The sequence below is a fragment of the Lissotriton helveticus genome, chromosome 11 (genome assembly GCF_964261635.1).
Source record: "Lissotriton helveticus chromosome 11, aLisHel1.1, whole genome shotgun sequence".
In the NCBI taxonomy this organism is placed as follows: domain Eukaryota; kingdom Metazoa; phylum Chordata; class Amphibia; order Caudata; family Salamandridae; genus Lissotriton; species Lissotriton helveticus.
Window position 1 is genome coordinate 1,059,104,534 of NC_136072.1, and position 1,153,433 is coordinate 1,060,257,966.

General features: G+C 46.7%; 3 protein-coding genes across 8 annotated transcripts; 2 read left to right on the top strand and 1 right to left on the bottom strand.

Annotated features, from left to right (window-relative positions):
- Window positions 1-1,387: 1,387 nt before the first annotated feature.
- Window positions 1,388-168,971, top strand: CCDC62 (coiled-coil domain containing 62). 6 transcript variants are annotated; one of them, XM_078666175.1, is made up of 13 exons: window positions 1,388-1,452; window positions 16,403-16,572; window positions 17,552-17,744; window positions 28,994-29,160; window positions 30,563-30,664; window positions 31,377-31,548; window positions 32,671-32,772; window positions 54,014-54,102; window positions 58,874-58,974; window positions 73,261-73,444; window positions 95,774-95,908; window positions 127,070-127,149; window positions 168,044-168,971. In XM_078666175.1, exons 2-12 carry the CDS (start codon window positions 16,537-16,539, stop codon window positions 127,145-127,147), a joined length of 1,359 nt encoding a protein of 452 aa, XP_078522301.1. In that variant the 5' UTR covers window positions 1,388-1,452; window positions 16,403-16,536; the 3' UTR covers window positions 127,148-127,149; window positions 168,044-168,971. The 6 variants fall into 6 exon arrangements, with proteins under 6 accessions (XP_078522301.1, XP_078522298.1, XP_078522297.1 ...); XM_078666172.1 differs by having other exon boundaries at window positions 1,403-1,502; window positions 127,070-127,153; XM_078666171.1 differs by having other exon boundaries at window positions 1,403-1,502.
- Window positions 168,972-288,241: 119,270 nt separating this feature from the next.
- HIP1R (huntingtin interacting protein 1 related) lies at window positions 288,242-770,648 on the top strand. The gene is made up of 32 exons (XM_078667577.1): window positions 288,242-288,553; window positions 442,310-442,373; window positions 458,495-458,637; window positions 468,709-468,765; window positions 473,137-473,217; window positions 475,183-475,259; window positions 497,824-497,885; window positions 514,705-514,845; window positions 528,612-528,669; window positions 528,770-528,845; window positions 534,088-534,234; window positions 542,319-542,380; window positions 542,467-542,539; window positions 562,410-562,593; window positions 563,912-564,000; window positions 566,209-566,325; window positions 572,096-572,197; window positions 634,599-634,793; window positions 635,736-635,883; window positions 647,036-647,122; window positions 669,478-669,585; window positions 677,489-677,625; window positions 680,537-680,647; window positions 684,949-685,007; window positions 689,385-689,415; window positions 692,784-692,846; window positions 693,886-693,986; window positions 697,627-697,732; window positions 716,637-716,760; window positions 724,343-724,404; window positions 756,677-756,874; window positions 768,181-770,648. Exons 1-32 carry the CDS (start codon window positions 288,455-288,457, stop codon window positions 768,226-768,228), a joined length of 3,210 nt encoding a protein of 1,069 aa, XP_078523703.1. The 5' UTR covers window positions 288,242-288,454; the 3' UTR covers window positions 768,229-770,648.
- Window positions 770,649-892,552: 121,904 nt separating this feature from the next.
- VPS37B (VPS37B subunit of ESCRT-I) lies at window positions 892,553-957,578 on the bottom strand. The gene is made up of 4 exons (XM_078667578.1): window positions 957,332-957,578; window positions 901,591-901,762; window positions 897,238-897,320; window positions 892,553-895,530 (listed from the first exon to the last, which is right to left on the bottom strand). Exons 1-4 carry the CDS (start codon window positions 957,434-957,436, stop codon window positions 895,042-895,044), a joined length of 849 nt encoding a protein of 282 aa, XP_078523704.1. The 5' UTR covers window positions 957,437-957,578; the 3' UTR covers window positions 892,553-895,041.
- Window positions 957,579-1,153,433: the final 195,855 nt, after the last annotated feature.

Sequence of the window (1,153,433 nt, forward strand, 5' to 3'; positions counted from 1 at the left end):
GATGATTCCCAGGTTGCGTGCGTGGTCTGTGGGGGTTGGCGGGTTTCCGAGGGCGGTGGGCCACCAGGTGTCACTCCAGGCGTCGGGGTTTGGGCCCATGATGAGTACTTCTGTTTTGTTGGTGTTTAGTTGTAGGCAGCTGTTTTTCATCCATTTGGCGACGGCTTCCATGCCTTCTCGAAAGTTGCGTCTGGCGGTGTTGGGCTCGTTGGATAGGGAGAGGATGAGCACCAAGTGCCCGGGACCCGGGAGGCTGACCACGCTCCCAACGGCGCTTGCCGGCCACAATCAGCACGGAATTGATCAGAAACCCCGACCGCGATGCAGCAGTGAATGCGCGAGCAGCCGGTCGGGGTTCGGAGATGACAGAAAACTCATACGGCGGTGCCCGCACAGAGACGAGGGCCGCCGTGTGAGAAACGTCACCGCAGGCAACGAAACGCGACACGAAATTAGAGGCAGAATGTCGAAAACCAGCACAACTTGCAACACAAAGAATGCAAAGCGCCAGGTGCGGGCAACAGTAACACATGCAGCGCGAACAGCGAGCAGAGCCACATACAGGTACAAATGAAATTTACATATCAGTGCACATACAGATTCATCAAATTACGATATGAAAGCACTATCAATAATGAGGAAATGCACTTAATTGGCTGTGGCGCAGCAAAGAAAGAGGATGTACTATTCTCTTGCACTCCTTATAAACGGGTCTACTCTATGGTTACCATGTGGGGTTCATGGGGATTGTAGTATGCATTTTTGTTTTCACTTTCTGATTGGCTGCTGAGAATTTTCAGTAAAAAAAATTGAGAAGCATAATCGGAGCCTCTGGTCCTGACATAGAATCCAGAGTCAGTGCTCAGACAGGTTTATATATCCTAACGAGGTCGATAAATGTAGCTCAATTAATTTAAACTGGCTATTTGTTCCACTTTCTTCGTACATGGCTCTGAGTTTCCACGAAGACTAAACATTTGTAATTTCAAGAGCCAGGATAAAGGTGATTGGTGTATATGGAGAATGAAGCAGCCATCTTGAAATTTTGAATAACCCCCTATACGTCTGTGGCAACGAATTTTTTTAAACGTCGGAACATTCATCAAGTTTTCCGATCAAAAACAGATGCATTTTGATTTCTACTAAAATGTGACAAATAAATGCAGTAAAAAAAATATCAACCCACTCCAAAATTAGAAGTTGTGTTAATTACTTCTGTATTTTTTTTTACATCGTATAGCACGCCCGCAATTCGGGATAAACGATTTTTGTCCATTTGCTGCCACTAAATGTAAACAATAGGAACACCACACATAAATTGACGAGAACGCTCAGCATATCTGCACATGGGATTAGGCGTTTTTTTTGTCCTTCCTCGATTTCTATTGCACTCGGGGGTGTCGCGAGAGCCGAGAGTTGCTCGTGGAGGAAGTTTTGATTTTCACATACAGGGTACTTAACTTTTTCAAAGCGGCAACTGGAGGAAGAAACAGAAGTTGCAGGTGGTTGTTGACGTATCCTCGGGAGTATTTTATTTACAGCAATGTCTAGTGAGGTGTTAGTGCTTTAGACTTGGAGATCAGAGAACAGGCTACTTCATAGGCAGCAGTGAGAGACTCCAAGTATCAGTCCTTTCGAAAGAGCACCAGTATCCTTTCCAAGAGCTTTTCATAAACTACCTAAAGATTGAGGGACCCCACAGAGAGCGCCTTTCCCTTGCAATATGCGAGGTAGGAATTAAGGGTCCTTCAAGATTCTAGTTGTGAGTTTCTCGAATAGAGACTTTTTTTCGCATTTCTGTAACCCTGCTAATCCCATTGTACATACAGACTTACAGAAACACGATGCGACGAAAAAAATGTGAAGTGGGTGGAATTTGGAAAATCAGAGAGAGGGAGACCTTCCTCTTGTGTAGGAGATCTGGGTGGCTTCATTGGGTTGCCCTTCTTGAGCCACTGCTTGGTGCATCTGGCACAGGCTTGAATCTTTAATCAGCATGATGCAAACTGAGTCTCCTTAAATAATAGCTGTCATTTGGCCCACATCTGACACATTTAGCCATTCCTACTTTTTATACACCATATTGCAATTTTTAAGCTTAGCATATATATTATGGTAAAAACAAAACTAAAGGTTCCAGATGATAACGTCATGTTGGCTAAGACGACCCTGGAACTGTTGGAGGTGTCACGCATTACATGGGGCCACCTGGCTGCTGTAATAATAGCCTGGGCATGCCCAGATGTGGGTCACAAACTCGTTCTGCTATCAAACCACACCTCACTGATGAAACGTTCAGAAGCAATGTCTACTAGTATTTGTGCTTTGGACGGATCCCTGGATGACACACGCTAGGCCAGTGTTCTTCAAACATTTAAATTCCTCCCCACCCCATATATAAAAAAATGTATTGCCCCTTCAGAATTTTTCTGAAATATTCTATTAAATTTTCAATGTTTAAGCCTGTCTAGGCTTATTTAAACATTAGCATTATGTTAAACATTTAAAAAATGGGCAATTGCATAGTTGCTGACAGCTGATTGTTTGTTTCCAACTTAAAACAAAGCACTGTTATCAGCGTGATGCTCTTTTTGACCAGAGCCTCTCTCCCCATTCCCCCCCCCCCGGATCAGTTAAGGCTCCCCTTTAGGGGCCAAGCACCACCCAGTTTGAAGACCCCGTGCTAGGCGCATTTCTGTAATGTCACAAACAAGCCATAAAGATGGAATGAAATATGTACAGAGTATTTACTAATTGGTCAGATTCATTCAGCCATTTTTATGTATCACAGTTATTCCATCTTGTTATGCGATGTGAATACGTAGAACGCAGCTAATCGCCAGTGAGGGTGTCCATGCACTGAGTAGGGCAGGCCGGAGGGGGGAGGAGTAGATCACGCCTGTTTCGTCTGGAAGAGTCATGTGTTGCCCTTTGGAACTCCATATGGGAGAGGGAGGATCTGAGGTGTTTCGGGAGGTCGTTCCAGGTCTTGGCTGCGAGGTATGAGCTCCGTTTCTTGTCTTCTTTATGCAAGGGAGTTGTGCTCTTGACTGGGATGCAGATCGAAGGTGTCTGGTGGGTTAGTGGAAGTTGAGGCAGTGGTTGAGATAAGCTGGACTTGTGCTGTGGAGACAGCTTTGTAGGCGTGGGTGAGTAGCTAGAACTTTTATGTTTCCTGGACTGGGAGCCAGTAGAGATTGTTGAGGTGTGGAGAGATGTTTTTTTTGCGGGTTCAGGATGAGTCTGGCGATGGTGTTCTGGGTCGTTTGGAGTCGGCGTATGACATGGGCTTGAATTCTGACATAGAGGGCATTTCCATAATCAAGTCTACTTATGATAAGATCCTGGGTGACTGTCTGAGGTTCAGTGGGATCCACTTGAAAATCTTTCGCAGGATGTGGAGATGATGTTGATCTGTTTTCTCATAGAGACGTTATCCATGATGATCCAGAGGTTCTTTGCATGGTCCTCAGTGGTGGGTGGGGTTCCAAGTTCGGAGGGCCACCGAGAGGTGTCCCAGGGGAGCAGTTATTGCCGAAGATTAGGACTTAGTTTTTTCTGTGCTGAGCTGGAGGCAGTTGTTTTTCATCTAAGCATCGATGTTGGTCATGCAGTTGGCGAAGTTTGCTTTGGTGGTGCTGGTTGAGTCGGTACGGGAGAGGATGAGCTGTGCGTCATCTTGCTGCTTTTAGGGCCGTCTCAGGCTGCTTCAGCGCTAAGTGCCCTCAGTATTGACAATGGCCCTCGTGAAGCAGCAGTGCACCATTCTGGGTCACCACAGAGCAGCAACCCTGTCCAGGACCCCCATGCCCAGTCCTTGAGAGCAGCAGCATCAGTTGGCACTGTCGTGGCGCCAAGATGTGGAAGGGCCATAAGAAAATATGTCTGATTTACAGCATATCTAAGAGGAGAATGTATTGTACTGGTGATAACTTGAGTTCTATTGGATACTATGCTTACTTTGGTGATTCTTTAACATTGAAAGCCAGGCTAGAATCTCAAAAATTCTTCACACTTTCTTAGTGCTGGTTATGGGTACTGGGCCAGTACTTTGGTACACTTCATGCCCGATTCCCACTGCTCAGTGATCAGGGCATATCTAAAGTACTCGAGCAGTGAATTGTTACCATTGTATAGTTAAGCGTAAATGATTTTTAAAAAAAAGAATATTTTTGCTTGGGAAAAATGTCCATTCCCTTGAATTTCTTTTCAGGAATACAAATAAAATATCTATATATCATGAGGATCATTTAGGAATGCTAGGAATAGTCGAAACACTTTTGATGTCTGGTCCCGAAACTAAATAAATTGGTGAAAAAACAATTCCACCCGTGTTTTCATCCGTCCTTGGAGGCTTTCAAGGTGGAAGGGAAGTGATATATCTATCATGTTGGACTATTCTTACTGTCTTACTGGACAAGCAGTCCTGGTTTCAAACCCATATTTCACTTGCATTATGTCCTACTTCGAAATTGTTGCCATATTTTGTGAAATTTACATTATCCCACTGAATTATGCATTTAAACCAATGATAACACAGCTATTTGTATACTATAATACAGCATATTACTGTATTCATTTGTACTGCTTTAAGTCGACCTGATTTAGTAGTCTAACAAAAGGACTACTTTAACCCTACCACCAAAACTTAATGGGAACCCAGATGGGGCAAAGTAATCGTCACCAAGTAGCACATCCTCAGTAAACAGTCCATCCACTTTATGGCAAAGCATGAAAACCGGCTGTAGATTGAACTGACCCAAAGCTTGCTTTGCTCACTCTACTTCATATTACACTTTTTTAGAAGAATTGATGACCTGGCATACCAGACAGCTAATACTGTGTGTAGCCAGACCTCAACATTGGCATTCAGAGGTGGAAGATATGAAGTTGGAGTGACACTGATGGACTCTTGGCTTTTTAAAACTTTCGTTTTGAAGAACCTCAGTTGTTGGAAGACACGTTTTTGTTTTGAGTTTATAAGTTGGTTATTTCTTGGTAAATGCTTAAGATTTCCTTAGTTTGATTTGGTGCTCTGTTGATGCCTTAGGCTGTTTAGGCCTTTTTGGCATTTTCAGGGCTTTGTGGTAGCCCTTCCTATGTTTTTTGTTGTGAGCTTTATCTTAGTTGGATTGTGATTTGCACCATCAGTGTTCCAGATTGCTGCACTCCTATCTGAGGTTTGTAATTTCTTGATTCACCTATTTATTGGGCAATTTACTCTGGTGTTTTCTCAGTTTGGGGTGTGCCAGTTTATGAAGTGTGACTTCCAATCTGTGATGAAGATTTGCAGAAGTAGTCTCTGATTTGTTCTGCAGATCTATTCCGACTTTATTATGTGTTCAATAACATATAGCAGCCATGGGGAGGGGCCTGCCTGTTGTATCTTTCCTCTGGAGGCTGCATTTACAGGCAGAAGAGGTTGTACCTCTCCCAGGAACATACCACTGAGAAGGAGAGGTGGAATTCCACTAGTGTTAGCCTCTGCAGCTGGTGACCTGAGCATTTTCCCATGCTTGGGAACCATGTAAATTGTAAATGTAAATTGATACTTGTATAGCGCACTACTCACCCGCAAGGGTCTCAAGGCGCTTGTACGAATACCGCTGTGGAACCCATCCTGGCTTTTCCTGTGAGGTGTCCACTCCTGGGCACCCCCAAGGTGGAGGCCAGGCATCCTTAGCGTTGTGGGGGCCGTTGTGGAGATTAAGCAAGCTATTGCCCAGAGTTGCAGAGTGGGACTCCATGATTGGAATAGGCACCGAGTCGAGAATTATCAGGTGACATGGAATTTTGAGCCCAAGACCCGCCGAGGCGGGGAATTGAACCCTGGTCCCGGGCTAGACCTCTGCATCAGGGTCTGCCGCTCTAACCATTGAGCCACACTTCTCTGGTAGGAGCCAGATACGACACCGTGCCCTACAATAGCCACAGAAATAAATCTATTTGAAATGGACCAGCAGGAAATATTTTTTGCTGTTTGATCTGCCTGGTGAGTGGCCGGAGATGCTGCAGTCCAGATCCCTCTTTGTCCTTGACAGAATGGACAAAAGGGGAGAGGGTCTCCCCCGGGCAATAGTCACTGTAATATCGGACAGAGAGGCTCCTTTGAGTGAGACCCGTCGTTGGTGTCTGATTCCCATCTGGCTGGCTCTGAGGTTGTAATAACAATGACTCCCTGTTTCAATACCAGCATTATTTAATGGTGCCCACTGAGAAACACTTGGTTTAGTGCTGACTCCCAGTGCAAGATTCCTGATTACCTCATGAACAGCACCTTACAACCGATAGTGAGCTCATCTCTTCCCAGGCCTTGGGTCCCTGCAAAAAAACTAAATTAAATGGGAAAGCATAATGCCATGCTTGAATATGCCAATGCCCAGTTGACCACACGCCCATCACCAGTATGGTATCTCTTTGAACACGGCAAACAAGGAGCCTTTCTGAGCTGCGCCTAGCAGCGTTTCGAGCAAAGTGCAAAGCATTAGGAAGGAAACCCACTAGTTTTGAAGCAGTGAAGGAAACCTGTTTGAAAATTATACGAGCCGGCCTGACAAAAGGAGGAGTTCAGCAAAGTGGCTCTTAGCTCTAAGTATGAGCAGCCTTAGGGAGCTAGGGTTGAATGCACATTAACCCTGTGGGGGAGGGGCATCTTCTTGGAATCCCGTCAGGTGTCAACCAAGGCCTGCCCTGCCAATTAAGATAAGTAGCACCCAATTAAAAAATGGAAAAAAGCAAGAGTGTGCCCATGCATAGATAATGCTATCATAAAGACCCATAAAGCAAATGAATGTGCTAATTAATTTAATGTCCCCACAGAAAATTTAAATGGGGGTATATGAAAGACGGGCTAAGAACAAACACAAAGGGAGGATATGCTGTAACTCGAAACATTCAGGTTAATGAAATACAGCAGGCTACTAAAGTAAACAGAGCTAAAACAGTTGGATGGGGGGTAAGTACTGGCGCAGAATTGTCTCTCACCATAATGGACATCCTTGTTCGAGGAGGACTAGGAGAATTGAACTTACCCTTTCATCAACCAGCGCACAGAGCTAGAGGTCAAATACTGCTATGGACTGTGCAGCACTCCTCAAGGGGGCTCTTTTTTGTAGGTCTTTTAAGCAAAAGATACCGATGTGAGGTGTAGGGTGGAGGTGCTCTAGGCGTAGATTGGTGTAATGTGAATTTGTGGTTTTAAAAATAGCTAAGAGATACCCAATCAAATTTAATAGGTGGGTTCTCTATTTTTAAGATTAAAAGACAATTGTTGGCTGAATATGGAAGTAATGGTCCTATTAGCTCATATAATTGTGTATAGGTTGGACCAATCTACACCTAAAGCACCTACACCTCACATCGACATCTCTTGCTCAAAAGACCTCCCGGCAATGAGCCCCCTTAAGGGGCCCATCGGGTATTGCAGCACCTGCCCGATGATGAAGTATGACACCCGCACAAGTGTGTGAGAGCTCTTGCTTCTGAGCAATCAGATTCCCTAATCTAGATCCTCCCTCCCACCAAGAACGACATACCTTTTGTATTACATAGTATTCTATGGAGCACGTGTGCTGGACCATAAAGCGCTCCTAGTCCCTCTCGGTTAAACAGCAATGTGGTACCAAAGGAAACAATAGGGTTCACTGCTCTAGGAGCTGAGACAGGGGAGCCTCAGGAATAGTTGTAGGGAAGGCTTGTTCAGGCAATCATGCATGAGTAGGGGAGGGTGCTGAAGTCAAAGGTGGGTCACAGGAGGGTGAAACATATTAAAATTCAAAAGAAGGGAGGTATTTGATTGTTTCTATTGCATAACATTCTTTTCAGGTTGATGAAAACACTATATGTATTTTTGGGCATTAAGCTATTGTGCACCGTATCACATAAGGATGGGTAGCATAAATAGTGTGAGACTCTTTGTTGGTCAGAGCAGTGCTTAATTTGTGCCGGTGCTTAGCACCGGCACTTACTTGTGAAGCGCTCTGATACCCGTAAGGGTCACGTTCGCGCTATATAAAACGTTATAAATAAATAAATACTTGTAACAGTCCACCACATGGTAGCGCTGTCGATCTATTTTATGTATGGAGCACATCAATTTAAGAATTAAACATATATTTTATAAAAACTTTTAAAGCATCCAGGCCTTGTTACTGCTTTGGGTGGCCTGGAACTATCCAAACTTTCACATTTATAGGAGGGTGACATTTAGTAGGGAAAATTTACACTGGCATGTTTAAGCCCTTATTGCCCTAAAGAGTCAAAGCCTTCGCCAGGACAGGCTTTGGTGATCGACAGATCCCTTGTTATACCTTGTGTTTACTTACATGTCTACACACTGGTAATTTTACCCTAAATATCAGCAGCTTACATTGAGCCTGTAATTTGTTTGAGAGAAAAAATGCGAGGTTAGAGAGTCCAGTGATATCTCATCTTCTTTTTTTGCATAATGTACAATTCCAAAAAACCCAGCTCTAGTATGCTTTAGATATTGTCCTGGATTAGTCCATTTTCCAAGTTCCTTTGTGTATGTTTATGTAACCGTATATTTTAGGTTTATATAATGTTATTTTGCATGGTACTTACAAAAAGTGAGGGAGAAGAGGAATAGTGGTTACAAATCTCTCTGGGATTAGCAAGATTATACATTATACATGAAAAGGGGGGGACATTGGATTGGAGAGGGGAATGGGAGGACAAGTTCCTTAACAACTGATCAGCCACCTAATGAAGTAACTTTACATTTGGCGAAAAGTGTGACTATATTTTTGGCCTTACCTTCGTGTTTAGGTAATCAAGAGTGAGGAAGCTGTGTATTACCTTCTTGTTATCCTCTATCCGCCTCATTGGTACTGGGTGAGGCAAGGGTGTTGTGACTCTCTGTGAATAGATAAAACAAATGGGTGCCATAGTCTACACATTGTCTAAGATTCGTTTTCTCTCTGTAGGCATATTTGAGGAGCGTTTTTTTGTAAACATGTTCTGATGTCTTATGGGAATGTGTATACTGTACCCTCGTTGTAGATCAAGCTGTTGTTGTGGGATTACTTTGGTAACACTGGGCACTAAAGTTGAGCCCTGTGATGTTTTAAAATGGCTCCCGGAAGAAGGATGCCTCTTTGTGCCTTGTCATCATAATGACTTTCTTTATATTTTAGATCAGTTTATAGTGATATATTGCATTGTTAGTGAACGTGAGTCTGTACCACTCTAGGTAAAGTGGAAAGCCCTCGGGGGTAGAATCCTTGGGTTTGGGATAACCATCCAAGCGGTAGAAAGCGTGAGTTTATGTGTGCCTCAGTATTGACTATACTTCCTGCCTAAGTTTTAGTGAAGAGAGGGGATGAATTGGCCCTCTACAAAAGCAGTGAGACGACCAGGGAAGCCGGTAATGAGGAAGAAGAGTTAAGGTTATCTGGCGTCTCTTCTCTCTGTGTTATAGTGTTCGGCCCTCCTTTGGACATTCTTTTTAAGAGCCGAGGTGTCTGACTATAAAGTAACGCTCCTCGTCGGGTTTGTGACTAAGGTGTATTTCAAGGTGAGTTAAATGCATTTGTTATTTTCCTCAAAAAGTAAAAAAGAAAGGTAAAGGAAATACAGCGCATCCCCTCACAATGTGGGTTACCGGACCTGTTCCTGAAGGGAAAAAAAGGGATTTTGTTTACTGCATTACTCACTTGTCTCTGATGAGCCATAGGTGTCCCAACCTAGATTGATCTTATCCAGCCTGAAAAGAGGACGTCTTCGAGCTGTGGCGGGGTTTTTAAACCCTATACGATTGTTTCATAATTTCTAGCTTACTAACAGGTTTGGAGTCAGAAGGCACCTCCTTTAAAAATTGGCCCAGTTGTTGACTTGGTTGGGATACATAATTGTTAGTGATTGCGGTGTAGACGTAGAGGATGTTTGCCCATCATGTGTTAATTTTACGCAACTATTTGTTAAATGTTTGAGAATTTCTGTCTTAAATAAAAAACTCCCTAGCGTTTCTTAAACAATATTGAAATTCATGTACCTTTAAGTGATTTGCTGAATTTGAATGTAATCCTAGACCTAGAGGAGAGATTTGTTTTGTTATCTAAACTGTTGACATAAATTTCTCTTTTAGATTGTCAAAAAATGTAGCGTGACTCTAGGAAAAATTATGGTAGTCATCCTGGAATCTTACATTGTTCTGAATTTCCGCTCTATTTGAGTTTGTGTGAGGGATAGTGGAGGACAGTTTATTGTTGGCATCTGTCTGGTTATTGATTGGTCCTTCTTCGTGTACATTGGGGCAACATATATTGTGCTCTGATGGGTAATGCTGGGGTGTTTTTTAGAGTGTACTGTGTTAATCCTTGGTGTCTTCCTAAATATTAAGACTAAAATCCAGTTTAAAGCAGCCAATCTACCCCCAATAAACCCAGATACAGAATTCTGGTAAAACAAAAAGAGGGTTTTTGAGCACCTATATGGTGGATACACAAGAAATGTTTTGTCATCCAGTGTTCTACTTTTCAAGTGTGCCCCCAGTGTTGCGTGTAAAACTCAGACAAAATTCATGGCAGGTAGGTCAAAGCAGGGTTTTTAGCATCCAAACAGTGGATACACAAGCGTTGCACACTACTGTAGGACAGCTAGGAACTGTATAACCGCACAAACCAGTCCGTCCCCTTTCTTTTGCAGGTAACCAGTTGCCCAGCTCCCTGCGTCAGCTGCCCAGTCACCCCAATACTTAGAAGAAACACCAAAATGTAGAGGCAATAAGTCCCCAATTAAATCACCACGAATCTTGCAAGAATGTGATAAAAAAAGGCAATCTTTTATTGTTGTGTTCAATCTCCTCCATAAAAACAGCCAGATAGCCAATGCATTTTGCCCATATACCACGGATTTCCTCAGGGCTTATAATTTATAAGTCATATCCAAAAAGTTTGTCAGACATCATTCGTTTTGATCATAAGTAGATCTGTTAAGTCTCAAAGGAATGTCCCTCAAACTAGCAGCTTGTGTGGAGAATCGCACCTTGCAAGTTGAACACGACTTAATTGTACACATGTCTGAGGGACGTTTCTTTGAGACTTAACAGATCTACTTACGAACCAAACTAATGATATGTGAATCAAGTAAGAAGAAGACTGAACCTTTTTAGGTCGAGGTAGTTTCCGGTCTGCCGAAGGCAGAACCGGAAGTACCGAGATTTAATGTTTCTTAGTGTGGACTACTTGTCCCGCCTCTGTTTTTGCCTCTCTTCCATTGGCTGGCTTCCTAAACGGAGGCCAGCCATTGGAGGAGAGAGCCGTCCCTCCGAATAGGCTCCGTCTTTTTCGGATTCGGGGGCGTACATTTTGCTGTTCTTTAGCCAGTGACGTCACCCGTCACTCTGAACGGCTAAACACGCCCCCGAATCCGAAAATGGCGTGTGTTTCTCCGAGGCATTTCCGCCTTGCCTCGGAGAAACATAGTTGTGTGGAGCGCTCCTCTCTTGTGTTTTTTTTGTCCTTTGCAGACAAGAAAAGCCATGTTAAAGGTGTATGTGCAATGCAGTGCACTTCAAGCCCAAGTCTTTCAAGGTCTCTGTTTTTTTTATTCTTTAAACGCTGAAATTCCATAAGATTTGCTTCACCGCTCCATAAAGGGTACAAGCTGTGCGTGGCATTTTCGGAAAGCATGTTCAAGGTTTCCTAACCATGAAGAAATCTCCCGTCGTTAATTCTTCCGGCTAGATTTATATCCGCTATCCTACTCGGAAACGCGGAGATGGACACACAAATTGCGCCTCATAAAACTGGAGCGGAAGTGCGCCACCCGCCAGGAGCCTGACGCAACACACGCCACCCCAAAGCTGCAGTGCTTCTCCTTAAACAATTTGTGGTTCGCCTGGCACACACTACAAACTGAGGCTTCCGAGGTCTCCCCCTGGCGGTGCCCCCTCTCCTGGCAGCGGAGGTTACTCGGGCTGGGTGATCGCGAGGGTGGGTAGAGCCTTCGGTGGCTGTCGGAGCTGTGAGACTCCGGCTCAGGAGGGAGGGAAGCTTTCCGCCTCATACAAAACTTTCCCCGTCCTCCCCTCTCTCAGGGTGATGTGTGCCCCGCACAAGACAGGCGTCTCTGCACCGAAGGAGTGCTCCAAGGCGCTATATCGCGGCGGGTGCAACCGTGGGTCGGTGATTGCGCGCCGGCCGCCTGCTAGGCTGGCACCGGTCCCGATCTGAGAACGGATTAAAGATGAGCAGGGCTGCTCCAGCGAGCCAGGGCAGCCGATCCAAGAGTGACAGCGGAGATGCGACGCCTCTCTCTCCCCCCTCCGGCCCCACAAGTCTGTAGAGCAGGTTCCGCTCAGAAGTCACCCTAGGCGCTATTGTGTTGCAACTTGCCCTGCTGCGGGTGCGGGCGATTCCCACGGGCGGAGCGGAGGCGAGACCCTCCTTGCAATGTACAAGGGGAGAGACAGGCAAGGGGCTGTCTCCTACAAGTGACCCTACCACAGACTCATCAGAGCGCCACCAACCTGTCTCTTTCGCCCTGGCATCCGTCTCTCTAATAAAATGCGTTCTCTGTCTATGGTTTGAGTGAGGCCTTTCTAGGCTGTCTCTTCCTACAGTCTTTGTCTTTCTACAGAGTACCTGTGTGGAGGCAGCTGCATAGGCCGTCCCTTCCACTCAAGCCCGTCTCTGAGTATGAGAAGTGGCTCTTGGGTGTCTCTTAGACCCCGACACCGCCTCTTAGCGGGAGAAACGGCCCTGGGCGGTCTCTTATAGTCTCGAGTTCACCCCTGTCAGAAGGAAGCGCACTGCGCTGCCTGTTCCACAGTCTGTGGGTGTGAGGCGGTATGTGCATTGGACCGTCTCCCACACCCATCCCGTGCTGGGCTGTCTTTTACAACCCGGAACAGTCATTTGAAGAGAGAAGAAGCACCGAGTGGGCTGTCTCTTACCCCTCTCTTACTCCCATGCCCGGACACTCGCACTCCCCTCTCCCCCCAGGGGCGCAGGGGCACCACGAGTGGACCTACGAGGAGCAGTTCAAGCAGGTAGGACCAACCTTGCATGTTTAATGTACCGGCCCCGAACAAGCTTGCCAATTTTACTTACTTGTTACTATTATTGAATGTAATGATTCTCAGTTTATCAGCTTCACAAGGAAGAATGTCTGAGTTGGCTTCGCTGGGTTTCAAGATTGAGAGCTGCAGCGCTCATCAGATTTCAATAGGAAACTTAGATTTTGATGTCCTCCGGATGCTGGCACACACAAACATCACATGCAGCTGGCAATGCCAAGTTAAACGGCAGGAACGCCTCCCGCCTTTAGCCACCACTCACACATAGTACCCTGGGCTATAATCTCCACCTGGAAGCAGCGTGGAAAACGTAAAGGTATGAATTTGTAGACTAGATTAGTTAAGATCATGTGTGGTAGCACCAAGTAAAGTCCCCCAAATTCTACGTACCTAGAGGTAAAAAGATGCCAGATTAATTAACACGCACTTCTAAACGATAACGAGATAAAGAGAAAGTACTTTATATATGTATCCAAATTGGCAGTTGGCAATCTAATCGGTTACACCCAGGGTGGCAAAAAAAGTTTTCAAATATGAGTATTCTATTTCCTACTTTTGGAAGTTGTGAGTAAAACGAATCCTTAAGGAGTAAAATAGTAACTGTAATTTTGTGATGGAAGTGTATTTAAGCATTTAGAAAACTAAAAATCTATTTGAAATTTGTAACCATGGGCACCTAACCTTAAGCTAGAATTGCTTGTTTTCTGGCTGGAAATTAATCTATACGAAAAATATTTTTGAACTTGAGCGACCCTCTTTAAACCACACAACAACACACGGAGAATATGTTCTTGTACCACAACACTACTGATATTACCGATTTAGACATGTTACTAGGACAGTGTGTGGAAGCTTGCATAGAATTTCCCTTAATTGCTGCTTTTTCGTCCTGATGGGCATTTTGCCTGATCATAGGGAGTAAAACGGCCCACCTTACTCCCTTAGCTTCAGGCCACTGGAAGGAGAAGTGAGATTGAAGTTCTAGTAATTCTGGCTTACCTGTATGAAGGTTCTGCCCGTACTTTAGGTTCATTTTCTGTTTCTGTATTTGTGCAGTAGCTGCATAGAAAGCTAAAACTGACAGACTTGCTCGTTAGGATTATCAAACCCAATGCACAACCCCTTGCAAAACAGTTTGCTCTTACACCAAAACTGCTACTGATTTTCAGAGATACCAACAGGCCCACTTCACCATTAGCCCTTGCAGTGCTTGTATCCTAACATCACACACCATCTGGGAATTACGGGCACATTTTAATAATAAAACAAGTAGACTACAAATCCCACAAGGCAGCACGTGGACCAGATCACCTGGAGACAGTCAGCAATACAGTGTCTGCTGATTTCGGTTACATGCATTTTTATTGTGCATTTGAAATAGTTCAATGCCACACAATTGTTGTGTCAACCAGTTTGCCACTATAGCGGATAGGTTGGCTCTATTAGGTTATTTATTATTTTTCATCTTTACTTGTTAGCAGTCACAGGCTCTCCATGTCTCTTAAATAAAATAGAAAAAAACACACCCTAGCCTTTTTATTTGGTTTTAATCGTGTTGTGTTAGCCATTTCAGAAATTACTGCAGTTTCCAATCAAGAACAGCCCTGCCTCCCTTCCTCTGAGCACTTGATTGTGGGGAGCAGCTTCATAATGCGAGCCGAGAGCAAAAGCGGGAAATTAAAAAAAAAAACAGTATGTCATATTTTCCAACATTTCTAGTGGGAATACCCACAGTCGAAATGCATCCCCATCGAGGCTTACGCCGCTAATTTGTCTAATTGCATGAAATAGTGGTGCAAAGCTGAACTGAGCACATGACGCTGCTGCAGCGAGGACTAATGCTGAGTCTTAGGAATACTGTTATCGGTGTTTAATGTGTTAGAACAATCACTGTATTCAATTAATGATGTGATTTCCTGCTTTCTTTTTCAAAATTGCTATTTTTGCACACTGTTGCCTGTTAATACCTGTTTGCTCAAAGACTGAAAAGATATATAAATAGTAGTGAATTAAAAAGGTCGCATGGTTGCCTATTAATAGGTTTAATTATAGGAATATTTGTTATTTTGCCACAGTGTTGTTCCCATTCCTGGGAAGGGTTTGCAGCGTTTAACTCGCAGTGCTGTCTGGATGCAGAGAAATGAGGGTAAAAAGGCTCCTCTGTTGAAAGTAATTACAGGCCTGCTGTAACTGTTTGTCTCTGACATTTTAAAAACTTGACTTGAAACACAAAAGGCCAATGAAAGATTATTTTGTCGTACCGTATAAAGTAATGAGCCCTTAAAATGTGCATTACTTCCATAAAATAACAAGCCACCGGTCGAGATTTATTTGTTTCAGGCTTAATGATAAATGGATGCCTGATTTCACAAGCTTGTGTGTCCTTTCACTGGATCTTGTAGGCTTCCGTTTACTACTTATTCTGGGGAGAATGCCATTTGTATTTTTTTCCTCAGGGGGGTTCTGCAAAAAAGGGACATACATAAATACTTTCAAACTATTTTTTGAGTGGGGGCATTTAACTGGTTGCCCAACCTCGCGAACATTCACATGACGCACCTTCAGTTTGAGTAGTGGCCCTAACCTATCTTTGTATTTAAAAAAAAATCACAACAACATCACAATGATCAGCTCCAAGTAACTTCTGGCAACTGCAACACACGGACTCCTGGTGGTGGTTCCTCCTGATTCAGTTCTTTCTAGCTTTTGCACCCCGCTTATGAATGATCTCTGTCTGTGTGAGGGTGGCTCTGTGTAGGTGGCTCTATGTGAATGACTGTGTGGGTGGCTCTGTATGTGTGTGTGGGTGGCTTTGTGTGTGTGGCTCTGTGTGGGTGTAAATGCAATAAGTCATGCATTTGCGAGCGATTACGCTATTGGCATTGTAAATGACAATGCCATTTATTTAACGATTAAGCTATTGGCATTGTAAATAACAATGCCATTTATTTATGATTAAAAACAAAAGTCATGAGCGATGCCAATAGCTCTACCTTTAATAATGCAGAGACCATTGCATTGTAAATGCTTGTTGAATATTGCTTGTAAATTATAAGCCCTGTGGAAGCCCTTGGTATAACGGCCAATCGAGGTGACGCACAAGAATTGCCTGGGCATCCTGTTCTCTACTTTTCGAGGGCAAGCCCAGCGTTATATGTAAACCCAGCAGCCTTGACAACAGAATTTGACACTGTGGGGTCCAAGGATGCGCATAGCTTCCACCCTGAATATTCTTATGGTAAACCCAGCAAGTTGTCTACTTTTAGCTACGGACCAGAATAACTATCAAATGTTTTTCTTAAAGTGCATCAAAATTATCATTTGAAATGGGCAGTTGATATATTTTTTTCATGCTTTGTGTAGATGTAACAGAATGATGCCTGTGTAGTGCAGCGAGTGGCTTCTGAATCATATGTACTCCCACTTCGAACATCACTCCAGCAGGATAGCCCCAGTCATTGCTTGTGTCTGCCTGAAGTCTGAATCCTCAACTACCTATGAACCCATCATCACCACGCTCGTCTCCACCCAAGGTAAAGTGAGCAAGAAAATGCTTTAATTCTGTGTTTATCAACTAATTTACAGTTGGATCCTACATAGGGAAATGCATTCTGAGAAAACAGTGGCAACCAGTGCTTCCTCGTCACCGGGTGCTCTTGGTCCTTGAGCTGAAAAGCTCATTTGTGAAATGGCATAGAAAGTTTGAAAGGTTTGAAAATTCCAAGAATTAGGTAGTTGCATCTGTTTACAAGATTATGTTTTTTAGCATGGCAGTCAAGGCTATCTCACCATCATTGGCTCCCAGGCTAGATCACCACAGTTCAAAACTGGGATCATTTTCAGTAACTTAGTCTAATATTTGAGAACGATGCACTACATGCGCCAGGGCCACCAAAGTGAATATTTTGTAATTGTCAAAAGTAGAATCCTGCCTTTTGTGTCAAAGCTATCCATCAAACAACACCAGGATCACCAAATAAGTAAACAATGCAACCCGCTGCCCAGCCTTGGACGACAGACTTGGGCCTTGGTTATCACTTGCTCGCTGGATGCACTGCCTCTGGCAGAACCAATGCGACCTTCCACCTAACCTTGCACAGCAGTCTTTGAACTCTTGTACCAGTAAATCACAAGCTTGCTGAAAACAAAGTGTTCTAGCTCAGACCCAGGCCACTTTGGCACATTCTCATTCTGTAGTTTCCATTCAGAAGTTTTGATATAGAATTACATTTTTTGACATGACAGTGGCTTATAGAAAAGGACTCCCATACACCCTGCCTTGTGGCTATGTCAAATGCGTATTTCTGCCATGCTGGCTTCTTTTCCAGATTTCCCAAAACAGCTTAGTGCAGCTAGCAGGAGAAATGGAAGCATGAATGTCCTAATTTGGCCACAATCCTGTACTGAATTATTCAAAGTGTTTATAGCTTGTGCAATCCATGTTTCCATCCCTGTTGATATGGTTACTTCTTGGGACATGATTTTTCCTTATTTTGAGCATTCCCTTTTCAGAATCTTGGTGCAGACCTTGAGAACTCAACTATTCAGAAACAGAGGAAGGAGCTGCAGCTGTTAATCTCAGAGCTGAAAGATCGAGACAAGGAGCTCAATGAAATGGTAGCTGTGCATCAGCGGCAGTTTCTAGCATGGGAGGACGATCGCCAGAGAGTGCTGGCTCTGGAACAGCGGTGTTCCAGATTAGAAAGTAAGTGCTTGGAGCAAAAAATACAGTCCCTGCAGGTAATGAATGTCCTGTGTTTTTTGTTGTTTTTTTATCTAAAATTCCGCACAGGATTCGGAATGATGTGGATCGAGACCCCATAAGACAGCTTAGCCTGAGGATTACAATATAGAGCCTGCACCCAGGACCGAAACTGTGATCCGAGACCAGCCTTCATCAGTACGGCCCACCTGACCCGGTCAAAAGCCTTTTTGGTGTCTAAAAGAATCATGCCGAAGTCAATCCTTTTCTTCTCTGCGAAATCAAATGCTCAAATAGCCATGTTAACATGGGCAGTAGTATTCCTACCCATGACAAAATCCATGCTGTCTTTCAGAAACTAGTCCCCGCATTAGCGGAGCCAGGCAGGACGTCAAGACTTAAAATAAAAAAAATATCTTGGCATCTGCGTTGATAAGAGAAATTGGCCAATATGATCCGCATTCTGTTGGTGATTTACCCTTTTTAAAAAAAAAAAAACAATCTGTGTCATGCCCCACGACTCCGGTACCTGCCCGTTGATGGCCACCAGTTGTATTACCCTACTAAGGGGCAAGAGCAAAATGTTTATAAAGGATTTATAAAATTCTAACGGTATCTAGTCATCTCCTGCCGCCTTCCCCGTTGGCAATGCTGATACTGCCAACTCCACTTCTTCTACCGATACTGTCGCATCTAATATAGCAGCTTCCTCTGCATCTGCCACTGGCAGACAGCTGTCATTGAGGTATCGTAGTATCTCATCTCGGTTTGGTGTCCAAGTAAGTGAATAAAGTTATTGATAGAACAACAAAAATTGTTCTAAAATGGCTGATGGTTCAGTATGCAAAAACCCATCTGCTCCCTTTATTGCGCTTATTCTAGTTTTAGCCTTCGCCTCCGCTGTCTGATAGGCCAGCACCTGCCCTATATGTTCCCCATATTCGTATTGTTCTAAATGATGTTTGCTAAAGCCTTCGCAATTTTAACCCTAACGAACTTCTTCACTAATATTCTTGCATCTATTAACGACAGAAGCAGGCTATCTTAAATCCTCTGGTCTTCCTTCTCTGCCACAGCATGCTGTTTCTCAATATTACGCAGGGTGTTCACCAGTGTCTCCATTTCCCCTTTGCGTTTTTTATTCTGTAATGAGATGTATTTTTGCGTGATACCTCGGGCGTACGCTTTCATTGTGTCCCAAACAATTGATGGGGATGCTGTCCCTGTGTTTTCTCTAAAAAAAAGTCCCTCAAGTTGCTGGGCCATATTAGCAAGATATTCACTGTCCGACAACAGATACCTGGGAAAAGAAAATGGGCTGACTTCCCTCTTCTCAGCTTCAACCTGAAAAGATAGAATAATGGGGTTGTGATCTCAAGTAACCCGAGGGCATATTTCCATATCTGATGCTGAAATAAACTGTCTGAAACCCAGGCCATGTCTATCCTAGAATACGACTTGTGGTGGGCTAAATTAGAATGTATAACCCGGTACAGTTGGGTATAGTTGTCTCCATACATCATTAACTGACTGAAGCCTTGCCATTTGAGATACCGCAGCACGAGTCTTCCGCATTCTAAGATTAAGATATTTTCCGGTGGAGTCTATGCCATAATCTATGACGCAGTTAAAGTCTCCCATAATCAGTCTTTCACCCTCCCAGTTTAGCAGTTCTAAATTAAGATATTCAAAAATAGTAGGATCGTCCACATTAGGACCATATACTACACAAGCCACAAACCTTTTGCCCCTTAATTCAAACAGTGCCAGTGCCTGGCGCCCCCGTTGATCAGATTGAGTTTTAATCACTCTGCAGTTAAACCCCTTATCTTTTAAAATGTCCGCTCCTTTTATAGATACAGATTGAGTAGTACAAACAATGGTATCATACCCTAAGTGCTTTAACATGTTTCTATTTTTATAAGCGAGGCCAGTTTCTGTTAAAAAAAAACCAAAACAATTGAGGCTGGTACATTCGTAGTTCCTCGCGGACTAACTGTCGCTTAGTTGAGCTGTTGAGACCAGCCACATTCCAGGCCATACATTTAACCCAATTCATGATAACATTTCTGCCTTTCGAGTAAGTCCCCTTTACAACCTCCAAATTCAACTAAAAAATATAAATTTTTAGTATATCACCTTCTAACCAAACAAAAGAAACCTGAGAACCTTCCATTTGCCCTAAACCAACAGTACCCTAATGATGACTTTTTTTGCTCCATTATAACACTTTTACCCCTACCACCCCAGACAAAGCTCCAATACTCACCCTCCAACCTGTCCCATAGAAGAGGACCCCCCCCCTTTACCAGCTGCCGCTGACTGGGCAGCCCTACAGAGACACAGCCATAGAGGTCGCCCCCACACACCCTCATTCTACATCAGCAATTTTTAAGATAGCGCCTAGCTTATCACTATTAAAGTAAGAAAGAAAAAATGAGCAGGACACAAAAACACAATTGAGAAAAAATTGGCCAGATACAACCAACTAGGTTAAGCAAAACCCCCACACAGCCATTAAGCTTTTGATCCATGTCCAGAAACATTATAACCCTTATTTTGCATCTTCTCTGCAGCTTTTGCTTGCCACTTAGCCACTGCCTGTCCAGTTTCCTTTTCTTCAGTAAATAAATAAGTAGGCCCATCTTTAAAAACTTTTAGACGTGCGGGTTCTTGCAAAAAGGCTTGAGCACCAAGGGCTTTTATTGGATCTATGAATTGACGCAGCTTCCAACGCCTATCCATTGTAGACTTACTTAAATCCGATCCTACAAAGAAAGTGACTGCTTCAGCTGTTACTGGAGAATTAGGTTGGGCTTTCAGTGCAACAGCCTGTCTCAACAAAAAGTTTCCATGGAAAATAAAAAATGGACAAGGATATTGTCCCCCCTTATTCCTCTGGACTAATGGTACTCTATGAACTCTTTGCAACTGAGAGTTCCAATCCTAGTCGGACAGGTCGGGGAAAGCCTTCTGAAGCAGTTGAACCATATAAGCCCTAGGATCCGCCCCTTTTGCACCTTCTGGGATACTAAAAAGCCTGAGATTTTGTCTGCGTTGGCGGTTTTCCATGTCCTCCAGCTTAGTCTGTATGCCTGAGATCTGAGCCTCATGCTTCTGTGCGAGAACATCTGTAAGTGCGGATAGTTCTTCAGTGTCCGCAACCCTCTGTTGCAACTCCGAGATATCTCGAGTTAGCCCCCCAAATTTATCTGCCATCTACTGTAGAGCCTGTTGCATTCTCTTGTTGTCTTCTCGAACCTGCATGTAGTGCTGTTGAGCTTCTTGTCTTTGCTCATTCAAAGACATTAAAATCAAACAAAGTGAAGGTGTCATAGCTTCTTGACTACCTGTTGCACCTTCACTTAATTGAGCCGCTGCATGGGTAGCATGGGTAGCTTCTGCGGCGTGGGCGGCTCTGGAAACTGAAAGTACAGGTTGAACCCCACCCGGGGACCCCAGCTTAGAACTATCCCCTGCTGTAGACACAGGGTGAGCCTTCATTAGATTACTCTCAGTGGGGCTGTTGCCCGTAATCCGTAATGCTGTAGACTTGACCCCTCCTTTCCCTTGCACCGATTTCCATAAAGGGCTACTGTCTGAGATAACTTTTCCGCGTGGAGATGCCACGCTCTGCCCCGCGAGCGATTTTGTTTTTTTGTTGTTTTATGTTTAGCCTTCCTTTTCCTATCCACAGATGCTTTAGCTATATCAGTAGAGGCCTGTATGGAGAGGTCATCGTCGTATGAGCCCAGCTCTTCGCCTTCTTCCTCCAAAGTGACATCTATAGCATCACAAACGTTTGTGCCTAGTTCTGCCACTATGTCAACACTCACCGCCACCACTGGGTAATTCATCAGATTTGATTGATTAGAAGTCGCTGACGGTGCGTTAGATACATTAGGTGTATTAGGTGGGCTCCTGCCAGGCACTTCGAGCACAATCACTGACTGGGTTGGTGTGAGGGCTGGGACAATACCCCTCCATCTCCACTCCCTTCTCTAGTGCCTGCGTTGCTACCATTTACAATTCCGACCCCCGCTGAGGCAGTATCAGCCGCAACACTGTTGCACTCTGGTATCGCTGCAAGCAAGACTTCAGTAATTTTGTTGCCGGTTAAATCGCCCCTGTCCAGACTGCCAGCAAGAAGTTCTTCAGCTTTCCCCGATTGCAGCAGGGCGCTTTACCAATGATCATGCTGGCTTTCTCCACCATGCTCCCACTGTCCGATGTGCCCGCTTCCCCTGCAGCAGCGGTTTTACCAGCGCGTGTATTCCTCGGAGCAGTTTTTGCCGGTGCTATAACTCTCTTGGCTTCAGACACCAGAGCCACTGCAGGAGTCACTACCAGGAGTAGACCCGACCAGTCAAGCACAGACCGGCCCACCAGTTTCCAGGTAGCCAGCCGAGACGCCCACAGTAAGCGTCCGATCCTGGCCGAAAAAGACTGCCACATTCGTCTTCCTTTTTCCAAATTTACAGCGGCACTCTCACACTCAATAGCGGCGGATTGATGCACTTATTATCTGAGTCCTGCTACAGCGTAGGCGCTTAACTCGATTTAAACATAGGTGCGGGGGGGAGAACCTCCACACGGCTGTGCTCCGTGGCTGCTTCAATCCGCCATCTTGCTCCTCCCCAGAAATCATTTAATGAATGTCCTGTGTGGCAACTACAGCATGCGTACAGCTCAGAACCAAGATGGGCAGCACATACTTGCAAAATAGTTTTGTGTGTATGAAAGGAAGGTATCTTTGGACTTGGGCACTGAAAGGCACCTGCGGCTTTTCCTGGTCCCTTCTGTATCTGTTCTTGAAATATGTTCATAGTTGATGGAAATATCCAATCATCGCACTCTGTCCTTTACATGGCTGTCACTGGTGTGGCCTGGCTGGTTGCATTGGTAGGAAGGTAGCCTTCATTATGATCCCGGTTTTGTTTCTATGTGAAACTCAGATGAATATCTAGGGAGCTTTCATTATAGCATTATAGTCCAGCTTTCATATGTAGGAAAGTGGGTTTCTGTTGTAGTAACCCCCCCACTTTTTGCCAGAACTACTGATGCATTTTGACTTGATGTGCCCTGGGTCCCTGCCAATCAGGTTCCCAAGGCCTGTGTTCTTTCCCCACAGCCTTGTGTGCCCAAACCGAAGGTGCCTAACCAACCCTTAACTTGCCAATTTACCTCTTGAAGTGGTGGTCGCACCCAGAAGACCTTCGTCCTCAAGCCTGCAGTGCCTTTGCAAACTGGAGGCTCCCTATTGAAAACAATAGGGTGCCCAACGTCAAAACAGCACCCTGCACCCGTCTGCCCTAGTGCCGGCGAGGATGCAAATTTGGTGCTACTTTGTTTCCCCATTTGCCCTGAGCTAAAGTCCAGGAGCTTTGCTACCACAGCCAAGTGGCCTGCTTGCCAGCAGCCACCAACCGGAGGCCCCGTATCCCCCCTTGGATTACATTTGGATTACATTTGGCTTCAGCACTCTGCACCCGGCGCCCTAGTGCCGCTGAGGGTGTAACTAGAGTGCATCCTTGACCCTGGGGGACCCCTGAGTCTACCCCCAGATCCTCAACTCCCACTACCAAATACTTGCCTCAAAAACCGATAATACTATTTTCCTCCTTAGGATAATATTGACTGTTTTACTGTGAAAACTTTCTAAGTGTGGGGTTTGAGAAACTAAAGAAATTCTTTAAAATTGCATAATCTAGCAAAAATTATTTTACTTACCTGTTTTCATGAAATGTCCCAGAGTAGTATCTAGGTATACTACCATGTGTAAGCCTAGTAATCTCAAAAGTCACTTACCTGCTATTTTACTAAAAAGCCTATTGAAGTCTATGTACTGCATTTACTAAGTATTGCATTTCTCTGCATCCATACTGTAAATCAAACCAAAGTGCGTATACAATTATCATTCAAACTTAGTTCAATTGCATCACTACTGTAAAGTATTTAATGCTTACATGTGCAAGGCTTGCTTGGTTCTAAAAAATGAAATAACTAAAAGAATATTTTTATACAAAAACAATTGGTCTGAAGTTCAGTCTTTGAGTGTATGAATTCATTTGCTGACTGAGTGTGTACAACAAATGCTTAACACTGTCCTCTGATACTGCCTTACTGCACGACCACACAACCACAAATAGAGAGTAAGGTTCTATCTAACTTTACCTCTGCCTACCTTGCGGTCCAACTGAACTCTGTGCACACTATACCTCACTTTGGTATAGTATATACAGAGCCAGCTTCCTACATCATATACCTCACAACTTGCTCCCCATGACTGGGTGGAGTGCTGTTGAGCCCAGAGACTTAGTCCTTCTCGCCTATTAGCTTGTTTTGTTCACCTGCTGTGCTGTGTGCTAGAGACTTTAGCTGTGGTTATAGAGTTCTGACACTAAATATATTCATTAGATGGTAAGCTATGAGAGTTTGCTAAGAGAACAATAAATTCTCTATATATTATTGTTGCACGGCACAGTGTTCCTTCAAAATGGCATGGTGTCTGAAATCCCTAATTGTATATACAGTGACAGCTCCTCTGCAAAGGCAGAGGAGCGTTGCCCCACTGCTCGCTGAGCAGAAAAAGTAAAATGATTATAACCTTGTTATTATCATTTTATTTTTCTTTGCCATGGGACTCAGTTGGGGGCAGGGCTGGAGTCACAGTGGGAGGAGTGGTTTGCCGACTCCAAGTGCGCATAAGTGCTTGGCAGGCCGTCTTGGCCCGGCCAAACAGTCATACGCACTTTGCGTTTATCCACCGGGCTGTAATGCACAGACTGGTGAGGAACATGCAAAGGCCCCCAATCCCCGTCTGAGCACCGAACCACGGCCCTCCGACCATACCAATGCTGCTTTGCAGCATTGTGATTGGCTATGGGGAGCCTAACAGCTTCCTGCTTTGGATGTCTAGAAGAGAAGCAGCAAGACGGCGACAGTTTAAAAGGTAAGTTAAAAAATATATATATATTTCCCCCACCTCCCGCCACTTCTGTTCACTGCCAGTCGCCACTGTCTAGTCACTGATTTACAGACGCATGATTCATTGTCTCTGTATGTGTGTGATGTCAAGTGCTCTGACACCCTACAGTGGTATGAGAGGTGCTATAAAACAAATTAAATACATGTGACAGTGGGGTTATGGAGAGATGAGAGGCACCGTTGGAGGGTAGTAGTGAGGGAATCAATGAAGATTGACAAAATATTGTTGTATGCTGGTGCATAGTAAGGTCATTATTTAAATTCAATATATAATGACAAATGTGTTGTAAAATGCACCACTTTCCCCAAAATGTTCTTGGGGGAGAGGCCCCCAATACCCCCTTTATAGTGGTCAGACTCACTCGCTGCACTTGGTGTGCACTGTATGGGGACTAGTCTGACAACCTTTGCCAGAGCAGCTTTATGTTTACAGTCCAGCCTTGGCAGGAGCAGGAGCCCCGGGCAGTGAAATAAAACCAAACAATGAAAAGGTAGTCGCAAGATGCAGCACCAACCTTCCCATTAGGATTTTTCTATTTTTGCAAATATTTTAATATAAAAATACTAAACTCTTTAGTAATTCAAGTCTTGTCTTTGTTTGATTTGAATTACAGTTTTAATGTTTGACATTTAAATCATGCTAATTGCCTGGGTGTCCCCGGCTGCCAGTAGTGACTCAATGGGGGTCCCCAGTAGTGAAAAGTTTGGGAACCACTGTTGTATCTCATTAGGTGCCAGGAAATTCTGATATCCAATAAGATGTCATGCAAGAAGCCAGCTGTAAAATTATATCCGCTGTAAAGAATAGATAGTGGCTTATCAAGGACTGGGTGCTGAGAAGGTTAGTTGTGTTCCCTTCTTGACTGCCTGAGGATAGTGCAGGTCGTCCCTGTAGCTGTGATGCCATTCCACATAGAACTGTACATGTTGAAGGTGTTGTGTCTACTTAAGAGATCCCCAGTTAGGAAGAATAAAACACAAAATAGAAAAAGACGTCCTTGGCAATGTTTTAACTCTTGATTGAAGATTCATTCTGAAGTTATTAGCAAGGCGCCTTACTCCCCCTAACAACAGGGAAGAGAAAAGAGCTGAGCAAGAACATCCAGAAATAGAATCCAGTAGAAGTTGCAACTAAAAGCAACAATCTTGTGCAAAAAAATAGTCACAAGGGGGCAAAGTATGTGCCGAAAAATAAGTGAACAAATGCATTATGACACATTCATTACTTGGAAATGTATTTATTTATTTTATTTTATTTATTGCGTTTTATATAGCGCTGGCTAGACCCGGAGGTATCCGAGCACTTTACATGAGGAAGAAACATTGTTTCAGAACATGGTTACAGAGTTACATCCGTTACTGGAGCATAGTTACAGGAATTACATGAGTACAAAAGCATAGAATAAACATGAGGATAAAAATTGGCAAGGGGAGAGAGAGAAGGAATAGGGAAGGCAGATGGAGAATAATGGAGGGAAGAGGAGGGGAGGGTGTAGGAGGCACAACGGGGAGACGAGGAAAAACCGTGTCCGACTTCTATCTCCTAATATGTGATTGAAACAGGAAATTGCCTCACAGGAAATTATTCTACTTCATCTTGAATTGGGGACTTCAGATAGCATTGTCTGGAAAGGGCAGTGTATAAGGCTTGTCCACACCTCTGTTTTTTTTTTTATAATGGAATTTTTTGGGCAAATGAATAAGAAGTACAAGTTTAACATCCTTTGCCCAGCTCTGAATTCTGCACTCCCGCCGCCACCCCTGATGCTCCACGTAAAGAATATACAAAACAGTGATGGATAGGATGCTGGAATTAATCTCAAGCTGAGGTGGCATGGTGGGTGAAAACCGATGTATTGAGATGCGGCCCGAGTGATTGCCAGTAAATGAGGTCAATTTAAGCATTCCATCCATCACTGTGTTGTTTTTCCAGTTGATGCCCAAGGGCGCCGGTTATACCCAGAAGTGGGTACGAAAGCGGTCCTGGGTTGCTTTTGTTCCGGTTCAGGAAGCACCTGGCCTAGCAGTTCCGGCTTGAATGTTCCCATGATGAAGAGGGCCAATACTGATTTGCATATGCCTAAGTCCAAACTGAGGTGGCATGGTGGGTGAAAAACAATGGATTGGGATGCAGACCGAGCGATTGCCAGTGGCTGAGATTAGTTCATGTATTCCATCCATCACCTTGTTGTTTGTGCCCCACGTAGCATGCAGCACGCCCCTCTGAGTGACGTTCATTTGACACATGAAGAAGAACAAGAAGCAAAATGTTGATATCCTTTGCCCAGGTCCCAATCCTTCAGCCCCCAAGCCTGTTGTACCATTTGGCTCACTGCAAACCTCTCCGGATCGCTGTTTGTGCAGAAACTCCAGTGCGATCTAGGCAGTGAGGACACTTTAGCATGCTCTCAAAGCAGCATCCAGTTACATGCTGCCAGACATCAGGAGGAGCAACATATCTTCTCATGAATACTTGTCATCTCTGGTAAGCTCTCTGCACAAATCTAAAACAGATAAGTCTTTGTGTATTACGCCTAATCTAAGTTTGCCTCTAACTAAAATAATTCTGCTCTGCTAAGTACCACACATCGGGCTGAGACTAGCGTATTTCCGTGTGGGCGTGCTCCTGACACTGGCGGGGCTGAGACAGAGTAGCAAGATGGACCGTTGCCCGAAGCACTCGAGCAAGCTGAGAAGCGTGGACCGCGCACTGCGAGTCTAGCAGAACGCAGTGGCGTTAAAAAAGTTGAGGGGACCCCCCTGCAAGGTACATTGAGGGGCCCCTGCTCTGCATTTAATCAGGAACTCTCAGGCCAGAGTACTGTGCTGAGGGGGCCCCCTTCAGCCCGCACCCCCCGCCCCCAACCACAGGGGCTGCGGGGGCCTTTGTTATGCCACTGGCAGAGTGCACTGTACTGCCTGCACACTGATTGTGCTGTGCTGCCGGCTGTTTCAGAGGTTTACTTTAATCAGCTCAATGGGTCCTCAGTGACTTGGCTGCATGTTGAGAAGAGCTGCTGGTGAGACTCACTCAGTCCGGGCTGGCTGCATGAGATGACATTGGGGTCAGGGAATGTGTCCATTTGCCGATAGGAACTTAAGTTACTGGTGAGGCGGCGAAGGGTAGTTATCTTTCTTTGCCGCAAAGTGCTGCCTGTTTGCTGCATGTCCTCATGGTGACCATTGGGAGAGCAGGCGAGGTCGCACAGTCATCTCTGCAGAGACAGGATCTCAAAAGATCTGACTGCCTCCGGGTGCTGTGCTGCCAGAGAGACCACTGAGGTCTGATAATCCATGAATTCTGACATGATGGAAATTGACAACATTAATAATACTGGGGGCAAAGGGACCATACCAGCTGCATTTTACGAAGGTTTCTGCTTGGTGAATGACCTTAGTGATTGAATGAGTCTTTGAAAGGCTAAAACCCCTCATAACAGTTGCAAAGGAAATAAAAGCAAGCTTAGCTACGGAAGTAATTTTGAATCTCTAACTCCAGCTCTGACAATATTCAAAGAAAACACGCTTGCAGCAGTACCATTCATGTAAATTGCTCTGCTGTATTAAGCGCTGATGAGATACCACATTGAATGTGTAATGACAGCACACTTTCAGTGTTTTAAAATAGTCCCTCATGAATTCCAAAGGAGGATGGCGGGTGTACTTTCTGATATTTATCTTTCCCTCATCTTCAGTTGGCCAATTGTTAATGTGAAATTTGACTGCCATAAATTTTTAATCTCGATGAAACTTTCAAACCTGTTTTGACTTTGCAACACAGTCATTTTGTTGGTACTTGTCTCTTGGTGTTGCACTGCCTGCCGTTAAAGAATGCAAACGCAGGCAGTCCTAGATGCAGTTGCTATGTTTGCATGTCAAATTAGACCTAGTGGTTTTCTTTTTACCAGTGCTCATTAAAGTGCGAGTTAAAAAATCTGATTAATCAATGGAAAGTTATTAGATGCAATAATTTGTGGATTGCTCAAATTACTTTCTCGTTAATTCTGTGCTATTCGTAAAGTGGGTGTTTCCAAGACCTTTGTAATTTACTCAATAGTTTATTTCAATCACAAAGCACTGCCGTCAGATCAGACATTTGAATAGGCAATCTATGAGTCCATACACATTTTCCATAGATGGAAAGTTTCTTTTTTTCAATCCGCAAGAAATGTTATTAAATCTATGTAGAATTACACTATGGTCTTGGTTGTTGCATTTGAGCTCGGTTATATGATTAATGCATGACACCAATATGTATTTATTAGATGAACTTCACCAGAGAAATGAAATAATCAGGACTCTAACAAAGCGGATCAAAATCCTTGAGTCTCAACAACATGACCGGCGGGCAACTCTAGAAAGTACTCAGTTCCAGCTGCAGGAGCTGTCCCACAAAGCCCTGGAGGCGTCGAGTCAGTGTCAAGAACTAGAGGTGAGCATAAGCTGATGCGTTTGCGATACTGCTGTCTGAGTCCTACCAAGTGGATATTTTGTATTTTAAAGTTGTAGCCATCTCTTTGTGTTTGCTTTAAATATGTTATCATTTTCTTATTGTCCATGCTCACAACGGAATCTCAGAAGTGCAACTGTAGTCTCATAGAAAACCACAATTAAGTGCACAGAGATCAGAATTAGTGCAAAGCGTGTATATATATATATATATATATATATATATATATATACACATACATACATACATACATACATACATACACTGGCTGCCTGCTTGTAACTTCACTATTGTAGTGTCGATTTGATTTACTCTATTTAGCTACTGAATACATTGAGTCTGTTGGTGGGCTTTCACCCTAGTATACATAATTAACTAAGCTTTCTCGGCCCTCGAGTCAACTTTTTTCTTAAAACATTGGCCAAAAGCAAACTATTGCACTGGTGTTTGCAACTGTAAAATTGGAGCACGATTTTATGAAAATATTTTTTTTCCTAAAAGCAGCAAAGCTATTCGAAATGAGAGTAAATCAGTCTATTGTACGGTATACAATTCAAGTATGTAATTCCCTGTGCTCGTTTTCCAAACCATGTATTTGATAGAATTTGTCAGCACTCCTGAACTTATAAAGGAAGCCTAAACCGCTAAGAGGAACACTGTTTTCAAGGGAGGACCTGGGCTGGCACTTCGGACTGGACTGTTCCATATGAGCAGGTTCAAGATTGATTTGCATTTGGCTGGGCCCAAACTGAGGGGGCATGGTGGTCAAAATAACGAATGACTGGGACGTGGCCCAAGTGCTTACCAGTGGCTGAGATTAATTCAAGCATTCCGCCGTTCACTTTTTCGCATACTCTACTTTTTTGTTTACTTTAATGGTTTCTGTAGGTGGTAGCGCAGTGCAATATCACCGAAGGATGAGAGCGTTCCTGTCGTGGAAAAATGTATGATCTTGGTGCAGCGGATAGGAACTATTCACAGTTCACAGACCTGTACTAGACAGCCTAAGGGAACATTTAATGGTGTTCTTCTTACAGTACATATTGGATGTTGCACTACTGTGACCTGATGTTACAATGAGGAACATTCTGTTATCACCTGCTTGTAATAATGTAACCCCACCAGAAGAGATGACCCTGTGACAGCCAAAGTTATTGACATCAATGACTTAGTCCATTCAGTCTTGAACATACAAAAACGATGAAGACTTATTAAAATAATACCTTAAATGTTTCTTCCGGCTGAGTGCTTTAATCAATACCCACTCTCTTTAAACCCAGCGAACAGTGTGTTCATGGCTGTCAGCGTGCAGAGACGTTGAACAGAATACTATGCTGCTGTTTTTAAATTTTATTTTGGCTTCTCTTTTGTTTATATTTTGTAGGAGAGAAATCAGAATCTCAGCACTTCAGTATTGGATCTATCTGCCCAGTTAGGAAGGTGCGAGGCCCGGGAGCAGGAGCTGACCACCATGCTGAGTCTGAAGGTAATGTTGTCACTCACTGCACCTTCTGCCCTCTACCTACTGTGTCTCTATGAGCTGTGTCAAGTACATGTGATTCCAGGAGGGCTCTCTTACAGGAAGACAGGGGAAATGTTGTGATATGAATAGGAAATATGAATAGGAAAGGCACTCCACCAAATTCATGCAACAGATTTAGCCAGAAATGTGTGCTCAGTCAACGGGCTTGGCATCCCTGGAAATATAGGAGACCAATAACCATGCAAGATCAAATTGCTGTCGATCATGATGGATTGTTTTTTTGATCTTTTTTACGTACCTTTAGCCTTTTTAATATTTTTATCGATTTACGAGCTGATCCATCTCCTCTCATTAGGCTGTGGGATTGCATTAAGCCAGACTGGATCGGCACTCTGTGAAGAGGTCTTCACATGCTTAGTTTGAGTTTAAAATATTTATAGAGCGCGCGTTCACCTAGCGGTTCCATGGCGCTATAGAGTACTGAGCCCAAAGGGCAAGAAGATCGAGAAGAAACAAAGAATAGGAACGTTATGATAAGTAGGCTTGGGAGAATAGAAACGTTTTTAGCGCTAGCGTTAGACTGTTATGGAGAAAGCAGAGTGTTTTGGCTTCACTGTTTTAATACTATAGCACATTAAAAACCAATTTCTTAAACATTTATTTAATAATAAATGTACTGTGAATCTGCTGCAATGCTTCATTTGTCTTTCTTCAGGACAACGATATAATGGAAGCAACAAATCACATTACAGAATTTACTGCCAGGTTTCGGAAGTTGGAATGTGCTTTGCGGGATGCCCGGGCAAGGGAAGTCCACGTTACCAATGAAGTGGAAGAGCTGAAGCCACGGCTCAAGGGACTGAAGAGTGAGATGCTCAGGCTTAGAGGTCAGTCATTCACTGGCATTACTCCCAGCACTTTCACTCTGTGAAGCCAGCGTTCATGGTTCACTTCCACAGGATGTGTATGATGTTGTTGTAAAACTAGCTGGTGGAGATCTTTTTGGGAAACATTTTTTTACAAACCAGTACATTTTTTAAAAGTGAATGACATTCTCAGGTTGTCAGCTTTAACCACGTGAGAGTCTTCCATTTTGAAACACTGACAACAGCTGTAGTCTGTGTGACCGCCATGTTCTCTTTTTTTCATTTTCACCTTACACACATTTATTTCCATCCAGTAACCACCTTCCTGCAGCAACACCTTTCCTACCACTTAAGACCTTGCCATTTTCCATTAGGCTGCCTTTCTGTCCTCTCCTGCTTTTTGTAGTGATCCGGGTAGACACATAAGACAAACTAGTGTAAACCATCTGAAATGAATTCTTCTTTCTATTGTGTTGTATTAAATTCTTAATAGTACTATAATAATTTAAAATCTAAAAATTATTTTCTGTGTGATCCAGGCTTCAATATTGCCTTGTTTTTTTCTTAATGAAAATCGTTCACATTCATCAAAGTTTTTCAATATTTTAGCAATTTAACAAAATTGCAGTTCACTAGCTTGAGCTGTTTTGGCTGTGAATGTTCACTTTAGTTTTACACCAGAATCAGGTATGAACCTTTTGCAATCCAAGATGATAATCTTTAAAGACTGACTTTTACAAACAGTTACTGGCTTACCTATTATGAATATAAATGTCTTTGTTTCCGAATGCTTCATTTTCACATACGATGCCTGTTATCACATATCTTAAAAGGGATATGCTGCAATAGTAAGGCAGCAAAAACTATGTCCATTATAACTGGGAAGAGATTAAGGTATTGTTGCTGTCATGGAGCACCCACAACACTATTTGCTTGAAAAAAAAAACATATAGCCAACATTCAATCATGAGTTAGTGTTCAGAATAACATCATCACATAAAACCATAAAGTGTTCAATATGAAATGTTTAATTCAACGTTTCAGCCCTTTTCTCCTCTGTAAGTACTGTAACTAATACGCTTGTATCGAGAAGGGTTGTATTGATTATAGTCTTGGTATTTATTTTTGTGTATTGCTGTGCAGAGGACCTGATGGAAAAAACAGCAGAAAATAATGAGCAGCGGGAAGAAATAATACGTTTAAAGCAAGAGCACAGTACGTTTCAGTCTGAGCTGGGTTTTGCAGGTAAGCAATAATCTCACACTAACGTGGCACGTGCACGAGAGGTGTGTAATCTTTTTCACTCCTGGCACAATGATACTGGAGTGCACTGCAACAAAAACGCTTTAATATACTGCTGTGAATGTTCAAAATGGATATAATTATTGATTGCATCTAATCTGACTTGTTGCAGGAAGCAGTATTGCTCTGTAAATGAGTTGGAACCTTGAGCTTGGGAGTAAAAGCACTGATAAACCTCCCTTTCCAGACTGAACTGTATCCTAGTGCTGACCTCTTTGTGTCAGAAGCCACGTTGTTAGGATATAGATCAGTTTGTGCCTACATTATGAGGAGTTGGGCTTTGCCCACACAGACACCACTTTATACCACCTATTGTGTGAACTAGCTAGACATTTAAAGTGATGAGAGGCCAACTTGCTCTTCTATATTCTAGGCAATTAAAAATGAGGAAGCTCAAATAAAAGGTGAACCTAATTCCATGTCTAAATTGGTCTATTTAAAGCCTATTGAGATTGTAACTAAAATGTGTGCAAAGGCTTATAGTATAGAAAATAGTGTTTAATTCGATCCGAGAACGTTACAAACTTCCTGCAGGGTAACTGTGCAACAAGCATGATATATTCTACAGAAGCAAAGTATTTTGAAACTTCATCCTGCTTATATTGATTTACAGCCTTGTCCTTCCAGAGGTACCAAACATGATGCTGTGTTTTGGATTGTGATCCAGAATCTTAGGATGAAGCATAGATGACTTTAGAGTGGACGAAAATGCATGGAGATGTCACAAAAATTGAGTGTTTCTCATCTGTGTTGTGCTTGCTGGTCAGCTGTCCAGGGTCTGATCAATATGGGTTCAATTCTGTTTCACATAACTGGGCTTAATTAAGTGGCCTTGTGGTCTTAATTTACCTTATTTTGAACACTTTATCTTTTGCACATTGATGCACCTATTCCTCCCTTTCCCTTTCTGGGGCACCTATGCTGAAATCCGTGTGATAAATGTGCTATGTTGAATATGAGGTATTATATGTTCAATGTTATTAAATATTTTCAATATGCTTACAAATTGGTTATAATTGATTTATCAGGTGCTATTGATGTCCATTTACTATTGCATTACTACTGGGACCACCCCTCTTATTGTACTGCAGATGAGACAATAGTCTCGATTTCGTCTTTCTGTTCTTGGGTCGTCCCCTCCATCTGGCCCCTCGGAAGTGCATGAGGTTGTGCCTGTGACACTGCTGGCGGGTTCTGTCTCAGCTTCAGGTTGGCCTCTGGTGTCTAACACCTCAGCTGCATCGTAGCACACACGATTCCGGGTCCCACTTTCGGATCCTGCTTCTGGTCTACCAAATCCAATATCTGCATCAAGCTCTTGTTGATGCGGTGCAGATGGAGCCGACCTTCTCAGACTCCCTTCCTCTGGTTTTTCCTACTGAGGACCATGGTTGTGGAAGTACTACGGAAGGTGTGGTGTGTCCTACTCCAAATACCGACACAGTACTACCCCATATACAGTGTAGCTGGTTACTTGACTTCGGTGACACCAGTGGCTTAAGTATCTTCGCCTGCCTCCTGTCTCCTCCTGGTTTGTCTACAAAGGCAAGTTCCACGCTGGCAGACTTGCCCAATCGAGTTTCAGTTACCCTGGATTTACACCTTCCTTCGTTGGAATTGTCAACAGACCCCCTAACTGGTGTTCTGCACCCTACCCAGACTAATGTTAAGCCTCTATTACATTATAGTGACTGCCCTTTCGATATCCTGTTGGGTGCTTGGGCTAAACGTGAAACCGGGCTCCCTGTGGAACGCTCTGTATCTCAGTCATCGCCTGGCCCCAAAGAATCCCTCTTATCTACTTCGACATATCTCTTCTAGAAGCTTTGTGGGTCAGGCTGCTTTAGCCATGCAAAATATGTATATTCTTCCCTCTATCTCTCCAGAAAGGGAACCCAGGAAATTTGACACTTGTGGTAGGCATATTGTCTCCTCTTCTAGTGCTGCTCTGCGCTCTCTGAACACTTCTTGTGTGCGTGCCCGCTTCTCTTACGCCTTGTGGGATTCTGTGGAGCACCTCTTGCCCGGAATGCTCTTGTTCCCTTGGTACAAGATGGGAAGCAAGCTGCCACCCTTAACATTCACTGTGGTATGGATACTACAGATTCTATTGGCCTCTTCTATTTCTCTATGTCTGCACGCATGGTTGTGTACTTCCCGGTTTTCGGAGACTGCAAACTGCTTTGACATACCTTTTGATGGCCCCTCCCTTTTTGGTGCGCACACCAACTCTGCTTTATGCCAGTTCAGGAATAGTTATGGTGGTGCAGAGTCTTAAGTCTGTTGTTGTACTAAGGTCATCGGGTACAGTTGTTTCCCCTTGTTTTGACTCTTTTTCACCTTCATAACACCTGAGTTCTTCTCTCCCCTTTCACACGGACACACCCTGTGTGGTGTTCCTGCACGTACTTTTTGTATCAATCAATCAATCAATCAGAGCATTTATATAGCGCACTACTCACCCGGAGGGTCTCAAGGCGCTAGGGGAGGGGGGGTCCGCTACTGCTCGAACAGCCAGGTCTTGAGCTGCTTCCTGAAGGCAAGGGGGTCCTGGGTCAGGCGGAGGTGGGTCGGGAGGGAGTTCCAAGTCTTGGCGGCCAGGTAGGAGAAGGACCCTCCTCCTGTGGTGGCTCTTCGGATGCGGGGGACGGTGGCGAGGGCGTGGCTGGTCGATCGAAGCTGGCGGGTGGGAGCGTAGAAGTTGAGGCGGCTGTTGAGGTATCCTGGGCCTTGGTTGTGTAGGGCTTTGTGTGCGTGGGTGAGGAGACGGAAGGTGATTCTCTTGTTGACCGGGAGCCAGTGCAGATCTCTCGGGTGTCCGGAGATGTGGCTGCGACGGGGGATGTCCAGGATGAGTCGTGCTGAGGCGTTCTGAATCCGCTGGAGTCTCTTCTGGAGTTTGGCGGTGGTTCCGGCGTAGAGGGAGTTGCCGTAGTCCAGACGGCTGGTGACGAGGGCCTGGGTGACCGTCTTCCTGGTCTCGGTGGGGATCCACCGGAAGATCTTACGTAGCATGCGTAGGATGTTGAAGCACGACGAGGAGACGGCGTTGACTTGTCTGGTCATGGAGAGGGAGGAGTCCAGGATGAAGCCCAGGTTGCGTGCGTGGTCCGTTGGTTTGGGTGCGCTGCCTAGGGCGGGGGGCCACCAGGAGTCGTCCCAGGCGGAGGGTGAAGATCCCAGGATGAGGACTTCCGTCTTGTCCGAGTTCAGTTTCAGGCGGCTGTTCATCATCCACTTGGCTACGTCTGTCATCCCTTCGTGTAGGTTGGCTCTGGCGGTGGCGGGGTCGTTGGTGAGGGAGAGGATCAGCTGGGTGTTGTCGGCGTAGGAGATGATGTTGAGGTTGTGTTGGCGTGCGATGGCTGCTATGGGGCTCATGTAGACGTTGAAGAGGGTTGGGCTGAGCGAGGAGCCTTGAGGAACGCCGCAGATGACTTCGGTGGCTTCTGATCTGAACGGGGGGAGGCGGACTCTCTGTGTCCTTCCGGCGAGGAACGAGATGATCCATTCCAGAGCCTTCTCCTGGATTCCGACGTTGCTGAGGCGCTGCACTAGGGTACGGTGGCAGACAGTGTCGAAGGCCGCGGAGAGGTCTAGGAGGATGAGGGCCGCTGTTTCTCCGTTGTCGAGCAGGGCTCGGATGTCATCGGTGGCTGCGATCAGGGCGGTCTCGGTGGTGTGGTTGGCTCGGAAGCCAGACTGCGAGAGGTCGAGGGATCCGTTTGTCTCGAGGAAGGCGGCCAGCTGCTTGTTGATGGTCTTCTCGATGACTTTTGCAAGAAACGGGAGCAGCGAGATGGGGCGGTAGTTCTTGAGGTCGGTGGGGTTGGCTGATGGCTTCTTTAGTAGAGCGCTGAGTTCGGCGTGCTTTCAGCTCTCTGGGAAGGTAGCGGTGTCGAAGGAGGTGTTGATAATGTCCCGCAGGTGGGGTGCGATGACAGCGTCGGCCTTGTTGAAAACGTGGTGAGGGCAGGGGTCGGTCGGAGATCCGGAGTGGATGGAGTTCATCGTGCGGACGGTGTCTTCGGTGCTGATCGGGGTCCAGGCACGGAGGGTGGTGGTGGGGGGCGGTGGTTCAGTCGTGGCGTGCGTTGGTTGAGTGCTGAAGCTGCTGTGTATGTCCGCGATCTTGTTGTGGAAGTAGGAGGCGAGGGAGTTGCAGAGGTCTTGTGAAGGGGTGATGTCGTTGTTTCCGGCATTGGGGTTGGAGAGCTCTTTAACGATGTTGAAGAGTTCCTTGCTGTTGTGTGCGTTGTTGTCCAGTCGTTCCTTGAATGCAGTTTTCTTGGTGGCGTGGATCAGTTGGTGGTGTTTTAGGGTGGCGAGCTTGAGGGCAGTCATGTTGTTCGGTGTTGGGTCTCTGCGCCAGGCTTTCTCGAGGGCTCGGCAGTTCTTCTTGGAGCTCTTGAGTTCGTCGGTGAACCATGGGGCTTTCTTGCTGCCGGGTCTGCTAGGCGGGGTCTTCAGCGGGGCGAGGTCGTCTGCGCAGTTGCTGATCCACTTCGCGAGGTTGGTGGCCGCCTGGCTTGGGTTTGTTGCGCTGGTGGGAGGGTTCATGCTCAGGGAAGTCGCGAGCTGGTCGGCTGTATTCTTGTTCCAGCTTCTGCGTGCAACCTGTTGCTGGTGGTGGTGGATCGTGGTCCTTCTGAAGCTGTGGTCCGTCCAGTGGAGTCCGGTGGCGTGGCTGAAGGTGATGTCCTTGCTGGATGAGAACACGGGGTCGAGTGTGTGTCCGGCGTAGTGGGTGGGGGTGGTCACCAGCTGCTTGAGTCCGAGGTTTGCGAGGTTGTCCAGCAGGGTGGTGGTGTTGCGGTCGTTGTTGTTCTCCAGGTGGAAGTTGAGGTCCCCGAGGAGGATGTAGTCAGCGGAGGGGATGGCGTGCGGGCTGATGAAGTCGGCGATGTCTTCGCTGAATTGTGTGCGTGGTCCCGGGGGTCTGTAGATGAGGGTGCCTCTGAGGGTCGTCTTGGGGTTGATGTGGATCTGGAAGTGCAGGTGTTCAGCGGGTGCGAGGGTGTCATCGGTGTTGGTCGTGATGGGGGCGTGGCTTGGACGCCGATGGCGGAGGTCGCCTAGCGTCTCAGCTCCGCGGCCGGGCTCCTAGTTATCCTGACAAGGGGGGTCCCTAGTGACACCATTACCCCTACAGCACACTCCGGAAGACCCGCTTGCCCCCCCACAACCTTGGTGGCCCGCGGGGACCCCTGGGCGGGGGGAAAAGTCGGCGGCGATGAGGAGCCCAAGATGGCGCCGACGCTGAATTGTGGGCGACCGAGACCCCGAGGAACGCGGTAGCCCTGCCGCATCAGGCGTTCCCCACCCCCGGCGACACAGCGACAATCGCCTGTTACCCCGGGGACCTCCAGGCCGGGGGCCCGAGGCTGAGACCCGACCGCAGCCGGGAGAAGGTTGGAACTTGCGGGGGCAGTGTGTACGCCTGACCCGGAGCTCGCCGAGTGACGCTGGCGGACCGGCTGTGGCCGTAGCGGGACCCCCCTGAGCCCCTGGCAGAACTGCCTGGGAGACAACAAGCCCCATGACGAGGCACTGAGGTGCGGCGGACGGAGGAGAGGAGGTGCCGACGGAGGGCCTATTGGTGAGGCCGCCTTTCATACCGGGACGCTACGCGAGGGGGACTGTGGAGCATTGCTGGCCTGGGAGAGACGCTGGGGGACGCTGCCCGGGGAGTTGGCACTGCCCCCCGTAATCGCGGAAGGGAGTCCTACACCGAACGCTGAACAGGGGTGAGGATGCCGTGGCCCTGCGGGGACCTTCAGAGGGCCTGAGGCCCAGGGATACAACCCCGGTCCACTGGGGGGTGGCGTTTCTGCTGCTGCCCTCCCCCCGGCCTCCTGTGCGACAGCAGACACGTGCTTTCTGATCGAACAGTGACCGAGCACAGCCACGATCAGCGCCCCGAGAGCTTGCGCCGCCCTGCCCATCGTCCGCCGACCTACTGACTGGACTGGAGGCGGCACAGGGGGGAGTGACACCGACACGAGTTTGATCGGCCCCGACTCAGAGGCGCCTAGCCGGCGTGCACCTCCAACCATGGGGAAACCGAAAGGCCCGAAGGGAGGTGCCCAGGCGGCATCGGACGCAGAGCCGCCGGACAACGAGGAACGATCTCGTGTGGACAACCCGGGGAACTCCCCTATTCAAACACAGCTGGACAAGATCCTACAGGCGATCACGGAGACCAGATCAGCCTTGCGAGAGGACATTGCGCAGGTGGCGACGGGATTGGGTCTACTCCGAGCGGATCATGGCAAGCTCTCTGACCGAGTGAAGGAAGTTGAGGGGTCGGTGAGACAACTAGAGCCGGCGCAGAAAGTTTTGGACCCATCAATGAAGGACGCCTTGGCCCGCATAGAAGCGCTGGAAAAGCGGGCGGAGGATGCGGAAGGGAGGAACAGGAGGAATAACATTCGTGTGGTTGGCCTTCCCGAAAAAATTGAGGGTGGGGACATGGTGGAGTACCTGGAGAACTGGCTGCGGGCAACTGTGGTACCGGAAGGTTTGTCCCCTTTCTACACATTAGAGCGGGCGCACAGAGTACCTGCCCGACCCCCGTTACAGGGCCGACCTCCCCGTCCGGTGGTGGCGCGGCTGCTCCATTTCCGAGACAGAGACCTTCTACTTCAAGCTGCCAGACAGAAAGGTCCTTATCAGGTGGACAACAGCCGAGTGAACATTTTCCCGGACTACACCTATGAAACGCAAAGGCGTCGGTCATTCTTTCTAGCCGTCAAACGAGAACTACGAAATGTAGGCATCCAATACTCCCTACTGTTCCCGGCACGACTTCGTATCATCGTGGATGGCACCACCAAGTTCTTTGACACCCCGGATGAGGTATGCGGTTGGTTGGAACTGTACAGAGCGGGCAAGGATGGTTTTGGAACTTCATCTCAATCCACGATGGATGTTGCACCACCGAGGAGATCGAAGAGGTTCCGACACCGAAGAGGTAGGACTACTGGGCCGTCCACGCTGGAGACTGCGGCAGAACGACGTGGAGCATTGGAAATGGTTTCTTCCATATCTGGCCCATCGACGGAGCGCGGAGCAGCTCCTTCAGATCCGGAAGTGAGTGGGGGCCAATCGGACACGGAGGGCTCCGAGACGGACAGCATGAGACTTCCGGTGGTTACCCCCGAGACAGCTGAAGGACTACTGGATGAACAATAAAGTTATGGGGTGAGGAGGCTCTGGATGGGGGGCTGCGGGGAAGAGGATATACGCGGGGGGCGAGGGGGCTCAGGAGAACGAATGGTGCAGTCAATGGTTACGGGAGGGGGTTGTAGGGACTCCCTTATACACATTTTGATACTGTGGAGTTCGGCCGCGCTGCGGCCTGCGGAGGGATCCCGCGTCGGCGCTCGGCCCCCCACACTGCCCTTAAGGCACGCCTACGGTGACTACCGGAAGGATAGAGGGAGAGGAGGTCTTGGAACCTATAGTTTGGATGGGGACTAGATGTTGCTATTTGGAACCTGTTCTGGGGAGGGTGGTTGGGGGTTCATGTTTACAAGTTGAGTTACAGTTAATGAGGGGGGGACTCGTCATCGGGGAGGTTGTTGTTGGACATGTACCATTAGCTGTGCAGTGCGCGGAGAGACTGATGAATGCGATATGGGACAATGGCTGATTTCTCAAACCTGAAATGCGTCACCTGGAACGTACGGGGCCTGCACACCATGTCCAGGCGTCACAAGGTCCATGCTTATTTAGTGCCTAGGGGAGTACAGATCGCTCTGCTACAAGAAACGCATCTCAATAAAAACGAGGGACTTGCGCTACAGCGTAGATGGCGGGGACAGGTGTACTGCACTTCATACTCAGCTTATGCGAGAGGCGCGCTGATCTGGATAAAGGCGGGAGTACCCTTGCAGGTAGTTGATCACACCATAGACCCAGAAGGGAGGTATGTCGCGTTAGCAGGGAAACTTGGGGGCAGGGATTTGAGCATCTACTGCATTTATGCGCCCAACACGGACCAGCTCGCCTTTTTTAATGCACTATCCGGCTCTCTGGCTCGTTACTTGTCGGGACCTGTTCTGATAGGTGGGGACTTTAACTCGGTGCTCGACGTTGACTTAGATAGATCACATCCTCCCCTTCCGGACTCCCCGGCCCACAGAGTGGCTAAGGGTAGACTGACTTGGCAGACTGGGTGGGGACTAATGGATATATGGCGGGCCCATAACCCGGGTACTCGAGATTACTCACACTTTTCGGGGATGCATGAATTGCATGTGAGGTTGGACAGCTTCCTAGGGTCTAGGGAGGTGGCCACTACGGCGGTACGATCTGAATATTTAACAAGGACGATCTCTGACCACAACCCACTGTTGATAGACCTTAGATGGATTCAGGGGGCCCCTTGTGTGCCTTCCTGGAAATTGCGGCCGGAGTTGCTAGAGGATCAGGTGTTTCGCGGAGACCAGGAGGATAAGATAGCAAGCTATTTTGCGATTAACGAGGGTACGACGACAGAACGAGCCACGGAGTGGGATGCCTTTAAGGTCGTGGTGAGAGGTTATTGCATAACGCAAAAGGTAGGAGTGCGCCGCGTACTTCTGGAAGACCTAGCCAGAGCTGACCGGGTCCTCCTTGGCCTTGAGCTTTCCCGCCCTGGCCGCCCGGAGCTTCAGCAGCAGGCCCTAGCGGCTAAAGAGGCAGTGGCGGTGGAGGTTGAGCGACTACGTAGCTACGACTATAAGACCTACCTCTCCAGATCGCTGGCGGAAGGCGACAAATCAAGTGCGTTATTAGCTTGGCTTGCTAACCCTTCTAGAAGCTCTTCACCCACCGTGGCGATGAGGTCGGACGGGAATAGGGAGGTTTACACTCCACCTGAAATCCTTCATTGCTTCCGAAGTTACTACGAGCGGCTATATCGTAGTCGGTTACAGCCGGACACTTCCCCGACGGATGCTTTCCTGAAGGACCTGCCTATCCCCACTCTTGAATCAGCTCAGGCGAAGGCCCTGGGACGCGATGTGGAGCTAGGCGAGATCAAGGGTGCGATCAAAAGAATGGCGCGTAACAAAACACCGGGCCTAGACGGTCTGCCGGTGGAATTTTATTCCACATACTCGGATATCCTAGCCCCAAAGCTCCTACAGGTTTACAAGGAGGCGAAGTCCTTGGGAAGATTGCCGGGCTCGTTACGGGAGGCACTGGTGATTCCTCTTCTGAAACCGGGTCGTGAAGGCACGGACCCGGCCTCTTATAGACCACTATCAATGCTCACGGTAGATTACAAGATCTTGAGTAGCATCTTAGCCGAGCGGTTACTGGAACACATGAGCTCCCTGGTACACGCCGACCAAGCAGGCTTCATCCCCAAACGCAACACGACAATGAACATCCGACGACTTTTCAGACTATTAGAGATGGAGCACGAGAATGCTCCCAACCCTATGACTCTCGATAGACCTGGAAAAGGCCTTCGACAGCCTGGAATGGGTCTACCTTCACAGAGTTCTCGAGAGATTTGGATTAGGAGAGGGATTCCTGAAGTGGACCGAAGTGCTGTATACCGCGGCGGTGGCCAGAGTGAAATCGGGCCGGCTGGTGTCCCAACAGTACCCGGTGGAAAGAGGCACGAGGCAGGGTTGCTCGTTGTCCCCTTTGCTGTTCGCTCTAGCTGTGGAACCGCTGGCTATCTCAATTCGCACAGGAGCCTACTATAGGGGACTACAGACTCCGCTGGGTCCCCAATACATTTCCCTGTACGCTGATGACCTGTTGCTCTTCCTCGAAGACGCTGATGCGGCCCTGACGGGAGCAGATTCGGTGCTCACGTCCTTTGGGGAGTTGTCGGGACTTCGGGTAAATTGGGCTAAGACCTGCCTGTTTCCGATGCGCCAAGATGGCCTCCAGCCGGATACTCACAGAGCAATCAGATGGGAACCGGCCTGCTTTAAGTACCTAGGGGTACATATTTATCATCGCCCGATCGACATCCTGGAGGGTAATATCTCCAGGGGCATCCGAGCGCTCAAAGGCAGCATGGCCTTCTGGTCTACCCTGCCCCTATCGCTGGCGGGGCGCGTTGCTCTCTTAAAAATGGTGGCGCTGCCCCGATTGCTGTACTACTTTCGAACGCTCCCGGTGTGGATCCCCAGATCTGTTTTTCGGGGCCTGGACTCTATGATAGTGTCGTTCCTATGGGGAGCAGGCCGCCGTAGAGTGGCGCTCGGAACTTTGATGCGACCGAGAGCGGGAGGAGGATGGGCGGCTCCGGACTTTGAGACGTATTACTTAGCGGCCCAATTACAGTTCTACACCCAAGAAATCGCGCGTGAATTCCGAGGCCCGGAACAGCTGAGGGGCAGTGGCACACCCAGGCATGTTTTATCATATATTGCGCTGCAACAGACATTAGAGCTGAAACACCTCACTCAGGAGGACCGAACCGTACGCTCCTGCTGGAACCGTGCACATCGCAAGCTCGGTGGCTTGCGACCCTATGCCCCGGAGATCCCGCTGGGGATGCTTACTGCATTACCCCACGGCGGAGACTGGTCCCGTCTCCGTGTTTGGGAAGACATGGGGATACAGACGATGGGCGACCTTTACGAGGATGGGGGGCTGCTGCCCTTCCAGACCCTTTTGGATCGCTACGACATCCCTAGAGGCGATTTCTTGATCCACGCGGCACTCACGAGAGCGATTCAGGCTCACTGGAGGACCGGTCACGAGGAACCGCTACTGTCAACGACATGTCAATATGTAATGATGTCTGCGGGGACAGTTAAGGCGGTATCGTGCCTCTACTCCAGAATGGTGGAGGGGAGATTGGCCCCCTTGACGACCATTAAATCCAGATGGGAGGCAGACATAGGTAGGGAAATTCCAGAGGCCACGTGGTCCCAGTTGCTGCGGAGGATCTGGAAGGGGACGAGAAATGCACGTTTCCAGTTGGTCCACTTCTATGTGCTGCATAGAGCCTATCTGACCCCGGTGAAACTGCAGCAGTATTTTGGTCTGGAGACGGCGGCCTGTCTAGATGTAGGGCGCCTGGTGCGGACCTTCTGCATATGCTATGGTCCTGCTCTGAGCTGACCTCCTTTTGGTCAATAGTGGGTGACACGCTGACCGCGGTAACTGGTAGATCGCTACGGGTGGACGTGGCGGTAGGACTTTTACACTGGTTTCCGCATACCCCCAAGACTAAAATCACCAGTAAATTCATTGATTTGGGCTTGCTGTTAGCTAAACGCGAAATTACCAGACACTGGAAGGCGCGAGTTGGTCCGTCGGGCGATAAATGGCGCAATGAAATGCTTAAATGGGCGGGGAGTGAAAGCACACTAAGATTCCAGCAGGCGAAGCGAAGACAAGATGAGCGGGCGTTAGAGGCGGCGCAGGCTTGGGAAACATTAGTGCAAACCCTGCCCGACCATGGCGCACATGATGAGACAGACAGTACGGAGGGAGAAGGCCTAGATCCCACTGTAGCGCCGTGATAACTTAGCGCGGCGATACCGCAGCAGGCGCACGGCCACTTTATCCTCAGTTGACCACACACAGATTGACCTACCGATGACGAGTGTGGGGGGGGGGGGGGGGGGAGGGGTTGGGGCTGGAGGAAGTGAGATGTCTCTGATCCTATGCAGCATTGAAACGACGAGAGGTGATGGACAATCCCATCTTCCTCTTGGGGGACGGGCGAGAGGAGGGAGGTTGGGGGGTCAGTTTTGAGGCGGTTGAATAAAAGCAGATGTGAATTACTTTAATACCTGTGATTTGATATGCGGCTGGAGAGAACCACGCTCTAAGAGACTAACATACGCCGCCCGACCTCCGGGTTGTGGGCTAAATGGCCGTGTATAGGGAACAAGTGGTCCCCACCCACACTGGATTGCGTACTGATACAGGTGGCAACGTTGTACTTCCTTACATTTCCTGCAATAAAAATATATTTCCCCAAAAAAAAAAATCGGTGTTGGTCGTGATGCGGATGGTGTTCCTGTGGATGATGGCGATGCCTCCTCCTGTCTGGTTGACGCGGTCCCTCCGGATGATCTTGTAGCCGTCCGGGATGGCGATGTCGGGCGCTGAGGTGGCGTTCATCCAGGTTTCCGTGAGGAAGGCGACGTCTGGGGCTGTGGCGTCGAGCAGGTTCCAGAGCTCGACGGTGTGTCTGTGGACAGAGCGGGTGTTGAGCAGGATGCACTTGAGGTGGTTGCTGCTGGTGCTCGGCTTGGTCGGTGCCGGTGTAGTGTAGGTCCGGATGCAGGTGAACTTGCAGGAATGGCAGCAGAAGGGTCCGTGGGTGCGTCTCGGGGTGGCTCGATAGCAGTCCGGGATTCGACCGGCGTTGAGTGCGTGGAGTTCGGTGGCGTCGTAGGTCCGGCGGGTGGGCTGGTGTCTTCGGCAGCCAGAGGTCCTGGCACTGGGCGCGGTCCAGGCGCGGACGGGCGCAGACGGGCTTGCCTTTGGCGCGCCTTCGGCGCACAATCGGCGCGCCCGCTGCGCGTCAACGCTGCGCGTGCGCACGGTCACCATTTATGGCGAAGTGCGAGGGAGGGAGGAGCAGCTGGGAGGGCACAGGAAGAAAAGGGGGCGTGTCTGAACTCTCGGCGGCGGGGAGCGGGGCGGGGGGCACAGGGGGCAACAACGGGAGAATACAGCACAGGGGGGCACACAGAAAGGCGAAAAAGGGGAAAAAATACCTAAATAGGCAACGAGGCAGCAGGAAAAGAACTCGGCACACACAGACTGCAGGGGACCACGCCGAGCGACGGCAGGGGGCGTGGTCAGCAGGCAGCAGGCAGGCTCAGTGAGGCAGGCGGGGAGCACACGCTACAGCTGGTGGCCGTGCGGCGTGGGGGTGTCCTAAGGCTAGGTCACACTCACCTGCGCCGCACGGTCGCCATTTATGGCCAAGTGCGAGGGAGGGAGGAGCAGCTGGGAGGCGGGAGCGGGGAGGGCACAGAAAGAAAAGGGGGCGTGTGTGAACTCTCGACGGCGGGGAGCGGGGGGCACAGGGGGCAACAACGGGAGAATACAGCACAGGGGGGCACACAAAGGCGAAAAAGGGGCAAAAATAACTAAATAGGCAACGAGGCAGCAGGAAAAGAACTCGGCACACACAGACTGCAGGGGACCACGCCGAGAGACGGCAGGGGGCGTGGTCAGCAGGCAGCAGGCAGGCTCAGTGAGGCAGGCGGGGAGCACACGCTACAGCTGGTGGCCGTGCGGCGCGGGGGTGTCCTAAGGCTAGGTCACACTCACCTGCGCCGCACGGTCGCCATTTATGGCCAAGTGCGAGGGAGGGAGGAGCAGCTGGGAGGCGGGAGCGGGGAGGGCACAGAAAGAAAAGGGGGCGTGTCTGAACTCTCGGCGGCGGGAAGCGGGGAGCAGGGCGAGGGGCACAGGGGGCAACAACGGGAGAATACAGCACAGGGGGGCACACAGAAAGGCGAAAAAGGGGCAAAAATACCTAAATAGGCAACGAGGCAGCAGGAAAAGAACTCGGCACACACAGACTGCAGGGGACCACGCCGAGCGACGGCAGGGGGCGTGGGCAGCAGGCAGGCTCAGTGAGGCAGGCGGGGAGCACACGCTACAGCTGGTGGCCGTGCGGTGCGGGGGTGTCCTAAGGCTAGGTATCATTTATGCTGTCGGGTAACGGGTTTCATTTCCAGCCATCTGGAACTTCTCTTACATTCCGGCCTCCTGGGAGTCTGTTCTTGGCTTCTTTTGCCGCATGAATTTTCCTATTGAGTACTAACTCTGTGGCAGGTATTCTGTTTATATTGTGTGGTTGCACTATAGCCTTGTTCCCCGTTTCCAAGGACCTTATTTTGTATGCCCTGGAGTCCTTTTTTGTGAGCTACTTATGCACTTAGTACCCCTTATAGGGACTTCACCTTCTTCTTTTCTCTGCCCTTATGTCAATAGGGGTGTGCTGATACCGCTGGCAGATAACCTCTTTGCCCTGATTTACGTTCCTTTCCATCTTCTGCCCTTTTCGCTGTGGATCTTCTCTTTGCCTTGTTTTATTCTCTGGAACGTATGAGTTTCTAGTACTGTGTTCCTATTGGTTCAGGCCTGGGCTCCACAACTCTAGCCGTATCCTGTTCCTGATACTGTTTGTCTCCAACAGTCTGTTATTCATGTGCCTGTTTTATACATTTCTTACATCACTCCTGTGGGGTGGTTGCTGTGTCTGCTGTCTTTTCGGTCCTCTTCATCTGGGGCCCCAGTGCCCTTGCTTGTTTGGATCATTACTTGGTATCCTTATTTCACAAGAGACTTGGTTTCCCTTTTTCCCTGTATCTTTCCTTCCTCCGCCCGCGCGTTGTGGCGTCCCTTTTCCTATGCGGGAGGTTACATTTCGCCCCCACCATCCCCCCATGGAGGGATTTCATTACTTTTCAGCATATCCTATCTTTTCTCATGTTTCCTTGAAGGGTTGGTCAGGTTTCTTACCCGTTTCTCCTGCTTCCGTAAGTTTGGCAATGTGTGCTTGTCATAATCGACTGTCTGTTGCTCCCTAGTTTTCGCCAGTCCTCTGTTTCACCCTGGCGGTTTTTTTCTTCCTTTTAATGGTGGACCTTCCACATGCTGTTTATTCTTTGCTTCTCCTGCTACTACCTGCTGGCATCCTTCCTTAGTCGGTGGCGTTGGTTCCTGCACGGTTGTCCTTGTTTTCCTGTAGTGGGCAATGCCTTATACTTCCAACTTCTATGGAGCATTGTTTTGCGGCTTTCCTAGCTTGTCTTTCTGTCTCCATCTTGGTTACTATCGTAACCTCTTCTTTACGATGGTGGGATGTATTCTCTCTGTCCTTTTTTGGTTACCCCTGTACTTGGAGTGTTCCTCATTCCTCCACTTCTCGGCCTCCCGCTCACTGGCGGAGGTCGTGGGTTACCTTCGGAGGAGTGGATATACTTTTGCTGTATGACTTGTGTGTCTATGGGAATTTCAATGTTTTTTATATGCAGATTTATCCTTGTATAAGTTTATATTTTTATGTCTCTGCATGTATATGCCTATCTCTTGAATGAATCTCTTGTAGAGGTCTTTTACTTCAGGTTTAACTATGTGTTTGTTGCACATATGGTCGTCTGGCCTTCTATACGGTGCACATTGCTGCGTTTTACCTACACCTTCTTGGTGTCCTAGTTAAACCTTCTTGGTTTCCCTTGTCGGTTTCCTGCCTTCCTTCCTGTAAATGAGCGTCTTGTTTTTCTAGTGATGCTCTTCTGCATGCGTTGTTCTCTCATTTCTTTTCTCCGTTATCTTTAATTGGAGTCCCCCTTTTATTCAAAATCGGCTTCTCAGGCTTGTTTCTGTTCTGATCAGTGGCTGCTCTTATTCTTTGTATGTATTCGCTGCATCTGAGCTTGCTGTGTATGCTCCTGCCATTGGTTTTGAGCCTGGTCTCTATGGACTATTGTCCTGGTCCCTTTTTATCCCCCGATCATGGGTTGCATCCCTTTTTGGGGCATTCTCCTTTGCTGGATCTACACAGTGTTTCTCACGGTCTTGTTGCTTTCTACGCCCTACAGGCTTTTTATAGTCCTTCTTGGAAATCAGTCCTTCAGTGAACAGCTTGCTTCACCTATCATTTTTCCGATAGTCTGTTGCCATCTATCTTTTGGACTTTGCCTCTTTGGGGATCTTTAGTGAGGTCGGTTTGCAGCCCCTCCTACGGGGATTGTATTACTTGGGTATTTGATTCTAAGATAAGGAATCTGCAGCTAGATGTTTCTATGAGATGGACAAGTTACTTACCTTCAGTAATGCCTTATCTGGTAGAGACAGGATCTAGCTGCAGATTCCATATCGACCCACCAATCCTCCCCGCTCCGCGAACTGCGGGCCCTGTGTGCTCCTATATACCCCTCTTTGCATTCTACTGTGGTTCTTTCTATCTACCCCACTTTGCATTCTACTGTGGTTCTTTCTATCTGTTCTTGTTACAGGATTTCCCCCTTTTTGGCACACTGTGTCCTGAGGCTGCTTCTCTATGTGGCTTTGTGTTGGTGGCACGGGAATGGTCACAAAGAAACTGATGTGGGCGCATTGAGGGAGGGCTTATATGGACTCAGTTAGCGTCACATTCCGGAGATGATGACCCTGCGGAGTCGCTCGATATCCCCTACCGATGCACACAGGTACTGCTGAGAACATGTCTGGATCCAGTCTTGGGGAAGATTCTAAGATAAGGAATCTGCGGATAGATCCTGTCTCTAACAGATAAGGCGTTCCCGAAGGTAAGTAACTTGTCCATTATGTACTTTGCTTATTACTTGATTTTAGAACTCTTTAGAAAGATTTGAAGCATCTCAGTCTAATTCTCAGTTTCCTTTTCATTGTTTACCTGAGACTGCAGGTATATCTGTCAATGTTTTGAGAAATGTGTTTTTTGGGGGGGGGAGGATTATGTGCTATAATTAAAAATATGTAAACATGCAATTGCTGCAGTGTTTTTTAGGTCGAGCTGGCGTTGGAGCGCGAAGCGCTCCCGCCAGCGAGTTCTATAGTCACCGAGTTAACTGGCAAGGGAGATAGAGCTGTGCACGAGCCGCTACTGGCCTGTGCACGAGCCGATTCAGCTCTGTGAACGCGCACGTCTCCAGAAGACGTGCTGCGCCCGAGCCGCCTCCCGCTTGTTAGGTCGAGCTGGCGTTGGAGCGCGAAGCGCTCCCGCCAGCGAGTTCTATAGTCACCGTGTTAACTGGCAAGGGAGATAGAGCTGTGCACGAGCCGCTACTGGCCTGTGCACGAGCCGATTCAGCTCTGTGAACGCGCACGTCTCCGGAAGACGTGCTGCGCCCGAGCCGCCTCCCGCTTGTTTTGTATGCAAGCAAGAAGGCCCCTGAAAATGGCTGCACACGGAAAGCGCCAGGCGGCCAGAGATAGACATCAGTGAGCAGAGGCAGAAAATGAACTCCAAGAGGAAGGGCAGTGAGACGCCACACTCACTCACCAGGACGTGTGTAAACAAAGCTACAGCCAAACACGTGAGCTGAGATTAGATGCCAGTTTTCAGACCAGAAATAGAAAGCCAGGTGCTGGTCTGACAGTACTCAAACATCCCCGTTAAAAAAGGAGGCACTGTCCGATCGGGAATTGCACGCGTCCGGCATAAACTAAATTTTTAACATTTATTGTGTGACAGAAATGTATGGTCTACGCAAGCACAGGTCACTTCAGACGAAGGGGGACGTCATGGCCAGTTCTATATTTTGAGCAATGATGTAGACTCATTTTTCCAGGAATAGCGGTAACAAGCGTTTTAGTGAGTGTTTCAGGTTATCAGGAATTAAGCACAGTGACTCCCCTGTTCCTTTTGAACCTAGTTGCACATTTCCTGCCTGCTACTGCTTTGGCAGGAAGTAAATAACAGCAAAAACAACAGGTGATGGACAGAATGCAGAACAATGTCATACATTCACCCCAGTACAGAGATCTGGGCCTAAATCCATCGTTTTTTTGCTCACCATGCCTTTCCAGTTTGAACCCAGCTATATGCAAATCAGTCTTGACCCTGTGCCCCATAGGAACAGTCCAGCCCGAACTGCCAAGCCTGGTTCTCCCTGGACTGGAAACAAGCATCCAAGGACCGGTTTCGGGCTATCAGCCCTCATCAGCCTGGATAGCTTGATTCCAGTGGCATGGAGAGCACGGGACTCACGTCTGAGCATACCCGTCCCACTTGGGGTGACAAAAGCAAAAACAACAGGTGATGGACAGAATGCAGAACAATGTCACACATTCACCCCAGTACAGAGATAACATGCAGCGCGTGTGAACGGGAGCAGTCACCCATTTTGTGAGCGATGTACACATGTGTGCTCCGGTGCACGCACCAAGCATGCTCCGTCCATAAGCAGTAAAAGAATGCACAGCCCTTGTAAACACGAGCACTTGTGCACAGCTCTGTGAGCGCTGTACCACCACCATGTGTGCTCTGGTGCACGCACTGAGCCCACCCCGCCCATAAACAGTCAAATTACATGCAGCCCCTATGAATGGGATGAAAACTAGGAATACCCTGACCTTTTCTTACTTCTCTTATTCTGTACTGCTTCCTTCCTTTCTGTTTCTTTCAACAACCATATGATTCTCCCCTCACCTGTCTCTTCCCCCAACATTCTTTTCCCTACACCCTTCTCTCCCCATACCCTTCTGTCTCCTAAATGCCCATCGTCACTTTCCTTGCCCGTCTGTTTCTTCCCAGCCTTTCTGTCTTTAATAAGGCTCCTATTTCTCCCCTGCCCTTCTTTCACACCACTTGCCCTTCTGCTTTTCCCCTTGCCCTTTTGTTTCTCCCCCTGCCTTCCTATCTTTACCCGTGTTTCTGGCTGTACTCCAGCCCTTCTGTTTCTCCCCTTGACCTGCTGTTTCTCTCTTGCCTCCCTGTCTTTCCTGTACTTCTGTCTCTGCCTCTGCCACTCTGTTTCTCCCCTGCCTTTGTATCTTTACCCATGCTTCTCTTTCACCCCTGCACCATTTTCTGTTCCCCGCCTATTCTGTTTCTCTCCCTGCCTTAGTCTTTACCCATACTTCTGTCTCCACCCCTGCATTTCTGTTGCCCCGCCCTTCTTCTTTTTTCATGCCGGTATATCACCCCCCTGACCTCCTGTCCAGGGCACAAGCCCTAACAAGCATTTGCAATGCAATAGGGCTCGCATTTACGCAAGTTTAAGCTATTGGCATTGTAAATCACAATGGCTTTTATTTATGTTTTAAAAACAAAAATAAAAAGCATTGTCGTTTGCAATGTCAATAGCTCAAACTCTTGCAACCACAAGCTGCGAGCCAGCATAGCAAAGCAGGCATCCAGCCACAGCGAGCGCAGGAGCACCCCGCAGACTTACAATGGTATCACCTTACAAAGCCTCCCTGAGCAAGAGCAACCTGCACAGCAAATTAAGGAAACACGGTAAAGAGGAATGGTGATGAGTTAATCACGATGACTCTCAAAGATTTGCTTTTGCTTATAAACCCTTGCTGTGTTTTTTAGATTCGAGCCTGGGTATTTACTCTGCAGAGGCGTCGATTTTGAAACAGTTGGAACTAGCTTTGAGTCCCGGCTTCGGCTCCACGTCCTGTGATTCTGGGCAATCAATTATTCTCCCTGTGACTTAAAAACAGGAATCTGACTTGACCTAAACACTGGTAGGGCAGTGTTTTCAGTCAAATGTACTATATAATTGCAGATTTCACTAACTGGCTAAAGATTTAACATAAATAGCTGAAAATTGTGCCCCTGACTGGCATGTTGTCTCTGTTAATTTGCTTTAAATTTTGAGAACGTACACTTAAATTGTGCTGCGGGATTAAGCACATATGCAGAGATATACTACCATTTATAAATTTAGAGTGATTACCCACGAAGAAGATTTGACTTAAGATCGACCTAAACATGCTTGTTTAGATTCAAGCAGGGGTATTTACTCTGCAGAGGCGTCGATTTTGAAACCGATGGAACTGGCTTCGAGTCCGGGCTTCTGCTCCACGTCCTGTGATTCCGGGCAATCAATTATTCTCCCTGTGATTTAAAAACAGAAATCGGACTTATGTAATGTAATCTGATGCTCGTGTAAATTTGGTCACGTTCGCGCAATATAACGAGCATTGGCATAGCCAATAGGTCTCGCTTTTGGGACCTTATAAGTATTTAGTTATGCAGCACAATATCCTTGGTGCAACATCATCAACTGTTGCATGGCTAAACACTTATATGGTCCCAAAGGCGAGACCTATTGGCTATGCCAATGCTTGTGATTGTCTGTTATGTGGTAAAGAAGAAGGCTACCTCATGACTGCTGCTACCCCAAAACTTCAGTTTGTTGTTTTTGTTTTCTGACATCAAAATCAGTCCTTGAAGTTGTACGAGTTTAATAGGTGCAAAAGGCCCCACTTACTCTCTCCCTTCGGTGTTTGGTGCATTACATGTATACATGTATACATGTATTATTTCCAGAACTCCTAAATAAATTGATGAACTAATTAGATTGAGTGAATTAAGGGCTAGGTGTACAAACATTAGGAATACCAATTTCCTAATTGCGATTCCCTGTCAATCACAATTGGGAAATCAATATTCCTTATGTATGAAACTCATTGAGTTTATTTTAGAGATTCATTGTGGGTCGCAAATTGACCTACCTCATGAATATTAATGAGGTATGGCGCAGTTAGCGACCCATCAGGATCACAGCTATTAGGGATGGTGGCCTACTGAGGTCCTTAGACCACCATGTCTGTGATTGCTTTTAAATAAAGAAATCTTTTTTATTTTTATTAAATGCAGCTTATTTTCTTTATAGGAAAACGGGATGCGTTTAAAAATAAAAAAATAAACCTTAAGGTTTAATTTTTTTATGAGGAGGCAGTGGTCCGTGGGACCATTGCTTTCCCTTAAAAAATATTTGTTTTCCATTCTCAAAGGGGAAAGGGTCCCTTGGGGACCTCTTCCCATTTGCGAATGGGTTACCACCCCCAAGGAGTAGGTAAAATATGAATGTTTTCCAACCCTAATTCAGTTGCAAAATATTCAGTCATCCCATTTAGTATCTGATATTTGGAAGGGACGCTCAAAACGCGCCCCTTCCAAATACCGAATTGCATAAACAAATTGCGATATGGTAACATGTTACCGAATTGCAATTTGTGTTTTGTACATATGTAAAAGCATTTTTGCTGTCGAACTTCTAAAATGCTTCTTACATATGTTCCTAAGTCTTTGATTAATTCTGATTGGTTGAAGCCTCATACAGTCAACAAAAATGTCACTTCCTGACCTACCACAGGTGTACTTATATAATGAAGCCTTCATTTGTTTTAATAATTGAATGAAGCTTATAAAACAATAATGCCGTTAGTGAAACACACATTTTATGCATTACTTTTCAATTATCCACCTAGGCTACTTCATGTTTTATCAGTGAATACTTGATATTTTTATTTGGTCTTTGTCAACATGGTATACAAATATTTAGGCTACAGACTTGCTACTTTGCAGTGACTAGTTTGTCCAATATGCACCAAGTTGTCTTTTCTAACCACTTCTTTGTAGCTTGATGAAGAGCTCTTTCTTTTTGGTCCATGTTGTTGTATGAAAAGCTTTGCAAAATTCATTTGTAATTACTGTTTATGTAAACTCTGATGCCATCATTTTCTACCTTTTTAATAAAAAACATAGCTGAGAGAGAGAAGCGGAAAGATCAGCTTTTGGAATTGGCAAAGTCAAAGCATGAACGGATGGATACAGAGCTGTACAACCTGCGGCAGGTACGCTTTTGAGTAGTTAACTCTGGCAAATCAGCCACCCTTCTACACAACTCAATAATGACCAAAGTACTCAACTTTGAGCTCATTTATATTCATGTACTCTGCACTTTCCAGGTTGTGTCACAGTTGGGTCATCCATTAACAATGAAAATGTCTGTACAATTTTTCATGCACAAAGCTGCATGCATTTTTTTGCTTCTTTTTTCCCTTTCTTTTTTCAGTCCTTGGTGTATTGTTGAAGGATCACAGAGTAGAATTTTTAACACCATGCATCGGTTTTGCATTGTTGAAAGTTCAGTGAGTTTTGATCATGTACCATTTACCAAAAAAGTACATAAATGTTAGACATGGGTTTACATAATGCAACCTAAGGGTTAGTTTGCAATCCCAGAATATTTGCTAGCCATGCATTTAATTCCATAACTGGAGGTAATAATTTAATATCCTGAGCCCTAGGCAATAGCATGTCTTTTAGGGACATGAAGCCTTGTGCTATAGCATGACTTTTAGCTACAGAGAGCCAAAGGCTCTAGACCTTTTAGCTACACAGAGCCACAGGCTATATAGTGTCTTCTGTCCTTTATACTCATTGAGCCATAGTCTCCACCTTTTATTTTAACTGCAACAAGATACAGGTTAGACCAAATCTTTTAGCTACATATTATCATAGGTTATATCTAACAAGTGTTTAAGCAACAATGAAGCATAGACCAATCCAGATGTTTTAATTCAACAAGCATGAATTATATTTGGCTTCTTTATCGAAACTGTAAAGTTCAGTTTATTTCGACAAAAAACATTTATAACAGCACAGTGGTTCTTAATAGCTTGTATTAATCTCTTTCATTCTTAAAAAAACAACTGGCAGGTTACATCAAGGATTATAGCATCGCTGTTGTACACAAAACCATCCAGGGGAAGTTTCAATATGCTTGAAAGAAATAATCAAACCTACCTACCCAACCCACCATCTCTAATGGCATTGTCAGAAGTAGGACATTTCAACCTCGAAAAAGGTGATTGATTATATGGTGGTGGCAACACAAACTTTGAAGGTGCAGATGTAGAAAATAAGGAAAGGAAAGAGACAATAGTCTTTATAAGCATTCACTTTTTTTATTAGTGTGGTGAGCTTTGTAGCTATTGTGTATGTTCAAAGTAGGAGATAGTGGTTAATGCAGACTTATTGGGAAGTATATAGTTGCGCTAAAGTCCAGGCTCCATGCATGCTGAGAGAAGGGTGCTTGGATGGCAAAGTACCTAAATCCAATGTCGCCCCGGTAATGTTTTTGGGTACTCTGATGGGGTTTGGGCTTGTCAACAACTACAGGAATAGCTAGTTGCTAGGTGCGAAGGTGGCTGCTGATTTAAATGGGAGGATGAGGATCCTGTTGTGTCTGGTGATTTCCTCTGCTCGATGTCTGAAGCAAGTGATTATGGAGGAGATAGATTAAATAGGGTGTGAGTGTTAAATTAAGATATTTTTGCCAGGGATTAGAATTAGTACTGTGGGTGTTACAGATCAGAGCCTTTCAGGAGAATGTGAGGTCAGTACATATCTTGAGGGTGCTAAGAATATGTTAGTAGATAAAAAATAATGCCACATGTGAGTTTTGAAGGGAACAGTAAGTATGTCTGTCCAACGCAGCCACTGTTGTCAGGTGATAATGTTGTGGTACAATTTTGGGTTCAGTGACTGATATGATTGTTTCTTCTGTCTTCAACGCAAGGCAGTGCAGTACCTTTGGGTTACAAGTAGCGGAAACATTACTTACTGATTATTGTGTAAGGAATTGGTTAAAGCAAGTTGTCGGTGGGAAGGAGAATGGTTTTAGATTGTTAGCCAATGGGTAATAAGTTAACCGCAGGCAGTAATTTTGCTTCCTTGATTTGTACAGGAAGGGAATAAAAGGGATGGCTCAGACAGAGTTCATCAGAGAGGGACTGATGCTGGAATAGTTTTACAGTGGATGCAAGAATAGTTTGCAGATAGCAGCATGGTATTTGTTCTGAGAAGTTTGTATGAAGTGACAGAAATAGTGTATGGGTGGGCAGGAGGAGAGAGCACAGCATGTGAGATCAGTGATAGGTTTACAAATTTGATTTTAACCTAGAAGGATGTGATGTCAGAGGCTGTCAGTGTGTAGTTAAGGACAGATTGAGGAGGTACCCAGGAGAGATTTTTGTTATATGAAAAGTTGGCAGGGATCAGAAGCTTCGAAAAGAAATCAGTAATTGGAAGTTGAAAGACTTGAATGATGCACCGATTTTGTTAGTGCTGGTTTTAGTTTCTTGCTCTGACCTGAGGGGATGAATTGCCTTATGTTTTGAATGGTGGGCTTGGTCCAGGATGGCAGTCAAAGTGTTCAGGGCTTAAAAAGTGTCATACTACTGGTAGAACAAAGGGTTCTATTAGGCACAAGGAGTCCTTGAGGGGTAGGACAGGAGAGGCATCAATGGAAGCAAGTAACCAAGTCCCACGTTCAAAAGTTCAACATGGCAGGAATGGTTCATCGAGTCATATGCTCCCACATATTGAAGTGCGGCATGGATGTGTAGGATATGGTCAGAAGGAGAGGGACCAATCTGGTGAAAATCTACATTCAGGAGGTGGTAATATCTGGGAGGGAAATAGAAGACTTTATAATAATTTCCACTGGGCAAGGCTGGTGGTGGTGCCATCATTGAGGAGAGCGGCAGGTGTCGCAAGAATCACAAGGCTGGATCCAGGTTTTAGGTAGGGCAGGGAAGTGTATAGGAAAAAATTAGTCAAACTTGCTTGTTTATAAATGCATTCTTGTTTACAGATGATCCACCTTTTAAAAGGCCAGTAGTGTTCTTGGGGTGCATTTGAGACTGTACCATCATATCCTGGTGCAGTTAGCGTTGGTAGGACTGCCTAGAGCTCGTTAGTCTTTCCTTGAGGGAAGGGAGATAGAAATCTGTCTACTTCCATTCACGTCATCTCGCAAAAGGCTGGCCTGTGGGGTGGCATAGGGCTCCTTGCTGAGCCCTATTTTGTTTAACATGTATATGGCCCCGTTGGCTAATGTAATCGATCCTGTGGCGTGAAAACCATTTCATATGCAGGTGACACGCAATTGATCATCACTATGGATCCATCTGCATTGGATACTGCTGCGTCTTTCAAATGCTGCATGAATGGCATATTGCACTGGCTGCGCAGTCACTTGCAATCCAATACAGAGAAGACTGAAATCTTTTTGTTCAGGCAGCTGAGTAAGCACTGGCTGAATGCTCGCCGGCCTATTGATCTTCCTCTTCCTTCTCCTCTCCCTCGCTCCCCAACCACCGCCTTCTCCCCCCTACCTCCCCAGTCCTTCCTGCACGTTCAAGAACCTGGGTGTTAAATTGGATGCTGAACTGTCTTTTCATCAACAGATCTTAACCGTCACTGGAATGTGTTTCGCTCTGCTCCATTCTATTAAAAATTACTATATCAAACCAATCAATACACTTTGAAGTGTTCCAGAACGTGGCAGCCTTCACCAAATGCCAACATATGTTTAAACATCTTGGCAATCTTCACTAGCTTCCTGTTGGGACTTTGATCCTTTTTAAAGCCCTTTTCATCATGCATTGAGCCTTTTATAAGCATGGACCACAGTATCTGACTAAAAGGATCACGCACTATCACACCTTAATATTCCTGCGTTCTGCCTCTGCCTTGCTGGTTTCTGTTCCTAGGTTCCGTCATGCTACAATGGGTATAAATTGACTCATTCTTTCTTTTGATTTATACTCAATAGTGCACAAGTTTGAGAGATGGAGAGATTGAGGATTGGACCTACAGGACGAGAATTGGTAGGAGCATTTTGGGCAGTTGGGCTTGAGGTGATCGCGTGCTGCAACAATTGGGCATTAGAGATGATGATGAAAGGAGAGGTATGACAGGTCATCTAGTACTAATCTTCCATTTTGTTTCAATAACATACCTGGTGCTTAATCATGGCACTAAATACTTTATCATCGAATTCCGCTGAACAAAAAGTGCACTTGCTTTCCACTTCTGGACAGGCATCAGCAATGTTCTTGTTTATACTAGGGAATGGTGATATTGGCTATTTCGTACAAACTTTATTGGTATTGCTCAATCACATGCCGTATTAGATATTATTGCATTTTTATATTACAATTCCTTCTACAATGTCCGATAGACAATTTTGGTCTCAAAACAACTGTTGTGTACACAATACTATTTTCAACACTCGTGCTGCTTGATACATATTTGTACAACATTTCCCCCCCTCCCTTCCCGGTGGTTATGCCCTAGAAGAAGCATGAGTAATGTTGGTTTTGTTGTCTATACACTCTAATGGAGCCAAAAACAGAGTCTCTGACTCTGTTTAGCCGGTAAGGATGTCTGGGGTAGAACCCCCTGGTGCCTAGGGGAGGAAACAGTAGGTGAGGGGCATGTATGTGTGTTTTTCTAATCAGATGTGAATCTTTATAGAGGCTACCATTATATAATCAATCAGTGGTACAAGCCACAGCCATTAAGCAGGAAGTTTCGAATCCTCTTATACCTGTCCCTGCTACCAATGTCTACTTGTAGTTGCATTATCAGTTTACATTATGAAGAACTGCCTGATACATAATACATTTTTTAAATTAAACCTGTTCAGTTGGAAATGATAGATTTAATAATTTTGCAATGTACTTGACAAATTAACATTGCATTTTCAGAATAAATACCCGCTTATAGAAGTATGCAACATAACATCAGTTTCCCAATGTTCTGTTTATATAGATTTACTTAAAGCAGCAGCGTGACCTGCAGTTTCTCCACCTGAACTTTGAAAGCTCACAAGAACTTATGAAGAAACACGAGCAAGAAGTGCAAGTTATGAGGTATGTTTGACATCAATTACTACTGTAAAGATTTCATCACCCTGTATTTAAAAACTGTTGATTTAGAATGGAGTAATTGGCTTTGTTTATAAATGACAATTGTAAAAATTTACCTCTTTTGACATGGGTAGCCCCCACTTTTTGCCTGGTTTTGATGTGGTTTCGATTTTAGTGCACAGGGTCCCTGCCAACCAGGACCCCTATGCCAGTGCTTCTTCCCTAAAACATGTTCCCAATTGGTACTTCTTTCCCCCTGTAAGGCCCTAGGGAGTGGTACCCTGGGGGCCTGAGAGCTGAAGAGGTTCCCCTTGCCACCCTCACTAGGATCATGCCACTGCACTTGCAGCTTGCATGCCCTTGTGCGAGGAAAATCGACAGTCAACTTGGCACCCAGCCTGGGTGCCATGCCAGCCAGCACTGCCTGTAGTCACAGCCTGTATTCACCCCTCTAGCCAGGCTCAGATACCTAAGGCAGGCTGCACTATACCACAGGTGAGGGCATATCTACATTAGTAGGTATGCCCCTACAGTACCTAAGTCCAAACTTAAGTATTGTAGGTGCTAGGGAAGCCATAAGGCGTACAAGGACTGGAAACTCACCGTTCCCCCGCACCATGATGGCTTCTCTGAAACCAAGAGTGTTTGGTACCAAACCGCTCCTGGTAATAAATCCACACTGATGTCAGTGTAAGATTTATTAAAACATGTACTCAGAGGGCACCTTAGAGGTGCTCCCTAAAAACCTACCGACCCTAGGGTGGGCACTGAGTGGCTTTAGGCAGCCTGACACACACATATAGGTTTCTGGGCCCATGGGTGGAGAACCTCTGCTCTATGGGACCAGAAACAATGCACATCCTGGGCAGAGGTGTCACACCATCTCCCCCAGGATGGGCCAGTGCTCGAAGGGCAAGCTTCAAAGGCCTGCTGCATTTTGAATGCGACCCCCAGCCTCTGCTGCTAGTAACAGATGGCACCCCCGGTTTACTCCCCAACTTTGGGACGGTAAACCGGGGGAAAACCTGGAAGAATCGGAGGTGTGCCCACCACTGCCAAGCCCACTCCTAAAGTGGGGGAGGTGAGGAAGATGGGGGAACCCCTCCATTCACGGCTAGATCGATGCATAATAGAGGGTGTAGTCACCCCAGGTGAGGTGCCCATTGACCCTACCTGCTACTCCCTTAAAATGTCCCTAAATTTAGTATTTTGGTGGCTCTCCCAGGCCTGGAAAGTAGATCTGCGATGACCAAAGAAGACATCTCTGCAGAGAAGACTGAAGAAGACGACTGCTTTGGCCCCATCCCTACCATACTGTCTCCAACTTCGACAAACCTGCAACCTATCTTGCAGCTAGTGACCTCCTTAAAGCCCTGGGAGGACTGCTGCCTTCGAAAAAGTCTCCAGTCTTCCATGGAGAGCAGACCTGTCCAGAAGAAATCTACTCCAAGCGCTCCAGATCCAGCTGGAACCACGACTCCTGCCCACTCTGTACCCGACTCCACGATCCAAGTCTGAGTGGCTCACCTGTTCAGTGAAGTCTCCCCTGAGGTCCTGACCTCGAGTCCAGCGTTGACTGACCTCTCCTGATCTCCACGATGCACCCGTAATGTGAATCCAAAGGCTCCCCCTGACCTCAACCAGCTCTGGTAAGAAGACTTCGACGTTGAAAGACACCCCTGCACCCAATGCCCCCCGGTCTTGGTGAGCTGAACCGAAAGTGTCCTTACGACCCTCTACTTACCTCTGCTGTCGTTGGTCTTACTTCAGCAACTTCCAGGGCCACACCTGCAGTCTGTTTGTCAACAAAATAATCCTCATTAACCTCTTCGGTGCTCATGACGAGACCAGCTCGTCATGAGTCACAGTGGAGCTGTGCTCAAGATGAGCTGGTCTTGTCATAACTGCTCCGCTGCGCCCACGCGCGATTGATTCGCCGCCTGAGCTTGCAAATTATTCAGTGGGCGGGGTTGTGACGAGACCAGCTCGTCATGAGCACAGCTCCACTTTGAATTGCCCCCGCAGGGAAGGGGTTAAAGAGAAGAGCATTGGGCACCAGACGCTGAAATTGCACCCGGCCGACCGTGCCGCTAGTGGTGTATGTTTGGTGCAGCTTTGTGGCCCCCTGTAGGAAGGTGCCCCTTTTTGCATGGCTACCCCCTAATGTTTTGTCAAATACCTAATGCTAACTTGACTGAGTGTGTGCTTGGACCCTGCTAACCAGGCCCCAGAACCTATGTTCTTTTCCAAAACTGTACCATTGCTCCCACAATTGGCACACCTCTGGGCCATAAATAAGTTCCTTGTAAAAGGTACCAGTGGTACCAAGGGGCTTGTGACCAGAGAGGGTCTCTTAGGGATGCAGCATGTATGGTGCCACACTAAGGAGCCCCACACCAATTGTGGTGTGACTAAACTAAACATGGCACACCTCCCTGGGTACCAAGCCTACCCACATCTGCCTGTGGCATAGGTAAGTCACCCCTCTGGCAGGCCTTAAAGCCCTTAGGTAGGGTGCACTATACCACAGGTGAGGGCTTAGGTGCATGGTTGCACGAGCAGTATACCTCTACAGTGTCTGAGTCCATTCTTGGACACAGTAAGTACAGTGAAGCCATGTTGAGTACATGGGCTGGACATTTGTCAACACAAACTCCACCGCTCCATGATGGCTTTACTGAAGACTGAGAAGTTTGGTATCAAATGTCTCAGCATAATAAACCCAAACCGAGACCAGTGTTGGATTTATTATAAAATGCACTCCGAGGGCATCTCCGAGATGTCCCCTGCAAAACAACAGACTTCTAGTGCATTGGCTGACTGGTCCCTGCCAACCAGCCACCACCTGATAGGTTTCTGACCTTATGGGGTGAGAGACTTTGTGCTATTAGAGGTCAGAAACAAACCTTCTCTGGGTGGAGGTGCTTCTCACTTCCCCCTAGTAGGAACAGCAACACTTAGTGGTGAGCCTCAAAGGCTCTCACCTTGTGTTATGCTGATTTGGGCAGCTCTAACTAGTGGAGATGCCCGTCGTCCTAGCCCCACTTTTGGCAGCAGGAGAGGTGTGAAAATTAGTAAGAAGAGTAGTAGTGTCTACCTTGGCACACCCCTAGGGTCGCCAGGAGCTGAGGTGAACCCCTCTCTTAAAAATTCTCCATCTTGGTTTGGAGAATTAGGCCCAATAGGAATAGGGATGTGCCCCTCTCCCTAAAGGAAGGGGGCACCCAGAGGCTATAATCACCCTAGGGGACAGTAGCCATTGGCTACTGCCCCTGATCTCAGTAACACCCTTAAATTTCGTATTTAAGGGCTTCCCTGAGATTCAACGACGTACAAAGAGGGTCCAAAGAGTCGTGCAGCAGTAGAGAAGAAGACAATGACTGACTTGGTCCCAACCTTACCGGCCTGTCTCCTTCTCCAGCGACCCTGCTCCAAGGAACCGGCGTGACCAGCAAACTCCAAGAACCCTGGGGGCCTGTGCTGTCTTCAACAAAGTCTCTTTTCTCCCGTGGACACCAGATTGTAGAGCAAGAACCTAACTCCAGGACTCTGGATCTACATGGATCTGCGATCCCTGCACCAGGGGGCACCTGTTGCCCACTCCCCGAGTTCAGGTGGCCCACCGACCCACTGTCCGTCTCCCCGGCGATCCTGACCTGGGATCCAGCATTGGACGTCCTCTCCTGAACTTTCCCCGATGCCTGCAAACTCAACCTGAAGGGTCCCCCCCCAACCACGACCGGAACCAGTGAGATAAATCCGATGCCTAAAGACACCCCTGAACCCACAGCCCCTATGCCTAGGAGTGCCCAATCGACCATGTCCTGGCATTCCCCCACTATCCAACTTACCTCTCCACTTTCAAACCTCCAGCTCTTCCCTTCAACCAAGGATCTCCATTGGTTTCTACGGGCACCCTACGTCTCCTTTGCAGTCTGCACCCGGCTTCCCCTGTGCCGCTGGTGGTGCAGTCTCAGTTCTATTTGGTGGCTCCTCCAGTGCTGACCTCAACCCCATGTCATGTTATGTACCTACCTGCAGCTGGTGCCTCTCTGAGGTGCCCCCAGCCTCCATAGGATAACTTTGGGCACAGTGACCTCTGCACCCGGCCGCCCCAGTGCAGCTGGTGGTGCAGTACCTACCTTGGTCCGACCCTTGCCCAGTGTTGACCAAAACCCCCAGAGGCTGAATCTGAAAACCGTTTATTTACTTGTAAGTTACTCACCTGGCTTTCCTCTCATAGGATTTTATTAGTCTCACTGTATTGTATCTTAATGTGGATCCTGAACACAAAGTATCCTTTCTGCACTGAAAAGTAATAGATGCACATGTAAAGTACTGTATTGATTCTATATAAACCCTTTGCTAGTAATAATTTGAAAGCATTGCATAAATTAAAACTCTACTTACCTGTAAGAGAGTTCAACTTGGTTCTTAAAATAAAAGTAACTAAAGTAATATTTTTACAAAACATTGGCCTGGAGTTAGTCATTGAGTGACCATAGGTTGATCCAGCTTGTTACTTGGGGTCAGTATGGGTCTTGGCCTGAATTGCGCTGGGACACTCCGTATGGAGTTCCAGGCGCTTTATAAATCACTAGCAGCCCGTCCTGACGTTGTCCGGGTATGAATTGCTGCCGGCCAGTAGTATATTGTTTTGTAGGATTTCGTTTAGATAGCATTTCTTATCTGTGACAGGCCTGTGAAACGCTCCGATTCACAGTGCACTGCTGATGCACTTAAGAGTGCGCGTTCAGTAGTGTGTGAACTCGAGTTTCCCTACTTTATTTTTCCTTGCAATATTATATAGCGCGAACTCGACAACATGGCATGAGCACAATTTACATTACAGAAGAACACATTCATTTGTGGTAGGCACGGGGAGACAAAGCGAATTGCCTGGAATCACAGGATGTTGAGCTGATGCCGAGATTCGAACGTAGCTCCCCAGCTCTAAAGTTCGCAATTCTAGAACTTGTGGTGGGAGGTGTGTCTAAAAGTGTATGTCGGTGCTGGCCATCAATGAGCGAGACCTGTGCATTTTTCAAATAGGTGGGGAAAAAATATGAGTATGTTGCTGGAGATGTGGGCTGCCGTGCCACCAATGTACTTACCGGGGGAGGGTAAACACCCATTATTCTGCAACTTTCTTTCCGCATACCATCACTCCGCATACTTTCATTACGAAAGTACCATGACTCCGCAATGTCATTATAACGCATGGCATTACATTTTGTATGCTTTTACCACGCATACATTTACAACGAAATTCGTTGTAAATGCATGAATGGTAAAAGCATGTTTTTTTTTAATGTTTGGATAAGGTAAGTATGGGTATAGGGGTATATGTTTTGGGGTACTGAGGTATATGTTTTGGGGTGTTTGTGTATTTTAAGGGTTCAGATATAGTTTTGGGTTATGGGGTACAGGGGTAGTTTTAGGGATAGGTATGGGTTTTGGGGTACAGGGGTATTTTTAGGGTTCAGGGCTAGGTTTGGGGTATAGGGGTATTTTTAGGGTTCAGGGGTAGGTTTGGGTTTTGGGGTACAGGGGTATTTTAAGGGTTCAGGGCTAGGTTTGGGTTTTGGGGTACAGGGGTATTTTAGGGTTCAGGGCTAGGTTTGGGTTTTGGGGTACAGGGGTATTTTAGGGTTCAGGGGGTAGGTTTGGGTTTTGGGGTACAGGGGTATTTTTAGGGTTCAGGGCTCGGTTTGGGGGTATAGGGGTATTTTTAGGGTTCGGGGCTAGGTTTGGTTTTTGGGGTATAGGGGTATTTTTAGGGTTTAGGGATAGGTTTGGGTTTTGGGGTACAGGGTATATTTATAGGGTTAAGATGGGTTAGTGTTTAAGGGTGTTTTAAGGAGTAAGGGTGGGTTATGATTATGGGGTGCAGGGGTATTCAAAGGGAGCAGGGTGGGATTAGCACACAATATAAGACATGGCATGAAGGGCGGAACGTACCACACACCCCCAAGACACATACATACATACACACCCCCAGCGTTTGTCACGCCCACAGCACAACGCAGACCCTCCCACAAGGGACTACTTTGCTGGCACGGTTCTTTTACCTTTTAAATGTATATGGTGGGCGTATGCATAGCCTATGTCCTTCTGCTGCAACTGCCCTTTCCAACGCAGTATTGGGTGTTGTGATTGGTGCTGTGGTTCCTGAGATTACCCGCCTCAAAGGTTTGGTCTCTCTCTTTATTATATTAGTATGGATTTTATTATTATTATTAGTGTGTGTTCCTGCCTTGTCTGAGTATGTACACCAAATGCATTAACACTAACCTCTTAAAAGCCTAACTGCTCAGTCCAGCTACCACTAAATTGAGAGTAAGGTATTATCTACTTTAGCCTCTGCTATACCTTTTGGAACTTCCTGGACTCTGTGCACTATACCTCTTTTTGATATAGTATATACAGAGCTAGCTCCCCCCGTACTCGACCTAACCCCCAAAGCTTGGCCCCTGCAACCTATCAACTTACCTGCAAGCAGTATGACATCAAGCACCCCCAGTCTTCATTGAAACACTTTGGGCCAAGCTCCAATTTTGACCTCTGCACCGGTCTGTCCCTGCACTGCTGGTGATGCCGTTTTGGTACTCACCTGACCCTTGCCCTTTGCTGACCTTTGGTCCCGAGGACTGAAACTGTAAGTGTGATACTTGTCTGTTTTTTTTAAAAACAGATTTTACTTGTCAAAATAGCACATATAATGCAGACCTCTGAATCCCAGTGACAACTGCCGAAGTAAAAGATACAAAAAAATTACTTTGACCATTTCGCATAGTTAAGAATAGGCGAATATGAAAGGCAATACAAATAAAATCAATTCCTTTAGCCAACCAACTTCCCCACACCCAGTGCAACGTCTCCATATTCCGGAACAACATATAACTTACCCAGGCTGCCATCAGTCCACACAAGAGCTCAACAGCCAGAATACCATTGTCAATTGAGGAATCGCGAGCCACACCTAGGGGAATGCAAGGAACGGGAGAGGCCAACTGGCCACTCTGGGTCACAACCCCGGTCTCCCCTTGGCTGCTCCAGCTCCAAGCCTCGATAATCCGCCCAGCGCCTCCCGATCTTATAGTGCTTCCTAGCGCACCCTCTAGCCTCAGAAATGGGGAGCTCGAGGCCCATACTGAAGCCCAGGCCATTTTCCAGGTCGAGAACGATGGGGCAACCACAGCCTTCCAGGCTCTAGCTATATCTCTCTTCTCTAATGTAAAGCCTAGGAGCATGAGATGTCGCTTATAGATGTTGCCCCCGAACCCTTCCATCACTTGGAGGAGAACTAGTTTCAGTGAGTGCGGAAGCTCCCACCCCAGAACCTCAGAGAGACAAGCTAGCACCCCCCTCCAGAAGCGTGCCAGCGCTGTGCAGTGCCATATGGTATGTATCAGGGTCCCCTCTTCATGCCCGCATCGGAGACACTCCGGGTTAGCCACCAAGCCTGCCCTCCAGAGCCTAGCCCTGGTAAAATAAACCCGGTGAAGGTATTTAAATTGGATAAGTCGCAGGCGCACTGCAATAGCCGCCCCACGTGGGGAAGCCAATGCTTTTGTCCAGTCCTCCTCCATCTGGCCCACATCGCCCTCCCAGGCCTCCCTCAGTCGCTGCAAATAGGGGGAACAATGCAAAACCAGAGACTGATCCATTTTGGAGATCTTGTGATCAAGGAGATCCCTCATAAAAACCTTTGCTTCCACCGGACTAAACTCCGGCAGTGAGTCCAGACCCTCCAAGCTGGGAGCAATGGCATGCCGAAATTGTAAATATTAAAAAAACGGAGACTTTGGCATCTGAAAAGCCGTCTGGATGTCTTGGAAGGAATTCAATACCGTGCCACGCATAACGTTCCCCAGAGTAGATATCCCGATGTTATCCCAATTGCGGAACCCAGAGAGACCCAGCAATTGGGGAAAACGGCTGTTGTGCCATAGCTGGGGTCTCTCTAGTCAGTCTGTTCCACCAGCCCATCTTTCGCAATGCCTGCCTCCAAATCTGAAACACAATCTGCATGGCAGAAGGAAGAAGATGCCTCAACAAGGCAGAGTAAAGAATGGTGGGTAGGGAGTGGTCCCACATGCACCGTCGCTCCACAGCATATACTGGGTCTGCCCTGTCTCCATACCACCACTCGTTGAGGACAAGTAGATGCAATGCAACATAATAGGACCAGATATGGGAGGTTGTCAGCCGCCCACAATACGTAGAGAGGAAGCACGTCCGGACAGCCACCCTAACCGCACCACCCTCCCAAAGGAACTGTCTCAGAACAGAATTCACCTGCCGAAATCACCGCGGGGGAATCGGATAGGGATGATTTTGTAGTTGATACAATAGTCGCGGGAGCGACACCATCTTGAGAATGGCTGACCGGCCATAGATGGACAGGGGCATGTGGGACCAGGTCTTAATGTCCTTGCGCACCCGCTCCCATACAGGTGCAAAATTACGCTCCCAGGCTGTGGCTGGAGAATCGGACAGGTACACCCCCAGATATTTCATGCCCCCTTGTACTACCTGTACAGACGACACCCAAGAACCGAGCTCGCCCCGACCTCCCAGCACCCACAGATTGGACTTCCGGGGGTTCATGTATAAACCGGATGTTTCCCCGAAAACCTGGGCCAAGGGCCACTTCGTTCCAGGTTGGTAAGAAAGAACAAAACATAGTCGGTATAGAGGGCGATGCGGTCGGACAGGCCTTGCGCACGTTTAAACCTGGACACCTGAGCGTCCATCCGAACGCAGGCAGCCAAGGCTTCCATTGCTAAGGCAAAAAGGTATGGGAATAATGGACACCCCTGCCTGGTGCCCTTCCCAATGGAGAATGCAGATGAGACGAAGCCATCTACTCGCACCAAGGCCATCAAATCGGTATATAGCAAGGTGAGATAGGACAGGAAACGCGGTCCGAAATTCAGCCGCTGTAGGAGCGCAAATAAATAGATCCAACTCAGAGAATCGAACGCCCTGTCTATATCCACCAAGAGAAGCGCAGCCCGTTCCACCAGACCCTGAATTGGTGAGACTGATACTTACCTGTTTAAACGCAATATTGTTTTCCTCATAGGATAACATTGAACTGTTCAGAAATTGTTCTGTCGACTTTTGAAAGTGAAAAGTATTTATCTTTAAAAACTTACTGTGTTGCTAATATCTTGGTCTTAAAGTAGAAATAAAGTATATTTTGCTCAAATTTGTGTGGATCTCCTTTTGCGTCGTTTGTCCATTATTGGTCAATGTTGTACAATAAATGTCTTGCACTCCTTTGTGTTAGGTCTAAGGCTGCTCGCTCACACTACCACTAATAGAGCACTTTGGGTTTTACTTTGATCCCTGTACACTTTTGGGGAACCCCTGAACTCTGTGCATGGTATACCCACCTAGTGGCATACCCTATACAGAGCCTGCTTCCTACAACAATTAAAAAACAAGTTTCACAGAGTAACAAAGCCAGAAATCCTGTACTGGGAAAAAGAGCAAAAAAGTCTGTGTGATGGTCAGCCGAGGTGGGGTATCTTTTGAATTGTGGTTGGCATTGGTGTGGGTGCGGCCTGGAGTGAGGCGGATGAAGGAAAACTGGCAAGAGTCAACAAGTGGAGTTATTGTTCTTTATATGGGTGATGGAGGACATGTATCTCTAAACATTGACAGATACTTGCGCCATAGTTTATTTTATGCCTTATGTTTCTTCTTTTATTATTCCTTGTCATCTTCTCTGTTCTCCATTCTTCACCCCAGCTTCAATTCCTTCTTAATTTTGTATCCAGTACTATAATTCATGTCTTTCATTCAATTCTTCTGGTCTACGTTTAACACTTTTCTTCAAGCCAGAATCCATCTCCATCTTTTCTTCATCCCCCCCAAATCCCATATTGTCTTTGTTCCTATGCTGCACACCTGATCCTCTGTTTTTCAGTCCTCTAGTCCCCCTATCCTCCATCTGATCCAGCTCTCCTTTTTACCCCCTCTCAATTCTGCACCCTTAAATTGTCTATCTTTTCTTCCCCTTTTATGTTTGTCCATTGCTCAATTTCCCTCCATTTGCCCACTTCTTGATTCTCTTTTCCCCTCGTATTCACTGCTCGGCTGTACTTTCCTCATCTCTGTCCTTGCTGTACCCCACTTTTTGCTGACCCACTCTAAGCCCAATTTCCTCTTCCCTCTTTTCTTCCTCTCTTACCAACCACCTTTGACACTTGTCTCTCTATCCCCGTTTTCTTAACTCTTGTTCTTATTACATTCTATTTTGAAGCTTCTCCCTAGTTTTAAATCTTACTTGTGTTGTCAACTTCCTCAGTTTTCATTGTAGCCTTTTCTACATGCCTCCTCTACCTTTCATCCTTTCATTATGCTTCCTCAATTAGTTCCTCTCTGTATACCTTTGTCTTTTTTTTGTCTGTTTTTTTTACCTCATATCTTCCATTTCTCTCTACCTTCTCCCCCGTAAACCCAATTGTGCGATTCTTCCTTCCACTCTTTCTTGCACCTATGGAATACTCTCTCTTCTTCACCCTTCCATTTTATTTTTCCTCTCTTTCCTTCACTTCTCTATGCTTTCCTTCACTTCTTCTATTTTCCCTCCCATTCTGCCCCCTTATCTCCTCTTTTGCTTTATTTTCACACTCTTACTAGCCTCTGTGAATGGATATTTTTTATTTGCTCTTTTTTTTTCCTTTTTCTTTCTCAGTTTTTTGTTGTAGTAGTTCTCCTTTCCCTCAGAAATGTTTATTTTATTATGTGCTAAAGTGGCTATGGCAATCAAATCCATATTTCCATCTTGGCCAGATTTTACGATCAGAGAAAATTCTATTATATAAATGTCTCAGTTCCATTACCTGCCCAAATAGGATTGTTTAAAAGCAGGTTAACTGGGGTGTTGCCTCCTGGATAAAGCATGGGAGAATATATTAGAGCACCCTAATCGGAAAGAAACCGGTTATTGTTAGATTCCTTACCTTAGAATATCCCCAGGCGTCAGACTGGATCCGGAAAGTTTTGCATAGCAGTACCCTTGCGCGTCGTCTGCGGCTCCACGTCTGTCGTCTGCGTCGTGATCGCCGGGATGACCTCGTCGGAGTACTTAGACGCCGCCCTCGCGCACTGACGTCAGTTCTTCTTTTTTTCGCACCAGTAAGCGCAGATCTGGGAAGAGCAGTACTCTGGTCACTTTTTGACCAACTTTTTGATCTCTTTTTGATCATCTTTTTGAGTCGACATCGACTCCTGGTGCCGATAGGGATGCCTGGCTTCAAGCCTTGTGAGGCCTGTCACCGCATGATGTCGGTGACCGACCCCCACCGTCGGTGCCTTTACTGCCTCGGGCCGACCCCGACTGTCGGGCCTTGACCTCGAAGGCTAGGCGGGAGCGGTCCCGCAAGCTGATCGAGATCCGGCAGTCTGCACCGCTCCGCGAGGAAGTAGAGGGATCGGTCGCGGAGCCGCAGTCATCGCTGCGTCGAGTCATCGGCATCACTCGTCGGGCTCCAACTCCTCCGGTAAGTCGAGAAAATGTCCAAGAGACGACATCGCTCTTCGGACCCCCCCTCACGCGACGCAGCTGAGGGCTTGGGCACGGCTCCGCCTCCAGGCCCATACCCTCCGGTCCCTGACCGAGCGACACCGGAGGAGGTTTGTGATTTCCTCATTGCTATGAGGACTCACTTCCCTCCGTCGAGGGTTGCCGGGTCGCCTTCGAGCCCAGCAATCCCGACTGGGGGCCCTAGCGGGTCGGAGGCTCCTGCCCCGGCGCCGTTGGGTGCTTCGGCGCCGTGGTCGACTTCGGTCCCGATGCCACAGGGCCCCACAGGATCCAGGCCTGGATCCGGGCCGTCACCAGTCGACCTCATGACTCCTCCGCTGGTGCCGACTCCCATGGTGTCGCTCCCGGCGCCGTCTTCGGACTACGCCGGCCCCGGGTTCAGCCCCATTCCGGGTCCGACGCCAGTGCGGTGTCACTCGGCACCGTCTCCGACGTCAATGGGTGAGCAATTCATCTATGACTTGGCTCCGTCATTTTTGCCTGAGTTTCAGGACACGGATGAAGGGGAGAACTGGGAGGGGTCTGAGGACCCTCTGGCACAGCAGTGCCAGTTGAGCCAGGACTGGGCAGATGAGCTGGGGGAGGCCAGTGGTCTAGACACTTCGCCTGACACTGGATTCATCTCTCCTCCCTCCGTGGCTTCGGAGGAGGGTGCTGCTTATAGCGTGGTATTGACCAGGGCAGCCAAGGCCTTGGCTCTTGAGCTCCCTGTCGCGGCCGTGAGGACTAATCTCCTCACTGAGGTGCTCAAACCGCAGGCAAGCTCCTCGGAGCCTCTACTGCCGTTCAGAGCAGCCCTCACTGACGTTCTGTTGGGCACTTGGTCCAAGCCCTCTACAGGCCTCCCTGTAGATTGGAACGCGGCCCGACACCACCGCCGGCTCCGGGCGACCGCTGGTCTCTGTCTACCCACCCCACCCACCCTACCCCACCCCCGAGAGTCTGGTGATCCAGGCCTCTACATCCCAGACCGCATTCCCGACAGCTCCTCCGGATCAGGAATCCAAAAGGTACGATCAGTTTGGAAAGAAACTGTTCTCCTCACTGAGTTTGGGGCTGCGGTCTGTCAACACCGCCTGCCTTTTGGTCCGTTACACCCACTCTCTGGGATACGGTTGCGGAGGTGCTGCCGCAATGCCTGGTGGAGGTCCAGGCAAAGCTTGCCCTAGCAGAAGGGCGGGATGCAGCACGGAATTCCATACGGTGTGGACTTGATGGCCGTCGCCGTTTCGGCGACAAAGCAGACAGTGCACTAGAACGTTTCAAGGACTCCAGGGCTACAGCCAAGTCCTTGGGCCTGTCGGGCCAGCCTCCGCAAACTTCTGCTTTTCCCCCCGCACGTCCAGCCAGCCACAGGCCGGAGGAGCCACAAAGAACACTGACCACAAAGAACACCAGTGGTCGATGTTCTTTGTGGCTCCTCCCTTCTGGTGTGGAAAGTTGGGAAACGATAATGACATCAGTGCGATGGGCTTGCGGCTATGTAGGCACTGTACACATCACTTGCCGTGGATGATGGTGTCATGCAGAGTCAAACAACGCCACCTACTGATGCTCAGGGGTACTGCTTGCAAAAAAAAATCCAGATCCATTCTGACAGCTGAGGAATGTTCTACGGTAAGGAATCTATGGCTAGATAGTCTCTACCTGAAAAGGCGCTATTGAAGGTAAGTAACTTTCTCTGCAGTCCATCAAGCATGATTTCATTTAGTCACTTGGAGCCATATTTAACGTTGCCACCCAAATGGGGAATAAACCATTGCAACATATGATGACTAAATGTCAAAGTAAGTGCATGTTCACTGTTACTTTTAGCACAGAAGTTTGGTGCAGCGTTCCTCTTTTTACAAATATTTTCATCTCTAATCTGTCAGATTATGGAACGGTTTTTAATCACAGCTGTAAAACCAAGATCTGTTGCTGGTGATTGTTATAATTCATATTTTTAATGATTTTTGTGTTTATGACTTATCACCTTCGTAACTCATAATTGCAAATGTCGGCATACCTTCATACATTTTACAATACAATGTGTATGAGGTCTGGTTTCTTCTTACTTTTAGTACTAACAGTTTTTTTAGCTATACATAAATGTGCTATAGGACAAATCGGGATAACCTATCGTAAGTGTAATATTTGTAGGAGCTTATACAGAATTTTATAAAAAATGTTGTACCTGATTGTCGTAGTATTTTGCAAACTCGAACAAAATTTATCTATAAAGATGTTAGGGGTGGCACATTATAAAGGGATGTTGAGAAAAGAACTTCCAGTGAAAGTGCCCTTTGTCTTGAAGTAGATTTAAAATATATTACACTCCATTCATTCACACCATAGGTGGTTTATGGTTCTTTTTAGTGTATAATGACATCCAGACAGTAAAGTATAGCTACTTGAATATTGCAAACAAGCAGAATTTCCTTTCTGTCCGGCCTACCTCGCTTTGAAGTACTTCATGAAATTTCAAAAATGATTTCTTGTGGCAGGTCTTGCATCTTCTCAATCACATGATGTAATGGAAGTAGTAGGCCAAAAATTTTGTGTCCAAAGGGGAATCATTTCAACCTTATTTCCACATCATCACAGACCTAAAAGTGTTAGAATGGGTGTAAGAGCTACTAATTTAAACTTAATTAGAAAAGTAGACACATTCACAAGTGAGTTAAAATGTAAATATTTTCTGGATAGAATTCCGTATTACATGCATGTCCTTTTATACTTTACAGCAAAGAAAACGTAGATCTCAGCTTTCTCAGCTTGGACTCAGCTGTTTGTTTTGGGACATCTCCACAGAGGAGAGATGCTATTCCAGGCTCTGACGGATTCTTCAGTTCAGAATTCTCCCTAGACCTAAATGCCTCACCAGTCACACAGTCCGCACCTACAGGGTTCAAAGCTTCCACTCCTCAGGCTAGTATTTTGATATTGGAAATATTATATGGCTTCTTTACATTAAAACATATCAGATCAGTTGCTAATGTTAGTAATCTATTAGAGCTATTTTTATTCTGCAATATCAAGTTTTTTTTTATCACTTTGCTTTTTTCTCAGTTGAATAGGGATGAATAATAGCTTACAACATCACTTAGTATGTAAAAATATTTATTGGGAACTTAGGATGTGATGATAACCCAAAAGGAGACCAGCCTGTGAATCTGTTGCTTCCACACAGTTTCCTGGATGTGATAAAAAAAGGGGAAGACCATACGTGAAAAAGGCTTTGGAGGAATTGTCTTTACGGGATGTGTTGAAGGAATTGCACCGATTGCTGGTAATGCATAGAAGAGAAATCTGGTAGATTACCCCTATGTTGGTACATGGTATATATTCCTTAACCCCTTCCATGCTCATGACGAGGTCAGCTCGTCATGCACTGCAGCCAAGCTGACCATGTAATTTCAATGGAAATTAGAGTAAAAGCGGGAATTGCCTCAGCACCAAAGGGGTTAAAGAATAGTGCAGTCCATTGGACCTTTTTTTCACGTGTTTATTTGCCAAAGTCCATGCTTAAGTTGTGGTAGTGTTTGCCGGTTATACACGTGCTATATAAATTGGTTCTTCTAGTTTTGCACATCGGTCCATACCCAGCCTCCATTCCCTCAGCAGGCGGACAGCTGGCGCCTTCCAGTTTTTTGCAACATCCCTTTTTGCACCATGTGTGTGCAGCCCAGTAGTAAAGACTAATATCCACTATCTCCAGGCCTCCTTAGAACGTGGACGTGATAAATTTATCAAAGGAAAATCTGGGGGGGATTGTTGGCCCACTAGAATTTATGCACATTCGAAGTGATGTTTGTGAACCAGTGGTTTGGGATGGATTAGGGGGTAGTCTGGAGGACATACTACAAGCACAGGAGAATCATCATCTTATATCGGGGCACTCTCCTCAACAGAGAGAGAGGCAGTTTGGTCCATCTGTCCATATTTTCTTGAAATGAATGAGTGAGTGGCTGCAGGTTGAGTCTCCAGGCCAATTCTCTCTCCCAGGTCGTGTGGATCCCCAGGTACCGAAAACTCAATTGTGGGATAGTGAAAGTAGGGTGCAACATTACATCCCTCGGTCACCTCTCTGGTATCAAGAGGGATTTGGACCAATTTACTTTCAGTCCGGAAGCAAGCCCAAATGTGTCTTGGATACAAATATGGCGAGGGCCTGTTACGGCCATAAAAAGAACATTGTCAGCATAGAGGGCAATCCTGTCCCCCCATTTGCACTCCCCTGTCGAATCCCTAGATCTCGCTGTTGCATCGCACTCAGGTCGCCAACGGTTCTATTGCCAGGGCAAAGAGAAGGGGGGGCAGGAGGAATCCCTGTATGGTACCACATTGGATAAAAAATCTAGGGGAAGTTGCCCCATTTACCCACACTTGAGCCTGCTGCCTGGCGTATAAAATGCAAACGTAGAACTGGAAACAAGCACCAAGGCCCAGTTTGCTTAGCACTACCTGTAAGAAGGCCCAGTCCAAAGAGTTGAAGGTCTTTATAAAGTCGAGGAGCATAGATGCTGTGGAGCATTGCAGTGTCCGGAAGCGGGCCAGGGCCACATGGACTCTTTGAATGCAGTGTCTTGTGTTGTGGTGGAGACTGATGCCAAATTGATCCTGCTGGACCAGGCGACTCAGCATGTGGGTAAGACATCTCGCCTAAACTTTAGGGAACAGTTTAACCCCTGTGTTTATAAGGGAGATGGGCCAGTTGAAGGTGCATCAGTCAAGTGGTTTGTCGGGTTTCAGTAGCACCACTATGGTGGCGTGGTCTAGTTCTGTAGGAACAATGGCTTCAAGGCACAGATTTAGAATGGGAGGTAGGATGGTTTGGCACAGTCTACATTAATATTCTGTTGGTAATCTGTCTGGTCTGGAAGTCTTGCCCAAATTGAGATACAAGAGGGCCTCATCAATTTCTTCTACAGTCAGTCAGCAGCTGGTCTAGGTCTTCCCGTTCTGAAGGGTGTCAGTCTAGGCAGTGGGATGACAGTGAGTTACCGGGCGTAAGCTTCACAGGCTGGGTGTTCACGTTCACCGTAAAGGGAGCCATAGTATTCATCAAAGGCGGAGGCTATCTCAGGGGTGGTTAATGTTTGCACCCTATTTAGTTATATTGGGCACTACTCCGGATTCCAGTTACCTTGTGGCAAGCCAGTGCAAATGTTTGCTGGATTTATCACCCCATTCATGCACTCTTCCAGCTGAGGCTTCCCAACACCGGCAGGTCTTGTCCAGGCATATTTGACGTAAGGTGGCCCTCTCTACTGCCAGTTGACTGCTCATCATTTCCGTAGGAATACATCCCTAACATAAGATCGTGCCTCCACTCTCATAGTGACTTTACATGCCTCTCATAGTGTCCTGGGTGAGTCCACTGTCCCTTCCCTTGGTTGATGCTTAGGAAGGCCTTCAACTGGGCTTTCAGTATCTGAATGAATGGCTGATCTGATACAAACCAGGCTTTGAGACACCACATCTGTCTCCCTAATCCTGGCACCAATGAGGACCATGACCGGGGCATGGCCTCAAATACCTTCATGAGGATGTGGGAGCAGGTCAGGGGTTGAGAACAAGAAAGGCAATGCTGGATAATGAGCCATGTGCTGCGGAGGTGTGTGTGTGTGTTCCCTAGGCTCAAGGTTCCACACCCTCCATGCATTCATAGGCCTAGGTACCGGAGTCCAGATGATTCAGTCAGCCCCACCCCCACCCGAAGTACTCTGGAAGGAGTCACGGGGGCTCAGGATTTCATTCGAACCCCCCTCCATAATAGTCTTGCTAGGGGAGAGGGACTGTATCTGTCTTCGGTGTAGGTGAGCAAAGTTGCGGTGGATGTATACATTGGACAAGTTGTAGTTGATGCCTTCTATCGAGGCCTTCCCTGACACGTATCTATGAGACCATTCACGTACCATGTCATAGCTGTAATATTAGTCATGGCTGTCTATGTGGGGACCATTGTGATGTAATGTAAAGCATGCATGTCTTGAAGTGTGCCTACTAAAATAAAGTCAGAACAGTCAACAAAACAAGTTAACCAACATCCCTTCCAACCGTCCGTGTACTCCTCCCCCCCCCCCCCCCCCCCATCCCCCCCTGTAGAAGCATCTGTCAGGGAATACAATTCCCAAACTCTTAACTGGGCAGTGTCATAAACCTTCTCCCAGTTCTCCTGGCTTTCAAAGGCTGTGTTGAGGATGCGTTCGCGGTGGCGTGCAGAAATTTGTCAAGTCTAGGATTGCAACCCCTCTTTATAGAATCAGTGATACATATCAATGTGGGGTGGGGCCCCCTCTGTGGTCCCTGTCTCCGATATATTTTGGGCATCATTCTCCTCTCTCTCGGAGTCCGATGTGACCAGGGCTTTTTGGTGGTCTCTGTACCCACTAAGGATCTCTTTCACCGCCGGGGGCCTTTGTGCCATTTCTCACTGATCCTCGACCTCCTGCCCCTGGACGTTCTAGCTATGATGATTTGTCAGTAGTGGTCATTGGTATGTCAACCAGTCACATGCCTCGTCTGGGGTCTTGGAAAAAAAATTGATTTGCCCAAATGGATCAGTCGTAGCCATGCTGGGAAAATGAGCATGTATTGTAGTTCCATGGCCTTATGTTTTTGTTTAACGGGATAGTATGACTTCCATTGTACTTGAACTTGCGGCATGTAGTCTCGGAATATCATCACACGTCCGGATTGATGCATGGTATCCCTTTAGACATGCTCCGCATAAGATAACATCCCCATCTCGGTAGTTTAATAGTTTGGCCATCATGGGCTGAGGTGCGTCTCCTGGGGTGAGTGGTGGGCCTTCGATCTCTGTGCTCATTCAGTAATAAAGCAAGTTTACAGTAGAGTATGATCAAGCTATGATTTAACCCATTGTTCCAGGAACAGATCAGGTCTGAATCTTTCTGCCCCTTCAGGAAATCTGACAAAACGGAAATTACTCCTGTGGGCTCTTTTTCAGCGTCTTCTGCCCAGTCAGTAAGAGTCTTAAAGTTCACAGTCAAATGAGATTCCACTGTCTTGAGGTCTCGGTCTGTATCTTCCAGTTCGGAGATGCACGCTTCTGCTTCGGTTACTCGGGCTGTGGTGTTGCAGGGGTCTTGTCAGGAAGGCCATGTCCACCCATACCTCCCTGATCTTTGATTTGAGGGCAGCGCATGAGTCTTGTATGGCTTGCAGGATCACCAAAGTGTCCCCTCCCCCCAGGGTATGGTCACCCTGTGGATCCCCACCAGTTGGTCCCTTCTGACCACCAGCTAGTGCTGAGAACCTGTCCATCTTGGTTTGGGCCAGGGTCACAGGTGTTTTGTCGTGCCCCATTTCGGTCCCGGATCCCATGTTGGAGCCCTTAGGCAGCCAGTGTCCCCGGTGCACTCTTGCGTCATGGGCAGCAATATTCCTGTGATATTCCCGGCCCACCTGCCCCGCGGCACTCCAACTGTGGGCTGCACATGCAGCCGGGCTCCCAGGATTTCCTGAATTATCCGGTACAGGCTGCGTTCTGCATCCCCCAAAGTGGGGAGGGGCCTTAGGGCACAACTGAGAGGTCCCCCGCCTGCTACACCATTGTGTAGCATGGCTGCCTGTGTCCGAGCTCGCCTGTCCCCTCCTGGGCCTCATCTCTGGTTCAATGGCCGATCTCAAGCCTTGGTGTGCAGTCCACCACCCAGCAGCCCAATGCAGCCTAGGGCAGCAGATCCATATAACCCAGGGTTCCTCTGCAGACATCTTGTCTCTGGACCTGCGATCAATAGTATCCATCCTGTGGCCCCTCTGGGCAGGGGGGGGGGGTACATGGGGAAAGGAGGGGGCTCCTTTCTGTGAATCTCAGGCCGTGATCCCTGCTCAGTTGTTGTGGTGGAGACTCTGAGTCTTCCTCTGGATGGGGGTGGGGGGAGTAGTTGCAGAAGTTGCAACAGTCCGGGAGTGACCTGGGCCGCCGTACGGTCACTGCACGTTGGCCCTGCAGTCCCACTTGTGGCCATGTGGAAGGCTCCCCTGTAACCGGGCATCCCTGCCCGGCTCCAGCCCCTCTCCTTTCACCAGCTGCAAGAGGTCATAGTCTGGGCTGGTGCTCCAAGGATCCTTTCCAAGGTGACACCAGCCACACTGGAGGTTCTCAGGCAATGGGCTCTTTTGAGCCCCAAACATCACTGTAGCATAGCCTGCACTGCTGACACTCGTGCTGCTGAGTTTCAGCACATGGTTGCCATCTTGTTATAAGTACCAATCTCCTGGTCCATGTGGGAGGTGCTCCGGTCAGCTGCATGGTCTTGTTGCAGCCCAGCACCATCCTCTCTGGGGCCTCTACGCCCAGGAGTGCCTGTTCCGGGTTGCATGGCATGCCAGCACAGTTCTATGCCGGGGTGATCCGGGAGCCGAGCTGTGGCTCAAAAATGAGCGTCATCATCTTGGCCATCCTGGCTCCGCCCCGTATATGGTATTTCTGTAGCACAAACCTGGTCAGAAGGCAATGAAGCACTGTAAACTATCAAAGGCAGGCTTAAAGTAGGCTGCTGATAGGAGAGGAAGCTGAATTCTAGACAATTAATGCATTGTGATATAATGTTCTTTAATGAGGTGAGTCTTCAACTCGTTCCTAAATTGGATCTACATTGGGATGGTCGTGATAGATATGGCAATGTTCTTCCAGATTCTCGTTGACAGATGGTGGCGATATCTGCCTATTTCTCCAGTACTGGATCTTTCATAGATTCATTTGCTTGAATCATGTCCCATTGTTGAATTGGTAGTATAATTAGAAAGCAGTACGAAAATGATACATATAGCCAATAATGGCTAAAAAGCTTTCACTTCAGTAACTTATCACACATCGTTTATTAAGAACCAAACTTCAGCCAATCGGGCGACAGCACCCTCTAGAACACTCCCCGCAGAGACTTTACTTTCATTTTCTACTGCACATCCTGTGATGGAAATCTCCCTGAGCTCTGCTCAGTTTGTTACAAATGTATTCCTTTTATAAAGACTTTTCATGAGAAAAAAACATTCAATCTGTAGCTGCCAATATCTGACTACTCAAAATGTCAGAATCAACAAAGAAAGGACTTTTCAGACCTAGTTACACATGTGGGAAGAAAAGGCTACACTCAGAAGACCCACAAGAGAAATGTATGTTCAAGGCATATGAGCTGCAGATTCTACACTTTGCATTAGATCAGGCTTCTTATATGTCTCCAAAAAGTGAAATCTATAGAGGCTCCACATTCTGAGGTACCGAAAAAGAGGAAATACTTTCAGGATTACATAACAATGCATTGAAAAAGACCCATCATGGGTTGTCAGGAGAGCTTAGAACATCAAGAGAACACTCTCACAAACGGGAAAAGGAGAAAGTCTTCTCAGAAAAGATAAGCTCTGAGCCTATCACTCCTTCACCTAGTCTGGCATTGCATTTGAAGACGTCCTCCCCAGTGCCATTGACTGAAAACTCTGACACACTTAAAATTGTCGAGGATGGCCACGTCATTTACATCAACTCTGACAACAATGTTGACTTTTACACAGATGATACCATCAATGACAACAACATTGGCAACAGCACCGTCGAGGTTGAAACCATCGCTGACGATAAAGATCACAGTTGGGTCATCGATCACATAGTCAATGACACCGTCGACAAGAGGGAAAATGCAGTCTGGCATTTTAAAGCCTGAACACACCTCCACACATAAAGTCTCTCCCCTCCCACCGACCCACTTATTGGATGAGTCCCCAGTCCTCCCACCAAATGCAAACCCCCACTATGCATACTTTACCTATGCCTATCATACCTAAAAGTACTCCAACTTTAAACATTGCAGTGCTGACTACAGATGATGCAGTGCCCTCGGACAAGGCAAGAGAGTAAGGGAAAATTCCTGACAATCGATCAGCACCCAATTAATTGGTTGACTATCCAATTCCAGCACCATCTCTGCCAGCACCACAACCAGTGGACTATATTCCGGACGACGTTGGCAGCGTCCATAATTTGAGGGAAAGGGCATCGAAGAGGTTTCAATTGCCACTGACGATAAAACAGATTGTTTTTTATACGACTTTAAGGAACCTGCTAAATATAAGAGTCGAGCAATCCCTATTGTAGATTTTATATGGGAAAAAGGAATAAAAAGTGATGAAAACCCCAGCTACAGTTTCTACGATGTTACCTAGGTTGGATAAAAAATATAATCACCAGCAAATTCACTGGCATGCTTAATTGGTCATCCAAAACCGTATTCAATAGTAACACAAGCACCTCAACGTTGATCCAAAAATCCATCCACACCACCTGATCGAGAAGGCCAGCGCTTGGATAACCTAGGAAAAACGTTTTTCCACTATGACAGAGTCTAATGCTCGAGCCCCCAATTCATTGACTATTCCTTGCCCTATAATAGACAAATGTAGTCAGACATCACCACATACATAGATCTTTTGCCAGAAGATGTGAGACGAAAAGCAAAGAAGATCATACAAAAGGGGAAAGAACTTCCTCTGAGATGATTGACTGTGTAATAGACGTCAACAGGTGTTTGCCAGCTGGCAGCATCAGCTGTTCTCAAGAGACAGGGATGGCTGAAAGCAACAACGTTCAAACCAGAAATCCAAAGTAAAATCTTAGACATGCCATACGATTGAGAAGAATTTAAGTGTGAATTGGGGGGTTTGGCCTTACCTACAACCACCTTGGGCCTTAGACAAATTGTATACACAAAACATCATCCGGTGGTTGTGAGATTTAAACACATGTTTACTTGTGCATGAGGTATATTTTACTCAATAATCATGACCGCAAATTTGTTTTATTAATGATTGAACACAAACGTTTTGTAAACTTTCACATTTGGTGCGATAAAAGAAAGGATAATCGACATTCAACTCTATGGAAATACAGTGAAAAATATTTGAAAAACAAGTGTGAAATATGGAAAGATAAATCAAATATATATTGTGATAACCCAAAATGTATACATGAACTAGGCTAAAATTGCATCTTCACCAATCCAAGATTTTACAAGACCAGAGCATTACGTTCACATAAAGTGCTCTTAGTAATGGAATGTATAAAGGGTCCAAAGGTATTTAATATGGGCTTCCAATAGTTTCTTTAGCCAAATTAATTTATACATCCATATTGATACTGGTTGAACTAGGATCCCCTATTGATCCCGGTCTATGCGTTTCGAACCCTCACTTTCTTTGGGGGTTCTCTTCAGGACTAGGAATTCTTAGGGGGGGGGGCACGGCAAAAGGTTTTGATTCCAACTTGTCAAGTTATTAAGGAGTTCTACTTGTGTATCAAATCAAAGGAGCAGGACAGGCTTTTCTGGATTGCTCATGTTCTGTGAGTCTCTGTAATTTTTTTTAATTTTTTTTAGAAGTTGACTCTGGAGCACAGTGTGAATCCTTTACAAAATCTTTTTAGGGCTCCCTCTGGATCACATCGTCCTCCTGCCACATCATCTTGAGGAATTTGGGTATCAAGTAAAACAACATCAAACGATACAAGCCAGTGGTCATCCATGTACATTGGTGGCTATCGATTTAGGTGATAAAATCCATGGTGTCTCTCAGGTATGACGGCACATCATGGAGGAATGGTTTGAGAAATACATCTACGTATTGGGCAATCGGTTTGAGGACCGAGTCACATCCAGACACAATCGTACGGCCATGTGGATTTTGGGGATCTTTATGAGGATTTGGCAGAAAGTATATGACTGGAATGCTTGGCTTTCTTTTTACCAGGTAGGCAAATTACTTTGGGTCAAAAATGTTGTTGTTGAAACCTTCCTCTAGCACCTGATGGATCTCCACTTCGATCTCCCTTATGGGGTCATTTGCTATACTTCGATAGCAGTTCCTATTATCCAGATTTTTTTTTGCCTCTGAGGAATAACCATCTTTTGACCAAACAACCACCGCGCCCCCCTTGTCTGCTTGCTTAATAACGACAGACTGGTCCTCTTTCAGTTCCTGTATTGCTCTTTGTTGATCATGGGTGATGTTGCTTCTAAAGTATTGTTTTTTTGTTTTCCAATTGAATAATGGATGGCATAACAGCTTGCTCAAACGTTACAAATTCTTTAGGTATAGAATGCGGAGGAGGGCAGAATTAAGATTTTAGCTTGAGTCCTGATGCAATTTTAGCCTTTTTAATGTATACATTTTGGGTTAGCACAATGTATATTTGATTTATCTTTCCATATTTCACACCCTTTTCAAATATTTTTCATTGTATATCCATCGAGTTATACAGATTTGAGGTCATGATTGTTGAGTAAAATGTTCCTCATGCACAAGTAAAGATGTGTTTAAATCTCACAACCACCTGTTGTTGTTTTGTGAATACAATTGCAGTCAATTAAAGCAGACACAGATACCACAAAGTCTTTGGGTACTTTACAAATGAGAAAGCTTCCTTTTCATAGAGGAAGAGGACTATAGTCTTACAGAGGATGATATCAACCATATAGATATCCGCATTGTCAGCCCTTTCAACAGCAGTATCAACCTTCTTATCTCCAACAACAGTTGAGACAGCTACCAACAGCGGGTTAGGGCAAAAAGCTCAGAGAAGGTAACAACCTTCTCAAGGAAGGCACACTGGTCGAAAACAGTGACTACTTGATGGTGCCGGTTGGGAGAAAGTGCCTCTTTTGACATGGTTAGCCCCCAAATTTTGCCTGGTATTTGATGTGGTTTTGTAGTGCATAGGGTCACTGCCAACCAGTGCCTTTTTCCTAAAAACATATCCACAATTGGTACTTGTGCCCCTTGTAAGTCCCTTGCAAGTGGTACACTAAGTACCTAGGTCCGGGAAGCTGAAGAGGTCCCCTGGGGCGCCCTCACTAGGACCATGCCACTGGAGCTTGCATGCCCCTGAGAGGTGAAAAATGACAAGGTTGACATGGCACCCAGCCTGGGTGCCATGCCAGCCAGCACTGCCTGAAGGTATAGAATAATTCACCCCTCTAACAGGCCTTACAGCCCTAAGGCAGAGTGCACTATACCACAGGTGAGGGTATATCTGCTGGAGTAGATATGCCCCTACAGTACATAAGCCAATTCTTAAATATTGTAAGTGCCAGAGAAGCTGTAAAGAGTACGTGGGCTGGAAACTCGACAACTCGAGTTCCCTAGCACTATGATGGCTTCACTGAAACCAGGAGTGTTTGGTACCAAACAGCTCCTTGTAATAAATCCTCTCTGATGCCAGTGTGAGATTTATTAAACCATGTACTCAGATGGCACCTCAGAGGTGCCCCCTGAAAACCTACCGACCCTGGTGTGGTCAATGACTGGCTTTAGGCAGCCTGCCACACACATACACACACACATTTCTGGACCCCGGGGTGGAGAGCCTCTGCTCTCTGGGGCCAGAAACAATGCACATCCTGGGCAGAGGTGTCACACCTCCTCCTCCAGGATGGGCCAGTGCTCGAAGTGGAAGCTTCAAAAGCCTGCCGTATTTGTAATGCGACCCCCGGCCTCTGCTGCTAGAAGCCAATGGCAGCCCCCCGTCTTACACCCCTATTTTGGGCAGGAAAACAGATGGGAAAACTTAGAAAGACTAGGAGGTGTGCCCACCTTGCTAACTCCACCCTTATGGTGGAGGATGCAATGTTAAGCACACTTTTCAGTCCCCTCCATAATGAAGATGAGGGTACTCTTACATTTAGGGGCAGAACTATGCCCCCTCCCACAGGAGGGTGGCATAATAGAGGGTGTAGTCACCCCAGGTGAGTTGCCCATTGGCTCTACCTGTTACTCCCTTAAAATGCTCCATAAATCTAGTATTTAGGAGGCTCCCTCATACCTTGAAACCAGTTACCTGTGACCTAGGAAGGACAAAGAAAACGCCATGCATCGAAGACTCAAACAAGGATGTATACTAGCTCCGTTCTTGTTTAACCTGTATCTGACAACTATCCTCAAGAACATAAAATCTCATCCACTGAACTATCTGGATTTATAGCTTCCCTGTGATGTATGCTGATGATGTCCTATTAATCAGCTACACGAAGGTCAGCCTTAATGCAACAGCAATGTATGTAGCAAAGCATGGGCTTCAATCAATCAATCAATCAATCATGCCATTTGTATAGCGCACTACTCACCCGGGAGGGTCTCAAGGCGCTTGGGGGGAGGGGTATGCTACTGCTCGAACAGCCAGGTCTTGAGTTGTTTCCTGAAGGCGAGATGGTCCTGGGTCAGCCGAAGGTGGATGGGGAGGGAGTTCCAAGTCTTGGCAGCCAGGTAAGAGAAGGATCTTCCTCCGGCGGTGGCTCTTCGGATGCGTGGTACGGCTGCGAGGGCGAGGCTGGTGGACCGTAGCTGGCGGGTGGGCGTGTAGAAGGTCAGGCGGTCGTTGAGGTACTTGGGGCCCAGGTCGTGGAGAGACTTGTGTGCGTGCGTGGGTGAGGAGCCGGAAAGTGATCCTCTTGTCGACGGGGAGCCAGTGCAGGTTCCTCAGGTGGCTGGAGATGTGGCTGCGTCGGGGGACATCCAGGATGAGTCGGGCAGAGGCGTTCTGGATGCGCTGGAGTCTTTTCTGTAGCTTGGCTGTGGTTCCGGCGTAGAGGGCGTTTCCGTAGTCCAGTCGGCTGGTGACGAGTGCCTGGGTGACAGTCTTCCTGGTCTCGGTCGGGATCCAGCGGAAGATCTTGCGAAGCATACGCAGGGTGTTGAAGCACGATGAGGAGACGGCGTTGACTTGTCTGGTCATCGAGAGGGAGGGGTCCAGGATGAAGCCCAGGTTGCCTGCGTGGTCGGTTGGCTTGGGTGCGGTGCCCAGGGCTGGGGGCCACCAGGAGTCGTCCCAGGCGGAGGGCGAAGATCCCAGGATGAGGACTTCCGTCTTGTCCGAGTTCAGTTTCAGGCGGCTGTCCTTCATCCACTCGGCGACGTCTTTCATCCCTTCGTGTAGGCAGGTTCTGGCGGTGTCGGGGTCTCTGGTGAGGGAGAGGATCAGCTGGGTGTCGTCGGCGTAAGAGATGATGTTGAGGTTGTGCTGGCGTGCGATGGCTGCGAGAGGTTTCATGTAGATGTTGAAGAGGGTGGGGCTGAGTGAAGATCCTTGCGGGACGCCGCAGATGACTTCGGTGGCCTCGGAGCGAAACGGGGGGAGGCGGACTCTTTGTGTTCTTCCGGCGAGGAACGAGATGATCCACTCCAGTGCCTTCTCTTGGATACCGATGTTGCTGAGGCGCTGGACTAGGGTGCGGTGGCAGACCGTGTCGAACGCAGCGGAGAGGTCCAGGAGGATGAGGGCCACTGTTTCCCCCTTGTCGAGCAGGGTCCGGATGTCGTCGGTGGCTGCGATGAGGGCGGTCTCGGTGCTGTGGTTGGCTCTGAAGCCGGACTGCGAGGGGTCGAGGGATCCGTTCGTCTCGAGGAAGGCGGTCAACTGTCTGTTGACGATCTTCTCGATGACTTTAGCAGGAAAAGGGAGGAGCGAGATGGGGCGGAAGTTTTTGAGATCGGTGGGGTCCGCTGTAGGTTTCTTCAGGAGGGCGCTGATCTCGGCGTGCTTCCAGCTCTCCGGGAAGGTGGCGGTGTTGAAGGAGGCGTTGATGATGTTCCGGAGTTGGGGTGCGATGGTGGAGTCGGCCTTGTTGAAGACGTGGTGTGGGCATGGGTCGGTCGGTGATCCGGAGTGGATGGTGTTCATCGTGCGGGCTGTGTCTTCGGTGGTCACCGTGGTCCAGGTGCGAATGGTGGCGGTGGGGGGCGTTGGTTCGACGGTTGGGTGCGTGGGTGGGGCGCCGAAGCTGTTGTGGATGTCGGCGATCTTGCGGTGGAAGTTAATCTCAATAAAACAAAGACTATGTGACTAAGCACAAGAAGACACTCTCCGCCAATTTCCCACCTGGATGGCTCAACCCTGCAATCTGATACGGAATATAAGTACCTAGGGGTAATCCTTGACCCAAGAGGTGCATTCAGTAAGCTGTGCTGACTGATTGTAAGGAAAAACAACTCCCTAATATCTGCTTTTTGCACTTTAAGAAATTCTTTGAAAGGCTTGTCCCTCCAACTACTCCTACAAGTCATGGATGCAAAACATGTTCCCTCTTTAGGGTATGGTGCTGAGGCCCTCAGAGGGCGAGCTGACAAAGTAATCGACAACTCTATAATTGGCACTTACTGGCAGGTGTTTAAACTCACATGCCACGCTTCACCAGCTCAAATACGGCTCGAGTTTGGCCTACAGAGGCAGAATTTATAGATCCTGTGCGCCTATCTAAAATCCTGCTACAAGCTAAAAAAACGAGTCTGGAGTCACACTAAGTAGCATCTTGTGGAAGGCTATCTCTGATCCAGGAAACTCCCAGACACATGATTATTTAAACTTGGCTGTAACCACGTTCCAGGTAGAGGCCCTCTGGGCCTTAACACTCACTCAGCTCGTTTTTAATCGAGCCATAATTTCAGTTGCGAAAAAGCTCGCCTCTCTTAACCACAAAGCCTGATATAAAAAAGATCACATGCTTGGGTGACAATAGGCACATGCGGTCTCCTAAAGCCACAACCATACCTTGGGGAACTGTTTGGGTTAATGGCAAAACTTAACCTGCTGTACCACCGGTTAGGCTGCCGACTTGCTACCCTTTAGAAGGGCCCTGAAAACTTGGCTATTTACACACTAATTCTATCCGGCATGCACTCCTGTGGTCTCTCAGCGCCAGGACACCGTTTCGGTAACAGCGCGCTTACTTCTTACAGTTAGCGCCTTTTGTCAGCCATTCACTATTCCACCTTCACTAACGCACCTAGCACTTTTTTCAGCAAATTTGCACTATGATCCTCCTATGGCTTAGTATATACTATCGCGTAGCACTTACCATCACTGGTAATGCAGTAAACACTTTCTCCTGCAAATTTGCACTAAACAAGTACTAATGTTTCTTTGAGGTTCGCTGTTTTTAAATGGTGTTTTCAATTGCATTAAATCCTTTTATCTAGCAAACGATCAAGAACACAGAGATTATTGTTTACAGCTGGACTTTTACAGCTATTTTTAAATAACAGGTCATTCATTTTTTTAGTTTTTAACTAGTGCTTTAATTGTAAGTTTTCATTAACTGAACAATAAAGCCTCATCATCTGGAGACACATACCTCGACGATTGGTTTATAAAAGCTTCAACTTCTCATCAGGCAACGAAGGCAACAAGACCCTATCTTATGCTATTCAATGACCTCGGCCTTACAGTCAACCCGCAGAAATTGTCTCTCAATCCTTTGACAAAGACAACATTCTTGGGAACAGTTCTCGACACAATTCAAGACTAAGCATTTTTGTTGCAAGAAAGGCGAATAAGACTCAAGCTCTTAGCACAGAGATTACTGAAAAGAAAGTTTGTTTCAGTTCGCCTATTCAAGTCACTCCTCGTGATGATGTCCTCTTGCATTTTGCTAGTACCATATTGCTGCTTCCAAATGTGAAGAGTAGGACAAACAATGTCTTCAAATTCAGAGGTCATTCAACGCCGGAATTCAAATCACTCCAAACATTTATTTTATTTATTTGTTTACATTTGTAATGCGCACAGCTACCCAACAAAGGGTTTCCCGGCGCGGCAGATCCCAATAGCAATGCGGTTACAGAAAACTAGATGTTAAAGAGCCATGTTTTTAGGGCTTTTCTGAATTTGATGTAATTTGACTCAGACCGCAGTGTATGTGGCATTGAGTTCCAGAGAGAAGGTCCTAGGAATGAGAAGGACTTGCCACCCATGCGTGACAGCCTGGTCCTTGGAATTTCAAAATGATTTGCCGTGGAAGACCGAAGAGATCTGGAAGGACGATAGGGGCGCACCAGGTTTTGCAGATATTTAGGAGCGGTGTTGGTGGAAATCCTGTGCATAAAACATAGAGATTTGAATTTAACTCGGTTTTCAATTTTTAGCCAGTGTAACTTCCTGATGTATTTAGTGGTTGGAGTAGAGATGGGAATTTTACAGAGTAGTCTGGCTGCTGCATTTTGCACTGATTGCAACCTGCGGACAGTAGCTTTGTTCGCCCCCAGGTACAAAACGTTGCCATAATCTAGCCTAGATGTTATTAGGGCATTGACAACTGTTTTCTTGGTGTTTTCAGGCAGCATCCAGCAGATCTTTTTTAGCCATTTTAATATGGCAAAGCAGGTGGCTGAAGTCTTTACCGCTTGCTGATGTAAACTGAGTGAGTCGTCAATAATGACGCCCAGGTTGCGAGCATGAGTAACCGGGGTAGGGGGGGTGCCCATTTCAGTTGGCCAATGTTGGGGTCCCCAAAGTTCTTTATTTTTGCCCAACACGATTAACTCGGTTTTTTCGCCGTTAAGTTTTAGAAAGTTTTTTTGCATCCAGTCGGCGATTTTACAGAGTCCGAGTTGTAGGGTGGAGGAATTGTCAGAATCTGCAGCTGATAAAGAAAAAAGCAGCTGGGAATCATCAGCGTAAGAAAACATTAAAAGCCCTGTTTCCTCCACTATTTTGGCCAGGGGGCTCATATACACGTTGAAAAGCAACGGGCTAAGGATAGAGCCCTGTGGAACTCCGTGTTTGAATGTCATGGTATCGGAGCAGGCAGTTTGTGAGAAGACCTGGAATGTGCGGTTTTCCAATAATGATCTAATCCAGTTGAGAGCTGCCCCACGGATGCCCAGGGAGTGGAGTGTTTGGGCGAGGACCGCATGCGACACGGTGTCGAATGCCGCTCTGAGGTCGAGCAGCACAAGTGCCGCTGTTTCGCCCTTGTCCACCATGCGGCGGATATTTTCGGTTACCCCCAGCAAGGTAGTTTCTGTGGAAAAGCCTGCACGAAATCCCGACTGGTGGGTTGGTAATAGGTCATGAGTGGTGATGAAATCAGTGAGGCAACGATGTACATGTTTCTCCAATATTTTTGCAAAGGTGGGCAGCAAGGATATTGGGCGGAAGTTAGCTGGCAAATTGGGGTCTGCGCCAGCTTTCTTCAGGAGCGGATGAATCATTGCGTGCTTCCATTCACTGGGTACAAATTGTTCCAGTAACGAAGCATTGAGAAGATCAGTGATGGTAACCAAGACGTTGCTGTTAAGTTGCTTTAAGACTGAGCATGGCAATGGGTCCTTAGGCGAGCCAGATTTAATAGTTTTTAGCAGCCTTTGAACCATATCAGGGTTCAGCAAGGGCCAACTATCAAGTGTGACAGAAGATGCATTAACCGGAGTAGAGCAATCCGGAATGCCTGGGGTATTACCCGAGGTAGGTAATGCACATTGTGGGGTAGCTTCAGTGGTTAACTTATATTTATTAGAAGCTTGATTAATGTCTTGATGAATTTGGTCGACTTTATTGATGAAGAAGGCAGCTAGTAGGTCACATTGAGTTTTATTAAGTTCAGGTGGAAGTTGAGACGTATTAGAGCCAGCCAGTTCTTTTACTAGCTTAAAAAGTGTTTTGGAGTGGTCTAAGGCATTTGTGATTTTTGTGCAGATGAATTCTGCTTTAGCTTTGCTACACTGCTTTTGATACGCTGTTAACTGAATTTTGTATTTTTCCTTGATTACAGGTGAGTAACTCCTCCTCCATTGACGTTCAAGATTTTTACATCTAGTTTTTTCATTTTGTAAAATATCGTTGAACCAGGGCGCAGGAGAGCGGTGGGTGTTAGGTTTAAGCTTTGTTTTGGGCAGGGTGGAGTCAATGGCTGCAAGAAGCCAGTTTTGTACTGTGGAGGAAAGCTGTTGAACAGAGGTCTTAGTGCAAGGCCTATGTTCTTCCAGGAGGGTATTGAGACTGTCAATGTCAAGTTGTTTCCACTTTCTTATAAACTGGGTGGGTAGGGGAGTATTATCTTTATTTATTGGGTCGACCTGAAGGGCAAATTTAACCAAATAGTGGTCGGACCAGGGCAGAGGCTGGGCAGAATGCGTCATAATATTGTTAAGATTAGAAAAGATGGGATCAAGCAGGTGTCCAGCTCGATGAGTAGGCCCTGAGTTCTTTAAGGTTAGATTGAGAGCTGCTAAGTCATTTATGAAGTCTTTAGCTAAAGAGCATTCCTCATCCTCTAGATGCAAGTTTATGTCGCCTAAGATTGTGAAATTGGCAGTTCTCATGGCTAACGGTCCGATAAGTGCAGACATATTTGTCACCCATTTGGACGCTGCCCCCGGAGGCCGATACACAAGGACTCCGGCTAAAGTGAAATAGGGGGCTAGCGTAAGTTTAAATGTCGCTGCTTGGCAGCCATCACATAGAAGAGGTTTAAATTCGCAATTAAAAATCTTTTTGAAGATGATGGCAATTCCTCCGCCAGGTATCTTTTCCCTGTCAAGTCTAGTGATAGCGTAGGAGTCCGGAAGTGCCATAGCTATGTCTGGACCCGAACTTTCTTTGAGCCAGGTTTCAGTAATAAACAATGCATCGGGTGCTTCATCTAAGAGTAGGTTAAAAATTTCTAGTTTATGCATTGGTAAAGAGCGACAGTTGAGGCTAATAAAGGAAAAGGATTTTGTCTTTGATTTTGAGGAGTTCTTGAGGGAATCAGACAGCGTAGATTTGATCCCTACAGGGTCAATGTGTAATTGACAGGTTTGACAGGAATCCTTCTCCCACCCCAATTTTAACAACCTGCAGGAGGGTTTTGTTGCCGGTTGTAGAGCCTTCAAATCGACAGACGTATATTTGATGTAGGGGGATTCTATTGAATGTATTGCTACATCGGCTATAGGTACCTGTTGTAGGTTGGGGACTGAACCATATGGTGGTGCCATAGCCCTGAGACACGTCCGAGGCGCAGACGGGCTGACTCTGGCGTGACTCAGGCGCTGAGGAGGCGCTTCCGCAAACGCGACCGCTAGCGCGGAGATAGACCGTTTCCTTAAATACCGGACACTAGAGCGCTCTCACCGCTCTCGCCCCCTCACTCAAGATGGCCGCCGTAAATGCTGTTGTCACTAGCCCTCGATCTACAGCCCTAAAATCGGCTGGGAATGTCAGGAACAAAGCGAAAATAGTGGCAAGTGAGTGCCAAGTATGCCAGGTATGCTGTATGCAAACAGTATGAAAATTCGAGCAGTTTTAAAATTCGGCGTTTTTAAAATAAAATAAGTTGCACAGTAGCTGGAAATTGCTCCTAGCGTGATCAGGAGTCAAACATTATGTAGGCAAAGCGCTGGGATCTCGCGCCTGCTTCCTAGGGGCTCCTTAAATACCGGACACTAGAGCGCTCTCACCGCTCTCGCCCCCTCACTCAAGATGGCCGCCGTAAATGCTGTTGTCACTAGCCCTCGATCTACAGCCCTAAAATCGGCTGGGAATGTCAGGAACAAAGCGAAAATAGTGGCAAGTGAGTGCCAAGTATGCCAGGTATGCTGTATGCAAACAGTATGAAAATTCGAGCAGTTTTAAAATTCGGCGTTTTTAAAATAAAATAAGTTGCACAGTAGCTGGAAATTGCTCCTAGCGTGATCAGGAGTCAAACATTATGTAGGCAAAGCGCTGGGATCTCGCGCCTGCTTCCTAGGGGCTCCTTAAATACCGGACACTAGAGCACTCTCACCCCCTCACTCAAGATGGCCGCCGTAAATGCTGTTGTCACTAGCCCTCGATCTACAGCCCTAAAATCGGCTGGGAATGTCAGGAACAAAGCGAAAATAGTGGCAAGTGAGTGCCAAGTATGCCAGGTATGCTGTATGCAAACAGTATGAAAATTCGAGCAGTTTTAAAATTCGGCGTTTTTAAAATAAAATAAGTTGCACAGTAGCTGGAAATTGCTCCTAGCGTGATCAGGAGTCAAACATTATGTAGGCAAAGAACATGAAAGTGTCTTTACACTGGTTGATGAAGAATGCCTATCTATCCGTAGAATTAACCTTCCTACCTCCGATAGCTGAATTTGTTAGGGGTGGGGCGCTCACCCACAGCATTTGAGAATAAGTGGAAAATGGACTCCATGCCAAATGAAAATGCACATTTATCTGCTGGAACTAAGCCGTAGCCCTGAGTCTGATGTCATTCTTACCCAGGATAAAAGGTTTGTCAGTATTGGTTCGTACAGACAACACCACCAGCATGCATTATATAAATAAACAAGGGGGTACAAGATCACCATCTTTGTCACAAGAAGCACAAGAAATTTGGAAGTGGGCTCTACATCAGTAAATAACAATCAAGGCAGAGCATGTTCCAGGATTAATCAATGTTCTAGCAGATATGTTGAGCAGAACCAATAACAGCCTTCACAAATGAGAGCTCAACCAGGAAGTTCTGGACAGCATTTTCGACCATTGGGGCAGACCAAACCTAGATCTGTTTGCAACACAGGAGAATCGAACATGCAAGTTGGCACCCTTATCAAGGGTTGTTGGGAAAAGCGTTTACAAACAACTGGTTAGGAATCTTTGCTTAAGCTTTTCCCCCAAACCTGTTATACCCAAGACTTCTCATCAAAATGAAAAGGGAATCGTGCCAAATGATTTCGATTGCCCCCGAGAAGGCTCACACAGCATTGGTTCACAGAACTACTGCTTCTATTGGAGGAGAGTCGCATTCGCCTTAAACCTCGATCTATACTACTGACAATGAGCCAAAAACAGGTACCTAATCTGAACCTGACATACTTTTACTTGTCTGCCTGGCTCCTGAATACAATGCGTACGCAAATCTGAGTATCCCTCAAGATTGTAGAGAAATTCTTGAAAAAGCCAGAACTAAAACTAACAATAGGACGTACAAGCTGAAACTGAAGCATTTCTGTTTATGGTGCCAAATATCAGAGGTTTACCCTATTTCAGCTCCACCGGAGCAAATTCGGCCTTTTCTGCTGCGTATAGCAAAATCAGGTTTGGCACATACTTCAATTAAAGTGCACTTAGCAGCAATTTCAAGATTTAGAAGATAGACTGGGTTACCTGTCCTATGGTCTAGCGAAGCGATCAACCAATTCGTCAAAGGCCCTTTCAGAGTCTTTCTACCAATAAGTAATCCTCCTCCATCTTGGCAACTCAATACAGTACTTGTGCAACTGATGAATGCTCCATTTGAGCCCAGTCACAAAGCAGATATGACATTTTTAACATGGAAAATGGCACTTTTAAAAGCTCTGATATGAGTAAGAAGAGTTAGTGAAATTCAGACATTTACACTTCATGAATCATTTATGCAGTTCAAAGATGATAATATCATTCTTAAAACAAATCCCAAATTCTTAAAACCAATCCTAAATTTATACCTAAGGTCCCAACAGATTTTCATTTAAACAAATCAATTGCGCTAAAGACATTCTTCCTGAATCCTCATAGTACTGCCAAACTATCCTATACTTTGGATGGTAAAAGATGCAACAAATTCTATCTTCACTGGACAAAACAATTCAGAAAATCAGATCTGCTGCTAGTCATATATGGTAATCATCGTAGTGTTTTTCCAGTTTCAAAGCGAGTATAACTCGATGGATTGCAGAGGCTATCCATCTTTGTCACAGTAACGCTGGAAAACCTTTTACAGACAAAGTAAGAGTGCACTCTACCAGAGTTGTCTCTACAACTACTGCTCTTTTTGCTGGTGTACCTATTGAGTAAATATGCTGAGTGGCAACATGGAGGAAAAGAAGTCCTCCGTACAGAGTGATGCAGCTGTGGGACAAGTAGTGTTGCATTGGCTATTCCAATAAGTTGAGTCTTGACCTATTCTATTACCCACCATCCGCTAGTGTGTCATTGTAGTTATGATTGTGCATGTGTTATAACTGCTAGCTATTCTGATTCAAGCATGTGAAAGATCATATACTGTAGAAGAAAACAAGTTACTTAGCTTTAACCTTAGTTCTCCAGCATTGGAATCTTCAATAGATTCCTGTGCGGCCCACCCTCTTCCCCATAGAGGCGCCCCTTATTTTCTAAGGTTCTTTTTTTTGCCACTAGTGCTTGAAAATCTGAGGGAGTGAAGCTTCTGTGGGAAGTGTTTTAGAGGGTGCTATTGGCTGAAGTTTGGTTCTTACTAAATGATGTTGATAAATTGCTTAAGTGAATAGTTTCTAGCCAATATAGGCTATATGTATCATTTTGCATTGCTTTCTAATTATACCGTGTGACTCCCATTTCACCGACGGGGAATGATTCAAGCATGTGAATCTATAAAAGATGCCAATACTGGAGAACTACAGTTACAGGTAAGAAATGTATTTTCATTTGAGCTGAAAACTTCAGAAGATTGTTTAATGTTCCAATATACCTTTAAAAAATAATAATACCAGCACATTCCGGGCATGCTTACCTATTTGGGCACCCTGGAATAATCTAAATGTTTACACTTCTAGGAGCGTGATGGTTAGTAGGTTGTCTTATACTCTTATTTGGTAGTGCTGGTAGAGGTCAGTTAGTTCTGCAGGTTGCAGTGGGCACCAGAGAAATAGTTCTGCCTTGGAAATTATTATTTTTTATTTATTTTACAAAGTAAGCACTGTCTAAATTGTATTTAGCAGGAGGTGTCCATAGTCTATACAAAGGAGTTTATTGTAGAAAAAACTGGTGATTGAACGTGCCTAATGGGATTTACAATTGCTTTTTCAATTTCTGTTCAAAACAATAACTCAATTGCTAACAAAAGCATTTTAAAAATAGGTACACATTTCTTGAAGTTTTAAAAGCAATGGTTGGAACTGAAATGCAATGCATGATTTTGAAAAGTTGTGTCTTGTTCAGTGGCGTCATAAAAATTGATGGGGCTCCCCTGCAGAATAGGATGAAAAAGACCTGAGTCTCCCACATCTCACAGATTTTCATTGGTCTTCAACTGAATGGGGGACACCCAAAGGATTTCAGGGCCTCTGATGGTTTGGCAGCTCCCCATGCAACGCAGGGGCCTGCATTTCGCCCCTAGCGACCTGTTTGTAGGAGGTATTTCTATATTCCATACAGTTTCCAAATCCACTGGGAACATCGTTACTGGCTGAATAGGACATTGCACTTAACCGGTAGTGGAGGTCTTTGCGGGTTGTCCATAGAGCTCGTTCCCAGTTTGGCAAGGGGGCAGTTGTCTTGGAGGCCTATACCTGATGCCTCTGAGGAAAGACCCTGTGAGGCATACGCGACAAACTGAACTAATATGTATTAAGGCATTACCAGCCGACTAAGACTGTGGAGCAAGACATTTTTCAAGGACTTGCAAAAACTGGTGCACTACTTTTATGAACAGTCTAATGCCTCTAAAAGGTGAAATTGATATATGGGGTAAACTAGTAATCTGTGTTTTTCTCGTTCTAGAAGTCGTGTTCACCAACTGGTAAGCTGCAGCGTCTGCTGGCGGAGTCTCGACAGATGGTTGCTGATCTGGAGCTGAGCGCCTTACTCCCTGCTGGCTCCTGCTCCAGCCTCCACAACAGCAGCTGCAGTAACCTGGTGCGTTGTGGGTCATATGTGCATCACAGGGCTCAACAGTGGTACTAATGTGGTTTATTTGTAATTTATACCTTTCTGAGCATGATACACCTTCCATAACAGACCTTCAAACATGAAATGCATTTTAGTAATATTTTCAGGTCGACTCCTTGGAAACGTTGACTTTAACTTCGGCTAGCTCAATTGAATTATGGGCGTACAATGGAACGAAAGGTTGATAAATAGCAAGCTAACAAAAGGCAACCCTGGTGAAAAGTCATGCTGTCAAGTAGAGAAAAAGGAGAACTCCACAAAAGTAAAAAAAAAAAAAAAGGATGGACACTGGTCCACCCTCAATTTCTTTTTCATTTTTTATGTGCAAAAAGTAAAAAAGTAAATACATTTCATAAATAACAGGTATTGAAGTTTAAATTAGATTTGTATTAAAATACATCATAGAAGAGGAATAGATATATACTATAAAAATAATGGATGTGTCTCTTCCTTTAGCGCTGCAAATAAAGTTGTATAAAGCAATGTCGGAGGAATGGGCAGGAGATGGTTGCACTTGCAACAAAGAAAAAGATAAGGAGAACGATGCACAGAGCAAAAGAAGTGAGGGTGGTGCAAGAGAAGCCTTCAAGTTAGAGAGGAGGAATGGGAACAAATAACAAACAAATAGCCAAAATGTAATAGAAGTGACTAGGTTAGGCGTTATGTGGTGTTAGTTCGAAGCAAAGGCAAAACTGACGGGAGCAAATAAGCCTAAACAACAGGGAGCAGAGGAGGGTAGAGGAGAACAGATGAAGGAGAGGGTTAGGATGCGGAGAGCGCCGTCAGGAGGAGGGGAGGGCAGACCAGGGGGCAACGATGACGTAAAAAAGCCACACACAATTAATGTAGGGAGGGATGTGGAACATGGGGAAAAGACAACACCAAGGAGCCGGTGTTAAGGTAGGCAAATCAGAGTGATGAGTAAGAGATGGGATGGACCCATTCCTGTAGCACCCATTTGTCCTCTTCATTCTCCCAATCCACCACAAACCCCACAAAGAACAAACATTTTCTTTTTTTTTTTTTTTTTTTCTTTTTTTTTTCGAAAACCTTTATTGTACAAAGAAAGCTCACAAATACGGGCCTACAACCCACCGGGCTGGCCACCACAGAGTCGAACGTCAGGAGCAATGCACAGAGTATCACAATATACAACGGCAAAGAAACAGGAGAAATAAGAGGCATCTTAGAGCAGTCACAGGAGAAAGAATTAGGAAGGTAGTTTTCTTATTTTTTAAAGGACGGGTTAGGGAGTTCAGGAGCATGGCGGGTCGAGAAACAAACCACAGGGGTGGGGCCGCGGCGTGCAGCAACACAACGATCGTAAAAAACCAGGAGAAACTAATACGAAATAGGCATACCAATAAGCACCGGTCAAAACTACGAACATGAGGAAAGGCCACTGCACACATCGTCCAATGCCTGCCCACCGCAGCTACCACCCGTCCCACCGAACAGTACAGAAAAGGACCCAAATACAAAAACAATGCGAAACGTACCCCCAATAAAGGAAGAGAACCCCACATAAGGGGGGAGGGGGAAGGGAAAGGGGAAGAAGGAAAAGGAAGGGACTCTTACCCAAACACCCGCCCCCGGGCGACAAGACAGGAAAACAATAACCCGGTACAGAATAGACATTAAAAATAAAAAATAAAAAACACACCCAGCAAATCACAATCATCGTGATACCGGAAAAATACCCCAAAAAGACACCAGGGGGACAGACGACGAGACAGAGCCCCGAAAGAGGGGATACACAAGGGCCATAGAACCAAAAAAGGGAGGAAAAAGGGGAGGAAAAAGACCCCCCAAAAACAGCAACAGACCCCCCCACCCACCCCACAAGCCCACCCTACACCCCTGCAGAAGGCTACGGCCAACCCCCCAGCAGCGTGCCTGTCGCCCTAAATAGAACCCGAAATATAGAAGAAAGAAACAAGGTAGAAACAAAGGCAAAAAAGAAGGGCCAGGGAAAGGAGGAAACGTTACACACGGGAGAGGGCGAAAAAACAGTATTATCTGCCACCATCCCACCACCTGTGAAAAGGGGAGAGGCAGAGCCCACGGGAAGTTAACGATATCAGGATAAGTTTCAGGAGTCCCATGAAATTACGCAACATCACAACAGCACATGTCGGTCATAGATCAAAAACAAGACTACCGCATATAACAAGTCATTTCAGCCCTGTCCGCTTTTGTCCAAGGTTGTAATCATCCAAACAAAGAAATTCCAAACGACGAGGGACACAGGGTTCAGGAGTAAGTCCAGCGGCAGTCCTGAGAAGAAACGTGAAAGAGAATACGGAGGACACAAAAAAGTTACGGTACAACCTTCGCACCGCAGGCACAGTTCTAAGGACAGGTCCAACGAGGCAAGCCCATCTGGGTCGGCACAGGCGCCCCGGCCGGGGAGCCGACGCGATGAGAAACAGAAAGGATCATCGAGGCCTGGACAGGATGCAAACGGACCGCAGACCAGCGGCCGAGGCAACAAAGTAGGACGACGAGGGGCGTCGGAGAGTCTCCAGCCCAAGGATGCGGTCTCCGCCGGAGGCACAGAGACCAGGAGCACACCAGCCGTACCTTGCGACGAGGAAGCCAAATCCGACGACGGGGCCCCGTATAAGTTGAAAAATGGGTCCGCCTCCACAGGGGAAAAAGGCGCAGCCACGGAAGTCCGCCAGGAGTATAGTACATCCAGGACAACTTGAAGTGCAGGTAACCCTTCACAGGATCCGACATCCGGGCCGTGTGGCGGGCCCCCAGTGCTCGCCCAGGCCCGGCAGTGACTCCCAGGGTCGGCCGCCATCTTAGGAGCTCAGCAAGCCCTCGGTCGTCGGGGGCCCCGGCCGAAGCAACACCAAAGCAAAAGGAGGTCAGCCGAACCGCGGCAGGGCGCCCCAAGGCAGGAAGGAGACCCACCAGAAGAAGGATGTTCGTCGGCCCCCTCGTGCCGCCGGCCCCGTTCTCCGAGCCCGGGCGGAAAATCCAAAATGGCCGGGCTGGGGAACAAAGGGGGAGACCAAGCCGGACAAATGAGGAGGCTCTCCCGCAGGAGGCAGTGTCCGCACCTCAAGGCCCAGGCCAGTCGGGTCCGCCAGCGGGCACAGCCGGTCTATTCGCACATCAGCCTCCACAACCAGATCCACAGCGCCAGCAAGGGCCGACCATCGCGCTCCGTCACGTCCCGTCGCTGCAAGGAGGTCCAGGCCAGTCCGCCCCGAAGGCTCCGAGCGGGACCACCGCACAGGATCGACAGCACCCAGGATCACCGGAGCAACGGGTAAGTGTCCGCAAAGTGTCCGCAATACCGAAAGACAGCAAGGAGGGCTTCCCGGGGCAGGAGAAATACAGGATAATCGAAGAAAACAGGCGGTTGAACGGAGCCGAGCTAAAACGCGGCCATCTCGGTCGCGAGCTAGGCTCCTCCCCTAAGAACAAACATTTTCAATGCAACGGTTTCGCCTTTGAAAAAGTTAGAGCTATTGGCATTGTAAGTGACAACATTTTTATTTATGTGTTGGTTTTTAAAATAGATAAATAAATGGCACTGTCATTTACAATGCCAATAGCTTAATCTCTCGCAAATGCCACACACAGACCCACACACACATACATACCTACAGAGCCACACGCAGAGCCACACACACACACAGCCACACACACACATACACAGAGCCACATACAGACACACACACAGCTACAGACACACACACACGCACACACACACAGCCACACACACACACACACTTCATCCACCCACTAAGTCCATCCACCTAGCCACAACTTAACTCCATTCATCCACTGACTCCATCCACCCAACCACACCTTGTCAGGGGTAGTAAGCACTATTTAAATACAGTTACAAAACAATACATAAAACGAACTTGTGCAAGTATATGACACCTTAATGAATCACAATCACTTGCTCTGCCTTGATCCAGGCGTAAAAGCAACTTAAACAAGATAAAAGCTTTGTAAATGAACCCCATTGTAACCATCGATTTGCCAGTCTCTCCCTTCCTCATTGCTCTTACTGCCAACTTTACAATAATGATCCTCAATCAGAAAAGAGAAGTATATTCAATTCAATTCAAGAACTTTATTCGGTTTTACACAAACCATAAAAGTACATATACATATACATTTAAAACAATTAAAAACACATTCATTGTAAATATATGTCAGATAAAGTGCCAGAGTGAGAAAGTGCAATAGCAGCATTTTACAGCAGGAGAAAGGTGACTAGTGCATTCATCTCATAGGGCCATTACATGTCCAAACAATTTCTTAACCTAACAGTCAATTAAAAAAATTCAGTGATATGGAGAATACTGTCATTATGCAAAAGCTGTAAATACATTAGGGCCGGTCTAATCTGAGTAAAATTAAGTTTTTTTAAAAGAGAGACCAGATAGCGCCTGCGTGGGTATTCATAAAATCTACATAAAAATATAAAATGCAGCATATCCTGTGGAGACTCTCCGTCGCAGCCACAGGGTGCTGCCAATTTGTTAAAAACATCAGTTTTGGGTCTGATCAGCAGATGATGAAAAAGGTTTAACCTGAACCTTGTTAACAGGAACTTTTCATGGGAGGTCAGTGAACCCATCAGATATGGCTCTGCAGTATCACATGTTTTCAGCATAACAAATTTTCTTACACTTTGTTTCTGGAGTTCAACTTCTTCCCTCTGGGTCTTCCTACACAAAAGGAAGTCCCGTTTAATTATCTCCAGATCACCCTTTACAATCTTACAAGGTTGTTCGAACAATTCCAAACGACCAAGCTTGACAAAGCAGGATTTCACATATTTTATCCAAGGGGAAGCCATTGCCATGTCCTGGGTCATATAATCGCTCATAATCAGGTGAGTCAATGGTATATCCTGATTTAACCACAGTTTGAGCCAGCAGGTTAATGGGCGTAAGGAAAAAGTGTCACCTAAATATTGCATCCCTAGCTCTTCGTGTACCGAAAGGTTAGGTGTGCCTGCAGGAACACACAAAATGCGCTTCAGAAAAAAGTTTTCAGCGATCTGCAACTGCCCACCGTCAGTGTACCCCCAAATTTCACTGCCATAAGTAGCAGTTGCTACCGATTTTGCATTATAAAGTTTTAACATGGCACTAATAGCTTTTTTACCCAATTTCGATGCGAAATTGAAGATGGAGGCATTAACCCTGACCAGTTCCCCTTTCTTTTTTGCCAGATGAGGACCCCAATTAAGCTTGGAGTCAAAAAGGACCCCAAGATATGAAAATGTCTTTGTTATAGGAATCACTACATCATCAAGTTTAAATGAAAAGTTCCTTCTTGGTTGTTGGCCAACATGCATGACGAATGATTTTGAGTTGTTGACCATAAGGTCTCTATCCGGCATGAACAGTTTAAAAGCATTTAATAAAGCTTGAAGGCCCCTCTCAGTTCTGGAAATTAAAACCGCATCATCTGCATATAAACGTACAGGAATCCCCCGCCTACCAACTCTAGGGCAGTGTGACTGTACATTCTGCAACACACTATCAAGGTCATTAATATAAAAATTAAAAAGAAAGGGGGCCAAGATACAACCTTGACAAACACCCTTTCTGTTGTGCTCAGATCTTGAGAGTATCTCACATTAGCTCTAGTATTACTATGTAAGTCAGCCAGGAAATTGACAATTCCACTATCTACACCCTTCGCCCTCATGGACTGCCAGAGCTTCCCCTGTTTACACAGTCGAAGGCTGAGGACAAGTCCATGAAGGCCAGGTGAATGGTGCCCCCTATGAGCCACAGTGTACTTGCTAAGTATTAAGAAAAAGGTTAAGACACTGCGTCTCAGTTGATCGTCCACTGCAAAACCCATACTGTACGATGGACAAAATATTATTTTCCATTGTCCAGTCAGAAAGTCTCTGCAGTAGGATTCTACCTATGATTTTGACCATGGAGTCTATTAATGAAATGGGTCTATAACAATTTGGGCTACTTTTGTCCCCTTTCTTAAAGACTGGGACAATCGTGGAGACCCCCCAGGATTATGGGCAACCATATTTTACTGCTGCATTAAAGACAGACTCTAAAATAGGTGCCCAGAAGCTTGGCTCAGATTTAAATAGATCTGGAGGAGTCCCATCGGGACCGGGAGCTTTCCCTGCTGTTAGACCCTCAATGCCCTCCATGACCTCCCCCCTAGAGAAACTAATCATCTTGGCATTGTCACTCGGGCGGAGATGATCCTTTATTCCACCGGACTACAGTACAATTGCTTGAAGTGTGATTCCCATTCCTTCTTTGGAATATAGCATTCCAGGCCATCACCCGGTAGTTGGACCAGGAAAGGTTTCTTCATCAACGCCCAGAATCTAGAACTACACCTCAAAGTGGAAGGGTCCAGAATCTCTCTCCAAGCCTCCTCTCTAAGGCATTCCTTATGTTTAGTAATGATAGATTTATAGTGCTTGCGGCACAATTGAACTGTCTCCTTTATTCTCGGTTTAGCTGCTAATGCCAACCTTAAATTTCTGGCTGCTTTAGAGCAGTCTTGATTGAACCACTTGGGTCCCACAGATTCAGTCTTCTTTACTGGGACCGACAATAACTTTGTCACCTTCACCGACAAGCTTTGGTAGGCTTCAAGAACCTTCCTCGGTTGTGGGCCTTCTTGTGTGCAAACCAGAATTTCATCTGCACAAAGGGATTTAATATCTTTGTACAACAGGTCCGGGGTAATTTTAGACCATTTGAGACGGCGTCTCCCGTCAGTTGTACTTACCCTACCGGTAATGAGACTTGTACCAACATCAGCTATCCAGGGACCCCTCAGGTGAACAGTGAGTGGGTTGTGATCACTGAATTCACTATATTCAATGACAAAGGAATCCACAAAGGATTGCATTGGTAAAGTTATTAATACATAATCAATAAATGTTCCCCTGCCATGCCCCTTAAAGGATGGGATCTCGAAACGCTTTGTAGGGTCCGTCAGTCCCATGGTCAATGATAGATCTAAATCATTAAGTAGATCATTAAAGAGTTCCCCCTCTGTTGTATGTTCCAGATGCAAACCCTCTAAGCGCGGGTAGTGCAAATCCGAGATACTTTTCAAAAGAACATCCCCACAAGGGTGAACATTAAAATCTACCATTATCATGAGATTATGGATACAATCCCTCATAGAATTTCTAATAAAAACATTCAGTACTGATAACTGACTGATGACTGAGCATGAATTGGCAGCATTATAAAAATTGACCATACCAAGCATACAGTTTTCACCTGTTAAAATTAGACCGATAATGCCAGAGTTACTAGTTATGGCTCTGCAAGTTTTACACGATAACGCAACAGAGATGAACGTCACCAATCCCCCCTTTGGTCTTCCCCTAGTTGTAGCTGTTGCAGGGACATAAAATGCTTTATAACCTTCCAGAAAATAGTTACATTCAACTGAACAGGTCTCCTGCAAACAGATAACCTGAAACTGCTTAATGTAGATAATCCAGTTACGGTCCTCCATTTTAGCACCCAACCCGGGAATGTTCCAAGAAATTACATTGTTCCCATTCAGTTTTACCCGTGTGCTTTCCTCATGTCCCATTTCATTCAAAGTCTCTGTTACTTGTCCATCAGATACCTCATGTCAATCGCACGCCTCCAAGCCTGAGAGTGAATCAAATCTATTCTGTGTTGCAACATTGAACCCATTCATGCCAAGGTTATCAACATTGTACCGAAATGCAACATCAAAAACCGGAGGCTGAGTAGAGATAAATGGACCAATTTTCCCACGATGAGGAGAGTTTTGAATAAGATGGGTATAAAAGTAACCAAGGGGACGTAAACACACACTGTTTGCATTCTGAATTAGAGAGGCTGCTCTTAATAAAACTGTAGCCACATGCTGGGGATGTTTAAAGTTAACTACGACACAATTCCCACTAGATGTTTTTAAAAACGGGCCAATCCAATTAACTCTTCGCGTTGACAAAATTTGATCAGAATATGCAATTGGAAAGCCACATTTACTATTCAGCCATGATACCGTTTTATTTTTTAATGAGGCATGAGATTCCTCAAATGGCTGACCTGAATGGAAATCAATGGGCGGCACATTTGTTAAAACAGCCACATAAGGTGCGCAACCAGGGGGAAGATTGATGTAACGACTTTTCTTAACTTGTCTGGTTACCGGGTTGCCCTCGGGATTTAATATAGCCTGTTTTTCCTTACCAGTTGTAGATGTAGAGCTAAGTGGTGCAGATTCAATTACAACAATTTTCTGATTATTCTCCTGCTGACCAGAAGTCCTACCAATACCTAGGCCATCTCTACTATGGCCCTTCTCTACAGCCTTCGGTTTTGCGGCTGAGGTAGATGACAAGTGTGTTTTAATCAATGTGCCTAGTCTATTGACTTCTAGGGCCACACTATCCAGCTTAGCTGTCAAAGGTTTCATTAATTCTAATAACTTAGCCTCAAGTTTTTCTTCGAGTGTGCTAATCAATAATGCAAATTGCTCCAGATTAGTATTTATGCCAGCTACGCTATTACCTTCATATGAATCTTGTTCACTAACATGGCTTTTTGGCACTTGTTTCGCTATTTCTACTCGTTTCTTCCCATGCTTCCCCCCGCGTTTAGTCAGTGGTTTTCTAAATGATCTCACTGGTCTGGGGGAGGAGGAAGGGGAAGACAAAGACTGATCTAAAGTCTCAGTAGATATGTGGGAGATATTATCTTGTAAGTCAGCATGAACCTGCGCTTCAACCGCTATAACAGACCTATAACAGACCTATTGTTCACTTCTGGTACATCAACTATAACTAGGTCAGTAACTGATAACGGTATATCATCTTCAACCAGCCGATCACTTCCACGACCTAATGAAGCCCTACGTTCGCTATTAATCTGTGTAACCTTTTTAACCAGATAATTATCCATAGTACCTAACCCAGGTGTGGTCCTATCTAGCCTTGCTTTAGACATTGTCAATGAGATGGGGATACAACAAACTCCAAAAGCAATTTACCACTTGCAACAATGAATGAAAATAATATCTCACTTAAAAGAACAAGTTCCTGAATGAAAAATCAAGGTCCGTGGCCCAGCCCGGCCTCCTCTGAAGCGAAGCGGGGCAAACGCTGTTTTAAGGCGCCTCCTGGCGCTTGCGGTGCACGTGTAAGCAGCGCCGCCGCTGAGGCAGCCGGGAATTGTAGTCCCGGGGCGGCGGCGCGGTCCAAGCTGGTCGTGACTCCTGTCGGTGGCGGCAACGCTGGAGGCTACCTCACCTCACCCTCGCAGCTTCAGGCAAGTGTCCCCCCGCTCCGCCGGGCAAACGCTGTTTTAAGGCGCCTCCTGGCGCTTGCGGTGCACGTGTAAGCAGCGGCGCCGCTGAGGCAGCCGGGAATTGTAGTCCCGGGGCGCCGGCGCGGTCCAAGCTGGTCGTGACTCCTGGCGGTGGCGGCAACGCTGGAGGCTACCTCACCTCACTCCCGCAGCTTCAGCAAGTATATAATTGAATGGCACAAAACAGACAACTACACGCTATATAGTATTTCACAACAGACACAGGTGAGATAATGGCATGGGAAGATGTTTTTACATTAGCAGCCGCTCCTGAGGTGGTCTTGTAGTTAGCAGCTCCTTCCAGTGGTTCTTTAAGGTCATCTTGGCTACCTGACAAGCCTGAAAAGGACTGTGTTGGATTCCCGGTCTACAGTAGAAGTGACCACTGTTTCAAAAATCTTTGCGATGGCAAGTACTTTGGACATTGGCGTTTTCAAGAAATTTGATGTCAGACAACTTTTTTTTAGTAGCGGGTTATGGTTACATGCTTTTGATTCTATGGAACTAGACCCGAGACTCACATCACCGAGTTTCGCTGGACCACTTCACCAAACCAGGAGCGTGACTGGCATCCTCATTGCCTCCAAGAGACAAGCGAGGCTGAAATGACCCTTACTTTGCCTCATTCCGATAGATGAATGGATCAATGTATACACAGCCTATATGATATTGCTGACTACAACATCAAGACACTAGGCCAGCTTATTACATGTCTGTCTATGACTCAACTGCAGTTCAGCATTAAATATTTCCCATACATCCATCCTCCAAATACACATGTATAAATAGAGGCTGGCTTTCTGACGGAGGATCTGATGAATGTACGCATGAGCAAATAATTGATGTTAGTTGAGTAGATACGTTTGATGGTTGGATGAATGTAATGATGAGCGACTAACTAATGTTAATTGACTAGATACTTTGATGGTTGAATGGAACAGAATTTAATACCTACTGATCTCCAAGCCGCACTGCTGAAATGACTTGTGATTTATTTTGATCTTTAGATCTTGCCCACTGAGCACTGACCTCTACACAACAAATATAGGAAACTAGAGCACGCATATGTTTTAAGAATTGCTGCGTTTATCAAAGTATAAAAGTAAACCATCAACTTAGTGGTAGAGCAACATAAGTAACTAGCTGGAGCATTCAGGGCAGGGGTCATGCTTGGCGAGAAGAGAGGACCCCGCAGGAAGCTAAAGATTTGTTTTTTCGAGTAGTCCCAGTAGGCCCTAGATTTGCCTAGAATCACACCTGCTCAGCGCCAGGACACTGTGCGATCTACAAAACTGCATAACATATCATAACTGCTGGAAGGGGAGGGTTGAACTCATAATGGGCCTGCTTCCGTTTCTGCTTTTCCCTCCTTTTCTGAGCAGCCGGTATTGAACAGCTGGTTTCCATTTGCATGAACAAAGCATGATGTCAGCGGCCCGGGACTGCTTAAAGTTGCCAACCAAAGGGGGAAACATTAGTAAGCAAGAGTCCGTTTTGTGAACGCAAGCATTTTTTGTTTTAGGTTTATTACAGGACTTCTGAAGAAAAGCTCGGTATGATCAGTAACAAACTTTTTTTTTAACAAAGAACACGCTGTGTAAAAACACGTGTGTGCGCACGGTCGCGCAGTACAATAATGAACACATTATGCCATTCAGCTCCGGTGTTTGCAGCTGTGGTGACTGGCTGGCCCTAAACGTCGGCTGAAAGCGGAATTCAAGAAGCCTGGCTTAACTGTGAATCATAAATACTACACAAACAGTGTCTCGAGGGCCGCTCCTCATCATATTGGCCTTAACCGAGGGAAGTGAGCAAGTCATTAGGGGGTTTTAAGTTCAGAAAAGTTTTTAAAAATGGAAGCCAGGATGTGCAAGACTTGCATTCACTGAAAGTGTTTAAAACATAATTAATGAATGCCATCCTATTCCCAAAGTTAATTAGCAATTATTGGTTTGCCTTGTAAGGGGAGGGGCTCGAGAGCCTGGTGTTTTTGTTTTCCCAGAGACACTGAACTGGCCGGCCTTTCATGCAGGAGGCAGAGTGTGCAAACAGGACGGTGTGACCCAGCTCTACGTGGTACGTGAAGGCGAGGAAGGAATGTGGGCCGTGCAGGGAGTGGAAGTCCTGTGAAGGAATGTCGGGGAGTAGCCAGGGCCACACATGAGAGCAAAGGGGAAGCCTGTGGGGGTGGGCGAGGAAGTGACTTAGGACGTGTGAACTGGGCACTGGATGAAACGGTGGAGGGGCGCTGCAGAGTGGCGAGGGCAGCGCATGGGAGGAGTTGTTAAAGGGATGGCACTGGGTAAGAGTGTAGGCGTGTGACTGCGACGGGCGGAGGAGGGCGCATTAGAACAGAGTCAGTACAAGTCTGGAACAGAGCAACAGGTCAGGCGGGCTGGGCGGAGGAGGCACCGACTTACCCAGGGGGGCAGCTCCGCTGTGGAGATGCGGAGCTTCACCGACTTCTCCTCATCCTCCAGGAAGGCCAGGGCCCGTGAGAGCCGGGAGCCCTTGGCCAGCTTGTTCTTCCGGCACCAGAAGAAGACGGCCAGGGCGACCAGCAGCCAGCTGAAGCTCAGCCCCAGGTAGCCCAGCATGTACACGGGCAGGATGAGCGCGAAGGTCTTGCCGAACCGGGCGCCATCTTCGGAGGAATGCCAAAAACCAACCTTGGCGAAAAAAAAAAATAACATCCGCCCACCGCCGCAATGACGATCGCAAGGGGGCGGAGAGGGAAAAAATGTACGGAACGCCCACGAATCGCCTCGGAAAATGACGGACAGATCTCTCTTCCAATGGCTAGCCTCCATTTATGGAGCTAGCCAATGGAAGTGAGAGGCGGAACAAAGGCACATACTGTTCCAACATAAGATTTCGCCTGCGCGAACGCTGCTGCGCAGCGGACACCAGGCGAAACCTAAAAAGGAGCGACAGGGTTAGAGCACGTAGGATGATGGGTGAGCAATGTAGAGTGTGGAGCAGAAAAGAGCTGATATTGGTGACTATTCGTAGGAAGAATAGCAAAAAAACAAATCTGTTTTAGTAACCTAGCCATTTATGAAGTTTATTTATCAACCATGGAATTTCCATTGAGAGAAACAAATGTGAGAATGGATTAATCAACTTGGATTTCTAATGTTTTTTGTCAAACTTACGTACATCTATCTAAGTCTACACCCTCATGCTTAAATGTACTTCATGAAAGGGAGAGGTTGAAATCGAGCTCAGTCGTGTGTCGTTTGATTGATCGATTCATTGATTGATTGAGCCGAAACCCTCTGCCGAGCCTGTACATCATGAAGGTCAGAGGTTGAACCCCACACACATTAGCCACATGATTAACCTAAATGATGACGAGTGGCAATCGGTGGCATGTGCAGCCTGTGGATGAATATTTCTTGCACTAAGCTCCCAGTTATGAGCCGCTCAGCCCAATCATGGCTGGCCCAGTATTCCCAGGTGCAGGATTGGCTGGAAAATCTGTCTGGTAAAATTGCATGAGGCTATGACTGCAATTGCAGCCAAGCCTTAACACACAGTCATTGTTGTCCCTTTTCTCTTGCATGACTCTACTTCCCTTTCCCTTTCCTACTCTTTCAACTCTCCCTTCCTCCTTTGCTACATTTCAGCCCTCTCCCCCCTCACACACACACACATTTAGATTCAAAGGTGTTTGTTAATCCACACGAAACTGGGAATAACAAGCGGAATTCCACTCAGTACAACTGCGTCTGTGCAGTAATTCACCCACAATAACAGGCTTTCCATGAAGAAATTCCAGGTGGGAAGGATAGTTTCTACTGCCCAGGATTCCCTCATTGAGTTCCTCTACACTCCTAAACAGGACCTAGATGGGCAAATGATTTGATGATACCTGTCCTATATGAATGAGTGTACTTGGCAAACTGTCCTGCTCCTTTATTCATTCTGTGCAATTCGTGGTAGTCTTTGGGAAGCTCAGTGGCAGAGCATTGTTATGCCTGCAATGTTGTGGTAATGGCATTCGCATAGCATCCATGTGATACAGTAGCACTTTCCATATGTACCCCTTTTGTGCAGCATTCGAGGAACCATCCTTTGATTGTGTTTGCTGATTGTTGTTGTTTGGTTGCGTGAGATTAGGAGAACATTTTGTTCAGTTTAGTTAAAAACTGATTTGTCTGAGTCAAGCTGAAAGTAAAATGATTTAAATTTAGGAAGAGGTTTGTAGAGTTTTGTGTGAGAGCCAAAGGACTTTCCCACTTTTCTCGTAGGGGTCTTGTTCATTGCTCAGTTAAAGCTTAGCGGTACCATCACAGTCCAGGTCAATGTCTTGTGAGATTTTATACATGTGAGGTTTTGTTATGTTTATGCCAGTTTTATATACATGTTTCTAGAGTGTATGTAGGTGTGATGTGCTACAGTAACTTTAATTTAGCCACCCTTGGACTGTGTATACCTTTGGAGCCATGTTGTGCGCATGATGGCGAAACGGTTTCATCTAGCTTGAGTAGGTAGGTAATACTGGAACTGTGGTGCATGGTCTTTGTGTTTTTGATGGGTATGGAGAGCTGAATCCCAGTTATGTGTGATTCGAACAGTGTTGGATGCATGTAGTAAAGACTGTCTATAATGAACTGATTTATTATTTACCTTATTTCAGCTCAGCCTTGGTCTCAAACCTAGCCATAACCTTCCTACCCTCACAGCCCGCATTGATCTACAGCAAATTGCTTATTTCTGATTTTCATGTGTGTGCCTGTGACTAGCTCATTTCCCAAACATATGGCATTTCTTCTGCCGTCCAATATCACCTGGGGAAGGTACCTTTCATTACTTGTGAGGATTGGACGTTTTTAAACTGTAGATCCAATTTACAGTCTTCATAGCACGGTCTTCTGTTAGCAACTTCCTCCTCTTATCTCTTTTCTATTTCAGTAACTTGCTAGCCTGACTGGAGTGTGCATTAGTTAAACAAATACTGTTGTGCAAATAACAGTGACCCATGAGCAGGCCCTAGAATTTGTTTTACTCTTGCCTGTTTAGGTGTGCTTTCACAGCTACTACATGTTTCAACATCACATATAGTGCTCAAAGCCCACACTCCTATCACCAAGGGGATTGGTTCTGATCCTTGTACTTCCACATTGTTAGGCGCTGTGTTTTTCAAATTTGGATTGCTGTTAGTGTAACATGGCACAGGAAGGGATTATCAGCCTGATTCATCAAGCTAAATTGCACTCGCAAAGGGCAAGATTCTCAGAATCTTGCCTTTTGCGAGTGCAATTTTTGCATTTGGGATTCATCATCCCAAATGCAAAAATCGCTATTTAAGAATTCGCATATTTGCGAGGAATTGGATTTAAGGAATCTCTAATAGAGATTCCTTAAATGCAATTCATCAACCAATTAGAAATTGCGAAATTGCAATATTTGGTCGCAATTTACCACCAAGTCTGACTTGGTGGTAAATTGCGAAAATAGTGTAAAAAGCACTTAAGTGCATTTTTTTCTTTTGCATGTTACACACACACGTCCTTTGGACATGTGTGTGCGCAACACCTGTTCAAATGTGCATTTAAGGGGTGCTACAGGGTGTCCTTTGGACACCCCTGGCACCCTTCAAATCGCTATCTTATTTGCGAGTAGCAAATTGCTAATCGCAAATAAGGAATACTCCCCATTCATTCCTATGGGCCTTTTGGCCCATAGGAATGAATGGGGAGTTTTTCCTTATTTGCGATTAGCAATTTGCTACTCGCAAATAAGGAATGTTCAGGAATCGCTATTTATTTAGCAATTCCTACATGAATACCGTTTTGCGAGTCCTTAATAGCGAATCGCTATGATTCGCTATTGGGGGCTCGCAAAACGGCCCCTTGATGAATCAGGCTGTTAGTGACTTTAAATCTGTCCACAGAAAATGTCAAAAGAAAAAAAATTATTCGTAAACAAAGATAACCAATTTGCTAGAAATTAAACTCTCACAATAGAGAAATGAATTTCGAACAAAAGATTGTAAAAAATTATTAGCCGCACAAAATAACTCCCTCATATTCTAAAAGTGAAATGCTGAAGATAAAATCCCTAAATTCAATTTCTGGCAAATTAATATTTCCTTAATATTTCTCTAATCTGCTACTTAAAAAAAAGTTTGTATATTCGATCAGCCCCACCCGCACACATAAGTAGAATCCAGCATCCTCTATGTTTTTTTGCCACTTTGCTGACTGAAGATAGATGTAGCCTTAGGAGTGAAATGAGTGGAAATTTCAGGCGCCAGGCAAGAGGTACAAAGACAAATCAAAACTAAGGGAACCCTCCTAAACTAGAAAATAGAGTAAGGCAGGAACTATAACATGATCAGTGCAAAGTCTAAAACCTACGTAGTCAAGGCAGGAAAGCAAGACCAGTTATCAGGAGCAGTTTTAGCTAGTGAAATTTGGTACTGATGAAGTTGCAGAGACACTGACGTTCTGTAAGTGCACCTTTTTAAAGGCCTTTCCTTGATTACCAATTAGTGTCCGTTGTTAATGTTACATTCATTGTTTAATTCAAAAAAGGTTATTAGGATATTTTAAAATAGAAAAGATTTTGTTTTTTGAAAAAAACTTTTAACGTTAAATTAAATGTATTTATATTTTAACTAGTTTACATAATTTCATTCAACAATCTTTCCTATGGGGTTTTATTTTAAGTCTCTACCTCCATTATTTTCTGTCTGAGGGTGTTGCAGTACCAGTGATTTTCCATATGTGTTGCTTGAATTTTTCCTTTTCTGAGTTGGAGTACATCTACTACTATTTTGGTATTTATTGGCTGTTTGTGAGTAGCAATGGGATTACTATTTTGTGGTTGGGTGCATTCCATTAAGTAGTAAGAATGCCCTCTTTTCCAGCCACTCCCCATGGTCCCTATTATATTTACTACTAAGGGCCTGATTCCTATGCAGTCTGAGCCGTTCCGACCACATTGGAATGTCCCGTTCGAATTTCTTTCCGACTGACCCATTTTGATGGGATCGGTCGGAAAGGAATCTGAACCGGATTTCCGAATAGCCTCCGACTGGCTTGGAGAGCCGTTCGGAATGCATTCTCCCATTGTAAAGAATAGGATTGCATCCTACTTGCTGGGCTGGAACCGACGACAGGAGGTGGTTCGGTTCCAGTTCCCAAACGATGTCAGACTGACTCTGGTCAGTCCGACATAGTTTACTATGTAGTAAACGTACATGATTGAGGATCTCCCCCTAAAAAAGATAGGTGAGGTGGCAGAGGAGACTTAAACTCATAGATTTATGAATTGCATTTTGTTGTAAGAGTAGTACTACTGTAATACTACTTTACATTCTACAAAATGCAGTTTGTGAACCAGGTCCTAAGAGTTCAAGATGACTACACCTGCTCAGGAACATAAACAGGATCATAAACTTTAAACAAAATATCTCAGAATAGGCACGATAGTGAAGTTACCAGCTGGTCGTAAGAAATATCCTGAAGGACCTGCAAAGCTATTAAAAGCTGCCAGCTTACTGAAAATCACAAACTAACCCCTCTCTCACACCTCTTCATTCATCACACTGGTAAATGCTGCGTTCTAGAACACGATGACAGCACCTCATGGTCATCATGCATGACATGGAAACACTTCTCACATAGGATCAAAACAAATACAACACACTTCTAAACCCAAACCCACATGGTGTAGGGTGCTACCTATGTAGGCAAGCATTTCTGCGCCCCACATAGGGGTTGTTAGCACTATATAAATATTGCAATACAATACATTAAACACAGAGCCTGCTTCCGAACAGTGCTCCCACTTGCTGCATATTGACACCCTCTCCTGCTTCTTAAGGCGCATAGGTTCAGGCAGTTCGAAGTTTCACGCCTCTGCTCAAGACCAATTTTAGAAGGTTAATGCTGGTCATCGATCATGACACTTATTTGCCCCTGGTCAGTCCACCATCTCACCTGCTCATTCTTAGTTCAGCTGGTGATGGTCTTGGCAATATCCCTGTGCATCTCACCAGCTACATTAATCACCGTAGCCCCCAAAGCATCCTAAAAACAACACCCACAGCATGAAAAGTAAACGTTATCACAATGAGCATATAGCATCCGGCACTCATCTAACTGCCCACTGGAAAAGAGTGTCTGGGGCAATCCAATGTGGCCAAGGACCGACTTCTCCCTCCATGGCATGCAGGAGAGGCAAGGCTTCGAAGGTTTTCATTGCAAACATAAATTAAGGGAGATGGATGACGGGAAGTGGGACGAATGTACTTGTCTACCGTAGGCAGCAGTGTTTGATTCATGTCAACAGTTCAGGCACTAATCACCCAAATAGGTTTACTAAAATAAACTTACAAGTCAAGTAATGAGTCCATTCAGTGGTTTATGTGATGAATTCTTGCCTGTTGGCTTTTGCTATAAAACGTAAGTGGCCCATATAACGCTCAGACTATAAACATTCAGATAAAATTAAGTAAAATACATCTTTCTGACAATGGATAGCTATAAAACAGACTAAAAAGTGCCCGAATCAAGCACGCTGCAATGGGACAGACTCCCCTTCTCCCGCTCCTCTATAGTTCCGACTCCTTGGAGCCGTTGCCTTCGGCAAGTAAAGTGGTCATACAGCTCTGGCAGGACACGGTCAAACAGATGGGGTGGCGCGGGACACTAACTCAAACACCTCCCCTGTGTAACGGTACCATTCTTCGTCCGGTGGCAGCCTTGCAGGGTTTCCGTGGGTGGGACTTGGTGGGGATCTCGACCCTGAGATATGTGATTTGGGGTACTACACTGAAATCATTCCTGCAACTCCAAGTTGATTTTCAACTACATAAGACCCAGTTCTATAAATATTTCCAACTCCACCATGCTTTGACACCCCGCCCCCCTCCCGGATCCAAACCCTGGAGTCAAAACCTGTCGAACACCGACAACTCACACCCAGACCACCCTCGACAAGACCTGATGCGCGTGGCAGGAGGACATTCCCGATCTGACCGACGACGGTACCGTATCACACAATTCAAGTAGCTACACCGCTCGTATTATACCCGAACCAGACACTGGAAGATGAGCGCCATCCAATTCCCTACATGCTTACGATGCCACAGAGAAGAAGGGACATTTTCTATACAGTCTGGAGCTGCTCCGCGTTGCAACCCTTCTGGCGCAGGGTATCCTCTTGCCTCAGTAGTGTACTATCATGTGAACTCCCATATGGCCCGCGACTCTTCCTCTTCCATAGTACGGATGAGATAGGGGGCAATAAATATAAACCGCTTTTACTCTTTTTGGCCCTTACTATCGCCAAACGCCACATGCACAGTTATGGAAAGGGACTCCGCCCAGACTTTAGATAAGTGGAAAGCAGAGCTAGGTAAATGTATGGGTGCGGAGATTGCAGTATTTTTTGCACATGGTTGCCCCCATAAGCACCGGAAGAGCTGGACTCGCTGGGCAATGTATAGTGGGACCGAGCTCCCTCCTCTACCATCCCCAGACCCCTAACCGAAATCACCACATAGGTATATTCTTCTAGACATAATTACTCCACACTATGCAATTGTTTGTCATTCTGCGAACATATCTTGGATATGAATACATGAGTCTGGAATTCTCTGCATTTTGTTTTGGTGGTGTTAAAACCTGTTTCGGGTCGGGGACAATCGATATTTGCCCGGCGGTATTGCCTCTGTGACCCTCTAGTTATTTAATCAATGAAGAGGCAGGCGCTGGAGACTGGAAAGCAGGGAACAAGGTTTTTATTTTCTCCGGAGGAGAACACAACGAAACGGACAGAAGGTATCGTTCTGAGGTGCTCTAACTGCATCCCTGAGGCCTGGCCTCTTATACACAAGTTTATCTTTTTATTGCATGTAACATATTCTCGTCGATACTTTGATGTACAGAAAGACATCCTCAGATCCCCCTTTGGGCCCGTTCCCACACACATTTACAGTTGAAGTCCCCACCCTAGTCACAACAGGTGATGAGTATCACGCAGCTGGATATTCCGCCGATTCACGGAATGTGGGGGGTTTGATCGGATCTCATGGAGTGGGGGCTTTGATCAACCCGGGGATCCTTTGATGGGGGAAGCTTTCTATTGTACGGGGAGGGGCAAGGAATGGTATCGGCAGAGCTGGGTGTCGGCCTGGGAACGGGGAAGACAAAACGGGCACACAGGGAGACAAGGGGGTTTGCATCTAAGGGCCGGAGATCATGAAAGGGAAGCAGGGAGGTGTCGCGCTGGGAACAGGATGAGGGCCTGGGGCAGAGCAGCGCCGAAGAGGGGTTTATGACTCAAGGCAGGTGCAAGCAGGGGGTGGTCAGCGTGCAGGCTTAGTGAAGGCGAAGGGCTATGTCAGGGGCCAGCAGCATGCAAAAGGGTTCGCTCTGATCGGGGCATCTTAAAAAATGGCGGGCGCGCACGACAAAGGTGTGGCATCAGGGGAAGAGGCAAGATGGCGCAGATAATGTTCACCAAAACGTACTAATTTTCAACAGTCCTCCCTTTAACATATTCAAGACATCTTGCTGGTTCATTGTCTACTCGGTTCTATTGTGGTGGGCATGAGAAAGAAAACGGCAGGAACCTTGGATGAAAAGAGTTGTAAGCAATACATTTTAACATTTCTAGTTTTTAGGAGGTGGGCCTATTTGATAAACTTTGATCAATTTGTTTAGCAGGAAAGTCATAGGAATGTAATACAAAAACGATTCTGTAGCGAGAGCAGCAAGCATATTTCATACTGGCAGGTTATTACATATATATCAGGTTCGGATTGGAGCATGATCAATACGATGGCGGCTGGGAGAGAAATGAGGTCTAGCAGAAACGGCGATTGGGGATGTCAAATGTTCGAAGTTTATCGAGTTCTCATCATTCTTTGTTGCCTTTCGTTGGCGCTGTTGAGCACCGGCGGTGGAGCTACAAGTCCAGCTCTGTTCTAAGTTCTGCGTTGCAGGGCACGACCCTTTCCTCGCGTTTCTGGTCGGAAAGGTCCTTATCACCCTGTGTCCTTTGAGGTGATTGTCAGAAAGTTCAGATGGAAGAAGAGCGTACAAAACAGTCCATAGGGTAGGTCAGAGGAAAAGGGGGATGGAGCAAGGCCAAATTAGGAACAAACTAGGGGAACGAGAGACTTCAAACAGGCGGGCGTGTGACCGAATTCAGAGAGCGGGGACTTGTCGACAGACACTGGACATCGAGCAGGGGCATCAGGTCGACCCTTTCTTCTCATGTTGTCGAAAACAGTGCCTCGTCCTGCAGCTCTTTTCTGTCGTGGTCTCGCCTTGGCTAATGTCGCAGGTGTTCCTTAGTCTGCAGTCAGGCCTCGTGCTCCCACATCCGGTCCTTCTCTCCTCCAACAGCAGTACCCTTAAACAAGTTTGAAAAGACAGTCTTTAGAGAATTTGCAGATGAAGATAATTAAAAAGTCTATTTCTCTCCCAGCTCCAGGCAAAGAATGAAAAATGCCCGTTATATTAGTGTTCACAACTGGCATATGAATGACCGGTGACGGGCCTGTTGGATTTACTATGACTTTCCTTTACAATTATTTATCACAGTCACGACAGTTCATCTGATGGTGACCCACCTCCGTGAGACGGACCTGGCAAAGATATGCCGTTCTCTAGAGTTTTACATTTACAAAGGGGTACTGTGAGTCGTCAACATGGTACTACACAGGTATTTTGCTGAGAGACGAACATGGCTAAACATTTCCTTTCTATCGATGCATCCTGCCTCTCAACTACTACGGGGTTCATTTCGATGATTTCTTTACCTTGGACTAGTCTGTTAACCTTGTAAACCATCATTCTGGATCCTACGTAACCTTTTACAGCCCGATTACTTAATTAGGAAGGACAGGGGTTTTATGGGGAACAACCAGGGACATAGGAAACTTGTGGTAAGGGCATAAATCGACCCATCTCTCACAACCGGAAATGAGGGGTAGTTTCATAATTCCAGTTTTTGGGCGGCTGATACAGGGGAGGTAACAGGGGTGATCATTTTTCCGGTTTGGGTATTGCGACAATTCGGGGAGGGGAGGGTCGCGTATTCTGAGGTCCTTGTTTTATTCCATAGGAGCCGTTGACAGGTAGTTCCCTTAGTTCGGGTCAGATTAGGGAACCTCTGTCGTCTTACCTGTCCTTTCCCTTACGGCCCAACCTCGGTTCATTGACTTCCAGCGGAAAAGGAGAGGTAATGACGCGGCTTCAGGGTGATTGTATTAAAGACAAGTTTTTGTGCAAATACTGACGGTATTTGAAGCCAATTAGGTGGTGTGCTAGGGGTGGCAATCTGCCAATTTTGGGGCTAATCACTCGGAAGAGTGGGAGTGCAAAAATAGAGGGAGAGAGAGAGAGAGAGAGAGAGAGAGAGAGAGAGAGAGAGAGAGAGAGAGAGAGAGAGAGAGAGAGAGAGAGAGAGAGAGAGAGAGAGAGAGAGAGAGAGAGAGAGAGAGAGAGAGAGAGAGAGAGAGAGAGAGAGAGAGAGAGAGAGAGAGAGAGAGAGAGAGAGAGAGAGAGAGAGAGAGAGAGAGAGAGAGAGAGAGAGAGAGAGCGCAACGGCAGGCTTAATAGTACACGTGCAACAGAGAGGGTGGCAGTGTATTCAAGAAAGGCTATTTAGTGCATTACACAGTAGAGGGCATTCACGGGTCTGCGTTAGAATCTTGTAATCATGCAGTTTGAGCATTAGACAGGGTAGAGGGGACGTGCCTTGAGAAAAAGGAAAGAAGAAAGGAGGTACCCTTTTGTCGCACTCCTCGCATTCTCGGTCCTTCGACCAGTTGGGTCGACGCCTCAGTCACACACACACATTCCCTCATAGTTTCGCATCATACGTGACATGGGTTCATTCGTCCGGTCTGGTTTAAGGGTGATCACTTTTTATCAGGTTGCGCTAATTTTCCGGGTTTGTTCGATACGTGAGTAGTTTGCAGGCGTGCTTAGACACCACCTTGCGGCGCTAGTCCGCTTCGTGTATTAGACATGGCAAGGCTTCAGATCTTCGCCACACCTCGGCTGTAATCTCTGATGTAACCTGCAGAGGGAGGAAAAAAAGGGGGGTGGGGGAGACAGCATTCGCGCATACTCAAATACATGGATTCATAAGTCCTTTACTTACCTCTTACTCGTCTTTCCTCCTCGGGGCAGGGTCCCCGGGGATATGGTTTCTGGAGTCGAGGGGGGGGGGTAGTGTGTCCATATAGGTCGTGTGCGGGGAAACGTAAAAAGGAAACCAGAGGTGCTTAGTGCGAGGTATCTAGTCAAAGGATGTATCTCACTATCGGGATCCTTAAACCTCTTTCAACGCTGTGGCGTTCTAAGGTTCTTCGGTTCTTGGGTCAGCTCCGTTCCCTGATACTTTGGAACGTTGTACTTTATCACATTTACATTATTTCATTTCACCCTCCTTTTACATTCCCTCATTTACACCGTTCGTTTTACCCATCCTTGGAAGTCAAGGTCTTCCTCTACGCGAGAGTTCACGAGTCAGTCGCGTACTTTGAAGGCGGAGTGTCGTGTTGTCGATCCGATCCGTCCTCCAGGGCTGGGCAACCATCTTCTTTTAACCTTAAAGAGAGAGCAGAGTAGGGTGCACAGAAAAGAACTTTCCCACCGACCCCACATTTTTTTTTTAAAATAAAGCATGCAATACCCGTCCATAGTTTCAAAAACTTTATTTTGCAAAATCATTTCAGCATGAGGATTATGAGGGTGCGGTCGTATTTGGCCGGTCGTGGCAATGGCTAAAGTGCGTACAGTGGGGGGTGTCGTTTGCAGCAATAAAAACATCGGAAAGTTTTACTCATTCATTTGTAAGAGACTAAAACGTCTATTAATTGGCTGGGGGTTCGGGGGCATTTATTTTCATAATTTAGAAGCATAATCATAATAGTGGTAATCAGATTTCCTATATGCATACCGTACGTGAGCGTCGTAAATGAGGTTTACATCAGTTATAAAAATATAATACATTGTACATTTGTAATCAACATTTGTAACGGGGATCCTTTCATACTGTTCGTCGAGTGAGTTCTCCTTGTCTTTTCTAGCCAAGTGTACAAAGGATCATATAAAATCTCAGAACATCAAGTTTATATTAGTGCGAAGGAACACCACGAGGTGTTCGTAAGTTCCGATTGATACCAGCGCCATTTTGGGCGGGGCCGGCTCAGTCCGGAAGCAGCATCAGGGGGAAATGTTTCCCATTACTGGCAGTTTGGACCAGAGTCCTTTTCGGCAGTTCTAGAATTCATGCTAACAGAAGGAGTGGCAATGTCATGTTTGTTTCGTTGGCGATCAAGGCAGCCGTCCCTTACCGGAAGCCTGCAGAGGCCGAAGGTTCCGCCGGGGACCTTTGTAGGATCTTCAAGGCTGCGGAGATGCTGTCGGAGATGGGGGCTCGTGCTCCAGGGGGCAAATGTTCGAGTTATATTGCTGGTCAAAGTTACTCTAGTGGCCGGGGCCCACCTTCCAGCGGACCCAGACGCCATTTTGAGGCCCTACAGGGGCCACTCTCGTCGAGTTTGCAAGAGTGGGAGAGATCCTTCGGAGTGAAAGGAAGAGGTCCCTGTTGTGTGAAAGCGGGACGTTCAGCTGGGGTGCAGCTGTGATGCCCCCACCTGGGGGGGGGGCGAGGGAGACTCGTTCGCATCGTCTCCTTCTCCCGGTGCACTCCATGCCGCTTCTTTTCATCGCCCCGCATGAAGGTCTCTCCACATCCGGTGTCTCCCAAGTCCTGTGCTCAGCGCTGTGGGAGTATGGCCACCTGTGGCGCGCATTCGGCGCGGTACGAGTATCAGTGCAGTCATTGCAGGTTCGGTGTTCCGAAAATATGGCCACCATTGCACGTTCGGTGCTGCGCAAGTACTGGGGTGCCACCATGGTGTGTTCGGTGCTGTGGAAGTATTGGCACCATCGCCTGACTGGGGGTGTTCGGCGTTGGGCCGGGGGCTGGGAGACCTCCTATCGGTGGAGGTGGGAGAGGCTCGTCCGCGTCGCCTCTCCCTCCCAGCCCAACTTGGACAAATTGTTGTGGAGGTACGTGCAGGACATCCCGCCGTCCAGAGCTGCTGCGGCTGTTACGGAAGAGAAAAGGAAAAAAAAGGTGCCCCGTTCTCCTCTGGACATGTGGCGGGACTACTTAAGTCTATCCAGGCCCGTTGCGGCTGGCTGAGGAGACATGTGGCGGGACTACCTACAACTGCCCGGGCTGCTGGCTCCTGCCTCTCCTCCGGCTCCCCCATACGTTAAGATTTCCTGACCAAGAGTTGGCGGCCGGGCCCGCCTTATATGGGTTGCCGTTGGTTGGGCGTAGCCGTAACCCTGCCCTACTTTGGAAGGTTCCAGAATGGGGGGGGCGAATGTTCTGTTTGACTTTCATTTTCTACAGTTTACCGTTATTATTCCTTGTTTGTTGTGCTAAATTAAAAGTTCTAGTTCATTAATGGTCTACGGATTTTGTTTTACCATTTCTTTCTTTCCAGGTTGCTTTTATGCTAAGTTTCTGCTAACAGAGGTTGAGTAACACGGAAACACGTGTAGAGGGATGACGCAGATTTGTACATTACATACACACAAACTCAGACGGGGGGCAGTACAAGTACGACATACAAAGACCCAAGACGAATATAAAACAGTTATTGGTTATAATTATCTCTTTCCGTCTGTGAATTTGAAACGAGGCTGGATTCCCGTCTTGTCGTTGCCCGACCTAGGAGAACTTGAGCATGCCGCTGAAATTGTCCTGGCGAAATCTGTGCCATCGGGCATAATCAAACGTGGTGGTTCTGTCTGGTCTGTCTATGTAAGTCGGGTTCTTCTTTGTCTCGCGCTTTTTCTCGTACTGCCGGTCTGTCGTTCCTGTCGGCCCTTTGCCTTTACTCACGCTCAGTAGAGTCGGGCATTGGGCTTTCCAGTGTCCGACATACCTACAAAAAGCGCATTGGTCTGGCCCTAAGTCTGGTCGTCTTTTGCATAGTGTCGGGGGATAAGTCGTGGGTAGCGATGTCCTGGGGTTGTCCTGTCGGTACATTTCTCTACTTGGTTTGTCCTCGTCTTTTCTCTGTCGTTGCATAGCCTCTCTGCGCCACATACCGAGACTGTCGAGCATAATTGGCGTTGTCTTATTATTTCGAAGGGCTATTTCTAACGTTTCTATTTTATCAAGGTCAAAGGATCCTGCCAGTGGCCACTGTTTGTCTTGACTCTCTTCGGTATACCTGTGCCACAATTTATTATAGGCTATGGTGACTAATCCATAGTTTATGAACATGTCCTTATTAGGGGTGCCTTCTAGTGGAGCTATATGGTCCACCTCTAATACACGGTCCGGGCTAAACAGGCTATTAATCAGTGGGGAGAAGACAGACATGACGGCTCGTAACGAGGGACTAAAAAGTCAGCACTGCCTATCTTATCACTAGGTGCAAAGACTGGACAGAATATTTCTATTCAACGTTGTTTGCAGGCAGTGAATACCTCATGGATCAAAAAATAACAACAAAAAAAGACCAATAAATAACAATGGGGAGAATGAGTAGGTCCGCAAAGATCTGCGTTACCTACCCTTTTCACTATCTGCAAAAAGGGTGGTCTCTTCCCTGTTTGCAGACAGGGAATCTCCAGGAAACAATAGTTTTGCGAACAACAGTTCAGTTTCAAGTAATTATTGAGTGGGGGAGAAAAAATAAGCACGGCTGCTGCCCTACCTATCCTCCACTGCTTGCAAAGAGAGAGCCCGTTGTTTCTCCGTTTGTAGACAGTGAATCTCCAAATAAATAAAGAGCAATACTAGTATTTTTAAACAATCAAACAAACAAGCAATTATTTCGCAACTTGTCGTGATTACACGACCTTACCCGGACCATGTGGACAGTTTCTTGTCTTCCGAATCCAGCGCCCGATCGTCCTCTTTTTCTCGTATTTCTCACGGCACTCCTGATGGTCCCCAGTCAGGACCGTAGATCACTCGAGAGAGGTCTGTTCGGAACTAGTGAAGTTCGGATGATCGGCTGCCAGACGAGGGTCTATTGGGCAAGAGCTCGTCTGTTCGGAACTAGTGAAGTTCGGATGATCGGCTGCCAGACGAGGGTCTATTGGGCAAGAGCTCTCCCGATCGTTGCAGTCGTTCACTCTGTCGTCGGGACCTCTCCCACTGGATCCACGAGTCGCTGATGGGCCCCACGCTTGGGACGCCAATTGTTAAAACCTGTTTCGGGTCGGGGACAATCGATATTTGCCCGGCGGTATTGCCTCTGTGACCCTCTAGTTATTTAATCAATGAAGAGGCAGGCGCTGGAGACTGGAAAGCAGGGAACAAGGTTTTTATTTTCTCCGGAGGAGAACACAACGAAACGGACAGAAGGTATCGTTCTGAGGTGCTCTAACTGCATCCCTGAGGCCTGGCCTCTTATACACAAGTTTATCTTTTTATTGCATGTAACATATTCTCGTCGATACTTTGATGTACAGAAAGACATCCTCAGATCCCCCTTTGGGCCCGTTCCCACACACATTTACAGTTGAAGTCCCCACCCTAGTCACAACAGGTGATGAGTATCACGCAGCTGGATATTCCGCCGATTCACGGAATGTGGGGGGTTTGATCGGATCTCATGGAGTGGGGGCTTTGATCAACCCGGGGATCCTTTGATGGGGGAAGCTTTCTATTGTACGGGGAGGGGCAAGGAATGGTATCGGCAGAGCTGGGTGTCGGCCTGGGAACGGGGAAGACAAAACGGGCACACAGGGAGAAAAGGGGGTTTGCATCTAAGGGCCGGAGATCATGAAAGGGAAGCAGGGAGGTGTCGCGCTGGGAACAGGATGAGGGCCTGGGGCAGAGCAGCGCCGAAGAGGGGTTTATGACTCAAGGCAGGTGCAAGCAGGGGGTGGTCAGCGTGCAGGCTTAGTGAAGGCGAAGGGCTATGTCAGGGGCCAGCAGCATGCAAAAGGGTTCGCTCTGATCGGGGCATCTTAAAAAATGGCGGGCGCGCACGACAAAGGTGTGGCATCAGGGGAAGAGGCAAGATGGCGCAGATAATGTTCACCAAAACGTACTAATTTTCAACAGTGGTGTTTCCCTGCATGTTCACAGGTATTGCCAATTTTTTTAAATAATGGTATTCCTGTCCAATTTGCTTTCTTGCAGGTATTTGTAGGGCTATCCCAAATCTCACCTGGAATAACCAAATAAAAATGTGTTTAAAAAAAAAAATGTCTGAACAAGGAACTGCAGCTGTTGTGATAGGGAGACATGGACACTCCCCTGATGGCAATTTTATTAGTGAACCAAAAGGCAAGTCAGTTGTTTTGTGCAACCTAAACAAAGCCTCTATTATAGATGGAGAAACATTATGGTATTTTATACCATGTTCAAAAGAGGTTCTGGTAAAGTGCACGTCCTGACCAGATTTATTTGATTTATAAATTTGTATAGCGCACGAATGCCCAGGGGGCGTCTTTGCGCTAGAGTCGGCAGGACAGAGTGCTGCTGATATGGGATTAAGGCTTAATGAGTTAGAGAAGAGCCAGGTTTTCAGCGCTCTTCTAAAAGACATAAGCGATTTGCTGCTCTTTATCGAGATTGGAAGGAGGTTCCACGTTTTAGCTGTCCCTGGTAGGAAGCTTCTTCCCCAGCGTACCTGCTTGAACTTGGGTATTTGTAGAAGTTTTGAGTGGGTTGATCTTAAACTTCTGGCTGGCACATACCATTTCAAGTGAGTCCTCAAAAACGGTGGCCCTTTACCATGTAGGGCTTTGAAGGCAAGGCATTGTGATTGGAATGTAATCCTTTTGTCCACTAGGAGCCAGTGCAGGGCTCTTAATCTGTGGGAGACTGGCTCATATTTGGGGGTATCCAGTATTAATCTGGCTGCAGCATTCTGCAAACGCTGCAGTTTTTGTAAATACTGGGATTATATCCCCATGTATAGGGCATTACCCTAGTCCAGTTTGGAGAGAGCCAAGGCTGTAACAAGTGTTTTTAGAGCATCAGGTTGAATGAATGGACAGATTTTCCTGATAGTCTTCAAAATAACCCAGAAGTTAGAGGAAAACTTATTTATCAATCAATCAATCAATCAATCATAACACTTGTATAGCGCGCTACTCACCCGTGAGGGTCTCAAGGCGCTTGGGGGAAGGGGTCCGCTATTGCTCGAACAGCCAGGTCTTGAGTTGTCTCCTAAAGGCGAGATGGTCCTGGGTCAGTCGAAGGTGGATGGGGAGGGAGTTCCATGTCTTGGCTGCCAGGTAGGAGAAGGATCTGCCTCCGGCGGTGGCTCTTCGGATGCGTGGTACGGCTGCGAGGGCGAGGCTAGTAGATCGTAGCTGGCGGGTGGGCGTGTAGAAGGTCAGTCGGTCGTTGAGGTACTTGGGGCCCAGGTCGTGGAGAGACTTGTGTGCGTGGGTGAGGAGCCTGAACGTGAACCTCTTGTTGACGGGGAGCCAGTGCAGGTCCCTCAGGTGGCCGGAGATGTGGCTGCGTCGGGGGATGTCCAGGATGAGTCGGGCGGAGGCGTTCTGGATGCGTTGGAGTCTCCTCTGTAGCTTGGCTGTGTTTCCGGCGTAGAGGGTGTTTCCGTAGTCCAGTCGGCTGGTGACGAGTGCCTGGGTGACCGTCTTCCTGGTTTCGATCGGGATCCATCGGAAGATCTTGCGGAGCATGCGTAGGGTGTTGAAGTACGATGAGGAGACGGCGTTGACTTGTCTGGTCATCGAGAGGGAAGAGTCCAGGATGAAGCCCAGGTTGCGTGCGTGCGTGGTCTGTTGGCTTGGGAGCGGTGCCCAGGGCGGGAGGCCACCAGGAGTCGTCCCAGGCGGAGGGCGATGGTCCCAGGATGAGGACTTCCGTCTTGTCTGAGTTCAGTTTCAGGCGGCTGTTCTTCATCCACTCGGCGACGTCTTTCATCCCTTCGTGTAGGCTGGCTATCGAATGTCAATTTGTTATCAAAGACAACGCCTAGGTTCTTAACCTAAGGGAGTGGGATTGGGCATTCGCCCAGATTGGCAGGCCACCATCTAGGAGACCAAAAGGAAGAATTGGATCCTAGCAACATGACATCAGTTTTTTCTCCATTCAGATTCAGGCAATTGGACTGCAACCATATGGTTACCTGAGTCATGCAGTAATTGAAACGATCGGCTGTCTCCTCCATGTTATTTGAGACTGATGCCACCACCTGGGTGTCGTCAGCATAGTAGACCACCGAGAAACCACACAGCCTAATGATCGAGGCCAAAGGAGCCACATAAATATTGAAAAGTGTGGGGCTCAATGAGGAACCTTGTGGCACACCACACGGCAGTTTGAAAGACTTGGAAGCTGAGTCTCCCGGTTCTACTGAAAAAGTACTATCCGTTAGGTAGGGTGACAGTAGAGTGAGGGCGGTGTCTTGAATCCCCAGCTCCACTAGTCTGCCAGTTAGTATTTCATGGTTCACTGTGTGATAGGTCTTACAAAATCAAGGCGGCCTTCCCCCCTGCATCCAATATTGTTCTGAGTTCCTCTGCCACCATGACCAAAGCTGTCTCTGTTCTGTGATTCTCCCTGAAGCCATATCGTGAATGGTCCAGGAGGTCCTCAGCGGAGATAAAAGTTGCAAGCTGTGTATTAAGCTGTTTCTCCAGTACCTTAGATGGAAATGGAATCCTAGGCTTCTTAAGAGTCAAGGTACTTTTTCTTTTAACAGAGGCAGGACTGAGGATGTTTTTCAGGCATCTGGAAAGGCCTGACTGAATTATCTCCGTGAACGCTAGACTTAGTTGTTCACTTAGTATTTCTGGGAACAAATGTAAAACTTTAGGGGTACAGGGTTCTGATGGGTCTCCTGACTTAGTTGGATAATCGGTTTCACTAAGGGAGGAGAAAAGGAGAAATCTGTATTGGATGTACAGGTATCTGACCCTGGCTTAGTAAGCTTAAGCTTAGAGGAGGAGCGAGTGCTGTCCTTGAAGGTTTTGTACACTGTCTGGACTTTATTTATGAAAAACTGTCCCAGTGTGTTGCAGAATTCAGGGCTATTAGCCGTCAGAGATTTAGCTAGTAGATTGACTAGTTTTTTTACTGTAGCAAAAAGCTCTTTGCAGGAGTTCTGAGATTCCAGGTTTTATGTTGTAAAATATTTACTTTTTTCCTCTATAACCAGTTTCTTGTATACTGACCGTGTTTGTGCATATTCGGTTTTCTTAGCCTGATCGTAATTTACTATCGACTTTCTTACTGACCTTCTGCATGCTTGATTTTGTGCTTAAGTTTTTCCGTAAACCAAGGCTCAGAGGGCTTTTTCCTTCTGGAGATGAAGCTCTTTATTGCAGGGTTCTCTCAAATGTAAGGATCACTGAAAAGTAGGCACAGAGACCAAGAGTAATTGGCCATGGTCACGCAGTTTGGTCAATCTGAAAAAGCCGAATTGGACCTGAGTCAGGTCTCCTAATTAGTTTTTTTACCCCAACCACACTAAAGATTCTGATTGGCCTTGCTTCTACAGGTGATATACACTAATTTAATATGCAAATATCATCTACCTAGGACTGCGGTTTTTATTTAAAAGGTGGAAGTGTCCAGGCAATGCATGTCTGTTTTATATTGAGATGCACTGTTTAACCCTACATTTCGTAAATTACGGAATCTTGACTGCACAGAGCAGATCTTGGACATTAGTAGAGGACCAGAAAATTAATTTGGTTCCTACAGCTCCCGCAGTCTTGTAACATGTTATTCATAGACCTCTGTTCTCAGTTTCTTTCTTCAGCTTCATAGTTCTGTGTTCCTTCTACAGGCTGTAGAGGTCCCCCTGAAAACCCATCCACAAGATGTTGAACATTCCGGTGACAAGCCTCAAGCGTATTCTACATGATGGTGGGTAGGTGAAGTTGTCCATTCTTATTTCAGAGTGGTCCACATTATCAAAGAGTAGTTTCACTGTGAGGTTTAAATGTCAGAGCTGGAAGCTTTGAGAAGATGCGTCATGTTAGATTGAGCAAACTGGAATAGTACCAAAAATGTATCTGCCCTGCCTGGAAGACTAACAAGACTATTCAGCGCCAGGAGGCTCCTTTGGGAGTGACAGTTTGCGCTTTATAAATGCCACATTTCATTTCATTCATGTTCTGCTGCAGTGAGGCAAAGACGTTTTTTTTTATGTTCAGAATAATTTTATTGAATTTTGTTGATAATAACCACAATACAAAGACATTACAAAAAATAGTACAAATAATCGAAAATACCTCAGTAACATTACACAACCTACTTCATAAGAAGAAATTACAGTAGGTAAAGAAATTTCATATATGTAAATTAACATTAAAGGGGAAGGAAAAAAGGGAAACAAGCAAAATAATCATCGTAGAGAAACACAAATGAGCTATTATATCCTATAGTATAAAAAGCATTCTTTTAAATATGACAAAAACCTAAAGCGAATATAGAAATATATACAACATTAAGAAGATAAATAAATATCAACAGGTAACCAAAATGATTGATAAGAGATAGAATTATGATTAATCCCATTCATGGATAATTGAGCCCCTTTTCTAGTAAAGATAACCCATGACCACCAAGCATGAACAGATAATTTAGAAATATCTTTCCAACAAAAAGTAATAGATTTTAATGCAGCAGAAACAAGAAAATTAAAGAGTTTACTCTCTAACTCATTCAATTTTGAAAAAAGTAATGCAGATTTACATATAATTATAGGAAATGAAACAGTAACATGAATATTCAAAATCTTTTTTATGATATCCCAAACTTCAGACCAACATTTTAAAACTAAAGGACAATCCAAAAGCATATGTTGTAGGGTACCTGGATGTAATTTACAATGCCAACAATCAGCAGAGGGAATAAGTTTAGCTTGAAATAATCGTGAAGGAGTCCATAAACGATTAAATAAAATATAAGAGGTGGTTTGATATATTATATAGGTAGCCAGCCAGATATACTACTAAGCCAAATATCTTTCCATATGTTAGTAGATAATGAAATAGAAAGTTCTTCATTCCAAAAGTTTGCAATCTTATCAATATTACTAACAAGCGTATCTGATAATTTTCTATATAAAATGGAAACACCACGAGAGGAATGTGCAATTGTTTGAATATACATAGATAAATCAGCTTGAACATTAGAGGGGATAGCTGTTTGGAAGGAGTCTAAGATGGAGTTACATAAAAAATAATATTTCGGAAGATCTGATTTAGTCAAACCAAATTTTGATTGTAACAATTCAAAAGAGATAAAAGTATCATCAGTATATACATCTTTGAGGTAAAAAATACCAGCTTTAATCCATGAAGACCAGAAAGTAACTTTTGTATTTAATTTAATAACAGAACTATACCATAATAAAAGATCTTCAGTAGTATTCATTGGAGAAAGAAAAATTAAAGCAAGATCATTAAATAACATTTTTGTAGATTTAATAATAACCGATTTGTTTAGAAATTTATTATTGTTGGACATGGTTAACAGAGTAGGCAAAGGAAATGGATTTACTATAGCTTTCTTAATAAATAGCCACATAGGGGGATTATTCAACAAAGAGTAATGAAACCATAATGAACTTTGCTTTAAAATAAAGGCAGCATGATAAAGAAAAAAGTCAGGGATACCAAATCCCTCATTGCGTTTAGGTACTTTTAACATTTTATAACTGATTCGAGGAGCTTTATCACTCCATAAAAACTTTGATAACAGTTTATCCACATCTTTATAAAACTTTAATGGAAATTGAGTAGGGATCATGGCCAAAGTATAAAAAATTGTGGGAGCTATATTCATTTTGATAGAATCTAATCTACCCCACCATGAAAGATGTAATGACGACCATTTAGAGGTTTTATTTTTAATAAAATTTATGATAAAATCACAATTTAAGGTTATTGTTGATTTGATGGAGGAAGAAAATAAAATACCAAGATATTTTAACTTAGTCTTTTGCCAAATAATTTCATGCATGGGAAGCATATCAGGAGTACAATAAACATTTAATTGGAAAAATTTAGTTTTATTGGTATTCAGAGTGTATCCAGAGACTGCAGAGTATTTCAATATAATATCCATTAACGGGGGAAAAGAATATATAGGGTCACTAATAAATAATAGTACATCATCCGCATAAGCAAGAGTTTTAACAGTAACACCATTAATAGTAATTCCTTCAAAATTGTCACAATTTCTAATAGAGGCAAGAAAAGGTTCAATGCCAATTAAAAATAAAAGAGGAGAAAGAGGACATTCTTGTCTTGTACCTCTAAAAAGTGAAAAAGGAGAGGAAATAAACGAGCAGTAGGAGCAAACTATAAAGCTTTATTCATGCGGATAAAAGAATCCCCAAAATAAATGAGGATAGCACGTGGAATAAAAATTGCCAATGGATTTTATCAAATGCTTTTTTAGTATCTAAGGCCAAAATACCAGAAGCTAGCGTTAAAGTAGAACTTTGTTCAATAATATGTAACAACGTTCTTTTATTATTCGCAGAATACCTATTCTTCATAAAACCAGATTGATCAGGGTGTATACTATAATCTAATACAGGGCCTAACCTAGTAGCAAGAATTTTGGCATATAATTTACAATCTTGGTTAATCAAGGATATAGGACGATAATTGGTTACAAGAGTGGGGTCTTTATCTGGTTTAGGGAGAATAATAATTAAGGCTTCAGTAAAAGACCCAGAAGTTGTTCCTGTGGAGCTAAATAAAGTAAAAAGTTGGGATCAGAATGGCAAAAGGTGCGATTGAAATTCTTTGTAAAATTCCGCCGGAATTCCATCAGGTCCGGGAGATTTATTCTTTTTCAGAGATTTAATGGCAGATATGATTTCATCTTTAGTAATAGGTGCATCAAGACTGGTTTTGTCTGTATGTGAAATTTTGGGTAACTGACAGTAGTTTAAAAAGGAATCTAATACAGAAACGTCATTGACATCTGGTTTATTATATAATGTGGAATAAAAATTCAAAAATTCATCAACAATTTCATTATGAGAAATAGCTATATTACCCTGAGAACCATGAATTGAAGTGATATGAGTTTTATCTTTTTTGATGCGTAAATAGTTGGCTAACAATTTACCAGATCTATTAGCATTAAAACTAAATCTAGCTTTAGCATTAGAAATTTGAATGCCTGCCCTTCTACTAAGCAGTGAATTAAATTCATAACGTAATTTTTGTAGTTTAAATTTGTATTGAGGGTTATTAGATGTAATGAAAACGCGTTCATATTTTGCAATTTGTTTTTGTAGGTGTGTAGTAGTCGCATGAAATTATTTCTTTTCATGAGCCATAATAGAGATTGTTACTCCTCTAATATAAGCATTAAAGGCATCCCATCTATTAACCATAGAAATAGAACCTTCAGGATTGAGAACAAAATATTCTTGTATAGCTGCTAAGAGTTTTGGTTTATTGGACTCATTTAAAACTGTACCAGTATTCATTCGCCATCTGGATTGTTTAGTAAAAGTGGAATCCAAGTGTAAAACTAAAGAAATCATAGCATGATCAGAAACGTCAATGTTTCCAATATTAGGAGAAGAAATTGAGGTAATGAGGTGTCTAGAAACAAATAAAAAGTCAATTCTAGTGTGAGAATTATGCGGATTTGAAAAAAAATGTGAAGCTTTTTGCAGTAGGGTAATGTAATCTCCAAATATCAACTAATTTAGTAGTTTGAAGAAAGGATTTGAAAGCAAAATAACCCTTAGAAGGATGAAATTTAGTTTGAGAAATTCTATCTAGTAAGGGATCATAAATAACATTAAAATCACCTCCAACAATTAAAGGTACATTACCAATTTTAAGAACTTCTGTGGTAAGATTAGACCAAAAATTAGGGTCATCTGCTGTAGGACCATAAACATTTAGTAGAAATAGAACTGAGTCATGAACCTTAATTTTAACGAGAATATATCTACCATCCTTGTCAGAAGTTTTACTCAAAATTTGACAGTGAAGTTTTCTTGCAAAAAATATGGCTACACCATTTTTCCTACCATTTGCTGGAGAAGAAACAATAGCATCTACCCATTTCTTCCTCATATAACCCAAAACTTTATCATCAATATGAGTCTCCTGTATAAAACAAACATCAGCTTTGCAACTACTTAAATAATCTAGAATTTTCGTACACTTAACTGGATGGCGCAGTCCTTTAACATTTAATGAAACAATTTTAAGCTTATGTGAATTAGCCATAATGGGAGAAAGGATAATAGAGATCGAGAAGAGGAAGAAAAAAGAAGAAGAAATAAATGAAAGGAAGGTAGCTCCAGAACAAGAAAGAAGTAGCTCCAAGAAATATAAAAGGGATAGAGAGAAAAGAAAAAACATATAAAAAAGACAAACACAATACATATATAAGGACTGTGAAGCGCACACACGGCTTACAAGCATGGCCAGAACCGCTGAAGCCCAAAAAATTCAAAGGTTATTCAAAAATCTGTCAGTAAAAATTAAACAAAAAAGAGTCAGGTAGTAGGGTCATGAGTATCCATCGAATGTTGACCGTGCTAATCCAGAAAGTGCCGCAATTCTTCTGGTCGATGAAAGGATTTGGAAAAGTTATCTTTCCATATGCGCATTGTAGATGGATCAAAGAGTCCATATTTGAATCCTAGGCTTCTCAATTGTGGACGAAGGGCAGCAAAATCTTTGCGTATAGCAACAGTTTCCTTGGCAAAGTCCTGGTGAATAAAAATGTTATTGCCATTCACCAACAATGTAGGAATTTCTCTTGCAGCTTTCCTTATCAAAACAAGATGGTGATGACGAAGGACTTTAAAAATCCTTTGCCTAGGCTTAGTATTACGAGGGTTACGATGTGAAGGGATTCTATGGGCTTTATCCACTTCAAATTTTTCTGGAAATTTGATATTTAAAAGGCCAGGAATCAAGTTTTCCAAATATAGACGGCAATTAGAACCCTCAACTTCTTCAGGCAAATTAAAAATGCGAAGATTGTACTGTCTAATGCAATTTTCCATATCCAAGAGCTGAGAGTGCATAGGGAGTATTTTTGCCACCAACGGAGAAAAAGCATCCACTTTGGTCTTATTATCTTGAATTTTGATGGAATTATCAGAAATTTTCATAGACAAACAAGCCATTTCTTTACGCACATTTTTAATTTCTGACGCAATATTGTCAGTATTAACTCGAAGAGCTTGAATTTCTTCCAGAATTAATGAAAGGGAAGGCTCAGAGGATTCCACAACCTTAGATTTAACTGGGGGTGGTGAAACTTGTTGCTTCCTTTTATTATTGGCAGAATTTTTATTATCCATTTTGAGGAGGAAAAAACACCCAAAAGCAGAATTAAAAATGAAGTATGGAATAAAGCTGCAGATAAATGAAGAAAAATGAAGAAAACCAGTGTAAAAATCATTAAAGTCACTGGTGCAGCAGCTAAAAAGGATTGTGGGTGTGGCTAGGGCCAAGCCAGGCCCTTTCCTGCTGATCACTCCGCCCCCTATTCACACAAGTCAGGCAGTACCTTAGGCAGAGGCTGGGAGCAGGATCCAGAGAGCCCAAAACAGCACTTCCGGGTTGCAGAACGACTGGAAAACTCCTCTGGGGGTAGGAATCCTTATTAATAGAGAAGCGACCCCATTAGCGCTCTGTTTCTGACAGGGAAATCGTCGTTAAACATAAAAACGGGCGTTTTTCACGAAGGAGCTCAAGCGGCGGCGGCCATGTTGATTCGCGCGCACGCGCGTCTCCGAGGCAAAGACGTTTTAAGCCATAGTCATCTGACAAATTGCCTAGGGCCCCCACCTTCCAAGGGACTACCACAAGGCCGGCTTTAGGAGGGTGCGTACTGTGCGGCTGCACTGGGCGCTGACCTGGAGGCAGAGAACTGACCTGGGGGTGTGGAGGCTGTGTTTAGTAATAACTTACAATTTAAAAGGACCTGATTCAGAGTTCCTAGTGCGTCTAGCTTTCAGGCAACAATAAATATGTCAAGATAAATCTTGTGATTAATGTTCCTGCTGGCCAGAAAAATCTTTTTTAAATTGTCTGGTGGAAGTTTTGACTCGCCATAAAGTAGTGCAGATGGTTAATATGCCTGCTGCAAAGACAGATCTGTATTTTTAGATAACTGAGTGAAGTAGTAAAGCCAGCCTTTTCCCGCGCTTTAAAACAAATTAAATGTATGTGAAAGAGGGGCTATGGAGAGGTTGTCAAAAACGATTATCGCACAGGGCAGTGCCAGTGCTAAAGCCGGCCCTGGACCACCAGGTAAAATGAGTGAGATAGTCGACAATCCCGCCATCTGCTCATTAAAAAAAAGTTTATTTTTTTAATTTGGTACAAAAGGAGGTGGTGATGGACGGAGCATCTGAACCAATCAAACACTCACACCCAGTCAATAGATCTGGGTTTAATCCATTACCGTTCTTTAGCCCACTCTGCCACCCCAGTTCAGACATGGCCATATGCAAATCAGTCTGACCCTGTGCCTCATGGGAACAGTCCAGCCCGAACTGCCAAGCCATGCCTTCCCTAGACCGGAAACCAGCTTCCAAGGTCCGGTTTCTGGCATTTCAGCCCTCTTCAGCCCGGCTTGCTTGAATCCAGTGGCAAAGCGAGCAAGGGACTCACGTCCGAGCATAGCCCGCCAACTTATGGCGAACAAAGTGGTACAAAAGGGGGTGGTGATGGACGGAGCATCTGAACCAATCAAGCACTCACACCCAGTCAACAGATCTGGGTTTAATCCATTACCGTTCTTTAGCCCACTCTGCCACCCCAGTTGAGACATGGCCATATGCAAATCAGTCTGACCCTGTGCCTCATGGGAACAGTCCAGCCCGAACTGCCAAGCCATGCCTTCCCTGGACCGGAAACAAGCTTCCGAGGACCGGTTTCTGGCATTTCAGCCGTCTTCAGCCCGGCTTGCTTGAATCCAGTGGCAAAGCGAGCAAGGGACTCACGTCTGAGCATACCCCGCCAACTTATGGCGAACAAAGTGGTACAAAAGGGGGTGGTGATGGACGGAGCATCTGAACCAATCAAACACTCACACCCAGTCAACAGATCTGGGTTTAATCCATTACCGTTCTTTAGCCCACTCTGCCACTCCAGTTCAGACATGGCCATATGCAAATCAGTCTGACCCTGTGCCTCATGGGAACAGTCCAGCCCGAACTGCCAAGCCATGCCTTCCCTGGACCAGAAACAAGCTTCCGAGGACCGGTTTCTGGCATTTCAACCATCTTCAGCCCGGCTTGCTTGAATCCAGTGGCAAAGCGAGCAAGGGACTCACGTCTGAGCATACCCCGCCAACTTATGGCGAACAAAGTGGTACAAAAGGGGGTGGTGATAATAATAATAATAATAATCCACATTTGTATAGCGCACAATCACCCGTTAGGGTCTCTAGGCGCTGGGGGCCGTCGGGAAGATTAAGCAAGCTATTGCCCAGAGTCACATGGTGCTGGGCTAACCTGCCGCCGGAGCCGGGGATCGAACCCTGATCCCCAGATTCCAGCGTCAGTCGCCCTGGCCGCGGCGCCACACCTCTTGGACGGAGCATCTGAACCAATCAAACACACAGGAACCGAGGGCCGGATTAACTAAGGGTTTTCGCCACAACAATGTTAAGCAAAGTGACGCAAGCACTTGCAAAGGAATTTTGCGATAGAAATGTGCCCTTTCTAGTGCAAATAGCACTTTGCATCAAGTGGGCGTTACTTGGGAGTATTACTGCACGCAGCCATAGTTTTGATGCAATGCCTGATCTACTAAGATAGCCAGGCCAAGCTTTGCATCAAAGAACACTGCCTGCTTGAAGCAGGTGCTAACATGGAGAATTGTATTCATTTCTCTGAATGCTCCACAAATTGCATGTGCTGCACTATACAGCACAATGTGTGGAATATTTCAGAATTTGTCATGGCATAGGATTTTCTTCTGAAGGTGTGCTACCAGTACAACTCCTGTGTTAGCATGCACACAGCCCTGCACGTGGTGCAAAGGTCATGTGTGGGGCTAGCCACAGAGTTAGTGCGCAGAAGCAGGTCATTTTAATAACTATGGCTCTGCGCTGCTCTCTCCCCCATGTGCAACAGTGTTGCACTTCTTTGCACACAAAAATAATACATTTGCCCCTTACCATGCTACCCTATCCTGCCCAGCCTTAACTCTCACACTCTCAGGCAGTTGACAATTACATTGAAAAATAGTCTTTGTCATTTCTGACTCCTTAATTCACCTCAACTCTTCTACCTTATTCCCTCTCATAACCTCTGTGTATCTCTGCTTCTCTGTGTTTCTACATTCTATCTCTGTACCTCACTTATGTCTTCCTCACCTTTTTCAAAACAACCAGTATACCTCACTCAACTTCATCTCTCTCTGCCTTTCTCATGACTTGTCGCTCTTGGTCACTTTACGTCTATATCAGGTGATCACCTCTCTCTACCTCATCTCGATCTACCTCATCTCTCTGTCTGACTTCACTGACTTTTTCTATCTAACCGCTCACTCTCTTCCAACTACTTTACTCTCACACAGCCTCATCCCTGTCTTTGCTTCACCGCTCTCACTCACCTTGCATGTCTTTCACCCTTTCCCCGTCTCACCGCCCCCCTCACGTCTCTAGCTCATTTTTCTCTCTCCCTCACATCTCCCTGGCTAGCTCACCTTTAGCCCACCTCATTCTCTCTCTCTACCTTACCTCACTACCAAACCTGTCAATGTATCTCATTATTTGTTTACTACCTCACCACCTCCCCTTTTTTCGTTCCACCTCAGTTTCCTTTCCTTCACCTCTCTAAATATCTGAGCTCTTTCTTGCTACCTCTGCTCTTCTACCCCTTTTTCTATATCATCAACTCCTCCCTCTCTTTCTCTCCCTCGGTATCTCACACAAACAAATCTTTCTCCTGACCTTTTTCTCTATTTCGAGTCGTTCTCCATCTTAACTATCTCTCTCAAACTTTCTTTATAAATGTCTTCCTCTATCTCACAATTCTCTACCTCTGTATAAACCTTACCTTTCTTACTGTATTTTCCGCATGCTTCTCAGCTTCCTTTTTTGTCTTATCTACCCATGGCCTCTATTTATTCCATTCTCTCCTGCCCCATTACACTTTTTATCCAACCCGTTTTTCTGTACCGCTTCTCGTTTTGCTCTCTCTACCTTGAACCTCTTCGGTTTTCCTCCTGTCTCTCTGTCTACGTCTACCTTTCGTTACCTTTACCTTTTTCTCACGTGTCTCTTTTTATATATTACCTATCTCACATCCTCACTTCTTGGAGTACTGTACTCCTCTGTCTACTTTTCATTCTCCCTATCTCTCGCTTTACAGCATTCTAAAAATGTACCCATTTCTCTACGTGTGTTACTTTCTACCTCTCGTTATCTTTTCTTCTGGCTAGCTCCGTCTTTTCTATTTACTTTACTTCTCTCCTTACCACTCATATCTATCTCGATCATCTCCGTCTCTCCCTCTGCTTCAAGTCTCTTCAAATATTTATCCCTTACGTCCCTGTCCCTCCCCTGTATCCTGGCTCGTCCAGTTAAGTAACTCAGCTTGGTAACAGGTAGCTGCCAACTGTCTAGCCTGGGAAGTGTACCCTTAGAAAGAGAAGAGGGACAAGGCAGGGGAAGAGAAATTAGACAAAGTTTTAGCTTGTTAGCCAAGTGGTGACAATCGTCAGAGCAGCAATTTGATTCTCACTTTTTCTGTAAGAGTGTCTGTAGTGAAGGGAACATATTGGTAACTACAAATATTCGCCAACTATAACTACAACATCAAGTGATATGTGCCGGAGGATTACTTTAATATTATGCGCTAGACCACTAAATATTTACCAAGTCACCCTTAATATGTTGTTCCTACAGTGGGAGTAACGAACTGAATTTCGTATAAAATATTGCAAGTAAATAACTGCTTAATGTTTTAATACAGAAGGACCCTAGATCCAAATTGAAAATAAAATGTCATTATCAGTGCTTGTTCAAGCTATTTTATAAATAATTATCGGCTAGAGGAGAGCATGCAGCTAGAGCTTTCAGCTGTTTTTATGTCACCCGTTTGTGAAGGTTCAACATATAAGTGAATCTAGTTTGCATCAAAAGTACTTGAATGGGGTGAAAAGGGACAATAAATTCAAAGTTGCTGCAAACAGGGAGCCCCAAAATATATTTCACATTGGACCCCACAAATCCTTAAGTTGGCACTAAAGTGAGGCATTACCAGGAGTGTTGATTGTATGTAACGGCAGTCAATGTACACTACTTTTATTTATGTTATTCCCAAATGTATCCGTCACTTTTTGACCCCAAAGGAGCCACTGTTCCTTTCAAAATTTGACAAGAAACGGTGGAGAAGCTGCATTAAGTGTTACCTCTGTGATTATAAATTTGTTACGCATAAAATTGCAAGCATAACAATTAAAAGTTATTGGTGTAAGAAAAACCAACTGCTCTATGCTGCATAGAGCAAGAAAAATCACTGAGCGAGTATTCATGTCTTGAATATTATTGAACATGAAGTGACAACCACTGTCCGAGCAGTGTTACAATGGAGTGCAAAGCGAACGAACTCTTATGGCATATGCACCGCACCTATGCATGCATAACGAAATGTACTTATTGAACTTAGGTCTTTTACAGCTGAGTGAAGGAAGCACACAGGTACCTGAACCTCAAATGGGGTTGTTAGAAGAGCAGAACTAGTCTGAGAGTTTTGAGTGCAACCATAAATGCTTTGTAGCTGTCTCTCTTTCTGGCTGTTAAGGCTGTTGCCTTAGGTAGGCATTGCAAGCAGTTGAGCATGTATTCATCATCTGGATGCCTTGACGAGATCACTAGAGCGGCTCCATTACTACCTCCAGACTGGGAAACAGGCCAGTGCTCGGCAAAGGATCTTAAGCCGGTAGTGCCAGGACTTAAAAACCACCATTCGGATGTAAGTAATAAAAGACCATTGCCAGTCAATCTTAACAGCCAGTTGTTTGGACTCCAAGGAACATGAATGTAACTGGCATCTTTCTCTTTCGCATAGACTTCCATCCAAAATATCCATATCCTGATTCATTTTCCTTCTCACTTGTGCACAATTTGATAGTGAGTGAATAAAGTGGATAAATCATGCACTAGTCGATTGGGTGTGCACTCACTGGCTACAGATAACTGCAACACTTACTTGAATAGTAAAGCACAAAATTTCGATGCACTTTTTCTAAATTGTGGCCTCACATTTCTGCAACAACACAAAATATGCACATAGGCTTCCCCCTCTATTTAACTGCTTGAGTTTGTTTGCTGGACACCTCTTCTCCACAGACACAGTCTGGTGTTAGCTGAATTCATCAGCGTGAAATGATTATACCTGCATTACTACAGATCCCAAAAACAGAGCTAAGAAAAAATCCTCTTAACCTTCTGATTTACTAAAACTAGGATTCATTGCAGTCTTCTTGGAAGGAAATGGAAGTTTGGAGCTATGCTGTGTGTAAGAACAGGAGGCGAAACAGGTCCGACTTGAGTTAAAAGGTCTCAACTTCAGGAGTCAATGCACTCTTAAGTTGACCAATATTGTAGTTTTATGTTAATCGCTGTCTTGGCTTTTCTTTTTATGGAACAAAAAACGTACCCAGGGAACACCCATCCATCATCAGGGAAATTGAATCAAGCCCCACCCTCCTTTGGGTTGTATGGATGTGTGCATATGACACTATATGTGCAGAAGGCAAAAAAAACTCACCAGAAGACTGCAGACCATTCAGAACTTGGTGGCAGAAATCATTCTCAACTTCCCACACCACACTCTCATCACCCCAGAAGGAGCTCCACTGGCTACCCATTCTCAAACGAGCATGTTAGACGGGGACTCTGGTTGGGGATTCAGGGAGAGCCAGGGTCCGGGTCCCGTTGCGGGGAGGGTGGACAGCCCGACCATGCGGCCTGTCCAACATGCGTCCCCCCCAGCTGAAGGCGGGGAGAGTCAGCCATCTTCCTGGGGACTCTCCTCGCTGAGGCGGAAAAAGCGTGACAGGCCGTCGGCGTTGGCGTGGTCCTGGCCTGGACGATGTTCCACCGTGAAGTCCATCCCCTGCAGGGAGATGGACCAGCGCAACAGCTTCGGGTTCTCCCCCCGCATTTGCATCAGCCATTGCAGGGGTCGGTGGTCTGTTTGCACCCGGAAGTGGGTGCCGAAGAGGTAGGGCCGGAGCTTCTCAAGTGCCCAGACTACGGCGAAGGCCTCCCTCTCAATGGTGCTCCAGCGCTGTTCTCGGGGCAGTAGGCGTCTGCTGATGAAGGCCACTGGTTGGTCGACCCCTTCGGGGTTGAGTTGGGAGAGGACGGCCCCCACACCATGATCGGAGGCGTCCGTCTGCACAATGAATTCCCGGCTGTAGTCGGGAGCCTGGAGCACGGGAGCCGTGCACATGGCGGTCTTTAATTTCTCGAAGGCCGATTGGCAGTCCGGGGTCCAGTTGACTGTTTTGGGGCTCTTCTTGGAGGTGAGCTCTGTGAGGGGCCCCACGATGCTGCCATAGTCCTTCACGAACCGCCGGTAGTATCCGGTGAGCCCCAGGAAGGCCCGGACCTCCGTTTGGGTCGTAGGGGGTTGCCAGGCCTGGATGGCAGCAATCTTGAGCTGGAGAGGGGCCACCAGCCCGCTTCCCACTTGGTGTCCCAGGTAGGTCACGGACCCTTGGCCAACCTGGCACTTGCTGGCCTTGATGGTGAGCCCGGCTTGCTGGAGGGCGTGTAGAACCTCCCGCAGGTGGCGGAGGTGGTCGGTCCACTGGTGGCTGTACACCGCAATGTCGTCCAGGTAGGCGGCGCTGAAGTCTTCCAGGCCCACCAGTACCTGGTTCACCAGCCGTTGGAACGTTGCCGGAGCGTTTTTCATGCCGAAGGGCATTACTTTAAAGTGGTAGTGCCCGTCCGGGGTAGAGAAGGCGGAACGTTCTTGTGCCCTAGGGGTGAGGGCGATCTGCCAGTAGCCCGCTGTTAGGTCGAAGATGCTCAGGTAGCGGGCGGCCCCCATCCGGTCAATTAGCTCATCTGCCCGGGGGATGGGGTGAGCGTCGGTCCTGGTAACTGCATTCAGCCCCCGATAGTCCACGCAGAACCGGAGCTCAGGGGCAACGCCCGGGGCGGCCGCCTTGGGAACCAGGACGACTGGGCTTGCCCAGGGGCTGTCTGAGGGTTCGATCACTCCTAGGGTCAGCATTTTGGACACCTCGGTCTGGATGCAGGCGCGCACCCGGTCTGGTACGCGGTACGCCCGGTGTCGAATAGGAGGGCTGTCCCCGGTGTCCACATCGTGAAGGCACCAGGGGGTGACTCCGGGTGTGAGGGAGAACAGGGAGGCGAACCGCCTCAGGAGGGCTTGGCAGTCTTGGCGTTGCTCCGGGGACAGGGCCTCGGAGAGCTGGACCCCTTCCACTGAGCCATCCCGCTCGAGGGTCCTCAGTAAGTCCGGAAGGGGTTCGGAGTCTTCTTCCGTCCCGTTATCGGTAGCCATCAGGAGGCTGAGTTCGGATCGCACAAAATGGGGTTTGAGCCTGTTGGCATGGAGGACCCGTAGAGGGTTCCGGGCCGTCTCCATGTCGATTAAATAGGTGACGGGCCCCTTGCGTTCGATCACCTTGAAGGGTCCGGACCATTTGTCTTGGAGTGCACAGGGTTCAACCGGGGACATCACCCAGACCCGTTGTCCTGGTTCGAACTCAATGGAGGATGCGTGCTGATCGTACCATCTCTTCATGTCCTCCTGACTGGCCTCGAGATTGGCTTTGGCGGTTTCTCGGAACCGCCGGGTCTGGTTGCGGAGAGCCAGGAGATACCTGTAGATGTCCGGGGGAGTTTTCTGGGGAGGCTGCTCCCAACCTTCCTTGACTAGGCTGAGGGGGCCCGGACGGGGTGCCCGTACAGGAGTTCAAATGGGCTGAAGCCGAGGGATTTCTGCGGGACCTCCCGATAGGCAAACAGGAGGCATGGAAGTAGCACGTCCCACTGGCGTCGAAGGGGTTCCTCTAGGCCCATAATCATTCCCTTGAGGGTGCGGTTGAACCTCTCGACCAGTCCGTTTCCTTGCGGGTGATAGGGGGTCGTGAATTTGTAGGTGACCCCGCATTGTTGCCAGAGAGACTTCATATATCTGGAGATAAAGATCTGAAAGAAACAGGTTAGTATTAGATTCCTTACCTTAGAATATCCCCAGGCGTCAGTCTGGATCCGGAAACTTTTGCGTAGCAGTACCCCTGCGCGTCGGTAGGCGTCGTCTGCAGGCGTCCCCTGCGGCTCCGCGTCGTCGGCGTCGTGCGCCGTGATGACGTCGCTGGAGTATATAGACGCCGCCTCCGCGCGCTGACGTCAGTTCTTCTTTTTTCCGCGCCAGTTAGCGCAGATCCGAAGAGCAGTACTCCGGTCTTTTGACCAAGTTTTTTGTTAACTGATTGATCTTTACGGTGCCGGTAGGATGCCCGGTTTCAAGAGTTGTGACGAGTGCGACCGCCTGATGTCGGTCACCGACCACCATCGACTCTGCCTCCGGTGTCTGGGCGCGGACCACGACGTGGAGTCCTGCGTCGACTGTCGGCCTTGACTGGAAAAGCTAGGCGAGAGCGGTCCCGCAAGCTTCTCGAGCTCCGGTTGTCGGCCCCGCGTCGAGAGCGGTCCCGGTCCGGTCGGAGGTCGAGGGAGCGGTCGAGGGAGCGGTCGCGGAGCCGCCATGGGCGCTCCGGGAGTCGCCACCATTCCTCCGGCTCGTCAGGTAAGCACAAGAAGTCGGGGCGTCGCCATCGCACCCCCGACTCCCCCCGACGCCCGCGTGCTGCGGCCGGGGGCTCGGGTGACCCCACCCCCGCGGTCCCGCATGGGTCGCCGACGCCGTCTACCCCACACCTGTCGGTCCCTGGGGAAGGCGCGTCGCGTGAGGAGATCGAGGCCTTCCTCATTGCTATGAGGGCGAGGTCTTCTCCGGCGGGGCCTTCGGCGCCTGCGGGCCCGTCGGTCCCGTCTGGGGGCCCGAGCGGTTCGGGTGCTCCTGCCCCGGCGCCGCCGGTGGCTCCGGCCCCGGCGCCGCTGGTTCCCTCTGGTTCGTCGCCGGCTGGTCTCCCGGCCTCTCCGGCGTCGGTTCCTGTGGGCCAACCCGTGGTACCGCCCCCGCGTGGTGCAGCGACTCCGCCGTCGGCTCCGGCCGGCGTCGGGTCCCCGGCACCGACGCCGCGCGGCGCCACCCCCCTTTCCTCCCCGACTCCGGACTCGGAGCCGGACCGGCGTCGGCCGACGCCGGACCCGACGCCGATGGGGCCCGTTGACCCCGATGTCTATATCGTCGACCCAGAATATGGGTATGACGAGGAGGAGTATGGAGAGGGTTGGGAGGGGTCTGAGGACCCTCTATCCCGTGCCTGCCAGTACGATGTGGACTGGGTAGGTGATCTGGGTGATGCCAGTGGCCTGGACGAGTCGCCCAACCCTGGGTTTGTCTCTCCGTCCCCTGTGGCGTCCGAGGCGGGTGCTGCCTATTCGGTGGTCCTGATGAGGGCTGCCAAGGCCTTACACCTTGAGCTCCCCGTCGCGAAGGTCAAACCGAATATCCTGACGGAAGTTTTTAAACCGCAGTCATGCCCCCAGGAGCCTCTGCTGCCGTTTAATGAGGCCCTGACGGATGTCCTTCTGGGCACCTGGTCCAGGCCCGCTTCTGGTGCGCCGGTTGACCGGAACGTTGCCAGGCGTCACCGTCCCTGCTCGGACGACCCTGCCTTCCTGTCCACCCATCCCTCCCCGGAGAGTCTGGTGATCCAGGCCTCCACTTCACAGTCCGCATTTCCGTCGGCTCCGCCCGACCGGGAATCAAAGAGGTACGACCAATTTGGTAAAAAAAGTGTTTTCCTCTTTGAGCGCTGGACTGCGGTCTTGTAACACCGCGTGCCTCTTGGGCCGCTACACCCACTCCCTGTGGGATACGGTCGAGGAGTGTTTGCCGCAATGCCCCCAGGAAGTGCGGGACAAGCTCACCCGGGCCTTGGTTGAAGGCCGGGATGCGGCGCGGTACTCGATCCGTTGTGGTCTGGACACCACGGACTCACTGGGACGGGCCATGTCCACTACGGTGGCGATTCGTCGCCATGCCTGGCTGAGATCTGCCAACTTCTCACCAGACGTCCAAAATACACTTATGGACATGCCATTTGATGGCAGTCGCCTATTTGGTGACAAAGCGGACCACGCGCTGGAGCGCTTCAAGGACTCCAGGGTCACGGCCAAGTCCTTGGGTCTCTCGACCCAGCGCCAGCAGACGGGTTCGTTTCGGCCCTTTCGTGGCCAAGGGAGGGGAGGTCCCACACGTGCTGCCAGCCACGCGGCGCAGAGCGCTCCCCAGCGCGGTGGCGCCCGTGGTTTCCGCCGTGGTGGCGGTAGAGGCCAGCGTCGTGGTCAGTCCACGCCTCCCTCCGCTGCGGCATCCAAGCCTTCCTAGTCCGAGCTTTCGGGCTCACGTGACGCCAGTGGGTGGCAGGGTTCGCCATCACCACTCCCGCTGGCGCGCGATAACATCGGACAGGTGGGTGCTGCAGCTTGTCCGAAGGGGCTATGCCCTCCCCTTCGAGTCCACTCCTCCAGCCATGCCACCGCAGAACCACCGTGTGTCGGGGGACCACTTGACACTTCTGCAGGAGGAAGTTACGGCCCTCTTGGCCAAGGGGGCCATCGAGCGCGTTCCTGGGCCAGAAGTAGGGTGTGGTTGCTACTCCCACTACTTTCTGGTACCCAAGAAGGACAAGGGAGGCCTGCGTCCTATCTTGGATCTACGGAACGTCAACGGCTTCCTCCGGAAGGAGAAGTTCAAGATGTTGACTTTGGCTCAGGTCTTGGCTGCTCTAGACCCACAAGACTGGATGGTAGCGTTGGACTTGCAGGATGCGTACTTTCACATCCCCGTCCTGCCGGCCCACCGGCGTTACCTGCGGTTCACGGTAGGCCACGAGCACTTTCAGTTTATCGTGCTCCCATTCGGCCTTACCAGCGCCCCACGGGTGTTCACGAAAGTGATGGCGGTGGTCGCAGCTCATCTGCGCCGGTTAGGGGTTTCAGTCTTCCCCTACCTCGACGACTGGCTGTTGAAGGCGGGCTCGCCCCAGACAGTCGTCCACCACCTTCAGATGACGGCAGACCTCCTGCACGAGCTGGGGTTTTCCATCAATGTGCCGAAATCACACCTGTGTCCCTCTCAAAAGCTCCTTTTCATCGGAGCGGTTCTCGACTCGGCGCAGTTTCGGGTTTATCCTCCGGAACGGCGGGTCCGGGATATTCAGGCTCTGATTCCCATCTTTCAGCCGTTATCCCGGGTTTCGGTCAGGTTGACGCTGCGGCTTCTGGGGCTGATGGCCTCCTGCATCCTTCTGGTGCATCACGCCAGATGGCGGATGCGGGCTCTGCAGTGGGACCTGAAGTTTCAGTGGGCCCAGCATCAGGGCAACCTATCCGACCATGTCCTGATCTCGGAGGGCACTGCGAGACAGTTGCAGTGGTGGCTTACGGACCGCGATTGGGTCAGGGGCAGATCCCTCTCCCTTCCCCAACCGGAGCACGTGGTTGTGACGGACGCGTCCCTCCAAGGCTGGGGTGGCCACTTGGGAGAGGCGGAGATCAGAGGCCTCTGGTCTCCGGCGGAGTCCCGGCTCCATATCAACATGTTGGAGCTGCGGGCGATTCGCCTAGCACTGAAGGCATTCCTCCCCTTTGTCAACGGGAGTGTAGTGCAGGTGTTCACGGACAACACCACCGCCATGTGGTACTGCAACAAACAGGGCGGTGTGGGGTCGTGGACCCTTTGCCAAGAGGCTCTGCGCCTCTGGCAATGGCTGGAACGTCAGGGCGTGACTCTGACGGTTCAACACCTGGCAGGTTCTCTGAACGCCAGGGCGGACGAACTCAGCCGTCGGTGCTCGGTGGATCACGAATGGCGTCTGAACTCGGATGTGGCGAGAGGCCTCTTTCAGCAATGGGGAGAGCCTTGGTTAGATCTATTCGCCACAGAAGAGAACGCGCAATGTCATCAGTTCTGCGCGTTGGAGTTTCCAAGACGGCACTCGCTCGGCGACGCCTTTCGGCGCGAGTGGAGTTGCGGTCTGTTGTACGCCTTTCCGCCTATACCACTTCTGCCCAGAGTGCTGAAGAAGATCAGGCGCGACCGGGCCCAAGTTATCCTTGTGGCTCCGGACTGGGCTCGAAGGTACTGGTATCCCGAGCTACTCAGCATGACAGTCGGTCCCTCGATCCGCCTGCCCCTTCAGGAGGACCTTCTGTCGCAGCAGCAGGGGACGGTCCTCCACCCGAACCTGTCCAGTCTCCACCTCCATGCGTGGAGATTGAGCGGCGACAGTTGAGGCCATTTGACTTGCCTCCTGAAGTCTGTGATGTCATTCTGGCAGCCAGGCGTCCCTCCACAAAGTCGGTATACGCCTGCCGGTGGAACAGATTTGTGGCATGGTGCACAGCGAAGGCTGTGGATCCCCTTTCTGCCCCTCTGTCTGAGGTTCTCCTCTTCCTCCTTTCCCTTGCCCAGCAGGGCTCTGCTCTGGGCACTATCAAGGGCTATCTTTCTGCCCTTTCCGCCTTCTTGAGGCTACCTGATCAGCCATCTTTGTTCAAGTCCCCTATTGTGTTGAGATTCTTGAAGGGCATCACGCACATGTATCCTCCAACTCCGTTCGTGATGCCTCAGTGGGACTTGAACCTGGTTTTGACTTTCCTGATGTGCGCTCCCTTTGAGCCCCTTCATTCCTGTCCTCTCCGTCTTCTCACCTTAAAGACGGCCTTCCTGGTAGCCATCACCTCTGCCAGGAGAGTGAGTGAGCTCCAGGCTCTTTCTATTCAACCTCCTTTCTTGTCTGTTCATCCTGATAAGGTGGTTCTTCGGACTAGACCTTCTTTCCTGCCCAAGGTAGTCTCTGCTTTTCACATTGGGCAGTCCATCACCTTGCCCTCTTTCTTCCCGCCTCCGCATCCTTCAAAGGATGAAGAGCGGCTCCATCGTCTGGACCCAAAACGTGCGCTTTCATTCTATATGGATCGCACACGCCAGTTCCGGGTGGATGACCAACTGTTTGTTGGCTACGTGGGTGAGAAGAAGGGAAGGGCGGTACAGAAACGGACCATCTCTCGGTGGGTCGTCCTGTGCATCAAAGCATGCTACTCTTTGGCTCGGAAGGAGCCTCCTGTTGGGCTGAGGGCCCATTCCACTCGGGCCACGGCGGCTACTACTGCCCTGGGCCGGGGAGTCCCTTTGCAGGACATTTGCCAGGCGGCCACGTGGGCCTCGCTGCACACCTTTGCGAGGCACTACTGCCTGGACAGTCAAGTCCGGAGGGATGGTTTCTTTGGCCGTTCGGTCCTCCAGGACTTTCTGGTGTAGGTTGTATTGGTTCGCAGACCCACCACCGGGGTTGGTATTGCTGGGGTATCTATTCTAAGGTAAGGAATCTAATACTAACCTGTTTCTTTCAGATGAACAAGTTACTTACCTTCGGTAACGATATATCTGTAAGAAACAGTAGTTAGTATTAGATTCCTTACCGCCCCGCCCATCCTCCCCGTTCTGCGAACTGATACCTAGGGTTAAGGACATCCCTTTCAGGGCCCTAGTTTCAAATGGCACCAGTGTTGGTTCTCACATGGCTCTGCGTGTTCTGGCGCGGAAAAGCTGTGTGCAAAGAACTGACGTCAGCGCGCGGAGGCGGCGTCTATATACTCCAGCGACGTCATCACGGCGCACGACGCCGACGACGCGGAGCCGCAGGGGACGCCTGCAGACGACGCCTACCGACGCGCAGGGGTACTGCTACGCAAAAGTTTCCGGATCCAGACTGACGCCTGGGGATATTCTAAGGTAAGGAATCTAATACTAACTACTGTTTCTTACAGATATATCGTTACCGAAGGTAAGTAACTTGTTCTTCGTGCCCCTGTCGCTGACGACCTCCCGGGGGAACCCCACCCGGGAGAAGATCCCCATCAGGGCTCGGCCCACCACGGGGGCCGTCACAGTCCGAAGAGGGATGGCCTCGGGATAGCGGGTGGCGTGGTCTACTAGGACCAGGATGAACCGGTGTCCTTGGGCTGTTCGGGGGTCGAGGGGCCCCACAATGTCTATTCCCACTCGTTCGAACGGGGTGGTGACGACAGGAAAGGGTTGTAAAGGTGCTTTGATTTTTCGGCCACTTTTTCCGCTGGCCTGGCAGGTGGGGCAGGCCCTGCAGTGGTTGGTGACATCCTTTCGCATTTGAGGCCAGAAAAAATGGGTCACCAGGCGGTCGTAGGTTTTATCCTGTCCCAGGTGTCCGGCAAGGGGGACATCGTGGGCTAAGTTCAGGAGAAAGTCTCGGAAGCGAAGGGGCACCACCAGTACCCGACTGGCTCCTAGTTCTGCAATTTTCTGCTCGCTGTAGAGCAGGTCTTGGTCCCAGTAGATCCAGTGGGCCCCCGAGGTATCCCCCGTGCTCTGGGCCAGGGCTTGCTGCCGGAGTCCTTCGAGAGAGGGACGTGTTTTCTGTTCGGCCCGGAATTGTTCCTGAGTGGGGCCTCCCTCCTGACGCCATTGTGCCAGGTCAGGGACGTCCCGAAGCTGGTCGGATCCTTCTTCTGTTTGGGTCGGGGGACTGGCTTCTGGGGCGGCCCCCTCTGGGATGAGCGCGGGAGGAGGTTCCGGCCACTCGGGCTCTTCTAGACTGGGGACCGCGCGGGCGGTCATGGACCGGGTCGTGACGCAGACCCATTCGGGGAGGCCGAGCATCCCCAGGTGTTCCCTCCGTTCGACAGCTGCCCAGGGAGAGCTTTCGAGGTCGTTTCCTAGGAGGCAATCCACGGGGGCATCATCGCGGACCGTTACCTTTAACATCCCTGTTACTCCTCCCCATTCGAAGGGGACGCAGGCCATGTGGCATAGACTTTCGGAATTGTCTGCGGATCGGACAGGGCAAAGAAGGTTCGGCAGGATTTGGTCGGGAGTGACAAGGTGGCGTCGGACCGCCGTTACACTGGCCCCGGTGTCGCGGAGGGCTTCCGCCCGGCGGCCATTAATGTTGACCCACTGACTGTACTTCTGCGTGTTGGCGGGAAGGGGGGCCCGCGGAATCATCCTTCTCTCCCCCAAGCAGACCAGCGCCATGGCGGCTGGTGCCCACTCAGAGGGGTCGGTCTCGTACTCTTCTTGGTCTTCCGGGATTAGTTCTTCCCCTAGGGCGGCCGCTGCGACCTGGCGGGGGGTAGTGTTCGGATTCTTTGGGCAGTTGGGATCACTGGCGTAGTGGCCGGGTCGCTGGCATCTGTGGCACATAACGTTGGCCCGGAAACCGGCCCGGATGGCTGGGCTCCCTCGGCCGACCAGGGTCGAGGGGCTGCTTGTGGGTGACAAGGGGCCGGGGTCTCTCCCCCGACTCTGGCCTCCTCCTCCTCCTCCTCCTCCCCGGGGGCGATGGGGCCCTGGGTACGGTCTGGATGATTCGCTGGGTCCGTTCCGGCCAACTCGGGTGCTTTCCCACCGGTCGGCTTCGGCGGCGAGTTGTCGAGGTTCGGTTAGTTTACTGTCCAAGAGGTGTTGCCGGAGTTCCACGAAGCAGTTGTTCGACAGGTGCTCCCATACGATAAGGTCAAAAAGTTGTTCGTAGGTGGTCACTTTGTTGCCCTTGATCCACCCTTCGAAGGCTCGACTAAAGAAGTTCACGTACTCCACCCAGGTCGTACCCGGAATCCGTTTGCAGTCGCGGAACCGCTGGCGGTACATCTCGGGTGTGAGTCCGTATCGAGTGAGGAGGGCGGCCTTCATATGGTCGTAGGATGTCATCAGATGGTCCGGGAGTTGCAGCAGGGCGTCCCGCCCTTCGTTGACAAACCTCCCCCATAATCCGGCTCCCCAGTCGCTCCGTGGAATCCGGTGGGAGGTCATGGCCACCTCATAGGCTTTAAACCACTGCTGTATATCATCGTTCTTGTGGTATTCCCGGATGACATCTTTGGGGATGTGAACCTTGGGCTCGGTAGAGGCAGGCAGGGTCGGTCGTTCGGGGAACCCGAGTTCTTTATTCTGTTTCTGGATTTCCAGTTCCTTGAGATTGCGCTCATGTTCGTACGCTAGTTTCTTTTCCTCTAGCTCTCTCTGTTTTTGCTTCTCTTCTCGCTCCTCTCGGAGCCGTAAGTGTTCCAGAGTTATTTTTTGTTCCGCCAGCTTGAGTTCTCCATCCAAGCGAAGTCGGGCTAGTTCTAATTCGTGGAGTCTGCTTTTTTCTCTTTCTCGGATCTCTTCCAGGGAGAGACCCGCTCTTCTTCTTTCTTCAGTTGGTGCGGGGCTCGTCTCGGTTGTTCGTGTTCGGGGTACGGCCGTACCCGTTTCTGCCCAAGCTTCTAGGGCCCGTTTGAAGTCTTCCTTTGTGCTCAGACCTGTGGTTGGAAGGCCAAGTTCTATGCAATATTGCTTCAGTTCTCGGTGGTTGTAGTCTTCCAATTTTTCCATCTGGAATTTTTCCGTTGTTCCGCTCTCTGTTGTCATGGTGGTTGTGTGTCGTGGGGCGAGTGACTTTCTGTACGATTATGCGTAGGTTCGGATCCCGTCGCTGGCCACCAATGTTAGACGGGGACTCTGGTTGGGGATTCAGGGAGAGCCAGGGTCCGGGTCCCGTTGCGGGGAGGGTGGACAGCCCGACCATGCGGCCTGTCCAACAGAGCACAATTCAAACACCTGACCCACACTTGCAAGGCACTAGATAACGCTATCCCAGCATACCTCAATGATCACATCTGCTTTCACAAACCTTCCATACACCTCCGGACTCCTAGTTGCACAAATCCCAGCATACATAAAACCAGATCTGGTGGGCAAGCGTTCTACATCGCTCCTAAAGTGTGGGACAACCTGCCACTACACAAAAGAGCCTCCTCTTCACTTCTTGATTTCCACAAGAAGCTGAAGTCTTGGATTTCAACAAGTCCCACTAGACCCTATGCCCTATGTGTGCCTAAACTCACACCTGCTCAGCACCAGGGTACCCTCCCGGGTGATAGTGTGCTATTCAAATCTGCATAGTATAACTGTTTGTAAGCGCATAGGGATCTAAATGGGTTATTTTGCCTACTTACGTGACTGACCACAGGGAATCTGTGATAGTGTTACTAGATGTTAGGAGAAATTGTGCAAATTGCTTAATTTTGTTTTAGAGGAGAAGGGCAATGGAAAATGTAAGACTGATGGCATCATAAAGTAGGACTGATATCATGGAGCATGGACAGAGTGGGTGAACACGGTAGAGGTTTAGCTGTAAAGGGTGGTAAATAACTTGACAGTTCGAGGCATGTGGGCTGCTGAATTCATATCTTGTGCATAGATCGCCGCCTAGTGTTGGGTCCGGATGATTGCACATTGTTGTCCTGGAAGAGTCTTCGAAGTATCACGAGATAGGTGGCTCCTCCCTCGGACTACAGTGCGCATGGGCATCCGCTCCATCCTCAGATTGTTTTTTTTCCGCCATTGGGTTCGGATGTACTTTTCTTTACTCAAGTTCGGAAACTTTCTAAAGGCCAAAAGGCCTTCGGGGTCGTCGGTATTGTCTTTCGATCGGTGCAGAGTTCTTGTTCGAGTTCTTTTCGAGCAGGACGTCGAGGAGAGCCGCGTGGCCTTTTCGACACCAGAGGCCCGATCGTCGATGGAACGGAGCCCATTCAAACGATGCCCCCTCTGTAACTCTAAGTACCCGCACATCGATGTACACCCGGTGTGCAACAAGTGCTTATCACCCGACCACAATGAGGACAACTGTCTAGCTTGTGCTCGATTCCGGTCAAAGAAGACGCTTAGGCTCCGACGTGCGGCGAGGCAAACGATGTTGAAGCCAGCGCCCGACCTGGTGAATATCTTCGGTGAAGAAGACGATGAGGTTGTCGAGGCTCAGGATCCAGGACAGCAATCGGATCCCGGTTCGGAGCATGACTCCACCTATTATGAAGACGTCGATGATGAAGGCGATAATGAAAACGACGTCGAGGTAAGGGACGACGTATCCCCCCCATCGGAGCTGTCGATGACGACTCAAGCGATGAACCAGGCCCAACTGTGGGTACGGAGCTCAGAACAGACACTGAAAGGCTTCCAAAGGCTCAGGTCGAGGCATCGCCGGAAGGCCTTAGCCAAGATCAAGAGGAACGTTCGATAGCCCCGCGTCTCGGCCCGGCTAAGAACATATCACACGAGCCATCGGTCGCACTACTGAAAGCGAAACCGAAAGCTATCGAGTCAAAACCGAAACTGCTGAAGACAGTCTTCGGATCGAAGAGTTCGAACATGTCAGATTCTACAAAGAAAGCAAGTGTCGACGACCCTACGAGGTCAAAAATGAAGGCCGTTGAACCAAAGATCGGTGCGCTGAAATCCATCATCAAAGTCAAGCAAGTCGAACCGACGAGGTCGACGGACAGCGACACTAACAAGGGATTCGAGTCTCGGAAGGTTCTTGGTCCGAAGCAACGAGTTGACAGCCCGAAACTCGTCAAAGCCCTCGAGCCGAAAACCAAAGGCGCCTCGAAGGAGCACGTCGAACCGAGGCAAAAGAGCGCGCCTCCGACGCCTCAAGCACCGAAGTCAACGCAGAGCCTGCGGCATACTGACGAAAGGGCTACGTCAGTTGGACCTCTATCGACGCCGGCCCGAAAAAGGTCAGTCTGTCTAAAGACTCGCAGCCACCGATAAAGTTTGGACTTCCCCCAACTGCACACCCTAAGGCGCTCGATCTGAAAACGGGGTCGAGACACCCAGGTCGGTGTCAACTGGAAAAAGAAGTCATCCCCCAGAGGAGGACGTTGTATACCATGAGCCCTCCTATGATGAACAGTCGAAGCTGTATATCGACTCCGAAACTGGCAAGACTTTCCATCTACCAAAGGAAGATCAGGTCGGAAACTCCTCTGGAATCATATAAAATTCCACTCAAAAGGAAAAGGGATTCTTCTACATCACCTGTCCTTTTTGAGACTGTAAGCTACCATGGTCAAGACACTTCTGCATACTCGCCCACACACACTAATGAGGATGTGGGGTATGACTATAGTGGACAATATGATTACCCTGCGGACACAGATCAAGATGACCAAACTCAGCCATGGGCAGACACTATTGACCCTGGTGAGTCACAGACTATTCCTGATACTCCTTCTTATCCTGTCAAAACTTCCCCGACAGAAGATACAGCTGCGTTTAACGCATTAATAGAAAGGGCAGCACTGAATCATGATGCATGCTGACCCAATTGAAGAGGACTTCTTGTTTGACACTTTCTCCGTTTCAGAGAAATCTGTTAAGACATTGCCAATGTTGAAAGGTGTTCTTAAACACGCAGGAGACATTTTCAAAGAAACCACAAGAGCAAGGGTTGTTAACCCCAGAATTGAAAGAAAGTACAGACCGGCGCCTGTGGACCCTACATACATTAAGGGACAGCTGCCATTGGACTCTTTAGTGGTATCAAATGCTCTTAAGTGTGCCAACTCACAAACTACTGGTGATGCTCCTCCTCCAGACAAAGAGTCTAAAATCTTAGAAGCATCTGGGAAAAGGGTAGCTGCTCAAGCAGCTAATATCTGGAGAATTTCAAATACACAGGCCCTATTAGCCAGATACGATAGGGCGCATTATGACACACTAGAGCAACTGCTACAGCATTTGCCTGATGCCTACAAAGAGGGAGCAGAAACACTTATACAAGAAGGGAAGCTAATATCCAACGCATCCATTAAATGTGCGCTTGACGCAGCAGACACCGCAGCCAGGGCCATCAACACAAGTGTCATGCTCAGGAGACATGCTTGGTTGTGCATCTCTGGCTTCAAACTTGAGAATCTGAAAGAGACACATTAGTATTAGATTCCTTACCTTAGAATATCCCCAGGCGTCAGACTGGATCCGGAAATTTTTGCGTAGCATTACCCTTGCGCGTCGGTAGGCGTAGTCTGCGGCTCCGCGTCCGTCGTGGGCGCCGTGATGACGTCGTCGGAGTACTTAGACGCCCCCTCCGCGTGCTGACGTCAGTTCTTCTTTTTTCCGCGCCAGCAAGCGCAGATCTGGAAAAAGCAGTAACCCTAGTCATTTTTGACTAACCTTTTTGATCACTTTTTGATCTTTTCTCGAGTCTTCGACTCCAACGGTGCCGTAGGGATGCCCGGCTTTAAGTACTGTGAGGATTGCGACCGTCTGATGTCGGTCACGGATCCTCACCGACGGTGTTTAACTTGTCTCGGCGTCGATCACGACGACAAGGCCTGCTCCGACTGCCGGGCCCTCTCTTCGAAAGCCAGGCGGGAGCGGTCCCGCAGGCGACTCGAACTCCGGCAGTGGGTCCCGCGCCGCGAGAGGTCTCGGTCCCATGGGAGGTCGAGGGACAGGTCGTGGGCTCGGAGCCTCCACAGCTCCGAGAGTAGGCCGCACTCCTCCGGGTCGAAGTCGTCGTCAGGTAAGCGGCACAAGAAGTCCAAGCGGCGTCATCGCTCTGCGGACTCCCCCCGACGCTCGCGCGATGCGGCCGGGGGTTCGGGTGACACCACTCACGCGGCTCCAACGGAGTCGCAGGCGCCGCGTCCAGCCCCATACCCTACGGTCCCTGGGCTTCACGCGCCGCAGGAGGAGATTGAGCGCTTCCTCATGGCCATGAGGAATCTCTCTCCTCCGACGGGCGCCGCGGCGCCTTCGGGCCCAGCGGACCCGTCTGGGAACCCTAGCGGGTTGGGGGGTTCGGCCCCGACGCCGTCGGGTGCTACGGCCCCGACGCCGCCGACGCCGAGGGGTTCAGTTGTTCCGCCGGCGCCTTCGGGCCCGGCACCGCGGGACGCCGCTGGACCTCCTTCGGGATCTGGTTCGTCGCCAGTGGACCTTACGACTTCCCCGGCGTCGGACCCTCAGGTGTCGCCTCCGGCGCCGTCCTCGGGCGGCGCCGGCCCCGGCCCCGGTCCTGCCTTCGTTCCTGTTCCGGTGTCGGGACGGCCCCGATGGGCGCCGCTCCAGACGTCGTTTGGAGAATTTAACTTCTATGAACAGGCCCCATTAGTTGAGGACCCTGAGTTTCAGGAGATGGGTGCTGAAGAGGACTGGGAGGGGTCTGAGGACCCTCTGACCAGAGAATGTCAGTCTCATGAGGACTGGACAGGAGACCTTGGGGAGGCCAGTGGCCTGGACACCTCTCCAGACACTGGTTTTGTCTCCCCTCCTACCGTGGCTACGGAGGAGGGGGCAACCTACAGTGTGGTGCTGATGAGGGCTGCCAAGGCCTTGGGCCTTGAGCTCCCCGTCGCGGCCGTGAGGACTAATCTCCTCACTGAGGTCCTTAAACCGCAGTCAAGCTCGGCCGAGCCTCTGCTGCCCTTTAATGAGGCCTTGACCGACGTTCTTCTGGGCACTTGGTCCAAGCCCGCTACGGGTTCGCCCGTAGATAGGAACGTGGCCAGACGCCACCGCCCAGCCCCGGGCGACCCATGTTTCCTGTCCACCCACCCTACCCCGAGAGCCTGGTCATCCAGGCCTCCAATTCCCAGACCGCGTTCCCGTCGGCCCCGCCGGACAGGGAATCCAAGAGGTATGATCAGTATGGGAAGAAGATCTTCTCATCCCTTAGTCTGGGCCTGCGGTCTTCCAACACCGCCTGCCTCTTGGGACGTTACACCCACTCTGTGTGGGATAAGGTCGCGGAGGTGCTGCCAGAGTGTCCGTTGGAGGTACGGGCCAAACTCGGCCAAGCCCTTGTGGAGGGCCGGGATGCAGCCAAATATTCCATCAGGTGTGGGCTGGATACCACCGACTCGCTAGGTAGAGCGATGACAACGACGGTGGCGGTCAGACGCCACGCCTGACTGAGGTCCGCCAACTTTTCGGCAGATGTCCAGAACACACTCATGGACATGCCGTTCGATGGCCGTCGCCTCTTTGGCGACAAAGCAGACCATGCGCTTGAGCGCTTTAAGGACTCCAGGGCTGCGGCCAAGTCCTTGGGCCTCTCGGGCCCGCGCCAGCAATCGGCTGCTTTTCACTCCTTTCGTGGCCACGGAAGGGGTGCGCCCACACGCGCCGCCAGCCACGCTCCGCAGGGCAATACCCAACGCGGTGGTGGCCGTGGGAACCGCCGTCCGGGCGGTCGGGGGCAACGGCGAGGTCAGTCCACACCTTCCCCCGCAGCATCCGCCTCAAAACCCTCCTAGTCCGTGCTTTCAGGCCCATGTGACGCCAGTGGGGGGCAGAGTTCGCCATCACCACCTCCACTGGCGCACTGTCACATCGGACAGGTGGGTGCTGCAAATCGTCTGAAGGGGCTACTCCCTCCCCTTCGAGGCGACTCCTCCAGCCATGCCACCGCAGAACCACCGTGTATCGGGGGATCATTTGCGACTTCTGCAGGAGGAAGTTACGGCCCTCTTGGCGAAGGGGGCCATCGAGTGCGTTCCTGGGCCAGAAGTAGGGTGTGGTTGCTACTCCCACTACTTTCTGGTACCCAAGAAGGGCAAAGGGGGCCTACGCCCTATCTTGGACCTAAGGAACGTCAACGGCTTCCTCCGGAAGGAGAAGTTCAAGATGCTGACACTGGCTCAGGTCCTAGCTGCCCTGGACCCAGGAGACTGGATGGTAGCGTTGGACTTGCAGGACGCTTACTTTCATATCCCCGTCCTGCCTGCCCACCGGCGCTACCTGCGGTTCATGGTTGGCCACGAGCACTTTCAGTTTACCGTGCTCCCCTTCGGCTTTACCAGCGCCCCACGGGTGTTCACAAAGGTGATGGCGGTGGTCGCAGCTCATCTGCGCAGGTTAGGGGTTTCAGTCTTCCCCTACCTCGACGACTGGTTGTTGAAGGCGGGCTCGCCCCAGACAGTTGTCAGCCACCTCCAGACTACGGCGGACCTCCTGCACCAGCTGGGGTTCTCCATCAATGTGCCGAAGTCACACCTGTGCCCCTCTCAGAAGCTCCTCTTCATCGGAGCGGTTCTGGACTCGGCGCGGTTTCGGGTTTATCCAACCGAACAGCGGGTCCGGGATATTCAGGCTCTGATTCCCATCTTTCAGTCGTTATCCCGGGTTTCGGTCAGGTTGACGCTGCGGCTTCTGGGGCTGATGGCCTCCTGCATCCTACTGGTGCATCACGCCAGGTGGTGGATGCGGGCTCTGCAGTGGGACCTGACGTTTCAGTGGGCCCAGCATCAGGGCAACCTATCCGACCACGTCCTGATCTCGGAGGGCACTGCGAGACGGCTGCAGTGGTGGCTTACGGACCGCGATTGGGTCAGCGGCAGATCCCTCTCCCTTCCCCAACCGGAGCACGTAGTTGTGACGGACGCGTCCCTCCAGGGCTGGGGAGGCCACATGGGAGAGGCGGAGATCAGAGGCCTCTGATCTCCGGCGGAGGCCCGGCTCCACATCAACCTGTTGGAGCTCCAGGCGATTCATCTGGCACTGAAGGCATTCCTCCCCTCTGTCCGGGGGAGTGTAGTGCAGGTGTTCACGGAGAACTTGCAATGTCATCAGTTCTGCGCGTTGGAATTTCCAAGGCGGCACTCGCTCGGAGACGCTTTTCGTCGCGAGTGGAGTTGCGGTCTGTTGTACGCCTTTCCGCCTATACCACTTCTGCCCAGTGTGCTGAAGAAGATCAAGCGCGACCGGGCCCAAGTCATCCTTGTGGCTCCGGACTGGGCGAGAAGGTACTGGTATCCAGAGCTACTCAGTCTGTCAGTCGATCCCCCGGTTCGTCTGCCTCTTCAGGAGGACCTTCTGTCGCAGCAGCAGGGGACAGTCCTCCACCCGAACCTGTCCAGTCTCCACCTCCATGCTTGGAGATTGAGCGGCGACAGTTATACGCCTGCAGGTGGAACAGATTTGTGGCATGGTGCACAGCAAAGGCTGTGGATCCCCTCAATGCCCCTCTTTCTGAGGTCCTTCTCTTCCTTCTTTCTCTTGCCCAGCAGGGCTCTGCTCTGGGCACTATCAAGGGCTACCTTTCTGCCCTTTCGGCCTTTTTCAGGCTGCCTGATCAACCTTCTTTATTCAAGTCCCCTATTGTAAATAGATTTCTTAAGGGCATCACACACACGTTTCCTCCTGTTCCGTTTGTGATGCCTCAGTGGGAGTTGAACCTGGTTCTTACGTTTCTGATGTGCGCTCCCTTTGAGCCACTTCACAACTGTCCTCTTCGCCTTCTGACTTTGAAGACTGCTTTCCTGGTTGCCATCACCTCTGCCAGGAGAGTGAGTGAGCTCCAGGCCCTTTCTTGTACTCCACCCTTCCTTTCTGTCCATCCGGACAAAGTGGTGCTGCGTACCAAACCTTCTTTCCTGCCCAAGGTTGTCACGGCCTTCCACATCAGGCAGTCTATCACCTTGCCAACCTTCTTTCCCGCCACCGCATCCCTCTAAAGAGGAAGAGCGGCTCCACCGTCTGGACCCAAAACGTGCGCTCTCATTCTACTTGGATCGCACACGCCAGTTCCGGGTGGATGACCAACTCTTTGTTGGTTACGTGGGAGCGAAGAAGGGGAAAGCGGTGCACAAGAGGACCATCTCCCGGTGGATCATCCTGTGTATCCAGGCCTGCTACTCCTTGGCTAGGAAGGAGCCCCCTGTTGGACTGCGGGCTCATTCTACCCGAGCGATGGCGGCTACCACTGCCCTGGGCAGGGGTGTGCCCTTACAAGACATCTGTCAGGCAGCTACGTGGGCATCGCTGCACACGTTTGCGAGACACTACTGCCTAGACAGCCAAGTCCAGAGGGATGGCTTCTTTGGCCGTTCCGTCCTCCAGGATTTTCTGGTGTGATTATTGGTTCGCAGACCCACCACCGGGGTTGGTATTGCTGGGGTATCTATTCTAAGGTAAGGAATCTAATACTAACGTGTCTCTTTCAGATGCACAAGTTACTACTTGTGTAACGATATATCTGTAAGAGACATTAGTTAGTATTAGATTCCTTACCGACCCACCCATCCTCCCCGTTCTGCGAACCAATATCTAGGGTTAGGGTTGTCCCCTTTCAGGGCCCTAGTTTCAATGGCACCAGTGTTGGTTTTTTAACATGGCTCTGCGTTTCTGGCGCGAAAAAGCTGTGTCTAAGAACTGACGTCAGCACGCGGAGGCGGCGTCTAAGTACTCCGACGACGTCATCACGGCGCCCATGACGCCGACGACTGACGCGGAGCCGCAGACGACACCTACCGACGCGCAAGGGTACTGCTACGCAAAAATTTGCAGATCCAGTCTGACGCCTGGGGATATTCTAAGGTAAGGAATCTAATACTAACTAATGTCTCTTACAGATATAGCGTTACACAAGTAATAACTTGTGCTTCAAACCACATTATTAAATCAGCCTGTGAACCCTGATTTTTTATTTGGTCCTGATGTGGACACAATCTTAGAGAATATTAAAAAGCACACAGAGACAGCCAAATCTATGGGTGCCTTGCAGTCACAACAATTCAGAGGCGGCTCCTTTCGTCACTCCGGTAACAGAGGAGCTACAAGAGGCCAGGCATCCCAGCAGACTCCATACAGTAAAGGGAGCACGCAAACCACCTATAATAGGAACAATAGAGGTGGATACCGTGGCAACAGCAACAAGGCCAGAGGACGAGGGAATAACAACACCAGATCCTCCGCCAATACTAAACAGTGACGCCTTGCCACTGCCCCAGACCATGTAACACCGGTCGGGGGACGATTACAACAGTTCCTGCCAGTCTGGGAGAGCATTACCACAGACAGGTGGGTGAGACAACTTATTCAGTACAGCTATTGTCTAGAGCTCACGTCCACTCCACCCAACATACCCCCAAGACACCGTCCTATGTCCGCAGAGCACATAGACTTATTGCAGCAGGAAGTCATCAACATGCTGCAAAAAGGGGCCATAGAACTCGTCCCTATACAGCAACAGGGTACTGGGGTGTACTAGCTGTACTTCTTAACCCCAAAAAGGACGGGTCTCTCAGGCCAATACTAGACCTCAGGCCCCTAAACAAATACATCTTGTCAGAACACTTTCACATGCTCACTTTACAGTAGGTTCTACCATTACTCAGTCAGGGAGACTTCCTCGCAACATTAGACCTAAAGGATGCGTATTTCCACATACCAATACATCCAGCACACAGGAAGTATCTCAGGTTTTCCATACAAAATCAGCACTACCAGTTCAAGGTACTGCCTTTCGGGGTGACGACTGCCCCAAGGTGTTTACCAAGTGCCTAGCGACAGTAGCGGCGCACCTGCGGAGGAACCATATTCACGTCTACCCCTATCCGGACGACTGGCTTATCCAAGCAAAGTCGGCCCAGCAATGTGCCGACCACATGTCCCGCACTATTCACCTCTTGCACAGCCTCGGATTCTCATTAAACTACACAAAGTCTCATCTCCAACCCGCCCACGTACAACAGTACCTGGGAGCAACAATAGACACTCTGGCAGCAAAGGCTCAGCCAAACTCAGCGAGAATCAACAGCATTCAATCGCTGATCCAGGGATTCAGACCCCAACACTCCCTCCCAGCACGGGTATTTATGCAGTTGATAAGTATGATGGCCTCCTGCATCTTCATAGTCCCCCACGCCAGACTGCACATGCGTCCGCTTCAGGAGTGCTTAGCACAGCAGTGGTACCAGGTTCATGGACAATTGAAAGACCTAGTGTTGGTGACCGGTCACGCATACAACTCTCTGCATTGGTGGAATCCACAAAGCCTTTGCAAGGGTCGACCGTTCCAAGAGCCTGTACCACAAATAGTGCTCACGACGGACGCGTCTCTCCTGGGATGGGGAGCGCATGTCCTCCATTACACAGTCCAGGGGCTGTGGACAACCCAACAGAAGAAGATGCACATCAACCTGCTGGAACTGATGGCAATCTTCATAGCAATGAAGGCGTTCAAGGTACATTTTTGCAACAAAGTCGTGTTGATCCGGACGGACAACATGACTGCCATGTACTACATACAGAAGCAGGGAGGGACACACTCTCCACAGTTGTCACATCTGGCGCAAAGCATGTGGAAGTGGGCCATTCAGAGGAACATCTTCCTCATGGCAGAACACCTCCCAGGCAAAAACAACCAGATGGCGGATCTGCTCAGCAGACACAGCCACCAGATGCACGAGTGGGAGATGCATCCCTCAGTGCTGCACCCGTACTTCCAGCAGTGGGGTCACCCAGAGATAGACCTGTTCGCCACAAGGTGTAACGACCTGCTTCTCTGTATGTTTTGGTGCTTCTGTCAGTCACCAGGTCATTACTTACCACATCCTTTCTCAGGTTACAGAAAGACACCACATTTCACAATACTTACCCAAGAAAGGAATAAACACTGACCACATATAAGACCATTGCTGAGGAGCTCGCAAATAACAAGTCACAACACCTCCCAATCCAAGAGGGTACGCAGAAATTCACAACACCTCCTAATCTAAGAGGGTACACAGCACATGCTCCTCCTAGCAATGTAATTTAGACATCCCTGATGGGAGCCGATTTCCCTCCCGTATCAACAATTACCCATTAGAGGGGAATCGCCCATCCCTCTGTAAGTACTTGGTAAAAAAAAAAGGGACCCGACCTTCCCTCACAAGGAATGCAAACAAATGATATGCTCTAGGGTTTCTTTATTACATGATAATAGGATGTCGAAAGAAAGAACTAAATATCACAGTGAACATTTATAGCAATCACCAACACATACATATACATAGAGCCTGAAAATAAAAGCATAGTTAGATAAAGTTAGATATACATCGAACACCTCACCATAATCTTAGGCGTCTTGCCATCTGAAGAAGGGTCCGTCTCTCTTTCCCTCACTGGTTGGTTCCGGACTCTCTGTTGCACAAACACGTCTGCACGTCTGCACCGTGATGTATCATCAGACCGCCAAAACACGAGACCAGCATCTCAGCATCTCTTCAGCATCTCTGCATCTCAGAAAACTCTCCCTCTCTGACCCCCTTTCACTAATATAGAATGCAGCTCTCCATCGAAGTTTCTAGCTAACTCCGCCCACAGTTCTCACTGGATTTCTGTACCACCTCGTACCAAGAGCACAACAAGCAGCTGGCCAAGCGTTTTGCTCTGACTCGGCACGAAGAGAGCACATTCCACCCGATAAGAACCCAGTCCTGTCTGGTTCACTACTGGTGGACAACACATGTAATCTAAAATATAACCTCTCACCCAAAGAGGCTCAGAAGATGGCTGCAGTTTAGAATATGGAGTTGCTCAAGCATAGGCCTCTACTACTTGGAAAGCAGAATGATATTATACCACGTCAAAGCCAAAAGGCTAAAGTCATAATTCACCTAACTCAAATAACACTATGCACATTATCCACTATGGAGCACCTGTGTGCACCATCACCAACAACACTGCACCTTGACATCCCCTACCTTCTATTCTTTGGCAAGATTATTCTAATGCAAAACCATCCTACATTAAGGCTAAAGTAACATAGCACACTAAAGTCAGTTCACAATGGTGGTGATCGAGGGTCATCACAGATCATCAGACCACTAAAGTGGCTCATGCATTACACAAGGGAAAACGCAAAATGCCAAAGCTTCGCCACCAGGTTTCCACATCTGCAGTCTCAGGGCAATGCGATATGGATGAACTGGTCAGGCAGATTTGCGTACGCTTTTCCACCAGCCCCGCTCATGCCGCTAGTGGCACGCAAACTGCGACAACACTCGATGACACTCATCCTTGTTGCTCCAACGTGGGCAAGGCAACCATGGTACACCACGTTCCTAGAACTTTCCGTGGTGCCTCATCAAAGGCTGAGATTAACACCCAGTCTTTTAACATAGAGCCATGGCAACATTCAGCACCCAGATCCGCAACAGTTAAACCTTGCGATCTGGCTCCTGAAGTCATAGAGTTTGGTTACCTGAACTTGCCTCCTGACTGTATGAATATTATCAAAGAGGCAAGAAGACCTACTACCAGGGCATGCTATGCGGCAAAGCGGAAACGATTTGTCATCTATTGCACCAATAATGACAAATCCGCTAGACGCATCTACTCAAAACATCATATGTTACCTGTTGCATTTGCGCAGATGCAATCTGGCTTACAGTTCCATACGTATACATTTAGCTGCTGTGGCAGCTTATCTTCAAAACAGGCAGCACCTTTCCCTCTTCAGAGTGCCTGCTATTAAAGCTTTCATGGAGGGACTCAAACGAGTAATTCCTCCTAGACACCCACCTTCACCTGTCTGGAACTTGAACGTAGTTCTCACCAGACTAATGGGACCCCCTTTTGAACCTCTACACTCGTGTGATACAGTTCCTAACGTGGAAAGTGGCTTTTCTAGTGGCGATTACATCCCTTAAAAGAGTTAGTGAGCTGCAAGCTCTAACTATTCAGGAGCCATTCATACAAATTCACGCAAATAGGGTTGTGCTACGAACAAACCCTAAATTTATGCCAAAGGTGGTATCCCAGTTTCACATCAATCAAGCTATAGAACTGCCAGTGTTCTTCCCAAATCCAGATTCAGTGGCAGAAAGAGCTCTACATACCTTAGACGTTAAAAGAGCTCTCCTGTACTATATCGACAGGACAAAACTTTTCAGAAAAACTAAGCAACTGTTTGTTGCCTTTTCACCACAGCACAAAGGCAACCCCATTTCCAAATCAGGTATAGCCAGATGGATTGTTAAGTGCATACAAATTTGTTATCAGAAAGCTAAACGCACATTAACAGTACCCCCAAGAGCGCATTCAACACGCAAATTAGGGGCATCCATGGCTTTCCTAGGAAACATTCCTCTAGAAGACATATGTAGAGCAGCCACATGGACTACCATACATACATTTACCAAACACTACTGCGTAGATGTACACCCCAAACAGCAAGCGGCTGTAGGACAGGCTGTTCTCAAGACTCTTTTTCAGACTGCTGCAGCTGGCACGGGCAACCACCGCTAAAAGGGAGACTGCTATACATTCTATACACAAGATATGAATTCAGCTGCCCACATGCCTCGAACGGAATATGCTACTTACCAGTATGCATCTGTTCTTGGCATGTAGGGCTGCTGATATTCATATCGCCCTCCCTCCTCCCCGGTGCCTGTCGCAGCTGTAGGACTCAGAATTAATCTCTAGCATGGACATCACTTACTGTATCATACTCTATCCCTGCCACAATGGCGAAAAACAATCTGAGGATGGAGAGGATGCCCATGCACACTGTAGTCCGAGGGAGGAGCCACCTATGTAGTGATACTTCGAAGACTCTTCCAGGACAACAATGTGCAATCATCCGGACCCAACACTAGGCGGCGATCTATGCACAAGATATGAATATCAGCAGCCCTACATGCCAAGAACAGATGCATACTGGTAAGTAGCATATTCCATAGGCAGTTTGTCAGAGGGCTTATTTGTATAATAAACCGCACAGAATGCTTTTAAATGTATAATTCTCACTACTTGTTTGAAAAGGTCAATCAAACACTGTTTCCCAGTGATGGAATCTTCCCAGGTTCAGAACCTTCAAATAATCACCTTCCACCAGACTGGACAATGGAACCTCTCGTGATATCAGGGGCCATTGGAGAAAGGCGGGTCAACATTGTATTTTGGCTCCGCAGTCTAAGGTGGCGCAGCTTCCAGCACCATGGCTGATACCAGGCCCAGAATGGACCCATCTCTAAATGTGCCATGTGAGGTCCCTATTCTGCCTGTGCCACATAGGCAGAAGATTCCATATCTCTTGGGGCAATGCCTATGTTGGCCACCATCTGTCCCATTCTTTTTCTTAAACTTGACTGTTATTTTTTACTCTGAGACTCTTGTCATTGTCGTCTGATACGATTTCCTCCATCTATGGAGAGTTGTCTCATAGTTCAGAGTAAGATTCAGTTTCTCAGATCGAATCGGACTACTAAGTGAAGAAGGTCTGTAGCATTGGCCTTATTCCTCAAGCCATGCTACACAATAAGGTCTTTCCACATGTGCTGTTAGTTCCATTTGGCACAGATATTAGGGAATTGAAACAACAGGTTTGAGATTTTTAGGCATATGCTTCTATCGTGAGATTGGCGGACCACAGTTTAGAGCACCATGCAAAGTTTCCTAGTTGAGAACCTTAACAACAAGAGACTTTGATAGCAGATGCCCCCTGAAGGTTTGAGGAGAGATAACAGGAGCTTTCTATTCAGGACCTTTAGTCCTCAAGGAGTCACTAGGTCAAGATGTTGAAGTTTGGGGGACATCGCTGTAAGCAAAATGAAATCGATACAGAGAACTGCAGCTCACGTCTCTACCTCTGACATTCCTTAAAAATGTTAATAAATGTTGACCATGCTTTTGAAGTGTATGGAATGCAAAACAGAAAAAAGTCAAAAGACCTCAAAAAGCATGTCAGCTCCATGAAATCACCCCATGGGTGTATAGCTGAGGCTAGAGCCAGAAGTGAGAGACTCCCTTGAGAACCCATGCAGAGGCGTTAAGAGTCAGTGAGTGATAGACAGTGGTAAGCACCTCTTCACAACCATACCACCCTCATGGCATCCACCTGGAGTCAGATAGTTGCATCGGAGAGGCAAACACGGGATTTGAGCCCTATCCTGATGGAGGGCAGCTGTGTGATCATAATGGGGTCATCTGGGAGAGAGGTGAAGAATAGCCAGGGGCACATCTACTAAGACCCAAGGAAACATAGGACAGTTTAATTGACACAAAGGCCTCCTCTTAGTCGCCTGCCCAACTGTGCTGAAGAGGCTGGCCTTAGTGGCTGGAGGCCTCACACACACACACAAGGACCCGGGGATTGGGTGGAAGCCTGATCCGAGGGTTAATGAATGGGAAGTGCCAGGAGTAAGCATCGACCTTAAACCTGAGAGAACATTGGAGTGCCCTGGTCACAGCTAGTGAGTGTGCAGAAGCCCTCTGAAGAACTCTTTATCATATTTTGAGACAGTCTGTTTCACCCCAAAATACATCACTAACTCTGCATGTGCACCGCCTGCCATAGAGCGATTTCTAGTTGTGATTGCTTCGATGGGATATAATAGCATTCTGCAGTCTCAGTGAATGTACCTTCCCATAGTATGACAGATGTGATGGAATCCAGAAGATTAGTAGGGAATTTCTAGTTACCATGGGGTGCTTCTAGTTCTTGCAGACGTTGGCCTCTGGAAATTTGTCTCTACACACTTTACTGGAAAGAAGTATGTGCTGAATTCACCCTACCTATTTAATTTAATACAAACAATAGCGGAACATTGATGCTGAAAAAACAACCCCAATGTCTATAAAGGATGAATTTACATTGCTATTTATCATCACCTCCCCTTTTAACCCTAGTATTCAAAATTTCTAATCCCTCATCCACCGCTCTGGGGATACAAATATGTATCCAAAATGTGCCCCTCAAATTTCCTTATGTAGCTTATCTATCAAAGACCCTTCGGGCTTCCCCCACTGATTTTCTCAGAGGGGTAAATTACATTTTATCACTACCGGAGTGTCCATAAGGCGTATTGTGTATATTTTGCCTAAAGTCTTTTCACTCATATAGCCTGTTTAGTAGCCTGAACATTAAACCATCGAACAGACATATATCTGAGAATGTCATTCAATGAAGACTACCACCAATTTATGTAGCCTGCAAATTATGGCATAATAAAAAAAATGTTATAGTCTTTGTAAAGACTCAATTTGTTATATTCCTGACCCCGTATTAGTTAACTAACTTCATTACTTAACTTGCAGCAAATGTCTTGCACATTCGTCCGAAAATACCACTCCAGTAACTTTAAAATTCTTCAAAAATATACACAACTAGTACCATCCACATAAATATCCCCCGTACTCCAGATATTCATTTCACAAAGGGGCAGCTGAGAAAAATGGTCAAGTAGCCATGCTCTAACCAGTATTCAGAAGCAATATGACCACATCAGTGCTCCTTATGTATGAAACAGGAACTATCATAGTGGCAGAGAGCTGGGGTTCTCAGTGACAGCCATTGTCTAAGCAGTGCAAGGTAAGGCAAGAGGAAACCCAGCATGAACACCTTCATTCCAGTTCAAAAACTGTCCTGGATGAGAAACGTGCTCGGTGCGCGGCTCTTAGACTGCCGTACCATTAATGGCTGCCTATGGGGTTAGGCACCAGCAAGGTTTCCTCCTTGTTAGAGAAATCCTTGATATTGCAGCAGCAGGCTACCTAAAAAGAGAAGAGCAGTTAGACTTTTCGTGGACAGAAAGAAGGCCCTACATGCCCCACGCATCCTTACCAACTGTAGGTCTTGGGCACAAAGAATGTACTTTGCTCGTTTTTTCTTCAGGACTACTCCTACGCTGTTCGTGTATAACAGGCGTGCACATATACGGTGCGAGTTCTTTGTGATGATAAAGGTAGTATGCAGGTCATTACGCCGTCGATGTAGAATGTAGTAGATTCATAAGGCTACACTGTTGATGCTGGGGGATATGGGCTGCGGACTCTCATGAAAGGCTCATGAAAGTCTTGTGATATGAGCAGGCTAGAAACCATACATTGTCTGCTGTGTGATAACTAGCTGAATCTGAATGTGGCTGAGACATTGCGAAATCTGCAGGAAAAGCAGCAATAAAATAGGGCTGCATTATTCCCTCTAAAAGATCAATGTTGATTTGCTAAAGTACCACAAAGTTTCTGAAGTAAGATGTACCTCTAACCCAGTGGTCCACTGTCAGTGGATGGGTGGTTTCCTTTATGGGGGTGGCCTGCCCATCATGGGCAGAAAAGAGGGTCTTCTTCTAGATTCTTGCTAGCATAGACAGCGCGAGCAGGTTGGGAAGGCAGATGAATGTCTTTCTCCAAGTTGAAGGCAGTTCCATGGTTAGCAATCCACAGAAAGCAATCTGTTAGCAACATGAGTTTCTAATTGCCTACAGAAGGAGAGTGATGCCTTTAGAACACTCTGAACACACGTTCCTGAACAGAGGCACACTTAATGCCCTCCAATTCCAAGAATGAATGTCAAGAGAAACCGACAATCTACCTTAATCTGAATTCTTCACAGTCCAGAATATCAATTAGCAAAATTACCCAGCTAGGATATTACCAGGTGGGCAGCAGGGTTTTTCAAATATGTAGGGTGACTGGAGCCCAACTTGAGCTCAGGTGGAGGGTCCTCAGCCTGTCTGATGCTTAAGAGTTGGAGACCTGTGTACATGTGTTGATCAGCTATGCCCTTTAAACTACCAGGGCCACAGTGAAGGTCTAGCATCCTCGCTAGTGGCCAGATTGAGCAAGATCTCTGCCCCCTTGCCTGGCTGGGGCTGTCTGTCTTCTGTTGCTCAGCAGTCACCAGCAGATCCTCAGCAACCCTGTGGCCTTTCCATGGCATGGGAAGAGACTACAGGAGGAAAGAGGGCTGAACACTTCTGCTGCCTCCAAGATTTGCAACACATCAAAGCAGGAAGTAGTGCTGGAAAGGGTCAGGAACAGATGAACTTCCAGCAAGACATCAACAACCCCTTGCTTGAGGGTAACGCTACCTGTCTACTGACATGTGCAGCAGTCTCAGTTAAATGAGGGCAAATAACTACTGTTGTTGTCGTGCCCTGTAGTTACAATTTGCTGTGTTACCATATCAGTTGGAGTTGTCACTGATGTGAATGATTTATTTGCATGGTATTTTAATTGTAACACACTGCTATTATCCAATGAAATTTAGACAGACCTATTTATTGTATGCATCTCTTCTACTTGCAGGGCATTGGTTTGATTCTGGATGGAGAGGGCCAGTGCCTGAATTCTCAAGACGACAACTATATGTAAAAAGTCTAGAATGCGATTTTGGCTACTGGATGAACTAGGATTTACATACAAGCCCTCTTATTTTAAGCTATAAAAGTGCCAAATGGACATTTATTAATCCAGGACTTTGTCTTTGAAGTACATTTGTAAAGAACATCGGTTCAGGTGTAATGTATGCATGCTATCGTATGATCTGATGTTTTATAAATTAAGGCCTTCAATTATTTTTTTAACATAGCTAATGAAAATATTATTCACTGACAATGTATTTTTTACTTTTATCACGTTGTCATATTCGTATTGCTTTAGATCTTAAATTTTTATATGTATATCACTACAAATTGTATAATGCCTCAACATATCATGGATTGAGCACTGCGGTTTCTATATCGAATGTTCGAGGGAGCAATGTTATAGAAAGGCTGACTAAAACTACTTCATGGAGCGTACTATCAAATACCAGTATTTTGAATAGGCAATGTTTTAAAATGGCAGGTTTGTGTCATTATTTTACAATGTATTTTTATCTAAAGAAAATTGAAATATTTTAAAATATATGTATTTATCCATAGCAGTAAACGGAAAAACATGTTTTATATAAGTGTAATTCTCTGTCCTTGTTTTCTATACACTCATACTCCTTTAGCAGATGTGGTCCAAAACCACAGGCATGTAGCTGAAGTCTGAGCTCTGTCTCTTGTGCTATTAAATGCAGCAGAGTGCTTTAGGAACTGGCGGGTTCTACTCTGCTCCAGGCTCAACTGTACATCACCAGCCATCTCCAGTGCTAGGATTTCAGAACTGGAACACAAGTCAGTGTTGGAGAATGTCAAAAGCCACCAGGACACACATTATAGCAGGCCATGGACTTGTGGTCAGTCATGCCAGTTTAAAATCTCTGTAATATAATGGTGATTATCGTAGCTTTAGTGAAAGAAAAGTCTTGATTTTATTAAAGGCACGGAGGGGAGTATTATTCATTCTTTTCTTGCCTTTTATTTGATAACAGCCAAGTAGAAACAATAGTACCCATGAATCAATGTGAAAAGAACTACAATAAACATCACAATGACCGTATCCAATCAGAGAACAGTACACACTATAACTTTGTTGACTGGTAGCAACAAGCCCTCTTTTCTTCCGTAGCAGTTAAAGAACTTATAAACAAAGAGATATCGAATACATCTTTTTTACGGTAAAAACCTTTGTGACTGGATTGATCATCTCACGAGTAGTTCCATTTCGAAAATTGTCTTCAAGCCAGTTGGTTAGCAGAAACTGTAGGCTCTATTTAAGCAAAAGGGAAGGCTGAAGATAATTTATGTGATGGGGTAATACTAGCCTCCATGTATGTAATAAAATCAAGATTTCTTCACTAAAGGTAAGAATATCTCCATTTTATTGCAAGACCCAAGGACCCTATTATGCTCATTCAAAGCATAGCAATGACAGAATTTGCAACAAAAGGACTGGGGTTGGAATAGAAAGTAGATGCTGTGGGCCAGTCAGCTGATTTCAGAATGTCACCCAAACCTACCGCAGGACAAAAAGCTTTGGACGCCATAGGTCCTCTTGTGGATTGGCCCCCAAAATCAAAGTGTCAATACCAGCCAAATTCATAACCCACTTGACCCATCGAGCCAAGGTTGAAATAGAAGATGGTTTATGAGGGGGAATAAAGGAAATCAGGAGTTGGAAGGAGAACAGCATTCTCTCGAATAGTTTGTTTTAGCCATATATTCTTGAAAACATTTCCCTATAAGTAATTGTGGTTAAAGAGGAAAATAGGGATAGAAAACCGGCATTGGATAAGTCTTTGCCCTTCTGTGGATTGGAAAGCATGCACCGGATGCAGTATACGGAACAGAAGTACCATCTAAAGCTTTAACATCAGAGAGACGTTTTAAAGAAACCCGACAAAAGAGGACCGTTAATTTCGCAGATAAATACTTTAGCGACAGGGTGGAGTTTTCAGACCAACTGAGAAATTCAGAATAATATTCATGTCTCCCATAGGACCATACTTTTATAAAGGAGATTTAGTAAATCTTACTCCCTTTTAAAGGCGACCCACCAAAGGATGTTCTCCCACCGGTTTACAGTCCACTCTTGTATGTGCTGCTGAAATAGCTGACCTAGTAGTGTTGATAGTTCTGTAAGCTTTCTCTTGGGAAGCCATGGATGCCAAACAATTAACAAAATGAGATCTACTGAAATGGAATCTGCACACCTGTCCAGACACCAGCTATTTCAGACCATCCGGATGGATTTGTATGATTCGGTTGTGCCAGGACCATTGGCTTGGCGAATTCATTTGGCAGCTTCTTCCAAAATTCCTGGGGTTTTCCATCCTGACCCAAAACCATCCATGCTACTAGAATGAGAGATTTGTTGAGATCAAGTTTATTGCACTAACCTTGAGGATTCAATAGTAAGTTGGGAAAGATTGGGATTGATTACCGGAGATGGAATAGTTTGTTCTAGAGCTGTAGGTAACTAGGGTTGTGATCCCCTCCAGAAATGGCTTATTAGCAGTGAAGTTACTTTCTGACATCGTAAAAAATCATTATAAACGGAGGAAATGCATAATTCAGTTTAAGCGACCAGTCTTGAAGGAAAGCATCGGTTGCTTTGGCCTGTGGGTCTGGTCTCCAACTGTAGTAGCAAGGGAGTTAAACGCTGAGACGGTGTGCAAAGAGGTTTATTGAAAAGGGACCACATTTGGAAAAAAGCTTTTTGAATATTGAAGGATGAAGATATCCGTCACTTGTGTCTCTGAGAAATCTTGATTCAGAAAAGGGGGTGGTGATGAACAGAGTGTCTGAATTAAGCAGACCACTCTTACCCAGTCCAAAGATCAGGGCTTGATCCATCACCGTTATTTAGCTCACTGCCCCATCCCAGCTCAGAACCTGGCTATATGCAAATTAGTCTGTCCCTGGCCCAGTGCATCATGGGAACAGGGCAGACCAAACTACCAAGCCAATTCTTCACCAGAAAGGAGACAAGCTTCCGGGGACCGGTTTCTGCCATTTCAGGCGTCGTCGGCCCGGCTTGCTTGAATCCTGATGGAGCAGTGAGCAAGGGACTCATGTCTGAGTATACCCTTCCACGCTTATGGTGGACAAAATGATTCAGAAAAGGGGGTGGTGATGAACAGAGTGTCTGAATTAAGCAGACCACTCTTACCCAGTCCAAAGATCAGGGCTTGATCCATCACCGTTATTTAGCTCACTGCCCCATCCCAGCTCAGAACCTGGCTATATGCAAATTAGTCTGTCCCTGGCCCAGTGCATCATGGGAACAGGGCAGACCAAACTACCAAGCCAATTCTTCACCAGAAAGGAGACAAGCTTCCGGGGACCGGTTTCTGCCATTTCAGGCGTCGTCGGCCCGGCTTGCTTGAATCCTGATGGAGCAGTGAGCAAGGGACTCATGTCTGAGTATACCCTTCCACGCTTATGGTGGACAAAATGATTCAGAAAAGGGGGTGGTGATGAACAGAGTGTCTGAATTAAGCAGACCACTCTTACCCAGTCCAAAGATCAGGGCTTGATCCATCACCGTTATTTAGCTCACTGCCCCATCCCAGCTCAGAACCTGGCTATATGCAAATTAGTCTGTCCCTGGCCCAGTGCATCATGGGAACAGGGCAGACCAAACTACCAAGCCAATTCTTCACCAGAAAGGAGACAAGCTTCCGGGGACCGGTTTCTGCCATTTCAGGCGTCGTCGGCCCGGCTTGCTTGAATCCTGATGGAGCAGTGAGCAAGGGACTCATGTCTGAGTATACCCTTCCACGCTTATGGTGGACAAAATGATTCAGAAAAGGGGGTGGTGATGAACAGAGTGTCTGAATTAAGCAGACCACTCTTACCCAGTCCAAAGATCAGGGCTTGATCCATCACCGTTATTTAGCTCACTGCCCCATCCCAGCTCAGAACCTGGCTATATGCAAATTAGTCTGTCCCTGGCCCAGTGCATCATGGGAACAGGGCAGACCAAACTACCAAGCCAATTCTTCACCAGAAAGGAGACAAGCTTCCGGGGACCGGTTTCTGCCATTTCAGGCGTCGTCGGCCCGGCTTGCTTGAATCCTGATGGAGCAGTGAGCAAGGGACTCATGTCTGAGTATACCCTTCCACGCTTATGGTGGACAAAATGATTCAGAAAAGGGGGTGGTGATGAACAGAGTGTCTGAATTAAGCAGACCACTCTTACCCAGTCCAAAGATCAGGGCTTGATCCATCACCGTTATTTAGCTCACTGCCCCATCCCAGCTCAGAACCTGGCTATATGCAAATTAGTCTGTCCCTGGCCCAGTGCATCATGGGAACAGGGCAGACCAAACTACCAAGCCAATTCTTCACCAGAAAGGAGACAAGCTTCCGAGGACCGGTTTCTGCCATTTCAGGCGTCGTCGGCCCGGCTTGCTTGAATCCTGATGGAGCAGTGAGCAAGGGACTCATGTCTGAGTATACCCTTCCACGCTTATGGTGGACAAAATGATTCAGAAAAGGGGGTGGTGATGAACAGAGTGTCTGAATTAAGCAGACCACTCTTACCCAGTCCAAAGATCAGGGCTTGATCCATCACCGTTATTTAGCTCACTGTCCCATCCCAGCTCAGAACCTGGCTATATGCAAATTAGTCTGTCCCTGGCCCAGTGCATCATGGGAACAGGGCAGACCAAACTACCAAGCCAATTCTTCACCAGAAAGGAGACAAGCTTCCGGGGACCGGTTTCTGCCATTTCAGGCGTCTTCGGCCCGGCTTGCTTGAATCCTGATGGAGCAGTGAGCAAGGGACTCATGTCTGAGTATACCCTTCCACGCTTATGGTGGACAAAATGATTCAGAAAAGGGGGTGGTGATGAACAGAGTGTCTGAATTAAGCAGACCACTCTTACCCAGTCCAAAGATCAGGGCTTGATCCATCACCGTTATTTAGCTCACTGCCCCATCCCAGCTCAGAACCTGGCTATATGCAAATTAGTCTGTCCCTGGCCCAGTGCATCATGGGAACAGGGCAGACCAAACTACCAAGCCAATTCTTCACCAGAAAGGAGACAAGCTTCCGGGGACCGGTTTCTGCCATTTCAGGCGTCGTCGGCCCGGCTTGCTTGAATCCTGATGGAGCAGTGAGCAAGGGACTCATGTCTGAGTATACCCTTCCACGCTTATGGTGGACAAAATGATTCAGAAAAGGGGGTGGTGATGAACAGAGTGTCTGAATTAAGCAGACCACTCTTACCCAGTCCAAAGATCAGGGCTTGATCCATCACCGTTATTTAGCTCACTGCCCCATCCCAGCTCAGAACCTGGCTATATGCAAATTAGTCTGTCCCTGGCCCAGTGCATCATGGGAACAGGGCAGACCAAACTACCAAGCCAATTCTTCACCAGAAAGGAGACAAGCTTCCGGGGACCGGTTTCTGCCATTTCAGGCGTCGTCGGCCCGGCTTGCTTGAATCCTGATGGAGCAGTGAGCAAGGGACTCATGTCTGAGTATACCCTTCCACGCTTATGGTGGACAAAATGATTCAGAAAAGGGGGTGGTGATGAACAGAGTGTCTGAATTAAGCAGACCACTCTTACCCAGTCCAAAGATCAGGGCTTGATCCATCACCGTTATTTAGCTCACTGCCCCATCCCAGCTCAGAACCTGGCTATATGCAAATTAGTCTGTCCCTGGCCCAGTGCATCATGGGAACAGGGCAGACCAAACTACCAAGCCAATTCTTCACCAGATAGGAGACAAGCTTCCGGGGACCGGTTTCTGCCATTTCAGGCGTCGTCGGCCCGGCTTGCTTGAATCCTGATGGAGCAGTGAGCAAGGGACTCATGTCTGAGTATACCCTTCCACGCTTATGGTGGACAAAATGATTCAGAAAAGGGGGTGGTGATGAACAGAGTGTCTGAATTAAGCAGACCACTCTTACCCAGTCCAAAGATCAGGGCTTGATCCATCACCGTTATTTAGCTCACTGCCCCATCCCAGCTCAGAACCTGGCTATATGCAAATTAGTCTGTCCCTGGCCCAGTGCATCATGGGAACAGGGCAGACCAAACTACCAAGCCAATTCTTCACCAGAAAGGAGACAAGCTTCCGGGGACCGGTTTCTGCCATTTCAGGCGTCGTCGGCCCGGCTTGCTTGAATCCTGATGGAGCAGTGAGCAAGGGACTCATGTCTGAGTATACCCTTCCACGCTTATGGTGGACAAAATGATTCAGAAAAGGGGGTGGTGATGAACAGAGTGTCTGAATTAAGCAGACCACTCTTACCCAGTCCAAAGATCAGGGCTTGATCCATCACCGTTATTTAGCTCACTGCCCCATCCCAGCTCAGAACCTGGCTATATGCAAATTAGTCTGTCCCTGGCCCAGTGCATCATGGGAACAGGGCAGACCAAACTACCAAGCCAATTCTTCACCAGAAAGGAGACAAGCTTCCGAGGACCGGTTTCTGCCATTTCAGGCGTCGTCGGCCCGGCTTGCTTGAATCCTGATGGAGCAGTGAGCAAGGGACTCATGTCTGAGTATACCCTTCCACGCTTATGGTGGACAAAATGATTCAGAAAAGGGGGTGGTGATGAACAGAGTGTCTGAATTAAGCAGACCACTCTTACCCAGTCCAAAGATCAGGGCTTGATCCATCACCGTTATTTAGCTCACTGTCCCATCCCAGCTCAGAACCTGGCTATATGCAAATTAGTCTGTCCCTGGCCCAGTGCATCATGGGAACAGGGCAGACCAAACTACCAAGCCAATTCTTCACCAGAAAGGAGACAAGCTTCCGGGGACCGGTTTCTGCCATTTCAGGCGTCGTCGGCCCGGCTTGCTTGAATCCTGATGGAGCAGTGAGCAAGGGACTCATGTCTGAGTATACCCTTCCACGCTTATGGTGGACAAAATGATTCAGAAAAGGGGGTGGTGATGAACAGAGTGTCTGAATTAAGCAGACCACTCTTACCCAGTCCAAAGATCAGGGCTTGATCCATCACCGTTATTTAGCTCACTGCCCCATCCCAGCTCAGAACCTGGCTATATGCAAATTAGTCTGTCCCTGGCCCAGTGCATCATGGGAACAGGGCAGACCAAACTACCAAGCCAATTCTTCACCAGAAAGGAGACAAGCTTCCGGGGACCGGTTTCTGCCATTTCAGGCGTCGTCGGCCCGGCTTGCTTGAATCCTGATGGAGCAGTGAGCAAGGGACTCATGTCTGAGTATACCCTTCCACGCTTATGGTGGACAAAATGATTCAGAAAAGGGGGTGGTGATGAACAGAGTGTCTGAATTAAGCAGACCACTCTTACCCAGTCCAAAGATCAGGGCTTGATCCATCACCGTTATTTAGCTCACTGCCCCATCCCAGCTCAGAACCTGGCTATATGCAAATTAGTCTGTCCCTGGCCCAGTGCATCATGGGAACAGGGCAGACCAAACTACCAAGCCAATTCTTCACCAGAAAGGAGACAAGCTTCCGGGGACCGGTTTCTGCCATTTCAGGCGTCTTCGGCCCGGCTTGCTTGAATCCTGATGGAGCAGTGAGCAAGGGACTCATGTCTGAGTATACCCTTCCACGCTTATGGTGGACAAAATGATTCAGAAAAGGGGGTGGTGATGAACAGAGTGTCTGAATTAAGCAGACCACTCTTACCCAGTCCAAAGATCAGGGCTTGATCCATCACCGTTATTTAGCTCACTGCCCCATCCCAGCTCAGAACCTGGCTATATGCAAATTAGTCTGTCCCTGGCCCAGTGCATCATGGGAACAGGGCAGACCAAACTACCAAGCCAATTCTTCACCAGAAAGGAGACAAGCTTCCGAGGACCGGTTTCTGCCATTTCAGGCGTCGTCGGCCCGGCTTGCTTGAATCCTGATGGAGCAGTGAGCAAGGGACTCATGTCTGAGTATACCCTTCCACGCTTATGGTGGACAAAATGATTCAGAAAAGGGGGTGGTGATGAACAGAGTGTCTGAATTAAGCAGACCACTCTTACCCAGTCCAAAGATCAGGGCTTGATCCATCACCGTTATTTAGCTCACTGTCCCATCCCAGCTCAGAACCTGGCTATATGCAAATTAGTCTGTCCCTGGCCCAGTGCATCATGGGAACAGGGCAGACCAAACTACCAAGCCAATTCTTCACCAGAAAGGAGACAAGCTTCCGGGGACCGGTTTCTGCCATTTCAGGCGTCTTCGGCCCGGCTTGCTTGAATCCTGATGGAGCAGTGAGCAAGGGACTCATGTCTGAGTATACCCTTCCACGCTTATGGTGGACAAAATGATTCAGAAAAGGGGGTGGTGATGAACAGAGTGTCTGAATTAAGCAGACCACTCTTACCCAGTCCAAAGATCAGGGCTTGATCCATCACCGTTATTTAGCTCACTGCCCCATCCCAGCTCAGAACCTGGCTATATGCAAATTAGTCTGTCCCTGGCCCAGTGCATCATGGGAACAGGGCAGACCAAACTACCAAGCCAATTCTTCACCAGAAAGGAGACAAGCTTCCGGGGACCGGTTTCTGCCATTTCAGGCGTCGTCGGCCCGGCTTGCTTGAATCCTGATGGAGCAGTGAGCAAGGGACTCATGTCTGAGTATACCCTTCCACGCTTATGGTGGACAAAATGATTCAGAAAAGGGGGTGGTGATGAACAGAGTGTCTGAATTAAGCAGACCACTCTTACCCAGTCCAAAGATCAGGGCTTGATCCATCACCGTTATTTAGCTCACTGCCCCATCCCAGCTCAGAACCTGGCTATATGCAAATTAGTCTGTCCCTGGCCCAGTGCATCATGGGAACAGGGCAGACCAAACTACCAAGCCAATTCTTCACCAGAAAGGAGACAAGCTTCCGGGGACCGGTTTCTGCCATTTCAGGCGTCGTCGGCCCGGCTTGCTTGAATCCTGATGGAGCAGTGAGCAAGGGACTCATGTCTGAGTATACCCTTCCACGCTTATGGTGGACAAAATGATTCAGAAAAGGGGGTGGTGATGAACAGAGTGTCTGAATTAAGCAGACCACTCTTACCCAGTCCAAAGATCAGGGCTTGATCCATCACCGTTATTTAGCTCACTGCCCCATCCCAGCTCAGAACCTGGCTATATGCAAATTAGTCTGTCCCTGGCCCAGTGCATCATGGGAACAGGGCAGACCAAACTACCAAGCCAATTCTTCACCAGAAAGGAGACAAGCTTCCGGGGACCGGTTTCTGCCATTTCAGGCGTCGTCGGCCCGGCTTGCTTGAATCCTGATGGAGCAGTGAGCAAGGGACTCATGTCTGAGTATACCCTTCCACGCTTATGGTGGACAAAATGATTCAGAAAAGGGGGTGGTGATGAACAGAGTGTCTGAATTAAGCAGACCACTCTTACCCAGTCCAAAGATCAGGGCTTGATCCATCACCGTTATTTAGCTCACTGCCCCATCCCAGCTCAGAACCTGGCTATATGCAAATTAGTCTGTCCCTGGCCCAGTGCATCATGGGAACAGGGCAGACCAAACTACCAAGCCAATTCTTCACCAGAAAGGAGACAAGCTTCCGGGGACCGGTTTCTGCCATTTCAGGCGTCGTCGGCCCGGCTTGCTTGAATCCTGATGGAGCAGTGAGCAAGGGACTCATGTCTGAGTATACCCTTCCACGCTTATGGTGGACAAAATGATTCAGAAAAGGGGGTGGTGATGAAATCTTGAACACCAATCTGCTATTGTGTTTGAGTTCCCAGATAAATATTCTGCCTGAAGCGAGAACTTCTTCCGAAGACTAAATTCCCCAAAGTTTTTACTACCTCAGTTAATAGTTTTTTTTTTTATTGCAAGATGAAATTGACATCTCCATCAAGTACAGTGTCAGGACTACAACCCTGGGGCCGGCTAAAATCAACATTACGTAGCTTAGGTAGGATTTACACAGCTGTTTAGCCGACAACCAACGGTCCGGCAGCATATTTTTCAGCATGCATCGCAAATGTGTCGTAAGTATCACATGTATAAATAAGTATCATCTTGCTTTTTGTAATTTTAGTAACATAACAAAACTATTGACTCGATAGTTACAGAAGTGACATTGTGTGCTGTTCCTCAGCTGCTCCTATCACACGACAAGTGCTACATACCCACACCTACCCCACATTCCCACCTCCCGGCCCAGGCTCCAAACTATTTACTGGATCCACAACCCTACCCTCTACTATCTACTGAAGAGACCATTAATCTGGCACTGCAAGTGCTAAGCATCCTCCATCTCATCCCCGGAGCTGTCAATATCCTCCTCCTCTAAGGGTTCACATAGATCGCCCCTATATGTGTTCCATTGTAGCCACACTTTGTTCCATTTGCGGGGATTCGCTCTCAGTTGATACACCGCTCGCTCCGTCACCATAAGTGTATCCATATTTTTACACCACTGTGACAGGGCTGGTGGCTCCGCTGCTCCCCATCTCTGCGCTATGTCTCTCTTGGCTGTCATTGTGCCTATCGTAACCCACAATCTACTGTGGAACGTTAAGTCATTCGGGCCCCATATATTCAGTAGGCACACCCGTGGGTCGGGCCCCAGGGACAGACCCAGGGTCTGCGAAATGGTACGCATCACCTGCTGCCAGTACCTGATCAAAACTGGGCAGTCCCAGAGTGTGTGGAGGAAGGTACCCTCCATTCCACAGCCCCTGAGGCAGAGCGGGTTTATTGCCCTACAGAGTTTAAATAGTGTCATTCTGGTGTAATATATTCTATGCAGTATTTTCAATTGTACCAAACGGAATCTAGCTGAGATACCCGCCTCGCGCGGGGACGCCAATGCAGCATTCCAATCTGACTCATCCATATCACCCATCTCGTCTACCCATTTTTCTCGCAGCTTTACTAACGGATCAGGTAAGTTGTTCATCATTTTACGGTACGTAAGGGATGTCGCACCCTCTTGCATTAAATCGGTGAGCAGGCGATCCTCAAGCGGTGATGCCTCCGGCACAGCCGTACCAACTGGGATGGCTGCCATTAGGGCGTGCCGAATTTGCACGTACCTATATGTTTCCGTTGGACCTAAGTTGTAGTGAAGTTGAAGTTGTGTGAACGGGACTACCCCCTCCCTTGACCACAAATCTCCTACTGTAGAGATCCCTATATTATCCCATTGGGTAAATCCTTTGGTGTTGCGCAGGAATCCCAAGGCCCTAGTGTCCCACAACGGTGTGAGCTTCGTTATGACTCCATCCCATTTCAACTTCGCCTGTGCCTTGTGCCATAAAGACACTGTATGTCTTGTGGGGCCTAGCAGTTTGGTCACTGCACCCTTGTGATATAGTGGCGCCAGTAGGCTGTGGGTGCCCAGTTGTATCCTGTCCGCGAGATAGGCTGGATCGTCCTGCGGTGCATGTAGCCATTGGTTAATAACCTTAAGTTGTGCTCCCCAGTAATACAGCTGTATATTGGGCAGAGCGATGCCACCGTCGTACCAGCTTCTATTTAGTTTTACGTGTGCAATACGGGCTGGCCTCCTCCCCACAACAAATCTGTCATTATCCCGGTACACTCTTTAGAAGTAGCTCGGATGCAGCAATGTTGGAGTGTTTTCAAGTACATACAGGAAGCGCGGCAGCGCCATCATTTTAAATATTGCCGCTCTACCCAGCAGCGTCAGCTGGAGGGCTTTCCAGTGTTTTACATCATTCTGCAGCCTGGTAATCGGTGGTAGCAAATTCTTCAGAAAGAATTCATTGGGATCCTGAGAGATGTAAATCCCCAGGTATTTAAAGGAGGTGGTCGCCACCGTCAGTGGGCAGTCTGCCGGAAGAGGAGGAGTGGAGCCGCTCAGGCCGTACACGACCGATTTCGCCCAGTTTATGGTATATCCCGATGCTCGCCCGTGTGTGTCGCACACCTTCAACAAGTTTGGGACTCCATTCACCGGATCTGTCAGATAAATCAGCATATCATCAGCATATAGAGAGACTCTGTCTTCCCATGCCTCGGTCCATCCAATCCCCCGCAGCAGCGGGGTCCTCCTAATCGTCACTGCCAACGGCTCCAACACGAGCGCAAACAGCAGTGGGGAGAGTGGGCATCCCTGTCTAGTTCCTCTCGCCAGTGGAATCTCACGGGAGACGTGCCCGTTGGCCACCACACGCGCCGCCGGGCTCGTATAGAGCAGTTTCACCCAGGAGATGAATGTGGCGACAAACCCCATGTGGGCCAGAACCGCGAAGAGATATTGCCACTCCACCATATCCAATGCCATTTTGGCATCTAGGGACAGTATAACAGCCGGTTCCTTTAGAAGCGAGGCATGTGCCAGCGCTCCATGCACTCTACGTAAGTTGAGTGCCGTGCTTCTGTGTGGCATGAAGCCCGATTGATCGGGGTGGATCAGGTGAGCCAGATGGGGCATTAATATATTCGCTAATACTTTCGCTAGTATTTGTGCCTCTGCGTTGAGAAGCGATATCGGTCTGTATGACGCGCATTCTCCAGGTGGTTTGCCCGGCTTCGGGATCACTACTATAGTCGCCATCCGTTGATCGGGGGCAAAATACCTGTCTCCCTGCTTTCCTCATACATTGCCAACAAGGGTTCACACAAGGATTCCGACATTCTTTTGTACCATTCGATTGGTATCCTGTTAGGCCCTAGTGCTTTGCCTGATTTTATCGCGTTTACCGCCAACTGGATCTCCTCAGTCGTCAGGTCTGCGTCCAGCTCCGCCGCCGCCTCCAGCGATAGCGTTGGGGTCTGTACGTCGCAGAGCGCCGCCACTGCTACGTTCGCCGTGACCTCCACCGTCGGGGCATACACCCCTTGGAAGTGATCTGCCAAAATGTCTACAATTTTCTCGGGGTGAGTGTGCAACACTCCGTGCACATCTGCTATCTGTAGGATATTTTTGGTGCCTCCCTTTTTCTTATCTAGCCAAGCCAGAAGCTTGCTAGCCTTGTCTCCTATGTCGTACACCCTGTGGGCGGTAGCCGCCATGTCAGCCAACGTCTGGCGTTTTAGATGGTCATCATGGAGGCGCTGGTGTTGCTGAAGAGCGTGCAGTGTGTCGTCTGATGGGTCAGCCATGTGGGCCGCATTTGCTCTGCCGAGTTCCAGCTCGAGCTCCACCAATTCCCTCCTGTGATTACGTTTGTGGCTTGCAATGCTAGATATAGCCTGTCCTCTCAGGACCGTCTTGTAGGCCTCCCACAAGATCGAGGGGGATTCAACCGACGCCCGGTTTTCAGCGAAGTAGTTTCGTGTTGCTCTCGTGAGGTCTTTGCCAACGGAAGGCACCCTGAGGTATCCCGGGTGTATCGGGTATACTCGCTTGCGAGCCCTTTCAGCACTAGACAGGGTCAGTGTCAACGGTGAGTGGTCTGAGATGCCTCTCGGTCTAACTTGCACCTCCTGAATCGTTAGACGTCCGGTGCCTAGGGTGAGAAAATAGGCAATTCTGGACAAGCTATTATGTGTAGCTGAGTAGTAGGTGTATTGACGTTCGTTCAGGTGCATGTGGCGCCATATATCGAGTAGCCCCTGTGCTTCCAGGAAAGCACCGAAGCGTGAGGTGCCGGGTGGGTGCGTTCTGTGTGGGTACCTATCCTGCGTGTTGTCGATGACTGCATTAAAGTCCCCTCCGATGATCAGGTCGCCTTCCGGAAGCTCCAAAAGGAACTTCCCCAGGTCAGGCAGGACAATTGCATGCAGAGCCGGAGGAACATAGACCGATACTATATTTAACCGAGTATCCTGCCACTGTCCGTGTACGGCCGCGAAGCGGCCCTGCGTGTCTACTTTGGTTGTCTGGACTATGAACTGCGATGATTTATGCACCAAGATGCCCACCCCTCGCGATCCAGAGGTAAAGTCCCAGTGCGCTACCATGTGGTAACCCCGCCTGTCAAGGGCCTGCTTGGCCACGCCTTTAAGGTGTGTCTCCTGAAGAAGGACTAAGGTCGGCCCCACTCTCCTTATACCCTGTAATACCAGTCCCCGCTTGATCTTATCACCCAGCCCCCTGACATTCCAGGACATGATATGCAGTGGCGCGACCGGGGTTTCCGGTGAATTTCCATTATGTGTGGTAGACTGTAATTGACTAGCCATTAGGGATTCGGGGTGACCCCTCCGTATGATACTCTGACGGGGTCTTCTGATGCCAGTATAGCTGACTTCTGCGTAGTGGACTGTTTCCAGCCTGAGGTGTGTGAGGTGCGTGCAACAGCAACATCAGAGGACTGCTTGCTCCATTCCCATGGGTAATGTGCCACATCCTATCTCTTTGAGTCAAAAAACCAAAACAATACAAGAAAACTAACCCAACCCATTCCCCTCCTTCCCCCCTCCCTGCCTCCCTGCTATACGGACCTGGAACTGCCCGCCCCCCCAACTTAGCAGAGTGATCAACCCCAACCCCACACTTAACTATACTTGCTCGCTGGGGTGAAGGACTTCCGGGGACGACGGCCTCTCTTCCTCCCCTCGGATGCCCTCGGCCCAGTGTCTAGAGGCAGAACATTTAGCAGCTAGGTCGATCAACACAACGTTCTGTATGCGCCGGGCAGTTACTGCTCTTCTCCACTGACTTCCGCCTCAGTTCTTTCCAGCAGCGAGTGCGCCCCCGTGTCATGCCCCGACGTCTGGGAGTTTGGAGAGCGTCCTGTATCTCGGTGTCTCTGTGAGCTCTGTGATCTTCGTGGGTTACCCGCCGGCCTCCATCCATCCAACCAGTCTCGGGCAATCTCAGGGTTGTCGAAGACCCAGGTTTTATTGTCTGCCACAACCCGCAGCCTGGCTGGAAATAGCATCGAGTATGGAATCGCACGTGACCGGAGTTCTTTTTTGACCTCCAGAAACGTTCTCCTGCGACGAGCGACATCCGCTGTGTAATCCGGGAAAAAAGGCCAGCGTTGAGTTCTGGATCTTAATCGGTGGTGCCACTCGAGCCGTCTGCAGAATGGCATCGCGATCTCTAAAATTGAATAGTCTGGCCAGGATCGGTCGCGGGGCCGCACCAGGCTTTGGCTGGCCCCCTGGGACACGATGCGCTCCCTCTACTGAGAAGAAAGTGGACAGGCCCTTAGGTTTGAGTTTGTTCTTGATCAAGTCTTCTACATATAGGTCCATTGCCCTCGTGCCTTCAGACTCTGGAACCCCAAGGATTCTCACGTTGTTCCTTCGAGAGCGCCCTTCCTGATCATCGAGCCGTTCTCGCAGCACCTTATTTTCCGCCGACATCTTCTCCATTGCCGTTTGGAGCTCCGAGACGTCCTCCACCAATGACTTCGTTACTACTTCCATGGAGCTCACTTTCTCGGACATTTTGTGGAAGTCTGCCCTGATGAGTGTAATTTCTGTGGAAATCGTGCCTACTGTGGCCTGGACCTGCGCCAAAGCTTTCATCACATCGTCCAGTGTTGCTTTCTTTCCATTCGCGCCCTCCACTGCCTTACCAGTTGGTGATTTCCCTTCAACTGAGGGTGGTGTGTTTCTGTCGCAGGCGAATCTGTCAATCCGGGTTTGCGTGGTGGAACCTTTCCCGGCCTTGCCCGCCATGATGACTGGTTTCTGCATACAAGGATAGGAACTACGTCGTGCGGTCTCGCAATGGGCGAGCTCTGGCAGTTTTAGAATGTGCTGCGTTTTTATTTGTAGTTCTGTGTCTTATTCCTGGGTATCGCTCAGTGTACTGCTCTGCCGTGTCCGCTCACCCACTCTTACCGAGCTCCTTGTATCTTCTGGACTCTCGACTCAAACCGGTGTCACTCTTCCCCCGGTAAGTTCTCAGAGTGCCACTGACTCTGGGTCCACTGGGTCTCTGATCTCTCGACGACAGCTAGGGTTACGTGCGGCCGCGTGCTTCGCGCCTGATATCAGTTCTCGGTGTCCTGTGGTTCACCCGCGGCCTCGGAGTTCTTGGAGGCCGCGGTGCCTTCAGTCGCTCAGTGCGTCAGTTCCCAGCGCCTCGTTCTGGCCTCACACCGCTGCTATGACCCACTTCACGTGCACTGGGCTCTATATGCGGCAGGGGTCCCAATCAACACGGCCGTTCACTTCTGGAGCATCCATATTCTGAGGCACAACTCTCCACCCGCGTAAGTGTTCCACCCCGCACCTTACTTCAGAGCGACCACCGCCTCAGTGCGGTCCGGTCTTGTGGTCTCGCCGGTTATTCACGTAGGTCAAGTCTTTCCCTGTCAGCCGGTCGTTCCTCGTGCAGGGTGGCTGATTGTACTGCACTTTCGGCCGATCACCTCCGCAGGTCAGCTCTGTCACCCCGGTACGGACCCTGATTGAAGCGTCTCCTTGCTCTGGCACTACTGAGCCCTGATTCGCACTAGGCCGGTACCAGTGCAGGCAGTGGCCGGCCGCTCCGCGTCTGGAGATGTTCCTCGGAGCACTGTGCCCCCTCTGTGCGTCCTACAGAGACAATGTTCACGGCGCTTTTGTGTCCTTTGCACAGGGGAGGTCGGGGGCTGTACTCCGGTCGCTCCCCGCTGTAGCATCCAGCGCTGTGGGCGCCGAGATCGCTCCACGCCACGGGCTCCTCCGTCCCGGTCAATATGGCGGCTCGCCCCTCGCCTTTCTTTTGCCTGGCGCTGCCTCTGGCCAACGATCGATGTTCCGACGGCACCAACCGTCACGGCAATGTGGTATCCCGGCCTCGTCTGCAATCCGGTTCAGTCTTCCTGCCGGTTACCGATAGTCGTGTGGTCCGTGGCTCCGGACCGGACACTTCCGGTCCCAAGCCTCCAAGTCCTCTGTACTTCCGGCCGGAGTTCTCCTCAGGACAGCTCCCGGATCAGTGATGCCGCCCAGGCCTCCAGAACCGCCGGCCACAACTTCGCCCTCCAATATCGGATCGCGACCGGAATCGCTGCCTGCTGCTCCGCCCGGTCCCAGGCCTCGGGACCCTCCTCTGGGGGTTGTAAATTGCTCGGATTAATGGCCGGATAGTCGGAGAGGCCGCTCTGTCCCCGTAGCTCGCCTTTTAGGCTGCCGCCATGCTTGGCTGCAAGCCACGCCCCCCCTCAGTTAATAGTTTTAACTTTGTCCCTCCTAGATGATTTATATATCTCACCTCAGAAAGATTGTCCACACAAAGCAGTATGGAACAACATATCCAGTCCTTTGCAAAGGTCTGTATTGCAAAGAACCCTGCAGGCATCTTTAACCAATTGATGTGCTGTGAGGACTCCTCTTGTGACCATGTGCTGCCAGTCGAGAACTGAACACGTGACCCAGCCAGTCTAACTTGCATTGGATTAAAAAACCAGATCGGGGGCAGTAGAAAAAGAATCGCCCTGTCACTCCTTACCTCTAAGTGGTCTCGCCAACACTGAAGCTCTACCTGAGGCTCCTAGTATTGATGAATTACGTCTGAATATGCTGAATCTTCTCGGAGGTGGCTTTGTAATGCCATGTAATTACTTGGACCAGGAACTATTGCTTGAATTGTTGAAGTTAGTAAACCTACTATATAAGCCAATAGTCTGAAAGACAGTAATGATTTTGTTAGAACCTGAACAACCTCCTTCTTTGTGAGAGAAACATTTCTTGAGTAACAAAGAATTGCCTTGTCGAGTCTGTCATAATCCCCCAAAAATCAGTTTTATTCATGGTTGTAATGAAGATTGTTATTTGTTTAGGAGGAAACCCAGAGTTTTGGAGCAAGGACATGAATCACAACAAATTTCCGTCCTGAGCCAGAAGAAAATCATCTAGATAAGAAATTGGTCGTATCCCTTGTGCTCTCATATGTGTAATGATTGGTTTCATCACTTTGGTGAAACACCAAGGAGCTGAAGACCATACAAATGGCTGGCTTGTGAATGGATAATGATTGTCTCCCCATTGGAATTGAAGAAATTTCCTATAATGCATCGGAATTATTAAATATGTGTCCTGCAGATCCTAGTGTACCATCCAATCTTTTTCCTGCAGAGAATCTCTGAAATGAATTCTAGTCTGTCTTCATTTTGAAATGGACATACACCACATAAAAGTAGAAAGCTCTTAGATTGATCACAGAACGGATTTTTTTTTTTTTTTACCAAAAATATAGTACTTACAAAACCTTTTGGATCGTATTGAGACATCTCTATGGCATGTTTTTGTAATAGGGATTTCACCTCTCCAGTGATTAGTGACTTCTGATCTTCGGTAAAGGAGAGAGAAAGGGTGAACAGACTTTTTAAATGGAGGTGCATAAGTGTCTATGCAATAACCTTGAACAGTTTGTAATACCCAAGGACCTGCTAATATTGTTTGCCATACAGGAAGAAATAGTTTGATGACCTCCCACGGGTGGTTGGTCAGAAATCAAACAACTTACCTGAGATTTGGGGGAGACACTTTCTGTAACCACGTTGTCTGAATCCTGTGTTTATTTGAGGGAAGAATCACCTTCAGCAACACCACCGAACTCCCATGGACCGACCATCGTTGCGTCCACTTCACCTTCAGAACACCCACCATCCACAGACACCAGCACCTGCTTCCACAAAGAAACTGGACCAAAATCACCGACGACCAGCTCACCTCCTCACTCAACAACTCCACCCCAACCATCGCGGAAAAAGACGACCCCAACACCGCAGCCCGAACCCTGCATAGATGGATCTCGGACAGCACCAACACCATAGCCGCCCTCAAGAAAAACAACAATACCTGTGCCAAGAAAGCCAGATGGTTTACCACCGAACTTCGAGAATCCAGGCGCACATGCCGCCGCCTCGAAAAGGCCTGGAGAAACACGAAATCCACAGAAGCCCACAACAACTTCAGAGCCGCCACCAACGCCCACCATCAACTCATCAGAGAAACGAGGAAAAAAGCGATTGAAGACAGAATCTCCACCCACGCACACAACAGTAAGGAACTCTTCAGCATCATCAAGGAGTTCGCCCAACCCACCAGCGAGTCTACCGACATCCCTCCCTCACAAGACCTCTGCGACAAACTCAGCACCTTTTTCCACCACAAAATCAAGAGCATCTACGACAACTTCGACGAAGACAACCAACACACTGAACCCTCACCAACCACCCCCGACACCCGGAAACCAGCGATTGATGACTGGACAGCCCTCACCACCGAAGACACACTGAAGACAATGAAGTCAATCCACTCAGGGGCCCCCACAGACCCCTGCCCCCACCACATCTTCAACAGAGCCGCCGACACCATCGCACCCATGCTCCGCCACACCATTAACCGCTCCCTGGCGACTGCCTCGTTCCCCAACGACTGGAAACACGCCGATGTGAACCCCCTCCTAAAGAAACCCTCAGCGGACCCCACCGACCTCAAAAACTACGGACCCATCTCCCTGCTCCCGTTCCCAGCGAAAGTCATCGAGAAAGCCATCAACAGCCAACTCACCACATTCATTAAAGAACACAACATCCTCGACTCCTCCCAATCCGGCTTCAGAAAAAACCACAGTACGGAAACCGCCCTCCTCGCCGCAACAGACAACATCCACATCCTACTGGACAAAGGAGAAACAGTAGCCCTCATCCTCCTCGACCTATCAGTGGCGTTCGACACAGTCTCCCACCGCACCCTAATACGCAGACTCTATGACGCAGGAATCCAGGACAAGGCCCTCGACTGGATCTGCTCCTTCCTCTCCGGCAGGACGCAGCGGGTTAGACTCCCCCCTTTCCTCTCGGACCCCACACCTACCACCTGCGGAGTCCCCCAGGGCTCCTCCCTCAGCCCGACGCTCTTCAACGTCTACATGGCTCCACTTGCCCCATCGTCAGAACCTACGGACTCAACATCGTGTCATACGCAGACGACACCCAGCTCATCCTCTCCCTATCCAACGAGCCCAACACCGCCAGACGCAACTTTCGAGAAGGCATGGAAGCCGTCGCCAAATGGATGAAAAACAGCTGCCTACAACTAAACACCAACAAAACAGAAGTACTCATCATGGGCCCAAACCCAGACGCCTGGATCGACACCTGGTGGCCCACCGCCCTCGGAAACCCGCCAACCCCCACAGACCACGCATGCAACCTGGGAATCATCCTAGACTCCGAGCTCAAAATGGACCGCCAGATCAACTCTGTCTCATCTTCCTGCTTCCACACCCTCCGCCTCCTTCGTAAGACCTTCAAATGGATCTCCCTCGAACACCGAAAGACAGTCACTCACGCCCTGGTCACCAGCAGACTCGACTACGGCAACGCACTCTACGCCGGAATAAACAAAAACCTCATCCGCAAGCTACAGAACATCCAGAACGCCGCCGCAAGACTGGTCCTCAACCTGCCAAAACACTGCCACATCTCCCAACACCTGCGCACACTCCACTGGCTCCCCGTCGAGGCGAGAATCACCTTTAAGATGCTCACCCACGCACACAAGGCCCTCCACGGCACGGGACCAGCATACCTGAACAGCCGACTCAAATTCCACGCACCCCAAAGGACCCTACGATCAGCCCAGCTCACCTACGCCGTGGTCCCCCGCACCAGAAAGACCAGATCGGGAGGCCGCTCCTTCTCCTTCCTCGCTGCCAAAGCATGGTACGCCCTTCCGCTCCACCTCAGACAGACAACATCGCTCCCCATCTTCGCAAGAAACCTCAAAACCTGGCTCTTCGACAGACCCCCTCCTTGATGGAATGGAACCTGCAACCCCCCCCCCCACCCCACCCCTAGTGCCTTGAGACCCTTACGGGTGAGTAGTCGCGCTTTAACAAACCCCTGATTGATTGATTGCTCTGAAGTTCTTATTTCAGTCCATAGGAACCTTTAGTTTGATTAAATCCACCTCTTTGGGTATAATGGCCGACAAGTGGCTCCTTCCTTTGCCTGCCCTGAAAAATACCTGTGTGCCAAAAATCTTTCTCAATGATAATTGAGCTTTGGCTATTTAAGCAAAGGTAGCTACATATTTACTTAAGTCTTTAATGAAATCACCCCCGAATAAGAAGCCATTGGTTTCTACATTTCCGAGTTTGAGATCGATTATTGAAAGAAGACTTTTACAACGCTCTTAAGCCATAAATGCATCTACATTTCCCAAAAGATATTGCCTTATAAGCCCATTTTGATAAGGTTACTGGATCTACTTCCGAGCCCTCAATATTTGCCTCCTCTGCTAAATACAATATTCAGTCAGAGGACCAGCCAAATCCAATACTCTGTCCTGGCAATTGGTCTAAGCCCTATCAACGCCTTTTTTAGGATCTTTACCTAACTTTGTGAAAAACAACCTATTTGGATCTATAGGAGGCGCAGTGGTTATATTGTTGGGTAAAGAGGGACGTGGACATTCAGCACAATGTCTATTCCGAGTAATTGTATCAAACGGTTGACTTAACTTGTTGAGTAACATTTTCAGACATATGTATAGTCTGTAGAATTCGGATGACAAAAGGAATGTGGATCAAACATAGGTTGAGCAGTAAAATCTAGTAAAACAGAATTTTGCAAATCTGTTTGTTACCTGGAAGACTCCCCCCAAGCCAGAAGGTAAAGATTTATGCCGGGGAGTCACCTTTATTTAAAGGTTCAGAAAAATAATTATTCTTTCCCTTTTTTGCTGAGGACTCCGCTATAAAACTGGCATCATTTGCCATAGAATCAGAGACTGCCTGATTAACTGAATCCTTAATAAAAACATTCAGATTTTCTCTAAAAACCTGTGCGTCTTCCACTTCACTATAGCAATTCATGTTAAAATATATGTTTAGTTACAAACCACTTGTCAACCAAAACTTAAAATTAATCTGTTTGTAGATATAGTCTGATAACATTTTATTATAAGTTTTAAATATTATTTTTTTTACTATTTGACAGTTTGAAACCTGGCCTCTTAGCCATACAAAACGGTGTTTTATTCAAGGCTGCCTCTGAAAGATACAGAGGCGGAACTCAAGAGAACAGGGAGGATCCTGGGCATTGCCGAGGCGTGTCCTTATACTAAAAAGACGTAAGGAGAGAAAGGGAAATGCACATCAGGAAGCACTGTGTGAAAATGGCCCTCCTGAGTAGACACTCCCCTCTGGATGAAAGAAATGCTGCCACCAATGTCCTCAAGCGGCTGCTAAAATACCGAGAGCTCAAGGAAAAACATGTATGTTCGTTAGTTGGACTTCTTTTGCACGATAATAAAACGGTAAGCATACAATCAAAAGATGCAACATCTGACACGGAAAGAAAAAACAGAATATCCTTATGTATAACCCTTATAACACTGCGTAAATACTGAACAAAAAGCATAAATAATACTTGGCTCCAGGAAAAGAGGGCTTGTTACTTCCAGTCAAGAAAGTTAAAGTGTGTACTGTTATCTGATTGGTTGCTGTCATTGTGATGTTTATTGTAGTTCCTTTCACATTAATTTATGGATACAGTAGTTTCATCAAATTAAAGGCAAGAAAAGACATCTCTCCACCCATCCATCAATAGTCTTTCTTTCATCTCAGAGTAATTTCACACACTCATTTATTAAGCTTAGCCTGTCTGTCATACAGGTCAGAAGACTATGTAACCAAAGTGAGTTGTGGAGATAAAAGGAAGAAAAATCCATTGTGAAATGCTATCCAGGAAAAGGAAATATAACCTAAATATTTGACTGTAGATTTCTGCCCTTCCAGTATTTTAAATCCCAGAAATACTTTCTGTTGAAGTGTACCTTACCCACCCACCCATCTACTCGTCTGTTTCTCTGCTACTGTAACAGATAATGAATGAACTGCAAACTTTTCCATGCAGAATCAGTTTTTATATGAGGATTGCCTGTAGGTGGTGGTGATAAAAATATTTCTTACTCTAGAGCATGGGTACTCACAAACATTTTCACAAGGGCAACAAAGTTTGGTCTGTGATGTGACTGAGGGCCGCATCGATCCTAGCAGGGTAGTGATCCGGGGGAGGAGGGGCAGGGGGTCGCCCGGGGCAGGGGGGTGGCTTTTGGCAATCATCCTATCCACAGGAGCCCCTGTGCTGAGCTTGGACCAGGCGCCCAGAAGGACATCAGTAAGGGCCTCATTGAAAGGCAGCAAGGGCTCTGAAGAGACTGCTGCCGGCTGAAGCACCTCAGTCAGGAGGCTAGTCCTGACCGCCACTGTAGGAAGCTCAAGGCCTCAGCCGCCTTATGCAACAGCACAGTGTAGGAAGCTCCCTCCCCCGTAGCCACGGAAAAGATGGGCACAATTGTACCAGATGTGGCAAATAAACTGTTCACCCGTGCACAAAGGTGGGTTAACTATTTAAAACAGTTTTTGAGGGTCTCAATGATGAGATACCATGGCTACAACTGTGTTCAGTAAAAGTGGGTTTTGTCTTGATCCACATATTGATAGGGTGCTGGAACACTACTTTCCCTCTTCCATCCTGCAATTGTAGTGTACATTATAGCTCAGTACATGCAGCATAATTGGGTGGTTTGTTGACACATGAGTAAGTTACCAATATCTTTGTACTATTTCGCCTGACAAGCACAGTCAATTAATATAGGGCCTAGTTTGTCCCTTCAAACCCATATCCCCCATTCCCCGGCTCGCTTTGTAGGTCTCGTCCTATTAATCACGCAAGCGATAATAGGACGAGAGTATTAAGGGCAAAACAAGCTCTGAAACCACCAGGCGGATTACATCAAGTCCATGTGCTCGTGAACGCGCTTACCATTTGCTCCCTGAGCCGCCTGCCTCCGAGAGCTTCACTTCAAAGGCATCCGCTCCCCCGCCCCCTGCGTCACACTTTTCACGGCCGCCAGGCCGTGTCTCGCATTTCTCCACCCCCTCTTCACACTTTTCACGGCCGCCAGGCTCGCATTTCTCCTCCCCACCTCTTCACACTTTTCACGGCCGCAAGGCCATGTCTCACATTTCTCCTAACCCCCGCCCCCCCCCCCCCCCTCCCCACAGCAATGCCAAGAGCTTGTTGGTTCTTTGAAGGTAGTTTGCAGGACAGGTCCCAGCTCCGCAAGCTGCATTGGTTGACCTTGTGCAAATCATGACTTATCCCCTCCTCCTGCCTATATTGAAAAGAACACTCCTTGTTTCCAAACATTCTCCTTACTCTCTTCTGTTCCATAAAACCATTTGACTACTAAATGTAACCGATCTTTTATTCTTCCTTTGGGTTAATATTTTGTGCAGCGCTTTGAATTAGTTTCATGACTATGTAGTGCTTTGCGAGTACGTCAGATACATAAATAGAAGTGTGATAAAATGCAAAACGTATGCGAAGCGCATGAACTTTGACAAGGGGCAGTTTGCTGTAATATGTACATTTATTTATTTGTGAGCAGTGTGTGACATTCTCTCATATTTCGTAGGGGTGGGGTGTTAATGCATAGCAAACAGGCGTAGTAACTGAGTTTATAAATGTCTCTTGCTTGCTTACAACTTCTCCCCTCGCTCTGTGCCACAGCCCTGTCTGCACCCGCGGACCCACCCTCAGTGTCTCTCACACACACACCCTGGCAAACTTAGAGAGAGAGAGCACGTGCAGAGGTCTGTGCCAGCCGGAACCCCTCCTTGCACACAAAAGATATGCAGCACGAGCACCCAGTGTATGCCCGAAGAGGGCTGTGTCAGCCGGAGCCCATTCCGGGCAGCTGTGATTAGAAGGGTTGCTGTGTGTCTCCTGGAGTGACACCGGCTGTCACTGGACAGTGGGCACCTGGAAACTTACTAGTGCAACCTACGCCATAGAAGTGTCCGCTGCACCTTCACTCTTTCACTCACTTACTCTATCGAGTTGGGGTAGTTGTGAGTGTCTGTGTCCAAACAGATGTCTGTGAGCAGATGAGTGTGTGTGTGTCTTTCGGAAACTGTGATTCTCAGTGACTGGGCACATGTGCTTTTGTCTAGGTTTCATCGTCGAGTGTTTTTTATCTATGTGTGTTTTTCGGTGCGTGTCTGTCAGATTGTAAGAGTGTAGATATGATTGTGCGTGGATGCTGGTTTGGAAGTGGTACAGATGTGCTTGAGTGTCTGAGTGAACGTGTTGATGTACGCATGTCTGATAATCCAGTACGGAGTCTGCTGAGCCAGTCTAATATTACAATGGTCTAGCAATCGACCAACCCCATCCGGAGGACGATATGCAGGCTAGGGTTTCATGTAACACAAAGCATTCTGGTACTTGTAGTGCCCTAAAGAGTCTACCCCGAATGTGCGTATGCTAAAAAACATAACGGGCTCAGACAGCCTCAAACCATGGTAGGCGTTCAACTACCTCCCACCCGCCCCCCCATAAAAAATGAATTGACACATACTTGAGACTTTAAACAAGCGTTCACTGGATCTTGCCAACCTGTTAGTGTTGTACTCGATCTACTGTTGCGAATGTGTATTTTAGAAACGGAAAAAAAGTTGCCTTAATATAGTTGCCCAGTTGCTCGGAAACCGAAGGCCTGAAAGTAGCAAATTAAGAATGCCTTCACCCCGTCCCCCTCACTGCTCAGCCTTTCAAGTAGATGTGGTCCGCAAAATGCCATCCCAGATGGGCCAGCAGCGCCAATGGTTATGCCAGTGATCATTGATGTAAACAAAGGCATAATGTAAGTGAGACACTTACCAACTGTCTGGCCAGATTAAAATCACAGAATCCATGGTCTGTGGCAGGGGCTAACCCGGGAGGGTGGTAGGATTCCTGAGCCCCCAATCCCGCAGTGGCACACGGGGGGCTTTTGTACTAATTGCAGTGTTTGATCTGGAAGTGCATGAGCGCAAATGTCTGGGAGCAACAGTGTAAAAACAAGGGCGTGAAAAACTTGGATATTATCGAATAGTAATGTTTTGCAGACTACATGTAGCCTTTCATTCGCATGCGCATCACGCTCGACCTATTATGGAGATCATTATATAAAATTAGGAGTTTTAAAAATAGGAGTAGGATACCTGAACGGCAAGTACATTTCTTAGCTTGTAGGTAATAATTTTGTTGTAGTACTACATACTATCCTTCCTAAGCGTTATAAAGAACAGGTAGTATTCCTACCCTATGTTATTTACTGCTCTCTGAATGATGCTTAAATCGGCCTTGCTTGCTGGGGTTTAGACTCTTGCCCTCCACCTCTCTGAAACAAGCGCTTAACGAACTGAGCTATCCTTACAGATATCCCATTACTAAGATGGGAACTCACCAGCTTCTGGTTTCAGAGTAGAATTGCTGTTGAACATGCTCAGACATACTCACAGGTTTGATTTGTATGTATTGCTGAGGCCAACACAGCTTGTGATAAGCACTTGAGCTCTATGTTTAGGCTTATGGGTGACCAGCATGAATCGATTGTAATCCCGACTTGTTACATGTGGAAGTCACACATTAGCCTTTTAGAAGCTTTGTAAAAACTTGGAGCATAATTCCTACTGTTGTGCATGGGCTCAGTGTTTTATTGGGATAGCTTCCCTAGGTGCTTTCTCAGCAGGTATTTTGTTGTGAATTTAGTTATGAATAATCGCACAAGATTTCCATATTCATTTTTAGGTCTCGCCTCACCCAGCGCATGCGCTGTCTGGCGAGACTTTTAGTGAGGGCTCAAAAAATGCTACCATGGCCAGCCTAGAGCTACAGTGCATGTGCACGGGCACGTGCTTAGGAGCAGAGACGCCATATGGTGTAGTGTGTTTATCTAGGTACCTATATTGATACTCCTATTTCTGACCCTTGTCCGGTTATTAATTCACTAATGTCCATACACCGGCACAGAAACCCGTCTTCAGATTAGGTCATAGCGCATGCTGTCACATTAAGCAAGCACTATCCCTTCAGCCCCCTAGAAAGCACACCGAGTTCTCAAAACAAATCAAACCTCCAACAGACCTGGGAAATCCCCCGCAGCTATTGTTTTGATTTCGCTCGAGAACTCCTGCAAAGAATGTAAGAACGACCAGTCCTTATGACATTCTTGCTGACGTCTTATGTCCATCCTTACGTCAAACACGGCACCTTTCAGGTATAAATATACCGACGCTGCCCTAAGCTAGGACACGGTGGTGACGAGCTTGGAGCAGCGCTACTTGCCGGAGAGCCCAGCTGATGCAGAAAAGCCCACGGACGCTGCCCCTCCCTTTTGACGCGCTGAGAGAGACGCTGCCTTTTCTCCTGCTGAGAAATCCAGCCTCTGGCGTTTCCAGCCGCCCTCGCGGGTAACTGGGATATCGAGTCCTGTGACAGAGATACCAACCCTCCAGCCTTCTAAATCCCAGGTACTGAACTGACTAACCCCTTACAGAGAATTCTTGAGTCAGATTCTTGGCAAAACAAACTTAACTTAATCTGCTACTTACTTACTCCCTCCCAAGTATTAGGCTTAGGTCAGGTACACCGGGGTAGGCGTAGTTAGAAGCACCAGTTGAGTACGATTAGTCAATGTATATATGTATGTATATCTTTTATCCATTTTAAGTATCATATGGCTAAGAAACCATATAAATGCTTTTACAGTATTATTTTATAATTCTGTTTTTACTGTATGCACTTTACTTAACTATAAGTATTGCAATAATAGCGATTCATTTCTCTTGTATGAGAAAAGAGACTGATCAATAAATAACATCTTTTTATTGAACCACGCCCATCTCTTATTTCTCTACAAACTGGTGAAACTAAGAATGCACGTACTGACTGAGTAAAATAGTTGTCTTTTGTTTTCACACGACTCTGGAGATATACTCTTGATTAGGGGAGAGCAAAGTTGTCATGTTCTATGGTTGTCAGAAACTAAATCCCTTCTTGTCTATCCAGGGAGGTTAAACTCCTCCTTGCCTATTCGAGAAAGTTTCTAGTGAACTCTGAGCTAGCTGGCACACATAACTTTAAGTCTAATATCGTCAGTAGAAGACCTAGTTAACCACAGTCCTACGTCTATACTATTGAAGATATTATTCCAATGCGCAGAGCCTATTGGGATAATAGGAACTACACTACAATGGCAAACCTGGTCATGCTCATTAAGCGCCCGCGATCACTTTCGCGGCGCCCCTTTGATGTTCTCGTTCAAAGAACATCAAACATCAAAGAACATGTTGTGTTAATGCTTTGCTGCTGCCCGTTTGACTTACAACGTGCTTTATCTTTCCACAAACTCGATGCTTGTGTTCCTTTATTTTGAGATGCTTTTAGTAATACTGTCAACCACACACACAAATACACACACAACCACACATACAAACACACACAACCACACACACACACAACCACACATACACACACACAACCACACACACACAACACCACACACACAACACCACACACACACAACACCGCACACACACAACCACACTCACACAACCACACACAATCAACCACACACACACAGCCACACACACAACCACACACATACACACAACCACAAACAAAAACCACACACACAACCACCTACACACAACCACACATACCCACAACCAAACACACAACCACACACACAACCACACACACAACCACACAACTACACACACACAACCAGACACATACACACAAACCACCCACACAACCACCCACACAACCACACCACCACACCAACACACACATAACCACACACACAACCACAAACTCACCCACACCCACAACCACACACACCCCCACACACACACCCACACCCACACACACAACCACAACCACACACACAACCACACACAACCACACACCCAACCACACACACCCACCCAACCACACCACCACCACACACAACCACCCACACCACCACCACACACACAACCACACAACCACACCCATAACCACACCCACAACCACACCCACAACCACACACACAATCACACCCACAACCACACCACCACACACACAACCACACACCCCCCCACACACACACAAACCACAACCACACACACAACCACACCGTCAGTGCATACTTTCACCAGGCACAGACACCATCAGTCGTCAGTGCATGCTTTCACCGAGCACAAACACCACCAGCCATCAGTGCAGGCTTTCACCGGGCACAAACACCACCAGCAGTCAGTGCACGCTTTCACCGGACACGAATACCACCAGACGTCAGTGCTCGCTTCCACCAGGCACACACCACCAGACGTCAGTGCACTCTTTCACTAGGCACACACACACCACCAGCCGTCAGTGCATGCTTTCACCGGGCACACACACACCACCAGCCATCAGTGCATGCTTTCACCAGGCACACACCACCAGCCAACAGTGCACGCTTTCATCAGGCACACACACCACCAGCCAACAGTGCACGCTTTCATCAGGCACACACACCACCAGCCATCAATGCACGCTTCCACCAGGCACACACACCACCAGCCGGCAGTGCACACTTCCACCAGGTACACGCACCACCAGCCATCAGTGCACAATTTCTAGAGGCACACACACCACCAGCCATCAGTGAACACATCAATTGTTAACGCATCCATAATTAACTATTGTATCAATCACAGTATGGCGCACTTTACTTTTAAACATGTTCATCTAAAGCACAGCATGCCACCATTGCTACAAAAATAAATACACATTTTTTTGGCCTACAATTTATAGACTTTTGTTGCAATTGGTGTTGCAATATTTAGCAATGCCAATAGCTCAAACTTAATTAATACGAGACCTATTGCATTGCAAATGCTTGTTCCCTATTAGCACTATAACAGCAATGATGGAGCACTCTCGGCATGACACACAGAAATGTGTCGGCTAATGCTGATCTGAAAGTAATTGTGAGGATGCACTTCACGAGAAGGTACACAACTACTTTCAGTCCAAGGGAGGCATAATCGGGTGCGGCCGGTGGGGAAATATATAACGGCAATGTTATGTTATGTTATGTTATTTAATTTATAAAACGCGCACAGCTGCCCCAGCAAAGGGGCGTCCTGGCGCGTGAACAGGTACTGAACATAACAGAAATAAAAAGGAAGAAGTCCTAGTCAAAAGCAGGGAACAGGAAAGTTTTAATCATGCGTCTAAAAACAGTAAGATTATTCAGCGCACGGATATGCACCGGAAGAGCATTCCACAGACCAGTGGCGAGTACTCGATAAGAACGACCACCCATCCGACTGAGTTTGAAACGGGGGCACAGCGCCAGATGAAGCGCCTCCGATCTTAGAGATCTCAGTGGGACATATGGAGTTAGCAGATTCACTAGCGCCGGCGGCGAAGAAGACTTCATAATTTTGAAAGCCAAACATAATGATTTAAACTGATTTCTTTGCCTAACCGGCAGCCAATGAAGGGCGGAGATCGTACTAGATACCGAGCAGTATTTGGGTAGGCCAACTATCGCCCTTGCTGCGGCATTCTGCACCCTCTGGAGCCTAGAAGCTTCGACCTAATTGACCCCCAGCAGAAGCACACTGCCGTAGTCCAGCCGAGATAGAACCGTGGCTTGGACCACAATTTGTCGAGTAGAGGAGTCAAAAAACTTGAGGATAGGTCTAAGGCCCCGCAAGATGCCAAAACAGGTGGCTGTAACCTTCTTCGTATGACTCGAGAAGGATAGGGCTGAATCCACCCAGACTCCCAGGTTCTTTACCTCGGTGACAGGGACAGGAGTAACGCCCAGTTCTGGCGGCCACCACTGATCACCCCAAAGCTCTGCATGTTTCCCCAACACCATAACTTCCGTTTTTTTGGCGTTCAATTGTAGGCAGTTAGATCTTAACCAATCTGCCACGGCCAAAAGTCCTGCTCGGAATCTGGGGGCGTCTGTCTCAGGGTCACTACTCAGAGTCACCGCCAGCTGCGTATCGTCAGCATATGAGGTCATAGTCAAACCCCATTGCTTGACGATCACAGCTAGCGGCTGCACATATAGGTTGAACAATGTGGGGCTCAACGAGGAACCCTGAGGGACCCCCAGTTCCAATGAGTGAAAGATGGACTGGCCAGGTGGTATAGCCACTTTAAAGGACCGGCCGGAGAGGAAAGAGCAGAACCACTGAAGGGCAGTCCCCGAGATACCAGCCTCCTCCAGACGCAAAGCCAGAATGCGGTGAGACACAGTGTCGAACGCGGCGCTCAGATCAAGTAGAAGGAGCGCCGCCGTTCGTCCCGGATCGAGTACTCCACGAAGGTGCTCAGTCATGTAGAGCAGCGCGGTCTCGGTACTGTGTCCCGACCGAAAGCCATTCTGACTCGGGTCTAGGATATCATTCCGGGCCAGGTGTTCAGTCAGAATGGAATTGACATGTGCCTCAGTAATTTTGGCTATCCAGGGAAGAAGGGATATGGGGCGGTAGTTCTCAGGTAAAGCTGGGTCCAAAGTGGCCTTCTTTAACACAGGAGTAACTACCGCCTGCTTCCATAAGGAAGGGACCGTTCCTGATGTTAACGACAGATTAATCAGGGACAGCATCGAGGCCCGACATGAATGGGGAAGAATCCTGATATGATCAGGCTTCAACGGATCAAGCGGAGATCCAGATTTAATCCTCAGGCCCAAGGTGTCAAAGGTCTCCATGGACAATGCCGGTAAACAGGACAGAGTCTCCACCTCAGACGGGTTAAAACTCCCTAACTCTAAGTCATGCAATGAGCAGTTGAATCCTCGATAGATAGTCTGCACTTTATCTAAAAAGAAGGATGCCAAGCCTTCACAGTGAGCATCAGTGCAGATAGCAGTCGAGGTGGCCCTCTTATTCAGAAGATCCTTGATGACCTTGAAGATTAGTTTAGAGGGATTAGTACTGGTTTGGAATTCCTGGGCATAGAATGTGGCACGGGTTCTGCAAATCGCTCTGTGATAGTTCTTAAGTTTGGAAAAGTAGATGGACTTCAGGGTCGGGTCGTAAGTCTTCCTCCATTCTCTCTCAGCTTTCCGGCAAGTTCTTTTAAGCAATGCAAAATGAACGATTCATCGTTGAGAGGAAGAGCTACGAACAGTCAGCTAGTGGGGAGGAACACACCTTGGTGTAGTAAAGGGGGACGAAGAAAGGCTAACGACAGGTTCATTTATTCTTTTCCTGGGGACTTAGTATTTTACTGCTGACTCCAATTTTCAGTCCTTATTTCGACTTAAGAGTGCGACTATAGGGGGTTCCTCCATTGGGTTTATCTGACCCTTAGCTTAGGTAAGAATAACGTTAAAACCTTCCATTATGTGATACTGCACAGATATTGTAAGTATGTGTGATACGCAAGTGCAATGACACAATCACACCGCATGTGGTTTCATTTTGTATGTTGAACAGCAAGCCATCGCATCAACGAACTACATACTCATTTGAAACCTGAACTTCCACCTCGACAACCCCAGTGACCCCAACTCCACTATTCTCTGGGACAACTGCACCAACATTGGGCTTAAACAACTCGTCACCACACCGACCCATAGAGCTGGACACACCCTCGACCCCATCCTCGCCACAGGAAACAACGTCCACTTCAGGCACACAACGCAAACACCATGGACCGACCACCACTGCGTACACTTCACCGCTGAAAACCCCAAGGCGCCCAAACCAGCCCCACGCCCACCTAGAAGGAACTGGAGCAAGGTCACAGACGAGCAACTGAACTCCACCCTCACCCGAGACAACCATATCTGGAAATCTGACGCAAACATCGCAGCCAGAGAACTCCACACTTGGATCTCCAACTGCGCAGACCAGCTCGCCCCACTAGGCAACCCAGACAAACAGCGCCCCAGGATCGCCGCCTGGTACACCACCTCTCTCTAAGAAGCCAGGCGCACCTGCAGACGCCTGTAGAAAATCTGGACAAACACCAAGACACCCGAAAACTAACACCTACAAAGACGCCATGATGGACTACCACAACCAAATCAGAACCACCAAGAGAAACTTCATCCACAACAAAATCTTTGCCTACTCCAGGGAACTTTTCAGTGTCATTCAGGAATTCACTAACCCACGCAGCGAAGCCGCAGACATCACCCTGTCCCAATACCTCTGAGACAAGCTTGGGACCTACTTCCACCTCAAGATCAAAACCCTCTACAATAACTTTATTGACCATCCTCCAGATGCCCCCCTCGCACCCCAAGGGCACCAGCCAACCCACCATCTCCAACTGGACACCTATCACGACCAAAGACACTGCCTCGCCCATGAAAGGCACGCACTCGGGGGCCAACACTAACCCCTGCTCTCCTCACATCTCCCACAGAGCCACAGCCGCCATCGCACCCGAACTTCAACGCACCGTCAACACCACATTCAAAACAGGCACCTTCCCAGATGACTATAAGCACGCAGAAGTCAGGCCCCTGCTCAAAAAACCCACAGCTGACCTCAAGAACTACCGGCCCATCTCGCTCCTCCCCTTCGCAGCCAAAGTGGGTAAGAAAATGGTCAACAGGCAACTGACACAATTCATCGAAGAGCACGCCTTCCTCGACCCGTCCCAATCCGGGTGCCAAAGCAACCACAGCACCGAGACCGCCCTACTCGCAGCTACAGACGACATCCGCAACCTCCTCGACCAAGGCCACTCAGCAACCCTCATCCTACTCGACCTGTCAGCGGCTTTCGACACCGTCTCCCACCGCAATCTAGTCACAAGGCTACACAATGCCCGCATACAAGGAACAGACCTGGACTGGATCCGATCATTCCTCACCGGAATATGCCAGAGAATCAGAATACCACCCCGATCCCACAGAAATCACCTGCGGAGTCCCACAGGGGTCATCACCAAGCCTGACCCTCTTCAACATCTACATGGCCCCTCCTCGCAGCCATCGTCCGACAACACGGCCTCAACATTGTATCCTATGCCGACGACACCCAGCTCATCCTCTCCCTCACCCGAGACTCCACCACGGCCAAACTCCACTTCCAGAATGGAATGCAAGATGTCGCAGTATGGATGACCAACAGCTGCCTTCAACTCAACGCCAAGAAGACAGAAGTCCTCATCCTTGGTACCACCCCTTTAGCATGGGACAACACCTGGTGGCCACCCTCGGAAGCCCACCTCCCCCCTCAGACCACGCCAAGAACCTCGGCATTGTACTCTACTCATCACTCACCATGAACCAACAGATCAACGCCGTCACATCCAGCTGCTTCAACACCCTTCGCAAGACCTTCAAATTGAGTCAAGGAGGACAGTCACCCACGCACTCATCACCAGCAGACTATGGAAAGGCACTCTACGCCGGCATCAACAAGTCCCTACTCCGCAAACTCCAGACTATACAGAACACTGCAGCCAGACTCGTCCTCTGCATCCCCTGGCACTAACACATCAGCCAATACCTACGAAAACTCCACTGGGTCCCCGTGGAAAAAAGAGTCACCTTCAAAATCCTCTCCTACGCCTACAAATGCCTACACAACAGCGGAGTCAAATATCTCAATGACCAAATCAACATTCACGTACCCAACAGAAACCTCCAATCTTCCAACCTCGCACTGGCTGAAACTCCACGCATCCACAGAGCCAGAGCAGGCGAAAGATCTTCTTTCACATCGCGGCCAAGACCTGGAACGAGCTACCGGCAGACATCAGACGCGCCCCCTCCCAGAACACCTTCAGGAATACTCTCAAGACCTGGCTCTTCGGCCAACCAGACCTGCGCCCCCTCCCCACTCGGGCCCCTTATGCCCGCTTATTTTTCTAATAGTGTGAAGTTATTGAATTCTTTGTGAGTACCACACGGCACAGTGAGCTGTATCATATTGAACAGTTTTTAATGAGATTTGAGTTATGTTCTCAGGTTATTACTGATTGAGATTGTACACATATGATTGAGAATGTACACATGTACTGATACATCTGTATTATGTGTTTGCACTTGCAGCCCTGATGACGTCCTGCCTTTAGGACGAAACGCGTCGGCTGCTGAACATCAAGAATAAACAAGAATTTTTGATTGTGCATATGTCTATAATTTATATTTTTGGACTATTGATTCATGTGTGTTTCTTTTGAAGATTAAAATTTCTAATTGTGTCTGAGATAAACAAGCACTCCCAGCTCATTTTTGCATTTGTTCAGTTTAATCTGGGGTTAGGATGATGCCCCAGTAGTTGGTAGAGTGTTAACGCTAAGTTGAGTGTACTATCCCTAGTGCACCTATTATACCCTACGTCGTCCAAAAATCTTTTTGGAAAGAATTGTGTTGGAGGCTGGCTCACCATTGATGCCCTAAGCGTTCTAGTTCCCCACTTTAGTTAGTTTGCTTTGGTTTAGTGTTTTGGCATGTTCTAAGCACACCTGCTTGTTTTAAGGTGGGATCAACTTTAATAGCCCATAAAAAAAAGGTGAAAACGCACAGGTTTTCTTCGATGACAGAATGTCCATGGCTAATCTTGTCAGTTCTGTAACTATAGTCACAAAGTACCATCTAAACGGTGGTTCTTAAACTGTGGTCCTGGGATCCCTCTGGTTCTACAAAGCCTACTCAGGGGATCCAAAATTGCTTAGAAAATTAAATAATATTTACAGATTCATAAAATGTAAATAAATAAAGAAGCAATAAATGAAATTAAAAATTTGAAAACGTTCTATAAAGGAATATAAAATTGGAGGCTAAAAATTAAGTTAGTACCCTCTAATTGATTCATGGGAGCAGTGTAAGCGCATCAAAACAATCTAGGAAGGACGACGAATGCCCTCAATTGAATTTAGATCTCATTAAAATTCATATTTTTTATATTTATTTATGAATTAAATAGATTATTTCATCATTTGTGTATTTGTTTGATGAATGCTTTATGAATTTTCTGTGTATTGTTTTGCGGTTCAAATTATCGGAAATCATTAGGCCGGGGTACGCGGATTCCCTTAATGACTCACTGGGGGTCCCAGGAATCCTATAATGATTCAGTGTGGGTCCTCGTTTTCAAGGAATGATTAAGTGGGGTTCAAGAGCAGTCAAAAGGTTATGAATCACTGATCTAAAACTTTTAAGACTACAACCTTCAATGGAAAAGTAATATTTGGCTGTGTTTGCGAGAGCAGTATTTTGGGGCGAATATTGCAGTGCCCTTAGCTCGGAATGTAAACAAAAACTGCTGTTCGCGAACTTCATTTTCTTTGAATTGCCGGCCAGGCTGCTGTTCACCATGAAGCAGTCCTAGAACTTCAATTTTACAAGAAATGCACTGGCCCACAATACTATAAAAAAGAAAAATAACACTTGAGATGCTGACTTTGGGTCATAAAGGTTTATATGGTAAACTACCAGATTATCAGAAGAAAAGAATTCAGTCTAGGTAGAGCCTGTGGATAATAAAACAAAATATGCCCAGTGAAATCTGAAATCCAATGAATAAAAGCTAGGGGATAAGGTGGCAAAGAACTTTCAGATACAGTGCAGCGTTCTCTGCAATGCTTTTATTGAAAGCTGGAGAAAATTCCAGGCACCATGTCCTTTTAGAAGAGCAAAACCCCTGTTATTCATTTTTGTTCAAATGTAAGAGTAATAAAAGTGCTTGGGGGCCCTTCGGTGAAAAGTAGCGCTATATAAATAAAATACAGTGGCATAGTATCTAGACACTTGTTCCACAATGCCCAGAATAAATTGCCTTGCTTGCAAAATATGCGGCATAATTTCCCTTTTCTTGGTACATAATCCAGACACTGCTAATGTATACATTGGTCCAGCAAAGCGATAATGCTTTTGGACTGGGGTTAGAGCAGTTTTTTGAGTTGGTAGTCTGTATTCAAGACCCTGGTTCACTTAACAGCTTCTAGGTTACTGGCCGTGATATTTTCACCCACCCATTGCATTTGTGTACTGCTTGGGAACAATCATCCTGCTGACTGGTTTCCTTTTTTCGCTGAATGTCTTGCACAGCAGGTTGCTTTTAAGATAATTTGTTTGTCTGGTAACTTCAGGAAACCTGATATCTGCACACATCCTTTGACTGTGTTGTACTTTGGGGTGGGACTTCCATATAGTGTGACTCCAATAAAAACAATAGTTGAATTGTTTGTTGCTTTATTTGCATCGGTTACAGAGGTATGGTTCAATAATGAGGACTAAATACCTATTTGGCCCTCAATATGCCCTCAATATGAGTACAGCTGAATTTTGTGCAACGATACCATGGTTGGGATCTGTGATTCGTTCCAGTATTCCCATACCAAATTCCAGCGATACGATTTTTTCCCCCTTGGAATGGGGAATAACTGCGTTGACCTAGTAATAGTGGGTCTTTTCCCAAGCAGCTGTTTTACAAGTTCCATGGTGCAAATCGCTGACATTTTCTACCTTCTGTAAGCAGGTGAAAGGGTCAGTGTGAGGGCCGGGGTGGGGGGGGGGGGAACGCAGGGGAGGTGTGGAGTGGTGTTTACATTGATATTAATTTCTCCAAGAGTTATTGCTGTCAAATGCTGAATCTGTCCAATACCAAGAGTATCTAGACTTGATTCGACTGCATGCCTCTTCCACCTTCCTACACTCCCTGTCTTTTTATCTCACTCCTGCAGTCTTTCTTGATCCTTGGTTTCTCTTTCCTTCTATCTCCATTTCCTATTTTCTATCTCTTGTTCTTGGTAAAAGTATGATGAAGAAAAATAAGTTCTGATCCTCAAATCAAAATGGCCATGCCCAGTAAGTGTCCATGCCCCACACCAATTAAGCATGGTCACTCCCTCCAACCATGCCAGAAACCTGGGAATCATCATTAACAACAAGCGCACCATGAAATCACAGATCAATGCAGTCTCCTCCGCCTGCTTCCTCACTCTACGCATGCTACTTAAGATCTTCAAGTGGCAATCCCTACACATGAGACGCATTGTGACGCAAGCCCACATCACCAGCCGACTGGACTACGGCAATGCCGTCTACATAGGAATCACCACACACCTCGTACAGAGACTTCAGGCCATATAGAACGCCACAGCCAGACTCATCATTGGCCTCCTACGACCCAACAGCACACCCTACCTCAGGCAACTCCATTGGCTCCCCATACAGTAGAGATGCCAATTCTAGCTGCTGACCAACGCACACAAGGCTCTACACAACCCACCTACATTAACCACCGCCTGAACTACCACCAACCACCGAGCAGACTATGCTCTGCTACCCTTTCCCCTGCCCATAATCCCCGTATCTACCGAAGCAGAAGCGGAGGACGCTTCTTCTCCCACACCGCAGCAAAGACCTGGAACAGCCTCCCCACACACCTTCAGACCATCCCCTCACTTCTGGAATTCCGATATGCCCTCAAGATCTGGGTGTTCGAATAAGCCTCTGGGAACTGCAAGCACCTGGATACTCTATCAGGTGATTAGCCGCACTTTATAAGTCCTGACTGATTGTTGCAAAGTGACGGAGTAGTCCCATTTCTATCGCTGGTGCAGTCTGAGAAGTGGTACCATCCCCTTATGAAATCTCTTTCGGGAGGGGGGGGAGAAGGGTCTTTAAAGTAAAGTTTATCTACACATAAGCAGATCTCTCTTGCCTCAAGGGAGCTGCAAATTTCATCTTCTTTTCTTTTTGTTATGGTTTATACGTGTTTAACGGTTTTGTTTGTACCTGTTGTTTTTTTTCTTGAGTGGTATCTTGTCTCCCTTAATGTATTGATTTTAGGCAGAGTTACAGAGTGATTTTAACCTTGGACGCTCATGACGAGCTCAGCTCGTCATGGAGTTTCCATTGATTTCAATGGAAATTCAATGAAGAATCTGAAAGTGCCTTAGCATCCAAGTGGTTAAGGCACTTTGGAGCGCCAACAGACCGATGCACAACCACAAGTATGTGGCATACACAGTCATGGGACCCTGGGATGGCATGAGGACATTCCACATTCCCTTGGAGCAGGTGAAAATCTATAGTAACTGTGAAGCTGGCCTGATAATGCTTTGTAAAGTTTGAAATTTATAGAATCAAGCACTCTGGGAGCAGATCAAGACTTGGGGACAATGAGCCAGTAAAACTAGGTTTCTTCTAGCATCCTTTAACTCATTGCTTCAGATCACTTAACCCAAACTAGGGTTAAAGATAGTTCTGGCAGTTGATACCTCTTCCAAAAAAAACTGGTACGGCTTCAAGCATTGATTTTTTTAAATTGCTATTTGAAGGTTTTTTAAGCAGCTGTTCTAACCCTAGATGAGCAACAGAAAGTAAGGAAGGTTCTTCCTATATAGTGTAAAGGAGTTTGAAAATGTGTGGGCAAATCCTTAGATGGGCTACCTGGAACTTGTGGAAGACCAGTGGTGGATGGGGCTGAGACACAAGGAGAAGACCTGGGTCAGGGAGAAAATATTGAGTAATCAGAATAATTGGAAAGTTGTTTGTGGGACAATTTAAGAAGCATAAGTGGGAACACGTCATGCACATGCTTTGGTTGGTTTCTTCTTTCAATCACTTTGTTCACCGTTTCGAATCCTTACCTTCGTTTTGTTTTCCCTCTCTATTTCTGCATTTTTTTGTCCTCTCACTGATGCTTACTTCTCCTGTGTCAGGTTAGGGCCTTCCACCCTATTCTTCTACTTGAGATAGCTATGCTGCAGTTAACAGCATCTCCTGATCTCCTGATCTCCTGGTACTTCCTCGGTTCTACACTGCCCGAGAATTTGGAGCATCAGTGAGACCAAATTACCCCACCAACGGAATTCAGACAACTCTATATACTCGTGTTAGTATATCTTTACACCCCCTATGCTTCAAAGACTTGGTGAATGTTACTACTGCTGCATCCTTCTCCAATTGAGTATCTGTGAGTCATTGCAAAGATCTAAGAGACCAGGCCAAGACCTCTAGTGTTTTCTCTATTACTTCCCTTGCTCCCCGAATCTCCCCTGATGAGATTGAGCTGGTTTCTAGCTCATGAATCTCGATTGGTGGGGCACCAGAGCCGCAACTTCAAATTGACTATATCAGGTTGCGCCAGCAACACCGTCCCAGGACATCTCGCTGTTTCTAGTGCCCCCCTCAGCGCTTTGATGAGGCTACCTTAGGAAGGCATAAGTAACCATACAGATAATTAACACAACCAATCCCACTATCTTTGTGTATGGATGCAGAATACAGAAGCCCTGCTGGAGATTTGAGTTTTACTGTCAAATTAATCAACATGAAGTTATTGGTAAATGGTGCTAAGAACATGTCCGTATTTGTTATTTTCGTTTTTTTCTTAATCTCAATAGGACCCCTTCCTCTCACTTCACACTTTTTTCTGATAAAGTCTTTTGTCTGTACCAATAAAAACAAGCATTTGCAAAGCCAAAGGGTCTCAGCAGTGAACTTTATGGCTTTGCTCAGGTAGCCGCATAAACATAGATCGGTAGAAACCATCTTGGAACAGGATTTTAAAACATTACTAAAGCATTCAGATGCACATGTATCCATGGCGGACATCTTTGAATGCATTTGGTTTATTTTAATAAATCCAGTTCAGCGATGACCCCAATAGATGCTTGTGCATCTATAGAAGCCATCTTTGTACGGGATTTGTTCAATTAAAACAAAGCCATTCAAAGGTGTCTGTTAGACATGTGTGCACAAACACACATGTGGGCAGCCATCTTGAAATGGTTGAAAATACATTTTATGATGGTCGAGCCACTTGACCGCCAATAGCACAGCAGGTGGCAACATTGTTTAAAAGGCTGGACGGGGCAAGAGGACAGTGGGTGGGAAAGAAGAGAGAAGAAAGGGGATGAGGGGGAGCAAGGAGGGAGAGGGAGAGAAAATAGTCACAGCAATATTTAACGTCAGCAGTGGAACTATAGCTCATCCAATCAGAATAATGTTAGACCTAAATACTCCTGGTTGGGACAGATACAAGAAAAGAGAGGCATTGCAAAAGAGGCGGGAGTGAGATAAGCAACAAAACCATCCAATCATGAGCAAGGAGCTGATTAAACGCCTAATTGAAGTATGTATTGGAAACAATAGATTTGACCAGTAGACTGGTCAACCTCTGAAAGGTTTTAACAATGTAAGGGGGGAGGCGCTGGTGCTTTGTGCCGAGCACAGCACGTGGCACATTATCTCACTGTCTCCCTCCTCCCACAACAACCACAAAATAAAGTTTTTTGAGCTGCCATATGTCTTGTGGAGGTTTCACAGTCTGGAATGGATATCGACTAAGCAGAACCACAAAACAATTAGCTGTAAGGCTGCTCCCTGCAGGGGGTTCCAGTTAATTGTGTGCATACCATGTAAATGTAAATGTAAATCCAGTACTTGTATAGCGCACGAATCGCCCCCGAAGGGGTATCTCAGCGCTGGGGGCCGTTGGGAAGATTAAGCAAGCTATTGCCCAGAGTCACATGGTGCTGGGCAGACCCCTGCTGCCGGAACCGGGATCGAACCGTGATGATATTGGCACTTCACCCCGTAAATGAAGGCGATATCACGTGACTCAGTGGCACCTTGTGTGAGCTGGAATGTCTGACATAACTAAAGCTGCCTGTAGCTAGTGCTTAAAAATAATTAAATAACAGAGATATTCCTAGGGTGCAGAGCTCTCCGACTACTTGATCTAATCTGTGAGAATTTCATTCAGTCCTAATTTTTAGGTCTGGCCTAAACATGACTCAAGCGGTTTTTGCGGCCTCATATAGACACAAAATACATAAATGTCAAATGCCTACATACATACAAATGTAGAAGAGCTTTGGACAGCCTTCTTCAGCCACTGCTTCGTTCAACTGTCATTCTTTTTTTTTTTTTAACAAATTTTCATTGGGTTTTGTTACACATAACATACAGATTCAATTACGTTTTCTATGCTTCTCCAACATCCAATAAGGCCCCAAAGTCACGTTCTCAGGCAGTAGAGCAGGATGATAGTCAGACCATACTTGTGAGCTCTCCTGCAAATACACCCTAGTGTGCCTTTGACCAATAAACTAACAAGAAATCCCATATTCCCTCCCCCCTCCCCGAACCCTCATCATCGGTGGGTACTGTTAGCAGTCATCAAAGCAGCGTGTGTGTACAGGAGCCACTGGGAAGTGCTCAATGTGATGTACCTGACATGTCTTGGGGAGTGCGCTGGTCAGAGTGCTAGGCCGCCGCCTCGTCACGTGTATCATAATCGCGCAATGCTTGTACTAATGCGTCCCAAGCCTGAGCTGTTTCCAAGGCTTTGTCGTTACTTTGTCTCTGTGCAGTGTGAAATCTTAACATACTTTCGCCCTGAGCCCACTTAAGAAACTCGTTTCTCCATCTAGTGTCATTGGGTCCTATCGCTGCCTTCCAGTGTCGCGTAATTTCTCGCTTTGCTAATATGAGCCCCATGTCTATAAACTTACTAGTGACCTTATTCTTGGGGGTATGAGGGAAGCAGTGCAGGACACTCACAGCCATGTCAAATTATAAGCCCCTTTCTGTGATTGTGTTCAAAGTGGCTCCCACCTCCTTCCAATACATCTCCAAGATCGGACATGTCCACAACATATGGCCTAATTCTACGCCTAATGTCGCACACCTAGGGCACGCTGCAGTGTCTGCGTCAAAATACTTTTTGATCTTTCCCGGCGTCAGGTATGCGCGGTGGAGGATGTAGAAGTGCACTAGCTGGAATCGTGCATTGCGTGTACTCTTCCAGGCCCTCCGCACTATCTGTGCCCACACTGTCTCAGGGATGTCCTTACCTATATCGGTTTCCCACTTTTCCTTCAGTGACTCTAGGGGAGTGAGTCCCTCATTAATCAATCTGGAGTAGAGGCATGTGACTGCCTTGAAGGTTCCCGCGGCCATCATAGCATACTGGCAAGCCATTGTTGTTCTTGGCTCCGTCGGAGCCTCTCTCCAATGCTTCTGTATTGCTTGTGTCAGTGCCGCATGTAGTAGGAAGCCCCCCTAGGTAGGTCGAAACGTTCCAGAAGTGTTGGATACGGCAGTAGAACTCCCTCCTCATATAAGTCCCCTACTACTTGGATACCTGCTTCCTCTCAATCCTGTAGTTGTGAGCAATCGCCACCATGTGGTAGTGCCGTCAGCATCCCCAAAGGAATTTCGGGGGCATACGGATCTAACACACCCGCTCTACGCTGTGAGCGATTCCAGCAGAGTCTGATCGTTCTTTCTTCTTGTGTTAGGTCTCTAAGAACTAATTTCTGTTGTAGTGCTATAAAGGAAAGAACATGGCGAGGAATACCTCGGCCCCTGGTATGTTCTGGGCCTCTGAATTCTCGAGCCACCTCTTGTGTATAGACCTGTAGTTGAGCTGCCAAGTAATATAATTCGAAATCGGGGACCGCTAACCCCCCCCTCCGTCTTAGGTTGCAGCAGGGTCGTTAATACCACTCTCCGGCGACCTGATCCCCAAAGGAAGGATACAATCATGGACCTCAAAAGTCGTAAGGCAGCAGCAGGTACCCATACTGGCAGTGTCCTGAAGTAATAAAGGAGTCGTGGAAGAGCCACCATCTTCAGTAGTGCTATACGGCCCGCCATGGACAGTGGGAGGGTGGCCCAGAATGACATGCTGCTCTTCAGGGCTCTTATTCCGCGGCCTATATTGCCTTCCAATAAATTGGTTAGCGTGTGATAAATGTACACGCCCAGATATTTCAGGCAACTGGGCTCCCAGCGTACTGATATGGTCGTGGGTGGTTGGGTTTCCTCCTTGGCGCACAGGGAATAGGCACGTCCTGTTCGTATCGACATTGCTAGAGGTTCTACTGCCAGGAGGAACCACAGAGGCGACAGCGAGCACCCCTGCCTCGTGCCTCTCTCTATTGGGTATTGCTGCGAGATCAGCGTGCTCATTTTCACTCTAGCTACCGCTGAGGTGTAAAGCACAGTCGTCCATCTCATGTAATCCTCACCCACTCCAAAGCGTCTCAGCACCGCGTAGAGGTATTCCCATTCGAGGCTGTCAAATGCCTTTTCTATGTCCACCGACAATATCATTGGGTGTCGAGCCTCAGGGTGGTCTCCTTCCAGCAACCGCAGCAAACGGCGTATGTTCGAGCTGGTGTTTCGCGTTGGTATAAATCCAGCCTGGTCTTCATGCACCAGTGAGGTCATGTGTTCCAAGAGGCGAGACGCTAGGATGCTGCTAAGTATTTTGTAATCAGTGGTTAGCATCGAGAGTGGTCTGTATGAGGCTGTGTCTCCATTGTCCCTTCCTGGTTTCAGTAAGGGTATTATTAGCGCTTCCCGCATGGAGTGTGGGAGTCGCCCCAATTGTTTCGCTTCTCTATAGATCTCCAGCAGTCTTGGCGCCAAAAGGTCAACATACCTGCCATAAAATTCAATCGGTAGCCCGTCTAATCCAGGGGTTTTGATATGTGCCATGTGCTTTATGGCGCGTCGTATTTCCTCTAATTCTATATCTCTGCCCAACGCTCTTGCCTGGTCATGATCTAATTCTGGAAAGGATAGCCCTTCGAAAAAGGCCTCTATGTCTGGAATGCCGGTTGTCAATTTGCTTTTGTATAGTGATTCATAATATCTCGTGAAGCAATGCAGAATTTCAGTCTGGAAGTAGACCTCCTCGCCATCTGTTGTACGCATGGATACTACAGGTGTTCCCCTCTTCGTGGGGTTGGCAAGCCAAGCCAATAAGGTTCCAGACTTGTCGCCCTCTGCATGAGTCCTGGCAGTATACGCTTTATAATCGAAGCTACGCAAACGCTCTGTTTCTATGGCTACCGCTTCTTTAGCCTCGCTGACCCTTCCCTGTAGCTCTGGGTGACCAGGTCGTGCGAGTTCTGCATCGCAGAGTTTTTTAGCCGCCGTATCCAGATCTCGTAGGAGAACTTTTCGCACTCCTACCTGTTGCCCTATGCAGAACCCTCTCAAGACTACCTTGAAGGCGTCCCACTCCGTCGCCCGCGCCTCAGTCGTGCCAGCGTTGTCCTCAAAGTACTGCGTTATTCTTTCCCCTAAAGTCCCTTGAAAAAGGGGGTCCTCCAATGTCTCAGGGCGCAGCCTCCAAGTGGGGACGCTTGATGCGCTAGGACACCACTGCATAGCAATTAACAAAGGATTATGATCTGATACCGTCCTTGACAAGTATTCAGTCCTCATGATCATTGGTACTAGGTCTGGGGAGCAAAGCATCGCATCCAGTCGCACATGGCGCTCATGCATGCCCGAGAAGTGAGAGTAATCCCAGGTTTGTGGGTGCTGTGCACGCCAGATGTCTATCAGGCCCCATCTCACTTGCCATTCCATTCTACCCTTGGTGGTGCGGTGTGTCGGGGAGTCAGCCAGTGGGGGGTGCGACCTATCAAGTGAGATATCCAGTACTGAGTTATAGTCACCTCCCATTAGTAATGGTCCCACCAGAAAGTGAGCTAGGGATCTGGACAACCTCGCCAAAAAAGTCAGCTGATCAACGTTGGGTGCATAGACACTACAGAAGGCTATGTCTTTACCCCGCAACCTTCCTGTTATCGCTACAAATCTACCCTCCGGGTCTATAATTTGTTTGATTAATTGAAATGGGACCCCAGCTCTGATCCATATTAAAGCACCTCTAGCAAATGCCGAGTAAGTAGTGTTAAATACCTGTCCCCGCCACCCGCGCTGCAATGCTATCCCCTCGGCCTGTGTCAAATGTGTTTCCTGAAGCATCGCAACCTGCACTCCTCTACGCACTAAGTAGGCATGGATTTTGTGTCGCCGTGTCATGGTGTGGAGCCCCCGCACATTCCAGGTTATACATCTCAAGTTAGTTAGATCATCCATTGTCCCACAATGTCCTGTACATTCCACCACACCCACTTCTTAGTCTCCCTAAGCGTGGGAAAACGTCAGCATCGATGATGAGCCCTCCCCCCAATACCCCAAAATGAACCAACCCCCTCCCCCCCAGAACAGGACCTAGTAACCTCCATCTAGTTCCCGTCCAAACGTTCCCCATTAATAACATTTGACTAACCCAACAGAAGTCGCTCTGGGTATGCCTTAAGGGCAGTACGGGCGGGTTGGTCGTCAACGGGCAGCCGCCCAAGTACTAAGCTCCTTACTAAGCGATTGAGCCCCAGTTAGTGGAACATCGCAATGACCAACCGCCTCTCAATCCCAATCAAACAGTCCCTCCCACAATATATGACGAATCATCCGCTACAGTCCATATGTGGAACTCATACAGCTCACCGGGTACTTCTAGCCTTCATCTATCATTTCCTCCGCCGTCGCCGGAGTAACCACTGGTAAAGGCATACTGTCTGTTCCAGATCACTCAGTGTCCGATTGTTCATCTCCCTTTTCCGATCTCTCGTCCTCCTGCGATGGCGAATCTTGTGTTCCGGATAAAGCAGTCACCACCTCCAGAACCCCCAGCCGCTCCGCCGCCGTCTCCGACTGCGATGGCCTTCTCAGACCACTCCGCCTGTTTCGGATCCGCCGTGATTTTCGTTGCGGCAATCCTTCGGTGCCCATCCTGGGCCGGTGATCAAGGACGTCTTTTCCGGATTCGTACAGTTCTAGCCAGGCGCAGGCATCGTCAGGAGTGTCAAATAACCTGGTGGTATCATCCACAATCACTCACAGCCGATCCGGAAAGAGCAAGGAGTACTGTAGGCCCTCAGCTCTCAGTTCTCGTTTGACCGTCAGGAAAGAGGTCCGCCGTCGTTGTGTCTCATATGTGTAATCCGGAATGATATTGATTTTACTGTTCTCCACCTGAAAAGGACCGTTCAGTCGTGCATTGTGGTGCAGCAAATCCCTGTCCCGATAGTGTAACAGTCGGGCGACAACCGGACGTGGGGGTCGGCCTTGCTGCGGTGGCCTGGCCGGGACTCTATGAGCCCGCTCCAGTGTGTAGAAAGAGGAGAGGCCCTCTGGTGCCACCACTGTCCGGAGCCATTCTTCAAGGTAGAGTACCATGTCCTTCCCTTCCACTTTCTCCGGTAAGACAACTATCCTGATATTGTTCAGGCAATTACGCCCTTCTGCCTCCTCTGCCCGTCTCTCCAGCGCATCTATGCGGTCCAGCACGTTGGTCATAGTGGCTGTGAGGTCTTTTTGCGCCGGCTCTAGAGTGTGAATCGTGTCCTCCACCAGCTTAACTCTGTCTGTCAATTTTCCGTGGTCGGCCCGCAGTAGCCCCAGGCCGGTGGCCAACAGTGCAATGTCTTGCTGAAGCGCCGCTCGGGAGTCCGCTATTGCTGATAGAATTTTGTCCAGCTGGAGTTGTAATTGAGGGTCTCGCGACTGTCCGGAGTCGGCCTTGTCCGGCACCTCGGTATCCGATGTGGGTTGAGCTCCGCCCTTGGTGCCCTTAGGTTTTCCCATGCTAGGGGCGTATGGCCTAACGTCCCGGTAGTGGGTAGGAAAGCGCAATTCGGAAGCAGGGGGCTCCGTATAGCTAGCCGCTCTCGAGTTCGTATCCCAGGAGCCTGTTGAGCTGTGATCCAGACGTTCGGGGCGTAGGGGTCCCCAGCAGCAACACTGTCATATGAATCCAGTAGGAGCCGACAACGTTGCAGCGATGTAGGCACCAGCGGTGGGATTTCGGGGTAGGACAGCACGCGCTCCAACAGTGTGGCTAGGTGTCAGCAGCAGGCCCTCCGCGGCGGTAGGTAATGAGCAGGCCGATATCATCCAAAATGTACTGTCACTGGCCAGCTAGCAGCGCAATGCCCGCCCAAGGACAGTCCCCAACGGGCTAGTCAACGTGCGCCCTTGTAGCGGTTCTCCGGGGTATGGGAGCCGGTAGCGTGCATTCCATGCAGTTCAGACTATGTAGTACCTGCAGCTCGCCACTAGAGGGAGCCTGGCGGTTGCGGAACTACAATCCCCAGAAGCCCCGTAGCCGAGGAGGCGGAAGTAGGGCAACAAAAGCCTTCCGCGGTCAACGGCTCAGGGCTTGTCAATCAGGACTGTGAGAGTGTTCGGACGTAGCCTTGTTTGTTTCCTGCACTTCGGACCTAGTACTTCGTCATCCCCAAGCAGCGGGAGCTGCTACTTTGTTGTTACGTTTTCAGAAACGCGAGTCCCCGCAGGCTGTAAGACGGTTGGCCTCGCGTTGTGCTTAAGTGGCGTTTTTGAGACCCGCCCAGGAGCGCGTTGCCGTCTCCGTCACTGTGTACTTTTCCTTGGGCTCCTTTTGTGTTCTTGGCGTGCCGGTACCGGTACGCACTATCCAGACTCATTTGCTGATTTTGCTTTTCCTTTTTGCCTTCCTTGCTGATTTTGCCTACCAGGAAGATTCCTGTTGATTTCTGTTATATTTCTCCGACAATCTGAGAACCGCCGAGGAGGCGGGTACCAATACCCCGGATTTCCAATGTTCGTGAGTGGCTGCAATTGAAGGGATAAGACACGCCTGTTCAACACCACAGTTAGTACTAGCCACAGTGATTCATATTGTATGACTATTTCACCTGTAGAGGGCTGGGTGTCTAATTGTCCGTTCTTGTTCTTCCTTCACCTGCAGAATCCCATCGCGGGTGCTACCAGACTGGCGAGGGAGTGGGTAGACAGCATTCCACGTCCTTTCAGAAGCCCCACGGAACATCCTTTTGTTATTTTCTCCACTTCCCTTTTCCCCGGGGGGCACAACGTACATAGCTGTGTTTTTCTTCACACTGTGTGGGGTGCGTCCTGGAGAGGAGGGGGGATATTCGTCTCTTCATTGCTCCTGCTGACATCTCTCAGAGGTTAGTGGTTTCTTGCCATTGACGTCGTGACAGCCCTTCAGTCGTGTTGCAGTAGTCTAACTACTTCCGTAGTAAGCTCCGGGAGGGTCCCCCTCTACAACAACGCTGCGCACACTCGCCTCTAGGGTCCACAGGAGTAGGCCATATCTCAAGGGCCTCTGGCCAGAGGGGGAAGGAATGATCCGTGTGCAGCCAATGATACCAAAAGGCAGCATCAATCGGCCTTCAGCAACAGAGTTCCTGTATAATGGTCGCTGCGTGGTGTCTCTCCGCCCACACGCGGAACTGGGGCCACGCTAGCGCATTCACCAGCACCTCGGCCGCCGCGTAACACCCACAGGAATCTCGGAGATTGGCCTCATCTGCCCATGGCCGGTGTCCGGGTAATGCCAGGAGCTGTCTCGCGGGGTCTCGCCACCCGTCTTCCCGTTGCGCCGCCGTGGGGTCCCGCCACCTAGTCCCGCCTCCAATCTTCAGTGCGCCTCACCTCAGCCTCCGATCTCCTCTCAGTAGTCTCAGCTATTAGACACTGATGTTCGTCCCCCCGTCACAAGTCTGGGGGCGAATTCAATGGGAGCGCTGTCTCACCTCCGGGTCCCAGATCGCCTCCGACCGAGGGAGCCCTCCAGCGCCTCCCCGGGACGCCCAGCTCGTGGGCCTCGTAGTGCAAAACCAATGTCGCTGAGACTGTCCCTCAAAGTAGGCAGAGATTAAGCTCAGGGAGCCGCAGAGGTCCGGGGGAGCTACACGTCCGTGGTGCAGCCGGAATGTAGCGCCACCTCCTTCCTCGCTCCGGGGATATTTAGCATCTCTCTTGCGCTCCGCAGCGGCCAAGGGGGAGGGGAGAGGCCATCGTCCGCACTCGCCACCAAGGTAAGCGGAATAGTAGACCCGCGGGGCTCAGTACCGTGAGCTCCCCAGCGGCGCCTCTCGCCTCCGTAGGCCGGGGGCCAGCAGCGTCTTCAGTTTGAAAAGTTCGACGTGGGGGAGCTAATCACCTCACCTCCAGTGCGTGGGCTTGTGGAGCTTCAGTGCAGCCCTCAGGAGCGGGCCGAACGGGTCCAACATTCGTCCTCCTGTGCGATCCCCTCCAACTAGCAGCCGCACCGCAGGAAGTAACCCTCACTCCACCTTCAGCCCTGGAGAGACCGTGGATCGGCAGGGCTCCCCGCAGCACCGGGCATCCAGGTATTTAGCCCGTCTTCGCAGCCGCCATTTTAGGTGCGCCTTCAGTCGGGATACTTTGGGCAGCTCGCCGGCGATTTTCAGCGTTGGTGGCAATTTTGGTACAGCGCTCTGTAGGTCCGCCGCAGGGGAGACCCCTCTCCCGTTGTATTAGGCGGATCGGGTGTCAGCAAAGTCGATAAAATAGGATTAATGAAGGCTCGATCGTGGAGCCCAACGCGCAGACGGCCTCCTCCATCGGCGCTCAAGCCACGCCCCTCGTTCAACTGTCATTCATATTGTGGTTCTGCCCACCACTGCATAAAGCATTGGGAATGGGCAAACACTTCTCAGCTGTTTTCTCTCTGGCATAGTGAGTGAAAACATTTTCCTGACTGCATGAACTCATTTACCTAATACGAAGTGAACTTCACTACCTTGGCAATTCTTTTTTCTTCCCATTCTTAATCAATTATTTATTTATATTTAGTTATGTTATATATTTGTTAATGCGCTCCTCTGCCTGAAATATGCACCTTGAACTATATTAATTTTATCTGTAATTTTTATTGTATTATACACAGTTTTAACTGATTTTAAATGTATATATACATCAGAGAGATGCATTAGAGTACTTAGCAACTAGCTTATGTCCGTTTCCACCTTAAGCAATGTATTGATACCGATGATTATTTTATTTAGAACATCATATACACTGTTTAATGAATTTTTAGACTATATTAAGTGGTGGTTCAACACAAGTTTCCAACATAGACGAATATAGACAATTGCATATTTTGTTTTGTTGTGAAACTTTTTATGGCCTTTGGCCGAAATAAAGTATTTATGAATTAGTATTTTGTTATCATTGTGTGTATAAACTATGTCTCCACGTTACAGTAGTTCAAAGCCAATGGTAACTTTCTTGTGCCAATAAGAATAATATTTTCTTTTGATGAACTTTACAGCTAAGAAGGGTTTAAATACCTTTTGGGAGGTTTGTTTATAGTTCATCTGAAGACAGCGTTGTCTTCACCACAAGCATATGGTCTTGCTGAGCGCATGAATCGAGTGGTAAAATCATGTGTACAAAGAGCAGTGGAGACAAGAAGGCCTTTGTCAGAGGTTTTGAATGAAGTATGGTGGGCTCATCGCAACACTACCAGTTCAGTAAGGTTTAAGTTGCCTTTTTTCTGGTTGAGGGATAGGGTTGGCAACACAAAGCTGAGTCCGGCAAGGACGAGTGGAAGTGTACAAGGAGTAGAATGGTTGGATGTAGAAGCAAGTATGAGTGAACTTACAAGAGAAAGTAAGTGGTTGAGAAATAGATATCAACATAATTACAAACAAAAATATGATCAGAGGAACTGCACCCAATGTCGACAGTGGATGGTGGTTGAAAAAGTACACGTGAAGAGACCAGAATTTGTGAGGAAGGGTGAATCTAATTACATGGGTACTTTCAGAATTAGGACTGTCCTTAAGAATGTTATTAAGCTGGACACAGGCTATGTGTGGAGTATGTCTAGGCTGGTGAAATGGCATGAAGCAAATCCGGATAGCACCTAAGTTAAATGTAATTTGGAGACAAGTCTCAGTCCTAGTACTTGTACCTATGGGCAAGGAGTTTCACATAATAAAGCAATTCTCAAACATGCCATGAGGTCTTCTGCCAGATCTGAGTGGTGGAAGGATTATATAGTATCATAGACCTCTTTCAGGGTGGTAATAGTAGCACCCTGCCACATATATCAATTTGTCCAACTATCTTTACTACAAAGCAGTGTTGTTTGCTTAAATTTTTTTAAAGTGATATATATATATATATATGTGTGTGTGTGATGTTATCGTTTTTTGTATATTTGTTTTATTAGTTTGTCGTTATAGTTTTTTTTTGTATATTTGTTTTATTAGTTTGATGCACAACAAGCATGGGTTATACCGTGGGTGATCATAATAGCATTATGATATCAGTACATTTCGTTGTCCCACAGTAGGCCACCAAATAAAAATAGAAACAACAACATAAACAGTGGAATCGACAAAGGTTACTAGTTTTACATTCCTCACAAGGAGGCAACAAAATGCATGATATTTGCAGGTCTATTGATGGTACGGTCATGACTACAAAGTACCAAAAAAAACACTTGTGCAGATGTAAGCACATAGCAGGTAACAATGTCCATAGACTTCCACTCACCAACTTCCTCTGTGGGCCTCAAGGCAGCGAGGGGGATCTGGTAACATGGGGGGGGGGGGGTTGTCAATCCGAGTTGGTGGGGGTGGGGGGGTATTCTGTATATCCTATATATCACAAGTGATTCCACCCCTCTCCAGGCCCACTATAAGGGTCCCAAGTGTTCATGGTGTTCAGCCTGAATGCGGAATCAAGGGCAGGCCCAACCAACCTCTCACGAATGTCCAGTATTACAGGGGAGAAATCAGTGAGGGTCCGGATGTCAGTCAGGGCCAGCAATGTTATATGTATTTTATATAGTGCAAAATCACCTTCAGGCCTCCAAGCGCTTTTAGAGAAAGTGACCAGAGTCTCTGACGTCAGCTGGAAACACAAGCAGCAAACAGAAATTACACTGTGACTATTGTCTCTCTAAATAGGAGCGTTTTAAGTTGTTTCCAATTATTGTTTTTCGCCTTTACTTTCCTAATGTAGATTTCCCAGCACAAATTTTGACAGATTGTTCAGAAGTTTCATCACTGCGGGTTGACAGGATCCTATGTGGAGGACCCAGAGGGCGGGACGAAGCAGTTTCCGTCTCAGGTAGAGGCCCGCGGGGCAGATGCACAAAAAGTGTATTATCGTCTCCTAAGAACATAGACGCCAACAAGGATCCGACCAGATTTGTCTCCAGGATGGAACCTTGTCTTTTGATGTGAAGACTCCCAGACGGATTAGGAGCCGGAAATGTTGGATTGATGGAGATATATGGTTTATGATGTAGGGTTGTGGGCCCCATTTTGCATAGGTGTGCAGAACTATTAATCCGTCCTTTTTTTAGGCCATCTCAGCTTTGTCGATCATCCAGGCTTGCAAAATTTGGCTGCTTTATTGGCATTTTTTTAATGCAGAAAAAAAACTGATGTTTAGGCCCCAGGCTTTGAGCAGGTTTAGGGTTTTTAAAGCTCGGTGAAGCGCCGTTGGACAGGCATGGGTATTTGTGGCCTGGTTCTTTATTTCTAACCAGCACCAGGCAGCCAGGGAATCAGGTTGTGCCGATCTCAGTTTCCTACACATTTTGATAAGTGCAGCCATCCTTACCGGGAATTGATGGAATAACCCGAATTCCAATCGAACCTGAGCCAGTTTCCCCAGAGTACCTGAACTGGGTGGTCTTCAGGTTTGTTGGAGGCTAGATGCAGTGAAACTCCAACACAAAAAAGGCACAAACATAATCATGATTTTTTTGCAAAAACATGTGGGATGCTGAATGGGTAGTTCTGCAGGATATTTAGTAAACGGAGAATACATGTGTGATGATGAAGGGGTAGTTTCTCCGGTTAAGCTATTAGTGTATGTAGGACTAGGTTTGTGTGAGTGTGTGAACAGGATTAAATGCTTTTATATGTATGTTTTATGCATGCTTGCAGATGAGTGTGTCTATCTGAGAGGGTGTGTGTAAGCATGTGTGTGTGTGTCAAAGTGAAGGCCAAATGGTGTGTGATGTCCCTTCTGCCACCCTTGGCATTTTAGTGAACTGACACCCATGACCGGGTATAGCACAAAGACCACGGGTGTAGTCATTATTTTGCATTTGAAGTTGGTTCTTTAACCAAAGACCCAGGTCTAGGCCCTAAAACACATATCTGAAAGAGACACATTAGTGATAGATTCTTTACCTTAGAATATCCTCAGACTGGATCCGGAAAGTTTTTCTGCTTAGCAGTACCTCTGCGTGCCAGTAGGTGGCGTCCTGCGGCTTCGCATCCATCACTGGCGTCGTAGGCGCCGAGATGATGTCACGGAGAGTACTTAGGTGCCACCCATGCGCGCTGACGTCAGTTCTTTCTTTTTCCGCACTGAAAGCACAGATCCGGATTGAGCACGTACCTCGGTCATTTTTTGACTACTTTTTGAGATTTTGTGCCTCCTTTTCTTGTCTCCTGATGCATGTAGGGATGCCCGGCTTTAAGTCTTGTGGGTCGTGCCGCTGTAATATGTCGGTGGCGGACCCCCACGATGTCTGCCTCTACTGCTTGGAGACCGACCATGACTCCCGGGACTGTCGAGACTGTCGTGCCATGGCCCGAAGGCTTTGCGGGAAACGGCGCCGGAAGTTGCTGGAGGCCCAGCACTCCTCTCACCGCCGCCTGGGGTCTAGAGGCCATTCGCGGGACCGGAACCATCGCTCCTCGGGGTTTAAGTCTTCACCTTCAGATTCCGGTAAGCGACGCCATAAAAAGAAGTCGAAGAAGCGGTTTGGTCTCCGACATCCCCCCGTCGCTCCTCAGAGGCGGACAGGGGCTCCGCCCCTGTGGCTCCTCCGGATCCTGGGAGTCCTGCCGCCTACCCGCCATACCCGGGTCCGTCGGCGACTCCTGAACAGATGCAAGAGTTTCTTGCTGCCATGGACTGCCTTTTTAGGCCTCGGGCTCCCGCCGGCGTGCCTGCGGGCCCCGTGGTCCCGTGTCCAGATCCTGTTGGCCCGGCGGTACCGCCTCTGGCGCCTGCCTCAGAGCCACTGGATCCAGCGCCCTTGGCTCCGGCGCCACAAGTTGCAGCGCCGCTGGCTCTGGCCCCAGCTCTGCCCCTGACTCCGGCCTCAGTGCCGCACTGGGTGCCGTTTATCCCACCCCTGCCCCGGTTCCCGGACCATTTTGTTCCGGCCTGGGATCCGCACGGGATGCGGCTCCGGCATGGCCCCGGCTGGCGCCGTTTCGGGGTCCACTCCCGGCGCCGCTTGCCCCCTCTCCGGCCCCGGCCCTGACGCCGCAGCCGGCTCCTTCTACTCCGGAGCGGTCGATGACTGGGACTGTTCCGAAGACCCCCTTGCGCGGCAATATGACTCCGAGCAGGATTGGGTGGATGACCTTCAAGATGCGAGTGAACTTGATGTGTCTTCTGACCCAATGTTTGCCTCCCCTCCACCTACTATGGAGGAGGGCGCTTCCTACACTATGGTGCTTCGTCGGGCTGTGGAGGCTCTCCATCTCGACCTCCCTAAGGTAGCCCTTAAGACCAACCTCCTTACGGGGGTGCTTCAGACGGCGTCTACGTCGTCGGAACCGCTGCTCCCTTTCAATGAGGCCCTTACCGAAGTCCTCTTAGGCACTTGGTTGCGCCCGGCCTTGGGGGCACCGGTGGATAAGAACGTCGCTAGGCGTCATTGCCCGCCGCATGGTGATCCTGCCTTCTTGACCACTCACCCCACGCCTGAGAGCCTGGTCATTCAGGCCTCGAAGTCGCAGAGTGCCTTTCCCACGGCTCCGCCAGATAAGGACTCCAAGTGGCTGGACCAATATGGCAAGACATTGTTCTCCTCTGCCAGCTTGGGGTTGCGGTCGGTTAACACCGCCTGCTTATTGGGCCGTTACTCCCACGCGGTATGGGGTTCGGTAGCCGAGGTCTTGTCTCGGTGATCTGAGAAGGTCCAGGCTGTCCTTTCCCGCGTGGTTGCGGAAGGCAGGGATGCAACGAAGTTTGCCATCAGGTGTGGTCTGGACACCGCTGATTCGTTGGGCACGGTGATTTCCACAACTGTGGTGTTGCGGCGCCATGACTGGTTGCGGTCAACCGGGTTCTCGCCCGATGTCCAGGGCTCGCTCATGGACATGCCCTTTGATGGCTCCCACCTCTTTGGTGACAAGGCTGACAATGCCCTGGAGCGCTTTAAAATCTTGCAGGCCACGGGCAAGTCTTTGGGTCTTTCCACACAGAGCCCGGCCACGTCTGGGTTTCATTCCTTTCGTGGCCACGGTAAGAGCACCCAAGCATGCTCCTCCACTAAGCCTGTGCAGAACTAGCACCAGCACGGCCGTGGACGTGGCTTCTGCAGGGGCGAGTCTGGTAACCAGTGAATGGGTCAGTCCACCTCCACCCCCGCTGCTTCCGCCTCTAAGCCTTCCTAATCCGAGCTTCAGGGAGCACCCCACGCCGTTGGGTGACAGGGTACGACACCACCTCCACCACAGGCGCGAAATTACCTCGTACAAGTGGGTGCTGCAGATAATCTGCCACGGTTAGTTGCTCCCCTTTCTGTACTCCCCTCCAGCCATGCCACTTCGGTACCACCAGCTGTCGGGGATCATTTGTCTCTTCTCCGCCAGGAAATCACAGCCCTCCTGGCCAAGAGGGCCATTAAGTGAGTTCCCGGTCAGGAAGTAGGGAGTGGTTTTTATTCCCACGACTTCCTGGTTCCGAAGAAGGACAAGGGTGGCCTGCGCCCCATCTTGGACCTCAGGGATGTCAATCGCTTCCTCTGGAAGGAGAAGTTCAAGATGCTGACTCTGGCTCAGGTCCTGGCTGCCCTGGACCCTGGAGGCTGGATGGTAGCGCTGGACTTGCAGGATGCTTATTTTCACATTCCCGTCCTGCCGGCCCACCAGCGCTACCTGCGGTTCACAGTAGGCCAGGAGCATTTTCAGTTTGCTGTGCTCCCATTCAGCCTTACCAGTGCCCCTCGGGTGTTCCCGAAGGTGATGGTGGTGGTCGCAGCTCATTTGTGCAGGTCAGGGGTGTCAGTCTTCCCTTACCTAGACGACTGGCTGTTGAAGGCTGGCTTGCCCTAGGTGGTTGTCACCCACCTCCAGACTACCGCCGACCTGCTGCATTTGCTGGGCTTCTCCATCAATGTGCCGAAGACGCACCTGAGTCCCTCTCAGACGCTCCCTTTCATCGGAGCAGTTCTGGATTCTACGCTGTTTCGAGATTATCCTCCCGAGCAGTGAGTCCGGGATATTCAGGCGATGATTCCGCTCTTTCAGCCTCTATCCCGGGTTTAAGTCAGGATGACCCTCCGGCTTCTGGGCCTGATGGCCTCCTGCATCCTGCTGGTGACACATGCAAGGTGGCATATGCGGGATCTGCAGTGGGACCTGAAGTTCCAGTGGGCACAGCATCAGGGCAACCTGTCCGATCACGTCCAGGTCTTGGAGGGTGCTGCACGAGAGTTGCAGTGGTGGCTCACAAATCGAGATTGGCAGATCCCTTCTTCCTTCCCCAACCCAAGCACATCGTGGTGACGGGTGCGTCCCTCCTGGGATGGGGGGCCCACATGGGAGAGGTGGAGATCAGAGGCCTCTGGTCTCCAGCGGAGTCCCGGCTCCATATCAATCTTCTGGAGCTGCGAGAGATCCAGCTTGCACTGTAGGCATTCCTTCCCTCTGTCTGGCGAAGTGTGGTTCATGGACAACACCACCGCCATGTGGTATTGCAACAAGCAGGGCGGGGTGGGGTCCTGGACCCTTTGTCAGGAGGCTCTGGGCATGTCTGGAACATAAAGGGATTACCTTAGTGGTTCAACACCTGGCAGGTTCTCTGAACGCCAGGGCGGACAAACTCAGCTGCCGGTGCTTGACGGATCACGAATGGCGTCTGAGCTCGGACGTGGCGCAAGGTCTCTTTCTGCAGTGGGGAGAGCCTTGGTTGATCTATTCGCCACCGCAGAGAACGCTCAATGTCATCATTTCTGCTCGTTGGAATTTCCAAGGCGGCACTTGCTCAGAGATGCTGTTCGTCGCGAGTGGAGCAGCGGTCTGTTGCACGCCTTTCCGCCTATACCACTTCTGCCCAGAATGCTTAAGAAGATCAGGTGCGACTGGGCCCAAGTGATTCTTGTGGCTCCGGACTGGGCTCGAAGAGTTTGGTATCCCGTGCTACTCAGTATGAGCATCGATCCCTCGAACCGTCTGCCTCTTCGGGAGGATCTTCTGTCGCAGCAGCAGGGGGCGGTCCTCCACCCGAACCTGTCCAGCCTCCATCTCCATGCTTGGAGATTGAGTTGCGACAGTTGACACCTTTCGATCTTCCTCCCGAAGTCCGTGATGTCATTCTGGCAGCCAGGCGCCCCTCAACCAAAACGGTATACATCTTTAGGTGGAACAGATTTGTGGCATGGTGCACAGCGAAGGCTGTGGATCCCCTTTCTGCCCCTCTTTCTGAGATTCTTCTGTTCCTTCTCTCTTTTGCCCAGCAGGGCTCTGTACTGGGCACTGTCAAAGGTTATCTTTCAGCCAACTCTGCCTTTCTGCGGCTTCCAGATCAGCCTTCTCTTTTTAAGGCCCCGGTTGTTAACCGTTTCCTTAAAGGCATTATGCATACGTTCCCACCTGTGCAATTCATAATGCCTCAGTGGGACTTGAATCTTGTCTTGACTTTTCTGATGTGCGCTCCATTCGAGCCCTTTCATAACTGTCCCTTGCGTCTTCTCACTCTCAAGGCGGCTTTCCTGGTTGCTATCACCTCTGCCAGAAGAGTGACTGAACTCCAGGCTCTTTCTTCCAAACCTCCTTTCCTTTCTGTTCATCCGAACAAGGTGGTTTTAAGGACTTGTCCTTCTTTTCTGCCAAAGGTTGTGACACCCTTCCACATCGGGCAGACCATCACTTTGCCCACCTTCTTTCCGTCTCCGCATCCTTCAAGGGAAGAGGAGAGGCTCCACCGCCTGGACCCAAAACGTGCGTTTGCATTCTATCTGCAGCGTACACAGCAGTTCCGGGTGGATGATCAGCTCTTTGTTGGCTACGTGGGCGCCAAAAGAGGTCGGGCGGTGCACAAACGGACCATCTCCCAGTGGGTCGTTCTGTGCATCAAAGCATGTTACTCCTTGGCAAAGAAGGAGCCTCCTGTGGGGCTGCGTGCCCATTCGACCAGGGCAACTGCAGCCACTACTGCCTTGGGACATGGTGTCCCCTTGCAGGATATTTGTCAGGCAGCTACGTGGGCCTCGCTGCACACGTTTACCAAGCACTATTGCCTTGACAGTCAGGTCCGGAGGGATGTCTTTTTTGGCCGTCCTGTGCTCTGTGACTTTCTGGTGTAATCTTGTTTGCAGACCCACAACCGGGGTTGGTATTGTTGGGGTATCTATTCTAAGGTAAGGAATCTATCACGAACGTGTCTCTTTCAGATGCACAAGTTACTTACTTGTGTAACGATATATCTGTAAGAGACATAAGTTAGTGATAGATTCCTTACCGCCCCGCCCATCCTCCCTGTTCTTTAAACTGATTACTAGGGTTAAGGTCATCCCCTTTTAGGGCCCTAATTTTATGCACCAATTGTCAGTATATTGCACTGCTCTGCGTTTCGGCGTGGAATAGTTGTGTACAGAACTGACATCAATGTGCATGGGTGGTGCCTAAGTACTCTCCGTGACGTCATCTAGGCGCCTACGACGCAAGTGACGGACGCGGAGCCGCAGGACCCCCCCCTACTGGCACGCATAGGTACTCCTAAGCAGAAAAACTTTCCGGATCCAGCCTGACGCCTGGGGATATTCTGAGGTAAGGAATCTATCACTAACTAATGTCTCTTACAGATATATTTTTACACAAGTAAGTAACTTGTGCTTCAGGTTGATTTATAAATAGGATGGAACTCTGTTGCTTGTAATTCCAGGCTTCATCCGCTTGCCTGCACCACGAACCTGCAGAACGGGTGTCTGTGCACTGATGTCAGGCATCCATTGGGGTAAATGTGGGTGCACAGAGAACCCAATGGCTACATATGGAGGAGGGCGAGCCCCATTGTTGCAAGTACACTGCTAGAGTTTTCACTATACAAAAGCTACGCTTGGTGGCTTTGTCAGCGCTTGCTGCTCTCTGTTTAGCTGCATCTGCTTTCACTGGGCCTTGAAGGCACATCTTTTCAGCTAAACATACTCTTCTGTTCCACACTGTACCCCAGAGGAGTTGGATGACTACAGGCAATCCATTAGGATGGTTAGCCTGACTGAATTATTCAAGACTCAATAAATCAAACAGAACATGCTTTGTTTCTGCTTTCTTTTGCTTTCTTCAGCGGTTCAGCCCATGGCCATGATGTTCTCGAATGGGTATACAAGGCCTGCTGAATCACACTGGTGCCACTCAAGTACTTTACTGGGACACAAAATACAATAATTATAACAAGTGAAGGGACTCGGAAACTTGTATAGAGGCTTCTGCTGGCGCTGCTGAATGCCAGGGTGCCCAGTTCGAAGCCTGCCTCCTCTTGATCCCACCACAACCCTCTTTCTCCCGCAAACCTACATTTCCTGTCTCTTTATCTCACTCTCTCAGGTTCTTTTTTCATTCCTGCTTTCTCCCCTTGTCTCATTTCTTCTATTTTTCTCTGCAATCTTACTCCCTTTCATGCTTTTGTCTCTATTTCTAATGAAAAAACTTAATAAATGAGGCCCATAGTAGTTCGTGAAGAACGCCCAAGGACATGCAGTGCTCATGTAGCGGCTTATTTACAAGCCCCTTGCGCCGCCGGTACGTCACTTTTTCCCATATTAAAAATGACGCACAGCACAGGCGGCACAAGGTTCTTGTAAATAAGACCCTTAGTTTAAAAGTGGTTCATTCTCAGACGTTCACTTGCAGCTTGTATGGGAGCACGTGACGTGCCTAGTGCTTCGCGTCCTCATCAGGGGTATGAAGTGCTATGCAAATGTTCCAGTACAATACAGTAATTAACTCACACACAATGGACCACACTTCGGTTCTGCAGAAAGTTGGGAGAAGCAAATCAGTCCAGCGCTTGCAGGATGTGTGTAAGAATGGATGTCACATTATGATTTATGAAACGATAACTCAACGTTCCTAAATCTTAACACATGCACTGTATATGCACTCCATATATTAATCCTATATAATGGGGGTTAGCTCCAGTTCCAATGGAACACAGTGCACCATGTGAAAATAAAGAAACCATAACAAAAACTCAAAATGTATTGAAACAGTGTAACATTTCGATTTTCCTGTGCATAGAAATGCAATATTAATTAAAAAGGGGGGGGGACGTCTGAAATTAGGATTAGATGTAGTGTTATAATTATGGTTAGGTTTAGGACTGAAGATTGGGTTAGGGTTGCAGTATTGTTTGTTGGTATAATTATATGTTAGCGTAACGGCAATTTTTCATCATTATGGTGGCAATCTATATGGGTTCGTTTTTATTGTAAACCCAGTGAACAACCATTGGTAAAGCCAATTGGGCTCAGTCACCAACTTCCCTTGTCAATGCTTCATGGGGTGCAAAAAAAAAGGTTAATGGGCTGCGACGGCTGGTGGGGGAGTCATTCTGTGTGTGTATGTGTGATGATATATGTGCATGCATTAGAAGATGTGGTTCCACTTTCTTTATTTAAATGTATTAATCCAAGATGGTAAACGTCTCTTGGATTGGCAAATAAAAAAAATGTATCAATGCAAAAGCGTTTTTTAGAATACAGAGCTGTCCAGCAGGGCAGCTGCCAGTCCATCACAAAAAAATGTAAACATTTAATTTAAAGGAACACATGGCTGGGTGCAACGTAGGAGCTAGTGAGTTAAAGCCCAGATCCTCAGCCTATTTTTCTCGGAGGGGGGTGTCAGTGTGGGACAAGCAACAGGAAGTTGGTGTGAGGCAAGGAAGCAACAGCGATGTGTGAACATGTTTTTTAGGATGTGGATTGGCCCAGCTGAAAATGACAGCTGCTGGATCCTCCACAGAAAAGTACATATTAAAAAATCTTATTTAAAGGACTGCGTGGGGTAGAGGAGCAAAGGAGGATTGGTGAGGAGAGGTTGGGAGGGGCTGGCATTACATGGAGGGAAGTGGCTCCCTAAAGAGAGAGCAAGAATACGCATACACCCCCATAGGGTTGCTTAATGAAAAAGAAAAAAGTAGTTTCGCAAATGTGAGAAGCGGAAGGATGTAAGTCAACTAATGAAAAGTATGGTAAAGATGATATGCTCCAGGAAATCGTCCAACCCAGGAAGAGGAAGGCTAGGCCCTGAAAAACAAGAAAATAAATGAGAGTGACAATTAATTCAACCAATGGTAAGCAATGGGCAGGCTCTAAGCCCACTGTAAACTTTGGTATGGTCCATAAAAGGTCTTTTGCAAACAAACATCTGCAAGAGTTCTGTAGGCAAAACCTAAAAATGAATATTATGAATCTTCATTTTATATTTGTAGCCTCATGATGGAACATTAAGGCCAATGGTCTCTGCATACCATAGGATTCGCAAGGGAGTTAGATCTCAGTGTCCTACATATATACCTTCCATGTACTTACGTATCTTTATATTTATTACTTAACTTCTAATTCGGCCTCTCTAATGCTTTGCCCTATATCTCACCCTATACCTTGCAATATGTCCTCTACCCCCCACTCTCTGACTCATCCCGAACCTCATTCTACTACTCTCTCCAAGGCACTACCGTATTTCTTAACCTATACTTCTCTCAGCATATCACCTACATCCACTCTCTGACTCATACCAAACCTGATTCTACTACTATGATCCCCCAAATAAACCTTTCTAGACTCTTCCTTCCTCTACCCCTCCTTGCATCTTAAACCTCTTTTACTATTTAGATCCCCCAAACAAGCCTCTCTAAACCCTTCCCACTGACTCTCCCCACCTCCCCATTACTGATCCCATACCCCCTCCTACTGTTATGATCCCCCCCAAAAAATACTTTCTAGACCATTCCCTCTTCTATCCCTCCACTATCCTTTCCAATCCAACTAACAGACTTGCATGTCCTCTGCTCAAATTAATTTCATATTTCCCTACACTAATTCCCACCTAATTCATTTTGGGTTCTGGAGTAGCATGCTACCTGTCTAAAAAGTCCTTTGACACCTCATCAGGAGTAGCAAGTTCATAAATGCAAACCCTTACCTCTTCTATCCCTCTACTATCCTTTTTCAACCCAAATAACAAAATCACATGTCCACCGCTCAAATTAATTTCACATTTCCCTATACTAATTCTTCACTACTCCACTTTTGTTTCCCGAGTAGCATGCTACTCATCAAAAAGTGCTTTGACAGCTCATCAGGGGTTGTAAGAGCTATATAAATACAATTCAAATACAATATGGGAATTTAGGTTTTGTTTTGTATTCATGGCATTTCTCGTGGAACCAGAGAAGCAGGCAGTCCTACGTGATACACCAGGAAAAAAATCACTAAACAGGAGGACATGAAGTGTATGCCTCTGGGTCTGCTACCTTAAGGCTATATATAAACAGAGAAGCGAGCAGTCCTTTGCAGATAAATAGCGAAACTAACGCTGACACTGCTAGGACAAGACTTCGGCGCCTCTGGGTTTTAATATTAGAAAGAAAAGAAGCAAAACAACATGGAGCATAACAATTCTGGATAGCCCATACTCCATGCGCAAAAGCTTATATTATCAGGAGCACTCTATAGGCAGCTTCAACTTGTTTTGCGGTTTTAACAATTTCTACACAAATACCGAATAACATAGAATCTGAAAATATCTTCCCAACACGGACTCCCAGGGCAATTATATTGACCCCTGAACCCTGACAGAAATCAAAACATTGTCTTGATAAAGGTGGATAGAACTTTGGAATACCACCGAAACGCGTCGACGCTACACCAAGTATAATTCATGATTTCGACATCTTTTGCTGATAGGCAAAATTATGGTGTACATAGCTTAGGTGTTTACAAACGGGTCCGAATATACAATCAGTATTGCATTATTCTATGTCTTACAGTCCTTTCTGTCTTTTGTGTTTCAATCTTGCTGGCCAATATTGAATGTAAAAACTTTTTTATGGTTTTAGTTGTGTGGAGTGGGATCCTTCTGGTCCACTCTTCGTTTAAAAAAAAAACTTTTTGTATTCTCAATAAATTGTAAGAATTCTTGACTTAATTTGTAATTTGTAATTATTTTCTCTTGACCCTTTGGCTCACTTCATCTATCCACACTCAAGGGAACATCCTGTTTTACTGGTTCATGCTAACTTCACACCAAATGGCTGTGGACTGGCCCCTCTAAACCAGTGCAATGATTCCAGGGGTGTCTGCCTGCTGTATTATGAACTGTGTTGAACTATGTGCCGTCCCTTATTGTCTGGTGACACACACAGACGTATTTTGTCGCTGTTTGCGTTCATGCATAATGCAGTACATACCACATGCACACTACAAATTTTACCTGCAGGGCAGTTCCTGGACTGGCGCCAAGGCATCTGCCCAAAAGAAGACTGTTTGCTCCATCCACTTTTCTTTCCCACAAGACTTTGGCTCAGCAATATTTCTTGGAGGCAGCTATGTGTGTGCCTGAGTGTGAAAATCACACTCTGGTGCCAATGCTAGAAACCTGCTGGGAAGAGCGCTGCAGACACATAAGTATGCGCTGTGTTCACAGGGACACAGTGAGAATGAGATCCCAGCAAACAGTCCAGACGCCGGCCTGCGCAGGGCGGTGAGGCGAGCGCAGAGGCCCGAGTTCCTTCAAAATGGCCGCTTCTGTTCTCGAGTGCTGATTGGTCAATTTCCAAAAGGCTGAGGCGGCAGATCATCAGGAATGTGTACAGGAACAACACGTGAGGTCATTGTTGTTGCTGGAATGTTGTGACAGCCGTTTGTTATGGTTTGTGGTTGAGGCTGAAGGGAACGATAGTGCATTTTAGTAGTGTTTTTGCGATGATTACTGAGCCTCAATTTTTATACTCTTGTTGCAGCAGGTTCTTTCGCCTGGCGTCTCCAGGGCTTAATTTGTAAAACAAAACAGGGCTGACAATGCTGAATGCTGCAGTTGTCTGTATCTCACCCTTGCATGGTATTTTTCATTCATTCCTGATGCCTCCCTTTGTTACTATTTTCATATCTTTATCCTCCACTCCCTTTTCCCTCTTTGCTCTTTGCCAAAGCCTGATCATGAAAAATAATTCCTGACCCCCATTAATAAATTCTGGTTCCCACCCAGTGGAATCCCCTGTATAATAAAGAATGTCCCTAATTTCAATGAAAAATAATCTAAGGGTTTGTTTTTATTCATTTTAGCGCACCTTATAGAAACACTGTTCAGCCATAGTACAAAAACAGACAGTTGTGTAAACTGGCCTTTAGTAAAATTAGACTTTTAGCAGCAAGCAATGGCCTCTAAAAGAACAGTAGGGCTGGGGTGGTGTCTGTAAAATATCTTCTTGAAATAAGTCCTACTTAGAGAACATTGCACTATGTACTTTAATTGCCATCGGCAGAGAAATAACACATTGGCATGACAGGGAATGGATCATTGTTTCCACCTTATGAGAACCTTTTTTTCAGGTCACGGGCTGGTCAGAGATACCTGAGGTTTAAAGCTCTTGTGAATTAAGGTGCTTACCGCGCTGCCCATGGCCAACTGTGCTGTTGCACTGCAGGTGAAATGAGCAGGTACTCCCTTTTACCACTTGGCTCTCTGAGGTTAACAACGTCAAGCAATCAAGACTTACTTCAGCAGGTGCAGTGACTTAGAGACTTAAGGTGTAGTGTAACACAATTAATACGAGTTAATAACTTGAATTTCTGGTCAGTGCTTTACAATTAAGAAATAAAAAACAACCCTAAAAGTAGAAACGGTAAATAGCACACTTTAATGTATGACTAACAGAGAAATCCCGAATTGCCTAGCACCATCTGAGCCACAAAAACAACCCTAATCTTTATTATAGCTCCCTTGCTATAGGTGCCAGAAAACAGTTAAACGGTGAGCCCTATAGCAAATGTTATCCTATGGGGATACTTTGGGAAGTCTCTATAAAATTCAAAAGTTCTTGGGTTTGTTCTCTAGAAATAGGAGTTTGGAATGAAGGTAGAGATGCCTGCGTCTAGGTGGTACTTTGATATAGCCACTCAGAGGCTCTACAATACAGTAGGGAAACCCAAAATTGTCCAAGTTTATAGCCTAAAATATTGGAATCCCAAAACCCACCACCCAAGCAGAAGGATTTCCAAACTCTGGAAATGTGGCAAGGTGGCCACATGGAGTTATAATGGGCCACTTTTAACTATTGTCCAATATGTGCCTTTTCTTTTATTGAGTCTGTATATCTGCAGTTCCCGATAGTCCAGCTGGAAGGAAAGAAGTCCTCAAATCAGTTGACAATATCTCGGGATTCAAAAGGACTGAACAATGGTTTAAATGGTACCAGACTCGGGACCACCTCCAGTAGCCAATGGAATGAAACCTCATGGTGGACGTCAAGGCCAATGGTTTCTGCATAACATGGGTTTGGGAATGGAGTTATGTACTGGCACTCCATGGGGACTATCGGGGGGTAAAGCAGGCTCATCTTTCTTGACTTGCGTTGGGGCACCTCTTCGTCCCTTGTAGTCTTTTGGCCTTTCCTGTGCATCTGGGTTAGGGCTACCTGGTGGCTCTGGACAGTCTCTGTCCTTCAAGATGTCCCCATACAGGTCCTCAGAGTCAGCTGTGCCATGGTTCTTTCATTTTGAAGTAGACATTTTCCTTTCGGCATGCGCAGTCCAGCTCTTCGTGCAGGCAGGTACCTTCCTCCATTCTCACAGAAGGCCCAGCAGAGGGCCACTCTACATACTTTGCTGGTCTTTGGGCCAGTTCAGTGTTGAACGGCAACCAGGGAAGGTGACACTCCTGAATCTTCCATCTTCTTCTCTCCAAGTACTGAATAGTACCTCCTTGGAACAGAGTCAAAACGTTTACGTGAGTACGGTCTCAAAAATTAGTCATCATACCCCTCTGATAGCCAAAGCAGTATGGCCTGAACCAGCAAGGGAGTCTGCCATTTTAAAAATCCCTACTGCTGCACCAATCGTAGAAGAGTAGTTTCCTTCTGCTGCTGTCCAGTTCTCGTTGCCCCTCTTGCTGGACACCCTCAGACTGGTTTAAGCTGGTTCAGGTAGACGGGTAACAGCCTTATTTGAGCTGTTATTTCACAGGGGGGTAATGGTGACAAACGGGAACAAGAATAGGTGTAGCCAAAAGGTCTCGCCTTTGGGACCTTATAAGTGTTGAGCCATGGAATACATTATCCTGGATGTTGTGCCGCCAGGGATTGAAGAGCTATACAGTGCTTGTCAGGGGCAAAAAGGTGTTCAGAATAAGTGGCCATCCAATCCTTGGCCTCTCTGCAAATAGCACAGACCAGTGGTCATGTGTGCCAGTTGCAGTTCTGATTCTGTGCAAATATGTGGGTAGAGTGGCACTCAATTTGCATGTATATGTTTTAGCTATGTCCTTCATTATATGAGTCACGCCCCTTTCAGGGACCCCCCAGCCCCACTACTTTTTTCATCCCACTTAAAGCCCTGGTAGTGCGAATTTACTTGATATACAATGATTCAGCTGTTTTGCAGTGGTCCTGAAATGCAGAGGAAGCAAGGAAAATCAGTGACCAATGTAGGGAGTGCAGAGATTAGGAAGAGTTTCATACATGATCTTTTAGCCTGGGTTTAACGATTTAAAGAGAGAAGGCAGGCCTGGTATAAGTGAGGTGGATAGTCCATATACTGAGGAACTTCCTGAGAAAATGTGTTTGAGAGAGGAGGTCACTTTTGAATGCAAATCTTTGAGGAGCAGTGCACCTTCGTTTCTTATTGTCCTTTTTGATGAAACACCTATAGTTTTTGAGTGAGAATTGGGTGAGGGGGTGGAGGGGTTAGCCAAATTACCCTACAGGAGACAAAAAGTACAAACAGATCTACTTGGTCAGTTTACAGTTTAATAAACATATCGTGCAAACATTTTGCTTATTGCATAAACAGCAAAAATTATGTCTCCTCTATATTTGATATTTGTGTTACGGGGTGGAGCAAACTCTGTTGCCATTGTAGTTCTATATTTCACGACTGAAGAGTGAAGAAAGAAATACATTTGAATCATTTGTTATTATCCATAAAGCTAAAATGGCCTGTAATGAATTCTCCCTGTTTTGCACCAAGGATATGCTGCAAAACTTTACCCTATTTGGCCTTTTTGTTTTGTTTGTGCAGCTTGAAAAACATCAATGCAATAACCAATGAAAGTAATTATACCATTACATCTAAAGTGCAGATTTCTTATCAGTGGAATTGTGCCGTCTTTGGGGCATCATGAATTTTCTTTTTCAAACCTGGGATGTTTCGCACTATTAATCTCTGTAAAGGGGTTCCTTTCACACTGCACAACCTCTCACTCAGAATTTAGACAAAGGTGTCTGTGCACTCACCTGATCGGGTCATGTGTATGCTGAATACATGCCCGCAGTAGCCTAAACCTTGAGTTAGCGTCCCAATGGTTACTGGAAACTAGTAAGCTGTGTGTGCGCGCCCTGAACAGGAGTGGTTGCCCCGGTACCGCCTAGTACCACTACTAGGGAGGAAATTGGCAAGTGTGCAAAGGGGTCACTCACTCACCAGTGTCACTAGTTTCAGCTTCCACTCAGTAGCACTCCTGGAGAGCAGCTGCAGATAGAGGCCGCCCAGCAGCAAATTCCCGACAGACCAGACCCCAGTCCAGAGTATCCTTCTTGCTGCGGCAGCGCACCATGTCTAAGGAGCAAGATACACATGACACAACAGAGGAGGGCGTGGCTATTCTATGACCTCAAAGAGGACATGTGTGGTAAATGTCTTTCTTTTATTTTCTTTGTAGTTTATTGTAGTTTAGAGATAGCATTCTTTAACATCAGACAGAATGTTATGTATGCAATATGGAATGTGTTTGTGGGGAGTTCTAGTTGGATTGTCAGAAAAGCGGTTGCAGCTGATCTGATAAGACGACTGAACTCATACACCTGTGGGTCCTTTATTTAATCTTAATAAATAAGATTTTAACTCAATCTGCCTCCACCGCTCTTTACAGCATGGAAGTGTGCCGAGGAGGCTCATGAGACTGACTCTGTTTCAGATCATTGCTGTGACACAGCGTATCAGCCTACGACCTGAACTGCCACTGTAAGGTATTACTATCCCATCTTGGTGTAGCCGTGCCCAGTGTGCCGCCATGACAGAGCACACAACAGGAGAATGAGCTGAAGGTTGTCATGGGAGGGGTTGGGAGCGAGGAATTTACAGCAAGGACAGCATGAGGAGGGGAGGGAGGGGCTAAAGGCAACACGGACAATGGGGGCGCGATGGTGAAACATGAAAGCTCCACTCCAGAAGCACACACGTAACCTCCTCAGAGGAAGGCAAAAATGAAACATGAAGTGCGGCATCCGTGAAGAGCGTGCCGTGCTGATAAAACAAAAGCCGCAACGTTTTTTTAAACACGCGCTACAGGTTGGAAAAGGTAACTGCCCTGTAAAACATGAAGTGCATTGTCTGTGAAGCGGTAGCCGGGCTAATACACAAGCTCAGGCAAAAAAACAAATAGTGCGCACAAAGGAACATAAAGAAAAGAAGAGTAAAACTACATGTAACAGGAGCAGTCTCCAGGGAAGGTCCGACACCCCCAAAGTCGGGACTGATTAAGCATATTCACTAAATAAAAGCAGGCATTTATGAAGGACACTAACAGAAACTAATGGAAAAGATGATTACTGGAGCCCACTTCTTGAGAATCTCTTTGCTGATGTCCAAACACTCAGTCAAGTACCTAAAAGCTGGCAAGGATCCATAATAATGCCTATATACAAAGGTGCTGACAGAACCAACCCACTTAACTACCGACTAATAGCACTGCAGGATGTGGAAGCAAAATACTTTGCATCTCTTTTATTAAAAGACCTGGTTACCTGGTCAGGCGAGAGAGATCTGATCCCATTCAACCAAACGGGGTTTAGAGCGGGGATCGGAACTATTTCAAATATTCTATCAATAACCATGATAGCCGATAAATGCCAGCGCACCAAACAGGAGCTGAACTTATGTTTTATTGATCTGCAAGCCGCATTTGACAGTGTGGATCGGGACTTGTTATGGGCAAAATTAAGATCATGGGACATGCCCGAGAGTATACTAAGGGGCCTGTTGCTATTCTATACTGGCACATGGACACAAGTAAAACTAGGGGATGGCACCCGATTGTCACGAAAAGTGTCCACAGGAACTGGACTAAAACAAGGCTGTGTCCTGGCCCCTCATTTATTCAACCTATTTCTCTCGGATCTCTCCGGCAAATTAAACACCTGCAATGCTCACCCCCCGAGACTAGGCAACTTGCAACTCTCACAACTTGCATATGCGGATGATATTGTACTTCTGAGCCTAACAAAAGTCGGTATGACCAGGCTATTAACAGAACTTTCACTTTTCCTGTCCGCAAACAAGCTGACTTTGAACTTATCTAAAACCAAAACAATGTTAATTTCCAACCGACGCTCAATAGATCACAATATTTGCATTGAAGGCAAAAGGCTTGAAAGGGTCTCAAGTTATAAATATCTGGGATATTTTATTGATGATAAGTTAACTTTAAAAGCCCAGAAACATTATCTTACACAACAAACTGGAGCCTTGATCTTTGCATTTAGCTCCCTGTATAAAAAACTAGAGGGCCCCTTGTTAAAACCACTACTAACAGTAATTGCTAGTAAAGCCCTTCCCACCTTAGCATATGCAACTGCAGCAATGCACGGTAAGGATGGTGCCCTGTTAAACAACTTGATTACCAAAATTTATAAGAACGTTTTTCAACTTCCCCGCACTGCTTCACCAGCGCAAATGCGCCTAGAATTTGGTCTTATAAATGAGTCAGTGGGAAGACTATACACGTGCATTAAAACTTGGTACCGGATCAAAATGAACGCCACTGACAATATTCGAAACAAATTTTTGTGGCAAGAAGTCGAAACACGAAGCAGATCAGAGGCAAACAAATTCCTGACCAGTGCACTGGAACTAACATGCACCGCCCAGCTATGGGATAAAAATTTGCCATTTAATTCATTTAAACAGGCAATAAACAAAGCCGTCAAATTACATTCTCTGGGGCGTGGCCAAGACGGCGAGCATGGCGGACGTAGCTTGAGCGAGCTCCGTCCCGCCGCCTGTGATCCTTCCATATATCCTGCGTCGCCCCGACCTCTGTCCACCCTGCAGTGAGCGGCTGTCCGCGGGAGCAGGGGGAGACGGCGAAACGGCGATTTTGGGGCCCCGGAGGCGTGATCTCTGCCGTCTCCGGCTGCGCAGAACCGAGACCGCGGTGCGGCCTACTTCGGGCACCGAAGCCGGGGCCTGGATTTGTGGGTGCCCCGCCCGGAAGTGAGGCGACGCCGGACCGGCTGGGGTGTGGGGAGCCACCCCGCCCGCGCGACCTGTGGGGCCGCGGCGAAGCACAGCTGGAGTGGAGGGAGCGGTGTCGGCGACCCACCGGCGGTGAAACCAGCGTCCTACGGTGCGGTAAGGGGGAGCTGCGTGGTGCGCGGCCTGGAGGGGGAGGGGACGCTCCTGCGGAGGTGCCAGGCCCGATCGGCGGCTGAGTCGGACCGCGGGGTCTGTGGCCCTCGGAGCGTTGAGAGACGACAGTCACCCGTTCTCTCGCTACACCCCATTGCAGCGCCAACAGCCCCCCCCCCTCCCCCCCCCATTCACCTCTAAACGATCCTGCTCCAGCCCTCTGTGCCAAGGGCCCCGGCGGGCGCTACTGATCACTCGGCGGTCGGGCCGGACCGCGGTGGGGGACGTTGGCCTACTTCGACGGCACTCTTGGGCGCTGGTGGATTGCTGACGGCCGTCTTTGCCGGGAGCCACGAACGGGGGCCGGGGCTAGCTTCGGCATCTCCCGTGTTGGTGGGCACGGCCACTTTCAGTTATCCTGACTCCGCCACGGGGCCCTCCTCAAGTGGCTTGACTCTTTGTTGTACTGTGGAGTGGGACACCTTCTGTCGGGCTGCTAGCTGGGCCTGCTTGGGGTGCTAGTCATTGGACGCTACGAGTTCGGTTGGGGCGGTCTCTGTACCCCGCCATTCCTGGTAAACGGCCGTGGGCCCCACGAGAACTATGACTAGAGGGAACAACAGCGGTGGCTCTTCCAAGCAGGGCCCAATGGATAAATTTGCGGGGCCGAGTGGGGGTGCGGGAGCCACAGGAGGACAGCAGAGCTCGGGACCGGATAATGCGGCGCTAATGACGGCCATCACGCAATCTAGAGATATGCTGGACGCGAAGATCGGTGCGGTCGGAGCGGATGTTACCCTGCTGCGACAGGATTTGCGCAACGCTGTCGCTCGCATCACAGAAACCGAGACCAGGATCACAGAGGTGGAGGACGACGTAGTGGTCCTCAAGAAGAAGGTAGCTGCCATGGAGGGAATCCAAAAGGGCCTGGCGATGCGAGTGGAGGATGCGGAAGGACGGGCCAGAAGAAATAACTTGCGCTTTGTGGGCTTTCCGGAGGACTGTGAGAAGGGGAATATGGAGACCTTCTTGACTCAGTGGCTGGAGGGGTGGCTTCCACCGGAATCCCTTTCGCGCTGCTTCATCATCGAGCGGGCCCACCGGGCCTTGATTCCGAAGCCGCCCACTGGGGCTCGCCCCCGAGCTGTGATAGCCAAACTGCTCAACTATCACGACCGGGACACCATCCTACGTCAGGCCCGCGCTAAGGACCCCCTTATGTTTGAAAACCACAAAATCCTGATTTTCCCGGACTACACCAGGCTGGTCCAACAACAACGACAATCCTTCACGGCAGCAAAAGCGCGCCTTCGTGAGTTGAAAATCCCGTATGCCCTGCTCTACCCGGCCCGCTTGCGGGTAGTGTTTCAATCTCGCACTCAATTCTTCAACTCTCCGGAGGATGTATTTGAATGGACGGACGAGACGGTGCGGGTCAAGGTGCACACCCCTCCGAGGAGGGGCTCGGATTCGTCTTCCACGTCGGAACCCAAGAAGGTGCCCCGTAGGTCACGCAGCAGGAGTAACTGGAGAGCGCGCTCCAAGAAGCGCCAGCCCTCCCAAGAGAAAACTGTGGAGGAAACTGAGGCGACGGATTCCTCCCCCTTGAAGTCCTGAATCCCTGGGATGTACTGGCCCTAATAGATGTTTCCGGTTCATGGGGCCGTGACGGGGCATAGAGGTGCAGGTCAGACAGATCCGGACTTTGGACTGGCCATCTGGACTACTGCTTCCTACATAGTGATCCGTGGGTGGATCTTGGGTCGGGAGGCGCTCGAGAAAGAGCGGGTCTTCTCCCGGAGTTCGTTCCCACGTTGGGTAGAGGGTAGTTGGACACTTAGTGGGTAGTTGGGAGGGATCCATTGGTGTTGTGGGTCTCCGACCTCCCGTTGGGGGTCTGGGATGGCCTGCACCGCGACAGGTACTTCAATGTTGCTGAGGTATGGGGTGGGGGGCTGGAGGGGGGGTTGTTGGTACTGTTTGGGGTCCGGGGGGGTTGGCGGGGGGATGGGTAGGGGGTTGGGGGGTAGGGGGGGAGTTGTGGGAGTGGGTAGGCCTGGGGTGAGCACGGTGTATGTGAGTGTCTGGAGGATAGTTAGAGTCTGTGTGTGGCCTCGGTTGCCCGACGAATCCAAGTTATGGCCCCCTGATGGCGACTGACGGACAGGGGGCGGAACCCCCACGAGCTTCATTGCGCATTTTGAGCTGGAATGTTAGAGGGGTGCTCGACAGAATTAAGAGGGGAGCGGTTTTGCGTATGGGGAAGAAAGAGAAGGCGGATGTTCTGCTCCTCCAGGAAACACATCTCATGGGTACCAAAACCCTTAGCTTACGTAGATATGGTTATGATCAGGTGTTCCATGCAGGGTTTGCAAGGGGCTCTAGAGGAGTCGCAATATTGATACACCGTCGGGTGAATTATTCGCATGAAACGCAGTGGCTGGATGCGCATGGCAGGTTTGCCTTGGTCAAAGGAAAGGTGGGGGAGGAGCCAGTGGTGTTTGGCAGTGTCTATGCGCCGCCCCCGCTGCAGGATGCCCTTTTGGAGCGGCTGTTTGATGTCTGGGCCGAGATCCCGCATGTGTTGACTATCGTGGGAGGTGACTGGAATGACGTGATGAATGGGAGGCTGGATCGCTGTAGGCCCGGGGGTGATCAATTGCCTGAGGCCCCGACAAAACTGAGCAGATTGGTGCGGGGGCTGGGTTGGGTGGATGCCTGGCGTTATCAGCATGCATGTGGGCGTGAATACACGTATGTGTCGGCTGTCCACAAATCCTTTTCTCGCCTTGACTACCTTTTTGTCCCCCAGCCCTGGATAGGACGAGTGGGTTCTACCGCAATACTCCCTAGGGGCCTGTCGGATCACTCCCCGGTTTCCTTGACTCTCCTTTTAAGCACAAAGAGACAACCATTCCGTTGGCGCCTGGCTACGTGGCATTTACAGCGCGATGATTACCAATCGCACATGAGGGAGGCTATAGCGCACTATCTGACCGAAAACGACGGTCCTGATACGGACGCCATGACCTTGTGGGAGGCTCTTAAACCGGTGATCAGAGGCGTAGATATAGCGTGGTGCGCGGCGAATCGTAGGTCCCGCGGGCGGGCCATAGCGGAGGCGGCGACTCGGGTTAGTAACCAAGAGGCCGACTGCACGTCGGGAGAGAGTGGCGCGGCGGTGGGACAATTGCTCTATCTCCAACAGATGTATCATTCCTTACTGCTCGATGAAGCCCGCCACACCTGGCTGGCTATGCAGAGTGGAATTTGTCAATGGGGGGATAAGTCCGGCTCGATGCTCTACAGGCTGTGCCAGGGCTCCTTTCAAGCCCAGCCATTGCCTGGACTCCGGGACGACGCGGGGAGTCCTATCACTGACCCAGAGGTCCTGGCTGAGACCTTTGCTCGTTACTATGAGACACAGTACGCGCCGGGGGAGTCTCTAGCGGCGGAGGACATTGACAAGTTCCTGGCTGATCTCCCGCCTCGGGCGCTCTCGGATGAGGGCCGAGCCCGACTGGACCTCCCCTTGTCTGCGGAGGAACTGGGAGAGGCTCTGGGTGAACTGAACGCTGGAAAGGCCCCTGGGCCTAATGGTTTCCCCTGCGAATTTATGAAACTGTTTCATCTTCAGCTGGGGATGCGCTATAGGAAGGCACTAGAGGCGGCTCGGGAATGCGGATGCCTTCCGGCGGACTGGCGACATGCGGAGGTAGTTGTTTTTTGCAAACCTGGGCGGCAGCCGGATCGCCCTGAGTCATATCGTCCAATTTCCTTGCTGAACTTCGAAGCAAAAATTTTAGCAAAAGCCTTGGCGAAACGCCTTTCTCCCTATATATCGGACCTGGTCCATCCGGACCAGGCCGGCTTCATGCCCCACAGGGCGACTAGACATAATATTCGCAGGGCGCAGTTGGTGGTGGAGGCGGCGCGAGCGGCTGATATACCGGCGGCCCTATTGCTGGCAGATATTGATAGAGCGTTTGATTCCCTGAGCTGGCCATATCTTCGGGCGCTGCTTCTCCGTCTCAACCTAGGCCCCCGTTTTCTGTCCTATATTCACTTACTCTACACTGACTTGACAGCGGCGGTGCGGGTTGCGGGAGCGGTGTCCGGTTCTTTTGTGATAGGTCGGGGCACGCGGCAAGGGTGCCCCCTCTCGCCCTACCTGTTTGCACTAGCAATGGAGCCACTGGCGGCCTGGGTGAGGATGGATGCACAGTTGCGTGGAGTGGAATGGGTGGGTGGACCGGCTGACAGAATCGCGCTCTATGCCGATGATGTGCTTTTCTTTCTTACGGACCTGAACAGATCCGGTCCCAGAGTCCTAGACATAATGCGTATCTTCGGCGACGTGTCCGGCCTCACACTGAACGTACAGAAGTCCAAACTGTGGGTCCTGGGAGATAGGAGTGACTTGGGTCCTTGGGCTTCGGCCCTGCAGGAGGCGGAGGGAGGCCTTAAATATCTAGGTGTCTTTCTGACGGACGTGCCAGGGGTGTCGTGGTCCCGCAATGTTCTACCCGTGTGGGATAGAATACGATCGGACATACAAATATGGTCCAGGATGCCGCTGAATGTATATGGACGCTCGGCCATCTTTAAGATGGTGGCCCTACCTCGCCTCCTCTATCAGCTTCAAAATTATCCATACCCGATATCGCGGCAGTGGTTTCGGCAGGTGGATTCAGTGTTGGGCCGGTTCCTTTGGACGGGAGGGGCAGTGCGGGTGGCACTCCGCACATGTTTCCTCTCGACGTACTGTGGGGGTTTGGCAGCCTCCGACATCCTGTCGTATTATCAAGCATCACACCTGCTGGTCCTCAATGAGTGGTGGTATGGGGATCGCGGCGACCCGACTTATGCCCTGGAGAGATACCTTATGGACCCGCACACGCTACATACGATATTATACTCGGTGGCACTCCGCAAACGACTCCCGGCAGTCACACAGACGGTATTCCGGGTGTGGCGCGACGCGCTCCGCCGTATGGGATGGTGGAACAGACTGACGGGGGAAACCCCGCTGTGGCACAATGGGAGGCTGCCGGCTTTGGCTTCCCTGCGGGGCTTTGATGGCTGGGACGCGATCGGCGTCTCGGCACTGGGTCATGTTATGAAGGGCCCGGTCCTAAAGTCGTTTCAGGCTCTGCGAGATGAGTATGATATGCCCCAATCCCAATTCTTTCGTTACTTACAGCTCCGACATGCCCTGACCCCTGCCTTAGCGAACTTGACTTCACTGCCAGACTTTAGTCCTCTTGAGGCTAAATTGTTCATGGGGGAATTAGATACCAAAAAAATCTCCAGTATATACCAGACGCTCGTCACCCATTGTTCCCCCTCCCTAGACAAACTGCGGTTGGTGTGGGAAGGAGAGTTGGGGAGTCTGGAGGAGGAGGACTGGAGGGAGGCCCTGGAGGCCCCTAGGGGAGCTGCGATTGCTGTGCGCCTGCGCTTCATCCAATTCAAGTACCTCCATAGGGCGTACTATACGAGGGAACGATTGTGGAAAGCGGGATTGATTGCCTCCCCGGAATGTCTGAGGTGCGGCAGTGCTGTGGGATCCTTTCTTCATACAGTGTGGGAGTGTGTGAGACTGCGGAGATTTTGGTCAGGAGTGTGGGACTGCCTGGAAGAGGTGCTGGGCTGGGAGCTCCCCCGCTCGCCGAAGTTGGGCCTTCTTCATGTCATGGAACAGGTGGGGGGGAATTTGTACAAGCGGCACTTGCTCCTATTGGGCCTCATAGTGGCCAAGAGGGACATAGCTAGAGAGTGGAAGGCTACTAGAGCCCCAATGCTGGAGGTGTGGAAACGAGGTTTGGACTTTAACATGGGACTGGAACGCCCGATATTTGAGGCGAGGGGGTGTCCTGCAAAACATTATAAGATCTGGAAGAAATGGGCTGACTACAGAGGCCTTCTGCTGGACCCTCCGGAGCCTCGGGCTACCGACGCGGACCGCGTCTGAACTGGCTTGGGGCGACGTGGTTCACATGCAGCGTTTACGATTGCTAAGCTTCTCTAGATGTACATTACAGACACCGTGCGGGGTGGAGGGAGGGTTCCGGGTGGGATAATGGTGGGTGGGTACTGGGGAAGTATTAGCTAGTTGTATTTGATTACGCCTTTTTTTTGCTATGCCCACTGCCTCTCTGCTACTAGGGGAGCGGTGGATTATTTCTATTGTGCTTTCAACTACCAAAACCTAATAAAATTTGTTTTGAAAAAAAAATTACATTCTCTGCTCATTGACAAGGAAATCTTCTCCCATCGCTCCCACTCTTGGGTTGTAATTAACAGCTACAAACTACTTACTCCGGCGCTTTATTTGGATTCTACATACTCAGTTTTTATCAAAAAAAGGTTGATGGCTTTAAGATTCGGAAAATATCCAACGTTGGCCGACGTACCAGCCTGGAAACACCCGGGATCCATTGCCTGTCGGCTCTGTGGTTATATCAAAGAGGACATAATTCATATTATTTGTCATTGTACAAAGTTGAAACTGGAGCGAACGCTTCTTTTAAAGAATTATTTTCTGATTAAGGGATTGCGCACCTGCAGGTCAGCGATTAGAGGCTGCTTGGACTCTAAGGACTCACACATTAACTGTAAGATTGTAAAGTTTCTGCTTGCTTTTGAAAAACGTCTGAAAGCAAACTAATACCTCTAAAACTGTATTGTGTTTTTCTGATATTTTTATTTTTCTTTGTCCTTTTAAATGAGTACTTGAATTTTATCTAGATGCAAATTTTGAATATTTATTTTTAATTAATTTATATTTAAACATTGTTTCAGAAGTGCAAAGGAAATTTGTTATGGTTTTAATTAACTAAACAATAAAGTTTAAATAAATAATGGAAAAGATGGGAGGTTCTTGAAGCCAACATTGTAGATACACTTGTCATGAAACAGACGGCGCGTGTGCTGCCTAGGTGAGTCCTAGAAAAAGGGACACAATGTGAAACCACACACACACACACACACACACACGTATATCCCTCTTGCATTTTGCAGACGCGATGATGGTCAAGAACATGCTATAGGAGACCACATTGACTTTTTTTAAAAGGGAGTTTGTAGGCAGTCTCTCCACAGGGAGACCAGGCTGTGCCCCTGAGTTTAAATCATGCAGCCACCACCGTCAGCATGACATAGCCTGAGTAAAGAGGGCAGTTGCCACACTTGCAACAAGGGTACAATTTGGATGACACTTGACATGAGAGCCAATCTGGGATGTCAACAGAAATACATAAATAAAACGAAGACCTCCAGTGTGCTCGTGGGATGGCAGAGCTCCATTTTCTCACCCCAATCTTCCACAGAGGGCAAAAATCCACCTTATTAGAGGCATCATACATACGGGTATCAGGCTGCAAAAGAATTACCTGCCAGCCGTGTCATTTTGTAGGCACGGGCACAACACATTCATGCATCTACAAAATGAGATAGGCTCTTTTTTGTCTTTTTTTGTCAATACAAATTGGATCAGTGTAGGCAACGTAACACAGCATAATAACTATATTTCCACAGAGCGATGTTTATGTAGCCTGGCAGAAAAGTAGGTCTATTTTTCCCCAGCCCAGCAAAATGCCTGCAGGAGGTGATCTCCCATCCTTACCTTACTGGTGACCAGCCAGAGCCCCCCACCTTTGCTAGAGAGCAACGCTGAGTCTGCTACTAGGGCTGTCTGTGATGCTTATGATAGTGCTGAAGGAACACACCATAGAGGCAAGCATGAGAGAGCTGGCGGGCTCAGCCCAAGAACATTTCAAAATAACTCAGTATGAGCGAATCGAGGACCATGAAATGACGTCAACCAACACTGAATTAGCCTTAAAGGAGAACAGAGAACAAAACAAGTATGTGCAATTTTGGGAGGTCTAGTCTTCTAACATAAAGTGCCTTTTAGGTTAGTGGATAATGAAGGTACTCAATACCTCATCATACATGTACTCTGTGACTCATCCTGGCAGTCATGCATCCATTCACCCATTCACTGACTCATTCTTTCATTCATCCGCAATAAAAGACACACACAAACTCACAAGAATATGCAAGATAAAATAAAAGAAGAAAATAGAAAAGTTTGTCAGGCGTGAGCTTGCAATTAAGAATAAGTAAAAAAATGTAACATTACAGTCAGCGACCATTTTAGATTGGTATTGTTTATAGTGATTAATTGCTGTCCCAATCTAAGATGGCTGACAAGCTGCTTTCAAATGTGGTGGTCATCCTTAGAACAATAAAACACTGATATAAAATAGGCAATTCCTTTCAAGATAGACCCACAGTGAAGGAAGCAGTGGTAATGCGGGATAGGGGCCACTGCAGCTAAAATGGCAAAACAATATGCACTAAGTGGACCTAACGGTTTCTCGCAGTGTAAATCTTCTACAGATCTTCTATTCCAAAGGGTTTGTCAAAGAGGGTAATCAATACCAAAATTCTTGTCTACTACTGTAAGGTTCATTGTAACAAAATACCTGTGTACAGGTTTCATCACAGTTTAATAGTAATCCTCCTTTACAGGACTATTGCCTTTCAATTATGTTTTTAAAATTAAATTAGTCAGGCCTCTGCCTTTCTAATAATAACAGATCTGACCTTTGGCATTGCCATCATTGACAAATCACCATAACCCATCAAGGCTTATGGTATTAAACATTGGCTTTCCCTCAAACCAACCATTTGCATACTGCAATAACATTACAAAAAATGTAAATTACAGTTGGCAAAACAATTTACATTGTCTACTAAGGCAGCATAACAGGGATTCACACAATGTAAGTGTTCCACCCCAAGGGTTTGTCAGGGAGGGTAACCAATAATTCCTTTGTATGCTACAGTAATCTGTGAGATTCTTTGTCACTACATACTTGTGTCCTGGCTTTACCGCAGTGTAATAACAATCCAACCATGCAGGTCTGTTTCATGAGTTGTATCTTTTCATAACAACGGCTCAGATCTATGGTATCTGACAAGCGACATTTAAGGCTCATCACCATGAGCAATCCAGGCCTACTGCATTGAGTGTATGCGTATCAACAAGGCATAAAGTCCAATACAAGAATTCTTTTTTCAGCCGAAGCACCCAGCTCCTGCCATCTCAAATGCTGTAGTTCAGGAATTCAACATTTAGCAGGAGCCATTGGCCCTCTCCAGTAGTGCTTCTTAAAGCCTTTTGCTGTTGATCACATAAAGTCAGGGTTTTAAGTGGGCCGGTCCTGCCGGTGCTCAGGACAGCCAGTTCTAAAGCGCAGGTCCTGAGACAGGTCCTTATCGGGCCCTTCGCTGCCGTTGGTGTAACTTCAAAGAGACTTGTTTTAGTTCTTTCACAGACTCATCATTTCAGGACTGAAGCATTTTCAATATTATATACAATGAAGCCATAGTTGCTGCTTATTTATCTTATGCAACTAACAACCCTTGACAAAGCCAATAGTCCTGGCTTGTTGTAGGTGCTATTTGTTGCTGACCCGATTCAAGAAGGATCTCAAGACCTGGCTCTTCGACTGAACCCCAGCCCCCTGTCGGATCTGCACCGCACGCCCCCAGCGTCTTGAGACCCTCAAGGGTGAGTAGCGGCGCTAAATAAACCACTGATTGATTGTTGTATTATTTATCTGGATGCAATGACAGAAGCAGCAAAATATGAGTCAGGTGGCACACTATGCTAAGCACATATTTTTAGCTTATGTGTTTTTAAGCCACGCCCTTAATTACATCAGCCACACCCCTTTGAGAGACCACCCAGTTTTTTCATCCCACTTAAAGCCCTGGATAGAGTCTTTCAAGTAAGACCTGAAAATAGAGATATGAGAGTCTGCAGACTTCCTAAACATTACAATTTACCACCACTTCTTGAAATCCTTGCTATGGCTTGCGTTCAACCTTGGGTTAACTTCTAGATCAGTCTGGGCTTGGTGTAGGCAGGACAGAAAACAAGCCATGACTTATATAGTTCTTATGTAAAAGTGACTTTATGGGCCTATGCACAGGCCTATCCCTGACATGTGCCACACTTCTTATGTAAAAGCCTCTTGTGGACCTGTTCACTGGCCCATCACTCACACTTGCCACACTTCTTATGTAAAAGCCACTTATGAGTCTGTGCATTGGCCCATTGCACACACGTGTCACACTTCTTATGTAAAAGCCACTTTTAACCCTGGGCATAGGCCCATCGATGACTTGTTCCAAACTACTCATGTAAAAGTGACTTATGGACAGGTGCACTGGTCCATCGCTCAGATGTGCCACACTTCTTACATAAAAGTCAAGACATGACTTATAATGTTCTTATGTAAAAGTGACTTTATGGGCCTATGCACAGGCCTATCGCTGACACATGCCATACTTCTTATGTAAAAGACACTAGTGGACTTGTGCACTGGCCCATTGCTCACACTGGCACGCTTCTTATATAAAACCCACTCATGGGCCTGTGCACTGGCCCATCGCCACACTTCTCATGTAAAAGTCACTGGTGGGCCTGTGCACTGGTCCATCGCTCACACGTGCCACACTTCTTATGTAAAAGCCACTTGTGGGCCTGTGCACTGGTCCATCGCTCACACGTGCCACACTTCTTATGTAAAGGTCACTTGTGGGCCTGTGCATAGGGCCATCGCTGACTTATACCACACTTATGTAAAAAACACTTGTGGGCATGTGCACTGGCCCATCGCTGACTTGTGCCACACTTTTTATGTAAAGGTCACTTGTGGGCCTGTGCGCAGGCCCATCGCTCACATGTGCCACACTTCTTATGTAAAGGTCACTTGTGGGCCTGTGCACTGGTCCAGTGCTCACACATGCCGCACTTCTTATGTAAAGGTCACTTGTGGGCCTGTGCACAGGGCCATCGCTGACTCGTACCACACTTCTTATGTAAAAGCCACTTGTGGACATGTGCACTGGCTCGTGCCACACTTCTTATGTAAAGGTCACTTGTGGACCTGTGTGCAGGCCCATCGCTCACATGTGCCACACTTCTTATGTAAAGGTCACTTGTGGGCCTGTGCGCAGGCCCATAGCTCACACGTGCAACACTTCTTATGTAAAGGTCACTTGTGGGCCTGTGCACAGGCCCATCGCTCACACGTGCCACGCTTCTCATGTAAAGGTCACTTGTGGGCCTGTGCGCAGGCCCATCGCTCACACGAGCCACACTTCTTATGTAAAGGTCACTTGTGGTCCTGTGCGCAGGCCCATCACTCACATGTGCTACACTTCTTATGTAAAGGTCACTTCGCTCACACGTGCTAGTCAAGTCAAGTCAAGTCAGAGAATTTATATAGCGCACTACATACCCAGAGGGTCTCAAGGCGCTTAAGGAGGGGTGGGGAATTACTTGTCAAATATCCACGTTTTAAGTTGCTTTCTGAATGCAAGGTGGTTCTGGGTAAGGCGAAGGTAAGTGGGAAGTGAGTTCCAGGTTTTGGCTGCCAGGTAGGAGAAGGATCTACCTCCCATGGTGGTTTTGTTGATGCGAGGTACAGTGGCAAGGGCTTGGTTGGAAGATCGAAGCTGGCGGGAGGGGGTGTAGAAGGACAGTCGTGTGTTGAGGCATTCTGGTCCGATTTCGTAGAGTGCTTTGTGTGCGTGGGTTAGGAGCCGGAAAGTGATCCTCTTATTGACGGGAAGCCAGTGGAGGTTTTTCAGGTGACCAGAGATATGTTCTTTGCGCGGGATGTCTAATATGAGCCTGGCTGAGGCGTTTTGGATTCGTTGGAGTTTTTTCTGGAGTTTAGCGGTAGTCCCGGCGTAGAGGGTGTTTCCATAGTCCAGTCGGCTCGTGACCAGAGCGTGGGTGACCGTTTTCCTAGTTTCGGTGGGGATCCAACGAAATGTTTTTTTGAGCATGCGAAGAATGTTGAAGCAGGATGAGGAGACGGCGTTGACTTGTCTGTTCATTGAAAGTGAGGAATCCAGGATGACGCCCAGGTTCCGTGCGTGGTCTGTCGGGATGGGTGCTTTTCCAAGGGCTTCTGGCCACCAAGAGTCGTCCCATGCGGAGGGGGAGGTACCTAAGATGAGGACTTCTGTTTTATCTGAGTTCAGTTTCAGACGGCTGTGTTTCATCCATTCGGCTACTTCTTTCATTCCTTCGTGTAGGTTAGTTTTGGCGGTGCTAGGGTCATTGGTGAGTGATAGAATCAGTTGAGTGTCATCCGCGTAGGAGATGATGTTGAGGTTGTGTTGGCGGGCGATGGCCGCGAGGGGGCTCATGTATACGTTGAAAAGGGTGGGGCTGAGTGAAGATCCTTGTGGTACGCCGCAGATGACTTCAGTGGCCTCTGACTTGAATGGTGGAAGGCGGACTCTCTGGGTTCTTCCGGTGAGGAACGAGGTGATCCAATCTAGTGCTTTTCCTTGGATTCCGATGTTTCTGAGGCGCTGTAGAAGGGTGCTATGGCAGACTGTGTCGAAGGCTGCGGAGAGGTCGAGGAGGATGAGGGCGACTGTGTCTCCATTGTCCAGTAGAGTTCGAATGTCGTCTGTTGCTGCGATGAGGGCGGTCTCAGTGCTGTGTTTTGCTCGGAAGCCGGACTGTGAGGAGTCGAGGGATTTGTTGGCTTCGAGGAAGGCGGCGAGCTGGTTGTTGACAGCTTTCTCGATGACTTTGGCCGGGAATGGAAGGAGCGAGATGGGGCGGTAATTTTTGAGTTCGGTGGGGTCCGCTGTGGGTTTTTTCAGAAGGGCGCTGAGTTCAGCGTGTTTCCAGCTTTCCGGGAAGGTGGCGGATTTGAGGGAGCAGTTGATGACGTCTTGGAGGTGCGGTGCTATGATGGAGTCTGCTTTGTTGAAGATGTGGTGAGGGCATGGGTCTGTGGGGGATCCTGAGTGGATGGAGTTCATCAGGCGGATGGTGTCCTCAGTGGAGATTGGGTTCCAGTCATTAAGGATGTTCGAGGGGGGAGAAGATCCAGCAGATGGTTGGGTGGGTTGGTCTCCGGGTTGGCTGTCGAAGCTGTTGTGGATGTCTGCAATTTTATTGTGGAAGAATGAGGCTAGGGAGTCGCAGAGGGCTTGAGAGGGGGTGATGTCGTTAGAGTTGGCCGAGGGATTGGTAAATTCCTTGACGATGTTGAAAAGTTCCTTGCTGTTGTGGGCGTTGTTATCTAGTCGGTCCTTGAAGGCGGTTTTCTTGGCCTTTCGGATCAGTTGGTGGTGTATGCGGGTGGCGTTTTTGAAGGCGTCCTTGGTGCTGGTGGTTGGGTCTTTTTTCCAGGCCTTCTCAAGGGAGCGGCAGAGTTTCTTGGATTTCTTAAGATCATCGTTGAACCATGAGGCCTTCTTGCTGCCAAGTTTGCTTTGTCGTTTTTTCAGTGGTGCTAGGATGTCGGTGCTGTTGGATAACCATAGGGTGAGGTTGGTGGCGGCTTGGTCGGGGTTTGAGGAGTGGGCTGGGGGGTTTAGAAGAAGCGATGAGGAGATCTGGTCGATGGTGATTTTGTTCCAGTTTCTTTGCAGAGTTGGTTGGGGGTGGTTGTTGGGTTTGGGCTTGTTGTAGGTGAAGTGAACGCAGCTGTGGTCAGTCCAGAGGAGAGCCGTAGTGTGGTTGAAGGAGACATGATTGCTGGAGGTGAAGATAGGGTCGAGAGTGTGACCTGCGATGTGGGTGGGGAAAGTGACCAGTTGTTTAAGTCCAAGGTTGGCGAGGTTGTCCAGAAGGGTGGTGGAGTTGCGGTCGTTGTTCTTTTCAAGGTGAAAGTTGAGGTCTCCCAGAAGGATGTAATCTTTGGAGGGGAGCGCGTGTGGAGTGATGAAGTCCGTGATGTCCTCACTAAATTGTGCGCGGGGTCCTGGTGGCCTGTAAAGGAGGGTGCCTCTAAGTGTGGTCTTGGGGTCGATGTGGATCTGGAAGTGAAGGTGTTCAGAGTTGGCGAGATTGACGTCAGAGCTGGTTGAGATGTGGATGGATTTCTTATGGACGATAGCGATTCCTCCTCCTGTGTGGCCGGTACGGTCCTTGCGTATGATCTTATAATCTTCTGGGATGGCAATGGTGATGTCTGGGGCGGAGGAGGCGTTCATCCATGTTTCTGTAAGGAAGGCGACGTCCGGGGAGATGGTGTCTAGTAGATTCCATAGGTCAATGGCATGCCTGTGGACCGATCGGGTGTTGAGCAAGATGCATTGTAGGTGGTTGGGGTCGGGAATCTGAGGTGTGATCGTAGCGGAGTTGTTGACGGTGCCGATGAATTTGCAGGAGTAGCATGAGAAAGGTCCATGGGTGTGTCCAGGAGCGGCTTGGACGCAGTTGGGGGGACGGCCGCGGTTAAGGGCTAGGAGGGTGGTGGCATCGTAGGTAATGCGGGAGGGCTGGGCATTGCGAGGGGCAGGGGGTATGGCGCTGGGCGCGGTCCAGGCGCGGACGGGCGTAGACGGGCTTACCTTTGGCGCACCTTCGGCACGGATTGGGCGCGGTCGCTGCGCGTGAACGCTGCGCGCAAAAGCCACTGTCATAAGTGGATAGTCGAAGGGGAGGGGCGAGGCAGGCTCAGCTGGGAGGCGGGAGCGTGATTGGAGGGACGGGCTAGGACGTCACAGGAAGCAAATGGCTGCAACAACAACAAACACTTAACGCAGGGAGAGGTTGGGGCGAGCAGTGGGGTGCAATGATCAAAATATATATTTTAGAAGAGAAATGGTTAACATAGAGTAGCGCTATGAGCACAGCACAATAAGAATGACAGGCGGCGCTATGAAATTAGGCACAGAGCAAACACAGAGCAGCAATCCCAAAGCAGCAAAGCAGCGCTGAGGACAGAGCGAGTCAAATGCACAATGCGGCGCTATGGTGGATTCAGCTGAAGAATGCAGATAATACAAGCAGCGTGGGAGAAGCGCTACGATACCCAGCAGGAGAACAGAGGGGAGCAACCGGATCTGCACGAGTCAGGACGGTCACAGCTCTCGGGGGGGAGGGGTCGGTCTAATCTATCTGTGGGAGGCAGGCTCAGCTGGGAGGCGGGAGCGTGATTGGAGGGACGGGCTAGGACGTCACAGGAAGCAAATGGCTGCAACAACAACAAACACTTAACGCAGGGAGAGGTTGGGGCGAGCAGTGGGGTGCAATGATCAAAATATATATTTTAGAAGAGAAATGGTTAACATAGAGTAGCGCTATGAGCACAGCACAATAAGAATGACAGGCGGCGCTATGAAATTAGGCACAGAGCAAACACAGAGCAGCAATCCCAAAGCAGCAAAGCAGCGCTGAGGACAGAGCGAGTCAAATGCACAATGCGGCGCTATGGTGGATTCAGCTGAAGAATGCAGATAATACAAGCAGCGTGGGAGAAGCGCTAGGATACCCAGCAGGAGAACAGAGGGGAGCAACCGGATCTGCACGAGTCAGGACGGTCACACTACACTTCTTATGTAAAAGCCACTTGTCGGCCTGTGCACTGGCTCATCGCTGACTCGTGCCACACCTCTTATGTAAAGGTAAAACAGCCACAGACATAGTTCATATCTGATTGCAACCTATAAATATCTTAGTTAGCCAATGACTCACAATGTACAGTAGGAGTTGAGGGCAACAGTGACAAAACTGTACACGATGTAGTGCTGTTGGGGTACCATACTAGCACACAGATTTGAAGGTCTTGGGTGTTTTTGCCATCATTTTCTAGATCCATATGCAAATGAGGAGGATAGCTGAGCACACTGCTGCACACCCCAGGTGACTGCAGTTCTCACCCATTCCTCTATGGTCACATTACCTAAGATATCATGATTGCTTAAGGTGGCATTATGACACTATACAGAACACTAAGGGCCAGATGTAGGTAGCCTAATACTGGTCGGTAACGGCCGAAATTCGTTAATTTCGGCCGTTACCAAGCGGTATCTTGAAAATGAGATGTAGGAGTCAAAAATCTACCGATTCGGAAAATATGAGTCGTTATTTTACCGAATCGAATATACCGAACCCTTAGTTACCGAATTCTTATTTACCGTATCGGTAAATAAGAAATGGTAAAAAATGTCTATGGAGATGTAGGAAACCAAAAAAATACTGAATTTCATGAAATTCTGTATTTAAGAGTCAGTATTTACCATGGATTGAAAGCAGGTGGTAACTAGGTGCAGGCTATAAAATTAGGCCCCAAAATGCAACAGTGTAACCAGAATGGCGGCATTCTACGTCATAGCAAGGCGGCTAAGGCTACAGGCAGCAGGAGAGAGGGAATGGAGAAGGGAGGAGCAAGTGTACAGGCAGAGGATAACACTCTTCCAACTGACTGAGCCAGAGATACTGCAAAGGTACAGGCTACACCCCCACACCATCCTGGACCTGATCAGGGACCTGCACCCACTCGTGGAGCACCCAACACCAAGGGCGCACGCCATCCCACCCCATGTGCAGGTGCTGTGAAGCCTACACCTGCTTGCCTCTGGTAGTTACCAGAGTGTGATTGCTGCAGTAGGTGGTGTGTACCAGAGCTGCCTGTCCCGTTTCTTTAGGAAGTTCTTTGAGGCCATGATGCAGAGCATGCATCATTATATTTGGTTCCCTGACACACCTGCGGAACTTGCGAAGACGAAAACAGATTTATATCAACTGGCACACTTTCCTCACGTGATAGGCTGCATAGATGGCACCCACATCCCACTCTGCCCACCTGCAGCCACAGAACACATATACAGGAACTGGAAGTCAACGCACTCCATCAATGTGCAGGTGATATGCAATGCTGGCAACATCATTACAGACATTGTGGCTAAATTCCCTGGGAGTACCCACGACTCGTACATATTCCAGAACAGTGGGATTTACACACGCCTTGTTGCTGGAGAGTTTGGGGACGGATACCTGCTCGGTAAATGACTGTGACACACCCTGATAGTCATAGCAGATGAATGTATCATGAGTATGTAACTAATGGCACTGTCTTTTCGACCTAGGCGATAGCGCATATGCCCTGCGGTCCTTTGTGCTCACCCCCTACCTCAATCCATCTACCAGGAGTGAGAGGCGTTACAATGTGGCTCACAGATCGACGCGCAACGTTGTTGAATGCACATTTGGACTCCTCAAGAGCAGGTTCCGCTGCCTCCACAAGAGCGGAGGTGCACGCCAGTATACTCCAATCCTGTGCTGCAAAATGATAGCGACCTGTGACATGTTGCACAATCTTGCCACCAAGGAAGGCACAGAGGTGGGGATCACACATTATGAGGACATTGATGATGACACAGAACAGGCAGAGCCCTATGCAACAGGAGCAGCACCAGCAACAGATGGGAGACTGAGACGGGCAGAGATCACACGCCGATATTTCTAAGTAAGTAAGGAGACACAGACAGGCTTAGTATTTGAAGTACGTAGTTTAATTGTCACTACGGCATTTAAATAATACCAGACCATGGTACTACAATGTCTATTATTATGACTGGGTGGTCACAGTTAACCTCACCGTGACCTGTCCTGTGGGCATTTTTAACGCTTGCGTCCACGCACTACAGTGCGGGATGCACGAGGCTGGGTCTCAGCGCTTTCTGTGGTGTCTGGGTCAGCAGATTGGCGCCTGCTGCTCCTACGCATGTCAGGGACAGGAGTGCTAGAGCCACTCCTGCTGGTGGAGTCTTCTGTTTCCCCAACCCCTGTGTCTCCAGCAGTGACTTCCTGTTGTGTGAGCATCAGCTCCATGGCAGAGGTGACTCTCCCCATCCCCCTTGACAAATCCGTGCAACAGTGCACAATTGCATCCTGCATGGCGACAGAACGCCAGCACAGCAGGGACATTGCAGTTGCAAAGCGGTTCATTGCTTTTGTCTGTTGCCGCATACACTGATGATCCCTGCGCCTCTCTGAGTGGTCTCTATCTAATTTTTCGCAGAGAGCACTCATGCACTGGGTCATGTCCGTCATCCCCTTTGCCATGGACTGCATGCTCTCTGTCATGTTGCCAATACCCTGGTCTATGTTTGACATCTTGCAATTTATACTGTGCACCTGCCTGTGAACTGCTAAAATTGCCTTTGCCTGCAGGCGCTGGACTTTTATCATGGTGGCCTCAAGACCACAGAAGACCCCCTCTCCATCCTGGCCTTCGCCTCTCTTCCGTGCCCTTCGGCCTCGGACACTGGCCCGCACAGCTCCTGAAGTAGTCTGCTGCCCAGCGTTGTCAGCCACAGGTGGATTACTTGGCATGTCACCCTCCTCATCTTCCTCATCAGACGTTTTCAGAATCCTGAGAGGGGGCACATGAAGCCTCCTTGCCCTTCCCTGCACAGATGACTGTGATGTTGGGGTGGGGGAAAGTGCTGCTGGTTCCAACTCTTGTGTCCCAAACAACAGAGGTGACTGAGGCTGTGGTGTGGTGGGTCGCTCCGGTGTAGTGGCTGCCTGCGCTGTGGTTTTGTCTTGCTGAACAGCGCTGTGACCTGCTCTTTCTTTTGTCTTCTCCCTCCTCTCAGTTGTCGGTGCCCTCTCCTCCCTCTCCTGTGCTGTACTGCGCGATTACTCTCCTGTAGACAGATATGGACATTGGGTCAGTGGTGTAGTTCACCTGTGTCTCATAATTAAATCACATTCCTATCACATAATTGCCTAGTCTTCATCAGCTTCTGGAAGTAGTGTGTGGCATGCCTTGCTGAATTCTATGGTGACTGCATTGATGTATGTACCTATGACTACGTCTCCCATGATGCATTGCTGGACATAAGTAAAACCTGTTCTGGAGTGTGATGCAGACACACACAGTGGGGAAGGGGGACAGGGAAATGGGTGGGGATTAATGTCCATGCATCTTACCTTGTTTCCTTGCAGCTCTGGCAGAGCTGTCACCGTCCCCAATCCCATGGATACTTTCCGGCGCCAGGGTGGATTCGACCAGCTCCTCAAGGTCTGTCAGTCTTGGTGCTCTGTTTTTCCCTCCACCTGTGGCTCCAGCTTCTTTTCTCTGTGTTGCAAGTTTTTTCTTTGTGATGATCCGCAGATCGTACCATCTTTTTTTGAGGTCATCTATGTCCCTGTGGATGACCCCAATGGCATTGACCTTGGACTGGATGTCAAGCCAGGTGTTACGTTTCACAGACTCTGCAACATGCCGAGACTGTTTTCCAAAAATGTGGGTGTGGTGTTTAACCACCTCCTCAACCAGCACCTGCAGTTCTGCTGGGCTGAATTTGATTTCCTCCTGCGCTCAGCTGCATCCTTCTGGCCATCCTGGGTCTCTATTCTGCTACTCAGGTATGCTCAGGGAAGCCTGCTCCTCTGTCTGTCCTCCTGCTCTCCAAACAGTTCAGTTGCTCTGCACCTGCATGGGTGTGGCCACTCCCAGGTACTGGGGAGGGGTGGTTGCATCTGATTGGTTGGTTCCTCTGTAGCTTTGTTGTGGGGTGTGGTGGGTGTTCCTGATTGGTTCACAGGCTCACATGGGTTATTTTTAATTTTACCGATTCGGTATTTACCGAATCGGTATTTTCCGAATCTGTAAATACCGAATCGGTAAATACCGAATCGGAAATTCCCATTCATTCCTATGGGCCAGGAGGACCATAGGAATGAATGGGTATTACCGATTCGGTATTTACCGATTCGGAAAATACCGATTCGGTAAATACCGATCGCATATTCCGAGTGTTACCGAATCGTTATTTTTTTCCGATTTTTTTCCTACATCCCGTTTTCCGATTCTAAAATACCGATTCGGTATGAGTCGGTATTTAAGAGTCGGAAAACAGAATTTATCTACATCTAGCCCTAAAACTCTTAAAATATAAGGGTTACTTTTATCTCTGTAATAGCAGCAGGGGGCCTCAGTGAGTTAAACACTCGCTGTTGAGCTATGTGGTGATCGGCAGGGTCATAGGTTTTTGAATCGTGGCAAAAGTGACTCCGTTTTCCACCCCTCTGAGGTTGACAAACTGAGTCCCATTAAGTTGGATAATATTGTTATTTAAAGCACCTAGAAAATATAGAAGTGCAATATGAGGCACTGCATTAAAAAATTATATTGTGTGCTGCAATGCTTGGGACACCACGCCCCCCCCCCCCCTCCGAGGATGATCAGTTAACTTAACCCCTATCCCATCTATGACGCTCGACGGCTTAACCAACTATTAAACAAACACTTCAAGGGGTGTTCCACCACACCACAGAAATGCAGGCCTGAGTCAGCTCTTTTTAGATAAAGTGTGTCAGAGGCTAACACAACAATCCTCCTGCTGTCTCGGAGAATAGAGCCCTCCTGCCCCTAGCCCAAGACTGTCAGATGATTTCCTTTTTAAAGTGACCAGGTGTCTGTCATGTGCTTTATTTTGTGTATGTAAGATTCTTGCAGATCTGCTTGTACTGGGTATTTGTTGAAGGTGTGTCTGTCCAACTGGAAACATGGTGTGCAATTTGTCAACTGTTAACTAAAAAGTCGACTTTTACCTTAATGTGTCTCTGTTATTGAAGGCAACATTCCTTCTGCTTCAAATGCTGAAATGTCTCCATGTCAGGTGTGCTTACAAAGGATAACAAGCATTGGCATAACCAATAGGTCTTGCCTTTTGGACCTTATAAGTGTGTTGCCATGCAGCACATTATCCTAGGTGCTGTGCCGCCAGGGATGGAACAGCTATATAATTACAAACGGGGGTGGAGGGAGAGGGTAGAGGAGAAACAGACAGGGGCAGAAGGGTAAAAGCGAAAGGAAGCAACACAAATAGGGGAGATGGTCTGAAAGTACAAGTGCTCCTACGGAGAGCTTGAAAACAACTAAATAAATAGCACCAAAAACGGGAGCAGTGGAAGGAGACAAGTACTTAGTCCATGCTCTAGGCGAGGGCCAAATACAAAAAAAGTACATCACTCCTGCATGTCATGACGAATGAAAACAAAGAAAATGAGAGCGACACTGAAGCCTACCAATGGTAAGCTCTCTAATTGAAAATGACATGTCTTGAAGAGACAGCACATGCGCTGTCTAGCCGAGACCTACAAACTAGCCAGGGGCTTCGCACAGGACAATGTCAGTGATTTCAACTTGAACATATCTGTCCCATGTCTTGTGCGACTGTTTTGCACTGCTGCAGGACCCAGTGCATTAAATGCTCACTGGCACAATAAACCGTGATAAGCAAGTACCAGGTTCCTAACCCGCAAACCTGACTCACCATTCGGAAGTCGGTAAACTTAGAACGATTCAAATACGTAATAACACCCGCTATTAATAGCGTTTAGAAACAGCTGACTCGTGGTATGAAATGCTTAATTAAAAAAGTCAATGTTTCCATTGCAATCTAGTACATATATGTATTTTCCTTAAAAACATAAATCAGCTTTAGCTAATACAGTGATATACCACTTGTCTGATGACGACAGTGTTAGGCGCATGACATACCAAGCTACACACAGGAACCCTGCAAATAGAAATATCATGCATTCAGAAAAATCTAGACAGTGTGAAGCAGGTGGGGCAGCCGTCGAAATGTAGTGGTGGTTGTCTTTTCTTACAGGTGAGAGCAGTGGCGGTGCGTCCATTGGGGGCGTTGGGGCAGCGCCCCACTAGCCATGGACGACCGCCACTGGTGCCTGCCAACACAAAGTAAAGACTTTGTCAAAAGAAATCCGAGCGCACTGACTTAGCGCTACAGGGCCGGGACGAACCCGACAGAATCGGGCATTGCCTATGGGAAGTGGGCGGGCGGGGCTGCGGCAGAGAGAGTGAGTCACTGTTCGTGACAGCGCACAGGCAGGCCAGAGAGCGTAAGCAGCTGCAGCGGGGTCGGGGTGACTACGCATGCAACAGGCAGGAGTACTCATAATTGAGACTGGCCTGCGCATGCGTAGTACCCAGTAGACCTCGCCCCCCCCCCCCCTGTAGCACTTGGAGACAATGGCAGGGACCCGGGGCCCCGGTCTCAACCAGGGCAGATTTTCTCCTGCTCGTAGCCCAATCCTGGCGCTGCTTGGCGCAGTGGCGCTGTTAAGCCTGCGCCAGGATTGGCTAAGACAGCAGGATCATGGTGCCGCGCGTGGGTGTTTGCTGCTCTGTGCAGTTGGCCAATCACCTATGGCTATATCAAGCCATGTTGAGGTGATTGGCCATTGCAGACAGTGACGTGACTCACTTCGCGCAGAAGGTTCTAGAAGTGAACTGATTTCCTCATTTCCAGTCTTCCAGACCAGTCGATGAGCGTGTGACTGTCAGACTGACTCCCCCTAATGTGAGTAACGTAACGTTTTTATTTTATTACTGTCTGGCCGCTCGGCTGGTGAAATTTGAAAGTGGTGCGGCCGCGTAAAGTGTTCTTGACTTGCAAGGAGCGTTGAGTGTGAGGGAATATAAGCTGGTGTGCAGCAGGGTCTTTGGTCTCCCCGGTGACCACCCACGTCCTGCGCAGCAGTCCAAGAGATAAACTTGCCTCTTGTGTGCTTTGACAGGCTGTGAGTGACGGACCCCTCGAGGTGAACTCCGAACATATCTGTCTGTGAGAGGGGTTTTATGGTTGGTTACTCGTGACTAAACCTTTTTTTCAATAAAGTAAAATTAAATATTATCTGTGATGCAATGTACTTTACCCCCTGGCCTGGCACCGTGTGTGGCCCTGAAGTGAAGCCTGGGCCTTGCGACCTTCTGTAGACACCCGGCCTTCATGCACGCTCTCGAGTGTGGCCCTGGACTTTGGTACCCGGCTTTGGGGCAGATGCTTCCTTGATAATGATAGCAGTGCTATCAGAGCAGGCCTGGCCTTTACACTCGACTCGTTGCTGGTACTACCTTGGGTAGGATCACCTCGGCGGGCTATAGCGTCAGACCGACACAAGCCATCCACGCGGCACCTTGAAACGGCCATGGAATCGATGCTGGGCCTTCTGTCACTTTTCAGATTCTCGCCTCGAAGGAATCTTGTAATAAAATATGCCACTTAGCCACTACACGCGGAGTGGGCGATTCCGAGGGGTGTGCGTTGGAGCCGAGCGGGGTTGATAAAGAGCAGTAGATGTTTAAGGGGCTGGAGGACAGAGTAAGGGGCAGTATTTTACTATGTTAAATGAATTGTTGAGCATCACCTATGTATTACTCATACACCGCTGGCTACTGATCCAACTGTTGAAATTCCATTCTGCATCAACTGAAATGTATGACTTTATGTTAATCCAAAAATTTCAAAAATAAAGTGTTAAAAAAAAGTAATCATCTGCCATCAGCCATTAGAAGTGTCATGGCCTGGTACCATGGTGGCAGTGACCCACATTACAAGGAGTAATACATTTGATTAACTAATATGAACCAAAAAAGTCTAGAAATCTGCTGATACGTGTAAGATCAGAATCTTTGTATAGTACTAATTAGGAGACTCGTGGCACAGAAATCCTACACAACAAAAGACACTGGGTCGGGTCGAAGGATAAAATGAGATGCATTATGTCGAACAGATGCTGTGGCAGGGACGTTCGATCCTACAGTCTGTGTATATGATGGTGTATGGTGGTATATTGACCTAGGCACTGTAATATTGAACCAGCACCATGACACACCATTAACCTGAGATTGCATATATGGTTTGACTCTCCCCTTGTGTGCAGCACTCCAAAATACTGATGTACACCTTCACATATGCAACACAACGCGAGGCTGGTTGAACCGCACAATCTAACAACTGGTCAACTTATTGGGCCGTTTTCTGGCACATTGACCGTCATTCATGTGTATTTATAGGCATCTTGGCATACATACCAGCTCTCTGGCACACTCAACATTGCTGTTGCATTTTGAAAAGCAATTGAATGTTTGCCATAGCACTCTTTAATATTAAGCAGTACTTTGGTATATTGCCAGGCTCCCTTTACGTCGCCCCCACTCCTCTTTGATGTCTGATTGAGAAAGTTCAGTCCTTAATGCCAATCAATCCAACTTTGTGCTGTGCTTGAAGAGAGGGACGAAAACCTATTAACTGTTTAGACCGCACTCAATTGTACTTTATTGAAGAGTATGCTGTTTGCTAGATTAATACAGGGATTTCACATAGACATGATAACTAGAAATATCACCCAATTTCAGATTCTGTTCTCTGGTGACCCAATTCTAATTACAATTCATTATGAAAAGGGTTTCGTCACTTCCCACATCTCAATGCCAAAACCAAAAGAAAGGGAACGATCAGCTGTATGTTCTTCTGAGTATGTAGGGGGTGTCCGGGTAATGCGCGGAGCAGCGTGGCAGGGAGCTATCCGTAGAACTCGAGTTTTGTCAAACATTTTGAGAGTGGTGGTGCAGGCGGCTGGCATTCACGGGGTGCTGTGGGCGTTCAGAGGCAACAAGTAGGGGCTTGAGGCAAAGGTGCTGAGTAGCCTTTGTGTCTGCTGCCTGCAGTGGGGCAAGAGTGTGTGGTGTGGAGTAACACGTCTTGCAGTTAGGCAGAACTGGAGGTCTAAGATCTAATATATTGCTGGGTTTATGTCATATGCAGGGCCACTGGAATTATGTGGCAGCAAAAGGCAACTTCTGTGATGTAATGCGCCACAGTTTGTGATAGTATTACTTCATCATTTTGTCATGTTTACACTTTTACATGGCCTGGGCACAGATTCCACCTCGCTAGCGCCAGTCTGACATCCAGATTCAGCAAAAAGGCATTGAATTAGTGAACTCTCTTGTCCTTTCAAGTGTATAAGAATACCAGGAATTACCATTATGGGGTTGAAGCAAATGAAGAGATTACATTAAATAAAACTTATAAAATGTCATCGGCAATTAACACCTCCAATGAACATATGTATCTTTCATCATTTATGTAGAAAATAATTTTATTTTCGAACAAATAATGTATACATTACCCTTTGACATCCTTTGCAAGTGCGTTTTCATTCATGCCCACGTGAAAATTTATTTAGTGACAAATTATAAAAGAAACACACTTGTTTCTTGCTGTAAAACAATGTTAACTCACTGCGACTTCGAAAAACTCATCTGATCCAAGGATGTAAGGGGCAGTGAGAGCCGAGACATCCCACCCTCCTCGTCCCCCCCAGGGTCCAACAGCAGCGCAAATCTCCGCATTTTGAATCATTCTACATTAAGACATAGGAAAACATGGACATGGGGAGAAATGGGAATATATGGGGCACTGGGAGAAAAAGGGAGACACAGAGATGCAAATAAAGGTGGGAGCAGGCATGTTTGCTGCTTCACGCCAGTAAGACTCCAAGCAAACCTCCACTTCCAATATGTAATGTGAACTTTGCGCTGCAACTGTCATTTTCTGGTGAAGAAATAGCTTCAAAGCATATGTAATCTTATGGTTCACTACAAGTGATGCTCGAGGGACCTTTCTGGGGCTGCAGAAGGACTTCCTGACACCATGCACTGATTTCCCTGCCAGGGGCAGTCAGCTAATAAATCAGTGTAATGTTATTGAAGTATGTCACTTACTTTAACATGCTTATAAAATAGTATAAAGAATGGTAAAGTGCTCTTAGGCGTTGCCCCATGTGGGAAATTATTGCCTGCTTCACCTGCTACTTGGCGACGACGCTTCCTTCAAATCTTCCCATGCAATATCTCTTTCCATCTCTCCATCCATACTCTCTCTTTCCTCTGCTCTCTCACCTCTACCTTTCTGATTTCTTTCTCTCTACCTTCCCGCTCCTTCAAATTTTTCTCTGGAAAATGGGGAAAATGCTAGAGGCAGCTTGGGTGGCCCTGGGCTTTCAAAACCAGTCTCCAAGGGCTCCGGCACACCGGGGTTACTGACCAGTTGAACTAAAGACCTGACTTAGACAAGTGAAACAACTGTGGGAGTAAAAGAAAGAAGCCAGTTTGTAGGTCACATACTAAAGGGAAAGTTTACCACACGTCATGTGCTGCTCTCCTATATTTTAGCCACAAAGTAAAATGCTTTTTTTTAAAATACTGGTATACGATCCTGTAAAGAGGCTGTCCTGCTTTGCTTTAACAGTACAGAAGGCATGTTTAGCGAGGGGGAGCGCATGATCTGAAAGTCGTGTGGTCTGAAAATAGATTCCTGAGGCAGTCTTCAAACTATAATTGTATTTGAGGAGCGTACTCTAGCGCAAGGGGCGATATTCGTATGAAAGCACTTGCCGGGATAGTGTTCCCAAAAACTGCATACCAAGTTTACGACCTTCTTTGGAATGTCATAACTGGGGACCAGAGGGTCAAGTTTACATGGGATTAACGACTGGCTTGCCTGCCATGTGTTTATTATTGACTACTGTTTGATTGTTGTCCTACTCATCACTGTAGTAGAGCTGTCTACCACCTTATGCATCAAACAGAGTAATTTGTACAAAATAATTTTCTTACTCAGCTGCCAATGTAGCTTTGCCCCCATATGAGAGACATGGAAATAAGTTGTTATATTTTTATTTCCAGCACCTGGTAAAGCCTGACAACCTGAACCTTTACCCAACTTTTTGGGCAATTTTTGGAGAAGAAAGAAGAAGAGGCCCAACCTCCTTGCTGCTCTTTCATCAAGGTAAGGAAACTGATGATACTTTTTTGTAGCTTTGAGATAGGGCTATGTTTGTGGTCACTCACTCTACATGGTGGTTGGGGTGGGTGCACATTCTGAACATTTTACCCTGACTGGATGGAATTTAGTAATACTGAGCCTGCCCTTAGCCCTGTGCTTTGGGCAATAACGGTTGTTAAATGCACTATCTATCCTTGCCTTGTTAAAGGCCCTCAATTCAAACTGTGTCTGTTTCAGTGCCACTATGGCACACAGAGGAAGCAGGCAGTCAGGCTGTATTTTTTTCCCTATCCTGTTGTCCAAAGGGGAGCGTTATGTAGGAGAGTAGGGTCTGCTTTCCTATGGTTACCCCATTTCTTTGCTTTTTGCTTTTCTGGTTTATGACTTCGAAAGGCTGTGGGCCTGCTAATCAGACCCACAGCACAGCTGTTCTCTCTCTAAATTCACACAATGTACTTTAGGTGCATTTGCCAATTGGGTATTGGGTCACTCTTGTGAGTCCCTGTATAGTGTACCATAGGTACCTAGGGCATAGGTGCACCCAAGGCCTACCAGGGGCTGAAGCATGTATTATGCCACCCCTGGCTGGCTATTAACATGAGCTGTTGGAGCTATATCACTTGCTGTCATGCACAAGATATATGTATTTGTACTGACATTTGATATTATTGCACCAAATCTTATACGTTGTACTTTGACTATTGACAGGCTTCTTTCATATTGGTACGGACAGCATCAGCAAGATGAATACGGTACAACAGTTAATTACACGGTCATTCCATGCACGCCCACTAGAAGATAAACTACAGATAAAGAGGTTAGGACCTCATCAGCCTGACCTTCAACTCCAACAAGTTACCAAGGACAGAGGAAAATGTTACAATCGTACATTCTCCAAAACCTGGTACACAAAAGCTGATTGGCTTACAGGGTGCCCTTCAAAAAACAGACTGTTCTGCTTCCCCTGCTTGCTGTTTAATGGTGACTTTACTTGGACAAAAGAAGGCGTGTTGGACTTGAAGCATCTGTCTGAAAAAATAAAGAAGCATGCACACTCAAAAAAGCATATGGAAAACGTGACGAGACTGGGAATGTTAGGAGACGCACCAATTGAGCAGCACATCAGCGATGCATATCGACAAACAATACAGAAACACAATCAAACAGCTGATAGAAATAGACACATACTATCGAAAATAATTGATTGCATTCGTTTCTGTGGTGCTTTCGAACTGGCATTGCGAGGCCATGATGAATCGGAAGGGTCCACAAATCCTGGAATATTCATGGGTCTTGTAGATTTAGTAGCAAGCATAGACAAGGAAATGGAATCACATTTAGCAAGTGCTACAGTCTTTAAGGGCACCTCTAAAACGATACAAAATGAACTACTGGAGTGTATGCTAGAAATTATGAGAAGCCATATTGTCCAAGAGTTGCAAAACACAGACTTTGTGGCTATTCAGGCTGATGACACCACTGATGTGGCCACACAAACGCAGTCCGTATTAGTCTTTCGGTACCTGGACAAAGGCTATAATGTTGTGGAGCGGTTCTATAGTTTCACTCATTTAAAAAACTCCACTGCAGAAACCATTACTGCTGCTCTACTGCATCAACTCAACTTTATTTTCCCAGAGGTACATCAAAGAAATAAACTTATTGCACAAAGCTATGATGGTGCGTCCGTAATGAGTGGAAGCCATGGTGGCGTACAGAAAAGAATTAGAGATGTCTACCCGTATGCTCATTATGTGCACTGTCATGCCCACCAACTTAATCTTATCATGCAACAGGCAGTATCGAAGATCCGAGAGACACGAATTTTCTTTAAGGATATAGGAGGCATGGCAGCATTCTTCTCACGTTCCCCAAAAAGAATGGAAGCACTTCAGGAGATTGTGGATAAAAGGATTCCGAGGGGAGCCTCAACTCGTTGGAACTATAACGTACGTACAGTCCAACTAATATTTCAATATAGGGAGGACCTTCTGAAATGTTTTCAAGCCATAGAAACCAATGAAACCTTTGATTACACAAGTCACAGTGAAGCCCGTGGCTTTGCTAGAACATTAAACGATAGAGAGTTTCAGTTCTTTCTATTTTTATTTGATAAGATAATGTTAAAAGTCGAGAGTTTATACAATCAGTTACAAGGACGAGACATAGATACTGTCTTTGTGAAAAGATGTACCACGGACTTTGTCGCAAGCATAAACAAAGTGAGAGATGAGGTTGACAATTTAGACAGCCAACTGCCAGCCGGTTCAATTTTTTCAAACCACAGGACAAACATCACCACTCTGGTACAAAAGGCAAAAGAGATATGTGACATTGTAATTGTACATGCACAAGACCGTTTTGCTTTCACAAAACATTTGGAGAGTGCCGCATTATTGGAAAGTACATACTTTGCCAAATATAATGAATCCTTCCCTGAGCATGCTCTGCATGCGGCTGTGGAGGCTTATCCGATGCTCAACCAAGAGGACCTGAAAAGTGAGTTGACAGTAATGTACTCAATGCCTGTGTACCAGAAGGCCACAAATGCCAGGTCTTTGCTGTCTTTAATTCATGAACTTCATATGGAAAAGACATTTACAGAGACAGTAGCTTTACTAAAAATAGTAATTACCACTCCTATGACCACCTCAGAGGCAGAACGATCTTTTTCCACCTTAAATAGGATTAAGACATTCCTGAGGAACACCATGCTTCAGGAAAGACTCAATGCATTAGCAATGCTCTCTATAGAGAGCGAGCTTGTTCAAAATATTGCTGACTTTAACATTCAAGTAATTGAAAAATTTGCTGCGCTTAAAGACAGACGTGCAGAATTTAGATACAAAAAGTAAATATGTTGAATGGTGATAGTTTGTGACCTGTTTAGTTGGTTCTTTTGTTTGCAGTTTAAATAAAAACAATCTGTGAGGTTCTCAGCATTGTATCTTGAAGTCTGTTATAAAGCTCTGTGGTTATACTGAATAAGCAGCTACCTATGTTATATGACAGCTCTTTAATAATGTAATACCTGCACTTTCACAATTGCTTTATTAACCTTCCTGCTTCCTCAAATTTTCTTGAAAATGCACCATTTTTCCACTAATTTTTCAAAATTTTCTCGGGGGGGATTCCCCCCGAACCCTCCTTAGGGGGTTCGGGCTCGCTCGCTACGCTCGCTCGCTACGGTGCAGTATGCTGACGAGTTTCTGCCCCACCACTTTCAAATGTCACCAGCCGCCACTGGGTGAGAGTCGAAAACCTTTGACTTTCTGCTGTTACAGCATGCAGCGTGGCACACAGGCGACTTTCCAGATCGACCCAGCGAGGAAGAGGTGAATGAACATCTGTGTACTGCATCACTACCAGGGACGGATACTGGGGAAGCACACAAGTTGATATGCAAGTAATAAAATATGATACAGACATGTTCGAGTTTAAGTGAGCACTCCTTGGTGAAATGTACCCGCCAGTAGCAATCCAGTTCATATGGTTTCGCTGAATCTTCCGGCTACTGATATCAATGGAGAATCTCTGGGGCCTCACAGCCAATAAAAAAAGTGATTAATATTTTTCAGCGTATCTTAAACTACAATAGAAGATCCAAGTCCCCGAATCCCATGCATGGTTAACTCAGATTTACTCATGGCAGCCAGTCCCATGACGTGAGTTCCTGTGACCAATCCAAATGCAGCAATAGTTTCTCCACCACTAATATAATATAGATTCACCTGATTGGTTGTGTGCATTGGGCATCAAAGTTCTGCACCATTAGTCTATAGGGCTAGAAAAAAAATTTGAGAAAAGAATTGAATTGAAGTGTCATAATGTGCAATGGATGTTTGTGTCAAATAGAAAAACAAGCGAGCAGTAGTGCTTAACGTCCCCGGGGAAGCAGACTGTACATGGGTTTATCAGGGGGAAGGTGGGGCAGCGCGAGCTAGAAGACTTTTTTTGGGGAAAAGACTTGCATTGAAGTGTCATAATGTGCAATGGATGTTGGTGTCAAATAGAAAAACAAGTTAGAGGTAGTGTTTCACGTCCCCTGGCAGCAGACTGCACATGCGTTTATCAGGGGACGGTCGGGTGGCATGAGGCCGGAGCTGCGAGCAAAAAGGGGTCAAGTGAGACTGCTGGGGGAAAGAAGGCTGAGACTGTGCCGTGCTCAAGAGGCTAAGAGAGCAGAGGGTATGGCTTTGAGACCGCACAACCACAACGGCACAACCAGCACTAAGAAAACTGGCTTTGCTTTCAGATTGGCATCGAAAGGAGGAAAATCACTCACAGTGACAAGCTCAAAGGCATGGAACAAGCTTCCTCCACAGCTTCGCCAGATTACATCTGAGTCTCAGTTCAGGAAGGTCCTAAAAATCCGGATTTCCAGTGCATTGGACACTCTCTGCAAAACTCTGATCTGAGTCCCTTCCCCTACTGTCAGCAGTCAACCATGCTTTGGTTTCTCATCCCTGGGTTCCGTTTAGCGCCAGGATGCTCCCCGGAGTGACAGTTTGCGCTCTACAAATGTGCTATTACATTACATTTTGCATGCATTAGGGCGTGTGCAGACAAGGGAGCAAGTAAAAACATGAGCGCTCATAAAAAGCGCTGTTAATCAAAGAAAAAAGCAGTCCCGAAAATATTTCTTAAAAGGGACAAGTGTAATGCTACAAGTAATGGGGCGATGCTCCATGGGAGGGATCAACCCAAGGAAAGGAGAGACAAATAGGAAAGATTAGTCACTTGGAAGCAAGGCTTTTTAAAGGACACTCAAAGAGCCAAATGAAAAGCAATGGGTGAGCTGTAAGCTCACAAAGTATATACAACATGCCTCGAAGGGACAGCATAAGTGCTGCCTAGGTTCGACCTAACAACTACTTGAAACATAGTGGACCCTGTGTTTTATAATCATCATTTGCTTGGGTGTTCTGCAAGGGGGCGGTAACATGTTTTATTGCACACCATCCAGCACGGTTCCCTACAATGCAGTCTTGAGATAGTTGCTTGTAAAATTTGTTGCTCAGAGGTGAGGTATTTTTCCAGATAATTATTCTGAAATCTGCATCTGATGCCCTAGGCTTGGGCCTGTGGCATACATGTAAATCAAGGGGCACCTTGGCTGTCAGAGGCATGAGCCGGTATGATCTGTGTGTCCTCAGAACAGCTTTGCTGTCAGATGCCTCATCCTGTACTTATATATAACCAAGGAGCAGATGTACGAAACTCTTTTGAAGTGGTGGCTGATGGCTTTTAAAAAATGGTGAGGCTTAATACTCACCTTTGACTGTCACTGAGTGAGCAAAGTGAGTGACACCAAGTGACCCAAGGGGGTTTCAGGCTAAAGGTCATTGTTTCTACATTCACTATACAGGAAATGTATGTAGAAGGACCTTAAATTAATGTGATCCCAAAACATAGCTCTGAAGGGATAGGAAGTCAAGTTGTAATTATTGCATGAAAGAACTTAAGTAAATGATAGATAACATGAAGCCTTTTGTCATAATTTACCCAGTTACAACATGCATACAATAGTGTCTTTTCACTTGCACATTCATTGCATAAAAGCTTGGCACTTTTAGCTTCTTTGGTAAAGCACCTGCAGGCGGCTTACTAGTCTGCAGTGTCACCTCAAAGAAGCATTTAAAGGAAGGCAAGCAAAGCTTGGGTACGCGCGTGCCCACACACACAAATACACCCTGCCGGCAAAAATATGTATACATTCGGTATAGTATAAGGGGCTTTATGGTTCAACCAAGTAGCTCTAATTGAGAAATAACACAGCACATTATGACAGCTTTCTTTACCATACACATTTCTAGCAGCAATGCATGCCCACATTTTTCACTGAACACTTTCCCAGGCATACCTCTTTGATATGACCTATTTAATTGTGAACTTCCAAATTTGATTAGTCCTAACTCAGATTATGAATATATGAGATATAAGGAAACAATTAAGAGACAGCGATGATACATGAAGTGATCAGAAAATGGCATTTGAGCTCTCTCTTGTTATGTTATTTTTATTATATTATGGAGGAGTAATAATGCCTAAAGTTAGAAAGATAGCGCCTCATTTTGAAGACAAATGTATTGGATAAATTGAACATTTGTCAGCATGGACACAACTGCAAACTTACAGTTATTCTTTTTTTTGCAATTTGTATACAGTGCGCCTCGACCCAAATGTTTTGGAGTGCTTTACATGGGCATAAAAACATTAGATATGGCCACGTTTATCATTTTTTTTGGGCTACAAGGAGATTTAATGATTTTCCCAGAATCACAGAATGGTGAGCCGATGCTGAGAATCAAGCCTAGTACCCCGCCCGAGCAGCTCTGAACATGACTCCAAATTGTCTTATTGTGTTACATGCTTCAATGATGCTTGTATGCAGAAGAACATGAGGCTTTTGTAAAAGGCACCTTACCTCGTTATAAAGTCCAATTAAATGTTTGTCCTTGAAGCATGAGGGTAATTGTAAGCGGCCAGCACAGACCTCACCAGGATATATCTTCCCTTAAACTACCAAGAAGGAAGCCCGGACAGACAATAATCAAAAATCACAGCCCATTACTGAGCGCTTTAAAATAAAGTGGCACCATAATTGGCCTTTGTTAGAAATGGGGGTCTCTAGTTGGCAGAGGTATGCACATTGTCCAAGTAAGGACCATTCCTTCTAATCAGGGTAAGGGGGAATCGCTTCTAAAATAACCCCTGCTCACCACCTTGGTAGCTTGGCACGAGCAGTCAGGCTTATCTCAAAGGCAATGTGTAAAGCATTTGCACATAACACACAGTAATATAATGAAAACACTACAAAATAACACCACATCAGTTTTAGAATAATAGGCAATATTCATCTGTGTAAATTTAAAACAAGACTAAAACAAAAATTATCCAACATACAGTTATCAAAATATGAATATTGCAAGAATAGACTTAAAATACAGTTCCTTGAAGTTGATAGCTCTGTCCGGGGTTATCAGGCTGACCGTGTCATCGCGGGTCAGGTACGGTGATGGTGTGAGAAAGTGGCTCTGTATATACTGTTCCCAAATATGTACAGTATGCACAGAGTCCCCAGACCCCCAGAGGTTTGGCAGAGGCTAAAGTTAGATATAACCTTACTCTCTAAAGTGGTAGCCAGGTCGAACAGTAAGGCAGTATCAGAGGACAGTGTAAAGCATTTGTTGTACACCCTCAGTCAGCAAATGGTCTCACACTCTCAAGAACTGAACTCTAGGCCAATTGTTTTATATCAAAAGATATAGTTGTTTAATTTTAGAACCAACAATGTATCAAAATATAGTTTCTCAGAATGAGTTACTTTAATTAAATACTTTTCAAATTGGCAATAGACTTTTGGAATGCAATAGTTACAGTTTGTTGCAATAGGCAACACAATTTCAAACCCAATAACACACTGAGCTCAATTAAATTTCTAAACAAGAGCAATAGATTACTTCTAGGATTACTTTTCTAACTGAAGGACTGGATCCTGGATTCAGTCCTGAGACAGGTACTGTAAACAGTTGAGCAAAATCGGTTAGGTCACAGTAGTGATCTTTAAGTAATATTTTGGTATTTTAAAAGTTGACACTTAGAAGTAATTTCACAGAAAAACAGTCAATGATTTCCTATGGAAGAAATTCACATAGCAGGTAAGTGGAGTTATGGTTACTCTAATTCAGGGATGGGTCCTACATCCAGCACTGGTACACCACCTGTAAACAGTTGAAGGATTGTATTTTTGTTATACAGGCGATTATTTGTACGTTTGAAAAATCAACACTTGGAAACCTTTTCAACAAAAACCAGGCAATGTTATTCTATGGAAGGAAATTCAGATTGCAGGTAAAGTATGTTTGCGTTACTTTTGTAATCCAGTGCTGGGCTCCTAGGTCCGGTACAAAAGGGGGTGGTGATGGACGGAGCATCTGAACCAATCAAACACTCACACCCAGTCAAAAGATCTGGGTTGAATCCATCACCGTTCTTTAGTCCACTCTAGGGGCTCCTAGGTCCAGCACTAGGACATCTATTTTAACAGGTAAGTAATTACGTTTTTGTAGTTTGTACGATTTTCAAGGAATATTTGTACTTTGCAAAAATCGGCAGAAGAAATTTCACAGAAAAACAGTCAATGGTTTCCTATGGACGAAAATTGAGTTAGCGTTAAGTACGGTTGTAATTACTTTTCAGGGTCAGTGCTGGGCACCAAGATCCAGCACTGGGGTCTCTCCTGATAGCAGGTGAGTAAATCGGAGTTCGTTGTGCGGCTGATTTTAGACGAATATTTTAAAGATTCAAAACTCCACACTTAAAAGAATTTTCAAGTGAAACCAGTCCATGTTACCCTATGGAAGAAAAGTGAGTTATCTGCTTTTGGGTAAGTACTCGACTGGCAGAGTTACGGTTCTGGGCATAGACTCAGGGGTCTCCCAGGGTCAGGTAAGTACAGTTGTTACACCCTCAGTGGCACAGGTGCAGCCTGGTGCAGAGGTAGTTAGGCCCAATGTTATCCTACGGAAGGCAGGGGGCCCTTGGCTGGTGGCTGCTGGCTAGCAGGCCGCGTGGCTGTGGGAGCTGAGCTCCTGGTAACTCACTGAGGGCAAGTGGGGAAGTGAGATAGGATAGAGGTTGCACTCCCAGGGGCACTCGGGCGGCTCGGTGCAGGTTGCTTTTGAGCCGTCGGGCGCTCAATGTTAGTCAATGAAGATCTTGGAAAGTGGACAAAGGCTGCAAGCTCGGGGACGGAGATTCTTCAGATGTAAGTTGGGAAGCTGGAGGAGGGGTGGACACCCAGGAGTTGGGCAAAGGAGGCGGTGGGGCGCCGGGTGCAGGGGTGTCTTTTGGCGTCGGGAAATCTTACCCTCAGCTGGTCGCGGTATGGGGGGGTCCCTGGTTCTGAGGCTGCAGACGTCGTCTAGTTCATCGAGGGGGGTCTTTGGGCACTGGACTTCAGGTCCCAGTCACCGGGGGGAAGTCCTCGTGGTCTTGATTCACTCCAGCACAGGCCAGGCTTGGCGGGTGCAGAGTGTGCAGGGTTCACGGTTCTGGGCTGATGCCAGGGCTTGTTACTTGCTTTGAGCAGTACCACTGCTCGTGGGAGACCCAGGTAGTCAGAGTCACAAGGCAGTCCGGTCCTCCGGGGTTTTTGAGGTTGCTGACCACTGGAGATGCCGGGGTTTAGCAGGAGCAGGTTGAGGATCGACAGGCAGGTAGGGCTGGGGCCAAATCAGTCGGTGTCTTCCTCTTTTTAGCAGCTGCGCGGCAGGTCTTCTTGTTCCTTGTTCGTCTTTCTTGTTTTGGAATTTGGATCTAAAAAAAAGGAATGTTCAGGGTACCCCTAAATACTAAAGTTAGGGGTGTTACAGTTAGGGCAAGGGCAGGGACCAATGGGTCCCTGTCCTGGGGTGGGTACACCCCTAGTCTGCTCCTCTCCTGTGGGAGGGAGGCAGTAGCCTAACTGTGATTGGGCAGGGCTCCCCATCTTCAAGATGGCCAGAGCCCGGTGTCGTGCTTCACCTCGCCTCTCCCACCTGAGGGGTGGAGTTGGCACAGGCTGGCACGACCCCCTTCCTGAAGTAGTGTTTCCCGCCAGTCTTCCCACCAGAGGGGGGGTCAGAACTGGTGAGGGCCAGTTGATGAGTGCAGCAAGTGGTCTGGAGAACCTCACAAAGGCGGAATGCCTTTCAAGCTTCCCCTGCCCATCCTGGGGGAGGAGGCTTGGCACCTCGCCCCAGGATGTGCATTGTTGCAGGCTCAGGAGAGCGGTTGCTCTCCACCCAGGGGTCCAGCAACATGTCTGTTGTGTGGCAGCCTAGGCAGCCTCTCAGACAAGACGTGGAATGTAGGTTTGGTTTCAGGGGGCATCTCTAAGATGCCCTCTGTAGTGCATTTTACATTAAATCCCACAGTGGCATCAGTGTGGGTTTAATGTCCTGAGAAGTTTGATATCAAACTTGTCAGTCTTCAGTGTAGCCATTATGGTGCTGTGGAGTTCGTAATGGCAACCTCCCAGCACCATATACTCTTAATGGCATCACTGCACTTACAGTGCCCAGGAATGGCCCTGGGCACTGGAGGGGCACAGGGCTCATGCACCTGTGCGCACACCACTGGCATAGGGCACCCAGCTAGAGGGGTGGCTGATGTATGCAAGGGCAGTGGGTTTGTGGGCATGGCACACAGGGATGTGTGCCATGTTGACTCTTTGTTTAGTTCGGCACCAGGACACTCAGCCTGCAAAGGCAGTGTGTGTGTGTCAGGGCACAGGGTCCCTAAGGGTGGCACAATAAGTGCTGCAGCCCTTAGGGGTCTTCTCTGGTCGCAATGCCCATTTATTAGGAATTGACATGTGGCCAGAGATGCCAATTTGGTTTAGGCTTTAGTACAATTTTTAGGGAAGGAACACAGGCCATGGGTACCTGATTGGCAGGGACCCAGGGCACACCAAGGAAAAGTGCATCAGGTATCAGGCAAAAAGTGGGGGGGTACTGCAACAGAAACTCACTTTCTTACAGTCGGGAAGACCAGCAAACAGTACCTTGAAAATGCAGGGCATTGTGGACCTTGCGATGAGCTCCGAAGAGGCGGCGTTGGCAGGTGTCGGTCCTGGAGGTCGGTGCAGGAGTCTTCAAGCCCTTGAAGTCATACACGTTGAACTCCATGAGGTTGAAGTCTGGAGTGCCGGTATTGGCAGGCGTTGGGGCTGCAGTGCAAAGTGAAGCGGTGCAGCGTGTGGTGACCTCGGGCCATGGGGCAGGCAGCGGCTCGGTGACGGCGTCCAGCAGCATCAGTGAAACTAGGGCTGTGGTGCGAAGTCGGACTGTGCTTGTCGCTGTGCTGACAGGTCATGGTGCAAGCAGCGTCCTTGGTGAAGTGCTGTCGTCGGTAGACAATCTTGAGTCAATGGTGCAGGCGGGCCAAGGCTGCGTGTGGGACAGGACAGTGCGTCAAGTAACTTATGAGCGGTGCCCCCATGCCACGGTGCCGCAGCGGTGTCGATGTCGGCTTAGAGCGTCATCGCTGGGGATACCAGGGTGCTGATTTGAAGCAAGGTGGCATGAAGTGCGGTGCCCTCAGGTCAAGTGTAAGCAGCGATTCGGTGGCCTTGTTGGATGGCGTCGTCGGTGAGTCCAGGGTTGCTGTGCGAAGTGGGGCAGTGCGCTCTGCGGTACCAACAGGTCACGGAGCTAGTAGCGGCGTCGTTGATGGCATCGAGTTGCATTTTCCTCTGTGGCAGCTGAAAAACACATTTCCAGATGTGGGTACCCGAACAATGGTGAAGCCTTTGGTGTGTCTAAGACTTCCAACAGGAGGCAAGCTCTACTTCAAGACCTTAGAGAAAGTTTAACAGCAGGATTCAAGAAACTTCAGTCCAGTCCTTTCACTGCCCAAGACAGAAGCAGCAATTGGTATGCCCAGATGTGGGTCCCGAACTCTCCATGCCACTGGAGTCAAGCTAGCCTGGCTGATGAGGGGTGAAACTCCGAAACCGGTCCTAGGATGCTTGTTTCCAGTCCAGGGAGGACCTGTCCTAGCAATTTGTGCTGGAATGTTCGCATAGGGAGCTGGGTAAAGACTGATTTGCATATGGCTGGGTATAAATTGGAATGGCATGGGAAGCAAAAAAACAATGGGTGTAGCCCAATTCTTTGTACTGGGGTGAATGTTTGACATTGTTCAACATTCTGTAGCTGCCGGGCCCTGTCCTCCTATTCCTGTGCAGGTTGTCCTGTTCCTGTCCTTTATGCTGTAATAAACCTGCAAACTCCTACTACCTCGAATCTTGACTCTTATTTATTGAGCTATCTGTTATTGCTATGCCTATTCAAACCTAGATCCGGTATTATTTATTTATATACCACAAATTGTTCTTTTTGCACTTTCTAAAAGTGATATTTTCGAACTCACAATATAAAAATCATCTTTACTAAAAAATGTATTTTTAAATTCTGAGTTCAGGAAGCCTAAACTATGTTTCTCTATCTTGTCCCAGTGGAAGGTTACACTTGTAAAGTGTTACAAGGCAGCTCCCAGGTTAACATATGGGTCAGACAGCCTTTTTATAGTGAAAACAAAATGCAAAGTGTTTCACTATAAGGATATGTAAAACACACAAGCACATCCAACCTTTCACAAACACTGTACCCTGCTCATGGGGGGTACCATGGATCTACCTGAGGGGTGTCTTAAATGTAAGAAAATGGAAGATTAGGGCCTGGCAAGTGGGTGAACTAGCCTAATCGACATGGCAGTTACAACTGCATTCAGACACTGCAGTGGTAGGTCTGAGAAACCTTTGAAAAGCTGCTTGTACGGGTGGCACAACCAATGCTGCAGTCTCACTAGTGGGTGCACAAAAGGAGGTATTGGGTCCTACCGCTGGCTAGCCTGGACCTCGACAACTATTAAACAGAACAGAAGTGGCTAGTCAGGTTTGTTTTGTAATGGATTACTGCCCCCGCAACCAATTTATTTTGCGTGAACTAGACTTCTTTTGTCACAAAATGATTTATTTTCATTTATAGTTAAGTTTCATTAGTCAAACCATATGTTTTCAAAGGAGACTCACATCAAAACAGTCAAATCAAATAAAATACAATAATGTGCACAATATATACAAGTGTTCAAGGGTTCACAATGGATACTCTAAATTCATGACACCAAAACAACTTTCTACATAACAAATACATTCAAAGTAAATTGCAACATAAAAAACATTTCAACAAGGAAAACTGAGGCTGATGACGGCGCTCTGATGGATTGAATCCAGGATACGTGCTATGGTGTTGGTGCAAAGACTCGCCCTTTGCCGAGTAGAGAAGAATTTTCTCCCGGTGCTCCAGTCTACCAGCGCCAGTACTCTATGCGCAGCAACAAGACAAGGTGATTTGTTCCTTTGACCTTTTTGCGCACCTCCCTGCGGGCGTTTTGAAAATACTTGGTCTGTCACCCTGCGCCAACAACCCAGTCCAGACTACTTCACTTGATGTGCAGTTAACCCTCATTCCTGCAGCCCCTGTGTGTGCCGGGCAGTGAGGATTTTATCCAGTCCATGTCCTGAGGAGAACCACGATTTAATATGGTTCGAAACGCGTTGACCCCCAGCCTGTGACAAGGAAGAAGGGTGCAGCTAGAATTGACTAATACCACTCTGGTGGAACCCGCTGTTAATCCTTGTAATTAATAAATACATCACAGGTTTTGTGAGACAGGCAGGCAGTCCAATTCCATCCCCACTTCCGCCTGTCCATTGGTATTTGAATGAAAGGCTGGTTCCTTATGTGTATCAGTTTTCCTTGTTGAAATGTTTTTTATGTTGCAATTTACTTTGAATGTATTTGTTATGTAGAAAGTTGTTTTGGTGTCATGAATTTAGAGTATCCATTGTGAACCCTTGAACACTTGTATATATTGTGCACATTATTGTATGTTATTTGATTTGACTGTTTTGATGTGAGTCTCCTTTGAAAACATATGGTTTGACTAATGAAACTTAACTATAAATGAAAATAAATCATTTTGTGACAAAAGAAGTCTAGTTCACGCAAAACAAATTGGTTGCGGGGGCAGTAATTCATTACAAAACAAACCTGACTAGCCACTTCTGTTCTGTTTAATAGCAGTCTCACTAGTAGCATTTGATTTACATGCCCTGGGCACACACAATGCACTGTACCAGGAACTTACTAGTAAATCAAATATGCTAACCATGAAGAACCAATCATAACACAATTTACAGTAGGAGCACTTGCACTTTAGCATTGAATAGCAGTGAAAAAGTGTGCAGATACACTAAACTAGGAAAACGATGTCCCGCATACCATCAAAATAGGAGGTTAGAAAGCAAAAAGACAGAGAAACACGCCAAAAGATACCAGGTCTAATAGTCTTGTTGCATGCTCTACTGGCCCGTGCGCTGTCTGAATCCATTATGTCAGAGTTTGGAGTTGCTTTGCGCTGAAGTCAAGAGCCAATCCTGATGCAGCTCTTATGAAGTATATTATGCTACATAGCACAAGAGCTGGGCCAGGATTGGATAGGCAAGTCATTAGAGCGTCCCAGTGAAGACACAGAAGGCTGCTTTTGTTGCCCCAGCCCATGACCACAACACCGAGTGAATTTTGAGTGAGAAGCCTGTAGTAGGCATCCCAGGCTGGCCAAGTCTAGAGACCGGTCAGTCTGTCATGCACACTTTAACTACACAGTGCTACAGCTTTCCATGGCAACAGCCATGCGCCCTCCCTTCATAACGGCATTTAAAAATATGATTGTGGCCCAACTCTGCTGTGGTATGAAGCTCCCCAAACATGTGTTTTATATATGCCTAGGTGGCTAGCAGGATAAAGTAGTGGGTCAACTCCCTTCCACCCCCTGCAGAAACCAACTCTACTCTTTTGTGGTTGTAACCCTGCAATTCACGAATCACAGGGTTTGCAACCGCAAAATACTCTTCTATGATGTACAAAAAAGCCACAAAAAATATTTCTGAATCACAAAAGAGGCTCTGTGACTCTTTCCAAATTGTTATTAGGAAGCGGGGTGAAAGGAACGTCCCATCCTAGTTGCAATTTGCAATACTGCATATCATCATTATGTGACTACAATTAAAAATTTGCGAACATTCGTGACAAGAATTTTCAATTCTATTAAGGACAACGGAGGCGAGGATTATGCTTTCTCATTTCCTTGCTTTATTATAGCAGCCAATAAAAAACTATCTTTTTTATTCAGTAAACCATATAAACTACAAATCCCATGACCACACTGTCATGCTCAACCATAGAGACTGTGCCTATATAACTCTCCACTGAGGCACACACGTCCTCTTTCTTTGCGAAAACCGTAACAGTTGAAGTGAAGAACCGGGTCTTTCAAAACCGGCGGCGTCAGGGACACGCCCGAAATCTTCGAGTTCCCCTGTCCTGGCAAACAGAGACACGGAATACTTCTAGGTGGCGTCAGAGATCAAATTTATTAGCTGCAGCTAGTAACAGTGAACCAAGCAATACAACACGGTGTACAACTCAGGAGACTGCTCAATTTTCGTAGAGCAAGACATCATCTTTTATCTAGAATTTCAGTACATTACGGATGCACACCCATTGCGGCAAATTCTGACCAATAGAAACACATTTCTATACATTATCACATTCCAGAAAGCTCACTTTACATTGTACCAACCCCACAAGTTAATTATTAGGACTGTCCCAAATTCGATTACCAAAAGCCGGACAAACCCATAATTGAAAGCACTACCCATGTAATGAAAAGACATAAGGAAAAGAACAATTCAGATGTTGAGTGGGATAAGATATGTGCAAGAAACTAAAGTTTAACGATATCCTGAACATTGATTGCCTTTGCAGACAAGATCTGCTAAAGAAACTAGCTTCGTGAAAAGGTCAGTTTCAGGTGAAGGGGTCAGCATCTTGCAATTCTCTCTCAAGTCGAAAAGGCCCACGTTAAATGCTTACATGAACAACGAGGCCCATGCAACTTCGTTCGTTTGTTTATCCCTATGGCCTACGTGAGGGCAACACAAAATGGAGTAGCAAACAACGTAAAACAAAATGGAGTCCGTTTCCAGAAACCACGGAACCTCAAAAGTCCAACAGTCCAATTCAACAGGATCAAGCACGCTGACCATGGTACTAACATCCAGAAGACTCAGTTAGATGGACGACCGATCGGGAAAGACACCAGGTTCAGCAGACCAACTCTTGAATGAGAACTCCGGCGAAGAAAACGCAAACTCTGAAGAAGGGAAAACCCTTCGTGCTCAAACTGAAGCCACGGGCTGCGAGTTTCACTTGCCATTTGAATCTGAAAAGGAAACAAAATTCCGTAATAACCATCCTTCTTAGGCCTGTATTAAATATCCTAGAACACAGGGGGGGGGAATATAATCCATAACATACCAGCATAGTTGTAAACCAACAATAAGCATACATCATGTAAATGAAGAAACACATCAAAACAATCGTTGGGTGGGATCATCCTCGCCTCCGTTGTCCTTAATAGAATTGAAAATTTTTGTCACGAATGTTCGCAAATTTTTTATTCTATGTCAGGACCGGAGGCTCCGATTATGCTTGTTCAAAGCTGAGCCACCACCACGGTTGCCACATCTCCAATCGGTTTATAATAAAAAGCTTTAAATGTAGACTCCGCTGACCAATCAGCTGTGTTCATGATATCAGAGAGAATCACTCCCAATGAAAAGGACTTAGAGGCCATAGCGCCCCTGACCGAATGAGCACCAAATTTAGATATATCAATGCCTGCCTCACTCATGAGCCAACATACCCACCGTGCCAAGGTAGCTGAAGTCACTTTTGCAGTGCAATAAACAAAGACCTTGCATGTCAATTCCAAAATCACATGTACCTACCTCATACGCCTTGAGACATCGCACCACACATAACTTGGGATTATGTGGAAAACTTGGGTAAGACACCGATGTAATATTACACTTGGTGCGCCTAGTAATCGTAAAGTCGACCCCCTGTGGGGAGAATCACCGACCAGCCAAGTCTAAGGCCCTGATGTCAGAAACCTGTTTGCAAGATACCAAACATAGGAGCATAGCCAGTTTGGCTGACAGCTGCTTTCGAGACAAATAGTTATTTGCTGGCCAAGACTCTAAAAACCGAAGGACTACCGACACATCCCACAGAAAAGTGTACTTGGGGCATGGTGGCCAGACCATCCTAATGCCTCTCAGCAACTTACAAACCAAGGGGTGTTCCCCCACCGGTTTGCCCGCAATCGGAGTATGCCCTGCTGAAATCGCGGACCGAAAATTGTTAACCGTCCGATATGCGAAACCCGAGGAAGCCAAGGAAGCGAGAAAGTTCAGGACCATGGAGACATCGACTGTAACGGGATCGGCGTCCCGTCAAACACACCGGCTACGCCACCTGTGCCATGCTGAGGAGTACCGCCTGTGGGTATTATCGGACCAAGCCTGCAGGATGAATGCAGAAGACTCTGCTGAAAGCCCCGGGACGTGCCACCTATCCTGGAAATTCGCCATGCCACCAGAGGCAATTGTCCCGCGCCCACTAGGGGATACGGAGCCTTGTGAGGGTCCAGCAACAGATTCCATTTCTGAGGGAGGAGGACTGGCACGACACAGGAGATCCCCAGCACCATCGGGAACCATGGTTGCTGCCTCCTAGCTTGAGCTAGGACCCTGGCAATCATTACAAAGGGCGGAAACGCATAAGAAAGGGCCCGGGGCCACGTCTGAAGAAACGCATCCGATGCCAGAGCCTCCGGGTCTGGTCGCCAACTGTAAAATTCTGGAAGCTGTTTGTTCAGATGTGACGCAAAGAGATCCATCTGACAAGGACCCCATAAAAGATTCAGCATTCGGAACAGGCGAGGGTGTAACCGCCAGTTACTGTAACCCGGCAGATAGCGGGATTGCCAGTCCGCCACTTCGTTCCGGCGGCCCGGGAGATATTCGGCCACTACCGACAGTCTGTGTGCAAGGCAATAGTGCCCAAAATCCTTGGCAATTTCGGCCAGAATGCGCGATCTCGTGCCTCCCAGCTTGTTCACGTATCGAACCGCCGATACGTTGTCCATCCGCAGAAGGATACAGCAGTCCGTCTTCTGTGGAGAGAAACTGCGGATGGCAAACGAGCCCGCTAGCAACTCTAAGCAGTTGATATGGAGGGCGAGCTCCTCCAGAGACCAACGGCCCCCCGTCGAGATCGGACCGCAGTGGGCTCCCCAGCCCCAGCGGCTGGCATCCGATTTGACCACTACTTCCGGTTTTCAGCTGAAAATGGCTCTCCCATTCCACGACTCCATGTGATCTAACCACCACAACATTTCCAACCTCGCATCCTCTGAGAGAGGGATCTGTTCGGCATAGCTGATGCCTTTGCGGAGATGCTGTATCTTCAAACGCTGGAGTGCGCGATAATGGAGACCCAGGAAGATCGCCTGAATCGAAGATGCCAATAGCCCCACCAGGCGGGCTACGGACCTCATGGACACAATCTGCCTGTTCAAAATCGAGTTCAACTCTCTCTTGACTGCCCTGATCTTGTAAGCGGGCAGGAGAAGCTGGCACTTGCGGGAGTCCACTTGAAACCCCAGAAATTCTATGGACTGCGTGGGAATCAAGACTGATTTCTGGGAGTTGATCAGGAAACTGAGGCCCTGAAGGAGCCGTATGGCCCACTCGAGATGAGTAAGCGCCAGCTGCGGGGACTGCGCCATGAGGATGATGTTGTTGAGGTAGACGTTAGGGCGCACCCATCGAGCGCGCAGAGACTCCACTACGGGGCGAAGGAGTTTCGTGAAGCACCACGGTGCTGACGAATGTCCGAAGAGAAGGACGGTGTACTCGTAGTAAACACCGTGCCAGAGGAATTGCAGGAAACGCCGGTGCGGGGCGTAGATGGGAATGGCCAAATACGCGTCTTTCAGGGCCAACCGGACCATCCAATCCCCCTCCTGCAGAAGGTCTCGCAACAGATGGACACCCTCCATCTTGAAATGGCGGTAAACAATCCAGCCATTGAACTCCTTGAGGTTCAGGACCAACCTGGAACCTCCCCCTTTCTTCTCGGCGAGGAAGACATTGCTGAGGAACCCCTGGGGATGACACTGAGTAACCATGATTGCTCCCTTCATCAAGAGGGCCTGGATTTCGGCGGAGATAAAACTCTGATTTTGTTGGGAAAAACTTAGGGGGTAAGGGCGTAGAGTCTGGGAGGGAGTGTCGTACATTTCCAATTTGTACCCTTGCACCGTCTCCAACACCCAAGGGTCCTGGGAGAGGGTGCGCCACTGGGGAAGGAATAACTGAATCCGCCCCCCCAAGACCACCTCGGAATATGCAATAACTCTCACCTGTAGATCCGGTGTCTTGATGATTTCATTGATTCCCTCTGAACCGTCCCCTGCGGAAGCGGTTCCTCGCTCGCCTGGAGGGGTAAAAATGCGGGTTGCCGGAGTTGTCGTGGTATACACTTTGGTGGTGCTGCTGGCCACGTGGGGCGCCTTGATTGCCTCGGCGGCCGAACGATCGCCCTCGACCTCGTCCGGCCCTGGTGAAAACCGTCTTGAAAGCCTTGCAGAGGGACTCCTAGGCCTTATCCAGGCCGCTAAAGGTGGCCAGGAACCTAGTGAGTTCCTTCAGGAACGGCTGGCCGAAGAGTAGGCCTTGGGCCACGGGACCCGCCTCCGACGAGGAGAGCTCGGCCAGTTTTGGGTACAGTTTGAGGAGAATAGACCTCCTCCTCTCGCTGGACCTGGCACAATTGGCGTTGCCTAAGATGCAGACTGCCCGTTGCGCCCATCCAATGAGGGCGTCTGGATTGATGGAGGTGCCCGACTCCTTGGCGCGGAACCCTAACTCGAGAATCTTCGTTAAGGGGCCGGAGAGATCCAACATTTTATCTTGGCATGACCGCCAAGCCCGGTCAATGCCTTTTTTCGGGTCCTTCGCGTACTTTTTCAAGTATGTGAACATGGTCGGATCCACCTCAGGAGTTTCGGCCACCTTGGCCGCTAGGTCAGGTCTGGGACATTCTGAGCAGAGCCGGGCTCAGACGTCTTTGTCGAAAGGACGACGCAAGTAGGACTGTACGTAATCCGCCACCTCCTGTGGCGGGAGCCACGCCGTGGAGTTGGGATGGACAATGTCCGTCGGGTCAAAGGTCAACACCTTGGGCTGCGCGGGCTCAGTATTGTGTTCCTTCCTGAGCTTCTTCGCTGGCTGTGGTGTCACTTCGTCCTCCGAATCCGTGTCTGTATGGGAAGTGGAAGAGGTGTCGCCCTGAGTGCCCTGAGCCGAATCAGATTTGTCCGCCTGAGCCACGTACGCCTGGTCATTGGCCAAAGCCTTGGAAAGGTGTGCAAAATCCCTTGCATGCGGGTTGGCCGCTGTGGTATCTTCAGCCTTGGGAGCCCGGCCGCTGCAGGGAGCCACCCCTGCTGAATGGCATATTTATTCAAGTGCCGCTTGAGGGGCGCAATCGCCCTAACCAGGGCAGAATTGACTGAACGCAGTACACCAGCATCCAACTCCTCTACGAGGTCGTGTTCCAGTGAGCCAGATGGCTCCTCCTCATAATATTCCTCCTCATAGGTGTAATCTTCCATAATGGAGAGTTGTATAAAAATGTGTGCTTGCACAGGACTTGAGGAGTAGGGGGAGAGGTATAACCCCAGGCAGGCTAGGCTATACAGCCCACAAATCAGATAAAACGTGGAGGGAGGACCTGCCTACGATCAGCACCTCTCTAGGCAGTGCCTATGCAAATTATCCAGCCCGCAGCACCTCACAGCGTTGGGCGTCAGCGGGGCAATTTTGAACTGAAACTAGGCTCCGGCAATAATTATCAGCAAAGCGCGTCAGTTTCCCGCTCCAATTTGCACTTGAATCGCGGTGAAACTGACGAGCGCTTGAAATGGCTGCCGCGCATGCGCAGACGCGGCCGGCCGAGAGCCAACAAAAGAGGACTGCGCGATTCACTGCGCGTCTCTCGCCCCAGAACACTCCCGCTCCACTTCAGCAGACACGGGCACCGGAGCGCCCGGTCGGGGAGGCTGACGCGCTCCCTGTCATTGTGCGCCGCTGAACACGGAACCGGGGCCACAAACAAGCGGGCTCGGCGCTGCGAGTACCGCGTCAGGTACGGGGCAGCGATGAGCCCGTTTGAGCGCGAGAAAAAAGGCAGCGAGAATCGCTCTAATCACAAGCACAATAGCACATTAATAACAACACTGAACAAGCGCAAATACAGCACAGTGCCCCCAACACATAAATTACAAGCGTAAAACCCGTAACAAGGGGAAGGCACTTAACTGGCTGCGGAGCAGCAAAGAAAGAGGACGTGTGTGCCTCAGTGGAGAGTTATATAGGCACAGTCTCTATGGTTGAGCATGACAGTGTGGTCATGGGATTTGTAGTTTATATGGTTTACTGAATAAAAAAGACTGTTTTTTTTTGGTTGCTATAATAAAGCAAGGAAATGAGAAAGCATAATCGGAGCCTTCGGTCCTGACATAGAATTGTGGATACAAACTGCTGATTAGAAACCAATGCCAGAGTTGTGGTGGTGTAATGAAACAGGCCATTAGTTATGTGGCCTACACAAGTAATGGGGCCATATTTGCCCTCCACTGGGAACCAAACACCCCATTGTAGTGCTTGACTCTCTCAGGGTAGCGCAGCAGAGCAGTCAAAAGCCTGCTCAAGTAAGGTGATGTGGGCTAGTAATCCAAAACACAAAACCAAAGAAAACTATCCAAGGTGGGAAACTAGAGCCTTCGGGCCTCAAGAGTGGGCCAGCCTCCAAGTCAACTGTGAACACTACCCCAAAACACTAGAACTGGGTTGTTTCACAGTCTCTAGTTGTTTCTTTCTGTCTGTCTAATCACTCTTTGATAGACAAGAGATGTTGACGGGATGTCCTCACACACCTGCCTGGTGTCATGTTTCATCACTGGAGAACCCCATGCTTCCCCAAATCCTGGTTTGATAAAGAGTGGGGCTACACCCTGAGATCAGGGAGGCACTTTTTAAGCGAAGGGTCCAAAAACAAGTTAAAAAACAATGTGGTTACCCGGTATGAATGTTACTTAGCTGGGTACCACTCTGTGTTAAAAACTGGACATGGAGTATAGAGGAACTAGTACCCCAACTCCAATAAAGTGTCAACAAGTTTCTACCAAGGTGGCTTCTAAGAGTCCACGGCATTCATCAGGACATGCACAGGATCCTATTCAAGTATGCACCACTTGCATACACTTTTAGATCTGGAAAATTACTTGCAACTGCCGTTGCTGTCAGGTCCTCTGGTCATCTGTCAGGAGATAGTATAACATGTATTTCACAGAAGTAAAAATAGACAGATAGATTGTGACTTGATGTCCAACATACATAATAAAACCACATGCGGTGTGATAGTGTCACTGCATTTGTGTATCACACTCCCCTAAAATATCCGTGCAGTGTCACGCAGTGGAAGGTTTTAACATATTCTTACCCAAGTTCAACTAAACCCCCTGGAGGAAGGCCTCGTAAAACCCTGTAGTCACACTGTAAGTCAAAGTAAGGAATAAAAATTGGAGTCAATAGTAAAATTCTAAGCCCCCAGTATAAATATATTGCAAGGTATCATACATGCCAATAGACCCGACTCAGGTGGGAGACTCACGATTTTGTAAGACAAAAATCGCTTTTTTTTGCTGTCTTCCGCTTGAGATTGCTTCTGTTGTTGGCATGTATGAAGTATGGAAAACTGCATGTATTTGAACTTGCTGCAGGCAATGTTTGTTTTGTTATCAGGGAAATAAACAGTAAACCTGCCCAGCGGACCATAAAATGCCCACAAACAGACAAAAAAAAGCCCCATAGACTAACCTGTCAGACCTGCCCAGCCATCAGGCACTGCCCGATTGCTTTATAGGCCAGTCCGAGCTTGGGCACATCCATATTTTGGTGCCCCCCTTCTCCGAACAGGTGCGAAAACATCTGATGCAAACTATGTTTGCGCTGGTTGTTGTGTGTGTCTTTTCAACGGAGAATAACCTGTGCTGTGCACAAGACACTTATTATAGCGTTTTTACAAGTACCAAACTTCCCCAATTTGCAAACATTGGCCACGTTTTTAGATTTCTAATTGACTGGTCCACTTTCCATTTGGTGCCCGGGCCTATTTTCTGTCCCAATCCTACCCTGGCTGTGCCAGGGGCCCCATCAGTACTTAACACGGCTGTGGAAACGACCCCGGAAACTGGAGGGAGGACACGTGCAAGTTTGGTCCCAGGTTGTTTGGCCGAGCTCCAGCGGGCCGGACCGAGTGTGAGTGCGCAGGCGGCCGGTAGGTGGCAGCCCTCCCGGTGCTGAGCAGGCAGGGCAGGCAGTACATGGGCAGGGCTCCGCTCCTTCCCGTCGTGCTCGCAGGCGGTGCGGCTCTGTAGAGCTCGGACGGAGCAGCGCAGCGGCGAGAGGCGGAGAGCCAGGGCCGGGGGCTGCGGGCAGAGCCAGCGGGGCGGGAGCCCTCCGCTCGGCACCATGAACATGAACACCATCAAGAACGTGCCCTCCCGCATGATGAGCCGGCGGGCGGGACTCGGGCTGGAGACCGACAGGGAGACCTTCGACAAGAACCAGGTGAGCGCCGCGGGAGGGGAAGGGGCGCCGGGTGCACCGGGTGGAACACGGGGGGCCCCGGAGCAGGCAGAGAATGGACCGGTCCTGCCCCAGCCAGGAGGGACCAGGTGCCTGTGGCTGGGAGATACCAGTGGAACGGAGGGGTGCTCCGTGGGGCCAGGGGGTGAGTGTGGGGAGGCAGACGATACCAAGAGAGAAGGGGTGACCTTGGACCAGGACAGGAGGCGCTGGGGCTGTAGGGTCGACCTGGATCCGGCATATGCAACCGGAGAAGTGGTGATCTGGTTCCAGGATAGAGCAAGTGAGCTGAAGGTACCCACCATGCCCCTCCCCCTTTTCTCCCCTAGAAAGCAGCAAAGCAGGGGGTAATCAGTGACCAGGAGGTACATGGCGAATAAATGGCAAGGGATTTCTGGGGCCAGATTAATATTCCTGGGGATGCGTGGGATGTATGTAAATACTGCAGTGAGTGCTCGAGGGGCAGGTACGTATTGGTGGAAATACCTGGCGTAACGCGTATGTACCTACCACACGTGATGCCTGGGGGTATGAACAGACTCTGCTGTCCAATGAATGCAGTTAGACAATACTTGGGTGGGGGTAGGTGCATACAGTTTGGTATATCATGGGGGTGGGTGCATCCTGGTGGGGATACCTGGGGGCAGGTGCATCCTGGTAGGGATACCTGGGGACAGGTGCATCCTGGTAAGGATACCTGGGGGCAGGTGCATCCTGGAAGGGATACCTGGGGGCAGGTGCATCCTGGAAGGGATACCTGGGGGCAGGTGCATCCTGGTAGGGATACCTGGGGGCAGGTGCTTCCTACTAGGGATACCTGGGGGCAGGTGCTTCCTACTAGGGATACCTGGGGGCAGGTGCATCCTGGTGGGGATACCTGGGGAGAAGGTGCATTCTGGTGGGGATACCTGGGGGCAGGTGCATCCTGGTAGGGATACCTGGGGGCAGGTGCATCCTGGTAGGGATACCTGGGGGCAGGTGCATCCTGGTAGGGATACCTGGGGGCAGGTGCATCCTGGTAGGGATACCTGGGGGCAGGTGCTTCCTGCTAGGGATACCTGGGGGCAGGTGCATCCTGGTGGGGATACCTCGGGCAGGTGCATCTTGGTGGGGATACCTGGGGGGAAGGTACATCCTGGTGGGGATACCGGGGGGGAAGGTACATCCTCGTGGGGATACCGGGGGGAAGGTGCATCCTGGGGGGGGATACCTGGGGGCAGGTGCATCCTGGGGGGGGGATACCTGAGGGCAGATGCATCCTGGGGGGGGATACCTGGGGGCAGGTGCATCCTGGGGGGGGGATACCTGGGGGCAGGTGCATCCTGGGGGGGGATACCTGGGGGCAGGTGCATCCTGGGGGGCGGATACCTGGGGGCAGGTGCATCCTGGGGGGCGGATACCTGGGGGCAGGTGCATCCTGGTGGCGGTACCTCGGGGCAGGTACATCCTGGTGGGGATACCTGGGGGCAGGTGCATCCTGGTGGGGATACCTGGGGGCAGGTGCATCCTGGTGGGGATACCTGGGGGCAGGTGCATCCTGGTGGGGATACCTGGGGGCAGGTGCATCCTGGTGGGGATACCTGGGGGCAGGTGCATCCTGGTGGGGATACCTGGGGGCAGGTGCATCCCGGTGGGGATACCTGGGGGCAGGTGCATCCCGGTGGGGATACCTGGGGGCAGGTGCATCCCGGTGGGGATACCTGGGGGCAGGTGCATCCTGGTGGGGATACCTGGGGGCAGGTGCACTCTGGTGGGGATACCTGGGGGCAGGTGCACTCTGACGGGGATACCTGGGGGCAGGTGCTCTCTGACGGGGATACCTGGGGGCAGGTGCTCTCTGACGGGATACGTGGGGACAGGTGTATGCTGACGGGGATACGTGGGGACAGGTGTATGCTGATGGGGATACCTGGGGGCAGGTGCACTCTGATGGGGATACCTGGGGGCAGGTGCTCTCTGATGGGGATACCTGGGTGGAGAGTTACTTTGAGGCTACCTGGGGTGCGGGGGGCAGGTGTACTCTGATGAGGATACCTGGTGGACAGATGTACTCTGACGGTGATACGTGGGGCCAGGTGTACTCTGATGGGGATACACCGGGCAGGTGTATTCTGATGGGGATACCTGGGGGCAGGTGCAGTCTGGGAATACCTGGGTGGAGTGTTACACTCTGATGGGGATACCTGGGGCAGGTGCACTCTGACGGGCATACCTGGGGGGCAGGTGCACTCCGTAAATGCCTGGGTGGAGAGTTACACTCTGATGGGGGGATACCTGAGGGCAGGTGCACTCTGATAAGGATATACTGGGGGTAGGTATGCTCTGAAGGGGATACCAGTAAGGTGGGGGGGGGGGGTGAGGGGGCAGGTACTCTGATGCAGATACCTGGGGGCAAGTACACTCCGATGGGGCTACTAAGGGTAGGCTCACTCTGATGGGGCTACTGAGGGCAGATTCATACTGATGGGAATACCAGGGGGCAGGTACACTCTCGTGGGAACACCGAGGGGTAGGTACGCCCTGATGGGGAGACCTGGGGGCAGATACATTCTATTGTCAATACATGAGGAACAGGTAGAGATAACTTGGGAATACCTGCGATATTTACTTATTGCTAGCATATCGCAGTGTGGCTCATATGTAGGGTACATTCTGTTGGGGATAGATTCCGGTGCAGGTATGTACTACCATTTAGTCACTGAGGGGCAGGTACATGCTCATGTGCTTTTAGGAATTTAGGTATAGACAACTATGCATACCTTGGGGCATGTATAGGCTATAGCTGTACTGCAGGTCAGAAGGAGCAGCTATAGTTGGATGGGGATAACTGGGGCCAGATACAGTCTGATAGGGATACTTTAGAGCAGTACTTCCCAAACTTTCAAGACCCATCACCCAGTTTTTAAAACAACAAACATTTGCGACACACCTAGCTTGAAAGGACATGAGCAGGACAATCTTCGAATGTAACTAAAGCATCGTGTGGGAGCGCTTTGTCATTTATAGGCAGCACATTTTCCATTAAAATGGGCACTACATTTGCACAATATATTGTGCACAAATGATATGTCCATCACCACCCCCTTTTGTACCGCTTTTGGCCGCCATAAGTGTGGCAGGGTATGCTCAGACGTGAGTCCCTTGCTCACTTTGCCACTGGATTCAAGCAAGCCGGGCTGAAGACGGCTGGAATGCCAGAAACCAGTCTTCGGAAGCTTGATTCCGGTCCAGGGAAGACATGGCTTGGCAGTTCGGGCTGGACTGTTCCCATGAGGCACAGGGTCAGACTGATTTGCATATAGCCATGTCTGAACTGGGGTGGCAGAGTGGGCTAAAGAACGGTGATGGATTAAACCCAGATCTTTTGACTGGGTGTGAGTGTTTGATTGATTCAGATGCTCCGTCCATCACCACCCCCTTTTGTACCGCAAATGATGATATGTGGCAAATGGTTTTCAGTGAATATGTGTCATCTGTACATCACCAGCTAAAGTGTCTTGATTTGATCCAATTGAAATCTTTGTTTCCATCGCACTTCAGAATTACAAAAAAAACCCATCACTTTTGCTTTCCTTACTGCTGAATGTGTACAGCTCATTTATATGAATTTGCATTTTGTTGTGTGGTACTAAAAAATGACATTCTACAGCCTTTACTTTCACACTTCCTGTTACCCAGTAGGACTGTCACATAATTCACCTTCTTTTCTTTCACTGACTGCAAAGTGAGAAGTTTGTAAACACCAATCTCCTGGTTAAAAAACATAAGTAACAAATTGTCAGGAGACGTAGTTTGACATTCGACCTCTGTCTCTGAAGCACAGCAAATGTGACCAGATAAATGCAGCTGACAAGGGCATGCTGTTAAGCTGTGAAGATGCAGAATCTATAGGTGATGTATACACGGTGAACAGGGGCATGCTGCAGGGGATGCATACCAGCTAGGCATGCACTTGCTGGAGTGGATGCATACCCAGTCGACCGGTACATGCTGCAGGGGATGTATACCGGTGGACAGGCACATATTATTCTAAAGTATACCTAGTCGTCAAGCACATGCTGCATGAGTTGTAACCCTGGTGGGCATGGAGAAGTTCTAGGAGATGCATTGCTGGTAGACAGGCTCGTATTGCTGTGATACATTCCTAGTGGAAGACCACATGCGGCTAAGGTTGATACCTAGTGTTCAGGGACATGCAGTAGGGGATGCATACCTGTTGATAAGGAAGATGCAGTGGGAGAGGCATATCTAGCATGAGGAGTTGGCCTAATGGCTAGGGCGGTCGACCTCCAATCTGGGGAACTGGATTAGAGTCTCGGCAACGACGCTGAACATCCTGTGATTGCGGTCAAATCACTTTATCTCCCCGTGCCTAACCCCCCCCAAAAAAATGTGTCTTCCTGTAAAGCAACTGGTGCCATGTAAAGCGCTCTGATACCTGATACCTTCGGGTCCAAGTTCGCACTATAATAAAACTCTATAAAATAAAAAAAATACCTGTTTGGAAGGCAGATGTGGTATTGGATGCATACCTGGTGGGAAGACAGAAGCGGCTGGGTTCATACCTAGTGTTCAGGCAAATGCAGGGATGCATACCTGGTGGGAAGGCAGATGCGGTAGGAGATGCATACCCGATGGGAAGGCAGATGCGGTAGGGGATGCATACCCGATGGGAAGGCAGATGCGGTAGGGGATGCATACCCGATGGGAAGGCAGATGCGGTAGGAGATGCATACCCAATGGGAAGGCAGATGCGGTAGGGGATGGATACCTAGTGGGAAGGCAGATGCGGTAGGGGATGGATACCTAGTGGGAGGGCAGATGCGGTAGGGGATGGATACCCGAAGGGAAGGCAGATGCGGTATAGGATACATACCTGGTGGGAAGGCAGATGCGGTAGGGGATGCATACCCGATGGGAAGGCAGATGCGGTAGGGGATGCATACCCGATGGGAAGGCAGATGCGGTAGGGGATGCATACCCGATGGAAAGGCAGATGCGGTAGGGGATGCATACCCGATGGGAAGGCAGATGCGGTAAGGGATGGATACCTGGTGGCAGGGCAGATGCGGTAGGGGAGCATACCCGATGGGAAGGCAGATGCGGTAGGGGATGCATACCTGGTGGGAAGGCAGATGCGGAATGGGAGGCATACCTGGTGGGAAGGCAGATGCGGTAGGGGATGCATACCTGGTGGGAAAGCAGATGCGGTAGGGGATGCATACCCGATGGGAAGGCAGATTCGGTAGGGGATGCATACCCGATGGGAAGGCAGATGCGGTAGGGGATGCATACCCGACGGGAAGGCAGATGCGGTAGGGGATGCATACCTGGTGGGAAGGCAGATGCGGTATGGGAGGCATACCTGGTGGGAAGGCAGATGCGGTAGGGGATGCATACCTGGTGGGAAAGCAGATGCGGTAGGGGATGGATACCCGATGGGAAGGCAGATTCGGTAGGGGATGCATACCCGATGGGAAGGCAGATGCGGTAGGGGATGCATACCCGATGGGAAGGCAGATGCGGTAGGGGATGCATACCCGATGGGAAGGCAGATGCGGTAGGGGATGCATACCCGATGGGAAGGCAGATGCGGTAGGGGATGCATACCCGATGGGAAGGCAGATGCGGTAGGGGATGCATACCCGATGGGAAGGCAGATGCGGTAGGGGATGCATACCTGGTGGGAAGGCAGATGCGGTAGGGGATGCATACCCGATGGGAAGGCAGATGCGGTAGGGGATGGATACCTAGTGGGAAGGCAGATGCGGTAGGGGATGCATACCCGATGGGAAGGCGGATGCGGCAAGGGATGCATACCTGGTGGGAAGGCAGATGTGGTATGGGATGCATACCTGGTGGGAAGGCAGATGCGGTAGGGGATGCATACCCAATGGGAAGGCAGATGCGGTAGGGGATGGATACCTAGTGGGAAGGCAGATGCGGTAGGGGATGGATACCTAGTGGGAAGGCAGATGCGGTAGGGGATGGATACCCGATGGGAAGGCAGATGCGGTATAGGATACATACCTGGTGGGAAGGCAGATGCGGTAGGGGATGCATACCTGGTGGGAAGGCAGATGCGGTAGGGGATGCATACCCGATGGGAAGGCAGATGCGGTAGGGGATGCATACCCGATGGGAAGGCAGATGCGGTAGGGGATGCATACCCGATGGGAAGGCAGATGCGGTAGGGGATGCATACCCGATGGGAAGGCAGATGCGGTAGGGGATGCATACCCGATGGGAAGGCAGATGCGGTAGGGGATGGATACCTGGTGGCAGGGCAGATGCGGTAGGGGATGCATACCCGATGGGAAGGCAGATGCGGTAGGGGATGCATACCTGGTGGGAAGGCAGATGCGGTATGGGAGGCATACCTGGTGGGAAGGCAGATGCGGTATGGGAGGCATACCTGGTGGGAAGGCAGATGCGGTAGGGGATGCATACCTTGTGGGAAAGCAGATGCGGTAGGGGATGCATACCCGATGGGAAGGCAAATTCGGTAGGGGATGCATACCTGATGGGAAGGCAGATGCGGTAGGGGATGCATACCCGATGGGAAGGCAGATGCGGTAGGGGATGCATACCTGGTGGGAAGGCAGATGCGGTATGGGAGGCATACCTGGTGTGAAGGCAGATGCGGTATGGGAGGCATACCTGGTGTGAAGGCAGATGCGGTATGGGAGGCATACCTGGTGGGAAGGCAGATGCGGTATGGGAGGCATACCTGGTGGGAAGGCAGATGCGGTAGGGGATGCATACCTGGTGGGAAAGAAGATGCGGTAGGGGATGCATACCCGATGGGAAGGCAGATTCGGTAGGGGATGCATACCCGATGGGAAGGCAGATGCGGTAGGGGATGCATACCCGATGGGAAGGCAGATGCGGTAGGGGATGCATACCCGATGGGAAGGCAGATGCGGTAGGGGATGCATACCTGGTGGGAAGGCAGATGCGGTATGGGATGCATACTTGGTGGGAAGGCAGATGCGGTAGGGGATGCATACCCGATGGGAAGTCAGATGCGGTAGGGGATGGATACCTAGTGGGAAGGCAGATGCGGTAGGGGATGCATACCCGATGGGAAGGCGGATGCGGCAAGGGATGCATACCTGGTGGGAAGGCAGATGTGGTATGGGATGCATACCTGGTGGGAAGGCAGATGTGGTATGGGATGCATACCTGGTGGGAAGGCAGATGCGGTAGGGGATGCATACCCGATGGGAAGGCAGATGCGGTAGGGAATGCATACCTTGCGGAGATGCAAACTTTGTAGACTAGGAAATGCAGCGGGAATGCATACGTCAATAACCGTTTCATGCCAAGGGGTTTAGTAACCTGGGTCACCGCCGCCTGCTGCAGGGGGGCTTCGACCTGGTGGTGCACAAGTGCTTGCTGCAGCGGTGCTGTGGATGCAGCTGATACTGAGCCCATCTTGACTGTGAGGATGTGATGGGCCGGGCTCTGATAGCACGAGGTGCGAGTCCTTCCCGGAACCCCTCTAGGCTCATTGATTGGCCTGAATGCTGATGTAATGTAAATAAAGTCACAGAAGAAGGATGGGCTATGAGGCGGTGGCTGCACAGGGACAGGCTCGCTTCCTCAGAGACCTGCTGGGGTCTGACTGTGGTGGCCTGCACCGGGCCTGTGGTGTGAGGGGGAGAAGTTCTGTGAGGTGATTCCAGGCTCTGGTTTGATGGTTTCAAGTGAATACTGGTCCTCTTGAGCTCGAAGATATTGGGTATTTTCAGATTTGTACAGATCGAATATTCCGCGCTCAGAAATGTGCATTTGAAGTAAGTTTACACATTTTCCCGTATGGCATAGATTTGTTTTAGGCAGGTAATTAGTTGACAGAAAAAAATAACTATTGAAAGACCTGAAATGTATCTAAAAACATAATCTCCAGTTACACACACACCTCCCCCCCCCCCTTCTTACTTAGTAAATCCAGTTACAGATGTATTGGCGAAACACATATACAAACAAACTCGTTTCAGAAATCCTGCCTTTGTCATATATCTTTTTCTTTTTAAATTATTGTTTTTCCCCAATTTCGTTCTCCAAGTTTATACCTTTTGCAGGTTTTTCTCTACACACACTGGTGTTGTGTAGAAGAACACCATTGTTTTCTGTGATCTGTACTTTATACAGAACCATTGTTTAAAACGTTGTCCCTGCACTTATCTAGCTTTTTAATTGCTTGACTAAATGTTATTTTCAACAAAACACTTTGAAGTGTGCCCAAGTTGTTCTTCATGAATGCAGAAAATGGAACCCACAAACCTTGTCAGTTCTCGCATTTCACGCAGTCAGTGGGGTCATGTGTTTCGTTGGATTAAGTTGCCTCCATGCAGAAGCTTGTCTAATTTCATCATCATCTGTGGCGCTTCCGCCTCGATGGACATGGCAGGAAAGCACTGTGCTGTGCCAAGTTCAGCGTGCCAGCCAGACCGAAGGCCTAAGAAAACAGGCGAGGCGGCTCAGCCGCCCAGGTCTGTCCCCAAGATCTTCTTTCCCCTCTCATTTCAGTAGACAGGAGGTTAAAGTCTTTACCTTCTTGTTGCTGCTTACAGCTATTCGATTAAATCAGAATTTTGATGTTTAGAGTAAGTATTACTTTAGCTTATGTTAATGTAATTTTTTTTTAATTATTAGAATACAATTGCAAACAGCATCAGGTCTTGTAATGCAGCATTAACATTACGGATGAATGCATATGTAAAATTACTGTTCCCCCTTCAATTTTCAAAAGGAGATTAGTTGCTTGTTTGAATATCGTGCAACCTAAGTTTTTTTTTTTTTATGTAAAAAACGTGTAACGACTTATTGTCATGGTCCTAGTTTCTGGTGTTACTTCCCCTAATAATATTTTGGAACAGTTTGTGTGATGTCACTTCCTCTCACACCTGTGATTTTTGGAGTAATAGTGCTACTGTGCTTGGAGGTTCGGAGAATAAGTGCAGAGCTCTTGTGAAGAAGCCATGACTACACTTGGTGCATGATTTTACCCTCTGTGCATTTCAAACCTATTAATGAATGCATTCTGCATCTTGACTTTAATATATATTTGTTGTGACTCATATTGGCGTGTCTTCAGCAATTCTGAATTGACCGCAAAATAACCTGCTGCAATCCAACTAAATTAAACGATCTCGCAAATCAACGAGGCAATTTATTTCAGAAGAGCAGGTGTAGAATCGCGTTCTCCTTTGATAAATTACTAAAAACGTATGTTTAAATTGTGCAAATGGCCTCAATATCAGTGTTTGGAAGAATTTGTAAATCATACTGAGGATGTAGTTATTGGAATATTTGCAGTTTTAACTCTGTGTTTTGCAGAATATAAATTATTTTTTAAGATTCGGTATTGCACAGGAGATAGTTATTATTGGTGAAGGTATTTCCTTATTTTTGATGGCCTTTACTTATTGTAGTATTGTTTGTAGTCAAGTCATATTAAATTATTTTCAGATGGTTTATTTATTACAATGTAATGATAAGATTCATAAAAAATGTGGAGATGGTAATGTTCATTTTTTTTAAAGTGCCACCTCATTTTGTGAGTTATCTACTTGCAGTAGCTCATATATTTGGCAGATACAGGCAATGACTCCGTGACTACTTGGGCAGTATCACGGCTTTGGTTGAGTGGGGAAGCTTGTGTTTGAACCGTGATCTCCTGAGTCGACAAATATTAACTTGGCGACAAAGCTTGATCTCCTCTTCTGATTCCAAATAGATCATTTTTCTTCCAGACTTGAGTACAGCATAGTCCCTGGAAGACTTGGGCTGTTGCCTGCTTTTTGGTTTTTGTTCGCACAGCGGATAATTGCATCAGTTTAAAAAGAAGACCAGTAATGCTGTGCATTTGGCTGAGTGTTTTAAATGCCTGTGCTTGTTAAACCAACTAGTTTGAGGACAAACTACAAACGGCATCACCAATGCGAGTGCATCCAGGTGTCCATCGCTGGTGTGAGTTCAGCACTCACATTGGTGGTTGTTGCATTGGTGGGCACGTGCTGTGGTTGCCATGGGAAGGTGGATTACCGTGGTTTTTGAGCGACGGTGTAGTATCTATTTAGACCTATTGAAAGTATGTCCCGCTCCCCGATTGTAATTCTCTAAGTAGGTAGACTGTGTTGTGTCACCTTAATTCACTGTCTGCAGAAAACCGGTTTTGAGTTGTTGACACAAAATAAACTTGTCTGCAGGGTTTTGGAAAGATTACTGTTCTTGAATTTCATTCTCCGTGTGTGTGATGTCTCAGTATTTCAGCTCGGAATCCACTGTTCCAGGTGTCGTTCACCAATTGTGGTGGTGCCAAGTAGTATGATCGTCTAAATTGTTGGTGTTGGACATTTTTTTTCAAACCTGCTCAGATTGTGGCTGTTTAAGGAGGGCATGGAGTTAAAGACCACTCCAGAGCTCCTCATTTACTGATGGATGTGGCTGGAACTACAAGGTAAGGAACAAGCAGAGATGGCTGGCTGGCCTCTGTTTAGGATATCCGAGTACTAATTTAGAATTTGTTGGCTGACAGCCTGGTTTGCATTTAGAAGAGGCTATATGTGTTCTTCATAAGATCTTTGGATTGGAGCAGGACATTTGGTGATGCCGTTTATAGTTTCCCTAAAACTAGCTGTGAGAGGGGCCTAGATAGTTGTGGGACACTGACAATCCTTGGACTACCTCTGATGGTGGCCACATTTGATCATTTGTTGGCTTACTGTTACTACTTCCTGTACCTTTCATGATCACTAAATTGTAAAGCACTCGGATACCCCCAGGGGTCATGTTGGCACTCTATAAAACTTTTGAAATAAATACAAATAAGATACTTTAGGACTAGCTTACTGTTTGGAATTCTGTAAGAGAGAAGAATTGCATCTATATTGAATCTGGCTCTTTTGTGGTCACCTGGGCGGCTGTCACCCAGCAGTACGTTTTACAAATGCGGTGCAATCTTGCCGACTGGTCCCACAGAGTTAGAGTGGTGTGGCAAGACTCGTGGTACTCCAGCACGCTCTTACTCAACTCAGTTGTAGTCAATGTGTATGGTAACCCAAGTTGTTGGCACCCATTTTGTACCGTTATCGATCTCAGTGGTACCTGATTTATCTTCCTCAAAGTGTATGCGCTGAGTCTCTCTTAAAGTGCCTCGCAGATGGTAAAGAGTAATCTTCAGCGGTGTCTTGCTGTCCTTGCATTGGACACCATGACAACAGTCCTTTTGCGTCTTTTAAGAGGCTGGGCTAATTTGCACTCTCATTTCTAACACGTTATGAATGTTGTTGTTGTTGTAAAACCTGTTTGTATTCACGGACAAGTTTTTTTTAATCACGGAGGCATGACATGCCAGTGCAGATTCTTTCTGCTGCTGCGTAGAGGTGGAACTGGATTCCTGCTATTAGGCAAGTTTGCCTCCACACATCTCTGTAAACAAAAGACACACCCTCAGAAATGTCATTAAAAAGACATCCACGGAAGGGGCGGTTGCGTCCACATTCCAAAATGGTACCATGACTTTGCTTATTTTTTTTGTATAATAACACATTTTGTGATTAGTCAACAAGGGGTTAGGTTTTCATGCAATAGTAGTATGATTTAGGAAAGGGTTTTACCTAGCCAGGGTCTATGTGTTGATACAAAAGGGCGTGAAGCAAAAATGCATACAAAATACAGGAACAAAAAAAAGTGGAAAAGGGGTGCAGAAATCATTAATAAAAAAATAAAGGCAAATGCTGCTCAGACCCCATGGGATTTAGATAGGTGTTTGGTTAAGGTAGGTAAAATAAAAACAGTAGGTAAAATAAAAACAGTGGACCAGTTAGGTATGTCATATAACCACACACCCCACCCCTCCATTTGTCCTTGTGGTCACCCATTAAGGCAGTGGAGGATAGAGGGGCATGGAGTTTGTCTTTCTAATGACCTGGGCAGAGGTGACGGGTGTAGGCATACATATATGTTCCCGGTAGAGGAGTGTGGGTGACTGTTTATGCGCAACAGAATTTAGATATGGCTGAGTGTATCTTTCAGCTGATGTAAGCAGGTCCGTGACTTAAGGCAGGAATTGGCAGAAGGGGTGTAGTTTAGTTTTGCTCACAAGTGGGCATTGTTGGTCAGTTGACAGAGGGAAGTGGGGGTTCCTGTGTGTGTAGTAATTGAATATATTTTCACTTTTATGTGACACAGTAGCCTAATCCCATTTTAGGATCTACAGTACTAAGAAACAGATTTTTATTTGCGTCTAAGGCCTAATTTTGTGGATTTTTCATTATGGACAACCTATATTTACTTCAATGCTAAGATTTGGGAAATGCCATTCTACAGGACGAGTTCACCTTGTCATTAGCACTGAAGTGGTTTTAATTTGCATATTGATTGGTGTTCTGATTTTCAGTTAATCAATACATTTGTGTCAGATTTGCTGTGGGTTGTTACACCAATTTGATATGGAGTGTCATAATTAGACTTGGAATTGGATTTCCAGGATAGCAAAAATCTCTCTTTTAAGGTCCTCATTTCTTTCCGTATCACACTGCTACAGAAAATAGTATATGACCGTGTTAAAGAGTGGAAATTGCAGTATTTTCAATTTAGCATGGATAAACATGCATCAAGGCAGAGTTAAATGCATGTTTCTGTAGAGAAAATATCGGGCGTAATAACGGAAGAGACATCACTTCCGTGGCGGGATAACTGTCACTTTTTTGCATGGTGGCAGAAGGCATCCCATTGTACTACTGAGGCAGCAGAAAGTCCTCCCAGTAAAGTATCCGTGTTTTTGATATCTCGATCCCAGTTTTATCAGAAGTGATTGTGTTCTGGTATTAGGAAATAAGGAAATAACTGTCCGAGAGACTGTTTTCAAGTTTGCTAAGTTTTGATTCTCATGGGATATGTACTCATCCATTAAGCTGCGTTGTTTGTTCATCTAGGACCTATTTGGTCTGTGCTGGTTGTTTGCTGATGATGAGGCCAGGCAATATCTAGTGAACGTACCAACGTTATTAATATGTATTTCCCTTATTGTGGTGATGAATAGTTGGGGAGCTTGAAAGTCCTGTCATTTTTAACATTTATAAATTGCATTGCTTCCAATTACATTACCTGCTGTCTTGTGTACAGTGGTAACTCCTTCCTCAAAAGTCAAGCAACCCCTAATCAAAATGATGCATGCTACCATCAGAATGTAAAAGGAAGAATTCACACATGCGCCTCAGTTTGCAAGACAAAAATGATGCAACTCAGGGGCTCCATCTTAACTGGGACAAGTATTTTCTATACCAAGTATAGTTGCGTTGTAGTAAAAAGTATGTCATTCATGGGGCTCCCACGCATGTGCCCTTCTTCCCCCTGCTCTCAAGGTGAGGTAAAGTAAGAAAGGGGAGTACCATTACACTTCGGCGGGTGACTTCCCTATTTGGTTATTAAAACCACTGATTAAGCACAATTTTCCATACAACACGTTTACCCTTTTGAAAGTAAAATCATGCAAAAAATCAAAAAGCACGTCTAAGTCTATGATACCAAAAAAACACGTGCTGTGTTGCAGTTATTACAGATAGTCCTGTCCAAATGCAAGTGTTGTTCTGTCAAACGTGGTGACGTCTTTGAGAGATTTAAAAAAAAATTAAATTGCCTCTGCTTCAATAAGAGTCAATGGGGGAAATACATTCTCCCGATTATTTTTATTTTAAGTCTCCCACTTACCTCTTCTAAAATGTTGCCATGCATGACAGAGAAGTGAAGCAGACCACATCTTGACGTAATCCACATTGTCTTGTTTGAGAAGGCAGCAAGAAATACCAGTCTGGCATGTAAATGTTAATGACACGTTTCAGCGCTTTACAGTAAAGGGAGTTGGCCCGGTTAGCATGTACATCAAGGGCGGCAATTATCCTACAACAATAGGCTAGAAGACAAGGCAGGTAAATCTCACTTATTGGTTGCCCAGAAGAATGCCAATGGATGTTTAGGTTACTGGCTTGTAGCTGGTTAAAATGTAAAGACGACCATTTTTATTTTATTATGCCGTTTATATTGGGTCAGAATACTCCTGTGTATTACCTTTGGTGTTTCCAATCTCTCCATCTGGTTGCTACTGCCAGTAAACAGCCCTATCTTCTGTGTGCCTTTTTAGGACAGAGCTGTCCAAGGTAGATTTGGGGGTCGGATCCTTTGACACCCACAAACCTTCAATGAACCTAAACAGAACTCATTTACACAGTCAGCAATTATCCTGAAAATCTGGCATGGATCCTACTGTCCTGGAATCCTCACGCAATTTGTAAAATTGTCTTTTTTTTGTCTGTTGATGCCTGAGTAATCCAAGGTTGTATTCAATTTTTGAATACTTAAACTTCATCTGTCCCTGCGTGCTCCCTCTCCCAGGTTTTTTATTTCTTAAGACACAGAGACCCTCTTGTGGGCTTCACTTCTCTAATGCTTCACATAGCTAGTGATGTCTCTAAGGTTCATTTAGCACATTGACAACATATGTTCCTGAGCTATGTACCTTTTCTGATGCTTCCTGCAAATTGATGGAGAGAAGAGAACCTTGTCAGCACCCGCTTCAGTGTTTCAAATGCTGCGGGGCAGAGAGTGTCCACACATCGAGCTATCACCCTGATTGCAAGTGAGGCATTGAAATCTGATATATATAGTAGCTATCCTCGGAGTTTTGTAGTCTATACACACCCTCACAATATTTCCCCAGGTAAATTTAGGTAGGTCCACTTACTATAGAAAATAGGCAGATAATGCGGATAGATGCCCAATTTTGTGGTAAGCACCAAATTCCACTTTATGCCCAATTTTCAGAGCAAAAACTCAGAATAGCAGGTATTTACTACATAAGCTGCATACCTCACATGGAACCGTCACTGTCTGCCACAATGCTCCCCTTTAATGAGAGAGTTATATTTTGTGTTTGGACGTGTTCTTTGTGTTATGTCTTTCGGTTTGTAAGCCCTAGCTATGTATATAAAGGAACAAAAAAAGGGGATGTCCCTTGCCTGTTCTTGTTCCATCGTATAGAATCCAATTTTTGTAAATTCCTGAAAGCAATTTTTCCTTAAGTTAATTGTATTATTCAGTCAGTCAAGGCCTTCCTCTAAAGCATCCCTACTAATTTGCCAATAGCCAGACTGTCAAAATGATGTGGATCATCCTGGCAAAATATATCTGAAGCCCAGCAAATCGCGTTGCTAAAAATAAATGACACTTAAAATCTAAGCTTGATGCACTGTTTTCCTAAAAGTTCCTATTCCTAGAAAAATTTTAACCTGCTTGATAAATGATTAACCAGAAATATTTATGAAAAATCAGGTAAACGGAGATTAGCAAAAAAGAAGCACAACATCACTGTTAACCTTTGGTGATTTGATGGTACCCAGTTGTAGAGTTTGTGGTCTAGGGTTCTGCGCTGTGTATGGGTATTTTAGGGTGCGGTGTTGTAGCGCGTTATTCGTGGCCCTCACTAGGATTGCCAGGAATCATCTGGGCATACATGTCTAGGTAAATGAGGTCCTAAAAACACTGTCCGATACAGAGGTCGTTCATGCCGGCTCCTTGGGTTCCTGCTTGTGAAAATTGCTGATTTGGTGCTTTGTTGAGCACCTCTAATAGACTTTAGAGCCTCACTTCACCAAAAAATTAGGGTGTTCTTCCATTCCTTAATTACCCTCCCCCCACTTCCTCCCCCAACCTTCCCCTGCCCCACCACCACTTGCATTACCGGAATAACTTCAAAGTCGTGGGGAGACCGCCCATCTCCTGTGAGACTGTAAACTGGGATTAAGCTGTCCTCCACTTTGTGAACGCTTTAACCTATTCATGCATCCGTGCATATGTCTCCCAAATAAACCACTGTGGGCCGGCGACAGAGCGACCCGTTGCGTGATGTGTTTGGCGCAGCCCGAAAAATGTAAACACATTAATTCTTACCATTTTCTTCATTTATTTACTATTTATTCTAATTTTGGGGGCGCAGATGCTTTTTCTAACACTCTACAGATGCACTATGTGCCATCATTTTAGCAAATAGTTTGGGTAGCAGTGTGTTCACTTGGAAGCAGTGGTCCGAACAATCCGGAATTTTTGTCAATACTGAGTGATTCAGGAATCTGGCACACTTGTATTCCTCTGATGTTCTTTTTTTACATTTATGGGTGCTTTGCTGCAGAACTATTGAACAGTTTTGTTTCTTCTCATTTACTTTGTTTGCTTATTGATTGTTGTCCGTTCATATACAGTACTTGGTGTTGTGCTGTATGGATGTAGGTCCTAATGGAGTAGGGATTTGTTTTTTTCTGTGCTGGGATTGGATGAATCTGTCAGACTGAATCTACCTGTAGGCTTTCTTCCTATAGTGGGTGTCCACTGTAAGAAAAGCAAAACATAGATCAAATTAAACTTCAGTAACTCTAATAAGAAGGAAGGAGTTGGGAGCTCTACGTATAATGTGGTATTAGAATACCTGGCATCGGGATAACATGAATAAGATCTTTGGATGGTTACAGAGATCTTGCCAACCCTTGGCAGGCGGTACAGTGAGATAAAATAGTGGACGGTGGAGGTGTTAATATCTTGGTCGAAAAAAAGCATTCTAGCAATAGTGTAAAAAATGTAGCGCACACTACAGTTTGAAATTTCCAAGACTTCTCCTGAGCCTATATACAATTTCCAAACTTTTTAAATTGATGAGTTCCCTTTAAACTGGTGAAGCCAATTGCCACACATCCATATACCACAAGATTGAAAAAGACAGTGTCTGAACATTGTGTGGTTCACACTGGATGCATTTCATATACTGTTGGATCTGCTTGTTAAAGCCATTTTGGACCCGTTAAGTTAATGTATGCAAATATTTACAAAGTATTCCACTGGTTTATTAAACAGCTACTGTATGAAGTGTTCATAAAATGATCCAAATGCTGGAACAAACTAGTCTAATATACACTTGTGCATTGGAGTAGGCCTCAATAACTTGAGCACAGGTTACATTTTTGGCATATGTTGAAACTGGAGGGGTGTGTGCGCCTTTGTACAGCGTAGGCAGAGAGTACCGTCATCTCCCTTGCTTTACACATCACTTGGAATTAATCGCGGTATAAATCGTGCAGATTAGCCGTGACTTCTGTGAGATCAGTTCATTCCAAACCCCCTGATCCCTCAAAAACAAAGAAGGCAAGAGTGGAAGAGAAAACGCTGAGTTTTGCACTTTTCAGTTATGATCTTGGTTGCTGGAATTTTCTAACCAGCTGTACCTGAGGGAATGTGATTGAGGTAAGTGTTAGTTGTGTTTTTCCCACTCAAATCGGGGGTGTATTATACTAATTTCCCAACGAAGTGTGATTCACCAACGCTTTTCACAACGCAGTAACACGTGCACAATATCTGCGTTGACCGCTTGTGTGGGTGTAAACAGAACGTCATTGCTCACAGCTGAAGTTGCATGCTAGCTGTGGGCGGGACCATGACGGTAGACATATTGGAAGTATTCCGGGTCAGAAGATGGAGTGACGCATGAGCCCCCCCCCCCCCAATTCGGATCATTTTGGTAAGATGCTTCCTCCTATGCATTTTTTGCCCGGTGCTAGAGTTTAGAAATTATGTGAAAACCGGCAAAATCTATCATTGTACCTCTGAATTAATAGTGGGGTAAACCAGACTCTTAGCGCTAGAATGCGAAGAAAAAAAATCTAACCCTTGATATTCTCCTACATGGACTAGGGGAAACTCAAGAGCGCTGTGAGCGGTTGAAGACAAGAACTTTGATAGTGACGAGGCGACCACACTGTATGGACTCGCAAGGCTATGCACTAAAATGAGAACATTCTGAGCTCCCAGTAATAGCAATATGAACTGGACATCATAGATGATGGACACAGGTACAAAACAGACAACATAGCATCTTATAAGAGCATCTGCAGAAATACACATATTTGTGATCAAATAAAGGAAAGGTAGTTGCAGCATCATTGCAGAAAAAAAGAACCCAAATAAACAACTGATAGGCTACTTGGAGGTGAAGAGGTCAACGCTTGAGAACCGGTGTCCTCCCAGTGCAGGGGGCAGGCAGGAATCACAATGTGAAAGTAGGAAGTCTGTGTGTGCAACTTCTTACCTTTCGCAGCGCTTGGGTAAGAAAGTGTCCCCTTAGCCCGCTCAGGTGGAACTACCAGCTACAGAACTAATTCATGGGATCCCTTGCGGAGCCTTAAAGAACAGCTTCAAATTGACAGGCTTAGGGGCGTAATTTCACATGCATCCCTCCTCTTTGAATTACTTTAGTCAATGATGGATTGCAGACTTTGTTTAGACGACTGCACCCAACCCATAATCCTTTCCTAATCCATGCCTGGAACGATTCCCGAGCTTAACCACTGCAGATGCGTTGGGAAGTGAACTCTGTAGGACACTGAAGAGAAAGGAGCACACCTAAAAAGGCAACAGCAACAAGTAGTTGGGCAGCAATGAATAGGAATACAGCTTTTTAGGTCTCGCTGAGCGATGCAGCGCATTCGCTGATCAGCCTTGGAGAGACTTGTTGTCTGTTTGGTGGGCGAAGGGGGACAGGACATGTGCGTGCCCCGGACAGGACATGTGCACGCGCATGGCGTCTCCTCTCCTCTAGCGATGTTAGCTTTCACACGCACCCACCGCGCACTTGATTTAGCTTTCATTTTCACTGTGCGCTGCAACTATACAAGGCAGACTGATACATTTCAGAGCTCAAGCATATCAACTATTTTTTTTGTAGATTCACGCGCTTGATTTAGCTTTCAGTTTAACTGCTCGCTGCAACTTTACAAGGCAGACACATACATTTCAGAGCTTAAGCATATCAAGATCTTTTTTCTGTAGACATGCTTTCTTTGCTTGTTTGCTGATTGCCTCCGAGTGGCTGTGTCCACAAGACACTGACTGGGAGCTCTGTTTGGAAATGATAAGAAGGCTGCTGATAAAGGCACCCTCTTACCTTCAGACGCAGATTGACGCCCACGGGCAGCTATGGAGAGGCTGTTCGGGCACCAGGCGCCCAACACCCCCGAGTCACAGGCCTCAAGACTGGACGCTAGCACGTGCAGACAGATTCTAGCACCTTGAGGCAAATGCACGGAGCTTCACATACTCGGCGCTAGAAGTGGTTAGGTGTGGGTCGAGTCTTCAGCTGGGACTTGTTAAATCATTGCAGTGCTAAGTGTTTGCGGAGGGTCGGGTGGCAAAGACAAGAGGCGACGATTCACGACTATGGTGCTGGTGACACCTGAACCTTTCGGTACAGTTCAAGCTGTTCAAGAACGTATTGACTGAATTTAAATATAGGAACAGAAAATACGTGTTAGGCAACAGAGAAGAAAATGGCAAACACCTCATTCTGTAGTGTAGCTCCTATTTTCCCAATAGGCTCTGCGCATTGGAATAGTACCTACAGCAGTAAAGGCCTAGACCAGACGTTAACTAGGTCTACTACTGTCGATACTAGACTTAATTTTTGGGTTTGCCAGCTAAGCTCAGAGTTCGCTAGAAACTTTCTCGAATGTTCAAGGAAGGAATTACCTCCCCTGATTAGACAAGAAGGGATTTAGTTTCTGACAACCATAGAACATGACAACTTTGCTCTCCCCTAATCAAGAGTCAATCTCCAGAGTCGTGTGAGCACAAGGCAATTATTTTACTCAGTCAGTACGTGCATTCTTAGTCTCATCAGAATGTAGAGAAAAGGAAGAGACGGGCGTGTTCAATAAAAAGGTGTTATTTATTGATCAGTCTCTTTTCTCATACATGAGAAATGGATCGATATTATTGCAATACTTATAGTTAAGTAAAGTGCATACATTAAAAGCAATAGTATAAAATAATACTGTAAAAACATTGATATGGTTTCTGAGCCATATGATGTTTTAAAATGATTAAAATATATTTACATACACATATACATTTGACTAAACGTACTCAACTGGTGTTTCTAAATACGCCTACCCCGTGTACCTGACCTAAGTCTAATGCGTGGGCGGGAATAGAAAGTTACAGTTTAAGTTAAGTTTGTTTTTGCCAAGTGAATAACTAAAGAATTCTCTAGGAGGGGTTATTCAGTTCTGTACCTGGAAGTTAGGATGAATGAGGAATGGTATCTCTTTCTCTGCTCTCGATATTCCAGGCTGCCTGCGAGGGCTGCCCAGAAGCGCCGGTGCTGGGTCTCTCGGCTTGAGATAGCAGCGCGTCTCTCAGCGCGTCAGGAAGGCGGGGCTGCTGCCTGCGGGGTCTGCTTCTGCTCTTGGCTTCGGCAAGTATGGCTGCTCCGTCTTGTCACCACGCGTGTGTTTGCATAGGGCAAGGTCGGCAATATTTATACCTTAAAGGTGCCGGGATTGACGTAAGGATGGACATAGGTACGTCAATAAAGATGTCATACGACTTGCTCGTTAGCACATTCTTTTGCAAAAGTTCTCTGTAAAATCAAAACAATGGCCGCACGGATTGTCCAGGTTGTCATAGGTTTGATTTGTTATGAGAACGTCGTATGCCTTATCAGGGGCTGGAGGAATGTCGCTTGTCTAATTAGATCTCAAGCGTTATGACCTAATCAGATAACACGTTCCTGTGCCGTAGTGTGACTGCGTCAGATAACGGTATCTGCATCATGGGGGTTTTCTTGCCTCATGGGCTGACTGTTAGTTAACTAGCTAGTTAGTTTAACCAGAATAGGGTCAGGAATAGGGGGATCGATTCAGAACCTATAGAAATACACGACAATTCTTCACTGCACAACAGGCAAAACATATGGTTCATGTCATCCGAATTTTAAAAATCAATGTGACACCCTGGTCCCTAAGCGCCGTTAAGTTTGCCTTCTCCGAAGCCACGCTGTGCCAACCTGAGCCAGCAGGGGAGCGCCAGGTGTTCACCCGATGAAGTAGATGCTATATCGATTACTAAACCAGACATTTAACAAATCTCGACTAACCCTGCACAGTCACACACAAACTTTCACACACCACCGGTTAATGGCAGTTCTGAACTGCAGAACTGTAGAACCAAATCCGATTCACCTGGGATACTAACAAGCATTTGCATTGCAATAGGTCTCGCATTCAGGCAAGTTTCAGCTATTGACATTGCAAATAACAATGCCTTTTATTTTGGTTTTTAAAACCTAAATAAAAGGCATTCTCATTTAAAATGCCAATAGCTTACACTCACATAAATGAGAGACCTATTGCATTGCAAATGCTTGTTATGAGAAGATGGAGGCATTTTGGATCCACATACTGTTAGACAACAGCTAAAGGCAGAGCAGCTTGCAGAAAGGATCAGTAGAATTAATGCATACAGAATTTGATGTTGGCTGTCCCTGGCCATGTGAGAGCTGTCCCTGATTTTAATTATTTGTTTTACTTTTTATTTTTTAACAAGGGAATAAAAGACCGTGTTTTAAAAACAAAAAAAATATTTATAAGCAGTGCAGGCTCAGTCAGTGATGCAGGATAATGGTAATACTTTTTCTCTAGTATTGTTTTGTTTTAAAAAGGATACATCTATCCAGTTATTCTTTAATACGCAGGCCTGAAACCAAAATAATTTAGCTTTACGAGCATCTAGAGACTCTGTCCAGCAGTACTTACCCCATGGTGAACTATGATCCCCAATGATTGAGTTCATACGGTAAACAGTAGAAATTCATCAGTAGTAACATGAAATGATGCATTTCAGTATTTTGTAAAATTTTTTTTTTTTTAGCTGACCATCGTGGGTGAGTGGGCAGCAATGTTACAATGATAGTTGTCATTAGACTGCAGCACTCCGACATAACCAGACGTTTTACATTTATAGTTTGTTGCAATCTACACTTGGCATTGGTGTTGGCTGTATAGATCTTCTTTACCCTCAGTGACTGCCAATTTCTCAACACCACTCAGTCGGGTTTTAGAAACCCAACCAAACCCAGGCCTGTGGAGCCTAGCATAGTGTGGTGTTGTGAAGTGTTGGGGTGGTGTGTGATGGTGTGGAGGGTATATTTGTTGTTATGTAGTGGATAAAGGTGTATGTTTTACTACTTTCTGGAACTTTACAAAGTTTGCTTCGATAGGTGGAAGGTTGAAATAACATTCCATCCATGGATGATTGCATCATACTGTGGCAGGAGAAGACCTCTTCTGGGTATCTGGTTGGTACTATTTGTATCTAGTTTTTGGGCTTTAAGCAACTGATATTCTATATTTATTTGTTCTTTTTGTAACACGTGATACCACCTTCTGATACGTTCAAGTGATGAAGATTATCTTCTGTACAGTAAAACGACATTGCATTAAAACATTATATAGCGGGCAACACCAGGCACTTTACTATAAGTAAACACACACCAAAAGTTAAAAAAATATTTTACTGCTTTGCAGATGAGAGCTTCAAAATGTTTGTGAAAAGTGTTTGTCCATGCACCTGCAGGCTAAGCAGGAAGATGACCCCCTGTTACAAAACTGCCGCCTCTTTTCAACAGTCATTTTGCAGGATCCAGCCTGTTGATATATGATGCAGGTACCACTCTCGAAGATGCTGCTAACAGGGGTCGGATGTTCACCCACATCCTTGGGTCTCCCAACATCTTTCCTGTCTATACCAAGCACTGTCCCTAAAATTCACTTTAGCCTCGAATCATAGGCCACTTTCTTCTCTGTGAGACGTGGTCTGATTTTCACAGCCCACAAGTTATTCTTTATGGCCAGTTTGTGCACATGCTGTCATTTTGTGGGGTTTTAACGGGCAGAGCTAAGTGTACCGTATCACAATAAAGTAGGGATGTACAAGTTGTTGTATGAGCGTCAAATGCATGCCAGATGTTCATCATACCCTTCAATACAAATTTACCTACATTTAATATGAGTGGCAATCCTTTACATAGACAGGAGTTGTCCTAAGAGCGAGCTTGAATCTTACGGAGGCCTGTAAGGAGAAGCACCTGTGATTAAGTAACCTTAAGAATATAACTATTTGCACCAGGGCAAACTATGTTTAAACTTGAGTCGTGTTGTGTAGTTGGGGTTTGTTCACCAATGATCGGGGCTGAGGATGTGCCAGCTCTGTTCTCACATTATTTCCCTCCCCGGACTCGAAGGTCATCCAGTGAGAGTGTGGGGGTGACGTCATATACAGAGGTGCTGAGGTTTCGGATTGATGTGTAATTGTCACAATTTTAGTGTAATTATGAGTAACATTCAATGACTGACATTTTCTCGCGAGCAAAGTAAAGTAGACGATGGAAACATAAATATTAGAAATTGCACCCTTTTGACTAATGAGGAACAGTAAGAATACCTTAAAACTGCTTCAAAGCACCAACGCACGCCAACACAACCTCAACATCATCTCCTACGCCGACGACACCCAGCTGATCCTCTCCCTCACCAACGACCCCGCCACCACGAGAGCCAACCTACACGAAGGGATGACAGACGTAGCCAAGTGGATGACGAACAGCCGCCTGAAACTGAACTCGGACAAGACGGAAGTTCTCATCCTGGGATCTTCACCCTCCGCCTGGGACGACTCCTGGTGGCCCCCCGCCCTGGGCAGCGCACCCAAACCAACAGACCACGCACGCAACCTGGGCTTCATCCTGGACTCCTCCCTCTCCATGACCAGACAAGTCAACGCCGTCTCCTCGTCGTGCTTCAACATCCTGCGCATGCTACGTAAGATCTTCCGGTGGATCCCCACCGAGACCAGGAAAACGGTCACCCAGGCCCTCGTCACCAGCCGTCTGGACTACGGCAACTCCCTCTACGCCAAACTCCAGAAGAGACTCCAGCGGATTCAGAACGCCTCAGCACGACTCATCCTGGACATCCCCCGTTGCAGCCACTTCACCGGGCACCTGAGAGATCTGCACTGGCTCCCGGTCAACAAGAGAATCACCTTCCGTCTCCTCGCCCACGCACACAAAGCCCTTCACAACCAAGGCCCAGGATACCTCAACAGCCGCCTCAACTTCTACGCTCCCACACGCCAGCTTCGATCGACCGGCCACGCCCTCGCCGCCGTCCCCCCACATCCGAAGAGCCACCACAGGAGGAAGGTCCTTCTCCTACCTGGCCGGCAAGACTTGGAACTCCCTCCCGACCCACCTCCGCCTGACCCAGGACCACCTTGCCTTCAGGAAGCAGCTCAAGACCTGGCTGTTCGAGCAGTAGCAGACCCCCCCTCCCCTAGTGCCTTGAGACCCTCCGGGTGAGTAGTGCGCTATATAAATGCTTTGATTGATTGAGAAATGGAAGCCATTGCAACCTGCTAATGCAGAGCATGAATCTGGATTCCAGGCCGCTGTCTGTCCCACGTGGGACCTTGTGACCCTGTGAGAGGCCCCATGACGGATCTATTGTCAGCTGTTTAATATTATAAATGAATTATAGACTGCAGTCTCCCCATAGTCTTCGCTCCGAGATTATGAACCTTGTCACTGTCCCCAGGATCAAGAAAGCCATAAGTGGGGGGTCGGCTATTTTCATTTAACGCAGCCAAGCTCTGGAACTCCCTCCCACCCATCTACGAAAGGAAACCAACTACCTGGCCTTCCTAAACTGCTAAAGACCTTGTTATTCCCTTAGCTGGTGGAACTCCCTACAACTGCTGCTACTAGCGCTGGGATGCCTCCCGGTAGCCATGCGCTATACAAATGCTTTTTTATTTCATTTCATTTCATTTCTTTTGACGCCAGGTCTGTGAATGCTCAGTAATGTTGTTCCACAGTTTCGGGTATCACTGTAACATTGTTGCAGAGTAGCAGTTAGAGCTTCAAACAGCTGAGTCCGCTCCCAAGCCTGCCCGGGGCAGCACGTGCCGCACTGCCACAGCTTTCATAGTCTGTATGGTTCATTATAGCAGCGCTCTGGCTTGACAGTTGAGGAGGAACTATAATGCATGACTTTGCATTTCAGTGCGGTGATGCAGACAGCCACACTAGAATGCGTTAGTCTAACGCCTGATGCGTGGTACTTAGCAGGGCTGCATATAAGCACAGCTGCATATAAGCACAGCTGTCCTGCTCCTTAGAGCTCTCTGAGGGAACCTCCCAGCATCTCATTGCTCCTGGCGATTGTGTATTCCCAGCCAATGTGCATACAAGGTCAAATTATAGGGCAAGGCAGTACCAGCCAACCCTCTACTGCCTAGCTGCCACCAGCAGAGATGGGAGATACTCCGACAACCAGCAAGTTGGGCTCTTGTCATGGGAGAGGTGGCTCAAGGTCTCGCTTCCCTTAGAGCGGCATAAATGCCTGCCCTGGCTCTGTCCTTTGGGACTTTCTATTGCTGCTCTGCTGCGATACAGACAAACTCTTCACCAGAGGAGCGGACACTAGGCACACCGGGGAACCAGGTGACCCTGTGTTATTGGCATGACACTAATTTTCATGTTCTGAGAGAGGGCCGACGGGGCATGGTGGTTTGTCACCACATGCAGAATAGAAACAAGACGGCAGCAGTGCTTAATTTGAGGCGGTGGTTTCCAGTGCTCTGCGCCAGCACTTAATTGTCCACACCGGGGCTTATGAAAGTCTGCCACAAGTTGATGCTGTCTGTCTAATTTAGAGCTGAGCACAACATCAGTTAATTATTTATTCAACATACATTAAAAATTACTTATTACCTGCCGCCCAAGCCATTCTTATAGCCTTGGGTGCCTGAAATAGTGAGAATTGTCACACATGTAGGAGTGTGATGGTTAGTAGTGGTGTTGTTACTGTCATTGACAAAATGGTGGAGCGATGTGTAGTGCAAGCTGCAGTGGCCTCCTGACGAGAGCCCTGGCACGTATGTTTTTTACAAATTAAGCACTGGATGGGATGGCGGTCGTGGCTGTGAGGAATGTTAGTTTGGACGCTTCTTGCTGCAAATGTGTGCCTTAAGTGTGTTAAGTAAACCATTTTATTCTGCAAACCCAAGTATATCAGAGGCCTTTTAGACTAGCCCTTGCTCACAACTCGTTAACACAATTCACACAGTACTGTGAAGGTTGAAGCATTGAAGTGCTGTGTTTTATGATGTCATGCAACTTGTCATTTAAGACCGTGTACCCCTTTCCCACCCCCTGTTTCTCTTCCATATATTTTTTTATGTAATTTAGAAATAGTTTATTTTATCAACATTCAAGCAACAGAAGTGACACAATTGTGTTTTGTACTCCCTTATTTCAGACGTAATTACTTATCCCACTGTTTGCACACAAAACCTTTCGGTGCAATTTGTTCACTTCATGTAAAGGAAGGCTACAACTTCCTGAAAGCATTAGCTTGTGAAATAAAGGCCCAGGATTGGAGGATTATGTTCTCAGTGTCATGACGTCCCCTGGTAACCTTATCCATCCACCTCATGTGTGCTCGGTTTTTTGCATCTCTAAAGTGGCAAATATGGTCACGCCCACACTTAGCTCTTGGGTTTGTCAGGTTGGTTTTAATGCTGCGAAAAAAAAGGGGATGATGGACGGAGCGTTTGAGCAAATCAAACACTCACCCCCAGTCAACTGATCTGGGTTTAATCCATCACCATTCTTTAGCTCACTCAGCCACCCCAGTTCAGACATGGCCATATGCAAATCAGTCTGACCCTGTGCCTCATGGGAACAGTCCAGCCCGAACTGCCAAGCCATGTCTTCCCTGGACCGGAAACAAGCATCCTGGGACCGGTTTCGGATTCATAATCCTCATCAGCCAGGCTATCTTGAATCCAGTGGCCAAGTGAGCAAGGGACTCACGTCTGAGCATACCCTGCCAATTTAGGGCGAACAAAGCGAAACAAAAGGGGATGATGGATGGAGCGTTTGAGCAAATCAAACACTCACCCCCAGTCAACTGATCTGGGTTTAGTAAGGGAGGACCTGGCTTGGCAGTTCGGGCTGGACTGCTCCCATGAGGCACAGGGTCAGACTGATTTGCATATGGCCATGTCTGAACTGGGGTGGCTGAGTGGGCTAAAGAACGGTGATGGATTAAACCCAGATCTGTGGACTGGGTGTGAGTGTTTGATTGGTTCAGATGCTCCGTCCATCACCTCCCCCTTTTGTACCTCTTGGTTTTAATGCTGGACAAATACCCATCACATGAAAATATATCCGCGATAGAACCATCCCTGCCCGAAAGGTAAATGAGCGTATGTTGTGCAATAGGTCTTCGTCCTCTGTGTGAAGTTGAACTTGAAGGTTTGCTTGTGTAGTTTACTGAACACCCATTCCAGCCCGCCATAATAGTGATAGCCCGCCAAGCATTGGTGTCTCTACTTGGGTCTAACGGTGGCTAAGACCTTTGATTTTAACAATTCATAAAAACACAGATCAGATTCATCAGCCATATTCATCCACCAGTCTGTTACGTCATTCTTGCGGGCAGTGGGTCAGCCTCTTCAGCCATTGGCTGACTTCATTGTGACTGATGGCATACTCCTCTTTCACCACACACAAAAAGTTCTCTTCAGTGCCAGGGACTACTATAGCAATGTGTGCTTTCTTTAGCCCCAGAAACCTTCTTTTTATTTATTTATTTATTTATTTATTTCGCTTTCATGCGATTATTATTATTATTTTTTTAGGGGCAGCTCTGCTTGTCTTCTAAACAAAAGGTGTCCAAACCTGGACCGTTTAGATTGAAGCCATACCATAGGTTTTGACAACCAGTGACTATGTCAATATTTCCCAATTGAGTTTATTATATTTATAAATTATTCTGATGGGTATCTGGAAAATACAGCATGAGCCCTCATGGACCAGCGTTGGATGCCTTGTCCAGGCCGCCGGAGAGATCTCGCCGACTGCAGCCTCTGTTGTTGCCTGTAGTGCTGGAGCAATAAACGGTGTGTTCTGCAAAGTCCGCTAGTGATGTAGCCTTAAGAATTTCACAGTTTGCTTCTGATCATAATCTTCAGTTCTCTTTTCCTCTGAAAAATAGTTGCTCAAGACTCTCTTCCACATCCTAAAACCTGGCCAGTGAATACGCGTTTGTTCACCTTCTCCTTGGAGACTTGAAGGGGGTATGGTTGTGCATCTGCCTGATGAATATTTGTCAAGGGTGTTGTTCAGCTCCCTTTGCTGGTGCTTTGTATCATCCGAGGAGGACAGAACTAGGCCACGCTACATTTAATGTATCTAGGACATTGAGGTGCTCTGAATAGTTTACAGTCGTGAAGATGCTGCTTTTCAGCTTAAATCTGCTTGGAATGCATGCTTCATGTAAGAAAGATAAAGAGATAAATGGACGTGCTTGAACCGATTCTGAGCCATGGGGGATTTCTCTGAGAGAATGCCACTCAATTAGGGTTTGGTTTGTCTGTGTTGGCACAGAAAGTGGCTCAGTTATATGCAAGCCAATAACACAATTGGAAAATTACCCTAAGTGCTAAGTCACGTCTGATCCGAATGGGGACGCAACGTATCGTACCGCTTTTTTGGCTTTGTTGGGTCTCATTTGTGAGATGAAGCCTTAGATTCTATTGGACAGAGCACAGGACACTATTTTGGGCATACCTATGCCTAGCAGTGGAACTCACTTAGTGCAAAAGAGATGTTTGGAAATACTTGAATCAGTCTAAACCAGGGTTCTCCAAAGTCTGTCATGGAGAGTCGGGCCCATGGGAGATTTTTAAGATAACTAAATGTATCTAAAAATCTGGCATGGATACGGCACTCCAGGACCGACTTTGGAGAACCCCGGTCTAAACCATGGTGATCCACTTTGGGTACATTGCATGCATCACTTTTTAACTTTGCGGTGTCCTTATAGATTCTGACCAAACACATGCAAGGTATTTTGGGCATGGAACAGTCCAGCCTGAACTGTTAGGCCACATTTTGTTTGTATTGGAACACAATGAATGAAAGGTGCGTTTTGCCAAGTTGGGCCTCATCTGTGCCGCTTAATCCCCTAAGCCTCAGTGAGTATAAGGCCCATGTCTGGGCTTCCCTTCGATTTAGGGCTTGTGCTCCTGTTCAGAGAGGGCACGGCCTACCAGTTCTGTCTTTCTAATGTCAGCGAAAAAATGAATGTCTTTAAATCCAGAGTAATTATAAGAGTTTATAATGAATTCGCATCTGCCGTTTTTGTTGCTTTTCTCAATGAAAGTGTTAAGATTGCGTCATATCTATGTGACCAGAAGTTCATTACTTACCTCAAGACATTTCGAAGTGGATAAAATGGTCCTAAACTCGTTTAAGTTAATTAAAACATTTAGTAACATAGTTTCGTAAATTGCAGACCAGGTCTTAAGAGCATTGAAGATCTGTATATGTTTTTGAGTTTTTATAAATTAGAACAAACAATACATTGACCTTGAGTAATAATGTTAGTGTTAAAATGACAGAGGAGATATTGATAAATTACAGTCAAGCCCTAGTTCAGCGAGGGAAATTTGTTGGACGAGGTTTAAGGCAAAGCAGTATGGTGGATGGTCCTGCACTTGGGATGCCGTGCTTGAACCAGGGTCGTCTTGCGAGGTGTTTTAAAGCAGTGTACCTTCTATCTTAAGAAAGTTTTGAGCCTATTCTTGAATATGTTCTGGGTAGGAGCTCTCCTCATGGCGAGTGGCTGGGTCTTAGTTTTGGCAGGGCTCCAGAGCAAGGTTATTTGTGTCCTTTTATTTGAGGGATTTGGGGTTTCCTGTCTTAATCCTTTATTTGCTTCTGGGAGTTCGTTGCTTGCAGAGGTCTTTCTCTTCCATGGCAAGTACTTGGAAGTGCTTTAAATGAAGAGCTTTGTATGCTGTAGTAGCAAGATCAAAATGAAATTTTCCTTTCGTAGGCAGACCGTGGAGGTCTCTCTGACTGGGGCATATGATCTGTGGAGCTGGTTGTAGCCGGCTGTATGCAGGAGCCCTTTGAGTGGCGCCAATCTAGCTTTGGAGAGACCTATTAGGGGTGTGTTTCCATCATCAGTCCTGTTGAGAACCAGCTTTCAGAAAGGAGGCGGCAAACCAGGTTGCCTAAAATGAGAGCGTCTTTAAAATATCACTTCTCTGTAATGGCCCCTGAAATCTACTTTATAGACTCGAACAGATCCCAAGCTTTCTGCTTCAAAACATCAGTACTACCCAGAGTTCTCAGAGTATTCTTTTCAGATTCGTGAGTATTTTTCTTGATACTTTAGGTATTTGTGTCGATCTCTGATCCATTTGATTCATGTTTCATTTCCAACCTGCATACGTTTTGGGAATAAAAAAACTGGTGAATCTCTAGATCTTCATGAACTGTGGATCTTCTGTTACTCTAGGCTGGACTAGCCTTGGACTCCCGCGTAGGAGACCCCATCACAGTGCACATAACTCGCAGTTACATACGCTGATACAGGGGAAGGTTGAAAGCTACAACATCTCAGGAGACACCTGCAATTACAGAGTTCATAACCACTTTTTTTTAACACTTTAACAGATGTGATAGAAACTTGCAATATGCAAACTCCATGGTGTGCAAGCTACAACCAAAGAGCACGTGACCTTTTGGGGAAAGGTTGCAAGATACAAACTGCCATAGGACTCCGCGGTATGGAAGGTCACAAACCACTTATTTTTTCCGAAACATATACGGGTGTGGGGGAAAGCTACAAAGTGCAAACTCCTGTGGCATGAAATGGTAAGGAGGCCACAATTATAGAACACATGCCCCACCATCTAGCCAAAAAGGATGTGTAGCAAGGGGCCAAGATTCATCCCATCAGACATGGAGCACGACAATAATGAAAGCGACCACCGCATACGGAGCTTGTGGCCCACTGTCCATAAGGAAATGTAACTAAACCTATTCCTTCAGTTTCTACAGTAGGGATCCCTCCCTGCCCCCCCCCCCCCCCAACTACAGCTCACTTTACCCAAGCTCTACTCATGCAAGTGTTTTTGGGAAGGTAGTTCTCTATGGACTTCAATATAGTAAAAGAGAACAACTGAGCAAAACGCACACACCACACCACACCGGGACAGCAGTCTGTGCCAAGAGGTGTTTCCGGCTTATGTTGCACTTGATAGAGCGCGCGGGTCACCTGACCAATAATTTCGCCACTTCTCGCTTCGGGCCCATATATTTCAAATCACCATATACATTGATCAGATGACCTCACGGTCTGCTATCAGATATTTGTGAGTTCCTTTCGTTATTCCTCAGAGTACCCGACTTACCATCCACCGACACGGGTACCTATGACCACAATGGATCAGGGAGCTAGCTGTAAAAGGAAAGGCAGCAAAATACAAACCCAAAAAATGACATTCAATACTTTTGTAAAATGACCACGGACAACTGGAAGTTTTAAAGTCTTTATCTAATTTAGTAAAATTCAGAAATCATCAAGTTCACAGTAATTAAGCAATCGATAATCAGAATAACAGAGAGTACATAGCTAAATAGCAAATAAGTCCGAGCAACCATTTATAACTAATAGAACCAGGACACATTTCAAATGAAGGATCAGGAATTTAGAACGTTTAAGATGAATCACTAAAGATGGGACAGGCTTTGATCAGGACTAGTATTCTAGAATTATCTCAGAACAATGAGACAGGAGTTCGGGAAATTTATCTCTATAGGAGAGCCTATGAAGAGAGACGCGCTATGTTTAAGGCAAAAGTTCTTTAGACAATTTAAGTAAGGAGGTTCTAGACCATATCAGGAAATGACAAACTGCAATGCAAAATATAATTTCTAACAGGTAGGGTAACATAGGAACACGTTATGAATATATGCAAATGACTTTACGATTCAATGGTTGCGGCAAAGCATGGAAAATTAACATGTGCAAAGGTATGTCTTTATTAAAGCAAAAGACAGAAAAATAGAAAGGTGCAAGATTCAGAGTTTTCAGAGTGATATTTACCTAGACTGGTGTGGAAACCAAACCCTGGCCACGGGTCAGTTAAGGACAGGAAACCCTCAAGGAAGGATACCCCTCAATGGACAGCAGGTGCAGAATGGACACCCAGGACAGGACAGGAAGACCAGATTAGGATCACGACAGGACCCTCAGGACAGGAACCCTCAGGACAGGACCGGCACCCACAGTTCGGAAGCAACGCCTGCGCTCCAACCTCTCTGCAGCTATCGATCACGACCCCGATTGGGTCAGCGAACTCCCAGCAAAGTGCTCCGCCAGCACTTTAAGGTTTAGTAAAACCTTAGTCTATGGTCAATTTCGGACAGAGTACTCCGCAGTGCTCTGTATCTTCAGTCACTTATTGAGTGTGTTGGGTCAGTGACAGGTCAGCTAAACCAGACAAGTCGGACAAATTCCCTAGGTGAACCCAGGGTAGTTATACTGTTTTGGGACGGTGTACCACCCCCCAATGTTGCAAAGTGTCAGAATCCCTCAATTTGGATTGGTCCTAAGGTAGGATTTGGGTAACACACCAATCAGAATAGACTATTTGGAGGCCTAATTTACATCTCTGGGTACCGCCTAGCGAGATTGGGGTTCCCATGAGAAAGCCGCACAGAATACAATGAAGAGAATACATTTTGGTTACATTTGAGCATAATCATGATGCTTCTGCTGGGTGAGGTGTCCCTTTCCCAGGGTGGCTCTGGCATCAACCTTCTTTGGCCTCAGTTCAATGCCACAGCAGCTTCTGGCGTGTCTGCGCAGAAGTACCCTCCAAGATGGACTCCCCATCCCAGCACCCCTCCGAGTCGAGGATACATGAAAAGTAAGCGAAAACAAATTAAAACATAGAAGTGACGGTATGAAAACACATCATTGGTTTTGTACTTTAAACTTATCATTATAAAAATATACTATGCAGTTTAAATGTTAGCAACATATGCACTGTAACAAGAGCATCACCACGTTATTCACGAAAGCTGTGTATTACGCATGCGCACCCTTTCCCACCAAAACTTATAACTACGTCAGGTCACGTGAGTGTGACTGACGCATGCGCAGAAGAGATTTTCAAGCGGCGGCCATGTTTTAGAGACATAGATTAATTGTATTAGAAAACACATGTGCAAGCTTCCTCTACCTCGTTCGAATATAAAAATAAAAGATTAGTAAGACGTACAATTTATTAATTGATTACACACGGGCGAGGTTCATGACTCGAGCAAGTCGCGATGCGATGCTTGCTCTATCACACTTTACACATTCTGCGTCGCGCATCATGATGACGTTTTCCCATAGGCCGATCGCTCTTTGTGGTACCTGGCTGAAGGAGACACAAGTGCTAGGTGAAGGTTAAACAAATATCTGAACCTCAGTGAATGGTGTTTTGTTTATCTACACACTCCGTTCATGCCGAGGTATGCAAACCCACACATTCTGCACACCAAACGCCACACTGCCCTTCAGATGTCTTTAGTCTGGCTGAGATAACACTGCTTACAGGAAACTCATTTTTTTTTTTAGAGGTCCTACTCTGCCTTGGGAAAATTATGTCTGCTGCAAAGCATAACTTCTGACCACAGAGTCAAGAGGTTCCTTAATGTAAAAGGGTGATTAAGGTGTGAGCTGCCGCCGCTTCACCATTTGTGTTAAGTAATTTATTTACTGCGATTACAAGACGATGAAAAATTGACTTTTATGAAGAGGATCAATACCCCTTGCTTACACACAAAGGACAAGTCACCATGCAAGTATAGCAGTTGACCTGCTCATTCAGCATGCAAGGGTATGGGAATCCCTCAGTAAGTGTCAGCCCTACAGCCCATTTCTTGTGAAGCCACTGCAATAATTTTCACTTGGTGGCCCTAAAGATGCACTGTGCCAAACATGCAGTAATATGAGACTTTGTCATAAACTCTGGAGACTCCTTGACTCCCCCGCCCCCCCATCACTACATCTCAAGCCAAGCTGATGGCGCTCAGACAGATGGTCTACTCCCCTGCTGGCAGAGACAGCCCATCGAGGCATATGTAGCCAGGCTGATGACGCTCAGACAGATGGCCTACTCCCAACACGATCCATAACAACATCTGTATCCAAGCTGATGAGGCACAGACAGATGGCCTACTCCCGACTCAACCCATCACAACATCTGTATCCAAGCTGATGAGGCACAGACAAATGGCCTACTCCTGACACAACCCATCACAACATCTGTTTCTGAGCTGTTTCCGCTCACAGGTGTTTTACTCTCCCATGGTTTACTCCCCCTGCTGGCAGACACGACCCATCACAGCTTCACTAGCAGAGCTGATGGCTCTCAGACAGATGGCCTACTCCTGACACACCCCATCACAGCATCTATTTCCGAGCTGATGGCACTCACAGATGGTTTGTTCCCCCTCCTGGCAGACACAACCCATCTCCGCTTCACTAGCAGAGCTGATGGCGTTCAGACAGATGTTCTACTCCCCTTGCTGGCAGACCTGACCCATCACAGCTTTTCTGGAAGAGCTAATGGTGCTCAGACAGACGGTCTAGTCTGGCAGACACAACTCATCACAATATCTGTATCCGAGCTGATTGCGCTCAGACAGACGTCCTACTCCCAACACAACCCATTACGTCTGTAGCCGAGCTAATGGTGCTCAGACAGATTCCTTACTCCAGCTGCTGGTACCTACAAGTAAGGGGTTGTGCCCAAATCACCCTCCTATACCTGAGCAAAAAACATCAAAAGATGTATATCAAGAAAAAGAAGGTATAGAGGACCAATCCAACACTTATTCTCATTGAAGGTACAGTTAATTACCCTGATGATCCCAATTGTTATTTACAGAATACTATATATCAAAAATTCAAACTCCTATATGTGTCATATGACGGGGCAGAGCACAATCAAAACAAAAATACATATATACACCTCGTATGTACAGGACCTAAACAATCGCTTAAAATCACATTTGAATCACATTCATATATATAATACAATACATATATACAATATATACAAAAAAGTACCCCTACTGAGAACAAAACAATCAGGGTGTACACTCCTTACTCCGAGTGGTACTCTCTAAGGAAGTCCCTATTGCGCCTGAGGAATAACACCTCTAATCAAAATATTTTCTATGGGCTTTCCTTTGTCAAACTCAAAAATGATGGGACTCCTCATGAAAATGTTGACGCAGTCGCGGTCGCGTTTCAGCCAGTAATTCATTTTGGCTTCATCAGGACAAGGGTATCAAGAACTCTTGACTGAGCGAAAACACTCTTCACTTCACGGCTAGCAGGAAAAATCCCGCAGCCACCCGACTAATAGACCCACTTAAATCCTGTAGTCTGCTGTCTCCAATGGATCAGTAAACCTCCAAATACTCACTTCTCACTATTTTCTTAAATCAGGGATTCTTCTCCTGCATAACGGGTCCCCGTCATGGCAACCAAAGCCTTAAACTCTCCACCTGCTGGCAGACGCAGCTCCTCACAACATCTGTGTCTTAGTCGTTTGCGCTCAGACTGCCTACTCCCAACACAACCCATCACATCTGTAGCTGAGCTGATGGTGCTCAGACATATGGCCTACTCCACCTGCTGGCAGATGCAACTCGGCACAGCATCTCAAGCCAAATAGAATGCACTCTGACAGATGGCCTATTACCCCGGCTGGCAGACGCGACCCATCACAGCATCCGAGATGATGGCACGCAGACAGATGGTCCTTATTGAGGGTTATATCGGAAGGCATTTTTATCTCTCAGTGGGTGCTGAGATGGTGAGTTATGTTGCATCACCTACAGAGAGCAACAAAACCTCCTTAAGAGAGACATCTGCTGCATCAGGAGTACGTGCACGGTGCCTGTACCTCACCTGCAAAGCAACCTTGCCCAGCACTGTCCTGAGGAGCACATGTCCGTCTGCAGGAGAGACACGAGGGAACGAAAGAAGTTTCACAAAAAGAAGCTCCATAGCGCCTGATGAAGCCTTAATCCTCAGAGGGCTCAATTACCCTTTGCAGGGTTGCTGCGAGCGGTTGTGATATAAGCCTGCCACGGTAGCTGCCTGCGGCTTGGAGATGCTCCGGTGTACAACCTACCTGTTCATGTTGCTAGACGATTCCTGGTGGACACGACTCCCTGCCTCTCCATAGTAACCAGTTTACGTTTGACTTCCATTACTAAATGACTCCATGTTACCAAGGACACTGCTCTAGTCCAGGGCTTTTCTTTTACAGATCAATTCAGAGGAACTGCAGTGAAGTCAGACTACGGCTCCCAGATACATTGGGTTACACGTGAAAACCCAGGGCTGGCGCATTGATAGCTCATAGACATGAAGCCATTTGTTAACCTTATCTTTGTCTGTAAATTGCCCCAGCAAAACAACTTGAGAGGGACGGAGTAGTTCGAAGACGTGTATTAGTAAAGGGCCATACCCCGGAATGGGATCTGAGGAAAACACAGGGGGAAATATCGTAAGTTATGTGGCCATGAATCCCAAAACTGATACTAGAAAGATCACTCGTTACCCATGGAAGACACAAGTAAGGCAGATTGGTTTTCTTTGAGTTCCAACAATCTATATAGAAGAAATGGTTTACCGTCCTCGTCTGACACCTTAATTCTCCCAAATTCCAAAAGGTTTTCCTGTGCATATGAAAGTCTGATCTGAATGTATGGAGACCTGTGTGAGGTTAAACTCGAGTCCGCTAGCGGCTGTGAGTCGCTGCACACCAACGTTCGGAGATTGGCCCCAAAAAGAGTAGGTCTGACCCGGATGTTGAACATCATGATCATGTCTAACCCGCTCTACTCACCTCGGAGATTGACCGAGTTCACAAGGTGCATCATCTGACCATCAGCGCTCTTAAATAGTCAGACATTTGCTTCATCCCGTTCCCATGGTAACCTACTTTTACATCAACATTTATGTTGGAGTTCCTCAATGTCAATGTATTTGAACCCTGAGCCGTTCTGGGTGATTTGAGAGATAGCAAAGCAGGCCAGAGCAGGGCCCCTGCGGGACAGGTGATTGTCCTCTGGGTGCAGCTTCCCTCGTATAGATGCATCCACCCACTGGTCATCCTCGAAGAGAGTGCTGGAGGGAGGTCTTGGGAGATGGCCCAAGACAAGCTCGTCAGTGCACACACTTTGTCGCAATATAATAGGGCCCGTCAGCCTCGAGTGTGCATTTTCTTAAAGTGCTTTCTTCATTCTGTTAGCAGGCAGTTAGACCAAGTGTAACAATTTCATCTTGGTCTCGGAGTCTGGCAAATAGTCGGAGTTTGAGCCTCTGTTCGGTTTCTTTGCTCTCTTTTAGGGCTTTGCCAAATAGCTGACAAGCGACCTGATGGCCGGGGCAATGGGTCTGCTGGCCGGCCTGCCCTGTCATCAGCCCCAATACACCACCCTTCAAACAGTGTTTTAAGCAAAACTGTTTCTCAACACTATAGAGAGCTTTCAGCGAAAGAAGGAAAACTGATGGTCTACTTCTGGTATAAAAAACAAACAAAAAAGAAAAACATATTGTGGACTCGTATCTTGTGGAAAATGTGGTTGTCTGGTAACCCCTTGTCTTTTCTTGTAGTCCTATGGGCAGTCGCCCTCCAGGATTAGATGGCATGTTTGACACTCGAGTGGTTGAACTGACCACTACCCTGGTACCCTACTGTGTACTGGCAGATTGACAGTGGGGATGTCCATGTTTAGGTGCAGAGTACTGAAATCCTCCAGTGGCTTCGCTTGTATTATGAATCTTCAAGTACATGGCTGGCGGTGCTGGGCGTTGCCTTGGAGGGCATCTTGATCCTGACGTTAACCGTGCTGATGCTCTACAAGACCTTCACGTCTAACCAATCTGACGTGTGCTTTGATCTTGGTGTTCAAAGTGTTTCTTCTGTACCTCATTGGCGTGCCCGCCCCACTGGCATAACTATGGTACTCCGAGACACTGATTGCCCACCTTGTCTCCTCTGTTACCAGTCTTCTAGGTGGTTGTTCTGAGGCTAGTTTTAGTGTAAGTTTTTACAATTCTTGGTCTTCTGCCATGGATCAAGCAGTCCCCTAGTGAAAAATTCTAACCAATCTTGAAAGCCTCCTGCTGACCAGCTCAGCAGTTTATGGGCCACCAAGTAGAGCGAAAAATGGCAGTCCAAGCATACGCCGAAAGTTCCCTCTAAAGACACCTGTGGAAAGATAAAGGTTCAACATTTCCCCAGTCTCGTCCTGGCATCTTCTTTTGCAGTTCTTGCTTCTCTGGGTCTCTGTAAGAACCGGTCAGTTTGTTTGTTTTTGGGTTCTTCTCACTCAGCTATTGAGTCTGTCATTTTCTCTTGTGGAGGCTTCCCTGCCTTTGGAGTCATTTTTCTCTGTTTTTCCATACTACGTGTGAGTAGACAAATGTGACAAGGACGAAGTTGATGTCTGTCTGGTGCTTCATCCAACCCTTCTTTTAATGATGTGGTAGAACAAGCAATGTAGTGAGGGAATGGTTGCTTACGGTGAGACCGGTATGTGTGCAGCTTGTCTCCACTGCTGTTCCATGTGTTAATGAACACACTTATCTTACCCTTGCTATCACGTAACTCTTTAGCTTTCACTTACAATAAAGGTTAAAATGGTGTTGAGTTCCTGATTGTTCACTGCTGATGGGCGTGTCTGAGCTGTCAGGCATATGATTGGCTCTCATACACATTCTAGAATCCTTTGGTCATTGGGTTGGGTGTTTCTGGGCTGTCTGTGTATGATTGCCTTTCGTACACATTACATCATCCCTTGCTCACTGTACTGCGCATGCCTGAGCTGCGAGGCATATGACTGGCCCTCACATACATATAAATTGCTGTTGGGCGTCCCCTGGCTTACAATTCTCTCATATACAATATGGCACCCCTTGCACAGTGCCGATGGGTGCCACAGCTTTTGTTACTAAAACTGATTCTTGTCTTGGTTATATGTATAACATATTATTTATGTATTGTAATGCAGCCAATTCTGGAGGATTTTAGATCTTATAATGTAACTTAACACTGACTTTTTTTATGTGAGTCGCGTGTCTTGTTTGCCATGTTTTCTGAAGAGTGTTTAAGATTTAGCACTGTATTTTATTGACTGAAAGCACTGCCTTTTCTCTGTCGTGACAGAACCGTCTTAGCCTTCCCCACTACCAGAGAGTACATCTGTTTCCTGTACCAGAGTGAGGGAGGGGTGTATGTTGATTTGCGCCTAAGCAGGGTTATTCTATGGGATTGCCCCAGGGAGGATTGTGCCCCTTGTGGGAGACTTTCCACCACTGTCCTCCTGTAACACAAATCTTCAATATCTGCTTTCTTCTCGGCCATTCCTGTTCGTCTCTGTTGCGCTCTCCATAACGTTTCTTGAAGTCTGTGGACAGAAACGCTCTTCCAATATATCAGATCAAATTGTGACCGCTCGCTTCCTTAAGGCATAATAAGTAAACCTAATTGTTATCCAACTTTAAAACCCTCCAGCAAGTTTGCACACTCCACAAATGATATCAAATTTGGCAGTTTTAAATGACCCACACATTTTAGAAACGCAGCAGAAAAGGTAAAAATGCTAAGATTAGCTCAACCAGTTCATATCTTGGCAGTGGACAACCACATCATTCTTGTCTTGACTTGTCTGCCCTTTCTTGATTTAACCGATCAACTTGATCTGTGAAAATGTATATTCATTTTGGGGAGCACCAGAGCGTTTAAAATCCCTAGCCATGCATAGGCGAACTCACTTATTTTATTTAAGCTTAGTTCTCACATAATGGAATGATGTGCAAAAACAAATATTGGAAAATTTGGGAAAACAATCTGTGTAATCAAGTGAAATGAGAAACCAGCATTTGGCACTATATATTTCAAGGTGAAATGTGCCCTTGCGCGAAGATGCATTTTGCGCTTAAAACACAAAAAAGACCTGCAGAGAGCAGCTGCTCTGGTTGTGGTCATTCACGCTTCTCCTATGGCTTTGCGTACATTTTTACCGCGAACGGTGCTCAATAACTGGGATTTTGCATAACATTTGTGACACAAAATTACATCTGAGTAACGAAAATTATGCTAACACAACATAATGTACTGTTTTGAACCACTATATATACACCTTCCTGGCACTTAATTTTGAAGTTGATGTCACTCGGTTGAAAAGGCGAGTGGTAATGGGTAAAGTTCCCGCATGTCTTTGCGTCAACAAGGACGCCATATTCCAGTACTGGCCTTTTCTTTTAGAAATTGTTTTAGTTTAGTTCGTTTTTAGTTCGTTTAGTTTATTTTTAAGGTTTTTTTTTAGGTCAATTGGATGCATTGAAGACTAGCACTACAATCCCCAGAGAGCATTGGGTTGTTCAGTGAAAATCCAGAGCAGGAGCAACGTCTCCTCCTTAACATGGTGTGATGTGGGGTGCAGGTGGCGAGGTGCGAGAAGAACGCTGTCCATTCAGCATTTATTATTAAAGAATCAAGCTAGTTGACCACCATCCTAGGTCAGTAATCCCACTAATGTGTGAAACTAGGTTCCTTCTTGCTCTTTCCACCAAAGCAGGGCAGCGGCCTTCTGTATTCACAAGAGGAGCCTGCAGGCCAGATTCTCAGTTTGGACATAAACAGGCCCCTCACAGAAGGGGCGCGGGGGCACCCCATTGTGTGTATTGTGCACAGCTTTCGCCATTCTGCCAAGATCAGCAGTGTGCGGTCCCAGGCTGGCATTCTGCTGCGTGGGGAGTTCCAGCCCCCGTGACATGGTGCCAGCTTCGGGCCAGGGTACACAATGGTCGCAGAGCGAGTCCCTGCCAAGCCTGTGACAGACTGGCGCGTGAGCTGTTAGTGGACACCGCGTGCTTGGACATTGAAGGGGAGGCAGGGTGGTGCCACTGCTGTGTAGGGCGAGATTGCGAGTAACTCCTAGACAAAGTGTTTCTCGTCCATCAGAATTTGTCTCCTTTCATTTTATTTCTGTCTGTTGTAGAGATAAAAGTGCAGATTTGCCAGTCTCGGCCTTAGGAGGTAAAATGTGGAAACACACGTGGGAAGGGAATTACAAACACAAATACCACAATTTGAATGCTTACTTCGGGAGGTATGATGCGCGTGCATTCTGTCTGTCTGTCTGACTTATATTTACAGGCCACCAGGGTGGCCTTGGAGATTCCCTGGGGTAAGAAATGCCCTACTACTGAGGGCAGTAACGCTGCCATCACATTTATGGGCATGAGCCGAAGGCTAAGGGCTCGTTAGGATTTAAAGGGCAATTAATATCTGTTAATTTCTAGGTGCCTGCGGGCCTTCGGGGTATTTATACCTGCCCCGCCCCAGCTCGCACACTTAGAGGCCAAGGGAGAGCCGACTGCCCCCACACACTTCATGCCTCTTCACATTGTCACTGAACCTAGCTAGCGTGCTGGCAACAGTAGCATTCCATCAATAGTGTTAACATGAACAGCAGATCTTACTGGGAGTTTACAGAAACCAAGTGTGTTGACATCACTTGAGCCCCTCTCCAAACCTCTCCAAACATTCTCCTCTTAGTGACTGTTGATCAAGTTATCTGCCCTGAGTATTTTGCTGTGTTCCACTCCACTACTTAAGTGTTGTAGCCCGCTTCTGAGGGCAGATACTGAGGGCAGATTAAAGGCCCCGAATCTGATTTCTAGACCCGAGTTGCAGGCAAGGCCGTATAACAAAAGCAAGGGCCTTTAGCAATCAATCGAGCCGGAGGCCGAATGACTATAAGGATATTAGAATATACTACCCACTTGGGAGTAGATTTTTATGAATGATAAATTGAAAAACAGAAACATAATCGTAATATTGGAGCGGAAGGTCTGTACTATAGCCTTATAGCCCGCCGTAGAGGGCTATACCAGCTATTAAAGGCCCTCTCCAGCGTTAAAGGCCCCGAGCCGAAGGCGAGGGCCTTTAACAAGGGAGAGGGACTTTAATAGCGGTATAGCCCATCTACGAAGGGCTATAAGGCTATTAGAACATTCTGCCACTAGAGGGTAGAAGGTTCTAACATAAAAAACAAAGCCTTTTGGGAGCGTGAGGGGATTGGAATCCCCTCAGGTTCCCTGAAGCCTTTGTTCACAGCCAGAGCTGTGAACAAAGAAACATTGGAATGTTGGAGCTCCAGGCTTATACCAGCCATTATAAGCCCGGAGCACTCCATTGTTTTCAATGGAGCTCCCAACATTCCAGGTTTTTAATAATTTTTGGTGTATCTTCTTTTTTAAATCTGGTCCCATTTTCAGCCTCTTCCTTTAGGAGAGCAAAATAGTAATTTTTAGGGCTGGCCTACTACAGAGTGCATGCACTGTCTGTTGCAAAACATATTGTTAGCCTAAAGTGGGCTTAAACCGGACCCATTGCTTACCAGTGGGTCTTCATTGTCACTAATTTGCTTGCTGCTTATTCATCAGCCATGTGGGTCTTTATTCCTCTTCTTGTGTTTGTCCTGGCACTGGAGCTATACTGTGTACTTCCACGTCCTGCTTTTTTCAGACAATTTAATGTTGTCTTTTTGTTTAAGCACTCTACTTGAGTTCATATGTTTTTCCACTGTCTTCATGTGTTTCTCATCCCATCTCAGCCACGCAACATGTTCCTTTCTCTCACCCCTGTGCTTCTCCTCCACTCCCTTTCCCTTTGGCCCGTGTGATTTCTTGCTGCCCGTTCCAAGTTGCTGTCGCCTCTTTGATCCCCTGCCTGCGCACCCTGTGTTGCTTCCAGTGCCCTCATTTTGCTCCTATCCCCTAGCGTTGCTTCCTCCTGAATGCTTTCACTCCCCCATCACCGCCCTTTTAGTTACTTATTCACTTTGGATCAGTAACTAAAAAGAAAACAAAAAGTGGCCATACTATTTTGTGGGCGTGCGTACGTGAGGTGCACATGCTTACAAAGTGACGTGGCTGGTGTTGGCCCCCCTTCAGTTGTTTAGCCATGCACCCCAGTATCTTTGATGCTTTGCTAAAACCATTGGCAAAGCCAATAGGCCCCAAAGGCGAAACCTATTGACTGAATATTTGTTCATTTTAATTGGTGTAAAAGAAAGAAAAAAAATGGATGTCTGATTCTTGAGGGCAGCCTACCTGGATTTTAGTTAACATTACTATGAATTCTAGTGAAGACTGTGCTTGTTAACATTTCATACAATAGTTTAAGTTTATATGTTTTAATGTGGACAAGACGGGCAGGTGCACAGTGTTTGGATAAGTAGAGGCATACTATATTGTAGTTGAACACTCAGGAGCAACTTCTCCCATTCTGACCTATACAGACCGAGGCAAGATAGAAGGCGTCTTCGAAGAGCTCTTTGAGTCATCAAAGTTAGGGCAGGCTGGCTTAAAGACTTGGTTCTCCCAGAGGTACCAGTGGATGGGCAAGGTTTTAGAAATCAGTTGGCACAATTACAATTCTTTAAAACAAAAATACGTAAGACTGACACAGGGTTATAGTAAAGTGTAACTGTATTAATAAAGCTACGACAATACAAGCTGACACAAAATATAAATAAGATAAGCAATGCTCTTGCCTTATGCACTTACTGACTTTGCCTGTGATGTCTCTGATGCTGTCCAGCGCTCCCAAAAAGCATATATATATATATATATATATATATATATATATATATTGCTGATGCTGTCCAGAACTGGAACAAAAAAAGCAAACCATGATCTGCCCGTGTTATTTTGTAGGTGTGCACATGTGGCTTAGTAACATTTAAGCTGCACTAAGAAAAGATGCAGGTGCCATTTTTAGGTCTTGCCTGTCAATGCGCATTGAGCAGAGCGAGACTATAGGGCTTTAAACAAAGTTTACCTAACTGCGGCGATTTGGTGCTGTGCCCGTGGCTTTTAGGTCAATGCGCTTGCGCATTGACCTAAAATGCGCGTGCACATCACCAAATCGCCGTCTGTTCCCTCAGCCGCATTCCTCCCACACCTTTTGAAGTGAAGCTTAGCTTCACTTCAAAGGCCCCGCTGCTTCACACCCACATGCCGCTCTACCCGCTCCGCCCCTCCCCTGCCCGCCGTGTCGCATTTCTCCTCCCCCTCCCCTTCTCTGCCTTCTCTCCGTCTTGTTTTTTTTTTACCCGCTCCGCCCCCTCCCCTGCCCGCCGTGTCGCATTTCTCCTCCCCCCTCCCCACAGCAATGCCCTCTGCCGTCTCTCGTGATTCTTTTGACTCGTTTTCGTTAGGGTTGGTGCTGTCTTTTCCTGCTGCTTCACACCACCTTTTGCACAATACTTGTGTCTTGATTTGGGATTTTATCTTTTACACCGAGTTACAATAGGTTGTGGTGAATTCACATGTTATATTGTTCAGCAAAGTGGATTATTATTATTCCAATCTGTAAAGTTGCAAAACAACCCCAGTAAGAAACGTGAAACTGTAACTCGGGTCAAGAACTGCATCTCCGTCATTACCGCATGCGTTCATGCTTCACCGTGTCACTGATTAAGGTAAATCAGCAGTTAGCTGTATCTTTGAATTTGGAGCAAAATGTCATTGGCAAACCTATTTTTTTTATTAGACTGCATCATCTAAAGAGCTTCCTATGCAGAGCGAATAATCATGTTATGCCGCCTCTCCCGATACTAATTTACTGGAAGTTTCTACTAGACAGCTTTGACTATCTATCCCAGCTGATACAATGTCAATCAGAAAAGTGAGCGAGTCACGGATTTTAATCATAACTATTTTTATAACCCTTTTAACAAGACACGGTTTTATGGGCAACTCAACATTTCATATAAAAAAATAGGAGATTAAATTCCTGCTGCTTCACACCCTCATCGTCTACACACACACCTACAAGCATTCCTCCAAGTTGTCTCTCTCTTCAATCATGGGTGTTGTATCCTGCACGAGCGCCGCGTCAGCTGTGACCCGCTCTGTGCATGTGGACGCTGTGAATGTCCCTGCGTGGGCGCTCCACTCGTGTCTTTCTATGCAGGCTGCCTTCTGCTGGGGCATGCGTCTGCTGTACTCGCAGACTGTATGGGTGCCTATTTGTGACTATGCCCGCAGGCGTGCGCCATGTTTTGTATACTCTAAGTGTGTGTTCTCTAAAGGAATGCATTTACTGTTGTAGGCACAGTTGTGTGTACATTCACTTCGTCATCTGCTTATGTAGGTATACTTAGGCACGCTGTGTGCGTGAGCCTTCTGCGATTGGCCGTACGTGCAGCCTCCTGTGTGTGTTTGCGCCGTCTGCTCTGTCTGTCTCACCCTCAACCCCTCACCCTCACCCTCACCCTCACCCTCACTCACCCTCAACCCCTCACACCTCACCCACCCTCAACCCGCTCACCCTCAACCCCTCACCCTCACTCTCCCTCAACCCTCACCCTCACTCACCCTCACCCTCACCCTCCCTCACCCCTCACCCTCACTCACCCTCACCCTCAACCCCTCACCTCACTCACCCTCACTCACCCTCACCCTCACTCACCTCTCACCCTCACTCACCTCAACGCCTCACCCTCAACGCTCACCCACCCTCACCCTCCACTCACCCTCACCACCCTCACCCTCACTCACCCTCACCCTCACTCACCCTCAACCCCTCACGCACCCTCACTCACCCTCACTCACCTCACTCACCCTCACTCACCCTCACTCACCCTCACTCACCCTCACTCACCCTCACTCACCCTCACTTCACCCTCACTCACCCTCACTCACCTCACTCACCCTCACTCACCTCACTATCCTCACCCTCACCCCCTCACCCTCACCCCTCACCCTCACTCACCCTCACTCACCTCACCCACCCTCACCCACCCTCACCCTCACTCACCCTCACCCTCACACTCACCCTCAACCCCCATCACCCTACCCCACCCCTCACTCACCTCAAACCCTCACTCACCCTCAACCCCCAACCCCTCACTCACCTCAACCCCTCACTCACCCTCACTCACCCTCACTCACCCTCACTCACCTCACTCACCCTCACTCACACCTCACTCACCACCACCCTCACTCACCCTCACTCCCTCACCCTCACGCCCCTCACCCTCACCCTCACCCTCACCCTCACCCTCACTCACCCTCACCCTCACCCTCACTCACCCTCACCCTCACACCCACCCTCACACCCACCCTCACCCTCACTCACCCTCAACCCCTCACCCTCAACCCCCACTCACCCTCAACCCCCACTCACCCTCAACCCCCACTCACCCTCACTCACCCTCACTCACCCTCACTCACTCACCCTCACTCACCTCACTCACTCACCCTCAACCCTCACCCTCACTCACCCTCACCCTCAACCCTCGCCCTCACTCACCCTCACCCTCAACCCTCGCCCTCACTCACCCTCACCCTCAACCCTCACCCTCACTCACCCTCACCCTCAACCCCTCACCCTCAACCCTCACCCTCAACCCTCACCCTCACTCACCCTCACCCTCAACCCTCACCCTCAACCCCTCACCCTCAACCCCTCACCCTCACTCACCCTCAACCCCTCACCCTCACTCACCCTCAACCCCTCACCCTCAATCCCTCACCCTCACTCACCCTCAACCCTCACTCACCCTCAACCCTCACTCACCCTCACTCACCCTCACTCACCCTCACTCACCCTCACTCACCCTCACTCACCCTCACTCACCCTCACTCACCTCACTCACCTCCTCATCTCCCTCCTCACCCTCACCCTCACCCTCACCCTCACACTCACCCTCAACCCCTCACCCTCACCCTCAACCCCTCACCCTCACTCACCCTCAACCCCCACTCACCTCAACCCCACTCACCCTCAACCCCACTCACCCTCAACCCCCACTCACCCTCAACCCCCACTCACCCTCAACCCCCACTCACCTCAACCCCACTCACCCTCAACCCCACTCACCCTCAACCCCTCACTCACCCTCAACCCCTCACTCACCCTCAACCACTCACTCACCCTCACTCACTCACCCTCAACCCCTCACCCTCACTCACCCTCACTCACTCACCCTCAACCCCTCACTCACCCTCACTCACTCACCCTCACCCCTCGCCCTCACTCACCCTCACCCTCAACCCCTCGCCCTCACTCACCCTCACCCTCAACCCCTCGCCCTCACTCACCCTCACCCTCAACCCCTCGCCCTCACTCACCCTCACCCTCAACCCCTCGCCCTCACTCACTCACCTCACCCTCAACCCCTCGCCCTCAACCCTCGCCCTCAACCCTCGCCCTCACCCTCACCCTCACCCTCACCCTCACCCTCACCCTCACTCACCCTCCCTCACCCTCCCTCACCCTCCCTCACCCTCCCTCACCCTCCTCACCCTCCCTCACCCTCACCCTCACCCTCACCCTCACCCTCACCCTCACCCTCACCCTCACCCTCCCCCTCACCCTCACTCACCCTCACCCCTCACCCTCACCCTCACCCTCACCCTCACCCTCACCCTCACCCTCAACCCCTCACCCTCACCTCAACCCCTCGCCCTCAACCCTCACCCTCACCCTCACTCACCCTCACTCACCCTCACTCACCCTCACTCACCCTCAACCCCCACTCACCCTCACTCACCCTCAACCCTCACCCTCAATCCCTCACCCTCACTCACCCTCAACCCTCACTCACCCTCAACCCTCACTCACCCTCAACCACTCACTCACCCTCACTCACTCACCCTCAACCCCTCACCCTCACTCACCCTCACTCACTCACCCTCAACCCCTCACTCACCCTCACTCACTCACCCTCAACCCCTCGCCCTCACTCACCCTCACCCTCAACCCCTCGCCCTCACTCACCCTCACCCTCAACCCCTCGCCCTCACCCACCCTCCCTCACCCTCCCTCACCCTCCCTCACCCACCCTCACCCTCACCCTCACCCTCACCCTCACCCTCACCCTCACCCTCCCTCACCCTCACACTCACCCTCAACCCTCACCCTCACACCCTCACTCACCCTCACTCACCCTCACTCACCCTCACTCACCCTCCCTCACCCTCCCTCACCCTCCTCACCCTCCCTCACCCTCCCTCACCCTCCCTCACCCTCACCCTCACACTCACCCTCACACTCACCCTCAACCCCTCACCTCACTCACCCTCAACCCCCACTCACCCTCAACCCCCACTCACCCTCAACCCCCACTCACCCTCAACCCCCACTCACCCTCAACCCCACTCACCCTCAACCCCCACTCACCCTCAACCCCCACTCACCCTCAACCCCTCACTCACCCTCAACCCTCACTCACCCTCAACCCCTCACTCACCCTCACTCACTCACCCTCAACCCCTCACCCTCACTCACCCTCACTCACTCACCCTCAACCCCTCACTCACCCTCACTCAATCACCCTCAACCCCTCGCCCTCACTCACCCTCACCCTCAACCCCTCGCCCTCACTCACCCTCACCCTCAACCCCTCGCCCTCACTCACCCTCACCCTCAACCCCTCGCCCTCACTCACCCTCACCCTCAACCCCTCGCCCTCACTCACCCTCACCTCAACCCCTCGCCCTCAACCCCTCACCCTCACCCTCACTCACCCTCACTCACCCTCACTCACCCTCACTCACCCTCACTCACCCTCACTCACCCTCCCTCACCCTCACTCACCCTCCCTCACCCTCACTCACCACCACCTCACTCACCCTCACTCCCTCACCCTCACCCCCTCACCCTCACCCTCACCCCCTCACCCTCACCCTCACTCACCCTCACCCTCACTCCCTCACCCTCACTCCCTCACCCTCACTCCCTCACCCCCTCACCCTCACCCTCACACCCTCACTCACCCTCAACCCCTCAACCCCCACTCACCCTCAACCCCCACTCACCCTCAACCCCCACTCACCCTCAACCCCCACTCACCCTCAACCCCCACTCACCCTCAACCCCCACTCACCCTCAACCCCCACTCACCCTCAACCCCCACTCACCCTCAACCCCCACTCACCCTCAACCCCCACTCACCCTCAACCCCCACTCACCCTCAACCCCTCACTCACCCTCAACCCCTCACTCACCCTCAACCCCTCACTCACCCTCACTCACTCACTCACCCTCAACCCCTCACCCTCAACCCCTCACCCTCACTCACCCTCACTCACTCACCCTCAACCCCTCACTCACCCTCACTCACTCACCCTCAACCCCTCACCCTCACTCACCCTCACCCTCACCCTCAACCCCTCGCCCTCACTCACCCTCACCCCCTCGCCCTCACTCACCCTCACCCTCACCCTCAACCCCTCGCCCTCAACCCCTCGCCCTCAACCCCTCGCCCTCAACCCCTCGCCCTCACTCACCCTCACCCACCCTCACCCACCCTCCCTCACCCTCACCCACCCTCCCTCACCCTCCCTCACCCTCCCTCACCCTCCCTCACCCTCACTCACCCTCCCTCACCCTCCCTCACCCTCCCTCACCCTCCCTCACCCTCACCCTCCCTCACCCTCACACTCACCCTCAACCCCTCACCCTCACCCTCACACCCTCACTCACCCTCAACCCCTCACCCTCACTCACCCTCAACCCCCACTCACCCTCAACCCCCACTCACCCTCAACCCCCACTCACCCTCAACCCCCACTCACCCTCAACCCCCACTCACCCTCAACCCCCACTCACCCTCAACCCCCACTCACCCTCAACCCCCACTCACCCTCAACCCCCACTCACCCTCAACCCCCACTCACCCTCAACCCCCACTCACCCTCAACCCCCACTCACCCTCAACCCCCACTCACCCTCAACCCCTCACTCACCCTCAACCCCTCACTCACCCTCACTCACTCACCCTCAACCCCTCACCCTCACTCACCCTCACTCACTCACCCTCACTCACTCACCCTCAACCCCTCACCCTCACTCACCCTCACTCACTCACCCTCAACCCCTCACTCACCCTCACTCACTCACCCTCAACCCCTCACCCTCACTCACCCTCACCCTCAACCCCTCGCCCTCACTCACCCTCACCCTCAACCCCTCGCCCTCACTCACCCTCACCCTCAACCCCTCGCCCTCAACCCCTCACCCTCAACCCCTCACCCTCACTCACCCTCACCCTCACTCACCCTCAACCCCTCACCCTCAACCCCTCACCCTCACTCACCCTCACCCACCCTCACCCTCAACCCCCACTCACCCTCAACCCCTCAACCCCTCACCCACCCTCACAACACATATTGTGTTACAATATGTGTCACATTTGCGAAAGATAAAACTATTGCCATTGTAAATAACAAAGCTATTAATTTCGCTATTTTCAAAACAAGCACATAAATAAAAAATGTGTCCTTTACAATACCAATAGCTCAAACTTTCCTAATGCGAGACCTATTGCATTGCTGTGCTTCTCTCCCCTGCTGCACTCTCCTGCTCTCTAGAGATGTGGCCTAACGACCAGAGCTGCCATCTAAGTGACGTAAATACAAAACATGTTGCATTCCAAATGCTATAGGTGTCACATTCGCGAAAGTTATAACTATTGGCATTGTAAATGACAAAGCCATCAATTTAGCAATTTTAAAAACCAACAAATAAATAAAATGTCATTTACAAGACCAATAACTACAACTTTTCTAATGCGAGACCTATTGCATTTCCAATGCTTGTTTTAATTTACCAATCTATGAATGATCGCTAAATAAAAAGAGTGTGAAATCGATTCCTTTTTTTAGGCAGAGTAGTGTGCAGCAATTTGCTACATAGCTCTCAAAAATGTAAATATATAAATAAAAAATATATTAAAGGTCCGTGGGGGCAGAAGCTAAGGAGTCAGTAGGGGAGGAATAAAATAACAGTATAGCAAAGTGGGGAAGTAGAGGAAAAGCAACACACAAGGAGAGAAGCGCACATGGTTGAGGGCAACACGGAGCTCTGGGGTCGTTTGGCAGGGCAGAAGCACACAGGAAAGAGCGTGAGCAGCATAATGGGAGAGAGAGCAACAGAGTATGGATATTTGGCAGGGGGAGAAGCACACAGTGGAGAAAGCTGGAAAACAGATGCACTTTTATAGACTGCTTACCCAAAAAGGAGAAAAAAAGTAGTTCCCTAATTGTGGAAGTAGAAGTATACAAGTCAGTCAGTCATCAGAGGCTATGCTCCTGGAGAGGGACAAACACAAGAAGAGTAAGGCAAGCCGACGAATAAGAAGCCAGCAAATGAGTGACGATAAAGACAACCAATGGTAAGCTATTGATGGGAAGTAAGCCTCCTGTAAGTTCTTAGTAAGCCCACAATAGGTCTTTTGCAAACAGACAGCTTGCACTGTCTGGTAGGTGAGACCAAAACATTGTCCTTATCTTTTCCAACATTAAAGTCGATGGTCAAAAGAAGTTATGTATAACTATTAAAGTCTCCAGAGAAACTACAAAGTATTTAAAAAAATGAGTCTTTTAGTGGAAGGAGGGTCATTTCTGTGGCAAATTGTGGAAGAAATTTAGCCCCGGCTTAGAAAAATGATGGGCAGTCATGGTGGTGAAAACAGGGAAAACTGTCTTCCATTGCAGATAATTTCAAGCCCTTTTGCAACAAACAGTAACAACCGTTTTACCTAAATATACACTTCTGCATTCCCTAACCTCTGGAGAGAGTTTGGTGAGGCCAGCTGAAGCCTCACTGGTGACTTCTCATCACAGCCAAGATGGCTTCTGTGAGCCTGTCTGAAGAAAATGCTTGTCTCCTTACTGTTTGTATCAACTTAACCTATATTTCAGAACAAACCAGTAGTAAAATTAATAATTAATGTCCGCATCAACATACATACAGGAATCGTGAGACCGTTTTTTTGTTCTAAAATGTTTACAAATTCATCAAACTACTGCAGGAAGATTGAAATATTCTGCATCCCAAAACTAAGTGCAAGATCTCAATCTGCCAACAAATTTGGTCTTGTTTTGGCATTGTTGGCATTGATGCTGGAAGGAAAAGGTGTGGAGACCTTTTTTAAGTCTGAAGCAGCCAAGACCTTTGATTGTCTGGCACTTTCAGCCAGTCTTCTTCACCAATTGGTCTGTTGTTGTCAGTACTTAATTTGATAAAAACAAGTGCTTGGGCCCAAAGTTTTGCTCAGGAGCCAGCGGCTGATACCATGGAATGTCGGGATGTTAAATACCAGGGTTGCTTTGTCTTGAGCCCACCTCCTGCTTCTTTCATCTACGACCGGGCATTCCCTACCTCTTATTCTCACTTTTAGATATATTTTCTTTACTCCTTTCTCCTCTTATACTATTTTCCTTCTTTTCCCCTTTTTGTATTTTTATCTCGTGGTATGGGTCAAAGTCTGATTAGCAAAAATAAGTGATCATCTCCAAAATGAGTACACGTGGGCTTCACCCGTAGCCACCTACACAGATAAACCACTGGTTGTTGTCATTTGCATTTGTCTTCTGCCCACTGCATACGTGATGCTGCAGCAACAATTGATGTACTGAATAAATCAAACGTTCACCCCCAGCCTAGAGATCTGGTTTAAATCCTTAATTTTATTGCTCACTACGCCACCCCAGTTTGGAAATCTGTCTTGACCCTTCTCATGAGAACAGGCCAGCCCAAACTGCCAGGCCAGGTAATCCGGAAACCAGCATCCTGGGACTGGTTTTGGGGTATCACCCCTCATCAGCCAGGCTAGCTTGAATCCAGTGAGGGCTGGACTGTTCCGTTTGAGGAGTAGGGTCGAAACTGATTTGTATATGGCTGGGTCCAAAGTGTGATAGCGTAGTGAGCAAAAGAACGATGGATTTAACCCAGATCTCTTGATTGGGGGCGAATGTTTGATTCATTCAGCCAATCATTTGTTGCTGCAGCACTTTTTTCCCTAAGTGGGATGGGTATTCCCAGACGTGGGTCTCTTGCTCTCTGTGCCACTGGATTCAAGCTAGCCTGGCTGATGAGGGATGTGAGCTCGAAACCAGTTCCAGGATGCTTGTTTTTGGTCCAAGGAAGACCTGGCTTGGCAGTTTGGGCTGACTGTTCCCATGAGGAGCAGGGTCAGGATTGATTTGCAAATGTCTGGGTCCAAACTGGGGTGGCATAGTGAGCACAAGAAGGATGGATTTAACCCAGATGTTTTGACTAGGGCTGAATGTTTGATTCATTCTACATTCCTTCCATCATTCGCTGCCACAGAACTACACACATAAGCCAGTGTGTCAACCTACGTAAATCATTAGCTAACTTCACTGCGAGTGATGGCATTATGCTCTTTCGCAAAAGCACAATCACACACAAAGTAGCTCCTTTCTGTGCCAAGGACTACTTTAGCAATATATGCTTTTTTCCCCCTCCTTCTTAGCATTTTTTTTGTTACATCCCGACTTGGAAATTTTAACAATGATGTTTAAAAAATAAATATAAAAAGAACCTAAATAAATAAGCATTGACAAATCCAAAGTCTGCTAATGCCTTGTAGACAGTGTCTGACTTTTTATTAGCTTTCGTTCGCCAATGCTTGTTCAGAAGGAATTTCTGGTATTGTAGATGTGAGACAAAGTGGATGAACTTCTCCCACCGATAAATGCTTCATAATCTGAAATCATTTTATCCTTTCTTGAACCCGATACACTAGTGTCGTCATCAAGCGTGATTTGGGACTGATAAGAAGCGTAAACATTAAACAGCAAATTGATTTTATCGAAGGGCTTTCACGTTGCAAAATATTTCCAGCAAATGGTTCTTTATGGTCGATTGAATCTTTTGTCCGTAAATTTAAATCCGCCTCAGACTGGTTTAGTTGTTCGGACGAATACTGAATACTTTGATTCGTCAGTTGTTTCGAGCGACTTTCCTGAACAACAGTTACACAAAACAATCAAACGCAACAATAATTTGCTTCAAAGGCACATGTTTGTTCTAATCCCGAGGTTTCATTAATATAATTTCTTTGGGACATGACTTTGACTCTTCCATCCCCTCTTTATCCGATTTTAAATGTATTTTTTTTTTTTTAAAGAGGAAACGATCTGTTCTCTAAATGACGGCTTGGAAGGACTCCCAGTGCGGCCTGACGAGGCACGCGCTGGAGGGCGTGTGTGCATCACCTGAGCCACAATTTGTTAATTGTACGTTGAATAATGCATGACGCGCGCACGCGTAAATCCCTCTCGCGCAGCCGACAGGTTCTAGTGCACCTGCCCGGCGCGCGGACGCATCGCCCTGCCTAGATGTGAGACGTCTGTGTCATTAATTAAAGATCCTCAAATGCCACTTGCGCAGCTCACCAGCCCTGCCAAGTAAACACTGGCCGTGCAGAGCCGCAATATTTAAAACTCAGCTTTGCAAGTCCACCAGCTTTATTTTTAACTCTTGGCTCGGTGCCTTGTTGGCCTTGGATTGTAATTAATCAGTCTAAAGAGGTAAAGCCTTCTTCCAGAGTCTATAGGTCCATCGGTGTTAGTGTGTTTAGGCCATGAAACTGATGGTGTCATCTTTAGATCTAGATTTTGACAGTGCAGCTGTCAAATAAACCTACTGCTTACAGTATAAATAGTGTGTTTTGGGACTGCCCCTTTCCACCGTTAGCGTTCCATGTCCAGCCTCTTTCAACCATTGGCTTGAGACTTTGTCATTCAATGTTCGAATCACCCTGCTGTTGGGTTGTGTCCTTCCGCTACCAATCTAGTGCTTGCACTGAACTGTACCAGGGACTACTTTAAAGCTGTAGCCCATGTTAGTCACTTCTGCTAGCGTTCATGTGCTTAAGCTGTATAAGTTAGCACATTAAATCCAGACCTATTGTCTTTGCTAACGCTTGTTCTATCTGTCAGTTAGGTGAAAATTCCATGAAATCAACTATTAAAGCTGGTATGTAGATTCCTGTCAAAGATTGCCCCGTTCCTCAGTGGTGCTCATTGACCCATTTCTGATATGACGTTCTATTTTTTATATTTTGTTTTTGTGCTTTTTATAAAATGTTTCTTAACATTCATGCTTGAATTTATTCCAATCTAAAGCCTATTGGTTGTGATACAGAGCACCTTATCAAGATTCCCTTCCTTTGCCTGCTACATCTTATTAGATATATATAACACAAAAGAGGCATGTTTATCCCCCATTAATAGCTGAACATCTTCCAAGAACAGACATGATCTATTTTGCCTTCATCACAAACCCCCACCCTTCGCCTGGACCCCATAATCCTGTCCTTTTGGGAACCCACCATCGAAGGATAAAAAGAACCCCCTCTAGCCCATCCTAACATCTGTAAATTTACACTTCCTTATCAGATTAATCTGTCATACAATTTCCATGAGTGTTTGGCCATATTCAAGTGGCATCCTCTTTGAAGCCTTTTCTCTTTATTCAGCAGCATATAGCGGTTTCTTTGTCCTATCCGTGTTAATTTCAAATTTGCTAGTGAGAGATTTAACCATGAATAGTATAAATCGATGTCTGACAATTAGCTGATGTCTTATTACGACCTTCCGTTTCCCCTTCGACCATCTTCCAAAGTTCGCATGAGCCTTGAGCATGGAATACGTGCAATAGTCATTCTTAGGGCAATCTCTCGGGCAAGATGCAGACGAGGACCACTACACCCGATCAACTTCAAAAGGGGTAACATACGTCCTGTGCAGGGTTTTAAACTCAATCTCTGTGTTATGTAAGCCAAAAGAAACACCAGGAAGATACTGCATTTCCTAGGTCATTTGATGCCCCAAAGCCCTCAACTCATGTTTTTTCTCTAATGGTGACACAAGGTGGCTTGACTGTGGTTTCCCAATGTATAGATCTCAAGAAGCTCCATGTTAGACCGGTCTTGTTCATCCAGTCCTAATGTTTGCTGTGTATTCTGGTATTGCTAGTTTTCCTATTGTATAACTAGCACTATAATAACCAGAAGGCAAAAAAATATGTTCGGATCCACCCATGCACACCAAAAATGGGACACATGTTCAGCAATTTCACTATGGCCAAGAACCGATGTGAAAGCTGACCCCGGGCAAATACATCACTAGAGATGTGACATGGGATGATATATGGTCTACGCTATGGAACCAGGAGATTTGATTAATAATCTCTCCTTCACCATGTATCTAGCACTTTTTACCTTGGGCTCATCACTTTTATCTTTCTGTGCAGAAAAATAAAGAGATTAAAAACAGGCGGAACCCTAGAATTAGGTGCTGCATGGAAAACTTGACATCCCTTTCCAGTGAATTTAGCAAATCCGTAATTACTCCTCCACAGAAGAGATGACAAATTACCACATTTTATTGTATCTAGCATTTACATAGTGGACACTTGATGCCTCCTGCTGTCTCACCATCCAAACAGCAAACCTCATATTTTGAGTTATTGCTGGTTTTCTAAAAGTGGGTGTTTGTTCAGCCATGGGTCCTTATTTACCAAATATGACCCCATTCATTTAAAAAAAAAAAAAAATCACAAATTACATTCTTTGGAACAGTCAATTGGAACTGATATTATCCTTCCCGCCACACGACATCATTTCTTGTGTACCCGCCCTTTGAGTACTTATTTACTCAACCGTAGCCTGAAGGAGCTATATGTAAATGCCTGATATTGAGGGTCAGACTACAGGGTTTTGGTAAATCTTAAAGGTGTATGAGATATGGAACTGATCCATTCGTTTGGAAGTGAAAATCCTCCACTCCACCTGATTTAAGAAGGATATTGTGGCCATGGACAAAAATGCGTAAGTTTGTCTTTTGTGGTGTTGTACCTTAGATGAGGGCCCTTGCCTGGATCATGTTGCTGAAGGCTCAAACGGGCTCCGTCAAAGCCAGTAAGCCTGGCCTTGGCAAGCTGGTGTGATGGCTACATTTTTAGGTCTCGCCTGTCGATGCGCATGCGCATCGAGCAAGCGAGACTATAGGGGCTCATCGACTCTTTATCTAACTTGCAAGGAATCGTGGCGATTCCTTGCAGTGCCCGTGACTTTTAAGCTCAATGCGCATGTGCATTGAGCTTAAAAGCGCGTGCACAGCCGCCCGCATTCCTCCGACACCTTTGAAGTGAAGCTTAGCTTCACTTCAAAGGCCCGGCTTCTTCACACCCACATGCCGCTCTGCCCCGCTCCGCCCCCTCCCCTGAGTCATCCTGCCTGCCCCTTCCCGCCGTGTCGCATTTCTCCTCCCCCCTCCCCTCTCTTCCCTCCGTCTTGTCTTTTAGGCCGGCTCGCACAACTTAATTTGCTCTTCCCCTGTGCTTCTCTTCAGATGGGAATGAAGCCAGGGAGGGAGATGGCTCTCACAGTGTGCATTAATGCGTGGCAGTATCACCCAGGCAGTGTGCATTAATGCGTGGCAGTTTCGCCCGGGCAGTGTGCATTAATGCGTGGCAGTTTCACCCGGCATGAAGCAGGCGCCTCCTTTCTTTTGTTTTATACGCCGCGGCGTGCTCCTTCAAGCTCCCCTGCCCTTCGCATTGAATCCCCTCTCTTCCCCCACGCTTGGCACACATGCAATCTTTCCCTTAAGGTTGCAACGCTTCTTTAATACACACTTCCCTCTGCAGCATTTGCTGCTCTGCCCAACTTCCTCCCTCCGCTCGCGGGCGCCTCACCGCTCCACCACGCAATAAAAGTACCGGTAAGCCTGGAACATACAGACACCCGCCGGGCAATAGAAGTTGCACAGTTTGTGCCCGACGTACATGCTCGCCTGTGAAGTGAACAAGTTCCTAGCCCCATCCAGCTCTGGCGCGCCCAACTTCCCTCTCTTCTTTTATATCTTGCGTGCAAACAGCACAACAATCAGCCGCACCAGTGAATTATTCACGTCTTTAATTTGCTCACTTAATGACACCGGCGTTCTGTAATCAGAGTGCAGAGCCTGCTACCAAGCATTATGGATGACGGCCGGATTTAAATGCTGGACAATATAAAGCTCTCAGTGGTTCTGTAGTTAGTTTTTCACAAGGCAGTACTTAGATAAACTGCTGTAACGCATATTTCAAACACACTGTATGATGTAGACTAATCATGTTATCCCGTAGACAGCCCTGTTTCAATGGTTTATTTGCTTTTAAAAAAGACTGGTTAAAACTGTGTTACATGAAATAAATGCACAACTGCACAGTTAACCAGAGGTAAGTTGTTTATTCAAATAATTTTGATCAGCCTGTGTATGTAAAATTAAACAAGATCTAAAGCGCAGTTTCAGGGCAATGTGAACAAGGGCACCATGCTGAGTGAATACCTATAATGTTCTCAGCCACGCAATACCTACAGTGTGCACGGTCGCCGAATACTTTTATTTTATTAACATGATGCCCGCTTTATTCACAGCCCTGCAATACCTATAATATGCATGGCTGCTGAAAACTTTTATTTATTAACATGGCGCCCGCTTTATTAAGAGCCTTGCAATACCTATAATATTCACAGCCACGCAATACCTAGAATGTGCACGGCCGCAAATACTTTTATTTATTAACATAAAGCCCACTTCACTCGCAGCCGCACTTAAAAACTGGCACGCACTATAACAATTTGCATTAACTTGATAAATGTGCTTGTCAGGGTGGAATCTAAACGCAGAACTTTGCTTATGTCAGCTGCTTTTGAACCACATGAACAGTGTAACGCGGGGACGCCAGTGGGTGCACAAAACTGCGATTTCTTCGTCGCGGAGCTGTTAGTCAGCTGGTTGGTGCTTGCGTAAAACGAATTTAGAAACGGTCGTTTTCAAGCGTCGTAACGGCAGTATGTGTGCGACTATCTTTAATTAAGTATTTGTGTAATTCCAGCAAGCATGGAGCGGTAAAATCACGGCACAGTTTCTTTCTGTGAGAAAATATGTTAATCTGTTTTTCTTCGCACTGGAAGCGCCTTGCCCTCGGATGACAGGCTGTGCCACTGGTGACTCACGTTTTGCTTTAGGCAACCCGTCTATGTTTTAAAATTCAGCAATCGTTTGCAAAAACATCTATGTATTTTTCCGCAGTGGGACCCCTCACCCCTAAAAAACAAAACAAAAAAAACACACTTTGCAGCTTTCCCCGTACTTCTTCTAATATACAAAGCACACCGCTGAATTGCATTGCTTGCCAAATGTGTTTTTCCTCATACATATCTCGCTGTCATTAATTGATTCTTTTCACCCGGAAACTGGTGCTCAAATGCCTTTAAAATCTCGGGTACGTGCTCTGTTTGACTGATGTGGCGTGCCTGTGGTGATTACCGTGAGCTGGGGATGTCATTTGTGTTGGAGAAGCACTGTTTGAGCATTAATGCACATGGAACGAGCTGTCATACATGTGATCAAGGCTACATTGTAGTTTACGCAATCCTGAGTCCAGAGTTTTACAATGTTTTCCAGCGCCATAAAAATTGTGTGATCCTGGGCAAATCGTGTTTCTGTCTTTATTCTACGAACTTCCAATAGTGCGCAGGTATTGGATAGGAAGTATCCGGCGCTAAAAAAACGCAAGGAGTCCATTCCATAGTGCATTTTTAGATGGATAATTGATTTTATTGATGCATATTTTTTCCCAGCGATTTTGACTTACGATTAATCTGTTAAATATAGCTATATAATTTCTTTTTTTTAAAACTCGATAATTGAAGTGAAAAGCGCAAAACTGAATATACGAAGCATGCGCGCGGATTTTGAGTCCTTTTTCTTTCTCAATTACCTACATCTTGTGTTTTTCCTCTCTCCTCTGGACCGACATGATGGCAGCAGCAACGGGAACCCGAGGTTACCTCACCTTTCGGCCATGAGCCAGCACCTGTACAGCCCGGCCCCTCCTCTCTCTCATTCTGGCTCGTCTGACTTTCAGCCTCCGTACTTCCCGCCCCCCTACCAGCCCCTGTCGTATTCCCAGTCGGCAGACCCCTACTCACACCTCGACCCCTTCTCCATCAACTCCCTCCACCAGTCTCACCAGCCCTCCCCCAGCCAGCAGCAGGGCTGGCCCAACAGGAACAACCCCTCACCCTCACTCACCCTCAACCCCTCACCCACCCTCAACCCCTCACCCTCAACCCCTCACCCTCAACCCCTCACCCACCCTCACTCGCCCTCACCCTCAGCCTCACCCTCACTCACCCTCAACCCCTCACCCTCACCCTCACTCACCCTCACTCACCCTCAACCTCATGCTAAAGATTTACAAAAAAAACCATTAACAATTCTAAAAGCACTAACTCTAATGCTGCGAGACCTATTGCATTTCTAATGCTTGTTTTATTAGTATACAAGCAAATGCCACAAAAAGATAAAGACGGGAAAAACTAACCTTGTGCCACTGCTTAAACGTGGAAGCCACATGCTTGTAATAAAAACATAATATAAAAAGAAATTATCGTTTTCGTAAAACTCCAATAGAACAGCCTTGCCCCTTCCTAGAAAATATTTGATTGTAGAACAGGTGTGGAACAGCTTTCTAGTTTTAATACACATTACAGAAAAATACAATACGATATGATACGATTAGCCTTTTATTACTGTAACCTGAAGACCCACTTAAAACACAAAAGGGTGACTAAAAGGATGATTAATGGAAAGAAAAACCTGCGGTAAAGTAGCCCTGGCACTGAACTGCACTTCTTTTTAGGCAGACATGTGATCTGGAAAATGCTGCTGTTAGTTAGAGAGCCAATGGCTGAAGTGGGCCTATCACTAACCACGGAATGCTGTAGAGGATGGAAGCAAGCATTGCATTGGCTTATAGCAAAATGTGAATGACAAAAGACCAGCAGCTGAAAAGGGCTGCCACAAAGCCCATTTGTGCATGCATAAATGCATTATATTTGATTACTTGAGGCTGGTACAGCTAAAGCTATCCCCAAAAAGTTGATACTACCCAGTAGGTTCTCTTTCACCCATGAGGTTGTGAAAAGGTTTCATAATCTTCCTTAAGATGTTCATACCTCGGCCCTGTGGTTGACCTTGCAGCCCAGCTTGGGTGCACTGAGATCCATGCCTGCAGGGCACCCTTCTTAGAAGCCAGGCCTTTGCACAGTGCAACTCCTTGAACTTCATTTACTTTCCCAGTTCTCAATTTGAAAGGTTTTGTGATCGGATGTTTTTAAAGCTTAAACACTCTCCAGAAAGAGTAATTAGAAGATTTTCTTCTTTCAAGAGATTTGTGCTGCAAGGCGTCCATGTCGGCGAGGGAAGCGTGCAGGTACCTGTCGGTGCTGCTGGAAGCCCTGCTTCTAGGGTAAATCTGTTCTTCTCTATGGGCCAGTGTTTCCATGGGCCACACAAAGGAGATCTTCAGGCAGGGGAAGGCGGGCAGGAAACTGATATACTGGGAAGTGGCTTGATTTACAGAGGGCTTTTTGAACTCGCGCAAAGCAGTGAAGAAACCCAACAGTGCCTTCATTCACAGAGGCTCCCATTGGATGGAAGAGGCATTGATGCCTTCCCAGGGCTGATGGGGTCCAGGGCGGTGCTGTATCCTGAAGTGCAGTACTGCTTCTGTAGACCCTGATACACACTGGGCTCTCGCGCCACAAAGATAAGTCTATAAGAAAAGGGCGAGGATTCCTAATAGGCTTAAAGGCAGGTAGGACTGGGGTTGAGTCAGTCAAATGTGTTGCCATTACGAATTACACAGCGTGTAGTGCTAATGTGTAAATGCGCACTCGATTATATCCAGTCCATGCAAACTTTCGCTAACATCCGGACACATTGAACGTCTACACCAACCACCGGTTGGATGAATACATGCTTCTGCGCATTGATCTTTAGATTATTCCATTTAAGTTTAGTACTCCTGTTTCTACATTTTCTATCCTTCGTGTATTCTTTAAGGCTGTCCTAACGCTGTTTGGAAACACCTAACCGCGGTTTAAATAGTAAAATAAATAGTCAAACATTTGAGAATTGGTGAAGCATTCTATACAAGCAGCATCCCACGAAGCCACAAGGGTGACAGATGTTAGCAACTGGGACAGAAGAGTGTTACCCACCATAGATCCAGGTGGGGAATATACCGGTCCTCCTCAAGCCTGCTTCCAGTATGATGGTAATGCTGGAGAACGCGTGCATCCCTCGATCTGCAGCGGATACAACCCTATCTACCATCAGACGATGGGAGCTGTAAGATAAAAATCACATGCAAGAGGCTTTGTATACATCATTGCAAGTTTCTGCTTCCAAATACTTTGTTGTGCCTTGAGGATTTTGTAACCTGGGTATCTCACAGCATTTAAGTATGTGGGACTCTTTAAACTGTGGCCTCAAACTCTGCCTCCTTGCAACCTTGGTCAGAGATTAGATGAGCAGTTTTTGGAAATTGACGCTTGAACCCATTCTTTAGAGACTTGGTTCTTCCAACCCAACCAAGTGCTGCATTGATAATTGACCTGGTTACTCACGCACATTAACCCATTGCATGCTGACTTTGCTGCACGGCCACATGTATAACCCTTGATATACTTCAATCCACCCTGAGTGAAAAGAGGCCCATGGGGCAGGGCTTTGTTCCTTTCCGATTGGTCGGAACCATACGTGGTCCAGGCTGCATGACGTACTGTGTACCATATATACCTATAGTGTATCATGGAAGATTTGACTGCAGTGTCTCTCTATTGAATGAACACACTTGTGCCGACGATCAGGTGCCTTCACGTCCGGGACACACTCCCCACCACCCACAGATAAACACAGGCTTCCATTTAACATACTTCCAGGGTCCGACTGGGCTACCGGGCAAAGAGACAGTGCCCAATGGGTTGGTCTGACAGATCATTGTGGGCTCTGTACTTTTGGCTGCTTGTGGGCCTGTTTTATGGTCTGCTGGGTTAGATTTTATTGTTGATTTCCCTGATATTAAAACAAACATTTTTTTGCAGGAAGCTAAAATCCATGCACTCTTCCATACCTTGCAAAACATGTATACAGCATGTCTTTTCAAGTTCCAAACTACCCCAGTTTGTAAACATAGGCCACTTTGTTTCAGCCATCTAATTCACTAATGGTGGCGCCATTTATGTAGGTTCCGGTCCTGTTTTCAGGCCAAGTCCGACCCTGCAGACTTTGTCTCCTTGAGAGCTAAGCTTCTTTATTGTGGTGTGCATAATGTGGTTAGGTTTCACCTCAGCTGGTAGCATACAGGGAATAACTTATCAGTTGAATCAGTCCAGGTTGTCCGGAAAAACCCCAGGCAGAAACAATAACACAGGAGCAATCGTGACCGTCACATGTGACCTCTAAGTCACCGGAAATATTCGTGATTTTAGGATACAAGCCAGTGCTTCTCCAGTCTCCTTTAGCGTCCCACTAGCTATTCCTCTGACCAGCTCTAGGTTCCGCATTCCACATCTTTTCTTGCTGGGTTCTTCAGCTGCTTTCAAGGTTTACGGTACTGTGCTTTAGGGAACACTGCAAGGAGCTGTCAGTTAATATTGAGGATACCCTACTGTCTCTCACCTGTAATGTGTGTCTGTACATTTGGGGTGTCTTATTCCTCCTATGGGACTATCTAGGCTCTGACCTTGCCTACCATAGAGCCCTAATAGGACAGCACTCACCCTCCAGATATGGAATTGACTTCTCCAATCAACACACAGCATTGGCAACGTTTTTGTGGTACCTCATACATGGTCTGAACTTATTGTCCCCCTTGTGGTATCCGTCATCCCGTGTCTCCTGAAGCAGGCCATGGCAGTCCATTGGGGCGATGTGGGTCGTGCAAGCCGAAACCATCCACTAGTGGCTCAGAATAGGCTTGGTGTCCAACAGCTAAACTCTTGGGCTGACCCAATGTCCTGTATTACCTCTAGGGGTGGGGACCTTTTTGGAAATAGCCAACATAAAATTACTCTGTTGGTTCTACGAACCATCAGCTTTTCTGTAGGCTCCCGATCGTCAAGCGACAGAACATTCCTATGCCAGGCATATCCCATTCACATGCCTTCGTCCACCCAGTCTAACGCGCCCGACAACCAGGCACTTTCCTGGAATGTTCTCTGGTCACTTTCCTGTGCCAAGGATGTTTATGTTGGTTATTTAACCCTCTAGGCTTTATGTGGCATGGCCATCTGCTGGAGCCAACAAGAACCCAAGCATCACATAAACATTTATCCTTCTTATGAGTAAATTACTGTAAGGCAAATGTCATCCCGGAGGAGGTACATCACATCTTTTTTGTATATATAGACTTGTACCTACAAGAACAAGCAAAACATTTTTCATACCTTATCAAACGCCTGTCACTTTCAAAATTCAATATTAATCCAGTACAGTTTCTTAAAGGTATATGAATCTGTTCATGTATACAACATAATGCAATGGGGCAACGTAGTCCTCCTGGAGTGAATACCCTCACAATCTTATGCAGCCTTTTCAAATAGTTAATTCAGCAATTCCATATGCATCAATTATATGTGCCCGTATTGTCCAAAAATGTACGTTTTGGAATTAATTTTTTGCCGCGAACAGTATTTTAAACATTTACATTTCTTAACCGAAGTTTGTTTTATTTAGAATATATTTTGCTTATATGTATATGTATATGTATATTTATATTATGTTTTTAATCTTTGCATATCTTGAACTATTATGTGTGTGAAATGATTTCAGGGAACGTTTTCCGAAATAAATCCATTTGACGATGATCATTATTACAGCTTGAGTTGTACAAACCCACTTGCTGATTCAGAAGGCAATGACCTTTCTGTGCCACGCCTGAGTGCATATTATCAGAGTAAATGATTTTTACCATAAATACAGGGAAACAGATAAGTTACATATGTTTGCTTTCTGTGACTCCACTTGTGAACTTTATGCTTTGAAATGTCCTTGTATTGTAAGTTACTACTAGAAGTCTTCTAATGAAAAGTATTTCAGAGCACAATAGTGCCATTGATGTGAATTTACTTTTGCCACCTGTTTCTGAAATATTGAATAGCCCCTATCTTTATTTAAACTAGTGTCTACAGTAAGGGTGCCCATTTATCTTAAAATGTCCTTTTGTTCTGCTTCACAGTTCAATATCACAGAGGTCAATTCTGAAGCAGCCCTTGAATTGTGACATTCAACAATTCGATATTGCGTTCAGGGATGGAAAAAAATGCGGTTCAAATATTTTTATTGTAAACGTGTGTACCCTTATGTAATGTGTTGGTAATGTAAATTCATTATTTGAGATGCTTTACACTAGTGTGATAACGTCAAAGCGTTGCAATTTCAACTTTTGGGAAAGACACCATCTCTTGAATCGTTAAAAGAGCAGATTCAAATGGGGAGAAACATTCTGGATTAAATCCTTAAACATTCTTATTTCTGAAAAGTGTCAATGAATTGTTAAACCGGGCATGGTGATTTTGCATTGCTCCCCATCAGTACTAAGAAGGTGGTGTGTAGGTGAACAGGAAGCGCCTTTGTGGAAGCTGTTATGATGTCACACTATGTTATGTTAGTGTGAGTTTTATAGTAAGTATTTTGCTTTTCATATGGCCTCCCAGTTCTGGCAGAGTTTGGTTACCTTCATACCATGATTTAAAGGACTCTGTCGAATGCCAGAGTCAAGTTTTGGTTGCGTTTATCCGTATTCCGGTTATGTACGGGTGATTTATGTGTTGGTTCTGTTGGCGCGACTTACTCTTATATGTATTGGTTGATTTATAGTGTTTAATGCAAGTGGCTAGACGTCTTCATAGGCTTGAGTATGTGCCTTTTAGGTAAATTAGTATGCAAATTGCCTGTTTATGATATGTGCAGGAGAAAACTGACAGAAGAGCTAACATAGCCATCTACTGATCTATCTAGAGGGGTGGGACATCCAGTAACTGGCTCTTCACAGTGAGACTTGGGCCACCTCGTTACTTTCTGGTTGCCATGGCCCCCGTGAAACGCGCGCAGCGGGTCAGTGTCACCAGATAACATTTGGAAATTTCCAGCATGACCAGCCTCTGACCAGACCCACAACTCTCAGGAAGCTACACCGCTTCTTAGAGGAGACCGCCTTCAGTCGGACCAGGATTGGAACAGGCGATGCTTCTGAATTTAGTGGGAGAGAAAACGGGAAACATCCTTTACAACGGAACCGTTACAACGCGGTACCGTTACAACACAGGATTTACAACGAAAGTCGTTACAACGACTTTCGCTGGAGGGCGCTCTAGGATAGGGGATAGTTTAATTTACTATCCAACACCTTCCCTACTATCCACGGGGACTGAAGTTGGAATAGTAAATTAAACTATTCACTATCCAGCGCACCCCAACGCAAGTCGTTGTAACGACTTGCGTTGTTAAACCTGCGTCGTAAAGGTACGCGTCGTAAAGGTACGCGTTGTACTATCATACATCCGAGAAAACATGCCTTACTGAGCAGCGTGATCAGCGCGGTCCAGAGCACACTAGATGTCATGGTCTCCTCCTTCTTAGCTTCAAGATCCCATCCCCTGCTCTGCCCTGTTCTGCTGAGCTCCTATGTGGAAGGCTGCACCTGAGCTGGGTAGACTGGGGTCTGTCTCCAGACAGCCCTTGGCTACTTGAGATGTGCCCTGCCTGCAGGTGTCAACATGGGGGAGGGGAGAGGATGCATCTGCCGCTCATATTACTCTTGAGGATTGATCCCTTGGTATGGTTTTTGGCTATTTTGTTTTGCAGTCAAAAGTTGAACATCCACCGTGTGCACACAGCCTGTACAGAGTGCTCCTTGGGTACCGCCACTGCGCTGAACTGGACAAGAGAAGTGGCTCTCCATAAGGGTACAGCCGTGAGAGCGCTGTGAGAACAAGAGTGGTTGTCCGGAGAGAGGTTGCTTTCTAAAAAGGGCTTAGGGGCGGTGCCCTGTTCTTGAGATTCCATGCTGCTGACCCACCCCTCCGTTCCAGCGGATGCAGTCAGGCTGCACCTTCAAGTTGCAAGCGATGTGGTATCTAATTATATGGTTTATCTGAGCTATGCGGATGCCTGCGAGGTGTTCTAGCCTAGTCTTCCTGTTGGATGTAGGGTTTTTAAGTGTGGTGGACTGCAATCAAGGTCAACACCTTGCATTACATTTCTTGCTGATTACCATGAACACTAAGCCCTTGCAGGATGTCTACTTCACATGATAATTGTGGAAACTTTCATGTTTCTTCACCACATTTGTTGGTAAAAACATCCACTGGTGGAAAGTAAAAAAATCCCGTAATTAGTGGGTGGCCGTAAATCTCCATACCAAAGGGTGTTTGAGCAAGAGTTGTAGTGCTGTAGGAATTCGACTAGACGGCTTTAATCTGTGTTCAAAACTATATGATGAATTTAAGAGATTTCTTTGATATAGCAAAGAGCTATGGATATCCATGCCCAAATGTCCTGCTGTGTAATTTCGGAGACAAATCGCTCAAGGAGACGGGAGCAAAACTGTTGAATGAACTTCCAAAAACCTCTAAAGAGGAATCGGGACTTGATACGTTTCAAATAGAAGGCAAGATCGCACTTGCTGTAACTTTGACTAGATAAGGCAGCCAGCTATCAGACCTCTCCTCGTTTATTTTCCTTTTGTGCCCACAAATTCGCCTTGTCCATACCGCCTTCTACCGGGACGGCCACAGTTATCTCCAAGATAAATTCCAACATTATTATCCAACTAGTACTTCACTCCACTATCGCTTCTAGACTCTTTGGGCCATATGTATCAAGGTACCCATTTGCGATTCTGAAATAGCGATTTTTAAGAAATCGCTATTTCAGAATCGCAAATTGGTATGTATGTACAAATTCGCATTTTTTTGCGAATTCTTAGTATTCCTTAATTGCGATAAGCAAATTGCAAATCACAATTAAGGAATACTTTCCCATTCATTTCTATGGGCCAGGAGGCCCATAGGAATGAATGGGAAGGTACTCTCAATTTTGCGAATCGCAATTTGAAAATCGCAAATTGAGAATAATTTCAAGGGTGCAGGGGTGTCCAAAGGACACCCTGTTGCACCCCTGAAATAAGCATGGGTGCACATGCATGCCCTAAGGGCATGTATGTGCGTCACATGGCACTTTGAAAAATGCAAAAATGGGCATTTTTCAAGAAATTCGCAAATTATCACCAACTTGAAGTTGTTGGTAATTTGCGATTTCATAGGGACAATTTGTTAATTTTTTTTGCTTCATACATTGCATTTAAGGAATTGCAAAATTCGCGATTCCTTAAATGCAATTGCAAAATAAGGAATCGCAAATTTTGCGATTCCTTATTTTGCACCAGATTTTCCTTTATACATACCATTTTGCAAATTCGCATTCGCAAACTCCCGAAATTCTGCAAATTTCGGCATTTGCGAATTTGCTTCATACTAATGGCCCTTTGTTCCTACTAACGAGAAGAAATATGTTGAATGGCATTTGTTTGCTGTACATGCAGCCAGGGAGTAGAGCCCTCCCTCTTTGACTCGCTCACCGCGACTCGTCAGTTTTTTGTAGAGGGTAAAACAAGGCCCATTTGGACATGGGAGTGTTGGTGGGTTTTATCTAAATGGAATATTAAGAGAGAAAACTCTGTGATAGGATGTTGGTGGAGGGAGCTGGGATTCAGAGAGGGAGATGGACCTCTGTGACCAATGGTGCTGTCGGATGAAATAAGCAAGAGTACTTACCTTTGAAGGCTGGCGTGTTTTAATTGGCAGCACTGTAATTCTTTCTCTCTCACTCACAGCCCCCCTGCACCCCACACTCACACCACCCCTTCTCTTGCAGAAGTAAATATTGAATGAACAATGAGGATTTGAATTCTTCCAGGTTTGGTCAAGAAAAATTATTTACCAAAATACGATTTAAATTTTTTAAAAAACCTTAACATGTTGGTGGCCTTTTTAGCAGCATTTTCTGTTTATAACAATTCCAAATAAAAGCATACATGCAATTGAACTATTGCTGTAATCAGTGCAGTTGTTTTCAAAGTATTGTGCTGGCACCCTCTTTTGGGATGCAAGGCCATGCCTCGAACAACGACGAGGGTGAGACTGAGGCTTCTTCGATCACTCTGTATTTAAAAAAAATAGGTGTTGTGACCGTCTGCATACATAAATCAAAAACTGGTTCTTTCGGAAAAATCTAGCACATATTTGATATTGAAGGTGAAGTTCGAAAAATCTACTACCTGTGCATTAAATGAATAGTGTGTTTTGAAGGTAGAGGCAACAAAATAAAAAGTTACAGTCATGAGGAATATTGTTTTAATTGTTTCCAATAATTGGGAGAAACATAAAAACACAAGCGAAAAGGGTGCTACAAAGTCAGTTTTCGAGTGAGAAACATGAAATGGTTTGCAGGAAAGGACTCGAAACGCTTCTCATTGATTCTGCTCTAACCGCTTCCTAACTTTGTTTTCCCGTATTCAATGTGGCGACCCTTTCTGCTAGCACCGGGACACCTTGTTAGGTAGTTGTGTGCTTTAGAAATGGAGTGTATTGGCTTTGCTAGTGCTTGCTATATGTTCATTTTGGGGACACTGAGGACAGGTTTGTGCCTTGCACACGTGTATGGTCCAGCCTCATTATTAATGGTTATTTATTTTATTTATTTATTTTAAAGGTTTTATATAGCGCTGGCTAGCCCCAGATGTATCAGAGCGCTTTACATGAGTATCTGACCATAGTTGCAGGTTACATTGTTACAAAGATTACACAGTGATTAGAGCATGGCAACATAGTTACATGTAAGGTCAAGAAAAACAAAAAGGACATATACATAATGGAAAAGGCAAGCAAGGGGAGAGATTCAGGGTGGTAGGAGACAGAGAATGAAGGAGGGAAAGTGGAGAGGAGGGTGAGAGACACAGCATGGAAAGAGGAGGGGGAAGGGTGAAGGGGACACAAACCGGTAGACGAGTCAAAGCTGGTTACATATGGATGGGGCTGAACAGTCTCGCCTTGGAGGCACATTGTAGGCTTAACCCTTGAGTCTTCCTACTACTTGCAATATCTTCTCACCCAAGGAAGGAGTTCCATGAGATTAGCATTTGCAGAATATAGAATTGCAAATGGTAATTACTTGAAGTGTCTTAACACATATGTATTTTTTCTCTTGGGCCTAAATTTGAAAGGCCTACACCCGAGTGAAAAGGGAACATACTTCAGAAAGTTAGGTGTCGGTGTGTTACGTGTCCTTGGCTTTTGAAGAGCATAGCGCCTCTCCTAGCTAAGGATGCTGATAAGGCCCCCTTAGTGAGAATGATTTGTTACTGAAACATGTAAGCCTGTAATATTTCTATAACAAAAAGACTTGTCACAAAATGTACTGTCAGTCTAGATGTGACCTCACTTGACACTTGTAATGCGAAAGTACAGCGCCAACCTACTAGAACCTGTAGATGATGTGAAATGACACTGAGCAGATTGAATGAATTAATGAATGAATAACAAACTTCTTGCAAGATGTAATTAAAATCCTTACAAACATTTAAAACGAATCTTGGAGGCTGAGGAGAATTACATCTGCCGTTTAAGTAGAGTAAGGAGCATCTATTTTCAGCTTCTTCTGGGCTATTTTCTGCTAATAATTCACAGCCATCAGCTATGATGGTTAGATTTACTGCTCTGTGGTCATTCCTTGCACTACTACAGTTCATTACACGAAAGAAGGAATCCATGCGCATATTCTCACATACTGCAGGCTACTGCCATTTTTAAAAGTAACTGCTAAAAATATTTTTGCAACCAGTTAAAAACTGCATATTGGTGTATTTATTTTCAAAGGCGTGACAACACATACCCTTTGACCTCCATGACCTCACAGGAATTTACATAATCTGACCCCTGACCCGATTTTTATACAGAAAGGCCGGACACATAACCTAGCATCACAATTGAGGATTTGCGTCGGATAGTATCACAAAGTAACACAAATTTGCGCTATTTGTCACAATGCATTATTTTGTATCACGGGGCTGCACGGGGGTTTGCACGCAACCACCCATCGGTTTTGTTGCAAATCCCCCTCCACAAATGTGCACCGAAATCTTAGGCCTCTTCAAGGCAGGGATAACGAGGAGAACTTGTTTTTATTTCTTGTTTTTTCAATTTTGCATGTGTGCTGTACTGAGTAGCACACATGCAAAGTGGGAAATGTTTTTTGTACTGGGAGGGACCCATTCCAATACAAAACCTATGCTTCAGAGAATGCGCACACCATGCACTCTGGAACAGGTGTATGTGCGTTGGTGCATAGCTGCCAAAAGGATTGTCATACCTTATTAGATATGTAAAATGTTTTCTCTTCCCCTTTGATGCAAGGCAACGCTGTAACTTTAGTGCGGTGATGGCTTGCGACAAAGAAAAGTATACTTCTGGACCCCAATCTAACTCCCTACCTGTCACTTGACTCTCATTCACTTTCCCTCGCACACATGCTTGCACATAGAGAAACATTTTCTCACGCACACGCTCTCCCACTTATACCCACTCTTACCCCAAACATATGTACAGTATACATTTAAAACCATTTTACTTACACCAGTTGCCAGCATGGGTCCGAAGTGTGCTCCATTGTTTTTTATTACAGTAATAGTGAATAATCGAACATTATTCACTATTAGTATAATGAAAAACAGGCAGACCACGAAAGAAAGCGGAGCCCCCGCGTGTTCTTTGCACAGATTTTGCCATCTCTAATGCCAGAGGCCGCAAAGGCAGTTGCAGGGACACAGAGGGCAAGTCAGGAGTCGCAGCTGTGACCCCTGGTGACCGCTAAATGATGTCCATGTTTATTTTCATAGTACAGCTTTTGCATTAATTCCACATATCTACAATGTTAGCATCTTGTTTCTACGAAGGAGTAACGGTTTAAAAGGGTTGTAGGAGGAGCAATATGTGTGTAGTGAATTAGAAGAAATAAAATACCCTCTACCGTTCACTATAAGGATATTGTCATCTCAGAGTTCCTAAATATCTCTGTCTTTGGCTTTGTTCCTCTATTTGGTTGCAGACATCCGTGCAATATACTTGTGAAGTGCAGTAGCAGGCCCTCTACTCCATATTTACTATGAAACGTAAGATACCAGAACAGGCCAGGGTGTAACGTGCCAAATGTTTGCTCGCCCTTTAATTTTGTCTTATGCCAGGGCCCTGTGCCTGAAGGCCTCTGGACAAGGGTGGAGGCCGTGTGCAGGGGGCATGGGGGCTTGGCGCAGGTCTTGCACCCAAAGACTGCTGCATATGGCTGACGGCTTTGGGCAGCTTGTTTTGGTGAACATGAACTGGGTGCAGAGCCTGGCATCCAGCCAGGCCCTCTGCCCAGATGCCACTGCATGCTGGCTTGGAATGGACGGGATGTCTGCTGCTCACTGCTGAAAACCATGTATTGCTGATTTTGATGAAATCAGATATGTCTGCAGGGCCTGGCCCATGTCAAGGTTCTGTGCTGTGAGGTTGCTGCATACAGCCAAAGGCTGTGCCCAGATATCCCCGTGCAGAGCCTAAGGCTGCTGCATTCAATGAAAGATTGTGCAGAGCTGCTGTGGGTGGGAAAACAGCTGGGTGCAGACTGCCTAGAGGCCAGGCCCATGCACAACTCGTGTGGGAGACATAGGCGAGTCCGCCTGGTATGGTCAGAGGCCATGCAAAGCCTGGGCCTGGCCTGGCTATGGTTCACGCCCTGCATCTAGAGCCAGAACTGCTTGTGTCCAAAGGTCATGTGCAGTTGGTTTGGGTGGGACAGGGGCTGGGTGCAGTTTGCCCTTCATTTTTTTTTTAAGCACAGAAAAAACCTTGTTAAACATATGCTACGGTCCTCTTTGCTCATGGTGTATTAATATTAATTAGTCCAATGGTTCTTAATATTTTGGCTGCTGTGGACCCTCATTTAATAATTCCTGGACTCTGGGGACACCCACTGAATAATTATTGGAATCCACGAGCCCCCATTGAGTCATTACTGGAGGATGCGGACCCCGACGTACCCAATTTCGATGATTTTAACCACAAAACAAATACACATGAATGACATTTTTTATTTTATAAACGAACAAATACAAAGAAATCCATTTTTTAATTTAAATAGGCAGTTTGGAGCTTTTCTAAATTAAGGCGGCTCTTCTTCTATACTATATTTGATGCACGTGCACTGTCCCACAAATCCATCTGTTGGTACCAAATTATGTTTTTGCCTCACATTTCATTCTAACTAGTAAAATAAAAAATCTGTAACTCATATGAGTCATTTTTTTTATGATGGGTTTACTGTAGAGGTTTTAGGGGTAGAAAGTTAACTGGTGAAGAGTGAACAGGTCAAGGATGAAGAATTTAGGACAGAGTAGTGAGAATGAGGGAATGAAAGGTGGAAGGTTTAGGGGTGAGTCCTGGAGAGTAACTGGTTTAGAGTCTTAAGTGTGAGGGGTTTAAGTCTGAAGGCTTGAGGATGAAGGGTTAAGCGTGAATGGTTTGGGACTTGGAGGGTTAGTCTCGAAGGGTGTGTGGGGTATGGGAGGGTTAGGCATGAGAGGTTAGGGGGATGGTAGAGTTGGGCATGAAGGATTAGATGTAAAGAGTGATTTAGGCGTGAAGGTTTAGGCATGAACGGAGGGTTAGGTATGAAAGGTTAGGCGTAATGGTTTGGGGGCTTGGGAGGGTTATGTTTACAGGGGTTTGGGGCTGGGATGGTTTGGGGTGAAAAGTTTCTGGGTGAAGGGCTTACGGGTGAAGTTTTTTTGGGTGAATTGAGAACTGATTAGGAGTGTAGGATTTATGAATGAAGGGTGAAGGGTTTTTGGATTAAGGTAGTTTGGAGTTTGGTAAAGTTAACAACATACAGAAATTAAATAGGGGAATTAATAACTTGTAAAGTAGTGGATATACTCCGTGCAGCTCTAAGAAGGCTGTTATCATCATCATGTTTATTCAAAGATATGTTTCCATCAAAATACTAAAAATAAATGTAATAAACAGTGTAAAGTCATCTTAAGCTTCATCTTAGGATGTAATTATACTTGTACTATCCCTCATATACAGAGTAATGCACCTTACTTGTATATTCATTTGGATCCATATCAGAAAACATATAAGTTTCCAATTAAAGTGATTTTGATGATTAATGCAGAAACACATAAAGCATAGGATCAGAGCAAGTCAAATTATTAATTTGCTTTTTCTCTGCGTTTTTTAAAAAAAAAATGATCAATACAATTATGTGTATTCACCATTGTAGAATTTATACATAGTAAAAGTGCAAACATGGTTTTATCATCATCATCTCAAACTGTCATAAAAAGGACATACAGATATTAAGTGTGATGACGTGCCCGAGCTTCAGTCGGGGACATATGTCGTGGACAGACATCAGTATTAACCAAAACTCATTAGATGGTATAACACAAAGGGAATATTCCCAAAAACAGTTTCATGCCAAGGTCTCATGAAGACAGATGGCGTTACACCCGTCATAAAAACAAATGACTTTATTTCCCAAATAAGTAGGCCCTAAGGCACTATGGAGGATTTGAGTGAATTATTTCACAATTTACTTGGGGCTAATATTTACTTTCAATCCGCTCTGTAGCAAATCATAAATACAAGGGAGGAGTCAACCCAAAAAATATTAATTCTAAACTGGTCAGTTTAACATTCATAATCTAAGGTATGTTTTCAACTTTTTTGTTGCTGCTTTTAATAGATCTTTTAAACCTGCTGATAGATTTTGAATGCTGATTGAACAAATGTGTCCAGTTAAGAGCCGTTTTCAGATCCCTAATAACTTGAGGGGTGTAGATTTTGAAATTACATATTTTAGGACGAAAATCGCCCTGTACCAAAGTGCCTAACCAGGTAATGCCCTTGCAGAAGGTGTTGCTAATTTAGCTTCTAAATGGGTTGAAAAGACCTGAACTCGTCTTCTCAATATACGCCTCCTGGGTTTGTCACAGTTACATAAGATATCCTTACACAGATGACCGACCCTTTTAGGGGGAAAAAGAGGACTTTTACTTAAAGATCTATTTGGCAAGCACTACTTATCCACCTTGAATCCCTGCTGTTTTCCAAAAGTAACCTCCAATTCCTTCTAGAGACAAATCTTGGACCGATAATAAACGTTAAAAGCTTGTTGTGAGTCATTTTCTGTTCTGGCAAGAAGTACCGTGCCCTCTAAGATGGAGAAGTGTCATCATAGTGCTGTTAGGACGACCAATATCGATTGCCAGCTTATAATCAAGTCCCTTCTACCTACTTGAGCAGGGCTGCTGGACAGGCACACCGTCTTCTGTGATGTCTAGCCTGGATGTGGGCCAGAGGGCCCACCAAAGAAAAACGCAACCTTCCGTCACTTCTACTCTATGGAACAGCTCCATAAGCCTGGCCTAAGTCCTGGGCAATCAGAAGCCAGCTCCTTTCTCCTTCTGACTGGTACCCAACCCTGGATGCTGGCTCTGGTCTTCAGGGCATTGTTCTCCATCACCTCCTTCAGACCAGGAGCATATGGGGTGAATAGGTTCACTACTTAGGTTTGTGCAAGAGTCACAGAATGATGATTTAGGGGGGTCAACCTAGATGTTAAAAACGGCGAATAACAAACTACTTAAAGAAGTGTAGCCATTTTCCCATATTTGACGTCAGTTTTTTAAAACTGTCCTTGATTATCGATTAAACACCTTATCAAATAGTAGCTCCCAGTAGCTTTTTCTACAGTCTTCAATGGATAACTGTGCAAAGCCTAGCCAGCACAGTACCAGCGCTACCACGGGAGGTTAAACATTACTAATATTCACTCTCCGATTTTTGATCACTGTCTGGACTGTTTCATTCAAGTCTACATCTTTATAAAGAGACCCAGAATTGACAAATATTCCCCATCGACTGCCTTCAACGTGTTTGTCGATTGCATCAGGAGTAGAGAGTGGTATCCCAGAATTCACTGCTGTACAGTACAAAGCGCAGGCGTAACTAGATCTGTATGACTTAAGGAGTGGCTTCGTCAGAGACTCGGATGCTCTTGGAATGTTAATATCTCCTGAGGGCTGCAGTGTCTTTCTTTGCAAAAACAAGGTGTGAGAATGTTTGGGGCGGGTGTTGTTGCCAACTTCTTTTTTCGAAGACTTCTTTTTTTCTAATTATGTCGAACAGGCAGGGTTATGGGTACTCTTACTATAATGAGCATTTTTAAAAATAATTTTCTCGTCCATTTCTTGAACAAGAATTGGTCCTCTTGTTCTCAGTGTTATGTTTGGTCCTGTTACCCACAGGAATAATTTATGTGTTATTTGCTGCTCTGAATCACGTGTATACGAATATTATTTTCAATGTGTAGCGCTGAGTAGGACGGGATACATAATGATCCAGACATGGGCACGATGTGGATAAAGGACGCATATAGTATAGATTATTGGATCTAGGAGGATTTCATATGGTGGGCCGAGGATACCAGTTAGACATACAGGATGATATAAAATAGTGGGTTCAACTTTGTATTTTTCCTATGTGGAGAGACTGGTGCATCACACGTCATCCCGCCACATTCCTCCAGTCTCTGTAGACTGTTCACCAATGTGTGGGGTGATAGCGGCTAGGCCGTCTCCTTTTCCTGTTCATCTTGTTTAAGCCCCACACCTTGCCCTTTAGATTCGCCTTTCTCTACCTTCCGCCGCCTCTTGTTCCCCACTCTTTCTTTCTCTTCGCCCTTTGTTTTCCTTTCAATGACTGTTTTCTTTCCTTCCCGCTTGTTTTTTCATTTCGGTGACCGCCCATAACCTCCCTCCCACATCCCGGGTACCTTTTTCACCCTCATGCGTGGTAAGACCGCAAATGAAAACACATGGAGCATTTAACTGTAGACATTCAATCATAGGGACTTGAAAGAAGATTGTGCGTTTGGGTCACAGCAAAAATCTAGAGGTTTCATATAAAATGTGAAGTAACTGCAGTCAGTGCTTTAAATGGGCCGGGGCTGTCCGGTACAGAGTACCTGCACTTTAATTTCAAAGGGAGAACTGCATTTCGCAGCAAGGCTGAAATGCATTTAATAGGAGAGTACCAGCACTTCACAAGAGCAAACAGGTCCTCTCTACAGTGAGTACACGCACTTCTGTGTGTCCCTGTAAAATCCTGCAATACACAAACCTCAGTAGGGTGGGTTCTTGCCCCCAGCTACTTTTTACTAGGGTTTGTTAGAAGATTGGTTTGTCTCTTCCGTCCCCTGGATAGTTTGTGGTATTTGAACTATACCCTTGGCAGCGATCAGGTGATATTGGAAATTCCGAGCATGCCGGCAGGTGTGTGTGCTAGGCAGTGCCAGCCCCTCGTAGATCGATGCACTGGAGGCAAAACAAGCATTTGCATAACCAGGGGAGCTGGCCTGCACAAGCTCGCGCAGTGGTTATTTTTATGGCAGTCATATGACACAGAAATAAAACTGAATAAAAAAAAAGAAAACTTTCCATTGCCTAAACATGGTAAAAAGTGTATAATTTGAAAATAATAGTAAGGAATACTTCCTGATGGGCGGATGTAAATAGAATGGTTCCGGAAATAATGTTTAGCTTTAATGCACATCACAGGGAAATGTTTTATTTTTGCTGCAGAGAAAAGGTACTGTTGCGTTTATTTACTGCACCCTGAAGACCTGGTTTAATGAAACATGGCATGACTAAAACACGGATAAAGAATGAATAGAATAAAAGCATTGGCCGTGCACTTTTTATTAGGTAGCTTATATTCTATTATCACTTTATTTCAGTCTGTTTTTGTCATATCTCGGGCACTGCAGAATATAAGTCGCAGAGGACTGTATAAAAAGATCCCCCTCGTCCTCAACCTTTCAGTTCTTGGCCTCGTCCCATCGCCTCTGGTTTCTTTGGCAGGCCCTTGTGGATGGAAATCCTAGCGCCCTGTGAACGGTAACCCTGCCCGGCTGCGCGCAGGGGAGCCGGGCAGGGACAGGCCTCACGCCGCCCGAGGTGCGGAGGCTTGGGGGGACGCCCCCGACTACCCGCGTACTTTGACCCGCTGCTATTGAGTTTCCTGCCGGGTAGTTTAGCCAGGGGCGTGGTTTGGTCCGTATGACTGCGGGTGGGGTGGGTTGGGTTGGAGGGGTGTAAGCTTTAGATCTCCCCAACAATCACGCTGGGAAATTATGTAAAAACGTACATTATATAAGAGGCAGGACCTAACGGGGGGATTAAAAGGACGTGGAAAGAGAGTGGAGGGTGGATTGTGAGACCTAGTATCTTTCTAACTAATCAGCATGTTTCAAAACGGAAACAAAAGTGAGTGTGCCGGTTTTTGTGTCCCTGGCCTGTGGGCATGTAAAAAATCCTGGTGAAATCGGAGACAATTCATCATAGCTGACTGCAAACACTTGCCCCCCAACTACTTACTGCAAAATAACATTTGTAGGGGGGTGTGACACCCCCTGAAGCCACGCCCCTGAGTATAGCAGTATTTAGTTGACTGACACTCTAAATGCATGTCCTAATTTCTTGAGCGGATCATGTCTGTTGGATAGGCATCTGGATCAGGGCTGGTCATCAAGCCATGGCCTTCGGTCTGCTTGCTTGGGCCCAAGGCAGTTGGCAGGGCTCGAGTCGGGGTCCCCCCACTTATTTTACCGGGAGCTCGATAACTGGAGCAAATGGAACCACACATTCACTCTTTGATTTCTCTGGGGCGAGATCGGAGCTCATTCAGAACGCTGGCTTCTCTGATGCAATCGCATCTAAGGAGTGAGCGAGGGGAGGCAATTAGTCTGATGGTGCAAGACACCTTTCTTGACGTCACTTCCTGTCGTGACGTCAGCGTCTCCCCACTTATTTTTTTTAAGCCTTGTGCCCTGGCAGTTGGTGTAGCTAAAGCCCTTTACGCACACGATATAACCAGGGCGATCCTTCCCAATTGTCCAATTCGATACAATTTAAGCTAGAAAAAAAAATCAAATGTCGCGAGGATGTGGCCTGATGAGCTTTTGACTTTGGAACTTGGGAGCCTGGTTGGAATCCCGGCGGTGGCTCAACATCCTGTGATTCTGGGCAAATCATTTATCTTCCTATGCCTGAAAAAAAAAGGGAAAACTCTGAGTTTTGGTAACATAATCAGGTACTAATTTAAAGTGCTTTAATGCCCTTGGGCCAAGTCTGTGCTATATAAAGCTGAAAAAAGTAAACCTACAAATAGTCTTTATATAAAATCACAGTGATAAATTGCTGTAACCGTTTTAGCCTTGTAAATTTGTGAAAAATAGACATGAAATGACTGTTGCTTGTGCTGCCAGTTCGGTCCACACTTCTTATTTGTGGTGCTGTTTTGGGTGGTGGTAGGACGGATTTCTGCGGTCATGGTATTGCTGGAGGCTTTTGCCAGGTAATAGTTCAGTGGACACTTTTAATTCCTTCTTGCCAACATCTCCGATTCAGGTGTGAGTCTACCGAGTTTTAAATCCCAAAATGGCTTTATTTTAGTTTTCTCCATCTATAGTTGCACCTACTTCAGTGGAAGTCAAAGGGGAAAGTAAACACTATTAGTTTTTAGATCTAAGCCTACCAGACAGCTCAGAGCTGTCTGGTTTGCAAAAGGCATCTTGGGGACATTAAAAAAACTTTCCTTGGAATGTATTTTGCCCATTGCTTACCACTGGCTTTGTGGTTTGTAACTCACATTTCCTTGCTTTCTATTTGCTGACTCTATTTGTTTTAGGCTATCCAGCTTGAGTTTGTCCTTTTACTTGTTTACTGTATCCTTCCAAGGTATCCCTTTTTGTGAACAGGCCTGTAAATCTTGTTCTTATCTTGTCACGTTTGCTGTGCATTTAAACACAAAGTTCAGATGTCAGGCTCTGGCGTCCTATGGTTCTTGATGTTTACTTTTCTTTCTGTGACTTCAAAGTGAAAGTGTTTATAGGAAAGCAAGAGGAATGCAGATTACACTTTCCCCATGGAGCCCGCCCCTCCTGTGCTCCAGTTTATAAGGCTGTAACATAACCCTTAAAACACGCCTGCATGGAGGAGGTTCAAGCACTAAACAACTATTCATGCTGAGGTACTTCTATCAAAGCACTGTTGTATTTTGCTTGATGTGACCCTCTAGTGAATGTTTGTTTACAGTCAGCGGGTCTGAGTACCAAACCCTTTTATTAGTAACACTCCATGTCAAGCCAAAAGGTGTAGCCTACACAACTACACTTAAAGAGCAATACCTTCTATAATTGCAACATGTGCAGTAGCACCGTGCCATTAAAACCTAGACAATACAGATTACTGTTTCCCTGAAAACTACTACAAACAGGATCCCGGAAACTCACTACAGTATTTACCCCACAGCCTTACTCTTCTTGCCTAATTCAAAACATAGTTGTTGTACTATTTGATGGATCCGTGTGTTGTCAGTAATGAAGTAGGTGAACGTGTTCCACTGAAACAACTGCCTACCACCAGGACCACAACACCCAGCTCGACTCGGACACTCTACGTCACTCTATGCCCTACCTCTCCACGACACTCCACTTCTCCACACCACTCCACTCTACACCGCTCTATGCCACTACATGCCAGACTCCTTTACCTCACTAACGTTTGGCCTTGCTCCTGTGCAACATGGCTAAAACAAACTGGCAAAGTAAATAGCTCATACATAGGTGAGATCTATAGGCTTTGCCAATGCTTTCCAGTTTTCAAACTTTAGCACATATAAACTTCTCCTGTGATACTTGTGATGTGAATGCTGAGAGAGCAGCCAGTGCAAGTGGAGAAGAAGCTTTCTGCTGCATAATGAATGCAACAAGTGGAGGGGAGCCATGCTATGATGAGGTGCACATTGGCTCTCCCTATTGTGTTGAAGGCCTCAGCAGAAGTCCTCTCCTCTTTCAAAGAGCCATGCTAAATCACCAGCTGCATTTCACCTAAGGTGGGACATAAGAGCACGACAGGGCAAATGTGAAAAGAACAGAACTTAGCTGGACCCTTGATCCTACCCTAGCGACACTTTGTGCAGTGTGTGTTTACTTTATAGGCATGTTGGAAATGTGTCCTTTCAGCAGGGCCACCCCAGATTATTTTGCTGAAATCTATTTTTGCTGGTTATAGAACGCTGTGCACTTTACCCCTGCTAACCAGTTGCAAAGTGCTTGTAAGCCTCCTTTCAATATGATAACATTTATATATACCGGATTGTTTTTAATTTGCTTATATGTGCCTAGTATATGGTACACTAGGGACCCTCGAGCCTGTATATAAAATGCTGTCAGTGAACTGCAGCACTCATTGTGCATCATGTGAAGTTGCACCACGAGGCATGTATCCAGACCAACCACAGTTAGTCTGGCTGAGCAGGTTTTAACTGCAAATTTGACCAGTCAAAATAGCCCATTTTGACCGGCCTAAACCTTCCTTTTAAATATTTATAAGTCACCCTTCAAGACCTTATTGCACATAAAGTAGAGTGTATGGTATTTGAAAGTATGACATGTAAAAGTTTCATGTTAAGTCCTTACAGTGAGTGACTAGACCCTCAGCTATTTTCACTGTAGCCGGTTTGACTGTTCCTTAGGGAAGCACTGGGAACAGTACTTATTTCAGATTATTTTAGGAATGGGACTAGTTAGGAAAAATAAATAAACCATTATTTTTTAATAATTATTAAAAATCCAAATTCAATTGGGAAGTCACATTTTTCTAGATATTATTGAAAAGTATCTTTTAGAAATTTAATTTCACTCTACCTGAAGTCCTTGGAATTTAAATCTGCATTTTGCTCTCCAACATCTGCAAGCCAGAAATTAGCATTCAAATAGGCATGATTGAGGTGTGAACTTGCTCCCAGGAGCAAACAATAGACTGACCTAAATGGGCAGAGATGACCCATTTGAGCCTGACAGAACATTCAGCGGGGTGGATACTTTTTAACCTTAAAGTGTCAAGTTCTGATTGAATGTCCCAATCTGCTTGACAGGTCTGCCTGGGTTTCCATATGACACTTTGGGTGCACTATACACTATGACAATACAAACACTCACCCCCAGTCAACTGATCTGGGTTTAATCCATCACCGTTCTTTAGCTCACTCTGCCACCCCAGTTCAGACATGGCCATATGCAAATCAGTCTGACCCTGTGCCTCATGGGAACAGTCCAGCCCGAACTACCAAGCCATGTCTTCCCTGGACCGGAATCAAGCTTCCCAGGACCGATTTCTGGTATTACAGTCGTCTTCAGCCGGGCTTGCTTGACTCCAGTGGCAAAGTGAGCAAGAGACTCACGTCTGAGCATTCCTTGCCAACTTAGGGCGAACAAAGAAAAAACAAAGGTGGTGCTGGACGGTGCGTTGACAATACAAACACTCACCCCCAGTCAACTGATCTGGGTTTAATCCATCACCGTTCTTTAGCTCACTCTTCCATCCCAGTTCAGACATGGCCATATGCAAATCAGTCTGACCCTGTGCCTCATGGGAACAGTCCAGCCCAAACTGCCAAGCCATGTCTTCCCTGGACCACCACCTTTGGTTTTTCTTGGTTCGCCCTAAAAATTCACCTCCTTTGGTTTTTCCTTCTTTTGTCACCCCAGCCTGCTGAGGCCCAGTCACATTAGGGCTCTTATTGACATTACAGTGCCACCACCTGTTTGACAGGTCTGCTGGGTTTATATATACCATTTGGGGTGCACTTCAAAGGGTGAAGGAAGGATGCTAAAATAATTCTTGTGTGTTCCATGTCTGGTTTTGGAGTTAGATGTGGGAGGATGCTAGGATTACCATAATACACTCCACACACCCACCCCTCAGAGTTCAAGTTTAGTATTGACCAAGATTTCAGCCATCTTGAAAATGGCCACAGTGGATAAGGTTAGCCCCCGGAACCTTTATCCCATTAGTTAGGGCGTCCCCGCGGGTCATTCCCACCCACTACTCTATGCCAGGTATAAATCTGGCATCGCTCGGTACCCACTTTCGAACACTTTCTGGACCTGAGGATGATCAAAAGAAAACTGTACTTACTGTCTGCAACCTTAGAAGAGCCCTGGAGGACTGGACATTCACTCTCTCTTGTACCTAGGCAAAGAAATCTCCATGAGGTTGACGTTCTGTTCAAGCTAAAATGATGAAACAATATCCCAAGAGGTCTTTTCTGCAACTGCCCAGCTGACCAATCGCAACGGGACCTGAACTGGGTTCTGTCGGACTCTCTGTAAGTTTTTAATTACCTCCCCGGAGGTCGTGGGATGCTTTAGAAGTGTACTCCTGGTGTGGACTGGGACTTAAAGAATAAAAATCAGAAGGTAAATCTTTGATCATGACGAGCCTAGTTAGTGTACACGACGCGTGCTTCATTGCAGACAAAATCAAATTGAGCTTAGGGTCCTGTTCTACTGCAACCAGTTACTATCCTTGGCGCTTTGTGCTTCTAGGTGCTATTTCTACTGAAAACTTTTAAAATTCTTATTTGGGATTCCCCTTATGGGATTTTTGTCATTTGGTGTTATTTTGTTTGTTCAATTATAGTCTACTTTTCTATTTCACTGTGGGACTTCTATTGTTTTGCATTTCGATTTTAACACTGTTTAAATATTATATGAATACTCTACATTTTGCCTTTAAATTTAAGCCTTTCTGCCAGAAACCAAGGAGGTTGAGCTCAGGTTAATTTAGTGACTTTAAGGGTATCCCCCAGATGAGGATTGTGATTATTACTTCAGGTGGGTACTTACCTCGCTCAACTAATGGTTGGTTTGTGGAGTATAGGTGGTAGTCAATCAACTTGTAACTGGACAGTCGGAACCTTATTCTAATAGTATTCCTTGCTATCTAGCAGCTGATCTTGGCCCTGACCTCGGGCCGTGGAATAATGTGGATTACCAGAAGGCACGCTTTAACGAAATGGACATTATAAAATGATGGAGCCTGTAGTTTGGTTGATGGCCTACCCAGACCAGTATGAAGGGCACACAGATAGCAAATGTTGTAAAGCCCCAGAACTTTTAATGCTTTACAGACACAAATATTAAATAGGTCACACAATCATCAGACATGGCCTTTTGCAGCTCTCCTGTTTCTTTTAACAACTAGAAGCACACTCTGGTAACCTGGTTGCTTTAGGGTCCTGCCAACCCAGGTAACTTTTTTTCACCACGTAAGTGGTTGGACTTGGAGCAGGGGCATGTCTTTCATATCTTCACTGTCTGAAGGCCAGCAATTAAAGAGATACCCTTGGCAGGGGAGGAACACACACACACACTACCTGTTTGCAGACAAGGTCGTACTCTCTTTAACTGACTCCCGACGGCTCCCTTCTAGCAGCCCTAGAAGAGTTCAACACATTTAAGAATGTATAGGGCTTTAAGATCATTTAAGCAGAAGTCAATAGTTTTGAATCGAACAATCCAGCAAGAGGCTGCTTCCCACCTGCAACCGATATCGATAATATAATAGATTTGATGTCTACGTCTGAGCTTAACTGGTAACTTAGAGGACTAGTTGCCAGGTAACAGGCTGTGCCTCTGAAGACAAATATGTCACCTGAATCTCTGGAGACCTCTGTACATATCCTTGCTGGGCCTTTTCAATGTGGAGGGTCCTTTAACTCTTTGAATTGTTCTTTATCGCATGTCAGTCGGACGATTTTCTGGTTATTCTGAGCCACTTGGATTTTTATTTGGTAGAGTACAGAGCATGGGCCTCTAAGAAGACTCTGATAATGGCCCGGAATGCACGGGATAGTTGGCCTGGCCAAATCTGTCACAGTACTAACAGCCACACATTTGCATATAACTTTAGAGTGGATGGACAATTCCCTGGTGGAAACAAGTGGATGTTTATATTCGAAGCTCTGGTGGGGCACTCCTTCTGGGACCTAGCATGGCCAGAAAAATGCTGAACTACCCATGCAGTGTGTACCTGGATGCTTCTATGCATATGGAACTGGAAATATGGGTTCAAGTAGCGGAATAGGCTTCAGCAGGACAGTTTGATCATCGCGGTGAGTGTAGAAGTTTATCTGAACTTTTACACCAGATGCAGATAAAAAAATCCTTTGAACAATACAAAAAGGACCATACTATGTTAGAAGATGAGAGGTTTCACTATTGTCAGCTGAAAGATCTGGCTCTTCAAGCTAGCAACAAGGGAGTGGCAATTGGGCAATTTACACGGTTTGAAAAATTGACCAAGGCTTTCTTGGGCTATAGAGGCATCTTCTTAAACATTTCCTCAATACTTCGGTCAAGTGGACTGTGCAATAATGGCACACTCAACATGGGTTTTAAAGATAACTAGGCAAGGAGTATCCGGTGAGGACTAGTCAGATTTGGTGCAGCGCCTCAACACCTTGTATAGGGGACCAGTAGATCCCAGGGAATCAGCCCATAAGGTATAGGACACTGTTGTATCTACACCTATTTTTGGTGGCCATGCTCAGTTCTCCAAATATTCAAGAAGGTGGCCCTAGTTCCTCTAGAGGGAATACTGGGGTTCCTCCTCCCCTAAGAACCAGCGTTCATGATCTTGGGGTTTAAGATTACAACATTGGAGAGTATGAGCCTTTCCTACCCAGCGGACTGAGGTACTGCCAGGATTTTCATTGCTGCGCTCTGGAAGGAAAGGAATCCGCCCGGGTTGACTCTGGTTGCACAATAAGTAGCAGCTGCTGGGGATGGACAAGTTGGCACATGATGTGGCACAAACAGAATGCATGATGAATATAGTCACCAGAATAGGTTCTTGGTATAGGTAAGTCCTTTGCCCTTTCTTGAAGGTCCCTCGCAACTACTGTTCACTTGTGATCGAATACCCGTTTGGGAGGGGACGGTTCTTAAATAAACATACAAAAAAATATTTTGGCATTATTTCACTCTGTGCTGATGCCTGGGTGGAAGTTTATCTCTATGCCACAATCGTTTTTTTGTTTGTAGATTTATTAAAATATGAATAAAATGATTGCAGTAACACCCCATACGTGGAGGGGTTTCAGTCAGTTATCCATACATTGGACTGTTGTATTTTCATTCATATTTTGCTTCTGCCCACCAAAACATGCAGCGGAGGGGAACTGGTAAGCCCCGTTCAGCATTACCTCCCCTCGCTGGCAGTGCTTACATTTTTCCTGGTAGTCTACTACGTTAAAAACAAAAAACCTTTTGCATACACATATCTTTACAAACCTCGTTTTTGCATTGATCTGTTCACATATTACTTCAGCCCACTATTGCATGCAGCAGGAGTCGGCCCTCTTCAGCCACAAGCTTTCTTTCATTGAGAGTAATATCATTTGCCTCGTCACGTGTGCACAACTACCTCTAAAACTGTGTACTTCAGTGCCAAGGTGGGGGACGATGATTTTGGGTGTGATGCCTGCTGTCCGCTGCTAGAAAATTAAATATTAGCATATTATTGACACATGATTAATCATAATTGAAAATTGCTTCTTTTTTTTTTTTTTTTAAGTGCTAAGTATATTTGAAGGAATTCGAAGTAGTAGGCTAGAAATGAAGTTGGTATCCTTATCTCGATTCGTGGGAGCAGCGGAAGGGCAGCACAAGGAATCTAGTATGGCTGATTAGCGATTGCAATTGAAACACTGGTATATGCTGACAAAAAGCAAACCAAGATCTGGAGCAAAAAAAATAAAAATTATATGCTATCCTCTAGCAGATCGCATCGTCTTTTGAATAAAACTAAATATTTAAATGCTCCAACCTTATGATTGAAATTAATATTTCGATGTTTGTGAATTAAATAAAATGACATTTCTATATTTGTTTGATGTACACTGGTTTCTGTATTTTTTGTTTGTAGTTTTCAACTTCAAATCGCATACATTGCTTAGGTGGGATCCCTGGCTTCCAGTAGATATTCAGTGAGGCCCACAGAAGGTTAAAAACCCCTGTCCTAGAATACCAGGCAGACTAGCTTTCGTGCTTTCCTGGTTCTGTTGTGTGTATCACGCGTGATACCAGGAGACGGTTTTCCTCTCAGGGTATCTGCTTGTCTGTTAATCATTTATCCCAACCACGGTGGTTGGTGCATGGCCTGCCTTGTACATTGCTTTGTGCCCTCAGCTCTGTGTGCAATAAAATCCGGTCACACTGCTGATAAGTGCCACGTGCCCCAAATAATATGTATGTGCCCTAAAATTTCAAGGATGTACAGTAGGATTAGGAAGGCAGATTGTATTCTTGGAAATTCTTTGCAGTTTGAGAAGAGATGTTGCTTCTCCACTGTAGACTCTCAGACCTTCACAGTGGCTATAGAGGAGTCGTTAATCTTTGTCCACGAGGGCTGGATCAATGCGAGATTTTCAGGAGGGATAAATTTATATTAATTAAAAAACAAGCATTTACAATGCAATGGTCTCGGCATTATTAAAGGTAGAGCTATTGGCATTGCTCATGACATTTTTTTTTAAAAAATCCTACATAAATGGCATTGTCATTTAAATAAATAAAAAATGTAAATGTATGTATACTTGTAAAGCGCACTGTTACCCCATCTCGGGGTGTCCTGGCGCTGTATACCGCTGGGGAACCCGTCCTGGCTTTCCCTGTGAGATGGTCCCTCCTGGGCACCCCCAAGGTGAAGCCAGGCATCCCCGGCGCTGATACATTGCCAATAGCTTAATCGTTAAATAAATGGCATTGTAATTTACAATGCCAATAGCTTAATCGCTCGCAAATGCATGACCTATTGCATTTACACCCACACAGAGCCACACACACAAGGCCACCCACACACACATAAGGAACCACCCACACAGTCATTCACATAGAGCCACCCTCACACAGACAAAGCCACCCACACATAGAGCCACCTACAAAAAAAGCTATCCACACAGAGCCCCACACACACACACACACACACACACACACACACCCAGAGCGCCACACAGACAGGCCAGTGTTATTCTTTGAAATCTATGAAGCGAGCGAGTTGTCATCCTCCATAGCAGTGTCAATACATAGTGTCTATGTATTTTGAGGTGTAAATAAACCTCATTATTATCTGGCGGAAATCATCCGGAGAGCCTTCGGGTATTCACAGAAAGAAGTCCTTCTGTGCTGTACATGGACAGTTGTTTTTTATTTTTCGTGTTTTGTTTTATAATCACCGGGACAATGACATTGTGAAATATTTGAATGTTCAGCTGATGCGGCCTCTCCTGGGCTCTGATGCTTGCAGGCCTGTGGTGCACATGTGTTGGGCAGACAAAACATAGCAACAAAAGAGGTGTATGAATGATTGGATGGATGGGTGGCTAAATAAAAGAAAGATTGCATGGATAAGTGAGTGACTAAATAGATGATTGATAATTGAGTACATGAATAATGGTGAATGGATGCTTGAATGAATGGAGGAACAGATTTGTAGAAAGCGCAGACCTAATCGCCCCTTTTCAGTAGGGGGTGTATATGGGAAGCCCCGACCAGCTACAATGACGTTCGGTCTTAACCCAGCCGTATAAAATGTGAAATGTATTCTGCAAAACACCCTGCTAGCACCAGATCACTACGTCCTGCACTTGGCAGCAACCTACCAACCTACCTACGCATAATTCCAATGGCCCTGCTTTGAGTATCTATGAGATACGGGAGCCTCGGGTGCCCCTCCCCACATTCTTCAGGGGGGGCCACTGCCTGTCAGTGAACTTATTTGTCACAACCATCTCTGCAAGCACCCGGCGGGACCCCACTCGTGGAAGTGTTTGTTTTTATGAAAACCTCCAGTTTTCGAGACTGCGGTGAGCTGGACGTTGAAAAGCAGCAGGGGTTCTCCCCTGGCCATTCCCTCCTCCCCCCCGTGGAGCAGTCTCCAGTATGAGACAATCAGAAAACTGAAAGAAAACAGGAGGATTGGGAAGCGCCCAGAAGAGGAAATGCCGCTGTGATTCAGACTGGTCAGCGCGGCTGAGCTGCAGAGCAGGTTTTGATTCAGAGGCCTGGAAAACCGGAGGAGGAATAATAACTTGTACACAACATTAACCCCTCGCCTGCCGGGGCGGAATCAGTCCGGCTGGGAGAGCGTTCTTTCGAATCCCAGCGCCACCTGCGTGAATTCAGAGCAAGGCAGATAGACATGGCTGCCCCCGTGACCAAAGAAAGACCCCTGCGCCCAGCATAAACGCCATCAGAACCGCTCCAGGCGGGACACTCCCGATTTCTGAGGCAAAAAAATAGATAGTGTTCACTCACCTTGGTACCAGCTATGGTGGTTCCGGGGAGGGCCCCAGCCTGGAAGCAGAGCTCCGACGTTTTCTTTTCGAGGGTGAAGGGGAGTATAAGGGCAGGAGCGAGAGGTAATTACCTTGTTGCTGCCGACGCTGCTGCTCGTGACCCCCGAGTACATATAGTAGGCGATGCACACTGCGAAACATTTCTCAGGCAGGCAGGAGCCGGCGCAGGTTTCTAATTATCTTTTTGCAGGGGCATTTCCTCCCCTGCCAGCAGGGCCTCTCAGCTGCCAGCACGCCGGTCTCCCCGAGGAGCGTTCCACACCACCACGTTTCTCCGAGGCAAAGCAGAAATGCCTCGGAGAAACGGCGTGTTTTTAGCAGTTGAGTGACGGATGATATCTCGGCTTAAAAACTGCAAAAAACACGCCCCGAATCGCAGAAAGACGGGGCTTGAACGGAGTGATGCCCCTCTCCTCCAATTGCTGGCCTCCGTTTAGGAAGCCAGCAAATGGGGAAGAGGGGCGGGTTCCAGTCCCACTGTAGCCAAAACATAAAATCTCGGACTCCGCCCACTGCTTACGCAGTGCGACGCAGGCCGAGACCTAAAAAAGGGAATCATTTACATAATCAGTGGTTATCCTGGTTCTCTGCTCTCGTAGATGGATGAGTCAAAAGTCTTGATAAAATGTACCAAGACCACCTTGGGTGGATTACAAGAACTTGCACCGAGGAACGTACTCTGCTTAGAAGTGCCAAGATCTCAATCCAGCCAGTTTCAAATTCAGCCTTATCCTGGAGCTGCAACTGAGCTGTGGAACTCGTCCACGTCTAGACAGCGGCTGCAGTGAATTGTACACATATGTGAGAACTTCTCTTCTAACAGATTCACCCCCTCCAAAGGTTGATTCCTGCTCTTCATCTCAGCCTATTCCTCAAACATCCAATCTTCACTAGTCTCCACTGAATAAGTTTTTGTCCCACATTGACCCCTTCAATGATGTCGACATCTTATTTCATGCCTGTTTCCTCCTCCTTCATGTCCTTGGTGCTGAAATATGGCCAGTCGTCGAGGTTCGTCGTTCACCCTACCCGCATAGCTGATCTGTTTCCCGGTGCCTCGTCGTTCCTTCTCACGTTCCAAATTTCACCACTTCGCTCCAATTTAATGTGTTGGTTGTGTGGTGTGAACATAGCCTGGAGTTAATTCATAATTACCTTGAGGATGAATATCATTATAAAGACTGAGAAAAGACTCAACTGCAGTGAGGAGGGCGTGACTGGAAGAAATGGAGTATGCGAGTGGCTTTGGGTGCTCGGGTCTCACCTCCAACTGCTAGTGCAGAATGTACACCAGGAGTAGACTTGTATAGAATACATACATTAGGATCCTGTCTACTGGTGGGCAAAGCGTGCTTTTGTTGAGACTTGACAATATAACCAATAATTTTCAAATTGACCATTCATCGGAACGCTCGGTGAAAAGCCTCTCCATTTTTAAATCCTTATGAAAAAGATCTTGATCCTTTGTGGGGGACCGCCCTGAAGCTCTTTCTGTGACCTGTTCCATGTGATTGCAGCGTGTGCCGACTACCTAGCATTGGTTGCCCATTCGTTCACCTTATATTGAATCACTTATACCCCTCAAGCTTCATGTCAAGGCTGCAGGGTGGCTTATTTCTGACCATTCAGGATTCAGTGGCTTCTGTTGAGATTCCATGTCGATGTTTACAGGTGACGGTTTTACCCAAAAGACCTAGTAAACACCTGGCTTGTTTATCTGAAAATAAACCCGCCAACTTTGGAAAAAATCCCACTGTGGGATTGTACGGGAAACGAGGGCATGGTGTTTTGGGGAGTGGCATGGAGAGGGGGCAGGGCTTTATACGCCAGACAGTACATCTACCCTAATCCTCCCTCCAGGGGCTTTAAGTGGTGCGGGCCCCTCCAGATCTCACACCTGGCAGTGTTGCATTTTCACCATAAGTGGGAAAGGTATGCCCAGACTAGGGTCCCGTACTCGCTACGCCACCGGTTTCAAGGTAGCCTAGCTGATGAGGGGTGATGCCCCGAAACCGGTCCCAGGATGCTTGTTTACAGTCCAGGGAGGACATGGCCAGGCAGTTTGGGCTGAACTGTTCTCATGGGGGACTGAGTCAAGACTGATTAGCAGATGGCTGGGTCCAAACTGGAATGGCATGGCATGCAAAATAATGATGGATTAAACCCAGATTTGTAACTGGGGGTGACTGACAATGTTCAACATTCCGTCCATCATCTTTTTGTGTTGCAGTAACTAAAACCTGACATTGAAGTGGGCCACTTTTGGTCCCCATATTAATGTCCTTAACTTTACAGGCAAAAACATAACAGTGATTGTAAAAACTCAACAGTAATCCATGTCAGGGATTCAGCTCCTGTTTACATTTCTCACTTTACTTAATCTTGCATTCCTTATAAATATTTACTTGTTTCAGGGTGTTGTATTTCTGTAGTTTTTTGTTTCAGGGTGTTGTATTTCTGTAGTTTTATTCATGTAATACATAATACATTACTCCTGTTTAGTGCGCACTGTAAACCGAGCCTGGTCTAGGTGTGCATGTGTAAGTTCAAGTTGTGGTAGGTGTATATTGTAGGCTGCGATTGAAAGCCCTGGCGTTGGTGCTGGACGCAGTGAACGTTCCTCACAGTGCTTGTTGTTCGTGGGTTCATAAAGGTGTTCCGAATACATGTTGGCCCCATACTTGGCCTTCCTCCAGAGTGCACAGAGAGATGGTCATGTGTGCCAGTTGTAATTCTGTGTTCAAGTGTGTGGAGGAGATACACTGTTGAAATATTGACAGGGCGAAAGTAAATGAAAATGCAGTGCTAATAGGTGAGTGGGTGCTTTGTGTATGTGGTGAAGTGACATAGACAAAGGGAAATAAATGTAGGAGAGAGTGAAAAGAGGGTGCCAAAGAGGAAAGAGAAGAGATGTGAGATATAAAGATGGATGCTTTCAGAAAGCTGTGGAAAGAGATGGGTTGTAAGCGTCTAACGGAGGGAGAGTCTGCAGTGGAAAGTGAAGTGAAGGGAAGACCAGGAGTGAGTGAGATGCCCCCAAGACCACCACCCTTTGCACAGTAATGTTTAATTCCAAGTGTCATATTTTCAGATTGGAAACATTTTCAATTCTAATTATTCAATTATTCAGAGCAAAATCTCATTTATCTCATACTGCTGAAAAGCATTGACAAAGGCAACAGTTCTGGCTTGTTTTAGGTGTATTACTATTATCGTGATAATGTCAGAATACAATAATAAAAAGCAAACATAGAGGCACCGAAATTGTCGGGTATCACGCTATGGAAAGCACTGGATTTTAGTTTGCGTATTTTGAGTCAAGTCCTTTATTTACATAGTTATTAATATTATACTGTACTTGACTTTCACTAGCGATAAATGAAGAGAAATTAACGAATGCTCTGGTCCTAATCACAAATGCCTTATCTGTGTTTCCTGGGCCAGATTTGTTATATTACTGTGTATTTGTATAGTGTGGTGTTCACCTCTTGGCGCTTTATGTGGACATTGGTCCTCCCGCTGTAAGTGTTCGTTCATGAATCGGTTCGTGTGACCTGTATTGTGCTGTCAGTGGCGGTTTGTTTTGTTTCATTGACACAAGCCCAAATGCCAACGTTGTATATCTAGAATACGTGGGTGGTGTACCCATTCCACATATCTCAAACGGTCTGTGCTAAAAGCAAACATGTTTTGTCACCTTTCTAAATGAAAACCTCCAAGCCCCATAGTCTTCAAAACAGCAGATAGCTACCCTGGGTACTGTCTGTGTGCTCCAGAACTAGGGAAGGCGAAGAGTTGTGGAGTCATCTTAAGTGGAATAGATGCACTGATATTCTAAAGGAGAATGTTCAATGAGATGTTATCACCCCTGAGCAGGCACGCTTCCACTGACAATGAGAGGCTCTCAACTCTGAGCAGGCACGCTTCCACTGACAATGACATGATCTACTCTGAGCAGGCACGCTTTCACTGACGAGATGTGATCTACTCTGAGCAGGCATGCTTCCACTGACCATGAGGTGATCCACTCTGAGCAGGCACGCTTCCACTGACAATGACATGATCAACCCTGAGCAGGCACGCTTCCACTAACAATGAGAGGCTCTCAACTCTGAGCAGGCACGCTTCCACTGACAATGACATGATCAACCCTGAGCAGGCACGCTTCCACTGACAATGACATGATCAACTCTGAGCAGGCACGCTTCCACTGACAATGAGATGTGATCTACTCTGAGCACGCACGCTTCCACTGACAATGAGAGGCTCTCATCTCTGAGCAGGCACGCTTCCACTGACCATGAGAGGCTCTCAACTCTGAGCAGGCACGCTTCCACTGACCATGAGAGGCTCTCAACTCTGAGCAGGCACGCTTTCACTGACGATGAGATGTGATCTAATCTGAGCAAGCACGCTTCCACTGACAATGAGAGGCTCTCAACTCTGAGCATTTTTATGAGGAACAGAGGTCCTAAGCTTAGAAAACAATATTCGAACGGATCCAATTATAGACCACAATGAGTGCTATAAGTTAAATTCCGATGTCCAGCCGGACATTGAATATTTATTTCATAAATGTAGAAGATTTTTTGGAATTAGAACACACACAAATAAAGAGGGCACAGTCCTGTACCCAGTAGGAAGGAAAGAAAAAATCAAGAGAAAGGTAGAAAGCAAATTAGATTTTCAGGCAATAACTTTTTGGAGCAGAACGTGGCTTGCATCTTGATACATAAAACTGCAAGCTCCAAACGTCAGTGACAGCAATATATTAACACAATGGTACAATTGCGACACTGTGTGTGAAAGTCAACGTTTCGATCCCTTGCCCCTATACTAGCGGGATCATCATCAGGACCAATAATTGCCTGGTTATATGAATAACGCCTTGAAGTGGCGCATACTTGAATGCCACGGAAACGAGTGCCCTGTGCCTGGGCAGCACCGAGAAGTAGTCGCTGTCGCGACACGTGTGCCCCCATAGAAGATCGCCGCCTGAGGACCCAGGCCAGCGACAGCTGTGACAGCTCCACGATCCATCGATCGTGTGGAGCGCTGCCCAGTGGGTGCTAAAATAAGTTTGCTGCCAAGAAGTCATTTCGCGCCAAAACGGGAGCTCACCCCAGATGCGTGCAACTTGGCAAGGCGTCGGAAGTGACAGCGAGCGAAGCGACAGAATCGCGAGCCTACCGTGACCCCTTTGAGAAGAAGTTCCAGAGAAAGCAAGTGGAGCGCGGCTGCTACAGTGCCACTGACAAGATCGGCGATCCGGTGAGTCTCAGTAACTGGATCGGAGTGAGGAGAATGAATGAAGTTGAAATTTCGCGGGAGCCGAGATTTCACTAGCGGCGGCCATCTTGACGTCAGGCAGCCCGCAGGACAATCCCTATGTGCAAATGGGAAGCGGCCATTTTTAAGTCAGGCGGCTCACGGCTCCAGCAAACAAGCATTGGTGAATGCAAAACAAGCACTGGCAAATACAAAAAAGCATTGGTGACTGCGAAACAAACACTGGTAAATGCAAAGACATGCACTAGCAAATGCAAAATAAGCTTTGGTAACTGCGAAACAAGCACTGGTAAATGCAAAAGCAAGCATTGGCAAATGAAATAAAATCAGCATTGGTGAAAGAAAACAAGCACTGGCAAATGCAAACAAGCATTGGTAAATGCGAAACAAGCAGTGGTACCTTAAAACGGGTTTCGACAAAACGACTGGCACCAGTAAGATAAAAGGTGACGTAGCCAATCACGCTTAAGGATGTCGAATCCACCACTAGAGAATGGCCATGCTGCGGTGGCTACCTCGACTGAACCTCGAATATCACACTTGCGTCCCCCTGAACCACTAATGTTGGTGGCTGGCGGAAGCATGGGCCCTCGATGGCAGGAGTGGCTAGAAGATTTCGAGGACTATCTTGAAGGTTCAAAGGTCACTGTAGATAGAGAGATACTCATTGCACTGCGTAATTTAGTTGGCAAAGAAGTCAGCAAAGTGATTAAAGTGCTGCCAGAAGATGACAACGGGACTTATGCCAAAGCGAAAGAAGAGCTGAATAAGAAATTCATACACAAGAGGAACGTGGACTATGAGAGATGTTTTTCATCAAGCTCGTCAAGACAAAGAAGAAATGATGAGCACCTTCATCTCCAGGTTACGACGACTGTCTCAGTACTGCAATTTTGATGCGTTTTCAACGGAAGATGCTATCCGACTGCGAGTGATTGAAGGCTGTCACTCCGAAACATTCCGAAGGAGGTTGCTAAGAAAAAGTCATAACCTTGATGAGATAGAAGAAATGACAAGGGTACGTGATCAGGTGGAGGAGCACGCCAAGTGCATGGAGACAGGAAGAAGCGAGAGAAAAGCACAAGCCTTCTGGACGCACAGCACCAAGACTCGCAGGAGGTCAGGTGAACAGCAAAGGAGGTCCAGACCGGCCTCTCGTCATCAACTCAAAGGACGCAGACGCTATGAGTCTAGCCGGAGAGCCAAGAAGGCTGAACCTGCAAAGAAACTGGACAGGTCTAGAAAGTGCTATCGATGTGGATATGATTATCCGCATTCAGACGTCTGTCCAGCGATGGGTCAACAGTGTACAAGTGTGGGCGCAAGAACCACTTTGAAGCAATGTGTGGAACATATAACAAAGAAAAGAGAGGTGCAACGTACAGGCGGCAGTCTGACCCCAGAAGACACCACGCCAAAGCGGTGCAAGACTGGGCAATGTCATCCTCTGGATCGTCCCACTCCAGCCGAGACTCTTGTGAATCTCAGTGGACCAGAAGGTCACCGAAACGATCACCGTCAAGAGAGTCCAGATCGACGTCGGCAGAGTCTAATTATACTGATGAATACGTCTGCATGGTATCCGACCCTGATCAACTAAAAAGGTATCCTCCATTGGACATAAAAGTGGGGACTCATGCGACACGGTTCATGCTTGACAGTGGGGCATCCCTGAACTACATGCCCGTGACAGAATATAACAAGATTAAATCACCACCTCACCTGAGCCCTGCGCACGTAAGAGTTTTCACCTGGATGGCGAAGAAACCACTTCCATGCTTGGGCAAATTCGAAACAATTCTCACACACGAAGACAAATCGGTGACAGCATATATCCATGTCATTGAAGGTCCCGAGGCGGAGTGCCTCCTCAGCCTGCCGACGGCGGAACGTCTCCGCCTGGTGGAGATCCTTTACAGAGTCAGTGATGATCTGGATTTAATCCGCAAGTTCCCAAAATTATTTACTGGGCTAGGCAAAATTAACAAATGCCAGATCCGCCTCCACATCAATGATCAAGTGCGCCCTGTGGCTCAACACCCTCGACGAGTGCCTTTTCATCTTCAGCAAGCGGTGGAGGAGGAAATTCAGGAACTGTTATAAACTGACATTATCGAAAAGACAGAGGGTCCGACGCCATGGGTGTTTCCTGTCGTCATAGTCCCAAAGAAAGACACTCCAGACAAAGTGCGCCTATGTGTAGACAGGAGACTTCCCAATACTGCCATAGAGAGAGAGCGTCACCCAGGACCCCACCTGAGTGACATGATAACCGCCTTGAATGGAGCCTGAGTATTTTCCAAACTTGATCTGAACAAGGGCTACCACCAGCTGGACCTCCATGAGAAATCAAGATATATAACGACTTTCGCTACACATTTAGGTTTGTTTAGATACAAGAGACTACGTTTCGGCATTTCATCAGCAGCTGAAATCTTTCAGGAAATGATTCGGCAGACCATCAGACACATACCCAACTCGCTGAATTACAGTGATGACATCCTGGTATATGGATCAAACACGCAGGAGCATGATAAGGCGCTGGATCGAGTGTGCCATGCTCTTCTGGAGGCCAACTTGACTCTCAATAAAGATAAGTGTGAGTTCCACCAATCCACTCTCGTTCTTTGGCCATGTGTTTTCGGGAGCCGGCATGAGGCCTGACCCGGAGAAAGTGACTGCACTCAACGCCACCAAGAGGCCCCAAGATGTCAGCGACATTCGTTCCTTTCTGGGCATGGCGAGCTATTGTGCCAGATATATCAAAGACTATGCCACCATCAGCCATCCCCTGAGAGCTCTCTCTAAGCAAGGACAACCTTTTGTGTGGAGTTCCCAATGTGAGAGGGCCTTCCTGGAAATCAAACAGGCTGTTGAGGCTGCAGACAATTTGGCATACTTTAACCCCAAGAGAGAGACTGAAATAACAGTGGATGCCAGTCCAGTAGGTCTGGGTGCCATCTTGGCCCAGTATGACAAAGACCATGATCAACGGCACATCGTGGCCTACGCCAGTCGCAGTTTGACTGAAACAGAAAAGGCCTATTCTCAACCAGAGAAGGAGAGTCTCGCAGTTGTCTGGGCTTGTGAGCACTTTCACGTCTTCATCTATGGCAAGCATTTCACCATGATAACAGATCATCAGGTGTTGGTCACCATATTTGGCAACCCTCATGCCAAAATGCCACCTAGGATAGAACGTTGGGGCCTGCGCCTACAGGAATACACATACACAATCATACACAAACCGGGGAAAGGGGAGAATCCGGCGGACTACATGTCCCAACACCCTCAGGAATCCCAAGCCTCGCCCCCGTCAATTGCTGAAGAATACATCCATTTTGTAGTAGGATCGGCCCGACCTCCGGCCATTCCCTTAGAAGCAATCCAGGAAGCCACTGCGCGAGATGGCGTTCTTCAGGAATTCATGCGCCGACTGCGCACCCATCGATGGAGACACGACAGTGGGGAGGAGCAGACCGATCCTCAGGTCCGCCAAGAAATGCAGGCGTTCAGACACATCTATGAAGATCTATGAAGAGCTATCCGCCACCTCGGAGGGGCTCCTCCTGAGAGACCATCGGATTGTCATCCCGAGGCAGTTACGACAAGGAGTCATTAACCTGGCTCATGAAGGTCACCGGGGAGTGGTTGCAACCAAAAGAAATCTCCGTGAGCGAGTCTTGTTCCTGCTGCTTGATACCATGGTGGAGGCCACCCTCAAAGACTGCCCCCAGTGTCAACTAGTCAGCCATGGAACACCCCCGGCCCGCTTCAAATGGCTGAACTACCAAATGGAATCTGGCAAGATCTAGCCATGGACTTTTACGGACCCCTTCAATCGGGCAAGTATGTGGTGGCTATCATGGATGAGTACTCAAGGTTCCCGATAGCCCAATTCGTGCCCTCCACTAATGCCTCCTGCGCCATCGCAGTTCTTGATGAGGTGTTTGCCGCCTGGGGTGTCCCAAAAGAACTCAAAACGGACAGTGGTCCTCCTTTCAATGGCCTGGAGTTTAGTGAGTTTGCACGACACCTTAACTTTAGACATCGAAAGGTCACGCCTCTGTGACCACAGGCTAATGGAACTATTGAGAGGTTCATGGCAACTCTGAAGAAAACGTTCAAACAAGCCACGCTTGAAAAGAAGGACTTGCAAGTTGCCCTCAATGAAGTCTTGCGAGCCTACCGGACTACCCCACATGCCACCACAGGAAAGTGCCCGGCCACTCTCATGCTGGAGCGACCCATCAGAACCAGAATCCCGACATGGGAAGGTGCTCTGCGACCAGTGTCTCCGACCCATGTCCACCAAGAGGTGGCTCTTGCTGATCGCACCAATAAGAACAAGATGAAATCATATGCGGACCATCGACGGCGAGCCAAGTCTCCTTCCTTGCAGACGGGGGACTGTGTGGTGGTCAAACAAGAACAATCCCGCAAGACAGATTGCAGGTTCAAAGACGAACCGTTGGTTATCACCCAACAAAAGGGCACCATGGTCACTGCGGCATCTGACAAGAGAAAGATCACCAGAAATGTGTCTCACTTTCCAAAATGCACGCCGGGCCTGAAGGAGGCTCTTGAACAAGATGGAGACATACCGGACACACAAGGACCCAGTCAAGTGGGCACAATCCAAAGACTTGATCAGCAGACTGAGGCTGAATTGGATGCCGGCGGTATGAGTCTGCGACCGAGAAGGAACATTCACAGACCTAAAAGACTGATTGAAGAACTTGAATAAAGTTAGTTAGTTCTTTTGTTAACAACGGGGGAGATGTCATGTCTTTGAGCATTCTAGTAGCTGGGCGTGGGTGGAGGAAGAGGCGGGGCACGAGCAGGAAAGGGTTAGAGTAGGGACCGGGACGAGGAAGGAGTGTGTTAATAAAGCTCCTTGAACATCAAGTAGTGTCTGTCATTATTGCATGCACGACACTACAAGTGGGTGTTAAAACCTTAACTTGCCGCCCACTGGTAGCCACGCCTATTACAGAACAATGTATTTTTTCTCAGTGCATCAGTGAAGAAGTTGGATCATTGTGAGAAGTATGTGGGGAGTCAGGGAGGGAGCGATGGTGCACACTTATTGTGTGAGATTCTTAATATCAGTGAAAGCTCATGACGATTGTTAGCTTGATTTCAAACTATGATTTTCTGTTCTGGACCAGTGTGAGCATGCATAGCTTTTTACGACAAGACTTATTAAAAAATAAATACTTAAAATAATGCCTCCAAGTTAATTTACTCACAAATAGACTGCAGCGAAACTTGCGCTGGTTGATAATGACTTTTTAAAAAGTTGGTGGACAAAGGCTGCGGTCATACTGTATGCCGTAGAACTGCAGGCAGGTTACTGTTACCGAAAAGTAATTATGCAAATCTTGCATTATTACCGCATGTGGTAGAACAGCAGGCAGTATTACTGATACCAAAAACTACTTATGCAAATCTTGCATTATTACCGCATGTGGTAGAACTGCAGGCAGTATTACTGATACCAAAAACTACTTATGCAAATCTTGCATTATTACCGCATGTGGTAGAACTGCAGGCAGTATTACTGATACCAAAAACTACTTATGCAAATCTTGCATTATTACCGCATGTGGTAGAACTGCAGGCAGTATTACTGATACCAAAAACTACTTATGCAAATCTTGCATTGTTACCGCATGTGGTAGAACAGCAGGCAGTATTACTGATACCAAAAACTACTTATGCAAATCTTGCATTATTACCGCATGTGGTAGAACTGCAGGCAGTATTACTGATACCAAAAACTACTTATGCAAATCTTGCATTATTACCGCATGTGGTAGAACTGCAGGCAGTATTACTGATACCAAAAACTACTTATGCAAATCTTGCATTATTACCGCATGTGGTAGAACTGCAGGCAGTATTACTGATACCAAAAACTACTTATGCAAATCTTGCATTGTTACCGCATGTGGTAGAACTGCAGGCAGTATTACTGATACCGAAAAATACTTATCCAAAGCGTGTGGTAATATGGTAAGCGGTACAACTACATGCAGTATTACTGATACCAGGAGTGATTCCAGGACTTGTTACGTGGACAAAAAATCTTCTCATTTGACCTAGAGGATTTATCCCTTGGAAAACAATGTGGTAACACCGTGGGCCTTACAATACCGTTTTGTGCATTACCGTGATTTTCCATCCAAATACGGTATTTAGTCACTCCTTACTGAGGGACTAGAGTATTGAGCTGTCCCTTGGACTCAGGGCTGTAAATTAAGTGCTTTAAACGTGAAACAGTCTCTGCCTTCACTTTCTCAGTGCCTGTCAATCTTGTGTCTAGCATATTGTAATTTGTGTAAACCACAATTGCCCTCTGTCAGGCTTGCTATTCATTTTCAGTCTCTGTGGAACTGTTTCTGTTTAGGTGATCAATATTGTGCCAAATCCCTCTGGTACGCCGCAGCTCTCCACTGTAACCATGCTGGCATCAAAGTTCTTCAAAAATGCCTTTACAGTATTTAGCTGCTGAATTTGAGTCCATCCCATACAACTACATTTTTTACTATGGGTCACTCTTTTTCACTCGGAATTAGAAATCATATTTTTTTTGTTTTTATCATGCGGGTATTCTTCACAGGAAGTTCTCCCCTGCCAGCATCAGCTCTGCACTGATATCACGTTCTTCCCTTCATTAGGTCTGGCCTAAGAGTTGCAAGACATTTTGTGTACTTGCAGGTGGCTTGGAGCCTGCCCATTGCTTATGATTGGATGGCTTTGTTGTCACCCTCATTTCCTTGCTTCTGTTTGATCAGCTTCACTTTCTCTTTGTGTGTTTGACACTCCCCCAAAGCATAGCTCAAGTACTGCTTCCTTGCCTCATGCCCTTTTACTGCTCACATTGTTGGAGCTACTTTTTAGGGCTCGGCATCTACCCCTATTGCAGTTGAGTTAGCTCTCAAGGGAGGACAGAGCGGTGCACGAGCCTACCAGGCTTTGTGGACGCGCTTAGCAGGCCGGCCGAAGGCAGCACACATACAGAGACAGACGCGCAAACACAAAAACACACACACGTACACCCGCACACACACACACACACACACACACACACCCTCCCTCTCTGCCGCCCCCCCTCTACCCCCACTCACCGGGCTCTTTCCCTCCGCAGGGGGTCAGTCACGGCAGCAGGCAGACTCGGTGTCTTCTCCCGGCGATCTTCAGCTGATGTGCACGCTCACGCTGCGTCTTGTGCGCGCCCACCACGCTGTTTCGCGCCCGTTTTTGTTGCTTTTCTTTTTTAGCCGTCTCGTTTTAGCTCACCCTTCACCTTTTGCACCATGTCTATCCCTTCATCTCCTTTCTCCTGCGTTGATGTTTCCGGCGTTCATGCATTATACTAACCCCCTCGCCCCGCCCACGTCCACACAACAGAACCCCCTCCTGTGCGCCGTCGCACGGCCACGCGCATTCCATGTCCTGCACCCGGTGTTCAAACAAATGTATTTGAAGAAAGACTTGGTGAACAATAATACACTGACAATCGCATAGCATTCAATTATGACCAGCACCTTGAACTGCCAGTTAACAGGGCATGTGTTAGCACTGCTTGCCGCCACCTTTGAGATGACACGGCTCTAGCAGTGATAGTTGAATACAGAATTATTCACTTGTGCCGAGAGGCAGCAGCACCTTCATGGTCTTAATCCGAACCCAGGCTGCTTGAAGAACGCCATGCCTCCGAGCTCGGGCTGTCAGCAGCACTGCGGAGGCTCGCCTTCCCGCGCCGGCAGGCTGTGATTTACTCCACTGGAGGAGCCCGTCTCTCCTCTGCTCCTGTTGTAGTCCTGCTTTGAGGCACGTGGAGGCAGGAGTGCAGCCGGTGGCCCCAACTTACCAGTGCGCGTTATCTGCTGCGGAGGGAGGCGCTTTTATAGGCACTCTCCGTGTGCGCTCGGCCTGCAGTCTCCTGCAAAAGCGCCCTCCGGGGCAGGCACAAAAGAGCAGATGCATACACCCCGTTTATTTAAAAGCTGATGAAAGGGGACAGCTCTTGTCGATGCTGTCAATCAAAGACGTAATAGAATAGATGCATTCATGCTGGAACATGCCAAGGTCCTTTCTTTGAGTGTGTCACCGCGCCACAAACTCCCTCTTTTGCTTTACGTGAGATGTTTGTGAAGGACACCCAGACACTCCTAAAACTGACTAAATGCAGGCATATCTGGATGTAACGCACCGAGCCTACAACAGAAGACAAACTTTCCCCTCCCTCCTTCCTTTTCTCCCACTCATTTCTTTCTCTTTTAATGTTTCCAACTTTCTTTCCTTCCATCTCCCTTCTTTCACTCCTCCTATGCCTTATGTTCTTCCTTCCATTCTCCTTCTTTCATCCTTTTAATTCCCATTTTCTTTCTACATTCCCTCCTTCCTTCCCTCACTCTTCCTGGCATAATTTCCTCTATCCCTATTTGTATCCTTTCTTCAGTCCTTATTTCGCTTGCTATCTTCTTCTATCATCTTTGACTTTACTCCTTTAACTGATTCTGTCACTTTCATCCTTCATGTGTGCCCCCTTCTTTTCTACCTCCTTGTGATTCTTTACCCTCGTTTTTTTCTTGCTTTTTTACCCCATTTCCTCACTCCTTCCTTGCATATCTCCTTCCTTGAGTCCTTCAATTCTTCCTTAAATCCCTATCTTCTTTCCGTCTTCCCTCCTTTCTTGCACATCCAGTATTTTATTTCAGCTCGTTCTTCCTTTTTAGGTCTCGGCAGCGAGACCTATTGTTGTTAAAATGCCTCCCAAGGGAGACAGACAGGTGCACGAGCCGCTTAGGGTATGTGGACGCGCTTTGCAGAGTTGTGAGTGCAGAGTTGTGAGTGCAGAGTTGTGAGTGCAGAGTTGTGAGTGCAGAGTTGTGAGTGCAGAGTTGTGAGTGCAGAGTTGTGAGTGCAGAGTTGTGAGTGCAGAGTTGTGAGTGCAGAGTTGTGAGTGCAGAGTTGTGAGTGCAGAGTTGTGAGTGCAGAGTTGTGAGTGCAGAGTTGTGAGTGCAGAGTTGTGAGTGCAGAGTTGTGAGTGCAGAGTTGTGAGTGCAGAGTTGTGAGTGCAGAGTTGTGAGTGCAGAGTTGTGAGTGCAGAGTTGTGAGTGCAGAGTTGTGAGTGCAGAGTGGTGAGTGCAGAGTGGTGAGTGCAGAGTGGTGAGTGCGCTGTTGAGTGCAGAGTGGTGAGTGCGCTGTTGAGTGCAGAGTGGTGAGTGCGCTGTTGAGTGCAGAGTGGTGAGTGCGCTGTTGAGTGCAGAGTGGTGAGTGCGCTGTTGAGTGCAGAGTGGTGAGTGCGCTGTTGAGTGCAGAGTGGTGAGTGCGCTGTTGAGTGCAGAGTGGTGAGTGCGCTGTTGAGTGCAGAGTGGTGAGTGCGCTGTTGAGTGCAGAGTGGTGTGTGCGCTGTTGAGTGCAGAGTGGTGTGTATTGGCAATGTAAATGACAATGCCATTTATTTATGATTTAAAGAAAAAAAAGAAATGTCATGAGCAATGCCAATAGCTCTACCTTTAATGATGCCGAGACCATTGCATTGTAAATGCTTGTTCCTTTTAGTTGTAGCACTCTAAACATGTGTTTGCAGGCCTCTCCTCCCCCCTGTCGCAGTTTTGTTGCTCTTTACCTGCTTTTCCCCACACCCCCATGCGCTCGCCTTTGTGTGCTTCACCCTGTTGCTTTTTTTGCCCTGTGCTTCACACCCTTGCAGCTCCATGTTGTGTTCTCTCTTGTGCATTTCTTTCCCTGCCTCTCTCTCTCCATGTGCTGCTCATGCTCTTCCTGTTGCCCCCTGCTTGCTGCCTGTACTCCCTTCTAGCTTCTCCTTCTGACCTCCCCATCCACCCCACACAGCATCTCTGTTGCTTCCCACACCTCCACGTCACTTTCTTTCCAAGCGCAGCTTGTATTTTACTCAGGGAGTTGCATGTTGGCTCTGTCCCCACCATTCTGTCCTCACCACCCCCCACCCGCGTTGGTGCTCACTCTGTCCCTCTGCCCGCATTGTCGCTGGCCCCGTCCCCCACCCGTTTTGTCGCTGGCCCCGTCCCCCACCCGTTTTGTCGCTGGCCCCGTCCCCCACCCGTTTTGTCGCTGGCCCTGTCCCCCACCCGTTTTGTCGCTGCCCCGTCCCCCACCCGTTTTGTCGCTGGCCCCGTCCCCCACCCGTTTTGTCGCTGGCCCCGTCCCCCACCCGTTTTGTCGCTGGCCCCGTCCCCCACCCGTTTTGTCGCTGGCCCCGTCCCCCACCCGTTTTGTCGCTGGCCCCGTCCCCCACCCGTTTTGTCGCTGGCCCCGTCCCCCACCCGTTTTGTCGCTGGCCCCGTCCCCCACCCGTTTTGTCGCTGGCCCCGTCCCCCACCCGTTTTGTCGCTGGCCCCGTCCCCCACCCGTTTTGTCGCTGGCCCCGTCCCCCACCCGTTTTGTCGCTGGCCCCGTCCCCCACCCGTTTTGTCGCTGGCCCCGTCCCCCGCCCCGCGTTGTCGCTCACCCCGTTCCCCCACCCCGCGTTGACGCTCACCCCGTTCCCCCACCCCGCGTTGACGCTCACCCCGTTCCCCCACCCCGCGTTGACGCTCCCTCCGTTCCCCCACCCCGCGTTGACGCTCCCCCCCGTTCCCCCACCCCGCGTTGACGCTCCCCCGTTCCCACACCCCGCGTTGTCGCTCGCCCCGTCCCCCCGCTCGCGTTGTCGCTCGCCCCCTCCCTCCGCCCTTGTTGTCGCTGGCCTCATCTCCCTGCCCGCTTTGTTGCTTGACCCATACCCCCACCTGCTTTGTTGGTCGCCCCGATCCCCTGCCTGCAGTGTTGCTTGCCCAACCCTCCTCCTGCTTTGTTGCTCACCCGATCACCAGCCCGCATTGTTGCCTGCCCCTTCCCACCTCCTGCGTTGTTGCTTGCGCCGTCCCTCCCTCCATTGTTGCCAGGCCCGGACTGGCCGTTGCAGGCACCAGGGAATCCCCCGGTGCGCCGCAAGGGTGGGGGCCTTTTTTGTTACAGGGCCGTTTATGCAGCATAGCTGCAAAATCGGCCCTGGAAACAAAATCGGCCGAAAACCGGCTCTGGCAAAGAGCTCAGACCTCCCCACTGGGGGCCGGCCGAGCACCTTGCCAGGGCCGGTTTTGGTTCCCAGTCCGGCCCTGATTGTTGCTAGGCCTGTATCCCCCTCACGCGTTTTGCCCCCCTCCTGTTTTGTGTTGCTTGCCAAGTGCCGCCTGCCAGAAAAGAAGCACTGTGATGCCGCTGGCGCTGAGTGCGTCTTAGTACTTTTTTTTAGGTTTCGCCCTGGCGTTGCAACTGCGTAGCAGTTGCTCCGCCCAGGGCGAAATCTCATGATCCTACATATGGGGCTTTGGTTCCGCCTCTGTCTCCCATTGGCAAGCTCCATAAATGGAGGCTAGCCATTAGGAGACAGAGGCTGTCAATCACGCTTTCCCGTGAAAACGCGATTCGGGGGCGTTTCTCGGTCTTTTTTTTTTTTTTTTTTTAAGTCCCGCCCCTTTGTCCTGTGCCGCGCTGTCATTGGCTGCCGGCCGGGACTCCCCCGTGGCGTCATTCCCCGGGCCGCGCTGTGATTGGCTGGCCGGCCCAGGACCTGACTTGTTCCTTTTGGTTGTGCGGGGGTGTCTTTCCCGGTGTATCCATTGTTTTCATCGCAGATATCCAGGCAGCCGTAGCAATAGAACATATTGCTAAATCTGGGTGTTTTCGGTGTGTGGGCGAAAGGCATCTTTGTTTCAAAACGTGACCATGCCTCGAAATCCAAAATGGCCATCAGTGTGCAGGGCCTCTGAGGATGATTTTGCGACATCTTTGAGCCACTCCATAATTTAGCGGCTGCTGTGAGGTGTTGTGCGCTGCTCACCAAGGGAAAGTCATTCCACTTAGTGGAGGGGATGGTAAGCGAGCACGTAGTGTGTCTGAGTTTGTAAAGGTGTCCCAGTACGTCTGCGTCATCATAAACGTTCACGGTGTCTTCCTTTTGTGCGCACCTACTGTTCACTTCTATTTTACGTGACTTGCAAAATGACTGAAAAACAATGCATTCTCGACCTCTGATGGGCTCACGGTTTTCTCTCCGGAGTAACCAGGAAAGACGGACCGGAAACCAACAACCGCCTGCCGGCAGATGCATTTCCGACGTGTGCGTGTTTGTCAGAACCCAGCCGAACGCGTCAGAGCTTATCTGTGAACTGTGCCAAACTGTTCGAAGCACATTTATTACTCGCATCAGGAAGGGTTCGGCAGGGACAGGGGAGGATGGGAATAAAACGTTCAAGAACGGTACAGGTAACGTGCCCCTGGTCAACGTGCGCGCGTGCAGAAAACGGAACACTGGATTTGAGGGCAGCTCAGCCGGATGGGCCTTTATAACCTTGGGGTCCCTGTGGTAGTTTGTCTACCAGCACACTCGTTAGCGGGGTCTTTAAGACATTCTCTGCCGAACGACTACTTCCTTTAACGCCTTTGAACTTGGTAAAAAACGACTAGTTCTTTGTTGAACTGTTGTAACGGCTCTTAAATACTCTGGGCGATGTTAGACTCATTTGCTGAAATAGAATCTTAAAAAAAATATATATTTTTTAACAGTCACTTAAGAATATTGCAACGATTATAACGTAACAAAATATATATTATAACACCTAAATAAATAGTATGAACACGAAGCTACACACAAACGACGTCAACCTATCCCATGTCTCAATCTTTGTATACACAATTACAACTCGTCAAGTAAAGCACAACGCTCGAGGCTTTTTTCTTAGTAAATGTAAGTATTGGACTCAGAAAAAAATATTAATTTAAACTATGTTGGTTAATCATGTGGCAGTGAGATAGAGTAAACTTAAATGGGTTTGTATGCTGTTATGGTCAGTTGTGAAAGTAAAAACGTAAATAAAAATAAATACATACTGGAGTTTTGGGTTAGCCCTTTTCATTCTTTGGTTTCTTCAACGACCATTCACATATTGCATTGGCCTAACACATCTTTTCCTCATCACCGATGTGTAGCCACCTAAAAAGGAGGGCACTTCGGTATCATGGTTGGTGTGATTTGGTTGCTGAGCTGCTTCTTTACTTTAATATGTTTGTAAATTATGTTTTAGGCATTGCAAATGTTTGCAGAAATCAATCAACCAATAAATATATACTACTTATCACATGCTTTCTAAGCCCAGGCCTATTTGCTTTGTCAGTACGTGGTTATAGCAGCATTGCTGGCATTCAGGGTTAGCAGGACTTGTTTTTCAAAATCTGTAACCTGTATTATATTTGTATGTACCATTAAAGAAATGCTTAGTTGTAGGGTTTATCGTACTTCGGATGTTGTTATTTATATATCCTCCAGCTATAAAGCGTAGTCTATTCAAGTTACCATTGATTTTGCAGTCTGTAGCGAATGTCAAGAAATTGAACCCTGGATCTTCTTACAAGAAAATGACTATACTCTATTAGCCACGCCCTTCACAACCACACAGATAGCATATAAGGTGAAATTACTGTACAGCTAACACAATCCAACATGGCCCATCGTTTTGGGCATAGAGATCACCCAAAGAAGATGCTAACTTGATGCTGGCTACTCTCCGCCATGTGATAGAGGTTTTCGTGCATGCCTACTCCCCCAGGTCTAATGGGATCATCAGACAGCACTTTTCTTTGTCTTAGAGCCTTCCAGCCCCCACAAAATGCTCCCTGTAGTAGGGCTTTCCTGCGCTGAATTACCCAAATCCCTAAGTCCCAAGAGTGGACTACGTAAACTACACTAACTTCACCCTGTCGAAGGGTGCTGTTTTTCCACACTTATACTATCCTTAGGGTATTGACACTACTGTACTCACCCACGACTGAGCTACCCGGACTTAACCCTTTCGAGGGACATTTCGTATATGCAACCGCAACAACAAGAAAAACATCAGAATTTGCAGTGCTCAAACCGACATCCAGCCTCTTGACTAGCGATTCTTCTACCTCAAGGATGATGTCAAAGTTGGTATTACATGAAACCACGAATGACCAGTGCTTGTCCCATCATCGGGCAATCGTAGTAGAAAACCAACACAGCCAGATTTAACAGAAACTCACAAAACCCTCTTCAAGATGACGTTGAAAAACTGAATGCATAACATTTTGTTGTCCTTAAATCACTTCCTATTTGCCGCAGCTCTTCTCCGCCCGGTGCGCGATTTAAGTTGCCGGGCTGTATTTACTCTTTCCCTCAGTCAATCTCTCCCCATTCCCTATAACTCCTCCTTCATTCACACCTCGCCACTAATGTCTCCTTCGCAATCTTCTAGGATTCGTCAAGCCTCTCACTTACACCGCACTCTCTGCACTTCTTACTGCTCCACCCCGCTCACTCACTCTATTTTTCTCCATCTTTCACTCTCTTCCCTAATTTCTCATCCATCTCTCGCAGCATTCGGAGACTCCTGTGCCTCCTTCCCATGCCATCCATGCCTACTTCCCTGCCTCCTTCCCATACCGTGCCTGCTTCCCTGCCTCCTTCCCATGCCATGCCTGTTTCCATGCCTCCTTCCCATGCCATCCATGCCTACTCCCCTGCCTCCTTCCCATGCCATGCCTGCTCCCCTGCCGTGGGGCAGCACTTGAGAGTACAACTGTTTTCTGAGAACGTTCCAGCGTTCACCCATTCCTTGGCAGCGACCCCAGACCAGATGGCTGCCCGGGAGGGGGCGCGTTCGGTACAGCGTTGAAGCTGAAGGGAATCAGGGGCTTTCAACCTGCCCAAGATTACACGAGGCATCGAGAGAACTGATCGGAAATGTCTTCAGTTAATAACTCGATTCTTACGGTTTAGGCCTGATGTGAACACAGCCATTGAACACAAACACCCGCCGTATCAAGCACTTCGCGCGGAATACACAGGGAGACCCGAGTCGGACTGGTCTTGGAGCAATCAGCCAGTGTCGGGTGGACTGCCCTGACAGATCAGCGTGTGGGCCACTTTTGCCTGTCTGCGAACCTGTTTTATGGTCCGAAGGTGGTTTTTACTGCTGATTGTCCTGGTATTACCACACTCATTGCCTGGTGTAAGCACAAACGCCTGCAGCCTCCCATACCTTGCAAATACCCACACACAGATCTACAAGTTCAAAACCGGCCTAATTTGCAAATGTGGGTCTTTTTTTTAGCTCTCTAGTTCGCTAACAGGGGGCAATTTTGTTTTGGTGTCCGGCCTAATGTGTCCAAATCCAACTCTGATGAAGACAACCCCAATGCTGCCCCGCCTCAGTGAACCCATTTACTTTAGTTCACCCTCAGACCCCGAGGAATTCGGTGTTCCACACATTTGAATATACTCTCACCTGATAGGTCCGAGTCTCACTAAGTAGAATGTAAATGTAAATGTCGGAATTTGTAAAGCGCACAGCTACCTCCACCGGAGGTGTGCCGGCGCTGTCCGTATACCGCTTAGGAACCCTTCCTGGCTTTCCTGGGAAATGTCCACTCCTGGGCACCCCCCAGGTGCAGCCAGGCATCCCAGCGCTTTTGGGGCCGTTGTGGAGACTAAGCAAGCTATTGCCCAGAGTTGCAGCGTGGGACCCATGATCAGAACAGGCACTGAGGCGAGAATATCCAGTCAGGGGAATTAATGAGCTGGAGACCCGCCGAGGCGGGAATCGAACCCTGGTCCCTGGCCAGAGCTCTGCATCAAGGTCTGTCTGCTCTAACCATTGAGCCACACTTCTCCACAATGCAGCCTCACTTACTGGATCTAATCCTCACACTTGGGAGCACAACATCCCTACTTGGTGTAAATATAAAACATTTGACCACAGACTCAGTCACTGGGTATCAGTGAGACAGATTGGACAACAGTATCAGTGAGTAGGTGGATTCTCACTCCTTGGAGCGCAGTCTCCAACATGTGTGTAGCGCAGTTAACTGGGGGAATGGTTCACCCTGCCCCTTATCTCCTGGAAACTCCCACCTCCCCTGGGGCGCTATTCTGCTGCAAAACTCTGTCCCGGGATGCACTTATGATTAGGAGGTTGGAGCATCCTCAGTGAGTGGGCCCCTGCTACTCAATCTCGCATCTCAAGCTGTGGACGACAAAGGTGAGGCGTCCGGGGCAGGCTGTGTCTGTACGCGCTGGGCCGGGCCGTGCTTTGAATCACGCAATGTATTGCCCTCTTGTTGTTGTGTGACGGAGCCTTTACACCGGCCGAAAATTGCTTTGTTACCTGTACTGGGCCTGTGTCCATATGCGAGTGGAGGCATGGTTGGTGCTTTTGCGGCTGGCAGCGTAGCTGATTGATGACTAATGCAACTCCCCTCACGAGACTGCCCACTGGTGCCTGCGAAGGAACCCGTAAGACTCGAAGGTGTTAAGGCCTTTCGTGATGGCACTACCAGTAAGTGAGCATACTCTGATTTCTGTGACTGCATGTGCAGCTTGCTGGCCCGATTATGGGGCCTTCGCGGGTGCCGGCGCTCTTTGCCTGAACCAATGCTCCTCCAGTTAACAGGGGGAGTGGTCCACCCTACCCCTTATCTCCTGGAAACTCACACCTCCCCTGGGGCGCTATTCTGCTGCAAAACTCTGGTTGTACTTGTGATTAGGAGGTTGGAGCATCCTCAGTGAGACTGCTGTAAGGGCCGTGCTTTAAATCCTGGTGCAAGTGTGGTGTCCTGCTGGTGTCCCCCCCCCGCTCTTCCTGGTTGTGATGGGCAGCAGTGTGGAGATGGCTTCCCAGCAGAACAATGGCCGCTTGTGCATTGTCCTCCAGTCGGTCACACTGCTCTTAAAACCTCAGGTCCCCTTCGTGTAAAAGATATTTGTCACCCCCGCTCTTCCTGGTTGTACTGGTGTCCCTCACCCCCCCCCCCGCTCTTCCTGGTTGTGCTGGTGTCCGTTACCCCCCCCCCCGCTCTCTTCCTGGTTATGCTGGTGTCCGTCACCCCCCCGCTCCTCCTGGTTGTGCTGGTGTCCGTCACCCCCCACCCCGCTATTCCTGGTTGTACTGGTGTCCGTCCCCCCCACCCCCCACCCCCGCTCTTCCTGGTTGTACTGGTGTCCGTCACCCCCCACCCCCGCTCTTCCTGGTTGTGCTGGTGTCTGTCACCCGTCACCCCCGCTCTTCCTGGTTGTGCTGGTGTCCCCCCCCCCCACCCCTGCTCCTCTTCGTTGTGCAGGTGTCCGTCCCCCCACTCTCTGTGTGAGGGTGGCTCTGTGTGAGGGTGGCTCTGTGTGAGGGTGGCTCTGTGTGAGGGTGGCTCTGTCTGTGTGAGGGTGGCTCTGTGTAGGTGGCTCTGTGTGTGCGGGTGGCTCTATGTGAATGACTCTGGGTGGCTCTGTGTGTGTGTGTGTGTGTGTGTGGCTCTGTCTGTGTGTGTATGTGTGGCTCTGTGTGTGTTTGTGCTCTGTCTGTGTGTGCAAATGCAATAGGTTTCGCATTTGTGAGAGATTAAGCTATTGGCATTGTAAATGACAATGCCATTTATTTATCTGTTTTCAAAACCAACACATAAATACAAAATGTGTGATTTACAATGCCAATAGCTCTAACTTTTACAAAGGCGAAACCGTTGCATTGTAAATGCTTGTTTTTAACTTTCAGCCATGCTGTGCAACATGGCTAAATGACATTGACAAAGCCACTAACTCCTGCATAGGTGAGGCCTGTTGGCTTGGCGAGTTTTGGTTCCTGAGATGGTAGGGCATTACCTGTCGAGAGGGCCTTCACCTTTCTGACAACCACCTTCACCGTCTAACATGGCTAGACCTACATATGTGTAGTACATAAATATACATACTGTTTTTTATTTATTTCTCTAAACATGTAGATTTTTCTACACTGAAGAACATATACCTATTTAATACATACATGTATATACACACACCCTCATTACATACCCCAATGTACATAGGTTTGAATATACATGCAGTGTCGTTATTTTTTTTAAGGTATTTTCGAAGGTTTGTCAAACATTCTAAACTTAGTGGTGACGCAGAAGTTTCTAATTGTCACCTTGCCTTATAATAATAGCCCGTCTTTCTTACTCACCCGGTCGTACCTGCCGTTGTAACACAGGTGTGTCTGAGAGGGAGGCTCACACATAGAAATAACATTGCCACATATGTCTATATGTCTCGCAGGGGAGTGACGCATATTGTGGTAAGGACTGTCGTAATTCCACCTTCTCAGATAAACAAAGATCTTTGGTTGAACAGGAAGCGCCTATTAGGATAGGGAGCCCTGTGCCAAAAGAGCCAGTGTTACATCCTTTCATGTCCATGTCCGTTTACATGTTACAGTGTTCACTAGGAATGTGCAAATAGTCCTTTAACCCCTTGTGCGCTCGTGACGGAACTATTCCGTCACGAGCCACGGTGGGGCTGTGCTGGTGACTAAATGGTTCCGTCACGGCCCGGCCGCCGCGCCTGCGCGGCGCATTCTATTGAGCGGGCAGGGCTATGACGGAACCATTCCGTCACAAGCACAGCGCCACCGTGGCTCGTGACGGAGTGGTTCCGTCACGAGTATGGTGGCGCCGCGCGGCCCCCCTCACCCCTAGCGCTGCGGCGGAATTACAGCCGCGGCCAAGGGCTTAATAAGTAAAGAAAGGAATTATGTCCATGGATTCAGTGTTTTCCTTTTCCTCCGCCGAGTGCTGGGTTTGGAGAATACATAGCCTGCTTACTCTTTATTCCGGCTTCCAGCTCTTTCTTCCACCACCCTGCACTTCTGGTCTCTTTACCACTGTTGGTTCATTTTCCATCCCTGTTGTCTTCCCCTGTCGCTGTATTCCCAGCCTTCTATTTCTCCTTTTATCTCCCTTTCTCTCAAGTCTGATAAAGAAAACTATTTCCAGTGCCTGAAAAGCGACTGCTTGTTTCCACAAACTTAAGCACCACAATGTTCAGAGAAAAACTAACTAGAACCACCCATAGTGAAAGGGCCTGAACTCGAGAGTCTATCACTTTACTGAACTGATTGCTCACCAGGTTGTTATCTTATGTGAATTTGTAAAATGCGCTATTACCCGTAAGGAGGGTCTCCTGGCGCTGTGCGCGTGTGTGTGCCTAGCGCAGCCTAGGGTAGGTCGGTTAATTGAAAATCCAGGACTTCTCCTTCCAGTGGAATCCAAGATGGCAGGACGAAGCTCCGGTGTGGAATGGGAGGCTGTTCCATGATTTAGGAGTGATGTAACGGAATGCTTGCACTTCTGAACTTGTTCTGTGTATGTGTGGAATAAGTGTGAGTGGGAGTCCTGCATAATAGTGGTGTCTGGGTGGAATGTGATGCAAATGTTTAGGTAGGTGGAGCATAAGTTGTGTAGTGTCTTGAATGTGTATGTGAAGTTTGAAATGAGCGTACTTAGGAATCTTGAGCTCTGGTGAGATGTGAGCTCCGTGTGGGAAGTTGAGGATGAATCTAGCTACAGAGTTCTGGATGATTTGTAGTCTTCTGGTAAGTTGTTTGGGATCCCAGCATAGTGTGTGCTCAAGTAGTCCAAATTGCTGGTGACTAGGTAGAGTGACTGCTTTTGTGGTGTTGCTTTGGAACCCCATGAAGATCTTCCAGAGCATCTTCAGGGTGTGGAAGTGGGATGTAGTCCCAGTGTTGACTTGTGCGCCATGTCCAGTTTGCGGTCAATGATGATTCTGAGGCTCCTGGCATGGGTGCTGGTCAGAGTTGAGCCCGCCACCAGCTCAAACCCCATGGTGAGGTGCTTGCTGAAGATCACTACTTCTGTCTTTTCTGTATTGAGCTTGAGACAAATGGCTTTTATCCAGTTAGTGACTTTGGTCATGCAGGAGGTGAACTTGTTTCTCGTATTGAGAGGTCTTGTCCTAGAGGGAGAGTATGAGCTGTATATTGTTGATGTAGGAGAGGATGTTAATGTCCTGTGCACATGATGTTGACCAGAGAATTTTATGTTTGGCTTGCAGAGTATGGGGCTGAGTTTGTGGACTTCCAAGGAGTAGACTGACTGCTTGTGCTCTAATCAGTTAAGAAGCCGCAGATCCAGCAGAGAGCAGGTCCATGCATGTCCATCTCACCCAGGCACCTGATGAGGATGGGCTGTGAGACTGTGTCAAATGCGGCTAAGAGGTCCCAGAGAATGAGGGCTGCTGTCTCTTCTGTCAAGATCATCCAGACTACGTGGTGTCAAAGAGCTGGTGGTTGGTGGAGGGTTGGTTGTTTTGTTTCCCTAAGACCTTGGCCAGGTATGGTTGGAATGCGTTACTGGGTCAGCAGGTGGGTTCTCAAGAAGGGGCGTAACAGTGGCTTGTTTCTAGGTGTTCAGGAATGTGGCTAAGCCAATGGAGATGTTGAGGATGGGTGTTAGTGTTTTGCTGTTGGTAGTAGTCACTTGGTGAAGGCGTGTTGGGTTAAGGGTCAAATGGAGCCCTTGAGTGGGTGGTCGTCATGGTAGAGGCAGTTTAGGCAGTGGTGACGGTGGACAGCGATGCCAGGATAAATTCTTCAGCCATGATCAGAAGTTGAGTTGTGATGTTGGCTGGGTCCAGTGAGGGTCAAAGGTGCCATATGTGGAGGTGATTATTTTACAGAAGAATTGCTAGAGCTTACTGCAAAGGTGTTGTGAGGGGGTGATGTTGCTGGAGATGGCAGGTGGCGCAATAAAAAATATCATGATGAAGATTTCCTTTCTGCTGTTTGTGCAGACGTCCGTGCAGTCTGCCGAGGCTGTGTGCTTGGAGTTCTGTATCTGCCGGTGGTAGCATCTCAGAGTGGATTTGAAGATGTCTTTATCCATGGTGCCTTGACTTGTTCTCCAGTTGCTTTCAGTAGTGTTTTGTCAGCCTTAGTTCCTCTGTGAACCAACAGGCGCATGGTCTGTCACCTGCCGTTGGGTGTTGCTTGAGGGGAGCCAGGACGTCGACACATGCAGTGATCCAGTTGTTGATGTTCCCCATGGCTTTCAGTAAGTTACTGGTGTGCTCGGACTGCTGTGCAGAGAGGGCTGAAGTCAAGTTCTCTTCTGTGATGCTGTTCCAGCAGCGTTGGGCAGGTCTGGTGGTGGTGGTGGTTCAGGATGGGTATGCTGAAACAGACTAGGGCGTGGTCTGTCCAGGTCATAGTTGCTGGCTTGTTAACTGTGATGTTTCTGATTGAGGTGAAAATTAAGTCCAATATTTGCCCGGCAGTGTGGGCGAGTTTGGTAACGTGCAGGGGAGGGTCGCAGTTTACTAGAAGGGCCATCGAGTTGGAGGCGGTGCGGTCTTCTACGTGAAACTAAAGGCCTTTGATAATGAAGGGTGCAAAGAAGTCTGTGATGTCACTGGTGAAATTGGTCTGGGGACCTGGTGGTCTGTACGCAAGAGTTCCGCCCATGGAGAGGTTGGCCGTGATGACCATCTAGAACGAGCGGTGTTCCATGTAGGTGGGCGGGCTGCCCATGTTGGTGGTACAGGTGAGGGGGTCTTTGAATATGATGGTGACTCTGACTCTGTGTGTGTGTGTGTTCTGGTGATCTTGTAGCCAGGGGGATGTCCGTAGCAATGTTTGGTGCAGAGGTTGGATTTCGCGATCTTTTCATGAGGAATAGAAGGTGCGAATAGTGGTCGTGCAGTAGGTTCCATATCTCCGTTGCTTGTTTGGTGTGCAAGGAGCTTGCATGTGTGTGGCTTGTTACATGGGTGTTGCTTGGTCTGTTAGAGTAGGTGTTGGTTTGAGTGTGAGGGAGTGGGGTGCTGTTGGCGAATTAGTAGTGGTTGTAGGGTCTTGAGAGTGCAAGAGGGCTTATAGGAGAACCATTTGAACATGTTTGCGTGGTGCAGTGTGCCATCAGTGCTGTGAGCAGCGGGTGACGTTGATGGGGCATAAGAGCGCGACAGGGTTGCAGTGGGTGGGCTAGGGTTCCTGACACTGGGTGCAATCCAGGCACAGACGTACTTACCTTTGGTGTGCATGTATGCTATGTGTTCATGCTGCAGCTGTCATTAAGTAGGTCCTTGGAGGGGGATGGAGTGCAAGGGGCAGTGAGCGTGCAGATGGATGATGGTATATGAAATCCTCTTCCTTGGATTCTTTTTTAAAACACTGTTCTGGCACAAAACCAGTGATGTCATTTCCTGTGCAGATCGATGATGGGAAATGCACTGACGTAACTTCTTGAGCAGATGTTTGATGGGATACGAAGTCCTCTTGATTGGTTGCTTCTTTTAAAGACCGTTTTGGAGGGAAACCAGTGATGTCCCTTCCTGCACAGATGAATGTTGAAAATATCAGTGTGATAATAACCGTATGTGGAATCATGGTATGCCCACTGTACCTGATCAGCCTTAGTATCCTTTAAAACAAACTTTATTTATTACTTTGTTAGAAAAGGAAGGGACGGTCACGGAAAAGATGAGTAAATGGGACTCTGCACTTGCTTGATTTATTCATTAGACGCTGAGCGGGTCACGTGTTCTGGTGTGTGCTGCGGTGAGTGACGCAGGCCGGCCTGCAGGGTCGTGCCTTCATTTGCTTGTCGCGTGCACACAGCCTGGGTTTGTTCCTCGGCGGAGGGCCGCGCGCGCTGCTCTGGGCTCGCCCTGTGAGCACAGAGGACCTTTCCTGCAAGCTGGGAGATGGAGGGGCAGCCGGCACAGCTGATGCACTGTTAACAAACCCAACAAGACTATAAAACACTTCTCCTTTGTACGCCCCAGTCTCTAAAGGCACTTCAGAAGGCGTGGCTGTGTGCGAAACCTGCCCCTGGAAATGCTGCTTTTTAAAGGGCCTTAATATGTGGGTTTGTGCTTTTATCAGTTACACGTGAAAGTAATTTAAAGAGGTCTGGACATAGTTTTTGCACAAGAGATTTTATTTTTTCTCGAAAATTCACTTTTTTTGTTTATCGTGGTTTAGGTATGAATTATGCTTTTTACCTTTGAGCGTTATTTTTTCTACTCGGCGTGTCCCTCCATAATCTCAAAGCCTTACAACCGTGCCTTTGTCTCTTCTTACCCACCCTGCGAGTGTTTTTACACCCCACTCTCCCAAGCACCCTACACAGCAAGTTCTCCGCTTTTGTAGGCTTCGTCCGACCTCGCCCCATGTCTCCTCTTCCCTCCAGGCATTTTGGCAAGAGAAATACAATTTTACAACCTCACAAAACACTTGGGGCGCATGCTTTGCAATTGTGTTTTTTTCAATACGTGAATTTACTGGATGTTCTTAAATCCAGCAGAAGGGTTTTCTAAAAGCAGGTGCTTGGGGCCTCTTTCTACATCTTGGGTGATGGACCAGAAGGTAGTCTGATTGTGGTGTTGTCTTTAGTTAACAGCTGTTGAACAGTAACCACAACCACAGATGTGGTGGAGGTGGCTGTCCTCATGCCATTGAGGGAGTCGTACCTTAGACCATGGAGGGGGAGTGGTGAAAGTTTGAAAGTGACGGATTGAAATGGTTGAGTTAGTATTAACTACTATGAATTCCTCAAGATAGCATTCAATTTCTTATTTTTTGGCACCTCTGTGCTACTGCAGAAGGCAGAATATCCCAAAAAAACAAAAACAAGCAATCCAACCCAAACCGCCCAGCGCAGTTAACAATGTTTAAGAAAAGGGCCCAAGGCTTCGCTGAGGTAGTGGATTCCAAGGGACCTGTGGTTGTAAATCATGGTCAGACTCCTGGGTAAGCAGAGACTAGTGGGCCTCGACAATGTGGGTTGGGGACCTTAGCCTCTGATGTTCCGGAGGCCTTTTTACTGTGCAAACACGTCCAAGTACAACCTTTTCCCCATTGACTGTGAGGGAAGCGAGGGTGAGCAGTCACAGGCTTCTGATGGAGGTAGTGTGGTGGTGCTCGAGCTGAATAATTAATCCGCACACCCGATCAACTCAATGTCCAGCCCAGAGTTTGTCTATTCAGAAAGCAAAGTACTTTATTACACAGTAGTACTCAATACTGCACATTACTACCAGCTGAAACAATATAGAATCTCTGGATGCTATCTTCGGAAGTACTGAGCCGATCGTGCCCCCAGCCTTTGGGAGGCAGTGGGAAAAGTGTGGAGCAGGTGGTAGAGGTGTGGCACAGTGGCCAGAGCGGCTGACTCCGGAGCGAGGGGCTCACGGTTCGATCGCCGGCGACAGCTCAGCATCATTTGACTCTGGGCAGTAGCCCACCTAATCTCCCTGACGGCCTCCAGTGCTTTGAGACCCCTAGGTGTGATTAGTATGCGCTTTACAAACACCGGATTTATTTATTTTAGCCTTTGTCCTTGGTTTTAAATGGTCATCTCCAGCTCTAGGGAATACAAACAATTGTATGAATCTTACACAGGAGCAATTTAGATTTCCTCCAAAACAGTATCTACTCTCTGTCTTGTGTGTCTCTCATCCACTCACTAGTGGAATCAGTCATCCTGGGCTAGCCCAGGACCTCTGGTTACGCCCGCGTATTCTGATGAGTAGCAGCCCACTGGCAGGCAGTCATAGAGTGTCTTCCCGCCTCCGGCGCATTGCAGCATTCGGTGGTGTGCCTGCTCGGAGTCTTTTAGTTTGCAGGAGGGAGCATTCTTGATTCAACGCGGTCCCACCTAGACCAACTGTATTGTCCCAAACCGCTGGTCTGACAATAGGCTCACAACTAAGCCGTCAACAGGACCTGGAGATACTTGGCTGGTGCAACCCCTCGTGGCTAATCAGAAATTCTGCTGATGCACCCCTACACTGGCCCGTCACATCTTCAGCAGTTGTATTACTTCAGAGGCCGGTCGCAACTTAGGCAGCTGTGATCGGCCTGCACGCGGCCACACCTTTGGCAGCTGCAGCCCTGCACCGACTGATCACTGATAAAGCAGTTGTAGGCCCGTACGCCAGATCACAACATGAAATTACAGCCCGACCAGACTTCGGCATTTGCACTGTTGCAGAGTCTCGGTTCCCACCTGGTACCAAAAGTATAGTCTGTGGGGCTCTCTGACGCCCAGGTCCTCCAGATCGCTCTACAGCAGTCTATTCTTTGCGGAGTCGCAAAACCACCATAGACACTGCACCTTGCCTCTTTATGGAAATTCTCTCCTGCAAGGTTGGCAGGGCCCTTGTCTCTTACAGCAGACAAAGAGGCTTCTAGGAGATCCTTGACAAGTATACAGCTCTTCAAGCAAGAAATCCAGACTTAAGGTGATATCTGCTCACCTATGGGGTTCTGGCTGTCAGGCCTTGCTGAAGAGCAGCACTATGACTATTCAGCAGAGCCCTCCCTTCCTTGGCCACGGAGGACTAGGACCCGGAACAACAAGTGGGGTCTCACTTTTATACACGACTGGTAGACTGGAGATGTGGATCCAACATCTGAAATTGTAGAATTAGTTGAGGGTGGTTCTCCTTTCAAGTGTCCTTTCCAGGCTGTTCTCCAGACACAGCCTTTGCTTAGAGTGAATCTCCTCACAGGAGGGTTGTCTCCATCCTGGAGCAGCCATGACAGAGGTACAAAGAGATGTGAGAGTCCTGCACCTGACTGTCTCAGCCCAACTGCGAGTAATATGGAAGATAAAAGGCCAGGCATCACCCAAGGCTTTTCTCATCTTTCCCAGCAGAGTCTGCAGTCCCACCCCTCACTCCTCCTATCCACTAAGTGCCAGTGTTCAGCAGGACTATTCAGCAGCTTCTTGAAATCCAAAATGTCTCCTTGAACATCTAAAGAAGTTCTGTTTCCTCTCTCCTCAATTCAGTGTCTAGCTCTCCTCCTTCCCGCTTACGAATGTGGGCAATACACTTCCACTGTCTCATTCCTCACCTCCATTTTCAGCAAGACCAAGCCAAGCGTACCCATTAGCCGTAATTACTGTTGCTCACAGACATACTCACACCTTGTATTTACCACGCAGGCTACGCAGACATCTGTGATGATACCATTAACGACTGGGTAATCTTGTAGAAGCTAACCTTCACACAAGTGGGGCCAGTAGGCCTCCATTCGAAAGACGCAGATTGAAGGGTCTGTCTACACTATTAATTCTAACACAGCATGCAGCCACTACTGCTTTACAATACATCAGCATGAATCCAAGTCCAAAAACAGGGTCTGGATACCAGATCCACACTGTCTAGCTCCTCGTATTTATCTCCCCACGATACAAATTCAGCATCATCAGCTAGTGCAACTGAAGTCATTTCTTTGTAGGTTAGTACTTTTCAGGTTCAGCTTTGTCTTGTTTTTGTGGAAGATTAGCTCTTCTTTAGCAAATTCTTTGATCATGCCCACCCCATCTAATCCCCTTTGGGAATCCTGGGTTCTTTCTGTACCAAATGTCCTGATGGAATTGTATCTACTACCTACTTTCCGTCCTTCTACAAATGACCCCATCAGTGGCCATTTTGCTGCCTGACGGAGTAGGGCATCCGTAGTAGTGTAAAATGATCACAAAGCCGCTGGTATGCAAAACAGTACCCCCGGAACCCAGCTTCAAAGCAGGTCTCCAATTTAGAACACCGGTTGCATGGCAGCCCTTCTGTCCTGCTAGGATGTGATTGACCTTATGAAGTTCGTTGAAAACGCAGTACAATCTTGTTTAGAAAATATCTAACCAATGAAAGTAGGCTCTCTGCATCCAAGTTGATTGTAAATCTGTTTTAGAAAATATGTATCCCACTGCCTGCAGTATACATGTGCTGATGTAGCTTGGGTAGATACAGAAGATCAACAATACGATAGATAGAGGGTCTAAGGGAACATTTTTAAGACCACAGCATGGACATGTTCCCCAAACTTAATGTAAGAAACAACAAAATGTCCATGGGTCTAATCGAGCCTAAAGATCACTCTCAACGAAACTGGCACAGAGAAAAAACAAAAGAGGAGGAAGAGAGGATCCTCTCGTGTTGTCTGTGAAAATCCTTTTAATAGGACGGAATCCCATCACTCACCGTAGTGACATGCTTCATCATCTGGGATCTCCTCTTAGGTGCATCCTGGCTGGCGAAAAACCGGGACCGTCCGGGCAAATCCTGGAAGCCTGGTCACCCCTGGCCCCTGCATCGGCTGCTGATCTGTACTCTACCACTATTCCTTTAGGATTCTGGATCCTGGGCTGGGTGACAGGCCGGCAGTGCTTTACTCTGCTAGAGCTGTGCACCGAGGGAGCACGCGCCTGCCAATCAGGAGTGGCAGCACAGAACAAGTGCACAGCCAAGCAGTGCGTGGTGTAGTAAGTCCACTAAGGAGAGGGCTGAGTTGGCAGTGCCCCACATTCTGAACTGCAAATATATAAATGCCATGCACAGAGCTCACTCACCTCTCATCTACTTTTACCTTGGACTGTGGCTGACGGGAGAATCTATAGGAGCCCCCATAGTCGGACTGAAGCCCTTTGAGCCCAATGTGCGTTGCGCGCCTGGTGGGCTGGTTTTTACTATGGATGTCCCTAATCTTGCCACAAACATTGCCAGTTGCAGGCACGCATGCATGTCGTCTCCCATACCTTACAAAGCACTTGTATAGCATGGTTCCGAACTGCCCCAATTGGCAAATATGGGACATTTTTTTAGCGATCAGATTTCACTGATGGGGTTTTTCTCATATTTTGGTGCTTGGGCCTATTTTCGGTCCCAGTCCGACCCTGGGACCTTCCAAAGATGCGGGCCACCCGAATTCCTTCTGGGATGGGACATAAGTATTCACCTGTCAAACCTTGCGTAGGGCGTGGTGTGACCCACCCATTCCCAGGGGCGAAGCTTGAGGGTTGGAGGGTGTTTTGGGTGCGACACCCACCGCCCCCCAAATAAATGCCTTCTTGGCTTGAGAGTTGGGTCGAGGGGCCCCGAGGCGGGCGTTCTACGTTGGTTTTTCTCGCCATTCGGCATTGTTGGCTGCTGTTAAAGCGACCGTTTCCTCCGCCCCCTCCACCCCTTCAAAGGAGTTCAAGCCGCGTGCGTGTTATAATGTCAAGGCCTTGGGGCAGGTCTGACGAGTTATGGGAAGGCGTGACCTCACCTGACGTGGCAAGTGCAGGCTTTGGGCCTACCCATACCTGTCTGTGTCCGCCTGTTCACTGCGCAGGTGTCTGCGTTGTGCTATCAAGCCTCTCATCGCCAGCTTCAATCCCCAATTTGTTTTAGCAGGATAAGACAACTTATCCCGTGCGTTTAATCATGTATTTTCTTGTTTTCTCGGTTTATATTTAAAATTGTTAAACTTGTTTTAATTTTGCTCGTACTTTCCTTTTTCTCTCATTCGTTTTCTATTTTTAATTTTAAATTTCCTTTCTTTTTTCTTACGTCCTATTAAATTGTTTTAATTTTTTTGGCTTCCACGTTAATTTTCTTTCTCCCTCAACATTCCTCTTTCTAATTTTTCTCTTCCTTTTTGCTTTCTCTGTACTTTATTCCCTACCTCTTCCTTTTTTCATCCCTCCTTCCTTTTTTCTTTTCCTCTTTCTTGCCGAGTTTCAACGTTTCTCTTTTGTTCTACTTTTTTTAAGTTCTAACTCTTTCTTCTTACCTTTTTCTCCCACTTCTGTTTTAACCTCCCCCGTCTTTTCTTCTTCCTTCGAACATGCTGCCACGCCCTACTTTCCACCTTTTAGTCCCCATTTGCTCTCTTCCTTTAATTTACTCCCTTCCTCGTAATCACATGTTTATAATGACAAACTTGTCAAACAGCATTTATTCGAGAGATGTTGACCAACAGATTAAAAGAAGCCTTTAGATAGATCAAGTGCCTAATCTCGAGGTTGAGTTTACTCGCATTTGGCGCTAGAAGGCCCCATTGATTGTCATCTGAATCACCTGCTGGTCTCCATAGCGACACAAACCTCCACGTTGCTGCATTTGCTGACATTTATGCCCTCCCCTCCCCACTGTTTATGATGCACGCTCTGTGGCTATTCACTTTTAAAAGCGAAACTGGTTTGTCGGATGGGGCGTCATAAGCGTTGCTGGCGTTTTTCCAAATATAGGGCCAATCAGCTTTGAGTTCAAAGGACACTCCATGTTTACTGTTATCTAATACTTGTCAAGCCTACTGATTTCGGCAGCAGGCTGCTGCTTTTTTTTTTAATACACTACAGAAGTGATTTTTAACCTTTTAACTTCTGTAGACCGCCACTGAATCATTACTGTAATTTGGGGGCACACAACAAGGCCATTATTGGAAGCTGGGAACCCCTGGCCTAACGATTTGAACCTCATAATACACAAATATAGAAACAAGTATACATCAAACAGGTACACAAAGACTAAAATATCTTATGCCATTTACAATCAGATAGAGAAACATTGACATTTTCTTGTAATGGGTAGGGTAGAGGGAATTTGTTTTTTTAATTCTTAAAGATGAAGAGCTATGGTAAACCATAGCATTTATTTTGTCTTTTTTGATCCTAATGCATGCTCTTTTTTTGTTGACACTCTGACCCTAATTAGGATGTCGGTCTGAAAGCCTCCGACCGATATCCTAGGTTTCAAATCCGACCTCTGTATTACAATGACTGCAGTCCGATTGGAAATTGGCTGGTCAATCAGACTGGCTTCTGACCGGCTCGAAGAGTCCATCGGCCAGTGGGAAACCAATCATAATCCCTCAAGGACGGCGTTCCCGCCAGTGGGATTGATGTTGGTTTCCGACAGGCTTTCTGACATGGAAAGCCTGTCTGAGAGTGACTTTGAGGGCCCCGTTCTCCCCTTGCCCTCCAGTTGTGGGCCTGGGGGGCACCTATGGTGCTCTACTGAAAATCCCTTCTCACCAGGTGGCAGGTACCGTACCTGCCACATGGTGCAGGGATTTTCAAAAACTCCCACTTCTCTATGGGAGCTTGTGCTGCAGGCTGTTTTCACCCCCAGCACTAGCTCCCATAGAGAAATGGGAAGCGTTGTGCTACGGTGTGCAGAACCGCCGGCCTGTGGTCGGTCGGTTATCCACTGGTCATCGTAATAGGCCCCTTAGATTGAGTCAACCTGTTGTCTATACAAGTGGTTCTTAACCTAGAGTCCTACGCAGGCATGTCTACGACTGCTTAGAAAGTTAAATAATATTAAGAAATTACATAAGTGTTTATAGGTAAATAAGCAAAATTGAAAATTTCAATCGTGCTGCAAATACAAAGGAATTTGAAATTGGGGCTAAAAATTAATTTGGTGTCCTGAGATTAATTAATGGGAGCAATGCAAATGCATCAAACAACATATACTATGGAAAATAGGTTGCTGCAGTTGAATTTAGAACAGCCTCAACCTTCCAATTAAAAGATACGTTTTAAAAAATATTTGTCAGTTAAGTTAAATATTTAATAATTTTTCTATTTGTTTGCTAAATACTTTTTTTCTGTATTTTTGTGAATTGTTTTGGGGTTAAAATAATCGAAATTGCTTAAGCCATAGTCCCCAGCCTTCATTAAAGTGTCGGTGGTGGTGGGGGGGGGGGGGATTCCAGTAACTAATCGGCGAGGGTCCCCAGAGTCCAGTAATGATTAACTGGGGGCAACAGAAGTCAACATTTATGAACCCCAGGTCTATACTGTATTCTGATTGCTTTACTCCCTCCCCCCCCCCCCCCCCCCCCCGCTCCAGCGAAGCAAGCTAAGCCTCCAGTTTCAAATTTCTTTGCATTTACAGAACGGTTTAACATTTTCAATTTTGTTTCTTTGTATATTCTTTATTATTTTAGTATTACTAATTTTTTCTAAATAGTCACAGAGCCCCTGAATAGGCGTGGCTGACCCCCTACGCACACACACACACACACTGCCGCCAACCCCACCCCCCTTTTCTGAATCCTCTTATGCCTTTGGGGGAAGATGTTGATTTGATCTATTGGTAAGTAAATTCCAGCTACTGAAGCATAGTCTGAACAACCCTCTTAGTACCGTTGAGTGCTGTGAAACGCATGACTTGCAGCTGCTGCTGGTATTGATAACTCATACAGTATTAGTGGCATTATTTTTTTCTACAGTGTTCAAAGCTCATTCTCTTATGCCAGGGATGCCATTTGATTTTCTATGATGTCCCTATCATGCCAGCGTTCATCTGATGTCACACCAGCTGATGCCCTGAGTCTTAGCATACAGAATGTAGATGGGACTCAAGGTGCAAATCCTTTGTTTTTATGTGATCTACTTGTGTCCACAACCTCCTAAAAAGAGAAGGACAAACTGCATGCTGTAATTCAGCAGGTATCCACCGACAGCTGCAAAAATAACTGTCCCACATGTTTCATGGACAGTTAAAGTAATGCCTGCTGTGATTAACTGCAAGCAGCCAATTAGAAGGCTTCTAAAACTTAGCACTATTCCGAAGTGTTGAAAAGGTCCTTGTGTTTAGGCCATTATGATTGGCTGTTGGGAATTAACCAGTATTGAAAATTGTATAACAGATGTGAACGAGAATTTTCAATTCTATTAAGGACACGAAGGCAAGGATTATGCAATCTCATCCTTGTGATTTATTACAGCAGAAATGTTAGGCTAAACAACCTGTATGAACACATTGTAGCTCTAATATAAATACTGCAATCCCTATAAACTCATGAGAAAAAACGATAAAGTCCAAACATCCCCAACAGTTCATTAACCAATCACAGTACAGAGGCTCATATAAATATCAGTGACATCCAAGGAGCCCCCTCTTCTTGCAAGTAACCGATGCCATATTAAACCCTACTGTTGTTTTTGATCTGAAAATGATCAGAATACAGTACCAAATACCCGTCTAAAAAGTTTGTTTACTGGTCATTGTTTTAGAGAAGAATGTAATAAATGATTCTTTAAATTACATTGCATAAATTATCATTCAGAATAAGAGGGCGGGATTATCGTCCGTTAAGAAACTAGACAGTGGAGGATCTTTAGTTTCACTGAAAATTGTTTCCTGGATAATGTCATTGGTAGGCGAAGATGGAAGAAATTTGTGCACCACTGACACATCACATAAGTATAAATAACCAAGCCACCCAGGGGAAGAGAATTTTACACACCAGGATGTGGCCAGCAGAGATAGCAGAGCGATACAAGTTCACGGTCCTGAAGAAAAGACCTCCAGTTGCCAGAGAAGCTAAGAAATTTACTATAAAGGTGACAGTATAGTGCATTGCAAGACTCAAACAAATCAATTCTAAATGTATACACAGGGATTTTGTTACACTGAGTTGGCTTCATAAGGTAGACCCGTCTAAATCAGAAAATTGTCCTAAACAAAGGCATTTTACAGGGACATTTATACATATGTGGTGGGATTGTCCAGGGATACAAGACTTCTGGGAGGGAGTTAAGGCTCTAAAGGATTTGACTTACCTTCCCTTGCAGTGCTCTGTCCAGATGTGTCTACTGGATTTGATACCTCAAGCTAAGTCTGCTAAACATGCAGAAAGAATTGTTGAGCTAGCACTCGTGATTGCAAAGAGAGGTATAGCCAGATGTTGAATTACACCCATGCTGCCTACTAGTAAGCATTGGCTCTGTGAGTATGTCCATTAGGTGTGGGCTGAATGTGGGGTGAGGAGCAAATTGGTTTGGACCGGACAGGGTCAGGAACTGGACTCAGAGCTCACTTCAGTGTGTCTTCCTTTATTCCCTGCCAGGCTGGTACTGGCTTACAGACTAAACTCCTCCTCCCTTTCCTGTCCTTGCAGTTTCCGTTTCCTGCTTGCCTGACCTGTCCCTCTGTAGTCAGGCATGGCAACGCGACATCTCCCCCTTTTGTACAAAGTGTTGCTACTTCCTACATTTCTTCGACAAGTCGCCGGGGTCTCCTCACCTGACGTCTGGGGCGAGCCTCCCGATCTGGCGTTTGGCTGCGTCGATCAGGGCCACTGGTTATTCTTGGAGAGTAATGGCAGTGGGCATCGTTGCTATCGCTTTGACTGGCGGGGTCACTTGAAGTTTGACCCGAGGACGTTTCTCGCCCGTTTGAAGGAGTGTATCTCTTGAAGTGTGATATGTTCCTCGTTATTTGCTTGTGATTGGCTTTGGCTGTGATCATTGTTCCTTTCCTCTTGTGGACCTGTAAGGGGATGTCCAGGTATCGGCTGTCTGCTTTTGTTCGCCGGTCGCCTCGTACTATGACCGAGTCTCCTTCTCGGATGTCTGCATCTTTGGCATGTCGGCGCCGGTCTGCATACATCTTCATCTTCTGCTTCTTTTTCCTGTCAATGTCAACCAGCGTGTCGTGATCAACAGTGATGGTCCGTAGTTGAGATGTTGTGCTTATCGTAGGTAATCGTGTTCTGGGTGTTCTTGCCAGCATTATTGTGGCCGGGCACTGGTTTGTGGTGTTGTGGGGAGTGGTCCGGTATGCCCTCAGTACTTCGTTCAAGGTTTGCTGGATATCTCTGCGTGTTAGTTCCGCTTGCTGGATCGCCCTCTTTAGCGTCCCCATGAATCGCTCCACCATGCCGTTGGCTTGTGGCCATAGGGGAGTAATTTTCTGGTGTTTAAAATCAAGATGCTGCGCGAAGTCTGCGAACTCATGGCCGTTGAACGGGGGTCCGTTGTCGGACTTAACTCTTGAAGGGACACCCCATGCTGCGAAGATGTCATCCAATATGGGAATGACTGCTGCTGCGATGGTAGATGGTATCATGTGCGCAAAAGGAAATCTTGAATACTCATCCATGACAACCATGATGTATTGTCCTGACTGCAGTGGTCCAAAGAAGTCAACTGCGATTTGCTGCCACACTCCGTCTGGAAGTTCGGACATTTGAAGTGGGGCTGGGGGTTCTTCGCGACTAACTAGTTGGCAAGTCATGCAGTCCTTTAGAGTTGTCTCCACCATTAGGTCAAGAGAGGGGAACCAGACTCGTTCTCTCAAGGTCTTCTTTGTGGCGTTTATGCCTCTGTGGCCTTCGTGGGCCAGGTTGATAATTCCTTGGCATAGTTTTTGTGGGATCACAATCCTCCCCCCCTCAGGAGAAGGCCATTGTCACTGATGGAAAGTTCATCATGAACGCGTTGAAACGCCGTGAGGTCACTGAGGTGCGTTTCTGAGCCCGGAGTTGTGGTCTTGGCGTGTCGCCAGGAGTTGGCACGTCCTCACTCCAGGTCTTCCAGGCGGGCCCCATGGTGTTGCCAGGCGTCAGCACCAGCGGCTGTGGTTGTCGCATGAAGGGTGCTCCTACGGATGCTGCTTGAGGCATCATCATTGTACTGGACTGTGCTGGTGCGCCTCCGCTTGTGGAGGTGCTCTGAACGTCTGTGTCAGACATGCTGTTTCTGCACTCTTCGGCAGTTGTTTGTAATATTCTGTCCTCTTTATTGTCTCTCTTTGCTCCTAACTGAGGTGAGTAGTGGTATTCCCGCTCTTTTCCACTTAGTTTAGTGGTTGGGAATGGTTGTGCCTGACTTCAAGATGGCCGCCGTGGTTGAGGCGTGGGTTGTATAGGGGCTGGCGCCTGACTTAAAGATGGCCGCCACGTGAGACGTCGTCTCCTTGGCCCAGGCAGTCTCTGCCGTGCGGTTGCCACGCTTTGCTTGCTCGGCGGTCGCTTATTCAGCGGGACTCACCCTCATGTTTCTTCTGGTCACGGGAGGGAATGGGACGTTCTCGTCCACCGCGACGCCGCTCCGCAGGGCTCCTCGCGTCTTCTGTGTTGCGCGAGCACGCGATGCTGCTCAGCAGGGCTCCTCGCGTCTTCTGTGCTGCACGAGCGCTTTCCTCAGTGCGTGTCTGTGCGAGCGCTTCACTCGCTTTACGCTCCTGGATGGCAGCGCGACGTCGTCGGGCCAGGGCAGGGTGCTCCGGCAGTCTCGGGTGCCAGTTGGTTTTCGCGCTCTTTTCCTTTTGGGGCTGCCGGCTCGACGTTGGGCCGTATTCTCAGCTGGGCTGTGCGACGTTGTTTGTGGGGTAAGTGGATCCCACCCTCGTTGCCATTGTCTCAGCGTAGCCCGCCCAAATAAGACACTGGACTCAGAGCTCACTTCAGTGTGTCTTCCTTCTTTCCCTGCCAGGCTGGTACTGGCTTACAGACTAAACTCCTCCTCTCTTTCCTGTCCTTTCCTGTCCTTGCAGTTTCCGTTTCCTGCTTGCCTGACCTGTCCCTCTGTAGTCAGGCATGGCAACGCGACAGATGGTAAGATGGTATGGGAATGAGCGGAGATACAATTGCAACAGACAATAGCTGATCCTGTAACAGAACCAAATGACAATGAAGTGAGACCTAGGTCTGTATTGTTATTTCCCTGTTTGTGATGCTCATTATGCATATAATGTCTTCTGAAACTTGTGTGTTGGGATACTGCTGGAAGTTAACCGATATTAACAGATTGTATTGTGTCTTGCTCCTCTCTGAACCGGGGTGGGGAGGGAAATTGGGGAACAGTTGAGATGTAATTTTAAGTATTGAAAATCACAATAAACATATATTTAAAATGAAGAAATGTACTACAAAGGCGATGTTCACTGCCACGAGATCAAGACCCCGTTGCATGCACCAGCATGTCACCCTGTTCCAAGCTGATTGGTATCTCTTGTGAGTCCTCGAGGCAAGTCTGGTCAATGAGGCCGAGCTTGTTCCGAAAGTCTTTGCACTGGTCACCATCTCCTGAAACTATCCTGGTCACAGGCTGTAGCTGATGGTGCATTAGCAGCAGTTAAAATTGCCCTGCTTGGTCGAGGAGTAGGGTCAGGACTGATTAAAAGATCATTGGTCATTGGCAAGGTAACCCTATGAGAACTGCGTACCAACTCTTGAGTCCCCCACAACAGCAAGATCAAAATGTGTTCTGCCCTATGCATTTTGACTTGGAGAGCCATTCACAAGTATACAACAGAGCTACTGCTTAATTCAGACCTTACCAGCCCTGCAAGAAGGCCCCGGTTGCCAGTGGATCCGTCTTCAAATGTAGACTCATAGTAGATGGAAAGTCAAACATGATGCAAAAAGGTCCATCCTGAATGGACCTCACTACTTCCACATCCTGGAAAATAAAGAGGACTTTAGCTTGCACTCACCGAAGTCATTGAGGTATTTTATTGTATTGTAATTGCATTTATATTTGGGAATTTTAGTCCACCATTTTGTTCTCCTTTCATGTAAGGTGCTGTGCCAAAACTGAAATATTATGGGATAGGCAGTAATGCAATAGTCTTTGGCAATCTCCTCTAACACGCAAGACATCATCCCTCTCGGGTGACTGACATACTCTAGAGTAAGGGTGAATGATTTGCAATAGATCAAAGCATTTTTTGGTAGTAGTATACCTAATCTGGCAGTATCAGTAGAAGTCCCTAATGGATGTGACTTCGCCCTTGAGTATTTAGGGCACTCACCACTGCCACAAACAACCTGGAGGAAGGGCAGCACCTTTAAGGAAGTACTAGTCCAGTCCGGTCAAAGCATTTTGCTCCCACAGGGTTCCTTCACAGACCTTTCCTGGATTGTTGGATTGCTGTCCCTGTTTGCCTGTCCGTTTTTCTGGCCACTTCGCCACGCCTCGCGGCCCCCGCTTTGCGGGTGCCGCTCGTAGGCTAGAGACTTTGGTGGGGATCCTGTCCTTGGATTTCCGCACGTGCATTGGAGCACCAACGCGCTTTTAGTGCCATTACAGCCATTACAGCTCGACACCAAGGCGGGACTGCGAGGACCAGCGTGCTCAGCGGCGCTGATCGGCCGCAGCTGGTCCTCTTCCCGCCCCCTCCACCCGTTAAAACATCGCGGAGCGAGAGCTGCTTGGGTTCCTTCACAGACCTTTCCTGGATTGTTGGATTGCTGTCCCTGTTTGCCTGTCCGTTTTTCTGGCCACTTCGCCACGCCTCCCGGCCCCCGCTTCGCGGGTGCCGCTCGTAGGCTAGAGACTTTGGTGGGGATCCTGTCCTTGGATTTCCGCACGTGCATTGGAGCACCTACGCGCTTTTAGTGCCATTACAGCCATTACAGCTCGACACCAAGGCAAGAGGCGGGACTGCGAGGACCAGCGTGCTCCGCGGCGCTGATCGGCCGCAGCTGGTCCTCTTCCCGCCCCCTCCACCCGTCCTTCTCCTTGATAATCAGTGACAATAACGCGCACGCGGGACGCGCGCGGGGCTAAGACCGGGCTAAGACCGGGCTAAGACCGGGCTAAGACCGGGCTAAGACCGGGCTAAGACCGGGCTAAGACCGGGCTAAGACCGGGCTAAGACCGGGCTAAGACCGGGCTAAGACCGGGCTAAGACCGGGCTAAGACCGGGCTAAGACCGGGCTAAGACCGGGCAAAGAGCGGGCCGTTTGAGGCCGTTAGAGGTCTAAGAGGTCTGGGCTGGGCCACGTCATTTGGGTCTACGGCTGTCCAATTTCATGTGAGCTAACTTTTTTTTCATCTGTGGTTTAGCTCCTCACTGTTTATAATGTGTACACGAGCCACACGCAGCAAAACTGCTAGGGGACTCAGTAGACCTAGTGGGACCCTGGATGACTTTTTAACAAAGACTAATCTGGCCATAGACGCCGAAATTAATAAAATGCAACACAGGGTCTCCCTCGAACTTGATGCTGCCCGTAAACTGTCTCTAAGCATTGCCTCTTCAAAAAAATCATCACTAGGCAACCTTGCTCTAGCTCTTACCCCTGAGCGTACAACAGGCCCTCGCCCCCTGCTTACACTGGCAGAAATACATCACTGTCCATCTCTGCCTCCATGTGACCAAGTGAGGGATTTTTCACCTAAACCTCCGGGGGAGGTTGCGCTACCCAATCCTGTGGTTGGTGTAAGCTTACAGGCAAAGGGTAAATCGCCTAGGGCTGCTACAAAGGCTTACAACACTGTTAAAAAAATGGCGCTCCAGCAAAAGAAGAGCTTGGCTAGGTCTGCATTCGCCCGCAAAAAGGCTAAAATTGCGAGAGCCCAGTTTTTTAATTGCCGACGCAAATTAGGCGCCTCTGTCCCTGGGGAATCGAATGACAAAACCTACATAGATCTGCCTGTTAGTGCTACTACCCATGTCTTGGAGGGAGCCGTGAATGTTCAACAGGTTAAATCTCTTCCTGGCTCGAGTAAAGATGGGTCAAGGGAGGGAAGATTGAGTGGGGTTGAGGGGGACAAGAGGGGTGATGAGGAATTTGTACAAACTGTTTGGGATACACTTAAGAAGTTACTCACCCCCTTGGAACACAAACTTTCCAGAATGGAAAACCATCTGCTTGAGATGGACAGGACAATCGTTACATTGGCCAGTCTTAGTCTCAAGCAGATGGAAGCTGGATTTTCACAGGGGGAGGTTTTACCCTCACAACCTTTAGACTTAGAAGTAGATGCACCTGTTGCTCCTTCTCTGGGACCCAAACCTGTACCTAAACCTCGCACAAAAATAGGGAATAACATCATCCCCATCCCAAATCTTAGGGCTTGCCTCCCGAAGGAGTCCTCAGTGCCACCCAAACCAAAGATCACTGCCTCTCGTGCTGGGGCTGATTTACATCCCCAGCAGAATACTGCACGTTCAAAACCTGTGCCATTAGCTGATCGGCAACTCAACCAGTCATCCCCCAATACCCAGCCACCTCTTGAACTTAGTAGACCTAACTTCCGTGGTGGCTATATTGACCTACCACCGGAAGCTAGTCCATATGCCATTGTATTGGCTGGTGTACCAACTCTTGACCCACTAGCAAAAGAGGACCATTGGTCCCTTAAAAACAAGGTAATACACTGGCTAAATACAAATAGACAGCTTCCAAGTCACCAAAGAAGCCGGGTTCTAATGGTGCGAAGAGTACCTTGGGTCGGTCCGAGCCACAAATCCATCATGGGCGACTGTATAGTGGTAACCTTTGCTGACCCCCGTACTGCACAACACCTCTGTTCATGGGCCTCTTGTGAAGATGACCAGACAGTTGTTGTTAGACCCCTCACTTTTTTCTACCCTCCCAGAAACCAGCATAGGATGGGTGGGACTTGGACAACAATTCAAAAGCCCATGAACAGGGGCTTTAGGAAGGGGGGACCAAGTCAGAGTGCCTGGTGGCAGGGTGTCCCTACGTCTAATATGTTCGGCTGCCTAGAGGAGGTTGACTGACTTGGGGGGGTAAACATAAAAAGGGAGCTGTCAGACCCTATTATGTACACCACGAAAGGTTCTAGTGTGGTTTGTCCAACGTTGCCATTAGATCAACAAATAATAATTGTCAATGCCCACAATCCCCTCCCGGCTGAGGTAGGAATTTTAGCTCAGCATGTATCCCCTTGCACCAGCCCCCATGCTAACCAAATCAAAATAGCATCCTGGAATATAGCGGGTTTACGGGGTCGCCTGGACAATGATGATTGGGCAGATTACATCTCATCCCATGATATCATCTTTTTCCAGGAAACCTGGTCAGTTGCCCCACTGTTTAGACTAGGCTATCTAAACTTTTATAAACCGGCAATACAGGGCATGAAGGGCAGGGCCTCGGGTGGTCTCTCCATATGGATAAAAAACAGCTTGGGATTCAACGCAAGAGAAATAGTGGGGATGAATCCTGATCTTCTTTGTATATCCTTAAGTAAGGAGAACTGTAAAGATATAATCCTTATTAATATCTATGCTAGAGGATGCCAGGGTGGTAAGAAACAACCGATCCTTAACGATCTAGAAGCCTTTCTGAATGAGCACAAAAGCGACCAGCTCACTATAGTGGCTGGCGACTTGAACTGCTCATTTGAGCCCATCCTGAACCTTGCTGAGGATGTTGGCTTAGAAGAAGATTCCACATGGAATATCCCCCCGCTAGCAATTACCAAGGGTGTCAGGGGAACTGAGGCTGCTTTTAATTGGCTTGGGCTCTGCTTGGAATGGGGGCTCCGAGCAGTGAATGGCCGTAGTTTATCTGATAAGGAGGGGAAGCCAACCTTTGACAATGGGTCCTGCGCAAGTCGCATTGACTATATACTAATCAATATCGAATCTTGGGCAGCTGTAATTGATATGACTATTGATACAAGGCCGGAGAGTGATCACAATCCTCTCTCACTTGTACTCAAGGTCCTAGGGATAGGGCCACCCCAGGTGGAATCTGATTGTATTACATCTGACCTCGTCTTGTGTGATAACAGAAGACGGGTCAAATGGTCAAGAGTGATAGCCGACCCAGAGCTTGTTAGCCAGATAGAAGAATTGGTCCTACATACCAAAGATAAGATGTTGGTACCATCTCCCAATGACATGTCCCAGCTTAATAACGTTGACCTTCATGAGGCATGTTTTGCGGCAATCAAGGAACTTCTCACTAGACCATGCCGGAAACAGAAGGCTAAGCAATCTAAAGGCTGGTACAACAAAAATTGTAGAGAAGCCCATGGCATCCTTATTGCTGCGGTCAAATCCAGAAATACCCCGGACATTAGGGTAGCTAGACAGGTTTACAAACGTACTATCTGGGAAGCTAAAAGGGATTGGGAAGACTCATATTGGCTTGATCTTCTCCAAGCATGTGAGTCTTCCAACCAAATTAAATTTTGGGAGATAGTCAGGCGGGCCTGGGGCTCAGATTCATTATCCCCTGAAAACCATGTTTCAGCAGCAGATTGGGTGGAATTTTTTTCTGCCCAATTTTTCAATCAGAATGCCCCCCAGTCGGCGGAAGGGCCTTTAACAGGGACCAAATTAGCTCCGTATGGGGACAGACTTACTTTTAGCATATCAGACACGGAACACGCACTAGGTTCAATTCAGTCTGGAAAAGCTCCTGGCATTGATGCTGTACCAGCTGATCTTTTCAAACTGAACCCAGATTTGTGGGTCCCTTATATTACAATCTTAGCAAACTCCATTGCAGCCGGGGAAAAGATACCGCAGTCCTGGAAAGGGGCTGAGATAATCCCGGTCTTTAAGAAAGGGGATCGATCCTTACCAAAAAACTATCGTCCCATTAGCCTGATTGATACCATTCAGAAAGTGGTATCACGAATGGCCCTAGCTAGAACACAGGGGTGGATTGAGCAAAACAACATACTCTCCCCCATGCAGGCAGGGTTTAGATCAGGCACTAGCACCCTTGACCAGGTGTTTCGGCTTACCATGATGTACTGGAAGGTGGTTTTTTTGGGCGGTGGTGTCATCTACGCTGCTTTTGTCGACCTTAGGTCGGCATTCGACCTGGTTCCCAGGGCAAAACTTTGGGATGCCCTGAGAAGCATGGAATTCCCTCCAGAACTATTAGTTCTGGTTAAGCGCCTTCATGAGGACAATTTTGCACGCGTAAGATGGGGTAAACAGGGTCAGGTGACCGCCAGCTTCCCTGTCGAACGTGGTGTCCGGCAGGGCTGCGTACTGGCCCCTACCTTGTTCCTCTTGTTTATCAACCGGGTGGTTGCTTTTTTCAAAGACACTAATACTGATGCACCTACCCTGGGGGGTTCAAAGTACCCCATGTTAATATTCGCCGACGACACCCTGCTCCTCTCAAGGACCCGTAGCGGCCTACAGGCTGCCTTAAACAGATTTGCTGAGTTTTGCTTAATAAATGACCTCCAAATCAATGCTGACAAAACTAAATTTATGATTTTTAATAAAAACAAGCCTATCACAAGTTCATTTTCACTAGAGGGTGTTCAAATAGAACAGGTTAAAGTCATGTCATACCTGGGCGTGACCTTGGACCATCAACTAACATGGAAACCCCAGCTGGAAGTGTTAACCCTTAAGTTTGTTCGCCTTACAGGTTGCCTGATAAAAGAACAGAAAAAAACCATGACAAAACGCATTACACCTGCGTTAAAAATATACTAGGCCAAGGTGAATGCGGCTACCCTGTATGGTGCGGATATCTGGGGATATAAAGGATTGTCGGCCCTTACTAGTGCTCAGAACAAGTTCTTCCGGAACCTAGTGGGACTTCCCCAATCTTCCCCCATTACACCTCTGCTTTTAGATTTAGGTTGTAGACCGCTGGATGAGATGGCACAGTACCGCCTTGTTGCTATTTGGCGTCGCCTTTGGACGACTCAAGAACTTAGCCTATTTGCACTAGAATTAGGTGAGGTCAGAGCATTGTGGGGTGCACAGAAAATTCCATGGCTACGGGAGGTCAAGCAAATTCTGTATTCTATGGGTCTCCCAGAGCTATGGCTACATCCCGAATGTTCAAGCTTCCCATCGAAAGCAGAATTTAAAGAACTTTATTGGGCTGTTAAAAAATCTGTACTGGTCTCCCTCTCCTCCGCTAACAACCTAACGGGTCAGTTCCTAATGCACAAGATAACCCCATTTCTCGAACCGTATTGGGACTTGATATGCAAATCACTTGATCGCAAACTGTACCATCAGTTTCGGGTGGGAACCCTACCGATCAAGTCTTTTACTGCAAAGTGGGCAATAAACTCAAGTAACAAATGCCCCTTTTGTCCTGATCAGGTAGAAAGTCTGGCCCACGTATTTTTTGCATGTCCTGCTTATCGTTCGCCCAGACTAAAATGGTTGAAACCAATCTGTAAAACACTTAAATGTGGGGGTAGCCACGCAGCCCTGCTTAAATTGAGAGACTTGCGCACTGCTAAATCAGTGATTTGTGTTGCAAAATTTTTGGGTTGGCTGTGGCTTATCCGTGTAAAGGAACTGTAAATCGTTTTTTGTTTTTTTTATCATTAGTTTTAATGCTTATGTACTGCTGTACATTATCTTTTATGTACTGGGGGATCCAATGTACAATGCTGTATATTGAAAATGTTTTTTAAAGATATTTGCTGTCTTTTATGAATTTTTTTATTCGAAATAAAGACTAATTAAACGAAGCTCCCACAGCTTAAAAGCGGATAATCATTTACTTTTCCAACCCAGATTCTCAAAGAACCAGGGCATCATAAAAATATGTGAGCAGTGGTCATAAAGCGTTGGAGAGTAGTTGTATTTTGAGATAGCTAGCCATCTCAAACCTCCTTGTTGGCTGGGATTGACATAGGCAGGTGGGAAGAGACGGGTCAAACTTGCCTCAACCCTCCCTGAGATCCTGGTTGAGGAGAAGGGGGCAGACGGAGCATAAGGGACAGATTGGCACCAGCACACGTCTGCGGCAGCATAGACCAAGAAGGGAGCCCTCTTGTTGAAGCTGTGATGTGCCATGTACCAATAAGGCTGCAAATAGAGATCAAAGGCAAGAGGGCTCATGGAGATTTGGGTGCTCAGTGCCCGATTGCCTGAGGAGTAAAAATACAGATGGCATCTGCACGGTTGCCCGAAGAGGAAGAGCCCTGACTTTACCAAATGGGACAAGCTTGTAAGAAGCAGTGGCATTGCCAAACATTCACGCACTATAACAATGATTGCAAGTCTATATACCGTCAAATAAGCATTTATAAGAAGTAATGACATAGATTCTTAACATGGCCTGAAAGAAAGAGGGGGTTCCTTTGATGTCATAGATGTTTATATGATTCTCTTTTCCGTGAATGGTTAATGAACTGTTTGGGAAGTTTTGGGACTTGTAGTTTTTTTATCATATCTTATGGGGATTGTATTCTTTATGTCGGAGGTACAATGTGTGCATGTACTTTACTTTTCCTAACATGACTTCTATAATAAATTGCAAGGATGAGATTGCATCATCTAAAGCCTCCAGTCCGGTCATAGAATACACGTGTGCAGAACACCCCTCCCTGGACTGCTTTTTTTGGTCCAGATAAGTAAGGGCAGGCAACCCAACAGAGTCCTTTTTCAGTGCCTGGGTAAGAGATCTGTCTGGTTGTTTTGTAGGTCACAGTTTCAATCTGCAGTCTCGAAAAGAGTTATTTCACCGGTTTCGCGTTTCTGACTTTAGAAACCTGAAAATATGTACTACTTTCTGGGCACAGAATGTTAGTAAATTTCTTGTGAAAACCTCAAGTTTGCTTCCCTGCATCACTGACATTGCATTGAGCCTAGGACTGGAGTTTATGGAGTGTGAGTGATATGCTGTGCTGAGATTGATTACTAGGAACTATGCAGTCGGCTCACCTTTCGCTTAAGACACAGGCCGTAGGTGGGTATACAAATATTGTTCTTTAATACCAGTATGGAGATGTTCCGCACCTTAACAGAATCGTACGCAGGAGGCTCTGTAACCAGTGAGCTTGGATCTCCTGGGGGTTCAGCTGCACCATCATCTCCCACCGGGGCCATATGTTTCCTCTGTTAATATGCTAACATTTATTTTCCTAATATTGTGCCAACAAATGCGACCTTTCTACAAGTCAGTGGTGCAATGCTTCGCGAGGTATCTGCTTCAGCTTCTATGTGCTACTTGCAAGGTTAGCATGGTCCACGTACTTGCTAGCTAACACCAGAGATTGGAAATAAGTTAGACAGCAGTTTTATTAAAGTATAGAAGTGAAGGAAATTAGTGGGTGTGGCCTTCGAGTAATGGGTGGATACTGTAGTTCGTAAACAGGAGTCCATCTATCTAACAATATTCATTTCTTTATCTGTTGTGTCCCTTTCCTGTCATAGGATTGTCTGAGTCGTTCAGTTTTCAGATAGTTCTGCTCACTCTTTTTGAGGGATTTTCCTGTACTACCAACAACAAGGGCCTTCCCTATAGTACTATGTATCCCTAGATCAATTGTTTCACTTTTACTGTTGAACAACCCCAGGGTCAACTTCACCCTTCAAGCCTGCTGCGCTGCTAACTGTCGCATAGCTTTACTGCCGTGTATGTAAAATCATGTGTGTGTGTGTGTGTACATCCCCCAGTCGGTGCCAACTACTTCCTCCACCCTCCTACTGTGAAAAAAGGGGAGGGGGGGTTGACAGAGCCTCACGGGAGCAACAACCAGGGGGGGATTTTACAGATTGGTACTTGCCGGTGTCCCCACTTATCATCATCACCGTCTGTCAACCCAAACAGAAAGGGATAAACGGTGTGCAAAGAACTCAAAAACCATATATGTGACAAAGTTTACAAGGTTTAGAATGACCCTTTAAGAAATTTAAAAAGAGCTGCGCTAAACTGGCAACTGTATCTTTATTCTTTGCTGTTCGCTCGCTCTAATAAAAACCAAAAACCGACATGTTTCATCACCATTCCTACTTTACCGGTGATTTCTTCAGGGTTTTGTTCGGGTCAGCGTGTGATTTGCACCTCTGGATTCTCCGTGTATTGTACCAGGTGGCCTCTCTTTTCCAGCCTACCGGCCCCCGTAGGAGAATCTGTGTTTAGGGAGTCCCCCTAAAACGTTAGCGGGTCCCGTATACCGCCAGGAGGTCGGTATCGGTGGTTTTCCGTGGTATGGCTTCCGCTCACCCTTCGTCTAAGACCTCCTGGCGGTATACGGGACCCGCTAATGTTTTAGGGGGACTCCCTAAACACAGATTCTCCTACGGGGGCCGGTAGGCTGGAAAAGAGAGGCCACCTGGTACAATACACGGAGAATCCAGAGGTGCAAATCACACGCTGACCCGAACAAAACCCTGAAGAAATCACCGGTAAAGTAGGAATGGTGATGAAACATGTCGGTTTTTGGTTTTTATTAGAGCGAGCGTACAGCAAAGAATAAAGATACAGTTGCCAGTTTAGCGCAGCTCTTTTTAAATTTCTTAAAGGGTCATTTTAAACCTTGTAAACTTTGTCACATATATGGTTTTTGAGTTCTTTGCACACCGTTTATCCCTTTCTGTTTGGGTTGACAGACGCTGATGATGATAAGTGGGGACACAGGCGAGTACCAGTCTGTAAAATCCCCCCCTGGTTGTTGCTCCCGTGAGGCTCTGTCAACCCCCCCTCCCCTTTTGTCAGTAGTAGGAGGGTGGAGGAAGTAGTTGGCACCGACTGGGGGATGTACACACACACACACATGATTTTATATACACAGCAGTAAAGCTATGCGACAGTTAGCAGCGCAGCAGGCTTGAAGGGTGAAGTTGACCCTGGGTTTGTTCAACAGTAAAAGTGAAACAATTGATCTAGGGATACATATCCCATAGTACTATAGGGAAGGCCCTTGTTGTTGGTAGTGTTGCGAGTGGGGGGCGGCCTATCTCTGTCGCAATTTCCCTCTTCGCTCCTTTGTTGAATGAGGATTTTCCTGTACTCCCAAAGCTCCTCCCCCATGTTTTGGTTTTCCACCTCTCCTTGGCTGGTGGTCATTGCAGTGGATTAATGGAGGTTTCCAGTTGGAACAAAGTGCGCACGTTCATTTCTGCCTTTACAGTCCGTCCTTCTTTCAAAGCACTTTGTTCCGGTTGTGTAGCACTGTTCAGTGAATCCAGGCAATCACCAGGTGTCAGAGAAGTACTTCTGAGGCTGGGCAGATATGGTTATGTTTGTTCCATTTAAGGACCAACATATGTGGGTATTCCTATGGATATCCCAGTAGAGTCCACCTGGACCAGGTCTTTAGCTACAAAGTGTTGCTCTGATAGCACTTTGGAAAGTTCAACCACTAAGTCCAACAGTTGGTAGTTGGGTCATCATACAAATGTGTTATTTGGCAGTGAATATAAGGTTGATTAAAAACAAGTAAAATCTTCTCATAGTGGGATGGGATTTGAGTTTTTCCCAGATGAACTGCTTAGAGTCGCAGCAGGAGCTTCCAAGATCCCGCCAAGCCTCTTCTCTTTGCCCCGGCTGTATAAATCATGTTAATAAGCATCCACCATAGCTAAAGGACACGTGGGAGGGGAATTTGGATAGTTGAGCTACATCATTGCATTGAATGGAATACGGGGGAGGGGAGTGCGAGCTTCTGGTCATATGGTAGTGTGTAATAAGCTATTTATTACCATTGTTGGGTCTTGGGAAGGGCCATGATTCACAAGAGGCCAATCCTCGTCTGGGTCATGATACCCCACCCCCTCCCTCTGCAGGGATAGGAAATACCATATTGCAATCAGGTGGTGTGCATGCATAGGGCATGCTGGTTTTTTATGTATAGTAGTTCTAAAGAAAGCTGTTTAACTAGAGCCAGGGTAAAAATAGTTAAATCCATGCATTGAGATATAATCACACCGAATAAGCGTTGTGACTACCACCAGTGTGAAATGCATTGTGTGATACAAAGGTGTGTGTTCTCGGGTCAGCTCCATTGTAGCGTGTAGTAATGAAGGTGTGAACGTGTTTATTTGTAGACATTCTCTGAATAAATATATTTACACTCGACACACACACATGTATTTGTATATACTCTTATAAATATATAACAAAAATGAAAATAAGTCGTGTCGGCAAAATAGTTACATTAACAGAAAACAAGTTGATGTTTTGGGCAGCATAAGTTTATTTATTGCAAACGCAAACTATTGTTTGGATGCCTGAGTCTTTGGGCAGGAGACAAAGTGAGTTTTAGGAGCAAACCGAGTACAGTTGCACAATGATTTGTGTGTTATTATAGTTATTCATTTGGGCATACATTTTTGATGGTACGTCATCGCCTCCTTGGTTGCAGAGTACACTTCTTACTGGTCTTTGTCATAGTTTTTGTCGGAATGTTTTATGATTTACCTCAATAGTTGGGCCTATATCACTGCTGTGTATGTCGGTTATCTGAGGTCTGACCCGTAAGAATTTAAAAATCTGGAAAGATAGCTCCGCTGTTTTAGTCCTGAGATTGGGAGATCTACGGTAACTCTTATTTTTTCCAACCTTCTCCTTTTGATTAGATTCACAATTGCATTTCATGATCTATAATCAACCTGGAAGGGAGAAGATGGGAAAATGAAAGGAAGTGAAAATAAAGTCCATGTAAATATAACTGAATATTTTCGCACAGTTACAAACCAGGAGTTTTTCTCCATTTAATTTGGACACTATGCAACAAAATGCTCTGACAGGTGCAATCTGGACCAGTATAAAGTCAAAGTCAGAGAGTCTTGTATAGCGCACAAATCACTGTTCGGTCTCAAGGCGCTTGTAGACGATTCCACTACCTTGGTTATATCTCAGTTCATTTAGAGAACAGCCATGTTTTTAGTTCTCTACGAAAGCGTAGGTGGTCAGGAATAGACGTGAGGTGGGACGGAAGCTTATTCCAAAGGTGGGGGGCAAGATAAGAAAAGGAGCGGCCTCCATTTCGCACAGTGCAAACCCGCAAAGGAGTTAAGAGCGGTTTGGAGGTAGATCTCAGGGTTCTTGCGGACTGGTATTTTTTCAGTTTATTTTCAAGATAACCAGGGCCGGTGCCATAGAAGCTTTTATGTGTTAGGCACAGGATTTTATACTGCCCTCTCTTCCTGATTGGAAGCCAATGAAGGAGTTCAGGTTAGGACAAGAAGGCGATCTAGGAGGTTGGTCCAGGATTAATCTGGCTGCGGTGTTCTGCAGAATCTGCAGTTTGGAGAAAAGATCTTCATTTATAGAGGCCAGTAAGGTATTTCCGTAGTCCATGCGACTTACAATTAGGCCCTGCACCAGTGGCTTACGGGTTTCAATTGGTAGCCACTTGAAGATTTTTCGTAGTTTCCGTAAGATGCCGTAGTAGGTGCCCAGTACTCGGTTGACATGGGCTTTCATAGAAAGCTTATTGTCGATGGTAATTCCCAGATTGCAGACGGTTTGTTTTAGAGATGGACAGGGGCCGAGTGTCTGGGGCCACCAGCTGCTTGACCAGTGATCTTCGGCCCTGCCGAACAGAATAATCTTGGTTTTGCTGTAATTTAACTGTAATTTATTTTGACCCATCCAGCTGTCAATGTGGGTCATGCAGTTTTTAAACCGGATCAGTTGTCAGTGGGGTCAGGGCCAAATGTGATCAGTAGCTGGGTATCGTCTGCATACGAGACAGCCTCAAACCTGTTGGACCTGATTATCTTGGCCAATGGAGTGACATACAGGTTAAAGAGCATAGGGCTCAAGATAGATCCCTGGGGGACTCCAATACATACTGGTCTGCTAAACGCAGCCAGTGAGCCTACATGCCCAGTGGTGGAGCTGTTCTTTAGATAATTGTTTAACTAGTCCAGGGCCTTCCCTCGAACCCCCATCTCCCAGAGCTGCTGTAGCAAGAAGTCATGGGAGATGGTGTTAAAAGCGGCCGACAGGTCTAAAAGAACTAGCATAGCTGATTCTTTTTTATCCAAGGCCCGTCTGATGTTGTCTACCATTTCAGCTACCGCAGTTTCGGTACTGTGCGCCGCTCAAAACCCTGATTGAGAAGAGTCAAGGAGCCTATCTATGGCTTTCTAGATCACTTGTTGTTAAAAATCTCTGTTAGCCTCAGTGTCAGCCGTGGTGCTACTTTCTAGTATCTAGGCCCTTACCTGTTTGACTACAACATCCACCTCTGTGGGGCACGTGGCAGGAAAGTAGTCATTCAGTGTTCTGTCAATAGTTGTAACTTCCCTACTTGGATCTCTCTTGTGAAGATGGGGTGGTGCAACTGGGGGTCCTTTAACTGGTTTGTTGAAGTCCTACATTATTCGCGAGGCCCTGTATTCTGCAATTCCCATTAGCAATATTTCCTTATATATTAAGGTGAAATGTCGACTCAAGTAACCTAGCTAGAAAAAAAATCTTGCCATAGCCCGGTATAAATTATCCGACTTCTGTGAAATAAAAGATGTGCATGCTGTAATCTGCATTAAGTGGTTATATAGTTAAAGCATTTGTATAGTGATGTATTGAATGTTGGTATATAGACAAATCCTTGGTTTGTGTGTTTTTCTGTGTTCCTTTATGAGCCTGCAGCCGAACCTCACTCCTATGGTCTCTGAACCATGCTTCTGCTAGGCCTACCATATTGCCTCATAGATACCAGTTGTAATACGATTGTCGGTCTTAACAAGGAGTAATATTAAAAGTGGCAGAAGCCACATGGCATAGAGTTTAGAAAATAAGTTAAGATAAATTGTTGCATAATAAATAAAAATAAATGTGGGGAGAGCAGGTTCACAACATTGTTGAACTTGGTTTACTAACGCAAAATGCAGCCTTGCCAATTAAATGTTTGTGAATCTCTGATCTAAGCAGGTTGTCCCACTTTCTGCCTACATTTATCATCCAATTTTATCTAGCCGTCAAATTCCTTTAACGATCCCTGACCCATTTTATTACAATTATGACAGGTTTTATATAGTACTTAACATCAGCTGCTGATAAAAACTCACAATTTTGGCAGATGAAGGAACTGAGATACCAGGAGGCAATCTTAGTTTCCGAGGATTACACAAATCGGTCATGAGGGTTAATCTAGATTAGATTCCTGGGGTTGGGCTGTCGGAGTCAACAATTTAGCAGTTAAACCACATTACCTCTTTTAAATAAAGAATAATATTAAGGCAAGTAAAAGGAAGAGAGAAGAGAAGAAATCATACAATGACAAGCAGTAGAGAAGCTTTCCCCTGGATCAAGGCCGGGGCGTACACCCACTCAATATTTTTATTTTAAGTTACTCAAACAAAAGGTAGATTTCTGGAAACTGGGGGAAACTGGGGTAAAGATCATAATTGACGATAGTCTTTATTTTAATAATTTTTCTTTATTTTCTTTATAACCTTGTTCATTTTGAATCATTCAGTAAGTGCAGAGTCTCATTTTTGCATCAAATAGAGGCCTAATGGCCGCACATTTCATGAATCTCTTATTGGCTATGCGTCCTGTATCGCGATTTGATGACCATGATAATAGCCATTTTAAGTAGTCCTAGGGTTAATCTTTTTGATTCGTTTTTTGTTTGTTTGCTCTACATGCCAAATATCCAAAGAACATTTGTTGTTGCCTCAAAAACATGCTCCAAGGGGTACTGCCACCTCAGAATTGATCATATATAATATGTTTTGTATATATGTATGTCTTTGTATACGTGTGTGTGTTTATTTGTTTTTTGGGATGACTCCACTCCTAAATCTATAATCCAAGAAGGGCAGGTAATGCAAACTAGTTTTTTGTTTACATGCAAATATGGGACGGCAGATTTAGAGTTTGAAGCACAAAAACTTTTCGAGTACATTAAATCTTGGATCTCCCTAATATTCAGGCAATTATAGCAGTTCAGGTTCTGTTTGCCCTGCACCAATCTTGAGTAACCGCATCATGGGAGCACTGGCGCTTATGTTGTGCCCTTTACCCAGAACTGAGTTATTTTGGGGTAAATCTAGCTCTGCTCCAGTGTTTCTCGAGGCATGTTTATGAATGATTACCATTTCAATATCATTGTTGAGGAGGTGTTGTAACGCTGCTTGATTAATCTGTGCAACCTCCTCTGCAACACTTGAGTAAAATAACTGTGACTAGATGGGTGGAGTCGCAGTGGTGTGTTTGATTCGATAACTTTCTTGGCGTGGCCTTCTCAATATGCATTGCACAAGCTCTACATCTGTTGTTTTTATTGCTCAATTTTGGTTAGGCTCATTCATTGGATAGATCTAGTCGCACCCATTAGATGCGGAAAGTATCTTTGGTCTCGGTTTATATCGAAGTATATGCTGGCCTCCTGGCTTTTTATAGTCTTTTCTCATTGTCTTTGTACTCAGTTGTATTTATTTGAGTTCCTGGTAGTGAAGGCTGACCTTTGAAGGTCTGATGATGCTAATTTGTGTTTAAATACCCAATAGCCTTTGGTGAACTTTTATTGTCGAGTGGAACTGTTGTTTTTTAAATGACTCCTAATCTTCATTAGTTTTGAGGTCTACATTGCTTACCATTGGTCTTTTATCATCGATTAATGACCAGTGATTTTGAATTTCCAGTAGTGACTACTAAACCTCCAGTGTTTATCTTTAGGCATTTTAGACCACATTTCACAAACCCTCCTGGGAAAGTTAGGGATTTGCTCACACTTAGGCTTGCCCATACATTTTGAGTATATTTCCAGTGTTGATGGAATGCTCAACAAATTCCTTAAGTACTCCTGGTATGCTCCAAATGTCACTGAGTTCTTGAAGTCCTCAAACGTGCATCCCATTCATGCATGTGAAAAGGTGCATTTGTGCATTTCTGTTTGTGGAGTTGTTTTTGGTAGCGAGCATTTGCATGTATTTCTTTTCTCTGCCTGGATTACGTCCATCAGTTTAGTTTTTTCCATTCACCGACACTGCAAATGGCTCCACCCCGGCTTTAAAACAAGAAAAACTACATGTTAAAAGTTTGTGTGCCTATAAACAGAGTTTGTTTGTATTCACTTTTTCATGGGGTTGTACTCTTGAACAGCCACTGCCCTCAGGTGGAAATGTCAATGCTGGCAGAGATTTCTCTGTGCTTAATTCCATGGCTAATGTGCTAACTGACAGGATTCTTTGCTCTGTAAACCGGGTTCGGAACCTGTACTCCTAAATCGAGGTATTTGTGCAAGTGAGTTGGTCCTCCTGTGTTTCATAGTTTGTGTTGTTGGAGTGTCTAATCTTGTCCTTTATTTAAAGCACCTAATAGTGTGTTTATTTCTTTGAGTTTTTAAAGGTGTCTGCTTGTCTTTTAGGGTCAATGCTCGAAAAAGGTCAGAAATTTACTCATGTAGCCTTTCCACCTACATTTGGAGTATATTTCTCAATTTTATTTTAATACTCCCTGAATTTCAGGTATTCGTTTGGGGATCTGCAACTCTGGATTCCTACGAGTGTTCACATCTGTAATTTTTTTCCCCCTTAGAAAATGTAGCAAGAGTATATTTCCTTATGCATAAACATAACTCATCAGTAAATTTGATCTGAATCACTTTTTTGTTTCTCCATTGGGAAAATGCCCCCTCCTCCAACACCCCCACGGAATTTTCTTCGTATCCCGCTCTGAAATCAGTTTTATTTATGACCTTGACAAAAGGTCTGCAGCTGAATATAGTGTGTAGAAAGTACTCAAAAATGTTTCTGAATGTTCACAACCTTAGAGGTTTTGTGGGTGTACGCTCCTTTCACAGGTGACACCACCCAGGAACTCTCACAACCTGTTTCTGTGGGAAAGATAAACCGATACATAACATTACATTGTGATGGTGTCATTTTACATGCACAAATTAATGTTTTGTGAATAACAAAGTTGAATTTGCACTCATTAGTGAAGCTGCACCCGGAAGTGTTGCTTAGGCGTGCCAGTACCTTGGTGTACCGGGCCTGTAGTATCGATTGTGTCTTTTTTTGGCCCCGTGGGTGTCTTAACAGAGTCTGTGTCAGAGTTTCTAAGAGTGTCCCGTTTAGACTGATGCTCTTGCACAATTTATGCAATCTCTGGCTTCACACAGAAGATTTGGGAAATCGTTTCTGCCTTGTGAAGCCCGCAAGTGTCCAAAGCAGCAGGCTCATCAACTGTGAAAAACAAAAAACTGCAATGTCTTCCCCCATTATAAATATCTTTACAGCTCAGTGTCAACATTGAGATTCCTTGTGAATTTGAAGGAAAAGTGGACGTCCAGGGAGGGAGTCTTTCTTTCCCCCTTTCCATTCGCATGAAAAGTGCAGTCCCAAAGCATTGGAAGGTTATTGTTGGCGAGGGACAGCGTCCATTTCCTAATGACAGCTGTGGCCATCAAAAGCTACAACGATTCCAGTGGAGTATTAGAATAATATTCATTGGTAACTAAAATGCATAATAGCAAATCTAACAGGGGGTTATTTAGGAATGTTAAAGAGAGAGCGAGCGTAACACCAAGGCTTGTTTGAAATAATTTTCTTTGTATTGTTTCAAAGAAATCACAAAAAATTATACATAGTCATTAAGTAATGTACAAAAATAAACTTCGGACAGTGCGAAGTGTCCCAAGTGTAGTATAAGAACCAAGAAAATCAACAGTTTAAAAAAAAATCTTTATTGGTGACTGCATAGTAGATTAAACATACATTTCGCATCTTTGCCATATCAGTCATTTTTCCACTTTTTTCTGTAACTTCCCCGTACATCCTTCTGGATTGTCTCATATGCTTCAGAGTTTCCATCCAACTACAATTGCAAATATCAGGAAATCCAATACAGTTCCGCTATTATTCCACTGAGAATCAATCTCTTAGATATCATACATATGAGTAGTAACACCAAGGCTTGTTTGAAATAATTTTTTTGTATTGTTTCAAAGAAATCACAAAAAATTATACATAGTCATAAAGTAATGTACAGAAATAAACTTCGGACAGTGCGAAGTGTCCCAAGTGTACTATAAGAACCAAGAAAATCAACAGTTAAGTGGCATTAAGTGAGCATTAAGTGGCATTAAGTGACCGTCCTGCTCCCAGCAGAAGCGGTCGCTCCACACGCTGCTCCACGCCTCACCTGGTATCGTAGCGATCTCACCTTGCACTGCTTCAGCCTGCATAATTATTTCATTTAAATTCATAGCGATAGATTGCCCCGCCTGCCTATTACTAATTAATAAATTGCTGAGGTATATTTGATCGTAGCGCTCGTTTGCCAAGGTGCGCTTGTACAACCTTTAACTTGTGCTGCTGTGCTGCCTGCAGATTTATTTTGCCTGATTGTGCCGACGCCACTGCCATTTGCTTCGCGCTATTGACGATCGTGCCCCAGTCCTGTTTCGTTATTGGCTTGCTGCCATTTTGTTTGTTGTTGTTTGTGCCTCCCTGCCCTGACCTCCACCCCGCTACCGCCTCCCAGCTGACCCTCCCTCGCCCCTCCCCTTCCACTATCCACATATGGCAGATGCTTTTGTGCGCAGCGTTCACGCGCCCCATGCGCGCCGAAGGTGCGCCAAAGGTAAGCCCGTCTACGCCCGTCCGCGCCTGGACCGCGCCCAGCGCCATACCCCCTGGTCCTCGCAAAAGCCTCTCCTCCCGTATAACGTATGACGCCCCTACCCTCTTTGCCCTTAACCCCGGACGCACACCACAATGCTGCGAGGCTGCCCCTGGACGCACCCATGGACCCTTCGCCTGCCACTCCTGCAAATTCGCCTGCATCAGGACCCACACCAAATCCACTAACCCCAAACACAGCTCCGACTACAACCACCTGAAGTGCATCCTGCTGAACACCCACTCGGTCCACAGACACTCCATTGAACTCTGTAACCTACTCGACAACACATCTCCGGACGTCGCCTTCCTTACAGAAACCTGGATGAACGCCTCGTCAGCGCCCAACATCGCCATAGCCATCCCAGACACTTACAAGATCATCCGCAAAGACCGCACCAACCAAACAGGAGGAGGCATCGCCATCATCCATAAGAACACCATCCGAATCACGACCAGCTCCGACGACAACCTCACGACCGCCGAACACCTTCACTTCCAGATCCACACCGACCCCAGGACCACACTTAGAGGCACCCTCATCTACAGACCACCAGGCACCCGCACGCAATTCAACGAAGACATCACTGACTTCATCAGCCCACATGCCCTCACCTCCGAGAACTACATTCTACTGGGAGACCTCAACTTCCACCTGGAAAAGAAAAATGACAAACACCATCACCCTTCTGGACAACCTGGCCAATCTCGGACTCAAACAACTTGTTGACACCCCCACCCACCTCGCCGGACACCCGCTCGACCCTATCTTCACCTCCAGCAAACACATCTCCTTCGACCACACCACAGCTCTCCATTGGACGGACCACAGCTGCGTACACTTCAGCTACAAAAAGACCTCGTCTCACAACCCCCCACAACCTATTTCTCGCAGAAACTGGAACAAAATCACCACCGACCAACTCTTCACATCGCTTAACCAAAACCCTCCCGCCATATCATCGGACCCAAACCAAGCTGCCACCGAACTCACACAATGGATCACCCACAGCGCAGACGAATTAGCACCCCTGAAAAAACAACAGATCAGACTAGGTAGCAAAAAGGCCCCCTGGTTCAACGATGACCTTAAGAAATCCAAGAAATTATGTCGTACTCTCGAGAAATCCTGGAGAAAAAACCCAACCACCGACAACCTGACCACCTTCAAGGACGCCACCTGCAAACACCACCAATTGATCCGATCCACCAAGAAATCAGCATTCAAGGATCGACTCGACAACAACTCCCACAACAGCAAGGAACTATTCAACATTGTCAAAGAATTTACCAACCCCACCGCCGGCACAAACGACATCACTCCCTCCCAAGACCTCTGCGACTCTTTATCCTCTTTCTTCCACAACAAAATCGCCGACATACATAACAGCTTTGAAAACCAATCTGAAGAACAGTCCACTCCACCCACCCCCGAACCAAATCAGCACTCTCACAACCTTTGCTCCTGGAACCCAATCACTACCGAAGACACCATCCACCTGATGAACTCCATCCACTCAGGATCGCCAACCGACCCATGCCCCCACCACATTTTCAACAAAGCAGACTCCATCATCGCACCCCACCTCCGCGATGTCATCAACTGTTCCCTCAACTCCGCTACCTTCCCAGAAAGCTGGAAACATGCCGAACTCAGCGCCCTTCTAAAGAAACCCACAGCAGACCCCTCTGAACTCAAGAACTACCGCCCCATCTCACTCCTCCCATTCCCTGCCAAAGTCATTGAGAAAGCCGTCAATAGTCAGCTCGTCGCCTTCCTTGAATCCAACAATTCCCTCGACTCCTCACAGTCCGGCTTCCGAGCTAAACACAGCACCGAGACCGCCCTCATCGCAGCAACAGACGACATTCGAACTCTACTGGACAATGGAGAAACAGTTGCCCTCATCCTACTTGACCTCTCAGCCGCTTTCGACACAGTCTGTCATAACACCCTCATACAACGCCTCAGCAACGTCGGTATACAAGGAAAAGCCTTGGACTGGATCATCTCGTTCCTCGCCGGCAGAACCCAAAGAGTCCGCCTCCCCCCATTCAAATCAGAGGCCACTGAAGTCATCTGCGGCGTACCACAAGGATCTTCACTCCGCTCCACCCTCTTCAACGTTTACATGAGTCCTCTCGCATCTATCGCGCGACAACACAACCTCAACATCTCATACGCAGATGACACCCAGCTGATCCTCTCCCTTACCAAAGACCCAAACACCGCCAAAACCAATCTTCACGAAGGAATGAAAGAAGTAGCCGAATGGATGAAGAACAGCCGTTTAAAACTCGGACAAAACGGAAGTCCTCATCTTAGGATCATCCCCCTCGGCCTGGGGCGACTCATGGTGGCCACCGGCCCTGGGTACAGCACCCATACCCACAGATCATGCACGTAACCTGGGCTTCATCCTAGACTCCTCCCTTTCGATGACCAGACAAGTCAACGCCGTCTCATCTTCATGCTTCAACGTCCTTCGCATGCTCAAAAAAATCTTCTGTTGGATCCCCACCGAAACAAGAAAGACAGTCACCCACGCACTGGTCACTAGCCGACTGGATTATGGAAACACCCTCTACGCCGGAACCACAGCCAAAGTACAGAAAAAACTCCAACATATCCAAAACGCCTCAGCCAGACTCATATTGGACATCCCCCGTCAAGCTCACATTTCTGGTCACCTGAAAGACCTCCACTGGCTCCCAGTCAACAAGAGAATAACATTCCGTCTCCTCACCCACGCACACAAGACCCTCTACGACCTAGGACCCGAATGCCTCACCACAAGACTGTCCTTCTACACACCCACCCGCCAACTACGTTCATCCAATCAAGCCCTCGCCGCAATTCCGCGCATCCATAGATCCACCATGGGAGGAAGATCTTTCTCCTACTTAGCGGCCAAAACCTGGAATTCTCTCCCTTCTCACCTCCGCCTTACACAGAACCACCTCTCCTTCAGAAAACAGCTAAAAACCTGGTTATTCGATAAATAATGCTCACACCCTCCCTCAAGCGCCTTGAGACCCTCTGGGTGAGTAGTGCGCTATACAAATTCCGAACTTGAACTTAAGTGAAAAAATATATACAAGGTTTCAAAGGAATGTTCATCAAAGGAAGCAACCGTTTTTGGAAAGAGGTCATACAGAGTAATGAAGCAACTCTATACAATCATGAGTTCTATCTTGATGGTTCGCTTCCCTTTATCGTCGACGGCATTTCGACCCGACTAGAAAATGGGGTCTCGTAAGGACCTATGATGTGTGGGACATCGGAGTATACAGTGCTGTTTCACATGTGGGGTGAAGTGTGTCAAACTGTGGGTGAAGGAGAAAATTACTCGCAGTGAACCCAGCCGGGTTCACTGTACGTGGTGAAATGGCAACTGTATGGATGATCCGCAGTCTTAGCGATGAGATGACAGTTTTTGTATGGAGCCCGCGATATTGTGCGTGGATTGATGCCTATGGCACGGGCAAGCGATCGCGTACTCTGATCCTGCCAGACTGCCATACGCGATCGCTTGCCCGTGACAATTCATCCCACATGTGAAACAGCACTGTATACTCAGATGTCCCACATATCATAGGTCCTGATGAGACCCCATATTCTAGTCGGGTCGAAACGCCGTCGACGATAAATGGAAGTGAACCATCAAGATAGCACTCATGATTGGATAGAGTTGCTTCATTACTCTGTATGACCTCTTTCCAAAAACGGTCGCTTCCTTTGATGAACATTCCTTTGAAACCTTGTATATATTTTTTCACTTAATGTCACTTAGCTGTTGATTTTCTTGGTTCTTATAGTACACTTAGGACACTTCGCACTGTCACAAGTTTATTTTTGTACATTACTTATGACTATGTATAATTGTTTGCGATTTCTTTGAAACAATACAAAATATTTTCTTTCAAACAAGCCTTGGTGTTACGCTCTCTCTTTAACATTCCTAAATAACCCCCTGTTAGATTTGCTATTCTGCATTTTAGTTACCAATTAATATTATTCTCCACTGGAACTGTTGTTTTCTATATAAATTACGCACCCTGGTTCCTAGTGAGTAGGGTTCCCTTGTCCTTTCTTCTCGCATTAGAAGCTGCAGGCAGCTGTCCTGGTGGCTGCTGCAAGATCCCCTACAGGTCCCTTTATTTTTTGCCATCACAGTCCCGGCGCTTTGCAAGTGAGCCTGTAGGCCCATGGGTCTGCTGTCCCTTGCACGCCCTTGAATCTCTGGTCGCAACGATTTGCATAAAGGATCATGACATGTGGATGAGGCCGGATTTCTGCAGAATCTTGCCACCACCCTCTTTGCACAGAGCCTGATGATTAGTACATCTGACAAAGCGCAGAGAATCGGCCAGGTCATATAGCAGGCGCTGTGCACACACTGGATCTTTATGCACCGCTCTGACATGGGTGATGTTCCCCGGGGCTTCTAGCGGCAAAGCTGGAGGCTTTCTCATATTTTGGGGAAGTGTGCGCTACCTGTGCGACCCAAGAGCCGTAGAGTTACTCTAGGCTTTGAATGGACAGTGCAGAGGAGCTCAGCGGGGGATCGGAACATGTCTGAATATGGTGACATCTCGTTGACCATGAATGACTACAGCATCAAATTCAAAGATGAAAGAAGTACACGGAACTCAATCCTAAACGCCTTAAAAATGTTTTAAAAATGAAGACTTCTAAATCTTCTGTTCAGAAGGACTTACTTAAACAAATGGCCTACAATGAACTAATATATCAATTGTTTTTATATTGTATTCATCTTTTTAGAAATAAGTGTTAGTATTCCATCTACGTACACCTCTCTTACTATCCTTTGCATTTGAAACAAAAACCTTTGTCAAAATTCCTTGTGTTCAACACATTTTTAATGCTTATGTCTGTGTATTTAATATTTGTAATGTCTCCCGTGTCTTGACAACACAATATAAACTTATAGCATTTTGGGTTTGCTGAACCATCGGTTACCTTTATTTTATTTTTTTCAGTGCATAAATAAAGTAAATGCCAAGTAAATCTAGTAACTGAACAGATTCTAAGACATCAATGTGAAGATGTTAATGTGGCTCAAGTTTTCTTTTTTTCTTTTTACAGTCGATCAGCATCAGCAAAGCGATCAGCGCCCAGGAAGCCCCGCTCAAAGAAAAGCACGCCCGCCGTATCCTTTATACTCTATGGTTGTAAAGTAACCCCACAATCCTCTGTGTTCAAAACGGGTATTGGTGCAGGTGGATATGACTGACCCCCCACTCCCCACACCCACTCCCCGGCCCCTGCCCATCACCCTCCCCCCACTCCCCAGCCCCGCCTCTTTGCCCACTGCCAACCCACAAGGGCAGAATTAGTTCTTGTCATGTTACATCTGTGAAAAGATCTGTGATCATTACATGCCTGTCTACTGATATTAGTATTGTGGGACACTTCATGACACTTTGTTATGGCTTGAACAACAACCCATTCTGATGCGTGTTTCTTGGGTCCCAAGATTCACAATCACATAAGCACTCGAGATAATTCTGATAGAGATCGCAAGTCACCCGCATATATAATTTCACCATTCACGTACCAGGCCCATAATATTTTCCTAATATATCATATACCTTGATCGGGTGACCTAACACTCTACTACCAGTAACCCTGGTTTCCTTCCTATTTATTTCTAATGTACCCGACTTACCACTCCACCGTAACGGGTACATAATGACCACAATGGATCAGGGAGCTAGCTGTAAAAGAGAAGCAGGCAAAATACAAATACCAACTTTACGACTTAATATTTCATTAAATGAACACAGACTACTGAGAAGTTTTAAAAGTTTATCATAGAATTCAAAAATTTGGTAGAATACACTTTATCGCAAGAAGGCAATCTACAATCAGAATAACGAGTCTCACATAATCATACAGGAAAAATATAAGGGCAACCATTTATGAGTCTAAGATGAGGAGAAAAACAAAGAAAAATGCGAAACAGCTTTTTAGAAATGGGATCTAAGAATGCAAATCTTATGAATGAGCAAGCTTATGCATGTACTAGGATTTCACTATTGGGACGTACTTTATAAGTGAGGAGTTAGGAATCCTATACATCTATAGGGAGGGTAAAAAGTGGAACACGCTATAATTCAAGCATCATTACCTAAATCAGATTGCAGGAGAAAAGTATAAATCATATCTATAGTTCATAAACAATATGGAGAGAATGTGCTCTAAAAGGTAGGGAAACATAGGAACATGCTATGGAAATTATTCATTTAATTCTTCATATAGTAGATTGCGGAAAGCATGGAAATTTTAACGTATGCAAAGATATGTCTTTATTAAAGCAAAGACCGAAAAATAGAAGGTGCAGTATAGAGTTTTCGCACTATAATTAACTAGACTGGTGTGAAAACCAACCCTGGCCACGGGCCAGTTAAGGACAGGATAAACCCCAAGGAAGGACAGTCATCAATGGGACAGCAGGTGCAGAATGGACACCCCAGGACAGGACAGGAAAACCAGATTAGGATCAGGACAGAACCACCAAGGCACGACCAGCACCCGCAGTTGGGAAGCAACGCCTGCGCTCCACCCTCTCTGCAGCTATCAGTCAGAACCCCGATTGGGTTAGCGAACTCCCCAGCAAAGTGCTCCGCCAGCACTTAAGGTTTAGTAAAACCTTTGAGTCAATGTTCAAATTCGGACAGAGTGCTCCGCAGCACCTCTGTATCAGTCACCTATTGAGTGCGTTGGGTCAGTGACAGGTCAGCTATTCAGACAAGTCGGACAATTTCTCTAGCTAAACCTAGGCTAGTTATACTGTTTTCGGGTCAGTGTACCACCCCCCAAATGTTGCAAGTGTCAGAATCCATAATTTCGATTGGTTCCCAGGTAGGATAGGCTAACACACCAATCAGAACAAACTTCTACAAGCTCGTATTAGCATTTTATGGAACCGCCTAGCAGGTTTGGGGTTCCCATGACTTATTCTACAGAATACAATAGAGAAATATACAATTGTATCGAGTAAGGCACATTTCAGCTCCATCTTGCTGGGTCAGAGGTTGCGTTCACATGAGCATCTTGACTGTGACTGCCAGCTGGCTGAGTTCCACTGCTCAAGGTTGCCTTCTCTCTGCCTGCGCGACATGCGCAGTAGAGACTTTCAAGATGGTTCGCCTCTCCCTCAGACCCCCAATTTCGCGGTACATGAAAAGTAAGCGAAAAACGAATTAAAACATAGAAATAAATGAATTCGTTGTATACCAAGAATAGTTACTTTATACTTCTTACTATAAAAATATACTATGCTATTATGAATTAGTATTAGTAAAACACATAGGCAAGCGTCTCTAAGATACACATACATCCAAAAATAAAGAAATTAGTAAGACGTACAGGTTGAATTATAAGATTAAATTGTTATTCGAGGTTCTTGATTCAAGCAAGTCGCGTAATATGTGAAATCCTGCTCCATCAATTCCCTCTTTGATGATATTTACTATCATCACAAACTAATGGAACCAGATGCCAACTTTTCTCACACTTTGTGCATTTCCATTACTTCCAACATTCGATTCAATTTCTCTTTCACATCTTTGTCGGGGTGAGAATTTTTCACCTTTTTGTAAATCTTATTATTCATTTCTTCCAATTCAAGCTCATCCACACTCCGTTTCACACCTGTTCCATTCACAGTGTATTTCTTTGTGTGTTTGCAACATTTGCAGCAGACAAATATGATGAATATGACGAAACCTATCACTCCAATTGGCACCAGTACCTTAAACAATAAACTTTTACCTAAATTAGCAAACCAATGACCTACATTGGAGAGACCATCAACAAGTCTCTTCCAGGCACTATCAACCTCCAGTGGTTTGAGTTCCCTTTCCAAATTTGTAATATTTTTCACATACCTTTTTAGTTGTACACTTTTGTTAGGTATGTAAGTGCAACAATGTTGCGCTTTCAACATTCTGCAGACTCCGTCCTCTTTTGCTAATAAGGTGTCCAGCGCAAGTCTGTTCTGCAAAACCATTGATCTGATCCCAACCATTTCGGTATTGACCAACAGAAATCCATGGGCTGTATCAGTAGACGGCACATCCAATATTGTGGATAATTTGCAAATTCTGTGTGTGTTCAGAACCACTCCCACTCCAGGTATCAGTGCACTAAAAATACTACCCATTATTTCACCTACGCTTTCTCTTTTACTACGCACTAAGCCATTAGTGTTTTCATTGCTTCCAGCAATTTCTTTCACGTGGTATATTTTCGGGAAGACAATGCCAAAATAGCAGCTTCCATACCAGTGATCCGGTAATTTGAAATAAGCCTTGTTTCCACATATATAATAAATTCCGGGAAACACAGGTTCTGACCCATTTTTGAAACCCCAACCTCCAATTACCTTGTAATTGTGTTCACATTGACTGGAACCAATGAAAATGTTATTATAATAACTAGTCTTTTCTCGGTGAAGACAGAGTTTCCCTTTCTTTTCGAAATCCAGCAACAAAGCAGGACCCGCCCCACCATTTGAGGTGCTTTCCATGTTTTCAGCCCATTTAGGAGTTTTCTGTCTTTTATCATTTGCCTTTCTTTGGAAACTCTCCCTTCTTTTCTCTGCCATGTTTAAAAACATTTTTTCTTGTTCATGTAATGAACAGGTCAAGTTATCTCTGTGTGCTTCGTTTAAATCTATGGTACCTATAGTCAGAAAGTATTCTCCCATATAACGTGTAACGTCACTTTTAGTATGTACAGGATTCAGATTTCCACGTATTGGAAGTTCAGAAAATATCACGTCCGAGTTAGAGTAGTAGTACTGTAATGGTCCTCTTTTGTAAAATAAACTAGCTAAAATACTACAGGAAATTCCATAAGTCAAAGGTAGGTGGTGATAAGTCACGCCTTCAGCTACAGAAGTAGGTAGCTCCATGCAGACATAGCAGTCTTCTATTTCCATAGTTTCTACATAATGTACTAACAGGTTTGCGAAAACATTTAAATGTGTTTGGTTTTTCACTCCATGATAATGTAGTCCTTCCTCATCTGATGCTTCTAAGTCTCGTTTTGTTTGTCTGAGTGCTTTTTCACGTATTTCTACACTTCGTGTTGTCAGTTCTTCAGTGTCAGTGGTCACAGTCTGTGTAGGGTCAATATTACTATTTTTGCTCACCATATAAGGAATGAAAACTGTTAGTCCTATCCAAATATTAACACTATAGCTATACTACATATACATACTTTACAGCATGTTTTGCAACAATTGCGTCTAGGCCTTCCATTCACATTTGAATCAGACATTTTCGTTCAGAAGAAGCTTTCAACCCCTCTTCGTAACTTTGCACAGGTAGCTTACACTGAGCAACTTCAGGTTGGTTCGTCTTCTTCGGCAGAATAATCAGCTGTCTGTTCTTCGTCACTTTCGTCAGTTATATCAAGATCCTCAAACTCCTCTAAAATTAGATAAGTCCATTCAGGATCCTGGTATTTCTCATTCAGTCTTTTTATTCGGTCACTTATTCTTTTGGAGCTTTCTCCAACTTGTTCTGTAAGACGAGGACTTTTCCTTTTTTCTGCAAGTTTCTCCTCTACTGTTTTTATTCTCAGTCTCAGTCTCTTGATATACTGGGTTCGATATTTTTCTTTTTCCTGAGTCTTTTAGCTGGCACTGTGATTTGGCCTTCTTTTAATGCTCTTTTATTTTCGTTTGTTTGTGGCACTTCTTTTTCTGCTCCTTCCCTTCCTGTCTGACTAGTCCCAGGTCTTGTATCTGTTTCTTCTGCCTGGTTGCTAAGCTGGCCTTGTTCAGGTGTATTCTGAGTTTGGTTTTCAGATGTTTCTATTTCTGTGTCCTGAACACGTTCTTCTAGTTCTATCTGATCCTGTTCAAGCACTTCGATCTCTTGATTTTCTTCTGCTCGAACCTTTGCACTAGTTCTAGTCTGTCCTTTTTCGATTTCAGGAGTTTGTGGAGGTGTGTCGATCACTTGCTCTGTCCCTGTCTGACCTTCTCCTTCCTCAGGTTTGACGTGAATCTCAATAATCTGAGGATCTTCGCCTGTGCCTATCTCTTCCTCTCTATTCCACTCTCTATCTTCGTAGGTTCGACTTCTTGTTCTGATTGGATCTTCAGTCAGGTCGATTATGGGTATCCAATCATCTTGACTGGTGCTCGGTTGTTCGTCATCAGCTACTTCAGGACCAACGTCTGCAGACCCCTTAGCTGGACAACCTTCAGCGTCAGTTTTTTCGTCTGGAATCACCTTCTGGGTATGGCTGGCATGGATCCACTTTGGCATGGCACACTTCACCGCTGTCGTGGTCACCAGTATCACTTGGCGTTGTTTTCCCCACCTCGGTGCCAGGCAACTTGAACGAGTATGTTTCTTGAGTACAACCCAGTCACCAGGAACCAATTTGTGAACTGGAGTTGTGGGATTGGCGACGGCGTCTTCCCCAATCTGGCGAGAGATAGAACGCACTTGGTCACCCAGTTGCTTGCAGTACTCAAGTACTAAATCATCAGAAATGTTTAGCAATTTATGTCCTGGTACCCATGCTTGTCTCATCACTCTTCCCATCAGAATTTCATGAGGGCTCAGGCCTGTTTTTCGGTCTGGAATACTTCTGAGTCCCATCAGAACAAGAAGTAAAGCATTTTTCCAGTTCATACCAGTAGAATCACACATCTTTGCTAATCTTGATTTTAGAGTGCCATTTATCTGTTCCACCACTCCAGAAGCCTCTGGACGATATGCACAGTGCAGCTTTTGTGTGATCTTGAATGCTTTACAGAGCTGATCGATTACCTCATTCTGAAAATGTTTTCCTCTATCTGATTCAATAGTGACTGGAACCCCGAACTTAGGTATTAATTCTCGTAGTAACAATTTGGCTACAGTTATGGCGTCATTCTTTTTGGCAGGGTAGGCGTCTACCCATTTTGAAAACAGGCAGACAATGACAAGAATATATCTCATTCCTTCACAGCGAGGCATGGTGATGAAGTCAATTTGTACTCTCACAAAGGGACCCCCTGATTTCCCAATTTTTCCTAATTCAACCGCTGTTCTTTTCCCAGCGTTGAATTGCTGACATGTCAAACACCGGTGGCAGAGCGACTCGGCTACCTTCCTGAACTTCGGATTGTACCAGGTTTGTTGGAAAACCAGGACCATGGCGTCCCTACCAGTGTGTGAATTTCCATGTATCAGTCTGGCCATAGAAGCAAGCAGATGTCTAGGCAACACAGACATACCATTTGGGCCCACAATGACACCATCCTCACTTCTCAGTCGACAACCAAGTTTCTTCCACTTTTCCTTCTCTTTCGATGGCACAGCATGCTGCCAATCTCTCAACTCTTCCCAGGTAGGCACCTCTTCAAACACCATAAGTTGGCAGCTGTTTCCAGGTCCCCCCAGTTTGACATTTACAGACATGCGATTTCTGGCACAATGTTGAGCCACTTCATCAGCAAATTGGTTTCCCAAAGTTATAGGGTCAATGGCAGATTTATGAGCAGCACATTTGACCACTGCCAATTCTTTTGGTAATTGGATTGCCTCCAGTAAATCTTGTACAACTTTTCCATTTCTGATGGGAGTACCTGAAGAAGTCAGAAACTCCCTCTTTAGCCACAATTGGCCGAAGTCATGCACAACCCCATAACAGTACTGACTGTCAGTATATACTGTTATTCTTTTGTTTTTCCCAATTTTGCAGGCTCTTATTAATGCAATCAATTCGGCTACTTGTGCAGACTTCACTCCAAATAAACTGGAAGCTCCTTTAATTTCATTTATAGAGACTACAGCATAAGCAGCACTTAGACCTACAAGTTCGTGTCTCATACATGAGCCATCCACGAACAGTTCCTCATCTTCCACAGGCAAAGGATTTTCCTTAATGTCTGGGCGGGGTTTAGTACTGAATTCTGTCAGATCAATGCAGTCATGCTCGTCCTCTCCCTCGGCTTCTACAATCATTGAGTCAGGGAGTAGGGTGGCTGGATTCAGGATATTACACAGAGTAATGACTACATTTGCAGCACCCACGAGAATTCTCTCGTATTTAGTCAGCCGACTAGGGGTGAGATATACTGGGTCTTAGTTCGAGTTAGTAAAATTACAACTGCATGTGGAACATACACAGTTACAGGATGTCCCATAACAATGGATTCGCTCTGTTCTAAACTCGTGCAAGTTGCAGCTACTGCTTTCAGACATCCAGGTAATCCAGCAGCCACTGGATCCAAAGTGGCAGAAAAATATGCCACTGGACGTCTAGTCAAACCATGCTCCTGAGTTAAGACTGGCAGGGCACAATTGTCTCGTGTGTCACAGAATAGTGCAAAGTCTTTAGAATAGTCAGGCATCCCTAAAGCAGGGGCTGTACATAGACATTCTCGTAATTTAGTAAATGCTGTTAAGCTGTCATTATCCCATTCCACTGGGTCCTTTGCTCCTTTCTTTGTCATTTTTATCAAAGGTTTTGCCAGGACTGCAAATCCTACAATCCATTGCCTACAGTAACCTACCACCCCAAGGAACATTCTGACTTCTTTCTGAGTACGGGGTAACTGCATGTTTCGAATTATTTTGACTCTCTCTGAGGTAACTTTTCTGATGCCTTTTTCTATCTGGTGCCCCAGATATTTCACTGATTTTGTACAGAACTGTAATTTATCAGGGGACACTTTATGTCCTTTTTCACCTAGGTGATTCAGTAAAGCAATGGTGTCAAGAACACAATCCCTATGACTTTTAGATGCCACCAAAAGGTCGTCTATATATTGCACCAGAACAGAATTTCCAGGTAAGACTAAAGATTCAAGACACTTTTTCAGAATCTGATTAAAGATCGAGGGGCTTTCTGTGTACCCTTGAGGGACACGATTCCAAACGTACACGTGACTGTCGAAAGCAAATGAGAAAAGAAATTTGCTGTCTGGATGCAATGGGATTGAAAAGAATGCATGACATAGGTCTATCACGGTAAACCATTCAGCATCCCAGGGAATCTGATACAAGATCACTGCTGGGTTTGGAACAATGGGACAACAAGGAACAACGATCTTGTTTACCTTTCTCAGGTCCTGCACTACCCTTTACTTGCCACTAGGTTTCTTGATTCCAATTATTGGAGAGTTACATGGGCTACTCATCACTTCTTGTATGATGTTTGCTTCTAGCAGTCTTTTTAGTTCAATGGCAACTCCTGCTCTCACTTCGACACTCATTTTATATGGCTTGGGATTGGGGTAAACTGCATTTTCTTTCATGGCTATTTTTATTGGGTCTACACTTGCCATTAATCCTACATCCTTTCCAGTAAAGTCCCATACTTCTGGTTTCACTTTCTTTTGGAGTTCTTCGAGTAAGTCTTGTATAGTCATTTGTTTAATTTCTGAGTCTGGTCTGATTAACATTAGTTTATATATGCCATCCTCGTCTGGGGTTTGAATTTCGACGCCCTTTGGTGTGCAAAAGATGGTGCAGTTCATTTTGCACAACAAATCACGTCCCAGTAAGTTTACTGGACTGGTATCACAAACTACAAATCTATGCATTTCTTTGAAATTCCCTATTGTGATCTCCATGGACTCAGTTACCGGGGTACTAATCAATTGATTAGACACGCCCACTACCTGGATTGCTTCTCCCGAGAGGGGTAGGTTTGGAACGTCCGCTGTTCTCACAGTAGAACGGGTAGCACCAGTGTCCAATAGGAAGGTGACATCATTTCCATCAACCTTTCCTTCAATGTATGGCCCTGACTGGTCTACCGGCAAGGAGGCGCCAAGTACACACTCCTCGTCCTCCCCTCTCAGGCCCCGTCAGTATTGGTCGTCACAGAGAAAAGTATCATTCAACAGAAACTGCGAAGTTGCTGCATTTCTATTCTCATTACCTCCCCAAATCTCTGTCATCACCCTGTGGTGATTTTTCCCTTATAATTTGGTTTTGGCGCTCGGGGCAATTGACTTGCCTTTACCTGATGCTGGGTCTTTCTTGGTCTTTCATTCTGCGCCTGTGGAGTTAAATCAGGGGTTTGGGTATTATCATGCTGCAAATATGGACACTCGTCTCTCCAGTGCCCGATTTCTCCGCACTGGTGGCAGGGGAACTTCTTTTTAGCCTCTTCTCTGCTCATTTTTACTTTTGGCTTCCCACCACCCCCAGAGCCTTGAATTTGGGTATTCTTATTCATCTTATTCAATTGTTTTTCCTGCTGTTCTGCTAGCTTTACCTGTGCCCACATAACTTTCTCTTTCAGAGCCTTTCGCTTGTCTGCCATCTCGTCCTCACAGTACTTTGCGTACCGTAAGACCTCATCCATTTTCTTAGACTGCCAACAAATCTTATTGTCTTTAATCCACTGGCAAATTTCAGGTCTTAAACCATTTACAAACCTGTAAATGAAGTGGGTCATGTCCTTCATCTCGATGTTGTCTATACCACTGTATGTTTTAAACACCCGTAATAGTCTTTCATAAAAAGAGTGCACAGTCTCATCCCTTTCCTGCGTGGTTCTATCTATCTTAGTCCAATCAGTTTCCTTTGCAGGCACCTTTTGCTTCAGGTGCAGAATTACCTGATCATATTTTTTCATCACTTCGTCAGATGGGGCTCCTGTGTTAGTGTCCCTCGGGTATTCCTCACTAGGCCACCCGATGGCAATCTTGCATTCGGTCCATAGATCCACAGGGACCACTATATCAAAGAACCCATACAGGTCTTTCCATAGGCACTTTTGCACCTTTACAAACCTCTCCACCTGCCTGTACCAGTCCACAGGGTTCTCTCGTAATTTTGGAAAGTCATTTGTAAAGGACACAATATCCTGCCTGGACCATGGAACGTGCACATATTTTCCACCTGGCACTTCACGCATAGGATATAACTGCTCTGGCTTGTCAGCTTCCTTTAGAACGAATTCAGGAGTCGCCTGTTTGGATCTAGCCTCATCTTTCTTTTTGGCCCATCTGGTTTTCCATCTTTCTACATCTCCCCATTTTTGTAATACTGTCAATAATTCTTTGACCGGTGCCTTTTTCCCTGACACATTTAGGTTTTCCAAATCTTTGTCTGAGAAATCTGCTCTGTACTGTTTTTGCAATGGTTTTGATTTTGAAATATCTATTCCCATACTAGCTGCAGTGTTGGTTAGTTTCTCATGGAGTACTCTGGCATTTCGGGTGAGACTCTTGCAGATAAACAGCAGCTCTTCTTCAGAGTAGGTATTTAATCGGTCTAATCCTACATTTCCTGCCATGAGTTCTTCTATTTCTACTCTCAGTTTGTATAGATCTAAAGGTTTTGACTGAGGGACTTGTTTCTCTAATTCTCGACTCCATCTCTCGATTTCTTCAGGAGTCACTAACGTGACACTTTTAGTACCCGAAGTTGATTCCATTTGAATCTCCCTCGTGTTGAAAGGATTGTCTTTTTGGCATCCTTTTTCCCGTATCCCTATTAGGCAAGTCCATTAGCGAGACCTCAGATTCGCATTCACTTGTCTGGTCATCCACGATTAAGGGCTCTGGTCTCGGCTGTGCTATAACTGGGGTAATAACTGGAGTCTTTGGACTTCCCTGTCTGTCCCCATACAGAGGAACCACTGGCCCAATAGTTACTGGGATTGTCAAGGCTTCAGGATTTGTATTTAACTGGGAAATTTTCTGAATTATCTCTGCTCTCTGCTTAGCTAGAGCCTCTCGTTCCCTGTCCTCCAATATCCTTTCTACTGAATTGTCATGTAATACCTGTGGGGTCAAAGTTGGGGCATAACTCGGGGCAGTGGGATGTGTCTCACTGGGTTCTTCACCATAATTAGGTTTTGGGAACAAACTTCCTGGGTTTAGATCTCTGTCCTTCCTCATACGGAGGTTTTAAGAACGGAATTCCTGAACTGGATGGTCTTTCCTCACCTTCATGGGGAAGTCTAGAGCAAAAGTCCCTTTCTCGCGAGTATCTTGCCTCCCCACTAACGGGTATTCTTGGATAAATATCTCTTGTACCTATGGATCCCAAACCCTCGTTATATGGAGGTCTTTGACACCCCCCTCCTACACTTGCAGGTCTTGCCTCATCCTGGGGAGGAGGTCTTCGAGAATTATCCCCTTCACTAGAAGGTCTGTGTCCTTCATTATAAGGTGGTGGACTTCTTGTAAACATGTCATCTAATAATTCATCATCCGACTCCCCAATGGGCACCCAATGTTTGCATTTTTCTGTCCTCTTCTCCCCCCCAGGAGGACCACCCATTGGCATCATTGGAAACAGTCCTTCTACAATCATATTCTGTCTCCACTGTTTCATTTTTTTGTCTCGGGTCTCCTGTTTCAATTTCGGATACAATTTTGTTAACCCTTTATCCATTCGGGGCTTATCCCTTTCAAAAGCCTCGATTTCCCATTCCTCTTAAGCTTCATACTGTGTTAATCTGGGTCTGGGATGTAAGTCATTCATTCGGGTTCTCAGATTAAATAGAATCCTGCCATTAAATATACCTTCTAACGGAAAAGCCAAAATTCCGTCGTCCTTCGTGTATTCCGCCCAGTTTTCCAACCATACACACGAGTGGTACCCTTTATCAAACATCATGAACGATGCAGGAGTATTAGGTGGTGGAATGACAACACCTTCTCTGGTTCTAATCGGTTTGTCCTTTTTGAAATAATTATTTACCTTATTTACAAGGGATAATTTTCTCTTGTTTCCGTACATAATGCTAGTGTTATGCCCTTTCTACTGATCGTTCTCAACCCCCAAATAACGTGGATCAGGTCTGGTATGCGGTCTATACGAATGCCACATATAATTTTCTGCGAGCGACTTTTGTTTACAAAATCACTCCCAATCCAAACGTGTCTCTTACTTTCGTGCGACCAATGAACTGCACGAATTCAAATTACCTCGACCAATGAGTGCTCGGCCTTTTCGCGAGACAGGTTCTCACGCTTCGGCACTCACCCATCCTTTACAATTCCAGCTCCGCTACACACCCGCTGCGTCTACCAATCCCAGCGCGGCACAGAGTGACGTCAGAGCAGCTCCGCAACTGACTCCCTCCCTCACAAGGTAACGGAAACTTAATTTCTCTCTAAAGTGCAAGTGCTTTTGTTATTTAACAACGAATACACATTCGCCACTGTACCCAAGTGTCTAGACAGTAAAGATTTGTTTCACTGCAAGTAAACTACTTCCATCTACTTTTCACACGCTACGGATAGATCGCTTCTGCCTACCCTTCACTCAAGCATTAGGGAACCTGCTACTTCTTCGACTCATCCACTTCTTTTCGGGATATATACAGAGCCTAAAGTTTCACCAGCGAACCCCTTTGCTATCACCCAAGCTCCGACGAACCTGCTACTCCTTCCGGTGTGACCCTTACTAGGTTATATCACAATAGAAGTTTTGCCAGCGAACTCGTTGCTATCATTTATTCAAACATGCATTCAGAAAACCCTAGTCAGTGCTTCCAGTTCTGCCTAACCTGCACTAACTTTCCTTAGGCCAGTGACCTCGAACCGAAGTGGATTCTCTTCACCACTCGCTATTCAATTCCCCGGGGATTCACAACAAACATTAAAAACACTTTACTAACGAGTAGGTTAATACATATATCAGTATAATAATAAAAAAATTATTTAAAACATTTCATAATTTTTCAAAGCAAACATTTCACGTGAGTGATCAATTCACCAAAATTGTTTACCCTTGTAGCAGCACTAAACTTTCCAGCAGCATCCAACTTATCTAGCTTAATTAGTCCTACCTAACTTTAACTAGTCCCTAACCATAACTCTGCTACCAGAAAATTACTGATAGAGATCGCAGGTCACCCGCATATATAATTTCACCATTCACGTACCAGGCCCATAATATTTTCCTAATATATCATATACCTTGATCGGGTGACCTAACACTCTACTACCAGTAACCCTGGTTTCCTTCCTATTTATTTCTAATGTACCCGACTTACCACTCCACCGTAACGGGTACCTAATGACCACAATGGATCAGGGAGCTAGCTGTAAAAGAAAAGCAGGCAAAATACAAATACCAACTTTACGACTTAATATTTCATTAAATGAACACAGACTACTGAGAAGTTTTAAAAGTTTATCATAGAATTCAAAAATTTGGTAGAATACACTTTATCGCAGGAAGGCAATCTACAATCAGAATAACGAGTATCACATAATCATACAGGAAAAATATAAGGGCAACCATTTATGAGTCTAAGATGAGGAGAAAAACAAAGAAAAATGCGAAACAGCTTTTTAGAAATGGGATCTAAGAATGCAAATCTTATGAATGAGCAAGCTTATGCATGTACTAGGATTTCACTATTGGGACGTACTTTATAAGTGAGGAGTTAGGAATCCTATACATCTATAGGGAGGGTAAAAAGTGGAACACGCTATAATTCAAGCATCATTACCTAAATCAGATTGCAGGAGAAAAGTATAAGTCATATCTATAGTTCATAAACAATATGGAGAGAATGTGCTCTAAAAGGTAGGGAAACATAGGAACATGCTATGGAAATTATTCATTTAATTCTTCATATAGTAGATTGCGGAAAGCATGGAAATTTTAACGTATGCAAAGATATGTCTTTATTAAAGCAAAGACCGAAAAATAGAAGGTGCAGTATAGAGTTTTCGCACTATAATTACCTAGACTGGTGTGAAAACCAACCCTGGCCACGGGTCAGTTAAGGACAGGATAAACCCCAAGGAAGGACAGTCATCAATGGGACAGCAGGTGCAGAATGGACACCCCAGGACAGGACAGGAAAACCAGATTAGGATCAGGACAGGACCACCAAGGCACGACCAGCACCTGCAGTTCGGAAGCAACGCCTGCGCTCCACCCTCTCTGCAGCTATCAGTCAGAACCCCGATTGGGTTAGCGAACTCCCCAGCAAAGTGCTCCGCCAGCACTTAAGGTTTAGTAAAACCTTTGAGTCTATGTTCAAATTCGGACAGAGTGCTCCGCAGCACCTCTGTATCAGTCACCTATTGAGTGCGTTGGGTCAGTGACAGGTCAGCTATTCAGACAAGTCGGACAATTTCTCTAGCTAAACCTAGGCTAGTTATTCTGTTTTCCGGTCAGTGTACCACCCCCCAAATGTTGCAAGTGTCAGAATCCATAATTTCGATTGGTTCCCAGGTAGGATAGGCTAACACACCAATCAGAACAAACTTCTACAAGCTCGTATTAGCATTTTATGGAACCGCCTAGCAGGTTTGGGGTTCCCATGACTTATTCTACAGAATACAATAGAGAAATATACAATTGTATCGAGTAAGGCACATTTCAGCTCCATCTTGCTGGGTCAGAGGTTGCGTTCACATGAGCATCTTGACTGTGACTGCCAGCTGGCTGAGTTCCACTGCTCAAGGTTGCCTTCTCTCTGCCTGCGCGACATGCGCAGTAGAGTCTTTCAAGATGGTTCGCGTCTCCCTCAGACCCCCAATATCGCGGTACATGAAAAGTAAGCGAAAAACGAATTAAAACATAGAAATAAATGAATTCGTTGTATACCAAGAATAGTTACTTTATACTTCTTACTATAAAAATATACTATGCTATTATGAATTAGTGCAACACACAATAACACGAGAGCATCTGTGCAAGCTTCACCACGTTTAGGACACCAAGCAGGCATTTCGAGGCTAGTACGCATGCGCAAATTTTCCCACCAGAACTGCAACTACGTCACGTCACGTGAGTGTGACTAACGCATGCGCAGAAGCAAATCCCCAAGCGGCGGCCATATTAGGAACCTGGGTTATTCGTATTAGTAAAACACATAGGCAAGCGTCTCTAATATACACATACATCCAAAAATAAAGAAATTAGTAAGACGTACAGGTTGAATTATAAGATTAAAATGTTATTCGAGGTTCTTGATTCAAGCAAGTCGCGTAGTATGCGAAATCTTGCTCCATCAATTCCATTCACTCGATTTTCAAAATAAACGTGTTTACATATTTTTCATGTGTTGTTTTCATTTATTTTTCATCGAAGCGTCGTTATTAAATCATCATAACTTTCAAAATTCATTTTACAATCATTATGCCCAATGCATTTCGAGCTAACTGCTCTTCCTCAGGGGACTTTTTATCTGAAAAAATACATCAAATCATGTATAGGTACAAGGCAAGTAATAGCTTCTTTAGTCAACATCAATTCACATGATTACCACGTGACCCCAATGCGTACATGGTGTGTATTCTGTATTACTATGGTGTCAAACTATATATAACCTTATAGCCCTTATATACTGTCCTCTTTGAGAGCACAACAGAACCTCTGGGAACTGACTGACAAACGAGAAGCATAATGCTGCTGCATACTGTGCCTTCCCCAGCAGGTGGTCTGTCTAGGGGCTTTCCCTCTGAGTCCAAGAGGGCAAAATCCACGGCAGATGTTCAGGGTGTCGACATAAGATAAGTTTACATAGAATGCATCCAAGTGGAACCTAATGCATAGTGATTGTCCCGAAAATCTGGCATAGATCTGGCCTTACTGGCTCTTCGTGGAATGCTCTTGGCATAGGTTCTTCACTTGTGTAGTTATTTTAAATGCTTAATATGTCAAAAAATTAGTGCAATGGTCCAGAGTTCTTATTATATACCCGACGCCGGTGTTGCCAGATACCAAGGCAGCCTGGGTTTGATTTTACCACGTGTCTCTTTCTTCCACCACCCCCCACTTCATGCTGAACCTGATTCTTGCTCATTGTTTTTCATCCACGTCTTCTTCCTTCGCGGCATGCGGGAGCACTGCTGTGAAAAACGTTCAGATCCAGTATGGCGCCTGGATCTAAAGGTGAGGAATCGGTGTTGGAGTATCCACCAGGAAGAGTGTTACCAAATGTAAATAACTTCGTTATTTCCACTCACCAGGGTGAGAACCTTCATGTTACTACTTTTGTTCCAACAAAATATTTTTAGGAGTTTTACAGGGTTATACAATTGGAGATAAATGTATTCAAAACGCAAGTCTCTTGGTTGGCTCTTCCACTGGAAAGAACTAAAGGAAGCTATATGTTACTTTCTAATATGTCATGCCATAAAACAGAATAATAATGAAACAGATTGCATAATTATGAACTATTAAAACTAGATTGTAATGGCATGAAGTAAAATTTGATTGTTGATAAAGCCGATGATCTGAAATCATAGAGATAACTGTGTGACTATTTTATGTATTTCATTTAAGAATTATTGTTGCTTGATTTACCTTAACTTTCATGAAGGAATTATTTTGGGGACGCATCAAGAAAAGGGAGCATTTACATTTTGGTCCTATGCCATTGGCCTACCTCTGCCGAGCAGCGCCATCCTCAGCTGGAAGTTCTGTCATGTTCTCCATAAGGTGCTGCGAGATGGGCATCCAAACGTAAGTAGACTATTTTACTCCCTTTGAGAGATGCGCAAATTTACAGCAGACTCTTTCATCATCAGTGGATAAAAGTGGTGCATAGTAACTTGGAGGCTAGCTTCTTCCTGGAAAGGTATATTTAACTCTGACTAACATTCTCTAATGTTAACGGTGCTTGCGTTCCATCACACCCCAACTGTGCATATGTATGTTGCTGTAGGAGAGCAAGAAGCAGGCATAACGGTGTGTTGTCTGTTCCTGTGGGTTTGCTGCAGAGGAGCCTGAAGTTAAAGTATGTTTTGGTTGGTGTTGGTTGGTTGGTTGTTGTAAAGATAAAGACGCAGACAAGTCTTGCGCAGATAATTCAGGTACATGGGTTAAGTAGGATTTAATGATTTAAGTATCAATGTACAATTAACAGCCGCAGCCGGAGCAGGGTAACCTCCTTGGTCGCCTCCAGCTGCTTCCAGCTGACTGTCCTCACACAGGCTTACACCAGCCACATTCCATGATGGCATTGGTTACATTCTAAGCATTTTCTACTGTCAAGTGGGCAGGAGAAACACAAATGAGATAGGAAGTACATGCGGGTCACAAAAGTTATCTTATTTGGCAGAATAAACCACTGCATGTAGGTTTATATTATGAAGAACGTGGAAACGAGAGGTTAAAAATGTGGTTCTTTATTCTCAGAAGAAACCACAATCTCCAAGCCATATCAGCTGTTCAGTCTGCGGCTCACACAAAACCGACAACTGAACATTCTGTCAAAAATATTGTTTGTTAAGTACCATAACAGAGAGAAGGACAGGGGAGATCTGGGAGAGAAAATAGGGGTGACAAGGAAAGGAAATTGGAAAACTAACACTATAATAGTTATTATTTATAATATACAGCAGTTTACTTGCGGGGAAGCCCAGTAGGATCATAAGGTTGTTTAAAAAATACCTTCTGTTGTGTAGGCGTGATGGAGTATGTGTGCGCTTAAGGCAGAACTGTAGTTACTCTGTGCCTGTCAATTTTTTTACAGAGGAACCTAGAGTTGGGTGATGTTGGAAGGCTGTGTGGCAGCATGAACTCTGCAGGTTGTTGATTTCGACCAAGAATGGAGCTTCATAAGGTGCATGGGTCACTCCGTGACCACGTCCTATACCTGTGAATATACTGCGGGACCCCCATGTCTCCTGTCACTGTTTCCTATCTTACTTGGAAGAGACCTAGCTTTTGGTTGTTGGAGTCCCAATTCGTTTGAAAGTTTTGTGTCATTGTGTTTGTGACGTTTGATGCAATATTGCTGGATGGTGTCTCCCCATGCTCATCAGGGACGCTTTCGTATGTAGTTGCAGGTCATTGCTGTTCATGGCTTTGTATACACATGACAATGTCCTGTGAGAATGACTGTAAACTAAGTGCAAGAGTTTGCGCATTTCTTCCAAATTGTTCACCGCTGAGATCAACAGGGTCTGCCTTCCATTCCCAGAGACTGTCTGCATTTCTGGATTTTTGTCAGCTCTTGCTGTCTTTCTGTTAGGATAATTCAGAGGCTGGAGTGGGTCATGCAATAAAAACTGCTCTTAGCCATCTATGAGTGTTGCCATTTGGTGTTTCCATGTGGAAGAGTCTGTTTGTTGTCTTTGTGTCATGGTTTGATCTTCTTTGTTTTTATGTTACACTGACGCAACCTTAGGGCGGCTACAGATTGCTTTGCGTGGGCGGTGAAGGTGGCGAGTTACAACGGAAGTGGGTGTGGTCCTCACACACATAGAGACCTTGTGTCCTTGGGCGAGATCGCTGGTTTCCAGAAAGGTCATTTGCAAGAGACCGAAATATCTGTCGGAATCGCTGCCTTTTCCAGATTTTCCAGAATATCCATGTCAAATTCACAATGTCGGGGTAGGGTTCTAGAGGGAAGAGCATAGGGTGTTGGTGCTGCATAGGTGCTTTGGGAGGGAGGATACACTTATTGGCTGTCCCTGCCTGTGAGCTACTCCACATGAATGAAGTCTGTTTTGTTGTTCAATCTTACCTGGGGGGACATGGAGGTCCAAAGAAATCTGTGGTAATGTCGTGTCATACCTGGAATCAGGAACACTGCTGAGTTCCGGATTCCATGGTAGACAGTTATGACCCAGGCTTCATGATTAGACCTGTTTTCTGAACCTCGCAATAAATTCTCATCAAACTACTTGATTGACCACGGATTACCTTCATTTCACTGGCGACGATTGGGCAAGAACTTTAAAAAAAGAGCCTGGAGTCCCTACCTGCATCGTTGTATTTCGTTGTATGCGGAGGATCATGAACTGTCCTTGGAAGCTGTCAGCGCTGTGTCACGGAACGTAGCGGAAACGAGCAGGTGAAATCGCCACAGTTTTGTGCCAATCTGTGACTGATATTTTTAATTTTGAGCATTTTCCGGAATCGAAGGTTGAAACTGCGCGAGTCTAGTGGCTCCATGACGAGCCTGTGCGCATGCGCGTGACGTCACGGCGTGATTTCACGCATTTTGACGCATGGCGGCCATCTTTTGGGATAAGATTTAATGAAATCCAATGAGAACGTGATAACATCACGTGTTAAACGTTTCATTTATCAGTAAGAAACATCGTATTTGGTATTAACACTGCCAAACAATTTAACATTGCTTCATATCTTTAAGACCTACCCTAGTGCATTGTAATCAAACTACAATTTCAACAAAAAACACTGCATTTGTTTTCACCAAATTTCACCTACTATAATTTATTTTAAATTTTTGTTTGGTCAAGGTGGAAAGTTTTTCAACTCCACCACCTTTTCTACCAAGTCCAGGTGAACCCATTCTAGAATGGAAAAGATGGAAAGAAGGTTTTTATGCTTACATTGAAGCTATTGGTGGGGATGACTACACCGATAAACGGAAACTAGCCATTTTGAAACACTGTTTAGGTGCTGAAGGAAGACATGTCTTAAGTCATTTACCTCTGAGTTCAAGCAGTGTAACATCATCTGAAGAAGGGATAGATGTTTTTGAAGAAGCGATCAAGCAGTTGGACAAACAATATATAAAGAAAGTTAACGTAGTGGTTTCCCATCACAAATTCATTTATGAATGACTTGAGAATTTTGGCATCTAATTGCAATTATTCAACCTTCCATGATCAAATGTTGCGTGATCAAATGGTCCACAAAGTTGCTGATGTCAAGCTTCAAGGAAAACTATTGGACACTGAAGATCTAACTTTAGACAAAGCGTTGGATATTGCTCACCGTTTTGAGAACATGAAACTGGGTGTGAAAGAACTTGCGGAAAGAAAAATTGCTGAAGTCAATATCATAAAAAAATCTAATTTTGAGGAAAGAACTCCAATTAAGTTCACAAACAGAAATCAACCGTTCCAGGAGAAGAGAGAATATGCATGCTTCAAATGTGGAAGTCCTGATCACTTAGCAAATGACAGAAAATGTCCGGCAATTGGACAAGTGTGCAGATATTGTAGATTGAAAGGTCATTTTAGTAAAATGTGTAAAAATAAGTACAAGTTAAAAATTTTATTTAATGGTTTTGTATTTATTTAATGGTTTTGTAAAGCGCGTAGTAACTCCGAAGAGCATCCCAGCGCTGATCTGCTTCTCCAGGGGTTTTAGCCGACTAGTGGGATTATATTTGCGGGAAAAGGAAGGTCTTTAAGGTCTTTCTGAACTGGAGATAGTTCGGTTCTGTCCTAAGTGTTCGGGGTAACTGGTTCCATCGTTTCGCCGTGTGAACCGAGAAGCGACGGCCACCGGTCTTAGCTTTTCTCACTCTAGGGACTGCAATGAGGTTTTCTGCATTGGACCGGAGATCCCTCTCTGCTTTGTATGGGATTAAAAGTTCTTTCAGAAGAGGGGGACCGTTGTTGTTGAGTGTTTTATGGGCCAGACAGAGGGCTTTGAACAGGACCCTTTCTCTGACTGGGAGCCAGTGGAGAGAGTTGAGGGCCGGCCTGGCGGAGGATCTTCCAGGTGTGCCCGTAAGTAGGCGGGCTGCGGCATTTTGGACTTTCTGCAGTGAGTTCAAGGTGGCTTCAGGGGCTCCCAAGTATATAGCGTTACAGTAGTCTAATCTTGCCAGGATTAGACCCTGGATGAGGAGCCTCCTTGCGGTCTCTGGGAGCAGGGGAAAGATCTTCCTGCAGGCTCTGAGTAGTCCAAAGCATGTCCCTGCGGTTCTCTTTGCCTGGGTTTTAAAACTCATGTCTTTCTCAATCCTTAAAAGTAAGGGTTTTGTTCAAAAAAGGAATTCTGATGAGCATGTTAATGAAGTTGATAACGATTACATTGAAGAAGAATTTCTTTTTGCAGTGTATGAAGTTAATGCGTGTGCAAAAGATTCCCCATATTGTACTGTGGTTATTGGGGGGAAGGATATCAGTGTTATGGCAGATTCTGGAGCAAGACATACTCTCATTGGTGAGGAATGGGTAAAGAAGTTTCCGGATTTAAAATTATCTCCTCCGGATATAAGGTTACTTGGGTATGGAAAGAAACCCATTGAAATCCTTGGTTTTTTTACAACAACTCTAAGTTTTAAGGGTAAAACCATCAATTCCAAGGTTTATGTGGCAAAAGATGGGTCCTGTTTATTGGGATGGCCTCAACAGAGAGACTTAATGATAAAATTGGATCCTAATCATCCTGAACAAGTACTTGGTTATTCAGACTTGGTCATGAATGTAGAGTCTGATCTTGGTTCTGAGTGTTAAAAGAAATTTCCTTCGGTTTTTTCTACATCTGCATTAGGTCTCTTAAAAAAATTTGAGCATAAAATCATTCTTAGGGAAGATGCGGTACCAAAGGTCCATAAAGTTAGGAATGTTCCTTTACATTTAAGAGATGCTGTAAAGTCTGAACTCAAAAGATTATGTGATTTAGATGTCATTGAGGAGATAGAATCTTCTGTTTGGTTGTCCCCAGTCGTTGTCGCTCACAAGCCCAACGGCAAGGTGAGACTTTGTGTGGATTTGAGAGATTTAAACAGGAACGTATGGGTGGATAGACATCCGTTGCCTAATATTAATGAAATGTTCACAAAACTGAAGGGGGCATCCATTTTTTCAACATTAGATCTATCTAATGCTTATCACCAGATAGCGTTACCCAAGGACAGTAAGCATTTGACGTCTCATCACTTCGGAGGGTGCTTTCAGATACAAAAGGATGCCTTTTGGTCGGATATCAGCATCCTCTGTCTTTCAAAGGGTAATGCATAATCTTTTTAAGGATTTTGATAATGTCTTGTACTTCCAGGACGACATTTTGATCTTTGCATCTAATCCATCTGATCATTCTGAAATTCTGTATAAGGTATTATATGTTTTGCAAGATAGTGGTCTCACGCTCACAAAAGAAAAATGTAAATTTGGTGTGTCTTCCGTTGATTATTTGGGCCATACCATTAATAAGGAGGGCATTTCCCCGAAATTAAATTTAATCAGGGCCATTGAATTAGCTCCAGACCCTGTGAATAAAGATCAGCTCAGGTCTTTTTTGGGGCTTGCCGAATATTACTCCAAATTTATTCCCCTGTTCTCTGATAAAACTGCAAGCATGAGGAATTTGATGAAAAAAAATGTTCAATTTCTGTGGGATGAAAATTGCAAAAAAGAATTCATGTTGTTGAAGCAAAACATTGCATCTGCACCTGCTTTGGCAACGTTTGATACTGCGCATTGTTCATTTATCATCACTGATGCAAGTAATGTGGGTATTGGTGCAGTTTTAATGCAGCGTCAAAAGGGTCAAATGGTAACCATTGGCTTTGTGTCAAGACCTTTAAGGGATGCTGAGTGCAAATATTCAACTTTAGAAAAGGAAGCTCTTGCTTGCTGGTGGGGTATAGAGTATTTCCGCAAGTATGTGTACGGTACTGTTTTTAAACTCTGGTCTGACCATCGTCCTTTAGTGGATTTATTTACTACGAAAGGTTGTGGGAAAGCAACTTCAAGGATTGCTAGATGGCAATACAAGCTTCAGGGTTTTCATTTTAAAGTGGAGTATATTCCTGGTGTTAGGAATGTGTTAGCTGACTGCTTATCTAGATTGCCTGTGCCTGATGACAATATTGTTGAAGAAGACAAAGATGATGATAAGGTTGTGTCAATTTGTGAAATTTCCAAAGGTTGTGTTCATGAGGATGCATGGAAATTAGCGTGTTGTGGTGACTCTGTTTTTAGTGATGTTTGTAATTTTGTAAAAAATCAGTGGCCACGCAAAGTTTTGTTGTCTGATGATATTCTTCCTTTCTTTCACGTTGCTCAAGAGTTGTCTGTGGTTGAAGGTGTATTGTTTAGGGGTTTGCAATTGGTGGTGCCTCGTGAATTGCAACCTAAGATTTTAGAGATGGCTCATGAGGGGCATCCTGGAATGACATCTATGAAAAGGAGGATTAGAAGTGAATTCTGGTGGCCAGGGATGGATAAATGCATAGAACGGCATGTCAGAGACTGTATGGATTGCTGTTTGAGTGATAAGTCTCAAAAGCATATTGCATATGAACGATTTCCCATTTCTAGACCTTCACGGGTTTGGGAAAGTGTATCATTAGATATTGCTGGTCCTTTGTCGTTTAACAAGAATGTGATGTATGCTATAATCTTGATAGATCAGTTGTCTCAGTGGCCTGAGGTAAAAATGTTTACTAGCATAACATCTAGTGTGGTGATCAAGTTTTTAAATGAAGTGTTTGAAAGAGAGAGTTTTCCAGAGTCTATTACAACTGACAATGGTGTGCAATTTGTATCTCAGGAGATGAAGGAATTTTTGGAGCGTCATGGTATTAGACATAAACGTGTGTCAGTTTATTATCCCAAAAGTAACGGTATTGTGGAGAGGTGGATCAGGGTGTTTAAGGAGGGCCTCCAATTAGCCTTACTGAATGGTAGAGATTGTAAACAGACCATTAGTGAAGTCCTGTGGTGTTACAGAAACACACCTAGGAGTATGGGTGATCTGTCTCCTTTTGAGAAGATGAGAGGGAGGAGGAGTGGCTCCAACATGAGTCAACCTTGGATGAGAATGCTTGGAACAGGAAGGGCCGTTGAGGTTGATCGTGCTCTGTGTAGTGATTCTTCCCAGTTCAGTGTCAATGATTGGGTGCGTGTTAAGAAGTGTAGATTTGTCAAGTCTGGGGAGTCACGGTATTCTGGTCCTTTGATGGTGGTGCGTGTTGGTAGACAGGTTGTTGAACTTTCAGATGGTAACATGTGGAGTATGTCTAAAGTGGTAAAGATTCCTAGGTGGTTGTGGCCTAAGGAAGTGTCCCCAGTGTCTGGAATTCCGACCTGTTTAAAGTCTTCCAATAGTGCTAGCAATTGGAGGAAATTCTCTGGTTCTACAACCCTTCACAGTGTTCCTGAAAGCAAGTCTTCCTGTTCTTCTGATGACTCTGTGCCTGTCCAACGAGCACAGAGGAAATGTCAAGTTCCTGTGTGGTATAAAGATTATCATCTTTATAGATGATCTGAATTGTTTACTATGCAAAATGTTCTCTTGTTATTCATGCCTTTGTCTTTTCTTTTCAGAATTCAATTTGTATTTTGTTTATTAGTTTTTGTTCTTTATACATTGCTTTTATGTGTTGCTTTATTTCTCTTTACGAAGGGGAATGTGTGGTAATGTCGTGTCATACCTGGAATCAGGAACACTGCTGAGTTCCGGATTCCATGGTAGACAGTTACGACCCAGGCTTCATGATTAGACCTGTTTTCTGAACCTCGCAATAAATTCTCATCAAACTACTTGATTGACCACGGAGTATCTTCATTTCAAAATCTTCTGATTCTTAAATTGTGACAGCTTACATTTTTTTTACCCAACATTTGTTCAGCGCTCTGCATACGTGGTTCTCCATGAAAAATCTCTTAAATAAACTTTTCTTTTTCCCCTTCCCATATCTAAAATACCGTTTGTGGCCCCAATGTCATTGTTGAGGTATTGCACCAAATATTGTCTAGTCTGATATTTGCATGTAGAATTTAATGTGTAAGAGGGAAATATATTTGTGTATGGTGTGTATTAGTAGCAGATGTATAGTATATGGTTTGATGGTGGTACCTAGGAGAATCCTAGTGTACGATGAATATGCTGGTAAATATTCTGTGTGAATCCGATTAATCTGTGCCAGATTTGACAGTGGTTGTCATGCTGCATTTCAGATTGCAAGGTTTTGGTATACAGTACGAATGTGCAGTTTACTGTCAGCTGTTAGCATTCTAGTGTTATGAATGCAGAGTGCTCCGTTGTTCAGTATAGCTGTGTGCTGATTGGACAACTAGTAGGAGCCATTTTAGAATGTTGAGGCTCACCTCATTGTTCTGTCATAAGGGAGGCACAGAGCTACAGGCTCCGTGAGGATTCTCTATGGGCTCAGGTTTCTTCAGACGGTCTCACTTTGAGGTTTCCTGGGGGTCTCATCCACATTTTGTACGGATTGCCAACTCTCTCGTGGCACACTTGATAAAACATCGACCACTGGAGCTGGGCAAGAGCTGCTGCTTACATGAGTGGGGTGTAAACTCCAGAATCGCACTGTGGTGATAACCACTGACCAAGATCAGCTTCCAGGCAGAAGACCTCTCTGGTGAGATAGTAAGACTATTGATGTATGAATGAATGAGTGACTGAGGCCACCCCCTTAGTATATATTGAAGAGATATCCTCTTTGAGGAGGGTTAGGAGGAAAAGGTACCCAACCGGAGGATGCAGTAGAAAAACTTTGGATAGATCCCATCTGCTGTAGGAGAGTGCAACCATCACAGCTTTAGCTCACAAAATCAACATGTAGTATTTCATATGTTCACCCTCTCATCGGAGGTCTGATTTTTCCGCTTACCAGTTGGAGCAAGCTACTAGGCTGAGAAAGGTTTGAAAGCTAACATTATATATTTTGTGAGAAAATTGAAAACCTGCATGCACCCGTGGTAAATATATTTCCACAAACATAAGGGCTTTAGAGCTGGTCATGCTTTGCCACTTGGCTTGAACCTTACTGGCGAGAGAATCCCTTCGATAACTCCTTGCCACAAGGTGCATGTTGAGATTCCCTTGTTGCAGGCACATTGAAGAAACTCCAGAACCCGGGCTTTTTTAGAATGAGGCTAATTGGAAAAGCTTCCCAGCGGAGCCTTCAGTAGAGTGGTAGAGATTGAACTGCATTACCACTCTAATCATAATAGAATCTTACATCCATGACCCCACGTGTTTCCTAATAAGCATGACCGAGCACTGCAGGGGAGAGGAGAGAATGGAAAAAATGTGCCTTTGTCCTTTACCTAGGTAGATGATCCCTCCAGGCTACACTCCCTGGAACTCCCTTCCCTTCAGAAGTCTGTCTGAAAAACCACCTTTTTCAAATGGCACATGGCTCCCACTTGAATTTTCCTCTATCAATATCTGATCTTTGCCTCTGTGTTATATCTGGTTTATGGTATTATGCATCTTTCCCGATTTTCTGCCTTTGCTGCTCATCCAGTGTGAATGTGCTGTGTGGAATGTTGGTGTGCATGGCGATGTAATGGAATGACAGGATGCCAATGATGTGGAGTCTCAGTTGAAGGATGGGCTGAGCAGCAGGAGGCTGCTACTGGTGGGGCTGAATACAAGCTAATTACTGAGCTAAGTACAGAACTTACTAGAAGACCAACTTAACATCTAAGTTCAATAAAACCTTCATCTATGACCTAACCTCGGCTACTGGACTTCCTCTTTACATCATAACACTCTGTCAGAAATTTGACATCACTAATCTTTTCGACTGTCATTAAAGGAACCACCATTGTCTGGGCAGATCCTGAAGGAATTCTCTTCTCTCCAGTGAGTCTATGATGAATTTGTAGTTGAAAACGAGTTAGTTGAACCACAAGGTCACTTTCACATCAAATGCTGAAAAAACCCCAAACATTGGTGCTGATGGTCCGTTCATTCAGGCTTAAGCCGGACCTTTTAGAGACCAGCCTCATCCCCCGCCCTTGAGATACCCCTGCCGCTCGGATCGTCAAAAGTATCTCATAAGAAAGTTCAGTGATAAAATGAAAATCAGATTTCCTACTAATTCTTGTGTTTCTTCCTCAGGTCCTACAAGACTGTCAACGGCATCGAGGCAACATCCGTGAGATTGGGGAATTGTGGGTGAGTGAGTTATAGTCTTTATTTACTTCTGGTATAGGTAAAGTGGGATTAATTGCTGGAAGTCCATTGCTGGGGAACGGGATCAAGTTCAGATGTTGAAAAAGTGTGATTTAAGCACGATGTAGGGGAGAGGTGTTGTGATAGATGTGCACTCCACTCATGCACTAACCATTGACAGCTCTATAATGGGTTTAGCAAGGTTTGGGAAGATAGGAGTGGGATCTGTACCATCTTTGTGTAGGTTCTATCTGCGGCACTTGACCCTGATAATCGGCGGATGTGTTAGTGGCCTCAGGGTTGAACTTGGATTGGATTACATCTTTTCAGACCTCCCATTCCCAATGAGGTGGCATACCACCTTCTCCCTGGGGAAGAACAGCCCGTTACCTATGGGGTTCTCCAGGGTTCCTCTCTTATCCTGTCGTTGTTTATTGTGCGTTACCGCCTTTCCTGGGTTAAAATTCTATCTAGTTTGGCTCTGTAAACTTTCACCTTTGCAGACTAAACCCAAATGTTTTTTTAAATCCGTTCTACGAATCCTGATACCATAAAGTCATATATGCTGCTACACTATGGAATTAACAGAACATTCTAAAGTTGGTAGGTAGTTGGGGGTCAAGTGTTCATTTGTGTTGAGAGACCTCTGTGGTCTGCGGGCTTTAGGTCTGATGTTTTTGGGCCTTGCCTACCACCACCAAACACACTGAGAAACCGGAGCATTTTCATCAAAGAGCATGTGGCCCACAGAGTTAGGCTCTTACTCATGGTAGCTGTTTGAATTCTGGCTAGACCAACTTAGCCTTTCATCTTTGAGTTTGATAAACTGAATACCATTACTTTGGGTAACGTTAACACATTTATTCTGCCTTAAGTACTGCATAACAACTAATGAACAGACTCCCTTCCTCACACTCCACCACCGAAATGTGTTTCATAGTCAAGACATGCCACTTTCAGCTACACATCCAATGATGCCTTCTGCCCTGTATGCTAGCAGAGCCTATCCTTGGCAACGTTTTCCTAAAAGTTGTCAAGTTTGGTTGATTCTCACGATCTGGGCACACCGAGTTCTAAAGCCGTACACCCATCAGCCTCCATGAGTCTTGTGGTTGTATCAGGCATGTGTGATCCGGTTTGTAGTCATGAACTTGAGGTTTTGGCTGAGTGTCTTATGTGGAAATAATGCCTGAAGGTATTTTGGGTTGTTGCCGTCACATGCTTTGAAGATGACGCAGATTAGTCTGAGGTTTGTTCTCTGTGCCACCAGAGCCTTGCAAGAGTTTATCCGTGCCCTTGTACATGCCGCTATTCTTTGGTACTTTGCATCAGCACCTCTGATTTCTTAGAAATACGTTTGTTTCTCAAGCAATTGAAGTGTAGTTGTTTTCCACTCAAACCTAGGTCTATTTTTGTGTTGTTCTTGTCAGGTAGTAGATACACTGCCTCATGAATCGGTTTGATAGTAGTAGCACTTCATAAACAAGCATTTGCAATGCAATAGGTCTCGCATTAATTGGATTTAGAGCTATTGATTTTGCAAATGTAAAACTAATATGGCGGACAAACAACGTTTTCTTTCTATGTATTTACTTTTGTAACAATGACGGCACGCTGCGCGGGGTGCAGCTCTTACTACAAAAGTAAATGAATAAAACAAAGTTAAAAAAAATTGCTTGCCCGCCGTTTTACTTTTTCATTTGCATAACCAATAGCTCTGCATTTAACTACTACGAGATCTATTGCATTGCAAATGCTTGTTTCATTAGCTCTCTGTCCTGCCCGTAACTCCACAGGAGAGGAGCCCCGTCCCCATCCCAAAGGCATGTAAACCATTGGAATCAGCCCAGACGGTTGCTTTCTTTCTGTTAAACTACAAAGTACGGCCATGTCGTTCCCCACAGATCCCACCCAATTCGACCTCTGTGCATATAGCAAACAACTTTAACCCATTGCCTCTATATTTCAATGTGTGTATGCCATTCGTAGGTGAGTGTAAGACGAGATGCCAGTGCTTAAATCACCAAAATAAATCCATAAAAAGCATACAGATGGCCACAAATTTGGATGCGGGTTGATATGGCACAGCTTTGGGTAAAATCTTTACTGGCTTCCTACAGACTCAGGAGAGATTTAAGTAGCTAACGATTAATGTCTTTCGGCCTTGAAGGCAGGCGGGCCCGTTCATAAACTTTCAGGAAAAGCATTTTAAGGCATGGCCCATAAAATGCCCCATGAAAGGCCCAGGTCTGCACGGGTAGCGGTCTGGCAGTACCGACCTGCTGGAGGCCTGGGCAAGTGAAACAGGCCCCAGCTCACTTCTAACTAGGCATACATATCTGGTGGCCTCAGCAGATGTGGGTGGAGGCAGTGGGCTACCTCTTTTACAAATGTTACTAGTAACCAACGCTGTGGTGCTCGTTTTATCAACCCCAGAAGGAGGAAAGACTCAGCCGACCCCACCAGAATGTGAACCTGTGAGCTAGTAACTACACACCTGATTACACACCATGGTCACTGAAGAATGCCTCACTGGGATTATCACAGGCAATGTAAACTAAATCTCAAACAATGGAGAAACAATCACAGACAAACAGAGACTGAGCTGGCGGGGTGAGGTATCACAGTGTACAGAAATTCCACATTTATTGATTTACAGCCCTTCCATATCAGGACAAGAATTCATCCAAGCAACTTTACCTTGTGTGATCGTAGCTCATGCACTCAGGCAAAGGGCGGGGTTACCGTAAAGGTGCCCTCTACACAATGAAGGTGGTGGTCATATGTAAAACGATCTTACCTACCCAAATTGCTATCAATCGAACCAGAATTTAAAACAGCTTACCTCTGCGCCAGACTCTGCCTGCCAGCTCTCAGCACGTGCACATCTCTTGTCCTAGTAGTGATCGGGAGAGTGACATCTGAATGCAGCGCACAGAAGAATGGGAGGTGCAGTCATGGGAAGCAGAAAATATCTTTTGAGACCCGGTCCATTGGAAAAAGGGGTATTACGGTAGGCTCAGATTTAAACGCTTTTCCTAATGGATGAAAGAGTTGCGATTTGCGCTTGTGATGGGGAGTAGGCACCGCGAATGGAGGTTGTCAAGATGTGCACATTTGCGAGTCATGTTCTTTTGCTGTAGGCTCCTTTTATGTGAAGTGGTGTTTGTGAGGATTATGCTACCCTCTGGTAAGGAGATCACCGTGCACGAGGGCATCCTCCACACACGCGTGTGAAGGCGAATGAAGAAGACAAGGCTACCCAAGCAGGAGGCGTGTTAACATGGCATCAATGGTACGCGTGCACATGGCCTGTCCTGCAACGTCAGCTAATGCCGCCAGCTCATGTCTTCTAAAGCGCGTGCACCTATCCTGTCCCGCATCGCTAAGCAAGTCGGCAACAATAGATCTCGCTTACACGAGCAGCGCATGCTACATCTCTAGGCGAGGCCTAAAAACAAATAGGGTCAGGAAATGATGGAGTCCAGATTTACAGGAGGTAGGTGAGGAGGGACGCACAGTCACAGGACTGTTATAAGTAACAGAGTGACTGAGCACCAGACCTGACAGATGATGGGCAGAGCGGAAGCTGAAATCATTGAGATGGTTGGGACATGTCCCATGTCTGATCTAAAATGCGGTGGAGGTAAGAACTTTTTCGTATTGCACAAAGGGCAGGCAGGCTCTTCTTAAATTGCTCGTTAATGGCGGATATAGAAAGATTTTATCAAGACTCCAAAGCAGACACAAGGACGTTCTTGGAGAATGGCATGAGAAAGGAAGTTTCACAATCTGAGGCTGGCCAGGCAGAAACATGGTCTTTTACAGTTGCCATTTTAGACGCAGTGTTGTTCAAGAAAGATTTGCCCCCTAGATCGAGAGTTTTTAGATGGGACCAGATTGTTGGTCCATTAGCTATTTGGGAGCAGTTGCAATGATGTTTTTATGTTTTAACTATAAGCGTGATTGATTTCATAATATTGTGCAGGCTACCAGCTCCTATAATGATGTCCAGAGTTTCTACTGCCAGAAAGAATAGAATCAGCGCGTTGGACTGTTCCTGCCTGGTGACCGATACTGTTCTGGCCCTCGCTTATGTTTGGTCGCAAACGCTTGTCAGGCGCTCTCCTGGTTTCCTTATGCGCCAGTTTACTCTGGTCCACACCAGTCTCACTAACTCACATTTTAGAGTCTTGAACTATCGGTCCCCAGAGCCAACTTTGGGTCCAACAGGAATGTGTGCGACTCTACAGCCAGTCTTTACTATCTGGCCTAAATAACCCTCTCCGTCAATACCTTAAATTACCTTAGTTTTTGTATTGCATGAGGCAATTCATTTTGGTGTAAAATCTTTTCTGTTTTTTTCCCCCTTAGGGACATTTACATGACCGATACGGACAACTTGTGAGCCTCTATGTGAAACTGTTACTCAATAAGATGAATTTTCACCTAAAGGTAAGCTGTTCTTTGCTCTCCATTTTAGCGTCAAATAGGTTGGTTGACTGCACTGAGCCTATTGATGGCTAACTTTACACCGAAGGAGGAATATTTATGCAGTGTTGGAGGGAGAGTCTGGACCCTCTTGTAATTCACTGCTCCACAGTCCCCCCCCTTCCCACCCCCACAAAAACGAAATATACCATTGCCGCTCCGTGTCTTATCGTAGCAGACATGTGTATTGCCATTCACCCCCTCTGGGGCTGCCATTCCAGCTGGGTTAAAGGGCACAGCATTGGAGATCAGTTTGAGTAAAGTGAGTATGGTCGTAACATTTTTTGCATGCGTGCCCCTATACATGAAAAAGATTTGGATTTGTGCTCGGATATCCCTGATGAATACAATTCGGATCTGCAGATGTTGCTTGGTGGAACTTTCACTTACGAGGATGGGAAATGCAGTAGATGTGCTGATTTTTCCCCAAGCAGATTTGGTAATTAGGCCTTTCTAAGCAAATGTCGGTAGAGGCGGCAGTGCAGATGTGTTCTGCGTTCAGTCATAACTTTATGGGAACTCCCATACAGGTATCAATGCATTCCCTCCATGTTCTGAACTTCTAATTGTACAGCAAATAAAGTTGTAAGTGGTGCAGTAGTGCAGGAAAGTGTTGTGTTTTTAAGAGGTTTATAGGAAAAGGAAATATTGATGTTGAAAAATGTTTTCACTCAGAAGAAAGTAAGGGAACAACCTACTAATGGATATTTGAGAATTTGCTTATGGTAAACTCTCATCCAAATTCTTTTTGCTGCCTCCAAAATACCATATCAAATTCGACCCGATGTTATTGGCTAGACTGAAACTCGATGGCTTCTCCTCAAACTTGTCATCTGAAATTAATTGGCTGGGCTTCATCTTCGACAACAACGTATGCCTCTTCTCTCAAGTAAACACAATCAGCACACGTTTTCCTCCACTCTCTAAAAAACTTAAAGCACGATCTCTCACTCCCACAACTAAAATCTGCTTACAAATTAGTGATTTAACTTGTGGACTCGGGCTGTATCCTTGCGGGTGTTCCTCAAACAACCAATGTTCTGTTAAAAAGCCTTCTTTCGCTGAATGACACGGTTGGTCTCTTAAAACCACGTAACACCTATATTAAAACACCTTCAGTAGCTACCCTTGGAAGAAAGATCGAAATATAAAGTATATAGTCTGACATCTAAAGCTATCCATTTGAAGAATCCATCATACCTACCACATTTGTTAACTGTCTGAGGAAGACTTTGACGATTGAGGAGAAATGACTGTTTCCTTCTTGAGTCACCTAAAAGCAGCCTAGTCATGGTAAACTCTTTTACCTAAAGCCTCCCCATCTGTGGAACTCTGTGTAACTAAAAATCCCAGATCTATGCCAACCGGAAAAATTCAGCACTCCTGTTTCGCCTGCACCTCAAAGAAATTCACTGGCTTTTGCGTTTTGTCAGAAGTAATGAACGCATCAGATGTGAGCTAGGAATCACTATTATACTTATTTTTCTTCTCTCCGCAATCCCCTCCCTTTGTTATTCTGTTAAACTTATTACAGGATTTTGATTTGTTTTATGCAACTACAATATTCCTTGTAGCATGCACTAATTTCAGTTAGTGCAGTAGTATTATATACAAATGATAAATAAAAAGGGAATTTTTGTATTTTTATGTATGCTCATTTGCAGCTGGTACTTTGATAAGTTGGGATGTATACGTAAACGTCTGCAGTGGATTGACATGAATCTGCCAATCGAGGACTTGAATTTTTATCGCCAGAAAAATTCCTTCCTAGGAAAATAGTTCTTTAGAGCTAAACTATTCTGGCTGCTTTAGGGAACGAGTTTTAGATCAGGCACTTATGTAATGTTAGTTGTTCACAAGTAGAATCCTATTTTGACTATTTGACTGAGTGGCTGAGTGCTTTAATTTAATATATTTCTATTTTTTTAGCATCCTGAGTTTCCACCTAATCTGGAAGTGTCAGACGAGGTGCTGGAGAAAGCCGCAGGCACAGATGTGAATAACATGTAAGTACTGTGAGAATAAGCCGAGAACTCCAAAACCTTTTGTTCAAATGACAAATTGTTTACAAATTCTCCATAGACGCCATCACCACCTTACCCTGAAAATGCCAAACTGGAGTGTAAAATAAAGTTCCCCAGTAGGATATGTATTGGTTCTGTTGAGTGCTGCATGTCACAGGATTGGTGTCCGGGTGCTTTGCTACACAGACTATTTGTGGATATTAATTAAAAAACCCGAGAGGAATAGATTGAATAATGAATAAAGGTAATAAAAAGCTAAATATATGTAAAAGTGGAGTGAAAAGTTGTATTCAATGTTATTCTCAATAGAGTAAGATGTTCTCCTCTCACCTCTGTGAACCACTGCTAACTGCCGTGGGACCCACACCTCCCAGCTGAGAGAACATGTCTATTTTTGTCGCTTTTCTACGGCAAGCCCTTGCTCCAATAAGACAGATGCCATTGGGGGTTACACATGTAAACATGCCCAGTGTCCTATATAAGGCCTTCCTGCAGGAGGGCCGTTTCACCATAATTATTGCGGTAGGAGTAAGAAACTCAGACTGTTTATTCGCTGATGAAACCACAGGAAGTGACAGAACACATGCACTCACAGACACCTCTCAGTCCCAGCATCCCCATCTCATCCAATCTCCCTGCCCTATGCACCACTCCGCAAACAGAGTTGCTACACCCAGTTAGTAACCCTATTCAGCGCAAATGGAGAATGAGCCAAGAGAATGCAGACAGGAGAACTCTCAAATCCCCCTGAAGAAGCTACCACATAATGATCTACACCACACAACTCGCCAATATTGTGGACCGTATCAATGCCAGCACCAACAGAAGCAAATAAATATTCGCTATTGTGAAATATTTCACCTCGCCATTGGCCGCCTTCAACTCAATTACCCCCTTCTATCTCAATTCTTCAGCAACAAAATCACCATTTGCAGCAGCTTCAGCCCACAACTGTACCGATCTCATACATAGAAACTATGCTAACTACATGGCCCATCATCACCCCGGAAGAAACAGTCCTCTCCATGAAGTCCTTTTGTCAGGGGCCCAAACGGACCCTTGCCCACACCATGCATGTTCCAAAGGATTGCAACCCATCAGTGTCATGCTCACACCCATACTCACTGCCTCCACCTCTTCTGCGGCCTTTGCAGATGCTTGGAAACTCGCAACTGTCCTTCCACTGCTGAAGAAACCCTCTGCAGACCCTTCAAAGCTCGACAACTACAGGCCGATTCCTCTTCTACTATTCCCGGTCAAGGTCTTAGAGATAATCATTAACAGACACCTCACCGAATATCTCAACGACAATCAACTCCTCGACCCCACTCAGTCTGCTTTCAGGCCCAACCACAGCATGGAAACTGCCCTCTATCCCGCCACGCATGACATCCGCATGACTCTGGACAGAGGAGACACAGTGGCCCTCATTCTCCTCGACCTCTTTTTTTTTTTTCAGCATTTTTTATTAGGCGCACAGCTGCTCCAGCGAAGGAGCGTCCTGGCGCCGCGACAAGGTAGCAGCACAACACAACAGGATAAAAACAACAGTGAGGGTGGACTAAGGGAACAGGAAAGTTTTCACCGCTCGGCGGAATGAAAGCAAGTCCCTAAGGGCGCGAATCGCCGGGGGGAGGGAATTCCACAGCATAGCCGCGCGGACTTGGAAATAACGTCCGCCGGCTCTGCTGCGCTTGACACGAGGGACAACCGCTAGTTCCAGATCAGCAGATCTTAATGCTCATGCAGGGGTGTAGTGGACCAGAAGTTTGGACAAGATCGTGGCTGGGGATCCCTTAAGTATTTTGTAGGCGACACAGAGGATCTTAAACTGAATCCGCTGGGCCACCGGTAGCCAATGCAACGATCGCAGGGTGCTAGAGGTCGGACAAGATCTAGGTAGTCCAACCACCGCTCTCGCAGCGGCATTCTGAATCCGCTGCAGACGACCAATTTCTGCTTGGTTTAAGCCAGCAAATAAAGAGTTCGCGTAATCCAGCCTAGAGATGACAGTCGCTTGGATCACGAGTTGCCGGGTAGCGGCATCAAAAAACTTAAGCACTGGACGTAGTCCCCGTAAGATGCCAAAACAACAGGCCGCCGTACGTTTAGTATGACATACAAACGTAAGGGTGGGGTCCAACCAGACTCCGAGGTTTTTAAGCTCGGAGACTGGGAGAGGTGTAGGACCCAGCTCCCCCGGCCACCATCTGCCTCCCCAGAGTTCCGGTTGCTTCCCAAAAATCATGACCTCGGTCTTACTAGCGTTCAGCTGGAGGCGGTTAGACGTCATCCAGCCAGCGACCGCCCTCAGTCCATGTTGGAATCTGGGTGCATCCACATCGGCATCCCCGCTGATCGTGACCGCTAGCTGGGTGTCATCGGCGTATGACACCATTGTCATACCCCATTGACGAACAACCTCAGCCAGCGGCCTTACGTATAGATTAAACAACGTAGGACTCAGCGAGGAGCCTTGGGGGACCCCCAGATCCAGCAGATGGGATTTGGACTGGTAAGGAGGGACGGTCACGCTAAAGGTCCGATTGGCTAGGAAAGACCGGAACCATTGGAGAGCGATGCCAGTGACACCAGCCTCCTCTAATCGACGCAGAAGGATGGGATGAGATACGGTGTCAAAGGCGGCGCTCAGATCTAATAGCACCAGCGCCGCCGTTTGACCCGCATCGAGCACGGAGCGCAAATGCTCTACCATGTACAGCAGAGCCGTCTCCGTGCTGTGGCCCGCTCGAAACCCATTCTGCGTCGTGTCGAGGATATCGGCTTGGTGAAGATGTTCCGAGAGGACCGCGTTGACATGCGCCTCAGTCACCTTGGCAGGCCACGGCAGAAGTGAAATTGGCCGATAGTTTTCGGGCTTACTTCCGTCCAGGCTTGGTTTTTTGAGAATAGGCCGCACCACGGCCTGTTTCCACTTGAGTGGGACTACGCCGGATGTAAGCGACGTGTTGATCAAAGAGCATAGCGGTGAGATGTCATGCACCGCCAGATCTTTGAACACAGCCGGGCAGAGCGGATCTGCTGGAGACCCCGACCTCACTTGACAAGCCAGTTTGCCAAGGCTTTCAGTTGTTAAGATCGGAAAAGAGTACAATTCCTCAACCGTCAAGGGTTTGAGAGGTGAATCTGCAGGTGGACTGGCCGGCGGAAAAGCCCGATAGATAGCGTTCACCTTCTCCACAAAAAAATCCGCCAGAATTTCACAATGCTCCACAGAGCTCTGGAGAGTAGCAGTCACCTTTTTGGTGGTAAGATCTTTCAACACCTTGAAAATAGTTTTAGAGGGATTGTCGCTAGTCCGAAATTGTAAGGCGTAAAAGGCAGCGCGGGTTCTGCACACTGCTCGATGATAAAGTTTAACAGTGGCTTGGTACACGGCCTTCTCCTGGTTGTTATAGGTTTTACGCCATGCCCGCTCTGCACGCCTACAGGAGGTCTTGAGTACCCGCAGAGCATCATCATACCATGGGCTAGTATTTCTGGCCCCGGATTTACACCAAACTGTGGGGATAAGGGAATCTAATGCCCTAGTCACCCAATTACAGAAGCCATCATATCCTTGATCTATCGTACCAGTTATGTCTAGTGGATCGGACGATAAAAGCTGGTAAAATTCGTCCAGCTTTAGTTTATTCCAACGCCGTCTAGGGGTTGGACATGCCACTGGGTTGGACTGCATAACTGGTACGGGGCACTGGATCTGTATCAAATAATGATCAGTCCATGCCAGCGGAGTGAGGCTAGTGATGCTGGCTTCCGCCAAGTTGGTGAAAAATGGGTCGAGAGTATGTCCCCCTATATGAGTGGGTTGTGCGATCATCTGGGCCAGCTGAAGCGACTCCAAATCTGCAATAAAACTAGCCACCGACGGGCTAGAAAGATTGTCAAAGTGCAGATTAATATCCCCAATAATGGAGAAATTGGAGCACCCAACAGCCAGCTTACAGATGGCATCTGGTAATGCAGCTCTAAAGGCCACCTCACTCCTGGGGGGTCGATAGATCAATAAGCCCGACCAGGTGAAATTGGGCGTGATGGCAACTTTAAAGACAGCGCTTTCGCAGCCAGAGATCCTCTGTCCCTGCCACGAGCAAGGGTAGCAAGACTTGACCGCGAGAGCTATCCCTCTGCCTCTAGAACCTCGGTTGAGTGTAAATACCGAGTATTCCGGCGGGAACGCCAGGTTGACAATGGCTATATCGGCATCCTGCAGCCAAGTCTCTGTCAAGCGGAATATGTCTGGCGAGTCATGGCATAACAGGTCAAGAATGTCCAAATGGTGCTTTACCAGCGACCTGGCGTTCAAATTCCAGATGCTGATAAAGGGAGAAGAACCGGCAGCCACAGTAACACGCTCCTTAAGTCCCCTTCCTAGGGGGGCGGGAAGATTGAACCGCCCACAACCACATGAAAGGGGGCCGCCTAGGGGGTCCACCCGCGGAACCTCACAGGACCCAGATGACAGACCGATGGCAACAAGACTGTCTCTGGCATAGCACAGCATAATGGACCGATGGAAAAACCACAAGGGGCCACAGGCCTGCCCCGTCCTGCACGTCCTGCACGTCCTGTCGCAGACGGGCGCAGACGGGCAGGACTCTGGCACGACTCCGGCCACGCGAGGACACGCCCGCTGCGCGATCCCGCTGCGCTAAGGGAGGAGCTTTAAAAAGGTGTTCCGAGGCGGCACATGCGCAGTAAAGCGCTGGCAGTTCGAAATGCCACAGTTGACTCACCCCACTCCAAGATGTCAGCCAAAGTCGAGCAGGACACCCACCCCAGAACCAGACCCGCCCAAACGGCGGTGCAGGAAACAATTTAGTGTGCAGGTAAGGGGCAAGTTAAAACGGGGTCAAAGGACCAGATTTCACAATTAATATATTTAAAATTTGCAATTTTCCTTAAAGCGCGCGCAGCGCTCTTGCAGCACTCAGCTACCTTGTCTGCATCATTTGACAGTCTCCCATTCCATCATCATCCGATGCCTACAGAACATCGGAAAACAAGGACAAGGAGTCCAATCGATCTGCTCTTTCTTGACTGGAAGGACCCCGTCAGTCAGCCCTGCACCGTACGCTTCGGACACCCGTGATCTGGGGAGTTCCGCAAGTATTCTCCCTGACCCCGACCCTCTTCAACGGATACATGAGCCCTCTAGCAAGCATTATTCGCTCTCACATTAACGTCCTCTCCTTCCCTGGGGACACACAACTCATTTGCTTCCTCATGGACAAGACGCCCAGTACCCAGATCAAGTTCAATGCCTGAAGTTGTTCACTTGATGATGACCAACTATCTAGCGCTTAAACTGACCAGACCAAAATCATGATCTTTGGGAAGAGCACATCCCTTTGTGACTCCAGTTGGTGACAAACAGAGTCAGGACAGACACCCACCCCCACCCACGCAAGAACCTCAGGCTCATCATTGACCGCAAACTCAACATGACCGCCAAGTAAATGCCGTCACTGCTGCCTCATGGTACCACAAAGATGCTAAGGAATATTTTCAAATGGCTCCCAATCAACACCTGTAAAACAGTCCTGCATGCCCTGATCACAAGCAAGCTGGACTACAGGAATGCCCTTTATGCCGGGATCAAATATAAAAGTCACCAGAAGGCTGCAGACCATTCAGAACTCGGTCGTGAGAATCACTCTCAATCTCCCACACTCACATCCCACCACACCTGAAGGAGCTCCGCTGGCACCCCATTTGTAAATGAGCACAATTCAGACTCCTCGCCCACATTTTCAAGACACTGCGTAACATTGGCCCAGTATATATCAACAAGCGCATCAGTTTTCCACAAATCTTCCAGACACCTCCACTTGTCCGCACTCCTACTTGCACAAATCCCACATACAAGGGAAAAACTATCTGGTTCGAGCCTTCTTCTACATCACTCCTAAAGTGTGGAACGATCTGCCGCTATAAAAAAGAGCCTCCTCCTCAGTTTTTCATTTTTTATATCTAGAATTCTTTTCTTTTATGGAGTTTTATCTAGCACAAACTTGACCCGCAGGTATCTGGTATCCGAGCGCTTTACATAGCACCATTTACGTTACATGAGAACACATTCGTTGTTGTTAGGCACAGGGAGATTAAGTGATTTGCCCAGAATCACAGGATGTTCAGCATCATTGCCGAGACTCGAACCCAGTTCCCCAGATTTGAGGTAGACTGTCCTTGCCGTTAGGCCAACTCCTCTCCTCACTTCTTGAATTCCGCAAGAAGCTTAAGTCCTGGCTTTTCAAGTAGTCCCAGTAAGCCCCAAGTGCTCAGCGCCAGGATACCTTCCCTGGTGACAGTGCACTTTACAAATCTGCATAACATCACTTGGCCTTAGGGCCTGACTCAAGATAACATTTGACTTCTAAAGGAGCATGTGACCCATCACAAACATGATCTGAAGAGACTGATGTGTTTCTCTTCTTTTCCAAATCAGCCACCATTGCACTTGTATGCATGTTGTATTTTTCTGATGAATACTTAAAAGCGCAGCTTCCTCACCTTTGCAATGTCCCCAGATGCTAAATATGTGGAACCATGCACCCCTGCGTTGAATTCGTTCCAACCCAGATATGATAGAGCTGCATATAAGCACCACCCTGAGCATCAATGTCCGTTCCTTTCTTTCCACACTTTTGTGGTTGGATCCAGAGCTCTATCTTTCTTTGTCCTCATTAGTTGACATGTTTCTTCCTAACAATCTTCTTTTTTCAAGTGTGCAAGGGAACTATGTCCCTCATAAAACTTCAGGTTTTAATCCTTGTAGGGTTTGTTGCAACCAGATGTCTGACAGATTCCCATAAGTATATCTCTGGTGTTTGGAGTTGGTGTACAACCCATAGTCTTGCCAGGAGTGTGCCTTTATGAATCCGAGAGCGATCTGGGAACATTAAGCTAAGATGTAAGTCGCCGAGCACCGAAAGAAGTAATTGGATCCCCACTCAAAGTAGAGAGTGCAAACACATGCCTGCTCTTGGACCTTTGTAGCAACAGGTCCTCGTTGCGGTTCAAGTCTTCCAGTAAGTCGGAGTCAAAGCGGATGCACAAGGAGGCCAAGGGGGATTTAACTCCATCCCGTCACTCTTTGCCAGAGAAGTTCATAAGGATTTTAAGATGCCTCTTGATCTTGCTCCCACTCCTCACCGAGGACCTGATTATGCAGCTGATCCTGAAGCATCCTGAGTTTCCGGCGATGATGCAATAGATTGAAGCCTCTAAAGCGGCCATGTTGCCAATCTTCTGGTTCCCTCTGGTGCGCCTTTGAGCCCCAAGGATCTGCGGAGCTATCCAGTTGGGTTAGCCCTGGTGGGTCTGTCCTCGTTCCCATGTGTGCATTCGGAACCTGTCTCCCATTCCACTCCAACATTGGAGCAGACTTGAAATCAAGCACCAAAATTGATGCTGCTCCATTTAACATTGTGATGGTACTGACGCCACCGAAAGGAGACAATGTTCCAGTAGTTCTGATCCAAACGAGGTCAGTTCCTGGAGCCAATCTGACACACCTGGTCCCACTCCAAACAAACTCAGACAGAGCCATGCCTTTACTTCAGATCTACCCCACACCACCCGGCACTCCTATAACTTTTCGGTTCCGACTCTGATCAAAGTCAACCAGCTATCAGAAATAACTATGAAAATGATGAAGAATATTTTCCCCCACACTATGATGATGATGATGACAACCTATACATAGATTTTCAGGAGGCTTGTGGTTTGGACACTTCCCCGGACACGGGGTTGTGTTCTCCTCCTGGACCATTAGCGGAGAGACTGCTTCCTTCTCTATGGTGTTAAGACGTAGAGCAGAGTTATTCGACTTACAGCTGCCATCTATATAGGTTTAAATCAAAGCTTTAACAGAGTGTTTGCAGCCTTTGCAGGTTTTATCTGAGCCTTTGTTGCAATCCAGTGAAGTCCTGCCTGACATCCTCATGAGCGCCTGATCTTAGCCTTGTTCCTGTCCTCCAGTGGACAGGCAAGCAGCCTGGTGTCACCAAGCTAGCACCAGGTGATCCTAACTTCTTGACACAGCAGCCTACGCCAGAAAGACTGGTAGTTCAAACTTCCACGAGTAGAATGATCCCCCCCACTTCATTCCCTCCAACCCCTCAGACACAGAGTTGAAGGGAACAGTAACATTTCGTAAACCGTGATTTGATTGGCTAGACCCCCCCGGGCATTCAATGCCAGCTGTCTGCTAGGGAGATATTCTCAAAGTTTGCAGGACATGGTTAGCAAGATCTTGCCAGCAGTCCCTGAGGAATTCTGGACAAACCTGGCTCAAACCATCCAGGGTCGCTGTAACATGTTTGTGGCCTGATGTTGCATCTGCACTACGGACCTTTTACATGCCAAACTTTTGGATGTCTTGATGTTTGTTGTATATCTGGTCAAGCGAGGACTTTCAATGGGCACCATTAAATGTTATTTGTTGGTCCTTTTGGCGTGTGCCGGACCAGCTGTCCTTCTTCATATCACCTGTTATGATGAGGTCTCTTAAAGGTTTGAGACATGTTTATTCCAAAACCCTGTGTGTTGCTACAGCAGCAGGATCTACATGTTAAGTTATATAAATTTATAGCACGCGCTGCTACTCATGTGTGTCCCGGGGCAAAACCAAACAGGGTAATGCACTAAGCTTCAGGTGAATAGATGAGTTTTCAATTTCTTCTCGAAAACAACTGGATCCTGAACGGTGCGGAGGACCGGAGGAAGAGCATTCCATGCAATCGCCGCTTTCACAGCAAAAGAGCTGCCCCCTATCCTCTGACGCTTGAAATGTGGGACCTGGGCATAACATAAGGACAAAGAACGCAAGGAGCGCGCAGGAACATAAAAGGAGAAACGCCTCTAAGTAAAGAGGGCCACCCAGTGAAGCGCACGGTGGCCCAAAATCAAGAGTTTAAATTTCACTCTATCCGCCATAGGAGGCCAGTAAAGAGCGCGTAACTGTTGAAGCACACTGTCCCTGGCCGACAGACCCAATAACAGTCTGGCTGCAGTATTTTGTACCACCTGTAACTTCTTCAGCAGGTAGAATTGAACACCAGCATAAAGAGCATTGGCGTAATCCAGCCGAGACAAGATCAACGCACAGGTGACAGTTTCCCTCGCCGCCAGCGGTAGGAGAGGAAAAAATCTTATAAAAGTTTTAACCAGGCCGAAGCAACAGCCGGTCAGCTTCTTGATCTGTATTGAAAAGGAAAGCTCTTCATCGAACCAGACCCCCAAGTTTTTTGCTGGCTTTCCTGTTGCGGTCGGTAGAGGGTACTCAGAAGGCCAGAGCTGCTCTCTAAAATTGAGGTCCTCCCTCTCCTAATGTGCACTCCCTTTGATTTAATGAATAAGTGCCCACTATGTTTCCGGACTCTGAAGACTAATCCTGGCCATGATAACTTCAGTTTGTCACATGAGTAAACTCCAAGCTCTCTCGGTGCAGCTGCTTTATTCCAGCGTTTTGCCAAGTAATCCTTGAAAATTACACGTCTTTCTCCAGCTAGACTAACTGCAGTGCTATCAACTCCCACACCAGGCTCCATCTCCATTATTTATTGATCTACTCATACAAGAGTGCCACAAAAATACATATCAACACCACGTGCAAGGGACTCCTTGAATTCCCCTTCAGTGATGTACATAACTTCTTCACTCGCACGTCCAAAGCTAGGCAAAAAGCATTGATGGCCGATCTCTATCAAAATCAACAACGATTCAAGGGGGTCTTTGACTTGAAGTAGGGGGGGCATACTGTCACACTTAGAAAACAGCAGTCCTAAGCTAAGTCAATGACAAAAACGTTTCCTTTAAAATGGTCTTGTGAACAGTCAGAATATCATAAGCCTGCTTAGCACCACTTCCAGCAACCTGTAGTGTGGGTACTGGAGCCTCAAAGCGATGGAGAAATTCAGTGGGGCCCAACTCTTCGGATGGAAACCATTCATGCCCCATGCCTACTAGGTGCACATTGCCTAGGCTCCTGTCTGCTCAGTTGCATCCTCTTAGGCTCTCCTACCTGAAACCACCTGCAGCGAAGGCCTTTGACTCTGGCCCTCAAAACACTCAAGATGATGGACGGAATGTTGCACAGTGGCAAAACATTCCCCCCCGGTCCAGGGAAGACATGGCTTGGCAGTTCGGGCTGGACTGTTCCCATGAGGCACAGGGTCAAGACTGATTTGCATATGGCCATGTCTGAACTGAGGTGGCTTGGTGAGCAAAATAACGATGGATTAAACCCAGATTTGTGACTGGGGGTGAATATTTTGCCATTGTGTAACATTCCGTCCATCATCCTGTGTGTTTCTCTTTGACTCTGGCCCTCCACCTTCTACCAAGTTTGATTCACATACAGTGAGCCTGTAAGAGGACACTTGACAAACGTGACCCCGCATATGTGAAAATGTATGCCTTGTGATAGGCCGCCTCACAGACGCCTGGTTTGGAGACCGCTTTCCTGCTCAGTGACCTGATCTCAAAGGCATCAAAACATTAATGAAAATAGAGAAGTCTGAAGCGGTGCTGGAGTGACTCTGGTTCAACCAGCAGATTTTAAGTGCCCTTGCAAGAGTTGTTTCAGCAAATACTTCCTTCAAGTGCATGGTCACAAGGTATTCACTTTATCTGAACAGCTCCTTTGTTATTGTAGAAATCTGCAGGCTGCCAGAATAATCAATGTTGTAGAACTGGCATTGGGCCTTGAGAACTTATCACATTACCCTTCTTATAATTGGTGACCTCAGCTTGTGAGTAGACAAACTTGACAACAAATCTGCAGCTGACCGACTCAAAAACATGGGTGCCCTAGGGCTCAAAGAGATTGCCAGAGGCCAAATACAAAGAGATGGTCCGACTTTTGACCTTGTTTTTATGCATAGCCTAGTGAAACCCAGGATTCTGCTATAACCTCCAATATGACTGGACCTTTAAAAAAAAATGCCCTTCACTGATTAGGCATGCTCTATTGCCAAGCACCCTCCTCAAAGACAATCCTGGTGAAACAACAAAAAATGTGAGATGTCAGCAGCCAGCTGTGATCTGGAGCACGCTTAAAAATAAAATACGTCCCTTGATATCTCGCTTGCACTGTGCAAGCCAGCCTTTTCAAAATGAGGAAGCCAAAGCCAATAATCAATGAAAGAATAGTGAGATAGCTGAGATAACCATAATATTCTGAAAGGGGGAATTTCCATGGTGCAGATAACTGTCCGAATATTAGAATGCCAGAGGCACCAGGAGAGCAGTAAAAACGTATCTCGCTAAGCTCATCTGCGAGTGCTTGAACCGAGATCTTCAGCATGTCCCGGGAATTGATTCATTAGTCCAGAAGTGCTGAAGAATAAGCTCTGCCCAACACGGCAAGCCTACAAAGTCTGGATCCCATTCTTTGAAACCGCGTTCTGTGAAACCATCTTAAGCAACTGACCGACACCACCATGCTCTACCACAGACCCTCCTGCTTGGATCATCTTGCATTTGAGATGTCATCAGTAATGCCATCCTTGATATCACTGAAAATGTCATGAGTGGTGTAATATGTGCGGTTTTATGCAGCTTACAACGGGGGTGCAATATAGTACATTTGCTAAACTATAACTGGCAAACTTCCGTTTTTTTGTTTTTGTTTTAATGTTAGTTCTTATTTCACTTCAACACTCAACGGTAGCGTCACTTTAACCAATGTTTGTTTCAGTGAATTTCTGGGTTTTATTTTTTGACATAAGTTAAGATGTTATTACCATACCCAACAATAACGTCACTTTAACCTTTGTGTTTTCCATGAATGTCTTTGTTTATTCTCATATTCTATGTTAAAGATCAGCCCAACCCCCTGGGGAGCGGCTGCATGCGGCATTCAGTTGTGAGATGCGAGGGTTGGTTGCAGGGTCTGGCCTGTAGCAAGGACCCAGGCCTAACTCCCCCTCTGGGTGTGCCCTTGACCCCAACCCCCTGGGAGTGCCTATTGCCAGCTGTGCACAACCAGTATTTGGCTACAGGCCAGGGCCTGTGCCCAAACTCCAGCTGCGTACAGCCCTCAGGCACTGTGCCCAACCGCCTTGGGAGCAGCTAAACTCTGCTGCACATGGTCTTTGGCCATGCACCCAAAGCCCCTGGGAGCACTAGACCCCATCTGCTAATGCCCTTCAGCTGTGCTCAGTGAGTGCTGGCTGTTTAACCTGTGGCCATGCCGTGTGCCCAACACCCCACTGCTCATATCCTTCAGCAGAGGGCAACGGAGGTTTGGCACTCTGCCTAACCCACTGCAAGCTGCCAACCCCCACTGTGCGCAGCCTGCGCAGTTGTGGTTGGCCGCTGTGGCTGGTCTATGATCAGACTCTTGTATTTTTATTTTTTTTGGTACCACATGGGGTGCTCTGTTGGGTACCACGGTACTGGTTGCTGGTATCAGCGACCCAGTTTACTTTTTCGACTTAATATAAGGTATATTTGGGACCTCCCCACAAGGCCTTGGAGTCGTCAGTGTGTCCCCCCCCATCCAGCCACCAGAATGGCAGCTGTAGCATTTACATTTACTTCATCATTGTTTCCAGCCAATTGGATAATTCAGTACTGCTGCATTCGCACTGGTACTTGCAGTACCAAAACGACCAAAGGGGTTAAATGTTCCCTCAGCCAATCAGAATTGGCTGACTCTTTAATTTATTTGGAGCTTGGGAGTCCAGTGAGACACCATGGAATCAAACGTCTGTATATACTCAACTTTTACGGAGCGTTAACCCATTCAGACTCCAGCCAAGCCCCTCTTTAAACACGATTTTCTTAAATACGGCAGCATGGATTTACCGAAATAACAAAAAGCATGCTGTCTGAGTAAAGTCCTAACTTATTTCCAAATTTGGTGTAATTTCGTTCAGCCGTTTTTCTGTATCCGAGAGCAAAGTTCCTAGTAGAATTACCATGGGAAATTGCACTAATGGGACCACACCTTTTCTTGGCCTCTACTTGACCAATCAGGGCAAAACTTTCCATGCAGAAGCCAAGGTGGGTGAAGTTTATTATAAAGGTGATGTGCAGATTCCTCAAATGGCATCAATCATTAGAGAAACAAAACCATGATCTTCTAGTGGAAACTGACCTAACTATAACAACACAGTGATAACCACCATTGTGTATTATACATATGTATATACATACATAGAGGGACTTTGGGTCATTTCTGTTGTGAAATTGGTCTTTGAGTGTCATTTACACTCTGCTTCCATCCATCAGAGTGTACAGCATGGGGCAAAGGGTCAGCCCACTTCAGCCATTGGGTCTTGCCCTGTGAGTGATGGCATGTATCTGAATGCATGTGCACATCTGCCTGAAAATGAGTGTTCTTCAGGGCTGTTGAACCAATCCTTTAGTTCTCCATTTTCTCCTTGTATAGGTCCCCCTTCATTTCTTTCTTTCTCATACTACAACTTCCCAGATTGCGCTAATTGCTCATGTTATTTGCGATGCTTTGCATCCTGGGCGGCCACAGCCTCTAAACTAGGTGAACATTGAATGGTGTTATGCACAAAGAGTAATTTTTTTGTATTTCAATTCTTTTTTGGCATTGAGACATATTCTAGTATAAACAATGCCAACCACCTTAAAGATTTGTGATAAGATACAGGATCCAAGTACGAGTGTCCTCGTTTTACCATTCCAAGATTGCCAACTGGTTGCTTCTTTAAATTTGGCAGCCATGCTGAAAGTTTAAAGCAATGATGCACTATTTAAAATATCCTGGCAAGAGAGCCACCTGCTGCAGTGTTTAGGTGGCAGCTAGTTTTCTTTTTTAATACTTTTATCCTTTTTACATGCATGTGCTGTAGAGTTTGGGTATGTTTTATTGTGGTTGTGTAATAAATCGGTGCCTGCAACAGTGAGCGGGCGAATAGATGCTTGAGTGCAAGGGTAAGTGCCAGAGTGAATGTGTGATAACTTTTTGAGTGCCTGTGGTTTAAGAAAGATTGTGGTTCTAAATTCTGTTTTGGAATGGTTTATTTTAAATATGAGTCGGAGCCCAGCTGCTGTTGGATCATCGGTGCTGGTGGCTCGCACTGTGCATACTGAAATAAACCCGGCTGATGATCACACGCCTGGAGCCTACTCTGTTGTAGAAAACCGCAGTGCAATGTGGGGCTAGTGGCTGCTTGTACCATTGGACACTCGTTGTACCCTAGGACACTCGTTGTACCCTAGGACACTCGTTGTACCCTAGGACACTCGTTGTACCCTAGGACACTCGTTGTACCCTAGGACACTCGGTGTAACCTAGGACACTCGTTGTACCCTAGGACAAACGTTGTACCTCACTGAGACTCTGCAAGGCTAAAACATCTCTGGGATTACTTGAAGTTCAATGATGAAGGGGTGTGGCCTTGTAATGTAGACTACATTCCCCCATTTGGATTGGTGCCAAGATCGGTTTGCAAGTGGTTGTTCCCATTCTTTAAGTACTTTTGCACAGAATGGATAAATGTGTACTGGAGCGCAACTTATATTAGTTGCTGTCTTAGATTAACTACAGCATTTGACACATTAAACATTAGCTGTTTCTAGTGCTACATGAAAGCCTCTACAGCCAGCTGTTATGGCCCCATCACGAATGGCCAAAAGAGGCAGCGAAATTGCAATAAATGGTCCTACGAAGACTTGGTTGCTAGAGAAAACTGAGTGCCTGAACGGCAAAATGTCATTATGCCCAATGTTCCGAAAATCCTTGCACCAGAGCTGTGTCTCCAGGTCCCATTGAAATGTTACACTGCTAACATCCCTTTGACTTTTCAAAAAAGGGATCCAGTCTCATTGTGTGTTTCAAGGAAAATAATCTGAATTGAAGTATGGTGTATTCAGCCCCCCATACCCCCTTTTACACACATTTACTCTGGCAAATTTAGAATAACACCTGTGAGGATCTTGCTTTTATAGTACCCGCCTTATACCATTTTTCCAAAGACTTGAATGGCGTGTATCTGAATAGATCTGGATCTTTGAGAAGCTCATATGTGAAGGGGTTTCACAAAAATGTGCTTCGGAGTACCCTGAGGAAGCTTTGCTGTAAATCTATTCCCAGTTTCCCAGTGTAAATTTGACAAGTTTATGGGCATCCTCTAATTTGTTCCAGTGGTTATCTTTTTGTATCTGGCAGTCAGAACGTCAGGGTTCTTAGTGACCGCATAGTCAGTGCTATGTTTTGCTCTTGTTTATTTAATGTAACTCAGAAACCCTTGAAAAGTATCACCGTTATTCTCTGTTACCCATCTATATTTCAAGAGCTTGCCTCTTGAAGTTTCAAATTACATCATGGATAACCAGACTGAAGCTAGCGTTGTCTGATGTCACTTGAAACTTCCGATTATTATTTACCCAATCACAGCTTTAGTGTGTGTACCTAGGGCCACTGGAATGATGCTATGCTGTGGCATTTTTTGCCTAAATATGGATTTGCAGAATTTGCCATATAATTTTGCATCTGCTGTATAATTTGCAGATTAAAGAGAAATTGTTTCTAGATTTAAAATTACTAAAAAGAATCAACACCTGTTGTCGCGCTGTGGAAGGCTCTTTGCAAAGGTTGACCGGTCCCCTTCACTAGTTTATTGCTGTATTTGGGTATCTGAAAGAGACACGCTAGTGATAGATTCCTTACCTTAGAATATCCCCAGGCGTCAGACTGGATACGGAAAGCTTTCGTCAGCAGTACCCCTGCGCGTCGATAGGCGTCGTCGTTCGGCTCCGCGTGCGTCATTGGCATCGAATTCGCCGAGATGACGTCACTGGAGCTACTTAGACGCGCTACTGCGCGCTGACGTCAGTTCTTTCCTTTTCCGCACCAGCAAGCGCGGTACCCCGTCACTTGTTGACTAAGTAAATTTTTGCTATTATTTGTAAGAACACTGTACCCCTGGTGCATAGGGATGCCTGGTTCCAAGCTTTGCGAGACCTGTCCGCGTACGATGTCGCTGACGGACCCGCACCGTGAGTCTCTTCTGCCTGGGATGTGACCACATCACCGAGTCGTGTTCCCACTGCAGGGCCATGACCCCAAAAACTTTGCGGGAGCGTACCAAAAGTGACTGGAGGCCCTGGAGTTGGCCCCACAACGTTCCAGGCCCCGGTTCCGTGGGAGGTCGAGGGTCCGGTCGCAGAGCAAGCACCATCATTCAAAGTCTTCACACTCTGAGTCAGGTAAGGCTAAGCACAAAAAATTGAAGAAGCGTCGCCACTCTTCGTCCTCCCCTCGCTGGTCGTGGAACACGACTGAGGGGGTAGGTGGCACTGCCCCTGAGGCTCCAACGGAGACTGAGCAGTTACCGTTGGCTTACCCACCTTTCCCGGGTTCATCGGCGACTCCGGCCGAATTGCAAGAGTTCGTGTACGCAATGGCACGTATCTTCTCCCCGTGCGACCCCGTTGGGACGCCTTTGGGCCCTGCGAGCCCCACTGTTCTGCGTTCAACGTCGCTGGCCCCAACGTTGACGCCTAGAGGTCTCCATGGCTCCGGCCGTGGCTCCCCGTTCTTGCCGGTGGAACCCGTATGGCCCCCATCGACGTCGCCAGCATCGACTTCTTTCCTGATGTCGGCACGGTGCCAGAGGGATGCTTCCCGACGCTGATCCCGACGCCGATGGGGGACTTTACCCTTTTATTCACTCCACTTGTGGAGGAAGGAGAGGACTGGGAGCGGCTTGAAGACCCTCTCGCAGCACAGTGCGAGTTTGTCCCCGACTGGGATGAGGAGGCGGAGGCCGGTGGCCTGGATTACACTCTGTACAAAAGGGGGTGGTGATGGACGGAGCATCTGAACCAATCAAACACTCTCACCCAGTCAACAGATCTGGGTTTAATCCATCGCAGTTTTTTAGCCCACTCCGCCACCCCAAACTTGGCAGTTCGGGCTGGGCTGTTCGGTGATGATTAAACCCAGATCTTTTGACTGGGTGTGAGTGTTTGATTGGTTCAGATGCTCTGTCCATCACCACCCCCTTTTGTACCGCTTTGTTCGCCATAAGTTGGCAGGGTATGCTCAGACGTGAGTCCCTTGCTCACTTTGCCACTGGATTCAAGCACGCCTGGCTGAAGATGGCTGACATGCCAGAAACCGGTCCTAGGAAGCTTGTTTCCGGTCCAGGGAAGGCATGGCTTGGCAGTTTGGGCTTGACTGTTCCCATGAGGCACAGGGTCAGACTGATTTGCATATGGCCATGTCTGAACTGGGTTGGCAGAGTGGGCTACAGAACGGTGATGGATTAAACCCAGATCTTTTGACTGGGTGTGAGTGTTTGATTGGTTCAGATGCTCCGTCCATCACCACCCCCTTTTGTACTGCTGGATTACACTCCGGCACCTGGTTCACCATCCCCATCAGCTGCTATGGAGGAGAGTGGTTCCTTTTCTACGGTGCTACGTAGGGCGGCCGACTTTCTTGACCTCGAGCTCCCTACAGTCGCTGTCAGTACCAACCTACTGACTTAAGTGCTTCGGCCAGCTTCCTCCTCTACAGAACCGCTGTTAGCGTTTAATGGTGCACTTACTGATGTGCTTCTGTCCACTTGGTCCCGGCGCAACACAGGGGCCCCTGTGGACAAAGATGTAGGCCGACACTATCGCCCGGCCCCGGGCGACCCTGCCTTCCTCACCCAGCACCCTACACCTTAGAGTTTGGTGGTTCAGGCCTCGATGTCCGAGTGCGTTTCCTTCTGCTACACCGGACAAGGGATCCAAGAAATTGGAGCAGTTTGGCAAGAAGATTTATTCTTCCGCAAGTTCTGGACTGCGGTCTGTGAACACTGCCTGTCTCTTGGGCTGCTATTTTAATTCTGTATGGGATGCGGTTGAGCAGGCGCTACCTCAGTGTCCGAAGGTGGCCCAGACAGGTCTCTCCTGAGCTCTTATGGAGAGATGCAGCCAAGTTCACTATACGTTGTGGTTTTGATACCGCTGATTCGCTGGGTAGGGCGATTTCCGCTACTGTGGCGCTACCTCATCATGCCTGGTTGAGGACGACTGGCTTTTCTGCAGATCTCCAGAGTACTTTGATGGACATGCCCTTCGATGGCACTCGCCTCTTTGGTGATAAGGCGGATTCCACATTGGAGCGCTTCAAGGACTCTAGGGCCACGGCCAAGTCCTTAGGCCTTTTGGCCACACGTACTCCTTCTGCTTCTAACTTTCGGTCCTTTCGAAGCTCCGGAAGAGGCATATAAACACATTCATTTCAGAACTAGCCTGCGCAGCAACAGTCCCAGTGCATCTGCGGACGTGGGGCTTGCAGAGGCGGGTCACGGGGCCATCGTGCGGTCCAGTCCACCAACACCCCCGCTGCCAGTGCCTCCACACCTTCCTAGTCCGGTGTTTCAGGCCCACCAGACGCCAGAGGGGGCAGGATTCGTCATCACCTCCCCCACTGGTACACAATTACATCAGACAGGTAGGTTATGGAGATTGTTCGAAGGGGCTACCCCCTCGAGTCTACCCCCCCAGCCATGCCACCGCAGTTCCACCCCATGTTGGGGGATCATTTGGCACTTCTACAGCAGTAAATTACGGCCCTCTTGGCCAAGGGGGCCATCGAATGTGTTCCGATGCCAGGAGTAGGTCGTGGTTGTTACTCCCACTAGTTCCTTGTCCTTCTTTGGAACCAAGGCCTACGTCCCATCTTAGACCTTCGGAGCGTAAATCACTTCCTCCGGAAGGAGAAGTTCAAAATGCTCACTCTGGCTCAGGTCTTGTCTGCTCTCGACCCACAAGACTGGATGGTGGCTCAGGACCTGCAGGACTCTTATTTTCATATTCCCGTCCTGCTGGCCCATCGGTGTTACTTGCGATTCACGGTGGGCCAGGAGCATTTTCAGTACACGTGCTCCCCTTTGGCCTTACCAGCGCCCTTCGGGTGTTCACGAAAGTGATGGCGGTGGTCCCAGCTCATCTGCGCATATCAGGGGTTTGTCTAACCCTATCTCGACGACGGGTTGTTCAAGGCGGGCTCGCCCCAGACAGTCGTCTCCCACCTCCAGACTACGGCTGACCTCCTGCATTTGCTGGGGTTTTTCATCAACGTGCCGAAGTCGCACCTGATTCCCTCCCAGAAGCTCTTCATCGGAGCGGTTCTAAACATGGCGCTGTTTCGGGTTTATCCTCCCGAACAGCGAGTCCAGGACATTCGGGCTATGAATCCCATCTTTCAGCCCTTGTCCTGGGTTTCGGTCAAGATGACCTTGACGCTGCTGGGGATCATGGCCTCGTACATCCTGTTGACCAACCATGCCAGGTGGCACATGCGGGCTCTGCAGTGGGACCTAACGTTCCAGTGGGCACAGCATCAGGGGAACCTGTCTGACTACGTCCAGATCTCTGAGGGTACTGCACAACAATTGCAGTGGTGGCACACAAATCAGCATTGGGTCAGCGGCAGATCCCTCTCCCTTGCCCAACCGGAGCACACAGTGGTGACTTATGCGTCCCTCCGGGGATGGGGCGGCCACATGGGAGAGGCGGAGATCACAGGCCTTTGGTTCTCCGGCGGAGTCCTGGCTCTATATCAACCTTGTGGTGCTTCGGGCGATTTTTCTTGCACTGAAGGCATTCCTTGCCTCTGTCAGGGGGCAGGTAGTGCAGGTGTTCAAGGACCACACCACCGCCATGTGGTATTGCCACAAACAGGGCAGGGTGTGGTTGTGGACCCTATGTCAGGAGGCTCTGCGCCTCTGGACATGGCTGAAACATCACAGCATTTCCTTGACGGTTCAACATCTTGTGGGATTCTTGAACGCCAGGGCAGACGAACTCAGCCGCCGGTGTCTGATGGATCACGAATGGCGTCTTCACTCGGAGGTGGCGCATGGTCTCTTTCAACAGTGGGGAGAGCTTTGGTTAGATCTATTTGCCACCAAAGAGAACGGGCAATGTCATCAGTTCTGCACGTTGGAATTTCCAAGGCGGCACTCGCTCAGCTACGCTTTTCGTCGCGAGTGATCTTTTCATCGCGAGTGAGTTGCGGTCTGTTGTACGCCTTTCCACCTATACCACTTCTGGCCAGAGTGCTGAAGAAGATCAGGTGCAACCGGGCTCAAGTCATCCTTGTGGCTCCGGACTGGGCTTGAAGAGTTTGGTATCCCGAGCTACTCCATATGAGCCAGGATCCCCCGATCCGGCTGCCTCTGCGGGAGGATCTTCTGTCGCAGCAGCAGGGCATAGTTCTCCACCCGAACCTGCCCAGCCTCCACCTACATGCGTGGAGATTGAGCAGCGACAGTTGATTCCATTTGACTTGCCTCCCGAAGTCTGTGATGTCATTCTGGCAGCCAGGTGTTCCTCCACTAAATCGGCATACGCCAGCAGTTGGAACAAATTTGTGGCATGGTGCACAGCCAAGACATTGGATCCCCTTTCTGTCTCTCTATCTGAGGTCCTTTTGTTCCTTCTTTCTCTGGCAGGGCTCTGCTCTGGGCACTATCAAGGTCTACTTTCGGCCATTTCAGCCTTTCTGAGGCTTCCAGATCAGCCTTCTCTTTTCAAGTTCCTTGTTGTACAGAGATTCTTAAAAGGCATTACGCATATGTTCCCTCCTGTTCCTTTTATAATGCCTCAGTGGGACTTGAATCTTGTTTTGACTTCTCTCATGTGCGCTCCCTTTGAGCCGCTTCACAATTGTCTTTCACGTCTTCTGACGTTGAAAACTGCCTTCCAGGTGGCTATCACCTCTGCCAGGAGAGTGAGTGAGCTTCAGGCTCTTTCTTGTAAGCCTCCTTTTCTGTCTGTTCATCTGGGCAAAGTTGTGCTTCGCACTCGTCCTTCCTTCTTGCCTAAGGTTGTCACTGCCTTCCACATCGGGCAGACTATCACCTTGCCCACTTTCTTTCTGCCTCCGCATCCTTACAAAGAGGAAGGGAGGCTCCACCGTCTGGACCCAAAACGTGCGCTCTCCTTTGACCTAAATCACACACAAGCATTCCGGGTGGATGACCAGCTCTTTGTTGGCTACGCTGGGTCATCTTGTGTATCAAGGCCTGTTATTCTAGAGCTAAAAAGGAACCTCCGGTGGGGCTGCATGCCCATTCTACCAGGGCAACAGCAGCCATACGGCATTGGGACGAGGTGTTCCACTGCAGGACATCTGTCAGGCTGCCACGTGGGCTTCACTGCAATCTTTTACAAAGCATTATTGCCTTGACAGTCCGGGCCAGAGGGATTCCTTTTTTTTGGCCGTTCTGTTCTCCATGACTTTCTGGTGTAATCTTATTTGCAGACCCACCACCGGGGTTAGTATTGCTGGGCTATCTATTCTAAGATAAGGAATCTATCACTAATGTGTCTCTTTCAGATGCAGAAGTTACTACTTGTGTAACGATATATCTGTAAGAGACATTAGTTAGTGATAGATTCCTTACCGCCCCACCCATCCTCCCCGTTTTGCGAACTGATTTCTAGGGTTAAGGTCATCCTTGCGGGCCCTAGTTTCTATGCACCAGTGGTCAGTATATTGCATGCCTCTGCGTTCCTGTCGCGGAACGTTGTGTACAGAACTGACATCAGCTCGCGTGGGCGCGTCTAAGTAGCTCCAGTGACGTCAGCTCGGCGAATACAGCGACACGCGGAACCGAATGATGACGCCTATAGACGCGCAGGCGTACTCTTGACAAAAGCTTTCCGGATCCAGTCTGACACCTGGGGATATTCTAAGGTAAAGAATCTATCACTAATGTCTCTCTTACAGATATATCGTTACACAAGTAGTAACTTGTGCATTAATGGTACTAATGAGATTAAACCTTTGCTAAGGCAGTGTTAATATGGGCAAAAATGACAACAATGAAGTAATACTTTTCACAAAATGTGCAGCATTACACTACATAATGTGCCTTTTTGCCGCATATTGTAGTCCAATCTGCCGCATAATTTGGTCCTTTCCTGCCACATAATCCCAGCGGCCCTGTACCCCCTCAGAAGGACACTCCCACGTAAGCGGATCCCCTTAATTCGCTATGAAGGGGAGATGAGCCACACGAAATGCCTTTCATCAACCCCGTTCCTCAACTCCCTTAGACTATCTCCTTCCCCTCACCCTACTGTCGAGCGAATTACCCGACAGCCGAGGGTCTGAGCTCCCGCACAACTGACAGCAAGATGGCGGCTGGTGCCCCCTGTGTTGTATCCGGGGCCCCACACCCTCGGGTCCGTGAGGGCCAGCCTGAGTGGCATCACAGTCGTGAAAACACGTTTTTTTTCACCGCTGTGAGATAATGGCAGCGAATGACTTAATTTTTAATCCAGTATTAATATTTTGTAGGTCTGATAACGAAAAAGTAAAACCAGCTGTTTTTCTCGCGCCCTTTGTTGAATGTTTTCACATCAGAAACAGAGCACAAAAATTGTGCCCATGTCTTTACTAATTTTTAGCTCCTTCGTCTTCGGGTTTTCTTTCATTGGTGCTTCAGCCTGCTCTGAAAATGTTTTCCTAAATTGTTCCAGATCCCCACTCCCCATGCAATGCTGACTTCTGCTTCTCTTCTCTTTTTAGATTTCAGCTCACGGTGGAGATGTTCGACTACATGGATTTTGAGCTCAAGCTGGCAGACACCGGTAAGCATAGAGACCAAATGCTTTTTTAATTTGATGAAGAGGATTTAGTGCGATATGAGAGTTAAGTGTGCGTTTAGTGTTATTACTTGGAGGCAAATATAAATATTGCATTTTACAAAATGTGAGAAGCTCCGCAAAAATAAATCTTTTTATTTATTTATAAAGTTTTATAGCTCTTAAGGTTTTCTGCTGCTGCAATATAAACCATGCAGTTATTTTACTAGGTTATTCTGTCCTCTCTGCAGCAGACTGAATAATAGTGAAAGCCCTCGCTTTCTGGGCTACTCTGCCACTTATTTATTTATTTTTATTTAATGCATTTTTATAAAGTGCTGACTTTACCCGAAGGTGTCAGAGCGCTGCATGAAAGAAATGTTACAAAATAAAACGTTACAAAAATAAACAGGAGACTAGAAGAGGTAGGGTAAAACCATAGGTCTGAGAATTAAGGATTTAGTTCTGAAAGTGTCTTTAGAAGAGAAGAGATTCGAGGTCCACTTTGAAGATCCGGATAGAGGTGGTGGCATGGAGCAATGTAGGAAGCGAAAAACCAGATTCTCACCGCATTACCTAAGAACGATTGAGCCATCGATCTTTCCCTTTTGAAGGAGGGGGGCTCAAGCAGAAACTTTTCCGCATTCCGAAGGAGGTCTCTAGCCTCCAGACAATTCAGTTTATTTGCCAGGTAACGAGGGGAGGAAGTGTGCAAGGCTCTGTGGGTGATGCAGGCCGTTTTGTAAATAGATCTTGCCTCGATGGGAAGCCATCGAATAGAAGACAGGATAGGAGTGATGTGGTCACTTTGTTTGGACCCTGAAATATAGCGAGCTACTGAATGGAGGACGGATTTGAGGGGGGGGAGAGGTGAGATTTGGGTAGGCCAGTCAGAAGAGAATTGCAGTAATCCAGTCTAGAGAGAACTAGCGATTGGACCAAGGTTTTTAGGTCTTTCTCCGGGAAGACACTGAATCTCCCACAGAAGGCACAGCTGGTAACGTGCGTTCTTGGCAATGGAGTTGATGTGAGAGATTAGGTTGAGTCTTTTGACAAGTATGACACCTAGGGATTTAGCGCTGTCGACAATGATGGGTTTATTGTTGAGTAAATTCAGATGATCCATCCAGGATTGAACTGGAGGCGGGGAGAGAGAGGTAGATAGTAGGAGGAATTCAGGTTTGGAAGGATTGAGAATGAGTTGGTGAACTAACATCCAGTTGTGAATAGATTTGAGAGAAGAGTTGAGTAGTGAGAGATCTTGTGAGGAAGACACCTTGAGGTAGATTTGAGTGTCATCTGCATAGAGATGGTAGTGGATCCCAGATTTACGTAGGAGATTCCCAAATGGTTCCAGATAGAGATTAAACAAAGTGGGTGCAAGGATTGGCCATGTAGTGCCCAGAAGCCGTTGGGCCACTTGCATGCCAAACTCCTAACCCCGCATTGCAAACATGGCAGTATGGGTACGGAGTTGACAAAAATATCCAGAAATTGGGTCATTGGATAGTTTTTCCTTCTCTCACTTTTATGAACAGAGGGATGGCGTTACTGGGAGATAGCGTGGTAATACCACATGTTAAACTGGTAATACCGGAAGCTAACCTAATAGTACCATACACCTCTCCAGGGCAATTATCTAAAATGGCCCTGGTAGCTTTTTGCAGTTCAAGAAAGGTGGTAGAATTACCGGTGGAGAGGGGTTTAGAGAATGGAACGAGACAGAGGTCTAATGAAAGTCTCACTTTCCTGGGTGCCCCCGAGGAAAGTGGGGGCCCTAGCACCTGCCCACTTTGCCTAAGATTTAAAACGTCTCTGCCTTCCTATTTGTTACCCTTGCTACTCACCTGAGAGCTTCAGTGATCTTCGTCCCTAAAATCCCACCCTCTGGCATATTTTCGTGATGCTAAACAGGGCCATCTTGAGGATTTTGATGACGTAGGCATGGTACATAATGTGCCACCTCTTCTGTGTGCAGTGCCGCACACTGCCCCCATCTTAGTTTTTGCTACCTTCAACATAGAACTGGCTAGTTGCAGATGGAAGCTGAGTTAGTGCATGAATGGGTGAGACTTTTGAAGCAGGTAAGATGGTTATGTAAGGTAAGTATTCACTGCTTACATTGCAGTGTGAGCTTCAGATCAGGAGTTTAAATTGTAGTAGGGCCAGCCTAGCCTTTCAGTCTTCCAAGGTATATATAGAGACTAACTTTAAATTTGGTAATGGTAAGCCATGTTGTTTTCAGGTTTAGAATCCACAATAAGGGACATTAAGTGGTCTCGAAAGAACAGATTTGTTTATGCAGGGCCATATATCACGCAGCGGAGATTTGGGGATTCTCCTCCAAGCAATTTATGGCAAATATGTCAGCAGCGGGTCCTCTGCTATGGCGGAGGAGTGTCGCCTCACTGCCCTGTGAGCAGTTTAAAAGGGAAAAATAGAAAATGTTAACGCAATGTTATTATCATGTTATTTTTCTGCTCCTGTTTAGGGGAGGGGCTGGCCAGAGCAGGGGCCAAGGGGAGGAGTGATGAGCACACTCTAAGTGCACATGATGGTTTGGCCAGTCAAACAGTCATGCGCACTTTGCATGTTCTCCATTGACTGTAATGCACAGCCTAGGTGCAGAACATGCACAGACTTAGTCTTTATCTGAGCGCCGAACCACGTTGCTCAGACCAATCACAACGCTGCTGTAACGCACCGCTGTGATTTGCTAGAGGGGCTGGGAACCTGTGTGCTTCCTTGTTCCTGGTTCCTGCTCCTGGAGTCAGTCATAGAGGACCGAGAGGCAGCGGCTGACCTGCAGGCAAGTGTTTTTAAAATATTTTTTATTCATTTAACCCCCTCCCCCGGTAGCCCCGTTAAGTAGCGTCCGCTACTGAAATATAGTAGCAAATTGTGCATTTGTAAGCTCATGGAGGCAGTAACATTGGTCAAACGTGGTAGGATTGAATTCTCAATTGATTCTTCCCAAAGGAATTTGGGTTATTTGAGTGCAAATTAATGAATTGCGGGACTTGTAGAGCGCATAGCTACTCCCAGGTGTGTGCTTACGCTAAAGAACAAGCAGGAGCAGAAGAAATAGTGAACAATCAAAGAGTAAAAAGCCAAGTCTTCAGCTGTTTTTTTAAAGACTGCTCACTCTCTACTAACCGGAGATCGGCCGGCTAGCTAGTCCAAGCTTGCGAGCCCAGGAAGGCAAAAGATCCCTCCTCCTGTTTTTGCTTGCCTAACTCTTGGTGTTCTTAGCAAGATGACCAGAAGACACCCCCGCGCCGCACGGCCACCAGCTGCTGCGTGTGCCCCTCTGCCCTGCCTAGCTGCCTCGCTGCCTGTCGCACTGCCGCTGACCACGCCCCCTCCCCGAGCGGCGTGGTCCGTGCTTGCCTGCCGGTTGCTCTAATTATTTGGTTAAAGTTTTGTCCTGCTCTAGTGATTATATCCTTGCCTGTCTCTCTTTTGTATTTTGTGCCCGTGTTTTGCGTTCTCCTTCCTGTCTGCCCGCCGACCTCCGCTCTCCCTCCCCGCTTCCCGCCACCGTCGCTAAGCCCCGCCCCTTTTGCCTTCTGTATCCCTCCCCGCTCCCGCCTCCCAGCTGCCCCGCCCACCCGCGCACTTCGCCTTATATGGCGACCGTGCGACGCAGGTGAGTGACCCACTTGTGGGACACCCCCGCGCCGCACGGCCACCAGCTGCTGCGTGTGCCCCTCTGCCCTGCCTAGCTGCCTCGCTGCCTGTCGCACTGCCGCTGACCACGCCCCCTCCCCGAGCGGCGTGGTCCGTGCTTGCCTGCCGGTTGCTCTAATTGTTTGGTTAAAGTTTTGTCCTGCTCTTGTGATTATATCCTTGCCTGTCTCTCTTTTGTATTTTGTGCCCGTGTTTTGCGTTCTCCTTCCTGTCTGCCCGCCTACCTCGCCGACCTCCGCTCTCCCTCCCCGCTTCCGCCACCGTCGCTAAGCCCCGCCCCTTTTGCCTTCTGTATCCCTCCCCGCTCCCGCCTCCGAGCTGCCCCGCCCACCCGCGCACTTCGCCTTATATGGCGACCGTGCGAACGCGCAGCGGTCACGCGCAGCGGGCGTGCCGATTGTGCGCCGAAGGCGCGCCAAAGGTAAGCCCGTCTGCGCCCGTCCGCGACCGGATCGCGACCAGCGCCAGGACCCCTGGCCCACGAAGACCCCGACCGACCCGCCTGACGTACTCCGCAGCCACCCTCATCGCACTCAACACCGGCCGACCCCCAGAATGCCATCTAGCCTCACCACGACGCACCCACGGACCTTTCAGCTGCCACGCCTGCAAGTTCTCCTGCATCCGGACCTGCACCGCACCAGCAGCCGCCAAGCCAAACACCAGCAGCACCCACCTCAAGTGCATCCTGCTCAACACCCGCTCCGTCCACAGACACGCCGTGGAACTCTGGAACCTCCTAGACGCCACAGCCCCCGACGTTGCCTTCCTCACAGAGACCTGGATGAACGCCTCTTCAGCTCCCGACATCGCCATCGCTATCCCGGAGGGCTACAAGATCGTCCGGAGAGACCGCAACGCCAACCAGATGGGAGGAGGCATCGCCATCATCCACAGGAACACCATCCGTCTCACGACCAGCACCGACAACTCCCTGACCACCGCCGAACACCTGCATTTCCAGATCCACACCGACCCGAACACCACCCTCAGAGGCACCCTGATCTACCGACCCCCGGGACCACGCACACAATTCAGCGAGGACATCGCCGACTTCGTCAGCCCGCATGCCCTCCCCTCCGCCGACTACATCCTCCTGGAGGACCTCAACTTCCACCTGGAAAACAACAACGACCGCAACACCAGCACCCTGCTCGACAACCTCGCCAATCTTGGACTCAAGCAGCTGGTATCCACCCCCACCCACCTCGCCGGACACACACTCGACGCCGTCTTCTCATCCTGCAAAGACATCGACTTCAGCCACGCCACAGAGCTTCAATGGACGGACCACAGCTGCGTCCACTTCACCTTCAAGAGAACGACGACCCACCACCACCAGCAACAGGCCGCCCGCAGAAGCTGGAACAAGATCACAGCAGACCAGCTCGCCACCTCCCTGAGCCAGCACCCTCCTGCCAGCTCAGCGAACCCCAGCCAGGCCGCCGACAACCTCACGAAGTGGATCAGCAACTGCGCGGACGAACTCGCCCCGCTGAGGACCCCGCCCAGCAGACCCGGCAGCAAGAAAGCCCCGTGGTTCACCGACGAACTCAAGAGCTCCAAGAAGAACTGCCGAGCCCTCGAGAAGGTCTGGAGAAGGGATCCTACACCGGACAACAGGACCACCCTCAAGCTGGCCACCCGGAAGCACCACCAGCTGATCCGCGCCGCCAAGAAAACTGCTTTCAAGGACCGGCTGGACAACAACACACACAACTGCAAGGAACTCTTCAACATCGTGAAAGAGCTATCCAACCCCAGCGCAGGAAACAACGACATCACCCCATCGCAAGACCTCTGCAACTCCCTCGCTTCATACTTCCACAACAAGATCGCGGACATACACAACAGCTTCAACAACCAACCAACGCACACCAAGACCGAACAACCACCCCTCACCACCACCCTCCACGCCTGGACTCCGATCAGCACCGAAGACACCATCCGCACGATGAACTCCATCCACTCCGGATCACCGACCGACCCCTGCCCTCACCACGTCTTCAACAAGGCTGACGCTGTCATCGCACCCCACCTGCGAGACATCATCAACACATCCTTCGACACCGCCACCTTCCCTGAGAGCTGGAAGCACGCCGAACTCAGCGCTCTACTCAAGAAACCCACAGCGGACCCCACCGAACTCAAGAATTACCGCCCCATCTCGCTCCTCCCGTTTCCAGCCAAAGTCATCGAGAAGACCATCAACAAGCAGATGGCCGCCTTCCTCGAGACGAATGGATCCCTCGACCCCTCGCAGTCCGGCTTCCGAGCCAATCACAGCACCGAGACCGCCCTCATCGCCGCCACCGATGACATTCGAGCCCTGATGGACAACGGAGAAACAGCGGCCCTCATCCTCCTAGACCTCTCCGCGGCATTCGACACTGTCTGCCACCGCACCCTAGTACAGCGCCTCAGCAACGTCGGAATCCAGGACAAGGCGCTGGAATGGATCATCTCCTTCCTCGACGGAAGAACACAGAGAGTCCGTCTACCACCGTACAAGTCAGAGGCCACCGAAGTCCTCTGCGGCGTCCCTCAAGGATCCTCTCTGAGTCCCACCCTCTTCAACGTCTACATGAGCCCCCTCGCGGCCATCGCACGCCAACACAACCTCAACATAATCTCCTACGTCGACGACACCCAGCTGATCCTCTCCCTGACCAACGACCCCGCCGCCGCCAGAGCCAACCTTCACGAAGGGATGAAAGAGGTAGCCGAGTGGATGACGACCAGCCGCCTGAAGCTGAACTCGGACAAGACGGAGGTCCTCATCCTGGGCTCCTCACCCTCCGCCTGGGACGACTCCTGGTGGCCTCCCGCCCTGGGCACCGCACCCAAACCGACAGACCATGCACGCAACCTGGGCTTCATCCTGGACTCCTCCCTCTCCATGACCAGGCAAGTCAACGCCGTCTCCTCGGCGTGCTTCAACATCCTACGCATGCTACGGAAGATCTTCTGGTGGATCCCCACCGAGACCAGGAAGACCGTCACCCAGGCCCTCGTCACCAGCCGATTGGACTACGGCAACGCCCTCTACGCCGGTACCACCGCCAAGCTCCAGAAGAGACTCCAGCGGATCCAGAACGCCTCAGCCAGACTCATCCTCGACATCCCACGAACCAGCCACATCTCCGGACATCTGAGAGACCTGCACTGGCTCCCCGTCAACAAAAGAATCACCTTCCGCCTCCTCACCCACGCACACAAAGCCCTACACGACCAAGGCCCGAGCTACCTCAACAATCGAGTCAACTTCTACGCTCCCAAACGCCACCTCCGATCAGCCGCCCTCGCCGCCGTCCCCCGCATCTGAAGAGCGACTACAGGAGGAAGGTCCTTCTCCTACCTGGCCGCCAAGACCTGGAACTCCCTCCCGACCGACCTGCGCCTGACCCAAGACCACCTCTCCTTCAGGAAGAAGCTGAAGACATGGCTGTTCGAGCAGTAGCGGCACCCCCCCACCCCCAGCGCCTTGAGACCCTACGGGTAGGTAGTGCGCTCTATAAATGTCAGTGATTGATTGATTGAAGATGACCGTAGAGTTCTAAGAGGAGAATAAAATGGAACCCTATTGGATAAGCACTCTGGCCCAGACTGATGGAGAGCTCTGTGCATCCGTCTCAAGGTTTTAAACAGGATCCTTTTCCTACCAGGTAACAAGTGTAAAATGATTAAATGGGTCGTCATCGACATATGTCTGGGAAGATGGTGCATTATTAGGCTGTATGATAGTTTAAAGACTTAAACACTGGTGAAATGGTCTTTTGTGGAGTCTTGTGCAAGGATGTATCTGGAATTATAGCGGTACATTCGGCAAGTAGGATTTAAAGACTGTGTCCTGTGTGGATAGGGTGGCCGGTTCTCTCCGTCAAAGTTTAGGGTTTGAGGTGGACAATATGTCTTGGGTTTGCAGGTCCCTCAAGTGCAGTATTCAGCCATCAGGTTTTGGTCTTAAAATTACATGATTTCTTCTGGTTTAAAAACACATTTACATCTGAGAACTTGGAATATATCATTGTCAATTAAACTTTATTTTGACATTGCATTAATAGTGTGGGTCTTAGAACCGCAGCTTACAAAGTGCTGCTAGATAAAAAGCCACTCATGACTGAAGATTTAAACGTGCTATGGGGCCACTTGAAAGCTACGAACAAACTATGTCAAAAATCAGACTTTGCCAAAACTAGCAAGTAAATCACTCTACTTTTTAAAGGGCACAATTGGTTTGGCTAGGAAATGTGCAAATTAGTAACAACTTGGATAATAAAATAAAAGTTAATGTTTGGCGAGCCATGTTAACTGTGTGAGAAGTGTTCAGTTCTCAACATCAAAAGGCAATTTATATTGAGCAGGTGATTAAAGTAAAGCTGTACCCAGAGTTTGAGAAGGGCAAAAGTATTCATATTGCAGGCCTTAATCTGACCAGAGTTGGCATGTGTGGAGGATAACCGCCTGCGTTTTTTATACATAACATGTGGTTCCTTTCGAACAATGACAATGTTCAGAGCATGGTAGGATATTGTCCTACACCCTAGCATGTTCTGAACCTTGCCATTGTGCTCTTGTTTATTCAAGTACACTGCTAATTGTTCGAAAGGAACCACATGTTATGTAAAAAATGATTTAAAGCCTTGGTTCTTTTTGAGTAGGGCTGCCTTTGTGCTAGTTAATCAAGGCTAAAGGCCCACAGCAGATGGTGCAGTCAGTGACGTGCAGGGCCTAAAACTGCCCTAGTACTAAGCTCCACCCACAGGCGTAAATCTCCACACATCCGTATTGAGTGTGTCGGGATCTAGGATTTATACTCTGCAGTGCTAGAGAGGAAAATGGCTACAGAGAAGGAACACAGGCTACTTCTGCATGGGCTCTCACCTCTGTGGGTCATTGCAAAAAGTGTCTGAAAAGGTCCTTAAGAATGTCAAGAGGACTCTCCCAACTATCCTATTCTCAGTTCAACTAGCACTACCGGGGACCAATTTATAATTTCTGTTAATACCAGTCGCGGCTGCTGTCGGGGTTAAGTGGCCGGGTGGGCTTCGGGGACCAAATCAAAACACAAATGAAAAAAAAACGTACCTGAATCCCTTCGCATCGCCGCTCTTCTGGTTTCACTACAGGCACAGGCTCTCAGACTGGTCTGTGGCCAATCCTTACGCTGTTCACACAGCATGAGAGCAGCCTCAGGATTGGCCTGAGCACCCTCAATTTGCGCTCCCAGGGTGTCTGAAAGCCTGTGCCTGCTGTCTCAAACCCGGCAATGCAGCTCAGGGTTGGAAACAGCTACACTGCGCATGACTGTTTGGCCGGTCGGAGACAGCCGGCCAAATCATCATGCTCACTTATACCAGTGCCTACCACTGCCCCTCAGTGCCTGTCATCCCCTGGCCCTGCCCCCAACACTCCCGGTAGGAGAAAAATAAAACAATAATAAACATGGTTTATTATTGTTTTATTTTTAAGTTTTGCAGCTGCTGTTGCTGGTGAGGCAGGGTGACACTTCTGCCATAGCGGAGGAGCTGCCACTGGTTAGTACCATTGTGTAATCTGATTAATGGTGATCTAGTTATCCAGGAAATGGTGCCCCCCATCTATAGTCGAAGGCCTCCGACAACGAACTCCATGTCTTTGGGATAACGTTCAGATTTCATGCAAAGAATTTGCTGAAGCATTGCGACTTCTTAGGATCCTCACAGGGCAGGTATGGATGACTACTTAAAAAGGGACACTGTTACCTTTTGAGAGTTCTCTTCAATGTATAGAATGTCAAATGGCAGATCATCCTCCATCAGTCGTACGTCAGTGGGTAGTTTTGCTTGAGTTGGTAATCTCAGGATGGTGTTTCGGTGAACTGATGCTGAGATCCTAAAACAGTATTGGCCAATATATGTAAACTGGACTGTCCACTGAGCTTAATTTGTGCCGGTGGTTGACACCTGCGCTCATTTTAGGGATCAATGTTTTTTTTACCATCAGAATTTGACCAACATCAAGAGGACAGAAAGGTATAAAATGAAGAAAAAGATAGCAAACACGGGAGAAGGAGGCAGAAAGAGCAGGGTGGTGAAAGAAAGAGAGAATGAAGACTAGCAACCTGATTCTGATTACTCTGCAGCGCGAGCGAACGTCATTGCCTTAGCATGTTAGAACTTTGGGGGATTATACGTTAAAAATTAAAAATTGTTATTGTTTTTGGGGGCTATTGTGTGTTTTTAAAAACGATATTCATTTTTTCTTATTTGCGATTTTAAAAGAGTGCACCTTACCCTCCACTGCTGCCACTACCGTCATACGCTTCCTTGATGTGCCGGTGTACTCGTCTGTGAGAGCGAGTCACCAGAGCACAGCCATCTTGGGTAACGCTCTAGTTGTTCGACTGTCATCCCCCTACTTAACGGAGGCGGTGCAAGCGCGCAGCGCGCCAAAGGCGCACCAAAGGCAAGCCCGTCTGCACCCGTCCACGCCCCGGACGCGCACAACACCAGCCACGCTGCCCTAAATGCCCCTCGTCTGGTTTACTCAAGAGATGAGCTTGTTATGTTTAACAACCAGAGCGATAGGACCTGCAGCAATGAAGAAGATAATGTGCCGGGTAAGAACTCACTCAAGATTTCTACTGTAGGTACTCTCAACTGTGGGCTGATTAACGCTAGATCTCTGATTAAACATTATAAGGAGATTTTTATTTTGTTGGAGGATTATAATCTTGATGTCCTCTTTTTAATGGAGACCTGGACACGTGTGGACAGGGAAGTTGAGCTTGACCTTGCCTGTCCTCCAGGCTATAAAATCTGTCAAAAGCCGAGACAGGATGGCAGGGGGGGAGGAGTAGGATACATATATAAGGATGTTTGGAACTTCTCTTCTCTGTGTGTAGAGGATATACCCGGGATTGAGTCACTGGGGTTCACACTTAAAGGCATCAATGGTGTTCTATGCACAGGTTTGCTTTGCTACAGACCCCCAGGGGGCGATATTCACGCTTATCAATCCTTGATTGATGCAATATACAGCCTAGCACACTCGCACTCTAAACTTTGGATCCTCTGAGACTTTAATCTCTGGGAGAATGGTACTCTTGACATTGCTCTGAAAGAGCTCTGCCAAGCCTGTGAGAATGTTAATCTCCATCAATTGGTACTACATGCTACTCACCAGAAGGGACACATGCTTGATCTTGTTTTTGCAGATGCAAGTGATACATTTGTACAAGATATACTTCCTCAATGCTGCACAGAGCACTCTCTGGTTCTTTTCTCGCTGAAGATAGCCAATCGTGGTCAACAAGATGTCAGCTCACCAGCTGCTCGAGTTAGTAGAGAGTGCTCTAGAATACGCAGGTTAGCGTACCTCCCCCAGCTTGTTAATGAAAACTTTGTTATGCATGACTCGGTGGAGGAGAACTACCTGAATCTGTGTCATCAGATTTGCAATTCGCTTGACCAACTTGCTCCGTTGAGGAAAGCTAAAAACTGTAAAAAGCCATCTGCCCCATGGTATAATGAAGAGCTGAGGCTGTTGGAAGACTAGCTGTAAACCGGCTGAAAGGAAGTTGAGGAAGAATTATGTTGAGGCAGATAAGGTAGCCTTTAAACATATGCTCCACTCCTATAAAGTATTAAAAGGCAAAACCAAGGCTAAATACCTTGAGGAGATTATTCTTCATGCTCCGAACAAATTACAAACCTTATTCAACTTGGTTAGAGGCTTATCCAACCCAGACTGTGCTAAATCTATTATCCCGGCATCACAAGAACTGTGTGATAACCTGGCAAGCTTTTTCGAGGAAAAATTCCGTAAAATTTGAATGGGACTGAAATCCTCAGGTGAAGAGGGTGTGTACATACATACTGATAATGTGACTGTGTTAAGTAACGATATAATCAATACGGAACATATGTCATTCTTGGATCACTTTCCGAAGCCTTTATACGAGGATTTTCATGTAATTGCTGCTGGGGTTTCCTCTGGTTCCCCCAGGGACCCGCTTCCTCATAAGTTCTGGAAGCTGTTTGGAGGCGAACTTTTTCCGCTTCTATATCATATCTGCAGTCAATCTTTAGTCACAGCTGTAGTCCCAGATTGCTGGAAAATTTCAGTGGTCTCCCCTTTACTAAAAAAGTCATCATTGGATCCGCATAACCCAGCCAACTATAGACCCATTTCCCTGTTACCTTACCCTATTAAGATTCCAGAAAGGGTAGTAACCAGATCTCTCTCTAAGTATGTGGAGGACAATCAGTTGCTGGACGAAGTCCAATTTGGGTTTTGCCCCGCACATGGGACTGAGACTGCCTTGGTGGCAGTCCTGGATGACCTGAGAATGCGGGCCGACAGTGGTCAAACAACCTTTTTAGTGCTGCTTGACATGTTGACCTCGTTCGACACAGTTAACCACCAGATACTGATCAGAAGGCTGGAGGAATTGGGTATTGAGGGCAAGGCCAGAGACTGGATTTATTCTCTCGAATAGGCAGCAGGCAGTGACTCTGCCGCCTTTCTTCTCTCAATACAGAGAGGTTAAACAAGGGGTACCTCAGGGCTAAGCCATCAGCCCGATCTTGTTTAATCTATACCTTCGCCCTACCATTGTCCTAATAAAATCGTTTGGAATTAATGTCATCAATTATGCGGATGACACTCAGCTTGTCTTCACTTTTGAGGGCAACAATGCAGTGTCCATGGAAAAGTTTCATGACTGTCTGCATCAAATGGCAGACTGGTTGAAAATGAATTCCCTTCAATTTAATGAGGACAAAACCGAAGTTTTGTGCTGTATGGCAGGCCTTATTCAGTGCCACCTTCCTGCAGACTTTTGGCCTGGCCCGGCCAACAACTCCTTACTGCCCACTAAAACTGTGCGCAATCTAGGGGTCCTGATGGATAGTAACCTCCAGCTAGACTCCCAAATGAATAAAACGGTGTGCACCTGTATAGCCGTACTTCAAGCTCTGCGTAAGATCCTTCTGTTTTTGCCTATTGACACCAGACCTCAAGTGGTTCGGAGCATTGTTTTAAGCAGAATTGATTATTGTAATGCGCTGTTCTGTTTGCTCCAACCACTCTGCTTAAGAAGTTGGAGAGTGCAGACAATGGCAGCAAAACTCGCATTAAACCGGCCATGGGGTGCGTCATCCTCTCTGGCCCTTAGGGACATTCACTGGCTGCCTGTTGTACAAAGGATACAATTTAAGGCATTATGTATTGTCTACAGGGCAGTACATAAAATCGGGCCTAGGGTACTTCAGAGGAAATTTGTATGGTATGCGCCTGCAAGAGCTCTACGTTCTTCTTCTGCGTACCTGATCTGCGTCCCCCGTGGTAAGAAGGTGCGAACAGGAGGTAGATCTTTTAGCTTTACTGCCTCCAGACTCTGGAATGCTCTTCCCCTGAAGCTTAGACAGCTGAACACCTTGTCCGGCTTCAGGAAGGAACTGAAAACCAGTTTGTTCCCTAGAGAGTAGACCGTGCCTATTCTGTTGCTCCTGTTGCTCTGTAATCTAAGCGCCAGGATACCCTTTGGGTGATAGTCGCGCTATACAAGTGCACCTTACATTACATTACATTACACAGCCTTTGTTATCTACAGTGCCGGCATTAGGCCAAACCAGAGGCAAGCTCCTAAGAAAAACTTGGGGCCTCTGCACTTTTGTTTTTCACAAAATTAAGCACTGGCTGCCTGTACTGTTGAGCGGGTTACCTGTGGCCATGTTAGGGGTGCTTTGGGGTAGGCGTCATGTGGGAAAGAGTTGATTGTCAACATAGGTCCAAACTTTGATCAAAGGGGCGAGTTCTGTTCCTAGCGCAGACAGTGTCACTGCTTTTCATAACTTAACTTTTGGGGGGGGGGGCACATCTACCCAGTATTTCGGCTCCTTGGTAGCTTTTGCTGCCAGAATGCGCAGCGATGGCACTTATCAAATATTTAGAACTATATACATTTTCACCAGTGGCAAAGTTTGGAAGAAGTTGTTGGTTTAATGCTGTTTTTCAAACTGCTTTTTCACATGGGGCTCTAGGCGATGTTGCATTGGGTGATGAATTGCTGTTCAGAGCTCAGATAAGAGTCCCTTTCAGGTTTAAGGTCCCCTGGGGAACGAGCTATGGTGGGGAAAAATCTCTATTTCAGGTTTTTACTTATTCTTCCTCTGGGGTCTTTGAGAGCCGTGTTGATCATTTGCCATAGAGCCTTTTTGTGGAGGTGTTTGGAAGAACAGGGCCTTATTCCAACTTTCCTGAAAGACATCCTGTGAAAGTTATGGAGTGAAGCTGAAAATGTGCTTATGTTTGTGTACAAAACAGCTCCTCTGTTCTTAGAAATATGCAATGAAAGGAATGCAGTCGAATACAACTTTTCCAGAACCCAGTCTGTGTTAAAGTGAAGGGGTTACACAACCTTAATCTGACATTCTGCCAAGAGCTGGCAAGTGAATGAATGAAACAATTTGTACTTGGGTGGCGCACGTTGCTAGTCCTGTAAATACTTAACATGGCAATGGCTGGGCCTTTGAGCAAGATGGCTGCCAAAGGGATCATGATTGACAGAAAAGCAGTGTCTGAACTATTAAGAAGGAAGGTAAGTAATAGGATAGAAAATTGGTCTCTTCCCTACCTCCACGATCTGCTTCTCAAAAACACCACATATCTTGAGAGCATTTCTCACTGTATGATGTGTTAAGTCTAATCCACTTTTTCACAACTGAATTGGAGTGATGCTGAAATCCCAGCTTGTCATCAGTCTTGCCCCTTTCTAGATTGAAGTCCTAGTTTTCATATCTAACCCCGTGGCCTTTGAGAATCCTGAGATTGAATGTGTGAATACCAAACAGTAAGTGAAACTTGGTCTTAAATCTCTCCACAGTTGATAGAAAGAGTGTAGGGGTTGTTATGGTAGTAGTAATGATCCATAACAATCATGCAAAGAGCCTTGGATAATGGTGGTGTAAACATGGTGTAAAAGGGCAAAGCGAAGCGCTAATAATATTAGTCGTAGATAATTTGGAGGGTGAAAAAAAATCTTACTTGCGAACAACAGGGTGTTTATTACAGGTTAGTCCAATAATTGTAGTTTATGGATTATCTAGTGAAGGCAGGGTGGGTTCAAACAAATTATGACTCTATTGAATTATTCAGGGTGTGAATTCTAAGATGAAAATCTGCGTGTATTGGAAGAAAGAATAACACACCCAACTATCATTTGTGCATTCCCATTCTTGGAAGTGACGTGGCGATTGCTATGTGTGAAAATGTGTTCCAGTTTTTAAAATGACCTAAATAACATGCTTCTCCAAGTGTGGATTCTTAGCAGGAAAATCTGTTTTTTACCTGAATTTCACTGCTGGAAAAAACAATTACCACGTAAAACTAGGGTTTCTGGGAAATCCTCATTGGTGTCTGATGAGGGAGTGGGGGGGGGGGGGGTTTGTTGATTAAGTTTTACATTTGTGTGAACTTCAAGAGGGTTGTAGTGAGTCTGCTGTACAGAGACGTGTTAAAATATATATAAATATATATTCTAGCTATGCCAAAACATTTACGGCTAGTATCATAATTGGGAGTCATAATTTAAATTTATCAAAGTAAAAGCGGAATCAGCAGTAAAAATGACTTCGTAAGGGAGGTTTGTTCACTTTAGCTTTACAACTATATACGTTGGTGCACCAGTTATTTTGTTGTGGGAAAGGCTGCAGGTTTTGAAGACTACATAGGTCTTGAAAGGCAGCTGGTGGTCTAGCAGAATAGGTGTGAATTGTCTCATTTCTTCAGGCCTGTGAGGCGGGTGGTGACCTCTTCATCTGTGTGACAGTATGGAATTGGGATGGCAGAGAGATGGAATTTAATAATATTCAGATAGGTGAGGGATGGGTCTTGGATTGTGGTCCAGAAACCTGGGTTTGGGAGTTGGTGTTTTTCAGACACAGCTATATGCAAATCAGTCTTGACCCTGTGCCTCATGGGAACAGTCCAGCCTGAACTGCCAAGCCAAGTCTTCCCTGGACTGGAATCAAACATCCTGGGACCGGTTTCGGGCTAACAGCCTCATCAGCCAGGCTAGCTTGAATCCAGTGGCAAAGTGAGCAAGGGACCCACGTCTGGGCATACCCTGCCAACTTAGGGCAAGCAAACACAAGGAGATGATGGATGGAGCACTGAAACTTTTTAGACCCTCACCTCCAGTCATAAATCTGGTTTGAATCCATCATCTTTCTTTAGGTCACTTCGCCACCCTAGTTCAGACACAGCTATATGCAAATCAGTCTTGACCCTGTGCCTCATGGGAACAGTCCAGCCCGAAATGCCAAGCGATGTCTTCCCTGGACCTGAAGCAAACATCATGGGACTGGTTTCGGGCTAACAGCATATGGCTGGGTTGAAACTGGAATGGCATGGTGAGCCAAAAACACAATGGATTTAGGCCCAGCTCTCTGTACTGGGGTGAATGTATGACATTGTTCTGCAGTCTGTCCATCAATTGTTTTTTGCATGTCACCCCGAGTGGGACAGGTATGCCTAGACGTGGGCCCCATGCTCTCCATGCCACTGGAGTCAAGCTATCCTGGCTGATGAGGGGTGAAACCCCAAAACCAGTCCTAGGATGCTTGTTTCTAGTCCAGGGAGGAACTGGCCTGGCAATTCGGACTTGACTGTTCCCATGAGGCACATGGTCAATACTGATTTGCATATGGCTGGGTCCAAACGGGAATGGCATGGTGAGCAAAAACAAAACGATGGATTCAGGCCCAGATCTCTGTACTAGGGTGAATGTATGACATTGTTCTGCATTCTGTCCATCAATTGTTCTTTTTGAAGGAAAAGTAGGCGGGTGGATTCAAAGGCCCTCTTTTGCACTGTTGTGTTTTTTCTTCTTCAGAATGTTGGTTTATTTGAGACTGAAGACACAGTGGGTTCTATCATGAACACCACATACCAAGACCCTCACAAACCTGTGTAGGTGCAGTAAGGCTTCACCTAAAACTTAGCTGTTTAGGACCAGTGATATGAAAATGAATCCAGTCAGAAAGTCTGTCTGACAACTAATGTTTCTAGCTTCTGTAGATGATTGGGGTATTGTTGAGTGGTTTATTTTTACTAACATCTTTCTGGGTAATCCTGTCTGTATGTGCAGTTACCAGACAGCTCAATAGCGCCATGGCCGTGTCGCAGATGTCTTCCGGGCAGTGCAAGCTGGCGCCGCTGATTCAGGTGATTCAAGACTGCAGCCACCTCTACCATTACACGGTCCAGCTGATGTTCAAGCTCCATTCATGTGAGTATCTCGGTCTATAGAAAATTATAAATATTTCTATATTGTTGAAATTTGTTACTAGTGCTCCGAGTGGGATCTGAGCTGAATAGAAATCAAATTGTAGCTACTGCTTGCTAATGATGCCTGCGACCGTTGTTCGTGTGATGCCTGAGACCGTTGTTCGTGTGATGCCTGAGACCGTTGTTCGTGTGATGCCTGCGACCGTTGTTCGTGTGATGCCTGCGACCGTTGTTCGTGTGATGCCTGCGACCGTTGTTCGTGTGATGCCTGCGACCGTTGTTCGTGTGATGCCTGCGACCATTGTGCGTGTGATGCCTGCGACCGTTGTGCGTGTGATGCCTGCGACCGTTGTGCGTGTGATGCCTGCGACCGTTGTGCGTGTGATGCCTGCGACCGTTGTGCGTGTGATGCCTGCGACCGTTGTGCGTGTGATGCCTGCGACCGTTGTGCGTGTGATGCCTGCGACCGTTGTGCGTGTGATGCCTGCGACCGTGATGCGTGTGATGCCTGCGACCGTTGATGCGTGTGATGCCTGCGACCGTTGATGCGTGTGATGCCTGCGACCGTTGATGCGTGTGATGCCTGCGACCGTTGATGCGTGTGATGCCTGCGACCGTTGTGCGTGTGATGCCTGCGACCGTTGTGCGTATGTGATGCCTGCGACCGTTGTGCGTATGTGATGCCTGCGACCGTTGTGCGTGTGTGATGCCTGCGACCGTTGTGCGTGTGTGATGCCTGCGACCGTTGTGCGTGTGTGATGCCTGCGACTGTTGTGCGTGTGTGATGCCTGCGACTGTTGTGCGTGTGTGATGCCTGCGACCGTTGTGCGTGTGTGATGCCTGCGACCGTTGTGCGTGTGATGCCTGCGACCGTTGTGCGTGTGATGCCTGCGACCGTTGTTTGTCGACCGTTGTTTGCGTGATGCCTGCGACCGTTGTTTGCGTGATGCCTGCGACCGTTGTTTGCGTGATGCCTGCGACCGTTGTTTGCGTGATGCCTGCAACCATTGTGCGTATGAGGACAAACTCTCTTTGAATGGGTGGATATTTGTTTCCACATGTAAATGAAGAAACTGCAAGTTAAGAGTCTGTGCTAGGGATGGTTCAGATGTTTTGTCCTCCTCTTGCGTGAGTGGTAAAAAACGTGTTTGTAATATTTTCAGTGGACCATGTCACAAAACACTCAAATTCACTATGAAAAAAATATAAAGGCACGTTATTTAGACATAATCACTGAAAACCTTTTAAATACGCCACATTTAGTATGGCCACCACCGAAAAATAATGCATGAGCAAACTTAAGCTTCTGGTACGTTAGCGTGGGGTGGGTGACAATACCTAACAAAATTCAGAGGGTTTTATTTATATCCTACCCAAAGCGACCCCTAACATGAGTTTGTGCAGTAAAACAGGCAAAACCGTCCACAAGGTTGTTTTGTTTTTTTGCCATTTATCATTGTGATCACCATTGTCACAATTCTACAATCGTCACAAAACGCAGAAGTATATTAATATTTGCAGGCCAATGTAGATGATGGCCCACACTATCATAATGGAGCATATATATGTTAATATAAATATATAGCTGTAAAAGTCGGTGAGCTTTCGGCCATCATGTTCCCAGTAGATCAGTCCAAGTAGAGAGTGTCTTTCCAGGGATTCCAACTTTTCCTGCATTTGTGGAGGCATCCCTTGCTTCATACATTTGTCTGGGACCCAGATCTATCCCGCAACAGGAGGAGGGGTTGTGTCCTTCTAGCGTTCAGCCGTGTCTCATTGTGCTAGCACTGACCCCAGTTGTAGCAGTGCCATGGTGTAAAGAATGACATCTACATCTCAAAGATATGTAGCATGATGAACTTGTGAATACTCAGAACCTCTCAGCCTAGGACTCTCGGAGATGACTGTAGTAAGAGGGATAGAACAATGTTCACGTGTTGGTCAGAAGTTGGGGCTTAATTGTTGAACTTGTTTGCGGTGTTGAGAACTTACCTTTTCTGTGGATGTGCGAGTCTCTGCACTACTCCATGCATCATTTAACAGTGGTCCCTAATTAAATACAAGACTTCAAGTTTTGTTTGCCCTGTAGAAGAGCATGTTGATTGAGCGCAGGGCAGTGAATAATCTGGGCTGGTTATTCGGATTCTTTTATTATTAAATGCATTGTTCTGCTTATGTAAATGTACCGGTATTTATAGAGCGCACAGCTACTTCCCTGAGGTAGTGTCCCGGCGCTGTCCGTATACCGCTTAGGAACCCTTCCTGGTTTTCCCTGTGAGTGTCCACTCCTGGGCACCCCCCAAGGCTGAAATCAGGCATCCCAGCGCTTTTGGGGCCGTTGTGGAGATTAAGCAAGCTATTGCCCCGAGTCGCAGAGTGGGACCCATGATTAGAATAGGCACCGAGGCGAGAATTGTCAGGTCCGAGGAAATTGAGCCCAAGGCGGGTATTGAACCCTGGTCCCAGGCCAGACCTCTGCATCAGGGTCTGCCGCTCCAACCATTTGAGCCACACTTCTCCACCAGATGTGTGGGAAAGAAATCAGTTTGTGTCTTGAACATTCAGTTGAAGGTTTGTTATAATTAGGATCCAAGACTTCTTTGACATTGCAAATGGCGTCATTGATGACATTACTATTGGTAGAAGCAATCTTTTCCAGGTTTGTACTTTGAGGTGTGTTGGCCGTTCTCTATTTCCAGTCTGTGGTTATGCAGTCCTCCTGGTTTGTGAACCTCATAGTCATTATAAAAATGTGTTAGCACCATGTATGGGCAAGGTGAGTCGCCCTCACCACCCGGAGGTGCCACTTGATATCCCTGAGAGGCTAAAAGGAATTTCTGTGCTGTGAACCGGTGCACACATTTATGAGCAATATTTCATACTTTGGGTGCATATAAATACTCCTGTGTTCCTCAAACTTAAATTGGGTTCTTACGATTGTCCAGAAAATAAGGCAAGGGGTACAGGAAAATGTTCACTGGACAGTACGTTTGGCCCTGATCTAATCTCACTTCCTGAAGGACACAACTGCTTGATATGCCATGCAAACACAAGATTTGAGCACATGAGAATAGGCCATGCCCTGTGCCTTCCAGCCTGCGGTACCCTTGAGATGGAAAAAAGCCATTGTCACCCCCTCCTGAAAAACTAGTCAGTTGGCCCATCGGTTCTGAGTAACTCCAGGCCCATCACGCACCTACCTTTTCATGTGAAGATTCTGGAACGATATGTCAGTAGTCGATTATCGCAATATTTGGAATCTCACTTTCTCCTTGAGGATGTACAGTTTTGTTTTCGACCTGGACATGGCACAGAATCAGCCTTACTTGTCGCTCTGGATGAGTTACTGATGCAGGTGGATAGTGGGCAGTCAAGAGTCCTTATCATGCATGATTTGTCAGATGCCTTTGACATGGTTGACAACAAAATCCTTCTCTCCTTACTAACCTAAATAGGAGTTGGAGGCACATCATTAAAGTGGATGGAGTCTCACCTATCAGGCAGGTGTCGGGCTGTGGCCTTACCACCCTAATGTTGTGATTTTAAAAATCTACGACGGGGAGTGACGCAGGGCTCAGCACCCAGCCCAATTTTGCTCAATATTCATATGAGCCCACTTATTACTTTGATAAACGAGCATGACATTAGGTTGGCCAACTATGCTGACAACACTCAGCTGATTCTTTTTTCACCAGTAGTTTTATGTAGCGCGAACTTGACCCAAAGGTATCAGAGCGCTTTACATGAGCACCAGTTGCGTTACTCAAGGACACATTCATTTTTGTTAGGCATGGGGAGATTAAGTGATTTGCCCAGAAGCACAGGATGTGGAGTGTCATTGCTGAGACTCGAACCCGGTTCCCCAGATTTGAGATCGACCACCCTAGCTGTTAGGCTACATCCTACATTCTATCCTTCAATAACCTTCAAGAGGAGACAGTAACAGAATTCCAATAAGACATGCTGGATAATGCCAGCTTGATTAATGCAAATTCATTCAAATTAAACGAGGACAAAACTGAATTCCTCCAAGTAAGATTCCTATGACTTTGACCTCTAACTTTTGGCCCCTTTCATCTGGAGACGAGCTGGTGAAATCAGGCACAGTTCGGAACTTGGGAGTCCTACTTGATAGCAAAGTATCCCTGGAACATCATGTTACAAAAGTTGTAGGCACATGTGTTTCACTTTTACGTAGACTTCGGAAGGTGCTACCTCTGCTGCCTACTCAAGCTAAATCACTTTAGTGCTTGCGTCATTCTCAGTCGACTGGACTACTGTAATGCTTTGCTACTTGGGGCCCCTGAATACTTGCTCAATAGACTATGTAGAGTTCAAGTGGCAGCAGCCAAACATGCCTGAAACAGACCTCTCAGATCATCGACATCTAATGCCCTGATGGACCTGCACTGGCTGCCTCTGCAGCAGAGGGTCTGCTTTAAAGCTATGCGCATTGTGTTCAAGGCGTTACCAGGCACTGGTCCAGCAACCCTACAACGAAGACTGAAGAGATATACTCCACGGCAACATCTTCGCACCAGCACCACAAACTTAGTTTGTGTTAATAAGTTTCGGCAGGCCAGACGAGGGGTTTGGGGCTTCTAGGTCAAAGCGGCCTGATTCTGGAACACACCGCAGCCATACCTTAGATCCTTAACAGATCTGATGCACTTCAGAAAAGGTCTGAAGACATGGCTTTTCCTCTAAATAATTCTTGCAGTTTCCCCCTCTGATGGTTATATTTTGTCAGTCTGTACCTACCTACGTGCGTCTTAGCACCAGGATACCAGTTTTGGTAACAGTTCGCACTATAAAAGTGATTTAAATAAATACATTGGAGTAGGCTGTCCCCTCAGATACTGGGGAGGGGTATAACCTTCGGTTGAAAGCCTTCAGACTAATGCCACATGCCTGGTACATACAGTTCTGTTTTTGTATGCAGCTGGTGGGCCAAACTCTTTCCATGTTATAGAAAGAGGAAGGTCATAAGCAGTGCAGTCTATTTAAGTACATAGGAGCATTTTACGTTAGTAGCTAATCATACCTGGCAAATTGTGATCCATTTTAGGTTTTGGAGTGCAGCTGTAAAATACCGTCAGCTGCTCCTTTTTCGGTGTTTCTGTGTGTTTTAGATTTGCTGCGCTTATTTCAAACAAAAAATATTTTAAAATGCGTTATGAAGTTTTGTCCTGGGTGGATTATTTCCATAAACTGCAAACACGATACCATTCCTTTTGAATTATGTCTGCCATTCGGTAGGTGGTGCCTATTCGTAGTGTAAGTTTTTTCTCTCAGCAGCTAACGACTTTTAAAAAGATGGCATTTAAATATTGAGAGCATCAATCACTCTGCTGATATTCACCAATGCTCATTGATTGATTTGTTTCTCTGTAAAAAGTAAACCAAACGTAATCATTCTAATTGTATTCAGAACCCATTAATAACTGAATGGTGGAGAATCAGATGTAAACCCAAGTAAATACAAATGTATTTCAGGACATGCTTCCCTAAACCCCATTGTCTGAATAGCATAATAAAGGTTTCTATTATTTTTACTAATGCAACTTGAAAGTATGGAAAGTGTGGCTCAATGTACACTGTGGTTGAGCCTCTTTATGGTTCGCATATTATAGAATGTGGTGGCAGTTCTTAAAATGCATTGTTACTAGGGCTTGCTGGAGGTTGGTAAGTTGCGTCTAGACTGGTATCAGAAGTGTAACGTTCTTGGGTCTGAGCTAATAAAGTTAACTTCACAGCTGCAAGAGTGGTAGTACTCTACAGGAATGGCAAAGAACTTAAACAGACCTATAGCATAGATTATCTCACTACAGCGTTAGGGGGAGAAGGAAATTGTTAGCAGGCGAACAGTTAGGCTCTGAACACTGGGTACAACGGCAGGATCTCACCCACCTGAAGACTGCTCCCCCAAGGAAGCTGTTCAGACTTCTGAGAGGTGCCCAGAGGGCATGGATCCTGCACTCTCAGTACCCATAGCGGGCATGTTGTGCTGTGGGCGGGGTCGGTCCTGTGTCCACTGCTGTACAGTGTTGTAGCAGCACATGTTTTTGAGGCCCATGGGTGCAGACCGCTATCCCTCAGGATGGGCAGGCAGTGGGGCAGTGCCACGCAGGGGCACATGTAGTCCCAGTTCACCAGGCGCATGAGGTCCAGTCTATCCATCTTATGCAGGTCCTGTGACGCAACCCACCCCCCCACCCACACACACACACACTCCCCTCCCAAACCTAGACATAGAGCTGGGATCCACCTATGCCCAGTCTTATGCACTTGGGTTGGTGGCCTTCAAGGCGCCACACATCTTGCTGGAGTATGGTGGATCTGGGTTCCAAACATCTCCAGCTGTTCTCCGCAATGGAGTGGTAACAGTGTGCTCAGGGAAGCTGTCAGTCGGGCTGGAATCAGCCTGCTGCTGGCCATTAATTGCTTGGACTTCAGATGACCACCTCCTGCCTTTGAGGTGGGGGGGGGGGCTCCTGAAAGGCTGTTCTGCCGAAAAGAAACCTCCTCACCCCCTTATGTCTTCTAAGCAGCTACAAGTGTGCATTTCACTCACAACACTCACAGAAGACACTCCCTACTATTAATCAGTGAGGTAGTGATGCCCCTCCCTCATTCCCGGTGCACTAGCCCTGGCGCCCCCCTTGAGAACCTGCAGGAGTGTCACACTCCCTAAGTTCTGCATATGCATGACTTGTGGCCACCAGATACTCTCTCTCCTACTGGATTGATTTTATTTTTGGTCGATGCCTACCGGACAGCGCAGCTGTCTGGTTTGCTATCGACATCTTGGGGACATTCAGAAAGCTTCCATGGGAATCCATTGAGCCCAATTCTTACCGTTGGTTTTGTGGTTAATAACTCACAATTGTTTGCTTTCTGTTTGCTGGCTTTATTTGTTTTAGGTTGTCCAGCTTGAGTTTGTCCCTTCCCTTACCCAAACCCTATTTATTGTATTCTTCCACCAGTACTAGATTTCTGTAAACAGGCCTTTAAATCTTGTTCTTATCTTGTCACATGTGCTGTGCAGTTAAAGACAGAGGTCAAATGACAGACATTGTCTTCCAGGGAGCTTGGTGTTTACTTTTCTTTCTCCAACTTCAAAGTGAGAGGATTTATGTGACAGTCATGCTGGCTACTGGGGATGCGCTGGACGGAAGGCTGTGTGATATTATTTTTTTTCTAGCACACAACAAAATTTAAATGTTTGTAAATTAACTGTAGATATTTCAGAATATATCAAAACTAGGACGTAACAAATGAAGCACATTCTTTGGCAATTCTGAAGTGTGGTGGAAACAAATATTTTAATACGATCAAAACACCAGGTGATGACATTTCCATACGTTGTTTATGTGCTGTATACTTTCATCAGTAAAGTGTATGTCTGTGCATGTGTAATGGTCATTTCAATTGAAGATGTGTTGTCTGTAATGCCAGTACGCTACCACACAATGCATACTCCACTTAACTCTACCCCACTTTACTCTGCACCACTCTACTCTACATTGCACCACTCCACACTGTCACTCCATGTCACTGCACTCTACTCTGCACGACTCCACTCCTCTCTTCGCCTCTCTACTCTACACCACTCTACGCCAGTGCACTCCACCCCACACTACTCCACTCTGCGCCACTGCGCTCTATTTTCCACCACTCCACTCAATACCCGTCTACTCTACGCCACTCTAATCTACTCGGCGCCACTGTACTCTACTATGCACTACTCCACTCTGCATCACTCCACTCTACGTCACTCCACTCTACGTCACTCCACTCTACATGACTTTACTGAAAACCACTGCTCTCTATGCCTCTCTACTCTGCACCACTGTACTTTAAGCCACTTCACTCTCGGCTACTCTACGACACTCCACTCTAAAATACTGTGCCCTGACGCTGTACTTCATTAAACTCCACTCCACTCAGTGCAACTCGGCTCTACATCACTTTAATCGATGACACTACTCCACTCTAAGCAGCTCCCTCTATTCCACTATACCCCACTCTGTTCTACAACACACTACTCCACTCTGGTCCACTCCAGTACTCTACTCTAAGCCACTGCTTTCTATGCCACTCAATACTACAACACTCTGTTATCCCAATCTCTTCCACTACTCCTCTCTAGGCCATTCCACTTTGACAATCTACTTTGCTCTACGCCACTCTACCCAACCCTACTCTACCCAACACCCTTTAACCCACTCCGCTATGTTCTACACCACTGCATGATACTCTGCCACTCTACGACACTCAACTCTATCCCACTCCACGACACTCCGCTTTATTCCACTCTATGCCCCACTCTATGCCCTTCCACCCTACTAGATTCTACACGCTCCACAACACTCTACACCACTCCATGCCACTCAACTTTTACGCCACTCCACGACTCTCTATGCCTCTCCATAACACTCTACTCCACTTTACAAAACTCCATTCCATTCTCCTTTACCCCACTCACTTTTAGCCATGCTATACAGCAGCCACTTTGGTGTACAATGTGACTAAAACATATTGGCAAAGCCAATAGCTCTTGGATAGGGGTGATCTGTTGGCTGTGCCAATGCTTGTTTTACAAAGCGAAATGACGTTCGAAGTGACCTTTGGGGTCCATCTGTGTTTACTCTCTTGCTTGAAGGGGTAGGTGTCCCCGCTTTACATTTACTGCCCTGCCCCAACCAGCATGCATAAAACATCCCAATTATTCAGACCTGCTTATATTGTTGGAATGTTTGTGGGCCAGTGGCCTATTGGATGTATATATTTTTTTTATTGTTTTTATGCGCGCGAACTTGACCCGAATCGGGTACCAGAGCGCTTTACATAGCACCAGTTGCATTACATGAGGACACATTAATTTTTAGTTGGGCACAGGGATTTGTCCAAAATCACAGGATGTTCAGCGTCATTGCCGAGACTCTAACCCAGTTCCCTATTTTCGAGGTCGACCGCCCTCGCCGTTAGGCCAACTCCTCTCCCCTCAACTTATCTTCCTACGTCTTCATGGATTGAACCTTAACTACAAAGATATTATTGACCACTCTTTTGTGTGTGTCTCCCCAAATATTTAAACTGTTTATCGAAAGGAACAGCCTCACAGATGCTCTGATTTGCCTACAGTGGTTCCTCCTTGGGGACCTTTAACTCTCCAGAGGGTGCAGAAACCTATGATGAATCGCACGCCATATTTTTCCTGGACGCGCACACCTCCGTAGCACGCGCCATTAAGTCTCCCTTGGTGCGATAAAAGGGCTGTGCCCGTCCCCCAGGAGCGCTTAATAATTAGCTTCTAATAGCTTTCTTTATGGCCTTTGAAAACGCTAGACCTGGGGTTAAGCGCTCCCTGCCGACACCTGCTGGGCTCCAGAAAGGGCCAACTTAGTCTGGCATTCTTCTGAGGCCAATAACTGTATCATTACATTAATTTAATAGTAAACCCTCAAATAGTAGCGCTTAGAAATAGTAAAACGGCCACATTAAGCGCTGTATTAAACCATTCTGCTCTAAACTCCTCTGCTGTGCGCCTTGGGTCCTTGCTTTTTCCTGCCTCTCTGCCGATTCCATCAGGGTCTGTTATCCAGTAGGTATGTTAAGATGTATTGGGATGTGTTTCTCAGTTACGCTTCTCCTCTAGGCGCTTATCTTCATGGATATTTGGCCCCCAAGACCTCTTGAAACTGAGTCTCCACGTGCCATACGATACTTTCTACTTCTGCCCTACCATCACCCCATACCCCCACCACTCCTCCCCTGCGTCCAAATATGGTGTGGTGCCTGGAGGGGCCCAAACCGTGTTCTTCTATACTGGAGTGCTTAATTTATTCATAAATTGAGCGCGAGGACCATCCTTTTCTTAGGAGCCCACTGCTGGCAGGGCCCAATGCCCTACACACCAACGCAGCCTAGTCCGGATTCCTCTTCACGCCTCTTTCCCCGCCACCCAACTCTTCCTGTCTCTTTATCTCTCTTGCAGATTGTTTATTCCCTGATTCCTCCCTTCCTCGGTGTTTTCCCTGTCTTTACCTTCCTGCTTCTTTCTCCCTTTCTCTGTGGGTCAGATTAAGAAGAAGATAAAGAAGTCCTGGTCATCAAAAATGAGAGTCGGTGGCACCCACCTGCACGCACCGGTACAAGTTAACCCCTGTTGTCACATTACTCTGTTCATGTGCCCGCCGCCATTTTACACCCAAATTCGTGCTTCCCTTGACTTTGCACCTGTCCCGTCCTTGTGTATTGCTTTCTTACTTATGAAAATGGCTACTCTGTGCTTTCTGAAACTGAATATAACCAGTGTGTGTCAGTGAATGAATGAACAATTGAGCCCGTCATGCGCATGTCCTGCACCACAGAGGATAAGTTAAAGATGCTCAGATTCTGTCTTATTGAGAAAGTGTGTGGATGGATGAATGCGACTGCAGGGAAAATAAAGAGGGTCCGGTTTATTTACAAGTTCAAGTTACATGTGCAAATGTCATTTTTCCCCCCAAGTGTAGTGCCTCGTTTGTGATCCACACAGTTACTTATACGCTTTTAAGTACTCGCACGTACTTTTTTTTATTTGAATAAATCTGTGTCAGGCGGAATAGTCTGCCCATTTCAGGGAGGGAATGCGTTAGAAAGTTTGGAGACTGCCCCAGACGTACTTGTTGGTCGGTGCTGACAAACATTTCACGACTTATTCTCACCCTGGCGAAAAGGAGAATGGAACAAAAGTGATAGGTGTGTAGGTAATATTTTTGTCCTTGGAGAAATTAACTTCAAAGAGCAAAAGGGCAGTTGCACATATGTGATATAATTTCACATGCTTAAATAAATACACAGTGCACTTACTGCATACCCGTGAATAGGAATTTGCAAACATTTGCCTGCAAATGTCACAGCTTTCCAAACGTGCACCTAAATAAAATTTCAAAATATTTGAGAGTTACACCAAACCTAAGAGCAAACTTGTGGGAAAATATTTTTGGGGATTTTCTTCGATAAGGCTGACCCAGACTCTATCCAGCCTTGCGCGTCATTGGTCTGGACTCGGGGTCATCCATAGGCTTGGCAGCTTACAAATGCACACATTTGTCACTATGTCTGGGTTTAATGTGCTAACGTGTAAACACATTTTTCCAGAAAACCGTCCAATTGGTCAGGGTTATACGGGGATACAGCTTTCCATTTCTCTGTGTATCGTATACTGTCCGATTCTTTTCCATACTTGTGAACTTCAGAATGCACAGTTTTTATTGGACTAACAAAAAAGTATATTGTATGATGACATTATTCTCTGTATTCTCTTATATTTCTGGATATCCTATGGATCGCATACCTCGTCGGGTCCCCTTGAATGGGGGTCTGTTCTACGTGTGCGCTGCTTGAAGGACCCCATCGGATGGACCGAAGGCCAGCTGCACACTTGCATAATCTGAGCAAGAATTGATCTGGAGACGGGGGACCTGCACATGTCTGCTCACCGAGGGCATGTGCAGAGGGCAGAGGCTGCCTGGCACACAAGTGTGCTCTGTAGGGACAGACAGGCCTGCCACTGTACTGTACCCTACAGTGGGGCTTCACCAGCAAGGAACAGGAAGCGTCACTTAACAAGGGGGCTTTGAAGGAAGCAGACTCACCAACCCAGCACCCAGCACAGCAACAAAAACCCTGTTTCATGCAGTCCAAATTTGATATTCATAATACATTTTTGTATCCTGCTTAAGGAACAAGGCTTGCTGTCTTAGAACTTCAATCCCCATCACGGCGAAGCCTCTCCTCCCAACTTTTTTGTACTAAATGAATTACAGAATTGTCCACCATTTTGTCTCTGAACACTTGGATCCCCCCTCCGTGGATGTCTGGCCCCTTGGACACCAGTCTCTTAAACACATTCCTACTGGCTCATGCTTATTTTTATTCCCTGAGTAATATAGGAGGGGGAAATGATGTCAAATGTGCTACTTAGACCTTGTAGTCTTTGAAGCTGGCGGGGGGCATCTTGTCTGCAAAAAAGTCCAGTTGTGCTTATTTCCACTTTCCACTAGTTGTGCAGGATTCAAGGGCTTTCTGCACTTGCAATCCGTACAGACGGAATGTGCCACCACTTCACATGCAAATGACACTATCTAACACCGTGTGGTTGTCGCAGCCACAAAATGTGTTCTGTAAAGTAATAGCCAATTCCTGGCTTCTGATGGTCTGCCTGGTAGCCACTTATAATCGTCTGAAGATAAGGACCAGTGAGCCACTTTAAGTGGTCTGGACACAGACCTATTCGGTCTGACTGAAGAGTAACCAGACACTATTTTGTGTTATTAATTCGGACGGGCAGCTTTTTTAACCAATCGGAGTTGGGTTCTGTGTTCAGTTCCTTCCGATTAGCTATTTGGCAGCCAATGAAAATAGCAGTTTCTTTTCCTACACTGCTGGTTTTCTAAGGGGTGGGTGTGGTGGGGGTCAGCAGCAAACCCGCAGGGGATTCTCAGAGCAGAACTAGGCCTCCCATTTGCCTACCATTTTCTTGACTGCTGTAGTGGATCCCAGAAATAATGTAACCATCCACATCTGTAATGCACTGATAGGACTGCCTCCACCCAATCCTACGTACAACTATAACATACCGCGTGCTTTGTCTTTAACTTTCCCCTTTTCCCCTCCTAGTTTGGATCCACCCCAGTGGAAGCTTTGCAAGGGATCCTCCGTTTGTACTCTAGGTTGCTGTACGGGCCCAGCACTGCTCCGTGACGATGCTGTTCATGCCTCCCAGAGCTTTTCTAAGAAGATGGACCTTCCTGTTCACAAATGTGCCACGTTTAATCCTCCTGCCATCTTGACTTTCTTAGCATTTATTTCAAATGTAAAATAATGCGTGTGTACCAGCCTAACCTAAAAAACACCACCAGCTTTGTCTAATCCTCCAGGTGCCTCCTCCCCAGCACCGTGCATTGTGTAGGAAAGACCCCCCTAGGCATGCAGTGTGCATCCTACACACTGAACGCTCTGCAGGTCTCCAGAGATGGGAGATGGAGGAGTCTGGGATTGTCTCATTTGTCATTTAAGAAGTGGGGTTTGAGAGGTTTGGAAAGGTCAATCAATAGATGATCTGGGAGGTGAACAGGAGAATGTTCCAGATATGGGCAAAGTGACCGAGGATCACCGGTCACCCATAGCCAGCTTTTGTGATTGCAGCGATGCCATAATCGCCTGAGAGTAGATCGGGAACGTCATGTGGTGCTTGGTGTTAAATGTTGCTTTTTGACATAATGTGGAGGTGTGACTATGTAGAAATGTACGTATGGTGATAAGAAGTTTTATAATGTATGTCTTGGTTTGACTGAACGCCAGTGTAGTTTCTTGTGTAATGGGGTCACATGGGGAATTTGACCACTACATACTACCGCTTGGGTGAATGATTGTTTTTCAGAGTTTGTTGATTAGTTTCTTAAGTGCTGCTAAGTACGAATTTTTGTCATAAACTGCATTTTCTGTAGTTATGGATTCCTTGGTTCCTTCTATTATGCGTGAACCAGTTGTACGTGGGTTTAGAAGTAAAACGTGGAAGTTCCTGCTTGGTTGGCTGGTTTGTTTGATTTATGTCACTATACTCACTAATGAGTCAGATCTCATTCTTGGTTGATCATTTCACGGGCTCTTCCGGGCACCCGTGCCATATTTGCTCTCATGCGATAGTGCTTTTGGACAAGTTCCTCTTCTTTGCACCTTTTGACTTCAGCAAGTTTTTTATTTTCTTGGTTCTAGGTCTGCCAGCAGATACATTACAAGGTCACAGGGACAGATTCCATGAGCAGTTCCACAGGTAATAAGTGCTGCGTCGGTTTTGACCTTCTTGAAATAAAATGTTCTTGGATACTCCATTCGATGACAACTAAAGATAACCTTATTTTTCTCTTTTGTAGTCTCAGAAACTTCTTTAAACGTGCGTCGGAGATGTTATACTTCAAAAGACTGATTCAGATTCCCCGACTACCAGACGTAAGTGTTGTGCTCGCTGTTGCACTTGGGTATGTTTTCAGATGGTGACGTTGTTATCTGTCCCAAGGATGTAGTGAAGTGTAAACATGATTGAATACACCTCCATGGGAGTTTCCCCAGTAAACCTTCATGGCATAGTTTAATGCATTGTGTTTGGTATACTTTTGAGCTCAAGCTGTATCTCACCAAAAAAAACTCTTAAAGGCAGAAGTGCATTCTTCTTGCTTCTTCTTCTTCTTGCTTATTGGAAAACCACTCTAAACCCTTCTGTGTTGCATCGAGGTTCAGGTTTTTCAGCTTACTGGATCCCCTCTAATGGAAAATGCACCATGCACTTTGTCCCTACACTCTGAAACAGCTAGAAACTGTCCTAGCTTTCCAACAATGACCTACAAGCTGTACCTACTCCCGCAAACAATATATAAACTCTTCTTACCAACCTACAAGCTGTCAAAACTCTTCCACTACGAGCTGTCACAATTATCCTATGATGATTTATGAAGTGTCCCCACTCTCCCGCCACAACCTACGAGCTGTCCCCGCTCTCCCGCTAAAACCTACGAGCTGTCCCCACTCTCCCGCTAAAACCTACGAGCTGTCCCTGCTCTCCCGCTACAACCTACGAGCTATCCGCGCTCTCCCGCTACAACCTACGAGCTGTCCGCGCTCTCCCGCTACAACCTACGAGCTATCCGCGCTCTCCCGCTACAACCTACGAGCTGTCCGCGCTCTCCCGCTACAACCTACGAGCTGTCCGCGCTCTCGGGCTACAACCTACGAGCTGTCCGCGCTCTCGGGCTACAACCTACGAGCTGTCCGCGCTCTCGGGCTACAACCTACGAGCTGTCCGCGCGATCCGATCCAACCTACGAGCTGTCCCGCTCTCCCGCTATAACCTACGAGCTGTCCCGCTCTCCCGCTATAACCTACGAGCTGTCCCGCTCTCCCGCTATAACCTACGAGCTGTCCCGCTCTCCCGCTATAACCTACGAGCTGTCCCGCTCTCCCGCTATAACCTACGAGCTGTCCCGCTCTCCCGCTATAACCTACGAGCTGTCCCGCTCTCCCGCTATAACCTACGAGCTGTCCCGCTCTCCCGCTATAACCTACGAGCTGTCCCGCTCTCCCGCTATAACCTACGAGCTGTCCCGCTCTCCCGCTATAACCTACGAGCTGTCCCGCTCTCCCGCTATAACCTACGAGCTGTCCCGCTCTCCCGCTATAACCTACGAGCTGTCCCGCTCTCCCGCTATAACCTACGAGCTGTCCCGCTCTCCCGCTATAACCTACGAGCTGTCCCGCTCTCATGCAACAACCTACGAGCTGTACCCGCTCACCCGCTACAACCTACGAGCTGTCCGCGCTCTCCCGCTACAACCTACGAGCTGTCCGCGCTCTCCCGCTACAACCTACGAGCTGTCCCCGCTCTCCCGCTACAACCTACGAGCTGTCCCAGCTCTCCCGCTACAACCTACGAGCTGTCCCCGCTCTCCCGCTACAACCTACGAGCTGTCCCCGCTCTCCCGCTACAACCTACGAGCTGTCCCCGCTCTCCCGCTACAACCTACGAGCTGTCCCCGCTCTCCCGCTACAACCTACGAGCTGTCCCCGCTCTCCCGCTACAACCTACGAGCTGTCCCGCTCTCCCGCTACATCCTACGAGCTGTCCCCGCTCTCCCGCTACATCCTACGAGCTGTCCCCGCTCTCCCGCTACAACTTACGAGCTGTCCCCGCTCTCCCGCTACAACCTACGAGCTCTCCCGCTACAACCTACGAGCTGTCCCCGCTCTCCCGCTACAACCTACGAGCTGTCCCCGCTCTCCCGCTACAACCTACGAGCTGTCCCCGCTCTCCCGCTACAACCTACGAGCTGTCCCCGCTCTCCCGCTACAACCTACGAGCTGTCCCCGCTCTCCCGCTGTCCCCGCTCTCCCGCTACAACCTACGAGCTGTCCCCGCTCTCCCGCTGCAACCTACGAGCTGTCCCCGCTCTCCCGCTACAACCTACGAGCTGTCCCCGCTCTCCCGCTACAACCTACGAGCTGTCCCCGCTCTCCCGCTACAACCTACGAGCTGTCCCCGCTCTCCCGCTACAACCTACGGGCTGTCCCCGCTCTCCCGCAACAACCTACGAGCTGTCTCCGCTCTCATGCAACAACCTACGAGCTGTCCCCGCTCTCATGCAGCATCCTACGAGCTGTCCCCGCTCTCCCGCTACAACCTACGAGCTGTCCCCGCTCTCCCGCTACAACCTACGAGCTGTCCCCGCTCTCCCGCTACAACCTACGAGCTGTCCCCGCTCTCCCGCTACTACCTACGAGCTGTCCCCGCTCTGTCCCCGCTCTCCCGCTACTACCTACGAGCTGTCCCCGCTCTCCCGCTACAACCTACGAGCTGTCCGCGCTCTCCCGCTACAACCTACGAGCTGTCCGCGCTCTCCCGCTACAACCTACGAGCTGTCCGCGCTCTCCCGCTACAACCTACGAGCTGTCCGCGCTCACCCGCTACAACCTACGAGCTGTCCACGCTCTCCCGCTACAACCTACGAGCTGTCCCCGCTCTCCCGCTACAACCTACGAGCTGTCCCCGCTCTCCCGCTACAACCTACAAGCTGTCCCCGCCTTCCCGCTACAACCTACGAGCTGTCCCCGCTCTCCCGCTACAACCTACGAGCTGTTCCCGCTACAACCTACGAGCTGTCCCCGCTCTCCTGCAACAACCTACGAGCTGTCCCCACGCTCCTGCAACAACCTACGAGCTGTCCCCACTCTCCCTGAACAACCTACAAGCTGTCCCAGTGTGCACACAGTATCATACGAGCCTTCCTAACTCTTACACTGTTTAAGACTAACTAAAGAATAGCCACATCCACTCCGAGCTTTCCAACTAATCTTGAAAGCACCCTACACCTAAAGCCTGCTATTATAATGTCATCTAACCTCCTCACACCCAACATGACTGGGCAGAAGTATCACAATCTGTAAAATGTTTAACATGTATTTGTTGAGGGTTAGGAGATCATTATTTCATGTAGGAGAGACATAGCTGAGCAGTTCAAGCTTCAGAGCTCTTTTGGGGATGTCGCTGGGTTTGACTACTTGGCATATGATTAGATCTACCTCACAAGGGCTTTGGCATGTCAAAAGGTGATGGAATACAGTCCAATTGCTTTTCCTATTAGACACATTATTGGTAACAGTGGTTGCATGTTCTTTGTTCCGCGCATTTTAACTAAGTTTTTCTTGGCTATAAGAGGTTTGAGAGCAGCAGTTTTCAGAATAAAAACTAGCCCCGTTAGATATTTCGATAAAATCGTGGCCATGCATTTTCCTTCTTTTCGTAAAGCATGACTTGCTGCCCAGTGGTATCATGCTATTTGTAACACCTTGAGGTTTTTAACCAACCTTGTGTCGCATTCTAGGACTTGTAGTGTCACTGTTAACGGCACACGCTATGATCATACAGTTCCAAGCAAACAAAATGCCGCTGGCCTAAACCCAGATCAGGCCGGTGTGCTGTACATGGCATGGTGTTTTAATGAAAGAATTTTCTATTGTAATGACAATTGTTCTAGTCTAAATATAGCACTTTACTGCGCTATGTAAGAACGTTATACAAATATAATATGGGTTGAGAGTGCCCCTTTGAGCAGCAGTGCCACCCACAAACATTAGGCAAAGCTTAGATATCATCAGCCCAACCAATTAGTTCTCTTCCACTGTATGTGGTGACCATTCCAATTCACAATTGAGGATTGAACATTTTGGGCTTTCCATGACTTCCCTCATGGAACATCCCAATCTCATCAGCTAGCCTTATGCCACCAGTTGGTGACCTCTTCAGCTGGCATTATGCCATCAGTTCCTGGCTTTTTATCCAAGAGTGTTTTTTTGCTAGTCTTGTTGGGACAGATGTATAATCGAAAAGTGGGATTACTAGTCCTATTATACAATGTGATGTTGGCTGACACTCAGACCTTGATAGTGCTTTATTCGTATGTTTGTCCATTTTCAAATGCATTAAATTATAGGTGTGATTTATATTTTTACCCAAATTAATGGCACTCAGTTTATTGACCTTGAAAGGGAGAAAGACAGAGTTGGCCACTTAAGGATTGTTCTCAGGACCTGCAAATTGACCAGTGAGTTGTCCTATTGGCAACTCTGCAAACATGATGTTTCAGAACTACATACTCCACAGACCCCAAGGATATTACTTGTAGACCGACAAAGTGTGGCCATACTGAAGGTATCCGGTATATTAAATTATCACGAATGCTGCAGTTATGACCTACTATGAGGTACTGTTTGAAGCATACCGCATTACGTCTTTTTTCCCTCGCATAAAGTGCACACTCAAATTTGATTTCGATTTTTTTTTAAGGGTGTGTAGAATATTTTGGGGGACAAAAGGTCTGTAGCAAAGGATCAGGCATGGCATGTTTAGAAGATTTTCGGCATTGCTGCTTACTCATGGAGGACAATATTTTAACAAATACAACTCAAGGCTGCTCCTAGTTTTTTCTTCCTAAAAACTAGTTACTTGTGACTGGTCTTGAGGGCCGAAGGGAGTTTTTAAGTAAGTTAGAAATTTTGCATTTTCACTATGAATATTCATGAGACAAATTGCATAAACTCCACCTGAACGCATGGATATTAGCATATTGGACTGTCAGCAAGTTGCAAGGCCTAAAATGTAAGATTAATTTAGTGAAAGCAAACCAGATTTGCAAAGGCAGCAAGAACCAATTGGGGATCCAAGGTCAGCAGCTGAAATGCCTGAACCAAACCCGTCTGCCAAGTATAAATTCTCACACATAATACATCAGTCAATACATGAGTTGTCCCTTTTATAAGCACTCCCAGTATTTGTTTATTAGGGAGCCGATAAACAGGGACATAGTAATCTACTCTAGGTCAGGTTGTTTGGTCAAGTGATATTATCGTGATACAATTCTCCTGCGTTCAAACACCAACACTACTAAGTTAAACATACAATAATGCCATTTTAACATTCCTTGTGCCTTTGAGGAGCCAGAGTGATTATTATGATATTAAGATAGGGTACCAGTGGCTTGTTCAGTCACAAAGTGACAAGATCTTTACAGACCCTTCTAAGTCGGATCTTGCGAGGTCTTCTTTGCCTGTTTATCATTGCTCAAAGTAGTGGATGTCAGCCTGAGAACTATTCTCTCTTCTGTGAAGCCTAATTTTTGTTTGCTTTTTGATCTTTTGAGTACAGAATCCACCAAATTTCTTGCGCGCTTCAGCCCTGGCAGAGCACGTCAAGCCTGTGGTGGTCATACCCAACGAGGCCCATGAGCCCCCCGAAGACGAGGAGCCGGAGAGTTTGATTGAGATCAGCACGGTGCAGCCGGTGGAACAGCCGGTGAGTGGGGAATGTAAACATTCATCTAGTCTTGATTTCATAGCATGCACCTATGCTCCACATCATACACAGCTGATGGACAGATCTGAGATCTCACGTATTAAAAATGTATGGGTTTATTTTTGATGATAATTTAGGTGACACATGACCAGTGTGTTGCGCCTCGGTACAAAGTAGTTACTGTCCTGTACATACAAATCTCCAAAGTAAACCTGAAGATGTGCACATTTTTAGCAAAAACTTTGGTGGCAGTCACAACCTAGATTGAAGTCGTGCAGTGGCTGAAAGGGAAGTCCAAGGATAGATAGATGAGGAATGTTACAGGCCCATTGGTGCATCTCTCAGGCCCTTATAAAGCTCTGTATAAGTGGAGTCATCGGTCCAAGCATTCATCCGTCTTAACCCCTCTTAGCTTGAGTTAAGGTCCATGTTTCAAAGTTTGCCTCCTTGTTGGGAGTGCATGTTTCTGTTTGTAGAGAATTTTGTTTCAGATTTTAGGTGCTGGGTTGTGGTATTTTGTGGAAAAAGGTGAGAGATAATTGCGTTTGTCCCCCAGTTGATGTTGGTGGATGTAAGAAGGGACTTAAAATGTCATTGTTTTTACCAGGAACTATATGGATGTGATGTGGTTTGTTTTTCAGAGACTTAAACAAGCTATGACATTTCTAAATTATCTTTTCTTGTGGTTAGTGAAATCTAGTCTGTTGAGAACCAGGGCTCTGGCTGAACACGGCCTGGTACGCTAAGCTTGTCTTGATTGTCTCTAAGGCGTTCATAATGCTGGTAGTTACCTTGCCTCATCAGGAGGGTGGAGGAGCGATTTGGTTAGGTTGGATGTACCGGTGTAATCAAAATCTTTATTTTTGATCCAGTCAATCGTAAGATTTTTTTGTTGGTTCGGTGTTACCTGGATAACAAGGTGAGACGTTCCGAAATTGCTCCTTGGTGATGAGAGCACAGAGATCCGTTCTCCATTGTCTAATGGGTCTTGATGTAGGAGTAAATCTGAAAAATAAACCTTAATTTCTATTCTTTAGACCAGAAATGCCAACAAGTATCTTTATCAAGCACTTTGAGTTGTTTTCAATGATGATTCTACAACAGTATTTGTTCATCCTAAAGTTGGCGGCCAGGCTCACAACGAAAGCCGTGATTGTAGGCACAACTTTAAAGATAAAATGCTCCCACCAGGGATTCATCATTATTCTGTTGGGAATACAATAAGGCACTGTGTAGTTCCTAAAAGTGACCTCCTGCTGCTGATGAATTATACCACAGACCAATCTTGTAGGTAAAGACTACTTTCAGCCGATATTTGAGTAAAGAAGAGCCATGCTTTTAATTTTCTACGGAATTTCAAGTGAGGATTAATTCTGGATATCCTAGTGGGTGGTAATCCATAGTATAACACATTGCACTTTAAATCATCATGGCAGTGTCATGATTTTGAGCACTTTAACGCACAGACACCTGAAAGTCTGCCACTTGGTAACCAACCTGTATCATAAGGCAAGTTCTACATTAAGTAATTCCTTGATTTATTAAATGTGTACTTGGTGTGAGTGTGTATAGTTGCCGATAGTCACATAGGCTGTGGTATGATGCCATGGTCGCCTCCCTCTTTGCATAGGGCATCTCAGCCCTTGCAACAGGCAGTCTCTTAAAAAGTTACAGACTACGTTAACCATCTGTTTTACAGATTCGATAACTTTATTTTTGTTTTGCACTTGGAACAATGCAAGAAAGCCATTGGTTTGGTTTGGGTCTACTCATCGCATATTTATTTTATTTTTTACATCTGATTGGGGTTGTTCCTTATGCAACTTATAACCACTAATGTACGTATGTAAAACCTCATTAAAATATCAAGCTCTTCTTAGAACTTTGGTGGCGTGAAGAGAATGTTGTATGAGCGACCTTCCTTTCAAATTAATTAATCCGAACTAGTTCCAACATGCACTCCAAGGATATTAATTAACACAGACAGTAAAAGTACCCGGGCTACTTTCCACTCTTCAAGGTGGAACCTGACAGCTGTATTTTAGGGACCTCTGGTATTAGCTTTCATGAACACAGCAACTCCCCTGAGGGATTTCTGGAAAAACACAAGATGGTTCATTTCAAGTTCTAGAAAAAATCCTCCTTCATTCTATGTAGGTAGTGTAGTGCCATGAAGTCCATTTAACAGACATGGCCTTTCCTTGTTTGTAGCCGTCGGATCTCTCTGCCTGTCTTCTGGAGGCTTTGATTTCCACCCCCTCCTCCCCGGTCTCGGTACACCTTGTTCTTTTCTTGTCCCTTAAGTTAATGGGGGCTGTGGAGTTGTTTACAACACTGCTAACTCGCCCTTGTAGCACAAAGGACTGCGTGTTCCTGATAATGAGGTTTCTTACCACACGGCGGGTTAAATAAATGCACGTGCACTTAGCAGGGCATTTCCATCAGATACTCTGCCTGTGAATGTAAGTGCTCAACGTAATGTTTGTTTCTTTTGAGAGTTTAAATAAAATGCATTTAGTCACTTACTATGCGTGCAAGTGTCAGAATTTTAAGAAAAAACAGGAATAAATAGTCCCGCGTGGAGCCGCTTCCTTAATGAAATGCACTGTGTTGAAAGATTGTGGCCCGTGAACCAACAATGTAATGAATATTTGCCCAGCCACATTATCTTGCACATTGTTTTGATAAAATCCAGTTTTCGTTTTTGCATTAACCCTGGGCTGTGCATAAACTTCACTTTACTTTTTATTCAACAGTCTTGTTTTTTGTTTGTCTCTCGTTCTTTTCACGGTATTTGTTTTTGTCTTCTTGCTTATTGTTTTTATGCCATCAATATAATTTTTTTCCTTTTTACTTTCGGTAGCCGTTATTTAAATGTGCGCCCCTCTTCTTTGATTTCTGTGTACTTTTGGTTTTTCATATCCTCTGTAAGTGCGTTTGATTACCCGAAACCATATAGATTCAGAAAAAAGATACTTAAAATAAACAACAAAACTAAAGCACAACATCCGTACTCATGAGTGACACAAAACACTTCAACAAACTGCAAAATTGAAGAACAGCAACAAAAATAAACAGAAGGCAATGGTTTGCAAAACGAATTTGCACACCTTTCACCATAATGAAATGTTAAAGGCTATTCATGAAGTAACAATTTCTGGCCTAACACATTTAGTGTTAGTTATTTGTTTAGTAGTGTTTCTGACTGCCATCTGCTGGAGCAGGTTGGTGTTGCACTTATTAGTGTATTATTAAAATCTGCACAGGGTTTGGAGCCATATCTTTCTTTCCCTGATATCCAGTGTAAGGAACAGATAAGTGGTGGCAGCTGGCTTGATTTAGGTTAAAACTGTAAAATCCGTATTTGTAAGGCGCAAACTACTCACCCTTACGGGTCTCAAGGCGCTGGGGGTCGTCGTGGAAATTAAGTGAGCTATTGCCCAGAGTCACATGGTGCTGAGCTGAGCTGCCGCCAGAGCCGGGGATCGAACCGGTCTCCGAAGTCAGCTGCCTTGGCCGCTGCACCGCGCCTCTCCACAGCTTCATTTGTTACATCACCTCATAGCCTCCCCGAGTGGCTGGTCCAGTTCAGGCACCTTAGGGCCCTGAGGCTGCGACAATGTCTCCACAGGATACCCTACATTTTGTACTTTTGTGTCAATATTTTAGTGTTCCCAGGAAGCGTTTCCTTCTCCCAGTTTTGAAAGCTATGGACTTTGCCCAAGCTCACCCGGCGCGTGCTTATCTGCAGCTACTGCCGGATGTGCGCACTCTATCTGCGGTTTCAAGCTTCTTGCGTGTCGCTGTAAGAGCTAGGCGCTCTAGGCTGGATTCATTTTGTTGTGTTTCCTGTGCTTGATTTGTTGTCTATATTTTAATGTCGTTTTCCATGTAACTTTTTTAAAAATTGATATATGAATGTGTTTATGGTCTTACGTTCTTTTATGATTTTATTCACAATCGAATAAAGATTTTCATTGATTGAATGCACACTTTATTAATTCTCACTACATAATCACAGTGTGAGGTGTGTTAAAAATAAAACACAACACGTCGGGAAGCCTAATGGGGGTAACTAGAGTTTAATGCAAAATTGCAGGTAGCCAAGCAAAAATGTTTGTTATTTAAATTTATGTCTAGGCGCAACAGCTACCCGCAAGAGTTTCCCGGCGCCCGAAGGAAGCAACAACAGAAAAGTAGAGAAGCTTACTGATTAAAAAGCCAGGTTTTTAAGGATTTGCGAAAGTGTGACATTCATCTGAGTACAAAGAGACAGCGGAAGAGCGTTCCCTAGAACAAGGCCCAAATATGAAAAGGAACGCCCACCCATGCGGGATAGTCTGATCCTTGGCACCTGAAATTTAGCCTGAGTAGTGGATCTGAGAGTACGGGAAGGTAAATAAAGATGGACCAAATTTTGCACATACATAGGAGCCGTGCCGTGCTTAATTCTGAACTTTATACTTGATCCGATTCTCAACCAATGAAGATCTCTCAAAGAAGCGGAAGTAGAAGCAGTTCTCTGGGTACGGCAGAGCAATCTGGCCGCTGAGTTTTGTACTCTGTGAAGCTTTCGGATAACATTTTTATTGGCTCCCAGATAGAGGATGTTAACGTAGTCCAGCCTAGATGTAATAAGAGCCTGGACTACGGTTCTCCGAGTAGGGCTGGGGAGCATCCACACCATTTTTCTCAGCCACTTTAGAATGGTGAATAATGTTGCAGCAACCTTCATGGCTTGATGACGCATAGATAATGAGTCATCAATAATAAAGCCAAGGTTGCAAACATGATGAGAAGGCTGAGGTACTGCACCCATTTCTGTGGGCCAATGTTGAGGACCTCCGTTTTTCCACCATTCAGCTTGAGAAAATTGGCATGCATCCAAGATGTCACTTTGCTCAACCCAGAGCGAAGAGCAGAAGGCTCTGAGTTTTTTCCTGCAGAAAGTGAAAAAATGATCTGAGTGTCATTGGCGTATGAAAATAATGACAACCCAGCTTCTTCAACAACTGTTGCCAGGGGTCTAACATATATGTTAAACAAAAAAGAACTAAGAATAGACCCCTGGGGGACTCCATATGGCGATGAATGAGTCTTGGAATTAGCTGCAGAAGAGAAGACCTGAAATGTACGGTCAGTAAGAAAAGTTGTTAACCAGCTAAGAGCAGGACCACTAACCCCTATAGATTGTAGAGCCTTTATCAGGACAGCATGGGACACCGCATCAAAGGCTGCACTTAAATCCAATAAGGCAAGTGCGACCGTATTGCCTGCATCCAAATTTTGGCACAGCATTTCACTTACGCCGAGAAGAGCCGTCTCCGTAGAATAACCGGTTCAAAAACCGGATTGAGAGGAATGTAAAATTTTGTTCTTTTCAATGAACTGAGACAGTTGACCGTTAATGTCTCTCCAAGATTTCGAAAATACAGGAATCCAGGAAATTGGCAGATAGTTAGATGACATCGTATGGTCGGCGTTGGCCTTTTTCATTAAAGGAATAACCATTGCATGCTTCCATTCCAGAGGAACCAAAGATTCCTTTAAGGAAGTATTTAGGAGTTCCATAAATAATGATTGTATGCATTGACAGGTCAAACTGCTGCAGCACAGAAATAGGAAGGGAGTCGCAAGGAGAACCAGAATTGATGCGGCCCAGATGCGATTTAAGGGACGGCCTATCCAGTAATGTCCAATTCTCAATTTTATTGATGGTATTCATATCAGACAAATCTTTATCAACATATGACAAAGTAAAATGAGTAGGGATTGACGGTATTGACGTGGGGGATGGTGACAAATTCTCAGTCAGAGTGGAGTATATTGCTTCAACTTTGTGAGTAAAGAATTGAGCAAGATCTTCACATTGTGTTTCATTCAGATTGGGGGGAATGGGCTCAGAAGTGGCACCTGATAGTTCTTTTACCATTTTAAACAATGTTATAGCGCAATTTTTGACATCGGATAGTATTGAGGAAACATATTTAGCACACGTGGCTCTGCAGAGAGAATGACATTCCCTTTTAACGTGCAGGTAAGAAATTTTGGCTTTGGAAGCATAGGCCCTTCTCCACCGTCTTTCCATATTTTTACATTTGGTTTTCTGAGCTTTTAACAAGTCGGAGAACCACGGGGCTGGAGGGCGGTGGTTATTAATCCTCTTACAAGAGGCAGGCAAGCAAATGTCTAGTTTTAAAAATCCACTTTTCAAATGTTACTAAGTCAATATCAAGATTATTTTTTAAAAATAGGGACAGTGTGACTAAGAAGTTTGTTAAAAATGTCTATATCCAGCTTTTTCCAATTCCTTGTTAGTTTTGAAATACCGCAAGGCGCCACATGTGCGTTTTCAGTAGTTAATTTAAAATCAACCAAAAAATGATCGAACCAGCACAAGGGAATTGCTGTAGAACAAGCAATATTGGATAAATTAGAAAATATAAGATCCAATAGGTGGCCATCTTTGTGCCTAGGTCCAGAGTTATGAAGTACAATGTTGATAGCTGCTAAATCTGAGATAAGAATGTTACTAATAGTACAAGCAGGATCCTCCAGATGGAGATTGAGGTCCACTAGTATTGAAAAATTCACCGATCTGAGCAAATGAGGAGAAACCAGATCAGGGAAGTTTGTGACCCAGGCACCGGCAGGCCCAGGGGGTCTATAAACCAATATCCCTGAAAAAGTGAAGTGTGGGGTTAGTCAGCTTAAACAGTGCAGCTTTGCAGTCAATGACCTGCAAGTCCTCAAACTTGCAGCTATATGCATTTTTATAAATTATGGCAATCCCCCCCCCCCCCACCTCTTTTATCCTCCCTGTCCTTCCTGACTATCACATAGTTAGGGGGCAGAGCGGCAGCTATATCTGGACCACAGCTATTGTTTAACCATGTCTCTGTAAGGAAAATAGCGTCCGGTTGTTTGTCCATTAATAGATCAAGAACATCAGCCTGATGTTTAGGAAGTGAGCGACAGTTAATATTAAAAAAGAGAAATTCCTTAATGGATGGTAAGTTATCTTTCAGTTGCGAGTTAGTGAGTTGTTTAATGGAAGTAGAGGATGTTGGAACATTAGATTCCTCGCATAGTCCTAAGTGCACTGTTAGTTTACAACTCAAACAGGAATTGGCCTCCTTCTCAAGAATAAGAAGCATGCAACCAGAGTATGGATTAATACGGTAATCCAACAGTTGTTTGGGGGAATAAGTTAAACTATCCCTATTTATTGAAGCAGGGGTCTTGACCCGTGATGATTTTATAGAGCCCCCTGTAGCGGAAATGATGGAAGGGAGGTGGAGATGCTTCCAGCTACTGAGAGCGGTAAAATGCGGCAAGGGTATTAAGTACTGCTGGGCCGGTATCAAGAAAGCAGGTGAGTGCAAGTATGCCTCATTAGAAGTCACATACGAGTGTGAGGACTATGTTAAAAATACTTAAAAAGCAAGCAGAACAGCTATAACAAAAATACAGAGGCAAATCGGCAATTCAGCGCGTTGTTGTCATCCCCTTAAGATCAAAGACCATTTTAATTTCAACCAACCAGGGATCTCACCAAAAACAGTCTGTTGGAGCAAAGACCTACAACATGTAAATTGACCTTGCGTATATGTTTCTCTCCATACAAGTAAGTGCGTGGAACCATGTGACAGAAACTTGTTGTTCCTTCAAAAACCTATCAATTGTTCAGGTGTCCGGATCTTCCCCTTTAGGAAGCGCAGGGAGGCCTTGAATGAAAGCGGTCAGTCATACTCACAATACTACCTCCATTAACATGATGTCCATCTTGCCAGCATTATTATCTATACATTAAGGGTCAGAATGATCTACAGAGAACCAGAGCCTTCTGTAGCAAATCAGCGTTAGGAAGAGAGTGCGAAGACTCAGGCTTTCTTGTGCACATGAATATAACTCCGCTCGACTCAAAGTGAAAAGTTCTCACTTGGAATACTGTGCTGCTTATAAAATATATAAAACAATATCTCACCAGGAAACTCTTCTTTATTTAGGTTTTAGGTTTTATAGGTTTTATTACTAGAGTGTTTACACGTTGATTAATCTTTTGTATTTGTCACTTATTGTAGGTTGTGGAAGAGGTATTCGTCCAAAATTTTGGCCCACCCAATGGCTTCGTTAAGGACGACCGGTAAGTAAAATCACTGAACTTGCTAAGAATAGGAACCGACTGTTCCTCAAGATACTGGTGATTCATGTATCCCTTTCTACTTTCAGGGACTTTCAAATAGAGAACCTGAAGAGTGAAATAGATAGGCTTCGTACGGAGCTTGAAAAAATTAAATTGGAGGTAAATTTTTCATGTTTTAGAAGATGCCTGCATGTTTGATAATCAAGGGCTTGTGTTGAGGCTTGGAAAATATGTATCGTAGGATCAAGCATATACAAGGCTTAATTGGTTTGTGAGAAGTCGAATGGTGGCCAGTGGTGCTCCAAAAACTAGTCCCCTTGTTTCTGGACTCTCAAATGTATTGGTGGAAAGATGCAAGACCAGACTTCAAGTGAGACCGACGTGGTCATAACTCACAACTACAAGATAGAAGACACCGCAGAAGGAGTACGTGGATAATGTGTACACATTTCTACACAAGAAAACCCACACTAGGGATTAAGGAAATACATTCTAGATAAGGGGGTTAAACGGATCTCCGGTTCAGACAGCCCCATTAACCCTGGTAATAAACACACAGCTACAGTTGAGGCTGGAGTCACCAAGTCTCTATAGCCCATAACAGAGAGCCTAATTACGAGTTTGGCAGTCCATCAAGCCGTCAAACTCGTGGTTGAGATGCTGTGGCGATCGGGGAATGCCGCACCGGTGGTCCGACTGCCTTAATACAACTGAGGCGGCCGGACCGCCATAGGACCATTGCAATCGCAAGGGATCTGCGATCCCTGGCGGTGGCACGACAGGCAGAGGCTACAATATGTTTGGCAGTGCCGCTGCGGCAACTGTCCAAGCATATTTGTGGTTTCCTTGCTGCCACAGTTTTCATGGTGGTGAGGTCGCCATGAAAACTGTGGCAGTCAGGAAATCTAAGGGGCCATGCAGGGCCTCAGGGCCATGGGATGCATGCAGGGGGGCACATGGATGCCCCCCTGTCTGCATGCACCCCTTTCCTGCATGGCATGGACATCATGGTGTATGCCAGGCAGGAACGAGCTTTGGCACTCCCATTGCTGCCATTTTAACAGGCACCACTGTGGGAACGGCAAAGGAATGCCCACCGGGCCACAACTTAGCTCCTAATCTGGCGGGCGACCAGCTTGTGAGGTTTAGCAGTATGGGAGCAGGGCGGTGTTGTGGCGGCCAGCTCCCACAACCCCAAACTCATAATCGTGTCTAGAATCTTGTCAAGACAACCCATGGATAGTCATGAGACAGTAGACCATGCTAAGAGTGGACTTTGTGCTACATAGAGCAGCATAACATATGGTGCCATAAAGATTAATTTTCGAAATAATCATGGTTACAAGTTTTACAACTGGGTGATTTAGAAGTCCTGTTACTTATCTGCACCCTTGGGACTTGATTGCAGACATAAAGTAATACGCTCTTACCCTTTTAAAAGGGTCTGTGTAGCTGGGAAAGGGTCCTACAGATATTTGGAAATCCTTTGTGATGTTCTAATTTCCAGGGCCCATGAGTAGATAATGATTCAGGAATACAATATTCCCTTGCAAGGAATCCCATTGACTTTAATTTGATCCGTTCCTGCCACAGGCACTCGGCCCAGCCATACAAGTTTTGTAGCATTTTTATAGGCGCAAGTGGGGTAATGCTGGGTGGTAGGAATCTTGTGGATTCCTGAAGATTCTGGAAGTTTCCATCACAGAAATGTAGGGCTAATGCGTGATTTCAGGCGAAGTCAATGGCGTAGTATAGGCCTAGTGGTGTGGGGGGGCCTGAGCTCCAGGGGACCCCCTCAACATAGTACCCTGGCATGAGAGCTCCTGACTGACTCCGAAGGGGGGGGATCTCCTTGTAGTTTGCAGGGGGACCTTCTCAAGTTTTGTTACACCACTGGGCAAAGTTTGAGGTTTTCAGGGTGTTGTGGGTAAGAAAACCTTGTGGGATTCGTGCAAGGCACATCATCTTGGAATCCCTGTTTGTCTAGTTTTCAAAAATGGCTGTGGTTGGTAAGTTTCCATGGGTTGGGGCAGAGCACAGCCCTAAATCTCGCAGCTTATCCTATTGCTGATGTCACCACGTAGCACTATGAGGCCATTTGTGTCAAGGTTTCTTGCCTAACCCACACAAGTGAGGTGCTATTTTTATCAGGAGACTTGAGGGAATTCTGTGTGGTATGAAATATTTGTCTCCCCGCAGATTCCAGAAGCTTTTCCCACAGAAATGTGAGGAAAATGTGTGTTTTTAGTCAAACTTTGAGTTTTGCAGCGCATTGTGGGTAAGAAAATGTTGTTGATGTATGCAATCATATCACTCCGTACTCCCTCAGATGTTTAGTTTTCAGAACTGTCTGGGTATTTTAGGTTTTTCCAGGTGGCAGCCTACCCAAGCCCAAAAAGTGCAGCCATCCACCATTTCAAGCATAACAATATTGGGAATTAGCCACACTTTCCTGGTCCATATGTAAAAACAACACCCAAAAGATTCAAATGTCCTCTTGTTTGCCATTGGGATGAGAGGCCTTAGCCTGCACGGGAGCAGAACAGATGTTGAGGTTTTAGAGGTGAAGGTGGGGCCCGATGTTTGGATGGGCAAGAACAACCCCATAATTTTATTTAAAAAAATATATATATTCCTGCCATACATGGGCTTTCTGCCGCCCTCGTGCAAATTGAGGGCACACCACCTGTCTGCTGCTCATGGAGGTGGGGCGGTAACCAGTTTGTCCCCTTCTGGGTGGGATGTGGCCAGTGCCAGAGTGCAACACCCGCTCCACTTTCTTTTGCCCCACAGGTAAAATCCTTGATGTCAGGTGGATTTTCAACAACCTCCTCCCTCCCTTCCCCCGTACAAGGGTGGGCAGCCTCCCTCATTGAGGCATGGCTCCTATCTGCTCTAAAGGGGGGACAGAAAGACACTATTGACCCCACTGGGGCAGGGGTATATATCGATGCCATGGTAAGCCGCCCCATCCTTTTTTGTTTTGCGGCCATTTTGAAATCCTGTCTAGTGGGTTTCTGCCCCCCAGGAGGGGGATGGCAGATTGGGGGTGAAGACCCTATCCACCGCCCATGAGGGGCAGAAAGGCAAGTTACCTAGTATCTAATGCGTTCTCTGTTTCTCTGATTGAGGCAGAAAGAGTGTTGCCCTACTTAGTTGGGGCGGGGCATAGCAATGCCCATACTTGGTATCTCACCTCCGCACCCCTGTATTTACAACAACAAAAATCCCTGGTGTTTAGTGGACTTTTTGGCCACCCTCCCCTGCGGGGCAGATCAGGGTAATTACCCCATCTACCCCCTCCCCGGTGAGGCAGAAAGATTGTTGCCCCACTTAGTTAGGGTGGCTGCCTAGTCATGCCCATGCCATGGAGCCCTCACCCCTATATTTGAAAAAAAAAAAAGGTTTTCCTGACATCTAGTGGGGAAGTGCTCATGCCATTACTGGGCAGCTCCACCTCCCCTATATTAAGATTAGCTTAAAAAAATCCCTTTTATTTAGTGAGCGTTCTGCCTTCCCTTCAAGGTGCAAATTGGGCTAATTTTCCCCATATGCTCCACAGGGGGGCAGAAAGACTGAAATAATACATTTCCCCTTAGGAGAGCACAAGCTCTTGCCCCACGGGCGCTTCCCCATTCCTGGTGGCTTGTGGATGGATCCCTCCATGAGGATCGCTCTCCTTTGGCGATACCCAACCAGGGATCCACTGGGCAAAGATACCATTGAAAAGGGGGGATTCTGCCCTTTTCAACAATACCTCTTCAATGAGAATTAGTGTTTGGGGTGGGGGCCGAGATATGCCCCAGAGCACGGTTTCAGTAAAAGTAAAATGAGCCCATCGGCTCGTTTTACTTTCACTTTTACTGCATTGACGTCAGCTCGCCGTGCGTGCTGATGGTCATTGCAGTAAACAAAAAAAATCAGGCTGCTCTTCCTGAGCAGCCTGATAGGAAAAAAAATGAGACTTCCTCTTGTGCAGAGCACCAGAGGGGCCTTTATGACCTGCTCCAGTATTGGCCAATGGCCGACACCTGAACTGGGGAGGGAGTGCGGCCGCACTAAAGTGGTTAATTTTGTCCAGTCCTTGTATCTGCACTATGGTGGCTTCTTTGTCCAGTACTCCATTGCTCTCTAGCTAGGATTGTACTACATACATATACACACATACATGCATGGATTGGTACAACCTTCAGTTTGAACAGTCTGCTCAAAGAACAAAGTGTTGAATGTGGATGAACTACACATCTACTAAATGCTGCAAGGGAGAAGCTAGTTCAGGATAATGTTGCCTGCTTTAGCATCTGCCCTTTGAAAACCAAGTGCTAGAAAGAGGATTTCTTTTTCTCTTCCACTAACTAAAAGCATATCTCTAGCCCCTATATTGTCATCAGAATGAGAAGAGGCTGTGATTGATTCTCCTAAGACACTCATCCAACAAATGTCCGTAGATATTCCTAAGAGTGGGCTTAATGGTCTCCAAAGATTTCGACCCAAGAATGTTATCACATTAAATATGACATTTAAACGTGATAGAAACAGAATGGAGAATACATCAGTGTATGTATCTTATCAATGCTAAGGTAACTGGTATTTTCTCTATCAATAGCAAATCAGTTGTTAAAAGTAAGTGGCTACTTAAATATGGTTGTGCCAAAACCCACTTATGTAACTGTTCTCTCAAGGCATACATTTTCATTTAATCAGAAAAAGTTCTGAAATTTAAGCATCTTACATTCCCTCTCACATTTCACAACTGTAAGATTATTTACGGAAAAACCCAGATGTTTGCCTGTAAATCAAAACATTTCTAGATTTTCAGGCGTGTTCCTGCTATCCCATGACAATTCCTGAGGATTGCTTTCAGATAGTCCAATTGCTGCAGAAATGCTTGTTTGCAATTTGTTATTTATTATCTGTGGTCAAATTCAATTTTCTTGCACTCCATCCCATTTTTATACCTAAGCCACATTTGTTATACAAGCAAATTCTTGTGTGCAAGTGGGTAGAAAAAATATTGGCAATGTTTGTGAATACTCAAAAGAATATGACTTTGTGGTACTCGCCGTCTTCCCACTCACCTCCCAGTGCTACTCCATGAAATACAACTATTAACCCCATTTTGCAGTGGTAAAAATCCCCAAATCACGGGTCTGTGACTCAAGAGATGAGAGTTTTACCAATAAGTTCAACGTTTTGTAAGTGCTATTAAGTGGTTGTATGATAGAGCCACGCATTGCTAAACCACGCATGTCTCTACCAAGCAGCCCAAACCAGAAATGAGTGTTAAACACACATTTCTTTACCACGCAATTTCAAGGTAAAGGCATGAATGGTAAAGGTGTATGCGGCTAAGTTCGCCACTACTCCGACACCCCTACCTACACCCTAAGCTGCATACCCCCTACCTGCCCCAGTTCTGAGGCCCAAAACCTTCCCCACCCCTGCCCATCATAGCCCTGTCCCTAAACCTACCCCAACCCCTTACAATGCCCTTAGGCCTAAAACCCTAACCTATAATTTAAAAAACGACCCCCTTTTAGCCCTAAAAACTGCCCTGCCCGCCCCTAATCCCTAACAACAATCCCAATTACACATTTCCCTCCCATGTCCTGAGGCCTAAAACCCTGCCCATTTTTATATACACTATCCTGAACCCCCCACCCCCTGCACTGTCCCTAAAACTACCTCGACTCTGATGGCGAGAGATTACCAGTTTAGGATATTTCTAAGTACCATACTCACCTGGGCCCATAATCTTACACACCTTTTTTTTTTTTTAAACACTTTATTGAGGCAGATGTTGCAAACCACAATTTCATATGAAGAAAACAATGCCATGTTACAGAGTCTGTACGTAAGAATGTCAAGTAGCTTAATCCGCAAAGTGATGAGTACGTAAGACAGACATCTGGGTTGCACCATGCAACATGAAAATTGTTACAGTAGAAAACATTTTCTAATAAAGCAACTTAAACACAAATTACACAGTACCAATAGGTCAGAAAACAAAGAAAGAATAAAAAAAGGACAACAAAATGAGAAGTAGAGTGCAAGACTAGTACAGTAAAGCTATCAGTATCACATTAAGTGGCATCCTAGCCAATGACCACATCACCATAAACGTATACCCGGAACCTTTCCACCCAGGAAGGAGTTGGACCAGCAACATGAGTTCGTATAGTGCCGAGTCGTCGGAAAGAGCTGAAAGGTGAGCTGCGTGAGCGTGGAGGGGACATACCCCTGCATAGGCCCGAAGACCCCTAGTATTGGGAACAGCATCGGGTCCCCGCCCAGCAGGCCCCGTCTCCACACCAAGAGGGTAGTGGCCAACAGTCGCAGAGGCACAGCCAGTGTGGAAGTGTGGAATGCGGGACCCAAGGTCTAACCCACTCCGGTCGGATTGTAGGGATGCAGGGACTGGGAGGGAGCCTCTAGCGTTTTCCGTGAAATGTATTGGCGGTACGGACCCCAGATGTCTGTAGGGCGGGAGGAGGCCGGGGGTTGGTCATAATACTCCACACTATTTACATTGCAGAATGCCACGCTCCTAAGCCAAGTGGCAACTGAGGGAGCGCGTTTCGAGCACCATAGCAGCGCGATCTCTCTCTTGGCCAGAAGGAAGCATATAGACGCCAATTTGCGGAGCGTGCGGGGGAATTTGGACATATATCCCATCAGGGCAATTTCTGGAAGGACCGATAGGGGCAGACCCAAGATCGCACCCAGTGTGTCGTGTATTTCAACCCAATAAGAGTGCAGCTTCGGGCAAGTCCAGGCAAGATGAGCGAAGTCGGCCTGGGGCGCATTACATTTAGGACAAGTATGGGGACGACTCGGGTCGATTCTGTGAGCCAGCGCGGGGGTGTGATACAGCCTACGAAGGAATTTAAAATGTATAAGTTTGTGCCTGCTGTTCATAGAAACTTCCCCGGTCATGGCACAACATGCGCCCCACTGGTCGTCAGTTATCTGGATGCCCAGGTCCAGTTCCCAGGCAGCTCGCACCGCCTCGTCTGACACTGGAAGGGAGGACAGGCAGAGTTTGTAGAGTTTGGACACAACGTGGGCCCCATAGGAGGTCTGGATGATGTATGTGAGAGCCAGAGTGTCTGTGGGCGGCAACGGGAAAGTGGGGAATGTAGCCCGCAACAGTGCCCTCAGTCTTGCAAACACAAACGTGTCCATAAAAGTGCGGTCGGTGAAGCAGGGGTCTTCGGAAATAGAAAGAGCGTGGCCGTCAGGGAATAAGTCACCCACAGTGTGCAGTTGGTACTTAGCAAGTGTTCGACTAATCAGTGTCTCGCCCGTAATGGGGAGCCAATGTGGGCCGGGAAGTGGGAGGGCTGGGGAGTATAGTATGTCTACGCGCAGCAAGCGTCTGAGTTTGTCCCAAGCCCAAGTCGTAGTAGTGAGAGGGAGTATGTCGTGAGGGTCGCGGGGGAGGCCTTTGGGCAGCACGGCATCCAGCGACACAGGGAGCGCTGCGTCTGCTTCAGGTTTTAAATGTTGAATCCTGGCATCCGGGTGGTACCAGGGGTGGGAGTAAGAGCATTGGGCCACCAGGTAGTATATGTGGAAGTCCGGCACCCCAAATCCGCCCCTCTCGTAAGGCAGTGTCAGCGTGCTCCAGGCGAGGCGAGGGCGTTTCCCCCCCCAAACCAGTCTGAGTAGGGCTGTGCGCAATTGGGTGAAAAAAACCTGCTTTAAAGGGATGGGGATGTTATTGAACAGATATAAAAAACGGGGCAGAACCACCATCTTTACTATTGCTATGCGCCCAGCCATCGACAACGGAAGGCGGAGCCAGCGATCAGTGTTGTCTTCTAAAAAATCAAGGGCATGGCCATAGTTCAGGCGGATAATGGACGTAGTATCTAAGTGGATATGTATCCCTAAGTATTTGACCGAGTCCTCGCACCACTCCAGCGGGTGGGAGCAAGGCCATCTCGCCGTGGCGTTGGTGAGAGGGAACAGCTGCGATTTGTGCCAATTAACCTTTAGACCAGAATAATCCCCAAATCGCGTAATTTCCGAAAGCAAAGGTTGCAGGTTGGACTCAGGGGTACGGACATAGAGAACCATGTCATCTGCGTAGAGTGACACCAGCAGAGGCCCAGTGCGGAACTGGAGCCCCCTGTGCAGATGCTCCTCTTGAAAGTGACGGACCAGGGGGTCCATGGCCAGTATAAAAAGTAAGGGGGACAGGGGGCATCCCTGTCGCGTACCCCTGGATAGAGAAAACCTATCGGTGACGGTGCCATTAAGGCGAATGCGAGCCGCGGGAGCTGTGTACAGCAATTCAACAGTCGCCACAAACATTGCAGGCATGCCCATCCTACGCATAACATCTAGAAAAAAAAGGCCACTCCAGAGTGTCAAAAGCTTTCTCGGTGTCCAGAAAGACCGCAGCAGCCGGGACGTCAGGGTCAATTCTATGCAGAACCGAGAAAAGAGTGCGAAGGTTAAGGGAAGTGGATCTCTGAGGGACGAAGCCAGACTGTACCGGCGAAATAATAGAGTTCACCAGCAGCGCAAGCCGCAACGCGAGCACTTTGGCCAGGATTTTATAATCCAAGTTCAGGAGGGACAGCGGGCGATAAGAGCTGCAAACCGTTGGGTCGCGGCCCGGCTTGGGTAACAGTACTATAACCGCCTCACGGAGCGTGGGAGGGAGAATACCGGACTCCAAAGATTCGGCGCATACCTCAACCAGAATGGGCACCAATTCCTCTTTGTACGTCTGATAGAAATCGGCCGTAAAGCCATCCAGGCCCGGCGCTGAAGACCCCTTCAGGGAGTCTATCGCTTCCTCTATCAACTCGGGTGTGATGGGATGTGCCAAGAAATCCTGCATATACCTCTCCAAGATGACCATAGCTATTTCATCAATATAGGGACCCGGGTCACGGTGTTCGTCGGAAAGGGCAGATTTGTAAAGGCGTTTGTAGTAGGTCAGGAATGTATTGCATATGGCAGGAGTAGTGTAGTGCAGCATGCCATCGTCATCAGTTATTTGTGTAATGTACGCAGCTTGTCGAGGTGGGCGCAGCAATTGGGCCAATAGTTTGCCAGGTCTGTCTCCCTCACCGTATTGGCGCGCTGTGTGATACTTGCCCAGATACTTCAGCTCTCTGTCCGCCTCTTCCCTGAACTGCAAAAGGAGCTCAATGCGTTTCGCCTCGTTAACAGGGGAGGGATCAGCAAGAATTTGGGATTCGATGGCCAACAGGTCAGCCTCTAAGCGGGTCAGGGAAGTTCGTATTTCACGCAGCGCACCGACATGTTTGGTAATGCAGACTCCCCTTATAGTAGCCTTGAACCCCTCCCACAGAGTGGCCCATGTGGCCACCGAGCCAGTGTTGAGGTCGAAGTAGTCCTCGATCGCAGAGCGGATCCCCTCAGTGAAAACTGGATCCGCAAGTGCGCGCCCAGGGAATCGCCACTGCCGTTCGTACCCACCCAACCTTGGGATCGCAAGCGCCAGTACCACAGGAGAATGGTCAGAGAGTGTGCGCGGTAGGGTGCGGAGATCAGTGACCCAGCCCGCCAGGCCCGGAGAAAGGAGCCAGTAGTCTATCCTGGTGCTCGTGTTGTGGAAGCCGGAGTGGTGCGTGAAGGAAGGGGAGGCAGCGTGACGCATCGCCTCTATGTCCTGAAGTGAAAAGTGGGAGCAAATATCAGCCATCACAGCGCGGGATAGCGGTTTGCGGTCAGGGGAGATGGATGTGCAATCCCTGCCTGGGTTCATCAGCAAATTAAAATCTCCCCCCCTCACCAGCAGGTCAATGTCAGCGTGTAGCAGAGATAGGTGCAACTCCTCAAGATGGGCCGTAGAGTCTACATTAGGACCATATACCCCCACAATTGCAATCTTATAGCCAAAGAGCACCCCCTGGAGAATCGCATATCGCCCCTCCCCATCCACCTTGCTACCCGTCAAAACAAAAGGTATACGTTTGTGCACCAAGACCGCCACACCCCGTGCATATCGACTAAAGCACGAAAACACTCTATGGGCACCCCAACCCCGCGCAAAGGAAGGTGTGTCAGACTTAGCCATATGCGTCTCCTGCAAAACAAGCACATCAACATTATGTCTCGTTGCATACTGTAAAACCAGTTTCCGCTTCCGGGTGGAATTCAAGCCTCGGACATTCCATGTCATTAAAGTTAAACTAGAAGGGCCAGTCTGTAATCCTATCCGGGCCATAGAGTCAAATCAAGAATCGTGGGCGTGAAGAGGCCATTTAGCAAACCTTTGTCTTGCGTCTCACAATCAGATACCAAAAACAGGAAAAAACAAGGAAAAAACAAAACCCCCCCTCCCAACCCACCACCCAGCCTCCCAGCACCCCACGAGAGGCAGAACCCCATTAGTTGCAAATCAGTAATTCAGAACAATAAATGCGAAATGGGGAAAACATGCGAAATCAGCTGCATATTGCGATCTAGCAAAACCAAGAAAAGGAAACAAAACAGTACGGCACGCGCCATGGGGGGAGGCAACGCAAACCCCCGAGCGGGCAACCCAACGGAACGGTGGGAAAGTCAAGGACGAATGTTAGTAGAAGAACTGGAAGTCATCCCTGCAAAGAAGAAGAATGCAACAGAACTAGAGCGATAGGGGCATTCAGCCTTGTCCAGCGTCAGTAAATAAATCTTCGCTCGCCTGTGTGTCATGAATTACAAGAGAAGTGGATCTGGAGCCCGCGGCTGACCCAGGCCCCTTTTTGTACGAGTGGCAGAAGTCCTGAGCCTCAGCTGGAGAGTCAAAGATACGGAACCGGCCAAGGGCCTCCACTTTCAGCCGGGCCGGGTAGAGCATACTGTACTTGAGGCCCAGGTTTCGGAGCGCTACTTTGACGCAGGTGTATTTCCTCCGAGCCTCCTGCACCATAACAGTATAGTCAGGAAAAAAGGACCGTTTGCTCCCTTGCCACCTCACCTCACCCATCTCACGTGCCGCCCGAAGCGCGGCGTCGCGGTCACGAAAGTTCATTATTCTGGCAATGATGGGTCGGGGCAGCTGACCAGAACGTGGTTTGGGTCCCAGGGACCTGTGTGCTCTTTCCACAACAAAACCAGCCGTAAAGGTGTCTTTGCCAAACAGTTCAAGAAGTAGGTTCTCCACGAAGGTGTCAAATCGGCCAGTGGTAGTCTCTGCCACGCCAAGGATCCTGATGTTATTCCTCCGGCTGCGCGCCTCCAAATCCTCGTTCTTAATGGCGACATCCTTCAAAATCTTTTCCACCCTCTCCAGGCGTTTCAAAGCTTTGGAAGACCCATCCTCCAGGTCGGATATTCTAGACTCCGCAAGATCCAGGCGCCGATCGTGGGCTTGCACCGTAGAGTTGATGGCAGAGAGTTTCTGCTCCAGACTGTCGAACCTAGTATTTCCCCCATCATGGCGGCCATCATTGTCGCAGCGTCACCGGTAACCAGTGCCACAGAGGCTCCCGATGTAGCACCCGGAGGGAGGTCAGCAGCCGGGGGAGGAGGCTTGTCGAACTGTAGAGTTCTCTGAGCAGGGTCCTTCTTCCCACCATTGTGGAGGATGGCTGACGAGGTCGCAGACGCTGCGACAATGGCGGGGAGCAGGGATCAATTGTAGCGCAGGCCAAGCAACAGACCACCAAGGTCAGGAATCGCTGGGCAGCACGACGGGCAAGTGGCCAGCCCGCAGCCAGAGGAGCAGAAGCAGGGGAGACCAGGCAGTGGCAGGCAGCGCTATAGGAAGCTCCGGTGGGCAGGCGGGAGCCACCCCCGTCGTAGTGCAGCAGGTAAGGCCTTATGACCGCAAGGTAGGGCGGCACCTCGCCCAGACTCTCAGCGGGGCTGTAACGTGGACTCGGGAGCGCCCCCAAACCGTCCAACAGGCACACAGCTCACCCCACCCCCGCCCCCCCCTCGCGCCCGCAGCAAGTCCCCCAGCTCCGCCCGAGCCCAAAATCTAGTCCCCGGCTCCCGGGCCCCAACAGGCCCACGGCCGCAGCCGCACCCAAGAGCCCGGAAAAAACGGGGAAAGAGCGGGAGCGAGCGGAAGCAGCGAGGCAATGCGCGAGGCAGTGAAGGGCAGGAGAAGAGGGACTAAGCCGCGGCCGCGATCGGCCGAGCGGCACTCACCCGGAGCACCAGCGTCGCAGGTAAAATGGCGCCGAGGTCCGGAGTACTCAGCTTCCCTCCGCCGCGTCTGAAGCGATCAGCCGTCCCCACAGCTCAACAATCTTTCGCGGGCCGCCAGTGATCATCCGGAGGCTGGACACGGCCGGCAGTAGCAGCGGGGATGCAGTTTACATTCCTTTTTCATCCATTTCAGGCGCCCGCCCGGAGGAGCCTCACAGCGATGCGGCCATTACGGTTGCCGCCGTGGCCACGCCCCCCTCTTACACACCTTTAAACTGGTAATCTATTTCTCCTGCCTATCAGTATTTTAATTTTCTTATTATGATATGTACCTGTACATCATAATTTACCAAAATCTTTGCCACGTTTTATTCTTCTAATTCTTTAAATCTGATGAATCAAAAGGAGTTAGAATAATAGGTATAAAACAGGGGCGTAACACAGGCCCCCGCAGCCCACGCGGTGCGGGGGGGCCCCTAGCTCCAAGGGGCCCCCTCGGCACTGCACTCTGGCTGGAGAGCTCCTGATTGAGCCCGGAGGGGGCCCCACTAAGTACCGTGCAGGGAGGCCCCCTCACTTTTCGTTACGCCAGTGGTATAAAACAACTGTTACCTCTCTCGTGGAATAACCACAGACTCTGGAAAATTTTAAACACTTTATCTATGCAATATTTTGTGAGCCAAGTACCAGAACAATGCAACCAAAGACTTTTCAAGTAGAAAAATGACGATCAAAGTAAAAATATTTAGAGACTTAGCAAGTTTATTTTTTGACATTGGTACCTGGGAAGGGTGAGAAAGGGAAACGGCACAAGGCCATACCACACAGATTATATTTACCTAGAATGGTGCAAGGACCAACCCCTGGCCAAGGGCTGGAAAGGAAGGGCTCTACTAATCAGAAGCCAAAAGGTCAGGACAGGTAACCTCCGCTAAGTGCAACGCCAGCGTCACACCCCTCTCTGCAGCTACTCTCGTTCCCCTTCTGTAGGGGACAGTCTTCTCCCCCAGCAGTCTCCTGATACTTCTTTCGGAGTGCTCGACTAGCGCTCTGAAGTCTACCGCATCCACGATCTCCTTCAGCATACGTTGGGTCAGTGACACATCTGTGACAAGTCGGACAATCTAACTGACTAAGCCTACCTTAGTTATACCATTTTCCAGGGCATATACCACCCCCCAATGTTGCGAACTTGTGTATTCCCTTCATTTGATTGGTCAAAAGACGGGGAGGTCATCACACCATACCAGTATGAAGTCATTTTCCCTTATTTTAATTAAGCTAAATTCCCGCCCATAATTGTATTTTCCCATGTCTTTTATTCCACCCAGCAACATTATTTTCATTTAATATACAATTTTAATAAAATGTAAGTTCTTCTTCCTTTCTCCGGATCATAGGGTTATGTTCCCAGGCGTATCGCTGGTAAAGTGAGACTTGGAAGGGGTTCAATGACATAGCTTCAAGGTTTTCAGTTTTTGAGTGCGCACGTGCACCAGTTCAAGATGGAGTTTTACAGCTCCCTTCAGGCCCACATACGAGCTATTAATAAAGTCAAAGAAAGACACGTTAAAATACAGAAATAAATGAATGCACTGTATACCACTTATTTCTACGTTAACCCCGTTATTTTATTTTAACTATAGCTTTAATAATTAAGCAGAACACAAGAGGTTTAGTTTAAGCATGAGCATATGCATTAGTATGTGAAACTTGAAGCTGCCATCTTAGGCACTATTGCGCAACTGCAAAGAATTCCCACGGAAAGCAAAAGTACTTCACACTACGTAGATGTAGTAGACGCATGCGCAGAAAGGTTCTCACGTGTTTTGGACGGCCATTTTAGGACACTCTGGTTACTGTTTAGTAAAGCACATATGAAAGCTTCCCCTAGATACTGCAATGTCGTGTGGTGCAATTGTTAGTACTTACAAAACATGTTGGTTAATTTGTTACATGTTATTTCGAGAGGATTGACTCCAAGCAAGTCTCTTTACATATGAAACCTTGCTCCATCAACTCCCCCCACTGCCCTTAGGCCTAACAGCCTATCCCCTAATTTAAAAATCTACCCTCAACCCACCCAGCCATGAAAGCTACCCAACCCCTTCCCAGCCCTGAAAACTACCCAACACCCCCCAGCCCTGAAAACGACCCCAACCCCCTCAGCCTTGAAAGCTACCCCAACCCTGAAAACTACCCTCAAACCCATAAAATTACCCCCACCTCCCCAAACCCTGGCCCCGCCACACTTACCAAGTCTTCTGCTTCCTTGTCCGAGGTCTTCCTGCTTCCGAGTTTTGCCGAGCTGCTGCCAGCAGTTAGACCGCACACTGCCTTAACCACCCATATGCCTGGTTAAGGCAAGTGTGGTAGTGCTTGTGTAGTCGGAAAACACATGACTGAGGCGCCGTGTTCCATCTGTTTCACCTATTAAGTTGCATAACATGGTTTGGGACTGTGGCTTCTAGCCTCTCCATTAAACAACACATTTATTAATGGAGTCGTGTGTAGTAAATGTTATAGACCAAATAGTGACTGGCCTCTACAGATAAATATTGTAGGGGACTGTAGGGAAATCTCCCAACAGCACAATCGATGGAATGAATACACAAAATATTTTAAATGTTGCGTAGAATGCGATTGAGAGGTGTGTGTGTGTGTGTGTGTGTGTGTGTGTATTTGTATATGATATAATTATGAGAAACTTATTAAAATAAAAATAATTTCAAGTAGAATCTTGTTGGGAAATGAAACTCTTTACAGAACGATAATGTTTAAAATCCATTTCACCTGTGCAGGCTGGTTAACGGAATAGGTGTTGTCAAAGATGATCTGCCATGCTTAATTTTAGAAAGTGCATGGATTTACCAGATTTCTATTCTGTATGATGTAGGAAAGGACCTCTCTTTGCTGATCATCCCCACACCCTCCATGTTTTTGGATGGATGCTGCTGGTTGTTCGACTCTATAGTGCACTTGGCCCAGCTGTCCAGACCCCACTGGATCTGCTGTGACCCTCTCCCCCCCAAGTATGTGTGTAATTGGCTAATACCTAATTGGCTCATTTAACTTACTTAGAAGTCCCTAGTATATGATACAAGAGGTACCCAGAGCTAGTAAGTTAAATGGCACTAGTGGACTACATCACGTAATAGGCCTGCCACTTCAGCCTGGTTTGACAACATAAAAACTGTCAACTCTACATGACAAAATAAAGCTTATATGTGTGACAAAATGTGGTCACACATATAAGCCTGTCTTGGGGTTGTTTAGATTTAGGTTCAAGGAGGGTTTCCCTCCGAGGGTTTCCCTCCTTGAACCTAAATCTAAACAACCCCAAGACAGGCTTATATGTGTGACCACATTCACTCCAGCATCTAATGCTATTAAAAAGAGTATGTTAAAACACTGGCCGGTCCTAAACGCCAGCCTGTTGAATCTCGAGCATCCAATGTTTGCTTTTAAGAGGGCGAAGAACATAAAAGACCACTTAGTTCGTGCTTCCCTACCACAACAATCAGTAAAGACTACACTCAATGATGCATGGGGCTTTCCTACTCTTTCAGGGCATGCCAAATGTGGCAGCTGCATCTGCTGCGACTCGACCTTAGAAGGGAAATACTTTGAATATGGCAACATTAAATTTCAAAGAAAATATTTTTCCAACTGTAATTCGCCCAATGTGGTATATGCAATTGTATGTCCCTGTAATCTCATCTACATAGGTCAAACTACACAGAAGATCAAACTAAGGATTGGACAACATCGGAGTAGGATACGCTGCAAGACAGCCAACGCCCCACTTGTGGATCACTATACTGAGAAAGGACACAATGAGAGAGATCTTACGTGGACTATCATAACTATGATAAACCCCCCCCCTAGGGGAGCTGATGTCTCAACATTACTTAACAAGGAGGAACTTCACTGGATTCTGAGGACTAATAGCATTAGGAATGGACTTAATTGTATTGAGGACTGGACCTCTTTGTTATAAGCAGACATTCAGTGATACTCCTTCAAGTACAGAAACCAGATCCTAATGTAACATGTGACTCAATGTGTTGTACTAAATCATGTTTAAAATTGCATAATCTATGTCACTTGCGCCGTTCTTAACACTCCACCACTTTGACTGGTTTTAGCCCCGTGCGCCTATAGCACCACAGTTATTTTCACTGTTTCCCACCTCTCCTTGGTGTTCCAAGATGTCCGCCACCGTAGATAGCAAATTTGACGTTCCAAGATGGCCACGGCCCCTGGACCTAGAGGCTGTTAGTCCTTTGCCTCTTTCCATTACCCAATTTCGGCTCTTAAAACATAAAACAAACTTGGAGTCTCCACTTCACGTCACCCGCTATTCAGCGCGAGCAGGAGCTTCCAGGCCCTGACCATCCTCTGCTATTCAAGTAAGTAACACTGGCAGACCATGTTTGTAAGCACTCCCTTTTAGTTTAAAAGTAGGAGATCTAACCCCAGTATTGAATGCTTTGTATTTTAGGAGGTGCAACTTGGCACCCAGTGGACATATTCATTTAACCAAAAGCCCCCAGTGCGATCCGGCACTCACTCATATTGATATCAGAAATTAAACTTTTCGAGGAAGGCAGACGGCCTAATAATGGTAAATTACTTTTCACTGCGCCGTTTTAAGCACATTCTAAATAATCACATCTGCAAGCCGTTTTTAATATAGTCCTTCTGTCACCTCAGATCTAATGACTGCCGCCACTATTTATGGATCCTAATGTGCGTTCCATTACCGGTACATCTACCTGCTCCTTCAAACGTAAAGATTGTTCATAATTCTGCATCCGACCGAATAGTACAAGGCCAACAGTAGTAACGTAACATTAATGCTTGCTTAGATCATTAATAAATCCACGGCACTATCAGTTGCCGTTTTTAAATTTCACCGCACGTGCATTGCATCGTCCTCCGCCGCCACTTGTGATTCACCACCCTTGAATGATACGCTACTAGCCAACTAGTTCCTGCACCTTTTAAAACTCGCCGCCTTCACTGCTATTACGGCCTCAATCTCCACTACAAACCACTGCGCCACACGAGTACTGTGCGATTTTATCCCAAGTCAAAAGCCACTCGAGGACTGCATGATTGGGTCCCAGTTCAAAAGCAGATATCCTTCACCCTCACTAAAGTCACCTATCAGATGCCTAGCAATTCAGTTTTACTTATTTCTAATTTTTTGTACCTTTCCTTCCCCTTGTTTATTCCCTTGTCAATGTTGATACAGTAATGCGATATAGGCTATACATGTGATTAAGTTTAAGACCACAATGATTTATCTTTTGTCCTGAAGATGATGCTTTATACTGTTGTGAATAGCATCGAAACGTCGTCGACACTAAAAACACCATATGCAATATGATTTTATAATATTGTAATGATCAATGGTGTGTAACTGGTTATCTAAGTCTGTCATAAGTGATTACAAACATACAGACGCATTTTATACCCTGCCTTTGGCCATTCTGTTTTTCGTTGGTTTGTCTTGTGTTCTGTGGGTCACGGCTGTGCCCACTTGTTGTTTAATGTTTTGAATCACAATTAATTGAACCTATATGAAAATAAATTCTTGTCCGGCTGGACAAAAGACATACGATACATTTAAGCGTATGATTATTGTGTTTCTCTATGTTTCCTTCCAAAATAGGGACCATTGTTCTTTAAAATACGTTACTGCCCAAGGTCCCTATGGCATACCTTCTGGGTTTCCCTTGTTTTGTAAAATATCCTATCTATCTGCAGCAGTTATCACCAGAGACAACATGCTGCCTCTCCTGCTAGAAAGTTTGAAGCGCTCCCAGAAACAGGGAACTAAGAGCATTGTTAGTGGGATGAGGTGTGACCTCCTTTAGCTGGAGGCCTACCTGGCTACCTGGCAGTGGCCACAGATAAGATACTACCACTTCAGTGAAGCAAATGGCCATCACACTATTGCCTATCTACTCCTTTGTGTAGGCAGACGGGCTGGCATCTCCTCCAGAGGAGGAAACCCCGTTGCCAAACCAGTTTTCCAGGAGTGGTGGCTCAGTATGCTGGGTATACCGCAGGGATGTGCCCAAAGCTGTACACCAGAAGGGTCCTAACATCTTGATTTTGGATAGAGGAGGTTACCCTGGGATTGTTTGGTGGCTAAACCCCCAGGAAGTGATATAAAGTGGTAAAGGTTGTCTGAACTATTGCTTCATTGCCTAGTGAGTACTATTCTTCCACATAGAAGAAAATTACATAAAAGTGGCACCCCAGACTCACAGGCCACAGTTATCACTACTGGACTGGAAGGAAAACAGAAGGTCTGCCTTGCTGTTTCCTGGACGCAGCAAAGGCTAGACTCCACTTGCGACATCCTAGGGACTAGTTGGCTAGCCTAATGTTCAGCACCAGGGACACAAAAGCTGGAAGAAGCCTGCACTCCCAGAGTCCAGCTGCCCAGAAACACCTGTCCGCTGCTGGATACAGAAGTGCCTGCTAAGAGGCAGAGTCCTGACCTACCCAAGGTGTCCCCAAGTCTATGGAACCCGTGACGGATGTCGAAGTGGACTCTGGTCTTTCTGCAAGAAGGAAAAATTTACCTAGAAGCAACCGCTGAAGACCTCGGGAGACCAGTTGACCAGTGGCAGCTGCACTTGCATTGGACTCCCGCCCCCCTGCACATCGGGACTGAGGCTAGAGACGACCCCATGTGCTCGTAGATACCAGGGTGGCCTCAGGAACACTCAGTACATCTCTGCAGCATCAGCATCTTCAGCATCCTGCATCACCAGCATGAGGACCACTTCTTGGCTGGACCATGTTAAAAGGAGAAAAGTGCACAGAGGACCCTCAGGCTGCTGAAAGTGACGGGTAACTGTCCCCCGTACGCGAGTGGTCCTCATGACTGGCTCTCAAGCCGTTGTGGCTAGTCCTAGAGAATTCTGAAAGGCATTTTAATCCGTTGGCTACAAACCTCTTGCAACAATTAATTGCATCTAAAAGATTTTTTAAAATTTCATTTACCTTGAAAATTTCAAATCTGTCAGTTTCCTCCATAGATTTTTGTCATTTTGGGGCCTCTCTTAAGCTTTAAAGTACATTTTATTTTTTATAAATTGATGTATTCCTACCTGTTATTGTGGTACGTTTAAATGCTTTACTCTTGTTCTCCTGAATAAGCCTGACTGCTCTTTGCCACAGCTACCCAGGACTGAGTTGAAGATTTTATTTTAGAAACCTAAATGAACCTAATAAAGATTATGGCATTATTACATGGCGATATCCCGTAACCACACCACTTAATAATCCACTTTCCTACACATCGCAAATAAAAAAATATCTAACTCACTTGGTCCCCATATGACCCAAAAACTTGATAAAAGGGTAAAGAGTCTCTTATTAGCAAAATTACCAAACAACCAACTAATTAGTGAATGAAATAGTTTGAGCAGTAGCGGACTCTTGTGTGGATGACGGTAGGTAATGGTAACAGTGGAAGAGGAGAGGATTCAACAGCATATATGGTGATGACAAACTTAGACCCCTCTAGAAGATATTTTAAAAGTATTTGTTCAATTTAAAATTGGGTTGACAGAGCTTCTTAAAACAAGGTAGCCTATGATGAGGAGATTCTACAGTTGATCAAAATCTGGTATCTTCATGGGTGACAAATGAATAAGTATGTGAAATAAGAAATTACAGTAGTTGATTTTAGGCGTATATTCATTTTGCTATATAGACCTTTGTTTCCAAGACTTCGGATGGCCATGACTGTTTCACTCCTGAAAATGACTGAAGAAATGTAAGGCATACAAAGGTTTGAATTGACTTGTTGCGATTTGGATGGAAATGTCCTGTTTGTCCATTCCTCTAGATTCATACATCTTCTACTCTTTCCCTGCAGGCCCAGAGGTACATCACGCAACTAAAGAGCCAAATTAACAGCCTGGAGGCAGAGCTAGAGGAGCAGCGCAAACAGAAGCAGAAGGCTCTGGTGGACAACGAGCAACTGCGCGACGAGCTGGAGAACCTGAAGAAACTGCGGCTTGAGAATGAGAAGACCCAGGCTCTCTGCACGGAGGCAGAAAGTAGGCAGCACAATAATCTATCGCTTCAGTGCTTGTTTAAATCTCTCCGTTACATTCAGTAGTCCAGCTACACACATGGGTCACTCTCCCATAGGCTCCCAAAGGCTTTGTGGCATAATGTTGTCCCTGTTGTGGGGGGAATAGGGGGTGGTCTGTTTGGTGCAACTTTGGGCCTAGCAGTCTGCAGACTTGAACACATTGAAAAGTTGGGCTACATAAAGCATTAATACATGCAATAGTAATTCCATTACAACATAGAACTGCTTCTGCATTTAGGTTACATTGCGAAACATAGGGATGGTTTGGAAAAAAGGTTGCTACTGCCTTATTCTGCATTTTCTTTAATTATTTTAAACGTTTTATATAGCGCGAACAAGACCACATATGGGTATCCGCGCGCTTTACAGATTGGCAGTTAAGAAGGTACAATGCAGTGGAAACCATAGCACAACCAGAACAAGAAACAAACATAGCCGATCCTAACAAACATAATAAATCAATAACGACAAGACCTTTGCATGTTTCCTGTGCTGTGTAGCACCAGCGTTTTGCTTGTAATAATGGTCACAGTAACAATGAAGTACTTCCGTAACTGCGGAACATCAGCAGAAATGATAAAATGTCAGCCAGTGCTGCCGACTTTGAAGCTGTGGATCCAGGTTTGAGTCTTGGCGTCGGCTCAACATCCTGTGATTCTGGGAAAATCACATAGGGCCTGATTTAGATGTTGACAGACTGTTCCGCTGTCACAACGGTGACAAATATCCAGTCCGCTGAAATATAAATCCCATAGGATATATTGAGATTTATATTTTGGCGGATGATACATCTGAGACTGATGTGATGGAGAAACCCGTCTACCAAGATCTAAATCAGCCTTTAATCTCCCTGTGCCTATGGATAGCACCTGGATACTCTCACGGGTGATGAGCTGCGCTCTACAAATCAGAGTATTTATTTATCCAGTAACCACACATTTTCGCCCCTCTGTTTTTCTGCAGCGCTCCAAATGACGGTCAGGCGTGGGGAGGGTGATGGGTCAGTTTAGTGGGAATTGATGTAATCTTTAACATCCACTTTATCATTGCGTTCATAAATGTTCTTTGTTTGGTGAAAGGCATTGCATTTGTTTGGATTCTTCTAGCATGCACTTATTCACATAAGTATCTTCTTGTCTGACATGAGGATTGGCACTTGTTTCGATTTATGCTTGATCTGCAACTGTTTTGTGTTTTATACTTTTTGCTTTTGGTGAGGTGAGATGGAGGGGAAAGAGTGGTATCCTCCAATGTTGAGTTTTCTTGATTTTTCCTGACAGAGAAAGCACAATCAACAGAAGTGCGATACACCAAACTTAAAGAGAAGCACGGTGACCTGATAAAAACCCACGCTGACCTCCTAAGGAAGGTATGTGGTGTGCTGCATTGGCCATGCGAGGCGTCCATTGTAATATCTACTGAAAGTCCATCTGCAGAGAAATCTGATTCTTGCTTGATACATTCACAGTAGATTGTGTGTTTCAATGTCCAATTCGATCATAGTTTTAGTGAATGTTTTAGAGGGCATTATCATGATATCATTTGCTGTCACTCATCTTCTGCACCCGGTGCCCTAGTCTCTTACTGAAGGTGAAGCGCAATGACTCAATGCAGTGCCTCCGAATGCTTATTTATGCCTTTTAGGACATGCATGCATGGAGCAGCAATAATTCAATCAACTAAACAATCCCCACAGACAAAAATCTGTGCCATCCTAAATATTGCCTGGAGAAGGATCATGCAGAAATAGAAAGAAAACACACAGCACTTTCTGATTGGCTGGTGGAACATTAATAAATGAAAAGCTGCAGTGGTTTGCAAGCCAGACCTTTATTACCAATTAGAGTGCTCACTGTGAGCCTTTTGATTAGCCAGTTGACAGACTGCAGGATTCTAATAATATATTTGTATTTATACCAAGTCTCTTCTTGAGATTACTTTAAAAGGCTCTGTTTTCCTGAATATTATTCAAACCCCACTGCAAGGTTCTCATCTTTAAACTTATTGCCTAGCGTCATCATTCTGCAGTGTGTAACATAGCAACCTGTTGAATTAGGACTAGGGTTATTTGTTACTAGTTTGTTATTATGCACCAATTGGACTTCCTCTCTCATCTCAACAAAGTTAAGAACCGTGGGTATGAGAGCATTCAAACAATCCCCAAATCAACTATTCTAGGATATGCCACTGAAATCTAATGTGAAAATCTAATGTGGTTCAATAAAGCACATTGTTTAAAACAAGTGTAATAAACACAGGTTCATGGACCTTTCACCAGAGTGTGGTGGAAATAAATTAATAAAACCATGCTTAATGGCTAACGGATTCCATTCTACAATAACATTACGAAAGAAAACAGAGGCCTCACTTGTTTTATCTCACTAGCCGCATGTAACCCTGTGTTGTCTTCACATGGTTACTTGCCATTGTTTACATCTACCACACATGAAAGAAACAGCTTGCTATAAATTGTACTTGCAGATAGATGCTCAGAGTGTAATGTGTTATGTTTTACCATTGTTGAGGGAGGGGCATCATGACGCACTCGGGGCTTTACCTGTTGTGATGGCCCCTGCCTCACTCAACAATGGTAGCATCATATTATACTCTGCACTTCTGAATATGTTCTATTATATATATGAACATATACATGTGTGATTGTAATGTTTCAGTAAAGGTTGAATACTGATAGGGCTCTGGCTTTCTTATATGATCATTGAGGCGTGCAATAATTACCATAGTAACACTCACTCCCTTCACACTGATGCAAATCTCACCATATTTGTGGAGAAAGTGAAATATCATAAATTTTATGTATACAATAGCCAGAAAAAAGGATGCGAGGCAGTCAGCTAGTTTGTGTTGTGCTGTTTAATAACCTAAAGAGGAAAGCATAGTCGTAGACTCTGAGATTTAAATGCAGTAGGAAGCATCAACATTCCAATATCCATGACGGTGGAGAGGGCAGAAGAGAGTGAAAGGCACCTCTTTCCTATAGTGGGTCATTAATAGCCATTCTCATTAGCTCTTTGCCAGGATGGGACTGAAAATCATATTGTTGTGGTGATCATATTTTGGTTGAGATCATATTTTGGTTTAGATCATATTGTTGTGGTGATCATATTTTGGTTTAGATCTGGAGTGGGTGGATGCCGTGCTTCTGTGCTGCTCTCTGACACCAATGTAGAGGCTTGCGATGATTGTCAACGTGTATCTAATCCCTCCATGCTATATTTGCAAGCCTCAACGATTCGGTCTCATGCCACAATGATGTAGCATTAGATGGTTTTCTTTGAAGTGCTGTAAATTATCCTTGTACATAGCTCTTGGCTGGCCCTTTTACACAGTGACACATGCCATCCTGTCAACATTTCGATTCAGCCGTACAACTATTCCTAAAATGTTACCTTCCCTAACTTTAAGGGGTCAACGTAATACTCTTGAGTGTGGCTGCAAGTGGAAAAAGTTATTCACTTCTGCTTATCGTCCTTCAGAATGGATGTGCTTTAAATAGAATGTATTTTCTGAACTACTACGTGTTTACTTTATTTAAGACTTTTGTTTGCCTTTACCATAGAATGCTGATACATCGAAGCAGCTAACCGTGACCCAGCAAAACCAGGAGGAGGTGGCTCGTATCAAAGAGCAGTTAGCTCTCCAAATGGACCAAGTGAAGCGGGAATCTGAAATGAAGGTGGGTTCCGAGCCTGGTCATTTGTGGAGGAAGTCCACTGAGATCCCTCTAGAGAGAGAGAGAGAAAAAAACCTCTTTGTTTTGTTCTGTCATGCCAACACATCACTTTTGAGTCACCTAATAGCAAAGATCTAATAAACGCGCAGAGATAATACCTCTTCTAACCTTCAAAACATTTGTCCGCATCCATTAACTAGTCATGTGTCCATCGAAAGTATTCCAGTGCTCATTCATCAATCCATTTTTAATCTGTTCTTAATACATCTATTTATTCATCAAACCATTCACCCACATTATCTTATTCATTTGAGAAAGCTCTGCAATCATCCAAACACTGATCCACCATGTGGCTCTCATTCATGTATTCATTTGTGTAAGTATTAAGCCAGCATCAGCTTACCCCAACTAATCCAAATATTTATCCAAACATCTGTCTTTCGTTTTTTTTATGGAGTTCAGGGTGGATTGGACTATGCAACCTGTATAATACCTGTAATAAAAGCAGCATAATTGCATAGCCATAAGCACTGATGTCAGCTTTTTGGATATATTTCTAGTTGACGAAACTGAAGGCGAGGTGTCACTACTTAACTAGAGGAACGTATTACGAAGTTCTGTCACCTAGATTATAGCAATTGGACATGTCATGGAGCCTGGTTCAATTCAGTGACATACGTCCCTTGTATGAGGAGACACCGCATTGGCGTGACAAATGGGTACACAGACTTGCTATCTGTGTGCTCACTCTTTGTTCGAACTTTACCTTCGGTCAAGTTGGAGATGGTTTATAGTAGTTCCAACTGTTCATGGCACTGGCAGACTGAGGGTAGACATAGCCTCTACACCTCCCCCCCCCTTTTTGCCATAAACCTGGTAGCTGAATATGTGCTGTGCACTAGTCTCTTGTGCCAATGAGGTCCTAAAAGTTAGTGTTAAAGTCCACAGTTAACAGTAAAAATCCTATCTAGGAAAGGCTCTTCTCTTGAATGAATGGAAAGGCTGGAACATCTTATAGATAAGGTGCATGAGTGGATTTGTTTTTATAGTGGGATCCGTGTGTTTCACTGCTAGGATATGTTGGCAGATTCTTCAAGACCTAAGGACCCTTTGATATTCATATAGAATGTTTCCATGGATACTTGCGATTTCCCGAACATCTATGCCCCTTGAGGGGGGCAAACCAAAAGAAACTTCTTACATTTTTTTAGTGCTATCAATGAATCGCAAGCAATTTGTGCTGTACCAACTGTTTCAAAAACAATTGTTAACTCTCGCTTAAAAGTTACAATTGGCTCCATTATAAAAGTTAGCCTCCTACCTTGGAACCTCACTAATTTGTACCCAGTCGAGGTTCAGACTGAGATTGTGTCTGGAATCCTGATGAGTTTTGATAACCAAATTGTATTCATTTTCAATTGCGTTAACCACACAATCGATAGGTAACAACATGCCAGTGGTATCTCAGTACAGACCATTCCAGGGTATTGAATTTTATTTATTTGCTTGATTGATAAAAAGCATTGCAAATCTTGTAAAAACTGTAGACTTTGTGCTCAGGTGACTGAAGATACTGCCCATGTGCTGTGTCTGTGAAAGCTACTCTGAAAGATCTACGAGTAATTTTACGAAGGAAATTCAGTGAGCGGGAGATAAGGTCATGCCTAGTGGCGGAAGTAGCCTGTTTAACCCGGAAGTACTGTGCAGTGGTAAAATAGCTTCTGAGGGTAGAGAAAAAGGCGTCTGGTCTGGAGTCCGAACGGTAAAGGCAGAAAGTTAGGAATCTGAACAGGCTTCACCCTTGAGGAATGGAAGGCAGAACCTGGGAGACTAGCACAATGCACAAAGCACTTTCAGAATCTGTGTGTTGACCCCCGAATGAGGAAAAGACTAGGTGCAAGATCATTCTATACCGTAAATATCATAGGGTTCTTGCGGACCAGGCACAGTACGTCACCAGAAAAATACACAAACCCACAGTTGAGGAAATATCCGAATGGACTGCGCCAGGTGGATACCAGAACAAGATCATTGTATTGCTATTTGAATGGCTTCAGCCAGACGTAACGCACTCAAGCACTTTATTTTTATTGAACTGAAAGCTGTCGGCGTTGCTATTACTAAGAAAAAACATTAGATATTATTTTATTGTTTCAGCCTAGGGTAAGCAAGGTGGTATTATGCTCAGAGGGGTATAATGAACGCCGCACCAAGCCTATTATGTTTTTTCATCTCATTGGGAAGAGTCTTAAATAAGGGAAACTGAACTGAATCTAGTATGGTTGGGTACAAGGCAGGTCAAATAGAGAAGCCAGCAAGATGCACACTGCAACCTTTGGTATCCTGTTTCTGATTGTAACTAAGTTGAGGCCAGGCGCAGTGGCACTTTAAATTGCAAACTGCACGGTCATTCTTTTGTCAGCCACAGTATTTCTTGGAAATCATGAGCTCTGTAGCTGGGAATGTACCAGAAACGCCACTTCAATAAGGTTGTTAGTGCTGTTGTTTCTGAGAAGAACTTTGATACCAATCTGGTTACTTTAGCCTAGATGAAGGAACGGCGCCATTGCGCCAAGAGGGGTAAAATAGTTGCTTTCTTATTGTTCTTTTTTTTTTTTACTGCATATTTTAAATATTATCGTTTTGGAAAATTGGATAGGTAGGCAGTTTCTTCAAGTTTGGCATTCCAAACCATCGCTGCTTGCCAAAGATGGAGAATTTCAGTTTTTGGCATTCACTGTCCCAATATCTAGTAGGATACCATCTCCCAGTGATCCCAAAGTCATCAACAATACCCAATAAAGCAATTCTTGGGGAATGGTCCACTGGATCCCCAGTTACCCAGGTGAGCATTGCAAATATTTTCTGCCAATACGGTCCTCTGGGGGGTGAGGGGGGGGAGAAAACCCACTCTACATGAAAGAAACAAGCCTTCACCTCCTGACAATGAGTGCAGGCGGCGCCGCTAGTTTGTTGTCATCATAGTCTAATAGGCGTGAAATGCGCCCTGTGGAGGTATTTGAGTTCTGAGAGTCTGGGTGGAATGACCAGTGTTCTAGGAGACAGGCAGGTATCTCTCCAGTCTGATTGGTCAAGGAGGACCAGCCTTGTTACCCATGTTCAGGGTGGTGAGGGAGGTCGGAGAGTTGATGACAAGAGTTTTATGGACCTGCAAGATGCCCCCCTTACCCATGGAATCCATTTGGAGCTTTGCCTTTTGCGTGCTAAATTCAGGTATGTCTTGAAGGCCGGTAGGGAATTGAACGCATGTCGTAGTTGTATGTAGTTGAATAACTGACATTTGTGTAAAGAGACCTTGGTTTAGAGCTCTTCGAAGGATTTAAGGTGGGATACCTGCCTGTCATTACTCCCCCCGCCCCCCCCTCTTCCCCAGTGAGGAGATGCCAATGACATCCCATTTCTCAAAACCTCTAGGGACCACCGAGCATTGTAACCACTTGCCTTTACACATTGGAGTCTCTAGGGTGATCCAACGGTCCCAGTCAGTCCATCTCAGTGCAGAGCGCCACGACTAGAAAACCTCCTTAGTGATGTCCAGGAAGGATTGAGGAATAAGGTCTGCATAGAGCAGACCTAGAATATTGCTCTGTCCCACCCGTGCTATTTCCAAGCATAATGCTGGGTCGTGTCAACCACCACTCAATTATTCGTTTGCCACCAGAGGTTTTGAGGCCCAATAATACATAAGAGTGTCCTCAATGCCCATCTTCCTGTCATACGGTGATCGGAAACGTTTGCCAAAGGCTATTCTGGACGGTTGGTTGAACCAGAAGAAAACACAGATTTTAGTGAACATTGTAACCATAGCCAGGGTTTGGTCTATACTTTGAAACGGAGAAGGAAATAAAAGAAATTCAAAGATATTGTAGTCTGCACAAAAAAAGTGTGTTAAAAAGTGTTTTTAACAAAGTAGCTAAACATCCACTCATGTTTGTACAAAAATGTATGCTAGGAGAATGGGTCCTAATTTTGGTTACCCTATGCTTGCTACTGTCAGAGGGCCTAGTGCAGCCATGGATGCTTACTAATAGCAGCAAATGCAAAGCTCCCCTTAATTGTCCTGCATCAAGAGTCCAGTCAGGCATTTTCCACTGTGTTTGCATTGATAACTCCAGATTTATATGGCTCGGGTAGTGAATCGAGCCTACTTGGGGAAATGAAGTGGTTGTTTGAAGACATCGAATGAGGATCATAAAATTGACACATTGGAATGACTCTCTGCACCATATTGGAGTGGTAAAGGACTGAATATAGAAAAGAGCTGACATTTTAAATGTATGTTATTAGAGGAACTTGGGTATTTACAAGAAAAGTCTCCATTCCCTGCAAGAGACTTATAAACTTGGAAGCACCAATCTCGAACAGGGACAAGTGTTTGGTTTAAGCTCTTACGTAAAGCCTTCAATGCCCACATTAAGAAATCCAATAGTTTTCTTTTGTTTACCGAGGTGTACAGGGACAAAGCAAGTAACCATGGGACCTGCTTTGTCCCTGTATATATAAACGGCTGCTTAGGTTGTGAAGAATCTGTCAGCATACCCAAGCAGTATAATTGACCCCATGTTGAAACATGCAGACTCCATTATAGCTCAGGGACGCTCATGTACCATGTTTTAACATGTGCATGGATACACAATCGTTAAAGCCAAAGAGTTTTCCTTAGACACATTTTTAACTATTCATTAACAAATTTAGTGGTAACTTTGAGGATGCTCATAGGCACATGAAGTTAGCCCTGTTCCCACATTCAGCCTGCAGGTTTATTGCAAAAGGGGCAGTGTAGAAGGACTTTCCTTCCTGCAGAACACCAGCACCATGAACTGGTGGAACTACTCTGAACTGTCTCCAGCTTGACCATTGGTAGGGTCCTAGCAAAGAGAGATCATACCGATGACACATTTGTGTACGCATAGGTCACTCCCGCGAGGTGTCTCTTCATAGAAGGGGTGTAGCAGTCGCCACAGTATTAGAATTGAACCGTGCTCCATGGTATACCTAATTGCTATGATCTAGTTGACTGAACTTCGGAATCATTTTCTCCATTTTGGTAGCAAGAGATGCATCACATTATGTTAGTTCACCTAGAAATGTATCCAAATAACTACAAATCGTGTTTAGGTCTTTGCTGTTGTGTGCTTTGTCATTCATTCATTTAAGATACAGGCAGGGGGCCATGGAACCGGAAGCAATCTTTTTCATTTGTATTAATATATACAGCAAAACATTCTTGCCTCCTCCATCCCACTTTCTGTAAAACTGATCTGGGCTTTCAGTGTTCCAAATATGTGCCCAAAACCCGTCTTGTTCATGTGTGCGATCGTCACAATGTTCATGTTTCGCCTGTCTCTCATTCACTTAACATAGTTCATTGACCAAATGCAAATTTACATTATTCATGCAAAATAGGCGGATGAGGCCACTCATCAAAACAGTCAATCATCATTTGTTGAGGGGTTCGGTTGAGCTAAGCATTCAATAAGCAATATGCTCCCCATTCGTTGTTGAATGCATCAAAACATTCATTGAACATCTATCGTAATCACCTAGGAAAGAAGAACTTTGTACCACTTAACAAAGCAGACATCCAACGCTCATCTCTCACTCATGTTTCACATGGCTGCAGTGCTGCTAAATCCCATCTTCAGAATTTTACAGGGCTGCTGTTTTTCCAGTATTATCCTGCATTGTCTTTTATCAAATTCATTCCTGTTTAATTTTCCTTTTCATTCATTGTGTTTGTCTGATTGCACAGCTGGAGGATCAGAGTTTTCAATTGGAGCAGCTGAAACGAGACCTGGAGTCCAAGGTGGCCGAGCTGACGCGGATCCAGGAGACGCTGAACAGTTCTGAGCAGGTACACAACAAGCTGGGAGCTATCTGTACTGCCTGCTGAGAGGCTGCAGGTCACAGGGACCACTCCTGGTGGACACTTCTCTGACCATGATATCAGGGAGGCAGTCTGTGTTGTTTGCTGTGGTATCTTTGTCATAGAGACAGGCTTGTGCATGCCCCCATGAGCATGCTCTGAGCTGGTACATACCGGGTTTGGAGGCATTCTGCACTTGCTGCTGAGGGGCTGAAGTCACAGAAACCAAGACTGCCAGTTCCTTTACTAAGCATGTTCTGAATTTGAAAGGCTATTGTTTTTTTAATTCATGTGTTTTTGTTTTAACAAGCTGTACATTATATACATCTCAAAATAGTAAGTTTGCAGCAACGCCTCAGACTGTTACACACTGTGCGTCAAATGACACCACTGAATTAAAAACCCCAAGTCAACTGTTGTGATGCTTACTCACAATTGTGTCCAACTTCTGCAGTAAGCGTTTTACTGATTTGTCTGCCTGTGTCCTAGTCTTCTTCCATTAAGCCTTTTCGTCCCAACCAAGTAGGCTAAATCCATGCCCCCACTGCCCGCCTCCCCTTTGCAAGTGTAGGCATTGAGTTGTATTAACTCTTCTATCCTATTCATCACTTCCCATTGTATAGTTCTGTGCAATTGAACCCTTATGTCTTATTAACGCCGGTCTAGCGTATGGAGGATCAGTCAGCTCCTCAACATTTCTGCCTAGTTTGCAAGGTTGTTAGCGGCCCTCTCATCTTTCTTTATGATTCTAATGTGTGCTGTTCTTCCGCTAGAGCCCACTTTAGCGGGAAACAACCATTACAACGCAACTTTTACAACGCACTACCATTACAACGAAACTTTTACAACGCAAAAACCATTACAACGCATGTATTTACAACGCATGTTTTTACAACGCAGGTACCTTTACAACGCATACCATTACTGTGGAAAAGTAAATTTTGCCATGTTCTGTGTCCCTACGTGTCATCCATCATATGTTATGTGTGCATGATTAAATATGCATATGTATTCCCCATGTTCGATTAATGACGCAATTACAGTTGTGTCCACCTCTAGTATGCCAGTTTCCAGTCCTCGTGAATACTACGAATAGCAGGCCTATGTAAAGCTACGTTGCCACGTTTCTCAGTGTGCACGTTATTCTATTATAAAATCCCCGTTTCTAGGCCTCAAAAGGGCCTGGACACCAGATTCAGCTCCTGTCTCCTGAAGCCTCGCTGAGGAGCGATACAGCCCCCACCTGTATCCTCGACCCTTCACTTAATTCCTGCCTCGCAGTGCCCGGCTCAGCCTGGCTCAGTCTCTGAGTCTGCCAAAAGTATGTTATAGTTCCAGTTATCAGTTCAGTCCTCCTTCTCTGCATTCCTAAGCTACTGAACTGCATCAATAGTTTCCGTCATTGTCTAGCCTTCACGTCTCCACGTTAGAGAAATACTGCATTTAATGGTCATTTAATATTCTTCATCACGCACTACATGTAGAATAATGCATGGTCCAGTCTTAGAATCAAGTTAGCCTTTCCTCTCCTGACTTCTAGTTTATATCAACATGTTCTCTAAACATCAGATACTAGATACTGTTTAGGTACATGTCGCCCTGACTCTCCAGACTTCAGTCTCTGCTCCTAGCACAGAGTTCATAGCCCCCAGCTTCTCCTAGTGATACGTCATTGCCAGTTTGCGCGCACCATCAGGTTAGAGGTCCCGGCTCCTTAGGTAGCCCCCTCCATGGTTTCCGCCCCATTCATGACATATTCTGTTATGTTTGCATCACATGTCCATGTATACGCCCAGTTACACCTACTTTCGCCCTTATCTTTCGCGACTGCTACGCGTCACGCCTTCTGCTCCACCCACTGCTACGCCTACTGCAATGTAATGCTATGTGTTTGCGTTATGTATATATGCTCATGTATTGTTATTAAAAGTCAGCGCGCTCATCCCAGACCCAGCCCCAGCAGCTGCTGGGCCCTGTCATCCTATTCCTATGCAGGTTGTCCTGTTCCTGTCCTTATGCTGTATTAAACCTGCAAAACTCCTACTACCTCGAATCTTGACTCTTATTTATTGAGCTATCTGTTATGATATATGTCTAGTCAAAAAGAGAGGTATTATTTATTTATTTACCACATAATGGCGCCCGAATAGGGACTTGCCCTTTCCCCACGCGTCGGTGAAGCCACGCCGACCCCCTGACCCTCTGCAGTCGTGACGGAACTCTTCTGTGCACCGGCAGATATTTCTGCTTCAAGTATCCCTCAGGCCCACGGAGGAGACGGAGGAGGCGGTCCAGCATCCAAACGAGACGGTGGAGGAACGCGGCGAGTCCCGACCAGAGCCCAAGCCAAGAGTCCAAGGTCCGAGGTATCCGGAGGCCCACCCGTAACTGAAGTCCGAAGTTCGTCGTCCGTCGTCGTAGCAGTCCAGTCCAGTCCGAGGCTTTCCGTTCTTGCTGCCCGGTGAGTACCATTACTGGGGTAGTATCTAGACAGGGTCAATCTAAATTGACTCTGGTCCGTGGGTTGGTGGTACACAGACTCACAAACGAAGTGTTCATCTAGGTGGATACGGGTCTTGATGCGTCCCTTTATGGGACCGGTATGTTCCGTACTGTTTCAGCAGTGCATCCAGTAACTCTAAGTCTGTTCCGTTCTCGAGAAATTCTTGTGTTTCTGTTCTCAGTATTCCAGGTAATATTCTGTCCGAACTGTTATGTTATGATGTTGTTCAATGTATTTCCAATGTCGTGGTATGCCTGAATTGTTCTCCAAATTGTTATTGTTTCTCGTGTATTGTATTGTGTTCCGATTCAAGTTTACAATGTCTCTCTTTTCGAGATTACGTCAGCTAAAAACTAGAAAGGGTTTGTTAGAAGAAGCAGTTCCTGTCCCGCCGAGGGACAGTCCAGGTCACTTTATGTATCAGAAGCATGGCATAAGCGCCATATTGTATCTAGATTTATGGGTAGAGTATACCAAACAGTTAGAAGAAAAGTATAGATGGCCCGTATCGGGTACATGGGATGCCGAGTGCATCATGCGAGTAGAAGAGGCATTATGGAAAAAGAAAGCCAGACAGTCACAGAAAGATGCCATCGAGTTATGGCGTAAAGAATCTCATAAAAGAACTGAAAAGGAAATCAGAAAGTCAGAATTAAGTAGAGAATCCTTAGAACGAGCACAAGAAAAAGAACTAATCGAGATAGGTGAACAAGTCAAAGCCGAACAGTCAGACAGACAGAGGCATGCCCTTATTAGGGGTATGTATCCTCTCCTTGCCGAGGGCTTGCCAAAAGCGACCCCAGAGGCATCCAGTAATTTCCCGCCACCATTAGTTCCGACCAAGCTACGTCACAAACAGACCGCAGCTGATATTTTTATTTCGTCCTATTTGGACGACACAGTCCCAGAATATGCAAATCCTGTTCGCGCTCCACCAGTCCCTTTAAATCAGGCACTTCCCGCTCCTCCAGACACCGGAGTACCTGTTACGGTACCCCCGGTCCAGTCCGTCATACAAGTCCAGCCTACATTTCCATTTCCCACTCTGCCAGGACGAAGAGCCTCAGTAGACCTAGACTCCAGTTTAGGGGCCGCAGGGGGAGGTACTCCTCAAACCCCGCCGCCACACAAGCGTTTAACGTTAGCCGAATTACATGCACAAGCGTCACAGCGTACGCCCAGACATCAGACTGTAGCAGAAATAAGAAAATCCCTTGCCGAATGCGGCTATGATCCAGTCCCAGGCGAGGATAATATGGTTTTATATTCATTCCGCGTAAGAAAGGTGGCCGAGTATCTAGTCACCTTACCGAATATGAAAGAAGATCTAGACAGAATATATCGTTTCATCCGTACAGGGGATGATCCAGAAAGTATTAGCGAGGCCATGTCTCAAAGGAAAGCCGAGATCCAGCTCATGATATTAAAGTTTCTGATCAATTGTCTAATAAGAGAACAAGATTACCCGTCTAAAGATCCGGCCGAAATGAAAACCCTGACAAGGTGGAGTGATAATATAGCCGAGGGTAAACACAAGACCGTCGGTGCTATGGAGAGTATGTACAAGAAAATCCGTAGAGAAATAATAAAGATACACGAACAACGTAAAGCAGCACAAGTAAGCGAGAAAGAAAGTAACTCTGATACTGAAGAGGTAGAGGACGAGAATCCCGCCAGAATAGCGTATGTAGGAAAATCTAGATTTCCAGATCGCCATTTACGCCTAGAACACAAGTCTACTTTCCATCATCCAGCACCAGAACAAGGTTCTCTAGAACAAGTGTTTCAAGCTACCGATCACATTCTGAAATCACGAATCGGTTACAGTGAGTTAAGTACTATGCATGAACAAGAACTAGCCCGATCAGCAGTCCGATGGATTACTGATTCTACCACTTTTCCAGACGAAATAGTGGCACAAATGTTTCTGAAAATGCCCCCAGCCGAACAGCGACTGGTGGGTATGTATATGATCCAGCACCTCATTACTCTGTATGAGGGTCAGCACTCTGATCCAGGTCCGTTACATGATATCCTGAACGAGTTACTCCAGTATAGATGGAGAGGTCTAGGTACCGATTTAATTAGTGGCATTCTAGAACAGCGCCACAAATATAGAACGTTTCTGAACCCGCATTTTGTTCATGCCTCACCTCCAGAAAGTAAACCATTTTACATGGAGAGACAGAATCCGTTACGAGAAGTCCACCCAGTTAAAGGAACGGGTGGCGAAATGCAGCGAGTGTTTGTATACACTCCGATTACAAAGATGGAACTCCTCGAGATGAAGAAATTAATTCCCTGTCATGACAAAGATCCAGCAGGGTTCCATAGAGAATTAAAAGACATGCTCCGTATGGGAGAATACACATACCCAGATATAATTAAAATGTTAAAGGTTCTGCTGCCCGCAGGGGTGTATGAAAAGCTCAAGGAAAAAGAATGGGAGGTGGGAGAGAAAAAGATCGATTGGGCAGTTCTAGAAGCCGAAGACAAGGCACGAGTACCAGGTACCGGCCTTGGAGATAAATGTAAAGAATTACCAGAATTATTGATTCAAGTTTTACCCAGATTATTGACAACTAGAAAAGAAGACTGGGATGCAATCTCAGCCTGTAAACAGAAGCAAGATGAGGATATTAGTGATTTTTATTCTAGATTTGAAAAATGTTTTAGCATCAACAGTGGCCTCAAGACAAGTAGTGAGTCATACCCTCATCTCTTTGTTACTAAATTAGTCGAGAATTCAAGCCCACAGATTAAGAATCGAGTTTTGAAAGTCGAAAGTACCTGGCAAGCTAATACCCCGTCCCAGATGTTGCAAATGCTTCAGTATCATCAGAATAGAATCAGAGAAGAGCAAGAACACGAAAGAAAACGTATGAAAGACACGAAAATGAAAGTACTAGTTGCACAATCTGTCCCTCAAGACAGTCAGAAGAGGGGTCCGAATCAAGCCAGTCATCCTGCAGCTCCCGTTAAAGGGAATTGCAATTATTGTAAACAGCCAGGTCATTTTATAAATGAGTGTACAGTTCTGAAACACAACATAGCTACTGGTAAGACTAAAGAAAGACCACGTCCGCCTAGACAAGGACAAGTTTCACAGATTCCTCAGCCACAGAATGCACCACAGACAGTTACCGCACCGCAGCCTATTGCTGCAACACAGCATGTTACATCACAGATGTACCAGTATGCACAGTCTGAGTATCCAGAGTACCAGCAGTATTCATGAAACAGCCTAGAGAGGGAGGTAGGCTTGCCTCTCATCGAGATACCTGTAGATCAAGAAGGTCCCTATGTTCATAGTCAAGTATTAGGGAAAGACAGAAAGTTTTTGATTGATACAGGGGCAAGTAGGACCACAATTAGTCATGCCGAAGTTCCAGGGGCTCCGCTCTCAGGCTCAAGAAATGTTTCCCTTGGATTTTCAGGAAAACCTATCGTAAATGAGATTTCAAAGCCAGTTACTCTAGAAGTAGGTCCATTGTCCCGCACTACTGATCTGTTACTTACTAAGTCATGTCCAGAAAACCTATTAGGCATTAAGACACTGAAAGAGTTAGGTGCAGTTATATGCTGTTCCCCAGAGGGAATACGATTGTTCCTACGTGACTTTAAGGGTCACTATGTATTACGAGATTTTGATTCAAGACTGTCTAATGTTCCGCAGCATTTATGGGCGCAAGGTCCAACTGATGTAGGTTACATGCAAATCACACCCTACCGTGTGACTCTCAAGCCAGGTGTAGTGTTACCACGAATCAGACAGTACAGATTGCCACCTGAGGCTGTAGCAGCCTTATCCAAAATTATTGACGAGCTCATGGCTCAAGGAGTGGTTGTAGAAACTGACTCCAATGTATGTAATTCTCCGATCATTCCAGTCATGAAACGTACTGATCCAAATGCACCCCCAGTATATCGATTAGTGATTGACCTACGAGAGCTTAATAAATGTATTATTCCGCAGTACCCAGTTGTCCCAGACATCTCTTCCCTATTGACAGCCATTGATTCCGAAGCCACGTTCTTCAGTGTCATAGACCTCAAGAACGCATTTTTCAGTGTTCCTATTCATCCAGACAGCCAGTTCCTTTTCGGATTTTGTTTAAATAGAAGGAGCTATATGTTCACACGAGCTCCTCAAGGTTTCACAGAAAGTCCTAGTATTTACAGTCAAGCACTCAAGAGACAACTAGACAACATTCACATGCCAACTGACACTGCCCTGCTCCAGTATGTCGATGATCTACTGATCACAGCCCGTTCTGAACGTGCTTGCGAGCGAGCATCCCTTACAGTTTTGTATTTCCTAGCCGAGATGGGGCACAAGGTGTCCCCTTCTAAGCTTCAATTCTGTGTCCAGCAAGTGGTCTACTTAGGACACTTACTGTCCAAGAGGGGTAGGCAGTTGACACCAGACCGTATCCAGTTAATAGCGAGTCTTCCTCAGCCCAAGACCCAGAAGGAGGTACGTGCTTTTATCGGCCTCACTTCTTACTGTAGACAATGGATTCCTCAGTATGCATTTCTAGCCAAACCACTGATACGGTTAACGACACAGGAGGCAGCCGTATCGACTGTCCTCCCTTGGACATCTGAACATACACTTAGTTTCAATGAGTTAAAGAAAGCCCTATGCCAAGCTCCAGTTCTAGCGACACCGAACTACAGTAAGCCTTTTACACTTTTCGTTACTGAACGTGAAGGTACAGCATTATCTGTTCTCACACAAGATCAAGCAGGACAATACAAGCCTTGTGCTTATTTTTCGAGCACATTAGATCCTGTAGCCCAGGCTCTGCCTGCGTGCCTCAAGTCAGTTGCAGCCACAGCACTAGCTATCAGACAAAGTGATTCCATAGTCTTAGGACATACCTTGACAGTACAAGTTCCACACTCTGTGGAAGTTCTTTTAAACCGAACACAAACTCAGCACTTGACAATTGCACGTTTAACAGGTTATGAATTGACACTGTTCCAGCCACACATAGAAATCAGACGCTGCAACATTTTAAATCCTGCTACACTGTTACCATCAGTTAATTCAAATTCTGCCACACATGACTGTGTGGAAGTAGTTAACATTACGACAAAGCCAAGACAAGATCTGACAGATATTCCGTTACCAGATCCCGACCTGACACTTTATGTGGATGGTTCATGTATGAGAACAAATACAGGAGAACTAGTCGCTGCGTATGCAGTGACTACTGACACTAAAGTTATAGAGACACACCGTATTGATACCCTGTCCGCTCAAGCAGCAGAGCTAGTTGCTCTGACACAAGCCTGTATACATGCCAAGAACCAGAGAGTTAATGTTTACACAGATTCACGCTACGCATTCGGAGTTGTACACGACTTCAGAGTGCTCTGGCAGGAGAGAGGTTTCATGACTTCTCATGGAACCACGATTCAGCATGGTCTCCTTATTCAAGCTCTGTTAGATGCCATACACTTACCGACATCCATTGCCATCATGAAGTGCAAAGCACATACGAAAGTTACTGACATTATTTCCCAAGGTAATGATCTAGCAGATCGCACAGCCAAGCTTACAGCACAGACTCCAGACATTCAAGTTAATCCGACACAGACACATGCTCCAGATCCGACTACATGTATGACAGTTAAGGACCCTACACAAGATGTCATAGATATCCAGTTACATGCTACTCCCGAAGAAATCAAGAAATGGTCCGAACAAGGAGGGGTCCAGACAGATCAAGGATGGTTAACGAAGGGTAGAGCCACATGGTTTCTCCCCGACTCTATGGTTCAAGTCATTATTAATACCGCACATAGTCCAGCACATTTAGGAGAAAAAGCTATGTTAGACAGTATCCAGAACATTTGGTTCAACAAGCATTTACGAGCTGCAGCCAAGCAGAAAGTCCGTACCTGTATGATATGTTGTCAGTTTAATCCAGGTAAAAGTGTCCCGGTGGAACAAGGTGGTTTCCAGCCCCCTGACCACCCTTTTGAAGTCCTCCAGATGGATTATATTCAGATGGAGCGATGTCGAGGTTTCAAGTATGTCCTTGTAGTTGTATGCGCTTTGTCCAGGTGGACAGAAGCATATCCAGTCCCAGATTACACAGCCATGACCACTGCCAAGCAGTTGGTTCGTGAATTCTTCCCTCGTTATGGACTCCCTAGAGTCGTATATTCTGACAACGGCCAGCCATTCTCATCTGAACTCATGAAGCATGTTTCCCTTTTGCTAGGGTACCAGTGGAAGTTCCATTGTGTACGCCATCCTGAAGCAGCCGGTCTCGTAGAGAGACATAACCAGACCCTGAAAATCCGTATTGCAAAAGTGTGTAAAGAAAAAGGTGTGGACTGGCTAGTAGCTCTGCCAGTCGCTTTGTTTTATATGCGCATGGTCGCACATTCCAGATCAGGTCTGTCCCCGTACGAGGTCGTTTTCGGCCGCCCCCCTAATATGTGGGGTACTCCTAGACCCCGAAGTATTACCGATGTTTCAAGTAATATGCTGACAGATTACCTAGCTTCCTTGATGTCTGCCCTCAACTCATGTCGTTCACAGGTTGCTGCCGCATTTCCAGACAATACCGAGGTGGCACCGCACGAAATCGTTCCAGGATCCATGGTGATGGTCCGCAACTTTGACAGATCAAGTCCGCTGGAACCTCGTTGGAAAGAGCCCCGACAGGTCCTCCTCACCACCCGTACAGCCGTGAAGTTGGAAGGACGCAAAGGCTGGGTGCACCTTTCTCATGTCAAACTTTTTAATGGACTGAAACCCGTCTTAAAGAACATTTCCCAGGATTTGAAGGATTGCCAAGGCATTGTTCTCAAGGACTGTCCCGCAAAAGACATTGCTACAACCCCTCCCCTGTTAGAGAAAACTCCACAACAGGAGTACAAGCTAAAACTCCGGTCTAGTAAAATAAGTCAGTCAGTTTGATTGTCTAAGTCCTCCCCTAGGTGAAACGGTTAGACTGTTTCTGACATGTATAAAATAGACCCCCATAGTGAGAGAGTTAGTCAAAACTCAATCCGATGTATCGTTTTTCTATGTTTCATATTGTTTTCCAGCCTTATGATTTCCTGCACCAGTTATGCATTTTACCTATGTTTCCCAGTTTCACATGTAAATAAGTCTGCTAATGCTACAGTAGAGCACACGTTTAGTGACCTGCCCCCTCATGAACTCTCTTACCGCCTCGCTATGCGAAATAACTCATTTATCCGCATGTTACATTACTCACACCAGTCCAGCAATACCACTAATTGTTGGGTGTGTGGTCGACTCCCCCCTTTCCAGACACCGAAGGGAGTTCTGCCACTTTTTCCTTATCCATTTTCACATAATGGTTCGTGTGGAGCATGGTCCACGTTAACGTCATCCTCAACAGATATGTCTTTTCTTAACAGTACATGTTTTCCAGACAAGCAAGGTCTTCCCCACAGAACAGGTTTAGATCTAGAAAATGAAGTATATAATCTAGGAAACTATTCTTCGAATTTCATGGTCCTGAATGTTCAGTCTGATACTACTCCAGACTTACCTGCTATTTCAGTACTACCAGTCAAAGGCGAATTATGTGTCCGAAATAATGGTTCCGTACATGTAGGACATAGTGATTGTACTACTATTGTCAAGTATAGTGACAGTGGGAAATCTATTTTCAAAGCTTCACGTCATTCTTATTTTATTTGTGGTCAAACCGCATATGTTCGTTTGCCCCTCGATTGGGAGGGAACCTGTTACATTGCCTTCCTACTGCCACCAGTTTTTCTAGCCCCACCTGATTATCATAGAAATACACATCTAGTACACATTAGACATAAAAGGGAGTCCCCAATTGTCGATTATACTGAAACTGCTCTAGAACAGTATACAGATTTCAACAGAGGTTTCTTTTTCTTTATAGGACCTATCCAGAATAGTAAACTGATCCGTAGGTTAACCAGAACCCTCGAAGCTGTAGTAAATGAGACTGCCTCTGCTCTAGGTAACTTAACTGAAGAGCAATCTGCTATGAGATTTGTCGTTTTACAGAATCGTCTCGTCCTTGACGTCATACTGGCCGATAGGGGCGGGGCCTGTAGAGTCATCGGATCTAGTTGCTGCATTTTCATTCCAAATAACGCGCCGTCTGTTTATTCAGCTATAACCAGACTCCATAAAATTGCCCATCTGATACACCAAGATCCAGGCACCTGGACATGGTCCGGTTGGTTCTGGAATATAATTTCCGCATGGGGATGGAAAGTCTTGTCCTTTCTAGGTATTTCAGTAGCGATCATATTCAGCTGCTGCCTCTGTATACAATGTGGCCCTGCGATTTGCGGCATTTGTGCTACCTCTTGTATTCCTAGTCCCAAGCCCCGTTCTAAATCCCGTTCCAGGATAATTCGAGACGAGCAAATGATACTGTATGAAATGATAGACGGTATCATGAATATTGATGTTTCCTGATGGAAACGTAGTGACAAGGAGGGAATGTGGAAAAGTAAATTTTGCCATGTTCTGTGTCCCTACGTGTCATCCATCATATGTTATGTGTGCATGATTAAATATGCATATGTATTCCCCATGTTCGATTAATGACGCAATTACAGTTGTGTCCACCTCTAGTATGCCAGTTTCCAGTCCTCGTGAATACTACGAATATCAGGCCTATGTAAAGCTACGTTGCCACGTTTCTCAGTGTGCACGTTATTCTATTATAAAATCCCCGTTTCTAGGCCTCAAAAGGGCCTGGACACCAGATTCAGCTCCTGTCTCCTGAAGCCTCGCTGAGGAGCGATACAGCCCCCACCTGTATCCTCGACCCTTCACTTACTTCCTGCCTCGCAGTGCCCGGCTCAGCCTGGCTCAGTCTCTGAGTCTGCCAAAAGTATGTTATAGTTCCAGTTATCAGTTCAGTCCTCCTTCTCTGCATTCCTAAGCTACTGAACTGCATCAATAGTTTCCGTCATTGTCTAGCCTTCACGTCTCCACGTTAGAGAAATACTGCATTTAATGGTCATTTAATATTCTTCATCACGCACTACATGTAGAATAATGCATGGTCCAGTCTTAGAATCAAGTTAGCCTTTCCTCTCCTGACTTCTAGTTTATATCAACATGTTCTCTAAACATCAGATACTAGATACTGTTTAGGTACATGTCGCCCTCACTCTCCAGACTTCAGTCTCTGCTCCTAGCACAGAGTTCATAGCCCCCAGCTTCTCCTAGTGATACGTCATTGCCAGTTTGCGCGCACCATCAGGTTAGAGGTCCCGGCTCCTTAGGTAGCCCCCTCCATGGTTTCCGCCCCATTCATGACATATTCTGTTATGTTTGCATCACATGTCCATGTATACGCCCAGTTACACCTACTTTCGCCCTTATCTTTCGCGACTGCTACGCGTCACGCCTTCTGCTCCACCCACTGCTACGCCTACTGCAATGTAATGCTATGTGTTTGCGTTATGTATATATGCTCATGTATTGTTATTAAAAGTCAGCGCGCTCATCCCAGACCCAGCCCCAGCAGCTGCTGGGCCCTGTCATCCTATTCCTATGCAGGTTGTCCTGTTCCTGTCCTTATGCTGTATTAAACCTGCAAAACTCCTACTACCTCGAATCTTGACTCTTATTTATTGAGCTATCTGTTATGATATATGTCTAGTCAAAAAGAGAGGTATTATTTATTTATTTACCACATTACAACGTAAGTATTTAAAAGTATATAATTATATTTTAAATTTTATATGTTTGGGTTTTTTAAGGGGTATTTTTAGGGTTCAGGGTCAGTTTTCAGTTTTTGGGTAAAGGGGCATTTTTAGGGTTCAGGGTCAGTTTTCAATTTTTGGGTAAAGGTTTATTTTTAGGGTTCAGGGTCAGTTTTTAGTTTTTGGGTAAAGGGGTATTTTTAGGGTTCAGGGTCAGTTTTCAGTTTTTGGGTAAAGGGGTATTTTTAGGGTTCAGGATCAGTTTTCAGTTTTTTGGGTAAAGGGGTATTTTTAGGGTTCAGGGTCAGTTTTCAGTTTTTGGGTAAAGGGGCATTTTTAGGGTTCAGGGTCAGTTTTTAGTTTTTGGGTAAAGGGGTATTTTTAGGGTTCAGGGTCAGTTTTCAGTTTTTGGGTAAAGGGGTATTTTTAGGGTTCAGGGTCAGTTTTCAGTTTTTGGGTAAAGGGGTATTTTTAGGGTTCAGGGTCAGTTTGGGGTTTTTGGGTAAAGGGGTATTTTTAGGGTTCAGGGTCAGTTTTGGGTTTTTGGGTAAAGGGGTATTTTTAGGGTTCAGGGTCAGTTTGGGGTTTTTGGGTAAAGGGGTATTTTTAGGGTTCAGGGTCAGTTTTGGGTTTTTGGGGTACAGGGGTATTTTTAGGGTTCAGGGTCAGTTTTGGGGTACAGGGGTATTTTTAGGGTTCAGGGTCAGTTTTGGGTTTTTGGTGTACAGGGGTATTTTTAGGGTTCAGGGTCAGTTTTAGGTTTTTGGGGTATAGGGGTATTTTTAGGGTTCAGGGTCAGTTTTGGGTTTTTGGGGTACAGGGGTATAAGGTAAAAATAAAATAAAATTAAATTTAAATTAAATTATATTATTTTAAATTATTTGAAATTAAAAAAATATATATATACTTACCAATACTTACGTTGTAATGGTATGCGTTGTAAAGGTACCTGCGTTGTAAAAACATGCGTTGTAAATACATGCGTTGTAAAAGTTTTTGCGTTGTAATAGCATGCGTTGTAAAAGTATGAGTTGTAACGTCATACATCCCACTTTAGCATGTGGTTTCTCCATGTCATGCCTTGGGCTCACTCTCTGGCCCAACAAGATCACAATCTGTTGTTTACCGTACACTGTTCCAAGTACTGCAAATCCACTTCACATTTTGTCTTTTTCTCTTGAGAAATTACTCCTGAGAGACACTGTTGAAAGACTATTTAAGGGAGCAAAGATGTGAGTGGGTCAATCTTCAAGACTCAATCCTACCAAAGTCATTCAAGGCGTCCCATAACAGTCTCATATAATTCTGCTACATATTACGGCTAAACTCTTCTTTTTATGCAGTCTTAAAACGTATTAAATCTTTTAGGATATGGGACCAAAATGAGCAAAATACCAGAAAAGCTTTCATATGTCTTAAATCTCAAGTTTCTGGTTTCCTTACAATGGTGTTACGTGTAGTTGAAGATAAACAACCCAGAGATTGTGGTGCAGCTAAATGAGATTTAATGAACTTGTATTACAAGAAAAGAAAGCTCATTCCCACTTAAGTGTTTCTTTGCCTTGTAGAACTGCATTCCGTGTATAAACGTTCTTTGGCTTTTACTTATTGTCCAACAATGTCCCACTCTGAAGATGTGTAGCAGTTCATATTTTCTTTATTACAGTAGTAATCATCTCAGGAATTCTTCCTTTGCATCAAGACCACAACATTTCACCCTTTTCTGCTACCAATCAGAAATAATTGAATATCAGACCTTGTTTTGCACCGTATTGGATGAGAGACCTCTCCTAATGCTTGCCTTGCCTTTTAAAACGTTTTCTTAACCTTTTTATTGAGTTTAGTGTTAACAGTAATAACTTAAAATTTGACAAGCAATGTGACTCCTGGAGCTGAAAGAAGGACATACACATGAAACAAATGAGCATCCACAAGTATGGGTTAGATCATACATTCAATATTTATTCCCTCGTACAAGTGGTTGTTGATTCGTCTCGTGACGAACACCACCACAGGAAAGACGTCTACCATTACATACAAACTTATAAACGTTCTCATACATAGGTAAAAAAAGAAATTGAACAAGCTGGAAAAATGGGATGGTGTTGAGGGTTACCCTGGGGGCAAAGGGCTAAGGATCCCCCTGCAGGTGAAGGGCTAAGGGTACTGAATATCGGAGAGGACACTGAAGAAGTAGGTAGCGTGGGCCACAATACGGGGTGAGGGGGGAAGCTCTGTGGTAGAGACCAGATGGTTACTTTGATAATATGGCGGGGTACAGCATGAAGAGACAGGCATTATTAGATAGTCTGTAGCCCAGTATACTGTGACAGGTGGGTGTGGGGGGGGGGGGTAATAGCGTACATAGACCCTGGTATTGAATTTCGTGGAAGGAGGGACAGTCATCTGAGAGGGGGCAGAGGATGCATGGTGAAGAAGTGCTCTCAGCCTGAAGGTCCACAAAATCCAGCAGTATCCAGTCCACCTTAGAGCAACTGGATGTCGGCAGAGGCCCTTGGCCGCCTCCTGTGTAAAGCCATGGGCCCTACCCATAACCTTAGCATCTGTCGCCAGGCCGCACCAGTATGTGGCGATGAATGTTTCTATTTTTGTGTGATTGTGCGCTTCATATGGATGAGATCGGTCTAGGAAGCAGACAGTTGCCTTGTGGTTCTTAGGTCATTTATAGATGCCGAGTGCCCCAGCCTCCCAGGAGATCGATGCCTGTGGACCGGTCTGTTGGCCAGTGTCTGCGTCACCTCAGCTCAGTATGAATGTAGGGATGAGTAGTCCAATATTACATGTCTGAAGTTTCGCATCAGGGTTGGCACGCTGGGCACAAGTGTTCTGGGTGCCTAGGAAGATTCTCTGGTCTTTTGGAGGAGAGGTAGGCCCTAAGCAGGAGAGAGAACTGTATGAGCTTAAGACTTGCTTTGCGGGACACTGTCCGGGGGGGGGGGGGGGACTACTCAGGGCTCTCACCCATTCCCCATTTTGTACGGCCCTACCAAAATCGGCCTCTCTGGTCTACTGCATGTAATGTAAGGAGATATGCGCATGAGTGACCCCTGCCTTACTTAATGATGGAACAAGTCATCTACTGTTCCCCAGGGTATGTAAAGAACTTGTAAGGTTGTAGGTGGCAGGCTTGAGTCATAGAGCGCACCGTATATTTCAGTGAATGGACCATAAGAGCCCATAAATGAGGAACTGACCACAGTGAAAGTCATATTGTTCCAAGAGATTGCCACCATGGAATAGGGCTCTCATGGTCGAAAGTCTGATCTGGTCCCAGTGCTGAAGATTATGCCTGGTGAGGGGGCCTGGCCTTCTGTGTAGACCTTGCATGGGTACCGCAGGGGCATAAAGAGGGATGATCATAGTGAGCCTGAAGTCTCTGGTCAGACATTTTGAAGCCACTTGAAGCAAGTAGGGATGATTTCTCACAGGGGATCTCCCAGAGCAGTCGGGGCCAAGATAAAGGTTTGATCCATGAGGGGGCGGGGGGGAGGAAGAACAGTCTTTTAGAAAGTGATTTGAAAGCCAGCACAATAGCCATTGCAGCTGAGCTGCCAGAATATAGAACTCAAAGTTCGGAGAATCCAGTTCACTATGATCCCGGGAAGCTGTAATTGTGATAAGGCTACTCTGCAGAGGCGGTTGTACAAGACAAAGTCTCCAAGTAATGTATCAAGGTCCCGGAAGAATTTCTGATGGGGAATTAATGGGAGAGTAGCAAAATACTAAAGAAGCTTCTGAAGCATCACCATCTTCAAGATCGCGATGCAGCCCATTACTGATGAGTGGGGGGGGGGTCTCCAAAAGGCTGCCTGTGCCCGAATGAATGCCACTTCTGTGGTAACGTTACCTTCTAGGAGATCTTTGTTGGTATGGAATATCAGAATGCCCAGGTATCAGAATGAGCTAGTTTTCCATCTCACTGGCCCTTTCCCAGGGTCCAACTGAGCCAGGGCAGCATTGAGGATGGGGTAAAAGGCAGAATTTATTCCAACTGACTTATAAGGCCAAAAGTGCTCCATATGTAGCCAAGATGTGGGCGATAGTGGAGTGATTTGTAGCATAGGTCTTTAAAATGAAACAGGACATTAATCGCATATAGTGAAATTGCATGAGTCCCGTCTTGGTAAGTGGATAACCCAGTCCTTTCCACGAAGATGTGCACAGGCCGTCAGGGTCTTCATTGCCAATGTGAAAAGGAGGGGAGAGAAGGGGCAGCCTTGTCTGCATTTTCTCCTTACTGAAAACTCCCCAGAGATCGGACCCGGGAGCGTACCCTGACTGCAGGGGCAGAATATAACAGTCGGACCACTTTCATGGTGCAAGGACCAAAGCAAAAGATAGTTACGGCGTTGAACAGGGAGTCCCTGCCAAGAGAGTTGCATGCCTTCTCTAGATCCCCACCTTGCATTTTAATGATTGGCACAGGCTCAGCTTTTGGGAGTCAGAATATCCCTGTGTGTGATTAAATGGCACTCCCTGTACTTATCTTATATTGGTGCAGCGCTCCTACTTCCTCTGGAGCTCAACCATATATTCAGTGATGTTTCAAATGGCCATGGGACATGACCTGTTCCTTCCTTGGAGAATTTTGATTACAGAGGGGCTTGATAAGGAAATAATCTAACCCTGCGTCACACCGAGAACAAGAGGAATCTTCTTGAAAACAGCAAGCAAACTAGAGGTGGTTTGAGATGCCCCTTTAAATTTTGAAGTATACAAAACGAAGCAGCTGGGCTGTCCCATTGAAGCAGTTTATAGACTGATTTGCATATGGTTGGGACCAAACTGAGGTGGCATAGTGTGCAAAATAACAATGAACTGGGATGTGGCCCAGAGTCATTACAAGTAGCTTAGATTAATTCAAGCATTCAATCCATCACTTTTTTGTATAATTCACTTTAAATTTTTGAAGCATAAACAGGGCAGTGTTCTACTTAATTTTACTTTGTCTAAGAAAACTAAAACAAACGTCCTATTTCAACTCAAAATGCCCTAATCTAGCCGTGGGGGAAATTGCCAAAGCACCCACCAGGTCCTTCTGAAAATACCAAAAAATAAGCTTCCTTCGAAAGGAGGCTGCATGTGTGTTTTCTTAGGTTCACAGATATAAAATATCCCCTTCCCGAGGAGACTAAACATAAGCCCACTCAGTCAAGCTTTAGAAAAGCGGTCATAACGTTCTTGTTTAGCTGCTAACCCTTTACTCCATACAGACATATCTTTATTAATGCATGATAATTAGTAAATATGTTGGTTTAAAGCATAGCTTGGCATCTGTATGCAATTTGCTTTGTAGTGTTTGCCAAATGCATACATATATTCCATCCAGATTCCTTTTCATAAATCTTTGACCACTGGACCGGACATCCGTCTGCTCTTCATTATCTTGGGGAAACAGTCACACATTGTGACCTAATTTCTCACTATTGAAACACTGTAACTCTCAAAGCGGGATCACCAAGCTTCTTCCCCAAGCTTGCTTATTAGGTCTCGCCTGTCGATGCGCATGCGCATCGAGCAAGCGAGACTATAGGGGCTCATCCACACTTTATCTAACTTGCAAGGAATCGTGGCGATTCCTTGCAGTGCCCGTGACTTTTAAGCTCAATGCGCATGTGCATTGAGCTTAAAAGCGCGTGCACAGCCGCCCGCATTCCTCCGACACCTTTGAAGTGAAGCTTAGCTTCACTTCAAAGGCCCGGCTTGTTCACACCCACATGCCGCTCTGCCCTGCTCCGCCCCCTCCCCTGAGTCATCCTGCCTGCCCTCGACGTTCCCCCCGCCCCCTCCCGCCACGCAATGCCGAGAGCTTGTCGTACTTGGAAACGCGTGCATGTACTACTGTTTGCAAGGAGTTCTTCAGCATGTGCGGCGTTTACCATCGCTCCCGCAAGGTAAACGCTGTGCAAATCTCACCCCGTCTAAAATTTGCAGTCTCCTGCCTACCTCCTTCCATCTCTCAAGTTAGCCTCCCATAGTCCCGTTTCCATCCTAGTTTTCCCTCGGGCCCATACCTGCCTTCTGCCCAGTTTCACCTCCCGCCTCAGTTCCTGCTAGGACCAGTGCAGTCGGTGGGGGCATCCCCCTCCCCCTGTTCCCTCCTCTGCAGCACACACAGCTCTGCCTAGCTGCAGTCAGCGCTGACTGCTGTAGAGATCAGCCTGCTCCGCTGTTAGGCTTGCAGGTCCGCCATGGAAGGAGGGGGGGGGCGGGGCGGCTAATGAGTAAGAAGGATCCGTAAGCTCTCCCAGGGCTTGGGTAGGTAACAGCTCTGTGCACCAATCGCCTGGGCCCCCTTTCTGTACCCAGCTTACTGCTCATTTCATCTGAGAGCTTGTCGTACTTGGAAACGCGTGCATGTACTACTGTTTGCAAGGAGTTCTTCAGCATGTGCGGCGTTTACCATCGCTCCCGCAAGGTAAACGCTGTGCAAATCTCACCCCGTCTAAAATTTGCAGTCTCCTGCCTACCTCCTTCCATCTCTCAAGTTAGCCTCCCATAGTCCCGTTTCCATCCTAGTTTTCCCTCGGGCCCATACCTGCCTTCTGCCCAGTTTCACCTCCCGCCTCAGTTCCTGCTAGGACCAGTGCAGTCGGTGGGGGCATCCCCCTCCCCCTGTTCCCTCCTCTGCAGCACACACAGCTCTGCCTAGCTGCAGTCAGCGCTGACTGCTGTAGAGATCAGCCTGCTCCGCTGTTAGGCTTGCAGGTCCGCCATGGAAGGAGGGGGGGGGGCGGGGCGGCTAATGAGTAAGAAGGATCCGTAAGCTCTCCCAGGGCTTGGGTAGGTAACAGCTCTGTGCACCAATCGCCTGGGCCCCCTTTCTGTACCCAGCTTACTGCTCATTTCATCTAACGTTTCTTTCCCCTCCACTCATACAAAGGCATCAAGGCCTGTGTCTTCGTCGTAAAAATAGCACTTCGTGTTTGTGTTTAACCGATAGCCGAAGAGTGGCGTATTTCCCGTCATTTGTCAGCTATTGAGGTCATCCCATCTGTGGCGACCTGACTTTCTACTTTTAAATGATTCACAGTTGTAACTGGTCGACTGGACTGTGTACCAGGTAGGAATTTCGAAATGTCCCCGCCCCCGCCCCCTCTAACGCTGGCGTGCTATAGCCCCAGAAGAGGGCAGTTGCATGAATCATTGGATAGCTGCAAGAGAGGACACAACTGTTTCTGCGCCCCACCCGCCCCCTCCCTGCACCGCCATTTTCTGTCCTCCCCCCTGCCCAGGTCCTCACAGTGGTTCAAATGGTGGGGTCAGGCCGTGGGGGGTTCTGTGGTCTCAGGGGAGTGTTTGTCAGACTCGTCATTGATTTCTGGTCCCTCAGCCCCTTCGTTTTACGACTCTGCAGCTGTACATTAAAAAAAAAATTAAAATCAAAAGCTCCGGTGACACTTCAGGAAATATAAATGTCTGAGCATGCTTTTCAGAGTCTGCGACTTAAATCACGGCCCGGTCCTGACGTGCACTTCCGTGGAACCCGCCATGTTGTGGCCACCTTTTGTTTGAGGGCGCTCGTAAATTTAAATAACAAACTCTCTCTTCGCATTCTGTGGCAGTCGGTGCCAGACAGCCTTAATCCTCGGAGGGGCGTTATGCTGTCCGTCTGAGGCAGTTTACAGAGGCCTCGCGAGGTGTGGACTCTCTCTCTTTCTCATCCTCTTCTTGTGGCCCGTGTTTCTCCCCCTCTCACTCTCGCCCCAACCTTCTCTATGTCCCCCCTCCTTCTTTGCCGTTCCCTCTCTCTTTCCTCCAACCATATCCCTTCACTTTTTCTCAAAATCTTCCTCTTTTAACCCTAGCTCTCACTCTCTTTGTATTTCCCTGTCTCACGCTCCCTCATTCTCCAGTCTCGTGCTGTCTCTCTCCTCGCCTTTGCCCACTCTTTCCTCCTCGCCCAATTTGCTCGCAGGCTCTCGTTTTCTTCCTTCCTCTTTCCTCTCGATTTCACTGCCACTCTGTCATCCCAATTCCTTTTTTTTCTATTTCACTAACTCCTTCCGCCTTCCCCTCTCTTATACTCCATATTTCTCTCTGAGACAGGCAAGGTCTCCTTTCCCCTTCTTTTACCCATTTCTTCACCTTTCACTTGCATCTTTCTTTCCCTCCTTCCACCTTTTGCGCTTTATCTCCTATTCACCACGTTCTGCATATTTTTAATGCGCCCACCTCTTTTTAATCTTTCTTTCTTCTTTAGTTTTTTCTATCTTTTCTCTACTCTCTTCTTTTTCCATGTCTTTCTCGAATATTCTCTTTTTTTCTGGCTCCTGCTGCACCATATTGTTTGTTCTTTCATTTGCCACACCTACTTTGTGCTTCCTTTCCCTTACTTCTTATAATTTCCTCATATGCTTGAATTGAAGTGAGTGCAATTTAGCGAAACAAACGTAAAGTACAACCTTTTTTTTCGCTATAAAATTTGGACACTCATTTTAATTAGGTGAGTTGACATGCCCCATGCCCTGCTGAGAAATTAAACTACTACGTATGACAGAAATCCCACATTAGAGGATCATCCATGTACTACATTCAAAGATCATCCATAAATTCAGTTCAGTGTCCCTCTTCAAACATCCAACATGGATCGAGAGATACGGAGCCCTGCTGCAGCCTATTAACAAACTCAGTAACTGTGGAAGCAACCAACAACTGGGGAGGAGTTGCATGGCGCTGTGCAGAAATAAAGTCGCGTGTTGAAGCGTATTGCTCACCTCTGCTCCTTAAATTTAAAGTGAAAGCAGCACCGTTTATAATTAAATAAAACAGCATCAGACATGCTGCTTGAGCCATGAAAAAACACCTGTGACTAACAACACGAGTGGTCACCATATTTAATAATAAAGCTGAAGCCTAGTGCCGAGCTAATGAAGAGATAAAGTGCGATTTGCCTCTGAAAATATTAAATGCCGTCCAAAACATGAACCGTGGTTTCACTCGCTGATGCACACAGCAACTCCGCGGCGCTGACGCGCACAGTTGGATTTTAAATTGCGTGCCTACTTTACAGTTTACTCACTGATGCGCACAGCAGCTCCATGCTTTCTTGCAGACTCGCACAGCAGCGCTGATACGCACATCTTGATTTTAAAACTGCGTGTCTAGTTTACAGTTCACTCGCTGATGCGCACAGCAACTCTGCTGACGCGTTTAGCTGGATTTTAAATTGCGTGCCTACAGTACAATCGCACAACACTTTAGTACAAGTATTGCGTGTCTACTCTGCAATCTTTTCGCTGATGCGCACAGCAACTCTGAGTGCAGTCTCTTTCAATCGCTGACACACACAGCACGTTCCCATCTAATTGTGTGTATACAGTACAACATATTATATCCTATGTCTTCATTAACAATATAGTGTATCTGTACTGAATATATATCCAGCATTTCAGACTGCATTTCAGAGCTTTTAGAAATGTTTATGGCTTTTTTTTTTGAAATTCTTTAGCATTGGCTACAGGAAACAAAAATGCTAAAGATTTACAAAAAAAACCCATAAACAATTCTAAAAGCACTAACTCTAATGCTGCGAGACCTATTGCATTTTCAATGCTTGTTTTTCTATCTCTCAGCTGTCGAGGGTTTGAACGTTCCACAGTACCTCTGGGTATTTTAGGTTATTTGCCTTCCCCTCATTTACTTGTAGGACATAATTGCATCCATTGTGCTACTGATACAATACATTTCTCCTTCTAGCCCTTTTTGAAGGAAGGGGCAGCTTCGGCACCCATTATGGCGTTCCAGCACCGAACATTGCAGTGGACCTTTGAGAGCCTCTAGAATTAAAGTTCTTCACTATTGTTGTCCACTAAAATCACTTATCAGCAACTTTATAGACCTGTAAAAGAACTCTCTCGAAATGTTAGCTGCTTAACCTTTCAGCTCATAATTCTGTCCTTTTGACTAATATTTTAATTTCTGAAGTTACAGGTCCCCTGATTTTATTATCAAAAGCCTAGTACTGTTCTAAGAGTCCATTGTTTGTGGCCTATATATTAATGTTCATTTGTTGCAGGCACTGATTCTTAATTTTTTTTGTGCACCAAGGATTTATTGTCCAAGGCCCTGAGTCCTACAGAGTCTTTCTGAAAGGTCCTGGTTAAATCAAGGCTTATACGGCCTTCGTGCAGTGCTCCAACTTGAACTTAATTTGGTGGGTGTGTGGAATGTTGCAGTAGGTTGCCCTTGAAAAGCTGAAAATAGGATAATGCTAAGTTCAGACTTGTTGAGCGGAAATAAATGACCATTATTCTTTTCAGCCCTCAGGAAAATGTTTTATCAACCAACCTCAGACTTACCGTTTGATTCTGATCTTCTTGCATGCTTGGAATTCAACCATTATTCCACCAGACCATGTCTGAATAGGAATTCCTAAAATTTGAAATGTTGTGCACAAGCCTTCTGATATCTTGTTCTTTCTTACAGCAGTATTTTCCAGTTGTTAATTACACTAGATTACATCGTAGTTTTTACCTGGCCGGCATTTTGGCACTTCCTTTAGTAAGAGCAGTATTTTATTTTCAAATCAAAGTGATACTTAATGAGTGTCTGCTTGTCCAAGGGCCTTGTGAACAAAGGTTTTATTGTTTAAGGCCTTAATTGGATTTATTAAGAAACGGTCTTGTGTGGAAATATTGTGTTTTGTAAGCATCTTATAATTTAACCTGTGTCAAGAGGGGATGTATGACGTTATAACGCATACTTTTACAACGCCTACCCTTACAACGACATTTTTACAACGCAAAACTATTACAACGCATACATTTACAACGCAAATTTTTACAACGCATATACTTTTACAACGCATACCATTACAACGTAAGTATTGGTAAGTATATTATTTTTTAATGTAATATAAGTAAAATTAATATAATGTAATTTAATTTAATTTAATTAATTTATTTTAATTTTTTTTTACCCTATACCCCTGTACCCCAAAAACCCAAAACTGACCCTGAACCCTAAAAATACCCCTTTATCCAAAAACCCCAAACTGACCCTGAACCCTAAAAATACCCCTTTACCCTAAAACCCCAAACTGACCCTGAACCCTAAAAATACCTTTTTACCCAAAAACCCAAAACTGACCCTGAGCCCTAAAAATACCCCTTTACCCAAAACTGACCCTGAACCCTAAAAATACCCCTTTATCCAAAAACCCAAAACTGACCCTGAACCCTAAAAATACCCCTTTACCCAAAAACCCAAAACTGACCCTGAACCCTAAAAATACCCCTTTACCCAAAAACCCAAAACTGACACTAAACCCTAAAAATACCCCTTTACCCAAAAACCCAAAACTGACCCTGAGCCCTAAAAATACCCCTTTACCCAAAAACCCAAAACTGACCATGAACCCTAAAAATACCCCTTTACCCAAAAACCCAAAACTGACCATGAACCCTAAAAATACCCCTTTACCCAGAAACCCAAAACTGACCCTGAACCCTAAAAATACCCCTTTACCCAGAAACCCAAAACTGACCCTGAACCCTAAAAATACCCCTTTACCCAAAAACCAAACATATAACATTTTAAATATAATTATATACTTACCAATACTTACGTTGTAATGGTATGCGTTGTAAAAGTATCTGCGTTGTAAAAACATGCGTTGTAATAGTTTTTGCGTTGTAAAAGTTTCGTTGTAATGGTAGTGCGTTGTAAAAGTTGCGTTGTAAACGTAACATACCGTCAAGAGGTGTTGTAGCAGGTTGGATCTTCCAATACTTGCATTATATTTAATAGAGAAGACACAAAAGGAAGCAAAACAGTAGCAAATACCTTATATGCATGACTAAGGATATTCAGCTATGAATACAAGGAACAAATACCTAGTCATAAACATGGCTTCATGAGAAATCTGCATAATAAAGGAGTGTACTACATTATTTTGAAGGAGGGAGAGTGTTATAGATAATATAATTGATGCCCTACATACTATTGGGTAATGTTATACTTGCATTACAATGGACTACTGCAAATGCAAAATATAGACCTGCTTTCTCCATAACCTTTAGGTATTTCAACCTACTTAATTCCTCTTTTTCTTGTATAATGTGCTCTTACACCTTTTCGGTTTAGTACTTAATATATAAAACCATAAATAAATAGAAATGAGGTCCACATTACAAAACTTTTGTACACTGGTATTGTAGTTTAGACTGTCTTTGCGCAAGGGGAACAAGTCACTGATAGAACATTAGTGTCAGCTAAGAATAGCAGTTCAGTGCCCTACTTTCTGCTATTGTCTGCCTTTTGTGTAGGATGAAGAAGCAGGATAGAAGCATGTTCCTTCATTGTTGAACAGAGGCATTAGAATAATGCTTTGCAGACCATAACTTTACAGTGCTTCATAGAGACTTTAATATGTTGCATCCTCCCTTTTGTCGATACAGCACATAAGTTTTAAAAGCCAAACTCAAAAGGAAAACAAATTAGGCAAACCTCCCAGAAGGCAATGCCCAGTGTGCTCTGAGTGGCTGACACACACTTTTTTCTGTATAAGCAAATGCAGGTATCTTTAGCAAGTGGTTTGCTTATTTTTTCCAGCTTGCTACAGGGAACACATTATTGAGCTTTGAGTTTTAAACATGTGCTTTTAAGGATTGTAGGAGAGTTGTGTAGTTTTGAGGATGTCCATTAGGAGACCAGTGTCTTAGGCAAGTAGGATACTTTGTCGAATCGTATTTCACATTATTTTCCCTGCAAAGGTCGGGGTGAGACCTAGTGTCTGCGCTTCTGTTACATGCACAGTCTCTTTTATATAGCTCCTCCCTCTCTCAGGGCGTGCAAATAATGTATGCTATAACGAAGAACTCCGTAATAAAGTACCTTACAATAATGTTTTTCATTTTGCATTAGGTTAAAACGTAATGAAGAAACCAGTATAAATAAAGCCAGTAGATCATATAAGTATTGCATCAGCTTTAATTGTAACGAACCCATGGGTCCTTTTGCTCATTATAGCCCTATCTCTGACTCCAACCCAAACCATAATCATTATTCCTTTAACCTTATCCGTAATGTTGTTGTAATACTAAATCGTACTATTTTTTAACCACACCTCCAATCTTAATCCCAACTACCACTATTTGTAACCCTTAATCTAGCTTTGATTTCAACCCTAACTCCTTAATTAATTATTCATTTTGCATAATTTTTTTATTTCAAAAACATTTCTGTACTTGAGGGTACTATATTGTTCTCATTATTAGCTATATTATGGGTTCTTCCTTTTCACATCAAGCCTCTCCTTACAGATTGCTTAGTTATCAAATGGTATCTCTTGCCCTTTGACCAGGTGATGCAAGGAAGGGGCTCCACCCATGGGTCAACAGAGTGACAAGAGCCCTAAGGGTGGTCTCATCTACCCCACCTGGTTAGGTTTCAAATCTATAACACATGCATTCACCTACATCCGGTGGCTGGTGAGGCTTAACTGTGATGTATAAACAAAGAAGAGCGAGACTGGGGAGGCATTGTGTAGGGAAGTAGCATGGAAGAGGGAAACAAGTAGTGTCGATACGGAAGAGTGAGGCCACTTCACTTCTACTGGTGCCTGGTCTTGCAGGGCTTGGGGTTCTGAGGTGGTCTCTCCGGTAGCGCTGTTGTCTTCAGTCCCTGAAAGATGTGCTTGGACACCTTGTGTGAGCAGGAGAATTCAGATGTCTATCAGACAATAGAGTTTGCGGAATTCGTGTGCCAGAAAGCAGATACACGTTACCCAAAATCTTGCCAAATTGCGGCCACCTGATTTCCAGTGAGGCTATGAGTTTTTTCCATTCCAATAGCCTCTAATAGTTTGTGCAGCCAGTCTGTGTGGGTGGGAATATAGTCTGTGGCCCATTTGGAGATGATGGCTTGTTTAGCTGCGCAGAAAGCCATCGTGAGTACCTTTCCTTTACTGGAGCTCAGGGGATAGGTCAGTGCGTTTGGAAATCCTAGTAGTATGTAACTGGGATGGGCTGGTAGGTCAGTGTCCGACATTTTATTAATGTCCTTGAGCACCTCTTCCCAGTACTGTTCAAGTTTGGGGCAGCTCCACAGCAGGTTTGTTAAGGAGACTGTTTGACTGCAGTTGTACCAACAGGTGTCTCCGAACTGCCAGTTTTCCATTTTGCTACTTCTGCTGGGGTATAATACCAATAGTGGGTGACCTTAAGCAGGGCTCCCTGTCCTGCTGCAGTGCGGGAGTAGGTTTGTGCTCTTTGTAGGAGTCTGTCCATTCGTTTGGCGTGAATGAGTGTTCCAGCTTCACTTCGCGTCTGTTTTGGGCTGGAGACTTTGTGGGGTTGACTGTTTGGTTCAGGAAGGCAGAAATGTCAGAGAGGAGGCTCTCGTCATCCTGCTTGGTGATCAACCACTTCTCAAAGGGGGTCAGGCGTCTTCCTGCGTGGAGTTTAGTGTTACGTTGGGTGATCCAGAGCTTGATCGCCCTGTAGCGCCAGGCCTCTGCAGACGGTAGGTTGTATCCCTGCTGGAGTTGGGGTAAGTCAATGAGGCCTATGTTGTCAAATAGGTTGCCTACCCTTTTGCAGTTTGTTTCTTACCTGGCCTGGAAAGCCTGTCCTCGGGGCTGCAGGAGGGAATTCTGGGCTCCATATAATGGGTGTGGAGGGGGGCAGGTGGGTGACGACAAGCCCTTGAGCTTCATGACTTGTTTCCATGCCCCCAGTGTGTCTCGGGTGACTAGGGAAATGTACACTCTTGGTAGTCGGTGTTTTTTCAGAAGTCAGGAAACCTTCCAGATGTGGAGCCCTGCTATACTCTGATCCATAAAACACCAGTGCTTCTCCGAGAGCATTCTATACCATTCCATCATGTAGTGTAGCTGCGCAGTGTGGTAGTAATGAATACCTCCTTCCGCCATAGGCAAGGAGGCTCTCCTATGGTCCATGCGTGGCCTCTTGCACCCCAATATGTAAGTTTCTATCATCTATTGTGGTCTACTGAGGTAGTGTGGTGGTGGGTGAGCAGAGGTCTCCATGACACACAGGATCCTGGGGAGAATGGTAATTTTTACAGCAGCTATTCGATGCCACCCATCCAGGACTGTAGATCAGACTGTGCCATAGTTAGGAGGTCCACATGATTGCATTCTACCATTGCACCCAGGATGGCGCAGATTTTAAGCCCCAAGTAGAGAACCCAGGACTCCTTTCATGTAAAGGAGAAGTGGCGTTTCCAGTTGAAGCCAGTCTGTGGGACCATAAGACTGAGAGCCTGTGACTTCTGAATGTGTATTTTAAATCCAGCTACTGAGCCGAAGTGCTCCAGCTTCCACAACATCTCTTGACTGGGTGAGAGTACTCTGCTTAATTCAGAGACTCTGTCCATCACCACCCCTTGTTGTAAATTATTTTGTCCACCCTAAGCGTGGAAGGGTATACTCAGATGTGAGTCCCTTGCTCATTGCACCATCAGGATTCAAGCAAGCCGGGCCGAAGACGCCTGAAATGGCAGAAACCGGTCCCCGGAAGCTTTTTTCCTTCCCAGTGTAAGAATTGGCTTTTGTAGTCTGGTCTGCCCTGTTCCCATGATGCACTGGGCCAGGGACAGACTAATTTGCATACAGCCAGGTTCTGAAACTGGGATGGTGCAATGAGCTAAAAAACGGTGTTGGATCTAGCCCTGATCTCTTGACTGGGTGAGAGTACTCTGCTTAATTCAGAGACTCTGTCCATCACCACCCCTTGTTGTAAATTATTTTGTCCACCCTAAGCGTGGAAGGGTATACTCAGATGTGAGTCCCTTGCTCATTGCACCATCAGGATTCAAGCAAGCCGGGCCGAAGACGCCTGAAATGGCAGAAACCGGTCCCCGGAAGCTTGTTTCCTTCCCAGTGTAAGAATTGGCTTTTGTAGTCTGGTCTGCCCTGTTCCCATGATGCACTGGGCCAGGGACAGACTAATTTGCATACAGCCAGGTTCTGAAACTGGGATGGTGCAATGAGCTAAAAAACGGTGTTGGATCTAGCCCTGATCTCTTGACTGGGTGAGAGTACTCTGCTTAATTCAGAGACTCTGTCCATCACCACCCCTTGTTGTAAATTATTTTGTCCACCCTAAGCGTGGAAGGGTATACTCAGATGTGAGTCCCTTGCTCATTGCACCATCAGGATTCAAGCAAGCCGGGCCGAAGACGCCTGAAATGGCAGAAACCGGTCCCCGGAAGCTTGTTTCCTTCCCAGTGTAAGAATTGGCTTTTGTAGTCTGGTCTGCCCTGTTCCCATGATGCACTGGGCCAGGGACAGACTAATTTGCATACAGCCAGGTTCTGAAACTGGGATGGTGCAATGAGCTAAAAAACGGTGTTGGATCTAGCCCTGATCTCTTGACTGGGTGAGAGTACTCTGCTTAATTCAGAGACTCTGTCCATCACCACCCCTTGTTGTAAATTATTTTGTCCACCCTAAGCGTGGAAGGGTATACTCAGATGTGAGTCCCTTGCTCATTGCACCATCAGGATTCAAGCAAGCCGGGCCGAAGACGCCTGAAATGGCAGAAACCGGTCCCCGGAAGCTTGTTTCCTTCCCAGTGTAAGAATTGGCTTTTGTAGTCTGGTCTGCCCTGTTCCCATGATGCACTGGGCCAGGGACAGACTAATTTGCATACAGCCAGGTTCTGAAACTGGGATGGTGCAATGAGCTAAAAAACGGTGTTGGATCTAGCCCTGATCTCTTGACTGGGTGAGAGTACTCTGCTTAATTCAGAGACTCTGTCCATCACCACCCCTTGTTGTAAATTATTTTTTTCCACAACAGGGCAGGCAGCAATGAGAGGGGTTGTGTAAGGGTCACTGTGATATCAGCGTACAGTTCTATCTTGCGCTCCTGGCATCCGAAGGTGATGCCTTTAATCTGTAGGGTTGTCCAAATCGTATCCACGAGTGTGTCCATATAGAGCTCGAAAATGAGTGGGGATAGTGGCCATCCCTGCCTCACGCCTCTGGCGATGGGGTAGGCGTGTGAGGTCAAGCCGTTAACTCTCATTCGGGGCATAGGGCTGTTATAGCTACATTTCATCCATTTGCGAAAACGTATGCCCAGGCCCACTCCAATTATCCACCATACGAATGACCAGTGTACTCGATCATATGCCTTTTCGGTGTCAAGTATCACGAGAAGTGCCAGGGAATAATTTGGCATCTGTGTTCAAGAGGGAGGTGGGGCGGTAGGAGAAGCATTGCATTGGGTCTTTCTCAGGTTTGGGGATCACAGTGGTTAATGCCTCTCTCATGGAGTTTGTGATGGACCATGTGTCAGCACAGAAATCTTAGAGGCGCATGAGGAGTGGGCCCAGCTGGGCAGCAAATATTTGGGGTAAAGCAATCCAGCCATGGGACTTTCCTGGGTTGGATGCGGGCAGTAACCGAAAGGACCTCATCAAGGCGGATAGCCCCCTCTGGGGTTCATGCTTCTGTCTCTGGGGAATTGCGTTACATGAGTGTCAGCAAGGTAATCATATATTTCTGAAGGATCTACCATATCAGCAGTGCAGAGGTAGGCATAGAAGCATTCAAAGGCCTGTGCAATCTCTGCCTCTGTATGTAGACCCGCCCTGATTGTGTGTGGATCTCAGCAACTCTAGTCTTATGGGTCCAAGCTCTAGGTTTATAAGGGAGGACCTGGAGAAGTGTGGCTCACTGGTTAGAAGTGGCAGACCCTGAAGCAGAGATCGGCCCGGGACCAGGGTTCAATTCCCGACGCGGCAGGGTCTTGGGTCAATGTCAGCGGACTCGATAATTCTCGCCGAGGTGCCTACGCTAACCATGGGTCCCACTCTGCAACTCTGGGCAATAGCTTGCTTAATCTCCGCAACGGCCCCATCAGCGCCGGGGATGCCTGGCTTCACCTTGGAGGTGCCCAGGAGGGACCATCTCACAGGGAAAGCCAGGACGGGTTCCCCAGCGGTATACAGCGCCAGGACATTCCGAGATGGAGTAACAGTGCGCTTTACAAGTATACTTACCTTACCTATTGCCACCTGTGTAGTTTTGTTTGTCAGAGGAGGGCATATTCCGCTGTGTCTGTGTCCAGATCCTTGAGCTGCTTACGGGTCAGTCACTCCACACTCTGAAGGATCCTGACTGTTTGTGGGCATGTTCAAGAGTACTACCTGTTCCTCTAGTGTGGAGCATTTGGCCTTTCTAAGCTTAAGCATGGCAGAGATTGCTGTAAATGTCCCTCTTATGATGGTTTTCAGAGTTTCCCACAGGAGGGAGATGGGGGTGGTCAACATGTCATTGGCCTAGAGGAAATGTTGGATGATATCTTTGACCTCCTGGAGTGTGCATTTGTGTGATAGGACGGCGTTATTAAGCCGCCAGTTGCCATTGTGTGGTCAACCTGGGGGCATGAAGGGAGAGAGACACCAGGGAGTGGTTGGAGAGTGCCAGAACTCCTATTCAGAGTGTTTAGTGGCTGCCAAGATGTGAGTAGTAACTAGGAAGTAATCTATACAGGCATATATGGCTGGCAGACAAGAATGTGTAGTCTCAAAACGAGTGGTGTTTTCTCAAGAGGGCCTGCAATGGTTTGGGAGAGTTAAGGCCCAAGTTTGTCTCACCCTCTGGGCTGGTCTGTCTAAAACTGCATCAGGGACAATGTTGAAGTCTTCCTCCTACGATGATATGTGTGTCAGCAGAGTTTGTGACCAGGCCCAGGGCGTTCTTGATAAATTGTTTGTATGTCATTGGGTGCTTAAAGTGTGGCAAGAGTGAGAGAGTAGGTGCTGAGGGTGATCCTCCGGGAGCGAAGTCTCCCAGGGAGTTCTGCTTGGATTTGTGTAACTTGCCCCCGGAATTTTGTGCTAGTAGTATTGCTACTCCAGCATGTTTACTAGGCCCAGATGAAAAATATTGTCTGTCTACCCAGTGAGACCTCAGTCTTCGCCAGTCTTTCCTCAATATGTGTGTCTCTTGTGAAAGGCACAGGTCACACCCTGAGTCTCTAAGCATGGATAGCAAGTCTAGGCATATCAGGGGTGCGTTCAGTCCTGGGACGCTGAAGCTAAGTATTTTAACCATAGGCAATGCAAGTGGGTGGTCACTCTAACCCATGGGATGGGAAGGAAGGGGGTTGCATAGGTGAGGTCGCTGCGACCTTAGGGGAGAGGGTATGGTGCTGAACGAGGTGTGTGACCCTAGGTGGGAAATGTAAACAAACTAGAAGGGTAATGGGAGTTAACTGCTTCCTCCATGGGGTCCCAAAGCATGGTGTGATTGGGGTTTGTGGAGACATGCATCCCAGTAGGATGGGTGCTGGACGGTTATTGGGCCTCCGCCGGCCTGACACTGAGGTGGGTATGGTGAAACTGCAGCCGCTATCCTCCAATGGTGGCAATTGTGGTGTCAGAAGTGATGTGGGGGCCGATAAATATTGTGTTGTATCATCCGTACCTTGACATCTGAAGACAGGCAAAGACTTGGGTGCATCGGGTCAAGTTTAGTCACTGTTCTAAATGCTTTGAAGCAGTTCTGAGTATTCTTTTTGGCTTTCATCCGCAGTTCGTTTGTGTATGTTTCTCTTGGAGGCCCAACGTTCCCTTCTGTTGCATTTTCTCTGTGATGGAGGAGCTGCCCAGGTGTGCTGCCCCATTTTTTCGAGGGGGTCTTACAACCACAGGATTATTTGGGATTCTTTCATAGTGCGGACCACCTTTGTTTTATTGTTCCCTATGAAAATGAGACAGAAAGGTTGGGCTTATTTAAATTTGACTCCCCTGTTGCTCAAGAAAGTAGTGGCTGCTTTGAGCGGGCGGTGTCTCTGGAGAGTGAGGGCTGATGAGTCTTGGTAGAGCCACACCTTCAAAGAGGATTGGACCCTGGTTGTATTCTGCCATCATGGTGGCCTCTTTATGCTTGTAATGGTGGACACAAGTGAGCATGTCTTAGGTGGTCCCGGCGGCTGTAGATGGACAGCCGGCTCGATGGGTGTGGTGCAGCACACGTTTTTTTGTCCTTTAGGTCTGGGAAGAAGTGAAGGAAGAGGCGAGTGACATCCCTCCAGATCACCAGAATCCGCCAGAAGGGGAACGTCTCTGGTCATGATGTTGGAGCAGTATGATCTGTTTTGTAGGTCCTCCAGGTCTAGCTGCAGGTCCATATTTTGAGCTTGGAGCTCCACCAGCTCTCCCCTGAAAGTGTTGGGTTCCTCTTCTTTAACATTGCTGCTTTGTTCCAGGATATTTACCCAGTAGCCCAGTACTACCATGTCACGCTTTACCTCTTTGATTTCTATAGTGACGTAATTCCAGAGTGCCGTAATGCCTTCTCGGGTGCCGCCACATTTTGCCTCCATGTATCCGTGAGTGAGAGGCCCCTGTGCTTCTGTCCGCTCGAACCCAGGGTTCTGCACCTCGATGTTCTCTGGCTCTGCAGGTGTGTTTTCTCCAGTGTCATGTTTTTTAGTTGGTGCTTTGAGGAGCAGGTGCCTTGAGGAGCAGGTCCCTGAAGTAGGCATTATTTTTAGCTGTGTGTGTGTGTGTGTGTGCACATCGCATGCGGGAGGCGACTACTGGGCAGGAGGGACAGATGCGCTGTTGAGTGTAGTTGAAAAAGTGGGTATTCGCCTGTCTGAGAGTTCTCAGCTGGCGTGTGGTCTGACCCTTTTCAGCACAGGTCTGCCGGCCCTTTCAGGCCCAAAGCATTGAGGAAGCTCATTCCTGTAGTTACGGGCGAACGAGTGTCCAACCACACATTTTTGCTCTTTAGATTCAGAGGGCCGGTGCCTCTTGGGTCTAGTCCACACAAAGGATCAGTTTTGCCTCCCACTAGGGTCCCTTCCGGTGTTCCTCCAGCAGCAGGGGCCCTCCTCGAGCGAGGGGTAGGTGATATTAGGCGGTGGTAGGATCCGATACTCATGATCTGTGGACAGCCGGATCGAGGCAGCAGTCGCAGGAGGTGGTGCTGTAATTAACTATGAAAGGCGCTGTCACAGTTCCTCTCCCACCATTAAGGATCTGCACCAGCCCTGACGAGAGAAGCCATGTAGCGGCCCACTCTGGTTTACTAGGATGGCTGCTCCGCAACGGCCACCATGTTGTATTTGTGCCACAGGCGTCGGCTACTCGTTCCTCACCTATTCATGGTTTCGAACAAACATGCCCGTTTGCTGCAGAGCCTGGAATGCCACCCCATGGGTGTCCACGGGAGAGGGAGCAGTAGGGATTGGCTGCCACAGTTCTTGATGGTCGTGCAGCGGAGCACAGAGGGAACGCTCCTACTCGGCTGCCATTTTGGCCATGCCCTCCCTAACCACCTAGTTATGATCGCCGTCCGCGCATCTATCCTGTACCGCCAAACTGCCTCTTTCTGTTGCCCCCCATTCCTTTTGTAGGGTGAAAAAAAAATAGAATAAATCAGTAGGGTCCCTGTCGAAGCGTACTTCAACATGAACCCATCCACCACAAATTCAGTGAAGGTCACGAATGCTTGGCCCTTGCAGTCCTGTTTCCTTTAGCATTTGCCTTTCCTGTTTTCCCAGTGTCCTTAACCTTTGAGGCATCTTACAAGGTATGGGACTTGTTGGTCAAGGTAGATTTGAAGATGTTTATCTTCCATTCACAGTGACTCCCGGGCCATTTCTAAAGGCTCCAGTTTAGTTGAGAGGGGAGGACTGTGAATTCTTCTTCCTTCCTTTCAGCCTACACGTGTTTCTATGGTATTTTGTTAAATGTTCTGAAGTATGTTTTGGCACAGATGAGATACGTTCGTTTAGGGCATTTTTTTACTCATACACTATTGTGAGGTCTCTTGCAGCTTACCTTTGAAAATTACCTGGTATTTGTGGGGATTGAGAGCATTTTAGGTTAGGAATTTACAAATGACATGCTGAGCACTGAAAAGCCCTCCTACGTTTAGCTTTCCTTTAAAGCTGGGAATACAAAGATGACTCCTTAGATCCCAGGCGCAGCGGTACATGGTGGGTCTATTGGAGCAGTAGACTGGGGCCAGAATTTATACATTTGAGCAGAACACAGTCCATTTTACAAAGGATTTTCTCCTTAACAGAAATGAAGTGCTCTTCTGGCCCCAGAACTATTAGTCTACTGCTCAATTTTGATCGCACTCCAAGACAAAGGACACATTTTCAAAGTGGTGAAGATTGTCTTCCATATTTCTCAGTGCTTAATTTTCGTAGTCAAGGTTTGTGCTGACTCCCACTCTAGTCCGATGAGGCTTTTCACTGTTTGATGCTGTCAGCGGCAGATAACTTTTGAAAGGAAAAGATGAGATGCACCAAGAGGGAGCTGACATGATTGTGGTCCTTAGATATAGTGATCTAGTTTGAACTAGTGGCAAAAGGTGATGAACTTGTTTTTCACACATAATAAAGGCAATATGTCCCCATCTTCAGGGCCATATAGAGGCATCACTAAGGGAGGGTTGGTCATACTGCGATATAGTTCTGAAACCAGAAATCAGGAAGGAGATAGTGTTCTGGATTCCTCAGATGGATTTTGGAATAGCAAAATGAACATTGGTTGCCTGTGACAACATGGAGTTATCCTGTTACTTATCGTGTGTCCACAAAGCTGAATATAATGCAAAATACTGAATTTGTGTTAGTGTGACTAGATAAAAATGTTTGGTTCAGATTGCGTAGACTGACAACCACTCGTAAAACAAATCTAGAGACAGTTTTGTTTAATACGAGTTAAACAGATTGCATTAGTGTTAAAGTGCGGGCTAAGGTGAAACTGGGGTTCTAGTTTGCAGTGAGAGGTACCTCTGTCTTCCATTCGGTGTCATTCCATGTAGTGTGGTCCAAGTGATCTTTCACAAGGCTCATGCCATTTTGAACTGTGCAAGTTTGGTTCTGTGTACTGGTGGATCTTGAATACTACCATCATGGTGATGTCTCATCTCACACGATAAACTAGAGCCACTTCATCCACTTATCGTGGGCGGATACTTGACACTGGTCGTCAAGCCAAAGTTGGTAGACATGATAGTTTGTCAAACTCCTGGGGCACAGATAAATGCCTGTTCTTGGCTTGGGCTGTCTGGTCAAGATGGTGTTCAGGAACTCACATGGATGCCTTTTGTTGCCCTGTTAAGCATATCCTGGCTATTCTATTATGTTCTGTGGTATTTAAACCTTTCTTTTTCAACTGTGACCATTTGGTTGCTTTAGCATTAAAGCTTATGCAGCTAACTCTCCACAGAGGAGCTGATTCATATTTTGTTCTTTGCCAAACTTTATCAGCTGCTTTCTTTGGCAACTAAGGCATGATGATTAATGGTGGGTGATGACATCAACTAGGGGAGGATAATTGTTTACCTTCTCGATGAAAGGGGTGAAAGTATCCATGGAAATGCACCAGAGGAAAAGGGACAGAGAGCAGTTAACCCTGGTCATTTTGAGTCTCGTCTTTTACCTTCCATACGTTTTAATGTGGGTTAATGGAGGCTACATCCACTGTGGGCAAACGCTTTTAAGCTCCAGGCACACTTCTTAGTTATGTAACACAGAAAATTAGAAAGGGTCCTAGGGGAAATTATATTTAGAGACCACAGACGCCAGTCTACACCCCCAGATAACGTATAGCAAAACAACAAAAAACTGGTGGTGGTCTAAATTGAAGAACGAAGACTGAGCAAGAGAACAGAAGCAAGAGCCTTGGTGTCAGAAACCCTTTGTGTGTATATGAAAGGAAATGAATCCCATCAGCCCACCCATATGGCGGAGCCTCATCATCTGGGATTATAAAAGGTCAAGGTCTAGATAAGGAGACACACCTGATGATATTGTGTGTATTTCTCCAATTCTTCAAGACCTTCAGTGATGGATCCGACCCAGAATGTTGTGTGTGGGTATGATGGTGTGAGAAAATTGAATTGCAGTGAAGAAAAAATTGTAAACAAAAATCTAGAGTGCTAAATAAAATTGGCTACCATGACATAAGGAAAACTTTAATGGGAATAAATCATGGTGTCAAGATTAAAAGGAAGTGTATGACAGTCTGGAAAAATGACTGTCTAACCAGAATGGTATGGTGGTCAACATGTTTCTGCCATGCAGGGGCGGCTCCCCTGCCAGGCTTTCATCAGGACCTAGGAAAATACACTACTGCAATAACGTACAAAAATCATAAATAAATTTTGATACCAAATAATACCGGATACTATACCGTGCGCAAGATACTTTCTGCGTCGGTGTAGCCAGAATTTCTAAAGGATTCTTTCCCAAATATTCTTGGGAGTAAACCTCACCTCTCCTGGCCACTGCTCAGGAAATGGAGGCCCCGCTCTGTCCGTCGGTACCTCTGGCCTCCCCCCTTGGCTTAGGACGAGTAGTCCTGATGAAAGCCTGGCACGGGAGCCGCCCCTGCATGGCAGAAACATGTTGACCACCATACCATTCTGGTTAGACAGTAATTTTTTCAGACTGTCATACACTTCCTTTTAATCTTGACACCATGATTTATTCCCATTAAAGTTTTCCTTATGTCATGGTAGCCAATTTTAATTAGCACTCTTGATTTTTGTTTACACTTTTTTCTTCACTGCAATTCAATTTTCTCACACCATCATACCCACACACAACATTCTGGGTCGGATCCATCACTGAAGGTCTTGGAGAATTTGAGAAATACACACAATATCATCAGGTGTGTCTCCTTATCTAGACCTTGACCTTTTATAATCCCAGATGATGAGGCTCCGCCATAATGGTGGGCTGATGGGATTCATTTCCTTTCATATACACACAAAGGGTTTCTGACACTAAGGCTCTTGCTTCTGTTCTCTTGCTCAGTCTTCACACTTCTTAGTTAACCTCCTTGCAGTGATTTGAAACGTATATTTTAATAGAGGCACTTTATAGAAAGTCATAATTTTTATTCACAACACCGTTGGTCTAAAAGGTTCATCATGATTATCATAGCATGGGCTGTCCCTGAAAGTGCTTAGTTATATTTGAGTTGTCTCTTTAGTATTTTCCTCGATTCATGGATAGAAGATCTGCAACTGAATATAGCGGGAAGGAACAGATAATATTTTAGATGGTGTCTGTATTCAAAAATGTTTCCAGAAGAGGTCAAAGTCCTTAAGATGACCTCCTCTATCTTTACTGATGTAAAAGAGGAAGATAACTACATGTGAAGAGCCTCCAAAAAAGCAAGTTCTTAAATTGCAATTGGTTGACTCTGCATTCCCTCAATAAGTACACTGACTTGTACGACCATGATAATTAGTTACATTTAGTGCTTGATTTGTGAAGATGTGGGACAGTCGTGGGCATTGCACTAATTTTTGGGAACCAATACTTATTTTTCATCAACTGTCTTTAACCCAGAGTGAGAGAGAGTGAAAGAGGCGGACTAGGGAAGGAGGAGTAAGCGAAAGATGGAAATAGAGTGACAAGGGGAGATGCAACTACTAAGCAACCTTTATGTTTGGCAACCCAAACATTTGGAAGCACCACCAGTGATATTTGGGTTTTGCAAAGTAAACAGTACTTGCATCACTGTGACACGCTTACAGAACAGCTAAGGCAAGCTACAAAATGAGGCAAAGGCTGGCATCAGTAACTTTCATGGGTTTGGAAGCATTCACTGAGACATTGCCATAATTTCTTTTTTATTATTATTTATTTTTTACATGTTGATTAGATTTTCATAAACAACAAAATAAGAAAACATCACAGAGCATCTAGAGCAATGGTTCCTAGAGGGGTACACAAGTCCACAACAGTGACCGTGAAGTAACCATAATATCCAATACAACAGAACAATAGAAATAGGAAGGCAAAATCCTCCCAGGACAGCCATCCGGCAGTGTCCACGCCACACAGCGTTCGACAACAAGACATTTAAAGCATCACAGGGTAGTCAACCCCAGGGGTAGCACTAACCAGACACCTTGGACACACCATCTGTATCTCCCATACCCAAATTGACATTCATGCCCTCCTCAGGCTCCAGGTCATAATGGCATAGCCAGGAACCCCATACGTTGCTATATTTTGAGGGGCAACCCCTGCTCTTATGTGACTTGGTCAGCGGCAATGTACATATGCATACCTGCCTTCATTTCACGAAACGAGAGAAACTCCCTCACCCAGAGTATTTGGCTACAGATCTTTATGCTACCATCAAACCCAAATTACCGAATAAGAGTTGAGCCTTCCGGACATCAATCTCCGTTAGGATTCCCTGGAGGACATATTTTGGTTCAAGTGGGACCTCTACCACTAAGGCTGGATTTCAGGATTACCTCAGTCTAATAAGTCTGGAGGAGGGGACAACTCTAAAGTGTGTGCTGCAAGAAATACCCCCATACATCTGGACCCATCTGCCCTTCGATCCTGCGCAGCCTGGCACGGTCATAATAAACCCGGTGGAACAGATTAAACTGTATTAGTCGAAGCTGAGGCTTTATTCCAACTTCCCAGGGTGCATCAAGGCCGCTACCTAATCAGTGACATCAATCTTCCAAACATGGGTCATTCATCTCTCTTACAATGTACCCAATGTGTTAGGAATATTGTTGTTGATGGCTTTGTAAGTATTAAATGGCCTTACTCCCAAGTTCCTCCGTGAGCAGCTAACCTCAAGTGGGGAATATTTGGAAATGCCGACCACATCTAGCCCCTCAACTATCCAGGCATGACAGTCACGCAAATTTGAAATATTGATTCTGATGTAGACAGTATTCCATCCTCAAAAGAGGAAAGGCATGAGGGCCCCATCTTCCAATACATCGCCAATCTTGGAGATACCAATCGTTCCAGGGCTCAAAGCAGTGCAATTTTCCCAGTTCCCTCATCATACCACCTTCACACTGTGGTGTTTCCTTGGTCACCTTAAACGCCCATCCTATAGTCTTGGAGGCTGTGCGTCATACTCCCAGTGTTACCTGTGTCGTGGCCAGTAACCTACCCAAGCAAGCACCACCAGGCCTGTGAGCCTGCTTGATACCAAAGCAGGTAGAGAAGTTATCAGCCGTAAAGGTGGAGCGGAACCACTTACCCAGGAAATCAATCATCTTAGACCTTTTGACCCCCCCTTCGAAAATCCCACCAGTCTCAAGTTGTTACATCCGGCCTGATTCTCAGCATCATCGACCTTACACACTAAGTCTTCAGTGATCGCCTTCACCTCTGCCATGTCTTTTTCAAATGAATGCGTTTTATCTTCAAGCTCAGACACCCTAACCTCTCTGGCTGTCATGCGGTCTGCAACATTACGGGGATCTTGCTATAGGAGTGACACCTCAGATCAGACTTCACCAACCCTGGATTCCAGGGCCGTTCTGGATGTTTGAATCGCCACTAGTAGAGTTGCTTTATCAGGCATTGAGGAAGCAGCAGAGTCATCAGTGGGAGGATCAACCACCTTTGTATATCGGTCAATTTTGCCTTGGCAAGGTGGATAAGGATCTTTATCTCTTGCCATTATGAAAAGTCAAACAAGGCTCTCACTGTAGCCGTTACTGCCTCTTTCGTGTGCTACAGCAGTACATAGTGGATAAAAGGGGGGGGACAAGCCCCTAGGTTAACCACATTGCTGCTTGCTAGTTTCCCCTCCTGTGCTGGACAGCAACAAAAACGGGTGTGGTCACTGCTGAGGGAAGGTAGTTCGAAGGAGGGGTTTAGATAATCTCACCTTCCAGCATCAGTGTCTCCAATATGATGTGCTACACCGGCAGTGCAGCCCTCTCCCCACCCCCAGGGCTGAGCTCCTTACCGGCATCCACAGATGTTCCATGCTAGTGGGTCTAGTCTTCAAGTTTCAGCCACAACAGTCGCGGTTGTGCCGCTGTGGCTTACGCATCCCGGGTGCTCAAATAGGGGAAGCCCCTGCCGCCATGAGCGCTCTCCACATGATTGGACACCGCACAAGAACTGAGCCGGCACTGAAAAAGTAAGTCTCTAGGGCCCGGTCTCAGAGTCCCGTCAAGGGCTCACCCGGTGCGTTGAGCTACTGCTGCCACTAACTGCCTCGCACTCCAGGGTCTCGCTGCTCATCCTCTTCTCCCCGGGCCAGTCCCTCGCCTCTGACCCTCTGTTTGCTAAGTGCGGCCTAGCGGTTCTGGGAGCTGGCAGCACCCGTGGCCTGAGGTAGTAGGCAAAGAAAGGATCAGGCCCTCCCCTCCCCCCAGGCCACCCAGGGTGCACCTTTATTTGCAGCCAGTCGTCGCAGCAGATCCAGCATCGCAGCATGCCTCTCGCTCGGGACACAACTCCGGCAGAGAAATCCTCACCTCCCCACATCTGCTCAGTCAGCTACTTGATCCCTCGTCACTATCATGGCTGGGACGCTGCCCAGAAACCGCCTCGTCTTACCTCTGGCAGCTGGGGTCATAGGGAAAAGCAGGGAGGGCTGCAGGCCAAGCACCGCACTCACAGGTCAGCTCGGGCATGCAGCAGGAGTACAGAGAACCCCCAGCTCCCATCGTAGCTGGAGCAGGTTACGGGCAGCCGCCATCTTAGTGGCACAATGGCCTCTTCCTTGCACCAGCAGTTACTCTGCAATCCATCTCTGCGAGCGTTTTGGGGCTCCAAAACCGTGCACAAAACACTCTTCCAACATTACTGGACACAGCAGAGCAGTTTTGTGTGTTCGATAGGTCGGAGGGCAGCAGGATTACGGCAGGATATTTCAGGCCAGGTCGGAGCGCTGTACAGCTCAGTCTAGTCCGCCATCTTGCTGACCACTCCCACCCAATTGATTTGTTTTTTAATACGTTCTATTGCTCTTGCTTGACTGACCTCAATTTATTCTGTCAGGCAATTCTCCAGTCATTAGGTAGTTTCTGGTCAAATTGACATACCACTGCCTACCTGGTTCTAGCAAAGTCAGCCATTCAGCCAAGGGGGGGGTTCCACACTTATGTATTGCCTCACTGCTGCTTGTTAAGTAGTGATCAGGAGTTTACAGAACAAAACCTTGTTCGTTTTTCTTAATTTCATGCAACAACCTGATGCCAATCTTTATGTCCCGTACACCATGTAGGAAAGAAAGTAGGATCTGCTTCTTATGGTTATCCCCACTTTTTGCTTGATGTTATGCTGTTTTTGACTAGACTGACTGGGATCCTACTAATCAGGACTCTAATCAGGTCTTTCTGCTTTCTCCCTAAACTGTTGTGTTATGTACTTGGGTACACTCCAGATTGATTATTGGGGTACCCTTGTCAGTCCCTAGTATATGGTACACATGTACCCAGGGCATAGGTACCCCAGAGACCTCCCATGGGCTGAAGCATGTATAATGCCACCCATGAGAGGCCCTGCAAAATGGAACTACAGGCCTGCCATTGCAGCCTGTGTAAGTTGGTGCATGCACCACTTAAGATACAGGTTTATTATATCTAAGGGTCACTACACTTAAAACCTATGTCACCCCCCACACCCAGCAGGCCTTTACAATCCTGAGGGCAGGGTGCTTGGTTGTAAGTGAGAGGATGCCCTTGCATGAGCAGGACACCCCTGTAGCCTACGGAGCCCGTTCTTCCGAGTTGTTAGTTAAGCAGCCATATACTACTATAGAGGGGCATTATGCGACCGTGTGAGGACCAACTCTAATATGGCTGCAACAAACCCTATTGTGTTTGGTGTCAAACATGTTGGAATGATACCTCCCACACGGTAACCGGTGTTGGGGGTAGGATTCCACCTCTCAGAAGTGTCCTTCATGGGGCTCCTGGTGGTCCCAGTACCAGCCTTCTAGTCCTGGACGGCACAAAATGGTTGCTACCGACCAGAGACACATTTCTGCCCTCGTGCTGCTGAGCCAAGCTCGAGCAGGGGAAGGCAGAACAATAGGCATCCCATCACAGGGTGGTGTGACCACCTCCCAGACAGGATTTAGTGCATTAGGGCTGGGTGGGTGCGCTTGCCAGTGACTGAAAGTCTGCATGAGGGGCACATAAGGTGTCCCTGTGCATAGTCCAGTTCAAACCAGTCCTGGGAGCTGTTGGCCCCGCTCTGGCACAAAACTGGACAAAGGACATGGGAGTAACGTCCCTTCTGTCCAGACCCTCCCCTGGGACGGTCCCCTGAATCTTTCCAGCCCTCTCCCGTGGGTACTTAAGGGCTTACCTGGTTGTAGGAACCTAGATTCGTCGTGGACAAGATTCAGAACTGAAACCATTGCATTTTAACCGTCTTGGCACTCTGGACTTCGTTTGGGCCTGACTTTGTCTCCCTCTCAGTCTGCTGCATTGTTTGTGCCTGTGCATCACACAGGATCCGTGCAGGACTTGTGGAGCATCCAAAACAACTGAAGATAATCTCCCTTGGAGTGAAGGAGTCACTCCCCTACGTTCGCAGGCACCGTAACACTGCTAATCGGTCTGCTGTTCCTGAGCTCCTACATACTCTGAAGGGTCCAGCAACACAGGAGGTTGGTCCCTACGTCCCTCAAGGCCTGAGCTGCCCTCTCACTCAGAGACTAGAATCTCTCGTGGGGGCGGCAATACCCGAACCCCTGTGCACTGCATATTTTTGCTAGTTCAAGTTCTTGTTGGCAATTCTACAACAATTGTATTGGGCTCCGAGTAGCCCCAACCTCTGGCAACTTCTTCTGCTAAGATCTTCAACCACCTCGTACCGAGTGCACCGTGGCCTGTTTTGTGAAGCTGCCCGAGGTCCTCTCGCAACTCCTGCGCCTCCGGCCTGTGGGTTCAATTGAGGGTCAACTTTGCTTTCCTTGGGCCCCCCTGATTGCTCGGGCCTGCCTTGACTCCCCGGTGTGTGGTGAGTCTCCTGGACCTTGCTGGTCAGAACAGTACACTTCCTTGACCTTCTGTGTGGGTTGCCGTTGCCACGGCTTGTTGGTGCTCCCGCCGGACACCAACCCCTCAGCACTCGACATCCTTCGTGGGACAGCTCGTATCCGGCTCCTGGTGGTCCTCGACATCGCCTGGTCCCCGTAGCTGCAGAGTCAAGGTCTCCGTCAACTATCCTGAAGTACCTGACATTGGTGGGCATTCGTCTTCCGAGCCCCTGGTCATTCTCACGTTACCCAGACTCTGTCCCCTCTGCTTTCAGGTACTCCTTGACAAGAATCCAAGTTTGGATTCCAACTGGCACTTTCTCATCTTCCAGCAGCAGTACTTTCTCGTAGTCCTCCATTGGGTTCGACAGCGGTTTCCGACACCACTTCAGACCTATGCACCGGGCTTTCCTGCGATAGTTAACTTGGGTACTTCGGTATCCACGGGTGGGGTGGCTCTCCAACCTGCTGTCTTCCACTGGATTTTTACGAAGTCCATTGGCAAGGGTCCTAAATCTTTAATATTCTAACCGTAACTTCCACATAGACTTGTATAGAGCACGCTGTTGTGTTCACATACACACTGCACACGCACTCCTAGGGGTCCCTATCTACTCACCTTGGGTGGTTCCTTGGGGTCCCAGCAATGCTGCATCCTCTCGAAGCTGTCTTGACTCGAGTCGTGTTCTTATACCACTTTCTTAGTATAGGATTTTGTCCCCCCATCCCCACGGGCCCACTGTGTATTAGTGCTATTTACTGTTATTTCTTTGCTGAAGTTTTGTATGCTTTGTGTCTATCTCCATGTAGGAAATACTGTAAAATACTAGATAGAGTTATATAATACATATTTTTATAACTGCTGTGTTATACTATAAGATTCCATCCTGGAAAAACAAGCTGCTTTGCACTCCTTCAAGACTAAGCCTGAAGGCTGCTCTCCACAGCTGCTACTTGGATAGCTTTCTACGGTTGTCTGAGACCTCTTAAATCACCATAAGGGTTGTCTGGACTAGTGCAGGGTGCCTACTTTAATTAGTGGACAGCATATACCAGGCCAGCCTCTCACCACCATAAGACAGTTTCACAATAGCGACTTGCTTTGATTTTTTTTTGTGAATGAGTAGAAGCCACAAATGTTGCAACAAACACGCTAATTTTGGCCGATTATATGGTTTCCAAACCACTTGTTTGGCTACCTTTAACATTTTCAAGCTATTCATTTTGGCTTCTCTTAATTTGACCAAGCCACTCATTTTATCTAGGCCAACTATTGAATCTTGGCATACTCCACCGCAGCTCCTGACTTGGCCAATAGAGTCTGACTTGGTCATTGACTGCAAAAGAAATGCTCCTCATTGTAGCTGCCAGCAAACATGTAATGCTGGTTTTTTCTAGGCCGTAATTTGCTTTCAGGAGCATGCCTTCATTTCTGAAACTCAGTTTGTTTCCCTTAGGCATGACTTTTCTGTGCTTCCATACTCTTGCACAAACTGTGTGCGCCAGCCGATAGGGTCAATGACCAGTTCTGAAATTAGGAGAAATGTTACTGTTGTAAGAAACTGCATTGGAGGAATGCACCATACCTGTAATACTTCCTTTAAGTTGAAACTTGTTTAATTCAACTTTGCTGTGTCATATTTGTCTGGGAACCACTTTCCTGAAACTTGTGTAGCTAATAATGACTGGAAACGTGTTTATTGCAAGGTTAGGCTCCAAGGACTAGGAGAGGAAGCGATAGTTGGAAAAAGAGTTATAAAGGTAGAAACAGCCAATCTTCAGAGGCGTTGATGCATTGCTAAGTTGGGTATTGCTGCTTCCCATGATTCAGAACCAGCCAAGATGCTACAGCAAAGACCTAAGTACTCAATATTCAGATATAGGATAACTGTAGGAGGCTTATATGATGCATATTGGTAGTAGAGCAGGTGGGATTTTTCAATTGGTGCCGATTGACATAATTGAACATGGGTTTGACCCTTGGAGGTTTCGGTCTGTGTTGGATATGCTTAGTCCCTTATCCAAGACTTATAACCTGCTCATCCCATGGGGCTTATAACGTATAAGGCTGTTTTGATTGGCGAGCCTCTACCACAAGATGCAGCATCTAGACTCCCAGGGACATCATGTGTGCAGGAGATAAAGAACCAGGGCCTTCAGTTATCCGCTAGCACCGAGTGAGCAAAGCCCAAAGGCTTTGTTTCTGAACCTTCGATGGCAGAGGAGGAGAAACTTTAATTGTGCAAGGATACAGACCCCAGGAGAGAAACTACTGAGAGCTCACATTCCACCATGCTCAGTCTGAGGATCTTATACCCCACCCTGGTATCGAGCTTCAAAGGGTCCTCACGTAGAGGCTGAGCACCCCTGCCCAGGGAGTCGGGCATTGAGCTCTGAGGTGAGCCACAATAGGCAGTGACCTTCAGGTCTTGCTCGAGGCTCAAAGACCTCTGTACTTTAGAGACACCCTTGGCTCCAGGAATGTCTCTTGCAAAGGTCCCCAAGCATCTGCATCCATCCACACCGACTCCACCCCAAGCCGACCTTGGAGCTGGGCACCCTAAAGCTTTTAAGTAGACGCTGAGACCCATCCCAAGATCGGTTCTGAAACAGGGCCTTCATTCTGAAATTACACCATTCTATTCTTTGTAATTTATATTACTCATCGCTACCCAACTGGCCGCCTAGCGCTGATAATTAACTTACGCTGAATGCTTCTGCATGCCTGCCTAGCAATTCGAATATATATGTTTTGAGCTGTTTTCTAAAACTGGACTCAAACAAACTCCCATTCACATTCGAGCTCCCTGAGGTACCTGATGTCGGGCTGTGAAAGATCGCCATTCACCCCTCCTCGGAGAAGATATTGTTGTGACCAACCCAGCAGGACCTGCCCCATAATTCTCGCATACCCAGGAAGAGGAAGCTCACCTAAAAAGAAGAAATATCCAGAGGCTACAGTCCTTTACAATTCCTAATAGGGTTAGGAACAAGGCCCCCAGTATTTCCTTGGCCTCGCCATCAGTCACCACATGTAGTCCACACTGACTCAGACCAAGGGAACCCTTATGATCCTCACAAACCTTAGACAATACTGTCACTCCTGGGGATGCGTATCAACCTTACGAGGATAATCGTGTTGGCTCCTAAGACTGTCTTTACCTAGAGCTCTCTTTTCCTCCACCCCATATGACCTCACTTTGTAGTTGAAACTCTCTCTTTAGGCGAGAGGTTGTCTAGCCTTTGCCCATATTAAAAATCCTATTTTAATATAGTATATATAACGTTAGTGTTGTCACCCCATAGGTTGAAAAATATATATATATGAACTTTCCCAGACGATTAATTTTCCATCATTGGCCTAGTCCTGTCTGATTCTCTAGTTGCGCATGCAGCTAGACAGAAGCCTAAGCTCAGTCAACAAGGGATGCTTCTCCGGATAAGGAGAGCAAGAACATTTTTAGGGCTGGGCAGCATGTTATCCGTGGGGGCAGCCATTCAGTGAAGGGCTGACAATTAAGTTGGACTGCTCTCCAGGTATGATCGCCAACACTGGGAAATGATGGAAGAGATGGCGAGGCAGCTCCCTGAAGCCTGCTGCAAGAGGTGGCCAGAACTGGTTGCATAAGGGAAAGTCATCTAAAATGCAAACATACATATGACCTGGACTCCTTTGATGCAACCTGCAGGTAGATTCACACCAGCATCTTCTTCAGACGCACTACCCGGCTAAGAGTCTCAGACCTTAGACTCATCGGTGACTCATTTTCTTTTTAATTCTTTTTATTGAAATTTTTGTCAGTCATGCAACTTTTTAACAGGGTGTATATGAATGCATTTTGTGAAAATACATTTCCCCACAGTCTGCTGGGATCAAACCATTCGGTTATTACTTTATACGTACAATCAGTGGCCTGCTCTAAGTGGATCATTCCCTCCCTCCACCCTTTGTAGTTCTTCAGTGGGGGAGATGCAAATCCCACCCCCATATGCATTCCACTGTGCCCACTTATGGTCCCATTTTACCAGGCACCCTCTGAATACATCTTTTTCAGCGATCATAGAACGATCCATGTCTTTCACCCACCCTCCCTGTGTTGGTGGGTCTTTTGCCCCCCATTTCTGGGCAATGTTCCGCTTTGCTAACGTTACCCACACAGAACAATCGTGGTTCTCCTTGGGGTTAAGTTTGTGGCCTCCTAAATGGTAAGTAGGCAGGGTTTCGGGGTTGGGGCTATTTCCTTGGTGCACACTCTTTGCAGTTCTGCTGCAACATCTTCCCAGTAGGACCTGATCGCCAGGCACTCCCAAATTATATGGAGGAACGTGCCCTCTTGGGTACAGCAGCAGATGCACTCAAAGCCCTCCCTCCCTAACGTTCTTGCGGCCAAATAGCATCTATGTAGTATTCGGAGTTAAACAAGTCTCAATTTCAGTGGGATAGCTACTTCCTTTGGGGAGGCCAGGGCCTCCTGCCACTCATCCTCCATCCTCTGCCTGCTAGAGTCCCCTCAGTCATAGAAGTGGCTCCGGTAGATTATTTACAAGCTTCTGGTAGGTCATGCATATTGCCTTGCGATTCAATGGTTCAGTCAGGAGCCTGTCCTGTAGCGGGGATCCTTCAGGAAGGGTCCACCAATCGGGGATTGCAGACACCAGGGCATGTCGTATCTGTAGATAAAGAAAGTGTTTGGTGTGTGCCATATTATAATCATATTGTAGCTTGGTAAACAAACCACCCCCCACCCCTGAGATCCCCTACTGTTGAGATGCCGATTGTGTCCCATTTATTGAAGCTTAGGCAAATACTTAGTCTGCCTAATTGTTGTGATTCCCACAGAGGCATTGCTTGTGTTATTTTTTTTATGCCAGCCTAGTTTTTTGTTCACCTGGTGCCATATTGCTATTGTGAGGGCCTTGGGGCCCGTACGGTTGTCAAACAAATTTGTGTAGAGGGCTCTTTAATATCCACCCGGACCCATTAGCCATTTGGCATCCGGTATCCTGGTCCATCTGTGTTACCATATATTCATTGGTTTACCACTACCAGCTGAGAGGTCCAATAGCATAATTTGCTGTTGGGTAGCTCCATCCCCCGTCCTACCAACCTCTCATTAGCTTGCTCATCGCTATTCGTGGGGGATTTCCCTCCCATAAAAGGGTTCTCACCGCAAGCTCGATGTTATTGAAGTATGAATCTGGGATCTTTTAAGGGGTATTCTGTAGTGCATACAGAAATCTAGGTTGGGCTAGCACCTTAAATAGGGCCGCACGGCCCAGTAGTGTCAGAGGTAGTGTTTTACTGTGGATTGGTGACCCATTTGAGGGACAGCTGGTCGACACAGTGCTCGAGGAACTTACCATGAGCGCACTACGAACCCAGACGTCTAGGTCTGTTTTCTGTGAACAGCAGTTACTAAGTCATCCGCTTCTGCTCACAAGCAGGGATGTCACCAGCTGCAGTCCTTTTAGGAAGTTCATGATCCAAGTCCTTCAGCTGAGTTGGCTATCCTGGCAACGGCAGGAATAGAGGTGGCTTCAACAACGACACCTCTACCTCCAAGCATGGACTCACCTGTCTCTTCCCCTGAACACACAGCATTTGTGAGGAAAGAATGAGGTTTTTCCCTCCCCAGTAGAAATAAATCAATTCCGGCAAATGGGTGCTCTGATTGTCACAGCAGTGGTACTTCCTGAAGCGCTACACCATGTGTCCAAATGTGCCACCTCATCACCATGTAATGAGTTGGTACCATCTGTACCTGTTGCCGAATTAAGTAGAAGCACTCTTCGCCAAAGGTGCCATCGAGCTGGTGCCCCCTCACCAGCACAGCCAAGGAGTCCACTGCCTGTACTTCCTGACCCCCAAGAAAGATGGAACTCTGCAGCCTGTCCTAGACCTCAGGCATCTAAACCTCTACATCCCGTTGGAACACTTCCACATGCCCACCCTGCAGGACGTCATTCCACTGCTTTGCCCAGGGGGGTCACATGGCGAACCTCTATCTCAAGGATCCCCATTCTAACGTATCACTGATGCCATGGGCCCTGGTGCAAGCAGTGATGATGGTCCCTTTCACTGCTGTTGGGATACTAAAAATTCCGCTTTCTCAGGGTTCAGTGGGCCTCTTAGAGACCCAGTGCCACTGCACCTGCTGCACTAATGGTAGCTATACCCCTGGCTTAGTGGCAAATACTACAAATGCAAGGTTATATATAACAGAAACACCATTCATGTCTTTCTTTACCTAGACGAGTTGCTGATAAAAAGTGGCTGCTAAGAGCATTGCCTAGCACTCACTCAGAACACTGTCACTGTTACACAGTCTAGGTTTCACTGTCTGCATTGAAAAGTCACATCTTGAGCCACTGCAGATCCATCACCCTATCTAAATTCTGTGCTAAATGCCGTCACAAGTAAAACCTACTCAAAACGAGAGACGGTAATAACTTTCCATAGGCTCTAGCCTGTTTTTTGAAGAACCACATCCTTTTGCGATAATGATGGTAATGACACTGTTGCTGACGATCAGTTCATGCATTACAATAGTGCCGCAGGCAAGGCTACATACGCGTTTACGGCAGGAGTGCCTAGCGAGGCAATGGTGACTAGCAGAGGGGTCAATGGGAAGATTGAGTGTTGGTTCGGCCCAGGCCTCCATGCACTCCCTAATGGGGGGAATTAAAACAACTAGTTACTGGGCAGGTCATTTCTGGACCCACTGGCGCAAGTCACCAGTACAGTAATTACTAGCTTCTGTGAAGCGAGCCCTGGTCTACTACATTGACAACCAAAACTGTACTTAAGCCAAAGCAACACTTTGTCACTTTTGGAAAACCTCATACAGACAATCCAGCTTTAGGAGTGGTATCGCCAGATGGATTGATAGATGCATACAAACGTGCTTTGCTCGAGGCTAAGCAGAAATTTCATGTAATGCCTCAAGAAACATTCCACCCTCAAGAAGGCAGCAACCATGGTCTTTTGAGGGAACATTCCCATGGCAGACATGCATAAAGTGGCTACCTTATTAACACCACACACAATTACCAAATACTGTTTGGACTTCCATCTCTGCCAAGAGGCTTTATTTGGCCAAACTGGTTTAAACGTCTTGTGCCAAAATCTGCATCATCCCCTTTCTAGGTAGCGCTTACAGGAGGGTACTGCTTTACAGTCTGTGCATACCATGTTTATCTACAGCAGCTCATGATATGAACGGAAAATATTACCCTGGAACCATCTATTCGTAGCCCCTCGCGCTTCAGAAGCAAGTGATGATCCAACCAGTTTTTCACTTTTTGTGTCTTCACAATGCACCCAACATATATTTTGTCTTATTCATTGCACTTCATTCCAGTAACATTACTCACCTGCTGGTGGGAAAAACAATCTGAGATGGAGTCTTTGTCCTGCTGCATTGTGAGCTAAGGGAGGAGTCCCGAGGTATCTTGTGACTCAAAAGATCTTTGAAGAAAAACAACTTTCAATTGTCTGTGCTCAGCACCAGATGCAGGAATATGCAGAGCATGTGAATCTACAGCACTACAAGCTACAAACAGATGGTTACTAGGTAATAACGCTTTTGTCCTCCGTGGTATCTTGTGTCATTATGTACGAACTTGATGGCCCTTGTGTTTGACCATGATGGCAGGCTGAAAGATTCAATTGACCCTATCTTTGACCTCCAGTTTACACCAAGACCGCTTATTCAGTCTAAGGTTGTAGAGTAGATCAGGGGATAAGCCCCTTCTCTGTGAAGAGAACTCTGGTGAAGGCACCCACATACCTGGAATGCCAATGTGAAGCACCATTTTATGTAATTATGTACTTCCATTTTATGGAATCACAACTTGCAACAAAATTGCATTTTGCCATTGATTAAAATAATTAAGATTTTCCAACTTTTCGGGTACTTTTGATCTTGAAATCTGTTTTAGGTGCAGTTGCATCAGGTCTCCAGCCACTGGCGAATCAACAGTTGAACAAAGCCACAAATCCTTTTTAGTGCTGCTGGTAGCATTACCAAAGATAGTTCTGATTAACTTAGTTTTCAGGGTTCCGTTTAAATATTGTCTTGTTAAGCTGGCATGCCCTACATTGCTCTTTTGGCCCACCAACTCCAGTGTGGTGGTGTTCGCCTGTAAACCACAATAACCAAAGGTTTAGAATACATCTTACTGGCTTGTTCATGCACTTTACTACACTTAAAGGAGAACAGAGTCTACCCAGCAGATCTGGTCCCAGTTGAGATTGGATCTTGTGGCATACCAGTTATGCAAAGATTTCTGTAGCAGGCAATCCACTCAGTCGGTTATTTACCAAGCTCAAGAGGGGATTGCAAAGAGAGCTTGTTTTCAGACTTTATCACTAACCACGATGTCTGGCCAGCAGTAAATTTATCACTCATGAGTTCTGAAAACACCTTCCTGTGACCGTTCCTAGCACCTTAATAGCCTCTATTCAGGCTTTTAGGAATAATGGGGACAGCGCTATCCAGCTCTTTTAGGACACTTCTCTGTTGTATGACCGCCATGTCAGACTTAACTATTTCTGATTTACATGTGAATCTGGTGTCGGTTCAAGAGATTACATAACTTGATTGTGAATAATAGTTTTGTAAACCAACGTGGAAACACTTTTGGGAGGAACGACATACACCTGCATCACGATAGGAGATTGGAGGATGAACACCTTCAGTACAGCTATTTTGCACATAAACCATTTGTCATTAGTTGGACCTCTTTCAGCGAGATGTAGCCCAAGTCCCTCAGTTGGAGATGCAAACAAAATGGATACAGTGTAGTCCATATACTTCTGTTATGTGTACATTGCTCATACTGGTCCCAAGACTAACCATCAATTAAAAGAAACTGGGGACATTGTTTCGTAACTTGTGCAGACGAAATAGCATTGGTACATGACCTTTCACATGCATGGCATAATGTGGTTCTCCACCTCTCTTTCCATTGCTGAAATATTTAACTTGAGAAACTGGAAGTCCTCAGTAGTCCACTAGGATTGGCTGCATGACTTGGCAACTATGGCTACTCATAAATGGTTGACACATAGACACCAGGTCGAAGAACTCCACGATTTATACTGTTTTGACTTAAATTATTCTACATGTTTCTTGCGTATTGAGATTAAAAATATATCATTTTGCCTCCAGCTTGTCATAACTGGACGCTGCTGTATATAATTTTAGTAGACCTTTCCAAATTCTTAATATCATTGGGTTTTTTAATCTTTTAAATGGTGTGACGGTTTTGGGTGAAAATGTATTGAATTGGGTATTTATTAATACCTTGAATATTCAGTTATGGCACCAATACTATGAGTGTAATGACCTCTAGTTTGTCTGTTCCTTGTTGTGGTGAATAAATGTGTTTGATGTATGGTTGAGTGGCTTAACGTACATATATTCTTAATCTTGTTCTGAGATAGTGAAGGTTGTGGAAATGTTTTAGAAAAATCTGTAGAATTTATAACGAGTAATTTGTAGCCTCCTGTGAAAGAGAAACAATTATATTTCCTGGTGATTTGGGTAAGTAACAAGGAGCATGGCTCTCAAATGGTTGATATACATTCTTTTGAAATATTTAGTGCTTGGAGGGGGCGCTAGGTGGCGCCAGACCAAGATGGCCGCACTATAGTGAGGCTCTCGCCAGATCGAGCCTTTGACCGATCCTGCTGACCATCCTGACCGGGGTAACTAGCTCTTTCTCCCCACCGTGGTGACCGCGGTGCTTTCCTGCACTCGGCGGTGCCAGCAGCGTCGCCATCGCCCGACTGGGAGCGAAGCTGTGGGAAGATTTGCTCTGAGGCGGCTCAGGCTGGCTGCAGGGGACTCGCCACTCCGGGATTGACTGGCCGGGAGAGTCCGGGGATTTACGGCCTAACCGGAGCTGCGGGCACAACAACTGCGGTGCACACAAACATCCGCCGCTTCCTCCGCACCTGTTTTATGCTGACTGCGGACCTCCATACATTGACAGCGGGCCCTCCCTCTTGCAGCCGAGTCCTGGCGGTGACTGCGGGCGGCAGCTAACGGCCGAAAAAAAGGCGCGAAAACGGCCATTGGCGGCGGAGCAGATTTCGGCGAGCAGCGCCAGGGTGCACAATCTGGAGCCGCTTCCCTCACAACTTCAGGTACTGTGGTGGCGCCGACACGGCTGAGACAATACTTAACTATTGCAGGGAGCTGCCATACATTCTGCTCTGTGGCGCATTGACATTACGCTGGTCCCAACTGCTATCTCTGACCCTCCCATGCTGCTGGAGTGACCCTGCAAGCGTCTCAGACGGCGCTCTCTACACCCGCTTGCTCCCCTGAAACGTCCTCCTCGCCTCACACCACACGAGGTGCACTAACGGGGGGTTGTCGACCCACCGGCCCGGGGAGCACAGCGTTCCTAGCCCGCACTGACGAGACTCGGAGGCCGCCTCACTGCTCCTTCTCGTGCATGCGTGACCTTGCCCATCGGACACGCTGACCATTGGCACAGGGCCGGCGATATCTGCCCAAGATCACTTGCTCGGCTACAAGACGCAAACTGTGACGGGATTTGGACCCCCCCCTTACAGGTACTGCTTTCCTGGTTGCTCTGCTGGTTGCTCTACTGTTGTGATCCGCACTGGAAGGCCCTGGTTGATGCGTCACTGTTAATAGATTCTTCTGCGTCACCGGTGGTATTGTTCACTAGCCCTGCCTCATTATTCTGGACTTGTGGGCCGAGGTATTCCGAAAGACGTCACCTCTGAATTACACTGCGCCCCTGGTGCCACCTCCTCAAGGGTTCTATCTCGCCCTGCCACTCCGCCTGGTCACATAAACGCTACTTCGCGTCGCCAAGCACTGTCTGCTCCTAACACGCCTACTGCGAGTGCACCTAGTCACGACATGGGCCGCAACGACGCTAAGCAGACCAAAATACCATTTGAATCTAAACGGGCCTCCAGAATCATGCAAGAACCCGCGGGTAGCCCTCCTACCCGTGGACCGCCGGGGGACGACTGGAAAGCCTTGCTGCTGACCATGCAACAGAGTTTGACAAGCATTGACGCCAAAGTTGACACGATCAATACTCGCATGGACAGTGTGGTTACCAAACTGGAACAACACGACACCAGACTCAAGGAAGCAGAAGATCGGATATCGGATCTGGAAGATGGTACCACCGCGAGCGCCAGGCAGGTGACCCAAATGGACAGGCTCCTAAAAATCATCGCGGAGAAAAACGAGGACTTAGAAGCCAGGTCCAGGCGCAACAACATCCGCGTCCTGGGCCTTGCGGAGTCCACCAACACTGGGAAACTGGAGGTGTTTATTGAAAATCTGGTCGTCGAACTCTTTGGTAAGGAATCGTTCTCCTCGCACTTAATAGTGGAGCGAGCCCACAGATCCTTAGCCGCACGACCGCCGCCAGGTGCCCAGCCTCGCCCCATCATAGCGAGATTTCTCAATTATAGGGACCGGGACGCAGTGCTCCGACGAGCGAGGGAGGTCGGCACGGTGAGATATGGCAATACTACACTCTCATTTTTCCCGGACTTCACCCAGGCAGTGCAGGAAGCCAGGAGGAAATTCATAGGGGTTAAGAAAAAGCTCCAGGATCGTGAGATGACATACGCCATGTTGTACCCGGCTAAACTGAAGATTTCCTACGGGGGCAAGCAGCACTTCTTTCAAAATCCTCAACAGGTGGAGGACTTTCTTAAGCACCACAGGGCAGATGAAACCAGAGACGACGCTGAATCCCATCGCTCCAGATCCTCTTCGCCTATGAACCAGCAGGAATAGTCCATATTCACAATGACCGCCCCGATGACAAGAAGTGGTGACGGACTAGAAGCGTACACCACGGTGAGGTACAAATCGATAATGTTGTTTGACTTGGTATACATATTTGGCAGGCTCGATCGCCCACCTCCGTCCCACGCCGAGAGACCGGGGCTTTGCCTGGGTCCTAGTGGGTGCGAGTAGGGAGGTGGATGGCAGGTTTGGTGCCCCTAGTGCGGTACCCCAATGGGCGAGCCCCAAAACCCCCCTTCTTGTGATAGAATGGAGGGATACGTGACATTTCTAGGGTTTTTAAGTTGGGGAGTGGGAGGGATAATGGGGATTGGGTGGGTTCAGAATGCCCGGCGGGTTGGGGTTGCCGGAGTGGGTGGGGGAATGTTCCAACATATTGCCTGCAGAACAGAAGTGTTTGTTGCCCACGTTAGCAGTTGGGCATACCGAGAGGGTAGTTGGGTTTTGATTCCTATATTTGCTGCCATATGTTATTTATGCATGGATGTTGTGGATGATTGGCGATCTTTTTTTCCGATGGGAGTATGGGGGACGTAGCTGACCCGCTGCCCGCTTCGCAGTTCCGAGTAGCCTCCTGGAATATACGGGGACTGAACAACCCAAAGAAAAAAAGACAAATACTGGGGTATCTAGACAGGCACGGGATATCTGTAGCTATGCTGCAAGAAACCCATCTGATGCCAAGCGGCTCCCCTCCATTCGCTTCTAAATGGGCTGTGAGCAGGGTGTTCTCCTCCTATTCCAATTACGCTAGAGGGGTGGTGATACTGGTGAAAAGAGGAACACCTTTCATTCCAGCTGGGACTGAGATAGATGCTGGGGGGCGCTACTGCATGCTATGGGGGAAATTACACTCACACACAATACTGTTTGCATGTTACTATGGTCCCAACACGGATGACCCTGTTGCTCTTCTCACCCTATGGGGGAAAATACAGGCTTTGGGGATAGACCATGTGATGCTAGGGGGAGATTTCAACACGGCCCTCATACCCGCGCAGGACAGGTCGCACCCGCATGCCTCTCATTATACTAATACTCAGAGATCACTAATGGGAATACTGAAGGAGCACCGCCTGGTGGACTCGTGGCGACATATGCATCCCAACACCAAACAAGGTACTCACTGCTCTGCGTTCCACTCCACATGGGCCCGCCTTGACTATATATTTGTCTCAGCGGGTCTATCCCCATGGTTAACCAAAGCAAGTCACCTGGCGCGTACATACTCGGACCACTCCCCGGTTCTTCTCTCCCTAAACATTCCCCTCACTACTCCCCCTTTCCTAAACTGGCGCCTGAATCCCGCACACCTGACTGACACTGCATTCACTGCTGAATTGGAACTGGAAATCACAGAGTTCTTTGAACGGAATATTGATTCAGTGTCTAGTCTCACTACAGTTTGGGAGGCTTTTAAAGTGACTATGAGGGGGAGCTGTATCGCCAAGGGGGGTGGAGTGCTCAGGGCGCTGCGAACAGACATACACAAGCTTGAACTAGAGCTCCGTCAGCTAGAGCGAGAAATGGCGAACGGAGATTGGGACGGCGCAATACATGCTCAGATCAGGGACAAACTGAACGACTACTCAGAAGCGGCGGATAGGGAAGGCAAATTTCTGGGTAAGCCCTTTAATGCTCGGATATATGGTGAGGGAGACAGGCCTGGCAAGGCACTGGCCAATGCAGTCAGGACCCCTCGATATCAAAATTATGTCCCGACTTTATTGGACAAACATGGCACACCGCACCACGATACCGTGACACAGCTACAAGTGTTAACTGAACACTACACCTCGCTTTACACCTCACTTAGGAATGACACGCTCAATTTGCAGGAATATCTAGAGGACACTGCTATTGCCTGGCTGGGGCCGTCCCAGCAAAAATTCCTCCATCATGAGCTTGAGCTTGATGAGATCAAGGATGCCATCATGTCCATGAAGTCAGGGAAAGCACCGGGGTCGGACGGTCTTCCGATAGATTTTTATAAATCCTTTCTACATGTACTAGCACCCATACTGAAACAGGTCTTTTATGCGGCATTGGAGGAGGGCTCGCTCCCCCTCACGATGCGGGAAGCATTAATATCATCGCTACTGAAACCAGGTAAACCGCCCGAACATTGCGATTCCTTCAGGCCCCTCTCGCTATTGAATACAGACAGCAAGATCCTAGCTAAAGTCCTCGCTACACGTCTCAATCTCCTTATGGAAAGACTCGTCCTTCCAGATCAGGCGGGGTTCGTTCCAAACCGTGCCACGTCCCATAATTTGCGTACCTTACAAGCAGTGCTTCAAGATATTAACCCTGGGTGCGAGGCTGCTGCCATTTTCCTGGACGCTACAAAAGCGTTCGATACCCTGGAATGGGACTACCTGTTTCCACTGCTCGAGAGGATGGGAGTCCCCTTCAATTTTCTGGACTGGATTCGACTGTTATACTATAAACCCCAAGCTACGGTGCTGCTCAACGGTGCGCGCTCCGCTCCGTTTGAAATCCATCGGGGTACCCGACAGGGTTGCCCCCTGTCCCCGATACTCTTCGCTATTGCCATCGAACCCCTGGCCGCGAAGCTTAGACAACACCACAACCATCGTGCTCTAGTCTACCCGGAACGGCAACTCCTGATTGCACTGTACGCTGACGACATGACCCTCTACGTGAACAATCCACGGGATAATCTGAATCCCTTATTGCGCGAGATTACTAAATTTGGGGCTATAGCGGGGATACAGATAAACTGGGCGAAATCTGCTATGTTCCCCTTGACTGACAAGACCTCGGAATTTCCTCTTGACTACCCCCTGGTGTGGGAACCCGATGAAATCAAATATCTAGGTATCAACATCACTAGGAATAGAGAGAACCTTATCCGGGCTAACTATGGGACGGTCCTGGACAAACTGACGGATAGCGTTACTCGGTGGCTACATCTTCCTCTATCCATGGCGGGCCGCATATCCCTTATTAAGATGGTGATCCTCCCCAAACTATTGTATCTCTTTACGAATATTCCCTATAGCCCGGGGTCTTGCTTCTTTAGGGCCCTCGACTCCCAGCTCTCGCGTCTGATCTGGGGAGGCAAACAAGCTAGACTTAGTTTAAAAACCCTGATGCTGCCTTACCACCAGGGAGGGTTTGAAGTCCCGGACTTCCGGAAATATTACGATTGTGCTCAGGGCCATTTTGCAGCGTACTGGCTCCATCCCCCTCCATTTATGGCCCACCTGGCGGTTGAGGATGGTTATATGAGACCGGAAAAACCCTCTGGGTATCTCTACGCTACAGTCAGCATGACCGATAGGGACCCGACTACGGTGGACTGCACTGTCAGGGCCTGGAAGCGCATTGCAGGGCACATGGGGGTACTATTCGCCTACTCGCCTCTAATGGCGGTGGCTAACGACCCCAGGGTGAGTGTCGCCCGAGAAGAATTGGGACGTAAATTCCTTGTCAAATACGCTATACACACGTGGGGGGATCTTTACTTGCAGGGCACCTTCCGCACAGCTGTACAGATATTTGGGGACAATGCCCCCACGATGATGGATACTTTCCTCTATGTCCGCCTCCGACAAAACATTAAGTCCGTCACACCCAACTTTCCGGACGAACCAGAAATCATGGCACCTCTGCATTCCCTGCTACAGGCCGCGGTCCCGAAACATGTAGTCTCCATGTTGTACAAACATGTCCAGGTGGCCCCTTCGCCCCCCCCCTTTAGAGCCCGGCAGGACTGGGACGCTGACCTACCCGAACCCTTATCGGACGAGCAGTGGGAGACGAGCTGCTCTCACACACATGCTGTAACTGGAAACACCCGTCTCCGCCTGATCCATTATAAATTTCTGCACCGGCTCTATTTCACACCGGTAAAACTGCACCGGCTGGGCCTCAAGGGCGATGATAGATGTCTCCGGTGTGGCATCCCGGGGGCAGATTTTATACACTTAGCATGGGGATGCCAAGCAGTCGCCACATACTGGGCGGAAGTGTTTGACGCTCTCTCGGAAATGCTCGGACTATCTATAGACCCTTGCCCTAGGTTAGCGCTGCTCGGGCTAGCTCACCCTGCTGTTAAGACGAACCGCAAATTTTTTGCACTGAGCCTCCTTCTGGCTAAACGTCAGGTGGCATGCAGATGGGGCAGAGGGCGGGCACCCAAATTTAAAGATTGGTTGAGCTGCATGGCTACCTGGCAAGAACAATTACATACCTATGCTGACCTCTTACCACCTAAATCACGACCCAAAGATCTATGGGGCCCTCTTACTTCGTACCTACTTCACTTACACAGTGACGAACGTTCTGTGGAAGAGAATGATTGAGGGGTAGACTGCAGGGATCACTGCTCCGATCCCACACGGGGACTATATTCATCCACACACTTTCGAAAGCATTGCCACGACACGCGCCTCTAACATATGCTACCCCCTGCTGGACATGGCTTACTTTGGAACCTGCATAAGCGAACACACGCGGCACATACTGTTACGCCCCCCCTGATCCGTAACGCACGGAACGAGGTGTGGCGGGATTGCGGGGTGACGGGCGTCCCCCCCCCTCCCCCCTCTCACCTCTTGTATTCTTCGGACTTGGTTCGGAACGGATATTCTCATTCAGTCGGACATCCACTGCAACACATCCATGGCACGACACAATATCGCACTCTCTGCATGGCAAGCGAACACACTACCTTCCCCGTGGTTGAGTCAATACCACTGCAGCAGTAATGACTTGGCCAGCATTGCCTGGCATCCAAAGCAGGATAGTGACTTCGACCCTGCGCCCCCCCGCGCAATTGAGCTCCATCATTTCACTGCTCCGACGAGGAGGGGTCGCTGGGGGAAGGGAAAGGGACTGTTATGTTGTTAAGCTGTTTGAAATGTAAAAAATAACCTCATTGCTCTGCTGCTCAGGGCCCACAATGTACACAAGTAGACCTCCTGCAATTTCCTATATGACCCATGTTTTATTCTAACGCGGCCGGCCCGGATGGGTTGTAGGCGACTTGCTGTGTCCACCCCATGACTTTATTCAGAACGCATGTTCATCCTCTTTCATGACACTGTGGAAGCCGGCCCAGGAATATGGGTTGTGGGCACTGAGCTGTATTACATGTGTTTATGACCAATAAAGGTTTTCAAAAACAAAAAAAAAAAAAAACAAAAAAAAAAAATATTTAGTGCTTGGTCAAAGAAACACTTGTGCACAAGTTGTCTAATGTCTATTGTTTGTTTCTTTGCCTCTCTATTGAGATGTCTGAGTTCAAACAAATTCTTCAAATCAATCTAATGGTTTTTGCTGTAGCAAAAACTTGTACTTTAAATGTGTAATGGGTGGAGAATGGGGGAACAGTACATTAGAGCTTTGGGTGATGTAACCAAGTGGTAGTGTGCAGGTTTCCTGTTGCCAAAGCTTGTCCCATTAATGTCTACTCCAAAACGTAGTTTTTTTTCAAAATACTAATAAATATAGAGACACCTGCCTTCTTGTTTTTTTTTTTTAAAGATCTGTTTTTATTATTTGCATTCAACACAGTGGCATATAAAGAAAAACATATAACATCAGTTATGACAATCATCATATACATTAGTTTCGGAAATTCAGCAAGACTTCGCGCAGCAGCCCGGCCGGCCGCAGATAAGACTGTAGATAGTGAGCTGTACATCTCCCCCTCCCCCCCCACACATTTCTCATAGATCTTCATCAGAACTTTCTTCATCATGATCAGGTTTAGGCTCAAAAATGTTCCCCCGGTAAGTGTTCCATGCTGTCCATATTTTGGTCCTTTTTTGAGGACAGCCCCGTTTAATGTAGACTGTCCTTTCGGCCATCATGGCTAAGTCAATATCCTTGCACCAGGCCGCTAAGGTGGGTAAGTATCCGGCTCCCCATTTCTGCGCTATATTGCGTTTGGCCACCAGGAATCCCAGCGTGACCCATGTTTGCATCATGGGTGAGAGGTCATTGGGCTCCCATACGTTTAGTAGACATTTCTGGAGCTCCGGGACCAGTGACACCCCCTCTGACTTGCGACAGTGTTCTCAGCACCCTCCTCCAGAAGTCAGCTATCTGGGGGCAGTCCCATAGTATATGATAAAGGGATCCCACCTCCCCACAACCCCTGAGGCAATATGGATGTTGAATTCTGCCCATTTTGTGCAGGGCGCTCCGAGTGTGGTATGTGCGGTGCAGGATTTTTTATTGGACTAGCCGTAGCCGTGCTGGTATCCCCACCTCTCTGGGAGAGCCTAGTGCTTCCTGCCATTCTGACTCATTCATGTCCCCCACCTGTCCACCCATTTTTCTCTCAATGGCGTTGTAGGGTCCGGTAGGTTATTGATAATTTTACAGTAAGTGAATGATGTGGCGCATTTCTGTAAAAAGTCTGTAAGCAGCCGGTCTTCCTGTGGGGAAGCCTCAGGGACCTCCGTACCCTGCGGCAGTGCCGCCAACATTGCGTGCCTAATCTGTGATTAACGGAAGACCTCAGAGGGGGCACGGTCGTATTGTTGTCGGAGCTGGGTAAACGGTAACCCATCACCCTTATCCCATAGGTCGCCTATTGTGGAGATGCCTATGTTGTATCATTGGTCGAATCCCTTGCTGTTGCGCAGGCGTCCTAATGTTCTGGTATCCCATAGCGGGGTAAGCCGGGTCAGGGTCCCCTTCTACCCAAGTCGCGTCTGCGCTGCAAGCCGGGGTGTGGCCGTGTGCCTCGTCGGTCCTAGTAATTTCGGAACCTGGTCTTTGTTGTAGAGCAGCGAAAGCATAGCTCCCGTGCCCAACTGGGCCCTATCTGGCCTATAGGCTGGGTCGTCCTGCGGGGCATGTATCCATTGATTAACAATTTTGAGGTGAGCTGCCCAATAATATAATTGGATGTTAGGGAATGCTATTCCGCCGTCATACCAACTAGGATGCAGTTTAGCCTGCGCTATACGAGCCGGCGTATTGCCCCACAGGAGTGTGGAGACCTGTGTTGCTATTTGCTTGAAATACTTTAAGGGCACAGGGTACGGCGTGTTCTCCAGGGCATATAAAAAACGGGGTAGGGCCATCATTTTAAACAAGCCTGCTTTCCCCAATAGCGTCAGCGGAAGCTGTGCCCAGTGTACCACATCCCGCCGTAAACGCTCCAGTGGGGCAGCCAACTTTTAGTGAAGAAATCTGCAGGTTCTGTTGTGATATGGATACCCAGGTACTTAAAGGTATTGCCTTCGTGTTTTTAAAGATATGCCCGTTGTCCCATTAAACGGAAGTCTGTCCATCTCTGTAAACCTCGTTTTGCTATCAGCCCGTTTTCAAGTGGGTATTTTTAAATACGATGGAAGGTGAAGGAATGGGTTGGAACTCTTTAGGGGCAGGTGCTTCCTTTGTAGTGATGTTTTTTTTTTTTCCAATTATCTTTATGCCTCTAATAGTATATGATGTATTTATTAGGCTGGCAAAAGGGTACTGGGCTGCAGTGTTGGTGGTGTGGCAATGATGGCACCAGTAAAGGTTGCTAAGGATGGTGGTATGGAGTCAGTTTTTAATGATGGTTGCTTTGAGTGGGTAGAAATAATGGTGGTACACTATTAGTTCCTTATGATTGTTTTATCATGTTTCAGAGTGGCTCCCAGTTGAACACCAGAGTTGAAGCGCTCCAAGCAGAGAAGGATTCGCTAAGAAGCACAGTATCCGGCAAGGATGCCGAGCTTCTGAGTTTGAAGAAGGCCATGCAGGAGCAAGAAACCATAGTAAGCCAGGAGAAGGAAAAGAAAGAGCAGGAAGTGAAGGAGCTGCAGAGAAGGATTGAAGAGCAGGTAAATGTCAATACAGCACCTTTCAATTCAAAAGCCTTCACAAGTCCTGGGTTGCATTCAAGTTATAACAAAACTTGAACTCTCACCTATGCCCTCCAATAGTATGCACTGAGTACATTCCTCAATCATTCACAGTGGACACGTGACCTCTTGGAAAAGAATAATAAAAGCTAACCGGTGTAGGAAAACCCTATACGTGGGCATAGCCCCAATACCATGTATGTACAATTAATTGTTTCTGTGCAAATTGCTCATCTGAATCATCAGTCATCCTGATACAAAATAATTTGAAGTGTGGACTGTCGCCTCCAATGCGTGAAATCCCATATGGTCAAAAATAACTTTTTCTGCGAAATATTTGTGTTGTACACGATCTAGAGTACACATGTCCTATTCTAATCCTTGAACTTGCTACTTGTTTACTTGGTATTTTAATTGTCAATGTTTTTACATTTTTTTTAATTATCGTGCTAAACTCCAAACGCTGATTGATCCCATCTCATGCAGCCGTATTACAGTGAGTCAAAAGTAAGGAAGGGCCATCCATGTTTACAGCAGCCATTAGGGTGTGTTTTTATTTCATCTTCCTTTACATGTAAGGTATAATCCTTATCCAAACACTTGCATCCCCACTCATTTGGTGTGAGACTCACACCTTGTCCTCGGTTATTAGGCCCTTTTGTCTGTAAACCCTCATTCTGGACAAACACATAATTGTTTGTTAAAACGTTGACTTTTGCCTAAAAGCCTAAGAGGTCATCCCTGCAGAGTCCTGGACATTGTATTATTTATCGGTCCCCAGATGTTTGTCATTTCTGATGCCACTCGGTAGTCTGAAAGATGAGATGTGAATCCAAAGATGCAAATAGTGTTGAATGGCCTAGTGTACAAATGGAGAATCCTAAAAATAACGTTTGCAACCTGGATTTAATTTCTGAACAGAAAACTCAGGAGCGGAATCTGCATCAGAAGCTCCTTGATGATCAGTTCAGCATTATCCAGGGAACAGTGAACGAGGCGGAGAATATTATACAGGACGCCATCGCCAAGCTGGATGACCCCTTGCACATCCGCTGCACAAGCTCTCCAGGTAAAGAGTCAGGGGGTGAACCATGAAAAGGTTTGCTCACAAAGGTTATATAAATGGAGTGTAAATTAAGATATGATGGCTGTGATTTCTGTGTTCTCGGTCTTTGCATGCATTACTATCCTACATATGCATGTACGTGCAGTGTCTAGTGTACATGTGATTGTGGGCTACACCTGTTTTCCTAACCCTAACCATGCATTCCTAGAAATACGGAAATCGATTATATGTTTGTTTTTAATACTGCAATTTTTCATTCATTATGAGCCTCTCTCCTTTTGTCACAATCTCTGAGAAAACTGCACACTTTGGTACACTTTCCCACATATCTTCATTGATGTTATTGATTATTTCCCATGTGATCTCATCAGTGAGGTAATCTATGAGGTAAGTTGATATGTCATTAGTGAGATCATGAGCAGTGCAGATGTGTATGTTATGGTTTAAATAGCTAACCATGACAAATTTCAGGAAGTTTGCCTTGTGTTATGAGGAAGGGAAACTATACCTTATCCTTAACAAAGTTGCTTTATTGATTATATTTTTTGATGTACTACCATCATCTCCTATATAACAAGCCATGCTGTACGCAGACTTTGGCTACACCCTGTGCTCAACCAATTGAGCAGCCGCCCATGCGGCAGATGACCTGCCGCCCTCTGAAGCAGAGGTTGGCCACACCCAGTTTATCATGAGGCCAACCCCGCTACACTGTGCAAGGCTTTTGGCCATTCGCACAATAATTTTACCCAGGATCTGGCCTGTGGCCAAGCACTGAGCCCAAATACCTAAGCAACTGTGGCCTACTACAATGGGTTGACTTCCACTGAACATTAACCCAAAAAAAGTGATGCAATAGCAGACATGCATGCGTTAGTCTATGCCCTGGGCGTATGATTTAGCCTAAAGCTGATCCTTAGGCTGGCCTCGGCCTCTCTGCCAAGTACCACGCTCATGGGTTAGACCAACCCATTTTAGTGCTGGTGTCTGCCTCATTCCACTAAAATGCATTATTCACGCCTAATAGCGCCCCCTTGGACCACTTTGGTATAACTAGGCACACTCAATGAGGCTGCTTTTAACTAAAGCATCCTGAATCCTAACTTCGGCCTGCTGTGGCAATGCCTGTGCTGCTGCTTCTGGCCAGAACCTCTGACAGTTCTCATTTGTTCACAGGGCTGGGTAGGGTGAGTGCTAACATATGTTGTTTTTTACAGAATAGAAATATTAAAGTCGGGCAGGGTTTCTTCTGCTCAATCTGAATTAAGCCTCTGAGTCGCTGTCAGAGGACTTCATGGTCTGTCTCAGAAATGCATAGCGGCGGTGTGAGCATAAACAACAGCTGATCATGATTATCTAGCCAGTACTGTCTCTCTGTTTCCCTCACTGGATCCAATTGCAGTGCCTTGCCTGTTGTTTTATTGGAAGGCCTCCCCATTGATGACCACACACCAGATGATTGGCCAAGGAAGACAGAGGCAACGGGTGACAGCTTTGTTTTTGTCCTTGCAGCACACACTATCAGAGCAGAATAGTACCGACTCCCCTGCATTACCATCACAGTGCTCTGTGCTGTGGAGGAGGTTGTGCCACCAGGATGTTGTTTCCCCTGGACCATCAATCGAGTTCTGCTAGCTTCCGCCTCAGCTGTCCCTCAGGCTAGGTATATTATCAGCTGCCCCAGGAAGGGGCAGATGATTAATAGATATAATTTATTGGCAAAATCAACTACTCCCCTGCCCTCCGCTCACGTGTTGAAGGAGGGCTCTGCCCTGTCTACTCAGATCAGCTGCCAGGCGCAGGACTCCTGTTCCCAGTTAGAAGTCTTAGACCACAGAGAATCTGCCTGTTTGCCAGTGCAACAATGCCAGAAGCAGTAAGTCAGCAGCCAAGCACAGAGAGCAGAGCTAGAGAGAGAACTGGAGCTGACAGTCAGTGACCGCACTGCGAGAGTGACCATGCACGACCAAGAGCAGACTTGATTAGCAGGCGACAGGCTCAACCTGCCTTCAGTCTGCACTCCACGATGCACCACAGTCTGCAGTCCGGTGGCATCCAGCTTCTTGTTACCTTAGGTGAGTCCACCAGAGCTGCACTCAAACTCATGAGTGCAATAGGGCCAGTGTTACAATGCTATCATCTTCGAAAGGGACAGTAGATTAGTGATCTTCCATTTGAGGGGTTTTGCATCAGTTAAAAGATCTTTTAGAGCTTCTCATTGCTCAAAAAGGGTGTAATGTTGGATATTTATCTACTTACATGCACTTCATTGTGTGGGTTTACCTGTGAGAAAGTTTCAGTCTAATTGACATGCATTTGGTTGTTGACTGTCACTCATAAGTACTCTGAAACCATGGAAATGTCAAACTGCAAACTTGGCAGCGCTGCCCGTGTAGCACTGAACCAGCTATCCCAGAGTTTGGAAATGCACTTCAGGCTGAGAGCACAGGGACTAGGCTGTGTGTAGGCTATCCTGTTATAGGTTTATACCTATAATAATTGATAACAACCCCCCACCCCAACCGCTGAAGGGAAGCTTCCTGCATCAGTGTAAACATATAAACACTGATCAATACCTGCACAGCAACGACTAAAATGGCATTCAAAGAAAGTAAAATGAGAGTCGACGAATCATTTTTATTTATTCCTGACAGGGACAACACAATGTAACTTTGTTATACAAGAGAGCAGCAAAACAGATGTGTCTAAGATTATTCTGCTTGAGTTTTGTTGTTTAGGGAAGTCACTGGTATATTGTTTCTTCTTCCCATTGTTTCCTCCTCCAGTTTTTGTGCTTGGATTAAAGGTGCAGTATTTAGAAGCATGTTTTAGGTCTGATCTAATCATTTTATACATTGTAGAGAATCTGGGAATATAACAATCCTCATTTATTTTTTGGGCAGTGTTTAATTCTTCACTGATTGGTGAAGTGGCTGGCTCATAAGAATCTTGACCAATATGTACTATCTTATTTACCCACAGACACAGAATGGGTAAAACCCTTTGATACACCAGGCTCCTCTTCCAATGTGTCAGTATTCATAGCAGGTCAACAGCTTGACACTCCAGGCTTTAAACACTCAATGCAAGATGTAGCTAAGGAAACCTGCACATAAGATCATGGTGAAAACATGACCCAACACTTTCCACATAACTTCAAAAGTCATAGCTGTAAGGTGTCCCTTTGTAATGTGTGATACTTTCAGCTAATCCTGGCTTTTTACCAAACTGCACTGTACTGTTGGTGTTTTTAAGCCCATAATTACAATGTTAACAACAAACTTTCAAGTCCCAGAATACAATGTGATTTCTATTAAAAGGTCAGGCCTGACGTAGAGTGAGACGTTTCTTATGGGGACACTTGCTAACCATGAATGTCTACACAACAGCAGCACCACCTTAATGTAGTCCGGCAAAGAATGCAGAAAAGCAGTGGCGGGCATGTTTAAAGCATTAACTTTGAGGTCCCTTAGAATACAGGGTTACAAACGAATCTTGTGTAATTCAAAATTGTTAAAGTTTCACAAGGTACTATGCTCTTGGCAGGGCTTGACCACCCTTGTAATGTAAAAATATTCAGTATGGAGTAGGTTAATGACCCCAAACTGTGTCCAGAAATGTGTTTTTTAAAACTTTGAATATATCTCTCTTACTCTTCTAATCCATCAATAGTTTGGTAAACCAGACAGGGTCCTGACAGAGTTAGTGTGGAGGTAATGAGATGTGAGTAAGTGTGGGAGTGCAGCACACATACTTTCTATGTTTAAGACAGTCTAACATTAATCCATTGGACACACTGCCAGTGGGAAGATATTACATACTCTGCATTACTTCTACCTTAACTTAAATATGTGCTTTATAACAATCAGTACAAAAACCAACATGTTTTGTAAACACCGGAAAAACAGTTTTTGTATCTTTATTGGGGGTAGGCACCTGGATAAACACTGATAAGAACCAACTTCAAAAGATTTGGAAAATACTGAGAAACCACCACTGAAATCGTCAAAAAATAAATACTGAAAACAGGACCGCTTAACTGCGAACAAACCCTGTAGTCCTCATTGCTCACTGTATCAGTATTTGCCTTACATTGCTGTAGTGTTAAGTTCCTTTTTTTAAATTTGACAAAAAAATAAAAAAATTTACTCGGACTATTCTATTCTGCCGCTGATTTTTCTCTGCTGAAAATCAGCGGCAGAATAGACACTGTAAAATTTCAAGTAAACCAATGCCCGAAACTAAATTGTCTTGTGTGCAGACAGAGTATTGTGTGTCTGAATTTGCTGATATCTTGGTCAGGCACATCAGAGCAGAGAGAGTGCATTTTCTTTATTACATGAGCGAAGTCTCGTGTAGATACGCATTTTTGGCCTATGTGGCCTTCTAGAGGTTTCTTGGTTTTCATTAATGTTTAGTGTTGTCGTTTTACCCACAACCTGGAAACATTTCTTGAAAAGTTGTAGTTACAATAATGGTGATTTACATGTGGATGAATTTTGCCGATCTACTTTTCCATTTAGCAACCTAATAGGTGCACAAAATGTCGGAATTTAACTTGAAAACCCACATATAATTTACAATTTGTACTAAGGGTACCAATAATAGTTTTCTCAGGATTGTAGAGAAATTTGCAAGAGAAACACTTCACAGCTCCCCACCCCCATCCAAAACAGCCTATCCTACAATTTACACCTCTTTTTTTTATTGAACTGTTTTTATTTTCATGTGTGACATGTTCTAGAAAAGGCAACTGGCAAATTTTCATGGGATGGCCAATAAATTGTGTTCGGTAAAAAGTTAAAGATTCTTTATCTGCACACAAAAGAGAGCATACCACCCTAAAAATCTGGGAAAGGCTGTCAGATGAACGCAGATCATCCAGCACTCGGAACAATCAATCAAGTCTGTGCCTTTGGGAAAACACAAAGATTCTGCGAAATGTATCTGTAAACTCGAACGGGTGCTTTTTGTGGGGGTTGGAGCAGGCTGCACATGGCTACTGGTGATATTTTTGATCAATGACACCTGATAGATGCATCCTGTAAACTATTGGGGCGGTGGCAGAGAGGGACACCACAAAATACATTCATGTAACATATCCGCTTAACCGCGGCGCAAAGTCCACCGCGGTGCGGCGGTTTAAAGGAGTGGGCTGGGCGCGTCGGCCAACGGCCGACAGAAGCAGCGAAGGGGTTATTTCACAGACACACATCAGACAATTCTGGGATATTTAATTTTGAGGGAAACTCCTAGATGTTTTGCTTAATCTTTCCATTTAATTATTGCATATCTGTGTGAGTTAAAGAGAGTGCCCATGGAATGGACAGGCACTCCGCAATATATGGCATGGAGTGGGTGAAGGTTTTCGAGATCAGGAGGTGAGGGTTCTCTTGGTGTTGCCAATTAGCACGTGTATTGCCTGCAACCAGGCCACAGGCCAGTACCCTGGGTGCTACACGAGGGACAGGACATAGCTATAATCAGTGGCACTGGGGCAAATGCCTGTGATGGAACCACTCTACTCCAATTACTGGTAGATTTTTGTCCCCGTGTTGCTGAAGGTTTGTGTTCCTTGAGGCAATAAGAAACAATAGTGAAATGATGAGGCATATAAATCACTCACAAGGTAGGATCTTAGTCCCCATGGAGTGTTTCTGCTTTTTAGGGCTCGGACTCCTCCCCACTGTAAGTGGGGGAGGAGTTTCGAGATCCTAATGTTATAAGAAAAAAAAGAAGAAGTATCCTTAGGGCCTTGGCGAGAGGAATTCCACACATTCCTTAGCGTTTTCTGTCATCTGGCCAGTGATTCGTCTTCCTTGTGTTTTCGTTTTAATAGGCTTGAAGTGATAGGGTAAATGTAGTTTTGTTCCGCCATTTTGGGCATATTTCGTTCGTGCTCGCGCAAAGAAGTACATTAATTATAATTAGGAGCTGTCAGGGTGCCTCCGTAAGTGAATCCAGATGTCCGGGCGCGTTCACCATTCAGCAGCGCTCAGCGCGCAGCTCCCTTTGTTTGATTTCGTAGTCGTTTTAGTTAAGCAGCTTGAAAAAATTTCACAGTGCACTTTCGTTTAAGTACGACTTCAGGCAACGGTGTGCCTTTGTTAATTGTATTCACAGTATTATTTTATTTGTTTCTTCTCCAAATAATGCGTGCCATGATAGTGCTTTCCCCGGTGAAATGTAAAATTAATATTACGTATGGATCGGTTTCACTTCGCAACACACAGCAACCCTTTAGCTACCCTCATGCATTCTGCAAATGCATACATATTGTACCAAATAATGTGTTGCATGATAACACTCACTGAAAACAATTTGAGCATGATAAACCAACCATCTCTTCTAAAAGCCTGGTATGACTAGACAGCTACCTTTCACCAGCCAGAATTGCCTATATGCGTGCTGTTTCCAAGCCAGGTTTATACTGACATTGCGGCCAAACAAATGACAGCAGAACACATTATGATCTGCAGGAAACAAGTCTAGCCCACGATAATCAGCGCATTCGTAAACAAACAATATATGAAACACAAAGTATAATCCTGGTATAGGTGACTCGGGAAGTCAAAATAGAAGAGCTCAACACAGATGCGAACTGTTAAGACCCATCCTCACAAGCACCTTGTGCAAAACGAGGCTAACACGATATTTAATTATGCATGTAACTTGCGTTTCCGAGAGGGGAGTGCGCGCGCAAGCCTCCACTGATCTACTGCTTCCGATGGTGTCTGCCATCTGTGCTGTGTAAATCAAGGCTCAGACAACAGGCAACGCGGGAGGGGGCACCTCTGTAAACATTACGTGCTGGATGAGGCAGCCACATCCAATGTGGAGGAGGAGCCCCACCTCTGTAAACAGAACGTAAATGAGGCTACCGCAAACCAACGGAGAGAAATGAAGGACCCTTCTTAACCCCTAATATTTTAAACACTGTGTTTAAAGGGTGCATATGCAAAACCTACCAGGAGGGATAATCCTGAGCCGGTAATCTCAAGGCTCCCAAGCGAACATACTGTGCACGGCACCCGTCTGTCGTTTACGTTAAAGAGCAGCGCTACGGTGCTGTTGGGGGCAGAGTGCTGTTGAGTGCAGAGTGCTGTGTGCTGTTGAGTGCAGAGTGCTGTGTGCTGTTGAGTGCAGAGTGCTGTGTGCTGTTGAGTGCAGAGTGCTGTGTGCTGTTGAGTGCAGAGTGCAGTGCTGTGTGCTGTTGAGTGCTGTGTGCTGTTGAGTGCAGAGTGCTATTGAGGGCAGAGTGCTGTGTGCTGTTGAGTGCTGTGTGCTGTTGAGTGCTGTGTGCTGTTGAGTGCTGTGTGCTGTTGAGTGCTGTGTGCTGTTGAGTGCTGTGTGCTGTTGAGTGCTGGTTGCTGTTGAGTGCTGTGTGCTGTTGAGGGCAGAGTGCTATTGAGGGCAGAGTGCTATTGAGGGCAGAGTGCTATTGAGGGCAGAGTGCTATTGAGGGCAGAGTGCTATTGAGGGCAGAGTGCTATTGAGGGCAGAGTGCTATTGAGGGCAGAGTGCTATTGAGGGCAGAGTGCTATTGAGGGCAGAGTGCTATTGAGGGCAGAGTGCTGTTGAGGGCAGAGTGCTGTTGAGGGCAGAGTGCTGTGTGCTGTTGAGTGCTGTGTGCTGTTGAGTGCTGTGTGCTGTGGAGTGCTGTGTGCTGGTGAGTGCTGTGTGCTGGTGAGTGCTGTGTGCTGGTGAGTGCTGTGTGCTGTTGAGTGCTGTGTGCAGTTGAGTGCTGTGTGCGGTTGATGGCAGAGTGCTGTTGTGGGCAGAGTGCTGTGTGCTGTTGAGTGCTGTGTGCTGTTGAGTGCTGTGTGCTGTTGAGTGCTGTGTGCTGTTGAGTGCTGTGTGCTGTTGAGTGCAGAGTGCTGTTGAGTGCAGAGTGCTGTTGAGTGCAGAGTGCTGTTGAGTGCAGAGTGCTGTTGAGTGCAGAGTGCTATTGAGGGCAGAGTGCTGTGTGCTGTTGAGTGCTGTGTGCTGTTGAGTGCTGTGTGCTGTTGAGTGCTGTGTGCTGTTGAGTGCTGTGTGCTGTTGAGTGCTGTGTGCTGTTGAGTGCTGTGTGCTGTTGAGTGCTGTTGAGGGCAGAGTGCTGTTGAGGGCAGAGTGCTGTTGAGGGCAGAGTGCTGTTGGGGGCAGAGTGCTGTTGGGGGCAGAGTGCTGTTGGGGGCAGAGTGCTGTTGGGGGCAGAGTGCTGTTGGGGGCAGAGTGCTGTTGGGGGCAGAGTGCTGTTGGGGGCAGAGTGCTGTTGGGGGCAGAGTGCTGTTGGGGGCAGAGTGCTGTTGGGGGCAGAGTGCTGTTGGGGGCAGAGTGCTGTTGGGGGCAGAGTGCTGTGTGCTGTTGAGGGCAGAGTGCTGTGTGCTGTTGAGGGCAGAGTGCTGTGTGCTGTTGAGGGCAGAGTGCTGTGTGCTGTTGAGGGCAGAGTGCTGTGTGCTGTTGAGGGCAGAGTGCTGTGTGCTGTTGAGGGCAGAGTGTTGTGTGCTGTTGAGGGCAGAGTGCTGTGTGCTGTTGAGGGCAGAGTGCTGTTGAGGGCAGAGTGCTGTTGAGGGCAGAGTGCTGTTGAGGGCAGAGTGTTGTTGAGTGCTGTGTGCTGCTGAGTGTGTGACTATGTGACAGTGTGTGACTATGCAGGGTGACATTGGGAGTGTGCGGGTGAGCAGTGTGTGAATGTTACGGGGCAGTGTGTGAGTGTGCAGAAAACACCACACACACATACACCACACACACATAACGCACACACAAACCACACACCTCAGTCTCTCAACACCACACACTTGTCACCACTCAACACAACACACTCACCACCACACTCACTCCCCAGGCTCACCCCCACAGACTCACCAGCACACACTCACCAGCACACAGAAAACAACACACACAACAACACACCCCCAGCCGTCAATGAATGCATTCACCATGCACAAACACCAACAGCCATCATCCATCTGTGCACGCTTTTACCAAGCACACACCCACCAGCCGTCAGTGCACCCTTCCACCAGGCACACACACCTCCAGCCGGCAGTGCACTTTTCCACCAAGCAATCGCAGTATGGTACACTTTACTTTTAAACATATTCATATAAAGCACAGCATGCCACCATTGGTAAAATTACAATTCAACCAACATACTTCCACTACACACCACATGCACACACTCCATAACACATGGCAAAAAGACATTGGCATTTACAATGCCATTAGCTCAAACTCAAATAAATCCGAGCCCGATTGCATTTCTAATGCTTGTTTTCTGAGCCTTTGGCTCTGTCTCTCCCAATCAAGAGGCGAAAGTTTATTTACTTTGTTCATGCGGCAAAAACACGCACTCCCACACCAAAGCTCTGGATCTGAAAGGCAGGAACACTGCTCGTGGGGATACAGGCTCGCTGGAGGAGAAAGGGGTTGGGGGTAGAGGGAGCCCAGATCTGGATGGCGGTGGATAACTTCCAGTATGTGGTGGGAAAGCAGTCAGATGAGGATAGTAGTTACAGGACTGCTCCTATGTATTTGACTGCATTGCCTCAAATAAGTCTTCATTATTGCAAACAGTTCTTTTGTAAATGAGAAACGCTAGTAGGTGGATATTGGAACACTGGCAACAAAAAAGAAATTACTGCCTTAAAGCAGAATGTCCTAGTCTTACCATCTCCTAGTTGTTACAGTCTCCTAGTTGTTACAGTCTCAGCCTTGCAGTGATTTCTTTACTGCAGCTACATATGGCAGAACTTAGCACATGGTGACACCAGTGCTTGCTACAGACACCTATACCCTGGCAAAATCACAGTGTAGCCAGCCTGGTCTTTTGGTTATTTTCATATATTTTTATAAGTTAGCCCGGGACACGTTCAACACTCACTGTGCTTTTGTCTCTTTTGCAGGAAACACACACATGCCTACCTACACTCCCCTTCACTCCACTCTTTCAAGGTTGCTCAGGGCATTCTAAAATTTACATTATTACACAGGCACAGCTAATTTAACTTGCAGTAGTGTCACTCAAAGTGTCACACATAAGGCAATGAAATGTCACACATAAGCAGACTCTAGCCTTTGAAATATCGCACGTAAGCGAACTGTAAACTTGGCATCTATGCATCCTGTACTGGTTACCACAACAAAACTTTTCAGTAAATCAGGTCTATGGGATCCAGGAATTTGCAAATCTCACCTGTCCCGCACTACTGACTGAATTTACATTGAACTATGGAAAGGCATTGGTCTGAGTTAGATCTAGCAGGAAGGGTTATATGGTCTATCAGTGCCTGTGTTTTCTAAGGAGTATAATATTCTAGGACTCTACACAGACTCTTCCAATATTTTGTGGTCAGCACAAGAGCGGAACCTGAATAGCTGCCTGCTCAGCTGTGGACTTCTGTCATAGCTGTTAAGGCAAGGTATCTGTAACCTAGACATGCTCTGAGGTATGTGTGGTTGTCACTGCTTGATGAATGTCTCCCTCTTCTCTAAAGAGGACCTTTAAACATGTGATCACATTTATTAAGGAATAGTAGTTTACGCAAGCGCAAGCAGTCCTCTGCTATATCGACTAAACCCAAGCGTGAAATGGATGCAGTTATCTTAAACTTTGATGAAATGCTGTGCAAGCGTTTTTAGATACTGCTGAACATATAGTGCCTCTTTCTTCCCACTTTGTTTTAGTGGGTGATTAGTTAATTGTAATTGTGCTTTTATTGAAAGTCCCTGAAGTAGAACAAGTGTACATACAATGCATACTGCACAGTTGTCGCTGGTACTAGTTTTGTCATGCTCAGAGCATGGAGTACTGACTGAAGCCTGCCTGAACTTGCACCCGTAGGTCTCAGCAGAGAGTTGCTTACTCACTGATCTTACTTACTGGCTTTGCTTGCTAGGCAATCTCACCACTAAAGGATTTAATTTCCCTAACAGGTTTGTATCCTAAGTTCTGTGGCTGTTTTTATGAGCTAATGTGAGCCTTTTAGATTTGTGGTGCTGGAAATCTGGAGCACATGGATTAATTTTTAAAAGTATTTGCAAGTAGTGCATGAAGGTTTCTTGGTTAATGTTTCGAGTGAGATCTAGGCTCTACAATCTAGTTTAATTTAGTGCATCATAAAAAAGTGAACAATTTCCGGTCCTCACTATGACTGCCATTTTGGACCCTCAGATTACCTCATCAGCAGAGCTGAGAGCGCCCTGGATTCTGTCAACGCCTTAGAGAAAGGTCATGCCGGCTACGTCAAGAACATGACCGGTAAGTGGCATCAGTAATTAGTGTTGAATGTTTAGATGGGAACATGATCTATACAGTAAAGGAGACATACACTGTGAGGGATACTGAAGCAAATGTGTCATACAGTGGAGAAGTGTGGCTCAACGGTTAGAGGCGGCAGACCCGGAGGCTGAGGTCAGCCCGGGACCAGGGTTCAATTCCCGACGCGGCTGGGTGCAGGACCAATGTCAGCGGGTCCGATAAATCTCACCTCGGTGCCACTCTAACCATGGGGTCCCATGCTGCAACTCTGGGCGATAGCTTGCTTAATCTCCACTCCGGCCCCACCACCGCCGGGGATGCCTGGCTTCACCTTGGGGATGCCCAGTAAAGGGACCATCTCACAGGGAAAGCCAAGACTGGTTCCCCAGTGGTACAGCGCTGGGACGCTCCAGGGTAACCACGCGCTCTATAAATCCAACATTCATTCATTCATTCATTCATTCATACACTGATAGGATGCTAATTGATATTATTGTTATTATTTCTCTCATAAAAAAGTCAGTCTTCTGTTTATTCTGCTTGTCCCCTTTGCTTGTTTTTTTGATCTAATCACAAGACATTGAAGCCATGAGTACTTGGTTATGCTTGTTGACAGTATTCTAGAAAAGTGGAAACCTTGAACTTTACTCAAAGTGTAAAGCTTCTTGTGGACCTGTGGACACGGATCTCCCTCAAAGGTTGCATGGTGCCAGAAACACTGCAGTGCGGTTGAACGTTGTGAGCCATGCATTATGTGTGCATAGAACAAGCATTGATTAAGTACCATGGATTAGAAGCCCTTTTGGGGTTGGTTGGCATTGCATTGTCTCCGGGAGATTGTTCCTCTGATGTGCAGCTGGCACTACAAGTCAGTGCCACTCTTAGTGAATTTCCACATTGGCTGATGTGAGGATCCAATGGATAAGTATCATATAAGACAAAAGAGGGGAGTAGCTTGGACATTAGATGTCCCAGAAATTGTTGAAACACTGCGGTCAGAGATGCACATTCACGATCGGCCAAGAAAGTATGCTGGTTTTTCCTTGCTTCCTGGTGCAAATCATTCCTCTCCGTTCTGAACTGCCAGCAATGTCACTCGCCACCTGACTGGGAGGTCAACAACCAAATACATGCTGTAGCCCAGACGAGAGGTGGATTATTCACTCAGGAGGATCACTTTTGGATAGATGCGCTTTTTTGGTGGGTGACCATGGTCTTTATAACATTATAGGAGACCCTGTAGGATTTTGAGTCCCATTCCATTCTGCTAAACTGTGATGCAGTGAGTAGTGATAGGGTGCAGGGGGGCGTACCTGTTATCACCTTGAAAGGTTATTCATCTGTTGGTTGCTAGTCCAGTGCCCTCTCTAAACATAGCCCAGCACCTAAGTTAAGATGTCGTACAAAATATTTGTTAAAGGATTTTTTTTTTAACACTTCCCAAACTTAACCCTTTGTGCTAAGATCCTGCTGCCTTCCAGAAGCCCATATAGGACAGTTGTACATGGTATGTGTCAGTAGCATGTAATGATGTTTAGTTTCTTAATTTTGATCCATAACTGACTCATTCACTTGCCCTCAGAGTTGGTAATCCAGCGACACCCTTGACAAAAAAAGTTAGAATATGGTAGGTCAACCTTCTTAAAATCTTATTGCGGATGGATACTTCTAACCGGAGATTGTTCACCCTGTAAATATCCCCAAACGCCAGGCTGGATTGCAAAAACTCAGAAAGAAGTGCTCCTGCGCACTAGTAGGTGGCATTTTGTGACTCCGTGTCAATTCTGCCCCAATCCGGAAGTGACGAGTGGAGCCACGTACAAGCACCACCCATGCACACTAAGGTAATTTAGTTTCAATCCGCGCTTTCAGATGCAGATCCGGGGCTCTGTTCCTCCTTTCTTCACTCTGAGAAGAGATCCTTTTGCAAATCTTCCAGTGTACAAGGGAACATGATCCCCCCCCCCCCCCAAAAAAAAGACAGGGTTAAGCCTTGTAGGGCTGTCACAAACAGGTGTCTGTGATGGATCCTCACAAGTTGTGCTTCTTGTGCTTGGGTTTGAAGCATGACCCCAAGAGCTGCAAGAAATGCACCCTGATAAACCAAAGGCGGCACAAGAACACAAAGCTGTTTGTGGCGAAGCAACAGAAAGCTCCACACCAGTTCCGCTCTAGAACGAAGACGAGAACACAGACCTGCTCCCAAAGTCGTTCCTGTGGCAGATAATCTTTACGATAAAAGCCATCAGATACTTCAAAGAAGAAACACAAGAAATCCAAGTGGGATTTTACACCTTCCTGCCATTCACTTTTTCCAGAGAAGGCATGAGGGCTTCACCGTGCCTCTAGGTCTCTATCCCCATCCACTGAGGAGTCGATGCATCATTGATTCCAATGCACCCTGCGTTCCCGGGTCCATCAGCGAGGTTGCAGCCTTTTGAGAGACTATGCTGGGTATCTTTTGCAAGCTTCTGGCTCCCTCTTGCATGCTTTCAATCCCCAGCGATCCACTGGGACCTCCAGTTGAGTTAACACTGGTGGGTTTGCCCTCGGTGTCGTCTGAGCCCCTTGAACCGGCTTAAGGTTCCCTACCGGCATCAATGCCAGCTTCGGGCCCAACACCAAAATCCACACTGTCCCCGGGAATGTTGACACCAGCACAGACTCCATCTGCACCAAAAATGGAATTGCAACCCTTCATGGTATCAGGCTCTGAGCTGCCTTTGTCTCAACCAAGACCACATCTAGATCCACTAGAAGTGGACACTATTCCTCTAACATGCAGTCATACACAGACACTACATCTGCCTTTTAGATCAAACTTTGACCAGAGCTAGCTGTATGGGGACACCAATGATGGGGGAAATGTTTCTCACCCTATGATGAAGGCAATTGGTACATGGACTTGCAGGATGCTTGACATCTTACCTAATACTGGATTGGTTTTCCCCTGGACCAGGGACCGAAGAAAGTACGTATTTCGCAACTGTGAGTAAGGAGGGCACAGCTTTGATCTTTGACTTTTTTTTTCTACTGTGGAGGTAAAAAAATGTACTGACAGAGGTCCTGCAGCCTGGAATGCACCGACCTAACCTCTTTTGCCTTTCAGTGAGGCCCTCACTTGACACTATTGGGCACTTGGGCTAAACAATTCTCTGGACTCCCCTATCAATCAACAAGTCGCTCGTCGCCATATACTTACTCCATGTGACCCGAATTCTAAACTCCGCACCCAACCCCTGAAAGCCGAATTGGTGATCCGCTCTGGCCTAGACACCATGGATTGTCAAGGTAGGCCTATGGGAACAAGTGTGTTGCTCAGACGCCATACATGGATGAGATCCTTCGGCTTATCCGGGGAAATCCAGGCATCCTTAATGAACATGCCTTCCAATGGCTTCCACCTTTTTGGTGAAAAGGCAAACAAAGGCACTCTTGTGGGTCCTTTCAGCTTCAGTCCCGCAACCCCACTGCAATTTCGGTTTAGGGAATATACCAGGGACATTCTTTCTATGTCTGGTCATTGGTCCAACTAACAGCAACCTGGCGATCAGAGGCAGCATACACCCCTTCCCAAACTGAATACGCCCTACCATTCCTTTTTGACCCATTAAACCTGCCACCTACACCGTAGCACCTTTCAGAGGACTAACTGTCCGTCTTATTCAGGACATGCAGGCTCTTTTGGCTAAAGAAGCAATAGACTGGACACTGTCCTCGAATGTGAGGACTGGAGACTACCTTTACCACGCGGGAGTTTCACCACGGTAGGTTTACAACTAGGGTTTTACAACACAAGTTGTTTCAACGACATGCGCTGGATGGCGCTGTAAGCTAAGGAATAGTACAATTTACTATCCCACACCTTCCTTACTGTACGTAGACTGGTGTTAGAATAGTAAATTGTACTGTCCCTAAATCCAGTGCCCTCCAGCGCAATTCGTTGAAATGACTTGCTTTGTAAGATACCCGCGATCAACCTGATCGCGTAGTATTGTCATATATTCTGTGAGCACTGGGTGTTATTCTTGCTGCTTCATTGTGCCATAGAAGGACGGAGGCCTCTGCCCGATCCTAGCTCTCTGTTCTCTCAATGCCTTCCTGGACAAAGACAAATTAAAGATCCTCAGCCTGGCTCATGTTCTATCTAACCTGGAGACTGGATGGTAGGCATGTACCTGCAGGACAGTTGTCACATCCCCATTTTGAAGGCCCACAGGTGCTACCTGCAGCCAAGGTGGTCCACAAGCACTTTGTTTGCTGTGCTCCCTTATGGCCTCACCAGTGCTCCTCAAATGTTCAGAGGTGACTGAAGTGGTCGCAGCCCATTTGATGAGGTAGGGGTGCAAGTCATCCCCCTAAATAGACAACACTGTCTGTTAAAAAAATGTTTGCCGCAGGTAGTTGCAGACCAGCTCCAGATGACCACGAACTTCTTGACATCATTGAGGTTCTCAATCAACCTGCCATAGCCAAACTGACTCCTTCACAGAGTTTCCCCTTCATCAGAAACATCCTGAATATGTGCGCTTTTGAGTTTGTCCCCCCGACCAGTGAGTCTAGGACATTCTGTGTATGATCACAATGTTTTGGCCTCTGGCTTGGGTCTCGGTGAGGATGGTTCCAAGGCTTCTTGGCTTATTAGCCAGATGGCATATGCGAGCTTTGCAGTGGGACCTGTGAAGTCTCAAGCCCAGGAACCAGGGGAACCTGTCAGATAAAAAAAAAATTAAAATGGTGGCTACTCAGCTAAAGTTAGATTATTCGGAAGATCCTTCTCCCTGCCTCACCCAGAGTTTTCGGTGGTGATTGATGTACACTGCTGGGTCGAGGAGGTCATCTGGGAGAGGTGGAGATAAGTGGACTCTGGTCTCAGGTGGTGACCTACCGCCGCTTCAAGTTACAGGCAAAATGTTGGGCATTTCTGCCATCCACCAAGGGGAGTCTGATGCAGGTTCTCATGTACAACATCACTGCCTTGTGGTACTGCAACAACAAGGGCATGTGGCGTCCTGGGCCCTGTGCCAAGATGACTTGCTTTTTTGGAGCTGGCTGACTTGTCAGCAGCTCTCCCTTCTACACCAACTGACAGGATCTTTAAATGCCAGGGCAGACCCATTCAGTGGGCGGCTCCTAGCAGATCGCTACTGGCAGTTACAGCCAGAAGTGGCACAGGGCATCTTTCAACAATGGGTAGAACCCTGGCTCAATCTTTTCGCCAACAACAAGCAATTTCAGCAATTGTGTACGCTGGAGTTTGCAAGAAGGCTGTGTCTCTGACAAATTCCTGTGTGCCTTCCTGACAGTTCCATTCCTGCTAGAGTTATGAAGATCAGGAATGGCTGTGCTCAAGTCATCCTGGTAACTCTGAATTAGGCCTGGAGAGCATGGTACCCAGAAAGTCTGGGTTGAGCATCTTTCCCCCGATTAGGCTGCCTTTTCAGGAGGACTTTGTCGCAGCAGGAGAACAGGGTCTTGCACCTCGGTCTGTGCAACGAGCATCTCCATGCTTGGAGATTCAGCGGCGACAATTGATCTGCTTTGATCTTCCTCCTGAGTTGGTTGATGTTGTCCTGGCAGCCAGGACTCCTTCCACAAAATTTGTATATGCAGGGTATTTGGATAGGTTTGTAGCTTGATGTGATACCCGCTGTTTGGACACGTTGCAGGCCAAGCTATCAGATGTGGTGTTGTTTGCTTTGTCCTTGGCCCAGCAAGGTCTTGCTCTGGGCACAGTTTTTTTTTTGAAAATCTGTTTATTAGCATATTAGGTAAAGCATTCACAAATACTTCCAATCCCGAAGGGATACAGATTAATACACGTTTAAGGTTGCTTAGAACATATAATGGCATAGTTTCCTTAATTTTCAATTTGTTGGTACATATTAATGCAAACTCCCGTCCTAAAAAAAAACTCTCCCTCCCCCCTCCCCCAACAGATCCATCCGACACTCACATAACAATTATATTCGGTCAATCAATAGACCGGGGCACGCCGAGAGCCATAGCATATGGCACTGTTCAATTGTCCACAGGAATGGAACCAGACCAATACATAAAATATAAAATATAAAATGGGTGGATCCCCCCCCATCTCTCCATCTCTCACCATGGTTAGTGACAGTGCATGCCAGTCCAACCGAGGACACAGTTATCGTGCAACCGAAGAGGCATCAGTATCCCGGTCATCCCCGTCTCCCACAGTTTCAAACATACCCAGTATGGTATACCAGTCCAGAGAAATTGGCTTTTTCCTCAGTCCCCTGTATTCCTCCCTCTGGAGTGCAACTCCCTCCGCCTTACCCCATCTCACCACTTCTGTTCTCCACAACTCCGGGTCAGGAGGCCTAGCCGACTTCCACCTCATAGTGATGGCATGTTTCGCAAGCAACAAAGCCAGATCCGCGAAGCGTGTCGCCACTGTCCTAGTGCGCTGTGAGGGCCCCAACCCCAGTAACGTGCCTTCCAATGTTTGGGATCGGGTCAATGCACCCGCTTCCTGGAGCGAATCATGGACCGTGGTCCAGTAGTACCCTAGTTTGGGGCATTGCCAAAGCATGTGTATTAGTGTTGCGTCCTCAGTGTCACACCGGGGGCAATTACTGTTAGCATCCGGAAACATCGTGTGTATGCGGTGTGGGGTCAGGTAGGCTCTGTGTAGAAGCATCGACTGAATAAACTTGAACTTGGGGTTTCTAGCCACTCTTTTGGGGAACTGGAGAATACGTTCCCATTCCTTATCCCTCAGGGGCCTACCAATATCTACTTCCCATTTTGCTCGGAGTGGCGACAGATCGAAAGCCCTCCCCTTCTTGATACTAACAGTGAGCCACTTAGTAAGGTGTGCGCCCGTGCCCATAAGGTATTGCATGGTGATGAGAGGATTCGTAGCTGGCTCCAGTCCCCTAGGGGACCACTTATGCATGATATAGTGGCGAATGCTAGAGTGTAGCAGGAAGGTGCCCCCAGGGACTCCATGTGCAGCTCTAAAGTCTGCAAAGGACTGTAGGCGTTCATCCGCGAACAGGTCACCCACGTGTGACACTCCGGCGTCCTGCCATTGCTCCATCGAGGCCGTCGATAGCGTCCCGGTAGCCAATGGGATACCCAGGAGCGGGATCGTGGGGGCATAGGACGACTCAGGGGATGTGTACTTTAACGCCTTCCGCCAGTACGTTATCGCCAGTTTGAGGAGAGGGGGGACATCCCTAGGTACAATTGAGTTAGGCAAAAGTAACGAGTGTAATCTCCCCAAATCATGATCCTTGTCCGACATGTTAATCTCATGAAGATTGCGGCCCGCCACCCAGAAGGCCAGCCATTGCAATTGACATGCATAGTTGTAGGCCCGAAAATCAGGCAAACCCATGCCACCGGCTTCAGATGGGAGCTGCAGCTTGGAGAGGCCCACACGCCTGCGGCCGTGCCCCCATACCAGTTCGGTAAGTAGAGAGTCCAGGGCCTTAAAGGTAGTTGCCGGGATCAGGTGTGGCAAGTTAGTGAAGTGGTAAAGAAGGCGGGGGAGCATCACCATCTTGGATATCGCCACTCTGCCAGGTATAGAGAGTGGTAGTGTGAGCCAGAATTGTATCTGCGACTTCAGTGCTCTAATGGCCCTCCCAAGATTACCGTCTATCATCTGATCTGCTTCCCTGTAAATCTGCATCCCCAGATATCTGAAGGTGACTTCAGCCATCTGGAACTCGTGAGGGGCGAAGGACAATGGAGTAGTCAGACCAGCGGCTGCAAATGTGAAGCCATATGATTTGGATTCGCTTATGGTCAGGCCTGAGATCGACCTAAAGACCTCAAACACCCGGGCAACAGGGCTCAAATCGCTCCTCAAGTCTCGAAAATATAAAATAATATCATCCGCATAAGCGGATACCATATGCGCCGTCCCTTGTCGCATAATGCCAAACCGGGGGGCCATTTGGCGGAGTCTACAGAGCATCGGCTCAAGGGCAAGGACAAATAGTAGGGGGGAAAGTGGGCAGCCCTGTCTGGTGCCCCGAGCAATAGCGATAGGGACCGAAATATGACCTGAGGTGCGCACTCTAGCAGTGGGAGCTGTATACAGCAACCTGACCCAAACGAGGAATTCGGGGGGTATCCCAAATTTCGACAATGTGTCAAACATGTAATCCCATCTGAGGGAGTCAAATGCTTGTTTCAAGTCAAGTGAGATGCAGCCTTCAGAGCCCGTGTCTTCCCGATCACCGAGCATGAGCTGGGCTAGTCGCCTGAGGTTCATGGCTGTACCGCGGCCCGGGACAAAACCACATTGATCCGAGTGGACTAGTTGAGGTATATATTGTACGAGCCTTGATGCTAGTACCTTGCTCAATATCTTGGAGTCAGTATTGAGAAGGGACAGGGGTCTATAGTCACCCATCTGAAGCCCATCTTTGTTAGGCTTTAAAAGGGACGTGATCAACGCCTGCATAGTCGACTGCGGTAGGGTGGTCGTTCGCAGTGCTTCCAAGTAGATAGCGTGTAATCGTGGGGCCAGTAGTTCTATGTACGTTGCATAAAAGTCGGCCGGTAGGCCGTCTGTCCCAGGGGTCTTACCCTTAGGAAGGGCGCGTATTGCCTGTTTGATTTCAGCTACGGTGATGGTGCGCTTAAGGTCCGCGATCTGCCCCTCTGTAAGTCGAGGCAGGGCTAAGTCCTCCGTAAAGGCCTCAAATGCGACCTCCGGAAGGGGCTGCGGGGGACTGTACAGTGCTGTATAGTATTCCCTGAACGCAGTGTTGATCCCAACCTGGGTGGTGACTGTATTTCCCGCTTGGTCCAAGATACTCAGTACGGGGTGGCTCACTGGTGAGTCCTTTAATAGGCGGGCCAGTAGGGGGCCAGCTCTATCTGCCTGTGTATGCTGCCTGTTCGTATATTCCCTATAGTCTAGGAGCCTTAGGTCTTCCAATAGCTCTGCGTGTCGAATGTGTGCCTCCTGTAGTGGTGTGAAGGGCGCATTCGTGCCTGCAGCCTCACCTTCTAGGGAAGCCAGGGAGCCCTCTACCTCCTTCAATTGAGTAATTATCTCCCTCTTCCTGCCCATCCCAGTGGCCATTGCCGCCCCTCTAAGACAGACCTTAAATGCATCCCACTCCACTTGACGGGTGCTAGCAGTGCCCATGTTTGTGGAGAAATATGTTTCTATAGCGTCGGCCAGGGAGGCCCTGAACACTGAGTCCTCAAGAAGATCTGGGGACAGTCTCCAAGTAGGGATGGGGGCCAGACGCCTGCCCCATTGCCACGTGAGTTCCACAGAGCTATGATCGGACAGGGTTTTCCCCATGTGTTGTGCTTTAACAATTGTATCTGCTACAGAGCGGGAACAGAAAATGTGGTCAATTCTAGTATGAAGCTGGTGTGGTGGGGAGAAAAAGGTATATTCCCTTTCCTGTGAGTGCGTACTGCGCCATACATCAGTCAGGTCCCAGCCCTCAGCCCAACGAACAAGAGCATCTGCCTGTTTCCTACTCTCAGTCGCCTGCAAAGGGGGATGTGACCTATCCATCGCAACATCAAGCACAGCATTAAAATCACCCCCAATAAACCATCGATGACCAGCCCATCCTGACAGCACCTCATTCACTGTTAACAAAAACTCTGATTGATTAGAGTTCGGCGAGTAAACACAGCCAAATACTACAGCATTCCCGTCCAGCATCCCCCGTACAAATACATATCGGCCCTCTTTATCAATTCTATGCTCTAACATCTGAAAGGGGACAGAGCCACGGAACCAGATCGCCGCCCCCCTTGAAAATGCAGAATAAGAGGTAGCATATAACTGTCCCCTCCATTTTTTGCGCAGCTTAACTGCTTCAGAGGCGTTCAAATGCGTTTCTTGCAGGCATACAATTTGGGTTCCCCTGCGGTTGAGCTGGGCCAAAATTCTATGGCGTTTCTGGACTGCTCCCATGCCACGCACGTTCCAGGTGCACATTTGATAATTATTAAGCGGCCCCATATCCAATCATGTGGTGCGACCCTGTGAGACTCCCAGGGCCCCATGTCAGTTTTGCGCTAAGATAAGGTGAGTGTGTCGTGTAAACAAATAACCCCTTAACAAAAAGGTCCCCAAGCCAACTTGCCCGGGATCCAAACTGTGGTGCCCAACGTGGGCACAAGTCAATGGAGTCCATGTGCAGACCGGGGGGTGACAGGCCTCCTTCGACTGTCATTAAACGGTCTCCATAGTCTCAGTAGTCCTCAACAAAGCGTGGTCCCCACGCAACCCACCAATTGCGAATAGAGGGGGGGGGGGGGGTATTCAAGTATACATTACCACCCGGATGGTATCATATATTCAGCAGATCAGAACTCCTCCGCCATTTGGGCTGTAACCTTCGGGAACAGCGGCAAGCTATCCATTGAGCCGGATACCTCCGTATGGGTGCCAGTGGTAGCGGAGCGCCTGTCGCTACGTGCGCTGGCGTCATGTGCCGCTAGGGCCTCCTCAGTGAGCTGCTGCCGGTGAGATGACGATGGGTGGTCTTCCATTCGAGCATCAGGAGGATGCGTCTTCACAGGGGGTCCATTGGAAGAGTGGAGACCCGGACCCGAAGTGTTGTGCCTTCTGTCAGTAGTGTCTCCGCGCTCGTTGCGGTCGTCCTCCCGGTGCACCCCGAATGGGTCCTGTGAGGTTGGCGGTGTCAGGGTGACCTCCATCCATTCCTCTGCCTCTTCCGGCGACTCGAAGAAGTGGGATTTGTTGTCGTGCATGATTTTGAGCCGAGCAGGGAACAGCAGCGCATACTTCATATTTCTGTCCCGTAACTTGCGTTTGACACCCATGAATGTGGATCTGGCGCGCTGTACATTGGGCGTGAAATCAGGATAGACTGAAATGTTCTTATCTTCAAATCGTATCGGTGCCTTCTCCCTGGCTGCACGCAACACAGTGTCCCGGTCTCTGAAATGAAGGAGGCGCGCTATCAGAGGACGAGGGGGCGCCCCTGGTTTGGGGGGCCGGGGAGGCATCCGATGTGCCCTCTCCACGCTGTACAGCGCAGTGAGATCTGCTTGGCCTACTAGTTTCCGCAGCCAGTCCTCCACGAATTGGGTGGGGTTCCTCCCCTCGCTTCTCTCCGGTATGCCCAGTATGCGGACGTTGTTTCGGCGCGCACGTCCTTCTGCCTCATCCACTTTATCCCAGAGATGTTTAAGCTGTTTTTCCACTCCCTCTAGCCTCGTGGAATGCTCCGTCTGTTGTGGCACCAGGTCATTCAGCGCCAGCTTCTGCTCCGTCACTCGTTCCGCCAGTTTGTTATGGTCCGCCCTAAGTAGCGACAGGCCCGTCGCCATGTTGTCAATACGCGATTCCAGGGCCTCACGGGTCGCTCGTATCTCAGTATGGATGAGGTCCAGTTTTGCATCCTGGGATCCTTTCCCAGTCGGCGGGATGATATCCGCGTTGGAGGAAGCCAGTGGGTCCTCGGAGCCCGTGGACTGCTGGTCCGTCGCAGCGCCTTGTCCATGATTCCTGCCCCTCGGCTTGCCCATGGCTCTTGTCAGCAGGGCGGCGTCGGAAAGGGCACAGCCGTTCGCCGCTGTCTTCTCCCGCGTCTACTCCGGGCGTCGGACTGTGGTCGTCGCAGGGCCAGGGAGTGGTGTTGTGCAAGGGTGGGAGCGGCACAGGCCAAGAGCCGGCATATAGCGCGAAGAATCTCTGTACTTGACGTCAGTTGTAGAACAGGTGGCTCATCCAGTGATGCCCCGAATGCAAAGTCGACTGCAGGTACTCACAGTACAGATGAAGGAGGTAAGGTGGCCTCCAGCCAGCGTCCAGTGAATCGGCTGTACGCAGGAGCACCACAGAAGTCTGGGCCAACTTGCGGTGGTAGGTCTGCAGAACTGTGTCCCTCTCTCCCGCCTCAGCACCAGGCTAGTCGCTCCGCCAGTCAGGTCCCGTAGTCTACCGTTCCCTGCACCTAGCTGGGCGCATCGTCCTCTGTAGGGGTACCGCACCACGTGGAATCCCAGGCGCAGATCAAGCAACCGACCAGTGTGTGGGCCAAAGAAGCTCCTCTCGTCCGGGCCCCAGTATCAAGATGGCGTCCAAAACAAACTGCCAATGAGGCCTGCAGGGGGGGTCCGGAGCCTGCGGCGCTAGTGTCCAATGTCCGCCGCTGTTCGCCACACAGTTCCGGTCGGCGCAGCAGGCAACTGGCACCCAGCCCTCCGCGAGGGTTCAGCAGGTCAGCCAGATAGGAGAGCCTCCGCTCAATATTCAGGGCACCCAGCAGGACGCCGCGTAGTGCTTCGCAGCGTAGGCTGGGGCCGAAGGGTCGCCGCACTCATAGGCCACCCCCCTACAAGCAAGTACTGCAGCCAATGCCTTCCCCAGGGGTCCTGAATAAATAAATTATGGTGAGTGGTGGCCCACCTAATCATGCACTGTTCACTTGGTGCTATGCACCTTAAATCAATGTCAAAATGTTTTACCACAATTAAATTTGTATATGATAGTGATTATCACGTTTATTAAACAGTTTTTCAAGATAAATCCTTAATAATGCAATTGTGTGTTATTGTATCATCATAACAATTCACAAATGTATATGCAAATCAATTGTAAAAGCATAACAATTATACATCATATTCACAGCATTCTACTTTTCAAATAATTGACGTGGAGCCCAATGCATTTCGGCACGCAAACGGTGCCTTCATCAGGGGCAATTCTAAAGGAAAGAGAAAGGAATGTATGTCAGTATCTACATGTAATGGGGGACATGGGGGTGTGTGAATGTTATCGATGTGGTCATACCTTAATGTTCGACTGCTGGAGGTCTAATGTTGTTGAATGCCGGTTCTACAACCAAGAAATTATATATGGTTGATGACGCTGTAATATACTCATTAAATAAATAAATAACGAACAGTGATTTATAAACGTCATACCTGGTGATCTGGTTGCCGGTAGCTGCAACAATAAATATTGAATATGACTCAGTGTTATTCAATGAATATAACCAGACATGATAATATCATGTACTGTGGGATAATAATGATGGCCCTACCTTATCTTCGTGATGATGTTGATTCTACCCGGAAATAAATAATAATAATAATGAGGCACTGTGTAGTTGCCAAATATACAGTAAACACGATAACGGTGTTGTGCGAGATGATAATAAATGGTGGTCATTTACCTGACTCCAAAATACGGGACGCCTGTCACGCAAACTCGCTGCTAATCTACCGAATCTCGTTCACCGGTCTACTCGCAAACTGGAGTTTGCGAGTAGACCGGTGAACGAGATTCGGTAGATTAGCAGCGAGTTTGCGTGACAGGCGTCCCGTATTTTGGAGTCAGGTAAATGACCACCATTTATTATCATCTCGCACAACACCGTTATCGTGTTTACTGTATATTTGGCAACTACACAGTGCCTCATTATTATTATTATTTATTTCCGGGTAGAATCAACATCATCACGAAGATAAGGTAGGGCCATCATTATTATCCCACAGTACATGATATTATCATGTCTGGTTATATTCATTGAATAACACTGAGTCATATTCAATATTTATTGTTGCAGCTACCGGCAACCAGATCACCAGGTATGACGTTTATAAATCACTGTTCGTTATTTATTTATTTAATGAGTATATTACAGCGTCTTCAACCATATATAATTTCTTGGTTGTAGAACCGGCATTCAACAACATTAGACCTCCAGCAGTCGAACATTAAGGTATGACCACATCGATAACATTCACACACCCCCATGTCCCCCATTACATGTAGATACTGACATACATTCCTTTCTCTTTCCTTTAGAATTGCCCCTGATGAAGGCACCGTTTGCGTGCCGAAATGCATTGGGCTCCACGTCAATTATTTGAAAAGTAGAATGCTGTGAATATGATGTATAATTGTTATGCTTTTACAATTGATTTGCATATACATTTGTGAATTGTTATGATGATACAATAACACACAATTGCATTATTAAGGATTTATCTTGAAAAACTGTTTAATAAATGTGATAATCACTATCATATACAAATTTAATTGTGGTAAAACATTTTGACATTGATTTAAGGTGCATAGCACCAAGTGAACAGTGCATGATTAGGTGGGCCACCACTCACCATAATTTATTTATTCAGCACCCAGGATTGACTCCCCTGAGTAATCATAGCACCAGTAGAAGAACCTATATAATTGGTGATTATTATTTTGCTTAAATTGGAGTGCTCCCCACAACCCCCATTACTATTACTTTACCTAGTCACCAGTGAGGAGGCACCCACCATTTAACGAAGATGCAGTTTGAAACCATTAGTGGTATGACGGACAACAGGGCCACCACGATGGCCTACACTAATGATCAGGCGGATCAAATTTATTCTTTAATTAAGGAAGTGAGAAACTTGGATGCACATGGGGGATCTATCAGCCAACAATTAAAACAACTAGAATACATTACCCGACGCCAACTCAATCAGAGAATGCATGCCTCCACGCTGATACAATATCATCGGGCAAAAAGGATACCCAGAGGGTTACGTTTATCTATTAAACCTATGCTTTTCCGATTTAATCTCAACTCGAAATTTATGGACAAATGGTATAGCATACTTAACAAATGCTCATTAGATCTCATTTTATTGATAATTGAGGAGCTCTCTAAAACTATCCGAGAGCTAGAAGAGGAATTTTATACTTTGAAATCAGAACTCGAGGCTAGGATGGAGGCAGATACTTGGAAAATCAGCTTGGACAACATCAACATCAAACTGGATAAATATGAGAAAGAACTGCAGGAGGGTAAATTGCGGAAGTACAAACGTGACACTATAGACTACAAACTAAATGAAGTGTACACGTGGGTGGACATCTATGCTAGACGACAATTTATTCCCAAAAAAACAACACCATCTGCACGTTCCTCAGAGGAAAGTCTTGTAACTGATAAGGAGATATCGATCCGTAGAGGACCAGTGAGAACTACTCAAGAAGGCAACATAATACCTGCAGAGATGGCTAGTCAAGCTACCACCAGTAGAGAGGTGGATTTTTTGTCACAGGCACAAACTCCAGCACAACCACCTACGCCCCAGACAGAACTGTTAACATCAAGAGGAAAACCAGGCGAGGAAATGGTGGGAAAGGAATTGAGGAGCGGTCGAACACTGACCTAATTATCAACATTTCGTCCATCACCCTCACTAAACAACAAATGAGAACGTTAAATAAAGGTCTTACATTTGTTCCGACAATCACGACCAATGAGATTGAAACAGAAGGAGCATTTTTCAGATTCATGAGAACATTGAAACTCAGGCACTACTTTGAAAATGTGGCGGAACCTTCAGATTCGAACCAGGACATTTCACGCAGGCAATTTAAACCCAAAAGTCTTTTCCAAGCTCCGGTCTCACACAAGATGTTGGACACCTTTGAGCTGTTAGTTAAAAGAGATTTACGAGCACTAAAATACACAAGTACTCGCCACAACAATTTGACTAAAAATGAACTGAACATCATCAACAACTTGGCCACCGATCCAGACATCACGATACAACCGGCTGATAAAGGCGGAGCCTTGGTTCTTATGGACACAACTTACTATGAACTTAAAGTCAATGAACATGTGCATGACACTAACATTTATTTCAAATTACCATCTGACCCTACGACTACTTTACAACAAATGCTGCATACTATCTTAACAACAGCTACACAAAATGAATGGATAGATGAGCAGACATCTGCATTTCTGACTCAAAAATACCCAAGACGACCATTGATATACATGATCCCGAAGATTCACAAACACCCCATTAATCCACCCTTCAGACCTATTGTTTCGGGATGCGGGTCAATTTTTGACCCCCTCGGACAATATATAGATTACCACCTCCAGGAATTTGTACAGCATTGGGGTTCATACATACGTGACACCACGGATTTCCTCAACAAATTGAAGTGGATTGAAGAAGGGTACCAGGACCACTGGATTATGTGCACCATAGACGTGGTGGCTCTTTACACCTCTATTCCCCACGAAGCAGGACTGGAAGCCAGTGAATGGGCATTACTAAGCATGGAGCAGTTACCTACCACAAAAAAATTTTTTTTGCTTCAACTACTGAAATTTTGTTTATACAACAGCCATTTCATATGGCAGGACGAGTTCTACGCACAGTTGAGCGGGACAGCGATGGGATTTGCAGGGGCTCCTGCGTATGCAAACACATTCATGGCTCATTTTGAGTCGCAACACCTTATGTCACAGGATGAATGGAAACATGTACTAATGTATGGACGATATATCGATGATATATTTCTTATTTGGAATGATACACCGGACACCTTGGAAACTTTGATCAACAGATTGAATCAAGCTGATACGAGGATCCAGTTCACTCATAAAATCAGCAAAGATACCATTGACTATTTAGATGTCAGAATCACGAAAACAGCTGATGGATTTGATACAGCCTTGTACACCAAGCCTACTGACCGGAACAGTGCACTCGAATATACTAGTTTCCATCCTAAGAATTTGATTAGGAATCTTCCAGTATCACAATTTATTCGCATTAAACGCATATGCTCGAACGAGGAGACGTGTCAGACTACACTTGAGAATCAAGTTCAAAAGTATAAAGCTAGAGGATATCCACCAGATGTTCTCACAACGCAGTTGAACAGGGTACAACAAATGCAAAGACAGGATCTATTGTCACAAAAAAATAAATCTCCACAGAACCGGATGGTTTTTGTGACTAAATACACAACTCTTTCTGCAAAGATTAAGAAGATCATCAACAAGCGATGGGAACTTCTGACATTGGAACCAGATTTTCATGGCATTTTTAAAGATCTTCCTCTACATGCGTATACCCGAGGACCAAACTTAAGAGAGAGATTAAAAAAGAAACAACACTCAATTGAACCAACAATCTACAAGGGCACTACACGCTGTCTCAATTGTTCAAATTGCAATAATGTAATTACTGGCAATACGTGTACGCATCCAACTTCTGGGAAACTTATTCATTTGAAACATTCCAGTGATTGCAACACGACCAACGTTGTGTACGCAATAAAATGTCCATGTGGAAAAATGTACATAGGCAAAACGGAACGAAAAACCAAAGTACGGATTACAGAGCACAAGAGCCGTATTCGCAATGAGAATCTTACCTCACCATTGGTGTTACATTGGAAGGAACAACGACATACCATTTCACAACTCAGGTTCCTTATTCTTGAACATGTGCAGGTCCAACAAGGTCTAGACAATCACCAAAGACTATTGCGAAGAGAAATATTCTGGATCAAATTTCTTGGGACCTTGGTCCCAGTGGGACTGAATGATAAATACGATCTTTCATGTTATTTATAGGTCAAATTTCCATGATCTTGACATTGTGTATTCATTTTAGACCATCACACACAGTCTATAGTGCAGTCTGGTCAATCACAGACTAGAATACCCTTTATTTCACATAACTGATACATGTACCCAAAGGTCTGGCTAATGTTGGTGATTTAGTGTACATTTATTGCCTTATTTATGATGACCATGTTATATCACCAATCTATGCTTTTTTATTTTACATTAACATATCACTTTGTGTATTTTTGTCGATGATGGACAAACTCATTTCTGATGGACATTAACATCATTTTCTGCACTTATCATTTGTTGTGGATACCTTTTGTACGATTTATATGGCTCTTACCTAATTCCATCACACATTTAGTTAAAACACTACCCACGTTGTTAATACTCTTTTCAGTTACCAGCACGAATAGGAAGCATTCCGCAATGGAATCTTTATGTACATGCACCACATAACCCAGGATGCACCACCCATCACGTAAATATACCATCACTAGCTGTTAGTATAAGTACGTTCCAAGTTCACAACATCACACAGACGGACACTTTTTATCATTTAAAATTGAACTTTACTCGTTAAATCGTCATTGGCGCATGGGGATCCAGATGACAACACTTCGTGTTACAGTTAGTGCCTACATTGTATTTACCTAAGGGCATTTCAGGCTACAATATGGATGATTTTTAGCGTGTGTAAATAACTTCGGTGCGCCAGGGATTGCTTGCACACAGATCTCTTATGTTACCAATAATCGAGTCACTCAATATATGTGGGACGACGATATTATTTTCACTTTTTCAAGATGGCGCTCAAGCGCTTTGTATTTCTTCGGCATTCATAGAGTCCGTTATTCCCACAGTCCGTTTTTTATGTTTATGGCCACACCGCCATGTGCACCACGCTACTTCTTAATGGAGTTTGCGAGTAGACCGGTGAACGAGATTCGGTAGATTAGCAGCGAGTTTGCGTGACAGGCGTCCCGTATTTTGGAGTCAGGTAAATGACCACCATTTATTATCATCTCGCACAACACCGTTATCGTGTTTACTGTATATTTGGCAACTACACAGTGCCTCATTATTATTATTATTTATTTCCGGGTAGAATCAACATCATCACGAAGATAAGGTAGGGCCATCATTATTATCCCACAGTACATGATATTATCATGTCTGGTTATATTCATTGAATAACACTGAGTCATATTCAATATTTATTGTTGCAGCTACCGGCAACCAGATCACCAGGTATGACGTTTATAAATCACTGTTCGTTATTTATTTATTTAATGAGTATATTACAGCGTCATCAACCATATATAATTTCTTGGTTGTAGAACCGGCATTCAACAACATTAGACCTCCAGCAGTCGAACATTAAGGTATGACCACATCGATAACATTCACACACCCCCATGTCCCCCATTACATGTAGATACTGACATACATTCCTTTCTCTTTCCTTTAGAATTGCCCCTGATGAAGGCACCGTTTGCGTGCCGAAATGCATTGGGCTCCACGTCAATTATTTGAAAAGTAGAATGCTGTGAATATGATGTATAATTGTTATGCTTTTACAATTGATTTGCATATACATTTGTGAATTGTTATGATGATACAATAACACACAATTGCATTATTAAGGATTTATCTTGAAAAACTGTTTAATAAATGTGATAATCACTATCATATACAAATTTAATTGTGGTAAAACATTTTGACATTGATTTAAGGTGCATAGCACCAAGTGAACAGTGCATGATTAGGTGGGCCACCACTCACCATAATTTATTTATTCAGCACCCAGGATTGACTCCCCTGAGTAATCATAGCACCAGTAGAAGAACCTATATAATTGGTGATTATTATTTTGCTTAAATTGGAGTGCTCCCCACAACCCCCATTACTATTCCCCAGGGGTCCGGCGCGGTGCCGGTTCCGCACAGGCCCGGGGATACTGTCCGTCCCGGCCGCGGAAACAAGATGGCGCCGGCCAAAGTATTCTTCAGGACCGCAGTACCTGAGGAGGCCTAGAGGGGCCGGGTCCACAGCTCCGAATCCAGGCGACCGGTGTCGGTCACCCCGCAGTCTCAGCAAGCACCGCAGGGAACAGGCGCATCGATGATCCCGCAGGCGGGCAGCAATCCGGCAATCCGGGTAGGTGGATCTCTTACTTGGTCCGCCGTCCCCACAGAAGGGAGGCCGGACAGCGCTCAGCAGTAGATGGGGAGGTAGCAGGGTCTTCTTTGGGACAGGGCGCCTTGTCGTGTCCCGTGACCTCGGCTGGTGTCCGTCACCGGACTCGGCTCCGGGTCCCGATCGGACCGCGCCAACCTCTATGGGCAGGCCGGGCAAGCCCACCACTCGAGCCCGGGGCTTCCCTGTGTCCAATAGGCCTCATCCAAGGCCGATGTCGTAGCAAGTTCGTGAGGCGGGCAGAGCGGGCAAACACCGCTCCGCTGCAAGCAGAACCCCCCCAGGTACCTCCGTCACAAAAATCAGGTGGGCTGCAGATGGGGGTTTCAGGATATCCAGCAAGTATCGTGGGCTACGGACGGAGCTCAAGAACTATCCGTCCACCATCTTAGGCTCCAGGCCACGCCCCCTGCTCTGGGCACAGTTAAGGATTATCTCGGATGTCTCCGCCTGTTTACGTTTTCTGAACCAAAGTCTTTATTCTAATCACTGGTTGTGATATGTTTCCTAAAAGGTTTACAACATTTATTTCCACTTGAGTCCTTTGTGATGCCATAGTGCGCCGTATATCTTGTTTTCACTTTTCTAATGTCTACCCCTTTTGACCAGTGGACAGTTTCTCATTGTGCCTGCTCACCTTAAAAACGGTCTGCAATAACATCAGCATGCTGAGGGAGTGAATTTAAGGCCCTTTCAGTCCATCTAACCTTCACCACCTTTTTTCCAGACAAATTGGTGTTAAGAACTGAGGCTGCCTTCCTACTGAAGGTTGTGACCGCTTTTCATCACCCTTGTGACTTTCCTTGCTCCGGCCCCATCCCTCGAAAGATGACTAGAGGCTCTATCAACTGAACCCCAAGAGAGAGATGCGCTTTTACATCGATTGATCTAAGGAACTATCGGTGGGTGATCAGCTCATTTGGGGGGTTGTCTGTGGTGAAGAAGGGCAAGACGGTGCAGAAAAGAACCATCTCACAATGAATTGTCCTCTGTATTAATATTTGCTTTCTACACATTGGCTAAGAAGCAGCCGTTAGAAGACCTAAGGGCTTGTTCAGTGAGGCCACGTCTGCTACCAGCGCTTTGACATGTGGAGAGCCTGGCCTCAATATCTTAGGCAGCTACTTTGGCATCACTGCACATGTTCACGAAGCACTACTGCCTTACCAATAAAGATTTGGCATTTTGCCCATTCCGGCCGGCAGGTTATTTTAGTCTGTGCCATTCCGCAAGTTCCCCACCTTGGGAGGCACTGTTTTTATAACTATACTGAAGATGCGGAATCTGCAGTTAGAAGTATCAATCAAAAGTGAAATCTACTATAAGACTCTTTATGGTGGATATCTAACCGCAGATTCCTCACCGCCCTCCACCTCCCCCTGTAGAATGACCATGCGTCCATCATCTGTCCATCTAAAAGGTCCCAGTTTAAGAATCTGCCCTGTGTTTTACAATTACAAATGGCTCCGAATCAGAGAGCGCAGACAGTCTTATGAAATTAAACTGACGTCCGCAAGCATGGGTGTGACGTGAACAGTGTTATGTAAAGAAACTGACATCGACGTGCCTAGGTGGCGGTTGTATGTGGCTCTACTCTTCACTTCTGGAGTGGAACAAAGTCAATGCGGAGTCACTCAGCGCCACCTAGGAGCACTACTTTTTGAGTTTTCCAGATCCAGTCTGGCTTGGGGGTATTCGCAAAGTGGACAATCTGCAGTTAGAGCATCCACCAAAAATGTGTTACCAAAGGTAAGTAACTTGTTGTACAGATTAAAAAACCAAGAAGCTTCTACAACAGAGCCCAGGGCATGGATAGTGGTCAGATCATCTTCATGCGAATTGCGTTCATCTTCTGCAACTTGCTAGATATGCACTAAAGCACAGCTGCTTGGGTCGAGAAGACCCTGGCCAAGTATTGTGGTAAATTTTTGTGTTCAAGATCTATTTACCCATTGGTTTTTCCAAAAAGAAGTTGGTTCGGTTAAATTTAAGAGGTCAGAAGGCAAATGATCAACTTTTCTGGGGTGGCAAAGTGTAATTGACATGATTGCAAGCACTAAGAATGAAATTCCGTGCAGAGATGGAAACTTGTATACTGTGTGAAAAATGTTAGAGGGTGACGAAATATAGATTTCAGGATTTGAAAACCTCTGAGGTCGCTTTACATGAAGCCATTTTTGGAATTATGTCAAAACATGGATCTCTCTATCTTTAGGCAAAGATAATTTTCAAAATCCCAACAACCCTGAGAATATTGGCCATGGACGTTTTTCTTATCAGACTTGATGCGTTGCAGACATTCCTAATTTGAAGAAGTGCAATCTGACCAGTATTGATTAAGACTCAGAAGTAAGAGTAACATTCTGATAAGTTACCCTTAGTTTCATGAGCAGGAAGTGTACTCAAAGGTATCTGTACACAAAAGCATTTGTCGTTTATTGGCCATGTACCAAAATGAGGGTCAGAATGTGTTCTATGTGATCAGAGGTTGTAAAGAGAAACACTCCCTAGAGTTTGCTTAAAAATGGGTGCACAAATACTGAAATAATTTGTTAAAAACAGTTTTTGCAAATCTGGTGTCTCTGTTCTGCAGGAGTCACTTTACATGTAAGAGGCCTTATCGCTATGTGTTTAGTGATCATGGGGAGATACTGTTTAAGATTGGGGTTTGTGACATCACGTTGCTCTTGGTCTACTGAGTGAGCCGGATCTTATGTTTTGCTTTTGTTGCTCTTGTTGTTCGAATGTTTTAATTCTTTATTTTTTCACATGTTGAAGATGCTACTGGTCTGGTAGCGGCTCTTGCGCAGTTCTCCCACTTGACGGCTGACACCATCGTTAACGGCAGCGCCACGTCCCATATGGCTCCAACGGACCACGCTGACAGTAAGTCTTCAGCATGTCCCCCTTGCATGTCCTTACCCCTCTACCTTCCTTCCGTTCGTTCAACACTTGATGTCCTTGTCTTTCCATTGTGTCTCGTGCTGTGATCAAAGCAACGGTGTGAGTCCCGTGCAGCGGTCAGTGTTACTTTCGCACTCCTGGGCACAGGGACATGAACCTTCAGGTTAAAGGTGATCTATGCAGTTGAAACTGGGTCTATGCATTGAAACATAGCAGCACTTTGGAAACAGACAGGATCATTCATTCAGCCATCTTGCCACGAACCCATGTCCGTTTTAGTTGACCACTTCAACCAGAATTTTATCAAAATGCTTGCCATAAGTAAAAAAGTTTTACCAATTAGTTCATTTTGTTCAAACATAAAAATCAATTAAATCATGTATATAAAAATGAAAAATAAAGCAGAGAAGAAATAATTTCCTGATAACCAACGTCCACCGTACCAATTTTTGCAGCCCAACTTTGATTGTCAAAGTCTGCCTGAAATATTTGTCTGAAGATCCATTCAGCCAAATTAGCTTTAATCCCAATTTTAAAGGATCAGTAACCTCAACCAGACTACTTGTAGAGTTGAACAATGCCTACAGTAGCAGTCACAATCGCTACCATTGGATGTTAAACAGATGCTAGAGTTACATACCAGCATTACACTTTATATTTGGGCAATAATGGTATCCAATTTAAGATTTACCCAATTGAAAGAAATGAAGATTAATTGGTTTTATGTAGAAAATAGTCTAAAACTAATGAAGTTTTTTTTTAGAACTCCTTACTGTACTGTTTCCCATTTAGTAGAACTGCAAACAGCAGTTCAGTGGTACTCATTTTATTGACCTCTGAAAGATGAAAGGCAAGCCGGCCCGACACTTACTCAAAGCTATCATGTTCAGATTGCACACTGTAGGGAGTGATTAAGTAGCTAAGCTATCTTTCCCACTATCTGAATGTTTTCAGACGTTTGTATCTTGGGTGGCGCGAACATCTTCGTAGGTATTGCAGCAGATAATTGTATAACATATGCCCTAGCATAGTGGTTCCCAAACGTTTTAGAATCACAACCCACTTTTTAGAACAACAAACTTTCGTGACCCACCTACCTGTAATGGACATGAGTCAGAGATGTAACTAAAGCATCATGTGTAAGCAAATTTTTGTGAACATTTATCATGTGTGCATCACCAAGTGTCTTGATTTGTTTTGATTCTGTTTCCAGTCCACTTCAAAATTGCAAAAAAAAGTTTCATTTTTGCTTCCACAACTGCTAGATGCTTACAGTTGATTTACAGGTATTTACATTCTGATGCAACACCCTACACTGTCACAGAATTCTCTTTAGAAACCTCTCACTTTGCAGTCAGAGAAAGAAAAGAGAACACCAATCCCGATGTAAAAAGAATAAAGCAGCCTGATATTTGACCTCGGTCTTTGAATCACTGGCAAGTGTGAGATGTTAAACATAGAATTAACAGGCATGGTTATATATTTCTCTGAATTTCGTGACCTACAGTTTGGGAAACCCTGCCCTAGCATGTGAAAGGTGCAAGTGGAGAGAGCTCCCTCTAAGGTAGGAGATGTGTAGTGTTTTGCACTATTATTTCAGCATATAGAACCCTGGGGTCTGGGTGACCTTCTTGCATGCTGAGCTTTTTCAGTGCCAAGTGAATATTGGCGGTGTAAATAATTTCTCCACAGCTTGGTTTCTTTTACAAATGCCACCTTCATTTTCTGTGCTCAGGCAAAGGTTTGAGGTTTACAGGACATGTTCAGCACAGGCTGTTTATTTGCCATGCTTTCAGGCGTGTGACATCTGATAGTCCTGATTGCATTAAACAAAGCGCCGAGGCCTGCATGAAGCCCTGGTGTTTACACAGCATTCAGTATTGTGATTGTTAATTGGAAGAGTAGACCGGTCCACTGGGTAATTGGAAGATCTTCTGACCACATGTGATAGGCTGGGTGGATGGGCAGAGTTGGTTAGAAGCAGACCGCCAAACACTGGAGGCGCTGGTCTCTGCCAGACGATCCGAACAATCTGATTAAACTTGAATTTGGGCACAGGACGATTGCTGGATCTCCAGCTATGTTCAATATAAGCAAGGCTTCATAATGATTGTCTTTCAGTGAATTTATTCCATCATTGTTATTCACATTGATCAAAAAAGAATTCTCATATCTGATGCTTCTTTCAACACCGTGTGTATAGTTCACAAATTAATCATATCCAATGCATTTCGGTGCTTATAGCACCTTCATCAGGGCAATCTGTGAATTAATTAAACAAAAAACTTGCTTTAACCTCCATTATAGTTTGTCTGTCACAATATTCAACATTGTTTAACATTACCGCCCTCTTAACATTTAGTTGCGTTAATTTCCTTTTCAAAGCGCAAACATGGTTAACATTGCTGTCACATAAATCGTTCTGCGAGCCAAACGCTTTAAAACGCTACCGCGTGAACCATTCTACACGTTTTATCCTGCGTTCAGTGCAACATTGTAACATATCCGTTGGGCTCATGCGCGATACTGATATGCTGCTTAACTACGCGCTTTCGTCCTCTTTAGGCCGCTAGCTTGCTTGCATACATTCTTACTGATGGTCATAAGTTTATAAAACGCGCCTCCCTCTAACTCGTGCTCATACTCCCAACGCTCACCTGGTTCTTTTGGTTAGCCGCTCATGTTAGCTCCTTACTGCATTCTCTAATGGCGCCGGGCTCAACCCTGTTTGTTTTTCTACCCGTTATTCACGCATGCGCGTTACCATGTGCCGTTTTTTTTCTTTTTCACTCATCTTTATTAGCGCACACTAAACTTTTCCCTAGCTTGATGTATTGGTTACATGATGAATATGTTTCACTGCGCGCCTCTATAATATGGTGCCTGCCAAGGTTAAACGATATGTTAGAAACTACCAATTGCAACACTATCTAGTGAGTTTCTTAGCTATTCTGATCAGTAAAAAAATCACATTTGTTCACAGGTAACACAAAAATTCAGTTCGATCGTTAAGCCCATTGGGTTTAAGGCTGTTCAAATAATAAATCCAATGATTCTCTCTTTTGAGTAAGTTCTTTTTGTTGTTTGTGCCTTCTGTTTTGGGCACTATTTCCAATATGCAAGCTCGTAGTTGGCTTATGTGATGGTGTTTCTCCTTGAAATGGACTGCCACCGTTGATTTCGTGGATTCCGTTCTTATGTTACTTTTATGTTCTGTGAGGCGCGTTTTCAGTTTGCGTTCAGTGTGGCCTACATACACTGAGCCGCAGGGGCATTTCAACATGTATATGATGTTCATTGTATCGCAAGTGCCATTTACTCTTAGTGGTATTTGGAAACCTTTCATTGGATGGGATATGGTGTTCCCCTTCATGATATTATGGCAACTGCTACAATTCATGCATTGATTAGTTCCACGATAAGTGTGTTTTGGGGGCCGTTCAATTGGATGTCTCAGCATTTCCCCTAGGTTTTTTGCTCTTGTAAATGCAAACAATGGTTCTTCCGAAAAAATACCTTTGAAGTCCACTTCCAATTTTAAAATTTGCCAATGTTTACGAATGATGTTCTTGAATTGGGTACTTACATTTGAGTACTTACTCACACATGTGATTCTCTTAGTTGCCTCTTTTGTTTTGTTCACTAGTAGTTCATCTCTAGATGGTTGTTGTGCTCTAAGTAGTGCTGGTTGTATTGTTCCTTCAGGGTATCCCCTGTCTTGAAATCTTTTTGCCATTGCTGTCAATTGGTCTTGACATTGGTTAGTTTGCGAGACCACTCTTCGTACCCTGAGAAACTGTGAAAATGGCAGATGTGTCTTCAGGGGTAGGGGGTGATGGCTGTCAAATTTCAGTAAGTTGTTTCTATCAGTTGGCTTCCGGTAAAGGTTAGTATGAAACTGATTGTCACTCCTAGTGATCTCTACATCCAAAAATTGAATTTTAGTGGTATTTATTTGCCACGTGAAGCTTATTCGTTCATTCCTGCTGTTCAATCTGTCTAATTCATGATGTAATGTTACGTCATCACCTTTCCAAATTAGAAAAATGTCATCGATGAATCTTACATACATCGATAATTGGCTGGCCCATTCTTGACGTTGATGGATATGCACATTTTCAAAGTCAGTCATAAACAAATTAGCATACGCCGGTGCCGGGGTGATAAAAGATTTCAAGACAGGGGATACCCTGAAGGAACAATACAACCAGCACTACTTAGAGCACAACAACCATCTAGAGATGAACTACTAGTGAACAAAACAAAAGAGGCAACTAAGAGAATCACATGTGTGAGTAAGTACTCAAATGTAAGTACCCAATTCAAGAACATCATTCGTAAACATTGGCAAATTTTAAAATTGGAAGTGGACTTCAAAGGTATTTTTTCGGAAGAACCATTGTTTGCATTTACAAGAGCAAAAAACCTAGGGGAAATGCTGAGACATCCAATTGAACGGCCCCCAAAACACACTTATCGTGGAACTAATCAATGCATGAATTGTAGCAGTTGCCATAATATCATGAAGGGGAACACCATATCCCATCCAATGAAAGGTTTCCAAATACCACTAAGAGTAAATGGCACTTGCGATACAATGAACATCATATACATGTTGAAATGCCCCTGCGGCTCAGTGTATGTAGGCCACACTGAACGCAAACTGAAAACGCGCCTCACAGAACATAAAAGTAACATAAGAACGGAATCCACGAAATCAACGGTGGCAGTCCATTTCAAGGAGAAACACCATCACATAAGCCAACTACGAGCTTGCATATTGGAAATAGTGCCCAAAACAGAAGGCACAAACAACAAAAAGAACTTACTCAAAAGAGAGAATCATTGGATTTATTATTTGAACAGCCTTAAACCCAATGGGCTTAACGATCGAACTGAATTTTTGTGTTACCTGTGAACAAATGTGATTTTTTTACTGATCAGAATAGCTAAGAAACTCACTAGATAGTGTTGCAATTGGTAGTTTCTAACATATCGTTTAACCTTGGCAGGCACCATATTATAGAGGCGCGCAGTGAAACATATTCATCATGTAACAATACATCAAGCTAGGGAAAAGTTTAGTGTGCGCTAATAAAGATGAGTGAAAAAGAAAAAAAACGGCACATGGTAACGCGCATGCGTGAATAACGGGTAGAAAAACAAACAGGGTTGAGCCCGGCGCCATTAGAGAATGCAGTAAGGAGCTAACCTGAGCGGCTAACCAAAAGAACCAGGTGAGCGTTGGGAGTATGAGCACGAGTTAGAGGGAGGCGCGTTTTATAAACTTATGACCATCAGTAAGAATGTATGCAAGCAAGCTAGCGGCCTAAAGAGGACGAAAGCGCGTAGTTAAGCAGCATATCAGTATCGCGCATGAGCCCAACGGATATGTTACAATGTTGCACTGAACGCAGGATAAAACGTGTAGAATGGTTCACGCGGTAGCGTTTTAAAGCGTTTGGCTCGCAGAACGATTTATGTGACAGCAATGTTAACCATGTTTGCGCTTTGAAAAGGAAATTAACGCAACTAAATGTTAAGAGGGCGGTAATGTTAAACAATGTTGAATATTGTGACAGACAAACTATAATGGAGGTTAAAGCAAGTTTTTTGTTTAATTAATTCACAGATTGCCCTGATGAAGGTGCTATAAGCACCGAAATGCATTGGATATGATTAATTTGTGAACTATACACACGGTGTTGAAAGAAGCATCAGATATGAGAATTCTTTTTTGATCAATGTGAATAACAATGATGGAATAAATTCACTGAAAGACAATCATTATGAAGCCTTGCTTATATTGAACATAGCTGGAGATCCAGCAATCGTCCTGTGCCCGGGGTGAGAGGACTATGCCCTAATAGTCCTGCGACCATTGAATTATTCGAGTACACTCAGGGAGGAGAGTGATACCTATGGCGCACGGCTAATTCAGAAAAAGAATATATGGACTGTGCACATCCCATACCTTAAAGTAAACTTGAATTTGCTCAGAGAACAGTTCGCCTGGTGCCTTTAAATGAAATGCATGGTTTATTCTGGGTCTAAATAAAACCTTGCGCGAGTATGGGGGCGATTTCCTGCATTCTCTGTTTTCTTAACCCCTTCCATGCTGATAACGGCCGGGAGCCGTCATGGCACAGTGCTCGTGTGCTGATGACGGCTCCCGGCCGTCATGACCGCACCCGCGATCGGAATGTGCCCCACAGGCGCAGAATCACGGCCGCACCCAAGGGGTTAACACTTATCCCACCACGCACCCCTGGGATGAAGGCGGGTGTGTGTTATAAAAACAGTAAGGTAGCGGGGGGCAGTCAGCCCCATTCGGCACGAGTTCTGTGGGCGGCACCCCCTGCTCTTAGCCGTGGCAGCAATCGCAGAGATCGGCAGCACCCCCCCCCCCCCACTCACTCCCGCTGTCCCCAGCTCCTACCGGCAGCCATCTCGAGGGATCGCCAGCACCCCCCCTCTTACCTGCATCTGTCGCAGGGCGGTAAACGCAGGGACCACCACGGGCGGCCAGAGGTCTAGCTACACCACTGTATGAAAATTCAATTAATGCTAAAAGAAATTAATGACCGGTTTTGGATCTGCCTGCACTTTCCTCACGTGCATTGACATCACTGCACTGAAATGCCACAAGTAGCGGAAGTGCATCATGAGCTATTTGATCCACAGTAACACTTCCTCCTGTTGGCTGTCGGGAGGCTTTGAACTGTCCCTTAGGTCAGTAGTGGGTGTGGTGGACACTGGGAGGTCAAAATTACTATTCTAACTCCAGTCGTAAAGTATTTGGGGAAAGAGACGCCTTACCTCAAATATTCCAGGAGGCTTATTCAGTATTCCAACTCCAGTCCTGAAATATTTTGGGGAAAGTTATAAATTCCCCAAGTAATTTTAGAAGTGCTTGAAAAGTGGTAATTTCGAATGGCAGAAAGTGCTGCCTGAGGGCGCAGCTCAGGGCAAAAAAACAGGAATACCGGCTAAGGTATGGGTAAGGAGTGAAAACTAGAGTGACTCAAGAAGGCTCTGGAGTCCAGTTTGCTTTTTGTTCCTACCACTGACTTCATGATCTCTGAAAGGAGGAGCAGCAGTGGCAGGGCTAGGGATACCAGTGGGCAACCAGCAGCTGCTCACCCTAAGGTGTCCGATCAATTGCATATCCTGAGGTACACTCTCCTGGGTTTACATTTCACTGCCCAGTGCATTCTGGGAGCAGTAGTCCTGGTTCACTTATGTTGGACTAAATACCCACAATACAATGGTTTGTAATGAAAGACTTTACTGGAATAAGGGCCCCTGATGACGTGGACCAGCCTAATAACATTCATTATTCCTTTTCCTGTGACTTTTTTTTCCCATGCTCCTGTCTTTAAGGACTATTAGAACATTAAATGTTGGGAGCTCCATTGAAAACAATGGAGTGCTCTGGGCTCATAATGGCTGGTATAAGCACGGAGCTCCAACATTCCAATGTTTCTTGTTTACAGCTCTGGCTATGAACAAATGCTTCAGGGAGCCACAGGGGATTTCAATCCCCTCGCGCTCCCTGTACGCTTGGTTTTATTTGTTAGAACATTCTGCCCTCTAGTGGCAGAATGTTCTAATAGCCTTATAGCCCTTCGTAGCAGGGCTATACCGGCAATTAAAGTCCCGCTGCTTTCTTAAAGTCCCTCGCCTTCGGCTCGGGCCTTTAACGCTGCAGCGGGCCTTTAATAGCCGGGATAGCCCGCTATAAGGCCATAGTATTTTGTGAACATTATAAGAGCACATTTAGGAAAGGGTGCTTTCTTAAAAATGCTGCATTAAAACACTTAACTTGGCAGGATGTACATAGTGTGCCATATTTGCTCTTTAATGTCTTCTCTTCCCTGTTCAGGACTGACGGACAGTTGCAGGGATTGTGGTAACCAGACCCTACAGTACCTGCACGACCTGAAGGATAAGCTGTCATTGAAGAACGCTGATCCTGCCAGTGTGAGGCGGACCCTGCAAAGCATCCTTCACCTGGGACAGGTAGAGTAGTGCCTTTACCCTTAGGTTTATAGTTTTTATTTTAGGTTATAGTGGGACCCTGTGCCTTCAGTACATTCTTGTCATGTAACACCTGGTACATTTGTGTTGTATGCGTGGCTGCTGCAGTGCTCCTTCTATACGTGTAAAACCCTCTAATATGCACATGAAATGAAGGAAGAACGAATGCACAAGGTTTTCAGTTGTGTGTTTTTGTGACGGTGTCACTTTGGGGTGCCGGACCAATAAAAGTAATTGTGCACCGGGCCAATAAAACACCTGATTTGCAATAACTGTAATAATACATCAGTAAGGGGGAGCTTCGCCTCTCGACAGGCATGGCCCCTCCCACCTTTCCACAGTGGTAAGAAACCACATACTGCATTTTGTGTACCTGCATAATTATTACAGGAGCAGGAGGTGACTGGCTTAGAAGAGCCGGTCACCTTTCAGCTCTGGTAGTCATTCACAATTTACAAACCGGCTTCTTTTCCCAAACTTCATTTGAAAAATACATTTAACTGGCTTTGTTGGCACAAGGAGAGCACCCAGCAGTGAGGACTTCTAGGTTTCGAAGGTGACTTTACAATTGTCTTCAACGTCTGTGGGGATATTTAGAACTTTTTTTCTCTCTATTCTGTATGGAGCATCATGTTGCTGAAAATGGAACAGCTGCTGTACCTCTCCATTAAAAGTTGATCCAGAGCCATTTCTGTTGAGCTGTACCATCTCTGTGAAGTCTGGTGAGGACATCTAGTTGCCAGGAGGAGTACTGCTTGCTTTACTCTCCATGCATTCTATCTAAGACCACATGGTCAGTGTAACTTCAGATGTTCAAATCTATAGGCAGTCTGTGATGCCATCTTGTGGTTAACAGAAGTACTACATAATTTCTAGGGCCTCTGCCCAATGAAAATGCAGCTCATGTCTGAACACATCCAGGGGCCACTGTTGTGTTGACGATGTAGAAAAGTAGATGTAGTCAGAAAAATCAGAGTAAAGGCGCACTGGGCACAGTGAATAGTCAAAGGTCATGCCCAATGACCAGTACATGCAGGGTGTTCCTGGGCACATGCTGACCAGAGGCTTTAGCTCTGGGCCTGTGCTGCCTGTGCCAGTTAGTTACCTGGGGATAAGTAAAGAAGGACAGAAACTTTCAATGATTTGGCGACAATTTTATGTATACAAAATTAAAAATCTCTCGGTTATGATTCGGGCTCCTGGCCCGGATGCATATGGGGCCAATATGGTAATTTTTGTAACATCAACTAATGCAAAGTTAGACGCAGTTAGCCTGCTGTAAAGTTACCCACCTATCAATCTACATTGGCAGTGCTTTAAATGGGCCGGTACTTTCCGGCACTGAGTACCGGCACTTTTTTCTTTTGAGAGGTAGAGTACCAGCACTTCCCCAGAAAAATGCAATACTTTTAATTGGAGAGTACCCGCACTTCTCAGAAGCAAGCAGGTACTTTGCTACAGAGTACCTGCATTTCTATTTTTCCATTTCAAGCACTGTCCATTGGTTTTGATGTAGTCTTTTCTGTTGTGTGCTGAGTATCTCTGTACATAACGTGCTTATTGTACATATGTTTCATAGAAGCCAATTACATTGGCTCCTTGTCACGTGCATCATTAATTGGCGGCGATAGAGCATATATCATATGCAAATGACATCTAGGGTCACTTTCACCTTTGCATTGTAGAAGGCTTTGAGGTCATCTGAGATCATGGGCGGTGGTGACTGAGAATGCTTCGTTAAATTGGATGGACATTGGCCAGATGAGCGGGCTGTGATGCTTTATTCATTGTTGTCTATTTAGAGTGTCTTTTCTGAATACTGTGCTGTTTAGGTCTGGCTCACACAGAAGCTGATGAATATCTGATCCTTCTAGGGTGCAATGTTGCCAAAGACGTAGACTAGCTAACGAGGTGCATTGGGATAAGGTTCTGATGACTGAAAGGCACAGGAGCCCCTGGGCTGGCCCTTAATGGAAAGGTGCCTTGCCTGGTTGCTTTAAAGTTTCCAAAGCACTGCACTACACGACTTGCAGAAAGGATGAAGATGGTCAATTTCCACTTCCCATAGGCACCAGATCATCAGTACTGTGTTTCCTGGTTTCAGATGTGACTTGCAGAGCCCCTTCTTCTTACTTTTGAGAACAGCTTGGAAAATGCAAAGCTTGCTAGTGTCTCTGGTAACTTGTGCAAGACGTGGTCCGCAGATCTGATAATGCCCTTTAGCATACCATAAACGTCCTGCATTGGCTTACGCCGATATTAAACAAATGTCCACTATTCTAACTACTTCATTCTACCTGTTATCTTGTGTTCTCATTGCTTCATCCACATGGATGAGGACTCACACCTTCCTTAGCCACCCCCCAGCTTCATGGGTTCTTGTTTACAAGCATCAGAGTTGCAGTCTTCAGAATCTCTTCCATAACCGCAGACAACACCAGGTACAAGATCACAACCGAGTCAGTAGAAAACAACGAATGCCTTCCGGCACTTGACTGTACATTGAGTCTAGTCTTCTTGCAGGCCACTCTTTATGCGAATGCGTACAATCCTCCTCCCGCCATAAACTATAGTTGCCTCTGTCTTGAGCTCTTGATTCAACTGGCTTTCTAGACTTATCACTGTATCCAGTTCCTGAAGATGGGCAAAATATCACTTTGGTGGACTGTGCTTAAGCAGTCTTGGGACAGTGGAAGGCTGTGGATTGGTTTACCTAAATGTAACACCATCCTTGCTTTTAGATTCAGAATCGAGTGGTACACGGCTGCATACCTGCTGTGGGGTGTGGACCCTTTTGTAAACATTAAAAGACTGCAATTCACTTTTGATCTTCTGAATACCTGTACAAGTCTTGCTTTGTACCCTATCTAAATAATATTTTTATAACCCTTAGGACCTGAGGCCCAAAAGTTTAGACATCAAGCAGGAAGAACTTGGCGACATGGTTGACAAGGAAATGGCTGCCACATCTAAGGCCATTGAAGACGCTGTTCGAAGAATCGAGGTAAGAGGCGTATAGTATCTTTTCCGAAAAGAAAAAGTGTAAACTACTATTGCAAGAAGTGGAGATGGTACATGAGATAAACTTATAAACACTGGTCAATCACAACATCTCATTAGCATAATATTTTTGGTATATTTTACAATAGTTGCTGTCGCAGTCACACAAGCAAGCCAGTAAATTCATCCACTGGTGACGGAGTCGACTATGTGCCTTCCTTTCCTTGTTTATTTTAATAGGAAATTATTTGTTATCTAAACGTCCATTTCCCAAATCCTTTGCAGACTTGCAGGGTGCCTGCATGCACCCGTTACTGGATTCAATCGGGTTCTTCTGTGGGATTTAGTGGCTTTGATTTCATCATTTTTTGTGACTTGAACATTTTTCCACAAACAATGATTGTTTGTAGTTATGTGCTTTTTAGGCTCAGCTGAAAGCTAGTGTTTCAGATAGTTGATTTTTTTAAATGTATTGTATCACGAAGACACCAGAGGAGATGAAGTCAAATAACCAAAACAACCGTTGCCTTGGCTATTAGATTAATTAAAGTGGCTGTTGCAAGGGCTACCTTGCTAAACCGTTAACTTTTTTGCCATATTTTTTAAACTTTACGGCACGTTTAGCAAAGACAAAGTTTGTATTTTTGTTCTTGAGAACACAAAGCTCTTAATAAGCTGGTTGTATCCTCCCAGCGTATTGCGGGTTCAATTTCTCATGCATACTTTTTTAGTTTGACCTTTAGTAAATCAAATTGCAAAACGTTGGTCATGATAAATGATGCTCTAATCTAATGCCTAAAAATGTGTTTTATGTTCAATTGAAATGACGAGAAATGGTTTGGGTGCTCTTATTGTATTTCAGTATTTTAGGGAAAACCGTTTCGCTTTTTAAGAGGCCATCATTATAACTTACGTGAGACTTGTCTAGTGTTGGCCAGATTTGTGAAAGATTTTGTCCACACCCACATAAAATTAACCTAAGTATAATGAAACCGATCCTATACTAGGTCTTGTCGGCTGCACATCCTCCTAAGACCATGAGCTGTAACCTCAAACGAGTGATCGCAATAATGACACCTAGAACCCTGCAGAGCTTCAAAGGGCGAAGTCTCCGTCTCACACTTAAAAGAAGATCACAGGTCGTCATTGCAGACGGTGAAGGATCTATACACAAAGCGTAGGACTTTTCTGCATGGCCGAGCAGATACATTTTGCATTCAATAGATAATCAACATAGAGCGATTGAGTGCTTTCGTAGACATTGGACTTCCCAAAATGCGCTTATGTGTTATTCTTAATCTGTAATTGCCAATTGAAAATGTGGGATAACCAGCAGCATACTACTGTAGAAAGAAACCTGGTGATCCAGAGATTCCTTTTGTGCTAACAAACGTAGAGCTAGAGTTTAAAGGACGCCATTCAAAGGCGCGCATAGAGCCACACCAGAAAAATTCCTAAAGTAATACATGGCGTGTAGTAGTGAAGTAGTGTGGCTCACTGGTTAGAGGCGGCAGACACGAGAGCAGAGGACGGCCCGGGACCAGGGTTCGATTCCCGGCGCGGCAGGTTTCTGGACCAGGGTCAGCGGACTCGATAATTCTCTCGCCTCGGTGCCCACTCTGATCAGCGTTCACACTCGGCAACTCTGGGCATTAGCTTGCCTCATCTTCACTAACGGCCCCACCAGACCGCCGGGGATGCCTGGTCTCACCCTGGAGATACCTATTAAGGGACCATCTCTCAGGGAAGCCAGGAAGGGTTTCGCAGCGGTCGAAGCACCTTGGGACCCTACGGGTAAGTAGTGCGCTATATAAATGCCTATACATTTACATTTACACGTGTATGCGCAAAACAGACTTCCTGTGCGGTGAATAGCATAGGCCTGCCCAAGTAAAACATGGGATAAATAACAAGTATGCAAAAGGTGCTCCTCAACTGTTGACTATTTAAAGAAGCTGCCCTCTGCCATGAAGTTCCCCATATAAAATTAACTGCCGTGGGTCTGAGCCTTGCAATAACAAAAATAGTAATTAGTATTATCTCCCATATGGTTACAAATTGTCACATAGCTGTCCTAATTTTCCATGTGATAATTAACAGAATTAGAATAGTTCTTGAGGTACCCCACTTGAGAAATACCGATTTTAGACACGTGCCGAAATATGTGGTAATTAACAGCTGTCCTAGTAAGAGACTGTCTGATAATTAACCTGGAATAGTGCAAAAGTGTCTTTCGAATGAGCAATTATCTTGCATAAGGATGTGAAATAAACATTTCCTATGCAATAAACAAAACGACTGTGGTGAAAAGTCTACATATAAAACTGACAGAAATAGATCAATCCTGAAGTACTCCCTTCCTAACAATTAGTATATAAAACACTGAAAAAGAGTTCTGTTGTGATAATTGACATAGAGACCAGCAACAGAATGATGCACAATGTGATAATTAATTGACTTAGAAATATGCCTGAAGGATCCTCGTGTACTAATTAACAAATATGGAGTTGTTCAGGAAAGACTGCATGGCCAATAAATAATAAGGAACTGTGCTGCAAAGTTCCCTGTGTGAGAATTATCAGACATACAACATGCTGGGCAGACTTCCCCTGTGGAAAATGGCGTAATTGGTCATACCCAATTTTCCTGCTCACCTTCGCGACCATTTTGCAGAGGTTTGCAAGAATGGTAGGATCCTGCGAAACAAATCCTGCGCTCTGGATTGGATACGCTGGATTCAGCGACATGGTGGTTGGGATCCTCCACTGCCATTCACCACCAAAGCAGTCCTTTTCCTCTTCCTCCCTATCCCTTACAAATGAAACCACTCTAGATATCATTGAGGTTCACAAGTGCAGCCTTTGGGGAGATCTGGAAGTCCCATCACTTGGCTCGTTGGCAATCCCATCACATTGGACCACTAGACCCTGCAGATTGACAGGCAAGGCTTCGCCCCTCTGTTCCAGGACTCGCCCTCTCCCATCCGCTAGGTCCCTTTAGTTACTGTGCTTGTATTTTTCCTGCTGGAGGTCCTGGCTCTGCTGAGCAAAGAGGCCATGGAATTGATTCGAGAGACCAAGATGCAGTAGAGATGCTAGTTGCATTTTTTTCTTGTTCCAAGAAAGACTGGGACCTCTGTCTCATTCTAGGCCTTTACCCACAGAATGCATTCCTCCGCATGAAGTTCCAAATGCTGTGTCTGGAGGAGCTTCTCTTGGCTTTGTAATTGGAAGACTGATTGGCGACCCTCAACTTGCATGACTTTTATTTTCACATATCGATCGTGTGATCGGATAAGAGGGGCGTGCCCTTAGTGGTGGGTTCTACCCACTGTCAATTTATGGTCCTACAGTTTGGATGAACATCTGCACCTCAAGTAGTCCCAAAAGTGCTGTTGGTAGCTGAGATACTGACATCGGTGTGCCACGGTGAACCGTGACATGTCTCGGATGGATTCTGAAGCCAATATGGAGGTGTGGTGCCACCTACTGGAGCAGGAGAGGAGTTGCACAGGTTCCAGCTCTAGTCTGGCTTCTGGAGGGCTTCAAGAAGTGAGAAATCAGCAATTAGAAGTTACTTGTTTCAACCATATCCTAACCCATAATCTAACTCTAACCCTAAACCTTGCCCTTACTGTCGTTTAGTCACTATGCGTCACCTTATATCTTTCCCAAAACCTAAGCCTAAACCTAAATGTAAAACGAAACTTAATCCAAACCTTAATCTTACACATAAACCTAAATGTAATACTACCCCTTAACTTTGTCCTAAGCATGCTGCTAAACCTGCCCCCACCCTAAACCCAAATCTAATCCAAGCCCTAAACTACCCGTTACCCAAAACCTGGCACTGTCGGTTACCCTAAATTTAACATTACCCATTGCTCTAACCCTGGCAAAATGTACCCTTGTCTCTTTTCCCATTCTATATTGTGGTGGTGTTCCTACGAGTGTTAATTTCAATATAGAGGCATCAATGTAATGTTAAACCAATGTAGTAGGTCCTGAGTACTATTGGTGTGCCTCTAGTCGTCCTGTGCTTAAAAGGGTCATTGTGTTTTGTTGAATTGTGTTAATCGGACCTGAACTCACAATATGGTCAGATGCAGGACAATGGGATCACACTTGGGTTTACTGCATTTGATATATCACGGTCAAGATAATACTTTTACTGTGTGCAAATGTATATGAATTTGCTGCCACAATGTCGTTTATCGCTCTAAAGGCAGATCAAAGTTCTTTCCTTCATGCTTTGCGCAGCCATGATGATCAAGCAGTAGTAACACCCTTTTGTTGTGATCACTAGGAAATGATGAACCAGGCAAGAAAGGATAGCTCGGGAGTGAAACTCGAAGTAAATGAGAGGTAAGTCAATTAAAAAACACTACCAGCCCCTAGGTGTGAGGATATACTTGAATGCCCTAAAATGTCTCTGTGTTTGTTGGATGTATTTGAGTGATTCCGCTCTTTTGGCTGATGATTATACGTCTAAATTGAGAGTGTTTTTGAACTGTGACTAAATGTTGTGACGTTGTTCGGAGTCATCAAAGCTGAAAGCGGGTGCGTCCTGATGAAAATTGAATATTCGCTATATCTTATAAATGTTTTTCTTGAAAAGCCTGTGCCTGTTTCACACTCCTGAGCCTATTTAGTGTGTAAAGAAACACACCATACACGCCAAACGCTATTTTCTTTAAAATACTTAGTTTAAATACGGAATGTTTGGCCATGGATGTATTTTCAGAGACTTTTACGAAACGTTGACACTTTTTTTTAAGTGGCTGTCTCAAAGTGCCCTGATTATGTACAATGAGACTGTCCTACTCCACCCAAGCTCCACTTAAAAATATGATTTGTTTTTTAAAAGTGTTTGTCAGGAGCCATCCAATTTTGAAGGTGGTGGTGAACTGCTTCAGACCACTTGCATCCCGGTTCCCCGACAGCCCGCTGTAGAACCATTCACCAATCCGGGCCTCACACAGTGCTTAATTTGAGGCAGTACTTAATTTTCATCATCAGACTTTGACCCAGCGCCAGAGAGAAAAACAGAAAAGGGGTAAAGAAGGAGTAGCGAAAAAAGGAAGAACAGTGACAAACAAAGCTTGGATGAAAAAGAAACATGCAAGAATGAGATAAATGGACAGAGAGTGTAGGATGGTGGGTGAAAGATGCATGAAGTGGAATCAAGACTATGCAGCCTTGGTATTCAGCACACCAACTTTCGATAGTGCTGTCCTTAGGGTGCTGGGCAAAACTTTAGGCCCCTGCACGTATTCTTTTACTATTTAGCCACTTTTTTCTATACTTTAAGCCATGTTGCGCGGCAGCTCGTGCTGCTGTGCAACATGTCTTAAAAAAATTGACAAGGTCAAGCAAAACCTATTGGCTTTGCCAGTGCTTGTTTTTGTTTGCATTGTTTTTAAAAACTCTGCTCTCAGGGACGGGGTCAGTGGTTTGGGGCACAAGTGGGAGACCTTGGCTTTAAACAAGAAAAGGCACTTTTTTTTTTAAACATCACTGATTCCCCTGACCAGCTCTTCATCTGGAGAACGAGAAGAGGTTGTGTGTTTTAAATAAAAGGGCAAATGCTGGCTGTATTTGTACAGAATAAACAAATGTTTGGATTTTAAAACGGTTTCGGTATGATGGGGAGTGAAAGAAATGTCACACAATTCAGTTTAATATGCAGTAAAAACACAATTACAAATTTCCATACTTTATCAAAGATTTTCACCCGCAGAGCAGTGTCAAGAGCTAAATGTGAGGATAAGCAAATGGTCATTTGGTAACACTAATAGCCCAGCCGCCCCCAAATACAGATGGAAGTTGGATAAAAATATGCAGATTATTCCAAATCTGTATTTTCCCTGCTTTGTGTAAGTTTTAGCAGAAGTTGAAAATGAAGCAAATATTTTTCAGTCTTTCATTAGTGACATGACATGTTGTCCTACTTTCTAAATATTTGAAAATAATTTTTTGGAAGGCCATTTTGCTTCATGGAGCCAAGTTTCCCTGTCACTAACGAGCTACACAACCCAGCAATAGTTAGAGATGATAATTCATGTTTTGATGACTTACTAGATATCCAAGAGGAGGATTCAATTGAATTGTATAACTAAGGTTTCACTCGTTTTGATGGAGTAAAGTGATTGGGGAATCTGAGAATTAGTAAATTGATCTAAAATGTGCAACCGCCTTCACAGGATCTGAGCCAACTCTTCCCTCCACTGAACACCAAAAAAGAGGCCTGTCCCCTGCCTTTTCGGTTTTCACTGCTTTCGTGAAAGCGGTCGGTGGTTTTCCCACCCTTCCCATTTTCCAGATATTTTTTGTTCCCTTCTCCCTATCCTTCAGATGACCGCTTTCAGCATCTGTTGTGGACATCCTGTTGTACTGCGATATTAAAGTTCTAGCATTCGACACACTTTGTTGAGGTACTTCCTACTTTAATGACGTCAAGGAGTTCTACTGGGAATGGAAGCCAATTGATGTGGCTCTGCGGATGACGAGACCGGTTCCACTTGGGGTTTAAAATTGCATTTCTTGTATTCATAGGTGGGATAAAGAAATGCTAACTTGCCGGGCACATGTGTGCAGTTCTCATGCAGGCCTGTCCATTGGCTTTCTTTGCATTTCAAGTCTTTGTGAACCTTCCAGCATGGCGAGGGTGATATTTTCCGTTGCGCTTAATTGTTCCTACCACACAGAAAGTATGTTATAGACACAGTTTGAAGGTCACTACCTCTTGCATTGAGGACACAGTGCAGGTGACATTGGATGCCATCCATATTGGTCTCCCTTTTACTGCTGTCTTTTTATTATGAATATGATTGTATTGTTGCGTATTTCATTTACACATGTGAGGCACCCTCCTTACTGATTAATCTGGAAGTGTGTTCCACTGTGTGAGGGCTACTGGAGGTATCTTGATGATGAGCACCAGACGACATTTTTTTTGCAGACCTGGAAACAAGCATACAGAAGTATCTCTTCGAGGGCAGGTAGCTGATTTAAGAATCGGTGATGTAATGGGTTTGTTCCTGCATATGGGGGTATTTGTCTTACCTGATTGGCTTACTCAAATATGCATGAATGTATTAGATTGCAATATTCGACAAGTATTGGAGTAAGTCTTTGAGGAGAGCAGAGCCATGCTCACAATGAGTTGACTAAGGGGACAGCCTTGAAAAGCATCTCCCAAGCCAAGCATTCCATGAATGGAAGGGACCTGGCATGATCCAGGAGAGGGATAAGCCTATTAGGCCAGGGCTCCCACCTGACAGAAAGGCCCTGCCCTTCTGTGGGGCGCAGCAGAGTCTCTGTAGAAGAGCAGGCATAGGTGTTAGGTCTGGTAAAGCCAATGCTTAGCAGATCCCCAAAGGCCTTCTGGGCCAGAGATCCTGTTTTTACCAGGTACGAGAATAGGAGGATGGTGTTGATGGACCTGAAGCTGTATTTGTTTTTGGTGGGCAGTACGTTGGCGATATGCAGTTTGCCACAGCTAACCGCAACAGACCATGTGGGTGAGCTAATGTGCACTTGAGGGATGCAGACTTGAAGATTGCGGTTCCTTCCCAAAGACGTTGGCCCTCATTCATTTCCCAAAGCATTGCACTTCACAGACAGAGATTATTGTGGGCCGTCCGTATTTAAGTGGACGCAAGAGGGACATTGGTGGAAACCCCTTCCACTCCTACTCGCATGGCAAGTTGAGTGTCACTGTTTACTGCTCCCTATGGGCTCTTCTGGGAGAGGCTACTGCTCAGGGAGTGTTGGGGGGTTCTTGACTGAGGTGGAGGAAAAGGAGGCTAATTACTTGGCTTGTACAAGTTAGTCACTACCAGGGCATGGGGGAGGGAGACCAGTATGGCTGCCTGTATGTACCGCCTATGAGTGCATGCCAGACAGCTGTGTTTATGATCTTTAATACTTCACCATGCTGTGAAAAAGTACAGTAAATAAACATTTCGTAGTAAGACACACAACCAACCGCCTTGAGTGTGTTTCATCTGGGGATGCACAAAGGAGGTTTCTGAGCTTGTATGTCAGAATATTTAGTCACTTGAATTTACATACATCGGTCATGTCAAGTACCTGTAGTGTTCAAGCGCACAGTTAATGCTCCTGTACAGGTAGAGACAAATCAGATCCTCATAGGGACTATTGCCAAGCGAGGGGACTAGAGTCCAGTTTGTGTGGGGAAATATGGGGCACACACATCATATTACATGCTTATTAGAAAACAGAGTGCACATAAACATACTACTCAAAATACGACACCACTGTAAAAATGGCCTACAGCATATGGAAATATGTGAAATAGAAATCATCATAAATTAGAAAAAATACTTAGTTCAATAAATAAATCGAATGTCGTCTGTAAAATGTTATCAATGGATGTCTAGGAAACCATCTGATCTTGAAGACCATCCTTTCCTAGAAAATGCTGCTCGTTTCCTCCATTGAAAGTTCTGCACTCAGGTTGATCAAAGATTGCCAACGTCATTGAATAGGATTGTGACCAATGATCACGCCCTGCACACACAAATACACTGATATTCTAACACTTCAGTCCCAAAAAAATAAAGCAGCAGGTCACATCAATGCACCATATTGCCACTCCAAAATTTACCATTCTCTGTAATGAGCCCAACTCTAGCACAATTCAGTATCCAGTTGAAGCCAGTATTGCACTTGGGGCATGTGACTTTAAACCTAGTACTTTTATTTTTATTTTAACAGGATCCTGAATTCATGCACCGCCCTCATGAAGGTGAGCAATTGTTTCTTTAGTGATTAATTGATATTTTTTTCAGTTTCGTTTTAAGCAGTGTTTATCAAATTGCTTTTTGGTCAACGCTGGAAACCAGAAATGTATGGCAAGCGTCTAGATTGTCATGCAGAATAGCTGTCCTGATTTCGTACCTGGCTTTCTTACAAAAGACTGGAGCAATAGCATTCGTCCACCGTGGCATTTTCTAGCCTTACCTTACCAGTACCTTGGCAACAACAAAAGAGAGCCCTTGGACTGGGGTAATTGAGTCCCCAGGGCAGTAATTTAGTGGAGCTGCCCCACTGTCACTGCCATTACCAAGATCTCAAAGAGGTTGTCAAAATTACAGGCAGAATCTTCTGTATACTTCTTGCATATGGCAGTGTTAACTATTAAATGCGGAGTTGCATGTAGATTCCTGAAGCATGTTAAAAACCCACTTTTAGCTACCAAAAAACTGGAAGATGGAGAAATTAGAATAAGGCCTAATATAAACTTAATTTACTTTTTTAGTATTGATACAAAGAACTTTTATATAGTTGTGTGAATCCTAGAATGATGTTGCTTATACGCAGTTGTTATACCCAGCGGTTTTCTGGATGGTTGGGACGAATCGAAGCCAGACAGAATCCACCGCCCTAGATAGGATGAGTATGATACACTTGTCCGATAACCTGCGCTCACCCTTGGGTAGCTTGACACAGAGCAGGAAGGCGTATCCTCATTGTCAAAGTGTAAAGTATTGGCACTACACCACCCTCGCAACACACTGAGTACACTACAAAAAGACTCCACACTATATGTATAAAACACTGGTCTTTGTATTACACACATTGAAATAAAAGCAACATACACATTGGATATATACTTTGCAGATGTATTCAAGTGTTGAACTCTCCCATTAGCAGCAAATCAGCATGAACATATATGTACTAGTCACAGGTATTGACTTGCCCCAGTAATCCCCTCAGCCTCGTAAGGAACATAAACCCATGTGCAATCTTCCCTGAGGTGTTCACGATCCAAGCCATTCCCCCACTTCAAAAGCGACAAACATGCAGGCTGTCCAGAGGTATTCCACTTTCCTGCTAACATGTTAGCATAAAACATAACATTTCCAATATCCGATACCCCATACAGTTCTAATGGTCAAGAAATCACAGGTTTTGACTACGCCTCATGACTCAGCACCTCAGCCATTCAGACTACACCAGCCAACGATTCACGTTGCACCAGCTGGCAACACTTTGATTAGATTGTCGGAACCACCTAAAGCAGAAGGCAACAGTTACCAGTTTCTTGGTTTTGCCCCTCCAGATTAGGCCTTCAGGCACCCAGCGGCACCTTCATGAGTGCAGGATGGGGATCACGATCGCCTCCTCCAGAGGCAAAAGACTGTGACACCGAAAGCTGGGGCACTTCCAAATTAGGGTAATGTTTCCCCTCAGGCAGAGGTGTGAGCTACAGTTACTCCAGGCAGCCAGCCATAGGTGCACACAAGGCACAACGAAACCCCTCTGGTCCAGTTACAATATTTTCAATAACAGAGTACCTTGTGGCAAGGTAGTCTAGGCCTCCAGCTCTGGTCCCGGGGTTTCAGCAGACATCCTCCAACACTCCTCGGACACCAAATGCTACGGAGTGCGATCTACCACAGGTTTCCAGTTGCAAGCACAGGTCCCTCAGGCTCGGTAAACTTCCCCAGCACTCCTTGATTCCTCCCGTTCTGGCACCGCTGGTGGGCCCTGATCTTTACGAGCACACTCCTCTTTACAGTGTGATTACAGTGTACTTCGGGGCAGTCCTTGTCCCAACTGACTATCACTTCCACCTGTTTACACCGCACCCTGTGCGGTCCTTACAATCTTGTGGATACTGGGAGATCCTTTCTGTCCCTTGGATCTCGTGGACCGGAGGCCAACCAACTGCCCTTGAAGAGTGCTTAGGGATACGGGCCACGGGCCACAACAGTTGGCAATTGGCTGCAGGCCAGCAACATCCAGGCAAAATCCACCAAGTGATAGTCCCCTTTCTGAAGCACGACAAGTCCCAGGCTACCACAAGTCTGTGGATAATCCACTTGCAGTCCCTCCTGCCCCATGGTTCCTCTTGTCGATGTCCCTTCATCGAAGCAGCATAGTATGGTTCCAGTCCCAAAATCGTTTTTAACTCGAGGGCAGAGCCCCAGTAGATCTACCCACACTGGCCTTCGAAGAAGAGATCAGTTCAAAAGGCCACCTTTGAAATGTACAGGCCCTCTCTAAATTTTTTCATGGTTGCCATCCTACCCTGGGACGCTTGACCAAGACCAAGACCCTGCCCCTTGGAATGCAGGTGCCAATGCCACCCCCTCGTATCTGTTCCAGGCAGGCCCTCAGTCGGAGGTCTGCAGTTTCCCCTCTGCCCCTAGTTTATAGCCTTCTATCAGGAATGCACAGATGTAGCTGTCTCCCCAGCACACAGATGTGAATTGGAGGCAGGCTAACAGGCACAGAGAGCCACAAGCCCAGAAATGACCACTCTCCCAAATTGGTATTTCTACATTAGTAATGTCGAATACACTTGAACGACCAGAGAGGATTTGCTATTACTAAGTCATCGATATCAAACACTATACTGCTACTCTACTGAAAGTAGGAAATACTGCTTAGTAGCCTTTCCGCTCGTCACCCATGTTAATGCGAGAAGCAGGCCCTATTATACCAAACACACCATCCACTGACATTCACTACCAGTACACGTAGCGCGCCCATGCCCTGCCTCTTCCTGTCACCGCACCCTGCCCTCAGGGAGTACTCTGATGTAGTGAGAGACATGCAGAACCTTGGCAAGTAGCTTTTTAAATGCCAAGCCGAGTAACAGAAACCTGCACATACAGGCCCCACCAGGGCAAACTTGCGGCACGGTTGAAGAGCTGCATCTGTGAGTGCACAGCCAGTGTTGCAGGCCAATGGAGGAGCATTGAGGTACATGCCCTAGGTATACGTCTTACCCCTAGACAAGGGACTTACAGCTAACTCAAATTAGCCAATCATGTATACACCAATCACCGATATGTATTTGACATGCACAGTGCTTTGGCACTGAATGGCAGTGTCAGAAGAGCTCAAAGTCCTAAGGCTAGCACATAGATCAGCGGAAAACCAGGCGGGACAAAAGCAAAACGTTGAGGGAAAGCACCCTAGAAAGGGCCATTTCCACCAAGAGCACTAATAACTAAGGGAGGGTCACTCATGTGGTTTAATTATTTTTTACAACCGTGATAATTGTTGGCAATGTATGTTAAAAACGAATGTATTGTATGGTGAGCAGACTCTGTGGTAAAGGCTGGAAGTGTTCTGACTTGTTTCTGTTGATTTCTATTTCAGGCCATAAAGCTTCTTGTAATAACGTCGACCGATCTGCAAAAAGAGATTGTAGAGAGCGGAAGGGTGAGATAACATTGACACTGTGGTTCTTCTCAGCTAATCTGGTGTATTAAAATTTATGTGTAGCATCACCTAGTTTTTTTATTGCATGAATAAAAGTCTAAATCTTCCCATAATGTAACCATATAGTTTTAAGTTACTCACCAAGTCAGAATCTCTGATAAATTTCTGCTTAGAACTTAAATGCAAATGCCCATTCAGTAGAAAACTCACTTCCCTCACCCATACCTCTTGATTTTTGTTTTTATGAAACCATGCCAAATTCTGTAACTCTGGTTTGCCCTAATGAAAGCTTGAGCCAGATCCCTTGCAGTGGTGTATGCCTTGCAAAGTAAATTAAGTGTGGTGCGGCTACTGGTTCGAGCAAAAGGCTTACAAGCGCCTCTGGCGGATGGTATTACGGAAGCATGTTAGACGGACGTCTGCATATTTCTGCCTTTCATGTTACACATTTAATGTGCAGGAATTGTTCTACTTTTAGCCTCAGTTGCTGCTTTATTAGCATGTGTTCTGTTCTACTGCACACTTCCTCTCTTAGTGGACTATTTGAGTATCTCAAGTATGCAATACCCTCCTCATACCCCCCTGCAACTCTCATCGGATAATTTGAAAGAGGCACAAATTTGGAGCAAAAAAGGCACCAGTTGTAGGAGCTACAGCAGAACATAACAACAAGACTCGGGTCTGACAGCAGAACAGTATTAACTGGAGTGAAGGGGGGTTGTTTGAGCAGGCACTGTCTTTGGTGGAACAGCTGATTGGAAATGAACAGATTAGAAGGGTGGCCTTTCCTGCCAACAATTACTACATTTCTATGACAACAGCCCATCTGCTGCTCTACGTGCAGCTGTCCTGGAGCAGACACTGTGCACATAATAATCCAAAGCTTTGAATCCCAGATCACTTTTAATTGCAAGTTGTTGATGCTGTTTTCCTGTCAATGTGTATGTTATGTTAGAGCTGCATTGTTTGAAAGAATCTTGTTGGGTTGAGTTGATAATTTCATGTTTTAGTGTCTTTCCTCTTCTCTGTTGGATATTAGGGTGCAGCTACGCCTCAAGACTTCTACGCAAAGAATTCCAGGTGGACGGAAGGGCTGATCTCTGCGTCCAAAGCTGTCGGATGGGGAGCCACCCAACTGGTGTAGGTATCTGCAAATCGAGCAGCCCTTTCAGAAAAATGGTATTTAACTGCCGTAAGCAAATTAAAGCCCTCTTGCAATATATGACCAACAATGGCCCTATGATGGGACCAAAGTTATTGACCTATGAATGAGTAAAGATTCATTAGGAAAGTGCTATAAAGTTTTTTGTCTGATTAATATCTCTGTTATTCAATAAATAAGCAAATATCCACTAATAAAAATCTAATAAATCATTCACTTATTTTCCCACTTAGAGTATACATAAAGGTATTGATTTTTTTTTTAGTGGCGCAATAAATTGACCATTCTACAAACTGAGCCATCCATTCATTTAGGTTTCTAAAATATGTCTTCTAGTTTATATAGGTTTGCCTCAATGCCCCAATACCCTAAATCTTTAGTTTAAAACTTTGCTTGAATTTTCACTCATATACAGTTTATTTAAATGTACTTCTTTTTGCATGCATGTTTCCAACTCTTCAACAGTTGGCTTGGTGTTTTACACGTACATCTGTTATTGAGATGAGATTGATCTAGTTGCATATCAGGAAAATATTCTACATAAACTTGAATAGGTGCATGTCCACTCTGAGTAACAATGCATTAAAAAAACATGTCACATAAACACGTCAGCAAATTTTGTGACAGATTGCAAAAAAAAACTACTGGGCGGCTTGAATTCTCAAAAAGTGAAGATCCAACAGCAGAATTATGCTTTGGACTGCGCCCGACACAAGAGAAGATTGACCGTGCATCTTATTTCATGTAGGAGAAAATTCCTCACCTCCAGTGCCACACTGAAATGAATACCATTTGCAGCCGAGTGTAAAGTCCTTAATTAATTTTGAGAATCTTGGATTCGGGCAACTCTCTTGGTGGCAAGAAGCTGTTGAAGATCACAGGTAACCATTGGAATCCACGCAGTGGGTGAATTGTGTTCAAACCAAGACACATGCATCATCATCAGAACCTACATATTTTACACTGGTGGGAACCACGTGAACAGACCCAAAGGAAAAACCTTTGCATCAAGAGTATTCTCATTGTCAAAGCAAGTTCCTGCCAAAGCTCGGATCAGGTGCTCAGTAAATGAAGCCAACAACAGCGGGTGCGATCTTCAGATTATCTTTTAGATTTAACAACAAAATGCAGGTTTTTACCACTGCCACACTGTGACCATGCACCTCACTGTGGTTAATTTGTGCACCTCGATAAGGCATCAGTGTTGGAAGGGGCTGCACACCATTAGTAGTCGGCTGATCACTTTTTTCCCCTGACTCGAGTGGCTTTCCGAATAACAGCACTAGAAGCTAAAATCACTTTACATCTACAGAGATCTTTTGTTTGTTCTATTGTGGACTTCGCACATTCTGAGACTGAAGTCAATACTTAGCAGTGAGAGGATAAACAGGACTCCTTCCCCTTGTCATGACTCTAGGACCAGCTAATTGTTTGCGTGGAGGGCAGCAGTCTATCCTGGAAACCGTGAATCCGAAATGAATGTATTGCATTTGTTGGCCGGTTCTGACCTTGATGAGACTCGAGGGCAGATCTTAATACACAAGGCACCCATGTAAATACCCTTGCTTGAGTCATGTTCAGTACTGTGTGCACTTCCATTTTTCGTTATAAATTCTAGCCATTTTGTTTGCTAATCCACCAATTTCAAGTATGACCTCAGTGATAGGTTCAACGTTTTTTGTGGTGTTTTTATGTAGTCTGAATATTGTGTCAACACAGCATTCATAGGCCATTAGGGTGCCAGTGTCGGGCCAAGAAAAGTTGGTGTATTCTGTGTACTGCAGAGGTGATAGTGGCATAATTGTTGGGGTTTTAGGAGCAAATTAGTTGTGGAAAGCTATTGGTATCATGGTTTGGTTGGCAGTGTCCTGCAGCAGGATCATGAGTTGGTGTTGTTCCTCATTCTCAGGTGTGTGGGATGAGATAAATACCAGAGCCTGTTAAGATTATGATTTTAATTTGTTTTAACTCTTTTTTTTATTGATTTGATGCTAACAAAGTCCGTGAACGCACAAGTCGTGCATGGCCCCACCCTAAGAAGAGTAGAAATTTCAGGCAGATGTCAGGACAGTGCATTGAAAAAATGACAGTAAACACGGCTGAACTTGAACATCAGATGCATATTACAGCTAGGGGACAAAAGCACATCGAAGCCAAGTCATCAAGCCAGTTATACATTAAATAGTACAATTATACAAGCTTGGCTGCCATAATCACAATAACACGGTACAAAGGGCATACACAACATCCCTCCCCTCCCCGTTAGAGCCGTTCTCCAAGCCAGAGACCTCCTCAACTACAAATGTATTGAGAAGATACCCTACAACAGGATCGCATCTGATGCACCCTGATCGGTACGGGCAATAAGCATATGCATTTTCTCAACCACCTGCTATTCAAGGAGATCCCACTGCCACAAGGACAACAACCGTACCCAGGTGCCCATCCATCCAATGACCACTTGCCTTTTGGCCAATAGCAGAGCAAGTTGGGCCAGCTTATAGGGAATCTTGCGCCCCCTGGGTTTCACCACCTATTTTGATTATCATTAAGTTTCTTAGGCTACATGTTCAGACAACACAGAACAGATACAGCCTAATGCAACCCCCCCCCCTGCTCTGATCTGGGGCAGTATGGGTGGGTATCTGCATTGCAGGGACTATGGAGGATGGTCACCAACCCTCTGAAAATTGACCCTTTTCGTTATCGTTGATCATATTGCTTAAAGATCGTAATGGAATGCTACGACTCGCACATAAGACTCCAATCTCTGTATTGAGTTCATATGAACAATCTGTAACTGCTTAATAAAAAAAAGTTAAAAAAAATAATAAATACTAGCTCCGGATCTTGGGATTTGGTGGCCACTGGAAGACGCTCTAGTAAAAGTCTGAACTCCTTTCTTTATCACTTTTAGAAATGTCACGCTTTTTTTAACTGAGGACTGAGGGGGGGGCTTAAACCACAAATGTAATATGAGACAGTTGTACCACACTCCTTTCTGATGTCAGGAGTCTGGCTTGGGCTCAAAAATGACGTGTTTATGCAGCCGATAGTGCCAAATGTAAACCAAGACTGTTTCTTACAAAGTCTCAATACCACCATCTCAACTCAGATTGTCTCTGGAACTGCAGGACGTGGTCATGGTGCTTTCATTAATATTGGTCTCTTCCGTTCAGAAAAACTTTGAATCCTTCTGAATATTTTCATTTTAGCTCCCAGAATTTTCCTCTGGTATCTCTTCTCTCACTAGCGCTGTCTGTCAGTGAGGAATCTTTGCATTCTTGTACTGCGCTACCCTTTTTCTTTCCCTTCAACCTATCAATCCTCTTCCTGATCTCCCCCACTCTTCGTAGGCATCATCCCTTATTTTGCTATTTATTCTCTCTTGTTTTAGGCTTTCTGAAGAAATCCTCTGCTTCCTCCATTGCTGTAGATTCTGTCGGTGCAGTTCCAATCTTTATCATGGGCATCATATTTATGCTCAGTATGAACTCAGAAATGCCTGTTACTACATGAGCTTTTTTTATATATATATATTTTCTGGTACCGAATCTCTGACTCATGACAGTGCTTGCACAGTCTTGTGATGAGGCCTTATTCTGTTTTTCTTTTCAGGGAATCTGCTGACAAAGTGGTCCTGCACACTGGGAAATACGAGGAGCTGATTGTCGGGTCGCATGAGATCGCAGCCAGCACCGCACAACTGGTGGCTGCATCGAAGGTACAACTAATTTTCTGTGCTATTAGAATATTCCACCCATTGAGGATAAAATGTTAACAAAGAAATGTATTGGAATGCTGAGGCAGTAGACCTATACTTTCTATTATGTGTTTTCTGTCATTTTATTGTATGTAAAGGAGCTTGTAAAAAGACCTGTGCTCTATTTATGGCATTATTGCCCGCTGCGGAGGGCTATAGCAGTCAGAATCCGAATTCTTTTTATTCGGCAGTGAACAGCCATAAAAGCATGCAGACGTACAAAAATATCAATAGAATACATACAAGTTATTAAAACAAGCAAGTAAAATACGTAAAATCATCAGGTTAGGGATATTAATGACCAACAATCTGGATAAAAACAGACTGGGGTGAATAAAACCGAACTTCAAACAGTCAAGTACCGAGTCATCGATACACTAAAATTAATCTATATCAGTCGTTAAAAACACTTCGCCTGAGTTATAGGCCTGAACCACAGAACACGAAAGGCTATAGGGCTTTAGAACATTCCGCCCAGGGAGGATACAATGTTCTAAATTAAACAGGTAGAAACAGAAAGACTAGTGTTGGAATATTGAAGCAAAAGGTCTGTTCCATCTTTGTCTTCAGGGAAGACCCCAACATTGCCATGTGGAATGAAGCTTTATTGCCCTCTTTTTGGATTATTAACAATAGACAATGATCACTATAACAAAAGCTTTGGATAAAATTGCTCCTCTCACTAAAGTCACAATTAAAGCCCGAGCCGCTCCGTGGTTTACTGAACAGCTAAAGTTAGTGAAGCTCTCCTGCAGGACTGCGGAACGAAAATTGAGGAAAACTAAAGACCCAATTGATCGTAAATCATATAAAGATGTTCACCATAAGTATATGGAAAACATAAGACCAACAAGAAAATCATTTCTCCTTAGCCATATTGAGAGGGCAGCAAATTCTAATAAGGAGCTATATCAAATTCTGAAGGAATTCTCTACCCCGCCTGTTCAGACACAATCTTCTATCTCTCAGGAGTCGGACTGGGTAGACTCTCTCTCAAAATTCTTTGTCAAGATCATGGCTATCCACAATTCTTTCCCTGCACAAGATTTTAATAATGACATGGGAAATCGTTCTGTAACTATTCTTGATCCCCCTCACATTTTGGAAGAATGTACTCAATGTGGCTCGGATGAAGTGATTAAAGCATTTATAAAGGTCAAATCTGGTTCTACTATAGACCCTTTGCCACCAAGAATTTTTCCAATTGTAGCTCCAGCTCTCTTGGACAGTCTCACAGATTTATTCAACAAATCACTGTCAAAATCAGAATTTCCCAACTTATGGAAAACTGCCAGAGTTAGGCCTATACTAACAAAATCTACTGCAGACCCAAAACTTTTTTTCCAGCTATTGTCCTAGATCTTTGCTCCCTCATTTCGGTAAGATGCTTGAGTCGCTGGTTAACAAACAGCTTGTGTTCCATCTCGAGAACTGTGGATTGCTTGACCCTTCTCAATCTGGCTTTAGGGCAGCCAACAGTACCGAAATAGTTTTGCTGGAGGTATCTGATAACATCAGGTTTGCACTAGACAGGGGACAGTCACCTATCTTCGTACTGCTAGATTTATCTGCAGCCTTTGACACCATCTCCCATAGCATTCTTGAACATCGGCTTTGGGAGATTGGTGTCAGAGGTAAGGCTTTACAGTGGCTCAAAAATTATCTAACAGATAGAACTACGATAGTACGGGTAGGAAAGACCAGCTCCTGTGGTAGACCAGTCCGGATGGGAGTACCACAGGGCTTTATCTTGGGTGCCACACTCTTCAATATTTATGTGACCCCTCTGGCCAAAGTGATCAGGTCATATGGTTTTGATGTTGTGTCATACGCTGACGACACTCAGATCCTGGTCACTCTTGGTCCAGACCCATCGGAAACCAAGTCCCGGTTTAAAGACTGCATGTCCCAAATTGATAAGTGGATGTGCACAAACCATTTACAGCTGAATGGAGGAAAAATGGAGATAATGCTCTATGGCAAGGCTCATGAGCATTGGTCTCCCGCTTGGTGGCCTTCAAGCCTTGGCCCTTGTCCTATTCCTACTCAGTCAGTGCGTAATCTGGGCTTTCAAATGGATAATAAGCTGTCAATGAAAGACCATGTTAATAAGACAGTTGGCTCCTGCTTTGGTGTTATGCGTAGCCTGCGTAAGGTTTTTAAGTGGATTCCGACTGGTAAGAAAACCCCTAGTCCAGGGACTTATTATTAGACGTATGGACTATGGGAATGCCCTGCTAGCTTCTACCAATGATTGAAAGCCTTCTTTCTAGGATGCAGGTTCTGCAGAATACAGCTGCAAGGCTGCTACTTAATCTCCCACCAAGATCTCCTTTGGCACCTAGTTTGAAGCTTTTACACTGCCTGCAAGAAAACGTATACACTTTAAGATTCTCTGCTTGACGCATAAAAATATGTATGTAAAAGGTCCTGATTTTTGGGCCAAAAAGTTAAGCTGGTATCAACCAGGTAGGACCTTGAGATCCTGCAACCAAGCACTCCTCTCATCTCCCAGAATTCGTACCACTATGTGTGGAGGGAAATCTTTCTCGTTCCTTGCTCCATCCTTTTGGAACAAACTGCCTTTATCTCTTCGCACCACTAGTGATCACACCTGTTTTCGTAAGAGCTTAAAGACATGGCTGTTTGACATCTAATGCACCATATCAAGTCCATCTCTGAGTCATTCATCCAGCGCCATGAGACTTTCGAGTGATATGTGTGCTTAATAAATACTCTATGATTTGATTTGATCACTGCAAAGGGCGTTAAATGCCAGACCCTAGTTATGAGCTTGCTGGGATGGCAAACGTGCATAATGAGGGAAAGAGCCATTAACAGGTCTTAGCACTCAACAGTATGTGCCCAATAATGCCATTATCACCTCACTCCTAATCATAGGTAAATATAAACTTCGCAGCCTCTAGGCACTTCTTTTCACTGCCACTGAACCTAGGATGCAGCATTAGTCGCTGCCAGAATTGATTGCCACTATTCCATAGCAGGCGCTACTGTCTTCCACGGACCTGCACGTGTGTGAAATCTATACGTGCATTAGATGCGCATAAGAGCATTTGTAATGACATAACCTAGAACTGTGGTTCTTAACCTTTTGACTTCTGTGGACCCCAACTGAATCATTACTGGAACCCGAGGACTCCCCACTGAGTCATTATAAGCAGCCGGGAAACCCGGCTCTGCATTTTTGATGATTTAAACCGCAAAAAACAATACAGAAGTAGGAACTCCTCAAGCAAATACACAAATATTGAAATATTTTATTTAATTCACAAATATAAAAAATCTACATTTTCATTTTACTGGGAAGATTGGTGTTTTTTTTAATTCAATTGAGGTCACTTGTCATCCATACCATCTTCCATGCTATGTTGAGTTTCACTCACTTTCACTATTCCCACAAATCAATCTGTGCATACTAACTTAATATTTAGCCTCCAATTTCTAATTCCTTCACATTTGCAGAACACTTCACATTTTACTTCTTCATTTATATACGCTTTATTAATCTGCTAATATTATTTAATTTTCTAAGCAGTCGCGAACCCCCCTAATAAGGCTTTGCAGAACCCCAGGAGTCCTAGGCTCGTAGGTTAAAAACCACTGCCTTAGAATAGACCCTTTCAGCTAGAGTGACAGGAAATTACATCATGTTCTTCGAATATGTTCTATTGTAGCCTTCCCAATAGTGCCTGTGCCATCTACAGTGCGTAACAGTTAAGTGAAGTAAATCAGCGCAGTCAGCCTGGGCTGCTAAATGGAGTAGACTGCCTGCGCCTACTCAGCCGTGGTTCAGTGCACTGACTGACTTATAAAGAGCTAATGTGCAAATATTCCATAAGCACACAAGTCAATAATATTTACTAATTGTTTATTACACACATCACAAATAGTAATTACCCAGCTCAGTGCAAGCCATTTTAATGTCTGCATATGGATAAGAGGCTGAGTCACCCATATTGTGATTAGATCATGTTCCCAGACACACCTGTGTAGAAGGTAACAACCTGAATGGGCTGTCTTGCTGGCTCAAATGTATAGAATACATCGCTGGTGTTTTGCTTATGTACATAGTTTGGACGGGCGCCCTCGCTTGGCAGTTACCCGTCAATAGAGCAAGCTGGAGGCTATCTAAGTCGATTGCCGCTTCCAAATACGAAAGCTTGAAACATTATCATGTGAGGCTTCGACTTCTTCAATTTCTTCTGTTTCGTGGGCCTACCAGCTCTTTTCAGCGGAGGACTGGTTCGCTTTCAACTTGAACGCAGTACTTTGGACAATCTTATCCATACCCTTTAGTTTTTGGAGAAAAGGGTTCACCTAATCTCAGATATTACAACGTAACTTTGAGCCTTGAAAAAGTCGCCTCACGAAAAAACACGTGTCAGCTGTCTCACTGTTGTAACGATGTGTCAACAGTGGTGAAGATCTCGGATTACCACATATGTTTTGTCATTATTACTATTGGTTTCTTTATTGTCATTAAACTGAACCCTGACTTTCATGAGTCAGTAGGTAACTTGTTCGTGCTGTGCTCTGTCAATCAATGTATTATTTCATATATACAGAGGTTTCCTCTATATGTAGATTAGCATTGTGGATGGCACGGTGTTAGACATTGAGCACGCTGGAGGACATTTTTGCTGCCTTATACTTTTGATGCAAACAGTACGTAGGTACTGGCTGTTGTTGTGAACCACTGCCATCAATTTTTTCATTACTCTCTTGGCAGTGTGGTAACCATCCCTCAAACTCAGATCAGACTGAGCCAAATGTGTGCTCCAAAACACTGTGGCGCCGCCAAGCGGGTTTGCAGGAATCCGCTATCAGGAGAGAGTCCAGTGCTCTTGAAAAATATGGAAAAGTGCCTGCTCAGTGGGGTCTTCATTGGTGCTCAGCAGAGAAGCTTATGACGCTGGCTTTTACCGACCATCACCATTCTGTACCCAAGTGAAAAAGAAGGTGGATGGTTGAGAGCCCCCAAGTGTATGTGCAGAGTGGAGTTTGAGGTACAGGGGGTGACAGTCAGACAGAGGCCAACATTCAGAAAAGGAAATAACATTCTTGAAGAGCACATTGTATTGTGGTATAGAACAAGCTCAGGCAAGACGGTCAGAAGATCGGCGAGTTGTGTAACATGCAGGGCCGGCTTTAACACTGGTGGCGTCCTGTGTGACAATGTCTGTTGTCGCCCCCCACCCCCTCATAACCACCTCTGGATTCCCTCACTAGCACCCTTTAACAGTGCCCCTCAAGACTCCATAACCACTGTCTCCCAGATTTATTTAGTTTTATAGAGCCGCTCATAACAGTATAAGGCATTGGAGCACTTTACATCACACACAGTAATGTGTGTAAATCAGTGTATAGGAAATGTTACAACAGATAGGACTACAAGGTGTAGGAGTGATGTGTCATGGATACTGGTAGGCAATAAAGAGTCCTTTTTCTGGAAAATCACAAATTTCGAATTTAAAACGTATCATCATTGTTAGGGGTTCTCTTTAATAATAGGAATTGTTTTCTACCCAAATGAACTCTTTTCGCAAGATTAGGATAATGAAAGACTGTGCAGAAAAATATATAGCGCTAACATATACCTTGCAGTTTGCATGCAGCTCTTTGATGGCAGCTAATAGTTCAATGTTCTACATTAGGATGTTGACTTATAAAGGACAAGTTACAAAGCAAGCTCTCCTACAACAGCAGTAACCCTCTTACAGAAGCAGTAACCCACTGACCTATTTACATTATATGCAGTTTGTTAGCTGCATGATACACGTACTTAGCAGCAGGCATTTTAACTATAACTTTGTTGCTGCCCGCCCGTGGATACAGCCTGGAAGGGAGAGCCTGCACTTCGTGACAGCAGAGGATTCCTGAGACTTTCTTTCTCCCCCTCGTTACTCCTCACCTCGCGGTACCCGCTTCGCGGGTCCCGCAGCGCCTTGCGCATTGGAGCCAGCATACCCTGGAACTGTAAGCAGTCGAGGACAGGAGGCGCGGGCAGGTGAGCTAGCCGGCGGGGCTGCGAGCACGCAGGCAGGGACTCCGATGACCAGGAGCCCCTGCGCGCCCATTTGACACACCTGGGCTGCTCTCCCCGCTGGCCACGCCCCCCGCCCTCAGTCCAGTAAAAGCGGCTGTTCCTTCCTTGCAAATCGGAAACCCTAACTTTGTTGCTGCCCGCCCGTGGATACAGCCTGGAAGGGAGAGCCTGCACTTCGTGACAGCAGAGGATTCCTGAGACTTTCTTTCTCCCCCTCGTTACTCCTCACCTCGCGGTACCCGCTTCGCGGGTCCCGCAGCGCCTTGCGCATTGGAGCCAGCATACCCTGGAACTGTAAGCAGTCGAGGACAGGAGGCGCGGGCAGGTGAGCTAGCCGGCGGGGCTGCGAGCACGCAGGCAGGGACTCCGATGACCAGGAGCCCCTGCGCGCCCATTTGACACACCTGGGCTGCTCTCCCCGCTGGCCACGCCCCCCGCCCTCAGTCCAGTAAAAGCGGCTGTTCCTTCCTTGCAAATCGGAAACCCTAACTTTGTTGCTGCCTGCCCGTGGATACAGCCTGGAAGGGAGAGCCTGCACTTCGTGACAGCAGAGGATTCCTGAGACTTTCTTTCTCCCCCTCGTTACTCCTCACCTCGCGGTACCCGCTTCGCGGGTCCCGCAGCGCCTTGCGCATTGGAGCCAGCATACCCTGGAACTGTAAGCAGTCGAGGACAGGAGGAGCGGGCAGGTGAGCTAGCCGGCGGGGCTGCGAGCACGCAGGCAGGGACTCCGATGACCAGGAGCCCCTGCGCGCCCATTTGACACACCTGGGCTGCTCTCCCCGCTGGCCACACCCCCCTGTACGCCTTCCAATCAGCAAGTGCCCATAGACTATACCTTGAAGTATTGTCCCCGCTGCGCGGGAGCGCGCGGGAGGGCGCCGGGAGAAGCCCGGGACAAGGGCGGGACCGTCTGTGGCCGTCCGGGGCCGCTGGAGGCCGGGCCGGGCCACCCTACTAACATTCCCAGCCCAGGTACTGCTCCATTGTCGGATATACAAACTGATTTGTGACTTGTGGTTACATTGTGGGGTTGAAGGAGGGTTTTCCACTTTATGGCTTCTACATCGGGCACTTCTACGCTGCTGCCTTTAATGGCAGAGTCAGAACCGGCTGTCATGGGCCCTCTTGATTCTTATTTTAAACGCCTCCCGCAGGATATTGACAAAGAGATTGCCCTGGCGGAAAGACGAGCTGGGCGTAGGCTCTCGATTGAGCTTTTGAAAAATCCCCCTGAGAAAAATCAAGGTTTGAACTTTCCTGCGCTGGTTACACCATTGTCATCTATTGTTTTACCAGCTACCCAGGACTCCCTCTTTGATATACCCCCCCATGCGGAGCTAGTTGATATTTTTCCACAAGCTACAGTGGGAACTGGTTTGTCTGTTGAGCATTCTGGCGGAACCCGTCAACCATCAAAAGAAACTGGAGCTTTAGTAAAACCACGTGTAGATTTGGAAGTGCCCAAATCCAAGCCTGGTGCTAAAAGGAAATGGGGGGCTACCACTAAAAAAACACATCTACAAAAACCGCTGAGAAAGCATAGGAAGTTGGGTGCAAAAATACTTGTAACTAATGTCCCTGTAACGAATGATGTAGTAACACCGATGGGGGCTGATACAGCAGTACAACTAGAAGTAGACCAAATAGTTTTGGTGTCTCCACCAACAGTGGCAGTTCCAGCTAATGATCCAACTCCTGTAGAACTCCCGGGCTTATTTTGTCCAAAACAGGATTTCCTGATTGAAGTGGGAAAAATAATACGCTCCCGTCTGCACCCCGTAGAACTTAGACTCCAAAAGCTAGCTGATCAACTTGACCATCTTGAACAAGCTAGCCTATATAATTTTTTTATTATCAAATCTTTAATTAAGTCTAACAATAGATTGGGAGACAACGGGAAGTTAATGCAGCTAGCTAACAACGATCAGGGAGTCGTGCTGGTAGATCTGCAATCCCCGCCTGCAAACGTTACTTCAGCCCAGGAAACTAAAGGGGATAACAGTACGAATGTACTTAAAACCACTAGTACCAGTGGGAACACTAATTCCGCTAATAATATTGATAGGGGTTGTAAGGTTAGTGTAAAAAACCCACCAACAAAAACTACGCCTTTGCCGACTGGGCCGGGGAAACCTATGGCCAAAAGGCCAGGAAATGATAAAATCCCTCCTAGTAATGCTATTGGGAATAAGGTGGGGTCTAAGACAAACATAGTAGGTGGTGGTGGTTCCACGAGGGATGCCCCTAGCAACGGGACTGGGACTAATACTGTTGTGGCAGTGAATAACATCCTCACGCATTGTCGTGCCCCCCCAGACCAAGCACCCATAAAACCACATATAACCAAACCTCCGACTAGGATCCCTCCAGTACAGCTCACCCCGGACTCCTACCCATACGTGGCCGTACTCACCAATGTCCCACCCCTAATGGAGGGCCAAAGAGAATCATTTGACATGTTAAAAAATAAAGCCATGCATTGGCTTCGTGTCAATAGACCTCTGCCAGGGGGAGTGGACGGCCTGATAATAGGGGCAAGAAGAGTCAATTGGATAGGGAATACCCTAAAAAAACAGGGGGGTGAGTGTATTATAATCAACTTCCAGGACCCAAGGGTGGTGGGCCTGATAACGGGACCTGGTTGGAATATTAGCATTGGAGGGATTGGGGTCGTGGACCTAACCTTCTTTTATCCGAGATCTGTTACTCAGTTAGGGGGTTGTAGGGAATTATTGAGTTCTAGTTCCTGTGCTGGGGTAGAGGTTGGTCCTACTGCTGTGCCCACCGCAAGATCAAACAATTGTTATATGCCGGCATTCTTCCCACAGAATGGGCAGGGCCAGACGAGGTGGGGATATTGACAGAGTTCCGACGAGCAATTCCATCGGGAGGGGGAAATGGAAAGGGGAAGTAACCCTGTTGGAAAAGTGCTAATTAACAAGGATGAAATGAGTTCAACATCGGTAATAGTGAATGTGAGTGATGGGAGTCTCATTGCTAGCCCAGTGGGTCTTCTGGGCCAACTAGTTAACCCAACCAGTATTTGCAGTAAGGAGGGATTAACTGTTAATTTTACAAACACTGTTATAGGAGAGGTTTGTGATTCTAGGATGCTGGAGGATTTGTTGCCCACCGTATCCATTGAAGTGGGGTCCTGTGTTGAAAATACACCGGAGAGATTTCCGTCATGGAATGTGGCAGGGCTGGGGGCTAGATTATTGTCACAGCAATGGATTGATTTTGTAAGTGGGTTCGAAATGTGCCTTTTTCAGGAGACGTGGGCTTGTGACCCAATATTTTGCCCAGGTTACTTAAATTTTTGTATACCCGCAACGAGAGGCCCCAGGGGTAGACCCATGGGAGGCCTCGCAATTTGGATCAAACAAAATTCAAAGGTCAAAATAAAAATGATTGATCTAGGGTGCAAAGATATACAACTATTAAGACTATCTGTGGGAAAGGGTGGCAGTATAGACATTTATAACATATATGCCAGGGGCATGAGTCTTGGCAATTCTGCTACCCTAGAGGTCTTATCTGCTTCTCTTGAATCCCAGTCACTTGGCAACAGAGTAATTTTGGCTGGTGATTTGAATAGGACATTCGAGCCACTAGAAAACACTGCCTATCCATTAGGAATGGAGGAAGATGCCCTTTGGGGCATCCCAAAGTTAAACCTTGTACCTGTAAAGCGGTGGTCAAAAGACATTCTATTGTTGAATGCGTTATGTCTAGAGTATGGTTTGAGGGCTCTTAATGGCAGGACCAAAAGTGATTATGGTGGCAACTGCACATTCGATAATGGACATAACAAAAGTAGGATCGATTACGTCATCTGTAGTCTTGAGTTATGGTCTGGCGTGGGTGACATGAAAATCGTGGGGAGATTAGAAAGCGATCACAACCCCCTCTGTGTCTCCCACTCATGGTGGAGGGCCGCACGAACTAACCCAGTTTCAGGTAGTGGTAGCATACCTGTTATGAGCAATGACTTAAGACGGGTGAGATGGCCACACGTTCTGGCCAATTCGTCCACTTTGGAGTCCATTAAATTGGAGACAGATAATGCCATCGATGCCATGACAAAAGCTGAGCCGGTAACACCCGACTCTGTCCAACTAACAGACATCCATGACACCTTCTTCACTGTGATAAAACCGCATTTTACCAAGTTATTAAAGTCTAATAGAAAAGCACCAATTACTATGGCGACCTGGTTCAACAAACAGTGCAGGGTTGCCAGACTGGAGTTGGGCAAAGCACTTAAGAGCAGAGTTAAGGCCTCGATTAGCGCCTGTAGGAAACAGTATAATGACAGTATCCGTATGGCCAAGAAGTTGTGGGAAGAGGAATACTGGGAGGAGTTACTCGAAGCTTCAGGGCAGAAGGATTCCAGATTATTCTGGAAAATTGTGAAATGGGGAAGAGGGGGTGCCCCTAACAAACCCGACAACAATGTCGATGAGGCTTTGTGGGTTGAGTATTTTAAACCCCAGTATGCTGAGAGTAGGGATTTAGTGGCTAGAGAACCAATCCCTATGGTATTCTGCAAGGGCGATTTATTTTCATGCAAGGACGCGGATGTCGTAATAGCAAGTTTGCAGGGGGGGAAAGCCCCGGGGCTTGATGGAATCCCTCCAGATATTTTCAAACATGAAAAAGCCCAGTGGGCAAAATATGCGACTTTGTTGGGAAATGGTCTAGCGAAAGGGGCTAAAATCCCAAATATATGGAAGGGGGCAATAATAATACCGATCTTTAAGAAAGGCGATCGGTCATTCCCGGCAAATTATAGACCAATAAGTTTGTTGGCCACCATGCAGAAAGTGGTGGGGAAGATGCTGGTTGACAAACTTATGGCCTGGGTAGATGATAACAATGCTTTATCCCCCTTCCAGGCAGGCTTCAGACGTGCAACTAGTACGGTCGACCAAATTTTTCGTTTCACCATGCTACGGTGGGGGACTGTACTCCTGGGCAAAGGCAGGCTCTATGTAGCATTTGTAGATCTTAGGGCCGCCTTTGATCTGGTGCCCAGGAGCACGTTGTGGGAGGTCCTCCATAAAATAGGGGTCCCTCCGGATTTGCTTACGCTGATAATGCGTCTGCATGAAAGTAATTATGCAAAGGTTCAGTGGGGGAGGAATGGGGAATCCACCATTAACTTCCCAGTCGAGCGGGGGGTCCGGCAGGGATGTGCTATGGCACCCCTGCTGTTCTCCCTGTTCATCAATGGCATTGTAGAAAGGATATTGGACGCACCGGTCGACGCACCTTCGTTAGCGGGCATCAGAGTTCCAATTCTGATGTTCGCTGACGACACCTTGATCGTGTCCAAAACCCCGTCAGGCCTTCAGCGCGCCTTGAATATTTTTGATTCCTTCTGCAAAGAACGGGGTCTTGAGGTTAATGTAAATAAAACCAAGCTGATGGCCTTCGGGCAAAAGTGTCACTCTCGACCCAATGTATCCTTGAACAAAATCAACCTAGAGTTGGTAAATGTTTTTACGTATCTTGGGGTCGAGATATCAAGTAAACAGGGTTGGTCACGTCATATAGAGAAGGCGGTGTTGAAACACCAGCAGATCTCTGGAGCACTCAGGGTCGAGCAAGCTAAATCCAAAACCAGGCCCATAAAACCGGTTCTCATGGTTTATGACGCAAAAGCCCTGGGCGCAACCCTCTATGGGGCTGAAGTCTGGGGCTTCGAGAGTCTTACTACCCTTCAAAGATCAGAGAACAGGTTTGTGAGAGGGATAACTAGTCTTCCCCAAAGTACCCCACTCATACCACTTGGCCTGGATTTGGGTAGAAGATCGCTTAGCGACCGCGCCCGACTGAGGCCCATCCTCTATTGGAGACGCTTATGGACAACCATGGAAATAAGACACTATGCGGAGGGGTTTCTAGCACTAGTTAAACTTGATGTTTTCCATAAAATCACATGGCTGAAAACCTTAAGGGATGTCCTTGTGGAGCTTGGGCTCTCCAAATTGTGGGAAAACCCCCTTGGGGAAATATTCCCTAGCAAATCCAGTATTAAAGAACTATACTGGAACCACATTGAGCAAAAACTTTGGAGGAGCGTAACCTCAGACTCCTTGGGGGGTAGATTCATGGAAATTAAACAAAAGCCATCCTTAGAAAAGTATTGGGACAGTATAACTGTCCCAATGGATAGGAAATTATTTTTCCAGCTAAGGGCAGGCTCCCTCCCCTTGAAGTGTATGACGTCCAGGTGGAAAACTGGAGGTAGTGCGTGTTGTCCGTCTTGTGGGGCCCCCAATGAAAACCTTGCACATTTTCTTTTTGCATGTGTGGCTTATGCAAATCCTAGGAAATTTTGGTTGGCTCCAGTTTGTAGGAATCTTGGTGTCTTAACTGGTGTTGAGGGGCTAAGAATAATTTGTTCCTCCACTGAAATGCAAATTGTAATTGGAACTGCCAAATATTTGGGTTGGGCGTGGTCCTTAAGGAGGAGGGCTCTATCTACTAATGTGCTTTGAACCTTATGTACTCCTAATATCTTACGTACGATATGCCCCTATAGATAGCAACTGGGTGACTCATATGAATTTTAACTTTAAAATGCGAGTAACATGCATGGCATCAATTTCTATCGTGCAAATTCGGGAATGGTACGTAACGCGGAGGTTTCTACATTTGCATTTAGTTACCGCACATTTTGAAAAAGCTTATTTTTATTCCCAATGATAAATGATTTTTATCTTTCTCTATTATGTATTTTTAATTATAAAATAATTGTTATAGAATGTTGATGTTTTAAGAAATGTATGTAATTTATATGTGTGTGCTTTTATGAGTGTATAACTCGAATAAAGCTTTTTCAATCACTATCTGAGCTACCTTAGAATTATTCAAAACTTTCACTAGACAAACCTCTGATATCTTTCCACGAAGACGATTAATCACCAGAGTTATCTTGACGTTTTAATTGACGCCTGACAATTGCTGGAGGCCAGGAACGCAGCAGGTACTTTTAAAATGATAATATAATTGTAGAAATGACGCCCCCACCCCAAGTCAGCGCCCGGTGCGGTGGCACCGATCGCACCGCCCTAGAGCCGGCCCTGGTAATATGTTATAAAATGTTTCTCCTGTAGCCCCTAGACATTCAGGTCCAATTGGGTAGCTGAGCAGGTTCAGTGTCTGCTGCAGGGGGCTGTCTATAACTTTCAGTACACTGAAACCATTGCTTGGGTTAATGCACGTGCTGCACAAATGCATCTAACCAAAAGATTACAGGTTTACATTATTTTAGGTATTTGATATAGTGTGACCAAAATTCTTAAGGAGCACATTTGTATGTGGGAGGGCGGGATCTCAAACTTGAGGTGCTGTACGTTCAACAGTATGTAGCATGTGTAGGGTCCAGTAAAAACCAGATTACAAAACCCAGAGTGTAATGAGCACTGGATGAAAGCATACATGACCACACCTAATTCAAGCAGGAGGCTCACGATTTTTAAAGCCAAAAATGGGGTTGTTTTAGCGGTCTCCCGCCTGAAATTGCATTCCCTTCAGTAGAAGTCAATGGGGGAAATAAAGTCCAAACTGCAGCAATCGAAAAGGGTGCCTTCTAAATATCGGAAGAACGGATCTTTAATAAGAACTTTGTGTTGCCGATATATTTGTGTATGTGTATATATATATATATATATATATATATATATATATATATATATATATATATATATATATATATATATATATATATATATATATATGTGTGTGTATATATATTACTTCTTATTAAAGATCCGTTCTGCCAATATATATGTGTGTGTGTGTGTGTGTGTGTGTGTGTGTATATATATATATATATATATATATATATATATATATATATACGTAGGTCTGCAAGTCAGCATTGTCTTGCTTAAGTGCTATTCCTGTGAAGGTCGGATAAATTCACAGTTAAGAGGTCTAAGCAAACCCCTTGCTTACCTTGTGAATATAAACATGACATGCAGACAGGATAGTGCGTACCTTTGGCCTGCTTTCCTTATGCATCTCTGTCCTGCTTCCCCTTCTGACAGAAACCGCAGAGCAGCAGGCTTCCCCCCCCTGCTCTAGAATTCCCATCACGTCACAGATATCTTGGCATTGTGCCTGAGGAAGAAATAAATAAGCGAAAGCTTCTTCTCCTAAGACGGAAAGGGCAAGGAGCCGGGGTACATTTCAAATGCTTCTGCATCAGATTGTTTGAAAGCCGTCGGGTCCAATGAGTGTGAGTCACTGCCCTGTGAGTGACAGAAGGGCGGGAGCTTGTCTCAAGCAAAGGGTTCATAGGATCGGAGGAACAAGCCTCGATTGTGGGACCCCAGGGGGCAAAGTGACGTAAACACTGTCCTCAATCGAGTGTGGGCTGCCCCACCCAGTACCAGCTCCAGAAGACGGATGTTTCTGGTTATATGAAGTGCTTGAAATGGAAAAATAGAAGTGCAGGTACTCTGTAGCAGAGTACCTGCTTGTTTTTGAGAAGTGCCGGCAGTCTCCAATTAAAAGTATTGCATTTCTCTTGAAGTCCCGGTACTCTCCCTCTCAAAATAGAAAAGTGCTGGTACTCCGTACCGGACAGTACTGGCCCATTTAACTGGTTATAAGAAACACCACAACCCAGTTTAGAGACCCTTGCTGCATATTTCCTACCTCCCTAAATGTCTGCAAGCCCCATATGAGCTCTCTGACTTACTCCCACCTTATCCCTGAATGACACACAACCACTGCCACTTGCAGACTCCGCCCACCTTGACCACCACACGTCTCTCACCCCTCTCCAGCCTGCCACACTGACATTCAGAGCTAGTAACTGGTTGTCGCACTGGTTCTGGGGCCAGCCCATAGGAATCACTAAAGAACAGCAGAAAAGACAACAGATCCCACTCTGAATTCAGCTGTAAATATGACGTGTCTTAGTGTGAACTGTTCCTACTGCATCCTCATTTCCAGCACCGCAGCAAGAAGCCACACGGTTCTTGGAGTGAGAGGACTTTCTGCTACCTCAAGGTCCTGCTGCAAAAACATCCAGATCCCTTGAGCATTTACAAATCAGAGATTTTATTTATTTGTGGATTTTGTGAGCGCATACAAATCATCCCCAAAAGGATCTCTCTGCGCTATATAGGAGAAAGAAAGTGAGGATAAGTCTTCAAAAGAGCCATGTCTTCAACAATTTTTTTTAATTGGTTAGTTCACTGCAGAACCTGAGATTTTGTGGAATCATATTCCAGTGGCTGGCTGCCAGATGGGAGAAGGCTCTACCGCCAATACGTGCGTTCCGTATTTTCTGGGTACACCGAAAATTAGAGTTACTGGATCTAAGTTGTCGGGCTGGCTGATACCACATGAGTTTGTTCCTAAGGTAGGCCGGACACTTTCCCTGTAGTGATCTGAAAACTACACAGAGCATCTTGAAGATAGCTCTCTTCCTCGCTGGGAGCCAGTGTAACTGATGCAACAGTGGGGCTGATGGATTCCTTGCCGGAGATAACAGTGGAATGAAAAATAGATTGTTCTGCTTTGGTACAATAGAAGTTTCTGCTACACATTCCCAGTGTTGGGTGTGCTGTGTCTGCCTTCATAGAAGCTATTTATAATCTGCTACCTGCTCAAGCCCTCGAGCTCCTGGGACTTGAAGAGTATGTTTGCCAGGCGGGTTCCCAGAGGAACCAAATGAGAGAAAACATAAACTAATAGCAAACAAACCTTCTAACCTCTGACTTTACCTGCCTTGCTTATATGGCAGCAGTTGTAACTGTACAGTTTCTCAACTCTACATGTGGAATGTGGAGATATTAGAGAATATTTGGGCATTTGCATTCTTACTGCTTTGTGCCCTCTAAGCCTGGCATCGTCAAACGGCATGTACCAGTAACTCGCGTCTTTCAGGGATGCAATGAGTCGGGGATTTCAGCCATGGCAACCGGGTTCGGTTTGAAAAACATACTAACAGCACATTAAAGTGGACGCACCTGCAACAATGGAAAGGTTGTTTGTTTTGATGCCTCAAAGTGAGCCCCATAGCGACCCAAGCGCACCACTGGCACAGAAAAAATGCACTAATTGGGGGAATAATCGAAAGCATGAAGTAAGAATAGAAAGCATGAACTACAGAGACAATGAAAAGCGCTATCTGTTGGGACGATGGAAAGTGTCAAGTAACAATAGAAAGCAAGAACTAACGGGACAATGAAAAGCATTATCTGTAAAGGGGATAAAGTGTCCAGTAAAAATAATAGAAAGCATGAACTACAGAGACAATGAAAAGCATCATCTGTAGAGGGGATGGAAAGTGTCAAGTAACAATAGGAGCCATGGCAGGGACAATGAAAAGCATGATCTGTAGGGACGATGGACCACTTGTATCATTATTTTTCTGTAATTCTGTCGCCGTTCACGCTGTAATTTTACAAACCTTATCAGTGCGCCGTCCCACCCTTTCACTTACATGCCCAGTGTTCACCCTGTGTGTTATGGTCATTTTTGTATTCATGTACTGTAGTGCTGTCTAACTACTATGGAATTATAGTTTATTCTTACCTTCTTTTCCTACGTTGTGGTCTCCCCCCCCCTTTTTCCCCCCTCCCATTTGTGATTGACACCATTGCTTTAAACTGACCTGTTTTAAATATTGTCCAGCTGAGACATTGTGATTGATATAAAGTAACAATAGAAAGCATGAACTAAGGGGACAATGAAAAGCATTATCTGTAGAGGAGATGGAAAGTGTCAAGTAACAATAGAAAGCATGAACTAACGGGACAAGAAAAGCATTATCTGTAGAGGAGATGGAAAGTGTCAAGTAACAATAAAAAGCATGAACTAAGGGGGCAATGAAAAGCATTATCTGTAGAGGAGATGGAAAGTGTCAAGTAACAATAGAAAGCATGAACTAACGGGACAAGAAAAGCATTATCTGTAGAGGAGATGGAAAGTGTCAAGTAACAATAAAAAGCATGAACTAAGGGGGCAATGAAAAGCATTATCTGTAGAGGAGATGGAAAGTGTCAAGTAACAATAGAAAGCATGAACTAACGGGACAAGAAAAGCATTATCTGTAGAGGAGATGGAAAGTGTCAAGTAACAATAAAAAGCATGAACTAAGGGGGCAATGAAAAGCATTATCTGTAGAGGAGATGGAAAGTGTCAAGTAACAATAGAAAGCATGAACTAACGGGACAAGAAAAGCATTATCTGTAGAGGAGAAGGAAAGTGTCAAGTAACAATAGAAAGCATGAACTAACGGGACAATGAAAAGCATTATCTGTAGGGGGGTGGAAAGTGTCAAGTAACAATAGAAAGCATGAACTAACGGGACAATGAAAAGCATTATCTGTAGAGGGGATGGAAAGTGTCGAGTAACAATAGAAAGCACCCATGTTGAGGAGGCGGCTGGTCCTAGGTGTGGGTTTAGAGAGGCACACATACTACACATGTTTGGGGACTGCCCCAAATTGGCTCCATTCTGGGAAGAGGTCCTCCGCATATTAGGAGCAATCGTAGATAAAGAGATCGCACACACACAGGGGCACTGTATACTGGGCTGGTTCCCAGATACAGCCAAGGCCAAAATGACCGTGAAATTCCAGGATCTGGTGTTCGTATTAGCCAAGCGGGAGATCACTAGGAATTGGAAATCGACCGTGGGACCAAGGTTTGGAACATGGAAGCATGAGCTTGAAAAATGGGCAAGTACGGAAGGGAGGATACTGTTGGCAAAAGCAGGACGGGGCATAGGCACCATTGATAGTGCCAGGGCATGGGGACAATTAGTAGACAAACTGCTGACACCCGAGCAGGAACAGGAGCAGCCAACTCCGGACTGCAGTTGTGGAAGAGCAGGCCAGATAGAGAGGAGACTGGTCCTCCCCAGGAAACCCTGCCACTGACATAAGTCACATGACAACTACGATCAAAAGATCCTACTGTAAGCATATACTAGTCATTAACCACCTGTGGAGAAAGAGAACAATAAGCAGAAGCGACTCAAGAGGAAGGGAGGGTGGGGAGCAGGATACTAGTTAAATAGTTTGAGTTTAGAGTGCCAGCAATGCATTAAGATATATGTATGTCACACAGATTGATTTGTATGTATTATGACGGATTTGAAATGCCAATAAAATCAGTTAGAAAAAAAAGTAACAATTGAAAGCATGAACTAACAGGACAATGGAAAGCATTATCTGTAGAGGGGATGGAAAGTGTCAAGTAACAATAGAAAGCATGAACTAACAGGACAATGAAAAGCATTATCTGTAGAGGCGATAGAAAGTGTCAAGTAACAATAGGTGCCATGGCAGGGACAATGAAAAGCATACTTTAGGAAAGATTAGAAATTGATAAGTGGCAGTAAAAAGTAAAAACGCATTATTTATAGGGATGATGAAAAGTGTCAAGTTAAAATAGAAAGCATAAACAAAGAATGAATTATCTATAAAGACAACATGAACCTTAACTGGGCTGTCAGGGTGAATGTATTAACTAGTTCCTTAACAAAATATTAACTAGGATACGAGAGAGTTTACTGCTACTAAATGGGAAATGAAAGTGTAAACATTTTAACAGAGTGCAAAAAAATAATAATAATAATGAAACCTAACAAAAATGAAATGGTTCCCTTCCTCTCATCAACCAGACGAAAACTTTTTGGGATTCTCAGATGAATGTTCATGCGAGCAAATATACCATTGTCTCACAAATTGGCATGCAGTATTCGTTGCGTCTTGTGTGCTTTAAGGTTACTGATGACGCTTGTCTTCTATGCGTTTGTAGGTAAAGGCTGACAAAAACAGCAAAAACCTGACCAAGTTACAGCAGTGTTCACGTAATGTGAACGAGATGGCTGCCAATGTCGTAGCGTCGACAAAGTCCGGGCAAGAGCAAGTGGAAGAGAAAGGTAAGCAGGAGTATTCTTTATATTATGACCGTTCTGGTCTGTAAATGAAAGAGACCTCACTTCCAGAGGCGGGTTTATTGGTACAGCTCACTCCCAGAGGCGGGTGTATTGGTTCACCTCACTCCCAGAGGCGGGTGTATTGGTTCACCTCACTCCCAGAGGCGGGTGTATTGGTACACCTCACTCCCAGAGGTGGGTGTATTGGTACACCTCGCTCCTAGAGGCGAGTGTATTGGTACACCTCACTCCCAGAGGCGGGTGTATTGGTACACCTCGCTCCTAGAGGCGGGTGTATTGGAACACCTCGCTCCTAGAGGCGGGTGTATTGATACACCTCACTCCCAGAGGCGGGTGTCTTGGTACACCTTACTCCCAGAGGCGGGTGTCTTGGTACACCTTACTCCCAGAGGCGGGTGTCTTGGTACACCTCACTCCCAGAGGTGGTTGTATTGGTTCACCTCACTCCCAGAGGCAGGTGTCTTGATTCACCTCACTCCCAGAGGCGGGTGTATTGGTACACCTCACTCCCAGAGGCGGGTGTCTTGATTCACCTCACTCCCAGAGGCGGGTGTCTTGGTACACCTCCCTCCCAGAGGCGGGTGTATTGGTACACCTCGCTCCCAGAGGCGGGTGTCTTGGTACACCTCGCTCCCAGAGGCGGGTGTCTTGGTACACCTCGCTCCCAGAGGCGGGTGTCTTGGTACACCTCGCTCCCAGAGGCGGGTGTCTTGGTACACCTCGCTCCCAGAGGAGGGTGTATTGGTGCACCTCACTCCCAGAGGAGGGTGAATTGGTGCACTTCGCTCCCAGAGGAGGGTGTATTGGTGCACCTCGCTCCCAGAGGCGGGTGTCTTGGTACACCTCGCTCCCAGAGGCGGGTGTCTTGGTACACCTCGCTCCCGGAGGCGGGTGTCTTGGTACACCTCACTCCTGGAGGCGGGTGTCTTGGTACACCTCGCTCCCAGAGGCGGGTGTATTGGTACACCTCGCTCCCAGAGGAGGGTGTATTGGTACACCTCGCTCCCAGAGGCGGGTGTCTTGGTACACCTCGCTCCCAGAGGCGGGTGTCTTGGTACACCTCGCTCCCAGAGGCGGGTGTCTTGGTACACCTCGCTCCCAGAGGCGGGTGTCTTGGTACACCTCGCTCCCGGAGGAGGGTGTCTTGGTACACCTCACTCCTGGAGGCGGGTGTCTTGGTACACCTCGCTCCCGGAGGCGGGTGTATTGGTACACCTCGCTCCCAGAGGAGGGTGTCTTGGTACACCTCGCTCCCAGAGGCGGGTGTCTTGGTACACCTCGCTCCCAGAGGCGGGTGTCTTGGTACACCTCGCTCCCAGAGGCGGGTGTCTTGGTACACCTCGCTCCCAGAGGCGGGTGTCTTGGTACACCTCGCTCCCAGAGGCGGGTGTCTTGGTTCACCTCGCTCCCAGGGACGGGTGTCTTGGTTCACCTCGCTCCCAGGGACGGGTGTCTCGGTACACCTCGCTCCCAGAGGAGGGTGTATTGGTGCACCTCGCTCCCAGAGGCGGGTGTCTTGGTACACCTCGCTCCCAGAGGCGGGTGTCTTGGTACACCTCGCTCCCAGAGGCGGGTGTCTTGGTACACCTCGCTCCCAGAGGCGGGTGTCTTGGTACACCTCGCTCCCAGAGGCGGGTGTCTTGGTACACCTCGCTCCCAGAGGCGGGTGTCTTGGTTCACCTCGCTCCCAGGGACGGGTGTCTCGGTACACCTCACTCCCAGAGGCGGGTGTCTCGGTACACCTCGCTCCCAGAGGAGGGTGTATTGGTGCACCTCGCTCCCAGAGGCGGGTGTCTTGGTACACCTCGCTCCCAGAGGCGGGTGTCTTGGTACACCTCGCTCCCAGAGGCGGGTGTCTTGGTACACCTCGCTCCCAGAGGCGGGTGTCTTGGTACACCTCGCTCCCAGAGGAGGGTGTATTGGTACACCTCGCTCCCAGAGGCGGGTGTCTTGGTACACCTCGCTCCCAGAGGTGGTTGTATTGGTTCACCTCACTCCCAGAGGCAGGTGTCTTGATTCACCTCACTCCCAGAGGCGGGTGTATTGGTACACCTCACTCCCAGAGGCGGGTGTCTTGATTCACCTCACTCCCAGAGGCGGGTGTCTTGGTACACCTCCCTCCCAGAGGCGGGTGTCTTGGTACACCTCCCTCCCAGAGGCGGGTGTCTTGGTACACCTCCCTCCCAGAGGCGGGTGTCTTGGTACACCTCGCTCCCAGAGACGGGTGTCTTGGTACACCTCGCTCCCAGAGGCGGGTGTCTTGGTACACCTCGCTCCCAGAGGAGGGTGTATTGGTGCACCTCACTCCCAGAGGCGGGTGTCTTGGTACACCTCGCTCCCAGAGGAGGGTGTCTTGGTACACCTCACTCCCGGAGGCGGGTGTCTTGGTACACCTCGCTCCCGGAGGCGGGTGTCTTGGTACACCTCGCTCCCAGAGGAGGGTGTATTGGTACACCTTGCTCCCAGAGGCGGGTGTCTTGGTACACCTCGCTCCCAGAGGCGGGTGTCTTGGTACACCTCGCTCCCAGAGGCGGGTGTCTTGGTACACCTCGCTCCCAGAGGCGGGTGTCTTGGTACACCTCGCTCCCAGAGGCGGGTGTCTTGGTACACCTCGCTCCCAGAGGCGGGTGTCTTGGTTCACCTCGCTCCCAGGGACGGGTGTCTTGGTACACCTCACTCCCAGGGACGGGTGTCTTGGTACACCTCACTCCCAGAGGCGGGTGTCTTGGTACACCTTACTCCCAGAGGCGGGTGTATTGGTACCGCTGGCGAAGCAGTGTCCGTTTTATGTACACCTACGGACGCCTGAAGTTAATGAAACACATTCTACTGTATCATATAAACCAAGGGAGTAGCCAGAAAATTAAAATACCCCCACTTTGTACTTTTGTACGAAAGCAAAGCAAGTGAGCCCGACACTTCCTAGAAGAGCTCCCTTTTCACTGCCATCCAAGCATCTATCAATTAATTCTTCCACCTACCCGCTGATAAGCACTGTTTGAATGTTACACTCTCATTCATTCTTTCATTCATTACTCAGTCTTTCGCTATTCTATCCATCGTCTATTCATCCATCCGTGCTCACATCAGTCATCTATGCATACCTTCATCCATACAGCCATCTACCCATACAGCCATCCTTTGAGTTACCCATCCATCAATAAACCATTCATCCACTCCGATGTCTCTTTATCCTTTCATCCACCTATTCTTTCACTCATCCTTTCACCCACTCGGCCATCCACCTACTCTTCCATCCACTTATCCATCAATACTTCCTATCACCCTTCCTACATTCTTTAACCCTTCCTTCCAAGCTTCTGCTTCTAACCCTCTTTCCCTGATCTGAGCCATTTTTATTTCTTCCTCATAGCATGAATTATGCGCTTTTGAGTGATAGAGGAGGCCCAGAGAGAACCCCACCCCCGCTGTAGCCGCAAAAGGGGCTTCATAATGCTCATGATATAAACAACAGGGTGCAATCAAGACATGTGGATCTCTTAACTCCATACTTAACGGGTGACTAGGAACTAGAACGCATTTTTTGTTGCGACCTTGGATGGCGCACCCCATCATTTACTTTGAAACCAGTCTAACAGTGGGCACCTTCCTGGGAGCGGAGGGGAGTGTATTGTTCCTCTTCACGACCGCTCCCTTATGTTGACTGGGTAGAACCCAAGCACCCTGCAGGTCTCTTGGACAGGAAGTCGTCATTGGGTCACGCACTGTGTTTAAACCATGGCAGCAGCCTCACTTCCTGTTGAGCAAGGCCGTACGTGCCATTCTGGGCATCAGGTGTTTCCCCAGGAGGCTAGAAGGGTGGGGGCTACTTTTTTAGCAGTGCAGCAGTTTTAAAAGGCCTGCAGAGTTCCTTGTGTCTAGTGACAGTTTTTAGTCATCTAAGGTAGCGCAGAGCGTTAATGTGCCTGCTGCAGCAAAAATAGTGTACTATGCGGATCACAGTACAGCAGTGGAAGATGGCATGGCTAGCGGGTGGCGCGGCGGGGGTCGAGTGAGGATGCGCATAATAACAATTAAAAAGAATTAACTTACCTTCCTACCGGGTCCCGCGTCTCTGCTCCCCTCAAGTAAAATGAAGCCCAGCCAGGCCCCACTGACCAATCACAATGATGCAATGCAGCATTGTGATTTGTAGGCACCCCTGACCAATCACAATTCTGCAATGCAGCATTGTGATTGGTTTTGTGCGTCCTGGTTTGATGCTCAACTAGGGAATGGGGGCCTGGGCATGTTCTCCATGCAGGCTGTAATGCAGCCTGCAAGAAGAACGGGGAAAGTGCGCATGACTGGTTTGGGCGGGCCAAGATGCCCGACCAAAAAGTCACTGCATACTTAGGAGTGGGCAAACCACTCCTCCCCTGCTCCGAGAGCAGAGCATCCATGCCCACCCGCCTGCAAAGCAGCACAAACATATGATAATAACTCAAAGTTATTATCATTTTATGTTTCCTCTTCTCGCACTGCTTGAAAGCAATGGGGCAATGCTCCTCTGCCATGGCGGAGGAGCCACCACTGCAGTATAGTATTTTATGTACATAGCTCAGTGGGTTACTGCTTTTGTCACAGAGATCATTTTGTCACTGTGCAGTTCATAAATTACAACCGTAATCTAGGTTAGAAAGTTATGGTTTTTTGCCCCGGTCTTTCATTATCCTAATGTTGCTAAAAAGTGTTTGTTTGGGTAGAAATACATTCTTATTAGTAAAGTCAGCCCTACTGTACTGAATTCAGAACTGTTAGGTTCTGAATACTGAGTTTGTGCTTCTCCAGACCAAGCACTCAAAAGAAATGCCTAAGAGTATGGATGAATGGATAATGTGAATCCGACATCTTGTAGTGCCCTTTGTCCTATGTAACATTTTCTCTACTCTGATTTACACACATATTATTTATTGTCTCTGTGTGTGAGATGTAAAATGCTCTGACATCTTACACTGGAATGAGAGGTGCTATAAAACAAATGAAATACATGTGAGGGGCTAAGGAGATGTGAGCAGCGCTTAATTTGAGCCTGTGGTTTCCGGTGCTCGGCACTGGCACTTAATTGTCAACACTGGCGCTTATTACAGTCGGCCACATGTGGCACTGTTTGTCTAATTTAGATATGATCAAACAGTAGGTGTTTATGCTTTCAATTTACATTAAAAATGACTAATATCGGCTGCCCAAGTAATTCTTGTAGCTTTGGGGGCCTGGAATAGTCTGAATCCTCTCACTTTTGATTGTGATGCTTAGTAGCTGTATTGGTACTGTCATCAGCAGTGCTTTGAGGGGCAATGCATGGTGCAAGCTGCAGTGGCCTCTTAACAAAGCCCCGGCACTAACTTTTTTACAAGTTAAGCACTGTATGAGAGGCAGGAGTAACTGTAAGGTCATGTACTATGCTTTAAAAACTAATTCATTTTAATATAATATGTAATGAAAAATGTGTTTAGAATGTACATTTTTTCCCCAAATTTTCTGGGGAATGTTAATCCCCCCACTTCCAAACCCCCTTGTGGTGGTCAGGATGGATCGCTCGCCATGCACCGTTTGTGGGCTGGTCTGACTGAATGTGCCAGGTCTGCTTTGGGGGTCCAGCCCTGTGGTTGAGGTGGTGCCGCCTGGCATCAGTAAGGCTCAGGCTGGTAATCATGCCCCCACCCAATGTATGTTTTAGGACGTATTTGTTTCTGTCATACTCCCCAGCAGAGGCGCAACTAGAGCCAAATTTCGGGGGGAGGGGGGCTAAGAAAAAAATTCAGGGGTGCTGAATCTTAAGGCACTAGGCAGAGTGGAGCTGCAGGGGCTCTTAGAAGGGGTGAAACAACAGCATGGCCTCATAGACATGCAAATGGTCTTTTTAAAGACCTGTGAAGCTCTTTGAGTCCAATGGGTGTTGCGGCCTGCTCCCCAGTGCCCTTCAGTTACAGTTCAGTCCCCTTTCATCCACCGCAGCTCCTTGTGGTGGTCATGCGCCCGCCCAGCCCTGTCACTTGCATTCACCGTCCCAGGCCCCTTGAATTCAAACAGGAGTCCATCTGTCAGGGTGGTCCTGGTGATTCATCTGGGCTGGCGCTCGCATCCCTCCTGCAGTCTCCTGGGCACGCGCATTTGCCTCTTCCAGCGTTCCGCAATAGATGTCGCCCATGTTGGCATCTTGCAGCGCAGTAGTAATGCCCCTCGGGTCGGCGCCAGAGGCCCACCACGGATTCCCCCCTGGGAGGTCCTGGCACTCCGTGCGCACGCGCAGTCGGTCATGGGAGTAGACTCGGCGGCGGGAATCCTGTGCAGGGCGCAGCGGCTTAGAGGGCGCGGTGCCAGGCCGCGCGGGCAGCCCGTCCTCGGCTCTAAGCCGTAGGCTTCACCCTCCGGAATGTGGGCCTCGTCTGTGCCAGCAGGGTGAGCGCGTTGAGAAAGCCGCTCCGAACCCACAGGGCGGCCCTGCCTGCCAAGGAGGGCGAACACCGAGGAGAAAATCATACATGCGAACATTTGAGGACAGGGAGGTGGGAGATTTAAAATAAAAAATTGGGAGAATGAAAATTCCCCATAGACGTCTATTGTGGTAAATGCAATTTCAGGCGGGAGACGGCTGAAATAAAGCCATTTTTGGCTTGAAAAATCGGTAGTCTCCCGCCTGAATCGGGTATATTGGCATGTATGGAAAATGCACAGCAGCTGTTCAGACATTAAGTGTAAACTGCGAATTTTGTTTCCGCACTGTGCCCTGCTCCTCGTGCGAGCAAGCAGGGGGGGGGGGGGGGGTGCAGGGTCAGTGACCAACGTGTACAACAGGCAGGTGTGCACACCTGGCACCTTGTCTGGAATGCGCCGAGGAAAAGACAGACGCGGATGCTTGTTCTGAAAGAGTCGGGTACCACTGTTTCTTGCCAGTGGATGGTGTATAAAATAGCGTTCACTGAAATCCCCTTCCTGACTTTTTAACAAAACTTTGCATCCTCATTGTGTGATCTACAGCAATCCTGCTTCAGAAAGCAATGACGGGGTCAGAAGAATTGTAGTGCTCGACGTCACAGAGCACTTTACACCAGAGATCACGCAAGTTTAGAGAGACGCATTGAAAGTATGTCTGCCAATCTGACATAATGCTAGGTGGTCTGCATGCTCCAGCAGCTGGTTATTTGCACCACATGCAGAATACTTTTTTGTTTTTATATATATATATATATAAAGACGCGCGTGACTGTACTCGCGCCTCCATTTTATTTTTTCGTACTTGTCAACATTTTACATATGTTATACTCCACGTCCCCCAAAGCCTCTTCTTAAAGAAAAAAGGCTAGTGGTTTTCACGGAAAGCGAACTATCTTTATTTTTTGCTGCAGTGCACGGATATAATACTTATGTGTAATGCAAAAGGCATCGATGTTCGAAATTAACACAAATCACGCATTTGAAGTGTCGACTTAGAACACCCGTTTGTGTATTTCTCTACATTCTTATGATTTTAGGCCACTTGGTCTTGCTTAGAAGCTAATGTCGGTGCGCATGCAAAGTTCTCCAAATTAACGTAACAATATCCCCTTTTTTTTTTAAACAGATGCAATGGATTTCTCCGGGATGTCGCTGATCAAGCTAAAAAAGGAAGAGATGGAGGCGCAGGTAAGATTATGTTCAGGGACATAGTTATCAGTAGTGCAGCAGGTGCAGTGGCACCCGGGCCAAGGAGTGGTAGGGACTCACTTCACCCAAATAATGTCTGAATTTGACTATCCAGCCTGTGGGCGGGGCCGACTTGCCTTGCATCCACCGCAACTCACGGGGCCATTGTGATGTCACTGATCATGGCTAGAACCAAGCGGAGGGGCCAGTAACCCAGCCTTTTCAAGAACATTGAAATAAATTACCTGTTTTCCCTGTGTTCTACAACTACATATAGGTTACCTTGCATATACCCCACACACCCTTATATTAGAATAGCTACATTATGTTTGCACAAGCTTTTTACTTCATTTCTGCTTTGAAGTTGCACGGTTTTTGCACTGCACATCCGGTTTTTGCACATGTGCCAAATAAAAGGCCAGGAACCTGAAGGCATCTGAATCAAACTAACTCCTCCAACTCCATGCACTGCCGCCGTGCTTACTATGATGGAATGTGTGAAACGACTCCCTGCCCAGTCAGTGCTCGTCCTCTACCTGTGCCATAGGTTGGCCACAGTCCAAAGGAAAGAAGTCCATTGTGACTTATGCATTTTTTGAGGATCCTTTCCTTTATACAGTTCATAAAGGGTTAAGAAGTGGGGTCACCGGTCTGTCCATGTGCCCCTGAGAACTGATTTCATTTGCGGTCCTTTTCAGAGGTAGAGCGACACTACAGGGTCTGGTGGGGAGGAGGGTTGAATGAGCATCACAGGGAACAGCCGATAGGATGGGTACTACACAGCCAGCCGCAGTATGCGCACTGATCTGTTGCAACAGTGGGGCACCCTTTATACCACTCTGCTTTATACCACTCTCCCTAGTATATGTTGTTGAGTTCATGCATCAGAAGTAGAGACATCCACACGAATGGGTCTTATAAACCATTTATGGTATAAGCATGAAGAGTCAAGTTGAGTTATTTGTGTATGGATAGGACCCCATATGGTGATCTGCCTCTTATTCCCCCCCCTCTCTGTTCTTAGTGTCAGTGGATGTCAAAGGGTGTCTGGTTGGCAGATCCCCCACTAAGGAGGTTTCACCGTATTTTCAGTGCTCCATGGCGATAGCCTTAAAAATAACATGTACGCACCCACATGGGCATCAGGGTTTCTGCGCTAGTGCTTGTAAACGACTTGGCAATGACATATAATGCTCTAAGACTCCTAAAACTGTATAAATAAAGGAACACTTCTCTTATTCTTGCAGTGCCAGCTGTCTTTTTTTACACTCCTCTTGTGGAGAAGTTTGTTTTCACACTGTAAGGCCTTTGAAAGCCAAGAAAATGTCCAGCAGAATCGTATGCTGTTATATATACTTTATGTGTGTATCGCTAAGGAGTAACCTAAAATAACAAAGGTTGGCTAGTCCCTTCGTTTGAAAGTTGGGTGTATTTACCTGGGCAGGATTCCATTTACGCACTGCCCTTTTCTTCACTTCTTTTGATGTGTTTGCTCTTAGTATGGGCGTGGAAGTATTTGTTTTTAGTCCTGTTACACAAAAGGAATTGTTAACTTGAGAATGCGCTTTTGGAACCACCATCCAGCTCCGCCTGTAGCTACATTAGACTTGTTAACATAGTGTGGGAGAGATTCAGATCACCTTGGAATCAGTATGGAGTACTCCAAGGTGGGAAAGTTTGCAGCCTCACTCCTGTAGAATGTCGGGAGCCACGCAGCACTAAACACGCAGCATTTATATTTAACTCTTAAGCTAGAAGAAAATACTTTGTGGAAAACATCAAAATAAGCAAATCATTAAGCGACAAACGTCTAATGATGGGTGCGTGGTTGCCAAATTCCAGTGACCACGCCTACAGAAAAAAAAAACGAGCTGCCCAGCAGCAGGCCAGTGCTCCTGGAAGGATGGTGGGGCTGGGAAGAGATAAGTCACATGCGAGGCTCCACCTTACTTTTTAATTATTTTTTTATCATTATGCCGACGCAGTCGTATATCAACATAGTCACTTTTCCAAAACGATGCATGTCAGTCAGTCGCATCCCTATGTAAATGTAAATGTAAATGTACAGGAATTTTATATAGCGCAAATCACCAAGCGGTCTCTAAGCGCTTGCTTAGGGAACCCGTCCTGGTATTCCCCTGTGAGATAACCCCGGCAGGGTATCCGCAAGGTGAAAGCCAGGCATCCCGCCGCGAGGGGCCGTTGTGGAGATTAAGCAAGCTATTGCCCAGAGTCGCAGAGTGTGAACCCGTGAATCGAGTAGGCACCGGAGCGAGAATTGTCGAGTCCATGGACATTTTAGGACTCAAGACCCCGCCGAGCCGGGAATTGAACCCTGGTCCCGGGCTGACCTCTGCTTCCAGGTCTGCCTCCTCTAACCAGTGAGCCACACTTCTCCACTATCCACTATCTCTCCTATCCGGCATGGACCCACCAGAACGCCCCCTGATTGGATATTGTAGGCCATACTACTGGTGATTGGGTCTGCCTAATTTGTCGTGTCCCTATTTCATTCTAAGCCATTACACCTTGTAATCAAATCAGACACTGATCCTTATTTTGTGTTGGTTAGGGAGCCGGATGTGATCAGATGGTCAGTTTCCGTCAGAATACACCCAGCCTGAGAACTGCAAATATTTATTTCGTATACCAGACAGATTAAATCTATTCAGCATGCTGGGCCAGAGTTTACATAAGTTCTGAGGAAATGACCTTCGAGACGCAGAGACCTATGCACTTACTCTCCCACCTGCCGTTCCAGCGTCTGCACGCTCTCCACGTCAGCAGCAGCACGCCTCTTTTTCCCCTCATTAGTCACGGGTGGAGGTTCAGCCATCGACTAAACGTGCCAATGGGTTTCCACTGCTGTGATTGGCTGCGCTGTTTCGCTTATGTATACTGGATAAGTTGTACATTTCCATCTGCGAGGAAAAGGGTGTTACTTGATTTCATGCTAGTGCCGGTGGCCTGCAGTATAAGTTGGTGTGTTCTGAATGTTTTCTTTTGTTGTGTTGGGTGTGTCGTGAACAAGCGCCATATTGATCTGTCTGGTGAGATTAAATCTGCCCACTTGTTCAGTGCATAGAAACTGGCTCCTCTTTACATTAGCACTTTGAGGAATCTTGCTGGAAAATACAATGTACAGCAGGTTAGAGGTTTATTTTTACAAACTGCACTGTGCTTCATTTGCAAAATAGGTGCCGGGCCCAAACTTTCGCTTTTGCATCTTTAATCCCTCCCCAGACATTCCCTGCGTCTCAGTACTACGTTTTTTTCTTTTTCATCTCTGCTTTATCACTGTCACTGTTTTTGCATCTTTCTTTAGCTTTCTCACTTTTGTGCTTTTATCTCTCGTTCTGGGTCAGAGACGGTATAAAATACGCACCGGTCTCTAATTACTGGCTGAAAATACGCACTGAGTCCTTATAAAAACATCATTGGGATGGGCCGTTGCTCCCCACTTAGCACATGAGCATACATCTATGTGCTGCTGAAGGTAAACTGAACATTATATAATGTCAGCAAAGCTGCCAGGGTTCTCTTTACTTCCAGCTACTTTAATTGCCTTCTTGACTTCTAGGCCAGAGGACCCTGGAGGATCAATGGGTAATCCGGGGTAGATGCTACCAACCATGGTTACCCCAGTCGACATCCATGCCCCCCCTCCCCATTTTCCTCATTCCCCCAAAGGATAGCGACTATCGATACCCTCCTCCACTCAGGTGCTCGGTCACCTCCTATGTCACAAGAATCTACGTGGACCCTAGTCCATGTCTAAATGCCATATCCCTTGATCCCCAGCCGAGTCACCACTGCCATGGACTTACTGCTCCTGATGAACACCCACCTTGCCTGCGACGGCCACTCACTGGGTAGAGTCACCAGTAATGGACTTCTGACACACCTCGCAAATTTGATGCACTAGATTTATTGGACCCACATCACCTCCCACAACTTAGGAACCTCCACTGGCTCCCCATTTAGAAAATATGCCATTTCAAGATATTGACGCACGCCTACGAATCCCACTACGACCAGGAACCAGCATACATGAACCACCACCTGAACTTCCACCTACCATCCAGAGACCTTCGCTCCGCCTCCTTCGTCCTCGCACAGACACCCCACATCTGCCGAAGTCACAGCGGAGCAGAATCAGACTACCGGAGTTAGCCCATAAACCCTAAAGAGACTAAGGCAAACATCTGTAACATGCAACAATGTCTCTAAGGGTGTTAATTAAAGGTCAATTTCAGGCAGCACAATTCATTGATGAGAGCAGAAGAAAAAGAGAAAACCAGGGAGACAAAATCTTTGGTGACATATAATGTGCTTTAGTAAATGCATATATTTGTCATATTTAACTTCATATATTCAAACATATGGAAGGGTGACCCTGCGTTACATTGAATGGCATGTATCCTGTGGAATACTGTACACAAGTGCTCATGAAAACTTGTGACGGCGCAAGTGACACATGAGGAAGTATGTACAGCGACGGGAAGGGGCGCAACAAAGAACAAGTGAGAGTGAGATTTACATAGCTGGAATACCCAAACAATAAATGATAATATATACAAAATAAGTCAAGTAGGGTATCCTTAAGGAAATAGCGCCAACATTTTCGCTGTATAAGTCGACGGCGATTCGGCCTGTAGAAGTGTTTAGGCCATCATCAGGACGAGGTTACTGTTAATTATATATGGCAGTGGCGAAGTATCGCAATTGACAATAACTGGTGGTTGGACAGGGTCCCAGGACAGATCGAGTAAGGCCTGAGACTCCTCTGCTGGAAGGGGCAGTTGGAAGTCCCAGGGGATCCAACAAGATACAAGAAAGATCGCTCTGAATCGCGATAAGCCAAAAGCTGCTGGGCAGGTTACTTGGGAGAGAGAAGTCAGCTAGAGGAACGACAAGGCACATCAGAAGCCGGCATTCGCTCTAATTCCAGCTTCTGATGCGCCTCATCATTCCTCTAGCTGACTTCTCTCTCCCAAACAACCTGCATGCCAGCTTCTGATGCGCCTTGTCGTTCCTCTAGCTGACTTCTCTCTCCCAAGTAACCTGCCAAGCAGCTTTTGGCTTATCGCGATTCAGAGCGATCTTTCTTTTACCTTGTTGGATCCCCTGGGACTTCCAACCGCCCTTTCCAGCAGAGGCGTCTCAGGCCTTACTCGATGTATTCTGGGACCTTGCCCAACCACCAATTATTGTCAGTTCGGATACGTCGCCACTGCCATATACATAACAGTAATCTGGTCCTGATGATGGCTTAAACACTTCTACAGGCCGAAACGCAGTCGACTTTTACAGCGAAAAATGTCGGAGCTATTTCCTCAAGGATAACCTACTTGACTCCTTTTGTATATATTATCATTTATTGTTTGGGTATGCCAAATATGTAAATCTCACTCTCACTTGTTCTTTGCCCTTTCCTGTCGCTGTACATAGTTCCTCATGTGTCACTTGCACGTCACAAGTTTTCACGAGCACTCGTCCAGATTTCCACAGGTTACATGCCATTCAATGTAAAGCTGTGTCCCCCTTCCATATGTTTGAATATATGAAGCTAAATATGACTAATATATGCATTTACTAAAGTACATTCTATGTTACCAAAAATGTTGTCTCCCTGGTTTTCTTTCTCTCCTTCCGCTCTCAGCAATTAATTGTGCCGACTAAAATTGACCTTAAATTAAAACCCTTAGAGACATTGTTACATTTTACAGAAGTCACAGCGGAGGCAGCTTCTTCTTTTGCCTTGCCGGCAAATCATGGAATGGACTTCCCCTCCACCTTTGTACATCACCCTCGCTGGTAAACTTCAGGAAGAGACTCAAGACCTGGCTTTTCGACTGAGACCAGCAACCTAGCACCTGGATACCCTCGAGAGTGATTAGTTGCACTTTACAAATACTGATTGGTTGATTTCACTTACCTAGAAAGGATAAAAGGCTGTGGCAGCCTTGCGCAGATGAAATGTTTACCCAAGCTTTCATCTGAAAAAGAGTGACCGATATTTCCTAATTTGAAATATCCATCCTTTCCTTTTAAGGAAATGAAGCAAAATGTCTTCTTCTTGGTGTCTGAATGCTTTTACCATAGGACAACGCCTTCCGTGATTTTGTATTGAACTGCACTACATTAGTTACAGAACAGCATCAACGAATGGCATAACAGTGTGTACCTTTAAGTCAAAAAAAAGTATGATTCTCACCTGTGGCTAAATTCTGCAGCATTAAAGGGTATATGCAGTTATTCTGCAGGCAGGAACAGTAATTTCGTCCGAGGGCTAAAGTCCTAACACAGAAAGCAGTGGCTGGTAGTCCACATCAAGTCTCAGTCAGTTGGGGACTGTCCTAGGTCTATCATGCGGAGAACCCAACAGACACCTCATGGGGCCAAGGTCCCAATGGAGCTCGTCGGGAGGCGCTAACTCAGGTGATGAAACCTCCAGGCCCTTATCCACAATGGAGACAGGTGCATCTTCAAATAGCACCAGTCACTCACTTCAACTAGAAACAGGTTAGGTTTAAACACATTTATAAAGAGGCATTTGTAAACGAGGATTAACAAAGGCAATAGGTCTGGCTTTTTAAGGAAAAATATTGGTTATTTTGTAGCTGTGGCTTTGTTGATTTTTGAGTGAACGAAGGAGAGGACAAGTCAAAGGGGGGATGAAAAACCCAAATATATCATTAGACACCTTCACATGCTGTCACTCATTGACAACACTGGCCCACAGATGATATGCTTGTAATGTATTGATAGCATTCCATACCGAATATCGGGAAAAAGAAAGAAAGAAAGAAAATCAAGCCACAGCAGTACTCCTTATCAGAGGGACGGGAAAAAAGCCATATGGAGGAAGTGGAGACGGCTGGAGACGCGTGGGTGGGGGGGTATGAGGAGAGACACGGGTTAATAGGGTAGGACAAGCTCCCCGATCAAATGCTAAAGCTCAAATGGCTCCGAAAGATACTTCCCAGCCATCAGTAGCGGAAGGATACACTCTACCAGTCAAGAAGCAGGGTGAAACCAGTAGTTAATTTGTATAACAATAAGTTCTAGGGCCCTCGCCAGGAGGTCACTTCAGCTTGCGCCATCCATTGCCCCCGCCAGCTTTGCCACTTGCAGTCCCAACTCAACTATTAACCATCACATTCCTACAAGGCAGACAATTCATACTATTCAAGGCCCCCAAAGCTATAATAATGGCTTGAGTGGCACGTATTCGTGATTGTTAATGTATAATAAATTAATAAACAGCTGTTTTGCTCGTACCCAAATTTGGCAGACATCGCCACCATGTGGCAGACTGTCACAAGCACAGGTTCTAAGATTTAAGTGCTAGTGCCGAAAACTGGAAGCCACCGGTTTAAATTAAGCACAATGCTTCCTCTAACACCGTGAGGAAAAAAAAATACAGTATAAGACCAGTTCACTATCACAAGGTCTGAAATGCCTTACAAGTCCACTGGTGGCACTGGAAATGTATAATTGTCGACCATATCTAAATTCAAAGCTCTGTTTTCTTCAGCAGTGACTCTTTAAATATTTTGGAGGGTCGTAGCCAACAGATCACTTTTTCCATGAACATTTTTATATGGCAAGTTAGTGTGGCCCTCTAAACTTATGGCGTTGTTCTCCCCAAAAAATCAAACAGAAACCCATTTTTATTTCAAGGTTTCCAGAATATATAGGCCTACGATTAAATGCATCTTTTGAATTTGTATTTAATCTCCAACACAGAATCAAATTTGAGCACACCCTGCGAGCTGAACTCCATCCACCTTGTCGACCGCTCCCCGACCCTTGCCTCCCAGGTCAAGCCTCAGGATAACTGATGCGATTCTCATTTCTCCATGTCCTTGCAAATCAAGCCCCCAGTAAAACCGACAAACACAACTCTGCTCTCTGTGAAAACATGTAAACCTCTGCTTCAAGCAAGACTTTCACCTGGTCGACCAGACTCTTACCCTGTAATGATTAGATTGAGGTAGTTCCAGGTGGACCGGGTTCCACAAGCCTACATCCAATATCTGATGTATTCCAGCAGCAGACTAGATTCTGATGCTAATAAATATGACCACATCACCCTGATCTGTGGTGATTTACACGGACTCCCTGCTGAAGCCAGAATAGACTACTGACCTGCCAGTGTCGCAAAACAGCCCATCTTCCATCTGCCTTAAAAATCTCAGAGGAATGTAAGAGTCTCAAGAGCCGAGAGGTTTTCAGAATCAAAACAAACCAGTTCAGGCTACAGTTGCCTTCCAACCTAGGGGCTTGTTGCGGTGTTGGTCGGAGTAGCCTCCAACCAACACAGTCTTGGGAACCACCGAACTCAGGTTGCCGGTCCCGACCGCCTGATTACTTGAAATTGAACACTGTGCCATTGGGTACTCACTTTTCTCTGTGGGAGTGTGTGTCATTGCTGCAAACCGGCCGTAAGACAGGCGCCTATAGAGAAATGGGGGGTGGGGTAAAACCCTGTACCCTGTGGCATGCCCCCCCTTGGCGCCTGCCTCACAGTGCAGGGATTTACAAGGAGGTTCCCTAGGTACCACCTCGACCACCAATCGTAGGCTGCAGGGTGATGGGGAATCTGCCAGAGCCCCCAAATTCTTTTTCTGACAGCCTTTCTGTGTTAGAAAGGCCGGCATGGAAAGGCTGTGGGAAACTGACATCTCAATCCCGACGGTAGAAACGCCATCCATAGTGGATTACGGTGCAGTTCCGACCGGCTGGAAGACTCAGAGTCTGGTTTATGTTCCAACCGCCAATATTGTAATCGGGAGGTCGGACCGCAAACAGTGTCGGTCGGAATGCCTCAGACCGATATCTTATTCGGCCCGTAGTCTTTGGTGTGTGCAGGCTCCTCTCCTTGGAACTCTGTACTTGAGGACCTCCATTGACCAGAAGATCTCCTACAATTTCATTAAGAAAAATATCTGCCTACTTGGACTGTCCATTTATTGCTTTTATTCTAACTTCTTCATCTGATTTAACTTTTCCCAAGTTAACTCTCCTTTTCCTTTCTCTCGTTTTATTATTCCTCCCTTACTTTCCCCTTTGCCTTGACCTTGCTGCCTGCTCCTTTTGTCACATCTTCACTTACCCTCACACTCCTTGCCTCAGTCTTCTCTCTCTCCTTTGTTATGCCTGTCGTATTCTCCTCCTCTTCTTCTTTTTACCTGCCTTCTATCCTGTTTTGGATCGCCTCCTTCATTATCAATGATATTTCCCTCTTTTCCGAAATGACTTTCTCCTTCAAAGTTAATTGTTGCCGCCTTACCATTTGCCTTCGCTTATCCTTCTAGCAAAGTCCCCTTTTTGGGTGGTTGCTTCATGCACCTCTTGGATACAGATTAAAGTGCAATTCTGTCTCTGTTAACTTTTTATGGGAGGAGGTCATAGTCAAAGTCAAAAATAAGTTGATTTAGACCATTTGATCTATAAACCACAGTTCATACTTTATCATATAAAATCACATAACACAAATTCATATTCTTAGCAATAAAAGTTATATTATCCTAAAAACTACCTTTGTACAATTTAAAACCAGAATTCATTTGGATTATAAGGCTATTGGCTATTTTTGGGCCTCCAGTCTGATCGGGAACTTATATACCCCCTGCATAAATTTCCCGATGGCTATCGCAATATCAAGATTTTCCATATCAACTAGAAGCTCCCGTGCTTGTGAGCGCTCCTCAACATCATATTTTAAAAATATCGGGCGAAGAAACTGTTTACGTAAATTTAAAAACATAGAACAATCCAACAAGTTGTGCAAAATATCACATTTCATTCCTAGTTTACACACACATTTACCATCAGGATGCGTTAAGGCAGTTTTTATTGCACTATTTGTAAATAACGGATTAATACCTATTCTTAACTTAAGAACTTCTGTTCTTAACCAACGGTTTGGTAACAAATCTATATATGGACAGTTTGAGTCTTTCTCCCATCCTGAGCTCATAAACTTTATGGAGTCTTTCTCTCTCAAATACTTTTGGTCTATTGCCCTAGAAATTTCTTCACCCTGCACTTTAAGTACATTCTTTATTACATTCGTTTGGAGTGTCATAGGGTCGATGTTCAGATTCAGGTGGTCAAAAATGGCCTGGAGTTTACTTCTTGTTGCCTTGGCCCACTTTAACTCACTGGTCTGAATTTCTTTCATGCACCATTGTGACACCTTAGTGACTTCCCCCTGACCCAAGCGGTTCCAGAATCTAAGGAGACTCATCTGCACCTGGACATTCCATGCGGTTAGGCCCAATTCTAATCAGACTGCCTGGATCATCGCCGACCCAGGGAGAGACAGCGGGGATTTTAGACATTTTCCCTCCTCTTTATCCCAGGTGCTTTTCCCATCAATGCAGAGAACTTCTGCCCCATATTGGAATTGTGGCGGAACCATAGCCTAAAAGCCAGTCAATAGAGGTTTATGTGACATATGGCCACAGCTATGGTTGAATCTTTTCAGCCCACATACCACTAGATGCGCTTTTAGTTTCTGTGCTTCCATTTGGGTATCCCACTTCAGAGACCTTGCAAACCATATTCCGAGATATTTATATTCGCTTACAGTATCTAACTTGGTTTGGCCCAAGTACCAGCTAAACTTCGTACTCTTCTTCCCAAGGCATAGAATTTTTGTTTTATCCATGTGTACTGTAAGTCTGTTTGCGATGGAATATTCATTAAATACATTTAACTTCCTCTGAAGCCCCACCTCTGTTTGGTCCATTATTACAAGGTCATCTGCATACAACAGACAGGACAGATGCTTACCATTTATTTTTGGGCTTGCACCTCTGGCTGTACCCAGGAGAAGGGGCAAGTCTGCTTGGAATATGGCAAAGAGTAACGGGGCCAAAACACAGCCTTGCCTCAACCCATTAATTATCGGTATTTCCATTGTAAGGCCGCCAGAGGTATCTTTAATTACCCGTGCCGAGTTATGGCTATGCAGTTCTTGGATAATCAGCAAAAGATCAGCAGGAACCTCATACTTTCTCAATGTCTCCCACAAACAGTCCCTATTCACCAAGTCAAAGGCTGCGCGAAAGTCCACGAAGCAATAAAACAATTTGCCCTGTTGCTCCATGGACTTCTAATATGGGAGGAGGTGTCTACCTTTTGTCTGATCTATGAAGTTTATTGAAATTGGGTAGAGGCATGCTATATAAAACGATGAAATAAATAAATGCAGCGTGATATTTTGCGTGCCGTAGACTCTTTGTGCAGGGGAAGAGGAGCTGTGCCCTGGTTACTAGTACACCATCTGCACCTTACTCCGAGTTTGGTAAAACTGAAGTTGAATTTTAGGTGTGGCAGAAACGTAGCTCGTTGCTTGCAAATACTCCCTTAATCTTGATAGAGCGCGCGGGTCACCTGACCAATAATTTCGCCACTTCTGGCTTCGGGCCCATATATTTCAAATCACCATATACATTGATCAGATGACCTCACGCTCTGCTATCAGATATTAGTGAGTCCCTTTCGTTATTCTTCAGTGTACCCGACTTACCATCCACCGACACGGGTACCTATGACCACCATGGATCAGGGAGCTAGCTGTAAAAGGGAAGGCAGCAAAATACAAACCCAACAAAATAATATTCAATACCTTTGTAAAATGACCACGGACAACTGGAAGTTTTAAAGTCTTTATCTAATTTAGTAAAATTCAGATAGCATCAAATTCACAGTAATTAAACAATCGATAATCAGAATAACAGAAAGTACATAGCTGAATAGGAAATAAGTCAGTGCAACCATTTATAATCTAAGGGAACCAGGACACATTCAAAAATGAAGGATCAGGAATTAGAACGTTTAAGATGAATCACTAAGAGGGATAGGCTTTGATTAGGACTAGTATTCTAGAATTATTTCAAGGGAATGAGACAGGAGTTCGGGACATTTATACAACTATAGGAGAGTCTATAGAGAGAGACACGCTATGCTTTAAGGCAAAAGTGCTTTAGACAATTTAAGTAAGGAGGTCCTAGACCATATCAGGAAATGACAAACTGCAATGCAAAATATAATTTCTAACAGGTAGGGTAACATAGGAACACGTTATGAAACAAATGCAAATGACTTTATGATTCAATGGTTGCGGAAAAGCATGGAAAATTAACATATGCAAAGGTATGTCTTTATTAAAGCAAAAGACAGAAATTCAGGAAGATGCAAGATTCAGAGTGATATTTACCTAGACTGGTGTGAAAACCAAACCCTGGCCACGGGTCAGTTAAGGACAGGAAACCCTCAAGGAAGGATATCCCTCAATGGACAGCAGGTGCAGAATGGACACCCAGGACAGGACAGGAAACCCTCAGATTAGGAATCAGGACAGGACCTCTCGGACAGGACCCTCAGGACAGGACCAGCACCCGCAGTTCAGAAGCAACGCCTGCGCTCCACCCTCACTGCAGCTATCGATCAAGACCCCGATTGGGTCAGCGAACTCCCAGCAAAGTGCTCCGCCAGCACTTTAAGGTTTAGTAAAACCTTAGTCTATGGTCAATTTCGGACAGAGTGCTCCGCAGCTCTCTGTATCTTCAGTCACCTATTGAGTGCGTTGGGTCAGGGATAGGTCAGCTAAACCAGACAAGTCGGACAATTTTCCCTAGGTGAACCCAGGGTAGTTATACTGTTTGGGGACGGTGTACCACCCCCCAATGTTGCAAAGTGTCAGAATCCCTCAATTTGGATTGGTCCTAAGGTAGGCTTTGGGTAACACACCAATCAGAATAGACTATTTGGAGGCCTAATTTACATCTCTGGGTACCGCCTAGCAAGATTGGGGTTCCCATGAGAAACTGTACGGCAAACAGTAGCGCAACACACATTGTATCATATAAGGAGCAACTTTCTCCGTTCTCGTAGGGCAGAGGTGGCTTTCCCATGAGCATCTTGACGGTGGCTGCCAGCTGGCTGAGTTCCACTGTCCAATGTTGCCACCTTTCAGTGCACCACAAGTCTGCGCAGAAGAGACCCTCAATATGGCTCCCAACCGGTTCGGACCCCCATTTCCCGCAGTACATGAAAAGTAAGCGAGAACAAATTAATACATAGAAATAAATGTATGTAAACACATCATTGGTCTTGTACTTCAAACTTATCATTATAAAATATACTATGCAGTTTAAATGTTAGCAACATATACACACTCACAAGAGCATTACCACGCTATTCACGAAAGCTATGTATTACGCATGCGCACCCTTTCCCTCCAAAACTTATAACTACGTCAGGTCACGTGAGTGTGACTGACGCATGCGCAGAAGCACTTTTCAAGCAGCGGCCATGTTTTAGAGACATTGTTTAGTTGTATTAGAAATACACGTACGCAAGCTTCCTCTACCTTGTTCGAATATGAATATAAAAGATTAGTAAGACGTACAATTTATTAATTGATTACACACGGCCGAGGTTCTTGACTCGAGCAAGTCGCGATGCGATGCTTGCTCTATCAATCCCCTCTTTGATGATATTTACTATCATCACAAAAATAATGGAACCAGATGCCAACTTCTTCACACTTTATACAGCTCTATTTCTTCCAACAAACGATCCAGCTTCTCTTTTTCATTTTTAGTAGGGTGAGAATTTTTCACCTTTTTGTATATCTGATTATTCATTTCCTCTAATTCAAGCTCATCCACACTTCGTTTCACTCCTCTGGCATTCACTTGATGCTTTCCGGTGTGTTTACGACACTTGCAACAGACAAATATGAAAAATAGGATAAGACCTATAATTCCAATTGGCATCAGTACCTTAAACAATAAGCTTTTACCTAAGCTAGCAAACCAATGACCTACATTTGAGAGACCATCTACCAGTCTCTTCCAGGCACTGTCAACCTCGAGTGGTTTGAGTTCCCTTTCCAAATTAGTAATGTTTTTCACGTATCTTTTGAGCTGCACACTTTTGTCCGGAATATAAGTGCAACAATGTTGCGCCTTCAACATCCGGCAGACTCCGCCCTCTTTTGCTAATAAGGTGTCAAGAGCAAGTCTGTTCTGCAAAACCATTGATCTGATCGCAACCATTTCGGTATTGACCAGCAGAAATCCATGAGCTGTGTCAGTAGACAACACATCCACTATAGTGGACAATTTGCAAATTCTGTGAGTGTTCAGAACCACTCCCACTCCAGGTATCAGTGCACTGAAAATACTACCCATTATTTCACCTACGCTTTCTCTTTTACTACGCACTAAGCCATTAGTATTTTCACTGCTTCCAGCAACTTTGTTCACATGGTATATTTTCGGGAAGACTATGCCAAAATAGCAGCTTCCATACCAGTGATCCGGCAATTTGAAATAAGCCTTGTCCCCACATATATAATAAATTCCAGGAAACACAGGCTCTGACCCATTTTTGAAACCCCAACCTCCAATTACCTTGTAATTATGTTCACATTCACTGGAACCAATGAAAATGTTATTATAATAGCTAGTCTTCTCGCGGTGAAGACATAGCTTTCCTTTCTTTTCAAAATCCAGCAACAGAGCAGGACCCGCCCCACCATTTGAGGTGCCTTCCATGTTCTCAGCCCATTTTGGCCTTTTCTGTCTTTCGTCATCTGCCTTTCTTTTTCTTTTTATTCTCCTCTTCTCTGCCATGTTCAGGAACATCTTTTCCTGCTCACGCAAAGAACAGGTCAAGTTATCTCTGTGTGCGTCACCTATGTCTATATTACCTATAGTCAGAAAGTATTCGCCCATATAGCGAGTAACGTTACTTTTAGTATGTACAGGATTCAAGTTCCCACGTATAGGGAGTTCAGAAAAGATCACGTCATTGTTTGAGTAATAGTACTGTAACGGTCCTGTTTTGTAAAATAAGCTAGCTAAAATGCTACAGGAAATTCCATATGTTAGGGGCAGGTGATGGTATGTCACGCCTTCAGCCACAGAGGTAGGTAGCTTCATGCAGACATAGCAATCTTCAATTTCCATAGTCTCCACATAGTGTATTAACAAGTTTGCGAAAACATTTAAATGCGTTTTATTCTTTACTCCATGATAATGTAGTCCTCCCTCATCTGATGCTTCTAGGTCTCGTTTTGTTTGTCTGAGTGCTCTCTCATGTATTGCTACACTTTGTGTTGTTAGTTCTTCAGTCTCAGTATTTACAATCTCAGTAGGGTCAATATTAGTATTTTTGCTCACCGCAAAAGGAATGAAAACTGTTAGTCCTATCCAAATTAATATCAGTATAACTATACTACATATACATACCTTGCAGCATGTTTTGCAACGACTGCAACTAGGTCTACCATTCACGTTTGAATCAGACATTTTGGCTCAGAAGAAGTTTCTCGACCCCTCTTTGTGTCTTTACACCAGTAGCTTACTTTGTGCAAATTCACGGTGGCTCGTCTTCTTCTTCGGCAGAATACTCAGCGACTGGTTCTCCGTCACTCTCGTCGGTTATATCAAGATCTTCAAATTCCTCTAAAACGAGCGTCCATTCAGGAGACTTGTACTTTTTGTTTTGTCTTTTTATTCGATCGCTCCTTATTTTGGAAGTGTCTTCTGGTTGTTCTGCTATGCGAGCACTTCTCCTTTCTTCTGCACGTTTTTCTTCTACCGTTTTTATTCTCAGTCTCAATTTCTTTATGTATCCAGGCTCAATGTGCTTTCTTTTCTTAAGTCTTTTAGTTGGCACTGAGACTTCGTTCTCTTCTCTTGCCCTTTTATTTTCATTAGTTTGTGGCAATTCTGCTTCTTCTTCCCTTCCTATCTCACTAGTTCCAGGACTTGCATCTATTTCTTCTGCCTGGTTACTAATCTGGCCTTGTTCAGGAGAATTTTGTTTTTGCTTTTCAAATGTCTCTGTTTCTGTTTCCTGAACACTTTCTCCTAATCCTGTCTGATACTGTTCGAGCACTTCGTTCTCTTGATTTTCTTCCGCTCGAATCTCTTTACTAGGTCTAATCTGTCCCTTTTCGATATCAGGAGTCAGTGGAGGAGTATCGATCACTTGTTCTGTCCCTGTCTGACCTTCTCCTTCCTCAGTTTTGATGTGGATCTCAATACCCTGAGGTTCTTCGCCTGTGTCTTGCTTTTCCTCTCTATTCCACTCTCTACCTTTCCAGATTCGTTCGCTTGTTCTGATGGGGTCTTCGGTAAGGTCAATCAATGGTATCCACTCATCTGGCCATATGCTTGTCAGCTCGTCATCAGCTACTTCTGGACCAACCTTTGGGAACCCTTCAGCAGGCTGGACTCTTGGTAGTTCGTCATCAACTACTCCTGGACCAACATCTGCGGACCCCTCAGCTTGACTGGTACTGGGCTGTACGTCGTCAGTTACTTCGGGTCTTGCTTCTGCAGGCCCCTCTGCTGGACCGTCTTCTTCTCCAGGCTCTTTGTCGGGTTGTACCTTCTGGGTGTGGCTGGCGTGGATCCAATGGGGAACACCTGCACACTTCACTGCTGTGGTCGTTACCAGGATCACTTGACGCTTCTCTCCCCACCTCGGCTCCAGGCAGCTCGACTGAGTATGCTTCTTTATTTTTACCCAGTCTCCGGGAACCAGTTTGTGGAGAGGAGTCGTTGGATTGGCGACAGCGTCTATTCCGATCTGGCGAGAGATATAACGCACTACGTCACCTAATCTCTTGCAGTATTCAAGCACCAAATCATCAGTAATACTCAACAGTTTGCTTCCTGGTACCCATGCTTGTCTCATCACTCTTCCCATCAAGATTTCATGAGGGCTCAGGCCTGTCTTTCGGTCTGGAATACTTCGGAGTCCCATCAGAACCAGAGGCAGGGCCTTTACCCAGGTCATGCCAGATGAATCACACAATTTCGCTAGTCTTGTTTTGATAGTCCCGTTTATTTGTTCCACTACTCCAGATGCCTCTGGTCGATATGCACAGTGGAGTTTTTGCGAGATCCCAAATGCCTTAGAGTTGGTCGATTACCTCATTCTGAAAATGTCGGCCTTTATCTGATTCAATAATGACTGGAACCCCGAATCTAGGTATCAGTTCTTTCAGTAAACACTTTGCTACTGTCAGTGCATCACTTTGGGGAGTAGGGTAAGCTTCCACCCACTTTGAAAATAGGCAGACAATGACAAGGACATAACGCTTCCCTTCACAACGTGGCATGGTGATGAAATCAACTTGTACTCTTACAAAGGGACCCGCCGACCTCCCAATTTTCCCTAGTTCCACTATTGTTCTCTTGCCTGGGTTCATCTTTTGACACGACAGGCACCTCTGGCAGAGGGACTCTGCTACCTTCCTGAACTTTTTACTATACCAAGTCTGTTGGAATACCAGAATCATGGCGTCCCTACCAATGTGTGATCCCTCATGTATCAATCTCGCCATTGTGCCAAGCAAGTGTCTGGGTAACACACGCATACCATTTGGGCCCAAGATGACACCATCCTCACGTCTTGGTCTACACCCGTCTTCCTTCCACTTCTCTCTCTCTTGCCAGGGTGCCGCCTGCTGCCATTCTCTCACTTCATCCCATGTAGGCACTTCTTCAAACACTCGAAGTTGGCAGCTGGTTCCAGGCCCTCCCCGTTTTGGATTTATGATATATCGATCCCTGGCGCATAATTTTGCCACTCGATCAGCAAAATCATTTCCCAAAGATACAGGGTCAAAGTCCTTCTTATGGGCAGCACATTTGACCACTGCCAGTTCCTTTGGTAACTGGATTGCCTCTAAAAGGTCTTGAACAACTTTTCCATTTCGAATAGGGGTACCTGATGAGGTTAGGAACTCCCTCTGTAGCCATAATTGGCCAAAGTCATGCACAACTCCAAAACAGTACTGACTGTCAGTATACACTGTTAGGCGTACATTTTTCCCCAATTTGCAAGCCTTTATCATAGCGATCAATTCGGCTACTTGTGCAGACTTTACTTCAAATAAATAACCTGCTTCTACAATTTTGGTTAAGGAGACTACCGCATAGGCAGCACTCAGGCCTCCTTGTTCATGCCTTAGGCATGAACCATCCACAAACAATTCCATGTCATGTTTAGGCAAAGGTGTTTCTTTAATGTCTGGGCGTGGCTTTGTGCAAAACTCTGTTAAATCAATGCAGTTGTGCTCCTCTTCCTCCCCATTTTCCATATTCATTGAATCAGGAAGCAGAGTAGCGGGGTTCAGAATGTTGCACCTGACAATTGTTATATTTGCAGCACCCACGAGAAGCCTCTCGTATTTAGTCAGCCGACTAGGGGTGAGATACTGAGTTTTCGTTCTTGTTAACAAAATTACCACTCCATGTGGAACATACACAGTTACAGGATGTCCCATGACAATGGATTCACTCTGCTCTAAACTTGTGCAAGTAGCAGCTACTGCTTTCAGACATCCTGGTAATCCAGCAGCCACTGGATCCAGGGTGGCAGAGAAATATGCCACAGGCCTTCTGGTTGTGCCATGTTCTTGGGTTAGAACTGCCAACGCGCAATTATCGCGAGTGTCACAGAACAGGGCAAATTCCTTGGAATAGTCTGGCATTCCCAACGCAGGGGCTGTACACAGACAATCTCGCAATTTTGTGAAGGCTGTTAAGCTTTCATCATCCCATTCTACGATATCTGGTGTTCCTCTCTTGGTCATTTGTATCAAAGGCCTAACTAGGACCGCAAATCCCACAATCCATTGCCTGCAGTATCCTATCACTCCAAGGAACATTCTGATTTCTTTCTGAGTACGGGGTAACTGCATCTTTTGAATTATCCTCACTCTTTCTGATGTTACTTTCCTGATGCCTTTCTCTATCTGGTGCCCCAGATATTTTACTGATTTTGCACAGAACTGTAATTTTTCAGGGGCCACTTTATGTCCCTTCTCACTCAGGTGATTCAGTAGGGCAATGGTGTCAATCACACAGTCCCTATGACTTTTGGACGCCACCAAGAGGTCGTCAATGTATTGCACCAAGACAGAATTTCCAGGTAAGACCAAAGTTTCCAAGCATTTTTTCAAGATCTGATTAAAGATAGAGGGGCTCTCTGTGTACCCCTGGGGGACCCTGTTCCAGACATACACGTGACTGTTGAAGGCAAATGAGAAAAGTAATTTGCTGTCTGGATGCAAGGGAATGGAATAGAAAGCATGACATAGGTCTATCACAGTGAACCACTCAGCATCCCAGGGGATCTGGTACAGAATCACTGCCGGGTTCGGGACAATAGGGCAGCAAGGAATCACTATCTTGTTTACCTTTCTTAGGTCCTGCACTACTCTGTACTTGCCACTAGGCTTTTTGATGCCCATAATCGGTGAGTTGCATGGGCTACTCATTACTTCCTGTATGATGTTTCCTTCTAATAATTTCTGTATTTCCAGGGCAACCCCTGCTCTCACTTCTGCATTCATTCTGTAGGGTTTAGTATTAGGATATACTGCATTGTCCTTGATGGCTATCTGTATGGGGTCTACGTTTTTCATTAATCCTACATCTTTTCCGGTAAAGTCCCATACTTCTGGCTTCACTGTTTCTTGGAGTTCTTTGGGCAAATCCTGCATAGTCATTCGTTTAATTTCTGAGTCCGGTCTGATTAACATTAATTTATAAATGCCATCTTCATCTGGGGTCTGAATTTCAACACCCTTTGGTGTGCAAAAGATGGTACAGTTCATTTTGCACAGCAAATCACGTCCCAGTAAGTTCACTGGACTGGTGTCACAAACGACAAATCTATGCATTTCCTTAAAGTTTCCAATTGAGATCTCCATGGGCTCGGTAACAGGAATACTAATCAATTGATTAGATACACCCACTACTTGGATGGCTTCTCCCGAGAGGGGTAGGTTTGGAACGTCCACTGTTCTCACAGTAGAACGGGTAGCGCCAGTGTCCAACAGAAAAGTGACATCATTTCCGTCAACCTTTCCTTCAATGTATGGTCCGGACTGGTCTACCGGCAAGGAGGCGCCAAGTACGCACTCCTCGTCCTCCCCTCTCAGGCCCCGTCAGTACTGGTCATCACAAAGGAAGGTATCGTTTAGTAAATACTGCGAAGTTGCTGTATTTCTGTTCTCATTGCTTTCCCAGACCTCTACGTCATCACCCTGCGTGGACTTTCCCTTAAATACTTGCTTTGGTGCTCGGGGCAACTGAATCGTTTTTACCTGTGGTTGGGTCTTTCTTGGTCTTTCTTTCTGCGTCTGTGGAATTAAATCAGGTGTTTGGGAGTTATCATCCTGCAAATAGGGACACTCGTCTCGCCAGTGTCCAATTTCTCCGCACTGATGGCAGGGAAATTTCTTCTTAGCCTCCTCCCTGCTCATTTTGGGCTGGGGCTTGCCTCCTCCCCCACCCCCAGGACCTGGATTCTGAGTAGTTTTGGCCATTTTATTCAATTGTTTTTCCTGCTGTTCTGCGAGCTTCACTTGAGCCCACATAACCTTCTCCTTGAGAGCCTTTTTCTTTTCTGCCATCTCGCCCTCGCAGTACTTTGCGTACCGCAGGACCTCATCCATCTTTTTAGTATGCCAACAGATTTTGTTATCTTTTATCCACTGACAAATTTCGGGTCTTAAACCATTTACAAACCTGTAAATAAAATGTGTCATATCCTTCATCTCGATGTTGTCTATCCCGCTGTATGTTTTGAACACCTGCAACAGCCTTTCATAAAAGGAGTGCACTGTCTCGTCTCTTTCCTGTGTTGTTCTATCTATCTTGGTCCAATCAGTTTCCTTTGCTGGCACTTTTAGTTTCAAATGCTGAATTACTTGTTCATATTTTTTCATCACTTCTTTCGATGGTTCCCCTGTGTTGCCATCTCTCGGGTATTCCTCACTAGGCCAAGCTATGGCTATTTTACACTCGGTCCACAGATCTACCGGGACCACAATGTCGAAAAACCCATCCAGGTCTTTCCACAGGCATTTTTGTACCTTTACGAACCTTTCCACCTGCCTGTACCAGTCTACTGGTTTTTCGCGCAATTTGGGGAAATCGTTAGTAAAGGACACAATGTCCTGTCTGGACCATGGAACGTGCACATACTTCCCACCTGGTACTTCGCGCATAGGGCATAACTGCTCTGGTTTTTCAGCTTCTTTTAGCAAAAATTCGGGAGTTGCCTGCCTAGACCTGGCCTCGTCCTTTTTCTTGGCCCATCTGGCTTTCCACCTTTCCACATCTCCCCATTTTTGCAATACTGACAATAGTTCCTTGACCTGTGCTTTCTTTCCTGAAGCATTCAAGTTCTCCAAATCTTTGTCTGAGAAATCTGCTCTATAGGGTTTTTGCAGTGGTTTCGATCTTGAAATATCTATACCCATGCTAGCAGCAGTGTCTGTCAGTTTTTCATGAAGTACTCGGGTATTTCGGGTGAGACTTTTGCAGATAAACAGCATTTCGTCTTCGGAGTAGGTATTTAATCTGTCTAATCCTACGTTTCCTGCCATCAATTCCTCTATTTCTATTCTCAGCTTGTAAAGATCTAAAGGTTTCGTTGGGGACGTTTGCTTTTCCAATTCCTGACTCCATCTTTCGATTTCTTCAGGAGTCACCAATGTGACACTCCTAGTACCCGAGGTCGATTCCATCTGAATTGCCCTCTTACTAAACGTGTGCGGCTTCGGGATCCTTTTCCCAGTCTTTCTAATGGGCAGATCTAGCAGCGAGACCTCCGACTCGCACTCACTGGTCTGATCATCTATAATTAAGGGTTCTGGTCTGGTCGGTGCAATGACAGGGGTAATTACGGGAGTTTTTGGAGTCCCTTGACGGTCCCCGTACAGCGGAACCACCGGTCCGATCGTTACTGGGATCGTCAAGGCTTCAGGACTTGCATTTAGCTGTGACATTTTCCGTATTATTTCAGCTCGCTGATTCCCCAGCGCTTCTCGCTCTTTCTCTTCTAATAACCTGTCCAAGGAGTTTCCATGTAACACCTGCGGGGTCAGAATGGGAGCATAACTCGGGGCAGTGGGATGAGTCTCACTCGGCCCTCCGCCATAGTTAGGCTTCGGAAACAGACTTCCTGTGCCTAGGATTCTTGGATCGTCCTCATTCTGGGGCTGTAATAACGGCATTCCTGAACCTACGGACCTCACCTCTCCTCCATAAGGGGGATGAGGGAAAAACTCTCCTTCACGTGAATATCCTGTCTCTCCACCTACGGGTCTCCTGGGGTAAATACTTCTGGGTTCTATGGGTCCTAGATTCTCAGTATAAGGAGGAATTATATAATCCCCGCCTACACTTGCGGACCTGACTTCTTCCCTTTGTAGGGGTCTCCGGGGAATATCTCCTGCACTCGAAGGTCGGTGTCCCTCATTATAAGGAGGCGGACTTCTCATGCACATGTCATCTAACAATTCGTCATCTGACTCTCCCAGGGGCCCCCAATGTTTAGTCTTTTCTGTTCTTTTCCCCCCCCAGGAGGATCTTCTGCTGGCATCATGGGAAACAGTCCTTCAACAATCATGCTCTGTCTCCATTGTTTCATCTTTTTATCTCGGGATTCTTGCCTCAGTTTTGGGTAATACTTTGTCAGCCCTTTGTCCATTCGGGGCTTCTCTCTTTGGAAAGCCTCAATCTCCCATTCCTCTAATGCCTCATACTGCGTTAGTCTCGGTCTGGGATGTAATTCATTCATTCGGGTTCTTAAGTTGAACAAGATCCTACCATTAAAGGTACCTTCTAACGGAAAGGCCATTATTCCGTCATCTTGTGTGTATTTTACCCAATTTTCCAACCACACACACGTATTGTACCCTCTGTCAAACATCATGAAAGAGGCGGGAGTATTTGGTGGTGGAATAACAATGCCCTCTCTAGTTTTAATCGGCTTGTCCTTGTTGAAGTAATTCTTCACCTTATTTACAAGGGACATTTTTCGCTTGTTTCCGTACATAATATCGTATCTATTAGCTTTCCACTGATCCCTTTCAAACCCTTGATTTCTTGGATCGGGTCTAGTCTCTGGAGAATACGAGTGCCACATACGATTTCTACGCTTAACTTTGTTTACAAATTACCTCCAATCAGAATGCGTCTTGGAATTCCGTGCGACCAATTGGTGCACGCGTTAAAAAAAATTTCGGCCAATGGGTGCGCGGCCTTTTCGCGAGACAGTTCTCACGCTTCGGCGCTCACCCCTCCTTCACAATTCCGGCCCCGCTACCCGCCCGCTGTATCTACCAATCCCAGCGCGGCACAGAGTGACGTCAGAGACGCTTCGCGACTGACTCCCTCCCTTCACAAGGTAACGGAAACTTTCTTTCTAAAGTGCTAGTGCTTGGTATTTTTAACAACGAATACACATTCGCCACAGTGCTCAAGTGTCTAGACAGGAAAGATTTCTTTTACTACAAGTAAACTACTTCCCTTTACTTTTCACACGCTGCGGGTAGATCTCTTCCGCCTACCCTTCACTCTAGCATTAGTGAACCTGTTACTTCCCTAGACCCATCCACTCTTTTCCGGGATATATCCGAGTCTAAGGTTTCCCAGCGGACCCTTTTGCTTTCACCCAAGCTCCGATGAACCTGCTACTCTTCCGATGTGACCCTCGCTAGGTTACGCCACTATTGGAATTTTGCCAATGAACCTCGTTACTAACATTTATTCACACTGGTATTCAGGAAAAAAACCCTAGTTAGTGCTTCTGGTTTTCTACTTAACCTGCACCTAACTTTCCTTGAGCCTGCGACCTCAAGGCAATGGATTCTATTCACCACTTGCCTATTCAATTCCCCGGGGAGTTCTGACAACACTGAACAACACGTATCTGAAAGAAACAGGTTAGTATTAGATTCCTTACCTTAGAATATCCCCAGGCGTCAGTCTGGATCCGGAAACTTTTGCGTAGCAGTACCCCTGCGCGTCGGTAGGCGTCGTCTGCAGGCGTCCCCTGCGGCTCCGCGTCGTCGGCGTCGTGCGCCGTGATGACGTCGCTGGAGTATATAGACGCCGCCTCCGCGCGCTGACGTCAGTTCTTCTTTTTTCCGCGCCAGTTAGCGCAGATCCGAAGAGCAGTACTCCGGTCTTTTGACCAAGTTTTTTGTTAACTGATTGATCTTTACGGTGCCGGTAGGATGCCCGGTTTCAAGAGTTGCGACGAGTGCGACCGCCTGATGTCGGTCACCGACCACCATCGACTCTGCCTCCGGTGTCTGGGCGCGGACCACGACGTGGAGTCCTGCGTCGACTGTCGGGCCTTGACTGGAAAAGCTAGGCGGGAGCGGTCCCGCAAGCTTCTCGAGCTCCGGTTGTCGGCCCCGCGTCGAGAGCGGTCCCGGTCCGGTCGGAGGTCGAGGGAGCGGTCGAGGGAACGGTCGCGGGGCCGCCATGAGCGCTCCGGGAGTCGCCACCATTCCTCCGGCTCGTCAGGTAAGCACAAGAAGTCGGGGCGTCGCCATCGCACCCCCGACTCCCCCCGACGCCCGCGTGCTGCGGCCGGGGGCTCGGGTGACCCCACCCCCGCGGTCCCGCATGGGTCGCCGACGCCGTCTGCCCCACACCTGTCGGTCCCTGGGGAAGGCGCGTCGCGTGAGGAGATCGAGGCCTTCCTCATTGCTATGAGGGCGAGGTCTTCTCCGGCGGGGCCTTCGGCGCCTGCGGGCCCGTCGGTCCCGTCTGGGGGCCCGAGCGGTTCGGGTGCTCCTGCCCCGGCGCCGCCGGTGGCTCCGGCCCCGGCGCCGCTGGTTCCCTCTGGTTCGTCGCCGGCTGGTCTCCCGGCCTCTCCGGCGTCGGTTCCTGTGGGCCAGCCCAGGGTACCGCCCCCGCGTGGTGCAGCGACTCCGCCGTCGGCTCCGGCCGGCGTCGGGTCCCCGGCACCGACGCCGCGCGGCGCCACCCCCCTTTCCTCCCCGACTCCGGACTCGGAGCCGGACCGGCGTCGGCCGACGCCGGACCCGACGCCGATGGGGCCTGTTGACCCCGATGTCTATATCGTCGACCCAGAATATGGGTATGACGAGGAGGAGTATGGTGAGGGTTGGGAGGGGTCTGAGGACCCTCTATCCCGTGCCTGCCAGTACGATGTGGACTGGGTAGGTGATCTGGGTGATGCCAGTGGCCTGGACGAGTCGCCCAACCCTGGGTTTGTCTCTCCGTCCCCTGTGGCGTCCGAGGCGGGTGCTGCCTATTCGGTGGTCCTGATGAGGGCTGCCAAGGCCTTACACCTTGAGCTCCCCGTCGCGAAGGTCAAACCGAATATCCTGACGGAAGTTTTTAAACCGCAGTCATGCCCCCAGGAGCCTCTGCTGCCGTTTAATGAGGCCCTGACGGATGTCCTTCTGGGCACCTGGTCCAGGCCCGCCTCTGGTGCGCCGGTTGACCGGAACGTTGCCAGGCGTCACCGTCCCTGCGCGGACGACCCTGCCTTCCTGTCCACCCATCCCTCCCCGGAGAGTCTGGTGATCCAGGCCTCCACTTCGCAGTCCGCATTTCCGTCGGCTCCGCCCGACCGGGAATCAAAGAGGTACGACCAATTCGGAAAGAAAGTGTTTTCCTCTTTGAGTGCTGGACTGCGGTCTTGTAACACCGCGTGCCTCTTGGGCCGCTACACCCACTCCCTGTGGGATACGGTCGAGGAGTGTTTGCCGCAATGCCCCCAGGAAGTGCGGGACAAGCTCACCCGGGCCTTTGTTGAGGGCCGGGATGCGGCGCGGTACTCGATCCGTTGTGGTCTGGACACCACGGACTCCCTGGGACGGGCCATGTCCACTACGGTGGCGATTCGTCGCCATGCCTGGCTGAGATCTGCCAACTTCTCACCAGACGTCCAAAATACGCTTATGGACATGCCATTTGATGGCAGTCGCCTATTTGGTGACAAAGCGGACCACGCGCTGGAGCGCTTCAAGGACTCCAGGGTCACGGCCAAGTCCTTGGGTCTCTCGACCCAGACCCAGCGCCAGCAGACGGGTTCGTTTCGGCCCTTTCGTGGCCAAGGGAGAGGAGGTCCCACACGTGCTGCCAGCCACGCGGCGCAGAGCGCTCCCCAGCGCGGTGGCGCCCGTGGTTTCCGCCGTGGTGGCGGTAGAGGCCAGCGTCGTGGTCAGTCCACGCCTCCCTCCGCTGCGGCATCCAAGCCTTCCTAGTCCGAGCTTTCGGGCTCACGTGACGCCAGTGGGTGGCAGGGTTCGCCATCACCACTCCCGCTGGCGCGCGATAACATCGGACAGGTGGGTGCTGCAGCTTGTCCGAAGGGGCTATGCCCTCCCCTTCGAGTCCACTCCTCCAGCCATGCCACCGCAGAACCACCGTGTGTCGGGGGACCACTTGACACTTCTGCAGGAGGAAGTTACGGCCCTCTTGGCCAAGGGGGCCATCGAGCGCGTTCCTGGGCCAGAAGTAGGGTGTGGTTGCTACTCCCACTACTTTCTGGTACCCAAGAAGGACAAGGGAGGCCTGCGTCCTATCTTGGATCTACGGAACGTCAACGGCTTCCTCCGGAAGGAGAAGTTCAAGATGTTGACTTTGGCTCAGGTCTTGGCTGCTCTAGACCCACAAGACTGGATGGTAGCGTTGGACTTGCAGGATGCGTACTTTCACATCCCCGTCCTGCCGGCCCACCGGCGTTACCTGCGGTTCACGGTAGGCCACGAGCATTTTCAGTTTATCGTGCTCCCATTCGGCCTTACCAGCGCCCCACGGGTGTTCACGAAAGTGATGGCGGTGGTCGCAGCTCATCTGCGCCGGTTAGGGGTTTCAGTCTTCCCCTACCTCGACGACTGGCTGTTGAAGGCGGGCTCGCCCCAGACAGTCGTCCACCACCTTCAGATGACGGCAGACCTCCTGCACGAGTTGGGGTTTTCCATCAATGTGCCGAAATCACACCTGTGTCCCTCTCAAAAGCTCCTTTTCATCGGAGCGGTTCTCGACTCGGCGCAGTTTCGGGTTTATCCCCCGGAACGGCGGGTCCGGGATATTCAGGCTCTGATTCCCATCTTTCAGCCGTTATCCCGGGTTTCGGTCAGGTTGACGCTGCGGCTTCTGGGGCTGATGGCCTCCTGCATCCTTCTGGTGCATCACGCCAGATGGCGGATGCGGGCTCTGCAGTGGGACCTGAAGTTTCAGTGGGCCCAGCATCAGGGCAACCTATCCGACCATGTCCTGATCTCGGAGGTCACTGCGAGACAGTTGCAGTGGTGGCTTACGGACCGCGATTGGGTCAGGGGCAGATCCCTCTCCCTTCCCCAACCGGAGCACGTGGTTGTGACGGACGCGTCCCTCCAAGGCTGGGGTGGCCACTTGGGAGAGGCGGAGATCAGAGGCCTCTGGTCTCCGGCGGAATCCCGGCTCCATATCAACATGTTGGAGCTGCGGGCGATTCGCCTAGCACTGAAGGCATTCCTCCCCTTTGTCAACGGGAGTGTGGTGCAGGTGTTCACGGACAACACCACCGCCATGTGGTACTGCAACAAACAGGGCGGTGTGGGGTCGTGGACCCTTTGCCAGGAGGCTCTGCGCCTCTGGCAATGGCTGGAACGTCAGGGCGTGACTCTGACGGTTCAACACCTGGCAGGTTCTCTGAACGCCAGGGCGGACGAACTCAGCCGTCGGTGCTCGGTGGATCACGAATGGCGTCTGAACTCGGATGTGGCGAGAGGCCTCTTTCAGCAATGGGGAGAGCCTTGGTTAGATCTATTCGCCACAGAAGAGAACGCGCAATGTCATCAGTTCTGCGCGTTGGAGTTTCCAAGACGGCACTCGCTCGGCGACGCCTTTCGGCGCGAGTGGAGTTGCGGTCTGTTGTACGCCTTTCCGCCTATACCACTTCTGCCCAGAGTGCTGAAGAAGATCAGGCGCGACCGGGCCCAAGTTATCCTTGTGGCTCCGGACTGGGCTCGAAGGTACTGGTATCCCGAGCTACTCAGCATGACAGTCGGTCCCTCGATCCGCCTGCCCCTTCAGGAGGACCTTCTGTCGCAGCAGCAGGGGACGGTCCTCCACCCGAACCTGTCCAGTCTCCACCTCCATGCGTGGAGATTGAGCGGCGACAGTTGAGGCCATTTGACTTGCCTCCTGAAGTCTGTGATGTTATTCTGGCAGCCAGGCGTCCCTCCACAAAGTCGGTATACGCCTGCCGGTGGAACAGATTTGTGGCATGGTGCACAGCAAAGGCTGTGGATCCCCTTTCTGCCCCTCTGTCTGAGGTTCTCCTCTTCCTCCTTTCCCTTGCCCAGCAGGGCTCTGCTCTGGGCACTATCAAGGGCTATCTTTCTGCCCTTTCCGCCTTCTTGAGGCTACCTGATCAGCCATCTTTGTTCAAGTCCCCTATTGTGTTAAGATTCTTGAAGGGCATCACGCACATGTATCCTCCAACTCCGTTCGTGATGCCTCAGTGGGACTTGAACTTGGTTTTGACTTTCCTGATGTGCGCTCCCTTTGAGCCCCTTCATTCCTGTCCTCTCCGTCTTCTCACCTTAAAGACGGCCTTCCTGGTAGCCATCACCTCTGCCAGGAGAGTGAGTGAGCTCCAGGCTCTTTCTATTCAACCTCCTTTCTTGTCTGTTCATCCTGATAAGGTGGTTCTTCGGACTAGACCTTCTTTCCTGCCCAAGGTAGTCTCTGCTTTTCACATTGGGCAGTCCATCACCTTGCCCTCCTTCTTCCCGCCTCCGCATCCTTCAAAGGATGAAGAGCGGCTCCATCGTCTGGACCCAAAACGTGCGCTTTCATTCTATATGGATCGCACACGCCAGTTCCGGGTGGATGACCAACTGTTTGTTGGCTACGTGGGTGAGAAGAAGGGAAGGGCGGTACAGAAACGGACCATCTCTCGGTGGGTCGTCCTGTGCATCAAAGCATGCTACTCTTTGGCTCGGAAGGAGCCTCCTGTTGGGCTGAGGGCCCATTCCACTCGGGCCACGGCGGCTACTACTGCCCTGGGCCGGGGAGTCCCTTTGCAGGACATTTGCCAGGCGGCCACGTGGGCCTCGCTGCACACCTTTGCGAGGCACTACTGCCTGGACAGTCAAGTCCGGAGGGATGGCTTCTTTGGCCGTTCGGTCCTCCAGGACTTTCTGGTGTAGGTTGTATTGGTTCGCAGACCCACCACCGGGGTTGGTATTGCTGGGGTATCTATTCTAAGGTAAGGAATCTAATACTAACCTGTTTCTTTCAGATGAACAAGTTACTTACCTTCGGTAACGATATATCTGTAAGAAACAGTAGTTAGTATTAGATTCCTTACCGCCCCGCCCATCCTCCCCGTTCTGCGAACTGATACCTAGGGTTAGGGACATCCCTTTCAGGGCCCTAGTTTCAAATGGCACCAGTGTTGGTTCTCACATGGCTCTGCGTGTTCTGGCGCGGAAAAGCTGTGTGCAAAGAACTGACGTCAGCGCGCGGAGGCGGCGTCTATATACTCCAGCGACGTCATCACGGCGCACGACGCCGACGACGCGGAGCCGCAGGGGACGCCTGCAGACGACGCCTACCGACGCGCAGGGGTACTGCTACGCAAAAGTTTCCGGATCCAGACTGACGCCTGGGGATATTCTAAGGTAAGGAATCTAATACTAACTACTGTTTCTTACAGATATATCGTTACCGAAGGTAAGTAACTTGTTCTTTACGTACGCATGGATTAATACATATAACAATATAAGAGCAAGAATAACCATTTTAAAACAATTCATAAATTTCAAAAACAGCGCATTCTCAAGAGATTGATCAGGTCCCTCGAAATGGCCGCTCTTATAGCAGCATCAATATACTAGCAGCTACCGACTTGACTTAGCTTAACTAGTCCTACCTAACCTTTAACTATTCCCTAACCATCCTCTGCTTACCAGAAATACTGATAGAGCGCGCGGGTCACCTGACCAATAATTTCGCCACTTCTGGCTTCGGGCCCATATATTTCAAATCACCATATACATTGATCAGATGACCTCACGCTCTGCTATCAGATATTAGTGAGTCCCTTTCGTTATTCTTCAGTGTACCCGACTTACCATCCACCAACACGGGTACCTATGACCACCATGGAGCAGGGAGCTAGCTGTAAAAGGGAAGGCAGCAAAATACAAACCCAACAAAATAATATTCAATACCTTTGTAAAATGACCACGGACAACTGGAAGTTTTAAAGTCTTTATCTAATTTAGTAAAATTCAGATAGCATCAAATTCACAGTAATTAAACAATCGATAATCAGAATAACAGAAAGTACATAGCTGAATAGGAAATAAGTCAGTGCAACCATTTATAATCTAAGGGAACCAGGACACATTCAAAAATGAAGGATCAGGAATTAGAACGTTTAAGATGAATCACTAAGAGGGATCGGCTTTGATTAGGACTAGTATTCTAGAATTATTTCAAGGGAATGAGACAGGAGTTCGGGACATTTATACAACTATAGGAGAGTCTATAGAGAGAGACACGCTATGCTTTAAGGCAAAAGTGCTTTAGACAATTTAAGTAAGGAGGTCCTAGACCATATCAGGAAATGACAAACTGCAATGCAAAATATAATTTCTAACAGGTAGGGTAACATAGGAACACGTTATGAAACAAATGCAAATGACTTTATGATTCAATGGTTGCGGAAAAGCATGGAAAATTAACATATGCAAAGGTATGTCTTTATTAAAGCAAAAGACAAAAATTCAGGAAGATGCAAGATTCAGAGTGATATTTACCTAGACTGGTGTGAAAACCAAACCCTGGCCACGGGTCAGTTAAGGACAGGAAACCCTCAAGGAAGGATATCCCTCAATGGACAGCAGGTGCAGAATGGACACCCAGGACAGGACAGGAAACCCTCAGATTAGGAATCAGGACAGGACCTCTCGGACAGGACCCTCAGGACAGGACCAGCACCCGCAGTTCAGAAGCAACGCCTGCGCTCCACCCTCACTGCAGCTATCGATCAAGACCCCGATTGGGTCAGCGAACTCCCAGCAAAGTGCTCCGCCAGCACTTTAAGGTTTAGTAAAACCTTAGTCTATGGTCAATTTCGGACAGAGTGCTCCGCAGCTCTCTGTATCTTCAGTCACCTATTGAGTGCGTTGGGTCAGTGATAGGTCAGCTAAACCAGACAAGTCGGACAATTTTCCCTAGGTGAACCCAGGGTAGTTGTACTGTTTGGGGACGGTGTACCACCCCCCAATGTTGCAAAGTGTCAGAATCCCTCAATTTGGATTGGTCCTAAGGTAGGCTTTGGGTAACACACCAATCAGAATAGACTATTTGGAGGCCTAATTTACATCTCTGGGTACCGCCTAGCAAGATTGGGGTTCCCATGAGAAACTGTACGGCAAACAGTAGCGCAACACACATTGTATCATATAAGGAGCAACTTTCTCCGTTCTCGTAGGGCAGAGGTGGCTTTCCCATGAGCATCTTGACGGTGGCTGCCAGCTGGCTGAGTTCCACTGTCCAATGTTGCCACCTTTCAGTGCACCACGAGTCTGCGCAGAAGAGACCCTCAATATGGCTCCCAACCGGTTCGGACCCCCATTTCCCGCAGTACATGAGAAGTAAGCAAGAACAAATTAATACATAGAAATAAATGTATGTAAACACATCATTGGTCTTGTACTTCAAACTTATCATTATAAAATATACTATGCAGTTTAAATGTTAGCAACATATACACACTCACAAGAGCATTACCACGTTATTCACGAAAGCTATGTATTACGCATGCGCACCCTTTCCCTCCAAAACTTATAACTACGTCAGGTCACGTGAGTGTGACTGACGCATGCGCAGAAGCCCTTTTCAAGTGGCGGCCATGTTTTAGAGACATTGTTTAGTTGTATTAGAAATACACGTACGCAAGCTTTCTCTACCTTGTTCGAATATGAATATAAAAGATTAGTAAGACGTACAATTTATTAATTGATTACACACGGCCGAGGTTCTTGACTCGAGCAAGTCGCGATGCGATGCTTGCTCTATCAGTCTTATTGGTTGCGCTTTGTACAGTTGGCATTGCAAATAGTCTAATGGATTACACTGCCTGAAGAGTGTCAAATGGTGAAAATGTTTTGCTACTCCTGCTTTCCAAGAACAGCGTGTTTCAGCTCACCAGTCACAGACCTGTGTAAATTTAGCTATTTACCTGGTATCTAAGGCTCAAAGTTGTTAGACCAAAACCTGAATGTGTGTGAATGCTTTCTTAGGGTGTAATCAACTAAATTAACTCTCTTTTATGTGTTTTCCTGTGAGTTGAAGTGTGAGCCAGTGGCGCAAACTTTCCTGTGTTTCGTGCTGTCTCTGGCCCTTTCAGTCTGTGATGACCCACTGCTTCCTCTTTGCAGGTGAAAGTCCTGGAGCTGGAGAGCAAACTGCAGAATGAAAGGCTCCGCCTAGGAGAAGTGAGGCGGAAACATTACGCGTTGGCTGGGGTCTTCGAAGAGATCGTGGAGGAAGCCAAACCAGTGCCTGTCCAGAGAGGCATTTTAAAGAAGCCACAGCTGCCCCAGAAGCCCAACTTCCCCCCCAAACAGGAAAACAAGGTACCTTGTTATAATTAACATAGAGCCCTTTTCTTGTGCTGCTACTTTGGGTCCACAGTACACTGTATCCCTCACTCTCCTCTTCACAGTTGCACTGAGGCCAGCTGCACAGAGCTGCCTGTCCATACAGACACACATTGTGTCTGTAATATTATCCGTCGAAGAGGCTGGCACAAGAGCAAAATGAAAAAGTGCTGTTGTTCAATGTACCACATAAATGATGTTCTTATCCACACCTGTAGCTGGTCAAATAAATACAGTAAGCAATGCTTTTCAGTTCATGTGACACATTGAGCTATTTTCAGGATCATTTGAGAATAAAAATGGTTTCAACCAATAATCTTATACACTTTGTTTTAATATTAGTTATTCATTACAATTGTAATAATACACAAATTACTTATTGTGTGGCCATGGTACACATGCCATCTAAGAACGAATTACATATAAAAAAAAAAAACGGTATCACTGTTGTCTCTTACCTGTTCAGGTTTCCTTCTTAAATGTATCACTTGTCAATGTGAGGTAAACAGCAGGTAGGATACAGAAAATGTTAATGCTGCATTTGAGGTGGATAAGATTGCTGTTCACGAGAGCATGTAAACAGCATACATGTGAGGGAAAACATCTTTCCACCTATATTAACTCTGCACAAATGCACACGTTTATATTAAAAAATTTAAGTATTTGAATAATCATTTTAAATTTGAAGGAAACTTACAGTGTATAAAGATCAAATGAATTTTAAGCTGCAGATAGTGCATTACAATTGAAATCACCCACATTTAGTGTTGCTGTCCAACTAGGTACTCGGCTATCTATAAACTTGCTCGATATAAGTTTATATCACTTAAATATAAAGGTGATATCACATTTGAAATCACAAATGACTGCTATATGGTTATATCCATTGTTGCTGTATTGCTACATTAGTTTATTGGAGCAGAGTCCAACTACTGTGACTTATAAGAGACCTTAAAAGTGAATGTTGTCCTTAAATGTGATGCATGAATGCCCAATTCAGTTGTTAGTCACTTAGTAAAAGCTTTAAGAAGGTATGAAGAACAACCAACCTATAAATTAAATGCCCTGGCATTGTCCAGACTCTTGGGTCAGTGTAACAGTAATTCAGTGTTCAAGAGGGGGAAAGTGCTGTGGAGAGCAGCTTTTTACTGGTTCCCTGCCCGAAAAGTGGATAGATTGAAATGCATGATGCTGCTTTAGCAATATAAAATAGGAAAAGTATTTAGCTTTGAGGTGAGCAGTGAAAGGTCAATTATGATGTGGTGGCCTTATTGAATTATTGTCTTGAGAAATGTGGAACTATAGTCCACATGACAATTTTTCATAGGCGCATAATTGTTACATTGACCCAAGAGTTATGATAGTTCCATTGGTAAATGACAGGACTCAGCCATGATAGACAATCTGACTGGCCCAGTAGTCGTAGAACAGGCCTCTTGTCTCATAAAAATGAATATAACAGTTTCAATGGCACTCGGGTAGTTCACCTCTCGGAGAGGGGCTAAAAGATGATGAATGATAGTTTTGGATTATAAAACAAAGCAAGGGTGGGTAATGACAGGCGGAATCTTAATGAGGAAATGTATTTATTATTTATTTATTTATAACACTTGTAGAGCGTGCAAATACCAACCGGTGTCCTGGCGCTGAAGTGGTAACTCCCTGAGATTAAGACTCCCGGGCTAGAGGGTAAAGAGCCATGTTTTGAGGTTTTTTCTAAATGCTAACAGATTAGTGTTTAGTTTAAGGGTCAAGGGGAGGGAGTTCTATGCCTTTGCTGCTCCCCCGACAAAGCTCCTGCCCCCCCAGCGTGCCTTCCTGATCCGAGCTGTTTTAATCAGTCCCATAGTGGCAGACCTAAGTTGTCTCCCTGGTCTGTACCACTGGAAATGATCCTGAAGAAACACCGGGCCCAGACCATGCAATGCCTTGAAGACAATGCAGAGGGCTTTAAACAAGATCCTCTTCCGCATCGGGAGCCAATGCAACTTCTCCAGTTCCTTAGTAACTGATAAACTTGGGCAAGCCCCCGATCAGGCGGGCTGCAGCGTTTTGTAGGACCTGAAGTTTGTTCAACAACCCCTGTTGGGCCTCTAAAAAGAGGCTGTTACAATAGTCAAGGCGCGAAAGAACGAGTGCCGTCACCACCGTCTTTCTGCTTCCCTCTGGTAAAAAGGGAAGAACCTTCCTAATAGTTTTCAAAATCCAATGTATGGAGGAGGTCAACGCCTTGACCTGGGGTTTGAAGGAGAGTTGGTTGTCTATAATGACTCCCAGATTCTTCACCTTTTGAGCTGGAGATGGCGGAGGTCCCATATCTGTAGGCCACCACTTGGAACTCCAGAGGTTTGTGTTTGACCCAAAGATAAGCACCTCAGTCTTTGAGGAATTTAATTTTAAACAGCTTTTTGCCATCCAGGAACTGACTGCAGACATGCAGTCCTGAAACCTAGCTGCCACCCCCAGCTCTTTCCCCGGAAGCACCGAGACCATAATCTGGGTGTCGTCTGCGTAAGATGTTAACTCGAACCCGAAGGATCGGATCACTGGGGCAAGAGAGGATACGTAGATATTAAATAAAGTGGGGCTAAGGGAGGATCCCTGAGGGACCCCCCTGGGGAGTTCGAAAGGTCTTGATTCGAAATCTCCCATAGCCACCACTTGTACCCGGTCTTTCAGGAAGGCCTTCAGAATGTTGAGTGCTTGCCCCTGGATCCCGCAGCCCTCCAATCGGTCCACCAGCATAGCATGGTGAACCGTATCGTAGGCCGCTGACAGATCCAAAAGGATCAGCACTGCTTGGCCCCCATCGTCAAGCACCTTCCGGACCTCCTCTGTGGACTTGATCAGGGCGGTCTCAGTGCTGTGTCCTTCCCTAAACCCATGTTGGGCCGGGTCTAGACCCTTCGAGTTACGCAGGAAGGGGCAGAGCTGGGAGTTCATGATTTTCTCTAAGTTTTGCCGGCAGTGGTAATCTGGCAATTGGCCTATAACTATTAGGGTCAGTGATGTCCAGCGAGGGTTTTTTAAGTAGTGGGCGGATGGATGCCCGCTTCCACACTGTGGGAAAGTCGCCCTTCTCAAACATCAAATTGAAAATGCTGGCTAGAGAGTCCGCAATGGGGACAGCTGCCAGTTTTGCAATTGACGTAGGGCAGGGATCTTGAGGTGAGCCTGATTTAGTTGCCATCAGTAGTTTTAAAACATCACCCGAATTTACTGGCTTGAAGGCCAGAAACTTTTCATCAGAGGAGCCGGCAGAAAATTCCCCAATGGGACCCCTCCGCAAGACTGAGGGCCACCTGTTGTTCAAGTGTAGTGAAAATTGCTTGAACTTTATTCAGGAAAAAGTCAGCCAATGGTTCACAAAGTTCGATGTTGGGAGGCACAGTCACCGATTTAGGGGAGGTTAGACTGACCTCTGTATCGAAAAGTTCCTTGGCTGAATTCTTGGCCTTCTCAATGCGGTCCGTATAATAGGCACTCTTGGCCTTCCTGATGCTGTCTTTATATACCCTTAGGCTGATTTTTAGTCTTTCTTTATCAGGCTTATGATAATTCAATCGCCAGATACGTTCTAACTTTTTACATGTTGTTTTTGCTTCTCTAAGCTCATCTGAGTACCATGGGGCCGAAGGAACCTGCCTAGTGGGCCGACACAACTTGGGCGGAACTAACCTGTGACAGGCCCTATCGGGCCACTCCGTGTACTCAGAGGTGGCTTTATTCACGTCAGTATGCATGACTGGCCTAGAAGCTGTCAGCAAATCCTCCAGGGCTGTACCATCTGTGTTTTTCCATGCCCTGCACATCCTAGTTAATTGCCCCTCTCTCAGAGTCTTAACCAGCGGGCTAAGGATGGTAAATAGTACCACCCCATGGTCTGTCCAGGACACTGGTTCAGCCTTAGAGAGTACCAGTTCGGGATTATTTGAGAAAATCCCATCTAATGTGTGGCCGGCATGGTGCGTTGCCCCAGAGACCACCTGGGTCAAACCCACTGCGGACATCGCTTTCACTAGAGCCATGGTGTCCACATCCGTGATTCCTTCTAAATGAAAGTTAAAATCACCCAAAACCGTGAAAAAGTTAGTGCAAAGGGCTTCCTCCAAAATACTACCCACTGCTTCCAAAAAAATGGACTTCGTCCCAGGAGGTCTATACAGGAGGCAGCCCTTAAAGGATTGGTGATTGGAAAGCTCCAGCTTAAACCCCAGGGCCTCACATGCCACTGAGGCCACTGGGAAAAAGACTCCTTGAAGGGACGCTTGATAGATGATAGCCAAGCCCCCTCCTTTTTTACCAAGTCTGTCCAGGACAAAATTGCGATAATTTGGTGGAGTAGCCTTTACCAGATCGGGGCCGGATGCTGCGTCCGTCCACGTCTCGGTGATGAAGGCTATTTGAACGTTTCGATCCAAAATCAGCTCAGCACACTCAATGCTGTGCTTTACCAGTGATCTGGCGTTAATAAGTAGACAGTTGATGATTTGATCCCTTCGACTTTCTTTAGACATGGAAGAGTGAGTAAAGGCCCTAGTTCTACCCCCGATGATCGGTGGAAGGTTAACTTTACATAAAGGACAGCATTGCGGGCCTACCTGCAGATCTTTATCTGGAGCCATCATAAAGTAGCCGGTCTTCTCACCTGCCCCCCCCCCCCGATTCCAGGGCTGCGCTCGATTGTATGTGACCCTCCTTAAAGGATCTGGGGGAATCCGGCCAGGGGTAGTGGCGCGGGCCCGGCGCAGACGGGCTTGCCTTTGATGCGCCGCCTGCTGCGCCCACCCGCTGCGCGGACGAGGCCCTATGGCCATTTTATGGGGGCGAGAGGAGGGCGGGAGGCTGCGACAACTAGTCCGCAGACCTTCCCCTCCCTTCAAGATGGCGGGTCCCTGTGCCTCCTTCCGTGTCAGCGCCTACTTGGCTGCACGGGGGGTCAGGAGATAATACACAACAGTGGAAATGACCGGCACCACCAGCCGTCTTAAAATCTAAAGTGGTAAGTGCAAATAAAATTTGAAACGATAGTGCAAACAAGTGCGTTTTTAAAAAGTTTCAGTTAAAAATCATGCAATCCAGATTAGTGCAAACAGAATCCTTTAAAAAAAGATTGCAGTTAAAATCGTGCAATCCACATTCAACAATCAGCGTTTCAGCTCAAATTCCGACCTTAGTCCCCTGGCTTTCCGCCTCAGGGGAGTACCAGGAAAACCAGAAACGTTACTAATTTTTACGAACGCAACCCTAAATAAGATTAAATGCAGTAATACCACCTTCACCATATATTTGGCCCCAAAAAAAATCCAAGGAAAAGGTAAAGACCCTAGCTGTTAATTTCGACTCTCATACTTCGGTCCTTAGTCAGTCAGTGCCATATGTTCCACCGTAAGCTAACTACTGTGCGCAGGTGTTTGGGAGAGTCCACCTATTACTGAATGAATGGAACAAAATCACTGTTGCACAAGCAATCAAAGGGCACAAGTTGCACTGGTGCAATGCCCTATTGATTGGAACAAACAAGGAAAACCTATGAACCATACCTTTATTCATGGGAATACTCATAATTACCTTAAAGCAGGCTGCATGTTTGTTGCCTAGAAAGGCAAAAATAGTAGAATAAGGTCCTCTTCATTGCTCCTCACCGGAGCAGGAGTTTGCAAGCGCTTTGTTGGGAAGGCTCCTGGATGTACTAACATTTCATGACCAATTCTTGCCCTTTATTAAAAACCTGAAAACACTGTTGTCTTAAGCACTGCGTGGCTGCTTTTGATCTCAGGGGCATAGATGTCCTCGGGCCAGCAGCGTTAAACACCAGAGAGAAATAATGCCAAGAAATATGACCTCTGCTTTTGGAATGAACAGTGAAAGGGCAGACTTGGACGACTTTGTGATCCTTTCTTACTCTATAAATTCTATGAAGGCTCCGTTTTAGCAGGTGGACTGGCCAATCGGGAAGGGGCCAGATATAGCATATGTATTATTTGCTTATGATTTAAAAATAAGTCCGCCATAGCATGGTTGCACGCTCCGTCAGAGCACCATCTTTCTACCACCCAATCAGAGCACACTCCAGCATTCCTCAATGAAAGAGCAGATCCCAGACACCTCTGATTCTTAGAGTCTTTCCAGCCTGCTGGTTGATGAAGCTGCCATAATAATGGGGTTGAGGTAATGGGTATCACCAGCCTTGGACTGATGTAGGGAAGAACAAGTGGACCGCACACTTGACTTGGTGTCAACAATTAATGTAACTAAAAACCTTGTGGTGTAGCTCCATATATAATCTCGAAAAGATGCTGTCATCATCATCTACACACTTCCCCCAGGATTACATACAACACAGTATCACATACAAGCAATTCAATACTTGTGAAGAATAATTTGACTAGGTTTAAATAGAAGTCAAAGAAAATCCTCGATGCAACTGACCCAAAAATTGAGCGAAATAGGTTTTTTTCGCAACACTGGCGTTCAGAACAAAGAGTTTACAGCTGGGTGCTAAAGCCATCAACAAATGGTGCAATGGCGCACACAGCAAGCAAAACATTGTGCATCATAACATGTTTGTTTTTTGCTTTGCCAGTGAGTTTGACAGAATATAGTAATGACAGAGGAGATACAGCTAGGTGCAGCATCCGCTATGGTAGAGGAGCGTTCCCCCCCCCCGCACCCTTACCAGCAACGTAAACAATAAAGAGAAAGAATAAACCCGGGTTTATTATCGTTTTATCTTGTTTCCCGGACGAGTCTTGGGGATGGTCCTGGGGGAATGACTGGCACCAACGGGGAGTGGTGCGCACTGCTATCAGTACGCATGACGGTTTGGCCGGCCGTCTCAGGCCGGCCAAACCGTCACGTGTACTGAAGCTGTCTCCAACCCAGCTGCGTTGCTGGGTTAGAGGCAGCAAAACACAGGCTTCTTGTCTCCCTGGGAACGCAAATCAAGGGCGCTCAAGGCAATCCTGAAGCTGCTCTCATGCATGAGAGCAGCTTCAGGATTGGCCGCAGTGAAGTCTGAGAGCTTGTGCCTGAAGTGGAGCCACGAGAGGAGCAGAAGACCGGCAATGCAGCGGGCTGCAGGCGGCAGGTAAGTTCTCCCCCCCCCTTTTTTCCTTTGCAGCCCCTCTGGCCCCCCGCCATTCTCCTCTGACACTGGTTGCTAATGGCTAGTTTGAGAAACTGTCTAATATGGAATGTGGCAACACAGTGAAGATACCTTGATCTTATTCAAGGCTAAAGTTCGAGTTTCATCACAACCAATCCAACACCGTCCCCATACCTCCAAGTCACGCCTCACTCTGTGGTCCACATTTACCACCTAAGAACAAAAGGACGTGTGTAAAATGACGGATCAATTGCACACAAAGGTTAAATGCCCTTTTAGTCCAGCTTCATATTCCAGTAATAATTGTGTTTTTATTTTTCCTCGGCTGTAAAACTAGAATTGTTCTGTCCTTGGGCTAATAGTGTCAGATAAGACTCTACCTCTTGGCCATAGCCTTTAATAGCAAGGAGATTTCCTCTGGAGATTTAGTTCCTTCCCTTCCATCGGTCAAATGTGGGTTTTATTCCACGGTTCGGCACTTGCTCAAGCTCCATGTGTATTTGGGCATCTCACGTTATGTTCCAGGGACTCAAATTGTGAATCTTTGTGTTGTAAATCTCTGTGTGCCATATAGTACTGCCATAGTTGCATACTTCAACCACCTCCTCACAAAATCTAGGTTTTTGTAATCTGATGTCAACATACATCAAAATCACACGTCTGTTATGTACAGCACTTGTGTTTAAGTTGCTCTTCCTTCAATAAACCTGTTTTCAGTAAAGCCCTCCACTGGTCCTGGGAGCTAGATTGGTGCTACAGAACTTCAAAAAGGTGTGGTTGATCCTGCACTGGCCAGCCCGTGTTTATATATGTTTACTTTTGGTGTATACAACTGGTGCCCAAAGCAACTCTCGACCCTCGTGACGATTATCTTCTATAGTAATTTGCAAAATATCCTCTGTAAGCCATTGTCTTTTCTCCCTTTTGTTTTATTTACTCCTTTTAAAAGCCCAACCTCTCCTAAAGTGTTTTGAGGTGAATACTAAAGCATACATCTTGCTAGCAGGGCAATGCCTGACCTCAAACAAGACTCAGTCTCTTCCTACATTGGGAGTACTACAGGCATGGTGAACATAGGGAGTCGACTTCAGCCCTCTGAAACTAGACATCATGACACGCCATTAAAAAAAACCACAAAAAAAACCCAAGGACAGTGGGAAATAATCAGCTGATCTCCAGCCTGCCCCGTCCCTTTCAAATATTGGGTAAAGAGTTCTGAAGACTTGACCCTTGCCAGTATCTGAGATAGGCTTCAATTCACCTTTAGTGAAAAGTTGATCTGGTCCATTGCTGCCGGACATGATTATCAGGACTTCTTGTTTCACTGGACCTACCTTACAGCTGAAGCCTTATTGCTCCATCGCAGAAATCCGCTTCAAGTTTTTGGTCAAGCTTGCAATAGTGTTGTCTGATCGTCTTCCGAAGACCCTCTTCATAAGAGGTGATCAGCCAGAACTTCAATTTGTCCTCTCTGTGACAAAACCAGTGTCTGGTACCTCAAAACCAGAGCTATCATCATCCAAGATTCTGTAAAGGTAAACCAGGTGATTATCCAAAAGGCCTGAAATACATCTGCCACAGCGCAATGTAGCAGTAAACATCCTTGTTTACATCATTTGTACCAGGTTATATGGGAATTCATGCAGTCTTTTAAGGCTTTGTTAAAAAGTTTCCAAAGGTTTTTTAGTTGGGGAGATAAAGGGCGCACTGCTAAAAGTAGACGCAATTATATCTGAAAATTCTGGGTGGAAATGTGGTGCTGTAAGGGTGAAGGGATGAGCCCTATAACCCCACAATTGTGTCAGCCAAGGCCAGCACTCCAAAAACTCGCAACAAAATACCCATGCACACAACAGTTATGTATAGAGAAATGTGTCAGTGTAGACACTAGTACATTTAGAAACAAAACCTATGGATGAACAAAAAATTAGTCATATGGTTCATGAGAAGTATAGTGTTTTAATGTTCTTAAGAGCGATCCATCCGACAAGTGTTTCGTCGCATATGGGATTGTCCTCCCGCGACTCCTCAGGGCTATGGTGAAAAGAGATATCTCTGGGGAAGGCACTGTTTTAATCAATGAGACGGGTGTGTCTCACATAGTTGGCGTTGGTGCAGGAGTTAATCGTTCTGCATGACAGAGGTGCTGTTTTCTTAGCGAGACGAGTATGTCAGTCGCTGGTGGACGTTCTGTGCTCTGGCTTGATTAAAACGGTGCCTCCACAACGCAGAGTATTTCTACTCCCTCAGTTACGCCACCTTCATACTCACACTGCTTACTTACTCGAGCAGTTTCAATGCAACAAATTACGTATTGTTATGATACCTCAGACCATTATTGTTCATAAGGAGAACAATCAAAATTTCAACAACGTGATCGCCAAGACCCTTCAACCACGCATTCCTGGACCATGAAATTATTGATACTGAACCGGTGTTCTGATTATCTCGTACAGTACACACACGTCGGTTTTAAGGCTTTGTTGCCTGCTGTAGGAGCCTACAAGAATACTCCAGGTAATGGCTTTTCTTAACAACACAAGGTGGTTGAAGGCTCTTCAAAGACCATCATTTATTTCTATACCTGGAGATCTGAGATCTTAATGCAGTAGTGAATATCTTGCCTACCAAACTGGGTCAACCCAAGGCAACATTCAATGTTAAATAAGTTGCATGGAAAGCCACCTTCATACTAGTGATCACTTCAGCTTGGACATTATGGGCGCCACACACTCTCTGCTGGGGAGCTTTATATGGCTTTTATGCATGAGGAGTTTTAAGACTGGGGGTGAGTGTTTGTATTGTCAACGCTCCGTCCATCACCACCTTTGGTTTTTCTTTGTTCGCCCTAAGTTGGCAGGGTATGCTCAGACGTGAGTCCTTTGCTCACTTTGCCACTGGAGTCAAGCAAGCCCGGCTGAAGACTGCTGTAATGCCAGAAACCGGTCCTGGGAAACTTGATTCCGGTCCAGGGAAGACATAGCTTGGCAGTTCGGGCTGGACTGTTCCCATGAGGCACAGGGTCAGACTGATTTGCATATGGCCATGTCTGAACTGGGGTGGCGGAGTGAGCTAAAGAACGGTGATGGATTAAACCCAGATCAGTTGACTGGGGGTGAGTTTCTATTGTCAACGCTCCGTCCATGACCACCTTTGGTTTTTCTTTAGGAGTTTTAAGATCACATTCATCCTATAACCAAAAGTAATATAAGAATTGTATTTTCAACTCATCGTCCTTAAGCCCAAACTTTTGCAATATTAATGTTAGAAAAGTTTTCATTCTAATTTGGTCCAAAGCATACTGTCGGTTTTCAAAGATGTTGTTACTGGGGCGAGTTCAGGTTCTGGAGAGCAAGAAACGAGATAAGCTTCCACTGTGTACCAGATAGCTTCTTATATTTTAGCGAGTCGCTCCCTTTTGGGCATGGTCAGTCCTAAAGGTATCCATGAAAAGTGAGGAGAGTGCATGTACCCTCGATCACCTTGCATAGATGTGTTCCAGTTAATGTAGTCTTCAAGGCTGCCACCTGGGATACTCTTCACCCTTTATGTTAATATAATTGGATAGGCCACGTCTACACATGGCATTAGATCTTCGAATAATGAATGCTTGGGAAACTTCCCAAAAGTAAGTTGTTCAGTCTTAGCTTTGATTTAACTAAAAGTACTCTAGTTCCTCTACTTCTTCTGGCCATAAAATTGTTTCTATTGTCAGATGAAGAAAAGAGAATGCGTGGTTGGATCAAGGAGTGGCGTGAGGTGTCGTCTGGGAGTGGCTAGAATTGATTGCCCACTGTCAGACTGAGCTTAGTTTCTGACCTCTCTGGGAGGGCAAGGACACTTGTTCCTGTTGTCTCCAAAAACACAATACCCCTCACATAAGTCTGAAGAAGATGGAGTAAAATGATTCAGTCATTGTGGTGAGTAACAGTTTTTAGTTTTTGTGCCAAATGCCAAAGTGTTTGAAAGCAACTGGTTTAAAGGTCCAAAGACTTCTGTATGTCTCATACATGACACAACATGTAATCTTGGGCGGGTTGCTGTTTTGGCCTTTGCCTAACCTCCTCCATTCTCTTCCCTGTTTAAGTCGGTGGCTATATCTGATCTTTAATGTATACAGTTATCGTATATTTGAATGGTATTGCTTCCTAATTATTGCCCTTTTTCATTTCAGCTTGATCAAGATGATGGTGTTTACCTGGCGCAGTTTGTGAACTATTAAAGTGAGGTGAGACCTAGAAAGATGCCAGTACTTCAGGATTTTTACTCGTACCTGAAGTACCCAGCACATCGAAACATTCGTAGTGGCTACGCATCTTATACCCTGGTTGCCTCATACAAGCGCATATCACGTATTCCTTCGGCCTTCCCTTCATACCGTCGGTGGATGCGGTCTAAGCCCTCCTTGGGTTGCCTTCGGAGGACTGCCTGGGCTCAAACAACAGAGTTTCACACTGAGGGAGTCGCTATTGAAGTGGATGAATGGCTGCTCGGCTTCCCGTCTTCATTCTCAGTTCTAGCAATAACGTTTGGACTATTTTCATATCTGCATCTGGAGAAAATGCACTTTTTAATTTTGCCTCGCGCCTCCTCTTCATGCAACAGTCATCCTAGATATATCAAAAATGAATTTATCTGCGTTAAGCGGCTTTAATGTTCTTACCGCCTTCTTCCATAATGGGATTTTTTTTAACGTATGAATTATTTTAATGATACATTTTATTAGCAAACTGTTAAAACAAAAAGGAAAGGAAAAATAGTTGTGTTTTGTAGAATTTGGAACATGGTATATTTTCTTAAAGAATGTTTACCTGTAAACATTGCTGGTTATTTGTCAGTGGTTGATAATACTCAGAAAAGGATACTTCGTTAAACATCAAAAATGCAATAATCATTCGCTAATGCCCCCATATCATTGCCTTTGTATCCATGGTTTGAGCAGGTTAAGCTGTCAGAAGTTCATCACTCTATGGTGCTACTTGTACAATGATATCATATAGGAATTTCCAACCCTTATATCATGACACTGTATACACACACTTTCCTAACAGTAAATGGGCATATTGAGGAAGGGTCTTGTAGAATAAACACAATATAATAGTCAAAATACTAACTGCTAGATAAATCGAGAAATACTTAGTCTAAGGAAATACATGTCTAAAGAAACTAAAGCACACCTTATTTATAAAAAAAGAAAGTGATCATTATAGAGATCTATTTTTATGAAGTAATATATTGGGTCGATAGCAAGTCTTGCTGTGTGTGGAAATGTTTATTTAACACTGGTAGTCACTGTAACTCAAAAAGTTAGAGCAATTTTCAGAAATCTATTTGACCATATAAAAGACTGTAGCTCAAAATCAAAAAATGAGATCATACACTTGTAATCTGCGAATCACCAATAAGCATGCTGCTGAAGATTTAGAATTGGTGATGGGGTTCATTCATTATCTTCATCAGGGATTAGCGTTTGAAATGTAGTATTCTTGTTAGTGTTTTGTACCAAATTGTCCATGTCAGAAACACTGGATTAACACTAAATGCCATAAGCTGCTTGGTTTGATCTTTTTATGATGGCCTACGCTCATTCTCAAGCTCGCTCTGCTTCATCTCTCTCTTAGCGCAGGGATGCTTCCGGGTCGCCGTGCGCTCTAATAATCCCATGGCATAGGCAGATTGTTGAAGTTGGGGCCCCGGTATACACCATGTATCTTGGAACACCTTTGCCTTAGCTTCTTTACAATTGTGATTAATTGAGAGGCTGGTAAATCCAGCGGGAGTTGGTATACTGGACTTAGCCATTGCTTCAAGCCAATGGAATTAGTGCTTTTAAGGTCTGTTGGGATTGGCCTATGCTTTCATCTTACAAAGTTGGTTCTGTTGGGCTTGGCCTTTATAATTTTGTTCTATTGGGCATGAGTATGTTGTGCATGGCCAGCACGCTACCCAAGCTGTATTGGTTTTAATTGGGCTTGACCAAAGTTTTTCATGAACCAAGTCGGCTATGCAGGGCACAGTGCTCTTATCTACAGCTTATCTCTATTTTGGGGGAGAACCAATCCAGCTGATTCTGTTGGGCATGGCCATTGCTTTCAGTAAACAGTGAATCCTATTAGACATGGTGGGTGGTTCCCTGGAACCAACTTACTTATAGTGAGTTTTTCTGATTTGGCATCTAAGAATGGATTTCAAGGGAAAAATAAACACCTCTACGGTTCACAAGGAAAATCATTTTTTATCAGCTGCACAGTTGTGTTTGCTGTTGTGATGGTCTCCATGGAAATTACAGGTTGGGAAATTACTCTCATTGAACGCTCCCTTCGACTTTGAAACACAATCTGTCTGGTCCCAGGGATTTAATTAACGCACACTTTGATTTTAAGACTGGTCCTCCATCGCAGGCTGTACACAATGAAGCGCTGTCCGGGTGCCGGTTAGATTGTATGTTACATGTGGTTTTTACTTGCAAAGCTTTTATCTGGGTACACAAAGGACTGTATTGTACATAGAAACTGGAGCACAAGGGATTGTGGGAAGCTTCCTAGTGACCGAGTTTTTTTGTAATATTTTAATAATGGAAATCTTCTGGTTTTGTATTAATTTGTAAATGTCAAATGAGCAATAAAGGTTTCTGAAAGACTGTTTTGGGGTCTGTGTGATGATGTGTCACTGGGCATCAGAGAGCAAAAGGTAAAAATTTATTTTCTGGGATGATCAATAAACATTCCTTCTCTTCCACACCAAATTAGGAACATTTGTCACTGAAGGTCCCTTCCAAATTCCATCCAAGCGATGTTTGTTGTGTCCTGAAAGTGTCATCCACGTGTGACTTTTTGTCACCATACTTTGGGGATGAGTGTTGTTTTTTTAATGGTGTAGGTTAATATAGCACCAGCAGGACCAGGAAACTAATGGATTTCAAAAGCCCAGCTTCCAGTAGTTTTCACTTCTTGCCCTTTGGCTACACCCTCATCGGCATATTAGAGGCTTAGAGGGGCAAAGGGCACATTCCAGTGACGTCAAAGGGTTTACAGTCTCTAACGCTAGTACCCTACTCCCCAACTTTTGTACCCCACAAACTAATTTTGGATGGGGCGGTAGGATTAAATCAACTTTGTCTAGCAGGCAATATGTAAAAATGGCTCCCTACAGGTGTCCCGAGGGGTGTGCTCATAGATGCAATGCGCTCCCACAGGAAGACCCCTCCCCCATCCTATACGTAGCCTAGTTTCCTTGGCAGGCGTTTTCATGGCGGTCTTCTAGTACACCCCATGGAGCTTAGCTGCGCAGGCTCCAGTAACCACGAGCCTTACCTGTGACCCTCCCTTGTCCCGGTTCAGTCCTGTAGGTTTACTGTGAGGGTCCCTGTCACCAGGACACCTTTCCATCCTTTGGCTTTCATTGCAGAGTCAGCTGTAGTCAGTTGTCCCCCTCCTCCTGGGAATGAGGGGGCTGAAGAGGGATGTCTCTGGCCCCTCTTCTTGCAAGTACATTCTAAGCATCATCACCTCTAACCATAAAAGCAGCCTGGTCAACCTCTACCGCCTGCCCGGTGAGTTACAGGTCCTGTGGCCCTGGGCCATGTTTATTTCAGAAGGTGTACTATGGTCCCATAAACTTCACTGTAGGGCCCAGATTTCATCTACCTCTTCTTTAAAAAAAAATAAACCAGCATTTACCTATGGATGGAATTGAACTTGTGTAGCGCAAACCTAGTTGCAGAGTAAGTGTTCAATAATGTGGCTGACGATTCCCACTACCTGGCTATACTTTTTAGTACATATTAGTGTTATCCACCCTAGAAAAGATACGATCATTTGAGATTTAAGGGTTCAAACTCGCTAAGCAAAGCCTTGGGGGTCTGACATTTGCGCCTCCTGGCCCAGCTCTGGGCCTTACATCAGAGGAGCCGGCGGGCACGCTTTCTCGTACCTAGCTTGTAAAACCTGGAGCGACCTCCTCAGCGCATCAGCTCAGTCCTTGAAATCAGCAAGAAGCTTGGCTCCTCCATTAGGCCCCTGTCAGAGCCAGCGTAGCGCCTGGATACCTGCCCGGGGGAAATGTGCGCTATACAAATACACATGATATAAAACAGCATAGCATGACCACTGTGGAGAATAACAGGGTGAGCTCCAGTACTGAAAGACAAACCTACTTTGTTGCGGTGCTGCATTCTTCCCTTACCGTACTGATCCTCTTTCCGTCAGTCCTTTCCACTCCTCTGCCCTCTTTCGATTGCCTTCTCGCGTGTTGTGACTGATTTGAAGCACCAAAATATCTAAGAACATTCCCAGTGCACGGGGGTATTCTGTTTTTTTGTATTTTTTTTTTGTTTAAGCCACTGCTATCCTTGCATTGAATTCCTGCTAAATTACATAAATTTTTAGGAACCCGCTAACGCTGTAACAAACAATAGTGGTGCCTAATATCTGAAGATACATCAAGGCATTCCTGCATTTCTTGAAAGCAATTGGTTTCAGGATATGCTGGAGTCAGAATAGTCGGTAAAATTTACGAAAATGGTAAAAATCCAATTGTATGGTAAATGGCAGAAGAGTCCGATATCGGAGATCTATCATGTTGCCAGATTGGTCGACGAAGCTGTTGCATCTGTGTGTCTATTGGATATCCAGGATGTGCAGGGCTCTAAGATCAGCATTCTTCTGATGGTACTTCTTCTCATATATCCATCACCATATGCATATCCCAGGAGCCAGACTGCACCTTAAAAGATCTCCATGCACTAGCTTCCCGGCACTAATGTAGGGCCACACGACTCTCTTCAAGGCTCAATCTGCTCTAGAAGTGGTGACATCTTGCGTCAGTTCTTGGTTTTTTAGCTCAACCAGGACTGGTCCAGACCTCATAATTTGCTACTGCATTATCAAAATTAAAATGTAATTCTATAAATAGGCCTTATGGTCAAAGGTGTCAGGATTTAAACCTTGGATTAAGGAACTTGATTGTACCATGCATTCTAATTTTTTCAAACCTTACCATAAGTTGTGCAAGCGAATGTTTCTTGCCAATTTCCATGACATCAGTGGAGTCTAGGGTAATAATATGATCCATCATCCTGCAACCCATGTGCTTTTGTGCTCCCAAACGCAATAAGGAAATGAAAAGTTAAGGTTTTCCTGGGTGGGGCTTCTTCAGAGTCTCCCAAAGGGTCCCTCGGCTCCCAAAGGGCCCTTCTCCAGCCCTACAGGTAAGTCATCAGAAATGGAGGTGCCCTCCAAAGGATCTTCCCACAAATCAAACACAGAAGGAGGGAAGAGCCCCCTTCCTCGTGTAAGCAGGGCCAGACTGGGAACAGAAACTGGCCATGGCAAACTGCTCAGCGGGCCACCCGTGGGGTGAAGGGGAGTGCAGTCGAGCAGTTTGCGATGAGCGGTTTCATCCGGTTTTGTTACTGTAGGCGTGGGAGAGGGGCAAGGGACACTATCTATGCTGGGAACAGGTGCTGCAACAGGAACAGACTGACCAGTATATCTCTTTAGACTAGGTTTTATTTTTATGGTACGTCTGGTTCTGAATGTCAGTCTCTCTCTGGCAAACTCCAGCTTATCCGTGATGGTGGTGTCCTGGGGCTGGGTTGTCTTCCGGGGCTGTCTTCACTGGTGGGGTCCTGTGGCAGGGGTGTCTTCAGGGCTGTCTTCCCGGGTGCAGTGTCTCCGGAACCCAAGGAGAAAGAAGACCGAAAGAGGGAGGCCGTTAGTCACTTAGCTGATACTGTCTTACCCCCAACGGGACCCTGTGTTTGTGAGGGAGCACCGGTGATATTTCTTTTGTCACGCGTGTTTGTGCACAGGCCAGGGAGGAGTGAGGTGAGGAAAGTGGGTAAAGGGAAGGGAGGGTAGCGGGTATCGGGAAGGACACAGGGAAGGCACTCACAGGGGTTTTTACACTATGTACACGGGGCACTCTTCCTCCCCACCCAGGTCGCCCAACGCCGCCGTACCTGAGCAAGCCACACTCCTCCCTCGGGAGCGTGGCACGGCGGATCACGGGGTTGTTGACCTCCTGGGTCTCCTCTGCTCTCGGTCCTCCCGACTTCTCCGCCTTCTCCTCGTTTCGTCCTCGGACTCTCTTCCTCTTCTCCGTCTCTCGGTCCCGCGGTGACGTCACACGCCGCATACAGGGCTTCCCCTTCTTTCATCCATACGGGTCCTCCTACGTCAGCCGGAGGCGTGGTCTCGCCGTAGTCATCGTACGCCCACTTAAAGGATCCGGTATCATTTTCTTCGTCTGTTTCCGGCTGTATTCCTCAGTCATCCCTCGATGAGCCAGTCTGTGGGGAAGGAGGGGAATTATGGTCAGGGGTCCACCAGTCATCCCGGCCTCCCGTCCCTACCTCGTTACAGTTACATGGGCCGATATTGCTGAACCCTGGTAACAAAAACGGTCCACCAGGGGCCCGAAACTGGCCCCCAGCCTGGTGGCACACTGGGGAAACGCCTGGTGCCTGCTATGCCCAGTCTGGCCCTGCGTGTAAGAAATGTCCCATTGGGGTCACGGATAGGAGAGTGTGTGGCACCATTCCCTGACCACATCTTCCTCCTCCTCTTAAAAGCTGGTCCTGGTTCGTAAAAAGCTGTAACTGTAGTTTCCTTCTCAATTTGCTGATCCCTTGTGGGTAAAAGAGGTTAATCAGTCTATGCTGGACCTATTTAGGTCTGCACGTCTAGGTGTCAAGGATATGGCATGAATTCTGGGCTGGGTGCTTCGGCTTACACATGGCCGAGCTCTGCACTGCTTCAGGGCACAGCAGCTCCGCCCTCATCACCAACCTTCGAAGCTGCCTTTGATTTATCTATGGTGTTGGCAGCGCTGTTGAGGGAGTCGAGTCCTGTCTTGCTTCGGCCAGTCTGCTGAGCCCTTGCAGGTGTAGGTCTTTATTCTGGCTTTGCTGGACTTCTTCAGGGATGACCGTCCTCACTGCCCCCTTCGGCTCCAATGGATGTGGCTTGTCCTCCTGGTCCAGCGCCATGGATGGCTTTGGACCGACATTTTCCGGCTTGACACCGTGTCGGGACAATCTGCCTAAAGCACCAACCCGTCAATCTCCTAAACTGCCTGCATTGTCCTCTCTCGCATCAGCAGCGCTGTTGACAAAGTTGAGTCCTGTCTTGCTTTAACCAGTGCCCTCTAAAACCGCGAGATCCTTATTTCTGTCAGACAAAAGGGGCAGGCTTCCTTGGAAGACCATCCTTGGGCAGAGCCTCTACCTAGGGAACAGATATTCGGCTGGGATGCTGATGCTTGGACATGCTTAATTTTTAATCCATGCACACCGAGGAGGAGGATTCTTCCACATTTTGTGATGCTAGTCTACATCTGGACCTCCAGTGGACCGGCAGCCCAGATGCATTTCAGGAACAGGATATCCTTTCTCCTGCTTCACCCTTTCAGAGAAAGTGTCCTCTTTCACTGCTGGATCAAGTAAAGCTGAGAAGGTCCTTAAATTGCCCCTGTGAGCTACTAAATCCAGATCAAATCTTTTGACAGAAATCGTACTATTGCCTTCCACAGTTCTTCAGTCTTTTCTGAAGTTTAACAAGGTGCTGCAATCCGCACTGCTGATTGGAGGGAACTGTTTTTGAGCCTGGTTTGCTGGCAGATCACATGCCACCAATCTGCACTGGCTGATCCTAACTTTCAATTATACAAGACCTTCCCAGCCCCCACAAGAGTTTTTATTTTTCTTTCTTTTTTTGTTTGAAAAACATTTTATTGATTTGGTTTTTATTTTAAGGTTACATAGCATATAGAAGCGCCTCCAACTCTGGATACATATCAGAATACTGGCAGGAGTCTCAACGTTCTCATCTTATTGCAATCTTTTGACGCTTGAACACTGTGTGCTTCTGTAATTCAAAAAGTAATCCTTGATCACCATGTCTACAAACAACATTAAAACAACAACAGTGCAACTAAGAGCGGGCCCAGTTTTTGATATGCTGTGGTTGCTGCAACTGGGTATTTAACATACTTTGAAGGGTGCTCTCAAGGAATCCTGACTTTCCTGGGTAGCCATGCAAATGCTTTTGTGTAGTGCCGTGTTTCCGTACCTCTCACCCTGTGTTCACCATAAACTCCTAGCTGCTATGGAAGTCCACCTGCCACTGTAGGGCAGTAAAACTTGGTCCCTGCATCTCATCCAACCTGTGCGTATCCCTCTCCTCCTGGCTGCTTCACAGCCTGACCGGAGAGCCTTGTACAGACATTATCAGCAAAGCTGAACTCTATTGCTTTCCACACCACACCGCTAGAACATGAGTCCAGGTGCTTGAATACCATGGGATGGGTAATCTTTGCACCATGGACCGCCACTCTGCATACAACAAATGACACGTGGGAAAATGTCCATGTCCTCAGAGAGGTGGCCAGATTGGTTGCTTTTAGCCTTCCTGGACACATGAACAGACCATTCTCGCAACAAATCTGGGATGCGCTCAACGCCGCCAAACAAATTGTGACTGGTGGCCTAGACTTGGCGATATGATACCGCTGCAAACAGGGTTCATTGGTGCCTCCCACGGGGGCACCCCCCACGCCCTCCCCACTTACACCAGCCACTTAATATCGTGAAGGGCTCCCTGACCCTAAGATGGCCGCCACACAGGACATCTTCCCAGTTACAAACAGGCCCGGATATGCACGTTCTTTTACTTGTAGTGACTCACAAATAACTCTGGATAAGGAGATGTGAACCTGCCCTCCCTTTGGCCCGCTAGGACTCTTAGTCTCCTTGCCTATCTGCACTGCAGATTTCTCGACATTAGCCTTGGCCGCCTGTCCCCAATATGGCCGCCACTCAGGACGGCGACCTGCTTTGAAATCGATCCCGATTTGCCCTGCCACACAGAACACCTTCCAGCTCTAATTTAGACCGGATCTGATCCCTCTCTGCCTATTGGGGACTCGCCTGTATCATCTGAACAGGTCTGCAGATTTCTCGACATCAGCCTTGGCTGCCTGCCCCCAATATGGCCGCCACTCAAGACATCGACCAGCAATGTATTCGGTCCTGATCTGCACTGTCCCTAATATGGCCACCACACAGGACATCCTCCAGCTCTAAATGGGACCGGATCTGCTCGTTCTCTACCTACTTGGGACTCGCCAGAAACATCTGATCAGATCATGTGAACCTGCCCTCCCCCTCTGGCCCGCATGGACTCGTAGTCTCCCTGCACTGCCAATTTCTCTACCTTAGCCCGGGCTGCCTGTCCCTAACTTGGCCGCCACTCAGGACATCGACCAGCTGCGAAATCGGTGCTGATCTGCCCGTTTCATGTCTTATCCGGACCCTGGTATGTGAACCTGCCCTGCCCTTTCTTCCCCTTATGGACTTTGAGTCTCCTGCTCTCCCGAGTTATTAACTTTAGCCCTGGTGAGCTAAGAGTTCACACAGAGCTTCCCCAAGCTCAAAACTCGGCCTGATCTCCCGATCTGTCCTCCACCTCCCTCCCCCCCGAGCCTCTCCCCCCCCGCCCAGCCAAGATGCCCCCAGCCGCACTCTCGGTCACTCATCTCGGCCCTTCCACTAACGTCCTTTCCCCTCAAGGACCTAACACCTTCGCTATATCGTTCCCACGAACCCTCTCTTTCAAATCTAAAAAACGCTTCAAACAGAACATAATAAGGCAACACCCCGAAACGCTTATTGTTGACATTTACCACTGCACAACTAGAGGTCAGAAGAAAATGGACTTTATTTTCCACACCAACAGACCTGACGTTTGGGCCACCATCTTTAATTCATCCCTCCCCGTCTCCAAAACCACCTTCACTGATCACAACCGCAAACTAACAATCGCCCCCCTGAATCATCTATCCCTGACGGGAGACATCTCCATCACCATTTATAGGAACGGCACCATTCTTATCCAGGCGAAAGAGGAGAACCTAGAGTTCTTCGACTCTCTCTTCCCCACACTTAGGATGGCTACGACCCATTGCCCACTCAAAACTCCCCCCGCCCAACCTTCCGGCTCCGCTCAAACCCTGATTCTCCAGAACTCGCCACCCCAGCATCCTGCCACTACACTACCTAGTCCCTCCTCCACCCAGCTGCTCCCGACAGCCCTAACCCCCCATACCTCACAACTCTCGCCCCCCGTCCGTCACACCCAACCTCCCCCCACTGAGCCCCCCTCGCCACCCCAGCGTCCTTCCACTACACTACCTAGTCCCTCCTCCACCCAGCCGCTCCCGACAGCCCTAACACCCCATACCTCACAATTCTCGCCCCCCGTCCGTCACACCCAACCTCCCCCCACTGAGCCCCCCCCGCTCCCCCTAAGGACCCTCAACTCACCCCTCCCCAGCCCCCGTAACTCCCCTTACTCTCAGTCCTACGCCCTTATTGAGCCGCGCCAGCGTCGCCTCCCATCCCTATCCCTTCCACCTGTCAATATCTCGTCCGCACCAGTCCCAGCTCCCCCTTTCTCCCTAGCCCCGCCCCCCCCATTGCTCCCAATCTCATCCCCAAAGGACCCCAATCCTCCTACTCCCTAGCCCACAAAGTTCCACTAACTCCCAGACTCCCCCCCCTTGTGATCCTAGACCATTCCCTAGCTCCAGAAGCACCACCCTCTCTCTGCCTCCCCCCCCCCTTAATGATCCCAGACCCCTCATCTACACCATCGCTCAATCCACCCCCACCTATACCCACTCCCCTTGTTCACTTTGTTTCCTCTAACGAAGTAAACACGCACCCCCGTTTGGACAGTAATCCTCCCCACCCTCTAACCCTCCCACAAGTGATATATAGACCTGACAACCCCATTACTCAACGTCCTAACCCGCCATCCCTCTCTCCTCTAGCTCTCACTTCCCCCTCCTCTGAAGCTATCTCCCCCCCCCCCGTAGGGTCCACAACACCCCACCCTCAACAGCCCTCTCACAACCAATCCCTAATACAGATCCTGCCTCCTCCCATCCTTTGATCCCTCCCACTGGAAACTCGCCCATTAGCTCCTCACACCCAGGACCCAGTTCCACTGACCCTCCCCTCCCCCCCTCACTCGAGCTAGCGCACCGCCTCGACCTTGTGGAAGCACAGATCTCGACCCTGATCCTAGGACTGAAGGAAACCCTCTTTGCCCTCGGGAATCTCCAGCTACCCCCCTCCCCCTCCGCCCCACTCCACATCCCCCCGCCTCCCCCTAGGAATGACTTTCCCCGTACTGCCCAGGCTCATACTCTCCCTGGTTCCCTGCCCCCTCTCACAAAAGTCCCGACGAAGTCGCGAGCAGTCACTCCCAGCAGAAACTCTACCTCCCTCTCCCCGCTAGAAGTGAGCGCACTCGTCGCTTCACAAGAACTCCCCCCGAACCAGCCTGCCCTGGCCCCTCACGTGATTTCGACCCTCTCCTCCTCGATCCAAGTCATCACCGGAATAGGTAGGGACCTGCCCACCCGTAGAACTGTCAGACCCCCACTTTATCTGTCCCCCATTCCCAGAGCCATCCCTGACAATTTGAAAGCAAAAGAAGACCCCCCCCACTTGAACTGCATGCTTATCAACAGCCGGTCCGCAGTCAAACATGCAACGGAAATTGCTGAATCCATCCTCTCCCATGACCTGGATGTGGCCTTCTTAACTGAAACGTGGCTTAACTCCCTATCCCACCCCATTCTGGATATGCTGGTGCCTCCCGGCTTCTCAATTATCCGTAAAGACAGGCCCATTCACAAAGGTGGCGGCATAGCGATCATCTACAAAAGCAACCTCGCAATCTCTGAAGCTCCCTCCTACCTGCACAGCTCCTTCGAATGCCTGTCGGTCAACATCAAAACTCACGGTCATAGCTCTCGTCAGTGCCATCTCCTCTACCATCCCCCAGGCAATGCCAGCGAATTTAAAGCTCAGTTATCGGATCTGATCACCCAATCCGCACTTAATGGCGACGACAATCTAATTATGGGCGACCTCAACTTAAGATGGAACGACCACAAAAACCCGCTCATTCAATCTCTCAACACCATGCTACAAGACAACGATTTGGTCCAACATTGCTCAGAAGAAACACATTACAGAGGAGCGACCCTGGATGCCATCATTGCGAACAAAACTGCAGTCTCGATTAACCACATCATCCCGGTGGACTGGTCAGACCACCACATCATTTTATTTCATATCATCCAGCCGGCCGTGTCACTCCCACCCACTCAAGCCCCCCCTAAATGGGTCAGGAACACCACCAGAGTTCCCCGAGACAAGCTTGAGGAAGGACTAAGCACGCTCCTCCCGAACACGGCAGAGCCCCTCTCTACCTCGGAACTCACCTCGCTCTACCATTCCAATCTAGAGCTTGTCCTAGATCAGCTGGCACCTCTGAAACTAAAAAAATCCAGAAGCATCCCCTCCAGATCTTGGTTCTCTACTGACATTAATGAGGAAAGAAGATACCTTAGATCCTTGGAAAGAACTTGGAGAAACAACCCCTCTGCCTTGCATCGGGACCAACTGAAGGCAGCCCGCAAAATCTACTATACTCACATCAAAAGTAAGAAGACTTCCTTCTTCAGTTCTGCATTAGACAATGCCAGAAACCGCCCCAAGGAACTCTTCGACATCATTAGAAACCAAACCTCCATTCCCAAGGCAGCCAACTTAGCTGCCTCCAAAACCCAATGCGACAACTTCGCAGGCTTCTTCAATGAAAAAATCACCAAAATCGATCGCTCCTTCATCCAGAGCCCTGCAATCATCCACAACCCCCCAGTAACCTCATCTCTCCGCTGGTCTTCTTTCCAGCCGATCGAGGTTGAAATGATAAGCAATCTTATTGACGCAGCGAAACCCTCCTCTCACTCTCTCGATCTACTTCCCTCGAGACTGACCAAGGACCTGAAGCTCACCCTAGCCCCAATCTGGGGCAAGATCATCAACAGCTCCTTAAGCGAGGGCCTCATCCCTGACTGCCTTAAACTAGGACAAGTCACCCCTCTTCTCAAAAAACCCGGCCTTGATCTCACAGACATGAACAACTTCAGACCAGTCTCGAATCTTCCGTTCCTAGCCAAAATTCTGGAAAGATGTGTGCTGTCACAATTAAACCAACACTTAGAGAATTCTAACCTACTGGATCCTCTCCAATCAGGGTTCAGAAAGGGCTGCAGTACGGAAACCGCTATCCTAAATGTCCTTGATGACTTGCACATGTCACTCGACTCCAACCAATGTAGCCTCCTCATTCTCCTTGACCTCTCGGCTGCATTTGACACGGTCGATCACTCCCTCCTTCTTAATGTCCTCCGAGAAAGAGCGGGCATCGAAAACACAGTCCTAAAATGGTTCGCCTCCTTTCTGAACAACCGCTCTCAAAGAATAAAGATCAACAGTTTCGAGTCAGACCCCCTCCCCATCAACAGAGGTGTTCCACAAGGATCAGTACTCTCCCCGCAACTTTTCAACATCTACATGGAACCCCTCACCTCTCTCCTAAGGAACTCTAACATCCCCTTCCACCTGTACGCGGATGACACTCAACTCTACTTGGAAACCACTTCGATCGCTGACATTCACAGACTTAATGCCACACTCATGGAGGTTCAACACTGGCTCTCAGCCAACCACCTCAAACTGAACGAAGAAAAAACAGAAGTTCTCCTAATTTCGAACAAAGATGAAAACCCACAAATAGTGGAATGGCTCAAAGCCTTAAATGCCCTCAATGTCTCTCTTACTCCAACGGACTCAGCAAAATCACTAGGAATCACTCTCGACCCCAAGCTGGACATGAAGAAGCACATCTCTAAAACAGCCAAAAGCGCGTTCATGAACTTGAAACTTCTCTACAAAATTAAACCCTTCCTCCCCCCCCCCCAAAGATCTGAAACATGCCACCCAGGCACTTGTGCTCTCAAGAATTGACTATGGCATTGCTGTACTGACTGGAACAGCCAAGTCACACCTGGGACCCCTCAACTCCACCCTCAACGCTGCCGCAAGAATGATCACAGGAACAAAGAAATTTGACCACATCTCACCGGCGCTCAAATAACTCAAATGGCTTCCGATTAACCAACGAGCCAACTTCCGCACAGCCTGCCTCACACATAAAGCCTTACATACAGGCAAACCAGAATACCTGGCCTCTAAACTCAAAAGGGCTGGACAATCCAGGAACCTCAGAAGCTCCAACACACTCCTCCTCATCCCGCTGAAATCACAGAAACGCAAGACCTCTAATAAATCCTTTGCGGGGAACGCTCCCAGGATTTGGAACTCCATCCCCCCACGTATCAGAACGACCACCTCCTTCCCACAATTCAAAACGCTACTCAAAGCCCTCTTCCTTGAACGCTCCGGTGCTTAGCGAGAAGCCCATCTCCCTACAGCGGAAATCTGATATCCTTTTCGGAACTCAAATCTAACCGATTCGCCCCCAAACTCAGTCTCTTATTGCGTTATTATTGCTGTTGTTTTGTTGGTGTACAGGCTTTATTCCCCTCCTATCGTTTCCGATTCTTGTATTCTATGCTTATTGCCTTGGTTGCATTTCTCTATTTGCTGTGAAGCGCTCTGATACCCCCCGGGTCCAGCTAGCGCAAAAAAAACTTCAATAAATAAAAATAAATAAATAAATATCATGACAAACTCTGGTCACAGTGATAGGCAAATGCTGGGATTCCTGGATGTATGCCAAGGACTTCTTCTGGGACATCTAGGTTGCCCTCATGAACATGCCATCTGACTGAGGATGTGGACTACAGCTTGAAGTGCATTGAGCAAAGCCATGTGATTGCACAATCCCTGAGGATGACTCCCACCCCCAGTCAGATCGTTCTACCGGTAGTATTGCCGTTTAATTGGTCTCTCAAGGCTTTGGCCTTCAAGACAGAGGCTGCTGCCTCATTCGGTGCAAACTTGCAATCAAGCTTTCTTGGGTATCGCCACGAGAATCTGAAATTCCCTGCCCCGTGATATCAGACCCCCCGTCAGTAACCCCCGCTTCCCAGGCACTCTAGGACATGCTCTCCTCACCCTGGTTTACTATTTGACTGTTATGATTGTATTTTGATTTGTTGGCTCATTGTTACTACTTCCTGTACCTTTCCTGATCGCTAAACTGTAAAGCGCTCTGATACCCCCAGGGGTCATGTTGGCTCTCTAAAAAACTTTTAAAATAAATTCAGCATGGCAGTTCCTTCATTCAGTGGCAGTAATAGTCCCCTCCAGCGACCGCAGAATCCACAACCCCATAACCGCTTTAAAACCACACCCTTGAGCTTTCAGTCTGGGGAAGGATCTCTTTGCTGGACCGATGGAGGATCATCACCACAAATCAATTGGTGGTTCAACTAATTTGCTAGGGCAGCGCACACCCTTCAGGGGCAGCCTTAGGCATGTGCAAGCTGTGCACCTGCACAGGGCCACCATGCCAATATATATCCTTAATATAATAATCCTCTGAGGATGGATACATATTTGCGTGGCGGCCCCTGGCAGGCATTTGGCGGCCTCCGGCTCTGTTCCATTTCCTAACACCCTGACCCCCCCTCATCCGGGGCCACGCCTGGACCCCCTCTTCTGGGGGCCCCTACCTTCGCTCCCTGCCCAGGGCCGCCATGAGCCTAGAGCCACCCCTGACACCCTTATGTCCCCTGTAAAGAGCCCTCTCTCCCATCAAACTTGCTAATCAGATCACTCCACGGTTTTGGAGGCAGAAGTTCTTGCCTCGCCTCAGAAGGGAGACGGAAGCTACTCGTCAGGCAGAGAGGGGGACAATCATCTTCTACTTTTACTTCCTGAACCCCAGAAGGATAGGAGCCTCAGGCCCATAGCTATGAAGATTCGCAGTTTGTTTTCTTAAGCAGAGCAAGTTCAGGTTGCTGTCCTTGAGCCATGTCATGTTGGCCCTCACGTTCACTTCTTAGTCCTGAAGGTCCTCAGGTGTATCTCTGCTTGGCAGTGGCTTCACAGCCTTACCAGCTTGCAATGCTGCCTTTCGGGTCTGGTTGCATCTACCGTTAAGAGCTTCTTGACCCATGGTATCTGCATTCCTGATCTTTTCAGGCCACCCTTGGTGGTTTCCGAAGAGATTGCCACATTTTCTCTCATGCCTTTCATTGTTCAACAGTGGGAATCCAGGCCTGACATTCCTTATGGCCAAGCCATAAATGCTTTTTCCCAGTTGCCTCATATGTTGATTGATCTTGAGCAAAGTGTTTCTGGTGGCCATTGCCAGGGTCCGCAAACTCAGCCAAGTTGCTCCTGTGAATTGTGTTGCTGACGAAGATAATGTCTGATTTTCAAGACAATCTTACAACCAAGTCTGAATACAATAAATATTTGTTACTTTGAGTTTAAATGTTGCTTATATTAATATGTGCTGGACAAGAGTCAAGTTATCTTTAGTGACCACATTCATTGTCTCAAGAAGATCATGTATAGATTTGTTTAGAATATCTTAGTAACTGCAGTGAATTGGATGAATATTATAGAAGGTTACACAATCTGCCATCGAACACTAATAACCACATATTGAGAAAATTTCAGGAAAACTTTGGTTGACAGAATCATTGGTTGACTGAATCATGCGGAGATGCATTTCAACTTTGGTTAACTTGCACACGTGGTATTGTAAGTGTATAATTTGTATTAACACATGACCAGTATTGTAGAATATTTTTTATCATATAAAGGAACTGCATCATATACAAGTTGAATCTTTGTAATCCGTAAACTGCAATTGATAATAAGAAAATCTATGAGTAACAAAACATTTTCTTGAGAATCTGGTTAAGACACTGTAAAATACATATGTGAATGATATAATGCAGGACGCAACATCCCACAAATGGTATAAATGCCCAACAGAGCTAGTGCATGTTGGTCAGAGAGAGAGTGTAGTTTGATATGAGTGGTGCATATAGATACTGATATGTCAACCCTTCACTATATTTATGTACCTATTTGTTCGCCATTAAAAACCAATAAACCGATTCAAACAAAAAAAATGAAAAGTAAAGAAAGACTAGGAGATAGGTCTTGGAAGAAACACACTGATATATTTTTGCGTTGATTCTCACAATAAAACACAATGCGACATGTTAACATGTAATTGGTACTCATATGATAGAGTGAGAAGTTTAAAGTGGAGAAGCATGAAAGAGAACTTACACAGATGGAAGAGCAAGGGTGTAGCTTATTATGTATGGGTGGTATAGATTGCAGTGTGTTCTAGAAATGATAATGGAAAACAAAGAAAAATTGTAGGTGACAGGTCATTAAGGAAACTAGAGTTTAGTTCTCATATAGAAACACATTTATGGGAAGATGTATTACCACATAGTTGGTATTCTCCAGATAGAGTGAGAGGTTTTCCTTGGGGTGAAGGAGTCTGAAAGAGAAGGGATGAGGATGGGCGAAAGCTCTTTGCAATCTTAATACTGTGAAGTTACTGGCCAGGTATATCGCGTTGGAATTCATATATATACAATATAAAACAATTTTGGTAACCTGTTATTAGCTTTTGGAATGTTTACATTACAGGTAACCATTACGAGTTAATGCAACCAATGGGATTACTTCATATAAACAGTGATTGCAGCCTATTAAATGAGGTGATTTGTTTCAGCGTGGAAATTACAGCAAGTAAATCATCGTCAAACAATTGTTTTTTCTTTATTGAACTTTCAGCTGATTATTTAATAATTATCATGCAACTTACTGCTAAGTCAGGACATTGAATGGGATATTGGTTAATATTTTATAAGTAGAATTTAACATCTTTTTATACACACAATGAAGGTTGGGCTCAGACTATAGTATAGTAATGCAATGGTGGATTAAGATGAACATGTTCTTTCTGATGGAGATTTCTAGTTGCGGTATCCTCACCTTTTAAATACTCCCCGGACATCAGACTGAATCTGGAAACTTTTCAGCAGTACCTCGGTACGCCTGGATGGGGCACTTTGCAGCTCTAAACGACTGCCGTCCCCCACCTGAAATGATGTTCTGGGCTTATATAGGTATTATTTATGTGTGCTGATGTCAGTTCCTTTCTTTCCATGCCACCAGACTCTGATCTGGAGTTTCCTTTGTGTTTGTTAGAGTAGTTCACCTCATTCTTTTAGAGTGAAAGGAATGTCATCTCTTAAAACTACAGGTTTCAAGCCCCGAAGGTACTATTACAAACAAATATCTGTGACAGATTCCCCACCAGGTATGCTTGTGGTCCCTGGGGTCAAGCCACAACCAAAAACTCTGCACCACCTGTGCATCAATGAACCTGAATGCCATCAGGGAATGCAAAGCGAAGCTCTACGTTGCCAAGTACAAAAAAAATCCTTGTCGGGGCCCGCTCTAAATCGTGGTCCACGTCTAATGTTCATTCCTGGTACCATTGCCAGACTCGTCAGAGTTGCTCGAGAGGTCGGTCATCGTCACACCCCAAGTCATCCGGTAAATCTAAAAAGAAACACAAGAAATCGAAGCAGGACTCCGCTTCTTCGTGCCACTTGCATGAGCAGGCACATGGTGGTGCTACTACTCCCTATCTTGTTCCCGAAGTCTACACACTTCCGAGCCAACTTGTGCCCACAAGCAGTTTCTGGGGTCAAATGCCTTGCTGCTTCAGATCAGAGTTCCACCCAGCCAAGTTTCATGCAGCCATGCTCCAATTCTTTGCTTCCTTGCCGACTCCCACTAGCCTGCCCCTGAACCCCATCGAGTTCAGAGGCCCTCCAACTGGCGTACCGTTGGCAGGTTCGCCCGCAGCACCAGTTGAACACTCGGATCCCATTTTGCCTCCGGCTCCACTTCTGGCCCTGAGAACTGTGCTGGACCCAAGTGCTTTGATGCCAATGCTGACGTCGGGTTGGCGCTGATCTGACCTCAACTGAAGTCTCACCTGAGACTCCTCCACCCCATTCCCCCCCCCCCTCGACCTTGGCTCTTCCATCCCCTCAAGGGACGTAGTCCACTCTTCATTCCCTCTTTGACATTGATTCCAATGACGATTACGACCAGGGCGATGAGTTCGCTCAGTCCTAAATGATGACTATTGGTACAAGGACTTGCAGGAGGCTAGTGACCATGCTACCTCTCCGCAGATCGATACCGAAGGGGATGATGGACGGAGCGTTTGAGCAAATCAAACACTCACCCCCAGTCAACTGATCTGGGTTTAATCCATCATCATTCTTTAGCTCACTCCACCCCCCCAGTTCAGACATGGCCATTTGCAAATCAGTCTGACCCTGTGCCTCATGAGAACAGTCCAGCCTGAACTGCCAAGCCATGTCTTCCCTGGACCCGAAACAAGCATCCTGGGACCGGTTTCTGGCTAATCAGCAGTCATCAGCCAGGCTAGCTTGAATCCAGTGGTAAAGTGAGCAAGGGACCCACGTCTGGCGATACCCTGCCAACTTAGGGCAAACAAAGCGATACCAAAGGGGATGATGGACGCAGATGGCTTTTGTTTCTCCCCCCGGATCAGCCACAGAGGAATTTGCCTCTTACACTATGGATATGACCGGAGTTCTCGACCTCTATCTTCCCATCATGAAGGTAAAGACAAATGCTACTCAGGTCCTGCAACCAGGACAGACGTCTGCTGAGCCTCTTCTTCCATTTAGTGAGGTGCTGATGAACACTTTATATGGGTCTGGGGCCAAACCTTGCTCGGGCCTCCCTTCTAACTGACAAATTGCCAGGTGCCATTTCTCTGCTCCGGGTGACCCTGCCTTCCTTGCACAGCATTCTTCACAGGACAGCCTTGTGGTGCAAGCCTCCACGAGTCGGTCTAACTCAAACACGTTCCCTACTACTCCCCCTGACAGGGATTCTAGGTGAGTGGAAATTATTGGCAAGCGGGTCTTCTCCTTCACCAGCTTGACCCTGTGATCTGTCAATGTTAGCTGCTTGTTGGGGTGCTGCTCTCACGCCCTTTGAGATTCTGTGGCACAAGTCCTTCTTGGTGGGCCTGATGACCTTCATACCATCCTGGCTCAAGCAATTCAGGATGCAGTCAAGTTCACAATTCATTGTGGCTTGGACACCACTGATACCACCGGGCAAGTCATTGGCACCAGTGATGCCATGTGCCGCCATGTTTAGCTGCGATTGACTGGGTTCTCCGGCGACATCTAGACCTCTGACAGACATGCACTTTGATGGCATGCCCTTGTTTGGGGACAAGGCTGATTCGGCTCCATACCTGGGAGGCTGTGTGGCTGCGGACACTGGACGCCTGACGCTGGACGCTGCCTGAGTCGATAGGCAGCCGGGGGGAGAGCGTCTCTTAGCCGCCACCGCCAGGAGTCACCGGGTGCATTTTCCTCGCGTCGCTAATCCGGGACTACATCGCCCGGCAGGCCAAGCGGAGGCGCGCACCACTTACGCAAGCAGAGTGCCGGGAGGCGCATTTAACCAGCGCGACCTCCGCATCGCGGGACTCCGGGCGAAGCCCGGGCAAAGGGCGGGCCCTCTGTTGCCCTCAGAGGCCTGAAGAAAATGGGCTGGGCCATAGACTTTGGTCCTGTAGTGAAGGACTTTTTTTTTATTGAAGTGAGACTTTATATTTTAATTCTTGTTGTATGTGTAAGGTGCATTGAATGCTTGTAGATTGTTCCATTACACTAGCTTCTATTTTGAGTGTAACAATAAGCCAATGTGATGTCTAGAGGGAAAATAGATAAATCTGCTTCTTTGTTGGGTACCATGGACAACTACTTGGTTAAAAAGGTAAATCAGATTAACAATGACCGAAGGGCTTCTCTAGGTCGGGGGAGCCCTCCATTGTTGTTACAGGAAGAGGTGCCTCTACCAGTGGTGGACACAGCTATGCCCAATAATTCTGATATTAGTGATAGGGATGTTATAACGGCTATAGTTCAGGTGCACGCAGAGATGCATGAAGACCTGCCAGATACCTCTATTGAGGAAACAGAGCAGGCACCGCCAGCACCGAGACCGGTGAGAAACTGTAGAAAACTACAACTGAAACGTGGGGGGAGGCATAGCAAAAAAAGAGTTGACACAGCCGAATTAGTCAGTAATGGCTCTGCTACGGGATCCTGTCCATCTGAGGGAAATAATGAGGGTGGTTTTAAAATACATTCTGAACAACTTGCCCTACTGATTAGCACCTTAGAAGGAAAAATTGAGGCAAAAATGGAAGAGCTGATAAGACCTCTGATATGTAAGCTGGATACCTTGGCTTTAGAGGTGGATAGACTAGGTGGACTGTTTTCAGCACACCTGGCATCAGCCTCGCCTTCCAGACCTAAGGTAGTGGAAATGGGGCAGGGACTTAGGAGAGAGAAGGTACAGCAGACTTGTCGGCAAGTTTCTGCAGCGGAAAACGCTCCACCTGAACCACCACCGAAAACTGATCTGACTATACAGCCCACAGTAGATCTTGTTGGTAGATCTGGTCTTAGACAAATAAGGAAAAGTCGTTATATTAATCTTCCACCCGATTGCGCACCCTATGTGGCTGTCTTGACTAATGTCCCAACTATTGATGACCATTCTGACCAGTCCCATGGGGAATCCCATGAATCATTAAAAAATAAAACAGTTGCTTGGCTGAATATAAACTGTGGATTTCCAATCGCATACACTGATCAAATACTATCAGTCAGAAGGGTGAATTGGATCGGCCCATCTAGAAAGACAAATAGTGGGGACTGTATTGTTATTAACTTTAAACATCCCCAACATGTGGCCACAGTATTATTAAGAGCATCCTCATTAGTGTATAACGTGAACAGTATATGTGTTCGTCCACTTGGATATTTTTACACCCACTTGATTAAAGTCCCGCCTAATCATAGGAATTTTAGGCCACTGATCCAAACTCAGGCTCCGATAGCACCATATCAATATAATGTTGTTAACCATAGCAGGAATGGGTTCATTGTGGAAACACAGAATAGATATGATTTGCTCTCAGGCCTTGAGGCGTGTGACTGACGTGAGGAGTTTGAGGGCCAGGAAAATATAAGATCAGCTGAAGTGAGCCATACGGAGATCATACAGGTGAAAAAGAGTGGAAATAATGTAATCTCTTGGAACATTGCGGACTGGGTACAAAGATGGTGGATTGTAACTGGATTAGGTATATTAAGCAGTTTCAGATCATTTGTCTGCAGGAGACCTGGTCAGTGGATTGTGACCTTTCTCGAAGGGTATAAGGGCTTCTATGTTCCTGCGATAGCATCCAGCAGGGGTAGACCTAAGGGGGGCGTGGTCACGTTTATTTCTATTGCTCTCTCCTGTAAAATATGTAGAGTTCTAACAGGCAATTCTGGAATTATTGGTTTAGTATTGAATGGTGATAACTGTTTGGCTGGTTTGGTGAATTTTTATAACGCTGTCAATTTATGTTCAGTTTCCAGCCCAATATCAGCACTAAATGCATTTATTAGTACTTCAATGAAGGAATGTCTTCATAACCTTATGATTATGGGCGATTTTAATGTCCATCTTTGCGGCGACCCCCTGCTGAAAAGCATTACGAATATGCATTGTGATCGCTCCGAGGGCTTGCATTTGGAACATACGGCGGAGGGGGACGTTTTTAACGATTTATTGAATGATTTGGATTTATCGTTAACTATGTCATTGAGGGATCCTTTAAAGTGTTTTGAGATCCCAACCTTTAAGGGACATGGGAGGGGTACTTTCATTGATTATGTCTTACTCTCTTTGTCAATGCAGTCTTTTGTGGACTCTTTCATTATTGAACATAGTGAATTTAGTGATCATAACCCACTGACTGTACACTTGAAGGGCCCCTGGGTGGCTAAGGAAGGTCGAAATTGTATCACAGGCAGGCTGAGCACAACTGATGGGAGACGGCGTCTTAAATGGTCTATGATTACTCCAGACTTGTTGTATAAAAACATCAAGGACAATTGCATAGAGGAAATTGCGAATAGTATTCAAGAAGGGTCTGACCCGTGCCAGGTCCTTAGTGCTTTTCAAAGCCTATCGGACAAGGTGTCTCAGATGATGTCAGTCCCAGTAAAGAACACAGAGATCGGGGGACCAAGATGGTTTAATCATGACTGTTCTAAGGCGGCACGTAATTTAAGGTTAGCCCTGGCAGCTAATCCCAGAATAAAGGAGAATGTTCAACAGTGCCGGAAAGAATACAAATCCGTTATCGCCATACACAAGGAATTTTTAAGAGAAGAGGCATGGGGTGAGATTCTTGACCCCTCTAACCTGAAGTGTAGCTCTAGATTCTGGGCGATAGTAAAGAGACCTTTCCTGGTTCAGGACCCGGGGGAAGGTCTGGAATGCTGCATAACAAAGGAGGAGTGGGAAACACATTTTAAACAATTGTATTGCTGTACGACGAATGATAATTTTAACCTTTCTCCTTGCAATAGTGGTGATACTATTAGGTTTGATAGAGGCAAGGTCACTGAGGGTATAGTGGGACTTGCAGCCGGGAAAGCTCCTGGCCCTGATGGTATCCTTCCAGATTTATATAAGTCTGAACCTAGCTTTTGGGCACCCATATTAGAGTCGGTCTTTAACGCAGCTGCTAAAATTGGCTGCCCACAATCATGGGGGGTGTCCACGATTGTCCCAGTTTTTAAGAAGGGGGACAAGGGTAGCCCACTTTGTTATAGACCTATTTCATTAATTGACTCTATGGTTAAAATAGTGGGCAGAATTCTACTACAGAGACTTTCTGACTGGGCGATGGAAAATAATTTCATGTCCATTTCTCAGTATGGTTTCTGCAGTGGACGCTCTATTACTACGCAGTGCCTTAACCTCTTTTTAATATTAAGCAAGTACACTGTTGCTCAAAGGGGTACTGTCCACCTTGCCTTCATGGACTTGTCATCTGCTTTCTACTGTGTAAACAGGGGAAAGCTGTGGCCGTCCATGAGGGATAAGGGTGTTGACAGCGGGATTGTCAACTTTCTTGTCGATTTACACAGCAACACCAGTGCTAATGTTAGTTATTCCCAAGACCTGTGCATAACTAGTCATTTTGACATCAGAAAGGGTGTGCGTCAAGGATGCATTCTCGCCCCCTTTCTTTATAGCTTTTATATTAACGAGCTCGAAAGCGTATTGCAGGGTGTGAAGGCTGACTGCCCCAGAGTTGGCAGGCGGGGTATTCCTGTCCTTTTATACGCAGAGGATGCGGTTCTAATTTCTAGAAGGGAATTGGTAAGGGTGAATGCTTCTGTTTTTAACTTTGCATCGAAACTGGGGAAAAAACCTAATAATGCCATGATGAAACTTTACAATGCAAAATCAGTGGCAACTGCCGTTTATGGTAGTGAATTATGGGGCTACGTGCCCGGAGAGCAGCTGCAGATTGCTGAAAACTCTTTTATGAAACGTCTCCTGTGTCCCAGCAGGTACATCCAATTTTGTAGTACATGAAGAGTTAGGGTCGCAATACTTATGTGACAGTTTTTCTTTACGCCCGCTGACCTGTTGGCAAAAACTGCGGCTGAATCAGGACATACTACTGACACATTTGATCGCGAGAGATTATCTGTCTCAGGACAAGGCAATGGGTACCCCTTGGTTAAAATATTTGAAATCCAGTTTTTCCAGGCTCGGCCGTTTGGATTTGTTTGAACACCCGAGCGGGATTGTAAAGGGTGATGTGGAGGTAATTAAGCGAGCCTTCCTTATGGACAGAAAGGTCAAAAGAGAAGGAGAGGAGCTCCTGAAACCCAGTGTAAGAAAATTTGTTATGTTAAAAACATGTGAAACGATGGAGCCCTATTTGACGGGCTCGCTGACCTCCCATGAGAAGTTCCTGTTAACAAGGTTTAGGTTAAATCTCTTCCATCATCTGCTGATTAGACCAAAAAATTATATTTTTAATAAATCTGCTGCATCCTGTGGCTGCGACGGAAAGTCTCCACAGGACATGCTACATTTTATATTTTTATGCAAATTTTATGAATACCCGCGCAAACGCTATCTGGTAGACCTTTTAAAGAAACTCAATTTTAACCAGATCAGACCAGCATTAATGTATCTGCAACTTTTGCATAGTGACCGTATTCTCCAAGTTACTGAATTTTTTAAATAGTCTGTTAAGTTGAGAAACTGTTTGGACCAGTGATGGTCCCTGTTGACTGAATTATCTTTATAATGAATTGTTATGTATGGAATATGCTTTATTTTTGCACTCTTGCACTTTACCCATCATGTTTTACAACTATTGTGTTTTAAATTGCTTAATATTGTATATGTACTTTTATGGTTTGAATCAGAACTGAAATAAAGTCTCTATTGAATTGAATTGAATTGATTCGGCTCTCGAATGATTTAAAGAGAACAGGTCTACTGCTTTCACTCTGGGCCTCTCAAACCCTCCTAGCCAACTGCACCAGTTTGAACGCTGCTTTTACAATTTTAGATGGAGCACCCCTTACCGCCAAGCCTGTCCACCTCCCTCAGGAAACCCAGCAGTTTTGTGGTCAGCGTACCACTTAGTCTTCCCAGTGCCCCCGCTGCCCAACCTGCCAAACCTCTTTAGCGTACCCTTAACAGAGCGCTGCCATCTGGTGGAAGGCAGAATCCAGCAATTCATTCTGTGTTGGCAACCAATGTTGGCTTCTGACTGGTGGGTATTGCAAATAGTTCACTGGAGTTCCCACCCCTTTGCGCCTACCAATGGCGACCGACGGAGGACCATCTCTCCATTTTGCAGCAGGAAGTGCAAGCCCTTTTGACCAAAGCGATTGACAGAGAGCCAATGCTAGAAGCAGAGCGTGGTTGCTCTTCCCTCTACTTTCTGATGCCCAGGGAGTGTGGAAGACTTTGGCCTCTTCTAGATATGCACCCTCTCGACGCCTTCTTCAGGAAGGAAAAATTAAAGATGCAGACCCTTGCCCAGATCTTGTCTGCATTCAATGATGGAGACTGGATGGTGGCGATAGACCTACAGGTTGCCTATTTTCATATTCCCGTCCTGCCAGCCCATCGGCGCTACCTGTGGTTCGTGGTGGGACAGTCGGCTGTGCTTCCCTTTGTTCTCACTAATGACCCTCGGGTGTTCATGAAAGTGATGGCAGTAGTGGCAGCTCATGTTCAGAGGTCTGGGGTGCCAATCTTCCCCTACCTCAATGACTGGCTGTTGAAGGCAGACTCGCCCCAAGCAGTTGTCCGTCACCTCCAGACTAAGGGGAACCTTCTGTCATCTTTGGGGCTTACTATCAACATGCCAAATTCGCACTTGACACCTTCTCACATGTTTCTCTGCATTGGAGACATTCTGGACAAGGTTCAGTTTTGTGCCTTTCCCTTAGGAAAGAGAGTTCAGGACATTCAGGCAATGATCCCCTTCTTTCAGCCTCTGTCCTGGATTTCAGTGAGGTTGGCTCTGAGGTGCCATCCTACTGGTCGAGCACACTGGGTGGCATATGCGGGCTCTGCAGTGGGATCTGAAGTACCAGTGGGCCTAACATCAAGGGGACCTCTCCAACCACGTTCAGATTGCAAAGGAGACTGCAAAGGATCTGCAGTGGTGGTTGCTGTACCACGACTGGGTCAGTAGCAAACTCCGCTTCCTTCCCCACTCACAGATTACCAATGCATATTTTCTAGTTAGTGGCAGCCATTTGGAAACATTTGAGATCAGAGCAGTGGCGGTTCGTCCATTGGGGGCGTTGAGGCGTTGCCCCACTATCCATGGACGACCGTCACTGCTATCACAACATTTGTCTGACAGTCTAAAAAAAGTAAAATTATGAGCGCACAAGCAGTAAGCACAGGCCGGACCGGAGTCACAAATCGTGACGGCATCCAGTGCTGTGCGATCGCGGAAGGTGTGGGGGGCGGGCGGTGGCAGGCAGCAGTCAGTGTGTGCGCATTTAGGACAAGTCATTTTTTTGACTTGCCCACTCATGCGCACACAAGCAATAGCCCCTTCCCATCTCCTCCTCCCCTAGCCGTGACACAGGCAGAGACCCGGGGGAGCCGGGTCTCATTATGGGCAGTATTAACCCTGCTCTTTAGCCAATCCTGGCGCAGTGGCGATGTTATGCCTGCGCCAGGATTGGCTGAGTTCATGCGCACGAGGATGGTGGTGCTGCCGCACGTGGGTGGCTGACTGGCTGTGCTCAGCGCTGTGTGGCCAATCACATGTGGCCATTTGGATCCATGTACTTGTGATTGGCGCCGCTGTGGGGACGTCACTGCGCCCTGGTGTGGACTGCCCAACAACAACACCAGAGTCACGAGGAGAGTGACTCAGACCTCGTGACTCGTGCCTGTGCAGTCCAGTGTGCAGTGCAACAGTTGTCTTCTCTTCGAGTCGACTGACGACGTGAGACTGTCTGAAACCATCGGTAAGTTATGTTCTTTTAATGGGTGGCCTGTCTGACTTACGTAACTAAACTAGTTATGAATCGATGGAGGTCACGGTTGCGGGTCACCGTCAGACATCAGTCACTCACTTAGAATTTAGAAATAAAATAATACCCCTACAAACAGCTTGGCCCCAGCCTGACCGAGCAAAGGCGATTCAGGCAGGTGTGTTGAGGGAGTTGCAAGGTGTTGAGTTCAGAAGCAAGTCACTTATTTAATATAGCCAGCCAGGGACTTTCATGTGAAAATGGCCCCTGTCGCCTCAATGTTAAAGTGAGGGAGGTATATTTATTTCCGCTCTGGGCCTCTTCGAGCAAGAGCCAGCTCTGCCGGCAGCTATTTTGCCCTAGTTAGGTTTCTTTTGAAAGCGGTGGGCGGTAATACACAACGGCTCATCTGGAACCTTGCTTTAAAATTCCTCAGAAATCAGTGGCACACCGGAATGTAACTTCACAATTTTCTAAGAGGCAAAATGATTTTCAGACATGCGGATACTGAGTGAATGTGTGTGTGCGCGGACTCCGCGCACACACACACATTCACACAGTCTCCATTCGTGGACGGTCCGGTGTGACTGCTGGTTGTGGTTGTTGTGGGTGGTGGCTGTATAGACACCCCTGTGAACACGCCTATGTGCGATCACAGGCAGTGGATCCCAGTGTGAGGTACTTAAAGAGAGTGAGACTGATATAGCATACAAACATCAGATCCTCCTGAAAACCAGGGAAAATGGACTTATCCAATAGCGAGGACGCCACGTCAGAGAGCGACCTGCATCCGAAAAGTAAATAGGGAAAGGAGCAGTATTTTAAGAAATCCTGAAATGTTTACTGGGAGAACAGAATTCTAGTATCAAAGTCTAGTAGAGCTGTCATATTTTTTAGTACAATATTTAAAACTCGATATTGAAGTTCCATACTCCAGTGATGAGGTTTCTTTGGCCTTGTGTGTACATATTTCTCTATTATAAGCAGGGGGGCCAGTTGTGAGTCTGAGAAAGTTGCTTATGCCCCTGTGCAGGCTTGGCGGCCTACATGTGCCACAGGGATGGTAGTGTGCAGACTGCCTGCTCCTCAATCCGGTGTCAGGCTGGCTTTTGTTTTGCTTCCACTTGGGTCGATTACTACTGTAGAAAATAGCAACCTCCCACCCACCACCCTTTGCTAGACAAGGCACTAATTAGGGTGACTCAAGGCAATCACTGCGAAAGCAACTGAACTGCTGCTGATTCAATTCTGTATAAAAGCATGGCTCATGATTGCACACCAGGAAGGAACAATAGCAGCTTTTTAAAAAGGCAATACAATCAGGATCACAGTGCATCTTGATAAGTCATTCATCCACCAATTACAGTCTGTTCTAATGGAGGATGGCGAATCTGTCTGATGAGATGGGTACCAAGCAGCCGAGTGTGCAGGCCGAGAGAAACAAAGAAAGAGTGAATGAGAAGGAGCAATGCCTCCTTCACTTTCAGAAGCAGGAGCTCAGTCTACAATGTTTTGCATCCCCTTTAATTAAGGTATTACGACTGTCCTCCCCTTACTGACGTCTCCTGTCCTTTGGGTGCATCATAGCCCTGGCGATTACAGGTGCAGCACACAGGCTGTGGTCATGAAGGGTGCACGGGCCCAGGGCCTGTGCACAAACATTCACTTTCTACTGCTAACTGTCCTGTGAGTTGATAAAGCTTGAGAAATCCTGTTGTGTGAAGGAAGAATGCAAGACTACTGTTTGTTCTGTGCAGAGGGGCAGTTTTTACCAATGCTATACATGTTACATGGGAAGGAACCTTGCCCTAACTGGGCTTCTTTTGTGTGTGGAGGAAGTTGGCCTACTGATAATGTTGCTGTGAATAGCTGAAGCTTGCCCCACTGTTAAACATGTTTTGTGCGCTGAAGCCTGCTATAATTCTGCTTTGTGTGATGAAGCTGGCCTCTTGCTGCTTGTTTTAAAGCGGTGGGGAAGTTTTGTTGCTGGCCTAGTTTCACTCTACTTTGCTTGTGGGTGTGAGACCCCGACCACCGAGGCCAAACATGCTCTGTTAGGCTCAGAATAATGTGAGGGCTCAGATACCCATTTGCGGGGTCCTGAAGGAACAGAGCTGTGCAGCTAAAACAAGCTTTGGCAAGACCAATAGGCCTGGATATAACGTGCAAACACAGACATACACAAATGCGCAGTGGTGCCTACGTGCATTTACATACATTAGTAGATTAAAACCAGGGGTGCTGGTTTTGCTAATGCTTGTTTTATGCTGCAGTGCTTCTTGCTAAAAATCTAAATATCGAGGGATAGGCCTGGTAGCGCCATCGGCATGCCCACTGCCCAGCACATGCATGTAGCACAGCACTGCATCATGAAACGTGCCCTGGGTACACAAGAGGGAGAGATGCTGGTGGCAGTGGTCGGACACTGCAACGCTGTAACCTGCCCTGCTCTCTGCCATTACCCTATTGGGAACCAACACTTTAAACGACTTACCTTCTTCCCCTATCAGTCATGAGAGAGAAAAGAAAAAGTGGTGCAAGTGTCACCCCTCTGGCTGACAGGTGGGCGCGGTGGGCTGTTAATTAGGCATATTCATTGGGATGACAACAATCTGCTGAAGTGCAAATACAGGCACGTGTGATCGAATGAGTGAAGAAGACTCTTTGTGAATGGGTGACAGCGACGTTAAAAGGAGCGTCAGATGTGACGTCAGCAGGGGGTTGAGTGATACATTGGCCGGATTCTGAAGGGCATGTTTTTTAAGAACGTTAAGGTTTTGTTGAAAGCATGAGGGTGCCATTGTTTGACCTTTAATCTTAAAATGGTGCTATCATTTTGTTTGTGGGTAGATTGTTTTTCTGCTCCTCTGATCACTGGAGGGATTGAATCGTAGATATATTGCAGTGTTTAATAATGCCTGCACTTTCACAATTGCTTTATTAAACTTCCTGCTTCCTCAAATTTGCTTGAAAATGCACAATTTTCCCACTATTTTTTCAAAATTTTCTCGGGGGGGAAATCCCCCCGAACCCTCCTTAGGGGGTTCGGGCTCGCTCGCTACGCTCGCTCACTACGGTGCAGTATGTCTATCAGTTTCCGCCCACCACTTTCAAATGTCACCAGCCGCCACTGGATCAGAGGCCTCCTTCTGAAGCTGAGGTCCATACTCTTGATGTTGAAAGCCTTCTTTACATCCATCAAAGGGAGATTGGTACAGATGATCACAGACAAGACCATGTGGTACTGCAACAAACAGGGCTGAGTGGGGTCACGGCCTCTATGCCAGGAGGTATTGCACCTCGAAATGGCTGGACCATTAAGGAATTTTCCTGGTGGTGAACTACCTGGCAGGATCCTTGAATGGCAGGGCGGACAAGATCAGCTGTCGATGCCTAGGGGATCATGAATGACAGTTACACCCGGAGGTGTGGTAAGTCTCTTACATGTATAGGAAGAACCTTGGCTAGATCTGTTCACCACAACTGAGAAAGTGCAATGTCCGCACTTCTGCTCGTTGGAGTTTCCAAGGTGTCTCACTCGGAGACTTGTTCCGCTTCAAGTGGAACTTTGGGCTTCTGCATGCCTTTCCACCGGTACCACTCCTGCCCAAAGTTCTGATGAAGATCAGTGTAAAGCGGCCCAAGCCATCCTAGTGGCTCTGGATTGGGCACAGTGAATATGAAATCTAGAACTCCTAGGATTGAGCATATGTCCTCCAATCATGCTGCCCGTCCAGGAGGAACTACTGATGCAACAAAAGGGTAGGATTCTTCACCCAGTCCTTTGCATTCTCCAACTTCATACTTGGAGATTAAGCAGTTACGACTGAACACCTTCAAACTTCCTCCGGAAGTAGCTGATGTCATCTTGGTGGCCAGGCGTCCCTCGATGAAAACTGTATACGCCTGTTGTTGGGACAAATTCGTGGCTTGGTGCAGCACATGCCATATCGAGCCTTTCAAGCCAATTTATATAATTGTTTATCTATTGTTTGTTGTGTTTCCTGCCTGGCAATGCTTTGGTCACAGTTAAGGGTTATCTTTTGGTTTTCTTACGGTTGTGTTTGAAAGAGTCCACTTTGATCAAACCCTCACTGTGTCCTTGTTTTATGCTCTGCCTCACCCATATAAGGAGGAGGCGAGACTCCATCGCTTGAACCCAATGAGAGTGCTGAACTTCTACATTAATCGTACCAAAGAACGCTGGCTGGAAGATCAACTCTATGTGGGGTTCGCTGAGGTGAAAGATAGGCAGTGCAGAAGAGAACCATCTCCTGCTGGATTCGGCTCTGCATAGAAATCTGCTGCGCATTGGCCAAAAAAAGCCTCCAGAAGGACTGTAGGGTCCTTCTAGCAGGGCAAAGGCTTCTTCCACTGCGGCAGCTATGTGGGTGTCACTCCTTACGTTCATTAAGCACGATTGTCTAGACAGTCAGGTTTGACAAGTAGGGCATTTTGCCTGATCAGTTCTGCAGGACTTTCTGGCTTGAGTTCAATCACAGATCCGCCTCAAATAGGTACTGTTTTGGTATCTATTAAAAAGTTACCTTCTGTAATGCTGTTTCTGGTAAACACCATCTAGCTGAAGTTTCCTCACCGACCCTCCCATCCTCCTCACTCTGTGATTGGACTCTATTGATTAAGTCTAGGAATCTGCACACTGTATACCAATTTGCTTTTAGGGCTCTGCTACTGGGGGCAACTGATGTCAGAGTGTAGCACTTGTGAATATCAGTCGCATAGCTTGGAGGGGAGGGCCTGCCCCAGGCAGCATTGTTTGTGGGGGTGGCAAAGGTGAGCAAGTCATGTCTGTTGACAACCTCCATCCCCCCGTCCCCTGAGAACAAGTTAGTGTGCCACCAACCCCCCCACCCTCTCTTCCCCCCTCCCTCCCCCCCACACCCTCAACAAGTCTGTTGGGCACCAGAACCAACACCTTCCAGCGTGAAGAGGTACTGTTGAAAAGTTTCCACATCCATTCTGACACCTGGGGAGTATTCAAAAGGTGAGAAATGTGCGGCTAGATAGAATCACTACCAGAAAGAGCGTTACTGAAGGTAAGCAACTTGTTTGTTAGGGATATGATGTGGAAGAGAGGTTTCGTCAACAGAACATGTGCTCTTTTACATTTTATGGCGATCCATTTTGTTTTGAGTCAGTTATTGCATTAATTTTTAGAATAGGATTATTATAAATTCTACACAACTATATGAGAATGGGATTACAAGTTGGAATCAGAAGTATGCATAAAGTCATTGGGCTGCAAGAAACTTAGAAACCAATTGGGAACGGAACCCAGCTTGAGCCTGAAACATTGGTGTAGGAAGGTGGATACCTGACTATGGTTACCCCAGATTTTTTGCCTAGTGTTTAGCTGGTTTTCGACTTAGCCTGGGGCCCTGATTAGCAGGATCCCAGGCCACCTATCTGCTCCCACTGTAAAATGGACTCCATGTACTTTTGGTACATCTCCAATTGGATGTTGGGTCACCTTGTGAGCCCCTGTATAATGTACCATAGGTACCCAGGGCATAGGTGCATCCAAGGCCTACCAGGGGCTGCAGCATGAATCATGCCACCCCTGGCTGGCCACCCAAATTGCCACAACTGGCTCATCACTCAGCTGGGGCAAGGTTGTGTAATCACCCCTTGCTTAGGTATAGTATTCCTATACCTACCATTATATATAGACACATATGCACCTATAAGGCACTCCTATGGCAGGTCTTAACAATCCTGAAGGCAGAGTGCTTAGTTTTATGTGAGATGAGGCTCTAGCATGAGCTGAGCCTGTCTGCAGCTTTCGGAACCGTGTCCTTATAGCTGTTCTATGATATAGCCATACCATATACTGTTAAGTGCATTATAATCCTCGCGGTTAAATGCTAACTCTGGCTTAGCTTTATCAAAACATGTCGTGTAAGGTGTCATTCGCTTTGGAATACTACCCCCCTCACCAGTTCTGGTGACGGGGGTAGCATTCCACCCTTCTAGAGGGAGAAGACCTGTTGTTCCTGTTAATCCCGGTTAAGGTTAACCAGAGCCTCAGCATCACAAAATGGATGCTGTTGCCACAGACACAAGTCTGACCTCCTGCTGCTGGGAGTCCTTCCAGCGAGGGAGGCTTGGACAATAGGTTTCCTGTCTTGGGAGGTGCTAGCACCACCCCAGACAGGCCATAGTGTATTGGGGCAGGGAAGGCTGAATGAAATGAGACACTGCCTGGGGCACACAAGGTGTCCCATGCATAGCCCGGTTCAAACCAGTTGCTGGGGCACTCCAGCCCCAGCGCGAAACTGGACAAAGGGAAAGGGGTGTAACCACCCCCTTCCCTGGTCCCACCCATAGGAGGGACCTAGCAGGTAATCCAGCCCACCAGATTAGTATATAGGTAGGAGCTGAGTCTAGAGACTTTAGATTTATCCTGAACTGAAACTTGAAACGAAACTCTGGACCTTCGACGATCTACTTTACAGAAGACGACTGAAGAATCTCCCTTGTGGTCAAGGAGTGAACACCCTGTGCAAACAGGCACCATCCAGCGATCAGCGGTTTACTTTGTCGACGCTCCTGCCGGAGCCCGAGCACAGAGTCCGACGAGAGCCAGACTTCCAGACTTTTCTTACCCCGATCAACAGTCCCTGCAAAGCTGAGACCCGTGGAGGTGACGAGAGACGTGGGACCCGCCATCTTGAAAAGCCTGCTCCTTGCTACTTGTGCAGCTTCTGAGGCACCCTCGAAGTTGTGCATTGGGGATTGAGAAGCCCCATCCCCGAGCATCAACTGCACCGAAGATCAGCCCTCCACACTCCACGAGTTCTGCGTGGGGCCCTTCTGCATTTTCCTGCTCGACGCGTCTATCCGGTCGCTTTCCCGTTGGCTAGTGGCCTCTGTGACGACGAACCTTTGTTTCCTTCCTGGTCACTGGCTAGTGACCCAGACTCTGTCCCCTCTGCTTTCAGGTACTCTTCATCCTCGATCCGCCCTTGGATCCAACCGGACACTTCTCTCCTGGTCGCCTGCAGCATCTTTCTTCAAGGCTCCATAGGATTCAGCGACGAAACCCGACACACTTTGACACCTATGCACCCGCTTCCTGTGGGTGATGTAACGCGAGTACTCCGGTGCTCCTGTGGGTATTAACTATCCTAGTGTCCTAGTTTTCAGTAGCTTTCTCCTAGTCCATCCGGAAGTGACCTAAAAGAACTAGTTTGTAATTCTTTAGTTCCCATTCTAACTCTATGGTAGTGTGTGTGTAAAGACACTGCACATGCATCCGGTGGGCCTCCTGCTCCCTAACTCTCGTTAGTAAAGTGTAGCCCCAGCGATGCCCTAGGCCTATCCTTTGTTCGTGACGTGGTTCTTATACCACTATTTTAGTATATGGTTTTACGTGCCCCTAGGGCCCTACTGTATATTGTGCAACTTACTGTATGATAATTAAGTTTCTTGTTATGAGCTTTAGCCTCTGACCTCATAAAGAGTTCAGAGGGGTTGTGTTTATAATAAATACATATATATTTTATATATAACGTGTGTGGTGTCCTTTCATTTGGTATTCAAGGGGTTACATTTTGTAAAACAGCTGGCTTCACATGCTCTGAAGTTTTAGCCTAAGACTGCTTTGTCCATGCTACCACTAGGATAGCTGGTCTATAAGGTTGACTTTACAACCATCACCATAAGGGTAGTTTGGACTGATACAGGGTGCCCACTAGAATAGTGGACATCACATATCAGGCCGACTTCTCACACTTGGGATCAATGCCTGAATGTCCAGGACTCGCTGCAGAGTCATAAAAGCAAAGCTACCTTATAAAGGGGATCCTATGGATGGGATATTGGCTCATTGACGGAGTACCCAGGGTGGACAGTTTCAAAACAGTAATTTCCAAGTAGTCTGAGGCTGGCTAGAGTGAGCCTGCCACCACCAGCCAGTCGTTTAGGCACGGTAATATATGAATGAAATAAAATGTGTAAAGCGCGATAGCTACCTTGAGGCGTGCTAGCGCTGTGGACTTGTGCATAGTGGGGGTCGGAGGTGAGGATTATTCAATGTGTGAGAAGAGCAGGGTTTTTAGATGCTTACGGAAGGAAAGGAGATTAGGTTCTACGCACAGGTGATGGGGAAGGGAGTTCCAGAGCCTTGATGCGTTGTACAAAAAGGACCGGCCTCCGCATCTGGCTCTCTTAATCTTAGGTAACGTCACCAGAAGAGAGGATGATGATCTGAGGTGTCTGACAGGGCTATAGGCAGTGATCAAGGAATGATTGATGGCAGCTCCGGTTTTCCAATATGCTCGGTGGGTGATACTGAGGGTCTTGAACTCAATATATGTAATTCTGACATGCAAAGAGGAGCTGTGACCACCGACATCACCTTCATGAACAGGAGGAGAGGAAGTGGGGGCAACACCAAAGGGCAGGATAGTGAAATGGAAGTGCTCTGGCCTCATTACAAACTGGAGGAAATGCATGAAGATCTGACGGATTGGTTCATAAAAGTATGTGTCCTGCTAGTCCAAGGATTTACATCCTGTCTCTGGGGCCCAATTCCACCCTGACCTTAGCAAAATGTCAGTATCTTGAACTTGTCCTTTCTGAGTAAGGTGTTCAGAAAGCTGAGATTTGATATTAGCCTCACACCCCTATCATTTTTGTAATCCAAGAAGTACCCGGAGTAGCATCCTGTGTCTCTCTCTGCCTCGGGTACCACTTAGATCACATTCTTGGTGATTAGTGTCTGGACTTCAATGGATAAATGGCAGCAGGTTGTGCCAATGTCTAGACATAAACTGGTGGAGAGGGGAGACAAAAGGGAAAGAACATATTCAAATTGAGCAACTTGAAGAACAGATGTGTCCAAAGTAATTGCAGGCCACCTGGGCAGGCAAAATCTGCCCTTACCAGTCCCATGTAACCTTGGAGGGGAAACCTAAGAAACTAGGCTGCAGCTGACCAGGATAAGCACTGTTGCATCTGCTGTTGACCATGCCCTCTGCCAATACTTCTCCCTCTGAAGTCACAAGAAGACTGTCCATGGCATGAAAAAATAAGTTTGCTCAGAGCGCCTTGTTTCAGATTCTCTGTCTGGCAGAGGAGAAGGGAAGCATTATGGTTCACCTTGCTCAAGGAAACCTAAATAACAAGATTCTCCATAGTCTGGTGTTGCATCAAAAAGGACAGGTCCTCAGAACTGGATTGTGAGCCCGAGCAATCTGCCAGCTCACAGGGGGTGGAGAACAAGGCTTAGACCAAGTTGCCATAAACTTAAATCAGGGCTCTGTTAACTGTCAGCAACGGCTCAGTAGTTGGCTGCCTAAGCTGCAAGATTTCAGTCAGTAAGTTGCCAGGTTCAAATACCGTTTGGCCTTCTGTGCTTGCATCAACATTTGTCTTCCATCTTGGACTTACCCAATGACTGCAAATGGGACTGGGCTTGAGAATTCAAATGGGATAGGCCCTGCTTCTGTGTGCTCAGCGATGTAGAGCTTGACTTAATGCTGACCGATAGCCGTCGAATGCATAAAGGAGCATTTGTTGGAGGCCTTTGAGTCATGTTTGGAGCAAGGCACCAAGGAAAGAAGTCTTGTTGATCCGTGACCGCCTTCTGTTTCCTACCTTCTTGTAGGAAAGTAGGATCTGCTTTCATGGTTACCCCCACTTTTTGCTAGTGACATTCTGTTTTCTGACTATTCCGACAGAGATCCTGCTAATCAGGACCCCAGTCACTGTGCTGCTTCCCTAAATTGGTCTATGGTAAGTACTTTGGTACCTTCCTAATTGGCTACTGGTGTACCCTTCTAAGTACCTGGTATATGGTACTAAGGTACCCAGGGCATAGGTACACCAGGGGTCTCCTATGGGCTGCAGCATGTATTATGCCATCAGGTGTCGCTCGGAATTCGGGTGTGCCTTGACCACCCTCCCTTCCACTGGTCTCTCCCCCTGGCATCTGCAGGACCAGCAATATCGGACACACATGTACCAGGCCATGACCGAGTACCTTGCCTTGAATACTGGGACCATTGCCTGGGCCATGACTTTATAGGAGGCCATGAAACTAACTCTTCGTGGAGTAGAGATCTCATTCTTCGCTACAAGGTGTGAACAACCTTGCAAGAAGCTCATACAGATGGAGGCCCACATCTTGACTTTAGAACGATGGGAGCAGAGGATGGAAGGGGCCTGAAGCGACATCAGCTGATCCTAGGGCACAGCTGTATTACTGATAATTATTAGAAGCTCGGATTGCTTGGCTAGCCACCCGTGGTCAGATATATCAATGGGGGAACAAATCTAGTAAACTATTGCATTGGTTGTGTCAACATGCGTTACAGCCGGTCCAAATTCCTAGCGTTCGTGATTCTTTCGGCAATATTCTCACCGACCCCATGGTGATTGCAAATAGCTTTGTCAACTATTATATGGCGCTCTACTCTGCACGGGAGGCATGCCAGAGACCCTAGTACTGATATTTCAGGACGACCTTCCCCCGGGCGTCCAATCTGGCACTGCTAGCTCACTGCTGGATACCCCCCCTTACGGTCGAAGAGTTGGGGCATGACCTAGCCCAAGCAAAGTGCTGGGACCAACGGCCTTCCCTGTGAATATTTCAAAACATATCAGCTGCAACTTGGCACACACTATCTAGAGCGGATCCACGCTACTTTGGAAGAGAACCAGCTTCCTTCAGGCTGGAGACACGCTGAAGTAGTGGTCTTCCTCAAACGGGGCCAAACCCCAGATGGTCACTCCTCATACCGCCCAATTTCTCTATTGAATATGGAAGCCAAATTACTCGCCAAAGCTCTGGCCAACCAACTCATGCCCCACTTAACCAAATTAGTCCACCCAGACCAGGCTGGCTTCATGCCCCGTTGCACTACCTGCAATAATATTTGCTATGCACACAATGCTTATAGCGGCTGTAGATCACCTGGGACATCCAGCCGCCCTATTACTCACTGACATAGATAAGGCCACTGTCAGCTGGACTTATTTGTTTGTGCTTTTGTGACATCTTCATATCGGCCCCGGACTCCTATCAAAAGTAAATCTGCTATATAAGGATCTCACTGCTCCGGTGCGAGTGGCAGGCTCCCGCAGATTTCCTATCCAACGCAGTACTCACCAGAGATGTTCCCTGTCCACATGTTTATTTGCCCTGGTCATGGGGCCACTAACAGCCTGGGTCAGAATGGACGCCCTAATTCAGGGTTCGTGGGAGGTCTCATCACGCTCTATGCTGATAATTACATATTTATCCTCACCGACTCACATAGAACAGGCCTAAGCTAAGAATTAAGCTACTATGCATCATGCAGGCATTTGGAGAGACATCAAGTTTATATATGAACACCAGCAAGTCTATCCTGTGGCCACTGCAAGGGGGGGGGGGGGGGGGTGACCTTGGCACACGGTCGACTGATTTGACCATAACTACAGAGGGGCTACGATACCTAGGCGTAGTCTTGTCCACCTCTCCGCCCATCTCATGGGAACATAACCTCGCTCCATTGACAAAACAAGTAAAGGTAGGGGTGAAATGCTTTTCACACTTGCCCCAGTCACTATATGGATGATCCGCCATCTTTAAGATGGCGTTCCATCCCCCATCTCTTGTACCAACTGCAGAATCACACATACCCGGTCCCAGCTGCCTGGTTTTGACAAACTTATTATTAGGTCAATTCGTATGGGATGGGGCACGGCCTGAGTGGCCCTGCAAACCTGTTTTCAGTCTGCATACTGTGAGGGCATTGCAGCCACAGACATTCAGTCATACCACGCAGCATCCCACCTTCAGGTGCTTAACGAATAGTGGTACAACAACAGAGACAATCCTGCATATGCAGTGGAACGCTGGGCGATTGGGGGGGGGGGGGCACGTCTCTTCACACACACCTATATAGTGGGCCGGGGCTTCGGGATCTGCGGCCCACAAAAGCAGTGGTGTTTTGGGTCTGGAGGCAATCGCTGCGTCGAATGGTGTGGTGGGGTTGTTCCAGCATAAGTTTCATTAGCTCTGCCATTTCTACCCAGTATATATGTGCATACCTGTTGAGCAGGGCATTTGAATTGGCTATACACCACTTAGTCGCTGCTGCTCCTTCTCTCAAACTTTCTCTTCCCGCTTCCCCTGTCTATTTTCTCACTTTCTTTATCCGGTGGTGGTCCTGATGCTGTTGATAAATTTGCTCTCTTTCTGGCTGTGGCAGCAATTATAGAATATGTTGGTGCAGTTCCCCTAATGTGTGTGTTGGGGGGATTTTGAGGGGTGTTTGTATTTTTTCTTTGCCCTTGGTGCTACAGATCTGCAAGTTGCTAGCTCCTTAAAGCCTTCTCTTCCTTGATTCAATATACTTGGGAGCTTTGGAAGGTACTGACTTGTACTTTGGGAAGGTATTAAAGTCTCCAGGAGGAAGCACAATTGTGACTTTCTCTTCCAATTGTACTCCATATTTGTCTGCAGCCCTTGTTATTAACCCCTTGGCTGCGGGGCACATTCCCCCGCTGTGCTGGGGGCGGGGGGGCGCGTAAAGCGCCCCGGTGCTCATGACGAGGTCAGCTCGTCATGAGCTACGGCGCTCCGGTGCTCATGACTAGCTGAGCTCGTCATGGTCACACCCGTTCCCATGGAACGTTCAGCACAGCAGGGGAATCAGCCCAGTGTGCGAGCTGAGCTCGTCATGAGCACCCAAGAGGTTAATTGAATGTAAATCATTATGTTGTCTGGAGGCAAAGACCTCAACAGATATGTCAATTTCCTCTTTTGAAGAATCAGCTTCGAGATCTTGCCACTGCATCTCAAAATATTCCAACCCCTCTGACTCTTTGAACATACCCTGAGCTTCTGGGTCTTCCTCTTCATAGAATTCCTCCTCCTTCTCTTCCTGTGGTTCTGGAGTCGTTGGAGGCTCCAGTTTCTTCTCTGTTTGTGGCTTTTCCATCAAAGGTTTTGGCAGAAATCTAAATTCCCGTAGTAAGGCATCAAACTCCTTTTTCTTCTGCAATATCGCCACCATTTCCGCCTCGAGCTACTCTTCTTGCGCTCGATCTCAACTGCACATTCTTCAGTGTCTAGTTAAGGAGTAGATTTTCTCTTTGACATTGAGGCTTACGACGTGTTATCACTCAACCCCTTTTTTGGCATATCTTGACTTCGTCTTTTGACATCATCTTCTATGTTGTTCGACCGCTTGGGGTGTTTTCTCTGTGGGACCGGAGGGGCTCTCTCAGCATCTGCTGGCCTCATGGGCGTAGGAGACACTAAATTTCTGGGGGGACAGGGACAACATTGTGGACTTTCCAGTGACCCTATACAAATCGCCCATTGTGTGAGACCGTACGCGCGTTAAATGTATACAATCGCATAGTTATGAAGAGAAATATTAAGAAAGGCAGGCAAGTAGTGCACTTGGAAGATGTACTGGCTACTCAAATGCGGTACTAAGATGATCCTGCTCAGTTGTCAAATGGTGACAAGTACAAAGAAATGAAACTGAGGGACTTGAGACAATATCTTCACTAGCAGTATCCTGAGCCCAGATACCATCAGGTGAAAAACTCCACATAGTTTTAAGAGCAATAGAGAATTGTGAAACACAGAACTAGGAGAGAGTGTGTGAGAGATGCACGAAGGCTCAAACATGTTGCAGGTAACCTCTAGCCTATAGTCCACCGGTACTCTGCCATAGCCTGCCCTTGCACCCAAAATATGTAAGGGAGTGAGTACCAAATTGCCAATTCCCAGACTTAAAAATCAAATAAAAAATAGTACAAATACTATGTTCATTGTTTGTATGATAGGTGTGACCTCTGCAGGTGGAAATTTTACACATTGAAGAAACACCGTTTTAAAGAATATTGCCTCACAAAGCATTAATAGCCAAGAAACCAGCTAACTCTAACACCACTGGTTGACTTTCAGCTGCACTATGTAAGGCTAGGTTTCAAAGTCCATGCCTATAGTAGAAAACATAAAACTACAAGTACCAGAATGCAAAGGGCTGCTGGCTAAAAAGCCACCAGTGGCCGATAACCTCATCTATAATTGTTGTCCACTTGGAGCTTTAAAATTTAAAGTCACTCAGCTGAAAATATAATTTGTACAGTCTTCAAAAGCATAATTTTTCCTGAAATCCCACTTGTGTCTCTAATTCAAGATGACCCACAGCTGTCACAAACAAACACAAACAGAAAGCTCGGAGGGCATGTGGCACTTGGCACACGTTTTATCAAGGCCTGACACTTCTAAAGGTGGCTAGGCGCCGACTGGTGCAGTAAGGTCATGAGGGCTACTCACATTTCAAATGCTGGTTCAAGACTGTGAGTAAATATCTTGCACTTTTTGCGAATCACAAAAACAAGCACAAGAGGCTTAAGTGGGAAAATCAATTTTTTATTTGGGAACACTGTCAGGCCATTAATGGTAAAAGACTTGATAATGGGGCAACTCAGTTTACACTTGCCACACCTGCAAAAAGAGCCCTCATATTTCTCTCCGGGTTCAGAGTGGTTCTGCCTGAATAAATGTAGCTTACCATTAATGTTATCACCGTACTCTATAATATCATTAGATACACAGTGGTCAAGCCATGGGTCTTCCCTTTTCCTGAAATTGCTCTCAGGTATATTAGTCCACTTAGTTAAGCTGATGTAATGCAAGACTACATATCCCAAGATGCATTAGTGCGCTTAAGGAAAGTCAGGGACTACAAAATAGCGTTTTTCCTGATAGTGCCATCTGGTATTTATTGGGCTTCATTAGTAAAATGGCAAGGCACAGGGAAAGTGCCCTTGCCCCTATGCAGCCCGTGATTCCTAATTTCAAAACCCAGTTCCCACCTGAGCCAACTGTGATCTGCGACTGTCGTGCTTAACCCCTACTCTGATAATACTCCAGTTTCTGGGGGTTCGACATTGACCACTGCTTTCAGCTTATTATGTTTTCAGAGTGGGGGGGGGGAAAGTAGGAGAACTGTGGGCAGCGAATCAGAGGCCCAGAATAACCTGAGGATTAGATTTATGGGTGGAGTCAGAGGTGTGGCCAGAAAGAGCAAATCTTCCCTATATTTAGTATTTGTTTAGCATTTCACTGACCAGTTACAAACTACTACGCTATCTAATTCAACCAATAGCCGCACATGCTTATTTAAGGTTTAATATGAGTTATTGACATTAAAATACATTCACAAAGTGGGATATGTTTTCAATCACAGAATGTCCCAAATACGCTTAAAAGTGGAATCACAGGCCATTTGTCTCTGAGCCAAGCAGTTTCTGTCATCAGTACTTTTCTCTTTTCCGCAGTTCAAATATGAATAGCAAAATATCCTAGTTTGCAAATGTTTTGTTCATAATTATAGTTGTACCATATTTGCCACATAATTCATCATCTGCTGAATAATCTGACAATTTTAACTAAAAAGTGGTTTGTAGCTCACAGGGATCAAAAATTACTGATTAAATGTGAGGTATGTTGCTGCAAAGTGGAGGGCCCTTTGCAAAGGTTGACTGGTCACCTTTCTCATTGCTGCATTTGTATGTTATATTGGTACTAACGAGGCAAAATCTTTGCAGAGACTGTAGGTATGTGTAACAAGCATTTACAATGCAATGGTTTTGCCTTTGTTAAAGTTAGAGCTATTGGCATTGCTCTTGACATTATTTTTATTTATGTTTTTTTTAAACATAAATAAATGGCATTGTCATTTACAATGCCACTAGCTTTATCTCTAGCAAATGACACACACAAACACACACAGAGCCCCCCCACACACACCCACACAGAGCCCCCCGCACACACAGCCACACAGAGCCCCCCACACACACAGCCACACAGAGCCCCCCACACACACAGCCACACAGAGCCCCCCACACACACAGCCACACAGAGCCCCCCACACACACAGCCACACAAAGCCCCCCACACACACAGCCACACAGAGCCCTCCACACACCCACACAGAGCCTTCCACACACACCCACACAGCACAAGCAGGCAACAGGGGCACACGGAGGCACAAGCAGGCAACAGGGGCACACGGAGGCACAAGCAGGCAACAGGGGCACACGGAGGCACAAGCAGGCAACAGGGGCACGAAAACGAAAACGGAGGCACAAGCAGGCAACAGGGGCACACGGAGGCACAAGCAGGCAACAGGGGCACACGGAGGCACAAGCAGGCAACAGGGGCACACAGAGGCACAAGTAGGCGACAGGGGCACACAGAGGCACAAGCAGGCGACAGGGGCACGAAAACTGAGGCACAAGCAGGCGACAGGGGCACGAAAACTGAGGCACAAGCAGGCAACAGGGGCACACGGAGGCACAAGCAGGCAACAGGGTCACGAAAACGAGCACAAGCAGGCAAAAGGGTCACAAGCAGGAATTGTAATTTAGACGGGGCTGAAGTGGAGAATGGTCAGTAGGGAAGTAGTGCGGCTGGTGCAGTGGTACCAGGCTGAAAGGTGAGAGGGGCTGTCTGCACCCCAGTTTGGACAGTTTCCACTACCTAACAGGGATTGGTGGGAGGGGGCGTACTTCTTGCTTGCTTTAGGGCTGTTACTTCGGGGACGCAGTGCACGCTCTTGCCTGCTGCCTGCTGCCGCCGGGACACGACAACAGGCAGGGAGAGGACAGGCTGGGAGAGGGCAGGGAGGGGACAGGCTGGGAGAGGGCAGGCTGGGAGAGGGCAGGGAGGGGACACGCTGGGAGAGGGCAGGTTGGGAGAGGGCAGGCTGGAAGTGGACAAGCTGGGAGAGGACAGGCTGGGAAAGGTCATGGAAGGCACAGGCTGGGAGAGGGCAGGCTGGAAGAGGACAGGCTGGGAAAGGGCAGGGAGGGGACAGGCTGGGAGAGGGCAGGCTGGGAGTGGGCAGGCTGGGAGTGGGCAGGCTGGGAGAGGGCAGGCTGGGAGAGGGCAGGCTGGGAGAGGGCAGGCTGCGAGAGGGCAGGCTGCGAGAGGGCAGGCTGCGAGAGGGCAGGCTGCGAGAGGGCAGGCTGCGAGAGGGCAGGCTGCGAGAGGGCAGGCTGCGAGAGGGCAGGCTGCGAGAGGGCAGGCTGGGAGAGGGCAGGCTGGGAGAGGGCAGGCTGGGAGAGGACAGGCTGGGAGAGGACAGGCTGGGAAGCAGAGAGGGTCTTAACTGAGAAGTCTGCCAGCGCGGAGCTCTCCGGGGCGCAGAGCAGCAGCAGGGCCCAGCAGAGCAGGGCGGGGGGCGGCAGGGGCTCGTAGAGGTGTCTCCTGGGGCAGCCGCCCAGGTCCACCATGGTGCGGCTCCGAGCCCCAAGCCTATGGTGGTGGTGCTGCTGCGCTCGGCTAAGGTCCTAAGACGGACAGTCGGATTTTCGTGTGTACGGGTTGTAGTGTGGGATTAATCTCTCGGGCCTGTGAAGTACTCTATGGTGGCCCTCAGCAGTCTTGGGGACCGGTTTTCCAATAGTGAGCCAGCAGGGCTAGAAAGACAGCAACTCTATTCAGCCTCTTGGGCTAGAATGACTTGCACAGGGTGATAAGTGCTCCGGTTGCAACACACAGGTGAATCAGGCGAGGTCATCAAGTGGGCCCTTCGAGCCCGGGGATCCAGTGGAGGGGGGGATAGTTGTTGGTCTGGAACAGTAAGTGGAGGGGTCGAGGGGCGACAGACCCGATCTGTATCGGGTGGTTTATTATGGGGCCCCAGCTAGCAGGAGCCAAACAGCAGGACCACTTCACCAGGGGTGCTGAAAACCACAGGATATCAATAGATGATCAATACAGTCAGCGGTGGAGGGGGTGGAGAGCACCCAGCGCCTGCAGTAGTCCTTCGAGGCCAGGTGCAGAACCCACAGCAGTGTCTGGCCCTCCGTTGTGCAGACAGAGGCAGGCATGCGCACCACCCCAGGGGGTTGTTCAAAGTGATCAGAGTATCATAAGTCCCAAGCAGGGTGCCCTGCAACTGTGTTTAGTAGATGAGTCAATGGGCATGCGGTCCAAGAGGGGAGACCCCGTAGCCTTGTTTGTGCTGCAGATAATACGGGGCAAAGCTCTTGTGGCAGTCTGTAGTAGGCCTCCTTCAATGAGGAAACAGCTCACCGAGCCCCCTCCTCACTTCAAACAGTGAAGCATCCAGTCGGCGATTGATTTGGGCTTCACATGGTCTGCAAGCGAAGGCCCCCGCGCACAGGCGGGGCTGCCAGCACTCCTCAGCTGCTTCGGCACAGAAAGCCCCCCGGTCTTAATCACCCAGGCTCAGGGCTGCCCAGTGCTCCAGCAGGGCACCCACTCCCAAGCGCATCAGGGGAGGAATCGGAGCCAGGCAGGTCTGCGATCAAAAGGCCTGCAGCATAGAGAGAGTCTCTGGTGTGCCCTCGCCGCCCCAAGGGAGCAGCGCTCATGCTCCAGTCGGGCCTCCCCTTCCAGGCATCTTGGGGTGGGGAAAGCAGTGCCAGACGGGTCCGCCAATGCAGGGCTCACCTCGGAGGTCTACTGTGCAGGAGTGGTCTCTGTCACTCCCCGTCCTATCTGCAAAGCAGCCTACACAGTTCCGAGCCAGCAGGTTACGGGCGGCAAGACCTCACAATGGCCCTTTTCGGTGCGGGCCTCCTATGGGTCGGGACAGGGGCAGGGAAACTCATGGGCACCAGACGCTATCGCCACCCATCCTCACTGGCTTCACCCCGTCCCCAACTGAGGCCCCGGCTGGAGGGGCACAAAGGCCGGACCAGGCCGCAGCCGGGGCCTCGAGTAGGCCACTCTGCTGCTTCCCCGCCTCCCTCCCGGGGTGCCGTTCTTACCTGCTGGACGGGGGTGTTGGGCCCCGGAAACCTGCTGGAGCCGTTTCGGTAGGGTGAGGGGGCCAGGAGCAGGAGCCGGAGTCAGGTCCGAGTGGAGTGCGGCCGCCGCACTGACTGTGTCCGGGCTCCGGGGGCGGGGAAGGAGTGGGGAAGAGCCGTAGGAGGAGTGAAAGGCGGGCACCCCCGACAGAGCCACCCCCAGCCGCGCCCCCCGGCAGGGCAGGCGAGCCCCTCTCCTCCCCGGCGCCATGCCGCCGCCGCCCCCTGCCCTGTGCTCGCGGGCGCTGAACTCTTTTCACGGGGGTGACACGCAGAGAAAGCTCGCTGCGCCAGGTGGCGAGCTCATTACATGGCTGCTGCTTTTAATCGCTGTTTAAAATGCGATCAGCGAGCCATGAGAAAACCAGTGATTGACAGGGGAAATCTGACATTGTGTGTACAGTAACCGATTCCGCAGAATGCAAGATGTCTGCCTTAATCCCTAATTAAGAGCCCGAGTTACAATTTTAAAAGCAGGTTTAACTTCGTCACTCGACCCCGCATCACATTTAAACTCATGGAAATAGGAGCTGCACTTTCATCGCCAGTTATTAGACAGTGGACAAAGGGCCCCATCTCAAAAAAGAGAAGGTCAGAAAGGCGGGTGCCGGCAATGCCGGACCAGATTCGGGGGCGTTCCCGGCTTTCGGCTGACGTCGCGTGACGTCGGCAAAAGCCAAAGAATCTCGGGAACGCCCCCGAATCTGGTCCGGCATTGACGGACAGGCCCCTCGTCCAATGGCTAGGCTCCATTTATGGAGCCAGCCAATGAATGACGAGGGCCGACCCAAACCCACACTACAGTTCTCATCAGGTTTTCGCCTGCGCGAAAAAGATGCGCAGAGCGCATCTTTTCGCCAGGCAAAACCTAAAAATGTCAAAATTCACTTGAAGTAACGTATTCCTTAAATTAATAATTGTTCCCCTAAATTAAGAATTTTAACCAAAACTAAAGTCATGTGTTTTTCACATGTATTGTAAAAAAAACTTGTAATGTCTGGCACAGAACATATCCAAACACAACAGCATCTTGGTTTTCTGGATCATTCTATTTTTTCATGTCAGCTGATTTTATTGCTGTTTCACTAGTCACTTCAATGGGATAGGTACTCACGCAGGAAGGACCATACACTTAGTGGGAGCGTGCTGCTGCAGCCCTTCCTTCTTCAAGCCGGCCACAGACACAGGGGCGAGGAGTCCAAGGTCAGCATATCAATCAGTGCACTGGCTACAGGCAGCTGAGGTGAGAAATAAATAATTCCCGGAGCCTCAGGGTGCTGTGCCACACAAAGAGTTGAAAAGGGCAGAGGCAGGGCTGCGAGTGACCTCTGAGGTCACCTTATGCTGTGACTATCGGACAGGGTCGGATTGGGATCACAATTTTGCCCGGGCACTGCCTAAAAAAGTGGCCCACATTCGCGGGGCGTGCCCTTTCACGAAATCCCATTTGGTTACTCTCAGAGGTGTCATTTGTAGAGAAATTTCTGGTAAATTAAGCATTTTAAAGCTTATAGAGCGAGTAACATTAATAAAGACTAGGAGCACTGCAGTTCTGATAACTGAATACTTACTTGCAATCTTAATGCCCTGCACAATGTAGTTAGATACTCTTTCCCAACCAGCTATGTTGTTGACTCTGATCATCTCAGAAATCTAGTACAAAGTCATGGAGAAAGAATTAGACTGGAATCTCTGGGAATAAAATATGTAATAACAAAAGTAACAGGAAGAGCAACTCTGAACCTCTGCCATGGAGAATAGAACCTCTAATGCCAACAGTGAATATTTTTTTTTTACTCGTCAAGAGTACCCTACTCCCTTGACTACAACAAGTGGTCTCTCTCTCTCCATTTTACATACTACTGTGGCTAGACAGTGATCTCCAGCTCTGCTGGGTAGTGCCAACGGGAGGGCTGGGGGAAAAAGAGGTAAAGAGAGGTGAAGTAGAACTAGAAATCCGGTAGTGATAGGTGTGATGGGGAAAGACCAAAGGTAAAGACACAAAGATTGGATAGCCGGGAGAAAAGGAACATAGATATAGATAGAGGAAGAAGTAGGTAGGTAATGAGAGTAAGAGGACAGTTCCTCCCCGGCTCCTCCTGTCTCTTCTTGCCCTATCCCAAAGGAAGAGCGAGATGTGAGTCCGGAGGATCCTGCCCTCTGTGTGCCAACAGTTGGATGAAGGAGCCGGGAACTACTCTATGATGATCATCCCTTTCCCGTGATCAAGGGCCTCGGCCGGTCACCTGGTGTGTCGGAGCAGGCGTGGCCTGAATAACCACCCCGCCAGGACTCAACACTCATTTCCCTCTCAGACACTGATGCCAGCCCTTAGCATGCAGCATGTCGGGCAAGCACTATAAGGGGCCAGAGGTTAGGTGCTGCATTACTTCAAGGTGTTCCTGACCCTGCCCTTCTTTGAGGCTCAGCAGTTGCCCATATAAGGTCCATGGGGGTAAAGCCACAGTCAGGTGAGCCACATCAATGAAGGTAGTAAGTGACTCTAGGCAGGCAGTGAGTATGCAGCTTTGCATGGTGCACATGTGGTGTGGCTGGTTTCACAGCATTGTGTAATGTGCTGCAGACGGGTATAATGTGACCTGTTTGTGGACTGGACAGGCAACGGCTTCTGACCAAGTCAGTCAGCAGTGTTACAGAAGAACTGTGTCTTGCACCACAACTACTGCACGCACATTTGAAACCCACACTACTTAGTCAAATCACAAACTAGGCATTCATACACAAACCATACCCATATTTATCCCGCTCTCTCGTTGCCCATTGTCCCTTGTTCAGACCCGACCAGTAGTCTTTCCTGAACTCTATCATGTCCCGTCCCTTCCCGTCTTTCCTGAAGTATTTCTCATCACTCACACAGACAATCTGTTGAGCACCAAAACTCTCTCTGGACCGCTCTCCTGGTCTTCCATCCTAAGGACCTTACCTCACCCAGATGCCATCTATACCTCTCTCCCCCTGCCCCCTTCCTGGAGACTACTTCATACCCCAGTCTAAGGATACACAGAGCGAAGCATTGTGAAGCCCACACTAGGGTAAATCCCACTCCACATAATTCCAGTACACTCAAAACCAAATCATTACTATCCACATAATTCCACTGCACACCTTGCCACATAATTCTACGCCACACTATTCCACAACTAGCAATTCGAATCCAACCAACATAATTGCACTCCATAACACATACCACCACTCCATTCCAAAACACATGGGTAAAACACATTGTCATTTACAGCACCAATAGCTCCAACTCTTGCGAATGCGCAACCTATTGGCATTGCCAATGCTTGTTTTTTATTGCTGTTGTTCTTTTTGACAGTTTTATATATTGTGAACCCAACCCAAGGCAAAGGCTATTTAAGCGCTATTCATGAGCACCAATTACAGTACACAAGATCAGATGTTTTATTTAAGGGCCTAGGAGATGAAGTTATTTGCTCAGAATCACAGGATGTTGAGAGCAGACGCCTGGACTCAAACCGGATCCCCCATCTCTGCAACTCTGACCTTCAGGTCACATGTGCCTATGCACACGCAAGCCATGAAAGTGGAGGATATTGTTCTTTGGAAGGACACTGGGGGCAAGGTGACAATGGCCGACACCCTGAGCAATAGGACAACAGGGAGGCCCTTTCACTTAGAAAATTACTAAATCCCCCCTCCAGCCCCCCTTGCCAGAACAACAGAACTGCCAGGCCCATTTATATTACTAAATTACTCAAGCCCCCCCCCAGTCCTCCACTGCCTCGGGGCAATGGCCTGACAGGGGAGGGTATAAAGCATAAAACTCCACTGCTGTGCCATCCAGAGGGGCTGGGGTAGCGGTGAGAAGATGGTTCAAGTCCACAACATCACCTGTCCCCCACAGCGAGGCCCCAGCACAAACCCACCCTCCTCCGCCCACCAGTGCACTGAATGAGAAGGCCCATGTGCGAGGTGTCAGATGAAAACACCTTTTCTGGGCTGTGTGGCCCCAGGGGGGCCGAGGTGAGAATGGCTCACTGGCCTGAGGAATACCTGGCCCCCAGGGAGGCCGATTCTCGCATACAGTCCTCAGCTTCCCAGCCCACCATCAGGGCAAAAGGTTGGCAAGGCAGGGGGTCAAAGAGAGACCACAACTAATCATCGCCCAAAGGCCATATCACACGCTCCCCACCGAGGCAGCTTTTCATTATACCTGTCCAGTGCCCTCTGTGGGCTGGGAAATTAACAAGGGGGGAAAAACGGCCCACAGAGGTCACCAACACACCGGCCCTTCGGCCAATGCCCGATTGCACGCTGTGCCAATCCGCCCCTGCTATCGGATCATTGGCGGCTCACAGACAGGGACCTGGAGAGGCGTCAGGTCAAGTGCAGGGCCATTAGGTCACGCAGCTCCGCTCGCACTTTTTTTTTGCGCGCTAAAGGCCTGCTAATCTCCCTCTCAGGAGGGAGAAGGGAATGTGTTTGTCCCCTGCGTCCCCCCCACTCCAAAATCTGGGGGGGATATGTCCCCCGTGTCCCCCACAGTTCCTACGCCCATGGCTGGCCTTCGGTCAGTGAGATCTTCGACACGGAGGCAGCTTTTTGTGACTGGGTCTGTTGTTCAAGACTTGCCCCCACTCTGTTTTTTCCAACATTACCAACAAGTGTCTTTCCTCCTGTTTTTGCTGTTTGTTCTCGAAATCGATGACTCTCATTTCGGCTTCAGAGACCTCTCCTTCAGCAACTTTGGCGATGTTGTCTTCCTCCTCGCTCGACAAGCCCAGGTCTCTCAGTCACGGAGTGTCCTTTGATTCATTCATTGCATAGTATGCTTGCCTTTAAAGTCTTCAATGTGAAGCCGGCGCAGTCTTCACTGTTGTCATTTTTTTGATAGTGGAAGGCAAAGGATACACACCTGAGGTTTGTGATTTTATGGTGGCACTTCGGGCAGAATTGGAAAGGTGGCTTCTCCATGTCACACGGAACAGGGGGTCCAGACAGTCTCCGTATCACCTGTGATGTGTAGTCTCGATAACCCTCCAAATCTTATCTCTGTACACGGTATTGATAGTTTTTTCCGGTCCTTCACCTTGCTTGACGATCTTGTGATCAAACTTCTTTTCTTCGTTGTTTGTAGAGCCTTTGGCAATGCTTCCAAACCCAAAGGCAGAAAAAAGAATCTGAAGATGGCGACTATACATGGGAGCTGCCTGGGAGGGCATGTGACGTCAGGAGAAGCTTACTTAGGCACCAAATGATGGGGCAGTCGACCCCCAACAAAAAAATAAGTGAAGAAATAGAGAAGGACAACTAATACTAAGCAGAATTCCAGACCCAACCACTAGATGGCAGAAAAATGCACAGCATGTGAATCCAGAAAAGATTCACTCTGCAAATCGTATTTGGCCCGTGCGCCACTGAAGCAAACTAAAAGGGTTTTGCCACATTAGTGGAGGGAATTGGGTAGTGCTTTGCCCCTGTGACCCCCCAACCTTTACCTTGAAAAGCCTGCAAGGTCTGTTGCTGCAGAGGCAGATTTGATATTGCAACTGCTAGATGCCCTTTCCGAAGCCTCAGAAGGGGTGATTTTGTTGGGGAAACTGTTGCATATGTGGTGCAAGTACAAAGGAGCGCATCTTAGCTTTACACTCTTTAAACCGCTCCAAGACAGAGTCTGCCGTGTCCCCGAAGAGATGGGATGGCATGTCCACTAATGATGGCTGAATATCGCTTGAAAAGCCCATAGATCTAATCAATTTATGGTGCCGAAGCACCATGCTGGTACGAACTGCCCTACCCAAACAGCTGGTGGTGTTCGGGCCCGACTGGATGACTTACTTGGAGTTTGGCTTTAAGATCGTCTAGGACTTGGGACAAGATGTTGCATACACTGTCCCACAAATATACCAGAGTAGCACCCCAGGAGGCAACTTGAATCGACAGACCTGCAGGCAAGACTGCCAGAGAAGATCCACTTCCCAAATGCCTCCATGCATTTGGGCTCTATGGCTAGAAGTGTGAGTGGGAATGACATTTACGTTTAGCCTGCTAGTTGAGACTCTGTAGTGTTGGATGCTGGAGAAGAAAATATGAATTAGGAGTTGGCCTCTGTCATCTACCAATTTGCCTATTCACAGGGAGACAAGATCTTGGGTTTGCCCAGGTTGGTGTCCGTGAGGACTACATTGAATGGGAGGAGCGGCTCTAAGGAGGTCTGCCCTGGCTTTGGTTTTTTACCTCCACCAAAGGTAGCTGTAGGTCGAGGACTTGTGCTGTCCGTCTGATGGCCACAGCAAAAGATGCTGAGTCCTTTGTGGAGGTGCCAGGTGAAGAGTTGGGGTCAGTATCAGAAGAAGCACCCCGGCCAATGGCCCACTGAAGGGCCAAAAATTAATTCTCATCACATACCCACAATTTGTAATCTGTCATCATTGTTGTGTGGCTCCAGGTCTGGTAAACTTTGTGGCAATAGAAGCGTGCCTTCAAAGTCTGAGTTTGAGATGGGCGTGACTTGGGCCGAGGTCATGTGGGATATACTTCCGATAGGAATATAGGCTTTTTCTCCAGCAGCATCCGTGTCGGTGTACGAGGACCTGGTGCAAGCCTATGCACTATATGAGAAAGAATAGGCACCGGTGGGGGTGGACCTGGGGGTGGACCTGCCAGCAGTAACCCGACTGGGGTCCTCTTCGGATCCATGTGGCCCAAAAGCTTGGATATGTTACGGTGTCGCAGATGGCCCTGAAAACTCCGAATTGGGCCTGGCTCAGGAATCAGTTCCATGTTCGGAGACCAAGATAGATGATTACCCTGATGTCCATGCGACTTCTCTTAACAAGAGTGGCATGATGAAAGGGGAGTCGCGTTTTAATTGCGTGCCAAAGGCAAGCCCGTCTGCGCCCGTCCGCGCCTGTGCGTCGCCTCTCGCCAGGACCCCTAGTCATTTCCAGTCTGGCCCTCTCTGTTATGGCAGAGAAGAACTTTTGGCATATAATACTAGCCCTGCTCTCTGTATGGCTCATCCTCCGAACTTCGGGGACGCCCCGTGGAACTGTCCGGTCTGTGTGACCTTTTCCATCCCTACCCCCACCCTTCCTGCCGGCACCCAACGGGCTAATCCCCAGAATCTGTTAAAACTTCTACAACTTAATGTTAGATCGTTGGCCAAACACCACACCGAAATACTTGACCTAATTTCCGAAGAGCGCCCGGATCTGCTCTTTTTGAGTGAAACTTGGTTAAAAGATGACATGGTAGCAATATCTAACCTGGCCTTACCTACTGGATATTCCATGTGCACCCTAAACAGGAACTCTAGGGGAGGCGGCCTAGCGGTCATTTTCAAATCTCACTATTCCTGCCTATTTAACAAAGTTCATGTGACAGAGTGTGAAGCGACGTGTTTCAAGGTATCAGTGAGCCCTCAATTCTCGTTAGCAGGCCTCCTAGTATACCGTCCTCCTGGCCCGGCTGCTAAGTTTAAGGACGCGCTCCCTGACACTGTTCCCACTAACGTGCGCGGCTGGGCGCCCGCACACCGATGTCTCTGTGAGTGCGCAGAGTATACTTGAAGCGCGCACTTGCAGATGAGGACCATTCGGGCCGACACTTTAAAATGCGTGCGGCGCGAAAAAGGCCACTTCCTTCTGTAGTTGGTGGCGGTAGAGACCATCCGAAGTTTGTCCTCAAGTGGCTCCTGATGCCTTTCTTTTGTTAAAAGGGCACGGCTGCGAGGTAGATTGTGTGCCTTTTTGGAAGTAATCATGTTAATCGCAGCACCTGTGTGCGCTGAAATGAACATGAATACTTTCAGGAAGGGGCGCACAATCTGCCCCGCAGCTGTGCCCTATTAACAAATGAAAGGCAGCAAGACTACAAGCAGACGTGTGCCTAAAGGTGTTTCTGAAAGCACACGTCTGCTTTTAGACTTGCTGCATTTCTTTTGTTAATAGAGCGGGCAGATTGTGTGCCTGCTCTATTAACAAAACAACTGCAGCAAGTCTAAAAGCAGACGTGTGCTTTCAGAAACACCCGTAGGCACACGTCTGCTTGTAGTCTTGCTGACTTTCATTTGTTAATTGGGCACAGCTGTGGGGCAGGTTGTGCGCCCCCTCGTGAAAGTTGTGTGCGCTGAGCAGAAAAGACCAGGACACCAGTGAAACCTATGCTTGAGTCCCTCACCACCCCTTGTTGTAAATATGAGTTCCTGAGGGCAGCAGTGCACTTCCTTCTGTAAAAGCATGTTGGGAATATGCACGCAGCAACATCCCCCAAGTCCTTAAATCTCCATAAACTATTTCAAGACTGGGCTTCTCCTTCCAAATTACCTAATGTTTATAAAATGCAGAAAAGTTTCGGAAAGTACCACTTTAATCAGTTTAAATAACAGCTACTGCTGTGCTTTAAATTTATTTTGAAATATTTAAATGCAAATATTATTTTTGTACCAAAACTGTGACGTTTTATTTAATGCTCAACGAAATCAGCCCCCAGCTCGGCAGCATGCCAAAACGCCCGGTAGCCAGTCTGGCCCTGCTTGGATCAAGCTGCCTGAGAGGTCTCGCTCTGAACAATATTCTAATCTGGGAGTTATTACTGTGTTCTATGTGAGGACCTTTGGTTAAGATGGTCCATGTTAAAAGTTGGTTGGCAATTCCCTCCCTGAGGCAGTACTAGAACAAACTCCATCTTAAATGACTGCCTCAACATAATGTCAACGCTCTGCATGCATATGGTCTACCTGCACAATAAGAAGCAAAAAACTATTCCTTATTGCACTTTGCTTAATCCTACCTTCTCCCTGGTCCGCCACTGTCAATCGGAACCGATTTTTGTGACGGAAAAGGTTCACACTGCCCACTTTCTGGTTGAAGAGAGGGGGACATATGGAAAATTAGTTCTCTATTCCTTTTGGTTAGAGACGCTACTTAAGGGGCATGAGTGTGTGGACGCACCGCTGGTGCGCCAAAGGCAAGCCGGTCTGCGCACATCCAGATTGCGCCCGGCACCAGGACCCCTGGTCCTGCTGGTCCAGAAATACCCCATCCATGATTTACTTTAGAGAACAGAAACTGAAACTACGATGGGAGGGTAAGCCAAATTCATGCACACCATTTGGCTTTGAAGAAATGTATGACTCTAAGTCTAGCATGTGCAGCACCTGTGGTTTTAAGGCATCTACCTTGCTCGCTAGCTCACCAGAGAACCCTCATAACACCATAAAAACATTCATGACATCTGAGGAAAAAGGGAGGTCAAAGATTAATCAATACCTAATCAGTTCCTAATCAATGATAGGTCTATCTTACAACACAAAGTTGAATTGGGAGAATTCCTGTTGTCTCCCGACCCTGGCTTCATTACGGAATCCTGGGCCAGCGATGCTTCATCCCCGATTTAGTGGATGCTATTTACCTTGACTTTTTAATCCTCAGACTGCACAGAGTAGTTAGGCCAGGAGGAGGTCCTTCCTGGCATTCACTGACTCACCCCCTTGGCACTCCGCCTTCACCTCCATGGCACGCGCCCTTCATCCCACTGGCCTGGCAGCTACCCTTCACCCCTTTCACTCACCCTTCCCCTCCCTGGCACTCACCATTGACCCTCCTGACTCTTACGTCTCATCTTCCTGGCTCCTCACCTCTCTGGCACTCACCCTTCACCCCCATGGCCTGACAGTCACCCTTGTCCCTCCTGGCATTCACTCCTAACTTCCCTGCCACTCACCCTACACCCTCCTGGCGCTAGCCCGGTTTCCCCCGAGAACAAAAAATAACAAGCATTGGCATAGCCAATAGGTCTTGTCTTTGGGACCTTATAAGTGTTTAGCCACGCAACAGTTGATGTTGTTGCACCAAGGATATTGTGCTGCATAACTAAATACTTAGAAGGTCCCAAAAGCGAGACCTATTGGCTATGCCAATGCTTGTGTGTTACTGTGAATTTGAGATTAATATTCGTGAACGGCTGATGTGTTACAATCTGTAATCTGACACCAGTTACTGCTGACAATTTAAGCAATGATGAGATGAGATAGACATTTTCATGCCCTTGCCTGTAATTTTGCACCACTTAATATTAAAATCTTATGTTGAGATGGAGCTGTTTTCTGGCCTAATTTAACACCATCTAGTGCTGACATCTACGACGAGATGAAATATCCGTTTTAAGGTCTTTTCTTGTTATTTGACACCACTGAGTGCTGCCATCAAGATGAAAGGAGATGAGATAACCATTTTCAGATCTAGTAATTTCATGTGACCTAGTGCTGTCATCTTAAGGCAGGAGCCTTACCTCGTGCTGTGATTGCTCCTACCTAAATGAGTTGATCATATTTGATATGCTTACCTAAAAGTAGACATCAAACTAAAATTGCCTTATCTCTAACTTCATCATACTTTTGACAACATTCTGTTGGTGTTATATCCCTGAACAAACTCCACCTCCCACTCTGTCCTGTGGATGGGACATGCCTGAACCCTGCATAAAGGAATTCCATGACGACAAGCCTATTCCAGAGCTACAACCTCACAGCCACTCTGTGGTTCCTAAAACCTATGATTAGGTAGGTACTGAGCAATCCATGATTTTCACAAGCCAGTGAGAGGAGAGTAATGAAGTGTGATAAATGTGTTAGCAAATTCCACTACAGCCATTGTTCTTTGGCAATGGTGTGGTTTGCATAGATTCAGTGGCTTCTTCGATCCTGAATGTAAACTGCTCTAGATGATCAGAGTTGTCTGATTGGTTCATGAATGGAGATTCTGTCTTGCTGGTAGAGGGTAGTATGGAAGTTGCTGGTAGAAAGTTAAAATGGCTCTGAATATCTTGACTCATGTCTTCAGGCTAATTCTCTTGTGAACTGAAATCTAGTGGTGCCCAGTGAGCGACTGGCTGGCCAGGCCCTTCCTTAGTCATTCCTGTTTGTTTCACATATTGGAGTGAGTTGTCCTCTTTTTCATATTTATGGAGATTGGCTGAGAAAAGCAGAGTGAGGGATGTAATACATAAATCAACACTTTATACCAATTAGCTTTTCTTTACAAGGCTGTTTAGCTCATCTGTGCGCGTAAAGAACAATTTGTAAATCAGCCGTGCCCTCACTCCCAAAGGAACATTCTAAACTGAATTACTGTGCCACATTCCCTTTTCGAGGGTAAAATAATGGTCAAGGAACCAACTACACATGCTTCCTATCTAAGACTATGTAATTTTTAAGGCCAACTTCATCATTCACCACTCAAATTACTTTCATATTTCACTATACTGATTCACCACTAATCCTTTTATGGGTTCCGGAGTAGAGTGCCACTCGCCAAAAAAGCGCTTTAACATCCCATCAGGAGTAACAAGCGCTATATAAATAAGACCCATCATGTGGCGCTGTATGTGTGCAAATGCACCGTCTTTTCACTTTTTAAGCAACCGTTTGGAGTGATTTTTGCACGGATATTTGTTGCTGCACCCACACACGCAATCTGGTTCTTGGAAAACATAGCCTTGGCTACAGCGCACAGAGACCTTACACTGCCGCACACAGAGGAAAAAAATTAGAGGGAACATTGCTCCCTGAGGTAGTCAGTACGCTTGCTGCAGGTCTCGCAAATTTTAGTATTTGCGGGGATCTCAATCTTCATTTGGACCATAATCAGGACAATGCCACTTTTATTGCTGATCTAGCTGCCCTTCAGCTGGAGCAATTAGTCTCTGGACCCACGCATTCGGCAGGACATCTGCACGACCCCCTATTCACCAATCCTCAGTCAGTAATTATGGAACAACCCACTCCCATGGGCTGGACGGACCACTTCTTGGTTAAGTGGTTCATCCCTCTCACGGAGTCCTCTTACTCTGGGACTCCAAGATCGGTCTTTAAACGCCCGTGGCACAAACTGAAGCTAGATGATTTTCATCATTTTTTCACCACCAACCCTATAGACAACTGCCTAGACTATGACAGGTTCTGTGAATAGATTTTGCGAAGACTAGATGCTCTTATTCCTGCCAAATGGGTGAAGGGGCGCATTTCTGTCAGCAGCCCTTGGTATAATGACTCTTTAACCACTCTGAGGAAAGCTTGTAAACAGGCTGAGCATGATTGGAGGAAAGAATACACTCCCGAGAAAAAAAGGTCTTACCTGTCGAAAGTCAAAAATTATCACAGAGCAATCTGTAAAACACGCGCAGCCTATTATGCCAAGGAGATTAGCACCAGTCCTAATCCCACCAAATGCATCTTTAAAATCCTTAAAGATCTTAGAACCAGGAAAGCGAATACCTCAGTTGTCTCATCCACGCGTCAGTGTGATGAACTGGCAACTTTTTTTGTCAACAAAGTGTGTACCATCTATTCATTCTTTCCCGTTTACAGCACACGCCCAGCCTATGTGAGGCCAAGTGAAGGACCCACGGTCTCTCTGTTATCCATTGCGTCCCTGTCGGAGGACGAATTCACTCAGCATAGTGGCAAAATTAAGTCGGGCTCTCCCTTGGACCCCCTGCAGCCATTACAATTCAAGGAATCCCTTTCTATTTTCAGAGAACCTCTTTGTAAAATAATTAATAGCTCCTTGTCTTCCGGGATCGTTCCTGCTTCTTGGAAGCAAGCTTGGGTTTCTCCCATTCTGAAGAAACCCAATTTGGACCCCACCAAACCTGAGAGTTTCCGACCAATATCCCTCTTGCCTTGGGTAGCAAAGATCGCCGAAGCTCATGTTAACGTGCTAACCCGGTTTGTGAATGACCATAACATCCTTGACCCTTCTCCAAATGGGTTCCAGCCGGGACATAGTACAGAAACTGCTCTTCTGGCTACTACCGAACAACTGCGTTCTCGCATGGACAAAGGTCAAAGTGCGGCGCTGGTCTTGTTAGATCTTAGCGCCGCCTTTGATACAGTGTCCCATGAGATCCTTATCCGGAGACTTGAGGAGGTAGGCATAGAGGGCTTAGCCTTGGACTGGTTCCGCTCATTTCTGGCTAATAGATCTTTTCGAGTCTCGGCTCCCCCTTTCTCCTCCCAGATCCATTCCATTGAGCAAGGGGTGCCTCAGGGCTCGGCCCTGAGCCCATTACTCTTCAACTTATACGTCCAGCCTCTGGCTGCGGTCGCCAAGCTATGGGACCTCATGATGGTCTCCTATGCTGACGATACGCCGCTGGTGATCACCTTGGCGGACGGCTCTTCCCCCGCAGCCTCCAGATTCAAAGACGGCATGACGGCAGTTGCCGACTGGATGGCAGCTAACTGTTTACAGTTAAATGCCGGGAAAACTGAGGTACTGCTGGTAGGAAAGAATGTCAACCTGTGGAATGAGCAGTGGTGGCCGTCAGCCCTAGGGTCTATACCATCTCCTAAAAACGAGGTAAAGAACCTCGGTGTCATGATGGACTCCTCCCTGTCTTTTCAAGCCCACACTAAGCAGCTAGCTGCCTCGTGTTTTGGCACCCTGCGAGGTCTTAGACCCATTCTAAAATACTTTGACCCCCCGGTTCGCCAACTTATTATACAAGCCACCATCCTCTCCCGCCTCAACTATGCGAGCTCCCTCCTGTTGGGGGCAAACAAGGCGGAAATTCAGAGAATGCAGCGTATCCAAAATACTGCTGCTAGAGTTTTGGTTGGCCTACCGCGCTTCTGCTCTGCGTCTAGTACTATCCGAAAGCTGCATTGGCTTCCTATCGAAAGGCGTATTCACTTCAAAACTCTCTGCCTTTCCTTTAAAATTCTGAAGCTCGCGAGCCCCGCCTTACTGGGCAATTTGATCACCCACTATGTTCCTTCCCGCCCTCTTCGCTCGGCAGAACTCCACCTGGCGGTTATGCCCAAGATCAGGCTCGCTAGATCGGGCGGGCGCTCTTTCATGTACCTCGCGCCCAAATTGTGGAATTCCCTTCCCGTTCATATCCGCGCTCTTGATTGTCTGTCCGTTTTCAGGAAAGCCGTCAAGACCTTTTTGTTCCCCTCATCTCAGTAGTTTCTAATTTCTGAATTTGTTCAGTCTGGTACATTTCTGTTGTGTCCTTTAGTGGTCAGCGCCAGGACGCCCCTTCGCTGGGGCAGCTGTTGCGCTTTACAAAATGGATAACATAACATAACATTTGATTTTGACTAGCCTGAAGATTTGGAGAGGAACAACTACTACTTTTGGAAACACGAACACATCTGCACTTTCAACTTTGTCAGGGACCAGGCCTTACAAGCTTTCCTGCAATGCTTGCAGTCCGGGATGGCTTACAGATTCATATGAGCACAGTTGCCACATAATTTCGAGTGAGGCAAGGAGCACAAAAAGAGACCTAGTGGGGTCCATCACCAACATGCGTTTGTGGCAATTCTTTGACTTGCGGAGTGAATTCTGGAAAGGCTCGGAAAGAATGCCACTGAAGTCCATGAACGGCGATGGCCCCAGCATCACCTTTGGAGCATGATGCACCTGATGTGGCGCTGCACGATGCCACCATCAAGGGTACGAGAGAATTGCTGAGAAACAATACACGCAGAAGCAGTCTGGGGCCTGGGGGTATTCACAATGCGAAGAATCTGCAGTTAGAAGTATCCATCAGAAATCACCCTGCACGCTCTTTGCACGATTGGGCAAAGTTGTGTGCTTGGTGATAGGCAGCAAGAAACTCCAGTGCATGTTAGCACAGCACATTTGATTGCTAATCTACTTTTTAATAAATCTACCATGTGGTCTGGTGCAAAGGATGGTAGGTCCAAGGAGTGGGAGCTGTTCCTCTGGGGTTGGTGTCCCATACCAGATAATGAGTGGTGGTGGGTATGGCCAGGTGGTGTGATCTAAAAGTCAAGGAGGAAGAGGGATGGGGATCCCGCTTTTGCGGAACTAGGGTCCTCACACACCCAGCAAGCTAGGTGTCATGCTTCATCATATGGACCTGCTCCTCGTTGAGCCGGCGCTGCAATGCTCAACGGGCACCCGCGAAGGGGCTCTTTGTCGGAGATCTTTTGCTCCGTAGCCGTATGGTGAAGTGGGGGTGTGTGGCCCCTGGGTGGTGAAGATATGGTGTAGTGAGTGCTAAAAATTAAAAGAAGTTGGATAGTCCAAGTCAATAGTCTTTATTATGTTGGTAATCCACCTCATTAAAATGTCTAACTGGAGTGGCACTGCCCCTCACGGGGTTGTTCAATTTAGATTGTGCTCTACTCTCTGGGTCAACATGTTTCTTGCCCTAGTGGTTCATGAGGATACCGTGGCAATTCTTCAGGACCGTGGTGTGTAAGTATTGTGCATGATGTGTGATATCTACACTGAGTGGTGCTTCTGTTTGTGTGCTACCTCTCAGGGGTGACTGCAATTCGGGTGTCTTGCAGTCGCTATGACAAGGTAACCTGGGGAGACAAAAAAAAGGGGGGGTAGAGAGAGATATATATGTATGAGGATGTAGTCCACTGCGGTAAGTGTAACTCCAAAATACTACCATTCTAAACAACGTCCCTAGGTGGGTTGTCCTCCTTGAGTATCCTGTTAGTACAGAACTAAAGGTGTGGCTAGTGGCACACTTGTTAAAACCTATTAAAATATCCAGTGGCAGTAAATACAGACTATTTATATAGAGTGATGTGTAAATAAATAAAAGCTCAATCTATCTCATGTTAGCCCCACAATATTCTTGCATTCATTCCTTATGCTGAACGTCTCGTGCATGTGGTCTAGGTCTTAGTGCCCGTGAAGTTATTGTCTAGGTAGACCCCCTGACTCACCTTAAGTGTAAGGGTCAGTTGCCCCAGCCGGGAAGGGCACGTCGTCAGGGCACCTCAACAGTAGGAGCCCTGTGAGTCAGATACATAAAACGTGTGGCTGGGTTTAGATTCATCATAAACGGGGAACAAAGGGTTCTCTGACATCGGGTGCGTTCGTCATGGCATGGGTTGTACTGCCAGGCTGCTGCAAAGGATCACTTTTTATGACCCTTGAAAAGACCAATATACTTTATTCCTTTCGTGTTTCAGAACTCTCTACCACTATAGGTCTGGCCTAGTTACAGAAATGTTTCTGAAACATGAAGCACCGGTGACAGAAAACAGCTAAGAAAAATACAAACATAGAAGGGAATCCGCCCACTCCTCTACGTCGATTTATCTGTTCAGGTATTAGTCCCACTTTGTTTCCATCCACAAGTGGCAGCAATTTGCATGTGTACATCCACAGAAAAAGTAGTCTACTTCAGTGCCAGGGCTGGTGGGCGAATCTCTGCTTTCATTTTTTAATAAATATATATATATCGTTATTATTTATTAGGCATCGTATCCACATCACTTTTAGAAGTCAATATTATTACTTTTAATGCCCATTGGATATGTTTTCAAAACAATTAATAAGAACCATTAGAGACTTGACCTATTGGCAAAGCTCGTTTGTACAAGGGTGCAGCTGGCCCAGCTGCAAAGACACTGGGCAGATTTACAAGCCCCGTACGCCTCAGTTGCGCCGCCATTGCGTCACTTTTGTGACGCAGCGCAAAGCCAGCGCCATTCTGTGGGGTATTTACAACGTGACGTATCTGGAGATGCGTCACGTTGTAAAGCCCTGTGCCACGTGGGCGTTCCGGTGCGGGAACGCCTCGGAAAAGTGACTGAGTGAAATCTACAAGATTTCACTCAATCACTTTTACGTCCATGCTGCGTCAAAACCCTGCGCCTGCCTGAAGCAGGCGTAAGGACTGACACAGAATGTTAGGCATAGGGGGACCCCGAGCCTTGATGGAGCTGCATCGTGATTGCGACGCAACTCCAGCAATGCGCCGCTTTTCCACCGGGGGAATGCGACACGCATCTGCCCATCCGTGCGCCGCATTGTAAATGTGTCGCATCAGTGGTGGCGCACAGGTGGTTTGGCGTGTGGCAACGGTTCTGGCGCATCCCTGCTGATTAGCAGAAATGCGCCAGAAGTTGTAAATCTGCCCCTACGTGCCCTTGAGCAGTATGCTGTGAGGAGAACTCCAAAAACGTTGTGCCTCTCTGGGAGGACTAAGTTATGCACTCTTGAGGAGAACAGTTTTTTGCCCCTGGCAGTAATGACAGCTGCTACCTTCGTTAACAGGGTGTATGAATATGATTTGGTGAAAACTATCCCCAACCGAATATAAACTAAGGGGCAGAGTTACAAGCCCCTACCGCCTCTTTTATGCCGCCGTTGCGTCACGTTTGTGAAGTAGTGGCGGCGCAAAAGATGCGCCATGGTGCGGGGTATTTACAACATGACACATCTGGGAGATGCATCACGTTGTAAAGCCCTGCGCGAGAAGGAGGCGTTCCTGCGCAGGGGGGGCTTCCGGTGCAAGATTTCACTCAGTCACTTTGGGGCCCATGCTGCGTCAAAACCCTGCACCTGCTTGAAGCAGGCGTAAGGATTGAAGCAGCATTAACAAGATAGGGCCCCTCAGAGCATTGCTGGAGCTGCGTCGCGCTTGTGATGCAACTCCAACAATGCACCACTTTTACGGCACAGATGTGAGACTCATCTGTGCCGTTTTTGCCCCATGGTGCGCCGCATTGTAAATGCGAATCTGAAAAACACAAAAATGCCTAAACCACCGTTATTTTAAACCAAGTTCAAAAGGGCCAAATAACCAATCGTCTAATTTGACCAGGTACATCTATTTATACCAATTTTTTATCTGTTTTTTCACATTTTTATAGAAACATTTTAAGCAAATAGAACCACTATACATTCATATATTTACACTATTGAACAATACAACTAACAAACAAAAAATGACAAAACAAGAAATCATTAGAAAGATTACATTATAGCATCCTACATAAAACACAAGACTAATCAACAAGACAATACATCATTTAATCATGTGCCTTGGGATTTGATACTTAAACCAATTCAAAACTAAAGGAGTTGTCAATGAATAACCGCTGTTTAAACCAGCAATTGCTGGTTTTAATGCATTGATTTAACGAAAAAATACTCCTTTTGTAAATGCCGACGCGTTTCGATTCCAGGACACCAGTTCCTGGGATCTCTTCAGGGCGTAGTCATTATATCTATGGAAGATGCAAAGAAAACAATAAAGTTTTATTTACAATTTTCCATGTTCGTTTCCATTCTCATGACGCTCAGTTTAAAAAAAAAAAAAACATTTTATGTGGACCTACCAGATGGTTTCCAGAAGGAGTAGGAGCTGCGAAGAACATTCTTGTGATAACACGAGTCTTCATAGAAGCCATCCTCCTAAATAGAACGGCAGGATAAAATGTTTTAATGTAAGCAAAATGCCATACAGTCTAGAGTCTCGCTATTTCGGACAGGCTATTCAGCCCTGTTTGTGTACTGTTAAATTTAAGAATCAGGTACGCTTCTTTCTGTAGAAGCACCTTTTCCACATTTACTGCATGATTTGATGGTTTCAAAGGGAACAAGATAGACCACTTGAGGTCATTTTCATCATGATTTTTGGCCACATAGTGTTCCACCATTGGTGCCGTCAAAACTCGCTTTTTAATTCTCGATCTATGTTGGCTAATGCGCAAGTTCACCTGCTGGCATGTTTTCCCAATATATATCATGCCACATGGGCATTGTATCACATAGAACACATTCTTAGTCTTGCAGTTCGAAAATTCGAGAGGTTTCCATTTGGTCCCTGCATGGCAAAACTCACTGCCTTCCATGGTGCTAGAACAAGCAACAATGGGCCCGATTCACAGAACTAACTTAAGACAAAATCCTAAACTTACTACCATTTTGGTATTCACAGAAGACACTTACTCATTTTGGTATTCACAGAAGACACTTACTCATTTCGGTATTCACAGAAGTTAGGACTCCTAACTTTAGGACTCCTAAATGCCTTCTGTGAATACCGAAAGTCTTAAAATTAGGATTTTTCTCAATTTAGTAGTAGTAAAGTTAGGACTCCTAACTTTCGGACTCCTAAATGCCTTCTGTGAATACCGAAAGTCTTAAAATTAGGATTGTTCTCAGTTTAGTAGTAGTAAAGTTGAGAAACATCCAAATATTAAGACTTTTGCTATTCACAGAAGGCATTTAGGAGTCCGAAAGTTAGGAGTCCTAACTTTACTACTACTAAATTGATAAAAATCCTAATTTTAGGACTTTAGATATTTACAGCAGGCATTTAAGAGTCCTAAAGTTAGGACTCCTAACTTCTGTGAATACCGAAATGAGTAAGTGCCTTCTGTGAATACCGAAATGAGTAAGTGCCTTCTGTGAATACCGAAATGAGTAAGTGCCTTCTGTGAATACCAAAATAGTAGTAAGTTTAGGATTTTGTCTTAAGTTAGTTCTGTGAATCGGGCCCACAGTTTCCACACTTATGGTGGCCCTGGGCCGGTTTGAGAGTCCACTGTGCCAACAGGTCGTTTTTCTTTTTGGGTAATGAAACATCCGCTCTCATAATCTGTTGCCCAAGATTTTGGTTCTTTTTATAGGCAAACATAGGGCGGGGGAAGGGACATTCTAGATTTTCTAGCAAGTGCCAATTCTTCAAAACAGCTTGCCTGAGTTTATGCGTGTCAGGTCTAAACGTCGTGACGCACACTAGTCTTTGCAATTCTGGCTTTTTTTTCACTTCAAGCAAACATTCGCGAGGAGTGAAGCGTGCCCTCTTGAATGAATGTTTCAATAACTTTTTGGGATAGCCTCTCTGTTTCATTTTGTTACAGAAGTTATAGGCATGTCTCTCATAGTCATTCATATTTAAACAATTTCTCCTTATGCGCAATAATTGCCCATAGGGGAGATTTGTTTTCAATGGATGGGCACTTTTGTGATGAAGAATGGTGTTCCCATCAGTGGTTTTCTTATAAAGAGATGATTCCAACTGTCCTAAAACACAGGTTAGTTCAACGTCCAAAAAAGTCATGCGGGTGTTGCTATGCTCAATGGAGAATTTAATATTGTAAATGCGGCGCATCCATGGTGGCGGAGGCATGGTGCACAATAAGTGGCGCATCCCTGCTAATATGCAGAGATGCGCCACTTATTGTAAATATGCCCCTAAATCCTAAAGCCTTTCTTCCCTCTTTAAACCTAATGTCATCCCAGCAGCAACCAGATGATGCAGAATGAGCTGCAGAGTGCTGATAATTTGATCAGAAGTTAACCTGCCTACTTTTGGAATTTTGGGGCATATTTTAGTAACATTCTGGTGGCAATATCCCGCCTCCTTATTTACAAATCTCTGTTAAGCCACTTAATGTGGCTTAACGGCACCTTGTAAATAAGGCCCCTTTTCACTCAGTTCAAGTTCAAGTTCAAAAGACCTTTATTCGAATTTCTTAAAATTCATAAAAGTACCGATCAGAATAACAACACACAATAATAATATATATACATACAAATGATAAATATAACATATGGCATTAGATTCCATACAGTGACAATACAGTATGCCTCAATTCATTTAAACTAAGTTCCCATTGTAGCACAGATAAAACTAGTTATTATGTTCAGGGATTTTCCATCATTTTACGTGCTTGTATAGCCAATCTTAAAAAAGAAGTCATACGGAAAGTTAATTCATCACTGTCCAGAGTAATTAGCATACAATATGAATCTTTAAGTGACAGTGGTCTGAATTTTTTAAAATACGGAGTTAATAACCATTTGAGAAATTTGAGATAAAATTTACAAAAAAATAAAAAGTGCAAATCATCCTGTATGCTCACTCCATCACAAGGACATAAAATAGAGTCAGCACTATGGCAATGTCCCAATGGAAAAGACAACATAAATTTTACAGTGCCAGCCCTTAAACGGAACAGTAATGATCGCTCCCACCCAGTCATAGGCAGGGAGAGATAGGGCGGCAAAGTCTGACTACACAGTCCATTTCCTAAGTATTTGCTGACACTTGATTTTTGTGATTCGCTTCTTATCCTTTCACTATTGTAAAGTGCGTATAGTGCATATTTGACCTCAGCTTTGTCCTTCGGTTCTATTGTCATGGGATTGTTGAACAGAGTACCTTTGTCAACTTCATTGAGTGATTTAGATACTTCCGAGAACCATGGGATCTTCATTCCATATACACAACTTAAGCAATCTTTTATGATGTTTTGTGTAAGAGCAGCGGCATCATTCCTCCAGATTCTAATCCAGAACAATGCCGGTCTTGCTCTAATAAAATCACTTATATGTGGTAAATTTAATTCATTGTGACAAATAAAATTGGATGAGGAGATCGGTGCGCCCAACACTTTTCTGCAGAAGCGATTTTCCTCCCTTTGGATGCAGAGGCTGTTTCCTGATCCCCATACCTCTGCTCCATACGTGGCAACAGGTGAGCACTGTAATTTAAAAATCTTTAAAATAGCCTTAGTGGCACCTATTCTCTTTGGGCGAGGGAGACTCAAAACCGAGTTATTGGCACGAGAACTTTCTCGTGGCGTGGGCCAAATGCCCACTCCACGAGCCGTTCGCAGCGAAAACCAAACCTAGGTAAGGAAATCTAGGGACAGATTCCAATTTATCTGTGCCTATCTGAATGGTGTTGAGTTTCCTTTTGCCTGGGCCACAGGACATGATAAAAGATTTTTTAAAATTTACCCTCAGGTCTAAATCCTCCATAAAATTAACAAAACTATTTACAAGCAGACGAAGAGCATTAGGAGTGCGGGCCATAAGCACCGCATCGTCTGCGTATAGAAGCGCTGGAAGTGGTTTCCCTAAAATAACTGGGACGTCTGTAGTGACTTTATTCAGACAGGTGGATAATCCATTAATATAAATAATGAACAGCAGGGGTGCTAAAACGCACCCCTGTCTCACCCCCCTACCTATATCAATGGCTCCTGATACCTCTCCACCCATCCCAATACGTACCCGTGCTTTCAGGTCGGTATGGAGATAGGCTAAAAAACTTACAAGGGTATTATCAAGACCATTGATTGAAAGGATAGACCACAGCTTTGATCTATTCACAAGATCGAAAGCGGATGAGAGATCCATAAACGCGAGATAGGTGGGGCATGAGCGGGCAATACTGTATTTGTCGATTATCAATTTTAAATTTAAGCATTGCTCCACAGTTCCTACCCCACTACGGAACCCCATCTGACAAGGGTCTAAAAAGTCAGTGTCAATTGCCCATTCCAGTATTCTGTGGTATATTATGCGACCCAACACTTTTAGCGTGTTATCCAAAAGGGAGATAGGGCGATAATTTGCAGGGTCAGACCTATCTCCCTTTTTATAGATTGGAACAATAATGCTGGTTGCCCATGTGGATGGCATGCCTGTTTTTGAAAGGCTATTAAAGATATTAAGAAATATGGGTGTCCATAAATCGGCATCATATTTAATGATATCAATGGGCAAGCCATCAGGTCCGGGCGCCTTATTTCCCAGACTTTCTTTTATAGCTAATTTAACTTCATGTTCCAAAATTTGTAAACCACCTGATTGACCAAAAATAAGAGGAGAATGCTGCTCTGAGGGGGCAGCATAGATTCTAGAAAAATGGGTCTCCCAAGCTGCACTTGTTATGTTACAGCTGATTTGGGTAAGCTTCTTTCCCATTTCCCTCGTTTTTCTAACGGCTGACCAAAACGGGCCACTGCCGCCCAAGTTTGCGCTAATTACCAAAGAGTCCCATTGTTCAGAAAGCAAATTCGACTTCCGTTCAAGTATTTTGGCTTTGTAATTTTTCCTAGCTAATTGAACGGTGGCTTTACACCTTGGTTTTATAAGGAGGGCCTTTCTTAATTCTCTATTTGCCAAGGAGCAAGATGAATCAAACCACCTTGGCTCTTTACCTTCCTTAGGTAATGGGACCGACAAGAGATTTTTAATTGTTGAGCACAAAACTTCAAAATCAGCAATTAGTTGGTCATAATTATCGCTTGGGAACATACAGGAGTCGATCAGATGTGGGTAGAGTGTTTTCATACTATCTAGAATACCCCCACAATCCACTCCCCTCCATTTTAATCGAAGGCCATCAATTGATGGGGTAATGTCCCTTGCACCATTCAGATTCGCAAAAATCTGACTTGGGGCAAGATCCAAAATTACAACCAATGGATTATGGTCGCTAAAAGATGTATGTATCACAGAAGTTTTAACTATACAATCTGTCAACAATGGTGATGTAAATATATAATCGATAGTGGAGCTGCTGTCCCTACCAATATACGTTGGAACATAGGGGGAGTCAGAGTTATGTCCTATTCTCAAGGCATCAGCCAGGTCAAATTCAGTGAGTAATTTGGACAATTCTGTACCCCTGCGCTCCGCTTGATCAGAAGAGATCTGATTTCCTAATCCAACACTCACTGCTAATTTTGCATTGAAATCGCCCCCTATTAAAATACCTGATTTATTATCTACTGAAAGGGAGCATTCCAATGTACTTAAAACCTTGGATAATGCCATAAAGTTCTTGTTCGGTACATTATAAAAATCATTATTGTAAAAATTAATTAAATAAACTGTGGTCTTTGACTTCAGCTTATATTCAAGAAACTGGATATTGGGATTGACAGGACCGTCATTCTGTAGGTTTCTAATTGTACCGCCTGCAAGGATCTTAATCCCAACAAATAGGCCACCCACTGCTCGGCCAAAACTCGGTTTAGGTGAAGTTAGGCTGAAACAGTGGTAGCCCTCAATATGCAAATCTCCAACAGCCCATGTTTCTTGAAACATAAGAATATCCGCATCATTAATTATCTCCATCCATGCAGGGTCCAAGAGCTTGGGTTCTAATCCTGCGACATTCCAATTTAGGATTGATAATCCATGGATATTACAGCATTTGCCTGGCCTTTCCCCAGCACTCCCTGCTTCCTCAAGGGTCGGGTTAACAACAACAGGGAAATTAAGGAAATTACAATTAGCAGGCACCGACTCCATAGTTTCCAGTGTGCCCTTCAAAACCTGCTGGTCTGTGACCGATGCTTGCTGTTCCTTTTGTATACTAACTGTGGCTTGACAAGGAGTATCCGTGTTAGGCATTATAACCAGTCAATCCTGTTCATCTAAGTTAGAAAAATATTCAAATCGATTATGTGTGGGAATGTTAAATATTGACCTTACTTCAGTTAAAGGCTGGAACTGATGAAGGTCAGGAGCAGGATAGGTCGTATCTCTGTAGTTATATTGGTGCATGTTTGAGAGTTGAAAATGATGATGCGGAGAATGGGAAAGGGGTGCTGACATTGGGATCTGATTCCGCCAACTGTGGCCATTAAAGTGGCCAGAATCCTGTTTTTGTAAAAAAAAGCGGTGATTTGATCCTCGCACCAAAATTCAAATCTTGATGAGTAGTGATGGAGTTGTTCGTCATAACTTGTTTTGGGGGGATTAAGTGTCTGTAAAAGTAGCCCAGTGGAAGGAGTGTGGTGTTGACTTCATGTGTTGAGGGTAATGGGGCATTTGCTAAAGTTTTCTCTGCCCATTGTGGGTTCTTAAAATTGATTGTAACACAATCACCCTCAAACTTTTTCCTTAGTGGACCTATCCAACCCACTCTCTGGGTATTAATAATCTCCCTTGCACCTTCTATGGGAAAATTGCAATTTGCAATCAACCAATGTAAGGTTTTGTTTTTCAGGGATGTAGGAGTTTCCTCTTGGTCCTTCCTTAATCTGGAAACATTAACTAGAACAAGGACATAGGCCCCGCACTCTGGTGGAAGGTTAATGCGGGAGGGAACCTGACTAGTTGCTTTTCGCAATGGTTGGACCGAGGTGGGGGGATTCACAGGGTTTGAAAGGTGGCCCACCATAGTCACACTAGTCTGTTTGGTGTTCTGATCCTTCCTTGTAACTAGGGCTACATTATTACCATTAGCTGTAGGTTGGGTGACACTTATCCCCTTCGGGGGTGCTGGTGGAGGTTTGGGTGCAATAACTATATTTGTGGTTAGTGCTTGAGGGGTATTAAGGACAGGACCCACTGTTTTGGTGGATGTAGATTTAATTATATCATTAACAGTATTGGTTGTGGATAAACTCTTAATAGGAATAATTAGTTCAGCTATTTGCTTTTCTATCCGAGTGAGTCTGCTTTCAATCGGAGATAGATAGATGCTGAGAAGTTCACCCAGTTTTGCCAACATAAAGTCGGTTACAGCTACAGTGTTGTCATTTGTTGTACCATCCTTTGCTTCTATCCCACCCTGCTGCTCCTCCTCTCTTTCTTCATCCTCATTATCCCTAGTGTTCTCCTTTACCCTGCTCGTGTTTGGGTTGGATTTAGAATTGACATTACTCCCAATTTGATTTTGTTTATTAACCTTAGAGGGTTGGGGCTTAAGTGCGTGTTGTTTTTGAATGGCGCCCTCACGTCTGCCCCTTAATTCCCTTGTGTTTTCTGCTGATATGGTTGTGCGGGTAGGGGTCATATGTAAATCCGGGGTCTTCTCTAGATCCGTGTCAGTATCAGAATCTATCACGGGGATAGAGGCGGAGAGATTTACTTCATTAGGGATGGTGTGAATATCGACGCACGTGTGTAATAAGGGTCTAATGTTGGCTGGTAAGACCTGGGCGGGGGTAGTAGCCGAGGCAATGAGTCCCAGGGAGGAACGTTTAGCATTGGCAAGATCTTGTGAAACCCTACGTTCAAGAATAGATATACCCTGGTTTATGGCATCATTGGCCTTGATGATAAAGTTATCGATAGGGCCAGTTTTTGAGCTGCCCCCAGCAGCTGCTGTTCTACTGCGACTCCCCCTTGGAGACATGACGACAGTGGGTGGTAGTGTGCTGCGCCTATCGCGAGATGTGATCACACTTAGACACTTGTAAGGGACTTCAATATACAAATACCCAGATACCTAGGGCACAATATAATGATAAATACCCACGCAATCTCCAAATCAAGTCACAAAAGATGGCTAGTCATCAGTATATTCGTACTCCCAAACCAAATGAAATGTTAATCGGATGGGACAGTACTCCTTAGTCCTCAAAACAGCTACCCATACTCGATGTCAAAGTCAGAGTTATCAAGTACCTTTAGGTTGCAATGTTAGAGGGCTGCGCCCGTCCCGTCCGCCTCCGGCCTCTGAGGGCAACAGAGGGCCCGCCCTTGTCCCGGGCTTCTCCCGCGCGCGACTCGCGTGGCGAGAGGGGTGTCAGCGTTTTTGTAGCGCTTCCGGGCGCTCCCAGCGCGTCACAGGCGCGCTGTCCCACAGGCTGCTGGGAAGTGTGGTCCTGGTCGCGTAATTACTGCCGCCGTTCCCCTCACGGCACCGCCCGATGGCGTCCCGGCAAGATTTAGGCAAGTACTGGTGTCCCCCCTGGCCTCGTGGGGGTCAGCGTTTTTGTAGCGCCTCCGGGCGCTCCCAGCGCGTCACAGGCGCGCTGTCCCACAGGCTGCTGGGAAGTGTGGTCCTGGTCGCGTAATTACTGCCGCCGTTCCCCTCACGGCACCGCCCGATGGCGTCCCGGCAAGATTTAGGCAAGTACTGGTGTCCCCCTTTTCACTCTTCACTTAGCGTGAAAGGAGCGTGCAATGGGTGTTGCAGTGGGCGTTCCGCCGAAATACCCGTTGCTTTTTTTACGCTGACCCATATTTACAAGGATCGGGCAACAAAAAAAACTAAGGCCAGGTAAAACCTGGTCTTAGGATGGTGATACAAGGAGAAAATATTAATTTCTCCTCGTATTTTGCTCTTCCTATATGTGCTGCATTCTGTAGCACACATAGAAACAGCAAATCGCCCAAGCAGCGCAGGCACCCTTGCAACATGGCACAAGGGTGTTGGCGCTAGGCAGTTTTAGCACTAGGGGAAACGCAGGGGTGTGCCATATTTTTGTAAATATGCTCTATCTCTGCATTTAAAAAAATGTCAGAGCGCAGCGTTTCCAATTTTGGAGTAACACCACGCTCCAACATTTTATTGAAAATATCCCCCTTTGTCTCAAATCCTCTCTGTGGCCTTATGGGTACAGTTAGGGAATTGCTCCAAAGTAGAGCAGTCAAAGTTCTTGAAGGCATGTAGAACTCTCTATCTATAGGGCCACGTCAAATGTTTGGCAGACTTCTTTTTAAATCCATCTGCTGCTGTTCTTGTACTTCTCGCAAGTGATTTGATACCTATGTGCAGTATATAATGCAGGAATGTCCTTTAGTGGGTACTGATAAGGAGACTGGGATGTCTGGTCATGTCTCTTCTTAAATGGTCTGACAGAAGAGGTGCAAAGAAGTCCTGCTCTGTATCCTGTGGTTGATCTAGTGGCGATGGACCAGAGACCTGCCTAGGCGTTAGCTGTAGTGTCTCAAAACAACTCAGATGTGCACTTAAGGTGAAGTCATATCTATGAAGAGTTTCCTCACAACCATTTGAGACGCTTAAGGAAGCAACATCATCCACTGGCAACAGTCTCAAATGGACCAACTATGGTTTATGTGCTTAGCGGCCATCCTAAATGTATATATTCTAGACCCAACGTCAGCACTTAAAACAAAAATTGTGTGGTTCAGATCACATCACTTCCTACGCCTCCAATTGTAAATATGAATAATTTAAAAAAAAAGTATGAATGAGTGAGCAGAAAAGAGATAACTGCTGTCTAGTTCTGTTCTTGGTGCCTGTTTCTCCAAACCTGCCCCAGACCACCTTCCCTATTACATCATGATTTTCACACACCTGTTTCAAACAGACAACATTTATGCAATTCTGTGCACCGCCCTTCTTGTGAGATTCTCTATGAAATGTTTTACGTTTAATGTGCCACAGTTCCTAAGATTTAGATTCACACTATATCAGCTAGTTCAAATAAAAACTTCAGTTGCATATGCAGCCCAATCCAAGAGTGGGCTGCAAGACTGATCTGTCCTGGGTGGGCTCTGCTATCTGCAGGAGTCAGAGGAAGGGAGACACCTTAACCCTTGAATGCGCTCTGTGTCTGTTGCAACAATGAGGGTATCAACTTCTGGAAGTTGCTGCTTTGTCTGCGCCTTTCTCGCGAGAAGGGATTGCCGAGGTACACCTTCCCAAAGCTGCTCTGGAGATGCAGGAGGCAGGGTTTTTCTCACCTCTATGAGGTCTTTGTGGGGGATCTGCAATTCATTTAGGATTTCCAGCTCCAGAGGTTTTAGCACTTATATGGGTCTCTGCATTCAATGTTCTCCCAATGACTTGAATGGTTAGAAACACGTTAAAATTCTACAAAGTGAGTGGTGTCTCAGAGTAAAGGGGAGCTCACAACAGCAAATGTTTCTCAAAATTGGGCAGGGTGCAAGCAAAGCACTCCGTTTTAATCCATCAATGAGGAACATTAGCTGAAGATGACACCACCACCAGGAGGTCTTTATCAGAAAAGAGAAGAAATGAGTGGGCCAGTTAAACTAATTATAATTCTTAGAGAGCACATCTTTCAGGATGGGAATGTCCCCTGCATGGCAAATGTAACCCTGCCGCGAGCAACCCAGCAGCATGTAAAACTGATTTTTTTTTATTAGCCAGCAAGCTAATCTAGAGTATGCACTCAAGCCTAGGACTGTGCACGGTGCTTCCAATGATGCACACCCGTTCTGTGACCTGGAGGGGTGCACTAACCATACCCTCTATACTAACATAGGATTACTTTTCCATGGTCTGGGCTGTTGACATAAAGCAGCGTACATGCCCCGTCAGTGTAAAATTCTGCTAAGATGTGACACTCAAACCCTTGGACTGACTTCCTGTGTGTGCGTCAAGTGTGTCCATGCGAGATGTGGACGGTAGCTAGCAATACTCAGGGCTGTAAGATTGCTGGGACCAAGCGGTTAGACACTAGCAACACTGACAGGTTGCTGGGACCAACATACATTGGAAGGTGTAATGCCTGGCCTATACAGGTGAAGGAAATCCCAAAGCTAACTACTTGGCTCATAGACCTGGCATTGCTTATAGCGCACCGCTTAATAGCAATCCACTGGAAGACACACTCTCCCGAATGAATGGCGCTGGCAGGCAGCAATTTTAAAATGGGCTGGGGCAATGGCATTGCACAGAGAAGAGGCCAGGGGGTATGAAGAATTCCTATAGTGGGGATATAGGAGGACATGCTACAACAGTAACTACTGTATTATACCCCACCAGAGGGATAGGCGATAGATCTACTCTAAGGATACCCATGAGGGGGACCATGTACCCATACTCGCCTCAAGGTGGGAGGAGGGGGGGGGGAGGAGACCCAACCTTGTACCACGGCATATGCCCAACTACGAACATTGAGTGCCCCTACCATGGGGGGGTGGGGTGGAAGGGGTTACACATAGTGATTTATGGCAGAAGTAGATGAGTGCTGGAATCGCTCTCTATAGATGTTCTATGATGTATGTTGACCTAAGCTGTTTCTATTTTTTTAACATGTTGATTTGTTTTTTTTCATGCAGTTGTTTTATTGTTCTTTACTGTGACCTCTTTCCTACCCATGTAAAGCGCTCCGATACCTCTGGGTCCAGCCAGCGCTATATAAAACTTCTAAATAAATAAACCAGACGGACTCACCACACGTAAAATAGATAAGTACAGGAATATAGACAACCAAAAGGTTTACTCTACTGCTGAGATCTGAAGTTGAAGATCAATCATAGCATTTATAAAGCGCACTACATACCCGTGAGGGTCTCAAGGTGCTGGGGGGAGGGGGGTGGCCCTGCTACTGTTCAAAGAGCCAGGCCTTGAGGAGTCTCCTGAAGGTTAGGAGGTCTTGGGTCTGCCGCAGATGGGGAGGGCATTCCATGTCTTGGAGGCGAGGTGGGAGAATGATCTGCCGCCGGTGGTCACTCTTCAGATGCAGGGGACCGTGGCGAGGGCACAGTCTGCAGAGCTGACGGGTGGGGGTGTGGAGGCTGAGTCGGCTGTTGAGGTACGCTGGTCCGGTGTCGTGGAGTGCCTTGTGTGAGTGGGTAAGGAGCTTGAAGGTTATTCTCTTGTTGATGGGGAGCCAGGTATTAAGAACTGTTTGTTATAATGAACCATTTACTCCTGCCGACATTCTATGACAGTCATGAATGTAAACTCTGAAATACATTTTACCTAGATGCACCATGTGATGCATTATGCTGTGACAAAACTAATAAAAAATGGTTTAATAACAAGAAATTGCTGGGACCAGTGTTTGAATATCCTCTGTTTTGAGATCGCAGATGATGGGGTACAGATTCTCCAGACAGTGGAAGGGCATTGCCTGCATTCCCGGAGATGTAAGGATGAGTAATCCGAGGCCCTAATTCGTGCAGAGGATGAGGCATAAGATAGCTTTTTGTGAGCAAATAATATTGAATCATTTTCGAAGGGACATTCATCAATACAACTATTGAAGCAGTCCTTCCACTGTGTATTCAAGAACCCTCATTCAAGATCTGATTCCCACTAAGGTTTATCAGGAATTGACCATTTTAACAACCCATTTCTGAAGCAGTGGACATATAATATTTACCTAAATACCGTATGGCCAAAATGTGTGTTATACGGTGGTTCTTGATGTATAACCGTCTATTAAACCGTTTAATAAGAATGCATGGCAAATAACCATCGATGGAGCAACCTAAAGAAGCCTTTAACATACATCAATCAGGGTTTGTAAAGCGCACCTACTCTAGTGTGAGTTTCTCAAAGCGCTGGGGGGGAAGGCTGCTGATCCATCTGAGCACTGGGGTTCAGTCGAAGAGCCAGGTCTTGAGATCATTCCTGAATTGGGTATCTGTGGCTTCAAGGGATCCTCCTAAAAAAAAAAAGTCCTCTATGGACTAACCACACAGTCACGAATACCTAAATTCACCCCCCCCCCTACCTCCGAGCCATTGGGATTTACAGCTCATTTGATTGCAAGGTACGTACCTTATAGACAGACACTGCATCAACTCCTTCCAAGCACAGAGGGGACATTGCGCTGGAGCATCATTTGCTTAAATAAATGCAGGAAAGGAAACCTATAGGCAGTTCCTCTAAACCAAACTTGCAATTCCATTACAACACAAGGTAAACCAAACAAATTATCAAATCAGATTCTGCAACTGTGCAGCACGGAAAACTTTGTCACTATCTGAGAACTTGAGCCTTCCCATATCCTGTGTACTTGTCCTATAGGACTTTAGCCGCTATGCCTCTTCTCCACCACCTCCCACACTAGGTGTGAGAACCAAGCGCACATGCTAAACAAGCACTGGCAATGCCAAGAGGTCTCGCATTTGTAAGAGTTAGAGCTATTGGCGTTGTAAATGACAATGTCTTACCCATGTGTTTTGGTTTGGAGTGCATGTATGGAGTGGAGTTATGTGGGTTGGATTGAAATTGATAGTTGTGGAATTGTGTGCAGTGTGGAGTGAATGTGTGTAGAAGAATTATGTGGCATGGTGGATAGATAGGGGTGAGAGTTGTACAGAATAGACATATAGGAAGTTAGAGAGGGATATGTTGTTTGTGCACGAAGTGGTGAATGAACTCCAGACAGAAAAGCAGAAGAGTGTATGGCAAATTACTTACAAGGCACGATTTAGTAAAAAATAAAACAATCAAACCAGCTGTGCTACATTCCTGCGCCTTTATCTTGGTACTTTTGAGGGTTTATTTTCACCTTTTTGCAGTAGAGGACCGCGCCACAACAATATGCACTGCTCGTAGATGTGAAATACACTCATGTACACTTTATTTACTGTTCAAGCGTCCTGGTTAGTTCACCTTGTCCACGTGTAACTGATTTACAAATAAGCTTTGATTGATAACAGCTAATAATTGCAGAAGTAAAATAGAATATTTCCAGGTCCACCCTTGGAATGTTTTTTGATCAGAAGAAATCATTACTCGTGCTTTACAAAATAACTCCAATTTTCAGAGTATGGTGTTATTACAACAGAAGGCCGGTTCTGTGGCTGATAGGAAGGCAAACACACATTGATAGTACTTTGTAGAAGTGCACCGGGGAGCTTCCCTCCAAGTTGGGGAAGCCTTGTAGTAGTCTTCTGTTATTCACGTTGGATGGTACAAACAGCGTTTATCTCTGGGGGCACGGCACAGACCATAACTGCTATCATTTGAATTCATCCAGCTGTGCAAGTCCCTCCCAACACTTTGTTAGTACTTGACAGGTTCTCATTCGAGTTATTACTCTGCTTTTCTTGAGTAAGTCTGCAAGTGTTGATGATGTGCTGGATTATATAGTTTTTTTATTAAATGTTGATGATGAAGTCTTAAAGTGTTTCAATGCTAATAATACCAGTTTAAAAATACCACATTAGTTATGACTTTTATTATTCTTCCTTATACTATAATTGCTCCACTAAAAGCATGAAAAAGTATTAAGCAAGCCAGTTGCTTCGGATTTCAGATGGTGGAAATGCGCTTGTCAAGCTTCACTAACAAAACGGAGCATTGGAGGTTTCAGATGCATGGTTACAGGAGAGGAAGAAAAGAGAGGGAAGAAATATATATTTAAAAATGTGGCAGCTGCAAAGCATATAAGCACGCGATAACTGGAAAAACGATCACACATCGTTGCAAGACATATACTCTCAATCATTTTACAAACTGTAATAGCCAAAATGTGATATATGCAATAAGATGCCCATGCCTACTGATCTACATCGGCCAGACTACCCAGGAAGTAAAAAAATAAAAAATAGAATTCTACAGCACCAGAGTAGAATTAGATGCAAAGTACAGATGGCGCCACTAGTAGACCACTATTCTAAAGTTGGCCAGACCCATGAACAAATTGAATGGACAGTACTGGAAAAAGTGATCACTCACCAGAGGGCAGCAACATCACCAATCAACTGAACTTCAAAGAATGCCATTGGATACACACCATGAAGGCCATTACACACGGTCTGAATGAACAGGAAGAAACCTATGTACAAACGAGTAGACTGTAACACAAGCGCCATCATGTACCCTGATACATATAGACCACAATACTCTACATAGACATGGCCCAAACACATAAGGCACCATCTCTGATGGTTTAGCTAGGCCAACAAGCTAAACACTATCTACACCTTAGTGAAAACTGTGGAAAAACTGCACTTGGAGTCTCTCTTATATCTTAGCCCTATGTCGAGTGATGTTAAATCTGTATATACCAACACCCCAAGACTGTACATTGATCCACACTTATGTGCCTGATGGAATATTGTGACCAAAAACACTATAACCCTGAGTTTGCGACATATCATATCCAAATGTGATGTTTCTACATCGATTGGTGAAGTTATATCATGCATAATACATTTTGAATGTTAAGTCTAATTCTATATCTGTAACGTTTATATGTCGTCAAATGTAATTGTATATATAATTGTATCAAAGATGTGGGCTATAAATGTTACATTCCCTTTACACAACTTAACCACAATACACTCTTCAGTTTAACAAGACTTTTTACTCAAACAACAGCGATGTACCTACACGCGCATTGGTTAACACAATGCTTTCTCGGAAGGCACGTTTGACACACGTGCCATCTAGCATATGTCAAATAGTACGCATAGGATAACCCGCCTCGTCATTTGTGAAATCACTCAGACGGATTCAGGCGTTCCGGGTCCAGCTCTCGAGTAAGTACACTGCTACAGCCCTGACGGATCTACCTGTCATCTACCTTAGACCTCCATGGGTTTAATAAAACCGCCGCGCATGCCGTAACGAGATAATTCCCCGGTTCTTTCACTCGTTTAATTAATTCTCCCGTTAATACAAGAAGTAGCCTTTACTTGGTCGAGTCACACCGAGAAGCATCGAGCACGATCCCACGAATATGCTCTGCCCTTCCCTGTCAAATAGTTTCACTAGACACCGCATGGTCCCTTACCAATTAACCACGCGCCCGGGATATTTCCGCTGTTTACTAATGGACCATAACCATCACGCGCCCGTAACATAGGCACTAAGTTCACCATAACAAGGTTAATTAACCTCTACAGACTTGTGGTTCGCCACCTCTGTAAACTATTGAGGCACCCCGTTATCACAGTACTTCCAGGTGTTGTGTAGCTGCCTCTGAGTCCTTATCCATGTCAGTAAAGCAGGAAGATTTGCTTGTGTTCATCTTCCCTGGCTAAAGATGACCCTGCAGTTAAGAACATGAAAAGAAAAACCTGAATACAAAGACTATGACCACTGCTCAAGACTTTCATATCGATGTTGTGTTCCCTGACCATACCCATCCCCCTTTTGTCGAGCTATAGGAGGGACTGTGAACACAGCAATAGTCACTTATTTGATGGTTTTGTTCTCACGTCTGGTTTGCCTGTTGCACTTTGCCTCACCTGCAACTGGTGCTCCCCTTGTTTAAAAAAACAAAAACACCTGGTGTTGCAGGCCTTCCTGCGTTATACGGCATCCCACTGACTGAAAACCTAGTCATGAAGTTTGCTTCATCATCTCCTCCTAACAGTGATACAGACTGAGCTCAGGTGCATGAACCCTGATAATTGTCCCTACCAATTCTGGAAGTTCTGAGGCTGGGACCGACCCCTCGGATCAATTGGCAAGCGCAAGTAGTATCTCCATTTCTACAGCCTTCCTCAACTGCAGTGTGGTTACCACAAGTTGCTTGCTTTGATAATGCAAAGGTGGTAAGCAAAACAGGTGAATAAACAGACTAAACCCTCTCTTTCTTTTTCTCATAACAATTCTTTATTAGTGCTTTAACATTTGGCATAGTATGACTAAGGTGTGGTATATATACTAGAGGTGGGTGATGAATTCCGCTCCGCCAGGAGAATTCACAGAGTTTTGACTGCTCCGCATTACGCTTGTGACTCGAAGTTCTGGCCAAATCCTGCCACTCACAGTGTGGTGAAGTTTTTTCACACAGCAGCTCGCAGACTATAAATTGGCAAGTGTGAGTGAGAATTGGCGTCCCCTAGCACCATTTTCAGGCTTTACTAGGGAACCCGGTGAGAATCTCTGAACACCGGTGGTCGCGACTGTTCACAGAGAGAAAGCTGCCTCTCGAGTAGAAAATCTACTCAAGAGGTAGCAAAGATGCAGCACACTCTTGCACACCGTGTGGTACAGTTTGTGCTGATTTTGCAGTGCGGAACAAGCTTCCGGTACTAAAGATCAGCGCGAACAGCTCGACATGCCAGTTTCCCCCATTAGCAGACCTCCGCAGAATCTGGCAGAGTTTTCATGTAACTTTGCAGAATTCTGCAGAGTAAAAAGGAGTAGTTTCTTACCTGTAACTCCAGTTCTGTAGTAGGGGTATCTCTGTTATAGTCATAATCTAGTGAATAATCCCGCCCATGTGCGTGGACCCCGGAGCAATCAAAAATAATCTCATAAGTTGTCCTCAGTGCAGTCCTGCATAGACACTTAAGAGAAAATTAAAGACAATAATGCAGCCTATACCTACAAGGCTACACTGTCCAGTACTTCAACTAGAAATGCAAAGGAGATTCCACCAACATCACATTTAACACAGTCTTCCCCTTCACAAAATCCTTAGAATGATGGAGAGGACGGGATGGACAGACAAGCCCCCATAGGCTGCCCTTATATGTCTGGAAAAGGGATACCGAGCCTTTAAGGAACTCTCCAGAGACCCTCGGTATCCCATGATGCACAGCAAACTCCTTTTACTTTCAGTTCTTTTTGAAGGTGTATAAAGTAAGGCCTGTAGAATACATTACAGTACCATTTTCTCCACCGGGGAGGAGGGCGGGTGCTTATGACTATAACAGAGATACCCCTACTACAGAACAGGAGTTACAGGTAAGAAACTACTCCTTCTGTAGTAGGGGATCTCTGTGTATTGTCATAATCTAGTGAATAGAATGGCAAGCCCATCCCAACAATCTAACCGGCGGTGGAGAAAAAAGACAACACCACTACTGTGCAAACAGATTTCTTAACGAAGCCTGCCCAACCTGAGCATCTGCTCTGGCATCAGAGTAAAGACAGTAATGCTTAGCAAAGTTATGGACGACTTCCACGTGGCAGCCCTGCAGATCTCTGCAATGGGAACATTACGTAACAAAGCCGTTGTAGCCGCTTTGCCCCTGGTGAAATGAGCCTTAGGCTTACCTCCTAAGGTCTAATTAGCCTTCTGGTAACATAACTGGATACAGGACACAATCCACCTAGAGATGGACTGTTTCGAGGTAGCAAGACCAGTCCTGACCGACTCATAGTTGACAGTTGGCCTGACCTCTGAATGTCCTTGGTCTTATCCAGATAGAATTTCAACACCCTTCTCACATCCAGGGAATAAAGAGATCTTTCCGCCGGAATGGAAGGATTCTGGAAAAACGTAGGTAAAGTTATAGTCTGATTAACATGAAAATCAGAGATCACCTTAGGATGGAACTTAGGGTGAGTACGCATCACAACCTTCACAGCATGAAAAACAGTAGAAGGTTCTTTATAACAGAATGCCTGAATCTCACTCATCCTTTGGGCCGATGTAATGGCCACAAGGAAAGCCGCCTTCCACGATAAGTGCTGAAGTGAGGCCTTATGAATGGGTTCAAAAGGATCCTTCATCAATCTGGACAGCACCACATTCAATTCCCATGAAGGCGAAGGACTCCGAACAGGAGGAAACACTTTCTTCAATCCTTCCAAAAAATCCTTAATCACAGGGACCTGGAAGAAGGAAGTCTGTGAAGGACATTTCCTGTACGCAGTTAACGCTGCGAGGTGAACCTTAATAGATTGAAAATTAAGGCCAGACTGAGCCAAATGCAAGAGATATGGAAGGACCACATCTTCCTTGCAGGTCGTAGGATCATAGTTCTTGGACGTACACCAGATACAGAACCTCTTCCACTTGTAGGCATAAGATGTCCTAGTGGCAGGCCGCTTAGCCTCCTTGAGAATGTTCATGCAATCCTCAGGCAGATTAAGGTGTCCGTATTGCACTCTCTCAGGAGTCATGCTGCCAAACTCAACAATGACAGGTTGGGGTGCACTATCTGCCCCCCGAACTTCGTGAGAAGGTCCGTCCGACACGGCAGTCGCATGTGAGGCTGAAGAGACCGGTGGAGCAGATCCGTGAACCACCACTGTCGAGGCCACTCCGGAGCAATGAGGATCATCCGTGCTCTGACCAGGACAGCTTGATGAGCACTGCCGGAATCAGGGGAATGGTTTTGAAAAGCGTACAGAAAGCTGTTCGACCAGCTGATCCATAATGCATTCCCCAGAGTCCCCAGTTGGTAATACCTGGAGGCGAAGTCTCGGCATTTTCTGTTTTCGGCGGTGGCGAACAGATCTACGTCTAGAGTGCCCCACCTCCCGAAGATGCCTTCTAGAACCTAGTCGTTCAGAACCCATTCGAGGTTTTCTTGCACGAGCCTGCTGAGGGCGTCCGCCTGAGCATTCTGCACACCTGGCAGATGAGTGGCTGTTATCGTCAGTCCCCTGGCTAGCAGCCAGTGCCAGATCGCCTGCGCTTCCAGTGACAGAGCAGGGCTTAATTTGTGCCGGTGCTTGCCGGTGCTTAGCACCGGCACTTATTTATCAGGGCCGGGTCTAGCTGTCAGGGCGAACGCACATTAATGACTACACAACGTGCGTAGAGTTAGACAACGTACTTTATTGTGAAACTCCTTCTGCTGAAGAGCTGAGCTGAGCGATAATATATCTATGCCTCCCGTCAGTGTTGCCGGTGGGGGCTGGATTTCGTTTAGTCCTGTGCACCACCGCAGCGCTGCGTACATAACCGTTTAAAATTTCATTTGCCGCCAGCCAGCCGTAGCGTCATGAGGCACGCACGGCACGCACTACGCACCAGCAGTCCGGAACCATTAACTGAAGAAGCAGCATGTGTGTCATGCAGTGTGTAGCAGCATTCCTCTTAAAAAACAGCCCTGCCAAGTGTCACATTATTTACGGCAAGTAAAAATACCAACGCTTTAAATGTGCAGAGGATCACAATGGGCAGACTTTGTATGTCGAATTGGCTTCCTCCGCTAGAGTGGGGCCGATAGCGCCTGTCAGGTGATTCACTGTTCGCCGTGCAGCAGGGTCCGGACTCGGCTAAGGCTTCAGCACAATTATGTTTTTTTTTTCCTGCCAAGACCTGGGCCCCCAGGAACAGCTGTCACAAGTCGGGTGTTTGAACTGACCTCTCTGATCTCGACAGACTTCAGGGCAGCCGGACGCTCTCTGCAGCACAGAGTTGAAGGGCCTGGCTTCGCTTTCTGTGAAGCTTGATGCAGGCTTTCCTCGAAGAACAGGGGCCAACCGTTTCCCATAGTGTTTATGCTGTTACGACTGTTCTCAGTGTCAGGTAGGAACGTTTTTTAAAAAAAAGAATGCAGTACTGTTTGTTACACCTCTTGTGGTGCAGGGGCCTGTGCCTTGCAATATAGGTCAGGTTTCCCTCTCCTGAATGTGTTTTCAGTTGGCTTTTACTTTACGCCAATGCAGTGCTGAGGCCCGTGTTTTCTGTATATTTATAAGCAGTTAAAGCCACTGCTGGGACCCGGAGCTGAGCGCTATTATTTCCCCTCAGACCTTCATTATCCTAATGTTGCTAAAAGGTTTAGTTTGGGTAGAAATCTATTATTTTAAGTAAAACCAACCATAGTGACATTCTCCTCACACCCTACATTTCACACCTGCTCCACTACACTTGCTTACAGTACCACAGACAAATCACATTGCTGTCTCCAGTTTAAAAATTACCAGACCATTTTTGGCTACATACACTTTACTACAATATACATTAACTCCTGACTCCTACTGAAACCATTTAATTATCACACACAATGAATCTGAAAACTTGGCAGCTATGATTGGTGTTATTTCTGATATTTATCTGTTGTCCTCTTCTTCATTGCTTGATATTGCTCGCTAGAAAGTGTCACTCATAGTTGTTGAATGTCACTCATAATTAGACTGAAATTATGGAAATGCCACACATAAGCAATCTGAAACCTTGGCAGCTATGAAAAAGGCAGTAAACCTAGTAAGTAACCAACTCTGCTTTCACAGTGGAATCTGCTTATTTGTAAATGTTTTCTGACCGCAGCTTCTTCGGGGCCATGTGAAAGATGGCATCTGTTTATTTTGAAATGTTCATGTCTTTTAAAGTCAATGAAAGGTTTGATCAGTTTATTCTGGAAGCTTTGGTGTACGGCTGTCGCTGGGTGAAGCAAGTTCGTTTTGCACAGTGTGACGGGACAATTCGTTGCAACGACAAAGGATTTAATTGGTGTAATGCTTGAACGAGGTATTGAATTTATGTGCAAAATTATGATCTCGGGCACTCCGGCTACGAGCCCGATAAAGAAAGATAGAAACAGAGCGATGGGAAGTGTAGGGTGAGGATGGGTCCTTGCACTTCCCTGGTGCAAGCTCCTTGTGGTTACCTCTGGTGCCAGCCTATCACACTGCGCACCTGTGATACCTTGTCGCACTGCTTATCAATGCTATACAAGGGAGTATCCAGAAAATAAAAATATCTCCCTCTTTGACCATCCCTGTAAGGCGCCAGTGAGCGAAACAGGACACCATCCATAAAGGTTTAAAGGAGTTGGTGCTCAAGAAACCTTTTTTTTATTTTAATAGCTAATGATAAAATAGGGTTTTAAAGTGATTCCACAAACAAAAAATGGCTTCTGAATGTGTGCCAAAGGAATAATACAAAACTTATTTCCAGTTAGCTGAGGCTGACATAAATGGGTTTCCTTCCCTTAGACACCCTTTCTCCACTTTTCCTTTCAATAATGTTTTTTTCCTTTTCTCACCTCCATACTTTTTGTTTCCGTTTTGAAAATCCCAACCTTTTTGACAGCAAAACTCCTTCATAAATCAGCCTTATGTGGGTAAATGTAAAGTCTTGAGTACTAATAAAAACCAATGCTGATGGTGTAACCCCCGATGTAACGCCAGGAAACATTCCCAGGCCTCAATTCAAATATTCAATTGATTCAAACACTATGTATTGAAGTTAAAGTGGAATATATATTTTATGGCACTCGAACTTTGATACAGAGTAAATAACACATGTCTTGTGTTGGGCTGCAAATAATGACCATGGAGGGAGCCAGTAAGTGCATATTTTGTTACATTTGTCATCATTGACCTCAATTTAACAAGCTCCTTTATGCCTTTCAAAAATATAAATGTCACATACACTATGATTAGCATTCAGCACATCTTAAGTTAGCTACCTTTTAGGTTTGTCTTGATTACACGTGCACCATTGATACCAGATTTTTCCATATGATATACATGAACAGACTAGGACACAAGTTTGTAGAATTGCTTGCATTTCTTCACAACAAAATTTTATTGATTGATTTGAGCAGAATGAGAGAAGTGGTTCCCCACAATCAGGAGATCACCACCAAGTATCGTGGTACAGTTTACATTGTAATAGCTATGAACAATCAAGAATAGGAGTAAAACCAAGAAAATTAACCCCCTCCCCCACCCCTACCCTCACCAACTCCCATTGCCCAACTACCCTACTACCCGCCCCTTATCCCTCCCTAACCCTTTGCACGTGCATATAGAAAACCGTCGGTGCTCGTTCGTAGTGCGACAGGCATGACACATTTTACAGGCCCGTATGGCATCCACCACCTACACATCTTCCTCATGTTCCACAGGGGGATCCAGTGGCAACTCCCTATAGTCTGCCCACCTCTTCCAGATCTTGAAGTGTTTACGGGGGCATCCTCTCGCCTCAAACACCGGTCGTTCCAGCCCCATATAGTAGTCCAGTCCGGCCTTCCATGCACACAGGGGGGGGGGAGGGGGGCTCGGTCTCCCTTCCACGCTCGGGCCAGGTCTCTTTTGGCAACTACCAGCCCCAGCAACAATAAATGGCGTTTGTATAAGTTCCCACCAACCCCCTCAAGTATGTGGAGCAACCCTAAACGATGAGTGCATGGGAGGTCCCATCCCAGAACTTCAGACAGGCAACTCCATACACCCCTCCAGAAGCCAATCAGTCTAGGACACAACCACACCGTATGCAGCAGCGTGCCCGCTGCAGCCCCACACCGCAGACATTCCGGCGAACCAATCAGTCCTGCCTTCCAAAGCCGCTCTCGGGTATAATAGGCCCTATGGAGATACTTAAACTGGATTAATCTAAGCCGCATTGCTATTGCAGTCCCCCGCGGGGATTCCAGGGCTTCCCTCCAGTCATCTTCGTCGAGGGGACCAACATCAGCCTCCCAGGCCGTCCTCAGGGGAAGCAGGGTGGAGGAGCAATGAGTGACCATCGTTTGGTAGATGCGGGAGACTTTCTTATCTCCAAGGTCTCCCATGAATACTTTCGCCTCAACAGGGCTAAATTCAGGGAGCGATTCCAGATTAGCAACACTGGGCGTAAGTGCGTGACCAAATTGTAAATAGCGAAAGAATTGGGTTTGGGGCATGCGGAACTCAGTACTGAGTTCTTGGAACGATTTAAGAGTGACCCTGGACATTACATGTCCCAGCGTCGAAATCCCAATCGCCTCCCAGCCGTCGAACCCCGGCAGCGTGGACAGTTCGGGGAGTCGTCCGTTATTCCACAACAGCGTTTCCGCAGTTAGTCTACCCCACCAGCCCATGCGACGCAACGCCTGCCGCCACACAGCAAAGACAACTTTCGTGACGCATGGCAATGTCCGCTGCAGCCGGGCTGAATAAAGAATCGCGTGTAGTGTACTATCCCCCATCAGTGAGCGCTCCAGGGCGTATGCCGGGTCCCCCCTGTCACCATACCACCACTCATTGAGTATTAGCAGTTGGGAGGCTTGGTAATAGGACAGTAGATCAGGGGTGGCCAAGCCACCACAATACGTGGATAGGAAGCACGTCCGTAGCGCCACTCTGACCGCTCCCCCAGCCCACAAGAAACGACCTAAGGCAGAGTTGACCTGCCGAAACCACTGGGGAGGGATGGGGTGAGGATAGTTCTGCAGCTGGTATAAGAGACGCGGAAGAGCCACCATTTTGAAAAGCGCGGATCTACCGAAAATAGTTAGAGGCATCCGGGACCACGTTTTAATATCTGCCTGAACCCTCTCCCACACAGGCACTATGTTGCGTTCCCACGTGGTGTGCATGGATTCCGAGAGGAACACCCCCAGATATCTCAATCCTCCGGTTGCCAACTGTAAACCTGCCGCCCAGGGGTCCATCTCTACTTCGCCCCCCAGTACCCATAGGGTGGATTTGCCTAAATTTAAATAAAGGCCCGAGACCTCCGCAAAGATTCGGGGCCCCGAGCGACACAAGTCAGTAAGGAAGAAGAGGACGTCGTCCGCATATAGAGCAATTCTATCTACAAGGGTCTCAGTCCATACAAAGCCCCGGATCTGTGCGTCCATGCGCACCCAAGAGGCCAGAGGCTCCATGGCCAAGGCGAATAGGTATGGGGACAATGGGCACCCCTGACGGGTCCCCCGTCCGATGGAAAACGTTTCAGAGATCGCCCCGGCGACCCGCACTGACGCCGTGATATCCGTGTACAGCAGTGAGATATATGACAGAAACACTGGGCCCAAGTTGAGACGAGGCAGGAGCGCAAAGAGGTACGTCCAGCTAACTGAATCAAAAGCTTTATGAATATCAGCTAGTAACAGAGCCGCCCGTTCCCCGGTGGCCCCCATGGCATCTACCGCCGCCTGCGCACGCCGGATGTTGTGCCGTGTCGCCCTATGAGGCATAAAGCCGGCCTGATCAGGGTGGACCAGGTCCGTCATATATGGGAGTAAACGGTTCGCTAGAGCCTTTGCTAGTATTTTAGCCTCTATATTGAGCAATGAGATGGGGCGATACGAGTCATGCCTGCCAGGGGGTCTACCCGGCTTTTGGAAAACCACAATTTCAGCATGGCGCCAGTCAGGAGGCAACCTACCCTGCGCCCGTGCCGTCTCCAGTGCACATCGATAATGGGATCCTAGTAGGAGTTGGAATTTCTTAAAAAATTCACAGGGGTAGCCGCTCGGTCCAGGTGCCTTCCCTACATTAAGTTGACCCAGTGCGTCCCCCAGTTCATCAGCCGTGAGGGGAGCGTCAAGTGTTTTCCTGGTCTCATCGGAGACAGCCCTAGGCGGCAAGTCGTCTATGAATTTAGCTACGTCGTCTACGGAGAGGCAGTCTCGCGGGGCATACTGTACCCTGAAATAGTTGGCAAAACTCGCCGCCAGCTCGGCCGGGTCTGTAATCGCCACTCCGTCTTCAGCAGCGAGACCCGGCAGCGTGATCGGTTGAAGACTGCGCTGACATAACCTATGGAGCATGGTACAGGACTTATCTCCCCACTGGTATATTCTGCTCCGTGTGGCCAACCACGCCTGCTTAGCCTCATCCATCAATACAGAGGCATAGGACTGCTGTGCCTGGAGAAGCAATCGTATCGCTACCTCGTCTCCCCCTCCCCGACTCCGCCGCTCCAAGTCTTCCACCAGCTGGGCTGCCTTAGTGGCCAACTCCCACTGTCTGCGACGGGCCGCAGCACACCACGCGATGTCCACCCCCCGTATAGTGGGCTGCATTGCCTCCCAAACCACTGCTGCGTCTATATCGTCTAGTAGGTTTTCCCGCCAGTAATGGGCCATCGCCTCTCGCAGGTGTTGGACATAGCTGGGCTGCTGAAGATGCCACGAGGACATCCTCCACCGGAATGGTTGTCTCGTCCTAAGGAGTTCTACCCTGACTAATACTGGGGAATGATCTGACAGCCCCCTTGGTAATATCACGGCTTCTCGCACCCTGCTCAGGCAGACACCAGGCACAAACACATAATCCAGTCTCGAGAAGGAGCCATGTACCGCAGAGACATACGTGTAGTCGCGCGCTGCGGGGTGCATATGTCGCCACACATATACCAATCCCAATCCCTCAACCATAGCATGCAACCGGGTAGGGGAGGTGGGGAGAGTGCCAGCAAGTACCCCCTGTCGCCTCTGACGATCTATACACACATCCATCACCTCATTCCAATCGCCCCCAACCACAGCCAAGGACTCCGGGATATCATCCCACACCGTAAACAGCTTCTCGGACAGGGCCCACGGGGGAGGGGCATAGACACTTCCAAAAATCGCCGGCTCAGCGCCCACCATACCCTTGACAAAGATATAGCGACCTTGTGGGTCCGCCCACTGCTTCTCATGGACGTAGGCCACCCTGCGATGTACCAAGATAGCAACACCTCTGGACCCCCTAGCGAATCCAGCATGAAAGACCTGATAGCCAAATCTCTGTAAGCTAAGCACTTTAGAGCCCATCATGTGTGTTTCTTGGAGCAAGAGCACATCAGCAGACTCTCTCTTCCCCCAACGCAAGACAGCTCCTCGTTTAATCTTATCAAGCATCCCCCTGACATTCCATGTGATTACCCGTAGGGACTCTCCAGGGAGTCCATGAGACATGTCAGCCATAGTAAAGTGAGACCCACCAAGTAGGCCCTCTGCGCCACCCCCACACACTTCGCACCTTCCTCAGGACATCTGTAAACAGCACGTGCATTTCCCCCCACCCGCCCCAAAACCCCCCAACATCAACGATAGCAACCCCTGCCTGACCCCCACCCCCAGCCATCCTCATCCCTACACCTCCCTCCCCTTTCCCCCGCCCCCAACACCCTCCACCCCTATACCTCATAGAACGCTGAAGTACCTGTCGCGGCATGGGCAGCCCCGGGCCCAAAACAGAGGGCCCAAGACCAACCATACCAATGGATCCCAACACCCCTTAGGAACAGTAAAGCCCGCCCCTCCCCCAGTCAACACCCACAGCGTGTGGTAGTGGAAGGCCCCTATCAAGTCGCCCCTGAACCTCCATCCGCAATACCACTTACAGCTAAACCATCCCTAAGAACAAGCAATGTAGGCAGTGTCAATGCTTCCAAGAGATGAAACGTGACCGTGGGACCCCCGGCAGTCCGAGTCCACCACGTCAGCAGAGAAGTGCATCCCTCCCCAGGGTCTCAAGAATTATCTTCGGTGTGATCAGATGCAACAGCTCCACTATCTTGAGTCGCGCTGGCGGAAGCGGATCTCTTCCGCGACCGGGACCTCCGATGTCGTCCGCTCCGGGCCGGCCCCTCTGCTCCTGCGACAAACTTCCAGGGTCACCAGGATTCAGTCCCGGCTGAGCATGCGGCCTGGTCAGCACAGATTCGTCAGTCCATTTGAAGACGTCCTCAGGGGAATGGAAAAAGTGAGTCCGGGACTGATAAACAACCCGCAGGCGGGCCGGGTACAGTAGAGAATATTGAATCTTCAGACCCCGTAACTTGGCCTTGGCATCCACGAAGGAGCGGCGTTGCTGCTGCACTAATCTGGTATAGTCGGGAAAGATCATGATCTTCCGATTTTCGTATGTAATGGAGTCCCTGGTTCTCGCTTCCCGCAGGATAACGTCCCTGTCATGATAATTCAAAAGTCTGGCAATTACAGGTCTGGGACGCTCACCTTCCGGCGGCCTCTGTGTTAAGGCCCGATGTGCACGTTCAATTATAAAGCAATTGGAAAGGGCCCCCGAGGGGAGCCAGCTCTCCAGCCATTGGGTTAGGAACAGTTCCATATTGTCCTTCTCACACCTCTCCGGAAAGCCAACGAAGCGAAGGTTGTTTCTAAGTGCGCGACCTTCAGCATCCTCCACTCGGGTCGCGAGGTTCTTTTGGATGTGTTCCATCGCAGCCATCTTGCGTTTCAGGGCCCCAACATCGTCTTCCACCACCGAAATCCTCGATTCTGTCTCCGTAATCCGTGCCACGGCATTTCGCAGGTCACTGCCTTAATCTTTGCGTCCAGCATGTCCATGGATTGGGTGATCGCCGCCATGAGCGCCGCGTTGTCTGGCCCCGCCGCACCGCCACCACCAGCTGCTCCGGACCCTCCACTGGGCCCCATAAATTTGTCGATGGGCCCTTGCTTGGGCGGACCGCCACCTCCCCTGGTCATGGCTGCGTGTAGTCTCAGGGCCACAATGTGTGAGGGAGTCGCACAAGCGCAGGCACCGCGCACGTCCAGGAGCGACCACCGCAGAACAACGCGGCAAGTCCTCCACCTTCAGGTAAAAGCGTCCGAGGCACCTCGGCTACTGGTATTGAGTCGGCCCTGAGCCAAGCCAGCGTCGCGAATCAATTGCAGGCCAGTCGCCGATCCGCCCTCACTGCGCCGGCCGCCCGGTGGACCACCTCGGGCGCTGCGGGCTCACGTGGTTCTCTGGACGTCCTTCACCGCTCCACAGCCCACCACCCCAAACAGTGGACTCAGGGGAGTCACAGACAGCCCGCAGGCCGCCCCGAGCAGGTCCAGCACACCAATTCTCACAATGGCCCAAAAGTCCGCCCGCAGGGGCAGCGCTGCAGCGTTACTCACAGTGTGTCCCGGTTGTATGCGGGGGCCACAGTCACCCAGGCACCTCCACTGATTCACCTCAGCCCAGGTCAGGGCCGGCTCCGGGAGCACGAAACTCGAGGCCCCGGCTACTCGGCGTCTACGTAGGCCTCTGTGTCCTCCAGGGGGGACGATGCGCTCCAGGCACCACCCCTGTGATCAGCGAGGCAGTCCGGCGCTTATTCACGGCGCCTCAGAGCCTCCGCGGCCCAAGGTCCGGCAGCCGGCCGCGCGGTCGGCCCGTCCGTCAGTTCACCCCCCACGGCGGCTCCAAAATCGAGGCCCCGGTCTCGTTGTCAGAGACCAGGCCGCCGCCTCCGCCGGCAACACAGCCGCACCGGACAGCTCAAGGATGCCGCCCGTGGCACCGGAGGGTTCCCAGCGCTGCCAAACACACTCGCTCCGTGAACTGATTGCGGGATGGGCTCAGGGGCCAGGATAATTGATCGGATGTCGTCCGGGCCGGCGGGAGCTCTACGAAGCTGCGACCGCCATCTTCGCCCGCTAAGCCACGCCCCCATTGCTTGCATTTCTTAGAAAGAAAGATATGCGATTATTCCATACAGTTGTTACAGATATGTCAGCACAGAGGAGCTTGAGGACACACAGAATGTTGTTACAACTAACTTTCTCAACTAGGATGACACTGAAGCCTTACTGAACAATTTATACCGCCATAAATCACTGCTCTCTGTCAGGTTGGCCCCATCCAAAACTAGAAATACTAAATTTGGCATTAAACCCACAAAAAATGGTCCAATGTGGTGACAGTAGAACTGAAACAAACCAGTCTCGACCTCTAATGCAAGCTGCACAAGACTATTTTGCCTGAAGATAGCCCCTCTCTAAGAGATACCTGTAAGGCCTCCAAAGTGCCATAAAGAGAGCCAAAAAGTCTTAATTTACAAAATGAATCTAACAGGTCTGACTGAATAAGAGAAACCTTCAGCATCTTTTAAGAACTGTCTAATCCAGATACCCAGAAGAACCCCTGCGCATCAAAACCATATTGTGACAAACTCCTGGATTTTTTTTGTTCAAAATTAGCACCATCCCTGACTCCAACTTCAAATGCCCTGTACCATCTGCCTGACACTCTCTCTCCTTTCTTCACATTGTGAGTCCTTTCTCTGCCTCTGTCTACATGGCTATTGCTTCACTGCCAGCACTCAACCCTCCCTAGTTGCTCTGCCATGGCATTTTGATGCCATTAAATTTATGAGCGTAGGCATAAACAATAGGAAGACGGGAGTCAAAAAGGTAGTAATTATAGGTGTCCCCTTTCAGTGCATTAGTCATTTCAGCCAATTTATTCTTTAATTGTGTTTAAATGCACTTTTTGAATTACATTTTTTCAAAATTTTCTCGAGTGGGGGAACCTCCAATCAAGAACCTTTATTTGAGGAAGACTCCCTTGCTGAAATTCAGACCGGGTATTACATCTGGCTTTCAACAGTGCCAATTGAGAATGTGGGTGGAGACGAATAAGTGGGTGGAGCCAGTGGAGGAAGTAGGTGGAGCCAGGTAAAGTGGGTGTGGTCTCCTAAAAAAAATTGAGCACCTGCACTTCATATTTTACAAATTAAGCACTGTGACAGAGTGCGCGATCTCGAGCCCTCCTGCTTGTTGAGAATACATTGTGGTCGTATTTTTCGCCTGCACAAGCAAGGAGTTGGTCTGGAAGGACGGATGAAAAGCCTTCAGGGCCAAGTGAACCGCTCTGAGTTCCAGGAAGTTGATATGGTACGTGGATTCCGCTGGGGACCACGTTCCCTGGATCTGTAGATGGTCTGAATGCGCTCCCCAGCCGAGAAGAGACGCATCCGTGACGATAGTCTGACTCGGAATGTCCTTGTGGAATGGAACCCCCTTGAGGATGTTCTCCGCTGAACACCACCATTTCAGGGACTGTAGGGCGTGAAGGGACACCCTGATCCTGTCGTCCCAGCTCCCTCGCCTCTGATCCCACTGGTCCTCCATACATTCCTGCAGCGGCCTCTTGTGGAGCCGTGCATGTGGCGTGAGGAAGATGCAAGAGGCCATCGACCCCAGTAGAGACGACACCGTCGGAGATGGAACAGCCACGAGAGTCTGAGCCTTCCGAAGGATAGATAAGCGTCGCTCCTCCGAAGGAGATACGCTTGCTGACAGCGTATTGATGGAGGCTCCCAAGTACTGTAGGCACTGGACAGGAGTCGGGACAGACTTGGACATGTTTATGTGCAATCCCAGCTGGTTCAACAGAACAGCCGTCTTGTTGAAATGCAATTGCGCTTCCTGGAAGGTGGAGGCTTTGATCAACCAGTCGTCCAGGTACGGGTAGACAAACACCTTGTTCTTTATCAGGTGCGTTGCCACCACAGCCATGTATTTCGAAAAAGTCCTAGGTGCAGACTTCAGTCCAAACGGTAGTATGGTGTACTGATAGTGATTGGTGCCGACTAGGAAGCGCAGGAACTTCCGGTGTTTCCGTACAATGGGCACATGGAAGTACTCATCTTGCAGATCTATCGCGCAAAGCCAGTCTCCTCTCTGCATCTGAGGATAAATCTGGTGCAAAGACAGCATGCAAAACTTTTCTCTGCGAATCCATTTGTTTGCTTGTCGCAAATCCAGAATGGGCCTGAACTCGTTCTTGTCCTTCTTGCGCACCAGGAAGAACCGTGAGTAAAGACCCTTTCCCCTTTGAGACAGAGGGACGTCCTCGATCACCCTTTTTCTTAGCAGGGTATCGGCCTCCACTTGGAGCTCGCAGTTGGAACCGCGAGCAAACCGGTGGAATCGTTGGAGGCGGCTGACGAAACGCAGACTGTATCCATTGCAAACAATATTCAGCACCCATTTGTCCAGAGTAATTTTTCTCCACTCTGCCAAGTAATTTTGGATGCTTCCCCCCCACTGGAGCGGGTAACGGACGAGGGGGAAGTAGCACCTCAGGGCCTAGACCCGGCCGGGCCTTTAGGCATCGACGAGGACTGCTGGCCGCCTCTACCCCTCTGGCGCTTCTGGAATGGACGCCGCGGGTACTGCTGCTGCTGGTGGTGTTGCTGCTGCTGCTCAGCTTGACGTCCTTGTCCCCTGGGCACCAAAACGTCTCTGGAAGGGACGGAAGGTCTTCTTCTCCTGCGGTTTTTCTACCTCGACGGCCGTCAGGGTTTCGGCCTCTGCCTTCATGCGGGCCATCTCCTCATCCGCATGCCTTCCAAATAGCGTAGCACCAGAGAACGGCAGGTTCGGGACTCTCTGCTGCGCCTCCGGTTTTAGAAAAGTAAGGCGCAACCAGGCATGACGCCTAAGATTAATCCCGTGGCAGTAGCCGTGAGCCGCCAGGAGAGAGGAATCTGCAGCCGAGCTGATCACCTGGTTGGATACCATCATGCCCTCGTTAATGATTTCCTGAAAATCCTCCCTCTTGTCCCTAGGCAGGTGCTCCAGAAACTGCTGTAAGGAGTCCCATAAAGACTAGTCATACCGACCCAGGAGAGCCGTGGCACTAGCGGCTTTCATTGACGTTGCTGCCGTACCACACACCTTCCTTCCTGCGGAATCCATCATACGGCTCTCCTTGTCCGGAGGCAAAGTAGAGGAAGGGGCAGTAGCATGCTGCTTCCTAGCCGCCGTGACTATCACGGAATCCGGCACTGGGTCCCATCTAAGGAATGTCGGATCGGAGTCAGGGGCTCTGTATTTTTTCTGCAGTCGGGAAGGAGCAGATTTCGTCGACGCCGGAGTCAGGAAGAGCTCCATAGCCGGCTCCTCCAGCCCTGGCACCAAGGGCAACAAGGGGCGAGACAACGGTTCTTGTGCAGGGTCTCGAAAATCACTGACGTAGGTGTGGGGACCGTCAGCGTAATTCTCAGCTTCGCCACCCCTTTCAACAACACCTCTTGGAACGACACAATGTCATCCACCGGTGACACCCTCGTAAGTGGTGAATCCGATAAGGTGGGCGAGTAGTCGTGGACACTGGAAGAGTGCGTGTGACTGGACCTGGATCTGTCCCTCCGGTGGCAGCGTCTTGACCGCGTTGAAGAGTGACGGTCACTCCTTGACCGGTGTCTCCTCCTTGACCGTGACCTTGATCTCCAAGGCCTAGAGCGATCCACTGGCCGTACTGGAGGGGAAAGCCGCGGAGGCCTAACCGGAAGCCTAGGATGTGGAGGCCCTGGAGGAGGAGGAGGAGGAGTAGTAGAATTACGAGGAGGAGGATCCTTAGGCAACGGAGGAGGATCCTTAGGCAACAGAGGAGGCGCAGGCGTCCTGGGCCTAGGTGGCGAGTAGGTCTGAGAATAATCAGAGTCCGCAGACCGCACCACTCTTCTCTTCTTCCTCTGTACATTCCTTGATGAGGATGTTCTAGAGGCCGCTCTCTTCCGAGACAAGCGCCGGCACCGCCACGACCGTGGGCTCGTGGAGGCAGAAGACAGGGTGACTACCGAGTCCTGGACACAGTCCTGCCCCCTGGACCTCGACTTCTCTTTCCTCGACGTCGACCTCTTTTTCGACGTCGAACGTCTCGACATCGATACATCTCTCGACGACGAGCCTCTCATCCTCGACAACGACTGGCGGTGTCGCCTCGACGGCGAGCGCCAGTGTCTTCCAGACCCCTCTCGACGTCGATGGTGTCTCGACGTCGAAGCAGTCCTCTACGTCGACTTCGTTCGAGGTCTCGACGTCGGTCCCCTCGACGTCGAACGGCGACGTCGCTTCGACCCAGAACCATAGGACGATGGGGAACAGATGGTGGTCAACCCCCTCGACGCCGACGTCGAGGCTATCAACGTCGACTGAGATCTGTGCCGTTTTCTGGCCTTGTCTTCATTGGGGAGCCCCCCAGAGGCCGAAGCACGGGCAGAGGACGAAGTCCCTCCATGCCCAGACCCACCTTGGTCTTGCTGTCTCCTCTGCTCCAGTCCTTGGAGCCGGATCTTCTCTCTGTCCTTCACGGTCCTCATGGAGAATTGTTGGAAAATTCCACAGTCTTCAGGGACATGAGAGGATGGGAGACAGAGGATACAAACCCTGTGAGGGTCTGACTTTGCCTTCTTCCTGGCACACTCCAGGCACTTGTTGAACAAGGCAGGCATATTCGACAAAAGAGTGGGCAAAACTGGCCAAAAACTCCAGAAACAGGTAGAAGAAACAGTCAGACGTCGAGTGAAACACTCTATAAACACTTTAAAAGTGCCCAAAAATTGAAAAACACCCAAAAAAGGGAGAGCTCAATGCTCCAGGATCCTGTAAGCAGGAGCCATAAAAAAGAACTGAAAGTAAAAGGAGTTTGCTGTGCATCATGGGATACCGAGGGTCTCTGGAGAGTTCCTTAAAGGCACGGTATCCCTTTTCCAGACATATAATGGCAGCCTATGGGGGCTTGTCTGTCCATCCCTTCCTCTCTATCATTCCAAGGATTTTGTGAAGGGAAGTTTCTCTATGGGTGAAACTTAACAGACTGTGCTAAATGTGATGTTGGTGGAATATCCTTTGCATTTCTAGTTGAAGTACTGGACAGTGTAGCCTTGTATATATAGGCTGCATTATTGTCTTTAATTTTCTCTTAAGTGTCTATGCAGGTCTGCACTGAGGACAGTTTAAGAGATTATTTTTGATTGCTCCAGGGTCCACGCACGTGGGCGGGACTATTCACTAGATTATGACTATACACAGAGATCCCCTTATTACAGAACACCACGGGTTCCGTCCACCCCTAAATATAATTTCATCGACATTTCTCACAAACAACAATAGAGCCTCAAAAGGAATACTTTTTGTTTAGAACAGGTACACATGTAGTTCAAAAGCAACAAAGAACAATAAAGAGGATAAGAGCGAGAAAGAGAAAAGGCAGAAAAACAGTTTAAGACAGGGTAGTAGTTCAACAAAGCCATTTCACTCACAGGTGTGAGCTCTCAAAGTGCATTGCTGGGCAGAAGGAACTGTAACCTGTGTAGGCTGAAGTAAAGGAAATAAAGTGCAGGCCACGAGACAACTGCCTTTTACGAGCAGGTTGTTGGTATCTCTGTCAGAGGCATAAATAGGAGTGCCAGCAGAAACTATTTCCTATATACCCAGCCCTGGTGAATGAGGAGTCAATTAGGGTGAGAGAAAGGGTTCGTGTGTAAAATGTGTGGGAAAATAAATTATGGCTTTCAACGACTGTTCACAAATTGATGCCAAATTCTGTTAAATGTGTCTACATGCAATACCAATTGGGAAGTATTTTGTATGTAGTGAACTTGAGTTGTGCTTCCTGTGGACCTCGATAATAAGTTTGCAATAGTGTTGCTCAGGATTTATCCGTATAATCCATCTCAAGATTTCTTGCACCCTTGTAGTTTCCTCATTGTGTCACATAATCATATATGGGTGACAGACGTGGGCATCTTGAGTGTGGGGGGTGGTGGGCAGGGGGAGGTGCAAGTGAGGCAGTGTTTTCATTGTTAAAATTTCAACTGCTGTTCCTTATCCAGATCGCAAAGTTGTGCTAAATGATCCAAATCAAGAAAAGTTGTTACAAAAATAAATGCTGGATTGTCCATATACCTTTGCCTACCTAGTGTAGGAGATTGAATGGCCACCTGTTTTAATGATTGTATTGGTTTTGCATGTAGACAGGTGTGCAGTTTTAGTTGTTTATGTATGAACATCCAGGTTAATATCAATAATTTAGTGACAGGATCTATTTGACCCAACTTTTTTGTATCAACTGTATATATTTCGGCTGACCATCGGGGGGCGTGGCTTGGCGCGCAATGGTGAGGGCCGCAACAGGGTAGAGCTCCGACCCGAGCTCCCCTTCCCTGGGCCGATTCTCCGCCACACACATCCTGATCCGGCCGAGACTGCAGGCGGAGCCGGGGATAACCCTCACCTACCCACCAACCGATTTTGGGGCGGACTGCCGCTCGGAGCCGCTCCGACACTGCCTGAGAGGCCACACTGGGCGACACTGACCCGGCAGGAGCGCTTACGCGAGGCCGTGGTTTCCACCGGAACGCTAGGCCAGGTGCCGCGTCCAGCACAACACCCTGCCGAGACGCCCGACGACTGCGGATGGGGCACGAGCGGCTATCCCTACACTCCAGGGCTACATCGCTGTGGCTGCCACACAACACTACAGACTCAGCTGTCCTCATCTCCGTGTGGGTCCAGAGTGGTGTCGGAGCGACAGGAGCTTCCCACGCGCCTGACCAAGACGGCGGGACGCCGCGCCATGGAGCAATCGCAGATACGACGATACCCGGAGGGCTGAACTGAGGCCTTGTGCCGGTGGATGGGCACAGATACGCCCAGATACCCTACGGTGAGGCACGCCACTTACTGTGCACATGCGGGACCTGTGGAGGGGAGGGGACACCTGCTTGCCCCCAATCGCAGCTAAACACTGATAGCCCCGGTGGGTGAGAGGCGCCACAAGCGAGGGTGGACCCCACTGGGGAGCAGGCTCTGAGGACGGACCCTTGCGGGGTGCATTACCAGGGCCCCTGAGGGCGGACCGCTAGGAAGAAACGCACGCTCTCGGCTCGCCAAGACACGGCCATCACCGAGGCACGCCGCCGCCCTGACAGAACGACCCTCCGACACTGGTGACCGATGGGAGCCCCCCCCTCCAAGATTGGCGGTCCGGTATACCCCACTCCTACTGGCGACGACTGCAGCGTGTGACGGGGGAAGGGGGGGCCGACCACCCCCATGTACCACAGGGACTGCATACCCCCAGCCAGACGCTTGCTCCAGTGTGTGTGCCACGGAGGAGGTGGCGGGCGAACTGAGTCATGCACCACGCTACCACGGAGAGAAGCTGACACACCAACTGTATGCCCTACTCGCCTGCTACAACTCTTGGCCCCTATCCAAGTGGCTGCCATCACTAGTCACGATACCCGCAGAGTGTTGCTGAAGGGAAGCACTACCGAGGCACACATTGGAGCCACTGCGCACCCTGCTTGCCTCCCGGGGTGACGAAACCCTGGCGCCCTGGCTTCCTGGAAACTGACAGAGCACTACCCACTGGAAACGAGCCTCTTGGGAGCAGCAGCAGCTATTGCACAACGCCTTGCCCATGTCTGGGGGTGTGAAGACGCGCACTGGGACCGGAGGAACATCGACGAAAGGGAAGCTGGTTAAATCGACGCCCAAAATGGATGCCGACCAGGTGGCGACAAAACTGGATAATGTGTTGGCAGTCATGGAACGCCTAGAAGAGTCCCTCTAACAAACTCGCACCTCCCTGGAAACTAAAATTGATAGTGTGGCGATAGATCTGAATCTCCGATCACAGGAAACTGACGGACGCACCAAAACACTGGAGGGAGCGATGGCGGATCTGGAGTCCCGGGTGAGCCAAACGGACAAACACGTACGAGACATCCTAAACAGGGTCGAATTTCTGGAAGACCGTGCTGAGGACGCGGAAGGGCGGGCACGAAGAAATAACATTAGACTGGTGGGCATACCAGAGAAATGGGAGGGGAGAGACCCCACACGACACGTGGAGGACTGGCTGAGAGACATATTACCGGAAGGCAAACTATCGCCATATTTTGTGGTGGAACGTGCACACCGTATGCCCACAAGGCCCCTCCCCCTGGGCTCCAACCCCAGGCCGCTACTCCTTCGCGTCCTTAACTACAGGGACCGCGATACGATCCTGTGCGAAACCAGGAAACTCGAAGTCCGGATCAAATAACGCCACGATAATGTTTTCCCCCGATTATACCGTCCAGGTACAAAGGCAGAGACATTCCTTCCTGGCAGTAAAGCGGAGGCTGCGACAGGCGAGTCTCAAGTACTCACTCCTCTTCCCCGTCAAATTAAGAGTGGTAGCACAGGAAAAGACACACTTATTCACCAGCCCCGAGGAGATTGAAGCCTGGCTGGATGGCGGGGTGGACGAGGCGCCCCGGCGGGCGCAGGGGACCACCACGACGTCGCATTCACGAGGCTCGAGGCGACGCCGCAGGCGCAAATCGCCCACGCCAACCCATTCCCCACCTGCGGACCTGGTTTTACAGGAACAACAAGATGCACTCCGCAGAGTCACGGAAATCAGCGGCTCTCCGACGCCGTCCTCTGCCCTACACGCTAGCCCACATGCGTTTCCAAGCGACGACGAGGCCATCTACGGACTACCAGACTCTCAGCTGTCTATGGTCTCACCTGAAGTCACGCCACAGACGGCGGATCTACTCCACTGAAGAGAACCGCCGTGCCTGTAATCTCCCTGCTCATCTTGGTGTGAGTGGGGTCCAACGTCAACAGGCATGAGGTTTCCTTGCTCCTTGGGGGACGACAGCGGCGAGACGCAGTGAGTAACATTTCTCAGACTTTATGCACACTTGTTATATGGCGCTGCAGCAACTTTCCCTCTATCAGCATCACATGTACTTTGGCTGTTTATGACCCGGCTCTATCGGAGGCAAGAGCCCCCACACGGACTTTCCCTTCGACCACTGCATTGAACAGACAGTTTTCTGTGGAATTGGGCGGCATAGTCCCCGGTGCCGCCTGCTAGCTGTGGCCTCTCATCCACGGCCTGGGATGGGACAACACCCCCTCTCAAGGACAGCACTGTTTGCCTTTTTGTGCCTAATGCTTAACACCCCCTAGAATTGCACAGTTAACTTAACTCATATGAGTGTTTGGACGGCGGCATGTTCGGCAACCGACCTTTTGGCATTTTCTATTGTATTGCCGTATTTTGGTTAATTGTGTTTTTATCTTCCCACCCTTTTTCACATCTGAGGGTCACTTCTTACATTCACAGCTATGTTCCGACATGGGACGAGGGGAGGTGCGGGGAGTCTGGGGGGGTGGGGGACGGGCACATGTGAGGGGTTGGCAACGGGTGGTGGGAATGGGAATTACCTAGAAGATAACCATGGCTGAGATACAGATATGTACCTGGAATGTCAGGGGCATGCACACACCGTCACGTAGGTATCAGATCTACTCTTACTTAAAACGTTATAAGATACATATCGCACTTTTGCAAGAGACGCATCTGAACAAAACGGAAGTGCGTGCACTACACCGCAGGTGGCGTGGACAGCTATACGCCACGGAATATTCCTCATTTGCCCGCGGGACGCTGCTGTGAATCCGACCTGGGACTCCTTGGGCAGTCTCGAACACCCATATAGACTCTGATGGCAGATACGTCGTGGTCCAGGGCAGGCTGGATGGGCAACCGGTGGTGCTGGTCTCTTTGTACTCCTCGAACACGGACCAGGGGGGTTTCTTTACCAGACTCTCGACGACACTGGCGGCATGGCATGGCATCCCGTGGATCCTAGGGGGAGATTATAATTGTATCTTAGACGCGACGCTAGACCGCTCCTCCCCACCCCAAGCCGGCACGCCGGCACATGGCGCCATGAAAGCGCTGGTCAGCTGGGCCACACAATGGGACCTCCATGATGCATGGCGCACGCACAACCCCACTACACGGATATATTCCTATTATTCGTTGGAACACAATCTACATGTGTGACTAGACAGATAAATGGTGTCCGCTGAACTCCTTCCCCTTATCACTGACGCACGATACATGGGCCGCACAAACTCAGATCATAATCCACACGTCCTGGCCATAGCATGGGAGCGCCCACACCCGCCCGTCCCTACCTGGAGACTGCAACCGGCCCTCTTGCTGGACGCGACCTTCCGAGACTCCCTTCTCACGCAAACAGCGCAATATTTTGACGACAACTCAGGCACGCCATCCTCCCCTCAGGTTGAATGGGACGCCTTTAAAGTTGTGATCAGGGGACACTGCTTGGACACATGCAACGGCAACTAGAGGGTGACTTAACGCGACTGGAAGCCGACCTACTCCACCGAGAACAAGACGCGATCGGTGGTGCTGACGGCCCTCTGACGGAAGCACGGGCTGAACATGCGCGACTCTTGGAGCGCCTTAGAAACCTTAACTATGCTGCACATTCAGCGCGCACACACCATCTCAGCGACAAGCCTGGCAAGCTCCTAGCCTGGCTAATCACGCAGGAAGGTCACGCGGCGTCGGCGATAAACACGGATGGGGGTGGGTTGATCTACACGCAACGCCAAATACATGAAGCTTTCACAGCCCACTAGAGAGCCTTATATCGCTCCCGACATCGCGTTCCCCACCCCGACATCGTGGAATACCTCTCTACCCTACAAATGCCGCATCTGACTGCCGCACAGCAGGAAGACCTCGGAGCATCGCTCACATCTGAGGAGCTCCGTACGGCCATCTTCAACCTGTCCAACGGCAAATCCCCTGGCGCGGACGGACTACCCGCCGAATTTTATACGGCCGGCTCAAATATCCTCATTCCTGAGCTGCTAAAAATGTATGGTGCGGCCGCGGAAGATTTCTCCCTTCCTCACACGCTCAATGAGGCCAATCTTATTTCCCTTCTAAAACCTGGCAGAGATGGCACGCGCATGGGCTCTTATCGCCCCTTGGTCCTCTTGAACACGGATTATAAAATACTCGCATCTACCCTTGCCCAACGGTTAGCCCCTTTGGTTCCAACACTGGTACACCACGACCAAAACGGCTTTGTTCCAACAGGCCACACCTCTCATAATATCCGCAGACTGTTTCGAATACAAGAGTACGCCACTCGGATATGGCCAAGGTCGGGGTGCCTAATGCTGGACCTCGAAAAGGCGTTTGATTCAGTAGAATGGCCATATCCAACAGCAGTGATGGAGAAATACGACCTAGGGGATGATTACGCGGACATGGTTGGCTTGCTATATCGCAGACCCACCGTCCGAGTGCGCACAGGCAGATTACTTTCAGATACTGTCCAAGTGCGGAGAGGTACCAGACAGGGCTGCCCCTTGTCACCCCTGCTTTTTTCCCTGGCTATGGAAACTCTGGCCACGATACTGCGGACACGGGGGGGAGAGTGGGGTATCCCGATGGCGGATGGTGTCCATATAGTCTCGCTTTATGCGGACAACCTGCTGCTCTATGTTAGAGATTTGACCAACACCCCGAGATCTCTCACTGACATATTCCAGACCTTCGAAGACATGTCAGGATTACGAGTCAACTGGTCCAAATCGGGAGCCTACCTCTTTAGCCCGGATACGCCTGAGTGCGATGTCCGACTCGGAGGTGAGGGACTTCAATGGTACCCCACTACGTTCCGGTATTTGGGAATCCACATATATAGGAACCCATCGGACATACTGAGCGGGAATCTGATGCGAGCGATCGCCTCGATACGCGCGCAAATGACCTTCTGGAAAACTCTGCCTTTGAATGTGCCAAGCAGAGTGGCGTTGACGAAAATGATAGTTCTGCCGCTGCTATTATATTATTTTGCGAATATCCCGACTTACGTCCCTACCAAAGTGTTTCGTGACCTGGAGGTTATGCTTCGTTGCCTTATCTGGAACGCCGGCCAGCCCCGTGTGGCGCTGACAAAGTTGTATATGTCCACTGAAAATGGGGGCCTGGCGGTCCCCAACCTGGAGCTGTACTACCTGGCAGCACAGCTGCAATGGGCATCAGGATGGCTGTGCGACAAAAAACTTGGGGGATACTGCCACGGACACTATCACCTGGAACCAAACACAATTATGCACACTGTTCCACCCTCTGACTCGGACCCCCCGCCCTTCACAATTGCACCTAGCAGTGGCGCGCAAGTGCTTTCTGCGCTGCCTGCGGCTTACCCGAGCGGCGACACCGTACGCCCAGACACTCCCCTTGCTGGGCACTCCCAGGGAAGTGGGGGTGATGACGGAAACCGTGCTGGAGAGTTGGACACAAACGGGTGTGGAGACGCTAGGAGACCTTTATGCGGACGGTGCCCTGCTTACTTTTGCAGACCTCACTGCAAGCACTGGCCTACCGGCCGGGCAATTCCTCCTGCATGCGTCCATAGTGCGCACGCTGACGGATGCCTGGGGCGACATGTCGGAAGAGCCGCCAATGCACCACTTCATGCAATACTTGCATGTCATGGGCAATGGCGCCCATATAGTGTACTGGTTGGCACAAGCCCGCCTGATACACACACAACACTCCACCCTTCAACTAAGAGACAAATGGGCGATAGATAGAGGAAGGGACTGGACAGACAAAGAATGGGCAATGGTGCTGGTTAGTCCAACCAATGTCCCACGGAACTGCCGTTTCAAGGTCATACAATTTTACATCTTGCACCGCGCTTATCTATCGCCTGATAAGATAAACAGGTATTTCTCGGTCACTGACACTGCCTGTCAGAGATGCTCCCTGGTTGGAGCGGACTTCTTACATATGCTCTGGCTGTGCCTCAACGTCCAGTCGTACTGGGCCGTGATCAAAACGCTACTGACACAATGCACTGCAGAAGAAATACCGCACATGTGGGAGGCCTGCATCCTGGGTCTCTATAAAAGGACCAAACTAAACAAAGTACCGACTCGCTTTTGGGACCTAGGACTAATTACGGCCAAACACTGGAAAAACAGCGAACCCCCACATATTCAGCACTGGTACACCCTTTCGCTAATTGGGCGCAGGCGGAAAGCACAGTCCTACACAGAGAGGAAACGGCGAGGCTCAGGAAGTTTCCCATTGCGCAGCTCTGGGATGACATCCTAAGGTCCTTCCAGCAAGCGAGTCTGGAACAGGGAATTACTTGAGACAGGGCCCTTACCCGGACCAACCCACGGACATGGGACACAGCAGTAATCCCATGTACCCACTGTTTCCTTCCCCATCTGCGATGAGACACGTGTCACAGTCTGTGCAGCTGTACTGCAGTCATGACACGTAGACGCAAACCACGCCACATCAATCGTCCCTCACGCCCATGGTTGTTGGCGTTTTTCTAAGCACCTGGCACAGTCACGCTGTTCCCCCTCTCTCCCATCTTTCGTGAGACGGGAACCCCACCCCACGCTTTGCTTGTAGCTGACGTAGTTGCCGCAACCTGATACCACTGCCCTGGCGTTCTTGCACTGGCCCGCCCCGCGCCTACTCGGCGCTCTCACCTCACTCTCATACTATTGGACCCTATCCTCCGCCGCAATTTTCCCCCCTCACCTATACACATACGGACGCCTCAGCCCTTTGTTAGTCTTTTTCCTCCCACTTACCCCTGATGTATTTCACGTTTTTGTTTACACGCTGGTTATGTTTGAAAGCCAGAACATTTTCACTGTTGATGAGACACTACAAAATTTGCGTATATGATATTGGTAATCGCGCTTCCGTTGGCACTCAATGTTTAATTTGTGCCCACATGGCGCACGATACATTACACAGACTGCAGGGAATGACTGGGGAGCATGTTATCCTGGGACACACAGACAGTCCTACATCGCAACCATTCATCCTGATCTCCCTAGCATTATCACCAGTATAGGAAGGTGACGTACATGTCGAGACACTAGGCACATCAACTACGGCCGTAACAGTCTCTTTCTGATTACACCACTGCAAACAACCGCTCCTTTATCTTGGTGTAATTCATTGTTGACCTAGGTACTGGCTATAAGGCTGTGTAACATGCGAATAATAAATGGTTTTCATATTTCAGTTCCGCTGTTTATTGTTGACATAAGCGCTGACCATGGCTGCCTACGATCATGAACTGCCGATAGCATATATTTGATACCAATATCTACCGACAAAAAACATAAAAACTATAGACCTATCTGTTCACCGATACGCATACTGTATGATATGTACACGCCTCATTTTATCACGCCGCCGGACCCCAGAGTTGTTGGCTGAACGGCTGTGTTACCTCAACAACGCTAACCTGAAGCTATATTCAATGGAGCCGGCCCACAGAGGTTGTAGGCTATTTGCTGTGTCATTTCAAAACTGAACAATAAAGGTCTTTAAAAATAAAAAATAAAATAAAAAATATATATATTTCGGCTGACCATAAGTGGGGAGTCAGGAACTCCCTTTTCAATTTTGCCCCCAGTTCAGGGAGTAATCTGTGTCATTGTGTATTAAATATGTTATCTGAGATAGCTTCAAGGCCGACTAGTAATTTTCTATGTTCAGAAGACTAAGCCCCACTGCCAAAGTGTGTGCGTATATTTTCGAGGGTCACACTTTGTTCCAAACAAAAAGCCTTATATCTGTCTATTTCTTGCAAAATACACCAGAGGACCAGCACGGGGGGGGGGGGGATTCCTAGTGCGTGGCTAAACCGTTGTGATTGTCTGCTACCTCTGCCAAAAAAGGATAGTTATAATTCATCTCAACTCTTAAAATCTGGAGACATTTGTTGCATTTAGGTTTAACATTGTTAGTAACCAGGGGTTGAGAGAACTATACTGTATGAGAATTCTAAGTGTTGATAAGTATGGGTACCCTGCGAGGCCCACTAATGTGTGTGTATTGCCTGTAATTGTGTTAGTCAAAACCTCAATAAAAAGTTTGTATTAAAACAACGGTACCAAGCTCCCTAGGCATTTTACACACAATATTTTTTCACACAATTGTCGTGTACTCACGTTCCACACTGAAAAATGGACCGCTATACTCACTCCCAAAACCTTATTTAGGCACCTACCCCTACTAGTACGTTTATGATAAGACGATATGTCAACCATGGTACGCTACACTAAGACTTGCCCCCTTCTCCCTCAGGCGAACGCCAAGGCGTCCCCGTCCCCCAAGATCTCCGCACCGGCTGGTGCAGGAGACTCTAAGCAAAGAAATAGGTACGTTTGGTTTACCTTATCATTGATTTTAGAAACACTGCGGAACCCAGACCGCATGAGATAGTCGGCTGACAATCTCTTCAAGTAGATAATCTGACGATTGACACACCACTTCAAGTTGATAACTGCCCAATGACACACCTACATTATTTGAGGTGAGCGATTTAAGGGCCACAACTGCGCCTTTTATCTTGTTTTACACTGACACACGAGGCCCTGACCACATATCATTTAGATTTGTAGGCTGTCCCAATATACTGCAGTCCTGATTAAGACCCGCCTTTGATGCTCAAAATCAGCGCATCCTATATAGGGTGGAAACGTCGACGGTCTGTCTTTATATCCGTCTGCACAGAGTCCCAATGAACCAAAGAAATAATTTGTCATCTTGAGACTATTGTGATTCACAGCAGATATTTTCATTGTATTGTTTGTCTATATTTATGATTCACAGTATATTTGCCTCACTCAGTCACTAATCACGAAGTCTTGACTTTATGTATCTTTAGTTTATGGTTTGTTTTGTTCTTTGGACAGCTTGTCTAATCCTTATTTTGAATGGAATCTTACTAAGGTTGAAAACTAAAATTTACCTTAACTTTACTTGTGGTCAGTGTACGTTCTTCAGCTACATCTTACAGTAGACATATGTATTTTTAATATGTATTTAGTACGTTTCTCAAAGTAATTGTGTCCCCAACAGAACCATTGTTTTTTGTTTAAATTACCCACCCAGGTTCTGAGGGTTACTGGGGTTACCCCATTACTTTAATGGCCCATGTGTGCTGCAGCAAAGTTCATCAGCACCAAACGCCTACCGAAAAAAACCCATTTCAAACACGTCGCCGGGAGAGGCTGTGGCTTCCCAGCTAGAGCGCCGACTTTGAAGCTGGGGAACCAGGTTCGAGTCGAGGCTCGAACATACTGTGATTTTGGGCAAATCCCTTAATCTCCTGGTGCCTAACCGGTGCCAAACCATGAATGTGTCAGTTTGTAATGCAACTGGTGTTCATGTAAAGCGCTCCAATACAGTCGGGTTGAGTTTGCACTATATAAAACTGCAAAAAACAAAAACAACAGAGGTGGGGAACATGTACAATCAGGGCTCGACAAATCCACTCGACCGCTCGCATTTGCGAGGTACATTTTATGAGGTCGAGCTATTTTTTGGTCCTACTCGCCCTTTCTGGCGAGTAGGAAAACATACTAACTTTTATCTTCCGTCTTTGAAAACGGTGCAAATGTGACAAGATAACAAGATTTATAGGCCTTTTTCTTGCTCACAAAGCAAATGAGCAATAAAGATGCCTTTAAATCTTGTTATCTTGTCACATTGGCTCCGCTTTAAGAGACAGAGGTCAAGCAGGCTACTGTTAGGTCGAGGAGTTTTTTTTTAAAGTACTAGACCTGCAGGACTAGTACCATTTTTCAGATTTCTCGAGCCCTGACAATGGGAAAGGTGGTAGTAAAGGCAACATGGGCAGCGCTGAGAGGCAGGAGCAGATTACAGACACGCACTAAGGGAACAAGAGGCTGCGGGCAAGCAAGCAACGTTGCGGTACAATGGAATACAAAAAATTAAATAGTACTCCGAACAAATGATAAAAAAAAAACAAAGTAATGACACCTGTAAAAGAGGCAGTCGCCAGGTTAAGTGAAAACACACCAACCGGTGGGACAAAGAGGAGCGTTTCACCTATAAAATTAAAGCAATTTAGAAAGTCACATTAAACAACAAAATGAAAGTGGTGGGTGTGGACTAACCCCACAGATCCAGCATGCCTTGCAAAGCATCGCATGCGCGCTGCCTCTAGACTAGAGCTAAAAATGTACTGTCTGACTTATACAGGAGTTTGCAGGAGGTTACCGAAAATATTAATCAATTCAATTCAATAATTCTTTATTTCGGCTTTGGTGCCATAAAAGAAAGAAAAAAAAACATTACATTTTAATTACTAAAATCATTAGCTAAAACAGTACATTTCATGTTGGAAGACAATCGGAGCACAAACAAACAATCTTAAAATCATAGGATGGACCACTCACTAATTTCAGAAAGGAGTTAATTCTAATCCTGGAGTGAGCTCAAATTACAGTTGAAGCCCCAATTTTTTCCTTTGTAAGAAAATAGAATGTAAAAATCTACTGACACTAAATGTTATTGATTGCATTGAGTTTGTTGTCAGAATTCTCAGTGCCTGTGTACATGACCTCAAACCCAGCAATAGGCATATTGGTTTGATCCATCTTTTCCTGGCCTGAGCATACGCAGGGCAAAAGAAGAGGATATGTTGCTCGTTTTCTATCTAGTTTTGGTCACACAAGGAGCAAATTTCATCGGTTGCTAAGGATGATGAGTCTAGATTTCTAGCCCAACGTGCCAAAGTTGTCTTTATTAAAAGATTCCCATATCTAAATTTTAAAAACAAAGTTTTGGCAATTGGGGGCTCTATTTCATCCATAAAGGTCTCAAAAAGTGGGACATCCTTAAAACTTAGGAAGTTTGAAACTAGAGTCCCACCAGTTGTAACACTTATAGTCCTATTTGCTATAAAGGACCAAAATGCCCTTTTTAAGATTAGTTTCGAGTTAGGAGGTAGTTGCTCAGGGTTCTCCCAGAATTGTTTCAAACCTATATTGCTAAACCAAGCTTTAACGTGCCTAAGCCATGGGATAACTTTTAGACTATCAAGCGCCATAATTTCTTTTAACCTGTCTCTATAATCTTGAAGTTCGGGAACATGCCATAATCTAACCCAAAGCATTAAAAGGTCGGATCAATACTTGGTGGTCAGTTCTTTTAAAATTTAGATCAAGTTGCAATGGTACTAGCGGGGTACCTCTCGGGACCCTTACCAAGCTTCGCATAAAGTTATTATCCAGGACACTAAAAGTGTCCTTAGACCCAGGCCCCCAAATTTCTGCGCCATATAGGACTGACGGTTGGACTTTAAATTTAAAAAGTTCAATCACTGGGGACACAGCTTTGCTAGTACTCAGGCTTTGTTCCCTGAGAATTGGTTTTACATTTTGGGCAAATGTCAACTTGCTTTTTTCCATTTGGGCTCTCCAGGTAAAACTCGAATCTAGTGTCACCCCTAGATATGAAAAGTGGGGCACTGATTCCAGTTTTACTCCTTTCAGAGTTAAGCAACCCTTATCTGGTTTAGTTGGATTTAGGGCCATACATTTGGTCTTTTTCCCATTAATCTCCAGCCCCTTCTTACTACAATATTCACTAAAGGTGTTCAATAGTGTCCGGAGGCCTGTTTTGGTTTGGGAAATCAGGATAGTGTCATCAGCAAATAATAGTGATGTTACCCTTTCACCGTTCAGTTTTGGGGAATCATTGTTACATCCCTCTAAATATAAAGGGATGTCGTTTACAAAAAGGGAAAAGAGCGTAGGGGCCAGAACACAGCCCTGGCGAACACCACGCTCGATGGGGATTTTTTGGGTTAATTCGCCATTTGGACCCCATCTAATTCGCGCAAAATTCCCTTCATGTAACTCTTTAATCTGAACTATTAAATTGTTAGGCAGACCTGCTGCACTCAGGGTTTTCCATAAAAGATTGCGAGGCACTAAATTGAATGCTGCCCTTAAATCAACAAACGCAACATATAAATGACCCCTTTTGATCTTTACATATTTCCAGTAGAGGCAGCAAAATCTGAAAATCTGGTCTATTGTGCTGATTTTTGATCTAAACCCGGCTTGAAACTTGGTTAGGATTGTATTTTCCTCCAACCAGTCACTCACCCGCAATAGAATATGTCGTGAGTAAATTTTCTGGAGGATATCCATTAAACTAATTGGCCGGTAGTTACAGGGGTCCATCCTATCTCCTTTTTTAAAAATTAAAACAATTTCTGCTCCCTTCCAACTTTCAGGGAATTCTAAAGTGCGAGATAGCGTATTGCACAGATGATTAATATAAGGTGCCCATACTTTTAAATCATGCTTGTATAGATCCCCCGGGATCTTATCGAGACCTGGGGCCTTACCCGATTTTATTTGGCTTATTGCCAGCTCAGTTTCCCCTAATGTAAAAACAAGGTAATCTATTGATGTTTCATTGCTTGGGGTGTTCATGTCCATGTGGGAATCATCATATTTTTTATATAGGTTAGTAAAGTGATTAATCCAAGTTTGCTCATCCAAAAGATGTCCTTAACCACTCTGCCTACATTGTTCCCATTTGCTACTAGCCTCCAAAAGGCCACATTATCACGCGATTTGGCGGCCAGCAGCAATGCAGCCCATTTATCTTCCTCCCATGCTATTTTAGAGGCCCTCTGGACGGACTTGTATTTATTCCTTGCATTTTGAATGTCCAAGAGGGACTTAGACTTAACTGCCAATAAAAGTTCCCTTTTGGACTCTCTGCAGGATCTATCATACCAGGGCTTGCTATGAGACAGATTCTGAGTCTTTTGCTGATTCTTTTTGGGCATGTTTGTAACTAATAATTTGAGATCAGTAAAGAATTTTTGATGTATTAGCAAAAAGGAGGTTTTGGTTTCCTCATCAGGCGTTAGGCCTAAATAAGGTCCAAAGGTCCCGGCAAAAAGTGTATACATTTCACTAAGGATATCACTGCGGTCCAGTATAAAAGGCCATTTGAGTGATCTCCTATTATTACTAATATGGATCTCGATGTTATCACCGCTGTTTTCCTGTGATGGAGACAATTGGGCTATATCATTAAACAGTGAAACATCTACTGTAAGGTTTAAGGGAAAATGGTCACTTTCTAGCCTCTCCATTACATCGAGGTCCAGAAGATACGACCAAATGGGTATAGAGGCGATCACAAAATCTAAGTTACTTTTGCAGTTGGTCCTGCAAAAGGTTGGTTTCTTCGAACTGTCGGACGGTAACCGTCCGTTACAAGCCCTCAAACAGTGCTCCGTACATAATTTAGTCAATTGGAGAGCCAAAGTTGAACATTTTGCTGGTTTGGCATTCTCCAAAATAGGGATTTTGTTCGCCTGGTCTTCCTCAACAAAAATGTCACTAAGGCCCAAGACTGGCTCAAAGTTACAATTTAAATCGCCAGCCAAGATGATGAGATCCTCCCTGGGATCCAGTCCACTTAGGAAATGGTCTAATTTAGCTAGGGTTGGTGATTCACTTGATGAGGGTAAAGGCCTATTATAGATGTTTATTAAAAATAGTTTTTTCCCTTTGCACGTTGTAACTTTTAGTGCCAGTATATCTAGAGAATTTGTGTCCACCACCTCGATGTGTACCCTTAGTTTTACTTTCACCCAAATCAAAAGTCCCCCCGAAGGCCTTCCACTTCTAGATGGAATCGCACCAATTCCATAGGTCTTATACCCCACTCTATGTGGTGTATCAATTGCCCAGGTTTCCTGTAGCATACAGAAGTCAAAGGATTCAATAAAGCTCGCCCATACCGGATCCCTCAGATTTTTTGCGATTCCGGCTATGTTCCAGCAGACTAGTTTTACCGGCTCCCCAAATCCAAATGACGTCTCTGGGAGCACCCTTGATGTCTCACCGGAACATGCGGGGACCACAGTTTGTATTACCAAGGGTGTTTCCTCAAGCGATGACTTTTCATTCGTTTTACTATGGGATATTACTAGTACATCTGATTCTATACAACATTCTCTTGAATTAATTATGACACTGGTTCCAGGTTTATCCAATAAAAAGGGCTCAGAAATCGCCATTACTTCAGTTTCATTAATAACACCCTCAACAGTAGGATTCCTTATTCCACTTTCCTCACCCCCCCCCGGCACAAGAACCATCAATCACACTCATCTAGGCCGCTGAAAATGTCAAATCTATTAAAAGTCTCTAGGGGTGTAAACGGTTTAAGATGATCCATCCTTCTGTTCTGGGCATTCTGAGTTCTGACTGGTACGTAATTCCATCCAGTAAGGTCTGGAACTGTCACAGGGTAGGGTACAAATTGTGAGTTCCTTACATTCTGTGTTGTCGGAGGACACAATGCATATTGACTATTCCCAACGTCTTGTGCAGTTGAATGGCTAGTTGGGTGGGTGTAGGTTATGTGCTGTGATGGTTGGTGCTGAGATGGAAACACCACTGACCTTGGGTAAAAATATGTTAATGGTCTAGGAACAATGGAGTTGTTAGAGCTACCTATCGGCCAATTTAAAATAAATTGGACAGCATTTGGGTCCACAAAATTCACGACCACCACATCGCATTCGATGTCTTTAGGTCTACCTCCCAGCCATTGGAGACGTCGAACATGGATGATTTCGCCATTAATATGATTAGCAATTGGCCTGTATAGTCTAAGCCAATGCATAATCTTGTTTTTCAATTGCGCGAAGCCCTCCCGCTTGTTCTGTTCCAATACTGGCACCCTTGTTAGGACTACCACATAGGGTACTGCATCTGGTGGTAATTCTGGTAGTGGAGTCCTTCTAGGTTTCCCCCAGGTGTACCTGGTATCCCCCACATCCCTTGATGGTATCTCCAAAAATGTATTAGCCATGTTGTTGGAAGTTTTACTGGTAATGGTAGATGGCAACTGGTCTGGTTTTTTTTGTGGAGGTAGTTTAGGGAGTGGGTTTTGTTTGATAGTCACTGTGGTCCCCGGGGGCTTTGGGGTGGTTGATTGTAAGGAAGGAATAGAGATAGGAACAGTTGACAATGGTTTGGATGGTAATAATGTATTTTGTGATGCATTGTTTGGTGCTAAACTAGGTGCTTTATTTTGTGCAGTATTAATTACAACATCCTTTTTTCCCAAAGCCTGCTCGATTTTACACAGTCTACATTCTACTTCCATCAGCCTCTCTATAATTGAGAGAGTAAGTTTTGATTAAACTTTCTATACTAAGCAATGTTACGGGACCCTGATCCTCATTGGGCACAATAACAACCATGCTAGTGTCCATACTGTCCTCTTTATCTGTAGCAAGTTTGGTAAAGAAGGAGGTGTGGTATGCATTCCATCTATAACTGGTTGTACAATGTTAGGTTTTTTGGCAATAATATTCGCCTTTTTCCCCAAAGTCGGCACAACTCAACTTGGGTTGTTGCGAATCCCCCCTTTTCCGCCGTTTTTTATTCGGCGGAGGGCCATAAGTTCTAGGCAAGGACATAGTTTTTTTTACCCGATTATGGATTATTTTTGCAGGGACCGGGGCAGATGCCTTAGATGTACTTGGAGTGCTTGTATCCATTATAATAGACGGTCCATTCGCATCCGTCTCGAGGGAAATATTCAATATGGGCATAGTATCACTCACTTCCGAGGGCTGGCTATCGAATATATGTACCGTCTCATTAACTATTGGATTAATATCGGCAGTAAAATTAGTAGGTAAGGATACCAGTGATACTGACCTGGTTTTCATGCTTTCCACGGAACGGCGGCGTTCCGCTCGCCGCTCCGCCAAAGCAGTTTCCTTAGTAACATCAGGGGTAGGTTTTGTGAAATATTTGTCCAGAGTTCTATTTAACAATACACCCTGTTTGTCCAACACAGACAAGTCTACGCTAGGCGTTATAGAAGACATTTGTAGCAAGTAACCAAGCTAATCAAACAAAAAGAAAACCAGATCCAAATCGATTTCGGGAACGATAAACTTACAACAAAAATATAAAGGGTTATGCCCAGTCCGGTCTCCTCGGTGCTCTGAGGGTCTCAGAGGGTCCGCCCTTAGTCCGGGCTTTGTCCCGGGATTAGTCCCGCTCACGCGTTGCTGTACCGGATCTGATATAGGTGGATGAAAAGAGGGGAGGGGTTACGGGAAGAGGCGGCAGGTGTGCAGATGATCCGCGCACAGCCTGGTGGGCCTCGCAGTCCCGTCCCGAGGTCAGGATAATTTCCCCAAACACTATTCTCCTCTCTTGCGGCAGCTTCCCAGCAGGGTCCAAAGAGCAAACAATCCAAACGCGTCTCCGAGCGGCACCCCAAAATATTAATCACTTCAGGAAAACTCACAGGGGCTGCCAAGGATACGGATAGCCTGATCAACTTAGCAACACTCATCTGCAGTGTGGTTACCATAACAGAGTTTTAAGGAAACTGCTGCTCTCTTGTGCCTGTGCATAAGAAGGGAGACCCCAGAGTCAGCTAAATAGTAGACTGTCATCTGCATAAAGTGATATTTGTTGCAAAAAGTGCAACCCAGATCCACCAGTGATCACAATCTTCTCCCGTACGAGACAGTTAAAGGCCCAATAGCAAGAGCGAATAGCAAAAGGGATAGAGGACAGCCCTGCATAGTACTATGCTGCAGTGAAATTGCCAATAGGGTGGCACTATGAACAAGAATCCAAGCTACTGGGTCTGCATACAGAAGCCATGCCATATTAATAAAAGAGGGTCCACACTGCTAAAGTACCTGCCACAGAAAATCCCAAACGATGAAACCAAACACATTTTCTGCTTTGAGCAGCCACTCCTCACAGTAAAAAGCCTGTGGATAATACAAGTAGTCCACTTATCAGATAGGGAACCAGGTGATCTACTTGCCAGCATCATAGACTACATTTTAGTATCAGCTTTCAAGAGTGGAAAGGGGACGAATGAGCCACAGTTCTTGGGTCTTTCCCTTGTTTGGGAAAAACAGAAGTAACTCCAACACATACGGAGGCGCCTGAACCCCTCCCATTCCAGAGTCTTTAAAGAGAAAAGGGATTATGAAGGTTGCCAGTAAATACATCTGTTCCTGGCAATGCGAGGTAAACTTGGCCATAGGATACCAAGGACTTCCATGATGGTGGCCTCCAGAGTTTCCCTGTACTTTCCAGATAGCAGCAGCAAAGTCAGCTGATCAAGGTAGACAAACACCTCGCCAATGAAGAGCCACACTGTGTATACAACAGAATCGTGCAAGCTTGAGGCAGAAACCTTCATTCTGCCTTGGGCGACAATCATTGCACATCAGCACACATCCTGAAGGGGGGCGGGGGGAGGCGGGGGCGTGTGTGTGTGTATGTAGGAGTACACATGTGTGTGTATGAGTACACACACAAGGCTGGTAAGTGTCTGGTATGTGTGCTGATGTGCAATGAATGTCGCCCCAGGGAGAATGCCACTGAGGAACTTTAAACTCGTCTTTAAATGCCCCATGACAAATTAACATCTTTAAAGTCACAGTTTAAGTAGGCCTTCTGCAAACTATTATCTATCAACTATATTATACTTTGGACATTAGTCAATACACTCTGCCTGCCGCAATCCACACAAGTTCTAACACATAGGGTGAGTTAGTAGTTTTTTTACACATGGATTTTGAATTTTTTTGCACTAAATTATAGGTTTGCACTACCACATGCACTGTAAGTCAACAAATTTACATGGAACTAAATATATCAATGATACTGTTCTTGCAAAATTTGCACTTACCTGATGTGTTTTAACAAAAATGACAATTCTGATTTTACAACTAGGTATTTATACCCAAATGTACTACATAAATGATTTTGTCAATTATGAATTTGGTCTTTTAACTGTCAGTTCTAAAGGTTTCAGTGGAAACGTAACACAGATGGAAGTAGATTGGCTGTGACAATTTTTTTACTAACCTTTGAGAATGTTAAGCAAAACTATTCAGTTATGGTATTTTACCTGAACACATGTATTCCAACAGAAGGAGTAGTTTCTGTCCTGTAACTCCAGTTCTGTAGTAGGGGTATCTCTGTTATAGTCATAATCTAGTGAATAGTCCCGCCCATGTGCGAGGACCCCGGCAATCAAAAATAATCTCTTAAGCTGTCAGAAAATTGCAGAACTGCAAAGGCACTTAAGAGAGAATTTAAAGACAAATAATGCAGTCTATATCCACAGGCTACACTGTCCAGTACTTCAACTAGAAATTCCACCAAAAATCCACAAACAGCAAAGCTTGTCCAGGTTTCCCTTGCTTTAACAGCAAAAACCCTCTGGAATGATAGAGAGGAAGGAATGGACAGACAAGCCCCATAGGCTGCCATTATGTGGCTTAAATAGGATACTGTGCCTTTAAGAGAACTTTCCAGAACTTCTCCCAGAATGCACAGCAGGTCCCTCTTACTTTCAGTTCTTTTTTCCGGCTCCTGCTAACAGGACCCTGGTGCATTGAGCTCTCCCTTTTTCAAGGGTTTATTGGGATTTTGTGCACTTTTTGATTTAAAAGTGTTTTCTATTGTGTGCTTGGTGTTTCCCTTCATTGCTGTGTATTTGTTCAGGCTTTTTAGGGCTCTAAAATGCCTGCTCTCTTCGACAAGTGCCCAGCATGTGGAAGGAAGAAGGCCAGGTCTGATCCACACGACGTCTGCATACTCTACACCCTGAAGATCATGTCCCTGAAGATTCTGCCAGACCTTTACTACAAGGACCCTGAGGGACAGGCTGAAGATTAGGCTTCAAGGCCTGGAAGAGAGGCGACTGCAGGCTGGCTGCAGGTGGGTCTGGGCAGGCTGGGAAGGCTCCCTCTGCCCCTGCTGAGGCCTCTGGGGGGCTCCCCAGAGGCAGGAAGCCCAGCAAGAGATCCCGGTCTCCGTCGACCGCATCGACGACGTCGAGAGGGATGACTACGATGTGTTCCCCTTCTCCCCGGGGCTCCGGGTCGAGGCAGCGTGGACGGTCGACGTCGAGAGGCCTGGGTAGGCCGCCGTCGAAGTCACCGCCGACGGCATCTTCGTCGAGCCATCGACGTCGAAGAAGGACAGACAGGCACCGGCGCTCGCCGTCAAAGCGACACCGCCGGTCGCCGTCGAGGGGATCCTCGACGTCGAGGTCCGCGAGGAAACGATCGACGCGGAGGAAGAGTCGACGCTCGTCGTCGAGGTGGCGACGGTCGACGTCGAGGAAGAAGCACTCGACGTCGAGGAGACGGCGTTCGACGCCGGAGTCGAGGGGTCGACGCCTGAAAAACGACGCTCGACGTCGAGCAGAAAGAGATCGGCGTCCCCGAGGAGTTCCACCTCCCATAAACAGCGCAGGAGGAATTCTGGCGCGAAAAGTCATGCTGGATCTGGTGAAGGACGCCGGAGGCGCCGCTCACATTCTAGTGGGTCTGGTTCGCAGTCTTCTCCCCCGAAGAAGTCACCGGGCTCGGTGTACTCGGTGGTCTACACACCACCTCGGCCTGCCACTCCTCCTCCTCTACCTAAGGAGGCTCCTCCCTCCAATCCGCCGCTGCCTCCACTGCCTCCACTTCCTCCTGCGGGGCAACCTCCTCCACTGGTCCCACCTCATGGGGCCTCTCCTCGTCCGCAGGTACCTCCTGTCCTACCACCGAGATCGGTGTCATTGCCTCCGCTCCCGACGCCTCCTAAGGGGACTCCAAAACCTAAACCCCAGGATAGGCCACGGAAGACGCCCCCACGGAAACCGGTGGAGCGCCCACGTGCTGGGAGGTCGCGCTCTCGTTCCAGGAGGAGGGAACAATCGCGCAACAGGTCGTCCACACGGTCGAGACGACGCCACAGGAGGCACAGATCTCGTTCACGGACACGGTCTTCAGGGACCAGGGACTATTCTCCGACCTTGTCGGATTCGCCAGAAACGAGGGTGTCACCGATTGATGATCTGGTGTCTTTCCAGGACATACTTTTGCGAGGTGCAGCGAAGTTGGGCATTGCCTTGACGGTGCCCACGCCCAAGACATCGGTGATCTTCGAGATGCTGCACCAGAAACATTTGTCTCGGCCGTTACTACCACTGGTACCGGGCCTGGAAAACCGTCCATGGACCTTTTTCTCACCCAGGCGGTGACTAAGGCGGCACCCTCGAGACTGCAGAAAAAATACAGGGCTCCGGAATCGGATCCGGCCTTTCTAAGGGTGGAGCCCCCTCCAGATTCGGTGATTGTGACGGCAGCCCGTAAGCAGCATGCCACCACTCCGTCCTCCACAGTTCCACCAGATAAGGAATCTAGGTGGCTGGATTTGTCTGGGAGAAAGGTTTGTGGGACTTCGGCGACTTCCATGAAGGCCGCTAGTGCCACGGCTTTGTTGGGACGGTATGACCGAGCCCTCTGGGAATCCCTACAACAGTTTGTGGAACATCTACCGCGTGACAAACGAGAAGACTTCCAGGAGGTGTTGAATGAGGGGATGTTGGTGGCAAATCAGGTCATCAGTGCTGCAGCCGACTCTTCCCTGCTGGCGGCGCATGGTTTCTGCCATGGGATTAACCAGCGAAGACACGCCTGGCTCTGCCTCACGTCCCTAAAACCGGACGCACAACAAAGGGTTGCCAATCTACTGTTCTCTGGCGAGACCCTGTTTGGAAAACACGCAGATGATGAAATGGCCCGCATGAAGGCAGAGGCCGAAACTCTCACGGCGGTGGGAAAAACCCAAGGATACCAAGAAGTCGTACCGCCCGTTCCAACGGCGGTACGGTGGCCCAGGCAGGGGGCGTGGACAGTCTTCGCAACAACAGCAGCAGCAACAACAGCAGCAGTTCAGAAGACCGTTCCAGAAGCGCCAGAGAGGTAGAGGCGGCCACCAGTCGGCAACAGCGACTAAAGGCCAGACCGGGTCTAGGCCCTGAGCGCTTACTTCCCCTGCAACTGTTACCCACTCCGGTGGGGGAAGCATTCAATCTTTTCTGGCAGAGTGGAGAAAAATTACTCAGGACAAGTGGGTGCTGAATATTGTTTGCAATGGATACAGTCTTCGGTTCACCAGCCCGCCTCCATCAATCCCACCGGTCAGCTCGCTGTTTCAACTGCACGAGCTCCAGGCGGAGGCAGATATCCTGCTAAGGAAAAGGGCGATAGAAGACGTACCTCGGTCTCAAAGAGGAAGAGGTCTGTACTCCTGGTTCTTTCTGGTTCGAAAAAAGGACAAGAACGAGTTCAGGCCCATTCTGGATTTGTGGCAGGCAAACAAGTGGATTCGCAGAGAAAAGTTTCGCATGCTGTCGTTGCATCAGATTTATCCTCAGCTGCAACGGGGAGACTGGCTATGTGCCATAGACCTCCAGGATGCATACTTACACGTGCCCATTGCATGCAAACACAGGAAGTTCCTGCGATTCCAAGTCGGCGCCAATCACTATCAATACACAGTACTGCCATTCGGACTAAAGTCTGCGCCGAGAACGTTCTCCAAGTGCATGGCGGTGGTAGCGGCGCACCTGAGAAAGAACAAGGTGTTTGTCTACCCGTACCTGGACGATTGGTTGATCAAGGCCTCCTCCTTCTCGGAAGCGCAAGCTCACTTCCAGAAGACGTGCGTTCTACTGAACAAGCTGGGGTTGCACATCAACATGTCCAAGTCGGTCCCGACTCCGGTCCAGTGCATACAGTACTTGGGAGCCTCCATCAATACGCTGTCAGCAAGCGTGTCTCCTTCGGAGGAGCGACTATTATCACTGCTTCGGAAGGCTCAGGCTCTTATGACCACTCCATCTACAACAGTGAGGACGGTGTCTTCTCTACTGGGATCGATGGCCTCTTGTATCTTCCTCACGCCTCACGCACGGCTGCACATGAGACAATTGCAGGAGTGCTTGGAGGATCAGTGGGATCAGAGGAGAGGATCTTGGGACGACAAGATACGACTGTCTCTGCATGCTCTTCAGTCTCTGAAGTGGTGATGTTCGGCGGAGAATCTCCTGAGAGGGGTTCCCTTCCACAAGGACATTCCCTCGCAGACTATCGTGACGGATGCATCTCTCCACGGCTGGGGGGCGCACTCCGGAGACTTACAGATTCAAGGGACGTGGTCCCAGACGGAGTCCACGTACCACATCAATTTCCTGGAACTCAGAGCTGTTCACTTGGCGCTGAAGGCCTTTCTTCCGTCCTTCCAGACCAACTCCCTACTTGTACAGACGGACAATACAACCACGATGTATTACCTCAACCAGCATGGGGGCTCGAGATCGCGCATCCTGTCGCAGGAAGCACAGGCGATCTGGCACTGGCTTCTGGCCAGAGGACTGACGATAACGGCTACCCATCTACCAGGTGTGCAGAATGTTCAGGCAGACGCACTGAGCAGACTGATTCAGGAAAACCACGAATGGGTCATAAACGACGAAGTACTAGGAGAAGTCTTCCAGACGTAGATCTGTTCGCAACCGCCGAAAACAGCAAATGCCGAGACTTCGCCTCCAGGTACTACCAACCGGGGACGCTGGGGAATGCGTTATGGATCAACTGGTCGAACAGCTTTCTGTACGCTTTTCCACCCATTCCCCTGATTCCGACAGTTCTCATCAAGCTGTCCCAGTCCAGGGCGCGGATGATACGGATTGCCCCGGAATGGCCCAGACAGTGGTGGTTCACGGACCTGCTTCACCGGTCTCTCCTTCCTCACATGCGGCTGCCGTGCAGGCCGGACCTTCTCACGAAGTTCGGGAGGCAGATGTTGCACCCCAACCTCTCGTCTTTGAGTTTGGCAGCATGGCTCCTGAGATAGTGCAATATGGCCATTTGAATCTCCCTGCACATTGTATGGACATACGGAAGGAGTCTAAGAGACCTTCCACTAGGACTTCTTATGCGTACAAGTGGAAGAGATTTTGTATCTAGTGCAAGTACAAGAACTATGATCCGACGACATGTAAGGAAGATGTCATCCTTCCTTATCTTCTACAGTTGGCGCAGTCTGGCCTTAATGTCCATTCCATTAAGGTTCATCTCGTGCATTGACTGCCTACAGGAAATGCCCTTCGCAGACTTCTTTTTTCCAGATCCCTGTGATCAAAGACTTTCTGGAAGGCTTAAAGAAAGTGTTCCCTCCTGTCAGGCTTCCTTCGCCTTCATGGGAATTGAATGTGGTGCTGTCCAGATTGATGAAGGAGGCTTTTGAACCTATTCATAAGGCTTCGTTGCAGCATCTGTCCTGGAAGGCGGCGTTCCTCGTGGCCATTACATCGGCCCGCAGGGTGAGTGAAATTCAGGCGTTGTGTTGCCAAGAACCTTATACTGTATTTCATGCTGCTAAGGTTGTTATGCGTACTCACCCTAAATTTCTTCCCAAGGTTATTTCTGAATTTCATGTCAACCAGACCATAACTTTGCCTACGTTTTTTCAGAACCCTTCATCTCCAGCGGAAAGGTCTTTGCATTCCCTGGATGTTAGGAGGGTGTTGAAATTTTATCTGGATAATACCAAAGATATTCGTAGGTCAGACCAATTGTTTATTAATTATGGATCGGTCAGGACGGTTCTTGCGACCTCTAAGCAGTCTATTTCTCGGTGGATTGTGTCCTGCATACAATTGTGTTACCAAAAAGCTAATAAGACCCTAGGGGGTAAACCTAAGGCTCATTCCACCAGGGGCAAAGCTGCCACGACAGCTCTGCTCCGTAATGTTCCAATTGCAGAAATCTGCAAGGCGGCCACTTGGAAGTCAGTCCATACCTTTGCTAAGCATTACTGCCTGGACACTGATGCCAGGGTAGACGCTCAGGTTGGGCAGGCTTCGCTGCGAAATCTGTTTGCACAATAGTGGTGTTATTTCTCTTTTCTCCACCGCCGCTTTGGTGTGGGGGTGGGCTTGCCATTCTATTCACTAGATTATGACTATACACAGAGATCCCCTACTACAGAAGGAGTAGTTTCTGTCCTGTAACTCCAGTTCTGTAGTAGGGGTATCTCTGTTATAGTCATAAGCGCCCTCCCGCCTCCCCGGTGGAGAGAAATGTTCATGGAAGGAATGCTACAGGTCTGGCGTGTTACGCCTTCAAAAAGAACTGAAAGTAAGAGGGACCTGCTGTGCATTCTGGGATACTGGGAGAAGTTCTGGAAAGTTCTCTTAAAGGCACAGTATCCCATTTAAGCCACATAATGGCAGCCTATGGGGCTTGTCTGTCCATTCCTTCCTCTCTATCATTCCAGAGAGTTTTTGCTGTTAAAGCAAGGGAAATCTGGACAGGCTTTGCGGTTTGTGGATTTTTGGTGGAATTTCTAGTTGAAGTACTGGACAGTGTAGCCTGTGGATATAGGCTGCATTATTTGTCTTTAAATTCTCTCTTAAGTGTCTTTGCAGTTCTGCAATTTTCTGACAGTTTAAGAGATTATTTTTGATTGCCGGGGTCCTCGCACATGGGCGGAACTATTCACTAGATTATGACTATACACAGAGATCCCCTACTACAGAATTGCTTTGCCAAGTTCCCGTAATACCCATTGAATCGGTCTTCTGTTTCCATGATTTTAAACTTATGCACTTGTCACTTTAAACACTAGTTGAGCATTGGAAGAAAAAAAAGAAAAAAATGGTATAAAAAAACTACCCACCTGACAGAGCGAGTCATGTGATCAAGGCCCTTGACGGCTGAAACGCGTCATGGCTGTAGAGGTCGTTGGGCAATAAAGAACTACCTTGCTGCACTACTTTGTGGTCCGTGCTTTGAACGGATTCTGAAGTGCTGACGGAGTAAACGCTGATATATAGATCTTTTTTTTTTACGCATTTTGTCACATTTCCAAATAATTTTACAAAAGGCTGAAACAGTGGTTAGACTTTCTAAATCCACCAGAGTTAGTTAAGCTAAACAAGAGAAAACAAAACAAATATATTCGAAACAGTTTTGTACGTCATTTATTTAAAATAACCAGCGGTAACTTTCACCAACCAATAACGTTTGCATTAGTTATGCAGCACAAACTGAAGCATTACAGAATTACTTTACATTATGAACAAGTGCTATCAAGAGTTTAGCTTCTCTCTCAGATCTGACAGACCACCTCCATTTTCCATGGTTTCCTTTCCAAAGCACTTGTGCATGCTGTGCAAGTGGACTGCCATTTCCGCATGTTCAGTACAAGTGGCATCAACGTGCAATGGGAATATTTCATTTAAATAACATTATTTAAAAACCTATGCATCGCCTCAATTACCAGGTCTATGGAGCACCAGGAAGGGACACATGCTTAGACTGTAATCCTCAGCTGAAGTGCAAAGTATCCATTACAACTTACCTTTCGAGCTACACAACATACCAACAGGCACCATCCACTTCACTTTCAACTGTACAGCCTTTTTCAAAAGTTAGACTGGTTCGAATTATATCAAACCAGTACAGGCGATCTAGAACACCAGTTGTTACTTAAATACAAAAAATTATCAGAATATGCTGCCTTCTTGTGCCAAAACCAAAAAATGGATTGGACAAAATGAAAACAGCACAGGCCACATTGTGAACCTGAATATGTACCTACTCGTTTAGTTCTATGCTATCTTCTACTGTAAGTCAACCAGACCAGGTTCATGATTCTGAACAGGTAACTGCAAACACACTGACACGATCTGGATAAAGGACTGGCTCCATCGCAGAGCTAGTGGCAGTTTACACATTGAAAGGCTCCATCCACTGTGGCATGTGGCGATTTCCAGTTGCAAAAAATGCAATATGGCTTTTTCAACAGTTTGGACCAAGTTTTTAAGCGGCACTTAAACCTGGTGTTGAACATCAAACAGCCAGGCATTTAACTGCGATTCCATCCCCGCCCACCCCCAAAACCTCTAGATTTCAGGCGACGCCCGCCATTGATCTCACCCACCCACACTTTGGATGTCTGGCTTTGATTTTACTATAAAACACTACACTAAAATACAAATGTAACCTTTAGGGTTAACAATTAGAAAACTGCAACACTATTCAATGGCCATTTAATATTTAAGAGGACATCATGGCGACAGAGACTCCAAGCTCCACTCAGCATGTGATTGAAATACAAGCACACTGCTTCCAAAAAGGACCCACTATTGCAAACATCGATAATTGCATTTAAAATACAGCAGCATTTCTTTCAGTCATATTTAAAGGTTCTCTTTACAAACCATTACAGGACCTGGATGAACCCCATTTACTTCCAGGTAACTTTCCAAAGTTTAGACAGCAAACTCCTTACAATACTGCCTCTGGACCCTCAATGGTAACGTTTAATCAGCCATGTCAATTTTCAAACTGGAGTTCTGCTCTATTTACTCATCTATAAGATATGCAAACAATCGTTTTCAGAGTCTGGTCACAAGCAATGATACTAAGGCACATCACAGCCACATGCATATGTAACAATGCATTGCTTTCAGACAAAAAATTGCATCACCTTGACCTGCAGAACATGTGTTCAATGCAGGTCAATCTTTTCTAAACATAAATCCCTGAATAGTCCTAAGATTCCGTTAAAAAAAAGTTTTTGCAAATAGTAAAAACATTGCTAATGCGTTTCATTTAGTAGAAATTGACTGGAATCCCCACTTGAAAAAATAGGTTAATTTGCAGTGCAAAAATCTCTTGCCTGGTCTACTACCACTAAAATACCTTTTCCATAATACCCCTTCGAAAAAGAGAGATTCAAACTCAAATGAAAAAATTGGCAATGTAAAATGTTTGCTGATCCAACTGATAAGTGTCGAGCCAGATTTCCTTCTAGAAAGGATCATTAGCATGGACGTTTTATTCATTCAAGTTAGCGCTTAGTCTTTCAAGTTAGTGTCAAAGTACCAGCCTAAATCATCTTACTCCGAACATTGGAGTCTGCGGTACAAAGAAGTCTGTTTGGATCAAACTGTGATGGGCACGACATGAAATGCAGACAATACATACAGATTTTGAATAAATACCATTCCCCAATGCAGAAGCATTTATAGCAATTTGGTATTTTGTACATGGTGCATCATTGTTAATGTCCCAAATGCTTACTACACGTTTTTACCCAACATAAAATTGGTACAGTTTTGTTGTACCTTGGAGCACATGAAGGCGATTGTTAGAATACAAAGAAATGTTGGTTATTTGAGGTACTCCGGAACTTCCTATGGTTATAAAATATAGTCTAATCTGTTAACCTGCTCCACCCCAAAAAAGTTTTGAGTCTTAATTACAAAAAAGAAAACCAACGTTCTGAGTTATTCCAGATGGACGCTTCACTCCACTTGTCCCTATTGGAACAATTTGTCTTACCGATGACGCAAAGACAGATTTATCCAAGTATAACAAAGTGTATTGTCTGGGAGTTTGGAGTGGACTGAAAGCACCAAATGTGGACTGTGTGGGTGCACCATAACTTCACTGTATCATGAAGCCTGCAGCAGGCGGATGGCGAGGTGGTGGTCTATTGGGGATTGGAGGATATTGGGACGCAAATGGATTCGGATACCCTGGCTGCACCGCCTGATTTGATCGAGGTGGGAGAGGTGGGTAGGGACAAGCTGAATAAGGAAGGCCGGCCGGTCCTGGTCCCATTGCTGCAGTAAACGGAGTAGGATAGGCCCCTGGTTGGGTCGCTGGTGGTGGTGGTGGCACTGCTCTTCGAGGCATGACAGATGGTGGATTGTTTAATTCTGAATGGTAAGGTGCCTGAGGCGCAGAAGTCACGGTGGGCTGCCTTGGCTGTGATTGCACTGGAGCCTGTGGAAGTCTCTGTCCTTTAAGCACCATATCCTGAAGTTTTTCAATTTTCACACGTCGTAAATGGGCCAGTTTACGCTTACTTTGATATTCATCAATAAAGGAATCCAGTGGTATTTCACCATCAAGGAAATTTTCTGCCATATTCTGAAAAACATTGAAGAGATTTGCTTATTATTGTATACGAGTAAATGAAAAAAATGCACTCTAAAATAATATCAATTCAAGCGGAAACTAAGAAAATGTGAAAAACCCCACTGCTGTTGGGGACTTTTCACTGCTGCCCATCATTAGCCCGCTTAAGGATTTCTTAACGGTTACCTCAGGTCATCCTCAGAGGATTTTGACAGTCATCCGAGATACCCTGAAGGTCACTTTCAGAAATCTACAAGAAAATCCGAGGCAAACTAATAGAAATAAGCGCCCATGATGCTCATCTCATTGATCACAAGCTAAAGAGTTTCCTAACCGTAAGTACTCTCTAAATGCATGGTCTCTGAACGAACATGCTAACTAGGGTGCACATTTTCCGTTTGCGCCACAGCACACCTTAAAACAGGTGCACTGAGTGCAAACAGGGAAAATGCGCCCTATTGTGGTGAATGTGCTGCCTTCAGGGCAGCCAAAAACTTGTGCTGCCTCGGGGGAAGGGCATTCAAGCGAAATTCACACCAGCTACTCCAAAGCCGCTCTGTGTTTCACTGTGCAGGCGGCAACCCACCTGCATTTTCAAGAGGATCCCCTTGCAGGCAGGTGCAGTGAGTGACTACACCCGCTGCAAGAAGAAGTCTGGGGTTTCATGGCACCCCCCTTTCTCCCCTCCAGAGGGGTATCTTTAGGAGGCACACTTTCAGCGTGCCTACTTTTTGAAGAGCACTTTCAGCGCGCCTCCTGTGTGCCTCTGCGTATAGCGCGGGCATAGAGGCAAAGTAATTCCCTCATTTTCATGGGACCACTCCTTCATGTAAATTAGGGAACGCCCTCTAATTATATCCCCGATGCTACATGTGAGCCAGCGCTATCTGTATTACAGAAGGGGTCACAAAGCGCCTGCGGCCTCTTCGCTATTAACAAAGTGCCCCAGCAGCGCACAAAGGGGGCGCACATACTTGTTGCCCTCTCTGTAATTGGGCCCTAGGTGGTCATTCTAAATCCGCTCCGTGAGGAATCTCATGTTCAGATCAAGTTGGTGCAATCTAATCTGGAGAGGATAAGTGTTATGATGGTGGATGCCTTCAATGTTCTCTACCCTGGCCTCCACAAAATCCACAGCAATGAAACCACTACTCGCACACAATAAAGCAGTCGGGTCCATGCTCAATAAAAGGCCAGTCACACCAAACCTGCAAAGAACAGGACATGGATGGCAATGGAGACGTGTATACAACCCTCTCGCATCAAACAAATCTTCATAAAAGCGGGTCCCTGTTAAACTGCAGTTTGATCAATAGATACAACCCTAAAAGACATTTAAGATCACCAGTTCATTAAAACACAAAGTACCTAGCTGAAGTAGGAAACGGAGTGTGCTCCCTAAAGGAACTGAAAGCAAACTTATTTCGTTGAGACTTCTTACCCCCATATGCAAAAGAAAAACCAGTATGATTTGCTGCTTGAAAGTGCCTCAAGCTTAGAGGAAATGCACCCCCCAGATTCTCTGTCCTGGTAACATTCAAAATAATCAACAAAAGGCATAGAGGACTGAGTTTGGGCAGCTAGCTTAAGTATTTCTTTAACACCCTTAATATGGCGCGTTATAACTATCAAATGCATTCAAAATACACACATGCACATTATATCGCATCAGTGCTCTAGGAAACAAACATCTATATAATATTGCTGATCCTTCCATACCTCTGTCTCTTCTTCAATCTTAGCACCCTCTGTTTGAAGAAGAGCCAACAGTGTCTCCAAGGAAGCATTGCTGGACTGCTGGTCTGTGCAAGAGGAAAAAGACTTGTAAACACTATATAAAAGGAATGGACATATCAACCATTATCAAGTTTTTTAAAGACATTATAGGGGGCCACACGGCAGTAGACTCGTTTCTGATGCACTGGTATAATCTATCTGTACATTCTAAAAAACACATAGAATATAAACATCTACAATTCGGTCCCGGGGTTGGAGTTTAAAACATTACGTTGCTAGAAAAATGTTCACCTAACTATAACCTTTGTTTTCTTCAGTAGATATATATATATATATATATATATATAACACACACACACACACTTTCCTCTCGGAGGTCCACTGGGGGGCTGTTTAATGAAATGAACACTGACACAGCACAGAAGCCTACTAAAGGTAAAGTTATTTTGAAAGTGCACTACTGATCCCAGCATGCAAAACGTAGTTGATTTCATTTGTGAGGCCCACTGAGGGCAAATTAAATTACATTAAATGCAGCGGGGAATGCCTTTTCACCATTTCTGTGCAGTATCATCATGCCTGTGATCACGAACCTGAGTGCTTTGAAACGCGCAAGGCAAATAAATGCATCTGAATGAAAATGCCAGTTTCCTTTAAATTCATCTGCTCTTCGAGTGCGTCTTCAAACTGGGAAGCTTTGTTTGTTGATATACACATACTTTGAATTTATTTAGACGCCAGAAACCAAGCATTTAATAAAATTATTATTATTTTTAATTATTTCGCAAGATGTCTGAAGAGCCGGTCAGTGGCTAGCATGCCCCATACCTTTTCATAGCACATTGTGATGGTAGGAGCTGCTAATTTTGTTTCCAACACCTTACTTCAATTCTTTGCAACACAATTGGTTTTAGCATCGGTTTTCAAACCGAAAACTTAATTTTCCACCAATCAAATGGTCTGAGAACCACTGTAGGAGGGTCAGATGGATAGTGGAACCTAACCATGACTTCTACAGCGACAAGGCTCTATCCAATGTTTGGATAGGTAAACAGGGGCACTAGATATGGAAGGGTGCGTGACATCTTGCACTCAGCCTCCAACATGTTGATTTAAGCTACCCTCATAGACCTCTAATGAGAGACCATAACAGTGCATTGCTCTATTATCCAAGTGATGGCATGTGCTTAAAGTAGCCCTTGAGAAGGGGTCTAGACTCCAGTATTATAGTCTGGGGTGTTTCGCTCTTGATCTAGAATCTGAATTAACGAGGACAAATGGGTGATTTGTTTGGGTTCTTTTCAATAACGCTCATATGTCCACCTCATCTCACCAACCCATCATTGCTACTCGCCATTTCTGCATACAAAAAGCACGTTTTGCCCTTGACTGCACAGAGTTCAACTGGCTATCTCTAGAAGATCACGTAGGCAGCTTTTTGACCTCACAGGTTATTTTTGCCCACTTATTTTGTGACATTAGTCCCATGACTCATGGTGATACAGTCCGCAAATAGGCACTTTGGAGACGCCACTTTTGAATGTATTGCCTATAACTGGAAGTAGAACCGATATCTGCCACTTCCATGCAGGTCCTGTTTTAGCAGCCCCTTTCAATAAAGGGAGGGAGTTCCAACCAGTGGCCATGGCAAGAAACATTTGGTGAGTACGGTGGGTATAAATAAGGGCCCGAGGCACAGCCTTCAAAAACCAATTCCGTTCCTGAGATTCATGAGAGCAGTTAAGATATCAACAGTTGTTAGTTTTACTCATGTACACAGACCATTATAAGTGTATACTCGGAAGGACATGTATGATTTGGTTTGCCAGTGGTTGCAGAGTTCAAGGATTCTTCTTAAACTAATAGAAATTTTACAATACAGCGTTGGAAATGCAATTGATGCTCTAGACAAAAGTTACCAAGCCATCTTTCACTGTAAGAGGCAGTATTTAAAATCCATTCAACATCCTGAACCAACTACATAATTTGTACTGTTTATGTCTGATGGGTGGAGTTAGGGGTGAAGCATAGAGGCTTTTGTATTCTGTCCGGAGGGAAACAGCATTACAAAAGAAGGAACATAAAGTCCACATTTGTAAAGCGCACAATCACCCGTAAGGGTCTCTAGGCGCTGGGGGGCCGTCGGAAAGATTAAGCGAGCTATTGCCCAGAGTCACATGGTGCTGGGCTAACCTGCCGCCGGAGATCGAACCGTGGTCCCCAGATTCCAGCGTCAGTCGCCCTGGCCGCGGCGCCCCACCTCTTCCCAGCCGCGGCGCCCCACCTCTTCCCATAGACACTTGTACAGCCATTTGAAAGGAAGAATCATTCTTTCTACGAAAAACCTCATTGTAACAGTCCAACATAGTTTCAAAGCACAGAGCAAACAAAGAAACAAACATATTGTATACAAATATATGCCAACGTAATATTGTGAAAATTGAACATTCAATTTATTTTTGAATGAAGCTTTTCTCGGTCATTTAAGCTTCAGTTTCCACATGAGGCAAATTCATATTACATCAGATCTCAAAGCACCAGTCTTCGTACAAGTGCAGAATTTGTTTTAATCAAAGCCTTTTGTTGAACGCAAGTAAGAATAAAAGTCAGGATTTCAAGAACCCCACCCAGTACATTATGCCTTTACAACACCACAATCTCTCTCTCTCCAACAATCAAGTTATTTAACTGAATAGCTCTCTGTATCCAAATAATAGATACAGAAGGTGTTTGGAGTGCACCTCTTGAAGGATGCTCAAGTTGGAAAAAGGGGGTGGGGAGGTGATTATTTGCTCTCCAATAATAAACAAACCTTATTTCATTCTCAACTATTCAAGCCTCCAGAGAAGTTGTTATAATCAAACTCCTCAGACAAACTAGGCTACCGAACAACAAGGCTGTTAGAGATCCTCATTCCTTCCTTCATGTTACTCATTGCTCCAGCTTCACTCCTTTACAATCACCCAACTCTCTGAAGAGCAAACAGGCCCATTGTCTCTACTGGACCAATACAGAAATACAAACTTCTCCTGCATTCTGGATGAGCCACAAATATTTGTACTCGCATCCTAGCTATATGCAGGGAAAATGTGCTATCATTTTTTCTCCGACTTAAGATTTCAACTTTTCTATAGCTCTACACATGCGCCATCATAAAAGTATTTGGGGATGGGGCAATAAGATCCCGGAGCTCTCAGTGTATGACAAACTCCATTTTGTCCCACTACAGGTACTTGGTTGTCTCACTCGTCTCTCACTCATAGTATGCAATCTTATTGACATACCTTGGCATCATTTGTGAAGATTTATTGTGAAGGTTCACATAGGATTGCTGAGCCTCTAGAATATAACAATCCCATGACTATCAACCAATACAATAGCACACGGCTCATTTTCCTGCACCATATTCTGAATATAGCCAAGATGAACCATGCAGCCACAGAAACTGAATGCCTAAAACGTTTTTCAATAGCAGTGATCTCAGTCACAGGCTTTGAAGGAGACTTGAATACAAACATTAAATTCCAGCACGATAAAAATTTATCTTACACCCGCATTCTCTCACTTTCGCTAGGGAAGGCCACACAGCAAGAATGGATATATATATATATATATATATATATATATATATATATATATATATATATATATATATATAGCGGCAGCGCTGGCTTCACTGGATTAAATCTTACTTTGCACCAGCATTCTTTGGGTCGGCTCTTTGTTGTATATTACTGGAGGTGCACGTTTGTCCACCGGGAGCAACAACTTGTGGAATATATATATATATATATATATATATATATAGGACTGCTATTTTATCAGATAGAACTATTTTACATACAGCAGAATTTTATGAAATTTTAAAAGAATGTTTTTTAGAATAGGGCAATTTTACGAAGTCCTAGTTTTAATGCAAGAAAACACCAATGACTCCGTCTTACAATAAAAATCATTATATGTATTTAAATGATGCCAATTAATTGGATGTATAGTTCTCAATTGTATTACAAATCTACTTTATGGAACATTTTGATTTACTTTCAGCTAATTGCTTTAACATATTATAGGATAGTAAACTAGTGTCACAGACTGGCTGCATAAATAGTATGTACGTGCAATAAATACGGTACTACATATTCAGTGTTTGCACATTGCATAATTCATCCCTCGTCACATAATTTTATCAGCCATGTTCCCTAATTTTAGTGCCACAGACAAAACTGCTATAATACTTCAATTTTGGGACTATTGCATTGATCAAAAAATCTACATACAAAGAGCATAACATTGTTTCATACAAAAAAATGGAAACTTGCATCGGAGAGCAGTTACCTAGCTTTGTTTTCTTTATCTGATGTGCTTCAAAGAGGACCTGCAGCTCTTGATATTTTTGTGTAAGAGTAGCTTTGAGACTGTCCAGTTGAGGTTGGTACAAAAGATTTTCTTCTGCCAAGCTGCGGTTTCCAGCAAGGGTCATATCTTTGGTGAGCTGCACGTTTTGAACCTGTCACAGAAAAAAGAAATACAAAAAAAGGGCACTTTATTACAATTCATGAATAACCAGATATCCATTTTCCATGGACTTACAATATACAATTAGATCCACAACGGCCTAGTCCTTAAAACATGCAGTGTTCGCCCCCTGCACTGCTTCATTGCTGTGTCAATGTGGGCATAACGCACAAATACGTCAACTACTCAAAAAGTCCTGTGCCACAAAGTTTTCAAATAATGAGACCTCAGGACACTAAACTGCATTATGGAATGAGTTATATGTATTCCAAGTCACAAAAAACAGAACATGTATTGAGTGCCATGAAAACAAATTCCACACTTCAACAGATTGGAAAAAAACGAATATGCTCTCAATTTAGCAGCCCCAGCTTGTGATGATTTGGCAGGTTTCACAGCCCTTTAGGTTTAACAAGCCAAAGAAATACACTCTTGCTAAGGAGACCAACATATTTATCATCGTTTTTTTTTTTTTTGCAAGACCACCCTGAGAGGAAGGTTTGGCAGTACTGAGATGAACAAATAAGCTCAATGGGAGATTGCCCTTAAGAAAAAATAAAACATTCCAAAACGTGCTCATTCTGCATTAAACAAGTGTTATCCACCCTGTGCAGTGCAGACTTCAGGGGGCGCGGTGTTATATATATATATATATATATATATATATATATATATATATATATATATATACATATATATACATATATATACATATATATACATATATATACATATATATACATATATATACATATATATACATATATATACATATATATACATATATATACATATATATATATATATATATATATATATATATATATATATATATATATATATATATATAATTTCATTTAAAAGCACCTGCTGCCGTATTCCTGGCCTCCGTCAAATTTCAGGCAATAATAAAAAATTCAAGATAACTCTGGTGATTAATGGACCTGCTGGAGAGCAGCGGAGTTTTACGTACTGAAAGTTTTCACTCATCATAAAGTAGCGCAGTGTTAATATGTCAGAAGCAAAGCATGTGTACCATGCAGATCACAGAAGTGCATAGAATGTAAATAGTTCAGTGAGTTACGGCTTTTGTAGGTAATATCCCTTTGTTACTTGCAATTTATAAATTAAAATCCCAATACAGAACAGTGAGCTATTAACTGTCATCAAACAGCTGTGTGGAAAGTGCAAAGTATAGGTTAGAGTGTGGTGATATTTTTCCCCAGTCTCATTATCCTAATGCTTCAAAAAAGGTTTCATTTGTGTAGGACTCAATTCTTATTAATAAAGACAACCCCAACCATTGTGGTAAGTGTTAAATTCTGAGTTTGTGCTTCTCCAGATCAAGCCCTCAAACTATACTGCCTACCAGTATGGATGAGGTGTGACTCCTACACCTTGCAGTCATTTTTCTTATGGAAGCTTTCCTATACACTGATGTACAGTGCGATTCGTTGTCTCTCTGTAACGTGTGTGTTGTACAGTGCTCCGATACCCTACGCTGGTATGAGTGGCGCTATAAAACAAAAGAAATGCATGCGAGACGGTGGTTGTGGAGACTTGAGGGTCACTGTTAAAGGGCGGCAGTGAGGAAATCCGTACCGGGGCAGGGGGGGGGGGGGGGGGGGGGGGGGTCTAACTAAAATGGTTTCAGTGGGAACCACTAGTGCGAAAGCCGGCCCTGATGGGGGTGAATCGTGTAGCGGTGTTTAGTTAAAAGTAGGGTTAGCTGTTCGTGGCCATTTTATTGCTCGGACCTTTTTGGCGCGCTGCGGATTAAGGACTGGAAGTCATAGTTATGTTCAGGTTTTGCCTTTCAAGTTGCGCGAGTCACATGAGAGCGATCCTGACTAAGCCTTCCTGTGGACGCGTTCCCAGCGCCGACGGGTCACCTCTGGAGTTTCGGCTTTGTTGTTACGTCAGGTGAAACACGAGCCTTGTAATTAAGGCGGGGCCGGTGAGGCGTAGCTGCTCTCTGCTAGTTTGCCCTTGCAGGGGGTTGTTCATGAAACACGATCTCACCAAGTCATGTGAAAGGGGGCTCATCACTATTCAGGTGCCTCACACCAAAACACGCGATGCAGGATCCGGGCGTGGCAAAGCACGTGACTGAAAATGAAACCAAGTACAGGAAAACCTCGGGCTTCAGAAATTCGTGTTTAATGTGAAACACGCTGCCTTAGCAAAGCCCTGACCTTGATAAGGTTATGTGGCAGGCAGCACACGGGCGCCGCCATCTTTACTGCCAACCTTCCAATGAGAGAACTCGTTGAACAATAAGGTGGCAGGGACAGGGATACCCAAGGGCACCTAGATTAACTCCTTGATGAGAGGGCAAAAGTCTCCAGCAGCTTCCAAGCCGATGAGCCCAAAAGGAACGCCCAGACACTGGAAAGTGAACTTGTTGGAACAAAACATGGTCAGGCTTGTAAAACCTGAGCGGGGATGGCATACTTTTAAACGATTCAAGAAAAGGTAATGGTGATATTTATGTAATGTACTAATATCCGTGTCAGACGCGAAGTGGTTGCTGTTTAATCATATGGGGAAATTTTGATGGCATTGGTGAAATTTAAGGCCTGATGCACCAATAACTAGTCAAAACTGGATAATATAAGACCTCTTCACATGGTAGGTGGGAGTGATCTTTCCCATGGATAATTTCTGTGAGAACACAAGGAAACCAGGCTAATTTATGCAACATGGTGAGAACTTGTTCCTCCACCCTCTTTCTGATGCAACAGCTCATCCCATCAGAGGAATGGAGCAGCAACAATGGACTGCTTCACATGGAACAGGTGTTGAAAACAGGAGAACAGAGCCTCACCTTAACGCACAACTGACGCAGTACAGCCAACAGAGCAAGACTTACATACAAGGTACAACAAACTCAGCAGTGGTGCTAACATTCCCTACATTGAGGTTATATTCACCCTAGTACCTGCAAGCTTTCTCAATCCCTAATCTAGTCCAGATAGTTAGAGAAAAGAGAACAGGCAAGGCACAGACTGTAAACAGCAGACAATTCATTCAACGAGGTGTAACAGTGAGAAGCAGTGCAAGTCTCCTTCTAACACTGAAACATACATTCTTGTGCTGAATTAAATGCCAGAGTAATGCAAGCCTTCCTTGCAATCATAACCGATATAAACACAGCCATCAATAAAGCATCCTTCCCTCAAGCGTAACCAGTGCTGCCTAGTCAGCAGAAGAGCAGGCTTCATTCACTCAGAAGTGGTGCAGCACATGCAGGAGTAGCTCCGGCTTCCTTGGACTCAAAACCAGCAGCAGCAAAGAAATCCTTCAGACATAACAATTATGGAAGCAAGTAGGAATCTACTTTAACATACAGACAATAGGTGCAGCACAAACAAAACCAGCAAAGCTGAAGCAAGCCTCTTGTCTATTCACCTCTATCTTACATAGGCAGATGCATTATGTCCCTACTCTCTTATTGAACCTTTAACTCCTCATATTAAAAAATGAAAAAATTGTCATCATTTTTGGCTGAGGTAATACTGGGCACAAAAAACATCTCCCACAAAATATAAGATTTTGCAACCAATTCACATATTGGTGCTATAAAATAGTTTTCTTCAAATTTTCCCTCCTTTATGTATTTATTTGTTCTCCATTTGTCTTGGGTAGTTAATGCCGGCTCAAAGCTGGTGGTTAGTGCCTTGGCAAAAAACAGAAAAGTGCACAATTTGTGCTCATGTCGTACGAGGGCACAGCTCTAAAATGGGTGCACACTACAATTTAATTTTAAAGTTACACAATCAATACCTAAAATGTTAGTCAAATGCTCTATTTGACACATGTCCATTTAGAAAATTGTGCACTCCAGGAATTTTATGCGGTTTACATTGCTCCATTGAGTATGGGTACCTGTCATTGCTACTAGGTTAAATTTCATAAAACTGGAGTGATGCGCACATGTTAAATGGATTCCTGAGAAATAATGATAAATGTAATAACTTGGTAGGCAACTGTTTTTGTCCATGGTCAGTGATTCATAGGGCATGGGTCATCCCAGTTTGACATCTAGATGCGTACACAGCGGGTGTTAAAGATTACAGCAATAATCGTATTATATGAAACGTGCAGGAAGTTTAATTGACACACCATGCCTGTTCCTCTGTTCCTCCCCACCACACATCCTCCTGCTCAGACAGCATTGAGGCTGTACTTACTCTGGATATATTGAACTGGTTGGTTCCAAGGCAGGTCAGACCAGAGTGTTTATGTTGTACTCCTGGGATAAGTGGCTCTCCTGAAGCTGGGAGCAGGAAGCAATGCTCGGTCATCAAGGAGCCAGTTAGCAAAGCACTTTTGGCCAATAGCTGTGTTGGAATAGGAATGTCCCATGCATGGTAAACTGGGGCGTACCCCTGTGCTTTGTAATATGAAAGCATGTGAAACTGTTATCCCGATTTTTATTTTGCCCTAGCACACAAAACCCTGTATGCTCGTGGAGGCCTAGGCCATAAATTGACCACAAAAACAGGTTCTCTTAAGTCAAGAGGGATGCCACAAGTATTCTTTCTAGCAGACACGAGACTATGTTCCCAGTCATTTGAGACCCATACTATGAGTGGTGTCAGCAACACCGTTTTTTAATCCATAGTATTGGACAGGCTTTTTACCTATGCAGAGTGTAAGTGTGATGCCTTCAGGCATGTAATGTCTAGAGTAGACCCTACTCCGAAATCCCTGCATGTATGTCGAGTGAAGGAGTATATAAGTAGGATTCTATATTTGCAAGTGTGAATGGTTAAGCCAGTGTGATCCACTTTGGATGGCCCATGATTGACATGGCACAAGGTAGGTGCTGTGATACAGTTCTTCTACATAGAAGTGTATTACCTGCATTGCTGAGCTGAAGTGCAGAGCCCTAGACACTAAAGCGCGGATTGATGGAGAGAGACGGCTGCTATGGTAACATTTTTAGTAGGCGATTGTTGATTAGTCCTTTCTGAGAATAGCTATTCGGCGGATGGTGGGGGAATGGGGGCGAGTCACCAGATTCAGTTGTTAGAGGAAGTTGAGTGGCCCATCAAGGAAGCCTGATGACAGCCAGCAGTCAGGCTTATTGTACTCATGTTCGGATTACTCCTATTTGGAGCCAGTCTCATCAGTACCGATTGGGAGAGCCTTACACCAAGGCCTACTGTGTTGCAACAAGACAAGGAAATGTGAAGGCACTGGGAAAGTATCCCTCTAGTAACGTTTCTTAGGCATGGGAAACATGCTCCGTTATTCTGACATTGCCTCCTTTGAAATCAACGTCCTCTTTTTGAGAGACTCAGCATCTAGATTTCTTCTCGTGTGGGGTTGATTGGTACGCTCAGCATTGAAGCAGGTGTCAAACTGGTTTCAAAACGGATTTCGGAGCAGGCTTCACCTAAGGTGACGGTTTGTAACTCAGGGAACAGCAGGGGATAATGCTCAATGGCAGCTGTCAACGCATTTTTTGTGCAGTGTCAGGGTTTTCAGGCCAGTTCTCTCAAGACATGTGCCTGGCCTAACTTCGAGACTCTTGACCAGATCGAGCCCTGGAGGGGCAATCCCTGCATAGGGTTCAAGGTGTGGAGGTCTTTGGTACAATCTCTGACTGGCTGTGGGTTTCACTCGGTCATTGAAGACTTCTTTTCTTTGTGATCGGTGCCCTTTGAGGACAAGGTCGCTGACATCTGGTCCCTATGGCTCGCTGGAAAACAATGGGCCTTCCCCATCCACAAAAGTTGCTTTAATGTCTTTGGCGCCAAGGCAGTAAATGCATACATGCCAAACCTTCCGAATAAGGCGGTAGACTACCGATTTTAAAGCTAGTCTCCAGATTCCTGCATGCAAAAACCAGATTCCTCAGTAGGCTTCAGCAGAGAGGGAATGATCGTGTGTGTGATCGGAGTATGCACTGCCAGTAACCTGCTCCTGCAGGCCAGCGCACAACAGGTTGGTCTAGTTCTTTCAACCGGACACACGTTTTCTCTGTGCTATACATGCATTTCCGAAATCCTATCCTGCAGCAGCACACTTGCTCGTTCCACACATGCCAATGGGTCTGATTCAGGCCTCAACAGAAGTCAATGGGATAAATACATTCTACCGATTATTTTCTAAAATCCTTCTTCTAGAATGCTGGCATGTATGTGGGTGGCTCTGTAGAGCCCTTGTACTACATTCTATAATGCAGCCACCAACAATCCTTCAGAACTAATCGAATCCTCATGGTCCCAGTGTAAGCAGAGGTTACATATCCAAGGATGGCCCGACCACAACAATTTACTGTTGCATTGGGATGAAACTGAAAGGCGTGTTTTTCATAACCCACCCCACACACCTCATTCTCAGTCGTCCTGGCACCAAGAGGAACACGCAGCTTCGCGTCGGTTTTGAGTGCCTGAAAGGGGTTTTGGTATATGGAGTCAAAAGAAAGATCTTTCGTAGATCGCTGGTCTCAGATCTGTAAAAGTACTTCCGAACACAATGGCGGTACAAAAATAAACTATCTGAGGTGAGAGCGTGAGTCACCGCAGAAAAGAAACATACTTTGAAGAATAACTGTTTGCAACGTCCAAGCTCAACACAAGATTGTATGTAGCAGGTGTTGTATGGCTCACATGCTTTGCACACTCCAACAAACATGCATCTACACTGGCAAAGTTAATACTGTAGATCCAGAAAATAAGAACATGTTAAAGGAGATTACTTTAAAACACACGATTTAGTACACAGAATAAAAACGCAATTTTCTATGATCAAAAGCACAAAAAAAACCCAACAAAAAATAAACAAGAGTTTGGTGGATTAAAATGAAAGCACTTGCATTTGGCATGTCACTTTCCTGGGTATAACAGATTTCACCAACAAATGATCTTGACAAACATGGAACTCGACCAAAAAACATCCTTCAGTATTGTAATCCTTTTGGGGAGTTCTTCCTACGCCTTCGAAATAAAGCGACTGCTCTCCATTCTCAATATCCACTTTTGGCTAAGGTCGTTCCACAACAGACTGTTTGTACTTCTCAAATGACAGCCTTTAATCTTCTTTTTGGCTTTCATAAAGAAACATGCTTTGAAAGGACCATTTTTTTCTGCCAAGCCACAATAATGTAACTACTGTATCATGATACATCTGTTAGCAGCGGCACACACCTTTTCATTAATCTCCAAGTGCTCTTCTGAATACCAGTACGGCTCTAGCGGTAAGTTACGTCAGAACTCTTTTCATTTTTTTTGTTCCTTCTTCATCAGACTGAATCTACTCTTCCAGTATCAGTCCAGCATCTTAGTACAATCCAGACCGCTTCTCGTCTACGTCCCCATGACGGTTATCCGACCAAGACAAAGGAAACATGAAAATAAAGGACTGTCTTCTTTTCTTGTGCGCTACTCAACTAGTTTTATCATTCTACCAGGTTCCTACATGTGCATCAATTGTTTTCATTCCACCACAACCTAACCCCATAACTCTTACAATATTCGTTGAATGTCACAATTGGCAACATAGCGCCAACCTGCCTCACAGCGAACATCTGTAACATGGACACTACGCTTCTGCACCTTCACCCCTCTCCACAAATCTATGCTTCAGCCATATTGAGGTCTGGCGCTAGTCAGAACCGTTTTACTTTAAATAATATACATTATATATTAGCTATGGACGCTTTCATCCGGGTCTCTTCATCCAGCGGTCTGTTGTATCATTCGCACTTTACTTCCGCGCCTACAGCTGGGACCAATGGATCAGCCCACTTCAGCCATTGGCTAACTTCACAATGAGTGACAGTGGTCTGCTCTTTCGCAAGGAGAACACACAGACAAAACAGTTTAGTGAAAGGGACCACCATAGCAATGCGTACCTGCCAACTGCCAACTTACAATGCCACAGTGTGAGGAGGAGGCGGTGCCTTGGAGGGGGTGGGACTACACACCAAGAGCTACCCAAGAGGCACTCAGCACCCCACTAAATCCCCCCCGCACCTCTAAAAAAAAAAAAAGGTAATAAAGCGTCTTTAAAAAAAAAAAGTTTTTATTGTATTCAGTCATCTGACAATATGCACATAAAACAGTAGTCATTTCTCACGTAGTCAGCGGACGCACGTCTTTTACATACTGCAGATTATTCTGAATCTGTCGCTTCTGTGCTAACTGCCCAATTTCTAACTCTTCCCCTCCCCCCTCCCACAACTCCAGGATGCATCAGAGTCCTTAAAATGTGTCCGGGTGATGTCTCGCCTTCCCTGCAGTACATCCTCCATCTCATTCACTCCCTCCGTCCCAGGATCCTGAGGGGTTGGATTTCCTGGTTTAGACTGTATCCGCGGTTATGACCCCCCCCCCCCTCGATTCAGACCCAGGGTATCTCACGCTATCTACCAGCGCTTCCCAGGCTCTGACTGTTTCTACCCAGCCTAACCTCCCTATGGGTGTTCCTAAGCAGGACTCTACTCTCACAGCTTGCCGATTCTTTTAGTTATTTTTCTATGTCTCAATCCGGGACCCCCAGGTGCCTACCAAAGCCTCGATATTTCCAGTTTGGCTGGGATAAAAGCCAAGTCTTGGAACCTGCCAGTGATCCTCATTTTGGAGGTGTGGGGGAATAAGCTGACTAGGCAGTGGGCCGGCAGGCAGGGAACCGTACTCTCAGTGATACCCGCCACTGTTTTCAGGACTGCGTCCCCAATAACCGCGTAGTGTTGGACATGCCCAAATCATGTGCAGCATTCCCGCACCATCGCACACATCGTGGGCACCCCACGTCCTTCCCGTGGAAGTATCTGTTAATGCACTCCGGGATGAGATATTGCCGGTGGAGGACATAAAATCTGATTAGTCTAAAGCCAGCGTTTCTCGATACCTTGGCGTTTCTGGCTAGGGTATTCTTCCAATCCTTATCCTCCAAAGGGATATCTAAGTCTACTTTCCAGCGTTCTTCAAGCACAGTCAATGGTAGTAGGGTGTCTTTTCCTACAGCTCTGTTGAGGCACGTGACAGCCTTAATTTTCTCTCCCGATGTGCCAATATACCGACGGGTATAGTAGAGCTTGGGTTCGGAGGTGCAAATTCCCCAATGTCATCTGATGACTGCCATCAACGCTCTATGGAGTAGAAAATGGCCTTGGGGAAAGCCCTACTCCACCTTAAAATCCTAACAGAAGAAGCTCCCCCTCCACAACAACAAAGGATCATTGAGGCAAGTGCCATGTCCTGGGGTGTTTTCACACCTCTAAAGGATGTGAGCCCTTCAAAGCCTCCAAAAACGAGCTGAAATCATGACACACAGTGGCACCATGTGTGCTGGCAGGTATGGCAATGTGTGCTTTGAGACTTAAATACTTTTAGCCATTTTTAGGTTTCGCCCTGGCCGTAGCACTGCAAAGCAGTGCTCAGCCCAGGGCGAAATCTTATGATCCTACAGTATGGGCTTTGTCCCGCCTCTGTCTTCCATTGGCTAGCTCCATAAATGGAGGCTAGCCATTGGAAGACATCGTTGTCAATCACTTTTGCCCGGTCAGAACGCAAATCGTGGGCGTTTCTGACTCTTTTTTTAAGTCCCCCCCCTTTTTGCCGTGTGTCCCGGGCCGCGCTGTGATTGGCTGCCGGCCTGGGACACCTCCGTGACGTCATTCCCTGGGCCGCGCTGTGATTGGCTGCCGGCCCGGGACCTGACTTGTTTTTCAAAGAGGGACGTGAGGACCAGTTGTTGTCCTTTCCCCGGTTTGCTTTGTTTCGCAGAAGGCACTGTCCTGCTATGCTGTTTCTATAGGAATGAACTGCTTTCGCTCGGCGTCCTCTGGGTGTGTCACTGTGCGACACCCGCCCCCCTCTGTGTTCAATGACGGCTGCAGCAGGGGCGTGGCCACGTCTTAAGACAGCCACAGCCCTGCCGCAGGGCAACTGCAACTTACACAGGGCACTCTCTCGGGGAGGAGGAGGAAGTGGGGACTGCCGACTCCGGTGAGTGTGCTTTATTTTTACCGTATCCTGAAAGAAAGAGGTCCGAAATGTCCTAACAGAGGAGGGTAGGGAAAATCTGATGAGCCGACAGAACAAGGACAGTCTGACAGCACTGCAAAGAGAGATCTGATTTATTGCCTCAGTGAACAGCGGGATTTCCATGCAAATCCTTGTTGTTGTTTCAAACATGGTGATTATATCTCACCAGGGCGGCGCGTTGTGTTCATTCACGACCCCTTTAAATTTGCAGAGGCCACCTGTTGCTCAGGCAGTACATGCGATACAAGTGTACCCGATAACCTCGTGTTGTTTACAGTGTAACTGTCTAGCTTCGATGTGGGTTGTTGTTTTTAATATAAATATTAGTGAAGCCTCTGAGGTTTAAATCATCCAGATTCGACACTTCATTCTACAGTTTCTCGATTTCTGATTTTTGTGTAGCGCCGTCAGAATCCAAAGACGATGTCAGAGCGCTTTATAGTGACCAAGGTTCTACGGTATTAGTTTTTTAAGTCCACGTCATTGCATCAAAGCTGGCCCTTTCATGTCACTTGGTACGAACTGGTATGAGAATATATCATTGCACAAAGATTCTTAAAATTCAATTTTTAGTGTCTAGGTTCTAGTTTGTTCAATGCCATGTTTTTTTGCGAGTCCAGCGTGGGATGCTATTTTGTGTAATATTTCAGCAGCTGGTGCTCGGTTTTCTTTAAGACGAATAGTAACAAAAACTGTGACCGCCTCAATTAAAGGGAAGTGCTCACTCATATGAGCTGAGTGAGTATTCTTCACCTACATAGACTCTTAATTAACGCCGACAGGTTGCAGTGCAGTGATGAGAACAGCTTCTAAACCAGCAGCAGCAAGCGTATGCTTATGTCTGTGCCAAGCAAACTGATCAGTTTAGGGAACGCTGCAAAAATATCAACAGCAGAATGTTATGGTGGATGTCAGTCGTCTGACAAAGAAGGCTTGAGGGGTTCCAGTGTTAAGCGCTCCTCTCTGTTCACGTTCACGTGATAGACAGAGCGCTTCTCCTGGTTAACTCACAGACACAACTATCGAACTGTAACAGCGAGCCTATGCTTTAAATTTATACTGCAAGACTGAACAGATTTTTCTGCTTGTGCAAAAGGCTGATCCTGTGCGTCACCTTCCGCATAGGGTAGCAATGTTTTTTTTTTTATGGAAAGTGGCGGTCGCAAGCGTCGAAAAGGCACAAATAAATAGTCCCGGAAACCAAAATAAAAGTGGCTTCTGTTAGCGAAGCAGATAGCTAAACTATCAATGTTCTTCCCTTGTCATCCTAAGCACGTTTTGTGTTGAGTTTTCTGGATAAAGAGGCTGTGCTTATATTTTTCATCCTCTCACTCTCCTTTAGTGGTTACACACTTCTACTTGTTCGCCAGTGACCTTAGTATTCAGATGGCCTTGACTTACCACATTGGTTCACATATTATTCTCCAATTACCAATTTGACTCCGTCCACTGCCCCAAAGTGGATGTTTTTCACGTTTTTAATGTCTCCTTAAGGTAGCCTGTCACTCTGAGACCAAAGATGATACGTGTAAATCCATGAATGTCCTTGCAGTACAGTCAAGTTTGTTGAGCCTTACTTTTACCCAGCTGTTTGCTCCTTTTATGGCAGGCAGTATAGAACCCCACTTGGTCCCTTTCCATGTTCTACAAAGACCATTGTATTCGAAATGGTGTCTGCTTCATAGGCAGCCATCGAGAGACTCTGTTAGCTAGATGGCTCACTGAACAGCTATCTACAAAATCCTGCCTTGCCTTACACCACGCCACACATTGGAAATGTGCACTTCTATTTGGTGCCGCATTAAATTAGATCGACAAAGCTAGTCCTCAGTTGATACACTCAACCCTATGAAAGACATCACAATTTAGTCAAGTTTGTCGATTCTTACCAAGGGAAGTTGTGCAGAATTCTGTGGGTAAAGGGTGACTAGCAAGCAAGATCTTGGGCATACTGTTTTTTTTTTTTTTTTTAATTTACCCAGCTCTCAGTAGCGATCTTGTTAACTTATTGAAGGCCTAAGGTGATTTTGATATCCGTGTATAGATTTATAATCTGTCAGTTTTTAGTTAAAATAATTTGTGCAAGAGAGTCTCTTTCATCCTCTCCTGGTGCATGCAAATAGTTTTCTTGGCTGCACAGATCATAAAATAAACATTTTTTCACACCACAATAAGGGACTTTGGCCGAAGGATTGCTTCGGTAAAATTTGTAGTGACTGATGCATGATAGGTGCCCTAGGGCAGGACCATGTTAAAACTGGACAAGTTGTAAAGGTACACATGGGAACAGGGAAATGCAGTATTTTTCTCCAAGAGCTTTTAAAGAGCTTTTGGGGGAAATTGCTGTAAGGAGCGTATTCTAAGCACCCATGGCTTGTATTATGATGAGACAAAACGTAGGCAATCAAAACATGACTTTACAGGGTCATTTCAGGCTTCTGCAAGACTTTTGGGACAATGTTTACTAAATGGGCATTTTAAAACTATTTGGACCAACACAATAGATCAAAACTCAATAAGGTTTTGAGACAGTTTTGCAGAGGGTTTAGCCCCCCCCCCCAAGGAATTTATTTGTGAATATAAGTGGTAATCTGAACTTTTTAATGCACACTTTTGCCAATAGTATGAGGCAAAGCATAATGCAATTTTTCAGTGGGATTTGGGAATCTACAGTAGGAAATTTCTGGGAACCATTATGGCAAATGAATCATTTTAAAATCACATCATGACATTAACCTTGGCAATAACTACACATCGTTTTAAAGTAATACCACAGGGGGCTGTGAGTTAAAGGATTAAAAATTCTCTCCAAGCCAATGCTAACTTTTTTTTAGCGAACAGAATGTTGCATTTTGAGTGTTAGTTGAGTGTTTTTTTCCCTTTCCGAGTAGGTGCTAATAATTCCCAGTATGCAAAATCTGATTAGCTATACCGTGGTTCTCCAACCTTTTGTGTAGTGAGAGCTACTTCTTATCTGGGAAAATCATTGTGAGCTACTGAAGGTTAAGCCACTCCACGGTGTTACCAGACACCCCCAATTTCATTGAATCTATGCCTAATGTCCATGTAGCCAAAGACTAGGGTTTTAGGAAAATACTTTTACTTGGGGTACTATGACAGGGCTGCCATATTTGTCAGTGAGTGCGTTGTCTTTGGGGGATGCATGAACATGCGAACATATGAATCAAAAATATGTGTATGGGTGACTGAGAGTCTGTGTTGTATGCATTAGTGGCCCAGGACATACCTTTCGCCATATGTGGCACTGTTACATGTATAACACAATCATACAACCAATGTTTTGAATGGGAGAAATTTAAAGTGTATTAAAATGTTCTGCAAAATTTTTTCATAATATAGAACATTTTTCTACACTTTCATTTTCTGTCACTAAAAAATATAGTTATAAATATGACACTGTGTCTACCAGCCACTTGGAGTAAGATGCCTGCTGTGTGTAAATGAGACACTTTGAAATGGGAAAAAATGAAACTGAAGAGTTAACTTGTTTATATTGGTTCCATAAACTCATCAATTGCATTTACAAACAGTAGACTCTTGCACACAGCAGCCTGCAGACATGGTGCCACATTTATAACAGATAAATACAGACATTTGTTTAAATAGAATGTATTTAAAGTGAAGAAACATGCATCCTGAAATATTAAGATGTAATTGGCTAAATTGAAAGTGGAGAAAAACATTGTCTCAATGTTTCATAGAAATATTTGTATCCACTTTTAATTTCTCCCATTTGCAACACTTAGAAATGGAATACAATTAAAATGAAGAGTTAACTTAATATTAAGTTAACTTTTCATTGTTATTTTCTCCTGAGTTGACAAGGACTTTTATTTAAGATTTAAATACTTCAGTGATTCAGTTCATCACCTCTGTGCCCTGGGTCATAAATATGTCTCCAGCACTGCTCATTATCAGGCCTTTCTGTCTGCAGCCCGAAGGTAGTAATGTAAAATAAACACAACCTACCCTTAAGTTTAAAAGTACAATTTGACCCTATATTTATTTATAAATGAACTCAAGGCTGTGAGCAATTCCTAAGGTGTCTATGAGCTAGTGGTAGATCGTGATTGACTGGTTGGAGTCACCTGCTTTCCCAGTATCACTGACAGAAGTAACTTTGGTTTTCTTTAGTTGCAAGTTGAACATTTTAGAGCAAACTAGAAAGTTACACTGGTCAACACTGTAAAGGATTTAAATTGTGGAGTTTGAGTTAAAATGTCAATTTATCGTTTTTAATTCAGAATTTCCAAGCCAGAAAATAATTTAAATTGAACGGAAATTGGACTTTTCAGATTTGGCATGGATCCTGCTTGAATACATAAAAATACAGGGGGGCTCTTGCGTGTGTGTGGGGGGCTCTTGCGTGTGTGTGGGGGGCTCTTGTGTGTGTGTGTGTGTGTGTGGGGGGGGCGCTTGCGTGTGTGTGTGTGGGGGGCGCTTGCGTGTGTGTGTGTGGGGGGCGCTTGAGTGTGTGTGTGTGGGGGGCGCTTGAGTGTGTGTGTGGGGGGCGCTTGAGTGTGTGTGTGGGGGGCGCTTGAGTGTGTGTGTGGGGGGCGCTTGAGTGTGTGTGCGGGGCTCTTGTGTGGTGTGTGTGGGGCTCTTGTGTGGTGTGTGTGGGGCTCGTGTGGTGTGTGTGTGCGGGCCTCTTGTGTGTGTGTGTGTGTGTGTGTGGGGCTCTTGTGTTGGTGTGTGTGTGCAAATGCAATACGTCTCGCATTTGCGACAGAGTAAGCTATTGGCATTGTAAACGACACTGTAGCACACAACATCCTACTACAGTGTCTGAACAGAGGTGGCATCTCTGGCACCGCGCTGAGATGGATCCAAGACTTTCTCAGGGGGAGAAGTTTCCGAGTCAGGCAGGGAGACTGCTATTCGAAGGGGGTGTCATTGGGCCAAGGCGTGCCGCAGGGCTCGTCTTTGAGCCCAACCCTCTTTAATATGTATGTCGCGCCCGTTGCCTCGATTGTGGAGAGCCATGGCCTCCAACTGGTCTCGTACGCCGACGACACGCAGCTGGTGATCTCCCTATCGCATGCGCCCTGTCTTGCGGCCGATGGCTTCCGTTCGTGCATGAAAGATCTAGCCGAATGGATGGCCAACAACTGTTTGAAGCTGAACGGCAGCAAGACAGAGGTGCTGGTGGTGGGGAGGGCCCAGTCTGCTTGGTCGCCGGCGTGGTGGCCTTCCTGCCTTGGACCGATCCCAACCCCCTGCCAGGAGGCACGCAACCTGGGGGTGTGGTTTGACGCGGGTCTCACTTTCGGCCCCCAGATTAATCGGGTGGTGGGAGTTTGCTTCGGGATCTTGAAGAAGCTGAAGAAAGTCCTGGACTTACTCCCGATTGAAGCCCGTCAAACCCTGGTCCATGCCCTGGTTACAGCTAGGTCGGATTATGGGAACCTGCTGTACCTGGGGGCTCCAGAAAAAAGCATGGCGCGCCTGCAAGTGCTGCAGAATGCGGCAGCGCGTCTGATTCTCAGACTGCCTAAAAGGGCGCCTTCTAAGGCGGCCCTCCAGCAGCTACACTGGCTCCCGGTGAGGAGAAGAGTGGAGTATAAAGCACTCTGCACCTGTCATCGTATCTTGAATGGCAGGGCACCCGACCCTCTGACCAAACTCATCGAAGTGTACAAACCTACACGTTCACTGAGATCCTCGGGGGGCGGCTTACTGAAGACTCCTAGAATTAAGAAGGCCCGCATGGGAGGCAGGTCCTTCAGATGCTTAGCGGCTGCTAATTGGAATAAACTGCCAGCGGATCTGCGCCTGGATCCAGTGAGGCTAGCTTCCGAGCCAAACTTAAAACATTTTTGTATGCCAAATAATTTGCCCGCGCAGTTTTTTGTGTTCCCTGTCTCTGCCTCTCCCACGATCAGCGCGTGGACACGCCGGTGTGCGTAATCGCAGCGCTTTACAAATGTCCCAATAATAATAATAATAATAATAATAATAATGACAATGCCATTTATTTATCTGTTTTCAAAACCAACACATTAATAAAAAGTTTGTCATTTACAATGCCAATAGCTCTAACTTTTCCGAAGGGGAAACCGTTGCATTGTAAATGCTTGTTTTATACTGTGGAGGACCCTGCAACTCTCGCAATAATAACGTTTGACAAAACCAAAACAAAAAAACACACACTTACAAAGCCAAAGGGTCTCAGCTAACGGCAGACTTAGAGGGAGAGAGACCAAGATAGGCAAAGATAAAGACAAACCGAACAAGAGAGAAAATGTTATGTGCACCTTGACAAGACAGTACCTGCGTCACATAAAAGCGTGAATAGTGTGAGAAAACTCTTCAGCTATGCAACTGCCAAAATGATTGGCTTTGGTAATATTTCTTTACGATAACTTAAAAACACTTCATTCACCATAACTATACAACATTGCTTCTGCATCATAAAAGGAGGAGAATCATCTATCATATACTTCAGATATCTGCACAGAAAAGGAGGGTCGGTATTCGCAACTTTGAAAACACTTGGGCCATTTTCTGAGGGATAACACCCTTATTAAAAAAAAAAAAAAAATATATATATATATATATATATATATATATATATATATATATATATATATATATATATATATATATATATATATATATATATATATATATATATATATATATATATATATATATATATACCACAGATACCTAAAACTATGCTTTGAAGAAAAAAAAAAGAGTAAGCTTAATGCAAGGCAGTGGAATTTGCATACGCGTTCGAGACAAGTATTTCTATGGATCATTGCCTTGGCAGTACTTCCATGGCTGTGGTACATTTTGTTCTCTTTGCAATGCAAAGTAAATACAAATGCAACCAAAAAAGCATGCTGTTGAGGGACTATGTTATGTTTAAGATTATGCAGTGCGCTAAACTCATTCCCAAGGTAGAGTAGGGGCACGGACTAAAATGGGCACACTACTAGACTGCTTTATACCAAAGGAGTCTGGGCTTGGAGGGGAGTAGAATTTCTAACACTGGCTTTTGTCAACTTAAAAGCTTTAAACTTTTGCCTACTTGATGAAGTTGGTGAAGTTATAAATCGAGTATTGGCAGTGCCAACAGCTCTGGCTGCTTCTTCAGTCACTGGAGACCTTAGGCACTCAATAAGTCAACATACAGGCACTCTGTCTCGCCACCTTGCTGTGGTGCATCCATTTATTTACCCACCGACTCATTCTTGCATTCTCCCGTTCACTCTTCCACAATAAAACAAATACAAGCGCAACAACCATAAGAGACTCAAAATAGGTAACAAGCATTAGTAAAGCCCATAGGTTTTGCCTCTGAAATCTATTGGTTTGGTCAATGTGGGTTTGGTACAGGTTGCATAGCAGGGGTAGCTGCTGGACAACATGGCTTAAAGTTTTTTTTAAAACCTATGACGCAGCTAGCGTTGACTGAATGATAGCATTAGGTTGTTTTGAAGGCCTTCAAAACAACCTAATGAGGTTTCCTTAACAGTCAACCTAGGCTGTGAGCTATGCTTCTTGCTCGCTCTTATTGTAGTCATTATTAGTGTGACGCTCCTCTGTTCTTTTTGTTTTCAAGTATGTGGTACCACATGACTTTAATACACCCAGGCAGCATTCCTAGGTCGTGCCAGTGAAGCGTAGATAATACACAGACAATGGAAGCCTGCAGACTATTCATTCTATAGGCAGTTTCTTTGAAAGTCATGCAAACACATGGTTCCAACCAAAGAGTTTTTTACTTGCATTGTGGTTTGTGGTTTGGTGAAGCCCCTTTGGATGCAGTGAACAAGATACTAATTACAGAAGCGATATTCAAACTGTTTGCAACCCACGGCAAGGTGGGGCAGTGGGGAAGTCAAGAAAGAGGTGCATGACCAACAGGAACAAGCATTTGCAATGCAATAGGTCTCGCATTATTAAAAGTTTGAGCTTTTGGCGTTGCAAATAATAATACAACACCAATAGCTGTAATTTTCAGTAATGCAAGACCCAAGTATGCCACTATGGCACAAAATGCACACGCAGATGACAATACAATGGGAGTATGTATTTGGTAAACAAAATATATGTGATTACGATGTAAGCTATAGAGACAACACATAAAACAAGCCTTGGACTACCCAGACTAGTCTGTAGTATTGCTGCCTTCATTGGTACATCACAATCTCCTGGCACTGCTCAGAGCACTCCACAACGCAGCAGCAAGACAGGCAACTGGCATGAGATACTACATTCACATTATACTACATTCACATTATTCTATCTCTTGTATCTCTCCAGTGGCTTCCCATAAAAGCATGCTAACGCTAGCCTGTCGGATACACAATTCTGTACATTTAGGCGCACCTAAATAACTAGCTCACAGTTTCACCATGTTGGCGGAACCCGCTTCCTTCCTTCAACTGGAAAGTTCAAAATTCATGAAAAGCAGCACCTATGCGCAATCCGTTTCTGGCACAGTCCTCAGAATCAGGAACTTCCTTCCACCTGAAATTTCCATCCAGCAAAGATTGGAGAATCAGTGCCATAAAGCAAATCAAGGAACCCAAAGGCCTTATAATGAAGACAAGGACAGTCACAGCCAGCTCACACTACCCAATGAGTATTTAGGTAAAAATAAATTACTTCGAGGCATGCAATGATTACTCTTAGAGGTAGGTACCTATCGCAACAGATTCTCTGTAATTGTGAACCACAACAAGAATAGGCAATAAGTCTATTTCAATAGCTCTACAGCAAAGAGGACACGTTTTCGTTTTTACGAAGATATATGCAGCCAATGACTTCATACAGTTGGATTGATTTGAGAATAGACTGGATGGAAGAGGTAGTGTTCCATCCCTCCCCTAAATAAAAATAAAAGGTGTGTTTTAATTCACTGATAAAGTTTTCTCGCTCAGTTGCAAGAAATCAGATAACATGGTGGAAAAAACACATTTTCTGTGGCAACTACAGTATACTCGAGTTGCACAGCTATTTCTCTTTGCGACTTATTGATCACATGCACCACCAATATTATATCAGCCACATGCAAGTGAGTAAGGTATTTTAATTAAATATTGTACATACATGTCGCATGCCAATCTGTTGCTTCTGTGTGAGATTATAGAATTGGACAAAGAAATGCATTCACAACACACACACACACACTACCTGGAAAACAGCCAGTTTTCAAAAATGAGATATGCTTACGTGCGAGACAATATAAAACCTATGGGTTCCTCTATTACTCCCACTTTAATATCATTTTTTCTTTATAAACATTGAACACTTTATTTTAGTTGTGCGCACAGCTTTGGGGCCTAAAATTACACCGCAGCCACTCCTACACTGAACACAGCCTTTGAGCCCACAAACTTACAACATCTACATTGTGTGAAAAAAACTATAATTTCACTTTTGGCCTTTTCAGATAGTCATACACTATGTTAGCAGGGTCTAATTTACAAATGTATCAATGAACCCAACTTATAATATAGGTATATAATTCACTCCCACCCAGATAATTAAATAAAATGAATGTAACAAGGACACACACCATGTATTGTGGAACCGTACTGATGTAAATATAAGTGGATTGACATCAGAAGGAAGCAGCAATGATGTACTCAAAATGGCTGTAATATTGCACAGAGTGAGGGTGATGGGGGTGGGGAAGGGGGGTGAATGCCTGCGTTATTGACTATCTGAACCAGCCAAGATAACTCCGGTGCACAGGTCAACATTCGAGCACCTCGATGATATGGTCAACCAGCAGTGATTCCTGAATTTGAAACATTACTGTAACAGCTATGGCAGAGAGGATCCAGCCCGCAGGCAAGATGGCAAGCATGATACATTTGTTTTCTATATAATCGAATAAAGAGCTCCAGTTTCAATTTAAATTAAGGTTCAGACTGCCTGTAAATATACTAAATAAACATGGCTCGGATACCCCAAGCGCTCTTTGGAAGCCACTGCTCGAAATGCAAGATTTGACGGGCAGTAGCCCAGACTCCGAACTCCTCCTCACTTACCGAAGTTGCAGCCCTCCAGAGCTCTTTGGGAACTCCCAGAATCCATCCCCAGACGGGGAGACGGGCCGGTTTGTAAAAAGAGATCCCCGCTCTGCACCGAGCTGCTCTGTCTGGCTCCATGTGCTTGGAGCACGCGCTCAGCGAGAGCTCCTAGTACAGTGCTGTGACATCACTGCAAGCGCTCGCTCACTGTAGCTCACACCCAGTGGCAGGCTGCAGCAGTGTGGCTCGCGCTCCGAAGCAGACAGCTAGGTCGGCTGGGGGCTCGCCCTTGTAGGGCTGCCTCCTTGGTGCTCGGATGAGGACGGAAGCATCTAATGCTTAGCGCTTTAGGCAACCTTGAAAATGACGGCTTTGCCAACTTATCTGCAGCTTCTTATGCCTCAGCGCATCAGCTGGGCTCAACCCTTTGGCACACGCTGTCCTGCAAGACCCCGTCACATGACCCGAACCAGGCAGGCTTTAAGTAAACACGGCTTCCCAAAGAGGGCCGAGACACGCTTTCTATGGTTCATGGTGATTGACACCTTGTTTAAGCGGTATGCAGGGCCGGGAATTGAAAGTAGTGGTGCGCGCGCATCTGGGGGGGGCTGCGTGGGAACCTGTCTGTGCCGCGCGCTGATATGCGTCCCAGACAAAGAATGGGTATGGGCGGAGCAAAGGCGGGACATGCGCCCGCCTTTGCCCAATTTGGTGCCTTATTTTTGTTAAAAAAAATAATAAAGTCAATGGCGGTGGCGAAAGCCTGATCACAGGCGCGTGGTCAGCTCTCAAAACCCCCTTACAAGAGGTCTGTTTCAGCGAAAGAGGGAGAATAGCTGAATTTTTATATATGGATTGGGAAAAAAAAAAAAAACAACTTGGGCATTCTGGGTGGCCCAAACAAGAATTTCTTTGCAAGGGGTGAGGGCAAAGGGGTTTCAAATAATACGTTTAAACACCACAAATCTATAGAGACATACAGACTACAGTCTCCCAGAGACACCACCTGCACCAGTGGGAAAGATGCTTGGAGAGAATCTTCGTAGTGTTCATTGTGACTTGCCGGGCAATGTTTGGACTAGCATGGTAATCGCAAAAGGACAAGAAAAAAATGTAAGAAAGATTGTTATGGCGGTCTAAAATATCCAACGTTGCTGTAGACGCAAAATAAAAATCATCATATAAGGAGTACTTTTTAGGTTGTAAATGATTCTTATAAGCACAGGCAAATTATGAAGAACATGTAACACCAGTCTTCAGTGACTCCCAGGTCGTGCCCTTCGATTTTAAGTATCACTGTTCCTTTGTCAATTGGCAACAAATAGTTTTTTTTTTTTAACGTTCATTTACTGCGCACCGCAATCTAAATTCTTTAAACAAAAAAAAGGTCAAATAACAACCTAACTCAATGGTACTAATTGTAAGTACCCAGGATGAGCTAAGAGCTGTGCTGCCATTGGCACCCGTGGCTTTTAGCTTACATACAAATCTCTGCAGCGAGTACACAACCCACTGAGCAAACTCAGTAGAAGCCTTTTCCAATGCTCGACTTATGGCAGCGGCTGATGCTTACACATCATGTATTTCGGTGCAGTCACAGTAGTTGTGCCTGCATTTGACGGGAAAACACACAAGAAGATGGACAGAATGTTACACAATAGCAAAACATTCACCCCAGTCACAGATCTTGGTTTAATCCATTGTTATTTTGCTCACCAAGCCACCCCAGTTCAGACATGGCCATTTGCAAATCAGTCTTGACCCTGTGCTTCATGGGAACAGTCCAGCCCGAACTGCCATGCCATGTCTTCCCTGGACCGGAATCAAGCATCCTAGGACCGGTTTCTGGCTATCAGCCGTCTTCAGCCAGGATAGCTTGACTCCAGTGGCTTAATGAGCATGGGACCCACGTCTGGGCATACCCTTCCCACATAGGGTGAACAGCAATACACACAAGATGATGGACGGAATGTTACACAATGGCAAAACATTCACCCCCAGTCACAGATCTGGGTTTAATCCATTGTTACTTTGCTCACCAAGCCACCCCAGTTCAGACATGTTCCCATGAGGCACAGGGTCAGACTGATTTGCATATGGCCATGTCTGAACTGGGGTGGCAGAGTGGGCTAAAGAACGGAGATGGATTAAACCCAGATCTGTTGACTGGGTGTGAGTGTTTGATTGGTTCAGATGCTCCGTCCATCACCACCCCCTTTTGTACCACTTTGTTCGCCATAAGTTGGCAGGGTATGCTCAGACGTGAGTCCCTTGCTTACTTTGCCACTGGATTCAAGCAAGCCTGGCTGAAGACGGCTGAATTGCCAGAAACCGGTCCTAGGAAGCTTGATTTCGGTCCAGGGAAGGCATGGCTTGGCAGTTCGGGCTGGACTGTTCCCATGAGGCACAGGGTCAGACTGATTTGCATATGGCCATGTCTGAACTGGGGTGGCAGAGTGGGCTAAAGAACGGTGATGGATTAAACCCAGATCTGTTGACTGGGTGTGAGTGTTTGATTGGTTCAGATGCTCCGTCCATCACCACCCCCTTTTGTACCACTGCATGTGACGGGGACACCAGTTTGGGAAACGCAACAATACCAACACTGGTGTGCTCTTGGATGAGTTAGCATGAAAAGCACAATGTTAATTGGCACAGGACCCACGTATTGGCAGGCTACACTCCCCTAGAGCGGCAGGGGACCCAAGTGGCTTTGTGAAACCTAGTTTTGCTCCATCTCACTACAGATTTAAACCTCTATTCTGTGATTAATGTACTGGGAAGAGCTCAGCCATAACAGCAAGTAAAAGCAGAGTGGTAAGAAAGTAATGCTCTAGATTTATGGGCTTTACGTGAGTCTACGCCTAGCAGTGTCCTGTACCAAGGTGAAAAAAGCATTGGCAAAGCCAATGGGTTTCGCCTCTGCGGAATCTATTGGTTTGGTCAATGTGGTTTTAAGACATGTTGAGCAGCTGTGGTAGCTGCTGTACGACATGGCTTAAAGTAAAAAAAGAAAAAAAAACTGCTATGAAGCGGCTAACGTTGACCGCGGTCATCACACTTTTTAAAAAACGTTAAGCCATGTGCATATGAAGCCATGAGGAAGGTGCAAGGGGGGATGAAGGGCCAAGCCACCAGCCAGAAACAGCACTTGGGAACAGCTGAGGAAAGAGGAGGTGAATGTTGATGACATTACCCTGATGACCAGTGAGAAGCAAACAAATGAGTGACAGCAAAGCCTACGAATGGTAAGTAATGGGTGGGCTATAAGCATCTTTTAAGGTTTTCTAAATTATTTACAAGAGATTTTGCAAACGCTGTGCAGGCGAACCTAAAACTGTAGCAACCTACATGTGTCAGGCATATGCTTACAATATAAAATAAAAAAATAAACATTGCAACTAGCGGCTATTTTACAATAGTGTGGTGCACTATGCATCATTGTTTTGCCGATCCATGACGCTAGCTTTAGCATCATTTTAAAAAGAACAGAGAGGACATATACACTTGTTTTCACACGGATGTTCCCATGTAACCCTAAATATGAAGTGATCAACGGGACAAGATAGCAAAAGGCTGAAGTGGGCTGACTCGTTACACAATGCATTATGCTGCCATGGATGGAAGAAGAATCTGAATGAGACTTTAGCAAACCAATGGCTGAAGAGGGCTGACCCAAAGCCCTAATGTATCTACATGTATTTTTGCATGTTTTCTTATTACAAGTGTATAGAAGTACAAAAAAAGCATGTGAACCCATACTACTAAATACGATGTATAAAACAATGGCAAAACAATGTACAATCCCTCCTAAAACGACATAAGGATTATCACAGTGCAAATCTTCTATTCCCAGTGTTTGTCAGAGAGGGCAATCCACATCAAACCCTCTGTCCATCACGGTATGTGTGAGAGACCATGAACCCCCCATCACCAAAAAAATAAATACATTGTGTGCAGAATCAATCCCCTGCATGAAGCCATTGTGCCTTTAACATATGCCCTCGCCATAAGTCAAGCATTAGACATACGTTTTCACAAGAAAGAGATCTATTGCATCCGACATAATTTTTCCCACTAAACAAAATTGCTTATCACTTTGATCATTGCATTGTCACAATTATCCAACCCAAGCCTAACGTAGTGAGCATAAGCTTTCTCAAAAGGCAAAAAATGAAATAGTAGAAGCAGCCACCTTCTGCAAACCCTGCAGCACAACCACAAGGAGAGGGTGAATACTACAGTCTTCCATTTGTAAGAACGCACATGACAAGTCCGGGGTGGCACCAAGGAAACAGACAATATCGAAAACATGGTATCAAATAAAAGGTAAACAATAATAATTCATTTCTCTTTGCCCTGCCTCCTGCTAGTCACCAGCCCAACATGGCCCCATCTCTGCAGTCATCATGGTAAACCAATTTAATACGGGAGATGGCTCAACTATCTATACAAACAAGCAAGAGCAATTCAACAGGTGATATCATTGTTCTTCTAGTGAACGAGCCACTCAATTTGGCAGGGCACATATCAGTCTTGTATTAAAATCAAACCAAGAATAGGCCCAATAGGTGACTCCACAATTGCGGCTCCATAATAAAACATCTACACCGATTTACATAAGACTCACACCAACAACCATTCACATCCCAAACTACAATGTCAATCAAGCAAGTATGTTGGAAGTATTCAATGTGGAGCACACCTGGTTCCAAGACCATCAGTAGTCATGGTTCTCTTAGAGCTAATTACTGGCAAAACTGCACAATGAACTGTACAAGAAAACCTTTTGGTCATCCAATTCAAATAATGCTAAGCCAAGGCAAATTTTAAATAACAAAAAGCTTCCAGAGGGCACAGCACTGGAACATCACTTGTAGAAATCCAGTCATGAAGAAGACAGACTGCTCTACAAATTTCATAACAAAGGCTAGAAAAGCTTGAAATAAAGTATCCCAGGAAGCTCATGCCAAGATGCCTGCGGGTATTTGTCGCGCTTTATAAATGGCAATAAATAAATAAAATAAATAAATGTATAAGGAGCTATGAACATAAAAATGGCAATAAATAAATAAAATAAATAAATGTAGAAGGAGCTATGAACATAATATTTCAGCAGACCCGCTTAAGAAACCATATGTTTCTTATATAGCGCTAAACACTATTTCTGCAAGCTCAGTGCAGTAAACAAAAGATGCTACTACTAGCCAATTTATTAGACTCAATTTACCAACCCTGGAAGGATTGAAGGCATCACCAGGATTGGGGATCGCGACTTCTAGAATATAGAGGTGAGCTTTCAGCTCACTGAGCCATACTCTGCATATATTATCCTAGCAGATAACTAACTTTGCAGTATCAAAAACATTTTTTTGGACAGGTCTCGACATCATCAGCGCCAGGGCAACAATGCCTAACTGGTGGTATCAAAGTCTACAACCAGTCACAAAAACACAACACAACAAAATCAGGGAACTGTAGCTCACACATTTAAGGTATCAGTCCCCACATTGCTAATGAACCTAATGCAGATATTTGAGAGTTTTATATAGTGCTAGCTATACCCGAAGGAATCAGAGCGCTTTACAACAGTAAATGTTCACAACATAGATAACAATTATATACAGAGTAGCTAAGTCATATCACATCAAATCAATTAATCTGGGACATTACATATACAAACAGAAGCATACATGTTACTACAATTCCGTACGTGACCTTTTAAACAACTTTCTCATATTGAAACTTCTACTGAAGCCAAAATCATAGAAAGGTCGCGTATGTACCCCGCTACATAGAGAGCAGTCTCCTTTGGGGTCACTGCTACGGAAGGAGCTATCATGAAGAACATGCTTCTGGGGGCCTTCAAAACAGATCAAGTAGCAGCAGCCTCCATGCACCCCTGACACTCTGAACCAATGGCTCTTAACCTGTGGTCCGAGAGACTGGGCATACACAGGGGGTCCGCGACTGATTTGATTTACAAAATTAAAAAATACATTGAAACTGTGAAAACCTTTTCTGTATACTGGATTGTAAATTAAACAAAGCATTTTAATATTTGAGCATTAGTTGTATTTTATTGTTTTCTTAGTTTCAAATCAAATAAATTGCTTGGGTCGTGGGTCTCCCAGCTTTCAATTATAACTTCAGTTGGGGGTCCCCGGATACCAGTAATGATTCAGGGGGTCTCCACAGAAGAACAAAAGGTGGAGAACTGCTTCTCCAAACAGAGGACTCTGAAAAATGAAAATTACTGTTTTCTGCTGCGTGTGTCATGGAGAGCTCAGGCAACATTTATTGGCTGTGTGGTTTATCACAACGAACATAGGACCATTTCTGTCTAGCAGCCGAGATGTGAAATTAGGTGTGCTCTCGATGTCTGTACCGCTCCTCGTGGCTAGTCAATACTCATATGTGCCCTATTAAACAACGTATTTGGGAGACACAGAGAGCTCTTTCAAATGTACTCAGACCTGTAGTTTCTTATCTGCCTCAGAGGATCTGGAATCAAGTTTAAAACAACAAATTAAGAGCTGTCTAGGCCTAAGTGGCTAGGAAACAGAAATGCCGTTGCCATATCAGTAGTGACAGCATACCATGGCAAAGATCAGTGTCCCAGGGTCAGGTCTCACTTTCCCTAACAGAGGGCACGTCACCTAGACTTCTTGAAGAGATGTAGAGCGGTCACAACGAACCTACAAAACCGGCTTCTGCTGGAACAGAGGAAAAGCATTAATAAGTATGTACCTTACAGCTTTCTTACTGAGCATGAAATTCAACCTATCCAGCGTTCAGCTGCCTTTTGGGTAAATTCACGGAATAAAAATACCTTATACATTTCAAAAACACATCCGAGCAAACCAATAAAGTAGAAGACAGACATTTACCAAAATGCAGGCAGCGGAGAGTTAAACAACCATTTATCTCTGACCTGTTAGTTGTTTATTAGCCTTAAGCACCAAATCCTTGGCTGCAGCTCCCTGGGAGGATTATGAACATCTCATGGCACAACTTCAGAAAACGTTAACAAACTAGAGTCCTCAATTTATTCGCACAGTTTTGGACTGAATGTGGCCAGCCTCACAAGCGTTCAATTAATATATTAGGCCAAGATAGTAATAAATCAATCTAGCACAATACAATCACAAATATCACAAGATCAAGTATAGAAAGCACAGAAATCAAGTTCTATACATTATGCTCCTTCAATAGCACACGAGCTTCATGGACTGCACACCAGATGATGTTGGGCCCTAGCAGAAGGCAGGTATAAGTGACACTAGGTTCACTTAACTGCACCCGCCAATCTTGTACTTTTAGAAACACATTTCTGAAAGCTCTGCTTTAATCATATGAAATCCCACCTTCTGGACACAAACCTCTATGGGATATTCCATTGTGCATGCAAGAGAAGAGGGTTAGGGCCCTTAATACACAACTCAAAATAACAGTGATGTCTCTGTCTAATCACACAAACTTACTGGTGCCTTCTTTAATTACAGTTAATCTTTAATTAGCCATGAGCACAGATCAGCATACCTATTCCATTTATCTCACTGACCGTGTGGCTGCATCTAGTGCAGCGCTTTATCAATATGTTGGCTACGACCGTACCTCCCTCCAGTACAGGAATCATGCTCCCACTGCTTTCTCACCGCACTAGACCTGTGCGAGTGGGCTGGGATCAGATGTAAAGAAGTACATCGAATAAGCCATTGTTATATTGCCATAATAGCAATGCCATTGTGAGCACATCACATATTTGTACAAAACACGTTTCAACCCCATCTATACTCGGGGCCACCGCAATTATGCTGCAGGGTTGACTAAATTATGCAGCAAGAATTGAAAATGATGTGGAGTAATGCGGAAAACGCTGTGATAGTATTATTACATTATTTTCACATTTTTACACTTGTGAATACTTACTGGGCATAGGTTGCATCTCATTAGCACCAGGTTAACACCCAAACAGAATTCGCAAAAGAAAAGTGCCAACCTCCCCGCCATGCACGAAAGTCTGCACGTGGTGGAGGGCTGCATTTATGTGGTGGAATTCAGTATCACTGTGTAAATACATTTTAAAAACTGATAAAAAAAGATGTTTTCATTTTTTAAAAACCTTAGAAGTTCATTCAACAAACCAAAGGTTAAACTAAGTAACATAGTTATGAATTGCGCAGTAAAGGTATGCAATGTAATACTATGTGTGGTATTACAACAAGTTGTAATAACTTAGTAAAGCCATGCGCAGTGTTGATACTTGTGGCGATGTCTGACATTCATTTGTTTCTCAAATACACTGCAATTACTCATTTTAATTATCCCAATCCATTACCATATAGTGTGACTCCAGCTAATCGCTGGCTAATGCTCTACAGGTCTGTTATCTTAGGTGACGCACATAACTCGTGCCTTATTTTTACAGTCTAATGCTGAAACATCTATTGGTGCTGTATAGCAGAAAGACACACAGAACAAAAATCATGCCCAAAGAAAGTGTTGCTGATTATTTTAAGAATCATCCTCTGTTTTAAGAAGAGAAGTGGAAAGTATACGAATTCAGAAAGTATATGCTATTCTAATTTAGTAGATGGCAGCTTTCAACATCCTGGATAAACAGGTATGTGTTAACATGCTGGCCAATGCAACATGGGTCACACCAGCATGAATTTAGCCAGCCTAGGGCATCAGCTGCTCTGCAGGATTTGTGTGTACTAGCCGCAATGAGTATCAGGTCAATATGTCCCGGCACAAAGACCAGAAGTACACAAAGCATAATAAGTAAAGTGCAATCATTTTCAGAATTAACACAGGTTATTTGGGGCTTCCAGTAACTTCATTAGTCCCCAGTGAGGTGGCCCTCCATGTAGCTGCATAAGATATAGGCAGTGTCAAAGTCAGCTGTCTTTTAGTTAGCAGAAATGTTGGGAAAAGTTGGAGGACTGCGAGTGTTTACAGTTTAAAATCTGTCTGAAAGGTGAAGCCAGATTTTTGATGACTCATGAAGGCCAGGGCTGAGTTTGTGGAGTTCAACTACGAGAAATTCTTCGAAGTGACCAAAAATCTCTGCTTTGCGAAGTTCCTCGAACGGCAGAGTGCGTTAAGTCGCGCCGTTTTTTAACACTGGGTTTTTGTCCCGTGCTATAAAGAAACACAAACACCACCGCATTTAGCACAAGAGGGGGCTGCTTCTTTCTGCCGTTCGAGTAGATGTTCTACTCGAGCTGCAGCTTCCTCAACATGAACAGAAGGTTACTCAACGCGAGCGGTATGGACCATCTGTGACCACCCACATTGAGAAATCTCGCCGGGGGTGGTCTGTAGTAAGATTTTCCTCACTTGCCAACTTAAGGTAGCGGAGCCGAAAAAACACCTTTAACTCCACAAGCGGAGGCGATTTTCGGGCTCAGGCCTAAACTTAAGAAAAGTAACTTTGGAAAAACGGACTGCAAGATGTCAGAGCCAGAACTGGCTTTCAAAACAGTACTAACTTTCCTTGAAGATGCGAGTACTGTATGATTGCAGGAATGGGAATATGTTCTACAGATACAGTGGTCGGGTTATTGCTGGCTTCCTTTTTCTTTTTTTAAAGGAAGAACCGTTGGCAGTACTGCAGCAAGGGGCTTGTTTGTGGTGCTAGAGTTTGGATCTAGTGTGTGCTTGGAGCTGAATGGCTCGATGTGACGTGAGAGTGCAGGCATGTGCCAATTGGTGTGTGTCATTTATAAACCACGCTACAGTGTGTGACTACAGGGAAATGCTCCTGCTTGCACTCCAGTTTCAGTGATACATATGGTAAATTTGGTAAGCGACAAGTGGTGTCCTGATCTCTCTTAATTGCACTTTAACTTTGGGGTGTTGCTTATCAGTGGTCATGGTTTGCTCATGTAAGTGGGCAGATAATGTAAATGTAAATGTAGGTGTACTTATATAGCGCAGACCTGTCACCCAAAGGGCATCCTGGCGCTTGCTTAGGGAACCCGTCCTGGTATTCCCCTGTGAGAAACCCCGGAAGGGTGTCCACAGGGTGAAAGCCAGGCATCCCGCCACGAGGGGCCGTAGTGGAGATTAAGCAAGCTATTGCCCAGAGTCGCAGAGTGTGAGTCAAGTAGGCACCGGAGCGAGAATTGTCGAGACCGTGGAATTTATGAGCCCGAGACCCGCTGAGGCGGGGAATCGAACCCTGGTCCACGGTCGATCTCAGCTTCCGGGTCTGCCGCCTCTAACCACTGAGCCACGCTTCTCCACGTGAGTACGAGTGTGTACATATGTGCATGACAAAATTCCTTTTTAAGGGAAAGATAACCTGCATAAAGTGTGGTGAGAAAGCAGATATTGTTCTTTGGGGAGCAATCCCAATTGTGTTACAGAAAGACTTATTGTTTTGTACTTATTTGTGGTTTGTCATTTCAGGAATCCCGTGTGTGTGATCATAGAAAGGGACATGTGAGGTCATTATATTTCGATAATTATATCCTACAAAAATTATTATTTAGTTCTTGAAGGGGATTTAATTGGGATCGCTAGGCTTGAGGAAGGCAGAGTGACCCATTGTGGGCAATGACTAATGGCCGAAACATGTCAACAAAAGTGAGCAGTATAGAGGGATGAAATGGCACTAATTATCCTCTAGGTCATCCCCAGGTTTTACCCTTTTTAATTCTATCCGGGGAGTCATAGAGTAAAGAGTATTTGGGGCATCTCTGAGATAGTTCTATATTCCACATCTGTGTTGTTGTGCTGCATGGATCTCAAAATCTTTGGTTGTATTGTCTTCCCCCTTCCCTTTGCTCCATCCCTGGCATTGGTCCACGCGGGGATGTCGTAGCAGCTCTATGATGAAAGATGCCACTATTAGTGTGTGAGGGCGTTTTAAAGAAACTTTGTGTCTTTCTCAAATATTGCTTCTGATCACTCATATAACCTCCTTTTTAAAAAATACTTTTTTTTTATTGAGAACAAAGATCAAAAAGAGAGACACAGCATTCTTGTTATTTCAGACACAATACATGGAAATCAGCACATTAAGACATGTCTAGCAGCCAATGGTGTTCCGTACCCACATAATCACTAAACAAATCACAGCAATAGCCTTTACATTATAGTTCAATGTTGTCCCAACTGATACTTAACACTAAATCTGCAGCTTTAACAGAAGGTCCTAAGGCCAGGTCCCTCACTCCGGTCAGTCCCAAGCCACATATCCTGCATCACTTACACCCGGACTATGCTTCAGGAGAGTCGGCGTGGTGCGTGCTGTTTGTCTTGGTAGTCAAGTAAGCTTGATAAAGCCCCCAAATGTTTTTAGGTCGGTTGCGGGGAGGTAATAACTCTATAGTGTTCAGTTTGCATACTCCCGTATGTCATGAGTCCAGCCCGTCAGGGTGGGGGTCAGGCAGCGAGACCAGCAGATCGCAACCCTACGTCTGGCCATAAGTAGCCCATATCCACCAGACGTCTGATTCCCTTAGGTATATGTTTGGAGTAGCCCAGTAGGGCAAGTGCGGGGTCCGGTTCAAGTGGAGTGTCAGTGACCTTGCTATGTGTCTTAAAATCAGTTCCCAGAAAGACGCCATCCCAGAGCATGACCAGGCTAGGTGATAAAAATCTGCTGGATCCGCTCCACAGCGTTCACACGCCGTAGAGTCCTGTAACCCATACCTGTACAGTCTCTCTGGTTTATAATATACCCTATTTAAAAATTTGAAATGCATCACGTTTGAGATACGTTTCGTGCTTTCGCAGCAATACTTCCAAGTTGTGTCATCAATTACTCGGTTCAGATCTGTCTGCCATGCAAGTCGAGCCTTGGTGTAGTGGTTAGCTCTATAGCCCTGCGCTATATTATAGATTCTTGAGATAATGCATATCAGCGATACAGCTTTGATCACATATGTGAGCGGCGCCACCTCTGGCGGCTCTTCCAACTCAGGGCCCAGTATTTCCCTTAGTGCATGTCTTACCCTGTGGAATTTAAATCTCGTTAGTGTAGTTGTCGTTCGACCTTCCAGAATCATGGCATTCCATGATATTGCTTTGCCTTCGTCAAACAAACTCCCCTATAGTGTGGATGTTTATAGCTTTCAGAGCCCAGTATTTCCCTTAGTGCATCGCTTACCCTGTGGAATTGAAATTGGGTTGTGTAGTGTTGTGCGACCCTCCAGAATCATGGCATTCCATGATATTGCTTTGCCTTCGTCAAACAAACTCCCCTATAGTGTGGATGTTTATATCTTTCAGAGCCCAGTATTTCCCTTAGTGCATCACTTACCCTGTGGAATTGAAATTGGGTTAGTGTAGTGTTGTGCGACCCTCCAGAATCATGGCATTCCATGATATTGCTTTGCCTTCGTCAAACAACTCCCCTATCGTGTGGATGCTTATAGCTTTCAGAGCCCTGACCACTCCTTGTTCCTTACACAAGGGAAACCAGTAACTCCAGTCGAGTGGTGTCTTTGGGGAGTAAAGTATGTAATTTCAGAAGGTTATGCCATGCGTGCGTTGTCGCATTCATGGAATCAAGTATCCCTATTCTACGATCCTGAGGCTTGAACAGAAGTGCTGGCAATGGAGTTGGGCTGCCTCCACCATCTCTATCTGGAAGTGTGGGGCATCCGTGGGACAGTGAATCCAGTGATGAGCATGAGCACCATGCGCAGATATATATCCTCCTTTTCTTTTGTGTTTGGTACATTAAAACCAGTACTGCCACTCATCAGACCTCCAGATGAGGAATACACATCCTTGGTTGGGAGAGCTCATACCTCAGTCTCAGAGGATAATAGCTTGCATTTGGGCCCAGTAAAGGCCAATGGGCATCACCAACTGACCAGTAAGCATGGATTGGGTATCTGGGAGTGGACAGGAACAGTCGGCAGAACAAACAGCAGCCCCAGCACTACCTCCTTTACTTGAAGATGCAAGGAAGGTAATTCTCCTGTTCATTAATCAGACTCTCTTAGAAAGGCTGTCCCCAGTTGCAGCAGAAGGGATAACCAGTTCAGCCACCTATCACACATCCAGAGGTAGAAAACATGCCTTTGGCTGGCAGAGGTAACTACTGTAAGCTGAGGAAATGGCTTGCCTCTGTACACAGGAAGACCAATGGGTATTATTGCTGACCACATAGCAGAGATTAGCTATCTGGGAGTGGACATGAATAGTTAGCAGAACAAAGGGCAGCTTTATCGCTACCCCTTGACTTGGAGGTGCAAAGGAGGGTTTCTTCTATTCATTCTCCTGGACAGACTCCACTCACAGTAGGAGAAAAAAAAAAAAAAAAAAAAAAAAATAAAGAGTTTTGACCCAGACAGAGGGATGGAAAAGAAGCAAAAAAGACTGGCCCGCTTAGATGTAGCTAGGTACCGTCATCTTGAAACAGGTGCTCCTCAGTAATTTCACAGTAAGGCAAAGAGAAGGTGTTCCAAAATAAGGTGGGGGCTGCAAGTTAAATACGATTGTGGGGGTAGAATTCCTTGAATCACTGGCTAAATCCTGCACCTCCACTACCACTTGAGAATTGTTGGTAATGCTTGAACTTGCCACACGCTTCTCTGGGGATTGTCTCCTACTTTTGCCATTGCTACCAGGGATTAAGCAGAGATTCTCTCAGAACTGTGTTTTGCTCTAACCAGAATGTCTTTATGGGCAATTAGAAATCTCTCAGAAGTGTGTTTGATAACCCTGACTTGAGTTTGATTTTATTCCCAGAATGAACAAAAGCATTTTACAAATCGCTCGACTGAGCACACAAACACCAGGAGAACCAGCCTTATCTGCTAAGAGAGGTGAAACACATGTTGGCGGTCCTGTGCTTTCAACATTTGTAACTGCAACAACAGTACTGATCCCCGTACCCCAAAACTTGTGGAAAGTTCTAAAAACGAGTAAAATAATCAACTAGCTATGTTCCTAGATATGTAATGATGCAACGTGTAATTATTATATTTGGACACATAAAAAAAAACTGCCCGACTCCAATGGCCGAAGAAAACATTTATTTTTCAATAAAGGAGCTAAAACTAATAAAATAAGTGGGCACTATTCATTCTGCTCAGATATAGGTACTCCTTATAAGACTCCAATCAGACATGGACTAATTGCTAAAACTATACATGTTTGATGTCACATCTGGGATATAGCAGCGCAGCAAGCACCCACTGATCACGGTGTATGTTGTTACCACCTGCTTAAAACTGTGCGAGCTGTTCTATATGGGGTACACTTTTGGTCGAAAGACTAATATATCCGTTTATATTAATATTACTGAACAGCATTTCCCAGATTGGCACAGATTTCGAGCTCATAGTCTTCTCCATTTGGGCCATGAGTAGTCAGTTTGTGGGGTCATTCCCCTCAAGGAAACAGAATGGGCAGGACTTCAGACTGGTGGACATGAACTGCCTCAACTTTATGCCGAAGGCACTATCTGCACCACTTAAATGTAGATAATGCGTCAAGCAAACCGGGAAAGCCAGAGTTAGAGAGCGGCGAGGCAGACAAAGCAAGATCACATTTAAAGAGCATTAACACATACCTAAAGGGTTCTTCGTTGATAGATGCCTATAACCTAAATTTGGAAGGTTCAGCAATCCTCCGTCTTGAAAGTCTACTGCGAAGGCCAATTATTGCTCAACAAAAAACTAGGTTATAGATCATACTATAATGTGCAAGTCAGATCACCAGATCATGTAAATAATGCTGCAGGCTCCTTAAACACAACTAGCAAACATATACTACACTTCATATCTACTAATCAGGCCTCAAACAGGCATGTGCCAACAATCTACAGCTCATAACAAAACCAAACTCCGGTCTGTGAAGAGTCCTCAAGAGAAGAGTAGGAAGTTGTGAGATGCAATTCGAACTGCAAAACCACACCTAGGTCAGAATATGTGCTGCATAAGCGCATGTAATACAATACATTGGCTATTCACTTGTTCCCACTGTCCCATAACACCATGTCATTTGTTACAACAGCGTGTCCACTGATTGTGAATGCATCTGACTAGGTTAAAGCCCATAGACCTAGATACATATACAGATTAAACTATGACAGAATGCATATACATAGTAAACATTACAAATCCGTTCTGCAAGAGGTTCATAATTAAATGATGCCAATGTCCAGCTCTATGTATTTAAATATATATTTAATATTAAATCTCCAATTCATGTACAAATTAATCGATGGCGATTTTGAAGGTTGTACTGATGCAATTCACAAAGAACAGGCTTTTGTGAGGTTGTAAAACTCAGCCAACAAGTGTTTGAACCTTGAGGGGCATGTCAGTCTAGGGCTTTTTCAAAACGAGTAAGCAATCATTCAATCCTGAGAGCACAATGCTCTATGGTAAGGAAAGGTAAGCAATCATGTGACTGGCGGGATGTTTAAGCAGGGAGTACTTCCATGTGATCACTTTCCTTAGACCGGAAGTCACCGGACTGGAGAAGCAGCAGCAGGCTGTCAGTTCCCTACACAACATCACATGCGTTCTGCTTTCCGAGTAGGGTATATAATATGGTATGAAGTTTAAAAAGTGCCACTCATCTAAGTGATGAAATGTCAAAAAAGTAGTTCCTAGCGACAAAGTGAATTCTTGCACCTCCATCACACACTTGCATCAGCTGCTGGTTGTGCCATGAACATGAGCAGGTATAAGATTTGTGGCCAGCAATGACCTGGGTATGAAATGGCTGCTCTTCAGGTAGACAAACACAAGCCTTCTGTCTTACGAATGAATGGGTTTGTAGTGCACGAACAGCTGCACTACAGGCATCCAGGCGTTAGGCAAACAGAACAGGGTCCAATATTTCATTCATCAGCAAAACTATCGAGAGGAAAACAACAATGTGTTTAGCAATTTCCTGAATTTAAATTTATCATCCAACTCCTGCAATGCTAATGGAAGATTATTCCATAGTTTAACTGCTAAGTAAGAAATGGCTTCGCCTTCCATTCACTTCAATCTGAAAGTGGGAAGTTTGAGCAGTCTTGCTCCACTGGATCTCAGAGTTCTAACAGGATAATAAAGCTGAAATCTAGCGCTCTAATATTTTGGGCAGATCTGATTTCATGGTATATATGATGTACCAGGGTCAGAGATTTAAACAATGCACTTGTGCACAGGTAGCCAGTGCAACTGTCTAAGGTGATTCATTATCAGTGAATGCCCTAGGAGCTGTAAGATCACATGCGTCACAGCATTCTGCACAACCTGCAGTCTATTAATCAAAGTTTTAGAACGAGGGAGACTAATATATGTATGTATGTATGTATGTATGTATGTATAGTATAGCATACTTGTAAAGCGCGGCTGCCACCCGACTGGTATCCTGGCGCTGTGGTCTTTCAAGATCTGTACGCAAAAAGCAGTACTGTGACAGCTGGCTACAGTATCCTTGGAAAAAGAAAAGTTTTTAATCCCTTTTTGAAAGAAGAAAAATCTCCTGAGCTTCGGAGGGACAGTGGCAGCGCATTCCATGCCCTGGATGCAGTGTAGCCAAAGGAGCGGCCATATCTCTGTCATATCGTTATTATACTTCAGGTGACTTGAACACATTTAAATAATTGTGCTAAACAATTTTCAAAAGTTGCTTCTGAAAAATCAGATGAGACTATCCATAGCATGGATGAGCTGAGCTTTCAATCAGCACAGCTATGGGAGCCATACATATATATATAAAAGCGTCTGATTCAGAGAGGATCTCAGAGGAACAAATACTGAAGCTCTTAATTCTCCAAGAAATATTGGGACATCATGACGGATTGATCTCTCTCCGATAGTAAAGACTGAAACCATTTCAACGCCTAGCTGCAGACTCCCACCTCCGCCAACCTTCGAAGCAAAAAGCAGTGGCATACTATATACAACGCTGCCGATAAATCAAGGAGAGTAGGGGCATTTATAGGGATCTTTAAGTACTCTAGAAATTCTAACAAAGCCGATTGGATACTCAATAGATTTAAAGAAAGAGAGGAGAGAGACATAAGTCAACATTTCTGAAGTTCAGTCATAGGTGAAGGGTAAAGTTAACTGCTACAGTAGCTTTGCTTCAACAGTAGCTTTGCTTCAAGCACAGCAACGAAAGCAGAACCGAGAAGTGTTTAGCAGTTAGGATACTGACTGACACCAAAAAACTAGCTTGAGTCCACAGAGGCTTTTTAATAGTGCATGGTGTCTACTGTTCTAGGGTTTAGGGCACTCTCTTCAATGAGCAAGCTAAGTGCATTGATCTGTGTCGAGCGAAGGCTCTCAGGGGAGCGCGCGCTGTGCATTTGCCACCATGTAAAATGCATCACAGAAACATGATCACATCGCATCAGATATTGACAATATGCTCTGCTGTCAATCAGCCTGCTAACCAGACCAATGCCCCAGAAATCACCAGTCTGTGGTACCTGGAAGCCAATGAGATCTTGCAGAAACTTACAACCGCAGATCGAAGCAGAGGTTCACCATCGTTTGTGTGTGTGTCAGGTGAAAAGAGTAAACAGCACATCGAGTCATAACAGGTGAATGTTTCATAAAAAGCACAAATACATAGAGGTGGGCGAGCCACTAAGAGTTTGAGTCAGGCTCGAGTCAGATGCCTGACCCTAGATCAGCTCTAGGTCCTCTTAGAACCTCCAGCCCCAAACAAGTTGAGCTTTCCCTGGAGGCGATATGGCCTAGTAGCCAGAACTGCTGACAATTTATAATGCGAATGATTGCACATTACCCAATGTAGAAAAAAATAAACAAAATTAGCCTTAGTCTTTGTTGTGAAGCGCTCTTATGTCCATGGGCAAGGTTTGCACTATATAAAACTGCCCAAAATGAAATGTGGATTGCACCAGTCACCAGCCTCTTGTCTCATCCTCCAAAATTTGAGGACAAAGCATTAACATTTGATACAAGCAAGAAATAACCATCTAGTGGCTGAATTGCACAGTGAGAAACAAAACTGTGGTATTAATTCAGCCTTCATTGCTTGGGTGAACTGTGTGATCTTGAATAAAATATATTATTTCACTGAAGGCCCTTAATATGAGAGCACCTTTAAATAAGTGAGCTCCGGATGTACGGTGTTCAAAAACCTCTTTTGTGTTTAATAGCTTAGAACGTTGCTCCTCCTACAATACGAATCTAGGCAACATTTAAGGTATACGTGATAACTGGCTTGCCTCTTCGTTACCTGTACGCAACGTCACCAGACGGGGCGCGGGAAGGTTTCTCAGTCCATGGTTAAAAACTCACTTTTAATAAATACTTTTCAAATAATCTGGTGTACGAAGGTAAAACGCTTCCATGCGTTAAAGACACAGTTCAGCCCCCCAATATTTTAGAAGCCCCTTTTCAGCTCAAGGTTAATGAATCTCTGAGACACGGGAGCCTCAGAGGTCCATAATCACACTTTGGAGGGAAGGGGGGCAACACCAGTTCGCGTTAGGCCTCTGGTCAGACACTGTTTGTGGAAGAAACAACTCAAAACACTGTAGGGCCACAGGCAGCAACACCAACACATGGGACGAGTGTGAGAGAATCGACAATTCTAGATTGGAGCCAAGATTGAGAAGGAAGGCTAAACTATGCAGTCCTGCGGGGAGGGAAGAGCTTAAACTGCAGAAGGCAGGCGCGGCCAGGGCGAACTTCGACCGTAGACCGATGACCCTAGACTTTGAAAACGAGCCTCGTCACGGGCCAACTTGTGTCGCCGGAGAGACGAGACAGGAATGCAAATTCGGCAGACAAATGCAAACCAGTACACCCCTGAGAAGGGCGGGGTGAATAGTTGATGCTGTCCAAAGGGGAAGTCACGGATGCAGAGGACTAATCCTGAAACAGAAAGCAGGTCCAGCTTCAAGAGAAGTCTGGCCGCATTTCATGCATGCGGCGCGAGGCTCTGTTCCTCTGCAGCGCGCGAGCTGCGGACGTTATTACAACATAACTCACATGCCGAGTACGAGCCAGCGCTTGGATACTATGCAAACACCGCACTGTGTGGAGAGTGGGAGAGCCATCTTTTTTTTTTTTTTTTTTAAATAAAACAACTTAAGAAGCTCGAAAACTTTTTAACAAAGTCAAAACAGCTCACTTGTAAACAACCAGATTGCCCAAAAATACAAGCTAAACGGAAACAGAATAAGACAAAACATATGTCGGCCACCAACAAGGAACTATGGATCTAGTCTTTGCAGGCAGGTCACACATCAGTCCAGACGTCCACGGTCTTGCTGCACCGGCTGGCACCAAATGCACTCAACTGTCTGATGGGAGCTCCCTTCCAGACCAAAAGCCCCCCTCCCTTATCCCAAGTTTTGAGATGTACTCAAGACCAATGGAAAACCACTTACATTTCCCCCACAGGACTGAAGTCGCCCAAATGTAAAAATGTAGTCTACAGAAGACAACCAAAAAAGAAGCAGCTCAACTGGCTCCACAAACCAATAAGTGAATATCATTTATTTTAAATGTATGAAATTCAGACATGGTGTTTTGCAATAGAAGTGTTAACTGTCATGGTTTTATATTCCAGTGTTATTTGGCATAACTCAAAATGATTCAGATACAGCACCAAATCCATTAGAAAGTTACATTTGCAAAAGCAATACGCGTTTTGTAATTCCAATGTTTTCTACAGCAGAAGGTAGTTATGTGGGTTTCAACAGGCTTTTGAACAGCAGTCCCCCGTGAGAATCAAAATTACATTTGAGAAAATCAGCTGGATAGCAAGTTACTCTGATAGCAAATATAACATTCGTCAAATACTAAGCACTCTTTCATACTTCAATTTCAAATCAGTCGGAGAAATATATTTATTCCCAAAAATAACTGGAAAGTTCCTAATAGGAAAGAAGCTTCTTTAATCACCACTTGCATAATAGTTCTCTCACTGGGGTTTACATGGAAAACCAAGAACCGATCGAAATCTTTCTGTATGTAGTATCGCACCAACGAAGATTAGTGAAATACCCAGAGAAGTGGCATCTAACTTCCACGATACAGAAACATGGTTCAGTAATTTACAGCACTTAATTCTACTACCTGCATGACCAAAAGCTCACTAGTTGGATTCTGCGAAGGTCTAAACCCTAAAGTCTTTGGAGGTCGATAAATGAGTGATAGCAGGAACATGTTTTTAAGTGATTAGAAATAGCAAAAGCTAGAGCACCGTGCTCTATTAAAATGTGATCGCAACACAGAACTGTCACCAGGCGATGATGGACAGCTATCAAATATGTCCACCATGTTGTTACAGGTTGCAGGGCATGTAGAGGACATTTTCTACTATGCATTAAAGAAGCACGGTGTTGTAACTTATCCCTTGGTTCCCTCCACCCCTCACTGTTCCCCCCTACGCCACCTCCCCTCTTGGTATAGCCCGTGCTGTCACCTGAAGGCAGCAATAGAATGTTGGGGTTATGTGAGAATTATCCGTTCAAGCTGGGAGCGCCTGTGTTTATCAGAACTGAATAAACGTCCTTGAACCCATCTATGTGTGGACCTTCGTTACTACACACGGCTTTGTCTTTGCTCTGTCTGAAGAGAGGTATATTTTCCCATACTTACAGCTCACCTGACAGATCAGCAAAGGATGTGGAGTATAGGTTTATAAAGATCATTGACTATGTTTTTGGTTTTTGTAAACAAAAAAACTATGACATTAACATTTACACAAGGCCAGATGCTGGGTTACAAATTGTGATTGAAGCTGCTGTCCCAATTCAAGGACAGTTGTGAATACCGCTGCACTCTCTTTTAATCAAAGGTTCCAAGAGTAAGGTAAACTATAATCTTCTTCAACTTTGGGTGCTCAAGGTGATCACCTCCTAGTTCATGAGGTGCAAAACAAATATCAACGAGGAAGCCTTACACCGTGTAAGGTCAGACCTTGTGCACTCCAATAGCGCTCTTGCTATCATATGCTGAAATATGATGATTCCATATGAGAATATTGAGAATTAAAAAGACAACATTACGACCTATAAACTTTCCAGTTCACTATTTTTTACAATATACTTACGCGCAAGAGCGCTATTGGAGTGCACAAGGTCTGACCTTACACGGTGTAAGGCTTCCTCGCCAATTCAAGGACAGGCACTACAGAGTTGTTTGGGGGTCCAAGGGGGGATATCTGTAAGATATAGTATTATAAGAGTCAGAGGAAGGCATGGCAACGTAGAACCACATATCTATCACTCCTTGGCGTGAGTAAAGGGATGCCACACCAAAAGAGAAAATTGCTCTTTGAAATCTTCTGTCGAGAAGAGAAATGACGTGACCCAACATCAGACCCACCGGAATTATGCTGCTGTATTCTTTTTTTGCATAATTAAGGATATGTCGCGTTTTCCGCATAATCCACCAGTTGCTGCATAATCTGCAGATTGAAAAAAATTGTTTTGAGCTCAAATGGACCAAAAACGTGCGTACGTATTAGCATGCAGTGGAAGTCCCTTTGCAAAGATTATCTGGGTCATCTTTCAATAGCTCATTTCTGTATTTGGTTGTTCAACTGCTACTAATGAGGTGACATCTTTGCAATGACAGTATTACCATGTGTATAAATAAAATAATGAATACCATCAGAAAAGGTGCTGCATTATGCCGCATAATTTGCCATTGCTAGACGCATAATACAGACAACCCTACTCTTACGCGCTTTTCATTTTTCTAAAAATAAGTCTTCTCTAAGATCGGAATTTATTTTTTTGAAATGTGTTTATATACCTGAGGTACCCTTCTTCAAATACCTTATTCCCCATACCAAGATAGATAACATACTAAATAATGGCCATAGTGATGTACTTACGTCTTTTTTTATTCTCCCCTTATTTACTAATTATCCAAATGAAATAAACTCATAAATCAGTGATCTGAACCACAGAAGCATATCGCCTGCTACGTTCCCTCTGCACCCATATAAATTCTTGTCAACCATTGTGCCTAGCAAGGCTGAACCTCCTCGGTTATGTCTGCCTTGTTGGTTTATTGGCACAGTTTTCCCATGCAGTTGGTTGAGGGTCCACAGCTCTGAGTTACCCTAAGGGGCCCTTCATACAGGCCGAAAATGGTACATGTAGATTTATTTTAACACATGCATTACCTGTGCATGTTCATTAAGGGATCCTGTTCTTCCTTTAAACACTCCAGTGTGCTATACTCATGTTTGTCGCATGCAATAGGGGTGTCACATCAATACAAAAAAGGAGTTTTATTCAAAATGAATAAATACACTGTTGTGGTAAATATTATGTTATGTCTCTGTTCTTCTTTTACAGGTCATGGGGCACGACGGCCCCTCGCGGCGGGATGCCTGGCTTTCACCTTGTGGACACCCTGCCGGGGTTTCTCACAGGGGAATACCAGGACGGGTTCCCTAAGCAAGCGCCGGGACGCTCACGGGCAGCTGTGCGCTTTACAAGTCCAGCACATTTACATTACATTTACATTTACATGAACAGAATTGTTCTTAAATTCCAAAATTCCTTTTACTTAACTTGATGTAAATAGAGCACATTTTAGATACCATTAATTTTCGGTCTATGACCCAACTCAGAAGATTATGGTTGTATTGGGTCCTGATTAAATGCTCATGACCCTTCAGGGGCGATTAGGGGCCTGAAACATGTCGACCTACTGTAAAATCAGGGGCTCATCACTATATCGGGTTGGTTCAGTTTCATTTTTAATCTAGACACATACAGTCGCAAATAATAAACAGTGACATGGGAGGGTCTGTAGCCAATTTTAACTACAGGAACAAAGTCTTTCTCCTCCCTCGCAGCCAAGGCCTGGAACAACCTCCTCCTCCACCTCCGGCACGCCCCTACACTGCTTCAGTTCAGGAAGGACCTCAAGACCTGGCTCTTCGGATGACGCCAGCACTCAACAAAGCCACCACCCTCTCCCATAGCACCTTAAGACTCTTGCGGGTGAGTAGCTCCGCTTTACCAACCCCCGCTTGATTGATGCCTCAGTGAAAGTTCATAGGGACCCGGAGTGCTGTTGTCCTCCACTCTGAGTGCAGTGTCCAGAAGCATGACTTTCATCACATCTGGCTTCCTTTACACGCTCACGTAGTGGGCTGCTTCAAGAGATTAAGATAATTAACAGAGCCCTGAAAAGGAGTTCCTCTGTTCGATCACTAACTCATAATACATTGAAGTTCAGGAGACTGATGGGTCATACAAATAAGCAGAGGTGGTACCTGCATTGGGTCAGGATGTTTTGCTTGAAATAAAAGCATTCTTTTTCCATTGTGAAGTACTGTGACAAAGCTTTGTACATAAGAGAATTAGAGAGCGTTCTGATTGGCAATGCTCTGGTAACTGACAGGGAAATAGCGCGAGACACCAACACTTGTGCGAGCAATGGACACAGCCTAGCCTGAAAATGGTTAATAGTTGCTGCGTCTTGTAGCTATTCCCCGATACACCCACTGCACTTTAAATCAACCCAGAAGGGTCTGTTGTATACCCGGAAACAGAACAGCATGGTAGAAGGCAGGTGAAGAACCGCACAACTAAATGACTGTAAATACTTGAGCCAACTGCAGTCACAAATACAAATCTGTTTAATTTATGTTAAAACACATCCTCTGTAGGCAACAAAATAAGAGGATTTTAACATCGCATTTTGGTACACAGGCAGTCTGCAACCTAGCAACGGAATATTTTAAAACCGGTTATGTTATTTGCTCAAACGGGTGTGCATGGGCGAGTTTCTACACCATTTTACTTACCCTCTTGTCCACTGCATGCTACCAACTGATTTTGTTTCTACCAACTGATTTTGTTTCTCTGAAATGTACGTTCATATCCTTGATAAGTGAATACTTCGAAATTCTTTGTGGCGTTACAGAACTTTAGGTGTGAGGGACAAACATTTACACTGAAAGACAAGTGACGCACTGTACTATGTTGAAGCCTCTTTGTATGAAATGCTGCAAATGATTCAAAGGCAATAAACACCTCCACATTGCAATGACTGTACAAACCAGAAGAAGTGGTGGTTGTCATTTACAGAGGAGCCGATGGCCTTTGTAGAGAAACTAAAGCCAAAACCTATACTTACATACAAATGCCAACAGTTTAAAGGGGACAATTCGACACTGGCCTATTATCAAACATATTCTGTTGCTTCCACCACGGCTCACTCTTACACAGACACTGCAGGCAATAAAAGGTCTCAGCTAGACTTGCAGCAGTTGATAAGACCGAATCAAGGCCCATTTCATGATGTGATTCTCTTTCCATTTCAGGGGTTAGGGACCAATAAACCTGACACTTGTCACTATCTCAAAGCTGCTGCTGTCCAGGCATGGTTTTTCAGAACACCCCTAACTTAGCACTGCCTTTCTAGTGAGGTGCACCACAAACAGATTTTGATGCAACCTAATTGCAATCGCCATGCCTTTCAATTATATTTATGCTCCAAATTGGGGATTACCTCACAGGCTTCCAGGAAATCTAAATTCTAGCACTGCAATTCACTTGAACTGACATCCTTTGTAGAAGATATGAGCCCTCATGCCGACTCCCTCTTGATTAAAGAACAAATAAAATGTGCAAGATGGTTTGCATGGCCTTTGCACACATTCAGATTTCTAATTTACACTGATACTCTGCTTCAGTATGAAAAGTTCATGCTACTTATAATAAAAAAAACTGCACTGAACGCTGTTACCTGACCATAGAAAAATACGACGCATCCAATATACAGAGATTTGCATTTACCCTCCTCTAAATAACAAGCAGTCAAATATGCTATTTTCTTCACACAAGGACCATCGTTTAACTCACTGCTGTTAGTATAAGAATGAAAAGGCACATCTACCATCCCCAGGCCTGTCAATCAAAAGGGATGTCTAATACTCCTAGGCATCTCGATCAAAGGGATGTCTACTACCCCAAGGCCCGTCAATCAAAGGTAGCAGATTACCATATCTGTGAAGTATCTTAGTACGCTTCTGAAGTCGTACAAAAAGGTACTATTTCGGGCCTTGACACAATTTGTCAAGAACATCTCTAAAAACAAAATGTCCAAGGAAAGAAGCGAATAAACGTAATACTTTGAATGTGTGCGAGATGGGGCACCACCTGCACAAAACAGTCTGTTTATTTGTAATCATGAGCAGTCGCCCAGAATTCAAGCAAACAAAAAAAACTGGTTGTTCTCAACTAATTTCCGGCTTCAAGATGTACTGATAAGAATATGAAAAGCACAACCGTACCTCTTACACTAACATCTGACTTCCTGCATAAAGAGATGCTACATATAGACCGTGACGCGAACGGAGTGTACTTCAGAAGCTAATGCATGATCACAAATCATACTTTTCACAGCAGTACCTCGAGCAACACTCTTCCATCATCCATAACAAACGGAATAGTTACCAAACAGAACGTGCTTTGAGGCCGTAAGGTAGAACAATACAAGCACTACGCTGCAATGTAAGGTTAGTGCACAAGGCAAACTCTTTCCCAAACTGCAGTCCGTACAGGCTCCAGCCACTTGGGCCGTAGTTTGTAGAAACGAAACAAGAGAACATTTTAGAGGTCAGGCAGTCGTGGAGTTAGTTCTCCATTTAAAGCAAGAGGCCTTTGTCATATCCAACAACACCCAGGCCTGAGCAGGCACCAGACCAGCTTAATCCTACAAGCCTCGATGGCCACATCTTGCTGCAGCACAATGAGCTGGCTAACGTCCGTCCTGGGAGCTGGAAAAGCTGTCCCCGCAGCAACAAGTGCATTGGACAGATGGTCCTAATCTTCTTTCCTCCAATGGGAGCTCGCTGCATCAGCAAGCCAGCTCCCCTTCTTTTTAAAAAGTGATGCTCTGAATGCATATGTAAGAGGGATTTTTACACCCTTTGGCACTCAAATAAACACCGCTAAAGATATTCACCAGTTTCTCACCTACTGTTGGAAGTGGCACGTCACACTGAGAGGTGAAATTCCCACCTCCAGCTAGCAGATGAATAAGCTCCCTGCTTCTCCAAACAGCTGATCTCCCCACAGCAAATATGCCGAGGCTCATAATTGCCACCCGGCTCGAATTCAAGGAAAGCTCTCACTGCAAAGAATAACTTCCAATTAAGGGACACTTGCACAAAACCACTAAGTATCACTTTAGTTCATCTGCACAGTCATCACAGCGCAAGAAGAGATGCTTTCAAATCAGCCCTTAGACGATCACCACAGGCTTGTCTTTCCTATACCTGAACAGGTATGCATCATTCCATGCAGGTGTACCTAAAAACACGCGACTTCGATCAGAAACTGCCCTGGTTATAGTGCATGAAATGAAATGCTTCAGTTGTTTTGCACGTCTCAGAAATATGCCTTCAACAGGTATAGATGCAATAACAGCGGTTACAACAGCCATTGGCAAAATCAGTAGGTCTCACATTTGGGGCCTATTAGCTTTGCCAATGCTTTTAGGAATATGTCACTGTATTTACAGTGCATATTTTGCGTTAGTAAATATTTTTAAAGCGTTACTCAGCAAGTCAGTGGGCCATACAGTGTTCCGATTACAACCTCATTCAATCCTTGGCTTCTCTCCAGAGCGCACACAGTGATGGTCACATATGTACCACTGGTGTTAACCAATTCTAATTATTTACAACAATATCATAATTATTACCCTTTTATGCCAGACTGCTGACAAGCACAAACAAAGTTAATAGGTCTGGCTTATTTTAGGCATATGCTGGTTGTTGTGCGATATACCTGGAAGCAATAGCAGAAAACTCACAAAGAAGAGGCACGTAAATGCTGATCAGGCAGCAAGCTGACTAAAGCACAGGCTTGCAGTTCATATGTTTTAAGCTACATCCTTAATTACTTAGGCCGTGCCCATTTTAGAGACGTCCTCTGCCTTTTTCATCTCACTTTAAGCACTGTGCATCACAACAGACTAATACCTACAGACAGCTAAAACCCATCTCAAAGGTGAGAATTAAAAATAGTCATGTTGTAAACTGTTGGAACCATCTGAGTCAAATCTAAAACTTGTGGAGCAGAAACAGATCGCACATTTCGGAGGAGACCTGGATTACTTCCTGAAACCCCACTTCCACCAACAATCAAGAAACGCCCAGGAGAGCGCAACGACAGGTCCAATCTCAACCGGAAACCAACAGAACAACTACTCTCCGGACACCATCACACTATACCAGGAAGCAGGTAGGCTAACTTGCTTAGCCATAATCAAACATCAAATCTCCAAGGGCAGGAGAGAGGAAGCACCAGGACCAAATGGAACTCCACTAGCCATTTTCAAACAAGACGCAGATTTTGAGGCAGATACATTAGACCTGATCTTCTGTGAAATCAGGCAGATGGGTCAACTCCCAGCTTCGTGGAAGGCCTTCGTCATTTCTCCAATTCATAAATCCAGCGATAATACCTACCAGAAAAACTACTGCCTTATTGCCCTGCTTGATATACTTTGCCGGCACTTTACTAGCTGAGCTTCAAGACTGGACCGAGGAACATGAAATTATTCCATTCAACCAGACAGGGTTCTGCAAAGCAACCGGCACAACTACCATCCTATTCATGTCACTCTTCATGGACATGGCCATGTCAACCAAATAGGCCCTGCACCTCTGATTCACAGACTTCACGGCAGCATTTGACAACTTATATTGAGCAAGGCTGTGAAAAACTAGCAAGCTGGTAAATGCCAGACTAGAGACATGCGAATATATTTCCACACAGGAACCTTGGTGCAGGTAAAACTGGGTTATGGCACACATCTCTAGACACATCCCTACCACCAAAGGGCTTAAACAAAGGTGTGTGTTCACCTCAACCCTGTTCAATCTTTATATGGCAGACCTGACGCAGACCCTAAACTCATGCAATGCACATGCTCCAAGAATGGGTGGTAAGGCCTTATCCAGCATCCTATATGCTGTCAAAGTGGTTCTGATCAGTCACACTCAAGTAGGCATGCAACACCTACTGAACGCACTACAGGGCTACGCCGTAGACAACTTCCTAGAAGTAAATCTTGAGAAAACAAGAACTAGGTCTATAAAAGGACCTGGAAAAATCTAATGTCTGGCATATGGGGGACATAGAAATTCAGAATGTGTCACATTACAAATACCTAGGCGTAACCATTGATAACAGTGACCAATTCGCTAGTCATGTTGAAACAATCCGAAGGAAAGGACTGGCCTTAGCAACAACTCTGAAGAAGCTAAAATCTAAGCTGATAGGCCACATGCTCTATCCTCTAGTTCAGGTTGCCCAATCCATAATCCTACCTACCATCTCATACGGAAGCAAAGTCCTGAGAGGAAGAGCCCCAAACCCTGGACAGCAATATTATCAGAGCCTAACGGACCTGTTCAATATACCAACCTACGCCTCTGCAGCTCAGATCAGAATTTGGGCTCACCAGACAACACTTAGCAAGTCATGGGGTCTATATTAACTGTTGGCATAAAATCAAGAATGCCTCCGTGAACCCTTTAACTACAGCACCGAAACAACATCGCCGGCCAGAAACTTCTTAAAACACAGTCTTGCAACTACAGGTCTTTCCCAACTCTGGGACACTCCAACCGCCAACGCACTATTCAAAAAAGTAATGCGGAGGACCACTAGGAACTTCTCTCTAATAGAAGACATGTATATTGTAAATGGTTTTAATTAAACATACACGATAAAGGTTACTTACATTTTAGAGACACCCCGCCTTTTTCATCCCATTTAAAGTACAGTGCATCACAACACACTTACCTGCAGACAGTTAAAACCCCTCTCAAAATTGAGAACAAAAAATGTTCATGTTGTAAACTATGGAACCATCTGAGTCAAATCTAAAACGTGTGGAGCAGAAACAAGTAACAACTGATTTGCTCCTTTCCGGTCCTCGCTCTGCGGTCTCTGGGAGGGCAGGGGCACAGGTGCTCTTAGATTTCAAGAGAGGAGAGTCGAGGACTTCAGTGAAAGAAAGGCAAAGGTCACATCTCCTCCACAACCCGGGCCGCGATTGTCGCTCTTATTTTATTTATTTAAAGATTTTTATATAGCGCTGGCTAGACCCGGAAGTATCAGAGCGCTTTACATGAGAACAGATTGTATATAGTTACATCAGTTACAATAGAATACAATAGAAACAGATATGAGTCAATAGGAGCGTAAGGATGGGTGGGGGACGAATGAGACATGGGTGTAGGGATAAAAAAGCAAAACAGACAAAGTCAGGCAAGGCTGGATGGGGGAGGAGGGGGAGGAGGCAGCCAAAGGATCAGGGAGGGTGGAGGTAGGGGAGGGAAAGGAGACACAGCAGAGAGACGAGGAAAAACAATGTCCAATGTCCGGCTGGGTAGGTGACGGCCAAGGGGGTAAAACCAAAGTCAATCTCCTCTATAGCTGATGAAACCGCTCCACCGGGCATCAGCCATTTTGCTCGGGCTCAGCGGTCAGTACAATATAAAAGGTTATTACCTAGGGGGCATCATCATAGATCCATCGGCCGCACCAGTCCCGGTGTTACAGGGAGGCGCCGTCTGCCTCAAATCTCCATCTCTCCGGCACTCGTCTCTCTTCAGCTGGTCTAAGCTCACTTGGCGCCAAGAGCATGCGGACTCCAGTCCAACCTTTCAGGGGAGTGGTCTCGCGGCCACTCGCCTCGGACTCAGGTATTTCGATTTTTTCCCTGTAGGCACCGACAAGTCCCACAGATAAAGTTTCCTCAGGATAGGCCGCCATCGTAGAGTTAGGCAACTCTGGAGTGATCCCTCTCGTCAGCCTACACCGCCTAGCAGGAGGCTTCACTTAATAGCCCCCAGTATCATCCAGGTCATTGGAAGCTGATGGGGCTGTCAGTCGTGCCGCTTCCCCCGCGGCAGACCGCCGCTACCCCACATACAGTTTTATGCAACTAAAACGTTTGAGAATGAGATTCCCAGGCAATTGCTGGCCGCCTGGTGCTTAGTTACTGTTACTGAAGGCTGGAGAATGATTTGGCTGCCATTAGAGTGTAGTGGGTGCCAGAGCTATGCAAAAAGCATTAAAGTTCTAATTTGACTTGGGCGCCATCTTGGGGTCAGCCCACATATATTGAAAGGACGCGTGGTGAAATAACCAGTTGTGCATAGGGGCGCTCCGTGCCCGCAGCGGCCGCTAAAATAATAATGAGTGATCAAGTGTTAAAGTATTGCAGCACGGTTCCTTAGGGAAAGGATGATACGCTCGCCGAAAGTCCCTCAAACGGCCACCATCTTAGGGTCGAGCTGCATTGTGTAATATGTCCCTGCATCAATTTAGGCCCCTCCAGCTCTATAACGTATTTTCCGGGGGGATCAAAAGAGTCCAATCAGGCTTCCGCTGGGACCAGTGTACCATTTGTTCCCTGGTGAAGCAGATGGAAATATCCTCAGCTTCTCTGGGAGTTGAAGCACAAAGGTGTGAACATAGGCATGAGACAACAGAGTGAAAGGGAGCCCAGAAGCAATACATACGGTTTGAATCATGGAGGGTAGGATGGCAGGAGCAACGGAAAGGCAGGGGAACAACACAGGAGTTGGAGACAAAAAACAAAGGGAAATGGAGAAAAGGGAAACACATGGGCGAGAGATAGCACAACACATCACAGAGGGGGGGGGGGGCAGAAGCTTTCTTGGGAAGAAAGCAGGAGCGCTTACATTTAAAAAAGAGGAATACAAGAAAAAAATAGCAGAGGACGGACATAAGTAATGTGTCTGTGCTCCAGGGAGGTACAAACGCAAGAAGAGGAAGGGAAAACCCAAACAAACTAACAAACATGAAGTAGGCAAATTAAAGTGACAATGAAGACAATGAATAGTATGCAATGTGTGGACTCCAAACCTATTGTAAGCCAACAATGTCTAACATAGACCGTGCATATGCTGTCTAGTATGCGAGACCTGAACATGGTTAATCTTACCTTGCAGCAAATTTTCCCCTGCCTCGTTCAACATGCTACTTCAATTAATCAGCATTCTATGCCAATCGAATCCGCAAGAGCCACAATCTGGCGAAGAGCGTATTCTCGATACTCTCCAGTCTTAAATCTCAGCAGGCCGATGCAGGGCCGACAATCAAGTCCAACGAGCAGTGCGAGGACCTCGCCACCTTCTTTGTTAGGAAGGTGGACACCCTCCATAGGTCCTTTCCGACTGCATCTATCAACCCGCAAGTAGCACGATGCTGTCAAAGGGTTAATACCTTGGAAGTCGTTCCTCTAATCCCTGCAGACCAGCTGCAAGTTCTGTGCGGGAAACTTAAATCAGGTTCCCCTGCAGAACCTCTTAAACCAGACCAATTAAGGAAAGTGCTTCCTGTGATCATATATTCCCTGGGGCAGGTGATAAACATGTCCCTCGCCACTGCAGCCGTGCCAAGGGCATGGAAACCGGCCACGGTGATACCCCTTCTCAAAAAAACATCTCTGGACACGGCCAAACCAGAAAACTACTGCCCTATTTCCCTACTCCCGTGGGCGTCAATGATCACGGAGGCTTATGTCAACTCCCTCCTGTCAAACTTCCTGACCTTGAACAACACGCTGGACCCCTCCCAGAATGGCTTTCGACCAAGCCCCAGTATGGAGTCTGCTCTCCTAGCTGTGACAGAACACCTCTGGTCTGCACTAGATGCTGGGCGAACGTCAGCACTGATTCTCCTGGATCTCAGTGCCACGTTTGACACAGTGTCCTATGCCATTCTGCTACACCGCCTGGAGGAGGCGGGGATTACTGGTTCGGCCTTGGAGTGGCTCACTTCGTTAGAGGTCGTTTGTGGTAAAAGTCCCTCCCTATGCCTAGGGCATACACCACATCAAACAAGGGGTACCACCGGGTTCCTCCCTTAGCTCACTGTTATTTAATCTCTACGTCCAACCCCTGGCTGCAGTTGCCAAGACAGAGGACTGACCATGGTCTCCTACGCTGACGATACTCAGCTGGTGGTGGCACCCTCCAGCGTCACCGAGCGGGACGCCCTTAAATTTCAGGGCGATCTGGCGGCAGTCACAGAGTGGATGACCACCAACTGCCTCCACCTGAATGCCAGCAAGTCGGAGGTATTGCTGGTAGGGAAGGAACATGGTCAGTGGAGTGAGCTCTGGTGGCCTGCAAGCCTTGGTAGTGCTACCCGTCCCAAGCAGGTCGTAAAAAATCTGGGGGTGTGGCTGGACTTGTTCCTTAGCTACTGAGTTCAAACCAAAAAGGTGGCAGGGACCTGCTTCGGGCTATTGCAGGGGCTCAGACTCCTATTGGGTTTCTTTGATCCACCCACACGTCAGACCATCATTCAGGCATCAATACTGTCAAGATTGGACTATGCCTGCTCTCTGTATCTGGGGGTTTAATAAGGCTGAAATTTTGAGGCTACAAAGGGCCCAGAACGAAGCAGCAAGAACCCTTCTTGGCCTGCGCAGGTCCTGCCCTGTGTCAGACGCCATTCGTTAGCTGCATTGGTTGCCTGTGGCCAGGCGAATTGAATTCAAGGCGCACTGCATCACTTTCAAAGCCCTGAAATTCACCACCCCTAGCATCCTGCTTTCGCTTTACGTCCCCGCACGCCATCTCCGCTCACTAGATCAACACCTGGTGGTGGTTCCCAGGACACGGAGAGTCCGGGCTTGAGGCAGCTGCTTCCGCAGTAGGGCGGCTCGCCTTTGGAACTCGCTCCCTGTTCATATCCGGGGCCTCAACAACTACCTAGAATTCAGGAAGGCCATTAAAACACACCTGTTTCCTGCAGCGCAGCCCTTGCATCTGCTCCATCCGAACGTGTCAGTTGCTCTGCTGTCAGCGCCAGGACAGCTGTTGCAATTTACAAGTTGTGGTAACATTAACATTTTGCTCACCATGCTACCCCAGTTTAGAACTGGCCATATGCAAATCAGTCTTGACCCTGTGCCTCATGGGAACAATCCAGCCTGCCAAGCCAGGTGTTGTAATCCAGTATCAATTCACTGCAATAAGCGTATCAGGATTAAAATTAATAGATTAAAGCTGTTTTACTACAACTTAGTGTATGCATCTCTTCCCACGATGATCTAAGTTTGACATACCTGACGAACCATTGACATGACGAGGTAAATGATGCGCAAACACAAAATGATGTGGAAACAGGAAAGCACAGATCAAGTGTGGCTCTTATCAATTACTAAATGAAGGGCACTTGACCAAAAGCGATCAGGGCTGCAAGTCTGAAGAATAACGATTAATTTTGGACTCTGTTTTAAAGGAAGACAAAAATTCTGTAATAGTAACGCTGAAGTAACCGAAAGGTGAAATGAAGCACTTCATATACATGTTAAATACAAAAATAAAATTGAAATGCAATTAAGGCATATATTTGGGTATTTCAGTAAAGAAAGCAGGGATATTGGAAAGTCTGTTGTCTACTTTTTCAATTAACAATATTTATAAAGGTGGAATACTTTGTTAGATTTTTTTAAATCATACATTATACACATGTTAAAATGGCAGCGCTCTATAAAATTAGTACAATAGGAAAGAAGAACTTGATTTTCATTTTACATTAAAATTCTTCTGAGTTTCCTACTAATTACACACACAGATTATATATATATATATACACACACATAAACATACATACATATACACACACACACATACATACATATACACATACATACATATACATACACACACAAACATTATTTCTTATTTCTACTATTATAAACACGAGTGCAATTTTTCCCCCCAAATTCCTTCATCCAAGTTTACATCAGACAATTCACCAGAAACTAATTTCATTTTTGCCAATAGCATGAATTTAACGAAAGCAGCGCTCAAATCTATATCTGTTGAATGAAAATATCTTATGAGGGCTTGACTACAAGTTCGAATTCCCCGGCTATTAAATGTATCCCGTAGTACTCTCGTTCTTTCGTCCATCAAGTCTGGGCATATGTAAGTTAAGTGAATATTGTTTTCCTCTCCCTTTTTGCATAGTCTACAATGCATACATTTTGCTGTACATTGCCATGGCATTGCATGAGATAACCATGGAAGAAGGCCAAAACGAGTTTTTTCGGAATCAGTTGTTTTGTATTCCCCAGAATTAACAGCACCAAAGACCACGCTGGTATTACAAACATATCTGGCCAAGCATATCCTGAGAGTAAGGCCATTTACCAGCTGCCTACGTCCCTCCCACTGAGAAGTGGGCAATCTTGACAGGTGGCTGCCAGCACAGGTGACTATCAGAGTGATTGTGAAATCAAGATTTTGACACTGTCAGCTCCAGTCGTTCAAAGGAGTATCGCGATGGGCACAGATGGTGGGCCTACACGGACAGTTAAAACATTCAGGTTACCCGAAAGGAGATACATCAGGGAAAAGCCGAATGAAAGGGCAACCACGAGTTGCTGAATATGGTAAAGTTAAAACATTTAAAGCAAACTGAGGAAATCTGACACGACTGGGGTGGATCCAGGAAACAGACCAAGCAACAAAAACAGGTTCACGCCAGAGCCACCTCAACTCCCAGGGAGCAAAGGAATAATGGCAGGCAGAGAGACAGGGACAAGCCTTGAGGCACACAAGCGATAAAGAAGGGGCAGTGTTTTGCTCCCCACGGAAAGAAACAATTCGTAGAGCTCAATCGTCTCTTCAAGGGCAGCCCGTGCGATTTTAAGACTTACCTCATTCTAAGAAGTGGGTTCGGTGCCGATTCTCACTCATGAAGGGGATGCTTGCCCTTCTGCCCCCTCATCAGATCATGAATGGGTTGTTGTGCCCCCCCCCCCTACTCTGGAGGAGACAGTCCACCCGTGCTCTCCACGGGAGGATCGCGCCCCTTCTTTGGAACCCAAGCCTCCTACCGGGTTTATAAACTGCCCACCAACCCACCGTGAGTTCTACCCGCCCTCTCTCCTCTTTGGGGTTGACTGATTTTTTTGGCCGAATCCCCGTCTCCTCCCTCTCGTCAGGAGGGTGAGTATTTCTCATGGGACGCAAGCCACCTGCTTCCTCTCTGGGGCGCCCAGGCTCGTCCTGACACCTGGCCGCTTTCTTGGGGGCGGGGGTTGCTTCCTTGTTGGGGGGTAACCAGGCAACTCTTGGGGACATACATCCCAAAAGTCCTCTTACCCCTCGTCGCAAGGGAGGGGAGCACTCTACTAATTCTTGGTCTCCGGAAGGGGCTCCCTGAAAGGAGACCCTCGTTACCACGGGGTCGACTCTGCATGGAGCAGGCTCCCCCCTTTTTGAGGCCGCCTCACCCTTCTTTGTCTTAGGCGGAAGAGAGGGTCTGCCCTCAGCTAAGGGACCTCTGGTCTGCCCTGGCTCACGGTGCGTGAGGGTGAGGCCTCCCTCAGAGGGGCCCTCCCTTCGCTTTAGTGAGACCTTACCTCCCCCTCATTGGGGGGGTCGAAGCCTGCATTACATGGAGAAAGGCACCCAGGACTTTGAAGGGAGACCCCAAGGGGCCCCTTCCAGCAGGGCAGTAAGTGATTGCTTTGAAGGGTCCCTTGTTCTCATCACTGTCCATATTCCTGCCCTCTTCCAGGCATGGCCCTCGCTTCTCACCTCGTCCATCTCCAGGCTGATTTCGCGAAGCTTCTCCTCGTCCTCCAGGAGCTCGTTCAGCTGCGTCAGGCTCAGGCCGCTGAACTTGCTGAGATCCACGGCCATGGTGCCGCCTGGAGCTGCTGCTGGTGCCTCCTCCGGAGCCTCCCGCCTCCTCCTATCCGCAGCCCGGGCTATGCAGACTGCGCCCAGACCGGAAGCGCCCAGGAGACTTTCCAACTTCGTCCCGCCCCCAGGGAGGAGCGGACGTGACGTCAGTGTCCGAGGATACCCCCAGACGGAGTTGATCTACGTCGACGGAAGTGACGAAAGGGCTTCTGTTCACAAGTATCCTAAAAGGGAAACGAACGAAGAGCTCTAATGACACATTATGTTTAAAAATAAAATATCGGTCGGTGGAGTCTAGGCAGGTCGTTTAGATGTACTCCTTCTGCACCATCCGCAGACAGCAGGTCAATGGAAGAAGCAGATAGAGGAGAGTCAAAGGAAGTAAACATCTAGAGGTAAACATGAGGTAGCACAGGGAACAGGTACAGGAGTGGAAGTAGAGTAGACGCAGGAGGGTAAGGAAATGCACCACGCACACCTGCCAACAATGTACGACTAAAAGGAGGTACGTTTTTACAGGTTTGAAAAGCACTGAAAAGCATATTGATGACCCCACAGTGAAAACATCACATGTTAGCATTATGATGCCCTCGCAGGAAATCACATTGCAATGGGAACTTGTAAACGAGGGTTGTAAACCATGCTTCAGCGGAACACCTCGTGATTCTGAGCAAGTTCTTTTTTGTGTGTTCTGCGGTGCTATCATATCTAATGAGTGTAACGGCGCTTTAGAAAAAAACAGTAAAATATAATTAAGCTAAACATTTTCAGATGCAGAGAAAGCAGCGAATAAAAACTTTTTATCAAGTGTGAAGAACTTCCTTTCCAAATAACCAATAAAGTACAAGCAGGATAAGTTGAATCAGGAAAGTAGGTTTATTCTTCAAGATAAATCAGCATTCACTGGAGCACATCTGTTCTGGTGAATGTCCAACTCAGCAGTTGGAGTTTCTGTAAGAACAGACACCACCCAGCGATGCACCTTTGAAGGAATACATTCCTTACAGGTGCGCAAGACATGGAACAACAATAAGAACCAAGTTAAAGAACATAGACGAAATACAACATCGAATTACATATTAGATCAATTCAGTACATTACATCATCTCCCTTTTTTTAACAAAAGCAAATAAATTATTTTACAAACACAGTGAGAGGTGAAATTACATTGACAAATAAAAATCTTTAAATCTAGCTGGAAAATAACAATTTCTGGAAACTCTGTTCAAGGTTGACACAGCAGGTGTAGGGGAAATGGACCGAGAAGTTGAAATGGGAGAGGTGCAATGAAAAGAAGAATTTGAGTGTGATTTGTGTGTAAGATGAAAGATTGTCAGAAGGAGAACCTAAGGGAAAATGAGAACATGAGGAATTGTCAACAGAATCTTTTGATAGGAAAATTCTGTTGGCTTGTTCTAGAGAAAGTTTTACTATAGCTCTCTTGTTCCACAACCCCTTTTTATCAAGGAAGAGAGAACCTTTGGATATCTTGAGAACCTGGTTGGGTAACGAAAATGTAGACATTCCTTTCTTGACTCTGTTTGGAGTCTTAATCATCACCCGATCACCAATTTGAAACGTATGTAAAACAGGATTAAGGCTAGAATTAAAGTGTTTCTGTTGTATTTTTTGTTGAGAGAGAACATTTGTCTTAATAACTTCTTTGTCATGACAAGCTAAACATAAATCATTATTTTTACCGAGACTTTTTATCCATAATGGACATATATTCCCATTAGGATTCCTTTTCTTGAGAAATCTGAAGGGTGAAATACCAGTAGTAGAATGTGGTGTAACTAGATATGACCATACTTTCTTTCTCAGAAAAGATTCCATGAAATAGCAGTTTGTATGACCTCTTTGATGAAGCTATTAATTCTCTCAATGAGACCATTGGATGAAGGACAATAAAGCGCAACTCTGTGATGTTTAATATCATGTCATTTCAAAAAATCTTGCATTGAAGACGAGCAAAAATGAGAACCATTATGAGTGACAATTTCTCTGGTGGTGGACATTCTCTCTCATGTTCTGGAGAACATGGGATTTCCTCCAATAGAATGGCCTTCCTCTTCTCAGGACAATTTGCTTCCACAGTTTCTCAAGCATCTTAATGTGGGTCTTCCTATTCACCAGTGTATTTTAGATGTCATTAGAAATAAGTGGAAGAATCCTGGGAAAATATCGCTGCTAAGATTCATGACAAAACCTTATCCGTTGGTTGATATGAAGAATGTTCTCCCTGAAACTGCCCAGATAGACTCCGTTGTGGCCGGTTTGGTGGGTTGTTCCTTCGTGGCAGAGGAAATTATTCTTAAAGACCCTGCATAAAAGAAGATGGACTCTGCCTTAAAAGAATGTGTTTATGGATCTCAGGTTATTTTTGAAAATGTCTTTATTGCTTTTACAATGTGTACAAGTAACAGAAACACATCTAGTACACCATTGGGGCACTCCGTATCAGAAGAAGGGAGTCAAGTATATTTCAGTCTCTGTTGTCCTTAGCTCCCTTTCGTGCAGTGTGTGGGAGTTGTGTATCCATTTGCGTAAGTCCATCGATACTGGAGGGCCACCACACCTCCCCCAGTAATCTGAGAATATTTGTCAATAACAGTTATGCATAACCGTACCTCTTCATCAATTCTGGATCTCAGTTTACGCTCAGAGTTGGAGTTTATGGAGCATATATACCAATCATTCTTTGATTTCAAACTTTAAGGTGTTATTTAAAGCCATTCAAGAGGAAAATGATTGATTCCTCTTCTGGAAGCTTTAGAACAACAGATTGAGTTTCTACGTGACATTATCTTTGATGAGGTGAGATCATCTGTTCTTGCTTGTGGAGCACCTATTTCAATGAGACAGTATCAGTATTTAAAGGACTGGAATACAGATGTGGCCCAGAAGGCAACCATCCTTAAGATTCCTTTTGAGGGCCAGAAATTGTTTGGAGGGTTTGAAGGCGAAGCTCCATCTCATAAAGGAAAGAAAACACTCCTCAACCTTTAAGAAAGGGCTGCCTAAATCTTACAGGTCTTCAAGATGTATATCTCTCCAGCAGCCTTTGAGGAAGCAATAGTCAGATCCTTCCTCCAGGCCCCAGGGCTAATCTTCTTAATCATTTTGTTATTTCAGGAAACATAAATCGGATGCAGGATCCAAGTTACAGAACTACTGACTGTGCCGGGGTGCAAGGGGCACCTGTACAGGTCAACGGATGGATAAGGGAGGTTTTTTTTAATGGCGTTCAATAACCAGACTCCTCCAATACCAACAGGGACAATCCACACCCCTGTTCCCTGGAGCACCCTTAAACCTCAAGCCTCGATGGAGGGAATTTCCTCTCTGATGCAGAAGAGAGCAGTTTGTCCTGTTCCACGGAAGGAAAGAGGCTAGGTGGTCTATTCCATTGTCTTCCTGCTCGAGAAGTCTCCTTGGGGTTATGTCTGGTGATAGACTTGAAGGCTCTGAATCTATTCACTCCAGATGTCAAATGCAAAAAGAATCATAGAATTGCCAAATCTATTCCATTTTGCAGTTTCATGATTACTCTAGATCTAATCGATGCCTGTCTGCATATCCCTGTGATGAAGAAGGACTGGAGATTCCTGAGATTTGCTGTAAGGCGTCTTCATTGGCAGTTTATCGTCCTTCCATTATTCATCAAATCAGCCCCCAGGGAATTTATCAAAATGATGGCTCCAGTGATTGTGCATTTATATACAGGAAATCCAGGTTAACCCCTACCTCGATGACTGGCTTCTTTAGGCTCCTTTCATTCTGGAGACCCAGGACATACTGGACCGCACAAAGTGAGTGTTGAATCGACTGGGCTTCTCCTTAGACTTCCCAAATGTCATCCAACGCTTTCCTGGGAGATCAAGTTAATCGGTGCCATATTCAGGACAAATCGGGACAGAATTTTTCTTCTTGTAGACAGGATCACTTGTATGCCAAGCTTGATCAGGTAGCTTCTTTCCTGCTCTGAGGCGCGGGCTCGGCTGTGATTGGAGGTCCAAGGGCATATGGCGGCATGTGTGTTCAACGGTCCCTGGGCATGTCTACATCTATGCCCATTCCTTTGGCATCTACACAGGTTCTACTCCAAAAAGACTCACTCCTTGGATCACTTGGATCCTCTCTCCAGTCGATCAAGCAGGTGGTTAGGCACTTGCAGTCTGATCACGGGTATGCAGATGTGAATGGAGCAGCCCTTGGTCCTAACCACAGATGCCAGCAAGATCGTTTGGGGACCCACTTGTCTCTCTCAGTCTTATCAGCAGAAATGGTTATGGTTGGAGCTGAAGAAATCATCAAATTGGAGGAAACTCATGGCGATCTACAGAGCTGTCCTACACTTCTCGGATCTTATCAGACAGAAGGATGTGCTGGTAAGATCAGACAACACGGTCTGCATTGCTCACAAAATCATCAGTGAAGCACCAGGGCCAAGACGTTGAATGAGGCAGTTACATCGATTGGTCTCTTGGTGGAATCCAATCTTATGAGTTTAACAGCATCTCACATCAGGGGTGTCAACAAGACGTAAGCAACTCATCTGAGAAGGTAATTTCCTTCATCGATAAATATGTTGTTGTCCTAAAGGATCTTCCTCTAGATCTGCAGAAAGTTAGGCCAGCCATTTTTGGATCTTTTTGCTTCAAGGAACAATTCCAAGGTTTGGAGGTTTTGTTCAAAGTTCCAGGAAGAGGAAGCATGTGGCATGGACCCTCTCCTGGTAGATTGGCCCCAGAAACTGCTCTATGCTTTCCCTCCATTTCCTTTGATCACAAGATCTTTGGTAAAAATCGGCGGGAGAATGCAGAGCTGATCCTGAAAGTTATGTGATGGCCGAGAAAATCCTGGTTCGCTCTTCTACAGCGGATGGCAATTTGTCCTACCTGGCATCTCCCATCAACTCCATCTCTCTTCGAGGCTCATTCCCCTCCACACTACTTCTTACTGTCTTGGCTTGGTGATCGAGAGAGCAAAGCTTTTAAGTAAGGGTCTCCCGGCAGCTTTGGCCGCCACCATTCAGAGTTCACAGCGGCCTTCGACTCTCAAGGCTTACTCTAGACATTGGGAAATTTTCCACAGGTGATGTTCCCAGCATGATCTCTTAGCTTATGCCTGTCTTTTTCTGAATTGGTGGACGGCATCAGCTTAATCTTTCTCGCTCTACTCTTAAGTCTCACTGGTTCTCTATCACCACTTTTAGAGGGTTTTCTGCACTTTCGGGTGAAATAGAGACACTGATTTCCAGAGTATTTAAGAGTTTCTTTATTTCAAGACCTATGGTGAAGTTCTCTCCCATTTAGAATCTGCCCTCTGTTGTCAGGTTTTTACAATCCCATCCTTTTGAACCTTTAGAGGTAGTCGGCTTGAAATTTCCCTTCTATAAAGTTCTTTTTCGGGTAGCCAACCCTACTAAATGAAGGATTGGTAAACTTTCTGCTTTACTCTGTGGTCCTCCTATTTTCAGATTTTTTAAGGATGGGGTTATCCTTTGTCTGTATACATATTTTCTACCTAAGGTTAACTTTTCCTTTCACGTTTCCCAAGAGGTGATTCTCCCTTCTTTCTTCCCCTTTCGTTTCTTGAAGGAGGAAAATGTACTTCACTCTTTGGATGTTAAACATGCTCTCTCAGTTTATCTTGACCGGTCTCAAGCATTCAGGAAGACAGATCAACTTTTTTTTACTTTTGGGCAATCAGGTCAAGGCAGGTCGGCAACAAGAGGCAATTTAAGTCACTGGCTGATTATTAGTATCATGCAGGCTCAGAAGGGCCCGTCTGGGGGTGACTTGATTCAGGGATGGTCCACCAGGGGCATGGATGCCTCTTGGGCAGAGTTTCACTGAGTTTCTTTTCCAGAGCTTTGTAGAGGAGCCACCTGGTCTTCAGACACTACTATGGGGAGACACTACAGATTGAATAATGTTACCGCTCGGAGTCGTTTCTAATCAAAGCAGGACGTGCCCTTTATTATTCTGACCTAATCGCCTTGGGATCTGCGTGTATCAGCGGGAGCCGGCGTGCTCCATTCCTGGGTTTTGGAAACTGGTGAGAGGAGAGGACTACCACAGCGCGAGCGGGACTGCGAGGCCCACAGGTAATTGCGCCGGACCAGCGCGCACACCTGCTGCCTCTTCCCGCTCACTCCTCCTTCTACATTACTCCGCCCATCTCCGCGAACGCGGGACGCGCGCGAAGACCGGGCAAAGAGCGGGCCCTCTGAGGCCCTCCGAGACCGACTGAGGCCGGGCAGGGCCATATCCTTTCCATCTACATCTCGACGATCCTTTTGGACTCCCCTATGGCTGAGATTCTGGCGCAGTCTGCTGCTGATAAGGTAGGGAGTAACATGAACGGTCCCCTTGATAACTACTTTACCAAACAGGGAACTGATTCAGATAAGGAAAAAAGCCTAGCAGAGCGCAGGGCGGAGCGTAGGCGTTCTGTCGAAAGCGCGAAGAACAAGGTTCCTGCTGAATCCTTATTGGAGAATTCTATCCTTACTATCAGTTGTACCCCAACTATTGAAGATTCCTCAATTCTGGAAAGCTTCCCACTCTTGTTGAGAGACTGTACACCAACACCCTTGGGACAGGCACCTGACCAATTAAATCTTACCAGCCCCCACAGTCTGGTACTCCCAGATGCTGTGTTATCCACCAGGACTGTAGCTCAGGTTAAATGTGCCCAAAGTAAACCAAGGACACTTGTGGAGGCAATAATCCATCGACCTCCGCCTGCCAAGAGAAGACGGAAAGGGGGGGATTTGCCAAAATCAAAGGTCAACCACGCGGACTTTGGAAAAACTTCCAAATCAATCACTAGGTCCCATTCGGCTTTAATGGCAACCAACGTGTATTCTTCTAAACAGGCTCCTCCACAATCTCATGTACATGTTCAAGTACAGCAACCAATTAGTGCAAATGGCCCAAATGACATTCTTCCTGATCCATCTCCAGCTCTCGACCTAAAATCTGCCTCTTTGGACGGTTTGGAACATCTCATTAGGACATTTATGTTACCAATTATAGAGAGGCTGAGGAGGGTGGAAAAAAGGCTTGAGGTGCTTGAAGCCCGGCCCATAGGGGGGCCGCCAGGAGCTGCACCTGTGGTATTACTTGGGGCGACTTCCGGTGAGCCGAGTAATTCTAAAGGTGTTTCCCAAATTACCCAAATTAGGAATCTTCCACAACAAAAAGCAGCCACTACTAATAAGGCGCCTACTCCAGTTCTGAACGTATCCAGTCCAAAACAGGCTGGCCCTTCAAAAGCCCCCGATGGGAATCTGCATCAGAATAAAAGGGTCCCCTCTAGACCTACAAGATTGCCCCAGAGGGTTCAACAAACAGAATTGCCCCCGGAAGCTGCCCCATATGTGGTCATCCTGACGGGAGTACCCACCCTACCTGAAAACAAGAGGGAAGGGTTCTTCCAGCTCAAAAATAAAATTATGCATTGGCTAGCTCAGCATCGACCACTCACGCATGATATCAACGGGGAGATTGTGCATGTAAGGCGACTTTCATGGTTGGGTAGTAGGGCTAAAGACATCGACGGTGATCTTGTTGTTATAAATTTTAGGGACCCCAGAGCTGTAAATTATATTCTAAACTGGTCCCAGGGTGGGGGCAGTAATTCTATCACTTCTCGCCCCCTGTCCTACTTTTATCCGAGGGTCCCGTCGTTGTCTCATACATTCAATGGTGGACAGCTGCCTACTCACACCATATTTCAACAGCCTTACAACCCTCCCTACCTGCCCCAAATTTCACACCCTTATATTGCTGCTGATCCTTTTGGGTGGAACACAATACCGGTTCGCCCAAGGAATGATCCTAATGGCAGAATGGATCATTTGAAACCTTTTACACCCCTGGAGATCACCAACAGGTTTGATGTTTTTTCGGGATTGGACACCTGTGATTGAAGTTTACAGCATGATCAGTATACAGGTGCCCAAATAAAACCGCTGTCTGCTGATGTCTTAGGTGAGAGAATCAACCCTAATCAATCACACCTTGCTTTGACTCCCATTACTATGCCTCCCCCTTTGGACCATGCCCTGGTTCTAGGCGGGTGCACCCCTAGCCTAGCCATCCTGTCTTGGAACGTAGCGGGACTGCAAAATAAACTAGATTCCCCTGATTGGGTGTCATTTATTGACACCCAAGAGGTCTGCATGTTCCAGGAGACATGGGCTCGGGAGGATAAATGGCGTTTGGGTTATGCAAGCTTTACCATTCCAGCTAAATGGGAAGGGAGAGGACGACCCTCCGGGGGGCTCTGCATTTGGGTGGCATCGCATTTGGGCTGCAAGGCTAGAGTTCTTAACACTAACTCAGTGGATGTCCAGTGTGTACTACTGGAATGGCCTAATCATACAAAACTTGCATTGATTAATGTCTATTCTAGACCGGTAGGACCCACAAAACCATCTCCCACATTTGAGGAACTTTCAGCATTCCTCCCACATATCCCAAAGTGTGCTATGATTGTGGTAGGGGGTGACTTCAACTGTCAGTTTGAGCCACTTACTCTTACAATGGAGGGAGCTCTTGGGGAAGAGGACGATCAGTGGGGAATTCCGCAATTGGTGGGTCCCCCAGCCAAATCATGGTCGCCCTTAGCGACACAAATTTTGGCATTTACCCTTAGTAATTCCTTCAGGGCTTGTAATGGTAGATGTGGCAAGGACATTCCTTCTAAACCCACATTCAATAGGGTTGGTCACGAGTCACACCTGGATTACGTCTTGGTCCGGACCTTTGATTGGAACAGGGTCCTGACCTTTGACGTGGTATCTAGAGGTGAGAGTGACCATAATGCCTTGATTCTCTCTCTGGCTCTCCCGCTTGAACTTAGGACGGAACAGTCAGAGCAAATGACTCCAAAGGAGAACCTAATTTTAACAAATGATAGGCGAAGAGTCCGATGGACTAAACTCCTAGATAATCCCGCCCATATCTCGGAGCTCTACGAGAGGATACTCCCCACACTAGAGTCCATGGAGACCATTACAAACTATTCACACCCGAAGACATCTTCAGTAAGCTGGGTAATCTCCACAAAGATCTGGTGGGAACCCTTGCGGATCTGCTAAACCCAGTGGTGGGGAAAGGGCCCCAAAGGGCACCAAGACACTCATGGTACAGTCCAGCCTGCAGGGAGGCAAAGAGTAAACTGATTGAGGCATTGAAGAATTTGAGGGATCCTGGGATAATTAGGTCAAGGAGGGCTGATTTAAAGCAAGCCATCCACAATGCGAAGGTGACTTGGGATCATACAAATTGGGAGAATATGCTTTCTACTCTTAAGGTAAAAGATACCCGGAAATTCTGGCAAACGGTGAAAACAGGCTCATCTGAGCCGACTCAGGCAGTTGAGGCGAATATTGCCGCCGTGGTCTGGGAGGACCATTTTCGCTGCCTCTATGCAGAGGCTGTGTTGGGTCCACCGAAGCAGCACGTGTGTGCACTACCGGAACATTCCCTGCAGGATACCACAAACGTTTGCCCCCTAAATGTGGTAGCAGTTGTCCCCTTGCAGTTCTCTTTGGGTGAGGTAATTGCTGTAATAGCAAAACAGCCACCAGGGAAAGCACCGGGACTAGATAAAATTCCTGGTGACTTATTCAAACATCAACCCATGATTTGGGCCCCTTATTTGCTAATCATTTTTAATGCAATTCTTGCAGGAATGGCGGTCCCTAGTACTTGGCTGGGAGCAGAGATTGTCCCAATCTTCAAGAAGGGCTCTCCTCTGCTCCCAGCCAACTACAGGCCAATTAGTTTGATTGATGTCTCGCAGAAGCTTTTCGCGAGACTCATCCTTGACCGCCTCGAGGACTGGATGATTGACCATTCAGTGTTGAGCACATTCCAGGCGGGATTCAGGAGAAAGATCTCAACTACGGACCAGCTCTTTAGGTTGGCCCTTATATTTTGGAAGACTGTTAGGCTGGAGGGGGGCACCTTATACACCGTTTTTGTAGACCTCAGGGCGGCATTCGATCTTGTCCCGCGGTGTAAACTGTGGGTGGTACTAGCTAAACTTGGGGTCCCCCAACCTCTTTTAGACATTATTATTCGTTTACACACTGCAAATTTTGCACAGGTAAGGTGCGGGAGAATGGGCTCCCTCTCAAATAGTTTCCCCGTTGGCAGAGGGGTAAGGCAGGGCTGTGTTTTGGCGCCGACTCTGTTCTGCCTCTTTGTCAACGGGGTAATCGATTTTTTAAATGCCATTGATAACACCGATGCACCGCGGTTGGGTGGCACTAGGGTGCCCGCGATTATGTTTGCGGACGACACCCTACTGCTCTCAAAATCCCCTATGGGGATCCAGCGAGTTTTGGCAGGGTTTGAGGCATTTTGTCAAGAACATGGACTTGAAATAAATGCCTCAAAAACTAAGTACATGATTTTTAATCCGCCAAAAAAGACACGTCCTAATCCACTTATAGGTACAAACCAACTAGAAAGAGTTTATACTTTTGAGTACTTGGGTGTGATTATTAATGACAAATTTGATTGGGGTGATCATCAGGCTAAGTTACACCTTAGATTGGCTCAACTATCGGGGGGTATTATTAGGCTGGTAAATTCCAACTTATCAACTATCAGGCCGATAGCACCTCCCCTGGAAATCTATAGACTCCAGGCTAGAGGAGCTATCCTCCATGGTAGTGAACTCTGGGGGTATGCTTGTAAAAAAGATCTAATCACCCTAGAAAATAAATTTCTTAGGCAGTTACTAAAACTACCCCCTAGTACTCCACTCCTGCCACTTAGATTGGATCTGGGTTTAAAACCCTTGGACCAAGTGGTGGGTGTGAAACCTTTAACCTTCTGGAGAAGACTGTGGACAACCCCCGAGTTAGCAAACTACAGGCAGGAACTGCAGGGAATTCTTGCATTGCCACATGTAGTAAATATCCCATGGTTTAATTATATTAAATCTGAATTTGACCGGTTGGGCCTTCTGTCGCTGTGGAATGATCCCCTAGTCGCTTGTCAGGCCATGTCCCGTAAACATCTGGTGGATACGTTCTATGCATGTAACCTGGCATCTCACATCCAGGACACACGCCCAGACTCATTGGTGGACAAATTTCTTGTGTTCAAGGATTCTTATAAGTTTGAGCCAGTCTTGGATGATATTTTCCCAAATCTGGCTCGGAAGCTGTTTCTTCAATGGCGATATAGCACTTTGCCGCTAAGAGCATTTACGAGCAAATGGAAACCATCGAACCCGGAGAGTTGCCCGAGCTGCAATTGCAGGTTGGAAGACGAACTCCATCTAGTCTTCTTCTGTCCTGCATATTCTGCTGCTAGAAGATTCTGGGTAGCCCCCCTATGCAAGAATCTAGGGTTCCGCAGATGCTCTGATGCTTTTCGAATCCTTAAGACTGATCTGACCAATGTAACTGTGTTTGCAATGGCGAAGTTTTTAGAGGCAGCCTGGCATAAGAGACTATGCCTTATTGCCAGGATACCATAATTAGTTACCTGTCCCTGTGCCATTATTATGATAATCACTGCATTGTTTTATTATATTGTTAATATCTGTTTCGTTTAATCTTGGATAGACTGTTTTGTACATACTGGTATTCTATTAGCAGCTTGATTTTATTGTCTCTTGGATATGCAATGAATTATGTGTTTATCGGTGTGGGTGGGATGGGAAGCATGACTGTTTTGTACTATTTTATTGCATCTTTTATGGCAGAAATGCCGAAACAAAGATTTTCGAAACGAATAATGTTACGGACTGTTCTAAGAATTTTGGTGTGGGGTGTTAAGTTCGGTTTTTGAATGAATTGCTTGGTGTAACCACTATTATTTCACAGGTGTAGTAAGCATTACATTATTGGGTGTGCATACTTTAATACATTCTGTGTTTTTATCACGGGCTTCTAATGTGGTTTATATCATGATGTAGTGAGGAGGACGAGGGGTGTAGACTTAATTCCCCAATTATTTGCCGGTGATCTTCACTACTCTTAGTACTACTCGCCCTTGTCACAGTCATTACGACAGTGATGGCCACTGGGGCATTAAAGTGGTGGGGCGGTGTGGGGGTGGGCAGCGCGGGGGCAGCACAGGTGGCAGCGCAGGGAAAAGAATGTGAAAAATGCTAACCTGCCATCTGCAGCGTCAGTGATTTTCTGGCCTCCGCTTCTTGCCTCCAGACATTCCACAGGCTCCCCTACGCCAATCCAGATGCTGGTCTCATGCTGGTATTACCCAGCATGGGAGCAGCTCTGTGATTGTTGTGAGCGCCCTAGTTATGTGCTCACTAAGAGACTATGACCCTGTGCTTTCCCTCCACCTGGCTGTACAGCACAGCTCGGTTGGAGAGATCCAAGTGCGCATGACAGTTTGGCCGCCCTCAGACGGCTGGCCAAACTGCCATGCACACTTGAAGCAGTGCCATCAGTCCTCCTTCCTACAGCCGTGTTGTGTCAGAATGGATGGCCCCACTCTCGACTTGGCTAAAGGAACAGAGCCAGGAAAAATAAAATGATAATAACCTTTGTTATTATAATTTTGTTTTTCATTTTTCACTGCTGAAAAGCAGTGGTGTGATGATTAGCGTAGGAGCTGCAGCTGTATTATGATCCCTCCCACCGAGCCTTTGATTTTGCTTGGATATTTCCGGAGGATTCTGGGTGCACTTCCTCTTAAGGCACGGTAACTTCTACACGCTTTGAAGCGGTATATTATCTGAGCAGACTGAGGGTTGTCTAGCTTTTAACGAACGTTCGCACCCGATTCCAAGTATATGAGGCATCACTACAACGCCATCCTACGTGCAACGTCTTCTGCCTCTTTTTAGAATCACTAGGCATCAGGTTTTTATTGCCGATCCACCCTGTGATGTATCTCATGAAAGCACAATAAACAGCTCCATATTGTGTGGTCTACTTATCAAGAAGTGTTGGACTAATTACTGAAGTATCTTGGAGGGTCTGCTATATCCCGATTGAGATATACAGTAAAATGTGGGAATTTTTATTATAATCCCGAAGAAGGTGCTGGCCTTTAATCAAGTTGCCAAAACCGAAACGCGTCGATGCTATCTATGAATTGTGACACGCTAAGTCATTGGACAAAATAACTTCTCCATTGAAGATATATGTACAATTTGGAGTATGATTTGATTATGTCCGACTATTGTGTCCTTTTTCATTTCAATTAGAATTATTATCTATACATTATTCCCACTGTGTTTTTAAGGAATTTTTATGTGAAATCATTTTATTGTGTTTGGATATTCATGTAATTAACCTTTTTTTTTATAAATGTTATAATAAATTGTACAATTTTGATCATTTGTTTCATTATTGCTCCTGTTATACTGTGTGAATTGATTGTGTTTATAAGGATGAGGATGTAATTGTATTATTTGGTCTTGTATCTTACCCAAAGGGGATATTGTCTTGACTTATAGGATTCTGGGTAAACCCATGCCTTACATTGCACCCAGGAGGGTGGGTAGGGCTTGCTTTAATTCTCCTGTCTTTTTTCTGTCCAGAGAGGGGAGTCACCCTCATGATGTAATGACTGTCATAAGTTGGACTAAGAGTAATGAAGATTAATCGGGCCTTTCTTTACCTAAAACCTCAAAGGTGGCATTTCCACTAAGACGTGTGGTAGGGGGTGAGGTGCAGGGCTTATGTTTTTCACTTGAAGTCCAGTTGGGAGGCTGCAGCACTCATATTTTAACAGGTTCATGCGTAAATGACTCACCCAGTCTAGTTTTTATTTTATTTTGAGTAAAAAATTTGCAGCCTTGCTCATTAATTTATTAAATTGGGACTACCAGTTTCAGAATGCAGAGCAAACATACTTGATCCGGATGAGCTGCTCATGTATGAGCTTCAAAAATTTGAGAGCTCTCTGGGCGGCCTTAGAGCCATAGCCCATGGGAAGAAATTGAGGTGAAGGGCTCACTTTTTTTTTTAACTTAAAGCCACTGAGGGGGCAGACTTCTGGGGGCTCCGGTGCTATGGCCCAGGGGAATGAGTGCATCCCATGGCTATTTTTTTCTACTTAAAGCCCTAAAAAAGGGCAAGACATCAGGTGCAGCACTTTCACATTTCACATGTCCATCTGTACAGTGGCGACCGGCGTGGCGAGGGGGTGTCGCAGGAGGGGTGCGAGGGTGGGATGTACCTTGCTGTCGGGTCCCGCATCTCTGCTCCTGCTCTACTGCCTCTATGCAGAGTGTAATGCAGCCTGCATGGAGAACAGGGAAAGTGCGCATGACTGGCTTGGGCTGCCCGGGAGGGCCAACTCCTAAGGGCCACTTAGGAGTGGGCAAACCACTCCTCCCCTGCCCTGAGTGCAGAGCAGCTCCGCCCACCCGCCCGCAAAGCAGCAAGGCACTAAGCATAAAATGATAATAACTGTAAGCTATTAACATTTTTTGTTTCTACTTGGCGCTGCTTAAAAGCAGTGGGGTCGACACTCCTCTGACATAGCGGAGGAGCAACCACTGCATTTGTAGATTATCCAGTCCAGCTTTGTTTCTTTACATTCTGGAGATTTCTAGTGCTGTTTAGTATAATATTAAATTGGGGCTAAGAGTCACAGAATGTAAGGAACAAACTCCTGGACTGGATGAGCTAGTTATCCATGTGCCTGTGAGACATTAGTGGTCTAGGACCCTTCATAGCCCTGGTGAGGAAGTTGGGGGTCAGCCTCATTTTCAAGCCCCAGGGGAAGCAGGCTGTTCGGGACCTCTATGATGTGGCCTAGGGGAAGAAGGTGAGGAGCAGTCCTCATGTACTCATGTACATTTTACTTTACACTTCAGCAAATGCAGATTGCAGACACAGCATTTTCAAGCTTCCCAGCTCTTTGTGCAAATCCAATTTTATTTTTAATCTGGAGTTTGTAGCTCTGTTTATTACATTATCAACTCAGCGCAAAAGCAAAAAAGCACGGGGTGGAGAGCTATCAGGCATGCACCTGGCAACATTTAAAAAGCTCTTGGCAGTCTCAGAACTGTAGCCCAGGCAAGTATTTAAACAAAAAAAACGATGATGTAATAAACCTTGCCCTCTCCTTCTCCTCCAGCACTCTCTTTTCTTGACCCTTAATTTTGGAGTGGGCCTGTATTGAAAAAAGAATTGCTCTTGGTGGATCAGCACAAAATATTTTGTATACCTCTCTCTCTGCTGCTGCCCTTCATCCTCAAATCAGCCTTTGGCCACGGGCCCTAATTGTGGGCAGGCTTATAACAAAAAATAAATCACTTCTGGACCGTTCAGTAACGCTTAATCGCCAATACATATTTAGTTTGTGGTATCCCTACTCAAAATAATAAATATTATTATCATTATTATTCCACAGTCACTGGGATGTTTGAAAGTGTAGGTACAGAAGTAGAAACACTACAAAACAGGAGGTCTACCGAGCAGTACATAATAGACTGCTCTTGAGCACTCCTTCAGATTTTCATCCATGCCTGACTGCATAGGCAGGGGCACTGGGATTATGTGGCAAAAGAGATCCAAGTTATGCAGCAGGGTGGACTAAATAAAGTGACCAGTTACATTTTCAAAGGTGCCTGCTGCTGCACGACATCACATGTAGCATCTCTTTTAGTGAAATTTGAACCGTTTAAGCTAGGAACACGTTTTCGTTGAAATCTGCAATTTCTGGAATACATAGAGCTTTAATTTATAGCAAATGCTGTGAATGATTAAACATGTGGAGATGGTTGCAGTAGTAGACTCACATAATGCCTTCCCTGAGCATAGGGAGAGTGCTTCCAGGTACAGTTCCATTGATTGAGGAGTGACATTTATATACCGCACATTAGGAACTCAGCTATCTCTCAGTGAAGAAGTCTAACATAATATGAAAGTGTTCCCTGATAGTCTTCCCTGGGATGCAGTAAGATGTCATTGATGACACTGGCAGGGACTAATTTCGATCAGTAAATACTTGCGGGAGGTTACCATGCCTGTCCGTCCCAAGACGTAGACAAGAATTATAGGTTACCTCTCAAGCACCAGGACCAGACACCATTTAAACTGAGCACAAGGGAAGGATACAATGCATTGCAGTGCATTCAGGCCCATCTCGCTGCTCAATGTCGACTTAAAACTTTGCACGGGTATCTTAGTGCAGAGGCTGGGGCCATACATGCCAGCCTTAATTGACCCCAACCAGGCCGGCTTCATACCTCAATGACAGACTAGCGACAACACTGGAAGGGTCCTCCACATCATCGATAAGGCTTCCAGGTTCCCAGGCGACTACATGCTCATGGCAATCGATGCCGAGAAGGCGTTCGATAGGGTGCATTGGCCCTATCTGGAGCAAGTACTGTCGCACTTCGGGGAACGCTTCTGCACACACGTCTTAAATTGTTATCGCTTTCCGACGGATACCGTGAGGGTCAATGGGCTTCGGTCGAAGCCAGTCTCAATAGCGCAGGGCACATGACAGGGGTGTCTCTTATCACCCCTGCTCTTTGTGCTATACATGGAACTTCTAGCGCATAGAGTTCAGATGAACTCACAGATCCCGGAGTTCCATTTGCGGCAGACAGCCACATGATAAGTCTTTATGCTGACGATGTGTTAGTGACTTTCAAGGAACCAGAGACCTCGCTGGGGTCGTTCCTACAGGAACTGGGAGACTTTGCCAAAGTATTGGGGTTTAGGGTCAATGTAGAAAAATCGGTGGCCCTTAACCTCTCCCTTCCCCCCAGACGGTGGAACGCCTCAAGGGAAGATACCCATTCCAATGGTCGGCGGACTCAGTCCCGTACCTGGGAGTGCAATTAGCTGCCACGCCGCCTGCCACGGCCGACATCAGTTACACTCACTTACTTAAGCAGGTACGCTCCGACATATCTGATGGAAACATCGCCCGATTTCCTGACTAGGTAGGATAGCAGCCACTAAGATGATGATTCTCCCTAAAATACTGTACCTGTTCCAGACTCTCCCCTTGCGCCCACCCCCGGGTATGATCCCCAAATTGCCAAGCGGAAATCATGACCTTTATATGTCAGGGCCGTACGCCTAGAATGAAAAGGAGTCTTCGTTTTTTACCACCTGGCGAGGGAGGGCTGGGCATACCTAATCTTCAGCTGTACTTCCAAGCAGCACAGTTAAGACACTTGGTGGAATGGAACCAACCTGAATCCGGGAAGCATTGGTTATTTCAAGACAGGGCGTTGGCGGGTACCTCGCTGATAAAGATCCAATTTTTGAAGAAAGCCCAAAGGCCCTGTAGTCTCTACATCTACGCCATCACTAGGACAACCATGTCGACATGGCACCAGACCAACCTTAGCCCCAAACTCACGACGTTTCCATCTACCCTGACCCCACTGTTTGGCAACCCTGACTTTGAGCCAGGGTTTGTGGAAACAACCTTTCCAGTATGGAGTCAGCCCCAATGCCACTCCATGGGCCACTTTTTTGATGTTCAGGGGGTCCGCTCATTCTCACAAATTAAAGCACACTTTGGCATCCCTGAGTCCATGCGATACCTGCAGCTTATGCATTGGGTCCTGTAGCTGCATAATAGAGAGGCGGCTAGGCAACATCTCACCACTTACGAGCGATGGCTCTTTTCGAAGTCCTCAGACAAGGGAATAGTCTCTGATTTATACAAGCTGCTGAATGCCCGATACTCACATGCATACCACGCTGGACGTGGTAGATAGCAATGGGATATTGGGAGACCCCTTAGCAATAAAGAGTGGGAGGGCATATGCTACTGGGCACGCCACACAGCTAGCAACATGTATCTGAATGACACGCTCAAGAAAGTGACCACGTATTGATACTACACACCAGAATAGGTACATAAGATTAAGCCAACGGCGTGTCCACTCTGCTGGAGGAACTGCGGGGGAACAGGCACGTTGCTCCACGTACTCTGGGACTGCCCCCGCATTCAAAGTTATTGGTCCTAAATAATGGATGATATTGATGAACATTCAGAGACGCAGCTTCTCTGTTTTCCTGCACACATTGTACTGGGAGTACCAGACCCACTGGCATACCCCCTGAGGTCCAAGAGGGGTCGCCTGATAGGATTGGCGCTGGGTGCAGCCATGCAGAATATTCTTACACACTGGGGGACACCATAGGTCCCCCCACACACCGGGTGGTTGACACGCCTGTGGCACATCCTGGGCATGGAAAAATAACACTTACACTCACTGGTAAGGACGCAGAGTTTTGGGAAGCATGGCTCCCCTTCCAGCTCTATTGACGCATGAATTCCGCGAGCTCACATGCCCTAAATACCTACGCTTGCTGCGATTACCAGAAGATGGGGCAACACCAGCTCTGGACTGACTTTGGGTTGTGCTGTTTGATTTTGTGAACATATCAAGGCAAGGTGGACGGGAGGAGGGGTGGGGAAGGGAAGGTTTGGGGTTTTGTCCTTTTCCTTTTCATTTGTTGTATATTTTCTCTGAAGCAGGGACTCTACGTAGCCCACGTGCATAGCCTACTGCTGGCTGGCAGTGCTTTTGGCCTTTATTGTCTTTTTGTCATTTTGTTCTATTCTCCTGAGTACATTAATAAAACAGATTTAAACCATAAACTGAGCACAAAAAACCCTCTAAGCGGGCTGCTAGATTTGTTACTGGTATCCCCACCAAGCACGTTCATATAATCACATATTTATAAAGTTCCAGTTGCCGCAATAATTGACTTTAAACGTCTGACCATTTATTATTTTGTGAGTTTTTTTATAGCGCTAGCTTGACCCGAAGGTATCCGAGCAATTTACAGAGTAAGCACAAACAATAATAACATGAGGTACATAAAGGGTGGCTAGGCATATGTATAGTAATGGTAACAGTAAGCACAACAATAATAACATAAGGTGCATAAATGATTGACAGCAATGCCATATCCCAGTTCTGCACAAGATTTAGGGACTTGCGTCAGGTAGAGTCCTTTGCATTTTAACCGGGTCACATCAGTACCTTTTATTTAAGGAAGCCAGATGGAGCAAAGACCCTTCCTACCGACTTAAGCGATGCCTTTCTCTCCTGCAAAGCCTCAGAGAAAACATCAACCTCACTCCTTTGAGGAACTACCTGCAAATCTTCCCCTTTCAATCACTTACAACCCTCAACCCTATTTCCACGATCCGTCTAGCGCTTGGAGCACCCCAAGGTTTGACTGGGTTATAAATGTGTGAATAAACAAATATATAAACAAAATATGTGGAATAACCAAGGAAGTAGCGTGCAATTCTTCACTCCCTAGTACAATGGTGACAAGAGATCTGCCATTCACCTTACATGTGTTAAATATACATCACATAATTATCTTCAAGCCCTGAAGGCTGTAAAATATTGCAGAAATGACTGGACTTGTATTTACAGTATTGGGGGCCATTCCTGCACTGTTCCGAATATATATGGAGTTTTTTGGGGGGAATAGCCAGTATAATCAATATTTGTGACTGCTATTAGCAAAGGTTGCTGTGGAAATTTCTGATAATGATAATTAATTAGCAAGATGTATACAGTAATATCGATACTCCGTCCAATATAATCTCTGCATCGCAATGTGTATCATGTTCTAACGCAGAAAAACCTGCATATTGGACATTTTTTCTTCTGCGAAGCAGTACTGGAAGAATAGGAACAATCTAACCTCCCTCACCCCAATCACATGACCCGCCTGGAGTTCTTGTTTTCGACTTTACAGCTAGACAACATCTTGCCTAAGGGGCATTGTGCGTGTTCATGGCAGAGACAGCGTGTGTACCTGTGTGCTTCTTAAACCAACTTGTACTCATTGCTTTTTACTGTGTACACATGTTTTATCAGTATGGGGCCATAAATATTTGCTGTGGCTTTTGTCATCTGGAATAAAGGAAATATTGTGTGCGGCAGTTCGATAGCATTTAGTAGCCTTGCCTACTTCTGACCACAAACACATCCTGTTATGTTCTTGCCGTTCATGTGTTTCACGGTAAACATTATCGGAATGTCTTCTAAAGTAGTGGCACCTGCATTTATGCACTGTCAAAGAAATAAATATATTGAGCACTTTTACATTCTTAGTTTAAAATATTTGAATAATCTCATAAAGATTAATTCAAATCACAATCCAGTGGCGGCTCGCAGAGGAATTGCGTGGGGCGGGGTGGGGGAGGGGCCAGGTGGGGGTGGGGGGTAATGGGCTCTGACATATGGCGGAACGGAGTAAAGTAATTAAATAAATAAATAAAACAATTTACCTTGCACACCCTGCATCGCTGAGTTGGCGATGCAGCACGCGCAAGGTAAATTGTTTTATTTATTTATCTAATTATTTTTCTCCGTTCCACGGTATGTCGAAATAAACTACGCCCCCACCCTGCCCCTCCTCAACCCCCCACCCCCGCCGCACTCCCTCTGTAAGCTGCCACTGATACAATCACACACATGTATACATGCATAGAGCGTAAATAACAGGTAACTATATTATGTGGTCTGTGTGGTACTGTATCATTTATATCACCCTTCATACTCCGGGGTTCTGGTGAGGCCAGTCGATAGAACTCCGATAAGCATTTATATAAAGGATAAATTACCCCCTATCGCACATTATAAGGATATTGCAATTAACTAAGGAGTTCCATATGCAGGAATGAGACCGAATGCCAAGTTCCTTTATATGGTTATGTTACTCTGAGGTGAAGTGTAATAGCCTCATCATTCTTGCCAGGGGGTACTTTAGCCCATATAATACATGGTCACACCATCACCTTTACCACAAACCAGTTAAAACCTTGGTGTGTTGCTTTTTTGTATGAAAGAGCCAAGCATGCTTGCAAACATGAAGAATAAAGTTAAAACCCCTAGTGCAAAATTAAACACATCAAAAACCTGTTAGATATTTGTTGGAAACAGATTTTAGAAACAGTTCAATACAAGTCAGTTTAAAAAAAAAAGCTGCAATAGGTTTAACCTTGTAGAAACATGCAGACGTTTCTAGCTTTTCTCGATCTAAGTAGTGCAAAAAATAAACATATTCTCTCTGCTTATAATTGTAAACTATTCAAATTGAGCAAAACAAAGAAAAGCATGTTGCTAAACAGCTCTTTTAATTATGCTCCCTGACCCGATCTGCCTTTCACCTGAATGCTGGCTCTGGCAGCAGGCATTGTGAATTCAGAGCTCAACTGAAATAACCTTAGAATAGTCAAGTTCTGATGTCTTTTCTTTATAATCGTCGACTTGGTGCATCACAAGTTGCCGATTATAAAGAAAGTAGCGGGATTACCGAATCTTATGTTTGAAAAGACCATATTACACATTACCATTCACGAGGCAAGATTTCTTCTGCCAGACATTGCAAACAGGAACAGAGGCAGAGAAGGAGGCCTGTAAGCGACAGCAACCCTTCCTCTCAGCATTGTGCTCACATTAAAGTGACAGGGTTCACATTGCCATACAAAAGTGGCACATTGTGATAGAAAAATTACAGGGAGCAGACACCCTTCCAAGGGACTCCCCTCTGCGGCCATACCGGCAGCTGTCCATGGGTAGTGGACTCTGTCCTTTATTGACACAAATGGTTACCAACTAACCTTTTTACTAGGACACCATTCATTGCTGTGCGACCACATCAGCTATTGTAAACCATTGATCCATTTGCATATTGGTTTCAAGTGGGCAACACCCCTTTGACACCCCCATCCCATTGCAAGGGCTTGCAGAATGGGCATTACAACTAGCAGTAATGATTGTGGTACATACATTGTGTTTTGGGATTTTGCTTTTACCAACCCTGCCACATGCGCAGTTCATAACATGCTTCCTGAAACTGCCTTCCTGTTGTCGCTCTGTCCCTTCTATGGTGACCCAGTTACCTGCTTCCTGAAACTATATCTTCTGCTGCTGTGTTCTTTTCCATAGCAGTCCCCACCCATTCTCTGTACTTTATTTCCTACAAGTTCCTGCAGTCTTTATATAGGAGATGAATGTAAGCTTTGTCTAAGAAGTACCTGCATGCTCTGTAGGTCGGCTGTTGGTCTCCCTGCCTAGTTTACGACTGGTTTCTCTTGTGTTAGTCTCTCTGTTTTGTTTCCTGTCTAATTTGGTTTCGCGTGAGTTCGTTGTTGCAGTCTTATCTATATATTCTATGTTATATTCTATTGTGTTATTGTGTACCTACGGTAATATTGTGTATATATTGCATGGAAATGTCACAGTGTTCCCTGAGAGTACCTGCTCAAGGTCCAGTGCTCAGCTCTTTATTCAGTGGTCCTATTCTTGCACCTCTGTGCACTGTCTCTCATAGTCGCAGACACAACATTAAAGAGAAAATCACAGGGTGCCAACACGCCCCTTTGTCATGACAGGAACTGAGAGTACAAATCTAATTTTCTAGCTCCTTTATACTAGCCTAATATTCGAGGTAAAGGGAGTAAATCACTATCTAGCTGACTACCAGTGCCCCGGATGAGTAGTCCTATTTATTGCACACAATCAAATCTGACACCCTTGGATTTGAAATTTATCAGGTGCAATAAAAAGCACATATTCAGATTTTTCTTAGCAGTGGGGGAGTGACATGCAGATTTTGGTGCTTACCACTCCAAAAGCCAAATGTCCTGCGAATTACTGGGCCTTACCCCCTGTTAAGTTGTCACAAATTTATTTGGGATGCACACTTTATTGCAGCCGCTAATTAACCCAGTAATTAACAATCTCTTCACAAGCAGCTTTTTTCTCAGGGATTGGAGTTTTTGCTGCCACAGTCCCAACCAGGATCTAGATGTTGGTCCCTACAAGTGATCTTTTAATCTCAGTCACTACAGAATCAGGCTCAGGTTGAGGGATAACAATGCTAGCGCAAGGATCCTGTAGAATTGGAAAAGGCAATGGAATTAATTATTTGCCGTAGTAATGAAGGAGAGCTTCTTATCAAAGATCAACCTCCAGGTTACCAACCAATCACTAAACAAAATCGCCCTTAAAGTGGGAACTGGAACTCACATGAGACATTACAAGTCTTGAGAGGTAGGACCAGAGTTTGCAACAGTGAATTCGGTTTGGCAGGAAGTGCTTGAACCATTGCAGTGGCTTCTCAAGTCGAGCTCTGGTCATCAAATGCCAATCCCTCAGAGCGAGCTAGGAGATTAAATGCACAAGCCAGTCCCTAGTCCATGGCCATGAACACGTTTTCTGTGAAGTTCCTATAGGTAGGTTTAACTTAGCTGCATGTGTGGAAACCCAATTTGAAATCGATAAGGATATTGTGTTCATTGTCTGCAGAAAAATGACCAAAAAATGTTCCCAGTGAACTTGTTTTTAGGATTCTGAGCATTCTTCAGAGACTTGAATCCAGCCTTAAAGTAGATTATATTATGGCATGATTGAATATTGTGGGGACTTATATGGAGTAGAGTTAAAGACCCTTTTAGATCATTGGTTTATTGGCAAGCTGAAAAGTTTGATGTCTTTTTGCATTGTAGATGTTCTTGGACAACACAGATGCTTTTAGATAATTAGTCCTTAACCAACAGATGCCTGTTGCACAGCTCCAAAGGAAAAGTACAGAAATGTTGTGCCTCGATGGACACTTAAAAGATCAAATCGCCGCTGTCAGAGAGAACACCAATGTCTTTTAAGTTCAATTCTTCTTTTAATAATTCTTGATAGCCAGCCGACATGTGTTTCGTCGCATAGGAATGTAATGATTCCGCGACTCCTCAGGGCTGTAAGATTGAGGTAGCGCACCACAGGTCGCTTGGCCAGTGATAATTCCAACCCGGCCCCGCTCGAGACCAGGTAATATGATGGATGTGGGTCCAGATCGCAGTCTGTGCGATTCTCACGATGAGTATTGCTGGTCGGAGATTCGTATTCAATATAGATCTGTAACTGTATGAACGGCGTAGGTTTTCTCCAAGTAGGGTTTTTCTCGTGTTCATGTATGAGGTAATCGGTGTCCAATGAATAGGCAGATAAAGGTTAGGGAGTGTGTAGGCTCCCGGTTGTTCTATCGCCCCGATGCGGGGAAATGTCTAAGAAGCGTGTAGTCCAACGACGAAGCGGTGTGCCTTGTTCCGGGTACCTTTAGATAATTGGTCTTAGTTTGTTTCCCTATGACCCTCATGCATCTGCTCAACCATTTGGATTCAGAAGCAGATTGAGTTTAGCCTGTTGTAAGATGACCCTTGCAGTACATACTCAGAATGACTTTGATCAGGGGTGCAGCATGGGCCAGACAATAAGAGCAGCTCAGAAGCATGGCCTCCTCCATTTAAATAGTGCTTTTTGTTGGACATGGGATGTGCAAAGCTCTTCTCAGGTAAGTTCTCTCCTTCCCATTTAATCTCCACTGGGAGGTAAGCAGGCATGGTGGCCTATGCAACTTCCACAAATGTGCTGAGAACCAGACCCTTTGTCACTCCCAACCACATTTACTGACTGTAGGGTGAAGAAGGCCCCTGCACATACATCTGCCCCAATCGAGCCACATGTGGTATTGGGGCCCGAGGCCTAGGTACTTAACCCCTACTTGCCACCCATTCACATGGATCCAACCAAAACTTGAGGAGACCATAGATAAAGACACCATCCCTTCATCTATGCTATCGGGGCAGAAGAACACCACATCAGGCCTTCTCCCCCTTAGCTATATTTAAGCTTAGGGTACCAGGTCCTTGCCCCCACCTTCCAGCTTTTAATTGTGGGGTCTGGCGAGCTCCACATTAGACTCATTCTCCCTCCTGCCTTTGTATCTCGTTATGTTGGTCCTCATAGCAAGCCTCTGCCATGCACCCAGTTTCCCATCATCCTGTATTTACATTTGGGGCAGGAAGCCATTGCTTAGGCCAGTGCTTCCACACCCCATATGACTGCTTGAGCCAGCAGGAGGAGTAGTCTACACAGCATCCCCCCGTACCCACTTGCTTTCATATGCCATTGGAGCCGGATGGGCTTGATGATCAATAGTTCAGTAGGTGCAGTGGCACCAGGGACCAGCGATGAGATGGTCCCTTTTTATCTGAATTATGGTTGCGTTTTTCTGTCCAGGCCACAGATAGCTCTACCATAGTCTCTATGGTTAGCGGGGTCATAGCCATTAATAGTGCAGTAGGTGTATTGGCACCTAGGTCCTGTGTTTTGACTCCAATAATGACTGTCTTTTACTACCATAAATCTATGGGTAGAGTGACCAATTTTCTTTGTTTGTGTCAGGGCTCATGGCAGACTTGCCAAATCACTGGATAGGAGGCTTCCTCAGCAGGCATCTGCACCGTACCATTCTTCATTGATGTTTGGGTGCAGGAGGGGCCTCCTGAAGCAACCTTTCCCCACCCTTCTTGACAGACTGTCTGAGACAGGAGGCCCAGTATCCAGTCTTTTGTACCCCAACTGCTCACTCCAACATTTAGGTACACAACGTCCCAGAGCCGGCTGTCCCTACCTCGCTTGTCATCAGAGCAAACAAGAGACCTCTGGACTTTGACCGTCTTCCCCCAGCCCTAACATGATCAGGGAGGTGGTCTCTGGGTATGTTGTCTGCCCAAGCTACTCTACCCATTAGTAGGGGACTATTGGGCATGCTGCTTGCCACACCCTCCCTAACTACTGTTCTCTTTCAATGAAGCATTACCAGTCACTTCACTGACAGTCAGGCAAAGCTCAGGTGGGCGGACTGGTCCCCCTGTAGTACGCTCACCACATAAGGTTTAGCATATGATTGTAATGATGGTGAGATACTCTGGGCGGAGTTGAGGGAGCCATGGAGGGGGGTGGTGGTGTATGTTTTTTGTTTTTTACTGTGCCCAAGGTGAGCCTTCAGCACCATCCCTCTGCTATCTTTGAGCTTTGCACCTGCATGACTTTAGCATCACAGTCAGCAGGTGACTTGTCTTGTATTTTACTTTGTTTAGGGAGGAGTGCTGTGTTTGTGTGTGTAGGTGGCAGAAGTGGAGATAAGCCTTCTGGTTGTTGTCTCTTCCCCACCTGTCTCCTTCCTAAATTCAAGGATCTCTTTCCATCCTGACTGATTAGAAGTCAGTCAGTCAGTTTAATCTTTATTCGTCGATCTAAAGATAGTCATAAAAGTACATCATTCTAAAAAAACATGTTTTGTCTATAGATACAATCAAATTGATAGAATCATTTATTTTCTTATGTTAAAACCGTAACATCCAAGTTGATTTCTGGGCTGCCTTTGACCTAGTCCCAAGGTCTAAGCTGTGGCAAGTGCTGAAGAACCTGGGCCTACCAGAAGAACTCCTGACAATATTAATGAGGCTCCATGAGGCAAACTTTGCGAGGATCCAGTGGGGAGGGCATGGTATGGTCACCTCAGATTTCCCTGTTGAGCGGGGGGTACGTCAAGGTTGCTCGATGGCCCCCACGCTGTTCACGCTGTATATTAATGGTGTTGTTGCCCGTATGTTGTCTGAAAATGTGGCGCCCCAACATTGGCTGGTACCAAGATACCGATTTTAATGTTTGCAGATGACACTCTGATTTTATCCAAGACCCGAGTGGACTACAGCACGCCTTATCCATCTTTGATCAATTCTGTGAGGATCATGGCCTAGAAATCAATGTGGCCAAAACAAAGCTCATGGTTTTTAATCCTTGTCGTGGCCGTAGATCCCACATTCTTATGAATGGTCGTCATTTAGAGGTTGTTAATGACTTTACATACTTGGGAATCCACATATCAAATGACTTAAGATGGTCCAAACATATAGACATTGCAACTATAAGACACAAACAAATAGCCGGTGCCCTTGGCTCTGAGCACAGAAAATCCCTAACAAAACCGGTAAAACCAGCACTTCAGGTGTATGAGGCCAAAGCCCTCGGATCAACACTTTACAGTGCTGAGCTATGGGGCTACGAGAACCTTCAGTCACTGCAAATTTCAGAAAACAAGTTCTTCCGACTCATTACTGGCCTCCCTAAAGGTACTCCCTTGCTGCCGCTTAGGTTTAATCTGGGCAGGAAGGCTGTTGCTGATTTAGCAAGGTTGCGTCCAATCATGTACTGGCGTAGACTCTGGACCACACCTGAACTCTTACATTACGCTGAGGGGTTTATGGACATAATCAAGGCAGATGTGTTCCACAAAATAGGATGGCTGAAAGAACTTAGAAAAATGCTAGGTGTCCTCGGCCTCCACACGTTATGGGAAAACCCAGAGGGAGCCTCATTTCCATCAAAGACAACCCTCAAAGAGATCTATTGGGAAAGGGTGGCCGAACGAACCTGGAACGGAACTAGCTCAGAGACTATGGCTGGAAGATTCCTGGAAGCGAAGTTCCTTCCCAGCCTCGAACTTTACTGGGATGTCATCACCAGCCCGAGGGATAGGAAGTTGTTTTTCCAGATCAGAGTGGGTGCTCTTCCCCTTAGATCTCTGACAGGCAGGTGGGGTGGCCCATCGATTAGTAACTGCCCATCTTGTGGAGTGCATGATGAAACAGTTGGCCACTTTTTATTTGCATGTAAGATCTATGCAGAGCCCAGACGCATTTGGCTTACCCCTATGTGTAAGAACTTAGGTACGACTAGCAGTGTGGTATCCCTAAGAATTATACGTACCAGTTCTTCACTGCCTATAGTAACAGCCACTGCTAAATACCTTGGTTGGTCATGGTCCATTAGACAAAAGTTTTTAGGCAGATGAATGTAGACGATGTATTTTCAGAGTGTCTGTATTTTATCTGAAAATTTTCATCTTACAATGTAATTGATGTATTTTAACAATTTTTAGCCTTATTTTTAAACACAAATGTTTTTAATGGTTTTAACGATGATTGTAAGGGCTTTTATGAGTTAACCTCGAATAAAGCAAACTGTGAACTGCATTGAGCTTTGGTATGGAGAAATTCTAATTTGTATACGCTTGCAATTGTATAATTTGTTGGTATGTGTGATTGAAAGATATATTCATGAATTGTTGATTTAGGCTATTAAAGAAAAAAGGTCTATTTTAACGAATTGTGAAATGTGTGTACATTTCTATAAGAATGTATTTCTTGGAAATAAAGTATTTGGACTTGTCTTGACATACAGTTCTGTTGGGATCGAATTTCGATAGACGTGCATTATTGGCCTAATATATCCAATGTAACCTCGTAATTATATAATAGTGTAGTTAGAGTGCACTATGATCACTTAGTAACCAATGATTCACTTTTGACTCGTATGCTCCTATTGATATAACCGGAGCCATTTTGTTTCGTTTCCCTATGTGCGAGTGCTGTTTCCCTGAAATCACGTGATTACGTTTGCTGCTCGAAATTATGACGACAGCCAGGTCGCCTACTATAGTTGTTAGCCGGTAGCTCAAGGAAACCCAAGGTCACATCTGCCTTTCTTGTGGGATGCGCACATTCTAGCAGAGCCCGTTCCTGTACTCCCCGGGCTACAGATAGATAGGGAGGCACCTTACTGACCTGCCCCCGGAATAGCTCAGGCCTAGGCTACTAGCAAATCAATTGTGCCTTATATGGGTATTCCTCTCGGCATACTGACAAGTTGTATCTTTCCTTGTAGGGTGTCATCTTGAACACATGAAACGTATATATGCTTTGTATTTCGAACATGTAATCAATCTCCTCTGTGCACCTCTGAGGGTCGTGTAGACTGAGGCTCCCCTGCCTGGGCTTGTATTTGATGAATAAACAATTGAACTTTCTCCATTGCCGACTGACTTATTATATACAGAATAAATGCATATGGGCTATTGGTAAGTGTAGCCCGTTAGAATAATTTTGAATCCTTTAGTTGGCGATTCCGCCGGGACTCCGCGATTGGGTCGTCCCCTCCTGTAAACAGGGGGACGGGACAAGGAGGAGTTCTGGCCGAGTGGGTGGACGGAAAGAGGATCCTGATTTGAGACACCCGTTTGCGGTATGAAAAATAGTTATTACACTCTCGAGCCCAGTATCCCTCCCAGCTACTGAAGACCCTACGCCGGAGTCCTACGGGCTTAACCCGAGAGAAAAACAGACTGTGTCGGTCTGTCGAGGTGTCGGCAGTGGAGAATTCGCAATCGACCTGAGTGCACCAGGTGAGTGATATTTGGGATTGAATTGGATAAGACTCACTCAGAGGAAGTGTTTCTTTTTAAATAACAGTTAACTGTTTTTGTTTGAAGGTGGCCGGACCACGAGGGAATCTGGGGATCTACCGTTGCGGCGAAGGAGCTGCACGGGTAGAAACCCCACGGACTTGTTTGGTGAATAATTGAGATTACATCTGATGCCTTAGTAGAGTACGGCGTTGCTCGCTCGGCCGAATTCTCTCCGGGAAAGCCCTGGGAGCAACTGGGTAAGCAAGGGTTCTGGAGACGTGTCTAGATGCCCGGCCCAACCAAAACAGGACCATGGGATGGGCTGTGAGAGAATTCGTGGTTCGCCTATCAGATGCTCTCGGAACAGTCTGACGACTGTTCCCTTCGGAAAGATTTTGTTGGTCTGGAATTCTTTTGAATCGATTCCCCGAACAGGAGTCGACGGGCTCTGTTCGTATTTGAAGACGTCATTTGCATAGACTAAGTTCTAAGAGGTTTGCCTTGCACTGTTTTACAGCACTTTATTGTGACCATTGAATGAAGAGGTGTATGAGTGGATGATGTAAAGGACGCGTCCAACTATGTGTATGTTTTGAAATTTTGTCATTGAAGCTACGTCTAAGTATTCTCATAATGTCGTGTTTTAGCAAAATATGTTTTGGGTGTTGTTGTCGGAGAGGTACACGGCTTGAAGAAAGACAGCCTGCCCCTCCCGAGGGCAGCCCCAGTTTTGATATGCATACCAAACACGGTTTACAGCCAATTCTATTCAATACTCTTTGGAACAAATATACAAAAGATAATTCGGATTTACAATGGCCTCTTACAGGGTCTTTTGATAAGAAAAAGATCAATTATATACAGAATAAGTTATTTATGAAGAAAAGTCGTCAGTCAATGTTTGATTCTTTGAACTTATGGTTAAAAGAAGCAAAAAGACGACGAATCCGGGAAGAGAAGCTGGGGAAGATGAAATCGGGTCAGACAGTCACGCAGAAAGCAGTAGCGTATGATCAGGAAAAGGTGGAAAAGAATATTGAACGGATGGATAGGCAGTTTCGTTGGAGACCGATAAAAGCTATGTGGCTAGACCAGAGACAGGAGATGAATTAGAAGAATTGCTGGAAGCCCGACCACCTCCCCATTATGCCCCGCAAGGCTTGTATCCAGCCGTGCCTGTGGTACGAGTTGATCAAGCGGGAGCCGTTTCAGCCACCCGACCACCGTCGGGGGTGGTTGCCACGGCCCCCGTTGGCAGATCGGTACCTGATGTTCCGGTTTCCCCTCCTTCTCTTCGACTAACTACCTCACCCTTAATATCCCTTCAGCCGGACGCGGCTGTCCCTTCTCCTTTGCATCCAGTGTTTCTCTCCCCTCCGACTCAGACTACTTTGGATCTTCGCAATATAATTAGTCCGGGTGCCACACCCAAACGACCGTTGTCTGACTTGAGTGATCAGCGAAAAACCAAAGGTGGTGATGGACGGAGCGTTGACAATACAAACACTCACCCCCAGTCAACTGATCTGGGTTTAATCCATCACCGTTCTTTAGCTCACTCCGCCACCCCACTTCAGACATGGACATATGCAAATCAGTCTGACCCTGTGCCTCATGGGAACAGTCCAGCCCGAACTGCCAAGCCATGTCTTCCCTGGACCGGAATCAAGCTTCCCAGGACCGGTTTCTGGCATGACAGCCATCTTCAGCTGGGCTTGCTTGATTCCAGTGGCAAAGTGAGCAAGGGACTCACGTCTGAGCATACCCTGCCAACTTAGGGCGAACAAAGAAAAACCAAAGGTGGTGATGGACGGAGCGTTGACAATACAAACATTCACCCCCAGTCAACTGATCTGGGTTTAATCCATCACCATTCTTTAGCTCACTCCGCCCCCCCACTTCAGACATGGCCATATGCAAATCAGTCTGACCCTGAGCCTCATGGGAACAGTCCAGCCCGAACTGCCAAGCCATGTCTTCCCTGGACCGGAATCAAGCTTCCCAGGACCGGTTTCTGACATTACAGCCGTCTTCAGCTGGGCTTGCTTGATTCCAGTGGCAAAGTGAGCAAGGGACTCACGTCTGAGCATACCCTGCCAACTTAGGGCGAACAAAGAAAAACCAAAGGTGGTGATGGACGGAGCGTTGACAATACAAACACTCACCCCCAGTCAACTGATCTGGGTTTAATCCATCACGTTCTTTAGCTCACTCCGCCACCCCACTTCAGACATGGCCATATGCAAATCAGTCTGACCCTGTGCCTCATGGGAACAGTCCAGCCCGAACTGCCAAGCCATGTCTTCCCTGGACCGGAATCAAGCTTCCCAGGACCGGTTTCTGGCACTACAGCCGTCTTCAGCTGGGCTTGCTTGATTCCAGTGGCAAAGTGAGCAAGGGACTCACGTCTGAGCATACCCTGCCAACTTAGGGTGAACAAAGAAAAACCAAAGGTGGTGATGGACGGAGCGTTGACAATACAAACACTCACCCCCAGTCAACTGATCTGGGTTTAATCCATCACCGTTCTTTAGCTCACTCCGCCACCCCACTTCAGACATGGCCATATGCAAATCAGTCTGACCATGTGCCTCATGGGAACAGTCCAGCCCGAACTGCCAAGCCATGTCTTCCCTGGACCGGAATCAAGCTACCCAGGACCGGTTTCTGGCATTACAGCTGTCTTCAGCTGGGCTTGCTTGATTCCAGTGGCAAAGTGAGCAAGGGACTCACGTCTGAGCATACCCTGCCAACTTAGGGCGAACAAAGAAAAACCAAAGGTGGTGATGGACGGAGCGTTGACAATACAAACACTCACCCCCAGTCAACTGATCTGGGTTTAATCCATCACCGTTCTTTAGCTCACTCCGCCACCCCACTTCAGTCATGGCCATATGCAAATCAGTCTGACCCTGTGCCTCGTGGGAACAGTCCAGCCCGAACTGACAAGCCATGTCTTCCATGGACCGGAAACAAGCATCCTGGGACCGGTTTCGGATTCATAATCCTCATCAGCCAGGCTATCTTGAATCCAGTGGCCAAGTGAGCAAGGGACTCACGTCTGAGCATACCCTGCCACACTTAGGGCGAACAAAGCGATACAAAAGGGGATGATGGAAGGAGCGTTTGAGCAAATCAAACACTCACCCCCAGTCAACTGATCTGGGTTTAATCCATCACCATTCTTTAGCCCTCTCAGCCACCCCATTTCAGACATGGCTATATGCAAATCAGTCTGACCCTGTGCCTCATGGGAACAGTCCAGCCCGAACTGCCAAGCCATGTCTTCCATGGACCGGAAACAAGCTTCCTGGGACCGGTTTCGGATTCATAATCCTCATCAGCCAGGCTATCTTGAATCCAGTGGCCAAGTGAGCAAGGGACTCACGTCTGAGCATACCCTGCCACACTTAGGGTGAACAAAGCGATACAAAAGGGGATGATGGACAGAGCGTTTGAGCAAATCAAACACTCACCCCCAGTCAACTGATCTGGGTTTAATCCATCACCATTCTTTAGCCCACTCAGCCACCCCATTTCAGACATGGCTATATGCAAATCAGTCTAACCCTGTGCCTCATGGGAACAGTCCAGCCCGAACTGCCAAGCCATGTCTTCCCTGGACCGGAATCAAGCTTCCCAGGACCGGTTTCTGGCATTACAGCCGTCTTCAGCTGGGCTTGCTTGATTCCAGTGGCAAAGTGAGCAAGGGACTCACGTCTGAGCATACCCTGCCAACTTAGGGCGAACAAAGAAAAACCAAAGGTGGTGATGGACGGAGCGTTGACAATACAAACACTCACCCCCAGTCAACTGATCTGGGTTTAATCCATCGCCGTTCTTTAGCTCACTCCGCCACCCCACTTCAGACATGGCCATATGCAAATCAGTCTGACCCTGTGCCTCATGGGAACAGTCCAGCCCGAACTGCCAAGCCATGTCTTCCCTGGACCGGAATCAAGCTTCCCAGGACCGGTTTCTGGCATTACAGCCGTCTTCAGCTGGGCTTGCTTGATTCCAGTGGCAAAGTGAGCAAGGGACTCACGTCTGAGCATACCCTGCCAACTTAGGGCGAACAAAGAAAAACCAAAGGTGGTGATGGACGGAGCGTTGACAATACAAACACTCACCCCCAGTCAACTGATCTGGGTTTAATCCATCACCGTTCTTTAGCTCACTCCGCCACCCCACTTCAGACATGGCCATATGCAATCAGTCTGACCCTATGCCTCATGGGAACAGTCCAGCCCGAACTGCCAAGCCATGTCTTCCCTGGACCGGAATCAAGCTTCCCAGGACCGGTTTCTGGCATTACAGCCGTCTTCAGCTGGGCTTGCTTGATGCCAGTGGCAAAGTGAGCAAGGGACTCACGTCTGAGCATACCCTGCCAACTTAGGGCGAACAAAGAAAAACCAAAGGTGGTGATGGAGGGAGCGTTGACAATACAAACACTCACCCCCAGTCAACTGATCTGGGTTTAATCCATCACCGTTCTTTAGCTCACTCGGCCACCCCACTTCAGACATGGCCATATGCAGATCAGTCGGACCCTGTGCCTCATGGGAACAGTCTAGCCCGAACTGCCAAGCCATGTCTTCCCTGGACCGGAATCAAGCTTCCCAGGACTGGTTTCTGGCATTACAGCCGTCTTCAGCTGGGCTTGCTTGATTCCAGTGGCAAAGTGAGCAAGGGACTCACGTCTGAGCATACCCTGCCAACTTAGGGCGAACAAAGAAAAACCAAAGGAGGTGATGGACGGAGCGTTGACAATACAAACACTCACCCCCAGTCAACTGATCTGGGTTTAATCCATCACCGTTCTTTAGCTCACTCCGCCACCCCACTTCAGACATGGCCATATGCAAATCAGTCTGACCCTGTGCCTCATGGGAACAGTCCAGCCCGAACTGCCAAGCCATGTCTACCCTGGACCGGAATCAAGCTTCCCAGGACCGGGGTGGCTGAGTGGGCTAAAGAATGGTGATGGATTAAACCCAGATCGGTTGACTGGGGGTGAGTGTTTGATTTGCTCAAACGCTCCGTCCACCATCCCATTTTGTATCGCTTTGTTCGCCCTAAGTGTGGCAGGGTATGCTCAGACGTGAGTCCCTTGCTCACTTGGCCACTGGATTCAAGATAGCAGGGCTGATGAGGATTATGAATCCGAAACCGGTCCCAGGATACTTGTTTCCGGTCCATGGAAGACATGGCTTGGAAGTTCGGGCTGGACTGTTCCCATGAGGCACAGGGTTAGACTGATTTGCATATTGCCATGTCTGAAATGGGGTGGCTGAGTGGGCTAAAGAATGGTGATGGATTAAACCCAGATCAGTTGACTGGGGGTGAGTGTTTGATTTGCTCAAACGCTCTGTCCATCATCCCCTTTTGTATCGCTTTGTTCGCCCTAAGTGTGGCAGGGTATGCTCAGACGTGAGTCCCTTGCTCACTTGGCCACTGGATTCAAGATAGCCTGGCTGATGAGGATTATGAATCCGAAACCGGTCACAGGAAGCTTGTTTCCGGTCCATGGAAGACATGGCTTGGCAGTTCGGGCTGGACTGTTCCCATGAGGCACAGGGTCAGACTGATTTGCATATAGCCATGTCTGAAATGGGGTGGCTGAGTGGGCTAAAGAATGGTGATGGATTAAACCCAGATCAGTTGACTGGGGGTGAGTGTTTGATTTGCTCAAACGCTCCGTCCATCATCGCCTTTTGTATCGCTTTGTTTGCCCTAAGTGTGGCAGGGTATGCTCAGACGTGAGTCCCTTGCTCACTTGGCCACTGGATTCAAGATAGCCTGGCTGATGAGGATTATGAATCCGAAACCGGTCCCAGGATGCTTGTTTCCGGTCCATGGAAGACATGGCTTGGCATTTCGGGCTGGACTGTTCCCATGAGGCACAGGGTCAGACTGATTTGCATATAGCTATGTCTGAAATGGAGTGGCTGAGTGGGCTAAAGAATGGTGATGGATTAAACCCAGATCAGTTGACTGGGGGTGAGTGTTTGATTTGCTCAAACGCTCCTTCCATCATCCCCTTTTGTATCGCTTTGTTCGCCCTAAGTGTGGCAGGGTATGCTCAGACGTGAGTCCCTTGCTCACTTGGCCACTGGATTCAAGATAGCCTGGCTAATGAGGATTATGAATCCGAAACCGGTCCCAGGATGCTTGTTTCCGGTCCATGGAAGACATGGCTTGGCAGTTCGGGCTGGACTGTTCCCATGAGGCACAGGGTCAGACTGATTTGCATATAGCCATGTCTGAAATGGGGTGGCTGAGTGGGCTAAAGAATGGTGATGGATTAAACCCAGATCAGTTGACTGGGGGTGAGTGTTTGATTTGCTCAAACGCTCCGTCCATCATCCCCTTTTGTATCGCTTTGTTCGCCCTAAGTGTGGCAGGGTATGCTCAGACGTGAGTCCCTTGCTCACTCGGCCACTGGATTCAAGATAGCCTGGCTGATAAGGATTATGAATCCGAAACCGGTCCCAGGATGCTTGTTTCCGGTCCATGGAAGACATGGCTTGGCTGTTCGGGCTGGACTGTTCCCATGAGGCACAGGGTCAGACTGATTTGCATATAGCCATGTCTGAAATGGGGTGGCTGAGTGGGCTAAAGAATGGTGATGGATTAAACCCAGATCAGTTGACTGGGGGTGAGTGTTTGATTTGCTCAAACGCTCCGTCCATCTTCCCCTTTTGTATCGCTTTGTTCGCCCTAAGTGTGGCAGGGTATGCTCAAACGTGAGTCCCTTGCTCACCTAGCCACTGGATTCAAGATAGCATGGCTGATGAGGATTATGAATCCGAAACCGGTCCCAGGATACTTGTTTCCGGTCCATGGAAGACATGGCTTGGCAGTTCGGGCTGGACTGTTCCCATGAGGCACAGGGTTAGACTGATTTGCATATAGCCATGTCTGAAATGGGGTGGCTGAGTGGGCTAAAGAATGGTGATGGATTAAACCCAGATCAGTTGACTGGGGGTGAGTGTTTGATTTGCTCAAACGCTCTGTCCATCATCCCCTTTTGTATCGCTTTGTTCGCCCTAAGTGTGGCAGGGTATGCTCAGACGTGAGTCCCTTGCTCACTTGGCCACTGGATTCAAGATAGCCTGGCTGATGAGGATTATGAATCCGAAACCGGTCCCAGGAAGCTTGTTTCCGGTCCATGGAAGACATGGCTTGGCAGTTCGGGCTGGACTGTTCCCATGAGGCACAGGGTCAGACTGATTTGCATAGAGCCATGTCTGAAATGGGGTGGCTGAGAGGGCTAAAGAATGGTGATGGATTAAACCCAGATCAGTTGACTGGGGGTGAGTGTTTGATTTGCTCAAACGCTCCTTCCATCATCCCCTTTTGTATCGCTTTGTTCACCCTAAGTGTGGCAGGGTATGCTCAGACGTGAGTCCCTTGCTCACTTGGCCACTGGATTCAAGATAGCCTGGCTGATGAGGATTATGAATCCGAAACCGGTCCCAGGATGCTTGTTTCCGGTCCATGGAAGACATGGCTTGGCAGTTCGGGCTGGACTGTTCCCATGAGGCACAGGGTCAGACTGATTTGCATATAGCCATGTCTGAAATGGGGTGGCTGAGTGGGCTAAAGAATGGTGATGGATTAAACCCAGATCAGTTGACTGTGGGTGAGTGTTTGATTTGCTCAAACGCTCCGTCCATCATCCCCTTTTGTATCGCTTTGTTCGCCCTAAGTGTGGCAGGGTATGCTCAGACGTGAGTCCCTTGCTCACTCGGCCACTGGATTCAAGATAGCCTGGCTGATGAGGATTATGAATCCGAAACCGGTCCCAGGATGCTTGTTTCCGGTCCATGGAAGACATGGCTTGGCAGTTCGGGCTGGACTGTTCCCATGAGGCACAGGGTCAGACTGATTTGCATATAGCCATGTCTGAAATGGGGTGGCTGAGTGGGCTAAAGAATGGTGATGGATTAAACCCAGATCAGTTGACTGGGGGTGAGTGTTTGATTTGCTCAAACGCTCCGTCCATCTTCCCCTTTTGTATCGCTTTGTTCGCCCTAAGAGTGGCAGGGTATGCTCAGACGTGAGTCCCTTGCTCACTTGGCCACTGGATTCAAGATAGCCTGGCTGATGAGGATTATGAATCCGAAACCGGTCCCAGGAAGCTTGTTTCCGGTCCATGGAAGACATGGCTTGGCAGTTCGGGCTGGACTGTTCCCATGAGGCACAGGGTTAGACTGATTTGCATATAGCCATGTCTGAAATGAGGTGGCTGAGTGGGCTAAAGAATGGTGATGGATTAAACCCAGATCAGTTGACTGGGGGTGAGTGTTTGATTTGCTCAAACGCTCTGTCCATCATCCCCTTTTGTATCGCTTTGTTCGCCCTAAGTGTGGCAGGGTATGCTCAGACGTGAGTCCCTTGCTCACTTGGCCACTGGATTCAAGATAGCCTGGCTGATGAGGATTATGAATCCGAAACCGGTCCCAGGAAGCTTGTTTCCGGTCCATGGAAGACATGGCTTGGCAGTTCGGGCTGGACTGTTCCCATGAGGCACAGGGTCAGACTGATTTGCATATAGCCATGTCTGAAATGGGGTGGCTGAGTGGGCTAAAGAATGGTGATGGATTAAACCCAGATCAGTTGACTGGGGGTGAGTGTTTGATTTGCTCAAACGCTCCTTCCATCATCCCCTTTTGTATCGCTTTGTTCGCCCTAAGTGTGGCAGGGTATGCTCAGACGTGAGTCCCTTGCTCACTTGGCCACTGGATTCAAGATAGCCTGGCTGATGAGGATTATGAATCCGAAACCGGTCCCAGGATGCTTGTTTCCGGTCCATGGAAGACATGGCTTGGCAGTTTCGGGCTGGACTGTTCCCATGAGGCACAGGGTCAGACTGATTTGCATATAGCCATGTCTGAAATGGGGTGGCTGAGTGGGCTAAAGAATGGTGATGGATTAAACCCAGATCAGTTGACTGGGGGTGAGTGTTTGATTTGCTCAAACGCTCCGTCCATCATCCCCTTTTGTATCGCTTTGTTCGCCCTAAGTGTGGCAGGGTATGCTCAGACGTGAGTCCCTTGCTCACTTGGCCACTGGATTCAAGATAGCCTGGCTGATGAGGATTATGAATCCGAAACCGGTCCAAGGATGCTTGTTTCCGGTCCATGGAAGACATGGCTTGGCAGTTCGGGCTGGACTGTTCCCATGAGGCACAGGGTCAGACTGATTTGCATATAGCCATGTCTGAAATGGGGTGGCTGAGTGGGCTAAAGAATGGTGATGGATTAAACCCAGATCAGTTGACTGGGGGTGAGTGTTTGATTTGCTCAAACGCTCCGTCCATCTTCCCCTTTTGTATCGCTTTGTTCGCCCTAAGTGTGGCAGGGTATGCTCAGACGTGAGTCCCTTGCTCACTTGGCCACTGGATTCAAGATAGCCTGGCTGATGAGGATTATGAATCCGAAACCGGTCCCAGGAAGCTTGTTTCCGGTCCATGGAAGACATGGCTTGGCAGTTCGGGCTGGACTGTTCCCATGAGGCACAGGGTTAGACTGATTTGCATATAGCCATGTCTGAAATGGGGTGGCTGAGTGGGCTAAAGAATGGTGATGGATTAAACCCAGATCAGTTGACTGGGGGTGAGTGTTTGATTTGCTCAAACGCTCTGTCCATCATCCCCTTTTGTATCGCTTTGTTCGCCCTAAGTGTGGCAGGGTATGCTCAGACGTGAGTCCCTTGCTCACTTGGCCACTGGATTCAAGATAGCCTGGCTGATGAGGATTATGAATCCGAAACCGGTCCCAGGAAGCTTGTTTCCGGTCCATGGAAGACATGGCTTGGCAGTTCGGGCTGGACTGTTCCCATGAGGCACAGGGTCAGACTGATTTGCATATAGCCATGTCTGAAATGGGGTGGCTGAGAGGGCTAAAGAATGGTGATGGATTAAACCCAGATCAGTTGACTGGGGGTGAGTGTTTGATTTGCTCAAACGCTCCGTCCATCATCCCCTTTTGTATCGCTTTGTTCGCCCTAAGTGTGGCAGGGTATGCTCAGACGTGAGTCCCTTGCTCACTTGGCCACTGGATTCAAGATAGCCTGGCTGATGAGGATTATGAATCCGAAACCGGTCCAAGGATGCTTGTTTCCGGTCCATGGAAGACATGGCTTGGCAGTTCGGGCTGGACTGTTCCCATGAGGCACAGGGTCAGACTGATTTGCATATAGCCATGTCTGAAATGGGGTGGCTGAGTGGGCTAAAGAATGGTGATGGATTAAACCCAGATCAGTTGACTGGGGGTGAGTGTTTGATTTGCTCAAACGCTCCGTCCATCTTCCCCTTTTGTATCGCTTTGTTCGCCCTAAGTGTGGCAGGGTATGCTCAGACGTGAGTCCCTTGCTCACTTGGCCACTGGATTCAAGATAGCCTGGCTGATGAGGATTATGAATCCGAAACCGGTCCCAGGAAGCTTGTTTCCGGTCCATGGAAGACATGGCTTGGCAGTTCGGGCTGGACTGTTCCCATGAGGCACAGGGTTAGACTGATTTGCATATAGCCATGTCTGAAATGGGGTGGCTGAGTGGGCTAAAGAATGGTGATGGATTAAACCCAGATCAGTTGACTGGGGGTGAGTGTTTGATTTGCTCAAACGCTCTGTCCATCATCCCCTTTTGTATCGCTTTGTTCGCCCTAAGTGTGGCAGGGTATGCTCAGACGTGAGTCCCTTGCTCACTTGGCCACTGGATTCAAGATAGCCTGGCTGATGAGGATTATGAATCCGAAACCGGTCCCAGGAAGCTTGTTTCCGGTCCATGGAAGACATGGCTTGGCAGTTCGGGCTGGACTGTTCCCATGAGGCACAGGGTCAGACTGATTTGCATATAGCCATGTCTGAAATGGGGTGGCTGAGAGGGCTAAAGAATGGTGATGGATTAAACCCAGATCAGTTGACTGGGGGTGAGTGTTTGATTTGCTCAAACGCTCCTTCCATCATCCCCTTTTGTATCGCTTTGTTCACCCTAAGTGTGGCAGGGTATGCTCAGACGTGAGTCCCTTGCTCACTTGGCCACTGGATTCAAGATAGCCTGGCTGATGAGGATTATGAATCCGAAACCGGTCCCAGGATGCTTGTTTCCGGTCCATGGAAGACATGGCTTGGCAGTTCGGGCTGGACTGTTCCCATGAGGCACAGGGTCAGACTGATTTGCATATAGCCATGTCTGAAATGGGGTGGCTGAGTGGGCTAAAGAATGGTGATGGATTAAACCCAGATCAGTTGACTGGGGGTGAGTGTTTGATTTGCTCAAACGCTCCGTCCATCATCCCCTTTTGTATCGCTTTGTTCGCCCTAAGTGTGGCAGGGTATGCTCAGACGTGAGTTCCTTGCTCACTCGGCCACTGGATTCAAGATAGCCTGGCTGATGAGGATTATGAATCCGAAACCGGTCCCAGGATGCTTGTTTCCGGTCCATGGAAGACATGGCTTGGCAGTTCGGGCTGGACTGTTCCCATGAGGCACAGGGTCAGACTGATTTGCATATAGCCATGTCTGAAATGGGGTGGCTGAGTGGGCTAAAGAATGGTGATGGATTAAACCCAGATCAGTTGACTGGGGGTGAGTGTTTGATTTGCTCAAACGCTCCGTCCATCTTCCCCTTTTGTATCGCTTTGTTCGCCCTAAGAGTGGCAGGGTATGCTCAGACGTGAGTCCCTTGCTCACTTGGCCACTGGATTCAAGATAGCCTGGCTGATGAGGATTATGAATCCGAAACCGGTCCCAGGAAGCTTGTTTCCGGTCCATGGAAGACATGGCTTGGCAGTTCGGGCTGGACTGTTCCCATGAGGCACAGGGTTAGACTGATTTGCATATAGCCATGTCTGAAATGGGGTGGCTGAGTGGGCTAAAGAATGGTGATGGATTAAACCCAGATCAGTTGACTGGGGGTGAGTGTTTGATTTGCTCAAACGCTCTGTCCATCATCCCCTTTTGTATCGCTTTGTTCGCCCTAAGTGTGGCAGGGTATGCTCAGACGTGAGTCCCTTGCTCACTTGGCCACTGGATTCAAGATAGCCTGGCTGATGAGGATTATGAATCCGAAACCAGTCCCAGGAAGCTTGTTTCCGGTCCATGGAAGACATGGCTTGGCAGTTCGGGCTGGACTGTTCCCATGAGGCACAGGGTCAGACTGATTTGCATATAGCCATGTCTGAAATGGGGTGGCTGAGTGGGCTAAAGAATGGTGATGGATTAAACCCAGATCAGTTGACTGGGGGTGAGTGTTTGATTTGCTCAAACGCTCCGTCCATCTTCCCTTTTTGTATCGCTTTGTTCGCCCTAAGAGTGGCAGGGTATGCTCAGACGTGAGTCCCTTGCTCACTTGGCCACTGGATTCAAGATAGCCTGGCTGATGAGGATTATGAATCCGAAACCGGTCCCAGGAAGCTTGTTTCCGGTCCATGGAAGACATGGCTTGGCAGTTCGGGCTGGACTGTTCCCATGAGGCACAGGGTTAGACTGATTTGCATATAGCCATGTCTGAAATGGGGTGGCTGAGTGGGCTAAAGAATGGTGATGGATTAAACCCAGATCAGTTGACTGGGGGTGAGTGTTTGATTTGCTCAAACGCTCTGTCCATCATCCCCTTTTGTATCGCTTTGTTCGCCCTAAGTGTGGCAGGGTATGCTCAGACGTGAGTCCCTTGCTCACTTGGCCACTGGATTCAAGATAGCCTGGCTGATGAGGATTATGAATCCGAAACCGGTCCCAGGAAGCTTGTTTCCGGTCCATGGAAGACATGGCTTGGCAGTTCGGGCTGGACTGTTCCCATGAGGCACAGGGTCAGACTGATTTGCATATAGCCATGTCTGAAATGGGGTGGCTGAGTGGGCTAAAGAATGGTGATGGATTAAACCCAGATCAGTTGACTGGGGGTGAGTGTTTGATTTGCTCAAACGCTCCGTCCATCATCCCCTTTTGTATCGCTTTGTTCGCCCTAAGTGTGGCAGGGTATGCTCAGACGTGAGTCCCTTGCTCACTCGGCCACTGGATTCAAGATAGCCTGGCTGATAAGGATTATGAATCCGAAACCGGTCCCAGGATGCTTGTTTCCGGTCCATGGAAGACATGGCTTGGCTGTTCGGGCTGGACTGTTCCCATGAGGCACAGGGTCAGACTGATTTGCATATAGCCGTGTCTGAAATGGGGTGGCTGAGTGGGCTAAAGAATGGTGATGGATTAAACCCAGATCAGTTGACTGGGGGTGAGTGTTTGATTTGCTCAAACGCTCCGTCCATCTTCCCCTTTTGTATCGCTTTGTTCGCCCTAAGTGTGGCAGGGTATGCTCAAACGTGAGTCCCTTGCTCACCTAGCCACTGGATTCAAGATAGCATGGCTGATGAGGATTATGAATCCGAAACCGGTCCCAGGATACTTGTTTCCGGTCCATGGAAGACATGGCTTGGCAGTTCGGGCTGGACTGTTCCCATGAGGCACAGGGTTAGACTGATTTGCATATAGCCATGTCTGAAATGGGGTGGCTGAGTGGGCTAAAGAATGGTGATGGATTAAACCCAGATCAGTTGACTGGGGGTGAGTGTTTGATTTGCTCAAACGCTCTGTCCATCATCCCCTTTTGTATCGCTTTGTTCGCCCTAAGTGTGGCAGGGTATGCTCAGACGTGAGTCCCTTGCTCACTTGGCCACTGGATTCAAGATAGCCTGGCTGATGAGGATTATGAATCCGAAACCGGTCCCAGGAAGCTTGTTTCCGGTCCATGGAAGACATGGCTTGGCAGTTCGGGCTGGACTGTTCCCATGAGGCACAGGGTCAGACTGATTTGCATATAGCCATGTCTGAAATGGGGTGGCTGAGAGGGCTAAAGAATGGTGATGGATTAAACCCAGATCAGTTGACTGGGGGTGAGTGTTTGATTTGCTCAAACGCTCCTTCCATCATCCCCTTTTGTATCGCTTTGTTCACCCTAAGTGTGGCAGGGTATGCTCAGACGTGAGTCCCTTGCTCACTTGGCCACTGGATTCAAGATAGCCTGGCTGATGAGGATTATGAATCCGAAACCGGTCCCAGGATGCTTGTTTCCGGTCCATGGAAGACATGGCTTGGCAGTTCGGGCTGGACTGTTCCCATGAGGCACAGGGTCAGACTGATTTGCATATAGCCATGTCTGAAATGGGGTGGCTGAGTGGGCTAAAGAATGGTGATGGATTAAACCCAGATCAGTTGACTGGGGGTGAGTGTTTGATTTGCTCAAACGCTCCGTCCATCATCCCCTTTTGTATCGCTTTGTTCGCCCTAAGTGTGGCAGGGTATGCTCAGACGTGAGTCCCTTGCTCACTCGGCCACTGGATTCAAGATAGCCTGGCTGATGAGGATTATGAATCCGAAACCGGTCCCAGGATGCTTGTTTCCGGTCCATGGAAGACATGGCTTGGCAGTTCGGGCTGGACTGTTCCCATGAGGCACAGGGTCAGACTGATTTGCATATAGCCATGTCTGAAATGGGGTGGCTGAGTGGGCTAAAGAATGGTGATGGATTAAACCCAGATCAGTTGACTGGGGGTGAGTGTTTGATTTGCTCAAACGCTCCGTCCATCTTCCCCTTTTGTATCGCTTTGTTCGCCCTAAGAGTGGCAGGGTATGCTCAGACGTGAGTCCCTTGCTCACTTGGCCACTGGATTCAAGATAGCCTGGCTGATGAGGATTATGAATCCGAAACCGGTCCCAGGAAGCTTGTTTCCGGTCCATGGAAGACATGGCTTGGCAGTTCGGGCTGGACTGTTCCCATGAGGCACAGGGTTAGACTGATTTGCATATAGCCATGTCTGAAATGGGGTGGCTGAGTGGGCTAAAGAATGGTGATGGATTAAACTCAGATCAGTTGACTGGGGGTGAGTGTTTGATTTGCTCAAACGCTCTGTCCATCATCCCCTTTTGTATCGCTTTGTTCGCCCTAAGTGTGGCAGGGTATGCTCAGACGTGAGTCCCTTGCTCACTTGGCCACTGGATTCAAGATAGCCTGGCTGATGAGGATTATGAATCCGAAACCGGTCCCAGGAAGCTTGTTTCCGGTCCATGGAAGACATGGCTTGGCAGTTCGGGCTGGACTGTTCCCATGAGGCACAGGGTCAGACTGATTTGCATATAGCCATGTCTGAAATGGGGTGGCTGAGTGGGCTAAAGAATGGTGATGGATTAAACCCAGATCAGTTGACTGGGGGTGAGTGTTTGATTTGCTCAAACGCTCCTTCCATCATCCCCTTTTGTATCGCTTTGTTCGCCCTAAGTGTGGCAGGGTATGCTCAGACGTGAGTCCCTTGCTCACTTGGCCACTGGATTCAAGATAGCCTGGCTGATGAGGATTATGAATCCGAAACCGGTCCCAGGATGCTTGTTTCCGGTCCATGGAAGACATGGCTTGGCAGTTTCGGGCTGGACTGTTCCCATGAGGCACAGGGTCAGACTGATTTGCATATAGCCATGTCTGAAATGGGGTGGCTGAGTGGGCTAAAGAATGGTGATGGATTAAACCCAGATCAGTTGACTGGGGGTGAGTGTTTGATTTGCTCAAACGCTCCGTCCATCATCCCCTTTTGTATCGCTTTGTTCGCCCTAAGTGTGGCAGGGTATGCTCAGACGTGAGTCCCTTGCTCACTTGGCCACTGGATTCAAGATAGCCTGGCTGATGAGGATTATGAATCCAAAACCGGTCCAAGGATGCTTGTTTCCGGTCCATGGAAGACATGGCTTGGCAGTTCGGGCTGGACTGTTCCCATGAGGCACAGGGTCAGACTGATTTGCATATAGCCATGTCTGAAATGGGGTGGCTGAGTGGGCTAAAGAATGGTGATGGATTAAACCCAGATCAGTTGACTGGGGGTGAGTGTTTGATTTGCTCAAACGCTCCGTCCATCTTCCCCTTTTGTATCGCTTTGTTCGCCCTAAGTGTGGCAGGGTATGCTCAGACGTGAGTCCCTTGCTCACTTGGCCACTGGATTCAAGATAGCCTGGCTGATGAGGATTATGAATCCAAAACCGGTCCCAGGAAGCTTGTTTCCGGTCCATGGAAGACATGGCTTGGCAGTTCGGGCTGGACTGTTCCCATGAGGCACAGGGTTAGACTGATTTGCATATAGCCATGTCTGAAATGGGGTGGCTGAGTGGGCTAAAGAATGGTGATGGATTAAACCCAGATCAGTTGACTGGGGGTGAGTGTTTGATTTGCTCAAACGCTCTGTCCATCATCCCCTTTTGTATCGCTTTGTTCGCCCTAAGTGTGGCAGGGTATGCTCAGACGTGAGTCCCTTGCTCACTTGGCCACTGGATTCAAGATAGCCTGGCTGATGAGGATTATGAATCCGAAACCGGTCCCAGGAAGCTTGTTTCCGGTCCATGGAAGACATGGCTTGGCAGTTCGGGCTGGACTGTTCCCATGAGGCACAGGGTCAGACTGATTTGCATATAGCCATGTCTGAAATGGGGTGGCTGAGAGGGCTAAAGAATGGTGATGGATTAAACCCAGATCAGTTGACTGGGGGTGAGTGTTTGATTTGCTCAAACGCTCCTTCCATCATCCCCTTTTGTATCGCTTTGTTCACCCTAAGTGTGGCAGGGTATGCTCAGACGTGAGTCCCTTGCTCACTTGGCCACTGGATTCAAGATAGCCTGGCTGATGAGGATTATGAATCCGAAACCGGTCCCAGGATGCTTGTTTCCGGTCCATGGAAGACATGGCTTGGCAGTTCGGGCTGGACTGTTCCCATGAGGCACAGGGTCAGACTGATTTGCATATAGCCATGTCTGAAATGGGGTGGCTGAGTGGGCTAAAGAATGGTGATGGATTAAACCCAGATCAGTTGACTGGGGGTGAGTGTTTGATTTGCTCAAACGCTCCGTCCATCATCCCCTTTTGTATCGCTTTGTTCGCCCTAAGTGTGGCAGGGTATGCTCAGACGTGAGTCCCTTGCTCACTCGGCCACTGGATTCAAGATAGCCTGGCTGATGAGGATTATGAATCCGAAACCGGTCCCAGGATGCTTGTTTCCGGTCCATGGAAGACATGGCTTGGCAGTTCGGGCTGGACTGTTCCCATGAGGCACAGGGTCAGACTGATTTGCATATAGCCATGTCTGAAATGGGGTGGCTGAGTGGGCTAAAGAATGGTGATGGATTAAACCCAGATCAGTTGACTGGGGGTGAGTGTTTGATTTGCTCAAACGCTCCGTCCATCTTCCCCTTTTGTATCGCTTTGTTCGCCCTAAGAGTGGCAGGGTATGCTCAGACGTGAGTCCCTTGCTCACTTGGCCACTGGATTCAAGATAGCCTGGCTGATGAGGATTATGAATCCGAAACCGGTCCCAGGAAGCTTGTTTCCGGTCCATGCAAGACATGGCTTGGCAGTTCGGGCTGGACTGTTCCCATGAGGCACAGGGTTAGACTGATTTGCATATAGCCATGTCTGAAATGGGGTGGCTGAGTGGGCTAAAGAATGGTGATGGATTAAACCCAGATCAGTTGACTGGGGGTGAGTGTTTGATTTGCTCAAACGCTCTGTCCATCATCCCCTTTTGTATCGCTTTGTTCGCCCTAAGTGTGGCAGGGTATGCTCAGACGTGAGTCCCTTGCTCACTTGGCCACTGGATTCAAGATAGCCTGGCTGATGAGGATTATGAATCCGAAACCGGTCCCAGGAAGCTTGTTTCCGGTCCATGGAAGACATGGCTTGGCAGTTCGGGCTGGACTGTTCCCATGAGGCACAGGGTCAGACTGATTTGCATATAGCCATGTCTGAAATGGGGTGGCTGAGTGGGCTAAAGAATGGTGATGGATTAAACCCAGATCAGTTGACTGGGGGTGAGTGTTTGATTTGCTCAAACGCTCCGTCCATCTTCCCCTTTTGTATCGCTTTGTTCGCCCTAAGAGTGGCAGGGTATGCTCAGACGTGAGTCCCTTGCTCACTTGGCCACTGGATTCAAGATAGCCTGGCTGATGAGGATTATGAATCCGAAACCGGTCCCAGGAAGCTTGTTTCCGGTCCATGGAAGACATGGCTTGGCAGTTCGGGCTGGACTGTTCCCATGAGGCACAGGGTTAGACTGATTTGCATATAGCCATGTCTGAAATGGGGTGGCTGAGTGGGCTAAAGAATGGTGATGGATTAAACCCAGATCAGTTGACTGGGGGTGAGTGTTTGATTTGCTCAAACGCTCTGTCCATCATCCCCTTTTGTATCGCTTTGTTCGCCCTAAGTGTGGCAGGGTATGCTCAGACGTGAGTCCCTTGCTCACTTGGCCACTGGATTCAAGATAGCCTGGCTGATGAGGATTATGAATCCGAAACCGGTCCCAGGAAGCTTGTTTCCGGTCCATGGAAGACATGGCTTGGCAGTTCGGGCTGGACTGTTCCCATGAGGCACAGGGTCAGACTGATTTGCATATAGCCATGTCTGAAATGGGGTGGCTGAGTGGGCTAAAGAATGGTGATGGATTAAACCCAGATCAGTTGACTGGGGGTGAGTGTTTGATTTGCTCAAACGCTCCTTCCATCATCCCCTTTTGTATCGCTTTGTTCGCCCTAAGTGTGGCAGGGTATGCTCAGACGTGAGTCCCTTGCTCACTTGGCCACTGGATTCAAGATAGCCTGGCTGATGAGGATTATGAATCCGAAACCGGTCCCAGGATGCTTGTTTCCGGTCCATGGAAGACATGGCTTGGCAGTTTCGGGCTGGACTGTTCCCATGAGGCACAGGGTCAGACTGATTTGCATATAGCCATGTCTGAAATGGGGTGGCTGAGTGGGCTAAAGAATGGTGATGGATTAAACCCAGATCAGTTGACTGGGGGTGAGTGTTTGATTTGCTCAAACGCTCCGTCCATCATCCCATTTTGTATCGCTTTGTTCGCCCTAAGTGTGGCAGGGTATGCTCAGACGTGAGTCCCTTGCTCACTTGGCCACTGGATTCAAGATAGCCTGGCTGATGAGGATTATGAATCCGAAACCGGTCCAAGGATGCTTGTTTCCGGTCCATGGAAGACATGGCTTGGCAGTTCGGGCTGGACTGTTCCCATGAGGCACAGGGTCAAACTGATTTGCATATAGCCATGTCTGAAATGGGGTGGCTGAGTGGGCTAAAGAATGGTGATGGATTAAACCCAGATCAGTTGACTGGGGGTGAGTGTTTGATTTGCTCAAACGCTCCGTCCATCTTCCCCTTTTGTATCGCTTTGTTCGCCCTAAGTGTGGCAGGGTATGCTCAGACGTGAGTCCCTTGCTCACTTGGCCACTGGATTCAAGATAGCCTGGCTGATGAGGATTATGAATCCGAAACCGGTCCCAGGAAGCTTGTTTCCGGTCCATGGAAGACATGGCTTGGCAGTTCGGGCTGGACTGTTCCCATGAGGCACAGGGTTAGACTGATTTGCATATAGCCATGTCTGAAATGGGGTGGCTGAGTGGGCTAAAGAATGGTGATGGATTAAACCCAGATCAGTTGACTGGGGGTGAGTGTTTGATTTGCTCAAACGCTCTGTCCATCATCCCCTTTTGTATCGCTTTGTTCGCCCTAAGTGTGGCAGGGTATGCTCAGACGTGAGTCCCTTGCTCACTTGGCCACTGGATTCAAGATAGCCTGGCTGATGAGGATTATGAATCCGAAACCGGTCCCAGGAAGCTTGTTTCCGGTCCATGGAAGACTTGGCTTGGCAGTTCGGGCTGGACTGTTCCCATGAGGCACAGGGTCAGACTGATTTGCATATAGCCATGTCTGAAATCGGGTGGCTGAGTGGGCTAAAGAATGGTGATGGATTAAACCCAGATCAGTTGACTGGGGGTGAGTGTTTGATTTGCTCAAACGCTCCGTCCATCTTCCCCTTTTGTATTGCTTTGTTCGCCCTAAGTGTGGCAGGGTATGCTCAAACGTGAGTCCCTTGCTCACCTAGCCACTGGATTCAAGATAGCATGGCTGATGAGGATTATGAATCCAAAACCGGTCCCAGGATACTTGTTTCCGGTCCATGGAAGACATGGCTTGGCAGTTCGGGCTGGACTGTTCCCATGAGGCACAGGGTTAGACTGATTTGCATATAGCCATGTCTGAAATGGGGTGGCTGAGTGGGCTAAAGAATGGTGATGGATTAAACCCAGATCAGTTGACTGGGGGTGAGTGTTTGACTTGCTCAAACGCTCTGTCCATCATCCCCTTTTGTATCGCTTTGTTCGCCCTAAGTGTGGCAGGGTATGCTCAGACGTGAGTCCCTTGCTCACTTGGCCACTGGATTCAAGATAGCCTGGCTGATGAGGATTATGAATACGAAACCGGTCCCAGGAAGCTTGTTTCCGGTCCATGGAAGACATGGCTTGGCAGTTCGGGCTGGACTGTTCCCATGAGGCACAGGGTCAGACTGATTTGCATATAGCCATGTCTGAAATGGGGTGGCTGAGAGGGCTAAAGAATGGTGATGGATTAAACCCAGATCAGTTGACTGGGGGTGAGTGTTTGATTTGCTCAAACGCTCCTTCCATCATCCCCTTTTGTATCGCTTTGTTCGCCCTAAGTGTGGCAGGGTATGCTCAGACGTGAGTCCCTTGCTCACTTGGCCACTGGATTCAAGGTAGCCTGGCTGATGAGGATTATGAATCCGAAACCGGTCCCAGGATGCTTGTTTCCGGTCCATGGAAGACATGGCTTGGCAGTTCGGGCTGGACTGTTCCCATGAGGCACAGGGTCAGACTGATTTGCATATAGCCATGTCTGAAATGGGGTGGCTGAGTGGGCTAAAGAATGGTGATGGATTAAACCCAGATCAGTTGACTGGGGGTGAGTGTTTGATTTGCTCAAACGCTCCGTCCATCATCCCCTTTTGTATCGCTTTGTTCGCCCTAAGTGTGGCAGGGTATGCTCAGACGTGAGTCCCTTGCTCACTTGGCCACTGGATTCAAGATAGCCTGGCTGATGAGGATTATGAATCCGAAACCGGTCCGAGGATGCTTGTTTCTGGTCCATGGAAGACATGGCTTGGCATTTCGGGCTGGACTGTTCCCATGAGGCACAGGGTCAGACTGATTTGCATATAGCCATGTCTGAAATGGGGTGGCTGAGTGGGCTAAAGAATGGTGATGGATTAAACCCAGATCAGTTGACTGGGGGTGAGTGTTTGATTTGCTCAAACGCTCCGTCCATCATCCCCTTTTGTATCGCTTTGTTCGCCCTAAGTGTGGCAGGGTATGCTCAAACGTGAGTCCCTTGCTCACCTAGCCACTGGATTCAAGATAGCCTGGCTGATGAGGATTATGAATCCGAAACCGGTCCCAGGATGCTGGTTTCCGGTCCATGGAAGACATGGCTTGGCAGTTCGGGCTGGACTGTTCCCATGAGGCACAGGGTTAGACTGATTTGCATATAGCCATGTCTAAAATGGGGTGGCTGAGTGGGCTAAAGAATGGTGATGGATTAAACCCAGATCAGTTGACAGGGGGTGAGTGTTTGATTTGCTCAAACGCTCCGTCCATCATCCCCTTTTGTATCACTTTGTTCGCCCTAAGTGTGGCAGGGTATGCTCAGACGTGAGTCCCTTGCTCACTTGGCCACTGGATTCAAGATAGCCTGGCTGATGAGGATTATGAATCCGAAACCGGTCCCAGGAAGCTTGTTTCCGGTCCATGGAAGACATGGCTTGGCAGTTCGGGCTGGACTGTTCCCATGAGGCACAGGGTCAGACTGATTTGCATATAGCCATGTCTGAAATGGGGTGGCTGAGTGGGCTAAAGAATGGTGATGGATTAAACCCAGATCAGTTGACTGGGGGTGAGTGTTTGATTTGCTCAAACGCTCCTTCCATCATCCCCTTTTGTATCGCTTTGTTCGCCCTAAGTGTGGCAGGGTATGCTCAGACGTGAGTCCCTTGCTCACTTGGCCACTGGATTCAAGATAGCCTGGCTGATGAGGATTATGAATCCGAAACCGGTCCCAGGATGCTTGTTTCCGGTCCATGGAAGACATGGCTTGGCAGTTTCAGGCTGGACTGTTCCCATGAGGCACAGGGTCAGACTGATTTGCATATAGCCATGTCTGAAATGGGGTGGCTGAGTGGGCTAAAGAATGGTGATGGATTAAACCCAGATCAGTTGACTGGGGGTGAGTGTTTGATTTGCTCAAACGCTCCGTCCATCATCCCCTTTTGTATCGCTTTGTTCGCCCTAAGTGTGGCAGGGTATGCTCAGACGTGAGTCCCTTGCTCACTTGGCCACTGGATTCAAGATAGCCTGGCTGATGAGGATTATGAATCCGAAACCGGTCCAAGGATGCTTGTTTCCGGTCCATGGAAGACATGGCTTGGCAGTTCGGGCTGGACTGTTCCCATGAGGCACAGGGTCAGACTGATTTGCATATAGCCATGTCTGAAATGGGGTGGCTGAGTGGGCTAAAGAATGGTGATGGATTAAACCCAGATCAGTTGACTGGGGGTGAGTGTTTGATTTGCTCAAACGCTCCGTCCATCATCCCCTTTTGTATCGCTTTGAGTGATCAGCGAGCTTTCACTCGGTCGTTGTTGGGGCAGGAGGAAAGGAGAGCTATTATAATTCAGGCATCACAGTGGATGCGGAATCCTATGTATACTTTGGAAGATATTTGGAGTACTATGAAAGATTTTGAACCTGTTGCACAACAGCTGGCTCTAGAGAGCATGGCAATCCGATTGATCTCACTATGGGAACAGTGTTTTGAGGAAGGATTACTTCCTCAAATACTGCGTGACATCAGGGATCATGCTCATAAATTTCACCTCCAAATTGAGGAAGTATATCAGAATATGACAACGCTTTTGCATTATCGGGAACGGATGCACCGAAAGAGCGCCGAATGGGGAGCGCAGCACCCTATGAGAGAGGTGCATCCTCTTTTTTCCCGGAACTACCTGAAATAAAGGATAACGGGGGTAATGTTATGACAGCGCGAGTAGACGCTAGACTTCAGGAACAATGGGTTTATACTCCTTGGAAACGAAGTGAGGTCCTTACGTTAAAAGCCCAGCTCCCGACACCCGCAAGAATCCTAGAGCTTATTATAAGGAATTGGCTGAAGCTGCCAATTCCGCTATAATGACTATAACTGATATCGAGCTATTTTTTGGTCGCCTGATTCCGGTGGATATTTGGAGACAGATACATGATATGGACCATGTCCCCGAGTTGGGAGGAACTTGGGATCAATTGAAAAATTGGGAAAAGGAACCAAAGCCGGGTGAGAAACCCCAGGATGAAATATTAGCAGTACCGGATAAAATTGTTACATACATGAAGACTCTTCTCCCTCCTAGGAAGGTAGATTGGGACAAATTGACAGTGTGTAAACAGAAAAAGGATGAAAGTGTGTACGATTTCTTTACTCGATTTGAGAGAGTTTTTATAGATTTCAGTGGCCAGGACCTCTCTACAGAGGGAGGAATTCGATTATTTGTAAATAGATTCGTCACCAACTTACTCCCTGAGGTTATGACTCGTCTGCAATCAGCCGAAAGCACGTGGCCTACGGCTGCACCCTCTGTTATCCTCAGCATGGCCCAATATTATGAACATCGAGAGAACGAGAGTAAGGGGAAATCGGAGAAAAAGACTAAGGATCTAAAAACCAGAGTATTACTGCAGCAAGTCAGTAGAGGGAATAATTTAGGACGAGGAGTGCGTGGCTCATTTCAGAGAGGTCAAACGGCAGGAAGAGGTAGGGGAGGCCCTCCGAATATTGGAATAAACCAATGTTCTTATTGTAAAGAGGAAGGACATTGGAGAATAGATTGCCCTCTGTTATTGCAAAGGAACGGACCTAGTAGAGGGCGAGGAAGAGGTCGAGGGAACGTAGACCGAAATAGTATGAGAAGGGAGGAGTCACACTGTTGAAATTAGCAATGTATGTGTACATAAGCGGCGTTCATTTGTGTTCGCTGTACCTCTTGTCGTAAGCAGAATGGATATTGCAAAACACTGACTGTGTTATCCCGCCAGCATAGACCCATGCACACATATATACAACAGCCATTTTAGGTACCATGGTCTCTCTGTTTGCGATCGATCATCAGCCCCTTCCCTGACCCTGCAAGCATCCCCCATGCACCCTGACCGCCCCCGCTCTCACATGAACAAGTCGTGAACCCTCCCCTCCCGCATGACTCTGTCTCTGGGAATCACACCCAGCGCCTGACCAACACCTCCTTTTCTTCCATGAATACCCCTCCTGTTATGACCCCTTCCTCTGAGCCTGATTGTCTGCACGGACCGCTGGTCATCCCTCAGCCTGAGGATACAGTTCATTGCCCACTACTGTATGCACTCGCCCCTCTTCAAAGGGGGCTACTATTGATCATGACCGCCCCACCCCCTGAGATTCGATCAGGCGCACACATTCCAAAGGAATCAGCAGAACACTCAGCTGCGTGACAGCCCCCTCCTATTGTATGGAGGATCAGGGCCCCTACTGTAGCCACGTGTTGGAATATCTTCATACTTCACAATGTCTTGATTGTAATGAAGAATGTCTGTGTGCCATAAACCTGTGTATAAAAGACGAAGCCTCAGAGAAACTTGTTAGAGCACCTCCTGAAGACACTATGCGAGTGTCCGAAATGACAGGCTCTCCTCATGAGAAATAAAACTCTATTCTTGTCTTCCTGCTTCCAGCGCCTGTTGTAAATAAAACAACGGTATTATTAAGCATTAGCTGAAGCCATAATGCATCAGTCCAAATATCTAGTATAGGGATTCCATTTTGTATTTCGAGTCCGCCATTTTCATGCCCTACATTGCCATGTGCTCAATGTTCTGATTGTCCTACCTCTCTGCCAGTTACACTGTGGATTCTACCTAGCAACAGTTATTATTAGTCCTTCTTGAGAGTGTAGCGCATGCTCAGCAGAAGTAACAGTTGTTCCTTATTAGCATAGCCCTCCCATGTTCTAGAAATACTGTTAGCTCCACCCACTGATATATTTGGAAATGTCCTTACGTGGTTGTAACCTCTGTCTAAGCTGTAAACTGAACCCCTTCCACTGTGTATAAAAAGGGCCATGTGCTTGTATTCAGTGTGCTACTCTGTACAATGCTGTAGAAGTGTTGTGGAGGTTGTATCACCACCTTTAAAGGTTTATTAAACTATGTTTTTGTATTTCCAGTTTCCTTGCCAACTTCATTTGAAAGTCTAAGGACTTTGTACACAGAAGGGCGGACCCTTTCGGTACCTTTGGGCCTTGCTGAGGCCTGAACTCATCAATTGGCGCCCGTCACGTGGGGCTCATCGGCGACTCGGAGGCTCGAAGGACTGGTCGTGACGAAGGAATGGAACTCTGCCGGGGAAGTGATCACTGCCAGCGGCGTCTTTAGTCCTGACATCCTGAGGTATTTCTTCCTTCCTTCCGATCTGACCATCTGGGTGGCGCCGGTCCTCGACTGAGACCTCTTCTGTCGGTTTGCCGTGGATAAGCTGTTTGAGCAAATTGTGGAACTTGGCAAGTGGAATCTGGACGCTCGTGCTTGGTAAGGACCATTGTATGGTAATTACTGTGAGTGTTTATGGTAGCCAGTGATTAGCAAGGCAGTTTTAGGATACGCTTGCTGTGGCTTATGGATATGGATATGGATATGTTTGGATGATCGATCATATTATGATTATGAATATGGGTATATATGCGTTGCAACACATATAGGCAGGCAATGTGGAGATTTTTCTCCAACATATGGTTGTGAGCGGCGCAACGATTAAGTGCCATTTTTCTGTATAAATATTGCGTATTTCGCACTATTTCTAGCATGCCTGTTTTTAGCGCACTACGTAAGTGGTGCTGCTGTGGAAACCGGTTAAGTCTTGAAGAATCGCAGCCGGCTCCCCCAGAAGGGACGCCGAATAGGGACATGTATATTAAGTTTGGTCTTTCCCCTATAATGTACAGCACATTGTGGAGGAAGTATACCAAGAAGGATCCTGAGTTGAGATGGCCTTTGTATGGTTCGTTTGATGTGCGCAAAATTGAGTATGTGGAACAGTGCCTGTGTAAGCGCCGAGCGAGACAAGACATGTTTGAGAGTATGCGAATGTGGGTGAAAGAAGTACGTGAGCGTGAGAAACGTGAACATGCGCTGATTGAGAAAGAGCAGAGGAAGAATGTGCGTGAGAAGGCGCAAGAAATGAGACAACGTGAACAAAAAGAAGCGGAAGAAAAACGGGAAAAGGAACATAGATTGCAGATATCTGGCCAATATCCTATTAGACGGCCTCTTTATCCTGTCCTTAATAATTCTGATGATGATTTTTCATTACTAGATCGTTCTCCGCCTCCGTATGCTGGCCCGTCTGCTCCGAAAGGGGAAGATGAGGATTCTGGATCATTTAAAGATAAGGTAGACACGCGGTCTAAGTTAACATCTGATCGTATGGCGGAGCTCCGACAAATTTCTTATCGTATTCTTAAGGGTACAATTCCTCTTGCTGAAATATTGTTGTCTCTTGACAAATGGCCGGACAGGGAAAACATTTTCTTGAAACCTTTTCTGATGAAGTAGTCGGGGCTTTTCGAAAATATTCTCCTGTTCTTGAACCTGATGACATAATACAAGATAAGAAAGAATTGCGTAAAGGTCTCTTTTCTCCTTCCCAGGTAGCTGATGCAGTTCGACGGTTATTCGTATTGCGGGATGAGGCGTCTCGGTTACGAGAAGAAAAACGACAAAAGACGGCGGACGACAAAGAGACGGGTTTGAGTGGCGACGGGAAACAATCACCTATCTTTTCTTCAGATAAGGTTGATATTGTGCATGTTAAACCTATGCGAGAGGCAGCGCCTTTGTATGTTCCTCCTAAAGGAGCGGGTACTAGTTCAGATAAAGATTCAGCTGATGCCCGAGGGTATTTTATCTATAATTGGGTATATACTCCTTGGAATAGAGCGGATGTTATGGCCTTAAAGAAAGCGTTACCTGACCCACGGAAAAATCCTGCTGCCTTTTATGAAGAAGTTGAGGGGGCTTTGAATTCTTGTACTATGACATTAGCTGACATTGATTTATTCTTTGGTCTTATAATACCCCCTGACATGTGGAGATCAGTACGGAAAATTGATGATTTAGTGACGTTTAAAGCTAAATGGGAAGACATTGAGGAGGAGGACAGAGCTAGGAAACCTGCGCAGAAACCACCCCAGCTCATTCTAGACCTCCCTGCTGCCATTTTGATTAAATTGAAGACGATTATCCCCCCTAAAAAGATTGACTGGACTATGTTAGCATCTTGCAAGCAAAAGACAGATGAATCAGTTTCTGACTTTTTTACGCGATTTGAAGAAACTTTTCACGATTTCAGTGGTCAGTCTCTGACGGATGACACGGGTCGACATCTGTTTGTAGACAAATATGTTTCGAATTTATTACCGGGAGTAGCAGCTCGGTTGAAAGCGAGTGAAAGCTCCTGGACGACTTCGACTCCGGCATCCCTCCTGACAATGGCTCAGTATTACGAGCGTCAGGAATTAGAAGCAAAAAGTAATGAAGATAAGAAATCTAAGGATTTAAAAACAAAAGTTATGTTAGCACAAGTGTATGGACCACCCCAGAGAGGAAATAATAGAGGTGGTCGGGGTTTTTATGATTCTACATATAACCGCACAGACTTGGCTAAAGATCAATGTGCATATTGTAAACAACGAGGCCACTGGGCCAATGAGTGTCCTTTAGCGCGAGAGCACAGGGCTATGGGACGGGGTAGAGGTTTTGGGAGAAATCGTGGGGGTTTCTCTGGACCACGAGGTAACCTAAATGACAGGGCTAGATTCGAATCTAGGGAGCAACAACAAGGAGGGTCTAATACCTTTGATAGACGAAATCAGTATCAGATGTCTGACTATGTGCACCCCGAAAGTCATGATTCCCAATATGCATAGGATTGCGTAGGATGGGGGGAGGAATCAGTTGAAGTGCCAGTAGATCAGAGGGGTCCTTATGTTACAGCACATGTTTTGGGTTCTACTGATCAGTTTCTGGTTGATACAGGGGCTACTCGTAGCGCTTTGTCTAAACACTTGGTTCCGAGGGCTCCCCTGTCTGGCTTAACGATCACATCTATAGGGTTCGATGGAACACCTTCTCTTAGCCCATTATCCCAACCCCTTGCATTTCATGTCGACAAATTTACAGCACCATGTCCATTCTTGCTTTCCTCAAACACGCCTGACAACATTGTGGGTCTAGACATGCTGAAACATTTTAGAGCCACAATCCGCTGCTCCCCTGAAGGAGTACGCGTGATTTTAAATGACAATTACCCTGCAAAAGAGAGAGTGTGTATGGTCGCTGAAAGTGCTGCATTAGCCTCTTTACCTCACACGTTGTGGGCTACTTCAGACACTGATGTGGGACAGATGGTCATTCCTCCGGTTCGCATTAGTGTAAAGGAGGGAGCTGTGTTGCCACGCCTGCCTCAATATAGGATTTCACAGGAGGGTGAGGAAGCGCTCATACAGATTGTGCAGGATCTCATTCGAGTGGGGGTGGTGGAAGAAGTCCCATACAATGTTTGTAACAGTCCTATTTTACCAATCTTGAAGAAAGACACCGATACTAGGGTATATCGATTTATTATTGATTTGAGGGAGGTGAACAAGATAGTGGTGCCCCAATACCCTGTTGTTTCTGACATTACGACACTTCTTACCTTGGTCCCACCAACAGCGACAACGTTCTCGGTTGTCGACCTGAAGAATGCCTTCTTTTCGATCCCTATTCACCCTGATAGCCGTTACCTTTTCGGCTTCACTTTGAATAATCGATCGTATAGATTTTGTAGAATTCCACAGGGCTATACTGAGAGCCCTAGTATCTACAGTCAGGCATTGAAAAGACAGTTGGATTCCTTTGTCTTGCTTGAGGGGGTAGTGCTTATTCAATATGTCGACGATATTTTGTTGGCTGCTGACACCCCTGAGCAATGTGAGACGTGTACGTTGTCCTTGCTTTCCTTTTTGGCTTCTCACAATCATAAGGTATCTAAGAAGAAATTGCAATTCTGTAGACCTAAGGTGACCTATCTAGGCCACCCTTTGTCTAAGGAGGGGCGTGCACTTACATCAGATCGTATCCAAGCCATCCTGGACACACCAACACCTTCTACACAGAAAGATGTTCGAGCATTTTTGGGTCTTACGTCCTTTTGTAGGCAGTGGATACTGGGGTTTTCACATATAGTCAAACCACTGTTAGCGCTATTGACAAAAGACACTCCAATTCCCCTTCCTTGGACAGATGAATGTGAAAACGCTTTCCAACAGTTACGTCAGGCCCTTTGTTCAGCACCAGTGTTAGGCACTCCTGATTACACGAAACTTTTCACATTATATGTACACGAGAGAGATGGATGTGCGTCATCTGTGTTAGTACAGATGCACGGGGACAGGCAGCGTCCGTGTGCATACTTCTCAGCATTGCTCGATCCTGTTGCTCGGGCATTGCCGGGGTGTTTTCGTTCGGTCGCAGCGACAGCTGTGTCAATACGTCAGAGTGAGGGAATAGTGTTATCTCACAAGCTGTTAGTGTTGGTTCCCCATGCTGTTGACGCCCTTTTGAATCAAACAAAGACGCAGCATTTAACAAGTGCCCGTCTGACCGGATATGAACTAACGTTGCTGGCTCCCCATATCACATTGAGGAGATGTGCTACGTTAAATCCAGCAACATTGTTACCATTCCTGACGACACAGCCTGAGGCACAAGAAGCACATGATTGTATTTTTGTGACTGAGGAACAGACAAAGGGTCGTATCGATCTCCAGGATACGCCTTTCTCAGATGTAGATGGAGAATTATGGGTGGATGGCTCCTGCCTGAAGCTACCGGATGGTACGACTTCGGCAGCATATGCCATCACTACTTTGTATACTATCGTGGAAACAGCACGCATACCACAGAAATCAGCCCAGGCAGCGGAGCTGATAGCATTGACACGAGCATGTGAGCTTAGTGCAGAGTTGTGTGTGAATATTTATACAGATAGCCGCTATGCTTTCGGAGTAGCGCACGATTTTGGCCTGCTCTGGAAGGAAAGAGGTTTTCTGACATCACATGGAACACAAATTATGTATGGAGAATTGGTGCACAATCTTTTGACTGCCCTGACATTTCCTAAAAAGATAGCTATAGTGAAATGCAGTGCACATAAGAACGTTATTGACAAAGTAGGGCAAGGAAATGCTTTCGCTGACCAAGTAGCACGAGAAACTGCAATGAGACCTGACTCCACTTCAATGTATGTTGTGAAGTCACAAGCAGAACGATGGCATGATGCTAGGAAAGAAGTGAGGGAAATACAGAGAGTTGCTTCTGATAAAGAACGAGAGAAATGGTCTGAAAATGGAGAACTGGATCATGAAGGTTGTTGGCGCAACAAACAAATGGATAGGTGGAAGTTGCCCACAGCTTTTGTCCAACCTATGGTTCAAATGGCACATGGGCTAGCACATGTTGGAGCCTCAGCGATTGTGAAATTGCTTGCGCAAGTTTGGGAGCATCCAGAGATTGCTAGCACGGCCAAGAGAGTGGTACAGACCTGTATGATCTGTCTTAAATACAACCCAGGGAAAGGAACACGGACTCCAGCAGGAGGATTTGAAATACCTACTGCACCTTTTGAAGTCCTGCAAATGGACTATATCCAACTTGAACGCTGTAATAATCTAAAGTACGTCTTGGTGGTGGTGTGTGCTTTCAGTAAATGGATTGAAGCCTACCCTACTAAGGACAATACTGCAATGACTACAGCAAAGGTGCTACTGAAGGAGTTCTTCCCTAGGTATGGTGTTTGTAGACTATTATGGAGTGATAACGGGCCTCATTTTATAGCAGACGTTATCAAGTACGTTCTGAGAGGTCTGGGGATAAAACAGAAGTTTCATGCAGTATTCCATCCACAGTCGGCTGGCTTGGTGGAACGCTACAATGGAACACTGAAGCTTAAACTAGCAAAGATCCAGGCTTCCACTTCTCTGACTTGGCCCGACGCTTTGCCCTTGGCATTGTTGTCAATAAGATCAGTACCACACTCCCGAACCGGCCTTACACCGTATGAAGTGGTGTTTGGTCGTCCCATGAATATTTGGGGAGTGCCCAAACCAAGTTCCGTATATGATGTACCTTGTGTATTGATGAATGACTATCTGGCACAATTAACTGATAACTTGGTTTCTATTCATCAACAGGTTCGAGAAGCACTCCCTGACCGGTCCACAGGTGAGGGTCATAGTCTCCGACCCGGTGACTTCGTCCTCATCAAGGCGTTTGAGAGGACGAGTGGCCTGGAGCCCCGATGGTGCGGTCCCGAGCAGGTTCTGCTCGCAACAAGAACGGCCGTCCGAGTGACCAACCGGAAGAACTGGATTCACTCCCTTCATTGTCGTAGAGTGCAACCCGGATTGGTGGAGCCTGCCGTGTTGACTGACCATCGAGAAATCCTGACTACAGAGAAAGGCCCTGCTGTGGTACCTGATGAGCAAGAGGAGTTCTTCCCGGACCCGACGACTTCTGGAGTAAGAAAATACAATCTTCGACCCAGGAAGAAGTTTGCTGCTGTTTAGACTGCTGTCAGAACGGCCTCTCGGTTGGTGCAACGGAGAGCCGATGAGGCAAGGGGGGGGGATCCGCCTTGCATTAGAGTAGTGACACCCGTCTTGGCCCGTTGGTGAAGAAAACAACAGCCGCCTTGGGGGAAGAGTTCTGACAGCCTTTTTTTAGTTTCAGGAAGATTTGCGAGACATTTGTTCAACATGGAGAGAAAGAAAGTGATCTGCGCCTTTGGATTTATTGCTAGTGTGGCAGTTGTTGCCATTATCACGTGGTTTGTTGAGGATGTAATTCCTGCCCGTGATCTATATGTGGTTTCTACACCGGTGCCAGAGGAGCATTTCTTTTATACGCTCCCCTATCAGGAATCAAAACACCGCTTGTCCTTTGTAAATAACACCTTCATTCAGATGCTACATCATACCCACACTGCTACAAATGAAACAAATTGCTGGATATGTGGTATGATGCCAGCGCACCAGAAGAAGGGGGGAACACCGTTTATACCTCTCCCTTTCTCTCATAATGGTTCTTGTCGTGCCTGGTATACTCTTCTATTTGCCACAAGAAAGCCTGCTGTTGGAAGATTACTTTTTAGACTAAACAAGGAATGTCACCAGAATAAAGAAGGCTATCCACAAGCCAATGGAACTATATGGGAGTGGGAAGAATATCGTCCAGACAATGAGTCTACTCCCTACATTTTTACGAACACTAGAGACACTGTCGAAAGTGAAAAATTTGTGATCTCAGTTGCACAAGCACAAGCGGACTTATGCGTACAAAGTGTTGGGTACATCCCTGTAGGTGTTAGTGATTGTATTAAAGTCTTAAATATAGATGGTCTGAATAATAGCACATTTTTAGCATCCCATAATACATATTTTGTATGCGGTAATAGAGGATATTATCGATTACCAGCTGGCTGGTCAGGAGTATGCTATGTATCGTTTTTATTACCACCAGTGTTTTTAGCACCTGCCACTTATCATAAAAACTTGAAATTGTTGAATAATGCCACTGTGAATAGATACAAACGTACTTTATCTATTGATGATGTGGACCAGACCGACACTAGTTTGCAGCAATATGTAGATTTTAACTTAGGTTTATTCTTCTTTGTTGGAGCTGCCCTAAACAGTAGAAAGATAAGAAGATTAACTAGAGTTGTAGAGGCAGTGACCAACCAAACTGCTGCAGCACTAGGAAACGTAACTGAAGAGTTGCAAATTACTAGAATTGTTGCCCTGCAAAACAGAATGGTGTTAGATGTCATATTAGCAGAAAAGGGAGGAGCTTGTAGACTTATTGGAAGTAGCTGTTGTGTCTTCATCCCAGACAACTCGCCTTCTGTTTATAATGCCATAAATAAACTGCACAAAATAGCTGCTGACATACATGTAGATAATGGTACATGGACCTTCTCTAGTTGGTTTTGGACCTTATTTACTACATGGGGTTGGAAGATCCTCACTGGTCTTTGTATAATAGTAGCAATTCTTTTCACTTGCTGTATGTGTATTCACTGTGGTCCTATGATATGTTCTCTTTGCATTACCTCTTGTATACCCAATAAGAAAGCTGTTTCCGAAGCTGCTTATCAAAAGAGTCTAACTAAAGAGATTTCTAACATTATGAGCATTGACATTCAAGATGAGTATGATGACTACCCTATGAAATGGAATGGCTTCAGCTAACGCTGAAAGGGTCATCTGTTGTAAATAAAACAACGGTATTATTAAGCATTAGCTGAAGCCATAATGCATCAGTCCAAATATCTAGTATAGGGATTCCATTTTGTATTTCGAGTCCGCCATTTTCATGCCCTACATTGCCATGTGCTCAATGTTCTGATTGTCCTACCTCTCTGCCAGTTACACTGTGGATTCTACCTAGCAACAGTTATTATTAGTCCTTCTTGAGAGTGTAGCGCATGCTCAGCAGAAGTAACAGTTGTTCCTTATTAGCATAGCCCTCCCATGTTCTAGAAATACTGTTAGCTCCACCCACTGATATATTTGGAAATGTCCTTACGTGGTTGTAACCTCTGTCTAAGCTATAAACTGAACCCCTTCCACTGTGTATAAAAGGGGCCATGTGCTTGTATTCAGTGTGCTACTCTGTACAATGCTGTAGAAGTGTTGTGGAGGTTGTATCACCACCTTTAAAGGTTTATTAAACTATGTTTTTGTATTTCCAGTTTCCTTGCCAACTTCATTTGAAAGTCTAAGGACTTTGTACACAGAAGGGCGGACCCTTTCGGTACCTTTGGGCCTTGCTGAGGCCTGAACTCATCACGCCCGTCTCTTTATTTGGTAATTGTTCAAGATGGAAACTAAGAGGCGTCCTACGCCAGCAGCCTGGGCATCAGGTGCGTTATGGACTGACTTTTCCTCAATTGGCGTCCCAACGCGGGGTCCATCAGCGACATAAGGTCCGGTAAGAGAGGTCCAGACGATGGGGTGAACATCTAAACGATTGGAGTATACCTGCCTTGAGAGGGCCCTCGTCCGGCTGCCGATTGAATGAACTTCACCGATTCTGAACGGACCTCTCTAGAGTGACTTACTGTCCTGACTGGAATCCCACAGGAATGCTGCGGTAAAAACATGGAGAAAGAGAACGATGGGGCGCTGGAGAAAGGAAGGCGAAGAATTGCCCACATGGTCCGGTCCGGGTAAGGTTAAGTAGGACGTCTTTACGTCCGATTGGTAGGATGGCTTTATCCATCTGATTGATTGATTGATTGATTGTTTTGAAATCAGTATTTAAAATACTGGTATTGTTCATTGATTGGTTCATTTAGCCTCGGTTGCTACTTGAAGTATTGGTTCTCTTGGAGACATTCTCTGTTTGCAAACAGCGACGAATAGGAACGTTCCTCTCTTTTTGCAAATAGTGAAGGATAGGTAATGCGGACTTTTGTCCCCCGTTGTAATCCGTCATGCCTATTTTTCTCCCCACTGATTGATTGGTTGCTCTGTTGCTCTTTGAGACATTCGCTGTCTACAAACGGGGAAGAATAGGAATATTCTGTCTCCCTTTGCAGATAGTGAAAGGTAGGTAATGCAGACTTTTGTCCCCGTTGTAATCCGTCATGCCTATCTTTCTCCCCATTGATTGTTTGTTATCGGTTTTTATCGATTATTGCTCTTTGAGATATTCCCTGTCTACAAACGGGGAAGAATAGGAATATTCTGCCTCCCTTTGCAGATAGTGAAGGATAGGTAATGCAGACTTTTGTCCCCGTTGTAATCCGTCATGCCTGTTTTTCTCCCCACTGATTGATTGATTGTCTGAACATTTATTGTTCAAGGAATAGTTCTTTTGAGACATTCTCTGTTTGCAAATAACGTGGAATAGAAATGTTCTGTCTAGTCTTTGCAAGTAAGGAAGGGTAGGTAATGCGGACCTTTGTCCCCCGTTGTAATCTGTCATGCCTATCTACTCCCCACTGATTGGTAAACCAGTTCCACCCGGACCATTTATTGGAGGTAGGTCATCTGGCTCGGCCAGGAGGGTACCCCTAATACAAAAGGACAAATATAAAAATGCGGATTAGCCGCTGTATCGTGCTAGCAAATAAAAGAGAAAAATATATATATAAAAATCGTTAGGGAAAAGAAAAGGAATAGAGTGAAATCAGTAGGCCGCTGATGAGATCTCTTTTCAACCTCGCTGAAATGGAAACATAGGGAACAACTAAGTATGGGCGGATCTAGCGGATCTCGCGTACGCGAACTTGCGGATTTACGGATTCGCAATCCGCGAAGATCCGCGAACTCTAGCGGATTTGCGGATTTTTCCGTTTTTTGTGTTGGCGCGTGTTCGCGCCGATTTTGGGACAAGTTCGCAATTGCGAACTTACTTTTCGGCTCGCAACGGCCGCGACTATGTTGTTTCTACGTCTGGTTTATCATCACAGGTTCACAGCACCCTCTGTTTCACCACTGCCACCCTCTGGGACACCCATGCCACCCTCTGGTACATCCTCACTGGCACCTATTAGGTTTATTTATCACTGTAGATTATGGTGGTTGAAAAAAGCAAGCACACCTGCCCTTCTTCAACTGCCATCAATTAATTTGTGTTTCATTAATGTGTCAGTAATTTTGAAAGTTCCAGTCTGGCTGGCACCTGCTTCCTTCCTTATCTGTAATTTGCTTTTTGTTGCAGTGAATTTTTTTTTTCACAGGACCTTTATGGTCTACTTGTAGCTATTCTATGAGCCTGCTGTTTGGGTCATAGCAGGGTCATAGAATAGTTGCAAACTCTGGAGGGGCCCATCAGGAAGCACTACCTTGAATGTTACTAATGTTAAGTTTGAACTTTTGCACCTGCTCATTGCTTTCAGTTTAGCTAAAATCGTTTTTTCTGCAATTTCGCGCGTTTTTTGGGGCGCGAATCCGTGCGAGATCGATTTCGGAAGCCGCGAATACGTGCGAATACAAAATTGTTTTTTTTGCGACGTGTATGTTCGCGTGATCTTGCGCGTGTTCGCGAGGCGCTTCTAGCTATACGTTTGCCAAGTTACCCTATCGGTCGTACACGGGCGCGGCCATCTTGTTGGCGTGACGTAATTCCGTTTCCGCCCGCTATGTGTAATCTCGCAAAGTGTGCTGCTCGCTAGTACAATTTCGCGCGTACTCGCAAGGAAAATCTCGCGCGAACTTACCCACGCGGTCGTGAACGGGCGCGGCCATCTTGTTTCTCATTCATTGCTATGGTTCTGGGCATGCTTTCTCTATCCTCTCTCAATCTCTGCCATCCTTTGCTTGTTTGAAGTTTTTTTGATCTAATTTTACTTATTATCTATCCCTCTATTTTTCTACCTCTATATTTTTGTGTTTTCTGCAGCTTTTAGTTACTTTTAAACTACTTTTTTAAACTCTTTTCTTTTCTTCTTCACTATTCTATTTCTTCTTTATCATTTAAGTTTATTTCTGCCCAGACCATGGTAAAGGGAGCCGGGAAGCACCCTGAGAAGGGGAAGGGTCCCGCACCCCGTGCCCGGCTCCCGTGCGGGCGTTTAAGGGGGGAGCAAGTGGTCCCGAGGGAGATCTTCAGCGCGGAGGAAGTGGCGGCACTGATCTTCCACGTCCAGCGCCGCCTCCCCAAGACGATCCTGGGAGGCGGCAAGATCGCGACCGGCTATGGCATCCGGGAGCGTCGCAAGCGGTGGGAGAAGGTGTGCCGGGCCATGTACAAGATCTCTGGGGTCCGGCGCACATATAACCAGGCCACCCACCGCTGGACCGATGTCATGGACCGGGAGCGGGACTTGCTGGACGCGCTCGGCGTAGAGGTCCCCGGGCTTGGTGAGTAGTAGTAGTAGTACATTTACTACTCTGTTTTATCCTGCTCTGTTATTTGCAAATCTTTGTTCTTTACCAAGAGCAATAATGCTGCCGATTACATTGAGGTAAATTATATTTCAAAATCTTCTATGCATTTCAGGTGCACTGCTCTCCTTCTCAGTAGCCTTGCTTGCTACTATGCTTCTTTGTTTTGTATGTTGTGTTCAGAAGCATTTCATTGGCCTGAGAAATTATGTATGAGTGTACTGTAAAGAAAAGAACTGCGTAATGCTAGACAGTAAGGGTCATATTTTCAATTACCGGCGCATCCCTGCAAAGTAGCAGGGATGCGGCAGTAATTGTGTGCCATGCCACCACCACCCATTGGCCCAAAACGTCACAGAAGCCTTACGCATCTGTGCCGTAAAGGCAGCGCATTGCTGGAGTTGCGTGCCAACGATGGCGCAGCTCCAGCAATGCTCTGGGGTACCCTATCTCCCCAATGCTGCATCAAGCCGTACGTCGGCTTCAAGCGCGCAGGGTTTGAGTCATGCATCATTGTCCTAAAAGTGACTGATTGACATCTTGTAGATTTCCCTCAGCCACTTTTAGGATTCGTTCCTGCGCAGGTACGCCCTCCCTTGCGCCGGAACGCCCCCTGATGGCGCAGGGCTTTACAACGTGATGCATCGCCCATATGCCCATATGTGTTTTTTTTTTAATATATACGCCGCACCAACACCATGGCGAGTCTTTTGTTCTGCCGCTGCGTCAGAAAAGGCACGCAACAATGGAGGAAAATGAGCCGCAACTTCCGCAAGGGACTTCTAAATCAGCCCCAACAGACTGAAGTCCAGTCCTTCCTTTAGACACATGGCTATAAGAAGAAATAGTGGCGGTGGTGGCGGGTGGATTGATAGTTTGAGTATTCACTGATCTGCAAGCAGGATGGACTTTGTCTGTCACGTGTTGCGCACTGCTGCCTGCTGCAGTGCCAGGCCTAGGCAAACCTCTTTAGTAGTCTGTTTATTGAGTTACATAGGAACTTTCTAAGTCAACGTTCCGCAAATCAGGCAATACGAATAACGTAGTATACCACATGAGATAGATCCCGTGGAATAGTTGTCTATCTATTTGCTATTTTTCCAAAATATGTTGTTATTGTTCTTTTGAAATGTTTGATTTGGTTGAAAAATCTCATCCATGTTTTCTGGTTTTTCTTTCTTTCATGTTGTACATCAGCTCCCCCCAAGGGCAAGAGGACACAGGAGGAGGGTGCTGAGGATGCAGGCCAGGATCGGGCAGGCGAGGGCTCCTTTGCTGGCCCCAGTAAGTTTACATTTTAATAAACAGTACCTATTTTTTCCTAGCGTTCCTCATTCGATTTTTTCTAAATCGTCTTTGATCTTCTTGTAGACTGGATATAAATTCTTATCCTGCCTCGAATATGACTCCCTGTGGTATTACTAGACTATTCTTATTAGTCTGTCTGTGTAGCTAACTAAGATTGGACATTTGGCAATTCCATTGGACTCCCATTATATTCAGCAATACCTCTATGCACTGTCTCCTTACTAACTAGATAGTGTGGCAGAGTCATTCAGCTCCCGAAGTCACCGATTATAGATCCCCAATGATCTCTAGATTATCGTACGCAGGACAAGAGAGTAGTACGGAGTCACAGCACAGTCAAGAAGTGTCAGAGGCACTCATGCTTGCAAAAATTCCAAAACCTTTAGCTCATCCACTCTAGTCTAGAGGAACAAAAACCACAGAGTCTATTTAAGTTTAAAAGCTTTATTAAAAGTAAACACATTTATTAAAATCTACTTTGTCATAAAACTATTTAACTGTAAACGGAAAAGTGGTTAGTGCTGACGATTAATTGGACACATTTCTTGTGGTCGAGCCGAACTCTCACCTGGTTTGAACTTGATCCTGGTCGTGTTCTTAGGACTCAGGAGTCAAGCTTCTGTCTGTTAGGAGAAAAAGTGGTGCGTGTTAAAAATCAAAAGCAAGCATTCATCAGTTGTGCATAAAAGTGCAGCAAGACAACAGCCCTCCCTGGAAAATGGGACATTTTTACTATGGAGTAGACAGTCACAAATTATTACATTGTATTCTGTTTTTTTTAACATTTCTCCTAGACCAAATATTATATAGTAGTGAGTGGTGTATTCTAACATTCTTAAATGTACTTTGTAGGTGTAACATCTGGTGACGGGGCCAGCGCGGAGGTGGCTGTGTTGGACCAGGACTCGGAGGCCTCTGGGGAGGAGGCGGCGGTAGAAGAGCTGGCGGACGTTCCTGTGGGGGATCAAACGGTGGTGGCGGAAACAGGTAAGCTATATATTCCTTACTTATTGAGATTGAAGACTGCATAGTGTGCTTTCTGCACGGGTGTATTACAATTACAAATCAACCAGGTAGTAGCCTCCTCGAAATGTACTTCGACTTAGCTGTGAAGTTTTTGGTGAGAAGAATCCCAATAAGTTCTTAGACGAACGTGATGGATGGGATGAACGAAAAGCGAAAGAAGGGTGTAAGTAAGTGGGACGCGAACTTGTATGATGGCTGGCAAAGAAGAACGATATGTGTTTGCTTGGCCCCCGAGGTGGCTGGGAAGGAAAGAATATGGTATGGTGCATGGCTGGGTCAATGATGAAGCAAGGATGGGTGGAAGGACAGCAGCCTGGGTGGGTGAAACAGAAACTGTATGTGTGCGTATACTTTGACTGAATGGATGCCTGGAGCATGGTATTCTCTGACTCTTAGATAGCACATGTGTATCTAGAGAGAGTAGATGGTCGCCAGGTGAAGTAAGTGTTACCTTGAAGAGCATGTACCACCGCACCCGCACGTCCGTTCCAGTGCAGGGAAGGCAAGGAAAAGAAATTGTAAATGTGTCCAATACTATCATGAATAGTAGCAGTACTTTGTATTGCGTTTGCATTCACAGCATATATCTGGTTATTACGGTGGACACTCCGTACCTCTCTTAATAACTTTAGTTTACTTGTAGTACGTCATTCATGTGTGGGTGTATCACTGTTCACTCAATATTAAGCAAAGCACCTAAAGTCATCTCATCTGTCATTAAATACGTCCCATGTGAAGTGATAGATAATCAAATTAGTTAGCTTCTTCATTTTCCTTTTCTAGTACTCATTTGCACTGTAGGGTGAAAGGTAAATTAATTAAGCAGTAGCCCTTGTAACAGAGTATTCTCAGTGCCACCCGTAATAGAAAAGTAATAGCTTCACCACCTGCATGTACTGGACCGGTACAGTAACGCAAGTCTGTCTCACTCATCATGGTGTGCAACTTTTTTTCTCGGGTGCAAGTTCACTGTGCTGTGTCCATGTCATTCTGCCGGCTTGCATAAGATAACGTACCCATTTCCCTAAACAAGAGAGAAGAAGAAGAATAAGACTGGTGTACTGTCATAGTCGACTGTAATGGAAGTCCATAGTGGTCGTAGAATTAGTTCATTAAACTACCACTACTGTTAAAGCAAGGATGCAGAAGTGGGAGGTTACATAGATACTGTCCTCAATAGTTATGTACTGTGCTTTCAATTTGCTACTTGTACTCTGTGACCCAACTTTCGGCTCAATCACTTTGTGTTATTAATAAGGAGCATTGGTTACAGACTATGTCTTTCTTTCTTCATATAGTTGCTCCTTCCAAATCAACAACAAGGAGGGAGCAGGCTAGATTGGCCCGGCAACGGAGGCTGGAGGCCACAGTCGCCGAATATCGGCGGCTGGTGGCCCTGGAGGAGGAGGAGGACACGCAGTCGAGCGGGGCAACATCCTCGACTGTGACCACTGCATCCTCCTCCGTGACTAAGCCAGCGGGACCGAGCCGGGCTAAGAAAGACGACCGCCACCGCCAAGCAACCGAAATACCAGCTGCCCCCCACAGGAGCTGCAAGGAACGCCAACGCCGCCTACGAGTCCGCATGTCCAACCTGGAGCAGGAGGTCCTGAGGTATAAGAACTTGGTTAAGGGCCTCCGCTCCGAGCTTGCCACCCTCCGCAAGGAGTATGATGCCCATGCCGCATCATGCACCAGCACCAGCACCCTCCAGTAGTGGAGTGTCCCTTGCCCTTTTTTTATAGACTTTTGGGGGGTGGGATTTGGGAGTTGGGATCGTTTTGGGACGTTTCAGAGACAATCGTTGGGGTTAGGGTGGGTGAGGGAGATTATTTTGTTAGGGCTAAATAAATATATTTTTCAACTTTATCTGACCATACCTGTTTTTTACTGCTTTTCAGTCTGGTGGGTGGGGGGCGGGGGTGTAACAGTAACTTTGTTTTCCTGAACAGTCGTAGGACTTTAGTAGTACAACCGTCAATCTCTTGTCTACTCCGAAATAATACTCCATTATACTACCTCCCACCAAACGCTTATCTTACCTGTAATTTGTGTTAGAAATTAGGGCTAGGCCCAGGGCTGGCTCCAGGTGAAATGGGGATTAACGTTGTCAATCCTGGGCGGGTGACATTTCCTCATTGCGGTGGTACTAGTGGTGTGACACAGTGGCAGTTGCATGCCTATGGAAAAAAAGAAAACGAAACCTTGTTTGTCCTCCTTACTGTAGCATTACAACGGTTACGGTACGATCGAGAAAATAGCAGGTGACAGTACACTAGAACAGTGCCATAATGTAGCCTAACAAATGGTAAAGTATTTGCTTGCAAGTATAACTAGTACTTGCGTTGAATTTATTTGACATTGGCTACTACTACTAGAAGATATAGTACTGAAGCTGAGTAAGTCTAGAAGATATCCTCGTATTCCTTCACCAGACTGTTGCTGCTATGACCTTATCCTCCCCAGCAAGTGTGTGGAATTATTGATGTCATTTTAGTCAGACATCAAGCAAAACAACACAGCCCGGGGGAAGAGGGTTAGGGTTTGTAAAATGGATGGGAATGGGGGTTTCTTTTTGGGTAGGTTTTGTTGAGAGAAGAAAAAAAAAGCAGAGCATGGACAAACAATAATTGAAGATACAGACAATCTTTGGTTACAAACTAAAGGTAAGCACATGCAGTCACACTCATAGAATAAAAGACAACAATGGATACTGTATCTGTATTGCGTATGTTGTTGGAGTTGTCCTGTTGAATTTGGTAAGTAATAAGCATGCAGCAAACAATTCCTCTTATTGGCGGCACTCCTCCATTCCAGCTGACGCTTCGTCCATCAATGTGGTGACCACTGACAGAAGACACCCTGTCCACTGCCTGCCTGGCGGATGTTGACTGAAACCCGGCCTGTAATTATTGAACGGAAAACAGGAAGTGCTATTACAATACCACTGATAAATAAATAAAAGGTATGTACGCTGTGTGGTGCAAAAAGTCACACTTTGATTTCCCTAATAGACAGTACAATATTTTAGAAATTGCGTGCTCTGTCTGAGTCACCTTTTTAAGGATCAATAAGTATGGCCAAAATATTATAGCGGATCTTTCCCCTCAAGGTAGGTGTACTACTGTGTTTTAGAACAAAATTTGACCTTGAAAAAAAGGCTGTTCCTTATGGATTTTGTCCAAAACACTTCTATCCGGTATTAGACCTTCCCAGGAATGCCCCAGGCAAGACCCGCCGGCGCCAACCCACCCGCAAAAAACCACCCGACAACACCCCCAAACAGCGAAAAAGCTAAATCTCATACTTACAATATCTCTCGGCCTTCGGTCCAAATGCGGCGCTGTTCAGCTAGGTCATCATCATCATCAATCATCATAACTCCTGTTTTCCACCACGGATTTCCTGAAAAGCAAATGCAATCAAGATTAGACTGTCGCAGCAGTGCTTCGACAGAGACCCCGGCCGCAACCCACCCACGAACAGCAGGAATCCCCCCAAAACGCTACATTGAGCAAGATGTCAGAAGAAATAGCAAAAAAAAGGCTGTTCCTTATGGATTTTGTCCAAAACACTTCTATCCGGTATTAGACCTTCCCAGGAATGCCCCAGGCAAGACCCGCCGGCGCCAACCCACCCGCAAAAAACCACCCGACAACACCCCCAAACAGCGAAAAAGCTAAATCTCATACTTACAATATCTCTCGGCCTTCGGTCCAAATGCGGCGCTGTTCAGCTAGGTCATCATCATCATCAATCATCATAACTCCTGTTTTCCACCACGGATTTCCTGAAAAGCAAATGCAATCAAGATTAGACTGTCGCAGCAGTGCTTCGACAGAGACCCCGGCCGCAACCCACCCACGAACAGCAGGAAGCCCCCCAAAACGCTACATTGAGCAAGATGTCAGAAGAAATAGCAAAAAAAAGGCTGTTCCTTATGGATTTTGTCCAAAACACTTCTATCCGGTATTAGACCTTCCCAGGAATGCCCCAGGCAAGACCCGCCGGCGCCAACCCACCCGCAAAAAACCACCCGACAACACCCCCAAACAGCGAAAAAGCTAAATCTCATACTTACAATATCTCTCGGCCTTCGGTCCAAATGCGGCGCTGTTCAGCTAGGTCATCATCATCATCAATCATCATAACTCCTGTTTTCCACCACGGATTTCCTGAAAAGCAAATGCAATCAAGATTAGACTGTCGCAGCAGTGCTTCGACAGAGACCCCGGCCGCAACCCACCCACGAACAGCAGGAAGCCCCCCAAAACGCTACATTGAGCAAGATGTCAGAAGAAATAGCAAAAAAAAGGCTGTTCCTTATGGATTTTGTCCAAAACACTTCTATCCGGTATTAGACCTTCCCAGGAATGCCCCAGGCAAGACCCGCCAACCCACCCGCAAAAAAACAACCGACAACACCCCCAAACAGCGAAAAAGCTAAATCTCATACTTACAATATCTCTCGGCCTTCGGTCCAAATGCGGCGCTGTTCAGCTAGGTCATCATCATCAATCATCATAACTCCTGTTTTCCACCACGGATTTCCTGAAAAGCAAATGCAATCAAGATTAGACTGTCGCAGCAGTGCTTCGACAGACACCAAAAATTACCCACAAACCCCCGGAACCCCGCCAAAGAGCACCTCAAAGGCAAGCAAGTCAGCAAAAACGGCAAGAAATTTCGACCTCATATTTGGTCCAAAACACTTTTGTCCATTATTAGAGCTTCACAGAAATGGGCCCAAATCCGTCAACTCACCCGCAAAGAAGTACAACACCCCCACAAGTGCTGAGTCTTTCTTCATTGGGCGTAATCCAGCACTCTGCTTGGAGGGAAATCGCAGTCTGGAGGAGGAGGATAGAGGAGCATGTTCTTCGGAACTTGTGAACCTGAGGAATGTAGACTGCGGCACCTTCAAAGCAATAAGCAAACAAGTGAAGACAGTTCTGATGATGGTCTTGTTTTTGGGATTAGGTGATTAAAGTTTGAATTAAATTAACTGTGGAAAACAAAGAAAGAGAGACACAAAGCACACAGGAATAAAAGGGAATAAGGACGAAAAAGAAAGTTCTTGATTGATTGTCTCATTTTCAGTGCTCGGTGTCAGGGAATAAGAACAAGATTTCGTCATCATACTCTGCGAATTCAGGCTGGATGAGGTCAGTGCCACCGAACAGAGAAAAAATCCCCTCATCTACGTTGCCGTCCTCCTCGTCTTCATGCGGCGTGCTTTCTCGTACTTTGTAATCAGGTGGTATGAGGTGCTGATTCATCTTGATCATTGTCAGCCGCTCCACATTTTTGGGCGAGAGGCGGCTCCGTTTGGGAGTTACAATGCCACCAGCAGCACTGAAAACACGTTCAGAAGACACACTTGCGAGTGGGCAAGACAAATAGTTTATAGCCAGGTTGCAGAGCTGTGGCCACAATTGTTTTTTGCCATGCCAATACTGCAATGGCTCCTCATTAAGAAAGACCACTGTTGAGTCATTTATATAGTCCTGCACCATCGACTCAAGGTCATCAACGGTTCCTCCACTTTGCTTACTTTTTGCTGTGGCTGTGACATTTTTTCGAGAACCATACCCCATCAAACTTAGCCAATCCTCCTCCGCAGCCACTGTTAGTGTTGTCATTGTGTGTGGTGCAGATGATCCAGTTGCCGGTGTCTTTAACGGCTGAGAGGTCACTTGTGCCCCAGCCACAGGTGCAGAAGTGGATTCTTGTGACTGGGGATGGCCTGCTGATGCTGATGCTGATGTACTGGCTTCTCCTTCAATAACCTGCCGTTCTTTTTCAAACCTATTGGCTGACCAGGCTAACCAATGTTTGTACTTTTGAACATCTGCATCATCAAAAGGAAAGAATGCTTCGTCTGCCAGCGCCTTTTTGTAGCGTGGATCCAGAATAGTAGCACAAATGTAATGCTGATCGGACTTGATCTTTTGAAGACGTTCATCACCACGTAGGCGCTCTAATAATTTCTCTGACAAAATGAAATGGTTTTTTTTTTCTTCATCTTCTTTTTCAAACTCAGAAGACACCGCCATCAGTTGGTGCTCCAGCATGCACAACAATGGGATAGCTTTTCCCAAATTACAGTCCTCCTGGCTGACTGCACGCGTGAAGAACTCAAAAGGACGAAGCATGTCTGTCAGGCTTTTAACTATGTCCCATTGCGCCGCAGTCATCCGCAGGTCCTCCTTCTGAGATTTACCCTCTGTGAAGAAATAGTGATCGAGTACCGTATACTGCTCATACAGACGCTCAAGCATGTAGAAGGTTGAGTTCCAACGTGTTGCCACCTCCTGGATGAGTGCTTTCACTGGCATTCTACGTTGAAGTAGCAGTCTCCGCAGATGCTTCCGGGCCTTAAAAGAATGGCTGAAATGGTTGGACATTTTGCGGCAGGTGGCCATTACCGCGAACGCTGCACTGTCTCTATCACTCAAGAATTTTTGAACTACCAGGTTGATACAGTGCGCCAAACATGGCACTCTGAAATAGCCACCCTCCGACATGGCCTTAACTACATTGGAGCCATTATCCGTGGAAACATAACCAATCTTGCGTTTTAGGGGGGATAGCATTGTCAAGACCTTTTTGTTAAACTCTTGCAAAAGGTTTTCTGCTGTGTGACTTTTCTCCAAGCCAAACATGGCTAGTGTTGCATGTTTCCGAGCAGCTTTGAAAACTTTGTCCGGGTCAACACCTGCGTTTAGCTTTGCTTTAACACCTGAAAAAGAGACCCAGTGTGCAGTGATGCACATGTAATCATGGCCTGGGCCACTGGTCCACATGTCTGTTGTCAGATGTATTGTGTGAACAGCACTCTTCTGCAAAGCTGCCCCAATCGCCTGCAGCACATCTTCATGTAGTGCTGGAACCGCAACTCTGGCAAAATAGAACCGGCTCGGAACTTTCCATTTAGGGCAGAGCGTTGCCACTAATTCAAGAAAACCTACCGCTTCTACAAAAGAAAAAGGTAGAAGGTCCACAGCTAGCATTTTAGCCAGCTTAGTGTTATACAGACGCGTCAGTGGGTGGTTGCGTTCATATGGCACGTCTGAAGTAAGCATTGTTCTAATGTTGCCCTGGACCAAGCATTTACGGGCTGATAATGACTTCGTTGACCCAATTTTGCTCGCTGGTGAACTTTTGTGCGTTGGTGTCTCACTCGCTCCAACACTCTTAGTGTGCCTCACATTGGGTGTGCTGCTGACAGGGGTACTGGGTGTAAGGGACGTGTTTGACACGTCTTCTTCCTGCTCGTCATCATCAGATGAAACATCAACGTTTCCTTGATTTTGGCCTTTCTTGATCGCATCTAGGTGCGCAAACCATTTGACAGCGTGCTTTCTCTCAAGATGACCACTCTGGCCGCCGGTACCATAGTTGGTACCTGACTTACCACGACTAACTGCAAGCTTACAAAGGGTACAAATGGCAAACTTTGGATTTTTGGGACAAACAGTAAAGAAGTCCCAAACTGGGGACTTGAAGTGTCTGTGGGACCTGGAGGAGGCGGCGATACTGGTGGTGGTGGTCATGAAGCTAATGCCAGATGAAGTGGAGGATCTGGATTGCCCAACTTTTGTACGTTTTGCACTTTCACCGCCACTAATTAAGGTCGAGGTTGACGGAGGTCTCTTCTTGCCAGAAAGAAATATGGAAGCGGGACGAGTTGGTGTACTACTTAACTCCAATGATTGTGGTGTTTCCACTGCCTCCTCATCGACAACATCATCATCATCATCATCACGCGCAGCAGCTCTTCGGGCTAGGGTCAAAATGTCTGTTTGCTGCATGCCCGCTGGGGCTGCAGTGACCTTTATGATGACTGGGTCGTCGTTGGCAGAGTCTTCATCAGCAGCAGTATCCGCCACTTCTTGTTGAGCCTCATCACACTCCATAACTCTGAGACTTTGGACGAGCTTCCTTTTACGCTTAACTACCTTTGTTGGATCATGGTGTGCCTCACTCTCAGACGGCTGTGGTGCTGGTTCCCAAGTTTGATCCGTATCATCAGAAGGAGGTGTGCTTGAAGAGGATGTAGACACCACCCTTGATCTCTTCCTTGCTAGGGGTGTGGAAGACAATGAAGGATCATCAGGAGGAGTGGCTTCCTCAAATGATACCTCGCCTTGATTGTCGATTTCCTGATGTGCCCCTACTTCGGGAGGAACAACTATTGTGGGCACTTGTTGTGACCCTCCATGCACCTCTGCTTGCGCATCTCCTTGCGCTGCCTCTCCTTCCACATGTACTTGGGCTTGTACTTGCACATGTGATTGTTGTTGCGGCTGTGGTTGTTCAACACTCGTCAGATGAGCTACAACAACCTGTGTTGATTGAGGGACATTGCTGCTGCTTTCTTGCGATGAGCCAACATCACTGGTCGACGGTGATTGAAGAAGTATACTGGCTGCCTCTGCAGCACTCAAGGGCTTGGACTTAAGTTGGCGTGGTGGTGGTGGTGGCACTGAGCCCAATGGAGCGGGGGTGCTGTTGCCAGCTTGGTCCCCAGCAGATCCCGCTGCAGCTGCTGCAGGCATACTTTTTTTTTTACTCCCAAAAAAAGGGGCGGGCGGCACACCAGTGTCCTTGGTAACTTGCTTCTTCTGCTCCTTACTGGCACCTTTCTTGCTAGAGGAGCTACGGGTTACTTTTTTTGGGGCCATCTTCTTCAGAGCAGGTCAGCAGGCAGCAGTTGCACGAGTTGCAGAGGGTTCTGTGTCCAGACGTGACGTCGCGTGACGTTATGCTGCACACACCGCTGCAGGACTTCTTCCTGGCACTGGTGGTTCTATTGAGTCTTCTTGTGCACCTAAAAGCAATGGAACACAGAGGAACATCAGTTCAGTTATACACCCCAAAAAATCGACAAAACACAGAAAAATTAGCACAATCCCATGCCATCCATGATGTTTACATTGAAGACACCCCACAGAAAGACTAGGGACATGCAAGTATGCAACACTCACTACCCCTGGGCATAAGGGATGAAAAGTAGGCAAAATAAGTGCAGGCCTCAGACACTGCCTCTCCTCAAAATGGCCCCCTTACACCCCAAGCACATGTTGCCTGTACCAGCCAGCACTCAAGATGGCCACCACCACCACCCACATGGCCAGTCCACATCAACAGTACACCCCCAAAAAACAGAAAAACAGCCAGAAATCACCACAATCCAATGCCATCCATGATGTTTACATCAAAGAGAGTGAGACCACACCACAGGCACACTCAGTCCATGCACCACCACCACCCCTGGGCAAGCAAAAGGCCACACCAGCAGCCCCCCAAAAACGACAAAAAACTATAAAATAAGCACAATCCCAGCCCATCCATGGCCTCAATTATGTTTAAATTCAAGAAGACACCCCACAGAAAGACTAGGCCCATGCAACACTCACCACCCCTGGGCAAAGGGCCACACCAGCAGGCCCAAAAAAACGACAAAAAACAATAAAATCTGCACAATCCCAGCCCATCCATGGCCTCAATGGTGTTTAAATTCAAGAAGACACCCCTCAGAAACACTAGACCCATGCAACACTCACTACCCCTGGGCATAAGGGATGAAAAGTAGGCAAAATAAGTGTAGGCCTCAGACACTGCCTCTCCTCAAAATGGCCCCCTTACACCCCAAGCACATGTTGCCTGTACCAGCCAGCACTCAAGATGGCCACCACCACCACCCACATGGCCAGTCCACATCAACAGTACACCCCCAAAAAACAGAAAAACAGCCAGAAATCACCACAATCCAATGCCATCCATGATGTTTACATCAAAGAGAGTGAGACCACACCACAGGCACACTCAGTCCATGCACCACCACCACCCCTGGGCAAGCAAAAGGCCACACCAGCAGCCCCCCAAAAACGACAAAAAACAATAAAATAAGCACAATCCCAACCCATCCATGGCCTCAATTATGTTTAAATTCAAGAAGACACCCCACAGAAAGACTAGGCCATGCAACACTCACCACCCCTGGGCAAAGGGCCACACCAGCAGGCCCAAACAAACGACAAAAAACAATAAAATCTGCACAATCCCAGCCCATCCACGGCCTCAATGGTGTTTAAATTCAAGAAGACACCCCTCAGAAACACTAGGCCCATGCAACACTCACTACCCCTGGGCATAAGGGATGAAAAGTAGGCAAAATAAGTGCAGGCCTCAGACACTGCCTCTCCTCAAAATGGCCCCCTTACACCCCAAGCACATGTTGCCTGTACCAGCCAGCACTCAAGATGGCCACCACCACCACCCACATGGCCAGTCCACATCAACAGTACACCCCCAAAAAACAGAAAAACAGCCAGAAATCACCACAATCCAATGCCATCCATGATGTTTACATCAAAGAGAGTGAGACCACACCACAGGCACACTCAGTCCATGCACCACCACCACCCCTCGGCAAGCAAAAGGCCACACCAGCAGCCCCCCAAAAACGACAAAAAACAATAAAATAAGCACAATCCCAGCCCATCCATGGCCTCAATTATGTTTAAATTCAAGAAGACACCCCACAGAAAGACTAGGCCCATGCAACACTCACCACCCCTGGGCAAAGGGCCACACCAGCAGGCCCAAAAAAACGACAAAAAACAATAAAATCTGCACAATCCCAGCCCATCCATGGCCTCAATGGTGTTTAAATTCAAGAAGACACCCCTCAGAAACACTAGACCCATGCAACACTCACTACCCCTGGGCATAAGGGATGAAAAGTAGGCAAAATAAGTGCAGGCCTCAGACACTGCCTCTCCTCAAAATGGCCCCCTTACACCCCAAGCACATGTTGCCTGTACCAGCCAGCACTCAAGATGGCCACCACCACCACCCACATGGCCAGTCCACATCAACAGTACACCCCCAAAAAACAGAAAAACAGCCAGAAATCACCACAATCCAATGCCATCCATGATGTTTACATCAAAGAGAGTGAGACCACACCACAGGCACACTCAGTCCATGCACCACCACCACCCCTGGGCAAGCAAAAGGCCACACCAGCAGCCCCCCAAAAACGACAAAAAACAATAAAATAAGCACAATCCCAGCCCATCCATGGCCTCAATTATGTTTAAATTCAAGAAGACACCCCACAGAAAGACTAGGCCCATGCAACACTCACTCACCACCCCTGGGCAAAGGGCCACACCAGCAGGCCCAAAAAAACGACAAAAAACAATAAAATCTGCACAATCCCAGCCCATCCATGGCCTCAATGGTGTTTAAATTCAACAAAACAGTTGTATCATGCACCCATAACCAACCCTGGTCCTACTGGATACTGTGGCTACCCACAATATAATTTATTTAATTTTCTGAAAAAGTTCAAAAATTGTACTTGCAGCAACTGTAATGCCCCAAACAAACTTACTTGTGAAAGTTGATTTCTAATCCAAAAGTGATCCAAAGACAGTCAAAAAGGCCTCAAATCCAAATATCCAGCAGCACCCACAAAAAGTAATCCTTCCAGCTCCAGATCCAAATGAAAGTGACCAGGAGATGGACAAAGCACTGGGAGGAGCTTGCTGGACAGGAACAGGAAGTTGGAGACTGTGGGGCACTTCCTTCCTCCCCCCCCCCCCAAAATGGACTCCTTGCAAAAAAAAAGGCCATGCAAATGTCAACCTGAGGAGTGATTCTGATAAAAATCATAATTTTCTGAAGGTTTATCCTGTTTGCTGGTGATTTTCTTGTGCGAAATTGCAAAATCTCTATTTCGCAAGTGCGAGATTGTTCCTTTCCGCCGCAACTACGTGTTCGCAATTGCGAACTCTCGCGAGGTGTGCTGTGCAAGGTGGCAAGCCGCGAGTACGTATTCGCGGGCGACAAACTCCCGCGGGAACACGCAGCAAGATCTAAAATGGCGCGTCACTCGCAAAGAAAAACAACTCGGCAAACGCTAAAATGACGGAAAGTGAACGCCGTGCACCACGCCGCGCGCCGCAACCAAGCAAAAAATCCGCCGCGAGCGGATTCACGGATTTTCGACAAATTCGCGAGAGTTCGCGGATTGCGAATTTGCCGAAAATCCGAAAAATCCGCGAGCGGAGCGGATTTTACGCCCATGCTTAGGAACAACCCCTCAGGAAATATGAAACTGGTGAGGAAAGCCAAACTCAACGCTATGACTTCGAGACAGCTTGGCTCCACCACCCACCCGCCCAATTAACGACAAACCTTAGGCGAATAAAAAAAAAAAATATATATATACAACACTATAGCGAAGTAACAGGTGAACACGTTTTATTTTTTTTAAACAAAAAAAAACATTCAAAGCAACTATTTACATGACAAACGGCTGCAACGACAAACGAAACCCACAATGCATTTCGCCGTCTGCCTGACGCCGTTCCAGTCCTTCCTTCCCCAAAGTAGCAATGTTGGGCTACTTTGGGCTACTTTCTAGTAGTTTTTGGGCGTTTTAAAGTCTACAAAAACCGTCAGGGGCGGCCTGGGGTGGAAGGACCACTACGCGAATAGCCCGAAGGCGGCACCACGTGCCAAGGCCTGTCCCCCGGATGAACCAAGGGACCCGTTCCTGGGGCCGGGGCGAAGAAGCGTCCGGCCGCCATCGGCTGTAGGCCCGGCCCGAAACGTGCAAGGCGTCCCCACTTCTTCAATAATGGCTGCGACAACACTGGGGGGGGGATGTCTTGCACATGCCTCCGACCCCCCCTCCCCCTTGTCCTCATCGCCTGGTCCGGCCATAACAAATGTCAAGCGAGACGCCGTGGGGTGCACCGGGAGGGAGAGGCGGCGCGAACGAGCCTCTCCCACCTCCCCAGCTGCACCCCCAACGCTCCTCGCACCCGGCAAAGGGTTCGTCCAATCTTACGGTGCAGCGACGCTCCACTCACCCAGCAGGGTCTCGCCCACTGTGGCGATGCTGCGACGCCTCGCCCGACAGGTTGGAGCCCGTCTGCTCATTTGACCCCGCGATTGCCGGTAGCTGCCGAACTCTCAAAATGGCGGTCGACCTTGCAAGAGCGGGCCCAGCATGAAGGAATGGCCCGGTTGCTTGTTGACTCCACCATCATAAAAGTTCTCCTCGACCTTGAAGATTCTATAGGAGCCGCGGGAGTCCCCGACCCCCGCAGATACCCCCGATGGGGAATGACTGCCATAACTGCCCGCGGAACGATGAAAATGTAGCCGTGGGACGTCGGCGCTCCCATTCTGACGCCAGCCTCAATTTGAATGACTAAAATCCTGCAGACTACAGTTCGGATCAGTTCCGGTGAAAACGCAGTATGACCCGGTAGAAAAATGTTGCTTCCCCCCCCCCCCCTTTTGACTGATGGTTCATACTGCCGATCCCTTTCTTTTGCCCTTTAACAGAACCTTTTGACTGCCGAAAGAGGCTCTGGGCCAACCACGAGTTAGTGGAGATTTAGACTATGCCTGGATCTGCCTGGATGCACCCAAAATGGCGCCGGTACAAATGAAACTTTCAACTCCTTGTTGTACCCCGATTGCTCAGCCTTGGTGTCATGGGATATGTATGTAGTTTTTAAACATATGGATTGATATAGGATGGGTACTGATTATATGTTCGGACAATGGATTGTTATAGGATGTATACTGTCAGTTCGGACGATGAATTGACATGGGATGGGTACTGATTATGTGTTCGGACAATGAAGGACAATGAATTGACATGAGATGGGTACCGATTGAACAGTCGGACAATGAATTGTTGTTAAGTTTGGCGCATCATAATTTTTGAAGGTTTCAAATTTCAACACTTATGATACTCGCCCACACTGAAGTTTCGATATGATTTTATTGCACTTATCGCACTCCAATGACCACCGACTCCATTAGGTTCTGCACTGATAAATACCCCCACATGTACAGTTTTGGCCGGCCCACAGGGTTGTAGGCCCGTATTTATGCACCGACATTTTTTATTAAAGATTTTTGGAGAAAAACGTACGTAGTTGTCACGTGTGAATTGGTAAGTCTCGAATAACTGACCACTGTTTCCGATATAACTGAATTACAGGTGAAATGTCTCAGCTCGATTAGTTAAGGTTTAAAAAAAAGGTATAGTACGCAGAAATATTGCAAATATGAATGGTCCAGGTTTTTGTTGTATGTACTTTGCACATTTTTGTACAGCCTAAAGCAACCGCTAAAAGACCCTGGAATTCAGTCTATACTTTATATGCTACCTGTATCAGGAAAATTGTGCTAAAATGCCCCTAAGTCGCCCCGAAAGAGTGCCACCTGGCCTCCCTACATCCGGTCTGTAATACCACTCTTGGGTGGCCTATGCTATCCACCGGCTTCCGATAATCATCTCTCCCACACTAAAAGGTCCATCTGGGCTCAAATGCCGAGTTGGCAAGAACTGCGTTCCGTGGAGATAGACCGAGTATGTAGTAAGTAAAAGCCTTTTCGGGTTTATACGCACTAATATGTTTTTAAATGCTGCCCCCGCCCCCCTTCTTTTTCCCTCTTTCTGCAGGTCACTTTGGAACATCGATTAAAAATACGAAAAGCAAAATGGTGATCTAACGGACGAAGAGACGGGAAAAAGGCGTCCGATTGTGGTGCCTACGCACCCCGAATAATACAACCAAAAATAATGTGCACTCATGATTAAGCACTCTACACTTAACTAAATAGGGAAAGGTTTAAAGAATATTCTGAGGTGAGGTTTACTCTAGTACCCTCCGCTTGGAGGACCAGGAATGTTGTCAGTGTTTGGAAATTACTACGTCCTTTCCGCACCCTCATGGACCGGAAACTCAAAGCTGCCCTATTGTTCCCCCAAACTGACACCCATTGTTGCCTCAGCCTGAAAACACATTAGCCCGACCAGGTTAGTTCTTGACTGGTTGCCAAAGGCGTAAGTGTGTACAACCACAAAGACCAGTAAAGGCAGCCGACAATAAAAGGAAAGAAAAGGGTAAAAAGAGCGTAGGATGCTGAGGATGCGCAGCATACAGGAAGAGATCGTTATGGCCAATAACGGTTATATGTCTTGTCTTGGATTTTTTTGTATATAATACATGTACTGTCTCCCTCACCTGAGTATGTGTGTTCGTAATGTATGGAGCTACGTCATCCCTCTGCCTGTGTTTCCGTATTACTTAACCCCTGTTGTTCTGTGTTGTGCGCGCACTGAATGACCCATTATTGTACACGTCTCTCTCTCTCTCTCTCTCTCTCTCTCTCTTTCTCTCTCCATGTCATACGTGTACCGAGTGGACCATTTAGAGTGCGGTCTCTCTCTCTCTCTCTCTCTCTCTCTCTCTCTCTCTCTCTCTCTCTCTCTCTCTCTCTCTCCAAAAGCCCCTGTTCCCTCTTTCTTTGTATGGTGACGTTGTGCCCCCCCGGCACAAAACTTAATTGGGTCTCCTCGAATACAAAGGTGTTCAGCAAAATTGACAGGAACTAAAACGATTGTAACTTGCCATATTACTACCTCTCCTTTCTGCAAAAACGATAGAACCCGAGTTGGTAATGAAGGAAAGGACAGGTAAGACGACGGATTTCCCCTAATCTGGCCTTTTATAGGGGGACTATAACGTCAATGGCCTTCTGTTTTCCAGTTCGCTAGAAATGCAATTCCCAATGCACCGATCACTTCACCCCTCTGCACTTAAGTGCGGATGTCCAAAGCGCCCCCGCTTCTCCCGATTGACCCCAGCTCCCTGTCCAAAGCGGCCCCGTTTCCCCCGATTAACCCCAGTTTCATGTCAGCTACCCTCGAAGCGTAATTGATGACCTTGATTAACGGTCGCTCCCCAAGAAAAGCATGTTTAACATCTGCCCCCTCCCCCTTCTTCATGACGATAACGCCCCTGCTTACAAGAGTTAGCCGACCCCGAAGGGAAATGTAAGATTGTCGATACTTGGGTTAAAGGGAAGGGCGAGTCTCTACATAAGGACTCGATTTTGAGTTTGATATAATACACTGTGTATAAAGGTCCAATTTCTCTCCACATACGTCACGAATGAACGCCAAACAGGTTTTATGAATTCAATGGTAATGCCCTCCTACATACTCCATAAGTGATGACTTCTGACTGTGACCGATGAACTTATCACCCACCTACGTAGGATTGGGGACGGAATTGAGATGTATAAATGTCTTCCCCTGCCAGTTTTTCTAAAACTTATTTTTTTACCCATTCAAAGATACAATCACCGGAGGAGAGGAGCTGGACGTGACGCACAGCCTGGCCACAGATCATGAAGCACGTGTGACCACGACCAAAGGTGGAGCCACCGAGCAACGAGACGCGGGACGAGGCACCACTCTCAAACTCGGCAGATGAAGGAATAAAGGGCCACCTTGAAGCCCTCGATTTGCTGACCCACTCGTGCCTGAAGTCCCCGTCCCTTTTTGAGCCCGACTGATGGGCCTGCCTGCTCGTCATCTTTTGCTCCTTTTGGTCCCTTGATGTGCTCAAAGATCTGATCCCAATCCGCCCTCTCTTCCCTTGATTATTCAACAACATCACACTTTTTCGCATAACTTTTGACTATAGAATGAGGTTTTGCCACGGAAAAAGAAAGACACGCAGGTGCCCAGCATGAGGCACCCCTAAGAAAATCAGTTAAGAAACAGGACTGTGATCTAACAGCAGAGGACTGATCGCACCCTGCAACGTGTAAGGATGAATCCGAGCTGGACCTATAGCTCCACCGCCGGTGCTCAACAGCGCCAACAAAAGAAGACGGACTCTGTTAAAAAAGACATTGTGACGAAAACCCCCCTTCCTGAACTTTCTACTCACCCCCTTGACCAAAATTGCTTGTATCAACTTGAACTCCTCCCTCAGCCATTTTGTATTGCTTTCTAAAATGTTTCATCGATCACTCATGCATTTAGTTTTCCAAAGGTCTCTTATAGCACTGACAAGACCCGAAGGTATCAGAGCTCTTTCTACTGTATTTTGATGTCAGCGGAGAGAAAAGTCAGAACATGATTCTATAATTTGTCTGAACGTTTTTCTTGATTAACCCCGACTAAAGTATAATATCGATCTCTAGACTTGTATGAAGAACCCAACAAATGTAAATTAACATGTATTGCATTCTGCCTATCGTATCGACTATATAGAATTGAACTTGCTTATGTAAAAAAAGCGGCTACTGTTGAAATTAGCAATGTATGTGTACATAAGCGGCGTTCATTTGTGTTCGCTGTACCTCTTGTCGTAAGCAGAATGGATATTGCAAAACACTGACTGTGTTATCCCGCCAGCACAGACCCATGCACACATATATACAACAGCCATTTTAGGTACCATGGTCTCTCTGTTTGCGATCGATCATCAGCCCCTTCCCTGACCCTGCAAGCATCCCCCATGCACTCTGACCGCCCCCGCTCTCACATGAACAAGTCGTGAACCCTCCCCTCCCGCATGACTCTGTCTCTGGGAATCACACCCAGCGCCTGACCAACACCTCCTTTTCTTCCATGAATACCCCTCCTGTTATGACCCCTTCCTCTGAGCCTGATTGTCTGCACGGACCGCTGGTCATCCCTCAGCCTGAGGATACAGTTCATTGCCCACTACTGTATGCACTCGCCCCTCTTCAAAGGGGGCTACTATTGATCATGACCGCCCCACCCCCTGAGATTCGATCAGGCGCACACATTCCAAAGGAATCAGCAGAACACTCAGCTGCGTGACAGCCCCCTCCTATTGTATGGAGGATCAGGGCCCCTACTGTAGCCACGTGTTGGAATATCTTCATACTTCACAATGTCTTGATTGTAATGAAGAATGTCTGTGTGCCATAAACCTGTGTATAAAAGACGAAGCCTCAGAGAAACTTGTTAGAGCACCTCCTGAAGACACTATGCGAGTGTCCGAAATGACAGGCTCTCCTCATGAGAAATAAAACTCTATTCTTGTCTTCCTGCTTCCAGCGCCCGTCTCTTTATTTGGTAATTGTTCAAGATGGAAACTAAGAGGCGTCCTACGCCAGCAGCCTGGGCATCAGGTGCGTTATGGGCTGACTTTTCCTCAACAGCATGAGGGTTCGCGTAAGAATTATTTTGATGACCCTCAGAACAGACAATACTACAATGAGACTTATCAGGATGACAGGTATAACGAGCAGGAATATGCATGAGACAGCCATGGACAGAGCGGGGGCCATATTACAGTACCAGTTGACCAAGAGGGACCTTATGTACAAGGAGAACTGTTGGGTACATCGGGAAAGTTTTTAGTGGATACTGGGGCGATGAGTAGTTCAGTCGCCCGTACACTGGTCCCAGGGGCAGCTCTGTCTGGCCAAAATAATGTATCAGTAGGATTCTCTGGAATACCGGTAGTGAGCCCCGTTTCAAAACCTCTGCCTTTTACGATAGGTCCCATCTCCATGCACACCCCCTTCCTTCTGACTTCTAATTGTGGTGAAAACCTCTTAGGGTTATTCATTCTAAAGAGATTACATGCTCGCATTTATTGTTCCCCTGATAGTGTTTTCCTGACAATGCAGAAACCATCTGGGAAAGAGGCCCAATACTTTGCTAAAAATGAGACCTTGCCCCCTGAATTCTCCACCATTCCTCAGACACTATGGGCAACAGGGGACACCGATGTAGGTCTGTTAAGAATAGCTCCTGTGTCAATAACACTGAAACCCAATGCACAGATGCCACGCATTCCCCAGTATAAGAATTCACCAGAAGGTGAACAGGCCTTGTTGCATATCATTCGTGACCTCATTGACGGGGGTGGTGGAAGAAACAGCTGCTAATGTTTGTAATAGTCCCATTTTGCCGATTCTGAAAAGGACACCAATTGATGGTGCTCCTGATTATAAGACTGCCTATCGCTTTGTGATTGACCTTCGAGCGGTCAATAAGATAGTAGTCCCTCAATACCCAGTGGTACCGGATATTACAACGATTCTTACAATGATTCCCCCTACGGCCTTCTTTAGCATTCCAATTCACCCTGATAGCAGACATATCTTCGGATTCTCATTAGGAGGCCAAAGCTTTAGATTTACGCGTGCACCCCAAGGCTATACAGAAAGTCCCAGCATTTATAGCCAAGCTCTAAAGACAGCCCTAGATGAATTAGTTTTGCCTACGGGTAACACAATTATCCAATATGTGGACGATATTTTGGTGGCCTCCGATACAAAGGAAGGCTGAAAAGAAGCGACTGTGAAATTGTTACATCATTTGGCTGATAAAGGAAATAAAGTCTCCCTTTCTAAATTTCAATATTGTCGACAGGAAGTGACCTACCTTGGCCACTTACTGTCGAAAGCGGGGAGACGACTAACACCAGAACGAGTATCTGTAATTACTAATATGTCTGTACCCCGTACTCAACGTGATGTCCGTGCTTTTCTTGGCATAACCTCATACTGTCGCCAATGGATTCCTAACTATTCACTTCTCTCTAAACCCTTGTTGTATTTGACTACCAAAGATGTGCATGAACCCCTACCCTGGACGGATGAATGTCAAGAAGCCTTTGACTCTTTGAAATCTGCTTTGTGTTCTGCGCCTGTCTTGGGTACCCCGGATTACCGGAAGCCTTTTTCACTTTATGTGCACGAGGTGGATGGTTGTTCACTTTCAGTATTAACACAAGATTTTGGCGGGAAACAAAGACCCTGTACTTTCTTGTCATCACTATTAGATATGGTTGCACAAGTCCTTCCCAGTTGTCTGAGGGCCACTGCGGCGGTAGCGGTGGCCATCCGGCAATCAGAAGGTATAGTTCTGAATACGGAACTCACAGTCTTGGTACCGCATGCTGTGGATATTCTGTTAAATAGAACTAAGACTCAGCACCTTACGAGTGCTCGTTCAACAGGATACGAATTAACATTGTTTGCACCACACATTACAATCAAAAGATGCGCTACATTGAATCCAGCAACATTATTGCCTCTCCCTTCCAATGCTAAAACAAATGATACCCATGACTGTATATTCAGAACTGAAGAAGAAACAAAAGGCCATGTAGATCTTACCGACACCCCTTCACCAGAACCCCAAGAAGAGCTGTATGTGGATGGTTCTTGTTTTAAATTACCAGATGGTACGGCCACAGCTGCGTATGCCATTACGACCTTAAAAACGGTGGTGGAAACCGCTAAGGATTTCACATCACTCAGCCCAGGCAGCTGAACTAATAGCTTTGTTACAAGCCTGTGAGATCAGTAAAGGCTTAAGAGTAAATATTTACACAGACAGCCCGTACGCCTTCGGCGTTGCCCATAGTTTTGGGAGGCTGTGGAGGGAAAGGGGTTTCTTTACCACGCATGGTCAGAAAATTCAACACGGTCCTTTAATTGATCATTTGTTAAATGCCTTGACATTACCAGAAAAAGTTGCCATCATTAAATGTAGTGCTCATCAGAAAATCATTGATTCTACGGGAAAGGGTAATGCTTATGCTGACTCAGTAGCTAAGGAAACAGCACAAACTAGGATGACTCCCATGTTCCCCAGTGCTTCAGCCCGGTGGGTGGCGGAAACATCTGTATTTGACAATACCATTGAAAGCGTGAAAGAGTTGCAGAAAGAAGCTACCCCAGATGAGGCACAGAGATGGGAACGGGAAGTGGGACAACTAGATAAGAATGAATGTTGGATAGATCGAACTGAAAAACAGCATTGGTTACTTCCTAATGCATTGGTATATGCTGTAGTGACCATGGCTCATGGTCCAGCACACATAGGAGCAAAAGGTATTTGTGCAGTATTAGACCCAGTCTGGAATAACCCAAATATTCCTAAAACTGCAGTACATGTGGTTAAGTATTGCCCTGTATGTCTGCGATACAATTCAGGAGGTAGAGAATCTGTCCTGAGTGGAAATTTTGCACCGCCATCTCTGCCATTTGAAGTTCTACAAATTGATTACATACAGATGGAGAGAGTGAATAATTTGAAATATGTACTGGTGGTGGTTTGTGCTTTCAGTAAATGGGTTGAAGCCTACCCCACCAAAGAGGCCACTGCAGTTGCAACTGCTAAAGTTTTGATTAAAGAATATTTCCCCCGATTTTGCTTGCCCCAGATTATCTGGTCTGATAATGGTACACACTTTAATGCCTCACTGGTTCAGAGTGTTTGTGACGGTCTGCAAATTAGGCAGAAATTTCATGCAGCCAGACATCCCCAGTCAGCCGGTCTAGTCGAAAAATACAATGGCATATTGAAATTGAAAATGGCCAAGATCTGTGCTAGTACAGGATTAAAATGGCCCGATGCCCTTCCTTTAGCATTACTGTCTCTGAGAACAACACCACACACAAGAACGGGGTTATCACCCTATGAAGTAATCTTTGACCGACCGGCCAATGTGTGGGGAGTCCCTAGGCCCAGATCCTTTAGAGATATTGATTATCCTTTGATGACAGACTACTTGTATGCTTTGACTAAAGATCTGCGTTCTATTCATCAACAGGTATCCAAGACATTGCGGCCGCTACCAGAGGGTCCAGGACATCGATTGGAACCAGGCCAGTGGGTCCTGGTGAGGAACTATCAACGGAAATCGAGTTTGGAACCGAAATGGTCTGAGCCCTACCAGATCATACTCGCTACGAGGTCGGCTGTGAAGGTGCATGGACGCAAACATTGGATCCATGCTAGCCACCTGAAGCGCCTCCCGCTCCCTCTGCCCTTTGATTTACAAAACCGCGAAGGAATTTCCAGCCAGGAAGGAGAGTCGCTGCAGAGCTTTGTACCCTTTTCGGAAGCCCGAGAGGAAGGGCAGCCGAGTGAAGTGTTGCCCTCAGGTGACAAGGCGGCGGCTCAAACAGCGGAGGCCATTATTTCTGGTGTATCACAGGGGTCGAATGCATCTGATGCCCCTGCAACTGAGTTGTTTTCTGACCAGGAGCAACCTGGTCGCTGTAGCTACGACCTGCGGCCCCGAAAACAGCGCGGTACCCCAGTCTTTCGTGGAAGAAATTAGGGAAAGACTTCATTTGAGAAATATCCGATAGATACACTGGGGTACTGAGCGAGACACTGGACTGAACCCGGTGAGAGCTTGGAACACTGTGTTAAGTAGCTCTGTTCAGAAAGAAGGACTAAGTTGGGGGCTGCGATTGTTCTCCCAGACGAAGGAAGTTGTTTGCTTTTTCACTTAATGGATGACAAGAGTCTGCCTGTGAGGCTCTAGAACGGACACAGGAAAGAAGATCCCCTCTGGTGGCGTGCGTGCTTTGTGGATACAAAGATAGCTCTTGGACTTAAAGAGAGGGACCGAGTTAGATTTGGACTTATAGAGAGTATGTTTCCTTTTGCTCGATTTGCAATGGAGGATGAAAGGCCACTAGCCCCTCAGCGATATGTGGATAATATGCATTTATTTTCCGGATGGTCCACCAGAGTGAAGGTGGCATTCGCTGCTTTCATTGTTATCATTACAATAATTATGATGTGTGTATTTGTATATTTAGAGTTTCAGCATCCAGTACAGAAGCTGTTAGGAACTACTGTTGCCCCAGAAGAACATCTCTTCTATTCTTTGCCCCCTCACAAGGCCAGACACAGAGAAACTTATATGAAAAATGCTTTTATTGAAATGTTGCACCAGACACACAGCACCACGAATAAGACGAATTGTTGGGTATGCGGGTTACTTCCTTCAGTAATGCACCAGCACAAACTGTTTATCTCCTTACCGATGTCTTATTTAGCTAGTTGTGAAGCCTGGTTCCAATTGTTATCTTTGATGTATTCACATTATGTAGCTGAACCAAAAATATATACTGAAAAGGATTATGAAGCCATCCTGAAGTACATAGAAAAACATCAAGGATTTGATGCAGCTGGAAACGGGAGAGAGGGCTCTTTGGACCCCATTGCTTGTATGAACGTATATACAGATTATAAGAATGTTACATGGTTAATGGAGGAAATGCAGGATTATTAACTTTTTAACGATACTATGTACTTCCAGCATTTCAAAGAAAGAAATGTTACGAATGACAGAGCCTTGCCGATCCCCATTATTAATACTACCTCTCCCTTCTGCATACAGGGAAGAGGTCATGTTAAGGTAGGAAAGAGCAGATGCAATTACACCTACACTTTACAGATATATAGTACTCCACCTATGATTACCCCACCAGATGTCTATTTTGTCTGCGGTGAGAATGCATACACATGGCTTCCCCAGGGATGGGCAGGAAGTTGCTATCTCTCATTTCTCTACCCTCCTGTGTACATTGCTCCGCCCGACTATCACCAAACTCATCAGTTATTTCAGAAAGGGGTAGTGGTTAGCCGAAACATTAGGAGCTATGACACCGACAGTACTGACCAAACAGATACCTCCCTGCAGCAATTCGAAGATTTTGCTAAGGGTCTTACCCCCTTCTGGGGACCCATATTCAATAGCCGCAGTATAAGACGCCTGTCCCGAATAGTTGAGAACGTGGTCCAGACCACTACTGGGATCTTAACTAATATCACTGTAGAGCTTGCAGCGACGAGGCTTGTTTCAATCCAGAACCGGATGGTTCTTGACGTCATCCTCGCAGATAGGGGAGGAGCCTGTCGTGTGATCGGCAGCTCTTGTTGTGTGTTTATTCCAGATTCAGGCCCTACCTTTCATCTTGCTATACAAAAACTACATCGATTAGCAAGTGAAGCGCATGTGGATAACGGCACCTGGTCCCTTAGCAGTTGGTTTTGGGGCCTTTTAGCTACCTGGGGTTGGAAGATATTCATAGTGCTGGCTGGAGCTTTTGTAGTGATATTTACGTGTTGCCTGTGTCTCCAGTGTGGCCCGCCTTGTTGCTCGTTTTGTGCAACCAGAATAACATCTGCTTTGAACTTTTCTCCACAAGTCAAGGTTGAGAAGCAGATGATCCAAAAGGAGGTGTCAGACCTCATGCAGATCGATGAAGGGGTTTTTGTAGAATGAATCTAGGTGTATTGGCTATAGTAGGCCAAAAGGGCCGTCTGTTGGGATCGAATTTCGATAGACGTGCATTATTGGCCTAATATATCCAATGTAACCTCGTAATTATATAATCGTGTAGTTAGAGGGCACTATGATCACTTAGTAACCAATGATTCACTTTTGACTCGTATGCTCCTATTGATATAACCTTAGCCATTTTGTTTCGTTTCCCTATGTGCGAGTGCTGTTTCCCTGAAATCACGTGATTACGTTTGCTGCTCGAAATTATGACGACAGTCAGGCCGCCTACTATAGTTGTTAGCCGGTAGCTCAAGGAAACCCAAGGTGACATCTGCCTTTCTTGTGGGATGCGCACATTCTAGCAGAGCCCGTTCCTGTACTCCCCGGGCTACAGATAGATAGGGAGGCACCTTACTGACCTGCCCCCGGAATAGCTTAGGCCTAGGCTACAAGCAAATCAATTGTGCCTTATATGGGTATTCCTCTTGGCATACTGACAAGTTGTATCTTTCCTTGTAGGGTGTCATCTTGAACACATGAAACGTATATATGCTTTGTATTTCGAACATGTAATCAGTCTCCTCTGCGCACCTCTGAGGGTCGTGTAGACTGAGGCTCCCCTGCCAGGGCTTGTATTTGATGAATAAACGATTGAACTTTCTCCATTGCCGACTGACTTATTATATACAGAATAAATGCATATGGGCTATTGGTAAGTGTAGCCCGTTAGAATAATTTTGAATCCTTCAGTTCTGTGCTTGATAATCAGAATTTGGTTTATTTTCTTGGAAATTATCATGGTTCTCAAAAGGGCTGTTTATGAATTCTGGGTCTTACCTGTTCTGGGCTATAGAAAAACAATAACATCATCACAAACTCTCCGGTAAAAGTATTTATTTGCCAGCACGATATATGGTGCATGGTACAGCAAATAGGGCCCAATTCAAAAAGAAAGTTGTAAATCTGCACCTACGTGCAAGTGTAGATATGAAGCTTTTTTTGTGTTTTTTGATTGCTCCTTTAGGGGCCAAGTAATTAGTTGACATCTTGTTTAAAAACTCAGTTGCAGGGGTTTCCAGAATTTAAGATTACAAGCTTCCATTTGAAAATGTGGCCAAGGATCTTCATTTCAAACCAAGGACCCCCAAGGATCTTCCACCATTTTTAAGTTTCTTAAAGGGGCCTTATTAAACCAGCTTTGCCAGTGAAGGTCACAGGTTTCTGACTGTAGCCTAGAGGCACACCAGTGTTTGAAGGCACTGTGGAACTTTGCCCCAGGATTCTTTGGACATCAAGGGGCATGTGTATCGAGCCTTTTTCCTGATGGCAAACGGGCAGATTCTCAGAATCTGCCCGTTTGCGACTGGGAAAAAGCCTTTTAGGATGTATTATCTCAAAAGGCCATCGCAAAATAGAGAGTCGCAAAATTAGCGATTCTCTATTTTGCGAATGCAATTAAGGAATTGCAAATTGCGATTCCTTAAATGCAGTTCTGGAAGCATCAGAAATCTGATATTTGGCCTTAAGGAATTGCAAATTACCCCCAACTTCAAGTTGGTGGTAATTTGCGATTTTCTTTAAAAAAGCCCTTTTTTGATTTATTTAAAGTGCCATATGTCGCACATACATGCCCTTAGGGCATGTATGTACGCAAAATGTGTACACATGCATATTTCAGGGGTGCAACAGGGTGTCCTTTTGGTACCCTTGCAACCTTGAAATTGCATTCTTAATTTGCGATTCTCTAATTGGTAATCCCAAATTGAGAATGTCTTCCCATTCATTCCTATGGGCCTCCTAGCCCATAGGAATGAATGGGATGGTAATTCTTATTTGCGAATCTCAATTTGCGATTCGAAAATAAGTAATATGTAGGATTCGCAAATATTTTAGCAAATCCTACATACATTGCATTTTTTGCGATTCTCCGATTGGAATTCGCTAAAAATTGCAATTTGAGAATCGCAAAACTCTTTTTTGATACATATGGCCCCAAGTCTTGAACTTGACCCTAAACTCAGTAATGAGCCAATGAGGCACTTTCAGGGCTGGTTTAATGCGGTGTCATTTTCGAAGATGCAGTCACATTCTGGATGCTTGATTTTGTACCCTTTGCAGTATTGCAGACACATTCTGGATGCTTGATTTTGTACACTTTGCAGTCTTGCAGTAACATTCTGGATGCTTGATTTTGTACCCTTTGCAGTCTTGCAGTCACATTCTGGATGCTTGATTTTGCACCCTTTTCAGTCTTGCAGTCACATTCTGGATGCTTGATTTTGGACCCTTTGCAGTATTGTAGTCACATTCTGTATGCTTGATTTTGTATCCTTTGCAGTCCTGCAGTCACATTCTGGATGCTTGATTTTGTATCCTTTGCAGTCCTGCAGTCACATTCTGGATGCTTGATTTTGTACCCTTTGCCGTCTTGCACCACATTATTAGATGCTTGATATTTACCCTTTGCAGTCTTGCAGTCACATTCTCGATGCTTGATTTGGTAATCTTTGCAGTTCTGTAGTCACATTCCGGATGCTTGATTTTTAACCGTTTGCAGTATTGCAGTCACATTCTGGATGCTTGATTTTTACCCTTTGCAGTCATGCAGTCACATTCCGGATGCTTGATTTGGACCCTTTGCAGTCATGCAGTCATATTCCGGATGCTTGATTTTGGACCCATTGCAGTCTTGCAGCCACATTATTAGATGCTTGATTTATTACCCTTTGCAGTCTTGCTGTCACATTCTGGATGCTTGATTTTGGACCCTTTCCAGTCTTGCAGTCACATTCTGGATGCTTGATTGTGTACTCTTTGCAGTCCTGCAGTCACAATCTGAATACTTTATTTTGTACTCTTTGCAGTCTTACAGTCACATTCTGGATGTTTTATTTTGGACCCTTTGCAGTCTTACAGTCACATTGTGGATGCTTGATTTTGTACCCTTAGCAGCCTTGCTATTACATCCTGGATGCTTGATTTTGTACCCTTTGCAGTATTGCAGTCACATTCTGGATGCTTGATTTTGTACCCTTTGCAGTATTGTAGTCACATTCTGGATGCTTGATTTTGTACCCTTTGCAGTCACATTCTGGATGCTTGGATTTGTACCCTTATCAGTATTGTATGGAGATTTCTTGAAGGCCAGAGGACACCACGCTATATAGTAGTACAGACAGGCTATGACCAGAGCGTAGTGGCTAGTTTAAGGAGGAACTTCTAGTAATGACAGTAGGCCTCATGGCATAGCTAGTGGCACAATATTAACGAACAACCCGAAGGCATCCAAATGAAGGTATCACTTGGAACCAGAACATGGAAATCGGCCAGCAAGTAACAGGGCCAGAACATACACAAAGACACTGTAAAATGCGCTCACACCCTCCAAATGATTTGAAAGCATCGCATCACATTGGCAAAAACAAAAGAGACCTACTCAAAGAAGGAAAGCAAGCTATTCTGTCAGCAGTATAATAAGCCCAGGGTAGTGCTCGGTCTGAATGACCCTGCTGTTGTACACAAGAGTTTTGCCGCTGCATCTGCGTCAAGTCAGAAAATACCAGCACACTAATACTCACTTTACTTGTTATGCGCCTGGGTGAAAACACTAACATTCATAAGGTTGTCTTGTCTTGTAAAGCGCATGGCTACCCCAGCAATGGGGCGTCCCAGCCTGTAGACCCCGTCCTGGCTTTCCCTGTGAGATGATCCCTGCTGGGTATCTCCAAGGTGAAACCAGGCATCCCCAGTGTATGTGGGGGGCCGTTGTGGAGATAAGGCAAGCTAATGCCCAGTGTTGCCGAGTGTGATCCCTGGTTAGAGTAGGCACCGAGGCGAGAATTATCAAGTCCGCTGGCTGACCCTGGTCCACGACCCTGCCGCGTCAGGAATTGAACCCTGGTCCCGGGACATCCTCTGCTTCCAGGTCTGCCGCCTCTAACCAGTGAGCCACACCACTCCACATTAAAGAAGCAGTTTCAACTGTTTATTTCACGTTCGGCCCTTAAAAAGGAATAGTGCAGGATTTTGTGTCCAGAAATTCAGCCAAATGACGAATAACTGTTAGACGAGGTAAACCACTTCCGGGGCTCCCACTGCTTGAGGTGGTCTGTGTTGGAATCTGCACAGATTCTATTCGTCTCTTCTTGTGGGGTGAACGGGCAGCAGGTGTGAGAACCACAGGTCCAGAAGTGGCTCCGCATATCATCTGAACACAATGCGTGACACACCTGGACGGCCGGGTTTTTAGAAACCGGTTACTTCCTGCACCTCGACCAGTTGACTTCCCGAAGCCTCAGCCCACGTGAGCCTTTCTCTCTACACCTCTATGTTTAGAAGGTGGCGGCTGCTGTCTTCACACGGGAGTCAGGTGGCTGTGCGGCAGAAAGGTGGGGCGGCCCGCACCGGAAGTTGACATCAGTGAAGGAGAAACACCGAGCAGGGCCTGCTGGCTGCTGCTTTTCTCTTATCTTCTGGCATCTCTAACCTGCTAGTCTAGGTTCCCCGAATCTGTCTCTTCTGTGAGCCCTTCTATCTTTTCATTTGAGGAAAACGATATCTGTCTTCGGGGAGAAGTTGGCCCTCTGCAGAAGAAGAAGAAAGAAAGACGGAGTCGCTGATGCATTCCCACCCCCTGCAGATGATCTTGAAGACACTGACATTTCAAGTGCTGCAGGGTCAGGCATAAATCACGTACCTTCTCTCGGAGCTGGTTAAGGAAACCATTTCCCTTGAGGACAACGCTTCCTCAGGGCCGGACTGGGAACCAAAACCGGCACTGGCAAAGTGCTCGGCCGCCCCCCCTCCCCACTCGGGGGGTTGGAGGTGCCGCCGAGCGCTTTGCTAGGGCCAGTTTTTCGGCCGATTTTGTTGCAGGGCCGATTTTGCAGCTATGCTGCAAAAACGGCCCTCTAACAAAATCGGCCCCCAGGAGCTCAAAAACGGCCCTCACCCTTGCGGCGCACCAGGGGATTGCCCGGTGCCCGCTATGGCCAGTCCGGGCTGTGCAGGAATGCAACATTTTCTGGCACTGTTCGTGACCCATCTTCCAAGTGATGACTGTTGACAGGATGGCTCAGTGAGCTAAAAGTTTGATGCTGATATTCAGTGTGCAGGTTATATGTCGAATCCCCTTAGGGCTGACTAACCTTCCATTTTATGATATAAAACACTATATAAACAAGGGTTGGCAAAGCGTCGGCCACCAGCCTTTTGGCTTTATCAATGCTTGGTTTGACATGGTTTCCATAAAATTGTATTGTTAATTAAGTAGACTGCTGGGCCCTCATCAATCTAAAAAATATATTGGGTCAAAGCGAAAAAAAGGTTTTAGTCTCAAACAACACATTCCAGGCACTTAAGAGAACTACTTTGTTGTTTGCATGTGCTCCTTGTGAACAGGCACAATGCCATCACTCAGATTGAAGTAAGCCAATGGCTGAAGTGGGCTGACCTATTCCCCCATGCTGTATGCTGTAGTGTGCTTAAGAAAATGTGAATGGCACAATAACAGACCAATGGATAAAGGTGCTGGCTGAAAGCCCCAAAGGGTAAATATGGTATACATATATGTTTAGTAAAATCTAAAGGTCTTGTCTAACTCCAAAACTAAAAATAAGTTATTATTTTTAAAATTGTGACAGATTAGATGGGCAGTGCAAAGTGTTGTACATCCATAGGCAGAACTAAATTGTTCAGTGGTGTTGTTTTCCCATATATGTTTACATTGCAGTAGGTGCATCATACTATTTTCAGGTGCTAATTACCTAAGGCACGCTATTCATAAACTGAATGTCCATACTTTTAAAACATTAAAAAACGCGCAGGTAGTACATTTTATGCCAAAGAGCTACTTCGTAACAGATAGCACACGTTTGCTGAAAGGATGGCACAGTGAGCTGAATGCTTCCTGCTGTCGGAAGCAGTGTCCTGAATGTGGTGGGTTCAGATCCCGACAAGGCATAATCAGTCTTCCATCCTTTCAAGGTGGGTACCTTCAGTTCCATAAATTAGGTTATAGTAACATTTTATTTGTTATTTACAACCCTTGTGAATGACAGAAGGTCGGTATTTAGCTCTGTAGGAGAGCAGGGTCTGCTTCCTATGGTTACCCCCACTTTTTGCTGTGATTCTCTGGTTTTCCGACTTTAGTCTGGCTGTGGCCCTGCTAATCAGGCCCACAGCCTAGCTGTTCTCTCTCTAAATTGATACTATGTACTTTAGGTACATACCAGATTGGTTACTGGGTCACCCTTGTGAGCCCCTGTATAGTGTACCTTAGGTACCCAGGGCATAGGTGCACCCTAGGCCTACCAGGGGCTGCAGCCACCCCTGGTTTGCCTTCCAAACTGACACCACAGGTCTGTTCACACAGCCTGGGTAAGGTGGTGTAATCACCCCTTACTTATATTGTCGCAGGGTTTCTGTTCTCACACAGAACTGTGCACAGAGGATTGGAACCTCGGCGAATTAGGGTGACCCAAAACTCACCTTAGTACCCAACTTACCCCTTACCAAGCTAGCTACAGTGTCTCATTGGTCTTATCAAACTCCCAATGTTTAGACAAACCAGAACATGAACTTACAGTACCTCAGGATACGTGGAACTCATGAACACTCTTTCGTTATATTATCATTACAAACCAAAACATGGAGTAAAGAAGAACACATGTGCATTTGAAATGTTTATTTACTAATGCCGTCTTCTCAGGCGCAGTATCTTAGATAATACAAGTATACTTATTATCAGTAGCAAAATTACCAGCATAGTTACTAATACATAAAAAGCGAATGGTGACAGCATGTTAACATGCTGTAATGAATAAGAGTTAACAACACTTATATCTCACCCTCCCTAACACATATATTATATTATTAGCTAAGAAGGTCTCTTTGGGTTGGTTTAGGGCGGGCCCATACCTTAGTGTCCTAGCATGACGGAATCACATCAGCATACACCAGCTCTCTCTGCATGTGCACCGCATCAAGTGTGTTCTATGTGCCTCATGCAAGGCAATATCAATCCCTCCTAAAGCCCGAGTTGGCAAAGGCTGCACTTGTGTTACGACTATGAAGGCGTGGAGATCAGACCTCATAACAATTCCATATCGTGTTGTTCCTGAAACTTCAGCACTCTTCGTGCAGACATAGTTTATTAAGCAAAGCTGATATCAGAGCAACAACACATCATTCTCACATAAACAACGGCAAACTACTAGGTCGAAAGCTAAGTCAACAATTAAGTGTCGTGTGCAGAAGTTGCAAGAATGGAAAATGGCGTTTAAACCTCAAATGTACCTATGCTAACTTAACACAATATAAGGATATTCAGGAGCTACATGACACCCCCCCTTGATCCGAGAACGGACTAAATATGATAACAGAAGTGCCATCTCATGAGAGCAGAACTCAACAGAAAACGAGCATGATCCGAAATTAAACATAAAAAATTAATGCTAAAAAATAGCCCAAAAATATAATGTGGCTCAAGCCAATAGGCAAGGAAATAATAAAAAATATGACAAATAAGTCAATAAAATCAATGAAATGCTATTGATCAGCATGTCAATCCGAGGCAGTGTCTATGACAAAACTGTATATGCAAAGTAAGTAGCAACAGCCTCCAATAGGAAATCACTGTCCTCATCCGAAAACAGTTCAGCCATCCAATTTAAAAGATGAAAAGAACATACGTGTTCTCCCAGCACCGGATCCTCTATAACCATCAGAGGACAGCTCGGTGGGTTTTCAAGAAAACTTAGTTCCAAGAAATTCTGTGCTGCCGACAATATATCCCAGGGACCAATTAGTCCATGCGCCACTGCCAAGGCCATAATCCTCTCGTCAGAACAAACCAACTCGTGAGCAATGATAGGACTCATCATCTGGTTAAAATCGACGTCAGGAGAAACCGGTCCGCAGAGACACAAATCAATGGCCCAATGGAAATCACAGGTCAGGCAGTGAAATACAGGCTGGACACAGGTGAAATAGGAGAATCGAAAAGATAATCCATATGCCGCGCTCAATGTCGCCAACGGCAGTGTGCCATAATATTCAAGCATGCGGTTGCGAAACTGCGTCAGTAGCTGTTGCGCGGGGTCTTGCACAGGAAGGACATCCATATTTAAAAAGACAGAAAATCACTAGAGCGCCAGCCGCTAATGCAAGTAAAAATGGGAATCCTCCAAACAAGGATGAAAAAATAGAATGGAAGAAAGCAGGGATGACTCCAAAAATCTTTTCAAAGGAAGTCACGAGACCACTGCTAACAACTTTAAAAAAATGCGCTAGGCCTTTTGTGGAGGATGCGTTAAAGATAGTACGAACCATCGCTCCGAAATGCAAAGGCAAATCAGTATTCAAAAGAGCCTGAACCTCTGTACGGGTGTTTGCAATGTGAAGCACGAAAGTTTCACGGGCCGAGCTCAAGGCCACCTCTTTCTGGGACAAAAGAGCCCTTATTCTCGCCATGCCGCTGAATTCTGCTCCCAAGGTTGGTATCTGTGGCCAGATGGAAGACTCCCTATGTTCATGTGTGGGAGGATAAAGCACATTTCTGCAGCAAATAACCCGCTCACTTACTGTTACGATGAAAGCTATACCTTTAATTAACCCACAACAGTCTTCATTATTGAGCAGAAAATAACTACCATTTTCTAATAATTTAAACGTGGGGATGATAGCAGGAACTGGCGTGCCTTGCAAAACGCAAGCCATATTCGGTCGGTCTTTGTTGCATGAACCGTGTAACTGTATGTGTCTACACATTAAAGAATGATCTGGTGTCTCAGTACACTCCTCCCCATTCAGATAAACTTCTTGGTCATCCTTGAAACATCTGTATGTGTATGGAAGCGACCAGACTTCATGAAGGAAACCGTTACCTAAAGGTTCATAACGACCAATGGGTACATATTTCATACAATTTGAAAACTTATATAAAGCAAAAGGCAGCGTTATTAAACCGTGGATAAGCCACGTTGCAGCAGTGGCCTCTGCCACGGAAAAAGGTAAAGATTCTAACCTTTCAATATGTAACATAGAAAAGGAAGCATCACGCATTGAAAGCAAGCGTTGTTTGTCAGTTAAATTAAACGGTGCAAACAAAGAAGAAACGTTCATGTACCCCCAGGGAACTTTACCATTTTTCAGAGTCTGAAGGGTCCATGCAAATTGCATGATTGAACGTAATTGATTCTGACCATGGTATAATACTGACACTTCATCATGCACAATATCGACAACTGACGACACAATATTATCCAATGTGTAAATTCTAGAGGAAAGTACGTTAATACTATTGTCAACAACTGCAAGCACTTTCTCAAGATTCGCCTGATCAATAGCCCTAAGGCGTGTAGCAGCCTCAATCTGTGATAGTTTCCAAATTTCATTGTAAACTCCATATATCCACCTTTTCGACCTGCCACTAGCCGGGCCTTTAATGAAATCATTTAAATCCACGTCTGCATTCAGTTTAGATAGGTGACTCTTCACTGCAGGTAAAGTTGAATGTTTCAGCCAATTTTGACACAAATTGCCTACAGAATAAGAGGTGACAGTATGAACCAAGTCAAACCTGGGATCAGATCTAACAGTTTTAAAACCGTCAGTTAAATTCAAAAATCTATTTTGGCAAGAATCAGCACTACGGTGCCAAAGCAGCCAACCTTTAGGATTCATACTGGAAATGTTAAAGGAGGAATTAAGGAGTAGAGCCTGTAATTCTCTAATGGACAACTGAGTAAAGTTACTCCAACCATCATATTCCTCCAACTCCGGGAAAGAAGGAGTGTTTAACTTTTTAGAAGTAGCCAATCCAAAGCATGTAGTCTGGGAAATTGTTTCATTTAAAAACAACATATGATTCGGGATGAGACATGCACGGTGCAAAGCCTCAGTGCCTTGTACCTGCCAGGCCCTTGAACCCCAAACTGATTTAAGGTCTATTGTTTCCTTCCATAGCTCATAGCCTCCAGTAACTAATTGATCAAGGAAGGCCTTCGAATACAACAATTTAGTATCGGTAAGTCTAACCTTGGACATTGGCTTGTTATGAAATTTAAAATAAAAGGACTCGGGATTGGACTGGTTAAAGTCAGTGAAATAAGTATACTTTTTCAGAAACGTTTCTGAACTCCCTTGTTTAGGTGCTGGGCAATGTTCCCACTGAGTAAAATTAACAGTATCCCTTCGGGATGATGTTTTGTGTAAGAAGTGATTGCCATAATGTTGGTAGCAGAATAATTCACCATAATTAGCAGATTCTAAATATAAATCCTCAGCATCAAAGGCAGCATAGTATTGTAAATCAGAAAACAAACTTTCTACAGCATTAACATCCCAGTCATCAGAACGAATGTTCTGTTTCACCACATCCCCCATATTCACTCTAAGTACATTAGGAACATTAACGACTTCCGTCGGGCCATGAATCTGAAACCGAACTGCATCCCACACGATTCCATCAAGGACAGGCCATGCTGTGATGTTAACCAAAGTCAAGTCTCTTTTAAATCTGTGTGTAGAATGTGACGAGGAAAGCGGGGTCAAAGTTCCATTTAAATGAGTAATGCATGTTCTTTCCTCGACATAGTGTCCATTGATGATTCAAAAAAAATAAAACACAAAACCAATTGACATAAAAAGGTAAACTGAAAAAAGGACCAGCCAAATGTATGTCCAAGGGGGAATCAAAAAATGTTTTTTAAACAGGCTAGCATAAACTGCAATTCGAGAGGGTTTCTTCGAAGCAAGGGAAGCAGAGTCAAATGAAAATCTGGATTCCGTGGCTAAACGTGCTTGCAGGTCAGGCATGGACAAATCAGTGGGGTAGGTATAGTCTATCTCATCAATGTTAGTTCTGGGTAAATTATTTAATAACGGACTGGAAACAGCAGGTAATTCGATGGCCACTTCAGGTTCAATATTAGAAGCAGTGGGCATAACTGAATTTCTCACAAGGGAAGGACAGGAAACAGCCGGTGTCATGCTAAGAAGAATCGGCCACTCTGTGTATCTTGACATTGTCAATTGAAATAAACCTGTATTCCTTACGACCAGGAAGTGGTGGTAAAATGACTGTTCTTGTGCCCTTCACTCCAAGGACTGGAACCGGAGCTCGATAGGAAGGACCAAATTCTTTCTTGTTATCGATCTTCTCTCGAACCAGTTCGCCAACTCGGGGTAGCCAGCCAACTACCGGGATCTGCAACGCATCATCCGACGTGGAGGGCAAATGTTCCTTTGCAAGACTGTCTCTGGTCTTTTGTAGATTCTGTAAAACATTGCAATGTTCATCTGCGTCAAAGGAAGTGGCGCGAACCACACAGTCTAGACCGTCAAGGTCAGGGACGTACATCTTGATGCCAAAGAGCATTACATATGGGGTCCGCCCACCCAGAGACCTTCTTGGGAGATTATTAAGAGCACGCTGCACGCCATAGAGGTGAGCCAGCCAGTTTCTGCCAGTGCCTATAACTCGGGCCGTCAAAGATTGCTTTAAATCACGGTTCATTCGCTCAACTACACTGTTACCCTCAGGTCTGTAGGGAGACGAAAACTTGACTTGGACCCCCAACGAAGTCATGGCATCCTTATACGCCTTAGAGGCGAAAGCCGGACCCTGATCCGAATGGAAGGTACCACAGGCAAAAATCCCTATAAAGACACGCAAATCTCTAATGACAGTCCGTGAATCAGCGCTGCGATGTGGCCATACCCACACAAAGCGTGTGCATGAGTCAACTGCTACTAAGATGTACTTATACGCAGTATCAGATGAAAAAGGACCGCAGTGATCTAAATAAACACAACCTAGCGGTTTATTAGAAATGTACAACTGAGTCTGTGGCGGACGCGTAGCAGTCGAAGGTTTAATCTGCTGGCATATGTCACAAAGAAGGACATAATCACGCGTCTGTTTGTACAGTCCCCGCCACCAGAAACGTTGTTGTAATTGAGTTACAGTGGCCGAGACGCCCGCATGCGCAGACGCCACACCTTCATGTGCCGCTGTAATCAAGTCTGCTCTGCGATCCGAGTTGGGAATCAGCCGTTCCCCAACGTCAGGAATTGTCACAAAAGGAACCTTTTCGGGACTTAAGTGGTATTTGTACTTCGAAGGGAATCCCGCAGGATGTTTACTTCCCTTCTCAGAGGCAGCAACAGCCGCCAAGATGTCGCTATCAATCTTGGTTTTGGATCTAGTAACCGCTGCAACTAAGTATGTAGATACTGCTGATCTCGCCGCTTCATCAGCAAGCGAATTGCCAACAGCGTGAACTCCCACGCGCTGATGACCGAGAGTATGAATCACAAAAACGAGTGGCAACTTAGCCTTAAGCTCTGCCACTCGAACCCAGATCATTTTATGTTTTATTGTGCTACCCTTGGAATCATGAAAATCATTTTGAATCCAAAAGAACAAGTTCTCATTGTAAGACTGAACACAGTAGTAAGAATCACTTACAATCAGAGTAGTAACACTTGGATCTGCGTACTCCAACGCTAGTAAAAGAGCACGAAGCTCTGCCAATTGTGCAGTGCAATCGCCCAGGGGCAACGTGTGTACTTCCCTGGAAATGAACTCATCGTTCAACATAGCACCAACCACAATAGCGCATGCGGAAACGTAGGCATGTTTAGAGCCATGCGCAACCTGCGCCGACCCATCAGTGTAAATGATGCAATGGAAGTCCTCCAAAGGTCGCATAGCCAGAGGAGCAGGATGAACGAACTCATACTGCAAGTACTCTTGCGACCGTAATGAGGCGTCAAAAATAAACGTGACATCCGTGGACGTCAATGACGCTGCCCATTGAATCCACCGTGGGTGCAAAGCTTTAGAATTCGGTACACTGGCTTTCGTGACTGCCTCCAAATGAGGACAGGGTGTTACCACTAACATGCGCTTCCCCTGTGACAGAGCTCGTTCTTTAAGAATCGCCATCTGTACAGCAGTTAAAACTTTCTCCACAGTGGGAAACCGCAACTCAGCCGAAGTGTACAAGTGTGACTTGTAAGCAATAGGTACTGTGTCACCTTCATTAAAAGTCAGGTACGTGAAACCCACCGCCCCTGGAATTATTCTTATCACCAGGTTGGTGTGGTTATCACGAGTCAGTAAGTATTTAGAGGCGAGCAGATCAGCCTGCAATGATTGCAAAATGGCCGAATGCTCAGGCAGCCAGCATGATTTTGAGAAAGTTGGTTGTATCAAAGCATACAAAGGCTTGATACGCTGGGCATATTCCGGAACATAAGTTCTGCCGAAATTCAAGAAGCCCAGCAAAGACTGTAATTTTTTCAGTGTTGTAGGAGCGCGCAATTGTGCCAAGAAGTGAGGAGCCAAACCCCGACCTTCGTTGTTCAGCTCATAGCCGAGGAACAACACTGTGTGTTCTGCAATGTGCGAATTTGCAAAATTAAATTCGTAACCCATATCTGCAAAGTTACAAATTATTGAATTTACACGACACAGATGCAACCAAATCTCGTCGTCTGTGAGATAAATATCATCCACATAAGAACATGCATCCGGATCGATACTCTCTAAAAGAGTGACTATTCGGGAGGTGAAAACTCCAGGACTATTCTTGTAGCCCATCGGGAGTCGCCGGAAGCGTTTTTTGCACACCAGCGGACGTAAAACTTGTCCATTGGGAGCTAAAGCTATCCAGTCTGTGGGCATAAAAACCGTTGGAAATGTCAAGCGTTGTCTTGAAACGCTTACGCACTAGACTATCCACCAGGGCAGAGCCGTGAGTATTCTGTACTGCACAGTTACGGCAATGCGAGTTCAAATGCCGGTAATCCAATACCAAACGATATGATCCGTCAGGCTTGGTCACAGTAAAAAGGGGATTATTCATCGGTGACACACACGTTTCAATAACTCCCTGATATTCCAATTGTTCAAGGATTTCTGCGACGGCAGCTTTTGCTTCCCGCCGTATAGGATATTGAGGCTGAGGCTGCGGCTGAGACCGCAACGGAATCTCGTGGCAAGGAGACAATTTATCCCAACCACATTGGTTGCGGTACAGAGCCGGCGCAAGAGCCCGAGCCCACTCTTCTGCAAAATGCTGCGCATGCCCAGTTGAGACAGTTTTCGCGAAACTGGGAAGGATTACCTCCTCCCCTCGCGGCGCCGCGAGCACAAAAGGTGGGGGCCAGTCAGTCTCCGAAAGCAAAATGTCATAAGTAGAAGAAAGATTCTCCCAAAATACCCCTCTGACAGTACGCTGTATGTCACCTTCAATTAACAGGACAATTTCAAAAAGTCTTTCAGGGGGAGCTAGTCTCGTATCGGCTGTTTCTATTACAAGGAACACTTCAGTCGCTGTCACCCTCAGTAGTGGACGGAGCGCCTCACTGACTATGGTAATCTCCGCCGCGCTGTCCAGCAAGGTCAGAGCCCACGTCAGATTCCGAAGCCGCGTTCTCACTATCTGTGGCATATCTATGCGCTGTTAAGGCTGCGACTTTCTTTTTCGCAAACTGCGGACGCTTAGGCGAAGAATCCTCCTGCTTCACTGCGCCGTCCGTCTAGCGGGACTGACCACGTCCTTGTTGGCCACCACGTCCACGTCCACCGCCCCCTCCACCGGTCTTCGGGGCCGATGTTTCCTGAAAGGAACGAGGAGAGCGTTGATCAGAACCCTGAAATCGATCAGGTGATTTAATCATCGCGCGATCGCGCAAATCATAAACTTTGTCGGCGCAGGAGCTTGTATTGCAGGAAAAGAATCCTGAGTCTGTTTATTTTGCTTCCCCTGTGTCTGTTTTTTAGGCCAATTCTGTTTTTTGGACTTGGGTTGGACATCTGTCACTGCAGATTGTCCCTGAGGTTGTTTTTTCTCCTTTACTGAAAAATATTTCAGACCTCTACTTGTGCGGCCAATTGTCTTATAAGCGGCCACAACGATCTATGCTAACTGCCGGGGTTTATCGGCATCGGGCAGAGCAGCCAAAGCATTCGACACCTGAAAGTTCACCGCATCTCCTTTAACATTGGAGAGTATGAGATCACTTACAATCTCAAAAGAACAACACAGGCGCGTACCGAATTCAACCGCTGCCTCAGGTCCGTGATCATTCTGAACACGTTTAATGATCTCAGGCAGTGCATTCATAGACGGGGTGCCAAAGCACCTCGTATAAACAGCTGCAAATGTTTTCCCCCAGCTTTCACAGTCAACAAGCTCAGGAGTTAAATCCTTCGGTAAAGTGATCGTCAACATTCTATGCTTATCAGCAGGAGTAGATTTCGGAAACACCGCCTCCAGTTGATCAAACTTCTCAGCTAACCAGAATGGGAAGTCATTGTTGTCAACTGGACGCGCACCAAAAACCGAATTTACCATCACCAGATTAAGACGCATACCGCCTCGATCCAAGGGATCGGCCGCACCCCCCTGGGGACCACCAGGTAGATGTCGACCGATGTATTGCACTAATGCTCGAATCACGGAAATGGAAACCACATGTAGCCTACGAATTTCTGCAAGGGTACAAGCGCCGTGATTCGGGTGCGGGGTAAACCCACCCAACGCAGGCCAGTTTGCACCTGGAATCGAGAGTGGACTGTGATAATTAGCTCTGCAGTTTATTTAACACTGCAGCTTTAATAGAATCTTAGTATGTCATTAGTAATGTGACTTCATGTACATAGGAATGTTATAAGACAGTCAGTTGATGTCTGCTGGGCTTATTGGTGGATGAGATCTTTATTCCTGGATTAAACTTCATCAAATTCACCTAACTGAATCTTGGATTTATTTATGGAAAATACTTCACTGGCGTAGTCGGCTTGGAACCCACCCAGGAATCACATGCAACAGATCTCAACACAAATCTTTGTGAGGAGAAGGATTAACCCTGACAAAATGGCAATTTTGTCAACCCTCACTTAACTGCCTAGCACCTTTAGTGCTACATCAATCAAGATCAAGAACTCTTGTCATCAATCAAGATCAAGAACTCTTGTCATCATACATATTCAACTTGTGAGTAATACTTTTACTTCAGCTATCTGCTTATCATCTCCTCCTGCTCCCATTGCGCAAAGCTTTAATTGTACTCTGCTAATCCCATGTTTTAATGACTTTTCTGCGTTTCTTAATTAATCTCATAAGCGCGAACAGTCAAACGTGAAGGAACCTAATTAGCAGTTTTAGCTAAGAGCAAGCAGTCAAGGGTGCATGTGCGCGAGGAGATCTGCAACGCAAGCAGTCGAGCGCGTGCAATCAAGTAAAAAGCAACTGCATTGTTGAAAAGTAAACGTCCGCACGAGCGCGAGGAACATGTATATTCACGTGTAAAGCAGCCGAATTAAAGAAAAGCTTTGACGAGCGCGAGGCCAAGCTACCTGTGGTGTGCTCCCATGCGTGCGTGCGTCCTGCATTCAAAAACAAAGATTGACGCGCGTACAAGGCTGTCTGCAGCACGTGCATCCAAACGTGAAGCGCCTGCCTTTGAAAATTAATCTGCGTGCGTGCGTCCTGTCTTCAAAAATAAACATTGACGCGTGTACAAGGCTGTCTGTAGCGCGTGTATCCAAACGTGAAGCGCCTGCCTTTAAATATTAATCTCGCGCTCTACCTCGTCAAAGGAAACATGTTCGCGCCTTAATAGAAAAGAAAAGAAATAATAATATAAACAGATCTCTGTCACATTATCTCGCGCTGATTTCAACACGAGTTTAAACATGAGCAGCCCGAGATTAACAACCATGGCTAAATAAACATTTACTCGACAGTGTCTGCAGCCTACTTCTTTTCAACATACAACTTCCTGAAACAAGTGCCTTTAATCAACACCATTATTCATCAAATAATAGTTTATGAAAGAACTTTCTTCAACATTTTAAAAAAAAAAAGGAAAAAAAAGCTAATCTTTGAAGAATTAATTTGAAGGATTCCATATCTTACCTTCCTTTCCTTTCTACATTTCAGTGAAATTTCAAAGAAGGAACTTGATTGGTTCTCAAGGATTACATTTGATTGGTTCAAAATTTTTTTTTTCTTTTACGAGCAATTTGATTGGTTCTTTTATATTTCCTGTAATTTGTCACAACTCCATGACATTTCTCAATATTTAGATAAATAGTTACCTGTATATTCTCACAAATTTCTAGTGTTTCTCATCTTTTAGGAAAATGCAAAATGTAACAGCTGCACCGTTTTTTCTATCCTGTCCTGGTGAACCTCCAATTAGATGGAAAAAATGGAAAGTAGTTTTTGAACGCTATGCTAAAGTTTGTGGGACTAATCTCAGTGCTGAGAGAAAATGTTCTTTATTACTTCACTGTTTAGGATCTGAAGGCCAGGACGTCTTTGATGATTTGCCTGACCTTCCTCCTGCAGAAGCTAATGGTTTAAATGAATATGAAATTAGTATAAGGAAATTGGACTTACACTTCTTGCCCAAAGTTAGTACTATTCTTGAAAGGTACCAATTCACCAAATGCATGCAAAATGATGATGAAACTATTGAGTCCTATGTAACTCGCTTAAGAAAACTTGCATCTTCTTGCAAATTTGGGGCTTTAATTGATGAACGCATTCATGATCAATTTATGTTTGGTTGTGGAATAGAAAAGGTTCGAGATGAGTTGTGGCTAAAAGATGAGCCTTCACTTGATGAAGTTTTATCTGTTGCCAAGCGTATAGAGCATTCTCTCAAATGTGTGGCTATAATTAAAAAAAATACTGAAAAAGAGAATAAAGTTCAAATAGTAAGGTCTAAAAGTGATAAATATGTTAAGGATCCTGCCAAGGCAGATTCTAAAAAGAGTGGATATGAAATTAAATGTTTTAGATGTGGAAAACCTGGTCATCTGGCCAATGATAAAAAATATCCAGCTCTGAAACAAACCTGTGGTAAATGCAAATTGAAAAGTCATGTCACTTCTTTATGCAAAACAAAAAGCAGATCTAAAGTGAAAGAGGTAGAAATTTTTGAGAGGACTTCTTCAGGATCTGATTGTGATATTGAGGTAGTTCAAACCATTGGCGATGGTGGGGAAAGCCCGCGTAAAAGAGCTGATCCTATTGATGAAATATCTGTTGAGGGAAAAAAGACCAAGGTATTGTTTGACTCTGGTGCAAAAATTACAATTGTCTCTGACACATTTTTCACTAAAAAATTAAAAGGAAAGGTGTCTCTTTTTAAACCTGACATCATTCCTTTAGGGTATGATAAAAAACCTATAAAGTTGCATGGTTACTTTATAGGTCTTATAGAGTATAAATCTAGACTAGTGTCTGGAAAAATATATGTCTCGAGGAAGGGAGACAGCATTATCAGCTGGATACACCAGGGTGACCTAGGAGTATTTTTAGACCCCAATGCCAATCCTTGCATTCAATTGAGAGATAATATTCTTAGTGTTTTAGATGGGGAAGATAAATCAATTGAAGTAAAACCGTTGGAAGACAAATTTGCTAGTGAACTTAAAATGAATTTGGAAGACAAATTTGCTTCTGAGCTAAAAATGAAATTTCCCAATGTATTTAAAGAAACTCTTGGGTGTCTCAAAGGTTATCAACACAAGATACGAGTTAAGAGTGATTCCATTCCAGTAAGTTGTAAAGTCCGGAGTGTACCTTTAGCAGTAAAAGAAGATATGAAAAAAGAAATTGAAAAACTCATGCGAAATGATATAATTGAGGAAATAGAAGGTTGTGAATGGATGGCTCCAGTGATCGCAGCGCGAAAACCTAATGGTGATTTGCGTTTATGCATCGACCTCAGGCAACTTAATAAGTGTGTGATCGTCGACAGGTACCCTCTGCCTAATATCGCTGAATTATTGATTTTGTTAGGTAACGCCAAAGTTTTTAGTACAATAGATCTTACTTCTGCATACCACCAGATTGAACTAGAAGAGTCTTGCAGAGATTTTACGTCGTTTATTACACCTTTTGGCACATATAGATTCAAGAGGATGCCATTTGGATTAGTATCTGCTTCCTCTGTGTTTCAACGAGTGATGGAAAAAGTTTTAAAAGACATTCCTAGTGTTTGCATATATCAAGATGATGTGTTAATTTTTGCAGAAAACATATCTGATCATGATGTCACTCTGAATATGGTTTTAGAAAGATTCAGCAAACACAATCTCACAATAAAAGCAAACAAATGTAGATTTAGATCTGACTCTATAAACTACTTAGGGCATAATATTTCTGGTGAAGGTGTGAAGCCTAAACCTGAATTAGTTGACACTATAAACAAAATGGTGGCACCAGAGAATAAAACTGAACTCATGAAGCTTTTGGGCATGATTGAATATTATGCAAAATGTATAAAAGGTTTTGCTGAGTTAACAGTAAACATGAGGTGTTTGTTGAGGAAAGGGGTGGAGTTTCATTGGTCTGATCAATGTGAGAATGAGTTCATTGAAATTAAGCGAAAGCTAAACAGGGCTCCTGCGTTAAAAAGCTTCAACCCCAAGATCAAATCCATTTTAGTTACTGATGCAAGGATTAGGTGCTGTATTGAAGCAAAATGGTCCTAATGGCATTCAAACCATAATGTTTTTATCTAGGAGTTTGAGAGACGCTGAAACTCGTTATTCTGTTGTAGAGAGGGAGGCCTTGGCCGTGTTTTGGGCGGTGAGAAAACTCAAGAAATTTCTTTGGGGTCTAGTCTTTGATGTCCACACTGATCATAAACCCTTAGTAGAAAGGCTTGGATCTAGTATCTGGGAGAATATCAAAGTGGGTTATTGGCTTACAAGAATATAGCTTTGGTGTTCAATATATTCCAGGTGTTGATAATGGAATTGCAGATGTTCTTTCACGTCTTGTTTCTAAAAGTGGTTTGGATGATGATGATGATAAATAAATTGAAGTTAGATGATGAATTGGTTTGTTCTGTCGATTACGAATTTCTATCTGAAAAAAAATGGTCTGAAGAATTAGGAAAAGATAATACATTATGTGAGGTTATGGCTCTGATAAAAAATGGTTGGGCTTCCAGCAAGGATGGTTCTTCTTTAACTAAGCCTTTTTGGACGGTACGCAGTGAATTATCTGTTGATAGCAATTTGTTATTTCGAGGGACAAGGTTGATTCCTCCAACTATTCTCAGGAAAAATGTAATAGATTTAGTTCATGTTGCTCACTCAGGATTATCTAAGAGCAAAGAGAGGCTTCGTATGTCTTATTGGTGGCCAGGTATGGACAAAATGATTGAAAGAGTAATTAGAGAATGCATACACTGTAATGTTAGTGACAAGTCTTATAATACACACACGCAACCTATGTTTTAAAGAAAAAGACCCAATGGTCCTTGGCAGGATATAGCTCTGGATTTGGTGGGTCCTATTCAACATAAAGATTCTCAAGTATTTATACTGGTGGTCATTGATATGTATTCAAGATGGCCAGAAATTTTCTTTTTGTCAGGAACTGATTCAGGTAAGATTATTCAATACTTGAGTGAATTATTTTATAGAGAAGGTTTTCCTGCAACTATTTTATCAGATAATGGAGTACAATTTGTCTCCAAAGAAATGGAACAGTATTTGTCTTCTAAAGGCATTAAACATAAAACGTGTTCTCTTTACCACCCTGAGGCCAATGGTATGGTCGAGAGATTCAACAAAGTTATCAAAGATACTATTAGTTTAGCAAAGAATTTGTCATCTGATTGGAAAAAATGTGTTATGGGAAAGATTGAAGAATACCGATATACTCCTCATGCTACAACTGGAAAGACTCCATTTTTGTTGTTTCGTGGGAGAATTCCCAACACACAGGTGGAACCTTTTTGGGTTAATGAGTAAGAAATGTTGAAGGGTAAAGAATGTGTGTGCAACAAAGATGACATTGTTAAAAACGAGTTGAATAAAGCTGAACGTAGGAAAACTTATTTTGATGTTAAAAATAGTGTTAAAAAAACTGTTGTCCATATTGGTGATATAGTCATGGTCAAACGTCCAGGCATAGTGAGTAGCTCAGAAACAAAGTTTATGAAACCTATTAAAGTGATAAAAATTTTGAACAATGCTGTACAAACTCAAGATCATCGCATATGGAATCTAAATCGAATTGTTGTTATCCGAAAGAAATTACAAGATGGTGGAAGCTTGGATTCCAAAGAGAAAATTTTGACCAAAAGCAAAGCAACGAGTTCTGGAAATATTAGATCTTCCGAACGTGTATCTAAGAAGCCTTCTTATCTTTCTGACTTTGTTTAAGAAGCCTTCTTATCTTTCTGACTTTGTTTAATTTCTGTATAGTGTTGATTTCATATATATTATTCTATTTATAATTTGGTTTTTCGAAGGGAAGGAGATGTGTGATAATTAGCTCTGCAGCTTATTTAACAATGCAGCTTTAATAGAATCTTAGTATGTCATTAGTAATGTGACTTCATGTACATAGGAATGTTATAAGACAGTCAGTTGATGTCTGCTGGGCTTATTGGTGGATGAGATCTTTATTCCTGGATTAAACTTCATCAAATTCACCTAACTGAATCTTGGATTTATTTATGGAAAATACTTACCATACTTACCATACCATACTTACCTAACCTCGCAGCGGACAAAGAGTGGGGGAGGGCGCCATCAAACCAAACGCGATGCTGCCAATGATCAATAGGTATTTCCAGTGCCCTGTACGGTGTATATTCAGCCGGGACAGCGGAGGCGGTGTAGGAGTGGAACAAACCAGAAGTTGCGTCCACAGCCGGAAACGTAACCCAAGAGTAAAACAACTCAAAAGGGAACGCCGGATCTGCACCCACCACTAAAATCACAGCCATACCGTCCACCGGGACTTGGTACGCCTGCAGATGTGTGCGCACCGCTACGCGACTATGTTGCGCAATGGCCACCGCCATGATAACACTGGAAACAAGAAAACACAAAGAAGACTTTGTAGCACAACTGGGTAGTAATTCAAAGAAACCGTTTAAGAAAGAATCAAGCTTGAAAAAGACCTAAAAATAGGTAGGTTTCACCGACACCCCGTTTTCCGGATACGGAGGTGAAGGGGTTAAGGTTTGAATGATATACTACTCGAGTGTCATGATATAAGACCACCGAAAACGTTGGGCGCCATGTCGCAGAGTTTCTGTTCTCACACAGAACTGTGCACAGAGGATTGGAACCTCGGCGAATTAGGGTGACCCAAAACTCACCTTAGTACCCAACTTACCCCTTACCAAGCTAGCTACAGTGTCTCATTGGTCTTATCATACTCCCAATGTTTAGACAAACCAGAACATGAACTTACAGTACCTCAGGATACGTGGAACTCATGAACACTCTTTCGTTATATTATCATTACAAACCAAAACATGGAGTAAAGAAGAACACATGTGCATTTGAAATGTTTATTTACTAATGCCGTCTTCTCAGGCGCAGTATCTTAGATAATACAAGTATACTTATTATCAGTAGCAAAATTACCAGCATAGTTACTAATACATAAAAAGCGAATGGTGACAGCATGTTAACATGCTGTAATGAATAAGAGTTAACAACACTTATATCTCACCCTCCCTAACACATATATTATATTATTAGCTAAGAAGGTCTCTTTGGGTTGGTTTAGGGCGGGCCCATACCTTAGTGTCCTAGCATGACGGAATCACATCAGCATACACCAGCTCTCTCTGCATGTGCACCGCATCAAGTGTGTTCTATGTGCCTCATGCAAGGCAATATCAATCCCTCCTAAAGCCCGAGTTGGCAAAGGCTGCACTTGTGTTATGACTATGAAGGCGTGGAGATCAGACCTCATAACAATTCCATATCGTGTTGTTCCTGAAACTTCAGCACTCTTCGTGCAGACATAGTTTATTAAGCAAAGCTGATATCAGAGCAACAACACATCATTCTCACATAAACCACGGCAAACTACTAGGTCGAAAGCTAAGTCAACAATTAAGTGTCGTGTGCAGAAGTTGCAAGAATGGAAAATGGCGTTTAAACCTCAAATGTACCTATGCTAACTTAACACGATATAAGGATATTCAGGAGCTACATGACAATATATACCTAAATCTATATATACATATAGACACATATACACCTATAAGCCACTCCTAAGGCATTCCTCAACAATCCTGGAGGTAGAGTGCTTGGTTTTATGTGAGAGGGTGCCCTAGCATGAGCTGAGCCCCTCTGCAGCTTTCGGAACCATCTCCTTATAGCTGTTCTATGATATAGCCATACAATATACTCTTAAGTGCATTATAATCCTCGCGGTTAATGCTAACTTTGGTTTGGCTTTATCAAAACATGTCATGTAAGGTGTCAAACACTTTGGAATACTACCCCCCCTGCCAGTTCTGGCGGCGGGGTAGCATTCCACCCTTCTAGAGGGAGAAGACATGTAGTTACTGGTTTACCCGGTTAAAGTTAAACAGAGCCTCAGCATCACAAAATGGATGCTGCTGCCACAGACACGAGTCTGACCTCCTGTTGCTGGAAGAAACTCCGGCAGAGGAGGCCTGGACAATAGGTTTCCTGTCCAAGGAGGTGATGGCACCTCCCCAGACAGGGTTTTGTGAATTGGGGCAGGAAGGGCTGCCTTCAGTGAAGGCTTTCCAGACACTGCCTGGGGCACACTAGGTGCTCCATGCATTTCCCAGTTCAAACCGGTTGCTGGGGCACTCTGCCCCAGTTCTGGCGCAAAACTGGACAAAGGGAAAGGGGTGTAACCACCCCCTTCCCAGGTCCACCCATAGGAGGGACATTACAGGTAGTCCAACCTCTAAACTTAGTATAAGTATAGGAGCTGTGCCCTAGGACTATAGATTACCCTGGACGAAACTTTGAAACACAAATCATGGACCTTCGACATTCCATTTCGACTGGAAGACGGCAGACTTCTTCCTTGTGGTTAAGGAGTGACCACCCTGTGCAAACAGACACCAATAGCAACTTTGCCGGTCTGCATTTTCGAGGCTCCTTCCGGATCCCGAAGAATCTGCGACACAGGACATGGACTTCCAGACATCTCTGACGTTGCTCGACGTACCCAGCAAGTTGAGACCCGTGGCGGACACGAGAGATGTGGGACCGGAACTCCTGGACATCCTGCATTTTGCTAACTGCATCGACTTCCGAGGTATCTCGCAGTTGTGCATTGGGGTATGAGAAGCCCCAACCCCGAGCACCATTTGCACAGAAGCTTAGGCCTCCACACTCCACGAGTGTCCCGTGGGGCCCGCACTTGCATTTCAGCTCGACACGTCTTCCTGGTTCCTAGTCCGTTGGCTAGTGAGCCCCTGGAAGACTCTATTTTGAATCTAACTTGCTTTCCTGGTTGCTCCAGGCTTGCTCCAGCTTCCCTACAGAGGAGAAACGTCACAGACCTTGCTGGTCTGCAACAAAGCCAATCTCGACATCCTGCGTGGATTGCGTTTGCCAAGGCTTGTTGGGTCTAATCCGGATACCGACACCGCAGTCAACTAGATCCTTTGTGCGACAGCTCTAATCCAGCTCCTGGTTGTCGTCGACACCTCCTGGACCTCGTGGCTGAAGAGACAAGCTTCACCTTTTTCACCTGAAATCACCCGACATCGCCTGGTTCCTTCCTGGTTCCATCCTGGTCACTGGCAAGTGACCCAGACTCTGTCCCTTCTGCTTTCAGGTTCTTCAGATCTTTGATCCCCCCCTTGGATCCACCCGGACACTTTTCCTCTGGTCGCCTGCAGCTCTTCTTTGCAGCTCTCCATTGAAATCGACGACGAAACCCGACATCAAAAGACACCTATGTACCCGGCTTCCGTGGGTGAGGTAACACAAGTACTCTATTAGTCTCGAGGGTATTGGCCCTCCTAGTGTCTAAGTCTAAAAGGGTTTCATCATAGTCCATCTGGAAGTATCCTTAAATTGTATAATTGTAACTACTTCGTTTCCCATAGAAAGTCAATGGTTACCCGCATCTGTGTTTAGACACTGCACGCGTCTCCCGTGGGTCTCCTACTTCATAACCTTTGGTTGTTTAGAGTAGCCCCAGCGATTCCACAAGCCCCTGGCCTGCTTTCTAACTCTCACGTGGTTCTTATACCACTATTTTAGTATATGGTTTGTGAGGCCCCTAGGGCAAAACGTATACTGTGCTACTTATTGTATGCTAATTGAGTAATTTGTATTGCACTTTTACCTCTGACCTCATAAAGAGTGCAGAGGGGTTGTGTTTAGAATAAATACATATATATTTGACATATACCTTGTGTGGTGTTCTTTCATTTGGTACGCAAGGGATTATAATTGGTAAAACAACTTGCTTAACATCGCCTACTGAAGTCTTAGCCTGATGACTGCTGGTCCACGCTACCACTAGGATAGCTTTCTATAAGGTTGACTTCACAACCACCATCAATAAGGGTCGATTAGACTGATGCAAGGTGCCCACTAGAACTAGTGGACATCATATGCCAGACTAACTTCTCACATTGGTGTGCAGCAGATGGGATAAGAGTTTGCATTGTTTTACCAAATAATCTTGAGAATATCATTTGAAAAATCACATCAAGGTACCTGTAGGTACATATGAACCAAGTCTTATAATACATAAGTTCTACTGAACTTAGCAGTTGTAGGTGGTAAGGGCTTAGCACACCCTGACTACAACTCCTAGAGAGGTTCTAGTAGGAAAAAGATGTTGTGTAGGTAGGTGCACACACCACACCTCACTAGTCATGTCTTTAAGAGCAGGAGGTAGTACCTCTCTGCCAGATGTCAGCCATGTGCAGACAACTAAGTATGACACCGTTGGTTTCCAAGATTTGAGAAGCTTGTGTGTTGTCAGAAAGTTAAGGCAAGGACAGAGTCCAACCACCCAGCACCTAGTAAATCTCTTAGTGGCAGATGACTTAGAAAAGGCATCAAACCTAGATACACAGGGTAGCAGGGAGGGGGGCCATCCCTCATCAGAGGAAGATCCTACTGGGGTTCCCCAGGTGGATGATGATGCTGATGATGAGGATGCAGACCAGGATGAGGTTGATGACCCCAACCTGGGAAACACAGGACTACCTGAGAATGGGGAAGGCCTAGGAAGACCTCACTCTAGACCTCCACGTAGGCCTAATGGTGAGCGCAGAAGACACAGATCTTATTCAGAAGAATCTGAACATTCTGACTCATCAGTAAGTTCCAATGCCTCAGCTCTAAGGAGAATGACTTCCCCTCAGAGAAGAGAGCATAAAGCTAGAATGAAAGAAGTCAAGCTTAGGAACAAGAGGCAAGAAATTGCCCTTTCAAAAGAGACCCTAGCTCTTGAAAGAGAGAGGAAATTGCGTGGGCTAGAGCCCACTGGTGGCAGCAACAGCCCTAGTGGTAGGGAAAGTTCTCATGACCATAGAAACCTGAACAAAATTGTACCTCCCTATCAGATTGGGGATGACATCCACAAGTGGATCACTGCTTTGGAGAGGGCCTGCAAAGTACAGCAGGTACCCCAAAGTCAGTGGGCAGCCATTTTGTGGCTCTCCTTTGCAGACAAAGGCAGAGACATGCTCCTCACTGTTAGAGAAGAGGATGATGACAACTACTATGTCCTGAAGAGTGCTCTGATAGATGGGTTTGGCCTAACCACTGAACAGTACAGGTTGCTGTTCAGAGACACCCAGAAGACACAAACTCAGGACTGGTCAGATTTTGTAGATTGTGCCACTAAGGCTCTGGAAGGCTGGTTACTAGGCAGTAAAGTAAGTGACTATACAGGATTGTATAACCTTATAATGAGAGAACAGATTCTTAATATTTGTCAGAACCAGTTATTGCATCAGCACTTTGTTGACTCTGATTTAACCTCTCCCCAATAATTGGGTAAGAAGGCAGACAAATGGGTCAGAACTAGGGTGAAGCAGAAGGTACAGAACCAAGGTGGTGACCAGAAGAAGCAAGACCAAAAGGATGGAGAGAAAGCAAAAGACCAGAAGTCTTCTCAAGGTCCCCAAAAAGCTTCTACTTATGGGGGATCCCAACAATCCAAAAAAGAAAGAAGGTCCAAAGAAACCTTGGTGCAAGATTTGTAAAGTAAATACTCACTGGGCCAGTGATTGTGCCAAGAAGGAGACAGCTCCAGCCACCATTGCCCCTAAGGCAACTGTTCCCTCTAGTTCAGCTCCAAGTGGTGGTTCTCAACAAAAGGGTGTAGTAAGGTTAACCCTGGGAACTGAGATGGATTCTAGCCTAGTCAGAATACCAACTCAAGCTGTTTTGATCTGTGATGGGGACATAGCTATGTCCTCTTCTGTGAGTCCCAATAACTTGGGCAAGTACAGACATACTCCTTTGATTAATGAAAAAGTGGCTCAGGCCTACAGGGACACCTGTGCTACTGTCACAATGGTGACGCCCAGCTTTGTGGACCCTGGACAGATCATACTAGGTGAGAATTACCTAGTGACCAATGTTAGCAATGTCACTATCACACACAGTATGGCAGTTGTTAATTTATCCTGGGGAGGGGTAACTGGCCTTAAGAAGGTTGTTGTTAGCTCAGACCTCCCTGTAGAATGTTTTACTGGCAAAGACATAGAGACTTCAGCCTGGTCTGAAGTGGAGTATAGGACACATGCAGAAATATTAGGCATCTCAGCACATGTGCTTGCTGTGACTAGGTCACAGGTCAAACATTGCAACACTGAACAGGCACTGGATTCTGGAATAATGGACCAGTTGCCTACCAGGAGGAGAAGCAGTAGGGTTAAGGCAGTGCCTTCCCCCTTGCCTCAGGAAGAGGATCAGCCTTCTGAGAAAGCTGATTGTGAGACCCAGGAAGGAACTGTCCTACAAGAGCTTGAGCCTGATCAGGTTGAGTTTCTTGAGACAGGGGAACCCTCCAGGGCAGATCTGAGGCAGGCGCAGTTGGACTGCCCTTCTCTTGAACCCCTCAGACAGCAAGCTGCTGCTGAGGCTGCAGGGGAGGCTAGTGGAACTCATAAGGTTTACTGGGATGAAGGGCTCCTGTATTCAGAGGCTAGAGACCCCAAGCCTGGAGCTTCTAGGAGGTTGGTCATACCTTTGGCATTCAGGGGTTTCCTTTTGACACCACTAGCCCATGATATTCCCCTTGCAGGACATCCTGGCCAGAACAAGACTTGGGACAGGCTTGTCCCTCACTTTCACTGGCCTCACATGTCAGAAGACACCAAGGAGTTTTGTCGCTCCTCTGTCACCTGCCAAATCAGTGGCAAATCAGGTGGCACTACAAAGGCCCCCCTTATACCACTACCTGTGGTCAGGGTTCCCTTTGAACGTGTAGGGATTGACATTGTTGGACCAATGGATCCACAAACTGCCTCTGGGCACAGGTTTATACTGGTGGTAGTGGATCATGCCACCAGATACCCAGAAGCTATTCCACCTAGGACCACTACAGCACCTGTTGTGGCAAGAGCCCTTTTGGGAGTTTTCTCAAGGGTGGGTTTCCCTAAGGAGGTTGTTTCAGACAGAAGTGCAAACTTCATGTCTAGTTACCTGACTGCAGTGTGGAAGGAGTGTGGAGTGAACTATAAATTCACCACACCCTATCACCCACAATGCAATGGTCTAGTTGAAAGATTCAACAAGACCTTAAAGGGTTTGATTAAGGGTCTCCATGAAAAGCTCAGGCGAAGATGGGACATCCTGCTGCCCTGCCTTTTATTTGCTTATAGAGAGATCCCACAAAAGGGGGCTGGCTACAGCCCTTTTGAACTTTTGTTTGGGCATCCTTTAAGAGGACCCTTTGTCTGGTGAAGGAAGGATGGGAGTTACCTCTCAAACTTCCCAAACAAGACATTGTGGACTATGTACTTGGTCTCCGCTCCAGGATGGCTGAGTACATGAAAAAGGCATCCAAAAACCTTGAGGCTTTCCAGGAATTGCAAAAGGCCTGGCATGACCAAAAGGCTGTACTGACTGTTTACCAGCCAGGACAGAAAGTGTGGGTGTTGGAGCCTGTGGCCCCAGCAGCCCTCCAAGACAAGTGGAGTGGACCCCACACTATTGTTGAACAGAAGGGAGAAGTCACCTATTTGGTTGATCTTGGAACTCCCAGGAGCCCCCACGGGGTGCTTCATGTCAACAGACTGAAACCATATGTTGACAGGGCAGACATGGGCTTGCTCATGGATACTGATGAAAGACAGGAGGAAGAGAGTGACCCTCTCCCAGACCTGCTCTCTCAGAACCCTGACGATGGGTCAGATGATGGTGTAGCCTTGGCAGGCAGCCTCACTGATCAGCAGCAGAGTGTCTTTAGACAAGGTCTGCAGGCCTACAGACATATGTTTTCACTGACTCCAAGTCAGACCTGGTGCACTCATGAAGTGGACACTGGGGACAGTCTGCCTGTTAAAATTAAGATTTACAGGCAACCTGATCAGGTAAGGGACTGTATCAGGACAGAAGTCCAGAAGATGTTGCGATTGGGAGTCATTGAACCCTCAGAGAGCCCGTGGGCCAGTCCAGTAGTCCTTGTGCCTAAACCTCACACCCAAGATGGTAAGAGAGAGATGAGGTGTTGTGTGGACTACAGAGGTCTCAATGCTGTCACTAGGACAGATGCCCATCCATTACCCAGGGCAGATGAGCTCATAGACATATTGGCATCTGCCAAGTTTTTGAGCACATTTGACCTGACAGCTGGCTACTGGCAGATCAGACTATCTGATGATACAAAACCAAAGACAGCATTTTCAACCCCTGGTGGACATTATCAATTTGTGGTAATGCCCTTTGGTCTGAAAAATGCACCTGCCACATTACAAAGGTTGGTGAACCAAGTCCTCTCAGGCCTGGATGACTACTGTGCAGCTTATCTAGATGATATTGCTGTCTTTTGCTCCACCCGGGAAGATCACCTGATCCACTTGACATCAAGGCTACCAAGTGCCAGATAGGGCCGAGTCAGGTTGTATACCTGGGCCACCTTGTAGGTGGAGGCCAGGTTCAACCATTTCAGAGCAAAATCCAGACCTTAATGGACTGGACTCCTCCAGCCACCCAGACTCAGGTCAGAGCTGTCTCGGGCCTGACTGGGTATTACAGGAAATTTGTCAAGGGGTATGGTTCCATTGTGACACCCCTTAATGACTTAACTTCCAAGAAAATGCCTAAGAAAGTTCAGTGGACAGTCAGCTGTCAAAAGGCATTTGATGACATGAAGCAGGCCATGTGCACTGCACCAATTCTGCAAAGTCCAGACTACTCTAAAGAATTCATTGTTCAAACAGATGCTTCTGAGTTGGGAGTGGGGGCTGTGCTTACACAATTGAATAAAGATGGTCAAGACCAGCCAGTAGCTTTTATTAGCAGAAGGCTGACCCCTAGAGAGAAACGTTGGTCAGCTATTGAGAGGGTGGCCTTTGCTGTGGTTTGGGCCCTGAAGAAGCGGAGGCCATACTTGTTTGGTACTCACTTCAAAGTTCAGACAGACTATAAGCCCCTCTTGTGGCTAAAACAGATGAAGGGTGAAATTCCCGAACTGCTCAGGTGGTCCATTTCCCTACAGGGGATGGACTTTACAGTGGAACATAGACCTCCTGGGAGTAACCATGCCAATGCAGATGGACTCTCCAGATATTTCCACTTAGAACATGAAGACTCAACTGATCAAGGTTAGTTTAATGTCCCTGCGTTTGAGGGGGGGGGGGTTGTATAGGAGAGTAGGGTCTGCTTCCTATGGTTACCCCCACTTTTTGCTGTGATTCTCTGGTTTTTCGACTTTAGTCTGGCTGTGGCCCTGCTAATCAGGCCCACAGCCTATCTGTTCTCTCTCTAAATTGATACCATGTACTTTAGGTACATACCAGATTGGTTACTGGGTCACCCTTGTGAGCCCCTGTATAGTGTACCCTAGGTACCCAGGGCATTGGTGCACCCTAGGCCTACCAGGGGCTGCAGCATGTATTGTGTCACCCCTGGTTTGCCTTCCGAACTGACACCACAGGTCTGTTCACATCCTAGATAAGGCGGTGTAATAACCCCTTACTTAGATATGGTATACCTATACCTATATATACAAATAGAAACATATACTCCTATAAGCCACTCCTAAGGCATACCTCGACAATCCTGGAGGTAGAGTGCTTGGTTTTATGTGAGAGGGTGCCCTAGCATGAGCTGAGCCCCTCTGCAGCTTTCAGAACCATCACCTTATAGCTGTTCTATGATATAGCCATACAATATTTAGCGATCATATACCGTGACTACCTGTCCTGCCAGTTTAAAGAAAGTCCCATCTTAGACTGCGAAAATGTCAATTTTTCCATCCACCGGCCTCCCTCGTCTACCCTATCCGGGATACTAGTATATCGTCCACCTGGACCGGTACGCCGCTTTAGTAACTCTCTTATTGATGCCATCTCCTCTCTCGCTTGCGTATCCCCGAACTTTACGATCCTAGGAGACTTAAATCTCCACTTCGACGACCACTCTAGCAAACCCGCTATGGATCTTAAAGCAGACCTTGGCTCCATAAATCTACAACTACATAACAGCGTACCTACCCATATCAAAGGACATCTGTTGGACCCTATATTTTCCAACCTCACCAGACTGTCAGTACAATCCCCCATCCCTCTCCACTGGTCAGACCATTTTTTAGTTCCTTTTAAACTTAAGCTTTCAGTTAATGCTCCGGACACACTCCTCCCTCAACCTCCCTCCCGCCCTTGGAAAAGCCTGGACATAAACTCCTGGGCACAAGTTCTTTCTTCTACCACACCAGTACTGGACCCAGATCCTTCCAGAGCTGATGTCCAACTATACGAATGGATCAACCATTCTTTAGACACAATCCTGCAACTCAAATCTCTTCCATCTACCGCTAAACTTCCTTGGTTCACCCAGGAATTATGAGATCTAAAAAAAAAATGCAAAAGACTAGAGCGCCTATGGAGAAAAATTGGACTTTGGAAAGTAAAATAGAGTATAGAGCCTCCATCAAGCTCTATAAAAACTCTATAAAAACAACACAGGCCATCTTTTTCGAGAAAAAGATAGCCGCAGCGGCCAATTCGGCAAAAGAGACTTACCGTATTGTACGTCTCCTCACCAAAATCCAAGACCCCCCATCCACTCCGGACCCGGAGAGCGCCAGATGCAACCAGATGGCCGAATTCTTCTTCTCAAAAATTGACAAAATTCTGACCTCGCTCCCGGCCCCCACTTTTACACAAGCTCCCATTTATCCTCCCCTTCTCCCAGAGGCTCCCTGCCTACGAACTTTCCCCCAGACCACCATAGAGATGTTTCTGGCTATCTTACAAACTGTAAAAAGTGGCTCCCCGTCAGATCCAGCTCCCATTAGCAAGCTCAAACTGGTCGCCTCTACGGTAGCTCCCTCTCTCACTAATCTCATCAATGCCTCCTTTAAATTAGGCTCTGTACCGGCTAACTGGAAGAAAGCCACTGTCAGGGCTCTCCTAAAAAAACCTCACCTGGACCCAAATGATCCAACCAACTTTAGGCCCATTTCGCTTCTTCCGGCCATCAGCAAAGTCGCAGAACGTATGGCCAACCAGCAACTCTCTAAATTTCTGGAAGCAAACCATCTGCTTCGCCAATCCCAGATAGGGTTCAGACCTGGACAAGGCACAGACACCGCACTGTTAGCCGTGGTCGAAGAAGCTAGAAGCATCATGGACGCAGGAGGATCAGTGGCAGTGATCCTCCTCGACCTGAGTGCCGCCTTCGACACGGTGGACCATGCAATCCTTGTCCACCGGCTAAGTCTGATAGGAGTCGCTGACTCTGCCCTAGCTTGGATCAAATCCTTCCTGGAAGAAAGATCCTTCCAAGTGTCGGATAGGTCCGCCATGTCCAGGGCCCAGCCTCTCCGGTGTGGGGTTCCCCAGGGTTCCTCCCTGAGCCCCACGCTTTTTAATGTTTACATGTCCCCTTTAGAGGACATTGTTGCGCCCTTCGGCATCAAAACAATAATGTATGCTGACGACACCCAGTTGGTGGTCTCTCTTAACCAATCGAGCAATAGCAATCATAACTTGGCTTGCTGTCTAGACAGAGTGTATCAGTGGATGTGTGAATCCCGTTTAAAACTAAACGGAGATAAAACGGAGGTCCTTCTCCTAGGAAACCCACACAAGATCCCTACAACTCTCTCTTGGCCACCTTGCATGGGAACGCCTCCAACCCCCAAGACCGAAGTTAAAAGTCTTGGCATCTGGCTGGACCAGGATCTTAGCTTTAAAACTCAGGCTAGAAAAACCGCAGGCACCTGTTTCGGCCTCATCAAGATGTCCCGAAAGATTCTCCACCTGATCCCCTCTCATTCAAGAAAACTATTGATGCAAGGGTTGGTGAACTCCAGACTAGACTATGCCAATGTCCTGTATCTGGTGGCCCCAGCTTCAGTGGTTCATAGACTGCAGTGCGCCCAGAACGCGGCTGCCAGAATCCTAACTGGAACTAAAGCGAGATGCCCAGCCAAACCAGCTCTCAGAAGCCTCCACTGGCTTCCAGTGAAAGAACGGATTACTTTCAAGACCTTGTGCATCTCCCACAGAATAATGCATGACAAAGGTCCACCTATTTTGAAACCTATGATGAAAGCGCATCAGTCCAACAAACAATTAAGATCCGATTCGCTCGCTCTCGCCAGCGTTCCAAGGATAAGGAAGGCCAGAACCGGCGGTCGCCTGTTCTCATACAATGCCCCAAAACTGTGGAACTCCCTCCCACCTGCTCTGAGGAGAGAGCACAACCTCCTCTGCTTTCGTAAGCAATTGAAGACCTGGCTCTTCCCTTAAAAAAATCCCTCATTCTTCCCGTCCCTCCTCCTCTCTGGATCTATGGTCATCAGCGCTGGGATGCCCGAGGGTAGCTATGCGCTTTATAAATCCCAACTCAACTCAACTCAACTCAATATACTCTTAAGTGCATTATAATCCTCGCGGTTAATGCTAACTTTGGTTTGGCTTCATCAAAACATGTCATGTAAGGTGTCAAACACTTTGGAATACTACCCCCCCTGCCAGTCCTGGCGGCGGGGGTAGCATTCCACCCTTCTAGAGGGAAAAGACATGTAGTTACTGGTTTACCCGGTTAAAGTTAAACAGAGCCTCAGCATCACAAAATGGATGCTGCTGCTACAGACACGAGTCTGACCTCCTGTTGCTGGAAGAAACTCCGGCAGAGGAGGCCTGGACAATAGGTTTCCTGTCCAAGGAGGTGATGGCACCTCCCCAGACAGGATTTTGTGAATTGGGGCAGGGAGGGCTGCCTTCAGTGAAGGCTTTCCAGACACTGCCTGGGGCACACTAGGTGCTCCATGCATTTCCCAGTTCAAACCGGTTGCTGGGGCACTCTGCCCCAGTTCTGGTGCGAAACTGGACAAAGGGAAAGGGGTGTAACCACCCCCTTCCCAGGTCCACCCATAGGAGGGACCTTACAGGTAGTCCAACCTCTAAACTTAGTATAAGTATAGGAGCTGTGTCCCTAAGACTTTATATTACCCTGGACGAAACTTTGAAACACAAATCCTGGACCTTCGATATTCCATTTCGACTGTAAGATGGAAGACATCTCCCTTGTGGTCAAGGAGAGACCACCCTGTGCAAACAGGCACCAATAGCAACTTTGCCGGTCTGCTTTTTCGAGGCTCCCGCCGGATCCCAAAGAATCTGCGACACAGGACACGGACTTCCAGACATCTCTGATGCTGCTCGACGTTCCCAGCAAAGCTGAGACCCGTGGCGGACACGAGCGACGTGGGACCGGACCTCCTGGACATCCTGCCTTTTGCTAACTGCATCGACTTCCAAGGTATCTCGCAGTTGTGCATTGGTGTACGAGAAGCTCCAGCCCCGAGCACCATTTGCACCGAAGCTCAGGGCACCGAGCACCATTTGCACACTCCACAAGTGTCCTGTGGGGCCCGCACTTGCATTTCAGCTCGATGCGTCTTCCCGATATATAGTGTGTTGGCTAGTGAGCCCCTGGAAGACTCCATTTTAAATCTAACTTGCTTTCCTGGTTGCTCCAGGCTTGTTCCAGCTTCCCTACAAAGGAGTAGCGCCACAGGCTTTGCTGGTCTGCAACAAAGCCAATCTCGACATCCTGCATGGATTGTATTTGCCAAGGTTTGTTGGGTCCAATCCGGATACCGACACCGCAGTCAACTAGATCCTTCGTGGGACAGCTCGAATCCAGCTCCTGGTTGTTGTCGACACCTCCTGGACCTCGTGGCTGAAGAGACAAGCTTCACCTTTTTGAAATCGACGACGAAACCTGACATCAAAAGACACCTTTGCACCCCGCTTCCGTGGGTGAGGTAACACGAGTACTCTGGTAGTCTGAAGGGTATTGGCCCTCCTAGTGTCTAAGTCTAAAAGGGTTTCATCGTAGTTCATCCGGAAGTATCCTTAAATTGTATAATTGTAACTTCTTCGTTTCCTATAGAAAGTCAATGGTAACCCGCGTCTGTGTTTAGACACTGCACGCGTCTCCCGTGGGCCTTTTACTTCATAACCTTTGGTTGTTTAGAGTAGCCCCAGCGATTCCACAAGCCCCAGGCCTGCTTTCTAACTCTCACTTGGTTCTTATACCACTATTTTAGTATATGGTTTGTGAGGCCCCTAGGGCAAAACGTATACTGTGCAACTTATCGTATGCTAATTGAGTAACTTGTATTGTACTTTTACCTCTGACCTCATAAAGAGTGCAGAGGGGTTGTGTTTAGAATAAATACATATATATTTGATATATACCTTGTGTGGTGTACTTTCATTTGGTACTCAAGGGATTATAATTGGTAAAAAAACTTGCTTAACATCGCCTACTGAAGTCTTAGCCTGATGACTGCTGGTCCATGCTACCACTAGGATAGCTTTCTATAAGGTTGACTTTACAACCACCATCAATAAGGGTCGATTAGACTGGTGCCAGGTGCCCACTAGAACTAGTGGACATCATATGCGAGACTAACTTCTCACAAACTCTATATAAAAACAAGCATTGACATAGCCAATAGGTCTCGCCTTTGGGAGCTTATAAGTGTTTAGCCAGAGATATTTGGAAAGAAATTGTGTGTGTGCTTGAGCGAGAGATAGAGGAAGCGAGAGAGAGAAGGAGTGCAACTTAGAGAGGGGAACAGATAGTGCGTGTTACGAAGAGAGTGACCATGGTTGGGATGAAAAGAAATAGAGGATGAGTGCCTGGGTGCTGGCTAGACAGAGAAAGAGAGACGGCAGAAGACTAGATACAGAGATTTTAAAAAAAAAAGCAGCAAAGAGACGAGGGGAAATGGTGAGAGGAAGAGAAATTAATATATAGGAAAGGGGAAATGAGTAGAAAGTACATGAAAACTAGCGCCCATAATTTGTCTGCAAGCCTAGTGGCCCTTCAGACGCAACACATTCTTCCCATGGGCGCGTCATTATCCCACTGTGCTCCACAAGTAAATGGATATAGTGTGAGGGGAGTATGATGTGCAGCAGAGAAATGATGTACCACCCCCGGTCCCATTGGACCCTCCGGCTGAACCGGTCTGCGCAGTTGTAAGGTGCCCCCCAATTGCATTGTGAAATATGTATACCAGCCGCAGGCAGCTGTATGCAGAGCACCGGTTTCACCAGGTAAAGGGGCGGTGGGGAACTTACTGGGTAAGATGCAGCCCCTACTTGCTACCCGTGAACGTGTTCTTCCCCAACAAATGGCCATGCGTGAGAAACAGCGTTACCAGGGTGAATGAGGGACGTAAGAGGGGCAGGGAGGTGCCATGAGGGCAAAGCAGGCATAGTGAGGGTGGGGGAGAATTCACTGAGTGTTGGATTGATGCACAGAGGGTCGGAGAGGGAACATGGTGGCCTGGGGGTTGGGGAAGAGATAGGGTCGGACACGGGCAATGCCGGATGAAGGTTTAGGGTCAAAGAAGTAGTGTGCAGTGAGCTTGAATATGAGGTTCAAACCAGGCAGAGTGAGGGCTGTGGAGGTGAGTGTGTTGTAGTGAGAGGTTTAGTGAGTGCTGGAGAGTGGGTGTGTTGCAGTGAGTGCTGTAGTTAATGCTAGAGTGGTAGGTGTCACAGTGAGGGTTTTAGTGAGTGGTAGAGTTGGAGTGAGTTGCAGTGAGTGGTTTAGTGAGTGCGGGAGGGTGAGTGTGTTGTAGTGCCGGTTTAGTGAGTGCTGGAGTGGCAGGGTGTTGCAGTGAGGGTTTTAGTGAGTGCTGGAGGGTGAGTGCGTTGCAGTGAGGGTTGTAGTAAGTTCTGCGGCAGGAGTGTGTTTCAGTGAGGGTTTTAGTGAATGCTGGATTGGTAGGATATTGCGGTGAGGCTGTAATTAGTACTGGGGGGTTAGTGAGTTATGGTGAGGGCTGACTTGACCACGATCGGTTTCACTGGCACCTTGTTGCATTTCCTAATGTGCACTAGAGCACATGTGAATGCGGCTGTTTTTGGGGGTGCAGGTCTAGCACTCACTGCTGGCGCAGGCCCAGAAAGACCTCTGTGTTATGCACAGAACATGTACGACCAGAGTATGTTTTACACTTAAGCACACGTGGTGTTGGCTGTAGGTACATTCTGGGACACAGAATACTTGATACACTAGGGGTACCCAATGCTAATGTTTCCCAAGGCTGCTTCGCGGCGGTCTGCATTGGGTATGTGTGGTGTTAGATCCGTGTCTGCCTTTTTGTCTGCGATCCACGAGCCTCCTGAAGATGGGCAGTTGGCTTCAGATTCAACAAGTGAGGCTATTTCTCTGGTGCGGAACAGCACAAGGTGATTCCCCATTTCTCCTGTACAGCGCTGTGCACTGAACTTTTACCTGTCCCTTTAGTTCCACACCCGTCTGAATTACACTACCTCAGAGCATCCCTGACACACATTCTTGATACACAGGTACTCGGGCGGCCGACACAGCCTTGTGAAGCACTTCGGGAATCTGGGCGTGCATGTGAGCTAGAAGCCTCCTGCCATCCCCTGGTGTGCAGTTATTCTATATGTGTAAGCGGCACGTCAGCATGGATGATGAAGTGGATCGAAGCGTGAGGCTGGTGCGCTTCAGTGCCATTCCAGGCTCCTTCGTCTTCCTGCAGAGCGCACCTCGTGAAAGAGGGGAGAGCCTCCTGTATGCTTTCAGAATCATCTATCACCAGATCCATAGCACACACACACAGCAAACATACTGAAATAAACACCAGCTAGTCAGGACTTAAGAGTCGCCAACAAACCATCTTAAGTGTTGCTCGTGCACATTGAGCCTCAAACACAGCACATAAAACAAGCAGAACGACAAGCCTTGGAATGAAAAGAAAACAAGCGCGTTCCCGCGGCTGCGAAAGATAAAGCGACGCGCATTCTTGTGCAGGTGGGGTGGAGGGGATATGCATGAAACCTGACCCAAAACAGATGACCCCTGCGCGCCGCTGCTGGCTCCCAAGAGCAAAACGTTCTGGGAGTCAACATTTCAGGAAAAGCTGGGCCATCCACACGCCTTTGGCCAATTGCGTGCTAAAGCCAGACGCAAAGGCCAATAGTGTGTGAGCACCACATGCACGAGCTTCTACCGAAGCTGAAGTGATTGCAAGAGGTTGATTGCGAGAGCAGTGCATGGGCACTGCACTAGGCTCGAGCTAACAAGTAATTAGCATTTATATAAAGATGTAGTTAGTCAAAAGGTCACTTTTTAAATTAGTGGAGGTACACAATATGCTGGTGCTACTGTAAGTCTTGTGCTTCATTTAGATAATTGAGAAAAGGGCAAAACAGCATCCAGCAGAAGGTAGAGCAGCCTGCACTGGCGATTTGCACCACCCATCTGCTCCCGCCTCAGGGCAACTGACTGTACTACAGTGCATCCACACCTTAGAAGTCCACATCAAGTTGGCCAGAAGTCTCTGCTCGGTATTCCGGCTTGTTGAAATACATTCACCTCTCAACATTTGTTTGAGAAGAGGCTTTGAATAATAGTTATTTGAGAACATTGACAGTGTTCTACAAGTCCCACGTTGCATTATCTTTGTGAAAATAAAGCATGTGGCTAGTATCGGGCATGGGGCAAGATGTACGACTCACCAATTTACGTCTCGCAAATTGCATCGCGTTTGCAACTCGCAATTTGCGACTTGGAAATTGGGATGTACAGCAGTGTCTCAGACACTGTTTGTGATTCCTAATGGGGTCGCAAATTGCATGGCGCATTAATATTAATGAGGCAGGCGCAATTTGCGACCCCATTAGGAATGGCTAGCACTCACAGGGATGGTGGCCTGCTACGGTCAGCAAACCACCATGTCTGTGACTGCTATTAAATAAAGCAGTTCTTTTTTTTAATGCAGCCTGTTTTCCTTAAAGGATACCAGGACGCATTTAAAAAAAAGAAAAATGAAACTTTTCAGTTTCATTTTTTATGGGCAGGCAGTGGTCCCAGGGACCACTGCCTGACCCTAAAAAATACTGTTTGACCCATTCATAAAGGGGAAGGGGTCCCCTTGGCACCCCTTCCCGTTTGCAAATGGTTTACCATCTACTGGTAAATTGCGAGTGTTTTCCGACCGTAATTGCGTCGCAAAACATTCATACATACAAATGCGAGTCACTATTAGGAAGGGACGCCCTTGGCATGCCACTTCCTAATAGCGAGTCGCAAACCTCATTATGCGAATTGGTAACATTTACTGATTTGCAAAATGAGGTTTGTACATGGCCATGCCCTACATTGCGGGCGCAAATGGCCCGATTGCCCATTTGCGAACGTAATTTAGGGCCGTACATCTGGCCCTAAGTAAATTACCCACACACAGTTTTGCATCTTTTTACGGTCAATTTCTGTATCACAGAAGGGTGCATTCTTCAGAGAGTCGTTGAATATTTGTTGTTCTGATAGACAGTAATGTGGTGACTAAGCCAAAGCAGGTTCCTTTTCTGCATATATTAACATCAGAATGTCCAATGAACCATTAGCAGATGGAAGGACAATAGCAGGAAGGCCTCTAGGATGGCATCTGAGTGGATGTTAAAGCCTTTGCCCCACAAGACACAATTGGAGCAGACTGTCATGACTTTTCGATTATCGGATGGGCTCATGGTCGAACTACACAGAAGTTGGACGCTAGTGCTAAGAATGCTTGGGATTAGAAAGAAAAGGAGGTCAAGATTATGGTTTGCTTAATTTGCAGCTTGTCAACCACTTGTGACCAATCAGTGAATTTCTCGGGAAGGTAGATGTACGGTATGTCACATAATCACATCATGCAACGCTTCGAGCTTGATTGAGGTCAACCTGATGAATAATTTCTGAGAATCGCTAGATTTTGTATTACATGGACATTTGGATTTTGGTTTTCTTTATGCCAAGCGTATTTGGATGGAATTAGCTCTAAATCACAGGTTTTTGTCCCTGGTCTAGTGCAGAATTCAGGTTTATTAACCACCATTTCTTCCACACCACTCTACAATGGTCTTTTTTTGTCTTTTTTGTGGCGAGGAGAATCTACTTCCCAATTTCATCTTCAAGGCAGAGGTAGATGTGATTGTCGTCATCTGGATGTCGAGGTGGTGGTTATGCAAGTGGACCTATGCACACATTGGATTGTCAAGGGGTAGGACATGCCCCATTTGCTTATCCCAGAGGATTTGGCTGACATGATTTTGATCAGTTGACTGCAGTTTGGGAGGAATGATTTGGTCCCCTTTCTTTAGCAGTACCTGAGATTCCATTCCTCACCTTATTGTCAGATGCAAAGAAATATCAATTCTGCATTGTGGCTCTTCACATGGTCAATAATAAGAGCATTGACGATTTTTGCTAGTTTAGTTTCTCTTCGTTTCACAGGTCTGAAATGGAGTAAACTTTGTTTTTATACATCTTTCTAAAGTTGTCTAGCTACGTCCCTTACTATGAGTTTGCCAGGGTATCAGAAATTTGATATAGGCTAATAAACACCTACCATCTTTCGGTATACTGTGAGATTCTTCAGAAGAGACTTGTTGATAGCATGGGGACAACACACACGAATTACAATCAATTCACAAACTCCATAATTTCAGGATTCAAAGAGAAGCTCTTGGGGCATGCTGGACAGCTCTACAGGTACACAGCGTGCTTTGATCATTTTTGTTAGCTTTGCACCCCCATCCAGGTCAACGGATGGGAAGGTTGTTATTGCAGGTGTGTGAGGGCTACGGGAAAGGTATGACAAAAAGAGGGACTTAGGGCTAGTTTTACGAGGTCCAGCGTACAAGCCCGAAAGACTATATTACAAAAGGAAGGTACGAAGTTCCTCTGGTTGAGTGGGATCTAAGGGTACTGAGCAAGAAACAGTAGTGGGATCAATGAGGAACCACTAATGTGTGTATAACGGAGAGGGAGTTCTCCTTGTTGGAACTAGGGCTCTCACAAAGCCAGCAAGCTAGGTGTCATGCTTCATCATTTGAGCCTGCCCCTCGTCAGGTCGGCGCTGCAATACCTGACGGGCACCCAAAACCGGGGCTATGGGAAAGGATCATTATTGTTTGCCATAGACGTGTGGGTTTTCACTATTTTCAAGTCAGAAACATGTTACATCTTCCATGCAATTGTGTTTAGTTGCATAAGGGGTGTTTTTAAAGGCTCTGAAGTTCATGGAGAAATGTTCCTTTGACGTCTTAGTTACTTTATTGAATTAATTTGAATTACATGTCCTTTTTAGGTCTCGTGACCTATCGATGCGCGCATGCGCATCGAGCGGAGCGAGAATTCAAGTAGCGAAAACATCATGAAACCACCAGCTTTTTGCTGGCGTTTTCATGGCGTTTTCATGCAGTTCACGTGAACCACGTGAACGCGCATCAGGCACTCCTCCCACACCTCCCAGACATCTGCTCGCAAAAGGCTCTCCTCCCTCCCCACATCAAAGGCATCAATCACCGTCCCACAGGCTTCCCCAGCGCTGCCCCGCCCCCTGCTTCACGGCCAGGCCATCTGTTCCCTGCCAGACCTCGCCACCCCTCACCCCTCTTTCTCTAACTTTCCTGCCTTCATGTTTCCATGCGTAAACATCTTCCCTTTGAACACTAGGACTGTTGCAATCACTGTGCTTACCCAATTTAAACAAGCATTGGCATTGCCAATAGGTCTCGCTTGTGGGACCTTATAAGTATTTAGTTTTGCAGCACAATATCCTTGTTGCATAATCGGATATTGTGCTGCAAAACTAAATACTTATAAGGTCCCACAAGCGAGACCTATTGGCAATGCCAATGCTTGTTAGATATTGCCTGCTAGACAGCACAAGCTGCCTGGCTGTACAAAATGTATTGTGGGCTTAGCAAGAACTTACAGTGAGCTTAAAGCCTGCCCATTGCGTACCATTAGTTATCTTTATTGTCACTTTAATTTCCTTCCTATTATTGGATGGCTTTCTTTGTCCATCTTGTGTTTGTCCCTCTTCTAGAGCTTAGCATCTTTAAAATTCTCTTTGTTGGCTGACTTGTATCCTTCCACTGCACCACACGCATGGTGATGGTTGCGGGCATCTGCAGAAAGACGGAACCAGCAGTGACTGCATCATCGTACCTTATTTCTTTTCTTCTTTTTGTTTTGACAATGCTGCACAGCTATCAGCAAAAAGCATTTTGCCTTGTCCCCTAATGCTGGATAGCATTTGCAAAAAGCATTGGCAAAGACAATAGGTCAGCAAGGCGCGACCTATTGGCTGTAGCAATGCTTGTTGTCCTTTTGATAACTATATCAAATCCTCTCATTGCGGTCTTTGGATAATGTTTTGTCTACATCTGTGTTGTTCCAGCGCCATCGCCATTCCAAAATAATGCATCTTCCTTTAAATTTGCTAAAGTCTGCACTCTGCAGAGTACCACACGTTGGTAAGTTTGAGTTACAATAGTGTTCAACATGAGCTTATTCTAACAATAAGTTCCAAAATTCACAATGCCTTTGGCTAAAAAGCAAGGCCTGTCTAATGGTGTCATAAGACAAAGAGCCACTTAGCAGAAAAGAGAGTCTGGTAAAAAGGGCCTGCTTCTGAGTTTGGCGGTGTGGGAGCCGGCCGCCATGTGAGCGCCCCACTCGCACAAAGCCAAACTCGTCTGCGACCACCCACTAGATCAGGATTTTCTCCTGGTCTGGCAGGCAGTGCTTTGGCGGTCCCAGGCAGTGAGCTGTAGAAAGGCACCGCAATGGGAAAGCCAAAGACTGTTCCTGCGCAGCATAAACTGGTGCAGTCCATGCCGTGCAGGAACTAGGGTGCATGCACACAGGGGGGCACACCATGTGTCCCCCTGCATGAACCCAATGGCCCTGAGGCAACAGGGGGTTCTGCAGGGCCCCTTTAGTTTCCCCACCGTCACACTTTTCATGGCAGGCTCACCGACATGAAAACTGTGGCAGTGAGAAATCTCATAATATGCTTGGCAGTGCTGCTTCGGCACTGCCAGCATATTGCCGGCCCAAGATCGCGGATCCCTTGCAGTAGCAGCAGTCCAATGGCGGTTCGACCACCCAACTCAATATGCGGTGGAGAGACCGCCAGTGCGGCAGTAGTTGCACGGCCACCGTGGGTTTGGCTGTCCATCGGACTGCCAAACTCATAATGAGGCCCCTGGTCACGATGAGGCCACTTTGAGGCCATTGTTTTTGTTATTTTAACAAACTGACTTGTGATACTGACCCTCTAACATTTTATTGCACCTTACGTATTTTTCAGAATGAAGGGATGCAAGAGTTGGGATGTCAGTGTTATTTGAAGCTAATCACCTTTAGAGTTCTCCAAAATGCATGTAAAATCTTGACCCTTAAAGAATTTTGGGCCCAAATCACAGAGGTATTTGCACATATAATTTTCACTTAAGACACCAATCCTTTTGTTCACATTGCAAATCCACCTTCCGAATTTATGATACTTTCAAGAGAAAAATATTTCTGCATGGGGAAACCAATAGTTTTCAAGCACAAATGTACTTCAGCCTAACAGATCTGCATGAGGAAATATTTACACTGGAATCTGTGAAGGCCAGAAGGTCGCAGGATTACTCGTAGAATTCTGTGAGAAAATGTAGACGTAAACCGCTTGTGAGTAGATCGTGAACTCTTTTGTGAATGGGGATTAGCTGTTCAGAATGTTGTCAACAATATCGAATGTGTTTGGTGAACAAAATGTGTCCAGATCTCCTACTTTTTACAGTGAAGGTATAAAACTGCAAAAAACAAACAAACAATATGCAAGCTGTCCAAGACAAGGAGTCTTCACCAATCACCAGTGAGGAGGAGGCTGGGGATCTGAGGTGTACATTAACACTCTCATGGCAACCTTCACCTGACATCTCGTATTCCTGTCCTCTGTATGAGTCATGGGTCTCCTCTCCCTGTCTTCAGTCTCACAGTGCTCGTCATCAGCCTACTGCGCCCTCCTCTGTTGTGTTTGTCTTCATCTGAAGCCCCGGGGCGAAGGCGGGCCTGTCAGAGTGCATTAATCTGTGATACAGGGCTCTGCTCCTCAGTGAGTGATTCAGAGCTGTCTTGCCTGGAAACACATCTCTGGCAGGCGAAGGGCAACAAACTTTACTTCTACAGGAGGCACGCGTATTATTGAAACTTTTTAACTGGGGCAGCATTCATGTAAGCAATTTAAGGTTCACAAATAGTAGACTTAGTTAAAAATGAAATACATTGCCACGAATCCACACGTTAATTTCAATTTTTTTGTTTAAAGGAAAGGTTTACCATAACAGATATTCGGTCCTGTTGTATAACTTCCGGTTGCTTCCGGCGGTGGCCACTTAAGCTCAGACTATCACGTCTGAGGATCAGTGTTTACATCACACTCATGCAGATAACATACATTTAAACTTACTTACTTACTTAGCTGCCACGGATTGTCATATTCTAGTTAATTGTACTCCATTTTGTATTACACTAATAATTAATAATATACTGTTATTCACTATTATTGTAATAAAAAAAATGACAAAAAACAAGGATATTGAAACACCAATCGATACCTATAAGGAGGAGGTGCCCCGTGTGTTTTCTGTCAATGATTTGCCACCTCGAGTCCAGGGGTCACAAATGCAGTGCCAGGAATTGTAAGGAGCAATCTAGAGGTTGCAGCTGCCACCCCTAAATGACAATGAGAGCATGTAGCATCAGTATTGCCCCTTATATAGAAACCTTCTCTTAGTCCCACTGATACCAACAGCTATCGGCCTATTTTGCGCCTGCCCCTGCTGGCTAAGATTGTTGAAAACATAATGAATCCCCAGTTGGCCACCTTTATACAAGACAACAACCTTCTGGACCCAACACAATATGGGTTCAGAAGGGGGCAGAGCACAGAGACACACCTGATCAAGGCGTCTGAGGAGATCAGAGCGACCCAGGACCAGGGAGTAAAGCTGCCTACTTCCTACTCGACCTGTCGGCAACGTTTGACATGATCAACCATGAGCAGCTGACATCGCAATCGGAGAAGTGGCACTTGCCCTCCTAAAATCTTTTCTGTTCGGGAGGAAAGACTCCATTTCATTAAACAAGTTCACTTCTGATCCTTTCTCCCTGCCTTGCAGACAAGTCTCTTTGTTAAGCCTGTGGAGAAGTGTGGCTCACTGGTTAGAGGAGGCAGATCCGGACGCTGAGATCAGACCCGGGACCAGGGTTCAATTCCCGACGCGGCAGGGTCTTGAGCCCAAAATGTCCACGGACTCGGTAATTCTCGCTTCGGTGCCTACTCGAATCACAGGTTCACACTCTGCAACTCTGGGCAATAGCTTGCTTAATCTCTACTACGGCCCCCCCCCTCCCCCCGCGGCGGGATGCCTGGCTTTCACCTTGGGGATACCCAGTAGGGGCTATCTCACAGGGAAAAACCAGGACGGGTTCCCAATGCAAAGCGCTTTGAGACCTGGCTGTGATATTGCGCTATATAAAAACCCATCCATCCAAGCCTGACACTGTTCAATGTTCATGTTTCAAACCTGGCTAATTTGATAAGACAGTTTGAATTCTCGCTCACTTTTTATGCAGATTACACAAATTGCCATCTCCATAACTAAGAGTGATGTTGTAACAGACTCCGGATTCCACAACTGTATGCGGACATCTACAGATTGGATGGCCATCAACTGCCTAAAGTTAAATCCAGCTAAAGCTGAGGTCATCTTATTCGGGAACCCGTCGTGTTTTTCGGTCCCATTCTTGGTGGCCACAAGGGCTGGGAACCCTTCTAACCCTGGTCAGGGAATCGCGTAATCTCTGAGAAATCATTGAAGACAGACTTACTTATAGTGATCAGGTAAACTCGGTCTCTTCTTCCACTCTTTCCACTCTTAGGATGATAAAAAAGATCTTACCTTTCCTCCTGTCAAATCTGCAGAAAACAATAGTTACCTCTATGGTGCTTTCAAAACTAGACTATTGCAATGGTCTATATATCAATATGCAACAATAGCATCTAAACAAACTACAGATTCTGCAGAATGTAGCAGCATGGCTCCTCCTAAGCAACGTGTGTGTCAATGGTGAGATAAGTGTCAATGAGAAGCTCTAGGGATTTTTCATAGACAACAGAGATACGAGTGGTGGATGCCCTTTGTACATGTTAAACTCATCTGCGATGTTTAGTCTTTTCCTGCGCAACAGATGAGACAGAACATTATTTATTTTGTATTTAATGCGATTTTATATAGTGCGACCATTACCCGAAGGTGTCAGAGCGCTTTACATAAGAACCAGTTGCGATACATAAGGACTTAGGATTACATGAGTTACATAAAAGATGCAAACAGAAAAAAAATTGCAAATGTACAAGTGGTAAAGTCACACAAGGAAGAGATACAAGCAGAAAAAATTGCAAATGTACAAGTTGTAGAGTCACACAAGGAAGAGATACAAACAGAAAAAAATGCAAATATACAAGTTGTAACGTCACTCAAGGAAGAGATAGAAACAGAAAAAAATTGCAAATGTACAAGAGGTAAAGTTACACAAGGAAGAGATACAAATGGATACACTCTAAGAGTCACATGGGAATGGTAGAGAGTACAAGGGTCTACTACATATACTAGTGGTTAGAGTTATCTCTATATACATATATATACAAATAGTAGAATTTCTCAGGTCAAGGCCCCCCCCAAAAAAACCAAAAAAACAGGAGAGCAGAGTTCCATTAAGGGGGTCAGAGGCTCAGAACTTATTTTAAATTTGTGGCTCTTAAACCCAGCCCACAGAGCTTTAAACTGACAGATGCTGCATGATGGACAGATTTTACCGCAAAGCAGCGCAATATGCAATACATGCCATAAAATGCTACTGAATGCCATCCCGTATTCCACACTAATAAATGAGAGACATTTCCAGAGACTTTAAATAGCTGGCACTGTTCAGTAATTATGAATGTAGTGTATGCGCTATACCCCAGAGGACTGAGGAAAGGCAGATTTAGTGCCACTCAACAAACGTGAGAGAATATTCTTAAATACGTGCAAGTAGTACTGTTCTCAGTGACAGATATATTAATGTTATCGCTTATAAAGGAAAGAGTAATAAAATACTGAAAGAAATGGGTAGAATAGTTCCATATGAGTAACATAATGGAAAACAAATTATATACCATTTTGTGACTGAAGGGTTGAGGAATTAGATCAAAGGAGAGTGATGGATGAGATCTATGTAGTGTCAGTCCAGCAAATTGCTTTGTTCTGTACCGAGCACCCATAATTACAAATAAGTATCAAAAGACAGTGGTTAATGGATAAACTTTGAGGAGCGGCAGATGAGGAGTCTGATGAGAAGCACTCTTCGATCTAATGCTCCCAAATCACCTTAAAAAGAGGAGCGGCAAAGTAGAATTTGTAATTTTGCAGGTGATTGAAGATTTGCCATAGAATAGATAAACATGTTGGGGTGGACACAATTGGCAATTAAAAGTAAAGATACACTGTGGTCTGAGAAGTGGCAGTTGAGACTTGGTGTATGCATTAGGAGAACAGAACGTTTTGGTGTTGTAGAGGAGAGCAGATGGTATATGCCATTAAGTGGAAGATAGCTGTTGAAGTTATTAAGTCTAGTGATTTAAAAATGGCTAGTTAAGAAACTGTGATCCCACCAACAGCAATACCAATGTTTAGGTCGAGCCTGGGAAGCGCATTCGCTGTTCTGCGATGCACGCTTTATTAAGGAATGGACATGAAGCTCCGCTCAGTTTTTTCATTGGCTTTTGTCATTGTCCATTTTAAACTGTGGCTTTTCATTTGTCAACAGGCTTAGTAGTCCCTCCTTAGTACCTCCTTTTTCCATTTTGTAACCTCCCATGACGGCACCCTCTGTTACGTGTGTTGTTGCTTGGTATGCTTTAATTACAGCCTCCGAGAACTATTTTCTCAAAGAGCTTTGTCCTGCCTGCTCTTGCCAGCAGGAAAAGGCAGGGCACACTCCTAACGCATTTGCAATGCAATAAGTTTCGCATTTGCGAGAGTTCAAGCTATTGCCTTTGTTAATGACAATACTTTTTATTTATCCGTTAAAAAAAAAAAAAAGGCATTGTCCTTTACAATGCCAATAGCTGTGCTAGTGTCCAGTCTGTGTCCTTTATTTGGAGTAGAACGTTTTGTCTATGGTGACTGGGACATTTGCTCCTCCTGAATCAATCCAAACTTTGCCGCAGGTGTTGTATTTACAGAATCAGCATTTTATTTTAAGGATGTTTAGGTATGGCATTTTGGGGGAAGGATTTAAATTATCAATATAAACAATGTGATGTAACTGTGGGGCAGAGGACAAAAATATTTGTGGTGCACCATGAACTGGCACATAAAAAATAAATAATCCATATAGATGATGGCACACCTGCAGATGGCAGCACAAAGACACATTACCCGCCTCGTGTATCCATAAATAATGAGTGCTATGAGAACACACTCAATAGTTTAAATATCTCATCTTCATCAACCAGTTGGTCAATTTCAATAGGGATAAACTACTTCATTCTCTGCTCCATCCTTTCTTGCACAACTGTCACCTGATCTTCCCCCTACACCTACTTGATTCTCTTGTATGGTCATTACTCTTGAGTACTTCCTTCTTGTTTATGCCCACATTATAAGTCGCTCAGTGTTTCATCCAATATTTATTGCATCCAATGTAATCCAACACCACTGGGTTAGAATTAATTATGAGTTTGTCCCAATAATGGGGAATAACATGATGATTTTAGTGCTTAGTGCACCGAAATCTGCATGGCTTGATAATTACTAGGGATTTCCCCCCGATAATTTCAGGCAGATCTGATCTGTGGAAATGCATCCACAGAAAACTGTGGGAGTGAGGTGTTATCTGCAAACTCATAATACTGTATAAGCGGTGGTTACGGCAGACATCCGAATTATAAGGGCCACTTATGATGAGTCCTCATCCTCGGCTCTACCCCCTCAGCCTGGGATGACTCCTGGTGGCCGACCGCACTGAGAGCAGCACCACCCACCGACCACGCATGCAGCCTAGGGTTCATCCTCGACTCAACACTCTCCATGACCAAGCAAGTCAACGCCGTCTCGTCCTCCTGCTTCAAGACCCTCCACATGCTCCACAAGATCTACAGGTGGATCCCCACCGAAACAAGAAGAACGGTCACCCAGGCCCTCGTTAGCAGCAGGTTAGACTACGGAAACGCCCTCTACGCAGGAACATCGGCCAAACTCCTGAGACGACTACAACGCATACAGAACGCCTCTGTACGCTTGATCCTCGACATCCCTCGCCGCAGCCACATCACAACACACCTGAGAGACCTGCACTGGCTTCCCGTCAACAAAAGGATCACCTTCAAGCTCCTCACCCACGCACACAAAGCACTCCACAACACCGGACCTGCATACCTCAACAGACGACTCACCTTCTACAACCCGAACCACTAGCTCCGCTCCGCCGACATCGCCCTCGCCACCGCCACCGTCCCCCACATCCGAAGAACAACCACCGGCAGCAGATCGTTCTCCCACCTTGCCACCAAGACCTGGAACAACCTCCTCATCCTCCTACGGCAGACCCAGGACCTACTAACCTTCAGGAGGCTACATAAGACCTGGCTAGTCGAGCAGTAGCAGCACCCCTCCCCCCAGCACCTTGAGACCCTCACGGGTGAGTAGTGCGCTTCACAAATGTTCTGATTGATTGATTGATGAGGGTCATAATGTTCTTAAAAGCTCCGTCTTTAGTGTTTTGTTCTCTTCTGATCTTTATCGACATAGAGCTGCTGGTGTTCTAGTACTAATGAAAAAAAAATCTAGTCACTTTTAGGCTGATGATCTTCAGATATTTCCATTTTCCTAATTTAGCCTTCAGCTTTATGATTCTATCTCCTCTATCACAAAGCTTTGTGTATACTTGTGATTCTAAGTGTGTGTGTGAAAATTGACCTTCACCTGTAATTGTCTCCATTACATGGGAGGCTGAGCTGTGAGGAGAGAATGGCAGGCAATGGTGGGCATCAGCATGGAGATGCAAGCACTGCCAATCATGGAGATGCAAGCACTGCCAAGCATGGAGCTGCAAGCAATGCCGAGCATGGAGATGCAAGTACTGGAGATGCAAGCACTGCTGAGCATGGAGATGCAAGCACAGCCAAGCATGGAGATGCAAGCACGGCCAAGCATGGAGATGCAAGCACTGCCAAGCATGGAAATGCAAGCACTGCCAAGCATACAGATGCAAGCACTGCCAAGCATGGAGATGAAGGACTGCCAAGCATGGAGATGCAAGCACTGCCAAGCATACAGATGCAAGCACTGCCAAGCATGGAGATGAAGGACTGCCAAGCATGGAGATGCAAGCCATGCCGAGCATGGAGATGCAAGTACTGGAGATGCAAGTACTGCTGAGCATGGAGATGCAAGCACAGCCAAGCTTGCAGATGCAAGCACTGCCAAGCATGGAGATGTAAGCACTGCCAAGCATACAGATGCAAGCACTGCCAAGCATGGAGATGCAAGCACTGCCAAGCATACAGATGCAAGCACTGCCAAGCATGGAGATGAAGGACTGCCAAGCATGGAGATGCAAGCCATGCCGAGCATGGAGATGCAAGTACTGGAGATGCAAGTACTGCTGAGCATGGAGATGCAAGCACAGCCAAGCTTGCAGATGCAAGCACTGCCAAGCATGGAGATGCAAGCACTGCCGAGCATGGAGATGCAAGCACTGCCGAGCAGGGAGTTGCAAGCACTGCCAAGCATGCAGTTGCAAGCACTGCCAAGCATGGAGATGAAGGACTGCCAAGCATGGAGATGCAAGCCATGCCGAGCATGGAGATGCAAGTACTGGAGATGCAAGTACTGCTGAGCATGGAGATGCAAGCACAGCCAAGCTTGCAGATGCAAGCACTGCCAAGCATGGAGATGCAAGCACTGCCGAGCATGGAGATGCAAGCACTGCCGAGCATGGAGTTGCAAGCACTGCCAAGCATGCAGTTGCAAGCACTGCCAAGCATGCAGTTGCAAGCACTGCCGAGCATGCAGTTGCAAGCACTGCCGAGCATGGAGATGCAAGCATGGCTGTCTGGAGAGAGTATGACTTGGCGGAGCCCTCCCAGACTCTGGGGAATCACTGGGATCTATCACATGGCAATAAAGCATGCCAACCAGGAAAATCCCCAAGGCATGGGCGTCCAAGACACACTGGTAATCGCAAGCATTCACTTGCGGTTGCAATGCACAGAATAAAACAGTTCAATAAACCTTGAATTTGAAGTTTGAAATGGTTATTAACGTGTGTGAAGTAGGCTTCTTAACTCTAGCTAGGCTTCGGCATTCATCCAAACTTTCTCTCCATCGCAATTCAATGTAATGGATCCTGTGCCATTCATCAGTAAACCCACCATTGAGCTATTTCATGTAATGTATGATTGAGAGAATGACTTGTTGCTCAGACTAAGAGCCTTATTAGGTCTTGGCTGGTGGGCTACTCTCTCGCTATAGGGGTGCAGGTCATGGCACCCTGGCAGAGGACCACCCATCTTATTTTGAGATACATGCTAACCTTGTGAGGATCTTTCTGCTGTGAAGCGAGTGAGCAACACAAATTCTCCAGAGAAGAAAAGTTTACAAAGCAAGGGTTCACTTTTTCCAAACAAAATGACCTTGATGCACAGGGACAATTTTCCCTCCATATTGTTCCTGCTCATTTCTGCCATACATGGACAGAGGCAGGGAAAATGAGTGAAGGCAGCGCCACCATCAATAGAGCGGGCTGACCGTCACTTCGACCCAGTGGTCCTGTGGTGGATGGACTGCTGGGACCAGGGTTACCACTGTCAAAGCCAGTAGAAGCTCTACTGATATAGGCTCACTGGTTGCCCTGACTGTAAACAGAGTGGGGGAAGCCACAGGTTTGGCACAGCAGGAAGACAGCCAATTTACAGCATATTTCCCACCCTGCTAAGTCCTAAATAAGGCCTGCGATCTGTAAGGCTGTGTGACTGAAAGCTCCAGCTTGTAGTGTAGGGTGGTAAACTCAGTTATGTGTGGTCCGCTATGACCTAGGAGTGGAGGCTAGCTGATTCTAGAGGAAGGGGTTCAATGAAGATGAAAGTAAGTTGTGGAATGACCCATTCCCTACAGGCAATTCCAAAAAAGGGGCTCTTGAACTGAAGTAGGGTAGAGTAGTCCTATCTGTTCCGGTGAGATGACTTACCTTGAGGTGCTACCCTAATAGGAATAAGAGAAAGGGGTATTGCTTTGAATCATATGAACAAATACTTGGCACTTGTACCTTTAAGGAGTAGGTATGTGGAACAGGTGACCTGGGTTAGTAGTAGCAGAGAATGTGTTTTGCTAGCCATGTGGCTTTACCTCCCACTTCACCAGTTCGGAGTGACAAGTTGGGATCTTAAGCTGCTCTTTTACAGCTGGTCTGCTCTGAGGTGAGTATTTGTTCAAGAAGTCAAGTCCCTCTTGCCAACTGCCTGCAGCCTAGTTTGTGTGAGATAAAAAGGGTCATGTGAGGGGCTAACATGGTCTCCAGAGAAGGAAGCCTTGATTGGTGTATTTAATTATTTATTTACATGGACCAGACCTTGCGGCCACCAGAGCGCTCTACAGAAAAAAGTCAGTCCCTTAATAAAGCAGCATTGTATGTTGATGAATTCAAGTAAAAATATGTTTCAATCTTGAGGATTATTTTGTAATGACTTTCATGAATAAATTGTGTGGTAGCGGTTATTTCTTGCCCCAGGGGTGCACGTGAACCTAAGGAACGAGACTGGGCGCGCTCGCAGTTAATATTAGTACCTCCATGTTTACTAAGATCTCGGCGTTTACTTATGATCAGGGCAACCTAAATACACCAAACACTACATCTCCACACAATAAGACTCACCACCCACAAACATCCTGCTTCATTGTAAAGTGTCCTGAATCTTTCCACCGGGGTCCCACCCTTGTTCAGCTCTCCTCGCCGTCATGCTGGGTTCATGTTTTACAAATACCTCTGCATACATACATGGACTTGCAGAGATGTACTATTGTGTAAGTATGCCATTTACTACACTTTAGTGCTTTTGTGAGGATTTGGCCGCTCATTGGGTATCTAATGAGTTAAGACCAGTAGTATGGCCCCCTTCAGTGTGTAACTAAACAAACAAACAGATACTGCTTGAGAGCGGCGCACTATTCACAAGCCCCCGTAGGGTGCTTCCATAAAACACAATTTTTGTATTTAATGTCTGTACACAACTCTGTACATCAAGTTTTCTTTTCCAAACTCAGTATTCATGCAACTATCAGTTATTGCCACCAAAACAATTAGCAAAGAATTCAAATGTTCAAAGATGTCCTGTTTTTTTAATGACAATTTTCTTTCTTGTTTGTTCTTCTTGCGTACATTACATCATGTACATAAGTTCATCACAACATCGTATTCAGTCCATCCCAATGCATTTCGGTATAAAAATACCTTCGTCAGGGGAATACTGAACAGCTAAGACGGTTGATAACCCCTCTATGCGATATGCTGGGTTCCTGTCTGTCAAGCCCACCGTCGTTGAACGTCCCGTTTTACTCTTGGTGTATGTGGACCTCGCCGCTACTGCATTCAGCTCTAACTGCACCGTGTTCTACCGGCCTCTCTCCGTCTCACGTGACAGGACAGACAGACAGGAACACAGCATATCGCATAGAGGGGTTATCAACCGTCTTAGCTGTTCAGTATTCCCCTGACGAAGGTATTTTTATACCGAAATGCATTGGGATGGACTGAATACGATGTTGTGATGAACTTATGTACATGATGTAATGTACGCAAGAAGAACAAACAAGAAAGAAAATTGTCATAAAAAAAACATGACATCTTTGAACATTTGAATTCTTTGCTAATTGTTTTGGTGGCAATAACTGATAGTTGCATGAATACTGAGTTTGGAAAAGAAAACTTGATGTACAGAGTTGTGTACAGACATTGAATACAAAAATTGTGTTTTATGGAAGCACCCCAAGGGGGCTTGTGAATAGTGCGCCGCTCTCAAGCAGTTTCTGTTTGTTTGTTTAGTTTGCCACTGACGTGAGCCAGTCAGTTTGAGCGGCAGCACCACGATAAATTGGATCAAATGAAAAAGATTGTATAATTAACATATAAAAAAGGTGTGCAGAGGGTCATATCTTCTCTACCTCTTCAGTGTGTGACACCTTCTTTAGTTTAAAATCACTTGTTGGCCAAGTAATGGGCACGTGCTTAATTTTGAGTTTTGCAGGCTGGCCCTCAAACCACTGGTGTAGAGAAGGCTTTGTCTTCATAACTGTGCTGGTGGCCGGTCTACCAAATCGACAACTTCCCCCCCAATGCCCCAACTGATGTGTTTTTCCCCACTGAAGCAGCTTCTGCCTAAACGGTGAGAGCTGCTTCTGTGAGTAAATTTCAGTGGTGGCAGGTATACCAACCCGTGGCAACATGGTGGAAATGCCATTGTGAATCTGGAACATTGCATTCCACTACGCTCTCCCTTGGGCAGTGGGTGGGGTGATGAAGATGGCAGGCAGGAACATGTCACAATAGCTGTTCCAACTCAACCTGATATCAGAAAATAAAAAGACATTCTTTAACCATTGCTGTTGGTGCTTGTTGTAGATGTATGACTGGGTAGAAAGGCAAACTTTTTTCTTTTTCAACGATGACCCCTTTAAGGCAGCGCTATAACAGTGGGGTTTCTCTTATAGCGTCTTGTGGCGCCAGTGGGTTTCTTGCCATTTAAATCACAGGCCTGTTTTTTCCACATCCATCCTAGAGGTCCTCTACTAATAGTAATGGGTATTGTTGATTGAATAATTGTTTGATGAATTGATTGAAACTCTTGTTAAGAACAAATATGGCATCAGGCTTAGTGGCGCTTGAGCAAAGTCAATACAAAAAGGTTGTAGAGCACAGTTATCACATAAAGAGTAGTAGTGGGTTTTTAGCATCGTAGCTAGGCTAGATGACCACTGGTTTTCTGAAGATTTCGTGGTAGAGAAATAATTCCTTAACTCGGGCCCAAGGGTCCCTAGGACCCACCCTCCATATTGGGCTCACTCAAAGCTGGACACCCGCAGTGAGAGGGCGGAGTTTAAGGATCTTTCAAGTAGATGAACAGTGGAGTTCTCTTGTAAAGAGGAAATGTATTGTAGTATAGACAGACAATGCAGGACTTGGTGAGCAACTGAAATATGGATGTAGCCTCTCGACTGACTTTATATGATGTATTAATGACTAAATCTGTACTGTAGGGCTGTGTTTTAGCATACTTTTATGGTTTTTATTTGTGAAAAACCGAATAAAGTTTATTTTGAATTGGATGTAGCCTCTCAAATTTGTCATCAGACGATGGGCGAAATTCTGAAAATGCTGGCTTTTTTTCATTGCAGACAAAGAAGTGCCAACATAAAGATCATTACCATAATCAGGGTGCACCAGGATGAAAGGTCTGTACCTGCTCAGACACAAAATTAATAGGATGCTTCTTTCTGTGAAAACATAAACCCCATGATCCATCAACAACATGAAAATATTTTGCATATTTCCCACTTATACTTCAAGGCCCTTTGCCTTGGCAGCCATTTTTGATTAATTTTGTCATAATAAGCAGATTAGAGTTAGTAAATGAATAGAAAATAAGCAATCTCTCTCTGAATGTATGTACTGGGAGCTGAGAAATGTTGGGCCACTGTTCATCTTTATTGAGCGACTATTGCTGATTATAACCTCTGGCAAGGAATCCGGGCAGCTGCATCGGGTAGGTGACCCAACCCTGCCGATACCTCCAACTTCATTGCCTTCCAGAGGAGCCTAAACATCCTTATTCCGAAATACGTGACATAGCAAATACTTTCCTCTCCACATTTCTTTGCCTTCAGCACTGTTCTCCTTGTCGCCTTTCCCCCAAGCCCTGTCCTTTGTCAGTGCTGTTGTCAACTTTCAAGCTCATGGAAGCTGCTTTTGAGGCTTTGCAGCTCTATATAAATCACATTAAATCAAAATGAAATCTGGGAAGATCATCCTGTTTGGGGGCAGCAAGCGCTTCGTCATGAAATTGAGGAATAGCAAGTGAGAAGTATTGGTAGATGGTGCAGACTGCCCCAGCAGGAAGTCACCCAATTTCAATATAGGTCAGTCGGCCTCTGGCTTCCTTGAAAGGAACCACGTGACTCCACGGTTCACAGAAGTCCATTAAATAAGCATTGGATGCAGATGGCAGCGCACAGAGCAGAGTTGCCACAAGCCCTTTTGTTGGGCGTGGAGGGTGAGTCAAGGTGACTGCTCCCAAACAAACATTCGCTCAGCCAACTCCTTGCTGACCAGCCAAGCTGATCTGTTCCAGCTTTGTTGCTAGGAGACGTGCTTTGAATCACTTTGCATTGGTTAGAGTCATGTTTTGGATGACACAGGTGTGTTTGCATCGGAGGAAGCTATGCTGGCATATGAGATGAGGCGAATTACAGGCCGCCCCAGCCTGTAGCACTTAGGTGTCCCTGTACAGCATCCCCACACGACTGGAAAATATTTCAGGTGACCATTGATAAATGGCTTTAGCTGGATCAGTTTGTGGGATACGGCTTTTGTGCATGTACACAACAGCTATAGTGAAAATTCCAGTTGACTTCAGTTGCATCTTGTTTAGGGTCCTGGTGTCACCTAGTTCTATTAATTTTTTTTAAACAAATATGATATATTCAAATTTTGCTTTACAAAAATAAAAAAAAGAACAAATGTAGCCACACATTGCTGATCTCAGCGGATTTCCACATTGCCCTATCCAATTTACAACTCTCCATATTGAAGTGTTTTTTTAAAGTTGCTCCAAGCCATAACCAGAATGACGAAAGGATTTGCAAAGGTGTACGTGATCTAATTAACAGGGCAGTGCCTATGAAAGCACTGGATATGTGATGAAAGATGCCAAAGAGGGTAAACAAGTCATGTGACCAGACAGACAGGCATAAGACTGTAAGACTGTCTGCAGATGAAGTGTTCCTATAAGGGTGTGCAACTAAGAGGTGCCTTGTGATATCCTCATTAGGCACCTTTAGGATTATCTGTCCCTTAGAAACTATTAAGGTCTGGTCCATCACTCAGACTCAATGCTCCATCTCTTACAAATTCTTCATATCCTGGTTATCCAAGCTTCACGAGACACCTGCATTTTGACAGAAAGCTCAGGTTAAATTTTACAGGCCTGAAATATCAGTCCAACAAGGAAGCGCGGCTGGGATCATCAGTACACTGAAGACCAAAGTCCGCTTGGGTTTTCCAGATGACCTTACATTTACAAATAATATCTCCTGAAATTGACCATATATCTTGTGTCTCATACTTGCTCATTTTAGATACATTGAAAGCCTGTGTGGATTCGCCTTTTCAGTGGGTCATCGATTCTATCCCTACAACTAGTCTAAAGTAAAAAAAACTTCCAATTTCAAAAGGTTTCTGATTATTTAATTGTGTCCAGGTTAATGTTTGACCAAATCCACGGAGAAAAATGTTTTGTTGAAAAGACACGATTTAAAAGTACAATGGCGACACTATCATAAGTCTGGCTTCAAGAAATAGCCAGGTGGGAGGAACCAACCTAACAAAATGAAAAACATCTATGACCTCCCAGCCCGCTCCCAGTAATGACCACCTTTGCCTGCCCCAACTTACTGTTGTAGAATATTAACGCAAGTGACTTCAGAATGAAAAAGGTAACACTACAGATGCAGGTTTCTGCATCTTTGATACCTGGCCTTCAGACGTGACTGATCTAACAGTGCAAGTCAGATGAGTTGGTGAGAACGTGGTTTTGTACACGATATGGAATTAAATTCTATTCAATTCAAAGGATTTGTTAAGCTCATGGCTACCAGGACAGGCTTCCCAGCGCTGAGGGCTTGGTGCCTGAAATTATTTCTAGATGGTACACAACTTCAGGGATTACAGTGGTGTCATATAGCTACTATATATCTTTATAATGCGTTAAGTTAGCATAGGCACATCACATGTTTAAACGCCATTTTTCCTATTGCTGCTTCTGCACACGACACTTAATTGTTGATTTAGCTTTCAACGTAGTAGTTTGTTGTGATTTACATGAGAATAATATGTTATTACTCTGATATCAGCTTTGCTCAATAAACTATGTCTGTACAGAGAGTGCTGAAGCTTCAGGAACAACAAGATACTGAATTGTTATGAGGTCTGATCTTCGCGCCTTCATAGACATAACATAAGTGCAGCTTCTGCCAACTTTGGCTTTAAGGCGGGTTTTATATTGCTTTGCTGGACACACATAACACACTTGATGCTGTTCGCATGCAGAGAGAGCTGTTGTATGCTGATGTGATCTATTCATTCTAGGATCCTGAGGTATGGGCCCGCCCTAATTCAACCCAAAGAGACCTTCTTAGCTATTAATATAATATGCGAGTTAGGGAGGGTGAGAAATAAGTGTTGTTAACCCTTATTCAATTACAGCATGTTAACATGCTGTCACCATTCGCTTTTTATGGACTAGTAACTATGCTGATAACTTTGCTTTTGATAATATGTTTCCTTGTATTATCTAAGATACTGCGCCTGAGAAGACGGCATTAGTAAATAAATATTTCAAATGTTCACGTGTTCTTCTTTACTCCACGTTCTGGTTTGAAATGATTGTATAACGAAAGAGTGCTCATGTGTTCCACGTAACCTGAGGTATTGTAAGCTCATGTTCTGGTTTGTCTAAACATTGGGAGTTTTGTTATGACCAATGAGACACTGTAGCTAGCTCGGTAAGGGGTTTGTTGGGTACTAAGGTGAGTTTTGGGTCACCCTAATTCGCTGAGGTTCCAATCCTCTGTGCACAGTTCTGTAGGAGAACAGAAACCCTGCTACATGGCGCCCATACGTTGGTGGTCTTATATCATGACACTCGAGTAGTATATCATTCAAACCTTAACCCCTTCACTGTCGTTTCCGGAAAACGGTGGTGTCGGTGAAACCTACCTATTTTTTGAAATAGGTCTTTTCAAGCTTGATTCTATCTAAAACGGTTTCTTTGAATTACTACCCAGTTGTGCTACAAAGTTGACTTTGTTTTTCTGTGATTCCGGTGAAATCATGGCTGTGGCTGTGGCCATTGCGCAGCATAGTCGCATTGCGGTGCGCACCCATCTACAGACATACCAAGTCCCGTTGGAGGGCACAGCTGTGATTTTAGTGGTGTGTGCGGATCCGGCGTACCCGTTTGAACTGTTTTACTCATGGGTAACGTTTCCGGCAGTGGACGCAAATTCTGGTGTGTTCCACACCTACACACCCTCCCCTGTACTGGCTGAATACACCCCGTACAGGGCACTGGAAATACCTATTGATCATTGGCAGCATCGCGTTTGGTTTGATGGCGCCCTCCCCCACTCTTTGTCCGCTGCGAGGTTAGGTCCTTTGTCCATTCCAGGCACTAATTGGCCTGCTTTGGGTGGATTTACCCCGCACCCGAATCACGGCGCTTGTCCCCTTGCTGATATTCGCAGACTACATGTTGTCTCGATTGCCGTGATTCGTGCATTAGTGCAATACATTGGTCGTCATCTCCCGGGAGGTCCCCCGGGGGGTCCGGCCGTTCAAACGGAACATGGCGGCTTGAGACTAAATCCAGTTATGGTCAATTCGGTTTTTGGTAAGCGTCCCGATGATAAGGATGATTTTCCTTTCTGGCTTGCCGAGAAGTTTGATCAACTGGAGGCTGTGTTTCCGAATTCTACTCCTGCTGATAAACATAGAATGTTGACGATTACTTTGCCTAAGGATTTAACTCCTGAGCTCATTGACTGTGAAAGCTGGGGAAAAACTTTTGCGGCCGTTTATACGAGGTGTTTCGGCACCCCGTCTATGACCGTACTGCCTACGATCGTTAAACGTGTTCAGGATGATCACGGACCGGAAGCAGCGGTTGAATTGGGTATGCGCCTGTGTGGTTCTTTTGAGATTGTTAGCAATCTCATCCCCTCCAATATCAAGGGAGATGCAGTGAACTTTCAGGTGTCGAATGCTTTGGCTGCTCTGCCCGATGCCGATAAACCCCGACAGTTAGCGAAGATAGTTGTGGCCGCATATAAAACGATTGGCCGCACAAGTAGAGGTCTGAAATATTTTGCAGTCAAGGAGAAAAAACAACCACAGGGACAGTCTTCAACAGCAGATGTCCAGCCCAAGTCCAATAAACAGAATTGGCCTAAAAAACAGAAACAGGGGAAGCAACAACAGCAAACTCAGGATTCATATCCTGCGCCGCAAGTTCCTGCGCCAACTGAAAGGGTATATGATTTGCGCCATCGCGCGATGATTAAATCGCCTGATAGATTTCAGGTTTCTGAACAACGCTCTCCTCGTTCCTTTCAGGACTCATCGGCCCCGAAGACCGGTGGAGGAGGAGGCGGTAGGGGACTTGGTGGCCAACAAGGACGTGGCCAGTCCCGCCAGACAGACGGCGCAGCGAAGCAGGAGGATTCTACGCCGAAACGACCGCAGTTTGCGAAAAAGAAAGTCGCGGCCTTAACAGCGCATCGATATGCCACAGATAGTGAGAACGCGGCTTCGGAATCTGACGTGGGCTCTGACCTTGCTGGACAGCGCGGCGGAGATTACCATAGTGAGAGAGGCGCTGCGTCCACTACTGAGGGTGACAGTGACTGATGTCTACGTTGTAATAGAAACAGCCGATACGAGACTTGCTCCCCCTGAAAGACTTTATGAAATTGTCCTGTTAATTGAAGGTGACATACAGCGTACCGTCAAAGGGGTATTTTGGGAAAATCTGTCTTCTACGTACGATATTTTGCTTTCAGAGGCTGACTGGCCCCCACCTTTTGTGCTCGCGGCGCCGCGAGGGGAGGAGGTAATCCTCCCCAGTTTCACGAACACTGTCTCGAAAGTGCATGCGCAGCATTTTGCAGAAGAGTGGGCTCGGGCTCTCGCACCGGCTCTGTACCGTAACCAATGTGGTTGGGACAAATTATCCCCATGCCACGAAATTCCGTTGCGGTCTCAGCCGCAGCCTCAACCTCAATATCCCATTCGTCGTGAAACAAAAGCTTCCGTCGCGGAAATCCTTGAACAATTGGAATATCAGGGAGTTATTGAAACGTGTGTATCACCGATGAATAATCCTCTTTTTACTGTGACCCAGCCTGACGGATCATATCGTTTGGTATTGGATTACCGGCATTTGAACTCGCATTGCCGTAACTGTGCAGTACAGAATACTCACGGTTCTGCCCTAGTGGATAGTCTAGTGCGTAAGCGTTTTAAAACAACGCTTGACATATCCAACGGTTTCTATGCCCACAGATTGGACAACTTTAGCTCCCAATGGACCAGTTTTACATGCGCTGGGGTCCAAAAACAATTCCGGCGTCTCCCAATGGGCTATAAGAATAGTCCTGGTATATTTACCGCACGCATTGTCTCTATTTTGGAGGCACTCAACCCGGATGCTTGTTCGTATGTGGATGACATATATCTCACAGACGACGATATTTGGGAGCATCTGTGTCGTGTAAATTCTGTTATTTGTAACTTTGCAGACATGGGTTACAAATTTAACTTTGCAAAATCGCACATTGCTGAGCACACAGTGTTGTTTCTGGGCTATGAGCTCAACAATGAAGGTAGAGGTTTGGCTCCTCACTTCTTGGAGAAATGTGCACAGTTACGCACTCCAACTACACTGAAAAAATTACAGTCTTTGCTGGGCTTTTTAAATTTCGGGAGGACATACATTCCGGAATATGCCCAGCGTATCAAGCCTTTGTATGCTTTGATACAACCAAATCTTTCCAAATCATGCTGGCTGCCTGAGCATTCATCCATCTTACAGTCCTTGCAGGCTGATCTGCTCGCTTCTAAGTTCTTACTGACTCGTGACAACCATACCAACCTGGTGATAAGAATAATACCAGGGACGGTGGGTTTCACGTACCTCACTTTTAATGAAGGAGACACAGTACCTATTGCTTACAAGTCACACTTGTACACTTCGGCTGAGATGCGGTTTCCCACTGTGGAAAAGGTTTCAACAGCTGTGCAGATGGCTATTCTTAAGGAACGGGCTCTGTCACAGGGGAAACGCATGTTGGTTGTAACACCCTGTCCTCATTTGGAGGCAGTGACGAAAGCCAGTGTACCAAATTCAAAAGCTTTGCACCCTCGGTGGATTCAGTGGGCTGCGTCCTTGACGTCCACGGACGTCACGTTTATTTTTGACGCCTCATTGCGGTCGCAAGAGTACTTGCAGTATGAGTTTGTTCATCCTGCTCCTCTAGCTATGCGACCTTTGGAGGACTTCCATTGCATCATTTACACTGATGGTTCGGCGCAGGTTGCGCATGGCTCTAAACATGCCTACGTTTCCGCATGCGCCCTTGTGGTCGGTGCTATGTTGAACGATGAGTTCATATCCAGGGAAGTGCACACGTTGCCACTGGGAGATTGCACCGCACAATTGGCAGAGCTTCGTGCTCTCTTACTAGCGTTGGAGTACGCTGATCCTAGTGTTACTACTCTTATTGTAAGTGATTCTTTCTACTGTGTCCAGTCTTACAATGAAAACTTGTTCTTTTGGATTCAGAATGAATTTCGTGATTCCAAGGGTAGCACAATAAAACACAAGATGATCTGGGTTCGAGTGGCGGAGCTTAAGTCTATGTTGCCGCTCGCTTTTGTAATTCATACTCTTGGCCACCAGCGTGTGGGAGTCCACGCTGTCTGTAACTCGCTTGCTGATGAAGCAGCGAAATGAGCAGTGTCTACATACTTAGTTGCAGCAGTTACACGGTCCAAAAGTAAGATTGATAGTGACATCTTGGCAGCTGTTGCTGCCACTGAGAAGGGAGGTAAACATCCTTCGGGGTTCCCTTCGAAGTACACATACCACTTAAGTCCCGAAAAGGTTCCTTTTGTGAAAATTCCGGATGTTGGTGAACGTTTGATTCCCAACTCGGATCGCAGGGCAGACTTGATTACAGCAGCTCATGAAGGTGTGGCGTCTGCGCATGCGGGCGTCTCAGCCACTGTAACTCAATTACAACAACGTTTCTGGTGGCGGGGACTGTACAAACAGACGCGTGATTATGTCCTTCTTTGTGACATATGTCAGCAGATTAAACCTTCGACTGCTGCGCGTCCGCCACAGACTCAGTTGTACATTTCTAATAAACCGCTAGGTTGTGTTTATTTAGATCACTGCGGTCCTTTTTCATCTGATACTGCGTATAAGTACATCTTAGTTGCAGTTGATTCATGCACACGCTTTGTGTGGGTCTGGCCCCATCGCAGCGCTGATTCACGGACTGTCATTAGAGATTTGCGCATCTTTGTAGGGATTTTTGCCTGTGGTACCTTCCATTCGGATCAGGGTCCGGCTTTCGCCTCTAAGGCGTATAAGGATGCCATGAATTCGATGGGGGTCCAAGTCAAGTTTTCATCTCCCTACAGACCTGAGGGTAACAGTGTAGTGGAGCGAATGAACCGTGATTTAAAGCAATCTTTGACAGCTCGAGTTATAGGCACTGGCAGAAACTGGCTAGCCCACCTCTATGGCGTGCAGCGTGCTCTTAATAATCTCCCTAGAAGGTCTCTGGGTGGGCGGACCCCATACGAAATGCTCTTTGGCATCAAGATGTTCGTCCCTGACCTTGACGGTCTAGACTGCGTGGCTCCCGCCACGACCTTTGACGTAGATGAACATTGTACTGTTTTACAGAATCTACAAAAGACCAGAGACAGTCTTGCAAAGGAACATTTGCCCTCCACGTCGGATGTTGCATTGCAGATCCCGGTAGTCGGCTGGCTACCCCAAGTTGGAGAACTGGTTCGAGAGAAGATCGACAACAAGAAAGAATTTGGTCCTTCCTATCGAGCTCCGGTTCCAGTGCTTGGAGTGAAGGGCACAAGAACAGTCATTTTACCACCACTTCCTGGTCGTAAGGAAAACAGGTTTATCTCAATTGACAATGTCAAGATACACAGAGTGGCCGATTCTTCTTAGTATGACACCGGCTGTTTCCTGTCCTTCCATTGTGAGAAATTCAGTTTTGCCCACTGCTTCTAGTCATGAAACTGAAGTGGCAATCGAGTTACCTGCTATTTCCAGTCCTTTGTTAAGTACTTTGCCCGGTACAGACCTTGCTGAAATAGACTATACTTACCCCACTGACTTGTCCATGCCTGACCTGCAAGCCCGTTTGGCCACAGAATCCAGATTTTCATTTGACTCTGTTTCCAATGCCTCGAAGAAACCCTCACGTTTTGCAGTTTATGCCAGCTTGTTTAAAAAACATTTTTTAATTCCGCCTTGGACATATATTTGGCTGGTGCTTTTTTCAATTTACCTTTTTATGTCAATTGGGTTTGTGTTCTATTTTTTCTGTCTTATGAATGGATACTATGTCGAAGAAAGAACTTGCATTCGACATCTTAATGGAACTTTGGCCCCCCTTTCCTCATCGCATTCTGCACACAGATTGAAAAGAGACTTGACATTTGTTAACATCACTGCTTGGCCTGTCCTTGATGGGATAGTGTGGGATGCGGTTAGATTTCAAATACATGGCCCTACCGAGGTTGTTAATGTCCCCAATGTGCTTAGGGTTAACATGGGGGATGTAGTGAAACAAAAGATACGTTCTGATGATTGGGATATTCAGGCCGTAGAGTCTTTGTTTTCTGATTTGAAATACTATGCTGCCTTTGATGCGGAAGATTTGTATTTAGAATCTGCTAATTATGGTGATTTGTTTTGCTTTCAACATTTTGGCAATCACTTCTTACATAAAACAGCGTCCAGAAGGAATACTGTAAATTATACACAATTGGAGCATTGCCCAGCTCCTAAACAAGGCAGTTCGAGTACTTTTTTGAAAAAGTACACTTATTTTACTGACTTCAATCAGTCTAATCCCGAGTCCTTTTATTTTAAAATGACACAGAAGCATATGTCCAAGGTTAGACTTACCGATACCAAATTGTTGTATTCGAGATCAGCTGGCTGTAGGCGGCTATGAATTATGGAAGGAGACTATTGACTTAAAATCAGTTTGGGGTTCTAGGAACTGGCAGGTACAAGGCACTGAGGCTTTGCACCGTGCTTGTCTCATCCCGAATCAAATGTTGTTTTTGAATTCCTCTATTTCACAAACGACGTGCTTTGGATTGGCTACTTCTAAAAAATTGAATTCTCCAACCATCCCAGAGTTAGAAGAATATTCTGGCTGGGGCAATTATACTCAGTTTTCTATTAGGGACTTGCAAACCCTATTGCTGAATTCATCATTTAACATATCCAGTATGGATCCTAAAGGTTGGCTAGTGTGGCACAGAAGTGCAGATTCATGCCAGCGCCGTTTTCTGGGTTTATCTGATGGCTTTACACAGGTCAGACCTGATCCACGTTTTGAAACTGAGCATTCTGTCACAACTTACTCTGTGGGCAAATTGTGTCAGAATTGGCTGAAACATTCCACATTGTCTGCAGTTAAATTATATCTTGCAAAGCTGAATGATGATGTGGATTTGAATGATTTCATAAAGGGCCCGGCTAGTGGTAGATCAAAAAGATGGATATATGCTGTTTACAATGAAATCTGGAAGACATCACAGATTGAGGCTGCGACACGCCTTAGAGCTATAGATCAGGCAAATTTAGAAAAGGTGCTTGCTGTGGTAGATAATAGTATTAACATGCTTTCTTCCCGCATTTACACTTTGGATAATATTGTGTCTTCTGTAGTGGATATTGTGCATGATGAAGTGTCTGTGTTGTACCATGTTCAGAATCAATTACGTTCTGTCATGCAATTTGCATGGACCCTTCAAACGTTGAAGGCTGGCAAGGTGCCATGGACGTACATGAATGTTTCTTCTCTCTTTGCTCCCTTTAATTTGACTGACAAGCAGCGCTTGCTTTCCATGCGAGATGCTTCATTTTCTATGTTACATATTGAGAAATTGGAGTCCTTGCCTTTCTCTATGGCAGAGGCCAACGATGCAACGTGGCTTATCCACGGTTTAATAACTTTGCCTTTTGCACTGTATAAATTTACAAATTGTATGCGATATGTTGCCATAGGTCGCTATGAGCCCTTAGGTAGTGCATTTCTCCATGAAGTCTGGTCACTTCCTTTCACTTATAGATGTTTGAAAGACGGCCAGGAAGTTTATTTGAATGGGGAGGAGTGTACAGAAACACCAGATCATTCGCTAATGTGTAGGCATATACAATTGCACGGTTCCTGTAACCAAGACCGGCCGAACTTGGCCTGTGTTTTAAAAGGGACTCCGGTTCCTGCAATCACACCGACTTTTACCTTACTAGGGAACGGAAGTTATTTACTTTTAAATAATGATGATTGTTGCGAGTTAATTAAAGGTGTAGCTTATGTGGTAACCGTAACTGAGCGTGTCGTTTGCTGCAGGAATGTCCTGTACCCACCCACACATGAGAATAGGGAGGTTTCCATTTGGCCACGCATCCCAACCTTGAAAGCAGAATTCAGCGGCATGAGCAGAATAAGGGCGCTATTGTCCCAGAAAGAAGTGGCCTTGAGTTCGGCTAGGGAAACTTTCGTTCTTCACATTGCTAATACACGGACAGAAGTTCAGGCCCTTTTAAACACTGATTTACCGTTATATTTCAGCGAGATGGTACATTCTATCTTCAACGCGTCCTCCACAAATGGGCTGGCGCATTTTTTTAAGTCTGTTAGCAGTGGTCTTGTAACTTCATTTGAAAAAATCTTTGGAGTCATCCCTGCTTTCTTTCCATTTTTTCGAGTTTATTTGGTGGATTCCCGGTTATCCTGGTACTAGCGGCAGCCGTTCTAGTGGTTGTTTGCTTCCTTAAATATGGATGCCCCACGTGTGGAAGGAGCAGCTCAGCCCCTCCTAGCGCTGTTTCGGGACCGAATGCTTGAATATTATGGCACGCTGCCGCTTGCGATTTTAAGCACGGCATATGGATTATCGTTTCGATTTTCCTACTTCACCTGTGTCCAGCCTGTGTTTCATTGCCTAAGCTGTGACTTCGATTGGGCCATTGATTTGTGTCTCTGCGTACCGGTTTCTCCTGAAGTCGATTTTAATCAGCTGATGAGTCCCATCGTTACTCACGAGTTGGTTTGTACTGGCGACAGGATTATGGCCTTAGCAGCGATGCATGGACTAATGGGTCCTTGGAACGTTCTTACAGCAGCGCAGGATTTCTTGGCGATGAGCTTTCTTGAAAACCCTCCGAGTTGTCCTCTGATGGTAATAGAGGCTCCGGTGTTGGGAGAACACGTTTGCTCTTTTCCTCTTTTGAATTGGATGGCTGAACTGTTTTCGGATGAAGACGGTGATTTCCTGTTGGAGGCTGTAGCTGCATATTTTGCATATTCGGTCTTGCCTTGAAAAGACTTCCTGGCTTTTGATGATGCCCCATTTTTTTTTTTTTGCATTTTTTTCACCTCCCGGGCCTATTGGCTTGAGTGCTTGTGACATTTTTTATATTTTGATTTGGTTACTGCAGTTTTTTATACTTATAAGGTTGTTCATGGTTGTTGAACTCTGCTTTCATGAAGTTGCCCTTATCTTATCTTATCTTATCCGTCCTCGGATCATGGGGGGGTGTCATATAGCTACTATATATCTTTATAATGCGTTAAGTTAGCATAGGCACATCACATGTTTAAACACCATTTTTCCTTTTGCTGCTTCTGCACACGACACTTAATTGTTGATTTAGCTTTCAACCTAGTAGTTCGTTGTGATTTACATGAGAATAATATGTTATTACTCTGATATCAGCTTTGCTCAATAAACTATGTCTGTACAGAGAGTGCTGAAGCTTCAGGAACAACAAGATACTGAATTGTTATGAGGTCTGATCTTCGCGCCTTCATAGACATAACATAAGTGCAGCTTCTGCCACCTTTGGCTTTAAGGCGGGTTTTATATTGCTTTGCTGGACACACATAACACACTTGATGCTGTTCGCATGCAGAGAGAGCTGTTGTATGCTGATGTGATCTCTTCATTCTAGGATCCTGAGGTATGGGCCCGCCCTAATTCAACCCAAAGAGACCTTCTTAGCTATTAATATAATATGCGAGTTAGGGAGGGTGAGAAATAAGTGTTGTTAACCCTTATTCATTTACAGCATGTTAACATGCTGTCACCATTCGCTTTTTATGGACTAGTAACTATGCTGATAACTTTACTTTTGATAACATGTTTCCTTGTATTATCTAAGATACTGCGCCTGAGAAGACGGCATTAGTAAATAAATATTTCAAATGTTCACGTGTTCTTCTTTACTCCACGTTCTGGTTTGAAATGATTGTATAACGAAAGAGTGCTCATGTGTTCCACGTAACCTGAGGTATTGTAAGCTCATGTTCTGGTTTGTCTAAACATTGGGAGTTTTGTTATGACCAATGAGACACTGTAGCTAGCTCGGTAAGGGGTTTGTTGGGTACTAAGGTGAGTTTTGGGTCACCCTAATTCGCTGAGGTTCCAATCCTCTGTGCACAGTTCTGTAGGAGAACAGAAACCCTGCTACAGTGGTTCCTACAAGAACCTATGGGTCTCGTTCTAAAAAGAACATGCAAATCTGCACGTACAGTTTTTTTTCAGAATTCAGAAAGGTTTATAAGAGTATTTGTGGAAACCTAGGATAGTCTCTGGAAGATCCCTAATTTTGCATATGTGAAGATGCTTTTTCCTGAATGCAATTACACTCGTATATTCTCCTCTAGTCCATCAGCAATGTTGAGGTGCTCTCTCACCATTCCCAACCTGGAAACTGATTTACTCCTGTTGTTAGAAGGAGTAGATCTCCAACCTTTGCAGGGGGTCAAAGTGGGCCATGGGGAGGTTTGTGTACCCACAAAACAGTGAGTCTGTGGGTGTTGCAAAACATTCCAGAGGCTCTCTGGCCTGTAACTCCCACTCCTTGTAGAGGATTTACTTATGCTCAATATTAAGTCAAAACAGGGATGATTTTATGTATGGCTCCTTTTACAAGCCCAAACTCATGCTTTGTGAATGACAAAAGTGAATGTGCACTTTAAGGGAAGTCTTTGCTCTTCTAAATGGAACTCTTTGTATGTGAGTGGCTTTGCAAATCTGCCCCGTATGAGTGCCCTCTTAATCTTTATTTCCAGAAGCAGCAGGTGATTGGCATGCTGGTGCGCCTGCCAGGAAGAGACGAGTCTTTACATATGCAATTTTGCAGACTGACAGGAAGTCCCCGAATACAAGCAGACCAATGCCTGTAGGCAGTTGCTTTTGTAGGTTTTGCAAATGCTCTTGAACTGCTTCCACTGGAGTGTTTTGGAAAGTTTTCAAATCGGGGATAGTTGAACTTGTACATGTATCGGTGTTTTGCAAGGTATGGGAGACTGCATGTGTTTGTGCTTGCAGAGGGTAACAAGTAGGTAAGACAGAAGGGTCCAAAAGGTGGTTGGGAAGAAAAGTATAATCCTGTGATGTGAATTGCTGCTAAGAGCACATTAACACCCAGCTATGTGGTCCCATCTCCAACAGCCGAGGATAAATTCCCTGTCAAATTATAATAATAAATCTTTGTTCGGAAGCAATCGCAACCATATAAGATATAATCATGCAATAAGGAAATCATCATTACAAATCGAATTAAAAGTTCCAATAAAACACAACACCTCCAGTTTAAAAGTTACGATAAATTGTAAATCTTTGTCAAGGGATATTAAAAAGGGGTGTGAGAATAATAATGCAAAAACACATATAGCCATTCAATGGTCAATTGGGTCTAGATCATTTTGTTCTATTGGCGGCCTGCAAGAAATATGTCATCGCACAAAGTATGAGTTTATTAGGTAACAGCTGTAAATACATGAGCGCCTCTCTGGCTTGCCTAAATGTCAAGCTCTTAAAAAGGGGCAGAAGAAACTGCCTTCTTGGTAGGGTAAAATATTTGCATAAAAGGACAAAATGTAACATCTCCTTTGGAGACCTGGAGTCGCAGCCACAGGGTCCTCTCGTGTTTGGGGGAACAAAACCAGAAGAAGGTGCCAAACGATGGTGAAGCTGGTTGAACCTAAAACAGGTAACTAAAAACCTGTCAGCTTCCCTTGTAAGGGTGGATATGTAGTTTTCCCTAACCTGAACTGTCTTTAACAAGGCATGCACCCTTACTGTTGGCTTATGAAGCTCGGTATTTTCGTGGTGGACAGAGGTGTATTTGTAATTCCGTTATTTTACAATGTTAAGGTTCTGAGGCATTCCTGAAAGAAAAACATCTGGCCTACCTAGAGCAAAAAAAGACTCCTTAACATACCGTAGCTAATGAATTTTAAAGGCATGCTCTAATGACAGGCAGCCTGAAATGATCAGAGGCTAGATGTAGGTAAATAATATTTACCGACTCTTAAATACCGAATGTCACAAGGGTGCAGGGGGTGTCACTTTGACACCCTCTGGCCCCCCCAAAACAGGCTTGGGTGCCATGTGGCAGGCATACATGCCCCAAGGGCAGGTCTGCCTGTCACATGGCAGAGGTGTGCATGCACACATGTGCATGCACACCGCAATCGGTATTTTACCATCAAATTGGATTTGATGGTAAAATACCGATTCGGTAAGGCTTGTGGGACTCAGAAGAGTCCCACCTACATCTCAAATTTACCGATTCGGTAAAAATACTGATTCGGTAATTTACAGAATCGGTAAATTTACCGAACAGTAAATTTACCGATTCTGTAAGAATATGCCCCCTACATCTCAAAATCCATTTACCATTCGGTAACGGCCGAAATCGGCCGTTACGGACCGGTAAAAGCCTACCTACATCTGGCCCCAGGTGATTTAGATCCTTATTCTCCCTAGACCATATTTTTACCCAGCACAACAGAGGCTTAACTGCCACCTGTCAGCTAAGAAATGAACGCTAAGCTCTTTGTGTACAGCATAGGAGGCAGTACTTTGAGGGACCTTTAGAATCCGACACAAAAACTTGTTTTGGGCCACTTTGTAGCTTGGGTATTGATGTATACCCCAAGACTTCACTACCAAATAACACTTTGAGGTGCACATAGACTGATATAATTTTAAAATCACCTCTGGTGCCCAAGAGCCCAGTTTATGGACATAGCTGGCAATAGCCCCTATACATTTGTTCAGGTCACTCAGCTTGCCCTCCTTTAATGTTTTCCAGTTTAATTTTTTTGTTGAATAGAATTCCCAGATAGGGGAAGGCATGGACCTTCACCAAAGTGTGAGATCTCGCTTTGAAGGATTTAGCCCGAAGACCCCGGGGCCAACTTCCAACACGTACGACTTTGTAAAGTTGACTGACCGCTCCAGTCTATCCATAAAATCAACAAACCAGTCAATTAAAACCTGCAGGCCTAGGGCTGTGCGAGCCATAAGTACCGCGTTGTCGGCCTACAGTAGCACAAGCAAAGATTTCCTACCAACTCTGGGGAAATCAGACTGTAATGCCAGGAGGGCAGCTTCTAAACCGTTAATATAAATTGTGCAAAAAAAGGGGCTAAGATGCAGCCTTAGCGAACACCCCTAGTGCAATTAAAATATTCAGTAACCCTCCACCCGAGAAAATCTTACTGCCCCTGTAGTATGGGCGTGAAGATTCATTAATAAGGATACAATGGTGAGATTGATGCCCAAAGAGATCAATAAGTCGCACAACTTCTTCCGATTAACCCAAACAAAGGCGGACGTAAGGTCCATAAGGGCTAAGAACAGCATTCCTGGTTGAGCAACCGTGTATTTGTTTATTAATGGATAGATATTAAGGCATTGCTCAATAGTTGGCTTGTCCGGGGGAAAGCCAAACTGGACCTCAGATATTATTTGATTGGCATTCGCCCATGAGGAGAGTCTAGATAATAGGAACCGGCCCAGCACCTTATCTACGGCTTCAATAAGGGAAATAGAGCGGTAGCATTGCGGGTTGTCCTTGACACCCTTTTTATAAACTGGTATAATGGTGGCAGTTGACCAAGAGGGCGGCATCCCTTGCTACGCTGCTGCATTATACACAAGTGTCAGAACCAGGGCCAGGGCCAGGGCACGGAAAAGGTCTGGAAGATCCCATAGGGGCTTGGCACCTTGTTCTGGGATAAAGACTTAATGCCCCTGAGGACTTCCTCCAACGAGGAGGTGACTGATGTGTTGGCTGTGCTGGGAGCAATATCAATGCGAGACCCTTCAAGAAGGCCAAAATTATATACACTATCAAAATGGGTGACCTGCTGTTCCGGGTGATGTGATGACATAAAACAGGTCTTGATGGCTCCAAAAAACAAAGCCTATTAATAATCTGCCAGAAAAGTGTAGAGTCCCTCAGTACGCTAGCTTTGGTTAGATCAGGCCATTCCTGTTTCTGTAATTAGTGCCCCTGTTCTTTCAGGGCCCCCTTATAGTTTTAACAGCAGTTTGCCACCCATTCCCTGTTGCTAGGTGACTGCTTAAGGGCTTTCTTCAGATGCCAGTGGGCCCGGGAGCACTCGGAGTCAAACTATGAGGGATAATCTGGGCGATGCCCAACCACAGGGATCAATAATAGACAAGAAACCGAATCGGCGATGGAGGCATGAGAACTTAAAACCTCCTCGCCAGGCTCTAAAGGGTCCAAGCAGGTAAGTATATCCTGCTGGCAGGCTGCAAAAATACTATGATTAAATGCCTTAGCGTTTGTATGCGACCAGCGTAAATGCCTCCCCTGCTCAGTGGAGGATAAAGCTTCAAGGATCTTACTAGGGCCCTCAGAATGGTTCCCTACCCCCTCCATAGACAGGGATAAAGGGTTGTGGTCACTGTAGCGACTATGTAAGATGTAGAAGGAAACATGAAGCCAACTCATACAAGCGGGGCAAAGATGAAATCAATGATCATAGCAGACCCCCTTCTTTTATATGTCGGAGGGTTTTGAGGATTAGGCCGGTTTATCAGCTTGTCTAAAGTAAAAACTAAATTGTGCATATGCAGGAAACTATTTCTCTCCTCCCTTTCTATGGTATGCTCTGTGTAAATCCTCTGAAATCGGGCAGCGACGTATGTTAGGTGATGAGTATAAAACGTTTGGGCACGAATGACAATTAAAATCCCCTACCAGGATAAACTTCTCATGCCCAAAGCCCTACCCCTTTAATGAATGTAAAGCGCCACATAAGGCTATAAAATTAGAGGTCCGACACGGTCCCTTATTTGCATTATAAAAATTAATTACTACCATAGGGAGAGTGCTCCCAACATGCAATTTTATGCCCTGGAACACGTGGGAGTCCCACTTCATGATCTGCATAGTGCCACAATACTCAAGAGCTACAAAAATAATAAGGCACCCCTCGCTCTACCAGCACTAGAACCCATCACTGGGCAGAAGATGGTCTTGTACCCCTCCAGAAAAAAAATATTCTTGACTTCCCATGTCTCTTGCAGGCAAATGATGCCGAAAGTCTTAATAAACTGTATCCACCTTTTGTCAGAGATCTTAGAGGACAAACCTGCCACATTCCAAGAAATGAGTCTTAGGGGGGGGTGTGGCTAGCAACATTGCTGTGTGAAACGTGCCTCTGCACTGCTCCGGCAACTTCATTGATCCGGCAACGAAACTGGTGGCCCTCAGTCCCCAAAACAACTTACCTGCAGCCCAGTGGGTCCGTAATCCTCCTGAGAACGGATCGGGCTGGGTTTTGAAGAGTGGATTGCTCGCAATATGCTGCGGAGAAGGCCGAGCTGCTGATCGTGGCGAGTCTTCCAAAATGGCGGCGCCGCTAGCCTGAGAGGAGAGTCCGAGCGACTACGGGCATCGCGGCTGGGGAGGGACTGTTGGCCCCACGTGCGAAAAGCCGCCGCTTCTCTGAGGCATACGTTGGAAGAGAGAGCGCTGGCAGAGACTCGTCCTACCAGCCACGACCCAGCCTGCTGGGACCGCAACCCTGCCAACCGAACTCCAACTGCCGAGCGAGATCGCGGATGCGGGTGCAGGAGGCCCCGGGGACGGCGACACGGCGGGGGGTGCTGAGCAGGAGAGCCGGGGCGGAGGAGCGGTGACACCCTGGCGGGATAGGCTCGCTGCACCTGTGAGGTGGGTTGGTGCATTTGTGCTTCTCCGGACGTGGCCGCGTTGGCGCTGAGGCCCGTGGCTGGGAGTGAGGTGATTGCTGTCTGCGGCACCGGCCCCCCCAGGGACGCTGCGCAGACTGAGAGGGAAACCAGCACTGTGCTTAAATAACTGGCGTGGCTAGGCGTTGAGGAGTGCAACGTCTTGGCAGCACAGTGGGGAAGTACCCCGAGGCACCTGGAGGAGGGCCCTGAACAAAGACCCTGCAGACTGGGAAACACTGGGGAGAGATGGGCAGGGCTGCCATTCTGGGTCCCGAGGCCATCCAGCACTGGTGATCCAATTGATCTTTCCTGCCCGGCTTGAGGCCCAGCCCATTACAAAGACCTCACAGGGACTCTTGACTCACAACAGCCGGGAAGCAACTGGTGGGCTTGCGAGAGCCACGGAGCCCCTAGGTGAAGGAGAACGATGACGATCCACGCGGCGGCCGGTGGAAGGCACATCCCCTGAGATCCTGCTGATGTGGAGGAGTGCTCGGACGGCCCCCTGCCTTCCTCCGCCCCTTGGCACCGACCGGCGGTCCCCGCCACTGATGACCAGCAAGCCACACGTGAAACGTGCAGGTCTGGTCTCCAGCGTTCCTATCGCATGACCTCCCCCCCTCGAGCTGTGCAGGCTGTGACTGACCCACTGGGGTGCTACTGGACTATTCTGGTGGTGCTAGCCCCCACCCGCTAGATTCGGGCCCGACTACTTGGGACTACGGGAGTACCTGCTTGGTTGCCCCTCGTCGTCCTCTCCCCCCTGCTTCTCTCTCTTCTGTGACGATTGTGTGCTGACGGCCCGAATAAGCACGCAGGACGACCTTTCAGCCAAGAGGCCTGAGGGTGGTGGGTCGCAGGAAGGGCTTGGACGGCACTGTACTACAGAGGTACCTGGGGGTGCGTGCTGTGCAGCAAGGCAACATGGGCAGGCTAAAGGATAAAGACCCCAAGCATGCCAAGCAGGGGACACTAGATCGCTATACTAAGTCGGGGGCCCCGCTGGAGGAGGACACTGGGGCCACCCGCTCAGATACGGCCCTGCTGATGAACGCAATACAGGCCTCCCGCGAAGCCCTGGAGAATAAAATTGGAGCGGTGGGGTTGAACGTAACTCTCCTGCGACAGGACCTCCGAAATTTGGCTGCAAGGGTGACAGAATCGGAAACTAGATTAGGTGACGTGGAGGACACACTGTACGACCTGAAAAAAGGGACGACGGAGCTTCAATCATCCCATAAGCAACTACAGTGGAAGGCGGACGATGCTGAAAACAGGGCAAGACGCAACAACCTCCGCTTTGTGGGATTTAGAGAAGGAATCGAAGGAGCCAACATGGCGGAATTCCTGCACTCCTGGCTGATGCGCACCTTCCCTAAAGAGAAATTTTCGACCTGTTTCATCATTGAAAGGGCTCACCGCGCACTTCTGGCTAAACCGCCAGTGGGAGCCAGACCCAGGCCGGTCATAGACCGCTTTCTAAACTTTTAGACAGAGACATGATACTACGGGAGGCGAGGAAACTCGGGGAAATCCGTCTTGATAATGCCCACATAATGTTCTTCTCGGACTACAACCAGGAAGTGCAGAGGCAGAGACGCTCCTATGACTCGGTTAAATCCACTAACTAAGAGACCTCCAAATTCAATATACGCTACTGTTCCCAGCAAAACTAAAAGTGATCTATAAGGGCAAGTCACTATTCTTTCAGACCCCGAAGAAGGCCTGGCACTGGCTAGAGGAGCGCCCGCCGTCGGCACGGATGGAGTCTGGGGCCACGGTGGTTGTTATGACGGAGAGGCCCGCAGGAGGCCGTAGAGAGGTACCAAGGCCACATAGCTCTCGCAAGGGACGGGGGGCCCGCTCCCTGGCCGCAACTCCATACTCCACCGATGGGCTTATAAGGCGAAGACATCGAGACACGGTCTCCCTGGATTCCCCCCAACCCTCGGGATCCCGCAATCAGTGTCTGGCGGAAAAAGCACGCTCTGAGGAGGAAGAAGATCCGCAAGGTACCTCATCTGAAGGGTAAGAGGCGGACGGGCAGTCTCTGCACCCTTTGGCGTTGGAAATATACGAACTGGAAAAAGGACAGACGCCGGACGCAACGGCATCTCAGGGGGACCCCCTGGACTCTAACTCATGAAGCTAGGACCGATTTGGCTGACCAAGAGACGATGGAACATGCCTGGAGCAACCAAGTTGAGCACCCCCCCCCCCTTGCTTGCTTGTTTTGTTTCTCGAATTTGACTCTGTTTGCCTTTCTTTTCCCTATCTCGTTCTTTACTTTCTTTCCTAAGTGTTATAACTCCTAAAGTTAGCGTCTTCAGGGCTCGTCCCTGATGGTTTAAGGGTACCCACAGGAGTTGGAACTTGTGGATTGAGTTTGCTGTGGGAGGGCGACAGACCTCCACCTGCCCTAGAGTCTACCTCCACGTCATGCTGATGGGAGGGGGTCGCTGGGGAGGGGGGTGGGGTGGGTGGGGAGAGGGAGGGGATTACAATGGGTTCTGGGTTACGAGACAGTTGTTTTGTGTTCTGTTTCTTGTTTGATTGGCATATGGCATACAGCTCCACACCACCGGACACACGCCGGCTCACCCACCCGTGGTCCACACCTACCTGCTGCTACGATATGACTGCTGTAAACACACACGATGCCCCCTGGGGTAGTAGGGAGACGGGACCCTGTCGGATTCTCACATGAAATGTCAATGGTTTGGGGGGCAAGGTAAAACGAGGGCTGGTAACGACGTATATTAAATGATTGCACCCAGACATTGTCTGCCTCCAGGAGACTCATCTTAAGGACACGAAGTGTGGATTCCTGGCACGAGGAACCTACACAGTCCTGGCACATGCGGGATACACATCCGGGTCACGGGGGGTGGCTATCCTGATGAAAAAATCCCCACCCTTTACTGTGACTCGAACCTGGGTAGATCTACAGGGGACCTATGTGGGGGTGACAGGAACATGGAGGAGACAACGGATCACTCTAGGCTCGGTCTATGCCCCCCCGAAACTACAGGCCAGGACACTGACCGGGGTAACAGAAATATTGTTGGACACGCCTGATACGCTACATATTATAGCCGGTGACTTTAATGATGTTATGTCCACCCCCCTGACCGGTCTGGGACGAGACTTTTTTATTTAAATTTGTTTTTATTGTTGCAGTAAAGTATCTCAGTACAGCATAAACAGTCCGCCGACGTGGCCTCAACATTCAGCCACGAACAGCTATGTGTGCAACATTTTCTTGCTATATAGAACTGGTACACATAAACATGACTTCGATGAATCAGTGCATTATAATCATGTAAAGGCTCCTGCAGGCTGAGCGGTGATGGGACGGTATCGCCATAGGGGCGATGAATAAGATCAGATGGGCACTCTCATGCCATAACAGCGCCGGATCTGGATCTGTACTGTGCACATAACAGCGTTACCAGTGAACAGGGGGGTAACAGAACTGTGGGAGGGAAGCATGTAGGCGCTAGCAGGGTCTAAGTAGGGGGATGATGGCAGCGGGTGTCGAGGCGGGGGGGAGGGGGGGGGAGAAGCCCACGGATGGCCGGACATGCAAGAGGTTGCCTAGGACGTAGGGGGTTATCGGGGTCCGACTCTGGGGTGACTCACTTCAGGTGAAGGCTACCGGTCTTCTTGGGTGGGGGGAGGGGAAGGGTCAGGCGGGTCACCAGCCTGCGTGGACTGGCGGAAGCTGTGAAGGAGCATGGCCCATTCCATGGAGATGGGAAGTTTGCGCGCGCCCTTGGCTTCTTCCTCCCTTAAAGCGTCTTCCTCCGCTGCCGCCCATTTGCTAACCGCCCCCTTCCATTGTGCTATGGGGGGACCCTCTGGGGATCGCCAGCGCATGGTTATACATCTATTGGCTAGTAGGAGCGCTAAGGACACGAAGCGCCGTTGCACCGGTTCACGCTTAGAGATGTGGAGGATGCCTAATGCACTGGTCTCCCAGGTGGCTAGTGTAGTGAGACCCGTGAGTTCCCGTAGTGTGTTGTGTACCCCCTGCCAGAAAGGCTGAAGATTGGGACAATCCCAGAACATGTGACGGAAGTTCACAGCTGGGAAACAGCATCTGGGGCACAGGAAAGGCGTGGAGGGATAGAACTTCTGTAATCGCGCTGGGGTGAGATATGCCCTGTGCAATATATAATATTGAATATTTTTGAAGCGGGCGTTCCTAGAGACGCGTTTAGGGGCCTCGAGAGCTTTAGTCCACTCCGAGTCGTGCAGAATACGGCCTATGTCCTCTTCCCAAGTGGCTCGTAGGGTCGCCAGGGGGGTGTATGAGAGTTCCCGGATGGATTTGTAGAGCCATGTGACCAGGTGGCGACCCACCCCCATATGTAGAATAGTATGTATTACTGGATGCGTGTCTGGCTCGCCATTTTGGAGATTGAAATGGGGTCGGTATCCGTCGAGTAATTGCCTATACCTAAGGAATTGGCCTGGGGAGAGCCCGTACTCTGCGATCAGGCGGTCCAGCGGTTTCAGTTGACCCTCCTCGAAGAGTGATTCCAGATCTGTGATACCACAGCGGGACCAGTCGGCGAGTAGTGGGGCCGCAAAGTAGGACTCCTGCTTGGGGCCGCCTATTAGCGGCAGCAGCGGGGAGTATGGGGGCCTAGCGGAAGACAGCCGGTGTATCCGCAGCATACATCGGCGCGCTATCGTCACCTGAAGGGGGTAAGTGCGCCGTGGCTTGGTGCCCGGGAGGAGCAGACGGGTGAGTTCCGGGGTTGTGATTCTACCAGTAGGAGTAACCGTTTCCTGAGGGTAACGGTCCGCTGTCCAGTAGGACAGCCACTGGAGCTGTGCTGCGAGGAAATATGCCTCGAAGGATGGAGCTCCGAGTCCCCCCTGTGTTGTGGGGAGTTGAAGAGTTTTCAGGGCGACTCTGTGGCGGCCTGCTCCCCAGATGAGAGTTCCCAAGAGGGAATCAACGTCGCGAAAGAAGGACCTGGGTGGTATCACCGGCAGGTTTGTGAAATGGTAGAGGAGCCGGGGGAGCATCACCATTTTAGCAAGGGCTATCCGTCCAATCGGGGCCAGTGGTAATTTATTCCAGAAGGCGACCGTCGGGCGCAGACTCTCGAGTACCGCGCGGTGATTGCCTTCAAGGATGTCCGTCGGAGAATGGTATAAGCGGACGCCAAGGTATCGGGGAGCTTCCGCGGACCATGAAAGACTATGTGGTCCGAGGTCGATGTCTCGGGGGGGTAGGTCCGGGTGTAGGGGGTAAACCACGGACTTGTCCCAGTTGACTTGTAGACCCGAGGCAGTTGCAAAGTCCGCCAATGTGGCCCCTATGGGGGTTAGGTCCATTTCAATGTCTCGGACATATATGAGGAGATCATCCGCGTACATGGACACACAATGGGTCCCATCTGCAAGCGGTACTCCCCAGTTCACACCTTCCCGACGCAGTCGAACCGCCAGCGGCTCGACCGCTAGCGCGAACAAGAGGGGCGACAAGGGGCAACCTTGTCTTGTGCCTCGTCGGACTGCAAACGCCGGTGAGATACGTTTCCCGATACGAACTCGAGTAGTGAGGTCGGTGTATAGGAGGCGGGTATATGCCATGAGCGTCGGGCCGAGATTAAGGCGACGCAGGACCGAAAACAGGTAGGGCCAGGCGAGGGTGTCAAACGCCTTCTCTAGGTCCATAATGAGGCAGGCAGCGCGGGGAAATCTGTCGCGTACCTGATCTTGGATATGGAAGACTCGGCGAAGGTTCTGGGAGGTATTCCTCCCGGGGACGAAGCCGCATTGGTCGGGGTGGACCAGCGGGCGTATGATCTGCGCATAACGATCAGCTAGGATCTTCCCCAGTATCTTACAATCAGCCGACAGGAGGGTGATAGGCCGGTATGACCCCATGTGAAGCGGATCTCTGTGGGGCTTAAGAAAGGTGACAATCACGGATTCCCGTAGCGACTGGGGTAGTTTCCCCAGGTGGAGTGACGCCCCGAACATCCGTGACAGACGGGGAACCACCAGGGGAGAGAATGTTGCGTAGTATTCTAGTGGGAAGCCGTCCAGTCCCGGTGCTTTATTTCGGGACATGGCGCGTATCGCCTGGGTGATGTCAGAGGGAATTATCTTGGCGTCTAGTGTGCGCTTGTCGGAATCCGATATCGTGGGCAGCGTCAGAGGGTCTAAAAACTGATCCGCGGTAAACAGGGTACAGCATGCCGGGGCTTCGTACACTCGTGCATAATGGCGTTGGAATGCTAGGAGAATCTCATCTTGTGATTGCACCAGTACACCCTCCGGGTTGAGAATGTCCGTGATCGGCTTGATTTCGGTGTCCTGCTTCGCCATCCAGGCCAGAAGCGCCCCGGTTTTGTCTCTGTCTTTGTGCACCCGAGAGGCGTATGCCCTGAAATTATACTTACGGAGGTCAGCGCAGGCAGTTTGATATTCCGTTTTGGCCTCCGCCGTGAGTACGGCGTGTTCCTCCGAGTCGTCAGGCCGTTTGGTGAGAGCAGCTAGAGCCTGTTCCGTCGTTAAGAGCGATCGTTCTAAGGTGCGGCGGACCCCCACTATCTGTTTGATGCATTCTCCTCTCGCCACCACTTTATACGCGTCCCACTCCACTAGTACCGATGACGCTGTGTTCTCGTTGTGCATAAAGTAGTCGCGTATGCTGGTTTTGTGCGCGTCCTGAAAGACCGGGTCCGCTAGGCAGTCTCTGGGGAGGCGCCAGGTGGGGACCGGTGGATGTGGGGGGCGCCAGGTAAGCCGTATTATGTGGGCATCATGATCTGAGAGGATCCGTCCCAGGTAATCTGTAGATGTAACCTTAGGGAGGATCGGAGCAGAGCAGAGGAAACGGTCTAGGCGGACCCGAAGGTTGTGTGGAATCGAGTGGAAGGAGTAGATGCGAGCCAGTGGGTGTAGGTGTCGCCATGCATCAGTGAGCGCCCAGTGTGTGGTCCATGCCCTGAAGAGGGCCGCCTGCCGGGGGGCCGGGGAGTGCGTGGGGGGAGGATGTGAGCGGTCCAGCGAGGGGTCTAGTGTGCAGTTAAAGTCGCCTCCCAGCACCCATGGGACTGTGGTGAACTGGGCCAGGACGCCCGTAAGGTGATCCCAGAACCGGTCCTGATCCGTATTAGGGGCGTATATGCTGCCAAGAAGTACCCCTTGCCCATCAAGAATTCCCTCCAGTAGCGCATATCTGCCCTCTCTATCTACTACTCGCCGGAGCGCCCGGAAGGGAGTACCAGGTCTCACCCAGATTAATGCGCCGCGCGCAAACGCTGAATATTGTGTGGCGCAGATGGTCCCTCGCCATTTGGCCTGTAGGCGAATGAGTTCAGTAGCGTTAATGTGCGTCTCTTGTAAGAACGTAATGTTGGCCGCCATGCGCCGTATGTAGGAGTATACAGAGTAGCGCTTGTTGGGCGTGTGTAGGCCCCGTACATTTAGTGTAAGGATACTAACGTCAGAGTGGGGGACAGCCATTTCTAGGGTGACGTGGTTGGGGGAGGGGCACCTCTACAGTTCCCGTGTGCCGCCCATGTGTGCGTGTCGTGTATGTTCCTGCGCGCCAAGCTTCCTTAAACGTGGGGGGGGGGACTGGGGGAATTAACAACAACTAGAACTTTGGGTGGGCAACTGTCCCAATTCTGAGGATACGTCACTGGGGGTGGCATATCCAAACTAGTGTCCCACTAGGGGAGAAAACCAACAGAAATTCGCGGGGGTGGCAGCATGTGTCGCTGCTGGGCCTGTGCGCGGGTCGGGCTCTAGCAGGAGAAGTGTGTATCGCTCGCTGGAGCTCGCAATTATCTGGTAGAGCAGTCTAGGCTTCTAGATGTCGCGCATTACAACAGGCAATCATGGAAAGGATATGTCAGTTGACAGTTCAGGTGTTCACGAAGAGGTGGTAGGCTGGCTGGCTAGGGTAGCGTCCAATGTGTGTGTCACCACGAGGGGGGAAGAGATTGGGCCAATTCCCGACATAGTTCCATCACTGTCCCGGTCTTTCTCTGGAGTGAACAGGTGCGGCTGACCCTCCAGGTCCGAAGCCGGGGGCGACGAGTGCAGTCCGGTCGCCGCCCGTAGGGCGTCTCGCCGCTCCTGTATGATTTCTGCGAGGTCGGGTGAGCCCGCTTGGGAGGACGCCTGGCTCTTGGGGTGACCAGATCGCCCGTGGCTCGCGCCCCGTCTCCTGGGACGTCTGGAGTCATTGTTGCGTGTCTTCTGGGGTCCGGGTTTAGGGATCAGTGGGCAATGAAATTCAGTCCAATCCTGCGCGTCCGCCGCCGTATCGAAGAAGAGGGCTTTCCCTTTGTGGATTACCTTGAGGCGGGCAGGGAACAGCAGGGAATATTGAAGATCGTTTGCGCGGAGGCGCCTTTTGACTTCCAGAAACGTGGATCGTCGCTGTTGGACCTCTCGGGCATAGTCCGGGAACACCATGACGTGCTGGTCTTCCACCCGCAGGGGGCCCGCCGTCCGGGCCGCGCGGAGCACTGCATCCCGGTCTCGGAAGTGTAGGAACTTGGCCAGCATGGGTCGTGGGGGAAGACCAGGTTTGGGCGCCCGGGCTGGGACCCTGTGGGCCCTCTCGATGGAGAAGAACGGCGATCGGTCGCAGTCTGGGGTGAACGATTTAGTCCAGGATTCCATGTATGTCAGGGGGTCCGAGTTTTCAATCCCCTCCGGCAGGCCCAGGACACGAATGTTACAGCGTCTCGAGCGCCCCTCTAAATCCACTGTTCGTTCCACCAGGGTCGTCACGCGGCGCAGGATCTCCTGCATGTCTGCCTCCTGCGATTTCACCGCTGGTTGTAGTTCAGTCACAATCCGCTCACCCTCTTTCACCCTGTCTGCCAGTTTACGGTGTTCACCCCGAATTAGGCTGATGTCTGTCGTCAGGGTGCCCAATCTCTCCTCCATCGAGAGGCGAGACATTTCTATTGCTGCCAACACCTGGTCCAGCTTCGCTGATAGCGTAGGGTCGGCTTGCGACGTATTGGTTTGCGTCCATGCTCTCGTCTGTGGCATCTTCTCGGCGGCTGTTTCCGGGACCGCCGTCATCTGCGTGGCTCTCGGCTTCCCCATGGGTGCTGCTAGGAGGGAGAGGGGGGGTTCCCCCTGGTCGTTGCGTGTCCCGGGGGAGATAGGTCGTCGCCACGCAGTGTTACCGGGTGGCGGCAGTCGGGTGCTGGTCAGTTCCCTCGGCCCTTTCCAGGCCCAAGGCGAGGTCTGTTCCTCCTCAGGGAGCCCCCACCAGGGGCGTCAGGGGAGGTTTGCGGTTGCCAGGGGCCGGCCGCTCCGACCGCGTGAGGATCCTCTCTGCTCCGTGGGATGAGGTCGTGTGCTCCGGGCACAGCAGGTCAACGTGGCTGGGTCAGGGGGCAGTTTAACGTCTGCCGGTCTCTCCTGTCCCCTCAGGGTTTGGGGCGGCCTCCCCTCGTCTCAGGGGACGAGCGCCAGATCAGGGCGACAAAGGCGTGCGGGTCTCCCTCGGCGTGTGGCCCAGCGTCAGTATCAGCCGGGAGGGCCAGAGGGCAGATGGTGAGAGTTCGAGGGGGTCCCAGTGGCGAGGCTCGCGCTGTTTGCGGTGTTCAGGCCTCTGCGGGCGCCATCTTAGGGTCAGGCGCTTGGGTCCGATGGTCGTTGCGGGGCCGCGGGGGCACCCTGGGTCCCCGAGTTAGCCAGCGGTGTGAGTCTTATCGATTTGCTGAGCCCCCGAAGTCGCAGGGGGGGCTATAGGCACCAAGTGTCTCGGGGGAAGGGGGGGGAGAGAGGCGGCTACTCACCGCCGCTTTGCTGGTACGTTTGCCGGCCCTGGAATGGCCCACCACCACGCTGGCAGCACGTCCGCCGGTCCTCCGCGCCCCGCGGCGGCGGAGCGGTCGATGTCGGAGAATGTTCAGGCACCCGGTGAGGTCGCAGCGTCAGTGCGGTGGAGCCCTGGTGCGGCGGCCGCCATCTTGCGCACCGGGGTGGTGGATCAGGAGAAGGTGCCGTCTGGTGTGCACTCCGGGGGGGTCGGTCTCGCTGTTGCTCCGGGATCCCTCGCAGGCGGTCGCCGGTCCCGCCTCCTGGGGTCTTCGGTCACTGGGTCGGCTCCTGGCGGCGTACGCTCCCGCCGGACGGAGCCGCGCCCGCCATCTTGAATTGAGGCGCCCGGCTCCGATTTCGGAGAATCGGCCTGTGTTGCCTGTCCGCCGCTGTCAGAGGTCGTTGGAGCGGCACCCCAATGCACGTGGGGAGTCCCAGGTGCTTTTCCAGTGGGCTGAGGCTCCCGGCGATCTCGGGAACTGGGCTGGATGCTAGCCCGATCGCGGAGCCTCAGCAGGACACAGCCGCCATCGTGGCCTGCTAAGCCACGCCCCCCCTGGGACGAGACTTGACGGCTCCCATTCGACGCCCCTAGCAAGGACCATTGGAATGATGGGTTTGACGGATGTCTGGAGACTGTTGCATTCCGGCGTGAAAAATTATTCCTACTACTCGGGGGCACACAACGTACATTCCCACCTAGACTATGTCTTCCTTCCCCAACACGCCCTAGGAACTGACGACGAAGCTGCGTATCTAGCACGGGGTATTTCGGACCACTCGCCTTTGCTGGTCCGGTTGGGAGGGAGGCCGCGACCACAGACAGGGGGCGGGAGACTGACACAATGGGACCTACAAAACCACACGATCTTACAGGGCCTCCGGGCCGATACAAAGGTTTACTTTGCCGAAAATCTAGGCTCCGTGCAGTCAGGGGTGACCTTATGGGAAGCCTACAAAACGGTCCTTCGAGATAAGGCACAGAATAGGGTATCCTGGGAGAAACGGAAAGCCCAGGAGGAGTTGTGCGCAATGGAAACTAAAATTATAGGCATTGAACGACAGCACTTGATTGACAGAGAACCGCAGGTGCTCCGGCGCCTGCTTGACGCCCAGCAACAGTATAGGGACCTGGCCACCAATGAGGCAAAGGCACAGACACTTGCAACCCTGCACAGGTTATACAACGTCGGTGACAAATCTGGGAAGCTCCTGGCTTGGCTGAGTCGCAGAGAGAGAGACGCACGATGGGTAGAGGGAGTGACTGATAGGCAGGGACGATTGCAGAGGGGAGACCCCCAGATAGCCCAGGCGTTTGCCTCCTATTTCCGGGATTTTTATGCGGCTCGGGACCTGGGAGATACTGGCGACATAGCGGCCTACCTGGCTTAGATCCACACCCCGGTCTTAACTGAGGAAGACAAAGAAACCCTTGAGGCCGATATCACGGCCATGGAAATAAGGGAAGCAATAACTAGGCTCCAGCCAGGGAAGGCTCCAGGCCCAAATGGGCTTCCAGCGGAATTCTTTAAGAAAGAAGCTGACCTTTTAATTCCCCACCTTCTGGCGATGTATGGAGACACAGCCCAAGACGGTGAGCTCCCGCCAGACCTGAGAATGGCCACGATTGTACCGATATATAAACAGGGCAGACCTCCAGAAACCTGTGAGTCGTATAGACCGATCTCTCTCCTCACTGTGGAAGCCAAGCTGCTGGCTACGGTTCTGGCCCTCCGCTTACACCAGGTGATCTCCGGATTGGTGCACCAGGACCAGACGGGGTTCCTACCCGATAGGGCAACAAGGCAAAACCTCAGACGGACCCATAACTGGCTTATGGAGGTGCAGCACAGGAAAGACCTACATATGTTCCTCTCCCTAGATGCAGAGAAGGCGTTTGATGCGGTCCACTGGCCCTTTTTGGAAGCGACATTGATCAAGTTCGGTGTCGGCCCCAATTTTCGAAGATGGGTTGGTCTATTGTACACGGATCCTAGGGCCCGGGTACGAATCAATGGTGTAATGTCGGAAGATTTCCACGTTCGGAGGGGGGACTCGCCAGGGGTGCCCCCTGTCCCCGCTGCTGTTCGCCCTCACGGTCGAAATAGTAGCATGTGATATCCGTCAAGCAGAAGGGGTGCACAGCTTCCACCTGACAACCGACAAACCAGTCTCCTATCAAAAAAACATACTTCGGGTAATTAACAACTTTGCAGAAGACGCCCTCCGATGTAAGTCCCTACCTTTGACGATCCTAGGCCGAGCGGCAATGTTCAAAATGATTACACTACCACGATTTCTGTATGACTGAATGAATGAATGAATGAATATTTTCTTATAGAGCGCATGGCTACCCTCGAGCATCCCAGCACTGTAAGACCAGAGGACGTAAAAAAGACATTATTGAAACAAAAATGTCTTTAGACGCTTCCTGAAAGCCAGATGGTTGGTTTCATGCCTGATGTTATCTGGGAGTTTGTTCCATCCCTTGGCAGCTTGGAAGGAGAGCTGGCGGCCGCCCATACGGGTTAGCTTCACCCTGGGTACTACCAGCAAATTTAGCTGGTTAGATCTCAGAGGTCTCACCGATTGATGGCGACGAAACAGGGGACCGAGAATGGTAGGGCTGACATTGTGGATGGACTTATGCGCCAAACACAAGATTTTAAACATAATCCTCTCCTGAATTGGTAGCCAAATGAAGCGACCGAAGTGAGGCCTTTGCCGAACATCGTTTAGGGAGTTTCATGACACAATTCTGCACAGCTTGCAGAGTTTTTATAGGACCTGCTGGGGCCCCCATATAGACAGCTTTTGCATAGTCCAGCCGCAACAGAGTCAATGACTGGACCAGCACGCGTCTGGCTTCAAATGGAAGAAGATCCAAAACTTTCTTAAGGACCCTCAACAATCCGTAACAAGTCGCGGCCACCTTCTTGGCCTGGTATTGGAATCCTAAGGAGGAGTCCAGACAGACTCCCAAGCTTTTTATTTGAGTCTTAGGCACCAGAGTGGGTCCCAGACAATGTGACCACCAAGGGTCCAGGTTAATTGGGGCTTTATAACCCAAGAGCATGATGTCCGTTTTGGCCCCATTTAACTTTAAAAAAGAGGTGATCATCCATTCCAGGACATTGGTCAGATTATTGATCTCCTGATCTAAAGCGTCGTCCCTCACCAGGGAGACGACCAGCTGCGTGTCATCAGCGTAGGTGACAAGTTGGATTCCCCAGGGAAGCACCACCTCAGCCAAAGGTCTCATGTAGATGTTAAACATGGTGGGGGTGAGCGATGATCCCTGGGGAACGCCGTGATTCAATTGCAGCTGGCTCGATGATACCTCTTCCTCAAAAACGGAGAAACATCTGTCCGATAGAAAAGAATGGAGCCATTTAAGGCCCAATCCGGAAACCCCTGCAAGACGTAGCCGGTGCAGCAGGAGGGAGTGATTCACAGTGTCGAAGGCTGCGCTGAGGTCCAACAGGACCACCGCAGCGCATCCTCCCGCATCCACAATGCCCCTGGCCGCCTCCACCACCGTCACCAGAGCCATCTCCGTTCCTTGCTTGGCTCTAAACCCTGTCTGGGTAGGATGCAATGAACCCGCAGTCTCAGCGGCTAGGTCCTCACAGCGTTTCTGTGGGTTAGGAGCGGGCCTAGTGGCCATAGGAGTGGCGACCAAAGTTCGAATTTTTTAAAAATTTTCTCTGGGGGCATTAGCTGCTTCCATGATTTTACCCTGATAATATGCCGCTTGTGTAGATTTTAATAATTTTTTGTAAGATCTCAAGTATGATTTGTATTCACTTTTTGCCGCAGGGGCAAAGTCCTTTCTCCACTTCCTTTCCGCCCGTTTGCATAGTTGTTTATGCTCCTTGAGTTCCCCAGAGTACCACGGTTGTTCATTAGGGCCTTCCTGATGCCGAACCTCTTTTTTAGGGAGGGTGGCATCTAAGGTGGAATTAAGCCACTTGTCAAAGGCTTTGTTAGCTGCAACTGGGTCATCATGGGGAGCCGGCGGACACCTCTTCAGGGCCGCCTCCCAATCCTCTACCGGAAGTCTCGACCATATTCGACTGACTTTCTTTGAAAGGATGACCCTGTGATTCTGTATTGAGGGGGACCAGAAAAAAAAGAGTAAGGCGTGGTCTGACCAAGGGACAAAACTAGACTGACCACACACGATGTTCTCAAGATTAGTAAAGAAGGGATCTAGTAGGTGACCAGCTACATGAGTGGAGCTGGCCACAATTTGTTCCAAATGTACTACTCCCAGGGTATCCAGCAGACACTGCGATGAAGCGGCGTCGGCTTCATCAAGATGAACATTGAGGTCGTCCAAGATGGAAAAATTAGAGGCACTGCTGATGGAAAGAGAGATCTTGTCTAGAAGGTTGTTACAGAACTCATGATAATCACCCGGTGGTCTATATACCAAGATCCCTGAGAAAGTACAGGTGGGCGAGAAGGATATAGAAAAGCCAAGACTCTCACACTCTGCAAGTGGACTCTCAGAGGTTCTGCACCCAAAGGTGTTCTTATAGATAATCGCCACACCTCCTCCTCGCCCTGTCTTACGATCCAGCCTGATAATAGAATAGTTAGGCGGGAGCGCCTGAACTATATCCGGGTCAGATGCATCGTTCAGCCAGGTCTCAGTTAAAAAAAGTATGTCTAAATCTCGTTCCTCTAGGAGCAGATGGATTTCCACCGCATGCCTCGGGAGAGATCGACAATTTAACAGGGCGAATGTAAAGGAGTTACTTTTGCCACTCACTAGCTTTATAGGCTTGCAATGTGGACAGAGGGACATTACCTCCTCTGGTAGTATCTCCTTAGGACAACTAACCTTAACGCCTCCTCTGAGTGCCCTAAGCTGTTCCCCACTATAGCAGAGGGTTATAGGAGATAAGGGTTCCATTGTAATAGCCTCCAAGCCACGTCCTAGCCCGGCCTGGCACGGACGGGCACAGACGGGCTTTCCTTAGGCGCTCCTTTGGCGCGATAAGGTGCGTCCGCTAACGCGTACGCTGCGCGTAGGAGAACCGTCTGAATATATGCGTTTTAGCGCAGCGGGTCCAGCCCTACCGCCCAACAACTAGCGCAGCAACCTCGTCCTCCCCCAAGATGGCTGCTATGGTGAATTGGCCCCTCTAGGTCCCGCTCAACAGAAAGCCCAAATCGGCTAAGGGAACACTGTATGAGGTCCCTGAAACGGCGCAGCAAGAGCAGAATCTGCTCGCTCACGTGTGGGGAGAGGTATCCGGTGCAACAATGAACAGAACGAATATTTTCCCCTACCCCGCCAGACATTTCAGACAATTAATGCCAAACTGCGCGCCCTCCTATGGCTAGGGAAGCAACCTAGAATAGCCCTAACTACACTCTAACGAAATACATACAATGGGGGGATCTCCCTGCTGGATATAGAGGCCTATTACTGGGCGGAGCATCTCGCACCGATAAATGAATGGCTATATGCACCGGCAGACCACCCAACCTATAGGCTAGAGAGGGCCACCATGACACACCGCACCAGTTTGCATTATTTATAGGTGGGAACTGGGAGGCGATGGCTGCTACCGGCCACACAGATTACCGTAGATGTATGGGACAGGGCGACGAAGATGATGGGATGGACACACAAACCGACCAAGCAGACACCGATCTGGACCTGTACGTGGCTGAAAGAGCTGCACAAACTTACCGGCTTTGGAGGGTGGGATGGCTCCCTAAGGGCGGAATATGGGCTGACCCCAGCGTAGTTCTTCAAATATGCGCATTTGCGTCATGCCTGGAAGGCTGAGGTAGCGTTAACATCTCCACTACCGGAGTATGCCCCCCTGGAGAGTCGACTATTACAAGAACAGGTCCCCAATAAACTGGTATCCTTGACTTATAAAACACTGAACAATAATGCACCGGACGGGTTAGGGAAACTGAGGACAATCTGGGGGCGGGACGTGAGCGACATGGACACCGTAGACTGGGAGGCGGCCCTGATGCACCACAGGGAGGTATTGTATTGTATTGTAAGGGGAATTTATAAAGCGCGCTGACACCATGGGTTTCCTGGCGCTGGCAGACAACTGGGGGACTGGGAGGGTTTAGCCAGATTGAGGGAAGAGCCAAGTTTTTAGGGATTTACGGAAGAGGGTAAGGGAATTGGAGGTTTTAAGAGAGAGGGGGAAGGAATTCCAGAGTTTGGGGGCCAGAAATGCAAATCTCCGGCCTCCGGATCTGCAGAGTTTGACAGGGGGAGTCAGTAAGAGGTGCAGATGAGAGGATCTCAGGTTCCGAGAGGGGCTGTAGGTCCTGATGAGAGATTTCAAAAAAACAGGACAGGAACCAGATAAGGATTTAAAGGTGAGGCAGCCGATCTTAAAGGCTGCCCTCGAGATGACGGGGAGCCAGTGCAGCTTTAGAAGGAGGGGTTTGGCGGATTGCCATTTCGGAATCCCAAAGGCCAATCTCGCCGCTTGATTCTGAACGAATTGTAGTCTGCAGAGAGATGTTTTGGGCAGACCATGATAGATAGCATTCGAAAAATCTAAGCGGGAGAGGACAAGGGCCATGATTACTTGCAGGAGAGCTTCAGGAGTGAGGAGATAAGCCACCTTCCTGATCCTGCGCAGCTGGAACATGCAGGAGGAGACAACTGTCCCCACCTGGGGCCCGAGGGAGAGACCGGGGTCAATAGTGATCCCTAAGCTTTTTACCGAGGCCACAGGGGTGGGGGGAAGGCCAAGTTCTGCCGGCCAAAAATGCGGACCCCAGTGGGTAGAGCTCTTGCCAGGGAGAAGAAGCTCCGTCTTTCCGGGATTCAGCTTAAGCTGATTTTGGCACATCCACGATAGGATGTGGGACATAACTGCCTGAAAGTTGGGAATAGCAGAGGGGGAATCAAGAGGGAAGATGAGTTGCAGGTCGTCCGCGTAATTGAAAACGGTGACGTCCCACTGCCTCAAGGAAAAGAGAAGGGGTCGAAGATAAAGATTGAAAAGAAGGGGGGACAGAGAGGAGCCCCGAGGGACCCCGCAGGGCAAGTGCTCCCGAGGAGCTCTAAAAGTGCCCAGGCTAAGGGTCTGAGACCTCCCGGTCAGGAAGGATTTGACCCATGCCAACGCCAGGCCCTGGATGCCAGCTTGCTCGACACGGTGGAGAAGGATGTTGTGGTCCACCGTGTCGAAGGCAGCCGACAGATCTAATAAAACCAGGGCCTGGGGGGTACCCTTGTCAGCACCGTCTCTCAGGGCATCCAGCACAGCCAAGATGACCGTCTCCGTAGAGTGGCCGGGTCTGAAGCCGGCCTGGTTAGTCTCAAGAAAGGTGGAGTTCTCAATAAACTGTGAGAGGCAGGTGGTGACATGGGCTTCCAAAATTTTGGAGAAAAAAGGCAGGAGAGAGATGGGGCGGTAATTCGCCGGGACGGCGGGATCAGCCCCAGGCTTCTTCAGTAGAGGCACCAACACGGCCTCCTTGAAGGAGCGGGGTACCGTACCGGACGACAGAGAAGAATTCAGCAGGGGAAGGATACAATCAGGTAAAGAGTGGCAGATATTTTGTAATATGGTGGGGGGACAACAGTCGTCTGGGGATCCAGATTTAACGCGGGTGGCCAGTGTGGCCAAAGCGGTAGGGTCTAAGGGAGGGAAAAGTGTAAAAGAAAGAGCATTATGGGGGGGAGAAGTGGGGCCGGCGCCAGGGGGGATAGTCGGAATGGTATCTTTGATCGAGGCAATTTTTTGGACAAAGAAAGTGCTCAGCGCGTTACATGATTCTTGTGTGGGGGCCTGAGTCGGAAGTGTCCTAGGATCGGAGGTAAATTCGTTGAGGATTTTAAAAATCTCCTTAGACTTGCAGGGGGCAGATAACATTTTGTCTGAGGCATAAGCTTTTTTGGCGGCGGAAATGGCTGTTTTATACTCGTTCCGCGCAGCCACATATGCACTTCTGCTAGGTAAGCAGTAGTCTCTCCTCCACCTGCGCTCGAGTCGGCGGAGTTCTAACTGCACAGTCTTAAGGTGAGGGGTAAACCATTTATGGGAATGACAGTGTCGGGATCGGGGAAACTTGGTTAAAGGTGCGAAAGTATCGCTGGCTATAGTGAGCCAGTCAGAAACTTGCCCCTGAAGCTCGTCAGTGCTTGAGTCTGTGGGGAACAAGGGACGGGTGAGAGAGAGATGAGATAAGAGTTTGGAGGAGTCGGCGGCTCTCCACTTGCGTGAGGTACCGCCCTCCTGCAGTGGGGTCCTGATCTGGCCAACGGCCGAAAAGGTGGTGTCAATTAAGAAGTGATCGGACCACACACAAGGTGTTATGAATGGGCAGGAGGACTTGACCCCGTGAACCCAGATGTGGTCGAGGATATGGCCACCGCTATGAGTGGCAGACCTGACTAGTTGTGTAAAATCCAAGCTCGAGAGGGCCTCGAACAGTTCGGTGGCATGGGGGCCGGCATCCTCATTCTGGAACCAGTAATTGAAATCCCCGACAATGATAGTACGGGGGGAAGAGGTGGCAAGATTGGTTAACTGTTCAATAAAGGAGGAGGGGAAGGAAGGCATGGGGTGGGGGGGACGGTAAAGTACCATAAGGGTGACAGCGCCTACCTCGGTCCCAAGACGGAGGACCAGGTTATCTACATCGGGGAGGGTCATATTGGCCGAGGCAATGATCTTAAGATTCTTCCGTATTACCGCTGCCACCCCTCCACCGGAGCGGCCTCCAGGTCGGTTGGTATTCAGCAGAAAGTAGTCAGGAGGTAGTGCAACAAGGATGTCGGGGAGGGAGTCGTCAGTGAGCCAGGTCTCAGATAGTAAAAGGACATCTGGCTTCTCTGTCATAAGAAGATGGAAAATATCGGCTTGATGCCTGACCATGGAGCGAGTGTTGAGGTATAATACCCGGAGCTGCGACTCGGCAGGGACAGGAAGGGTGGAAGATGACGACGGCCCCAGCAAAGGGGAAGAGTGACCTGGGATCCCCAATAAGGAGATCCTGGTCCAGGTCTCGGGAGGTAGAGGGCAAGCAATGGTTTGTAGACTCATTAGAGTGGAGCGGGAATAAGAGATGGCAGAGGCAGCAGCGTCCCTGGCCCCTGGGCCCGTCCGGCCGCGGATGGGCGCAGACGGGCTTAACTCTGGCGCAACTCCAGCGCGCCTCCGTCGCGCCCGCTGTGCTCGTCCGCTGCGCTGACGCATGGGGGACGTTAAAATAGGCTGATGACGAGGGTGGGCGGAGCCAGCAGGGCGGGTTGGGAAGGGTTTTTTAAAAAGAGATAGGCGTCCACCGCTCGTAGTCAGCGGGACTGAGAAGGAGCAGGGCTGCTTGCAGTCAGCAGAGGAAGCAGGTAAGTTTTAAAATAAATGTCAAGTGCCCCCCACGAGCAAGCCCTCTGCCACAGGGCTGCTCGAGTACACTTGGCAAAAAAAGGGGCGGAGCCTAAATAGGCTGATGACGAGGGTGGGCGGAGCCAGCAGGGCGGGTTGGGAAGGGTTTTTTAAAAAGAGATAGGCGTCCACCGCTCGTAGTCAGCGGGACTGAGAAGGAGCAGGGCTGCTTGCAGTCAGCAGAGGAAGCAGGTAAGTTTTAAAATAAATGTCAAGTGCCCCCCACGAGCAAGCCCTCTGCCACAGGGCTGCTCGAGTACACTTGGCAAAAAAAGGGGCGGAGCCTAAATAGGCTGATGACGAGGGTGGGCGGAGCCAGCAGGGCGGGTTGGGAAGGGTTTTTTAAAAAGAGATAGGCGTCCACCGCTCGTAGTCAGCGGGACTGAGAAGGAGCAGGGCTGCTTGCAGTCAGCAGAGGAAGCAGGTAAGTTTTAAAATAAATGTCAAGTGCCCCCCACGAGCAAGCCCTCTGCCACAGGGCTGCTCGAGTACACCGAGGTAGCGATCAAAACCCGACAACGTCTCATCCAATACAAAATACTGCATAGGGTCTATTATGACAGGGTTAGAATGCACTGCATAGGCAGGACTAGTGACCCTTGTTGCTTGAGATGCGGACTCCCCCATGGTACATTTTCCACACCCTGTGGGAGTGCCCCATCATAACCACTTATTGGACTCGTATCTTGGGTGAGCTGAGTAACATTTTGGAGGTGACGTTACCGATGGACCCTAAGTTTGTGTTACTGGGAATAACCACGAGATAGATCTGACTCGCCCGCACCTGATCTTTGCCTTGCTGGCGCAAGTAGTGGCAAAGAGAGATTTAGCACGAGCATGGGGAGCACCATTACCTCCAAAGGTGGGAGATTGGCGGAGGGGAATGGACATGTACATGGCGGCAGAAAAAGTGACATATAAAGCTAGGGGCTGCCCCGGAAAGTTTGATAAGGTCTGGGGGAAATGGAGGAAGTACCATGGATTTGATCTGGGATTGGGGACTGATTGAAAAGCTTCTGGGCACATCGGCTAGGATGTTTCCTGTGGTCCACAGCTTGGTGCATGACACTGGGACCTAAGGGACCCCCCTTGAAGGATGCCACATGTAGGGACTTGGTGTTTGATGGGCTAGGAATGGACAATGTTGGCTTGCTGTATGCAATATCACTGAAATGGATGAGGGGCGGAGGGGCGGGGAGGTGCTTGATGGGTTGGAAAATTAACTGTGATGTGCCATTTATGAGTAAGTTGATTCAAAATGCCAATAAAAAAAGTTAAAAAAAAAAAAAGAAATGAGTCTTAGGTCGTTCCCTGGTCTGTGGGTAAACCCTGTGATGGAAGTTATAGTGGTGACTGGCAAATTCGAGGTCCCCCTAGGCTGTGATTTGCCGGGGGGATGCACGAAAGATGAGGGCTGTGAAGAAGGATAAATTGATTTTGAGGGGAATCAATCCCTGTTCTCTAACATGATCTGTGGTAATGTGCCTAGTTGTTGGACCGACAGAGTGTGTTTACCTTCTCTCTCAGGGTAATTAGGACTTGCCATGGGGCGTAACGATTTGATAGCGTCTGATGGCCCCACAATATGATTTCTGCGCACCCACTGCCCTTAGGCTGTTCTACACTTGAGGCACATATGGGGGATCAATAAAAATAAGCCCAACGGGAGTTGTTTTATACAGGTAACTGGGGGGTAAGACTTAGAGACACCACTCAGAATTCTTCTTTGCCAATTCTGACACTAATAATAATACAATCTTCCCAAAGAGTTTTCCTAGAGGGCCCTGTCCATGAGACCCTCCGTGCCATGAAGATGTCTTTATAGTCCCAACCAGTATAGCTTGTGTATTTACCTAACCAATGTGAAGCTTTATTAATGGTTTCCGATTATGTGTGGTGAGCCCAGGAACCCCAGTCAGGACTACAGTGTAAGGGGAACAGGCTAGGGGGAGATTAATCACCGGGATTGGACAGCCAGTGACTAACCGGTCACAGGTTTGAGTTTCACCTGTCACATTAGGTGCCAAGGGAAGCAAGTTGGTAGGGACTTAGACGTTGGGGTTAAGGAGTGGTTCACGGGTAAAACAAGCATTGGCATAGCCAATAGGTCTCGCCTTTGGGACCTTATAAGTGTTTAGCTATGCAACAGGTGATGTTGTTGCACCAAGGATATTATGCTGCATAACTAAATACTTATAAAGTCCCAAAAGCGAGACCTATTGGCTATGCCAATGCTTGTTTGTTTTTTGTGTCCTCAGTGTTTCTTGGTCCTGATGAGAACCCCAGTATTGATCGGGTTTGAAACGCGTAAACCTCTTTGTTCACACTACCAAACAATTGTATTTAGCATTTTGTGATTGGGGTTTTGGTGCACCCTGAAGATAAACTGTAGATCTTTAGGTACTTAGAAATTGTTTGGTAACTATTATATGTCACGATGCTTTGTATGGAGTTAGGTGCACCATAAAATTAGAACCTAATATTGCTTTGTTTGGTGGGTGTTAGGGCCTTCATTTAAGTTGAATAAGTCATATTGGCCCAAAAAGGACTTTGTGGTGTGTGGTGAGTGTGGTGATTGTTTGATTGTAGATAGAATGTATGTGACCGTGTGTTTGTAATAGTGGTGGTAGCGATTGAAAATAGTAGTGTGTAGAAGGTATTTATTACATGGTTTTTGTATTATATGTACGAATATGTTCCCTGTATGTGTTTCTCTATTGAAGAAATGTTTGACTATTTGAAAATAAAGGCTACTAATGAGCGTATGGTTGCTTGGTTTGGATATCCTTGCACCATTCATTTAACTGTTTGAAATTTTCATCAGTATTGGCATCTTGGTTGTTTTTTGGTTCAGCCATCTGAGGCATTGGCTGCCTGTAACCAATCACATGCCGCTCATGGCCCAAGGCTGTGCCCGGAAGGGGAGATGAGCGCAGGTCAGGCTCTGCAGCCAACCTCACGCTGCACACGACCAAAGACCATGCATGCCAAGGGATTGATTGCCTGCAGCCATATGTGGTGATGCATTGGCTGCCTGTAGCCCAACCCCATGCTGTCTACTGCCGGGGGACTGGCTGTCCGTGGGGGGTGGGGTGCAAGCAGCCAACCCCTCGCCGTTAATAGTAGAAAGGCTGTGTGAAACTTGGCGTGGGGGAGGCTGCCTGCAGGGGGTTAGATGCAGGGCTAGGCCGCAGTAGTTCAGAATTTGTTTTTTGAGAATAACACTACCAGTCTTAAAACACAGAGACAAAGTAGGACTGGATGACCTGCTCATGCCTGATGAGGGACACCCTGATCCAGTGTGACATCACCATTTGCCAACAATTGCACATTAATGTGTCTCGCCTGTTGCACAACACCATGTGAAACCATTGTACCCTGGTTCCATGTTGCGTATCAGCATGTTTCCATATAATGCACACATTCCTGCACTTCTTAACTGCACATCACCCAGTTCGCATCTCGTATTCAACACCCAGTGTTCCCCGATGCACGTACCCACAGCTCTCATGAGGTGCATCAGCCAGAACTCCCCTGTCACATATCAGCCGGATGGGTCCCTTAGATGCATGAGTAATATTGTCATGCCATGAACCACCTGATGCACATCATCTTGTACATCACCTTGTGCACTCCACTATGAATCATCTGATGCTCAGCTTGTGTCCATAACCCTTTACCTTCTGGTGCCCTGTGTGGTGGATACCTGGCTGTGTTCATTGTTGGCTGTATCTCTGCTGCACTGTGTGCACGGATGACTGCATTTTTGCTAGACTTCATGATAACGTGTGTCTGTTTACTGCGTGCATTTATGTGCATTCACATTACAAAAGACAACATATTGAGCATCGTAGATAATTGCAAGGTAAATTCTGTAACAAAGGCATAATTCCAAATTACATTTTCTGAGTTACTATTTTCTTCTAAACGCTAAGTTTAGCCAAGCATCGGCTAGGTTTCATAACAAATAATGATCACGGGTAGTACTTCCGGCATTTTGTCATCAAAAATGCAAAATATATTAAGGGCATTTCAATGTATATGTTTGTGTTGCAGCTGTGTAGCGTGAAATAACTGAGGCGTGGCAGCTTTGGTGTTTTTCCTTGTTCGAGTCCAGTGCCTCGGCACGGACGTGCAGTACTGTGCATTTGCCTGCGTCTTCCACTGCTCTCTGCCCGTCCCTGGGGGAGAGTAATTGAGCACGTAGGGAGCCGGCATGACTCATCGAGGCGCGCAAACCGGTGCTGGGGCTTCCACGCATTTGCATCACGGCACGACGGTCCTGTCGGGAGGAGGGATAAAGATTACTCGCTGCAGACCCAGTGTACACGATGGAAAATGTGCATAGAAAAAAGCACCATGGCACGGTTAATGCTGCTGTGCAACATCTTTAAAAAAACATTGAGCACACCAATAGGTGAAACATTAATTTATAGAGAGCAGCACCTCTCGACATATCTGGGCGCTTGGGGTCTACGTCGAAAATTACAGCGGTATTATTAGTAGCTTGGAATGATTTTCATTAGCCATAAGAAGCTCTCATTACTGAAAAGGTTAGAGACCCCTGGGATGCATATCAGTCACGTTTTGAAAAAAGGTGATTGGCCCATGCTGCCGTTTTTGCTGGGGCCACGACGCACCCTGCAGTTAGAAATGATAGCGGACCAGAGAGGGAGCATGTCTAAAAGGAGTACTGCCTCCTGATTGGCTGAGGAGCCGACGCGGGAATCGAAACTAGTGGTGCGCGCGCACCAGAGGAGCGGGGGCAAGGGAGCGCGAAGACGCCGAGACGAGGTAAGGGATGTGTGTGTAAGCGCCGGGGGTTCTCTGTGTATGTGTGTGCGTGCGTGCGTGTGTGTATGCGGGGGGGTTCTGTATGTATGTATGTATGTGTGTGTGTATGCGTGGGGGGGCTGTATGTGTGTTGTGCATGTGTTGTGAAGAGCCTGTTGATGCGCGCGACCTGATCCCGGCAGGCTGCTGCTGCTGCTGCTGCGTGCGCGTGACAGTCTGTTGTCCTCTCCGGCTCCCTTTGAGTCCTTGAAAGCCGGAATGATAACAATAGTCTCGCTCTGCGACAGCAGGCCTTTGGCCTGCAATCGCAGGGCGAGACCTAAAAAGGGATTTCTGACTCGTTACAGCCTGGGTCTTGCCGTTGCCATTGCCAGGCAGACTACACCTAGGGAGATCAGTAGGAGGCCTGTTGGTGGTTGTACATTGGGTCTTCGGTGGAAAGGAGTAGGGAAGCTTATCCATTTTAGACTGGTCGATTTCTTTAGAAATGACCCCCACGGCTTTTGCCAGAAATGAGTCAATGGTTGAGTGGGATTGGCCTGTGTGTGTCATGGTGGGTAGGACCTTCCTCTTCACCTTGATGGCAAAATGGCAGTGTGATAGTTTTTGCAAGGACCAAAGGAAATAACAGGAGTCTGAGCACAGGATTCAAAAGCCACTGTAATAGGGTGAAAGAGCAGCAAAGCTGTTACTTACTGCGCATTCTTCCTAATCAGCCCTGGAATACAGACTGGAGGATGAGATACTGGCTTGAGCAAGGGGTCCGACTGGCCAAGAGGGTGGAGTGGGCCCAGCCCACCCACGTCTAGTTGCAGTGAGGCACAGACGGGCCCACTCTTGGCCCGGTCTTCGCCCAGGTATGCTCCTGGGCACACGCTGCACACGTCCCTTGCTGCGGGAGCCTCAGGCAAAGCAAATAGGCATCTCCTGGTGCAACAACAGCATCCTGAGTGGCGGCCTGTTGCAAGGATACTTGAGGCCTGGAATCCTCAGCCCTTTCCACGCAGGTATTGGGTGTCCCGCACTGTGGGAGCCCTAGGCAAAGTACATAGGTGCCTCCTGGCGCAACGACAGCAGCGTGAGCGGCGGCGCCCTTGCTAAATTGACTATTTCAGCAGGGCAATTTCACTGAAAGTATTGTTGTCGATATATCAGAAAAACCTTTGAAAAAATTGCTGTGCTATGTATCCTGGTAGCCCACTAACTAACCCAAGAGGAGAGCAGTTGTTTCTTGAAAACACAAAAATTGTCCATGACTTAGAGACAGATTTCTTCCTATACGCTTCTACATTTTTTTCACCTGGTTGTGACTGTAGCAGTTTAATAGGGCGACCCTCCCAACTCAGAGTAGCCAGTGGCCCTGTGGTGGATGAGCTGCTGGCTAAAGATTTCTCACCAAGAAGCCAGCTGAGGCTTTACTGTTGAAAATCAAGCAGTTCTCTCATCTCTAAATGAGGCGAAGACAGTGGTTTTGGTTAAGTGGCCATCCAATGGTTTATGGCAGATGTCCCAGTTCTTCTATACCCCAAACATCATCTTTAATCTAATCGAGAATGGACTCTTGCAATTCATCTAAGCAGGCCCATTAAAATCCTAAATCCATAATGACAAAGGACCAAGAATCAGTCAACTAGAAAGTGTAAAATCTCAAACATCACCAGCCCATCACCCCTGCTCTGAAGTTCCTCCACTAGATGCCAGTGTACTAAAAGATCCTGGGCTTGATTTGCTAGGCCTTTGTAGCTCCATTGCATTGCGCAAAGCGGCGCTGGGCAACACAAAGACTTATTTGAGATTTACACAGCCACGCAAGGCCTTATTTGCATGGCCGTGTGTGACGTTGTAAGGAAATGTAATGCAAATGAGTTTCTTGCACTGAGTTGAGTAACATTTCTTAGTTGTAGTCATTCCATGGGTGGAGCATGGGCTTTCCTATACATCCACCCATAAAGTTCATGCAATCCCAGATTTAATAAGGTTTGTAAAGCCGGAACTGCGTGAAATCGGACCCCGTACTATAGATAGGCATAATGAGGAGATATATGTCTATTTCTTCTTGGTACTTCCTCTTTCTATGTCCGATGCATTCTGCATCATGTATAGAAGGAGGAAAATGCCTCTCTGAGTTGTGTTGGTGCAGTAACGCATTTCTTCCTGCACAAAACTAATCCTGCCCGTAATGCAGGCACCCTTGCAGAATAGAGCAAGAGCGCCTGTGTTGGCACTAGGCAGACAACAGTGCACCAGCACAGGAAGGGAGCTGAAGAGTAACATATCTTTGTAAATATGGCTCTTTTCAGCTCTCTCGTATTAATTCAATGCACCATTACAACATGCATTGGTGCACTGCGTTGCGTGAATTCTTAGTAATTCTGCCCCTTAGTTCATGTGCATGCACAAAGGTGTCTACAAAAAGCCTCTCCCCCTTATCTTGAAAAAATCTGGCCTCATACTAGGGACCAATGATCAATATAAGATCCAAGAATGCTACCTGACTTTTCTAAAGAAAGTCCTGACAACCAAACCAAGAAAACCCATCAAACCCATGGGTCCCCAACTTTGGAATTAACTCTACTAGACTCATTCTTAAGAGGTCACTTATTTGTCTTGAGGTTACAAAAGGCCTGCAGCCCTCTGTTTTCAAGGACGCCCTTAGCGTGTCAGTGCCTGTAAAGGACATCTCGCCTTCCAAGGACCAGGCATTCTCTCAGCTAATGGCGCCTCATGCTGTAGTTCGAAGATTGGTGTGCATTTGCAGTACTGCCAAGTACCACGCATGAGGCGTTAGTCTAATGCCTTCCAGTGTGGTGGGCCGCATCACCGCACTGAAATGCAAAATCACACCTTGTAGCGCCTTCTCTGCTGACTAGCGGATCGGAGCTGTAATGCATGACTGAGCTGCACAGTATGGCAGTGCGGAGCTCCCAGCAGGCTAAGGGGCTGGCACAAGATCTGCCTGCAGCTGTACTCTGCTTGCTATAATGTTTCTATTGTAGTCAGACACACCCCTGGGCCTGAGTTGACGCGCACATAACTGCGACGACCATACAGAAGTTAGTACCCATGGCTTGACTATTAGTGAGTGCATCAGAGACACAGTATAAGGTGGGGGATGAGTCACAGGTCCTGCCGTCCTGCTGAGCTCAGCTGCCGCCCGCGGTGTTAGCGGGCGGGCATTTAATAAAGTTTTGGCTGCACTTTAGGCGACACCGCAATTCAGAACTGCACGGCAGCATAGGAGCCAGCTTCCAGCTATTTGACCCTGTTGCAGTGGGGATCTTGAGGAATGGATCTATTCCCACCAATACATGTTACCCTGGGCTAGCTGGGCCCAGGCAACAGTGACCACAGCTGAATTGTGCCTGTTAACAGCCTGCTAAGTGCTGGGCAAGGTGGAGAGTTGCTCAAAGCAGTATGATGGAGTCCGGATGGGATCCCGCCCGGCGACTTGACCCATGACCTCAGGCTTACCTGTGGCTTACTCGAATGAGTCAGTGAGGCAGACCTCCTGTGTCGCCGGCGAACCTGTGCAGCAATATAGGCGCTGAGCTTCTCGTGTCTCACGTCACGGCACCAGCGCGGAGGCGGTATCAGTCTCACATCTGCAGGGGATCCGATCCCAGCTCGACCCTGCTGCACAGGCAGCCGGTCTCAACTGCCACAAGAAGTCATTCATCATCAGGATTAAGTAAGTACCAGACAGAGAGCGGTTATGTCTTCTGTGCCATATGTGTTTTTAGACTATTCTTACAGCCTGCTGCATGACACAAGTACACTTAGGTTATAGTGTGAGCGACATGCCACCGGACCTCGGACAGGGTGATTATTAGTGTTCACTGTCTCAAAAAGTGTCTTTTTCAAATACAACTTACAGCTGAGCTGTGACCTAGGCTATGTGTACCTCAGTCAGCCTTACGTCTGAGGCTTGCCCTGCCCCCCCCGCCCTCCCCAATCATGCCTCTTTGTGTCGTAATGTTAATTGCTTAGACTAGCTGTGCAACTTAGTCTCAGCCTCAGGTTAATAATAAATAACAGGTGGCGCGGCGCACCCTGCTGTAATCAGCTAATTGATTTTTATTAATCTGCTCAGTATGTTTTTTTAAATAAATTACAGTCTGCAGCCGGGTTGTGACCCCAAGGCTATGTGTGTACCCTTCCATTTCTGGTGCTTTGCAGCAGTTTTAAGACCTTAGGGTTTCTCGTTGCTCAAATGGGTGTAATTTCTGATATTTATATGCTTCCCTCATCTTCATTGCTTGATTTTGCATGCAAAAAGAATGTCACTCAAAGTTGTAGGAAGCTGGCTCTGTATATACTATACCAAAATGAGGTATAGTGTGCACAGAGTCCAGTGGAGCGCCAAAGGTAGGCAGAGGTAAAAGTACATATCAACTTACTCTCTATTTGTGGTATGTGAGCGAGCAGTAAGGCTGTATCAGAGGGTAGTGTTAAGCATTTGTTGTACACACTCAATCAGTAAATTATGTCACACACTCAAAGACTGAACTCAGACCAATTTTGTTTGTATAAAAATATTGTTGTTATTTTATTTCTACAACCAAGCCAAGCCTTACACAGGTAAGTGAAATAAATGCTTTGCAAAATATTATGCAGTGTTTACAAGTGAATGCAAGTTAAAATGCAGCTGTTTAAAATACCGGTAAGTCAAGGTATTGAGATTACTTTACAGGTTACTTTTTAGTTACTTTTCAGATTACTTTTTCTACTCAGTATGATATTCCTAGATATCACACTGGGGCATTTGCTAGAGAAAAGGTAAGTATAGTCAGTTTTGCACAATTGTTATTTTTTAGGTTTCATACAAATCAACATCACTCATGGAACATTTTTCAGAGAAAAACAGTCAATGGGTTCCTATGGAGAGAAATGAAGTTAGCGGTTACCAGGTAAGTACTTGATCTTTGGAGTTGAGTTCCTGGGGATAGAACAAGGGTTCCCCCAGGGTCAAGGATGCACTCTAGTTACACCCTCAGTGGCACTGGGACGGCCGGGTGCAGAGTTCGGAGGCCCAATATTATCCAATGGGGGATAGGGGGTCTTAGGTTGGTGGCTGCTTACAAGCAGGCCACTAGGTTGTGGGAGCAAAGCTCCTGGTGTTAGGCTGAGGGCAAAAGTTTACCCGCAGCAGCATAGGGGCGGCTGGGAGCAGAGTGCTGTTTTTGCGTCGGCTGCCCTGTTGGTTTC

What these genes read in the sequence shown, in the direction of transcription:
- CCDC62 (XM_078666175.1), top strand. Translation starts at nt 16,537, where the DNA reads ATGAACCCATCATCACCACGCTCGTCTCCACCCAAG. An exon ending in TCAAAGCTTCCACTCCTCAG is followed by an intron (nt 73,445 to 95,773) that starts GCTAGTATTTTG and finishes TTCTCGTTCTAG; the next exon opens with AAGTCGTGTTCACCAACTGG. An exon ending in ACAGCAGCTGCAGTAACCTG is followed by an intron (nt 95,909 to 127,069) that starts GTGCGTTGTGGG and finishes TTCCTTCTACAG; the next exon opens with GCTGTAGAGGTCCCCCTGAA.
- HIP1R (XM_078667577.1), top strand. Translation starts at nt 288,455, where the DNA reads ATGAACATGAACACCATCAAGAACGTGCCCTCCCGCATGATGAGCCGG. An exon ending in AGACCTTCGACAAGAACCAG is followed by an intron (nt 288,554 to 442,309) that starts GTGAGCGCCGCG and finishes TTCTTTTTACAG; the next exon opens with TCGATCAGCATCAGCAAAGC. An exon ending in ACGCTGTTCGAAGAATCGAG is followed by an intron (nt 680,648 to 684,948) that starts GTAAGAGGCGTA and finishes TGTGATCACTAG; the next exon opens with GAAATGATGAACCAGGCAAG.
- VPS37B (XM_078667578.1), bottom strand. Translation starts at nt 957,436, where the DNA reads ATGGCCGTGGATCTCAGCAAGTTCAGCGGCCTGAGCCTGACGCAGCTG. An exon ending in TCAGCCTGGAGATGGACGAG is followed by an intron (nt 901,763 to 957,331) that starts GTGAGAAGCGAG and finishes TTTCTGTGACAG; the next exon opens with GTTCAAAACGTGCAGCTCAC. An exon ending in GATAAAGAAAACAAAGCTAG is followed by an intron (nt 897,321 to 901,590) that starts GTAACTGCTCTC and finishes CCTCTTGCACAG; the next exon opens with ACCAGCAGTCCAGCAATGCT.